The sequence below is a fragment of the Morchella sextelata genome (assembly GCF_020137385.1).
Source record: "Morchella sextelata strain SCLS chromosome Unknown scls_1, whole genome shotgun sequence".
In the NCBI taxonomy this organism is placed as follows: domain Eukaryota; kingdom Fungi; phylum Ascomycota; class Pezizomycetes; order Pezizales; family Morchellaceae; genus Morchella; species Morchella sextelata.
Window position 1 is genome coordinate 1,936,549 of NW_025408616.1, and position 854,201 is coordinate 2,790,749.

The 854,201-nt window shown below is 47.3% G+C and overlaps 235 protein-coding genes across 235 annotated transcripts; 114 read left to right on the plus strand and 121 right to left on the minus strand.

Moving 5' to 3' along the window:
• Window positions 1–3,997: 3,997 nt before the first annotated feature.
• On the plus strand, window positions 3,998–6,254 carry H6S33_000486 (uncharacterized protein; the record flags this gene model as incomplete). Its single annotated transcript, XM_044831868.1, has 4 exons — window positions 3,998–4,454; window positions 4,739–5,251; window positions 5,348–6,011; window positions 6,083–6,254. The coding sequence occupies 4 exons, from the start codon at window positions 3,998–4,000 to the stop codon at window positions 6,252–6,254; spliced, it is 1,806 nt and encodes a 601-aa protein (XP_044700045.1).
• A 3,694-nt stretch (window positions 6,255–9,948) lies between these two features.
• Window positions 9,949–14,235, minus strand: H6S33_000487 (uncharacterized protein; the record flags this gene model as incomplete). The annotated part of the gene is made up of 5 exons (XM_044831869.1): window positions 9,949–11,577; window positions 11,637–11,711; window positions 11,770–12,891; window positions 12,945–13,211; window positions 13,270–14,235. The coding sequence occupies 5 exons, from the start codon at window positions 14,233–14,235 to the stop codon at window positions 9,949–9,951; spliced, it is 4,059 nt and encodes a 1,352-aa protein (XP_044700046.1).
• A 3,373-nt stretch (window positions 14,236–17,608) lies between these two features.
• On the minus strand, window positions 17,609–19,593 carry H6S33_000488 (uncharacterized protein; the record flags this gene model as incomplete). Its single annotated transcript, XM_044831870.1, has 2 exons — window positions 17,609–18,370; window positions 18,559–19,593. The coding sequence occupies 2 exons, from the start codon at window positions 19,591–19,593 to the stop codon at window positions 17,609–17,611; spliced, it is 1,797 nt and encodes a 598-aa protein (XP_044700047.1).
• Window positions 19,594–22,723: 3,130 nt separating this feature from the next.
• H6S33_000489 (uncharacterized protein) lies at window positions 22,724–24,307 on the minus strand (the record flags this gene model as incomplete). Its single annotated transcript, XM_044831871.1, has 3 exons — window positions 22,724–23,180; window positions 23,244–23,916; window positions 23,992–24,307. 3 exons carry the CDS (start codon window positions 24,305–24,307, stop codon window positions 22,724–22,726), a joined length of 1,446 nt encoding a protein of 481 aa, XP_044700048.1.
• Window positions 24,308–25,160: 853 nt separating this feature from the next.
• H6S33_000490 (uncharacterized protein) lies at window positions 25,161–28,508 on the plus strand (the record flags this gene model as incomplete). The annotated part of the gene is made up of 2 exons (XM_044831873.1): window positions 25,161–27,989; window positions 28,050–28,508. 2 exons carry the CDS (start codon window positions 25,161–25,163, stop codon window positions 28,506–28,508), a joined length of 3,288 nt encoding a protein of 1,095 aa, XP_044700049.1.
• Window positions 28,509–31,477: 2,969 nt separating this feature from the next.
• On the minus strand, window positions 31,478–32,338 carry H6S33_000491 (uncharacterized protein; the record flags this gene model as incomplete). Its single annotated transcript, XM_044831874.1, has 2 exons — window positions 31,478–32,002; window positions 32,123–32,338. The coding sequence occupies 2 exons, from the start codon at window positions 32,336–32,338 to the stop codon at window positions 31,478–31,480; spliced, it is 741 nt and encodes a 246-aa protein (XP_044700050.1).
• Window positions 32,339–32,721: 383 nt separating this feature from the next.
• Window positions 32,722–33,924, plus strand: H6S33_000492 (uncharacterized protein; the record flags this gene model as incomplete). The annotated part of the gene is made up of 5 exons (XM_044831875.1): window positions 32,722–32,796; window positions 32,868–32,959; window positions 33,017–33,617; window positions 33,675–33,828; window positions 33,884–33,924. 5 exons carry the CDS (start codon window positions 32,722–32,724, stop codon window positions 33,922–33,924), a joined length of 963 nt encoding a protein of 320 aa, XP_044700051.1.
• An 846-nt stretch (window positions 33,925–34,770) lies between these two features.
• Window positions 34,771–36,025, minus strand: H6S33_000493 (uncharacterized protein; the record flags this gene model as incomplete). Its single annotated transcript, XM_044831876.1, has 7 exons — window positions 34,771–34,904; window positions 34,970–35,151; window positions 35,221–35,335; window positions 35,518–35,551; window positions 35,713–35,740; window positions 35,908–35,915; window positions 35,993–36,025. 7 exons carry the CDS (start codon window positions 36,023–36,025, stop codon window positions 34,771–34,773), a joined length of 534 nt encoding a protein of 177 aa, XP_044700052.1.
• Window positions 36,026–36,368: 343 nt separating this feature from the next.
• H6S33_000494 (uncharacterized protein) lies at window positions 36,369–36,602 on the plus strand (the record flags this gene model as incomplete). The annotated part of the gene is made up of 1 exon (XM_044831877.1): window positions 36,369–36,602. The coding sequence occupies one exon, from the start codon at window positions 36,369–36,371 to the stop codon at window positions 36,600–36,602; it is 234 nt and encodes a 77-aa protein (XP_044700053.1).
• Window positions 36,603–37,521: 919 nt separating this feature from the next.
• Window positions 37,522–38,958, plus strand: H6S33_000495 (uncharacterized protein; the record flags this gene model as incomplete). Its single annotated transcript, XM_044831878.1, has 6 exons — window positions 37,522–37,836; window positions 37,965–37,988; window positions 38,058–38,111; window positions 38,195–38,284; window positions 38,348–38,771; window positions 38,837–38,958. The coding sequence occupies 6 exons, from the start codon at window positions 37,522–37,524 to the stop codon at window positions 38,956–38,958; spliced, it is 1,029 nt and encodes a 342-aa protein (XP_044700054.1).
• Window positions 38,959–40,734: 1,776 nt separating this feature from the next.
• On the minus strand, window positions 40,735–43,115 carry H6S33_000496 (uncharacterized protein; the record flags this gene model as incomplete). The annotated part of the gene is made up of 5 exons (XM_044831879.1): window positions 40,735–40,928; window positions 40,985–41,150; window positions 41,208–42,299; window positions 42,353–42,516; window positions 42,578–43,115. The coding sequence occupies 5 exons, from the start codon at window positions 43,113–43,115 to the stop codon at window positions 40,735–40,737; spliced, it is 2,154 nt and encodes a 717-aa protein (XP_044700055.1).
• A 1,544-nt stretch (window positions 43,116–44,659) lies between these two features.
• H6S33_000497 (uncharacterized protein) lies at window positions 44,660–46,632 on the minus strand (the record flags this gene model as incomplete). Its single annotated transcript, XM_044831880.1, has 7 exons — window positions 44,660–45,179; window positions 45,231–45,685; window positions 45,735–45,890; window positions 45,946–46,150; window positions 46,221–46,332; window positions 46,406–46,528; window positions 46,590–46,632. The coding sequence occupies 7 exons, from the start codon at window positions 46,630–46,632 to the stop codon at window positions 44,660–44,662; spliced, it is 1,614 nt and encodes a 537-aa protein (XP_044700056.1).
• A 15,227-nt stretch (window positions 46,633–61,859) lies between these two features.
• H6S33_000498 (uncharacterized protein) lies at window positions 61,860–63,794 on the plus strand (the record flags this gene model as incomplete). The annotated part of the gene is made up of 4 exons (XM_044831881.1): window positions 61,860–61,909; window positions 62,049–62,325; window positions 62,393–63,498; window positions 63,557–63,794. The coding sequence occupies 4 exons, from the start codon at window positions 61,860–61,862 to the stop codon at window positions 63,792–63,794; spliced, it is 1,671 nt and encodes a 556-aa protein (XP_044700057.1).
• Window positions 63,795–66,143: 2,349 nt separating this feature from the next.
• On the minus strand, window positions 66,144–66,641 carry H6S33_000499 (uncharacterized protein; the record flags this gene model as incomplete). Its single annotated transcript, XM_044831882.1, has 1 exon — window positions 66,144–66,641. The coding sequence occupies one exon, from the start codon at window positions 66,639–66,641 to the stop codon at window positions 66,144–66,146; it is 498 nt and encodes a 165-aa protein (XP_044700058.1).
• Window positions 66,642–67,192: 551 nt separating this feature from the next.
• H6S33_000500 (uncharacterized protein) lies at window positions 67,193–69,780 on the minus strand (the record flags this gene model as incomplete). The annotated part of the gene is made up of 6 exons (XM_044831885.1): window positions 67,193–67,240; window positions 67,296–67,399; window positions 67,452–67,869; window positions 67,936–68,111; window positions 68,165–68,711; window positions 68,851–69,780. 6 exons carry the CDS (start codon window positions 69,778–69,780, stop codon window positions 67,193–67,195), a joined length of 2,223 nt encoding a protein of 740 aa, XP_044700059.1.
• A 957-nt stretch (window positions 69,781–70,737) lies between these two features.
• H6S33_000501 (uncharacterized protein) lies at window positions 70,738–72,423 on the minus strand (the record flags this gene model as incomplete). The annotated part of the gene is made up of 4 exons (XM_044831886.1): window positions 70,738–71,082; window positions 71,142–71,616; window positions 71,699–71,808; window positions 71,866–72,423. The coding sequence occupies 4 exons, from the start codon at window positions 72,421–72,423 to the stop codon at window positions 70,738–70,740; spliced, it is 1,488 nt and encodes a 495-aa protein (XP_044700060.1).
• A 2,002-nt stretch (window positions 72,424–74,425) lies between these two features.
• Window positions 74,426–76,481, plus strand: H6S33_000502 (uncharacterized protein; the record flags this gene model as incomplete). Its single annotated transcript, XM_044831887.1, has 4 exons — window positions 74,426–74,946; window positions 75,034–75,202; window positions 75,262–75,645; window positions 75,705–76,481. 4 exons carry the CDS (start codon window positions 74,426–74,428, stop codon window positions 76,479–76,481), a joined length of 1,851 nt encoding a protein of 616 aa, XP_044700061.1.
• A 1,962-nt stretch (window positions 76,482–78,443) lies between these two features.
• H6S33_000503 (uncharacterized protein) lies at window positions 78,444–83,845 on the minus strand (the record flags this gene model as incomplete). The annotated part of the gene is made up of 9 exons (XM_044831888.1): window positions 78,444–78,540; window positions 78,606–78,696; window positions 78,769–78,823; window positions 78,871–79,178; window positions 79,733–80,734; window positions 80,789–81,753; window positions 81,804–82,789; window positions 82,842–83,087; window positions 83,159–83,845. The coding sequence occupies 9 exons, from the start codon at window positions 83,843–83,845 to the stop codon at window positions 78,444–78,446; spliced, it is 4,437 nt and encodes a 1,478-aa protein (XP_044700062.1).
• A 1,142-nt stretch (window positions 83,846–84,987) lies between these two features.
• On the minus strand, window positions 84,988–87,153 carry H6S33_000504 (uncharacterized protein; the record flags this gene model as incomplete). The annotated part of the gene is made up of 4 exons (XM_044831889.1): window positions 84,988–85,089; window positions 85,143–86,352; window positions 86,419–86,579; window positions 86,647–87,153. The coding sequence occupies 4 exons, from the start codon at window positions 87,151–87,153 to the stop codon at window positions 84,988–84,990; spliced, it is 1,980 nt and encodes a 659-aa protein (XP_044700063.1).
• Window positions 87,154–88,809: 1,656 nt separating this feature from the next.
• H6S33_000505 (uncharacterized protein) lies at window positions 88,810–89,364 on the plus strand (the record flags this gene model as incomplete). The annotated part of the gene is made up of 3 exons (XM_044831890.1): window positions 88,810–88,864; window positions 88,955–89,210; window positions 89,265–89,364. The coding sequence occupies 3 exons, from the start codon at window positions 88,810–88,812 to the stop codon at window positions 89,362–89,364; spliced, it is 411 nt and encodes a 136-aa protein (XP_044700064.1).
• A 381-nt stretch (window positions 89,365–89,745) lies between these two features.
• H6S33_000506 (uncharacterized protein) lies at window positions 89,746–91,593 on the minus strand (the record flags this gene model as incomplete). The annotated part of the gene is made up of 4 exons (XM_044831891.1): window positions 89,746–90,399; window positions 90,454–90,804; window positions 90,859–91,317; window positions 91,390–91,593. 4 exons carry the CDS (start codon window positions 91,591–91,593, stop codon window positions 89,746–89,748), a joined length of 1,668 nt encoding a protein of 555 aa, XP_044700065.1.
• Window positions 91,594–93,742: 2,149 nt separating this feature from the next.
• On the minus strand, window positions 93,743–95,212 carry H6S33_000507 (uncharacterized protein; the record flags this gene model as incomplete). Its single annotated transcript, XM_044831892.1, has 4 exons — window positions 93,743–93,755; window positions 93,814–94,790; window positions 94,866–95,123; window positions 95,198–95,212. The coding sequence occupies 4 exons, from the start codon at window positions 95,210–95,212 to the stop codon at window positions 93,743–93,745; spliced, it is 1,263 nt and encodes a 420-aa protein (XP_044700066.1).
• Window positions 95,213–96,987: 1,775 nt separating this feature from the next.
• On the plus strand, window positions 96,988–98,187 carry H6S33_000508 (uncharacterized protein; the record flags this gene model as incomplete). The annotated part of the gene is made up of 1 exon (XM_044831893.1): window positions 96,988–98,187. The coding sequence occupies one exon, from the start codon at window positions 96,988–96,990 to the stop codon at window positions 98,185–98,187; it is 1,200 nt and encodes a 399-aa protein (XP_044700067.1).
• Window positions 98,188–117,745: 19,558 nt separating this feature from the next.
• On the plus strand, window positions 117,746–119,468 carry H6S33_000509 (uncharacterized protein; the record flags this gene model as incomplete). The annotated part of the gene is made up of 2 exons (XM_044831894.1): window positions 117,746–117,845; window positions 117,922–119,468. The coding sequence occupies 2 exons, from the start codon at window positions 117,746–117,748 to the stop codon at window positions 119,466–119,468; spliced, it is 1,647 nt and encodes a 548-aa protein (XP_044700068.1).
• Window positions 119,469–120,759: 1,291 nt separating this feature from the next.
• On the minus strand, window positions 120,760–121,671 carry H6S33_000510 (uncharacterized protein; the record flags this gene model as incomplete). The annotated part of the gene is made up of 5 exons (XM_044831896.1): window positions 120,760–120,843; window positions 120,971–121,085; window positions 121,224–121,278; window positions 121,352–121,444; window positions 121,509–121,671. 5 exons carry the CDS (start codon window positions 121,669–121,671, stop codon window positions 120,760–120,762), a joined length of 510 nt encoding a protein of 169 aa, XP_044700069.1.
• Window positions 121,672–123,141: 1,470 nt separating this feature from the next.
• On the minus strand, window positions 123,142–124,911 carry H6S33_000511 (uncharacterized protein; the record flags this gene model as incomplete). The annotated part of the gene is made up of 11 exons (XM_044831897.1): window positions 123,142–123,172; window positions 123,232–123,308; window positions 123,373–123,379; window positions 123,442–123,489; window positions 123,730–123,778; window positions 123,832–123,837; window positions 124,013–124,056; window positions 124,127–124,134; window positions 124,680–124,700; window positions 124,761–124,770; window positions 124,832–124,911. 11 exons carry the CDS (start codon window positions 124,909–124,911, stop codon window positions 123,142–123,144), a joined length of 381 nt encoding a protein of 126 aa, XP_044700070.1.
• Window positions 124,912–126,120: 1,209 nt separating this feature from the next.
• H6S33_000512 (uncharacterized protein) lies at window positions 126,121–127,321 on the minus strand (the record flags this gene model as incomplete). The annotated part of the gene is made up of 3 exons (XM_044831898.1): window positions 126,121–126,636; window positions 126,722–127,247; window positions 127,302–127,321. 3 exons carry the CDS (start codon window positions 127,319–127,321, stop codon window positions 126,121–126,123), a joined length of 1,062 nt encoding a protein of 353 aa, XP_044700071.1.
• A 207-nt stretch (window positions 127,322–127,528) lies between these two features.
• H6S33_000513 (uncharacterized protein) lies at window positions 127,529–129,554 on the plus strand (the record flags this gene model as incomplete). The annotated part of the gene is made up of 6 exons (XM_044831899.1): window positions 127,529–127,577; window positions 127,693–128,046; window positions 128,118–128,728; window positions 128,796–129,164; window positions 129,223–129,442; window positions 129,517–129,554. The coding sequence occupies 6 exons, from the start codon at window positions 127,529–127,531 to the stop codon at window positions 129,552–129,554; spliced, it is 1,641 nt and encodes a 546-aa protein (XP_044700072.1).
• Window positions 129,555–130,819: 1,265 nt separating this feature from the next.
• H6S33_000514 (uncharacterized protein) lies at window positions 130,820–132,572 on the plus strand (the record flags this gene model as incomplete). Its single annotated transcript, XM_044831900.1, has 9 exons — window positions 130,820–130,830; window positions 130,905–131,034; window positions 131,128–131,218; window positions 131,277–131,310; window positions 131,369–131,572; window positions 131,634–132,271; window positions 132,329–132,381; window positions 132,440–132,486; window positions 132,551–132,572. The coding sequence occupies 9 exons, from the start codon at window positions 130,820–130,822 to the stop codon at window positions 132,570–132,572; spliced, it is 1,230 nt and encodes a 409-aa protein (XP_044700073.1).
• A 2,107-nt stretch (window positions 132,573–134,679) lies between these two features.
• Window positions 134,680–135,932, plus strand: H6S33_000515 (uncharacterized protein; the record flags this gene model as incomplete). Its single annotated transcript, XM_044831901.1, has 7 exons — window positions 134,680–134,840; window positions 134,903–135,098; window positions 135,164–135,219; window positions 135,284–135,552; window positions 135,618–135,641; window positions 135,696–135,859; window positions 135,912–135,932. 7 exons carry the CDS (start codon window positions 134,680–134,682, stop codon window positions 135,930–135,932), a joined length of 891 nt encoding a protein of 296 aa, XP_044700074.1.
• A 1,453-nt stretch (window positions 135,933–137,385) lies between these two features.
• Window positions 137,386–143,597, plus strand: H6S33_000516 (uncharacterized protein; the record flags this gene model as incomplete). The annotated part of the gene is made up of 9 exons (XM_044831902.1): window positions 137,386–137,555; window positions 137,760–138,089; window positions 138,162–138,226; window positions 138,344–139,065; window positions 139,128–139,752; window positions 139,804–140,688; window positions 140,738–143,116; window positions 143,190–143,339; window positions 143,401–143,597. The coding sequence occupies 9 exons, from the start codon at window positions 137,386–137,388 to the stop codon at window positions 143,595–143,597; spliced, it is 5,523 nt and encodes a 1,840-aa protein (XP_044700075.1).
• A 2,034-nt stretch (window positions 143,598–145,631) lies between these two features.
• Window positions 145,632–146,627, plus strand: H6S33_000517 (uncharacterized protein; the record flags this gene model as incomplete). The annotated part of the gene is made up of 5 exons (XM_044831903.1): window positions 145,632–145,832; window positions 145,922–145,998; window positions 146,072–146,371; window positions 146,455–146,515; window positions 146,574–146,627. 5 exons carry the CDS (start codon window positions 145,632–145,634, stop codon window positions 146,625–146,627), a joined length of 693 nt encoding a protein of 230 aa, XP_044700076.1.
• A 1,633-nt stretch (window positions 146,628–148,260) lies between these two features.
• Window positions 148,261–149,130, minus strand: H6S33_000518 (uncharacterized protein; the record flags this gene model as incomplete). Its single annotated transcript, XM_044831904.1, has 6 exons — window positions 148,261–148,327; window positions 148,483–148,556; window positions 148,622–148,690; window positions 148,765–148,822; window positions 148,899–148,960; window positions 149,077–149,130. 6 exons carry the CDS (start codon window positions 149,128–149,130, stop codon window positions 148,261–148,263), a joined length of 384 nt encoding a protein of 127 aa, XP_044700077.1.
• A 1,169-nt stretch (window positions 149,131–150,299) lies between these two features.
• On the plus strand, window positions 150,300–152,176 carry H6S33_000519 (uncharacterized protein; the record flags this gene model as incomplete). Its single annotated transcript, XM_044831905.1, has 6 exons — window positions 150,300–150,465; window positions 150,540–150,583; window positions 150,657–150,730; window positions 150,785–150,829; window positions 150,892–151,000; window positions 151,052–152,176. 6 exons carry the CDS (start codon window positions 150,300–150,302, stop codon window positions 152,174–152,176), a joined length of 1,563 nt encoding a protein of 520 aa, XP_044700078.1.
• A 426-nt stretch (window positions 152,177–152,602) lies between these two features.
• H6S33_000520 (uncharacterized protein) lies at window positions 152,603–154,172 on the plus strand (the record flags this gene model as incomplete). The annotated part of the gene is made up of 5 exons (XM_044831907.1): window positions 152,603–152,788; window positions 152,848–153,293; window positions 153,350–153,630; window positions 153,681–154,033; window positions 154,089–154,172. 5 exons carry the CDS (start codon window positions 152,603–152,605, stop codon window positions 154,170–154,172), a joined length of 1,350 nt encoding a protein of 449 aa, XP_044700079.1.
• Window positions 154,173–156,959: 2,787 nt separating this feature from the next.
• Window positions 156,960–158,450, plus strand: H6S33_000521 (uncharacterized protein; the record flags this gene model as incomplete). Its single annotated transcript, XM_044831908.1, has 5 exons — window positions 156,960–157,139; window positions 157,197–157,298; window positions 157,356–157,394; window positions 157,518–157,723; window positions 157,787–158,450. The coding sequence occupies 5 exons, from the start codon at window positions 156,960–156,962 to the stop codon at window positions 158,448–158,450; spliced, it is 1,191 nt and encodes a 396-aa protein (XP_044700080.1).
• Window positions 158,451–158,767: 317 nt separating this feature from the next.
• H6S33_000522 (uncharacterized protein) lies at window positions 158,768–159,968 on the minus strand (the record flags this gene model as incomplete). Its single annotated transcript, XM_044831909.1, has 5 exons — window positions 158,768–159,091; window positions 159,155–159,634; window positions 159,757–159,810; window positions 159,874–159,896; window positions 159,959–159,968. The coding sequence occupies 5 exons, from the start codon at window positions 159,966–159,968 to the stop codon at window positions 158,768–158,770; spliced, it is 891 nt and encodes a 296-aa protein (XP_044700081.1).
• A 1,740-nt stretch (window positions 159,969–161,708) lies between these two features.
• H6S33_000523 (uncharacterized protein) lies at window positions 161,709–165,356 on the minus strand (the record flags this gene model as incomplete). The annotated part of the gene is made up of 8 exons (XM_044831910.1): window positions 161,709–161,756; window positions 161,806–162,612; window positions 162,667–163,239; window positions 163,303–164,035; window positions 164,092–164,635; window positions 164,684–164,909; window positions 164,964–165,167; window positions 165,225–165,356. The coding sequence occupies 8 exons, from the start codon at window positions 165,354–165,356 to the stop codon at window positions 161,709–161,711; spliced, it is 3,267 nt and encodes a 1,088-aa protein (XP_044700082.1).
• A 975-nt stretch (window positions 165,357–166,331) lies between these two features.
• Window positions 166,332–168,712, plus strand: H6S33_000524 (uncharacterized protein; the record flags this gene model as incomplete). The annotated part of the gene is made up of 5 exons (XM_044831911.1): window positions 166,332–166,402; window positions 166,494–166,626; window positions 166,700–166,978; window positions 167,031–167,874; window positions 167,937–168,712. The coding sequence occupies 5 exons, from the start codon at window positions 166,332–166,334 to the stop codon at window positions 168,710–168,712; spliced, it is 2,103 nt and encodes a 700-aa protein (XP_044700083.1).
• An 885-nt stretch (window positions 168,713–169,597) lies between these two features.
• H6S33_000525 (uncharacterized protein) lies at window positions 169,598–172,699 on the plus strand (the record flags this gene model as incomplete). Its single annotated transcript, XM_044831912.1, has 11 exons — window positions 169,598–169,640; window positions 169,700–169,744; window positions 169,803–169,823; window positions 169,895–170,023; window positions 170,087–170,134; window positions 170,270–170,980; window positions 171,051–171,242; window positions 171,303–171,468; window positions 171,525–171,979; window positions 172,048–172,315; window positions 172,372–172,699. 11 exons carry the CDS (start codon window positions 169,598–169,600, stop codon window positions 172,697–172,699), a joined length of 2,406 nt encoding a protein of 801 aa, XP_044700084.1.
• Window positions 172,700–174,103: 1,404 nt separating this feature from the next.
• On the plus strand, window positions 174,104–176,300 carry H6S33_000526 (uncharacterized protein; the record flags this gene model as incomplete). The annotated part of the gene is made up of 4 exons (XM_044831913.1): window positions 174,104–174,267; window positions 174,335–174,499; window positions 174,557–176,166; window positions 176,242–176,300. The coding sequence occupies 4 exons, from the start codon at window positions 174,104–174,106 to the stop codon at window positions 176,298–176,300; spliced, it is 1,998 nt and encodes a 665-aa protein (XP_044700085.1).
• Window positions 176,301–176,796: 496 nt separating this feature from the next.
• Window positions 176,797–178,422, plus strand: H6S33_000527 (uncharacterized protein; the record flags this gene model as incomplete). The annotated part of the gene is made up of 5 exons (XM_044831914.1): window positions 176,797–177,009; window positions 177,075–177,202; window positions 177,291–177,651; window positions 177,740–177,815; window positions 177,890–178,422. The coding sequence occupies 5 exons, from the start codon at window positions 176,797–176,799 to the stop codon at window positions 178,420–178,422; spliced, it is 1,311 nt and encodes a 436-aa protein (XP_044700086.1).
• A 1,899-nt stretch (window positions 178,423–180,321) lies between these two features.
• H6S33_000528 (uncharacterized protein) lies at window positions 180,322–182,175 on the plus strand (the record flags this gene model as incomplete). The annotated part of the gene is made up of 1 exon (XM_044831915.1): window positions 180,322–182,175. One exon carries the CDS (start codon window positions 180,322–180,324, stop codon window positions 182,173–182,175), a length of 1,854 nt encoding a protein of 617 aa, XP_044700087.1.
• Window positions 182,176–182,738: 563 nt separating this feature from the next.
• H6S33_000529 (uncharacterized protein) lies at window positions 182,739–184,013 on the plus strand (the record flags this gene model as incomplete). Its single annotated transcript, XM_044831916.1, has 7 exons — window positions 182,739–182,801; window positions 182,870–182,888; window positions 182,947–183,062; window positions 183,153–183,242; window positions 183,312–183,364; window positions 183,463–183,923; window positions 183,982–184,013. The coding sequence occupies 7 exons, from the start codon at window positions 182,739–182,741 to the stop codon at window positions 184,011–184,013; spliced, it is 834 nt and encodes a 277-aa protein (XP_044700088.1).
• A 698-nt stretch (window positions 184,014–184,711) lies between these two features.
• H6S33_000530 (uncharacterized protein) lies at window positions 184,712–185,041 on the plus strand (the record flags this gene model as incomplete). Its single annotated transcript, XM_044831918.1, has 1 exon — window positions 184,712–185,041. One exon carries the CDS (start codon window positions 184,712–184,714, stop codon window positions 185,039–185,041), a length of 330 nt encoding a protein of 109 aa, XP_044700089.1.
• A 6,460-nt stretch (window positions 185,042–191,501) lies between these two features.
• On the plus strand, window positions 191,502–193,880 carry H6S33_000531 (uncharacterized protein; the record flags this gene model as incomplete). The annotated part of the gene is made up of 5 exons (XM_044831919.1): window positions 191,502–191,735; window positions 191,821–193,185; window positions 193,246–193,345; window positions 193,401–193,735; window positions 193,788–193,880. 5 exons carry the CDS (start codon window positions 191,502–191,504, stop codon window positions 193,878–193,880), a joined length of 2,127 nt encoding a protein of 708 aa, XP_044700090.1.
• Window positions 193,881–194,824: 944 nt separating this feature from the next.
• On the plus strand, window positions 194,825–197,298 carry H6S33_000532 (uncharacterized protein; the record flags this gene model as incomplete). Its single annotated transcript, XM_044831920.1, has 8 exons — window positions 194,825–194,864; window positions 194,929–195,016; window positions 195,104–195,179; window positions 195,258–195,356; window positions 195,410–195,530; window positions 195,584–196,134; window positions 196,189–196,261; window positions 196,316–197,298. The coding sequence occupies 8 exons, from the start codon at window positions 194,825–194,827 to the stop codon at window positions 197,296–197,298; spliced, it is 2,031 nt and encodes a 676-aa protein (XP_044700091.1).
• Window positions 197,299–199,483: 2,185 nt separating this feature from the next.
• H6S33_000533 (uncharacterized protein) lies at window positions 199,484–201,819 on the plus strand (the record flags this gene model as incomplete). The annotated part of the gene is made up of 8 exons (XM_044831921.1): window positions 199,484–199,641; window positions 199,706–199,791; window positions 199,844–199,920; window positions 200,023–200,110; window positions 200,163–200,796; window positions 200,853–201,265; window positions 201,325–201,617; window positions 201,676–201,819. 8 exons carry the CDS (start codon window positions 199,484–199,486, stop codon window positions 201,817–201,819), a joined length of 1,893 nt encoding a protein of 630 aa, XP_044700092.1.
• A 1,695-nt stretch (window positions 201,820–203,514) lies between these two features.
• Window positions 203,515–205,453, minus strand: H6S33_000534 (uncharacterized protein; the record flags this gene model as incomplete). Its single annotated transcript, XM_044831922.1, has 7 exons — window positions 203,515–203,787; window positions 203,860–203,907; window positions 203,969–204,094; window positions 204,160–204,410; window positions 204,472–205,044; window positions 205,109–205,145; window positions 205,202–205,453. The coding sequence occupies 7 exons, from the start codon at window positions 205,451–205,453 to the stop codon at window positions 203,515–203,517; spliced, it is 1,560 nt and encodes a 519-aa protein (XP_044700093.1).
• A 646-nt stretch (window positions 205,454–206,099) lies between these two features.
• On the plus strand, window positions 206,100–207,472 carry H6S33_000535 (uncharacterized protein; the record flags this gene model as incomplete). The annotated part of the gene is made up of 10 exons (XM_044831923.1): window positions 206,100–206,137; window positions 206,218–206,225; window positions 206,472–206,531; window positions 206,624–206,713; window positions 206,787–206,864; window positions 206,928–206,949; window positions 207,102–207,109; window positions 207,175–207,191; window positions 207,364–207,375; window positions 207,431–207,472. 10 exons carry the CDS (start codon window positions 206,100–206,102, stop codon window positions 207,470–207,472), a joined length of 375 nt encoding a protein of 124 aa, XP_044700094.1.
• A 2,303-nt stretch (window positions 207,473–209,775) lies between these two features.
• On the minus strand, window positions 209,776–212,017 carry H6S33_000536 (uncharacterized protein; the record flags this gene model as incomplete). Its single annotated transcript, XM_044831924.1, has 6 exons — window positions 209,776–210,751; window positions 210,818–211,239; window positions 211,296–211,399; window positions 211,471–211,637; window positions 211,718–211,861; window positions 211,965–212,017. 6 exons carry the CDS (start codon window positions 212,015–212,017, stop codon window positions 209,776–209,778), a joined length of 1,866 nt encoding a protein of 621 aa, XP_044700095.1.
• Window positions 212,018–213,976: 1,959 nt separating this feature from the next.
• Window positions 213,977–216,554, minus strand: H6S33_000537 (uncharacterized protein; the record flags this gene model as incomplete). Its single annotated transcript, XM_044831925.1, has 8 exons — window positions 213,977–214,059; window positions 214,223–214,298; window positions 214,417–214,626; window positions 214,745–215,030; window positions 215,087–215,463; window positions 215,543–215,710; window positions 215,776–216,320; window positions 216,401–216,554. The coding sequence occupies 8 exons, from the start codon at window positions 216,552–216,554 to the stop codon at window positions 213,977–213,979; spliced, it is 1,899 nt and encodes a 632-aa protein (XP_044700096.1).
• Window positions 216,555–217,841: 1,287 nt separating this feature from the next.
• H6S33_000538 (uncharacterized protein) lies at window positions 217,842–220,576 on the minus strand (the record flags this gene model as incomplete). The annotated part of the gene is made up of 16 exons (XM_044831926.1): window positions 217,842–217,921; window positions 217,966–218,062; window positions 218,113–218,289; window positions 218,339–218,467; window positions 218,521–219,070; window positions 219,136–219,365; window positions 219,424–219,482; window positions 219,539–219,581; window positions 219,642–219,707; window positions 219,777–219,830; window positions 219,883–219,972; window positions 220,026–220,056; window positions 220,115–220,140; window positions 220,195–220,274; window positions 220,349–220,480; window positions 220,537–220,576. 16 exons carry the CDS (start codon window positions 220,574–220,576, stop codon window positions 217,842–217,844), a joined length of 1,884 nt encoding a protein of 627 aa, XP_044700097.1.
• A 2,628-nt stretch (window positions 220,577–223,204) lies between these two features.
• H6S33_000539 (uncharacterized protein) lies at window positions 223,205–226,039 on the minus strand (the record flags this gene model as incomplete). The annotated part of the gene is made up of 2 exons (XM_044831927.1): window positions 223,205–223,465; window positions 223,538–226,039. 2 exons carry the CDS (start codon window positions 226,037–226,039, stop codon window positions 223,205–223,207), a joined length of 2,763 nt encoding a protein of 920 aa, XP_044700098.1.
• Window positions 226,040–228,965: 2,926 nt separating this feature from the next.
• H6S33_000540 (uncharacterized protein) lies at window positions 228,966–231,764 on the minus strand (the record flags this gene model as incomplete). Its single annotated transcript, XM_044831929.1, has 5 exons — window positions 228,966–229,633; window positions 229,690–230,279; window positions 230,353–231,006; window positions 231,068–231,180; window positions 231,237–231,764. 5 exons carry the CDS (start codon window positions 231,762–231,764, stop codon window positions 228,966–228,968), a joined length of 2,553 nt encoding a protein of 850 aa, XP_044700099.1.
• A 549-nt stretch (window positions 231,765–232,313) lies between these two features.
• H6S33_000541 (uncharacterized protein) lies at window positions 232,314–232,595 on the plus strand (the record flags this gene model as incomplete). Its single annotated transcript, XM_044831930.1, has 2 exons — window positions 232,314–232,378; window positions 232,436–232,595. The coding sequence occupies 2 exons, from the start codon at window positions 232,314–232,316 to the stop codon at window positions 232,593–232,595; spliced, it is 225 nt and encodes a 74-aa protein (XP_044700100.1).
• Window positions 232,596–238,055: 5,460 nt separating this feature from the next.
• H6S33_000542 (uncharacterized protein) lies at window positions 238,056–239,171 on the plus strand (the record flags this gene model as incomplete). Its single annotated transcript, XM_044831931.1, has 1 exon — window positions 238,056–239,171. The coding sequence occupies one exon, from the start codon at window positions 238,056–238,058 to the stop codon at window positions 239,169–239,171; it is 1,116 nt and encodes a 371-aa protein (XP_044700101.1).
• Window positions 239,172–242,671: 3,500 nt separating this feature from the next.
• H6S33_000543 (uncharacterized protein) lies at window positions 242,672–243,442 on the minus strand (the record flags this gene model as incomplete). Its single annotated transcript, XM_044831932.1, has 1 exon — window positions 242,672–243,442. The coding sequence occupies one exon, from the start codon at window positions 243,440–243,442 to the stop codon at window positions 242,672–242,674; it is 771 nt and encodes a 256-aa protein (XP_044700102.1).
• Window positions 243,443–244,403: 961 nt separating this feature from the next.
• Window positions 244,404–247,798, plus strand: H6S33_000544 (uncharacterized protein; the record flags this gene model as incomplete). Its single annotated transcript, XM_044831933.1, has 4 exons — window positions 244,404–244,410; window positions 244,540–245,555; window positions 245,612–245,749; window positions 245,801–247,798. 4 exons carry the CDS (start codon window positions 244,404–244,406, stop codon window positions 247,796–247,798), a joined length of 3,159 nt encoding a protein of 1,052 aa, XP_044700103.1.
• A 1,481-nt stretch (window positions 247,799–249,279) lies between these two features.
• On the plus strand, window positions 249,280–250,199 carry H6S33_000545 (uncharacterized protein; the record flags this gene model as incomplete). The annotated part of the gene is made up of 3 exons (XM_044831934.1): window positions 249,280–249,698; window positions 249,772–249,824; window positions 249,877–250,199. The coding sequence occupies 3 exons, from the start codon at window positions 249,280–249,282 to the stop codon at window positions 250,197–250,199; spliced, it is 795 nt and encodes a 264-aa protein (XP_044700104.1).
• A 1,947-nt stretch (window positions 250,200–252,146) lies between these two features.
• Window positions 252,147–253,102, minus strand: H6S33_000546 (uncharacterized protein; the record flags this gene model as incomplete). The annotated part of the gene is made up of 2 exons (XM_044831935.1): window positions 252,147–252,630; window positions 252,690–253,102. The coding sequence occupies 2 exons, from the start codon at window positions 253,100–253,102 to the stop codon at window positions 252,147–252,149; spliced, it is 897 nt and encodes a 298-aa protein (XP_044700105.1).
• Window positions 253,103–258,588: 5,486 nt separating this feature from the next.
• Window positions 258,589–258,918, minus strand: H6S33_000547 (uncharacterized protein; the record flags this gene model as incomplete). Its single annotated transcript, XM_044831936.1, has 1 exon — window positions 258,589–258,918. The coding sequence occupies one exon, from the start codon at window positions 258,916–258,918 to the stop codon at window positions 258,589–258,591; it is 330 nt and encodes a 109-aa protein (XP_044700106.1).
• A 3,818-nt stretch (window positions 258,919–262,736) lies between these two features.
• On the plus strand, window positions 262,737–264,054 carry H6S33_000548 (uncharacterized protein; the record flags this gene model as incomplete). Its single annotated transcript, XM_044831937.1, has 3 exons — window positions 262,737–262,946; window positions 263,428–263,690; window positions 263,739–264,054. The coding sequence occupies 3 exons, from the start codon at window positions 262,737–262,739 to the stop codon at window positions 264,052–264,054; spliced, it is 789 nt and encodes a 262-aa protein (XP_044700107.1).
• A 431-nt stretch (window positions 264,055–264,485) lies between these two features.
• H6S33_000549 (uncharacterized protein) lies at window positions 264,486–265,601 on the minus strand (the record flags this gene model as incomplete). The annotated part of the gene is made up of 5 exons (XM_044831938.1): window positions 264,486–264,607; window positions 264,669–264,920; window positions 265,027–265,193; window positions 265,326–265,510; window positions 265,578–265,601. 5 exons carry the CDS (start codon window positions 265,599–265,601, stop codon window positions 264,486–264,488), a joined length of 750 nt encoding a protein of 249 aa, XP_044700108.1.
• Window positions 265,602–265,850: 249 nt separating this feature from the next.
• On the plus strand, window positions 265,851–271,215 carry H6S33_000550 (uncharacterized protein; the record flags this gene model as incomplete). Its single annotated transcript, XM_044831940.1, has 8 exons — window positions 265,851–265,968; window positions 266,041–266,371; window positions 266,426–266,963; window positions 267,017–267,356; window positions 267,407–267,836; window positions 270,398–270,644; window positions 270,704–270,854; window positions 270,920–271,215. 8 exons carry the CDS (start codon window positions 265,851–265,853, stop codon window positions 271,213–271,215), a joined length of 2,451 nt encoding a protein of 816 aa, XP_044700109.1.
• A 1,914-nt stretch (window positions 271,216–273,129) lies between these two features.
• On the minus strand, window positions 273,130–274,687 carry H6S33_000551 (uncharacterized protein; the record flags this gene model as incomplete). The annotated part of the gene is made up of 7 exons (XM_044831941.1): window positions 273,130–273,137; window positions 273,200–273,260; window positions 273,317–273,397; window positions 273,459–273,608; window positions 273,662–273,954; window positions 274,013–274,576; window positions 274,675–274,687. 7 exons carry the CDS (start codon window positions 274,685–274,687, stop codon window positions 273,130–273,132), a joined length of 1,170 nt encoding a protein of 389 aa, XP_044700110.1.
• Window positions 274,688–274,845: 158 nt separating this feature from the next.
• On the plus strand, window positions 274,846–278,225 carry H6S33_000552 (uncharacterized protein; the record flags this gene model as incomplete). Its single annotated transcript, XM_044831942.1, has 8 exons — window positions 274,846–275,401; window positions 275,457–275,539; window positions 275,721–276,498; window positions 276,570–276,709; window positions 276,761–276,852; window positions 276,908–277,344; window positions 277,404–277,459; window positions 277,527–278,225. The coding sequence occupies 8 exons, from the start codon at window positions 274,846–274,848 to the stop codon at window positions 278,223–278,225; spliced, it is 2,841 nt and encodes a 946-aa protein (XP_044700111.1).
• A 364-nt stretch (window positions 278,226–278,589) lies between these two features.
• On the minus strand, window positions 278,590–279,124 carry H6S33_000553 (uncharacterized protein; the record flags this gene model as incomplete). Its single annotated transcript, XM_044831943.1, has 2 exons — window positions 278,590–278,733; window positions 278,873–279,124. The coding sequence occupies 2 exons, from the start codon at window positions 279,122–279,124 to the stop codon at window positions 278,590–278,592; spliced, it is 396 nt and encodes a 131-aa protein (XP_044700112.1).
• Window positions 279,125–279,715: 591 nt separating this feature from the next.
• Window positions 279,716–281,046, minus strand: H6S33_000554 (uncharacterized protein; the record flags this gene model as incomplete). Its single annotated transcript, XM_044831944.1, has 5 exons — window positions 279,716–279,904; window positions 279,983–280,243; window positions 280,316–280,515; window positions 280,602–280,853; window positions 280,917–281,046. The coding sequence occupies 5 exons, from the start codon at window positions 281,044–281,046 to the stop codon at window positions 279,716–279,718; spliced, it is 1,032 nt and encodes a 343-aa protein (XP_044700113.1).
• Window positions 281,047–281,753: 707 nt separating this feature from the next.
• H6S33_000555 (uncharacterized protein) lies at window positions 281,754–282,803 on the plus strand (the record flags this gene model as incomplete). The annotated part of the gene is made up of 4 exons (XM_044831945.1): window positions 281,754–281,904; window positions 281,989–282,099; window positions 282,188–282,390; window positions 282,549–282,803. The coding sequence occupies 4 exons, from the start codon at window positions 281,754–281,756 to the stop codon at window positions 282,801–282,803; spliced, it is 720 nt and encodes a 239-aa protein (XP_044700114.1).
• A 748-nt stretch (window positions 282,804–283,551) lies between these two features.
• On the minus strand, window positions 283,552–285,234 carry H6S33_000556 (uncharacterized protein; the record flags this gene model as incomplete). Its single annotated transcript, XM_044831946.1, has 2 exons — window positions 283,552–284,532; window positions 284,626–285,234. 2 exons carry the CDS (start codon window positions 285,232–285,234, stop codon window positions 283,552–283,554), a joined length of 1,590 nt encoding a protein of 529 aa, XP_044700115.1.
• A 2,244-nt stretch (window positions 285,235–287,478) lies between these two features.
• On the minus strand, window positions 287,479–290,487 carry H6S33_000557 (uncharacterized protein; the record flags this gene model as incomplete). The annotated part of the gene is made up of 7 exons (XM_044831947.1): window positions 287,479–288,280; window positions 288,334–289,237; window positions 289,311–289,634; window positions 289,706–289,884; window positions 289,954–290,047; window positions 290,141–290,250; window positions 290,342–290,487. 7 exons carry the CDS (start codon window positions 290,485–290,487, stop codon window positions 287,479–287,481), a joined length of 2,559 nt encoding a protein of 852 aa, XP_044700116.1.
• Window positions 290,488–291,436: 949 nt separating this feature from the next.
• On the plus strand, window positions 291,437–293,163 carry H6S33_000558 (uncharacterized protein; the record flags this gene model as incomplete). Its single annotated transcript, XM_044831948.1, has 4 exons — window positions 291,437–291,688; window positions 291,757–291,894; window positions 291,965–292,185; window positions 292,284–293,163. The coding sequence occupies 4 exons, from the start codon at window positions 291,437–291,439 to the stop codon at window positions 293,161–293,163; spliced, it is 1,491 nt and encodes a 496-aa protein (XP_044700117.1).
• Window positions 293,164–293,855: 692 nt separating this feature from the next.
• Window positions 293,856–294,516, minus strand: H6S33_000559 (uncharacterized protein; the record flags this gene model as incomplete). Its single annotated transcript, XM_044831949.1, has 3 exons — window positions 293,856–293,984; window positions 294,062–294,339; window positions 294,492–294,516. 3 exons carry the CDS (start codon window positions 294,514–294,516, stop codon window positions 293,856–293,858), a joined length of 432 nt encoding a protein of 143 aa, XP_044700118.1.
• A 442-nt stretch (window positions 294,517–294,958) lies between these two features.
• H6S33_000560 (uncharacterized protein) lies at window positions 294,959–296,465 on the plus strand (the record flags this gene model as incomplete). Its single annotated transcript, XM_044831951.1, has 4 exons — window positions 294,959–295,168; window positions 295,228–295,302; window positions 295,358–295,481; window positions 295,540–296,465. 4 exons carry the CDS (start codon window positions 294,959–294,961, stop codon window positions 296,463–296,465), a joined length of 1,335 nt encoding a protein of 444 aa, XP_044700119.1.
• Window positions 296,466–299,234: 2,769 nt separating this feature from the next.
• On the plus strand, window positions 299,235–300,105 carry H6S33_000561 (uncharacterized protein; the record flags this gene model as incomplete). Its single annotated transcript, XM_044831952.1, has 5 exons — window positions 299,235–299,338; window positions 299,397–299,435; window positions 299,498–299,810; window positions 299,873–299,985; window positions 300,045–300,105. The coding sequence occupies 5 exons, from the start codon at window positions 299,235–299,237 to the stop codon at window positions 300,103–300,105; spliced, it is 630 nt and encodes a 209-aa protein (XP_044700120.1).
• Window positions 300,106–300,383: 278 nt separating this feature from the next.
• H6S33_000562 (uncharacterized protein) lies at window positions 300,384–301,361 on the minus strand (the record flags this gene model as incomplete). The annotated part of the gene is made up of 4 exons (XM_044831953.1): window positions 300,384–300,516; window positions 300,978–301,116; window positions 301,189–301,242; window positions 301,301–301,361. The coding sequence occupies 4 exons, from the start codon at window positions 301,359–301,361 to the stop codon at window positions 300,384–300,386; spliced, it is 387 nt and encodes a 128-aa protein (XP_044700121.1).
• A 2,049-nt stretch (window positions 301,362–303,410) lies between these two features.
• On the minus strand, window positions 303,411–304,464 carry H6S33_000563 (uncharacterized protein; the record flags this gene model as incomplete). Its single annotated transcript, XM_044831954.1, has 6 exons — window positions 303,411–303,595; window positions 303,652–303,863; window positions 303,977–304,095; window positions 304,160–304,165; window positions 304,238–304,337; window positions 304,437–304,464. Coding segments are annotated over 6 exons (650 nt in total), but the record flags the coding sequence as incomplete, so codon positions are not given.
• A 1,734-nt stretch (window positions 304,465–306,198) lies between these two features.
• On the minus strand, window positions 306,199–309,243 carry H6S33_000564 (uncharacterized protein; the record flags this gene model as incomplete). The annotated part of the gene is made up of 1 exon (XM_044831955.1): window positions 306,199–309,243. A coding segment is annotated over one exon (3,045 nt), but the record flags the coding sequence as incomplete, so codon positions are not given.
• A 469-nt stretch (window positions 309,244–309,712) lies between these two features.
• Window positions 309,713–313,195, minus strand: H6S33_000565 (uncharacterized protein; the record flags this gene model as incomplete). The annotated part of the gene is made up of 1 exon (XM_044831956.1): window positions 309,713–313,195. The coding sequence occupies one exon, from the start codon at window positions 313,193–313,195 to the stop codon at window positions 309,713–309,715; it is 3,483 nt and encodes a 1,160-aa protein (XP_044700124.1).
• Window positions 313,196–313,269: 74 nt separating this feature from the next.
• On the minus strand, window positions 313,270–314,370 carry H6S33_000566 (uncharacterized protein; the record flags this gene model as incomplete). Its single annotated transcript, XM_044831957.1, has 1 exon — window positions 313,270–314,370. The coding sequence occupies one exon, from the start codon at window positions 314,368–314,370 to the stop codon at window positions 313,270–313,272; it is 1,101 nt and encodes a 366-aa protein (XP_044700125.1).
• Window positions 314,371–314,874: 504 nt separating this feature from the next.
• On the plus strand, window positions 314,875–315,475 carry H6S33_000567 (uncharacterized protein; the record flags this gene model as incomplete). Its single annotated transcript, XM_044831958.1, has 1 exon — window positions 314,875–315,475. A coding segment is annotated over one exon (601 nt), but the record flags the coding sequence as incomplete, so codon positions are not given.
• Window positions 315,476–315,534: 59 nt separating this feature from the next.
• Window positions 315,535–319,103, plus strand: H6S33_000568 (uncharacterized protein; the record flags this gene model as incomplete). Its single annotated transcript, XM_044831959.1, has 1 exon — window positions 315,535–319,103. A coding segment is annotated over one exon (3,569 nt), but the record flags the coding sequence as incomplete, so codon positions are not given.
• Window positions 319,104–319,571: 468 nt separating this feature from the next.
• H6S33_000569 (uncharacterized protein) lies at window positions 319,572–319,721 on the minus strand (the record flags this gene model as incomplete). Its single annotated transcript, XM_044831960.1, has 1 exon — window positions 319,572–319,721. The coding sequence occupies one exon, from the start codon at window positions 319,719–319,721 to the stop codon at window positions 319,572–319,574; it is 150 nt and encodes a 49-aa protein (XP_044700128.1).
• Window positions 319,722–320,175: 454 nt separating this feature from the next.
• H6S33_000570 (uncharacterized protein) lies at window positions 320,176–320,673 on the minus strand (the record flags this gene model as incomplete). The annotated part of the gene is made up of 1 exon (XM_044831962.1): window positions 320,176–320,673. One exon carries the CDS (start codon window positions 320,671–320,673, stop codon window positions 320,176–320,178), a length of 498 nt encoding a protein of 165 aa, XP_044700129.1.
• Window positions 320,674–320,972: 299 nt separating this feature from the next.
• H6S33_000571 (uncharacterized protein) lies at window positions 320,973–321,206 on the minus strand (the record flags this gene model as incomplete). The annotated part of the gene is made up of 1 exon (XM_044831963.1): window positions 320,973–321,206. A coding segment is annotated over one exon (234 nt), but the record flags the coding sequence as incomplete, so codon positions are not given.
• Window positions 321,207–321,262: 56 nt separating this feature from the next.
• Window positions 321,263–323,131, minus strand: H6S33_000572 (uncharacterized protein; the record flags this gene model as incomplete). The annotated part of the gene is made up of 1 exon (XM_044831964.1): window positions 321,263–323,131. A coding segment is annotated over one exon (1,869 nt), but the record flags the coding sequence as incomplete, so codon positions are not given.
• A 4,420-nt stretch (window positions 323,132–327,551) lies between these two features.
• On the plus strand, window positions 327,552–329,163 carry H6S33_000573 (uncharacterized protein; the record flags this gene model as incomplete). Its single annotated transcript, XM_044831965.1, has 3 exons — window positions 327,552–327,752; window positions 327,812–328,927; window positions 328,984–329,163. The coding sequence occupies 3 exons, from the start codon at window positions 327,552–327,554 to the stop codon at window positions 329,161–329,163; spliced, it is 1,497 nt and encodes a 498-aa protein (XP_044700132.1).
• A 498-nt stretch (window positions 329,164–329,661) lies between these two features.
• H6S33_000574 (uncharacterized protein) lies at window positions 329,662–331,776 on the minus strand (the record flags this gene model as incomplete). Its single annotated transcript, XM_044831966.1, has 7 exons — window positions 329,662–329,739; window positions 329,800–330,490; window positions 330,556–330,842; window positions 330,899–331,249; window positions 331,319–331,332; window positions 331,391–331,589; window positions 331,639–331,776. 7 exons carry the CDS (start codon window positions 331,774–331,776, stop codon window positions 329,662–329,664), a joined length of 1,758 nt encoding a protein of 585 aa, XP_044700133.1.
• A 1,554-nt stretch (window positions 331,777–333,330) lies between these two features.
• H6S33_000575 (uncharacterized protein) lies at window positions 333,331–334,746 on the minus strand (the record flags this gene model as incomplete). The annotated part of the gene is made up of 4 exons (XM_044831967.1): window positions 333,331–333,427; window positions 333,546–333,789; window positions 333,933–334,345; window positions 334,409–334,746. 4 exons carry the CDS (start codon window positions 334,744–334,746, stop codon window positions 333,331–333,333), a joined length of 1,092 nt encoding a protein of 363 aa, XP_044700134.1.
• Window positions 334,747–339,908: 5,162 nt separating this feature from the next.
• Window positions 339,909–340,720, minus strand: H6S33_000576 (uncharacterized protein; the record flags this gene model as incomplete). Its single annotated transcript, XM_044831968.1, has 6 exons — window positions 339,909–339,913; window positions 340,012–340,089; window positions 340,141–340,157; window positions 340,220–340,299; window positions 340,417–340,437; window positions 340,526–340,720. 6 exons carry the CDS (start codon window positions 340,718–340,720, stop codon window positions 339,909–339,911), a joined length of 396 nt encoding a protein of 131 aa, XP_044700135.1.
• Window positions 340,721–342,122: 1,402 nt separating this feature from the next.
• On the plus strand, window positions 342,123–344,030 carry H6S33_000577 (uncharacterized protein; the record flags this gene model as incomplete). Its single annotated transcript, XM_044831969.1, has 3 exons — window positions 342,123–342,395; window positions 342,563–343,554; window positions 343,616–344,030. 3 exons carry the CDS (start codon window positions 342,123–342,125, stop codon window positions 344,028–344,030), a joined length of 1,680 nt encoding a protein of 559 aa, XP_044700136.1.
• A 673-nt stretch (window positions 344,031–344,703) lies between these two features.
• H6S33_000578 (uncharacterized protein) lies at window positions 344,704–345,773 on the minus strand (the record flags this gene model as incomplete). The annotated part of the gene is made up of 2 exons (XM_044831970.1): window positions 344,704–344,838; window positions 344,895–345,773. 2 exons carry the CDS (start codon window positions 345,771–345,773, stop codon window positions 344,704–344,706), a joined length of 1,014 nt encoding a protein of 337 aa, XP_044700137.1.
• A 1,748-nt stretch (window positions 345,774–347,521) lies between these two features.
• Window positions 347,522–347,872, minus strand: H6S33_000579 (uncharacterized protein; the record flags this gene model as incomplete). Its single annotated transcript, XM_044831971.1, has 1 exon — window positions 347,522–347,872. One exon carries the CDS (start codon window positions 347,870–347,872, stop codon window positions 347,522–347,524), a length of 351 nt encoding a protein of 116 aa, XP_044700138.1.
• Window positions 347,873–348,340: 468 nt separating this feature from the next.
• H6S33_000580 (uncharacterized protein) lies at window positions 348,341–349,534 on the minus strand (the record flags this gene model as incomplete). The annotated part of the gene is made up of 4 exons (XM_044831973.1): window positions 348,341–348,532; window positions 348,592–348,899; window positions 348,959–349,169; window positions 349,241–349,534. 4 exons carry the CDS (start codon window positions 349,532–349,534, stop codon window positions 348,341–348,343), a joined length of 1,005 nt encoding a protein of 334 aa, XP_044700139.1.
• A 449-nt stretch (window positions 349,535–349,983) lies between these two features.
• H6S33_000581 (uncharacterized protein) lies at window positions 349,984–351,504 on the minus strand (the record flags this gene model as incomplete). Its single annotated transcript, XM_044831974.1, has 6 exons — window positions 349,984–350,313; window positions 350,380–350,491; window positions 350,552–351,027; window positions 351,088–351,194; window positions 351,279–351,330; window positions 351,394–351,504. The coding sequence occupies 6 exons, from the start codon at window positions 351,502–351,504 to the stop codon at window positions 349,984–349,986; spliced, it is 1,188 nt and encodes a 395-aa protein (XP_044700140.1).
• A 527-nt stretch (window positions 351,505–352,031) lies between these two features.
• On the minus strand, window positions 352,032–353,889 carry H6S33_000582 (uncharacterized protein; the record flags this gene model as incomplete). Its single annotated transcript, XM_044831975.1, has 8 exons — window positions 352,032–352,075; window positions 352,132–352,222; window positions 352,285–352,624; window positions 352,683–353,228; window positions 353,290–353,389; window positions 353,451–353,523; window positions 353,656–353,742; window positions 353,836–353,889. 8 exons carry the CDS (start codon window positions 353,887–353,889, stop codon window positions 352,032–352,034), a joined length of 1,335 nt encoding a protein of 444 aa, XP_044700141.1.
• A 246-nt stretch (window positions 353,890–354,135) lies between these two features.
• Window positions 354,136–354,935, plus strand: H6S33_000583 (uncharacterized protein; the record flags this gene model as incomplete). The annotated part of the gene is made up of 2 exons (XM_044831976.1): window positions 354,136–354,320; window positions 354,437–354,935. The coding sequence occupies 2 exons, from the start codon at window positions 354,136–354,138 to the stop codon at window positions 354,933–354,935; spliced, it is 684 nt and encodes a 227-aa protein (XP_044700142.1).
• A 533-nt stretch (window positions 354,936–355,468) lies between these two features.
• Window positions 355,469–357,548, minus strand: H6S33_000584 (uncharacterized protein; the record flags this gene model as incomplete). The annotated part of the gene is made up of 6 exons (XM_044831977.1): window positions 355,469–356,295; window positions 356,355–356,421; window positions 356,586–356,932; window positions 356,985–357,052; window positions 357,109–357,207; window positions 357,289–357,548. 6 exons carry the CDS (start codon window positions 357,546–357,548, stop codon window positions 355,469–355,471), a joined length of 1,668 nt encoding a protein of 555 aa, XP_044700143.1.
• Window positions 357,549–361,997: 4,449 nt separating this feature from the next.
• Window positions 361,998–363,153, plus strand: H6S33_000585 (uncharacterized protein; the record flags this gene model as incomplete). The annotated part of the gene is made up of 6 exons (XM_044831978.1): window positions 361,998–362,047; window positions 362,122–362,281; window positions 362,342–362,366; window positions 362,456–362,474; window positions 362,529–362,601; window positions 362,677–363,153. The coding sequence occupies 6 exons, from the start codon at window positions 361,998–362,000 to the stop codon at window positions 363,151–363,153; spliced, it is 804 nt and encodes a 267-aa protein (XP_044700144.1).
• A 776-nt stretch (window positions 363,154–363,929) lies between these two features.
• On the minus strand, window positions 363,930–365,534 carry H6S33_000586 (uncharacterized protein; the record flags this gene model as incomplete). Its single annotated transcript, XM_044831979.1, has 5 exons — window positions 363,930–364,253; window positions 364,313–364,365; window positions 364,439–364,914; window positions 364,974–365,088; window positions 365,339–365,534. The coding sequence occupies 5 exons, from the start codon at window positions 365,532–365,534 to the stop codon at window positions 363,930–363,932; spliced, it is 1,164 nt and encodes a 387-aa protein (XP_044700145.1).
• A 554-nt stretch (window positions 365,535–366,088) lies between these two features.
• H6S33_000587 (uncharacterized protein) lies at window positions 366,089–367,163 on the minus strand (the record flags this gene model as incomplete). The annotated part of the gene is made up of 2 exons (XM_044831980.1): window positions 366,089–366,876; window positions 366,986–367,163. 2 exons carry the CDS (start codon window positions 367,161–367,163, stop codon window positions 366,089–366,091), a joined length of 966 nt encoding a protein of 321 aa, XP_044700146.1.
• Window positions 367,164–368,049: 886 nt separating this feature from the next.
• Window positions 368,050–368,355, plus strand: H6S33_000588 (uncharacterized protein; the record flags this gene model as incomplete). Its single annotated transcript, XM_044831981.1, has 1 exon — window positions 368,050–368,355. One exon carries the CDS (start codon window positions 368,050–368,052, stop codon window positions 368,353–368,355), a length of 306 nt encoding a protein of 101 aa, XP_044700147.1.
• A 2,725-nt stretch (window positions 368,356–371,080) lies between these two features.
• On the plus strand, window positions 371,081–371,846 carry H6S33_000589 (uncharacterized protein; the record flags this gene model as incomplete). Its single annotated transcript, XM_044831982.1, has 3 exons — window positions 371,081–371,158; window positions 371,227–371,333; window positions 371,462–371,846. The coding sequence occupies 3 exons, from the start codon at window positions 371,081–371,083 to the stop codon at window positions 371,844–371,846; spliced, it is 570 nt and encodes a 189-aa protein (XP_044700148.1).
• Window positions 371,847–372,937: 1,091 nt separating this feature from the next.
• Window positions 372,938–373,737, plus strand: H6S33_000590 (uncharacterized protein; the record flags this gene model as incomplete). Its single annotated transcript, XM_044831984.1, has 4 exons — window positions 372,938–373,222; window positions 373,293–373,388; window positions 373,471–373,598; window positions 373,674–373,737. The coding sequence occupies 4 exons, from the start codon at window positions 372,938–372,940 to the stop codon at window positions 373,735–373,737; spliced, it is 573 nt and encodes a 190-aa protein (XP_044700149.1).
• Window positions 373,738–376,267: 2,530 nt separating this feature from the next.
• H6S33_000591 (uncharacterized protein) lies at window positions 376,268–376,670 on the minus strand (the record flags this gene model as incomplete). The annotated part of the gene is made up of 3 exons (XM_044831985.1): window positions 376,268–376,392; window positions 376,455–376,502; window positions 376,565–376,670. The coding sequence occupies 3 exons, from the start codon at window positions 376,668–376,670 to the stop codon at window positions 376,268–376,270; spliced, it is 279 nt and encodes a 92-aa protein (XP_044700150.1).
• Window positions 376,671–378,245: 1,575 nt separating this feature from the next.
• On the minus strand, window positions 378,246–378,869 carry H6S33_000592 (uncharacterized protein; the record flags this gene model as incomplete). The annotated part of the gene is made up of 1 exon (XM_044831986.1): window positions 378,246–378,869. The coding sequence occupies one exon, from the start codon at window positions 378,867–378,869 to the stop codon at window positions 378,246–378,248; it is 624 nt and encodes a 207-aa protein (XP_044700151.1).
• A 5,411-nt stretch (window positions 378,870–384,280) lies between these two features.
• Window positions 384,281–386,411, minus strand: H6S33_000593 (uncharacterized protein; the record flags this gene model as incomplete). The annotated part of the gene is made up of 4 exons (XM_044831987.1): window positions 384,281–384,457; window positions 384,524–385,157; window positions 385,259–386,147; window positions 386,372–386,411. The coding sequence occupies 4 exons, from the start codon at window positions 386,409–386,411 to the stop codon at window positions 384,281–384,283; spliced, it is 1,740 nt and encodes a 579-aa protein (XP_044700152.1).
• A 4,623-nt stretch (window positions 386,412–391,034) lies between these two features.
• H6S33_000594 (uncharacterized protein) lies at window positions 391,035–391,244 on the minus strand (the record flags this gene model as incomplete). The annotated part of the gene is made up of 1 exon (XM_044831988.1): window positions 391,035–391,244. One exon carries the CDS (start codon window positions 391,242–391,244, stop codon window positions 391,035–391,037), a length of 210 nt encoding a protein of 69 aa, XP_044700153.1.
• Window positions 391,245–397,176: 5,932 nt separating this feature from the next.
• On the plus strand, window positions 397,177–399,910 carry H6S33_000595 (uncharacterized protein; the record flags this gene model as incomplete). The annotated part of the gene is made up of 4 exons (XM_044831989.1): window positions 397,177–397,326; window positions 397,381–398,368; window positions 398,416–399,038; window positions 399,095–399,910. The coding sequence occupies 4 exons, from the start codon at window positions 397,177–397,179 to the stop codon at window positions 399,908–399,910; spliced, it is 2,577 nt and encodes an 858-aa protein (XP_044700154.1).
• A 1,503-nt stretch (window positions 399,911–401,413) lies between these two features.
• Window positions 401,414–402,953, minus strand: H6S33_000596 (uncharacterized protein; the record flags this gene model as incomplete). Its single annotated transcript, XM_044831990.1, has 7 exons — window positions 401,414–401,508; window positions 401,563–401,638; window positions 401,693–401,777; window positions 401,840–402,302; window positions 402,749–402,784; window positions 402,840–402,889; window positions 402,943–402,953. 7 exons carry the CDS (start codon window positions 402,951–402,953, stop codon window positions 401,414–401,416), a joined length of 816 nt encoding a protein of 271 aa, XP_044700155.1.
• A 2,851-nt stretch (window positions 402,954–405,804) lies between these two features.
• H6S33_000597 (uncharacterized protein) lies at window positions 405,805–406,005 on the minus strand (the record flags this gene model as incomplete). The annotated part of the gene is made up of 1 exon (XM_044831991.1): window positions 405,805–406,005. One exon carries the CDS (start codon window positions 406,003–406,005, stop codon window positions 405,805–405,807), a length of 201 nt encoding a protein of 66 aa, XP_044700156.1.
• Window positions 406,006–410,837: 4,832 nt separating this feature from the next.
• Window positions 410,838–411,841, minus strand: H6S33_000598 (uncharacterized protein; the record flags this gene model as incomplete). The annotated part of the gene is made up of 6 exons (XM_044831992.1): window positions 410,838–410,959; window positions 411,046–411,384; window positions 411,446–411,495; window positions 411,577–411,625; window positions 411,680–411,707; window positions 411,818–411,841. 6 exons carry the CDS (start codon window positions 411,839–411,841, stop codon window positions 410,838–410,840), a joined length of 612 nt encoding a protein of 203 aa, XP_044700157.1.
• A 2,675-nt stretch (window positions 411,842–414,516) lies between these two features.
• Window positions 414,517–415,315, minus strand: H6S33_000599 (uncharacterized protein; the record flags this gene model as incomplete). The annotated part of the gene is made up of 4 exons (XM_044831993.1): window positions 414,517–414,596; window positions 414,658–414,954; window positions 415,064–415,181; window positions 415,247–415,315. 4 exons carry the CDS (start codon window positions 415,313–415,315, stop codon window positions 414,517–414,519), a joined length of 564 nt encoding a protein of 187 aa, XP_044700158.1.
• A 535-nt stretch (window positions 415,316–415,850) lies between these two features.
• Window positions 415,851–416,828, plus strand: H6S33_000600 (uncharacterized protein; the record flags this gene model as incomplete). Its single annotated transcript, XM_044831996.1, has 3 exons — window positions 415,851–415,992; window positions 416,044–416,721; window positions 416,779–416,828. The coding sequence occupies 3 exons, from the start codon at window positions 415,851–415,853 to the stop codon at window positions 416,826–416,828; spliced, it is 870 nt and encodes a 289-aa protein (XP_044700159.1).
• Window positions 416,829–417,669: 841 nt separating this feature from the next.
• H6S33_000601 (uncharacterized protein) lies at window positions 417,670–419,110 on the plus strand (the record flags this gene model as incomplete). Its single annotated transcript, XM_044831997.1, has 5 exons — window positions 417,670–417,873; window positions 417,974–418,037; window positions 418,171–418,556; window positions 418,616–418,834; window positions 418,889–419,110. 5 exons carry the CDS (start codon window positions 417,670–417,672, stop codon window positions 419,108–419,110), a joined length of 1,095 nt encoding a protein of 364 aa, XP_044700160.1.
• Window positions 419,111–422,580: 3,470 nt separating this feature from the next.
• Window positions 422,581–423,589, minus strand: H6S33_000602 (uncharacterized protein; the record flags this gene model as incomplete). The annotated part of the gene is made up of 2 exons (XM_044831998.1): window positions 422,581–423,054; window positions 423,149–423,589. 2 exons carry the CDS (start codon window positions 423,587–423,589, stop codon window positions 422,581–422,583), a joined length of 915 nt encoding a protein of 304 aa, XP_044700161.1.
• A 7,507-nt stretch (window positions 423,590–431,096) lies between these two features.
• H6S33_000603 (uncharacterized protein) lies at window positions 431,097–432,023 on the minus strand (the record flags this gene model as incomplete). Its single annotated transcript, XM_044831999.1, has 2 exons — window positions 431,097–431,764; window positions 431,831–432,023. 2 exons carry the CDS (start codon window positions 432,021–432,023, stop codon window positions 431,097–431,099), a joined length of 861 nt encoding a protein of 286 aa, XP_044700162.1.
• Window positions 432,024–434,613: 2,590 nt separating this feature from the next.
• On the minus strand, window positions 434,614–435,561 carry H6S33_000604 (uncharacterized protein; the record flags this gene model as incomplete). Its single annotated transcript, XM_044832000.1, has 4 exons — window positions 434,614–434,627; window positions 434,683–434,848; window positions 435,146–435,156; window positions 435,297–435,561. The coding sequence occupies 4 exons, from the start codon at window positions 435,559–435,561 to the stop codon at window positions 434,614–434,616; spliced, it is 456 nt and encodes a 151-aa protein (XP_044700163.1).
• Window positions 435,562–439,004: 3,443 nt separating this feature from the next.
• On the minus strand, window positions 439,005–441,196 carry H6S33_000605 (uncharacterized protein; the record flags this gene model as incomplete). Its single annotated transcript, XM_044832001.1, has 7 exons — window positions 439,005–439,025; window positions 439,107–439,349; window positions 439,430–440,209; window positions 440,265–440,426; window positions 440,486–440,821; window positions 440,928–441,077; window positions 441,182–441,196. 7 exons carry the CDS (start codon window positions 441,194–441,196, stop codon window positions 439,005–439,007), a joined length of 1,707 nt encoding a protein of 568 aa, XP_044700164.1.
• Window positions 441,197–446,676: 5,480 nt separating this feature from the next.
• Window positions 446,677–448,294, plus strand: H6S33_000606 (uncharacterized protein; the record flags this gene model as incomplete). Its single annotated transcript, XM_044832002.1, has 11 exons — window positions 446,677–446,697; window positions 446,841–446,916; window positions 446,981–447,071; window positions 447,157–447,251; window positions 447,297–447,309; window positions 447,386–447,526; window positions 447,853–447,858; window positions 447,920–447,960; window positions 448,055–448,123; window positions 448,196–448,224; window positions 448,283–448,294. 11 exons carry the CDS (start codon window positions 446,677–446,679, stop codon window positions 448,292–448,294), a joined length of 594 nt encoding a protein of 197 aa, XP_044700165.1.
• A 101-nt stretch (window positions 448,295–448,395) lies between these two features.
• On the plus strand, window positions 448,396–449,184 carry H6S33_000607 (uncharacterized protein; the record flags this gene model as incomplete). Its single annotated transcript, XM_044832003.1, has 6 exons — window positions 448,396–448,510; window positions 448,562–448,642; window positions 448,704–448,710; window positions 448,810–448,849; window positions 448,901–449,067; window positions 449,142–449,184. The coding sequence occupies 6 exons, from the start codon at window positions 448,396–448,398 to the stop codon at window positions 449,182–449,184; spliced, it is 453 nt and encodes a 150-aa protein (XP_044700166.1).
• A 257-nt stretch (window positions 449,185–449,441) lies between these two features.
• Window positions 449,442–451,074, minus strand: H6S33_000608 (uncharacterized protein; the record flags this gene model as incomplete). The annotated part of the gene is made up of 2 exons (XM_044832004.1): window positions 449,442–449,472; window positions 449,528–451,074. The coding sequence occupies 2 exons, from the start codon at window positions 451,072–451,074 to the stop codon at window positions 449,442–449,444; spliced, it is 1,578 nt and encodes a 525-aa protein (XP_044700167.1).
• Window positions 451,075–454,021: 2,947 nt separating this feature from the next.
• On the minus strand, window positions 454,022–458,839 carry H6S33_000609 (uncharacterized protein; the record flags this gene model as incomplete). Its single annotated transcript, XM_044832005.1, has 16 exons — window positions 454,022–454,229; window positions 454,284–454,447; window positions 454,513–455,052; window positions 455,114–455,192; window positions 455,243–455,517; window positions 455,572–455,623; window positions 455,694–455,798; window positions 456,143–456,333; window positions 456,388–456,756; window positions 456,809–456,948; window positions 457,013–457,100; window positions 457,163–457,239; window positions 457,298–457,406; window positions 457,463–457,629; window positions 457,681–457,868; window positions 457,926–458,839. 16 exons carry the CDS (start codon window positions 458,837–458,839, stop codon window positions 454,022–454,024), a joined length of 3,666 nt encoding a protein of 1,221 aa, XP_044700168.1.
• A 1,492-nt stretch (window positions 458,840–460,331) lies between these two features.
• Window positions 460,332–461,541, plus strand: H6S33_000610 (uncharacterized protein; the record flags this gene model as incomplete). Its single annotated transcript, XM_044832007.1, has 5 exons — window positions 460,332–460,367; window positions 460,425–460,528; window positions 460,586–460,647; window positions 460,702–461,286; window positions 461,408–461,541. 5 exons carry the CDS (start codon window positions 460,332–460,334, stop codon window positions 461,539–461,541), a joined length of 921 nt encoding a protein of 306 aa, XP_044700169.1.
• Window positions 461,542–461,804: 263 nt separating this feature from the next.
• Window positions 461,805–462,563, minus strand: H6S33_000611 (uncharacterized protein; the record flags this gene model as incomplete). Its single annotated transcript, XM_044832008.1, has 4 exons — window positions 461,805–461,956; window positions 462,042–462,272; window positions 462,338–462,467; window positions 462,543–462,563. 4 exons carry the CDS (start codon window positions 462,561–462,563, stop codon window positions 461,805–461,807), a joined length of 534 nt encoding a protein of 177 aa, XP_044700170.1.
• A 729-nt stretch (window positions 462,564–463,292) lies between these two features.
• On the plus strand, window positions 463,293–464,263 carry H6S33_000612 (uncharacterized protein; the record flags this gene model as incomplete). Its single annotated transcript, XM_044832009.1, has 4 exons — window positions 463,293–463,377; window positions 463,444–463,521; window positions 463,593–464,029; window positions 464,195–464,263. 4 exons carry the CDS (start codon window positions 463,293–463,295, stop codon window positions 464,261–464,263), a joined length of 669 nt encoding a protein of 222 aa, XP_044700171.1.
• Window positions 464,264–465,640: 1,377 nt separating this feature from the next.
• On the plus strand, window positions 465,641–470,776 carry H6S33_000613 (uncharacterized protein; the record flags this gene model as incomplete). The annotated part of the gene is made up of 4 exons (XM_044832010.1): window positions 465,641–465,728; window positions 465,819–465,908; window positions 465,977–468,463; window positions 468,522–470,776. 4 exons carry the CDS (start codon window positions 465,641–465,643, stop codon window positions 470,774–470,776), a joined length of 4,920 nt encoding a protein of 1,639 aa, XP_044700172.1.
• Window positions 470,777–473,585: 2,809 nt separating this feature from the next.
• Window positions 473,586–475,640, plus strand: H6S33_000614 (uncharacterized protein; the record flags this gene model as incomplete). Its single annotated transcript, XM_044832011.1, has 6 exons — window positions 473,586–473,637; window positions 473,725–473,896; window positions 474,031–474,125; window positions 474,185–474,460; window positions 474,881–475,059; window positions 475,296–475,640. 6 exons carry the CDS (start codon window positions 473,586–473,588, stop codon window positions 475,638–475,640), a joined length of 1,119 nt encoding a protein of 372 aa, XP_044700173.1.
• A 638-nt stretch (window positions 475,641–476,278) lies between these two features.
• Window positions 476,279–478,484, minus strand: H6S33_000615 (uncharacterized protein; the record flags this gene model as incomplete). The annotated part of the gene is made up of 9 exons (XM_044832012.1): window positions 476,279–476,476; window positions 476,672–476,803; window positions 476,986–477,299; window positions 477,353–477,480; window positions 477,551–477,702; window positions 477,776–477,924; window positions 477,987–478,103; window positions 478,239–478,294; window positions 478,363–478,484. The coding sequence occupies 9 exons, from the start codon at window positions 478,482–478,484 to the stop codon at window positions 476,279–476,281; spliced, it is 1,368 nt and encodes a 455-aa protein (XP_044700174.1).
• A 1,209-nt stretch (window positions 478,485–479,693) lies between these two features.
• Window positions 479,694–480,697, plus strand: H6S33_000616 (uncharacterized protein; the record flags this gene model as incomplete). The annotated part of the gene is made up of 2 exons (XM_044832013.1): window positions 479,694–479,748; window positions 479,820–480,697. 2 exons carry the CDS (start codon window positions 479,694–479,696, stop codon window positions 480,695–480,697), a joined length of 933 nt encoding a protein of 310 aa, XP_044700175.1.
• Window positions 480,698–482,036: 1,339 nt separating this feature from the next.
• H6S33_000617 (uncharacterized protein) lies at window positions 482,037–484,031 on the minus strand (the record flags this gene model as incomplete). Its single annotated transcript, XM_044832014.1, has 3 exons — window positions 482,037–483,553; window positions 483,627–483,772; window positions 483,835–484,031. The coding sequence occupies 3 exons, from the start codon at window positions 484,029–484,031 to the stop codon at window positions 482,037–482,039; spliced, it is 1,860 nt and encodes a 619-aa protein (XP_044700176.1).
• A 585-nt stretch (window positions 484,032–484,616) lies between these two features.
• On the plus strand, window positions 484,617–486,138 carry H6S33_000618 (uncharacterized protein; the record flags this gene model as incomplete). Its single annotated transcript, XM_044832015.1, has 4 exons — window positions 484,617–484,766; window positions 484,835–484,975; window positions 485,044–485,209; window positions 485,264–486,138. 4 exons carry the CDS (start codon window positions 484,617–484,619, stop codon window positions 486,136–486,138), a joined length of 1,332 nt encoding a protein of 443 aa, XP_044700177.1.
• Window positions 486,139–486,757: 619 nt separating this feature from the next.
• H6S33_000619 (uncharacterized protein) lies at window positions 486,758–488,088 on the minus strand (the record flags this gene model as incomplete). Its single annotated transcript, XM_044832016.1, has 4 exons — window positions 486,758–487,002; window positions 487,059–487,357; window positions 487,421–487,777; window positions 487,850–488,088. 4 exons carry the CDS (start codon window positions 488,086–488,088, stop codon window positions 486,758–486,760), a joined length of 1,140 nt encoding a protein of 379 aa, XP_044700178.1.
• A 1,793-nt stretch (window positions 488,089–489,881) lies between these two features.
• Window positions 489,882–490,619, plus strand: H6S33_000620 (uncharacterized protein; the record flags this gene model as incomplete). The annotated part of the gene is made up of 2 exons (XM_044832018.1): window positions 489,882–490,230; window positions 490,296–490,619. Coding segments are annotated over 2 exons (673 nt in total), but the record flags the coding sequence as incomplete, so codon positions are not given.
• A 536-nt stretch (window positions 490,620–491,155) lies between these two features.
• H6S33_000621 (uncharacterized protein) lies at window positions 491,156–492,385 on the plus strand (the record flags this gene model as incomplete). The annotated part of the gene is made up of 1 exon (XM_044832019.1): window positions 491,156–492,385. One exon carries the CDS (start codon window positions 491,156–491,158, stop codon window positions 492,383–492,385), a length of 1,230 nt encoding a protein of 409 aa, XP_044700180.1.
• Window positions 492,386–492,459: 74 nt separating this feature from the next.
• H6S33_000622 (uncharacterized protein) lies at window positions 492,460–495,942 on the plus strand (the record flags this gene model as incomplete). The annotated part of the gene is made up of 1 exon (XM_044832020.1): window positions 492,460–495,942. One exon carries the CDS (start codon window positions 492,460–492,462, stop codon window positions 495,940–495,942), a length of 3,483 nt encoding a protein of 1,160 aa, XP_044700181.1.
• A 479-nt stretch (window positions 495,943–496,421) lies between these two features.
• H6S33_000623 (uncharacterized protein) lies at window positions 496,422–497,651 on the plus strand (the record flags this gene model as incomplete). The annotated part of the gene is made up of 1 exon (XM_044832021.1): window positions 496,422–497,651. One exon carries the CDS (start codon window positions 496,422–496,424, stop codon window positions 497,649–497,651), a length of 1,230 nt encoding a protein of 409 aa, XP_044700182.1.
• Window positions 497,652–497,725: 74 nt separating this feature from the next.
• Window positions 497,726–499,054, plus strand: H6S33_000624 (uncharacterized protein; the record flags this gene model as incomplete). The annotated part of the gene is made up of 1 exon (XM_044832022.1): window positions 497,726–499,054. One exon carries the CDS (start codon window positions 497,726–497,728, stop codon window positions 499,052–499,054), a length of 1,329 nt encoding a protein of 442 aa, XP_044700183.1.
• Window positions 499,055–503,143: 4,089 nt separating this feature from the next.
• On the minus strand, window positions 503,144–503,813 carry H6S33_000625 (uncharacterized protein; the record flags this gene model as incomplete). The annotated part of the gene is made up of 1 exon (XM_044832023.1): window positions 503,144–503,813. A coding segment is annotated over one exon (670 nt), but the record flags the coding sequence as incomplete, so codon positions are not given.
• A 567-nt stretch (window positions 503,814–504,380) lies between these two features.
• H6S33_000626 (uncharacterized protein) lies at window positions 504,381–506,539 on the plus strand (the record flags this gene model as incomplete). The annotated part of the gene is made up of 1 exon (XM_044832024.1): window positions 504,381–506,539. A coding segment is annotated over one exon (2,159 nt), but the record flags the coding sequence as incomplete, so codon positions are not given.
• Window positions 506,540–508,177: 1,638 nt separating this feature from the next.
• On the plus strand, window positions 508,178–509,667 carry H6S33_000627 (uncharacterized protein; the record flags this gene model as incomplete). Its single annotated transcript, XM_044832025.1, has 5 exons — window positions 508,178–508,188; window positions 508,275–508,299; window positions 508,378–508,555; window positions 508,619–509,062; window positions 509,126–509,667. The coding sequence occupies 5 exons, from the start codon at window positions 508,178–508,180 to the stop codon at window positions 509,665–509,667; spliced, it is 1,200 nt and encodes a 399-aa protein (XP_044700186.1).
• Window positions 509,668–512,697: 3,030 nt separating this feature from the next.
• H6S33_000628 (uncharacterized protein) lies at window positions 512,698–513,315 on the minus strand (the record flags this gene model as incomplete). Its single annotated transcript, XM_044832026.1, has 1 exon — window positions 512,698–513,315. The coding sequence occupies one exon, from the start codon at window positions 513,313–513,315 to the stop codon at window positions 512,698–512,700; it is 618 nt and encodes a 205-aa protein (XP_044700187.1).
• A 1,853-nt stretch (window positions 513,316–515,168) lies between these two features.
• Window positions 515,169–516,530, plus strand: H6S33_000629 (uncharacterized protein; the record flags this gene model as incomplete). Its single annotated transcript, XM_044832027.1, has 3 exons — window positions 515,169–515,231; window positions 515,335–515,469; window positions 515,520–516,530. 3 exons carry the CDS (start codon window positions 515,169–515,171, stop codon window positions 516,528–516,530), a joined length of 1,209 nt encoding a protein of 402 aa, XP_044700188.1.
• A 1,777-nt stretch (window positions 516,531–518,307) lies between these two features.
• H6S33_000630 (uncharacterized protein) lies at window positions 518,308–526,933 on the plus strand (the record flags this gene model as incomplete). Its single annotated transcript, XM_044832029.1, has 21 exons — window positions 518,308–518,678; window positions 518,731–518,768; window positions 518,846–518,932; window positions 519,021–519,682; window positions 519,740–520,342; window positions 520,895–521,362; window positions 521,421–521,654; window positions 521,726–522,670; window positions 522,758–522,985; window positions 523,033–523,555; window positions 523,609–524,089; window positions 524,140–525,350; window positions 525,445–525,642; window positions 525,707–525,831; window positions 525,900–525,982; window positions 526,039–526,161; window positions 526,212–526,299; window positions 526,357–526,441; window positions 526,501–526,616; window positions 526,673–526,836; window positions 526,906–526,933. The coding sequence occupies 21 exons, from the start codon at window positions 518,308–518,310 to the stop codon at window positions 526,931–526,933; spliced, it is 6,861 nt and encodes a 2,286-aa protein (XP_044700189.1).
• A 2,349-nt stretch (window positions 526,934–529,282) lies between these two features.
• H6S33_000631 (uncharacterized protein) lies at window positions 529,283–531,226 on the plus strand (the record flags this gene model as incomplete). The annotated part of the gene is made up of 3 exons (XM_044832030.1): window positions 529,283–529,578; window positions 529,649–530,375; window positions 530,432–531,226. 3 exons carry the CDS (start codon window positions 529,283–529,285, stop codon window positions 531,224–531,226), a joined length of 1,818 nt encoding a protein of 605 aa, XP_044700190.1.
• An 87-nt stretch (window positions 531,227–531,313) lies between these two features.
• On the minus strand, window positions 531,314–532,118 carry H6S33_000632 (uncharacterized protein; the record flags this gene model as incomplete). Its single annotated transcript, XM_044832031.1, has 5 exons — window positions 531,314–531,394; window positions 531,451–531,653; window positions 531,727–531,932; window positions 531,991–532,007; window positions 532,080–532,118. 5 exons carry the CDS (start codon window positions 532,116–532,118, stop codon window positions 531,314–531,316), a joined length of 546 nt encoding a protein of 181 aa, XP_044700191.1.
• A 261-nt stretch (window positions 532,119–532,379) lies between these two features.
• On the plus strand, window positions 532,380–533,393 carry H6S33_000633 (uncharacterized protein; the record flags this gene model as incomplete). The annotated part of the gene is made up of 3 exons (XM_044832032.1): window positions 532,380–532,585; window positions 532,642–532,720; window positions 532,788–533,393. 3 exons carry the CDS (start codon window positions 532,380–532,382, stop codon window positions 533,391–533,393), a joined length of 891 nt encoding a protein of 296 aa, XP_044700192.1.
• Window positions 533,394–534,369: 976 nt separating this feature from the next.
• On the plus strand, window positions 534,370–538,784 carry H6S33_000634 (uncharacterized protein; the record flags this gene model as incomplete). The annotated part of the gene is made up of 12 exons (XM_044832033.1): window positions 534,370–534,578; window positions 534,634–535,192; window positions 535,256–535,390; window positions 535,441–535,586; window positions 535,644–535,875; window positions 535,931–536,932; window positions 536,981–537,355; window positions 537,416–537,524; window positions 537,582–537,931; window positions 537,985–538,164; window positions 538,224–538,718; window positions 538,782–538,784. 12 exons carry the CDS (start codon window positions 534,370–534,372, stop codon window positions 538,782–538,784), a joined length of 3,795 nt encoding a protein of 1,264 aa, XP_044700193.1.
• Window positions 538,785–539,738: 954 nt separating this feature from the next.
• H6S33_000635 (uncharacterized protein) lies at window positions 539,739–543,524 on the plus strand (the record flags this gene model as incomplete). Its single annotated transcript, XM_044832034.1, has 12 exons — window positions 539,739–539,828; window positions 539,894–539,972; window positions 540,063–540,526; window positions 540,585–540,769; window positions 540,837–541,025; window positions 541,077–541,578; window positions 541,629–541,898; window positions 541,949–542,174; window positions 542,225–542,454; window positions 542,506–543,058; window positions 543,115–543,300; window positions 543,358–543,524. The coding sequence occupies 12 exons, from the start codon at window positions 539,739–539,741 to the stop codon at window positions 543,522–543,524; spliced, it is 3,141 nt and encodes a 1,046-aa protein (XP_044700194.1).
• A 4,836-nt stretch (window positions 543,525–548,360) lies between these two features.
• On the plus strand, window positions 548,361–550,629 carry H6S33_000636 (uncharacterized protein; the record flags this gene model as incomplete). Its single annotated transcript, XM_044832035.1, has 6 exons — window positions 548,361–548,597; window positions 548,648–548,729; window positions 548,786–549,630; window positions 549,708–549,863; window positions 549,964–550,280; window positions 550,353–550,629. The coding sequence occupies 6 exons, from the start codon at window positions 548,361–548,363 to the stop codon at window positions 550,627–550,629; spliced, it is 1,914 nt and encodes a 637-aa protein (XP_044700195.1).
• Window positions 550,630–559,760: 9,131 nt separating this feature from the next.
• Window positions 559,761–561,051, plus strand: H6S33_000637 (uncharacterized protein; the record flags this gene model as incomplete). The annotated part of the gene is made up of 3 exons (XM_044832036.1): window positions 559,761–559,870; window positions 559,934–560,562; window positions 560,642–561,051. 3 exons carry the CDS (start codon window positions 559,761–559,763, stop codon window positions 561,049–561,051), a joined length of 1,149 nt encoding a protein of 382 aa, XP_044700196.1.
• Window positions 561,052–562,111: 1,060 nt separating this feature from the next.
• On the minus strand, window positions 562,112–562,663 carry H6S33_000638 (uncharacterized protein; the record flags this gene model as incomplete). The annotated part of the gene is made up of 1 exon (XM_044832037.1): window positions 562,112–562,663. The coding sequence occupies one exon, from the start codon at window positions 562,661–562,663 to the stop codon at window positions 562,112–562,114; it is 552 nt and encodes a 183-aa protein (XP_044700197.1).
• A 105-nt stretch (window positions 562,664–562,768) lies between these two features.
• On the minus strand, window positions 562,769–563,128 carry H6S33_000639 (uncharacterized protein; the record flags this gene model as incomplete). Its single annotated transcript, XM_044832038.1, has 2 exons — window positions 562,769–562,927; window positions 563,090–563,128. 2 exons carry the CDS (start codon window positions 563,126–563,128, stop codon window positions 562,769–562,771), a joined length of 198 nt encoding a protein of 65 aa, XP_044700198.1.
• Window positions 563,129–568,699: 5,571 nt separating this feature from the next.
• On the minus strand, window positions 568,700–570,670 carry H6S33_000640 (uncharacterized protein; the record flags this gene model as incomplete). Its single annotated transcript, XM_044832040.1, has 3 exons — window positions 568,700–568,743; window positions 568,814–568,833; window positions 568,911–570,670. 3 exons carry the CDS (start codon window positions 570,668–570,670, stop codon window positions 568,700–568,702), a joined length of 1,824 nt encoding a protein of 607 aa, XP_044700199.1.
• A 2,300-nt stretch (window positions 570,671–572,970) lies between these two features.
• On the minus strand, window positions 572,971–574,375 carry H6S33_000641 (uncharacterized protein; the record flags this gene model as incomplete). Its single annotated transcript, XM_044832041.1, has 5 exons — window positions 572,971–573,014; window positions 573,068–573,093; window positions 573,153–573,224; window positions 573,666–573,946; window positions 574,022–574,375. The coding sequence occupies 5 exons, from the start codon at window positions 574,373–574,375 to the stop codon at window positions 572,971–572,973; spliced, it is 777 nt and encodes a 258-aa protein (XP_044700200.1).
• A 1,800-nt stretch (window positions 574,376–576,175) lies between these two features.
• Window positions 576,176–577,192, minus strand: H6S33_000642 (uncharacterized protein; the record flags this gene model as incomplete). The annotated part of the gene is made up of 3 exons (XM_044832042.1): window positions 576,176–576,228; window positions 576,284–577,083; window positions 577,179–577,192. 3 exons carry the CDS (start codon window positions 577,190–577,192, stop codon window positions 576,176–576,178), a joined length of 867 nt encoding a protein of 288 aa, XP_044700201.1.
• Window positions 577,193–577,590: 398 nt separating this feature from the next.
• H6S33_000643 (uncharacterized protein) lies at window positions 577,591–578,234 on the plus strand (the record flags this gene model as incomplete). Its single annotated transcript, XM_044832043.1, has 3 exons — window positions 577,591–577,611; window positions 577,657–577,732; window positions 577,807–578,234. 3 exons carry the CDS (start codon window positions 577,591–577,593, stop codon window positions 578,232–578,234), a joined length of 525 nt encoding a protein of 174 aa, XP_044700202.1.
• A 200-nt stretch (window positions 578,235–578,434) lies between these two features.
• On the minus strand, window positions 578,435–579,483 carry H6S33_000644 (uncharacterized protein; the record flags this gene model as incomplete). Its single annotated transcript, XM_044832044.1, has 3 exons — window positions 578,435–578,613; window positions 578,675–579,187; window positions 579,270–579,483. The coding sequence occupies 3 exons, from the start codon at window positions 579,481–579,483 to the stop codon at window positions 578,435–578,437; spliced, it is 906 nt and encodes a 301-aa protein (XP_044700203.1).
• A 363-nt stretch (window positions 579,484–579,846) lies between these two features.
• Window positions 579,847–581,220, plus strand: H6S33_000645 (uncharacterized protein; the record flags this gene model as incomplete). Its single annotated transcript, XM_044832045.1, has 4 exons — window positions 579,847–580,021; window positions 580,108–580,178; window positions 580,242–580,846; window positions 580,905–581,220. The coding sequence occupies 4 exons, from the start codon at window positions 579,847–579,849 to the stop codon at window positions 581,218–581,220; spliced, it is 1,167 nt and encodes a 388-aa protein (XP_044700204.1).
• A 1,546-nt stretch (window positions 581,221–582,766) lies between these two features.
• On the minus strand, window positions 582,767–584,707 carry H6S33_000646 (uncharacterized protein; the record flags this gene model as incomplete). Its single annotated transcript, XM_044832046.1, has 7 exons — window positions 582,767–583,501; window positions 583,557–583,681; window positions 583,741–583,916; window positions 583,986–584,114; window positions 584,212–584,308; window positions 584,390–584,494; window positions 584,569–584,707. 7 exons carry the CDS (start codon window positions 584,705–584,707, stop codon window positions 582,767–582,769), a joined length of 1,506 nt encoding a protein of 501 aa, XP_044700205.1.
• Window positions 584,708–585,538: 831 nt separating this feature from the next.
• H6S33_000647 (uncharacterized protein) lies at window positions 585,539–586,045 on the plus strand (the record flags this gene model as incomplete). Its single annotated transcript, XM_044832047.1, has 4 exons — window positions 585,539–585,614; window positions 585,693–585,758; window positions 585,835–585,913; window positions 585,973–586,045. The coding sequence occupies 4 exons, from the start codon at window positions 585,539–585,541 to the stop codon at window positions 586,043–586,045; spliced, it is 294 nt and encodes a 97-aa protein (XP_044700206.1).
• A 225-nt stretch (window positions 586,046–586,270) lies between these two features.
• H6S33_000648 (uncharacterized protein) lies at window positions 586,271–587,521 on the minus strand (the record flags this gene model as incomplete). Its single annotated transcript, XM_044832048.1, has 4 exons — window positions 586,271–586,609; window positions 586,666–586,754; window positions 586,824–587,263; window positions 587,322–587,521. 4 exons carry the CDS (start codon window positions 587,519–587,521, stop codon window positions 586,271–586,273), a joined length of 1,068 nt encoding a protein of 355 aa, XP_044700207.1.
• Window positions 587,522–588,148: 627 nt separating this feature from the next.
• H6S33_000649 (uncharacterized protein) lies at window positions 588,149–589,343 on the plus strand (the record flags this gene model as incomplete). The annotated part of the gene is made up of 4 exons (XM_044832049.1): window positions 588,149–588,286; window positions 588,365–588,464; window positions 588,573–588,706; window positions 588,762–589,343. 4 exons carry the CDS (start codon window positions 588,149–588,151, stop codon window positions 589,341–589,343), a joined length of 954 nt encoding a protein of 317 aa, XP_044700208.1.
• Window positions 589,344–590,204: 861 nt separating this feature from the next.
• H6S33_000650 (uncharacterized protein) lies at window positions 590,205–594,935 on the minus strand (the record flags this gene model as incomplete). The annotated part of the gene is made up of 12 exons (XM_044832051.1): window positions 590,205–590,560; window positions 590,618–590,910; window positions 590,966–591,345; window positions 591,408–591,830; window positions 591,883–592,398; window positions 592,456–592,740; window positions 592,808–593,171; window positions 593,223–594,045; window positions 594,097–594,350; window positions 594,435–594,492; window positions 594,547–594,647; window positions 594,706–594,935. 12 exons carry the CDS (start codon window positions 594,933–594,935, stop codon window positions 590,205–590,207), a joined length of 4,083 nt encoding a protein of 1,360 aa, XP_044700209.1.
• A 3,799-nt stretch (window positions 594,936–598,734) lies between these two features.
• On the minus strand, window positions 598,735–600,358 carry H6S33_000651 (uncharacterized protein; the record flags this gene model as incomplete). Its single annotated transcript, XM_044832052.1, has 3 exons — window positions 598,735–599,368; window positions 599,461–599,758; window positions 599,839–600,358. 3 exons carry the CDS (start codon window positions 600,356–600,358, stop codon window positions 598,735–598,737), a joined length of 1,452 nt encoding a protein of 483 aa, XP_044700210.1.
• A 5,565-nt stretch (window positions 600,359–605,923) lies between these two features.
• On the plus strand, window positions 605,924–607,542 carry H6S33_000652 (uncharacterized protein; the record flags this gene model as incomplete). Its single annotated transcript, XM_044832053.1, has 5 exons — window positions 605,924–606,193; window positions 606,266–606,467; window positions 606,529–606,880; window positions 606,940–607,260; window positions 607,320–607,542. The coding sequence occupies 5 exons, from the start codon at window positions 605,924–605,926 to the stop codon at window positions 607,540–607,542; spliced, it is 1,368 nt and encodes a 455-aa protein (XP_044700211.1).
• Window positions 607,543–608,844: 1,302 nt separating this feature from the next.
• H6S33_000653 (uncharacterized protein) lies at window positions 608,845–610,160 on the minus strand (the record flags this gene model as incomplete). The annotated part of the gene is made up of 5 exons (XM_044832054.1): window positions 608,845–609,141; window positions 609,205–609,282; window positions 609,362–609,966; window positions 610,039–610,059; window positions 610,139–610,160. 5 exons carry the CDS (start codon window positions 610,158–610,160, stop codon window positions 608,845–608,847), a joined length of 1,023 nt encoding a protein of 340 aa, XP_044700212.1.
• A 995-nt stretch (window positions 610,161–611,155) lies between these two features.
• On the plus strand, window positions 611,156–612,859 carry H6S33_000654 (uncharacterized protein; the record flags this gene model as incomplete). The annotated part of the gene is made up of 3 exons (XM_044832055.1): window positions 611,156–611,468; window positions 611,566–612,383; window positions 612,437–612,859. 3 exons carry the CDS (start codon window positions 611,156–611,158, stop codon window positions 612,857–612,859), a joined length of 1,554 nt encoding a protein of 517 aa, XP_044700213.1.
• Window positions 612,860–614,343: 1,484 nt separating this feature from the next.
• Window positions 614,344–614,937, plus strand: H6S33_000655 (uncharacterized protein; the record flags this gene model as incomplete). The annotated part of the gene is made up of 1 exon (XM_044832056.1): window positions 614,344–614,937. The coding sequence occupies one exon, from the start codon at window positions 614,344–614,346 to the stop codon at window positions 614,935–614,937; it is 594 nt and encodes a 197-aa protein (XP_044700214.1).
• Window positions 614,938–615,793: 856 nt separating this feature from the next.
• H6S33_000656 (uncharacterized protein) lies at window positions 615,794–617,967 on the plus strand (the record flags this gene model as incomplete). The annotated part of the gene is made up of 3 exons (XM_044832057.1): window positions 615,794–617,469; window positions 617,557–617,677; window positions 617,734–617,967. 3 exons carry the CDS (start codon window positions 615,794–615,796, stop codon window positions 617,965–617,967), a joined length of 2,031 nt encoding a protein of 676 aa, XP_044700215.1.
• A 301-nt stretch (window positions 617,968–618,268) lies between these two features.
• H6S33_000657 (uncharacterized protein) lies at window positions 618,269–621,850 on the plus strand (the record flags this gene model as incomplete). Its single annotated transcript, XM_044832058.1, has 1 exon — window positions 618,269–621,850. The coding sequence occupies one exon, from the start codon at window positions 618,269–618,271 to the stop codon at window positions 621,848–621,850; it is 3,582 nt and encodes a 1,193-aa protein (XP_044700216.1).
• Window positions 621,851–624,312: 2,462 nt separating this feature from the next.
• H6S33_000658 (uncharacterized protein) lies at window positions 624,313–624,510 on the minus strand (the record flags this gene model as incomplete). Its single annotated transcript, XM_044832059.1, has 1 exon — window positions 624,313–624,510. One exon carries the CDS (start codon window positions 624,508–624,510, stop codon window positions 624,313–624,315), a length of 198 nt encoding a protein of 65 aa, XP_044700217.1.
• Window positions 624,511–625,059: 549 nt separating this feature from the next.
• H6S33_000659 (uncharacterized protein) lies at window positions 625,060–628,954 on the plus strand (the record flags this gene model as incomplete). Its single annotated transcript, XM_044832060.1, has 7 exons — window positions 625,060–625,128; window positions 625,196–625,225; window positions 625,300–625,410; window positions 625,483–625,600; window positions 625,678–627,589; window positions 627,646–627,893; window positions 627,948–628,954. The coding sequence occupies 7 exons, from the start codon at window positions 625,060–625,062 to the stop codon at window positions 628,952–628,954; spliced, it is 3,495 nt and encodes a 1,164-aa protein (XP_044700218.1).
• Window positions 628,955–631,482: 2,528 nt separating this feature from the next.
• H6S33_000660 (uncharacterized protein) lies at window positions 631,483–632,071 on the plus strand (the record flags this gene model as incomplete). Its single annotated transcript, XM_044832062.1, has 4 exons — window positions 631,483–631,597; window positions 631,663–631,714; window positions 631,798–631,957; window positions 632,024–632,071. 4 exons carry the CDS (start codon window positions 631,483–631,485, stop codon window positions 632,069–632,071), a joined length of 375 nt encoding a protein of 124 aa, XP_044700219.1.
• Window positions 632,072–635,499: 3,428 nt separating this feature from the next.
• On the minus strand, window positions 635,500–635,919 carry H6S33_000661 (uncharacterized protein; the record flags this gene model as incomplete). The annotated part of the gene is made up of 1 exon (XM_044832063.1): window positions 635,500–635,919. One exon carries the CDS (start codon window positions 635,917–635,919, stop codon window positions 635,500–635,502), a length of 420 nt encoding a protein of 139 aa, XP_044700220.1.
• Window positions 635,920–637,841: 1,922 nt separating this feature from the next.
• H6S33_000662 (uncharacterized protein) lies at window positions 637,842–638,582 on the minus strand (the record flags this gene model as incomplete). Its single annotated transcript, XM_044832064.1, has 1 exon — window positions 637,842–638,582. One exon carries the CDS (start codon window positions 638,580–638,582, stop codon window positions 637,842–637,844), a length of 741 nt encoding a protein of 246 aa, XP_044700221.1.
• A 1,979-nt stretch (window positions 638,583–640,561) lies between these two features.
• Window positions 640,562–641,698, plus strand: H6S33_000663 (uncharacterized protein; the record flags this gene model as incomplete). Its single annotated transcript, XM_044832065.1, has 3 exons — window positions 640,562–640,590; window positions 640,685–640,834; window positions 640,894–641,698. 3 exons carry the CDS (start codon window positions 640,562–640,564, stop codon window positions 641,696–641,698), a joined length of 984 nt encoding a protein of 327 aa, XP_044700222.1.
• Window positions 641,699–645,184: 3,486 nt separating this feature from the next.
• H6S33_000664 (uncharacterized protein) lies at window positions 645,185–646,889 on the minus strand (the record flags this gene model as incomplete). The annotated part of the gene is made up of 4 exons (XM_044832066.1): window positions 645,185–645,337; window positions 645,409–645,585; window positions 645,642–646,698; window positions 646,822–646,889. The coding sequence occupies 4 exons, from the start codon at window positions 646,887–646,889 to the stop codon at window positions 645,185–645,187; spliced, it is 1,455 nt and encodes a 484-aa protein (XP_044700223.1).
• Window positions 646,890–649,019: 2,130 nt separating this feature from the next.
• Window positions 649,020–653,497, minus strand: H6S33_000665 (uncharacterized protein; the record flags this gene model as incomplete). The annotated part of the gene is made up of 5 exons (XM_044832067.1): window positions 649,020–649,109; window positions 649,168–649,272; window positions 649,332–651,637; window positions 651,690–652,743; window positions 652,805–653,497. The coding sequence occupies 5 exons, from the start codon at window positions 653,495–653,497 to the stop codon at window positions 649,020–649,022; spliced, it is 4,248 nt and encodes a 1,415-aa protein (XP_044700224.1).
• Window positions 653,498–654,522: 1,025 nt separating this feature from the next.
• H6S33_000666 (uncharacterized protein) lies at window positions 654,523–659,107 on the minus strand (the record flags this gene model as incomplete). Its single annotated transcript, XM_044832068.1, has 5 exons — window positions 654,523–654,653; window positions 654,704–655,665; window positions 655,718–656,169; window positions 656,219–658,615; window positions 658,679–659,107. The coding sequence occupies 5 exons, from the start codon at window positions 659,105–659,107 to the stop codon at window positions 654,523–654,525; spliced, it is 4,371 nt and encodes a 1,456-aa protein (XP_044700225.1).
• Window positions 659,108–660,581: 1,474 nt separating this feature from the next.
• On the minus strand, window positions 660,582–661,621 carry H6S33_000667 (uncharacterized protein; the record flags this gene model as incomplete). The annotated part of the gene is made up of 4 exons (XM_044832069.1): window positions 660,582–660,709; window positions 660,774–660,904; window positions 660,964–661,438; window positions 661,516–661,621. The coding sequence occupies 4 exons, from the start codon at window positions 661,619–661,621 to the stop codon at window positions 660,582–660,584; spliced, it is 840 nt and encodes a 279-aa protein (XP_044700226.1).
• Window positions 661,622–663,151: 1,530 nt separating this feature from the next.
• On the minus strand, window positions 663,152–667,178 carry H6S33_000668 (uncharacterized protein; the record flags this gene model as incomplete). The annotated part of the gene is made up of 10 exons (XM_044832070.1): window positions 663,152–663,806; window positions 663,872–664,065; window positions 664,128–664,311; window positions 664,371–664,839; window positions 664,882–665,155; window positions 665,205–665,350; window positions 665,407–666,552; window positions 666,601–666,851; window positions 666,905–666,978; window positions 667,053–667,178. The coding sequence occupies 10 exons, from the start codon at window positions 667,176–667,178 to the stop codon at window positions 663,152–663,154; spliced, it is 3,519 nt and encodes a 1,172-aa protein (XP_044700227.1).
• Window positions 667,179–668,585: 1,407 nt separating this feature from the next.
• Window positions 668,586–671,829, plus strand: H6S33_000669 (uncharacterized protein; the record flags this gene model as incomplete). Its single annotated transcript, XM_044832071.1, has 9 exons — window positions 668,586–669,222; window positions 669,280–669,494; window positions 669,564–669,757; window positions 669,840–669,999; window positions 670,073–670,332; window positions 670,390–670,509; window positions 670,559–670,917; window positions 670,976–671,412; window positions 671,476–671,829. 9 exons carry the CDS (start codon window positions 668,586–668,588, stop codon window positions 671,827–671,829), a joined length of 2,736 nt encoding a protein of 911 aa, XP_044700228.1.
• A 1,132-nt stretch (window positions 671,830–672,961) lies between these two features.
• On the plus strand, window positions 672,962–675,775 carry H6S33_000670 (uncharacterized protein; the record flags this gene model as incomplete). The annotated part of the gene is made up of 4 exons (XM_044832073.1): window positions 672,962–673,292; window positions 673,392–673,980; window positions 674,043–674,412; window positions 674,489–675,775. 4 exons carry the CDS (start codon window positions 672,962–672,964, stop codon window positions 675,773–675,775), a joined length of 2,577 nt encoding a protein of 858 aa, XP_044700229.1.
• Window positions 675,776–677,417: 1,642 nt separating this feature from the next.
• H6S33_000671 (uncharacterized protein) lies at window positions 677,418–678,432 on the minus strand (the record flags this gene model as incomplete). Its single annotated transcript, XM_044832074.1, has 8 exons — window positions 677,418–677,517; window positions 677,582–677,599; window positions 677,656–677,785; window positions 677,835–677,856; window positions 677,956–677,980; window positions 678,038–678,172; window positions 678,226–678,245; window positions 678,391–678,432. 8 exons carry the CDS (start codon window positions 678,430–678,432, stop codon window positions 677,418–677,420), a joined length of 492 nt encoding a protein of 163 aa, XP_044700230.1.
• Window positions 678,433–680,733: 2,301 nt separating this feature from the next.
• H6S33_000672 (uncharacterized protein) lies at window positions 680,734–681,747 on the plus strand (the record flags this gene model as incomplete). Its single annotated transcript, XM_044832075.1, has 6 exons — window positions 680,734–680,792; window positions 680,860–680,880; window positions 681,142–681,164; window positions 681,241–681,261; window positions 681,512–681,569; window positions 681,624–681,747. The coding sequence occupies 6 exons, from the start codon at window positions 680,734–680,736 to the stop codon at window positions 681,745–681,747; spliced, it is 306 nt and encodes a 101-aa protein (XP_044700231.1).
• A 1,141-nt stretch (window positions 681,748–682,888) lies between these two features.
• On the minus strand, window positions 682,889–684,505 carry H6S33_000673 (uncharacterized protein; the record flags this gene model as incomplete). Its single annotated transcript, XM_044832076.1, has 4 exons — window positions 682,889–683,349; window positions 683,556–684,044; window positions 684,115–684,321; window positions 684,388–684,505. 4 exons carry the CDS (start codon window positions 684,503–684,505, stop codon window positions 682,889–682,891), a joined length of 1,275 nt encoding a protein of 424 aa, XP_044700232.1.
• Window positions 684,506–689,853: 5,348 nt separating this feature from the next.
• Window positions 689,854–692,504, minus strand: H6S33_000674 (uncharacterized protein; the record flags this gene model as incomplete). Its single annotated transcript, XM_044832077.1, has 10 exons — window positions 689,854–689,900; window positions 689,959–690,161; window positions 690,220–690,276; window positions 690,332–690,365; window positions 690,784–690,922; window positions 690,985–691,078; window positions 691,140–691,815; window positions 691,880–692,047; window positions 692,103–692,254; window positions 692,431–692,504. The coding sequence occupies 10 exons, from the start codon at window positions 692,502–692,504 to the stop codon at window positions 689,854–689,856; spliced, it is 1,644 nt and encodes a 547-aa protein (XP_044700233.1).
• A 1,350-nt stretch (window positions 692,505–693,854) lies between these two features.
• On the plus strand, window positions 693,855–695,006 carry H6S33_000675 (uncharacterized protein; the record flags this gene model as incomplete). The annotated part of the gene is made up of 3 exons (XM_044832078.1): window positions 693,855–693,977; window positions 694,031–694,701; window positions 694,766–695,006. The coding sequence occupies 3 exons, from the start codon at window positions 693,855–693,857 to the stop codon at window positions 695,004–695,006; spliced, it is 1,035 nt and encodes a 344-aa protein (XP_044700234.1).
• Window positions 695,007–695,324: 318 nt separating this feature from the next.
• H6S33_000676 (uncharacterized protein) lies at window positions 695,325–698,906 on the minus strand (the record flags this gene model as incomplete). The annotated part of the gene is made up of 9 exons (XM_044832079.1): window positions 695,325–695,455; window positions 695,509–695,588; window positions 695,644–695,813; window positions 695,871–696,272; window positions 696,339–696,920; window positions 696,976–698,325; window positions 698,374–698,688; window positions 698,754–698,837; window positions 698,892–698,906. The coding sequence occupies 9 exons, from the start codon at window positions 698,904–698,906 to the stop codon at window positions 695,325–695,327; spliced, it is 3,129 nt and encodes a 1,042-aa protein (XP_044700235.1).
• A 955-nt stretch (window positions 698,907–699,861) lies between these two features.
• On the minus strand, window positions 699,862–700,578 carry H6S33_000677 (uncharacterized protein; the record flags this gene model as incomplete). Its single annotated transcript, XM_044832080.1, has 1 exon — window positions 699,862–700,578. One exon carries the CDS (start codon window positions 700,576–700,578, stop codon window positions 699,862–699,864), a length of 717 nt encoding a protein of 238 aa, XP_044700236.1.
• A 4,472-nt stretch (window positions 700,579–705,050) lies between these two features.
• Window positions 705,051–705,827, plus strand: H6S33_000678 (uncharacterized protein; the record flags this gene model as incomplete). Its single annotated transcript, XM_044832081.1, has 1 exon — window positions 705,051–705,827. One exon carries the CDS (start codon window positions 705,051–705,053, stop codon window positions 705,825–705,827), a length of 777 nt encoding a protein of 258 aa, XP_044700237.1.
• A 1,179-nt stretch (window positions 705,828–707,006) lies between these two features.
• Window positions 707,007–710,592, plus strand: H6S33_000679 (uncharacterized protein; the record flags this gene model as incomplete). The annotated part of the gene is made up of 6 exons (XM_044832082.1): window positions 707,007–708,089; window positions 708,155–708,499; window positions 708,558–709,056; window positions 709,112–710,093; window positions 710,170–710,432; window positions 710,498–710,592. The coding sequence occupies 6 exons, from the start codon at window positions 707,007–707,009 to the stop codon at window positions 710,590–710,592; spliced, it is 3,267 nt and encodes a 1,088-aa protein (XP_044700238.1).
• A 5,747-nt stretch (window positions 710,593–716,339) lies between these two features.
• On the minus strand, window positions 716,340–719,253 carry H6S33_000680 (uncharacterized protein; the record flags this gene model as incomplete). The annotated part of the gene is made up of 5 exons (XM_044832084.1): window positions 716,340–716,538; window positions 716,601–718,857; window positions 718,908–719,002; window positions 719,061–719,173; window positions 719,236–719,253. 5 exons carry the CDS (start codon window positions 719,251–719,253, stop codon window positions 716,340–716,342), a joined length of 2,682 nt encoding a protein of 893 aa, XP_044700239.1.
• A 1,064-nt stretch (window positions 719,254–720,317) lies between these two features.
• Window positions 720,318–720,739, minus strand: H6S33_000681 (uncharacterized protein; the record flags this gene model as incomplete). The annotated part of the gene is made up of 3 exons (XM_044832085.1): window positions 720,318–720,335; window positions 720,395–720,445; window positions 720,500–720,739. 3 exons carry the CDS (start codon window positions 720,737–720,739, stop codon window positions 720,318–720,320), a joined length of 309 nt encoding a protein of 102 aa, XP_044700240.1.
• Window positions 720,740–720,958: 219 nt separating this feature from the next.
• On the plus strand, window positions 720,959–721,996 carry H6S33_000682 (uncharacterized protein; the record flags this gene model as incomplete). The annotated part of the gene is made up of 5 exons (XM_044832086.1): window positions 720,959–720,990; window positions 721,047–721,346; window positions 721,404–721,483; window positions 721,540–721,857; window positions 721,920–721,996. 5 exons carry the CDS (start codon window positions 720,959–720,961, stop codon window positions 721,994–721,996), a joined length of 807 nt encoding a protein of 268 aa, XP_044700241.1.
• Window positions 721,997–722,432: 436 nt separating this feature from the next.
• Window positions 722,433–723,588, minus strand: H6S33_000683 (uncharacterized protein; the record flags this gene model as incomplete). Its single annotated transcript, XM_044832087.1, has 4 exons — window positions 722,433–722,578; window positions 722,644–722,970; window positions 723,064–723,204; window positions 723,294–723,588. 4 exons carry the CDS (start codon window positions 723,586–723,588, stop codon window positions 722,433–722,435), a joined length of 909 nt encoding a protein of 302 aa, XP_044700242.1.
• A 3,326-nt stretch (window positions 723,589–726,914) lies between these two features.
• On the minus strand, window positions 726,915–727,566 carry H6S33_000684 (uncharacterized protein; the record flags this gene model as incomplete). Its single annotated transcript, XM_044832088.1, has 2 exons — window positions 726,915–727,384; window positions 727,437–727,566. 2 exons carry the CDS (start codon window positions 727,564–727,566, stop codon window positions 726,915–726,917), a joined length of 600 nt encoding a protein of 199 aa, XP_044700243.1.
• A 301-nt stretch (window positions 727,567–727,867) lies between these two features.
• H6S33_000685 (uncharacterized protein) lies at window positions 727,868–729,086 on the plus strand (the record flags this gene model as incomplete). The annotated part of the gene is made up of 2 exons (XM_044832089.1): window positions 727,868–727,994; window positions 728,059–729,086. The coding sequence occupies 2 exons, from the start codon at window positions 727,868–727,870 to the stop codon at window positions 729,084–729,086; spliced, it is 1,155 nt and encodes a 384-aa protein (XP_044700244.1).
• A 522-nt stretch (window positions 729,087–729,608) lies between these two features.
• H6S33_000686 (uncharacterized protein) lies at window positions 729,609–730,223 on the plus strand (the record flags this gene model as incomplete). The annotated part of the gene is made up of 4 exons (XM_044832090.1): window positions 729,609–729,611; window positions 729,676–729,822; window positions 729,902–729,952; window positions 730,014–730,223. The coding sequence occupies 4 exons, from the start codon at window positions 729,609–729,611 to the stop codon at window positions 730,221–730,223; spliced, it is 411 nt and encodes a 136-aa protein (XP_044700245.1).
• A 617-nt stretch (window positions 730,224–730,840) lies between these two features.
• H6S33_000687 (uncharacterized protein) lies at window positions 730,841–733,870 on the minus strand (the record flags this gene model as incomplete). Its single annotated transcript, XM_044832091.1, has 7 exons — window positions 730,841–731,089; window positions 731,181–732,111; window positions 732,174–732,504; window positions 732,566–733,175; window positions 733,278–733,406; window positions 733,500–733,606; window positions 733,726–733,870. The coding sequence occupies 7 exons, from the start codon at window positions 733,868–733,870 to the stop codon at window positions 730,841–730,843; spliced, it is 2,502 nt and encodes an 833-aa protein (XP_044700246.1).
• An 847-nt stretch (window positions 733,871–734,717) lies between these two features.
• H6S33_000688 (uncharacterized protein) lies at window positions 734,718–738,002 on the minus strand (the record flags this gene model as incomplete). The annotated part of the gene is made up of 3 exons (XM_044832092.1): window positions 734,718–736,603; window positions 736,662–737,464; window positions 737,563–738,002. 3 exons carry the CDS (start codon window positions 738,000–738,002, stop codon window positions 734,718–734,720), a joined length of 3,129 nt encoding a protein of 1,042 aa, XP_044700247.1.
• Window positions 738,003–738,474: 472 nt separating this feature from the next.
• H6S33_000689 (uncharacterized protein) lies at window positions 738,475–738,886 on the plus strand (the record flags this gene model as incomplete). Its single annotated transcript, XM_044832093.1, has 4 exons — window positions 738,475–738,510; window positions 738,583–738,641; window positions 738,705–738,791; window positions 738,853–738,886. The coding sequence occupies 4 exons, from the start codon at window positions 738,475–738,477 to the stop codon at window positions 738,884–738,886; spliced, it is 216 nt and encodes a 71-aa protein (XP_044700248.1).
• Window positions 738,887–739,321: 435 nt separating this feature from the next.
• H6S33_000690 (uncharacterized protein) lies at window positions 739,322–740,262 on the minus strand (the record flags this gene model as incomplete). The annotated part of the gene is made up of 3 exons (XM_044832095.1): window positions 739,322–739,480; window positions 739,547–740,161; window positions 740,206–740,262. 3 exons carry the CDS (start codon window positions 740,260–740,262, stop codon window positions 739,322–739,324), a joined length of 831 nt encoding a protein of 276 aa, XP_044700249.1.
• A 271-nt stretch (window positions 740,263–740,533) lies between these two features.
• On the plus strand, window positions 740,534–742,084 carry H6S33_000691 (uncharacterized protein; the record flags this gene model as incomplete). Its single annotated transcript, XM_044832096.1, has 2 exons — window positions 740,534–741,094; window positions 741,197–742,084. The coding sequence occupies 2 exons, from the start codon at window positions 740,534–740,536 to the stop codon at window positions 742,082–742,084; spliced, it is 1,449 nt and encodes a 482-aa protein (XP_044700250.1).
• A 377-nt stretch (window positions 742,085–742,461) lies between these two features.
• Window positions 742,462–743,881, plus strand: H6S33_000692 (uncharacterized protein; the record flags this gene model as incomplete). Its single annotated transcript, XM_044832097.1, has 9 exons — window positions 742,462–742,567; window positions 742,637–742,721; window positions 742,782–742,801; window positions 742,858–742,919; window positions 742,971–743,311; window positions 743,372–743,412; window positions 743,470–743,631; window positions 743,694–743,781; window positions 743,851–743,881. 9 exons carry the CDS (start codon window positions 742,462–742,464, stop codon window positions 743,879–743,881), a joined length of 936 nt encoding a protein of 311 aa, XP_044700251.1.
• Window positions 743,882–744,456: 575 nt separating this feature from the next.
• Window positions 744,457–749,139, plus strand: H6S33_000693 (uncharacterized protein; the record flags this gene model as incomplete). Its single annotated transcript, XM_044832098.1, has 5 exons — window positions 744,457–744,622; window positions 744,700–744,893; window positions 744,974–745,479; window positions 745,554–745,671; window positions 745,729–749,139. 5 exons carry the CDS (start codon window positions 744,457–744,459, stop codon window positions 749,137–749,139), a joined length of 4,395 nt encoding a protein of 1,464 aa, XP_044700252.1.
• A 1,990-nt stretch (window positions 749,140–751,129) lies between these two features.
• On the plus strand, window positions 751,130–752,864 carry H6S33_000694 (uncharacterized protein; the record flags this gene model as incomplete). Its single annotated transcript, XM_044832099.1, has 2 exons — window positions 751,130–752,746; window positions 752,826–752,864. The coding sequence occupies 2 exons, from the start codon at window positions 751,130–751,132 to the stop codon at window positions 752,862–752,864; spliced, it is 1,656 nt and encodes a 551-aa protein (XP_044700253.1).
• Window positions 752,865–754,611: 1,747 nt separating this feature from the next.
• On the plus strand, window positions 754,612–755,119 carry H6S33_000695 (uncharacterized protein; the record flags this gene model as incomplete). Its single annotated transcript, XM_044832100.1, has 2 exons — window positions 754,612–754,942; window positions 755,001–755,119. The coding sequence occupies 2 exons, from the start codon at window positions 754,612–754,614 to the stop codon at window positions 755,117–755,119; spliced, it is 450 nt and encodes a 149-aa protein (XP_044700254.1).
• A 1,678-nt stretch (window positions 755,120–756,797) lies between these two features.
• Window positions 756,798–758,458, minus strand: H6S33_000696 (uncharacterized protein; the record flags this gene model as incomplete). The annotated part of the gene is made up of 4 exons (XM_044832101.1): window positions 756,798–757,820; window positions 757,894–758,026; window positions 758,107–758,380; window positions 758,446–758,458. 4 exons carry the CDS (start codon window positions 758,456–758,458, stop codon window positions 756,798–756,800), a joined length of 1,443 nt encoding a protein of 480 aa, XP_044700255.1.
• A 2,173-nt stretch (window positions 758,459–760,631) lies between these two features.
• H6S33_000697 (uncharacterized protein) lies at window positions 760,632–763,362 on the plus strand (the record flags this gene model as incomplete). Its single annotated transcript, XM_044832102.1, has 4 exons — window positions 760,632–760,677; window positions 760,873–762,938; window positions 763,018–763,185; window positions 763,258–763,362. The coding sequence occupies 4 exons, from the start codon at window positions 760,632–760,634 to the stop codon at window positions 763,360–763,362; spliced, it is 2,385 nt and encodes a 794-aa protein (XP_044700256.1).
• Window positions 763,363–765,368: 2,006 nt separating this feature from the next.
• H6S33_000698 (uncharacterized protein) lies at window positions 765,369–765,527 on the minus strand (the record flags this gene model as incomplete). Its single annotated transcript, XM_044832103.1, has 1 exon — window positions 765,369–765,527. A coding segment is annotated over one exon (159 nt), but the record flags the coding sequence as incomplete, so codon positions are not given.
• A 3,489-nt stretch (window positions 765,528–769,016) lies between these two features.
• H6S33_000699 (uncharacterized protein) lies at window positions 769,017–772,199 on the minus strand (the record flags this gene model as incomplete). The annotated part of the gene is made up of 5 exons (XM_044832104.1): window positions 769,017–769,059; window positions 769,257–769,885; window positions 769,967–770,139; window positions 770,219–770,285; window positions 770,343–772,199. 5 exons carry the CDS (start codon window positions 772,197–772,199, stop codon window positions 769,017–769,019), a joined length of 2,769 nt encoding a protein of 922 aa, XP_044700258.1.
• A 3,077-nt stretch (window positions 772,200–775,276) lies between these two features.
• On the plus strand, window positions 775,277–776,296 carry H6S33_000700 (uncharacterized protein; the record flags this gene model as incomplete). The annotated part of the gene is made up of 1 exon (XM_044832107.1): window positions 775,277–776,296. The coding sequence occupies one exon, from the start codon at window positions 775,277–775,279 to the stop codon at window positions 776,294–776,296; it is 1,020 nt and encodes a 339-aa protein (XP_044700259.1).
• A 3,155-nt stretch (window positions 776,297–779,451) lies between these two features.
• On the minus strand, window positions 779,452–781,306 carry H6S33_000701 (uncharacterized protein; the record flags this gene model as incomplete). The annotated part of the gene is made up of 2 exons (XM_044832108.1): window positions 779,452–780,573; window positions 780,635–781,306. 2 exons carry the CDS (start codon window positions 781,304–781,306, stop codon window positions 779,452–779,454), a joined length of 1,794 nt encoding a protein of 597 aa, XP_044700260.1.
• Window positions 781,307–781,512: 206 nt separating this feature from the next.
• H6S33_000702 (uncharacterized protein) lies at window positions 781,513–782,631 on the plus strand (the record flags this gene model as incomplete). The annotated part of the gene is made up of 1 exon (XM_044832109.1): window positions 781,513–782,631. One exon carries the CDS (start codon window positions 781,513–781,515, stop codon window positions 782,629–782,631), a length of 1,119 nt encoding a protein of 372 aa, XP_044700261.1.
• Window positions 782,632–783,573: 942 nt separating this feature from the next.
• H6S33_000703 (uncharacterized protein) lies at window positions 783,574–785,062 on the minus strand (the record flags this gene model as incomplete). Its single annotated transcript, XM_044832110.1, has 4 exons — window positions 783,574–784,084; window positions 784,460–784,829; window positions 784,890–784,953; window positions 785,009–785,062. 4 exons carry the CDS (start codon window positions 785,060–785,062, stop codon window positions 783,574–783,576), a joined length of 999 nt encoding a protein of 332 aa, XP_044700262.1.
• Window positions 785,063–786,384: 1,322 nt separating this feature from the next.
• H6S33_000704 (uncharacterized protein) lies at window positions 786,385–787,965 on the plus strand (the record flags this gene model as incomplete). The annotated part of the gene is made up of 3 exons (XM_044832111.1): window positions 786,385–786,737; window positions 786,844–787,804; window positions 787,870–787,965. The coding sequence occupies 3 exons, from the start codon at window positions 786,385–786,387 to the stop codon at window positions 787,963–787,965; spliced, it is 1,410 nt and encodes a 469-aa protein (XP_044700263.1).
• A 1,425-nt stretch (window positions 787,966–789,390) lies between these two features.
• Window positions 789,391–791,050, minus strand: H6S33_000705 (uncharacterized protein; the record flags this gene model as incomplete). The annotated part of the gene is made up of 2 exons (XM_044832112.1): window positions 789,391–789,753; window positions 789,812–791,050. The coding sequence occupies 2 exons, from the start codon at window positions 791,048–791,050 to the stop codon at window positions 789,391–789,393; spliced, it is 1,602 nt and encodes a 533-aa protein (XP_044700264.1).
• A 3,226-nt stretch (window positions 791,051–794,276) lies between these two features.
• H6S33_000706 (uncharacterized protein) lies at window positions 794,277–796,495 on the minus strand (the record flags this gene model as incomplete). Its single annotated transcript, XM_044832113.1, has 6 exons — window positions 794,277–795,044; window positions 795,132–795,313; window positions 795,391–795,512; window positions 795,571–795,928; window positions 796,026–796,417; window positions 796,476–796,495. The coding sequence occupies 6 exons, from the start codon at window positions 796,493–796,495 to the stop codon at window positions 794,277–794,279; spliced, it is 1,842 nt and encodes a 613-aa protein (XP_044700265.1).
• A 1,150-nt stretch (window positions 796,496–797,645) lies between these two features.
• Window positions 797,646–798,653, minus strand: H6S33_000707 (uncharacterized protein; the record flags this gene model as incomplete). The annotated part of the gene is made up of 4 exons (XM_044832114.1): window positions 797,646–797,686; window positions 797,744–798,046; window positions 798,110–798,285; window positions 798,373–798,653. The coding sequence occupies 4 exons, from the start codon at window positions 798,651–798,653 to the stop codon at window positions 797,646–797,648; spliced, it is 801 nt and encodes a 266-aa protein (XP_044700266.1).
• Window positions 798,654–799,993: 1,340 nt separating this feature from the next.
• H6S33_000708 (uncharacterized protein) lies at window positions 799,994–800,856 on the plus strand (the record flags this gene model as incomplete). The annotated part of the gene is made up of 4 exons (XM_044832115.1): window positions 799,994–800,143; window positions 800,214–800,357; window positions 800,424–800,540; window positions 800,635–800,856. The coding sequence occupies 4 exons, from the start codon at window positions 799,994–799,996 to the stop codon at window positions 800,854–800,856; spliced, it is 633 nt and encodes a 210-aa protein (XP_044700267.1).
• A 2,696-nt stretch (window positions 800,857–803,552) lies between these two features.
• H6S33_000709 (uncharacterized protein) lies at window positions 803,553–804,352 on the plus strand (the record flags this gene model as incomplete). The annotated part of the gene is made up of 5 exons (XM_044832116.1): window positions 803,553–803,744; window positions 803,805–803,870; window positions 803,929–803,985; window positions 804,044–804,163; window positions 804,218–804,352. The coding sequence occupies 5 exons, from the start codon at window positions 803,553–803,555 to the stop codon at window positions 804,350–804,352; spliced, it is 570 nt and encodes a 189-aa protein (XP_044700268.1).
• A 1,978-nt stretch (window positions 804,353–806,330) lies between these two features.
• H6S33_000710 (uncharacterized protein) lies at window positions 806,331–808,441 on the plus strand (the record flags this gene model as incomplete). The annotated part of the gene is made up of 6 exons (XM_044832118.1): window positions 806,331–806,558; window positions 806,645–807,148; window positions 807,227–807,362; window positions 807,533–807,892; window positions 807,963–808,064; window positions 808,125–808,441. 6 exons carry the CDS (start codon window positions 806,331–806,333, stop codon window positions 808,439–808,441), a joined length of 1,647 nt encoding a protein of 548 aa, XP_044700269.1.
• A 6,866-nt stretch (window positions 808,442–815,307) lies between these two features.
• H6S33_000711 (uncharacterized protein) lies at window positions 815,308–817,666 on the plus strand (the record flags this gene model as incomplete). The annotated part of the gene is made up of 6 exons (XM_044832119.1): window positions 815,308–815,462; window positions 815,537–815,829; window positions 815,888–816,087; window positions 816,160–816,258; window positions 816,319–816,707; window positions 816,769–817,666. 6 exons carry the CDS (start codon window positions 815,308–815,310, stop codon window positions 817,664–817,666), a joined length of 2,034 nt encoding a protein of 677 aa, XP_044700270.1.
• A 1,165-nt stretch (window positions 817,667–818,831) lies between these two features.
• H6S33_000712 (uncharacterized protein) lies at window positions 818,832–820,543 on the minus strand (the record flags this gene model as incomplete). The annotated part of the gene is made up of 8 exons (XM_044832120.1): window positions 818,832–819,120; window positions 819,179–819,312; window positions 819,369–819,434; window positions 819,489–819,618; window positions 819,677–819,864; window positions 819,916–819,971; window positions 820,037–820,264; window positions 820,324–820,543. The coding sequence occupies 8 exons, from the start codon at window positions 820,541–820,543 to the stop codon at window positions 818,832–818,834; spliced, it is 1,311 nt and encodes a 436-aa protein (XP_044700271.1).
• Window positions 820,544–820,777: 234 nt separating this feature from the next.
• Window positions 820,778–821,344, minus strand: H6S33_000713 (uncharacterized protein; the record flags this gene model as incomplete). The annotated part of the gene is made up of 5 exons (XM_044832121.1): window positions 820,778–820,873; window positions 820,943–821,021; window positions 821,083–821,096; window positions 821,247–821,276; window positions 821,333–821,344. The coding sequence occupies 5 exons, from the start codon at window positions 821,342–821,344 to the stop codon at window positions 820,778–820,780; spliced, it is 231 nt and encodes a 76-aa protein (XP_044700272.1).
• Window positions 821,345–829,295: 7,951 nt separating this feature from the next.
• On the plus strand, window positions 829,296–830,328 carry H6S33_000714 (uncharacterized protein; the record flags this gene model as incomplete). Its single annotated transcript, XM_044832122.1, has 2 exons — window positions 829,296–829,446; window positions 829,505–830,328. The coding sequence occupies 2 exons, from the start codon at window positions 829,296–829,298 to the stop codon at window positions 830,326–830,328; spliced, it is 975 nt and encodes a 324-aa protein (XP_044700273.1).
• Window positions 830,329–832,457: 2,129 nt separating this feature from the next.
• Window positions 832,458–834,776, minus strand: H6S33_000715 (uncharacterized protein; the record flags this gene model as incomplete). Its single annotated transcript, XM_044832123.1, has 4 exons — window positions 832,458–834,119; window positions 834,177–834,396; window positions 834,454–834,610; window positions 834,668–834,776. 4 exons carry the CDS (start codon window positions 834,774–834,776, stop codon window positions 832,458–832,460), a joined length of 2,148 nt encoding a protein of 715 aa, XP_044700274.1.
• Window positions 834,777–836,077: 1,301 nt separating this feature from the next.
• On the minus strand, window positions 836,078–837,257 carry H6S33_000716 (uncharacterized protein; the record flags this gene model as incomplete). The annotated part of the gene is made up of 4 exons (XM_044832124.1): window positions 836,078–836,644; window positions 836,703–836,761; window positions 836,826–836,931; window positions 837,018–837,257. 4 exons carry the CDS (start codon window positions 837,255–837,257, stop codon window positions 836,078–836,080), a joined length of 972 nt encoding a protein of 323 aa, XP_044700275.1.
• A 1,844-nt stretch (window positions 837,258–839,101) lies between these two features.
• H6S33_000717 (uncharacterized protein) lies at window positions 839,102–839,741 on the minus strand (the record flags this gene model as incomplete). Its single annotated transcript, XM_044832125.1, has 2 exons — window positions 839,102–839,148; window positions 839,213–839,741. The coding sequence occupies 2 exons, from the start codon at window positions 839,739–839,741 to the stop codon at window positions 839,102–839,104; spliced, it is 576 nt and encodes a 191-aa protein (XP_044700276.1).
• Window positions 839,742–843,847: 4,106 nt separating this feature from the next.
• Window positions 843,848–844,996, plus strand: H6S33_000718 (uncharacterized protein; the record flags this gene model as incomplete). The annotated part of the gene is made up of 1 exon (XM_044832126.1): window positions 843,848–844,996. The coding sequence occupies one exon, from the start codon at window positions 843,848–843,850 to the stop codon at window positions 844,994–844,996; it is 1,149 nt and encodes a 382-aa protein (XP_044700277.1).
• Window positions 844,997–845,824: 828 nt separating this feature from the next.
• H6S33_000719 (uncharacterized protein) lies at window positions 845,825–849,269 on the plus strand (the record flags this gene model as incomplete). The annotated part of the gene is made up of 4 exons (XM_044832127.1): window positions 845,825–847,523; window positions 847,580–847,689; window positions 847,754–848,612; window positions 848,668–849,269. 4 exons carry the CDS (start codon window positions 845,825–845,827, stop codon window positions 849,267–849,269), a joined length of 3,270 nt encoding a protein of 1,089 aa, XP_044700278.1.
• Window positions 849,270–850,333: 1,064 nt separating this feature from the next.
• H6S33_000720 (uncharacterized protein) lies at window positions 850,334–852,604 on the plus strand (the record flags this gene model as incomplete). Its single annotated transcript, XM_044832129.1, has 1 exon — window positions 850,334–852,604. The coding sequence occupies one exon, from the start codon at window positions 850,334–850,336 to the stop codon at window positions 852,602–852,604; it is 2,271 nt and encodes a 756-aa protein (XP_044700279.1).
• Between the last annotated feature and the right edge of the window lie 1,597 nt (window positions 852,605–854,201).

Genomic DNA, 854,201 nt, shown 5'->3' on the forward strand with positions numbered 1-854,201 from the left:
GGGAAACAGTTGCAGTCATCAATGTGCGCACATTTGGCACATCTAAGAGTCACTGTCATCTCTACATGTGGTTAATAAACAGTAAACAGGTTGTCAATAATAACATATCTTATCTATTCAATATCTCCGACGGGGCATACTATTATACCGTCGGGGATATTCCTGAGCCGGGGCCATGTCGTGCTTGAGCTAAGAGGAAATGATACTGAGATTCGGTGAGTCCTTTGCATCCTGTTCCATGGGTCCTACCGTACGCGTGGGTTGAGTACATAACGGTAAATATGGGATTAGTGATCGTTTTGACAAGTTACTTTCAAGATTTTTGTTTGACTAGTAATCTGATACTTTCGAGACCTTCTTGCTAAGAAATCACCCTAAACCGAATCCTTTTGGCTTTTTGCTCCTATACTGTATCAAGTATGACATGGTGGTCATGATATATCACTCGTCATCTTAGCCGCTTGGCAATACCTTTCTTGATATATCGAGCTTGGTACAATCGATATAAAATTGCACTGATCATGCCTTAATGCAGCAAAGGTATATACGCACCAAGCGTATCATAAGACTAGGCATGTTTGTGGTTGAACACAGTAAAAAGGTAACAACCCGATCAATGACCTTAAGCCACTTATGGCTCTTAAAACCAAAAGGATTGGGCCATTCAGTTATCGCCGAAAACATTTTATATAAACGGAATAGGCTTCATATCAACGGTTCTGTAGTGTAATGGTTAGCACCCAAGATTCTGATTCTTGTAATCCCGGTTCGACTCCGGGCAGGACCTATCATAAATTGCCCTCATAGATGGGCCTTGAGAGTTGTGGTTATTCAATCCCTCTGTGTCCATGTTGTAGTTTTTTTCTACCCTAGAGAGGGGGGGGGGGGGGGGCGAGGGATATCTAGGCGGAGGCCATGTACGCATGGCTGTTGGAATTCTGAAGCCAAGAACATATTCCACTAGGAGCGCCACAAGACTTTTCCCTCCCCATAACACTTCATTTGAAACAGTTGATCTTGGAATTGAATTCTACGAGGCTAGTTGCCAGTAGAGCAGGTACGGAAAAATAGTATGGGATATAATTCCCCAATAGGAAATCTTTACTTTACCGGGGGGTTGGATGCGTAAGAACTTATTTTGGGCGAACCGAGGAATTCCCCCGAAACAGATCCGCACATACTACATGTAGTATCTTCGAAAGTAGAGTATGTATGTGCTTTGCGTGTATGCACTGCGTCGAAGAAATCTCCTGGGGCTAACTGACTCGTATTCGTGCTATGCCCCCATGCGAGGGGGTACACTATGAACGCAGTCTCAGGGTTTCGTAGTAAAGTTACTCCACGTATTATAAGACTCTGATTTTGCAGTGACGCAAAGTATAAGGGAAAAATTGGCTTAATTGACCACGAGAATATCGTTTGACGACTTCATCGCTTCGATGTGTGTTTATCTTTTTGCCTTGTATATCAAATATATCCACTTCATGGGTAAACATGAGTGGTTGCACTGTGAATATTGTAGGTATGTACTGCGGGCTCATTTTCTCCTTTCAGGATCGGCCCGGCGGCCTTAGCCTTAATTTGCGCCGCTTCTCGATCACCAAAGACATCTTTTGGGCTTAGTACGATCGAAGGGACGCCGACCTCCCTAGATAGCCGACCTCCCTAGATAGCCGACCACCAAAAACAGGCGATTGGGAATCTGGTGGAAAGAACTGAAGGGATTAAGTTGGTTCTAGGGTACATCCCTATGATCGGGGATTTTGTAGCAATTTCAGGGAACATAGTCCCTAGCAAAATGATGCGGCAGTTGGATTTTGAGCATTCGAAATGGAAGGCCTCAAATAACCTGAAGATTTCCCCGTTACTCGATAAACAGTAGGTCGGCGCGAGGATGGGCTGTCTGCTCAGGACAGATTAAAGTAAACCGTACTTAAAAGCAGATATGCATCTCAAGTATATATAGGTTGCTTGTAGGAGTAGGTATAGCTTCCATGATCCAGTATTTTTGTTCGTTTTCGAGGATTTTTTTTGTTCTCAATTTAATTGTCGTTGAACCGTTGATGGAACTTTATGTGAGACTACTGCAAGAGGAAACTGGGGTTGAAACAATTGAAGGCGCTCCTGATAAATTTTTGGCATAGCTCACGCAGGCTGATGTGCTTCCAGCACGGACACTGGCTAATGCATCTACCTGTATGCAAAGTAAGCAGCATGAAAAACCAGTGGAAAGTTCCGAGATGTCGAAAACAGTACTATCGAAGATGTCAAATAAGATGGAGATAACAAGCTGGAATCTGCAGTGCACATGGGGAGGAGAGTTTGGTTCTTCGCCAAAAGTGCCAAAAAGGAGTTTTCTGGAATATGACTGTTTTATGCATAGATCTGGGAGGCAGAATCGCGGGACCTGTTCCAAACTTCAGTGTGTTATGACGTTTCAAAACTCCGGCTCTGCATAAACCAAGAACTTGCATAAGTACCGGATTTTGGTGGTATGTGCAGACCCAGCCCGGAAACGTCTTGCAATTAAATAGAGGGTTTTCAGGCCTGTGAATAGGGAAGAAGCTCTTAAATCCGTTAGAGTAGATTGCAGTGACCCACCAATGAGACAATATCGACCGTCTCATCCTTGCAGATGTGTACCCCACCACACCCCTGGCATTGCTGGGCATGATGAATTTGTAAGCCCTCGGGGGTATGAGGACAAAGAAGTGGATAGAAAGGTGAAGAGGTAGAGTGTCCAGTCCGTAGATTTTCTGTCCTCCCATAGAAGAGGGAAAGCATTGGTATTTGAACTGCGCCTGATTCTGTGTTGTGATTCTGGAAGTTTGTACTTGAGCCGAGCTTTTGAATTGTAGAGTAGATACCTACTCTACAGATGCATGCACGACAATAGAGTAGAGGTAGGTAGTACTGTATGTACTCTAGTATCTGTGCACTTGCTTGCAGCTTCCTCACTCACACAGGCACAATTGGACGTGAAGGACATGTACCTACTCCCCCGTCAACGCTCTTGCTCTTTGGTGTTCCTATTAGTTTTCCCACAGCAAGCAAAAAGGGCCGTTGTTTCTTCAGTTACAGTACCACTACTGCAGCTTTGTAGTGTGTCCCATTAAGTTAGCAGGAATCGGCAGCCCACATCTGCATAGGATTGGACCCCATCAGGTTCCGTCTACATCCGCCGTCGCCGCTCTCTTCGCCGTCTTCCACCAAGGCGGCCTAGATACAATATTAGTGTTAGAATACGCTCACCTCATACTGTAAGAAGGTCTTCCCCACCACCACCAAACCTTTGTATCCTTCCAGACCTCTTCCAGGCCTTTTCTACTCTTGCATCTCGCAGTGATCACTTCCACCGTAGATCGCCCCATCACCCGTTTTCAGTACAGAAACACACACTTTCCCCTCTCTCCCCAAATCTCCCCAAATCTTCTTTCCTTCCGACTCACTGATTCTTCTGCCCATTCACTTACTAACCGCCACCCCCCCCCCCCCCCCCCCCCCCCCCTTTTACCCATCACATACCCTCCCCCATCTCCATCTCTCCTTCACTTCACATATCTTCCTTCTTGGTCACCAAAGTCTAGGCGCTTTTATTGCTAGCCCCGAGCCCTTGTCTTACGTCTAGACCTTATTGCATACCCATTCACCCGTCCATAACTTCCTAGACTTACCCATTTCTTGCCTCGACCAACTCTTCTTACACAGCCCAATTTCGGTTCATCACCAAGTACTCGAGACAATCCTCGACAACAACGTGAAGCTACTCGAGACCTCGTAGAGGGCACAAAAATTCGATTGTTTCTCTATCTCTAGCGCACTAACTAGTTGTTTTTCGCGCCTATCCTTCGCAGCACTTGCTGTGTTTGTCGGACTACAACCCGCCCGGCCTCTGCCGTACATTTCATTCGTCTCAACATATTGAGTTGATCGTCTTGCAAATATTTAAATATTTCCCATAGCAGAAACCTCATCTCAAACTACTTGACGAGAGGATATGACCACAACATCATCAGACGGCCTCTACCTCGATCCCGATCAACAGGATCTCCTGCTTCGCGCCCTTCAATCAAACTCTGACTCACGCTTGTTCACAAGTCCTTCTGTTAATCAGGTCACCCAGTCCCTAAAGCACAATTCACAAAACGGTACCCCAGATTCAATGGGCTCACAATATGGAAACGGCACTCCGCCACCAACAGCTGCCCTAAACGGTAGCTTTGCGGATGATACCCCACTGATGGGTGGGGACCTAGATTATCCTGATTGGGACGCTGATGGGCCTTGGGACTTCGAAACAGGTCTTGATGGCGTGGATAACAGTATGAACGGAACTTCTTATTCGGATACCCCAGGCTCTATGTCACAGGACAATGACAAAAGGAAAAGCCCACCGTCAAATGATGATGGGAGCCCGAGCTCTGATCCACACGATGCAGAGCCAAAGAGGAGAGGTGGGTTCATCCCTTCTTCCTGCTTACACAAAAACCCATCTTTCTATATTGTACAAATTACATTTCTTAAATATATATATATACCAAATTTACCCAACTGTTTCCTGTTCACAATTGCATCGCTCTTCACAATTTGCTTTCTTTCTCAGTGACGCTTCATTTTCTTTTTCCTACCAGAGGGCTTGCCCGTCAGATCATTTTTCTTCGGCCAAGAGCCACGAGCGTCTAAGTAGTTCATAAGATGGGTGTTGAGCAACTCAACTAACCGTCGAGTTTATTGCCAGAATCAGATGGAACAACTGCCAAAAGGCCTGGACGCAAGCCCCTTACGTCAGAACCTACGTCGAAACGCAAGGCGCAGAATCGAGCCGCTCAAAGGGCTTTCCGGGAACGTAAGGAGAAGCATTTGAAGGATCTCGAACAGAAAGTGACGGATTTGGAGAAGGCGTCAGAGTCTGCAAACCACGAGAATAGCCTTCTTCGAGCCCAAGTGGATAGACTGCAGGTGGAATTAAAGGATTATCGGCGACGATTACATCAAGCACAAAAGACACCAACTTTAAGTGCCCCAGGTTTGTTTGGGAAAAGTGCAAGTACAGGTGGCTTCCAGTTCGAATTTCCTATGTTTGGTGGTGGTATCGGTTCTCCTTTCGGGCGTCAGGGTAGCGGAGATGGCGTGAAGGTGGGACCTGGTACTTTACTCGAAAGGATGAGTGCGGGGACGGGTGCCAGTGCTTCTCCTAAGATCGAAGATAAGAACAAATCAACCAATGCGATAAACGATGACATTTTCGCAAGTGAGTTTCCACTTTTCTTCTCGGAGCCTAGTGCATTTCATATACATATTCTCAGATCTGTTATTGACGGCCCAACTAATAAAGGCGCAATAATAGATTATGGCCTGAGCAACGATAGTAGTGGAGGCTCTGCGAGTGTACAGAATACACCTCGTCTGAACGGTGGTAGTAGGGATTTTACCTCATCACCTTCGGCGTCATCAGTATCACAGCATGGGCCTGGTTCATCTTGTGGAACAAGCCCTGAACCAATGAATTTGAATGGATCCAATGATCAGCAAAATAATTCAACCGAGGACGGTACGATATCAATCGCTCCAAACGGGGATCGCTACATCTGCAAGAGCGGGCCTTTAGACGGCGAAACTGAAATTACCTTCTGCGAGAAACTAGGAATGGCATGCGGGAACCCTCACAACCCTATCCCGAAGGCGGTCCAGCTCAACAACAATTCCAGCGCACCCACACCAACCTCACTGGATTGGCTAACTCAACAGAATGGCGGCAATTTCGATCCGGTACTATTCAACGACTACCGAGACCCCATCAATGAAATCAATGCCGGAATCAACATGAGCTTCTTCGAGGATGCGTTCCCGATGACTACCAGCTTCGAAGGCATCGAGTCACCGTTCGCCCTGAAGAAAGATCTGGTAGCGGAGGCCGACCGTGCCGAAAACGGAGGGGACAATGATGACGATGAGGATGAGGTCGTCCCTGCCGAAGATCCAAAGAAGATGCTAAGTTGTAACAAAATATGGTATGTTCCTCATTTTTCCCTCAAAAAAAACGTCGTTGTTAGCTAAGACTTACTCAAAGGGACGACGGTAGGGACCACATCAGCGCTCACCCGAAATTTGCCAATGGGGAGTTAGATATGGATACCTTATGTTCTGAGCTCAGGAACAAAGCAAAGTGTTCGGAGACTGGAGTCGTAGTAGCAGAAAGCGATGTTCGGGACGTCTTGACGAAAGTCGGGGTCCAATCGATAGACTTTCATTGAGCCTGAATTTGATTCTGGGTAGGTATTTTTTGGTCGTTTGGGAGTGGGTTTTATTTTTCTATTTAACGGTTCTTTTTCTCTTTCTTTTTTTTTCTGCATCACTCCGGAAATATGGACAAATTATTGGGAATGAAGGATTAATAGAGGGATCGGTTTGTCCTTATGAAATAACAACATCCAATCCCTTATTTTTCTTTCGACTGCGCGTTTTCCATTTGTTAGGAGTTTTATTTTGAATGGTTCTTTTCTGTTGGATATTGATATTTTGGAGGGAAAGTTATACATGAGCACATAGTTGTCATGAATCTTTTCCGCGAGGGTGGGAACGTTGCATGTATATCAAGCGCATGGCTTTCAGTTTATGCTTTTCTATACTTCCTTCAACACACTCTCTTTTTTATTTCGTGTGGGGGAATCTTTGGGATCTGATATTTAACGTATTTATGTATTGATTTATGTGCTTTTTGTGTTTTTTTGTATGGGGTGTTTCTTGTATGTGGATTATGCGCATTGGTTTTGTCACTTCTGCTTTTGTGTCCTTTTTTTATGTGCATGAGGGCTCCAATTGGATATGATTCCCTTCATTCCTGGTCTTGAGTATAAACAAGAAAGAAAAGAATGAAACTGAAACGGGTTGCCTTACCTTTTTGCCTTTGTCGACCCCCAATAGGACCTATTTAGGTCACGGATGATCTGAAACCGTTACTTGTGTATATATTATCTCCATATACCCACCCTCCCGAATGTTGCACTCTTCATCCATCCCCTGTTGCTGCCCGGTCCGTTGGTACCTACATACATACCTGTAGGCATCCATAGAGCACTCTACACACTGTGAATGAAACATCTCCAACACCTTCCCCCCACTCTAGAGTATAGGCGTTGGAGCTTGATTGATCCAAACATTTGTAGCGCTGATCCTGAAGCGGTGGTCGACGGTAATTAAGCTGTTAAGTACTCTACCTGATACATGTGCAAAAAAAAAAAAAAAAAAGGTCGGGATATCTACTTTAAGACTCGGGGGACATGGGGGAGGAGGACCCTAGGGAGGGTATCATGTAGGTACGGATCGATCGATCGAGTGATGCAGTATGACCTCCGAGCAAGCAAGCAGGCAGAAAAGCAAATAAGCTGTTTCCCGCGCAGAATATGTAGAGTATGGTCAGGGCGCGGGGCTGCATTCTCCTGGACCAGACTTATGGTGAGTTGGTTGCATGCAGCAGCAGTAGAGTTAGACGGGCATCTTAGGTGGGCCAAGGACGCAGTGTATCTGCCTGATGATGTACTGACGGGGGAGTGGGTGAGTGAGAGATGGGGGTGAGAGAGGGAGAACATGGTAATTTACTTAGGCATATAGAGTAGGTGTCTCCAAAGCAAAAGCCACCTATCTGTCAGTGTGTATGTCTGTCTGACTATCGCTGTCCACCCCATCTCATCCGTCTCCGAGCCATCAAAACGCCCACAGAACACAGCACGAGTGATACAACATGATTGTCTCTCCGTCCTCCTCCTCCTCTTCCTGTTACAGCGAAAGCTTGCTATAACGGTACGCTCGGGACCGGAATTTGGTACCGTTATAGAGAGATTACCCTTATATAAGAGGTGATTGTGCTGAAATCCGGGCAAAAAGGACCAAGAAGTGCTACCGTTATAGAGGGATTACCCTTATAGAAGGTACCGTTATAGCAAGCTTGCGCTGTATTGCGACAACCCCCCCCCCCCCCCCCCGGGCCACGGGATCTGCCGCACACAAGCCTCCGATACCGACACTACCCTACTAAGCTGTCCTCTCTAGCCCGCCCGCTGCAAGTTACGTCACCGCCAGCCAGCTTTCCTTTGGCTGCTCTTCGCTACTTCACCTAGCGCTGCTAATGCACGTATGGCTATTGTAGATAACCTACTACTACTCTTATCTACAGACTCACCTCACTCTTCGTGATAATGATATTGCTATGACGGCAAGCTCTCTGGATTCAATAGCAGCAGCAGCAGTCTGACGTCTAGGTACATACATAGAGTAGGTACATGTACATACATGTACCTACTCCAGTTCCCTCCCCCGGCTCCAGCAGTACCCGTCTTCAACCACAAACGCTCACTCGTACCACTCGTACCACCACTGTACCCCCGGGGAAACGGGAGGGAGCACCATCAAATCGTCGTCGATCGCACAGCACCCGCCAGGAACCGAGAAATCAAACCCTCATTCTTCCCCTCCATCCCCAGTTTCCCCTCGAAACGGAAAAAAAAGAGGGGGTGGTAATATATATGTTTCCTCCCCCAGGTTATGTATGTGCCGCATACTCAAAAATTAAGAGTTTGTTTAAAGTAGTTGGTTGGGGGCGTTCGTCAACGGTTAGAGAGAGAAACTGGAGGGGCCAATCAATGAGCTGGTAGAAACACGGTTATTGCAAGGATGGGTTGGATGGCTGTTTTGGTTTGTGTCAGGGCAAGGCAATTGTTCAGACTTCAGGACCAACATAAGGATGCATGGCCCGAAACCAGATATGAAGAATCCGAGGAAGGCGAGGAATACGAGAAAGTTGAGAAGCACAACTGTCTACCACCGCGGTGGACATCCGGAAATTCGATATGACACGGCGCATTTAACCCGACAATGTTGTACTCTACATACAACAGCAGAACCTAAAAAAGTTGTTACACTTTCTTCAAATCCGCCATATGATGGAAACGAAAAAAGTTTTGATGAGAGCCCGATGCGGGGGTCGAACCCGCGACATTGAGGTATGCTTTTCCGGATTTAACCCCGTAAAAGCCACACGCTCTACCACTGAGCTAACCGGGCTGTGGTATTCAATGCAACCTAGCACATCCAAGTACAACTCATAAAAAGCCGCCAAGCGTGAATTCAACTCCTAAACATTACTGACGTCGTTTCTTCTTCTAACATCCAACTTACAGATTTTTTTTGACTCCACAGCTAATTGAGAGAGAAAAAAACGTAGGGAAAAACTAAGGAAAATCGTAATTACACCAAGAAAATAGATACTAGAAAAAAAGTAGCGGAGGTTTTCCCCCTCCGTGAAAGAAAAAAGTCGTGAAAGGATGAGGGGTGAGGTCGCAAGATTAAGAAAATCGTAAAAAAAAAAGGAAAAAAAAAGGGAAGTAAAAAAAAAAGCTATACTTCGCTCCAGAAATGTGAAGTAAAAAGGGAAAATAGCATCAATCCCAGCACGAACATTACGAAGAAAATAAACCGGAAAACCTTTAATTTTCCAACCTCACGGAGACGAAGAACCCCTGGTTCTCCTCTCAAGCCCCCTTTATGGGCCTGGCTTCAATCTATACTGTCTCGACGATCTCCAATCTTGGGACGGCTGTCGCCGGTCGACGTTCGAGCGGAAGGTTTTCGATCGATTTGAGGACTCTGTAAGAACCACCCCCAACGTTTACCATGAGAACTTGATCAGCACAACATGACGCCGTAAGAAAAACATTCTAAACATACCCCGCTTCGCATCTCTGCATGCATGAGGAGTAGGGGAGGGACGGGGGGGTACACTAATCGCAAAAAATGCACAATAAATGGGGCGCCGAATGATATACACACCTGTTCGTTTCCCTCCTGAGGTCCTCATTCTCGTTTTCGAGTTCGTTCAGTTGCGCGCGGAGCCCGGTTATCTATAAACCTTTAGCCTCAATACTCTCTCGAAGTTCCCGACAAAGACTCACATCAGCGGGGAGGTGGGTGGCTGACAATTCCTGTAACAGAGATATGCTTAACTTCCATATATTCTTCGGCGCTATCCTCGGCGCCCGATTCGTCTTCCATCAGATCGGGTTCATCTTCTGTGCTCACCTCTTCCTTCGACTTCAATGCAAGTTCCTTCTCAGCGAGTTCGGCTTCAAGAACGCTGCGCCGGGCGGTAGCTTCCTTGGTGATGTTGACAATGGCGGCTTCCTTCTCGCTTACAAGAGCTTCGGCAAGGGCCAATTTCTCCTTCAATGACATCTCAAGTTCCTCGGCCTTTTCAAGAGCAGCTGCCTTCTCCTGTGCCTCCTTGAGAGCCTTTGCAAGAGCGGCTTCCTTGTCCTCAGCTGCGAGTGCAAGCTTCTCGTTGAAGGTCTGGAGGTCACCTTTAAGCTCAAGATTCTGCTTAGTAGCGGTTTCAAGGGCGAGATCAAGTTCTGCGTTATGCCTAGCAACACTCTCGAGAGCGGTCTCCTTCTCCTGAACAATAGCCTGGAGGGAAACCATTTCCTTAGCAACATCAGCCAAAGCAGTTTCGAGCTCAGTCTTGGTTGACTCAAGCTTCTTCTCAACGGCCTCAAGAGCGGCAACTGAATCTAGTTTAATAGCCTCCTTTTCAGCATTAGCAGCGTTAACGGCATCCTCCTTCTCGGCCTTAAGGGCTTCCAACTCCTTCTCAATGGCGGCAATAACCGCCTCCTTCCCTTCAAGCTCCTTGACAGCTTGAGCAAATGCCGCTTCCTTCTCTTTCTTGGCATTCTCGAGCTCCTGGAGACTTGAACCGACATCCTTGTTTCCTGCCTCAGCGGCAGCAAGCTTCTCCTTCAAACTACTTACCCTAGACTCAAGGTCGTTGATCTGTGCAGTGTAGATTTGCTCAAGAGTTGTGGCATCATTGTTGGCACGCTCGTGCATCTCTTCGATCTGCTTCTTGAACGATTCGACATCAGCGGTGGACCTCTCGGTAAGCTCCTTGAGTTGAGACTGCAAGTCATCGGCATTAGTTTGGAGAGCCTCCTTGCCAGCCTTAAATGCGTCAATATCCTCCTGGATGCTGGCGAGCTGTTTGGCGAGTTCCTCTTTATCGGCCTTTGACTTCTCGAGGTCCTCTTCCAGGGCCACCTTCGCTGTGATTTGAGCGTCGAGAGATTCCTTAAGCTTCTGGATTTGCTCCACAGACTCTCCCTTCTCCTCGGCAAACTCAGCCTTGAGCTTCTCGAGATCATCCTGAGCCGGCGCGGCCTCAAGAGCAGCCTGGAGCTCTGACTTTGCCTTCTCCAGATCAGCAATCTCCCCCTCGAGGTGGGCGACAACTTCGGCGTGGCTCTCCTCAAGTTGTATAAGCGACTCCTCTTCGGAATTCTTGAGCTCCTCCGTAAGCCTCTCGATCTCGGTTTTGTTCTCCGCAATCATAGTCTCCAGCTCGGTCTGGTGGTCCTCGGTCGCGGCTGCGTGTTCCTTGACTAGTTCATCATACTTGGCATTAAGAGTAGCATATTTCTCCTCACTCCCAGCAGCGTACGACTTCTTAAGAGTGTCGATTTCAGTTGCATGCTCGGCGTTAAGAGATTCAATAGTAGCGACATGCTTCTCTTGGAGCTCGGCGATTTCCTGTAATGATCGTAAACAATCCTGCCCAGAAAACGTAGAGAAACAACCGAGATCCATACCGCGGCCTTTGCAGCCAGGTTCTCGACGTTCTTTTCAAGATCGGTCTTGAACTTTGCGAGCTGTTCTTCCTTGTCCTGTGGGGGCTGTCAGCATCTAATAAATATCATACGTTACTATATTGAGAGAACAAACCGTGAGGTCGCTGTTCAATGTGTCGAGGGTCTTCTTCAAGATATTGGACTCAGATTGGCCCCTCTCGATTTCCGCTTCGAGGCGTTGGTTGGCCTCCTGCTTAACTGTCTCGACGGTTGCCAACAACTCTTCGGTTTCCTTCTGAGACGCCTCAAGCTTGACTGTAAGCGCATTGATTTGCTCTTCATGAACGCTCTTGAGCTGCTCAATCTTGCTCTGCCACTCCTTATCTTTCTCGTCTGCGGACCCGGTAATCTGGTTCTGGAGCTCTACAAGCTTCTCCTCATACTCTTTCTTCAGGTTCTCGCTCTCCTTCTTGACGATTTCGACCTTCTCTGCTGCTTCCGTCTGAGCTGCCTCGATTGCTACAGCAGATTCCTTCTGAGCGATCTCAATCTTCTCGAGAAGCCCCTTTTCATTCCTCTCGGCAGCCTCAATGGCTTCGGCGGATTGCTTTTGAGCAGCCTCGACCTTTTCGAGGAGTTCCTTTTCAGTCTGCTGGGCGGCCTCGATGGCTTCAGCAGACTCCTGCTGAGCGGCTTCAATCTGCTCCAGAAGCTCCTGCTCCCTGGCCTCAGCGGCAGTCTTGGCCTCAGAAAGCTGGGCAGCTAGAGCGCCGGAACCGGCTTCAAGCTGTGCCTGATGCTCCTTAGTCAGAGCCTCGATCTTGGCGTTCGCCTCCTCGGCAATCTTCTCAGCCTTAGCGTGAGCTTCCTTGATGCGGGCTTCATGTTGCTCGTTAAGCTCCTTGATCTTCTCCTGCAGCTCGGTCGCCTTATCACTTGCAAGCTTCTCGATTTCGCCCTGAAGAGCCTTGACGACGCTGTTAAGGCCATCAACCTCGCGTTCGCGGGCTTCGAGTGCCTCGTTGGCCTTCTCCTGAGCCTGCATGAAGGCATCGTCTGATTCCTCGAGGCTCTTCTTCAAAGCCGCGAGCTCCTCATTGTGCTTCCTCATGATGCTCTCGGAGTCTGCCGCGCCCTGTGCGGAAGCGGCCTTCTCAGCTGCAAGAGCAATTGTAAGAGCCTCAAGAGCTTTGGTGTGGGCTTCCTTCTGGGCATCAAGAGCTTGCTGAAGATCACCACTTTCGGAGGCTGCCTTTGATTTCACAGATTCAACGGCCTGTCGCGACCATGTTAGTAGCAATTCATCTACACTCACTTTTGATATCTTACCTCTTCGACCTGCTTGGTGAGTTTGGTAACCTCTTCAGCATGCTCACTCTTCAAGCCTTCAAGGGTCTTTTCAAGACCGCCGATCTTCTGAAGGAGCTCGGTCTCTTTGACCTCAAACTTGTGATGCAGGGATTGAATCTCCTCCTTGTGCTTGACGCCAATGGCTTCGGAGGCGTTCTTGACAGTGTCAGCCTCCAACTGCATCGCCGACGCAAGCTTAGCGCTATTTTCCTGAGCAGTAGTGCTCTCTGCCCTAAGCTGTGCAATCTACAAAATTGTCAGAACCGCGATATATCATTATTATGCCAATCATGTGAAACCATACCGTCTCCTCAAGGTTTACAATCCTCGCTCGCAGCTCATCCACCTCTTCAAGAGCCTTAGTCAGCTTCTCCGTCGCCGCATCCAGCTCCGCAAGGGCAGCCGCAGCTTCGGCCGTCTTCTCGGGTGATACAGCCTCGCTCTCTTCCTTTGCCTTGACAAGCTCCTCAACAATGTTCCTGTTCTGCGCTTCCAGCTCGGCAACCTTTGCCCGGAGCGTCTCGAGTTCCTTCTCCTTTTCAGCCAATGCAGTGGAGCTGAGACCCGAGGAACTTGGTCTCGCCCGCAGGTTAGCGGCGCCGGAAACAAGCTTTCCGGCGATTGTGTTGGCGGTGGCCGACTTCCTTACCGAAGGTGGTCTTGCACCGGCCGAGCTCTCGGGTCTGCCATTCGCGCTGGGTGGCCTAGGGCTGGTCGCGGCCTCGCGGAGACTGCTGACTGAGCTGCGGCCAGTGACGCTGGGGGTACTGAGTGACCCGCGGGACCTGTGTGCGCTCAGCCCTGCAGGGAGGGCAGCCGGCTTCCTAACGACTCCGGAAAGGCTTGAACCCCTCCGCTCAGGGCTTGTAGGCCCGCCGGTGCTGGAAGTGCTTCTCCTCTCGGGTGTTCCGGGGGTCGTGACAGTCCTTCTCACGGTTGGGGTTGTCTTGGTTCCTGTAGTTGTTGCTGGTGCACCACCGGCTGCCGAGGAGACCCTCTTGGAGCCCGGGGGGGTCCCTGCAGTGCTTGACGAGCTGGCTGGCCTCAGAGGCTTCCCAAGGCCGGTTGTGGAGCCGGTTGCGGAGCGGCGTGATCCATTGGTGGCGGGTGCAACGGCGCCACCGACGGTGAAGCTTGCTGCGGCCGTGGTTGCGGAGGAAGGCCGTTTGGCGGCGCCGAGGAGACCGGGCTTTTTGGGGGCGAGAGTCTCTTCGCGGTGGGTTTCTTTCACGGGGTCGTTGGCGGTGCCCGGGGGAGAGGGGTCAGCCATGGTGGGTTAGGTGTGTGGGGTGGGTGATGGGGTGTGATTGAAGATTTTGGTGTTCTGGCCTGGAACTGCGGGAAATGGGTGTTTGAGTTAGTATATCTGACTGACGGACTGACTACAGTACTGACTGTCTGACGCGTTCACGAGGGGCCCCAGATGCTGCCAGGGCGTTTGGGGGGGGGGGGGGGGGGGGGGGAATATGAGGGAGAGGGAGAGAAAGTGGGAGTGGGAAAAGAGAGAGTGCTGGTTTTGTTCTCGGGACTCTTTTTAAATACAGCCAGCAGCAGCAGCAACAACAACAGCGCGGGGGTGAAAAAAGGGAGGGCGAGGAGGAGCAGGAGTTGTGGTGGGGGGGATTTTAAAGTGACCCTGGGCTGGGAGTAGGACAGGGGGGCGCAAGGATGGATGAGCAGGGGAAACCTACAACCTGTGCAGCAACAGCTAGCAGGTAGCTAGCAGGGGGAATGCACGTGTGGAATAGACCGTGGACGTAGAGTAAAATATATATCAGCCGCTGCTGCTGGTATTGTTGATGAGGCTGCTGCTGTTGATGATGATGATGGGGATGGTTGCGAATTCGTAAAGAGTAATCAATCGTGCTGCGGCGAGCTCTTCTTCTTCTCCTCGTAGATGGTGCGTTAAATGGAATGGGGGTATATCTCTTTCTGCGTGGTCGTTTTATCCAAACCAAACGTTTTCGTTGAAATTTATCACAATCCCAATCCAGAAAGGCAAGGCACAACGTCAACCACCACTTACGTCGACAAACGCAATGCAGTGGGTAAAGAGGGAAAGGAAAGGAAAGGAAGGGAAGAAAGAAAAAAAGATTAAAATACGAACCACAACAACTCGACTCGGGAGAGTGTGGAAAAGAGAAAGGGATGATGATTGAAGGGGGAGGAGGAGGAGAGAGAGGGTAGGTCAGTGAAGAAGAATAAGAAGAAGAGAAAGAGAAGAGGACACACAAAAAAAAAAGAAGGAGGGAGAGGAATGGAAAAAAAAAAAAAAAAAAAGGGAGACCCTATTGTAAAGGAGAACGGTGCACCACCCGAACAGGTTGTTGTCTCTCGTCTCTCTTTTCCTGTGAACCTTTCTTAGACCAACAGCGTTCGTCCCGCAGCAGCAGCAGCAGGAGCAGCCTTGTGCCGTGTCTGCAGCCGAGTGTATGGGGAATGGATGATGGGGGGGTGGGAGGCAGGGAGAGAGGTGTCTGAGATCTCTACTATTCGTGCTCTATTCTGGGTATGGTGGGTTATATTCAATTGTTCGTTCTCTTCGTGATCTTCTTGATCTCCTCTACTCTATTATTGTCGTCCTACCAGTGTGCGTACTCTACCAGTGCGTGTGTGGCATGCGCAGACAGATTATATGTAGGTACATGTAGCAGAGCAGTAGCAGTCTACGTAGGGCAGCATCACCCAGCAAATAACTGCAATTCTCCAGACTCCTTTCCAGCCCTCTTCTCAATCCCGAATATCTCTCTCTCCTTCCTCTTTCCGGTGGATCTCTCCAGCCCAGTCAGTTTCTATTCTAGCCATCCTACCAGCGTCTCTGCTAGTAGTAGCTAATAGCTATGGCAGTTTACTAGATAACTCCCCCAACCACAGACAGCTAGACAGCTACTACTACTACTACTCCCCATAGCTAGAGCAGCAGAGCAGCAGAGCAGAGCCCTACCACTCACTCACTCGATCTCTGCTCACACTTCCCCTACTTCACCTGCTGCTTCCTTACCCTCACCTGCATATGCCATGCCATGCCATGCCATGCCATGCCCGTCAGCCCAACCAAGTTAGTGCAAGTGTCCTCCAGTCGCCAGACAGCCAGACTCTACAAAGTCTCATCTGCAAACCAACCCCCATCTGCATCGACCATGCCCACCCCCGAATCACAGAACCACACTCGCCGACGAACCGATTCCCGTATTCTCGATTCGTGAAGAAGCTAAGTATGTAGAGTAGCTCGCTCTCCCCCCAGTCGGCACAACTTCGTTCCCCGGGAAAGAAACAAAAAAATATTTTTAGACAGCTCATCGAGAGCATACCGATGGGAGGTGGGTGCTAAAACCCTACTGGACGAAACATCGAGGGAAAAAAAAAAGCTACCTATCAAAAAAGCTACTCTACATAAATCATACATGTAGCTGTTAGGCAGTAGAGTAAGGTAATACTGAGCGGGTATGCAGCTCCCACCGCAACAAGACTGTCATTCTGTCACCGTCTTCTAATTCTGTTCAGTCATGTCTTTTCCATTTCTCCCTTTTCTGCAATACCTATTTCTCCATTTCTCCATTTCTCCCTATTCTTCCTTCCTTCCCCACGGCCCCACCACCACCACCACCACCACCACCACCACCACCACCACTACCGCTCCCACCACTCCCCTCCCCGGAAGATTGAGAAAATACCCGCCCCGGGCCCGCGGCTTCCACTTCTTTGGCGGGCGCGGGCTTGACAGACTGACTTGCATACGCATGTAGATGTAAATGTATATGTGGGTACATAGCGTCCGTCCAGATGCAAAGAAAGAAAGTAAAAAAAAAAAAAAAAATCCCGCTTAATTCTCGTCTATCGTATCGTGCCTATGTATGTACATGGAGCAACTGGGCTGGTTACGTGCGCTGCTATGCTGTAGTCTACGGTGCCTCCGCGCGCCTTGGTACCTACCCTCTACTTTTCCATGTGTACTCTACATAAATTCATCGCAGCGGGATGCACATGTGCGGGGAGAGTGCGGGTGGGTGGGTAGGTGGGTAGGTGGGTAGGCAAAAGTAGGTACGGAACGAGGATGCCTGCATGATGATGGTTGTGATGGTGATGGTGATGATAAGGGATGGGATGGGCCATGAGCATATCGTGAAACCAAACAAAAAAGTGACAATCAGTGAGGCCCAAAGCAGAAGGGATAAGAAGGAGTGGTATCAAAAGGAGATGTGCTTGCCGGATAAGGGCTCCCCCCCATCCCATCCCCATACCCCAACAATTATTTAATCGCAATCATGATGGCACAATCACGAGATGGCAGGTAAGATGTGATAGACACGGCCACGAGATAACGATAAAACAGCACAAGCACACAGCACACAGCACGGGCAGAAGAAAAAGAAAAACAAAAACAAAGAAGCTGACGATCCATGTTTCGAGTGGTGATAGCATATATTCAGAGCTAGGTATTACTATCTGACAAAACCAAGAAACTAACTACTGCTACTGCTAACTGACCGACTGACAGCTTAAACCAACAACTAAAACAGTAAGTACGCCATGTTAATAATGATGATGATGATGATGATGATCTTCTCGTAACGCCTTAATACACCACATGATACCCTTATTATCACATTTCCAACAACGTGATCTCTCAACTCACTCACTCATTATTCATTCTCACCCTTCACCACACTTCCCTTCCTCCCCAAGCTCAGATCGCCCGTCTCCGCAACCCTGACCCCACCAGTCCCCAAGCTTCCCCTCCTCTTCTCCGCCTCCTCCCCATCCAGGCTCGCCGCCAACCTACTATCCGGCGACGACGTCCGTTTCGGCCCCAAGTTCGCCTCCGTCACCGGCGGCGGCGGTACTGCCTCCGCACCACCTTCACCGCCAAGCTTCCACGGCGCGACGGTGTCCTCCCCGCTCAGCTGCCTCGGCGGCGGGGGGTGGTGCGCGGCGCTCATACCGGCCGATGTGGGGTACAGCGGGACCTGGGGTGCGGCCCAGGGCGCAGTGGTGAGCGGCTGTTCGCCGGATTTGGTGGTCATGACGTTGTCGGGCGCTGGTGGTTTCGCCCAGGGTGCTCTTGTGGATGGGGTGATTGATGCGCTGGAGGATGGTGTTCCGGCTGCCGCCCAGGGAGCTCTGGTTGTCGCGCCGGTGTTTGATAGCGAAGCTGATGATGAGTTGTTCGTCGCAGTGGCCCAGGGAGCTCTTGTTGTTGGGGCTGATGTTGGTGCTCCTGTGTCGGGCATTCCCCGGGAGGTGCTGCTGCTGCTGCTATTATTGATATTGCTCTGGTGTTGAGTTGTCGCCGCGGTGGTGTTGCTGTGACTGGGAGCACCCCAATTGAAGATGCTGCCGAAGGGAAAGTGCTGGACGACCGGAAACTTTCCAAGCACCTCTGCGTTGTACATCTTCAGCATTCCCTGGAGGAAAAGAAAACATTGTGAATTAGTAAAAGAGAAATAAAAAAATAATAGACAAAAAAAAGTAATTATTAGCGTCTCCCGATACGGCGCAGAATAATAGCAGAGTAGCTAGGGGGTACCCAAATACTCCTCTAGCTACTCTAGAACAGTAGAGAAAGTGTGATAGAGAGCTGAACTGCGCATACCTTATTGATCTTTCCCCATCCGCCCTGCACTCCCGAGATGTCGTACAGAATGGGACTATGCTCCCAGAACGGCCCCGTCTTGACATCGTAGATAAAGCCCACCGCGCCGAAATACAAATTGCGCACGCGTTCCCTCTCCACCACCAAGCTCGTCACCACATCCCCGGGCTTCGGTACATCCTCGAGCGCCGACGCGACCGCAGGATCCACCATCTTTGGCGCCTCCGCCGCCGCCGCCGCTGCCTCACCGCTACTACTACTCGGTGGATAGGTGGTCAACTGCGCACTGCCAAAGACATACGGCAAAAAAGCATGGTCATCGAGACCCCAGACGCCGTGCGACCCCGCCGGCTCGAGCGTATAAGTCAGTACTAGCCTCCTAACCAGGTGGAAATAAGCGTCAAAGCACCGCAAGGTCAGTGCGATCTCATCCCGGCCGGGTTCGAACCCGCCCAGCACCCACAAGCAACAGAGAAATGCCGCAAACGAGAGCTCATGGCCGGTGCCGTAGTCGAGGCGCTGCGCCGACCCGAAAGAGCCGAGTAGGTAGGGGAGGAGCTCGGCTTTGGTACCGGGGTGCGAGGCGATGTGGGGCGGGAGGCGCTGGTCGAGCAGCGTGGGCACCGACGAGGCGACGAGGTCGTGCCATTTGCGGAAGGCGACGTTGCCGAAGCGGCGGGGGCCGGGGTCGGGGGGTGCTTGCGTGATGAGGCTGTCGAGGGCGTGGAGGAGTTCGATGATGTTCTGGACGGCGGGGGAGACGTTGATGGTCTCGGAGACGAGCGTGTAGTGGGCGGGGTTGCGGAGGGCATTTGTAGAGTGGTCGAGCGGCGAGACGGAGGCGTTGAGGTGGAGGATGAAGGTGGTGATCAGCTTGTAGGCCGGCGAGGTGGGGAAGTAGTCGACATCCTGCTGGTTGTGGATGCGTTTTGAGGGCGTGCTGAAGCTGTGTGAGCTGATGTCGATAGGATCTAGCTGGGACAGTGATTGCTGAGGGTTACTGCTGCCAGTGGTGGAAGCAGAGGAGGAGGCCATCTTGTATCGTGAGTGTGGGGGGTGTTCGTAGCTAGAGAGAAAGGGGATGGAGTGAAGTTCCAATTGCTTCCACTTCTGCTTCTGCTTCAGATCCTCTTGTTCTTTCTCAGAGCTGTGACGTCGTGTGTGTGAGTGCGAGCGTGCGAACAGCTGCCTTCCCCGCGCACCACGTGACGTGATTATCTGCCAGCCAAGCTTCTGTGGCGGGGCAATCATGGGAAATCACTCTGTCGCCGAGCTTGGGTGGAGAGTGCTCCTGGGCCTCAACTCTCACAAGACTTGTAGATTTTGGGTCTGGGTGATAGAAGATAGTGATCAGTGCTGTAAGGCTTGCCCAGGAAAACATTAGTCTTGGGGGAACCGCTGTACTTGTGTCTCTTCATGGATTATCACTCACTATTCTTACTTGCTCGGTGTTTATTGATTGATTGCTTGATGAATTGTATGCATATGCAGTTGCTCTGTGTTGAAAGGTAGGACGATTGGTTGGTTGATGATAATTCATTAATGAAACAGTGGGACGAGATGTTTAAGTGACGTGATAGATTCTGATCTCGACAAAGAGTCTACAAAGCCATCCAGTCACGGATCGGACAAGTGTCGACATGACAGGTGAGGACCCTGGACAGCTCGCCTGTACGGGTTTGACGTCATTTGAAAAGCCAGATATCCAACACTCTGATCTAGCATTATCTCGCTGTCTACGTACGTGTAAGCAGACGAAACAATCTCCCAATCCTTGAATGAATGGCAGAAATCTTGGGGCGCTTCTCCCTGCGAGTCGTCTTGCCATGCTCTCTTTCACAAAGCGGCACGCCATCGCCAGTGCAGTGAAGCTGTCCGTTTTAGTGATGGGAATGTCGAGGACATGCGCAATTTCAAAAGATCCCTATCCCCCCCCCCCCCCCTCTCATGTAGAACTAGAGTTACAACGACTGCATTTTGCACCGGGAAAGCCATTGATTGCACTTGATGAAACATCAAATCTTTGCTCTTATACAATTCCCGCTCCCCCAACTTGGACTGCCTTATAAACACCAGAATCCCCATCCGCACCGTTCCCACTCCCGCCCACTCCCGCCCACTGCATGCATGCGGCCAGAATCAAGGGACGGCTCTGTCTCGTCACACATCCTTTCATATATCGGTATCGGTTTCTGCACGTGTGTATCCACCCCCCCCTAGAGTGGGCCAAAACCACTTCCACCCGTCTGCAACCCAATCGCGGGTTCCTGAAATTGCATTCTTCAGTTCCACAACGCACGGGAACAGCGGGTGGGCCGCATGTCCCCTTTTCCAAACCCTCTATGCCGGCTTGGCGTGTGGTACAACGGGAGACAAGGGGAAGGGAGGTAGTGTTGCGAGTGATAATCGGTGATTGCACATGGGGGACTGAGGAGGGGTAACTTAAACTCACGCCCTCACTCTCGCTCTTACCCTACCTACATCCCTTTCCTTACATTATATACAAGAGGGCGGCCAGTGTGGGGCATGATGTACGTCGTGGTAGATTGTGATTGCAGGGTTAGGTGTCACTGGCTGCTGCGAGAACGGTGCAGAGGATGCCAGTACTCAGAGAGGAATGTTCGCACCGTCCATTTGAATTTTTGTCTGTGCCAAAAAAGATCTGGCCTAAATACTAATTGCTGGCAGTCAGCAACCTTGATTGCGATGGATGGCAGGAATCAGAAGCTCTGCCTGGCCTGACGTAACCTAAAGGCACCGAGCTTCATTATGTGGGCATGGCCCAAGTGTGAGTTTAGAAGAGTTGCAATGTGAGATGTGGGCTTTATTAATGTGGGTTGAGTGTTTAGATTGGTATTCTGCGCCACTCCAAAGGTGCATGAGCTTCCAAAGCGGGGAGCTCATTTGGGGGGCCGGTTCAGTCATGATCGAAATTAAGTAGAATTACACAACCCCATGGGAAAGAGCCCGGCGCGAGTCATTGTGCGTTTCAACTTACGGACTTACTTTGAAGTTGGGTGGGAGATGCCTACTATCAAGAATAGGACGTCAGTAGTGTTCGCCAGCAAAGAAATGTTTCCACCGTTTCCTTTGGCTTTTAGCTCTCATTATACCTACTATATTTATGAGAGGGGAGGAGGGCAATTTGTCTTCAACCCCCGGGAAGAAAACCAAAAAGCCAAAAAAGAAAATGTTAGCCCCTGGGAGGAATCGAACCTCCGCTACCCTAGTCGGGATTTCTCAGCTGAAGAGCGGGTTTATCTACGGACGGGTGTGTTACCACTACACTACAGGAGCTATGCCACTGATAGAGGATGTGGCTTAAAGAAATCTGGTGGTGGGGGTGGTTAGCCTTCACTTACGCCAAGCTAGCAACTTAGCCAGCAAACCACAATTTAGACTCTCGAAGAGTCAGGCATTAACAGGCCATACGGTACATACATAGGGAATTATCATGCTATATGATGGCTACAAGTAGACGGTGGTGGTGGCCTTTCACCGGGAGATCCAACGGGAGGAGGGACAAACCGAGTGATTATCCATGAAGCACTCAACAACTAACCCCCTTCCTAAGAACAAAATGGCTCTAAGACAATCCTCCCCCGGATCCACAAGCTTGAAGATTTATATGAGGCGGCCAATTAAAAAAAAAAAAAAAAAAACCATGTGAAATGATCAAGATGGTGATATGAAAGAGTCTTGATTTTGACAGTATGCGTTTGAGTCTTCGTGTATACTAGCCATCGATAGCCAACAGGGGGAATGGCTCAGGATAACTCTAATTTGCAGGGGCGAGGAGTGCACACCGGAGTGCATGTCTTCCAATGCGTGGACAGAAAGTCATAGCAGTGCTGGAGAGAAGGTGGAAGACTAGCTTTCATTAGAACTTGATACCGATGCGTTTTTGTTCGTAAGATAGAATATAGAGCTCTTCGGTGACCGTGAAACCGTTGAAAGGATAAAATTATTACATACATAGTGGTGGGGCGAGGGAGGTCGTTGAGGTGGCCACCCAAGTGCAACAGTAGCCCACCACCACCGTTACAATACAACACAGGCAATACAGCTTCACGGCATCTCACTCGACATATTTTCACCGTGCCAATGTCTTTATTTTATTTATCGCCAACCAAGGCCATATACAAAGCACAATACAACTACAGCTCTAAACATTGAGCTCACTAACCTCCCCGCTCAACACGCCCGCCCACGGCTCCAACGCCCTCTTCACCTCCCTCTCCACAAACCTGACCGTCTGCTCCGGCGCCCTGCCCACAAACGTCTTCGGATCCATGAGCACATCAATCTCGCCCCAGATGGGCTTAAAGAACTCGTCCTTCTTGATGCGGTCGATGAGGTCGTTGTCGCGGCCCTGCTGCTTCACAACCGCGCTGGCCTCGTGCGACAGCACGCGGATGCGCTCGTGGGCGTCCTGGCGCGAGGCGCCGAGCGCAACCATGCGCATGATGAAGTTCTCGGTGGCCATGAAGGGCAGCTCCTCGCGGATGCGGCGCGCGATGACGGCGGGGTAGACGACGAGGCCGGAGACGACATTGTCGAGGATGCGCAGGAGGACGTCGGTGGTGAGGAAGGCGTGGGGGATGTCGATGCGGCGGATGGCACTGGGTGTTATTGTTAGCCATTGATGCACCTACCAGTGGTAGTAGAGAGCAGGGGGGACTCACGAGTCATCAAGGGTCCTCTCGAACCACTGCGCAGAGTACGTATCCAACGCATCCTTGCACAAGTTCGCCAGATGCCTCCCCAGCGAGCACATGCGCTCACTCCTCATCGGGTTCCTCTTATACGCCATGGCCGAGCTTCCAATCTGGTCCTTCTCAAACGGCTCCTCCATCTCCTTCGTGGCCGCCAAATGCCTAATATCACCCCCAATCCTCTGGCACGTCGCGCCAAAGCTGCTCATCGCGCTGATGACGTCCGCGTCGACCTTGCGGCTGTACGTCTGGCTCGTGACGGGGTAGGCATACTCGAAGTCGGCCATCTCGGTGATGAGGCGGTCGAGCTCCTCGACCTTGTCGTGGTCGCCGCCAAAGATGGCCAGGAACGAGGCCTGCGTGCCCGTGGTGCCCTTGGCGCCGCGGAAGCCGAGGTCGCCGTGCGCGCGCGTGAGGTTGCGTAGGTCCCAGAGGAGGTCCTGGATCCAGAGGGTGGCGCGCTTGCCGACGGTGGTGAGCTGCGCGGGCTGGTAGTGCGTGTAGCCTAGCGCGGGGAGGTCCTTGTGTGCTACGGCGAAGGTGGAGAGTTTGTGGATGACATTGGCTAGCTTTGGCAGGACAATCTCGAGACCGCGGCGAAGGAAGATCAGGTCCGCATTGTCGGTGCAGTAGCAGCTGGTGGCTGTGTGGGGGAGGGGGGTGTTAGCTGGCAATTGAAGCAATCAAAGGGGTCCAATATCAGAATGTGCAAACATGCCTCCCCAGTGGATGATCCCCGCAGCGGCAGGCGCAACCTGGCCAAAGGCGTGCACATGGGCCATGACATCGTGGCGGCGGCGCTTCTCCTCCTCCTCGGCGACCTTGAAGTCCTCGGGGGTCAGGTCGAGGTGGGCCTCCATCTGCGTGATGGCCTCGTCGGGGATGGGCAGGCCGAGCTGCTTCTCGGCCTTTGCGAGCCACACCCACAGCTGGCGCCAGGTGCGGAAGCGCGTCTTGTTTGAGAAGAGCTGAGCCATCTCGGGGGAGGCATAGCGCGAGGCCAGCGGGGTCTGGTAGATGTCGTTGTTTGACATTGTGCAGATTGGTGATGGTTTGGGGGGGGGGGGGAGAGAGAGGTGAGGTGAGGTCAGGGCAGGGCCAATGGTGGGGTTCGCAGGTTTTAAGAAAAAAAGGCTTTCAACCCCACCGTTATCGCTATCGCTGGTCCTTATCGCTATCTGGAGGGGATCTAATCTGATCGGCGCCCATCTAATCAAGCGCTGCAGCGATCGGCTACAATCAGTTGCTATCTTATCTTATCTCGTGCTGCGATCAGTAGGGATGCAGGGCCCGTCCGTAACGTCAGTTCCAAGGGCGATGGCGTGCTCGACGTCAATAAGACGAATTTGCCTCAACAAACAAAAAAAAAAGCCTTCTCCCACCGCTCTGCCAACCCAATGAGCCCACCACACGCACACAATTGCTGGAATAACTGCAAGCGTAACTGGTCAGTTTTCCAATGTAAATAGTAATGGCAAACCCCATCTCCCGGCGTGGGCTTCCCCGGATGGCCCTCCCAATGCACCCCCATCATCCATGATCACAGCTGGATATTATTAATTCCTTCTGCCCCCCGAAAAACCCTTCGCTGGTAAAAGAAAAGAAAAAAAACGAAGCAGACACCCAAGTTTATCCGCTTCCATACCGTAAATCCACCCCTGGCACTCGGGTCTGTCGCAATTGAGCCGAACGAGTCTTATTAGTCTTAGTCCATTGTGTTCTGGCTAGAGTCTGTTACAAAGCAATCTTTTTTTTCTCTCTTTCTTTTACGTCTTCCCCGTGGGGCCATATAATCTATATACCCAAGCTCTCTCTCTTCTCTCCTTCCCTCCTCCTCCACACCTCTCCCTCCTCCTCCCTCCTTCCACCCTACCTACCATCGCCAAAATGCGTCTCCAAGCCCCCGAGACCAGCGGCTCCCCCTCCGTCTTCAATCTCCAGGAACAGGCCCTCGCCGAAGCCCTCACCCACCCCAATGGCGTGAAAACCCCCCTCGACAAGATCAGCCCCGTCTTCCCCTTCAGCACATCCCAGGACGTCTCCCAGGTCTCCGGCACAACCTACACCACTGCGCAGACCCTCGTCCAGCAAGTTGCTTACACCCTCTCCGACAAGCTCTTCTCCTACTCCCCGGCCACCTTTGACCTCGACGCCGCCGCCAAGTCATGGTCCGCTGCCTCCCAGACCAACGGCCGCGGCGCCGTCACCTCTGTCAACGCAATGGAGACCCGTCTCGGTGCTGCCAACGTCCTGCTCGGATACGTCTTCTCGCCCGACGCAAGCCCGGAGAAGAAGGCCGTTGCAAAGTCGATTCTTGCATCGACCGCCTCTCTCCTTCCCATGCGCTCGGCACTTGACCAGCTGGCCGGCGCATACGACGCTGCAAGCCCATTTGTGGCGCACGTCGCCGCGGTCGACCTTGATGTGACCTCCGGCAAGATTGTGAGCGACTACAATGCCGCCGTGACCGTTGCGCAGGAGACCGGTGTTGGTCTGGTTGCGTCGTTCTCGGCGCACGAGGCACAGCACATGGCGCTGTTTGCGACGCTGGCGGCGACGGTGCTCCCGACTGTGCACATCTACGACGGTGTTGCCGTCTCGCGCGAGAGCACAAAGGTCACGGATGCGCTGGAGCAGAGCAGGCTGCAGAGCGTCTTTGACAGCATCTTGGCCGAGCAGTCGGAGGTTGGCAAGAAGGTTGACCAGGCCGCGAAGGTCAATGGCATCCTGAAGAGCCTGAACGCCGAGCTGGGAACCGCATACTCCATGTTCGAGTACGAGGGCCACGAAGAGCCCGATGCCGTCCTCGTCGTGTTCGGATCTGTCGAGAGCTCATTGGCCACCCAGGTCGCCGCCGGGCTTGCAAAGACCGGCGAGAAGGTCGGTGTTGTCGTCGTCCGCGTCTACCGCCCCTTCGCCGAGTCCTACTTCCTCGAGGCGCTGCCCAAGAGCGTCAAGCGCATCGCCGTCCTCGGCCAGGTCAATGACCAGACCGCCGTCAACGACTCGACCGTGCAGAGCGCGCTCTGGACCGACGTCGTCGCCGCCACCTCCATGAGCGGCATCTGGCAGCTCCCTCCGCCAACGCTCGACGTCAAGTACGCCCGCGAGACCGTCTGGTCGCCAAAGCAGTTTGCCTGGATCTTTGACCAGATTGTGCGCAAGAACAGCGTCTCGATCGAGATCCCAGAGGAGGCACTGACCTCCGAGGCGTCCACAATCGACTCGTTCGAGCTCCTGTCCGAGGGCGCCGACGCAAAGCAGTACATCTTCTGGGACCGCGACGACGCTGCCTCCACTCCCGCTGCGGCGGTGGTCGCAAAGCTCCTCGCCGAGGACGCCGCAAAGACAATTGCCTTCTCAGCGACCTACGACAACGGGCCCCTCGCCGGTGTCCTCCAGTCTGAGATCAAGTCGTCCAAGCAGTCTGTCGAGGCCTCCTTCCACGTCGAGTCTGCGGACGTTGTTGTTGTGAGCGACATTGCCCTTCTGTCCAGCTTCGACATCACCGCGCGCACCAAGATCAACGGCTCCATCCTCCTCAAGTCCAACATCAAGGACGAGGACCTCGAGAAGCTCCCCGCCGCGTTCAAGCGCGGTGTCGCCACAAAGAGCATCACCGTCGTCATCCTCGATGTCGCCGAAGACGCATCCGCCGCCGTCGAGAACGCCCTCGTCCAGCTCTCCTTCCTGAGTGTCGCCGGCCTCGAGGCGCCCCTCGAGAAGCTCTCCGTTTCCAACCAGGACTCCGAGGCCGTCCACGCCGCCGCCGCGTCCCTCGCCACCGCCCTCCGCAAGGTCGAGGTACCCAAGGAGTGGGCTTCCGCCGTCTCCGAGTCCGAAGTGGCTGCTCTGCCAACTCTCCCCTCCGCCACCTCCTTCACCACCAACGACGAGAAGAACCCCACGGAGCCCATCTTCCACCTCAAGTCCACCCAATCCGCCGCGCAGATCCTCTCCTTCAAGGAGGCCTACGGCGTACAGTCCGCGCTCCGGCCCGACCTCGGCATGCGCAACTTCGTCGTCAAGGTCAAAGAGAACAAGCGCCTCACCCCCGCCTACTACGACCGCAACATCTTCCACATCGAATTCGACCTCACCGGCACCGGCATGGAGTACGGCATCGGCGAGGCGCTCGGTATTCACGCGCAGAACAACGCCGCGAGCGTGGCCGAGTTCATTGAGTTTTATGGCCTCAACGCCGAGGACATCGTCGAGGCGCCTTCCCGCGAGGACCCCGAGGTCCTCGAGGTCCGCACGGTGTTCCAGGCACTCGCGCAGAACGTGGATATCTTTGGGAAGCCGCCGAAGCGGTTCTATGAGGCGCTGGCGGAGTATGCGGTTGATGATGGCGAGCGAAAGGCGCTGCTGACGCTGGCGTCGGCCGAAGGCGCGACGGAGTTTAAGAGAAGGGCGGAGGTCGATACGTGCACTTTCGCCGATATCTTGGAGGAGTTCCCAAGTGCTAGGCCCGAGTTCCATGATTTGGTCAAGATTGTGAGCCCGCTGAAGAGGAGGGAGTATTCCATTGCTTCGTCTCAGCAGGTCCACCCCAATGAGGTTCACTTGTTGATTGTCGTTGTCAACTGGACGGACCCCAAGGGCCGTGAGAGGTTCGGACAGGCGTCGAGGTGGCTCAGCCAGTTGTCGATTGGGTCCGAGGTTACTGTCAGTGTTAAGCCCAGTGTCATGAAGCTTCCGCAGCTGTCTACTCAGGTTCGTATTCTCTTCTTCCCTATATATATACTCATTGAACGCCCACTAACAAATCTATAGCCCTTGATCATGGCCGGTCTCGGAACAGGTCTCGCCCCCTTCCGCGCCTTCGTGCAGTACCGCGCCTGGCAAAAGGCCCAAGGCATCCCCATCGGCTCCGTCCTGCTTTACATGGGCTCTCGCCACCAGCGCGAAGAGTACCTGTACGGTGAAGAATGGGAGGCCTACCAAGCGGCCGGCATCGTGACGCTCCTCGGTCGCGCCTTCTCGCGTGACCAGGCCGAGAAGATCTACATCCAGGACCGCATGAGGCAGAGCCTGGACGACATCATCGAGGCGTACATCAAGGAGGAGGGTGCCTTCTACCTCTGTGGGCCGACATGGCCCGTGCCGGATGTGACGGAGGTTCTGCAGGAGGCTATTGTGGAGGGTGGAAGACGGGAGGGGAAGAAGGTGGATGGGGTAAAGAAGATTGATGAGTTGAAGGATGCGGGGAGGTATGTCCTGGAGGTGTACTAGACGGGTGTTGGTTTCTTTTTTTTTCTTTTTTTTTCAGTTTATGGGTGTATATGTAGCTATGAGTGTGTGCTGGGTTCAAAAAAGGGAATCTCTTTTGTTTATTGTATAGAATAAAAAGAAGGCTCTTGGGGGGTGTTTTCCCCCTCCGAATGAATGATCCGGTGTTGATTGATATTGCTGAGATTAAGGAAGTGAGGTTAATATCACGTGCCCAATCTTGGCGAGATGCTGTGCCGAGTGAGATTCTGTGGCTTGTGCATTGACGCTGATCTGATCGCTTCGGAGGGTGTCAGCAAAAAGGACAAAAGGCCAGGAGCTATCTCTCCTCTGCCCTCCCTCGCCCCTGGGCTGAACCCCCGCTCGCCTGAACTCCGGAGCTCCCAATTGAGGACCAGGACCGCTAGCTGTCCAATAGGTGAGCATGAGTCGTGTAGAGAACTGCTAGATCCATGGACCACTCGCCCATGAGCATTCTTGGCTGGAAATGATGTTTGGGCGCCAAGGTTACTGTAGGCTCCAAGGCTAGCTGGTGAGACGTTTTAGAGTGAGCTAGGAATTCAACATAGATTTTGTTCCTACGTGAACCTCAAAGAAGAAAAGCTCAGGCTTGATAATTATCCACTGCACTATAAAAGAATATAATATGGTCTGAAAAAGGTTCGCTCAACCGGCCTAATCCTACATCCGGCCCTGACCATGGGGGAGACTACATGTACATGTAATTGGCCAGATAATGAGCGAGAGGCTAAGATAGCTCAATCACAACATAGAATCTACCACGAACCCACTGGCCACCCTCTTGTAAGTAAGGTAAAGCTTGGATGATTATGCATCGATGATGATAGAAGAGAAAAGAAAGCGGGACGCCAGAAGAAAATAAGCGGAGACAAGTCTAGCTACTGAGGACACCGCAATCCCTATGACCTGTCCTCTGTCATGACCTCCACCGCGTACTTTAGCCACAACCACATGTGTCCTTGTCAACTAGCCTGTGCCACAACGTCTAACTCGATTATTAAATTGCAGAACAATTGTCTATTTATCGATTGATTGATTAAATACATGCAGGTGATTGATTTGTTCGCCGACAGCAGCGAGGGGGCCAAACGTGGGTTGCTCGCGTTCTCTAATCTACTCTATAGTGCGTTTTAATTTGACATCACTTAAAAGAATGCATCCCTTCTAGTCAGCGGTGCCCCTATACGACAATTGCCTCACCAGTCAACCTCCTACATAAATTGAGTGGCAGTTATATCTATAATGAGACGATAGTTATGTTCTCTTAGATACATATGATAGGCCTCTCGATCTCTTCTACTTTCCTGCTTTCTCTAACTAGATCCTCCTTATATCTAGGCTACATTCACTAGGCTACCGTTCCCCCCGCACTCATTACTTCCAGATCAAACTATCAACGGCTCAAACCCACAAAGTATTTAGTTCCTATTATCACCCTACAGGCGAGACTGAGAACTAAGCACCCCGTCGGTGGTGTTGACGCACCTATTCTGAAAGTAACGAATGGGATCATACTTTCAGGCCCCGTAACTTGCTGCCCATGACCTCCAAAAGAGCTAGAGGGTCTAGTTTTGTTTTTGGGCGAGCTAAGAGATGCGTCCGCAGGAAAAGGGACGAATACAAGAGCTGGGGCTGGGACAGGGACAGGAACAGGAACATCATCCTCATTCAATCTCATCTTGTTTCCTCGGCAGCTTTCCCAGGAAAAAGGACGGGAAGAGAACAAGAGGGACGGGAACGGGGCGGGGACGGGGACGGACAGGCACAGAAACCTGAACGGAGCACGGTGGTGGAAGAGCTTCTTTTATAGCTGGATGAGTGGATGATGCCAAGCCCCAGTGTAAATAAACTGGCCAACAGTGCAGTTACCTTGCTGAAGTTAGCATTAATGAAGTAACCAATCAATCAATTGCTAAAGTTAGCTTCATGGCGTATCACTCGCGGTTAGGCGCTCCTCTCTTGCAATTGCTTCGCTGTTCCATGCCGTGGACAATGGTACATGGAAACGACAACGAGGCGGAGTTCATAGAGGAGATGTTGGGTGGAGATGTACGTGTAGATTAAACTTCCAACTCTGTGTGCCTATATATAATGCCGCGGGTGTAGAGAACGTACCAGTCTTCATGAGCAGAGGATCTTCGTCCCGCCAGGTTTTCGGGGAAGCAAAAGTAGAAAAGCAGCCCCTTGTTGAAGTAGACCACCAATTGGCCCACACCAGACAGTTTCCTTCCCAGTACTGGCTTCGAGGACGGCTAGCTAAGCATGAGGGGACTTAACAGAGAGTATTCAGAAAACACGACAGAGTTAGAAACAAACGTGACGCTCAACCACAAAGCATTCAAGGAATTGAGCATCAGCTTGGGACGCGATATATGATGCGCAAGAAATAGTCCAGCCATCTCTCACACATTAGCGTTTGTTTATAGCAAAGCCAATGATAGTCTAGTCAGCTCTTTTCCTCGCATTGTGATGCTTGGCCCTTGTTCACACGTTCCTCAAGAGCCCAAAAGACGCTCGTACCCCAAAAGATAAATCTATAATCCAGGGATCCCATAACCAAATCTAATCCAAGTCCAAGCCCAAAACCAAAACCCAAGAGGCCAATTGACCCCCAAAAGAGTAGATCTCCTGTCTCTTTGGATCCCTCGGCCGTACCAGCCCAAAGACCGATAGAGAGGATTACAATTCTACTAAATTTTTATTAAAGATGCTGTAAGCGTGGATGAGGGTATCAATATCTGCAATTTCGCGATATAATCAGCTGGCCCGCCATTATTGCCGTAAGCTATACTTTACATGTGTTTTCCCAACACAGACTCCCAGAACTCCATTAAAACCCTCCTTTTGAAAAGGAAAAAAGTAAACAGGGAAACAGGACGAGGGAAAAGAAACAAAAAAGGAAAAGAAAGGAAAACCAGACCGAAACCAAGCCAGCAAGCCTCCAACCCACCTCAAGCGCCCCCCAACCCCAGCATCCTCCACGCCTCCCTATCCCTCGCAACAGCCCTCTCCCTCCTCTCCTCCCCACTCTCCTTCCCCTTCCTCCCGCCCACCACCTCCCCCACCAGCGCCTCCGCCCTCTCGCCCACGCCCGCCAGCCCCGCCAACACCTCCTCAATCTGCCCCACGACCCTCCGATTCTCCTCCGTCTCGCGGCGGATCTTCTCCAGCTGCTCCTCCATGCGCAGGCACAGCGTCTCGCGCGCCTGGTGCGGCCGGTACTCGTTGATGAGGTGGTGCATGTTGAAGAGGATCGTCTCGAGCGCCGCCGTCTTCTCGTGGAACTGCTCGGGCGCGATGCCCATCACGCCCACGAGCTCGAGGTAGTTGAGCAGCAGCGACTGCGACAGTCGGCGAAGCTCGAGCGTGCGGTCCAGGGAGAGGGCCTTTTCTTTGCCGTTGGGCGTGGCCGTGGTGGGGTCGGGGTAGAGCTGCTGGATGCCGGATTGGGCGAGGGAGGGGTAGATCTCGGGGAGCTGTGGGGGAGTGTGTGCGTTAGCATTCCATTTGCACTCTTCTGTAGATATATATATAATATATAGATCATCATCAGATTAGGGAAGAAGATATGAAGGGGCATATAGAGATATACACACCGTCCAAGTCTCCCCAAACGCGCGATACCCCCCCTCCGGCAGCGGCGGCGGCACCAGACACTTCAGCTCCTCCGGCAGCAGCTCCGCGGGCGGCAGGGCCCCATCGGCACCCCTCAACTCCTTGAGAGCCGCGAGATTCTCGGGCGTAAAGTGCGTGAAGAACGTTGGCGGCGGGGGGAAAGCTGCCGAGAGCGCACCGGGGGGTTGTTCGGCCATTGCTGTTTCTTTCTTTTTCTTCTTCTCCTCCTTCTTCTTCTTCTAGATCTTCTTCTTTGCGTGTGCGGATGTGGACTGTGGTGGTGGAGGATCTCGGGGGTGCGGGCGATGCTCGTTATTCCGGGCGTTGTTGTGTCGTGCGCGAGAGCTTGTCCGCCGGGCGGAGGAGGAGGAGGAGGAGGAGCGCGCGCAGGGAGTGCAAGTACGGCTGCGGCGTACATGTCAGCACTATCATTGATACCTTGCTGGCCATGCGCAGAGCTTCGAGACAACAGATCTGAAATCACACAGAGCACACACACCGCACGCACGCACACACACAGCATCTCACACGCAGAACACCCCCGATATCTCAAGGAGAAGGCTCGCAAAGGGACCTCGCAATGCCCGGGTCCGCCACGGCAAAGGCCCGCTACCACGACGAGGGCACAATGGGCGCCTTCCGCCGGTTCTGGCAGGTCCGTCAATTGAGTTAAAGCTCTATCTACTTCTACGATATGCAATGCTAATAGCTCTGGGCCCTACATAGAGATCCTACGCGCCAGACTGGCTCGGCGTGCTCATGATCGCGCTCGAGAACCTCGCCATCACCTTCTTCGAGCCCTTCCACCGCATGTTCAGGTATTCCATACAGCCCCTCCCCACCCACCGTAGAAGCACAGACTAACTCTCCAACAGCCTCGACAACCGCGACATCCAATACCCTCACGCCGAGATCGAGCGCGTCCCCGTGCCCATGCTGCTCACCTACAGCATCGGCTTCCCGCTCCTCATCATCACCCTCTACACCCTCCTCACGCCCTCCAAGCACCTCAGCACCCCCTCCCGTCTGCACCTCCTGCATGTCTCCCTCCTCGGCCTCTGCATCTCCCTCATGCTCACCACCTTCATCACAGACCTGATCAAGAACGGCGTCGGGCGGCCGCGGCCCGACCTCATCGCGCGCTGCCTGCCACGCCCCGACACACCCGAGCACGAGCTCGTGACGTGGGAGGTGTGCACGCAGACGGACCACCACACGCTGCACGACGGGTTCCGGTCGTTCCCCAGCGGGCACAGCAGCTTCTCGTGGGGCGGGCTGGGGTACTTGAGCCTGTTTCTGGCGGGGCAGTTGGGCGCGTGGAGGAGGGGCGCGGCGATGGTGAAGGTTGTGGTTGTGGGGCTGCCGGCGGTGGCGGCGGTGCTGGTGACGGTGAGTCGGACGGAGGATTATAGGCATGACGTGTTTGATGTGTGTGTGGGGAGCTTGATTGGCATGGGGATGGGGTATTTTAGCTATGTGAGTGTCTTGCCCTGGCTCAGGTACGGTGGGTGAGTGCTAATGTGTGTGTGATAGCGACGGTATTTCCCGGCCCTGACGAGCAAGCACTGCGATGTGCCTTACAAAAGAGGCGAAGACGACGAGCACGGCGGTAAGGGCGACTCGAGGGGCGATTTTGAGATGCTGCCGCGGCGGGTTGACAGCCCGGACCTGGAGATGGGTGAGCCACGTTAGTAGAAAACCAATTAACAATCTTGCCCTCCTCTTTTGCTTATCGTGGATAGGGCCGAGAACAGACAATGACGAGTGGGGGTTGAGGGGGTAGTTGGGAGGGTAGTTTATTGAAAAGCATAGCATAGCATAGCATAGCATAGCGATGTATGTATTTGGTGTTTTTATACTGTTATAGCGTGGAATTGATTATGCCCATTGCTCTGTGGCCGGGTTGGTCGTTGGTTTATTTATGTCTTGCTCGTTGTGTTTTGTTGTGGGTTGGCCGATCATTGGTCTTTAGCATACAATGAATGTAGTTCTTGTACCGGTTGGTTCATGGCACATCACTCGCAATGGAATGGTGACGCAGTTGGGGCGACATGTCAATCACCAGGAACACAACTATTTTTGCAACCATCAGCCACTCCCGCTCTATCGGGAGAATAATCTCTTATGTTTTCATCCGTCAAGTCTTGAGATGGATTGTTTACTGAAGTTGATAGAAGCTTTCGATAGAAAAAAAAGAGAAAACCATAGACAACAATGACAATTGCAAGATATCTCTTGAACAAAACCGCCATACAGACAATACTCGGCTCTTAAGATAACCTCGAACTACTAACTAGCAACCTAGTTACCGTCCCTTCCCTCTTCCCCCGTCCCCCGTCCCCCTTCCCCGATGAATCTCAAAAAGGTGCTTGATTGATCACAAAACAACAAAACTCCTTAATTCCTTATCCAGGATGCACACACCAGACACACAGATGGGGGGAGACTGTGACTAAAAGAAGAATGAAGATACCTCACAACGATAGGAGACAGAAAAAGGAAAACGGGAAACAAAAAACAATAGAAGTAAACGCCAGTAATGACCACACACAAAACCAACTACCAAAGAGCTCCGAACCACAAAACGTCCTTCGGGAGTGAAAATAAATAGTAATTAGCCAATATAAAGTCAGACCTCCATTGTACCAGCAGGCTCCTCATCTCCGGAATCAAACGATCCCACAGATGACATGTCATCATCGCTTTCGGACTCGTCTGTGGCAGCATCGGCAGCTTCTCTGGTTGCGTATTTGTTGACGTACTCTACCGGTACACCTCCCGTTAGCTCTGGAAGTATTGTCGGGGTCGGAAACCACACTCCGACTTACCCTTAACCTTGATGTCGTACTGCCTCGGCTCCCTCATCAACAAGGCCGCTGCCTCTCCGTTTAAAGGGTCGGTAGGGTTAGGGTAGCGCAAGAGCTGCGGTAGGAAAACCTCAAAGATATTGATCATGTCAAACATGGGAGACCATGTCTGGTTGATGACGTCAAGACACACGCTTCCGCTTCTAACCTCATTACCGCATCAATTCTCTGTTTCCTTTCTGTATTCGGGGAAGGGGAGAGTTTGGACCCACAGCTCGTCAATGTTGGGGTGGAAGATGCGGTTCACGAAACCGATCGAAGGGCTCTTGTAGGGGTACTGGTCGGGGAGCTCGACGTGCACTTTCCAGTTGCCACCGGCGAAGGGAGCTATACAGAAAAGTATGTCAGTTAATTGGACTCGTAATCTGCCCGGCAGATCTCCCCCAGAACGGCCTCTCCGCCCCTCCGCCCCCACCATATCCACCATTCTCGGGGGTGTGCGCGCGGTGCGGCGGTTGCCATTCGCACCACCGGAGAAGCGCGAAATTGCAGGAGAAAGTGGTACATACTCTCTTCAGGACCCTTGAACCGGACATAGAATTCCTGCCTGCGTCACGTGAGAAATTGTGGAAGTGGAAGCGAGAAGTTGTTTAAGGGGTTGGAGTTACACTGCGCAGCGTGTTAGTGACGTTATACGAGGGGAGGAGGCGCAAAGCTCCCCTTGATTGCGGGGGTGTAGTAGGAAGCTTACTGTTATCGTTGACTAGGGTAACTTCGTAGTCACTCATCAAGCTAGAAGTAGTCAATATCAGGGCCTCGCTCGCTTGTTTCGGAAGCTTCAAAGAACTTACAGCCTACATGGAAGGTAGTCAGTCAGCAAAGATTACCAAAACTAGGGGGGAAAGGGAACACAAGTTGCACAACGTCTCGGGAATTGCAATGGACGGAGTGTGTTGTACCTCATGACCTAGAGATGAGCTGTCAGTACGGTGCAGTACAAAGTTGGTGGAGGTGGAGCAGTCCTCGAGGAAGTCTTGGACCTACATCAGTTTCTATTCTTCTTTTTGGGGAGCTCATGGCGGGCAGTTATGGTAGTGTTTGAAGGTCGAGAGTAGAGTAGAGGTCGAGGCGGGGGGTTGTATTTCTAACTGTCAGGTTGGTGATCAGTTGCGGAGCGAGTAAGTAGTAAGTGGCGAGGAGGTGGAAGGGTGGTGGTGGTCAAGGAAGAGCGGGGGGGGCGAGACAAGATGAACCGATAACACGGGTGGCTAAATCGAAGGGCTGGAGGTGCAAAACAGGGTGAGGGTGAGACCTGTCACGATGTGGGAGCGGGGGGGGGGGGATGGTAGGCCGCTAGAAGGGTGAAGCCGGAGCAAGATCACGGCAGACGTAGGGCAGCAGACGTACCACAGCGACAACAATGGGAGAACAGAGAGGCAGCAGGCAGGGTGGTGTAGGTACGAAACAGCAGAAGAAGAAGAAGAAGATGAAGAAGATGAAGAAGAAGAAGAAGAAGAAGAAGAAGAAGACACACGCAGACGAGGGAAGAGGAACGAACAAGGTAGAGAAGAGGTGGATCAGTTGGAGCACTTGGAGCACTTGGAGCACTTGGAGGAGAAGAGGAGGAGGGGTTGTCACTTGTCACAGCGATTGATTGATATGGACGTATGGATTATATGTATGTAGAGTATGTACCTATGTACACATGAGCATGCACTTTCTATACCGAGTTACACTGCAATCTACACGGGCAAGTGGGAAGCGAGCGAGTGGATAGCAGAGTCGAGAGCGCGAGTGGAGAGCGGAGTGGGCAGCGAGGGAGGCCCGCAGTGAAGTGGAGAGGCCGTGATGGGAGGGGAGCCAAATTAACAATGCATCCAAAGTGTCAGGTGCACGCGGTCCACAGGCTTTGGATCTCACTGATGGTATCCAGCCAGGTGTGATAGATAGTTACTCTACAGTAGTCTTCTATCTGGCAGCCCACTCATCCTCGCCCATGCCCACTCCTTACTCACTCCCTGATACTCACTGATGATCCTCACTAATATTATTAACTCTGCACCGTATATCATGTAGTCAGTCCCATGGTGTTGGGGTGCATGGCTCTATTTTGTTACCACTGCGAGTCTGTTGCTCTGTTTTGTTGCTGCGCTGCTCTGTCTCAATGGTGGGGCAACTCGGCGCCACATTCGAACGCCGCATTCAGCAGTCAAGCACATGGTTCCCGGCAAAAAGGTTTTTTTCTCTCGGTCATGACTGATCAGATCCATAGATCCTCAACCAACGGGCCGAGGGATGCCGTTCCCCTGACTAAAGGAGGGAAAGAGAAAGGGAGAGAAAAAAAAAATTTAAATTTCAGAAATACAATCATAGCTTAGTAGTTAGAGGGGTGCCTGTGCCTGACTCGTACGGGATTCTGACTGATTTCAACCCCTACAAATTTAAAGCTGCTTTTCTTTTTATTCCTTTCTCTTTCAACCCCAAACTCTACACCACAGATCTTCAACGCCCAGTTGTAAATACTTTCTTTCACGCCCCCTTATATTGCACGAAGCTATATTATTATATCCACAATGAGTTACAATGCAGCAGTAGCCCTCACCCGTCTCGCGCTCGCCCGCCCAGCAGCAGCGCCTATTAGAGGAGCCTCCTCTCTTCTCCGCAACAGCAGCACCAGATGCTACTCTTCGCACTCGCCCATGGCCCCCGGTGCCCTCCCGCCCCGGAAGAAGGTCACCATAAACTCCCTCCGCACCATGCACGCCAACAAGGTCCCCATAGCAATGATGACGGCTCACGATTTCCCCTCCGGCCTAGCTGCCGACCAGGCACACATGGACATGATTCTTGTGGGCGACTCATTGGCCATGGTAGCATTGGGAATGGAGGTGCGTGTGGTCATGGCCCATCACTCGGGCCCGTTCCGTCCCCTTTTCGTCACTCGGGCCCCACACCCACACAAAACACACACACGTTAATTAAGTAGCTTTGCTGATCATTACCACCCACTATCTAGGATACGAACCAATTGAAGCTGGAGGTACTGAATATCCCCGATTAAACCCCCCTAATCCTGGAAGATTAAAAATGTAGACGAATGTTTTATTAGGATATGCTTCACCATTGCCGCGCTGTCTCGAGGGCTGTTAAATCAGCTTTTACCGTAAATCTCCCATCCTCTCTCTATATATAAATATCATAGTAAAAAGAGAATAAGACCTAATCTGTAATCATAATAACCCACAGATCGGTGACCTCCCAATGGGCTCCTACGAAATCTCCCCCGAGCATGCAGTCCGCTCCGCCATCTCAATGATCCAAGATGGCCGAGTAGAGGTTGAACCCCCACATAAAGCCAAGCTCCCCATCCTCTATACCTCCCACTAACAACATACACAGTCCGTCAAGCTCGAAGGCGGCGCCGAAATGGCCCCCACAATCTCCCGCATCACCTCCATCGGCATCCCCGTCCTGGGGCACATCGGCCTCACCCCGCAGCGCTCCCACGCCCTCGGCGGCTTCCGCGTTCAAGGTAAGACTGCCTCCAGTGCCAACAAGCTTCTCACCGACGCCCTCGCGCTGCAAGCCGCGGGCTGCTACTCGCTCGTTCTCGAGGCCGTACCCGCGCCCGTCGCGGCGCTCATCTCGTCCAAGCTACGGATTCCCACGATTGGGATTGGCGCGGGAGGTGGGTGTGGCGGGCAGGTGCTGGTGCAGATTGATGCGTTGGGGAACTTTCCGGAGGGGAGGTTTATGCCCAAGTTTGTGAGGAAGTATGGGAGTGTATTTGAGGAGAGTAAGAGGGCGATTGAGAGGTATCGAGGTGAATTTTTCTTTCTTTTTTTCGGGCGGTTTTTGGCAGAGAGGAGTGCTGACTGCGTGGTGTAGATGAGGTGAAGAGTGGCCAGTATCCGGCGGTTGAGCATACATACCCGATCAGTAAGGGCGAATTGGAAGAGTTTGAGGCCATCGTAGAGAGGCGTTCCAAGGAGTTTGAGGTAGAGGAATAGATTAGAGTAGAGTAGAGATGGGGTTGTTTAGTCTAATACCTTTCGATTGTTATATTGCGGCTTTCTGTTTTGTTTGTGTGGTTTTGTTTTTGGCTTGTGCGTTGTTGTAAATCTTTATCGTTGGGAGCCACAATGTCTTTTTTTTTCCTTGCGTATTGTTTTAGAAATTTTTTTTCTATTCCCGAAATAGAGAAGGGTGTTGAGGGGAGGCAGCTAGTCGTGGACTTTAGATTAATCCCAATGTATGTACTGTACTGTATACGTACTATACTATGAATCGATATGTACTGATTAGAGGTGTCTCTGGTGTTATCGTATCGTGATGGATGAGGATGATATTCAGTGTATTGTAAGCAAGCTGAGAAAGAAAGGAAGAGAAGAGAAGAGACCGTAGCTAAGCTAACCAAAGAAACAGGACAGCGAGACAGGACAGCAAGACAGGACAACAAACCCTCTTTACATTAGACCGACCCGCATATGAGCAGCCAACGACTATTTCAACATCTGCGAGTGATTTTCTGTGAACCAGCCACTCTCCGTCATTCAGCAGTGCATAGCCCCTTCAAACCAGATGGCAGCACACCTACATGTAGTCATGTTTCTAGGCTGTGCACCGCCTACACAGTGGGTTAGTGGTGTAAATGTATCTCCAGGCCCCCAGACTAGGTACGGTGTTTAGTTAAACCACGGTAAGTGCTTGTTTAAATACTCTCGTCTTGGAAGATTCCTACTTGCTATAAATTCGTAGTTCACCTCCACCCCCCCACCCCCTTTTTTTTTTTCCTCCCCTCGAGTCTCCTGGTCTCCTGATTTCAAATTTTTTGAAACTGGGAAGTACATGGCTCTATCTCCCTCCGGTTTCACCGAATAATATCTCGGCGAAACATACTCATTGTACGAAAGCTCTTATTGCGCCAGACTTTGTTGGTATTGGAATGTTCTGGGCACGAGACCAAGTGTGGATAGAAACACCACCACCACACGTGTTCACTGCTGATGCGAGTGATATTTCATGACTAACTGATCACCCAAACTCAACCCTTCTCTTTCTCTGCACAACACTAGGCATGGCACCCCAGCCCAGCACCATCACATAATTCGACATCATATCTACAACAAAATACCTTGAGTGGGGATAGCAAGACGAAAACATCCACTTACGTCCTTCTACATCTACAGGCTGTGGCGCCCAGCTAGCGCGCGATCACAGCCCTACATTCGCCATACTACTCATCGCATCTCTGTCCTCGATCACCACTCTCATCTCTTCAGACCCACACTATCCTCCCGCTAACTCTCAACCCCCATCATCTTCCTCACCACCTCACCCGGCAGGCCCCACGCCATCTCCATCCACACCCTCACCACCAAACGATACACGGACTTTTTCACACTACATTCGATTCATGAAACACTCTATTCATTGGACCCAAAACTGTAATATCTATATCATCTTAGGCATTTATCATTATTCAAGAGCTCATGTCTACGAGCAAGCTAATCATTACAAAATACACATCTTATCATCGTCTCAATTAGTTACGCCAGCCATTAAATATGCCATCTTTTCATCCACGCCCTTCGTTCAACACCAGCTAATGCCCCATAAGAAAAAAACCGCTCCCACCGTTTTAAAACACCCGAGAAGCAAAACAAGACAAAAAGGAAAAACAAAACAACAAATAGAGAGCAAGAAAACACAAAAGGAAACAAGAACGAGCCAGAATATCAACAGCCCTGTAGCTCAAGACAGCAAATCAAAAACAAGGGGACTAATTAATAGCTCTCTGGTAGCCCTAGGCTCAAGAAGTCCGGAACATCATTGCTCGAACAACTCCAGTCACGGTCATAAGCTTTCGCCGGTAATATTCCAGCAGCCATGCCCTTTTTGTAGGACCATTGAATAGCTTTCTCGGTGTCCCATGTCCAGTACATCCATCCCCAGCCGACTTCAAATGCGTCCATTTGTGCTTTGGTCTCAAGTCAATAACCGTCGCGGAAATACAAGGTTGAATAAACAACATACCTATAGCAAACATCTTCAAAAACTGCTTGTATTCAGCTGTGTATGTCGACGCGTCTGCGTTTGCATTTTCGCAGGAACAGTCCGTTCCACTGGGACAGCTAGGTTTGGATACTGCTGTGCCATCCGTAGTGTTCAAGGTTCCCTCCCAACGCGAGCCAACACCAACCTATACTTCATTAGAAATCACTCGGCCACTCAAGTGAGAGTACAAATTTCAACTCACATTATTCAAATACGGCGTGCAGTCCGTATCAGCCTGTCCCCATTCACCAACGATAGTCGGCCCGAACCCCGTCGATGTATTAAGACTCTCTGCCAGCTGCTGGCTCCATCCTATACAGGCAAAATTTACCTTCGCAGTATGGCTGGCAGAGAGCTGGCCTACGTTAAAGATGACATATTGATGCACATCCAATACCATCTTATCAAGGCCATCGAATGCACCTTTCCATGAGGTTAGACCTCTAAAGCCATCGCCGAAAATGATGTAGCCCTCATACCCAGCTTTCCGGATAACAGCATGGGCCTTTGTACTCCAATCAATGACCTTCTGGGGATCAAGATATATCATCTTTGGCTCATTGACGAGGCCATACATAGTGACTATGTTCTTGTACCTCGGCTGCGCGAAAAACTCTGCCATCCCAGCGTGGAGATCTAGTGTTTTCTGCCCATTGAGCTCTCCGTCGGTTCCATTTAGCCAATTGATTGGCCCAAGTCTGCCACTGTGATTCCATCCGTTTGCTCCTCCGTACACACTGTGCAAGTCAAGTTTGACCCTCAGTCCGTACTTTCGGCAATACTCAATTGCACGGAGCAGGTATCTCCATCCAACATTTGGGAGATATGGATCTCCAGTCTCTGGGAATACAGACCAATACCCAAATGGAATACGAACATGGTCAAGGCCAGCATCTCGAATCCCTTTGAATGTGGCTTCGTTGACAAATGTTGAATAATGTTTTTCGACGGTTTCTTTTGTTTTGCTCTCACCGAGTGTTTTGGTCAAGGTATACTCGTCAACGACACCATATGCCGAGGAATATGCGTCAAAGAACGATGGTGTAATAAACGGTTCAATGATGAGCCAACCTCCCACGTTCACACCGCGGATAGGGTTTGTCCCAGCTTGGGTGCCATAGTTCCATTTTTCGTTCAGTGCCGGGACGTTGGGGTTGGCTTTCGCGGAATCATCAAAATCATCAAACAGCCCCATCACTGAGAGTCCGCCAACTTTTTTATCAGTGAATGTCAGGTTGAAATCTGTAGTATCGAGCCAAGTGAATGGGTCGAGATATGTTCCTTTATACTCGCTCTATTTGTAATCAGCATCATGAATTCGCATTCGATCCAGTGGCAATGACTAACCGGAACACTATTAGGGTCAATATTTGAAATGTCTCCAGAAGAAGCCCCTTTTCCAAGACCAGACTCATCCGCGGAGCTAGTTGCAGCCTTCTTCTTTCCGGCAACTACAACACCGACTGGAATCAAAATGATGAGTAGCAGTATCGTTATGCCAAGCAGAATCCCTAATTATAGTCAGCCCTTGCTTCCATTTATAACAATTTATATTACAAACAGGAACCATACAGAAGCGACGCCCGCATTTCCTTTTCTTTGGCGGCGGCGGTGGTGGTGCACTGCGACTTCGGCTCCTTCTCCCTCTCAGGCGCTCCGCAGCTTCCAAGTCCTCATCATTGGTGCCGTCAATGGCAATCCCATGCCTGGACTTCCGTTTCGTCCTGCTCTTCCTTCTAGGTCTTTCGCCAAGGTCACCGCCTCGATGTCTATATTCGTCCTCTGTGCTCTCAGACCTCACGACCCGAATAGTCTGAGCGTTACCCCGCCGACCCTCACCCCGCCGACCCTCACCATGCCTGCTCTCCCCACGCCGGCTCTCCCGACGTCTACTTTCCCCACGCCTACTCTCTCCGCGCCTACTCTCCCCACGGCCAATATCACCTCGCCGACTTTCCCCTCTACGCGGCCTTCTGCTCTCAGCCCTTCCCAGGTCTCTTTCTCGGCGCCTTTCGCTCCTTATTGCTGCCGCGATCTTTTCCCGTTCAATCTCATCATAGGTCGAGTCGTGAGAGTCATCCCTTTGGTGTGCCAATGCATACCGCGGCATAGTCGTTAATCGTTAGTCGTGATTCGTTATTCGTTAATCTCGAGTCGAAGTGGTAATAGCCAGGGTTGATCCCCCTCTCAGGAATGCTCGAAGTTCTCAATGCGTATATGACAGGTTGATATAGTGAAGCAGAGCTGCAGGCAATTAACTACCACCACTACCACGCAAGGCAAGGCGGATCGAGCTACCTGCAGTATGGACCTGCAGTGTTAACCTCCACTGCAGTGAAGGTCCCTCCTAGCAATGAAAAGCAAAAAAAAGAAAAAGTTGAATATGCCAACTACTAATATATAGGAGGCCCAACCAAACAGCACCCACGTAATTCGTGAAAATACGATAGCAACAGCAGCAGAGCGAGAGAGCAAACGCGAAGCGAAAGACAGAGGCGTGAGGAGTTACGGAGGGAGGGGGAAAGGGCAAGAGACACACGCGTAATGCCAAAATACCAAGCGGCTTGGTGGTTTATTCCTCCTGCCTATGCCTGCCAGCGAACAGGGAAGGGCAGGCAGGTACAAACCTCTAGATGTTGTTTTGGTTGGACGGTTGCCATAGGAACCGATGCAAGCGACCAACCCAGCGGCAAGCAAGGTAGATCTCCCAGCCTAACTCAGTCTGTCGAATCTCGGCTAGCATCCCTGCCACTTGCGAGCCGCGACTTATCGACGTCTCTCGGCCCCTCCCGATTGGCCCACGCTTTAAAGTTGTTCCTGTTAGAGCCACGTGCAAGCGTCATCGCGGTTCACATAATATATTTCACAAACACGCAAAATCTCAAACTCTACCTCACCTCAGCTCAGCTCATATCCTCAGCTCACCCTTTTCTCCCCGCCTTTCACTCCTAATTATGCACGGTTGCCAAATTATCAATATATTGGTTTTTGACTTCGTTTTCATTCATGTCACTAATATATAAAACCAAACAAGTCGTCAGACTTATGTATTTACAATGGATAGGGGGGCTTGGGAGAGTAAAGAGGGAGAAGAAAGCTTCGAACAAACAGAAACTAAGAAAGAGTACTCCGAAATCGCTTTCTCGCCCGCCCGCCAATAATGCTTTTTGGTCCCGGCCATATAAAAAGAAAAAGGAAAATCGGGTAAAATAAAGCTGACAAAAAATTTCGTCTCAGTCAACTTCATATAGAAAAAAACCATAAGGAACTAATAAAAGGCCAAGGTCGAAAGGGGGGGGGGAAAAAAGAAAAAAAAAAGTAGAAACGTGCGCCTTCTAGCTTGATACACCATAATCCGTCCCGACCACCAATCACACCTTCGCCTTTCGAATTTAAAGGGCGGGCTTGAACGTAAGCGGGAAAAAGAAAGAGAAAGAAAAAAAAACGAAAAACCTTGAAAAATCCAAATTAATGCAAAGTCAAACAATCTGCAGCCTCCCACACGCCATGTAGATAAGTGAAAACTTTAGGAGGAAAGAAGGGATATATAAAGCATAATAAAAAATGATGGCAAGTCAATAAATATGAGGGAGAAATGCTGAGAATAGACTAGATAAATCGTTTCCATATCGTTGAGCTACCATGGGCGAATTGTCAGGCAATGACAACCCTACCGCCTTCTCTGCTGGAAAGAACCCCACGTTCTTGCGGCTTCGGGCTGGATGCTCTTCCCCTTTTCTTTGACAAGAACCCCAGCATACCAGAAGGCTTTGATTTTACCGGCGCAGATTTATCAGCCAGATCTGACCACGAACCAGTCCCGTCCAATGTGACCGATACCCCACCACTTGCCGACTGATTCCTGACCCCGTGCCTGGCCTTCGTCCCTGCGGTTGGTGGCCTTACCGGCGTCGGCCGTTCAGGCGCGGTTACTGTCTTCAACAACGTATGTGGCGATGACGTGACCTCTCTATTCCCATTGCACTTGGTCGGTATCGGCGGGGAACCCGAAGTCGGAGATCCCACCGTTGACTTCTGGCTCTTTGAGGTGGCGTTTATTGAGACAGGGCTGCCCGTGCCCCCTGTCACGCACCCAGCGGGGAGGTTCGAAGGTTTTACCCAGTCTGGCGGTGGACCCACAGAGTGGGACTCGTTATCAACAGTACCGGGGTAGCTGCTGAACTATCAGTAAGTACTATCCTCATCAATGACAAAAAAAACATACTTATCATACGCTACTGAGGTATAATCAAAGGGCTCAAAAAGCGTCTCTATCATCTTGTGTAGTTCCTCCTCCCTAATTTCCTGTGCGGTAGCATCAGGCCTTAATACCTCTCTGGGCCTCTGTCTTCGTGCTCGTGCTTCAAGCGGTGCTTCCTCCAATAATAGCTCCTCCAGGTCGTATGTCGCGTCGAAATTCGTCTTATCACTTGAGGGCTTGAATACTGGTTCGATCTCCTTCCTTTCCAATGCTTCGAAATCCAAATCCGCAAAGAAGACATGGTTGGTGAAACTTTCATATGTCAGAGCGCCTATCCTTTTGGAAACATCCGCCTGCAACAGACTCCGTATTGAGTCCATGCAGGTATTTGTTACTGCTGGTTTCGTAACTGCGTATACAGGGTTCGCCCTCATGATTTCTCTCGAAAGTTCTATGTGGGTATCGGAAATAAATGGCCGCTATTTCGTGTCAGAACAAAAAACCCTCCGAAACCAAGGAGAAAATTACCTTTCCGTAGATGCACTCATAGAATACGACTCCCAACGACCACCAGTCCACCTCCGTTCCGTATCCCGTTCCCGCATAAACCTCTGGCGCGAGGTAAGCCAATGTACCTGACTTGCTTGTTAATGGCCGGTCAGGGTGGATATCCGACGCAACATTCTACCATTCTAAAATTAGCTACTGCCTATTCCCCTATAAGTATGGGGAGCCTTACAAAATCCGCCAAATGCACATGACCATCCCCGTCGAGCAATATATTGTCGGGTTTGACATCACGATGCACGATACCTCTCGAATGGATATACTTCAATGCGCAAGACAATTCTGCCATCCAAAACCTAATAGCATCCTCCGTAAAGGTCTTTCGCGAGATGTGGAAACGCAAATCTCCACCATTCATCAAATCAACCACAATGTACCTAAAATTCAACCCAACCGTTAGGATCCACCGAGTTCCTATAAGGTGATAGATGATGTTGAAAAACATACAAGTATTCGATATCCTGGAAAGAATATCTCAGATTGCACAGAAACGGGTGGTTTAAATGCTCCAACATCCGTCGCTCCCTGATGATATTCCGGACACTCTCCGATCGAACCACTGCAATTTCCCACGCATCAGCCCAATTCCACTTTCCACACGTTCTCTCCCTCTCCAAGCAGCTGCCACACACCTTCATCTTTCCTGATGTACTTGAGTGCGAACGTCAAGCCCGTATCCTTCCTCTCGACAATGCGGACCTTCCCGAAAGCACCCTTTCCCACTACTCGTAACAGGCGGAAATGATTTAGGTTGACTGAAAATTCTTATCAGTAGCTGAAGCTTCGTCGGGCAAGGAAAATACGGGTAGAACAAACCCTCATCCGTGAATACAACGGGTTTCCCGCTGGAATTACCCATGGTGTCTTTTTCGAGCTTTCTTGGGTTATTGTATCAACGCCAGACTGGAAATAATTGACCCTTTAATATCTTGTCGCCTTTAGATTCTTATTCTTCCGAGCAGTGTACCCGATTGTCTTGCGAATTGCTTTTGCACAAAAAATTATGAGAAGAGGAAAATGGAATAGAGGATTTTCCTTAGGTGTGCTTGAGTGATCGGCAATGAGGTTTCGAGGAAAGGGAACACAGCAACGGAAAGTAAGAAAAGAGATAGAAACAGGGTTTAAGAGATAGTCGTCGGAATATGAACGGAGAGAGTTAAGACTCAGAGAATCCCGGGGAGGGAGCAAGTGGGTAAGTAAGTAAAGAAGGAAAGGAGACTTCTAGAAGTTCTGCAGAAGAGAGAAGCAAGAGAAGGAAACCACAGAAGAACGAGGTGGGGTGCGGTGAGCAATTGGGTAGGTAGTGCAAATGGTTGGCCAGGAACGGAGAGGGTGCCAAAAGGGCAGAAAATAAGGTAGGGTTGTTGTAGTAATAGTAGTGAGTGGTGTGTGTGTGGGCAAGGCTGGCAGGATTATCAGTGTTGTAAGGACAGGCGGATGAAGCAAAGGGAAATTCGGCTTTGGTAAAGAGAAATGCGAAACACCCGTACCGGTCAGTTTCTCTACTTTCGGGCTTTTCGTTGTAGGCGACAAATAGATTAGAAAAAAATAAGTCAACCCCAAACCGAACAAGTGTTCCAAAAGGCTGGTTATGGGAATGGGTTCACGCGATTTATTGGGGATCGGTCAATCAATCAGGGAAACAGGAACACTCCGCCGAGGGAAAGCGTGAGTCGTCTATATGTAGGTACGGGTTTTTTCCAACTACAGTTGTAACGCCTGACTGAGTGAGGTTGTGAGGGATGGATGGGGGGATTGAGCAAGCAAGTAAGCAGCAGTTTTGCGACTGCTGGGATCAAAAGGAAGCAAGGAGAAAAGCAAGAAGGAGAGGAGAAGTCGACGACGTCGGTCTGCTCCGTATGTAGGCAGAGTATTATTGGATGGTATGGTACTACTCCAGAGCACGACCTATTAGGCTTGCTTGTGGGGACTCACTCTATCTAGGTAGAGAGCTGCTAGGGGAAGAATGAGTGCCTTTACGTAGGAGGTGGTCTAGATACTCTTGAGGCTAGGTAAGATGCTCAGAAAGAGCTCGTGTGGGCGTGGTGGAGGCACTGAGGGTGTGGGTGCCCCAAGACGTAACAACCTACAAGGGCTTCGGATTGTTGACGGTTTCATGGGTGGGGAAAGCAGAACAGACAGGGGAGCCCAGATAGAGGGGTGCGCCCTTTCATGACGGTTCTTTCTGCAGAAGAATTAAAATCTACCCCCTTCCCTTCCCTTCCCAACTTCCCCCACCCGGTCCAGCCCTTTCTTCCTTAAGTTCCTTCCCCCATCGTATCGTCGGCCAACTCTCGAAAGAGTACCCGTCATGTCAGTACTACATACAATGTACATGCACCTACTCTACATACGTCGGCGGTGAGGATTTGATTCCAGGTTGGTTACTTTGGGTCACCATCGATGATCATCATACATACCAAGTACTATCCAGATTGGATTTCTATTTAAATACAACATCAATAGAGTAACAGTAACATACATACATGTAGGCAGTACCCACTTCACTTCACTCCACCCGGCAGTTTTGTCTTCTGGAAACCATATTCCTGGCTACCCACATGCGCCTTTCTACGTACATACATATACACGATCTTTTTGTCATGTACCTATTTTTTTTATTTTATTTTGCTATATCAATCCATTATTACTATTAGCTCTTAAATGTTTATTTTACATACATACACACACACACCTCTTCCCCACGCGATCCCGGGTTTCCAAGATGATCCTGGGATGCCACGAGGTCGCCGTTATTTTTCCTGCAAGACACCGCACGATTTCGCGGCCAAGAAAGAGAGGGCAAGATCAGAGCAACAGAGGCCGAAACCACCGAACGCCATGTTGTTGGCGACTCAGGGTGCCTTGAGATTTGAGACTGCAGCTGGGGAGTACCTACTCAACCGAAACTGGCTGATCAGTTTCTCAGCCTTCCTTTGATTGACGCCCAAATAGCCTTCTTTGTGCAACTTTTCCTCTGGAGTAGGCACAGAGATGGATACATCCCGATTCTACTAGTATCTTCCTGACGTTTTTGAACTGGGCCATTATTGCATACACCCAAAATCATGAGCTTGGCGTATTTTTGTATGGCATGCAATATCAGTCGCGTCCACAAACGTCAGGAAAATACGAGTACATGAGTAAGTATTTATGTATGTAGGTACTATGTAGCCTGTAAGTAGGTGCTCCGGGCAGCGGTCAGTCCGTCCTCACGCAGTTCCCACGCGGCTCGAGCGTGGGAAGGGAGTTAAATGGCGACTGGGTTACCCCTCCCCTCGTAGACAGGGGTTGGAGGGTCACACCTCATCAATCCACGACACGCTAGAAGGGCAGTAGAAGCGCCATGGAACATCTGGAAAGGGAAATTGTAGGAAAGCTAAGCCGAGCACGGATGCACGCACAACACGAAGCGCACTCAAAACAAAAAAAAAAAATAATACTCTACCCACATGTAAGCAGAAGAAAGATGAGAGGGGAGGCAAGGCTGCAATATATTATTATACATACGTGCCTATTATGATAGTATAGCAGATGTCAGCTATGATATTGATATAGAATATAATATATAGGTAAGCCCTTTTACTGTTTCTGCCGTTGCGGCCATTTTGACTTTGCCATAAACCTTCGAATTCCCATGTTTCTCCCCAAACTCATTCACATTTCACAGCGTATTAACATGCCTACATGTCAAGCAACAGGCTAACAAGTAGTGTACCCGCTTAACTGCATGCAAAACATATACATGTATCAAAGGCTGCGGCTCAGAGGTGGAGCTTCCAACTGACTGAAAGGCCCCAGCCATCTCCCCTCAATACAAAGGTAACCTGCTTAGCAAGGTGATCCAGGGCAAACACTTTGTATGCAGTGTGCAGTGCGCTTCTTCACACCGGTTTAGAGTGCCTATGTGCTCTACCGTGCCCCGCATGGAAGGAAGTCAGGACGAAATAGCAGCATCATTGGTAAAATTCCCATCATCCATCGCGTTGGTAACGAACCCGCGATCTAATGCAGCAGAAAACCAGCCAATCTTTGAAGTCCATGCTGTCAGCTTCCTCCCGTCGGTACCAACTCCCGACTGGTTGAACATCACTTGCTGGAAAGGAAAGGTGCATAATACCGGCTTCTTGCCCGGTATATACTAGAGTGAGAACTCTATGTGCTTGCTTGCCACCACCAAACTGAACTCCGGGTCCAACGCCGCACTGGATGTGGCAATCAAAGCTTAATTCTTGCCTGCCGATTCCTGCCAAGTAGAGTAGTATATACTAGCCAGAATACCGTAGGCTTCCCGAGGTGTGAAGGAGACAGCCCTAAATCGTCAGTCAGTCTAGTGTGCTCTGCCATGTTGTACGAATGACCACCTGCAGATTCAATTGATACTACCTGGAGTAAGTAGAATATCAATTGAGGTGCTGTAAGGTAGCCGACCAATTTCCGTCTGTGTAGCTGTCTCCCTGCCGTTCTGATAACAAAATCCAAGAGCACAATCATCATCGGTCAAACACCAAACCGGATCCGACCATACACTGTTTCCAGCGTAACTAAGAAAAGCGTTCGTGGTGGCGCGGATTAAGGACTCCTCCTTACTACATAGCTCTAACTTAGTAACCCTCTCTACATACTCTCAATTGAATTCGCTAAACGCACAGACCGCCGCCGATCTCTTATCTTGGCCAGCACCGGCGGGTACTGCCATGGACAGGATCCCATCAAACACCCCTTCCTGTTCCTAAATATGGAAGGACCTGCTCAAGATAACTCTTTTAGCTTAAAATGCCTATGCATCCATAGAGTTTGAGCTTGTGGTATGAATCCGTATGATGAGGAAATGGAAGGAGATGGGAGAGGAAGAAAAAAAAAGCCATATATGCAAGGGGACTTTGACCTCTAGATGAGGGCTTCTCGGGTAACAACAACGGCATTTCGACTCTGTAAAAATTCGTCATCTTGCGCTGCACTGCACTGCACTGCACTGCGCTCGCAAGGTGAGGTGAGGTGAGGTGAGGTGAGGCACCTGTTTCGTCTCGGATACTTTAATGTCCGCTGGACTGTATATGTACCGACGTTTAACGCATCCGATATCTGTCGTTTCTGATACCTAGATACCGGTCCATAAACTTTCATTCTGGCCTCCTACTCCTTATCCCCCCTCCATTTGTTCGGTTTTTTCGGCCGGTCGAAAGGCAACTTGCTGTATCGGACTCATCTGTTAATCGAATTCAAAAGTGAGACCCCTTTACCCGATCGTTTCCTACCCCAAAGAACTCTAGATTCCGATCTGCTCACGGTGCCACAATAGGCCCAAGCACCACAAGATATCTATCCCCTTTTTATTGTTGGTCTCCGAGTGGTTTCTATTGGCCGAACGGCGCTTTCCTATGACTTTTGTAGGTATACCGGAATTCGGCCCGAGGCACAAAGCGCCACCTTCAGTGGCCATGAACCAGCGCAACACCCAAGAAGAAAGGGAAAAAACACTCCTGCTTGGACCATTTCCCACGATGTCAGATTCTTGTCTGCAAGACCGCATACTCTAATATAGTACCCCACAATTCGGCAAGCGGCGTTGTCATATTATTGGGTAGGGGTTTGTATATTTAGTAACCTTCAATAGTAAGATTGTGATACGTCTCAAGGTTTTAGATCCGGAGATTAATCTCAGCATCCCCACCTTACGTTGAGCTGAGAGAATCACAATATCTCACTCGATACTGATTACTGAAGTGGGTTGCGTCGCGGGTTCTAACGTAAATACTCGTAATTCTAATATTGTGGACGTGCAACGGAGATCTTTGTTCCTAATGCCTTTTCGCATTACCGCGTATTCATTTCATTGATACCTTTACATCCCATCTCTAGGTCCGTTGACAAGGATGATCGTGGCAAGGCAAGGTAGAGAAAAAAAGGGGACTTGTATGATTGGTATGTTCTCTGCACGGAATCAATAACTCTCAGGTAGTAATTCAGGAAGATAGCGAGTTACCTGTGTAACAGAAAACCTTGTCGGCAAGCCGATAAGGTAAGTCACGGACACTATTCGGGAACTATTCTCAGGGTCACGGTTCATCCATATCGGTGGTGAGGGCCATATCAGCTATCATCTCCGCCAGAAGGCACCCGCCCACGACAGCGCTAGTTAAACGCCATGCTCCGAGCACGAGCGCGTCAGCTTACAATTAAGTTTGTCAGACCCCTAATAGCTCAACTTCATATAGGAACTAAGACAAGTATTGTAAATATTACCTACTTTTTGTCTCTAAGCTTTCTATATTAGGTCAGGATCTCCATATTCTTTCAAGCTAGGTAGGTTTAGCTCATAATAGAAGTGTTGCCTCATAATTCCTAGGTAATGAGGACTTGGTCTTTCTATTATGTACTCTACTTGTTGCAACGAATCCAATCCCTTCCACAACTGGACTACATGTAGGAACAGAATAGAACAGAGAAATATTTGTTTCCCTACGGGGGAACAGTTTTGTTTTTGGTTGCTTCTATCCTATCGGATAGCCAATAGAATAGGTTCTGTCGCTTACGGGAAGTCTTTCAATAGGCTCTACAGCTGAGCACCAATACATGCAAGAAACATGCCTTAAAGTAAGTTTTGTTGGCATTATCTGATATATGACAGCTGTGATTTGACGAAGCGCGAAAATTAAACGCTTGATAGACATACCTAATTTACTGTCTCAAATACTGCAGCTTTCACTCAAGATGCATAAGCTAAATTTTCAGGAGAGCCGTTTATGCAGGTAGCATCCAGCCGTCAGTCTGTTGGTTCTTATCCCTCGTATTAGCTAATGCAATCAAATACCTATACTTAAATGTAGTATACATCTTAGTTAGTGGAATATTCTTCCATTCGTTCTCTTAAGTACCCGTGCTGGTACATGCGGATACGGGTAATGCACATAGAAGTAGAGTACCAATTATGTAGATATGCGGGGTGGTTGGGCGCCGGTCAATGGATATTTTCATGGTCCCAGTGTCTTGGGCTCGGACATACATGCGTACTTCCCAGGTCCAACCTCCCCGTATTGGCGGAAAATTAGGCGAAAATTTCATCTTCAAGCTTTCCGCTGAACATGGAAAATCCTGGTTAAAACTCGATTCGGTCGATCAATCAGGTTGAACACCAAACATCTGTTAACTAGTATTGATGACTATATACTTAGTATGCCTTTCCCCAGCCTAATTTTCGGTACGTTAATTCAGCATAAATATCAATATCACATACTGTGTTTATGTGTATCTATAATGCCTCAAAGAGGAACACATTAGTGCAGAGCAACGTTTGCCCCCCCCTCTCCCGTCATATCACCTTAGACAACAAGCCCAATAGAGCAGTACTTGTATATGAGACTAATTTTTCCGGTTACCCCTAGAAACGGAAAGGGTAAATTCAACCATCGGCCAGTCGAAGATTGAAACCACGGTTCACCGCGGCGATCTCATGTCTTCTAGGGGCTCCCTTCATTATAATCTGCAAGTCTAGTACCCTTGTTATTTCTGCGCTTGCCATGTCGGTCGGAATACCGAGATCGAGAAAAGGGAGCGCCGAACCGGTTACACAGGGGTATCTTGATTATCCTGGCCAGGAAAATGATGTAGACTTCTTCAGGTATTTCCTGTGATATGTTAACTAGTTAGATCACCAATCTACATCTTCAATATGGTCTCACGTCTGTATTAGTTGAAACTTAGCCTTGCCATCCGTGGGGGTCGATATAGGGGAGATGCAGGTGGCTTTGTATCATCTGATATTTCTCCAACTCCAACAAGGCCTTGGGGTATTGTACGGGAAATGTATGAACCAGGCGTTAATTATGGGGTCCTTTAGTGGTGGCCGAAAGATATGTAGAAGACGTGGGGGCAGGTTTTACCTAGTGAAACTCCAGATTCAGTGCGTCATTCTCTAGTGATCTTCATACCGAAATTTCTTTGTATAGAAACGTGAAACGTACGCCAGTGTGTTTTGGGAGCCAGTTCAGCATGTTGTCTCGACCAGAGTCAATTCCTAGACATTGGGTAAGACTACGGGTAAAGGAATCCACGCATGGACGGTGAGAAATTATGGCTAACTCACCCAAATTCTGGGGGAAGAAAGTGTTCAGCTGCATGCGGTATGCACGTTAGGTGCCGGCTTTGTTTTAACGAAAGATCGTCAGCGGTTCTAAAGACTGCATAGCATATGCGCCACTATCCAGGTTGATGCCTGTCCTATGGTCGCCGGCCAGAATTTATGTGTGTAAGTGGAGTAGTCATGATTATCGATATTTCAAGTGCATAATGAAGTATATCGGTATTGGTGTGTAGTACAATTCTGAATTGATCGGAGCTGAGCTCAAAGTCAGCCTTGCTCCAGATTTATTGGGGAGTGGAGGAATTTATATCATGATTCTCCACTTCCGTCTTGACAAAATTTAAAATTTGCTTGTTCGGTTTAGGATAAGAGATACCAGGACGCCATATGAAACTTGGACCATCAAAGTGGCTAGTTTGTGGGATAAAATTCGAGAAAACTGGCAAGAGAACATACTTTCTCTAGCTGGGACTTTACTCTGAATAGACGACTTCGTGGTTTCACGGGGAAAGGCTGAAAGGGGTGAAAAAGTCGATATTATTGATGATACATGTACTATCCCTCATGTTTTGGGTTTGTAAAGTAGTCACTGCTACTCCAGGAGTTCGTATCGGTACCAATGTGGCCACGTCCGCTTTTTTAATCTGGTAGCACAGGCCAAAAACCCCCAAAACAATAAAAGTTTATTTTCCTGCGCCGTATCCACACCAACCACCTCACTCCCGCACTGGCCGAGGAGTATCACTCCTGCTACGTATGCAGATATATGCAGCACATACTGAAAAACAAGTAAGCTCATAGGAACCATCGGTCACCTATCGCTCTATCATTCAAGTCACCACTCCCGATTTTGTATCCTGGAACTTCATGAATCCCAGTACCCACAAGCAGATTGTGCCACGGTCAGCATCATATTGTAGAGATTACTTTCGATGGCTATCAGTCTTAGTACCGCATTCGTGAGAAGATTCTCTATGTATTCGCGCGGTTTCATCACCCGTTTAAATAGTATATCTCCCCTAGTAATTTCTTCCCCTAGTAATTTCTTCCTCTATTCCTCAGGAGGGTGACTAACGAGTGATATCTCATGATTTGAATTCCGGTTAATGAGTATTAGAGAACACAATCAGGGAATTATAGTCGTTCTGCAACCTATGATTCTGTTTGAGGGTAGAAGTACTTATTAGAGTATATAGCCGTACATATGATAGGCAAACGGAATCTTGTAGTTTCAAGGTGATTAATTGATCAACTAGTGAGGCACGGCGCAGTACAAATAAATTTATCATCTGTTATAATATGAGACGAGACGGAATCGAAAGTAATAACTAGCCCCATTGCCTCCTAATTACTGCCACTAACTATACAGGGATTATGGGTGCCAATATATGAATATATGAGAGTGATCAGTCACGAGGATAACCCTTTTCATCCGAGGGTATCACTGATTCCTCTAATAGGTGGTATTGCCAGTAGTAAGATCATCATGTTACTTAGTGTGGACGGATCGCCGTAGTATACTTTGTCTAGTAATCTATTGTGGTTATCACGCTCGCTAGTGCTTGACGGGCATTTAGGTCACGAAGCTAGCAGCCGTACTCATAATGCGAGTGATTTCTCATGATGCATCAGTATTTACCACGGTGCTCAAGCGCTGTAATAAAATACTTTAATATACGCTTATTATCAGTTCACCAGAGTTCACTTATATAAAAAAAACTGTGATAAGTTCTTTCATAATCAAGTCTAGTGGTTGTACTACATGTAATTCCTACATTGTGTACCTGGGCCGCGCGCCTTTTATCCCACAATCAAAATAATGTACACTTAAGTTCGCACTAGAACTAGTGGTACAACTGCTTCGCGACTGACAGAAACGGAATGAACAATACCGGCAAGTAAATAATTCTTCCATCAGTTCGATCTGACAGTTAATTGCACGCACCTGTCACAGAACCACACCATCACTGACTTACAACATAAGTAACACCCTTGGTATTGTGGCTGAGAACTGGCACCAATAGTACATGTGCCCAAGCCTAGCTATATATAACTAAATGTCTATCCCTAATTATACAAGTTAGATGCGTCTGAATAGTTTTTTTCCACACCTCTCTTCCTTCCTTGCATCCTTCAAATTTTCCGAGGGTGGGCAAGGTCGCAGGTTCGAATCCTGTAGGGGCGGTGACCCAGGGGATATTAATCGTGGTTTCCTTTCCTAGCTTGGCATGTGGGATGGTTTCTGCTCCTGGGGAGAGTTTTCCATGCACCCGGCGCCCAAATGGGACATGCGGACTGGTGGTGGAGTGTGGCTAGGTATGAGTGCTGGCCTTGAGCCGGTTGGGGTATTCCACATCCTGCTGAACGAAGCGACTAGTAGGCATAAGAGTGAAACCCTGTAATTGTACTGTAGATTGTGGTGCGCCGCCATAGACTACGGTCTGCATGCGAGTATGAATTAAACAAAAAAAAAAATCCTTGCATCCTTCACTAATCTACTGATGAGAGAATCTCGCGTACCTAAAAGCTTCCCCCTCTGACAAAAGTCTGATGTTATGCAAATAATCCATTGGTCGGGCATGTTCGGAGATATCAAGTTTGGCTCTGAGCGAGGAATTGAGGAATTGGACTAGAAGCATAACTAAAATATTTTGGGGTTCATTTTTAGCTTACTTATCGTGAGAGGCATCAGAGAGTAGATGTTTGATTCTTTTGAGTATCGGCATCTACGGGAAGCAATTCTCTCCAACTAGTACTTGTGAGCGGGGATCCGGATATCGGTCTAACTCGCGCCTTTAGAGCCTTAATCTAATGATCGATCGCGACCAACTGGAGACAAAGCTCTCTCTCTGTATATATTAAACTTACAATTAACTCTGATTATGGTTTAAGTCAATATCATAACTCTGTCTATAGTCAATTCAATAAGAGGTAGGTCATGCTCCGACCTCGTTCATAGAAATTACGTCATGATATATCACTCGGGATTTATATATCGCCGAAAGTGAAAGCTTTCAGCACGTTTATGGGAGCACGTACACCATATAAGTATACAATTTAAAAAAGATATGATTGGCCAAGTTTGAGAAGCTTTCCTGTTTTTTTTTTTGTTTTTTTTTGTGATATTGGTTTTTAATGTTTGGAGGAAGATCAAATTGTGTAACTAGACTCCGCCGTTTTCTGCATATATAGAAGAAGAAGAAGAAGAAGAAGAAGAAGAAGAAACAAACCAATTAATTAAAAAAGAAAAAAAACATATAATTACATATCTATACAAAAAAAGAAAAACCTACAAACCAAAAATAAACCCCAACCCACCGTCAACTGCTCTAACCGCAGATCTAGATTCGCAGGCCCCCGTCTTAAAAATTGAAACGGGGAAGACGGTGGATGAGCCATGCTCCCGATTCAAAAAGATTTTGAACTGAGGGGACCAGGGGACCCTGTAGAGAGCTAGTACTACCCCTCAGCAGCACTATGGAGTTTTGAAGAGGTGGGGGGAACTGAGAATTTATAGCAAGAAGGACTTGCCAAGACAGGTTTATTTCGGCTGTTCTTCTATTAGGATAAGCCAGCCAGACACCAAGGTTAGAATTGATAAAGCTTTTGGTAAGTGGTCCATGTAAAGTAGGTACATAGTGTGGTCTTTCTGTTGCATAAGATCATTATGAGCTTTGATATCAGGTATTCCGTACTACACACCGGAGAATCGGTTTATTGCGGGTATCTGCAGATAAAACTGTTAGTCTAACACCCGAGTTATTGAATTGGTATATTTGGCGTACTCAGCAGTTTTTTCTCCAAACGAAATATATGGATTGCAATTGTGTCGTACTAATGATATATCTTCATCGAATACAACCTAGATTATCGATCTACTGATCTTTGAATGATCATGTCGAAAGCACTCTGGCTTTTCATCCCGTGGGCTGAAGAGAGCAGTACGCGTACGGCTACCGGCATACATCCTCAGAGTCCCCTGATCATGAATGTTCCGCAGGAATCGAGACATGGCCGTCTAGAATTAACTTTTGTACTTCCGTCTTTCCGTCTAATCTTAGGGGTTTCTATTTTCGTCGGTGAAACGAGTGCCACAGGAAGTATGTACATGTAGTTATGGTAGAGTAATGATCGTGTTTTTTTTTGTAAAGAGAGTGTGTACGCCTATGCATGCAAGGGACCGTTCAGTTTTACTTCCGAAGAGTAATGTTTAGAAGGACGCACATGCACCAAAAGACCATGATATTCTAGAATGCTACACACACTCAATCAAAAGCAAAATTGGAAATCAATCAGTTGCGGTTGCATCTAGCGCACCTTAGCCATGTCCAAGGCTCCATCTTATATGCCCTTTGATTTCCCTTATTATCACGCGTTTCGTACTAAAATCCTTTCCATCACTTATCGCAACAGTTGCAGGGCTCTCGCACACGTGCACGCAACGGAATTATTATCTTGACATAAATCTAGGTGCTACATTAGGAAGTGGTTTTCAAAGACCTTTAATCCATGTTAATACTACGCATTTCCTAGTCAGCACTTGCGTGCATGTGTATACGTAGCATTTATGGCCGCGGTCTTAGCAGGCAACCGGAAAACTTTCTTGCAAACCAGAACATTTTCTGGCTTAATACCAAAGATAAAGTACTTAAGTTCCGTCCATTATTCTCGAGAGGTGGCTACCAACAACAGGGTAGTTGGACTCTCCGCTTAAAGGTAAAGCGATGGGATGTGGGTGGGGATATATATATATAGGTGTGGCTGCGGCCGAGATAGCTAGAAAGCGTGTGTGAGGGTCCACTGCTCTTAACTACAGTATCCGGTAGAATTATTGCGAAAGTCAGAACTAAAAGGGTGGGTTTCTTGGCCCGTGCTCACTGCAAAAATTCCTTTGAGGGCCAATGGGACTATCGGGTCACGGAAAACCCACTTTCGCATTAATTCTACCAGAATCTGTACAATTAGATGGAAGCCGGACCCGAAACTTCACGAGAGGGAATTTTAGTTCTCTACGGGACATTTCAAATAGGATCTAGCACAGTCAGTTCGTGAAGAAGATCCACTTAACTAGGAGGGACACAACCGTTAAGATGCATATGGTGGGATTCACCTCTGAATCTTACCTACCCTAGTATTAGAGCCTGCTTCAACAGAGGCCTGGCATAGGTGTTAAAACGCGTTTAAATACAGCGTCGCTTATGTAATATAATAATATAGTGCCAACTACTGAGATTAAATCTCTCATTGTACCACGCAGTTCCCAGTCTCGCTTTGTGCACGATTGGCATTCTGGATGTAAAATCTTTTTAGTGGTTAAAATGGAGTGTTCTGGTCCGAAACTACCAGATCGGCGGGTCATGTTTATATCTTGCCGAAGCTGCTAGTAGTGGCCGTTGCCCCGGGAGTTCCTCTAGATGGTTAGCATTACCGCCAAGTCGAGTGATACCCGATGACCAGGTGTTTACTAATCGGCAATGATTGATAATTCGTGACGCTGCACAAAATCCCCGTGCGCAACCAGTGCATTTAGTTTAGCTCAATTCGGTGGAATTCCTGACGCAGTAAAAGCTTATGTCCCATCAGACTCTAGGGTCCTCCTGGGTGACCCTTCCTTGCTTCAACGAGTTACTGTCGGGAGGAAATCACAGTATGTTTATCATTACTACCCTAACAGCCAGGATCGTATGTGTTTACATACCAACAACATATTCATGGGCATGCTTCCTTTGGGAATTGAAGTATATTTCAAAGACCATGAGACCAAAAAATAAAGCCCGCTGTGGTCTGTGCGCTGCGGTGGTCAACTTGACCCAAACTAACTGCGTATATCCTGCACGTTATTTGCGGCGGCGGGCCTCGCCCCGCAAGGCTTGATGTATGGAGGAGTCGCTGCCTTAGATCGGCAGGAGTCCTCGGGCTGCTTCGGAGAAACACTCGCCTTAACTTAGGATCGCCGGGATCAGCTTATTCAGAATTGTTCTGGAGCGCTTGGAGCCTACATGTCAAACACAGCAAAAATAACTCTTTTTCCTCACAACCATTTGGAAACTCCGACGTCAACAGGTCTCCTGCGATGCTTTGACCAACATGCCTGCCTTGATTCGAAACTGCTTCGATCATCCTCGGAGTTTCGGAACCAGGATGTCAGAAGCTGTGTTCTACGTGCTACCAACCATGCAAGTATGGTACCTGGAATTCACAACAGTATCGCTGCGCCCTATACGGAAGTAAACGGGTTGAGAGTTATACTTGGCACAGACAGACTCCCTGTAGCACAACAAAGAAAAAAAAATAACTCTTCGGAACTCAGTTAGAAATTCCCGAGCCTCGGACAAAGGGATGATAAGGTCTAAATTCGGGACTTTCTTTCGAATGCCCGAAGGAGGTGAATGAGCTCTTTGCAAAGAAAAGACGAGGAAATTGAAATTGCAGGAGCTCTATGTTGTTGGTTGTGAGTTACAGAGAGTTTGTATGGCTTAAATTTCCATCAGAGAAATTTCTTTTAGGGGGATGGGGAGCTTGGCGACATGTCGTGGAGAGATGGCCGTTGGCTTATTTTTTTTCTCATGTTTCTTTTCTTTGCGATTGGCGAGCCATCGAATATGCGGGGTGCTCTAGCGTGTGGAGCGGGAGGCAACTTGCGCGGTACCCAATTGTTGACCCTGGCTCAGCCTCCCTGGCTAATGTTTCTTCCGGAGCTGGAGTGCGTAGGTAGGTACATACATTGCTGCACGATCCTGGGGGATTGTAGAGTAGCATTTCAATAGGTACTTGCTGCTCCTACCTCATCTGGGAGCTCCCGTGAAGCAGTGTCGCGTGCGTGCGAGTAATATTGTGAAGGTGGACTTTTTCTTTCTTTCGAGAAACTCAGGGTGTCAGGGTGCAGTCTGCACCTTCTTACTCTACCATACATATTGGATGTAGGTACCTCCTTGCTTTCTTTAGGCAGCTGAGAAGTCGGGAAGAGATCACCAATTTGTGGTTGGAAAGCTTCCATACGTGCGTGTGACCTTTTTGTAACTGCGTAGTCTCAGCTGCGAATTACGTGTATTATTGGAATTGGAAGCCACGGGACCAGCATCGTGAGGTCTAAGCGTGAAAAAAAAACACAGACTTCACGATGTCAATTACCCCTAGGAAATAGGTAAACTCGTTGGAAGTTGGAACCTTGGATCTGTAACAGGGCTGGGCCGAGAGTCTGAGACCTCTTCGGCTTCCTACGGCTGCGGTTATTTTCATCCTTTGAAAATTCGGTTTCCAAGTATTGGATCGCATTGCAGGATCCTAGGAATTGAATTGTTCCGTAACTTTCCTACCCATGCACAAAGCACAAGGAGAAATGCATTTATTTATGCAGTGCATGCAGGAATGGCTACCTCATGTAGCCAGGGGCTGAAAATCATCGCTTAATGAGCATTATTCGGATGAGCTCCGGCCTTTTCTCGTCGCCCAAGTCTTATTTCCCCAGAAAATTGCAGATTTTTCGGTTGTGACGTGGGCCTTGACCCAGGGATGGGTTTCAGAGAGCTGTCTCCCGATTCCTTCCGTATGGCAGCACCGGCTGCGACTCGGTCAACTGGCAAGTGAACGAGTTGGAGGAGTGCCTCCGCAACGCCGGATTGCTCCGAGGTCCAGCTACCAAGTTGAACCAAACAGGACGCGATCAACTGGATCACCCCTCTGAGCTAGTGTGGGACACAACGGTTAGCTCCTGGAGTGGCTAGCCAGTTGACGAGTCCTCCCGAAGAGCCTTGAGGATGCTTCCGAATAAGTGTCGTATATTCTCTTGCACCTCACTTGCTACCCAAGCTGTGCAAAGGAATATAAAGCCCTCGCATTCCCCCAGCTTTATTTTCACTTCACTATCATCATCATCACCATCAGCAGCAGCAGCAGTTCACAGCTCGATATCCATTCCTCTTCGATATACAGCTTGCCACAAATCAATCCATACCTCCTCTCCATCATTCAAACCTTTTCATTCCAATAACTCTCTAATCAAAATGGTTTCTGGATCAGTCAACCGAACTTCCCTCCACCCTGGAGGTGTACAGTGAGTTTCTCCAGCTCTTTCTCTGCAAACCCATTTGGTGGGATGAGTCCATTTATCGATGTGGCGATATTTTCCCACCGAGGACTTATCCCCATGGATTTAATCTTTACAAAGAAGCTCTACTGACGTCACAATTCAGACCTACTCGTGAGCACACCGAAATTGAAGAGGAGCTCCATGACAAGGCCAACATCGACTATGACCGCGTTGCCATTGTCGCCAACCCTTCAGTAGCAGCTCTATATGAAGATGCTTTGGTTTACGAGACCGGCACTGCCATCACATCCTCGGGTGCCTTGACTGCGTACTCTGGAGCCAAGACCGGTCGTTCTCCCCTTGACAAGCGTATCGTCAGAGAGCCCTCGTCTGAGAAGGAGATCTGGTGGGGCCCTGTCAACAAGCCGATGGAACCCGAAGTACGTAATCACCCGGTTTTGTGGGGTAACTAGTGCGCTTGGCCTTGCGCTAACATTATCAAAACAGGTGTGGAGAATTAACCGCGAGCGTGCTGTCGATTACTTGAACACCAGAAACAGGATTTACGTCGTTGATGGTTTCGCCGGATGGGATGAGCGCTACAGGATTAGAGTTCGTGTTGTCTGCGCTCGCGCCTACCACGCCTTGTTCATGAGGAACATGCTCATCAGGCCCAAGCCTGAAGAGCTTGTTCACTTCGAGCCCGACTACGTCATCTACAATGCTGGAACTTTCCCTGCAAACAGATTCACCACTGGTATGACCTCTTCCACCTCAGTTGCGATCAACTTCGCCGAGAAGGAGATGGTCATTCTCGGTACCGAGTACGCTGGTGAGATGAAGAAGGGTGTCTTCACCATTCTCTTCTACGAAATGCCTGTCAAGCACAACGTCCTCACTCTCCACTCTTCTGCCAACGAGGGAAAGAACGGGGATGTCACTGTTTTCTTCGGGCTTTCCGGAACTGGAAAGACCACCCTATCTGCTGACCCCAACCGATCATTGATCGGTGATGATGAGCACTGCTGGTCTGACAAGGGTGTCTTCAACATTGAGGGTGGATGCTACGCCAAGTGCGTTGGTCTCTCAGCTGAGAAGGAGCCTGATATTTTCAACTCCATCCGTTTCGGATCCGTTCTCGAGAACGTTGTCTTCAACCCTGACACCAGAGAGGTTGACTACGATGATGTTACCTTGACTGAGAACACCAGAGCTTGCTACCCCATCGAGTACATCCCGAACGCGAAGATTCCTTGCATCGCCGATGCTCACCCATCAAACATCATTCTTCTCACTTGCGATGCCAGCGCTGTCCTTCCTCCAATCAGTAAGCTGAACAATGCCCAGACCATGTACCACTTCATCTCTGGTTACACCTCAAAGATGGCCGGAACTGAGGATGGTGTCTTGGAGCCAACTGCGACCTTCTCTGCTTGCTTTGGGCAGCCCTTCCTTGCTCTCCACCCCATGAGATATGCCAGCATGTTGTCTGAGAAGATCACTGAGCACAAGGCCAACGTTTGGCTCTTGAACACCGGTTGGGTCGGTGCCTCTGCCAGCAAGGGCGGAAGACGTTGCCCTCTCAAGTACACTCGTGCTATCCTTGATGCTATGTAAGTTAACACCCGAAGTATTACCTTGTATCTACCATTTACTAACAAACATCTACAGTCACTCCGGTGAATTGGCCAATGCCGAGTACGAGACCTACGAGACCTTCAACCTCCAGGTTCCTGTCTCAGTTTCTGGTGTTCCTGATCAATTCTTGAACCCCAGCAAGAGCTGGTCTGGTAGTGCATCTGAGTTCACTGATGAGGTCACCAAGCTCGGAAGGCTCTTTGTCAAGAACTTCTCCAAGTACGAGTCGGAAGCGACCGCTGAGGTCAAGAGCGCTGCCCCTGTTGTTTAAGCGTGCTTGTTTCAGAAGTTCTTAGGTATTCCCTGGTGTCGCTCGGTAGACATCGAGGTTAGAAGCATGGATTTCTAGCTGTACTTTCTTTTCCTTTCCTTTCTTTTTTGTTGTGGGCTACACAAGCAGGCGTTTTGAGTTTTATTTTCTACTTCCTGTATAGGCAATGCTGGCGCGTGTATTTGTGCTTCAAAATTTCTTTTATATGATTATGAGCATTTGAATTTCTAGCTTATTCAAATTGATTCAAATCTATTCTGATATATCAAAATTCAAGACCTCCATAGTGACATGTCACCTACCTACATATGTATTCATGCGTCAATATTTCTTTATGGGGGTCGGGATTTTCAGTTGATGAATTGCCATCTACTCTAAAAATCAAATCAGCTGCCATGCGACTTTGCCTATCACAAACGACTATCACTGGGCGTTCCAAGATGGATGGTCGTAGGAGGGGTGCTGTGATATTACACTCAACTGAAACGTGCGACCAATCTGCGGCAAATGCAGCCGCAATGTAAACTGAGCAGGACCTGCATGCATATCCTACTCTATCCTCTGAGATTTTGCGTTATTTTTTTTCTTTTTTTTTTCTCTTTCGCACATACGAGTAGAGAGAATACGTACTCTCTGTACGCATGCTCTGGCTTCAGGTTTTCGGCGCGTTCGGCGCATTCGCTTTATTGATGCCCTGCTCATCCTTTATCAAGCTTGAGCTCCTTCTACCAGAGCTACCTACCTGGGGTAGGTACATGATAGGTGTAGATGCTGCATACTTTAAAATAGATTGATACCGGGGATGCCGAGATACTTGACATGCGATAACGGTATCAAGGGTTATCGCATACCATCCCACGTTTCCCCCCACGCGGGGTCGAAAGACAAGCATTTTAGAGTGTGTTTCGGCGCCAAGTTTTTCCGGCTGCGTTGTACCAAGGAGATGGGTGGCTTGCCAAGTCTTGTTTGACGGTAAATTTTAAAACAAAATTTTATTTCAAAAGAAATTCGGCCATCATAGCCTGGATGGTCTAGCGGTATGATTCCTGCTTTGGGTTCTCTTGAATGCAGGAGGTCTCCGGTTCAATCCCGGATTCGGGCCGATGATTATTGTTTTTTTTTTTTTTTTTTTTTTGATGTTTTACCTCAGTAGAGATATGATTATTGACAGCTCTTTCTAACACCAGAAATTTTATATTTTAAAAGATGTTCTTTATTTTCGGAGGTCACAGTGATCCTTTCCCATGGCCGATTTAAGACTACAGATATACAGATTCTGGTAAAATTATTGCGAAAGTGGGTTCTGTGACCTGATAGTCCTATTGGCCCTTAAAAGGTTTTTTACTGCGAGCACAGAGCTCTGATTTCGCAATAATTCTACCGGAAACTGTAAAGACCACGTTCGTTCGAAACCGGGTTATCTTTCTTGGTCCTCAGCCATTACCGGAGAAATTCGGAGTAGATACTCAAGTCTAGATGTTGCCGTTGAAAATGAAGTTGCAATGTTTCTTGGCCTTTCTGTATAGTAATTATCCCGGGATAAAGATAGGGCTGTGACTTGGTCCAGGTAAGTCATGACAGCGATTCGGAAGTTTACGGGGCCTGCGCACAGACATGTAGCAAGTGGTCCTTTTTGTTTCAGCATCTTCCCGCCGGTGTTACTGGTTAGAGAGTTCCATCTGATGTAAAGTCAAGTGAGATGGATGATGAAGCTTGATCATTTACCGACGAAACATTTGCCGCATGCAGTACGACAGCTACCATGACCCGTTCTTTGGGCTTCGATATCAGTCGCAGATGAAGGAAATCAATGCAATGCTCGCATAATCATATGTTGAATTCACTCAGCTGAAACAATGATTTTTATTTTTTTTCTTTCTTGCCACAGATTTGTGTAGCTCGTCTCACTCATCGCTTGGTTTTGTTGATCATTGGGGATCACTCACTGGTCGTCGTCAATATATCATAATGAGTTTGTATCCTTGAGGCAAAAAGCAAGTGGTCTTGTGTAATGAGCCACGCGCTTCACAAAGGTCTGCTAATTGGGTGAGCGATTTGTTATTGGGGGCGCTCTGTAGAGCACGATGGTCCATTCGTTAGATAGTGATAGCTCAGAGGTTTCAAAAACAAGCAATTCAAAAATAACAAAACTACCAAATGTTATTAGGATGATAAAAAACAAAAAGACAGAAGAACGCCGCCTGCACACTTCATTCTATGTGCGCACTGTTCATAGGTTAGAAACAAGTCAGTTTCGCCACGAGAATTATCCAAAAGCCGCCGTTCTACAATATGAAACAATCAGCTGATCGTCAACCTTGAAAGACTTCATCCACAAAACATGGTCAATCAGTCAGCCAGTTTTCCATATCCCCACGGACAGAAGCATTTGCTCACGTTGTACAAATTTCCAACGTTTTCGTCTAGGGCCGGCGCAAACGTAGCGTTGATGTACGTGAATATTGACTCGCTGGCAGGGATACCTAGGTTATCTCTAAGAAATTTGACAACATTCTCGAATCGCTGGTTGGTCTTGATCTTGTAGACATCTTTGTTCAGGATGGGGGCGGAGCCAATAGCCTTAAAGCGGATAGAGACTATAAACAGATGAAGGGTTAACGATACATTCTGTATGTAGCCCACCAGGGGGAGTTGATAATGGGACATGGGCAAAACACCTTTCGTGGGCTTAGGGCTTAGCGCCTTATCGAGAGCCATCCTTCCATCTCGTGGGAGCGAGGTCAGGACCAAGGATGCAGAAAGCGCAACCGGGAGGTCGCCAGCATCCTCTTCTGGGATCTTTGGTGGTGCTGATAGGTCTTCCGGGCCAGGGCTGGGGCTCGCCATGATGTATTGAGTTGCAATTAGCTTTGTGTGGTGTGAGGTTGGAAGTTAAACTCCGAGAGTTTGGAGGCTCTGCAAGACGGGAGAGCTAAGGGCTAGGGATGCATCTACATGACACTTCCGATAAATCATCGGAAAAGACTTTAAGCGAAAAGAAGGGAAAAAAAACTGCCAAGGTGCGTGCCTAGAATGAACGACGAAAACAGATATAGTAACTACATGTACTTCTATAAATCTCTTGGGGACTCAATCCTGATTAGTAGCTAGCAGCTGAGAAAATGGACACCAATAGTAATTTTGTTTACCCTAACAATCAAACTGGAAAAAACCACCCTGCAGCCCAACTTTTTTCTTCCCCCCGCCTGGATCATACCCCACATCATCAATTTTGAAAGGAAACCCAGAAAGAAAAGAAAGGAAATTTTGAAACAAGAAGATATAACGAGGGCTTAAATAATGTATGGAGGTGGTCTAACCGACAAAAAAAAGTGATCCGATATCGAGTCTCCATTTACATTAGTACTTCGAAATGGAACTAGTATTTCCCCTCTGGTTTACTCTACGATCAGCTTTGTGACCTTTCCGATAGCAATTGTTTGTCCCTAAAACAAAGGCGATTAGATTCCATTAATGGATTAAAGGGGCCGAATAATCTACCTGCTCACGGAGGGTGAAACGCCCTAGCTGCTGATAATCTTCGTATGTTTCGATAGCAAAGGAATCGCCGCTAGCTGCCTCGAGACGGGCAATGATTGCTTGTCCTGCATGGAATTTTAGCATTCGCGGGATATATATAGGTATCCTAAATCTCACCTTTACTAGCAAAAGCAGGCGGCTTCTTAGACTTTCTTCCGGTTCCTTTCTCTAGCTTATGCAGCAGCTGTGTGAAAACAACTTCCTGAATAGTAGTATGCACATGCATGACACATCCGAATCCAGCGGTCAAGATATTCTTAAGATCAAGAATGTGAATCTGGGCCTCGAAAGCGGTAACACAATGAATGGGTTTTTTCGCAGAGGTCAACACGAAACCGGTAGTCACATCTTCTTCTTCAACACCTTTGACACGTATACGAACTTGGTCTCCACATTGGGCGTGGTTAATCTCCTCTTCGGTTTCGGAATAGATCGTAATAACCTCAATAGGCGTGCGGCCGGGCATCATAAGAAGGCTTCCACCCTTCCTGACGAATCCTGACTCAACTTTGCCTTCGATCACAGTTCCCATATCCTATATAATATTAAAGTTAAAAAGGACTGGGGGTTAAGATAATGGGCTTAGTTCTAATAACCGTACCTTGTATTTGCTAGAAATTGGCATCATGAACGGCGCCTTGAGCTTACGTTCCAAGGTCTTCATATTGTCCAGATATTCAAGGAGCGAAGGCCCATCGTACCACGGGCAAAGATCCTTTGGTACTCTGGTGTTCAGACCAGCGCCAGTTAATGCCGACAAAGGCATAAAAAATAGATCTACACTCTATCAGTTTTTGAACAATTTCCTGTATTTGAATATGCTGCTTTACCTGTCTTAGGATTATAGCCTGTGCCTTTCAAAAACTGTGTCAGTTTTGTTGTACACTCGGCAAAACGCTCCTTGCTCCATTCCACAGTGGGGTCATCCATTTTGTTCACCACGACAATTAATTTGTTAACACCCTGAGTCTTTGCAAGCACAGCGTGCTCTCTAGTCTGGCCTCCTTTCTCGAAACCGGTCTCATATTCTCCCTTTCTCGCCGAGATGACTAAAATTCCAACGTCTGCCTGTGAAGCGCCTCCAATCATGCTAGGTACGAAGGTTTTATGTCCAGGGGCATCAAGAATAGTGTATCGTCGCTTTTCGGTTTCGAAATATGCACGACCAACCTCAACTGTCTTTCCTTTGGAGCGCTCTTCTTTTGTCAAGTCAAGTGCCCATGAAAGATACCATGATTCACGACCTTGCTCTTTAGCATCACGCTTGTATTTATCCATCGTACGCTCATCAACCATTCCTGTGGCATAGAGAATGGCACCACCAAGTGACGACTTTCCTGCATCGACGTGTCCGATAAAAATAAGGTTTACATGTTCCTGAACCCATGTGTTAATAATGTCCTAATATATAGCAGATTCTATCGCTGTAAGAAGCTCGTGCACTCCTCCGGGAAAGGGGGGGGGGGGAGAAATTTTTTTTTAGGGAATATGCACTCCAAGACCACCTATTAAATACCTTTCCGTAAAGCTCCTCAAGGGTCATTTCATCAACCTCTTCCTCTTGCTCCTTCGCGACGGCATCCGCTTCTCTCTTCTGTGCCGCGGCCTCTGCCGCTGCCGCTGCCGCTGCCGCTGTGGCTGTGGCGGTGGCTGTGGCGGTGGTTGAAGACTTTGGGGCTGCAGCGGGGGTAGTAGTTGTTGATTTGCTTGGGGCGGTCTTAGCTTCAGGCTCCTTGCTTGCCGGGGCCTCCTTAGTAGAAGCAACAGGGGCGTCCTTCTTAGCTGCCGGAGGAGTTGCGGCACCCCCGATTGTAAGAACCTTGGCACCCAGAGGCTCGCTTCCTCCAATCTTCAAAACCTTTGGTGCAGTTGGGGCGGTAGTAGCGACCGGAGTCGCAGCGGATTTGGGAGCCGTAGGTACGGGGGTACTAGTTCCAGGGGTGCTGGCTCCAGAGTTGGGGTTTCTAGCGATCTGAGGTACTTGTTGCTGCTGTTGCTGCTGCCTTTGAATATGAGGAGGACGATATGCTTGCTGCTGCTGTTGCTGTGGCTGCTGGTTATAAAACTGGCCTGGCTGCTGTCCATATGCCGCCTGCTGCTGTCCATACCCAGTATTGTATGCGCCGTACTGCGCGTATTGGTCATATCCCTGCTGTGCGCCGTATTGCCCATACTGAGAATACTGTTGGTTTTGCTGGCCGTATCCGTATGGTTGTTGTTGACCACCGTAGGCACCACCTGGTACAAAAGAGGCCGCACCGGGAGTGAATGTAGCCGCACCAGGCGAGAACGACGGGGCGTTGTACGACGGCCTAAATTGTTGTTGTGGCTGTTGTTGGCGTTGCTGCTGCTGTTGCTGAATGTTCAGTTGCTCTTGTGTTTGTCTAGCGAGATCATTATCATCGCCTGCAGCGTCCTCCCAGGAGTTTGGAGTGTTCCCAGACATGATGAGAGGGGTAGTGAGGGGTAGATTTGTCGAGTAACCACCGAAAAGGGAAGGGTACAGGTTGGTGGGTGACGGAGCTTAATAAAACCCTTCTAAGGATATCGAATAACGTCTTCAAAATCGCCTCCAAGGCCGCAAAAGATTGGAGCTCTTTGCGTTGTGGGGCGGGGGGTGGGATGGGTGTTGGTGTTGGTGAAGATGAGAAGAGCTTTTTGTTCTCCGGCGATTAGTGGGGCTGTGGTTACGCTAGCAGGGAAGAGCGAGCTAACGTCCATTGTTTTTGTGACAATAAATACACAAGATACCACCCACGGAAACTCTGCACAATGACATCTTAGACTATCTAAAGTACGTTTGGATGTATTAGGTAGCAGATGGTATGTCTTCCTTTCCGGTGCTGTATCTAGACTTACCTATTGGCGTGTCAATCACGAACATGAGGCAATATTACCATTTACAACAATAGTAAACACATGTTTCGTATTTTATTTGTTTTAATTTGCAACTTATATAATTAGCTGTTATACAAGAGGGCAGTAGGCCGTTCTACGTATGATATGGTTAGATGATCTACACATCGTACCAGAAATGGGTAAAACTGATACCACATCAGTAGGGGATTGCAAGAATATACAAAATATGCGGTAGCTAGTGTTACCGTAATTCTATGACATTGTCAAAGACTACAATAGTAATTTCGCCCATATTTCTATTACTGTATGTACGCACATGTAGGTAAGGAAAATAATCGAGTGATAGCTCGTGATCAAAGTAATGTCCGTGACGTAAAGTACATGCTAGGTATCTAACAGACCCTTCATTTGGTGTACGTGTGCTTAGGTTTTGGAATACATGGTAAAGCCAATCAATATAGGCGTTTATGCTTTAAAATTGAGATGAAATAAAAGAAATACAACAAATAGTTTCCGACAATTCAGGTGTATAGAATCGTTACCACTAGAACGCAAGTGAATCCTCAAACAGTTTTGACAATTCCTCCCTCTGGGGTGTAACGTCCTCATTCAAATTTGGCGCTAACATCAAGACTCTCCTCTGTGGGATCGTGCCTTCTACAAGCCCCGCGATATCACCAGAATTGAAACCAAGGTCCTGAATACCCTTAGGCTGGTCACCAAGCCCGTAAAGAAATTTCTTAAGTGCCTCACTGAGTACCTCGCCGGCATCTTCTGTTCTTACATTGGAAATGTCTACCCCGAATGCTTCGGCTGCAGCTAGATGACGTTCGGGATTGGAGGCTGCAGTGAATTTGAATACTGCGGGTGCGGTAACAGCTACACTAACCTATTTTCGCAGGGATATCAGTTAAGTGAAGATATAAATTTGAGAGTTAAAATACATACGCCATGGGGAATAAGTGAATGCGGGACATCGTATCCCTTGTGTTTATACCCTTTGTTACCCCCAGAAATTGGGTAACTCATTCCATGACACAGGTGTACACCTGCATTTCCAAAACCAACTCCGGCTAGGGTTGCTGCGAGGAGCATCTGGCTCTGTGCCTCAAAATCATCCGGATCTCTGACAGCTCTTGGGAGGTATTTGATTGTCATCTGTAGGGCTTTAAACGAAAATACATCGCTAATGGGGTTGGCACCCTGGTAAGCCGGTCTGAGTATTGGGTTGGTTGGCCTTGGAGTACGTTCGTTATAAGGTATTGCTGTGTATGATTCAAGAGCATGGCATAGCACATCAAGTCCTGAGGATGCATGGACAGCCGATGGCATCGTACGAGTGTTGAGAGGGTCACAGATCCCAAGGGTCGGCTTAAGGACACGGTGAGCAACACCGGTTTTTGCTTTCTTGTCTACGAGATCACTACATGCGATCCTGTAAGTTTAAACCAACGAGGAGGAGGAGGAGGAGGAGGAGGAGGGGCAGAAGTAAAGATGAGAATTACAAGATAGCTGTGCCGGTTGTCTCACTACCGGTTCCTGCGGTAGTTGGGACACAGATCAGTGGCCTCAGAGATTTTGTAATCGGAAGTCCCTTGCCCAAGGGTGCATTAACCTAGTTATAAGTGTTAATGTTGGGTTTTAGTAGTTCTGGGAGGATGAAAAGGCTCACAAAATCTAGGAAATCTGCTTCTGGAAAGCATGTGTATAAATTCATCAACTTTGCGGTATCCATGACACTTCCCCCACCCACGGCAAGGTAAGCATCTCCATTTACCCTCTTGCTAAATTCAATTGCTTTCTTGATTGAATAATCTTTGGGCTCTACGCGTACGTCGCTAAAGATTTCGTACTTGATGCCCTCTTTCTCTAAAGCCTCAATTGCAGTCTTCATAGACTGGAGCTTCGCCACAGTTTGGTCAGTAACCACAACTACCTTCTTTGCCTTCATATTGGCAAAGTCCATGCCAACTTCCTGTGTAGAGCCAGGGCCGAAACGTATGCTAGATGCAGCCATTTCAAAAGCATACTCTTTCATTCCCGCATGGTCTGTCGGCGTTGTAACCCCACGATTTCCATTCTTAAAGAGATTCGTCAAGGAGTGCTTATGATTATGATGGTGTGAAGGTTGACCGTGACAAGGACACGAAGGTGGGTGAGTGTATTGCACTGTTCTGAGAAGTCCTAGGGCCCGTGTGCGGGCAGTAGGAACGACGCGGGCAACAACCATGATTGAGCACTCAAATCGATTTCACTTTGGAGAGGATTGGGTGAACTGAGATGAAGGAAGATAGAGGGGATGATACGGATTATGTACTAGTTTGAGCGCCCAATACAGTCCTGTAATACTTAGATACATGTAGCGATGCACGACAGGCTCGGACTTCAGGAGTGTATTGCGGGGTGACTTGTCGGCCCGAGCTATTGCAAAGGTACATGTAGAGTATGTATGTACCTATAGTAATCCAACGGAACTTTCCGAGAGTGTGGGGTAGATGTAACTACCCACGGGCCATGAGACTCCAGTAGTACCTACAGTAAAGGAGCCCTAAACCTCACGCCTAATACATGTACTCTACATACAAAGAGTGGCCCAACTGAAAACTACCAGGAATACTGTCATTAGAGCGTATTTGCCAACCGTCAATTTCAACTATTGACACTTCAAACTTGACAGTTTCGGGAGGCAAAATTGGCAGTTCCCCACAGTGGCCAAAATCGATCTGGTTAACGGTATGACAGAATAAACCCCGAAAACCAGACAACCCATCACGCTACCTGTGAAGTACGCTGTTGGAACTGAAAATTCATACCCATGATACTAGCTTCGGTAGTAACAAAACTGGGTACTTGTGATCCTCCTGGTATATCTCACAGCACGCCGCCCCACCGAAATTCAAAATTAACAGCCCCGGTTGCCATTTCGGAGCCCCACAATTCGCAAATTCTTGAAATTGACGGTTGGCAAATACGCTCTATTCACGGACACTGGACCGTGTTGACGGACAAGCCAAAAAAGAGACAGCCAAGCCAAGTTTTGCCTGCAATCCGTCAACACCCAGTATCCGCCAATACCCCGTGAACGACGGTACATGTATTTCTGAGTAACAGCTAGCAATGTTCCGCAACAAAAGACTTATATGCCCCGGGTATGGGGCTACTGCTTTGGTGATATGATGGGGGTTGGGCGATTATTATAGTAGGTACTAAAGCCAGATTACACGGCTCTTCCAATCCCACCATTACAATATTTGTTTTGGTATGTAGCTTCGGCCGGGCTTGGTGATGGTTTGGCTTGGTAGGGTACATACATGTACTCGTTTTACACTCGTATAGTAAAAAAAAAAAAAAAAAACCTCTGTAGATTAATAAAAGTATTCGAAATGACAAACAATTTTGTAGATGCTTTAAAGTCCCGAGTGCAAAGATTGAAACCTGGTAGAGATGATTGAACTTGAGACAAGCTGAAAGCCATGGCCCTGATATACCTCGCGTCTCGAGTTCTAAATTTCGTAATTTAACTATGTATATGTACATATAGCGCTACTACGAGGGTTGTAACAAATACATACATGTATGTACTTTGTTTGCGTATAGTTTTTTGTCGAGCAGGATCATTGATATTTGGAGTGGTTTCTGTATACCTTCACAAGATCGATCTTCCAGTGAGATATAACCTCATCTTTACTCGTATACTCAAGTATGTACAATTAATACTGTATATGGTGTTTTTGTAATATTTAGGCCTTGCTGCGTAGGTACATGTACTTAAAGAGCAACTGTTGCGGCTCTCGCATGCAGCTCGGCCCCCCACTTCAGACCCGATCTTAATTGTCACAATTTCTAGGGTAAATTGTTGTCTCGGGAGCGCACAGGATACTAGCTACACTAGACTAGAGTAAGAACATGTAGAGTAGTGGTAAATGTACCTACATGCACATACCACAGTCAGGGCTTAAAATGACATCAACCCCTCGTTGAGCCATGGACTACAGACTAGGGCGACACACAGGCGTATTTATCATTCTGCGCGCGTTGCTCAAAGAACGACCGATCCCCGAAACGATCCCCAATCAAAGTTTCACCTCCCAGGTGACGGGCTGTTTCACTAAGATACACACCGCCCCACCCCACCCCACCCCACCTCCATCCTTCTTTCTAACAACTACATTCTCTCTGAGTCTTTTCAGTATCACAAACGCTCATTCAACTCTGCGTCCTTAGGAGAAGCCATGGCTTCATCTCGAGCTACAGCCTCGCGTCGAAGCTCGAAAGATTTTACTACTCCGTTACGCCGCTCAAACCGTCTTAACCCCCGCCCAGTTACTTATGCAGACCCTCCAGATGTCATCAGTGGAAATGGATCTAACTCTCCTCTCATCCTCACGAAGAGATGGAATAAATCCGATGTAAAGGAATCTAGTCCAAAGCTTCGTCACCAATCTAGACCTTCGAATGACCTCACACAAAAATTCTCACAAAAAAGATGTCGCACCAAGGGTGAAAAGACACCCGATCCCGAGGAATTGGATGAAGAACTACTGAGGCGTACATGCGAAAGCCTAAATATCAACTACTCACTTTTTGACGACTGGACTGAGGATCCTAGAGGGATGAAAATCGAGGATATGAAAATACCGTTTTTGCCGAGCGAGATTATGCTCCAGATATTTAGCGAATGCAGACCTGAGGTCCTTGTTGAATGCAAGAAAACCTGTAGACGATTTCGAGATCTATTGTCTGGGAACTCAAGGTATCTATTCTTGGTTTTTAACAGCTATTTTTTTTTCTTTCTCTTTCTTCTCTGGAACCCGTATTGAAACCTGACGTTTCTATGCAGTATCTGGCGTAAAGCTCGCGATAAGAGCTATCCAGGGCTACCATTGAAACTTCCTCTGGACTTTGATGAAGAAGAATTATTCGATATGACAACTGGCAAGAAATGCGATTATTGTGATACTAAGAAGAAAGTCCGACCATACTACGTTTGGAGTGTCCGATGTTGTCAGGTATAATTTATAAAACCTCCTTTTAGACACCAGCCACAGTGACTAATCAAATTCTCTAGGAATGTATAAAAACTCTGACACTTTCCGCGTCCGAGTTCAAAAGAATGCTCAAAAGGAAAGTAGGAGAATCATCTGATTGGGACGCTCAAAAACGTGAGCTCATATGTCATACTATAAAATGGCACGATCTACCTACAGGAGCAAGACTCTGTTGGAAGGAGGAAGCCTATGCACGGATAAACGAAGCCGAGGAGGTGTTGCTTGAAGAGAGATTCCGAGAATGGTATTTGGAATCATCTGTTAGCAAAGATATGAGGGAAGTCTTCTGGGTTTTGGAGGATTGGGGAGCCGATGTCCCACGGATGATGAAGAAGGATAAGGAAAATGAAAAGAATAAAGTAATAGATACCAGGAAAGAGTTATACAAAGCCTGGTGCTTAAAGGTTAGAAATCCCCCCTGACTTATACTAAATTAGAAATAGGGTTTATTGGTGCTACATAGGTCCTTCCAAATCCCATACCTAGCGAAACCCTGCCTTTGCTCTCGGCATACAACAGTACCGTTAATAAACCTGGGTTTCTCACCAAAAAAGAGTTCGTTTTATCCCTTCCTCGTCTCATACGTGATAGCATCCGTTTCGACGATGAGGCTCGTCGTCACAAAGCCCTCGAGCGTCAAAACCGGCTCAAGCACGATGATCTACTGGAAGAAACAGTTCAGCAGGTTATGCACGCTCTCATTCGTGAAGGCTCGGCAAAAAATTGGGGCAGCATAGTGAGAGAAAAGGTCAAAGAAGCAAGCTCATCCAAGATAGAGCTGAGATTCCCTAAGGATACTCCAGAGGCTGTCTTGCGGGAATGGAGATGGCGTTGTAATGACTTAGGGATTCCACTGCTGTACCGTTTTGCGAACCTATTGGAAGAGGCGTTGGACCGCGAGACTTCTCCATACCGGGATTTACTCCATCCTAGTGTTTTTGAATTTTTCGAGAACGAAGAGGATCGTATCTTTACCTGTCACGGATTGTCGATGCAATTCACCCACATCGGGCCCACATTTCATAGGTGTAAATATAAAGAACGCATGACTTTGTTGGAGCTGGCGCAACATTTTGTTGAGATGGGGATACACCAACAGGACCTGACTCATTTGATCGTGGGTAAATGGGAGTATATGATCAAGTTTGCTCCTTCAGCAAACTTCTATTCATCTTGCCGTCACAGTTTAGGGAGGAGGGAGAGGCAACGAAAAATTACACAGTTCTTGCAAAGATCATAGGTAATCTTTAGTAGGATGCTTCTGGTAATCGAGTTTTGGTTTCTTCGTTGTAATAAATTGCTAACTAGTAGCTCGTTTATTATTCTTTTTACATTTCTTTCTTTCTGGGGTTTATGGTAGTGGATCATTAACGTTAATTGGCATCTTGGGCATTGATTTGAAATGAGTACATGAATGCGGGTCTGGTAAAACTTATGGGCCCAAATCTAATAACCACGAATCACCAACCAACCTACCCAAATGCTTCCCCTGCTGTTATGATTTGTTTGCTCAAGGGTGTATATTATATTTTCAAGAATTCATTTGGCCAGTAGGAGGCTTCGTATCAAGTTAGTTGAAACCTATTATTTATAGTTATTAGATAAAGATTAAGTAAATACTCTTAAATCTTTTGTTCTGACAGCGCCACGAGAATTTTGGCCCTTGATATACATATCCCCACTTGTTTCCCATATCTGGTGGTTGTGCAGAAATGGATTTCCTTTTCGCTGGTGTTACGTCCTAGCTTTCGCCGACCCATTCTAAGTTTTACTAGACCCGCGCTCACATAAATATATGTACAGCCACTCATCAAAAGTGTTCGTGATTTAGTTTTAGTGTCAGTGCGCAGTGTGGCGCACCCGTAACGTTGATGTTATTAATTAATGTTGAGATTTAAAACAACGAAAAATATATAATATAGTTCGTGACTATATATAAAAGAAGATAGGTCATTGATCTTATTCTTCATTGATTGGGCGCCATTGATCACTGGGAAAGTCTTCTCTTGGGGTTTTTTTTGATGGTCCGCCACGGTTACCTATGGAGAAATGTCACACTCCGAAATCGGAATCACGAACACTTTTGCAGAGTGGCTGTATAATTATGCACTATAAGAATACTTTAAGTTCACTGTTAGATGGAACAAAAGCGAATTATAAGGGGGAAATTTGGTGATGGAAGTCAGATTCGTTGGGCCATTTTTAATGAATTCTGATCATTGACCCGCTAACAAAGTGGGTGGTACGGTTCCGGGGTTCATGGACGTATTTAAGGCATGTGCCAAGAATGTTCTATCACATTTTCTACTCCCGACCAGCGCTTAAGTAGTTAAATGAAAATATTGGGTTATTCTATATTTGTTGTCACAGCGACAGCAGATGGCATGAGAAACGAGGTTGAGAGATCAGCTCAGTTATTACCATGTATGGTTAAGTAAGTCGTTACCAAATCTACATGTAAATATACTGCTGTACTGGTACGTACCAGACCCCGAGAATCTCACTGGGCCATGGGATACCCAACGTTACAAGTATGTAACCCTGATCTCATAGTTCTTTGAACATGCTAAAATGTTCTGGATTGTTTTATGTAGTTTTGCTATTTTACAACCTTGCAGGACGCGCCTTACTATATTTGAACTCACTTTTACTAATTAATGATTACCTTTAATGTTTGATTCTTTTCTCTCAACTACAAAGTGGCCGGTCGTTATCTAGGATGGTGAGGATGAGCGGCGGCAGGTGATAGAATTTGTGGAGGGGGAGAGGGTGTCTGGGCTAAGGCCAGGGCCATTTTACACTCCAGGATACCACGCATACTAAACAAGTGGGAATAAGTTATGCCCTCCTAGTCCCCTACCGCCATGACCTCAACAGTATCTGCATTTACAAGCTCGCCCCAATTTATCAGTTACGGACTCAAACCTAGAGATCAATAAATATTTCATCATCCTCTTTCAACCTAAGATCAGATATGTGGTATCCTCAAGTAGTATGATATCTTAATAAACGGATATCTAATACATAAAACAACGAGAAAGGCTAATGTAATGAGTGCCAGTGCTATGATAATGTATCTATCATCCGATGAAATCTTTGACATATAATCTAAAGAAAATGGAAGGCTTAGACCACGGCTCAAGCTCAATGCTCAAGAGATAGTTTCTTTCATTTGTTCGTGCAAGCCTATCATTTGAATTTATCAGCCGTAATTTTCATCCCACTCCTCCTCCTCGTCATCAACTGGTGGAGGGATGGGCTCTTTTTTCTTCAAGAGGTCAATACGGTCGAGGGGACATCTAGGGGAAGGGCCCAACAGTCAGCAATAGTCAAGAGTATTACATGTAGTTACCAGAGCCCTTACGTCGAATGAAGCTTCAACCATGGATGGATACACTCCAGATCGAAGATGTGAGCTGCATGACAAGGAAGTACGACCACCAAAGGATACGGGTCTAAATTGCCGATGTTTATTAGCCGCCATTTAGCGCTAGGGCTAATTCAGAGAACTACATGTAGAGACTCACCATCAAGGAAAGCAGTGTTGCATATACTGCAAGTATCGTCCTGCACAAATCCATCCTACTCTCAGCTCGGCCACACCTGAACTAGTAGAGCAGACGACATACCTTCTTCAGCTTATTCTTCGGCACCCTCTCCAGTCCATCAAAAAAGCTATCCGGCACACCTTGGACCTTTGCACCCGGGTCACCCGCTTCCGATAGCAGCTGTTGTAAAAGACCTTCCATCACCGGTGTATCTGGAAGTTCTCGAAAAGCTGCAGCTAACGACCGGAAAGGCGCTTCATTATCCTCGGCCGCCCCTCCTCCACTACTGTTTGCATTTGCGAGGTCGAGAGTGGCAAAGAAGCCGGATAGGTCTATGCGTTGACGAGGTGGCGGTTGGGAGGTGACAGGCCCACGGATGTTGTGGTCGTCTGGGACTGTGTTAGCATCTCGGGTTCGAGACGAATATTGGTTTCATTACCTATGTAGCTCGCCATGCTCTTTATTGATTTGTTCAGGATTCTTGCACGAGATGAGATGGAAGGGTGAGAGATGGGGCAGCGCGGGGTTCCTTGCATGTATGTATGCACATGCCACTGCCCTGCGCAGACAAGCATTTGAGCCTCATAAGCAACAATAACTACAGGTTAACGATATTCCAGGATGACACTTTCGATTCTCAAAAACCAAGGCAAAACTGAAGAAAAAACTTTTACCACTTCAAATAATGTGGGAAAGAAACACCTAGACACAAATCTCAAGAGAGCCACCGCAAGCTAAGGGCCTAAAATGTCATCAAAAAAAGAAGAAAATCATGGATAACCCATACACAAGAACACCTTTTGATAGAGGAGGTTCCATCTATCTTAACAACCCCACCCTAGATCTTCCCCCCAGAAAATAAATGTCATCTACAACTAAAAGTAAAATAGCTTCTCTTCTAGAACACAAAAAGATTTACAAAAAAATTAAAGTATTTAGTTACGCCTGCGCCTGTCGCCATCCGAATCATCACCCTTTCCACCACCGTTATGAATAAGTTCAAGAATTATCTCCTTAGCCTTCTCAATGTCATCCTTGCTACCGTGAATAACGATTGGCCCTTCGGGAGGAGCCGTAGAGCCCTGTTGTTTGTTTGGAACATTGATTCGGCAACCTGTTTCCCGGCGAATCTTTTCGATCTGCGATCCCCCAGGGCCGACTACAAAGCGGTATTTCCGTGGATCGGGCAAATCAAGGTAACCAATCCAGGTCTGCTTCTTTGCAACCTGAATGGCACTCTCGACGTCGGCCTTGGCTTTGGCAATATTCTCGGGTGTCCCGCTAAGAACCCAAGGGTACTCGCCATCATCTGTGCCATGGATGTTCTCCTGGGCATCCCAGTTGTGTTTGGATGCTGAATCTACCTCATCGGTAATCAAAGGAAGGTTGTCACTGTTTGACTGGGGCTTTTTGTCTTCAGGCCTTGGAGGACGGGGCTCGTTGTTATGGTTGACATTAACTCTGTACCGTTTGTACAGCTCACGGATGATATCCGAGATGGAGTGGTGTAGATAACGGGGAATCATGATTGTTTCACCCTCGGGGTCTTTGATAAGCTCAAGGATGTGTTCTTTGGCCTTCTCAACGTCTGCTTCGGCACCGGTGATCTTGATGTCAGAGCTGACAGTCTGGCCAGGACGATTGCGGTTAGGAATGTCGATGGTGACCTTGAATTGGGCCTCAAGCTCCTTGCGGATGCTTCCTTCACGCCCAATCAATTTTCTGTGCTTCTCGGGGGCAACTTCAACATTGATGGAGATCTGGTTCTCCTTCTCTGTGACAATCTTCTCGATAGCCTTGATGATCTTGTCGACAATGGCTGAATTACCCTGGACCGTAATCTCATCGCCCTCGGAATCTTGATTAGGGAAACGGACCATGCGAGCAAGCGCAGTCCTGTCATCTGGCCCACCAGCGCCAACGACGATCTCTCTGAGGGTTTTTCCTTTGAAACGTCAGCAGTTGAAATCTAAGTGCGAGAAATAATAAAGAATCCTACCTCCTTGGCCGATCAATGATCGATGGTATTTCTTATCGACGTTAATCTTCCGAACAGTTGTTTGCTCGGCATCTTTGGCAATCTTTGAAAGGATCGCCTTTGCTTGTTTCACCTCCTCTATTGTTCCTCGAATCTTAATAACCATCTGCTCTTCTGATCCCTCCTCTGGTCTCTGGGGTATATCAATTCTAGCCGCTGACTCCTCGCGAAGTTGTTTGATCTCCTTTGCCGAATTCCTGAACATGAATTCTACAGCTTTGGCGGCAATAGGAATTTCTGCGGTGTGGCTCTTGGCCTCCTCGTACTTAAGAAGCGCTGTGATTTCTGCACGAGCTTCTTCAACTCCCTTCTTACCCCCCTTAATAATGACTTCGTTAGGTCCTTGTTGTTTGCTGCCGGTGTCATGTTCCTCTGTGTAATCTGACTTCGATGACCTAGGAAAGTTGATGCGAACATCATATCTAGCTTCCAGTCTTCGTACTGATTCTCCCTTCTGACCAATTATGGTAGAGTGGAATTGCTGCGGTACAACGAGCCTAACAGTGGCCTTATCCTCCAATTCCTTGATCTGGGTAGTGAGCTTCTTCCTAGCGGCATCAACGGCCACTCTGACACCCTTGATTTCACCCTTTCCTTCGTTTAGATTGATGTCAACACCAAGATCGTCTCTCAACTTGTTGATGTTTGCTCCCTTCACACCAATCAAGTTTCCGGAGAATTGTGCAGGGTATTCGAAAGGCTCGGTAATGATCGCCTCTGGGTTTTCTGACGAAAGGAAGGCATTGATATTCTTAATAGTGGCCTCAACATTGGATTGAGGTCCACGGACAGTAATAGTATTCTCATCCCCGGCTGGGGCTGGCTTTCCAGGGCGTGCTTTCGGAATACCAAATTGAACCAGAACAGAACTAGGATTCAAAGCATTGAGGGTTGTGTCCCTCTCACCCCGAATCTTGATATGATTTCTAGGTTTATAATTAGCAGATGTAGACAATTCCAGTCGAGGGACTCATACTCTTTGGGAATATCGATAGTCTTAGAGACAATAGAAACCTGCTCTCCTGAAAACGCAAGTATCGCTTGCTTTGCCTCCTCCAGGGCTGTGCGAACCTCTTCCGGGTCTGCGGATTCTCCCTCATATATGAGAACGAGCTCGGACTCTTCCAAGTCTTCCGGGAACAAAATCTTCACAGGACGTCCCCCAAGAAGCTTGTCCTTCTTGATAATGTGACGATGGTGGAGAGGCTCCACATCTAGACGGGCAACCTTGAAAGGCAAAACTTGGGAATAAATTGCCGAGATCTTTGAACGAGCCTTCTCCAAGTTCTCCTTAGACCGGGACATAATTCCAACAATGCAAGGGGCGGCAAGGTTGTAGAGATCCTCGGGGTTGGGGGGAGTAATCTCAACGTCGAACTCCCTCTCCAACTTTTTGAATTCACCCTTCTGTAGAAAATAGCGAGTGACATCGCGGGCTTGCAACTTTGCTCCGCCTGGAGCATTAGGGTATGCCTTGCAGGCATCAGGACCGAAGTACTGATAGGCCTGGGAGATGGCGTTAGTCTTTGTGTAGCAGTTTCCGATTTGGTCTGCTGGCCCATAAACGATTGCCTTGTCGGCATTTTTACCGGAAGGGAAGATGAGTGTGCATCCTGTTTCCTCGAGAATCTCATGGATAAGGCGTCCATTGTTGGCCGTGAAGAATCTGTGCTTGGCAGCAGCAATGGGCACAAAAATGTGTTCATAACCCTGGGCGCTAAGCTCCTTAGCCCTCTTTTCTATGGCAGCGCGGACCTCCTGGACAGCACTTTTCTCTCCGGTAATAACAATAGGGCCTGAAGGAGGACTGAACGGCTGGCTTGAAGCACTGTAAAAATAATCTGGCACCGAGACCCTCTCAACCTTGGTCTCAAATTCTGCCAAGTTTTTGCAATTCGGGCCCTGGATAAATGGGTATAGTTCACCAGGGATATCTGAGATACGAGTAGTGGTAACAATAGTCTAAATTTCAATTAGTCATCTAAACAGGAGGGAAATGGGGTTTCAAACTTACTCGCTCCCCTACAATCTCCCTAATTCTTTCAATTGCTGATGTAACACCGAATTCGTCACCCTCAATGACAACGTCGATCATTATTTCATCGTCGTAATCCCCAACAGGCGCTTGTGCTTCAGAAGAGCTCTGCTGAGGAACTCTAATGTGGGTCAAGGTTTCCTTCTCGAGCTCCTGAACCCTTGAACCACCCTTCCCGATAATATGCGGCCTCACAACGGCCGGAATTTGGATTGTCTTAGAGGCCTATGGATTTAAACAAAAAAGTTTCAGTATACCCGAAACAAACTATTAAGTGCTAGAGCAATTTAACATACCTTGAGTGACAACTCTTTGTAAATCTCTCTTCGGGCTCTCTGCCTACTAGCCTCGTTACCTTTAACAACGAAAACGGAAACATCAGTAGAAGTCTTGGCCAAGTCGATCCTGGTTCCGGTCCTTCCCATAATATCCTTAACAATTTCGATAACTGGCTTCCGGAGCTCAGAGGCGGGCCTCTTCTGCGCCGGAGTCAATTCAATGGTCTGCTGACCAGCATTGCCAGTAAATGACGCAGTGGGAGCCCTGGCGCTAGCCTCGGGGGTGCCATTGCTACCATTGACCGGAGGGGCAGCCATCTTTGCCCCCCAGTTCATTGTAACGGGGGCAACCTTAGTGGGGGCACCAAGAGACGGGAAAGCTTCATCAGAGGAGACATCGAGGACACGAGTGGCTGCAGCCTTCTGCCTTCCGGCTGACTTCTCGGAGACAGTAATAGTTTCGCCGGGAGCTTGAGATTCCTCGGTTTTAGCCTCGGCTTCAGTGGGCTCCTCAGCAGCTAAGTGTTGCTGCTTCAACTTTTCGGCGGCAGAGAGTTCCTTGGGGACTTCGGAGGTCTCATTATCATCACCGGTGGATGCCACGACATCTTCAACAGGCTTTGCCGGAGCGACTGACTCAAGAGCCGGGAAAGCGTTCTCCTCCACCAAAGTGGGAGCGCCACTGGTGCCGTTGGTTTCAGCCATTGTTTATGGGTATACCTTTCGATGTACTGGTGCGTCTAAAGGGCGGATTGAATTCTCCGCAGCTGATTGTGGGGAATCAAAGCTGTTAGCTGATGGAAAAGGGAAACGGAAATATATAGGGGAGAGGAACGAATGAAGCAACACCTCGTGTAGAAAGCTTAAATAGCACAGCAGTCCCCACACTAATAGGGTTGTGTGCAGAGGGTAAGAAGGCAACCAGAGAAGGAAAGCTTACTTGAAATGTGTTTCGAGATTTGGCAATTGAACTTGACGGGAAATAAAATATATCAACGAAGCAACAATGTTGCGGCCTTATGGAAGGTATATATATTCGAAAGGAGACAAGAGTCTTCTAGGGGAGGGATCAATTTACTAGGGACGCAATTGCTGCCGTTCTCCGAACTGTAGGTACTCGTTGGCTACTGCCAAGCATCAATCACCAAAAGAAGAGGCCACGAATTAGTTTACCTCAGCCCGTCCCAAAACTGCACCCTGGTCGACATCAACCTTAGGATTTGGATTCTATTACATATACACTTGCCACCGCACATGATCCTCGATCGACGTATGTACCCAGAAAATTTTACTAAAACGTAATCTTTCGTAACATGTAGAAATTGGGATATCATTGATACTCGCTAGCCTTACATGATACCGCACAAGCATCTTTTCCTTTAGAAAAGAGAGGCAGTGAAAAAAACAAATGAAAAAAAAGATTAACTCCGTATAAAACACCTTCTTACATACATGTATACTACAAGGCTTTCTTTTTACAAATACTTGTAAAGGCACTACCTCCGCCGTCGTCGAAAGACAACAGTACTAACATGATATCTGGTACCTGATGATTTTACAAATGCAAGGCCAAACCCCCACCGTCCCTCTTTCCTTTCCCAATTCCCATACTCCACTTACCCTCCTCAGTCGTAGCTCGTTCCAAAAAACTATAGGGATTTAAAATGATAATCGAGCGCAAAAAAGATAAGGAAAAAAAAAAGAGAAAAAAAGACAGTAATGAGTGTGGGGGTTATATATAAGGGATTGCTATGTAAATGACTAAGCTCAGTAGAATATTAAGCTGAGCTGCATGATAGTCATGTTGATTTTCAGAATCTCAGTGGGCGATTTAGAGGATTGTTAATTCAAACCCTTGGGGGTCTGACGAGCTGAGACAATAGATTATCAAGCTCTGCCCAGTTTTTGTTATCTGCAGCAAACTTTCGATGACGTCTCGAATAGGTATGCTAAGGGGTTCGAGTTAGCCAGCATTGTGAATAAAGAATAAAGTCACGCTTACATCTTCGAAATCCTCAAACTTCTCCCTGCAGTTCTCGCAGTAGCCAGGGCGAGTTTCCTTCTTTACACCCTCTTTACTTTTTGCCTTTACTCTGGTTTCTTCAACCTCCTTATCTTCAAGAACCATCACTGGTTCCTCGACGCCCAACTTCCTCTTACGATCGTTCAAAACTTTCGCCTCACGGTCTTTTCCACCCGCAATCTTAGCCAAGTCCATCATACGCTGTGAATGTGTAATCCCTTTTCCATTAACATTCCCAATCAAGACATTCCCGGCTACTTTGCGCTTAAGCTCGTACAGCTCCTTGCTAGTTCCCGCACGTTGGCCTGGCTGATCAGCGAGAGAGGAAACCATTTGAGAACGAATAGCTGAGGTGATATTGGAAGGTTGCACACCAGATGCAACAGGCTCTGCGCCAAACTTTGTGGGCTCTCGGCCCTTTTCAGGGTTTGTGGCCGTAAAAGCCATCTCATTATTAGGGTGTGAGTTATCCCGTTTTGCAGATGGTACTTGAAATACATCATCTTTCTCCTCGGTCTTAAAGTTTACTTGATTTGATTTACTGTTGTTAAGAAGACTTTCATTTTTGTTGAATTCGCCGAGCACGGGACGCTTAGCCTTAATTTTAGGCTGTTCCTCGGTCTGCTGTTGTGTCTTTGTAGAAGCCTTTGCCTTAGGCGCAGAAACTGCAGTTTCCTTCTCTTTCGCACGCTCAACTTTGCCAAGGTGTCTTTCTCTCTCTTCCTCCCGCTTCTTGTGAACGGCCTCTTCAATAAATGGACAGCGTCCTCCGCTAACGCTTCGGAATTGCGGCCAGGAGCCCTGCTCTCGACTCTTAACCTTCTGATATTCTCTAACCATAATAGGACGATTGATTGCAAGCAAGTCATGGACATAGAGAAAGGGACCTTTGAAAAAGACCAAATCTTTAGGCACGGCATTAGGATCTCGATCCGTCGGGCCATGAATCTTTTCGTTCCGAAGGACATGTGAGAGGTCGACATTCAGGGCAGGAGCTTGCGCTGCACGATCGTTTTCTCGGCCATAAGAAGTAGCCTGACCAGACTGAGTGTCGAACATGGCATGCATCATTCGCTGAAGCTTTTCCAGTGCCCATATCTTCATCCCATATTCTCGAGCCTTCAGTAATATATCACTTGCCCCACGCCCTGGCTTCCGAGATTCCGCATCACGTGATGTCTCATGAGACCTAGAAACCATAGTATAAGTATTAGTGGTGGGATGACCTCCTCTCAATTCAATATGGCTAACATACTGTCTAGGAACGGCAACCCGTCGGGGTTTGATTTCGCGCTCTAACAGTGATGGATTGATAGTGGCTCCGGGAGTAGATTTGGTAGTAGTTGAGGTTTCAGGAGGGATTGGACGGGATGTTACGACATGGGTAACTTCATTTGAAAAGAACTTTTCCAATTTCTGCAGACGCGTAGGTTAGAAATTGTCAGAGAGGAGTCGCCCAGGGCGAAGCGAGGAGATAACATACTGCTCCAAGGGACTGAATTTGTTTCTGAAATTTAGCAGCAACATCATCTGGTAAACTTTCGAAGTAAAAGACGTAAGAAGGAAACATCCGTCGATAGTGTCGCTGCCACGCGCGTACACTTTCTAAGCTGTTTTGTTGATCTGTAAACGTTTTTGCAACGGCTTTCCTCTGAATCTGTTGATTGTTGTTATTTCCTACGCCATTGTATGCTGGTGGAGTTCCAGCGTTGGTTCTGGTGCGAACAGCCTGTCTCCTTGATGGGTTGACTTTGGAGTCGGCATTGGAATTCCTGACAGGAGTACGCAGTACTTCGACGATTTGTTTCTTTTGTGGGGGTTGTTGGCCGTATGTTGTTTCTCGTTGTGCGGTGCTGAGGGAGCGCTGACGTTTTGCTGCGGCTGCTGTGATGCTTGAATATGGATTTGAGTTGACCTCGTTGGGAAGATTTGAAAGAGGAGCTCGTCGAGACATGGCGGCCGGTGAGGGGGGAATCGATACTTGTGCCATAGAAAGGACAGACAAAGATGCTGTAGGTATTTAAGAGCCGAGTCCGGATGATGTGTTGAAACTCGACCCTAGCCTAGTTGGAGAGAGGGGGCTTTTTTTTTCTCCCTCGTCTGCTTTTTGTGGTCGGGTATCGGGTGTATGTAGATGTGTGGTTGTGGTGGTGGGATGCAACTTGAAAATCGAAAAGCAACGCAGTACACACAGGGCACACACTACTACACTACCAGCATAACAGGATCAGGGGCAGCGATCTGTCTCTAGGCTTGATACAGACAGCAAGTCTGCGATGTGCCAACAAGACGACTGGTTAACTGAGTGGATTTGGGGGGGGGGAAAGGAGGGACGCGAGTGGGTAGAAGGGATAAGTTATATGAGGATTGGGTAGAGGGTTGTGAGTTAAGGAGGGGAGAATGTTGACAAGCGGTTCTGTGAGAAAATTGGAAAGGCTTGGTTGGGTAAATGCACGACCTCTCCTCAGAAATGTATGTACACGAAAAACGTACACAAGTCCATGTACCATGGAGGTTCACAACGCGCTGGTTGGCGGGGTGAATGGTTGTGTTTTGGCCTGGCCGTAAATTGATGTTTGTTTAGGCAACACGTTCCTCTGTTTAGGATCGAATATAAAGTCTGTCAAAGATCTCCTTAGAATTACAATGATATAACTTTCGCACGTCGCATAGAACAAAAGTGTCTTTCATTATTTGAGCAGGCGCATATTCTCAGGATGACTCTTAATTATGAAATCAGATATTCTAGAAAAAGGAATCTTAACATTAACGCCTACTCACGTGACCTTCAATGAATGGAAAGGAAGTTCCAAGGATTGCACCGCGCCCCTTGCAAGTTACACCACCACCACCACCACCACCGGCACCATTTTCCGCGTCAACGGCGAATTTTAAGAACCTTAGGGAGTATCTAACGTAGTGGACCGTTTCCTTATCCTAAGTATCAGTTTCAAGTTTCAAGTTCACACTTTTAGATCTGTCTAAGCATCCATCTGATGTTTCGAGAAAGATGCTTCAACCTGAAACCAGGGCTCCGAAGCCACGCGAGCCCGACTTAGTAGCAACTAGTAGAGATTTAAGGTTTGGGATGAACCCAACATCCTCAGGAAATCCACTTATCTCGCCCCCAGAGTTGAGCGCCACCCTTTGGGACTAGATCACATCTCAGTGCGAAATAGGCTACTAATCTTGGAGATCGTCCGGGGAAGCGGTCATGATGTCAATGATCGAAATTAAGCTCCCCAAAATTTGATGACCTCATGCGCCAAGCACTCGGGCCCGTGTCTATCTATCCACCCCCGCCACACCGACTCAAATACTTAGCAGTACTTGCGGATAAGATAAACCTGCGATGACTCTCAACCTCTGCTCTGATTATAAAAACAGTGAGTAGTATTACCGATAATTCCAAATAAGAATCGAAAAAAAGAAAAAACCTCGAATTCCAAATTCTCTATATATGCCCTTCTCGTTTCCAAGCCTCGTCACTGCCTCTTCTCGTATATTGCTTTCCTCAGCTCGTACTACAGCAGCCGTTGTCAGACGACCCTTTGTCGCGCCCACAACTAGAAGAACTATAAAGTTCCTGCCATTGATCTCTCTCCCTTTCATGGGATCGTTCCTCAGCACTTCCACCAGCAACAACATGTCTTACCCAGTCCAAAAATCCAACGAAGAGTGGCAGGCAGTCTTGTCTCCAGGTACAATCCCCACCGCCCCCACATTCATATTACAAAACTTAAATCCCCAGTGGTAGCATGAGTAGAGCTCAACAAACTAACACTCCCTAGAACAATTCAGAATTCTCCGCGAAAAGGGCACTGAACGCCCTGGCACCAGTGAATACGACAAGCACTCCCAACCCGGCGTCTACAACTGCGCTGGTTGCGATGCCCCCCTATACAAATCAACCACCAAATTCAGCTCCGGCTGTGGATGGCCCGCTTTCTACGAGGGGATTCCCGGAGCTATTGAGCGGCACGAGGACCGAGCGTTCGGTATGTCTAGGATTGAGATTGTGTGTAAGAATTGTGGCGGACATTTAGGGTAGGTTTCGTTTGGGGGCGTGTGGACTAGACAGTTAGGCTAATGGAGGAATAGACATGTGTTTAAGGGAGAGGGGTATAAGACTCCTACGGATGAGAGGCATTGCGTTAATAGCGTGAGTTTGAAGTTCAACGAACCAGCAGAGGGCAACTAGAGTATAATCAGGCCCTGGGTACTTTGTTGCTCTTTCTGTCATTACGAACGAGTGATGGGTGGTGGATACATGTAGCTGGTTAGGATACGGTGCATACATGTGGCCAATGATGGTGCTGTAGCATTGGACCAAAATGCACATTCCAACAAGTACATACATACTATTTATGTGATTCGACAACGGAAAACTGCATATGCCCCAGCCCGCGATATGTACTCTAGAGATGAGCAGTTGCAGAATCCCTTGTGCGCGTCTACCCGCAGTAAATACGATATCATTTCCCAGATAAAAGATTCTCGCATGTGATTCCCAAGAAAAGTACTGAATTCCAACGAAGCATTTTATCTACCTATCTATCCTCTACTAAAATCCTTGCTTCTCTTAATTCCTATCCAACGTTTTATGTAATTTGTGCTCCCTCATCCACGCAGCGCACACCATCGCCAATATTCCCATCCCCAGACTCGCATAAAACACGGCATGCAGGGCGTCCATATAAGCCCCCCTGACCCTGCCCACATACTCGCCCGGTATGCTATCAATCGCGTCGAACCTCTCCCTCACCTGTCCAATAACCCTCCTCGCTTCCTCACCGTCGCCCAAGTACGCCACCAGCCTCCTCTTCAACACATTCTGGAAAATTGCGCTGCCGACTGTGGCGCCGATCGTGCTGCCCGTGGAGCGGAACGCATAGCTGGCAGATGTTATCACGGCTTGATCCTTCCGACCAACAGCGGCGATCAGCGCTAGCAGCGTTACAGTGAGGACACCGCCATAACCACACCCGAAGACAAAGAAATTGAAGAATTGCGGGAAGAGAGGGGTATTAAGATTGAATGTGCAGATTGCAGCGACGCCGGAGTTGTACACGAACATGGCGAGGAGCCCGAGCTTGTAGTAATGGCCTGAGCGGTTCATGGCAATGCCCGTACTAAGAGAGCCGACGGAGATTCCGGCGGCGAAAGGTGTCAGGCGAAGACCAGCGTCGGTTGAGGACTGGCCGCGCACCATAAAGTAGATTGGGCAGTAGAAGTACTAACTATGTTAGTAGTGAAGAACGCAAATTAGGAGTCTAGCAAGGATAAATACCAAAGAGAATACACTCATAACCATGAACCAGTTCGTCATGCAGGCCGCCAATACTGTGCGATCACCCAAGAGACCTACGGGGATGATGGGCTCCTGTGCCACGTTCTTCTCGATATAGCCAAATGCGAACAGAAACACCACACTGAGTGGGAGGCAGACCAAGATGAGCGGATGGGTCCATGGAAGCATATTCCCGCCAGTATTAAGCGCAATCAACAGCAGTACCAGTGACATTACAAGTGTGAGTGCACCTGCATAGTCGATTCGCCTGTGGCGTGCGATATTTGACTTCTTTATCGGAATCCTCACAAACATGGCGACCATAATCGTAGACACGATAATAAAGGGCACCTATTCCTTCTATCAGAATCGCACAAGTCCCCGATCGATCATGTGTGTCTTTACCTGAATCAAGAACGCCCATCTCCAGCCAATACGATCATGGATGAAACCACCAAATACACCTCCCAGAGCTGCGCCTGCGCCGTAGGATAAATTGCCTCCTCCCTGGACAATTCCTCTCTTCCTTAATGGTACCAGATCCGTAGCAACAATCGAGGAGATCGTGGTCATGCCTCCTCCGCCAGCACCAGCAATCACTCGTCCCGCGATCATGGTGTACTCATTCTTTGCAAGGCCGCACATCAGCGTACCAGCCGCGAACAGAATATTGCAGATCACGAGCCCATAACGACGACCGTAAATGTCCGTGAGCCTGCCAAATAATGGCTGCAGAGCAGCATTGGAGATGAGGTACGCACTCGCAACCCATGATATCGACGCGAACGATGAAAAGGAGCTTGAGATTGGTGCGAGAAGTGTGGAAATGACGGTGGTATCGATTGCTGCGAGGAATACACCACCCTATGGGATATATTGCTATTAGGTACATTGTATTCTACCAATGAATTATAGATATTTATGCGGTCAACTTACCCACACTGCCAGCATCACAACCGTCAATTTTGCCAACGACAATTCCTTCGGAAGGTCTGCATCATCATCCTTCAAAGGCTCTGCATCCCCACAACCATTATTACCCGCAACGCGCTCTGCAGCATTATCGGCAGCTACTGGAGCACCCCCGAGCAGTGGTGATGTCTCGTCCAGCGGGTCTTTCGATTGTGTATTTCCAGACATCTTGCGAGGCCGAATGTGCAAGATTACAAGAGCTGGAATAATTGTCAACACAGGCACTGGACACTGTGGATAAGTATATCAAGAAGAGCTGAAGTGAGAGTGAGTTGTCATGACTGCAGGACTCAGATTTGTAATTCCGTCCGGTCTGGTTAGCTGGCAATCAGCACTGCTTCCGGCATGACGTTCCGATCCTGAATACACATTAGGCTGGGGCTGCTTGCCGCTGCCGTCCCACACCCACACCTTTCCCTGGGATGAGCGCGGTTGGCACCTGCTGGCCCCTGCATTGATCGATTGCGATTGATAGTCGATTCCTTATCTGCGATAGCGCAGTAGGTACATCATTGAATTATTAAATTTAGCGAAAGTGGCAGGAGTTGGTTTTTACTAGGCAGTCCCACAATTCTCAGGATACAAACAACATCTTCAAAAGTACATCATACAGAGTAGAAGCAATTCAGGTGGTAGGATTTCTATCCCAAAGATGTCACCAACCAAAGCCAATTTCAGATATTTCTGACCAATTGCCCAAGTCTTACATGAGTACGTGTGTCACTAAGACAATATGATCGATCACCACTCCCGGCCCGTACCGTTGGTTATAGGTTCATATTACTTTTTGATTCATACTACTTTTTGATTCATACGATACTGTATATATATTATATATGCTTCGAATGATTCAATTGTAGAGGTACATGTAGATCTCTATGTTTCGGATACATATGCCGTCAGCTTAATAAGAATAATTGTGCAATTTCTCACCCACCCTCAAACCATTCAAGGTATATATAATTAAGGCTTCTGAATAGTAGATACATGTATGATGTATCTATTTTTATCTTCAATCCCCATACCTTGTAATATACAGTTGAGTCCCAAGCAGGTTGCCTTATCGTCCTTGAGTACGATATTGGCCCAAATAACTGGTGAGATCATTGTAATGTCAATACTTCAGCAAATTTTTCTAATAAAAACCAGGCACTGTAGCTAGATAATCACCATTTGTTGTGTGCTATGATCAAGAATTTTCTGATTCTGACCGGAGCCCTATAATGTTAAAGATATTTGTATTATAATAGCGCAACACAGATCACTCGGTAGGAAATTATCGGGAATAGCGGTATACCGCATATAAGTATGTCCATATCTATACCCCCATGAAGAAACAGTAACATTGTACGCATATATATAGTACATCCCAGAAGCTATGTGTTTGGAGTGTGAGTCGAAATAATGCAGCACCGCACTTCTCCCCTACATACCTTCACAGTGCATATACCTACACGATGCGTCATCTTATATAATGTGGTCTTTAAAGTGAGATTCTGATTTGGTAGTGAGATTCTATCTTCCCTCCTTTCATGATTTCATTATATAAACTATTTGAAAGAGTTAGGCGATCTGCTTCCAGATGTTTCAAACGTTCCATGAATCCCTAAAGGCATCCAGCGTCACGGAAACAAGCCAACGTACCCACCGTCATTTTACGAAGCTTTATATATCCCCTGTTATTACATGGAGTATAAAAATCATCTATTAGTATATTTCCGGTTATCATGTTCCAGTGGGCAGCAAACACGGATGCTTACTGCAACAATCACAGTGTAGTTGTACATCTAAATATCGATAAATAAAGTACATGTGATCTCGCATAGTGCTACCAACACTGACAAATTTGCGTTACACATTCTAGGCCTATATTTCTGAAATGAGCACTACGATCATATTGGTATCAACCTCACCTCACTTCTTATGTCACTTTGAGTAAGAACAAGTTACATCTGCTCGCTAATTATTCAGTCAGGAATAGACCAAATTCTTCTAACACTACATAACAATGGCCAGCAATACGATACACATTGTGGTTTTAGACTGTTTCTGCTAAAGTTATAATCACAATTCTCGTTAGGATAAAACAAAGTTAGAGCCGGCTAGCTAAAACGCTCGAATCACCGCCTTTACAAAAGCCCAAGGACGAGGAAGAATGACCCCTCGACCGGCGAGAGCTGATTCGAACATGTAAACCCAATCCTCCCACTCGCACAAAATAAAAACGAATAAAGAAAGAAATTCCAGTTGCTTGGGAAGACAAAACCCGGCATAATGCGGTTGCGTGTTCCCATGAGATGGGGTCTCATTCTCTATCTCAAACCACTCTCCTGTAAAAGCAAATTAGCACAGAACCACCAAAGAGCCAGGATATCTCAGATAACTTACCAAGGCCTTTTATCCTCTGGCTCTTCAATCCTATACTGGTTATCCCCAAAGGGATCATCTGGATCCTCCTCGTCCTGTTCTTCCTCCGGCTCACTCTCATATGCCGGTGACTTCCCCTTTGCCATTCCTGGTCTAGTCGGCATTGATGGCCTATTCTCCTCTCCATCATGCATCCGCATATTACCAAACCCTTGACTAACAGAGTCTACGCTTCTGTCCGGAGGATCGTTCCATCCCTCATCTTCACTGTCCGAGTCCTCCTCAATTGGCTTGTCGAGAACCTCATAAAGTGTCAACGCCTCTACTAATTCTTCATTCGCATGTATCAACCCCCCAAGCCACTGTTCGCTTTCGACATGTTGGATATATCGTAAAATACTTCGTCGCAGTGCCCTACAATCCTCGAAACGCTTCAAAACCTCCGGGTTCCCAGACGGTCGCTCTTTCTCACGGTTGATAAGTTTCAATGCATTTTTCAGATTCGTGGACGCAACAGATGCATTCGCAAGACTCTGTAGCATTGCTGGCTTTTCCTTCTCGAGGTTGAACGGCGGCGTTTTTGACTTGCTCTTTGACGAACTCTTCTTATGGCCCTTTTGCCCCATACCCAAATCCGCGCTCTGTCCGAGTGTGATAGGGGTTGGTTTGGGAGATTTTGGCGAGTTTGGGGTCGCCTTGCGCCCAGTAGAAGAGCTTGGTTCTCTATCGTTGTCTGGGGGTACCTCACTGAGCACCTTGGGTTGTGGTCTGGGCCGTTGGCGCTGTGGGAGCTGTTTATAGAGGCTTGCAATGCTCTGAAGGCCCTGTGTATCCTTGTATGCTACAGCCCATTGTCCGAACACTACCTTCAGTTTTGCTTTAACGTCGGGGTCGGTCATGGAGTCCGTTGCGGCGATGCGGAGACGTTCGAGGAGAGGCTCGTCCGCAAACGAGCGTTGGAAACGAATACCAGCATTACCAATCAGGGCATCGAGGATCTATGGATTATTAGAGAGAGAGAGAGAGAGAGAGAGAGAGAGAGAGAGAGATGGGTGGAGATTGTTTAGTGGGACGGACTGTGAGCGCGCGAAGTTGGCGATGAACGTTTCCATACTTGCTGGAGGGATGTCAGCAAGTCTTCGAATGAATCCACGGATAATGAGTTTCGGCACACACAGCTTCTTTCTAATAGCTCTACTAGCTTCTGTAGGACCCGTGTCTTGGAGTTTTATTGATTCAATAAGCTCCGGGATGCCGCTCATATCGTGCTCATCATATTCTTCCGATGTGAGACGCTCGATGTGAACTGTCACAGCGGAGAACTGTTTTCTCTTCAGGGTTTTACAGATATGTTAGCTTTGATATCCCCAGGGCGGCGGCAAAGAAGTCCAAAGATTTAAATTACAGATGATCCAAACATCGCTGGTAGTAGATGATGGCCGTTTCCTAAAAGAGATCGCTTTCAGGAGCCTTATGCATGATGTTAGCCACTCGCGCATCCTTTACAGCTAGCTATCGGAGGCAGGAACGGGATAGGAAAGGGATCACATACAGGTCACTATGAAGCTGATAAAAGACAAAGGCGTTTTGATCACAAACAGAAGAAGGTGAGGGGGAAAGAGAGCTTTGGCTCGTAGTTTATTACAAGGACCTTTCCAAGGCTATCTCTGCGGGGCTGGTACTATGGCCCCACTGCCGAGTTAAACACCTACATCTAATATCTGTATACGTATTGCCTTGGACTTCCCTCATCCATGGCATCTACCTTGCTGCACATGTCATGCAGTTGGGCATCGAGATGCGACAAAATAAGGACTCCCATGGCTTAGATATTTATCTATCTCTCCGTGGGCAATCGTCACTGTTCATCGAGTCTTGTTCAGAGACCCTGTTATCTAATGACCCCACTTCCGGAAACAGGACTGTGCCTTGTCACGTGGCTATGTTCATCGGCGTTTTGAGGCGGTGCACGGACCAACTGAAGTCGTACCAATGCACTTATGTAACACAGCCAAAGACATTAATTCTTTGTGATACATGACATTAATTGCATAGCAATCTAATGTTTTATGATTTTTTTGAACCCGTAAGTGCTGCAGTCACAATTTAGAAGCTATCTCTGTAGTTGGTTATCTTCAAATTCCTGGCCTGCGTACATATACAGCATGCGCAATGCTAGTGGTATCAGCCAGAGAATCAGAATCCATTACCAGCTCGTATGGTAAGGTGATGACGTCTTCTTCCGGCTTAATCAGTTCACACAATAATTCTAACCTATTATGAGCCTATTGAAAATATCCTTCGAACCCCATTATTTCTTCAATCCATGACTGTGTCTTTTCCGATTTATGCTTCCCATCTATCACTCCAGGTTTCTGTATGAGCAGCTCATCTACGGGACCACATTTAAACGAGAATCAGCCATATCATATAAGCAAGCATCCATCATGATCTGTCTACAGAGTGATCTCCCTTCTCGAACTAGAAAATCACAAAATTCAAATGCCCTTTATTCTTCAAAAGATATTCCTGCAGGCTATGAAGAAATTGGGTATAAATTAAGCCTCTAGTATGGATTTATAGATGAATAGGGATTCCTACTAATGTTTTCTTGGCAGAGATGATGAGGACACCACGCTGAGCCATATGTCTACATCACTTCAGGACCCGGGATGTGTTTATTCTTACAAAAGTCTCAAGGACACTGCCAGGGGCTCCCAATCTGAAAATGCAGAAGTCCCAATGTCAATGCTACCCGCCTCTACCACCCATTTTTTAATGGAACAGAAAGGAAACAGAATAAGCCTACCAAGAGTGATCCTTGCCACGCCTTCCCAGTCTCAAACATACCCGGCCTATGAAAATAGATCTAATGATCCCCTATTGATACAAGATCAAATAGAAGAACTTGGATACAGCACCGTACGGCATGAGACAGTTAACATAAGGGTTGATAATCGGAAATATGTGGGCGAGGCATGCCGGAAAGCACTGGATAAATTCAAATTTAGACCTCAAATAACTAGCTCTGTGAGTGGGTGTGACAACTTGAAAGTTGAAAGTGAGCTTCACAGTCCGAATTTCGTCTCGGAGCTCCTGCCCAAAGCAGAGCCTAAAAATGTTTACACCGGTAATCGAAACTGTACCGAAGAAGATAACAAATTACCTCTCTTTCTGGGTGGGTTAGACTCGGATATGTCTTCAGATTATGGATCTGATAGTGACTTGTTTGAGTTATACCCCATGTTGGGTATGCATCAAGGCTCTCATACATGCCCAAATAATGATGCCCGCATTATGAATAACCATGTGAAGATTGTAGGGGAAGAAGAATTTGGAGATATTGATGACGTCGAAATGTTGGAAGCTATAACTTACTTGGAAAAGCACACCACATCAGAGTTAGTCAAAGACAAGTGGGATAGTGATTCGGATATGGACGGTGCTTCCATTTTCGATGACTATCCCACGACTGAAAATCAAGCTAATAACGAGAAAGAAAATATTCAAAATGGATCTAGGGAGCAATTTCTGCACCTCCATTCACTTCCAGTCACATCTCACAAGCCAGTCACTCAAGAAAAACTATCTACAGATGATAAAATTCAATCTCAAAATCAATCTTTATCTATACCTAATAAAGATTCTCATGTGTCAGAGATCTGCCCATTGGAGGAGCTTCCAACGAGCCCTGAACCAGGGATTGTTATTGAAAATTTCTCTACGCCTTCTGACGTCAAATTTACCCTTAATGATTATTCGCAGGACCAAGAGGTATTTGATCCGGACTTACAAAGATCTACGCCGCCGGAGAATTTTGTGGGAGTAAGTAAATGTTTTCAGAATACTACCAGTGATACCTGTGCCAGCGAGGCCAAAATGAGGGAATCTTGTGAAAATTTAGATATATTAGGTGAAATTAATGATATCGAGGAACTTGTATCCGGGTTGGATACGATCTCTTATGAAGAGAATGAAGAGATACCGGATGGTGCGGTTGGTGTGGTTGGGCCCGAAAACGAGAGTACCAAAGGAAAAGGCGATGAAGATGCGGATGTGGATGTGGTAGGAATAGAGAAAGAGATCGAAATTAAGGGGAATTTAGAAGAAGAAGGTGATGATGAGGATGAGAGTGAGGAAAGTACACTATATATGAGCAAAAAAAGAAAAGCTCAAAGGAAGACCAAGCCGGCAAAAGCTACGCGGGAGCGGAAGCCTCTAAAGAAGAGAAAAGTCCGTGTAGTGGACCCTTCACAGCTGAAACTATCTGACTATATTGGTTTCTCCAAGCCACCTTCTATTAGGCCCAGGTACGATGAAGAAGGGAATCTTAACCCTTTTGTAAGGCCAGCGTTTCTTCCAATGGTCCCTGAAGAACCATGGTACCAGGAATAAGTGCTAGGTTAAGCATAAAGACATGTTTTCGTGTTGGTGAAGCTCTGAAAGTTGGAAGGATGATTGCAAATGGAAACTTCACAGGCGATGTTTTAGTGGAACTCTATGGTACATGATCCCCTATCCTTATGATCATATATGTCTGGAGAAGTTTTATATGCTTAAGAGAAACAATATGTAACAGCTAGGGTCGGCTTCAGTTCATTGATATCTTCCACGAGAAACCGCCCTTCTTGAACGGCTTTTACGAACTAGCAATAGAGCACAGAATCTGGGAGGAAACCACGGCTGTCTTTCTGGGGGGTTCTGGAAAAGGAAAGATGGTAAGGGTAGTAGGGCGTATGCAACAGAAAATTGGAAGTGAAGGCGCTACAACTTTCATCATAAAGATATCGAGCATATCGGAAACGGATTGGGATTCAGTTGACTTGACAAGAGGCATTATTTGTGGGAATGTTACGGGATAAGAGCTCTCTTATCTGTAATTACTTTCAATTGCTTGGATTTACTACTTTACATATTTTCCCTTGCGAATATAGGGTGACGCTCTTTAACATGAAATATCGATCATTTCTCGTGGTTTCCTCCTTTTTACTAAATTCTCACTTGCCTGATAGAAATTAGCAGTAAGACACCAGTACAGTAGCAATATAATCACTGAAGCCCGTATTGCACTTAGAGGATGCCAAGGAGATTTGTTTGCAAAACCTTTACCTAAACCTTTCATCCAGCTCTACTTGCGACTGAAAATATTGTTAAAAATTTAGTAACATCTAGTCTCTTGGCCAAATAAAAAATTTCAACCAACTCAACAACACAACCATATCAACTTGAATTCCCATTGAAGTTTCAAAAAAAGTGATCTGAACAGCAACTTCAACTACATGATAGCTAAAAATTGACAGCATATCATATACGAGTCCGGTGCTTGAGCCAACGACTGGACAAAATGAGAGCTTCGTGCGGGGGTCGAACCCGCGACATTGAGGTGTTCTTCAGGGATAAATTTCTAAATCCCTTAAAAGCCACACGCTCTACCACTGAGCTAACGAAGCGACTTGTTGTTACCGAGTCTAATCAGAACGATCAAAAAAAAGAATTCTCAAACACTCACACCAACTTTCAGGCCAGAGATCCGATTTTAGCTCATTTCAGAACCCCGCACATGCTATATAATGCGTGTGCGTATGTATCTTCCGCGTTATATGTTTGCTAATGTGTACAAAATTGTACTAGTTTTGAAGTAATTAAACAAAAAAAAAAAAAAAAATACTAGTTTTGAAGTTCATATAATCTCACTCGGCTAACGCTATAGCAACGATGAAAGACACTACATGTACATACACAGTTTAGGTTCAATAATGGCACAAGGGCAGATACGTAGTATACAGCTACTACACAGAAATACAGCGGAAATCTCTTCCAATTTTAAATCAATAATTGAGTGTATATCCTACTAAGTACTAATTAGTACGTAGTAATAATAGATTTAAAGGACAATTTCTAAATTAAATGGTGAGAGTACCGACACTTTTATGACACCCATACTTTGAAATTCCTTTAAACTAACACCTACACGGTTAGTGCAATATATTTATGTGTATATTCTATCTTTTGGTCCCTGTATGCTCAATGGGATTCACATCCTTTTCAAGATGATCCGCGTACTAAACTTAGTAGGCCTCGACCTTCCATACCCTGCGCTTTGTCGCTTTTTTCGCTATTATACTTGACTTCTTGGACGACTGCACTTGTTATTTTTAGAAGGGCCTAATACAAAACTTCTTCCTGATTGTGACTGATGCCTTTATCAATATAGTTACGCTCATCGAGAAATTTCTCAACCAAGATATGCAAACATATCAACCCAGAGCTGACTACTTGCGCCGGAGCAGTTGAAAACTCAGCTACAGCTTGAGCTTTGACCATTGATCGAACTCTATTAATACACATAACCCGAGCTGTAGGAGCTTGGGCCTTCTTTATAAATATATACCCCAAACCCAAGATCGAGCTCGATTAATCTGTACCTATTTTACGCAAAATAGCTTTTCCACGTGGAATACTCAAGGAAAGAACCGGAACTTCAACGGCCCAAGGCCGGGGTTGTTTGCAACGAGCGGCTCCATGCAGTCCCCATATGGATTGTTATCCTCTAACTTTCGGATTCTTATTCCTCTAACCGAGAGAATCTAGACCGAATCCTACGGAGATGCTAACTATTATAACTAGCTATATGCACATAGCCACGCTCGCCAGAGAGTAGAATCAACTACCTTGCGAGCTCTGTCCAAATGAGATAAGATTATGCAAGACGATATCAAATTGATCTCGTCTCGTGACGGACTAATATTCCTCAGATCGAGAAGTTCACCAAACCTGCTGAGTACATGATGTGAGAGTCAGAAAAGAGTATTGATAGTCTGACACCGTCAAATCACAGGTATATCCATGGTATGAATCATATCATGCCATCGAATGTTTTCAATAACCCTAAAGAATGTGTGAGGCTGAGGTCTAGTGAGGACCTTCTCAATTCTAGCTCTTATCGAGGACTCTGGTCTATAGATCAGATCTAGAGGTCACGGATAAGCTCTGCAGAAGCTTGAACCTCGATTGTCAATGATATGACAATCAACAATGCATTGGAATGGACCTTGGGACTACTAGAGGAAATGGATTTCTGGTCATAATCTCGATTCCTGAAGTTTACCCATGGCTGCAAGGCGATAGTCGACCCCAATCGGTGGTCTGAGATGACTCTGGCTCTGGAGGCACTACCACTACTTTGTAGTCGGCTTTTGACTAAATCTTCAAGAATTGGTGGTAAGTTACGCGTACGTGGCAAACTTGTTTGATGCCCGATGTCCACAGCCTCGATCAGGTGGATTGGTGTTCTTTGATCACGTACCGCCTCACGCGCTATCATCTAATCGGTGGATAGAATCGATTGATCCAGAGGACCCGTTCGCCTCAAAATAAGCTCAGATGCTGGAATATTCCTGAACTTATTCACCGAGATGTCTTGAATCGCTCAGATCGTGAACTGGCATTACCGGCATTCGTCACTGGAAGGCGCCTGTGGGCGTAACTTTGTCCGTGCTTCATGTAGCTGATGGGACCTTTTTTTCTCGCAATATGGTATGCAGACCCAGTTGTGTTTGAAAACTCCTAGCAGTTACTAGTTAGCAGATATATATGTCCAGGGAAACAAAGGTCCCCGCGGCCCGGATCAAACGGGCCACAAAGGCTTCTGAGCAGAGATCTCGATACTCGAGATACATTGGCCCCTCCCTTTCCCGGGGCCAAGCATTCCGGGAATACTCAACAGCTATATACATGTACATAGATTCCAAAAAGTCTAACTTGTCTCGCGAATTAGCCTTGATCTTCGTACAGCGGGTGTCCGGTTTGATTGGCTAAATACGCACAAACCACCTCACCTCAATTGATCAACCGGTACCGGGTATGGGTCAATTTTTTTCCGGGGACTCCGGAAAATATTTTAGCGAGATCTTAAACTTCGTCCAGTGAAGAAATGCACGGCAATCAGACCAATTGGCAGGCACCCCCATGTTTGAAGAATTTTCAAAGTCGAATACGTCACATATTATCACTCGTCTTACAGATATAACCCCACTTTCTATAGGCTAAACTGGCTTTTTGCTTTTGTGGGGACGTCCTGTGTTCATGACAAATCACTCGCATGTCGGATGGAGGACATGATCTTCAGTGGCCCTACTATCTCATGCTATCAATTACTGCAACATGGATTCTTTCTGTGGCGACAGCCTTTTTCTAGTCAACACAAGCGAAACAGGCTTACTTACCAAATCATGAGGATCCAAAGTGTATGTGCTGATGAGCGTTCCCCATGATCCGGCGGGGACCAGATATCAACCTGTTTATCCACCGACGAGAAAGAAGGGTTCTCATTTCTTTCTCAAAGCGTCCAGAGGCAGCTACGATATATACCTCACGCAAAATCTTGGTTTTTCATTCGTGTCAAAGATTGTTTGGTCGGCTGTACTCCACAATTGTTCCTCTCTTCCAGCTCTACAGCCTACGATGGACGGGACCCATCGATCTGTGCATATGTTCTTAGTTCATTTTTCTGTGCTTTGTTGTTGATGCATAAGCGGATTACCCGGAGTCGTGCGGGAGGGGGCGTTGCTGCTGTGGAGCAAGGGCCTCTTGCCTGAGGCGTGGAGAAGCTATCGCGTACCCCAGGCGTCAGAAAACATCCTTGCATCCGAGTGAGATGTCGTGACTATCAAACGATACGATACCAAACAATTCAACCGATCCGCACTCATATCACGGGGAGCCATTTGGGATGCAAACATCTTTCGCCTCAAAATACAGATACTCCACTCAAGCCGCGGTGCGAAGTCCTCATTGGATGATCTATTACCAAACGGGCTTAATTTCCCCCAGGTTTTCTTCCATGCTCTCTCTTTCTCTAGAGCTCTCTCTCGTGCTCTACCTACTAGGGTAGCTCTGGGTAAATACTATCCATCCGTCCATCGACAGCTCCATCTCGGACAGGTTATGGGGAGTTACACATATCTCACCGCGCGGGAAGGGGGACCTACCTATGCCATTCATCGCCTCACGATGTAATGTAGGTCCATTGGACGTTGTTTCTGATGATCTGCTCTGTAGCTATATGTAGCCAAAATTATACAGCACTACTAGATAGTCCGCAAGGCAACCACGGGTCCACGATGGATGGCATCGCACAGAGAACAGAGCTAGCCGCCTCATCACGTCGAATGTTTGAGTGATCCTTTTTAGCTATAGGCCCACGGAGCAAGCAGACGGGCTGGAAACAAATCTTCCCCATTTCCGTTCCCCGCCCCTTCATCTTACAGGTCTGGGAAGGAGGAGCAGGAGGAGAAGGAGGAGGAGTCACCGTCATTTCGCCAGCCTTACTCACTCAGTCACCGTCGTGTCGTTCGTTGCTATTGTTGTTTTTGTTGTTGGCGATGATGTATGTATGGTATGTATGTATGTATGTATGTATGTATGTAGGATGTAGCTGTAACTATGCCGTGTTTCGTTCCAACCAGAGTAGCTACCGCAGTCGTGATCACTCACCCTGCCTGTTCTCGCCACGGCCAGACAGTCAGCCAGCCAGCTGGACTCGTGACATGCACCCAACACACGAACGAATCCGGCCAGCACGCAGGTCAACTGCTGCAACAACTCATTGCAACTCTCTCGCCTCTCATACGTAAACACCCAAAAAGGGCGCGGGGAAAAGGAAAACCCCCAAATAAACGCCGGCCGGGGGGGTAGTAGAGATGTAGGTAAGAAAGGTAATCATCATAAGGCCCCAGCTCGCCAGCCCAGCCCAGTAAACGAGAAAGAAGAAAGGAAAGAAAAAACGGAAAGTGTAGAGTAAGCAGGCAGGAATGCAAAAAAACGCACCCCACATTTTCTTTGTTTTGCACGTTTTTGGCCTCTTGTTTTTGTTTCGCCAATACTAACCTCTCCTCTCTCCACGAACAACCTCGGATTACAACATCGAGTGCCGCGCGGCCGGGGCGAGGGAAAGTGACTGTCTTGATTGACTGAGTACTGAGTGGTTCTTGCACCTTTGGGTGTAATTCTACATATTTCGCTCCCCCCGCCGCTGCGCCGGTACGAGGTAGGAAACGGAGGTTCTCCATTGTCTTCTTCTTCCTAAACCGGGGGCGAAACATCCTTCTAGCTACGGAAGAAGAAGGAAATTTGAATTCGCTCGGGATCATCCCGTGATGGCCCATGGGGGGGGGACGTTGAATTTTGATGGGTCAAATATCAATATCACCTACTTGGCAGGTGGGTAGTAAAAGGTATGTAGGTACCGCAGGCAGGGCACGGTACGTAGGGCAGCTTCAACATGGGTTACATGGAGGCACAACAGCCTCTTTCTCTCCGGATTGCCGAATATCTCCTAGGCCTTAGGGATAATTACCATGTGGAGAGGAAGTAACCAATCTTCAGCACGATATGACACACTATAAATTTTCGTGATCAGCGCAGAGCTCGAGATGTAACCCGGGGGAGGAGGCAAAGGTGGAGACGAGGGAGGGGGAGGGAGGAGAGGGGGAAGGAAGAGTCCCCCCCCCCCCCCGGTCCTAGTGCTCCTCCCCCCCTCAACCACCCCCTCAAATTGTAGTCTACAGGCCCCGAGAAGGTACGGCAGATTTCAAAAGATACCGCGGCCGCGGCCGTTGACGGGTATTTTCTCCATGGAGACGAGGGACGGCCATCTGCGCCGTCCGTGATTGATATTATAAGGCATTCTGGTACTACAATTGTCATACGGAGGAAAAATACAATATCTATCACATGTGTAGGTACAATGTCTAGCCAGGGCGACGGCCAACACAGCTTCATTAATTATATTATTGATATGATTCTCAGGGGGAAAAAAAACTACCACCACCGCCCCCCACCCAGTATAAGCTGTCACCTGGTCCGGGCGGTTACAGCAATAGAGCAGACTCCGAGCTGGTATACTAATTGAAGCTCCATCCAATCCATCCAACCAACCTGTGTTTCCAATTAGATCTTGTGAACCGGTAGGGGGAAAAGCTTAACCGCTGCAGATGATATGATGCTATATTAAAATATGAAGGGAAATGAGACGAGTGGGCAAGTGATCCTCTGTTTATTTTTTGCGTGTCCGGATTCTGCCTGTTCTGTTAAGTTACCCCCATATATACATTCTCTACATAGCCATCCATAGCCAGCTGCTCTTGACCTTCATGTCCGTCCCGGCCGGGCCCAGTTGGTATAGAGTAGTACCTGTGTATCTTATACTGTGACCTTCATGAATGAGTATTCTACAATCAGCAGCTTCGCCCCCATCCATTCACATATCTTGGACAGCGGGGTTGATTGGGGGGTTCGACCCGTTAATTGACCGGTCACGTCAAAACAAAATATATTTGCTCACTTCTACTCGCTCACAGTATTCCAGGCTGTGGGGTGACAGGACAAGGACAAGGACCGACGGGATCTTTGCTGGCAGGACAGAGGGACGAACGGTAATCCATGTTTCGTTTTTCCAGCCCTCCAGAAATTTCATCGCAAACACAGCCAGCCCTAAATCCAAGGTGTGCACTGCTGTGTATGTGTATAGCAGAATTGAGTAGAGTAACTACTCAACTGTCAACTCAGGTTTGCGGGTCGGAGGTCGGGTCTAGAACTCCATATTTCGAATCTCACCAGCATGAGAGGCAGCTACCCCTCGAAATTCGCATCCTCCCCAAGGAGTACATTAAGCTTCATGTCGAGATGAGCACATGGGTGTGGTGAGCCAGATCTATTTATTAGCGTGATGCCGGCGGAGAAGGGTGAGAAGGTGAGAAGTCAAAAAGAGAGAGATCCGGCTCCCCATTTGAGAAGTCGAGCTTAGAGAGCTTAATCAGGTCCGCTTGTAAGGTGTGACATAGCGTAGCGTAGCTGGCTGTCACCGTTGTTGTTGCATATTGGCGTACCGGTGCCCCCCACGCAGCCAGGCAAAGCAAGTAAGGCACGCACGCACGCGCAACCTCTCCTCCGGCTAAGTTTCACAGGAAATCACTCGGCTCCACAGAGTTTACCTTACCTAGCTGGGCCTAAAGAGGGCGCTCCGTGGCCATGGGCACGCAGGACATATCGCGAGTTTCACGGTATCTTCCCTTTCAAACCCATCTATATAGCAAAGATTTTCTTTCTCTATCTCTCTATCTATCTCTCTCCTCGTATCTATCAAATGTACACTGTGCGGACTTGTGATCCGTATTGGGGCAGAAAAACTTGCAACTGCCCGATTAGACGCAACAACCACAAACGTCGTCGTTTTACCCCACGCACCGCATACGGGCAGACGCCCCATCCTTTCATGTACCCCGGGTTTTCCGCGCACCAGACGGGAAGCTGCAACTGCACGATATCGAATCTTGCAATTAACGTTTTTATCTCCTTGCCCCAATATGAGCGAAACGCCCTACGAGAATAGTTAGCTACTCCATGATCCAGATTCCACAGCATGAGCTCCTGCCAATTGATCAGGACCGAGACCGGGACCAAGATTATGATCAGGTCAAGAAACAAGTGATCGCCAATACCCAAAACCCAAGTAAGATATAGATGCAGAAATGTGAGATATGAAAAAGCCCCGACAACGACGATGAAAACCAGATCGATTTCGCAGGCCCACCGCGTATCGAGGTGTCCAGTCCGAATCGCTCGCAACAGCTAGCTAGTTACCAGGGTTCTCAAAACTCTGGTAACTGACATGTAGCTTAGCTGTCATGTCATGTCAGGGAGGGAGAGAAGAAATTTTTTAAGGTTCGTGGAGGAGCTCTTTGAGTTGACGTTTTCTAATTTGATGTCGTCTGACATCGACATAAACACTAGTATGGAGTTTGGCTAAGCTGCTATACCTACCGGCTCCGGCGGGCAAGTCCGATCTTCGATCTCATCGATGCACAATTAATTACCATACCGGAAACGTGAAAAAGAAAAGAAAAAAGAAACGAAGGAAAACTCTGCACCAGGGTAGCTAAGCTCGACGATACTCTACGTACATACCTATTACTCCAGCTGTCACGTTAGCCGGTGTCTGTCTGTCTGTCTGCCTTAACCTTACCTTACCAGTGGTACTACATGCCTACTCCATACTCTGCGGAGACCGCGGCAGCCAACCAGCCATCCTGGAAAACGTGCGGCATGCATAAAGAAGAAACAACCAGATGGAAACATATACATGTCGCAGATCAGATCATGTCATTTCAAAACCGCAAACACTGGGTACGCTATTGTACATAAGATGAAACAGCATCAACAGCTCCTCCCTTTCTCTCCCCGCGCTCGCGCTCGCTCCCTCATCTCGATCGGATCGAGATTGCTTACGGGGTGAGAATGGGTACTTGCCTTCAATTGCTCACATGAGGGCAGATTAATCATATTTTTATCCATAATACTACTGCTCCGCAAATTTTTTTTGGTTTGGATTCATGTTTGCTTTTTCTTTCTCTCTCCCTTCATATGCGGTGCGCTGCCTGGACGTCCGTCGATGGGCACTGCAAACAACGATAACCGAATATGTACGCTGGGATTGAGGACCTGCACTGTCCGCGGAGGGCGTGGGTTGTGGGGTAGGAGACCCGGTGGTGGAGGAGGAGGAGCATGAGGATTTATTTAGATCAGTTATTGTATGTAAGCAGTGTTTGTAGGTATCTGTCTCGCCCTGGAACCGGCTGGCCCTAGCTCCTCATCCCCAGTCTGTATTGCGAAATTCAGTGTCAAGCAATCATTCCCCACCCAGCAAATGTCGACCCACGATCATTTCCCTTTCCCCACCAACCCCGTATGAGCGTTGCTTGGCGCCGAAATTAAGAACACGTGGGGAAAGCAAAACTTTCAAGCCAGCCAGGAACCTCCCACTTGCAGCCCTTTTGCAAATCCCACTAGCCCGGCTATGTGCGATTCTTGAGACATCGTGAAATAAAAAACAAGAAGAAGCTCCCTTCCTGTCCTGCACCCCTCGCTAATGCACGGTGGGGGGACAAAGTAAGGTATTTAGATTGGGACCTGCAGTTACCTAATTGATTGGGCCCAGTCCGCAGTCGTGGTCGTGAGCTACATGATGGGCAGCTAGCTTCCAAGATGTATTTCGGGAAGCTCAAAGACGACAACCCGTGATCGTGATGGCCGCCATGGGAAGGGAGGGACGGAGACATTGCATTGTTAGAAGCTGGTACACTTGGTACGCAGAGCATGTAGCCTGTAGTGCCAACAACGATGCTGCTGCTAGCTGCTTGATGCTGTACCACCCAGTGACAGGAATGAATGAAGAGAGAGGACGAGGAAAAAGGAATTGTTGTTCCAAAGCACATCATCGCCCGATCTCACCGTGACCAAATGAACGGGTACCTATCCGTACGCATGATATGAGCTCTTCCTTCGCTCTCGAGAAGGAAAAAAAAAAAAAGGAAGAAAGCTCGAGCAAGCACCTGACACCTGATCAACCTGCTGCTTTCAACTCAGGGGACAAGAAGTTGGCTTGTTGTTATTGTTGTGTCGCTTTGCTGCTGCTGTCACGGGTTGTGCCCAATTACCATCTCGCTGGCTGGCCATTATTGTTTTTTCCTTTCTCTTCCCTTCCCTTTTTGCGTCCCCCCCCCCCTTCTCACGATTATGAACGCATCTCGACGTTCTACACATCGAGAAACCGCGTTTCCAGATCGGACGGAGAATGGGCACCCAAGCGGGTCTAGCCCTTTTATTTTCCTTCCCTCTCTCACATTTTTTTTTTTTTTTTTTGCTATTTCCAGGACAGAGGGCAGAAAAATTGCAATCTGCACTGCCTGCCTGCCTGCCCATGCCATGCCAGCGCTCAAGCCGTAATGTCGTCGCCGTGAATCTGTTTAGTTACAGGACAAAGTTTACCGATGAGGAGGTTCCGTGGAATGGGGGGATTCAAGGGAGGGATTCGATTGCGGATGGGACTGATCGCACGTCTGGATGGAGATGTTTGGGAACGTTAAACCTCTTTCTCTGTTTAAAATTTATTTTATTTTTTCCCCTTTCCTACTTTCCCTGGGAATTGGCCTTTAGAATTTCTTTTTTTGTTGCATGGTAGGTCCATCAATGTCGTCGTGGTTGACGAAGATGATGTTTTTTGATAATTTACTCTGAGAGTGGCAGTAGGACGTAGAGTAGAGTAACTACGCTGGGAGTAAGTGTTGTAGAGGGAGAGCTAACTACGGGAGAGCGCCATGCCCGGTAGTTTCAGCAGCATTCCTTCCCAGGGCAGCAGTAGTGCAGCCAGGCAGGGGTCAGTTGCCAGTGACCACTGACGATTGCTTTGATTAAGGGTTAGGTTACTTGCACGCAGTCAGGACTGTAACTATCGTAACTCGAGCACAGCAGAGCACCCCTAGGTACTTTACTCCACAGTTACGCCCCTTACGGATCGTCCATCCCCCGTCCGTCACTGTCAGGTTTTCCGGGCGAACCCTTTTCCCCACAATAACCGGCGGGGGACCGGACGGCGGACGACGTTTCGTTGACGACGACGAACGTCGACGTCGTCTACCAAGCTACCCTCACTGGACTACCACTGACTGTCAGTCAATCAACATCAACCTCGTTTGTATGGATGTCTCCGGGGGTTTGTTTTTGATTTGAAATTTTGTGTGTCTGGGAGGGGGCTGGCTGCCAATTAAAAAATGTTCCCCACCCCAACAGATAAAAAAAACCCAGGCTGTTCTGTTTTTGATTTTATCATCACTATTCTAGATAATGTAATGTCCGAGGCCCCCTCCTCACACACACACACTCACACATTTCAGCTCACACACCCCTTCCCCGAGCCCCAGGTACTGTACCCGCTGACCACTGTTTCGGGTCCGAATCTGCATCTACCGCTTGCCTTTTAGGCAGCGGTAGATTTGCAACAGAATTAAATATATACTTACATCCCCTGCCCTACGTGCCTGCGGGCTGTCTGCCCTAACGACTTGATTATGTACGTAGGGAGGTACACAGACAGAACAGACAGACATCGTAGAGTCAGTCTGTCGGTCATGGTCAGTCTGTCATCATGCTGTGCTGCTGCTGCTGGTGCTATGCAGCAAGCAAGCAAACGGTGCGTGGGTAGGGTACGACATATTGGCATGGCATGGCATGGCATGGCATGGGGCAGCAGCAGCTTAGTACTTACTTACTTACTTACATACTTCTTGCACGTTTGCCCGTTCGCTCTCGATCGTTTGCCAATTCTCGCAATTCTCTATGACCTAGAAGAGGAGGAGGATGCCGGAGAGGCTTTTGCGACAATTCTCGCCCCTCCCCGGGACTCACTCTAGAGGGGAGCATGTGTATGATGTACGTATTGCATGTACGTAGAGCTGCACTTCCCCAGACTTTCGAGAAATAATCAATTTGTGGAGATTGCCTGCCTCACAGAACGCCTGACACAAAAGCCATGTTTCGTTTCATCCACTCCCCTTCCTCCCCTTCATTGGGGCTTGCTTGGCAGAGGAGCGAGTAAGGAGGGCATCTAACACAAAACAAAACAAATCGCAAATCTCCGTCTAACGCAAACAGCAATCGACGGCCGCTGCATATGGTACTGTCGTTCACGGGGTATTGGCGGATACTGGGTATTGGCGAATTGCAGGTAAAAGTTGGCTTGGCTGTCTCTTTTTTGCCCTGTCCGCCATCACCCAGTATCCGCCAATACCCCGTGAACGACGGTACACATGTTCTTACTCTCCCCGGATATGTGATGTGAGACATACACTTAAATAAATACTTGATCCCTGGGATATGATAGCGAAGGGATTGTTCCCCGTTCTCCCGGAAAACGACAAAACAAAAAACGCTTAGGTCGCGATCTCTCCCTCGCCGGCCGTTTTGGGGGCCAAACGAACAACAACGACGACGCGACGTACGGACAGAGGGGAAAATATTTTACCGGAGAGACTCGAGCTAGAGCTTCCAGAACGCTGTCAATATTGTTTGTGCCCCCCCTCGGCCCCCCATCCGGGTTTTAACCTTCACCGACCAGTTCTTTCTCAACGGAGCGCGCCCGGACGTCCCTTCGTTGGGTTTTGTGTTTTGTGACATCTCGGTGCTTCACTGCGCCGAAGGGAAGGAGGGAACGGACGGTACGAGCTGGGCTGGGATGGGAAACGGCGAAAAGACGTCAGTTTGATCGTTTACCCCATAGTCTACGGGTCTCTCATATATCAGAGCTCGCTATAGCTATATATTCAGAGCATACAGTTTCCGGTAGAATTATTGCGAAAGTGGGTTCTCCGTGACCCGATAGTCCTATTGGCCCTTAAAAGATTTTTGCTACGAGCACAGACCAACAAATCCACTCTTTTAACTCTGACTTTCGCAATAATTCTACCGGAAACTGTACCTTAGAATCCAGCCCAACCCCTGCCGCAAATATACCCTACTCTACTATATATATGTAAGGGACGGATCACTGTCCCTCCCTCCTCCAGATCTACCACAGACCGGGTGAGTTACGGAGCATACACACGACTAGAGTAAAGTAAACAGTCAATATAATCTACACACTGTTCCAGCTACTCCTTCTCCCACTCTTCAGAAATGGGGGCAGGATGGGGGAAGGATTAAGCAACCTTACTATCACCCATCATCCATCATCCATGAGACACTGACTCTGCGACTTTGGCTTTTAACCGGTCCACACCGCAAGCGCGAACCACCGGCCATCTATCCCTGGCATGCTACTACTAGAAGTGGGAAACGAAATTAACCGAGGACGAGAAGAATACTCAAGGGAAGAAGGGCAAGCAATTAGCGCGCGCGCGTCCGCCGGAATGCCGGCCGGTTCGTTTCACTTTTCTTCTTTTTTTCGCCTGCGCAACGAATCACCGCATGCGGAGAGCGAGTGAGAGGGGGTGAGAATTTTTTCTCCTCACTGATGAATGATTGGTTTTGGGGGTGGTGGTGCTAAACAAAATTGTGGTGAACTATTTCCTCCAATTAATTCAATTGCGTGGGAATACGGAAGCTACTCCACTAAACATCGTGATAGACACGGGGAATGTTGAGTAAAGTATAGAGTCGAGTACTCTGGAGGTACATACATACATACATACATGTATGCACGAGTCGAGTATGTAGAAAAATAGAGTATGTAGGTGAATTAGACGATTTCTCTGTCCATCACATCCCCGGTTTTCATGTTCAGCGTGCATGAACGATATCTAGAACGGAGTGAGAGAAAAAAAATCTAGACTGGGTCGACGATAGTGTTCGACATGGCATGTAATCATCATCATCATGGCAAGGGAGGGGAGAGGCCGGGCGGAACGGCGGGCGTGCGAAGCGAGCTCGATCGATAAGAGATTTTATCCAATGTGTATGTAGGTCCGCAATCTATATCTACAATTGTAATATCTCCAGGTAGATATTAGATTGATAAAAATGAGAAACGATATAGAGTATGTACGATGTAGAGTACCTGCCATCCCCCCCCTACACATCTACCCATACAGTACATACATGTCGTTTACCTGCAGGCACATGCACAGCCGTTGCGACACTTTCGGGTGTATGATGGAAGAAGGGAACGCAAGGGAACGCAAGGAAGGGGAGGGAAGGGAGGGTGCGGGCCGTCAACGCTTCAGCGGGGAGATTTCACGATACTTTCCCCTCCTTAGCCTGAAATGAAAGGGCCCTCCGCAACCAAACCAAACCCAACGCAATCCAATGAAGGGAAAAAAAGAAAAGGATTCCTTCTGGAAAGGCTTGGTTACACCTTTTTTTTTTTTTTTTTTTTTCACTCGCTCGACTCACCTCATTCAATTCACTACTTTAAAATTACACTCACACACCCTCTCGAGCTCACCCTCTCACAAACTGCAAAACTCTCGGACCGTCAAATCCCAATTCACGAATTAGAGCTCCACCCCCAGCTAGCATGTAGCTAGCTAGCCAGGCAAAAACTTTTTCCATCGGCGAGCAGATACAATTTACTCCACTCCCCACTTTACAGGGCCACTTGCTGCAGGCCGGCCGGGTAGAGAGAGAAGGAGTGACCAGGTCAATGGGTTTCTGGCCACCTAATTGCAATATACACTCGCGTCCGGAGAGAGTGAATTGACGAGGAGGAGTTACTCAATTCTTCCATTCTCCTTCTCCTCTTCTTGAAACCAGCCCAGCCCAGACAGCCCTCTCTAGGCAGTAAAGTCTCCGAGAAGCCCTCTCCACCCTCTCCACCCCCGTTGAAGGAAGGAAGGGATGGTGTTGTGACTGTGATTATGATGAGGCCAGCAAAATAAAAAAAGATAAAAAAAACAAATAATTAAAAGAGACCCTTTTTTTCCCTCTGTGTCCTTTGCGGCAGTGAGACGTTGAGGCGCTGTGGAAGAACGTCACTGTACAGGCTTACATACATGCCTACTTCGGCACTTGTGGAGCGAGATAGGGAGGGAGCGATCGAAACAAACATACAACCTACCCAGAGATCCCTCCCCCCCTCCCATATGACCGAGGAACGGGGTCTCAGAACGTACACACAGTAACCTAGCAGAAAAACTTACTTTACGGCGCCGGCCCTCTGTCCACACAAAGCAAAGGAAACATGCTCACGTGGTGACATTGAAGTGTTCCTCGAGGAGTCGAAAGACGAGAGAGAGTGGTATCATACCATGGTTGCGAAAAAGCAAACCAAGCCACCACCACCACCCTTGGCGACCTTCCTCTCTCTGTCGTCTCAGCAAAACGAGACAAACGATTTAAAACATCCCTCATCCAGGGAGGCCAAGGATGAGGAGGTGCCAGTTGCAGTTGTGGTGGTGGTGGTAGCTTTCTACTCGTAGGGTTTCCCTTTGCTTTCCCCGCGAAAGTGAACCCCGGTTCGCAAAACGTGGGCATTTCCCATGGACGTCCTTCACCTGACCACCAAGCCAAATTGTAACAAGCACTAGTAATCCAGCTGCCAAGGCCAGCAGGGCCAAGCATCAACAACCCATGTTTTGCTTGCTTGCTGACTTGACATGAGATCCCCTTACCCATCCCAGCTGCCAATTTAGCCTAGCGGGCAGTGGGGTAAAGAGGCTGAAAATAAAAAAAGCAACTCAAAAGTGAGCCACCGCTACTGCACCAGTGAACGCCGCGCAGCAGCGATCCCGGGAAATGTCGGAGGGACCTTCGCTCTCGAAGCTCCAAGGGTCTTTTTTTCGAGGGTCGTTGAGCCACCACCACCACAATCACCTCAACCACCACCGGCGGATCAACGGCTCGAACACCGGACAACCCCCGCGGTAATGGTCGGTGTCTGTCACGCGTGGGGCAACTAACGAAGAGTTGGGACATAGCGTACACAGAACGTGATCAGGTTCGAGCGCCAACAAATACCTAGCTTCATCTTCCACCCCTTCTTCAAGTTCAGGGCTGGTTTTTGGTTTTTCTTCGACAAGGAAACCCTTTTTTTTTTTTTTTTGCGCAAGCAGGGCAGGTAACTAACAAGCGAGAACAGCAGATGTGTGATGGGTAACCATCCCACACGTACCCATACTCCCACAGATGACGAGACGAACCCTCTGCAATAATTTGTCCGCGCCCCCTTCCCCTCCATACCTACGTATGTACCATACATCCCATGGATCCATCCTCTTGGGAATTCATCTGTAATATTCTGATATTATTTTGATCCTCATGACAAAGGTGGAACCTGTTCAAGGTGAGGAAAGAAGAAGCAGTATTACGTGCAACGTTGCAGTTGGTATGTGATAATACGCTGGTGACGGCGGCGGCGACGACAAGAACGGTAGTTTATTTTTCCTAGTCCAGCTGGTCACGAACTACCGCATGTTCGGTAAGCAGATTCGGAGTAACGCTGACGGATGACTGTCGAACACAAGAACCTTACCTTACCTTCTCCAGATCAGTTAGCATATTAGCATTACTTACTAGCAAAAGATAGGCCAATATTCAATGGCAGAGTCAGTCATTCAGTCAGTCACGGAGGCAGTGTTGCTTCTGGTGCTGCTGCTGCTGCTGCTGTCCTCGTAGTTGAAACCGCCACCTGCTCTGATAGTAGAAGTAGCTGGGTGGTATGAGCGTTCTCGGCCGTTGATCGCTCCCACACGCTTCTGCTTCCCTCTTTATGGGGAGCAAATAATAGATAAGATAGGTATTTACCTACATTCACAAGATGAAGCTTAAGGGGGTGGTGGTTGAGGAAGCTCTTTTTGATCCTTTAGAGCGTACATACAGCTACAGCTTACAGCTGGGTACGTAGTCTAGGGTATGTAGACTCCGTACTCTAGAGATATGCGCTGGTGTGGTTTATTTTTGGTCGGAAAATTCGCTGCCGGCCGGAGGAGCGTAGTGTGTGAACGAACAACCAGCGAGACCTTCTGTGGCGGAAGCAGCCGATCGCGAAAGGATGGGCAGCTCGTCCTCTTTGGGACTAGATAATACCGTTGCGCCCTGAATAGGCTGCACGTGGTCTAGGGTGGCCAGCTGGCGCTTCTCACCCCAACAGGGACCTTCTTCTTCGCTACTGCGCAGTCATAGGTACAGTTTCTGGGGAGGGGACGAAACAGAAATTGGGTTTTTTTTTTTTTTTTATTTATTTAGAAAAGGGATATTCATCGAAGCGAATGATAGATGTGATTGTGGGGAAATCGAGGATTTAATGCGCGGGCGAATCGATGGTCAGCCAGCTGATCGTGTTTATGTCGAATCTGTGGAGAGCTTCTTTTTATGTCTGACGTTTCCACTTTGTCAGAAGGTGATCTAAAGCCCCATAGTATAGTTATTTCAAACAAAGAAAAAGAAAATAAAGTCAATAAGATGGATGTTTCCCTCGCGATCTTTTGCCTTTGATATGTATATCACGGAATTGAAGAATTTAAGGTGGCTGCTGTTTCTTTGACAGGTGCGCGTGTGTGTGTCCAATATTGCGAAACGTCCACATGAGTACATACATCCACTCAAAACGATAACAATGGGAATTTCGGGAATTCGATACAACACTTGACCGGGCTTTCGTATTCTGTCGCTAGATTAATGAGATATTACTATTATTATTGTTTGTTTTAACGATACAGTCACCCTTTAAATGAACGGCTCTTGGAAGGTCGTGATATTGAATTCCGGGTCCAGGGAGCAATTCCGAAACCCATTGCTATTCAGAGTACAAACATTCAGGAAGCTTGAAGCAGGAGAAAGTGCCGAGATGGGGAATGCCCAATGTGGCAGGACTAAGGGTTGAGAAGAAGTGGATGACTGGGGGGGGGGGGGGCGATGGTGGATTGGATAATGATGATGGGAGAAAAGGCCAATTGGGGGAACAGCATGGCATGGGATGCTATCCCAGCGATCTGTTACGGTCGCAGCGCAAGGGCGGTGGTAGAGAGAGTATGGAGGATGTACTTGCTTGTTGCCTCGTTTGCGTCCGTGTCAGGTGAAAGGCCTACACTGCGTTCCATTAGCCCGGCATCAGGTCCTCTGTCCAGTGCCAGGCTTCGCTGCTCATCATACTCTGGATAAAAGGTAGGGTTTTGATGGGCTCGAGAGCGAGACAAGCAAGTATCATACCCCACATCTTTTATCCGGCCAATTTACAACATGGAAGTAGGTTGAGTTATACGTAAGTATGTATGTGTATGATACTTACTGAGGGTGAGGGAGTAAAGGTGTAAGACCTTGGTGGGTCAGCGGAGGCGGTGTCGTCTGTCGGGGCATTCCAGGCATCATTAGAGACAAGGGGCGAGGAAAAATATAAAGTGTGATAATTTGAAAAACGAATTCATTGGGATTCAAGGTGAACGTGACTTGAGTTTTTTTTGTTTTTTGTTTGGAGAAATTTGTTTCGAGCAGTGAAAAGAGTTTTTAGTGGACAAGAGTCCGGACACAGAGAAACCCCCACAGAGTAGACGAGAACGACTCCTTGCGTTGAGTCTGAAGTCTGAAAACAAGTTAGGAATCCGGCCAACCAACCTCCCCCCATGATATGGTTCCATTTTCATTTGCGCCTTTTCGCCATGATGGGTGAGCAAAAAGAACAGAAGGGGAGGCACGGAGTATGGGGGACGAATATATTCCCATTACAATCTTTTTTCCCTTCCTTTGGCTTCCCCATTCATCCAAATGCTATTTTCATTTAGATAACTGCGTGCATTGGGACACATGTAGGTTTCTGCATGGGACTTTGTTCTATGGAGATTTCAAGTCAGCGATGAGGACTTCATGTATGTTACAGTATGTACATATCTAGAGTGGGCTCACCTCAAAAAGTTCACCATTGCCGCGCATGTCATCCAGACAGGGCAAAGGTCGAAAAAAAAAAAAAAAAAAATCAGGAAAAATAAGGAAGGAAAAAAACTCTTGTCCTTTGTCCAAGTAACCGCACCCCCCCCCCCCCCCTTCCTTCCTCTCTTTGGCTGACCTTAAGCCCAAATGCCCCCAATCTCCCGAGGGGAGCCCGACGGGTAAGCCCCAGTACCAGTGGTGTCTCAGGCCTGACCCACATCTTTCCACGCTTGCTCGCTCACCCTGTGTCTTTCGCTCAGTCCCACACCCCATCCGATCCCTCCCCCAGCACCTACTAACAACCGTAACCCATAGAACTAATGTATCCACACAGAGTCCCACACAGAGTCCCACACACACCCCAGCCCAGGCTGGTGCTGGACCACCCCAACCGACACCTACCTAATAATTAACCCCCCTCGCATCCGTTCCCCCCAAAAACTTAAACGGCCTCTGCTACTTAGCCATTGCTATCCCCCCCTACCTGTGCCCTTCTGCTTCTCGACATTCTGAACATCAAAGTCGTTGGAACAGTACAGTCGTTGGAACACCACTTCAATCTGAACATATATATCCATCATTACCCCCCAACGACAACATAAAGGAAGTCGATCCCGCACTACCAATACACTAGCAACCATCTAGACCCACTAGTCAACAAAACAACAACCATCATCATCTATCGGTCAACTGTCATCGACCACTTCCCCTCAAACATAAATACCAACATCCACCATATAACGACATAGTACAACCCGCGAAGATGCCTTCGCGACTATCCAGCCCTATGTTGTCTTTGGACATTAACCACATCGCCAAGGTCGATCCCAGAAATGTAGATAATCTTTTCAGCATGTGGACAAGTGAGTTTACAGAAAACTGCCACCTTTCCTCGCTTTTCAGTGTCAAAGTGTGCTGACAATGGTTTTTTCTCTCTAGTTTTTTCAAAATGTGCTGAGTCATTGGAGAATGGGAGGAGGCTAGAGAATCTGAGTTGGAGGGTGTGGAATCGGGAGACTTTTTGCTGTGAGGAAACCGCTGTGACAGTTGCACCAATCAAGCCAGCCGCCACTGCTGCTCCCACCGCAACAATTCCACGAAAGCCCAGACGACAGGATTCCGACACATACTCAGATGTTCCAGAGCTTTCATCAAGTGTCGAGTCAGCTGCATCAGATTATGAGCTGCGATCAGATGCTGTCAACATCAAGTCATCAAGATCATGCTTATTGCGAACCGACTCAGCTGAGCGCTACCGAGGCAAGGAAAAGCATATGACACCAGTTTGTTTGGTGAAATTGATGGAAGATCTGGACAAGAGCAAGTCTAGCGCCGATGATTGGATTTCAAAGCGTCCTCTCGTCGCTTCTACGGAAGTGGAAGAGGCCGCACAGGAGACAATGCCCGAGCAATCAATGTGCTCACCTGCTCTTCCCGCAGCCCATTCAACACCTGTGGGATCTGCATGTTCATATTCAACGAGCGTTAGCGCTCACAGCGTTGTTCGTGGATTCACACCTGGTCAGAATATCTCAGTATCAATTCGCTCAAATCGCTCAAATGCATGCTTGCCTTCCGAACCAGCTGCTCCTGCCAAGAAGATGTCACCAGCACCCAAGAAGGCCGCAAAGATGTTCTTCATTGGCTCATCAAACTCATCTGCTTATGATGATGAGAGCGACTCTGAGGACAGCTTCACACAGGGCCCACCAATGCGAAAGAGTAAGCTTTCTGAGGGATTGAAGAGAACATCAGGGAAGAGGACATCTTTTAGACATGAGGTTGCCACAAGAACGTTCAAAGATGACGATGTTTACACCGAGGATGAGGAAGTGATCTCTGAGAGCGCCGTTGATGAAGATTCATCAGACTGGGAATCATCCACAGACGACAGTGCTCACTCGAGCTACAACCCGGATACAATGTTCCAGCGAGTTGAGAGCCGACAGATGTTGACTTCCAGGCGTTCTCTCCTTTCTACCATGCTTCACGAGCCAAAACGGGCAGCAGCTCTTGCCAATGCTGGATCTCGATCTACCCCAGCTTTAAGGTCAAGGACTACTTCACCTTCCGGCCCATCTCTTGCTCCTTCACTCCAGCGAGAATCCCCTCTCACCGCCAAGCCAACCGCCGAGATTACCCGCGCAAAGCCAATCATCATGACAACCAGCAATATGCATCCCCCTGCCCTTTCACCCCGCACTACCCGCAGAAACATGCTTGCCACTGAGTTGACTGAGTCTCTCCGAAGACATCTTCTTTGGGAGAGGCAGCAAAAGAACACCACTGCAGCTGCTGTTCTTAAACGACGACACACCGCACACGACGTCACGAAGTTGAATGACTTCCCTCAGGTCAACGAATACTCTAGCAAGGCAGCTTCCTCCACAAAAGCCAGTGCCTCCAAGGGCAATGCTTCCAAGAATAACTCATGGAATCATTATTTCGATCAGGGGCTGCATGAATACCATGTAGCTGGGTGGTAATGGGATTGGTACGATTAGATTGGTTGCATTTGTATAAATATCATTTGGGTGGATCGGCAGTATATTCAGTATCATATTTCGACATATCATCATTCATCCTCAACATTTTACGGCTTAATGAAGGGTTTTCTTTCGGTATGAAGAGTGGTTGGTGGTGTGGCATTATTTGGTTCATGTTACGGTGAAAGGTGGTCCTCTGTTTTTTTCTCTATGGTTTTTTTTCCTATGTAACTTTTCTTTACCTCACGGGGCGTCTTGTTCTATGGCATATCGGTGTATTCGGTTACTTTCTTCTTCTTGTGTGCCGGTGTGCTTTTTCTTTCCTTTCCCTTTGTCAGAATGCCTTTTAAAGGCCAGGCGTCATTTATCTTGTTTCTTTACTTTCGGAGTCTGGCCGGTTGGATTCGCTTGGTCGAGCGAGGAAAAAAAAACCTTTTTTGTGTGTGGTATTCTATTGTCTATTGTAGTTTTAGGAATTTGCGACCCTAATCGGGCCAGATTCAACTTTTGAGATATATATATTCTTTTTCAGTCTCCGTTATTGAGTGTGCACAGGCATCCGAGATTGTAAGTAGTTACAAAAAGGAAAGAAGCTGATTGGGGCAAATAACCTTGTCTAGAGAAAAAATAACCTTGTCTGGGAATTAAAAAAACGAAAAGAAAAAAAAGAGAGAATTGATTTTTACTTCGGCTGAACACATGACCCTTTCGCATGGGACTCCACAAGTAAAGGTAGTCTCTCCGCCATCGGCTATGCCTCCATAGGACCACAGCACTGAATTGGCCGTGGGCAGTGACTCCGCCTTACGTGCGCATTGTTATTACCTTGCAGCAGACAGCCGGGCAGACCGATGCGGAGGAGGTGTCGGAGTCCTTCACTTGCATTGGTTGTGCTCTTGGCAGATACGGAAAAAAAGCAGCCACGGCCAGTAGGACTTTTTGATAGTAGGGGTGGAGGGAGGCCATGCGGGCTTAAAAACCAGATAAATAGGCTCACGGGGTACAGGTACCCGTCGAGTATCATATCGCAAAAATATGAATCAGGTATCATTCGCAAAACTATTGGCAAAAGAGAAAGGAAATTTTTGTATCGTACTAGTACATACACAAGAGAACCTGACCTGACCAGGCCCCTCCAACCCAACCAACCACACAACCAACCAGAAAAGTACCGGCCTTCCAGCCGGTCCTTCAGCAACCAACCACCCCTTCCTGTTCAGACATACAACGGGACAGAAAATTATATTTGTCATTTTTTTATCATTCTCGAAAAGAGAACAATTGCTTTTCTTCACCATTCTAGACTATCCCTGACGCATTTTCTCGTCTTTTTCTTAAACTCGGCGGGATCATCGCGCCACTGCTTCGCTGCCTCCTGTGGAAAGACGTCAGTGATGATTGTTTACGACCTGGTCAATGCATTGGTCCCTCATTGGGCCAATTCATTTTTGTTTTGTGTTGTTTTGTTTCTTCTTTAAAATTTACAGAAGGGCTTCACCTACCAAGTTGGCGGGACTCTCGTCATTAGGGGAACTTAGCATGGAAATGACTGATATCAATATTGTCTCTGGTGTGTGTACGGGAAGCCAACGTTCTGCGGCCGACTCATATCCATATCTGCAAGGTAGCAATCACGAAGAACGAACGCCATTAGTATACCATGTGGTATCATTTTACGTAGTCACGAACGAGAGAGGATTGAGGGTTTTGAAAGTCAATGGAGGGGTTGAAATGGAAAGCAAGGGTGATGTTTACTGGTCTTCTTCAGGGGGGTGGAGGATAGAGATGCAGACGTTGCCGTCCGGATAAACTAACAATGGTGGTGTCAGAGCCAGTCAATATATATATAAGAGGTGCAGGTTCTAGATTTCTAACAGACGTACTGTTTGGATGCCAAATTGGCGTTTCGAATTTCATATTGGGGGGATTGTGCGGATAGTCCACGGGGAAAGACAGACGTGCCCGGAAGAAACCACCTAACCACAATTCTCGTCAGGTATAAAGTCCCCTGTTGAGGCCGAGATGTTGAGAGAGGCGCACCTCCGTAGAACTTGCAGTCGTCAGATATCATAAGCATAACCTCCCACTCGTAGATATTATCTTCGACAAGCCCGACACTGATATTGGAGAGGTCCTTGTCGGACTGCATCCCCTTGAGCTGCCTACGCAGTAGATTTGCAGAAGCAAGCGGGGAGGCAGCCATGCTAGGGTCGAATAAGCTGAGGTGTATTCGGGATGTTTAGAGGTGGATGAATTAAATTTGGTTGAAGTGGTGTTGAAGGTGTTGATGCTTGTTGTCGCTATCAATAACTACGGAAGATTACCTTATGGATGTTGACAAGTATCTAAGCGGGGAAGGAAGGAGGGGCATATGAAAGCCCCACTATCAAAACCGCAACCACAATAGCTTTGCAGGGGCACAACATATGGAGAGTGCCAAAGAAGGATATCAGAAACAGGATGTTTCCTTTTCGGCGTTGGAAACGTCTTTAGAAATTGAAACTCACTCCATCTTTCCTTTATTTTTTAAAAGGACGTCGGTGCCCTCCGGCAGAAGTCGAGAATGTAGTTTTGATGATTGTGCAACCAGTGACGCCTCCCAAAAAACACATTCCCCGCAACACTAGAAGCGGTTTCAAGGACCTTCAAAGACCCTGAAAGAGGCTTTTAGAGGCGTGCGTAAAAAGATAACTACAGAATTATCTAGACCCCTCTTTCTGGTGTGTAATTATTATATTTCCCCTCTACATACATACATCTTCATGCCTCTACCCCTCTCCTATTCCGTTTCCTCTGGCCCCGTCACATATTCCTCTTGCTCACAAATCTGCCTGAGAGGCTCTAATTTGAATGACGTGTTCGCTGGCACTTGAAAACCACCACCACACCAAGGTGTGCACGTCTTTAGAGTGAGTCCAGAGATTGTATTCATCCAGAGCTCATCCCGCCACACCCTCTTTGTTTCCCACCGCTATTCACAGACATACCTATTCCCCGTTCTCGCTTGGGTTGCCTTGCTGTCCCCGGATATTTCCCCTCGTTTTCCGGTTACCCTAAGAATAAATGCCCTTCCATTTCCAGAATTACTGCCGTCATGAAGTGTCTTACTATCTATGCTTGCGTGACCGGTGGTAGGGGTGGTCTAATGGTGGCAATCAGGGTGCGGTGAAGGAGTCGACTTCGGATGATGATGAATCAAATATAACGGCAAACAATTCATCAGTCAGGTGGTTGTTGTTGAGCTTCTTCGTGCTTCCAGAAGGAGAAGTGCACGAGGCTCTGCCACCCTAGTAGGTAGTGCCTTTTTCGTGGCTCCCCGATTCGCCGGGAAGGGCAAAAGACCCTTGCAGTAAGGATTCCATACTCTATTTTGTTTCAACGTAGATCAGTGCAACTCAGGGAATTTCTGCCCGCAGAACCGCAACCCATGATATAAAAGGTCCCAACACCCAGGAAACACTATTTTGCTTCAAGCAAAATAGAGATTCGCTGTAATGATGACGCGGATGAGGACTATCACAATTCAAATCTCTCTATATAGCATATGGGAAATCTGTGTGGGGAAGATGATCTCTGATAGGGGACCTGCCCGTGAGCTAACCCCACAAAATATAAGATGCTCACTCCGGGGAAAGCTGCAAGGGTGATAGATCAGCGTTGGTTTCTCTCGTGATCAAATTTTAAGTCGAGACTCAAGAAAATCTCTAATATTATCATTGACACCTATTTAGTCATAGAGCTCAATATGCAATGTAGAGTATACCTAATGGTGCTGTGTCTTCCCAGCCCCGAGACCTCTCGAGTCTCTTGAGCAAGGGGTGAATAAGGTAGTTTTAACCACTGCGTCAAACAAAAAAATTGTAACTCAGTAAATTTAAAACCGCGACGCAGTGGCCCAAAAAACAATTATGCTGCTGGTTCCAGAACTGGTTAGATAACAACGCCGTCCATTCAACGTTGGATCTGTATTCACCTAAACAAAAGAACAAGCACCGCCCAGCACCAACGAAATGCCAGCTCCCTGTGTGAGGTGTCCCCGGTTTCTATCACAATCAAAACCTCGACAGGTGTACATGGTAATGATCGCAAAACTATCAGCTTGAATAATGATACCGTATACTTATGTAGCTCTGATGATTTCGTTCCATGTATCTAAATGGGAATTGTGAGCTAGGGATGTCTTCCTTAGAATGGTGACCGCAGGAAGTGGTGGTGGTGGTGAGTGATGTGTTTGAGGTTTTCGAGATTCGGTCACTTTTACCATGACCACCGGAGACGGCGGATATCCGGTATGTATGTAAAGTATGACACTGTATCCACTATTAGAGAATTTATATGAGTTACACACTCGTGAATAGCCTACAGCCAACTAGCCAATCAATTTATGTAAATTGGTAAGGATATGCTGTCGTACATTCATTTCTCGGAAGGCTCAGGAGGTGGATCATGAAAGTTTTTCTGGTTGATCACCGGGGAGGTTCCCGAGAGAACGCGTTGTGCTTCCCCCGAGTGTTTCCGCAACGTCTCCCAGGGGTCTCAGAGACCTCCATTAGCCCGCCTCCGAACTAGCAGCGCATCATTCGGCGACCTGCCACCAGGGTTATTCCGTGGCCTTAGTCACTAGAGCATCGCTATGACTGTGGGGCAAAATAACTCACAGGGTCTTCTAGAATCTGTGCATGTTACTAACCTTTGCCATATCCGTAGATCTCTCCCGAAAAAAATCATTCACCCCTAGTCTTCATTTTGCAGTCTTGGCCACTTCCTGTGTGGTGATGTGATGCAAGCCACGAGAACGGTAGTCACGGGTGGAAATTTTTTTTCGTCCCCAGAAAACCAGGAAGTTAAGTAATGCGACGTATCGTTGAAGGTCTCGCGTACCTGAATTATTGCATCATCGAGCGACGAGGAAGGCCGTTGAGATGTTGCTAATTCGGGTACATAAGCGACGCTGGGACCCACGATGATCATCGGGAAACGTCTCTCTACCCCACAAAAACAACAACAGACAACGCCCATCACGTCTGATACGCTGGGAACTTCCGGTGATCGGTTGGAAATTCATCTGATGGCGCAAGAGGATTGCCCAAGTATGGTCAGGTTACATATGCGATGATGCCTGCTGGCTTGCGTGCTGGCTGGTACCCCAGAGTAAGGGGGCTGCACCTCGATATCTTTTCCTGTGATTTTAGGGAAGCTACTTTTACTTACATACAGCGAGCAGAAATCCTGCTGAAGTCATCATTAGCGTCCTGATTCATTGATTGGCGTGCTTGCTGATGCAACAATTACACCAGTGATGCTTATTTCCCGAGGTCAGCATATGCGAGAAACCGAAGAAGCTGTATCCCACGGGTACATACTTTACATGCTCTGTCCTGGTTAACCCCGAATCTTGCTTAAATGAGTGGTTTATGACCAGAGGGATCTTTAGCACATCCATCCTCGGTTGTTAGGGGTTTATCCATTCGCCCATTGGGATGGCGTATCTATCCAGCTGTTGGTAGGACATTGACGGGTTCTTACTCATTGAAACCTTAGAGTACAACCCTATGAAACCATGGCCAGCATGGATCCACAAGATCTCACTTTCTCAACCCCACATATTTTGGCATTAGTTCGATTCCAATGGCGACTCCGTCCAAGGCTCAAACATAAACATAAATGCGATTTTAAGGGGCTTCCTTCTCGGGAAAAAGGCTTCCATCGAATCAGGTATCACCAGCCGTTGAGTAGTACTATAGAAGGCAAAAGATTCGGACGTTCTTGAGGTTACACAACCCGCGGGGATTTTTGTATGTATGGGTATGATATGAGGATAATATAGGTTATCTCTGCCAGCTTTATTATCTCATACTCAACCAGCTGAGTACTCATACCTCCCCGCGGTCTCGCCCCGTCCGACATTCCATCTCGAAACGAAAAAGATAAAACGGGATTATTTTTTCACATGCCACCCCACCTACTGTACGGATCCGGGAAGAACATCCTATGTATGCTAAGTTGGTCCAAAAAGCAACATTCATGTGTTATCGAGCGAATACTTCACCATGTCCATAGATTATGATATGTGTGTGTGTGTGTGTGTGTGTGTGTGTGTGTGTGTGTGTGTGTGGAGATCAAACGAGACAGCATCCTTGGTAACTACATGTACTTGGTGTTACTATAAACTCACCAATCAGGTCCTAAGCTTATTACATGTTTACTACGCATATTTTTTCTCGGAGTGAAACAACTCAAGATAGAGATTAGGACCAATCCCAATTAACAAAAAAAAATAAACTCCAAATCACCAGTGCATCATCCCATAAACCACTATGACCAGAGTCATTTGTAAAATTAAACCTTGCTCTGATCTTTAGCACTTGCGGGTCTGATCAAGGTCAGGTCCGGACAAGGTCAAGTCTGAGTAGAGAGAGAAACGAACAACAAACATAATCAACCGACAATGCTGTATAGTTGAATGATATTTCCCCCTTCCCAATTAATTGAGGGTGAATTAATTGACTCGGGAGAAAAAAACTCCCTAATATTATGATGCCAAATGCACCATTTGATGAATTAATGTTCTCGATTAAAGTAGGCCTGGCTCGAGGCAAAGAAATGGAACCATAATATAATGCGGTCAATATCTGGTATCTCAATAGCAGTCTTATTCTGACTCGTATCCATCCAAGCCCAGAGATACTCCTGGCCGAACAGACCCTACACTGTTCAAAATCGATGCTTTCTCCGTCGTGGCATCCGGAAATCGTTCGGTTTCGTCCTCTACCATGCTGTTATTGTCTGCCTGCTTTCTTTTCAAAAGTTTGAGATTTAGACTTGGCCTTGTCTTATCAAGGACTGAATGAAGGAAAGGATCCACTCTCGCTCTCGTGTTTTGTCTTAGTTGGGTTTGTAATCTCTCCCGAGTCGTATCCGCTGCTGTTTGAGCCTTTGTCTTTCCTGTCGAACTTTGTCCAAGAATCCTTTTTACCGGTTCAGGAACTGGGAACAAGGGCTTTGAGTGTGCCTGGTCAATTTTTTGGCTATAATCCGGCCCGAATTCAATCAATTTTGCCTTTTGCGCATCTTCCGGTATTTCGTCTAATAGCTCGATTGCCAGACCAGCGCGTTCCCGGATAGCCTCGGTCGCAGCTGATTTTTCTTGAAGTTCCTTTCTTTCTGCCTTGGGAAGCAAAATAATCGACTTTTAGCAAAACATCCCCCAAGAATGCCCGTGTGCTAGAATTCTCGAGAGGAGGAGTGTATACTCTAAATATCTTCCTCATTTTGCGCGAATACTCATAAGGATCCTGCCACTGTCGGTCGCTAAGTCCCTGCAATTCCGCTATTCTCTCTGCTCCCTGCTTTGCCTCCGTCTTATCCACGACTTTCTTCTCTGCCTTCGCAAATGGGTCTTCCAATCTGGATATCTCTTCTGGATCTTTGACCCTGATTACCCCAACCCCAGGATCTGCCTCAGCAGCCTGCTTTTTTGCGCCCTCCACAGCCACGTATGCAGTGTTTTTTGGATCCGTCTGGATTTCTATCCAACCTGAGCACACGCTATGCTTCATGCGGAAACTGAATATTGGCGTGGAATAGTATTTCCCGATCTTTTTTTTCTCTGCATTGAAACGAACTCCTTGGGCGATATGTCCATCGCAATGGAGACAGAAAATATTGAAAGGCATTTCAAAACGAACTGTTTGAGTATTTCCATGGAAGCCCGATGGTTTTTTCTTGTTTAACTTGTTTCCGGATATAACACCTTCGTGTTCTGGTGGGACATACCGCCTAATAACCAGTCAGTGTGGGTTACTATGATAGATTTGGGTAGAAAAGCTATACCCCATGTTGAATCCTTGCATGATGATCGAGGTAGCTTTGCTATGCTTGAAGCAAGACAACTGTTGTGTGTGGTTGAGTAAATATCGATTTCAAGTATAAGGAGAAGTGTGCAAGGACTAACTCGTGGCGAATGATATGTATAAGTACATAACTCATTACCCGGCCTCATCATACGAGTGATTATGCGTGAAGTTACCCAGCCTTGGCAGATGCAACCACCTCCCCTCATGTCCACATTATTGGTGAACTTCGCATGGTTGCAGGCAATCAACCAATGTTCGCTATTCGTTCAACCTACAACAAAATAACGACCACAACAGAACAATAGAAGCACTAGAGCCTGTAGCGGTAATAGGAAAATAGATGCAAAGGGCTAACAATCAACCTTCAGTCTCTAGCTCTTCCATTTTCGCTGGTGCAAGGTCCATCGCCTCTTCGCTTTCATCGCAACTCAAAGCCTCAATATCAGACCTCCCACCTCAGAACACACCTTTAAACAGAGACCCCGAGAATCCTAACAAGAAGTCTGAAAGCTCAATGTCAAATAACAATATGGCTGGACGCGACAATTCCCAAACGGCGCCGACGCCAAACCAGCTGCAGGCGCCATTCACCCCACGTCGAATGGGCTTTCCCGGACCCCTCTCTCTAAAAATGCCTTCACGTGGGCCCCTATCGCCAGTTCTCGACCCTGCACTGGGGTATTCTGTAGCTCGCCGTCCAAGGCTCGACTTTGCGCGTGCTTGTATGGCCCACCACTTTGTTTCATCAACATGCTGCAGGAACTAAAGCTAACCCCAAAGCTTCGGCACCTAGGCACGTCGCTACACCACTCCACACTAGCGGAACAACCATCACCAGATTCTTCGCCATCAACTTCAACAAGCTTCCCTATACCTCGGAATAATAAAGGATCAGATTCCCCAATTGCTAATCATCATCATTACCACCATTCATCATCCCACGCTTCTTCTCTTGGGTCTGCTTCAATGATGGATTATGCACCGTCTGGTGACGATAGTGATTCATCAAGTGACGAGGATTTGGATGTGGATTTAGATTTGGAACTTGGTACCCCCTTTGCACCCGCAATACAAAGCACGGAGTCTGCCGCTTCAATATCGCTTATGAATCACCAGAAGGCTCGATTGGGTGGCCGTGCTGGAAGAAGCTCAAGACATAGCTCTTTGTCATCTGCCAGTGCGTCTAATAGTTCACTTGCGAGCCCGTCGCCAACCACTCCACCCGTGCAAAATAGTAGCTTTGGGGTTGGTTATTTCGGGCGTTCAAAGGAAGGGGCTGCAAGGAGGAAAGATAGTCTCACGACAGCTTTACGCAATTCGTTGGCAGTTGGGGGCAGAGGGAACGATGATGAAAAGAGACCTGATCCTATCAGGAGGCCCGTATCAAGACGAGGGTCACTGTTGGTAAGGCGTTAATACGAGATAAGATTTTCCGTGAGTTGATGGCTAAACGATTTGGTGTTTTTACTAGCCCAAAACTAAAACGTTTCAACGTATCAAAGCCGCGTTACAGGAAGAGGCATCGCCGGTTGACATGGAAGTTAAGCGTGAGGCAGAAATTACTCGTCAGATCCGCGAAGAAGACGAGGAGAGTGTCCCCACAGCCATTCCTACACAGCCAAGTATGGATCAGGAATTATCTGATATTCGTGAAGAGGATGAAAGTATGGGCAGCAGTGGGGAAAATGTGGGTCTGACAGGAAACAAGGGAATTGGGATTAGTTTTTCCAGACAGGCGCAAAAGCATGGTGGATTCTGGTTTGGTGATCAGATGGATGGGCTCGGTGGAAGTCCTCCAACATTCCCTGGGTTGAGAATGACCTCTGACGGCGATATAATGGTAAGAAACTTTTTTTCAAAAGATTGTATAAGCATCGAACTGATAGTGGGAGAACCAGATGAATTCTGAATCGACTGTTTCTTCGCCGGTAGCTAGTGTTCCCGCCGATATGCGTCGTCCCAAGAGAAGACGGACACAGGACGAAAGATTTGAGCCGGAGTTTTTTAAACGCAGGGCTGTATCACCGGGGCTTTCCCATAGCCCTATTCTTGCAGCATCCCCGCCACTCAATGGAGCGAACGGGGGGGGCAAACGGCTCAATTTTCAAGGCATGAATGGTACGCGTTCTTCCTTTGTTTTTTTACGCTTTTATACTATGAGTGGTGTGTTCTTATTAATCTACTGTGCACAGATACCGGTGACGGCATTATGAAGATGAGCCTGCAGTGAATGCTGGATATCCCAAGCTCAAAATCGCTTTGACCAGATTTATACGTAGTACCCACCACTTCACTCTTTCCTTTTATAGTTGTCCTTTTTCTTCGGTGTTGACCTTTGTCTATTTGCCTCTATGAATTTATGGTTTCCGCAGGGCGGAAATCTGGAGTTTGCATTACATGGTTTAAGGTTATTCGGGTAAGGTTTAAGGTCGGAGTTACCCCGTATTTCTTTTTCAAAGTCTTTCCTTGCAATGTGTGTAGTTAATGCTTGTCTGCCTTTTGCTTCGTATGCTTTGAGAGGCTACAAAATACGCCTATCTCACGATTGATATCAAATAGTTCCATCAAATTGTGACCCCGGATGTAATCCTAGAAATAAAGCTCACCCAAAGCAATAATAATACTCCTTATATACAACAGCACACTCAGTTGGGCCACATTATGACGTTGTAAGGTTTCGGCGCGCCTGCGCCGCATTGTCATCACTTTATTCTCCAACCCTGCAGGAAGCTGCAGGCATCAATGCCAAAATCTCCAAGTAGCATACCTACATGTACTCGTAGTTTTTTTGGCGTTTCCGGACGCAACTGCTATTGCATGCCATACAAAAGATAGCCTTGGCGAGTTTTTTTCTGTGTATGCAATAGCAGTTGCGTCCGGAAACGCCAAAAAACTACGAGTAGTGGCCATGCGCAAAATGAGGAAGACGTTGCAATTGAGATCTTCACGATTACCCCTGATGCACGAGGAATGAAACAAAGTCCCGCATGGGTACGTGAAGGGTTTCGGGGGATTTCGTTTTTTCGCGTGGGCACGTGCAGCGGGAGAGTCACACAAGGATAGCCGTCAGGAATATGTAAGTACATATAGGCACAACGCCAATGACGTTTCTACTAGTTCCTAGCGTGTTCTCGGCGGAGATAACCAAGACGCGCCCGACAGAAGGTGGCGGAGCAAGATCGTGGAAGCATGGCTCTTTGGTTCCGGGGCTGACGACGACCCTGCAGAGCCTATTCCAACGTCTCCCGGTTTTTCTCACCTTCTCTCACTCTCTCACTGCGATCAACAGTGCCTTTACTCCAAAGCTTTGTAACTCACTCGTTCGTTTGGCATACCCGTGCGTCTACTTACATACACAATCATTTGCTCCCCGCACTTCACCTAGCTCCAAGCTCTTGAGCCCCAGAACCCCTGATATTATTTACCCCGCTTAATCTTATCTCCCACTACATACTTGTCGACTAGGTCCTGGATTCATAAAATAAATCCAACATCATGCCCATCAAGTTAGTTCCTTCTTTCATGTGGCTTCTTTTGATTACGCGATATACAGTATATTCTAACGGTTGGACCAAAACAGTAACCCTTTACCCGCGAGTCTCAATAGCGAATGCAGAAAAGCTTCAAGAATTCTAGCCTCGTTCGTCGACCCACAGCAAGCGTTTGGCCCAGACAAGATCATTCCACCTTCTGTTCTTTCGAATGCCAAAGTGCGTAATGTTTATCATCGTGATCCCCCACCTTCAACGCGAATCGCGGCGGAGCCGGAAAATAAGAGCATATAATTGAAACTTTGTGTATAGGGGTTGGCAATAATCACAGTGGTGAAGGCTGGTCTTCTTTTATCTGCAAGATATGGTTCAGGATTAGTTATTGCTCGTAAACATGATGGAAGTAAGCTCTCGAGTTAAAATGACATGGTTTTCCTAACGAATCACTAACGAGTGCTTAGCATGGTCTGCGCCATCCGCGATTGCCACGGCAGGGTAGGTTCATCTTTGGTTAATAATTAATCAAGAAAACAACTAACAAATAACCGTGTAGTGCTGGTTTTGGAAGTCAAATTGGTGCTGAGTTAACTGATTTTGTCATGATTTTAAACGACTCAAACGCAGTCAAGACCTTTGCCCAAGCAGGAAGCATCACACTAGGAGGGAACGTTTCTGTCGCCGCAGGTCCTTTAGGAAGAAATGCCGAGGCCAGTGGAATGGCTAGCTTGAGATCGGTTGCAGCTATATTCTCCTATAGGTTTGCCTAGCTGCTATTCCATACCAAACTTCGACGTCATGCATGCTTATTTCCTTGACAGTAAAACGAAAGGTCTTTTTGCAGGCGTTTCCCTGGAAGGTTCAGTAATAATGGAACGCAAGGATGCGAACAAAAAATTTTACGGAGGCAGTGTTACCGGCAGGCAGCTCCTCAGTGGCAGTATAAATCCGCCCCCGGACGCTGATGCTCTTATTCGTATTCTCAATTCTCGAGTATTTTCCGGAAACTTTACCGGTGCAAATTATGACGATATATATAACGATATACCCAAGTATGATAATGACAGAGATCCGAGTATTTGGGAAGGCCAAAATGGGCGCGCATTCGGCGAAAGTGAATATCGTGATCGAAGAGGATCAAGGGCAGGCTCTATTGGTAGCCAACGGGTTTCTAGATCTTCGACGTGGCAAGACGATGTATACGACAGGGAAGGAGATTCGGCCTGGAGGGAAGCGCATCGTCCAGATCCTGGGCAAACCTTTGACACCTACGACGCCCATGGCGGTAATCAATTCCAGCGTCAGCATTTCCAAAGCACCTACTCGGATAAGGGGCCAGCACCTGGCAGACCAACCGCCCCCAAACCTGTCTTTAAGCCGAAGCCTAGAGTATCAACATTGGGAGCAAACCAGGCCGTGGCCTTGTACACTTTTGAGGCTGATCAACCTGGAGATTTAGGTATTTTTGAATATTGCGCCATTGAGAGCATTAGAGTATTCGCTAAAATTTGCGCAGGATTCAAGAAAGGAGACATAATAACAATTACCAAGAAAACCGATTCCAAAAACGTTTGTTCATTGTCTTATGCTTGTCGTATTCGAAGCCATATAAGCTAACATTCCATAGGATTGGTGGACTGGTCAAATTGATGGGAGAACGGGAATATTCCCCAGGTGAGTCTTTATAGCATTCGTATTTATATCTTGGATTGAAGCTTATTACTTAAATCTTATATAGCAACTACGTTGAGAGCATGTAATAAGAATCACCACTCAGACCTAAGCATGTGTTTCAGAACTAGAAACGACATCATGTACGATTGATTGCGTGTTATGACCTTTTAGAGAACAGATTTGGTGTTCGGTTTTTTTTTTTTTTTTTTTTTTTTTTTGCGTGATTGGCGTCAGATTTGCCCCGCCAATTTCGCAAACTTTCCTTTTTTTTTTTTGAAGCTTTCTTTTTTTGTTTACTTTTCCGGCTCTTGTAAGCGAGATCCATCTCTTCTCACTCTACTTCCGCGTTTAGTCATTCCTCGAGATGATGCAACGGGCTTGCACCCCACCAATTTAGTGGAAACGAACAGCCATAACAGCAGTGGTCCAAGGATATCAGAATTGAGCAAGCAGTTCAGACTCGTTATATTTAGTGTCGTCCACGTTACTAGTTATTCTAGACCCTTTTGGATAGACCTGTCTACCCATTTTTGCTGGTCTCCGCGTGCTGGTAGCTGAGTACTGAATTCAATCTAGTTCTCAGGTTTTGTTTTTTATGTTTCGGGATGAGTTTACTCTTGCCGTAAGACGTCGGAATTTTTGTGGGGGAGTATCAGTACGGCTTGGTCAGGTGGACGGCTTCCAGGGTGCCTCTTCTTGGAGCCGCACCTCCCGCGTGGGGGGATCCTTGATTGGATATTTTAGCAGGGGTATGTACATGGTAGCTAACTACATGTACTCTGGAAGATGGAGCTTTATGTTTCTAGCGAAGGTTGGATTTTGTTTGTACCTAAAAATGTCTCAATATAGCAGTTCGATCGTGACTACTCGAAGCATTTTACGGCGATGAGACCACATTCATCAGCTCAATTGGTACCAATTAGATGCCATACTGAACTACATACTTCCCCGAGAGTTGATGCAGTCTCACCTGTGCGTGTAAAGTACGCATCTCGTGCAGTATGCGGCCAGAGCCTCGAGAAGAAGAAAATAAGAGTGTGTACACAGAATGGATATTTTATTTCAAAACGAAAGGCAGGGCGGCCGAGAGTTTATAGCCAATTGTAAAGAAACATATACATACTGTCTGTAAATACAAGATATCTCCATGGAATAGCAGGACAAACATTTCTCTCTAATAATTCAATGGCGGAGGTCGTTTTTTCTCTTTTTCTCTTCTCTTTTTTTTTTTTTTTTTTTTTTTTTTGCATTACTTAGCGCAACCAGTATCGAGAGGTCTGTTCCACGACCGCATTGTTACTCTATTACTCTATGCTTTCAGTGGGCAGGCCGATGTTCATCTCTGCTTCTTGCAACTACATGTATGGTAACTCTCGTTGTGTTGTCCACGTTCAAAAAGCTTTGGGCCCTGCGTCAAAGTCCTAGCGCTAAAAATGCTTGCTGACCCTAATTCCCGTGAAATAGGACGACCCTAAAGCGTGGTGCCAGGCTATGTTCTGGAAGGAAGGAAGCGAAGGTCTGTGCTGCTTAAAGATATTACCTTCCTTCGTAGGTCTACAGCGCTTTGCTTGTGCAAGGTGTCGAACTACATGCTTTTAGATTTTCGCTATTCACCACCAACTAAGTCAAGGTGAAAGAGAAGGTACCATTAGCAAGCAGTGCACTGTCCAGATTATCTAGCCAAAGAAATATTCTATGAGCGGCGTATTGTCCGCTTATTCTTTGCTCCACTTTGTGCTTGCCAGCTTCCCATCACCCGCCCCTCCACTGGAAATAATTTCACAGAAAAAAAAAAACCTCTTCGTTCAGGCCTTGCACTCACACAGAACCGGCACTATTCCTCCTTGTTACTTTCAAGAAAACCTGCTAAGTTGCTCGAATCGGTAGCTCTCCATCACTCTTGTCCGCGAGTCGTAATTCTCTGGTCGATCAACAGACCCTCGAACCCTCTCCCCTCACCCCCCAATTCCCCCTCTCCACCCCACCCTTAAATACTCGACTGTTTCCCACTTCCTCCTACTTATCATCATCTCAGAAAACATCCATCTTATCCTTTTCATCGTTGAGAATCTTGTAAAAAATAATCCCTCATCTAAACAACCCCGCAGTCTTTCCTGCTAATAAAGTGGGATAAGTATCAACCCCACCTCCGGAACTTCACCCCACCTTTTCCCAACCAACTCCAATTAAACAATGGCCGCTCCCGCAACACTCTCTCCAGATATTACCATGGCCGAGATGAACCCTGACGCTGCTATTGCAGCTCCCGCTCAAACTCACGGTGCTGGATATTCCGCACTTCCAGAGAATCTTCAGCGCTTTCTCTTAACTGGAAAGGTCGTTGTTGTTACTGGGTTTGTGTTCACCCTTACCAATAATCATCACGACTTCAATTACTAATATCAATATGATCAAGTGGTGCGCGCGGTCTCGGCTTCTGCATGTCTGAGGCTCTCTGCGAGGTTGGCTGCAAGGCCATTGCCATCATGGACGTTTTGCAAGAGCATGGAGACTCTGCTGCTCTTGAACTGAACAAGAAATACAACATCCCTGCTGCGTTCTACAAAGTCGATGTTCGTGACGCTGAGGCCGTCAAGGAGGTCATGACCAGTGTATGATATGTTTCCGTTCTTTATTTTCTGTGTAAAAATTACCAAACACTAATATTTAAAGCCAGATTGCCGCCGACTTGGGAAGTGTCGACGTTCTTCTCTGCTCTGCCGGTATTGCCGAGTAAGCTATTACCTTAAATCGTCGAACTACCTTTTCCGGACAACACTAATATTATATTTCCTAGCTCCAACATGCCGGCCGAGACCTACGATATCGAGAGATTCCGTCGTCTTATTGACATCAACCTTACTGGTACTTTCTTGTGCACCCAGGCTGCTGGTCAAATCATGATCAAGCAAGGAAATGGAGGCTCGATCATCTTCATTGGATCCATGTCCGGACACATTGTCAATTGGCCCCAGGAACAAAGTTGCTACAATGCTTCAAAGGCTGGTGTTATCCAGCTCGGCAAATCTCTTGCCGCTGAGTGGAGCAAGTACAACATTCGTGTCAGTAAGTTAACTAGAATCACTCCATAAAATATATAACTTGAACCTGTTGCTCACACATCATCCTAGACTCCATTTCTCCCGGTTACATGGGTCAGTACTCAAAACACCCCGTCCTTGGACATATTTGCTGATATCTATCTACAGATACCGCTTTGAACCGTGTTCCTGCCCTTGAGGCACAGAAGAAGTTGTGGTGCTCGCGCACACCAATGAACCGCCTCGGAAATGTCGATGAATTGAACAGCACCGCTGTCTTCCTTGCATCCAATGCTTCCACCTTCATGACTGGATCCGATATCATCATTGATGTAAGCGTCTATGGCTTTCTCGTTTCGCAAAATTTACTGATACTGGGTTTAGGGTGGTTACTGCTGTTGGTAATTGTAGATTCCGGTCCGTGCTTGATCTCTTGACCTCAGAGTAGCACACAGTATAGATGAACTCCCCGGCGATACCCCCAAAATATTTTGCATGTACCTGGCAAAGGCATAGTCTAAACGAGGGGTTTCTCGTGATAGATGGTTTATCTTTTCTTCCTTTTCTTTCTGTTTTTTTGTTTCATAAATATCTGAGCTCATCTAAGCGGGTTTGTCGTTCGGAATTTGGGTGATGGGGGCGTACCGGCAGAAATTATATGGAGCTTTCTTCTCAAAGGTTGTTCTTGTTGGAGCTGTTTTCCTATTTTTCCTTGGAAACATCGGGTATTTTCGCGAAGGTTTTCCTGTGGCTGCATTTGTTTCCCTCTAGACAGTTGATTTCTCTCTCGATATCAGGGTTTATAGTAACTCATGTTAAACGTGTTGGCTATTTCTCCTTTGCAAATTAGATTGTGGATCACGTACTTTAATATCTTTCACAATTTTCGCATTTTTGATAGAACGAGCCTTTCAAATGAAGCTTTTACGTATACCAAGACCAATGTACGAGGTACTCATGCGTGCGGGTTTACAAGGATGCAGTGGTGGTGGGGCTAAGGAGGGGTTGGATGGTTATCGGGGCTATCAAAGATACATGTATCCAAACCTTGTATACATGTACATGTAGTTCACATGCGGCGTCCTTGAGAAGCCTAATGAGACGGTCTCTGATTTTATATTCCTAGCCAATTTATTTTCAACTATAGAAACATCGAAATTATTTATCTCTAACTTTAATGTACCAGGTATTGGTGGCAGGGCTACATGATTGTGTACATCTAGCGTTGAACTGATCTTATCTATCACGATTTCTTCGGAATCTTCTGCGTCGGAGGGTCAGTAGAGGGCAATACGATTTTTATTCCAATGTTACTTGAGACATTGGCTCATAGATTTATATGCACAGTGGTAATAGATACTCTGCTCTTGAAGCGATAGGTATTTTTTTTTCTCTGTAATAAATATTTTGTTGTATCAGATCTAGAGGGCTCTTGAGCCCTAAAGAACGACGCTAGGCAAATGAGGGCTAGGTACTAGTATTTATGTGTGTAACTGAATCATCACCTTGCCCGCTCAATCTTACGCTTGACACTCGGCTCGCCTCAACACCCACATATTCATGACAGCGAACAGCCCGCCCCTCCGAGCTTCGCAACCCGGCCGACAACAACTGATAAATACTACATAGATAGAAGACCTTTGAATATCGAGGGAAAGGAAGGACAATATTGACAGCTTTCCTTGTATACAGGAAAGAATCCCCTCATAATCCAACAGCAGAAACAGACGCCCCACCAGTCGCCGTTCCTGGGTGCTTCTTGATTGCCTCTTCTTTCCTCCCTCTTCGACCTCCTCACCTGCTCTCTGATCTCTGCTTGTCTTTCTCCCACTGATCCCTCCGTGCATGGCGGTATCGTATGGAGCTTAGATCACGCAAGAATCAAGCATCTGGAAGAGCATCTGTTGCTGATCTCAGGCCGACCTCCGCCGTCTTTACAAGCTCTTCAGCCTCATCTGCTTCCTCGCCCGCCGATCATCCACTCTCCCCCACGCTCTCCGACACTAGTAACACGCCTCTCCTACGAAGGTAGTTATTCACCGTCTCTTTTATTTTTTTACTTTCTGAGTCTCTCTTCCACCCGCTCACCCACCTTCATCATTTACCTTTGCGTCATATCTTTTGATCTTCCTCCTCTCCCAATCGCAACAAAATTGTCAAAAGGAAGAGAGAAAGTCACACATACACACAAAAAAAAAAAAAAGAAGGACACTTGTTCATGCCTCCTCGCAGAGTCACTCGTTCATCGACGAGACAATCCTCAGATCAGGCCGTCTCGTCGACCAGCAATATCTCCCCCACCATTGCCTCCCCCACATCGCCATCTATCACAACTTCAACACCATCCTCGTCGAAGTCAAATCGTAAACGAAAACCCTCTGGTCAGATAACGGAAGAACCAGAACCCTCTTCCGGCCCTCGCAACCGAAAGCGTCCCAAGGCGTCCTCTTCTACAAATACACCTCCAAAGCAGCAAGAAAACCAGCCCTCGAGTCGAAGAAAGGGCAAGGGAAAGAAGACGGCAAGCGTAAAAAACGCAGCCATGGACATGCCAGAGGAAAGGTAAGTTACGTTAGAGGGGGGTTGAACTTAAAACAAGCATAGGATGAATTGTCATGGCTAACAAAAGGACAGCAATATGCCCGTAGAGCCTAGCGTGCCGGTAGAGACACCTGATGTTTCATCATCAACACATAAACGTAGGTCAAGTCGGAGTAAAAAATCGACAAGGGGTTTGGATTCCCTCAAAGTTCCATTTTAACCTTCCTCCATAATACATTTTCATCTTGATGGTTGATTGACTAAGCATTGAATAGATACTACCGCTGCCACCAACACTAATACTGCCACCACTTCTTCCACCACTTCCTCTCGCCGAGCGCCACGAAGAATGAACAACGATTTAAGTGACCCAGATGTTCGGATGAGTGAGCCGAACGATGTCGAAGAAGAGGAAGATGATGACGATGAGGAAGATGATGATAACTTCGACATTGATGAGGACCATGATGAAGAAATGGGGGATGCAGGGCCTGGGGAAGATGATGAGCATGATAGAGAAGAGGATGACTATGAGCATGATGAGGATGACGAGGACGTCTTCGAAGGAAGTTATCTCGGTGGTGTCCACAATTCGAGCGGAATTTCCAATACCCTCCGAGCCCTCTCAGGAATGGTTTCTGGGATTTCTTCACGGCTTCGAGATATTCTTGCCAATCTTAGACAGAAAGACGATCCCTCGACCCAGTTGATTGCTTTGCAGGAGTTGGCAGAAATTCTGCTCGTGTCTACCGAAGATAATCTATCAGGCCATTTTTCGCCGGACCAGTTTGTTAAAGAACTTGTCAGTTTAATGGAAGATCAGGGACCATTTGGTGAAAATCCTGATATGATGTTGCTTGCATGCCGATGCATAGCAAACCTAATGGAGGCCTTGCCAGCGGCAACAGCTAATGTAGTATACGGTGGTGCTGTTCCGGTACTTTGCAGAAAATTGATGGAGATTCAGTACATCGATTTGGCCGAACAGGCCTTGAGCGTATGCGACCCCGCTTTTAAAGGGATGATTTGTGAAACTTACTAATGATTATCATCATCCAGACGCTTGAGAAGATATCTGTCGAGTATCCGACATCTATAGTCAGAGAAGGCGGTTTAGTAGCGTGTCTTACATACTTGGACTTTTTTGCCACCAATGTTCAAAGGACAGCGGTTACAACAGCAGCAAATTGTTGCCGGAATATCCCTGACGATTGCTTTCCTACAGTTAGGGATGTTATGCCAACCCTCTTAAACGTCTTGAATAGCAGCGATCAGAAGGTTGTTGAACATGCATGCCTATGCGTCGCTCGCATTGTGGACAGCTTCCGCCATTATCCGGATAAGCTGGAACAACTTATGTCAAGAGATATGATGAAGGCTATCTTACAACTCCTTCTACCTGGCACAACAAATCTTGTTGGACCTCATATCCACACCCAGTTTCTGCGGGTCTTGGGAATAGTCGCAAAGGCTAGCCCAACGCTGTCTATGGATATGTTAAAAATGAATATTGTTGATACGCTTTTCCAGATTTTGACCGGAGTTTCACCTCCCGCCGATCACGATGGAGCAGCAATGAAGAACGATACTGTGATGACTATGCAAGCCCTCATCCATAGGCCAAGGGAGCAAGTTTTCGAGACATTGAACGTTATCTGCGAGTTGTTACCCGGACTACCTCATGGTAAATTTACTAGCCCTCTCACTTTAGATCCCTTTACTGACACCGCTTGAGGCGAGGAACATGGCGGTTTATTCGATATTCCCGATGGGTCAAGGCCCTCGAAGGATCCATCGGATGAAGACGAAGAAGAAGAGGAGGATCCCGATGAAAAAAGACGTCGACTATTAAGCGGTTGCAAAGATGAGCTGAAGCGTTTTGCAACAATTCTTCTTCCAACACTCACGGACGCTTACTCAAGTACTGTCAATTTCGATGTTCGGCGGAAAGTTCTTACAGCCCAGCTAAAGATGATATGTAATTTGGATGCGGAAATTCTCAAAGAAGCTTTATCAAGTGTCCAATTTGCATCGCACTTGGCATCAATACTCTCGCAACAGGATAATGAAACTCTGGTTACTGCCGCTTTCCAAGCTGCCGAGTTACTCCTTCGACGTCTGCCCGAGATTTACACTTATCATTTCTACCGGGAGGGTGTTTTTGCTGAAATATCTAAGCTTGCCTCCAAGAAGACAGAACGCTCGGTCATGGATAAGGAACTTCAAGGAAGTGATGATGATAGGAAATCTGATGATTCGAGGGATAGTGAAGAACGTATGAGCTCATCCCCAGTGAGCTCAAGGTCATCTTCATCTTCAAGACATGTTCCTGCCGGTACCACGATGGACAGGCAACAATGGATTGTAGAGAGGGCTGTGGCGTTCATGGAGGCACACGATAAAGACGAAAGTACAGAAATCAGGGAAAAGGCTTTGAAGATCATGGAAGACTTGAAAGCCCTGGGAGAAGGATTAAAGGCTTCCAATAACCCCGAGAGTCTTTTTGAACGCTTGGCTACTTATTTTGACAATGATAATTCCCTGGATTCGATTTCCAGTTTTGAGCTTCTCAATTCTCATATCGTGGAGGCGCTGTTGGCGGTTCTAAAGGGTGGCCCTGGTAAATACTATTCTTATCTATGACAATCGGAAGGTGCTAATTGTGATAGAAATTGATAAACTTGACATCCGGCGGGCATTTCTTGAAGTTTTTATGCGTACCGGCTTGTCAAAATCGCACACCAGTGAAGGAGATACACCGCTGAGTGTTTTGGTCCACAAACTTCAAGAGTTGCTAAGCCGCTCTGAGCACTTTGAAGTGATCACAGTTCATCAAAATACGTTTGATGGAAATAGGAGTAGTGCTGCGTCTATGTTGGCAAAGCAATTGCGCCTTAAATTGGTAGCAGATGAGGAATCTGAAATTCCGCGGGCTTACCGGAACATCATGGTCTCGATTCATGCAATTGCTACATTCAAGGCGTTGGATGATTATCTCAGGCCCCGAATTAGCCTTTCAGAACGCCCAAGAACACGTAGAGATCCAAACACCGGGGGTGCTATGGCTAATGCTCTTGCAGCCTTTGCAGCGGCAGCAGGTATTCCGCGGGCAGCGGCAGCAGCAGCAGCAGCTTCTGGGCAGGCGCCTGACCCAGCGGCGCCCAGGTCACCAAGAACAGGCCGGCGCAGCACACGACGGAAACCAGCGACCACAGACGGAGCATCCTCTAGTGCTTCGCATGAAAAGGCCCCAAGAAAAGAGAGAGAGAATCAGACATCAGGACAGGAACAGTTAGAGTGCATGGACGAAAGGCAATTGCCGGATGATGAAGAGATGGACGAAATGGACGCCGTGCTTGATGACCTCGATCGAGAAATGGAGGATGAACCTGAACCTGAAGCCGGTCCTGTGAATATGGAGGTAGCCTCAAGTGGCAAGGTTACAGCTCGGAAAGAAGATGGGACTCGAGTAGCCACGCCTTCTGGAGTCGCCCCTAATCATCCCCGGGCACCGGGACCGTCCTCGCAGACTTTAGGAACCCGTGTAGCTGCTATTCAGACACCTCCAGACTGGCATATAGAGTTCAGCATTGGCGATCAAGTCATCTCTAACGACATGACAATTTATCGGGCAGTGCATCTGGGTAGGGACCAACCTGAAGAACAGTCATACCGTAATGTCTGGGCCACGGTACATCCCATAAAGTTTCGTAGGATGCCTGGGCCTGCACCATTGGAAGGCTCTTTATCTCCTGCGCCGGATCATTCTCAATCGACTTCAGCTTTTCCTGCCTCTTTGGATAAAAACAAAATTTCTTCTTCTATACTTCAACTTCTTAGCATACTTCATGCGCTCAATGCAAATCTCGACGATGTATTTGCTGGCGATAATGAGGCCAATAAACCTGCCAACCCTCAACCATTGAGCCAGTTCGTCAACACCAAATTGACTGCTAAACTGAACCGCCAGCTGGAAGAACCCTTGATCGTTGCTAGTGCGTGCTTACCTAGTTGGAGTGAGGATCTTGCAAGGCTTTATCCTTTTCTATTTCCGTTCGAGACTCGGCACCTGTTCCTACAATCAACTTCGTTCGGCTATTCGCGTTCCATGACAAGGTGGCAAAACTCCCAGTCTACAGGCGACTCGCGACAAGACCGCCATCGCGACGATAACCGACCATTCCTTGGTAGGCTTCAGCGCCAGAAGGTTCGAATTTCGCGGGTTCGAATCCTCGAATCTGCAATCAAGGTCATGGAACTTTATGGTGCATCGCCGAGCGTTTTGGAGGTGGAATATTTTGAAGAGGTTGGAACTGGCCTTGGACCTACACTTGAGTTTTATTCAAGTGTATCCAGGGCATTTGCAAAAAAGAAGTTGAAGTTGTGGCGAGAGAATGAATCACAACCCACTAGCGACTATGCATTTGGCAAACAAGGTCTTTTTCCGGCACCAATGAACGAATCAATGGCAGAATCAGAGAATGGTCGCAGAGTATTGCACCTTTTCAAAATGTTGGGCAAATTTGTGGCCCGCTCCATGCTTGATTCGCGTATAATTGACATATCTTTCAACCCAACATTCTTCCGTACCGGTGAGAACGATGAACCAGTCGCGCCGTCATTGGGAGCCGTGGGGACTGTGGATAAAGACCTTGCCAACTCTTTAAAGATGCTACGGAAGTTCGTTTTGGCAAAGAAAGCGATAGATAGCAATATGGTTCTTACTGCTGAAGGGAAGGCAAAGAGAATCGGCGAGATTAGAGTTGATTCGGCAAGCGTTGAGGACCTTGCATTGGATTTTACACTTCCAGGATACCAAGATATCGAACTTATCCCCAACGGTGCCAATACTCCTGTCACAGTTTATAACATTGCCAATTATGTTGATAGGGTCATCGACCTTACTCTTGGAAGTGGTGTGAGACGCCAGGCAGAGGCATTCCGCGCAGGCTTTTCGCAGGTTTTCCCTTACTCTGCATTGAGAGCTTTCACGCCCGACGAACTGGTCATGCTCTTTGGCCGAGTAGATGAAGATTGGTCGCTTGAGAGTACGTTTTTACATGTCCTTTCTAAAAAAATAAAAAAAAATAAAATTGAAAAACTGCTGACAGATACTTGTAGCTTTGATGGATTCGATTAAAGCGGATCATGGGTTCAACATGGACAGTAAGAGTGTACGAAACTTACTGCAGGCTATGAGCGAGTTCAAGTTACAAGAGCGTCGTGACTTCCTACAATTCGTTACAGGAAGTCCAAAGCTCCCCATTGGAGGTATGTTCGATAAGTGAAAGAATAATTTTATATCTGCATATATAGCTAACTTTCCTGGAAGGTTTTAAATCTTTGACACCATTATTTACTGTTGTGTGCAAACCAAGCGAAGCACCTTATACCTCGGATGACTACCTTCCGAGCGTTATGACTTGTGTGAACTATCTCAAGCTGCCAGATTATTCGACACTGGAGATCTTGAAAGAGCGGTTGTCAGTGGCCATCAGAGAAGGTCAAGGTGCTTTCCATCTCTCTTAACCTTTCCTTTGTCACATGAACTAGGCATGAGCTCGCATGACCGATCCGAGATTAAAAAATGTCAAATGGATGATCGCAAACGTTAGTGCAGGCATTTTCTTATTTCAAATTCTTGAATCGCGTTCCGAAACTCTTGTAACCAGCACAGTTTCCTAATGACATATACTATTTCTTTTCTGTCTCTTTTGTTTTCCCTTTGGAAAGGGTTTCAGTTCAAAGGTAGAACGAGGCGAAACAGTTTTTTTCCGGTTTGGTTGCAATTTGTCATTAATTTGGGTCCTACCTTTGTATGTTCTTTTTTTCACCTTTTCATTGTGATTTTTTTTTTTAAAAAAAAGGTGGTGGTTGCCTGGAGGGGGTATTAGGGTTTCTCCCTTGTTTTTCATACAACTATGCATTTTTTTTGTAGGTAGCTATGAAGTTTGAATTGAAGCATGATTACTACAAAACTAATCTGGCTGAGTTTTCATTGATTGTGATTTAAGTCATAAGCAAATTAGATTACTAGTTGAAGACCTATCATGAACTCAATTTGTTTACTATGCGTCCTCTACCTCCACGGACCTGCTCAAAGATGAAGTCATGTCCAGGGTGCTAGACGGTACATACATACAGGTATGTGCGTAAAATATATGTTTTGATCTGGCAGTCGTGATCACATCAGACTCCTAAATTCGGATATGGAGCCTCATCTACCACTCAAGTGCACATGCGTCAGTATATTTGCATCTGGTAAAGAGCCCAGAAAAACATTCATCGATGAAGGATTTTTAATTTATTTCTCTTATCTACATTTTTATTAACCTCATCGCCTTTTACGAGAATTTTTTTGCTATTTTGATTGAATAAGTACTTTGAGCTAAACGAATGGAAATGGGCGCATGTATCCGAAGATGACCAGAAACACGTACATTTTCACTCAATTAGCAAATTTTGGTATGCACTCATGCTGTTGATGAGAGGACGAAATAATGACCACGCCGATAACAGTGCGCAAGGCTTATCAACATTAAACAGTCTTGACGAGTGATATGTTGTGATTTCACAACTTTTATACATACATCCTTGCGCGGTTGGTTCGAGGCTGCTCAAGAAACTATAAGGGCTTGTATTAGAGTGTATTTACTAAGTGTTATTTTTGATAATTAATACTTCGAAATTGACGGTTGTAAAATGTAAAATTGACACTTCCCCTCTATAGGGATATGGGATGCGCAAGCCGCAAAGTGGCACTTGTGGATGCCGCTTTGGAGAGTGGCGAAGCGCCAATTGTCAGAATTGACGGTTAGTAAATACGCTCTATTTAAGCACGGTTTTGCAGTGTAAAGTTCCATTGCCTTTTTTTAGTAGTACATGTACTTAGTAAGTACATGTACATCCCTTCGTGTGTTTTCACGACTAGGAGCTAGTAGGCAACTTTTACTCGGTAGTAAACCTAACCCTCGCTCCGTGAACCTCTTTTGCTGTAAAGTCACTTCTGTAACCCCTCCTATACCTTTTCTGGTGATTCCACAGTCTATAGATACGTTAGATTTCCTGAATATCATCACGCCGTCGTGGGCCTAATGTCTCCGTTTTTGCTGCAACGAACGAAGGGATACATGTACCTACGAATGCATGTATAATTGTTGATGAATGAACTATGAATGTCGTCTCTGCTATATGCATTACAAGTGATTTTTTTACGGCTGTAGTACGGGGAGCAAGGTTTGGCGCCTATTCTTTTTCTTTTTTAGTTTGACATGAGCTTTGTTTTATTTTTCTCTTTGTTTGGGCAAATCATTGTGCGATTCTTTATCCATTGTGTGGCGTTTTGCTGTGGCGCGACGTGTCTCGCCCAGATTGGGAGGGCCAAGGGGGCTTAACAGAGTCGAAAGCACCAACGCCCCAACTTCCATACCGCGTCTTCCTCGCGCGTTCTTCTTTCCACCGACACCAACACCCGCATCTCATCTCCACCGCAACGAACGATCATTCGCAACGATCAACACCACCAACCTCATTTCTAGTCCAGTCAACTCACACTAATTGAGAATGCCTCCCCAAGTACTGTCCGAATCGGAATCAGACGGCGATCTGATCCCTGCCAGAAACTCGAGGAAGGCCGTGCCTGTGGATGATGACGACCTTGAAGATGATGTCGTAGAGGAGCAGGATTATGAGGAAGATGCCGCCGACGAGGATGGGGAAGAATTTATCGTAGAGGCCATCAAAAACCACAAGTTCGAGGGCAAGGTATGTTGAGATTGTCTGGATAGGAATACAGGTACTAGTTTGGCTAGTTATGGAACATCATTGCTGACGGATGAGTGGTCGCTGCATAGAAATTGTACCTTCATGTCAAATGGAAGGGATACGAAAAGAAGAGCGACATGACCTGGGAGCCCGAGGAGAATTGCGAGTAAGTTCATACTTCTCATGTATTTCGTACATCTTTCGAAGGACCAAACATTGATGATCGCATTGTCGGACAGGGGAGCAAAGGAAATCTTGCAGGAGTACTACGAGAAGATTGGTGGCCGTCCGATGTATCGCGCCATCTCAATTCCGAAACGTGGACGACAACCTGCTGGGGGGGCTTCAGCTCCTGTATCAGCGGCGCCCAAGAACACCAAGCGTGCCAGGACATCTTTTGGCGCCTCTTCTTCGAAGTCAAATGGGGATGATGCCTCGCCGGCACCTGTAGAGCTCACGACCAAGAAAAATTGGGATGAGGATGCCACCATCGACACCATCGAAAAGACAAGCAAGGGTCTTGTTTGTTATGTTCACTGGTAGGGCTCCCTTCATCGATACCTAGATATCGCTTTTGAGAATGTGTATCGAAACAAACATCGTACTAATATCGCATATATAGGGCTGATGGAAAGAAAACACAGCACCCCATCCAGGATGTCTACAACAAGTGCCCCCAGAAGGTAATTCATAAAAAAAGATCTCATGACAGATATGATTGCTGACTCATTCTATCTGTAGATGCTCAGCTTCTACGAGCAGCACCTTGTCTTCAAGGAAAGTGGTACTTTATAAGTTGGCCAATCTTTCTCACCTAGTTTTAGAAGCCTGAGGGCGGAAAGAGTATGATTACGAAGTATATTACAATGGGATAAGGGAAAGGCCTCATAATTTTTCTTCGGTTTTTTTACTTTTATTTTTTTGTTTCCCTCCTTTACCAGATTCCCTGTTTGTGCAGTAAGAATATCCGTATGTTTGTATACTGTACTTGTCCGACGATTAAAGAAGAAGAGAAGGAGGAAATGTGGTAAGTAATTGATTGCATTAGCCAAGGGGAAACGGGTGGCGTCCCGCTTTTTTTTTTCTTTTTTTTTCTATATGTTTCTTTCCTAGTTATTCCCCAGCGCCAATTTTATCGTCTTACTTTCACTATTCTTTTTGAAAATTTTGTGCATTTTACATTTTTGTTTAGGTTCTAGACAAGAATAGGTTTGTGCATTGTGAGTCTGGAATTGGAGTGGTTCTAGTTATAATCAAAACCAAGGGCGTTTTTATTTCTAGAAGCTTTGGGATCAGAAGGTGGAAAGGCGCACATAGTCACAGAATTGATACATAGCAGGATTTGCATAACCCTAACCCTATAGCGGGAAAGACCTATGACAATCGCTAAAGTTTATTCTATTATAATATTAGCAATACTAATAGTATTATTTTTCGGAGGAATTATGACTTCTGTCCTGCACGATTTATTACTACATAGTAGACTAATCCAATCTGGATTTGACAGGGCTTGAAGATAACAACCGGATCATTCTGCCGGAATTTGGGGGATCCGGGGCATTCGCCTGATTCACGGAGTTACTTGGACGTGTAGGTACAGTCGCATGCAACAAGTTCCCGCCGTTTTTTGACGGTGAGTCAAACCATAACCACTCCACCACGAACTCTGCAAAATTTTCAAGATATGACAAGTGGCAAGCTGTTGTTATTCTCCATAAAATGGGCTGAAATACTGTACAAATAAATAAAGATACAAACTGTCCAGTCAGGAGGAGGATTGGCCTACTGGATGACCAGATTTCAATGCCATAGAGAATTCATGGGAAATGCTCAAGAGTGCACTAAAAAGGCAATGAAGTTATAGACAGAGAAGACCTCATCGTGATGATGAACCTTTTATCACTGCACAAGAGGAGTGGGGGGCATTGTCTTAATCAAAGCTAGATAAATTACCATTAAGGGTTGAGGCGCCAATGGAGGCCATACTAGATAGTAGTCTCAAAATCGTTTTCTTTATATTCTATTTAACTCTACTATGTATTCTCTATTAAATATCTTCACTTGTAGTTGAGTAACGAGTATTGAGGTTGGGTGTTGCATCGTGAACGGCGAGAACTTGATGCATGCGACTGTACATGTAGGTATTTGAGCGGAACCCCACAAAATTCGAAAAGTTCGAGTGAATCGTAAAGAATAAACTCGGGGAGCAAAATTTTGAAAATCCACAGAAGAAAACTCCAAATCTATTACAATTTTCCATAATAACGTTATATGGTAGCAATTTCTGAACATTACAAAAAGCAAACAGAAACGCCCCGAAGGTTTTAAGTACCGCATTGGAACCATCTAACTTCAGAAACACGCGTTGTACAGAATGTCCCCCTGCCTCAACATTTGTCAAAATCCCCCTCGCCCCCATAAGCCTACCTTAAGCATAGAGCTTGTAGGCAACCAGAGCACCGACGGCGGCAACCGCAAAAAAGGCATAGAGAGCACTATGAGCAGATATTAGTCATTATTCTAGGGGAGAAAGAGAGATAAGGCAATAGCGATGGTGTGGATGAGAGTGGGTTTTAAGATATCGGTAATTGTTAAAGCCGAGTGATTATATGGCAAGGTTGATAGCAGAAGTAGGGGAAAGGGGACATACACTCCGGCGTCTGTCGATGATGATTGCGCTGTCGTAGGTTTTGATGCGGAGGCGACAGGCTTCTTGTCGGACGGCTAAAGATTGAGGTGAGCGACGCCCAAATATCAACGAAATCAGATGTGAGTTGCCAAATACGTACACTTCTCTTCAGGTTTCCAACCAAAAGCCCTGCCAGGATTTCACGTGCTTCATCCGAGTGCCCGACATCCTGCAGTTAGTACCAGGGTGAGTATTCATTCAATACCAAATTAAAAGCTGTCAAATTTGTGATAAATGCCGTACCTCAAAAGCCTCAGTAGCATCTACCCCAGCAACATCCATCAAGACCTCCTCACCACCTCTATCGCACGGGGGGCGGTGTTAGCAGAATATACATATACAAAGTGCCGCCGCGCTTAAGGAGCTGAATTACGTACGGGTGCTCATCGACGAAACTAGAAATGGAGTAAACCTTATCGTGAATGACCATCCACAAATCCTGTTGATCGTAGGGGGAGTGTTAGTTAGGTTGCGAAAGCCACCGAGTGAAAAAAACATGGTATTCCAGAGATGCTTGAAGTAGTGAAATTTCTGGTGGGATGAATTTCGCCGTACCTTCTTGGACTGGTGCTCCTTGACCTGCTCAAGAGTAAAGGTAGTTTCTGACATCGTGGTTTATATTGAAGCTGAAGGAAGCGACTGATTATCTAGTTAGGAATTGTTGAAAGAATGTTGTGGTGGACAATAAGGCAAGTGGGGGTGTCTAGATAAGTGAGACGGATGAAGAGGAAAAGGAGAAAGGGAGAGAGGGGGGAGATAATTAACACGAGATGCAAGAGGACAGCTGTTTGCTGTTAGCCCGTTACCCACGGCAATTTCAACTAACCAAGGGAAAAAAAAAATTATGGATCCCTTTCCGAACGGCGGGAGACAATCATTCTAACGCTTTCTGGTAACCGAGTATTGCCAAGGCGATGTTCCTACCAGTGATATTTCATCGATGGTAGGTACTACGGTCAACCGGTTCTTGGGCGGAAGGGCTGGAACCCGAGTGACCTACTCTAGAAGATCCCCATAGAACAATACGCTTAGAGTATCACCGGTAGATGAATAAATGGTATTCTCCACTCCTGGACACTTTTCAAAAATTCCCGGCTGCGGCCACAAGGGTACCCCAGAAAACCGTTTACTAAAGTCTGTCTTTGACAGCAGGCTGCTTACCACAACTTGAGTACTTGACTATGGACAAAAACCACATATGTATGTGGAGTATTTAACCGGAATGCTTGCTTCAGCCGCATGTGAGAATAATGGATGAGTATTCATGCTCTCATTAAAGCGGTGTAGGTAAGTACATACATGTTTTGTGTAATTAGGACCCAGGTCGGTGAACCTTTAGGCTGTTATTATAATCGCGGTGACTGGCTTTTGAGTGATACCCTCAGTCATTTATTAAATCTGCTACATGCCTGCATCAAAAGCTTCTAGTTTTGAAATGAGTATTAAACAGCTTTGTCTGGATTCACAGTTCAGAGTACAAACGCTGACTAATAGGTTATCTCATCTCATTCGTTTATAGAATGATGCCAAGGTCACATTGGAGTTGCTTACCAAATGATCCTCACAGCGCCGTCGTGGTGTCCCCTCCATGAAACAAGGAAAAAAAGGAGGGTCAACCCCATTTCTGGCAACAGTAACGACGAACCTCCTACGCTCTGAAGGATCATCAAACTTGACGCTTTACTTCCACCTCGTCTCCTTACCAGCACCTTTATACAGCAACTTTGAACCTCTCCCTCACCTAAAATCTCTCTCCCACGTCTCGCCTTAACTTAAGCATGTCTCGGCGCCCCAATCCTGCTGCTGCCAAAGCTGCCGACAAAGCCGCTGCAAATCAGGCCGTCATCAAATCACTACTTAAGCTGCCTGGAAACAAGATATGCGCTGATTGCAAGAGAAATAAGCTTCCTAGATGGGCTAGCTGGAATCTGGGACTTTTCATATGTATTAGGTCGGTTCTAGTGCCCTTATTGTGAAGCTTGTCATTGCGGATAGATGCTAACATTGAAGCTGTATAGGTGCTCTGGCATACATCGAGGAATGGGTACTCATATCAGCAAAGGTATGGAGCTTCTTTGGAGCTCTCATTGAAGCTACTTAAGTGGTTATTAATGTTGATGTACATCATAGTTAAGTCTGTGGATCTTGACACATGGACGGATGAACAGTTGGCTAGCATGCTGAAATGGGGAAACACTAAGGCGAACAAGTATGGATAGCTAGACACCTTCTTATACATGATAGTAGTTAACCATCGAACCAGGTATTGGGAAGCGAATCTTGCGCCAGGACACGTGCCGTCAGAAGCGTACGCACCTTTTTGTCGGGAATTCTCAAAATTAATTGGACGAAAGATCTGACCTAGAGTAGGAAAATTGAAAACTTCGTACGCACAAAATATGATGCCAAAAGATGGGTTATGGAAGGCGGAATGCCTGACCCATCTACCCTTGATGATTCTGGAGAAGAGGACAATCTGGTAGCTTATTCTTTTCGTGCATAATTCCTTCCCACTAACTCGCTTTTCAAGCCTTTGAAAGTTGTCCAGCAGAAGCTGGAGAACAGACAAACATCCTCCCCCCCCACGGCGCAACAAGCACCGAAGCAACAGCAAACCATTAACCTCTTCGATGATCTTTCTCCAATGGAGCTGCCAAGGTCCACTACCGCACCTCCGGGAAATAAGAATCAACCTTCCCCCAAGAGTGCTCCTGCTCCACCAAAGTCTACAAAGCCGGCCGATTCTCTTTTGGGCTTAGATTTTTTTGGATCGTCGGACCCGACTCCAGCTCGCCCAGCTTCCGTAAATTCAAACCCAGTAACAAACACCGCCTCATCTCGGCCTGATCTCAATAGGTCAATTCTCTCTCTATATGCCTCCAAGCCGCAGCCTCGGACCCAACATGCCCAGAACTCTTCATTCTCTGGTATGTCACAGCCTTCGGTTCACCAGCATACGGTATCCTCAGGTCTCGGAGATCTTAATGACGCATTTGGAGGGCTTGGGTTTTCTTCACAAAGCACCGGTCCCTCTATATCCACCATACCCGTTGCCCAATCAACAGCGCCCAAGCCTTCTCCATTTGCAAACCTAACAGCCGGGATGATGAAGTCCTCGGCTGGTTCTCAACTATCGCCTACTTCAAGCAATGGATTCTTTGGGTCTTCGACATCTACAAAGCAATCAATTTATTCAAAGACTAGTGGGTCGTCTGCCATGGACGATTTGTTTGACTTTTCCTCGACACCTGCGCCTGCAGTGGCTGCACCGGCCATGTCCACTATGAGTGCATTTAACTTGACTGCCACTAATGCCACTGCCCCTAAACAGCCAACCACGCCGCAGTTCTCATTTGATGCAAATGCATGGGCTGCACCGGCTGCGACAATCTCTACGGCTTCAAACAATGAGTCTGCCTGGGGGACGTCGATAGGAAGCGCTAGCATTGCCTCCAACGCATGGGGCTCACCGGCAACCACATCCGTTAGTAAGCCACCTACTTCAATGGTAGGAATTTCGTCTATGGCGCCCGCGAAGAGTAGTGAGGATGATGAATGGGGCGCATTTAGTACTGGAGGAGCTGCAACATCAGGAGCACCAGTGCAGACAACCGGTTTTGGTCAGGACGATCTGTTCGGGAACGTATGGAAGTAGATATTTTTATTAAAATGCTTGTAGGGAAAATTAGTTATTGCAATAATTGTTCATTAGCGTGTTTCTCAGCAAATAGACTTTGTGAGGGCAGAAGGAAATGATTTATATGATATTGGTAGTCAAGAAGGGATAAGAGGCGGTCTGAGGCGGTGTTACGTTTTTTTCTTTTTCTTTGTAACCAATTTCGGATGTTTACTCACTATTAGTTAAAATCGTTTGATTATTGCAATATGGTACTATAGGTACACACATGTTTGACTATAGAGCTTTCTCAAGTTGCCCAGACCTGCCCTTGTTGCAATCAGCAATAAGCAATTAAACGCTAACACTAATCGGTAACTACCCCTCGAGCTAGGTTTCCGATAACAATCGGCGCCTCCCCACCTACGAGAACATCGTTGAGAGGAGAAATACTTGGCTTTTGTCATGGAGTTTGCATATGACCACATTCAAGAGGAGACCGTTGCATCAGGCCCGAGCGATGGAAAAGGGAAAGATCCAGAGAGGCCGAAGGAGTCGCTGAATGAGGAGTTCCAGGAGGCCTACAGGGCCATATCGGCTTCTCCATGGGGCGCAAAGTTTGGAAGCTTTATCGGAACTGTAAAGAAGCAGGTCTGTTTTCGCTCCTACGTGCATTTAAATAGTGAGACGGGTATTGATGTAATGAACAGGGAGAATCATATTACGAAGTCGGGAAAAAGGAGGCCGCAACAAGAGCAGAGCAAGCCTCAAAGGGCTTCAGCGTCGTCAGGTCCGAAATAGTTAGTCGAACTCGATCGCTCTCAATCAACCAGAGCGGGGCACCTTCAACGGGGGCTCAGAAAACACAACAGACGGGAGAGACATCAAAGGATGGAGCTGTGGCGGGAGCGAACGAGAAGGCCGTGGCAGAAGAGGGCTTGCTGTCGAAATTAAAAAAGGGCGCTGCGCAGAGAATCTCGGAGATCGAGGCCGCCGAAGCCAGGGCCGATGAGTACCTACTCAGGTTCGGAACAAACATCGGCAACTTCTTGAAAGAGGCTGTTACTATTCGGCCGCCGGAAGGGAGTGATGAGGCGACTGGGGAGAAAGAGGTTGTGTTTGAGCAAAAAGGCGAGGAGGGCAAGAGACAAATCTAGTAAGTTATTCCTCATCTTCTCAAGAGGGTATGTATTCAAATTAAGGGACGTATAGCTCGACTAGGCTTGATGCCCAGCTCCATCTTTTACATGGAAACTTGGAGCTTTTTAAAACAGATTCTACCGAGCCGACATTTGTAGAGTGGTCAAAGGATTTCTCGGCAGATAAAAAAACCGAACAAATCGCCGCTGATCTAGATAAATATCCCGAACTCAGGAGCACAATGGAGAAACTTGTACCGGATTCAGTGCAATACGGAGATTTCTGGAGGAGATATTACTTTTTAAGAAATGAGCTAGACATGGAGGAACAGAAGAGAAAGGAATTGCTCAAAGGTAAAAATGAAATTTATGCTTCATATGAGGGCTAGCAGCTGACTGGACAGGTGCCACTACCCTTGACGAGGAAGAAGTGGCATGGGATGAGGATGACGAGGATGAGGAGGAGGAAAGCTCGGACGATGAAAAGCCCAAGTCTTCAAAGGAAGTACCGAAGCCCACTGCTACTTCTCCTCCTGTACAAGCTGCTACTTCAGCCGCCACTTTAGCCCCGACTGCTAAGACAGACACTGCCCCGGCAGCCTCTACGGAAACCTTGATTCCTAAAGAAGAATTATTGAAACCAAAAAACTCTATTGATGTAACATCACAACCCGATAGCGAGTCAAGCTACGATGTAGTATCGGGGGTACCATCAAAGGCTCCAAGTCAAGCCACAGGCAGTCCCAAAGCAGCAAAGGTATATTTGTACTTGTCTATTTATTCGTAGCTGTCAACTCTGACAAAGTTTCTAGGTATCTAAACCGGATGGAGAGGAGGAGGGCGAGGAGGAGGATGATTCGGAAGATGATGCAAGTAGTGAAGAGGACTGGGAGTAAACCGATATTGATTTAACGTTTTTATTGTTTGTTTCTTCGGAATTGAGGGTAATGGTGGGGATTGCGGGAGGATTACTCGTGCAGGCGTTACTTGTGCATTCTTGTGCTGCTAATGAATGAACAGTATCAGATATTGGAAGATTTCGTACGGAAAGTAGTGAGAGGAGGGTCGCTGTAGTAGCTGGTGGTGTATGTAGTGACCTCAACCCAGCTATGCCACAGGAATATTGAAGGTATATACTGTACTCTCGCAGTCATTAAGTCCTCAGATCCTTTTGTTTCAACCGTATCCGACGGCCTAGTGAACGCGTGAGTAGCTTAAAGAATAAGGTGCAGCCACTCTAAAGAGTGATTGTATTTCGTAATCTGACAGGCAATTGTTACATACCCAGCGCGCCTCAAGTCAAAGCCTATCACGAACTTTTTTAAAGTAACTACCTCATATCATCGTTTGTGATACATAAGCATATGTAGTTATAAAGATTACCTACTTAATAAATGTAACTACATGTAGTAAATATTCGTAAATTCTGTATCCTTTAAACCGTCAGGCAGAATTACAATCAGAGGCACTTAAACCCTTTTCGGAAACATGATAGGATCAACGCCTAGAGACTTGAGGTTGTAGTCTTCATCATGCGTGACAGGTTGCAACAGAATTTCAAGATCAAGCGCTACTTATATCACGACTACCATAAAGGGTTTGTGTCTCGTTGCAATTCGGCCTGACGGTTTAAGGGATAATACATGTATGTAATTACTCCATAAGGCTTGAGTGCTCCTGTTAACAAATGCATCATTGGCTACTCTAAATCCACTGGTGACGGGCTCGCCAAACTAGAAAAAAAAATTGCACATATTATGTATGTACTTGTTTCTGAGCCTATCATACAGCGAGAGTAGAATTAAATATTGTAGAAACAGGAGTCTAAAAACAAGGTTTAAGTGGCTGACTCGGCCAATAGGACTCTTTCCATACTTCTGCAGTAATTTTTACCACACGCTGTAACTACATCATGTACATGTACCGGGGGGTTAACATTAAATACCGAGAATCTGATAAGATAAACACACCTATTTCACAGCAAGATTCTCTTATCAGATTCTTCGTATTTACCGTCAACACCCGGTACGTATACGTGCGGGTCTGATAATGGAAAATTATAGTACCGGGACCTTTTACAGCCAAAGTGCCCATGTTTAGCGACCCAAACCACCACTCAGGATTGGACAAAAAATTCCAACCCTCCAAGGACAATTAGAAATTATCCCAAGATGGAGCTCAGATAATTCTAGAATTTCAAGTCCATTCTTCAGGTCTGTGTGATCTAATTTTAAAGTCGTGATTTGAGTGTTTCTGATTTTGTATGGTGTTCCCATATAAATTTTGTCAACCAAAACTTCTGTACCCCGACTGTACATACATGTAGCTACAATAGCAGGCCTGTAGACCGTGGGTGATGGTGATGGACGTTGTGGCTACTATGAAAACAGTAGGACCGCTTACATGTAGTTTATTTAGATCTCGGGCATCGCTGGCCGTGAAAACGTGTAAACAAATATTAGGTCTTCGCGAGTAGTACTCTCATTAGAGTCTTTTAGCTGCAAGAGTTGGACAGAAAGCCGAGCACTGCGACAAAAAGTCCTGCACATCTTGTTGGTTGAACGACTGCAAGTCTCTTCCGAAAACAGCTAGACTTTCTGTCCAACCTGCTTGACGATTCTTCAGAGGGTCTTGCAGTCTGATTGGTCGACAGCGACAGGGGTTGTTTAGTAAGCACAAACTACAAAAGTGACACTGGCACTGGCATGCCGAACTCAAATAAATCATATAGATAGAATGAGTTATTATTATTATGGGTTATTATTATTATTGTTTAAATAGTGGTTCGTGATGGCGCTCAAGGGAGACTCATTTACAGATTGGCGTTGAAGGTGGTATAGAAAGCCGGTAGCATTAGAGGTGGCCATGGGACTAGAGACTCATCTACAGATTGGCGTTGGAGGTGGCACTGGAGGTGGCTATTCCTGGAGGTGTGAGATAGGTATATATCTTTTAGAACTGGATCACTATTACGGAGTAGGTGGACATTTGCGGGATCTGGCCATAGTCCACAACGGAAGCTGGCCATCGTCAATTATGGGAGCTGGATATGGTTAATGGAGTGGGAGCTGGCTATGGTCAACTGGGTGGGAGTTGGCTATGAGATGGCTAAGGGCAAAATTAATTAACTACTGGAGGTGGTCAACTAATACACGGAGGTGGAAGAGTTTCTTGAGCAGGATCAAGACCTCACAGTCCTAAGGTGGCTACCCTAATAATCTGAGGGATCAGGAGATACTTTGAATTGCAACTCACTCAAATCCATGTTTACTGGGAAGACTCAATTGTGCTAAACGTAACAACTCGCGGTCGCGAGGTGGCACACCCCTAGTGTAGAGTACCAAGTGTTGGGTCACACTACGAAGGACTGGCTACATGCATACATACAAAATCTGGGCGGTGCAATCATTACTACTTTACAGTAGTACTCCACGGCCGGGTAAACAGAACAGGGAGCCCCTCCATTAGCAAAGTGATGTAACACAACAACCCCGCAACCACATTTTAAGGCACCCGACGCGTCGTATCACTTGCAATCAATCGTTCGTCGTTGCAGGACCGTCTATAACTCCAATCGTCATCCTACTCATAGAACACACACACATATATATAAGCAACAAGGAGCTAGCCTACCCTCAATCATCATTCTCATTTCCCATCCGTCTCTGTCCACACAAATAATTATGGACAATGACAGTTTTGCACAGACCCGTGAAGCATATGACCTATCCGCAGCCGAGGTCTCGCCTCCCCAGAATCCACCCCCGAGTGCGCCCACTGAGCCACGGGCTTTTCTATCAAAGGGTGGATCGGGTAACAGGGGCGGGGGGGGTGGAGGTGGTAGTGGTGGGAGAGGTGGTCTTGTATGCAGCGAAATTTGTTCTATAGCTCTTTGCATACGACGCTGACCTCTAGAAAAGCAACCGAGAAGTGTCGATCAAAGAAATCCGCCAAAAGAAGTAAAGGTTGTAGAAGGTGCGCCGGAGGGCCCGGCCGCAGAGCCCAAAGATGCCCTAAAACAGGTGAGTGATCTCCAGTGACTCTATAAAGCTTATCTAACAGACCAATCGATTGGGTAGCAAAAGCAGGATCGAACCCTTTCTGGTGGTTTGAAGAAGGTATTTGAGCCATCTACACAATTACACTTATTATTTATTCTCACTTTACTGCTGGTTTACGAACGATTTCCCATAATATCTTACCCCCCAATCCTACCTTTTCAACAACTAAAATAAGCAAAGGCCAAACTTACAGAAGAGGAGCTTACGGAACGTATGGCACGTGCAAAACTCAACAACGAGCGTCTGATTGAGCGCCGCCGTAAGGCTGAAGAGGATGAAAACTCTTTCCAGGTACAAGAAGAGGCGCGAAAGCAGGCTGATGCTACTAAGCGAATTGTTGAGCGTAAGAAAAAAGTTGAGCAAGAAAGGAGTAGAAAAGAGCTGGAGTACGTTTGACACCGGTCATTCGCGCAATATATCACTCGGAGACCTTGCTAACTCTTCGATAGCGACGAGCGAGCGAAGAATAGGGAAAGGAAACTCAACGCCGTTAATAGTCGGGAATGGGACTCAACAAAAACCGAGGAAGATTATAATCCCAGAAAAGGATCTTCACAATTTCGTAGAGGTGCATACGGGGGTGTCTTTAACTCTACACGTGGTTCACCTGCTAGCCGTGGTCCTCCGGGGGGTGGCTTCCGTGGCGCCCCTAGTGGTCCCCGTGGTTCTCCGGGCGGCTTCCGTGGTGCCCCTAGTGGCCCCCGTGGAGCTTCGGGTTCTAACAGGGAGGCTGCAGCACCTAGAGAAGCGCCTAGGAACCCAAATGCGACACAAGAATGGCCTGCCCTCCCCAAAGCATCTAAGGATAAGGCCTCTGCAGATACATCGACTCAGGCTGAAGCCGCCCCAAAGCTTGCAACACCTACCAATGATCAACCCACAAGCTTGGAAGACCAGCCTTCCACAGATGAGAAGACTCCCGCAGAAGGAGAAATACCTACAGAGGGCAAAGCTCCTACAGAAAACAATGCTTCTTCAGAAGTAAAGGCCCCCGAGAAGTCTCCCGCAATAGGCGGTTTGGATACCAAGTACAACGTCGGGGATAATTTAACTCCACTCTCCCCTGCTGTCGGTGGGGATTCATGGGCGGAACAAGTTGAATCGGCTTCTTGATGTTATACACATTGTTTTTTTCCTTGAACGATTAATTATGTATGGTATATTAAATTGCAGGCCCGGAGTTGGTTTGAGGTTCGAAACATCCAATTTTCATCTGTTCAAGTTTATTACATGTTTCATGAGGGTCATTCATGCTTAAGAAGCCTCTTCATAGTTAGGAAGATATTATACTGGGAAAAATTAGACCGACCCACCCCCCAAGATGCGCCAAATCTTGCTAAAGAAAAGAAAAACAAGGGACAAGAAGGATTGATAGTGTTACATTCCGATGAAAGCAAGAACATAAGAAGGGATATAGGACAATTGGGGATTTACCACCCACTCCCACCGCCGCCGCCCCTTCTTCCATACCCCCCCCCTCCGCCACCGGAGCTACCACGACTACCCCATCCATCACCTCCACCGCCACCTCTGCTCCCTCTATAACCACCGCCTCTCCCGCCTCTGAACCCACCGCCGCCGCCTCCGCGGTAGCCTCCAGGCCCATCTCTGCTGTACCCTCCACCGTCGTGTCTGTCGTCCGAGCGAAATTCCCGCCCCCCTCCGCCATGATGTCCTGGAGGCGGACCACGACTCACAAGTTCATCCTGGAGCTTCTTGAGGGTGTTTCGCATTTGGGCATAGCCTAGATGCATCTGTCCAAGGGATTGTAGTTAGTATCTCATTTAGCGGGTACGGTTTAATCACTAGCTGTTTACCTTTCCGTAAAAATGATCCGCTAGACGGCGATCATTATCTAGCCTAGAAAGATATGCCCCACAAACATCGCACACCTGGAGCTTTTGATGGCCGCTCGGACCTGCGCTATCTGAAAGCTGCTTCAATTCCTTTTCTTTGTTGTCCTTTTCTTGTTTTGCGACTTTAACTTTGTGGTACTCCTCTAGCGCTCTTGCTACTTGACCCTGTTCACCAAGTACTTCTACCTCCTGTAGCCCTGTAGAGATCGAGCTGTCTAGGTCGCTAATGTGCTTTAGCAGCGAGTTCGTTTTGGTTATCTCGTCAGGTGTTTTATCAAGACGGCGTTGCGCGGCATCTATACGTCGATTGCATTCGTCGATGTAGCGTTGAAGGTCGCGCTGGTAGTCGTACTCGTATCCAAAGTCGCGGTTCTTCTTTTCGCGCTCATATTCCTGCTTGTGGGCTTCAAGGTGCGTCTTTTTGCAAGGCCCTAGATCTTGCTATTACGTTTGTTAGAATTGGCCAAGTATGATAGCAGCGACGGCGGCGGGGCGGCCGTAAATACCTTGGTGTTCGTGAAGAGATCGTGTGGGCAGGTTCCTACGAGAAAACTCCGACAAACCGACGGGTCGGTGAAAGGTACCGATGAGTTTGTTTGATTGGGCGTACCCATCAGCTAAGAGCATATGTCAGTACCGCGCTTTATTTTACGCGTAAGTGCTATGAGGTGCGGATTTACCTGCTCGAGGAGCCTGCGTTGCTCTGTTTGCGCACTGGGAATTAGTAAAAAGTGCTGCAGAAGGCCAACAATGAGGGCAACAAACCTGCCGCCATGGTGAATTATCGCTTTCTGGTATATGGTGGATGCAGTGGATGCGTTGCGGAGGTATCGGAATAGATTTGAGCAGGATAATATTTGCAGCAAGCTTACGGAGGTAATTGTTGTCCGGAGGTTTGTAACTTTCAACGCTTTCCCGGAAATTACCCGGCTCAGCTCGCGCACGGGCCATCACCAAGCTTTGAGGCTCTGCCTCTTTCCCATATCGGGGATGATATGTACATGTATATAGCTAAGAATCGGTTCATCTTTTATCGATCAACTACAACCACTACAAGCTTCATACATACAGAGATGTATATTCTAGTTATATTTATGGATTCGTGTTGGTGATACAAGGGTTCTCCTGGTTTCCTAGGAAAGACCATTAAGCCAAGTTTTATAATTTTGGGTTACCGGGCAGCGGGACAGTCTCGTAAATTAAGGGTTCTTAGACCCGTTGGGTCGGGGGTTGAGGATTGATGGTTGATGGTCCGGTTGAAGATTATAGTTAAGTTATGGATGAGTAGGATGTCTTAGAATTAGTGGAGAATCCTTTTAACTCCAGGGCTTGTCGAGACATGACTAGCAGACGTGAGATTGGGATTTACAAAAGAAAAGACCGTTCCGCTTATGATATACATATATATAGTCGCTTTTCGGAACTTATTATGTTACAAGGTACAATGGAGACAACTGCCGGGATAGTGTACCTAAGAATTGAACCAAATTTCATTTGTAGCGCCGAAACTATCAAGTGAACAAATTGGCCAATGCAGTCCATAACATTTCTGTCGTTCAATTTATCAGATCACGGAATGATAATTTAGGATATAGCGCTATCTATGTCTGATACCAGTTAAAAGATTAGGGTCTGTTACTTTTTCCTCCAAAGCCCCACCGACACTAACCGATATATAGAGGGTGACAGCTGGAAGAGTGCTCTGGTTTCAAACTTTTCGCCACATAAACTACGTCCCACTATTTCCAAAACTACCTAGCAGCCCGTTTTTTAGGTGTTGAAACGAGAGCACCTTTCCAGCTGTCACCCGCAATATGATGATAGAGCATAGCGAGGTACTGAAAAATCTGAGCTCAAGAGAAAAAAATGCCGAGACCCAACTTCACTTCCCGATAAAGTGTTTGTAGCTCTAGCACTAGAGTTTATTATTATCTTCCCTTTTAAAAGCGTTGTCCTTGTATAAGTGCCTGGGCTTTTGGTCAAATTGTGTGTGTCTCGCTCATAATATATCACTCGGTCTTGGCGTATACGATCTTCTATTTTCAACTACATGTATACAGAGACACTGTCCTATGTAACTACCAGAATAGTCAGGGCAAGAAAAATGAGACGTCTATCTACATAAGAAAAACTGGCTGTTGAGATTATCCATTTATCTGGTCTCGTCTATCAGGTTTCCAGGTCTGGGCTGTCTTTCATACACCCCTAGCTGCCCGAATATGTTATTGCGAATGAAATCGTCCGGATTCTATCCTCCATTACCTAGTTTTAGAAGAGTACATATTACATACATGTAGTTATGTATTCTGGTATTGTCCCGTAGACAGATAAAGCAATAATGCGCTCATAAACATATCTACAAAGGATCTACGTTCAGACAAACAGGTAGCAGAAGTTATAAGAATGAATAAAAAAAATGAAATTAGACAAAGGATAGAATTTCCCCCAAAGCCTAGTGCAAGGTAAACAGAAGTCCAATTATTCACAGACAGTAACACTAACGCCTCTAGAATAATCACATAACATTTGACCGGACCCAAAAAAGCACGTATGCATTCCGAGACTATATGATTATCAGAAAAGTTGTGGAGTGACTTAAATAGATTGCTTACCACTACTGCAGAATCGTCAACAAAGCTTGCCTTGCTGTCGTCAAAATGATTCCAAGCATTCTGATGATTATTTCTCACAAAGGACGTATAGTGACCTCCATTTAGCGTTCCATAATGGTTGCATACCCCGTAAAGGTCATACATAAAAGGCGGCGTCACTTCGGCACTAGGTTCAGGGGCGTTGGGGCCCAGTGCACCCCTGGGCAATAAAGGTGGTACGTATTTTGTTAGGTTCAAGTCTTTCAAAGGAAATTGAACCATTGTGTTGAGTTTATCCCGCCATAGACCCCGATTTGTAAACCGTTTTAGATGAATAATCAAAATGTGAGGTAGGCGAGTGATAGTGAGTTTCTTCGTAGCTTTCCGAGCCTTTTTGCAATTCGGGCAATGCCAAGCGTCATCTTTTTCGAGTATTTCTTCTTTCACAAACTCCTCCAAGCAGTCCGCGAGGGTAAATCCTCCCCTTTTCGAAGGTATTGGAAGCGAGAGATACATAAATCCGCTATATGTGGTCGAAGTGATACCACACGTTAAACACATGAGCCTACTACTTAGTTGACCCTGAAACCAATTTACGACGACCGAAAAGTTCGAATGGATATAGCGTTGCCACTCCAAATGCGATGCTGTTTGCTGAGGAAGGGTCTCTCGTCGCCTTTCTTCCTCGTCTGTCAAAGGCCTGAGTTTAGTTCGATTTGCGTAAGGGTTAAGATCTTCGTGCAGCCCATCCAATAGGAACTCAAGGTATTCTTGGGCATCTTGCTGATCATCTGATTTAAACATTTCATTCAATCGACCAGACACATCCTATGGCTCGCATCAGTAAAAACCCTTTTAGGAAATATATCTCTTGCGCCTAACCTTTATCGTCACAGGAGAGATGAATTTGTATTCACCGCTCCACAAGTTTTTTACCACACTTGCAAATGCTTCTGCCAAAACTCCTCGAGATCCGAGCGGATTGTCTTTGTTAATGTGACTTCTGTAACTCCCATCTAAAAAGTATCGCGACAGTGGTATTGTACCACTCATGCATTGCAGTATTGCGTTCATGTAGCAGGTATTTCCCAAATTTTTTAATCCAGTTTTACCAATATTGATGCTCCCAATTGTTCGAAATGGCGAGCCTGATTCTCCATCTGGGATAAGTGGGATTTTAGGTGGCCTCGGCGGTATTTCGGGGGCAGGGGGAAGGGGCGGGGGTATAGGCGGGGCAAGACGCTCTGAGACTCCGCTATAGCTCTTTCGTGGAACTGCAGGTGGTGGTCTGATTGGAGTGGGCGGGGGATTGAAGTCTGGATTACGGACATCAGTAAACCCATAAAACGGGTGGTCGATGATCGTGTGTTGTCCGCGTGGAGTTATTGGAGTTCCAGCACTTATCGGTGTTGGTGGGATAGGGGACATCGAGGGTTGTGCAGGATACCGTTGGAACTAAGATGCTTGTTAGGGCTACTTTTCTTCTCAGTGATAGAAATATAACAATAGCAGACTGACAAATTCCTCCATTGTTCTAACATATCCAGTCGAGAAATTGTCATTCCCCGCGACTATAGAAGTTCCTCGCCGCCGCTTTTTTGATTCAACATCGGCATCTGGATGTGGAGATACGGGTGGGACACTGATAGTAAGGGGTTCTCTTTCCCTCTGTAGCCTATCCATCCATTTCTGCTCTTCTTCAATATTTATGGGGTCGACTGGTGTGGGTTCTTGCTTCCTACCATAACTCACCCTTTGCACTGGCAGTGGCATGGAACCTCTTTGGGGATCACGATCCTGCCGCCTCTTGGCCAATGATAACCGGTTCTCAGACACGCTTGGTGACGTATCTCGTATAACTCCAATACCACTGCGAGGTTTTTCGAGCGATATAGATTGCCTTCCTACCCGACTTGAAGGCCTAGATGTTGGCTCTGACTTTGCAAGTTCTGCGGTATCGCTAGTTTTCAAGGAATGTTTCCCAACCAACTCTATCCAAGCATCAAGGCCTCCAAGTAGTAGCATCGGTGCCCTCTGCAATCGTTTCCTAAAAGCAAAGTCGTAAATGGCCATATGCAAGCTTCGAAGAGCTATCTGATGTTCGTCCTGTGTCAGGCCAGAAAGAAAGTTTTTATTGGCCATGGATTGATCGTAATAAACCACAATATCGTATTTGTCTCTTGCACTGAACAATTCTTGTTCTTTTGATGGTGCTAGAACAAAACTTCTATCCAAATCATCTTCGGACATTCTAAAAGACGTCAGGATAATCGAATTATATTTTTCGAGTGCTATTTTCAGTCTTACCCGTCACGAAGAACTATAGGTTCAATACAAACTACTGATCTTGCGTAGATATGCCCCTCATCAAATTCCTCTCGACTACGAACATCTAGTAAGAGGATTGTAACTTGTGACTCCTTGCTTAGATAACTGTATAGAGCATCCACCGATATTATCGTATCATTCGGAAAACTGGGTTTTGGTTGGCGGGACGCACCATTCCCGTCAGTAGAAGGGAGTGATGCATTTCGCGAAGGCAACATACCCCCATGACTAGTGGCTGGGGAATAAGTAGGGGGGGGTAACGTAGGCATCGCATTCACGTTTAACGGAGGCAATTTTGCCGGCATCTCTCGAGGACCGCGAACGACCGTGGGTGGAGTCGTGGGGACTAGCTGTGAGAGCGACGCTGGTGAACTTGATCTGGAAGTTGTTGTAGTCAATCTCTCCAACCGACGCTTCAAATCTAAGGTACTATCTAGAGCATTGGGTGAAGATTTTCCATACGTCGGAACAATCCCTTGACTATTCAGCTGTGGGGATTTGGCCCCAGAGCCTGTTCGAGAATCTGTTTCGTGTCAGTGGGTCTTTTATAACATAAGCTATTTAGACCTACGTTCTTTGCCCATTGACAGGTATTCTGGTTTCGCTCGGACTTCCGGCTTCGTTTTCGGCGGAATGTCTTGAGACACCCCAGTCTCTGGATGGAGGGTAGCTCTAACCCTCTCCGCAACCCTCTCGGCTTCAAGCTGGGCATTTGCACTCTGAACTCCAGAGAGCTCATTATCTTTCTTGATTTCTTCTTTTACTTTGAGATAGAGGGGAGTTTTTGCTTTTAATTCCTTTCGAGTCCAGTTAGCAAAATCGAAGAATATCTGTTCTACCAGGGTATATACCTCATTCAGCTTGCTATATTCCATGAAAGCCATTCCCCGTTTGCCGGATGCAAAGGTAGGATAATCTGCACATTGCGGGATAGTTTTTATTATGATGGTGTTGGCCATGACAAAATCGCAGTACGCCGAGTCCAACCTCCCAAACTCATAATGCCATTTTGCTTGCCGCCAGTGGATTTTGGCTTCGTCAACCCACGACTTGATCTGTACACGGGTCCAGTTAGACATACTTAAAATATCTAGGAGTCTAAATTAAGTTACCGAGCGTTTCATAGGAACGAGGCCATCTGACCGGGCCTGAAGATCGCTGATGTGAGGGTATATTCGTTGTGACTTTGCAGAAGGCATTGCTGGTGGACCACGAAGTGGATGAGGGGGTGTATTGGAGTCCATCCCTATCGAATCGTGAGGTAAAAAAGGTTATTTCGCATCGCAGGGAGAGTCCTCTGATGATGTGGAGGAGGTAAGCTGAACGGAGGAGAGATGGCGGGGAGTGTGGGATTGTGATTGTGGTGGAGCCGCCGGAACAGGATTTCGGAGGTGCCCCAGCTAAGTCGACACTACCAGCTAGTAAGTACAGGTACTCTGCACGTATTCTAAAGTAAATCATACTCTACCTGCGTAACGAAAATTAGCACCCCTAGGTAGAGTAGGTATCATAGAAGTACATATGTAGGAGCACATATTTCGTTTAAACGACGAGCTACCAACAGGGGTCTCTCAAATACCCCAAATCGATGATCTTAAATTTGCACTGGCCCCCAGAATAAGTACATGTAGGCCGAGGTGCATATACCTACTCGTGCTTCCTAGCACTTCACTTCGACATGTAGGCAGATGCCTGCACATAAATATATGTATACAGGCAAATACTCTTACCGGATCACTACACGCAGGTCTCTATATGATGGTTTTGTTTGTGTCGTTCACAGCTTTCATAACCTAGTATGCGCGTCTCCAAGAGATTCGTTTATGCTGGACCCTTAAGCTTTAGCGCAACAGGGTTTACATACTAGTAGTCATCACGTGCTAAGGCATACGTCTCTTCTAGCTTATGTAACGGCGGGGCGACGCAGCATCAGTCAAGCAAGTTGGTGAAGCAGCGATCTGCACCAGCTTCGTCCTCATATCCACCTACATCCTAAGCATTTCTTTATCCCATCCCAAACCGCAGATTTCACCTCCCCCCCTTCCGAGGAAGAGCTGCATCATAGCTGCAATCTCTATATATCATTCATTTGATTCTCAGGCTCATTCGTAGCTCTAAGCTGCTGCGTGCTTCCATCCAGCGTCGCAATCATTTGGCGACTTAGCATCACTCCGCCTTCTCTCTGCATAACAGTAATAGTAACAGCACCCTTCGAAGTAATGGCTTCATGGTTTACAGCTTCGAACTCCTCCCTGGATGACCAGGTCGAGAAAGCTACCGGATCAAGCCTGTATTGTCCCCTCTCTATCACAAACATTTTCGACCGACCTCTTTTACACCATGAGGTCTCAGGCTTCACATCAAAGCTGACGGCTGAGTAGGGAGGATATGGCACTAAATCTCGAGATATCCGATATTATTCGGAGCAAGACTGTACAGCCTAAGGAAGCTATGCGCTCGTTGAGAAAACGCATAGGGCACAAAAATCCCAACATTCAGCTAGCAGCCTTAAACGTGAGCTCTGATATAATGATCCCGATCAATAATGAAGAAAGCCTAGAACGAACTGACCGTCTTGATTCCATAGCTTACTGATACTTGTGTCAAGAATGGTGGCTCCCATTTTCTCACTGAGATTGCATCTCGTGAATTCATGGATAATCTCGTTTCTCTATTGAAGGCTCCTTACCCGATTGACCCAAAAGTCGAATCTAAAATGCTGGAGCTTATCCAAACTTGGGCCTCTGCTTTTGAAGGGCAGCCCCACCTGTCTTACGCAAACCAGATATACCGTCAACTACAAACAGAAAACTTTCGTTTCCCGCCCCCAACCAAGGTTTCATCGACCTTTGTAGACTCATCAGCGGTATATTGTCTAATCTAGTTAGATTTTGGCTGATGCTAATAAAACTTGTCAGCCACCTGATTGGACCGATTCGGATGTTTGCATGCGCTGTCGGACCCCTTTCACTTTCACGAACAGGAAGCACCACTGCCGTAACTGTGGAAATACCTTCTGTGGAACCTGTTCTTCAAAGTCAATACCATTGCCACACATTGGAATAGTTCAGGCTGTGCGTGTTTGTGATGGATGTCATACAAAACTGACAGAACGACGAGCTCCTGTGGCTCCTGTGGGTTCTCCAAAGCATCATGGAGGTCATAGTCAAAGGCATTCGACTTCGAAGCCCAAAGCACAATCTGCCCCAATGCAACCAAGAAATGCTAGGGTTGAAGATGATGACGATGAAGATCTTAAAATGGCTCTAAAAATGTCGCTGGAGGAGGCTACGGGTAAAGCAAGCGCCGGTTATGTTTCGCAGCAGCAGTTGCAGGCCCAAAAGCAGGTTACTCAAGCTACTTCAGTGGCCTCATATACCGAAGCGCAGCCTTCAAAATCCGCTCAACAACACACCCGGGAGGGGAATCCCCCTGAAGAAGACGAGGATGAAGAGCTAAAAGCCGCGATTGCCGCGAGCCTAAGGGACATGGAGGTGCAGAAGGCCAAATCAGCCTGGTCAAATCCCAGTGCTGCTGCAAAATCCACCGCTTTTCAAGCCAATATAGCGCGCAGGCCTGACCATGAGTTGAGTCCGGGAGAGGCGGAGAACATCAACCTGTTCGCAACACTAGTGGACCGATTGCAGACTCAGCCACCAGGAACGATCTTAAGGGAACCGCAGATTCAAGAATTGTATGAAAGTATTGGGACGTTAAGGCCAAAGTTGGCTAGAACATTTGGTGAAACTATGAGCAAATATGGTAATATAACCCCCCCCCCCCCCCCCAAACCGTTAACTTGAATTAATGTCTTAAAACTACAGAGGCGTTGTGCGATCTTCATGCAAAGCTGGGAACAGTTGTCCGCTATTACGATCGGATGTTAGAGGAGCGGCTTAGCTACACCTATGGGCGGCACGGTGTATCATCGCCAGCCCCATACCAACAGCCCCCAGCTAGTAGTAATGCGTACCCAAAGCTGCCATCGGCCGAAAATTATTATGGTAGGAGCGATTCTTCCGCTCCTCAGAATAACTACCCTCCTCCACAAACAAACTATCAAAACTATTATACCCAGCCGCATACGTTCGACAAACAAGGGTCATTTCCTGGACAGCCCGAACCACAGCCAAACCCGCAAACACAGTATCAACAAACATCTACTCCTCAAGCGCCATACCAATATAACGGCTACGACAATCCCAATCCCCCACCACAAAACGATTCCACCGTGACTCCTACCCAACAGCCTTCAGAGCCCCCGTCAGCACCAATTTCGAGACAGCAGCCTCTCCATCAGCAGCACACAGGGCCCTCGGCACAGCATCAACAGCCCATGCAAACTTCACAGCCTGCCCAAGAAAATTCTTACTGGCAGTATCCTAAAGCTGGACAGGAGCCTGGATATCAATATCCATATTCACCTCATTCACAACAACAAGTACCTTGGCAGCAAGGGTCTAATGCACCTCCCGGTGGTGGACAATATACATATCCTCCTCCTCACGGTGTGAGCGAAGCCTCGGCATCTACCCCTGTTCAAAACCCGCCACCACAGTCACAGCCAAAAGCAGTAGAAGAGAGTTTGATCGACTTGTAGATCGCCTACACATATCTTCCTTTTCTTTTTTCCCTAATGATGTATTGGTACGAAGTGGGTTTTTGTGGTCATTTCAGACCTTGGGTAATGATTATTATGTTAGTTGGTTTGAGGATGGGGCCTGCATTGTACGGACCTATTTTAGTTTAAATATTGAATCACTTCGTATTTGCGTAAAGAACAAGCTTTGCAAGGTGAAATAAATGCAGAAAATCACATCTATTAGAGTGGGTGTTACCCGGTCCTAGCCCATCTAGGTTGTATGACGACTCCGTGCATACGCCTATCGATAACGCTAGATAACGTCCGTCAACTTTGATTCAACCTCAAGTCCCCTCGTAAATGATATCGATAGCCATATTGAGGCGAGCTGAGTCAAGACTTTTTTCTGAGGAAAATTATATAAGAATTATCTGGATACAGCGACATGAAACCGAGAGTGGGAAAGATAAGGTTAAAAAATTTGAGGTATTGCCACCAGTGCGGTTCGAACGCACGCATCTTTCGATAGCACAGTTCAGTTTTGAAGAACTTAAATGTGCCGCCTTAAACCACTCGGCCATGGTGGCATGTCTATGTCAGAAGAATATGAAATACTTGAAACAATTAAAAACATTACACAACACCCATAATGCTTACAGCACCAATCATGTATCTGATGGACGTTGGGAGATAAGTAGGATTTCCAACCGAAAATACATCACCTTAGCTTGAAGAATAATAGTGGGATTCTACGTTACCCTGTCGGATCGGATACGTCTGCATTTCATAACTGATCGACAATAACGGCTCTTGGCGAATAGCTCCTCTACTAGTACAGCCTGCAACCAACCCCGCCATCTCCTCCACACATATACGCCCAAAGATCCGCACCCATCATTCGTCATGTCGCGACACAAGAATGTTAGAAATCTGGACCTAGATGAAGGCATGCCCTTGGGAATTTAATTTCTATCAACTGCGGTTCCTAATATAATAGCGCTGCAGAATTATACGACTACGATGGCGAAGATTACGATGATGGCTCCGGTGGTGTGTACCTACCAAGTGCTCTGAATTGTGAAAACCTTCTAATAAACTATTAAAACAGAAATGAGCGAAAGTGATAGACGTATTACAGCTCCTTCTCTCTCACTACTAGGGTGTACATTGCTAAGAGTTTAATGTTAATGTGCATAATAGATCAGTTAAACGTGGGCTTGCGAAAAGTACGAGAGATACTGGGCAATGAGGTAGCAACGGACAAGGAAATCCAAGAGTCTTTGTGGTACTATTTTTTCGATGTTGAAAAGACCGTTAATTATATCCTGAGTAATGCATCTGCCACTTACCACTAGGAAACGCAGAAACACAAGATACTGACTGCTTGAATAGACCAACACGGAAAACCTACCAAAAAGAAAAAGTCCCAAGCCAGCAAAGGTAGTTTAATTTCCCCGTTCACAATTTGCCTACCTTCAGCCCTGTTTCTTCGTTAAGGTGCCCATCTGAAAGCGGTGCATCACTCCTACACTGATTGTACAGGATGCTCAGAGCTCATCTAAGGGATTGGTCAAGGTCAAGGCTATTTCGGAAATCACGAGGCGCCCAAGATGTCTGCGGTGGCTTATGGACTTTTTGCGGATGCACCTTGGGGGATGATTCCGGAAGATCGTAAGGGATATATCTTGGTCCAACCTGTGCACCCTTTTGGCGGACTCCTCGGAGGTTCGGGTGGACCAGCCGGGGGAAAGACCTCGAAACTTGCAGCTTTGGCAAAGGCTAGAAAGGAAAAGGCGGATGCTCAAAAAAAGCTTCTTCTTCAGCAGACATCCCCTGACGGAGAAAAAAGCACCGCAGTATCTATGCTGTCACGTCTCTCAGCAAAACAATCATCTCCACCTGTTCAGGCGCCATCTTCTGTAGTAACAGCAGATATCGATGTCCAATCAACGAACTTTCCCGAAACCCCAAATACCAGAGCTCCGCCGCTGCTCGCACCGAGCCCCATACATAATCAGCCTAGCCAGAGCCTTGACCAATCGGCAAGAAAAGAGCCAGAAGAGCGGTCTTTCCCTGCCCAGGAACAAGAGGGTTCTGTTCCTGCTTTAGATCTAAGAGCTGGGCCATCAAAATTTGCGCTGTCCATGTTTGGAGATAGGCTTGCATCAGTGTATGAAATTGAGGTCACTGACAGACGTATGTTCTCGTTACCAGGAGCTCCTACGAGTGCATTCTCTGGACCAAGTCCGGATGATGTAGTTGTTGCTGCCCAAAGTTCTAGTAAAGGTAGTAAATTCTGTCCTGAAAATTTAGCAAATATAATTCAAGGTTAGTCTAACATAGATATTACTCCTAGGCTTGAATGGAAAGGCTGCTTCTAAGAATGACCCGAAAGCCTTGGCAGATGCCAAAGCGTTGAAGAAAGTTGAAGCAGCCATACAAGCAGTCAATATTGACAATGCACCTGTGAAGCAGCGAAAAAAGATTGATGTTCTTCAAGAATATAAAAATTCAACGGCGAAAGAAAACGCAAACTTTGTAGTGATAGGTCTGTGATTTCCGTCCACGGAACCTGAGAACGAAATGGCTTATGTTTATCGTATCATAGGGCACGTCGATGCTGGGAAGAGTACTCTCATGGGGAGACTCCTTTTAGACACTGGTGTAGTGGATCAACGAACAATTGAAAAGTTTAAACAGGAAGCAGAGAAGATAGGAAAATCGTCCTTTGCACTCGCTTGGGTTCTGGACCAAACAGAAGAGGAACGAAGCAGGTATCGTAGCTCTATGTCCTGAAATATATTGAACGCTAACTTTGGCTTCCTGCCAGGGGGGTTACAATGGATATCGCCGTGAACAAATTTGAGACCGAAAAGGCTCGGTTTACGATCGTAGATGCCCCGGGTCATCGCGACTTTATTCCAAACATGATTGCTGGTGCATCCCAGGCCGACTTTGCAGTGCTTGTTATTGATTCTTCAACTGGGGCCTTTGAAGCTGGGTTCCACTTGAGGGGGCAAACCAAGGAGCATACACTCCTCGTCAGAAGTATGGGTGTTCAACGGATAATCGTAGCCGTAAATAAACTTGACTCGGTAGAATGGTCCCATGAGCGATTCGAAGAGATCGAGCAGCAGATGACCCAATTTCTTACACAAGCTGGGTTTGCTTCAAAAAATATCAGCTTCATACCTTGCAGTGGATTGACAGGTGGAAATATCGTGAAGAAACCGAAATCTGGCCTCATTCCTTGGTACTCCGGGCCAACATTAGTAGAAGAACTTGGTAGAGTATCCACGCTCAATTATGCCTATCTAATCATCACGCTAATTTCATCACTTCGGTACGCGTAGAAAAAACGAAGCCCCTAACGCGCGCAATCGAAAAGCCATTACGACTTACAATCTCGGATGTTTTCAAAGGTGGAATTATGAACCCAGTCTCTATTTCTGGCCGAATAGAGGCCGGGAATCTTCAGGTTGGGGATAACATCGTTGCCATACCTAGTGGCGAAAGTGGAATTATCAAGGCAATCGAAGTTGATGAAGAGCCCACTGATTGGGCGGTTGCTGGTCACAATGTTGTTATTCACCTATCCAATATCGATATGGTACATTTAAGGTATAACCACAATACATTCAAGTGCTTGTATGAACATGTGATGACAAGTTTCATAGGGAGGGTGATATTCTCTGCGATCCAACAAATCGTGTTACTCCCCAAAGTTCATTCACGATAAAAATACTTGCCTTCGAAGGACTCACGCCCATGATGGTTGATGTTCACAGAGGACGGCTTCACGCGCCAGGAAAAGTTGTTTATCTTCTCTCAACACTAGATAAAGCAACTGGTGTTGTTCTGAAGAAAAGGCCAAGGCATATCACCGCTGGGTCACTGGCGACTGTAAAGGTAGAGCTTATGGGTAACCCGATTCCATTGGAGGCGGGTTACAGGGTGGTATTGCGAAGCGGTGGACAAACTGTTGCCGCCGGAATTGTTGAATAGTAGACCAGTTGGATAGCCACATCGCCTAATTAATTTTATCATGCATTTAGGATAATACTGCTGAAGAAAATTCACCAAGTTGTCTTTTCAGTTGGATACCACATACTTTGTACACAGTCATCGATTGTCGATCGCCCATTTCTTGTGACTCAATATCGAGTAACAATAGATGGTAAATAAATAATAAGAGCAAAGGTTCAATCTAAACTTGACTAATAAGGAGTGGGTGTAAAACACCCTTGGGTTTAATATATTTTTCAGATCTGAGGGTTACATGCATGTATGTACATGTAGGTACCCTTTTTGCTGTCCTGCCATACTACATATTATGAGCCTATTGTCCGATCTGTTCGAGCCGTTGTGGGGCCTTCTTTTGAAAAGTTTGACCTAGAAGATACTCAACCCTCAGATCTAAAGGGTACATTAAACCTTTACTCACTCGCCTTAAAACTAGGCGTAATTAATGGGCCTAGTATTAGGCATACATACAAAGACTTTAATACTGAAACACCCTATATCTCCGGAAGTGCATATATGACATACTTCATCATAACACATCTACACGGAGACATCCTGCAGGCCGGCCGGGGCGGCTCAGGTTTTGGTTTCACCCAAGGTATTGATATAGTAAACTCTTATGTACCTACAGACCGTTACCACCGACTTGGTCTTAGTCTTAGATGATGCCTGAAGCATTTTACCCAATCAGTGTAGTTTCTTCATTGTGGCACCGATCTCATTGCAGGCACTAGCCACAAACCTTTTACAATAGTACTACAGATGTACCTAATATTAATAGTAGTACCTGCGTATCTACAAATACATATATATACTACATGTACCTACAATACATATACTGAGAACAAATGTACATAATCTACATGTACCTACATTTAACTCCTAGATTTTTAATGCAAGTCGAGGCGGCTCAATTACACCCCCCCCCCCCCCCCCAATCCTGAAAAAAAAAAAAAAAAACGTAAACGAGGACTAGAAATTTCAGCAGCTCGTGTGTTCAGTTAAGGTGTGTGCAATGCCACTGTGCAGCAGCATGGCTGCACCTCTAGCCCTAAGTTACCACCGTGTTCTTTCCCCTGACTTGGCGCAGATCCTGGGGGTGGCGGCTGCGGCAGGGTGTGTGTGTGACTAAGCTTAGGAAACCGCCGTAGGCACAAAGCTCGAGGAACCTGGAAGTTTGAAAAGTGTCCTCAACTACGAAAGGTGGCTTTTTCTCCCAGGACTGTTATAAAGGAATCCATCTTCTCTTCCACCCCGCACAATTCCTTTCCTCAACCATCACGCTTTCTACACAACACTAGATAAATTTTCCTTCAGATCTATAAACAACCTTGACTGGTTTGTAATTCCACAACCTACGTTCTCTATAAAACGGTCGTCGCCCCCATGATCGACAATAAGGGCAAACCGGTAGCATGGACCGCGGTCCTCTACCTTTTTTTCATTTTCCTCGCACCTCTTCTATTCTTGTCACCAGCATCGGCAGCTTCAGACAGTGAAGCTGAGAACTATGGTACCGTCATTGGTATTGATTTGGGAACTACTTACTCGTAAGTACAGATCTATATGAAATCTTTCGGAGAGGAACTTGGTCTAACTTTACTGTCTGGTAATTAGTTGTGTTGGTGTAATGAAGTCTGGGCGTGTCGAGATTTTGGTAAACGATCAGGGAAACCGTATCACTCCATCATATGTCGCTTTCACCGATGATGAGCGTTTGGTTGGTGACGCCGCTAAGAACCAATATGCGGCCAACCCCACCAACACCGTATTTGATATCAAGTATGTTGCTCTCTAGAACTCAAATAATTTACCATTGAAGCTAATATCGTTTTCTAGGCGTCTTATTGGACGAAGATTCAATGACAAGGATGTTCAGACTGACATCAAGCACTTCCCCTTCAAAGTCATCAACAAGAACGGAAACCCTGTCGTTGAAGTCAAAGTTAATGGAGCCGAGAGAGTCTTCACTCCTGAGGAAATCTCAGCCATGATTCTTGGAAAGATGAAGGAGATTGCTGAGGGATACCTCATGAAGACTGTCACTCATGCCGTCGTCACTGTCCCGGCTTACTTCAACGACGCCCAGCGTCAAGCCACCAAGGATGCAGGCGCTATCGCCGGTCTTAACGTTCTTCGTGTCGTCAACGAGCCTACCGCCGCCGCCATCGCCTATGGACTTGATAAGCAAGGTGGTGAGCGTCAAATCATTGTCTACGATCTTGGTGGTGGTACCTTCGATGTTTCCCTCTTGTCTATCGATCAGGGTGTTTTCGAGGTCTTGGCTACCGCTGGTGATACCCATCTCGGAGGAGAGGATTTCGACCACCGTGTGATCCAGCACTTTGCCAAGATTTACAACAAGAAGCACGGTGTTGACATCGCCAAGGACCTCAAGACTATGGGTAAGCTGAAGCGTGAGGTTGAGAAGGCCAAGCGTACTCTTTCTTCCCAGATGTCTGTCCGCATTGAAATCGAAGCTTTCCATGAAGGCAAGGACTTCTCTGAGACCCTTACCCGGGCTAAGTTCGAAGAGCTCAATCTCGATTTGTTCAAAAAGACTCTCAAGCCTGTTGAGCAGGTCCTCAAGGACGCCAAGGTCAAGAAGGGTGAAGTTGACGACATCGTCCTTGTTGGTGGATCTACCCGTATTCCCAAAGTTCAGGCCCTCTTGGAGGAGTACTTTGGAAAGCAAGCCTCCAAGGGTATCAACCCTGATGAGGCCGTTGCCTATGGTGCCGCTGTTCAGGGAGGTGTCTTGTCTGGAGAGGAGGGAACCGAGGAGCTCGTTCTTATGGATGTTAACCCATTGACTCTTGGTATCGAAACCACCGGTGGTGTCATGACCAAGCTCATCACTCGCAACACTATTATCCCTACTCGCAAGTCTCAGATCTTCTCCACTGCTGCCGATAACCAGCCCGTAGTCTTGATCCAGGTCTTTGAGGGCGAACGTTCTATGACCAAGGATAACAACCTTTTGGGCAAGTTCGAGCTCACTGGCATTCCCCCAGCTCCCCGTGGTGTTCCTCAGATCGAGGTCTCTTTCGAACTCGATGCCAATGGTATCCTGAAGGTTTCAGCTTCTGACAAGGCCACTGGAAAGGCTGAGAGCATCACCATTACCAACGAGCGTGGTCGATTGAGCCAAGAAGAGATTGACCGTATGGTTGCCGAGGCCGAGAAATTCGCCGACGAGGACAAGGCCAACAGAGAGAGAATTGAGGCCAGGAATGGTCTTGAGAACTACGCTTTCTCTTTGAAGAACCAGGTCAACGATGAGGAGGGTCTCGGTGGCAAGCTTGACGAGGACGACAAGGAGACTCTTTTGTCCGCCGTTAAGGAAACCACTGAGTGGCTTGAGGAGAACGCTGCCACTGCCACCACAGAGGACTTTGACGAGCAGAAGGAGAAGCTCAGCCAGGTCGCCTACCCCATCACTAGCAAGAGTAAGTTATATTCTGTCTCCAAAACTATATTTATTTGCGGAATTGGTTAACTAACGTTTTTTTTCTCTCTAACAGTGTATGCTGGTGCTGGTGGTGCTGGTGATGAAGAACCAAGCGGTCACGACGAGTTGTAAACGCATATCATGTTTGGATTTAGAAATGCCAGGCGTTGTTTGTGATCCTCCATGTACAAAAAAGCGTGGTTTATTCATTTTTTCTCTTTCAAGTTTTTTTTTTTTTTTTCTTTTCATGTGCATTCGGTGAATTACATGAGGGTCAACAGAATCTATCGTGTCTAGCGCTTTGTACTGCAGTAATGTCATTGAAAAATTGCTCTTTGCCCACAACAAAATACTCGCATGCATGATGGCAGAACAAGTATACAAGAGTCTTCTGTTTAGGTTGCTATCTAGATTAATTATTCTTATGAATGCCCTACTGAAATTCTTTTGGTTCCTCTGGGACCCCCTGGTACTTTATATTTGTGCAGTACTGCATATCAGTACATGTCGTTACAAGGGTTTGAGCTAAGTTTATCCAGTCGCATATATTATTGTAGTGTTACTTGACTTTTTCATCCACCATACTTGCATACTTCTTTATAAACAATTGTTTAGAGAGAAACCCCCAATGATATTTTATACGACCAACTTCATAACGCTAGGGGTGGCGTGTAGCTTTCTCTTTTTCCACCAGCGCTCGAAAGACGTCAAGGATTCAGACCGAATTGCAGTGGGCACTTCTGACGCTGGAGTAGTGGCCACGTTGAAGGATGCGACATCGAAATTCACACGACTTTATCTCGTGGTCTACGCCCTGACGATGGGCGCGGACTGGCTTCAGGTCTGGATTGCTGAGCTTCCGTCGTTGAAAACACTCAAACTAACGATTCTGGGGATATTGCGAAGGGGGCACACATCTATGCTTTATACCGCGAGCAGATGGGATTCTCGGAGGAGACGGTGGCCAGCTTCTTTACGGCGGGGTTCCTGTCCGGTGCCGTGAGCGCGTATTTCGTCGGCAGCTTGGCGGATAGGTCGGTTTTTATAATCTGGTGCGCGGATTGAGGGGGGGGGGGGGGAGTTGACATTTCAACTCACAAGGAGATAATCATGATGTGCTAGACTAGGGAGACGGCTGATATGCCTCACGTACTGCGTTGCCTACACGCTCTCCTGCCTCTCCACGCTGTACCGGTCCAAGCCGGTGCTGTATGGCGGCAGGCTGCTCGGCGGTGTGTCGACTTCCATCCTGTACAGCTGCTTCGAGTCATGGATGGTGACAGAGTTCCATTCGCGGGGGCTTTCCCGCGGGGGTGCGCTCAGCCATTTGTTTGGCGTGCTGACGGCGGCGAACTCGATTGTGGCTATTGCGGCGGGCGTGTCGAGTGAGTGGCTGGTGGGCGTGACGGGGACGAGGGAGAGCCCGTTTATGGCGTCGTGTGTGTTGCTGGGGATTGCGTTTGTGGCGATATTGGTGACTTGGGTGGGTTTGACAATCTCTCCCCCCCCCCCCCTCCCCGTATACCTCAAGATGGTGGTGGGGGTTTCAGTGGGCTAATGGGGAGTGGTAGAACGAGAATTATGGTTCGAGATCAAGCACCCCCGGGAGTGCCGTATCAAGAAACGCACTCTCCGTGGTTTTCAACGGTATGACTCTTACACAGCTTCCGATTTTATAGGACACAGGGGAAATAGCTCACACGAAAGCTGCCGACGCACAGACAAACGCATCCTCGCCCTCGTGGTTGCGTCCTGCTGTCTCGAGGCCTCCATGTACATCTTCGTCTTCCTCTGGTCGCCCTCTCTGCAAGCCGTCAACTCTAGTGACGACACGCTGCCCTACGGCATTATCTTCGCCAACTTCATGGCGTCCATGATGCTCGGCTCGTACCTGTTCAACCTGGTAGCCGGAAAGGTGATCCGGCACTCGCGGCTGCTCGTGTGGGTGTTTGCCGCCGCCGCGGTGGCGCTGTACACGGCGGTGTATGCACAGAACGAGTATGCGGTCTTCTACGGGTTCTGCGTGTTTGAGGCGTGCGTGGGCATGTATTTCCCGGCGATGGGCGTGCTGAAGGGGCGCATTATTGAGGACGGGCACCGGGCGGCGGTGTATGGCGTGCTGCGGATTCCGCTGAATGTGGTGGTGGTGGCGGCGTTGGGGGTGGTGGGGAGGGTGGAGAGGGAGAGTCTGTTGCTGTTTTGTTGCGCGATGCTGGTGGCGGCGTGTGGGTTTGTGGGGCATTATATTGACTAGACCTTTTTTTTTTGAGCGGGTGGTGGGGGTTGTGTGTTTTTTAGATTTTGATGGTAAGAAGTTGGGTATCTGAGAATGCATGTGTCGTGAGAGTTGACTGTAATGTATGGCTGCATTAATGAGTCAATCAATCAATGCATAAAAACCTCGAATTAAAGGTATCGAGAGATGAGTGATATTCTGTGATTCAAAGAGGCTATGCTTGCTACAACGCGAGATTACCCCCACTCACAAAAAAAAGAAATAAAATAATCGTCATGTGAAATCTTGCATTTCGTCGTTCTCGTGGAAAGACCCCCACATTGCCATGGGTTGTCGTTTAACTTAAGCTTGGTGTCATGGAACCACCCAGAAGATTGCCACAACTGTAAGGTTGCATGCAATTAATGAATTAAACAAAAAAAAAAAAAGAAAAAAGAACCACCCCGAAGCAAGAGGCCGGCTACTAACGTGCACTTACTTCCATGACTCACTCTTTCATTTAAAATTTTACAGTCCTTTTTTTTTACTCAATACCCCCTATAATTAGGGTTGGGGTTATATAATGACATCAGGTACAAATATTCTACTATTCGATATATAATTATTTGGTTGGGGGTCAGGGTCAATGATTGAAAGGGTACTTTTTTGGACTCTTGGCGCCGGTGTTATCGGGGTATACTGCATTTATTATATGATCTTATCTAATAATAATGCCTATTTGCACGCATTTATGGTGTATGTACACGCTTACCAGCAATAGAACCAGAAAATGAAAGTAACGGAAACAGGGATTATTTGTATGAGAGAACGGCGCCACTCCATACAAATTATCCTTGCCCCGAGCAACTGCATTTTCTGGTTCTTATGCTGGTAAGCGTGTACTTGCACTATTTACAAACATTACAGAACATGGGCGAGCGGTCTGCCTACTCTAGTGGGTAATGTACTAAGAATATGATGTAGTTGTTGAGATAAACATCGGAGTGGGAGTAGTGGTTACTTTTTTTTTTTTTTTTATCTATTGCCAAAAAGGCTATCCACTGCTGATGGACTCCACCCACCCAAGCTCATCTCAGGAAATGATCGATCAATCGATCAAAACACACGAACACCCCCCCCCCCCTCTCTCACCGCCAAGCCGTCCCAACCATCTCCAACCAACCCCCAAAGTTCCCAAGGTCCCAAAACAACCTCCGATACTAATCGATCCCCACAAAGATCCATCACAGTTTATCACTCGCCCCAACATACCAACATGCTGTACCACGTCCCGCACACGCCTTGCCTTGGAATCCAGATACCCGGTCATGGCCCACCGATCCAAGCACACACCCTCCTGTAGCCCGATTTCAAACACCCCCCCCCCCCTTGGTTCCACCCGGGGATTGTCATTCGTGGGCCGTGAGTAGCCCGTGCGGGCTCGTTACTCTACCTCCATACATACAGCGGGTCAGGCGGGAGGGACGGAGAGGTGTCTCCACAGAACGCACAGAGACTCAGTGTGATCCCCGGTTTTGATTCAATGTCTATTTCTGTTTCTCCAACATGTATGCAGCGCCTCGCCCACTACTGTCTTCAGGGCCAATTGGTAGAGTAGAGGACTGGTTGGGCGCGGTCTGCGGCTGGTTCAAGGAGGGAATGTGTTTTGCTCTGAAACCCTACATACGGCCGGGGCTGCATGCATGGGCCGGGGCTGTTGGTTGCGGCGGGTGGATTGACTTGACGCGTCTTCCCAGCACCACCGATCTCTGCTGCGGCAGCTAGAGAGCGAGAGAGCGATCGATCAGCCAACAGCCAACAGCCACCGCCTCTCCCCTGTCTCTCTCCCCTCTCTCCCGCACCCGCACCCGCACCCGCACCCGCATCTGCACTCTCACCACCGTTCATGCACCCCCGGCACCCCCTCCCCCGCCAGCCATGACCAAGACGCCCAAACCCGTGCCCGTCCCCGCCAGCGCCCGCCACCACCGCCACCGCCAATCCCTCGCCCAGACCCGCCTCGCCAGCGCCTCCACAGGCCTCAAATCCGTGCGCCGCCACAAGACCCGCACGCCCTCCACCTCCACCACCACCGAGCAGCAGCTCCGCCAGGCCGGCCTCGCCTCGTTCGGCTTCGCAAAAGACACCCCCGCCACCGACACCCCCCAACCGCCGCCGCAGCACCGGGCGAAGCGCCGGAAGCGACTCCCGCGGGAGGAGGTCGAGGTGCCGGAGACGCAGTTCGACCAGAGCACGCAGTCGCCGGAATTTGATCACACCAACAACAACAACGACGATGCATACTCCAGCCCGCTGTCCTCGCCGCCACCCCTCCCCGACGACGACGACGACGAGGACGTGGTAGGGGCGGGTGCGGCAGGGAGCCAGGCATCAGTAAGCTCGCGGGCTGCGATGCCGCCCCCTCCCGTCACGCCGAAGCGGCGGAAGGTGCTGGAGATCCCGGACTCGAAGTCGCCGCCGGTGACGCCGTTTTCGCCATACCAGCCGAGCCAGCACCAGCCGGGGATGCAGGTGCTGTTTTCGCCGACGGGGAGGCTGGGGAGGTCGCCGATGGGGGGGCAGGTGGAGAAGGGGGTGGATACAGGGGCGGCGGAGGAAGGGGGGTGTAGTCAGATGTGGAAGAGGACGGGGAGAAGGTTGTTTGCGACGGGACCGAAGCGGGCGCGGGAGGAGGAGGAGGATACTGCAAGGCCCCCGGAACCCGCGAAGGAGCCACCCCCGGAAGCTATAACTACCAGCACAGGCGCAGAAGCACCGGCACCGGCCAACAGGGACAAATTTGTCAACAGCAGCCAATGGTGGGAGGTCGAAGAGGACGCCCCGCTGTCCACGCAGGCCACACAGACACAGACCCAGAGCCGGGCCGGCACCGACACCGAGACGCAGGACAGCATCGCCACCGTGCTCCTCCCCGAGTCGCAGAAGCCCGCAATCCGGCACGCGCAGGAGCAGGAGCATGAGCCAGAGACCGAGACCTTCCGTGTAGACCTCACCTACAACGAGCCCGAGCCTGAAGACTTCGAGGCCCCCGAATCACAAGACCCTACCCGCGCCGCCGCCGGGCAAGACGAGTCCCAGGGCTCCTTCCACAGCATGACCTATCCCCCGCCGCACCCCTTCCGCGACGACACCCCCGAGGGCAACGCACCCGCCGAACAACCAATACCACTCCCAGACGCAGTCGACGACACCGCCAGCGAGGAGGACCCCGAAGAAGACGAAGACGCACCACACTACAAGCCCTACCACACGCAGCAGCTGCCGTCAAGCTTCTGGCAGACCAATGCCACCTACACCCAGCTCCCACAGCAGAACGAGCTGCTGCTGGGCTCGCAGTGGGCGCCCGAGGCGGTGCGGAGGAAGTATTCTACGGCGGCGTTGGGAGACACGTCGCAGTGGGTGGCGCCGGAGATCGTGCAGCTGCCTAAGAGCCCTATGAAGGAGGATGTTGATGTTGAAGAGGAGGATGATGGCGAGGAAGATGATAAGGAGCCTTCTCAATCCCTCCCAGGGCCTGATGACGGCGAGTCGTCGCAGGTGCTTCCCGGATCGGAGGAGGTGCCGGCTACGCCGACGCAGATCGAGACAAAGAAGGGGGGGAGGAGGGGGGAGTTCAAGTTCCACATACCGGACGACGACGAGGATGTTACGATTGCGACGAGCCAGCTGTTGCCGAGTGAGTTGATGGAGACGTTCCCGATGCCGCCGCCGCTGTCGCAGTTTTCGAGTTATGGATATGGCGATTTGAGTTTTGAGAGTGAGACGCAGTAGGGGGACATAGATGTTGGTGGCAGTGGCATGACGGTCAGCATCGACCTCGTCCCGAGTCTCCGGGCACGGTGCTATATTGGTATTGCGGGCCGAGTTGTGTTGCTGGAGAAGGCGCTGGGGGGTGTTTGGAGCTTGCTTTGGGCCTATCTATATATGATACTAATACGGGGAGGAGTTTTTTTTTTTTTTTGTTCCTTTTCCTTTTTGTTTTTTACTTTTATTCTTTTTGCTTGCTTGCATCCGATTGTAAAACTATTACTATGGGCGCATCTGGGTGTTAGCATGGGGACCTCACATAAACATAAAAATCTGTATTATTATCATTACTTCGCTACCTTACCTCACTCCAGAGCTCTCCCAAACACCCCTGCTGCTGCTGTGTTGTTGCCAAGCAACCATGCATAGTGGGGCTCTCTCCCACTCACAGTTACCTCTCTACTCGCTCACCCCCCTCACAAACCACCACAGCTCCCCCCTATCCTATCCTATCCTATCCTATCCCATCCCCGCCATCATCCCCACCCACTACACTACACCCCCACACAAAAAGCACTCCATCAACAATGCCAGACGCAGAGACAATTGAGACTACCTCGAACTTCATCCTCGATGCTCCCCCCGGCGAGGTGTGTCCCCCCCTCCTCATCCCATCTTGTACAGATAGATAGATAGCTAACCCCATCCCCATCTCTAGCTCCAAGACGTAATCACCGGTACCCCCCCAAAAGCACCCCCCCTCTCTGTGGAGAACGGAAAACTAACCAGCAACAGACATCAAAGCCCTCGTCGGCGACGACAAGGACGTGCTCGACGCCATCCCGCCGGCCGTGGAGCGCTACAATAAGGAGCAGCTGCTGTGCACGAAGCTGCCGGGTGGTAGCCAGCAGGTTAGCACTTCTACCTTGAACAGATTGGATCGGATTGTGTGTGGGTTGTGAATGGAAGCTGATGAGTGAGTGGGGGGTGTTGGGTTGCAGGTTATCGTCAGCGAGTACAATGAGCTGCCGGACGGCCGGTATTTCGATGTTGGCAGCCAGAGCTCGTTTGAGTTTGACCATACGAAGCAGGTATGGATATGCTTTCCCCCCCGGGGGACGAGAGGAGGGATGCTAATGGATGGATGGGCGTGGGTGTAGAAAGCTTCGAATGTGCAGTCTTATGTTCTGGAGTCCCTGAACGCCGATTTGATGTAGAGCCCCCCTTCTCCCCCACCACCCCGACCATCACCAATACTCCCTCGACCACAAGAAACAACCGGGAAGAGGAAAGGCTAACACACCCCCATAGAAAGTCCATCCTCCGCGAGGTCGAGCCTCACGTCAAAGAACACTACCCCTCCCTCCCCGCCTTCGGCGTCTACCCCGGCTCGGAAGACTCCACCGTCACCGTCGTCTTCGTCGGCAACAAGTACAGCCCCTCGAACTACTGGAACGGCCGCTGGCGCTCCACCTACACTTTCAACCCGTCCACCAGCGAGCTCACCGGGCATATACAGGTCGACGTGCACTACTACGAGGACGGCAACGTGCGTCTGCTCACCAACAAGCCCGTGCAGGTCTCGCTGAGCTCCGGGTCCGCCGCCGAGATCGTCAAGGCGATTGCGGGGATTGAGAAGAAGTACCAGGAGGATCTGAACCGCGCGTTTGGCGCGCTGAGTGAGGGCGCGTTTAAGAGTCTGAGGAGGCAGCTGCCCATCACGAGGCAGAAGATTGATTGGGACAAGATTGGCAGCTACAGGTTGGGACAAGGTATGTCTTCTTATATAAGCTCTTTATGTAAGAGGATGGTGCTAATGAATTGGGGTAGATATTGGTGGTGGAAGGGGTGCGCAGAGGTAAGCGGGACTTGGAGGTTGTGTATAATGTGGGGTTCTTCTTTTTCCAATTGGAAATGCGTGTGGAGCGTAGTGTGAAGTTGTGATATCTAGAACAAAAAGCAACTGAGGCATAGTTCGTTTTTTGCTGAAGCGGGTCGATGATAAATATCCAGAAGTGAAACCCATAAATATACGTTTCAAAGGGGGCAAGCTTTAATAAGGTTTTGCTCTGGAAAAAGTAAAGTGGTAAAACTGCCTCAGCCACACTTTAAAAGCCGAGTGACAGATGGTGTGAAATTGAGAGCGAGTGAGAAAGAAACGGAGACAAATACATAAAATATACTTTATTATGACCGAACAGAAAAGAAAAAAAAAAACTAAAAACTGACGGACTCCGAAATTTAAAAACACACCTAATGTGCAGCTACACACATTATCACCCAACCAATTTAGAGGCCGGGAGGATCTGCTCACGAGCCTTTCTCAAGACACCCGAGATTACCCCTGCCACAAGATCCCCAGCTAGCTAGCGGCCGCGCATAGTACCCCTCTCTCCCCCCGGCCGAGCCCCGAAGCCCCCCTTATGGACTCTTTATCTTTATGCCCATCACTACATCATAGTAGCTAGCTATCTATCCCTTCAAGCTTCCCCACTCTATTCACTTCCCCCACCCAACATTGCGCTCCGTTCAGAAGAACCAGCCCCACACCAAATACAACATGACCACCGTCCCCGTGGCGACCGCCGCCATCTTCAGCGTCTGCGACTTTGTCCCGCTGGAGGCCATGCGCGTGATGCGCGCTGTCGACTGCTTCAGGCTGGAGCTGAAGTTGTCGAATAGATCGCTCTATAGCACCCCCATCCGCCCCCCGTTAGTCTTATTCGGTTTACCGGAGGATAGGAAGGAAGGAAGGGCGGCAAGGGAGGGAGGGAGGGAGGGAGGGTGGGAGGGAGGAAGGGCGTACAGAGTCATCGATGATGTGCTGGTCGCGGGCGTTGTCGTAGATGTTTATTGTGACGTCGCGCAGGGAGGTTACTTTGGAGGCTAGCTCGTCCAGGCGGGCGTTGTTTTGCCTTTTTTGTTGGGTTGTTGTGTAGGTTAGCCGACGGCATCTACACTACACAGAATTAGAAACTGGGGGAGCAACCTTTCTCGTTCGTAAGCTTCAGACATGATTGTTGTTGTTTGTGGTTTTTTTTTTTCCGTGGCGGGGGAGGAAGGGAGGGAAGAGCTAGGAGTGAGTGGGGAGATTGAGAATCAAGGAAAAAGCTGACGTTGGGTCGTTGGATCGGAGCAAGAGAGAGAGTGAGATGGATGATGAGCAGTGTGGCTGTTGGGCGCTAGGGCGCCAAGTTTCGCCACACCGAGACCGAGACTCTCCCCCCCCCCCCCTGACGTGTTTGGGCCCTGGGGATTAGAGGTCACGTGGATGCGCACGTGTGAGGAAAGTGGTTTGCGGGGTGGGGGAGGAAGCGGAAGGACAGGAAAAAGGCTTATTTCAAAGTGTCTCATTGTGGGGATCTCCCTTCGGTAAGTGCGTTTTGTGCAGCCAGGTCAGGCCCGATCCCCAAAGATCTGGTCGAGTGATTCGATGTGATGGCCAAGCCCCTGGTCTGGTCAATGAGGGAAGGAAAAGCGAGTGGTGCGCGCAAAGCCTACATTCAACATACAATACTTCCCTGGTGGAGAGAGAGATGTTCTCCATCACATCGGAGACCTTCACGCGAGGTGCGCCATCGACTAGCTCCCCGAAGACGCCGTTGAGTGTTTTTTTTTTCCATCTCCTCATCCCTTCCTCGTTGCACAAACGCCTATTTTTAGTGTTTTCTCGAAGCTCCTGGAAGCTTCATCTGGTATTTGAAGAAAAGTGTTTCAAGGGGAGCGGCTTTTAGGTAATGGATGGGATCCTTGCCTGAGATCATTGAACGCCGCACCCCCCCCCCCCCCCCCCGGGGGCCGGCACCAAGTGCGGTCCAGACACTAGCCATTAATAATAGTCGAGTCGCTCGAAGCCTAGTTTAACGCGGAGGAACAGAATCCCCGTAGCTAGAGTGTGTAGATGTCGGATGATGCTCGCTTGTTTCACACATGCACAGGGACTCCGAGGCAAACTCTCATATGAGGGGAAAACTCTAATCGAAACCGTGAAACATATATAAAAACACATACACTGTGGAGTACATACATACAAATATCCACACACATGCAAGTATCAGATACTTGACTTAGCTTTGCCTAGAAGGGTAGAGCGTCATGTGGAGGAAAAAAAAGGGTTCACCTAACCCTGTATCTATCCGTCATAGAGCTTTACCGTGCCAGGCAAAGCTTCCACTGGCGGTCCGGTCCGTCGCGGATTCTAGCGTGTTTCTCCACTACCACTGAGCGATTCAAAGTGAAAAGGTCGAGCAAACAAAAAATTTGTGTCGAGTTGGGTTTTGAACAAAATCTGGCTACTACAGGTACACCATTGGGTATACGATGCATGATTTGTTGGACGACACTTATGTATGGGGATATCATTGATTGATACACAGGCTAGCATAGCTCGCAGAGGGTTTCTATTAAATACATTCACACATTGTAGTCTTTTAATTATGGGCGTATGATTACACTAAGAGTCTCCGTAATTTTCTTCTCGGTACAGATGAAGTCCATTGATAGACTACACGTCCACGAAAGGACCGTATGGATAGGTGGAGGACTACCTTATTTGAATATATAAAATCCATTTGATAAGGATGCTTGGATTCGTGTTTCAGCTGTTATCTAAAGGGCCAATATCCACCATGATGCGGGGCCGGAAAGCGTAACGTATTATATCAGCGCTGCAATTCATGACATATTGTCGACTTTCTCTCATAGAACGATTCTGATGTGACGACTTTCGTTTCTAGTTAAGACTCGGAATCTTGTCATAGCCTCCAGTTTGAAATAATAAATGAATTATCAAGCCTTGGAATCTTTTGGCCGAGAATGGCTTTAGCCTGTTCGCAAACATTTGTAGACGAGGGTATTATAAGTGTCCCTCTCAATGATTTACAACACGAGGATGGGGTGTAGCAAAGATATCTCTGTTTCCAGACATGATACTAATAGCTGGTTCGCGGCTGGGTGTATTTATCCCCGCTACTAGTGTCGTATTGATTGGCGAATTAGTGTGTGGCCAATAATTCATGAAACAACCAAGCTTCCATATCAATATATTGATGTACGAAAGAAGAAGCTCAGAGAAGACCTGTATAGGGAGAAAACTCCTGGACTCTGTAACTACTAGCCCAATTATTAGCCACCACAATTCAAGACAAAAATATCACCCTAAGACCTACCTGTTGGTTTATAACCCTTACTTTAAACTGTTCAGTGAGGTATAAGGAACTCTCTCCTTGTTTTAAATCGGCAAGAATTTGCCTGTTAAGATACTTGCCCACACACATTCATTATGGTGAAGACATAAAACCAACATAAAAAACAGATAGTGGCCCGCATCCTCCATCGTGGTGACTCGCTACGTTTTTCGTGCCAGTAACAAAACCAAAGCAGTCATTGGACGCTCTGGTGTTTACTACCCACAGTACCCCACACCCAGGGCTTTCTTGTTTCGCCAATGTATGTGTTCAGGCATCCTTTGATGTCTAAGAACCAAAAAGCCCGTATCGAGAAACCCCACCAACCGCAAAATTCAGCCTCCCCCACCTTGCCAAGACCGAGTCTGGCCGTGGCGTAGGAATACACAGGGGTTGTTTGGTGTGCGATCAGTACGAGGATTTTGACGACGAAAAAAACTTGATAAAATGCACAGAGCGTATGTCGGAAATATATTCCGTACTTTTAGCTATATAGTCGAGGTCCGAGGCACTTTACACAGCACCAAGAGCCGATCTAGGTAACCCGATGGCACTTGATGCCTTTAGAAAAGGTTTTTAAGGTTATGAGTTGCCCTTTTCATTAATCTTGGTAATAAATCAGGTATCCACTGTGTTCGTTTATCCCTGCAATGATGATTGTGGCATCTGGAAGAGACTGGCAGTGGGTGTTAGAACCAGCAAAATCTTGACAATCCAACAAACGGACAGGGTTCGTGCACACACTTTAGACACATCGCTTGAACACTCCTTCCCCAGAGGAACCCTATCATAACCCAGAATGAAGTGAATGTTTGTATTGCTTTAGTTGGCGATCTGTTTGTGTTCGAGTGATATTCTGTGATTTGAATTTGGAGCCCCAAGCTTGTAAAACCACGATTCCAAGAGCTGCAACAGGAACCACATTATCGGTCAGTCGGTCAACTTGTACGCTGCGTCTTAGATCTATAGAAGTTGCTAGAGTAAATATATATATATATCTTTCCGTAGCTTAGAGAGAGTAGAAGCGTGACGTGACGTTAATACATGTGCATGTTGCCAAGAGAGAATAAATAGGATTCGGGGATGTCCCCGGGAACACACAATATGGTGTTCCAGCTCCACTTTCGATATAACGGGCCGCTGGACGGAATTTATCGGAGACTTCAGCGATAGTGGGATAGTGGGAGGGCTCAGCTGTCATCGATTCAAATCGGTGAAGGGCAGTTGAATAAGGAAGGATTTTCGAAGGAACGACGCGTGTCCGGCGCGTCCTATTACCATCACTACGGGTATTAGCCACATACACGGACAGTATCGGTACGCGCTGTCACGTAACCGTAACTGCACAACTGAAAACTGCACACTGCACACACAAGGTTCCCTTTCCACCGCGGGACAGACAATTTGCGTGGTCGGTCACCACTGCCTCTCCCCGCCAGTAAAAGAAGCCCAGCATGGTCACAAGCAGGAATAAGCTCATTGCACAAGACCGGCGTCAAGCGAAGGCGGGCGACGTCGATAAAGAGCGAGGCAGCCCCGATAAACGAAATGAAGGGTCAGGTGCGGGGCTCTCCTCCTCTCCCTCCTCCTCCTCCTCATCCATCCTTTTCAGTGTGATGGATGGTTATTATGGTGATGTGAGGGGGGGTGTCTATAATTGTAGCCCTACCACCTCTCGACTGCTCACTGCCTATGAAAACCGATAATCCGGATATGTAGGCACGGATGCTTTAAAATGGGGGTAGAAGGTAGAGCAGAGAATATACACCCATGTAGCGACATGGGTTTTGGCATGCTAGAAGGTTGGAAGTTGGAACGCTTTGCTCCCCATCCCAGACAACCGGGATATTCCAAAGAATGTTCGGTTGTTCTGCTGTTCTAAGTTTGTATCCCTACAAGTACCTACATGTAGGGTTTACCTATGCTGTGATAGACTTGGCGTGTTTGCTGGTCAAAGGATGTCTCTCAAGTTTTAAAGGTGTTCCGTTCGTTCAGCTCTCAATCATGTCGCCCACGTGTGCTTGGGACGACAGCGACAGCGTGCTTCACGTCCCCTATCAGATAATGTTGCGCCACATAGCAAACAAGGCATAAGACTGTAAAAACGAAAGAAGGAGTTGTTGAACAAAATGCCATTGATATTTCGGCACTTTCTCCAGAATGGTAAGTAGCAGCAGTGGTGGCAGGTAGTAAGCAGAACTCTCGGTGCAGTTACTTACTCCAATATAACACGCAACAGGAAGGTCAATTGGTAGTTACTTGGTGGCTTCCAGTTGCTAGAATTCAATCCGCGATGAAGGAGGAAAGAATAGGAAAAAGAAGGATGAGAGAGAGAGGGAGAACTTTGTGGATCTTATGTATGTAACCCGCGAAAAGTGCAAAACGGAGTTTTGCAGGTTTTTGTCGTCCGTCTTCCCGTTTGTTTCAACTCGATAGTAAAGCTCTCTCTACCCCTTCGCGGTGGTCTTCAAGCTCTGGGCCTTCTTTCCGTCTGCAGTCCCCTGCCTTTCCCATTGTCCTGCAGCGACGATTATTTCTGAACAAACACATCACGGCATTTAATAGAATAATCCAGCCCAGGATTGACCGCACACGTTGAATTGACACTGAGAACACATTTTTCATCTGCAATTATGCCATGGCGAGATTACATTACCTATAAAGAGCTTCTGTACATACATGCGCTTGATTTTAGCTAGGTTTCAGAGTATCGAACTCGTCCTACATGCGACACTGACTTGTCAAAGTCTTGTTGTTTGTACTGCAATAGGTCAAGTAAGCTGTGAAGGGTCTGGACAACGACCAGGAAAGGATTGAGAGAGCAGATACTGAGCGAGAAGAGGGGAATGAGGGAAGGAGGGAGGGATTGAGAGAGTGTGTGGTGGAGTAAGGGTCGAGGGAACACATAATAAATAGTAATTAAAAACAACGTTATCCAGATCGAGTGCTCTACATGTATCTACAATTTATTATTAGGAAATGAGAAGTCAGAAATAAGAAGTAGAAATAAGAAAGGAATTAAGGGATTCGGCAGTCGTATTTCATAGATCCTTTATCTCCCAAACAGTCCGCCAAAACAAAAATTTGTCCGACTCTGTCGCGAGAAGAGAGAAGCCGCGATCCTCCAATTTCTCGATCGCATTGATCCCAGTTCAGCCAAAACTCGCACCCAAGAGTTGAAGGAAACTCCTAATCCCAAGTCCAACTTTAAGGGTCTCAGTGAATAATCCGCCCTCCAAGTCAAGAAATCAATCAATTCCCATATTCAATTCTCTTACTTACTGCTTCCCACCCCCACCACTACAACACCATCCAACTACATGCTACTACATATGCTCACCTAGCCATATCCATACATACATTGCCATCTACCTATTACATACATACGGGCTCTCCTCCAGCGCACCCTGTTGCTGTTTGTTGCCCAAGGCTCTCCCCTCCCGGACCCTCGCTCACTCACTTCTCTTTGCTTGCCCACTCGCAATTTATTCCGTTGCAAACCCCCCCCTCCAAATCCCCTCACATAATTCATACAAGCATCTAGCTAGGTCTATCAGTCAAGAAAAACCCCGTAATACCATCCACTGGGGTTGTTCTGAGCTCTCGTTGGCCCTGTAATTCGAACTAGCCATGCACTCGGCAAGCGCCTCATCCCACTCGTCGGGGGACAAACCTCACGGTCGACGTCTCACGAAAAACCCTCCCGTCAAAACTGGAACGTTGCCGCAATCTGTATCACAAGGGAGTTCCTCCGTGAGGTCTTGGTCCTCGGGCTCGATCCAGAGGACCCCGTCCGCACCAATATTCCCTAGATCTACACATGGAAAATCACATCACCGGACACCCACCTCTCCCAACCCTCAAGCCTTCTCCTCTTCCAACTCCTCTCTAGAGCAAACCCAAAACTCCTCCCCTCTACTTCAACAAGAAGGGTTTCGACATCTAAGCGACACGCCGACTCAGTACTTTAGTTCTTTTGGGATAGGCTCGCGCCCAGTATCTGGAAGACTGTCCGAAGAATCAACATCTGGAGGTTCGTCCCTAGAGTCAAACAAACGGAACACCATACAACGAGCGCCTGCACCACCTCCGCTTTTGCATGCCAACACAGAAATGACCACAACTACATCACGGCCTCAGCTACGGCAGTCAACCAGCTTTACCATGGGTGAGAAAGGCGGTCCGCCAAGCCCACCGAAAGCTTACACCAGCTCAGGCACAATGAGCCCCAAGAGGAATTCGGATGAGGTGAAGCCACTACCGAGTGCGAAAACAAAGCTAGGGTTTTCAAAGTTCATGAACAGTATGCTTGGGTCGAAGAGAGTAGAAATCTCACACCCCACAAATCCAGTTCATGTCACCCACGTGGGGTTCAATTTCGTCACGGGAGAGTTTACCGTATGCAAACCATTAGTCTCCCATCTTGCCCTTTACCTCTGTTGGTATATATGGATACCGGACTCACAGCTTCCTATTTGTACAGGGATTACCCAAAGAATGGCAGCGATTATTACAGGAAAGCGGAATAACGAAAAAGGAGCAAGAGCAGAACCCCCAGGCTGTTATGGATATTGTCGCATTCTACAGCGATGTCAGGGGCGGTAAAGGTGATGATGGAGTTTGGAAGAAGATTCCTCAACAGCTGGAAAATGAGATGCTACAGCAGCAGCAGCTGCAGCAGCAACAACTACAGCAGCTACAGCTACAGCAACAGCAGCAGCAGCAGCTTCCTCCGCATGTTGGATCCCCGACCCCTGCGCAAACCCCAACGATGGTCAGCCCACCCTTGATGAGTCCTCCTATAAGTCCTCGATTTCCTTCGAACCATGAGTTCAGCTTTGAAAACCCTCGAGCACCCCCTCCAGTCCCTAGTAAATCTCGGGGCCCGGGGCCTATGTCGCCCGTGCTTCCACGAGAAACAAACTCGATTGTTCCCAATCGTCCAGCGCCTCGACCTCCTGCTTCCCCACCTCGGGAAGTTAGTAAAGTAGGTCACTATAGCTTACAGTCAAGGCCACCAGTAACACCGGCACCGACGCCTCAACAGCTCCAACAAATCACTTATGTGCAATCACCAGTTGAGCAATTGCAACAGGACACATACCAACCTCACGATGAATATGACTTTATATCTGCGCCAAGCTCTAACTCTCCCATAATACATCAAAGTCGGATTCCCAGGGATGAATCACCCCCCAGAAATGTAGATCCATTCAGACATCAATCAAGTAGTGCTTATGCCACAGCAAAAACAACAAAGTCGCCTGTTTTCACACAAGCCCATTTCCAGCAACACCATCCGTCTCAGCCACATGGATCACCCCATGCGGAATACGTTGAATCTCAACATCTCCAACGTGCGCCTTCAACCCAGCAAAAGCTTAGCCATAGTCACTCCCAGAACCAGCACCAAACTCAAGGAGGAAATGTGGGACCAGTTCCGGTACAGCGACGTCACAACAGGAAGCAGCCTAGCAGTAGCATCGATATCGTGACCCGTTTAAACGCTATTTGTACAAACGCCGATCCCACAAAGCTTTATCGCAGCCTGAACAAAATTGGCCAGGGAGCTTCTGGCGGCGTGTATACAGCTTACCAAGTCGGGTCAAATCGCTCTGTGGCTATCAAACAAATGAATCTGGAACAGCAACCTAAAAAGGATCTGATTATCAACGAAATTCTAGTCATGAAGGATAGCAAACATAAGAACATTGTAAACTTCATGGATAGCTTCCTTCATAAAGGAGACTTGTGGGTTGTGATGGAATATATGGAGGGAGGAAGCTTGACAGATGTCGTTACTTTCAACATTATGTCCGAGGGCCAAATTGCAGCTGTCTGCAGAGAGGTTTGTCATACTATTGTAAAAGGACTAAACTCGCATTGAATGCTAATTGCCAATCTATAGACTCTTCAAGGCTTACAACATTTGCATTCCAAGGGTGTCATCCATAGAGACATCAAGTCCGACAATATTCTATTATCACTTGAAGGTCACATCAAACTGAGTAAGTTTTGCAAACTATAAGATATGTCCCAGATAGTAAAACTAACCGTAAACAGCCGATTTCGGGTTTTGCGCGCAAATAAACGAGGCCATGATGAAAAGAACCACCATGGTAGGGACACCATATTGGATGGCACCTGAAGTTGTGACTAGGAAAGAATATGGGCGAAAGGTCGACATTTGGAGTTTAGGAATTATGGCGATAGAGATGATTGAAGGAGAGCCACCTTACCTAACAGAATCGCCGCTTCGTGCTCTATATTTGATCGCGACGAATGGGACACCACATCTGAAGGAACCAGACCAATTGTCTGTACAACTCAAAGACTTCTTAAACAAAGCCTTAGAAGTTAGTCCGGATAAGAGACTGTCAGCGGGTGAATTGCTTCAGGTATGATTGCAAAAGGCTTATTTAATAATACAAACATACTAATTATATATAGCATGTGTTCCTTCAAACCGCGGATCCTCTATCTAGCTTGGCACCTCTGGTAAAAGAGGCACGGAAAGCTAGAGCTCAGGAACGACAAAGGTGATGATAAAGTTGTACAGAAGCTGTCTCAAGTACCCACAATAACCGGAGGTGTAACGCGAAAATAGTGGGATGGGCAAACGAGGGGTCAATACGACGAGTGTCACGATGCATTTAAAGCGGGTTTGATTTTATAGAAACTTGTGGGATGGGATAATGTATTTTTCCGATTTGGTTTAGGCACGGAACTGTTTTTCCTTATTTACTTGGAGAGAAGGAGTGAAAGGTTTTGTCTAGGTGGATTTACTACTTTTGACTGACGGCCACGAGTTTTCTCTGCTGTATTCCCCTCATGATGAGTTTAGTCTTTTTCTTCTTTTTCTTCTTTTTTTTCTGTCTGTGGGGTTTGTTCAGGGTTTTGGAACGGAAATGTTTGTGAAGGTTCAACTTTTAATTGACCAAAAAAAAGGCGATAGCGGGAGGGCTTCCCGAAAATGGTACAGTAATGATTAACTCGTCTGTTCAATTACTTTAAATATTTACATAGAAACGTGGCGGTTTCACCGTTTTAGTTGTGAATGTGTTTGCGTAACCCTGCATTGAAAGCTGTGCAAGCGTCGTTGCTGATGAGCCAGAGCCGCCGCATGCACAAAGAGAAGCTGTGAAAACAAGATCTTCTAACCCCGCTAGTAGGCTGCCTGGATGTTGCGTTGCCTCCACAGCCACACAACCAAGAGCAAGAGGCGCCTGGGCATTACGCATGTCGATAAACCTACCTAGTCGCCGTTTGTATGACATCCCACACACCCCTCTCTTTCCTCCATCTTCTCGGTATTTCAACATAGAAAATACCTCTTTTTAATTTCTTCTCTGCGCACCTGCTAACTAAACATATCATTCTGAAACCGCTGTTGCTTGTTGCGAAACATCAAATACGAACTTTCGACTTTCGTCATCACCGCAAATACGTCTACTTCGGGAGGTGTTTCTGACGCTGCGCTGGACAACATGTTTCGACAGCAGCAGAATGTGTTTGAGGATGTCATCGGTAAGCTCCCCCGGGGCCTCGAATAAACAGGACTAACCGCTGATTCAACACTTGCGCCTTTTAGTGAAAGCGACGGACGAGAACTTGACCTCGGAGAACTGGGAATACATGATGGATGCGTGGGAGAAGATTAATGAATCCCCAGAAAATGGGTGAGCTTTTGTCGCAACGGGCCAGCGCTGGAATTATCCGGCTTGTGTGTGATACAAACAGAAGCTAATTACCCACCTACTGTAAAGACCTAAAAATGCTGTCGCAGCATTGATTAAACGGCTAGCTCATCGGAACGCTAATGTTCAACTTTATACCCTTGAAGTGAGTTTTCAAGCTTGAAACGGTCGAAGTCAATCTTCAACGCGTAGAATAATGAATTAATGCTGTTTTTATTTATAGCTTGCAAATGCTTTTTCACAAAACTGCGGCCCAAAGATGCATCGGGAGCTTGCTTCGAGATCTTTCACAGATGCCATGCTACGACTTGCCGCCGATCGGGTTTGTTACTAGCTTCCTGTTTGATTTTGAATTGGGATAGCTAATTTCCCTAGAACACTCACCCAACTGTGAAAGCTAAGATATTGGAACGGATGGCCGAATGGTCTGAGATGTTCTCGAAGGAGCCAGACCTTGGTATAATGGAAGGCGCCTATAACAAGTTAAAATCCCAAAGTAAGACAGTGAAGAATTTATACAAAAAAGTGCCAATTATTAACCTCTGGTAGATCCAAACATACAGGCACCGTCGAAGCCACACAAAAGAGAAATCACAGATATTGATAGACAGAAGGAGGAGGAAGAGCTTCAAATGGCCTTGGCAATATCCCTCAAAGATAGGCCACAAGCTGGACAATCCTCGAGCTCAAAGGCGCCGCAGCAATCCGCAGGCTCTAATCCAGCAGCCCAACAATCACAGGCCCCAGCAAGCACGGCCGAAGCTACACCACACACAACAGCTGCGACGGTATCTAGGGTTCGCGCACTTTTCGATTTCGTCCCGACTGAAAAAGGAGAGCTTGCGTTTAGGAAGGGTGATATCATTGCAGTGCTCGAGTCAGTGTATAAGGATTGGTGGAGTGGATCCTTGAGAGGCCAGACAGGAATTTTCCCATTGAATTACGTGGAGAAACTGACAGACCCTACTCAAGAGGAGGTTATGAAGGAGGCGCAAATGGAAGCTGAGGTCTTTGCAGAGATTAAAAATGTGGAGAAGCTCTTGGCGCTTTTGAGCACATCCAACGTTGAATCAAACGTGCAGGAAAACGAGGAAATCACTGTATGTTCACAGTAAATTGTTAGGAGACTTTTGCCTATGCTAACCGGAAATTAGACACTCTACCATCAAACACTGGCAATTCGCCCGAAGTTGATTGAGCTAATTGGGAAGTACTCACAGAAGAAAGGTAACCTGCCCTATTGTATTCGAAATACACAATTATTTGCTAACACTCGATTAGATGACTTTGTCGCATTAAATGAAAAATTCATTAAAGCACGACGTGATTACGAAAATTTGCTCGAATCCTCTATGTCCCAAGGTGCCTCACATTATGGCCGACCCGGTCAGCCACCATATAACTATGGAGGCGATCCATACCCACCTGCTGGAGAGCGGTTTTATACTCCAGCCCCACAGATGAACCCCTCCGTTTCTCCCTCAATTCAACATGGCGCTTTTTCTCCACCTCCCCAACAGCAAAAGGCATCAGGGCTTCCTTACCCAGGAGGTCGACGGACAAGCAACCACTTTTATGCCCCACCTGAAGGTCATGAATCAGCACCACCGCCACATAGCAATAACGCACCATTTTATGTAGTTGGTCAAGCACCGCCTGGTGCTCAAATTCCGGGCCGACAACAGGATCCTAATCAACGTCCCCAGGGTCATCAACCACCCGGCCCAAGCGGACATCCAGTGGATGGACAGATACAGCCCCAAGAACTTGCAACGCCAATATATGACTCACCTCTTGATGGTAGACCACCACAGAACAGTAGCTATCCACAGTCTATGGGTGCTCCTGGTGGTCAAGAGAGGGTTCCCTCCCCCTCTCAACCTCCTGGACAACCTCCATATGGTGGATATCAAGCATATCCACCCCCTCAACAGCGCCCTTTGTCAGCTGGACATAACCCACCCAACCCGTCAGTGTATACAGACACTGCGGCAAATAATAGCGGGCCTCATGCATACCCAGTTCTAGGATCGACATCTCCTTCAGGTGCAGGTGGCTCAGCTTATCAAGCATATAACGCACCCAATGGCGGAAGACCCCCACAAAGTTACTACACAGAACAGCAATACCCACCCGCTCCTAATCATCCCGCGCCGGCGCCCCCCCAATCTAGTGGACCAGGCGGTGCTCCAGGCGGTGCTCCTCACGATTATTATAAACAGAATGAACTCTTCTTACCTCCAGGAAGCAGGGCACAAAGTTAAGATAGTTTATCCTCTATTGTTATAATGTTTCGCGGAAGAGTCGACGAATACCCAAGGGTGTTAAATTTGTATTGAAGGACTCTAAAGGGTTTTGGATATCTGAAGGGAACAATCATGTGGAATAATAGCTTTTCCTTCTTTTACACCCATATTTCTTTTTCCACGGTTTAAATAGTAGTTGATTGGAGATTATTGCGGAGGGGGGAAATTGATGTTATTTGCAAAAGCAATTCAGTCGCTCGGGTGTTTTTTATCGCTTATTGGTAGCTATTGCATTGGTAGACTGTCTTTTTTCTTCAATCGTTCCTAAAGTCGCTTATAACCATCCTCAATAGGAAGGCAGACGACAATTTGAATCTCAGCGACGGTAGAGTATTTTACATGATGTAGGCACAAAAGTATCATGTGTCTCGCTAGAACTACATGCATGGTTACTCGTAGTTTTTTGGCGTTTCCGGACTGGACTGGGTCTAGAGTATACCACCAAAATGTGGTTGTCAAGCACGATTTACGCCCATATGCAGACTCAGTCCAGTCCGGAAACGCCAAAAAAACTACGAGTAGAGACAAGTGCCTAATATTTAGTCGTATGGTTGCGGACACCTGTATCCGGAGTAGGTGCGACATTGGTGTTTTTTGGCTATCACTTTCCCAATCAAGTAATAACTTGGCACTTTTATTGCTAATATATGCTCTTTTGTGCCAAGACCTATCAATGATATTACGAGGTAGTCCGAGAATTGCCTAATCGGGTAATTAAAATGCCTAACACTCTAGAACTATTGCCTGAATAGGCAACTCTGGGTGACATTCATTTGGTCTCTTACCAAAAACCCAACTTTTAGAAATTCAATAACTCCACAATCATAAACGATAAAATTAATCGGACTCTGTCATGATGTAGAGCGGAGGTTAAATCATCATTTAACAGAGAAAATAATTTTAGGTGTGGTGGTTGGAAAGTCATCACCCCCCAAATGTTGAGGTCAAATGTCCTCCGGTTACAGGTGTCCGCAACCATAATGCTATAGCGCCTTCCGGCTTAGCTTAGAAGGAATTGGTCTTGTTACTGTAGGTACGTGGTGCTAAGGAGTTGTCAGGTCACGTGCCAGAAATCCATCAAAATGGGCTCAGAAGATCATTGATGACTTGGGCTTTAATATGGGCCCGGGTTAACTCGTCCTGCAAATACAAAATACTCTGCAGTGTAATATAGATAGTTTCCCCCTCTAGTTATAGGTATAGATGTTTCTTTTTTGCTATTTTCATTCTCGTTTCCGTACACAAATCCACAAAACCATAGGGGTTAATATTTGTGCATATTGTGCGCATGTATCTACATATGGCTAGTTGATATGCTGGTAAATTTTTATGGGTGATAGATGGTGATGCTACCTACGGCTAGTACATACCTATGGTCAAAATTATAAGCTTCATGGCGGTCGGAAAGAATATCTGCAATTTTGGAACTGATACTTAATATCAAACTCTAGTAATACATGTAATGTCTTGCCTGGTCCTGTAGGTTAGCATGTGGTCAATCGAGCTCCAAGAAATTGACCCAAGAAGTGAATTTTAACTGGATTGGATTAACCAAATTAGTTCTCGACAGTTTAAGCAATGTATCGATATAGGTACATGCGTCTTAATACTGTTGTACAGCTCCGTTTTTTATTCTCTCATAAATGTACCTAAATAACTCTTTGCCATAAGCGAATAGCTGAAATTCCCCCATTTATGCGAAGCTCCCTTCTTGTTGATCTGGAAAGCTTTGGTTTGTTTGTTCCATCACTTAGTTATAGTATTATGTACAAAATAAAAATACTTCATCACTGCTCATCACTATTCGCTTTTGCACTACAAAGTCTGAGCGCAGTACAAGTCCAGTCGATTGGGATTGGCAATTCAAATATATGTGTTCTCTAAAGTCTTCAAGCCAATCATTACCACTTGATTACACGTGACCCGGAGACTTTTCGGCAGCGCGATTACAAGTTCGTTCCGCTAGGGCTAAGTTTATCTATCGCGAAGATTAGATATCGAAGGCGAAGTTGTAAGGTCCGAGCTTTAGGATATCCGCTTTCTAAATGGTTGAGTTGATAAAAGCCATACTACATAGCATCTGATTGGCGTTGAGAGATGCGCTAGCTGTTGCCCAATCTATTCTTGTATGGTACATACGCAGATGTCTCGGTTACGTGCGGCCCTCGATTTACACTTTCATGAGCATCACAACCTTATAAAGCTCCTTCCCCGCAACCTTTTGATAATTACACCTCAACACTTCGGTTGCCATCATAATTACCTTCTCCAAAACAGTCCAATCTATAATCCATCAATCATGTAAGCATTGATATCTTTCATGGGAGCTATAATGATGCTTATTGATATTGGTGAACTCCTTTAGGTATACCGCCTCGTTTGCCTTTTTCGAAGCTCTCTGGGAAGCTGGGATTTCTCATTGTTTTGTCAACCTGGGCTCTGATCATCCAAGTAAGTAATAACCGTAAGAATAAGAGCCAATTGAAATCTAATTGTGCCCCAGGTATCCTGGAAGCTATGGTCAAAGGCCAAAGAGAAACTCCAGACAGGTTTCCTAAGATTATTACATGTCCGAATGAGGTAAGACGCTTGATTCTAGCTTCAGAAGCTATTTGTGAGCTTCCTAGAGCTTTTTTTTCTTTCTTTTTTTTTTTTACCTAACATTACCTTCTCTTTTGATAGATGGTAGCTCTTTCAGCAGCTCATGGTTTTGCGCAAGTTACTGGCAAGCCACAATGTGTCATTGTCCATGTAGATGTTGGCACACAAGGTCTTCAATCATTTCTGCTTATTACGTGATAGCTAAAGCTTACAAAACCTAGGTCTTGGTGCTGCTGTTCACAATGCTTCATGTGGTCGCGTTCCTGTCTTAATATTTGCTGGCCTATCCCCCTTCACTCAAGAAGGAGAAATGCGTGGCAGCCGAACCGAATTCATCCACTATATTCAGGACGTACCAGATCAACGTGCCATTGTTGCACAGTATTGCCGCTATACGGCTGAGATCAAAACAGGAAAAAACATTAAACAGATGATCAACCGTGCTCTCTCATTTGCCATGTCAGACCCAAAAGGCCCAGTGTACCTTACTGCAGCTCGAGAGGTGCTGGAGGAAGATATTGAGCCGTACCACCTAAATCAAAGCGTTTGGGATCCTGTCTCACCTGCTGCGCTGCCCAAGGACGCTGTAGAAACTATTGCAGAAGCTTTTCTTGCGGCAAAAGAGCCGCTAGTATTGACAGGATATGCCGGGCGTAATCACGAGGCTACAAGAGAGCTTGTGAAGCTCGCAGATGTTTTACCAGGAGTAAGAGTTCTTGATACCCTTGGTAGTGATATGTGTTTCCCTTCAAATCATATCTCTTCTTTGGGTCTTGGGTACGGTGTACACGAGCGCATCAGAACCGCAGACATGATATTAGTTATTGATTGCGACGTGCCTTGGATCCCAACTCAGTATGATCCTTAGCTCTACTCTAGATGTGGGAATTATTGCTGACCTCTGGGCAAAGATGCAAACCCTCGCCTACAGCAAAAATCTATCACATCGATATTGATCCGCTGAAGCAGCAAATGCCCGTTTTCTATATCGATGCGCACGCTCGGTACAGAGCGGATGCTTTCACTGCACTGAGACAGATCAATTCTCGCATCTCAGGATCTCCGAAGCTCCAACATATAGATGCAGCATCCCGTTTAAAAACGTTGGAAGCTGAGCACAAAAAGCGGATGGACGAATTTGTAGAACTTGCAAAGCCCAGAGAGGATGGCATGGTTTCGGCGGCATATATGACAAAGCGCATGAGAGAAATCATGCCTAAGGATGCAGTTGTACTCCTAGAAGCGGTTACTCAAACAGTAGCTGTGGCAAATCAGCTGCAATGCGTAGAGCCGGGTAGCATCATAGGCTCAGGCGCAGGTGGACGTAAGTTATTCATTGCTTTGAACTCGAGTATATGATGAGCAATGCTGACTTATCAACAGTTGGGTGGTTTGGAGGCGCAGCAATTGGAGCAAAGTTGGGACTCGATAACGGTAAAAACAACTCCGGTAAATTCGTTGCCGCCGTCGTTGGTGACGGAACGTTCCTATTTGCTGTACCAGCATCAGTATATTGGATTTCTCGCCGTTACAATATCCCCTTTTTGACCATTGTACTGAACAATGACGGCTGGCACGCCCCCCTGCGGTCTGCAAAGCTCGTACATCCCGATGGCTATGCAGCTCATGCAACCAATGAAGAGCTGAACATTTCTTTCAGGCCTTCACCAGATTATGTATGTTTTTATGAATGCTTCGTTCAGAGTACCATGATACTGACAGCGATATCAATAGGCTGGAATTGCGAAAGCGGCAGCAGGTGGCCAGGTTTGGGCGGGAACTGCCCATAATATTGAAGAAATGGAGAAGTTACTAGTGGAGGCGATCGAGACAGTGAAGGGTGGAATGAGCGCTGTCCTGGATGTGCACATCGTTTAGCGAATTGCCTACAACGGGAGCTGGCGCAGAAATAATTATAAATGCTAGTCAATGATCACACTCCTTCCAGTACCAGGTATTATCTGGTCTGGATATCGTTAGGATAGCTTATGGATTGTATGTAAGTATCGAAGTAGACTCACATAATAGATGATCCTATACCAAGAGAAAATATCATTTCTCCACCTCCTTCGGGACTTTCAGGAATCTACACAGCTAACCTGTGGTGGCATTCTTCCTCTACAATCTGCTAACATCCCTCGACCAGGAGTACGGCGCCCCAACTGAGTAGAGTTAACCGTATACATATATACATACAAGGAATTTGAGTTTGTTCTTTAATATTATTTTCCCGGCCGCTCCCAGGGTAAGAAGTAAGGCATATATGGTGTAGTCATCACTCGGGCTGGTTACAAGTGCTTGTCGATATATGCCGAATTATAGCATCCCAATTGGGCGTTGTATCATGGAAGATCACTCGTGGCTCGCAAACGAACTAACTTCCAAATCTACATGATAGCAACCGTTCTAGGCCATTGTAGAAGATTCAAAGATTATCGTAGGACGGAGAGAAATCCTAGGCCGTAGTGGAACTATTCGGTATACCGGAGTAAATGGCACTATAAGTAATTCCTATATTTCGTAGACATCTGGCAAACAGTGATGTTTGGCTTTCAGGCTTGCTGGTAGGAAAGCGGGTCTATTCCCGATATATCAAAGTGTGTCTTTCGTCCATTCCTATGGACAATCAGCTAGCATTCGAACAGACACGTTGCAACCAACACCACCTCCCCGCGTGCACATGCAAAGGCCCGTATACACGTAGAGTAGTTAGAGGTAACTAAGACTCGGCCTTGATTAATATATGCGTAGCAGGGCCAGCTATTTGGAATAGTACAAAGTCCACGCCGTCATCAGACTCCCTCGTAATATCTTGATCTAGCATATGGTTTCCGGCCACCAGTTACTAGACCGGTTAGTAGATAGCGCTTTCACTAAGGTAAGCGGTAGAGACTATCGAATCGGCATAGGTATAAAAGCAATTGGTGAATTAATATGAATTAGAATGGCAATGACAATGTTAGTGTGGTTCACGGAACAAGTCAACTCGAGCTTTGGCTGCAGCTTATATCTCCAGTCTTCGCAGCTGGATTTGATGGGCCGGGTCAATTCGAGGTCTAAAAGCTGGCCCATTATGGCATTTTGTATTGCCTCGAAATCAGATAATCCGGTATGTTAGGAGTTTCGACCTCGAGCAGGTTCACGCCACGTGATAATCTCAGCTCGAGCCGATTCACAAACCACTAAAAAATCATTGCTGAATGGTATGAAACATTGAATGTGGCAAAACATTAATTACGCTGCGGGTGGTACAGCACTGAAACTCAGTGCAGTTTAGATTGGATAATGTGTGCCCTTTCTGGTTAGAATCCTGAACCTGAGAAGCTACGGTCATAGTTATTATTTAAATGCTCCTTTCCTCCCTAAATATATGTCTATGAAGTATAAGGAAAGACCTGAGATATGAGATTGTATCTATTTAAGTCGTAAGATTATTTAAAATTAGATATTGTATCATAACATTGCTTACATATGTAGTCTGGATTTCCAGGGGCCCCCATCATATACTGCCAAAATGTCCCTAATGTAGACAACGTAGCTAGCCTTTGAATATATTATTTGCCGATGCCTCAATCAAGATTTTGCAGCTACCGGAGCGATTGGTACATCTGCGGCAGCAGATCCAGCTCCAGCGCCAGACCCAGCACCGGCCCCACTCATGACAGGCAAGTCTATAGTTTTTGTGGTACCCGTTTCTTGCGAGCTTGTGCGAGAATAAGTTGGTGGTGGCATACCGGTCATTTCGTCAGTAGTGCCTACAGCGGTGGGTGAGGCAGGGCTCGTAATCGGTGTCTCATTAGTTGTTAGACCGGCGCATTGAGAAATAATTCCATGCCATTTGGCGGCCTAGATAGGCAAGTTAGCGGTTTAATTTTTATTGGATTAACACTCTATTCTCGAAGATAGAGATGGAAATACCTCGGCGTGTGAGGTAGCTTTGAAAGCAAAGTCATGCTTGGTAAACCCCTATTCAACCGGTGATAGTAGTAAGCATCGATGTTACTCAAGCGATAAATATAGATGTTACCTTCAAAGCTCCACCAGTTTCCTTTCCAGAGATGATGAATTTACCATCGGGTTCTTTAGACAAAGCGCCGACGGTGCAGTCAGGTAAGTAAAGACTTGTCTCCGGTTCCGGCTCCTTGTTGAAGTTCTGTTTCACGTTTACAAAATTAGTCTATCTAGAGTGGTTGTGCTACGTTTGAACTGAGCACCTACATCGTTATCCTTGAACTCATGTAGATACTTGCTCGGAGTGACGACATAGTAACCAGTGCTGTAGCTTCTCATGATCTTCCCCTTCCTCTGTAAGGGTCCTTCTATCAACGCCTTGGTGCTCTTGTGGTCCATATTGGCAAATTGAATCTGATCCACTGATCTGGATGGGGCACTAGGATCTATCAGAACATCACTCTCCCTTTTCATAAAACCGTTCCATTCGAAATCTAACGGAAGTTTCTGAACAGCTCCTATCATGATGATTAATTGTGGGCCTCTAACTATAGTAGTAGGGTATTGCGGTCAACGTACCAACTATATCGCCGTATAGCGCCTTTTGCTTATCTGCTTGATTCCCAACATGCTTATAAAATTCTGCCATGGCCTGTTGGACAGTTTGTAGAATATGGGACTCGAACTGCTGCATGGTGTTTTGTATAGAGAGGAGCTCTTGGCGATTAGCATTCTCTTCAAGAACCTGCTTATGAAGCCTGTGCAGGATACCTCTCTTGAGGACATAGGGATCACTGTCAGGTTTTGGTTTACCACTGGAATTATGATTGTGGGTTCCCGGGATATGGATATGCATCCCACCACTGGCAGGTTGCGCGTGAGAGCCAACAGAGTCAAAAGAAGAGGCATGTTGTCCCAGAAGCTCAATGTGGGTTTGAGTGTGATTTCGCGCTTTTGAGACAGCTTTTAAGCCCTTCTCAGCGGCGGTACGTATTGCTTTGGCCCTTTCTTTGATTTCGCGGTGAAGTCCTTCTAATATCGGGAGGACCGCAAGCTTTAGAGCCTTTTCAGTTTCGGTATGAGAGTGAGATATTGCCTGGGTGTTTGTGCGGATGTTTTCGAAAAAGCTAGCAACGCCTCCAACTTCTTGGTCTGTACTCATGCCAGAAATTAGCCACTGGCACCTACCAAATTCTGGAGCCTATGTTTTAAATACCGAAATGTCTTCCCTCCCTCAGTGGCTCAGAAACGGTCTAGAAGTGGTTAGCAAGACTTTTAATTCTGAAATTGGATAAAACGCGAAGCCTACCTTCAACACCTTCTCGTATTCCTTTGAAAGCTCCTTGTGGACCTTTTCTGTAGATTCGACATATGCCTCTAGGTATCCGACAGCATGTTTCCAGGCTTGTAGTCTCTCTACAAACAATGCACCGATATCACCCTTCTCAGCTGGAACTGCATCTGTTGAAGCTACCGAATTGATAGTGTCATGCCGCGGGGGGGCCTGTTCGGCCACCGGTTCAGCAATCGGTGCCTTTTCCTTTTTACCTAGACCTAGCATTGTTTGTTCTTGTTATTATAGGTATTTATGGATGGACTGAGCCTTAGTGAACGAATTGTGATGAAAACTGTATATTCTGTTGTGGTGATTGGATTTATTGTTGAAAGCTCCAAATGTGAGGTCCCGACGCGGGGAATATATCATATGTCGCGCCAAGGCTTTTGCGGACTGGACCAGGGAGCCTGATCTATGCACTCGCCTATCGCCTATCGTCACCTGCATGCAGTCCCACTGGACCCTTCAACCCTGACGTAGCTTCGATCATCAAAACAATGACGCTTGCGGTGACGATGAGGCTTGCCCAATGAACCAGATCATACACCGATTTCCTTGAAGTCTTATTTGTTATTCCACGTTTTTTGAACTCGAAAACAGCAAAAATTTCTGGTCATGATTCTCACCTTGCATGATCACTCGATAGGACTTCAGGAGTAGGGGCTTACTATGGAGAAAATGTATGGGAATGCATGGCAATCAAGCGATCCGAGCCCTGGGCCTTGGATTCAACACTCGGAAACTTCATATTGATTATTATTCAATCAGATCAATCAAATCAAAACGTGTTAGGCCCCTGGATTAGTTAGTGCCGGGGCTCTTAATCAACCCTTTGGATGAGGCGGTGCTTGGACCCTACGTCCCTAGATACATGTATTCAAAACAACACAATTTAAACCCCCAGCACCCGTACGTTTTCAGTCCCCTGCCTATTGATAGTTATCACACTAGTCCAAAGATCAATTACGAAAACCAAAGGTAGCCATTAGAACTGGTTGTACGCGTACAAATATAAAGGTCTTCTTAATCGTCAGATAAACCGGGCGGCTTACCATAACTACGCCTAAAAAGGCTGGTAGTTGACTTGAAACCTCCATATTTCAGCGATTGAATTATTATTTACTAACTATAAACATTCATACACTATAGTACCTTAGTAACGACCTCTAATTGGAGTTCAGAAAGCTATCCTAGGCCTCGGCCCCTTGGCTACCTAAACCGAACACCCTCGCTTGAAGATCAGTGTTGGATATTCTCTGGGATTTGTCTTGGATCTTCTGGACCGTGTGGTGCAGGTGTCAAGGTACGACGACTTTATAGAAGAAAGCTACAAGAGTTTTTCTATAACAGCTACTCACCGGGAAAAAAACTGTTAAAACGAATTTGCAAAACCAGTTTCGAAATATTCACCCAGATACGTATACTACAATATTTCCCCAATATCTTGGGTTTTGAAACCCTCTGGTAAAAAGGTCAATGTGATCTGTGATTAGCCCTTTCTATTTATCAAACTGTCAGTAGCACGGTAAAAAATCGCAGAATATAATATCTCAAGAAGATATAGCTAGCTATATAGCGCTAGCAATGAGGCCATATGGGTTTCAAGGGCCCACTGGGAGGGTTTTATGGTCTAGAGGTAATAGCATTGATTGATTAAGTTTTTCTAATTCATTAAAATATTAGATACGACTAATAGAAGAAGAAGAAGGGAGGAGGAGGCAGTGCCCCGAATGTTGGAGATAGAGGGGTCGCCTGTAGAATTGTATAAAGTTGCCCATATAAGTGTAGTTTAAATACGTAATTATTCAGCGACCAATTAGTATATAGTGCTGGCTGACGATCCTATGAATCATGTGATCCCATATTGGCATAGAGCTTTGAGTATGTATCCAACGCGTATCTAACCTCGATTCTGATTTGGTACTTCACTGACTTGGTACTTTTAGAGCCTAGGCCTGATTTGGTAATAATCATGGAGTATGATTCAGTTAGAAAGTAGAAGTACATGTATTACCCCAATAAGAGTGACATTCGGGGCCTGGCAAACTTACTGGCAACTAGTTAGTTAATATCAATTGGTTCTTACCTTTTGAAAACAGTAATATTAGGCTATAACTAACCCTAACCCTACATAGATTGTCTCAGCAGTAGGTACTAAATCCTGGAGACGGGGCTTTTGGACAAAATAAAAATAAACTGCAGTATAATGAGGAGCTCCAGATAGTGCCACAAAGAAGAAGATAGTGGGTTTTTTTTTGGGGGGGGGGCACTTATGAAGCTCTCAAACTCTCAACTTGATCCAGTGAGGTGACACTTACTGGCCGTTAATGCCAAGTCAACTAGCCTTACTTGTATGTAGAGTTTCATCAGTCCAAGGGATACGGGCCATGGAAGACTACGAAGACCACAAAGTGTGGTTCGTGGCGGGGCGGCAGGGTTGGTACGTGTATGTTACTAGGGTTGGAGCTGCGAACAATATATTTGTATTTACTACTCATGATCAGAATATCGACATCAAAATTTATCACATGCTACTTACCATTCTGTCCCCGGGCCTCAGTGACCTTGTCCACTGATCTACAAGTATAGCGATTCTCGGCGGGTTCTCGATTAGAATCATTTGAAAATAGAAAATTATTATGTAAGTACCAAAAGGTTCAAAGCCTTCATCTCCCCAGGTTCTAGTGTCTCGGGGCCAGTTGTTTTTGTCTAGTTTACTGTCTTATCTTTAGCTATCTCGGGATAAAGTGCTCTTGATATTCTCATGTGTCACTATTGAATGTTCTTAGGATAGTACGTATCGAGTAGACTTTGTAGGTTAAATTAGATGCACCAGCCTCCGAAAAAGTAAGTTGACGTAACTACATGTAGAGTACATACATGTCGTTATGTTGTTTAAATCTTGATAGGGCATCAAGGACAGAGACGTACTCCAGCCACACACCATGATTGGCCATTACCATGCAGCTAGTCCATGGTATTGTACTAAATGTTGCCCGTTTCGTGGATGCCAAGACCGTGGCTATCGGCCACTAAACCAACCTCACCAATGGCTCGTCTGGATCTATTGTGGCGTCATTGGCCCCCACGCAAAAACGATCAACATCACGCCAGCAAGGAATACCCCAATACGTGATCTTTGCTTTCTTCATGCTTCCGTGTTTATGTACCTTTATGTACCAGATAAGTGAAATTTTAGGCACTTCATATGCCCAGTAATCACAACCAACTTGTCGCAGTTTTGAGACTCACTGGTTAGCCGGGCTATTGTGTGCCGAGCTCTCAGGTGCTATAACAAGTACATATATGTGCTCGCCCGTTATCTAAAGTACAGTACTTGTCTCGTGAGGCGTTGTACTATAGTGATATACTGGTGTTGACCGGAATGTCTTCCCCGCATGTGCTGGTCGTTTCCTACAAGATACTCTTTACGGTTTCTGATAACTCGTAGCGAAGGTAACAAAATTCGAACATAAACATCAGTGTTAGTAGCTGCACATTTCGACAGATACGTATTATTCTGTGCCTAAATTTCTAGGTTTCTCCCTCAAGATACTTTGTAGATGATGCCAAGATCAGCCACGTATATATAACCTACCAAGTTCTATTGAGAATGAAGCCTTTTTGACAGCTCGAATCGGATGATGCGAACGTGAAGATCTTGGATCGAAGCGCTCGCGGCCCGAACGGAGATTTCGTTTCTCGCTAAAAAAAAAAAAAACATCGTCTGAGGTTGTCTTGTTGTTGCTAACATGACATGCGCAAGAACCTCAGGCCACTCACTGGTCGTGCCAACGCTTCATGTTGGATCACTCGCGCATATCAGACCACAACGAACCAACCAACTTCTAATCCGGTAGTGGTTAGTACGGTACCCCGCTAATACCAACTTAATCAGCCCATCTCATTCAACTTGACGGCGGTTAAATGTTTACCCGCGCTCAATAGTCGTGGACCCTTTACTTGGGTATCTTTGGGTAGATGCTTAAATTTTTCCCGAGCCAGTAACCAGTAACTTGGTAAGTTCAATTGTTTGCATACTAATCTTGTTTTCAAATTCGCTTGATCTTTTAGGCCCCCAGCAGTTGACAGGGAAAATTTAAAAAACACCCGCAAGTGCTTGCCTACTTAAGTACATGTACTGAGATCGATTTAAGGTGTGTGTACTAATAGGTTTTTGCACCAATATTAACGGGTAGACCTGTCAAATAAAAGCAAGGCATATAAAAATTAAAACTCCGCCCACACCACTAGTCCTGCCAAAGGTACCGGTAAGAGATGGAAAAGTAACTGCCCAGGGCGGAATAATATCAAGATGTTATAAGGATATCATATACATGTTTATGAGACAAAGTGAGAGGAGGTATAGAAGGAAAGAAATAGAAAGAAAGTAATGCTATCTAATCTACAATAACAATGAAAATAACCCCAACGCCAATCCTCTACCCAAAACAGAAAGAAATAAAAAAAAAGATCGTTATTATGTTACTGCTGTTGCAATCGCTCAATCATAAGATATACCCCACAAACTTCGTCTCGTTCTCGTATCATCGTCCCCTCAACTGAAGTAGTCTGATCCTCCTCTCGGCATCAGCGAGACCAGCACTTATTCCGCTCAATCCTCCAGTAAATCCGTGCCCGTGTCCGTGCCCCACATTGGTCTCAACAGTGTTATGTACGTCATTTGTGGTTAAACTTCTTCCCCAAAGTCTCGACCCCCTTCCTTCGTGACCGCCCCTCCCTGGGTTCACAACGGGCATCGTATACGACGTCGGAGGACTGTGTCTGGGAGTGTTTGTTGTGCTCTCAGGATTGCTCCTAGTCCCGTCTTCATATTGAGGAAGATTGGAACGTGTAGAAAGATTCCTTATGCCTTGTCGCACGGCAGTAGTATATGAAGGGACTTTAGATAGTTCATTGAGATCCAATTCTTCCTCTTCACCGCGTGAGTGGTCTTCGGGCGAATGAGATCGGGTGCTAGGCCCACTTGTCGTAGACCTTCCTGTTCTACTTGAAAAGTAGTCACCGCCTTGATGGTGGCCACTTAGCCTAGCAACAAGCTCGGCATCGGAAAACCCACTAGCTGCTGTAGGCGGCGATGAGAAACCGGGAGTGGTTACTCTGGATCTATTGACAGACCACCTCCCTGAACTAGCATCTGGAATCCGTAGTGGGCTGGCAGTTCCTGACATTCTTCCAGAATCCATAATCGAGAGCGCTGCTAGATTTTCATGTGAATTGCTCCGAGATAGTACTGCGGGTGTGTTTGCGCCAGATGGAAGTGGTGTCTCGAAGCGATCATGAGGAATTCCTTCATACAACCGGTCGAGGTAATGGTCGTCATAACGAGGGGGCGCATAAGCTCCATGAATGTCCTCGCTATCCTCCATAGAAGCGATGTCATGAATGACATTATCTTCAGCCATGAGTAAGTTTGGTGAGATAAATAACATGACAGGTAGCGAGGCGCGGAGTTCGGAGGTGTGCCCATCAGGATTATGAAGTTGAATAGTGAACTTGAGCCTAATACAATCGTCAGCAAGAATTATACAACAATGAATTTCGGATTTTCGGATTTTCGGTACTTACTTATGTCGCACTTTAATAGACTCGACCTCACAATCCTGTACACACCTTGCGAGGGTCTTCGGCAGCTCTACGCGCTGATGTAAATTCCATCTCCCAAAATCCTCATCCTCATGCGGTTCCTGCACCATATCTCCGCCTTCAAAGGTTTGCGTGATGATCGATCTCATATCTGACCTGGTGTTTTCCTTGTGTGGTATTGAGAAATTATGCAATTCTTTTAGACTGCATGTCACTTTACCAACGGACAAGCCTTTAAGAAGTGGTATGAGGACAATATCGACAGGAATAGAACTGCCGAAGACAACTGCCTTATTCGGAATGCTAATAGAGTATTCGACTTTGTTCGGCCAAAGATTTTCCACAGACATGGTTTGCGACAGTTCCAAAGCGCCGGCATTTAGGGTTCTGACAACTCTCACGTGCTAATACTTCCCAGTCAATAAAATACACGATATAGTCACCGGGACGGAGTCAATACCTTTTTAGCAACGATGTTCTGTGAAAACCTCGGCCTGTCAATAACGGCCTTTAGCCGATAAAATATGTGCGCATTCTCCAGTCCTTCGATCGACTCGGGCAGATCTGTGTGACACAACAATGCCCAGTTAATGCCGCCGCCCGGATACATGGCCGAAAGGGAAAGGCTTGCTTACCTCCAGGTAACGCTACGTCAAACTCATACTCGTAGTTGTCTGGCCTAAGAGTCACAGCATGTTTATGGTCGAATTCTAAAAACTGCCATTTCTTCTCGTAAACGAGCTCCTCATGCTTGACGGTTTTCATTGTAATTCCAGTTACTGTAGACATCCTTTCTTGCCAACTAGAGTTTGCGCAAAGAGCTTCGTTAGCCTTTTTATGATTTACTTTCCCCTCTTTGGGTTAAAGAGCTTCGCCACATACTGTAAACGCTTCATCCCAACCAAAGTCAACGTTATTCCACGAACAGGTATCTGTTCTGTTAGACAGAAAGCCAATTTTCCTTTAAGTAGAGCGCCGGCAGATTCAGACGGAGGTCCTCGTAAAACGATCACATCTTCGTCAAGCCTATTGAAATTTCATGTTAGGAAGGTACTTTAGAAGCACGTGCAAAGTGCACAATCAATAGTTGCAACAGGGAAAAAAAAGAAAAAAAGGCAGAAAGTCATACCTGATGTCGCAATACGGAATCGTATGGCTATGGTTCCGTTGTAAAAGAGGCATGTTGAGAGTGTGTTTTGAGGGCGCACGAGGATCAGGTTGAGTCAATAGGATAGCTTAGAGTAATAGGTCTCAGAAAAACTCGATAAGTAGTGGGCTCGGCGAGGCTTTTGAAGGAACACAAGGCCCTGTTCGACTTGCAATGTAGCTAGTGATTCTGCAGGAATGTAACTGGGAGGTTCAGCTGAGCAGTCTTTGTTGGGACGAATGCGTGAATAAATTGCCGTACACACGGAGGAGGAGAAGGAGGCTATCTATCATGGGATGGAAGATCTGATCGGGCGAGTGAGGCAGAGTGAGCGAAACTGCGGAAGAAAAATAAACGGACGAGCAGTGCGGGACTCTTCATAAACCCCCGGCCCGTCCATGAGGGTAGGGTCTCCGTCTTCCTCCATTCGCCCCTGCAGTTATTGCACGAGCCCTTTGAGTAAGTACACTGTCTAAGCTAGGTATCGTACTATCGATTGTATGTACCATCGCATCTCGCCGTCCGTTGACCGCGATCTCGCTCGTCTTTCTGTTTTCCAGTATCCACCATCCACCAACAGCAGCTTGCTCGGTAGGTCCGTAATACGCCCCACCAGCCCAGCAGCAGCAACAACAAAGAATAAAAGAACCCGGCATCCAAGTGACGCGCCGCCGCCGCTGCCCGGGATCTAGCTCCGGCAACGCTAATCTTAACGAGTGCAAGTAATAAATAGTCCTTCCGAAGGACATCAGGCAGGTAAGTCCAAGGCTTCCAAGGCACAACCCAGGAATAAAGTTGTCTAGTTGCCGCCTCTACTGCCGCACCGTACATTGCAGAACTCCTGCAAGTTGCTCTACGGTCCAAGGGTGTTTGGTGGAATCATAGGTTGAGATTCGTTCCCCTTCAAACACTCCCTGCCCTCGAATCTCTCAGCACTCTGTTGGCTGTGTGCACAAGGGCTTACTTTACTCCTGATTCCCTGCCCACGCACCTGTAAGGCACACGCCAGGCACCGTCTTTCCTTCTCGGAATATCCACCCCGAGCTCATGCGACATCTGCTACATCTGCACCTACCTATATAGACAACCACATTGTAATAATACACAGCACATGCATTATCATTATTATTCTTGGTATCCTCAGAGCTCCCATCGTGTACCTACTCATACTGTACACATATGTACTTTACCTCTTACTTGTACGCACCATGCAAAGTACCTAGAGTGAGCAGTATGTTCCAATTGCGATATATATCTCACTCACACATCCATTCCACCTTCACAGATTCAGCCTAATATTTCCTAGAACTGTTAACAAAAGGCCCAGGTGGGTCTCCTTTCTCACCCTGCCTTTTCCTGCGGTTGTCTGCCCACGCAAAGGTCTACCGCATCTGGCCTCCATCGAAATCTGTGACCCCCACACTCGACATCTTGACTACATGTAGTTGCTTGTTTGGGCGTTTATCTCAGGAACACAAAGCAGCAAGTGGAAATCGAAGAATGAACCACGAGTTTTGAGTAGCGCTGCAGGCGTAGAGACCTATCAAACTGATTCAGATAGCCCCACTTGGTTCTCGCGGTCTCTCGCTTTGGAACCCTTAGCGCCACAAAGACGTTGGGTCTTGGTTGACCCATGGTCGAGATGCTATCGCCGGATCGCCCTTCTGCAGCGAGAATTGGTCGAAACTCAGCTGATGGGCGATGTCCAAAATCCCCTCCCCCTCGTTGCAAAACTTAGATTTATATCATCTGATTTTATTAATGACCCACCATAGAGCAATTTTTAGCCGATATGCTTTGTGGGACGATCAATCTGCAACAGATTTTCTAGAAAAAGCTATGGGCACATAGATAGATCTTCCATATTATGCCATATTGTGACAACTTTTTTTCGAAATGATGCCAACTACAAAAACGAAAACTGGACGAAATTTGAAAACAAGTGGAGGAAAATAGCAGGGAAAAAATATTCAGAAATCGCAAGGACACCGAAATCAACTCCCGGCGGCGGAAAGAGTCACCTCGCTGCCGTTGCTATCCTGATTGATATGTGGTCTATTCCAAGTCTTCAAGTGGCCTATTCGTTTCCCAAAGAAAAATTTTTATCGCGCAAAAAATTAGCCTTCCAAGGAACTCCTCTTTGCAAACAAGTTCGGTTACTGATGTCAAAGATCCCTGTAGCTCTAATCGAGACAGATTTGGAGCCGAGATACTGGGTTAAGGAAAGACTGGTTGCTTACCGTCTACGCATGTTGTTATGATTGAGTCTTCCCGGAAAATAACTTGGGTGAGATGTTCCGGATCGATCACTTTTGACTGTGTGCGGTGAGCCTACCCATCCTTATGGACGCTATGCACGGAAAACCCGAGTTTCAGCTAGGCGGGTGCCTAGCTTCGGAAAAACTCTGCGATAAGGATAAGGGCTTGGACTTACCATGATCGGCGGCAAAACGGCAGTCCGTGCACGCTCTTGGACATCATGCACTGCGATTCCGTCACCATTTTCATCATGAACGTGAACTGAGGCAGCAATATTCGAATCTGATCTCAATCTACTGCCTGATAAGCTTTCTGCCTGCATCCTACCAGTGGGATACTGATGATTATGCGACGACATGCTTCCTCGGTGTTGCTGAGCGGCTGCCTATATATCAAAGCCACAGACGTCAGGACTTCATGTCAGAATACCGGAAAGCCCTCAAATAAGAGGGGTTAAATCTCTCACGGTTACGATAAAACGATAGTTAAAATAAGGGCCGTACCGCTTTTGGCTTGTGGAGCATTGCAACGCTGAAATCCCACAGTAGCAACCTACAATCGTTGCCAACACTTCCAAACCTATATGTACGGTCATCGCACCGCCAGGGGTCAAATGCGACACTGGAAACCCAGGAGTGGTGTCCTTCACAGCGTGCAACAATGCGGCGCTCGTTGAAGGACCAGATAGAAACTAGGTCGTCCTGACCCCCTGTCACCACATACTTCCCATCCGGAGACCAACAAACGCACATTAAGCCACCATAGTAACTGCTGTACACATCCAATAACCTGCACCATGTAAACATCGTGATCTTACCAATGAAGATTGTGATAGTGGAGCCTACTTTTCTTTTACGAAGTTGATGACTCGTAAACATTGATCTTCTGAAACCACTGCAATATGTTCACAATCTGGCGAAAATGAGAAAGCCGTGACTGCACTCTTGGATACTGACCAGTATGATACAGGATTGGTCCGCTGGTTTTTTGACTTGACGGACTTTTTTACTGCAAAGTACTTCATAAGGTTCGCAGTTCCACTAGTTGGCGCAGCGTCTTCTGCCACTCCGAACGCGTCTGGCGCGTCTTCAGGCACAAATAACGCATCCTCTTTCTCTTTATCGTAAACTATCAAAGAACCATCTTGATGTGCGGCCAAAAATAGATTTTCTGACCCCGGCAGCCATTTGATATCAGTAACGGCATGTGAATTTATCATCCCCTAACCCATGAAAGTTGTATCCAGTTAGCCAAGTGTCTCGGATTCTTTTTTTTTTCCCCAAGAGGTGAAGAAAATCTACATTCTTGTTCAGCCTCGCGTATTTGTTTGACATTGGATCAAACCAAATTATATCCCCAGTAGAGAAACCAATAATCACGTCTAAATGACTGGAACTCCTGGTGAGCTGGTTGACATCATGGCAAATTGGATGTGCCTTGGTGAAAAGGATCTTTGACAAGGGTTCTTGCTATAGAAAACATAAGATATAAGTCTTCGATTTTTGAAATTTATGGTAAGGTAAAACTCTTGAACCTTATTCGTAGAATCCATATCTAACCAGTTGAAAGCCCTATTGATATTTGCGAAAACGAACAGATCTTCATCATTCCTCTCTGCAAGCCTCTTGGCTAGGTTTTCGTGTGGAATGATTCTTGAGACGAAAGATGAGTTGTTTTTTGCGATATTGTTTTTCGGTTTCTTTCTCTTTGCTGCATCTTTCCCAGTAGCCGCCGATAAGGATGAATTTCCTCCTCCAAATTTCTCGGGGTGCATTGGTATCACAGTATCCCCATTCTTAGATGCACTGCTCCCCGAAGCCGCCTTCCCAAGAGAACTTTGATCATCAGTTTCGGCAGATGTTCTTGAATCGCTCTCTTGATTTTCTTTGCCAGGAGAAAATGTTTGGCTGCGGTAGGGATGCGGTGAGCTGCGATATTTAAGAGACACAAGTGAGAGCTTTGTACCAGCTACTGTAGGTTGCGGCGCAGTGCTCAAAGGATTCAGATTGGTGACGGGAGCTTCAGAAGGATGAGGAGGGGGCGTCGCAAGAAATATATCTTCCTTCAATACGTATGTCCCTATAGCCCTTTTATTAGCGACGGTGTCCATGAAGCCTATGTCCGGGCCTATGTCCGGACTTTGGGGCGACGTTGCGAACCTTCACCAACAGAAAATCGGTGCTCTGGGCCTTTTGGATACGAAATGGTATTATTTGTCTCAATCACCGGCATAGATCCAGGAATTCCTGTACCCCATGGACCAGCACCAGCAGTACCTGGGTACCGCGGAGGAGGAGGAGGTAACACGAACATCGAGCTAGACTTAGGATTGTTTAGTAGCTATAGTTATCAAGTATCAAAATTTGGGTTTGTAAGTAGGATTATAAATTGGAGATGAAAAAAACAAGAAGGGGGAATCGTAGGAAGAGATTAAAAGGTCGGGGAAGAGGTCGGGGAAAGAAGATGGTGTGGTCTCACCAAGATACCTGGGCATGCTAGTTCGTGGGGTTGTGGAGTGCATAACCAGGGTGCATTGCGGCTGTAAGCAACCTCCAATTGTGCCTGACAGCTTGCATCAACGACGACTTCAACCGCGAGAAAATATGTCACGGGTCCTCTGAGACATCAAGGCCATCGCCTAGTTAAACATTTGATTTTACGCGACACCACTAGCTAATGAACGCTCACTTGTCGTTTCTGAATTATAAAATTGTGGTAAATCTAATATCGACTATATCTATATATTAGGGCTTGCCCCGTATGTCCCTGTTATTGAGATAGTAAATACCTCTACTTTCTAACCGAATCACACTCCATGATTAGTACCAAATCAGGCTCTAGAAAGTACCAAGTCAGACTCTATGAAGTACCAATTCAGTGAAGTGCTGAATCAGAATTGATGAAGTGGTGTTGAATTAACTATGTACTGGTGATGTCGACCTTCATTTCACCTATCATTCTGAAGGCTACGCGCTGGATACTCAAGGCTCCACGCTAATATGGGATCACATGATTCATAGAATTGCCAGCCAGTACTAATTGGTTGCTGAATATGCAACTTTATAATTCTACAGGCGACCCCTCTGTCTCCGATATTCGGGGCACTACGGTCCTAGGGCTTCTATTGATATCTAATATTCCGAGAATGCTACCTTCGAGCGCCACAACTCCCTTATTTACCCTGCAGCTCACTTGCATATAAAAACCGGATGTAGACCAGCCAATAAATGCTGACCCCCCTATAACAGAGGAATTAGATTTGTATGAGAGATCTATTATTTGATAAGAGAGATAGCTAGATCTGTTAGTAAAGCCACACACCAAGTTTGCTTCTCTTTTTTGGTGGGTCAGCATTTTCGCGACAGCTTAAGGGATAATAACTTCTTATCAAGCTATATATGTACATAATTTAGATATATGTAGACATCCGGCGAGACATTTCCCAGCTGCCCACCAAGGTACAAGGCTAAGAGATTTCACACGAATTATCTCTTCAAAACCAGAAATATTCCTTATGAGCGAATAATTAAATGCTAGTGCACCATGCACATACACATACATTTATTTATATATTGATATTTCGAGCCCATTTTAAAGAAATTAGATCATGTGTTGGATCTCCTCCACATGAACAGGAGTGTTAATATTGTGCAAGCTGTATGTGTTCCTGTTAGAAATTTCTACGACAGGACATCAGCGGGAAGAGGTAAGGAATCAAACATACTTGTGACCCCTGCTGCAATATACATATTGGTTTTATCAACTGGCTCTGGCTCTGTCCGGGGAGAAGCCGTATTTGGAGACAAAGCAGCCTCCGCAATCTGTGAGATAATGTCAGTAGGGATACTTTTGGAGTGATTTCGAGACAAACCGTAACAAAAAGTTCAGAAATCGATGTCCACGCTGCACTAACATGCAGTGGAGCCGGCATCCCAATTTCTCGTGTGTAGATATCCGGCTGTATTTCCGCTCTCTGTGTAGTCTTGTCTAGATCTGCTTTCAAGGCGGCAAACACTGCTGGTAATTCATCAAGCTCTGGGTATCGGTTCTATAGAACCATTAGTGTCTTTAACATTATTCACAACCTATAAACCTACTCGTAAATCCACAATATGCGCAAAGCTATCGGGGTCTGAAGAATCGTATGTGTAGCAGACAACATCACATGCATTCAACTTTGCTTGGTTTTCCAAAATAGCTGGCTCCAACTCCCCGAGCTCCTCAAGCTATGGTATTTGTTAGTGACAGAGTGAGAATGAGATATGAGAAGAACACTCACGATCAAATAGCATTGCTTCCCTCCTTGTAACTCCACACTGTTAACCGCTGTACGCGGTTTTATCGTTGGGTGGTATGTCGAACTGAATGTTCTATTCAAAAAGGCATTCAAAATTGAACTTTTTCCACTACCACTTGCTCCGAGGACGTAGCATAAAACTACATTCCTCTCAACCTTCCCCTGCCTTCTCCTCTTTTTTCTCGGCTTTGTAAGCTTTAATGCTGCAGTTGTTCCTCCTTTTTCACCACTCTCGAACCCAAGATATGCCAAATAAGCCAATGTCGTTTTCGGATCCTGATAGGTTGTCATACTCCATTGGGCTAACCATCCTTGTAGAGTTATGTGACCAGCTTCGGACCGTACAGTAGAGGAAGGGAATGAGGAATCCACCCAGGACGCTGGAAGACCAGGTGTGGGCGCAAATAGAGCAGATAACTCATCGCCGTTCAAACCCCCATCATTATCTTTGTCAAATAGAAGAAACAAATCTACAAAGAAGCGATACCCTAGGGCAGATAGTTCTGCAGAGGAGTTGGGAGGGACTTCAAACCTAAAACCGTTAGATATCTGCCAAGGACTTCGAGAAAAAGACCGTCGTTATAAATAGGTACGTACTTGGGGTGTAAAAAGCTATCCTTCAGACTCAAACTATCTGTGTAATTGAAAGTCCGAAGTATAGCCCATATGGTTTCATGTCTTCCCTTCTCCGCAAAGGTTTTGTTGAGCACGATAAACCCTCTCTCTGATATTCCCTCATCGGTTGCTGAGCTGGGAGAAGCTTTCCCGATCACAGCCTTTACCTCTTCTAGTTCTTCATCGGTTAGAGTTTTATCGAAGCATTTTTTCTGCAGAAGAAAGACGATTAATTAACATCAATTATATATTAAGGTTTATCCTTTTTACCTGAAACTCTTGGATTTCAAAATCATTCAAGAAGCTGTCTTGGTCCTTATCGCATAAGACTACATGTGCAATTTAGTATAAGGAGCTCGAGTATTTGAGAGATGACATTACTTACAGAAGATACGCTGAAGAGCCGCTGTTGCGGCTGGTTTGAGGTTCTAGATGAAATGAAACATTAGGACGCCACTCATAGACATCTATAGTATATGGGAAAGCACTTGTTCTTTGGTGTCATAAAGTGGAGCAATTGGGTGAGTGACAGCCTTCTGGCAAAGGTAGAACAGCTTCATTCCAAAATATTCGACGTCAGTATCAACCCGTCTATTGTTTTCTCAACTCAATTAAAAACCGACCTCATTAATATTTTTCTGCTCCTTTGCACTAGCTCTAATACAAGAGTCGATTTCCTAGAGTAGGATTAGTTAGACACCCAGCACGACAATATTTATTGACACAAACCTTGAACTCAAGCATTATTGGCATCATTTCCTCCTCTGGGTTAACATCTGGAGAGAGGTCACTTTTGTTTGCACAAAGCACTACTGGAAGCTATTTAAATCATCAGCTACAATTTTCACATTGCTTGAGGAGTTGACACCAACATTCACTCCTAGGCCACGAAAGAACGGAAGCCTGTGGAAGGTTGTAACGGTAAGTCACTAACTACCAAACATTCTGGAACAAGACCAACCAGAACAATGAGACCCGCTCATAACTCTAAAGGATATCAGTATGATATTATATACTAGTGGGAGACGTAGGTAGACAGACGTAATGATCTGAGTAAACCAAGCATATGACATTGGATCGTCGTATCTCTTTTGAGAGAGTATTTCGCTCATGGGGAAGAGCTTTATATAATAATAGCTTCAGTCTTTTCTTTCCTCGACAGCTTGGCTGGCTTTCCTATCAAAATCGAACATACCTGTGGTATCAACGATTGTCGTAGTGACGTTTTCAGGGGCCCCGATAGTAATTGCAGGGAGCACCGGCTGTATCTTGCTCGTCACAAAGATATCCTTAACCAAGGAGGTGATCAACGAGGATTTCCCAGTGCCTGCGTAATACCTTTAGCCAGTAATTCTTTCGTTTCACGGGGGGGGAAGCAATTACCCTCATCTCCACACACTACTATTCGAACGGTGTCTGTCATATTTCTAGAGCTCCTTGCAATCCCAGAAGGATGTTGATGGTGCAATAGACGCTGCACGGAGGTTAGAGGACAGCTTCAAAATTCTGGTCGCAGAAGGAAGCTGTTGTCGTTTGTGTAACGACGAAAACAACAGGCGCCGAGCCTCGGGTTTATATTACATAAGCGCCAATGCTTAGCCACAGCTACATGTAGTGCTGGAGCTTAGAAGTACGAACCCATAAACAAGAGAAGCATGTTCTAAGGCTCCTAAGGCTACAACAGATCTTTCTGTTAACCAATGTTCTAGATAAGGCATTGAAAAGGCTTGTGCGCTCGACGTTTGACGTGTCCAGGTTGCATGAAATACTACATGTAATTTGTGAGTACATACATATATACATGTATACATGTATGTACCTTTAGTGATGAAGACCGGGATAGGCGAAGCTCTATTACTATGGATTTATCTACATATCATTAAGAGAGCGTGACCAACTAACAGATACCTAGTGATTTTACATCTAACTTGGTTCCTACAGTTCTCCATCTCAATACGTATTCAATAATCTATATACATTTCAAAAGAAAGCTTGTATTCGCAAGTAACTCCTGGTACGATTGTACAAAGTAACAAGTTATAAGTTATGCATGCAGCACTCAAACACTAGAGTAGAATCAGCTCATGAACATGATACACAACCGAACGCCCTGACTCAGCACTTCACCAGTACACATACCATCTAAATACCCTTTCAAGCTAGCATGTAAGCATATCTAATGTTTTATTTGATTTCGAAGCTTTGGGCCACTCAAATAATTACTTACTAGGGCTTAACGACAGCCTGAAATACACATCACACATACAAACACTCTGTAAAAGTGTTAATGGTGTAGTGTATGGTCTAATGTCCCCGCCAAGCGTCCAGAAGGGAAGAAGGAGCGGACAAAAACTGATTATGCGCACCACGCCCGATTTTCCTCTGACAAGAATTACAAACAGTGTAGGAGGTGATTTCTTGGCGACCGAGTGACAATATATGATGCAAGAAAGCTATGCTACCTACAAGACGCTACACTTTTGTCCAAAAGAGCCATGAGATAGAGAGGGGCCGAAAGGAAACAACCCTAGTAAAAATAATACAACCAGACAGCAACCAGGGGCTATGAAACTAATCAAAGAATGAAACACTTATCATGATCAAACCTCTCTTATCAATCAATCAATCAATCAATCAATCAATCAATCAATCAATCATGATCAAACCTCTCTTAATCTCTCGGATAAAACTCAGGAACCAACAGGGGCCGCGTTTCTTTCATGGGAAGGGAATAGAGAAAGCAAAGATGAAATGAGAAGCGCGGGACAATTAAGTACTTAGATCTATGCGCGTCACAGCTTTGAGAGAGGGTTCCTGCATGCTGCTGATTTTGGGGGGGGGGGGGGGGTCGCAATTGGGGTCCCAGGAGCATCAAGGCATCAAGGATGAGAAGCTTGGTGCTAAGTAAGTGAGGTTCACCAGTAGGCAAGACTAAGTGGGCCAACTCTTTGTAGTTTGGATAGAAGATCATCCACTGATTCCGCCCAGTCCCTCCTGGTATACCATTGGCTTGCCCCCAGTTCTTGGAGTGATACGAGCACCAGATAAGGTTTGCCTCAAAGCACAGCATTCTTCACCATAAACACCACATGACGCATTCCATCCTCGTCTCCCCACCCCATCCTTTCTCGCCATAGCCAATATTCTTTGACAGTCTGCCGTTGTATGTTCTGGCTGTTTTTCCAGATGCAGTGAAGATATCTTCATCGGTAAACTAACGATGTCTTCATTACATATTGGACAGGCTCGATCCCATCCCCTTCTGGTTTGTGCTGCTCCCATATCGAGCTACATATACATACATGTCATAGTCGCATGCCTACCCTCTGCGCGAGCAAGGCCAATGATTAGACTGGAGTGCCATGTTTATTGCTATTTCGACGGCCTCGTATTCATTACTAGCATTAGCATTGTCTCATAACCCCGCAACGTACATACAGTCAAGCCACTTGTACTAAAATCAGCACACCTAAAAAGAAATCGAAGGCCTGCCATATCCAAATTTGAACTTCGTATCCCGGCAGTAGCATAGTGACAGCGTAAAGCCATGCTCAAGCTGGCACACAATTCTTTGAAGTACAATTTACCGTGGAAAACCCGAAAGTTCTATAAATTATCAGACCCAAGAAGAGAACCGCAAACAAAGCAATACATAGTTTACAAGAGACCGAGGGGGTAATGCAATAAAAGTTGTAGTAGAACCAAAGCTGAGACAACGAATGATAAGAAAAGAATATAAGAAAGATAAACAAGAAAGTATCAGCAAAACAAATAAGCTAAAGGGTATTCGCTTCTTGCACCAGGAGCTGATATATTTATTCTTTCAAACACAAATAAGAACCCAGCCCATCAATCAACTCCACTATCAACCAACCAACCTGCCTGCCGGTACAGAGATCCATCGCCGCAATACCATACAGGCGGAACAATACAAATATGCGAACCGGAAAAGATAATGAAAAACCAACCTCCACCATACGCAAAGCCGTTTGCAAAAAAAAAAAGCCACCCTAACATCGTGCCTCATCAACCTGAGCCCGGTACAGCCCAATCACCACATATCATCACTGCCTGCTATTTTGTCCTGACTGCTTGAAGAACCCTCGCCTCCAGCTCGATGGGAATGCTTCCCCCCATTGTTGTGTTCTGATCGATTTGATCCAGAATTATCATAGTGACCGTTGCTTTTTTCTTGCCGGTCACGCCGCGAAGCTCGTGATTGAGGTCTACTATCAGTGCTTTCATTCCCGCTATCCTCGTATTCGTACATCTGTGAGTCATCCACATAGTCGGTTCCGCCCTTTGAAGAGGCCTAAGTTCGATCACCCAAGTTAGGAATACATTTTCCAGATCATTAGAAGTCAGTAAGGGTTTATAAGCTTACATCCTCGTACTGGTAGTACTGATTCCCCTGCGGATCCGTTTGCTGATGACTCTGCTGCTGCTGGTGGTGATTTTGCTGCTGCTGCTGTTGCTGCTGTTGTTGATTCTGCTGTTGTTGATTCTGCTGTTGTTGATTCTGCTGTTCTTGGGCTAGAGCCTGGGCCTGTTTCTCCCGATGGCGCGCTTCTCGACTAGGTGCAGTAGTAGCCTGTTGTACCAGATGCGGTTGTGTCTGCTGTACCTTTGCAAGGTACGAATACATAAAGTTACTTAATAGTACCTGTTGTTGTAAAGGTCTCCGCGGATTTGCAAGCTTCAAATGAGAGAGCCGATAAATAGCCCGCTCAATATGTATCGGAAACCTGGTGTAGTAGAAGTTTTGCTGTGGCTGCTCGCGCGAAGGAGACGGAGACGGATTCCTGGATGAGCCATTCTTTGATTTAGAGGTATCACCTCCAGATTTTTTTCGTGAGCTCCCAAAGAACGAAAGGATGCCCCCTGATTCCTTATCCTTGTCCTTCTTTTCTTCTCCACGGGATTTTCTAGATTCTTTATCGGCCTTTTCATCCGTTTTGGTCCCAACGGGGTCGGCAGTTATTACCTTTCCGGTATTGCCTAGGTCTATAGACTTTTGGAGAAGATCAAGACGAGTGTTATCATGGTCTTTTGTTGATTTCTCTGTTGACTTGTCCGATGATTTAGGTCGTTTTTCTTTCCGCACTCTCTTCTCTTTATCTTTATCTTTCTCTTCCTTCTCCCTTCTCTCTTCTTTCTCCCTGTCGTGTTTATCTTTGGCCTTGTGCTCTGAATCTCCTAGCAACCATCCCCAACTTGATTTTCTCGTTGAAGACTCTCCACTTCCCGAAGAGTCCGGTCTTCTCTTATCCTTACTGTCATCCGCTGTATTGGCACCTGGAACCATCATAAGCTGGCTGGCTTTTGTGAGATTGCCTGGTTGTGGGGTTGCTGGAGCTGAGGCGGGAGCAGGGGCTGGAGCAGGAGCTGGAGTTGACGGCGCTTGGGTAGATTCATTCGACAAATCGGCCGCAGAACCACCAGGTGTCCTTACCATAGCTGGTCGTGTTTGTTTTGGAGGCTTGTTCGTTTGCGAGGGGGGATCTAGCGAAGAATGGCGTTCAGGGTGGACCATCTTTTTAGGTTCTTCAGATGGCGGGGGTGTCTCAACAATACGCGGTACCGGGGGCGCGGGTTCACTTGTCCGGGGCCTAGTTGTCCCTTTTGGTGACGAAGCCCTTCTCCTTTGTTTTTGTGGCGGTGGTGCAGATTTATGCTTACTATCACCAGAAGGTTTTGGCTGTGTTGGTGTGGAAACATTGGATAGATCAATTGAACTGGCGGATGGTTCTGTGGCCGGAACCTTCTTGTTAGCAGAACGAGTTGGCTTTGAAGATTGCCCCTCTGGTTGGCTCTTGGTGGAGAAATGGGACGGTATTGAAGGTATAGGCTCCGTTGATACCCTTTGCAACCCAAACCCTGAGGGCCTCCCAACTATAGGTGAGGATGCAGTATATTCCTCAGTATCTGTTTCTGAAGCCTTTGCTTGTCTTTTCATAAAAGGTTCCCCTTTTCGAAGACTTCCTCTCCTATATGTCGTTCTGGTTGACCGCCGAAGCCCTGCTCCTGCTGGGTGAGCTTGTAATATTGGCATATCGCCTAAGTAACCATTAGAGTCTGGCCCCAGTATCCAAAGATCCATAGCAATCCTACCTTCCCCGTTTCTTCTCTCAACACTCAATTTCCGCATAAGTGTGTTTGGATCGTTCATCAGATCTTCTAGCTGTAACTGAGGCGGCCCCTCCTTTCCAGACCGCCGCCTCCCCAGTGCCTCCGTTCCATCCCGGTATCCTTTTGCACCATCTGAATGATCGATTTGTTTTGATAGCATTGATTTCTTCCTTCTTAGTCCAGGACCACCACTAACCTCCGCCCCATCTGGTGATAAAGACCCATCCCGTTGTGGCCTACGAATCTCATTCTTCTTCGCCTCCAGATACGCACTAAATTCCTTCGGGGCAAGTTCCGGATGTAGGCGTGCTGGAACCCAAAAAACGCTTCCCGGATCACCACCATCTTCCGGAGGTGTAGATGGTATAAACGAGTTGAACGACGGCAAGTCGGGATCGGCCGTGGAAGTGACGTCCATAGACATCCGACGAAGGGCCTGGAGGTTGCTTATCTCCTGAGCCACAGCAGCCGGATCGGATTCGTAGTCGGTGTCGTGAAGAGGAAAGAATTGGTTTGCAGTTTCACTGGGTGACCTTGACGGGGACGGTGAGCGGTGAGCCAGTGCTGGTGAGCCCGGTAACAGTTCGTTTCCCTGAGACCCGCCGCTACTCCGATCTCTCCCTGACCCGCTTGCACCTGTTGCCGAAAACACGGAGCTGTTCCTATTCTTAGCCCCTCGTGAAGAGTTTGGGTATGCGTCCGATGGTAGAATATAGCTTTGTCTTCGTCCTTCTTCATCTATGTACTCGCCATACATATCCCCTATTGCTTCAGTAACATGATGATCAGGGTCAATGGACAATCGTGAGCCATGGCTAGAGGTGAAGCCTCTAGAGTCGCGTGCCCGTGATGCAGTCTAAGCTAAAACATCAGCACGGATCATCTCGCTGACAATCACCAAGACGGGTGCTAAGCCGGAATGAGAGAATGGGCTCTAAGGGAAATACGAAAGAAGGGCTGAGGGTTGAGCGGGTGGAAGCTCATTAGAAAGAAAAAGTTAATAGTGTAGGGCATGTATATAAGAGTTACACTTGGGGTATGTATTGGTAGTTGCTTGTTCTTCTCTTTCTCTCATGCACGCACCTTCATGGACGAGCAGCGTAATTATAGAAGTCGAGATATGGAGGACAAGAAAACGAGTGCCTGACCGCCGCGGGGCGTCCGAACTGACAGTGCCCAACAAGGTCAGGCCCAGGTCATCTGCTGCTGCTTACACCTCTGCCTACGTCAGTTGCTGGCGTGCTCGTGGTCGAGTTCCCGGGGCGAGGATGTGCTTAAAAGGGGGCCCCAAGAAGATAGCGCGGGAGTGGTGGGGTATGGTGGTGAGGGGGGGGGGGGGTAGGAGATGAGGGAGAGATAGATGAATCGAAGGGGGCTCTGAAAGAGGGGAACAGATGAGGTTGCTGTTTACAGTGAGGGAGGAGGGGGAATACTGGGGAACAGCTGGGCGTTGGTATCTAGACAGGTATCGAGGTAGTATGTATTGGTGAAGGAGGCTGCATTTGCCATTTACCCAAAACGTTTCCTCAAAGCGTGTGGAGGGGCAAGACAAACCAAAGGAAAAGGAAGCGATTTAGCGATTCGAGCACTTCGACAGCAGCAGCAGCAGCAGATGGCAGATGGCAGATGGCAGATGGCAGATGCTGTGGCTGTGGCTGTACTGATCTTCCCTTCTTTTTTTTTTTTTTTTTCTTTCCCTCCCCTTCCGCTGCTGGTGGGACAAAATCAATCAATCTGCTGACGAGGGTCGCTAGTGGTGAGTGGATTTCCTTGCTCTATATATATATTGAACCTGCTTCAGGTGACGGTGATGCTCTGAGTTCTTGTTCTTGCCCTTGTTTTTGTTCTTGTTCTTCGGCCTTGACCTTTCACTCATCTCCACACAAGTTAACCGCCCCCCCCCCCCCCCCAAACAGAATGTGGGGAATGGACCCTGATATCCCTTTCAATGTTACATGTATCCTATCTACTTGCACCTCCACGTACGTACTACAATTGTAGTTTTATCCACATGGTATCGAATGCGTTCACAATATTTAAATAGTAGCAATGTCCTACTCAGCTAACAGACAGGGGAGAAGAAAAACCCGTGGAGGAAAGAGCAGGAGCCGTGTTTAGGCAAAGACATTAGGTTCGCGGATGTGGATCGTGTAAACGTCGCCGCTGCGGGGATATTTCACCTCGGCCCGCCTAGCAACCGGTTGTTTTCCCCTAAACACTTTATGGGTACATACATGCTGTACCTTCACGTACGAAATAGGTGCCTAGAGTGCCCTATTGTATGGACAAATCAAGTCGTAGCTACAGGACGTAGGATGTATCCTTACACCTTTGTTCTACCCATAAGAGGAGAGTATGTAATCACAAGAAATCTACCCACACTATCTGTGTTGTATGTGCTCTAGGTAGGGGGCTGTAGCCAAAAAGGGCCGAATACCTATGTCCAGCTCCTAACCGCTCACACGAGTCAAGAAGAAATAGCAAAGCGGTTATCTACAAACCAGACCGCGGGCAACCATTGAATAGCGAGGGAGGGCCCAAGAAGTGGCTGCTAGCCTGCTGCAATCTGAACAACCACGCATCTAGAGTATTCAACAGGACAGGGAAAGGTACCTACACGTACCTACTCATGATCGACTTTAGCCAATCTGGATGGATCTGTTGGATCTGGAACTTGCAGTGGTTCAAAGGGTACTCCACATACTCTACTCTCGCTGGTCAGATGCTGGTTCGCTGTTGAGATGAAATGTGAGACCTTCCATCTCTTAACTGCCCTGTCTCAAACCACACTCTGCAGTTCTGTCAATCCTTGTGTGTAGCGAAAGGAGATCTTTCCCGTTTTGTTGTCAACAAACACTGGATCATGTACCCTCACTCGGATAACCATCTTCAATACTGGCATTGATGCGGATAAGATTTAGGTGATAATATGCAGATTACTGCTATCTAATTCTTACCTGTCGAAATGCATTAACCACTTGAGACAAGTGGCCGTCGGTTCGAAAAACATGTCTATCCCTAATGACTCCTCCTTGAAATGCTCTAAAAACATCCAAAGATTCCAGAAACACATGTACCCATATTATCTCCCTTCTTTAATCTTTACTTAGTACCAAAAAGAAATGATCAACAGGCTCAGTTTTTCGGTCCAAATCCAGCCCACCACTGCGCCGAAATACTCACCTAGTCATAAGTATAACTGAAATCACAAAGGAAAAAATAAAATACAATGACTGCCTTGCCCACTCGTTAGATCCTCCAGGGGGAAAAGTACAAATGGAATCCGAGGGGAAGGGGAGATAAGACATGACATGTCTCGATGAAAAGGTATGAAATGTGAGTATAGATATATCAAGTGATGGTTAGTGGCTAAAAGGTCAAGTGCGGGAAGTCGGTGATATAGATAGAATATGGGAAGTTCCAAAAATATTCCATCCCGAATGCGTGCATCCTGACGTAAGGAGACAAGCTAAAAAAAATAGAAAACCTCCCATGCAGATGAAGAAAGAAGGAGAAAGAGAAAACGAACAAGGACAATATAAGATAGGAGGAGGAATAAAAATATTACTAAAGCAAAAAACCAAGATTTTGTAAAAATGAAAATAAAAATAAACAGAGCCTTTTCCCTTCTCCCGACCGCACGTAACGCCCAAACACATAAACTCGGGTGTACCCGTGAAATATTACAACAGTATCGAACCCAGATATCCATGCTTCTGCAGCCGCTCCGTATCCAACTGCTTATTCAGTGGATTCGTCGGTGTCCCAGTTGGACTTCTCTCGCCGACGGCCAATTCTGCCAAATGTTGTAGACTGCCATGCCGAGGTGGTATATCTGACATACCAGGATTAGAATTACCAAACCGTTCCTGTTTCCGTTTATTGATCAAATCCTTGAGAGTAAAATCCCATCCCAAATTGTCTTCCTTGGTAGTAACACCCTTACGATCCTCCAATGTATCTGCAAGCTGCTGAATACCTTTCCAAGCCTCATCTCTTGTTTCTGGAATCTCGCTCAACTCCATGAGAGTCATGAGAGAAAGCGCAGCAAAATGATGGTTGAGCGGCATGGTAGGTATTTGGGGATTCGCCAGCATGACTGTGATGTGCTGAGCAGGGCCTAAAAGCTGATGTGGTTCTGCCGAATTGAGTCGAAGAGTTAAAAGCTTAACATGATGGTATGCTACATGGAGAAGTTTTAAGGAACCCCATATATCATCCACGCTTTCCCGAAACAGCTCGAGCTCGCTACGAAGGATTTTTGAAATAATAGGCTTGAATGGCGCCGCCGATACCGAGTCGACTGTGATAGTAAATGCTTCTGCGAGATGCCCCAAAATATAGGAGAGACCTGTCGGCCGGTCAACCCAACTGTAGCCAAGTTTTTATGTTCATTTTTAAACTTACGTGCAATATAGTATGGGGCCAACCCAAGCAATTTCTGATCATCAGGCACAAAAGCGAAGCTTGAGTCTGGTATAAATAGTGGGCTTGAAGTGCTTATCGCATGCCAACGGTCCAACACAAATAACACTACCCATGCCCGTCTACCAAGCTTTTCGTCGGAGTCAGGGTCACCACCCAAAGGCTGTTCTCGGCTCTGACTGTTGTGTAACTTGAGGTTGTATGCCAACCCCACAGCTGCGCCAAGCCACGCTGCTTTCGGCGGCCCAAATTGCCCATGTATGGTTGCCGGTCCGTGGTTATCGGCTTCAAGGCCCATAAGTATCATTGTCTGTAGATACAAAAGAGTTGTAGGCATGGTTCTCACAGCGGGGGTTTCGAACTGAGATGCCACAGTCAATTCACACACCCTCTTCGCATTCGCTACTGGTGAGTTTGCCCGAAGAGTTGAAGATGGGTTTGTTCGCACGGTAGAATAAAGTGCTTCCAGGAAAGCTTCCCGGACGGAGAGGGAGCTATTAGCTAGGCGTTGATGCAAACGGTCTTTTGAGTGCGATAGCAACGGAAAGGTGGGATGTATGAGTTCGTAGTACCTATGTAGTGTTAATCTTCAAGCTAAGACAGGATCCCAACCTGATTAAACGTTTCGGCTAAGACATCACTTACTGATCAATAGCTTGGTCATCCCAGTCAAACCCACACAAGTCAACTGGCGTCGAACTCGCCGCCGATCGTTGCATGTCGGGTGCATCGAAGGGGAAACTAACACTCTGGCGCCGGCCGCCAACATCTGATCCCCCCTTCCAATATTGGCTCATACTGGTTGGAGAGATAGTTCGATATCCCGACGGCATCTCAGATGTAGATGATGGAGGCTGGAGAGGCGATTGATGGGGTTGCGGCTGATGCGGGTGAGTGAGAGGAGGTGGAAGAGGGGGCGGGGGCGGGGGCTGCTGCTGGGGGTGGGGCAGCTGTCGCTGTGGCTGGGGTTCGTGCTGCAGATGTTGCGCTCTTTGTTGATGCTGATGCTGGTTTGTAGGATGAAAGGAATCTATAGATGGTAGTCTTTCGTTTGATCTACCTGTGGGTTGCGATAAAGGTTGGAGGTGCATCGAGGTTTGGAAATCGCTTGAAGAAGAGAGCGCTCGCTTTCGACTCTTTGATGCGCTGGGGGGTCCATTCGGTGGTGGAGACGTAGAGTCGGACGGCCCCGGTGAATGGTCTCCTTCACCCGTCATACCCGAGCCGTACGAGTGTAGATCACCTGTAGAAATAGAATTCTCAAGGGTGTTTAATCTGTCGGCCAATTCTTTGATGTAGCTAGGACGTATCTTTGATTAGAGAGGAAATTGTAAGTTCGCGAGACTGTGCTCTCTCTTACCCTTTGCTTGGCCCTCGCTTCATAGGTACCCTACTAAATGAACATTTCGATCCTACTCGCTTGCAACTCGAACATTGTTCTACCCCTGACTCCGAAGTCGCGTCGCATCGTATCTACACATCGCTTAGCAGGGCTGCGCAGTGACGCAGGCGGCTTCCAGAATTCAAACCTTTTTACGACGACACTCATCGCAAGCGCGCGACACCTTAGATCTTTTTCGCGGTGCTGTATCACCAGAAATACCATCCAATCCTTGCGCCGAGTCACTCAACCCCATTGATACTGTTCTTGGTGAAATTGGTTGCCGCGGATCATTTACCGAAGGTCCTGGTTGACTTGCGCTGGTCATTGGCGAAACAATTGGTGGTAGACCTCGGGGTATGTTCCCTCCTGATGTAGAGAGTAGCATCGAGCCCGGCGGGGATAGTCGCTGATGATGCGAAAAGAAAGAGGATGAGCTCCCATCGCCGGGGGAACTCGTAGGGTTGTATTGTGACTGCACGGGTTGCTGACGTTGGTCGTTATTGACCTGTGAGTGTGGATGGTGATGCGTATGTAGGTTCGCACGTGGAGTAGAAGACGACGAGGCGAACAGAAGCGGACTTTTTGACCGAGAAGAGCTGGCTGCAACTGCAGGAACCGTGGCCCCGGCAGCCGAGGTATGTGATGGAGTGGCTGCAACTTCCGCCATTGCCATGACAGAGCAGTGAAAGAGAGGCGGAACTCGATCAGAGCAATAACATAATTCGCCGAAGTGTTTATATATATATTATTTTCTTACTTCACCCCCGAACAGTCCAATAAAAAGCTTTTGTATGTACTGTACGCAATGAAATGGGTATGTATGTACGCTGTGTGTATGTTGCCTTATGTACTGTTTTGACCTTTTTTTTTTGTTTATAGGATTTTGGTGGATAGTGTATTTATATTTGGTTGCCTGTATGGAGAGATGGTCAGAATACGGAGAAAGATAGGCGTACTAAACAGCGTAAGGTGTATCAGATCTGGCTTCTCAAAGGGGAGAGGACAGGATGGGACAGTAGTGGGCAGTAAGAGGTAATATGTGTATGGGAGGGAAAAGCAGGAGAAGGTTGAATGCGGAGATGGAGGTGGAGGAAGGAGAAGGATGAGGTCTGTGATGGGGGAGAGGAGAGATGGAAGGGGAACAGATCTGACAAGCCAAATATGCAAGAGTGTGCGGGGGGGCTTTTTTGGGTTTCGGGAGAGCGAAAAACGTGGGAAAAATATGGGGAGACCGGAAGAGGGGGGGAAACGTCTTTTCGGGGCGAATAGACCCCAGAATCCTACAGGGTTTTTCTCTTGCGCGCTGCTCGTTATGCGCGCGTGCTTTACTTACTTATTTAATAGTACCCAGCACGTATATAGTGTGGCCATGTACCAATGGCGCGAATCGAAAACAAGCACAGCAGAACTCGCAGGGTCTGCGATGGAGGAGAATGGGGGAGAAGGGACTACTGCAGCCAACTTCCAGCAGAAGCAGGAGGGCAGGTTCCAAGTGACCCCGTGAGCCGGGAAGACTGATGATTGCTTGTGTCAAATGGACCAAGTACTGGGAAGAAGGGGGAGGGGTGTGAGAATTGTGTGGGGACGGTAATTTCTGGGGGAATACTGGGGGAGAAGCCGCTGCAGTTCCTTGGGAATCAATACCTACTTGTGGAGGAGGGAAAGGGAGAAAAAGGGATAGAGAATTAAACGGAAGAATCCTAAACAAACAACTAGCGCACAGACGATTGTACTGCAATTGACTGACACCGGAGAAAAAAAAGATGTTTTATGCAGGAGCAATTATGATGAGACCCTGAATGGAAGATGGTGATAGATGATGATGAGCAGCAGCATTAAAAGCAGCAGCAGCCCAGCGACCAGTCTTCATCATCCTCCTTGTACCTACTACTTCCCTCACTCACTCACTCTGGGTCACCGTTTCTCTGTTTCCGACTCTCTGTTTCTCTCTCTTGGGATTTCCAGCCAGTTATTCCATAAATACTCGCCACCAGAAACAGTAGGAGGAAGAGGGACTGGTTGCTGCTGCACAGCCCGTGGCGTTGTCTCAAATAGAACCGGAGTCTTTCCGACAATCGGATGAGAAATAGGTATGTATGTTGGATGTGGACGGAGAAGTGAGGAGGGATGGAGAAATCTCGGTACATACACACGCGGAGGCTGAAAGGAAAATGACGGGCACGGTGACGAGTTAGACGAAGGCTTGGAACGTCGTTGCGTGGGAACACTGGGAAGGTGGGGTTGGGCTAGGGACTTTCTCGGATCCGGGGGTTGGAACTACGGGTTGTCGTTGGTGTGGAGAAAAGGTTGGAGTTGGTCCCAGTTTACATGACCCTTGAAAAGGTGCTAAGGGAGCCACACTTAATAAGGTAACCGTACTACAGCTTGTGAACCTCATGTCATTCATCTCCCCCAGAGTCCCGGTTTCCCCGTATTCCCCAGTACCACTATTTTGACGTCCTCTGTACTTCGGAAGGCAAGTGGTCACAGTGTGAGAAAGAAAAAAGGAAACACCAAGCAGAAGCAGAAGCAGCAGCAGAATAAAGAAAGAACATGCCTTCACTAACCGAGATACTTGACCACTAGGACAATAAACAAACATCAGCAGGTACCCTCGCAAAAATTGCTTCTTCTTCAACAATTACTCCTGCTTCCATGATGGGTTCTGCAATAGGCGGATCGAGTTCCCCTCCCGCCCCAGAAGTCCGGGGTAACTCGCATGCTGCTTAACACCCCTCACAAAAAGCTCTACGGGGAAATGAAATCCAGTCCGCATACATATGCACTCCTCGTTGTTTTGGGTTACACGAGAAAGGACTGACAAGGAAACAAGTTAAAACCGAATAGGTTTTCGCAGTGGTGCGAGACACGGGACTTAACCTCGGTGAAAAATCGGCTGTACCCTTCTTGCTTCCCGCCAGTTGAAACCGTCTCTTTTCGCGACTGATTCCAGCTCCCCGGCCAGAAGATGGCTTCTGCAAATCAAAAGTCAACAGCCAAACCTCAGGGCTGGGAGGCCTTAGCTCACGATACAGTATGTCGATCTTTTACTCAACATGATTACTGTGGTCCGCTTAGCTTCTGTATCCTGGCCGCCGACGGTTGGGAGAAGAGTTCTTCCGGGGAGGCTCAATTCGCGAAAGGAAAGGGAAAAAAAAAAAAAAAAAAGCAGCCTCCGGCATGTAGCGGGGAAAAAAGAGAATCACCGACACACGCTATGTATGACGATCTGTACCAAGCAACCACCTGATCTAACCTCCATGCGAGTAGGTACTGGTTAAGTGTAATTTCACAGGTTCTAACTACTGCGGGCCAACTTTGTCGGTTGGGACCGAATCGCCAAGCCGGGGATGGAGGGGAATCATTGGAGGTTGTATTTCCTACCGGATTTTCTGCCAGTCAGCCGGATGAATCCACTGCCGACTTCCGGAGCCCATAGAAATTCCGGTATTAATTTCAAGGCCGTGAGGAAACGAAAAACTACATATAACTACTCCTGAGTGAAGATTTCGGAGGATCTGTTTTTTGGTTAAGCTCTTTTACCTCTTTAACGAAGGTCAGAAACCGATGGATTTCCCCGTGTCGAAGTAAACGCTATTCCGATATGCATTATCCTAAACAGGGAATATCTGACAGGTCACTCGTGTCTCCATATCCTCGCTTCCTTGTACCCGCGAATAATTTCCATCCTCATGACCCAGCTCCAGCAAAAGAATTTTCCGCTTCACCCAGGCCCTTCGTGGAAAGTGGGGTCTGTCAGCATTAAGAAGCCGTTTCCCCGCTGGAGGCCGACCACGGCCAACTCGAGACGACGAGGGTTCCCAGAAGAGCACCCACATGTTTCCGAGTGAAACGGATCATCTGAACAGAGAATTGCTAAAGCGATTTACATTTTAGCCGGGAGGGGAAATTTGGCCTTAAGATTCCCATTATTACTAACTAGCCCTTTCTGTTTTTGTTCGAGGGGTCTCCTTTTGTAGAAACGAATAGGAAATGCTTAACACCTGTAGGTACTCTGCTGTAAGCATTTGTGGGGAGTGGCTATTTACATCGTCGACTTCAACCCAGGAAGAGCCTGAATGTTGTTAATCATCCAGGGTTTTTGTGACCCAACCCGATGGATAGTTAGCTCGGAATAATCAATTCCGGAATTTCAAGGGGAGAAGCCGGCGACGGGTCCGGAGGCCCCCAACGATCGAGAAAGTTCAAAATGAGGGGCATCATCACGCTCGTCTTTCGGATCAACTTTGGTGGACTTTGGTGGACTGTCATGCCCTCTTAACACCAACAACCGCCATCACACCAGTGCAACGGTGTGTATGTATGTATGTATGTGTGTACGTATGTAAAGCAAATGCTCCACGGGTATTCCGTCATAACGGAGCTTTCGCTTCAAACCAGTATTATGGCAAAGAACAGTCTTTGCCTTCACTTTAAGATAGCAGAGGCAAGGCAGTTTGTACCTACATGCCTGTACTCAACTTAGCTCAGATACACATAGCTGTGCAAAATAAAGTCTAAGTCACCCCATTTCACAGCGGGAATGCCGGTGCAGGAACCAGCTACTCCAATTTTCATAGATAGGGCTAGACATCGGCACTGAACCGTATACGCGTAGTAATGGTACACGAGAGACCATTGAGACAGGTGTATAATGTGCATCAATGATCACCAGAAGTGTCGATGCATGTTTGTTCCTGAGTCCTGACATCAGTAGCGGACACTGGTTGCTATTGTGGTTGTTGTTATTGTTCTTTTTGGGATTAGATTGGGAAGGTTCTTAACAGAACCATAGCCATACCCCGTCTTCGCCAGGCATGGCCCCGCCATTTGTTGACCGGAGATCAAAACAAAGCAAGCTTGTTGTCGTTGTCGTCGTCGTCGTCCCAGTCGCGTAAACATCGAATAGAAGTCTCTGCGTGTGCTCTTTTTTTTTTATTTTTTCTCCTTTGGTTTCTCAGACGTGGGTTGTTATGCGTTTTTGTGGTCGTAACCGGAAAAAAAACAGCAGTTGCTACTCGTTGATTGGCCAACGTGGATCCAGAGGTGTCCATAATAGCCCGTCTCTCACCTTTCGTACATCTTTTCTTTTCCACCCTTCCCCCACGCGTCGTGTTGGCTGTATGTTTCTTGACACCATCCCACGTTTGGTTGGGGTCTGTGATTCCTGCCTTATCTGGAATGAATCACCTTGTCTGGGTTTCTGGGTTCATAAGATCCATAATATTGCTACTTTTGGAACATTTTACTTTCGTTTCAGTTTTTGCCTTGCTCTGCTAGCTGGTGGTCTGTAACAGCGGGCAGTGAAGAACAGGAGTGGAAGTGGTGCTGCTGCCGTGCCGCAGCCTTTCCTGCCGGGGCCTCCATAGGGACATATGAAAGGCCTTGGCTCAGATCTGTCTGTTAGAACTGGACTGGAGGAGGTGGAGGAGTGGAGGAGGTGATGGCAGTGGTGGTAATGAATGGAAATGGTGGTGGTTGTGAGTGGTGGTAACACTGGTAGTGAGTGGTAGTAGCTGTGGATAGAGACGGCCGTTCTGTTCTTTTGCCATCTTGAGGCCCTTCCTGCTTCTGGATCAGGTTGCTTCTTTCTGCACCATCACCGTCCAGTCAGCATAAGGCTTGCCAGCGCGGCCTCTCCGCCAATCTGAGTCCACCATCCCTTCACCGATCCTTGCCCTTTCGCCTTTTGCGATTCCCGTTAAAGCTCCCGTTTCTCCCTGCTCCCGGCCTCCTCTTCTTTTCTCTTTTCCTCTTCTCTTCCCATTCCTACACCTTTTCCGCCCCTTGGATACTGAGAAACTCTACGGATTTTGGTGTTCCACTCGGACGTCCGCGTGAACGCTTTCGAAGCCGGCGCCAATACGGCCCGTGCAAGGCGAGGGGCCATCAACCTACAGAGCAGCTGAATTGGTTTTTTTTGTGTGGCGGCGTTTTGGGGTGTTTTGCTTTCAGTACTGTTCAGCGGGGCGTCAAAGTCAGTCAGTCAGTCGCTATAACCATACTTCTCCGGCGACGAAGATATCCTCGAAAGTACTTTCCAAGTTTTTTGTTCTTCAGACTACATACTTTTCTACCTTGTTTAAAAAAGAATCCTACACCGTATCATATCTCTCTCCGTCTTTCTCTGTCTTGACTGGGCTCGACGAGATAGATTTCAGAAAAGTGGTCCTGCTGTGGCCGTTTCTGGAGAACCAAAAATTTATCGTCACATTTTGAGATTCGATCTCACCCCGCTCGACTATCTCGTCGAGTGGCTTTCCATTTGCATTCACGATGATTATAGATGGGGTCAAAATGGCCTGCGAGGCCTGCATTAGAGGCCACAGAGTGAGCGGGTGCAATCATTCGGGTCAGTTCCCAATCCTCCTACCTCCACCTCCACCTCCACCTCCGATCCATTTTCTTTAGAGGGGTGATGGCTTTGACGGTCATCCTCAACATTTGTCTTTTACAACCATACATCCATCCACGCATCAACCCACCCACCCCACCGACACCCAAACTGCATCCTGGAATGATGAAACTAATTTTCGGGATTTGATAGATCGTAAACTCCTACCGATCGCGAAGAAGGGACGCCCAGTATCTCAATGCAGTCATTGTCGTCACATGCGAAAATCCCGTTCCGCTCACGTCAAGTGTGACTGTGGTGAACGACTGGCGTTTCTTAAAGAACAGGCCAAGAGCGGGAAACCCATCCCATCGGCCGGAGCATGTCATGCTACCAGTGAGGATGGGGATGCAAAGAGTGAGCACTCTATCTATGTGTGGTTTACATTGGAGTTATCACTAAACTTTCTTTTTTTTTCCATAAGATGGAGCGTCTTGCAACTGCTGCCATGGAGGACGTTGTACCTGCTCACTAAAGAAAGAGCCACATCTGGACCCAGTCCCTGAACTTTCTGCATCAGAATCTTGCGCCTCCACTACCCCACCGGAAGTTCGAAAGCCTCGGCTACAGATGACCCAGTCTGAAAGTTCACTCACCACTTTCGCCAATGGCCATCACCGACCAACTCACAAACACCACGGAAGTATACATGGGTCATCGCCATACACCATCCCACCCGTAGGGCACACTGGCCATGCCTTTGGAGAACACGTCAACGGATGCACCAAGGTAACGGCCTCTGCTTCGGCGCCCTCGACTGTAGCATCACAAAAACCTCGACGAATCAAATCCGAACAATCATCACCAGACCTCCGAATATACCCAGCTCTTCAAATGACAACTACCAGCATCACCCCCCTAGAGCTAACCCCTCAGTTGGCACAGCAAGCATTAAAGCCTGCTTCATCCCGCATTCAACCAGGGCTCGTCGTAAATACAAATCATCCACCTTTCACCCTTCAAGATTTCCCAAGCCAAGAGCTTCTACCGTCAGCAGCAGAATCCGACAGCTATCAATTTTCTGCTGGCTTGTACCCCCCACAATCAGCGGGGTGGCCTCCAGCATATGGCCAATTCGATCCTACATTTGAAGATCCACCTTTAGACCCATCTTACGACACATCACAGATAGATATGGGATCGTTTCTTCGTTTTCAGACAGGACTGGCAGCAGGATCAGTTTCTGGAGATGAAATTGATGACTTCATTGGTCCGGTGGGTGGGCCAAGCCCCTTGAATGGGAATGGAACTGTCACTCGATCTTCATCCTCTGACGCTTCAGATCAAGCCGAGTCTGACGGATATCGTGTAAGCGCGGCCTCCTCGTTCATCGGTCTACAACAAGTTGGAATGGTCGCAAACACTAGCTTCGACGATTTGAACGTTGAGAAACTCTTGGCTCTTGGTCCGACATCGCGAGTAAACTCTTTTAGCACGGGATTAGGCTTGGGGGCTGGTGTCGATGGGGTATTAGAACCTGAAGCACAAAACATGGGATTATATGGGGGCTACAGTGATAGCTTTTTGAGCTCGAAGGACATGATGGTTACAAAAACGGCAGAACTTAGTGTTCTTCCGTCAAATATTGCTCCGATAGATGAGAGTGAATTTCTGTGGATGGCACCGTGGCCGGGCAGCGCACAAACTGGACCCCCTCCACCGGTTGACCAATCATGGACTAGCTAATGATTTCCTTTATATTTATCTATTTCGTTTATATGTATGGAGAAGAATTGAGCTATCGATAAAGCTTAACTGTTCGATAGCGGGGCGAGGGGGGTATTTTGTAAAAGGAAACAAAGATTTTGTCTTCTTATTGGCCATTTTGAGTTGTCGAATATTCTTGTTTTTAAGGGTTTTTCTGTTATTTTACATATTCTTCTTTTCTTTTTCTTCCTACCTGGCAGGCTCAATGTTTATTGTGCCTGTATGGGTGCTTTTTTTTCTCTTTTCTTTTTCTCTTTTCGATGTCCGTAGTTATGTTTCCTACAAGGACTTCTACATGGGGAAATTTAAAGACTATAGAGGTGGTTTGGGTTTCGGTTTTTTGTATCTTTTCTACCTTTTTTTTCTTTCGGAGCGGGGTAGCTATATTGGATTTGGTGGTGTTTGAGAGAAAGGCATAGACCTTTTGCGGGGGGGGGTTAATCTCTGATTGGTTTAGAGGAATACAGGGAATTTGGAAGAATCATCGGTACCACTAACGGCAAGAATCACGGAAAATAAGTTCAGGGTGATCTGATCAGGGCTTGAAATTCAAAATGGCAACGGAGGTGTCAAGAAAGGAGAGGGGGCTTTATGGGGTGGCCTGGAGGTCGAATCCATTGGGCAAGAAGAGAGGGGGAATTAAACGTACGGTACACGTGCAAGAATCCATTGTAGAGTAGAGCACCCAGATATCCCCTTCTTTTTACGGATACATATGGGATGTGATTTTCTCATTATCTCTCCATCGTTTCTTTCGTGGCCCGCAGTCTAATCGGTTGTCATCCAGGTTGTCTTGTCCGGGACAGGAAACCAGCCAGTAAGGAACGAATAGGAACAAAATAAAAACCAAAAGTCAAATATCAAACTGCCCTAGTAAGGGTGATTGCCAATGTGGGTGCACAGACTTAGGACCCTAAGTATCAGGGTCTTGAATGCAAAGGGGGCTGTGTCTCTGCCCTACGATCTCTGATGATAGTGTTGAACCTACACCAGACCCTGGCCACAACCACTTCGCTTGTTTTCTCGCCTTCAACGGGTAACTAGAATCCCACCCTGTACCCGTACCGTCAAGCACGCATATTGTTTTGTTTCCTTGTCCTTCGCCTTTTCGGTTCCCACTCGCCTGTGTCCCAATCAAGCATCTTTCCGACTAATCCCGGGAGGGAAGCCCGTACATAACGTACAGTGCCACTGTGAAAATCGATTGCAACACAGTTAGACAGACCGGCAGACTCAAGGCTAAAGAGGGTAAAATAAGTTGTGCTAGGGACAAACGGTCCACAGCGTCTATTTTCTATTTGCTCCTAGACAGTGATTAGAGGGGTCTAATGTTCCGAAACAATGGGCCACAAGACATGCCCAGCTTGATATTGATATCTGGTTGGTAGTGAATGCTCAAACCTTCAAAGCTAAAAAATGCAGCACTTGTACCCAATGGTTGACTTCCTCAAATATGGGGCAGTAAAAAAAAAAAGAAATATGAAGAGCTCAGTCCGTTTTTCTTGTTAGATCTGACTGCATAAGCAGTTTATCCGAATCGATTTCATACAGTAGCGTGGCCCACGGTAAACTCCTGAGTATGTCCTCGGGGTGCTTAAATTTACATATGTATGTGCGCGCTCTTGGATTCTCCCATAGCCATGGGCTTAAGTCGATATCGAGACGCCATTTTCTCGCGAATGGCGGGTCTATAAGATAGGCTCAATGTTCTACATAAGTTAGTTTATACTTGCGAGTGATCGATATGGAAAACTTGGCGGTTGTAGGATCACTCATTTCAGCTCTATCGTCAGTTGTGGAATTGGATCACTTGAGAGTTCTGAAAGTTAAAAGATCCACAGTTATAGTGACAATTTATATCCTGTTTCCCTAGCCCAAACAGTTATACAAAGCTAAAGCCACATAAATCATGAGAGCTCGAGACGTTACACACATCAAAATACCCCCTCCATGCAGCATCGATTGCTGCTATCGGAATATAAAAATACATATATCTCAATATACCACCACCAGGTTGTGTACCATTCACCTGGTTAGAAATCCCCATAAATTCCCATCGTTTATGTAATATTTTTCTTTTTTTGTAAAATGCTGCTGCTGCTGTTTATCAAGCTCCATCGAGATTTTACGCCTGTACCAGCGTCTGAAAGATGTCTTATCTATCTCATCTTGAAGCAGCTACAGTGTCCGCCATCCTCACTTGCTCCCGTGCGGGGTAAACAAATGGCAATCACCAGTTCGAGACTGATATGTTCTACAACTTGATCTTCTGTAGGTTACGTGGTGATCGCTGGGTATAGGTCGTCGTCAGCAAGGGGAGTGAAGGAAGCAAAAAAAAAAAAAAAAAAAGAGGGGGCAATAAACCCGCCGTTCCCGGTGAGCTGCAGGTTGAGAGAGCCAAGATTTATTGATCCGCCATGGGGTTGTAAGGGTTCCTGCAGTTACTCTAGGGAGATCGCCAAGACCGGTGTGCTTCGCGAGGGATCATGGGTGATCACTCGCTTCACATGCAGCGCCTACATCGATCGGTAAATTGGACGGAGCAGTAGTTGGGGTCTCTAGCTTCTTAGCACCTCTCGTATTCAGTGTCTTAACCTTCTATTGGCCTGATCAGGACAACTTGACAGACAGGGAATCATTTCAACCAAACCTGCCAAAGCTTGGGCCAAGAGTGGTGCGCGCACCATACCTGACACGGTGGAGCATGCAATACCTACCAGTTACATGATAACCTGGGAATCCGGGGAGCTTAAGGGATATAATGGATCGAAGTGCCATGTCCGTGGTAAATCAGGAAGAAAATCCGATTTCGGGGTCGGACTTTGTTGTTTAGTCAACATTGGATAAGCCTTTATCTACCTGTTGTTATCATCGCACTGGATTGAACTGTGCCGGCCTGCCTGGGGTGCATCGTGTGTAGATAAGACTTCGAAAGAGGCCCAAACATTGAAGCTTAATATGACCGAGGCAGCCACCTACCTACTACATGTAGTCTATCGACGGGGTGCCTACATCAAGATGTTTATCTTGCGGACACAAGGAAATGAAAATCAATCATCTCGATCTTGTCCGGTATTATCCGCCCAGTACATAAGGGTTACATACGTTTATTGGTGACAACCAACATGATCTGCACGTTTTCTTGACAGTGTCTTGTCTCATCATTGGTTTTGCTTGGCAACCTCTAGCATGGATCGTTGTTAAACTGTAATCATTCGTGTTCTAAAATTTATCCCGAGAGTTGAATTTGATACAAAGTGAACTCTTGATATCGCTCGTATCTCTCAACAATATTAGGTATTGCATATCCGCCGACTAACGAGACTTGCTATATTTTACAATATGCTATTATTACAGGAACAAAGGATATCTTGGTAAACAACGGAACGGGGAGGAGATCCGTTCCATTATCCCACCCCAGGGAGAAGAAAGAAAAGAAAGAAAAAATGAACGGCTTTTCCACAGATTACATATATAACCTATGATCCTCTAACCCGGAAGAAATCATCTTCGTCGTCGCCCTCTTCATCATCATCATCATCATCTTCTTCGGCGCTTGGATCGTCCTGATCTACCGCCAACTCCATCCCTACGGGAGTTTTATTCTTCAGCGCTTCTCGTCTCTCCTTCAGACGCAGTACCCGCTGCTCCAGCCCTTCCATCTCTTCAAACTCATCTAGAAGCTTCTGCTTTGCGTCTTCTTCCTCTCCCCTGGCGTAGTCATCCACAACGTCCTGTTCGTCAGGAGCAGCTGCCGCAGGATTGTTTGTTGTCGGCGCCGCCTCAATGACCATGACTGAGGACGTTACGGGCGCGACAGGTTCCACTACATCAGCTTGAAAGGCGGCCCACTCATCCTCATCCACCTCGACCTGTGCGTTACTCGGTACCGCCGATCCTGCTCCAAAGAAGCCTGACGGCAGTGTTGACGAGTTGACTTTAGTGTCCGACGCCCCTGCCATAGACGCGTCGTCCCTTTCTACAACTGCAGTTTCCTTTTGATTCTGTGGGGATGTGTTGTCACCCCTAGCTGTTTTAACTGCCTCTGTACCATCTGCATCGTAGAAAGTCGTGTTGGAGGGTTTTGTGGTTCTTGGTCGTTTTGTGGCTTCTGCTACAGCTTCATCAAGCTCAGTAAGGGATCGTTTCGTTGAGGCGCGGGAATTGCCTGGCACTGGCCGATCGGGCTTGGATTTGGCTGTTTCCCGGAGTCGGCGTTCCGCTTGGAGGAGTTTGCGTACATCGGCCATTGTGAAGTTTCAAATGCTTTGTGGGTAAGAAGGTACGAGGATTAGACTAGAAGAGAGAGCAAGAACAGTGTATTATGCTGTGGAAATAGCGGTTGGTATGCGTAGGAATGTTTGAAATACTATGAGATGGTTGACGAGTGCTGGAGTTCACCGCAAGGTATGGATGTATCCAACCAGGCTATGGAATTTCGAAGGGGCAGCACATCGCCAAGCATGTCGGGTCACACCACAATCAGCCTCTCGTGACGTGTGCTCTAGTATACGCAGGGAGCGCGTAGAGAGCGAGCTGCCGAGACAGTGCTCTTGTTTCTTTCATCATCGTCCTTCCTTTTCGTTTGATCGCCGCCTCGACGTTCTGTCATCTCCTCCGCTTTTCCCTCCCCCTCCCCCACCTCAACTTCCCCCGTCGCCCAAAACTTCACGGCCTATCATAACAACATCTACAAGTGAAGAAGTTTCCGAAATCATTGCCTGTGAGAGTAAGCCCAGAAAAGTGTCGTCATAGGAACAGACAGACGGAACACGCTGCCAGCATTTCGTGATAAAGATACCAAGAAAAAAGGAGAGGCTGGTCGTCTGTCACGAGACCACGGGGAGAAAGAAGAAGTCAAGATTTCTTGTGAGAGACCACCGTGAGAACGAGGCGAGAAGACGAGGCACAGAACTGCTGGGTATTGCCTGACTACACCGCCCGACTTGAAAGAAAACCCTAGACTCTGCTCCTTTATTCTCCCCTCCCCCTCCTCCGATTCGTATTCCTTGAACTGTGTATGCACTTTCTGCCATCCCACTGCATCCGAGGGTTCCATATCGCGCGCTAGCCTGGTTCGTGTAAAAATTTGGCCGTTGGGCCATCACCAACAACAAACTCCACCGTTAGACAAAATATCTTCAGGGAAGAGAAGAGAAAAGCAAGCCGATTTAGTATTGCCCTCCGGTAAATAAATATAAAAAATCGATCATGGCTGGTAAGCCTCCGTCAAACAACTTCCCTCTCCCCGCCGACTCAGGCTTCCCATCAGATCTATCTATCTCTTTCCCCACACAAATCACGCAATTAAAGACATGTACATGGCTAACTGGCGCGCTTTTGACAGAGCCACGACGTAGCGTTCGTTCTACGAAGGGTGTCAACAACCGCCTCTCTGATATCGGGCTCGAAAGCGCGTCGCCAGCGCCCGCTTCAGGCCAAGCGTCGAAAGCGAAAAAGAAGACCCCCGCGAAAGAACGAGCCTCACCTGACAGGTCGCAGACTGTGGAGGAGGAGAATACCAACGGCTCGCCTGATGATATCATTCGGTGTGTCTGTGGAGCAAAGGAGGAGGATGAGGATGACTCGAGGATGATGATCCAGTGCGAAGGGTGTGAAGCGTGGCAGCATACCCAGTGCATGGGGATTCCCAAGAAGAAAATCCCAAAGCAATACTTTTGCGAGGTCTGCAGACCGGAGAATCACCAAGTCCTTTTGAATCAATTGGAGAAGGGAGAAAAGCCCTGGGAAAAGAAGCCAACTGCAAGGAGAAAGGGAAAGAAAGATTCAACACCGGCCAGAGGCCAGAAACAAGATTCAACGCCAGCTAGGAATTTTAAAAATGAACCAACTCCCACCAAAAGTGAAGTTGCCCCGGCCTCAGAGTTTCCGGAATTGCCTGCGCCAAGTGATACACCTGTGCCAAAGAAACCGGTACAAAGGAGGAAGAAGAAGCAGCAGGTTGTAGCGGAGATGGAGATGCCGAGACGAAGCCCTTCTCCGGTTGTAGAACAGGATGACCCAATGGATATCGACATTTCGCAAAGTGCGCAGGAAGACATCCCAAACAAACCTCCAGAGGATTTAGAGAAAGTAGAGGAAGACCCAGAAGAAGAAGAGCCAGAGGAAGAGCAGCCGGAACAACCAGAGGAGGAACCGGATAAGCCAGAGGAGGAGCCAGAGGAGCCAGATAAACTAGAGACGGTAGAAAAGCCAGTGGCGCAAGAAAAGCCGGAGGAGCAAGAAGAGACAGAAGATCGCGAGAGGACAGTGTCCATGGAATTATCTCCTGCCAAAGACACCATTGAGAGTAATGGGAATGGGGTTGTGAAAGAAGTGATAGAGGATTCGCTGGAGCCTCAGGTAAGATCCCAGTGGGCGTTTTTTTACACAAGAGACTAATATCTTAAATTTTCTAGACTCCACAGACCCCGATTTCCGCTACAAAAGAAGAGCCGAACAGGAGAGATAATCGACGCGACTCTACTCGATCAATAAAGTCACTCAAGCGAAAGCCTACGGGCGATTCCGATGGAGAATACAAGCATGAAGACGAGGTATATATTCATGACCCGACACACGTATTTATTACTAAAAAATCTTTCCAGGAACCGCACAAGAGAATACGCCGCGTATCGGCAATCGCAGTAGATGCCAGCCCCAAGGATGTGAAGCCGTCGCCCAGAAGAGCCTCCATAGCAAAACCGCCAATCAAAAGGCAGAAAACGGAGGATAATACACCTCAGAAAGAGCTTGTGGAGACTATTGACGAACTTCGAAACGAGGGCCGTCGGAAGGTTGCGAACTTCCTGATGACGCCACTCATTGAGCGTGCCAGTCCCCTCGTCTCTGAAAACGAACTGATCTTGGCTGAAGGCCAAACAATCAATAAACTCTGCGAAAGACTTGCATTACAAGTGGAGCACCATGTTTATCTATTGTTCTTCAAAGGGGGCGAATTGCCTCCTGAATACACCAAGAAAGTAAGGAGCGTTGCATACAACCTCCGCGCCAATCCTTCATTGAGCGAAGAACTGTTGAAGGAGAATTTGGAGCCCTCTAGACTGGCGCACATGACAACAGATGAGATGGCGTCGAAGGAGTTAAAGGAGTTAATGCAGAAGATACGTCTAGAATCAGAGAAGCATAACACTTTGATTACGGAAACTGGACCTCGAATCCGGAGGACACATAAAGGCGAGGAATTGGTTGGTGAAGTCGAGGACAACGAACCAACGGATCAAGACGTGGATAGCCTTGTTCCACCCGGCGGCATCATACGTAGGTCAGATTCCACCGATGAACCAACAGTCTCTATGGCCGACAAATCGCCCTCTATTGCCGTTGAAATTACTGAGAGCCCAGTCACCGCACCCGAGAATCATGATGAGGTTTTGAGATCTCCATCCAGACCTCCCGTTGCGGATGCTAAACCCGAAAGGGGACGAAATTTCAGCATCGAGAATGTTTGGGATCACATTGAAGCACCGGACACGAACCGTATTCCTAGGGCTATGAGGCCAGCGGTTCCAGCCACAGCCCGTGATACAGACCCCAAGATTGATAAGGACATTGATATGCTTCTTAAAGATGATGATGGTGATGCCACACCACCCTACTCCCCAGCAAGTGCCATGTCAGATGATGACCATTACTCCCCACGCCACGAAGAGGAGGAGGATGAATGGAAAGGACGCGTAGAAATGAATGGAATTGCAAGTCTATCTGCTACAGCTGCACTAGTCGGAGGTCCAGAGTATGTTGCAAACACTAAATGGTCTGATCTGTTGACCGATGTTCTGCACATTGATGGCCGCATCAAGCATGATCGTGCAACAGAATATCTATGCGGACAGAAGTTTTCGAAAAGTAGCTCTCTTGTTATGGTTTCTCTCACTCCCACAGATAGCATGGCCCAAACAGAGTTCAAAAAGCTTTTCGATTATTTCAAGGAGAGGGATAGGTATGCAGTTGTTGGGAAGCATTTGCAAAAGTGCATTAAGGATCTCTATATTGTTCCCGTCGACGAGAAGGACAGTCTCCCAGATTGGTTCAACGTATTAGACCCGGCCTCAAGTATCCCCCAGAACGGGCGCCAGGGAAAGCTCCTAATCGTCATATTTGTCGTTATTCGAAACCTCGTGGGCCTACCATCAGCGACCCCAACGCATGCCTCTGCATCCATGTCTCCTTATACACAAATGCGCCATCGTGCTTCAGATGCTGCACCCCCATATACGCCGATCGCGCCGACCCCGTCAGGTATGCACCATCAAGGAACGCCGTATACACCTCCTCAACAGGCGCAGCAACATAACTTTGCCTATCAGGGTCCCAATGCTCATCAGCAACAATACGTCACTACGTACAATGGAGGATCGTATCCTCCGAATTCTGGCCACAATGCACATCCTACGCCCTCTCCGGCCCCAGGATCGCTCCCTGTACCATTGGCGGAAATGACCCAGAATCTTGTTCAAATCTTCCCAGACATGGATGCCAATCAGCTTATGATGATCAACAAGATTCTTGTTGAAAACCCTGAGATACAGAACGACCCAGATGCTCTCGCGAAGATAATTGAAAGGCAGATGGGAGGATCTTGAGCTTGAATACACGCTCTTTTTTGTTTTAGCATCTCGCCCTTATAAATTCGAATCATCAGTCAAACTTCTCTTTTTTTTAACACCCTTTCTTTACTTGAAGCTGATACAGTGGATTTGAATTGGATGGGCGTTCTTTTTTCTCTTTTTTCTCCAACTTTTTTCTCCAACTTTTTTCCTTTCCTTTTATTTTTTTTAAAAAGAGGTATCAGGCCTGAAAAATTAAAGATTTATGTTGCTATCTTGTCAGTCCACTCCTGTACCCGATGCTCTTATCCTTTGTTATCCGGCAACTCTGCAACCCTTGGTCTTTTGTTGTATTGAGTCTTTCTAAGAGGGTGTATTTGTATCCAAAAAGATGCGCTTTCCTTTGGGGGTCATCATCTTAATCGTGGTAACCATTTCTTTCTATTCACTCGCGGTCATTATTGAGCTGCCTATTTTAGCTCTTGGAGGGGTGGAGTGGTCCGAACCGGAGGAGGATCTACAATATTTAAGGGCTTTCTTTTACAACCCATCTTTTCTTGACCCTCTATCTTGTGGTAGGAAGAGCGGGGTGATTTTGGTTTGGTTTATGTCTCTTTTCCGTTTTTCTTTCCTTTGCCTGTAATAAAGCAGCATGCGAGGAGGGCTGGGCTGAGGTTAATCCTAAATGAGTGCGGGAGAGAGTGAGGGAGTGGATGAAATGACCATCACGTTCTTTTGTGCTAATACTCATACGTACATAACTTTTATGTCTTGAAATGAAACCACGAAACCAAATAAAAATTTCATCCTGAAACGACGTGGAAAAGGCCAACAAACACCCAAACCCTAACCCAATATCGCACACATTTGGCATAGTCTGCGGATAGACCCTGCAAGCTGCAAAGGGCGGTAGCGAACGCCCCGCCCTGCAAGGCAGCAGACTCGTGAGAAGCTAGGGTTGTCCCAAGATCAAGGCGTGGAAATGATCGATTGGCTGCTTCACCCGACCAATGATCCTCGATGCAGTAACCCTGTCGGGACATGACTCGAATCGAAGGAACCCTAACCTAGTCCCATGCGTGCAGGGGTGAATAGGCGAGCCTAACCCTAATCCAACATCAGTCCATGGCCTACTAGCGCACGTCAAGGCGGTGTTGGAGTCATTGACCATTCAGGATACTTGTCTTGTTCACAGTGAACGGAATTATCGGGCGCCTGGCTCTAGCTAACTAGACATGCGCCTGGAGTAGTTATGAGCTATGAGCCCTTTATCAATGACGAGCTTCCTATTTGCAGCACTCGTACTATTCGTAAATGTGTTTAAATTAGTGATCAACAAAAACATATGAATCAGACTCAGCCTCACCATGCAGCTAGCAGCCCTGCAAGTACCAGGCCCAGCACTGCCGCGATGCCCGAGCCCATCTATAAAGACTCCCCCCCATAGGCCTCAAGATAAGCTTCCCCAATAAACCTTATATCCACACAAAACCACCCTACAAGCTGCTCAGTTAACCATGGATGCCCAAACCCTCAAAACAGACCTCCTCTCCACCCCCACTGCCCCCGCCGGCGCCCGCGCCGAGCGAATTGATTTCTCGACCACACCCCTCGCAAAGTCTTACGGCAAGCAGGCGAGCTATGCACTCGTGATCGATGACCTCTTCACGCCCGCCGAGTGCCAAAAAATGCTACAGTTCGCAGCGCTGACGGGCGGCGGGTGGAAGGAGGCGCTGATCAATTCGGGCTATAGCCAGGTGCTGAGGAAGGATATTCGCGACTGCACTAGAGTCATGATTGACGATTTCGAGCTGGCCGAGCTGATATATGGGCGGGTGAGGCCGTATCTGGATGAGGTGGTGGAGGTGGGGAAGGGGACGGAGTGGGATATTGCGTCGTATGCAGGGAGGTTTAATTATAAGTGGAAGATGACAAGGTATGTATAGACTGTTCTGAGATGTGCTGAGAGTTAGAGGTCAATGAGAAGGTTTGGCTAATTGGGTGAGTAGACTTAATGAGAGACTTCGGTTTTTGAGATATACCAAGGATCAGTACTTTAAGCGTAAGATATCACTAACTATCCCACTAAAGAATTTATACTAACACTCTCACAGCCCACGGCGACGGATCCTATGCCACCCCCGACGATAAGGAACGCTCCTTCCTAACCCTACACCTATACCTCAACTCCTCAGGCGATACCGAGGAAGACGTCAAAGGTGGCTCTACGCGTTTTCTGCCATACAACTACCTATCCCGGAGCCTAGACATAGATTCAGAATGTCTGGATATCGAACCAAAGATGGGTAGAGTCTTGATATTTCAGCACCAGGGGTTGATCCATTCGGGGGAGCCGGTGACGGCGGGGACCAAGTATACGATGAGGACAGATATCATGTATGAGAGGATGCTGCCGACGTTGGAGGATATGCAGTAGAGGAAATTTCTGTAGTTGTAGTTGATTATTTAATAGCTACTAGTACTACCACCTACATAATATATGGGTTGTGTAAATCAATACTAGCGCAATTAAGTAAGATAAAGAACTTAGTCCATGAGCATGACCCACCCCTAGGGTACAAACTTTCTTAGGAATCGGGATAGCATATCCCGAAAATCGGGATAGGTTATCCCGTGGGAGGATAAGTTTGAGACATTTGGGCGTTTTGGGATCCCCAAACATCAAGTAGCTAAAATAGGAGATTTCGCTCTTATTTGGATAAACTATCTCCGCCGAGGGATATATTTTTCAGCTCATCTTGTAGAGGGGATACATATCTTTACCATAGGATACTGTATTCAGGGATAGCTTATCTTTTCCTGTGGATATAATCTTATATCCTCTCAGAAGGATACGAATTTTCAAACAGAATAAAGTGTTCTCCTGCTAGTAGTATTTCGCTTCCCTAGTAGTTTTGGACTTAGATAAATCTGATTTTTTTTTGGCTGTCGAATTTTTAAACCTGAGGCTGATAGCGACAATTTGTACTAGATTTGTATCTGAACCAATAGTATAGTTAGTAGCATCTGCTATACCTAATCGGCAAGGTGTAAGTTCAATTCCCCTAAGCTCCATTTTTTTAAACCTAAGTTCTTGATGTTATCCCCTTCGAAGGGTAGGGTATCCCCTACCAGTCAGAACATGCCCACCCCCAATCCTTAGATAAGGATATCTTATCATATCCCGGTGAAAAAGGATATCTCATCCAGCAAATCGAAGGGTAGTACCCAATAGTTAAGATATCACATCCTACCTGAGAGGATTGGTCATCCCTCTACTGCAGGATATCATATCCCACTTCGCGGAGATGAAAACAGTATCCTGCCTCCGGGGATGAGCTATCCAGTACTTTGTCCTCTAGGGCCACCTGCTACAGTCAAGTCTTGCTATGTAAGTATGTCATCTATTAAGGTAACCTACATTATAAGGAGGTACTAGCCCGGTCCCGACATTTTGGTTGGAATAATTCATAATGATTCCCCCCTACGGCTTGGTACACGGTTATTATATATTCCAATCATTTCCTCCCCTCACCTTGGCAGCTCCCAACCGCCAAAACCTTCTTCCCCAATGTACCTACCCCACCCATCCCAAATACCCCTCATCCCACGCGAAAGAATCAGCTATCCCCTAAGCAGCCCTGCTCCTAACTAGATGTAGTAGACCTTATCAATATTGTCTTAATCTGGGTAACCAACTAATGCTAAATATAATATTCGGTACTCATCTGGCCAATCTGTTCAGATCTACTAACTACTTATGTACATCCAGTTAGGCTTACAGGATTTCAAACAGGACTACCGACCGAATTGAAAAACATTACTTTTCGTCAGTAGAGTAGAGTACCTGCATAAAGGTAATACCTATTGACGTGCAGTCTATCACTTCATACATTACTCGCTCATGTTCTGCGGCGCCAAGGTACAGTCGTCTGAAACGTGGTATGCACCCATGAGTGATGCCCTTCTCGACTCCAGCCTTAAGAAAAAAGTGTCACCATCTTGTTTTACGTCCATACTGGCCTTTCGAATCTCTCTACAAAGATTTATGCGCCATTAGGATGTATTGCTTGACCACCCATTTCACTACACTTGATGGAACAATATCCTGTTTTCTTGATCATTGACATCTGGATCGAGGGATTTTGAGCTTTCAAGCTTTTTTTTTTCTTTCTTACTTCTTGGTACGATACCTGTGGTGTTGATTTTCATATGTCCTGTCCGATCATACCACAGATAAATTCGATGACTTTGTTATTCAGAAGTTGATTGACATTAGAGTATATTACTGAATTGTAGAAACTAAAAAACCTAAGACCCCAAAACTCCATTTTATGACTCTACAAAAGAAAATAGTTGCCTAAAGAATGTAGAAATGCACACTCTACATCAACAACACACCCGCACCCGCAACAGCCAAGAAAAACAAGACCCCCGAAACCTCGGCCTTCATTGCTACCCCCTTCGCCTCGCCTCCAGCCGCTGCAGAGCCCGCTGCAGAGCCCGCTGCAGAGCCCACTGCAGAATTCGCATTGCTAGCACCCTTCATGAGGAACTCCCAGCTGTAATCCCCGCCAAGGATCTTCCCACCAGTATTCTTACCAACGACACCTTCCTGCGAAGAAGGTACGGACCCAAAGGCAGTCTCCATATTGACACTCATGGGGAGCGAGGAGACGTTGAGGCCTGAGCACACGGCTTCGGCATCGACGAGGTCATAGTCATTGTAGTAGAGGTTCATGAGGAACGACTCCTGCATGCGGCAGTCGCTACCGCAGAAGGCATTCACGGCGGAGGCGTCGTTGGCGGCTGCGAGAGTCGGCCACTCGGGAAGGTTGGTGTCTGTCAAGCAGAAGGTTCCAGTGGTGCTATTAACTAGTTAGCTCCCATCATCATCACACATTAATGATCAAACAATCAAACTTACGAGTCCCTGAGACAGAACGGCCAATACAGGTTCTCCTGGATCAGGTAGGTGCCATCCAGAGCAGTGCTGAGATAGACGAGGATCTGCTCCTCAGCAAAGAGCTTATCCTGGTCGGTACACTCCTGGTGCAGCTTTCTGTCCCAGGCATTGAGCGAATCAATGCACGCAGTGGTGCAAACCTTCTCGAGGCCAGCTTTGGTGAAGAGACTAGGCCCCTCGGTGGAGTCACGAAGCTGCAGAAAGCTGGCATCGCAGTCGATGGATGCCGAATAGGCAGTGCTACAGGCCGAGGAGACCCCAGTAGTGGGTAAGCGGCCATCGAAGGTGAACCCTTCAGTGACGGCGGTATTGAAGCTGAAGGCGGCTAGGGTGGAGCCCGCCATCAGGGTGAGGAGGAGGGTTGGATAGTGCATTTTTAGAAATTAATTTGGGGTATTGGAAGTTTCGGGGATGGGGGGGATGTGGATGGGGATGGATGTTGGGGACGAAGGTTATGTAGCGGGTAGTGAGGGAGGAGGTGGTGAAATGATGATTTTTTGAGGTGGGACCTTGCATAAGTTGCGGGCTGCACTTGACGGCGCCCACCAACCCCGGGCTGCTACGAAGCCACCGACTGCAGATTGATGCAGGGGTAGAAGTGTGAGAGCTTAAGGGCTGGAGTTTAACACAGATATGCTTACTGAGCGAGTGCAGCAGGGATTAAGGTAGTCCCATCACTAGACATTCAATACCAGAAGTAGTGTATTTACATGTGTTCTTCGAGTAACTACAGTAATTTCAAGAGATACGGGCCATGAGGGCAATTCCATTCCAATTTCAATTCCGGTTGTCACAGAACAAAAACTCAAAGACACTGAAGTCTCTGCATGCCCAAACAGGCATCTGCAGGGACGCCGAACATCAAACAAACGCCAACAAGATTCGCGCGCCATGTGCTGGCCTGCAGCAACGACTTGTGTAACAACACCCACCCAACGGATTAACAGATCAGCACCCACCCAGCCGGCCCGTAAAGCCACCGACTTGCCGAACCCCAGGCGGTTAGCAAAACATGGCCAATGAGCGTACAGGTCTACACAACATACTCTAGACGTGCCTAGACACCGCCAGCCAAGCAATGGACCGAAGAATGGGCATTTCAAAATCTCTGACATGAGTTGTACGAGTAGTAGTTGCGGCTAAACAGGGCTTGGCGTGAAACAGGTCTAGCCGCATCCCACAAATAGTAACAAATATGCCAGCTAGCAACCAACGACCGCCATGGCTGGCGCGAGATGCACCGTGAAGAGAAGCGGTATCTGTAACTGAGTCTACTAGTCGCGATTGTTTACTCTACCCTCATGTCTTATGGAGATTCTGGGGAAAACGCGCCGAGTAGGAAGAATCAAATGGCCAGACCCCTACTCTAGAGCAAATATTGGTGGGTGAGTGGGCGGTAGCTACGAAGGCCAAAATATCGACCACGATGGATGTCGCCGAGAGTGGTAAAGGAGGAGTGCTGTCAAGATTCTAACCTCAAGAGCCTGATTCCAACAGGCCCACTCAATGGGGGCAGGAAGTTTACTTGGAAGTGGCTAGCGCAGAAGAGAATGTCTTGGCACATAGTGGTCGAGTGACCGGTCATGACACAGAGCCTCTAGTGCCAAGAGAAGTCGAAAAAGTCTCCAATGTCGCACACACCACTAATGTTCGCCCCTCCTTAAATTTTCTTAGCTATAGAATATGTCTATCCTTTTACCCATCCGTCACGCCCAAGTATTCAAGCACATCCAGCAACATACGCCCTCCAAAGGATATTACTTTACGTGTGGGCAGCCGCTACCCTGACATATGTACATGCCACTTCCTTAATCCCCAAAATTCCACAGGGTTCCTGCGTCAAAGGGTACGAAACTCCGGCCCCAAATGAGCCGCTATAGCGAGCTCCCAGTTAATTCATCTGGCGCTAAAAAAGGTACCCGTAGTACCCGTTATATACCCCATTGTTTGGGAAAGGGCGAGAAAATACGGCAGCTATCCGCTCTGGTAATTGTCAATAAGGAATCGATACATTTGGTGGGCCTCGAGTAGCGCCAAGATATGCAATAATATGATTGCTATTGCCCTTTGGAGGGACAAGAGATTGGGTGCAGTAATGTGGTGGTGGTGGTCTGCGCCGGGTGGCTGGTATGAGATGCATACAGCCACTTACTAACGCTGCTATGGTCCGTTGGGAGCGGGGGTTTGCGGGTATGGTGGTAATGGATATGACTCAGGGCTACTGACAAACTGGCCCTAGGGCCTAGAGAATGGTTTGCGTCCATCAACACTAACCATGTCTGTAAACAGCATCTGCAGAGCAGGTACTGATGCACAAGACCTCTTATTGGCTGTGTTGGCATCCCTAACCCTACTACACATTACAGAGCATTCTTCCCAACCACACAGACATGGAAAGTCCAATCAATAACTCTTCCAGCATTGATCCCGGTGGCATCATTGACCCAAATTGGCTGAGTCTAGTGTTGGGATTTAGAGGATCTCACGGCACTGGATGCATCGTTGTGCTAGTCTGGGTATAGCTTCCAAAAGTTCATCCAAGCTCCGAGTTCAGCTCAGCTCACCATACATGCCATTACTTCCGGCTAGGTACGTCTGTCCATGGTTCGGCCATAGCATGATCTTAACAGGAACAGAAAGAGGACTATACTACGGGGAAAAGGAAATAAGAAAAGATCGCCGTGGCTTAACTAGGCAGTTGTTTAACTGTGGTCATAGCTAGGCCTCACGAGTGGCGGAGGTTATGGACACCCTTTTTCTATTTCTATTAAAGCAAGTTGAGGCCCACCATGGAAGCTTTTGCAGAACAACTGTAGCTACCCAAAAGGTCGCAGCTTCCAAGCGCCATGATAGCATATCTCTTATCAATGCTATATACCATTGTGACCTCTCTCGTAGGATATGGAGGGCCTCAGCTCAGTGTGTGTCATGATTTGATTCGATTGAAAGCACCAAACTCAATGACGCACACCACCTGAGCTGCATGAACCGGACAGAAAGCTGATGGCAATATGAATTACGGCAATATCTTTTCACTATGCTAACCAGTCAGACATGCAGAAAGCCTGCTCGTGGTCGGCTTTTCGCTCTAAATTCCGTTGTTGCTATTATGAAAAAGATAACACGTATCCGGGGCGTAAGCTTGAGGAAACCGTCAGCTCGATGGTCGTGTTCATGCCGTGAGGTCATCCTGCAGATGTTTCTTTATAGAGACGCTATTGATCTTCAGCTGAGCAGTGGGGATGATATCTAGCGATAACAAATTACTATGGGGGCTACTGTCCGAAAAGAATTATTCCAATACAAAGAGAGGGCTTCTATTACTCTTTACGGAAATAAAGGTAAAGAGTTTTCGTAGGAATTACTCTCATAAAAATAGTTTATGGCGAAAATCCCACAAAGTGCATATATATATATAAGAAGGGCATATACATCGGTAGCGGCGGCAATCGGATCAACGAATAGCTCTCGGAAACGTTACCCATATTTATGCAATATATTGGAGACTCTCTTCTGGGGAAACGGCGTTTACAACAGGATGGCATAAATACGAGCCAGAAGTGGTGTTGGAACTATTGGAATCATTGGGGGAGACAAGCGCACGTCAATACAAGGGGACGTCTTGAGACTAGTCTACTTTTCTACCCAGTTCGAGCTGGCAGGCGTAGGACCAATAGATTGGCAGTATAGATAAACATATGAAACACGAAACACACTCAGTTAATCAAGGATACAGTTTTTCACCCCGATTTTTGTGACGTATGACCAGCTGGCCAGATTATCAATTAAGCACTGCTGGCAGGAGAGGCTCAGTATTTTTCTAAGAATTCTGGAAAGAATTCCGTGGCATTCCTAAATAATGAAAACTAAGGAATCTCGATTTAGTCTAGGTATTTTGGAGGAGATATCATTTCCAGGGCTCGAAAAATGTCACTCAATTTTAGAGCACCGGTGTAGTTATATTTGACCTCACGATGCGCCAAAATTACTCTTAAACCATGTATCTTATCGTAGATGCTGCTAGAACCCAAATGCGGGGCGGAACAAAAGATTTCTAAAAAGTCGTCAAAAATATCATTGCGAGTTGATTCCAGGGACTTGAACCATGCAAGATGCAGTAGCGATTAACAAAACAGGCTAGATTCAAACGCATGTCTTAGGTTTTAAGTTGATAGCAAGTACTTTTCTGAATCGCTGGAGCCAACAATTTTCCTGTAATTAGAATTTTCATATATAGATTCCTTCGATATGTGTGTGAGGGCATAAATGCCTGGTAGTGTGAATACGCGTGACGATGGCATATGATCACAAAAAGTAGTACCTTGTCGACCAATCCAACCAATCATATCGCTACAATCATCCCTCACAGATCACCCGAAGAAGTCGCGTGCGTTTTGACAGGTATGACCGACCCCAAAATGGACGATAAGGTACATTTCTGTACAGAAAGATCGCCAAGCACTTTCAGAATCCGGCAAAAGAACCCCCACTTGCAGTACTTCGTGCAAGCTGAGGAGATTGTAATTGACGGGCTGTGGAGTTTGCTGCGTTGTTAATGTTGTTCCTGTTTTGGAGGAACGTTTCATGCGTGCGTCTCGAAAAATACCTGCCACGTTCTCTGTGGTTTCTGTATGGATGATTGTTAGCATGAATCGCTCGTGGACGCGTTGGCAGAACGAAGGGGAGGAATACATATAATGGGCACACCCAAAGTCGGATGTTGAAGACTTTTATGTTTTTTCAGATCTTTGGCGCTTTATCTCTATGTCATTCATAATGGGCTACCCCACCCTTTCATCTCCACACCTTGCATCAGCCGGGCCGTCAGCGACCGAAGACGGCCACAATTATGCTCTGTCTCGCACTTTTCGTTATCTTTCCAGTTCGGAGGACACATCCTCATCACATACTAACACATCCTCAACTCATTCACGGCTTGCTCATGGAGGAGGAGAAGAGAGGGGAATAAGGGTTGTGACGAACTTCCTGTGGTATTAACCAGCAGACCCCGCTTTGTCCGAAGGACACCCATCCTTTAACACTCGACGACAACAACGTGAGAAAGCATTCTCTTCTCTTGAAATCATAGGAGATTATCATGACAACACGTGTTGTTTTAATACTTCGGAAGGGTACCAGAGCGTCGAGACCTATTCTTAACGCCCACTCGCTCTATTGGACAGGGCGCTTCAACGTTCGTCAACCGTATGAGAATCAAGGGGATCATTATTTCTCCGACGCAACGGGAAGACAGGCGCATCGCCCGAATAACTATCCTCAGGGCTTCTCGTTGCACTACTTTGGGACTTGTTTTTATGTGGTGTTTTTGTTTAGCTTGTTTACAATGGGCAGAGCCTCAAAACGGGATCGCCGGACAATGGTGTTGTATCAGCAGTCGCTCGTCTCGATTCTATTTATGGATCACCACCCCAGGAACCACCTCAATCCTCAATTGGCTCCCGAAACATAAACAAAAAACGCCAAACATCACAAAGTATCATTAACGACTCAGTAGCAGCGCGGTTGCAGATTTTCCGAAGAGTTTATTGAGATATCACAGACATCTGTGTACAAGATAAACGAAAATTACAGCGAAAGACGGAGAAAATAAGAAATGAAACAGTTTTAGATCCCCGGAATAGTAACCCCTGTCCGATTCTGGACCATCGGCGGATCCCGTTACCACGACGTCACCTCAGTGTTCTCACTTCAACACTCATAATTCCGCTCCACCAAAACACAATGAAAACACCAGAAAATAAAAAAGGAACGATCATCAACACATAAGAAAATAATAAAAATAAACACCGGTACAAGCTTCAAACAAATCCCTCGTTACTAAGCGCCAATCGGCGCTCAATTATATCGTTCGCATTTTGGTTTGCTTCAGAAGCTCCATATCCTTCAACTCCTTTTGCCACGCGGCAATGTTGAGCCTTTCCTTATCGGTCGACACGGGGTTGATTCCTTCGGCTTCCCATCGGGCCACTCGCTCAGTGGCCTGAACAATCTTGCGCCAGGTTACTTCGTACTTCTTGCAGTTCTGGCACTTGCCATTGACGCGAGTAGCTTCGTATATCAACTTCATGCCACAGGTTTCGCCGGTTCGGTACTCCTTGTTGCAGTGGGCACGGAATCGTCCCCATTTGTGGTCGTTGCAGGAGAAGATTTGCTGATCGTAGAAGCACATGTTTTTTGATTTGTTTGGTGTTTCAAAAACGATTGATATCTGGTGGAGGAAGGGGGGGGGGGGGGGGGGGGTTGGGGGTTGGTATAAAGATTTGAGAGAGCTATTTGGTGGGGGTTGCTTTGGATATTGTGGGGAAGCTGCTTGAGGGCGGCAAAGAATGCAGGATATGTTTTGTTTGAGAACGGGTTCAGGCTCTAGTCTGTGCTTCTCGAGAGAAATGATGAGGATGAGGAAGCAATTGAGGGTGATGATGGGGGGGTATTTATGGTTGATAGATATTGATACAACATGTATATCCTAACACCTCCGTCAAGACTTGATACTACCAACAGTTACAGAATCTTCAACTATTTCCGATCACGCTAGTCAGCTCATGGTTCTTTTCAACCGCCTTTCGAACAACACACAATTGCGAAGCATAACGGAGGCACGCAATCACAACGATCGTCGTTCCTTCTGGACATTAACCCCTGCTCCCACACCCTCTTCAACTGTTTCCATTGAGCAGGCGTGTCCCCTTCGCTTCCAACTCCGTCTCCCGGAAACAGTAATTCTTCTTCCCATTCGATCAATTGACCAACTATCTCCTATCTCCCCGTTTAACCCCTCACGGAGGCCTTTGACTATGCACTCCTGGCTCTCACCTCACCCTGTCTCACTCGTCCCGTGCTACTAAATCAGATGCTTTATGGTGTTGTGGTTTTTTCACAACTCTCTCCACTACCCCTTGTTTGCAGAAGCTCATAGATTGGGTTGCAAGCTTGTTCATCACGTGTGTATGTGATGAACGGGACGTGGGTGCATGCACTATGGGGTCAATGCATTGAGAGTCTGCTGAATGGTCGTTATTTACGGGGGTTTCACGGAGTCCCTTTACTTAGTGGCACGAGATATCTGAACTAGGATGAAGGATGAAAGTATCTTGGGATTTGCCTCCCCCAGGACTAGGATTCTTTTGGAGCAATTCAACGCATGAATTTTGTTTCTTTTTACGCCAAAAGTCCGGCTATCAAGATGATCGTGCTTTCCACTGCTCCGAATCAGTACACCAACAAAACAACCAAGAAAAGCAGACATTTCAAACCCTCCATACTCCCCCCCCTCCAACACCGGTTGCTTTCACCTTTTTTTTCTTGCACTATGGCTCCACACCTTTCTCTTAGCTATAGCCTCGTCATTCGGGTTGGCCGGGGTCTTATCTCAGCTTTTTCGAATTCATTTGAACTATACTGCAGGTAAACATGTTTTGTTTCAAGGACATTTGTTGCCTTGAAATCCTTCAACTATCCGCAGACCCGGGTGTTTCCCAAAATGCACCTTCAGTCACAAGACTGTGTCTGCCTCGGTCTCCATTTTTCATGATTGCTCAATTGAGGATTTGGATTGGTTTCCATAAAACACTTACATCTTTTTTTGGGATTATAATCGTTCAGCTGATTATCATTCTCCTGCACCCCTCCTACGAACCTTGCACCACTCCCAGAGTTACGGCCCGGCGGCTTTACCTCTTCTGTGCTCCGTTCTTCCAGAGCATTCAGATAAGGAAAGCAATGCATGAATGACTCGTATAGATTCTTTTCGCCCATCACTTTCTTTCTTGCCTCATTGCACCCCCCCCCCCCCCCCCTTCCATGTAAATGAGGCAGGCGCTACGATCGAGACTTTATCCAAACTGACGTGGCAAACAGGGTATGGCTGTCACCTTGAATGAAGAGGCTCAATTTATGGGCTGTTCTTATGGCTGTGAACTCAATTACGTCTTGGATCTGAGAGGCGGTGGCCATATTATGTTATGGAAAACCGGCTCAGGTAGATTACAGTGAATTTCATCAGATCAGCCGTGCTCTAGAAGAAGAACATCCTTGGAGAACGCTGATTTGGCCCGTTGATGGTCCCTGAAGCTAGCTCTGGTGCCCTAAGTGGCAAAGAAAACTCCTTCAGTAGACATAGTATGTCGTTAAACGGCATACTTTCTTTTGTGAGCGGCGCAGCAATTACCAAAGACATCATATTGACCTGCCCGTCGATATACAGCAATGAAAATGAAGAAGATAGTCACACAACAGCAGAAGAAGGGGGGCAGTGAAAGCAAGGCAGCAGTCAAGCACCATCTCGATATTTGGGAAAACTTTAAGCGCGGCATTTATCAAGATGCACTTGTCAGGAAGTTTGGAAAAGAGAAGGGAGGGATGAGAGGTTGGGTTGGGCTGATTGAGGGAAGCTGGAGACGAAGAAGACTACTCTTATTCATTGTTACGCTAGTTTGCCAGCGTTCAATTTGTTTGTTAATGCTCAATCAGCCCTGTTTCCCGACCCCTCCAATTCTTTTTGCTGATACACAATTTTTCCCTTGATTTATGGCACATAACGCAGAATAAACTACCGTTGATGAGTTTTTGTTCTAGTCACACCCCCCTTGATGATTAGTACTTGTGTCCTCCTGCTCCAAATTAAGCTCTTAGAAGGTTGCTAAGGCCGTTGTGTTTCCCTCGATTTCAGTTTTGGGGTTTGAGAGTTTAACCCACGTTCCATGTGGTTAAAGCGTTATGACCTTCTAGAATGTTTCATGGAACATTATGCTACTGCTGCATGCCAAGGATAGCTGGCATTCTCTGCTCGGGCTCCGATGTCTCATGTGAGGCTTGCCATATGCCTGAGACAATCCGGGGTCCCACTCGGGACTCATTGCTTTAGGCAGCTTGTTATTCGCCTCTGAAGCCGAAGGCAAAATACATGGGGGTAAATTACAAGCACTTACACAGGGTACAGTAGATGGAAAGCGGGGTGGGGGGGGGAAGGTGGGCTATGGCCAGGAAAGAGTGGGCCAGGAAAGAAGAGAGGTTGATGCCATGAGATGCAGACATATAAGGCAGCATTATCGCCCAATCCCTGTACCGTCTGCGAGAAATACATATAGAGTCAAGAGTAGAGTAGATACGGTACATAGTGCCTGTGCAGGGAACGAACATCGAAGGAAATTGATAGCCAAAAGGAACAGTACATTGAAAAAATAAGCACGGATGGATCCCACATGTATGCATGTACACGCCATACGTTCGCCATACGTTCGCCATACTCTACGTTGCATTTGCATTTGAGTTTTTCGTTCGATTTTGTGCGTTTCTCGTTTCTGGGGTTCTCTTGATTCGGATTTGCCCTTCATTGGTTTGATGCTGTGCAGGTGATACTGTCAGCCTGCGGGTCGGGGGTAGCGATGCGAGCCAATGATGAATTCGAGGACAGCTAGAATTTTTCTTTCTCTTCAATCTATCTCTGGGTGATTGTTGGATAAACCTTTTTTTTCGAGTCAGGGCCGCAAAGCGACAAACACATGCCTGGAAAAAAGTTCCTGACCAAAGTTATTACTTGGCTCATATTGAATATAAATGTACAACATACGTGCAGGTAGGTAGGTGCCTTCAACAAAGGGTCGTGCATTTGTAATATATGTAGGTGTACGTGTATGTCTTGGGTCGGCGTGGTTATGATTTGTTTCTCATTTCTTTTTCCTATTAATATCCAGATGTAGAGATTGTTACTAACTACTTTCAATTGCTACTAGATGTTGATGTCTCAAATTATTATTGCGGTTGACGGTTGTTGTGGTACAAGCAAGTGAGTAGCAGTAGCAACGCAACTCTAGCTAGGGGCTGTCGTCATCGGTCAAGGTCCCGGCCGAGCGCCTTGTTTGAACGTCTGCTTTGTGAGCAGCAACTCCTCTTACTCTTCTCGAGATTCTCGAGAAAGATAACTGTCCATCGCCAACGCAGAACTGTGAACTTGGGTTAACTTGCTTGCTTTGCTGCTTCATCGTCATAATGGCGGACTCAACCCCAACTACATGTTTCAATATCCTGCAGCTGGCTGCAGCAGCAACAGAAACAGTACCAGATTCTACTTCATCTTCTTCTGCCCCTGCTGCGATATCATCGCCGTCGGCGCAGGTGGGACTGGCAACGTTTCCAGACGAGCTCATCCTCTATATTTTAAAATTCCTGGATGTTCCCGAGCTCTACGTGTTAGCGAGAGTTAGTACCACTCCCCCGCATTTCGTCTAATTGATGATTCCATATGCCTGTCGCAATCCAAAACATCATGTTGGCGGTTGATCATGTACTAAGGAACGCATGTATGTACATGTGGGCACAACGGACGAGGGAGTGGACCCTCTCAATTGTCAATCGAGCCGTTGTGTTACCTTATTTTTATACATCTTTGCCCTCTGTTTCGCCCGTTGTCTTTATTTTCTGGTTTTTTTTATATATCTTACATCATCATCATCTACGATCTGTCACCATGGGACTCTCCGTGCCTGCCTCATCAGTCAGGAGATTTAAATTACATTGATTCCTGGAGGACAAGTCATTGGGAAAAGGAAAAAAGGAAAAAAAAGGAAAAAAAAGGGAAAGCACGACATCCAAGGGATTTTTTTAATTTTATTTTTGATACTGATTGACAGACTGTCAATGATGAATCAAATTTCTAATTTAATCATACGCCTTCGTGTAGACTTCCCGCCACCTCAGGGCACTCTCCACGGACCCTCTCCTGCATCTCACACGTCTCAAGACAGCAAAGCAGACACTAAACATCTCGCTTTCTCACAGACCCTCTTTGGACGACGTCCAGAGGAGTGGCCGAATCTACTTGACTTGTCGACAGGTGGCTCAAAGATCTCTCGCTCGTTCATTGACCCTTATCCGCTTGAAGCGTAAGTTGTCTAATAGGCCATCAATACCGTCCCTAATCGAGCGCGGTGTTCTTCCCGCACCGTATTATCACAAATCGGCAGATGATACGGCGATATGGCAGCCTGTTAGAATTTCACCGGTGCTTCTGGGTACCGTAAAAGAGTTGGAGAAGGAGAGAGTAAAGGATATGCTGAGGGGTTGGGTTGGTAATAAAAGACCCTCTTTGGCGGATGCTGAGCGAGTAGGTTGGATCGAAAAGGCATATCTAGAACATGAAAGGCCAAAGGTGAGAGAAATGGCCACGAGGTTCACAAAACGATGTATCGGTGGAAGTCAAAGGCAGAATTCACGCTGGGGTAAAGGTGGAGTTCCAAGAAATAACCCGCCCAGGGCGCATGTCTTGGGATTGAGAACCTATTACGAGAGATTGACAAGTGCAGTCTGATTTTTGCTGTTGCGTTTGGGGTATTTTATATGTTTCCTTATCGTGTGATATTGTCACGATGTTTGGCGCTGTCACTATCAAGTTTTGCGTTTATTCTACAAGAAAGACTTCTTGCGTTATTATATTGCATTTCTTACCTTCTCTACTTTATGATGTATCTCTTTGTAGTTTTGCTTATCCGAATGGTGTAGTGGCCATATTCTGGCTCTTTGTGTCTTGATGCTTGAAAACACGAGTAAAATATCCTTGACCCTATAATAATTGGATATAAGATCTGGGAAAGTTTCATGAGCCAATGGATGTTATATTTCCAGAACTGGAAAGGGTATCATCAAGCAACGATACAGTAGTGACAAGGTCTAACGTTCAGATGCGCCGAGAATTTCATTACTCATTGGCAGACTATCGAAACCATGATTTTGTCCAGTCGATTATTCCTCTGTCTCCTGCTTTGCCAAGCCCTGCTCTTTTAGGAGAGATTGGATCTCGTCTGCAGTCCATAAGTGATGATAAACTTTGCCCTCGGCTGTCTTACCAACGGTCGCAAATTCAACTGTAAGAATAGATTATCAGTATTGAACCTGCAGAATAGTGTTCGAGGTTCGCTGTCTTACTCTTCTCGCTACTTAGGGTAGTGCTATCCATGGTCTTACTAAGCACCTTGACAGCAATCCCACAGGCTTCCTTCAAGTCGCAGTCCTCCTTGTAATCCTGCTTCAGTAAGCTCTGTGCTGAGGCGTTATTCGCACCGACCGATGTGGCTTTCCAACCGCCGTAGTTACCAGAAGGATTGGACTGGTAAAGTTGAAATTCGCGCTGCGAGTCGTAGCCCGCATAGATGAATGAAACGCCGAAAGGACGCAGACCTAATTTCAAACAAAAATTGCGAATCAGTTGATAGTGACGATAAAGGGTGTATTTGACTGATGTGGGGTAAGGCGGGGTGCGGGGTTGGTTTGCCGGAATTATTACCTCCGTGCTGTGTGTAGCCCTGCTTAAGATCGCATAATCTCCTAACAAGCTGTTCACATGGAATATCTTCGTTGTATGTTAGGAGATAGTTCTGAGCAGCCTGTCGAGCATAGTTGATGAGAATGTTGGCATCCGCAGTCATTCCGGCAACAGCACAGATCATGTTGCTGCGATGGTGAATCGGTCATCGTCAGCTAGAGTTTCAAAGGTTCTCATCACTTTTTTATCACGAGTATCATAAGCTCTTGGAGCTTAAGATTCTTTGATGATGGAATGTATTGACTGGATGTGTTACTAACTCGTTCAAGATGTACAGCTTCTCAGCGCTGGTATCTTGCTCCAACAGCTTACTCGTCACCTTCCGTTCAGCGGCAAGGACGATTCCATCTTTCGCTAAGATTCCTAGAGCAGTTCCGGCATGTGAAATGGCTTCTAGAGCATATTCGACTTGATAAAGTCGACCTTCGGGGGAGAAGATTGTTGTCTATGGAAGAATATCAATCAGTTTGACCTTATCACAGATGAGTTGGGGGATATGCAGAAGGACGTACTCGGGAATCGTAGCGTCTGGACATTTTGAGGGAACTTTATTGATTCTCGACTTGCTGAAATGGAGAAAAGGGTGATGACTGAGGGGCAGATGAACGTTGTTTGGTGGGACCGTGGGGGGGGGGGGCTTCTGGCGATGCGTTGTGCCAAGACTTGTCTCGACTTTGATAAAGTGTCCGTGCCAGATAAATAACATGAACCCCCGGCAGTCCTAGATCTTGTAAACTACTTCTATACACCACCCGCCATACGAAAACTCTGTGCACGATCTCGTCATGTCATCTTTTAATCTTCCTAACCGCCCTCCAAACCCTGGATCCTTCAATCGGCCTCCACCTCCACCTAGACCTCCGATGCTTGCGCCTGGATGGACCGAACACAAAGCTCCTACAGGCAAGTCTCCTTAGCTATTCTGCGACTTTTGATCGCTGCTTCGAAACCTCTCAGATATCTAAGAGTTGGCAGGTCACTCTTATTACTATAACGCCGCTACGAAGACCTCGACTTATACTCGCCCCGTCGCGCCAACGCCCGCGCCAGCCCCTTTCGCAGCTGGTCCAACTCCGGGTCCGTATCCAGCTCCAGGTCCTTATCCCAACTTTTCTCAACCTCCTGGAGGGTATTATGGTGGTCAATTCAACCAACAGCAGTTCCCGAACCAGCAGTTCCCACCACAACAGCAGTTCGGCCATGATCAAAATCGTGGCCGTGGGTGGATGGGTAGGGGCGGAAGATTCAATAATCAGCGCCAGCACCGCCAAAAGTCGGAAGAGAAACCAGATCGCCCAAAGTCAAAGTAATATTATGTCTCGTTTGAATGATTGTTCAGATACTTACTTGTGCTTTCTAGACGTGCCATCCCAGGTGCGACACCATGGGTCCTTGTAAAAACAAAATTAGGCAGGACTTTTGTGCACAATCCGGAGACAAAAGTATCGTTATGGAAGGTCCCAGAAGATGTGCAGGCTGCTATAGACACCATGCTACCCGAGGATGAAGCAACAAAGGAATTGAAGACTAAGAAGAAACTTGCTTCTGATGCTGATAGTCCTAAACAAGAGGAGTCAGAGCCTCGGGGAATCAAAAGACCGGCGCCGGCTGCTCTAGAAACTGAGGGCAAGGAGGGCACCGAAACCGCAGAGATTAACGAAGAAGAGGAGGAAGAAGAGGAGGAAGAGGAAGAGGAAGAGGAGGAGGGGGGGGAAGAAAGTGAAGACGAGCATGACGCCCACGGGAATAAGAGATTGAAGACCGGAGAAGCAGTTGAGTTTACAGAAGACGATGTAGCGTGGCAATTGGAGGCCATGGCTGAAGAATACGGGTTAGAGGAAGAGGATTTTGAAGAAGGAGAAGATATGACAGAGGAGGATAATATTAATTTATTCAAAGTATATGACTAAAACACAGTATTGGAGAGTTGAGTTGCTAATAAACTGCCTAGGAAATGTTGGACGATTACAAAATCAACCCTTATAGCACATGGGACGCCGAAATGCCAAGGATCGTCGAGGATAATCGCTATGTTCTCGTAACAACTACAAAACGCCGCAAGGATGTTTTTACGGAGTGGTGCAAGGATCGTATAGCAGAGATCAAGGCTGAAAAAGCAAAGCAGAAAAAGGTGGACCCCAAAATCCCATTTTGGGCGTTTTTGAAAGAAAACGCAAGCGCAAAGCTTTATTGGCCAGAATTCAAGAGGAAATTCAAGAAAATGTCAGAAATGAAGGACACAAAACTCGCCGATAAAGAGAAGGAAAAGATGTACAGAGACTATATTTCACGTGAGTAACTTCAATATCGTCTTTGGCACATCGTGACTGACGTTTGTTAGATATGAAAATTTCCGAGTCACTCCGTGAAAATGACCTAAAGAAACTCCTTAAATCCAATTCTGAGTTATCTCGTCTGACATCACTCGAGGACCTTCCGGAGTCAATCCTAATAGATGTGCGCTATGTTACTTCCCCCGAGAAGATACGCGATGCAATAATCAAGGATCATCTTGCTACCCTTCCAGAGGCTCCAATGAATGAAGCGGAAAAGAAGGCTAAAGAGGAGCTGGAACGGAAAGAACGAGCTATAAGAGATAGAGAAGCCGCTGTTAGAAAGGATCAATGGAGGCTTCGAGGAGAAGAACAAAGGGCCAAGGACATGCTGAAGGAAGAGGAAGCTCTGATTGAAAGGGCGAAGATTGTGAGCAAAAGGGGACTCTTGGGGCACATTATCAAAAAGGAAGATGAAGGAGAAGAGAGTGGGAAACCGTCAGGGCCTGATGGTGGAGGATTGCCTTAAGGTTCCCGCAGATTTCTGTTAATCCACGCAATGTGTATCGGTGCTTATTGGACTTTAAGTATGTACTTGTAAGAATTGACATCTCGATATACCTAGAAAAATTGGTTTATGCCATTATGAAAGCTTTTTATTGATATTTCGATTCTATGTTTCCGTATTAAGACAACATGTAGGGTGGATTTAATTAAAGATTGGTGGCGCTGGAGGTGAACAGGATCAGGTTTAAACCACGTTGAATCTAGTCTCGTACCCATCCCCTACTTAGGGAAGTTCAGGGGTGGAAGCATGGAAGTTGAGGAGTTGGGGACGAGCCTACGTTGAATCATGCCCCATGAGATGTCGGAGACAGATGGGTCGCCTGTCCTATAACGATTACTCAGCGACCAAGTACTGATTATGACCGACATCCTATGAATCATGCAATCCCATATTGGCGTGGAGCCTTCTGAATAATACGTCGATATTGCTACTACTAGCGAGAATATCAAATCTGCCCGTTTTGGTACTTCGTATGTAGCATGCGGATTGTGTTGCTACCTACGTACCAAAAGGGACAGACTTGTTTTTCTCGCGAGTACTTCATGGATTCTGATTCGGTACTTCATAGAGTCTGATTTGGCACTAATCATGGAGTATGACTCGGCTAGATGGTAGACGACTTCCCTAGCCACTCGAACGCCCCCTCACTCGAACATTTAACGCAAAAAAGAAAGGATCTTCGTTATAACCGGCTTATATACCGTTATTTCACCAATCATCATCATCCACTGTTCGAGTGAGGGGGGGTTCGAGTGGCTAGGGAAATCGTCTATTGTCCCATTGACTGATTATTCCGAGGAACATTCAGGGGCTAGCCGGCTTACTGGCAACTACATGTACTCACGACAGGCATGAAGTACCCGAATATGCAGCTGCAAGTTTTTGGTGTATTTTTGACTTCTACTCCAATGGAAATTGCAGATTAGGACGTGCATTTTCGGGTACTTGTTACCTGCTGCGAGTATTTACATGTAGTGAAGGATCAAGCAGCATTGTAAATCATAATATTTACCAACTAGGCAATAAGTTATGGCTTGCTGTGGCCAAAATTTTATACCTAACCGTTCAGAAGTTCTTCCGGCCACCGAGAACTTGAGGCGGGAGCTCTTTCCGGTATTTTGTTCTAACGTTGTCTTTGCGCCACATATAGTACACTTGGGACGGTTAAAGTGGTAGTTAAGCTTGCTATAGGTTATACAACCAGTGGCTCAACCCCCGAGCCAAATGGTGGGGAGCAGCGTCACGGGGCCCCTGTCACGCCGGCAATAACCGAACCCCGGATTTTGTTGCTTGTAGTTGTGACCCCAATTCCCTGTAGCTCCACTTCAACACTTAGATACAACGTTTAGCTTTCAGAACATCACAATTTGTCTACAATTATGTTAACAACCCCTTTAAAGAAATGCATTCGTTCAACTTCGATTCGGGCCCTTACACAGCGCCCTAAAGTAGCTTTCGGACGCCCTTTTGTATCCTCAAGCCGAGCTCTGCAGAATGCAGGTGTACGCCAACCGCCCCATTCTGACAGGTTAACTCCCTAAAACCTCAACCTTCATACTAAACGCTAACTGTTTCAATTTCTTATCATAAAAGCGTTCATTTCCCCGGTGCCCTCAATTCAAAGTTCTCGAATACTCTCAAGTTCCAGAAATCGGAAGATACACCAGCGATACCAACGTACAGGCTGATCGATACCAATGGGACCCTGTTAGATACCAGCAGAGAGCCGGATTTGAGTAAAGAAAAAGCTTTGAAGATGTATAGGGATATGGTTGCTAGTAAATCACCCTCCCACGAATGAAATGGGGCATGGCGGGTGACATTGCTGATACAAGAACGTTATGTATAGCTAGTGTTATGGATTTACTTATGTAGGTCTTCCGATATCAGAATTGTATTAATTTTAGCTTCTTACTCTGGTTATTCGTAGGTATGAATCCCAACGGCAAGGAAGAATAAGTTTCTACATGGTACAGAATTTCTTGAGCTTTGGGCGAATCCACCATTTGTTCTTTTTTTAATCAGTTATCTAGGTTTCTGCCGGCGAAGAAGGTATAGCAGTCGGATCCGCTGCTGCATTGGCAGACAATGATATCATTTTCTCCCAGTACAGAGAACAAGGTGTAATGATGTACAGGGGCTTTACACTAGACGAGGTATGGAATTTACTTAAGGAGGCTTTTTATGTGGGCCATTGACAATACTAATGGGAGTTATTGGATGCACTAGTTTATGAATCAGTTATTTGCGAATAGATTTGATTATGGGAAAGGAAGGAACATGCCCGTGCATTACATGAGTGAGAGATTATACTTAGTAAGGATAGATCCATTTTATTCACTTAAACAATGGCCTAACCAATATCATTAAGCACTCGATTTCTTCTCCACTGGCAACTCAAATCCCACATTCAGTAGGCGCAGCGTAAGGATATCACCTTAAAGCCTTTTTATGTCACGAATTATACTTATACTAACTCCTCCCAAAATAGATATGCTTTAAAACTCTCCGGCGAAAATCGTATAGCTGTTTGCTATTTCGGTGAGGGTGCTGCCTCGGAGGGCGACTTCCATGCAGCACTTAACATTGCTGCAACGAGATCCTGTCCAGTTGTTTTCATTTGTAGAAACAACGGGTACGCTATCAGTACACCTACCTTGGAGCAATACAAGGGAGATGGCATTGCAAGTAGAGGTGTAGGCTATGGTATTGATACCATCAGAGTTGACGGGAATGATGTAAGATTCAGTCGATCAAGGATAATAATGCATTCTTTATTGACAGTTGAATGGGATAGATCATGGCAGTAATGGAAGTGACGAAACAAGCGAGAAATATTGCCATGACCAAACAAAAACCAGTCTTGATTGAGGCTATGTCGTACCGCGTTTCGCATCACTCGACAAGTGATGATTCTTTTGCTTATAGAGCGAAAGTGGAGGTCGAGGGTATATCTCTCCTTCTGGGGATGGTGTAAAACTCGTGATTGCTAACCTAATGGTTGCCGATACAGACTGGAAACGACGAGATAATCCAATCACGAGGATGCGAAAATGGCTTGAACTTAGATCCTGGTGGTCAGCTGATGAGGAGACACAGCTTCGGACAAATCTTCGCAAAGAAGTGCTGCAAGCCTTTGCACGTGCCGAAAAAGAAAAGAAGCCAGCTATCAAGAATCTATTTCTTGATATCTTTGAGAAACCGAGTGAGGATTTGAATGAACAGTTACAGCAGCTTAGGAGGATGATTGTGGAGTATCCCGATGAGTATGACGTAGAAAGTTACGAAGGCGGGAAGAACGGTTTGTAAAGATTATTAGAAGATCTTCCTAGATGTGAGGAGTTTTTAAATTTATTAGCTTTCGAAATAATCTGCTAGATAACTTGGAGTTATATAATACAATATTTCTGAGTCCATTGAGAAGGTGTCCAAGCAAGCAGCGTTTGAGCTTATTCGCAGAAACATGTGGCATGTGTCCGTGTCCAGAAAGATCACATTGTATTGTGATCCAAAGTTGCTAGTAAGTGAGGATTCGCTGATTGTCACCCTTAAAGTCACTGTTGGTGTTGTCGGCAATGTTGATTAGTCAATCGAGTGATATTCTGTGTTTGACTCCTAGGCATTCACCCTCCTTGCTTGAGCAAACCAGGTTAAGATGTACATCACAGGGGCGTGGCCACAAGCTGGCATAGAGGCGCCACGACGCATTCTTTTTTCATCGCGTCAAGAGGTCTCGTAGCCCGTACTGCACAATCAGGGGTATTTGCTTTGAAAGGTACTCTAGAAGGTTCGGTGGTCCAGGCAAGCTAAGGTTGTGGGTGGTAAATTTGGACAGATTGAACTGTACCGTGCTGCCAAGACGCCCCCCCCACATAGGCGTGACCTGTCACTCGATATTGTCGTTTAGTCCATCCAGGGAGCCAGCCCACCCGCGAATCAAGGACCAGTTCGCGCCAGAAGATTGCTTATTATAGAGTATCACTTCTATAAACTGGGTAAGTAACAGTCGCCAAAATCTGAATGTAAATATCCTCGTATACGCGTAAGGGTAGGCACTGTCAGGCGAACTTTTAGTTGCTAAGGTCGGCGTTGCGAAGTTTCAAAGAGTACAGAGACACCCAATATATCTCATTGCCCTGCATACATACTGAGCTTCTATTATACCAAATGTGAATGACTATCAATCAATTAGAATCTGATCTAGATTTGATGAAATACAAGAGCTTTTCTTTTCTTTTTTTTTTTTTTTTTACCATACTCTATACCAGAATGGACTCGGGATTGGCTTGAGCGGGCCAAGAACATTGCAATATACATTTCACTTTTTGAGTAAAAGCTTGACTCAAAAACCTCCCCGAGTGAATCGAGCGCTTGTTTGGGCTAAAAAAAGGTTTAACTAACTGGGTCTATAAAAAATGTCATTGGCCGCGAACAAGAGATACTTTATAGACCGTTCACAGACCGCAGTTAAAATTATTTGTATGAGCTCTAGCAACGTCCATGCCCTTTATTTTCTTAAAAATTTGTACATAAAGTACTTCATGCAACCAATATCCAACATTTGAAGCCCACACATCGATCTAATCAAAACCTTTGACCAAGGTCATAGATCGGGACCGAGATAGTGAAAAGAAAAATATTCCACATATCGCCATAACGATTACCATAAAACAGCCAAGCCAAAGCCAATGTGATGATGATACCACACGGCCAGTGTTATCGAGGTTCTCGCCAATAAAGGGCTCGACCGCAGAGGGTAGTTTCCTAAAAACACCATGGCCGAACATCCCCAGGAATCCTCCACCATTGAATTGAACGAACCCAATAAAAATAATTATCGCTATCATAACTATACTCACCTAGTTAGTAAGAAGAACAGATTAACAGGTATTTGACAAACCTAAAGCACCGAGGGAAACCAAGATAACTTTCTCCCATCCCTTTGCGAATAATATCCCAGATATAAACATGATGGAGCTTATCGGTATTCCAGCCCAGTCTGACCCATTAGCCCTCCATGAATGGATTGTTGTACTTGTTTGGTCCAGACTTTGGCTAAGATTATCCATCATTTTCAATAAATTTCCGAACGTAACATTTGCTCTGTGATGAGTCTTTTCCAATGAAGAGAATAATCGTTGCTGTGTTTCTTCCTGTTTAGCAAAAGATTTTGTGAGAGTTACATGATTTTTTGTGAGTTCGGTATAAGAACTTGAGATTGAATCAAAAAGCTGTAAGTTGTAAATTTAATTAGCTAGTTATACCTTCATTTATATTTGCTGATCTCACACACTCACCGATGAATGTGATTCAAACGTATTGGCAAGAGTTTCAAGCTTCACAGATGAGTCGATCTTTTATGAAACCATGTTAGGTTCAGTTGCAATAAATAATTGGAAGATATAAATACTATTCTAGTTGAGAGATTGTCAACTGTACGCAGCATATTATTAATCGACGAGTTGAAGTCAACATAAAATTGAGAACTAATCTGTTGGAGAATAGTTAGATTCAATATCACCACATTTGTCGGGAAGGGATAGCACACATACCCGATGAATTAAATGCAAGCTCTGTTCGATAGCCCCTCTCTTTACGTTAACATCAGTGGATAGATCTACCATCGCTGTCTCAACCACCTCCGTCATTTTTTCTGAACGTTCCCCTAACTCTTCGAATTTATTTATCGCCCCAAGGATAAACTAAACATCTCTATTAGTTAAATTCTTAATTTAAGGCCTTGGGATGTCTGTACCTGATTCAGCTCACTAACTGTCCGTATTTGTTCTTCCCTTCTCACCTCTAGTTCTTGGGTCAAATTTTTAATGATACCGGTAGCATTGGCTCCGGCATCCCTCAGTGCGTCCATAACCTTCCCCTTAGTCTCAGCAAGGTCCTCCAACACGCCATTCAATGTGGTTTTCCAGATCCCCCCGAAGCTTTTCTGTGCTGTTATCGACTCCCAAGCCTCCTCTAAAGACGTAGATAATGCCGAGAATAGAGACTTTTGAGTCTTGGTTATATTCTTATGGAGAATCAGAATCTCATCTGCGTAACCACCAATTAGCAAGACGATGACTGATGATGATGAGAAGCAAGGCTGTACCTTTCTCAACCTCATGCCTAACCGCAGAGCACATAACAACAGCACTTTGTATATTATTACTGAGTGTAGTCCACCACTGCGGACGCTCCTCCAATCTCCTGACGCACTCCATAACTCTTGTCTCCCGCAACGGGCTGCCATCCGTACTCTGGCATTCCCGGGGAAACTTGATTCCGGTAGCCTCGAACTCACAAACGGCAAGCTGAGCTGCGTAGGTGATCTTAAGAATATCGTTTTTACCTTCGATGGTGCTGCAATCGGAAACTAGGGATGCTGCAGCAGTCCTGTGGCAGGATGTTTTCGATTCAAGATCACGGAAAACGGCAAGAGCTGCTACATAGGCTGGGTTATGGCCATGAGAGGGAGGAAATGCTCGGGAGAGAGCTTCAGACAGAACATCGTTTTCATGATCTGTAGTCTGGGTCTCTAAGATAGAAGGACTCTTTCCTTGGGTGCGAGGGAAGGAGAGAGAAAAGGCAAGAGATTTGGATAATAAGGTGATTGTAATTAAAACGAGATATAGAAATCCGCTGATGCTGGAAAAAGTCTTCATCTCAGGAACCACTGATGTTTAATTAGAAAGATGTATTCTCTTTTCTTCCCTTAATTGTTAAAGTTATAGTGGGGGGATTTAAGCTTTTGTGGAACCTCGAATCATTTACCATCACTCGCCATGTTTACATAAGGTGCCGGTTGCACACATGTCGTCATCAGGGCAGGGATTCAGTAGAGTCATAACCGCCGCGTCTTCCCACCCTTCCCTTCTTTTGAGCGTGTCAATACTTCTTTACGTGTATTTCACCTCCGAACCACAACAGCCCAATTAATTCATAATGCCGCCGAAACGACGCGGCGGTGGCGGCGGTGGTACTCGCGAAACGCGAAGCAGCACCAGATCTCAACCCACAACCCAAGCTACTGGGTCTGCTGCTAGTGCAGCTGCGACAGGGGAAAATGTCTCAGCTAATCGCACGAGACCCAATAACAAAAGAACTGCCCGAGGGAGTACCAACACCCCCCGAAGAGCTAGAGGAGCGGGCAGGAATTCAAGGGCACAGGATGAAATGCAAGATATCGATATTTATCGGGAAATGGTAACCGAAGTAGTCGGCCCTCCAAAGAACAGGCGGCAGCAGCAAGAGCTCTCGGATTCGGAGGGAAGGCCTGCTAAGAGACAGAAAGCGGTAGAGAATTTTAAAAGTGAATCGGGTCCATCAAACAGTAAAGATAAAGGGAAAGATGTTCTTCGTGAAGACTCAGAGGAGCGCCCAGAACAACTTTTAGAAAAAGAGGTCAATATAAATAACGAGGAGGATGAAGTTACCACCATGGATGAAGATGAGAGTGAAGAAGAAGAAGAAGATTGGGAAGACGTCGATCTTAGTAAACGTCTGTCTTGCGATCAAAGTCATTCGTTATATGCCTTCGCTAACAGTTTGTACAGCAATCAAACGCTTTGAGGAACCCTCTAAACCTAAGACCCTAGAGCTCATTCTAGATACAAATGAAAAACGAAAGCCCGGCCCGGTAAGACGAGTGATAACAGCTGTTGACCGTCGCATTCGACTCGAGATTCACAAAATGCACATTCTGTGCCTCCTCACACATGTATATCAGAGGAGCCGATGGTGTAACAACTCAGCTGTAAAGGTAATTTAACATCAATGGGGTCCTTGCTAGTACTAACATGCTAAGTATCTATTTATAGGATAATCTAAGGCCTCTAGTAAATAGGGAGATCTTATCATTGCTCAACCCAAACCCCAATGACCAGCAGTTTAGACGCTCATGGAGTTTTAATGAAGGATTACAAAAAGCATCAGACATGTGGAAAAAAAGATTCCGAATCACAAAGAAGGGAGTGTCGAAACCGCGCTGGCGTGATAATGAAGCAGTAGTTGAAATGCTCTCGTACCCACCAAGGGACGGAGATCCCCCTATGAGGCGAGATGACTTCCAGGCCGCTTCAGTAGGTCTTTCAGGCTCGAGAGACCTAGGGGCTCAGCTTTTCTGTGCGTTACTTCGCTCTGTTGGAGTGACCTGCAGGCTGGTATGCTCCCTTCAGCCGTTGTCGTTCACTTTCCAGGACAAGCAGGCTCCGGTGAAGGCAGCACAAATAATTGCAGGTTTTATCTTTAGTGAAGCTGCTGCTAGGGATAACGATAGGGAGATGCAAGTCGACAATAGATTTGGTGGCCCTGGACCGGCGCCAGCAAGGCCGTCACCAGTAGGAGGAAGAGGCTTGCGAAGACCCGGGTTTCGAGAACCACTCGTTACAGCTCCCATACCAGAAAAGCCTCCAGCCCGGCTCCAAATCTGGGAAGACCCGTATCCAGTTTACTGGATTGAGGCTTGGAATACGGCGACACAGAAGTGGGTTGCTGTGGACCCTCTAGTAACATCTACTATTGGAAAGCCGAGCAAACTTGAGCCACCCATGGCGGACGGGGAAAATTCCATGTGTTATGTAGTTGCTTTTGAAGAGGGTTTGTACAGGCCTGTCGTATAATAGATTGATTACAGGCTGGTATGCTAACTCTTTTTGAAATCCAATTAGAGGGTCAGGCTGCGGACGTAACAAGGCGATACGTAAAGAGCTTTAATGGAAAGACTAGAAAGCTGAGAGTCTCGTCCACCAAAGGCGGGTTGGAGTGGTGGAATCGTGTGCTTCAAGTATTCCAACGAGGATGGGAAATGGTACGCATTTCAACCATCGTTTTAAAATATGCAGGACCTAAGTCGTACTAGGACCGAGATCAACTAGAAGCCGCGGAATTACTGGACAGGGAGGTCGTTGAGCCCGTACCTAATAACATCCAGGACCTAAAAGGCCATCCTCTGTAAGACATGCAGATCTTGGTTCGCCGAAAGCAGTTTTACTAATCTCGAAACTAGGTTTGCCCTCAAGAGACACTTAAAACGAGGCGAAATAATACACCCCGAGCGGAAAGTCGGATCCATCACAACAGGCACCGGTAACAAGAAAGTCACCGAAACAATCTACAGAAGACAGGACGTAAAAGCCGTCAAGACCAGCGAGCAATGGTACCGTGTGGGGCGTGAACTCAAAGCAGGGGAGCAGCCACTCAAATACGTCACCGCCCGCCCGCGAGTAAAAGGCAGAAGTGATGACTACCTGGACAGTGAACCCGAAGAAGAAGAAGAAGAAGGTGGAGATGACGGGCCTAGACAGTCGGCGATGTATGCCGAGTTTCAGACGGAGCTCTATGTGCCGCCGAGTGTGGTCCATGGGAGGGTGCCGAAGAATAGCTTTGGTAATTTGGACGTGTTTGTGCCTTCGATGGTGCCGAAGGGAGCTGTTCATTTGCCTTGTGAGTTTCCATTTCTGGTGTTCTTGTGCTTGTGGACAGGAAGCTTACGGGTCTTGTAGATAAGGGTCTTGTGAAGGTTGCTCAACTACTGGGTATCGATTATGCCGAGGCAGTAGTAAGGACACCTTCCTTCTTTCCTTTATTCTCGGGATGGCTTTATACTAATGACATCACCAATTTAGACTGGTTTCGATTTCAAAAACCGCCAGGTCGCACCAATCATGAACGGCATTGTAGTCGCTCAGGAATACCGCGAGGCGGTCATGGCAGTCATGGCAACACTTTTGGACGAGAAGAACCAAGCGGAAGAACACAAGAAGAGCATCGAGGCATTGAAGCGATGGAGACGGTTCTTGATGGGAGTGAGAATCAGGGAGAGGTTGGGCATTTATCAGGACGTGGAGCAGGTAAATAAGGTGGACATGGGGGTCAATGATCGCGCTGGGGATGAGGGCAAAGGTGGTGAGAATGTGGATACGGGTGGTGGCTTTTTTGCTGAACCTGGAGATCAGGCCTCTGGTAGTGGGTTCTTTGCCGAACCTGAAGTCCGGACATCTGGTGGTGGATTTTTCACTGAAGCTGAAGATCATTCTTCTGGTCCTGGCGGTGCGCCAATTGCTAGTACTAAGGACAGCAGCGGGGGGTTCATAGTCGACAACAACGATCATGGCGGCGGTGGGTTCATGGTTGATGACAAAGATCATGGCGGTGGTGGTGGGTTCATCGTCGATGATAACGACGGGGATGAAGGTGGTGGTGGTTTTATCGTCGAAGATAACGGCGAGGACCAAGGCGGCGGATCCGTTCGTGAGGAGGAGGAGGGAAGTGAAGAGGGGGAACTCTTTGAAGATCCTGAAGACGAAGATCTAGGGTGGTTTTAAAGAGTGTGGGATATGGAGGGCTGGGGGTTTTCTATAATAAATGATCGATTAATAGATATCACAGTATAATAGTCGATTACATGTAAATTAAAGGTCGATTAATACTCCAGTAACTTAATAAACACTTCAAACATTGCGAGCTTCACAAAGAGCTCAATTGATAATGGTATCCAGTATATTGCGAGAGACCCTTTAAATCTGCCCTCTAATAATCAATCTGTTCATTATATACCCGGCCCTCTGGTCATGCATAATATATCGTCACTTATAACAAACCCTCTCCCATATGCATTTATACAACAACAATATAAAAAAACAAAAAAACATCCCCCCTTTATACTTTAATTAAAACCGCCCTCTCTCTCTATGTAGCATTCCGACTCCCCCCCGACGTCCTCTTCGCATCCTTCGCGCCCCTCGTGGGGCTCTTGTCCTCCTCGCCCTGATGGCTCACCTGCGGGTTCGCGGGCGAAACCTCCAGCGGGGATCCCGGCTTCGTTGTCTTCTCCTGCCCACGCCCCCGTCAGCCCTTTTCCTTTCTTCCTCCTCCCTCCCTCCCTCCCTCCTAATCCCCTTCCCCCCCCCCCCCCTACCCCACCACCTACAATTCACCCCCCCCTACAAGAGAGAAAAAAAAAAGCACTTACCTCACGATCAGCAACCTGCTTCTCCTCAAACGGATTCGTGGCCCTCCCGTATGCGGCCTCGCTCGCGTGCGCGACCTCGTCGTTGGTGCTGCTGCGCGTGTTCTCTTTGCTGGAGGTGTTGATGTCGTCTTTTGAGGGGACGGGGCGGCCCTGTTGGGCTTGGGCGTGCTGGGGAGCGGTGGTGGTGGTGGTGCTGAGCAGGCGGGTGGGGAGGCGGGGGAGGAGACGGTGGAGAGGGCGGAGGGGGAGCATTGTGAGTTGGGGGGGAATTGAGTAGATGGGGAGTTTTGGTTTTTAATTGCAGGTATCTATAGTTGTAATTGTAATTGTAATTGGAGGTGGAGGATATTTTAGAGCTTATATCTAGAGCTGTATTGTAGAGAGGTAGCGGCGGTGCTGTAGTATAAGTATCACCATGGCCGCTTGACATCACGATGACATCATAGCTGCAGAAGGTTAATTGTTGCGGCTCTTTCCCTACCCTGCTTGCGTGCTTGCGTGCTTGCGTGCTTGCGTGCTTGCTTACTGCTTGACAGGGCGCGGGGAGAGAGGCTGCTTCATCTAATTCACAGACAGATGCAGAGATGTGCGCTACTAATGGGCGTGGTGGTGGCCGGGTGATTACTCATGCAATGCGTTGATTGCTGACTGGGTTGGGGGAGGGCGTCATGGGGCGTCACTCGGTGGGTTTGCCAAGACTGTTCGCGATATCATTTCTGGGTCTGTCGTGGTTTATCACTAGCACAAACACCACCACCCCCCGAATAATTTGTCTACAATGATGCAGAACCCGTCATTTCCATTTCTCTATATCTAGCCCGAGTGACACTCCATGTCCCCTCTCTACAACTGGGCCTTCGCCAGCTCGGCCTTCACCGCGGCAATGACCTCAGTGTGGATATTCTTCGTCGCGGCCACCACGCCCTTATTCTCCCTCAGCGTCCTGCCGACCCCAAAGTTGAGCGCGTTGCCATGCGCGTCGCTCACGATCCCGCCGGCCTCTTCGACAATGAGGGAGCCGGCTGCGTGGTCCTATTTGTCACCCACCAGTCAGCCCTCTCCTCCACATACCACTACCCACCACCCAAGGGGGGGGGGAAAGGAGCATACCCAGATCTTCTCCTGATAAGTCGCGCTCGTCGGCAGCCTCAAATAGATATCCGCCACGCCGCGCGCAACCGTCGCATACTTCGCCTGCGAGTCCATCTTGACGGACTTATTCGTGATTCCGAGCGCCTCTGCAATGGCCGCCTGCTGCCTATGCGAGGAGTGGCCCGCCTCGACGCCCTCGCAGAACGAGGCGGCGGACAGCGCGCTGATGGCGCGCATGCTGATGGGCGTGGGCGTTGCGGAGGGGTTGGAGAGCGGTCGCTGTTAGAGGGGGGGGAAGGGGGTTAGTTGGTGCGAGTGAGGGGGGTTGTGATTGGGGGAGGGGGGGCGTACGATGGTGGCACCCTGCCCGCGCACGGCAGAGAGGAGGATCCCCTTCTCGCCCTCTGGCTGCGCAGGGTCAACGGGCAGGTTCGGGCAGCCGAGGGCGCCGACTTGGACGGAACCGTCGACGATGAGCGCCAGACAGACTGCGTACTGGTCGCCGCGGAGAAAGCCCTTTGTGCCGTCGATTGGGTCGAGCGCCCATATCCCTATCCTCACACTTCCATCAGCCAATGATCGCTATTACTGGTTTTCTATCTATCTAGCTAGGTATGTAGGTGCGGTGACTACTCACGCCCAACAGAGCCCCCCGCGTGGTTCCCCAGATCAATCAACGCCATCATCTCCTCCGCGTCCGTGACGCCGCCAATGTCGCCCGTCAGCGCGGCGCTGTCGTCGACGGCGGACCGGACAAGGGCCCACACGGACTCGCGCTTGTCGGCTTCGGACCGGAGGACCTCGGCGTCTTCTTCGCCGACGATGGAGTCGTGGGGGAAGACGGTGTGCACGGCGCCGATGACGAGGGCTTGGGCGCCGAAGTCGGCGACTGTTGGGTGGGGGGGTGTTAGTATGTGTGTGTGAGAGGAAGGGGGGGGGGGAGGGAAAGTACTAGTAACGGGAGACTTGTCGCCCTTTGTGACGGTGCCCTTGACGCGCGAGTGGTAGACCTTGTCGGTGAGCAGGCAGGCGCGCTGGACGGCGAGCTCGGCGATGCGGCGTTCGGTTGCGTAGGCGGCCATTGCGGGCGTGGTGAGGGGTCTTGCGTGGTAGGCGTGCGGGTGCAGGTGCGGGTGCGGGTGCGGGTGCGGGTGCGGGTAGTTATCGAGAGGGCGGCGGCGGAGGAAGAAGAGGCGGACGGGCAGCAGCTGGCGGGAGACTCGTAGGGCAGACACCGTGGAAAACTTGCAAAGCTAAACTTGAACTACTCTGGTTTGATCCAGCCGGGATGTCAAATTAGATTCTACTAGCAGCAGACAAGAGACATAGAGGGGGCCTTTTAAGTGTTTATCCAGAGCAAGAATAGGTTTTTTCACCGAAAAGGAAAATGCGGTTTGGCGTGCGAGGGGCCCAAAGTGACGTTTTCTGTCAGGTTTCTTTGCTGATGGCGGGGGCAGGCTTGGTGCTTGGCAGGGACCCCGCCAATCGAGCTGTGGCGGGCCCCGCTGTTCGAGATCTCCGGGTGCTGGGCCAATGGCGACGCAGACAGGCACTTTTTTTCTTTCTCTTTCAGGGTCTGTAAATAGCTACATACCGTGCTAGTACTCGAGACAGACAGACCGACAGACAGACAGCCAGAGAGATCCCCCACTCGCCATCTCTGCTTGCCCCTCCCGCCTTAATTTGCCTTGTCTGCAATTGAGCGAGCGAGTGATTGGCCCCAGCCGTGCAGTTGCAGCAGAACCCGTGAGAGAGAGCAGCAACAACAACAAAACACCCCTCCGTCGCCATGCAGTTCTTGGGCCGCGCCCTCTTCTCCTCCTTCTCCTCCCCGGCACCGACGACGAAGCTGCTCCTCCGCACACTTGCAACCGCTACAACCACAACCACAACCACAACCACACGCACGACAAAATACCCCGTAGCAAGAATGGTATCTGGTGAGAATATATCTCTCTCTCTCATATCTGTAATTATAATTGAATAGAGCAGATGGAGAATACTAACACAGCTCTGCTGCACAGTAACCCCAAAGCCCCCAATCGTCATCTCCGGCCCCTCCGGCACCGGCAAATCAACCCTCCTCAAGCGCCTCTTCGCCGCCCACCCGGGCACCTTTGGCTTCTCTGTCTCTCGTACCTCCCCTCCCCCCCCCCCCCCCCTTTTTTCTTTTCCTTTTCCTACACATATACAGACACTAACCAACCAACCCGGACGCAAAAGACACGACCCGCCTCCCCCGCGCCGGCGAGACCGACGGCGTCGAGTACCACTTCACCACGCGCGAGGCCTTCGAGGCCCTCGTGGCCGAGAACGCCTTCATCGAGCATGCCCAGTTCTCCGGAAACTGCTACGGCACGAGCGTTAAGGCCGTCAAGGACGTGGCTGCCAAGGGGCTCGTGTGCATTTTGGATATCGAGATGGAGGTATGGCTCCCTCTGTTTATCTGTCCATCTATCTGTATACCTACTGGGGGCGGGGGTGCTGTATACTGGGGGTAGTGGGGGGTGCTATCTACTGAGAGCAATGTGATATCCACCGTCTTTCACCACCACCACTAACACACACACACCACGAACACCAGGGCGTAAAACAAGTCAAAAAGACCGACCTCAACGCCAAATTCGTCTTCCTCAAGCCCCCCAGCATGGAGGCGCTCAAAGCGCGCCTCGAGGGCCGCGGCACCGAGACGCCCGACTCGCTGCAGAAGCGCCTGACGCAGGCGGAGAAGGAGCTGGAGTATGCGGCCGAGCCCGGCGCGCACGACAAGATCATTGTCAATGACGATCTGGAGGCGGCGTATAGGGAGCTCGACGAGTACATCACTGCGTTGTTGTGAGCTGTGGTGCTCTGGCTTTTGAGTGGTGAGTGGTGGGGTGCTTGCTGGTGGGGTGCTTTTGGTGGCGTGGGTGGGTTTTAGATGTTTTGGTAGGTTGGAGAGTGGGGTGCGTCATTTAATCCCATGATACCTTTCTGTATTGGCTTTTTTCTCTTGCTTTCCCTCCTCTCTCTCTCTCTCTCTCCCCTCACTCACTCCCCTCACCTCTTGATGCAAAATGTAGAAAGATGGTATAAATATAGAATGTCATGGACACCTAGCAAATCGTCTCGTCTCGCCATCCCATCCCTTTTTCCTGCTTCCCTCGTTTTTTTTCCCCGTAGGATCAGGAGGACTCTTGAATGTTAATCTTACACGCCGTAATTTTCAAAACGAATGATATAATAAAACAAAAAAATAAACAGACTCCTCGGGCAAAACGGTAGTCCCCCCCCCCCCCCCCCAAACAACCCCAACCCCAATGCCACCTCAACCCACCGCATACAGCTCGTAATGTGTGTGCAATGCCGCAAATAAAAGAGCAGCAAACACAGAAAGAGAAAGAGAAAAAGGACGTTAAATTACAAAGCAAATAAATGCATTGAAAGAGAAAGAGTAAAAAAAAAGAACCAACAGAGAGAACCCCTCGTGCATGCGCAAAATAAACAAGTAAGCTTCTTCTCTCTCTCAGGAATAATCGTCAAAAACGAGGGAGAATACAGAAGAGTAAGAACATGATGGATGGAAGGAAGGAAGGGGGGGGGGGGAACTATTCATTGGAGGGAATCATCTCTTTTGTGTTCCACAGCTTCACCAATATTGCGTGCAACCCTTCTGCCCTATCCCGTTCTTTCCCGTTCGTTGTCGCCGTCTGCTTCACCCCCGAGTCGTCCTTTGAGCCCATCTTCAGCTCCTTCCGTGCCGACTTGGTTGCCCCCGTCTCCTTCAGCGACTGGCTCAATCCCATTGCCCCCGCTCCCTCCGCGCACTGCCCCTCCTTGCGCTTCGGGATCCGCCGGTCGGCATGCTTATCCCGAATCCTTTCAATGCTCTGTGCGGCGGGATTCTTGAAACGCCGCGTGTTCAGGTACTCTCTGTTTACGCGCTCAAACTCCTTCTGGGCCCGTGGTTGCAGCGCATACCACTCCGACCCAGGTCCCATCCTGTTTTGGTTCTGAACATGTTGAGGGGCCTCGTGCTGCGATGATTGTCGTTGAAGCCATAGCTTCTGCTGCGTGCGCGAGGGTACAGTTGCGGTTGCCGATGCGGGATTGGGCGATGTGATCTTAGGTGTAACCGGCGCCTTGTCAGGCGGGGTTGACACTATTGTGGGCAGGCTTTCCCGATACGCCGGCGACAGCCCGTATGCCTTTGCTGCAGATGAGGGCGATATCGAATTTGAGTTTCCCAGCGAGGAATCGATGAATCGCGATGTCAGGGGTTGCTCATGCGAGTCTGGAAGGGAATGCGCAGGGGTTACATAGGCTCCGTTCTGCTGCGCGGTTGTGCGCCGGATCTTGGTCGACACGGTTGGCTGGGTGCCCTGCACGGACTCAACGCTGACCTTGGGAGGTGCGGCCCCACCAGCCTTTGTATGCTGGAGCAGATGCGTCGGGGCATGCGTTGGGGCATGCGATGGATGCTGAGATTGAAAGTGCTGATTCTGGTGTTGCGGCGGTGGTGGTTGAACCTTTGCCTGCGGTGGGGTAGGGAGCTGAAATTGTGTCTGTGTCTGTGGCTGCGCTTCGGTCTGGCGTTTGTTATTCATCTCGACAAACACTTCTTCGGCAGAGTGGTGACGGCTTGCAGCAGGGGCAGGGGCAGGAGCAGGAGGAGGGGGTACAGTGTCGCGGGATTTGGATTGTGATCTCTCGCGCTTCTCTTCTCGTTTTAGTCTTCGTGCGCCGTCTCTTGGTTTACGGTCAAGAGACTTTGTGCTTGATGACTTGACCAAGCCGTTTGTACCCTTGTTGGTAGCAACAGTGGTGAGCGGCGGCGGCGTCCCGTTGCTCGTGTTCGTTGCGTTTCCGTTTGTGTACCCTCCTTCTTCCTTGTAGCTGCTTGGTCTGCTGTTTCCGTTGCTGTTCTGGCGGTTGTCTCCGCCGAGCTCGAACGTCGCCCGCTTCGCCGAGGACCTGCCCTTCTCCTCCCCACGCGCCTTACCGCTGCCCGGAGATGTCGCAATCGGGGCCAATTTCCCCAGCTTGTTTAAATTGCGCCCGTAGGACGGGACGCGGGTGTGATGGCGAGAGTGTGCGCCGCCGACGACGAATTGGTGCTTCTTGGGGTGGTGCTGCCGAGAGGGCTGGTGGGTGGCCTGGGCCTGCTCGTCGTTTGAGGACGTGTCTCGGTCGGTGGTGGTATTGGAATTGTCATTTCCATTACCCCCGCTGAGGACGGACGAGGTCGAAGAGTTCCTCTTGTCGAATAGCGGCCGCTGTTGCTCCGTCATTGTCCCCTTTTAGTGGGGAAAGATATGTGATGTGTATTTGTTGTTTAATAGCGGACTAGGGGGGGGGACCGGGGGTGGTGGGGAGGAATGGTAGGTAAATGTGAGCTGGTGATGAGACAGGCTGTAAGTATAAAGTAACTACGCCGGCCTAGTCTGAAGTAGCGGCAGCAGCAGCAGATGCAACAGCGGGATAAGTATTGTGGGGTGGGGGGTGAGGGTAGTAGAGACTGGCGAGTAGGAGATGGCAAATGACTAGATGACCGATAGACAGCAGCAGCAGCAAAGTCTCTATCCTAGATCGGGGAGAGGGAGGGGGGAGGGGGGGGGAGATATTGGGGGGTAGTGGTGGTGGGAGGGACGTTGATAAAATGGGATGATGATGATGATGATGATGATGATGTATGACTGAATGGCAGATGAGATAGACACGAAAGATGGGACCTTGGTAGGAAGAGAGGCTGAACAAGAATGGGATTGGACGGAGGTAAGAATGGGAGTGAACGAACGGGACTCGACGTCCTTAGATGACAGTACAGTAGAGAATGTCAGAGAAGTAAGAGATTCGTTCCCTCGTTCGTTCGTTCAGACTTGTCGATACACGCTCACTTAGGCAGTGTTTATACACTCACGCACATCGATCTTCCTCGTTCTCCCTCACGTTTGCAGGAGAGAAAGACACACAAGAGAAAAAAAGCAGTTACCCGTGGATTAAGGCTAACCAAAATAAAACGCCTCTCCCCTTTACACTAAGCTTAGACCAGCAAAGGACCCAAGCTGCACGGCGCCCTGGAGTACATGAAATCCCCACCTCTCCCGCCTTGGGTTTGGTATTTAAGGGTCCAAAGGGCCTGCCGGCCTGCCTGATGTTGCGCTGGCCATCGAGCTTTCGACTCGATGCCCATGGCCGAACACAACATTTATTTACCCGTTATTAAAAAAACTACAGCCGGTGAAACAATTGCCATTAATATTGCTCAGTTAACTACGCACAAGGAAAAAGAAAAGAAAACCCATACTCGCCTTAGTTAATCCTGCGAAATTCAACAGCACTTGCCTGCCTTGTTGGTGATGATGATCTGGCACTCGGACTTTCTAGAAAACCATGTGCAACAACATATCTTCCGCCTTACATACAACGGAAAAAACAAACCCTCCCCACCCCCCCTGCAACACCGAAAAGGCCGTGGCAAAGTGACTGTGCCACACAGGCCCTCGTGCCTCCGGTCCAAGAGCTCAATTCACACCGCAGATGACAACCTAACCCAGGTACGTTTGCAACAACAAAGATTAACCACTGGATACAACAAGGTCACCCCCAACGTTTGATTTAGAATACACTTTCAGTTTACCTTTACCTCTCACTAATAATAACCAGACCATTTACCCCATTGGGAATGATTACGAGTGAGGGCTGCATGGGTATCCGCAAACAAAGCTTCCCCATGTATGTACCAGGTACATACATATATGTAGCTTGGAGTACAGAGGTCGTCGCCCAGTTGACTCGCGATCCAGCATCGCTTTATTACCCCATGATCATTGTGCATGTGATTCCCAGGGAACTGTCGTTGTACCCCACAATTCCCCCAGGCTTACTTGTATCCGGGTAAACGTTGTTGTGATTGTTTAAGCTTCTGCTTTCAGCCATCCCTCCCGAATCCTGAGACAGGGTAAATAAATAATACTCAAGTGCACACACACACAGGTAGCAGTTCAAGCCTGTGGTTATCATCATGAATTATCACTCGACAAATTGTTATCGTTGAATGTTGGAAATATGGGCTGCTTTCTTGGCTTCAGAGACATAGACAGACATAGACTGCTGGCATACTTGATTACAGTACAAATTTGTCATTATATACCCATATAACTCATGATAGACCAGACTATCCAGTTGTTTCCACCGTCTACCATTGACACCATAGTGACTACATGTAATAGCGATTCGCATGTACTGACAACCACATATTTGATTCTCGGCTTGAAAGCCATATTTGAAACGAAACAAACATGGTAAACCGATGTCGAAACAAGCTGATACTTTTTGAATAGAAATAAAAAAAAAAAATAAAAAAAATTAAAGGAAGAAAGAAAAAAAAAAATGCATTATGCACAGTCGATTAATGGTATAGTAGACAGTGATAGATACTTTCACGGCCAACATTTCAAAACCACTTACGGCATCCCAATCCATTCTAAACCGTGGCCCTCATTCCGCATAAATACTTTTCTACAATGTGTAACCTAATCATCAGTAACCATACCGTCCTCCACTAATAGATCGGCAACATAAGCCGCAAGGGGCTTATTGACTGCCATAACTTCAAATAACGCTCCCCTCTCCGCCCCCAAAATTTCCCTAACATCGTTCATACCCCTCCTGGCCATGTTCCTTAATACTAAGGCGGCAGTTAATGGGATTCCTGCCGCCTCCCCGCGATCATCAATGCCAGTTTGGTTTCTCCTGATGATGACCTTCGAATTCGGCTCCTCATCACCCCCGATGCCGCCGTCAACATCCTCCATTCCAGCGATTCGGGCAGCGCGGAGATCGTTCAAGTCAGGAATATGAGTCCGGACATGTCCAATGACTTTCCTGCGGTCCTCTTCTCCAGCTTGATGGTTATACTTTCCGCATCCGCCCCAGTTGCAGTGCAGTTTTCTCCCAGGATCCGTCGGAGCTCCGATATGATCGTTCAATACATGAACCCATAGGTCCTGAGGCGTCGGAAGCTGTGCATGACATCTAGAGCCATTGCCGGTGGTGTCGATCCATTTGCAAGCAACGTAGATCTGGCCTTTGAGTGACATTGGAGTCTCTCTAGCTCTGATACCTTTGATGATAAACTTCTGACCGCCTGTGGGGAGAGTCAAGACCATTGCGGAAGCAACAGAGAACGCGATGCTGACATTCTTGATAAATTCAGCGGCGGGGAGAAGGTTGCGGCCAGCCGGGACGTAATCGTTGAAGCGGGCTTGGTAGGCCTGCCAAAGCGCGATTTGGGTGATATCCGAGTTTGGGTCTTCTTCAAAACAGCATCTCATCCTGGTATGGGGGTTAGAAATTACTGATTTGGGGTTAAATAAAATGGAACTCACCACTTGGTTGCTCTTTCTGGCTCCATATAAGTTAGGAGGTCATTGACGATTTCCTGTGGAAGATTCGGGATCTCTCTAGGCGGAGTTGGGCGAGGTATTCTAGTCTTCAGCCACACAGTCTGTTCGCCGGGAATGGCTTGGTAGAGTAACAATCTCATCAACTGCTTTATCAATTCGATACCATCAGGCGGTTGCATAAGCTTCTCGACGTTTTCCTCGTTAGTAGTGTATTGGTACAAAAAGTCCAAACAAGCAGAAACCAAGTCTTCATCTTCAAGCATTAGAAGATTGCGTATTCGGTTGATGGCATCCATGCCAATTTCTCCCAAGCGGTTACTTTCGTCACGTCCCATGACGAATCTACAGATTGACTTGAGTGACCCCAAAAGCAGACCACGGTCATCTGATAATAAATTGACATGCAGCGCCTCAAACATGTTATCGTGCGTTGAAAGCACGAGGTGGGTAGCCATCGACTCGACCATATCGAGGATATAATGCTTTAACTCCATAAAACAGGTTTGGTTGGGGAGATTCAGGCCCGCGACTATGATAGACCTAGCATTCTTGAGGCGTGAAAAGTATCTGGCGTTGTCCACCTGGAAGGACATGTTGCGTAATATCAAAGCCGCTTCATTGACCTTTTCAAGCTGCTTCGTGAATGCAGGATCCTCCAGGACTTCCTCGCTACCGTTGAGAGAGTGTAGTTTCATCAGACGAGTAACTGACTGTAGTTTATCATACAGCGCCTCAGCTAAACCAGGGAATTGTTCAGCACGGAGGTCATCGCCGGCTTCGTATGAGGTTTTAACCAATTGGCTCAAAGCAAAGTCGACCTCTTCTGGCAAGCCGGATTTCAACCCCATTGCAATGCGTGTCATGTTGCTAGGGCCTGTGTGACCGACTAAATGCTCTATCCATCAGTATATGCACCGTTATCATCACCAGGGAGAAGAAGAATAGGAAGGAATAGTTACCTCCAAACCTAGCCATATTTGTTGTTGCGGCATACTGTTCGGCTTTCCTTTTCTGAGTGATAAACTCATGTGGAGCATTTCTAGGTGTTGGTACAGGCATTCCAATGGGCGCATTGACCGTGTTGGATGAAAAATTGGGGAAATTCATGGCGCTTCCGTTCCACTGGTTACCAGGTGACACTTGATGGCTTTGCTGTTGCTGCTGCTGCGACTGCTGGGAGTTCTGCTGTTGGTGCTGTAAGCTTGTGGCTCTGGGTGGGTTATGGCGCTGAGAAGTCGTATCCGGATTATAAAAAGTTCTTGGTGTCGGTGCTTGACGTAGACCTGTGGGATAATCCCGACATTAAAGATTAGGAAAGATGACAGGAAATAGGGCAATAACCACAATAACATACTTCGCTTCTCCGTGGGTGGTGGGGTTGGAGACCTCTCTGCTTTTGATTCAGACTTTGGCGAAGGCGCCTGAAAATCTTCTGCGGTTCTCGTCATGATTGACCCTCCAGCAGCGGATCGCTCCTCTAACCACTCTTTTGGGGGGGGCTCTTTCCCGAAGAAATTTGAAATTTCGTAGGCGCTGTGGGGCTCTGTATCTTAGCTATCACAGAGTTGGGGCAACAAAGGGATTAGATGGGGAGGAACGTACGCGAGATTCTTGTAGTAGATCGTCTTTAAAAGGTAACCTGCGTTGGTGTTGTTCGCAGCAAGCTTGTACTGTAGCGCAAGATCTCTCCAGGCACCTGTGATTTCGCGAAAAAAACGTCAACCTCAATTGTCCACTCCCCGCTCCTCTGTTTCCATCGCCATAGGGTATTTAACATCCAATATCTTACCCTTCTCTTCAGTCACTTTGTCGTAACCTCCTAGAGCCGTGACCTTCTCGTAAAGTTTTCGCAAGTCAAGGAGCTTCCGTCCGAGTTCAGGCTCGATGGTGAGTGTGGTCCTAGGAGGTTCAGTCGCGAAAGAGTTAGTAAGAGCACCAAACCAAACCAAAACGTTTTCTACGCCAAAGTAGACCCTAAGGAGCAACCAACCCTCGCTTCTCGTGGTATTCGGATAGCTTTTTGATGAACTCGTCGTATTCAGGCGTCTTTTCGATGTCGGTACTGAGAACTCTGTTTGCCCATGGCCCTTTGCGCTCGCGCTCGGGTGTTGGCGCTGCCATTGAGCTTTCTGACATTTAGATTATCCCCTTTCCTCTCTTTCTCTCCCTCTCTCCCTCTCTCGTTCTTCTACTAAATGTTTTCTTTCTTTCCTTTTTTCCCTTTTCTTTTCTTTTTCCCTTTTCTTCGCTTTTCTGAACTTGCGCTTTATATCGATCGACACGCTTGGGCTGGGTAAGAATGGCAGGGGAAACGCGACCCTATGGAACAGCAGTGGGTTTAAAGAGTTCACTGGACAAGGAAAACACGAGCAAGACCGCGACGACTCTGAAAGCGACGAGAAAACGCGTCCTGATTGAGGCTCCTTTTCCGAGTTGAGTTGAATTGAGGTTGCTTTAACGCCGAGCCCTTTCACATTGCATGCCAGCTGCATACCACAAAATAGACATGAACAAGTAAATACATGCATCCAGCCTTATCAGGTCCGGGGACTTTGCCAAGAAACTGGGGGGTTGCAAAGAGCTGCGTGCCTTACACACATTCAGAGTCTAGGTGGAGGTTTAAAGAGGAGGTGAAACAACTCACTCTGTGAGCGTTCACACCACGTGATACACGCAGGAGTTGAAGGGGGTGTTAATACATGGGCATGTACTCAACCACAAACGAATTCAAGAGTGATCAAATACTAGAGCTCGCCCTTACCGATACACATGTATTTTACCCTAAATGCTCTTTGCATTCTCTCATTCTTGCGTCGAGTGATCTATTGTGATTGTCGAGATCCAAGTTACACAATGTACCTACCTGTAAAGTAAAATATGTTCTACGTCCGAATTGCATTCATGCCATTTATCGGTACTTGGTATCAATCCGCTTAATACACACAAACCTTATTATTCTGCATGTAGGGATAGGAAAACTTTAAATACATGCATGTTTTGCAACTCAACTGCATTACTGGCCTAGTCTTGCATAGACCAGGACAAGCAACTTTTGTTACTCTTCCCACAGTCATACATGCTCAGCATGGATTCTCGGAAGCTCCCTCTGTCGGCAGTCAATTCCCCTCTTTCATTGTCTAGTTGGCCGCTCCTAAAGTATTCCTCTTCTGCTTCCTCAGTATCAGACTCGGCCCACCCTCCATGGTCACACTTCCCACACAGGGACAATGTATTTCTGGTGATCGATACTCATCGTGTTCCCGGATACATTCAGAACGATGGAAAATTTGTTGACAAGCATACAAGGCTGAAAGTCGTATGGGGTCTCGAGACAATGGTGAGATTCATCTTTAGTCGAAGTTTGGAGCATAGCCAGAGAAAATTGACTCTGATACTTTAAAGTAGGAGAGTTTAGACTTGACAAGCCTAGCTAAACAGACTATCCCGTCTCATGATTCATCACAGTTCCATAAGCCGGCTTTCATGGCACTTGGGCGCTCGCCATCTCTAGCCATTAAATATTATAAAGCAGAAGACCAAACCGTTAGTAACATATAATTTAGCAAACGAATTTAATTTCCAGAAGGGTCTACTGATATATACCGAACTTTAGATTCGCCGATTTCAAATCAAATTTCAGTCGGATACCGCCTACCAATCGGCCACAGCACTTCTCGAGCAAGCAAACTGCCCAATTGGCACACCTCCAGCAGATAAACACGAGCCATCTTCTCAGTTTCAGTTTGCACAGGCAGGCCCACCAGTCCCTCTCCGTAATAATACTATCCAAGTGTTACGTACTCCACCTGGATCTTCTTCGGGCTACACACTGAGGTCTGTTTTCTCTCCAAAAGCCCAAGAGTTATATTGCTTGAGGGATCGATTCGCCCGGAAAGACGTTTTCTCATCGACCTGTACTTATTATAAGCTAGTGTAATTACAACCAACAGTACGCCCAGTAACTTTCAACAAACAAACGATCCTCACTCAGCACCTTCATATTTTGCTCCACAGAATCTGCATCCTAGCACAGTAAAGCCTTCTGATATGTTTCTGGAAGATGATATTCCACCACCACGCCCGCCATCCAGCTTTCTATCTAGAAAACCCACCGTGCAGAATCCGACAAATCCCATCAACAATGGAGCTCTGGTGGATGCGATTGGCAGTCTCCCGCCACTCCCGAAACCAACGCCAGTGAAAAAAGCGCCCTCATTAGTCTTTACTAGTGATAATATACCTGCATATCATGGATCTGACTTCAAACATTCCTCTAGACCTAGGCCTGGGGTTAGCGCCTTCCAACAGCAGAGTGACAATCAAGGATTAGCCACGAAAACTAGAGTGGGAGGTTATAGGTCCGGGTTGCCCGAGATTGTTGAAGAACATGCTAGGGCGAACGACACAAAAGATCGCGGAGGATTTCCAGTGTTCCCACGTGGCTATAAAAAGCCGGAACTTAGGTCCGAGACCTTTTTGCCGGCCGTCCCACAGGAAAGGCAGAAAGCTGCCGGTGATATTACAGTTACACCTACTGCAGGCGCTCGAAATCCCAACATAGGAGGAGGAGGAGGAGGAGGAGGGAAGCGGAAACAAGACGATGACGACGATAAAGACGAGCAAGAACCGAAAAAACAAAGGGGCGATCATCTCCGTACACATGAAGAAGAAGAATTCAGGCAAGTTGAAGATTTTATCATAAACGCCATCCACGATGACGAGTTTTTGAGGCTTCTTGAGATGATCGGTGGTGTTTGGCAGCGAATGGGTTTCGATGAAGTTAGGCATAATTTATCCGGCGCTGGCACGTAGATTGGGTAGTTTCGTCTAAGGGGCTAGCCACGGAGTGTATATTTTGCTCATATTGGTGAAGATACTCTTGCAGTTTGGTGGCAATTAACCAATGTGATGTGATGTGAGACACAGTTCATCATAGTATATCACTCGTGCACATCTAAAATCCATTGCAGACTAATCAGAAAACCCGAGACACCCGCTTGCTGTTTAACACAAATAAATTGAGGAATTATATTCTTTCCCCTACCAGAGAGTGATATTATGATGAACCTCCATCGTTCTTTGTACAAGGAATTAGGGACACCAAGGCCCTTCCCCAGAAGAAAGTATAAGAAACATCCTAGTACCCTATACTCCGTCCATCTCCCCGGTTTAAAAGAAATAATAATAATAATAAAAGAGTAACCGGCAATCCAGAAAGAACCAAGTCAACCAAAAAACCAAAGACTGCATAACACTACTGCGCCGTTAATTCCGAAAATAAAACGCACAACAAAAAAAACAAAAACCCCCGTTATTAACATGGATATCAGCCCTCCTGCTTCCTTGGTAAGTAATAGAAGAGAGAGTAGAGAGAGCGGTCAGATCGATCCACCGGTAGATCTCTATGAAAATATTCCTTCCGCGTCATACTACCCATCCTAGTCTATCAATCCTTCAATACACCCGTTATTACGTTCGTATCAATGTCGGGTGGGTGGTGGCGTCTACTCCTGGCCAGGGCCTTGCTGGTTGAATTTGGCCCTAGCCGACCCGAACAGCTCCTCCTGCTGCCTCAAGAGCTCTTCCTGCGACAGCCCGGACTGCTCGAGCTTCGTTTGTTTCTTTTCGCGGGACTGTTGCTCGTAATTGTCAGCATCATCTGAGTGCGATCTTATATCATCCACATGCACGCCAGCCGCCGGGGTAATACTTTCTGATGTTCCTTATGCTCCTGCGCCACATTCTGGATCTGGTCGATGTACTCCTCGAAGCCGAGGTCCCTAAGGGCTCGGATGACATGTTCAGCCGCGATAGTCTTTTTCGCTTCGCGCTCGGCAATCTCGTTGGCCTCCGAGGAAATAAGAGTGATGAATTCGACGCAGCAGTCGATTAGGAGGTCGCGCGCATCCTTGGCGAAGGCGAGGTCGTAAGGGAGGATCTCGGAGATGATCTTCTGGACAGTGGCTTTAGGGAGGGATAGGTCATCCGCTAATAGGTGAGAGAGAGACAGCTATTAGTTCATAGTACTGAAGCTATGGGGAGGTAGCTATGTAGCTGTGGGGGGAATAGGAAGGGGGATAAGAAAAGCGGCAAGTCAAACAAAAGCAAAGGGATGGATGGATGGGGGTGCAGTAATATACCTCCTCCGAATTCACGATCTGACATATTTGAAGAAGTAGTAAAACCTAGTGAAGCAGCGGTAGGAGAGAACGCGTTGGTGTTTTAAGGTATTCTCGAGAACTGTTTTATGTAGACTTTTATATTGGGGGTGTGGAGAGGGGGGAAGACGCGGGGTGGTATTTTTATAAAAAAGGGACGTTCGCGGTCTTTTTAAACTTCTCTGGTCATTCTTGAATCAGCAAAGAAAAAGATCCTAGCCAATTTCTATGTAGGGGTGACGGAAGGGGTTTGGCGGGTGCCGTCGGGGTTGCGCACTTGAGCCTCTGCTGCGGTGTCAGGGCCTGTAATCCAGCAGCGCAGGTAAGCAAGTAAAAACATCGCCATTGAACCACGACGAGGCCCACAACGGCGCAGCACAGCAATACCCTCTATTTCATTTTTATCCGCCTACCCTACTATCCCGGCGAGAGTAGACAAGCCATACAATATGCCTCCAAAGCCCACAAAAACGCTCGTAGTGGACAACGGTTCATACACAATCAAAGCTGGATTCGCCACTGAAAATGCGGTTCCAGGGGATTGCTTACAGGTCCCAAACTGTCTTGCCCGCGCAAGAGACAAACGCGTGCTGGTTGGTCAGCAGCTGGAGAGTTGTCGAGACTTTGGATCTATGTCATTCCGAAGGCCTGTCGAGAAGGTACGTTCACCCTCTGCGATGATCCATGATTCGTTTCCAGCTAACTATCTTTGCCAAAGGGCTATCTGGTGAACTGGGAGGCAGAGAAGGAAATATGGGACAGGACCTTTCTAGATTCAGATTCAAAGTTACAAGTACATAAGTCCTCAAGGCTTTCGTCTAAACCATTTAAATCTAACTTCCAAACAGTGCGATCCTAGGGAAACAGTTCTCTTACTCACTGAGGCTCCTAATGCACCGTCAGCTCTACAATCAAATTGCGACCAAATGGTCTTTGAAGAATACGAGTTCAGTGCCTACTATCGTTGCGTAGGTCTATCTCCCACCAGCCATTCCCTCCCCACTTTGACCCGCTAACCGTTCCCATCCAGGTCCAACCTTGATACCCTGGAACAACATCGGTGCTCTGCACACACCTGACTATAACCCCTCCACTAAACCCCCCGCCGAAGCATGCCTCGTTATCGACTCCGGTTTCTCCCATACCCACGTAACCCCGATAATCAACGGCCAGCTCTGGAACTCGGGTGTACGCCGTATCGACGTCGGCGGGAAGTTCCTAACCAACTACCTTAAAGAAATGGTCTCCTTACGGACCTACAACATGATGGAAGAACCCTATTTGGTCAATCAGGTCAAAGAGTCCGTCTGTTATATATCTACAGACTTCTCGGGCGATCTTGAGAAATGCAAGGCACTTAAAAACTCAGCCAATCCCATCGTAGTGGATTATGTTCTTCCTGACTATAACTCTGGCAAGCTTGGGCATCAGCGGGCCCATATTCCAAAGAAGCTTGGACCTGCCAGGGATGACGAGCAGGTTATGGTATTGGGGAACGAACGATTTACTGTGCCAGAATTACTCTTCTCGCCGACTGATGTAGGACTCAAACAATCCGGTATCCCGGAAACTGTCATTCAGTCGCTTGAAAGTGTGCCGGAACGTTACCGGAACCTATTACTGGCAAATGTGGTAGTTGTAGGCGGCAATGCTAATATCCCCGGCTTTTTGGAGCGGCTGCAGAGCGAGCTACAGCCTCTTGCACCCTCGGATGCGATTGTAAGGATTGCGAAGCCGGAGAATCCAATCACATACGCCTGGCAAGGTGGCGTAGCGCTGGCACTGGATAAGGCAGAGATGAAGAGGAGACAGGTCACAAGGGCGGAATACCTGGAGTATGGGGCTGCGTGGTGCGCCAAAAAAATGGCTGGGGAGGCTGTAGGCGGCAGCGAGACCAAAACAACGGATACAAAGGAAGGTAGGAGTCACAAGAAGAGGAGAGTGGATGACTCATAAACACGGATGTTCAAAATGAGTGCCTGGCGTGCCTGAGGGCGCTGGCGTCCTTCATATTTAGTCATGTGCAGCCCTGTCCACATATTTCCAAATATAGGGTTAAGGAGTGGATAATATGTACTTTTATGACTACCACAAATCTTGTGCTAGATTCTGCGATTGTACCATGAGGATTGACGGGTGGAGTCTTAATATTCGCGGAGGATAAGAAAGAGATACCCATTTCATATTATGAAATTAAACTACTAGCTACACAATATTCTTAAAAAAGTGCCAGTCCCACTAGAGATCATGTTTAGTGAACCATGCCTTCATGGATATACGAGTGGATGGGATTGATCGGAACTTGGTATAGGTGCTACAGGCCAGATAACCTTACGCCAGTCATAATAATAGCTAGCAAAAAGGAAAAAGAAAAAGACCTACCCGTGTGTTCTAGCCAATTGCACCACTGGAGTTAGTATGATCATCAGCCGTACTGACCGGTCATAACAGTAATTCTTCCTTAGCTAACAGCCTACTACATCCTAAGGAGAGACTGCAGAGGTGCATATATACATGTATATTTACATGTAGTTTTGTAAGTAGAAGGATTCTAGTATTGTACTAGGAGTTGATTGTTATTGACCCCACGTCTTGCACCTGATCGCGCAAACTCGATCCCGTTAAAGGTCTCCGTGTTCTAAGTGTTTAATCGGTAAGATCAACCCCAAGATGCAGATATTTGGGCGAGTATCTACTATTCTATAAAAGAATATAGATCGGAAAAGTTTCGCTAAACCCTAACCCCCTATATCCGGCCCTGTCCATTAATTGAATGGAGTCTAACGATGAGCTACGTTATGGGAGAAGAGGGTGGAAACAACTACATATAATAAACTTAACGAGAAACTAATAAAAACAAAAAGTCTTGCTGAAGAATGTGCTTTTCAGGGGGGTGAGTGCCATTTATTACACACAACGCCAGTATAGACTCCCACCCCTCGGGGCTGAACCCATGACATGAATCTACCACGACGTACATCATGACCCACAGCTGGCCACCCTCTTTTAGATTGATAGAAGATCATGGTTAGTCCAGGTCAGTGATATGGTCATGGGCTGAGCTGCTAGCCAAGGATTGCAGAGCGAGAAGTGTATTTCTTGGCGCGAGTGATATTGTATGATTATAAAATGCTACCCTCCTAGGATGTTGCATAGCAACCAGGCATTGGCATAGATTCTCGTCTCTCCATCCATCCATCCATCCCTCCCTCTCCATTCATGTTCATCTACAGCCCCCCTCCCCGTGCTGGTGATAGTAAACAGAAGGAAGATCCGGAGGCTCACTGACTACGATTTACCACTAGGCTAAGCCACCTCATTTTTCCCTGCGCTCTTGGGGTATAGAACCACCTCCAACCACATGCCTAGACGACATCACCAATACCAGCCGTCCCTACGAAGCGCATCGTGATTAATTTATCAATCAGCGAAAGCGCTCCTGCATTGAACCTATTTCCACAAACCACCATTTCTTCCTTTGGTCTGTGTTGCGCTTTTGGAGTAAGGTGGTGTGGGTTGTGCCAGTAGAATAGAGGGCAAATTATCTTCAAAATACTTACCACAAATCCCCGGCGATCCGATACTCGCAAGGAATTTTACTCTAAACAGTTTGAAATATGATAACACTGACAGCTGTATAAACCTATATGTACCTTCACACAACATAATCACCCCCATTCTCGTCCCAAAAGCCCTTATATCTCATAACTATGAATATGTATTTACGTACCTCAAGACCTTGAAATGTGTTTGGTATGTATCAATAAGAGTAAAGGTTGTATCCCTATCTTGTATTTCTTGGCGAAGCAGAGACAGAGCGGTCGGCATATTCAATCCTCAACTTACAGACCACGTTAGACCGTTACTATGGCGACAGCGGTGACGGTAATAATGGCCGTCACTTTCTACACAGAGTGCTCAGATCCAAAGCTTTGGTATGGCTGGTTACACGTGCGTAGTATATATGGACAGGCGCAGAGCATAATTATGATTGTGAGCGCTATCATCTTATCCTGTCTCAAGGCATTCTTTCTCCGATGAGATCGAAATCTTATACGTAAGAGGCTTGCAAGCATCGGTATTGGTCATCGTAAATCAGCATACAAATCTGCGCGACTGGGAATAGCTAGTGAAACCCAAACTCAAATAGATTCCAAAACCCCGTATGTCAGTTACCCGCAGCAAACTGGTGTATACAGTCAATAATATCGTAGGCAAAGTTCATGTCATTGAACCAACGAGTGATATACCATGATCCTATCGTCACATGACTCATCGCCATTTTTAAAGAAGCCCTAGCCCAGCCCCACAATCGGCCCAACCGAGGCTGGCGGTAGTGCAGATGAGGAGAACTCCGAAGCTCCGCCCAAGGATTCGGACACGGGGGAGCCCAGCGGGCGGATCTCGCCGACAGCCTCTCATCTTCCTGCCGTTCACCATGCACCCTTGCCCTGGCGGGGTTAAGAGCCAAGCCGATGAGCTAATATGGCTTAGCTTGGAATCATGATCGCGGGGCAATTTTTTGTGTCTTTTTTCTTTTTTTTTTCCCCTTTGAAGAGTGCAGGAGATGGCTCTGTGTAAAACTAGGTACTCCTGCAGCCTTCTGATAATAGACCTCTACATCCCCACGTCTCTCGCCTTGTCTTGCATTCAAACCAACATTTCTTCTTACCCTTTCATCTACAGCTAATTTCTCATCACTTCTCATCTCTACAAACATCAAAAATGGCCGTTGAAAGGAAGTACATCACCTATAACCAGGTCCACAAGCTCTGTCAGGCTTCTGCTGAAAGGATACTCGAGGAGTTCAAGCCAAATCTCATGATTGCGTATGTTTCTCCTTCCAAGGCTAGATGTCAAGGTCGTTTATTTGCTAACTCTCCTCAGTATTGGCGGCGGAGGATATGTACCTGCCCGAATTCTTCGGTTAGTTTCTTCAAATGCCTACCCAGTTGCTACATATTATTTATACTGACTCACTCATTAAGATCATTTTTGAAGACCCCTGGATCTCCCAACATCCCGATTCAAGCTATCGGGCTTTCGTTGTATGAGAAGCTCGTTTCAGAGGATGGCCCCGAGGAGGAGCCCGGTACCAAGGTCACCAGGACTCAGTGGCTTGACTTCTCTTCGTTGAAGAACACAGACTTGATCGGAAAGAACATTCTCATTGTAGATGAGGTCGACGATACCAGGACTACATTGCAGTATGCCGTCCAAGAGCTGAGTAAGGATGTTGAGGCTCAGGCCAAGAAACTGGGCTCCACCGAGAAGACAAACTTCTACATCTTTGTCCTTCATGTGCGTTTCCAAGAGAAAAACCAAACGAGAGTGATATTTGGCTAATATTAGGGACTGCATAGAACAAGGATAAGCCCAAGAGAGGAGCTCTTCCCAAAGACATGATGGATGAGGGCCGCTATCTTGCTGCTGAGACAGTCGGTAATGTTTGGTGTTGCTACCCGTGGGAGGCTACGTACGTTTCCATTGCTCGTTTTCTGTTTTGATTCGTATACAGACTAACATCCAACACAGTGATATTGACGCCCATGACAAATTGGCCGCACAAGCTTCCACAAAGCCAAACGGGCACTAGAGTTTTGGAGGGCGTGTATTTTAAATAGGAAGATCTCTAAGAACTTGCTATCCCCAACTTCCCGGCTTGTGTCAGTGTTGGTGTAACTTAGTAGTCTTTTTTTGTACGGGGTTTGGGTTTTATTTTTCCAGATATTTAAATCGTCATGTAAAACCGATTTTTTCCATTTCTTCGTGATGATTAGATGGCCTGAAAGAGCAATAGCATCTTTAATCTCCAGGGTTCTCCACGTGGGCTCGCGATAACGACCAGCCGGCACGGAAGAAGCCGCTGTGCGATTACATTTGCTTCTCACCTTCCATTTGCACTTCACTACTAGAGTGAATCTGGAATGAGCTTCCACGTGGTTCCTGCATTAGCATAAAAGAGATTTCCTGCAACATGACGACAAGCCTGGCTTTGTCGGAAAGTCTAATGCAAGACAGTTAGCTCAGTATAATTAGTCCCTGGGTTAGCAACAGCCCGCAGAATCAGACATCTCGATCGCCGGCTGCTGACAGATTCGGAAAACGAAAAAAAAATTAAGCTTCCCAATTATGACAGGCCAGACTTTATCTCGTAGTATCTTGCATGGATGTGAAATCCTTGAGACTATTACTATTATTATTACTAAAGACTTTAACTGTGCCTTCCGTTTGTTCTGGCGTCGAGACGGATATTCACCGCATTGTTGAACGGAATAATCGGGGACCTGCTTCATGTGTGTAGCACGAAGGAAGTTGGGTTAACCTTCAATCACCCGCATATGACAACGGCGAAACCCTCTGCACTTTTTTCGCGCTTAACAGCCATCGGCCGGCCAATACTCATGATAGCATATGGGTCACAGATGACCATAAGTAATTGATCTGCACCTCCAATACACGAAGTACAAGCCATTGGCTTTTGATCGTTTTTCAAACGCAGGTTCAATGTCCTGGTGGTTCGGTTGAACAAACAGCTCTTGCAGGACCACAGGTGAAATCAAAGGGTTTTTGTAGTGAAATGCTAACACTACAAGGACAAACCTCACTATGATTAGTAATCAATGGTAATGATAGTATTAGCAATATGTTAACCGCCATCAACAAAAAGTTACTGTACCTGACTCTTGATTGTGGGGAAGAAAGGTCATTAGCGGTATTTTAATATTTTTGACTGGCCGATCTACTATTAGTAAAAACCCTTACTCTTAGACGAAACAGATTAACCAAACCCAAGAGGATAGCTTTTCGCAAATTACAAAGCTTAAGGATAGGCTCTATGAAACCGCTCATAGATTGCTACCAGTAGGAGCGGCCCTACAGCATTTCTTTTGTCCCCGTTGGTGTCCCCGTTGGTGTCCCCGTTGGTGTCCCCGTTGGTGTCTAAGGTCTTCCCGCCTCACACTGTCTGGGGGGTCTTTTATTCCTGTCGATGTCTGGGACTTGATCAATGTTTCAAGAGGTATCGTAAAACCGGTAGTTTTCTTTGGGGCGCTTGAATGTGTATTTTTTGTGATGCGCGCTTATGGATTTATACGTAGGGCCTTCGGTTGTGGTTCAGTGGGTAGTATTGTATCGGCGGGGGGGATGGTCGTTTTGACCGGGAGGACACCTTTCTCTCTCTATCGTGGCTTTACGGCAAGGGTTCCTAAATGTAGAGCCGATTGAGTCTGAAAACAACCCGCCTAGGCGTAGCCAGAGGTCCGTAAATGTATTATGCAACTGCTGATAATGATACTGGTTAATTAGGGATAGCGATGGGTTAATGGTAAATTCTCGCCATAGTGAACATAGAGAGGGAGGTGGGAGCCGGAGGAGAGGGAAAGGTGGAGATAGAAGGCATGAACAAGTGATTCCACTTCACCCGCAACCATGCTACTGCCTCCTCACTGTCCTTCACTGTTATGGGGAATTCGTCCTCTCTGACGCCTAGTAACTCAGTAGACATTGCCCCCATAATTCGGTAAGGTTTGTATTTCAAGCCGACAGAGATTTAGGTTGCTCCAACTGTGTCCAAGCTTCATCAGTAGGTCATGGGTTCAATCCTGGGGGTGGGAGTCTATACTTGGGTGTATGTGTAATAAATGTCACTCACCCCCCTGAAAAGCATTCCCTCAGCAAGACTTTTTGTGTTTAAATTTATTGACATTTTTTTTTCTGAAGCTTGGTGGCACTCCTCCGGCCTCGTGGGTTAGATCTCTGGCTGGCCCTGTGATTGTAGCTTAAACGGTTATCTTGGCTTCTCGCTCATTATTTGGTCCCCCCCTCTCCCCGTGGTCAGGGGCGGATATAGGATTAGGGTTTAGCGAAACCTTTTCAGACCATATTCTCTTATAGTATAGTAGATGCAATAGAGGCTGTGGGGGCTGACAAGACCAGGTCTGGAGATCGATCTCGAGAGTAAGTCTCAAGACCTTTGGCAAAACAAGACGAGACCATTGTCTCGAGTTTTTCAAGACTCACTTTAAAAAGATATGAGACGAGATGGGATTTTCCCAAGTGTCCATCACCAAAATTTATAAGAGATTCTGAATCTCTTATAATTATACCTTCTTTCGAACTGCAGTTCACCAAATCATAATTGGTAAAGAAAAAGAGATGTGGGTCTCTACTGAATAGTGCAGTATGGCTCAAGAAGAAGAAGAAATATACGATGCAGAAAGAATCCAACCTCGCAAAGTCACCCAATTCGGAACATAAATTCTCACTCGGTTCTCATCTCCAAACCGAGCAGCTATTCGATTGAACATACTAGCATTGGTTGGGGTTTTTAAACTCTATTAGTTCCTAAAAGCTTATATATGACTAACTATTTATGATTGGGATCTTAGTTCTCACTTAAAAATGGTGTTGATTGCAGATCGTAGTCTCAGTCACATGTTGTCACTCGACTGGGAACAACTGTGTAACTGAGATCCATGCCCTTGCAATAATCGAGCTTTTTAGGTAATGGGTACCTGCATAAACGTACCACCTCGCCCAGTCGATTTGCGTACCCTCAAGGCAACCCTTGTAGTGGCGTTATTTAGGACCAAATCAGCGGTCTCTTCACGTGCAGGGTCTAGATGTGAAATGAATTTGACTGGCTATCGTAGTATAATGGCATTTGCCGAATAGTTTAATAATATGAAGAACCCGCTGTAAAAGACTAGAACCAATTACACTGATATAGAAAAAAAGAAAGGGTTGAAAAAGAAAAGAAAAACCATAAAACACCGCACAAAAACATGACAAAACGCATAAAAACAATACATCAATAGGTTACCCAGGAGAGAAGGGGAATGGTCGTTATGGTCGTGTATGTCGTGCATGGGGCCTTTTCCATCCAATCTAATAAAACATCTAACAGCACCTTCCGCCCTTCTTCTTCTCGTTCGAGTCTAACGAAGCATCAATTCTCATGCCGTCTCGAGTACCCCCGCTATCCCCATATTCCCCGCCTCCGCCAGCATATCCCCGCACTCGCTCAATTTCGGCGCGTCGCTCAACCAGCTTTCGTGCAATTACTTGGAATACTTCATCGACGCCTACGTATTTTCTTTAGCACGCGTACACTTCCACTGCTAGGAGTCATATTACTAACCTTGGTCATCTCGCGCTGATATCTCATGACATGTATCCATGCCCATCCATGATGCAGCCTCATCATCGCCCAGATGCTCTGCCGCATATGCAACACAGCGCTCAAACGGTACCTCCCGTTTCGACGGATCGGCGTTCACTAAGTCGGCCTTGGTCCCTACGATATGGATGATGATGTTTTCGTTGTTTACGTTCTTCTTGAGTTCGAGAAGCCTTTAGAAGTAGCATCGAAGGAGTGGTTTATTTAGGTTGGCGGAAGAAAAAAAAAAGAGACAATGAAATATAATAAAATAGATGGGAGGGGGATATTATAGAGAGGAACATACCATGAATGCATTGCAAGGAATGACGCTTCAGAAGTTATGTCGTAACAGAGAATTCCGCAGTTGGCGGAGCGGTAGTAGAGTTTCGATATAGAGCGGTAGCGCTCTTGACCGGCGGTGTCCTAAAATTTTGAAATATAAGCCCCGCGAGTCCTGTTACCAAGGTATGTGGTAATGCTTATTTACCCATATCTATTATTTGTAATTAATTAGCTCATTAGAACTACTCTACTATCGATCCCGCCGGGGAAGGAAAGAGCTTACTTGTAGCCGCACAAGGCAATCATCGACCACAACCTTCTTGGCAAGAAATGAAGCGCCTATCGTTGACGCCGACGCGGGATCAAAAGTGTTTTTGACATATCTAATTAATCCCTCACAAGCTGGCTGTTACTAATACTGTTCCGTTGAATGCGCAGATATAGATTTCTCATTATCTAGCTAGGGGTGGCGTATGTTATACCTGACGACGAGCGAAGTCTTGCCCACGCCTATTTATCCCAATCAAGATGGATTGTTAGCTATCATATCCCTTTTGAATAGCTTCCCCTCCTCTTCCACCATCACCGTTAAATTCCACAGCTCTCTCCTCTCCTCTCCCATACATTCTAGCTAGGTACCCCTCCTCCTACAAGCGCTCGGACTAGTCCGCGGACATCCGAACGCAACGATCAACAAGAAAAACTTAAAACCAACCTTGAGTGCCTAGCACCACCAGCTTTGCCTCGAGACTCTCACTCATATCCTGGCGATCGTTCATACGAAGGTAGGTTTTGCGAAAAAGAATAGTGGAGTGGTTATATCGAACGACTGCTCTGGACTGGACTGGCCTGGAATGGTAAAGTGCAGATAATGTAGGGACCCGAATGTATTGGGGGAAAGAGTAGGGAAGGTATGAGGTATCAGGTAGGGGGGGGCTCTGTAGTAGAGGTGAGATGATAAACAGACTCCCGGCGTCGTGGTGGTGGTGGGGGGACGCCTAGCTAAGCCTCGTCTACAATACGGTGCAGGGTAACTATGAGTACGTAGGTAAGAGAGTCGAGAGTTATGTGGAGCAGAAGCTGGAACGGAACGGGCCACGCGGTGAGCCGGCGGTGGTGGTTTGCTGAAGTGAGAACCTACGATACTGTGTAAAGATATGTGGACCAGGACCCAGGGGACAATACCGTCAATTTTCGAGCAATCCACTATATCCGTAGAGGTGAATGGTAAGTCCGGACCAAGCAGAGAAGGGCTCGGCGCATATGCAGGTAGGTGCATAACTATAGAGAGAGTCCGCGGCCATGGTGTCTGTGAATGCAGTGAATCCGTTGGTGTAACGGGGGTCCTTTCTAAGAGAAATAGATTTGTATAGAATAGAGACGGCCGTGCAAGATAGACAATCAGGTTGCAGATTATTCAAAGATACTATCGCTAGAACTCAATAATCTTTAAGGGCTCTGCTACCGATAAGAACTTGGTTTTTCTTCTGATGAAGACTGGAGAGAACATGGACTGAAGGGCGAGAATGAACCTGAGTACTTATACTCCGAAGGCCTCTATTCTCTGCTCCTGACTCCTTTACTAAGTTCCGGTGGGCCTTCCCTCAGTACCGGAAACAATACCTCTGCTACCCCGCTTTTCTCTAAGCGTCAGCAGGTGTTTCCGATACCCAAGGCAACCACCCTTAGTCAAAGCCTTTGTAACACCTGCAGCCTTGGTTGCCGCACAACCGAGGACCTGCATGAATGAGCTGCCGCTCAGGTGTAAGCTTAATCATTGCTGTAGAGCTTTCGCTTATTGTAGACTTCCCTAGCATAGTCCCTGCCCTTCGGCGGACTTACAATGCTCCGAGGATTATAGTGGATCACCGGACAATCAGAGCTTCACTCTGGCCGGACTTCTAGACACTGGCGAGGCATAGACTCGTCAGTCATTGCTCCCATGAATAGATCCCCTTCCTAGCGCCCGGAATGTAGTTACTCTAACAGCTGGTAGCTAACCACACTGCCGGTACTTGCATATCACCGTGCAACTGGCTTCTAACAATAACTCTCAGCATGTAACCGGGCCCTGTGTGTACTCATACACCAGACAGTTGAAATGGCTCCGTTACACCACTCCCCTCTTCCTGGATCTTGGTCTCCGAGATCTATAACCATTCTATTACCATTCATTCTATATGACAAGAAACTCCGTGATGTGCAAGGAAATGAAAACCCAAAAGGAGATATCTACACCCCAACAATCCGCTTGTCCTTGGGTTTCTTAGGATACCTCATATGGAAATCCCGAAGGGCCCTTTCAGCACTCTTCCTGAGATGCTCCCAAGGTTCCCATGTAGCATCCTCGTTTTCATAACCTTCCCACAGCACTAGGTATTCCACTCGTCTCCTTTTCTTATTGACCCGGCTATCAGCTACCTCTCGGACAACCCAGTTCTGTTCTCCTTCAATCTCTTCGGGCTCCGGTACAGGAACTCTTCTCTCAGGATCTATCGGTGCTCGGTAAGGTTCCAGAAGAGAGACATGAAAGACCGGGTGGATTCCCATTTGGGGGGGAAGAGAGAGCTTGTAGGCACGGGTACCAATAGCTTCTAAGACCTTAAAGGGTCCCATCTTCTTCTGATCCAGTTTTCCCAAAGGCCGCTTTGTTTGCACATTGCGCCGGTCCAACATAACTTCATCTCCGGGCTTGATTTCAGGCGGTGCCAGGGCATGAGCATCATACCACCGGGCCATCCTCAATCTAGCTTTACCCAAGCTGGCGTTCATAGCCTGCCAGATAGATTCCCATTGAGATATCATGACCTCACTTGCTGGATTGTTCCATTCTACTCCTTCCTTTGGGGCCGGCCAGTTGGTCCTGGGTTCATATCCATAGTTGGCATAGAAAGCCGATACTTTGGTAGACTCAGAGACCGCCGAGTTATAAGCATACTCTGCCAAAGGCAAGAGTTCTGCCCAGTCATCCTGTTGATATGAACAATAACTCCGCAAGTAATGTTCCAGGGTCTGATTAACTCTTTCTGTTTGACCGTCCGTTTGAGGGTGGAAAGATGTGGACATCTTCAGCTTCACATTGAGGAGGCTCATGAGAGATTGCCAAAAGTGAGAGATGAACCTGCTATCTCTGTCCGAGACTATGTCATCAGGTAAACCATGGAGTCTCCAAACTTCCTTCAAGAACAACTTAGCCAAATCTTCCGTTTTATTGAGGGTAGGAAGAGGGATGTAGTGTACCATCTTCGAAAAACGGTCCACTATTACCCAGATCTTTGTAAACCCGCTAGATTCTGGTAACCCCACAATGAAGTCCATAGAGATGGAAGTCCATGGCCGATAAGGTATCTCCAACGGTTGGAGCATACCAAACTTCTTGTGTCTTGAGGTCTTATTCCTCTGGCAGCTGTCACAGCTCCGGACATATTCCTCAACATCCTTATCCATGTTGGGCCAAAAGAAGTTGTTTTTTGCCCGCTCTAGTGTCTTGAATTGGCCAAAATGACCAGCCACCTTAGAGTCATGGGTATCGGACAGTATTTCCATCTGAAGCTTCTTGTCTTTAGGTATATACCATCTATTCTTGTAGAAGATGAGGCCGTTCTTGACAGACAAGTTCTGGTCCAAATTTGGTTTCCTTTCAACCAGGGAGCGGTGCAATTCCTGCCAGAAACTATCCTCTTTAGCGGCCGTGTATAGGCGCTCTAAGAATGTATTCTGCAATTGATTCACCCTGACAGCCGCTAGCTTTGCAGGATCCAAAACCAATTGACCTGGCCTAAAAAAGATCTGTGGCTCCGGCTGCAGAGTTTCACCTCCCTCTCCAAGGCGGTGATCCCAGCGCCTAGATAGCACATCAGTCTTGCCATTCTTTTCTCCCGGTCTGTAGACAACTTTAAAATTGTAGCCTGCGAGGTCTTCAGACCATCTAGCTTGCCGCCTAGTGAGAACCTTGGTAGAATTAAAATACTCCAAGTTCTTGTGGTCTGTAAAAACCGTGACCTCTTGCTCACAAGATTTGAGCATGTGTTCCCATTCCCGGAAAGAGGCTACAATAGCTCCCATTTCCTTATCATGAATGTCATAGTTGATCTCAGCAGGGGAGAACTTCTTAGAATAGAATGCCACCGGATGTAGCTTCCCATCGTCCCCATACTGAGAGAGCACTGCTCCCTTGGCAAAATCACTGGCATCTGTCTCGACCACCGTTCTCCTACTAGGGTCAAAATGAAGCAGGATTGGAGCGCTTGTGAACAGCCTCTTGAGTTCTTCAAAGGCCTGCTCATGTGCTGCGGTCCAATACCATCTCTTGTCTTTTTGCAAAAGGTCAGTTAATGGCTTGCAAACCTTACTGAAGCCTTCAATGAAGCGGCGATAGAAGTTTGCAAATCCGAGGAATGCCTGTACTGCCTTAATATTTTCAGGGACCGGCCATTCCTTAACTGCCTCCACCTTGTCTTCTGACATAGATACTCCTTGTTCTGAGATATGATAGCCTAGGTACTCTACCTCTCGGACATGGAAGGATGTCTTACTGATCGAGGCACAGAGCTTAGCTTCCCTTAGCTTCTGTAAGACCTTCTTGACCAGTATCTCATGCTCCTTCTCAGTTTCCGAGTAGATGAGGATGTCGTCGATGTAGACAACCACTCCTTCATCCAGTAGTTCCTTTAGCACATCATTGATCATGGCCTGGAAGGCAGAGGGAGCATTGCATAGACCAAACGGCATCACATTATATTGATACAGTCCATAGCGGGTTCTGAAAGCGGTTTTCCACTCATCACCTTCTGCTATCCTGATCAAATTGAAGCCGTTCTTTAGGTCTATCTTTGTGAAGATCTTGGCCTTGAACAACCTGTCTCTGAGCTCACTCATGATAGGCAGCGGGTACTTGTCCTTGACAGTGACCTTGTTCAATCCCCTGTAGTCCACACAAATCCGCAAAGTCCCATCCTTCTTAGGAATGAACAGTATAGGCGCCGCAGCAGGGCTGTTAGATCTAGAGATCTTTCCTGAAGACAATTCTTTGTCCAGGTACTCTCGGAGGGCCTTCAACTCTGGAGCGGAACATGGGTACAGCGGGCCAAATGGGGGAGCGGTGCCAGGCAAGAGTTTGATCTTCAAATCATTATGGGAATGCGGCGGCATTTCCTCAATTTTCTCTTGACTGAATACATCAGCCCAATCCCGGTATAGGTGGTGTATTTTCTCAGCAATATCACCTCCGTCCTCATCATGCCATACTGAACCAACCAATTGATAGACTGTCTCTTCTTCCTCCAACATTTGGTATGGAGAGATCAGTTCGATCTTGGTGGCCGCTTATCACGGGGACTATAGGCGATAGACTGTGGTGCCAAGGAATACAACCTAGGTAGTGACGTAGACGTGGACGTAGACGTAAAGGTATACTTTGACTATGGACTATGGGTGGCTCTACCTGGTATGATAAACCGGTTGGAGCCCTATGACGTAGTGCGAACAAAGAATAGTATTCGTGGAATAAAATACAGAGGTTGCGTAAAGAAGAAAGAGAAGAAGGAAAACAGACAAAAGCACAAGACAACGCCCCCTTATATATCCATCCATAATCCAACGATGACTAATACCTTCGCGTAACAGAAACCCAAAGAACATAACAGAAATCCCCATTACAAATCCTAATTCCACTGCACGATACCTCCTTCCCTCATCTCAGTTCATCACCTAGCCGAAATACGTAGCTGCCGTTACAGACCACGCCCCCCTCTAAGGCCTACCTCCTGGTAGGCTTAGGCTTCCCTGGATAACGCTCATGGAATCGTTTAACGATATCAGGTGAATGCTCAAGGTCCGATAGTGGTTGCCAGGAGGCTTCATCATATCCCATATATCGTACCAAATACTCAAATCTTCCTCTTCGTTTCCTCGAATCCAAGATATCCTCGACCTCCCATTCTTCCTCTCCTTCGATTTCAACCGGAGGTGGTGGCAACTGTTGTTGTCCCGGTAAAGGATCATTCGCATCGGGTGACAATAGCGAAACATGAAATACTGGATGAATTTTCATTGACCGGGGAAGTTCCAACTCGTAGGCATAGGGATTGACAATGCGCTTAACGTTATAAGGTCCAATACGTTTCCAGTCGAATTTCTTGGAAGGTCGTTTTGTTAGAATATGACGGGTCGATAGGAAAACTTTATCTCCTAAATGGTATCGAGGAGCTGGGGTCCGATTCCTATTGGCTGATTCTTCCTGTATTCTTTGTGCCCGAAACATCTCATTCCGTAAGAAGTCGATGATATTCTTCATTTCTCGCGCAATGCTATTAGCTTGATCTTCCGCCTTCGTTCTACCATGTTCCAAAGGCCCAAATGTTATCCTAGGATTTCTTCCCGAATTAGCATAAAAGGGGGAAACTTTTGTTGTTTCGGAAATGTGGTTGTTGGTTGCAAATTCAGCCATCGGTAGCCATCGGACCCAATCGTCTTGTTGATAGGAAACATAGCTTCGGAGGTATTGTTCCATTATGGCATTGATTCTTTCTGTCTGTCCATCTGTTTGGGGGTGGAATGCAGTAGAGAACTTTGGCGAGATTTCCAGTCGATCACAAAGAGACCTCCAGAATTCCGCGACGAACTGTGTTCCTCGATCGGATACCATAGTGTCGGGTAATCCATGTAGCTTCCAGACGTTATCAATATATAGCCTTGCTACTTCCTGTGAGTCCGCCTCCTTTGTCGTTGGTATCAGATGCCGCATTTTGGTTAGTCTATCCACCACGACCAAAATCGCATTATACCCATCGCTCTCAGGAAGATCAGTCACAAAGTCCATCGAGACATCTGTCCAGGGTCCATCGGGAATTGGCATGGGGCGAAGTACTCCATAAGGTGCATTGTGTGATGCCTTGCTACGGGTGCACACATTGCAATTCCTAATATACTGATCGACAAACTTCCGCATCTGTGGCCAGTAATATTCTCGACTTAGGAGCTCCAGAGTCTTCGCTCTACCCGGATGTCCTGCAGATGGTTTGTCATGATATTCTTTTAAAAGCCTTAGTCGAAGGTCATCGTCGTCTGGTACATATAGCATGCCTCGATAAATCAGCCGACCGTTGTTATCTTCCATACATTCAGCAAGTGAGATTTTGTTTGAGTGGCGTGTGCCATTCCGAAGCATATTGAGGACCTTGTTTGGGAAACTATCCACTTGGTAAGCTTTTGAAAATAACTCCTCTACAGTGGACGCTCCTTCAGCGGATTCATTTGACAAAGAACCCGCGAACAAACTTAGCTTGGTATCCAAATTTTTTCGCTTCAGAATCACTTGACTCTGATGCGTTAACCGTTCATCCCCCTCTTTAGGTAGGTCACCTGACCTCCTAGTCAATGCATCTGGTTTTGTTCCTTGTTTTCCTGGCCGAAATTGTATAACGAAATCGAAGCGTGAAAGAAATTCGGACCAACGGGCTTGTCGACGATTTAACAATTTTGTTGTCATAAAATACTCAAGATTCCGATGGTCGCTAAGAACTTCAATTGGAAATTGAGCTCCCTCCAGATGATGTCGCCATTCTTCAAAACATCGTATAATTGCTAAAAGTTCTTTGTCATAGATTTCGTAGTTGCATTCTGCGGGAGAGTGTTTCTTAGAAAAGAAAGCAACTGGATGTAGGATTCCTTCGTTGTCACGTTGAGATAGGATTCCTGCTGAAACATAGTCGGATGCATCAGTTTCTATCACAATTTTTCGATCTGGATTAAAATGAGCTAGTATCGGTGCCGTTGTAAACATCTTTTTCAAAGTCTGAAATGCTTCCTCCCTTTCATCCGTCCATTCAAATTTAACATTTTTCTTTGTCAAGGCTGTAAGAGGGGCAACAATTTTCGAATATCCCAAAATAAACCGTCGGTAGAAATTTGCAAATCCTAGGAATACTTGAACATCACGAAGGTTTGTCGGTGTAGTCCATTCCAAAACATCGATAACTTTCTTTGGATCCATTCTATTCCCATTTGGAGTAAGGATTAAACCAAGATATTTTGTTTCCTGAACCATAAATTCACATTTTTCAGGTTTAAGGTGAACATGATTTTCATCAAGTACCTTTAGAACCTTCTGAATATGTTCTTTATGTTCTGATAGGGTCTCGGAATAGATAAGGATATCGTCTAAGTATGCTGTTACGAATTGATCGAGGTAGGGACGTAGAATATCATTGATCCAATGCTGAAATGTGGCAGGGGCATTAGCTAATCCAAACGGCATTACTGTATATTCGAAATGTCCATATCGAGTCCGGAATGCTGTTTTCCATTCATCTCCTTCCGCTATCCTGATTTGATTATATCCCCATCGTAAATCCAACTTAGTGTAGTATTGTGCTCTTGACAACTTAGCCAGGGTTTCTTTCAACAATGGTAATGGATATCGATTTTTGATTGTAATCGCATTTAGGCCTCGATAGTCAACACAAAGTCGAAGGGTTCCATCGCTTTTCTTCACAAACAGTATGGGTGCTCCCGCTGGTGATTCACTGGCTCGAATAAATCCTTTGGGTAAATTTTCATCAAGATATTCTCGTAGTGCTTTTAACTCAATTTGAGATAATCCATATATAGGTCCATATGGTGGTCGTTTGCCTTCCTCTAATACTATCTCGATGTCATGGGATGGTCGATGTGGTGGGAGAATTGAAGCATCATATTCTTTAAACATGTGAAGACGATGGTGAAATTCTTTCGGTACTAATTGTTCGATATCGATAGTGGATTTCTCGGTTGCTGAAACGATGACTGTATGGTGTTCCGGTAAGGGGATTGAGATACCATGAACAATAACTGCAGTTCCACTGAGTGAACAGTGTTGACAACAGCTTCGAGAGTCAAAAACAAGTAGATTTTCTTTTGGTCGAATCGTAACATCATGTCGTCGCATCCAAGGTATCCCCATCACAATCGGATAGTGTCCTAACTTCGTTACAAAACATGGCGCCGTTTCCCGATGACCATGAATGTCTAGCGAGACATCGACAATATGGGTAATTTTTCCTGACTTAATAGGCCTTCCGTCTATAACGTCTACATGGCGAGGTATTTTAAGGGGGGTCATTGTAAGATTGTTGTGGCGTGCAAAGGATTCATCAATAAAAGCATATCCTGATGCTCCGGTATCAATAAGGGCGTAGGTAGGTATAAACGAATTTTTATTCTGTGAAATCGAACAAGTTACTACAAGTTGATTTCCATCCATTTCCTCCTCTGATACCGAAAAACCAGAAATACACATCTTAAAAAAATCCTTAAACGGTCCCTGGGCTAAGCCACTTAGTGCAGGGACAAATCTTTTGCCGACTCATTATCGCTTCCATCGTTTTCTTCCACTGTCAACGCCGCTCCTCTCATCACAGGCCTCCTTGGTTGATTTCCAGTTGCCCTCGCTTGGGGGCAGTTTCTAACCATATGCCCGACACCTCCGCAATAGAAACATCGGCCCTCAGCTAATCGGGCGTTTCTTTCGGCAGGGGTAGGGCGACGACGTCCTCCAGACAGGTCCATGGGTACATCACCTCCAGGACGGAACGAGGGGTGATTCTCAGTGGCAGGTGGGTTGGCAGCAGGGGCAGCAGGACGGGGAGCAGGAACAGGATTTGTTGGTGGAGGACGCAGAGCCGGGGTCGCAGTAGTAGTCCAAGGTTTTTTACTACCTCGCTTAGCTTCCGCCGCCCGTCGTCGGTTATCCAACCGTTGCAAGAGTGTTGCACAACCATCTACCGTTGCAGGAGTCTCATGGTGTATCATTGATTCGTCCAGTTCCCCATTAATTCCTTCCATCAAAGCCTCAATCCGAGAGACTTCATCCATACCCGACTCAGCAGCATACCGTTGAAACTCAGCAAAATAATCGGCAAAGGTTCGAGTGCGTTGTCTGATGTTCCGAAGATTTCTTCTAGCTGTCCGCATTCGATCGGGGTCTCCAAAAGCTGTATCCAGAATCTCATAAAACCGTGTCATAGAAGGTAGGGCAATACCTTCTTCTCCCATGTACTGTAAAAACTGATTGGCAGCAGCACCTTCCAATCTGCTGAACGCGTACGATAACTTAGACTGTAGTGTAGGATAGCGATCGATATTTCCCAGTAACTTAATTTTCATTTGTTGCTTGAATAAGTGTAGTCTTTCTCGATCACGATCCCCCCTAAACACATCGGGATCTGGGAGTTTCTCCGACCGATAGGTGGTACCTGTAACTGGTGGCGCTGGAGGTACAGGTGGAGCGTTGTTTCCAATAGGTTCTTCGTCAGGGGCCACAACCTCAACAGCAGTTTGTTGAGCTCGGGCAGCAGTAAGATCTCGTTCAAATATCCTTCTTGCCCTCTCAGCCTCCGCTTCTATCTCCTGTAAATCCGTTGCATATTGTAACGGCAGCTAGACGGATTGGCTATGTGAGTTGTCTGGGTACAAGGGAGAAGGATTATGCAGTGTGGTTGGGTTTAGTGAAGTGGGTTTCTATTATGTTCTATTTGTTTCTGTTACGCGAGGGTATGAGTCAGCATTGGGATAGGGTATGGATATATAAGGGGGGCGTTGTCTCGTGATTTCTTGTTTCTCTTTCTTTCTCTTTTCTCTTTATGCAACCTCTGTACTTTACAGTCACGAATACTATTTGGTTCGCGCTACGTCATAGGGTTTACCCGGTATACTAGACCAGGTACAACCATCCATAGTCCATAGTCCACAGTCTCCGTTCTTGCCTTAGGTGTACCCTTCGGCCCCATAGTCCATAGTCCACGAACTTCCTACGTCCACGTCTTCGCCTCGGTTGTATTCCTTGGCTTCATAGTCCCTACGCCCATAGTCCCCGTTAGACTTAGGTTGCATCCTCTACAGCCAACCAATACAACACCGCCTCGCTTAGCTCTGGTCGCGACCATGTCCGACATCACTCAAGATACGTTGTTGCAGCGTCTTTCAGAATTTTTGACCATATATGGTCCTCTCCCAGCGGATATAGACTTCGGTGATGAACTTACCGAGGCCCATAATCTCATTGCTGAATGTTTGGAGGCTTTCACCAAGCCTTCCGAAATCCCCGAACCCGTTATCAACACGGCTCAAGAAGAGGTCATTATCGATCTCACCAAGGAACTCGAAGCAGCTGACGAAAAGGCTGCCGATCTATTGCAAACCTTGTCCGAATGCCAGGAAGACTTTACCGAGACTATCCAGGGCCGCGATGAAGTTATCGTTGCTCTCAAGGGCGAGCTCGAAGAATCAAAGGCCGAAGAAGAAGAACTTCGGTATCGTCTCGCCCTACACCAGGAAAGTCTCGCCATTGCCGACGAGAACCTCGCCGATGCTGAAGACGAAATTCTTCACATCATCTCTGCTGCAAAAGCCTGGGAAGCCCAAGCCAATGCCACTATTGCCGGTCTTCGTTCTCGTATCTCCGTCTCTGCCGCTACAGTTAAACCTCGCCATGTCTCCAAGTCTCGCTATCTGTCCCCTCGCTCTCAGGATCCCCGTACCATTAGTAATTGGCGAGAAAGGCCAATTGAAAATGTGTCCCCAAAGCCGGCGCTAAAAGGTCAGCCCCTTTGGTAAAAAATGGCAAACCAAAGGGGCCAGCCCCGCCATCTGTTTCTGTTCTCCCTGCTGCTGCTGTGTCTGAGGATAAGATGTCCGAAGACTCTCTTGTTGTTACCTGTTCGGTCTCTCAGAATTCCGACTCCTTCATTCCCACCTACGCTCTCATTGATACTGGAGCATCAGGATATGCTTTTATCGATGAATCTTTCGTACGTTACAATAATCTTGCAATGACCCCTCTTAGGAAACCTCGCCAGGTAGATGTTATGGATGGAAGACCTATCCAGTCAGGAGAAATTACCCACATTGTCGATGTTTCACTAGATATTCATGGCCACCGAGAAATTGCTTCATGTTTCGTTACAAAGTTGGGACATTATCCGATCGTGATGGGAATACCGTGGATGCGACGGCACGATGTCACCATTCGGCCAAAGGATAATCTACTTGTTTTTGATTCTCGGGACTGTATTAAATACTGTTCACTCAATGAAACTGCAGTCACTGTCCATGGAATATCGATCCCTCTACCAGAACATCATACTATTGTCGTTTCAGCAGTTGAGAAATCCACCGTCAACGTCAAGCAACTAGTACCAAAGGAGTTCCACCATCGTCTCCACATGTTCCAAGAATATGATGCTTCTGTCCTGCCGCCACATCGACAGTCCCATGATATTGAGATCGTATTGGAGGAAGGTAAACGACCTCCATATGGACCAATATACGGCCTGTCCCAGATTGAATTAAAAGCGCTACGGGAATACCTCGATGAAAATCTACCAAAGGGATTTATCAGAGCTAGTGAATCACCGGCAGGAGCACCTATACTATTCGTAAAGAAAAGTGATGGGACTCTCCGGCTATGTGTGGATTACCGAGGTCTCAATGCGATCACAGTCAAAAATCGGTACCCGTTACCACTGTTAAAGGAAACTTTGGCTAAACTTTCGAAGGCACAGTACTATACCAAGTTGGATCTACGTTGGGGATACAATCAGATCAGGGTAGCGGAGGGAGACGAATGGAAAACGGCATTTAGAACTCGATATGGACATTTCGAGTATACAGTAATGCCGTTTGGATTAGCCAACGCCCCCGCCACCTTTCAACATTGGATTAATGATATTCTACGCCCCTACCTCGACCAATTTGTAACGGCGTATTTGGACGATATCCTGATTTATTCCGAAACTCTACCGGAACACAAGGAACACATTCAAAAGGTTTTGAAGGTACTTGATGAGAATCATGTCCATCTTAAACCTGAGAAGTGTGAGTTTATGGTTCAAGAAACAAAGTATCTTGGTTTGATTCTCACCCCGGATGGGAATCGAATGGATCCGAAGAAAGTTGTCGATGTTTTGGAGTGGTCTACACCAAGGAACCTTCATGATGTTCAAGTATTTTTGGGATTTGCGAATTTCTATCGACGGTTTATTTTAGGATATTCAAGGATTGTTGCTCCGCTTACGGCTTTGACCAAGAAAAATATTAAATTTGAATGGACGGATGAGAGGGAGGAGGCATTCCAGATATTGAAGAAGATGTTCATAACGGCACCCATACTAATGCATTTTGATCCGGATCGGAAAATCGTGGTAGAAACCGATGCATCCGACTATGTTTCTGCTGGAATCCTGTCCCAACGTGACAACGAAGGAATTCTACATCCAGTCGCTTTCTTCTCTAAGAAACATTCCCCTGCGGAATGTAACTATGAGATCTATGACAAAGAACTCCTGGCGATCGTACGATGTTTTGAGGAATGGCGACATCATTTAGAGGGGGCACAATTCCCAATTGAAGTTCTGAGCGACCATCGGAACCTTGAATATTTCATGTCAACAAAGTTATTAAACCGTCGACAAGCCCGTTGGTCGGAATTTCTTTCACGTTTCGATTTCGTCATTCAATTTAGACCAGGAAAACAAGGGGCGAAACCAGATGCATTGACTAGGAGGTCGCGTGACCTGCCTAAAGAAGGGGATGAGCGGTTGACCCATCAGAGTCAAGTGGTGTTGAAGCGAAAAAATTTAGATGCAAAGCTAAGTTTGTTCGCGGGTTCTTTTTCAAATGAATCCGCTGAAGGAATGTCCACTGTAGAAGAGTTGTTTTTAAATGCTTACCAAGTTGACAGTTTCCCGAACAAAGTACTCGCGATGCTTCGGAACGGCGTCCGTCACTCGAATAAGATCTCGCTTGCCGAATGTACGGAAGATAATAACGGTCGGCTACTTTACCGTGGCGCACTCTATGTACCGGATGTCGACGACCTTCGGCTAAGACTCCTAAAGGAACATCATGACAAACCATCGGCAGGCCATCCAGGTAGAGCGAAGACTTTGGAACTCCTGAATCGAGAGTACTACTGGCCACAGATGCGAAAATATGTCGACCAGTACGTTAGGAATTGCAGTGTGTGTGCCCGGAGCAAGGCACCACGCAATGCACCTTATGGGGTACTTCGACCTATGCCAATACCCGATGGACCATGGACAGATGTGTCAATGGATTTTGTTACCGACCTCCCAGAGAGCGATGGATACAATGCAATCTTGGTCGTGGTGGATAGGTTAACTAAGATGCGACACCTAATACCAACAACAAAGGAGGCGGATTCAAGGGAAGTAGCGAGACTGTATATTGACAATGTTTGGAAATTACATGGGTTACCCGACACTATGGTATCCGATCGAGGGACACAATTCGTTGCGGAATTCTGGAGGTCTCTTTGCGACCGTCTGGAAATATCACCAAAGTTTTCTACTGCGTTCCACCCTCAGACGGATGGGCAGACGGAAAGGATTAATGCCGTGATGGAACAGTACCTTCGGAGTTATGTTTCCTATCAACAAGATGACTGGACTCGATGGTTACCAATGGCTGAATTTGCGACCAACAATCACACTTCAGAAACAACAAAGATATCTCCTTTCTTTGCCAATTCAGGACGAAATCCAAGAATGACGTTCGGTCCTTTGGAACATGGTAGGACGACAGCAGAGGATCAGGCTAATGGTATCGCACGAGAGATGAAGGAGGTATTAGATTTTCTACGAGATGAGTTGTTCCGAGCGCAAAGGATTCAAGAAGAGTCGGCCAATACCAGTCGGGCTCCCGCTCCTCACTATCGTGTGGGAGATAAGGTTTTCCTATCCACCCGCCATGTCCTTACCAAACGACCCTCGAAGAAACTCGATTGGAAGCGTATTGGGCCATATGTTATTAAACGAATTGTCAATCCCTATGCCTATGAATTAGAACTTCCTCGTTCTATGAAGGTCCACCCTGTATTTCATGTTTCGTTACTGTCGCCGGAAGCCATTGATCCCCTACCAGGACAACAACAGTTACCACCACCACCGGTCGAAGTTGAAGGACAGGAGGAGTGGGAAGTCGAGAATATTTTGGATTCCAGGGATCGTCGAGGAAGATTTGAATACTTGGTTAAGTATGCCGGTTATGACGAAGCTTCGTGGCAGCCATTGTCGGATGTCGAACACTCGCCTGATATTGTCAAACGATTTCACGAACGATATCCACGGAAGCCTAAGCCTACCAGGAGGTAGGCCGTAGAGGGGGGAGTGGTCTGTAACGGCAGCTAGACGGATTGGCTATGTGAGTTGTCTGGGTACAAGGGAGAAGGATTATGCAGTGTGGTTGGGTTTAGTGAAGTGGGTTTCTATTATGTTCTATTTGTTTCTGTTACGCGAGGGTATGAGTCAGCATTGGGATAGGGTATGGATATATAAGGGGGGCGTTGTCTCGTGATTTCTTGTTTCTCTTTCTTTCTCTTTTCTCTTTATGCAACCTCTGTACTTTACAGTCACGAATACTATTTGGTTCGCGCTACGTCATAGGGTTTACCCGGTATACTAGACCAGGTACAACCATCCATAGTCCATAGTCCACAGTCTCCGTTCTTGCCTTAGGTGTACCCTTCGGCCCCATAGTCCATAGTCCACGAACTTCCTACGTCCACGTCTTCGCCTCGGTTGTATTCCTTGGCTTCATAGTCCCTACGCCCATAGTCCCCGTTAGACATATTGAATAAGACCATTTTGACACTGTTGAAGAAGCGCATAAGCTTCAGCTCCGACAACATGATCGACCTGTGGATGCGCTTCAAAAAATCTTTGGAGGTTATCGTTGAGTTGTTGATAATCGACATGGGCATGTTCCGACATTGTAGGCTATGGTGTTGTATTGGTTGGCGATAGAGGACGCAACCTACGTATCACGGGGACTATAGGCGATAGACTGTGGTGCCAAGGAATACAACCTAGGTAGTGACGTAGACGTGGACGTAGACGTAAAGGTATACTTTGACTATGGACTATGGGTGGCTCTACCTGGTATGATAAACCGGTTGGAGCCCTATGACGTAGTGCGAACAAAGAATAGTATTCGTGGAATAAAATACAGAGGTTGCGTAAAGAAGAAAGAGAAGAAGGAAAACAGACAAAAGCACAAGACAACGCCCCCTTATATATCCATCCATAATCCAACGATGACTAATACCTTCGCGTAACAGAAACCCAAAGAACATAACAGAAATCCCCATTACAAATCCTAATTCCACTGCACGATACCTCCTTCCCTCATCTCAGTTCATCACCTAGCCGAAATACGTAGCTGCCGTTACACCGCTGGGAGACAATTCTGCTTGCAGTAGTCACTCCTCCAGCTCATGGTATTGAGTTCCCAGTTAATGTCCGGGTTATGCTTCCTAGCCCAACTAATTGGCAGGTAACCGGTCATTCCTTCCTCCAAAGTAGCCACTTCCCATCGGAGTGTCTCTTTATGATCTCCCATAGTCATGCGGACCGGGTGAGTGTAATACTCGCCTCCTCCCATCATGACATCTCCTTGAGCATCAAACATTGTCAGAGGTTGATCCCGCCGCACTAAGGGAATTCCATGCTTCCTGACAAAACTCTGGTTGAGGATTGCTCCTGTACAACCGGTGTCAAACAGGAATGACCCTTGGGCGCCTTCATCCTTTCCTTTGACTGTCCATGACAGTCCTGCCTTCAGTATAGGTCTTTTTCCATGTACTGGTAAGGAAGGAAGCCTCTGTTCCAACCTTCTTTGCTTAACAGCGGATTCTGGACTCGTTTCTCTTTGTCTTTTCAGCATAGCTAATAGCTTCGGGCACTACTAAGATCAAGGATCCTTTGGTTCTATTCCCAAGCGGTAATATAGCGGGTATGATATGTGGTAATTTTTGATAGCGGTTTGGAAGTGTCTTGTAGCAAATGTAACTTTGGTAGAGCACTGACAGACCAGCTGTTTCGGGTCTTAAACCCATCCTCAGAGTGCTTGGAGCAATCAAATAGGCGGAAACACAATCATAATTTATTCAAGAGAAACATAGAAACCAAAAAAAAACCCATATAAAAGAAAACTAGTAAACATAGACCCAAACAGACATTTTTCTACCAGAGGATTTCATTGTCCGAGTCTTGCTCAGGCTGCAAAACAAAATCTTCTGTAACCTCCGGGAGTACAACAAGTGGATCCTCTGCTACTACAGCAGCCACTTTAGCCTTCTTCTGAGAGTTGGACTTGCCATTCCCTCTTTTCCGCTTCTGTACTCTCACTGCTGCCACTCGGACAACAGTAGGTTCCTTGGACCAACAATCAGTCCATTTGTGTCTGGACTTGCCGCACTATTGCACAAGTCAGTCTATGCACTCTACCAATAGGGAGTACCGGAAGGTCATACCTTCAAGCATACTTCTGCTTTCCTTCTTTCTTCTAGAATATCCCCCGGGATACCCTTCAGTTCCACCGCTTTGTCCTTAGGTCCAGGAGTCTTCTGAGGTCCGGAGGAGCTCGCAGCTTCTCTTTTCCTCTTAGGCTGCTGGTCCTTCTGAGCGGGAGGATCTTTCTTGGTCCGAGGGTGCGCCTTCTCAGCTGCCATCCCTTGGTACCTCTCATGGGTGTGCCCTAACTCTCTTAGAGCAGCTATCCGCTCCATCAAGGACTTTGGCTTGGGATTAAAAAGAGCCCAACTCATGCCTAGGTCCGGGAGGAGGGAATTATGAATTTTATCATCCACCAACTGACCCTCATAGCCAGTCTTCCACATCAGCTGAATAATAGTATTCAGGAAGAGGTCTATTCCTCCTCGAGCTGTATGGGTGAGGGTATTCCATTGGGCTACAGCATCATCTCTAGAGATGGCTTCACCGAAGGCAGCTCTAAAAGCATCCACAAAGGAATCCCAGCGCTTCCATCTCTGATCCAACTGCACCGGCATCCCAGCAAGGCGGTTGGCGGAGGCTTGATCAATTGAATTATGGTATGCCTCATACCATCGGATCGCTGCCTCACCTTCCATCAAGTTGCCTGCATATCGAATCTTAACCTCCTCAGAGGTAAAGGATAGGCTCTCAATGGAGAAGACATTCTCACATTGCCGGATAAAGGTCTCCACTTGCTCCGCCTTGCCCTGGAACTTGGAAGGTGGTGGTGCCTTTGGTTCTCGAGCCCTGGTGGAAGTAGAAGGGGGAGAGGTGGCCGGAGGTCGGTACTGCTGGGACATCATAGCCAACAGATCCTTCTGCTGCCTTTCCAACTTCTTCTTAAAATATCTCCGCCAAGCTCTTCTATCACCACCTTCTGGTTCCGAGTCTGAACTGTCTGAATCTCCAGGAGCAGGAGCTTGGGCCGCGGGAGGTGGAGGGTTCTGATTCCCACCACTTCCTCCCTGTGCCTGAGCTGGAGGGGGAGCGGCGGCCGCAGCAGGAGGGGCCACAGGTGCTACTGGTGCCGGGTTGCTGGCCAGTGGTGAGGTTGCTGCTGGTTGAGCAGCCCCAGACATGGTAAACCTTCCTGGGTTCCTGGCTAGCGGACTAGGAGGTCCTCGGCCTGCACCTAAGAAGAACTCTCCTTCATAGTCAAAGGATCGGTCGGCTCCTCCAAGGAGTGGATGTGTTCCACCGAAGCGGCTAGGTGGTAAGGGTGAAGCCCCCACCGCTGGCTGCACAATAGGGATAACTCTCCTGGTGGATCGGACCGGAAATGCTGCAAAGGGGCTGGTCTTCCGCTGCATTGTTCTGGTAGCTGCCCTGGACGAGGACCTAGAGCCTTGATTTGGTGCCGGAGTTGCTGGCCTAGCCACCACCAGTCTTCCTTCATCAAGGGCTCTCTGTATCTCGGCCACAAAGTCCGGTGGAGTAGCCGGGTTTGTCCACTCAATCTCCATGGCATCGGCATTCAGCTCATCTTTCTCCACATACTTCCGGAGTTCTTCCTGAACAGAGTTAACCTCCATTCTCATGTATTCAAGAGCTTCCGCCATTAGAGCATTCTGTGCTGCCTGGCGCTCTTGTACAAGGAGTAGGGCCTGACTGCCCCGGGTCAACTGATTCTGCAGGCTGTGCTGGAGGTAGGTCTGGAGCTCTGTGAAGAACTGTTGGACGGAAATCTCGTCGGTATCCTGCCAGGCAGGCTCACAACCAGGAATGTAGGTCTGTAGAGCGGTCCTGGGTTTCTTGACAAGCTGTGTCTGCCCGGCGGCATCAAGCTGGAGGGGCAACGGCTGCCATTCAATCTGAAGGGGTGCATCTGGAGCCGAGAGGGCGGACATTTTGTGTAGAGGAAGAATAATCTGAAGGTGACTTGAGCCTTAAAGATTATCTGTAACGGGGGTCCTTTCTAAGAGAAATAGATTTGTATAGAATAGAGACGGCCGTGCAAGATAGACAATCAGGTTGCAGATTATTCAAAGATACTATCGCTAGAACTCAATAATCTTTAAGGGCTCTGCTACCGATAAGAACTTGGTTTTTCTTCTGATGAAGACTGGAGAGAACATGGACTGAAGGGCGAGAATGAACCTGAGTACTTATACTCCGAAGGCCTCTATTCTCTGCTCCTGACTCCTTTACTAAGTTCCGGTGGGCCTTCCCTCAGTACCGGAAACAATACCTCTGCTACCCCGCTTTTCTCTAAGCGTCAGCAGGTGTTTCCGATACCCAAGGCAACCACCCTTAGTCAAAGCCTTTGTAACACCTGCAGCCTTGGTTGCCGCACAACCGAGGACCTGCATGAATGAGCTGCCGCTCAGGTGTAAGCTTAATCATTGCTGTAGAGCTTTCGCTTATTGTAGACTTCCCTAGCATAGTCCCTGCCCTTCGGCGGACTTACAATGCTCCGAGGATTATAGTGGATCACCGGACAATCAGAGCTTCACTCTGGCCGGACTTCTAGACACTGGCGAGGCATAGACTCGTCAGTCATTGCTCCCATGAATAGATCCCCTTCCTAGCGCCCGGAATGTAGTTACTCTAACAGCTGGTAGCTAACCACACTGCCGGTACTTGCATATCACCGTGCAACTGGCTTCTAACAATAACTCTCAGCATGTAACCGGGCCCTGTGTGTACTCATACACCAGACAGTTGAAATGGCTCCGTTACAGTTGGCATCGTCAACAAACAATGGCGAGACTTACTCAACTTTCAGAGAGTGAACGGAACGCTGTCAAACCTCAAGTCCGGCCGGGCCCAAAGCCAAAGTTAATCAAGGACCGAGTCCTCAAACCTGACGGAATTCGAGCAGTCCGCAGTCAACGTTCTTGGAGCCAGCAACAAAAGATACGGGCTTTGGTATTCCTTTATCATCATCGTATTCCGTTAGCCAGCGGAAAACTGCGAGCACCTACACAGGCAGAAGCATCACTCCTATTTGGTGTTCCCCAACGTACCCTTAGTGATTGGGTCAAGAAGCAAGATAGGATTGAATTGGTAGCGAGATCCAGTCCTTTACGCTCTCTACCCTCAACTGCTAGCAAGATATGCAAGTGGCCTGAGCTCGAAAGGCGTTTGTATTGTCTGTTTTTAGAATGCCGGGAAAATGGTCAAGCAATTCGTCGTGGGTGGTTTCGATTACATTCGGATGAAATTTTCCGAGATTTATTCCCTTCAGCTACCACTCCAATCTCTGTCGGTACTCAGGGCTCCATCAATCCCCCAACATCACTCTTTCGGTTCTCCAATGGGTGGTTTTCTCGATTTCTTGGCCGATACAGAATCAGTCTTCGGTGCATAACCAAAACAGCACAGAAGATTCCTGAAGATTATAATAATCTAATTATTAGCTGGCTACAGTTCAATAGACGGAATTCTCAGTTTGACCCATACGCATTCCATTTACAACGCACAAATATCGGTGATGGTTTTACGAGACGGCAGAACCGGTACGATCTTTCAAACATCTGCAACTTAGATGAGACCCCTATACCATTTGAATACCTCTCCGGAAGGACATACAATTCAATAGGGGACAAAACGGTATGGGTCAAAGAGACAAGAAGCGGTTGGGATAAAAGACAGGCCAGCTTGGTACTCTGTATCTTTGCAGACGGAGTTAATAGAATACCACCGATGATTATCTTCCATGGTCAAGGTAAAAACCTCGGTAAAGAAGCTACCAAATATCACCCTGGTGTTCTAGTTGAATTTAATCCTACTGCGTATATGACCGAGTTACTTTTTATCAAATATATCGAGATGTACTTGATTCCTGCTTTGAATGGAAAACCTTCCCTCTTTGCTATGGATCTTTGCACCTCTCACAAAACACCCACCGTACTGGCACTTCTTCGTTCAAATCAAATTACACCAAGCTTAATTCCAGCTGGCTGTACTAGTTTAGTACAGCCCCTTGATGTGTCAATCAACAAACCGCTTAAAGAATATGTACGATCATTGACAGAAGATGCGATAAGAGACTGTGAAAATGTCAGCAGTTTCGAGAAATGGTCCGTCAGTGATAGGTGAATAATCTTACATCCTTTTTTTTGTTTAATTGATTAATTGAGTGATAGGCGAGTCTTAACTACATGGAGTGTTGGAGACGCCTGGTATCTCTTTGCAGTTGAAAAGGGTGAATTAATTAGAAGTGTTTTTCGAAAAGTAGGTCTTTCTCTTGCTGCAGATAGCAGTCAAGACGATCAGTTGGACATAAAAGGCTTCAAAAGTATTGAGATTGGTGACTGGAAACTACCTGTATTACAATCCGCAACCCCTATTGAAGAATTCGCAGATGTAGATAAAGAGCACGATGAGAACGAGTCTATAGAGTTTGTAGCTTACGGAGAATAACTATAATATATGCACCTACCTGCATATGCGCCGAGCCCTTCTCTGCTTGGTCCGGACTTACCATTCACCTCTACGGATATAGTGGATTGCTCGAAAATTGACGGTACACAAAACCAATACGCAAAGTACCTTACCTAGGGGGTACATATATCAGAGCATACATACCTCCTCCGCAGGCAAAACAGCAATACCTTACCTACTGTAGGTACTATTGAGGATATGCCAATACACCCAGCACCAGAAACCTCGATAGCCCGTCCCTGGGTGAAAGGGAAGAATACAAACCCAGGAAGGAGCCCCAGTCAACAAGGTGTCTCATGTTTACACCCGTGATTGGTTGGGTGCACGGTTGTTTCGTTTTGTGCGACGTCCTGCGCCGCTCAGCATCATCATAGGGACGATCCCAACGACCAGTCACCAGTCATCTGCAGCTGAATGCTATCTAGATATCACAATCACAGCCACAGTTCAAATTAAATCTCTGGATCTTCCGCTTCATTTCTCGAATACTTACCTACTCTGGCACATTATTGCGGTGGTTTCTTATCCAACTCTTTAAGATGAGCACCAGTTGCAGAGTTTTCCCCAACAACCTGAAACAACACTTGAAACAGCCGCCGCCGCCACTACACGGGTATTGTTTTTCCATAACGGATAATTATTATGTAGCCCTATCGTAATGGCGCTAGCAGTATAACCAGAGGCTAGGCGCGTGTCACAACTGGTGGCCAGTCTGGGTCACAGGAATAGAAAGCGTGGGTTAGCTTCTTTCCTGCCTCATATTCGTCTTGGGGTCGAGTCAGATAAGCATACAATATTGTATTGTATATCACGAGAACACCAATACGCCTCACGTTACAGTAATTGTAGGTATTTCTACCACTGTTTACGCGTTACAACCGCAGCTGACTACTGGACGTCAGCAAGAAATCGATTAAGAAGTCTACTAATAGATCCCCTGGGCTCACGAGGGATTTCAGCCTTTCAAATGACTGCATCATTTTCCCCAGACTCCGAAAAATCTCTTTCCTTATTCGTGAGGGCTGTCGTTATAATACCAGAATTGGGATGGCAATCACCAGAAACTATCAGGATCCCATTCTCCAATCGGCATCTTGCTCGGGAACTCTGGGGGGGATTCTGTCAAACCCAGTCAAGTTTATTCCAATAAAAAGCTTTTTATGACATGCTTGGCAACGATTTGCCAAGATTTCACGCATTCGGCTCCACAGAATCAATGACGGCCAACTGCGCCAAAATCTGCGTCGCGGGAATACCGCATTCTGGCAGTGTTTTGTAGGAATCACATTTCATTCTTTGGTACTGCTATTATGTACCTACCCCTTTGAGCTGTGATTGTTCACGAAAAGTGGCCGTACCGACTGTTTCCCCGTGAGCTCCTTGGACCTATGATAAGTTGATTATTAAAGTTTTAACAATCAAGAATTTTGACTAGCCATAAACAATGTATCTACATGTAGTAGTACAAGTAACATTTTATCAGTGTTTTTCCAAGCAGATTCTTTCTGTGAAAAGTAAAGATGTAAGGAAATTTACCTTCAGGATCTAATAAGTTGATCGGTATCAGTATCGGTGAAGAAAGACTGCGGCCGCATCAGTGGATTTATATCAACGGAGCTCCCGGCGATGGTTTTCTGCGTGGGGCTGGGGTAAATAGGCTTTCTTGGCACCCCACATTTCGCAAACCATTCAGCCGAGCCCGAGCAATGCCGACAAATGCTTGTTAGCGTCCCGCGACCTGTTCTTCCCCGTCTTAAACCCGAGCAACTTCTTTCGTTTTTAAATCCACTTAACTTACTCTCGTTTCCCCAGATTTTCCCCAGATTTTCTTTCTTTGCAGGGACTTTCCTCTCTCTGACCTCTAGCTTCTCAATTGCAAAAATGCACGCCAAATTGACCGGCCAGGACGTGGCAAAGCACAACAACAAGGACTCTTGCTGGGTTATCGTACACGGAAAAGCCTACGATGTCACAGAATTCCTACCAGAGCACCCCGGTGGCTCAAAGATCATTCTGAAGTATGCCGGAAAGGATGCGACAGAAGAATTTGACCCTATCCACCCCCCAGACACTCTTGACAAGGTGAGCTCTTCACAACCCCCAAGGTCCTCATGAAATGGGTAAACTAACACCAGGTCCAGTACCTCGACAAATCCAAGCACGTAGGACCAGTCGACATGTCCACCGTCGAAGCTGAAGTCAAAGCCGAAGACCCCGAAGAAGCCGCCCGCCAGGAACGTATCGCGAACATGCCCATCCTTGAGCAATGCTACAACCTCCTCGACTTTGAAGCTGTCGCAAAGCATGTCATGAAGCGCACCGCGTGGGCTTACTACTCTTCCGGTGCCGACGACGAAATCACAATGCGGGAAAACCACTCAGCGTTCCACAAGATATGGTTCCGCCCGAGAATCCTGATTGATGTGGAACATGTGGACACTAGCACAACAATGTTGGGCGATAAGTGTTCAATTCCGTTCTATGTTACTGCAACGGCATTAGGAAAGCTTGGAAACCCTGAGGGTGAGGTGGTATTGACCAGGGCGGCGCATAAGCATGATGTCATTCAAATGATCCCTACACTTGCGTCCTGCTCTTTCGATGAGATTGTGGACGCAAAGAAGGGAGATCAGATCCAATGGCTCCAGCTCTACGTCAACAAGAACCGCGACGTCACTCGCCGCATAGTAGAGCACGCCGAAAAGCGCGGGTGCAAAGGACTTTTCATAACCGTTGACGCACCACAACTTGGACGACGTGAGAAGGATATGCGCTCTAAGTTCGAAGATGTTGGCACCAACGTACAAAAGGTTGAAAACGATAATGTCGACCGCTCTCAGGGTGCCGCACGTGCGATCTCCTCCTTCATTGACCCCTCCCTCTCATGGAAAGACGTCGCCTACTTTCAATCCATCACCAAGATGCCAATTGTCCTCAAGGGTGTGCAGCGCGTCGAAGATGTCATCTTAGCTGTCGAGCATGGCTGTGCTGGTGTAGTCCTCTCTAACCATGGTGGCAGACAGCTCGATACTGCACCATCGGGAATTGAAGTCCTTGCAGAGGTCATGCCCGAGCTCCGGAAGAGGGGCATGGAGAACAAAATTGAGATTTACATCGACGGTGGTATCAGGCGTGCGACTGATATCATCAAGGCGCTTTGCTTGGGTGCCAAGGGTGTGGGTATTGGCAGGCCGTTCTTGTATGCGATGAGTGCGTACGGTGAGGCTGGTGTCAATAGGGCCATGCAGTTGTTGAAGGTAATTCCCCCTTCTGTGTATTTGTCTTTGTTTATGTAGAAGCTAACATTGAATAGGATGAATTTGTGATGAATATGCGTTTGATCGGCGCTAACAAGGTCGAGGACTTGAACCCATCTATGGTTGACACGAGAGGGCTGTTTACGCACACCGTCTCAACTGCCTCAGATACATTATCAAGCTCAGCATACGATGTTCTGTGTGCGCCGTCGTTCAAGGAGAAGGCAAAGTTGTGAGAATCTGTGGCGAGTGATAAATGATGATGCAACGATAGGACTTGGTGAGGATAGGTTGATACCAGTGTTAGAACCCTAGATTCGGTTTTGTTTTTTCTTTAATTTTTCTTTGGATTATTTTCTGGTGCTTGATAAGCGGCATTGTTTGTTTAGGGTGCAAGGGTTATTTGAAACAAAATTTACACTTTTTCGTACTCGTGTTTTGAGGGCAATTATGCGCTTATGCTATAATGTGACGATTATTCATGCATCAAAGGGTACTTTTCTTGTGGCCAATCATTTCTCTACACACATCTTGGGTTTTGTGAGTTTTTTTTGCTAAAACTTATCGGGTTTAGGGTCCTTTTCTTTTTGATGCTTATACAGGTACGTTTACATCATTTTTGTGATCATAATCTAGCTTCCCTTGAGTGGAATAATAAAAAATCCCCTTATATCACGAAACTTAAACAAAAGGAATCCCAAAATAAAGCCTTGGTTAGATCTGCTAGTACCGGCTTAGGCAGACCAATCGCCAACAGCCTCGTCGATACTCTTCCGGTACGCCTGCTGTGCTTTTGCCATCTCGAGGAAGACCTGCGGAAATGATTAGAGGAGAACAATTTACAGGGGCGCATAGATAGCGCAATTACTCACCTTATATTTAGCATCCAAAAGCTTCTTCTCCTTCTCGTTTGTGGTAGGCTCAATGATGGTTCCCGGCTTGCTCATCTTATCCATGATCGTCCACAGGTTCGCAGTGTTTCCTTGAGCGTCCACGCTGGCAGCCTTAGCACCGAGCATGGCAGCACCGAGAACAACTGCCGCATCAATGTATCTTGGGATAGATACAGGGTAACCAGTTGCATCAGCAATAAGGTGCATCAGGAGTTTGTTCTTGCATTGTCCACCACTCATGAAGATACTAGTAATAGAATGACCACTGTTGTTCAGTGCTTCAATGATATGCCTAGTCTGCTGAGCAATGAACTCCATAGCAGTGAAGTACTGCAGCGCTAAATCATCGACGCTGGAATCCATACTCAACCCAACAATGGAACCACGCATCTCAGGATCAGCGATGGGCGAACGGTTACCGTGCTTATCACCGTAAAAGAAGAGATGACGGGCAACATAGGCGATTGTGGGCGCATTTTGGGCTTTGCGCATGTCCTCGAGGTGGGAGTTGAGGTAGTCGAAAATGTTTGTGCCAGCAATTTTAGCCTCTTCGAGGGCTTTGGCATGGGAGGCGTGAGTGGTGAGGACGTTGTGGAGGAGACTGCCGGTGGAGGACTGGCCGCCTTCAGCCATCCAAAAACCGGGGAGAAGAACGTCGCGGTAGGGCCCCCTAGATGGTTTTCTTTTGGTTAATTACCGGGTCTTAAGCGATGTGGCTTTAGGTTTATGGCTTACCATACTCCAGGCACAAATACAGGATCTCTGGACATAACCAAATGACATGTGCTTGTACCAGCTACCGCTGCTAGACGCTTGAAACATTGTTCGATATCACTCTTTGCGTGGTCTTGGTCCAGCAAGTCCTCGCTCATCTTAACCTTTGCTCCAACTGTTCCGATCCATCCTGCGTATGCATCGATGACACCACTACCAATCTTAGTTCCAGCTTTGAGGCCAAGTTCTTTTGCAGCGCTCTCACTCAATTCTCCCACCAGCTCTCCGGCGGATAGCATTGTGCCATTCTGTAAAATAGATCATGTTAGAAATTGTAAGCTTAAGGGTCCGATGCGCTCTGTACCTGTCCATGTACACCACCCATCCTTCTAAAGTTATCTTCGCAAAGCTCTGGCAACCCGATGGCATTCAAAAAATCGTCTTGCCAACCCTTGACACTTCCATCAATACCAACAGGGACAAAGCCTTGCTTACACACGGCACTGCAGAAAGATCTAGTCTCCTTCCCAGTTGCAAGATGTGTCAGAACATCTGCCAGATCGTAGAACTTGCACCTCTCAAAGAGCTCCTTAGGCATATTATTTTTCAGCCAGAGAACCTTCGGGATTTCCATCTCGATTGACATTGAGCCTCCAACATATTGGAGGAGATTGTGTTTCGTGGCATTTATTTTTGCGGTTTCTTTGACGGGACGCTATAATAGATTTCTCAAATATTAGATGTGGTCTACGATAACGATCGATGAGGTCACTGCTCTTCTTACATGGTCCATCCATACTAGACAACAACATTCGTTAGTCATGGTCCAATCTATAAAAGGAATATCGTAACATACAAATAACATTCCTCGCCGTCTCTGTGAAATCCGGGCCAGCCACAGAAATTGGCTCGTTCGTGTCCTCAGACATGACAGCCAACGAGCAGGTGGCATCGAATCCAATCCCCTTCACCAATTCCGGGTCTACGCCTAATTTCTGGAGGACAAGACGACTACAGTAGCAGATTGCGAACCAGATATCTGCTGTCGATTGTTCCTGTGAACTCTTTAGCATTGGAAATTCTTGGGGCAGCTAGCATACTCACATAGTAATTTGCTCTCGGGTTCCATGTCTGAATCTCTTTCGACTCAACGCCCTTGATTTCACCAGTACTATCAATAATACAAACCCGAGCACTGCCGGTTCCGACGTCGACACCGAGGAAGTAGCTTTCTGAAGCCATTGTTGATAGTTATATAAGATAGGTGATGCTTTTTGATATGGAAGAGCTTGGCCAGTAACGTTTATATACTCCTACAGATGTGTCGAGAAGTGGAGATGAGGGGTTTGATAAAAAAAAAATAAGGAATTGATGGCGGATACATAGTATATCACGAGGGCCTACTTGAGTAGCCTGGTAAACGTGTTGAGCATAAAACATGTACACGGAGCTCATGAACTGGGCTGGCTAGAGCGGGGTGAAAATGCACTGCAGCTCTAATGGATAAATTCAGAGGATCATCCGCCATCCCGACCACACGGAGTTTATTTCGCATGTGTACTAATCTGAAGGTACCTTTCTGCTCTGAGTATCAGAAATACAACCGATCCGGGAGTAACAGAGATGCCTTCAGATGAGGAAAAAAATAACTGCGGGGAATCTGCGATTTTCTTATATGTGTCGCATAGATCTTTGCTGTATTGTACGGGTTGCCGGTTCAAGAATGTCTTTGGATCAGAAAATCATATTCGTTGCCTGAATCTTGGCTTTTCACTGGTATCGCCTTGTTTTTTCAACTAGTTCTGGTGATCGAACATATAATTATATCAAGGTACGACTGTACAAGCAATTGATTGCCCATGATGATGGTGATGGAAGAATACCTAGAACAAGTGTGGCCCGTGTGGGGGACATTAACGCGATCCCGGTGAAAGGCCCGGCAGTATGCAAAGAACCTCCATCACCGCCCATCAGCCCCACCAAGGTTGCAGGGATCAATATCAAGTAAGCCCGCGCCCACTCATCTATCACTCGATTCCTTTTCCTTTTACATGTGGGAAAGCCTTAAGCCAGTCCATCCCTTTCCCCTACAGAAACATTCATGCCTACCGACGCCAGCCAACACACCGACGTGAAAGAAATGTTGAAAGAAGAAATATCACGGCATGAATTATCTTCTGAAAATTCTGCAAAAAGGGGGTGTATTTGATAGGGCTGGGGCGACTTAATGTGATATCATAAATTTTGAAACGGCCAACACACTACATACGGCGTATGTATGGAAGGAAATCAGAACTTCCATCTCATCTCATCTGATCCAGTTGATTTCAGGTCACATCTGATGGACAAAGTGTAAATATTTATTTTAAGCCTGAGGCTTTGTCTGGTATTTGTAGGCGGGCCTGTTTTCTAACCCACTCACTAGCTAATATAAACCACAATACGAACAGTCTTGTGTACCAGATTATTCACGCGATATAAACGCTAGAATATAAAAAGAAAGAACAATCGAAGAAAATCACACCCCCAGAACACAAAGCGAAAGTAAAAAATCTGAGCAAGCCCCTTCTAACACCGTAAAGAAAAACCCTCATAAGAAAAATAAGAACAGGCGGAGACTCCCTGAGTTCCCCCTCCTTCCATTTCCTCGCATAATTTTTTTTTTTTGGATGAACCCACATCCACCCACTCCCAAACAAAGAAAAGGCATTAGAAGCACGAGATGCGTTAAAAAAAGGAAAGGAACAAAGGAAAAGATTAAACTAAACCCTATGACCCAAATATTCGCCGACAGAATCAAACAAACCCCCCACAACCTGGACTTCCAGGACGCCTTGAAATGTTCCATGTTGCAGACCGTTTCACGGGTCCGTAATCAATCTCATCACATTGCCTATCCAAATCCAAACTTTCCACTAGTCTCCGAAGTTCACTGGCCGGATTCCCGCCCAACAAACCAGACCCCCCATCATTTCCGCCTGACAACGAACCAAACTTACCAAACAGCTTACTCGACTCCGATTGCAGTCGCTCGTCCGTCGCTACCAATAGGAGCGCGCAGGCCGGGTTGCAGGTCAGAAGTCGTCGCCAAAGCTGCTTGGTCGGTTTGGTCGTAATCAACCAAAGAATCAAGGGAGAAAAGCGTGCTAGTTGAGTATCCGGAATCTTGGTCCCCCGTTTGAGACTCAAGAAAAGTTGTAGAAAAGGCATCTGAATCGAATAGATCGTCGATGTCATTGTTGCCAACAGTAGGTACTGCATCATCCAAATAGTCAAAAGTTCCGGGGAAGGACGCGAAGCTCTCTGCAGACACGGCAGGTCACACAACAAAACAGCAGTTTGTTGTGTCTCGTAGAGAGCTTCAACGTTGATATCCAACGCCGGGGATGATGCATTACTTGCTTCATTAGAGAAAAGGGTATTTGGATCAAGAGTGTTGTCGACAAAGGACATTCTGGAGGGAACGTCATCAGAGCCGACAGGTGATGGGATGTCAGTTGGGACTGGAACACCAGACTGTGAGAAATTGACCTTGTCGGCGATCTGTCTGGCAACGTTCATGGTGTCTTGGAACATTTTGACTTGTTGCTCAAGGTTGGAAAGACGTTGGGCAAGCTCGATGTTCTCTCTTTCGGTGAGAGTCAACTTGCTCTTGAGCTCGTTGTTGTCAACCTCAAGAGCAGCCTTGGCCTTTTCGAGTGCCTCGTACTCTAACCGTTTTCGTTCCCGAGAGGTTTGTGCTGCTTGGCGGTTTCTAATAACACGCTCAATCCTACGCTGCTCCTTTTCAGGTTCAGTCTTGGCACGTTTGCTATATGAGGTTAGCTATATGATTTTTTTTTTAAAAAAATATCTAAAAAGGGATTACACATACCGAGGAGGAAGGTTGGTTGTTGGTGTAGGAAGAACTTGGCCCCATGACTTTCGTTTCTTGACTGGCTTCTTTTCACCATCTTTCGGGGCTTCACCTGGGCCAGGAGTTGGGGAGAGACTGTTTCCAGGGCTTTCCGAATAGCTGGGAGTAGGAGAATCCCCACAAGGGGTTCCGATGTAGAGATCACTCGGAGCTGTCGAGGCTGGAGTGATTGGGCCGGTCATCAACATACCGAGACTACCGAAATCATCGAAGTCGAGGGGTTCGTCCTTTGTAACGGTGGGAGAATCGATAGAAGCCTCCATTGGAGAGAAAGAATCGATAAATTGTGAAGGCATGACGTAATGAAGAAAGGGGGGGGTATTCAACAGACAATGAAGCTGATGATGATGGGGATGGCGATGAGAGAATGATGAGATGCAGTGTGTATGCAAGATCAATCTAGACGTGATTGTGATGGAATTTGTTGGTAATAAGTGTAATGTGTGGAAGTGGTAGTGGATAGCTCCTTCTTTCCCACTGCAGACTGGTGCAGGACGGGAAGATGAAGTGTGTAAACAACGTTGAGGACAGATAAACACAAACGAAATAGTGAGTGTAAAACGTGACTCGAGGAGTCAGAATAGGAAGAGTCAGAGAAGAGTCACAGAAACAGTTCCCTAATGAAGACCGCTGGCTAACGAACAGCGTCACCTTGAATAGGCCACTTCATCGAGAACTCAGCTGGAGCGCAGAGACTGGTGTGTTGGGGAGAGAGAAAGGAAACCAGGGACGCTGAGGACAGCGTGGTCTCTTTATGTGTGAAGTCTTGAGCTGACCTCCCTTCCTCATCCTCACAGGACCACGCTTTGACACAACGGGATAGGATCGTCGCCATACAAAGGGATCCTGCTCTTTGGGCAGTTCCCCTTCCCACATGGGAAGTTCCCCAGCCCCGTTCGAAACTGGACTGGAGGGATTACAACCCTGTGCATCCTGGTTTCGGTGCGGCACAAGTCCCACGCCGTTCGCCGGCTGGACTCTCCGACTAAATAAAGTGTTCGCAACACAACAGGCTCATCCAACTCCCGGGTTTTCTTCAGAGCGAGCCAGGGCCGACATGCCTAGGAATTCACTTTATTCTACACACCTTCTTTCCCGTCATGCCGTTGGACGACAATGGAATTCTCTCCCACCTTCATCGCTCTAGCTACAGTAGGCACTCTAACAAGCATTATGTTGATCCCTGATCTCTCTGCGAGTCTGAGAGAGAATGTAAAGTAGAGTAGAGTACCTCCTCTACCCAGAGTGCCTACATGTACCTAGAGCATGTGCAGATATGTGCATATGAGAAATCTTTTTCCCAATTTTTCGCTGCACAGTGCACACAGTGAACCTTCTCTGATGTGGCACGCATGGCACGCATAACGCACTGTTACTGGATGTTCGTAAGCACTCCCCTGAATCAGTCCGTTCGCGCTGTCTAGCTGGGATTTCTTACGCAAGTTCAAACATTCTATTCGCCTTCAGCCTAATGCGTTCTAGAATACCCCCGAATATATTTAGATTGCAATAATGTTTCGATTCGCTTCCGGTTTTCCTTTTTGTTTCACTGCCATCTTCTAAGCCCTTTAGCATGCTTACTTGCTTGCTCCTCGGCAGCTGTAATTATGCAACCGTCATGGTGTGTTACGTTTACCAAAAGATACATTCTCCATCATTGACTTGTCGATGTTTATTTAGACGACCACCACCACCCGAGCTTCTCTCCCCCGCACAAACCCCACGGGCTTCGTGCACACACATTTTCCCACAGTCAAAGACACTAGAGCACCTTCTCGAGGTTTCTAACACAAGCTAATGTCTGTTCTACATAACCTCACCGCAGAAATGCCCCACAATCCACAATGATACCAATGCTCCCCTCAAGACACTAGTTCTGCACCTCTGAGCTGGGTGTGCATGGTACATTATCTCGTTCCTGAAAAGGCAACAATAACAACGACAATATTTAGAATCTCGAATCTTTTGCTATCCTGGCCAGCCACTATCACCCAACATCACTCGAGTTTCTCACAAGAAACCAAGATCACCAATGAGGACCGCCAATAAGGGCAGTAACAGGCCCGAACCCGAACCCCTCGCATCGGAACTAGTTTCCATGAGGGGTTCAACATCCACTGGCTATCGGGTGTTCATATCAGTTATCTGATTACATCGGCTTCCTTGGAGCATTTGAATATCCATATTGCTCTCTTCCATCTGTTCCGATTTGGCGCCAGGTTCAGTTACCGCAGCGCTCCATCGGTCGGTATTCCGGGAGCTGCAGTAAAATTCTCAGCTTTCCAGCTCCAGTTACAATCACATGTGGATTGTGTTCGTGAAACTGGTGAGAAGCTCTACCCGATTTCTCAGAAGCAGTGTCTATCAGTTTTAGCAGCCGGCAGCGTGATTTCGGGACTATGTGAGTTTTTTTGGCGCAAGTTTCAGAATTCTGGGGTAACAGCTGTCATGGTTTCAACCGGCCCCATCGTTAGAAAGACGAAAATTTTGATGGAAAAGCTTCCAGAGAAGGTGCTTAGTTACCGCATGTACGTGTCACCAATCGGGAGAGATGGTGGCCAACATAACCGCTAGAAAATAGGAATTTTCTTCGGGCCTGTCTGGTCCACAAAGCACCCATACCCGACTACAACAACCACCATCAATAATCGTTTTCTTCAAAACAATCAATGTGCGGGGCAGATCAGTGGCAACGGAAACGGAAATCTCGGTACACAATGATACCATAGATCATGCAGTGGTAGCGGTTAATCAATGCAGCCCCAGTGCGCACTGAAACAATCGACGTCAACACTCCACATACTCTGGGGGATTTAAAGTATGTCGTCTGCAATATGCGAATGTGAGGATGTACCCCCTGCATCAGCCTTTACACTTGACAGCAACGCCAGCGTTTTGAAAATTCTTACTATGCTGCATCGACAAGAAAATTCTGCGCGAACAATAATTTTCGTGATGTCATTTAGCTTTCGACAGATACAACTCTAGATGTCCTCAGAAGAGGACCTACTATCGGAGAAACGTAACTCAGCGTTCGATTTTGGGGTGCTTTGAAAGCTGTACGAAGGTCTCAGCAGAGTGTCTTTACCTACACTACGAGTCTAGAGGCCCCGAGTACGTACTTGCAGGCTGCATGGGAGCTAGAGTACCTACTCCACATAGGCTTTCAGCCTTCCTACTCTACCCAGCTCGCTCAGTTAGAGTAATCCTCCATACTTTAGCTCCAAAAGAAGCTGCAGTTATGTCTAGCAGAAAGATTAAATCCGCGGCTGTTTACTTATTATCCCGCATATCTGGTTGGTCGAATATGCGAGTAACGATCGGGGCCGCTTATGATTATGAGATGGCCCACAGCAGAAAAATATTACCCTATGGAGTCAGATACTCAAGATTAAAGTCTTTTTTCTTTCTAGAACCCAAAACCATCAGGGGTAACTGGAGCATATTCATGAGCATGTTAAAATTGGCGAATTAAAGGAGATTCTCTGCAGCTCTAGAGACTGTGTTAGGTGCTAAATCGAAGTGCTCGAGAATGCTAGTTGAAGGGCTCGGAAGATCATGGAGTGCATATGCACAACTTACTGTTCACGGTCAATTACATCTGCATAGGGTCGTGTCTTAAATTACGGAATACGCCCACGCCTATTCTGGAAAGGTCAACTAACGCGAGATGCTGGATCATAGGAGTGCTCTAGAGTACATAGGTACAGGGCTATCCGACAGGGCGAGATACCGATCGGATTATCAGTGTGATCGTGATAAGGGCGGGGTTGTGGTAACAGAACGCATGGCGGGGTATCCGTAAGGAAGGTGGAAGCCAAAAGAGATTGAAGTGGGGGATCAGCACCAACGAAGATAGAGAATCCTCGCGACGATTAGTTGGGTTTATGGCGGAAGTCTTTTCCAGAGCTTAAGCGGTCGATCGGTAAATGTTCGTTTGGTCTTATTTACTCAATGGAGGTTAAGCGTTAGCGCCTAGGCCTATTCCCAGATCCAAATTATGTCGGTATCTACATGTATATAACTACAGACGCCATTAGGATGATATCATTAATCCCATGATAGCTCCGCCCTTTAAATTCTAGATTTTACGCTGATGACCTATATGTACTTAAATCTCGTATCAATTTGTGCACTTATTTTAGTGTTTTATATCTATGACTTTGGAGAATGTTGCATGCATGACACGCAAGTTTCATTCACGTATTGTCACTCGAATTTTACTCAACTTCGCCTGAAACCCATAGCCAGCTAAAACGTACATATCTTTACCCAGCCAACATTTCCTAACCACATAACACATCAGGAAGATATCGATGTGGACAACGAAAGATGCAAAGTAAAGATGCAATTTAGCTTTATTTAAAGCCCACTGGTTTAATATAACCCACGGGATACGCCCTTAAACGACCCTCGGAAAACTTAAGGTCTAACGTTGATCAACCTGCATTATTCATCATCATCCCTTTCACCCCATGCAATGATGACCGCCCTCCTATCGCTAGGGAGCAAAAGAGAAAGAGAAAGCGGATATGTTATGTAGCAGGCTGCTGGTGCGCAGGAAATACCTACACTCAGTGTAGAGAGCCTAGTCAGAACTATATCTCCCACCTATCCAAAACCTCTAAATCCGATAGTGCCTTCACGAATAAGCGAAATAGATGATCATGGGGTGGTAGGGCCAAGCGGTTTAGAACAATTAGCTCAAAAGAAAGCAATATATTTGACTTGGTGGGTTAGGTTTCGAAATAGGGCTATGGGTCATGTGCATTAGACGCCCAGAAAAAGGGCTAGGTTGGAGCTTCGCTCAAAGATTAAGAATTGAAGCCAGTCTTTCAGCTGGAACATCATCGCGGCTGTTTAATTTCTCGTCTTCAATGCCTGACCTTCTCTTCCAGTCTTTCTAAGCATGTCGTTGCTGATAATTCAGATGTCTCAATATGACAAAATTATCAAACTGTAACCTTGGTTTTTCCAAATTTCACCCACCTCTGGCATGAGCCTCTTTAGGATTTTCTCATTTACCACATAGTTAGCATCTAGCCCTCTCTGTCGTACAGCTGATAAGTAAGATGTGTTCCTCGTCCTCAAATGTCATCTAGCTAACATGCTCTCAATTGTATCCCTCATTTATCTGGGGGCTTGCTTTCCACCCCAATTACAAAAGCCTCGATATTAACCAGACATTACAAACAAGATTAGCTGGAACCAAGTTTATTGACCTACCTGCCAGTATTGTATTATATTGGCCTAGCTCCTACGCTTTGTGGGAACGTTTTTCGGCAAAGATCCGGAATTCCACCGGATTTATTGCATTTTATCCGGAATTCCAGAGCCTCCTCCTGTCACACGTGCCACAGCGACAAACATGAGGTGTATGCAGGTTTCTTCTCTGGCCCGGGTTTCCTGGTACGGTGCTGCTAGTACGTCGAGGGCTCACTAGAGTAGAGGTTTTTGGTTACCCTGTGGATGAGGATGTATCAATCACGACATGTCACCCAGAGATTTTAATTCCAAGTAATGGAGTGACTTCAAGCTTAAGCCAAAGAGCCAGTATTTACCAATCTCATCAGAAACCATCGCCACGGTCATTATGGAGTACCAATAAGAGGCCAGCACAGTCGAAGAGGGATCCGGATCTCTGATAGATTAATTTTCTGGGGTTTCACTGTTCCCCGTACGTGCGCAACCGATGACCCCAAGGTACCTGCAAGAATTTAGATTACCCTTTGAACCATTTTTCCTCATGTTACTGTGGGGAATAAACACCGGAGCATAAAGTCAAAAAGCTGGGGGAGATGACCAGGCGCGGCCGGGTCTTCAATTTTTCCATTTTTCCGGAGAGGACGCTAGGGCCGGTGCCCGGGCAAGATCCCCGGTTAATCCGAAGGTTGTTTTGAAACACACCTTCCACAACTCTATATGCCACGTGCATGTCACTTCACCTCAATAAATACATAACGAACGAAACCTCCGATATGTTGTCTCTGAAAGGTTGCTGTTAATTTCCGATTCTCGAGTAGCATTTCATTTGGCTCCGATTCCGATCAGAGCGAGTGGCAAATTGATTCTTACCACCGAGACATCCTTCACTGATCCTTCTTCCCAGGGTTCTTCCTGGAGTCCGGCTGTGGAGGCACCTTCCCGGGTGCATCTCTGGACCCGATTCCGAAGGACCCCACACGCGTTGTGCCTTTCCTCCCCACAAATCTCATCAACGCTATGCCCCACACCCACACCACCCCGCACAAAAAAATATCCTAGCGACATGCCGAAAATTATTGGTCTGAGAAAGATCACAATTACCATCGGAGCGGAAACAAAGTTCACCGAATGTTGGTTATACAAGTCGGGTGTGTACATATGTACACATAAATTTAGACGATAAATCCGATGACAGTGTCTAGGAGTCTATTTGTACAATTGTTTCCCATTATTAGCACTTTATCTTTATTTGTTAGTCGACCTTGGCAACGCAAGGGACGACGAGAAATATCTCTGGCACAGTAAATGTATCTGTGCATGCAAGTGCGGAACTACTATTCGGATGTATACCTAGTAGCCGATTGCTTGTGGATTTTCCGAGTCACAAAAGACAAAAAGTTGGAGGCTAGAGACATATTTATACTCACCGCACATTGGTGATCAGGAAAATAACCAACTATTATTCCGATCTCTGGGCATATCCTCGGCAATCCCGGCTACCAGAGAAGCTTTGCTTCCCAGAATATTGAATACCCCTCTCTATCATCGTGAGGAAAATGACGAAGAGTTGGACAAGTTCCAATTGCGGAGGTGACAGGCTATTTGTCTCAATTATGGGCATGATGGGATCCCAGAACAGCCAACATCCCAGTATCATGACCCCTGACGGCCTTAAATCCTCCAATCGGTATGCCTGGGCGATCGCGTAGTGAAGCTCGTACCGTATCGCATTCCCCCGAGGTTATGAGACGTACCCCCACATCGAGTTTTTAAGATCCCAGGCTTTGGGGGGGGGGGGGGGGGGGAGGAGGATTCTTGAGGCGTAGATGATTGTGGTGGTAGTACATAGTGGTTTGTGGTGGTGGTGTTGGTAGGAAAGTTTTCTCTTTATGTAGAGTAGCGGAAGGATTTGTACCGGCAATCAGGGCTGAATTTGATTGACCAACGGGGGATAGAGTAGAGAGTACGTACTCTGCTGCTCCACAGACATACAGGACATTAATCTATGGCATCATAATGTTCTTGTTTGGCGATCAAGAGTAGAAACGATTGTTCAAAAACACACACGCAGGGCGAGAGATACGTACCACCAGCCAGAGTTGTTTCCATTCCACACTCCCACTCTCCACACCAAATCAGCCAAACAAAGCGTTATTTGCCTGATATCCAAACAAAACAACACAGCCAAGAGAAAACTGCGGCAGTGAGAGTCAGTAAGTACACGGAGTCTGTAAGTAAGTAGCCTTGAATAATAAATCGTCGTTCACCTCCACAATTTGCCCCCCCTCCCCCCTGTTAGCTTATCCGCAGTCTGCGGTCGAGCCTCAGCTGCCCCCCTCAAAAAAAGTACAAAATACTGTAGCCCCCCTCTCCCCTCTACTGATTCCTTTTAATTTTTTTCCGCTGCTCGGGGCCCCCGCATCATTCGCTGTGTTCATCCTCATTCTGCTGCTGCTGCTGCTGCGAGATGGAGACTCCTGCGAGATCTAGCCGCGCGCATCGTCTCAACCGGGGTCCGCTATATTTTCAGCCATGGTCGTTGCCTGCAGTCGCTATTGTCCTCGTCGTGGTCACGATGTTGTCTGGGAGGGCTGTGGGAGAATTGATACAAACGGGGGACAATGGGGACCTGATAAACCGCAGTGGGCTTGTTATGTCCACCACGGACGGAACACGGACATACTCAGTCCCAATAAACCAACTGCCACTAGATGCCAATCACGATCAAGCTAATACAAGGGTACGTTACAAGCATTATCCGTTCTGCATGGGAGAGTGAGGGAGAGAGTTAAACTGTACTTTATCTGTATATCTTATCTGGTTATTTGTTTCGTCTGGGTGGGGGATGCTGGCTATGAAAACATGAATATGGAGATATGAACATGTTACTAATTTGGCCAATCCCAGAAAGTGAAGAACTTTGTCAACAACCTAGTCCTGTACACTTCCGATACGGACCGGGAATTCTCCACTGGCAACTTGGCATTCATATCCTGCGACTCCTCCAACGGAAATAATGCCTCCGCTGCCTTCCTCAAAGCAATCTCCCAGAAACCCCAACCATACTGCGTGATATTCTACACCGTCGAGCACGACTATTGCGACTACAATCCACAGCAAGACTACAATTACGACCTCGTATTTACAACCCTCGACAGAGAATCTGCAAACGACTTCCAGCTCCTCATGAATACCACCGGCGATAAGCTCGATGTCACGATAAACTATGACAGCAGCGTCGAAGATCAGCCAACCCAACAGGACCGAAACAGCTTGTCTTCCAACCAGAATAACAGCGTTCTGGGACCCTCGCCGTCTACAAGCGTGGCGTTGATAATCCTCTACAGCATCACCGGAGTTATCACTGCGTTGTTCCTGCTTATCATCCTGATCGGTGCAATCCGGGCCCACAGGCATCCGGAACGTTACGGCCCGCGAGCGCCCCGGTTTGGCCGCCCCCGCCAGTCACGAGCCAAAGGCCTTGCAAGAGCAGTCTTGGACACCCTGCCGATCGTCCGTTTCGGAGACCCGCCAGCTCCGGAAGGTGCCAATGATGGGATTGTCAAACCAACTGACCTGGAGATGGCACCTGACTCAATCACATCCAGGACATCCGAAGATGATCGTAGAAGGTCTGTCGTGCCTTCGGTAGCATCACAGTCCACCCCGAGTGTAAGTGGAATTGCGCCGGTTTCTGGTGAGGATGCTGCTGCGAGGGAGGGTGCCGAGCCGGCGGTGATGTCAACGTCAGAGATGGATCCGTCGCAGCTGAGGTGCCCGGTTTGTATGGAAGACTTTGAGTCTGGAGTGGATCTGCGTGTCCTGCCGTGCCATCACAGTTTCCACCCAGATTGTATTGACCCATGGCTACTTAACGTTGCTGGTTCCTGTCCATTATGGTATGTATAAACATCACTATCATGCCTCTCTAAAAGTTTTGTAACTAACATCTCGGAACAGCCGTATCGACCTCCGCCCTGAAGACCAGCGTCAATCCATCGAAGTAACCCCTCCACCAGCCCCAGAACCAGTTCAGAGTGGCAGCCGCATAATGCGCTATCTCGATATCGCACGCGGCAGCTCTTCAAGTGACGAACGCATGGCCGCCTTGAGGCAGCTGCGAGAAGAGAACGGCACCAGACCGCCAAGGAGCCGCGCGCCAGAGTTGGGGATCAGTAGACTGAGAAGGGTCTTTAACCGGCGCATGAGCGGGAGTAGAGCGGGCTCGTCGGTTACGGTTAATGAGCCTGCGCCTCCGGCGGCTGAAGTGGCGGGTGCGGAGACGGCACGGGGGGGTGTGGGGTTGACGACGATTAATAGTGCTGATGTGGAGAGACCTGCTCCTGCAGTCCTTAGCGACAACAGTCAGCGTTAAGACAATAGCGTGATCAGCAATCGATTAAAAAAAGCTCGGGTTTCAGTATTACTATTTTATTCCTATCTTATTCTCACGTAAGCAGCGGGTTTGGACTTCTTTTAGCTTGGGAAATGTATATATAGCTTTTTTTTTTGTTCCTCTGGCATTTTTCTCATTCTTTCTTTGCATTGGTTACACTTATTTATTTTTGGAAGTGAAAAGGACGGATGGGATGGTTCGATGGCTTGATGGCTTGGGTTCTGGGTTTTTTTGTCATTCCTTTGGCGTGTGGATTTTTTTTCCGTCTTTTTTTATTGCTGTTGGAGGTGTCTGGTCTGGCTGGCTGGCGGATTGCATATTTGCATATGAGCATACTTAGCATGTGGCTTGATTGGGTTGGGTCTAGTTGTATAGATGAGGACGTGGAATAGCGGAAATGCATAGAATCAAATTGGGAGGCACATGTATGTAGCTTGTATTTGAGCTTTGGTTCGGGATATCTACACTTGTGCGCATCCCGCGACGCAGTATCGGATCTTCGGCGAAAAGTGTATCCGTGGTGATGGTGAGGCATATTACCCGTAATGTCTCCGCTTGGGGTTGAGTGATATCCCATGACCTTATAACTTTAAGTATTGCTTGTTGATAGTTGGGGTATTTGTCTATATTTTTTTTTTTATTCATCTTCTGATCAGCCGTTCTTTGAAATTGCATCTTTGCAATTCCGGAACCACTTGCTGAACGAGTCATCATTACCATCGTTCGCAAGGGTTGCCAGCTCTGCCAACTCAATGGCTTTCTTCTCGAACTCTTTTTGCGCCTCAGCCTGTCAATAATCCCAATCAGTAACTTCCATAATGGAGAAGAAAGAGGAGTCCGCACAGCCTCATCTGCATCGTCCTCATAGTATCCCATGCCGATATCGTCTCCCGAGTTTGCCACACTCTTTGCCAATTCCGCGATCTTATCCAATCGCTGGGCATCCTGTAGCTTTCCCTCGCCTGCCAATCTTCGCTTTACCACCGCGCCGAGGAGAATAGTGGCCAACTTCATCTTCTTTAACGATGCGTCCACTTTCTCCCTAGCCTCAGTGTCGTCCTTCGAGAGGGCCTTCTTTGGCGCATCCCAGAACGCATCCTCGTCCTCGGCTTCACCCTCCGCCTCATCATCTTCGTCCTCGTCGTTACTCTCAAGCCACTCCTTGAGTTCCGCCATAGCATCTTTCAGCATCGCCATATGCGACTCAACTACATCCTGGACCACCCCGGCAAGCCCCTTCGCCCTCAGCGCGACCAGCCCATCTGCAGCCTGCCACACCACACCCGTGCTCGCTAGCCGATCTCTCGCCCCCGCGCTCTTGCCCACTCGGCAGATCTCGGGGATCTCTTTCGCAAACTCCTCCAGCGCCGCCAGGGTGTTGTCAGCGGCCCTGAGCACAGCAGCATACAGAGTGCTTCCGTGCTGCTTGGGCGACATTAGCTCCACTGTGGCCAGCAGCGGGGGCACAACGAACTGCATGATGTCCTGGACGCAGCGCGCAGCGGCATCGTAGATGATGTTAGGTGGCCGAATCGCGATGGAGAGCTTGGTGGTGTGGGCGCGCGTGAGGGCGCCGATGTCGTGGAGGATGTCGAGTGGGTTGTCGGTGGAGGGCTTGGAGGCTGGGGCTATGCCGCCGCTGGAGAGGAGGCTGCGGCTGTGTGATATTAGTGTTAGAAGCGAGAGCGTGGATGCTTCTAGGGATTTTGTGGGCGTAGTCATTTTGGGCTGTGCGAGGGCGTGGTTGCGGGAGTGGTTGTTGTGGTGGTGGGGGTTAATGGTGGGGTAAATGATTAAAGATTTGACAGTTTGGGGTGTTCCGGGTAACCAGGATTAAAGTGCCCGATTTGTACCATTGGGGTAGTGAGTGCTCCTGGAAGTATCTACTTGGCTATCTGAGTATATCTTGGTCCAATGCTAGATCAATAGCTGCTATAGATGCATGTAGATTCATCCCTTTGGAGGGATCGTTTAGCCTTCTTTAAACGGTATAAACCCAAAATAAAAAAAACCGGTAATGACGATCATTGACACATATTCTGGGGGACAACTCTACAGCCGTCCCATGATAAAGTAAAGTAGAAGTTACCTATTTACTTTGATAGACTTATTTCATGGAGTAGCGATGGATAGCCTCTTTGAGCTATCTGATATTCAGTAAAGTAGTCACCGAGCTTGCCATCCATGGACATAACACCGACGGCTTGGTATAAACCACTCATTAGAGGCACTAGTAGAGTGCTGATAGGAGACGAAGATTTGTCCAACAGTCTGCTAGATGAAAAGCTTGGTATAGTGATCAACCAGGCCTGAACAATCTCAAAATGTCCCGTCCCGGGGGTGTATCTGGCGGAAACATCTGGGATTTGAGGCTTTCGGAGCCCTTTCTTTTGTCCAAAGATAAATGGAGATTATCTAGTAGTAGCATTAAAGGTCGAATAAACTCCAGATGTCTCTCGGACATCCATAGCCATTAGTGAATATATGTAGTCTCACATGCCACATATGCAGGGCCACTAGGTATCTGGAGATGTGAAGATAGAGCTATAGTACGCCCCGCCGGGGGTCTGGTCTGAAACACTCCTCGCTCGTGAAAAGAACTCGAAATCCTGTGATTAGTAGTAAATGTAGGTTGTTCCCGCTAAGATGTAAAACCTGCGGAGGCTTCGGTCTTCGGACTTGTGGCCGGGTAATGAATGGGTTGGGGGGACTGGCTCAATTGCGATGTACCCCGGGTACATGAATTCAACCACAACTGAAGTTCCCTTTCTAGTGCAGCGTCTTACCCCCCTCATCTCCCCGCTTGCATACACGCCCAAAGTCCTGAGTCTTGAGAGCGGCACCGCCGAGATCTTTGAGCCTAAAACAAGACGGGTTTTGCCCAAGTTTCATCTCGTTTCATCTAGATCTACCCGTTATCGGATCAGATGCCGGTAAATATGATCGCAATTAAACTTTAAACAACCCTACATTCGCCAAGGGTGGGGGGTATCACGTCACAGATCCGACTTCCTCCAGGAATCTATATGTCCGACTGCTCTGGGGGGCCACAGTTTATGTTATGATAGCCAGTCAAAGAAAATGGACAGCATAAAGCAGGGGAGCGGATAACAGTAATGTGTAGATAGCTCGTACCCGGCCTAATATCAAGTTACTAGCTATTTAATTCGGCGTACGCATAAGTACGAGGTTGTAAAGAGCGCCGTTTCCCAGAAGACCCCCAGCTATATATATGCGTGGTACTTTTGGCTTTATATTTACTAGTCAACAAGCTCTAGTACGTTGGTTAGGGTAATAATGAGGGGAAACATCAGCTGCAGGCTCCGGGAAATGATAGGATTACAACTTAAAACAAACACGTACAACAAACTCTCAACATATTAATCCACCTTCTACAACTCTCTACGTCAACCCCGCCATCCACAAACAGACGTATTAATCTAACAAGTCGCACCGCTACATATATATGCTCAAACCACCAGAGCAGCATCCACACTATTAACGCCGGCCTCCCTGTCCTCCGGAGCCCAAGCTCTCAAATTCGATAACCCATACGCCCTCCCACCACATCCATAGACATTCATTGGATCACTACAACCAGCAGACTCGTAGCCTATTACTCTGCCAGGGCTGGGCGAGGCGTGGGTTATGTATCTGATTGGTGCGCAATGGGGTTTTATAGGCCTTATGGTAGGATTTTGTGGGACGCTACTGTTCTCGTGTCGTCGTTCGGCGGCGCGTTTGTAAAGGTCTCGGGGAATTGAGTAGAAGCCGACTCCGGGATTTTGGTTACGCTCGGGGGTTTTCTTGACCGGGAACATGTTGAGGGGTGGTATTCGTGTTTATTTTGGGACAAAGTAGGAAGTGGGATATCTACTAAATTATCTAGGACAGTTAAACAGCTGTCTTTATAAAACCGTCCTTCTGAAGCTCTAAAATGTTCATTTTCAAGATGCACATTCTATTTCAGGTGGTGTGGCACGGCACGCGAGTGATAAGTTATGCAGCAAACCGTCAACATGCGCGACCAAGTTTGATCGTAGGAAGCCAATACATGTATGTAGTTCCTTGTTCCTTGTTATAGCTTTAAGACGGATGATATATTGCTGCATCAGTATCTTCGTAAACAAACTAAACTTTGATGTGTGTATTTACAGCCAACAAATGCTACGCGCCGGTATATGTAAATGTCATTCCCAAGGAGCAATGCAAATTAAACAAAAGAAACTCCCTTACACCCCCAACTACACCGATATTTTCTAAACATTTTCTGCCTGTAAGCTAAGTGCTTACTTCTTCCCAGAGGTTGCGCTATTGAATCCTGATGAAAGTGCCCACATAAAAACAACTTGGACAATATAGCTGTACAAGAACAAGAATTGGGTGCGACGGTTCTTCTGGGTTCGATTGACAGCATACATAGTGCCTCGGGGATTGTCCGCTGTGTTATCCGGAAGTAAAACATATTTCAAGCTCCGTAACTGTTTCAAGTTAGAAATTATACCACAGGATGAACCAATAAAAGACAACTGGCACATACTAAGAAGAATGCATTCGCGTTGAAAGTATAAGCAAATACCAAATATTCTAACCATCGGGACCCGATAGTTGTCATAGCCAGCGTGACGATAATCCCCACGAACTTATATCCAGAATACGCCACGAGATCCATCAATTGACTGTCATTATTGATGCTCAAAAGATAACATCCGATCTTAATAATACCGATCTCAAGGATCACAATAGTAAATGCAAAGGATGCAGTGTAACCGAGCTGTTCGGGGTTAAAATTGCCGGCAAGACCGTAAAGGAGAGTTGATAGAAGGATGTAAGTGACAAACGCCATAACTGCATGCCACCAAGCTGGGTAAGCTATGAACAACGCCACTTGGGTAAACGCGATGTACCTGGAATATACATGTCGGGCGAATTGATATCATCTCTCGGTGGAAGGAAATAAGTATCAACCTGGCCATTTGCCCCAGCTCTTTGAGACCCACTGCGAGACCATGGCTTATGTCGCCATGGGAAAAGTACAAGGTATAGTTTCCGGAGCACGTAACTGTTGGAGACGTTGAAATAATGTTTTAATGCACCTACTTGTAAATATTTCCCAAACTAGAGGATAATCCACTTAGAAATCTGCAGGCGTCCTCCCATTGGCTAGAACCCGAGGCGGGGGAACCTACGTTTTGCTCCACATAAGCACCAGCAGCTTCAGTAGCTCTTCCTCCGACCTGAAAAGCCATCGCGGCCCTGGGGTCACTAAAGAAATCGCCATACGCAGGATGCATGCCCTGGCTCGGCTGTTGATTTCCCATTGTGTTCTGCATTGGTTGTTGGGCGTACGGCGAGCTGTACGCCGTAGCGGTATGTGGAGGTGGTGGAGAATGCATCACTGGAATAGGTACATGGTGCTGGGGAACGGGATGGTGAAGAGGAGGTGATGCGCCGGATGCTGGAAGATAACCGGAGCGCTGCATTGCGAAGTCTTATGGACGCTGGGGTGTGGATATTGATGATGACAGATCTACTTTATCGTGGGAGCAGGTTGAACGGGGCGCTGAACCGGCTTTGGACTGGGGTTAATCCGGTTGTTTCTGGGAATCTGGCCTGGATGATGCCACATGCAGGAACAGGTGAAACAGCCGGGTAACTGGGAATGTTTATCCAGACACATTGAGCTGCCTGTTTGGTTTAGTGTATGCAGCTGTTGAAGCTTTTTTTGATGCCTATTTTATAGACAAATTTGAAGGCGAATTGCCAAAGGTGAACGGAAAGTCCCTTAGACAAAGGGACCTGCCTGATATCGAATTTTTTGTATTCAGAACTGGGTGTAACCGGAAACCTCTAGCTATGAAACAACCAACCCTCTAAATTATACCATATATACAGAAAGAAAAAAACAGAGGAAAAGCAGGAAAAGGTCCCCTCACAATATCTCAACTATCTTATCATCGTCTTCATCTTCCTCGTCACCTTCGGCCGTCTGCACGAAACCACCCTCATCATCATTGGCCTCATCTCTCATCAGGACTTGGACAAGTCTGTCACATGCATCCTGAACATCATCGTCGTCAACCGCCATATGGCACTCCTTGATTACTGTATAGACGTTGACCTTTCTCATGTATTCTCGTGCTGGTCTTGTGGTGGTGAGAATCAAAAGTGTTTCAAGGTGTGTAACAATGATTGACATGTCAGTGTCACGCTTCTTGTCCGGAGGAAGCATCTGAAGATCAGCCGGCATTTCCAGCATTTCCTATCATCAAAAGCTCTGATCAGCATCTCTTTCTCAATAATTAGCATTGTTAAAGAGATAACTTACATCTTCAGGGAACTCTTCAGGTCCGCATAGTGGTAGTAAGATATACGGCAAAAGGTTCACCTCGTCCTCACTCAAGAAAGCAGTGTGTGAAGGTATATCGAAGCACGAGTTCCTTAACACATCATGTTAGCATTTATATCATATTAAAAAAAACCAGCGGGCAAATATTTACTTGATAGTAGATGCAACACCCTTCCTCCTAACGGTACTATGGTGTTCCGTGAACACAACCAATTTTGAGATTGGAATGACATCATCATATGCCTGTCTCGCGATAAAGTATTTTCTACCCTGTGGCAGTCTACTCAAGTCCGCAAAGAAGTAAGCTAGATAGTCGAAGTCGGCATTCTTGTTAAGCTTCTTCTCTGCGCCCTTTACGAAGCAGTCCATAAGCTGATCGAGAGCATTAGGGCTGTCGCTAACTCCCTTCCCCGGGACAGCGCGCTTTAGGTCCAAAATTCGTTGAATTGAGTCGCTCTTCGCCATATTGGCTAGGAGCATCGCGATTAGGTCTGCATGTGCGTTTTCCGGGTCTGTGATCTTTGAGAGCAACAGCTCAAGGAAGAGATCATCGCTTGCGATGTCCTTGAGCACAGCTGAGTCATCGGAGATATTTACTAATATCTTTAAGGCATGGACTGCTCGTGCCTAATGGACGATTATTAGTATTAGTTCACTATTGCTCTAAGTTTCTCGTGGAGCTCTTACTGAAACATCGCCGACAAGAAGTTTAAGGTTTTTGATTGGCGCGAGACCCTCTGGCCTAAAAATTTCAGACTGAGGGCCTTTGCTGTATCCGACTAAGTTCTCAAGCGCTTCAAAAGAGCAATCTGGTCAGTCTCTGTTTTGAAAATAGCCTTCGAGGGTGAAACAGCATTCCGCCCAAACTAATTTCATACCTATTTGTCTGATCTCCGGCCGCGGAGATCCCAAAAACCCTACAAGCTCTTCCTAAATTCCGTAGATTCGATTAGCAATCATTTTGAGTCAAAAAAATGGCGGAGATAATCTCACAAGTTCTGTTGGCATTTTGAATGTACTTCTTGTCTGTTCAAGTAAGATATCCTCTTCAGGTGCAGGCGGTTTCCCCTCATCTAATTTTGTGGGTGCATAGGTAGTATACATGACAGCGTGAGGCTCTTGGTGGGGTGAAGTGCAGTGAAACTTTTCCTAAGATGGTATGGATCCCACGGTTGTGACCGTTGGAGGGGCCAAAACGAAAACAGGTTTAAAACGGCAAGGGTCCATCTTAGTGGATTTGTAACAACAGACCAGCCCCAACTGGAGTTGGCTCCTAGTACTCAGGCACCTACATACATATATTTCCCTATGATTTCCTAATCTATTTTTGTTTGGTATTAATAACTAAACTTGTCTCTTGCTATAGACTTGGTCGCATGCCTGCTTAACCATGAAGCAAACTTCAGGGCACTTGGGCGGGCTGATAAAGCGAGGTTCGTTACTTTGTAGCGCGCATCATTTGCTAAAAGGAAAAATTGGGAATAAAAGTACTAAAGACAGACAGATATAGAGAGGAAAAAAACCCAGTAAGCTGTACAAAGAATGCCAACAACCAGAATCAATAACAATCAAAGCTTCTCTAACCACAGCATCAAGTATATAGCACTAACTACATCTATAGCTACCTACACCTAGATCCCTAGAGTGAACTCAACGCCAACATCGATATCACGCGCTAGATTTGGTTAGCATATCATATAGTAGATCCTGGTATGGGATATAGAAGCTTACCCATCTTAACGACTTTCGAGAACTGCACTGCTTTCTCAGCAGCATCCTGCAGGTCCTCAAATGAGAAAATCTTCAATCCAGAGTCATTGATCTAGAGCCCTCCAAGTCAGTCACAAGATCCAATGAAGTTTTCGGAAATGATCAAGACATTACCAATCTCTGGGCCTCCTGCATGTTAGTGCCTTGGAGACGAGCAACAATTGGGATTCTGAGGTTCATGTTTGACACAGTGGCGATCAAACCCTGGGCAATAGCGTCACATCTTACGATACCGCCGAAAATGTTGACAAAGATAGCAGTGACCTTAGGGTCGCTAGTGATGAGCCTGAAAGCCTGTTCAATAGCCTGGGCAGTAGCTCCACCACCACAGTCTAAGAAGTTTGCGGGCTGGCCACCGTTCAACTTGATGATATCCATGGTGGCCATAGCAAGACCGGCACCATTGACCAAGCATCCAATGTCACCATCAAGCTTGATGAAGTTCAAGCCGTGTCTGTTACACAAATTAGTAACGCAAGACAACGGAATTTACATGTAAGGAAGCTACATACTCAGCAGCCTTAACTTCATCAGGGTCCTCCTGGGACTTGTCCCTCCATGAAAAAATCTCCTTTTGTCTGAACTCTGCGTTGTCGTCGAAGTTCAATTTTGCGTCCATGGCCATGACCCTGTGATCATTGGTTTCGCTCAGGGGGTTGATCTCAATCTGGATAGCATCCTTTTCAACGAAAACTTTGTAAAGTTTCTTGATAGTATCGGCTGCCTCCTCAATGCATTGCTCAGAGAATCCAAGATCAGTAGCAATTTTAGTAGCCATGGCATCAGTGACACCAGTGTGGATGTCAACAGGGGTGGTAATGATAGCCTCGGGGTTCTCCTTAGCAACACCCTCAATGTCCATACCTCCCTGGGAGGAAGAGACAATGATTGGTCCCTGAGTAGCACGGTCCATCAAAATGGCAATGTAGAACTCGCGACGAGCGAATTTACGCTCACAGATGTAGACACCTGTGCAGAGCTTTCCAGCTGCGCCAGTCTGCTTAGTGATGAGTTTCTGGCCGATCATCTGCCCAGCGAACATCTTGGCCTCTGTTGGTCTAGAAAATAATCAATACATACCCTTAAAGCTAGAGGATAAAAGCATGTTGGGTGACATACGAATATATCACACGCACACCACCTTTGAGTCCGTTACTAAAAGTTCCCTTTCCACGTCCACCAGCGAGCACCTGTGCTTTGATGACCATATCATCGCCTCCTGTATTTTAACATCAGTAATCCCATGTCTGTTTTCGCACCTGAATAAGATGCTCACGAACCGATCTCCTTTGCAACCGCCTCTGCTTCTTCAGCAGTTTTCGCATATGCACCCTTAGGCACTCCAATACCATACTATTTCTCGCAAAAAAACGAAAAACAAAATTAAACACTGCCCATCAGCACGATGGTAGCCAAATATATATATATTATATTATATAATAATATATAATAATATATATACAGCCATTTGTGGAGCCCACTCACGGATTTCAGAAGATTGGCCGAGAGATATTCATGAATCGACAGGTTTCGCTTCTGGGACTGCAAAACATTGCTTTTGATTGAGGATTCCTACCCAAAATCAGCACGATAAACCCCAGTATCAAACCAAAAAAAATTGAAAATATCCAGCTATAATAGAAGCAAACGAAACATGAAACATACCTTGACAGCATTGAAAGCTGCCAAAACGGGCCTACTTCTGGCGAGCCTGAACATGATGGAGAGGAGCGGAGATTGGGAGAAATGTAATGTAGGTGATTACTACAAGCTGCAGTTGTGGTCTGATGTGAAGATGGGTTTTTATCTATCTCCAGCGCCTCGGGAGTCGGGAGAGTCAGGGAGTAACGTTGGAGGGGGTCGGTCACGCTACCTCGTTACCCGGCCACCCAAGCTTTTGTTGATTTTGGTTCTATTCTTGGTTTCACATACATAGAACATCTCCAGAAGTCAGATAATTCACCGATGTCGGCGTCTACAGCTCCTTCTGTGGACGCAATCCAAGCTACAATAAATGTTTCAGTAGCCCAATCTCGTCGCCTGATCTCGTCATGGCTTCCTCCCCCAACACCACAAGAAATTGCATCGCAGAAAACCGACGAGCAGCTAGCCAATGAAGATGCAGAATTATTTAAGCCCATGCCTCCTAGGTAGATTCCAGCTGTTACCCATATTCCAACACCTTAAAACCCTTTTAATTTAATGTCTCACTCAAAATATGGTCTCCAGGAATATTTTAACTAATCTCATAGTTAATTCCATACAGACTAGGCCTTGGTGCACCAATCCCTAAAGACTTCCTCGATAGCGCAGACCCCAAGGCCCGGCGACAAGCAATATCAGCCAATGAGCACCTCAAACGGAAAATTATGGGGAGGACAAGGCCATCTTCCAGTAACCAGGGGGCTTCTAAACCTCGGCCACGAAGCGGTAATGATCAATCGAGCACCAAAAATGACGGCGACGACGACGACGACGATGATGAAGAGGAGGGGCGGTCGTCATTGGGAAAACCAAAGCGTCAAAAGACCGGGAAAAAGAAGGCAAAGGGAAAGGATGAACCTAAGGTAGCCACAAAAGAGGGAAAGACCGAGGAAATTATGGAAGATGGCGAAAAGGACTCCAAACCTCATAGCTCTGCCGACAAAGAAGAGAGTACAAAATCTTCCCCCAAAGGTCCTATTCGATATGGAACATATCTTGATGTGCACAAAGCTGAAAAGGCAAAGAAGAAAAAGAAGAAAAAGAAGCAGCTTGCCAACTAAGAAATGACAAAAGCAAATTTGGGACTAGATGATATCTTTAGATTCTTTTCAATTGTACTATAGTAAATAATAAAATTTTGTTCCCCAAAAGCATCAAGATGTTGCGCTAGCTACTCGTAGGGTATCTTACGATCATCGTTCCTTTCGATGGTATTAACGTACATAGGTTATGAACATCGTAAACTTGTTCTTCCCCAAACGCCAAATAAAGAAAGAGAAAGTAGAAAAAAGAAACGAAAATAATAAATCAACAGGTATCTTCCAGCCGAATAGAAGAGGGTAAACAATTTCTACCCCCATCTCATGGATATACGTTTAGTTACGAGTACCAAATTTCCTTCCGTTAAACTTACATCTCCTTTCCCGTGCCTCTCACCCAGCAACAGGCGTCGCGGACATTAGGATAATCAAACAATCAAATAATACAAGAAATAAAGCTCTTAAAACGCCATAAACATATGTTTCCAAAAAAATTCTCCGCCAATATCAACCTTGACCCCTATTTATCCACCCCATTCCCGTTTCATTCATTCTTATTGGATTCTTTTCCGCTTATTCCTATCTTCCGGCTCACCGTCAGACATTCCCTCCCTCCGATCTCTATCGTTATCACCGGAGGAGTTGTCTGTGGGGTTCAGCAAAGCATGTACACTGCTGGATGCAAGGCTTGAGCGCCTAGTTGGAGGTGCCGTGTGGGCCGCTTCTCGTGGATTGAACTTTGGCGGACCACTGAAGTTCCACCCACTGTCTTGGACGCCGTTAGTAGATGTGGTCTCGCTGAGTGGCGGCGTGGTTTGTGAAGAGAAGATAGGTGGCCTATGCTGTTGGATTTCATAGTTTGCCAGTATTTCTCTTGTGTTGTCATGTTGGGGGTGGGGATGCCTATTCGGTGAGGGTGGCCATTGATGACCTGGACCACCGCCCTGAGGAAGACCACTGAAAGGCGAATTTGCCTGCCAGCCCTGGAGTCGGATGTCCGCCGAGGTGTGGCGCCGTGACAAATGACTGGGCGGCGATTGAAAATTGGCGAGTGGGTGCTGCTGTGGGGGCTGAGGGGGCTGTTGAGGTCGAAGTGAATTCGGAGAGGACGACCCTGCAAGAGCCCCGGGAGCAAACCGTCTGGGCGGGTTCGGTATGTGTGGTGGTGCCGGGGTCCGGAAGTAACCGCCCGGTCGTAGTGGGCCGGTTATAGAAGACCTTCGGGACTCATCGTCTAGGGGTCTTTGCCTCGGCGACAAAGGCGCGGAATTATCCATACCTAATGATGATGTGAACATAGGCTGTCGGTCACGAAGCATCAGATCTTGCGGTTCCTCCAAGAGCTGAGTATGGCGTTCAATCTCCTTTTGCATGGAGTTAACTTGACATTATGTTAGTTCAATAGCCTGCTGAGGGGGTATGACTTAGTCCAATTCTTACTTTCACGTAAAATTGGCGCATCAGAAGGAAACAAATTCGTCATGAATTGCGATAGGTCAATTGTCCACTATATAGGTATGAGCGGGCCGCGCATCTGAATAGGCTAGAAGGAATGGGGAAAGAATGCAATAAACGGCAAAAAAGGCAAGACAAGTAACATAGGGTAAAGAGGAAAGAAAAGGAATGAGAAAGCTCAAGGTAGGTAGAGAAAGCTTTAGATCTGGGGCTCACCTGATGGCATCTCGTAAGCCCCTCGATCGCAGTTTGGCAGCGATTGGAAAGCATAGCATTGGTTTCTTCGGTCCGGTTAAGCCTGAATGCGATATCATTTATCGTGTGTTCAAACACCGACATTCGGTTTTCTATAGAATCCCCCATTTGTTCATTGGGGGTTCCAGGTACTGATGGGCCAGCGCTTTTCGATCCAGGGAACGAATCCCGATGTATTAGAGCGTGTCTTGAAGCCCGTCGTTTTATGTCTCTTAGGCCAACTAGATCCCCACGTTTAAAACTTCCGTTGCCATGTTTGAATTCCCATAATGTTGAATCCGGAGAACCAGTATGGAATACGTCGTTTACTTTAAAAAGGATCAGTAGTGGCCTCCTGCCAGTAGCGCATGTAAGAGTTACCTTTATGAAAACCATACATGTTGAGTTGGCGGACAAACGATGATATGTTGGTATGCTTAAAATATTGGCTATAGGTTTTTATAGTTAGCTTTATATGCCAAGTTATTGTTATTATAACTCGCACCTTAAAACTTTCGAAAACTCTCCTGTAGGCTGTACTACAAAACTATCATTCGAAGGCGACCAGGAGATCAAGTGCTGAATATTGGCGTCCTCGAGCATACTACATGTATTTTTTTCCAGATGTCAGCCTACAATACTTTGCCTAATTCCAATGAATACCGGGGTGTTGAAAATTCAGTACTTGTAAAGTTTGTGGATGAACGCCGTCTGGACCTTTGGCTGTTGTATCCCTGCAGCACCCCCGAGCGCCATTCCTGGTCCCGAATTAGGAGTATTTCCCATCGGGGTGTCCATTGGGCCCGAAAGCGTCATACCGTCCATCTCTGGACTACTTGTGTTTTCGTTCTTTGAATCGGCGGTATTCAATGGTGGGATCTGCTGTCCTGCCTCGCCGGAGAAGGGAGTTCTCGGGTTCGGCTCACTCGGGAGCTGTTGCTCCATCAGATCCGAGTCTGAGAAGCTAGACCCAGGCCTCTGGGTGCTACTTGGTGATCGAATCTCAAGCACGGTCTGTAACCCAGGGCGCGCTATTGTGGATAGGCCGGACCTTGTTATGGAGGGCCTAGACAGCGCTGTTGCGGTCGACAGGATGACGGGAATGGCCTAGATAGACCAATTGCGATTCCAAAGCCTTCTTGCGGATATGGCCGAGGCTCCAGAAGCGATTCTTCGGTATCCCGTTGTCTGCGCGGGTAACGACAGATGGATCAAAGGGAGAGAAGCGAAGGAGGAGGCGGCGACGTGCGTGTTGCGTAGATCCGTAAACGACAGTAAAGAAAGCCTTTCGTTCCTGTTACAAACCCACTTATTTTTATTTATTTTTCCTTTCTTGCTTTCCTTTCTTCTTCTTTCACTGAAGTGATTTTTTTTTCTCCCCTCTTTTCTTTTTTCTTTCTTGATAATTCTTTTAAGAGAAAAGAACTAAATCCAGCAGGTGTTCTTTGTCTTGTTCTGATCCCTGGAAGCTGGTGTTGTTCGACGGGCGGATGGAGCGATCTCGGATGGGGGGGAACAGAAGAGCTTCTCGAAAACAACAGCTGGAGTTTTTTTTTTCTCTTCTTCTGTCGTTGTCGTCGTTCTTGTCGTTCAAGGAAGAAAGCCTTGGGTATATGTATGCAGGGGCACTAAAAATAATGACGGGATCTGAGATACAAAATATGGGCGAGCTACTCGGGTACGAAAATCAATGACAGCAAGCACTAGTAGCTATGTAGCCGCAGCAAGGCAGGAGTTATGAGAGAGAGTGTCGTCGTCAGCCGGGGCAGGACAATTGAACAGCGGAGGAGACCGATAGACAAAAAGAAAATATATAAAGGACGAGACGGGTAGTAGCCAGCAGCGGCGGTGAAAAGACGTCCGGATTGTATGCTGGACACGGATTACCAGACAGGTTGATGGCAAGATAGCCGTGATATTCCTCGGGGAGATGAAAGTTTGGGGGGGTGGTAAGGGTTGGCAAGGTAGGGGGGCGTTCGACACAAGTGTTTGAGGCGCGCCGGTGGTGGAGAACTGAGCTAGAAAATGCAATGTACTTCCGCGCCGTCAGTATTTAGAGTACGTATGCGGGGGGGGGGGGGGGGGGGAGCCTACGGAAGGATAAAATATCTTCCTAAAGGGAGGGATTATGGAAGAGACGAAGGTGGGACGAAGGATGCCCGTGCCACAAGGAATAATATTATGAAGATAATGCACCAGACAGCGTGAACCTCGCCCTCTCTTTTAAGAAATCTTTAAAGGCAGGCCGACGCTGCTTCTTATACTTCTGCTTCTTCTTCCTCTTCTTGTTGTTCTTCCCCGTCTTCTGTTTCCTCTTCTGCAGTTGCTGACAGCTTCTACAGAATGCAGATGACGAGAGCGTGAGGCAGTGAAATTTAAAGAGAAAGTGAGAGAGATGGCGGCGAGAGGAAGAGAGGAGAAAGAAGAAAGAAGAAAGGAGGAGTAGGAGGAGCACACACTATCAGGAACGGAAGAAGGAAGGATTCATATTTAATAACGTGGATGAGAACATAGACAGGTAAATTCTTCTGGCCTCATATGGTATCTCACTATCATTTGGATTATCATTATTATTTTCTATTGCCCAAAGCATGCTAAGGCGCAAAATTTGAGCAATAGGGTAATGGGTAATGAATGTGTGTAGCTGGCGCCAATATGGAGTCTTATTTACTAGATACTAACCTACAAAATAACGGGTCAAACGGCGGCGGCGCTGGATGAACGGTTGGGATGATCATGATGGGATGGGGGGCAATTGGGAATGGTACATGTAAGTACATACGGTACAAGTAGTAGGTATGGGATGGATTGAATCGATGGATGGATGGATGGGGGGAGGGATGTTGATGGGGCCAAAAAAGTGGTTGGGCTGGCTACTTTACAGTTAAGCACCTACAAATGGGAGCTCTTGACGCAGGTCTGGTGAACTTCTCTTTCGTTCCCTCCTCTCCACTCGACGGAGAAGATTTTCTACAGTCACTCTAATAGCGAGCCCATGCAGCTTCCTGCTTTCTTTTCAATCCTTGTTCGTTCCGCCATTCCTACCACATGAATCCCTAATCACCCGGTATTTTACGACGAGACTCAGAAGCCATATCGCCTACCTACCGCCTGAGGGCACCAAGCTTGCGATCGCCTTCTACTGTCTGATCCAGTCCCGGTCCCAAGTGCCATGTATGCAGCTCAAGATGGTAGGTACTTTCCTGTAGTCGTGTTCAAGAGCGAGGTTTAAAAAGCCAAAGTCCGATGTTCAGCAAATGTGTATCAAAAAAAACTCATCTTGCAGGCACTGGCAGAGTGTCCGTGCGGAATCGCTCTTGCTCCTCTACGGCAGGGGAACAGTGAAAAAAAGAAATGAAAGAAAAAAAATGAAAAAATATCAGCAAGCCATGGCATTGCTTGCTAGGTTCCCTCTGTGGAAAGGAAAAGCAAAGGAAACTGAGATGCATGTCAAAAAAAAATCACCCTTCTCCAATGCTTCCATTCCTGTGGAACCCAAAAATATGTCGCACATTCTCGAAAGGAAAAAAAAAAAACGTTAGGTGGGTGTGTGGAAGGGTCTTGTCGCCCATGGCCAGCCCATGGTACTCAAACTGTCGGTATGTACGGAATATATGGTAGGTATGGATTTCTCGAATCTCAACGTGCCAGACCTCACCCCTATCGATCAATCAGGCGCTGAATCAAGTCCCTACTTACATGTGTTCGTCTAGAAACCAATTGACCGAAGATGTGGCCTCGATCAGATCGGCAACATTCGCCTCGCTGCCACAGATAATTTAGAGTAATTACCGGACCAAAGATGTCGCAAGCGGGGAATGTGCCCGTGCCCGTGTCCGAGTCGACATCCGATTGACTGAGGTCAAGATATGTAAACAGTCTAGGTATCCAAGGGTTCACAAAGGGTTCACAAAGGGCAAACAACGGAAATTTTTCTTCCCTCGCCTATGCGGAATCGCCCACAGCCGAATTCGCGAACCAGATCTCAAAGCAACCGCGCGGTTGTCACTCACACTAGTACTCTACTCTGCCTCTAATATCAGACGTAGCATGGCTGCCTACATGATGCTTTGCTCTGTTATTATCTTAACCGAACGTTTTACTTCTAATTTCACTTCTTTCCTTTTCTTGCCTCAACTCTTCAAGCGCTCTAAGACCTAGCCAGGGCGCGTGCCGTTGAGAGCTTGTCACGCACTGTGCACTGTGCACTCGCTGCACAGGAATATTCGTGGGATTTTCAGCCTCTGAAGTTCTTGGCGTAATTACCCTATCAGGGTCAACTATTAGTAAAGTTGAGAAACATCTGCCTGATAGTTCTCGAAAAACCCTCGAATCTTCTATGCCTCGGCTTATTTCTAACGGTATAGGGAGATCTGATTGCATGCACACACTCTACCAATCGATATATCCATGTAGCCTACGATGCCTAATCGATATTTGGGATATTGAATTTGCGATAAATTGTTCTACCAATGGAAGGAAATTATTTCGGGGGGGATACAGAGTCTTCCAACGCCTTCCCTAGACCATGATAGAGTACCTAGGCGAGCGTTTAGCTGACGGGCAAGACCGTTGGAGTCTAGGTGAAGAACAGGGGATCACATACATGTAGCTAGAAAATCCATCCTCAAGTCGATGTCAACACTAAGGCGGAGTTGTTATCCGTGAAATTCGATATGCATCTTTGATCTCCGTAGAGCTAGAAATAGAAGTTGCCATAGCCTTTACGGCCAAGTTTCGTTGTTTTCTTGAGCAGGGACAAGAGGAACTATATGTAATCTATACATGTAGTTTAGGGTATCGCTTTCTAGAAGCTAGAATCCTCTGCGCATATGTATCAAATGATCGGTTGTTGGCTACTTTGAACTGTGACCATGCCGTCTAATGTCGCGGTTATCATTTGTAGTTGTCTAGCTAGGAATGACATTCTTCACTCTCCCCTCCTTTCTTCTAGCTCCATCTAGAGTAGCTCCCTTCGATCTTAAGATCTTGAGCTTCTAGGCCCTAGTCAAATGAGGTACTAAGCACTCTAGCTCTACTCTATACTTGAGATAATTCTTCATGTCCCAGGGAGTTCATGTAATATATTTCCATTAGTTACGGGAATAGGCTGATTCTTATAATTAATTGTCCTGGGTTGTACGATGTTGATTTCGCCCCCAAATTAATTAACGGCCCTCCCGTATGCCCCGCAAGATGCTCCTGGAAAAGGGTTCAAGTACAGGACTTGGCGCAAGCCTTGTGTACTCTCTATCACGTGATAGGAACCGCGGCAGCTGAGTAATCCGCACGCGATCTGACCACCCTTAATGACACCTTGAACTTCAAGATCATGAAGGCTATGTGAACTACCTCTACCATCAATTCCCAGAAGAAGAAACTTAGAAAGAGATCATGTCGGATAACATATCAGCCTTTATTCAACAAGCTCCACCGGTCAGCAGGTAAGTTTGCAATCTTGTCATTTTCCCTGCGTCGCGTCGACGCAAGTGGATCAAAGCTCACGTTGTGATCCTAGAACCCTCGCCGGGGCAGCTTTCCTCCTCTCGTTTGCCTCCCAGGCACTGGGTCTGATACACCCTAGATTTCTTGTGTACCATGCGCCGTTGGTGTGGAAACTATCGAGGCCTGAACTATGGCGGCCGTTGACTTCGTTCTTCCTGACGAGCCCAAAACTGGTATGTAGGTCCTACATTCAAGAGTTTAGCCACGGACATATGTGCTGACTCAAGCTTCAGGGAATCATTATGGATACATTTTTTCGTGAGTAGATACTATTAAGTTTGAATACGAAAGTTCAGAGAATTGGAGCGCTTCGTAATCTGACTTTAAGAATTTGTGGGGGTTTACAGTTTATAGATATGCTAGCGAGTGAGTAATCCTGCTGGACCATTCTTCGAGAATATATACTGAAGGTTTTTACAGCTGTGAAAGAACCAAATTTACACGACCAGGTGACTTTCTAGTGTTTCTGATGTTTTGCGGGTCGGTGATAGTGGTAAGTAGACACCTACATTGTACCAACGGTCTCTAGGAGAGTCTTGATTCCTAATATCTGAGATGTGAGGAAAAGGCTCTCAACTCCGCCTTCATTGGCGGTATGGTATTCTGCCAAGCCCTCATCCTAGCCCTCGCATACTACTGGACCGCTCTCGAGGACAGTAGCAAAAAAGTCAGCTTCTTCATCGCCACCTTCCCTGTCAAGTTCCTACCCCTTGTCATGCTCGCCATGACTTTCGTTCAGGCCGGCACTGGTGCAGCACTTGTCGAAGCAACTGGTCTTGTTGCAGCACATCTTTACCTCTTCCTTACGGATATCTACCCCAGACTCGGGGGCGGGCGAAACTTCATCGTCACTCCAAACTGGATACATGCGCTTTTTGACACTCCGGGCGATAATACTTCAGGACCAAGGCCGAGGGCCCCAACAGGCCCCTCTATCAGGCCGGTGCCAACTGCACCGGGGACAGCTGCCTCAGGTAGGGGGATCTTTGCACCGGCCAATAGTCAGTGGACACATCGTGGGCAGGGACACAGGCTTGGAAGTTAGGCTTGGGTTTTCTGCAGTTACACGAGGGGTCAAAGTATGGGTTCGAGAAAATATAACATATCTGGACCTGATATTTTTGTCTGAAGAATCCTGAGTTGGTGATTTGAAGATGTTTTTTTGTATTTTTAGTTAGAAATGGCAAAGCAGGAGTTACTAAGGTTTAACTACTTACCATTTTTCCAACTGTACCTACACATAGGGAATATGTAACCCAGGTTTTTGATATTGCTCGAGCTATAACTTTGAAAGATGTGAACCATAAGAGCATCTGAATGATAATCTCTCTTACTAGTGATTCGCGTCATGAACTATCACTCGGACATTCTGGCTAGCTCGACCAAATTCCTCATCAACCCCCTCAATCCCTGTAGATCATCAGATTTAATATTTAAATTAGATCCACATGTATATAGGCACGAGGATTTATGTGTATCGTAGACAACCAAAACCGACATCTTTCTCCTCAATAGTGTCACCAGAAATCACTCGTATCATACCATTAGTTACAGGTGCAACGTACTTAACTTATACTATAGTCCACGAGATATTAAAGCTCGGAGCCTCACTTCAAAGTGTAGGTCTATGAGGTAAACCCTCACTATTTACAACATACCTATATTCATCTATTGAGAACAGCCAAAGTGACAAGTCAACATATCCGTTTATTAGAGCAATAAAGTAGTAGGCTTCCTATCTCGGATACCTGCAATCTGCTAGCTAGCTAAAAAAAACCATAGATACTTCACCTCCAACCCCCCCATGGCCCAGCCAAATAATTAACCCTCCCAAGTAATCCTGCCGCGCTGCAATGCCTGCCATGCCTCCTTCAACTCATGGTACCCCATCACATCCTCCGGGTCCATCAGGCCCTTTGGGCGCTTGTTCTTGTAGGCATTCAAGTGGCCCAGCCCGCCCTTTGTCAAGCGCGTCAGCCTTGCTGAGTTTGGGTTGTCCTCGTACCGGGTGTTGATCTGGACATCCCAGAGGGCGACGATTGTGCCTGGTTCGGGTTGGAACTCGGTGCAGAGCTCGCCCCAGACGCTGATTATGGTCTTGCGGTCGTTGGAGGACTGGTCCCAGAGGTACCAGTCTTGCTTGGGCTGTTTGGCGTTAGTTTGAATAGTGTGCTAGGGTGGAGAGGACTTTGGGGGTTATATACGATTGATTTACTGTCGGGGCGTTTCCGCCTCTCTAGTACGATAACGAGAAAATCTGGACGACGGTGTGAGTGAGTATCCTTGTGTCAAACTTTCGACGCTGTATGAGGGGAAGGGAGGGGACGTACTAGCGTTTCGCATATTCTTGCTTGCCAGGTTGTTTAGCATTGTTCTTTTTATGTTGATCATGTCCTCTGTTAGTTTGGCGCTGGATATGAGCCAGATATTTGGTACGGTGATCGGGGGCCATTGGAGAGCTGGGACGGCGATGCTGATAACATTATTTGGGCCACTGGCGGCGGTACTTGAGTTTTTGACGGCAATACTATCGTCATTGACTACTGTACTTAAGCCATTGGCGATAGTACTTGGGTCCTTGACAGTCGTTGGGCCATTGACAACAGTTGGGCCGCCATTAACGATAGCTCTTGGGCCATTGACGGCAGTATTTGGCCCATTGATAGCAATATTCGAGCTATTGACACCATTCGAGCCATTGGCAACAGTCGAACCATTGACAGCAGCACTCGGGCCATTAGAAACAGTCGACCGGGCATTAACAACCGCACACGGGATTGGATATATCCACACCAACCCCACAAAGCTACACACCACATTGTCAACCTCAAAACACCTACACAACTACTACAGCAGCATACATACCTCGTACCGCCACTCGGATGCACACCCAACACGTATCGCCGCACTTCAATGACTTGCCCGACCTTGATGGTCCCGTTGTGCACAAACTCGTCGAATTTGGTGCTGACGAAATAGGCTGTCCGCACGTACCTTGGTTAGTATCTTTTCTGGCTAGCTGTAGCTGATATTGATAGTGATCGAGGGGCGGTTGGGCTTCATGTGAATCATTGCCAATTGGGGAAATAAAACTTTCTTCTTCTTTCTCTTTTTTGGCAATTGCATTCTCCAGCAACACAGACATATCTCTACCCTCCACCCAGAACCCAACACCCCAGCTCTCCGCCCCCAAAAAACATTCCTCCAGAAAGTACAAAAGAAGTACTAACCGTGCACAAACTCCACCCCGTCAGAAAGCCTCATCCTGAAATTGACGCCCACGCCCACAATCGGCCGCAGCCGCACGAGCTTCAGATAGACATACGGCAGCGGGTTGATCTTCTTCGGCGGCGTGTGGCCCAGGTCCGCGCTGGGGGCGAGCACCCGCTCAATGGGCGTCAGTGGCGGGGGGTAGGGTAGTGCCATTTTAGTTAGATATTGGGGTGATATCTGAACGGCTTTTTAGGGTTTATGACTAAAGTAAAGCCTGTTCGTTGAGAAGCTTCTATAGATAATTGGCCAACTTGGGTTGGGTTTGGAGGTTAATTTCTTGGCCGCAGAGAATGGGGGCTCTCTGGACGGCCGGGCCTGGGGTGCGGTGCGTGGTGCGGGCAATTGTTAGTGGATTAATAGTAGGTGAGACGCTCTCGAGTGTTTGAGTGTTGTGCAGGGGGGCGAGTACTAGTGAGTAGGTTGGATCCACTGCGCGGCTTAGTAACGGACGCTCTCGGCGTAAAAAAGTAATTATTATAGTAGTCGACTCTAATACTGCAATGTAGGTATGTACATGTGGTGATGACCATTGTGATCAGTAGGACTCTCGAGATGCCGTTTTGCTGGTCAATCCGTGCTTCTTGAAGTGATAGTTGATTATATTGGCGACTAATAAGGCAATGGCTGTTCTAATAAAAAAAAGGGACTTTTGATCATTGAAACATTTACAGCTATTTACATTATCAAGACAAGAGGCATAACAGATTCTACATATCCGTCTGCCAATCATGCTCCAATTGCGCCCTATTCTTCCTCGCATTCTGCGCCTGGAACCACTTCTTCTCAAAGCCATTCCCTCTATCGACCCCATCCCACCGATGCCCCGGCAGGATATGATATCTATTCGGCGGTGCGGCGCCCTTATACAGCGGCCGCCCCGTCTTACTCAGTCCCTTCTTCTTATTCGTCAAGAACGCCGCCGCCGGATCGTTCCACAGCTCCTTCTCCTTCATCTCCTCATTGAGCTCCTTATCATCCGCATACCGCGCCAGCGTCATATACTTTGCCTCCTCCAGCTCCTTCTTGCGCTCCTCGCGCTGCACCGCCTGCAGCTCGCCCTTGTTCTGCTCCACAACCTGCCGCTTCTTGGCCTCCTCCTCCTCGAGCTTCTTGCGCGCCTCCTGCCGCGCCATGGCAATGTTGATGATGCGCCCCGACGCATCACGGTAGATTGTCTCCTGGCCCTTACCGGTCTCGCTCGGGTCCTGCGAGTTGAAGCGCGCGAGCTCGGCTTTCCGCTGCCGCTCGAGCTGCGCCGTCACCTGCGCAGCCGTCTGGAGGCCCGCGTGCGCGCCGCTAGACATCTTCTGCATGGACTTGTCGTCGGCGCCGACGATCGCGGGCTGGTCGTCCAGGTCGTCGGCTTGCGGCAGCGCCTGCGCGATGATGGCGTCGGCGGCGGCGGTCTCGGCGGCGTCAGCGGCTGCGGCGTCGGCGTCGACGGAGGTCCAGTTGGACTTTGTGGTGCGGCGGAAGGCTTTGGTTGTTTCGCCGACTGTGTTCGTGAGGTCAGTATTGCTTCAATTCTTTGCCATTCAGGTTTTTTTTTTTGGGGGGGGGGGGTTATTTTGGGAGTTTGGGGGTTTTGTGGCGGGGAGGCGTACTGGTCACAGGGCCGTCGTCATCGTCGTCGTCTTTGCCTTGGTCCCAGCCCAGGGCATCGTCGTCGGCGATTATCACGCCGCCCTCCTGCTGGGCCTTTCTTTTTCGCTTCTTTGACTTTTTCTTGTCTGGCTCGTCCTTTGTGAGGTATTTCTGGGCGAGGTATGTGGAGAGGGACATTACTATTGGGTGCTTGTTGGAGAGAGAGGGAGGTTGTGCTGGGTGAAGAAGAAGAAGCTATTCTATTCCTCACACCTCGCGATGATATCGAATCGAGCCGAAGAAAGGGACAGCCAGACTGTGGACAGCCCGCATCCCTGCAATGGCCAGCCGCTGATCGATGCCCGCATTCGGCGCATGCGAGCGCTGCAGTGCTGCCACGTGATTGCGCTGATTGGCTGCTGCCAAGACGCTCGTGCTACCAGAGCTCCCGCCGCCGCGTTGCTAAGAACAGCGGCAGAGGGGCAGAGAGACACTCAGACAGAGACAGACAGACACAACTCCACTCACCTCCCTCGCTCGCTCGTCTCCAAGTAGAAGTAGATGCTCCCAGATCTGCCCACACCCACATACATACTCTAGAGTAGCCCAGAATGGCACGGACAGACGAGGCAGAGGCCTTCGTTGTGGGCGTTTATATGGCTGTCCAGGTATGTACCTACCTCGTACCCACCTCGTACCTACCTAGAGTAGGTGATAGATGGATATGGATTCTCCCCCCCCCCAAATTCCCATTCAGAAATCAGAATAGCTCAAACTCAGTGGTGAAAATACCTCCCCCCCAAAGCCAGCTGAGCTGAGATGATGCGGTGAGCCGAATAGGAAATCCCTCACGGTAAAGTCACTTCGTATGGTCACATTGCATACTTGATAGGGAAGCGTAAGACAGCCCTTTCTGTGTTGTGTTTTGGTTTTTGGTTTGTTTCCGTCGTACGTACGGGTTACAGGTATCTACATGTATCTTTGTTTCGATACAAGAGAAGGCCTCACTCGGGTTTCATGCGTAGAGGTGAAGAAAGAAGAGTGCAGTGTAGCTGATGTAGCTCCCACACGGGCACCCAGCCCAATGTCCAAGGTAAACAACGTCCCTCATTCTGGAAACCCGGAAAGAAGGAAAAAAGAGCCTAGCAGCACTCGAAGGAAGGATCTCGAAAGCTTCCATTTCAACCTCCCACTTCTTCCTTCGATCCTTCCACCCACCGGGTATGGATGGTCCATGGCTCTAACCGGTCACAGACAGGTCGGTCAAGCTCTCAAGCACCTCCCAAGCAGCAACAACAACGACGCTCAGGGTAATACCGTCGTCTTCCACAACGGCAATGTTCCGTGGCAGAGGGTCATATCGTCGAATGGGGTAATTCCCATCAGGTAAAGCCTTCTCTCTTTCCCTTTCTCTCTCTCTCTTTCTCTTTATTTCTCGATCTCTCTTTTGCAAAACAGCCTCATTTACATACTTGCACTTTACAACAACAAAAAAATGCTTTTTCCGGCTTCCGTTTGTTTTGGATTTTATCCGTTATTTGCATTTGCATTTGCTTGCTGTTTCTGTTCCGCTGTGTTGTTTTTCTTTGTTTGGAACCAAAAGTGAGAGAGAGTAGTAGTACTGAGTGAGTGATTGACCGAAAAAAAAAAAAAAAAAGGGATGACCCTACCGCCGCAGCACGTCATGCACAGGCTCTGCGCAGCGAGGGAGTAACTGTGACGACACGGGCAGGGGGAGCGCTTCACGTGGACCTGGATGGCTTTGGATGGTTTCCTGGCAGCCTGCCCTCCGATGGCTCAGAGTATGGTGACGGCGATGACTGAAACAACAAAGCCGGAGTCATGGTTTTTTTACATATTGGATATTGGAGATACTTGGTGATTGATATGGGGTAGCTGCTAGGGTAGGGTAGAATGGTAGGGGTACTCTATGGGATACAGAGTAAAGTATGGGGGAGTCACTGAAGCTGGTGAATGGGTAATTTGTAAACAAGGCTCAGGCTGGCTTCCATGACTGAGACTCTCAGATGGATGGCATGGATAGATGGATGGATGGATGCGTGTGTACCCGGCAGCTGCTAGGTATTGCTACATGTATTGCTATTATGAGGATGAGCCACAGTGAGGCTCGGTTAATTTCGTTCCTTTCGTTCCTACGTCACCTGGGCAGCCAAAGAACCAAAGAAGTAGCAGCAGGTAGGCAGGCAAGAAGGTGGATGTAGATTAGGGGTACATACATACATGCAACAAATATGTAGGCACGGATTTTGTTTCTATCTGCTCATACTCTATCTCTACAGTGTCTATCTGTCTACCCGTCTATCCCATTAGCTGCTTATCGCAAGAGTGGGATCGAGGGTTGAAAAAACGTTTCACGACCCCCCCCGGATTCATGAAAAGCAAATTTCCAGGTTTTTGTTTTGGAAACAGAATAGATATGAAAGGGAAAGTTCCAAGTTTCGTAGCTCCTCGTATCTAGCCTACTATCTAGTATCTACTACTACTACCAAAACTGTATTGTAGGTAGCGTAGGTTAGAGTAGGTATGATACATGTAGTTATCTACGCGCCGCCCGTTATGTGCCCCCCATATAGAACAATCACATCTGGATTCGGACTATCTATTCCACTCTGCCAGCCCGGACGGGTGTTTATCTCTCTCAGCCCTCCCCATTCACTCACTGAGGCACGGGCGATACCGCGACGGGATAAGGCTCTGTATGTATGAGAGGTAGCACTGTGATAACGAAACTCAAGGATAGGGGACGGATGGATAGCTAGAGAATGAGGGAGAATTGATAACCACGGTTTCTCGATCCAAACCCCCCCCCTAAACTAACCTATTTTTCCCGCTGCTGCTTGTTGTAGTGGCTGGAACTTGGGGGGGGAAGGGGGGGGGGGGGGGGTGTGGTGGGAGATTGGAATGGTTTGGGGGTTTCGTTCATTCATTCATACATTCACATTCATTCTCCCTAGATAGCTCTCTAGCTCGGCTCCTCCTCGGTTTGGAGATGGAGGGGGGGGGGCGTGCACCCTACCGGTACTACTACTGCTCTACACTTAGCTACAACTTACATGTATGTAGTGTAGGTGCATGAGCTCTACTCCAGAAGGTTTTTGTATGGTGGGGAGTTAGTGATGTTAGCACTTGGTTGCATTACTGGCGGAGAGGATGAGGTAGCTGGCTGGCAAGCTGGGTAGCCACGGTATTGAGCGCTGGCCAGCCAGGTGCTCTGTAGGCGTCATTTGCTGGTTTGCTGAGGCTGGATGGGATGTGTGCTGAAACGAGACAAACGAGACAAGGGAGCGCAAGGGAGCAGCAACAAAAAAGCTACATAGAAGGTTGAAGTAACATTAACCCCCAACAGAATAATAGAGTGTAGCAATAATAATAACGAAGCTGGGGAAACACAACCCTAGGTAGGCCTCCGACCTCCCCCCCCGTCCCCTTGTGCCCCCCGATTTACATTACAACAATAGCAATAGAATGTAGAGTCATGGTCACAAAAGATGGCTGTGAAGAGTGAGTGGGGGGATGGTCAAATGCGATTGCATAGACGGATGGCATGGGAAAGTATGATTGTAGTATGGATGGATGGGTGGATGAATGATGATGATGTATGTAAGCATGAATGTATGATACAGCTTGGTGATAACATTTCAAGTAAGGCCTGCCTCCTGCTGCTCCTGACTGACTCTCGCTCTCTCCGGAAACGCTAGCTCAAGTCAAGTCAAGTAGCTGCCAGCTGCTCCACCGAAACCTACTTACCTATCTGCCTGAGCTATAAAGAGCTATCGTGTTAGGTACCACCCTTTCCGCACCTGCTCCCTATATATCTGGCCCTTCCCGAAACTCATCTTCCTTCTTCTTCTCCCTCTTCCCTCGCCTACTGCCTGCTGCCTACAGCTGCTCTCACTGCTTATACTTGTAACTGTAACTCCTCCTCCTCACACTCATCACTATCACCAAGCTTCCTCTTCTCCCTCACAGCCTAATTCATTCGTTGTCGTCGTCTTCGTTGTCGCCAGTCCTTCACCAACCCAAGCCCGTTCATCACCAAATCAGCCGCAATACCCTCTCCCTCAATTCCAATCCCATCCTCTAAATCCAACACCATGGCTCTCACCAACTCCATCGTTCAGTCCACCGGCGACCTTAGAAGCGCAGCCGTTGAACAGCGCCGCAGCAAAGAGGTGAGTCATACAAGTCATTCCACTCCCCGGTCAAGTGAACCATAATGCTGATAAACATCCTCCTCCAGCGTCGTGTCAAGTACCGAAACGTCAATGTAGCCCTCCTCGGTCAGCCGCAGCACCCGTCATTCACAAACAAGAAATTAGGTGCTCCCTGCTGGAATGATAAGAACAAGTAAGTATTCCTGACTTTGTTTATTTCACCCGTAACAACCCGTTACAACCCTTAAATACCCGCCCCCCGAAACTATGTCCGTTCTTTGTGTTGCTCCAGAGTTGAAATTCTGACTCATTTTCCTTTAGATTCAAGATGACCCGTGACCCTAGTCTCGTGAAGGTCTGCCACTGCTACAGCTGCCGAGGCTGGAACACCAAGGAACTTGCCAAAAAGAGAGCCGCCCGCAAGTTGTACTTTGATGATGAGATTTGCACAGCACGAACCAACCCTCTGACCCCTTCGGCGGCGTTGGAAGACCGTTGGGAAGATTCATCGTCGGATAACGACTCTATTGCCGGTATCGCGTACTCCTATGACCAGTCCGGACCACGTGCCGGAACCGACACCCTTAGTTATGCCGTAACAGAGGCTGTTAAGAAGTTTGAGCACAAGGAGTTGACGACTCTGATCAAGAACGAGTATGAAGTCGTTGATTATGAGGACTCTGACGAGGAGTTTGAGCTGGTTTAAAGCTCAAACTCGTTGGTATAGCTCGGAACAGCTGCGTATTATCTAGTGACGTAGTTTGTTCGTGGGGGTTGTGTTCGGCTTAATAGCATGTCGAACGCCCTGCCGAGTTTCCGCCAGCGATGTTTTTTTATCCCCTTCTTTTCGCTTGAGATGATTATTCTTCTTCTGCGGTTGGGCTGTTTAATTAGTTTTGTTATGTTTGTGTTATTAGTACTTTTATCGGTCGATCTGCAAGTGGAGTTTTTTGTTGTGTTTTTTTCCCTCTTTTTTTTTTCCTTTTCCTTTTCGCTTTTGGCGGGGTATCGGGGATATACTGCTTAGTGCAAAGGATCTGAGTATTTTACACCTTTTTCTCGATGGTTTCTTTCGGTTTGGCATGGCGGGCGAGCCAGGGACGGTGTTTGTTGCGTTTCTTTGCATGATGATGGCAGGTGTCTTTTTTTGCGGGACTTGTTACTCTACTACTTTTAGTTTTGGCACTGGATTGGATTTGTGCGCGGGCGGTGCGGTGGACAAGAAGCAGTCATGTTACACAAGCCTGCTTCTTTCAGGAGGTGCATGAGCGGGAGGGAGGGAGACTGAGAAGACTAAGATACCTTTTATAGAGACGAAACAGAATGAAATAACAGATGGCAGCATGCGTGCTGCCATTATAGAAGGGAATTATTTGGAGTCTTTGTTTGCTGTGAATTTGTGAATTTGTGAGGTTTCCTGCGACTTTTAGCAACCTTGTGGGAGCTCATGTTTTGGCCCTCTGTTTTGCCAGTTTTGCCTAACTACGAGAAACGGGGTTTGAAGCTCTGGAGCTTTGCCATGCGGAATAATGCTATGGAAGTGTTTTATAGATACCACTTGAGCTTTTAGTAGAGCCCTTTCCAGCAGATATTGGCCCTTTCAGTACTGTAGCTTGAATCTTTTCGAGAAGAAAAAAAAAAAAGGTCAAACAGCCACGTATCTTCCCCACAGCCGCGATAAGCGCCTCTCACTACCCAAGACCCTCACCACATACAATCCCAACCGAGCCGCATCATATCATCTCTCTCAATTATCACGATCCCCAAAATCCCATCCCCTACAAAAAAAAATCAAAAATGCGCGCATTCTCGCTCCTGCTGCCAGTGCTGTCCCTCCTCTCGGCCACTGCAAACGCGATAACCACGCACATGTACACGCACACCCTAACGCTGCACCAATGGCCGCTCGGCGCGCCCCATCCGACGATCCTGGGGAAGGTCTCGTATAACCCGGCGACGGGCGAGGGCGGGTTCGACGTTGCGGAGCATAAGGGGGCGTGGGCGGAGAGTGGGGAGGAGGAGGAGGTTCGGGTGGGCGTGTGGAATGGGGAGACGTGGTTCTTTGGGTGTGTGGTTGTTGGTGTGAGTATTGCTCTGTGGGTGTGTGGGGAGTGGATGGAGTGGATGCTAATGTGCTGGGTGGCTACTGTAGAAAATGTTGAAGCATCCGGAGAATGCGGAGATTACCGTTAGAGTTGATGATATGGGGAAGGCGTGGCATGTGCAGTACAAGGCCGGCGATGAAGCTGTATGTTGGCCATTGTGTCCTGCTGGGTGGGCTGTATGGATTTGGATTGGATTGTTGGCTAACCTGGGCATTGATTGTATAGTCTTCCTCGCCCACTGTGCGCATCTTGACGCAGGCGCCGGGCCCGCAGCCTGCGCTGAATAAGCCGATTGTTTTGACGCCTGATGGCAAGATTCCGGTGCCGGAGGTGGAGAAGACATTCTTGCAGAAGTGAGTTTTCCGCCGCTGTGTTCTGTGGCTGCGGTTGTGTGGGTGTGGGTGCTAATGCGTGCTTGCGATGTATAGGTACTGGTGGGTGTTGCTCGGAGCGACACTGCTTATCATGACTAGTGGTGGTGGCGCGGAGTAGATGGGGAGTAGATGGTTCTGTGTGTTTGTGTGTTTGTGTGGCTATGGGCTAGAAACGGATAGTAATGCTAGTAATAGATATCATTAGGCACGAATTGGCCGTGGTTCTAGATTGTGTGTTTTGTGATGATATTTCTAAAAGCCAAGGATCGACTAAAAAGCTATATAGCCTCGGGGGCCATGATCATTGACCGCCTTTAGCTGTGATCTGGAATCGAGTCATATTTCACAATGTCCCCATGAGTACAGCCGGGGCCTCCCACATTGATTTACTTTTGCCTTCACCGCTGTGGGTGCTCATTCAGCAGTACAGCCAGAAATAACAGCTGTCTGAAGATAGGAAAATCAACATGTCCCGTTGAATATTGGATCATCAATTATCACTCGCTCATATTTGCTCACGATGCTTGGCCCAATTTAGGGTCCCCAGGACCAACCATCCATCACAGGAGCTTCCTTTCCGGTAAAGCTTGTAAGTCTCCTTGATTTCAAGCTTGTTTTCTAAATCCTAGTCTGGTAAATGGAACTAGAGGCTGGCCAGACGGCACGGCGGCTAGTCGATCCCCATGGTAGTCCCGTCTTAATATAAGACTCAAACACATGAGACTGAACCTAGTATGAGTTGGGCCTGCTCAATTTTGCTTTTTATCAGGCTCAAGCCTACTAAGAATTAATAATATCAGTAATGCCAAGTGATATACATACTACAGGTATGTAGTTAAAGGCCAAGGTCAAAGGTCGTTCAGAATTCTCCTTCCTAAGGTTTCCTCCAATTTCAATAAGGTTCAAGCCCTAATAAACTGAAATGTCGTAACAATGGTGTTATATGCAAAAGGTTTCCTAAGAACCGCTTCGTTGGAGGACACCTGAGATCACCAGCTTACTGCCCTCGGCAGTCTCAATTGATAGCATACTTGCAAAGCTCGAGCTTAGGCTCGTGAAATGAGATTATGAAACGAGCTCAGACCTCATATGAGACAAGACGAGACGATACAAGCCGAGTCCCTGCCTTGGGCTCGTTTCGAATAGGCTAACGGGGGTACTAGATCCGCGCGGTCCGGCTCCAGAGTAGGGCGAAGATTACTGGAGGGCTGCTTTGCATGTTGTACTAATACGATTATGTCGACAGCGTGTACACACGGCCGGCAACATGCGGGAGAACGACAGCCGGAAGTGGAACCCTTAGGTGTGTGAAGCCTAGGTGTGAAGTACAAGATGTGCCTTATTATGACGGTGTCTCGGAGATAGGCGTTTTTTCAACGCGGCAGTTGGTGGATCTCCTTTGGGGGCTTTAGGTTTTGTTTTGCCTTGGTTTTCTGCATGGTGTAGCTCTTGATCTGTGAGCGGGGAATGGAAGCGAGCTTATTGTTATACCTACTCTGTGCGATGTTGAAGATTCGGGGTCGGGATTGGGCTCGGAGCTAGTTAGTCGGACTTGACGGTTGCAAGCCGCTCAACCCGCCAGTTGTAAACGTTCCTGAATGGTGCACTTCATCATCACCGAAACATTCACCTCTAGCCCATCCGAAAGGTCGACGAACTAGGCAACGCCTAGGATGAATTGTTTTGCGAACGGTCCACGTCTACGAATTGCCGACAAGCTGCCCACAAACCGCAGAAAAGCTGCTCACAGTCTGTCGAGAAGCTGTCCATAGGCTGTCGAAAAGGTACCCAGCAGCCAAACCGCACCACACCTAGCGACCTACCAACTCCATGTAGTCTGGGGAACGACAAATACAAGAGGAAGCATCATTGTAATATGGCCGCGATGATGACTGCTCTGTTGATATTGGATACGCCTACACACTGCTTGCAGGTGTGCCTGACTAACGAAAGTTCTAATAAAGGATTGTGTGTATAGCTATGACGCACCCCCCAGGCACCCCACTAACCATGAGGGGTGCTCGTCGCTAGGGTAGAGTGCGAAGTGGTAAGAAGAGCTCGTGATGTCGCGGACAATGGTATGCAATTGGCTCCCGACTATCCATTGACCGGTCCATGAGGAACAAAGAGACAATCGGGAAGTAGTTTTGAAAACGGGGGCATTGTTCAACGTTGTCTTGCGCGAAATTCTGGCCCTTTTCGTAGACTCGGGTAGTTGAATCGGTACTTCCATCCCGCCAGATTCTGGAGGCAGAAAGAAGCAAATAACTTTATATCCATTGGGATCTATGGGATCAGCTTTGCATAATATATATCAGCTCTTAGGCTCGTCCCCAACCCGTCTATCGTCCCTGGAAGTGTTGCTAAGTAGGGGATGGGTACGAGACTAATCAGCTCTATCTGTCATCAACCTGATAGATAGCTGATGATGGACACGAGACGAAAAGCCCCCCGACTAGTCAGCTGGTTTAGATGTTATAGGCTTGACTCTGGCCTGATACTTGGGAGTTATATTTGGTAGGACAGTTTCTGTTTTCTTTTTTTTTTCTTTTTTTTTTTTTAGCTTATCTTGTACCCAAGTTAAGCATAACCCCCCCCCCCAGGAAACTTCCTCATTGATATACGGTACAATATCTACCATCCAAGCTTCATTTGTCACTCATGTATCGCCTTAGGGCTTTCCTCGCGGCCTTTACCACAATACGTACGTGCAAGGCATAGATCAATCCATGGATAATGACCGATATCCCGCTATCAACTCTTCGAATATTCTCTAGGCACCGATTAATCGGTCAATGTGGTTCTTGGGCCGATTCTGTTCCTAAACACACAGACCTTTCTGGGCTGCATCGAGGAGCACCTTTCCAAACTCCGCTAGATAAACTTGGTGGGATTTTTATCAGTACGTATTATAACTAGCCTTTACCAAAACGAGATGTTCCTACCTATCTTGCTGGAGGCCCAGACTGCGGCTCTTGATGGTCGGTCCGGGACTATCGATTGGCTGTGTCTGCCGCGGGATAGTATATTGGCATGTAGTCTCGTGCCCATCCTTTAAGCAGCTCTGGCATAGCACAAACCAGGAGGAGATGATCACGGATCTAGTTGACATGTTGTGTGGCGCTATCCGTGTCAGTCATTGGGACGTTGTTAGGATACGATTGCACTGTTGTTAGTCGCCCTGCAGTTATAATTTGGACGTGGCCCCAAACAGTCTATACATGTTGTACTTTGTTTGTCCGAACACCTGTTCTTTCGTTGGCCTACAAGAGGAGCCTGCTCCTTCTGTCCTCCTTCTTCGCTCCAACTAGTCAACATATCCACCCGCCTACCCAAGGAGCGAATGAAAACGATAACCTGCCGATCTCACAGGACGGAAACGTATAACCAATATCTATTCCAATATCAAAGAGAAAACTAAAGACCCAAATAAACTTCTAACCTCCATATCCGCGCTAGGCCCCATCCACCGCCACAGAATCACTGAAAATCACTCGATTACCGTTTCCATCCTTTTTTCGCCCATAAGCCCTGATTGACAGAGGGTTGCGGTCTGATACCCCGCGCATGCAATTCACAGGGCGAACACACATCTTGTTAGCCGCCAGATCTACAGATAAACCACGAACGACGCTAGAGAGGTATCCAGCTGTCGAGATCCCTCGGCCCCATGCGCTGGCTACACACAACAAGCCAACTAATCAGCTCCCACACTATTTGACCAGTCCTCTCCGGATCCCTCCCGTATTCCGGTTCACACCAACCCACACAATCCCGACAAGCCCCCACATCCACAGCCAGATCGGCCCCCCTTCCAACTTACAACCCTAACCCACGACCACGTGGGCCAAACATGACATGTCCTGTTTTTTTTATCCATGGCAGTGGGGACTACAGTTACAGCACGCCAGGGTGCTCGCGTAGGCGGTAAATACTGGATCTCACGGTTTATGCATAGTCTACACGGCTCTCGAGTGGCCGCGGGGAATAGAGGGGGTGAGTGATGTGGTGTGAAGCTGGCACCGGTTTCTGGCGGCGGATGGTTTGTGGTTGATGGTATCATTGCCGCTCTTGCGGTACTTGTGAGAGGATGACGGTTAAAGGAGGATGAGGAGTTCGCGTCACATTTTTTGAGAACTCCGGGTGCGCACACCTGCTGCTGTAGATTTTTTTTTGTAAAATGCTATGTAGATGTAGCTCAGTGCTAGATACAATAGCCATAAATCCCATAAAAGAAATATCTGCAAGTCCCCAAATAAAACTCCGTAAAAGAAAACGAAAACGACGTTAAAAAGATAAAGGATTCGCAAGCAGTCTCAGGCTCCTAAAACCTCACTTTCCCGTCTACCGCAAAAAAAGAAAAAAAAGAATAAAAATCATTTCCCCCTGGCCTCCTGCTAATATTTAGACGTTAGAAATGGGTGTGAAGAAAAAAGTTATTACAGAATATGGACAAGTCTTCTCCCCTCCATCGCGACGAGGAAACAAGCGCAGTCATTCCTCTTGCTGCACAATTATAGAGCTCTTTTCACAAATAAAAAGAAAAGAAAAGAAAAACGTTAAACAAAAAAACTCCCACTAATTAGAGATGCAGCTCTCTAAATTGCTGCCGATGTAGTCGCGCTTTTATGTCGTCGTCGACACGTAAGGACTGAACCTCGCCCGGTGCTTTCTCGCCGGGACTCCACCCGACCCCTTGTGCCTCTCTCTCCTTACCCCCGTGGGCGAACGGACCCGAGGAGCATCGGCCGCTGCCGCCGCCTCTCTCCTTGCCTTCCTTTTCCTTTCCTTTTCCCTCTCCCCCACGGTATCCTCGCCATAAAATGACTCTGGTGTAAGCGGCTCAGCGGCCATACCCGGCGACAGCCCTCTCCCGCCCTCTCTTCTCGGCGATAATGACACGCCGCGCACAAACAGCGCTTCCTCCTCTTCTTGCTGCGCTTCGCAAATGGGCGAGATGCTGCCGCTGCCAACGGCGGCGCCGAGGAGTATGTTCGCAAGGCGGGCTACAGCGGCGCGTATGCGCTTAAGGTCTGCCTCGACCTCAGCGGGAGAGGCGCCCTGTGGGAGCGCTGAGAAGGGCCCGCTTTGGAACCAGTGGTCGATGTCGGATGAGGCGGGCGGGGTGGGGGGTTTGGCGGGTTTTGTGGTGGAGCGGCGGCGGCGGCGACGTTTATGAGGTTGTTGTGGGTTGGGGGTTGCGTTGGTTGTTGGGGTGGTGGTGCTGGTGGTGGTGGTGGGTTTTGTCATAGCTTTTTTTTTATTTTTGGTGGTTGTGGTTGTGGTTGTAGTTGTGAGGTGGAATAGGAAAAGGAAATTGTTGACTGGTTGTGGATGGGGTTTAGCCTTTGGGTGTTACGAGTGTGATGATTGACCTGCTTTATGAATAAGCGACGGCGGTGAGTGGGGGGGGGGGGGGGGGGGAAGAGAAGGGAGGGAGGGAGGGGGAGGGGGGAGGGGGGGGTTGGAACATACCAATGGGGAGGATCTATGATTGTTGTTTGCCTCGCGAGTGGGATTGTGGATTGAAGAGGGAGGAAGGGAGGGAAGGGAAGGGAAGGGAAGGGGTAGATAGGAAAGTAACTAGGTTATGTAGGTAATAAACGTAGACTCAGGCTCAGGCTCGGTTTAAGCTTGAGGCGAAGTAAAAGTCGATTCAAGAGTACTCGAAACCAAGAAAGAGAGCTATGTATGTACTGAAAAGAACAAGAAGAAGAAGAGGAGGAGGAAGAAGAAGAAGAAGAAGAAGAAGAAGAAGAAGAAGGTCCGTGATGCACGGAACTAGGACCCCCCCCTGTGTTGGAACAAAAATTAACGGGTGCAACAAACAAAAAAGTTTTTAGCAGCAGTAGTAGTAATAGTAGTAATAGTAGTCAACCCCAGCTGCCTTGTCCTGCCTGCCTGTCTGTCTGTGGCTTGGTTAAGTTGGTTGGTTGAGAGTTGAAAGTATTTTCAAGAAAAAGATTCACTGAAACAACCGGCCAGTCGAACGTTTTTTATTATTATTTGCGCTCTTTCTCCCTTTTAAAACAACGGGGGAGGGGGCCCAAAGAGTGACTGGCGGGGTTTGCCGTTTTTCCCTCTCTCTTTAAGCTACCCACAGCCCACCACCCACTGGTGCAAGGCCAAAGTTACCGCACTAGCTAGCAAGAAAAAACAATCTTGGAGAGATCTGGGGAGATGATCGGGTTATTGTTGTTCGTTGCGTTGCGTTGTGCTGTGTACACGTAATCGAGTGATTACCGATGACTCGGAGTGGGTGTGCGGCCGGTTGATTGCTGGTGAAGAAGCCTCAAAAAGATGGCAAAGGTTTTTTTTCCCCACAACTAGCTGCAGTTTAGATAGGTGTGTTTTTTAGAACTCTGATTTTTTTTTCCCTAAAGAAGATGGAGCTTTTAAAACAAAAAGATTAGAGGGGGGAGAGGGAGGGGTGGGCAGCCTTTATAACAACTGCGACTAATGTAATTTCTTATCTGCTGCCATTTTTTCCGGAGCGACCGATCCGAGCCGCCTCTGCTTACAGGTTTGAATTCGCTCTCCATTCGTGGTTGATACTGTACGTGCTGACTTGACCCTCACATCTTCACCTCACATCTTCACCTCAACGCTTCACCGTCACCATCACTTCTCCATCACGTGTGTGTGAGGTGAAAAGAAAAGAGGGCTTTCCAATACAGATCATACAAAGTCTCCTGATCTTTCCGCACCAATCATATTGTGATGTTGCTGGCTGGCTGGCCATGTGCAGTGCAGGCTGGGATTCTATGTAGTTGAACAACAAGCGACAATTATTTGAGGATCCTCCGCCATGGAAATCAGCGGCTTTTTTTTTCACAACTACTTTCGATCTCAACTCAACTCAAATGATTTTCTCGTTGTAATAGAGATGGGAGTCAGCCTCAATCGCACAGAGCCAGAGAGCCGCTTGATGCCACATCTTCACATCTTATAATTTCTGTATGCACATGGGGGGGGGGGGGGGGGCACAAGTATGATCCCTACTTACTTACCCAGATTCGATCCCCAAAGTGTCTCATGGCTCAAATTCATCGCAACCCCGTCCGCCCGTTCGATCCTTCTCTACCATGCCTTCTGGTGAACTTCAACCCTCCAAAAAAGGAAAGACCAGAAACATCGCTAAGATTCCACAACCAAGGGTTAGGGCTAGCAGCTCTGCTAATCTCGCCACCGGGCTCGAACCTTTCCTCAAAACCGCCGTATCGCTCTCAAATCTGACTCGTAAGTACAGATAGATGGTACCTCGCAGACATGGGAAATAGGCACTTTTGTCTAGCTCGGGGCGTTTGTACTGAAACCAGATCATAGACTATCACTCGCTTCGCCGATCACATGCTTGAAATGCCCCTTTGGGTGGGGAAGGGTTTTTTGGGTGCGTTTTTCTTTTTGGTTCTTTGTAGTCTAGATGGAGTTGTTATGAGTGAGCGGATGAGCCGAGGAACGATCAGATCCTGGATGAAACCTTAGGTAGTGTCCCAGGTACACACACTGTTGACTTATGTACTGGCTGGTTGGGCATTTTACCCAGAGCGCTTGTCAATCTGTAAAAAATACTCGGGAGTGTCGTCTAGAGTTGTTGGTTTCGGATTTGTATGCTTTGTTTCAGGGCGGGGGTAGGATAGACTCGAGAAAGTGCAGCCAGTACTCAAACGCGGGGTTTATATGTGTTTGAGGTGAGTATGAGTGTCCGTTTGAGACCGAACCTTTGTATTTCGGGCGGGCTCAAAGATGCGAATCGGTACCAGTGCCAGTACAGTATAGAAGCCGAGATGGGGCCTACGTGCCATCCTACGGCCCTACAGCAGCATCGGTAGCTGATACATCCTATGCTAGGCCTAGGGCGTCCGTTGTATATACATGTAGGTATAGCTACATGTATTTCCCTGGCGACGATGGTATACCTATCTTTTATTTGAAATGATATTTGAGCAGAAGAGAATTTATGAAGAGCCCGGTGTGTATAAGAACTAAAAGGAAGAAGGAAAGCAGGTCCCTCTTATAGTTAAAGTCAAAGAACAGCCGTGTTCTTCTAAAAGATAAAAGTACAGGCCACGTCCAAACCACAAAACGAAACGTTGGCAACAAAATCGCAATAACTTGCCACGAATCGCAATATCCAGCAGCAGCAGTATAATAGTGATGTGGTGGGCGGATCACACCCAATCTTTACGAGTAAACAATACTTCTCGAACAATAATATGGTGGGCCCAATGAATGAATGAAGAAACGGCCTGAACTATGTACATGTAGCCATACATACACTATGTAGAGATATACATGTATCTTTTTAGAGACAGGTGGACACTACATGTACTTGTACTACATGTACTTCCTTCCCAGTTGAACTGCGCTGATGCCCAAGGGGTCTTTTTAGTAGAGGGCATGTACATGTAAGTATGCGATAGTGAATATACATGTATCAGAATAGATTGACATAGATACGTATACGACTAACAAAACAACTAACAAAACAGCTAACTACATGTAGATACCTGACACTGCTTTGTCGGGTGAAGATTTCCTATTCACTACGAGAGCGACTGGTCCAGTTAGCTTGCGTGAAGAGAACAATTGGTAAAAATACATTGTGGTGATTCTCTCTGTGTTTGGGTATCCCGTACGTATATGCATGTATCGTATATAGATATTATATGTATATATGTAGTTGTGACTGAGTACAGGGCTAAAGCTAACTGTTACAATAGAATACATGTATTGAAGCAACATTTCTAGTGCTAAGCTAGGCGGGTTATATTTCATTATACAAACTTCGTAGACAGCTGTAGGCCAACACCTTCGAGAACAGAACGGCAACTACATCCTCTGAGTAATCAAACCTCCCAACAAAGCGACCTGAATGGGTCGTTGCCCCCCAACTTATGAAATAGACCACTTCACCAGGCTAATCACCCGCCCGCCCGGATGTCATCGCCAATGCTCCGCTCCAGTCCTTAAATATCACTCAGCACCGAGACAAGACATCGAGCCGTCTACTCCCTAGATCTATAGACTCATCGATCTGATTTTGGCATATATATAGACCTCGCGCTCCCCAGTAGAATTTACTGGACCCCAGTCCCCTAGTACCACATGTAGGCTACACCATAAACTACTATCCCGCAGAGCCAAACTATCCCGCAGAGCCAAACACACTCGATCAGCCATCAAAAGCGATATTCTGCATGTAAGCCTCTAGTACTTGGTGGAGGTTGTTTAGTGTAGAAGTGGCTGCTTCCTAGGTTAATGTTAATGTTATTAGTCTGATCACATATATCGGAGGAAACATCGATCATGGAGATTAGCAACAGGTCAACCCACCAGGGGCGAGTTATTACCATAATCGAAGGCCACCGTTGTATATAGTTAAGAGATGGAGATGTGGCGTGGCTAGAGATGAACCTAAAGAACGTCACGGGCCACGGCGTCCCCATAACCCCATAACCCCATGATGGCAGGCATATGCACTGTATGTTCGTCAGAGAATACTGGTAGTACTACATACAGCTAGCAGACCACCGGCCTTCGAAACATCCCCAGTCAGCGAGTCCCGGGCTAGCTGACCGCCCGGCAGAATGATACAGTGAGTGTCAACAAGTACTACACATACGCAGATAGATACCCTCCAGGACTCGCTGATCATGGGGAGGGTGGTTGCATATATACACTCATAGACCGGTCTACTCCGTGTGCATACATGTACGTATGTACATGTAGGTTTGCGGAGAATGCCTCGCCCCGTCTATGTCGATATCGATGTCGTGATAAGTCGATTCGGGGACCTGCACTGCAGCCACGGTCAAATACGTACATGACATAAAACAAGCAAGATATTAAGCACGAAAACCTTAAACAAGCACCTACTCGGGCCTGGTCAATACTGCACTGCACTAGCCCGCCTCCATCTTTCAGCCAAATATGGTGGAGGGGCCAGAGGAACATAGCTATATGTATAAATTGATACTACACTACACTACACTACACTACATGTATGTATATCCCACTCGCTACCCCTATACAGGTATTATAGCACAGCATGTAACCAATAAATACAGTGTGATCGACGCTGTGCTGCTTGATATGATATGGTCCACACGCCCATGGCACATCCTGTCGTGCATGGTAACAGCGTTTCGAGTTTCGTGTGGATGCGGGGTCAATTGTGATTGTTGCACCCTAAATGTTGTTTTGGGGGGTGACCCTTAATTTGCAAAATGTAGATGTCATGCAGCCCCCCGAATTTCGGGTTCGTGCAGTATTGATATCTCTTTTTGCCCGAGCCCGAGGGAGAATTGTTTGAGGGGCGGTGCCTCAACCCAAACAACGAGTCAACTCCCGCGCTAGTTTGGACCTCCCTTGCCGATTGACTGAGTGGTAGCTAGGTGAGTTGAGATGTCGGAATAGTTTTGGGAGGAAGTCTCATTCTATATTATGGAGGCTGGCGCATGAATGTAGCTTTGCCGCTCCAGTCTTGAGTTCAAGAGAAATTAAGAACCCTAGAAACACAATCATAACGCGCACAGGTGAACAAAAGATAGTAAATGAGAGGGTAAAGATAATTTGTTTTGTTTTTTTGCGTGCCATTTTAGGCTAGGCATGATATCATAAAGGTTATTATATCTCCGTCTCCCTCTCTCTCTCAAAACTTACACTTCCATATTCAGCTTGATATTACTATTATAGTCCTCCTGTTTTGCCCGAATCCTCCTATATTCGTCAAGCATCCCCTGGTAGTCCTTGTTGCAGTACGGCTGCACCATCTCCCTCCACCCACCCTTCCTCAGGTGGTTTACGCCGAGGTCTCGGAGCAGCATGCTTACATACTAAAAAAAACATCGAATCATTAGATATCACTCGCAGTCAATTTTCGACAGGGTGGGGGTCCAAACCGCAAGTTCATCATGCATAAAAGTCGGTTTCCTCTCACCGACCGAGAGATATCTCCTCCGTCTCCACACATTCGTCAGTGCGATATCATTCTCAATCTCATGCACATCAGGCAGCTGCAGATCCCCCATCAGATACGCAGCAGCCCAGATACTCTGCGTCTCCGCGATCTGGAACGACTGCGCTGCGCCCACCTGTCCCAGGAAGACGATCGAGTTATCACCCGACGCCACCTCGTGCGGTGACACCATCCCGCGGTATAAATAGAATTGTGTCGTGCTTGGCGGTTGCCGGTAGTAATCTGGTGGCGATCGCAGGCGCGGGAACATCGAGATGATCTTCTCATCGGCAGCAGCTTCGAGATGCTCCCATTTCTTGGCGTCGACCATGGACTGGAAGGATATAGGCACTGGAAGACCCAGGGCGGCGGAATCCTCAGGGGTGAAGAAGGGGAAGGTTATGTCCCATCCTGTAGACATTACAAGGAGGTCACAAGGGAGAGATCCACCATTTTGGAGGAGGATAGATGAATCGACTAGTTTTGATATTGACGTTCGGTGCACTTTGGCGCATGAAATTGTGTCCCAGAAGCCGGGTGTATTAGAGACGCCGACATTATCGGAACTCCAAAATATCCTGTGATATTAATTATTTAGTATGACCTCCATGGTACTATACTTGGGGAAAAATCGGTGCATCTAAACATATCTCGCCTCCAGATAAAAAGGGAAACCTACGGAAGCTGAGGTCTCAGTCTATTCATGTTATCACTTCGCTCATACTTGGCCGCTCTTATCCACCTCGACTGCATGCTACTCCACACCCTGTCTGTAATCCATCTTCCCACTTTCGTCTGATGAAAGAACTTCATCCATGAGTCCCTCGGCTCAAAAACACATGGACTCAGTTTCGACATCAACCTAGTTGCCAATATCTGATGCGCATTATCATAATACACCGGCGCACTATCGGGCGCACTCATACCCGCTGGCCCAGAACCCTTATCTCTGATGATCCACTGCAAGTTCTTCCCCGCTGATAGAAACATGTGAACCGCATCGAATGCAGACTTTGATCCTCCTAGCACTACCACATTCCGAACACCCTCCGACTCCACGAACGAAGGCGCTAGTCGTGCCAAATCTTTGGTATGCAGCATTGGCGGCGTGAATCCCTCATTGTCAAATACTGGGATGTTTGGTTTTGAGGTGATACCGGTTGCGAGCATAAGCTTGTCACCTGTGATGACATCGCCTTTGTCGGTACACACAACCCAAGAGTTCCTCACAGAGTTTGTATTCCGTACCTTCCTGATGCTGGTGACACGGCTGTCGAAGCGTATTCGGCTCTTGATGTCACGGCCGTTGTAGACGTGCGTTTTTGTGTACTCTTCCAGGTACTCATAGACATGTTGTGCTGGGACATATCCATGAAACTGGTCCTTCGTTGGTTTCATGGGCGCATCACTGAACTCGATCATCCCTAGGGGAGACTGTGAGTACATCCCTGAGTAGATTCGGGTCTTGCTCCATGCTCCTCCCAAAGAGGTGTCGGTTTCGAGGATCGTCAGTAGAGCCGTGGGGTTGAGTTCGAGATATGTTTTTGCAGCAATGATTCCAAAGGGACCTATTTTGTGCCCGGGATTGGGCCACGGGAGCCCGCATCTTTGTTCAGCACGGTTCTTTCTTGCGTATGCAATGGAGAAAATAAAAAAGAGAATAATATTTCCATTCTTCTCCTTCCCCCGGATTATAGGAGGGCAAGTTGCAAAAAGAATATGAGGCCGAGGCCAAGGGGAAAGTGCAAAACAAATATCAGAAAGAACAGTAAAAGAGAAAAATATCACACACCGGCCCCTACAATTACAACATCAACAGATGTAGCAGACATCGCAGCTGATATTATGATTACGGTAAGTAACGTGCGTGGGGTATCGAATAATATCAATTAGATGGCTGTAGCTCTTGCAGGCCAGCTTTAGGCGGGGGGATGAAAGCGGCGCAGATCCAAGATCAAAGGATCAAGCTGGCTGGAACGAAACGAAAAGGCAGCAGCAACAATCACAGACGGATAAGCCAGGAGGAAAAAAGTGGTGCCATATGGTCTTATATATATAAAAGCACAACAACAAAAAAAATCCCAACCCGGGTACGGATCATGGCAGGTCCAGAAAGCCGGTGCGATATATACATACTCAAGATGAAGAAGCCAATGCCCATAGGGGAGATTGGCCAATCGGTAGCGACCAGGGGTGTTCGTCTTTTTTTTTTTTTTTTTTTCCTTTTCCCTTCCTTTCCTTAGAGTCCAGGCACTTGTTCAGAAACACAGCAGAACGGATATAATCCCCGCGGACTCAAACTGGAAGCAATTCCGAAAACTTTAGTAGAGTAACGGCAGCTGTTACCACATTCAACTGAAGGGCAGCCACACTCAACCTGCGGGGGAGAGCGAAAGCACAAACAAAGTGGTCAGAGCTAGGGTTCCCGAACGTGACATCGCATAATTCTTTGAGCACTCTAGAAAAGAGGGTGAAAAAATCACTCCCACCGCTTATTGCCTTCCAGACACCCCCCGTATGGCATGTAGGTACTGTATGTACTCCCACCCTCGACTCCCCATACACCACACGCGTGTTACTCCGAGTTCCCCAACCCGGGAAGCAGTGGCAATGTCCTCGGAGCGCCCAAACATGCAAGCCCCAGGGGCTTTTGGGTGAGGGATGGATACTTTGTTGTTGCAGAGTAGGAAGGTGGTCTGATGCCCTACATCTCCCACCCGCTCGCACTAGCTTCCTAGGTAGAAGAAATACTAGCAACCTCTTCCAAAAAAGAAAAATGCGGCTCAAACCACGTTTTCCACGCTCGCGGAATATTCGCCGATCCGCCGGCCCTGAATCTAGCCATTCATCGTTTGGCTGCTTCACAAGTGTGGCGGCATTGGTGCTGTAGGTGGTTGATGATTGTAGAGTGTGATAATATATTGTTGTTGTGATATACCATACACCTATATGCGAATTCAATATGCCGATTGCTCAGTGCACTGCCGTTATGACTTCCTAACTCCCAACTGCAAGAATTTGTTTCTGTATTCGCACCATGTATATACACCCAACAATTCCCAAGAGGTACCAATGATCATTAGCTACTGGCCGCCAACTTGACCGACCAATATTTCTCATCTTGACCAATGGTGCTACTAATCACACTAGCATCTCTGGATGCAATCTTAACCTTGATACTGCATATGTAGAGTACCCCAAGATAGACGTAAGGGTCCACCACGTACAGGTACCGATACTTATCCCTATCCCGGGTTTACTAGATGCTCCATCTTGTTGGTTGCCTTGCGTTCATCCGATGAGCCGGCTGCTTGCATATAAACGATCACACTTCTCCTCCCGCCGTCAATTTCGCGTGGTCGGTAACCGTTTTTTCTTTCATAAAATGTCACTCGACCCGACCAATTGGCCAAACAAATCGACGTTTTATCCGATACCAACTCCTACCATGGTTAGCTCAATACATTCCAGTTAACTTTTCCTTCTTTCCTTCTTTTACCTCGCCTTAAACACTCCATCCGCGTAACAAGGGTTCCCCAGCTTGTTCGTGATTCAGAGGGATGCAGCGGTACAAAGGAAAAGAAAAGAAGAAGGTTCGCCATATGAGACTTGGTCGGTTCTCGCCTTCTACCTGGACACGGCGTCCCCGGCAGGGATACACGGCTACCACTGCATTAGCCCCTATGATATATCCCTCGTAATTATAGCGGAGATCCTTTTATACAACTAGAAATAGGGGGAGCTAACCATTCTCAAACTCACCCTTTTTCTTTCCCCAGCAGGGTTCTTTCTGGAATAAGGATTATATCTAGTTAAGGGTCCATACTTTTCTTCTGCCGGCCCTGCATTGACGTCACAGACGATGTAATGTGAGGTGGCATTGATTTACCTTTCTACAAAGGCCTAGAGTTCTAATCCTCAGAAAATCACTGGAATAAACATCCGGTCCCATTGGGCACGTCTCGACCTTGCTGACCTTGAAACCTTTGTGTGAATCCAAAGGTCAAAGACGTACACGGACCGACTTGGTGACTGAGATTGAGTGTTTCCAATACCAGCAGCATATTTACAAAGGACCATCTCACTAAATGGGGTTAGGGGTACACCGACGAAGAAGAGTTTAACCACGAGAGAACAACTTTAGGAAGCCGGAGGAGGTAGATCGGAATTCAAGCTAGACGTTGATGATGGAGCCAACAGAAATGATTCTCAATCCAAAGTCACTCTTCAAACTCTATCTCCCCCCAACTACGTACACATATGCCTACTAAACGGTTTTATTCATGTGTTTGCATTAACACAAACGGTGCAGTTGACATGCGGACCAGTTACCAACATTCTAATCGTTGAAATGCACTCAGAGTAAGCATGATACATATACATCTTCAAATGCCGAGCCCGGAACCCCGAAATCTCTGCCATGTCAGATCTACCGAAACCGGTCCAGTACCCACCCATCCTAGTGATTCCAGACCGCTGGGTAGAAATTAACCAAAGGCACATATGCACTCTAAGCTCAGGGTTCGGTTTAGTTTGGGGAAATTTAACCGAATAAATGATTCTCCCGCTGGTTCTCGTGCTCTACTCTCCTCTGGGTTGAGACCTAAACCAAGCACGATTGATCGTGATTGCAACCGGATTACCTATCACTCGGGCAGGCGAGAGGGAAGGTCACCCCCGAAAACTCTTTTAATATAACTACGGGTCGAGATGGGATGATACCTGTAGGCTTAGCCAGATGGAATCCGTATAATAAATGAAAAATATATAAAACTCCGATCATCGATCCTTCTAGTTAACTTCTAGACTTCTCTCCTGATTCCTAGTACTCTCTATAGAGGGGGGTGTAACATAGATTGTAAGATCCCTGACCAAAAATATTTGATACTAACCTGTGGTTTTTGACCGCCTTATCAGCCAGCGCTTTCGACGCCCCGCGCCTCCTTACGTGGTTATTATGATTTCCTCAGAAATAAATATTTATCAATCACTTCTATCCAAGCCATTGATTATTATTTATTCTTGTGCTCAATCATACTGAAATTGAGGTACGTTTCCGTATTCCTTAAACAATAACTACCAGCTATTTACGTGCATATGCCGCCGTGTAGATCCTCGATTTAATCGACCCTAGCTGCTTGCGTGCGTACATTCCCTTAAGTCCGATCAATCCCCCCATGGGCGTTGACCCGAGTATCGAGCGTGTTGCAGGTTCACCATTCATCGAGATGCTGCTATGTAGACGGTTGGTTGAGCGCAGCCAACGTACATACGTACTTTTTTGATCAACACAGGTACATAATCTGGATACCTACTCTCTATACTATTATTTCTCCGCAATCAGGATATCTACTCGGGGCAGGTAACAAGAACCTGAACATAAAAACGCGCTAGCAGGGGTCAAAGTGGTTCTTCATGCCTATCGCGAGTACATGTACAGCGCGAACAGGATTCGAGCAAGCAGGTAAGCAAGCGGACCAAGGAAACCGGGAGAAATCCTATTATCACACCTACAATTCCGAACCTGCGGGTTCAATTACCCAGCCAGCAACAAGCGCTTGCTTCTTGATCGATTTCCTACCTTTATATTTGCCACTCACAGCTAAACGGTCAAAGATCTACACCGCAGTGCAGCACATGGCGGAGTGCAGTACTCCTACGCGATTTGACTATGGCATGGTATTTAAATATGCCATATTCTGGATGCCCATATGTTGATTACTGTACCATTTCTCTACAGCCAGGATAACGAGATATATCTCGCCCTGCTATGATTATTAGACCTTCGGCTTTATGCTAAGGGTATACGTATACCACAAAGGATTCTACTAAGAGAAAGACGGGAAACATACTCTTATCTACTGATCTATCACTAAATACATCGATATCTACATGTATGTACACGTACAATTATTAGCCGGTTCTACCAACCAAAGTCTTGATCGATTACCTTACCCACCAATTGGAGACAAGAGCTGAGAAGATGGCACATGACTAGATATGACCCGAACAATATTATTCTACGATCACATCGAAGATAGCATAATAGCACACCCGTAATATTATTACATCGTATTGTACAGCATGCAGGATTCCGCCAAAAAAGAGAGAAAAGAACACCTATAACGCTCTTATCTATCTATCCATCTACAATTATAACCCCAAACCGGCAACCCAGGATTCTAGCCGGCCAGCCAGCCAGACTCACGGGCAGTCACTCGGATTTTAGACTCAGCTCAGAGCAAAACCAAATCCGTTCTGTATCATCAAGAATCTCATCTTGAGCGCTAAGCAGAGAAGCCCCAGCCAAAAAGGCGGTGTTCCTCACTCGTATATGTGTCGTCTTGTTTACCAGCAAAATACCATATTTACAATCCAAGGCGCTGTCTTCTTCCCTTATTAGCCACAGCGTCTATATCATATCAAATATATCCCTACAAACCTACTAACATTCCTCATAATCCAGTAGTAAGACCCCTAAAGCAAGTGCTCGGGGAAAAATACGACGGGTACGACACCAGAAAGGCCAAAATGCTGGAGAGGAGGATCCACCCATTGACTATCCTGGCTAGTATCGAGTCGGCACAGTAGGTAGAAATGTAGGAGAGGACGAGGATGTTCAGAAGCATCAGTTGGAGGGATGCGGAGGAAGCAGAGGAAGACATATCTGTTCTGTGGGCTTTAGAAAATATATTTGAGGGGCGTTTTTATATGAAGCGTTCTTTCTTCGTCTTTGACCCCAACTCCACAGCTAGTAATGAATGGCTTTAGAATCAACAACGGGATCCCTCCTATTTTATTCTACGCTTAGTTTTATAGTCTGCGAAGCCAACGCTGGTTAGAGCTATCAGTTATCGCATCTCAGGTGCGCATCAAGGCGTCCCTTTGCTGTACAGAGGACGCGCCGATGCCGATAAGAAAGATCGAAACTGAGTGAAGTGCTGTTTGCAAATCTTTTGCCGTTGTCGTTTGCTGTTGTTTGAAAAAGAACGGTGGCCGTTTAATCCTCTGGATACACGTTTCGTTTGGGGGCTTTTTTGTTTTTGTTTCTTAGGCAGTGCAACGACAGGTGCTGGTCGACTGGCTCATGGTTGTTACCATGGTAGGCTGGTAGGACAATCTATACGTCTGTCTCTAGCTGTAGTTGCTGTAGCTATGCAAACAATCTCCACGTGTATATAGTGGTACTTGGGTAGCCTCGATGCAAACTATACACTTACATGTATGTACTTACTTATTTGGCTGCCCTTATTTGCCTTTAATATGTAGTAGACACATGGAATTGTGTGCGCGCATTCACATATTGCCTTTTTCTCGTTGTTCTGGCCCTTTGATAATTGCAATTTCATCAAACATGGGCGGTGGGGCGCGCACTGCACTGGTTTTCGCCATGACTGTGATCAAGCATTGTCGGAGGGGGGGTGTTTCCAGCTTTTAATAATCGCAATGTAAATTCAAAAAAACGATAGGTGGAGAGAGAAGCTAGTTTTCGGCAGGATAAAGCATTAATTGAGCGGAGGCGTAGGTAGGGCGGTTCTTTAATTTCTTTTGCGTCGCTGTATTATTATTAGTTGCTGTCGTCGTCATGTAATGCCAGTTGTCCAGACCACCAATATCAGACACCGGTTGGTACCCGTAACCCCCCGCACGCGGGACATAGCTGTCCACTTCTATCCGGCACGGTCCGCAGGGCAAGAGCGAGAGAAGGAACCCGCAACTAAGCAGTACCCAACAGCCGATTTGAACGGCCAGGAAAAAATAATACCATCATGCAGAAAATCGAAATAAAATCCCCTCCGGATGAACTTTCCGACGGGCTTGCAGATAAATATCATTTGGGCCCGCTAGCTGCTGCCCTCAGAAACAAAAAAACAAAAAACAAAAAAACCTTCTTTTTCTTTTCTTCCCGCACCGCAGTCAGCTACATAGAGAGTAGTTTCATATCGCGTCACCGCGCGGGAGTCGCGGTCGGCGCTTGGTATGTTCAGCCCTTCCTTCCGGCCTCTCCTTCCTTCCCAAGCCCTTCCCTTCCTTTGCAAGCCCCTTCCTTCCTTCCCAGGTCCTTCCCTTTACCCAAGCTTCACTTCCCCGCATATGTATTAGAATCCTCGTGCCGCATTTCACCTGGCTAGCGAGCCCGTTCAGACCCTGATCTTCGAACTGTCACGCGCAAGACTTTTGCGCTCAAGACCAGGATACCTTCCCCTCCATTTTATCATGGACATGCCCTGTAATATCTCGGTGCCTGCATATATTTGTGTACCAAAGACGTAGGTATGTACGTAGAGTACCTAGAATGTGGTTCTGAGATACGGACAGAAGCATCCTCTGAACGCGGCCTCAAAGAATCTTGCAATGGTCATTGTGTTGCAAAACCATTAGCCTTGTAGGTTGTATACGACCAACTGACCCAAGCGTCAAACGGTTGTGGAGAGATTCCACGTTTTCAAGTCCGTGTGTTGTTTGCAAACGCTCCAGCCATTGTGAAGGAGGGTTGCGTGCCTCTTATGACTGCCAGACCTTTGATACCTTGATAAATGATGAGAATCCGATGATACCCTTGATGCCCTGTATCGCCTAGAACTGCAGGAAGCATACCTACACCCGTTACTCGTGACGTTCCCGAACACAGCTGGGTCTGCATTCAGGCCAAATCTTGCATGAGACAACTTATTTTGGTGATATGCAAACCAAGTTGTGTTATATTGGTAAGTGAGCACCATTCTACTCTGGGTGCTAATGATCGGACATAATATTCTTTTTATAGAAAGAACAAGCTTTCCTCTTCTTACACTTACTGCGCGGGAGGAGGACTGAACCAGTGGAAATACCGAAAATAATCCCCATCATCATGCGCTGCACGTTGGAATAGCGAGCGGGGTATCCGCTAGCGATAACGCCGCAAAACGAAGAGTAGAACCCTAGAGCTTTCATAGTCTCCAGTTTCAAGGTGCATGTGATACCGGAAGTCTCTGGTGTTTAAATATTAAATTCCAAAAGATCTTTCGACACCACTTGATTTATGCAGACTGTACCAAATAATCTTTCATCATCTCGACTGTACCGAGTGACAATTCATGATTCCATGATTCCGTGTATCCTTTTAATTGGCCGAGATTCAGTGTATGTAACTATAGTGGTACCATTCCCATGGAAGTACCCACTGGTAGACTTTAAATTACCTATCCAAGCCCTAGTAGGGGGAGAGGTTTTGATAGGTAATTATAAGTGTTGGCCAGGGAGTTAAACATGCTACTGCATTCACTTTTTTTCTTTCGTTTTTGAGATTTTGTTTTTAGGCCCTTGATGAAGGGACTTTCTATCCAGACAAGTAATCCGATTCCCTATTCAGCTAAAGCCATCTATAGATCGCAGTCCAAATTGATATTTGATTTTATGTGTCTTATTGATCATTGACAAAACCCCCATTTCTTGGTTTAAGTAGTGTATTTTTTACTTTCCATGACTCATATGAAGAAAAGGAAAAAAAGGGGGGGGGGCGGGGGCGGTAGTATACAAACGTAACGGAATATGATTCTCTTTTTCCAGCTTTCAAGGCTTTGATTGTTTGACTCTGGCAACCGGAAGCCAGGTACGGGCAAGGCGGGGAGATCTGTGGAGCTAGGTTCCAGTCATGATTGTTTGACGTCGCGGCAGCCAGTTTCAGATTCCATCATTGTGGTTGTATATGGTGTTGGGATTCGCCTGGAAATATATGTATGTGTATTGTACTCGAGTTACAGGTACTCTACATATTCCAGTACATAGTAGACTAAGATTTGTTTTTGCTCCTTGTACATCTCGCTTCCTGTAATCAAGCAGTTTTGTAATTACGAATCATCAGAATTTTGTATTTATCAATATCGGGATCAAGGTGCCCTTTGGCTTACTATGCAACTGTATTTGGTATGGTGCTGTTCTTGTGAATGACGATAGCAGAATTAAGAAACTTGTTTGCTTTTTTTAATCCCTTGAATGATATGTCAGCATGCAAGGTTTCCAGGAACGATGATCATAAGGGACGTGCCTATCTATTGACGCAGTGCTGGTTTTGCACTATGCTCTTCGTCGAGAAGCTGACAATGCCATGATGCCCATTGCTTAGTCTGGGAGATCAACAAAATTATGATCATTACCTCTGGTAGTTGAACTGGCATGTTATGTGTCTTGGCGGATGTTAATTCAACCATTGGAACCCTTTCTGCTTGCTTGCTGGCTTGGATCTTCGGTTAGGCCAAGCCAAGCAGAGCTTTTTTTTTTTTTTTTTTTTTTTTTTTGCTTTTTGCCGTAAATGCGTGGTCGCGGTGACGATCCCGTTGGCCTGGACTTTGGGAGGGTTTCTCGGAAACCTTGCAAAAAATGGCCCAGGCCTAAAAAGGGGAAAGACTTGTTCTCTCTTTTTGGTCGCCTTATTTCGAGACACGTCTGCCAGAGTCATGTTTCTATTTCGATACCGAAAGGGGGAGTTAATGATAATTTCGAATTGCGCAGGCTGCTTCTACAGACTACACTTAGGCAGGTGTTCTGGCCGTTTCCTGATTCTAGGCATTGTACCTATTTGCGTTTAAGATTGACTTGTAACACGATGACGATGAACCTGGGGTTTAGGGGGTTTATAGGTCTTACTTTTACGATAACTTTGATCCGACTGAGCGACTGAGACCCGAATAGCGTCATCGGTGGACTGTTTTAGCTCTCACCGACCAGCAACAGCCACGCGACATGGGCACAGCGGACATTTTTTTCAGGCATGGCTTGCGGGCGCGTTTGCCAAGAACGACAGGAGAGCCGTATGGGTGGACGGATGTATGTACTCTAGAGATATCATAGGTAGGATCAGATATAGGGCTATAGAGAGCTCGAGGTAGACTGTAAAGTAAGTACCTACTCTAGAGCGCTCTGAAGCAGTGGGAGTTGTAGAGAAGAGGTGTTGCTTTGGAGACTAGAAGTATCGAGTACTGCTCTTGGGCAGATATGTGCAACATATTAATGCTTGCAGGTAGAGCATAGAGCACAACATACAGCATATAAGCAATTACAACTTGAGCACAGGCGTCACCTCCTAAATAGTACGAGTATGCACGTTCCTGGAGTAAGGTAATGTCTGCTCTCTACTCTACCTGCTTATGCTCTAGCGTACCATGTGTATCCTGAGCTTTTTACATGCTTGCAAGGAGGAATAGGAAGGGGGGAATATCAACGGACAGAGGACGGGGAAAGTACAGATGTGCAATGTCTCGACGTGCAAGTGTGAATACTTTGTAGAGTAAGTAGTTGTCCCCTTCCTATTCCTACACAGTCAGTTTAAGGAAGTGGCAATTTACTGGGAACGAGGTGGTTGAGAAGCACCACTCCCATGCTGCCCTGCTTGGCTACTCTACCATGATGTACTTGCTTGGCTCCCTGCATCCATCCACTCCTCCTCCGCCTCCTCCACGGCGGTAATCCCCCGCTCCACACCACCACAAGAATAAATATTGGTAAAAAAAAAAAAAGAAAACTCCACCAAGATACTCGTACAGGACAGGGCCAGGGATAAAGGAACAAAAGGGAAACGATCTAGGCCCTGCTTGACTTGCCCTGTACTTGATCCCCTCTTCACTGAGGGTGCCAGTGATTGATCAACCTAGCTTAGAGCCCTCAAAATCCCCTTTCTGCCCGCCTGTTGTTGAAATAGTTGAAATAGGACCCTTTTCTCGGCCGCCTCACTTCACCCCTCCCTTCCCCTCCCCCTCCTTATTCACCCCTCATATCCACTACGTGGGCCTTATCCGTCGCCTGTACCTATATCTAGGTATCTCATAAGAAGGCCTCTGTTTACCTATCCTTGACTTCCCGCCATTGCCATTGTTCCTCTGCTGTCGTTCACAATCCAACCGGTGCATACCTTCTAGAGTACTGAGAAAGAATAAAGAGAAGGAAATAATAAGGAGAACGGGAAGGGATTGGGCGACGACGACGTCACGCAATTGATTAATATATTGGTGACGTTTGGGGGGATTATCAAGGCAAACCAAATCCATCAATATCACGATTATCTGGCAATCCATCGACGTGAAAGGACAAAGAGGAAGCTCGAAGGGGTATCATACGAACGAGATCGAAAAGGACGGGAAAAGGAAATTTGGAAGTAAGGGAAACAATTGTTCCTGAGATTGTTGCGCCGCATAATCAATTTTCTGGAAGCCGGTCAGAAAAACCGGATCCCAAACGCCACTTTCCCGCGATCTTCCCAACCTCGAAGGAATTTTTTTCCCTTCCTCTTCCCATTCCAAATTCCCTGTGATATCCCGTGATCATGAGCATTAGGCACAACTTAAGGGTTCTCTGACACTACCTAACGCACGTCCTGCCTTCCGCCGTCATCCTACCCTGCCCTGCCCGCCTTCGCCGCCATCTGTCGTCATATCTCCCTCTCCCCCGGCATCCTCCCTAAAAGGAAGGCAACTCCCCCCCCCCCCCCCCCTCTCTTGCAAATATCTTTTGCAAGTATCTCACCGCAATTATATTCAATCCTTCCCATAATTTAAAAGTAAATTCGTCCAACTGGATCACAAAAAGATTGAAACGGATATTGGGCAACCAAACATTCCGCAAATGTCTGTCACCACTTCTCGGCCGTCACCACGTTCGTCACTCGAGTTTTCCATCAATAATACCAATAGCGCCCAATCTCACATTCGTCCACAGCACCCTGCTCCTGTACAACCAACATCGCATCCCGCGACAGTACCAGTTCCAGCATCAGTACACCCCCCCGCACCCCCTTCAGGTACCGGACCAAAACTTACCAAGGCACAGAACCACAACACTCCAAGTTCAGGTGGAGGTGGTGGATATTTCGGACTGGTGATAGATTCCGCCGACAACCAACCCAATGCAACGAATAATTGGTCGTCCTCTGGCTCATCAGTTAGGTCGACAGCAGCGCGATCACCTCGTCCAGTCCATCTTGACAATGTCTCCACGTTATTCCAAAAGCAGTCAGAGGCGATAGCTATGAGCCTCCAACTCAATCGAACAAACAGTGTCAACGATGCCGACTATGCCTCCAGTGAACATTTCGACGATAGGAGTAGTTTTTCACCTCTAGCACCTGGGTCTTATGTCAACCCTCTTAATGTCCCCCCTACCCCCGATGTCAACAGTGTCAACAAAGACCCATTAAGCTCTTTAGGTGCAATGGGTCATAATGCCAACTCATCAACAAGACCAAGCATCTTTAATGGAACCTATATGGCATCTCCAGTTTCATTTGAGAGAGGTTTGAGTGCCTTTACACGGCCAAGTGATAGTAATCTTTCCCGTTTATCGGCGCCTTCAAGCCCCCAACCTCCCAACCTGACATTGACACTCCCCAACATTGCCTTGCAGCGGAAGAAGAGTCACGGACGGTCAGCAACATTACCAAACCCTTCCAAAGAGGGACAGCCTGTATTTGTGTCAGCCTCAACACTTTCAGATCTACTAGAGGGGAAAACTTCAAGCTTGTTATTGTTGGACGTTCGAACATATAAGGTTTTTGCGCAATCACGAATCACAAAGGCCGTGAATCTCTGCATTCCTACGACATTGTTGAAACGACCATCTTTCAACGTCACTAAGTTGTCAGAGACCTTTGCAAAAGAAGAGGATAAAGAAAGATTTGCAAGATGGAAAGATATGAAATACATTGTTGTATACGACAGTGAATCTCAGAATGATAAGGATGCTGCGGCATCTGCACCTTTACATACGCTAAGTAAATTTGTAAGGGAGGGTTGGAAGGGCCAGGCTTATATTCTGAAAGGTTTGTGGACAGTCGAAACAGGAAGTACAAACATCTAACTTCTTTAGGTGGATTCAACGAATTCTCTATGAAGCATCCCGAAAAAATCGACAAATCACAACTTGTAGGCGCAACTTCACCAAAAAGTCTATCGTTGACCGGCAAGTTTCCTGGCGCCCAGAAGGGTGTTGGTCCATTATATTGTCCTATGCCGACATCTCAAAAAACTGTCGCGAACCCGTTTTTCTCAAACATCCGGCAAAATATGGACCTGATTGGCGGTGTTGGCGAAATCCCAATAACACTGCCGCAGAATATGGGGAAAGATACGATCAACGCCCTGCCATCGTGGTTGAGGAACATTGCCTTGGATAAAAATGCTTCAAAGATCATAGCGGATAAATTCTTGAGCTTGGAAAAAGCAGAGCAACGACGAATGCAGGATGCCCTCAACGTTTCAGTAGTATACGATTCCCCTCTATCAACGACTGTAAAGCCACATGTTCTTGCTGGTGTGGAGAAGGGAAACAAGAATCGGTATAACAACATCTGGCCGTACGATCATGCCCGAGTAAAGTTGCAGGATTACCCCGATCAGGAATGTGATTATGTCAACGCTAGTCATGTTTCAACAAAAAACAGCTCGAAGCGTTATATTGCATCTCAAGCTCCCTTACCTGCTACTTTCAGGGTAAGTCCAAAGACTCTAATTAATTTGCTTTTTGGCGCCATTCTAATAGAATATAGGATTTCTGGAGCATGGTCTGGGAGCAGGATGTTCGAGTTATTGTCATGTTGACTGCTGAAGAGGAAGGGGGACAAGTTAAGAGTCATAGATATTGGGAATCCAAAAAATATGGGCCTTTGAAACTGGCATCGTTATCGGAAGTCCGTGTTTCGCTTGACCCTTCATATTTGAAGGCTAGTCCGAAAAGACGCTCGACTGAGAGCCATGCAAATGGGCCCCCGCCTCTTGATTCGAATATTCCTTTCGTCATCGTAAGAAAGTTCACGCTCGAGCACATGTCACATCCATTCTCGCCGATGCGTGAGATAACTCAACTCCAGTATTCTTCTTGGCCGGATTTCGGAGCCCCAGCACACCCGGCTCACATCCTAGGGCTAATTGAACATACCGATGCTGTAGTCAGATCCAGCGGAACCACCGATTCATCTTCTTCGCCGTCACGGAGACCTGTCCTTGTGCATTGCAGTGCCGGTTGTGGGCGGACAGGTGCCTTCTGCGCAATAGATTCAGTTATAAGCATGTTACAGAGCCAACGCCTAAAACAAAAGCGACTATTACGTGATGGGGGGGATTCTTGTTCTGATGGGGAAGGTCACGGAAGGATGGGAAGATTGGGTCTCAGCGATTCTGAGGAGAAGAATGGAGATTGGTTATTGAAGGACAACGAGGACTTGATCTCTAAGGCTGTTGCGGATCTTAGAGATCAAAGATTGTCGATGGTACAAAGTTTGAGACAGTTTGTACTCTGTTACGAGACAGTTCTAGAGTGGTCAGTGAGACAGAACCCGATTGATTCGGGGAAAAGGAAGGCATAGTTCAGTGTTTGCTTCTTATTTTCGGCTTATTGTATATGGCGGCGGTGTAGGGGAGGGGTCTTGCACAAAGGATTTTGGCATGTGTTCATGAAAAAAACGGGACTTACGAACAAAAGAAGGGTTTTTGTTATGCCTAGGGTTGTCTTTTTCCTTTTTCCTTCCTTTTTTTTTATTTATATACATTCTTGGCACTTGCCCGCTCTCTTATTTTCGTGGCGACAAATATGGCGGTATGTTTTTTTTTTCTTTCACTTTTTGGGGGGGCTCTAAAGTCTTTTCAATTTTATTGTACTAGGAATGTTTTTATTGGCTTGTTTTTATCCCTTCTTTCTCTGTTTCTGTTTCTGTTTCTATTTGGGAGGGGCATTCACATATACATATACAAGGTATTCATTCAATGGGCTACAATTTTACATATTTCCTATCTTCCTAAGCACGTTTAGAAGGTAAGGTATCAAATTTATTTTCATTCTGGGCACATACACTATAGTGCTACATGTAGGGCTTAATCTGTAATGTGTGTGGACAATAAACTTGGGTGTTTTTTAGGATCGCACCGACATAATACCACTCCACAGGTACATGTAGATAGCTCTGGAGCATTGTGGATCGATTGCTTGCCTGAATACAATACGCTTTCCTGTCCTCTGCCAAGCAAGGACTCATGTACCAGAAGCTTGAAATACCAATAATTAACTTAGTAGATTCGAACAGCTATAACTATAGTCAATTCTTAATCGCCGCAAAATACCCTTATGGCGAGAGGTGCGCTGATCACTACATTATCGAGTAAATCATAGTACAAAACCAGCTTATTCATTATAGAGTGATAAGTGGTGAATCAATTCCAGTTTACCAAAAGAGGTCAATTCGATTTTCATATCATACGCGATGTTCGAGCAGGTTATTTCAAATATCTACTTATTGAGCGGTTGATATCGGTATAATATAACCCGATCGCGAGGCCTTCGGTTTAGAAAGCAGAAGATTCTCGGAAATCTATTGGTAGTTATTGCCAACTACGGCGGTGCTTGGGTACTCCTGGAGGTTAGTCCTTACCGGCCCTATGCGGTGTCACTTCCACTCTTAGATAGCTTTCTCCGTGGTTTGCCCTTAGTTTTCTGGTCGTTCCATGAACTTACAACCTTCGGTATTTTGGGTTTGGAAGTGAGGTTTGGGATCTAAAGCTACGTCATTAGTCTGTAATTATCCATATTCTTGAGGGCTATTGAATTCTTCCGCTATAATATGGTTATTATATCTTACGGTATTAAGCGGGTTATCCCCCTAGGATTGGATATAATGTTATTCATTTTCGCTTCAATCGAAGCCCTAAGCATCGGTCATATCCATGGTGGGAGATATTACGATTATCCTAGCTATGGGGACTATCATGTCCCCAACCGGATGCCTTTCCATAGATCCAGTCTTTGTTCGTTTCCTACAACATAAAAATATCTTACAGCCCAAAAGTCCAAATATTCAATACTCTTTTCTCTTTCCTTATATTGGCTTGGCCACTTTTCTCTCTTCCACCGCGCCTGTCCGTGATGAAGCCATCTGGCGCCAATTCAGAGGATGTAATGGGTCGCCAGAGTCTATAACGCAGTTAGTAAACAACAAAAAATTGCTAAGACACCCAGGGACTCGACCAGAGTGAGCGACTACGACCCCTAGACTGTTGCTGGCTGTCGAGAGGTAGTAGTTTGACTGGTCACCAAGAGATATCTAGGAGATACAATCAGTGTATGTTTTTGGGAAATTTTATTAGGGAATACGTACAACTTGGGCCCTCACGATATCTCCAGGCCTAAAGCTCGAAAATATCTTAACCTTGTCCTTCTCCGTCGCCCTAACATCCTGCTGTCTGCCCACCCCAAAAGCAATTAGTTACAGGCCCAACCTCTTCTTATTCTAGGTTTTCCAAACCTGATGATTCCCTGGAACTCATCGTTGCAAACCGTATCTCCCACCACAAAGATAGCCACTGTCGCCTGTCTTGGGTTGATTCTGGTAACTCTTGCCAGTACATTGTTCCCCACCTGTGGCAGCAGGTTCGTCAAAGCTACATCCTCTTGCTTCCCGCTACTCCCAGACTGGCTCGGCCGTAGGACCGAAAGTATCTGTTTTGACTCACTCTTTGTTGTGGGAGCAGAGAGCGAAGGTTGTCCAACAACTGACGCGCAAATCTGGTCATTGAATATGTGGACGCCGGTGCCTAGAGTGTAGGATGCTACCGGTGCTAGCGGTTGCCCTGGGGTAGCAATTTCGGGGAATTCGGGCGTGGACATCGTGGAGGTGGGGGGTCTCCTGTCGAGGGTTGTTCTAACGGTGGTGGGGCGTTTTTCTTCAAGATGCGAAATTGGGCTCGGATGCGCGCTGACGATGAACGCTGAGCCGCAACCGTTGCATCGCTCACAAAAAATCACTCGACGTTTTCTGCGAGTCATAATACATAATTACGCCTTGGGATTTTTTTGAGGATTTCTCTGCTGATCATAAACACAAATTGTGATTCATTCGTTTTATATATCTACGCCGAAGAAACACGCTTATGCATAATTAAGATGGCGCAGGTGTGACACTCAACAATACATGTATGACGCTGTGAATCCCCCCCTGTAACTTCAGTACCTATAGCACACTTAGGTGTGACAATCTAGATACATGTAATATGGGCCCACGCTTTACCACCTCTGATAAGATTTCATGGCGGGGGTTATTTCTTGTGCTGCATTGTGAGTTAAACCTAGGCCGCCTGGTGTTGACCATGCAATATTTGCAGGGTCCTTTCTCTCAAAGATCATGAGTCAATCTCTCATGAATACATATGTTTACGCAGATTTGAAATGCACAGTAGTGTTTTCCTAATACCTAGTCGATATTAACCAAATTATGGCTTAAAAAATCTAGTGCTGCATGTACCTACAGTATTGTACATACAGAACAGTTGTTTCTAGCTGCGTGCGAATTCTAAATCTGTCAAATTAGCTGTTGTCCAATTAATGAGGTCAAAGGTCATGATCACACACCGTACCAGCATCCGGTCGAAGGAAGACTTATAACTTAGGGATTGTGATTCGATTGAATAGTACGCTTAGGCCTTTCTTCCATTACTCCAAGAAATGTAGTGTAATGACAGGATTCAGTTCGTAAGACTACATCTTCACGATCCAATAGTTAAGAAGTTTATTTAGGTATTGATATGTTAGTGAGAAACCAAGTCCGGGATACGGGTCATGGCTGGCCACAGTAAATAATTTAGAAGTTAAAACACCATCACTACATCCCCCCGGCCCCCATGGCCCAGTAATTGGCGATATCGATATCCAACTTGAATTTCTCCGGATCCAGCAAACAAAGCTGTCAGTCCGAGATTGTTTTCGATTACAACTTCAATTGATCAATTGATCAATACTGCCTTTAATATTCCATCACATGTAACAACCGATTCATAAACTGATACTCTAGATCTCAGTCCTTCGCTCTCCAGCTATATGCGCCGATATATGACATATCTCCAGGAGCGGCTAAAAGTTCATAGAGGTGTAGTACATACATGCACTCATGAAGGCTAATTCGTGATCTCTTTGCTAATACCCGCGTTATCGCTTCCAGGCGGTTGTTCATTGCTAGGCGGATATAAACGCCCGGACTAAATGTTAAACGCGCCCAGCTAGTTAGTAGGCAACCCTTTTCTAGCAAGGATCTCCTCGAGTGAGATATCATGATTTTCACTGAAAGCGAAATAATATGAGAGTATACATATAGATATGCAGATAAAAGTAGGAACCGGCTTATAATTAGACGATTGTGATGTTTTTATCAAATTACATGTAGTTCTACTGCAGTTGTTTGATTGACTTGCCATTGGATCTCGAATGCCTATCATAACGCCACAAATTGCAAATCCAACAAAATGCTTTTAATGCAGTATTTAGAGAAATTAAAATTCAAAGGAGCGTGGAAGCTTAGGCGCGGACCGGGTGTACATTTGGCGGCAAAGTAAATATCAATTGCGCAAATGCCAGCTAAAATGAACGCGGGCTTTCAGCAGGTCACTATATGTAAACAAATGGTGGCAAATGACACTTACAGACCTCTCCTTCCCTTTCGTATGTATATAACAGTACATCTCTGGTATCCTCAGTTGTTTCCCCCCATATCGATGCCGGAGCTAATGTGGAGTGTTTTGGGTTGGTTGCGCTTATCGACTGAGGCTCAACAACCCGCCGGGACATCCCGTGCGGCCACAAACATTCCTCTCGCGGCAGCTTAACATCCAGCCAGGGTCCTTAAGCAAGTTTCGTTTTGTGCCTTGTGGAAAATCAGCGACGAAATGCCTTGGGCAATTTTATTAGAACGACTCCTAGCCACGATAGACCTTTACTCAGGTCACCACAATATGTCGGTTATGATATTGTTTATGGGACTACCTCCGAAAACCCCAGCTACCTACAGGCTACAGGGTCATTCACCGGCTTGAGGCTCCAAGTCTCGCGGCTGGTCAGAAATTCGCAGGAAAAAAAATAATAATTCAGTTATTGACTCCACAGCTCAGCCACTGCTGTAAAGTCCTAGTTGTTCGGTTAATCTACGTTTTTCCTTCACTAGGCGAGTACGCTCCCCACAGCCAAGTTTCGCTCCTGTCCTTGGATCTCACTTTGTATCTGGTCAAGACTCTAGGTAGATACATGTAGGTATGTACACTCACCCCCCCCCCCGGTTACCTGCGGCTGAAATCTCACCCCCCTGGCTACCTAGAGTCCTGGACCCGCTTCTTCCTCTTCTCTTGAGGATTGGCTATCTGTTTGTTTCAATTAAACTGACACTAGTAGAGTGCCTAGAAGTGAGAGAAGCTCAAGAGGCTGGTGAGATAGCTGCGTTACATCTCACTGTAACTTGGACAGCTCCTTCTTCTGAAACTGTGCCTGCAGGCCTAACTACATGCACTGACTGATCGCGAATTCGCACAGTGGACCTTATTCTTAGGATTTCTACCTACACGCTTTCACGCGAGGCAAAGCACTACCTAATAGGGTTCGTAGGTCCTGTCGAACAGAGACATCATGAGTCCGCGAAACAAAAAAAAAAAAGAAGATCCCTGGCTCACATCTAACTACATCTAATTACCGGAAACTAGAAGCGTGACATTTTCTTAAACCAAACTACAATATCATACTGCATCCATAGCCATCTGCTAGCAGCATCAACCACCCTATGCTGTGCATGTACATCATAGCGATCAATATATCACTTCGCACAAAGATAGGGCTGTTAACTCTAGGCCTGCAACAAACTTTTGTGTGATTCCTAACGCTGTAGTGCCTTTCAGTGGCTACTAGCTAAAATTTACGAACTACAAGCACACATGTTTTTGGAAACCATTCTCGGCAATGACGGGAAAAAAAGTTTGCTCACTTATCGTGGTTTTTTCTTTTGCAGTGCCTCCATGGGTCTGTCAGTCATTCTCTTGCAAAACTTCAAGGGGCCATGTTCGCTGCCTAGCTATCACTCAAGATTTGCCCTACGAACCATACTCGTAAGAGCCGGGTCGGAGATTTGATGAATGAATGATAGGCTAGAAATGGTGTTTGGAGCATGATATTTGGTATCGTAACATACAGGGCAGTGTATAGACTTGCTTTAGGGAAACCAAGTCCCCAGCCATACCTTAATCACACCATGTGTGTTTTTTTTTATATAGAGGCATCTCCTCCCGGTTTCAATCACTCCTCATCCAGCACAATATCACAGTGTCTTCATTCAATTACTTATAGCAAGCAGTCTCTCGAGATCAAGTTCTTATACCGGCTCTTCCCACTTCACAACTCTAAGTCTCTATAGAGTTTTATATCGATTTCTCCGATCTTCATCCGCAACAGTCTATTTTTCTACACCTTTACAACTTTTCGACTATCATCATGCCCAATTGGTACTGTGGAACTTGTGGTTTCGGCCCACACAACCCTGAGCTTCACGTTGCTTGCATCGAGTGCGGTAGAGCCCACAATAGCCGTCATTCTGGCAAGCAAAGTCACCAAACCCATCAAGACAAGAATGCTCTCGTGGTACTCCCCGAAGCCGTCGAACATTGCGGGAAGACTTGATTCCTATACCTATGGGGCACTTTGTGCGGGATGCCTTTGTTACCACCGATGGCATCTTATGACCACTCCCTCAATAATAGACAAGTCAAACCATCCGCTCGCCTCATCGAATCAGACAACCCTTGCGATATCAGTACGCATAAATATAGCGATACCTACATGCAGTACTTTCCCTCCACCATCATCACCACTTCATCCTATGCCTTGCGATAGACACTTTTGGTTGAGACCACTTTGCACACTAGGAGAAATTGGGGAGGTTGATATGATACGCATCTATTTTCTTCTCTGTAGAAGACATAAGGTCATGATTATGCATTTGAGAGTTTAGAGTGGTTATTTTTCTGGCTTGTAACAGATTGTTTTGGGAAGGTTATGCTAGGAGTGATTGTAGGGTGGATTGTGACAGTAGCATTTGAGGTCATATGTTACTAGTATTACTGGGCTGTCGCCTATTTTCCTTTGTTATTACTGGACTGTCGTCATATGTTTTCTTTTGTTACAGATAAAAATTAAAAGCATCTTTAACCCATTCTTTACAATTGGCCATGGGCACAACCATCTACTTTACTATGATGCTCAGTTCGATACCTGCTATCAAGTGATCGATCCATAAAGACTGGATTCAATCCACAGAGAAGGAAGGACCCCTCACATTTTGTGTCTATAATGTATGGTGTATAAGAACCGTCAAAGTCGTTGGTGATACTCCCACCCAGAATAATAGAGGCAAAGATAGGCCACTACACCCACTGCAGCATTCAACTCATGGCAAATGCTGGGTTGAAACATTTTCTAGACAAAGTTTAATAGCAATCCCGCACTTAAACAGTATCAATATGTGGTAATATGGCAGTAACCCATCAAATCCATCCCATATATTTGAGCTGGATTCGGAACTATTATTTTCACTTCACCAATACGCTGCAGCTGTTTGCGTAACCAACCCACCGATAATGATACGCTGCTTTCTCTCTCTACGATACCGGTCAAGCATCGAACAGCAAATCATTACAAGGTACGGAAGATACACTCATAATTAATGCTTATTCATATCGAACGTAAACATACGCGTATGCGTGTAACGCAACAGGTAAATGATACATGTGCAGTGAGTGGACAGTAGAATTGTTACAGCAGGTGTTGTGCTGCAGCGTTATATTAAACTTCCTGATGTTCTCGTGGCCATCATGTATCATGTCATGTTAGCGGTACTGTAACGTCTGGCCTACCCTTGATCTGAGTTCCTGTAACAATGTACCCGGCCTTCCATATCCCCGCAGCATTGGTATCGTCCAACATATGATGTAAATAAGCCTCTGCAAATTAAAATGGGACGTTTGATGTACTTCGCACATCACAGAAAGGGTCCGGAGTCGAGACCATAACTGATTGACGACTTGGTGCGTTATTTGATATAATGAGTCCTCGAATAACTGTAAGCAATTTTTCCTTAAACCAGAGATACATGTAGGTACTCTACAGATCTAACCTGGAACTACATAGACTGAATGTGAAGCCAGGGGGGCTGGGCTTCGGAAGTAGCCGATGGACGGATGCACGACGTTGGACTAGATTCACATCGTCCCAGCCCCAGGAACCTGGTCAAACATGCAAGGCAGCAGTTACACCAGAGAAATCTCCGGTGAAGGAACTTCTCCAAGGCTTTCTGGAAAATCGCTGAATGCAGCAGGTGCACAAGAAGGATTATTATACATATATACATAGTAATCGTTCATTGATTGACTCATCAAGCGACATCAACTCACTAGTCTTTCGAAACAGGAAGACACTCAGTCCGTGAAGGCGCACTTTGGGCCTTGTTGAATATTACTTTGTTTGGCATGATTGTGTTAATTGCACGCCTTCCAGGCAACAGACTGTAACACTCAACAAAATGTGGAGGTGAGAAAGGGGGAGAAGTGAATAGAACTGCCAACCCGTTCAAGCTTAATCACGGAGAATCTATGGCTAACCAGTAAGTAGGTACACCGTTGCCAGACATATACTACTAACTAAACATATCTCCCAGGCAACTTATCAAATCTCCCGTTAATTCAACACTACAAGCCGGTATTGAAGCTTTACGATTTGCTGGAATTTCGATATGGAATTCTCCTGGGAATTACAAGAGTGATTTCCTCAAGCTATCTCTATCTTGAGGGAGCTAATTGGAACCCCACCCACAGTATGTCTGTGGACGCAACAAGCTAGGCAACTGTACTTACCAGGGCCTACAATACAGAGATTTATGCATCTGTTAAAGGGGTACTGGCCGGCTGGCGCGGGTCTAAGTGGCGGCGCGTAAGCTGTATCCAGGAGATTATCATCCTCCAGGCGAGCAGAAGATGGAACACATGTTTACCGCCTGCGCACTTTCTTCTACAATACTATTGAAATTAGGAGATGGGCAGGTCCGTCGATCATCAATTCACTGTCACACATATATAGTTCATGTTCGTTATTAGAATACAGTTATGCCTAGGCAGGCAGATCTAGCAGAGCTGCGCCCATGGAAGGAAAGAAGGAATGAAGGAAGGACTCTTTGTGCGCAGTAGCTAGATTAGGTAGCAGGATAATGAGCTCATTCATTCGTACTCGTCCAGCGATCTACACTTCACGTTCTTCATGATGGCTTTGCACTGACCAGAATATGGTCCCTACTTTGCCTTATAATCTCGTGAAATTGACATTCAGCCCCTGTAAGCGTTAGGTGCCTTTACACATAAGTTAAACACCACCCTGGCAAGTAACGCTCCTGTTCGCATGGCTATACTGTGAACAATGCTGCGCGCACGTATGTCATAGACATAAGATCAGTTCTACAAAAGTTTATTTAGGAGTCAGTAACTGTTCAGCCCTATGTCTCAGAGGTCCCTTCCCTCCGCAGAGCTTTTATGTGGGGCGCAGACAGGTACCTGCATATGTATATATTGCACTTCGCACCGAAATTTATTTCTTCTACGTAGTTACAATCTAAATACATACAACTACATAAATACATGCGAATATTTTCTCTCATTTTTTTTTTTTCGCGAGGTTTATATAGGCATCAAGGCCCTAGGCATCCAAGCATCACAACGAGGAACACGTCATGGTTTATCACTCGGTATCTTGGCTGCCTACCCCTGAGTCCAAGCTTGTCTTACGGCACGGAGAAACATTTTATGTAGTTCCTAGTGTTTAGAAAAGGACGTACCTAGGCAGCTCGGGATCGATTGGATGTCCACCTAATTATCAACCCCCAACAGAACGAGCATCATTTGCCCTGGTGATCACTGACACACCCACTGCGTTGATAAGCCGTTGTTACTCTGTTGTCGAATAGGCTTGTTCAGCCATCTTCATTATTGATTTGAAGATCCCAATGTTATGTATGTATGTATGTTCTTTCAAACCTATCGCTACTTTAAATTATGGCATGTCTCCGAGACACCCCCGTGCATACTACCCCTATGTATGTGACTGCCACGTGAGCCCCTCATGTATGGCACGCTTCTTAATGCAGGTTCATCCGATACCTACTATACTCACCTTAATTAGGTACTAAACGTCTCGCTCGTATGCTATCGTTTTCATCATCAAGCAGTAGCACAAAAAAAAAAATCAATTATCAAGATAGCATTCGTAAGGTCGATAGTCTAAGTGAGATACACCCTGTATGTAGCTACTCTCAGAATTCAAATCGAAAGACCTTAATAACCCCTTAGAAAGCCTGTGGCTCCTCCTCCCCCTCCTTCCTCCTCCTACTCCTCCTCTATGCCCGTAATCCCCTAATCCCTTAGCGCTTCAAAATCAATCATTAGTCCGAAGTATCTGAGGATTCTCCGGATCATCAAGCAGACGAGAAAGAATGCTAAGAACCATTAAACTTTGGATGAGTGATGAAAGATAGCTGGTACATAATACTTACTTGCGATCAGGCAGAGAAGGTTACATAGCATGCCTATCAACGCAAATGCTGGGATGAAGTATTCAACACTAGGTAGAAAATACATTCTCTAAATAGGCAAGATGTCAGTGAGCAATCCGTCCCAAGGTTTGAAGAAAAAAAGAAAAGAAAAAGAGACCAGTGAGTGATATAACTGGAGCTGAAATGGTTGACAGATCGTGGTTTGAATCTTTGTGGGGACGTGAATGAGTGTAGATGGTTGTGGTACTAGCGTTATGATGAGAAGGATGGAAGAGACAGGCGGAATAAATTTCAATACGTACAACAATGAGGTCACTAAAATAGAACCCCTACGGTACAGTACTGAATTTCTCAGAACTGGATGCTACTAGTCTGATATTTCAAGATATTGTGTATAACCGCAATATTTTGGCCAATTCATACTTTTGCGTACTGTATTGTACTGTAGATACAAAACATCGACAATAGTGCTACCCATTATTCGGAAACACAGAAAACTAGCACGAATAAACTGAATGTTGGGCTTCCTTCCCTCCCCGAACAAAACAATAGCACTGACAAAAGAGAAAATAAAATAAACTAATACTAATACTGTACATAGTATCATCGAACGCTCCGAAAAGAACAGAACACCAAGATTTCACCAAACCAAAAACAAGTCGGAAAAATAGCAGCGCAAGCAAACAAATAAGCGCTAGCAAAGTTAATAATGAACAAAACCGACCAAAAAGTAGACCAAAACTGTAACGATAAAACCACCCTTAGATGAAGCTGCCATAGCCCTCATCGCTCGTCCTGAACTCCATCGATCCGCTATTTCCAATTCCGGCCTCGAAAGAAAATTGTGCCCAATTCCTTTCGATTTACTAGGGTGATTTTCGTGTCGATACTAAATGTTGATTATTTACTGTATAACACATCCCGATGCCCGTGAATCTTTGCTGCCCTTTGCGTTTGCGCTCAATGCAACTCTGGCGGCCTCCGTGAACGCTTCATTGACCCCACGATTCATTTTGGCGGAGCATTCTAATCACCGAAACGAGTTAGCCTGGCGCTCTGAACAAACACTGCCCTTGAAAAACAATAATTTCCTGCCCCACGGAAATCCCTACCAAGGTAACGCAATGCCTTTATCCTCTCAGCAACAGCAAGTCCCTCCGGGTATTGAATGAATCCTCCGGGAACATTCTTCTCCGGGCCATCGCCATCCCCAGCCTCTCTCAAATCACACTTTAACGCAACCAGTACCAGCTTGACACCCTGGCATTGGTCCGCAATTTCGCCGACCCATTTCGATTCGACGTTCTCGAGTGAGTCGCGGGAGTCTACGCTGAAGCAGAGCATAATGGTGTGGGTGTCGCTATATGAGAGTGATCGCAGTCTGTCGAATTCCTCCTGACCGGCCGTGTCCCAGAGTGAAAGCTCGATATGTGTATTGTCAACATAGATATCTACACGTGAGAATATTAGCGAAGCTGGTCCCTTGAACCTTGGGCGTGTATATATAATTACCGTGAACATAGTTCTCGAAAACTGTGGGTTCGTAGACTTGCGGGAAGTATCTAATGTTCGTCCATATCATTAACACTTAGTTCCCGATTCCACGAGTCGCCCCATATCCCTTTGCATAGAGAATAACGCACCCTCTTGTAAATACGTTCAGTAATGAGGTCTTTCCACAGGCACCATCTCCTATATCGTTGTCAGTGTCTAATCCTTAAGACAAGAAAGGGTTTTTCCGCATACCTAATAGTACAATCTTCCGCTGGGTCGTCTATATACGCGAAAAGGGTCTACTGTTAGCAAATTATGACCTGAACCCGCCTGTTACGTAGAACAGAACGGGCGAATGAAAGTGAGAAGCGAAGGAATAGAACTCGCAACCTTGTTTGAGCCGCAGAGTGGCATTTTAAATGTTGTTTAATCGGGAGCTGGATCTAAGGAAAGAGGAGCCGGTAGAAGGTCGAGGGTAAATAACCTGAATGAGGTTATAGGAGATTGCAGAGCAGATAACTGATGTTGGTTGGAGAAGAGAAGGGGAGAGAGGAGAGGAAAGGAAAGGAAGAGAGAAAGAATAAGAGAAGAGTAAAAGCAAAAGGATGCAAGCAAGTAAGATGAGGAACGATGTTATCATGGAGGTGTCAAGCGGACCAGGGTGCCGGGGTCAATGTATGTAGTGGTGGTTATTTCAGGAGAGGAGCGATCGAGGGCCTTTTTAACGCCGCAGTCGACGCAACTTCAACTGTAGAGTGATAAGTGATCGATTGTCAAGCCACAACTCGTAAGGGAATGGAAGTGGTGATCTATTTGTTTTCTTCACTTCCAGTCTCGGGATACTGCTGCTGATTGCTGATTGCTGATTGCTGATTGCCTGCCGGGCGGAGAAGGAATATGGGGGATTGGAAGCTTCTGATCCCACTTTGGAATCGGCTGTGCATACAAGACAAGCTCACGAGGGCTACATGTAGGTAAGCACAACGGTCGCTCATTGAGTTTCTTTCTTTATTCTTGCATTCCTGTCTATGCTTATCATAGATACACGTCTCCCCTCTGTTTGATAAAAAAAATAGCTATGCACGTATCATAAGCACATGTGTTGTACCTACATGTACCCTACTCTCCATAACTTTCCTAGAGGATGTAGGTACATAAAGTCCTTCAAATACATTGGACTAGGAGTCTCTTGCAAGCAAGGATTGCTGATTCGTGACGTTGATGGCGATAATCATGATGTTTCGCTGTGTTGTTCATCCGTCCAAGGTATCGACATTAATAGGCAGTTTACAGCCAAGGGGCAGAGCAAAAGACCATGGGGTCCTATCCCGGCGATCCCTAATCAGCTTTACAAGTTACGGGTACTATTGTTGACATGTCGAGCCTTCATATTGTGCAATCTTCTGGAAAGGGAAAAAGAAGAAAAGAAAGCTCAAATGGGTTTTGCGCAAATGAATGGTAATTTGGGAATCTCATTGACCTTTAATCTGCCTGCACGAGTGCCGGGAAACTCGACCCCGCCATAAAATGCCAGAAGTGCCAGATCGCCGCATGTCATATATGTACTATAGGTCCACTCTCTACTATAGATCTAGTCCTATTTTTACCAGCTTTCTTCGTCCTGATATGTAGAGTAGTTGAAATGCTACTATTAACGGACACACCCTGCTTGACTGAATAAGCCAATACGATCATATACGTACGACATGTATTGTACCTCCAAAGTCTGATTTTACTGACAGGTTACAAGGAAGCTCCAGCATCCAATCGGAGTAATCTTTGTGGGGGGTAATAAGGCTAGTGAGGGGAAACGGGTACCTGCCGATACTTGGTGACTTCCCAGATCTTAAAGGAACCATCCGTCGGAAATAAATGTCTGCACAATTCGAATCTCGGGGTACAAAAATGTCCATACACACACACACGCGCGCACACGATCATTGAAGCTTATCCGAAGTGGGAGGCATTCGGCCCGTTGTGCTTTCTAACGGCATCTACATATTATAACTATGAATCGCAGTCAGCAAAGGGCTTTATATTATCGTCATGCTTGCGTGGTATTTCTTTAAAGATGGAGGCCGATATCAAATGATCCCCGACGCGACGCCGGTTAACTACCGAAGCCATCTTACATGCTTACCCGTAGACTGCGAAACAGACTCATACCATACTGGCAATCACTGGCTCTAACGACTTGCCCTACTTACTGGTAAGTAAATGCCATGCAGCCAATGCAGGTTCGAAAAACCGAACTTGAAGCCCGAACTTACTGCACCTCGATCTTTAGCAGCCGGGGGAGGAAACCTGCATCTTCGTCCGACAGGAACTCCGTTTGGCTAAAAATAAATTCATGACCGAGATCTAAGGGAACAGTGTGGGCATCTCATTGGATTGGGTTACCATAGCCTACTAATTCATACCGGCATGGATCTAATGGAAAACGTTGTAGATCTTATTACTGTAGTGTTTGACTAAGACATTTACCAGATCGATCGACAATTAAGTATGGGGGCGATCTTTCTCGCTGTGATGTGTAGAGTACCTACTCTATGATGGAAGCCGTTAAGGTCTAATCCGGTTTATTGCACATATGATACTACGTATTTGCTGAGTTTCGCTCATCCACGATATTTTGTCACCAGATACAGCCCCGCAAGATCCGAGAGTCATGTTTCCATCCTATCCCATACCCATCCCCATTTCAATTACATTCCCACCAAGAAAAGCCAATTCCAAACGGAACGGCAATGAAGATAAATAAGATAAGGCCCTCTATCATGTTCATAGCTAATATCAATAAGTTCAGACAGTTTGTTTCTCAAGACATGCATGAATATAGAAATAAAACAATAGACTGGGACAGATAAGCTCCCACGATCCCAGTAAACATTATAAGCATATTTAGATATACGCCACTTCCCATTATTGTCCCTCAAGGATACTAATAGGTTGATAATGGCTTTCGAACAAAGTGTGGCCTAGTAGCCAAACGCCTTTTCCAAACACCTTTTCCCGCCATTCCCTACCATTCCTAAAACATACAAATTACAACCCTAAATGCCGTTTCGTCGTGTGAATACGTGCGTCTCTTAAGATCTAGAGTACCGAGTCTTTCCAAGACTGAAAGGAATGTAGCGGTACTTGATCATGTGCTGGATTTGCCTCCTCACTACAAGGTATCAGCCACTACCCTCAATAAACAACCGTGATTCCCAGGTATCAGAACTTACTTGTGAGCGCAAACAGAACAAACCAGTAGATGACCAATACAGGCCAAAACACTGGGATGTCAAACACGCTAAACCAGGTGCAAAAGAATCCGATCGCAATAGCTCTAGTCGCCGAATGCCAAAATTTGAACTCTGGGAGACGGCGAATGAAGGGCCTGAACTCCTCGTCTTGTTTAGTCGGGAGAGCGCTTGGCCCACCAGACTCGAGCTCTTCATCTTGTTCGAGTGAAGGGTCGAATTTAGGGGTTAGGAAAGCGAGAAAGAGATTCAGGAGGTAGATCCCGAGTGAGTAGCAAACTATTTAGCATATTAGCAAAATTCCTAGCGAGTTATTGCAGCGGTGGGAGTTTATAGAATTGAATATGAGATGCGACAAATGGAGAAGGCGAGGGAAAGGTTGGATTACCAATATACCACCCCTGAGCCACCAAAATTCTCGCCATAAAGACCAGTAGTAAAAAGATCGTTCCAGCCCATCTGTAGGTTACAAACGGAGTTGCTTTGTCTAGATATGTTTGGTACGCCTACGTCGCGATGTCGCCACGTTAGCATCATTGACCGAAAAGGATGAGCTTCAGGGGATACAGACCCTCGTGATACGTGATGTATGGGCACTGAAGGCAGCCGGGAACGCACTGTCAGGGGGTTGCGAGTCCATAATGATATGAATTCTGTATTGTTTTCCGTTTGATGTTCTTTGTGAAGGAAGGAAAAGAGCGACGAGGCTGTAGGTAAAGAATGTCGGGAAAGCAATTTTAGGTGGAACAGGTCTTGTCCTGTGTCTTGTGGGAGGCAACGTCTTCAGAGACATAAAAGCTGCAAAGCCCTGTTCCAGGAAAACAAGGGTATTGTGTTCATTGTCATAATGTATCATTCCCGTCCCGCAATAGCTTTGTGACGCAATCAATATTGCCCAGCAACCAAACACCAGGGTCTTGCTCTAGAGAAGGCACTGCGGTACATGTAGTTAATAAGCTCTATCCTTTCCTCCCTCGGCTTTCTACGGTTCCCCGCAGCGTCCGCCGAGTCACGGGAGTTCACTTGCAGTAACGTCACTAGTATTTGTACCGACGCCGATGCCATGAAAATGTATATGCACCACTCCCACCTCCTCACATTTACGAGTGGTACCCCGAAATTGATACCTTTCCTTTTCTACTATCAATCCCCACTTTTTATACCTTAGCACCATCATGTTCGCTCGCTCCCTCAGGCCTGTTTCTACTCTTCGATTTACCATTCCTCGTATTGTGACCGTTCGTCAAATGTCTAGTCCAGCAGAAGCTAGTTATGAACATATCCTAGTCTCTACTCCCAGGCCAGGAGTTGGCCAGAGTAAATAATCCCATCCTAATAATCAATGAGCTGTTACTAAGCAATTCCCAGTCACACTCAACCGCCCAAAGGCCTTGAATGCCCTCTCTACTCCTCTCATGACCGAGCTCAATGCTGCTCTCAGAGCCTTCGAGGCTTCAAAAGAAGCCGGCGCCGTTGTTATCACTGGTAGTGAAAAGGCCTTTGCTGCTGGTGCTGATATTAAAGAGATGAAAGATCTCAATTTTGCCAGTGCTTTCGGAAACGACTTCATCAAGAATTGGTCCGAGCTCACCCAGATCAGCATTCCCATTATTGCTGCTGTCAATGGATACGCTCTCGGTGGAGGCTGTGAGCTCGCCATGATGGCAGATATCCTTTATTGTGGTCCCAAGGCCACATTTGGACAGCCGGAGATCAAGCTCGGCGTCATCCCCGGTGCCGGTGGTTCTCAGAGGCTTACATGGGCAATTGGGAAGGCGAAAGCTATGGAAATTATTCTTACAGGAAAGAACTTCTCTGCAGAGGAGGCTGAACGTTGGGGCCTTGCCGCGAGGGTGTTTGAAACCCCAGAGGCGTGTGTGGAGGGTGCCTTGGACACCGCGGAGACTATTGCAAGCTACGGGAGACTAGCAGTAAAGGCAGCAAAGGAAGTAGTTAACCAGAGCATGGAAAACGGATTAAGTGAGGGAGTCAAGTTTGAGAGGAGGGTGTTCCAGTCTCTGTTTGCCACAAGAGACCAGAAGATTGGTAAGATGACTTCGTATGATTTCCCCAGGATCAACTACTAACAGTATCAATGATCAGGCATGACCGCTTTTGCTGAGAAGAAGAAGCCTCAATGGACTGGGGAATGATTACACGAATATTTTGATCTTCGGATAATTATCAATGCTTTTACATAAATACCACGACCGTAAACGCAATTGCTACCATTTCATAGTGGTTGTCGTTCTGAGCACTGGAAAGGGTTAGGGTTTTATTATATACCAACAACCGTGAAAGTTAAACGAAAAGTTACAATGCACAGGCCTAATTGATATTCGATAAGATATTGTAGCAGAGACCCCTAAATATATCGTCAATACGATCCCCAATCGCATTCACCCCTTTCTATAAAGCATGTATGGTGCGCCCACTCTTAAAGGTAACCCAAAGTGACGGAAAGTCAATCGCTTATAACTTCACCACCAAAAACGATATCAAAAAAGTGGAAAAATAGAAGTATAGTAATAGTGATGAACTTTCGTTCTATTTTTCCAGAATTTTAATATCTGTCTGGGTTGTAAAGCCTTAGGAAGTTGAAATTGCGTATTTTTGTATGTAAAATGCGCCAAGACTGAACAAAGTGGAACAGTATTATACCCATTTATACCCCCAGAAAAGCAAACCTGACTGATCCGTGGCAGTAATGCAGCAGAATGACTAGAAATGGGCCCTCTTATTGGCCCATGAGGCCCTATTGCAGCCACAATTGTTCCACTTCCGTATGCCGCCATATCACCTTTAAGAATGTGCGCACCATAGTTGCAAGACACGTCAATCGGTATCTTCGGGTGACTGCCAAGGATCCAGGAACAACATCCCACCAACCCTCCCTCCCGCCGCTAACTCAGAGCTCTGCCACCAGTTCAAGGAATTTCTACCTGATCTGCATTCATATCCGCGTCGCCCCCAACACAAAACAACAGTAATATAATGTCGAAGCCACCTGTAAACATCGCAGTTCCTACCCTAGTCCAGCAACAACAAGCTCAGCAGCAACAACAGCAGCTCCAACAGAAGAAGAACCCCCAGAAAAACCAGCATCCGAACCAAAACCAACAGAGTCAAGAATCTGGGGAATGGACAGACGAGAAATTAGTAGACGCGCTGAAGCGTCTTGATGATCTCCATTCCAAGGTTCGTATCCAATCTCGTCCCCTCTCCCGCGTTCTCCGTAAAAAAATAGGAACAAAAAAAATTTCGTACCCTGCGGAGCTAACACTTCATGGGCATGTAGTTGATTAGCCTTCGCACCGTGATCCCGCGGTTGACGTTGCCGTTGTCGACGAGCCATCCTTCCCGTGAGCCGACCCCCCTCTTCCCGTCTCCGACTCGATTAACTACCCCACAATCTTTAATCCTAGAAATATGATCAGATCAATAGTGCATATTACCTTGCGACAAAGTAACAGTCACTGACCTCGGTGCTCACAGCCGCAGAACTATATGAAGATCTTTCGACCCGCGCCCGAGGCGCGTCCGAAGAAGTTCTCGCATTCAATAAACTATTCGTCGATTCAGCAGGCGTCTTCGAACATGCCAACCAGTCGCGAGTAAAAAACCCTCAGGGGATTCAAGCTGTGTCGGTCTACGACATGTTCTATCCAGACGATGGAGAAGAAGAAGAAGCCATCGAAGAGGCGAAAAAGAAAGACGAGGACACGGAGATGAAGGAAGGCGACGAAGAAGAGGTTGAGGAAGAAGAGGTCGTGGAAGATACAAAAGAGGAGGACGTCGACGGGTTACTCGAGGCATTTAAGGGAAACGACGCCGGGCTGAAGATTGATATCGAGGTGAAGGACTCAGGAAGGACGGTCAAGGTAATTTAACCTCAAATTATGCATACTTATTTGATTTCTAAGCCCCGAGCACTTTATAGATTACACTACCATCGCCGGCAGACCTACTATTCACTATCGACATCCCGTCATCTTCGCCGACACATGATATTACGGACCCATCTTCGGCCGCAAGACGATTTATCGTGTCTTCTGTGACCAATGCGAAAAAGCCCGAGCAAGCAACGCCCCATTTATACACCTCCATTCTCCGTAGCATCACTACGAGGCCAAATGCTGGGAATCTCCAGCTCCTTCTGGTATGTCTTGCCCCATGTCCTATGAACTGAGTGCATTATCTAATCATACTATAGGAAATGCTCACGACCTACATAACTATATATTCCGCCCCCTGCAAAAAGTGCGGGAAAATGACAGCGGGTAGCAAGGTAGAACTACCTGTTGTCCGGAATAGAGATACCATACTTGTTGAGATAGATGAACCTATTGGTGGGGTAAGCGCAGGTGCAGGTGGGAAGAAGAAAGGGAAGAAGAAGGAGAAAATTTGGGCCCCATATCATGAGGTTTGCATGTAGACTGGTATCTATTAAAGCCACGCCCAAACTTCTTTGGTTTATTGCTTTTTCAAAGCCTAGCATTTATTCTCTTTTTCTATATTGACTATTTTAAGTTCTAGTAATAACTTGTTTCAATGCGGCCTCATGCGGAGTAGATTTTTGGTTTCTTTTATTTATTTTTCGTTGGATATTTGTTTTCCCGGCTTTGGTTCCTTCTGGGTAGTCTGTCACATGGTGTTTTTAGTGGCGTATACGGCGATAAATTCAAATTGCGCCAAATATATACACATGCAGAAGCGCCCTTCATGTTCAATAATTTTAAAGCGAGGCTAGCCTGATTGTTTTCGCTGGCTTGTGCAAAATAACATGGTCAGAATGATAGGTTCATACGATATCACTCGGTGATACACCGATTTCGTCAATACTATATGTAATTCGGAGCTGTTGCACGCAAATTATATAAAGAGGAGACTCTATATAATCTGAGTCTAGCTTGACAGTGGCTTCTTCGTTCTTAAATTTTTAGATTACGCTTGCCGAGTGATAACTCATGAATAAAGCAACCGTCTGCATTACTAACCCTAATCCTAAATATATAAAGCTCACGCTTAGCCTAAAGTTCGAAGTTCTATACCTAAAAAATATATTTCAATTAAATTCCGGACTAAGTGTTAGGTTCTCAATAGCATGCGCCCCAGCACTGTCCAATAACCTTAAGGTAAAACCTGGAACGAGAGGAGTCATATCCCTATATAGTAACATGAACTACATGTAGTGGAGCGATGATGACCGTATATTATGCCCGGCGAGCTTGATATATCTCTATGTCTACTGCGTGGGGGCGTTTCTTTCCTAACTCGTTCCCGCACCCTGAACACTTGTGCCTGAACGTTTGCATAGATAAAAACTATATATATTCTAGGGAATAAGGGCCCCCTGGTGAAGCTATCATAGGCTACTAATATTATCAGCTTGTGCTGGTTTTCACATCTGCACTCAGGGAGTCTATGCTCGCTCTCGCCCGGTTTACAAATGCAATTATTCCGCACTTTCTAGGCCCTAATATACTAGCTAGCACTCATTCCCAGAGTAACTCAATTGTCCAAAATTCAGCCTAGTTTCTATTTTCCAACTGTTTTTAAAACGTGGCCTCCCGTCCAATGCCCCTCTCTAACCTGCCCATTCTTTCCACTCTGCCACACCCTCCATACACAATTAGCATGAACATTGTTCCAGCGAGATCCACTTATTACACGCAGTGTTACCTGCCCATAAACATTTATAATACAAGGAATCCTCCATCGGGAAATTTAACTATTAAAGGTACAATTGTTCAAGTACCGAACGATCGCCTGACTAGAAAGAGGGACGGGCATTCCCAATACCAAGGGTTCACCGCTCTAATCAATATACATCACCGGAGTGCGTCGGCCCATCTGCCTCCGATTCCAAATACTGCATGTATCTATGAGTGCATTGTGGGATATATTGTTTCTAAAGCTAAGCAGCCCACGTTGAATAGAACCTGGTCAAAAACACGCTTCCAGAATCAACGCTAACATTACCTGTGCAGAGATGTGGACAAATAATCTCCGAGTTAACGAAAATTTTCATACATTGGTTCTGTTTCTTCCTTTCAACTCAATAGGTCAACGACGCAAGGGACGTTAAGGTCCATTAATCAGATCGAGGTCAAGCTATTTACGAAAACAAGTCAACTGCCCTGCTATGAAGCGCCGTGCCCTTTAGAAGGAAGTCAAAGGTCATTCATCAGGACCCACCTTGTTGGTGCCACTACTTAGACGAGAAACTTGTCTTTGCCGTATTGTAGGATGTAGTTATTTGCATGATCTAAATCCGGCGTTTACCAAGATCTACAATATTTGGTGTAGAAGCTTTGTGGGACATGAGGTGCCGCCCTCAAGTACCCCTTTGAAGCTTCGCATGATCTAATCCGGCGTCTAACGTGAGCCACATATATCCTTAGGCTATATAAACGGTGTGGCACACGAGGAAGCGCCATTGCGTCTTTCGTTTGTGCCAATTTTTTATGGCTTGAATGTGTAAATGGAAGTGTGGCACATATACTCGGCGCCAAAATAATAACAAAGACCTGATGGACCGTCGGTGTGGCACAGTTTCATATTACCGCCGGCCAGTTCCAGACCTTGGTTATACCGAGTGATGTTCTATGATCGATACAACATCCAAATAATGGCACGGACCAAGCACCCCGGAGAGGATCTTCATAATTTAAAAGACCTATTGATATTAAGTCTCCCTTCTTCATGGCAGGAATTATAGTGTGTAACCGCGGGCCTCGATGCAATATACAAGGTCCCCAGATTGCAATTATGCGCATATGTCCCATATTGCATTAATTCGAATATCATTCGCAGATCCTGCTTCAGGGTCCAATTCACAACAACACTCAATGTGTGACATACCTAATCACGCCTCAATTCACAAAAACGTTTTTCCAATAGCTCTAGCCAGGTAGGCCCGCCGCACAACTTGCACGGGACCCAGATCAATACTCATTCTGTACCCCAACATAACCTGCATGATCCACACGAGTAGGGCCTCGTACTGATTTAGACAACGTATCTCTCCGGTCTCGTTCGCTTATCATACCGTCAAGTGCATCGCATTGAGCTTGTTTGCATTTATCGTCCGTCCGTCCGCTATCCGTTATCGTCTGGTCTTGCGGTTTCGTTTCGTTGTCCCATCATCATTGAGCCTCTTGGGGGAAAACAGCCGGATATGGGAGAGGGAGAAGGTATGGAGGGGATAAGCATTTTCCCTGGACGGGGAAAAGCGGCTGAATTGTGGGGTTTCCGGGCTAACACTGCGGGATATCCGGGGTTAGTTTCCGACGGTTTTCGATTTAAACTGGGGTGTGACCCAGGCTTTGGCTGAGGGGATGAAGAAAGTAAAAGGATGATAGGCTTCAAGGTCACATGACACGGCCAATGGTTGCTGTGCGGGTGAAAACAGAGTAAGGCTTCCGTCCTTACGCCGGGCCAAAGTTGCATATGCACTTTCGTCTCCAAATTACAGTTCACTCTGCACCTATCTATGCTCCAGATATTCTGGTTTTGAGACATCCCGGTCCGATTAGATCCGACTAGTTAGTACAGGATTCAAAAACCAGATCATAGAAAGCAACGCCTAGCTCTAATGAAACTGCCAAAACTCCATTTATGATATTTTACAGCAAATTCTTGGGGGAATCAATGCATAATGCAACAACCAGTGTCCTCATAATTACAATTGAAAGTGTGAAAGCTATAATAAAAAAGCAACTAAAACAAAACAGTACAGTGGTCGAGAAAGAGGAAGTCTTTAGTCATGTAATATCACTTATCCCGTGTCCTCCTGATTTAGAGGGAAAGAAAAAGAATAGTAAAACAAAAACAAAAAAACTAAAAAAAAAACTCCATGAATGCCACCCTAAAAACCCTTATCGTATGATATCTTAACGCCAATCACTTGCTTCCCTCCTGCTTCTCCTCCGTCGGTGTGCTAATAGGTGTCGCCTCAAGATTCGGCGTGAGCGATTGCGGAGAAGGCGAGTCTGAGGTAGCAAATGTCGAGGTTTTGGGGGACACTTCTGGGTCAATTTGAGTCCCCGGGCTGATTTCCCCAAGTGAGCTAATCGACGTGTTCGACATGCCCTCTGTGATTCCTGAAATCGCAGAGACACCACCATGACTGTGGTTGTTGTGTGTCATGAATTCACCCGAGCTTTGCAATATCTCTTGGTAGACCTTTCTACCGGGATCGGCCTTTCGTTTTTCCTTCTTCTTCTCCCGTTTTGATGATGGTCGCACGACGATGACCGGAACCGGTGAATGCTGGAGACAGTATTTTGAGACGGAACCTGGGAGGAGGCCTTGCAGGCCACCCAGTGAACGACCACGAGTGCCCACAATCAAAATCACAGGCTCATAAATATGAATCTACAAGAAAGAAAGTAAAAAAAGGGTGTTTAGTATTTTAGCATTTCAAGTCACGCAACGCAACGTTGCGTGGTGGGGCAAGAGGGGGTCGTACCATTTTCTGGATCGTCTCGTGTACTTTCCCGACGGCGAACTCTAAGATGATGGAAATTGTCTTGTCCTCATCATTCTTCTCTATGATTTGGTTCAACAACTTCTTGGCTTCTTGTCGGTACTGCTTTTCCTGCAGTGCAGAATCACTGCTCATTTTACTGTCCTTATCGACAACACGCAGGCAGACGATTTCGTCGCCATCATCGACGAGCTCGTCGATGAGCCACTCGAGCGCGAATTCCGAATAATCATTCTGATCTGTACCGCAGAGAAAGGTGCGCGATCGTCGGGTGTAGGCATAGTCCTTGTGCTTTGATTTCAGCGTGAGCGAAAAATCAGAGGCATCCTTGTTATCGAAGGTGTCGAAAGAGACTCGTTTCAAAAAGGTACTATTGTCCACGAGCAGGTTGATATGTGTTAGTCCGACGTCACTCGCAGACATAGCTTCGCGATTATTGGGTATATGACTGAGGGGAAATGAAGGGAATGCTAAGTGGGGGTGGAGAATGCGGGGGGTAAGGTGAGGTAAAAAAAAATGACCAGTGAGGGGGAGGGTTAGACGAACGGAGGCGGAGGCGGAGACGATAGCGATCTCTGGCGAGTAGCCCTAGAACTCCCGGATGCGCTCGGTAATACACCACCCAAGCTTCCCACACTTCCCACGCTTCCGCTGCCTGTACTTGAGGCTAAGGACGATTGACGACGTCGACGACCCTCAGAGGAAGGTATTTCAGGGACGTTTGCCCAGGATATGGAAGCTGGGCGAGCTCCGTCCTTCTCGACAAGTTCTCCTGCTGCTGCTTGCTTAGGAGGGGAAGTCATCCAAAAGAGAAAAAGGAAACCTGGGTTGGTAATGAAATCTCGTTGCAGCTAATGATTATTCTTGTCACTTGTTGCTTTTCCTTTTTTGCTTTCTCTTTCTCCCCCGTTTGTTTAATAGAAATTATAGAATTGATTCTTTTTTACTTTTCCCTGAATAGAGAGCTGCTGGATGACTGATGACTTTCCAAGAAGGGGTGCACGATCTGAGAAAGATAGCCGAGAAGCTTAGTCTCAACGGCTATCAAGAACAACCAGCCAAAAAACGAAGAGCCAGGGGCGCTTTCCTTCTTCGGATTTTCAAACGGGGGGAGTGGAGGGGGGGAGTGATGTTTTGACCGCCCAGAAGGATATAAGGGTTGATGTACCTGATGGCTGAATGGAGTGAAGGAAGCTGGATGGTTGATGTAGGTGGACGGGGGATAATGCCTCAATACGTAGTGATTAGGTGGGGTTTGGAAGTGTCCAAGAAGCAGCAGCAGCAGATGAAGAAGGCGGAGACGGGGATTGGGGCCGAAAGCAAAGGCGGAGACGGGAACGATTTAGACGCGTGGTGTAAGTAGAGACGGAGGTGGGGCCGCGAAACACGCAATAAAGGGTCTCTGTATGTATGAGTATGTAGGGTGTATGACGGAGGTTACAGCTTTCGACGACGACGACGAGATATCGTTTGTGATTACGGGAAAAGGGCGGTGAGTAGCAAAGAGGAAATGGGGGGGGGGGGGGGGGGGGTGGAGGAGGCTTGCTTTCCTGCAATGTGCCTTTCTATTATTCCCCGAGTGTCAAGTAATGGTTTTGTACCTCTGGCTCAGAACCTCAGTGCTAGGTTCCGAGGACGCCCAAGACTTTGAATTGATTGGGGAGGCGGTGCAATGAGAGAGAGAGCATCGTGGATGACATAATGGTGGGGTCACGCTGGTAGTCTACGAGTTCTCGGCGATGCCCAGGAAAGCTGTAAGCAGCGGGCTGGTACTCGCAGCAGGTAACAAGTACCCGAAAATGCAAGCCCTAATCTGCAATTACCATTGGAGTAGAAGTCAAAAATACACCAAAACCTTGCAGCTACATTTTCGGGTACTTCAGGCCTGTTGCGAGTACTACAATTACTACAATTACTACACGCTTACGGTACTTGACATGTAGGGTACCGCCTGGTAGAGCAGTGCGCATGCACTAGTTGTACGCGTAACTTCTCCTGATGGGTAGAGTAACTTGCCGTGGGAAGAAGAGGATTGAGATGTACCGTGAATATATCTTGGCCAGCCTAGCGCCGAATAATCTCACGAGTCTCCGTGGGGATTCCATTCGGCTTTAGCTGTGGGGTGGGGGATAGGTAGGATAGGTAGGATCATCATCATGCAGTGATGGGGATGGATGGGGGTGAAAGGAAGGAACGACAATGGGGAACGACAATCCATTGGGTCAGGTGGGATGCCAAAACGCTTGATCACGACGTTCGGATAGGTGTGTAGTGCATCAAGGGAATTAAAAAAAGGAATAAGGAGAAGAAGAAGAAGCATTATCGGCTATCAGCTCTTCTTGGTCGGGCTCCGATACCCCCATATCGGTTCACGAAATATCCCGTCCCACAGACGAGCCCCCCAATCGGATTCTGGTCAGCCCAGCACCCATCTGTCAATCCGTACATAGAAGTCGATTCAGCAGCTCTTTCATCCCCCCCCCCAGCCAGTCTACGCGGCCGCCCGGATCGTACGGTGCTGGTGCTTTGAGATATCCGTTATATTTTCGGGGAGGGCTGTGCGGACGCCGAGTAGAGAGAGGCAAGGAAGGCACGGATACTGATGTTTATTACTAGACAAAACTTTCGGGGAACACGGGAGATGTTTTCCATTACTTTCCGAGGTGATTGATATGATTTCTCCACCATCCCACCCTTCTCACCCCCAAGGGACGCGTGGAGGGTCCCAGTACCAAGAAATACCAAGAAATACCAAGAGGACCCAAGACATTCCCTCATGGAATTCGCCGAGCCTTGTCCTCCCCCCCCTAAAATATTTCCATGAGCGCTCATCCTCTACTCGTAGAGTCTCTACATATGAGAACTCAGCATACATACACAAAGAGTTTTAAACTGCACAGTGGCTGCTGTTACAAATCTGGCGTGTAAAATGAAATGTGGAGAAAAAAAATTTGAAACCGCTGTGGACGTACTTCCCCTTTGCTGATTGCCGAAAGAAGGCCTTGTTATCTAGATCTGCGGCATTGAGGCGTTATGTACTGGGTTATGGGGTTGTCAAGTGCGTAAAAGACAACTCACTTCACGACACCACGAAAAGGCGAAAAGGGAGTCTTCAACCCGAGCGCTCAGAGATCGACTGTCGCGGCAGTTGGAGAGCTTGGGGGGAAATGCCTACATGTATGCGTGGATGTGGGATCCGGCCCAGGGAACACAGCAAAGAACAGAGCCGAGGAGATAGGACCTAAACGCGCTGGACTCGAATTATCATTATCATTGTGTATGCAGCTGTCTATGGCTTTTATTATTGAGGAATCGTTAGGACCTATTGTGAATCCTTCCCCCATCTAGGACCTGTGTGGTTGGAACTTGGGGGTGCACTCTCTCTGTTGGACTCGCTCCCACCAAGCAGCCCCCACGTGATACAGTCTGCGGTGCTGCTGTGGATTGTGGAGAAACAAGCTTTTTGAGAGCCTCATAAGCGAAGATCTTGGCGCTAGTCCAAACGAAATCAAGATAAGGACCCTGAGCTGCGGACCGGCTACGACTATCAAATGGATAGCAAGCGCACTTCCCCTTCCGGGCATCAGAAACAACGGGCCCTTGTCTTAGAGCAGAAACGTGTTTTTGCAAGGGACGAGAGAAAGCGTCCTTCCTACCCGAGACTTGTTTGGGCCTCTACTCGACAGCCTGCATGCTCTAGAGTAAAGCTGGGGTTGGCAGAGGGTACATGTAGTCCTGCTCCTAAGGGCTAGAATGCACGTAGGACAGGTCTAAGGCCGGAGATGGAAGGCCGCTTCCTACACTATTTCCTACATACACTGCTCCCCGTGGCTTCCGATTGGCTGCTAGCCGTTGTTTAAATCTCCTAGAGTCTAAAAGATTCACTTTCGTCACGGTCCACCGCTCCAAGTGAGCTAGAGAGCGGTCTAGTGCACTTCTCGGAGGAAGCTAGCGAATTCCGTTGATAGGAAAGTTTTCTTTTCGGAAAATAGAGACGGAAACGTCTTGCATCCAAGGAGAGCACAGAAGAACGAAACGGAATCTTCCAAATTGCAAAGTGGAAGGGAAGAGGGAAAAAAATGGTCTGAGGGGACAAGGACGCACGTACGGGTTCGGGATTGATCATCGGCAGCAACAACCCAGAGATCTAGAGTAACCAGATGATGGGTCCTACCGACCCGCAAGCCCGAGGGTAACTTCGGGACATCAAAGAAATCTCAAGGTCACAAGAAACACCTAGGTCTCACGACAAAACAGACATACAGACTGACAGACAGACAGACAGACAGCCAGACAGACAGACAGACAGACAGACAGACCCCGTGCTCCAACGAGCTCTTGTATGCGATCCAGCAAATGCAGAATTACTAGCATTCAAGAGAGCACAACCTCCGAAACAGATATCTGTATCATATAGTGTGCATAAACCCCCTACGTTAGTTAGTTGCCGCAAATGGGTTTCATTATCATATCGACAGACAGTAGAGTACAGATAGACTGACGCCTGGTGATATAACCACCCTTTGAGATCTACGATACAGGTATAAGCGTCATGTCTTCACAGCACAGAGTGTGCAACTTGGCCAGCACCCAGTACCCAGAACCCATCAGATAGAAAAAGTGGAAAAATAAAATATGATTCTTGCCACGAGAGACCGGAACACACCCAATCGGCTGGTCTGGCAGGGTGATCAAGACAGGTGGGGGTTGAGGTTTAGATACTCAAAGTATGTGAGACCCGGCCCGACAGTAAGTATTGAATCTGACGTCTGTCCGATTCCCCCTGTCTCCGATCACATCAGGAGAGGGGAACTGGGAGAGGAGGACGCAAAGCCAGAAACCTTGGCAGTCTTGTATGTGAGTATCAAATGTAAAAAAATTCAAATCAGGCAACATCTTGAGGAGCAACAGTAACAGCAGCACAGTGCAGTGTCTGTCAACCACGTATGCCTTCCGTGGAAAAACTCTGATACACTCATTACATGTCCATTACTCCAGCAGGCGCTACATACCGACAGGCAAGGAAGAGGGGGAAAAAATGCAGATATATCTGATTTCGTTACTTTTTCTTCCAGATGCTGGTTCTGATGGTATGCACCCAACTAACTAGCTACAGAACTTAACACTGGCCCACTAAGGATATCATCGTATGAGCACTCAGCCATGAGCTGTAGTCCCAGTTCTCCGGAAATGATGTGCGCCCAGGTAGGTATGTGGAGTAGGACAGCCACCTACCTCTCCACTACCATGTGGTGTCAACCCAGAGCAGCCAGATCATAGGTCACCTTAAATCTGAGTTCTCTGCTACTACATACCCCAGCAGCTTATCTCATTGCCAAGCAACGATGTCGATAACGTTTCACACCCTGCATGCCACGGGAAAATATCACGAATGATCGTGGACATGTCAGAGCCTCCAGCGCTGGGGATAGGCTCACACGCAAGCTTAAGGTGGGGAAGGGCCCTCTTTGATGGCGTCCTACATGAGGAAACACACACCCTATATCTACGGGGACATTGGAAACTACTCTTTTGCGCTATATCGTGGAGGATGTGCTGCTCCTGCTGAATTTCAAACTCTTCCATGCAGGATGGACATGAGGGGAACGATAGCTTGGTTGGTGGTGATATGTACTTTAGAGCCATTAGAGTAGAACCAACGACGCATCTTGGTTTCCTCATGCAACACCGACTAACCCCGCGACCAACCAGGCCAACTTCCACTGTAAACAAAGTTCCGGTAGCGAACTGACGTGACATGACAGACGGAGGGGGTAGTGGGGAGAGCTATCCAGGGGAAGGTGGGGAGAAGAGGGGGTAGAGGAAAAAACGAGACTCCGGCAAATGATTTCGCTGCTGTCCCTTCTTTTTCTTTTGAGGGCAGAAAAAAACAAAAGGAAAAGAAACGAGGGAAAAAAGAACAAACATTTCGCTTGTTTGATTTGTAACACACGATGTGGAGAAAGGGCAAGGTAAGGGAAGGGCCCTGAGCCAAAGAGTCCGGACCTGAAATCAAGGGAACGAAGCGAACGAACGTAAACGAAACTACTACAAACAACCGGCTTTAGGAAGGACTTACACAACCGCAACCAAACCTGCCGAAAAAAAAAAAAAAAAAAAAAACAAGCCTCCACAAGTCTCCTTCTTCCCCCATGCCATGCCATGCTATGCTATGCTATCGTGGGAAAATTTTCTTTTCGCCGTTTATGTTTTTTTTCCCATTTCAATAGAGCGATTTGGCCAATCCCTGTTTTTCAAATTTTGAGCTCAAATTTTGAGGTCTTGGCGGGATTTACACACCAAAAACTGTCGCCAAGAACTAAATATTTAGGTTCAGAAGTCGTTGGCCAAATCGCTCTAATATGAGGCCCCATATTCAGACCTCATTTCAAAAGCAATCCAACAGTGACCGATGATGCACTAGGTCATTCAGTGATGATATTGTTTCCCCTCCTCCCCGCTCCTCCCCCCGTGCCTGCTTGTGCGGGGCTACTCCATAGAGTAGGTAGAGTAGAATATTCACAATTGTTGAGCGTTGGGCGCGGAAAATTTTATTCGCACACTTTGAACATGCTGCACCGAATGTGAACAATGATGCAATTTGGTACCTACCCCTCTCTCTAATTTCCACATGCTTTCGAATTCCCTCCTTCTAGGCCTCCATCCTCCTCCTCTTCTTGAGAACAGATACAGATGTTGTAAAGCACGCAAGTACATACGGGTCATGTAGACTATCCAATTTACAAACAAGCGCTGCTGCGGAAAATCGTTGACTCAATGTTACGCGGCTCCGTATTTCCAGACATCCTCCTGTGTAACGGGGGGAGTTTCGTACCTAGGTTAGTTGTTGTTGCTTGCTGCGCACAACACAAGGTAGTACATTTTTAGAGTATGAAGCGAGGTTCGGAACAGAGTCGTCGAAATCATTTCCACTTGGGACCTCGAAATATTTGTCACACGACAACGAGCTTCTTCCGGTGGCCGTGCCGGAGGAGCAGAGTTTATTTACATGAGTAGATGGGATGTACTTATTTTTATTCCCTACCCGTATTAACACGGAACATCCATCCGCATTGACGCTTCATCTCATGGGCAAAAAATGACAGGTTTCTTTTTGATCTTCATCTCTGTATTTTTCTGTGTATTCTATCTCTGTGTTTACACCAAGTGACTACTTTACATACAACGTCCATATCTGTCACAGTCATCATCCCGCCTACCCCACAATCACCAGACCGCCCTCCACCCCCGTGGACAACAACGCACGCACGCACATTATACGCAGGGTCCAGTTACCAGCTAGAGTAGATCAGATAATAGAGGCGTCTATTAGAGCAGTAATTCGAATAAGTATGGCAATGATAATAGTGGACGGAAAATATTAAAGTTATAGATGTATGTAGTAAGATTGTTATTTTCCTTGTACTCCCGCCACCCCCCCTATAATAGGGAAGGGAGAACCGGATATCCATTGCTATATCTATGACGTAGCCCCATACAATCTTCAACAACATGCTCTGCAGAGACACCTCCCTTCTGTCTTGAGGACAACCCATATGACCTCGTAATAAGAAAATAAAACCCATAAAAATAAAAGATAAAAAATAAATAAAAAATGCCAGCCACGCAATGAAAATGATGACAAGAGAAAGTCCCAAAAATGTGTACCCCACAGATATGCAGAAGATATTACAAAAAAAAGAGGTGAGTTGTGAAGATATACAACTGAGGCAACCGCCTGGATTACCCAATAAAAAGATTACTATGTCAAAAAAAAAAAAGCAACGCCCAAAACCCGCCCGCTCATGAATGAGTAAAAAGAAAAAGCCCGCGCCTAACCAAAAAATAAAGAAAAGCTAGTGAAAAAATATACAAGTCCAATCAATATACAAGAATCGTGACCATCGAAAAGACAACAACGGGCAACGCGCTAGAACGTGCTTATCATTGTCGGTGATGATCGATCGGGTACGAAATAATCGTGTTCGAATAATGATCCCCGTTCTTCGCTTAGACCTGGTGTATCGTTGTGCTCAAAGTAAGCGCGGGCTTGTTCTTGTTCCTTGTGCGACATGGGCGGATGCGACATTGTAGGCTGAGGAGGCGAAGGCGGATTCGAGTCCTCCTCCTCGTCATCCGAAAGGTCTGAGCACAGCGAAGGCGGGCGATGCGATGTTGTTCGCGTGAGCGAAAACATGCCGTCCTCATCGCAATCGTCCTCATCATCCTCGTATTCCTCATCATCCTCGCCAATTTCTGATACGCCAATGACGGTGCCGTGTGTCTGGTAGTACTTGCTGTATGCTGATGAATGTGATGGCTCGCGGGTAAGAGTAAGGTTGTAGCTCATGTCGAGATCCATCATCTGCTCGTCTTCATCCTCCTCCTCTTCCTCCTCTTCGCTCGACTCTGAGTCTGACTCGTAGTCGGCGGCCAATGATCCGTACTCCTCTGTCTCCTCGGGGATTGTCTCGGGCCATTGCTGTACTGATTCCCTTGACTCCTCGTTTCCGCGAACCATGTTGTTGTACCAGATCTCCTGATCGCGCTCGGCTTCTGACAGGTGGATCATCAATGTGTCCAAAAGGTTTGCGTGTCCTGTAGTATAAAAGTTAGCAATGGGTAAGAAACAATTGTCATGGGAGAGAGGGTATTTTTACTAACCGACTAGAAGGCGGAGGTTGTGGTCTGATCGGGAAGCCTCAGATGAGAGCTTGCCTCTGGCCTTGTGTGCCAGGTAGAATGTTTGTGTGATGCTCATCTTCTGTGGATTCTGTCTGAGTTGTAGTGAAGGATGTGATGATGATGATTGATATTGTAACGATGAGGTGGTAGGGTAGATGGATTGTGTCGACATATTTAAGCGTGGAGGAGGTTGTGCGAGGGTATTTATTTTTCTCTGCTATCTACTAGCTATGTAAGGTTCTGAGTCTAACTATTATGCGTGAGTCAGTTGTTGGCCGTGCACGAATGGTATTTTTTTTTGTGTGTGGAGGGTGAAGTGCGGAATTGCAGGAGAGTTTTTTGGGGGGGAGGGAGGAGCAGCAGGTAGGCAGCGAGCCGCATAATTATTTACATACCTTGCTTTGGCTTTAGCGGGTTCAGAGATCCGGTTGGCTGGGTAGGCGGACGCTATGACTCGTGTACAATATCTGTAATGTATGTTGCAACTGTGCTGTGTTGGAAGTGCCAGGAGCAAGTGTCTGTCTGTATGAGATCGAGAAAGGGGTGGTGGTAATGGTAATGGGTGGTGGGAGGTCTTCGATGTGGAGATAGATAGGTAAAATGGCGGAGAGATAGGTCGATAGATAAGTAGGATATTGATGATGCTTATGCTTATTGATCTTGAGGGGGGGGGTTGAGGGAGAAGGAACACTGAGTGGGGAGGCAGACGCCGGTCTTTAATATGGAACGGGGGGGAGTGGGCAAGTCCCACTCCTCCTCCCCAGTCTGGCTGCTATCCCACACATAACATAACCGACTGACCTACTCTCACTCACAGAAATGCAAATCCCACACACCCTGCCCACACACACGCCTCACGCTTCACGCTTTGATGAACGGGCGCGGGATCCATGGACTTGTTCGCAGTTAATGTTAACTACGAGTGCATCATCACAAGGCGAATCCACGCAGTCGGGATGACTGTAATGTCCATTTTCGGATTACGGGAGTACGGAAGTACCGAGCTCCCTTATTTCCATCACTGCGAGGATCTCTTGTTCCCTCACCTCGCTCACCCTATAGACCAGTCCTGCCCTGCGATTCACAACACCCACGCCCAAAAAAGAACCAAAACCCAAACCCCTGCGATTCACAACACCCACGCCCAAAAAAGAACCAAAACCCAAACCCCTGCCCCCACGAGTCCGAGGGCTCAGGAGTTCCGAGTGGGAGTTTGAAATATGCGTGTGTGTGATCTGAGTGAATCTCTGTGATCAACTGGGAATAGGTAAGGAAAAGTGCACGGATACTGGTTCTCTTCCCAACTCACAAGAAATTCTCCACGGACCAGCTGAGAGCCTGAGACCCAGATGGTGGACCTGTTATTGTGACTTGACAGGGTCCCCACACACAACAAAACACACTGACAAACCGGAGCCCGACCCCTCTCAGCGGGTCCTGTTTCTCTCCTTGGAAGACAGGCAGATCCTCTCGTCTACTCTAGTCCGTCGCATCCGACAGGGGGGTGTAGAGCGACGAGGGATAGGGCTTTCAGTTTGTCCGCTGGCACCGACAGGGACCGAACCCGAGCGAGGTTAACTCTCGTCTAGATACTCTATTCGTCTACACATGTACGAACTGACCTGTTGTTCCCACGGAAGTTGAAGCTGCCCCATGTGCCGCGATGTAGAGATAGAAATGAAATATCCTGCCTGTGATAGAGAGGCATACAGAGGCAGAGGCAGAGGCAGAGGAAAGAGAAGACCACGTCGGAATGCAAACCCACCCTCATTTCGGTCCTTGCTTGCCTGCTTGTACCTCTGCTCGTTCTCTTTGCGAAACAGACATTATTATCCGACCAAGCTGCCGCTGCTGCTACTTGCTGTGCCAATTCACACCGCACATCACATCTTCGTGAGGCTGACGGCATTCCGGGGAAATAATCGCACGACGGTTGTAGTAAAAATAAACAAGGAAATAATTTCCCCTGTAGAGCATGTCTAGCAGAACACAAACGACCGGTGGTTCCGTCCCAAAGGTTCGTTCTCAGGACCAAACCCCGCTTCAATTTTATTATGCACGGCGATACCACAGGGCTACGATAAAGTAGAGCAGGTACGATGCCTTATCCTTTTTTACTCATTTCTTTTTTTACCCTACCCCCAATTATTTGATTTCTACCTGGACGGCCGTTTTGGGGGCAATTAGCGATTAGGGATTCAGACGATCATTGATCATGGCCGTGATCGCGCCTTTCTTTATTTGTACATACACATATAATAGAGATGAAGTGTAGATACTTGCTCAACTATCATTGATGCGTCCCACCCCCAATTATTAAGCCGCCTCGCTACTTCTGGCGCCACCTCGCTACTTTGGCAACTTCGTTTCGGCGATCAATTAGAAATCTGGAGTAAAGCTGCTACTAATCTACTCTAATTCGATGCCAAATATTTAAAGTAATGACGCCTACATAGTAGTAGCCTTAATAGCATGGCTTGTTGCAAGGTAGAGGTGTAAGCCCAAGCAGGATTTGTCACCACCCCCTAAAACATACCAATGATAGAGATTTCAAATCAACGAACGACGACGGAACAACGACGACAACCGTTTTCCCTCTCGCCGTCGCCGTCCGTCGCCTTTGCTGCCTGTTTTCGGATAAACCGGATAAGCCGGGGCGGACCATTGGCCCATCTAACGCGAAACTTGGCGTATGTAGCTATAGCCTACAGCACGCGCGTAGTATTATATTAGAGAGCTGTTATGGCTGGTGACGCCCGAGTTTATTCATACTTTGCTTACAGCAGTTAGACTTGATTTCTCGACCCCCGTCTCTCGCACGAGTCACCTACCGGCCGGCCCTTCCTTTCCACTTCCCACCCCCCCCCATTCACGGGCTCCGATTGTTGTGCCGAGCACCGACCGGTTTCTTTCGTTCGCTTCGAGGGAGAAGGGAGAGGGACCTGGTTGGTTGGGGTTAAGGTTTTTTTTGGTTGTTTTGCTTTGAGCGTAGATCCGCTGATCCTCGCCCTCGGTAAGTGAAAGTGTAACAACAAGTCACAGGCGGCTGTTGTTGGCCTGTGCCTGGACTTCTACTAGCTACGAGTGAGCTACCCTTTGGTCCAGTAAGGTCTCTCTAATATCACAGTCTCTCGATAGACGGTCTGTCTCTGTTTGTCTGTAAACAAAGGTTTCGATCAATCAACATAAACAAACGGAAGACGGCGACAAAGTGATCTCCGTCCAGCCATCCGTCCAGTTGTAGAGAGAATCGAAGGTGAACAAGAGACCCGCAGATCTGGATCATTGACAGACAGACAGACAGACTGTCAGACTGTCAGACTTCAGACTTCGACAAACAAACAATTACTGCACTCATACACATAATCGAGGCAGACAAGACACAAGCAAAGCAAGCAACACACACATGCAGCAACAGCAGCAGCAGCAGCGGAAGGAGCCTCACCGCCATAAGCGAGAAGCCTAAAGTGAAGCACCCCCATTGATGGATGGAAGAAAACCCCATCGAGCTTCATGTCGATCTCCATCACAAGTCCCATCCATCGTCTTTTTTTGCTTGCACGGAAAAGAAAAGCAAAACTTCTTGCTGCACCGGCTACGAGTGCCCTCTTTGGGGAATTGGAGCTCTCGCGGTGGGGGGGAGTTAAGAAGAGGTTTCCCTCTTCTCGCTTGGGAATCTCGATTTGGTAGCGTTGTGATGTGCGCGCCATATGTAGACTTGAGCACAGCTATCACAGCACAGCAAAGCACAGCAGCAGAAAGCAGAAGTGACGAACGAGCTCAACTCACAGCCACATAACCTATCACTTACTCTGAAACTTCCGTGGTGGAGGAGGAGAGGTAGCGTACCGTAGTCTACAAGGTATCGAGGGTAATAATAGCAGTGCTAACTGCCTAGCGCATAACTGCTTCCCTACAACTCCTAACTCACCTTCCTTCCTTTGTAGCAGTAACCGAAGTATGTCTGCTACTCTGCTGTGCTGTACACTACTGAACTTGCTCGATTCGTACCAACCGTTCCGGAGGAGGCTGCGGTCTCAACCTCTAACACACCAGCCAGAATAGCCAGGCCAGCCAACCCGGCCAGCCCCAGCCAGACAGACAGACCAGCGCAAAGAAGCATAAATCTCTGCTGCTGCACGGCATCAAGATAGCATATGATACACGGTCCGACGATTTCGATACGCCCGCTTCTTCCCATCCCCAGAATCGGTGAACAGCCCTGCACGACGTCTACGCCTTCTGTAACGGGTAACCCAAGTGGAAGTGGTGTTGGTGGGGAAACACCCTCAACCACATGCACAATTAACCACCACAATCAGTTTTATCTATGCGGCGAGGTGAGGCGGCGGCGGGGAAGAAAGCGAGCGACGGGATGCCTGTGCTGATGCTGCTACTGAATTCGGCCCTATGTTACCGGGCATGGTAGGTGCTCTGCTACCATGCCCTCTACTAGCTGTAAATCCGTGAATCCGTGAATCTGTGAATCTGCGTCTTTTTTTCTTCCCACCTCACACTCTGTGACCCGACTGTAGTTACCTGTCGTGTCAGGATTTACCCATCCGACAGGGCTTACATATCCCATAGACGACTTCCCTAGCCACCCGAACACCCCCCTCACCCGAACACTCAACATCAAAAAGAAAGGATCTTCGTTGCAACCGGTTTCTATACCAATCATTTTCAACTGTTCGGGTGAGGGGGGTGTTCGGGTGGCTAGGGAAGTCGTCTATTCCCATAATCCCTTATCCCATCCGACGATTGATTGATTGATTGATAATGCGGAGAGAAGAGGCGGAGGAAGATCATTAACTGTCATAGCTCGGCAGTAACAGTCCGCTTATGTTACCCTTTCTGCACATTTCCCATGCTTCTAGAAAGGCGCTGTGGAAGAAGCTTCTTCTTTCCGCTGCTTATCTCCGCCCCCCCCCCCCCCCCCCCGGTAGTAATCACCATCACCATCATCATCGTCATCAGCATCAGCAACGTTACATCTCGCTCCCCAAACTAGAGTAACTACCCCGCTGTTCCACATCGGAACGAAGCGAGAGACCAGTGATGATGATAATCGTGGTAGTGGTGGTAAGGGCTTTTGCATGTGGTTTGTTTTCTCGGGGCTGTTTGGCATGACTACACATGTTTGGCCTGTCCGCCGGAGCTGGGGGCAGTACAGTATCTACAACTACGTGTGTTTGTAAGCCACTGATTACTAGATAGAGGCTGTATGTCCATGTCTCTGTACATACTCGCGTTTCCGGACGCAACTGCTATTGCATACACAGAAAAAACCCGCCAAGGCTATCTTTTGTATGGCATGCAATAGTGGTCGCGTCCGGAAACGTCAAAAAAACTACGAGTAGAGTAGGATCTAGTAATTAATTGGAGCCCGGTGGACGGACCACCCTGAGGCCCCCTCCCCTGATTGAGTTTGAGTCTGCCCTATAAAACAAAGTTTACGTTTAACATTCCCCCAACTGGCAATCCATAAGCTTCTCGTTATAATTAGCGAGACGATGATAACCCGATAGACCGTTTTTTTGTGCACATTCCATTCCTCAGCCATGGGGCCAGCAACCACCCCCGGTGTATGTGTGTGGGTGTTTCGTTTAATTAGGATTAGGATAGGCAGGTAGTATCAGATATTCTACATGGAGTATCCTCTATGGTGCTGACACACAGCACAGCACAGCACGAAAGTATGAGTCCCAGCCCTGTAGCAGCTGTGAGGGACCGGGTCCGTTCCGTGGATTAAGATTGGCGAGGGCCGTAGCCGTAACTGAGCTTGTGTTTGACAGCTCCCCCTCCCCCTCACTCGACTGTCTGAGGTAAACGTAACGGGGGTAGGAAACGCACGCACTGCGGAATGCGAGCATGGGTATGAAGGAAAGGTATTACTCACCCTCTCGCTACCTAGGTCAAATAAACGAACAAGAGACGGAAGTAAGACTCACCGACGGAGGGATTGGTTTTTTTTTGTTTGTTTGGTGTGACTTGATGACTCGGAAGGGGAAGGGAAGGGAACGGAAGAGAGTGAGAGAATATTTGTCAGGCTCGGAATTTGTTCGCAGCCAACACGGAGCTCCGGTTCCGCCGTTGCTTGGTGATTGGCTCGGGGATAAACAGCCACCAGAAGATCAATTGAAGAGGAAGAAGCTTCTTCTCGATGACAATATACCTAGTGATGATGATGGCGAGCTCGTATTTTGCAGTGCTTCATACTGGTGCTTCGTATAGACGGGACTCGGAAGCTTGTTGGTTATCGATCATTGTTAATTGCGACATGACTCATGCTGGATATAAGGATTTGGATTCAATCACCATTACCAGTGCAAGTGACAGTGACAAGCATCCATCTATCACTCGCCATCTCTCCATCCATCACTCTATCTCTCTATCTCTCTATCAACCACATTCCATCACAGCACATCACATGGTCACCGGGGCTTTTTTAACTTAGAGCGTTATCGGAATATCTGTGCCTTTTTCGACGGTATATCATGTCCATACCAAGCTTTAAGCCGGCCAGCCACTAAAATCATACTCTATAAATACTTGAAAGGAGCGTTTTTTATCATGGTAACATCAAAGTATGCTGCTTGACAATAAAAAAAAAATATAAAAAAATAAAGTAAAGAGAAACAAAATATCATCCACTGCGCTGCACTACAACCCTCTCGCCAGCTTTCTTTCCCCGGACCCCTCTCTCGAGCTTGCTCACATAGCTCGTAGGTAACATTACAAAACAAACACCAACTACCAAAGTATATAACCAAAGACCAACTACCAAACCAATGCAAAAAATAAACAACGACTCGAATAAGATGAGAAATGAATAAAAAAACAAGAGGGAGAATGGGTTCCCAAAGAAAACCATTCACAAAGGGTATGATGCATATCGATGAGGAAGAGCTGTTTCCAGCCCGGGCTTTGCAGAAAGATGTCGTGGTCCAGTAAGGAGAAAGAAAAGCATAACCAGTATATCGATCGAATAAAAGTTGGACCAAATGAAAATAACAATAATCCATAGGGCTGAGGTTTGTTTGGTTGGGTTTCGCCCAGGGGAAGGATTAGTGATAAGGGGAACAAGGAAGGTTGACGCAAAACAGGGACATGAGGGCTGCCGAAGTTTCCGGTGATCCAGGTCTCGGATCATTTACACTTCGTGGACCCAAATCTATGATCGCGGGAGAAGTCAGCAATGGATCCGCATATGACGTAATTCGAAAATAGACCGTTATAAAAAATCGGAACAAACCTCAAGTTTTCCGAACTCGGAGCGCTCGCGCCTTGCATTCTTTTTGGCCGATGAGATCGCCATGTCAAGATCCTCCTGATCAGAGACGCTGATAAAACCGTCACCGTCCTCGTCCCTGATTTTGCATCTGGTCTTGCGACGGTATCCAAATTTGTCTTGGAGACGGGTGACGAATTCATCGAAATCGATATTGACATTTATCATGATCATCCGCGTATCTTCGCCGTGTGCCTTGACTTTGATCTAGTTGATGAAAACGGTCAACACTTGTTTATCTCAAAGAACTTTAAAACCCGGTTTCTCGGGTTTAAGTGGAAACATACCTTTTTTACCTCCGGAGCACGACGGGAAGCTCCACTACGAATACTACGGTTATCAAGCATCTCAAAATCATCCTCATCGAACGAAGATCCCTCATAAGCGTCACTAGCATATTCGTCTTCATCCACAAAGCGTTCCTGTCTACTATTTGTTCCCCGGCGGGTGAGGCCGCGCCTAATGGAGCTACTACTACCGCCGCCGCGCCTAGATGCATCACGCTCATGACTATACGCGGTATAGATATCCTCCGAGTACTGTGTTTGACCCTCTTCATCCTGGTGCCGGTCTCCGCGCTCGCGGACGGTTCGCGATCGCTGGGCGGTCGCTGGCTGCGCTGGAGCCGGAGCACGAGTGGAGTACGCACGGCGAGGTTCCACTGACTGACCGCGGAGGTGTCCCGGTGGAGGTCTTCGCTGCTGCTGCAAATATCTTTCATCGTCATCCATCCCACCTCGGTCGTCTCGACCTCCGTCACGGCTTCTCGCTCGAGGAGGCGCTCCCCGGATTGAAAGTGATCTGCTGCTGCTACCACTCGATGGAACTCCGGCGACGGTATTACTTCGTATTGGCTTCGATGATGAGAACTCGTTTTCTGGTGGAGGTGTTGGGGGAAATACTTGACGATCTGCGCCCCGTATGCTGGCGGCGGACCCCTCCTTTGGGGGTGCGGTATCTGACTTGCGGCGAGATGTAACTAGGTCGGGATTTACAAGGTTTGTTGCAGCAAAGGAAATCTCGGTCGGCGCGCGGTCATCGGTCGCCAAGTTCTCGGAATTCATTTGCTGTACCTCCGGTTAGTTTCCAATTTGTGTAGTAAGGTGCTCTCCCGGGCCTCACCTTCTTGACCTCCGTACCGGCGAACCCGGTGAAGGCATTCTGGGCATCCGAGGCTGCAACCAACCGAGCCTTTCCCAGGTAATCCTTTGCCTTGACGTTCCTGACCTTGGCTTCGTTGGGGCGGTAGAGAACGCCGACTCCTACAGAAAACACAGTGTACCTCTAAAGAGATGATCAATATCCAAGCCCTCAACCACAGCAACAGGGGTATATGATAGTACCTCCGCCTGCTCCCTGATAGCATCATCAATGACACTATGATCCTCCACCTGCTTCTCTTTGGCCGCATACTCCAGATCCTTCATCCCAAGCTCAATCTGCTGATCATATATGTAGCACAAACCCCTGTTGAACAAAACCTCGCAGGAAAACAGCTTAAACCTGAGCCCTAGCTGTTCGTAGTCGATCAAGGTGTTCCCCCGCAGATATAGAAGTGCCTCGTTGAAATTGGCCATAGCTTCCGTGAACTCCCCTAGCAGGAAATTTGAGACCCCTTGCTGGAAGTAGGCAACGGCGAGGAACTGATCGAGCTTTGTTGCTCTTTGATAAGCCTCGACCTGCAGCACCATGCATCACTCTTTGTTAGAAAAGCACAAAATTATAAGACCACCAGTATTAAGGAGGCATATATATGTGTATATAAGAAGAGGATAAACAACTTACAGCTTTTTCGTGCTCGCCGAGTGTTGCATGGATCATTCCAATGTTGAAGTATATCTTTGAGGTGTCGGCATTCTGTTCGAATATCCTCAAAGCATCCTCGTATTCTTGTGCATCATAATAGTTTAATGCTTCCACCCAGCTTTCGATTTCCTACAAGCCCCCCAAAGTATCTTTTAGCAGGAAGCCCCCTTGAGCCTCTGCGGCTCCATATTCCACCACCACCGCAGTCCAGTAGTAGTCCGGGCCCGACTTACCTGTTTTAGAGACATGACTTCTAACAAGTAAACTACAAAGATATCAAGTTTTCCTTACAGCTTTTTTTTCCCGGTGGTTGATAGGTTGTTCCGTAAGGTTCGACGTGGATAGTGGGAAAATTATCGATGGACGTCAAAGATGGACGTGTAAAGGGGGGGTTGCAACGGTCGACGCCAGGGGCCAAGAGGGGTGGTTGGGGGGGGGGGGGAATTTAACAAAATAAGTCGAACGAACGCTGCTGGCCAGCCAGCCGGTGTCAAGGGTAGATTTTGATTAGAATGTTCGCAAAAGGGTATCGGAATCAGATGATTTAATTAATAAAGTGCCACCAGGGTCCGTATATTTTTATTCCGAGAGTATTCGATGTGGAATTCTATTTTTCGTATGTGGGGTAGGTATGCTGAGTTATTGATGAGTAGTGGTACGGTAAAAGTACCAAGAATACTGTATTAGAGTGGCGTAGATTAAAGCAAAATCCAGAAGAAACGAAAGGCAGAGTCAAGTCCAAAGCACTCGAGTAAAGGGTCTAAGAAACTTGTGTTGGGAGAGACTGGATTAATGAATAAGAATTAATGGCAAGCTGAGGGAAATGAAGGTGAGGCGAAAACAAAAAGTAAGTTGTCGAAAGACGAGTACGTTGGGGGCCAGTATATCGCTGGATGTCCCAGATCAGAGAGAGAACGGCAACGGAATTGGTCCGGGGAACGCAGAGAGAAAGGCCCAACAACTCAGCCGGCGGGAACAGGGTCCAATTTGAATGCGAGATGGAGCACAATGGTCAGTTACCACGCGATAACAGGCGCTTACAGGGCTGTCTACGGTGCAACAGCCTCCTGGGACAATACGGGTGAGATCGAGGAAGGTGGGGTGGGAGACTACGACAAGGAGCCTCCAGAAAAGCAGTAGTAACAGCAGCAGCAAGCTCGAGAGAGAGCCCTGTTAGTTAGGGAGGCAGTCTGTTTCTGATTGTAACGCAAAGATACTGAAGCTGGAGTCAAGGACAAAGCAAAGAGGCGACGATGGGAAAGGAAGAGGAGAGTCTGAGGAAGAGAGGGGGAATAGGAGTGTGTTGTTGGGCGAGTTCAGTACATGTAGTCTGTGCCAATGATATGATTGATGGCTTGCTGGCTTCCTAGCCAGTAGTTGGTTGACTGGTGTAGTTAGATACTTACGCACGACGCTCGGAAAACGAAATTATTATTCGGGTCTTTGAAGCCGTGATACCTTGATATTGCTCGTCTCCTCGACTAGCTATCCCAATACACTCTTCGGGTAGAGGGAAATGATGCTAAAACCCACATAATACCATGCATTTCCCACGCGTCCCCACGGTTACTTCGGCAGCTATGTATGTACATGTACTTAGTAGCTATCGTTGTCCTCTTCGAACTCATTTCATAACTCAGTGTACCGTGCTGGTTAGGAGGGCAAGCAAATTTGCAAGTTAGGTAACTTTTACATGTAATTAACTGTACCGCGCTTACTGGGTGGAACATGGCGTTAAGTTGTATTTATGCTATATACAACAATATGCATGCTTTTGTTCTGTTTGATAGATCTAGAGTAAACATAAATGGCGATACATGTAGTGGTGGTTGTAATGGTAGAAATCTCCTATCGCCCCAGATATTATTTAGCGTTTGATGCTTAGCAGTTCAAGCTTCAAATCGGCTGTGTCGCGCATAAAGTAGTGACCAAAACTCGAAACAGGGTGGCACGAGGTTTTGGTGGACAAACCTGGTATCATGAAACTGATATCCAGCGCCAACTGTCACAAGAAGAGCGCCTCTGATATCTATTGATCGGCGGTTGGGATGAATCTGTCCCACTCTAAAACGCCTCTTCAGCACTTTACCCCCCTCTCGACCTTCGACTTCACCTACATGCACAAACCCCTCCCCAATAAACTCATCCGGTAAGAACCACACTGGTCTTCTGCAGAGAAAATCATCCTGTTCATGCGTTCCGTGAACCAGGTAAACCAGTTAATCGATCCACAGCCCTGCGCCCAAAACACAAATCATTCAAGCCAGGATGGCCTGAATGATTTGTGTTTTGGTGCCTTGATCTTCAGAGCTTTGCAACGAAATACGTGCATACATACCCAAACCTCAACACAGTCATTTGGCTGTTCTTCTGCACCTCACCACTTCTGCTTGAAAACAGGCGATTTCAAGAGTTCAGCCGCTTCCTTATTGACGTTATGTTTTATGTGTATGTGCTTACTTGCATCAGTGAGTGGGGTAGAAGGAAGGAAAATTTGGTCTAACTGGCCGTCTTTAAACTCAACCTATTGCCGATGTTTAATTAACGCCCTGAACCACGATGTTGTCAGGCATATCGTTACCGAACCGTGGTTCTACGTGCGTTTAAAGTATAATATCAATCACGGAGAATGGTATAACGAATCTAATAGGATCTGAGAAATACAAATAACCAGCTATGCTGTACATTTCCCGTGCATCGATAAAGGGAGCATGAGAGCAAAGAGTTTAGATGTTTTGAGGACTTCCGTATATGATCAACGCTTAAGACATGATTCATAGTAGCTGGGAAAATACTTCAAATAAAAAACCTCGAAGTTGCGGGGTTGCTGGGTTGCTGGGGTTGCTGGGGAGCAATTCGTTTAGAGTTCCTTCAATCATTGACTAAAAGACGACAGCCCGCATATGTCTGTATACATAGGGAAAAGGGTACTTATAAGATAAACGCTTAAAAACGTATAGTGATAGATCGGTAAAACCGACGTGAGGTGAATTACCGCTTGCCATCAGTGTTTTTGCCGTGCACAACCACTTAAACGAGTGACAAACCATGAAGGGCTATCAGAAGACATCATCATCGCAACCCATGTAAGCTACACGCATTGTGGTACTAGGTAGCAGTCAAGCGCTGCTTGGGGAACATGACATAGATGTGTCAGCTTGAGCCGTGAAGAGCTATATATAATAATCACACGTAAGTTAAGCATCCTGGTATGTGGCGCTTGTGAGTACGTACCCTTTCTGACATAAGACATCTGACTTGAGGTGCTGAAAACACCAGATACCACAAGTAACAATCATTATAGTGATCTAATCTCTTACCGAACACCGTGAATATGGGACGATTAATGTCAGCGATTGTCTCGTTCACAGGTCATCACTCGGTAGATATCTACCCCCAGAATCGGACGCCAAGAAGATGCAAGCTGGTTCGAAGAGACGTTCCCACACTAGTGAACAACAAGTATGATGTAACCCAAAGTTAATGCATCCGTGCAAACCTTAAATTCCTTAGCTTAAACCCCGCGGGCCCTACAGCCAAACATCCCTTGACATAGAGAACACCCCAACTATTCGTTTTTGACTAATATGATTCCAACTCCCTCACATCCAGACAGTTATATAGAAGGTCACTTTTGTGTCTGGCTCTGGCGAAGGACCTATCCCGAAAATCTTAGGCATCTACTATTTTGTGCGTTGAAGGTGTTCCTCCGGATCCCATATTCCGACCGCCCAAATGTTAATTGTAATAGTGTACAATCTATACAGGTCATTGATGGTCTGCTAACTCGGGCTAGCCAAATTTCTAATTACACGATTCGAATAATGCTTTTCTATTCGATGAGCCACAATACTGGACTGGTATGCACCCAAGACCATCCAGGCATCTGGCCATTAAAAGTTTAGCTGGCCGCTGTACTATCGATAGTCCATACAGACTTACAACCACACCTAAGGTTCTAGGATGGTATCGGGATCGTAGGGTCGAGTCAAACCGAGATCATTGTTATCTGTATGAGTAGATCTGTGGGCCGTTGGGATATGATGCGGCCTCGCAAACAGCATATGCACATTGCATTCCATGTGGCGATTTTTACGATATAGGCGGTATTCTCTGAGGCTTTTGTTATGCCACATATACGTATAGTATGGTTTGGTAAAATATTTCCAGTGCGAAATCTACCCGTACCAGTGAAATGTTCCCGAATGCTAACCCTTTAGTATGATCTGTGATACCGCAAGGGATGAAATAACAAATGGACAGAAATCTATAAGTTCTAGACGGTTTCAATCTCATAAACCGGTAGAGTAGAAACCTTGGGATTTAAGATTCTGTTGAAACTACGAAAATTTATTTACAAGTGCCTCCATTCAAAGATTTTATTCACATTAGTCTATTCGAGAAAAAGGCGTACTTTGTAGACAAGGATACATCACTGGCGGAAGTTTCCCGCGGCCGGTTACACAAATGTCGATCAGGCGCGTCGAATGTATTTGACTCTAGATCGCCGCTTTAATCAGAGTCTACGGTATGTTGGGAACATCTAAGTATGAATTCTGGGGAGTATAGCGCTCGAATTTGCGACACCTAGCTATTCGTATATTTTTAGGGGCTTTAGCTAAGTGGTTACTTATAGGCCACAATACCGCAGCCGCTGTAGCCGCGGGCTAGGGAGCACTCGAGTGGCTCCCTATCTATATATTTGGGATATTCTACAGTAACCTCTAGCCGTGAAAAGCCCCAAGGTATTGCGGTAATATGCGTATCGATAGTGATATCGATTATACCGAGTGAGAGGCTATGACTGCACAGCGCAAAGCTTTGCCCGCTTTGCTGCGATATAAAATCACGATTATTTTTAATTGATGCGCTGTGTAGTTTTGCTAGATCAAGTGACGTAATAAGGATCACTCAGACATACTATATTAATCACTCGAACTACTTGCAATGCGGTAGTTAGTGAATCCAAGTCAACGCCTGGCCCTGTGTAGTAGTGAAGAGCTGCAAGTAATCATCATTTGCCTCGATTGATTAAATATAAGGGAAATTAAAATAATATGTACAAGAATTGCGATAAAGCAGGATGAATGCTGTAGCTATCCATCCTGTTGACTTGCTGAACTTGAGACATGAACTAGGTCTTCTAATAATATCAGATAAGAGGATTTGAGATGACTATATTGGGCCAACTTATGTAACCGAGTTGACCACGATCCATTCCTCGAATATGTGCTTTATATTACATGACTATCACTATCGTGTTATTTATGATATCGTATCTGAAACATGACTATGGCCTACCATCTGGTAGATTTCTAACGGGGTTTCCGGTGTAACCGCTTATTAGAGAGCCAGTTCGGCCCATGGCAAAGTTTATACAGTTGAGGCAGAACATGTAGATGAGAGTTTCAGTTGGTATATTTGCGCTATGTCCTCCATGACATATTAGTATAACGCTGGATCCATCTATGTATCATCCCTTTGTCCATATCGGGCCTGGCAGGATTCAAGTCTCACTGGCAAGTAGTGGCATAGTGAGATGCCGTTTGCCGGTTTAAAAACACAAATCGCGAGCACTCAAGGAATCCGTTTGATATTCTTCGGGTGTTAACCATCGTTAGCAAATGTGATTTGTGATTGGCCCATGTGACGCTCTTACTCTGTTGGTCTTAACTACATGCACAGTACCTACTTGTAGCCAACGACAAATATAATTACACAGAAAACAATGCGGAGACAGACACGTTTCGTGAGCGAATGACACGTTAAGATAAACGAGGGAGAGAATAAACCTCAAACCTTACCACTGATATCAAGAACATCCTAGCCTATCAAATCATGCCATATTCTCACCTATTGGCAGCTATCTAGCTCGAGTAGAATGTGCTCTAGACATTCTCAGAGTTTTCACGGCAACCAACCATATATTTAGAACAATATAAACTCGTATCCCGCAATACTACCAACAGTATGTACAGTAACGTGAATTCTAATATCTCGAGACTAACCAGCAATCTATCGGATAAATGTAGTTATCATTAATACAAATTCAATGAAGTTGCTAATTCCATTCTACACCGTTTCCGACTTTGAGAGGGGCAGCTTAGAAAGTCAAAAATGGTCGTAAGTTTTTAAATAACAATGCCCTGAGTCGGTTCTATCAACCACAGGATCGAACAGCTTCCAACTTACTTTGATGTGATGCTAGGGCCAAAGACGGAACTGTCATGGCGTGTTATTCGGAAAAAAACGCACCCCCGGGTTGTTTCACTTTATTAAACCTTTGCTATCAATCTGCCCATGGTTTGTAACCTTGTGGTCTAAGTTTCACCTGTGGACGACACCTAGCAATTATATACAAGTGAGTACTTTTATGCCCCCAGAGATGGCTCTATATGCTTTTGATCTGCAGTTGACATATCTAACTACTCGTCAAGTATTTTCTTTTTACAAGCAAATTTCGCACCGGCAAAGGAGCGTTGCGACATGGTTGGATTTCAAGCCCAGTGCTTTAGTGGTCTAGAGGATATTACCACAGGGGCCGGTTATGGAGTCGCAAATTTAAAACTGGACGAAGCGTAAACAATTGTTGCAAACCGAACTACATCCCGCGCAACCGCACCCGAGCAAGGTAGGCAAAGTCATCATCTATCACTCGCTAATCCGAAATGTCTCCTCTGTAGGTGTGCCTCGAAGTAGATAAGGTCATCGTCTTGAACCTGGAATGATTACGAAATCATGGCCAGAATTTGACAGTTATCAGTGATCACAACAAACAGCCACATTATTCCGGCAGCTCGGTCGTGACATGTAAGCCACGGGGAATGCCTTACCCACTCCACTTCGGCACGGAACAAACAATGAAAAAATAAAAAAAAAGCCAACAAAGCTACATAGAGTAGAGGAGGAGGTAAGTGGTCAATGAATTTGCTATCCGCGATCTGAACTCTGAATCACAACCTCTGGATCAGGGCCAGGGTAGCTAAACAGCTCGGCAGTACTCGTACTCGAGGTACCTGCTTCATGAACAAGTTCACCAGTTTAAAACCCGAACCCTTGTTGTTATGGGTTTAGATTTCTTGGCTTGGCTTACAGGTTGAGATTAGCCTGGGGGAAGGCTTGCACGCATCACGCATGCATGGAGCATATTTTCTTTTTAAGGGAAAAAAAAATCCGTTATCGATAAGAAACAACAACAGGAGAATAAGGGAGGGAGCTTACTGGTCATGAGGCACAATATGACACAGGAGGTGCTGAAGTTATATTAAAGATTGGAGTATATACGTATTATTAACTCTGTTGTGGGCCAATAGCTAATTGTTAGATTGCCTCAGGTCAATACTTGAAGATGGACTAGATACGTGTAGACAGAGGTGTACCAAGGTACCGAAGGCTACATGCGGTACTTGACATCCAAGCATAGCTAGGAATTGAAACGGAAAATTTTATGGAAAATAACCCGGAATCCATGGTCGAAGCTGTTTCGCCGTGGTATCCCACATGTGTACAATTCCGCGATTCAAGGGCATCAAGCTCTAGAGAAGAGATCAGAACTCACAAGGGTAAATCGACTTAGTCTCCCAATTGAGCTACGTACTTACGTATTCATGCAGGGCCGTTATCAGCTCTCGATATATATCCCCAATGCATCACATGCCTACGTCTACTCTGCCCCCAAAAGAGCACAGCTGCATGTATGATTCCCCCCCCCACCGATAGGAAGCAGCATGTGAGAAGAAAAATAATCGTCATTAGATATAGAGTAAGGAGACATCACCGCGCGGTATCCTCAAAGAGGCGCGCATGTACTCGTACATTGTGCGGATTATCGTTTTTAAGTTCTGAAATTTTTCAAAACAAGGTTTCATGCACTGTTTGTCCGTGCGTGCGAATATAATACTGTAATATACACCACTAGCACTTGAGGTAGTAAGATATTAACATCCTGGAAGGGCAAAGTCGGAGGGCCATCTACAGCTAACGGTCTAGTCGTCCAAGGAGTGCCCCTGAAAAACTATTTCAGTGAACCGATCACAGAATATCATTCGTTCATCTGCTTACTCTTGATCATGCATGATTCTCGATATCATTCTAAAACCCCAAACGAAGAAAAGTACAGGTAAGCAACCACGACAGTAATCAGAAACTAGAAGCACAAATTGAAATAAATAGGAATAGTTTTAACTATTATAGGTCAGAAGTTTTTATCTTTAAATTTTGTTACAGATATTTTTGAAAACCCCCCTACAAAATAAAAAAAAACAGAATAAAGATCATATACCGTGAAAAGTGAACCCAAGTAATAAAACCCGAACCATGCCCCAAATAAAAAAAGAAATTTAACGTAGTATGCTCCAGAGTGCGCCTAAAGAATAAAACAAACAAGCAAGCAGATATCCGACCATGAAGATGAAGAAACGTAGGACAACATATGATGAAACTATCAGAACAGCCGCTGGTCTATATATCCGGACGAAATGTAATGTCCAGATTTTAAACAATCGCACAGGTAGATGGAGAGAACCTGTAATTGAAAGTTAGCATCAGTTAAATTTTCATGTAAATTGGGTACAACTAACCATCGATGGCTCTCAATCTTTTTTATCCATCCAACCACTATCTTAAGCCTCTCCCTCACGCTAGTGCACACCAAAAGACGGTACTTTTCATCCTCCGCAACTGGCAGAACACTCGCAAGCCAATACGGGAACATTGCTGCATCGTCGGGTCGGTTCCCGAAAGCAAGAATGTTATTCTCGTGAAGCCATGGGGCGGAGATTGCTTGCATTTGATCGACAAAATTGTGCCCAATCTGTAGAAGGGATTGGGTCGGAAGTCGTGTCCACGGAGGTGAGAGATCCGGGGATAAGTTTATGCGCAGCGAAGTATCAGACACCTCCAGAGCCTCCTCGTCAATATGCGGAATGTCATCCACCCGCTCAACATCCGAGACCATATAATCATCACGAATCCCCCATCTTTTGACCCTAAACCTAGAGATTCCTACAGTCCAGATGTCGCTGCGGCCATCCGGGTACATATTAGCACCTTCAATTTGGAGCATTGTTCCATATTGCATGAATGGTACAACGCCAAGTTCCCCTTGCGGTTGTCCAGATCGATTTGGTAGTAGCATGCCAAATCTCCTAGTACCGTTCTCGCATACTCGTCGTATCATCAATCGGTAGCGGGGTTCAAAAACATGTAGAGGTGTCGGCATACCAGGGTAAGAGGCTGTGCATACGAAGATTGGTGTATTCAAGTCGTCGTCTTCAGAAGCAGAGAGTTCCTCCATTACAGCTGTTGCTCTATGTGCCAAAGCCTCTGAACATAGACCCACTAATATATCTGTTAGACGCTTGTTGCTTGATTGTGCCGGGAGAACATTTGGAAGATGTAGCTGCCGTCGACAGGCAGGGCAATGCTGTGAGTGGTCAAGTACGCGCTCCAGACATTTCCGGCAAAATGTATGTCCACAATATGTAGTGATTGGATCTAGAAGAAGTCCATAGCAAACTTGGCATTCCATTTCCGACATGATTTTTGTCCTTAAAGTTTGCACAAGCTCCCGGTCAAAGGCAGCAGAGTCGCAACCATCCGGGAGAAGTGACGTGCAGGTGACATCTGTGTCGTATGGAAGTTCGGCTTTCCTCACAAGCGTGTAAATAGCCATCAAACGCCCACCGCTCACCACCCATTTCCGTTCCACATTTTCACCTCCATCTGATTCGACGTCCGATATTTCAAAATCCAAAATTTCCTTAACCTCCACAGGAAATGCCTCCGAACGATGACAACCTAGATCCTTCTCAAAGATATCCGTCACCTTCGATAATGTTACATCTAGCGCAATGTCTGCAACCGAATGTTCTTTCCCACATTCCATAAACGGACACTCAAATCCTTCCTGTCGTCCTGGTAATGGTGGATAAGATATGTTTTGTCGCAAGTAGAATTGGGGAAGACACCGAAGACATATCGAGTTCCCACAGGGAAGTGTCCGGGGTTGCTGAAGAGGAAGCGAACAGACAGAACATTGCGCAAGCCGTACAATGGCCCGAGCATCATGAAACCCGTCACAAGCAGGCTCCTCAGAATAACCCCCCAAAACCATAACTTTCTCCATTGCAAAAAATCGTATATATTACCGTCAGGCTAGTCAAGTGCCCTTTGCCCTACGTTAGGTCCAGTGCATTTAACGAAGATAGCTACCCCAGGCCTATTTATTAAGGAAGCGGTCCCTGCTGACCAGCATGCAAGAGGGGCGGGTGCGTGGGAGAAAGGCAGCGGCAAGTAAGAAGGGGAGTCGAGGATATAGAAAGTGGGAGAAAAGAAAGGGGGGGGGGGGGGGGTGAGGGGCAATGGGAGGAAGAGCGTGTCTTTAAAGGAGTTGGGAGGTAATTGTAGTAGTGTTGCTGCTTATGGTGGTGGTAGCAATGGCGGCAGTAGTAACGGTGCTGGTAGCAATGGCGGCAGTAGTAACGGTGCTGGCTTGTGGTAGAAAAAATGACGGAAAGAATGATCCTCGGGGGCACTGATGATATGAAGAAAAGCAAAACAGAGAAAGCAATGAGGTAGTGGCTCGTGATAAACCGCACAAAAAGATCTTTGCCACAGATATTGGGGGGGGGGGGGGGGCGTATTTTTGAAGGATGGAAGGAGGGAGAAGTGAGTTCCTTTTAGCAGTTTCGAGACGTGACAGACTGTTCTTGGAGAAAATGCCGTCTATCGCTGCGAGGCGTATCCAGTCACTTTAGGAACTGGAAATGTATTTTATTTTACATGTATCTAAACCAGTGTTTTGGTCTGAAGTACATGTATCTTAGTGGGACGAGTAAGGTGAGGGGAGAGAGCAGCATAAGCAGAAAGAGAAGGGCGAGGGGGGTGGATTTACTGGGGGGGAGCCGATTGAAGTCTTCGATCTCGATTGGGGATCGACCACTGGTACTGGGTCCTCCGATGAGAAGAGGCTGTTGTTGGACCAGCAATGATGAAAAGAAGAGAGAGGCAAGGAATAACAATTGGCAAGGGGATAGCTAGATCTAGCAGGACGGATATATTTTATTTTTTTATTTAACATATATGATAGGTAGAAAGGAACTGAGTATCGATGTTACATGGCTTGTTCGTACTGTATTTTGCAATTCTTGGAGGTACTTATTCATAACCTCCCCGTGTTTCCAGGCCATAGATCTCGCATCATTAATTATCACCTCACTCCCCCTCTCTTCACTCCCATTCCACTCTCTTCCTTTACTTGTACCCATTCCCGTTCTGGCATATCTTCCTTGTGGCCTCAGGAGCATAAGAGGTACAAGAGGGATCCCTGTTTCCCCAGTTCCTTTGTCCTCTTGAACCTCATGAGCCCTGTAAACTACGTACTGTACCTGTTTAATATTCTCCATACAGAGAACTAAAGCCGGCTGCACCTTCTAGGCAGGGACATTTGTCCTGGAGAGTGGCAGCTGGTTGGGCCATTCACAAAGCAGACGAGTGTAGGGAAGGAAGGAAGTAAGTGAGCGATGCCTAGCAAGCGTGATCTCGGATTAAGAGTTCGATGTGTTTTCACGGATCAGGACTCTGTGCTGCGATCGAGACTTTCTGCCCTCGTCGCCAGACCTAACTCGTTAGGAACCCTTCGAGCCAGCAACAGCAACACACACACAAGACTCATCAATATCCTCCCAAAACAGGCTCAGGTACCACACCTGGTGTGCATACGCTACTACGTTTATGGTAGTCTACATAAACACTCAACACACACCACAGTTCATCACTCTCACACGCATACTCCATCTGGTACTTTGAGAAAAAATAAAAATACATATACATACTTTGAATGGCACAGCAGACATACACTTTCAGCCCGACTGCCCTATCATTTATTTTTCACGTTTTTATTTACTCTTGTCACTGGATGTTGCTTTACTCCTTTCCCTACGGATCACCCGGTTGTTCCTACAGATAACGTATTGACATGCGTTACCACGCACTTGTAACGCACAAAATATAACAGGGTATCCAGATGTATCAGGCTACACAACCTCATACTCATGACACGTTCGGGGGAATCAAACACGCGGAAATTTATTCAAAAGGACCACCCCTTCTCCTCTTCCGTCTGGAATCTAGATTAAAGTAGATTACCGCATCATATTTAGATGGGCCCCGTGAATACTCTAAAACAGAGTGTGGTACTCCACACAACCCACAAAAATCCACAAAACCTACAACCCTCACTTAGATAGGAGATCATCGCAAGAAAAGAAATAAAAGGAAAGGAGTCCGTAGGTGTACTCTAGAGTTGGTACATGTATGTACTCTATCGGTATCTGGAAGACCTGCGTATTAAATACACATGTGCAATGTACATGTATGTATGTACGTCCTGCATGAAACAGGGTATGTAATGTGAGAATGTGTGAACGCGGTCTGCGCGTCATACATTCAGCCACCAGCCCTGGGGATTGGGCGACAGCTCGCTTAATACAGTATGCGTCGATCTTTCTTGTCCTTCATCTTTGTTCAACCGCTCAGCAGAGCATCTATCCTTGATCCAGAAGACGCATCATTCCTCGGTTCTCTGCTCTTCACCCAGCAAGAAAGGCAAACGTCCTTTAATGTAAGTGTCCCGAAATCGTCCATCATCCATCGTCCTCCATCGCATTGTTTGTTTTTCTGATGCAGTGATCCCTGGGTAAGAATCTAACGACTTGCAATTCATAAGGTTTGTGGCTTGGTGGTTCCTTTGTAGCTTAATAAGTAACCACTCTACATAATAGGTAAGTATAGACTTGCATATCCGCACTCAATGCTTCTGTCAGAATAGTAACCATTGACTTGGCATTAAGCTTAGAGTCCATGGGATAAGAAACGTGACAGGATGGAATTGAGCTATGTACTTTACGCCAAAAAAAAAAAAAAAAAACCCCTCCATTTGCCGAACCCGTTCACCCCCATAACCCAACCAGCCACATAAAACGCGGTCTTTAAAAGTACAAGCATCTCGTATTTTACAAGCTCAAAAATAGATAAAAATGTCCGGGAAGAGACCATTCGAAAGACTCAAAGGACTACCGCACGTCTTCGGGTGTCTGCGGCGATTCTATAGAATCCTGCTCTGCTCTTCCATCCCTTACTATCTGTTCCACGACAGACTTGTCAAAAAGGTCAATGATATACCGTCGGACATGCTGTCGATACCGATACGATTCTAGTAACGTCATGACTCGGCGATACAGATCAGAGCTCTGAAAGTGGGACACATGATTCGCTTTCAGCCTGTAATCTTTACTGTTAGCTCAGTCTATAGGTAAGGTGACATAAATTCCTGACCTGTTCAACTCCTTCGTAGATGTGCCCTCCATAATGTGGTTGTTCAGGTTCGCGATGGCCGTGAGTATCTTTGCGTCGAGTGGATCGTCACCAATCACAGATGACAGTGGTGACGGCCGGTTGACTGCGTTGGTCTCGTCACCCGTATGTACCCAGGGTCGGAGCTGTATATAGATTAGCTTGCCAGTCTGTAGATGTGGGGCTTGCCGTGCACTGGGATAAGACTTACAGAGAACAAGCGCCCAAGCTGCAACGGTACGCAAAACCCCAGAGAATCCCCCATAGTAGAAGTGGTACCATCCCACCCGTGTTCGAGAAGGATTTCTAAGCCTTGCATGGTTTTTGAGATTAAGCCCAAGACAAAAAATGCAGTACCTTTGAGAGTTAGCACCTGAGATTGCTCTGCTATCTTGACAATCGCTTCAACGATGTTTGCTTCATCCAAAAACGGAGCTCCGAAGGGCATTGATCCAATATTTCCCACGGCCCATAGGCAACCCTTGACCTTAGTGACGATCTCCAAGTCATCATCCTCCAAGCCGTGCTTTTGAATAAACCACGCAAATTGGTCAAAATGGCCCTTTTCTCTCAGCAGGACACATCCTTCGCTTGTTCTGGCTAGTTCTCGGTAGAAATGCGGGGGTACTATGCCCATCATGTCTCGGTCTATCGCATTGATATCACCTGGGCGCTTCTTTACAGGCTCTTCATCGGCAAAAGCTCTCGCAAGTGACGCCTCAACAGTCAGAACGTACGAATCATTACGCCCCTGGCTAAATGTCAGTCCATCACGGCCAGAGAAAGAAAATGGTTCACCAGGAATAACTTACATGAAACCAATCATCCATTTCCCTGTTGATGTAATCAAGCTCATTTAGGTAATGGTAGCCCACGGATGTCGATAAAAATCTAACAAAATCGTCAACTAACATCATCCAGATCGAGGGTGAGCCACAAACCTCAATAGTAGCGGTGCACCGATTTCACCCAGATGATCGAGCTGTGGCCGGCGTTTAACCACATATTCTAGGTTATGTGTCGCATTGCAAGCCTCTTCAAGAATTTTTACCGCAGTTTCACAAACCTCGACATCAGGGTCGTAAAGCTGAGTCATGAGAAGTCCTATTGCCCATTCTGCTGTCTCATTGCTTTGCTGGGTTTGTGAAGGTGTTTTCCCGGCAGATGTGGTTGAAATAAGACTTCGGAGATGGTTAGTGGCAAATAGCCGCGCGGTCTAAAAACAGTCAGGCAAGCCTCTTTCTGCCAGTCATAAGATGGAGAAAATCACCTTTGGACCCGCAGTTAAAACCTTCCCAAGAATGATTCGGGGATGACCCTCCCTAATGTATGGAATTAGTATGTTTCGACTAAGGATATAAAGATATATAGATCAGATCACTGGTTCCATACAGAGTAAAATCCATATTTAAAACAAATAGTTCCATCAGGTCTGGTCTATCAGGTAAATCGCTGATATGGTAGAACATATTGAACATGCGCCAGCGTTCCATCATTCTGCGAGAAAATTAGCTACAACTATAGATATTGACAGGAGTAACCCACTGAAGACCCTTCGGATCACTACTCAATGTTCCCAGCATAGCGAAATAGCCACTGCTTAGGGTGTCTGCCAATCTCGAGGTGGAAAAAAGCGGTTCAGGGGAGGTGATTCCGCTCATCTAGTATCTATTAATCTCTGCCAATGCAAGTGGGTGTTATTTGGATCTTGTAAACTCACTCGATCCAATTGTGCCAAGCATTCAGCGATCTGCCTTAATATCTTATTTTCACTCAAATATTTGACGCCTTCGGCAGTCTTTAAAAGAGTTTGGAATAGAGCACACCCTATCCTAACATACCGCTGGTTGGGTTTTGTGTTTTTGACATCCGAGAACTTGTACTTGAACGGTCGGTAGAAAGACATTAACCTCTTCATGAATTTAGTTCCCTTAATCGCCTCTTCAAGTCTCTTTGGATTGAGCAATGGGCCTTGAATCATCTCATTTAGGGAATCCCAATTCCACTTAATGTAGCTTTTCGTGTTCAAAACCTGTAGGATTTAGTTAGTCATAAGTCTTAAACCAGTCTGTCAAAGATTTTGTACCCCGCTTTCGACGATTAGTTGTGAAAAGTGCTTTTCATCGATTGTCATATTTATCTTCAATTTTAGTTCTACCTGTCTCTGACCTCTTTTCTCTTCATCGAGAGAGGTGCGTTGGGCGGTCTGGGTTGCCAAAGAGCGATGCAATGTCCTGTTAAGACTATCGATTTGGTAGACAGCGGAAGAAGCAGCAAACCGGCCATCGATGCCGAATTTTGCCGCAGACTGAAAGAGATCGGGAAGAAGCTGTTGATGTGCACTGTAAGTGCTTGGAAGTAGGCGGCTGGCTAACTTTAAAACTTCCCCAAGGAGAAGAGTGGTTTTTCGAACTATTGCTGGATCACTGTTATCCTCTACTAAGGCCATCAAAGCCTAAATTTCTACATTAGTGGCAGGATTTGCTGTGATAGACTCAGGTACTAACTTTTAGCAGACCTGCTTCAAAGAATACTGCAAGTAGCAGAGCTGTGAAGTGATCAACCAGATTTCCATGATTGCTATCTCCTTCTGATCTTGCGGGCTTTGTGGACGCTTCCGATTTGAGATTGGCCACCCTCCCATAGGCTGGTAAGTGAGTTAGGAAACATAATCTTACTATCAGTTCTCTGCAGGGTATCTAGGCACTTACTAGTAAGCCGACGACCAGCGAGGAAACTAGAGGACCACGAAGGAGGTTTAATCTTAAAGATGTCAAAAAACAACTCGAGTATTGTGTCCTTAAAACTGTTAGCAGGTCTCGGGCGGGTCCATAGTTAGTGAAGGGGAGATATACTCTAACGCTAGGAGATGGTATGAATAGCGCATCAACTAGAGATCTTGGAGCACGTAGATTGTACATTGTTAATGCCAGGAGGCCTACGGTTGCGATTAGAACAAAGATATATCTCTCCGACCGGACCTCGGTGTTGCATACCTGGCCATGACTTGAGCATGCAACTGATTACTTTTGCGCTAGACTTCAATTTCTCTTCTGGAACTGGAACTTTTACTGAATGACAATCCGTGAACACCGAAAAAACAACCTTGATACCATGAATATCAGAGCCAAATAACCTTCAGAACATGGTATATGACTAACCTCTATATCGTTCCCTGGTCGTATATATTTTCTCGAAGAAGGCATGTCCAATAAATACAAAAACGCCAATGATATCGTATCCGAAAGTTCGTAAGGCCCATCCGAAAGAACTTGGGTAAGTATTCTAACACCCCCAGCAGCAACAACAAGTGATGGGTCCAAGATCACTGCGTGAAAGATTAACAAAGATTTGTGGGGAATTGAGGGAACGAGCTTACAAATTTCTGCCAAGGTTTCCATAGAAATTGCTCGTAGTCTATCATCAGTTTGTTCTGCACATGCAACAATGCCTCGAACAATCCCTCTAGAGATTTCTTTGACCCCCCCAGGGACTTCTATGAATGCACGTACAAACTTTAACGCTTGTTCACGTTCCACATTGGCCCTCGAATCTTTGATTAATGAGCTAGACAAAAGAGTTCAGTATATGGTACTACAAAAGCTGATTGTAAAAATTCCGTACCCAATAGTAATATAGTCTGTTCGCAAGCTCCTGATACTTCTGAGCGAGTGAAGATCAGTAATAGCGTATCTCGTTATACGGTAACCAGCCGCAACTACTTCTTTGGCCTCGTGAAGAAGCATGAACTGAACCCTAAGCCCGAAAGTGGACCACGACAATTCATATTTGAGATTTTGATGCCGTTTGAACAGCATGACCAAGCTATTAGCCTTGTCCACATAATACTCCGGCTTTTTGTCTTTCTCCTCCAAATCCCCCAATAGCTCCGCGAGCGTTATTGTCGGCGATTCACTCCCGGGATCCCACTCCGATGTACCTAACACAGAAATCCCATTTGCCTCGTCCGGCCTTATAGGCGTCCCCTGGAACTTGTTTCCTTCTCGTGGCCTCCGTGGAATATCTTTTGGCTTTGTTATCGCCTCAATCTGGGTTTTGAGTTGTGTAATCTCTTGATTTCTGGCATTGTACTCCTTCTCTGCCTGGTTTCGTGCCTGTTTTGCTTCTTTGATCTTTTTTGAATCCAGAACTTGCAGCAGATTTTCAGCTCCTTCCTTGTATTTGATAGCTCTGTTAAGTTGATCGGTAAGCTCCTCGACCAATCTCTCCGAAGTTAATGGACTCGTTGAGCTCGGAGTATCGACTATTCCTGAAAGACCACTTGGTGTCGGTACAGTGGTAGTCGCACTCCTTAGACTTGCACTGAAGCTTCCCGGTCCATTCACAGTCGTGCCTCCAACACTCATACCGGCGACGCCGCCGTAACTAGCACTAGGTCTGATGCCATTGGTACGAGGTTGAAGTAAGACTTCTCTATCACCTCCGCTGGCACCTCGAAGCCGGGGTATGGGGGATGCAGTTCCAGATACCGACTTTGGGGATGAAGTGAAGACGTTGGACATGGTTTGCACTCCCATGAAGCACCTGTTCGAATCAGGGTCGGGTCAAGCTTCCGATTGAAGCTTGAACATGGATATACGAGATAACGTGGGAGATGGCGGGAGAATGTATGATGCCCCGGTCTTCCGTGACGGTGGAGAACAAGTCGCGTTGTGGCAGCCCGAGCTTCCAGAGACGGGGGGAGGTTACTGGGCAGTCACGGAACGACGATGTTCACGGGACAGATGAAACGACGTTCCAAAGCTTGGATACGTCGAAGCTTTTGGTGACGCGGGGTCGATTGTTGGGCAGATTGGAGGGGGGTATGGCGGGGGGGGAGGCTAAAGTTGAGTTGAGGCTGGGAACAGACAACACTGAAGGTTGCCCAAAACATGAAAACAACGGTCCCGACAGCGTATCTAACGCAGAAACCTTCAAAACGGAACTGCTCATACCGCTACACAGGCATCCTCAACTTACAAGATAAAGTATCACGAAGGGTTATAGGTGATTCTTACAATTCTAAACACTGCAGTATTGTAAAGGGATTTCAGATTTAAGTCTTTGCATCTGTGGCTGATCCCCGATCCCCAATGTGGCAGAGTGTTTAAGTTGACTGTCCGACCCACCTCTTCCCTCGGGGCTTTCCACACCTGTGGGCTCGTAACCGGCCGGTATGGTAGGAGGCAGATTTTCTACAGCTAGCTACATACAGTACCGTATTTACCATCGGGTATGCTAAAGAACAAAGTTGATTCACTGACATCAATAATACCAGCTATCGCATATGGCCAGGACTTGTTCTCTTCTCTGTAAATTTCCGGGGAGATACAAAGCAGCCCTACACAAATAAAAGTATGTAGACATGTGTGTGTGTGATCATGTATGCAGATAAGAAGTATGGAGCCAAGATATCAAGCGTTTTTCCTATGGGCGGAGGATAGCCGACCATACCCTTCGAGATGATACTCTTCTACCAGCGGAGACGGAGGTTTGACATTGCGGGGATCGCCGTGCGGCTACCTCCGCTAGATTGGCAGAAATATCGAACGGTTGCCGTACGATGCCCTCTCTAAGGTACAGAAATTCCGAGCCGAGCGTACCGGTCCGCCTCTTGAGAAATATTAGAAGGGGACGAAAAGAGACGCAGCAAAATTTGGAAACCAATCAGCGTGCAGCAGAAGGCACCCAACGCCTAGAAACGGAAGTAACTACACAGCATAGCTTAACAACTATTACTTTTCAATGGTCCGCGTAGGGAATCACCGCTGATCGTTGTCCCTGAAAAGCCCAAGATAATGGTATGCTAGTCTAATAACATGTTGGGGGCTGGAACAGGGCTACGGTACTGTATGGATACATGTATTTCCTTTAGTACAATGAAGAGCTCTGATAAGCTATATAACACCCCAGATTCCCGCAACCCTGGGCCGTCTTCTTGGGGAGGCAGCACTTAGAAGCTATCGAATACACATCCTAAAGCTCTCTACAAACTTCTACACTCCATATAATCCTCCAATAACTTCAGCAATGGCATCACAAGTCTCCGCAGCTCGCTATGGAAAGGTACCGTAACCAATGCCATTTCGAACGCGTGAGTGCACTTGCTGACTTTGAGCTTAGGACAACATTCGTCTATACAAAGTGCACCGGGATGAGGCTACAAATACTCATACTGTCACAGAGATGACAGTTTGTGTCTTGCTTGAGGGTGATATCCAGACATCGTATGTTCCCTCGGGTTCACTTCAAAACGAGTAACGTCAGCTAAATGAGTATTGCAGGTACACGAAGGCAGATAACAGTGTTGTGGTCGCAACCGACACAATGAAGAACACTGTTTATAGTGAGTAGAGAGCTCTTTCTGGTGATGTTCCAGCTCGCTAATTCAGGGGTACAGTTCTTGCAAAACAAAATCCGGTCACGCCACCAGAACTCTTTGGTTCCATCGTGGCCTCACACTTCCCAGAAAAATATCCCCATATCCATGCCGCCCATGTCAAGATTGTTACCCATCGATGGACACGTATGAACATTGATGGGAAACCGCATCCTCATTCCTTCCTCCGTGATGGCACGGAAACTAGGGACGTAGATGTGACATGCAGAAGAGAAACTGGTATTACCATCAGATCTGGACTCCAGGGGCTTTTTGTGTTGAAGAGCACTGGTTCCGCATTTCACGGCTTCATACGAGATGAATATACAACTTTGGGCGAAACCCGGGATCGGATATTGAGCACTGAGGTTGATTCAACCTGGGAATGGAACTTGTTCAAGACCCTCGATGACGTCAGGAAGCTCATCCCTAACTTCGATGTCGCGTGGAAGAAAGCCCGAGACATCACTTTGAAGACCTTTGCGGAAGACAACAGTGCTAGCGTTCAAGCTACCATGTACAAAATGGCAGATCAGATCCTTGCTGCAGTTCCGCAAGTAAATCATGTGGACTATTCGCTCCCAAACAAACATTATTTTGAGATCAGTAAGTCCACCAATAAGGTCACTTCAAGTATGGCAGCAAGCATATCAAAAACTAGGTGTTACAAAGCCTTGTTTTTGGTTGTTGCCTAATTTTGGTTGCGCAAGGCTGACGAATAACACAGATCTCGAATGGTTCAACGGACTAAAGAATACAGGAAAAGACGCGGAAGTTTATGCCCCACAATCCAACCCTAATGGGCTGATTAAATGCACCGTTTCAAGACCTGGGGCCTCGAAGGTCCTCTCCAAACTTTAGATCTATCTCTCATAAGTCTATTTCTCTTGAGATATTGTGGTAAATATTGTATTTTATTCTATATTTATGCTTCATCCTGATACCGAAAAAATTTCGAGTGTACGAAGTATTTGTATTCAGGGAGCATAATGTCATAAATTTATGTACTGTTTTTTTTTTTTTTTTTTTTTTTTTACATATATATCTGTTAGAATGTTGCATTATTTCATGAATTAGCGGAAGTCTTTAATATAAATATATACAACCTCTATTTAACAAGAACTTTATGGAGTCGCTGATGTTGCTGCCTCTGGCTGTGTCAAGTCTTTAATAGCATCCGTAACTGGTGTCTTGGACTTAGAGGCATGCCCAGCATGTGAAGGGTCAAGAAACTTCACCAAATTCTTCTTGTACGGGTGACCAAATCCGTCAAAAGCTGTCCAAAGGTTTATATTAGTGAGTAGAACATCAGTGCCCGCGTATAGCAGGAAATCAGAAAATAGAGGAGACTAGCAACCTACCCTTTAGCCTCTCTAACCGTACGCTCCTCAACCGATTCTTTGGCAACATTCCCGAAACGGCCCTTCGCAGCACCTCAGCACCACCATACTTTGCGATCATTCTGTCCATACTGATCTCCTTCAAGGAACCAGGTCTGGTCGAATGAGAATAGTATTTCTTCAAGTTACGTTTGTCACCGGTGGTCTTGAGGTATGCACACCCCGTCGCTACAACGTAGTCCCCGCAATCGGCTGCAAATCCCCCGCATATGCGTCAGAAAGTTTCACTCCTGTCCGAGGAATTGAGGGAAACTGACTACTCGGATCATAAATAGGCTTATGTTTGCCCATCAAGGTAATTGCAATCTGTGTTGCGATACGTCCAAAGGCCCGCTGGTCGTGGCCCATATCAACGTGGTGCCATGTGCGGCTGTAAGCCAGGGAAGTCTGGCTCAGTCAATTTTTATATAAGTATAGGGAAAGAGCGAAGAGGAAGAGGAGGAGGAGGAGGAGGATACATACCCTACCAATATTGGCTGACATTGTGGATGAGGTTCGTCGTGCTGTCGAGGAGGTCTTGGAGGTACGTTGATCGTTGATTTGGCAAATTGCCTAGAACAATTTGCGATTCTAAACCGGACCGGGAAGTTCCAGTGTACAGTATTTTATGGGTCAACGGCGAACAACTAAACTAGCCAAGATCATGCTATCTCATCCGAACACAAGTAGAATGACTCGGCTTTTTCTACTTTCCTAAGGGCACATAATCCCACAATTAGAAGCACACTCTTTTTGACATTCGCAAATATCTATACTTGTAAATAGGCCAGTTTTTAACTGTTCAATAAGTACATATGCATTCGCTATTGAACTAGGTTCGCCATTGACCCAGAAAGGACTGTCATAGTCTATGTATTACCAAGCAATTGCGCGAACATTCTCCAAAATAATACTCAACACCCCACTTGACTGCCCCTCACCGAAATATTATTTGTCGTCTTACCGATATATAGACTCTGTGTTGACTTCTTCCTCGTACCTATACTTTATGTTTACTCGGTGACTGTTCTAAAACCTCGGCCATGATTCACCCGTTCAAGGTCCAAATTCCCTTTCTACTTATATTGACAAGCTCGATAAGCTGATAAAAGGTGTGAATTTACAGACCCTTTTCGCAGTTCCATTAGAATGCGATTCATGCGTTAATGATGTTACGAAATCACTCCAGCAGCTTCCTGGTAATTTCTTGACCCTGATTCCTTTCTCTCGGCCATGCAGCGACTTACTCGGTCTACAAAAGGCATCTTAAATGTGGATGCGGATCTTGTGAAGCAATTAGTTTCGGTCGAAGGGACGGGTATGAAACGCCGGTCTCCGTTGCTTCTATCTACCAGCGCGGAAGAAAATTCTAACCTCCCTTAAGCGGCACCCTCAGCAATAGTATCAGCAATTCAGAGCACCGGAAGAGATGCAATCCTGCGCGGGAGCGGGAATCCTAATAGTATGCCATTCACTCTTCACCAGATATACTCCCCATTATGTACGAACAGACTGTAATTGACTTGAACCCAGGCGCCGCCGTAGCTATCCTAGAAACACATACCCCAGGCATCGCAGATCCTGTCCGCGGTCTTGTACGTATGGTTCAAGTTTCAGCAAAGCTTACAATCTTCGATCTCACTATTCGTGGGCTATCACCGGGGACCTACCATGCTACAGTCAGGGCTACCGGAGATATCTCACAAGGGGCAGTCTCAACAGGCGGTATCTGGGAAGATGAAAAGGTCAAAGATAACGAACCGTCGCGGGGCCGGCTCGGAACTGTGGAAGTGGGTTTAACTGGTGTCGGTACTGTGCTACTGGATAAGCCGGTAGAAGTGTGGGAGATTATAGGAAGGAGTATTGTGGTCTCCAGGCACAAGGAAGAAGGGAAGTTCACCAAGAACGATCCAGACACCATCGTTGGCGTAATCGCAAGGAGTGCCGGTATGTGGGAGAACGAGAAGACGGTACGTATTAAGTTTTTTATGCTCCGCGCATAACGATTTCCTCATTCTAGTTGCCAAGTTCCGCCCATGTGTGAATACCAGGAACTGGATGACCATGTTTTGGATGGATTGGAGGTGTTTAAGAATGGTTCAGGTTGTGGATCCATTGCTAATGAGGCTATCTAGGTTTGCTCTTGTTCAGGGAAAAATATTTGGGATGAAAGAAAAGAAAATGTTGGCCGTGGAATGGTCTGATATGGGCCCAGTTCAATAGATTACGGTCCAGTTCAGGTGACAGTCCAAACTCTTGAAGTTTGTCACTGTATCTTAAGAGGAGGTTCGATTCCGCCTATACAGAGACAGGTATACCGGTTATGTAGATATGACTACATGTATCAATGGATTTTCGGCTCCTTTATCAGAATAGTACCGCCCAACACAGTCCTAATGATTCATACTTTGGCATGTCCATTGTCTTCCAGCACTATACTGCTAAGGCTCATTTCTGTATCTATCTGTAAACCCCACTGTAGACTTGAAGTTAAATCTTCCGGAAGAGACGAACCGCCAATGACAATACATACATGTATGCAAAAGTGGACGAGATAAGCCTTTCGTTGTTGTATCGACCCAGCTTCCAGTGCTCTTTGCAAGAAGTATGATTGCAAGCCCAATCGTCATTTACCTCAATATATAGTGCGCTAGGTACATGTATGTACTGCTAGTCTATTTGATATATTTCTTTCCATCCTGGCCTGGGTGACGTTGGTAGACAGAAGCTGATACCTTAAGTGCCTTCTTATTGATGGGTACTTTGCTTGGCAAGCCTTCTGTGGAGAGCGACAATTCGCAATCATGGTGTCTTAGGCGCAGGCTGCATGGGATGCAATTAAGCGATATATGGGGGCGGCGGGAGCCATGCGCGCAATGCGTAATAGTCTACATACATAGAAAGGTGAACGGTTTCTGTGTGGCCCGTGCAAGATTCAGGCAACCGACACACCAATTCCCCCACAACTACATGAAATTGTACTGATTGACGATACCTGCCTACATGCGCTTTTCCTGGTACCAGAGTATTCGTCCGCCCTGTACCCCGCTCGTCTGATAGACTGAAGGCGCTCTCATTATAGTGGGACTCTGTATCTGCGCACTACCTAACTAGTACGCACCTCTGTCATCACCACAGCTTCACTCACTATCACTATCGGTTGTGCAATTGTCTCTTCCCAAGAGCCCGACGGGTGCTGCCCTGCTTCCTATATTTCCCATCGGAATCCGCCCCCTCATAATTCTCTAGTTTCATCTTCCTCAATCTGGCGCTTTCCATTAGCGCCTCCTTTACAATCCATATCAGTCATAATCATCGTAATCATCTTCCTCTTCATCTCAACACCCCACCCCTCTCGCATTATATACATCAATTTAATCCCAAGCGCGCTCCTCTACACTTCTATACTTACTCAATTTCACGTCTGTTTGGCTCTCTTCGTCAAGCCGCTTCCTCCCATTCGAAAACGACTTCTGTTTTTTGTCTTTTTGTTCCACTGACCAACAACCCGACACTCTTACGATCACTTGGCTAATCCGTCAAATTAAGTACAACAACAAAGGGACCCAAATCTCGTCACTATGTCTGGGATGGGGGAGCTCGAGTATGAGCAAGAGAAGTTTGAGCGGAGCAATGGTTCTATCCTGTGTCGCAAGCAGTTGATTTTTGGTAAGGATACCTTGCCCAACTTCTTCCGCGCCCCATCTTCATCATCGTACTGCCTCAGCGCCATGCCACATATAAACTAATAACCTACAGCAAAATGTTCCACACAAGGTTGCCCCTGGAAGCACAATATTGAGCCCGGCGACGTTAAGCCGTTGTGCAGAGATCATTTCTTGAGGAAAAGTATTGAGCGCAAATGATGCCCTTGGAATGTAACCTGAATACACAAGGATGACTAAAACGAATCTTAGACTACTGCTCTCGAGAGGAAAATTGCCCATTGATCCACATATCATCCGGCGTTCAATTACCGTCCGGCGTTTTGAGAGAGGCCCAAGTGGCTGAATCAAGACCTACTTTAAGCCAGATGCCGAGAGCTGCTTCAGGCGCCGATAACGATAGTATTAGCCGGCAGCATGTCTCGAAACAGCAACGAGATGCTGCCATGGCCGCACTTCCAAAGGTGGGAGTCGACAACCGAAGTACTGGCAAGGCCAATATTGTAATAGAGGCACAGAATTCTGTGATGAATGGCGGTGTATCATTGACTAACCAGGCGGATCTATCACAAGCCGAGAGGTCAATGGACTACGATGCCCCCCTTAGATATGTTATTGATTCAATCACAGTTGGGAGACCAGACAACGGCCCTACTGCAAGTTCTTCTATCTTTAAATCTCCTTCAGGCGGGAATTTCTACAATGGACAAGCGAACTATGATAATGAGCCACGGGGAGGATCTACGCCGGCTATGAACCATATCCAACCGCCTAGGGACAGTTCAATTATCCATAGACCAGAATCTAGTCGTTCACCATACAATCCCAGCCTTAACAGGCACGCATCATATCAAGGGATGGCAAGAGAGGTATCCCGTCCGTCCGTATATCAAAATGACGTCATGCACGAACAACGAGTGATGAATTATGATCAACCACCGCCGCCGCCGCCGCCACCACCACCACCACCGCCGCCGCCAATGCGGGCACCAAATTTTTACCCCCATAGACAAACCCACCACAGAAGCAATCAAAATAGTTCATTTCATGGTAATGACAATGGTTTTCAGGAATATTCGAATGAGGGGATATATCAAGATCAATTTCTCCCGAGCCATGCTCCTCTACCCCACGCGAATAACACTGGAGGTGGTCAGCAAAGCTTTAGGCCAATCGGTCAAAGTAACACCAAATCAGGACCGAATGGCGGTGTTTTTTCTGTTAGTGCCTCTCAAACGGACTCTACCCCCCCGAATAGAAATAAACCAAAACAAGCCATTAATATCCAGAATGAGCTACTTCAGCTTATGAGGAATACAGGTGGAAATATCCCAGCTCCGCGCGATGTGATATTACAAAAAAGGATGCATGGAGGAAGAGGACGCACCCCGGGCGGACCTAGCTTTCCCAATGGTCAATGGCCCAATCAAGCAGCAGCAGGTAACCTCGGTACTTTGCAGAGTCAAGGTTCTCTGGCAAGGGAGATAGCAATTCCTCAAACATTTGGTGGCGATCAATCTCGGAAACCCACGGGTCCCAGGACTGGTTTTCGGCAAGAAAACAGCGGCTATCATTACTCCAAGGGTTCAGTTGATCGGTTCGAAAATGGACCCTCAAACACTGGAGGATACAACAACGGTAACAGTGGGGGATACAACAACGGTAACACTAGAGGGTACACCAATGGTAACAATGGAGGGTACACCAACGGTAACAACGGAGGGTACACCAACGGTAGCAACGGAGGGTACACCAACGGTAGCAACGGAGGGTACACCAACGATAGCAACGGAGGGTACACCAACGGTAACAACGGAGGGTACATCAACGGTAACAACGGAGGGTACATCAACGGTAACAATGGAGGATATACCAGCGGTAGAGGGACTACAGCTCGCCAGCAGTTTGCGACTCCCTCAGCTAAATTTCCCGGATCCTTTAGGACTGACTCAAGCGCACATGGCTCTGTGGGTTCGCCCGTTGACCGTGATTATCAACCAGGATACTCAATATCCGGAAATAAAACCATGAATAGTCGCAGTCCAGGAAGTGGTGTATCCAACTCCAGGCAAGGAAGACCCTTTCAGACTGGATCCGAGTCCTTGGGATATTCATTAGTCGGTGGCGACAACCACCCGCCAGATAACACAGCGAGAATAAGCCCCCAAGACCACAACTGGACCTCTGATCTGAATAAAAGAGGTGAGATGAATTATCAAATTGACAGCAGAAATAAGCTACAGGATAGAGAAACCTTTCATCCAACTGCCAATGGTACGATGGCCCTAGTGAATTACACTCCCCCAAACCGCAGAATTGAAAACAATCATGCCCCGACAAATAATAGATATCAGCCACAACATGCAGAAAAGCGGACTCTTATAGAACCCTCGCATCTACCAGCTATTAAATGCGGAGATGTAAAGAATTCTCATGGTGGCAAGTATAATAGCAGGCTTGGGTCAGGGCTACACACAAATCAGAACCTGATTTCCAAGATACGTCAACCAAAAGACGACCCGAATGACCATCAACCGGGCTTATTACATTATACAGCTGAAAATTCAGACTCGGGCTCTGAAAGTTCGGGCAGGTACACACCCGAGCTGTTCCAACAAGCGGACCTCTCTATTAGGCATTCGCCCAAGCCCGAGCCCTATGTCGACCGGAATGCAGTGAGATTGTTTTGGGATAATGAAAGGGAAACTCAAAAGGAAACAAATCCGGATCCCTGGATTGGTAATGATCCATACGATATATATATATACTGAACATTGAACATTGATATGATTTGCAGATATTTTGTCACCGGGGAAAAATGAATCGTCAGAAAAAAAGGCCCCTGCAGAAAAAAAGGCCCCCACAAGGAATCACCCCGCGAGCACTGATACAGTGTTTGATGACGTGAAGGTTTTCTTACCAGAGAGTATAACGAATAAGGAGGGCACGCGGAGCGAAGATCCTATTCTGGCCGCCAATTTACAAAAACCCGGCCAGTTTACCAAGGGTAATATCTCTGTTGCTGAAGAAAAATCGGGCGAGAAAGGTTTCAACCCAATACCACTGCCACTGCTAACACCAGTATCGCCACTGACGCCGACGCCATCTTTACCAACACCAGCACCCCCTACGCCATCTGTACCAGCGCCAGAACCACCGACGCCCTCACCAACAACACCGGCACCACCGACACCATCTCTGCCAGCGCCGGCACCACCGACACCGTCTCTGCCAGCGCCGGCACCACTGGCACCACCGACGCCGTCTATAGTAATACCGATACCACCAACACCACCCCCAATAACGCCGACACCACCGACGCCGTCTACAATAAGACCGACACCACCGACGCCGTCTACAATAAGACCGACACCACCGACGCAGTCTCGGTCAGCACCGGTATCACCTCCACCTGCATCTCTTTTATCATCTTCACGGCCTGTCACGGGTGCTCCTAAATCAAACCCCAAGTACAAAAATCGAAACGTAAAGGCGAAGTCTTCCGCCCCTGCCACCGTTCCTGAAAGTGCCTCTGACCCTATTCGTGCCCCCGTTCCTGCTCGCGTTTCTACTTCGGCCCGTATTCTGGACAATGTTCCTATTCCCTCCCTCAAATGGGTAGAACAAAACGCAAAGGTGACTCCGTCCCCCTATCCTCGAGTAGCAAAAGAAAACCCTAAGGACGAGCCTTCTACAACTCCTCGGGCGGGGGCTTGCTGGTTTTGTGAGGGTAATCATGGGGGTCCTTGTCAAGAAAAGGGTCTTGCAAGTTCAAAAACCAGGAGAAATCGGGTCAATGATGACGACGTCGATACATGGGATTTTCAAGGGATCAACAAACAATGGTCCGATGATGAGGCTATTGAGAAACGGGAAGCTAGAAAGACCGGGAAGAAAAATAAGTATCGGATCAGAAAAGCCCATGCGGCCAGAGATTTGCCAGATCAGGATGATAATGGAGGCGTACCTCTTGGTAAATTCATGGGAGCCGAAGCTGTCCAGTCTACAAAGTTGGTTCCAAAAAAGAGGGAAAAAAAGAAAACCCCCAAGGAAGGAGTTGCTTTGAATGGAAACGTTGAAAGAGCAGAGTCGGTACCAGACGAGCCCCTCGAAGCGCCGAAATTCGATGGACCAAAATCAGTAATGGTTAGAGCTGACAGGAGCCATATTGGACGTTACTCTGATGGAGCAGTCACCGGCATTAGAAAATTGTCCGAAGACACTTTGACGACGATTTTCAGCTATCTCGCCGACGGCCTCATGCCGGAGGACCAAATGGAAACGAAAAATGTCCACATTGGAAATAGCTTCAAATTTGATACCAGCTTTACCACAACAAGGTATCGACGTCTGAGGGCAGTTCTCCGTTCCTGCCACTATTGGCGTCATCTAGGCCAACAGATTGTCTGTAAGTATGTCAATCTGAACAAACTTCCTAGTTTTGAGCGGTTTGTCCGGACAATCAGCGAAGACGAGGAATTGGGTAATATGGTCCGCGCCATCAAAGTAAACATACATGGTGGGGCATCATATATGGCCCATGACAGAAGTCCTTCAAAGCAGTTAGCGGAGATGCCAAAAGTCAGTGATTTGGCACAACTATTTACCAGGATGATGCAGAGCTGCCCCCAACTTCAAGTACTATCGGTGAACATGCATGGTGCTATCATGGGATTTAACCTGGTTTTCGAGAAATTTCCAATGATGAGAGAAATTCAAATCAAGGATGACAAGAGCAAGGGCATTGTGGCCCATAATATTTGGATCAATTTGTCGAGAAACTATCCAAACCTGGAGAATTTCAGGATTTTTCATTGTCAGGAGAACGCTGCAACAAACTTCAATAACCTCAAAAATTCAAAGATCTTCCAGTTAAAAGGTGGCAACGAAATCATTTTGAAGGCGCTTACGATGGAGCGATGTCCGGAAATTTCTGATAGGAGTCTGGCAGCTCTTTGCCCGAAGCTTAAAAACTTGACGACCCTTGTGATTGTGGATTGCAAATTAGTTACTTCTGGAGGTAGTCTTTCGGGTTTCAAAACATATTCATGATTGTACATCATTAACAGTTTGACAGGGCTTGCGCGTGCAATCGAAAAGTTGCCTGACCCAGGTCGGATCACTCGTCTTATCTACTTTGTTTGGGTTGATCCTTTTGGAAATTCCACGGCAGATGAAATGTCGCATACGAGATCGCATCTCTGTAGCACAATCCGCAAATGTTGTACTAACGTTTCGTATCTCTGCTGGAAACCTTATCGTATCTGTGGGGACTTCTGGAAAGACTCCAATTTCCATTCATTAGAGCGTTGCCGTATCGAACCTATGTCGTTCCGGGATTGCGATGAGGATGTAAATGATCATTCTAAGTTCACGGAGGCATACCAACAGGCACGAGATCAGGAGAGACTCCCGAAACTGAAAGAAGATCGAGTCTTCTTTGACTTTTGTATATTCCTATCAATCTCCTCTAAGAAAAAGACCCGAGACTGACTATGATTAGATTTTTAAGTCACCTCTCTGTATCAATGCCTGTAACGACTGTACAGAAATTGCGAGGGTGGGCCATAAAAAGGTAAAATGATTCTTTAGTGTGTAGTCGCTACTAGAAATGAAGGACATGAGTATGGAAAATTTCTTTAGTATCTTTCACTATCCGAGTATACAGGGTTGGGGGTTGGCGAGGCTTTCAATAGAGGGGTCTACATGCGAAATTTTTCTTCTTTTTCTTCTTTTTCTTTGTCCTTTTCATTCTTTTTCTTGAGATTCCTCTCCTCTGATGAATTTCCTGTATGGACAAAAGCTGCGGGCAGTGCGTTGTAGTTACATGGGGACATTTTTCGGTCTGTAGAATTTGATAGAAGAACGGATGATTAGCCGTTGATGACGAGTCCTGTTTCCAGAAAGGCTTATATCTGACGGCGACCCATCGTTGGACAGGCCGTCCCAGTCTATCTATCAATCATCACCATGTGCACACCATTGGTGATGATATCTAGACATGAGATGTTGCGGGAGCCTAGTGGCCGTTATTCGTGCCTGGGGGGTTTTACATAGTGGCCAGGTAAACAGATAGGTGCCGGCTAGCCCAGCTTATCAGCTCGATTGACCGCGGAGTCGACGTCGTCGTCGTCGCACCTGGGCCAACGTGTTATGAAACTACTCATGCAGGCACTGATTCTCGGTTTTCGGTAGCCAGTAAAACGCTCCTTTTTCCTATTTGCTCGTTTAGTGAAGTCTGAGGTCCCAAGGGCATTCCGTGGTGCAGAACCCAATGGCGGTGGCTGCCAGCCAAGTGCAGCGCAGCAAACCAGGGATTGCATGGAGCGATGTGGTAATGGTGGTGGAGGTGGTGGCATTGAAACGGATTAGAGACAACCCCGTTCAGCACTTATGCTCTCTTTCCCAACATCAGCAGTTGTTTGTGGACGAATGTCGGTACATGTATTGCTGCAGTTGGAATTCTGAAGGGAATGCTAGCGTACGAGTCGTGAGGTTGAGGTATTGAATATTACATGTACCCAGAAACAAGCTTGCATACCACGGCCTTGTTTTAAATCTATTATTTAGCGATTGGCCCTAGGGCTACATGTAGACACAAAAGCTAGATGCAGACCCTGGGTAAAAAAAGAGACATCAGCAGGGCCCGCTAGCTTAGCTCGAACAAGCATTTCGCCTGAGAACAGTGCTACCCCGGAAGAGGCAAGGACTGTTTCGGCTGGTCCACACACCCTCTCAGGGCCCCAGGTCACCCAAAAGCCAAAATGGACCGCAACCGACAAAACAACGAAGGACTCAGCCCCCCCTACTTTTTTTTTTTTTTGTGAACTTGGAAGCGCCCCTACATGTTACTCTAACGTGCTACACTCCTCAGCTGGGGAATATCAGCTGGGAATAGAATGTAGCTACATGTAGGTATCTGGAGTATCTATGGGTATGGGACGTAATATTCCGAATATCAATTGCCTATCTTCCGGCCTAGGCTTTGTCAGAAGTACTCCCCCCCGGTGTCTACGTAGCTTGTAGGCATATGCCATGTGATTTGTGATTAGGGATATGACATTCTTCAGGGCAACAATACATACATACCGAATTCATCATCATCATCATCATCATCATCATCATCACGGCCAATACTACATACATATATACATATCTATAACTACCTCGAAATATGTACTCTATTGCTACAGCACATCTCGCAGGGCAGCCAGCGCGACATCCCGTTCGCTTCTCCCGTCAAAAAAAGGAAACCGACCTAGCTTAAACGGAGAAGCTATTCAAGTCCAAAATTTCTTTTTTTGGCAAATCAGTCGTGGGGGCTGGGATAGGCTTTACCAGTGCTGCGGCGCTGCCCCGTGCTGACTATGTTTTAGGGACGCTGCCAGAGCTAGTGTAGGGGAGCGTAGAGTAAAATGTAGAACAATGTCTCAGCCAGTGGGGGAATTTAGAGAGATGGTGGCCGCTTATTGGAGGATATTATGAATCCAGCCGAATCTTAGTAGAGTAGAGTACAGTATGCATACTTTACCTACACCTTGGGCGAACTTTTTTGCCTTATCCCTCCACCCCCCTACCGGTACAAGTTCAAGTGAATCCGCACTTTTTTTTTGTTTCTGGCATTTTCTGCTCCCCTTCTTCTCTTGTTCGTACATCCAGCTAGCTGCCCAGTCCCTCTCTTCGCCGTGAGAGTGCAGGTGGTGTTCAACAACAGAAGCAACCAAGCATATTTCGACATTCTTTAATATTCACTACCTACTGCCACTACCACTACTTCCCTAGGTTTTAAATACCCCCGGTAAGCGCGAGTCGACAAACACCGGCAGGAATTAAAAAAAAAAATCGAAATCTATACATAAAAATGGTTTCGTTCAGATCCACGATAAAGGCTCTTTCATCAGTATTGGCACTTGGTGTGTACCACCCACCAACTTTTGATCTCCCTCAAACAATCAAAGAACAAGACAACTTATATATACATTTCTTTCAAATAAATATAGCCACTGTGAGCAATGCCCAAATATCAACATTTATAAACCGATCAGCCGCCGGCTACTCGGCGAGTTTCAACATCCCCGCGTCCGGCAATGACACATTCATCCAACTCAACGGACCCGCATCCGCTGGCTGGGTTGGGACGGGAATTGGCACGGGGATGAAGGGCGCATTGATGTTTGTCATCTACTCGGACGGGAAGCGGAGGAGTTACGGCTTCGGCGCGACTTGGACTGTACGGATTGAATTCCCTATTTTTTGATGGGGGAGGGAAGAGGAACGACGTCGATCTGATATGGTGAAATTTATAGTGGTGAATTCGAGCCCGAGTTTGAGGAATCGATCCAGTACGAGCTGCTGGACGGGAGCGGTGTCGCAAACGGTATCATGACCGCCAATATCAGATGTAAATCTCAACCCGACCCAGCTTTGCCCTCTGAGCAGCTTCTAACTACAGCATTGTAGGTGCCAACTGTCGGGAATGGAATGGTGGATCACTTGATGTCAACAGCACCGCTCAGAACTTACTGTGGTCCGTGGGCAACAACGAACAAGTCGCAACTACAGATAAATCTGCGACAATCCACCAGCACAGGCTATATGGTTTCTACACTCTCAACATGGTCGCGGCGACTGGTGGGAACGATACGAACCCGTTTACGAGCAACGACTCGATAGTGTCGACTGGGAGCTCGATCGCGGCGCCGAGGACAAAGGCGGATAGGGTATTGATTGCACATGGTATGGTATTGAGCCTTGCGGCGTTTACTTTTTGTCATTTTATGTAGTGTGAAAAATCACAACCCCAGGCGACAGCAAAAAGAGCAAGAAGCAGCGATTCGATTATATATATTACACTCTTTTGGCAACCCTTGCGAGTTCCGATTCATATATATACCCCCTGATACTCACACACACATACACAAATACCCCGGCGGAAACACTGCAGGGCAGCCATCAACAGCTACGCCGCATTGGAAATACTTGTTTCTTGTCACGTCTGTTTTATTGCCGCTGCATGCCTGGGGCATGATGGGTGGGCCCTGTATAACTTTATTTTTCTCTTCTTTTATTCGTTCTTAGCTATATTCTTTTGCGTTGTGCATGCATGCAGAGAGAGAGACAGACAGATTCTTATATTGTGCTGGTGCTGCTTCTTAGGTGTCATAATGGGTGTCACATTCGTGTTACTCTTCCCGTTCGGTGCGGCGCTCATCCGGCTGCTGAACAATCGGGTCCCGAACGCCCTGGCGCTGCATCGCGGCGTGCAGATCTTTAATCTGATATTGGCGTTCATCGGCATGACCATGGGTGTGTGGAGGAGCAGTATGACTGGAACGGTAGGTCTCCCTGTGAGCCTAATATATATCATTATCATTACCCCTAGATGGTTCCCGAACCTCCAATTATCCTTGGTCCAATTGATATCAAAAAATTATATACCCTCTTTTCTAATCTCAATTTCCCCTACCCACCTTCCTATTCCGCATATATCATTTAACCTTCTACCCATACATTTACCCAACCAGCCACAATTGGAAAAGTGTATTTTCGCAAGTAACTAATCGCAAAACAGCAATGGCGCTCCTACCACCAAGTGATGGGCATCATCATCGTGTGCCTGCTGCCGCTGCAGGGCGTGCTCGGCCAGATGCACCACCGCCAGTTCCTCATCACGGGCACGCGCTCCGCCTGGTCGTATGCGCACATCTGGTTCGGCCGCATCGTCATCATCCTCGGCATCGTCAACGGCGGCATCGGGCTGGGCCCCGAGCTAGCGAACGCGAGTAGGGGATGGGTTATCACATATCTGGTGGTTGTGGCGATCATGGCAGCGCTGTATGCGCTGTTTTATCTGCTCAAGGAGCGGTCGAGAGAGGTAAGGAGACAGAAGTCTATTCCGTTGAAAGAAGTCATGTGAATGAAATGAACGAATGTTTTGGGGAATGTATGACTGTCCGTCCGCTTTTGTGGTCTGGGGGAAAGCATGTTAAGAGGGAGAGGGGCGGTTTAATGAGTGCTTTATTGATTACCATTCACTTCTTTTTATTATTTTCGTTTTACGCCACTTCCCTTTGGTTTATATATATTGTTATAGAAAGGGTTACACATGGCTTACATGACGGCGGAGGGGCGTGGTCGGGCCCATTTGTAGAATAGCAAAAACGAGTATTCTCCAGCGTACGCGGTCAGCAATAGCCATAACCAAAATCATCCCCAAAAGGAGTGGAACTAATCTAATCTAGACGGAGGACCAATTGGGGGGGACTGTTTATGTCGACTGTTTTGGTGTTTACGTGGGGGTTTTGGAGGAGTTTTCATTCTTTTTTATGCCCTTTTGTTTTGCTTTTTTTTCCCATCTTCTCATTCGAGGCATGTACTTTCACGGCGGTTTTCTCTTTTTTATTCTGTCACGTTAGCATAATTACGACTCTGGTCCCTGCACTCAGAAATCATCATTCACTGTGACGCCAAAAAGACAGAAAAAGGTATTCGATTCCACATCTAAAAAAAACATGCAAGAACGATCATTTCCCTCTTTCCCCTCCCCACCCTCTACTATGAAGCACTCGCAGCAGTAGTAGTGGTAGAAGCACCGGCTTCCTCGACAGACTTCATCTTCTGTAGGATGGTCTTGATCATCTCGTTCCCCAGCTTTGTGGCCTCGGGGAAGCGGGGGGCAAAGTATTCCTGCGGCTTCTCGAAGCGGAGGCGGTAGGAATTGAAGTCGCCGAAGGAGACGGCGTCGCTCCAGCCCTGTGGTTTGTTAGTGAGGGGATGGGTGGGGGCAGGGGTAAGGCAGCGGGGGGAGTATATGAATGCTTAGCAGGTGCGGTAGGTAATGGTGGATAATGAGATCTTGTGGGGGAGTGATAATATGATACATGCGGGGGCCGGGGTGGGCAAGGCAGGAAAGACAAAGAACAAAAGACCCGGGTAACAACAACATACCCGCGCGGCAAACGTAAACTCCAGATCGTCGGAGCGGAAGGAATCGTCGTCGAGCGCAAAGCGGATGCAGTCGTCCAGCAGATCGGGCTGGCGGAAGAGGTACTCGGTTGCGCCCAGCCACAGTCGGAACAGCTACGCCGCACATCAGCCATCCCGTCCCGCTAATCATTACCCCGCCGATTACGCGGTTCCCACAATGTACGACATAACACAGAAAACAAGCAAGAAAGCAAGTACGGTTATCACGGCTCTCTCTCCCTCACAAACACAGTAAGACGCAGTAAAAAGAAAAGAAAAGAAAAGGGCGCACATACAGGTGTGGAGCATATCATGTGATCATAGGGCACAATATTGCACTTCCACCAACAATCGACCATTCCCAGCAGTGACAGATGGCTATTCGGCTTCCTCTCGGCTTTCGGCACCCCGCTGAGCGAGAACTGGTCAAGGATGTCGTCGCGCAGCAGCAGCTCGTCCCGCTGCTTCCCAAAGACGAACTCGCCGGCCGTGCGAATGCGCGTCTCGAACTCTTGCCGCTTGCCCTCTAGGATGAGCTTGAACAGCTCGGTGACGGAGCTGGCATATTGGCGGATCTGCTGTTGGGCCGACGGGTTGAGGATTGCGAGGCCTGCGGTTCTATTAGTAGTGGCGAGAGGACGGGGATGAGGGGAGGTGACGGACCGGCGTAGACGTGCCATTTGTTGCTGTAGATGCGCAGTGTGATGTTAATCTTGATGTTCTCGATGCCGCTACGCCATTTCGTGACTTCCCAGGGGAACTGATTGTTTGCGTGCCAGGCCGTGCCCATGCTATCATTGACACACCGATCCATCCATTAGTATATAATATTGCGAGTATTCGGAATTCAGAATTTGCAACCTCAAAAATGCCGCATGTGTCACGGCTTGCGTGTCGGCGGTGATGCGATCGTGCTCCTCCGCGGTCAAATAGACAAACTTTGACCGGAAGCACGACAGGATCTGCTCAACCAGCGCAAAGCTCGCATCAGACGACCGGTGCCGGATCAATACCTATTTCGCAGCTCCCGGATTCCCAACATCAGCCTTCTCTCCGCCGGCGAGGGTGGGCGGGCCAGCTACTCACCAGTGGCTGCCCGGCAGGGTTCACGCTCGGCCCGTGCAGCGAGTGGCACGACACAATCTCCACATCCGACGGCAGATGCTTCTCAAACGCCTTAATCTCCGGCGCCTTACAAGACGTCTGTCCGCCGACTATCGCCCCGAGTTTCGTCGCTGCCTTGCTATCAGCTCCCCATTCTCTTCATCATAGCTCCCCCAGGTGCGACTTGACTCACAAGGCCCGTATGCGGCGACGACAGCGTCAATGAGCTCGGCCTCGACGCAGTAGATGATGTAGTCGCTCTGGCGCGCGACAAAGTGCCCGTTGACGTAGATGTGGATGTTTTCAATCTCTCTAGAGCGTCAACAAGGAATGTGCCATCAATAAACACTGCTGAGCGAGCGTTCTCCTCCTCCTACAAACAGGAAGAGAGGGGGGGGGGGGGGGGGAGAGAGAAAAAGGAGGTAGAGGGAGAAGAGAGATATACCTGCAAACTCCTCCTTCAGCGCTTCATACTTTTCGGCGCGGTCGCAGGCATTGACTCTACGCTATCTCAGTATAATCGCCCGGAGGTGCTGCAGCAGCGGTAGCAGATGGACAGACAGACGTACCTCCACCCGGCGCCGGCGATGCAGCGCGCATACATCTTGCCCATGTCGCCCATGCCGATCAGGCCAACGGACCTGCTTGTGTCTCCCCATACCTCGACATTGCGTGTAGTAGAAGCTGCCATTGCGACTGTTGAAAGAGATGTGAATGTTGATTGGAGAAAGGAAAGAAAGAAAAGAAAAACAGTGTCTGTGGATATATTGCGACCCACGCGACCAGCTGCTACTACGGTAATATATCTTTGTATATATCGTATTCGTATGGCGCTATATTGCAATTTGATCGGGCTCAATCAGTCTCGGTCTCAGTCTGGGTGGCCGTTATCGCACTACTTCTCGGTTGCTGCACGGGGAAGCTTGGAATGGCGGGGTTTGGGGGCCGGGCTGTTGAGGCTGAGAAATGCTTGGTCTGCAAAACGGGGCCTGAGACACTTGGCGGCCCGATCATTTCTCAACGAGCGATCATTTCTCTGGGTGTTTGGACAGCTATTGTTTCCGGTGCAGCGCTCCTGTGCCGCTAGAGTATGCGAGACGAGGAGTACGGCTTTCCGTGCCTGTCCTCCGCTTTCGTAGGAAGAACTTGTCTACCCTGCAGCTGTTAATCTATTTCGCGGCTGTCAGACAGACAGACACCCGCTACCCCACAGCGAGTGCTGATCCATGTCCCACTCATGTAACGATTGTTCAGTTGAGGTTTCTGGACTAAACAGCAGACTTGAAAGCTTGAAATGAGATCGGGAAGCTGTTGTATGCGATGCGTATTCTAAACTCGTCCATTGAGATGCCAAGGGGATGTGCGTACCAGATATCTAGAGTAGCGACACCTCCGGCACTTGGGGGGTCGTTTTCACGGCCAATCACTGGACTCTCGAATATGATTTATCCTCACCCATAAACATAACCTACATGCATCAAAAAATATGGAGGCCAGTTGGAGGAGTATGAGTTTTGCGAATCTGCGCCCTTTTGAGGCCTCCTCCATCGTGGGGTAGTCACTTCACTGCTATCAGAAACCCGAACCCCGACCCAGAGTAACCATTCCAACTGCGTACCAAATCTTCTCCTCCAGAATTTAAATCCTGATCTGGAAATTTAGAATAGTTTTTTTTTTTTTTTTTTTGCTTTGCTTTGCTTTGCCTTATCAAAAAATTCAATCGAGGAGGACTTCTTACATGAGGTCTCAGACCGGTACCAATGCTTTACCCGCGGCTACCTGCTTATCACTTCACATGCCCACTCCGATCCGGTAATCACATATTGGATGCTGCCGTACCCAGTGCTACCGCTACCACGTTAATTTATCTCTAACCACCAATTCCCCGGCACTGGAAATGATGGAATCTGCAACAAACAAGAAGTCTCTCAAAATCTTCATCTTTGGCGGTGGCTGTAAGCATCCGACCCCAATTCCTGTCAATTGAGTTCAACCAAGCTCAAGCTAATCCATACCATTACTGCAGCCCTCGGCGGACTCTACTCCCACCTTCTCTCCGCCTCCAAATTCGCCGACGTTCAAATCACAATAGCCTGCCGAGGAAACTACGACATTGTCTCTCAGTCTGGCTTCAAGATCACCACCAGCAACTGGGGCAACCACATTTGCCGCCCCCACCGCGTCATCCGCGACTCCCACGAGATCCATGGCGAGGCCTACGACTACGTGATCGTGACCACCAAAGTCCTCCCACAGGCCTCCCTCCCACTCGCCCGCTTCCCCCTGCAACCCGACGTCCCCATCGTGCTCATCCAGAACGGCGTCGGCATCGAGAAGCCCTACCGCGAGGCTTTTCCAACCAACCCAATCGCCTCAGGCGTCGCCTACATCACCGCCAGTCAGCCCTCCCTGGGCCACATCCTCCAAGATGGCGCCGTCGCAACAATGACCATCGGTCTCTACGACCGCGCGGACAACCCAACCGACAAGTCAAAGATCCAGTACCTCGCCGCGCTGTTTGACGCATCGGGCTTCCCGTGTGCCGCCACCGACGAGATCCACGTTGAACGCTGGGGCAAGCTGGGTTGGAACGGGTCATGGAACGTGGTGTGCGCGGCCACCAACTTGGATACGCAGTCTTTCCTCGCGAGCTCGCCGCAGGCGGTGGAGCTGGTGGAGAAGATCATCCGTGAGGTGGCCAAGACGGCGAATGCGGCAGGCGTAAAGATTGATGCGGATACGTTGGTTGAGGATCGCATGGGGTGGACGTTGAAGGCGCCACCTATCGTGCCGAGTATGCTGCAGGACGCGAGGAAGGGGTTGCAGATGGAACTTGAGGCGTATTGCGGGAATGTGTGGAGGATTGCAGAGAGTGTGGGGGTGGAGGTGCCGTGTATAAAGTAGGGAAACCCCTCCTCTTCCCCCTCCTCTTCCCTTCCTGCCTTCCTTCCTGCATCCCTACCCGCCTCCCTACTCCCTATCTCCCTCAACGGTAACTGTGAGATTGTGCTGATTTGATACGAATGTGTAGGTCCATGTACACCATCTTGGCCACCATGAATTGGCGGTTCAAGAACGCCCCCAAGACAGCTACGGCAAACATGTAGATCTAGGCTGTATATGTGTGCATAGGAGGGTGTGCATCATGTAGTCATTTTTTGAATACCCAAAATAGAAGAATGCCATTTTCTTTAGACAATATGACCATTGCTAACTGTGGATCTGGTGCGTCATGGATTATGACTCGGTCCAACTGCGAGTAGCTGCACGTGTGGGATCCGGATGGATGGATAATTCATTGATTGTTTGCAGTGTTAGAAGCGTGCTGAAAGTAGGACGAGTCTGAGAGCTTCAGTTGTTGCCGATATCAGGAGCTAAGATAAAGCTATCTTCTAAGAGCCCAGGCAGGACACCATTCCTCTTGACAGCGGACCCTTCCTCATGTTCGACACCGTGACCTTAATACTGCCTTGAACAACACATATCCAACAAGGTCATGGCCAGTGCTGTAGTTTTTGCAACGCATCCCACTGGGGCGGCTCTTTGTATCATTCAGGGTCTGCCGGCTGGGTGGCCGAAATCAGATCTTAGATATAGCCCTGGCCGGAGTTGGTGATTTTGAACGATTAGCAAAAGCTCTCGGACCAGCTTGATGATCCAGTGGTTTAAAGGATGCCCCGGTATGCGGGTGCTGCCAGCTAGGTAGGACACCTACGAGCACTCGGATACTAGGTACATGTATTGACTGACTACATGTATGACCTCGCAAGGGCATCATGGGCCACGGTTGTGAGCGGGTAACTACATGTATCATAGGGCCGCTACCTACATGACTACATGTAACTTACAATCTCTCCTCCCACATACATGTAAGTACATGTATATATATATGGAGTTCGAAAGGTTCGATGCCACCAAGTATGGTAGGGTGTACGAAAGTCAAATGAGCGCCTGAAAGTGCCATTTTCTTTCTTCCTTTTTGGCGGGGCTACAGAACACAACTTGAACTCTGCATACTTCTGATATGTATAACATTGCTAAACTATCGCTGGTATGCATGTAAAACGACAAAGACCATCAACACTCAGTCACCTCCCTCTCCCGCCTACATTATAACACAATTCCTATAAATTGCTGATCCAAATAAAAAGGCATGCAGAAAACAAGTCGACATATACTCTGTACAAAGCATTACTGGTACACAAAACATTGCCCATAACACATTTAAAACACCACGCCCCTCTTAAACACAATCATGTCTCCACTCCTTCTCCACATAATCCAGCAGCAACTTTGTCATGGTATCCTCCTCGCCCATATAAGGCTGGAAATCAACAGCCCTGTACGAATCGTTTCCTGAAATTTCGTTCAGCCCCGCCGCAACATTCCACCCAATGAAATCCATGAAAACTACGTCCACGGTCTCGGGAGGGCTGGTCTCCCAGCCATCAGGGAAAGAAGCATTGCCCTGGATAACCTTGGGAGCAAAGTGCCAGATAATCCGAGAGTGGACTGTGTCGTCACCATCGTCGCCAAAATCATCGCGGGTGGTATACCCTGGGACTATTGTGGGTGGGGCACCATTGACGAGGACGTTCTGCTGTCTCTGGTTCACTCGGAAAGAGTTTGACTTGAGGGCTTGTGGCCGCGGGCCTTCACGCTCGGGGCCCCCGAGGGTGTGGAAGTATGGGTTTGAGTCGTCCTCGAAATATTCACGGAGCTGCGAGGCATATTCCCATGGCACATTCGGGGCAAACCTGAATTTGCTGGTGAATGGAGAAACAAGGAAGCTAGTGTCATATGTAAATGGGCCCTTGAAGACGTCGAATCGCTGAGAACCAGTATTGATAAAAATTATACGTGGGACATCATGGCGGTCTTTGTTGGTGACAACCTTGGGAAGAACAGTTTCCTCGAGGAATGTGTACCAGTTATTAGGACTGCCGTACATGTCCTTGTTAAGGGACCAGTCCTGCGGCGCACAGCCGATTAGACGGTCGAGTCCCAATTCTGCACGATATTTTGTGAGTTCTGCGGACATTTCCAGGCCTTCGGGGGTATCGAAGGTGTCCTCATTTGCTCCGGTATGATGTTGATACCCGACTCTATTTGCGTCAATGTATCTCCTGAAGAAATTTAGCTTTGACGCGGCTTTCTTTGCCTTTGTCGCAAGACCATCGATACTCAAGAACCCAACAGTCTCGAAATAACGCCCAGACTCCAGCGCGGTTGACTTGTCATCATACTGGACAAATTTCCTGAGATGGCTGTGGCCCCCAAAGATCTGAACCGGGGTATCTGGGTTGATTTCACGAATTGCCGCCAGAACCATACCGAGCTCATGGTCCTCGACATCGATGTGCCCGATAACCATGAACAGGTCAACATCCTTGTCAGAAATGGCTTCGTGGAACCAGTCTTCCTTGATCACTTCGCTGGGAGCCTTAACCCGAGTGTTGTTGTAATTCCCAGTAAAGTTGAAAAGGAAACCAAAGGATGTGATCTTCAGTCCCAAATTCTTCGTCACTAGCTTATGAGACCTGTTCGCAAAGGGTTCCCATTTCCCTTCTACGTCGATATCAACATTCGACGCGACGTATTTACCGTTATAGTATGGAATCATCTCGTCAAACTCATTCTGGGCTGTAGTTTTGTTGTATAGCTCGTGATTACCATTGGTGATAACATCTATGTCGAGTTTGTGGTAGAAGTTCCTCGTGTAGTTCCCCTTCGGGTCCGACGCATCCCATAGGCCGTTGCCTAAAAACAAAAACACAGACGATAAGCCGCAGTACTATCTCTCACCAGAGCTACTAGATGATAGCTTCCTTACCTTCAGCGCGGTCGCCTGTATCGACCACAACAAGATCTGCCTCCTTCTCGTCGGCGAGTCGCCGCATGTGCTTAACAAACGAGATATAGTCCCCGAAATCCGCCGAGTACTGCGGTTCCTGAAGATGCCCTGCATGCCAACCGTGACTTTTCTCCACGTTAGTTCCTTGAATATTAACAATGCCTTGGAGAAAAACGCAAAAACTGACTTATCGGTGGTGTGCAAGAAGTTGAGTTGCCCCCATTTCAGATCGCGGAACTGCTGGTTGGGCAACGGATCGCGCGCGGAGGGCTGTATAGCTGTCGCGAGATTTATCAAGACGGGGAGTAACAAATGAAGCTTCTTCATAGCGTTTGTTGTGGGATGGTGGTTGTTGGTAGGGAGGTTTCGTCCCTTTATCTCCATGGCGCTATCCTTCAGGTACAATCACCTGGATGGGTATCACACGGGACTCGCCGCCCTGCAGGGTGCAGATGCCGTACTTGGGAAGTGATAGCGCCAATGATAGAACACCAGATAAGGAAAGTGTCTAGCTGTTTTGCATTAAAACAGAAATGCACAGATGAGTCAGTCATTCTGTTCTGCGTGGGTGACACCATGATCTCCACAAGTAAAGTCGCAAAAAAAACAAAAGATAAGTGAAAGGAGCAGGGTTCGAACGAGCGTCGCTTTCGCTGATGGTTTCCAAAGATTACTTAGGGACCGCTAGTGCTCGTACGCATGGTTATCTCTGGTAAAAGGCAAGAGATAAATACTGATACGCCGAAGCCGGTCCACCGAAATCATACTCTTTTTAACGTCTCTTGATCAATTGAGTTGTACACTACTAGCCACACACGTGATAGCGCCCACCACAGCGCCCACCACACTAACGAAGGTTTTTATTTTCCGCCCACGTACAACCCGCAACCCCTCGTCCGAGAAGTTCAACATTTTTGTACACCCTAACATATACTTCACGTTTGAAACAACCAACCATCAATAGTAACGATGGCCTCGGTCAAATCACTCAAGCCTCTCCCCTCTCTTCCTGAGGGATGGTCAGCCGAATCAAATTTCGTCGTCCATGCCCCGCTCTCCTCTTCAGTCAACCGGAAACTTGAGCCTGTCGGACCTCACTTCCTCGCTCATGCCCGAAGAGTAAGCTCTAAATTTGTTTCTCTGATAATTACTTTTTCATAAGCTAATTCGTCTCAAACCCCCAATAGAAGCGTCACTCGCGCACCTTCTCTGAGGATGATCGCATCCAAGCCTCGCAGAATGTAAAGAACATCGAAGACGACGACGGCGCTGAGGCAGATGAGCCTGAAGATGCAATGCTTCTTCAGAGAGATCCAAAGGACTGGAAGGTATGTACAAATTGTTATTTTAGTCTTTAGTAACTGATAATTTAACGCTAATCAATCTACGGATACAGAACCAAGATCACTATGCCGTCCTCGGTATCTCAAAATACCGTTACAAGGCGACGGATGAGCAGATCAAGAAGGCCCACCGCAGAAAAGTCCTCAAGCATCACCCCGACAAGAAGGCTGCCAGCGGTGCTACCGAAGACGACTCATTCTTCAAGTGTATCCAGAAAGGTACGCCATAATATAATATTCCCATAGCCGCTTTGATACTGACAATAAGTATAGCCATGGAGGTTCTTTCTGACCCCGTGAGACGTCGTCAGTTCGATTCCGTTGATGAGGGTGCCAACCGCGAACCACCATCAAAGAAGGCGAAAGGAAACTTTTACAAGCTCTGGTCTGCCGTTTTTGAGTCTGAGGCCCGTTTTTCAAAGAAGCAGCCAGTCCCTAAATTCGGCGACGAATCCTCAACCAAGGAGAATGTTGAAGAATTTTATAACTTCTGGTACAACTTCGACTCATGGCGTACATTCGAATACCTCGACGAGGACGTCCCAGATGACAACGAGAACCGTGATCAAAAGCGGTTTGTCGAGCGAAAGAACAAGGCTTCTCGTGCAAAAAGAAAGACAGAGGACACTGCCCGTCTTCGTAAGCTCGTTGACGACGTTCTTGCCTTTGATACTAGAATCAAGAAGTTCAAAGACGAGGAGAAGAAGCAGCGCAATGCCAAGCGCGACGCTCGTGAGGCCGAAGAAAAGCGTGCAGCGGAGGAAAAGCGCATCAAAGAGGAGGAGGAGAAGAAGCGCAAGGAGGAGGAGGAGGCCGCAGCGAAGCTCAAGCAAGCCGACTCTAAGAAAGCCAAGGAGGCCGCTAAGACCGCCGTCAAGAAAAACAGGCGTATACTCAAGGGTGCCGTCAAGGACACAAACTATTTTGTGACTGGCGATGCTTCTCCCAAGGTCATTGATGACCTTCTTTCTGATGTTGACTTGATCATTTCAAAGATCGATCCCGAGGATCTCGGCGAATTTGCTGTACGATTACAGAAGGATAAGTCGGTGGATGCGGTCAAGGCTGCTTACACTGAGCAAGCTGCGGCGATGATTAAGAAGGGGCTGTTTAAGGTTGACGAGTTGAAGGCTTTGACGCCTGCTTAAGATGCTGTGCTAGGTTAGACGGATTGGGCAATACTACATAGATCGGCTTGTACTGCTAGTTAGGGCTAAGGTGATCTAAAAAGCGAGAATTGTTTTTGACATGCAAATAATACAGTTTGGTATATGATGTAAGGGATAAATAACGGAGGCGTCTATTTTCTGTGCAAAAGAATCCGCATAATTCTGGCAAGTATAGAGCAATAATCAGAAATGATGTGGCGTAGACTGGAAAGCTTTGACGATACTTCATTCTCTCCGGTATTCAGTTGACCTCATCAGAGTCTTAGAAAAATCAGTGTGTTCTTTACATCACTCTGGTATCCAAAAATGGTTTCAATATTGGCGTAACGAGCTTGAGCTGCGAGAGTAAGATACTTCATACGGCGTACAGCGCGCCAAAGAACGGCTAATGATCTTGAGACAAAACCAAGCGTTTAGTTCACTTAACATTCAATCCAACATCACCGTAAAATACAATATATAATAGATACACGAGAAACTCCGCCAAATCGAATTATTACTAGATTACATAGCTAAGCGCATAATTTTCCCCGAAACCCCTGTCCCTATGCCATCCAAAGAACTAATTTCACCAGAATTTCAAACCCATAAACCACACTTAAGAGTTCAAGGGCTTCCTGGCAATCATCAAGTACATAGGAGTGAACAGATTCTCCTTGGCACCAGCCACCAACGAGTCCGCAGCCAATGCAAGGGCATCGGCGGTCTTCTGTGTACCGGCAGGAGCGATACCAACGGTTTCGAGACCACCGATAAACTTGTGCATAAGGCCACGACCAATCTTAGTCATGCGGAGAACAGTAAGGAAGTCACTCGCAGAGCGAACGTGTTTCAGATCACCAGCTATAACAATTGTTAATTACGCCAATTTGCAGCGGAAGGGGAGCGGGATTTCTTACCAATTGGGTAATACCATGGGATGACGTCGGGCCTCTGCGCAAGATCCTCGTGGAACTCCAACTCAAATCCACAAGCCTTAATGGCGCGGATGGCCTCAGAGATCTTAACCATTTGGGAGATACCATCACCGACTTCAATTCCATGGCAAATCTCACGGTGACGGGGATTTGTTACGTCGTAGTCTTCGGTCATCAACCATTCATACACACCGAAAACACCACCTGGCTTGAGAACCTTGTAGATCTGGCCATAGACACCTTCGAGGGAAGGAGCATGGACAGTTGCCTCAATTGCATAGCTATTGGTTGCGGATCTTATTAGCTTATTATTCCAGGCATGGGACGATAACGGAAATGCTTACACAGCATCGAATGTGTTGGGCTCGAACGACATCTGCATGAAGTCACCCTTGACAAACTTGTGTTTATCGGCCAAACCGCCGATTTTAGCGTAGTTAGTCGCGCGGTCGATCTGGTAATCGTTGTTGTTCAATCCAACAATGTTGACTCCTGAGAACCTTGTTATTTCTCTAGCAGGTCCACCAACACCACAACCAACATCAAGAACGGTCATTCCCTCGCGAAGACCCATCCTGTGTGCAAGGTAGTGCTCATGACGGGCAATGGCTTGGTAGAAGTTTTCACCCTCATAAAAACGGCAGAAATGGAAACTTTGGCCCCAGCCGTTCTCATAGAGATCTGTGGCAAGATTGTAGTAGCTAAAATCATATGTAAGAATTTCTCCCAACAATTTATTCGTTACGAATTGTTTCGGGGTTGGTAAAACATACTGTCTTGTCAACGTGGCATAGCTTTCAACACGTTCCTTCATGTCTTCCTCCGTCTCTTTCCCAGCGCCCTTTCCATCCCAGAACTTGAAGTACTCATCAACCGCCGCGTTCTGGGCTTCCTTATCCTTTCCAAGCATGGCAGAGAAACCACCCTTAAGCTCTGAAGACTTTCCGTGCATTGCCTTATTGAAGGCAGCATCACGGCTGTGGTCCTCGTTCTCTAGTCTACTAGAAGTCATTTTGAATGTTGGTAGAAAAGGCTGTGTAATTAAAGGAAGTATTGAACCGGATAAAAAACGAAGCAAGAAATCGAGGGATGCAGTCGTGAGTGAGTGAAGTTGAGGAATGAAGATAAGAGAGTAAGTGGATGTTGAACAAATTTAAAAGGGTTCAGTGATAAAAGGGGTGAGGCTCGAATGCAACTAAAGATCGTCTGTTACGGTTAAGCTCAATTATCCGGAGCCAAGCCTGTGCCAGTTTGACAATTGGCCCCTAACCTCTGCAAAGGGGCAGAATGCGAATCCGAAAACGGTCATTTGCGAATTCGAACACGAAAGGTTACTGGGATATCAATCTGTAAATTAGAGAATGCAAAGCTGTTAATGATTGGATAAATTGACAGCAGTCCATGTATGGTGAGTACATGTAAGCCAATTGCAATTGTATACTGGAGTTACGCTTTGCTTATCAGTGCCCTAGTCTTGAAAAGTGTGTATGTAGCATTCAATTGAATTGCTTATACTTGATGTAGGCGCATGTAACGATGTAAGCGCATGGAAATATAGACAAGGAGCAGATGTATGTACTGATATTCCAAACTCACCCGGCCATAGACAGCTAGAGTACATAATTGAGCATTTGCGAACAGACTCCAGCTCAATTTTCCGGTAACCTGATTGGTGCAGATTCTCCAATCGGCCAATCAGATAATTAGGATTTTGAGTTGGAAGGCTCAAATACCCCCATATGCCTCGCAGCAATATAGTACGGAGCAATCGCGCGATTTCTTCTATTACTGTCGCCGTAGTTATTTCTCTGCTGGACTACCTACATTTACTTTTCGAAATCATCATTCACCCTATGGTAGGTCTTTGAGGGGAGGATACAATAACCGGGTAAAGACTTCAAACTCTTAGCTTAAGCTGTCTTTTAATTTGGGATATACAACTAAACTACAGTTTCTGATACTTGGTATATGTACTTACGCGTAAGTAGCCATTCTTTGACATCTTGTGGATTCGGTTCAGTAGTAGGAAGCTCATCAAGATTAATTACAAGAATCCGATCGCTCCCAACGTTTGACCAGAGCGTGATGGTGACTCAAACATGACTAAGAGTTCGCGGTGAGATGTATCATGTGTGTATGGTTGGGGACACCTTGAGCTAGAGTGTCAAAGTTGCCGAAGTTTGAAACTTAATGGCCAACCACTACAACACATTAAAATTAAAATAGCTCTGTAGGGTGATAGAGGAAGATGTAAATAACACTGTAACAGAGCCCAATTAATTTTATCTGTTGTGGTTGTTGAGCTATTGAATTTCTAAAAGTTGGGTTTTTGGTGAGAGGCTGACCAAATGTCGCACATTAATTACCTTCCAGGCCAATAACTATCTGATTAGGAAGTATCAGTGTTATGAGGCAAATGGGGGTCATATTGCATATCTTTCTAATTATGCTATATTTTTAACTTCATGTCTATTCGATCTGTGGTTGTTGAGGTATTCGCATTTTTATACTGGGTCGTGAGTGCTCAGTACTTTGATGTGTCGTGCTTACTAAATACCCCTGTCGCTGTCGACCAATCAGACTGCAAGCCCCTTCGAAAAATCGTTAATCCAGTACATACTCTTTATTTCACGACGTTTCCGGACCGGACTGGGTCTGCATGAGCCCACAGGAAGGCGCATGAACCCACAGGGAGGTGCATGAGCCAATGGGAGGCAGTGAGGTCGCGTGTGCTGTCAGTTGAGGTGTGATGATATACTCTACGAGTATACTGATCACGATACTCCGAGTCCCAGTAACATCAACATGATTCCGTTCATCCAAAAAAAAGGGACAACAACATCAGCTAGTAAGCGGGGCCAAGTCCTTGGATATGCGGCACTTACAGGTGATAGGAAAATGAAATTGAAGGAGATTGTTGCCCTAACAGGAGTACCCAAATCTACCTGTTCGGACCTCATCAATAAAGCCAAGCAGAGATCATTGGAGACTGGAGACCCCGACCTTTGCTCACAGCAAAATCTTGCCCCCGATCCCACTTCAAAGAAAGGCCGCAATAAAGTCCTAACAGCGGAAGAAGAGAGGAGATTAATAGCAATCACACTCTCTGATGCTACTCATTGCCGGATGCCACTACGCGAATTGGCTGCTGAAGGTATCGTACCTACTAGTATAAAGCCTGATAATGATATATTGGTCACGGTATTAATTCTAGAATAGCTGGACTGAATGTATGCATCAACACAATCAAGAAAACACTAGCTGCCGATGGTATACACCGCTGCAAGCCTACAAAAAAGCCATTGATGAACGAGATACATAAGGCAAATAGGCTTGCATTCTGCCTACGGTATCGACATCAGGACTGGAGGGACATTATATTCACGGATGAGAGCTACTTTGAAACAAGCAATCTACGGGAACGTAGAGTAAGAGGAGTATTGAGACGCGTAGGGGAGAAATTTGTACCACGGAATATGAACCGAAAGTTTCTTGGGGGTTCTACTGTCATGTTTTGGGGTGCTATCCTCTACGGATATGCAGGTATGGCTCGGAATTAAGCCAGTGTCTGTGTCTGTATTAACAGTTCTTGTAGGATCAGAGCTACCTTACCATATCTACTGTAACGGCAGCTATGTATTTCGGCTAGGTGATGAACTGGGATAAAGGAAGGAGGTATCGTGCAGTGGAATTAGGATTTGTAATGGAGACTTCTGTTATGTTCTTTGGGTTTCTGTTATGTGAAGGTATTAGTCATCGTTGGATTATGGGTGGATATATAAGGGGGCGTTGTTTCGTGCTTTTGTCTGTTTTCCTTCTTCTCTTTCTTCTTTACGCAACCTCTGTATTTATTCTACGAATACTATTCTTTGTCCGCACTACGTCATAGGGCTCCAATCGGTTTATCATACCAGGTAGAGCCACCCATAGTCTATAGTCAAAGCATACCTTTACGTCTACGTCCACGTCTACGTCACTACCTAGGTTGTATTCTTTGGCACCACAGTCTATCGTCTACGGTCCCCGTGATACGTAGGTTGCGTCCTCTATCGCCAACCAATATAACACCATAGTTTACAATGTCGGAACATGCATCTATTGATTATCAACAACTCAGCGATAGTCTCCAAGCCCTTTTTCAAGCGCATCCACAGGTCGATGATATTGTTGGAACTGAAGCCTATGCACTTCTCCAACAGTGCCAACATGGTCTTGCTCAATACGCAACGGATTTACAAGAGGTAGAAGCGGAGGCCGAGAGGGCGAGGAGAAGGTTTGAGCAAGATCTTGCTGCTGCCCGAGCTCAACAGGCTCCTGTTGAAGCTGTCGCCCCTGTGCAAGCACCCAACGAAGACAATGTTCCACCTGCACCCCCAGTACCACCCGTTACAGATACTACCTATCGGTCGGAGAAGCTTCCAGACCCTGAGGTATTCAAGGGGGATCGTGATCGAGAGAGGTTACACCTGTTTAAGCAACAAATGAAGATTAAGCTATTGGGAAATGCCGATCGCTATCCTACACTACAGTCTAAACTATCCTATGCATTCAGCAGATTGGAAGGCGTTGCCGCCAATCAGTTTTTACAATATGTTGGCGAAGAAGGTATTGCTTTACCCTCTATGCTACGATTTTATGAGGTTTTGGATACTGCTTTCGGGGATCCCGATCGGATGCGTACGGCGAGGAGGAATCTTAGGAATATCCGTCAACGAAACCGAACGTTCGCCGATTATTTTGCTGAGTTCCAACGATATGCTGCTGAGTCGGGTATGGATGAAGTCTCTCGGATTGAGGCTTTGATGGAAGGTATTAATGCGGAACTCGATGAATCAATGATACACCATGATACTCCTGCAACGGTAAATGCTTGTGCGACACTTCTGCAACGGTTGGATAACCGTCGCAGAGCGGCAGAAGCTAAGCGAGGAGGTAAAAAACCTTGGACTACTACTACTACTCAGGCCCCTCGTCCTTCACCAGCAAGTCCTGTTTCTGCTCCCCGCGCTGCCGCCCCAGTCGCCAATGCACCTATTACTGAAAGTCACCCCTCATCCCGCCCGGGAGGTGATGTACCAATGGATCTATCTGGAGGGCGTCGTCGCCCCTCCCCTACCGAAAGAAATGCCCGCTTAGTTGAGGGCCGATGTTTTTATTGCGGAGGTGTTGGACATATGGTTAGGGATTGCCCCCAAGCGAGGGCAACTGGAAATCAACCAAGGAGGCCTGTGATGAGAGGAGCAGCGTTAACAGTGGAAGAAAATGATGGAAGCGATAACGAGTCGGCAAAAGATTTGTCCCTGCACTAAGTGGCTTAGCCCAGGGACCGTTTAAGGATTTTTCTAGGATGTGTATTTCTGGTTTTTCGGTATCAGAGGAGGAAATGGATGGAAATCAACTTGTAGTAACTTGTTCGATTTCACAGAATAAAAATTCGTTTATACCTACCTACGCCCTTATTGATACCGGAGCATCAGGATATGCTTTTATTGATGAATCTTTTGCACGCCACAACAATCTTACAATGACCCCCCTTAAAATACCCCGCCATGTAGACGTTATAGATGGAAGGCCTATTAAGTCAGGAAAAATTACCCATATTATCGATGTCTCGCTAGACATTCATGGTCATCGAGAAGTTGCGCCATGTTTTGTAACGAAGTTAGGACATTATCCGATTGTGATGGGGATACCTTGGATGCGACGACATGATGTTACGATTCGACCAAAAGAAAATCTACTTGTTTTTGACTCTCGGAGCTGTTGTCAATACTGTTCACTCAGTGGAACTGCTGTTATTGTTCATGGCATCTCGATTCCCTTACCAGAACACCATACGGTCATCGTTTCAGCAACTGAAAAATCCACTGTCGATATTGAACAACTAGTACCGAAGGAATTTCACCATCGTCTTCATATGTTCAAAGAATATGATGCTTCAATTCTCCCACCACATCGACCATCCCATGACATCGAGATAGTATTGGAAGAAGGCAAACGACCACCCTATGGACCCATATATGGCCTATCTCAAATTGAGTTAAAAGCACTACGAGAATATCTTGACGAAAATTTACCCAAAGGATTTATTCGAGCCAGTGAATCACCAGCAGGAGCACCCATACTATTCGTAAAGAAAAGCGATGGAACCCTTCGACTCTGTGTTGACTATCGAGGCCTAAATGCGATTACAATCAAAAATCGATATCCATTACCATTGTTGAAAGAAACCCTGGCTAAGTTGTCAAGAGCACAATACTATACTAAATTGGATTTACGATGGGGATATAATCAAATCAGGATAGCGGAGGGAGATGAATGGAAAACAGCATTCCGAACTCGATATGGACATTTCGAATATACCGTAATGCCATTTGGATTAGCTAATGCCCCTGCCACGTTTCAGCATTGGATCAATGATATTCTACGTCCCTACCTCGATCAATTCGTAACGGCATACTTAGACGATATCCTTATCTATTCCGAGACCCTATCAGAACATAAAGAACATATTCAAAGGGTTCTAAAGGTACTTGATGAGAATCATGTTCACCTTAAACCTGAAAAATGTGAATTTATGGTTCAAGAAACAAAATACCTGGGTCTAATACTTACTCCGAATGGAAATAGAATGGACCCAAAGAAAGTCGTCGATGTTTTGGAATGGACTACACCGACAAACCTTCGTGATGTTCAAGTATTTCTAGGATTTGCAAATTTCTATCGACGATTTATTCTAGGATATTCAAAAATCGTTGCTCCGCTTACAGCTTTAACAAAGAAAAACGTTAAATTCGAATGGACGGATGAAAGGGAGGAGGCATTTCAAACTTTGAAAAAGATGTTTATAACGGCACCAATCCTAGCTCATTTTAATCCGGATCGAAAAATTATAATAGAAACCGATGCATCCGACTATGTTTCAGCAGGGATTCTATCTCAACGTGACAACGAAGGAATCCTACATCCAGTTGCTTTCTTTTCTAAGAAACATTCTCCCGCAGAATGCAACTACGAAATCTATGACAAAGAACTTTTAGCAATTATACGATGTTTTGAAGAATGGCGACATCATCTGGAGGGAGCTCAGTTTCCAATTGAAGTTCTTAGCGACCATCGGAATCTTGAGTATTTTATGACAACAAAATTATTAAATCGTCGACAAGCCCGTTGGTCCGAATTTCTTTCACGTTTTGATTTCGTTATACAATTTCGGCCAGGAAAACAAGGAACAAAACCAGATGCATTGACTAGGAGGTCAGGTGACCTACCTAAAGAGGGGGATGAACGGTTGACGCATCAGAGTCAAGTGATTCTGAAGCGAAAAAATTTGGATACTAAGCTAAGTTTGTTCGCGGGTTCTTTGTCAAATGAATCCGCTGAAGGAGCGTCCACTGTAGAGGAGTTATTTTCAAAAGCTTACCGAGTGGATAGTTTCCCAAACAAGGTCCTCAATATGCTTCGGAATGGCATACGCCACTCAAACAAAATCTCACTTGCCGAATGTATGGAAGATAACAACGGTCGGCTGCTTTATCGAGGCATGCTATATGTACCAGACGACGATGACCTTCGACTAAGGCTTTTAAAAGAATACCACGACAAACCATCTGCAGGACATCCGGGTAGAGCGAAGACTCTGGAACTCCTAAGTCGAGAATATTACTGGCCACAGATGCGGAAGTTTGTCGATCAGTATATTAGGAATTGCAATGTGTGCACCCGTAGCAAGGCATCACACAATGCACCTTATGGAGTACTTCACCCCATGCCGATTCCCAATGGACCCTGGACAGATGTCTCGATGGATTTTGTGACTGATCTCCCTGAGAGTGATGGATACAATGCAATCTTGGTTGTGGTGGATAGATTAACCAAGATGCGACATTTAATACCGACGACTAAAGAGGCAAATTCAAGGGAAGTAGCGAGGCTATATATCGATAATGTTTGGAAGTTACACGGATTACCAGATACTATTGTATCCGATCGAGGAACACAGTTCGTTGCAGAATTCTGGAGGTCGCTTTGTGATCGATTGGAAATATCATCAAAATTCTCTACCGCATTCCACCCTCAAACAGATGGACAAACGGAAAGAATTAATGCCGTAATGGAACAGTACCTCCGAAGCTATGTTTCCTATCAACAGGATGATTGGGCTCGAATGTTACCAATGGCTGAATTTGCAACAAACAATCATGCCTCCGAAACAACAAAGGTCTCCCCATTCTATGCCAATTCAGGAAGAAATCCAAGAATGACTTTTGGCCCTTTGGAACATGGTCGAACGACGGCGGAGGATCAAGCGAATCATATTGCAAGGGAAATGAAGGATATAGTAGATTTCCTAAAAGAAGAGATGTTTCGAGCGCAAAGGATACAAGAAGAATCAGCCAATAGGAATCGAACTCCAGCTCCTCGATATCATTTAGGAGATAAGGTTTTCCTATCGACTCGTCATATTCTAACCAAACGACCTTCCAAGAAATTCGACTGGAAACGTATTGGACCGTATAACGTTAAACGAATGGTCAATCCCTATACCTATGAATTAGAACTTCCTCGTTCGATGAAAATACATCCAGTATTCCACGTTTCGTTATTGTCGCCCGCAGCCAATGATCCCTTGCCCGGTCAAGAACAACTACCTCCACCTCCAGTTGAAATTGAAGGACAGGAAGAGTGGGAGGTTGAAGATATCTTGGATTCGAGGAAACGAAGAGGAAGATTTGAGTATTTGGTACGGTATATGGGATATGATGAAGCCTCCTGGCAACCACTATCGGACCTTGAGCATTCACCTAATATTGTCAAACGATTCCACGAACGTTATCCAGGAAAGCCTAAGCCTACCAGGAGGTAGGCCTTAGAGGGGGGCGTGGTCTGTAACGGCAGCTATGTATTTCGGCTAGGTGATGAACTGGGATAAAGGAAGGAGGTATCGTGCAGTGGAATTAGGATTTGTAATGGAGACTTCTGTTATGTTCTTTGGGTTTCTGTTATGTGAAGGTATTAGTCATCGTTGGATTATGGGTGGATATATAAGGGGGCGTTGTTTCGTGCTTTTGTCTGTTTTCCTTCTTCTCTTTCTTCTTTACGCAACCTCTGTATTTATTCTACGAATACTATTCTTTGTCCGCACTACGTCATAGGGCTCCAATCGGTTTATCATACCAGGTAGAGCCACCCATAGTCTATAGTCAAAGCATACCTTTACGTCTACGTCCACGTCTACGTCACTACCTAGGTTGTATTCTTTGGCACCACAGTCTATCGTCTACGGTCCCCGTGATACGTAGGTTGCGTCCTCTATCGCCAACCAATATAACACCATAGTTTACAATGTCGGAACATGCATCTATTGATTATCAACAACTCAGCGATAGTCTCCAAGCCCTTTTTCAAGCGCATCCACAGGTCGATGATATTGTTGGAACTGAAGCCTATGCACTTCTCCAACAGTGCCAACATGGTCTTGCTCAATACGCAACGGATTTACAAGAGGTAGAAGCGGAGGCCGAGAGGGCGAGGAGAAGGTTTGAGCAAGATCTTGCTGCTGCCCGAGCTCAACAGGCTCCTGTTGAAGCTGTCGCCCCTGTGCAAGCACCCAACGAAGACAATGTTCCACCTGCACCCCCAGTACCACCCGTTACAGATACTACCTATCGGTCGGAGAAGCTTCCAGACCCTGAGGTATTCAAGGGGGATCGTGATCGAGAGAGGTTACACCTGTTTAAGCAACAAATGAAGATTAAGCTATTGGGAAATGCCGATCGCTATCCTACACTACAGTCTAAACTATCCTATGCATTCAGCAGATTGGAAGGCGTTGCCGCCAATCAGTTTTTACAATATGTTGGCGAAGAAGGTATTGCTTTACCCTCTATGCTACGATTTTATGAGGTTTTGGATACTGCTTTCGGGGATCCCGATCGGATGCGTACGGCGAGGAGGAATCTTAGGAATATCCGTCAACGAAACCGAACGTTCGCCGATTATTTTGCTGAGTTCCAACGATATGCTGCTGAGTCGGGTATGGATGAAGTCTCTCGGATTGAGGCTTTGATGGAAGGTATTAATGCGGAACTCGATGAATCAATGATACACCATGATACTCCTGCAACGGTAAATGCTTGTGCGACACTTCTGCAACGGTTGGATAACCGTCGCAGAGCGGCAGAAGCTAAGCGAGGAGGTAAAAAACCTTGGACTACTACTACTACTCAGGCCCCTCGTCCTTCACCAGCAAGTCCTGTTTCTGCTCCCCGCGCTGCCGCCCCAGTCGCCAATGCACCTATTACTGAAAGTCACCCCTCATCCCGCCCGGGAGGTGATGTACCAATGGATCTATCTGGAGGGCGTCGTCGCCCCTCCCCTACCGAAAGAAATGCCCGCTTAGTTGAGGGCCGATGTTTTTATTGCGGAGGTGTTGGACATATGGTTAGGGATTGCCCCCAAGCGAGGGCAACTGGAAATCAACCAAGGAGGCCTGTGATGAGAGGAGCAGCGTTAACAGTGGAAGAAAATGATGGAAGCGATAACGAGTCGGCAAAAGATTTGTCCCTGCACTAAGTGGCTTAGCCCAGGGACCGTTTAAGGATTTTTCTAGGATGTGTATTTCTGGTTTTTCGGTATCAGAGGAGGAAATGGATGGAAATCAACTTGTAGTAACTTGTTCGATTTCACAGAATAAAAATTCGTTTATACCTACCTACGCCCTTATTGATACCGGAGCATCAGGATATGCTTTTATTGATGAATCTTTTGCACGCCACAACAATCTTACAATGACCCCCCTTAAAATACCCCGCCATGTAGACGTTATAGATGGAAGGCCTATTAAGTCAGGAAAAATTACCCATATTATCGATGTCTCGCTAGACATTCATGGTCATCGAGAAGTTGCGCCATGTTTTGTAACGAAGTTAGGACATTATCCGATTGTGATGGGGATACCTTGGATGCGACGACATGATGTTACGATTCGACCAAAAGAAAATCTACTTGTTTTTGACTCTCGGAGCTGTTGTCAATACTGTTCACTCAGTGGAACTGCTGTTATTGTTCATGGCATCTCGATTCCCTTACCAGAACACCATACGGTCATCGTTTCAGCAACTGAAAAATCCACTGTCGATATTGAACAACTAGTACCGAAGGAATTTCACCATCGTCTTCATATGTTCAAAGAATATGATGCTTCAATTCTCCCACCACATCGACCATCCCATGACATCGAGATAGTATTGGAAGAAGGCAAACGACCACCCTATGGACCCATATATGGCCTATCTCAAATTGAGTTAAAAGCACTACGAGAATATCTTGACGAAAATTTACCCAAAGGATTTATTCGAGCCAGTGAATCACCAGCAGGAGCACCCATACTATTCGTAAAGAAAAGCGATGGAACCCTTCGACTCTGTGTTGACTATCGAGGCCTAAATGCGATTACAATCAAAAATCGATATCCATTACCATTGTTGAAAGAAACCCTGGCTAAGTTGTCAAGAGCACAATACTATACTAAATTGGATTTACGATGGGGATATAATCAAATCAGGATAGCGGAGGGAGATGAATGGAAAACAGCATTCCGAACTCGATATGGACATTTCGAATATACCGTAATGCCATTTGGATTAGCTAATGCCCCTGCCACGTTTCAGCATTGGATCAATGATATTCTACGTCCCTACCTCGATCAATTCGTAACGGCATACTTAGACGATATCCTTATCTATTCCGAGACCCTATCAGAACATAAAGAACATATTCAAAGGGTTCTAAAGGTACTTGATGAGAATCATGTTCACCTTAAACCTGAAAAATGTGAATTTATGGTTCAAGAAACAAAATACCTGGGTCTAATACTTACTCCGAATGGAAATAGAATGGACCCAAAGAAAGTCGTCGATGTTTTGGAATGGACTACACCGACAAACCTTCGTGATGTTCAAGTATTTCTAGTGTAACGGGGACTATGGGCGTAGGAACTATGAAGCCAAGGAATACAACCGAGGCGAAGACGTAGAGGTAAGGAGGTTCGTGGACTATGGACTATGGGGCCGAGGTATGCTACCAAGTCGGGAACGTGGACTATGGACTATGGGGCCGAAGGGTACACCTAAGGCAAGAACGGGGACTGTGGACTATGGACTATGGATGGTTGTACCTGGTCTAGTATACCGGGTAAACCCTATGACGTAGCGCGAACCAAATAGTATTCGTAACTGTAAAGAACAGAGGTTGCATAAAGAAAAAAGAGAAAGAAAGAGAAACAAAGAATCACGAGACAACGCCCCCCTTATATATCCATACCCTATCCCAATGCTGACTCATACCTTCACATAACAGAAACAAAAAGAACATAATAGAAACCCGCTTCGCTAAACCCAACCACACTGCATAACCCTTCCTCTTCGTACCGCAACACCTCGCATAACCAAACCACATGGCTGCCGTTACAGACCACTCCCCCCTCTAAGGCCTATCTCCTGGTAGGCTTAGGCTTCCGTGGATATCGTTCGTGAAATCGTTTGACAATATCGGGCGAATGTTCGACATCCGACAATGGCTGCCACGAAGCTTCGTCATAACCGGCATACTTAACCAAGTATTCAAATCTTCCCCGACGATCCCTGGAATCCAAAATATCCTCGACTTCCCACTCCTCCTGTCCTTCAACTTCGACCGGCGGTGGTGGTAACTGTTGTTGTCCTGGTAAAGGATCGTTTGCTGCAGACGACAATAAAGAGACATGAAATACGGGATGAACTTTCATAGAACGAGGAAGTTCCAACTCATAGGCATAAGGACTAACGATCCGTTTCACGACATACGGTCCAATGCGTTTCCAATCGAGTTTCTTCGATGGTCGTTTGGTGAGGACATGGCTCGTTGATAAGAAAACTTTATCCCCCACACGATAGTGAGGTGCTGGAGTCCGACGTATATTGGCGGACTCTTCTTGAATCCTTTGCGCTCGAAATAATTCATCCTTTAAAAAATCCAATATATCCTTCATCTCTCTTGCAATACTATTGGCCTGATCCTCCGCTGTCGTTCTACCATGTTCCAAAGGACCAAAAGTCATTCTTGGATTCCTCCCTGAGTTGGCGTAAAATGGAGAGATTCTCGTCGTTTCAGAAGCATGGTTATTTGTTGCAAACTCGGCCATTGGCAACCATCGAACCCAGTCGTCCTGTTGATAAGAAACATAACTTCGAAGGTATTGTTCCATCACAGCATTGATTCTTTCCGTTTGTCCATCTGTCTGGGGGTGAAACGCTGTAGAGAACTTTGGCGATATTTCCAAACGATCGCAAAGGGACCTCCAAAATTCCGCAACAAATTGTGTTCCTCGATCAGATACCATAGTTTCAGGGAGTCCATGTAATTTCCAAACATTATCGATATATAGCCTCGCTACTTCCCTCGAGTCTGCCTCCTTAGTCGTTGGTATTAGATGTCGCATTTTGGTTAGTCTATCTACCACAACTAGAATCGCATTATACCCATTGCTTTCGGGGAGATCGGTGACAAAATCCATTGACACATCCGTCCACGGTCCCTCAGGTATTGGCATGGGACGGAGTACTCCATAAGGCGCATTACGTGGTGCCTTACTACGGGCACACACATTGCAATTCCTAACATACTGGTCGACATACTTTCGCATTTGTGGCCAGTAGTATTCTCGATTCAAAAGCTCTAGGGTCTTTGCTCTACCAGGATGTCCTGCTGATGGTTTATCATGGTGTTCTTTGAGAAGTTTTAGCCGAAGGTCGTTGACATCTGGTACATAGAGTGCACCACGGTAAAGTAGCCGACCGTTGTTATCTTCCGTACATTCGGCAAGCGAGATCTTATTCGAGTGACGGACGCCATTCCGAAGCATCGCGAGTACTTTGTTCGGAAAACTGTCAACTTGGTAAGCATTTAAAAACAACTCTTCTACAGTGGACATTCCTTCAGCGGATTCATTTGAAAAAGAACCCGCGAACAAACTTAGCTTTAAATCCAAATTTTTTCGCTTCAAAACCACCTGGCTTTGATGCGTCAACCGTTCATCCCCCTCCTTAGGTAGGTCACCCGACCTCCTAGTCAATGCATCCGGCTTTGCCCCTTGTTTCCCTGGTCTAAATTGAATAACGAAATCGAAACGTGAAAGAAATTCCGACCAACGGGCTTGTCGACGGTTTAATAACTTTGTTGACATGAAATATTCAAGGTTCCGATGATCGCTCAAAACTTCAATTGGGAATTGTGCCCCCTCTAAATGATGTCGCCATTCCTCAAAACATCGTACGATCGCCAGGAGTTCTTTGTCATAGATCTCATAGTTACATTCCGCAGGGGAATGTTTCTTAGAGAAGAAAGCGACTGGATGTAGAATTCCTTCGTCGTCACGTTGGGACAGGATTCCAGCAGAAACATAGTCGGATGCATCGGTTTCTACCACGATTTTCCGATCCGGATCAAAATGCATTAGTATGGGTGCCGTTATAAACATCTTCTTCAATATCTGGAATGCCTCCTCCCTCTCATCCGTCCATTCAAATTTAATATTTTTCTTGGTCAAAGCCGTAAGCGGAGCAACAATTCTTGAATATCCTAAAATAAACCGTCGATAGAAATTCGCAAATCCCAAAAATACTTGAACATCATGAAGGTTCCTTGGTGTAGACCACTCCAAAACATCGACAACTTTCTTCGGATCCATTCGATTCCCATCCGGGGTGAGAATCAAACCAAGATACTTTGTTTCTTGAACCATAAACTCACACTTCTCAGGTTTAAGATGGACATGATTCTCATCAAGTACCTTCAAAACCTTTTGAATGTGTTCCTTGTGTTCCGATAAAGTTTCGGAATAAATCAGGATATCGTCCAAATACGCCGTTACAAATTGGTCGAGGTAGGGGCGTAGAATATCATTAATCCAATGTTGAAAGGTGGCGGGGGCGTTGGCTAATCCGAACGGCATTACTGTATACTCGAAATGTCCATATCGAGTTCTAAATGCTGTTTTCCATTCGTCTCCCTCCGCTACCCTGATCTGATTGTATCCCCAACGTAGATCCAACTTGGTATAGTACTGTGCCTTCGAAAGTTTAGCCAAAGTTTCCTTTAACAGTGGTAACGGATACCGATTTTTGACCGTGATCGCATTGAGACCTCGGTAATCCACACATAGCCGGAGAGTCCCATCACTTTTCTTTACGAATAGTATAGGTGCTCCTGCCGGTGATTCACTAGCTCTGATAAATCCCTTTGGTAGATTTTCATCGAGGTATTCCCGTAGCGCTTTTAATTCAATCTGGGACAGGCCGTATATTGGTCCATATGGAGGTCGTTTACCTTCCTCCAATACGATCTCAATATCATGGGACGGTCGATGTGGCGGCAGGACAGAAGCATCATATTCTTGGAACATATGGAGACGATGGTGGAACTCCTTTGGTACTAGTTGCTTGACGTTGACGGTGGATTTCTCAACTGCTGAAACGACAATAGTATGATGTTCTGGTAGAGGGATCGATATTCCATGGACAGTGACTGCAGTTCCATTGAGTGAACAGTGTTTAACACAGTCCCGAGAATCAAAAACAAGTAGATTATCCTTTGGCCGAATGGTGACATCGTGCCGTCGCATCCACGGTATTCCCATCACGATCGGATAATGTCCCAACTTTGTAACGAAACATGAAGCAATTTCTCGGTGGCCATGAATATCTAGTGAAACATCGACAATGTGGGTGATTTCTCCTGACTGGATAGGTCTTCCATCCATAACATCTACCTGGCGAGATTTCCTAAGGGGGGTCATTGCAAGATTGTTGTGACGTACGAAAGATTCATCGATAAAAGCATATCCTGATGCTCCAGTATCAATGAGAGCGTAGGTGGGAATAAAAGAGTCGGGATTCTGAGAGACCGAACAGGTAACAACAAAAGAGTCTTCGGACATCTTATCCTCAGACACAGCAGCAGCAGGGAGAACAGAAACAGGTGGCGGGGCTGGCCCCTTTGGTTTGCCATTTTTTACCAAAGGGGCTGACCTTTTAACGCCGGCTTTGGGGACCCATTTTCAAGTGGCCTCTCTCGCCAATTGCTAATGGAACGGGGATCTTGGGCGCGAGGACCCAGGTAACGAGGCTTGGAGACATGGCGAGATTGGGTTTTAACTCTAGCGGCAGAGACGGAGACACGGGAGCGAAGATCAGCAATGGTGGTATTGGCTTGAACTTCCCAAGCTTTTGCAACAGAAGTGATGTGAAGAATCTCATCTTCAGCATCAGCGAGGTTCTCGTCGGCAATGGCGAGACTTTCCTGGTGTAGTGCCAGACGGAATCGAAGCTCTTCTTCTTCAGCCTTCGATTCCTCCAGCTCAATCTTCAAAGCAACGATAACCTCGTCGCGACCTCGGATGATCTCGGTAGAATCTTCCTGGTTATCGCACAAGGTTTGCCAAAAATCGGCAGCCTTTTCGTTGGCTGCTTCTAGTTCTGTGGTGAGGCCGGCAATGACCTCTTCCTGAGCCGTATCAATAACGGGTTCTAGTGGCGCGGGGGTTTCAAGAGGCTTGGTGAGAGCCTCCAAACACTCAGCAATAAGACCATGAGCCTCCGTAAGTTCTTCGCCGAAGTCTATATCGGCTGGGAGGGGACCATAGGTAATCAGAAATTCTAAAAGACGCTGCAACAGCGTATCCTGAGTGGTGTCGGACATAGTCACGACCAGAGCTAAGCAAGGTGGTGTTGTATCGGTTGGCTGTAGAGGATGCAACCTAAGTGTAACGGGGACTATGGGCGTAGGAACTATGAAGCCAAGGAATACAACCGAGGCGAAGACGTAGAGGTAAGGAGGTTCGTGGACTATGGACTATGGGGCCGAGGTATGCTACCAAGTCGGGAACGTGGACTATGGACTATGGGGCCGAAGGGTACACCTAAGGCAAGAACGGGGACTGTGGACTATGGACTATGGATGGTTGTACCTGGTCTAGTATACCGGGTAAACCCTATGACGTAGCGCGAACCAAATAGTATTCGTAACTGTAAAGAACAGAGGTTGCATAAAGAAAAAAGAGAAAGAAAGAGAAACAAAGAATCACGAGACAACGCCCCCCTTATATATCCATACCCTATCCCAATGCTGACTCATACCTTCACATAACAGAAACAAAAAGAACATAATAGAAACCCGCTTCGCTAAACCCAACCACACTGCATAACCCTTCCTCTTCGTACCGCAACACCTCGCATAACCAAACCACATGGCTGCCGTTACATCTAGGATTTGCAAATTTCTATCGACGATTTATTCTAGGATATTCAAAAATCGTTGCTCCGCTTACAGCTTTAACAAAGAAAAACGTTAAATTCGAATGGACGGATGAAAGGGAGGAGGCATTTCAAACTTTGAAAAAGATGTTTATAACGGCACCAATCCTAGCTCATTTTAATCCGGATCGAAAAATTATAATAGAAACCGATGCATCCGACTATGTTTCAGCAGGGATTCTATCTCAACGTGACAACGAAGGAATCCTACATCCAGTTGCTTTCTTTTCTAAGAAACATTCTCCCGCAGAATGCAACTACGAAATCTATGACAAAGAACTTTTAGCAATTATACGATGTTTTGAAGAATGGCGACATCATCTGGAGGGAGCTCAGTTTCCAATTGAAGTTCTTAGCGACCATCGGAATCTTGAGTATTTTATGACAACAAAATTATTAAATCGTCGACAAGCCCGTTGGTCCGAATTTCTTTCACGTTTTGATTTCGTTATACAATTTCGGCCAGGAAAACAAGGAACAAAACCAGATGCATTGACTAGGAGGTCAGGTGACCTACCTAAAGAGGGGGATGAACGGTTGACGCATCAGAGTCAAGTGATTCTGAAGCGAAAAAATTTGGATACTAAGCTAAGTTTGTTCGCGGGTTCTTTGTCAAATGAATCCGCTGAAGGAGCGTCCACTGTAGAGGAGTTATTTTCAAAAGCTTACCGAGTGGATAGTTTCCCAAACAAGGTCCTCAATATGCTTCGGAATGGCATACGCCACTCAAACAAAATCTCACTTGCCGAATGTATGGAAGATAACAACGGTCGGCTGCTTTATCGAGGCATGCTATATGTACCAGACGACGATGACCTTCGACTAAGGCTTTTAAAAGAATACCACGACAAACCATCTGCAGGACATCCGGGTAGAGCGAAGACTCTGGAACTCCTAAGTCGAGAATATTACTGGCCACAGATGCGGAAGTTTGTCGATCAGTATATTAGGAATTGCAATGTGTGCACCCGTAGCAAGGCATCACACAATGCACCTTATGGAGTACTTCACCCCATGCCGATTCCCAATGGACCCTGGACAGATGTCTCGATGGATTTTGTGACTGATCTCCCTGAGAGTGATGGATACAATGCAATCTTGGTTGTGGTGGATAGATTAACCAAGATGCGACATTTAATACCGACGACTAAAGAGGCAAATTCAAGGGAAGTAGCGAGGCTATATATCGATAATGTTTGGAAGTTACACGGATTACCAGATACTATTGTATCCGATCGAGGAACACAGTTCGTTGCAGAATTCTGGAGGTCGCTTTGTGATCGATTGGAAATATCATCAAAATTCTCTACCGCATTCCACCCTCAAACAGATGGACAAACGGAAAGAATTAATGCCGTAATGGAACAGTACCTCCGAAGCTATGTTTCCTATCAACAGGATGATTGGGCTCGAATGTTACCAATGGCTGAATTTGCAACAAACAATCATGCCTCCGAAACAACAAAGGTCTCCCCATTCTATGCCAATTCAGGAAGAAATCCAAGAATGACTTTTGGCCCTTTGGAACATGGTCGAACGACGGCGGAGGATCAAGCGAATCATATTGCAAGGGAAATGAAGGATATAGTAGATTTCCTAAAAGAAGAGATGTTTCGAGCGCAAAGGATACAAGAAGAATCAGCCAATAGGAATCGAACTCCAGCTCCTCGATATCATTTAGGAGATAAGGTTTTCCTATCGACTCGTCATATTCTAACCAAACGACCTTCCAAGAAATTCGACTGGAAACGTATTGGACCGTATAACGTTAAACGAATGGTCAATCCCTATACCTATGAATTAGAACTTCCTCGTTCGATGAAAATACATCCAGTATTCCACGTTTCGTTATTGTCGCCCGCAGCCAATGATCCCTTGCCCGGTCAAGAACAACTACCTCCACCTCCAGTTGAAATTGAAGGACAGGAAGAGTGGGAGGTTGAAGATATCTTGGATTCGAGGAAACGAAGAGGAAGATTTGAGTATTTGGTACGGTATATGGGATATGATGAAGCCTCCTGGCAACCACTATCGGACCTTGAGCATTCACCTAATATTGTCAAACGATTCCACGAACGTTATCCAGGAAAGCCTAAGCCTACCAGGAGGTAGGCCTTAGAGGGGGGCGTGGTCTGTAACGGCAGCTATGTATTTCGGCTAGGTGATGAACTGGGATAAAGGAAGGAGGTATCGTGCAGTGGAATTAGGATTTGTAATGGAGACTTCTGTTATGTTCTTTGGGTTTCTGTTATGTGAAGGTATTAGTCATCGTTGGATTATGGGTGGATATATAAGGGGGCGTTGTTTCGTGCTTTTGTCTGTTTTCCTTCTTCTCTTTCTTCTTTACGCAACCTCTGTATTTATTCTACGAATACTATTCTTTGTCCGCACTACGTCATAGGGCTCCAATCGGTTTATCATACCAGGTAGAGCCACCCATAGTCTATAGTCAAAGCATACCTTTACGTCTACGTCCACGTCTACGTCACTACCTAGGTTGTATTCTTTGGCACCACAGTCTATCGTCTACGGTCCCCGTGATATCTACAAAACGCCATATGAGACTCCCCGTGAGCAAGCCTTAGCCCTTACATTGTTACAAGCGGAATATGAGCGTGAAGTTATCAACCCTATTGAGCCCGGGATTCTGCCCCAATTATTAGAAAGGAAAAAAAATAGGAAGGGTGGTATCGATTGGTATATTTATAGGGAGCGAATTATGTACCCCCTTCTCTTTCCTCTTGCCCTACTCGCCAAAGAAACAACTAACCCAAATGTTATTATAATGGAGGACAATGCACCTGCACATAAACACCAATATCAGACAATCTTTAGGCGTCGTGCAGGGCTGAATAGGCTAGAATGGCCGGCCAATTCCCCTGATTTGAATCCTATTGAGGCAATCTGGAATGAGATGAAGGACAGTATTAAAGTAAAGTTAGGTTGGAATTTTACTGCAGCAGGGATCCGGGCTGTCATTGAAGATGAGTGGAAAGAATACACAGTTGAAAGAATCAATAGACATATCATGTCGATGCCCCGTAGAATAGAAGCTTGTATTGCAGACGGAGGCGGAAATAATTACAATTTCTAGTCTAGAGTATAGCACTGGCATGTCGTGCATATGCGGGCTCATGCGCCTCCATGTGGGCTCATGCAGACCCAGTCCGGTCCGGAAACGTCGTGAAATAAAGAGTAGTAGATGTACCTTTCTGGTGGGACCCAGTCGCCGCGTGATCATGCAACGCTTCTCTCCGCCCAACGGTGATCCGCGAATCAAGTTGTCGGGCGGGCCCAGTCGGTTTCCCGGGCAGCTCTCCAACAACTCGGGCCTGTGCCGTGCTGCTGCGCACCAAACCTGTATCGTAAATGCCCATCTGTCATTTGCTCGCACCTGCGCACTGCATTCACAATCACCATGATAACACTAGATCATACGCACCACCGACCAGGGTTCTGCATATTCTCAGCCAAACTACTGAGCAGCTGGACACGGTGCGCGGTGGAGCTGAGTAAAGTTGGGCAAGCTGTCTGTCTGCCGCCGCCAGTCAGTCAATGAGCTGCCAGTACAGTAAGGCTATCCATCTACGTAGCTACAGTATTTAACATAGACCTACTCCCCCCCAGAATTCAACTCAAGCCTCCTAAAGCTATCATCTTTATCGCATTCCTAGCTCCTGCACCCATCAAGGAGATCATCCCTTATCCATTATCCATTATCCAGAAGCACCCAAATAGCTAGCGTCGAGAATGACAACTAGGTAAGCAGCGAGAACCCTGCATATTGCCGTACTCGCTACTTCGTAATCGGTTCTTTCGTATTCTAATTCTACTCCTTCACTTCTAGATACCGTGTTGAATACGCTCTCAAGGTACATAATTTCTGGATGCAGCAGAATCAGCTCATTGAACCTCAATTCAGAGCTCTAATATATAATCTCAACGTCTAGGCTCACCGTCGAGATGCACTTATCGAATTCATCAAGGGACTCCTTGCTGTCCCCTTTGTTCTTCACTCCCAGCCCACCGCCGTAGCCGGAGATGCGTCCCTCCCCAACATGGCCATTGAGGCCCGTCGTCGATACAGGGAAATTATGAAGGATGTTGAAGAGCTCATCAATGATCACAGTAATACACCGTTGTTTCTGATTTATTACAATTCCATCATTTGCTGATCCCATGCTACTTCAGTCAATAATGAACGTGCCGGCACCCCCGAGCGCTCCAAACTTCGCTTCCTCGTCCCTTCTGTCGGAACCTTTTTCACTCCACTCTTTCTTGAAGCTGCCTTCGTGGCCCAGGACTCTCGACGGGCAATTTCATGCCGTAGATTTGTAGCACCGTCATTCAATGATATCCGACTGATTCTCAACACGGCACAAATAATGTCGCTTACCACCCAAAATGGTCCCCTCAGACTTGTCACTTTCGACGGAGATGTGACCCTCTATGATGACGGACATTGCCTCTCTCCCCAGAACCCAGTGATCCCGCGGATAATCCACCTCATGTCCAAAGGTCTCTGTATTGGAATTGTAACGGCAGCAGGCTACACTGACAGTGCTCGGTATAAGGAGCGTCTCTACGGCCTTCTTGAGGCTATCAATACATCTCCACTCCTTACAGACGAACAACGTAAAAACCTTATCATCCTCGGTGGTGAATCATCTTACTTATTCAAATTCGACGCAACCTCAGATACTCTTCTCTCAGGTGTTTCTCGTGATGTATGGGCACTCGATGAAATGCGCCTTTGGACAGAAGAAGATATCCAAAAGCTCCTTGACATCGCCGAGACCGCTCTCTTAGAGTCGGTATCGACTATGTCACTGAAAGCCACTGTCCTGCGTAAAGCACGCGCTGTAGGGATTGTTCCAATTGTTGCTGGTGCCAAGTTTGAGCGGGAACAACTCGAGGAAGCTGTTCTTGCCGTTCAAAAGACATTGGAGCTTAGTGAAGTTGGGCGGAGACTACCGTTTTGTGCGTTCAATGGTGGTAACGATGTCTTCGTCGATATAGGCGACAAGAGATTGGGTGTACTTTGTTGCCAGAGATTCTTTGGTGAAATCAAGGGGAGCGAAACCTTACACATCGGAGACCAATTTTTAAGCGCAGGGCACAACGACTTTAAGGCACGCATGGCCGGAACTACTGTATGGGTTGCAAATCCAGCTGAAACTGTCAGCAGTTTGGATGAGTTGCACGATTTATTAGAGAATGGAATGCCAGCTGATTCCTAAATCATTGGCATCCCCCAGATGGTGCGCACACGAGCTGATGGATCTGAAAAGCCTGATTTCCTTCTGCCTTTCCTGTGTGGGGCATCTCTTAGCATTAAGGACTGGGCCTGAATTTCTTTATTTCTTTATTTCTTTCTTTTTTAGCATTTGGGAGCGATCGGAGTGGGGAATAACAGGCAGGCTTGCATCTATGTTTTCCGGATACCAGGAGTTGTATTTACTTTCTAGCTCTATTTGAGCCTTGCTATGTAGTAGTTTCTTCCGAGAGGGGATAACTGATTATTTCAAGTATATATTGCGTACTTTTTTGATTTTTGATGCGAGTTGATTCGGTGTTCAAACAATGTGTTTACGATAAGTATCATTTACCTGATGCAAAAGCTTCAAATATAATACAAATCGATAGCTCACAAACAAAATAAAACCCTCCAACTCTGGGAACGCTCCATCCCTCTAGGCGTAAATTCCATCCCGTTCCCACTCTCACGAGTCACTCCGTTACTAATCCCATCACTCCGTCGTCGCGAGACCATATACTAAAAGTGACGCTCGTTCCTCGCTCCATACCTGGAAGGGGCTAGCGCCCCCCTAGACCCTCAAAGAATACAACACAGAAGTAAATAAGACAGAGCAAACTTCGATTCTAAATCTAGAAACATTGAACCTCTTTCCTTCCTTCCACCCTCCAGCCCGTTGCTATTCCTCTTTTGTTCACTATGTCTTCCATCAGTCAAATTATCTTCCCAAACCAAGAGAGTACGTACATGTACCTTTCCATTATCATGCCAGGTGCGAGTTGAGTGAGCTCGCCGTCCAATTCCTCAGTATCATCCGAGACATCAGAGTCCATATCCGATGCGCTATCCAAGCCATTAAAAAAACTAAAGCAATCCGCCGTCTTGTATGCAACCAGCAAAAAACAGCACGAGAAAGACCATCCCCTTGGCGTTGCGTCCCAGGATGCTCGATTAGGCAACTTGGGAAACCCAGTCCCCAAAGCTTGTTTCCCGAGCAGCAAGGGGACGAAACGGAATTTTGGTTGCGCTTATCGATGCGACTTGCGCTAACACAAAAAGGGTCTAGACTGACGATTCCTTAAGATGGCGTTTTTTTCGTGGGGGCCAAGACACAGATCATAACAGAAATTCTTATGGGAGAATTGATGTTTCGAAACAATATTAGATCTCACTTACGGGTAATTCTCTCTCAGTTTTTCAAGCCATTTGAATGATTTCCTGGCATGATTAGTGCAAATAATGATCTATTATAGTTAATTCTGCATCGAGACTAGCAAGGAAGGATGACCGAGTGGTTAAGGTGTGTGACTCAAGTAATTACTACTTTCTTGCTTCTAAAAAAGCGAGGTTTCTCATGGGCCTAGCCCGCGGGGGTTCGAATCCCCCTCCTTTCAAATCTTCTCTTTTGCGCTAGAATAGTAATAGACATGGATGCGCACAATCCAGTTCTGCAGTTCAAGTAGCGCCGCTTCGTTTTTATCCCGCGCTGCGCGACATACAGATACCAAATTTTCATGTGGGTCTTGGGATTGTTGGGCTAGGTGGTTCATAACCGTCTCTTTTTTTATTTTTATTTAATTCATTAATTGCATTTCATAACCGTCTCTCCATATGGAGTAAATACATGTAGCCTGATGGGAAATCGTACCCTGGAAATCTTCGTGAGCACGTACATATGTAGTTGATTAACATTAATGAAATCACCACAGATCACTCGGATGTACTACCACATCAAAAACGGCAGGAAACTAACTGTAACCATCTAAACCTATGTGACCGCCAGAAGAATACCTCACCCAAGTTCAACCGCACTTCTCTGAAGTACCCATAAACCTCGCTTGTATTCGATCTATAAATGTGTTCGATCTAGAAATGACAATGTCACATCCATGCAACTTTCTGGAAAATAGCCCCCCACACGAGGCGGGAACAATAATACCCGATTCGTCAGCTCTCATGACAGCGGCATCGGTGGCAACATCCTTGCCGCACCTGCATGCACCTAGGTTATCAATGGAAATGATCATTCTAGCATCTTTCATTGAATATATATACCCTGCTTCTCCGCAAATATCTCGAGGCGTCATATCTGAATTACACTACACCCCAACCCATAAAATACCCCGCCCACTATAATCCAACTTGGCTCACGGACATAAAAACATCATCACGATGCCGTTTAAGCTCAAAGACGATAGTGGAAAAAAGAATAGCCCTTGTATCATCTTGTGCTCCGATTGGTTAAATAGAGGTAAATGAGGGTGCGGACCATAGAAGATAAAGCGATGCAAACAGATAGGCCATTGCAAACCTAATTTGAGTCAAATGATTAATGAAGGGTGGGGAACATTTGTATGGTATAAAACTGAAAGTAGATACGCAGCTTAGGAAAGGAGCACAACAAATAACTGTAAAAAGGAAACACAATGCTTCATCATAAAACAAAGAACAGAAGCTAATTCAGGGAAATCAGCTCCGTGATACAAGGCAGCAAAAGATAATTAGGTGCTTACAAAAGTAAAAGAAAAAGAAAAATACTACCCTTCCATACCATACCCGATAAGAATATATAAAAAGAAGAAAAAGAAAGAAAAAAACACAGCTAAGCCTAATCCCCAAGAGAACGCCGTACCCGACGATTTTCCCACAATATCCCCTAGAAGCAAACTTCTTTCCTAAATGCTAATAGATCTTTTCAAAAGAAGTGCAATAATGAAGTTGTTTTAAAAAAAAGATATAGGAAAGAGAGAAAGCAACATAACCGAAAACATCCCTTATCCCATATCTTGGATATGAATTATTCGAGCAACCTTGAAATCACTTCAATAAGGGCATATGATAGTACTGATTGTGCTCCCTTTTCCATTATGAAGAAATAGGGGGGAGAGGGAGGGGGTCCGAAAAAGACACAATGTAAAAAAAGAAAAAAAAGAGAAAAAGCAAGGAAATAAAGCCCTCAATCCTCCTCGTGGTTCAACATTCCATGTACCCGCCTATCATCGCCGCTGGTGTTCTATTTGAAATTCTTGAACATATCGCTATCCAAGCTCGAGAATCCACTATCAAAGAGATCGTCCGGCAACCTCGGGGGTGGAGCAATGGATTGCACCGTCTTCGTACGAGTTAAGTTTGTAGGAGAGCTACTTGGGGAGCTTTCGGTATGAGCTGGGGCAGCAACCTGAGCAGCAATCATAGTCGCGGCAGCAGCAGCGACAGGTGGAAGTCTTGGAAGATTCTGAGTTTTATCTTCTTTCTTGGATTTTTTCCACCAAGACCCTTTCTTGCCCCCAGAAACCTTTCTTTTGCTGTCGCGTGACATGACTGATGCCGTTGGAGATAGGGGCCCTGAGAGAATGGAAGATTTGTCGTCGTCTTCGTGAGTGTATGAAGAGTTTAGGGAGACGCGGGAGAGAAAACGACGCATAGATGTAGGGCGTCCTGGGGACTGTGGTGGCGTCGTGGGGGAGGCATCGAGAGACGTAGGCGTTGGTGGAGGCCTTGGGTCTCTTGTGGTATTCTCAGTAGGAATCAGCTCTCCAGCGGGGACGTGGGGTAGGTTAGTGCCAGAGGTGAGGGGCTCTAGAGGAGCCAGTGTGGGCAGCTGAAGGTGAGGAATTCCATTGGGTGCCATTGTGAATGGGATTATTATTCGGAACCGGTGGGGTGGGGGAGGGGAATGATGTTAAGGGGAATGATAGGGGTGGTGGTGGTTGTATGTAGGGTAAGCGGGTACTGTGTGATGGATGGGCTACTCGGTAGTAGGCAGAGAGAGTCTTGGATCGTCCTGATTGTCTTAGATGGAGCTCTTATGTAGGATATGCAGAATGTGGAGCGTATGCCTGTGTATCATGCAGACGAACGGAGCAAAGGTATCAACAGCAACAGACAGTAGAAACTAAGAGAAAAAAATGTTTGAAACAAAACCAGAAAACAAGGGGTAAATTTCTCTCTGAACTCAATACTACGAGAAACAAGCGTTGGCGGGAAATCGCGTTTTTATTCTTCTCTCTTGACCTGACTTACTGACTGGCTGGGCTCACCCAGCATTTGCACTTACTCTCTCAAAAAATAGAATGGTGACACAAGCATGCACGCGTCTTCTCATCATCGACGATAGGCCCTGAAACCCCCTGCCTGCCGAAGTAAGCAAGTAAGCGACTGGATGTGCAAGCAAGCAAGCAAACACACAGAACACGTAACGTCGTCGATCCTCACCTAACGGCTTCTAGCCTTGCAGTGCAGCAAGCAAAGTGGCTTATGCTTAGTATTGATATTATGGAGTTGGGTTTTCGGAAAAACCTCATGTGCTACATGTACTCTATTGTATGCTCAGAATATCGCTGCTCCTGTATTTGATTGGTTGGTCGGCGGTGCCTGCATCGATGTACGCACGTAAACCTCTAGATATCCTCCTGCCTCGATCCTAATGTTCCTCGTCCCGTTTAAAAGAACTTCCTGTGATCATGGTCAACCACATCATTAGTCGACTGTTATAGCACTTACGGAGTATATTACTCGTACGAGACACCAGCAGTATGTAAGATCTATTCATGGCCGTGTCCCCGGATGATTGCTGCAAGGGACATGATTGGGATTAGTTTTTGACTAGCCTTACAGGGTCGAGTTCCGACGCTAGGTTCGGACTGAAGCTTTAGGGAGTAATTGCAAATTGTCGTCAATGAAGGCCATGCCACTGTATGATATATCGATACTGAGTTTTATTTATTCACGCAGTTATTTGTGAAACTACATGTACATGTAGTACGAGCTCTGCAGGCACTGGTGCTTGTTCTACCATGGCCGGACACGCGGTTTGAGGGAGTTACACGGCGTCGGGATCATATTTGGTAGCCAAGGCCCTCGCAAGGGGTAACATCGAATTGCCGACAGTGGATGACGGACATCCGTGTATCTACAGGCTTCCCCGACCAACCAAACACTTGTCGCCCACCGTACATAATGGTTTGAAAATCTTCCGAATTCAAGAAGAGATATGTAAAGGGACCGAGAGATAGCTCAGGTCGCCCAAAAACCTTTGTTGGTTTCTCACCTGGGCCCGAGATGTGAGGACCTCCAAACACCGGTAACTGCCGTATGCTGTGTGCCGTTAACAAACTTTGGGAATCTTCGGCCCTCCGGAGATCGTTCCAGATAATAAGAACCCGGAAACAGACACCAAAAACCGTCCCTTGCAACGAGTGATGACATAGGTGCCTATAAAAGGTCATCAAATGGAGCTGGATATGAACCCTGAAAAGCCTAGGAAGTGAAATTAAAGATTTTAAGCCTCAGTTCTTGGCACCCGACCGGGTAATTGGAAGGGGGCAATAATCGTGAGCACGTGGGAAAAAAACCCCACCTAGAAAAATACGTACCCCACCGTTAATAAACCCCTTTTTCCCTTTGAACGTCTCGTAAACAAGCAAACGCCACTGCCCTAGCCACTTAACTACAGGAAAGAGATTAAACCGAAGATATATCGATATGAGTGACAAGATATTCATTCTCAAGTCCAAAGATGGCAAGCCACTTAAGCTTGACACCGCAGTCAGTTACCTTCCTTTATTGAAGCAAGATTTCGAAGAGAACCTGGGCGGAAATTTGAAATACATGGATTGATGAACTAATAGTTCTCTTAAACCGCCTTTAGATCGACGTCGAACCCTACATTTTGTCTCTTAAAGGAAACACTACTGTGGAAGAGATAAGACTCGGCGGAAACACCCTTGGAATCGAAGCCTGCAGAGCTCTTGGTGAAATTCTCAAGTCAAACAGAAATCTCAAGGTCTATCTCATATGCTCTCTTATTATCATTAACCACTCTAACTTCCCCAGGTATTCAAAGCAGATGATATCTTTACTGGTCGCCTTATTTCCGAGATCCCAGATGCTCTCACCGCCCTCCTCACCCCTCTCCTAGACCTGCCGCATCTCCACACTGTAGATCTATCCGACAACGCCTTCGGCGGCCGTCTGGCTGAACCACTGCGCGATTTCTACTCTAAAGCAGGGCCCCTGCGCCATCTTTTGTTGAATAACAACGGGCTCGGTCCTGCTGGCGGTACCATAGTCGCTAATGCCATCAGGGACCTTGCCTCTCTCAAAGCTACAAACTCTTCATTCCCCCCACTCGAAACAATTGTTTGTGGTCGTAACAGACTTGAAAACGGGTCCATGGATGCATGGGCTGCTGCGTTTGCTGCGCATAAGACACTTAGAACAGTAAAGATGGTACAAAACGGTATCAGGCAAGAGGGAATCGACAAGCTATTGAGAGATGGACTCTCAAAATGTGCCGGGCTTGAGACAGTCGACTTACAGGATAACACATTCACATCCTATGGTGCTACTGCCTTGGCCACAGTTGTAACTGGTTGGTCAGATATGGTGGAGTTGGCTGTCGGTGATTGTTTGTTGGGCGCGCGGGGGGGAGCTATACTGGCTGAAGCTTTGGGCCAGGGAAAGAACAAGGCGATCAAAACATTAAGGCTGCAGTTCAACGAAATTGACGCCAAGGGTGTTGAAGCGCTCGAACGTGCTGTTAAGCAGTCACTTCCCGCGCTGAGACTCATGGAGCTTAATGGCAATAAGTTCTCAGAGGATGATGCCGCTATTAGTGCGCTGAGGGAAATCTTCGAGAATAGAGGATTTGGAGAGCTAGATGAGCTCGACGAGCTAGAAGAAGAATCAGACGAGGATGAGGATGAAGGTGAAGATGAGGAGGAAGACGATGAGAAAGAGGATATTGTTAAGGATGCGGAAGATGAAGAGCAGAAGAAAGTGCCCCAGAGAAAGGATGCTGTCGTTGATGAACTTGCGGATATCCTCGGTGGCACCAAGATTTAGAGAGTGCGTACTTTTTCTTCTTCTTTAGAAATGTGCATGCAAGAGTAATGCATGATTACACCTGGTGTCTCACGGTTCTTTGTTCTAATATACCAATTCCTTAACGAAATTAATGCCTTTGTTACCCAAACTTGAGGTCAATAATATTTAATGTGTACTTAGCATGTACACGCATGCTCTTCAATCCCACTGCATTCAACCCCACTTCATTCAATCCTACATTACTCCCCAAATGGGTGAAATAATTAAGTTAGAAGAATACATGTACTGTATGCATTAGACTATACTACGAGCCTAACAAATCTCCTGCCAAGATTTGAATGGAGCTCATCTCTTTTGTTTCCCTTTTTTCTTTTTTAAGGGTCTTAGGTAGCTACGAGTAGAAGGTCGGTCCTCTAAATGGAGGGCCGAGACATTTACATGGAAGAAAGCTAATATATGGATACAAGGGTGTTAATAATTCCGATACCTACATGGCTACACCTTAATCAGCTACATGTAGCTACATATAGGATAGGTTCATTTAAAGTAAACTCTGGCTGAGGCTGCTTGGGACAGGCCATGAATCCGAAATATTCTGCTTGACTGGCCAATGTTCGGAAACGTATTTTTGAAAGTTCATGCTTGATTGGCAACATACAACGGCCCCTAGTTGACTATGGTATATCATGCCCTTGTATACATGTATCTTACTGTTAACAGCAAGCTTTCCATAGGGGAAGGGTACGAGACTACATATACATGTACCTGCATACAACTACATGTCTAAATATAAATATATATATAAAAAATAGAATAGTCAGGTATCTCTGTCATCACGAAAGGTTTCTATTGGATGTTTAGCTTCCTCCGATTTCTGTAGTCTGGCGAGTTACGGCTGTCAATAGACAAAGAATTGGGTTCATTAAGGGAGACGACATGCATGTTTTTCAAACATTCATTTTAAATGGCAAACATACCTCAAGCACTACTGTCATGATATATAATAGCCTTCTGACCAAGATTATTGACCTTCATGCCTCCCATCACTATTTCTGCTCTTCCAAAACTACAACCTTACGTGAGCAAGGAGGGGCTTAGTATGCCGCGTAGCGGTAGGTGGCCCCGACTGCGTGCGAGGGATCGGTGTTTATTTCACATCATTACACCGAACTGTATGTTTATCCGAGCCATTGAACAGGACTGTGAGTTTCCTGGATCTTTATATATTCTCTTTCAGTTTTCGACGGTTCCTCGCGCTGATGGTTGATTTTATATGCGGCCGGAGGCCGCTCCTCACTAGTATGGTATATATTTACATACTTCTGGGTGCTTTAAAATCATTATGTATGGATTAAATTCACTCCCCAAACTATGTACAGCGGTAGGTAATAATGATGGAACGGGCTGAGACACAGTGATACCTGTTTTGGGTAAAACGCCACCAATATACGGTGTTTGCAGGTATAACTGTATCTCAGGGCGTTCCATCACTTATTACTTATCGCTGTACACTAAGTACATGTAGTATACAATGATGTGATAAAAGTCAGACTAAAAATTGTAGAACGAGTTATTTTTATTTAGCTAGAGGGATTCTTATCACAATTGGTCACTCGATATTGGAAGAGTCACGTGGAGAGTGGATAACCTCTGATAAGGCTGATAAGAAGAGAAACCCTAACCCTTCTCGTCATCCTAGTTGCACGCGTCTTCCCAGTATCACCACGTTTTCGCCGTCTCTCTCTCCTCATCATCATCCATCAAGTCCTGCGTTGAGGAAAATCTGTGTCTGTCAATGTCTGTTAGGAGAAAAACATTGGCTGCGGTGACTGGCTCTATGCCGCCACCACCTCTGCAATTCTCAGGCTCTCAATATGGAGATCAGCCTCCACCCTCTTCTGTCGCAGTTATTGTCCAAAATTTATCAAAAAATGGAAGTGGTTCCTCTCGAATGGTTGATCGCGACACATTTCAGCAGTTGCTGGCGGAAGTAATGGGAACAGATGGGGACCCTTCAGACGCAAGCCTCGAAGACAATGTGAGGATAAACTACAAAGTTGTGGAAGTGGTCATGGAAGCTGGAATCAGCGTCCTATTAAATGGAGACCCCTTCGCTTCTACCAGCGATTTACTGCTTCAAGCAACGAACAGCCTACTTGTGGTGAGGTTAACAATTCAAAGATCACCACAGGTGCTATTTTGCCAACCATCTGTTGAGCATGCCGCCGAACCGAATCGACCAATACTTTTCTTATGGTTATTACCTAGATTGTTTCCGCTTCTTGGGCACAAAGTTGCGGAAAACATAAAGCTAGAACTAATACAGACAATAGAAGCTATCCTTATAGCTGCAGCGAAGGAGTCTGAGGCGTGGAAATATCTGACAACGGTGATGGGGTACTGTCGGAGCTGTGTTACGTGTACGCTTTTTTTTTTGACACTTTTTCCTGGTAGTGATTATATTTCTTAAGCGATCGCTGATAGAGATGTTGGATTTTAATTATAAAGGTATCATCGATTCGTTCCATAGCACCGCGAAAATCACCGCTGCTATGTCCAATTCCTTTAGGCTGGAGCTCCCAGACGAAGACTTTTCGATCAATCTATCACAACTACCCACAAATTCTCCCCCAGTGACGCATCAATCCCTCAGATTTGTTATTAAGGATCCAGAAAACGCAGCTTGTGTAGCCATTCATCTTTTTGCCGTACTTTCCAGGATTTCTGCTTCTAGCGATGATATTCCTACACTAAGAACTGCCGCAGACAATTTCTTGTGGTTCTTGCAAAACATCTCAAAGCTATGGAAAAGCATGAGAATTTGGGAGTCCATTCCGATGTTGCAGACAAAAGTTTCTAGAATCCGCATCAATATCTTGGAGGCATTAGGGAGTTCCCTGGGTCAAATACCAAGATCGCAATATGGGAGCATAAAATGCGATAATTTATGCCTGCTTATAGTACGGTGTGCTAGTGAGACTTTGAGCCAACTGGTGGAGCAAGCAAACCAACCCACAGAACTTGTTCTGGCAAGTGTATTTCTTGGAGTCTTATTAGTCGCAGGCGATGCGCTCTCGGTTGATGAACTTTTGAGGGAGCAGGCTCTTCCTGTGGCATTTAAAGCTATGAATAATGATATAACATGGGAAATTCTGGATCGCGATCTTCAAGTATATTGCTAAGTGGTTTACCCCTGATAGAGAAAATCTTGGCTGATTATCTCATAGATGGTAGTAATACGTCTTGTCCTCGATGTTTCTAAAGATCCCGAGATTACAAGAAAAGCGATATCTCTCTTGCAGTCAGGTACAGAAGGGGGGTGGATTTTTAGAAACGAAAAATTACAGGAGGAGGCCGATCGGCTCAGGACCATTGAGATATCAGAATCTTTGGAGCAGAAAGACAATAACAGCGGCCGTAGAAAACGTCCTAGGCTCATGATAAAAGACGAGGTGCCCAGTGTGGAAACCCACCCTTTGGTATTAGAGACATTCCGTCTTCTGGGATACCGAGGGGTAGCTGGTCTACAGGGGTTGAGCGCGGTGGTGTTAGGAGACGCTTTCAATAAAATCGATGAGAATGAGCAATGCACTGTTGTTCAATCTCTTGGGCTCATCTCTTGTATCTTGGCCGGCAATCTGACTGAGGGCCTAGAGCTTGATCAAAGGAACTTGCAATGTACCCACTATTATTGCTCCTATTGTGACGCTGAAACCACAGGAGTATCTTTAGCAGCCAGATCATATGCCGATGAACGGAATGATGTGCTATTCACAGTTTTGGAGATTCTTCAGAAGTTGGACAACTTCCGGGGTTCTTCAAGAGTGAGGGTATGGGGCTTGATGAGTATAAGACGGATTTTGAATCATACAAGAAATTTAAAGCATCTAAGCTTATTTGGAGCATTTGGGAAATGTTGCTTTGAATCATTGAAGAGTTCAAGAAGGGAAATTAGAATTGCCGCTGGGTATACTTTACCAATATATATTCTTGTGATAAGTGTGAGCTAATAGTGTTTTCTGTAGACGAACGTTGCCATCCTTTGTCGGGTTTAGTCATGATGAAGGACTTCTGAAAGAGAATAGGATAGAGGTCCTTCGTTATTTACGAGCAAAGTCGATGAGTGATGAGCTGCAGTATCAAGAAACCTTTGTTTTGGCTTGGAGCCAAATAGGGAGGTAAGGTTCGTGCATAATCCAACAGAGTTTTGGGCTGATAATTTTCTCCAAGAGTATCGGCAGGCTCGGAGCTAAATTTTTCACTGATACGGCTGGTAGAGTATCTTGGGCATGCGAATTCGTTCATAATCGGGGTCGCTTACAACGAAGTAGAGTAACCATTTCTGATCGATTATCTTATATCTTCAATACTTACTGTGCTAGATCCAATTCCTCGCAGAAATACATGATGTAACGCCTAAGCAGTTACTCACACCATATTGGCGCAGCATCAGCGCAAGTGTTGTTAAACAGCTACAGTCCAAACCGCAGATTGCTGGATACCTTTCAGATATATTGGGGATCAGTGTAGACGACTTCCTGGGGACCACTCAAACATATACACTACCTTACATGATATTGTGGAAACGGGTAGAAATAGTTGAAAGGGTTGCACAGGCATGTGGTAAGAGTGCTTGGTTTGTATGCCATGAAAATATGACCTTTATTCTTGCTCTTCTTCTTGCCCAAGACGTGGGAGATATCGAACAAACGACAATGGCTCTACTTATAAATGCCTCAGAGAATTTTAAGTCATGTTCATTGAGGGAGCTGGTAAGACCTGAGAAAATCACTCTTGCAACTGAACTGTTGAAAGCTGCTGGCGATGCAGACCAAGAGAATAAGGAACCGGTTTGTGCTTTTGAACGTAAATTCTGGCTTAAGAAATTAGATAACTAAGTCCAAATAGATACATAGAGCACTAGCATTGGTAGCTGAGCTTAGTCGAACAACGAAATCAGCCGAGAGCAAGGAAGCACCTTTAGACGAATTTTTCAAATTAAATGTTCTCGGAATATTCACCGAATTCATGACATTGTTAAAAGAAGCTCCTACCCCGATGGTAGAAAAAATTCGTATTATAAAAGCGATTGAGGAGATGGTTATATTGGCCGGGGGGTATATAAGTGGCGCACTACCGCAGGTAATCCAGTCCCTTGCTTATAGCATTCGCTTTTTTCGTCTTAAAAGTCTATTCTAACTCTATTTGTCAAGATATGCGCCTGTTTACAATCAGCACTGGAAACCGAACAATTGCGAACAAGCGCTTTATATGCTTGGAGTGCAATCATAACGACCTTACCCGCAGAAGTAATCAGTCCATTGCTAGTTCAAACTTTCTCAGTGATATTGCAATACTGGAATGATTTTCAGGACGATGCAAGGAAGAGAGCTCAAGAAATCATTACACACTTTTTCAATAAATATTCCCGGACTATCGAAAAAGATGTTGGCATGATTCCTTCTTTGGCATTGATACCATCGTCTTCGCATTTTGAAACACAACTTAAAGAATGGAGATGTTCCATTGGTGTAAAACAACGTTTCGACCTTCTTTCACGGCGATGTCGCCATGAAAATGTGGCTGTTGTAGAACAGGCATTGATTGAGTTAACAGGGTTCATTAGGGAAAACCAAGCATTCATACATACAGCGGCCATAAATGAACAGCCTGACGAGGTGGTTCCTCAGTTAATAAGGACACTTTTGGATGTTGTTGTTGCATTCAAAAACACGGATTTAAACTCTAATCCTAAGGTTCAGCTGAATATCCAACGCCTTTGTGCCGAATCACTCGGTTTGATAGGAGCCGTGGACCCCAATCGTGTGGAAACAACTCGAGAGATACGCGATATGATGGTCTTACATAATTTCGAGAAGGCAGACGAGAGTGTTGAATTTGTTGTTTTTTTCCTAGAGGAGAAGGTTGTAAAGGCATTTCTTTCAGCTACTGATACGAAAGTCCAGGCTTTCCTCGCATTTGGAATGCAAGAGCTACTAAGATTTATCGAAGTAGGAGTTGATGTTAGTCGCAGTCGTGGCGCACGAGTTCCTCAGTCTATAGTCGCAGCTGAAAGATGGGCATCCTTTAGCACAACAGCCCGGAGTGCTCTGACGCCGTTTCTGGGATCTAAATATATTCTGCAGCAGAAAGCCCAGGTTTCATCTTGTTCGTACCCAGTTTTCTCTCTGAACAAGACACATCGCAGCTGGCTTCATTTATTACTTATGGATTTGTTATCGAAGGCTAGAGGTGTGAATGCTGAAGGTATATTTTCGACATGCGGTCGGATGTTAAAGGGCCAAGATATCTCTATATCTCTGTTTCTGTTACCATTTGTCACATTGAATGTCATCATTGCGGGAGAAGACAGTGATCGGAAAAACATTGCCAGCGAAATATTGGCCGTGCTACGACCTACGGAGGGTTCAGAAAGCATTATGGCTTCAGAAAATCTTAAGCAGTGCACCGAGGTTTGTTTTGAGTCATCATAATTTGGAAGGGAAACTAATGTCAATAGACGGTTTTTCTTCTCATAGACCATTTAACAAGGTGGCTACGCGATAAGAAAAAATTAAACTCATCGCTTCAGGTTCAACGAGCAAGGCAACAAAATCGTCACGTTGCTTTAGAAGATGAGACTGGGAAAGATGTTGCTGTCGAACGGGTCGAATCAGTCCTTTCTGTAATACCTCCAGACATGATGGGTATACGTTCATTTGAATGCCAATCATATGCAAGAGCTCTTTTTTATTGGGAACAACACATTCGCCAGAAAAGAGATACTACACGTGAAGATGAGATGACGCCTTTATATGAGAGGCTACAGCATATATATACTCAGATTGACGAACCAGACGGAATCGAGGGCATTTCGACGAAATTGCCTGTTCTCAATCACGACCAACAAATCCTCGAACATCGGAAGGCTGGAAGATGGACAGCTGCACAGAGTTGGTATGAACTTCTCTTATGCGAGAAACCAGATGATTTGGAAATTCAGACAAATCTTCTAACCTGCTTGAAAGAGTCCGGGCAACATGGTAGGCTTTATTATTATCCGCACGTTTTATCAGTTTCCTAACGCTACATTTAGAAATGCTTTTAAACCAGGCTGACGGCATGATGGCCAACTCTCCAAATCCCCACCCAAGGATACTAGAATTTGCCATAGAAGCCTCCTGGATTTCTGGCAAATGGGACGTGTTAGATAAATATCTCATGAGGTCTGAGGGCTCGATAGAATCGTCTTATGAAATCAAAATAGGTAGCGCTTTATCTGCACTGCGCAAGCAAGACACGGATACATTTGCAAAGGAGATAGCCAGAGCGCGGGAAAATGTCGTAAGCAGGTTGTCCGAATCTCTTACGGGGTCTTTACGTCAATGCCATGATTCAATGGTCAAACTTCATTCATTATCAGAGATTGAGGAAATCAGCTTGACATTACAGCAAGGAACCTTTGATAAAGCAAGTTTCTCGGCAAATCTAGAGAGGCGTCTTGATGTGATGGGGACTTACTCGAATCATAAGCAATACATTCTGGCTCTTCGTCGGGCTGTATTCCAGCTTTCCGGGTATAAAACACTATCCTTAAAATGCATTTGGACAAAACTGATTGCCGTAGTGCCGAATTAGCTAAGGACAATATTGCATCGACTTGGCTCGCTAGTGCTCGCTTTGCAAGGAAGGCAGGTCAAATACATCAATCATTCAATTCGGTTCTCCATGCCTCAAGACTCGGTGCACCACTCGCGACTGTAGAACATGCAAAACTATTGTGGCACGAAGGCCAGCATCGGAAAGCTATACAAAATCTTGAGGGGGCAATTTCTTCAAACATGATACAAACTAACGACTCTATCACTGAGACTATACAATCTGGAAAGAACCACCCTCAAAATATTGTCTCAGCGAAAGCTATTCTTTTGTTAGCAAGGTGGCTGGATGGGGCAGGCCAAACTCATTCAAAAGAGATCATCTCGAAATACACCAAGGCATCATCATACTTTGTTAGATGGGAGCAAGGCCATTACTTTCTCGGACGGCATTATAATAAGCTTCATGAGGCCGAGAAGGGGATTGCGCCACTCAGTCAAAGCCAGCCCTTCTTAAATGGAGAAACAGCACGATTAGTCTGCCAGTCTTACCTTCGTGCTCTTGCATTCGGAACAAAATATATATTCCAGACAATGCCTCGAGTATTAACCCTTTGGCTAGATCTAGGTGAGAACCAGGAATTGGAAGAAGTTCACGGAAGTGCGGATTTCAGAAGTCATATTTTAAGAGAGAGACTCAAGAATTTGACCAATCTACACCTCTCGGTACAAAAGTATAGCGAGAGGCTACCCGCGTGGATGTTTTATACCGCATTTCCCCAAATAATATCTCGAATTGTCCATCCTAGCCAAGAGGTCTACACGCATCTCCAGAACATCATTGTAAAGGTTGTTTCAACGCATCCCAGACAGGCCCTCTGGTCACTTACAGCGGTGTGCAAGTCAACATCAAGAGAAAGGTCCAGTCGTGGTGCGAGGATAATTAACAGGATAAAAGAAAATTATGTTGCTAAGGGCCGGAGAGAAGCAGACAATGAGTTGAAGAATTTAATATTGCAGTCGCAAAAGCTCACAGATCAGTTACTGCGTCTCTGTGACGCTGATCTGCCTTCGAAAGCAGTCACTGTCAGTTTGACGAAAGACCTTGGATTTAATCATTCCGTAGCACCTTGCATGCTTGTGGTACCTTTACAAACAGTTCTCACAGTGACACTTCCCCCAACCCCCGAATCTATAAAAAACCATGTTCCATTTAATCTATCTGCGCCTACTATTGCAGGTACGTACACTTCATCCCGTTATTTACCAGTAAGGCTGTGTCTTTGAGGCTCTCGCGAGTTGTTTTTGGCACGAATCACTGAAAATTCTCTCAGGGTTCGCCGACGATGCGGATATCATGTCGTCTTTACAAAAGCCTCGAAAAATTAAGATGCGTGGCTCTGATGGTAAAATGTATCCATTTTTGTGTAAGCCAAAAGACGATCTACGTAAAGACGCTCGTTTGATGGAATTTAACAACATGATAAACCGTTTCTTGAAGAAAGACACCGATTCTAGTCGCAGGCGTTTATGTAAGAAATAATATTCGCGGCCTTAGATTTTTTAAGAGCTGTCAATTTGCTAATGAATCGCAAGATATTCGAACATATATGGTCACCCCTTTGAACGAAGAATGCGGTCTTATTGAGTGGGTTAATAACGTACGACCGCTTCGGGACATCCTTTTGAAATCATATAAAACAAAGGGAATTATTGTGCAGGTTAGCAATTGAATAATCCATTTCTCTCTCTTTAAATATTAAGAATATTGATTTGACATACACATTAGTACTCCGAAATTCGTGTTCTTCTCGATAAAGCCTGCTCAGATCCCTCGAAGTCTCATATATTTACGGATTCCGTGCTTCCAAGGTAAACTGATAGATTATCATTGGGTTTGAATTATGAAATATATTAATTCACCTTAGATATCCTCCCGTATTCCATGAATGGTTTGTTGAAATGTTTTCAGGGCCAGCTGCTTGGTTTGCCAGCAGGGTCGGTTACTCGAGGACCTCAGCGGTTATGTCGATGGTTGGGCACATATTGGGGTATGGGACGGCACTTGATTGGTTGATGAACAATTTTCTGACTGAGATAGACTCGGTGATCGTCACGGAGAGAATATTCTCTTCGATGAAACTAATGGCGATACTCTCCACGTTGATTTCAACTGTCTATTTGACAAGGTAAGTGTTGACATCATCCAAGTAGTTGGTCTTTCTAAGAGAATACTGTAACTACAGGGTCTGGGATTTGAGAAACCAGAAAGAGTGCCGTTCCGTCTCACACACAACATGGTTGATGCACTGGGAGTGACAGGATATGAAGGTAAAATGCACTTTTAAGAGACCCTTTAGATACATGCATTTACAATGTTTCCTTTATAGGCACCTTCCGGAGAACTTGTGAAACGACCGTTAGGGTATTGAGGAATAACGAAGACACTCTTATGACAGTTCTAGAAACCTTCCTACATGATCCAGCCGTTGATATGGTTAAGAAGGTAAGCATGGTATTTAAAAGAATTTGATTCTGATTGAGGGTCTAACTCAATTATAGAAAAAAGCAAATATAAAAATTCCCGAGACGCCTAAGGATGTCCTGAAGAACATTCAGAACAAACTCCGAGGTCTCTTCCAAGGCGAAACTGTTCCGCTGTCAGTAGAGGGACAGGTTCAGGAATTATTGCGATCAGCCGTCGACCCGGGCAATCTTTGTGCAATGTAAATTATACCCTTCTGTTTTTTATTTAATTATAAGCTTTGAACGATGCTAACATAAAATACATGTAGGTATATTGGGTGGTGTGCATTCATGTGAAATTTCTTCGTGATGCAGCGGGCCGTATCTATACCTGTTAATTCTCTTGTTGCTCGGGCTAGGCTCTATATTTATTAAACGAAGGGGAAGCTTGTAATGCATTTAATCATAATTAAATCGATATTGACGCAATGACGTAAATTCCTAGTTACTGTATGACAGACGCCTGGACCAGGCCGGGCCGACAGGTGTATTGATGCGGAGTAGTACAAGGCCGGGAACGACGCCTGGTAGCGCTATTGTCGATATATTATGTAGCTCAGTTAATTCTGTATACGTATACAATGAGTAGGTGTTGGTAGGAGGACTGGGTACGAGCCTACATGTAGGTAGGTGTGTGAACTAAACTCTCATCGGTATAATAAAAATCGAAAACTAGGCCTTAAGGAGAGACGGTTTAGCAAATTATTCATGTACTTGAGGCTCTGCAGCTCTGCCACTCAAAGTTTATATATATATATTGCTACAGCGAAAGCTTGCTATAACGGTACGCTCGGGACCGGAATTTGGTACCGTTATAGAGAGATCTAGATTACCCTTATATAAGAGGTGATTGTGCTGAAATCCGGGCAAAAAGGACCGAGAAGTGCTACCGTTATAGAGAGATTACCCTTATAGAAGGTACCGTTATAGCAAGCTTTCGCTGTATTCAAGTTTCAAATATGCCAACTATAACGAAAGCGTGGTATAAGGGTATGCTTGGGACCGGAGACGTTCAGTACCCTTATAGGAGAATACCATTGTAGGAGGTATAAAAGCTTCCGCCGTATCTAGAATTGAGCCATATTCTTTATAATTTATATATATCGAACGCCATGATGGGGCCCGTTTGTCCGTACAAATATATAAGATATTGACTAACAATACATGTATAGACGTTACTATCGAGTATCTGCTGCATTAAGTCCCGGCTATGTAGATTACAAGACAAGAATCGTTGCGTTATGCCTCGAACTCTTCGAATGTCGAAGAAAGAGAGGTCTCCTGCACTAAAATAGTACAAAGTTACCTATATATGTAAGTTTAAGCTGCTCCCAGTGATTACAAGTACAGTGCGAAAAAGAGGGATGTTCTTGGTACCGTAGTGATAAATTATTATAGGACTTACCATAGTAGAACCGCCTTAAGAGAAATGCTACCCCCCCAAAATGACTATATTTCTTCTAATATATATTTATTATAATGTAATAGCAGTGCTAGATGATTCTCTATATTATCTTTTGATAAATATGTCTGTTTCTTGAATATAATTATTATTATTTTAATGTCGCAGCACTGTAGCATTCTTGACAATAGAGCGTATTTGCCAACCGTCAATTTCAAGAATTTACAAATTGTGGGGCTCCGAAATGGCAACCGGGGCTGTTAATTTTGAATTTCGGTGGGGCGGCGTGCTGTGAGATATACCAGGAGGATCACAAGTACCTAGTTTTGTTACTACCGAAGCTAGTATCATGGGTATGAATTTTCAGTTCTAACAGCGTACTTCACAGGTAGCATGATGGGTTGTCTGGTTTTCGGGGTTTATTCTGTCATACCGTTAACCAGATCGATTTTGGCCACTGCGGGGAACTGTCAATTTTGCCTCCCGAAACTGTCAAGTTTGAAGTGTCAATAGTTGAAATTGACGGTTGGCAAATACGCTCTAATCCCTTCGTCTGTTCCCGGTAATCACAACATATTAGGCCCATGACGGCGCCGTGATAGACACAATTTTAATGAAAAACAGTCTACTCACCTACCTTTTAGAGCAATTTTGCGTGACAAGTGGGTCAATCTTGCACCGCCAGCCGACGATTTGTATGGTGAGCCACCAATCGCCACATGTCGTGAAAACGCACGAAGGGATATGTAACTTGCAGCTTGAGTCTCTGCATGTGTAGTGAAATGACCCTAAACTATTACTGTTTCTCTATGATAGGGACCTAATACATACTATGTAGAGTATGTAGAGTACATGTACTTACACGAAGTAAGCACATACTCTAGTTACCTGACAGTACGATATTTCCCAGGGTTAGGGTTATTATGTAGAAGGTGGTTGTGGTCGTTGTGCAAGCAACCCTAACCCTAGCGGGTTTCTTTACTGTCTAGGTCCAACTATGTACTCTGGAGTTATTTTTCATTTGAATAGAGGAATTGACTCTCACTCGGGGCCTGGCTAGCTCGATGGCAACAGGATGGTGAGATTCACGGAGCGAGCCGTCATTTCCATTTTAGGATTAGGTGCGGCTCCGCATAAAGCTCAGGTCTTCAACGTTTCCCACTTCAGTTTGCGACCCAAAGCACACCCAAAGCACACCCAAAGAACGCCAAAGTACCCGCCAACCGAGTAAGAAATACGCAGTGATGAATGCAGATCAACTTTTACTCTCATTGAAATCATGGCCGGAAGAGAATCTTGAAGAAACCTCAGTCTCGTCTCTCATCAATAGAATACAAGCTCAGCGTGGCCATTTCCGCGATGTCAACGAAAGCTTACTTGAGGAGGAGATAGCTGCCGGGAAAGACGAGCCGCAGGACGATGAGCTTCATGGCGACCCCGAAAATAAAGCTAATGGAGGTACTGCGGATAAGACAGCCGGTGATCAAGAGAGCGCGACGGAACTGAGGAATGCGAAGGTGAAGATGGCAGCTTTGGTAGGGTATGTGCGTGCTTAGTGCTTTTCGAGTGCGATCTTCAAAGTCACTAATATCGAGTAAATTTGAAAATAGGCATGCTTTAAATGAAGCTTTATTGGGCCTTGATTACATATCTTTTCTCGTATCTTTGCATAATCCAGAGACCGGCAATTTGACCATGTCTCCGGCTCTTAAAGAGGCCGTGCCCACTGGTAGTTTAGGTTTCGATAAGATTCAGCGCAAACCCGATCCGAAAGCAATCAAAGATGACGAGATTGTTTCAAGAGCTTGGAAGATGGAAGGTTTAAACTCGGCGGCAGACGCCCTATTGAGTGCGTCTGAGAAGCTTGGACGAGAGGTCGAGAAGGAGAGCAGATACTGGGAACAAGTTCTGGCTATTCGCGACGAGGGTTGGGTTATAACACGCATACCTCGAGAACGACAAACCTTGGGTGTGAGATATGGATTTGCGGAATCGGCAGCAGAGTACAAGAGCAAGGGCATAGGGGCGTTAAGAAGGGGTGAAGATGGAAGCGTTGTAATGGACGACGTAGCTACCACCGGGTCCCTTGGGAAGGCGATGCTTAGAGTTCGTGTTATAGAGAACGGAGAGGTTAAGGGAGTCAGCGTACAGAGCGGAAACAAGAAATCTACATCCGTTAAGGATGTGATTGAGCGCGCACGAAACTTTGTTTATGAGGACGAACTTTTCTTTGAAATTATGAGAGAGGCGAGGATCATGGCGAATCAGGGAATAAGAACCAGCGAGGACGGCGTGACACTTCAACTTGGGGAACACCGAAGCATCATAATAGATATGGTGAGTTTGTTATCACTGATTCTCGTCACCTGTAGAAAAACCTAATGAATATACAGGCTCCTCTTGATGATGATGATACGACGCTCGATGTTCACAGTCCGGAGAGTGGGTTGGCACAAGGAGTAGCAATGGCCTTTCGGATATTGTTATCATATAATCACAGAATGAGTCTCAAGAAGCGAAGCAAGCCACCACCTGCACTGAGCCCGAGAAAACAACCTGTGCCTCCGCTTCTCTTGGTAAGACCCATTGCAACACATCTCATTCACCATCAACACCTGAGTCATTTGCAAGGCCTACTTAAATCCTTAATTGGCATCGCAAAGTCTGCGGGTCTACACGGCGAATACACGTTGAAGCCTTTACAGAACTGCCGACAACCCGAAATTAAGGACGTGGAATCTGCCGTAGATACGTTTATGGGAAGATTAGAGAGCGAAGCAACACTTGTGTTGCCGGGTGGCTGGAAGGTTGAAATCCAAATGTCGACAATGTTAGGACACCCGTTGTATGGGACTGGATTCACCATCAACACATCGCATGACGGAGTCTCTGCACGATTAATGGGTGAGAATAAGTTTAGCTCAGTAGAAGAGATGGAACTGTATCTTTGCTGGTGTTTGGAGCGAAGTGTTGTAAACGAAATCCGATGCATGGGCGATAAGTGGCAGCAAATAGCCCAAGGAAATGAGATGAGGAATGTTGAAAAACAGACAAGAAAAATCCGCGTCGAGGCAACCAGGGTAGGATTGTCCATTGTTACAGGAGCAACTGGTGGAACAGATACTAGGTTTGTGTGGGATGGTAGTGAGGCTGGTAAAAGCTTACAGGATTTACTGAAAGAGTTCTAAATAATAAGAAAGGGTACCGTTCTTTACAAGATTGTGAGTATGTACATTTCTGTACTGGTTGGGAAATGATCTTTGTTGCTTGAATATCTATTTTCCTTCTCGGAGGACACGCTCTTTCTCCAGATCCTCTTCAGCAGCAAGAAAGTACTTGGTCGTGTCTACACCGTGCTATCAATGTTGTTAGGCGGAATTGCTTTATCAAGAGGGATACTCGAAGGCCTCACCTGGTTGTGGTTGACAAAGTTGAACCATGGCAACACATGGAAAAAAACCTGGGAGTATCGAGAGTTGCGAGCGGCAACTCCCTGCATGTACGGAGTCAAGATAGACTCTCCATAAAGTGGCTCTTTCCTCTTTACTTTTTCCACCATTTCCTTCATATCCATGTCCACTTCCCGTTGGTTCTCGGTCCAGCCCCAGAAGCGCACTGCCGATTTAAGGTATATCAGTTTTTTTTGGACTGGTCTGGAGGAGACTGTAGATATCTGGAATAGGCATACAGGATGATCCAAGGTAGAATCTTAAGAAACCAGCGGTGACTCCAAGGGCTCCGGCAAGGCGCATGCTCTGTGCGAATGCACCCTTAGGGAGCATGGCGGGGGACTTTTTCTCCCATAACCAGAAGAGGGCAGGTCCAACAGCCGCAGTACCAGCTCCTACGGCGTAGTCGGATGGTCGGGCATAGCGGATAACACGCCAAAAGTGCCTGTAAATTACATGTCAGTCATGTTGTTTGAGATTTGGGTTGCGATTGAGTAGCTTACGGATCTGTGTCAATGACCTGAGTATGTTATTAGCCAAACCAGACCACGAACCATTGAAGGAATACAAGAATACAGGGGGAAAGACATACTGGATAGTCAGTGTTAAGTTGCTTTGGAGGAATGGCCATTATGAGGGAGAATGTTGAGATGTTTTATCGCATATACTAGAGCTGAGTTCACCCGTAATTATTAGTTGACGTTAAAACCCCCGCAACCCCATCTGGGATAGCGTGCCCTGGGCTACACCTATCACGTGTTATATTCAGTCCAATTAAGGATGCTGCTCTGGAGACGCGTTCTTGCTTTTCCACGCGTCTTTTGTCACATTGAGTCCCATAATTTGAGAACTTTCGACCCAGTTTTCAACCAAACGGTCGACTATCAACAATATGCCTGTAGTAGACTCAAATACAACAACAGCTCTTGGGGATGATTACATGGAAGATGATCTCTTCGACTATAATGCTGAGATTTCCGATATCGATATATCAACTCGGGCGCCTACCGCTCCTGCCGAAAATAAAGACACATTGGGCATTGATGAAGAGGTAAAAATTAGAAGAAAGAGAGTTACAGTAAAGTTAGACGAGGAAAGGTATATTCTAAACATTACTTGCTGTCTTTTTGGTGAATTTTGTTAACACCGTGAAGGCTCATGTCAAGCCTGGGAATACCAAAATTGAGACAGGACGCTCCGAGAAAACTCAAATTCAAGGGTAAAGGTCACGAGGTAATGCACGACGCCAACCCATATATCACCTCGTTGAAAAACTACTTTTTCTAACTCCGAGCTCTAGTACCGCGACACCGCTAGACTTCTCTCATATTACCAGTTTTGGGCGGATGATCTTTATAAAAAAGCAAAGTTCCGTGACACTCTCAAAATTATCGAGAAATTGGGACACTCAAGAAGTATGAGAGACCAACGACTGAATTGGATCGAAGAAAGTAAACGAAAGGAAAGACTTCTTCGGGTAGGGGCAGAAGACGGAGACGAAATTCCTAGCGAAGAACCACGCAAGGATCGACCAGATAATCAAGACGACAGCGACCTCTATAGCTTCCCTCAACAGCCAGTCACAGGGACAGAGACCCAGGGTGTTTCTATTGGGCAAGCTCATGCAAACTCATCGGGCGCGTTGTTCCTGTCAGGCAGTGTAGAAGACGGTAGCGATGATGAGGATTTTGGTGTCGGCCCAGATGATGAAGAGTTGGATGCATTAATGAATATGGGGGGGGGCACGGCTTCTGGGGATGCTTCACGAGTACTTTCAAAGGAAGCAGGAAAGGATAAAACCAACGAATCGGTAAATACTGCACTTGCGGCAAGTACATCACTTGGTGATGATTTCGAGGATGAAATGGAAGTCATGGCAGATTTCGGGCCACCACCAGACTGGTAGGTAGACAAACATGTCTATACAATTACGTCTATCATTAGAATTTATATAGAGAATATCTTTAATCCAGTAAATTCATCGTTAATCTTGAGAGGTTTGGTTCCGGCATCAAGCCGATCCTTATGACGCCATAAAATAAGATCTTTAGATGCATGGGTTGTCGAGCCCAATCACTCAGCGCCAAGGATTATTTGGTAGCTATATACATGTACATACATGGGCCAATGATTGGTTGGATACATGTACATGCAGTACCGTCAAAGTTTGTTGAAAGTGAAGCTCCATACTGATATCGCCAGTAATAGGTTTGATACATGCATGAGATGATCGTACTCAAGGTGTATATTGGTACATTCAAGCGATGTATACAATCTACACACATGTGCATCTCAGTGTAATGAAACTCTAGAGCAGCTACATGTACCTACATGTGCCCTGAAGTTTACTTCAGGGTTAAGTGGGCATAGTCGCTCAGCATTTGCTTAGTTATCCTTGAGTCATCATCGTGCTGAGCAGCTCAAGCTTGAATGTAGAGACTTGACTGTCAAGCAGTTATCCGTTCCCAATTCGGGAAGTTTCTAGACAACTTCACATGAAGAATATGACCTAACAAAGCATATATATCCCTGTATCAAATAAAGAATTCTGCTGTCTTGACTTTTAATTTCGTCGATTGCCTTTCGAAATTAAGGAAAGGAAGGCGTTAATTTACTTTGCAGGAGTTACGGCGAAGCTGAAGTTATACTAGGCTACAAGTGCGAGAAAGGAGCTTGTAGAGTAGGAGTACCTATGAGCCGTGAGCTTCAGGGCGTTGCTAAGCGCAGCGCAGCTCCAGTATATACATGTTTGTATTGTAAATATAACCTCATTGTGGTTACGTAAGCATTTAGTGCATTGGTGACGGCCTGAAGAGCTCAAGTTGTAACCTCAGACATCAACGTTTCTATCAGACAGTTTTGGAACTCAATGCTTTGAAGTGATGTCATCTACAACTACTTTGATCGATGCCATGCAAACTTTGTCCTGTATAAACTTACAAGATGATGGTTGGATTGACAGCATTCTTGATGAATGCCAACCCCGCAAGAGGGTCAAGCCTGACGATTGCGAGCTACACAAGCAAACTCAGACGGATTTCCTTGCGCCTTCTCATGTATTCTCTACGAAATGGTTAAATCAGCTTCAGCAGTAAATTATCCTTTCAACTCAACGCAATCCTCACGAATGTACTAATTAATAATAGGCGTTGGGATGACCCTCCCGACTATGTCTCTTTTATGGGACTTGCTCCTACAATGTCTCGAAACATCATACGGTTCACTCGCGAAGGTCTCGAGGGACGTGTGACAGGATATAGAGAGGTCACTGTTCCCGCCCACTCAATCACAGCCAAAAACTCTACATCTCTTCTGCGCAAACCTGCCTCTAAAGCCGATTTTGTGAGAGGCAAGGCTGGTTTCTTTCCGTTCAGCCCTGGGGGCATTGATATTGGAACTGCAAATGAGAGGCCAGAGGAACTAGAATTACAAGAGTCCTTGGTAGAAGAAAGAATTGGCAAAGATGGATTACTAAAAGTTGCACCAGGAATGTTCAGGGGTCTCAAGCTAAGAAAGGATAACGACGAAGAGAATGAAGAAGCGGAGGATGTCGAAGAAAAAGTAGACGTGGAAGAAGAGGGCTTCAAATTCGGTGATGTTGCTCCAAAAAGAAGACATAAAGAAGAGACCGGGGATGTTATCATAAAGAAAGCCGAGAAACCTTTGGCAGAATTGGACAGTATCGATGATTTATTACCAATTGAGGTATAGCCTCCACCCAGAGTATGGGGAATCTATCCTTCCTTCGATAGCTAACCTTTGTGATAGTTTCCCATGCTTGCACCAAAAGGAAACTTGCCTTTGGCAGTGACAAGGCCAAAGGCCAAAGAATGGGCACATATGGTCGATGTGAACAAAGAAATTACCAATTTTCACGAGCTTGTACCAAATATGGCAAAAGAAGTATGTAGAGAGCTCTTAATAAAATTGACTCGCAAGCTAAGTTTGCACAGTGGCCATTTGAGTTGGATACTTTTCAAAAGGAAGCTGTTTATCATTTAGAAAATGGTGATTCGGTCTTTGTTGCTGCACATACATCTGCAGGGAAGACAGTTGTTGCCGAGTATGCTATTGCTCTTGCTACAAAACATATGACGAAGTAAGCATTTTCGTCTATTTTCTTCCTAGCCGAGGCTAATATCATCTACGTCAATAGGGCTATATACACCTCACCCATTAAAGCTTTGAGCAATCAGAAATTTCGCGACTTTAGAAAAGTATTTGATGATGTTGGAATCTTAACTGGCGATGTTCAAATCAATCCAGAAGCAAGTTGTTTGATTATGACCACCGAGATCTTAAGAAGCATGCTGTACAGGGGTGCAGATATCATCCGGGATGTGGAATTTGTCATATTTGATGAGGTCCACTATGTCAACGATCTTGAGGTACGTAGGACTAAATATCGTTTTGCACATTTCTCAACACTAATTATGATGGCAGAGGGGCGTGGTTTGGGAGGAGGTAATAATAATGCTTCCAGACCATGTAAATCTGATTTTGCTATCGGCAACTGTTCCAAATACCAAAGAATTCGCAAGTTGGGTTGGAAGAACGAAGAAAAAGGATATTTACGTTATTTCAACTCCAAAAAGGCCGGTACCTCTAGAACATTACCTTTGGGCCAATAAAGCAATGTATAAAATCGTCAGCGCCGACAAAAAGTTCCTGTTGCAAGGTTGGAAAGATGCGAATAATGCGTTATCGAGGAAGAAAGATCCACCGCCAGCTCAAGCACCCACGGGTAATCAACGTGGGGGTGGCAATCAGCGTGGAGGCCCAAATCAGCGTGGAGGCCCAAATCAGCGAGGAGGCCCAAATCAACGGGGAGGTCGTGGAGGGACACAGCAACGCGGCCAAAGCAGCGGAACCGTAGCCAGGGGTGGGAGGGGAGGTCGCAATACCGCTGCTCAAGACAAGAACATTTGGGTTCACCTCGTACAACACTTGAAAAAAGAAGAACTCTTACCAGCTTGCATTTTTGTTTTCTCGAAAAGGAGATGCGAGGAGAATGCTGATGCCTTGAGCAATATAGATTACTGCAACCAAACTGAGAAGAGTGCCATCCACATGATCATTGAGAAGAGTATTGCAAGACTGAAGCCTGAGGATCGACAACTACCACAAATCAGGAGGATGAGGGAGCTTTTGGCTCGGGGATTAGCTGTACATCATGGAGGATTATTGCCAATCGTTAAGGAAATTGTTGAAATTCTATTCGCAAAAACACTAGTCAAAGTATTGTTCGCGACTGAAACATTTGCCATGGGACTCAACCTTCCTACACGTACTGTGGTATTTTCGGGATACCGGAAACACGATGGGAAGCAATTCCGTGATCTTCTTCCTGGGGAATATATTCAAATGGCTGGTCGAGCTGGTCGTCGAGGATTGGACCCCCAGGGAACTGTTATCATAGTTTCTCCGATGGATGAAGCGCCGGCTGTTAGTCTACAGGGCCCTTTTATGAGATGACTTACTGACCTTTCATAGTACCCTACGCTAAATCACATGATCCTCGGTGACCCAACGAAATTGCAAAGTCAATTCCGCTTGACATACAACATGATCCTCAACCTTCTTCGTGTTGAAGCTTTAAAGATAGAAGAAATGATTAAGCGGAGCTTCAGTGAGAACACGACGCAAACGATGATGCCCGAACATGAAAGGCAGGTTGCTTTGTCTGAAGAGGGGTTGAAAAAATTGAAAAAAGAAGACTGTGAGATTTGTAGCGTTGATCTTGAGGCTTGTCATAGTGCTTGCATCAGACTAAAGGTTTTGTCGGGAGATGTATTACTGAGGTCGTTGGCGACTACCCATGGCAGGCGATTGTTCACTCCTGGACGGCTAATTGCCATACAAGAAGAAGTTGGTTTCCCCAGCCCCCAACTACATCTAGGTGATGTAATATTTACCAAGTTTCTTTAGAATGGACCTAGGACTGTTGGCGTACTCCTGAACGATGGAATACTTCAGGGCACCCGCCCTCTGCTCCAGGTATTGTGGCTTAAACCTGACACCAACAAAAAATCCTCCAGTAGGTCACGGGATTAGATTCATAGTAAACTGTCATAGATTACTTACATATAAATAGGTGATTTGATTCCGTTTCCGGCCTGCTCCTCTCTGGATTTACCCAATACTCCCCCAAAAGAGTGGAAACTTAGAGAGTTCATCATTCCAGTATTCAGTATTGAGTGGGTTTCAAAAACTATAATAAAATTTGATTCCCAGGCAGTTCGTCGTGGAGACAAGTTAGCAATCGCAGGATTACAGGCACAGCTCCTAGATTTGCTTGGGGATTGGAAAAAACCAGAATGGATCGAAGGCGATTGGAGTAAGATTAATGATATGACTTTCATTGAGCTTCGTCAATCGAAGAAACAGGAGACTGCAACTATATTGAACTCTACATGTCTTTCGTGTCCTAACTTTGTTACCCACGTTAGTATTCCGCCGGCCTCCTGATGTGAATTTCGGCTAACATTTTTCTGTAGTTTGCTATGCGACACGAAGAATTTTTACTTCAGGATAATATTTCCAAGCTGAAACAATTGATCTCTGATCAGAACTTACAACTTTTACCCGATTATGGGCAACGAGTTTCGGTATTGAAGGAATTGGGATTTATTGATGACAACCAAAATGTTCTACTAAAAGGACGGGTAGCCTGCGAGGTAAGTCATCTCCCCTTATCTTCTACCAGGCTAAAATATTTAGAGCTAATATTGCAAAGGTCAATTCAACAAGTGAGCTCGTCTTGACAGAATTAGTACTGGAAAATGTTCTCGCGGAATACGAACCCGAGGAAATCGTCGCCCTTCTCTCTGCCTTCGTATTTAGCGAAAAGACAGACGTTATACCAACAATCACACCTAAGCTTGAAAAAGGCAAGGCTAGGATAATCGAAATCGCGAAAAAGGTCAACTCGATTCAAATACAACACCAAGTATTGATAAACGCGGAGAGTGATGACTTTGAAGCGAGACCGCGCTTCGCTCTTATGGAAGTAGTTTATGAATGGGCAAAGGGAATGTCCTTCAACCAAATAACTGAGCTCACAGATGTCCTTGAAGGAACTATTGTTAGAGTGATCACCAGATTAGATGAGACGTGTAGAGAGGTTAAAAACTCGGCGAGGATAATAGGTGATCCATCACTTTTTGCAAAGATGCAGGAGTGTCAGGAGTTGATTAAGAGGGATGTTTGCCATTGCGCTTCGCTATACTTGGTCAGTACTCATCTGTCTACTCACATATTTACTAATCTACAGACAATGCTAACTATAGCCTAGTAAACATCTTTTGACATCATTAACGCAGCATTTGTTAGTATGGAACCTTATGCGGGAAATCAAAGCATGTACAGTTCGTTATAAATTAGGATCTGAGCATAGTTTCGTAGTGACTTAGGAGGGAATTATCTCCCAGTATTAAGGATGCTATTCTGTTGATGTGCAGCATCTTGCCAAGGCTTAGATCGTGTTGGTGTAGGTTCCCGATGCGGGAGGCTCTTATTTTTACCCCGCGAAGCCGCTAGAGTAAATACAAAGAAAGAAAAGAAAAGAAAGGGTTGCCGGCATAGCATGGCATGTCATGGAAATGCTGGCATCTACCTATCATAGACTTTCTGTAGCATGCCTAATTCAGAGATGGCGACGATTGGAGGGCCGCTGGAAAGACAGCTGTAAAGCTACGTTATTGTAGAGGAGTGTTTGGAGCACTTAAAAATAATCAGAGGATGTCTACTTGACGTTTCAACCCTACTCCACTCCCCCCTCCCATTTTCACTTCGTTAGTTTCGCTAGCTAGGTAGTCGTCGCACACTACATACATCCTATCTACATATAGTATCGAGCCCTACTTATCGCTAGGGCTGTGATTACTAGCACTTGTATTTTTTTTTTCTTTTTCGCCCAATTTTTTTTTTTTTACCATTTTTCCGCAACGCTCTTTTTTTTCTCAAGTGGTCCCTTTGATCTGAATGTGCCCCTCGCCCCTCCACTGCCCCTCTCTTCACATCCCCGCCGCTTCTCTGCACGCCATCAAAGCCTACGCTTTCGAGTGAGTGCCCATCTCCTCTGTGGATCGACTACACACACCACACTACTTGGGCTTCACCTCCCACCCCCCCACCCGCCCTGGCTTCGTTCGAAAATCCTTTTTCTCTCAATAAGCCAATATTGTCTCTCATCTCCTTGAACTACCCACCACTCTGCTCTACATAAAATATCAGTATAAAAAAAAGAGCCATGGATCTCGCAGCTCTCCGTGGGTGTACACTCTCAGCGTTAGATACAAATGCAGACATTCGACGACAAGCCGAGCTGCAGCTGAAGCAGGTTCTTGATCACCTTTACATTTCTACAAGGGAGAGTTTTCATATTTACTAACGCGAAACCTACAGGCGGAAGCAACACCTGGCTTTATCGGTGCACTTCTGGATATCATAGCAGCAGATCCTGAACCACAGGTTCGCCTTTCTGGTATCGCACCGAAACTCAAACCTCTCCCTTCTCCGAATATTTACCCATTCCTAGTAGTTTAACTGACGACCACTTTCTTACCCTCGACAGCTGTCTTGTACCTGAAAAACAAAGTTATCAGATCCTGGGAATTCAACGAGGAGTTCCCGAAAAACGTGCCCATCTCTGAAGATGAGAAGGCAGCATTCCGCGAACGGCTCGTGCCAACCCTTGCTTCGGCAGCCTCGCCGATACGACAGCAGCTTATGCCGTTGATTGGGAAAGTCCTTCATTATGACTTCCCCGAAAAATGGCCTGGTTACATGGACATTACCCTGCAGCTCCTTGGTTCGAATGATATCCAGTCGGTATTTGCGGGTGTGCAATGCTTGCTCTCGCTTTGTCGCGTTTACAGATTTAAGCAAGCCAACGACAAGAGAGAAGAATTGGACCGTGTCACCCAAGCGACCTTCCCCACACTCTTGGCCATCGGCAACAGATTGGTGGACGAGACTAGCACTGATGCAGGTGACATGTTAAAGATGATTATTAAAACATACAAGCATGCTGTATATGTGAGTTTTGAACCCTTGTCAAACTAATTGGCATAAAGCTAATGGCCGAGGCGAATAGTTCGAGTTGGCGGCTCATCTTCGGGAGGAATCTTCAATTGTCCCCTGGGCAACCTTGTTTATCAAGGTTGTAGGGAAACAAGCACCGCCAGAATCCATGCCTGAGGATATTGAAGACCGGGAGGCTCACCCGTGGTGGAAAGCCAAGAAGTGGGCCTACTCAAATCTGAACAGGCTTTTTGTGAGGTATGTTTTTTTCATTCCCTATTTTTCTTCGCCAAAATGCTTTTCTGACCTGCATGGCCCTTAAAAGATATGGCAACCCTACCAGCATCACCACAAATAACTCAGAAAATTATGAGAAATTCTCTAAGCATTTTATACAACATTTTGCGCCAGAGATTCTAAAGGCATATCTTCAGCAGATTGAGCTGTGGGTTTCGAAGCAAGCGTGGTTGAGCAAGATCTGCCTTTCATGCACTATTACTTTTATGGATGAGTGGTTTGTTCCCTTTAATAGAACTTCAAGAAAGGAGCTAAATAGTCTTTAAAGTATCAAACCATCAGCAACATGGAAGCACTTGAGCCCCCACGTCGAGAACTTGATCTCTCATGTTCTCTTCCCCCTACTTTGCCAAACAGATGAGGACCTCGAGACTTTTGAGTCAGATCCGGGTGAATACTTGAACCGCAAGATTAACTTATACGAGGAAATATCAGCTCCAGATGTTGCTGCCACAAATTTCTTGAACACACTTAGCAAGGCCCGCCGAAAGCAGACATTTACGGTTCTTAACTTTATTAATGAAGTGGTCAACCGGTATGAGGCAGCTCCGGATGACCAGAAGAATTACAGAGAAAAGGAAGGTGCTTTAAGAATGATTGGAACCTTATCTGCTATTATCCTTGGGAAGGGCAGTCCTATTGCCGATCAGGTGGAATATTTCTTTGTTCGCCATGTTTTCCCCGAGTTTAGGAGCCGCCATGGATTTCTCCGAGCTCGTGCGTGCGACGTGCTTGAGAAATTCTCCGATCTTGACTTTAGGGATGAGAATGTAAGTTCAATCTATATAATTGATGTATGTGGATCTAATTATCTTTTTAGAATGTCGTTGTTATCTACCAGAATATCTTGCAATGTCTCAACGATGCTGAATTACCTGTACGGGTTGAAGCAGCGTTGGCCCTACAACCTTTAATCAGGCACGACTTCATTCGGACATCCATGCAACAGAGCATCGCGGATATTATGCAGAAACTGTTGCAGCTTGCTAATGAGGTTGACGTGGACGCGCTTTCCAATGTCATGGAGGAGTTCGTTGAGGTTTTTGCTTCAGAGTTGACACCGTTTGCAGTACAGCTCACAGAGCAGCTGGTGGGTATCACCTCTCGTATTTCGTGTTACAAAATCTGACAAGATTTTAGAGAGACACTTATCTCAGGATCATCCAAGATGTCATTGACAAGGGTGCTAACTCTATTGATGACGATGTTGATAACTACCTGGATGACAAGAGCATCACAGCTCTTGGGGTTTTGCAGACCATTGGAACCCTGATATTGACTTTAGAAAGCTCTCCCGGAGTTTTGTTGCAATTAGAGCAAGTTCTTGTTCCAGTCATTACAGTCACTTTGGAACATAAGTTGTTTGGTAGGTGCAAGAATACTTAATCTGAGACTCCTTTACTAAGAACGAGATAGACTTGTATAACGAGGTCTTTGAAATTATTGATAGTTGCACTTTCTCTGCCAAAGCAATCTCGGGTACCATGTGGGCGGTATTTGAACTTATCCACAAGTCTTTCAAGGACCGTGCGGAGATATACATCGAGGAAATGCTTCCCGCATTAGACAACTACATCTCATACGGTTCCGACATGTTGATTCAAAACCCAACATACTTGGCAGCAATGTTCGATATCATTTCAACTGTAATCAATCCAATCGAGTTATCAATTTGGGGATTCTAACAAATTCTCTAGATCTTTACGAACGAGCGTCTAGGCGCCATGGACCGCATTTGCGGGTGCAAGCTCGCTGAGGCTGTGATGCTCAATCTTCGGGGACACGCTGACCAATACTTGCCTCAATTTGTTGAGATTGCCATGCAATGCCTTACAGCACCTAACGAGATCAAGTCTTACCGCATCCATTTGATGGAAATGGTCATCAACTGCATTTACTACAACCCAGCCGCTACCTTACAGATCCTCGAGAGGAATGGTTGGACAAACAAATTTTTCAGTCTTTGGTTTTCAAATATTGAGAATTTCAACAGGGTGCACGACAAGAAGCTTTCGATTGTGGCGATTGTGGCATTGATCCAGCTTACGCCAGAGCAGATTCCTCAAAGCATCCAGCCGGGTTGGCCGAAGTTGATGCAGGGAATCGTACCACTCTTTCAATCTTTGCCCTTGGCTATGAAGAATCGTGAGGAAATTCAAAAAGAAGGCCTAACACTTGACGATTCATACGGATCTGACAGTGACAACGAGTGGGAAGGCGAGGCAGCATGGAACAAGGAGGGTGAGGATGGTATGGTTCTTTAATGTTCAATTCTCTCGAGCAATCTGCTGATGAAAATTTTCTAGCCGATGAGCTTGATATACCAGATGAAAGTAGTGCATATATGGAGTTCCTGAATAATGAGGCATCTGCTCGGGGTGTTTTGTCCGCCAATTGGGATGATGAGGATGATGATCTTGAGGAGGAAACTCTCTTGGAGACTCCATTGGACAATATTGAACCTTACCAATTGTTCAGAAACGCATTGTTGGGTATGTATATTCTATCTTCAAAATTGAGCGATCTTTTCTTTGCTAATCGTTTTATAGAATTGCAACAGCAGCAACCCCAGATCTATGAAGGGCTCACAAAAGGTCTGAGTCCAGATGAACAAAATGTGATCAAGGGTGTGGTTCACGAAGCTGAGGCTAAAAAATTGGCTGCTGACGCTATGGCTGCGGCTGTCGGTGGCATGCCTGTCAATGGGCATCAATAAAATAAAGGTTTGGTTTGTGGAGGAACATTAATACGGCTTTTTTTTCTTTCCAAGGAAAGCATTCATCCGAGGGGTCTAGCGTTAAACCTAGCTTCCTTTCTATTATATCTCTTTTCCCCTATTGTCTCTCTATCCCTTGGTTCGTTATTTGTTTTGTTTAGATAGTTGTCTCATTTGCGATCCGATCATGAGTTAGTATGATGACAAAGTACATGTAAATGTATTTCTTTAAAAAGAAAAATCGGATTATGGTAGGAGTTTTCAAAAAAAAAAAAAAAAGTGGCGATCTTCAAATGTAAGTGGGCTACATGTGTTTTTCATTGCATATAATATTCTCTACAAGTGGAATGCAGCCTCCGGCCGCAAATTCGCTAAAGCTTAAGCCTAAGAGAGAGAAATATACTGTCTAATCTATGTATAACCTCTGAGTGGATATTGTAATGTCCATTCTATCTACGAAGCCAGTCATCCATGATATCTATAGATCTATATTAATAGTCAGTACAAACTACCTACCTATGAAAGTGGATGTCGCATCCCTTCCGAACTCGGGAGTGGCTCTTTGTCCACTATCTACACTGCATAGCAGTCCTGGTAGAAGAAAATCAACCAATCATAATGCTTCCTGACCACAAGGAGGAAGATTATACTATTTAGATGGGTCATGACATATCACTCGCTTGAATAGATGGCATTTGATTGATTGATTACTTCATTAATTGTATCTGAATGGATGGCATGGTTTTACGCAAATAGCATGGTCGAAATTTTACGCTTACACTATCCCTTAAGCCGCCAGGCCTGACCTCAATTATTACTTAAACTGGTATATAAACCTACTACATAAAAAGGTACTGGTTGCCAGCAGGCTGGCTAGGCCCCGAATGTTTCTGCTCTTCTTTGAAGTCTACCTTGCGAATAATTATGGATTATATGTTGATATATATTAACTTTTTCCTCAATAATCGTGGGGTACTCGATATTGGGGTGCCTTCGGCACCTCCTCCCCCTTCCCCCCCTTTCCGGAATCCCCTTCGCTCTCCCCCCCCCCCCCAAGTTGACCTAGTAAAAGGGACTGAGTTCGAGATTTATGTGCCAAGGAATGACTGCCAGAGACTATCTACGCCGGAAGATGCTCCAGGCTTGTGATGGATTTGGCTGAATAATCATTGATTTCATAGTGAACTAGGCTTAGATAGGCAACTTTGTACCATTCTACCCGCGACCCCCTCTGTCTCCGACATTCGGGGCACTTTAGCGCAGTCTATCCCTTAGGCGGTCCAAATCAAAATCGTGACCGAACCAGATATGGCTGAATGTGCTCAGTTGAACCCAATTACTGTTCATTCTCTCCCTGTCTCTAGTGGAACAGGTGGAGCTTTCTAGCGTGTGAGAAAAAACTCGAGGACAGGATAAACAGGAACTGCGTTTATCAGAGCATAGCTACCATATCTGGTTTGATCACGATTTTGACTTGGGCTGACCGCCTAAGGGATAGGAAATGTTCCTAATATTATTAGTTTATATTAAAACAACTCAAGTACTTAAGTTAGTATCCTCTAATCCGTTCCGAATCTAGATGGGTTTTCGGAAACTAGGGGTCCCCAAAGTAATATTCCACAGCGCGGACGTAGTATTTACATGTAGTATGAGACTTTAGGCTTGCCTCACTGTTTGAGGGTAGAGTGGTTGGTAAAAGTACAATTTTCCGTGGGGCCTTGAGGCCGCCAGTACGTTGGATGTAGGTACAGGTATTTAGCACAAGCCAAGACTACATCATCTCTCCTTGTTGTCTCGAACTAAACCTAATTAGGCTTTCCCAACGCTAAGTTTAATATTAAACCCATCTAACCTAGTCTCGTGCCCAGCCTGTGTTTGCTTGATGTAGCTGCATGCAGACAAAACAGTCTGGGAACGAGACTACAGTATCAGAAATGGGGGTAAAACTGATATCGCATCAGTGCGGCATTGCGAGAATATGCCACTTTATCTCCGTATTTTGACGAAGTAAACGGTAGTGTTACCGCAGTGGTACGGCATTGCCAAAGACTGTGGTAGTCATTTTATCCATGTTTCTGTCACTGTACATCTAACCCAACATCTAGCCCGAGACAACTCTTTTTGAAATACATGTATCTCTCAACGCGGGGCTCTCACAGTACCAACCAGACGGACCAAATTCATCTTACACCAATTTTTTTCCCGTTCACGCCGTGAGATGTACGTTACTCTGAGTATCTGGACCTGAAGTGCTTGTAATATCTGATGTAATATACTCCACTAACATGTAGTACAGTGGTAGCTGTGGCCATTACATCATCAAGCCACTCTGTTCGCCTATACTCTACTCATGACAGTTTATACTATACAGGCCCTACAGGACCCTTACATTTAGGCCTACCGGTGGTTGTGGAACATGTCGCTTGGGCAGCTCCTGTTTTATGACTACATGTATGTAACCCGTATGAGCGGAGACAGCGGAGGAGCATACATGTAGTTATAGTTAGTGCGGGCAGGAACACGTGGCTAGAGCGGATAACTCTCTAGTATAGATTTGTCTTCGTCCTGTCACCATAGATCATCATCACTTCAATTGCATCACGTCGTTCTAGCAGCTCGAGGAATTCACGTTTGCATCAGTTCTTCGAGAAGGATCAAGACATGAATACAAAAAGCGGCTAACATCCTCCAATCCAGGAAAAGATGATTTTAAGAAGAGGTTACTCACTCGTTAACCAAAAGGTCGGAAGTCGTTGCAACTAAATCCCCATACAAAATTCCGACCGTTTAATTAACGCGCGAGTAGTGTGTCATAAGGACTTGCGGCTAAACCAGGAGTGATGGTATCAATACCCAAAGTGTGCCAAACCACCCTTTTGTGAAAGTAGCACATCAATGGGGGGAGGTTTTATATGGTTGACAAAAATCGAAGGTTTCAGACGTTGGTATTGCCAAGGCTCGAGTGATAGTGTGTGATCAGCAAAATATTCATGTACATCAACGCTTTTTCGAGCAATGGATGGTATAATCCACCTGGGTACCCTAGATGTGATATCACAATAAGTTTTGGAATGGGGGAATTGAATATGTGCATGAAAAGACAGCTTTAGAGTGAGGATAGATGTCGAGTGTGTGGCGCGCGGGGAATTGTACCATGACAAGAGGGCATTAAGAAATTCGTTCAGGAAAATAAATTCGGGCATTAATACATTATACAAGAAATGAATAAATCTTAGAGACTACATGTAACTCACAATTATGTATGGCGCCCGGGGTCTGAAACCCACACCTCGTTCTGGTAGAAACTGGGGATCCAATACCTAAGCTTCTCGCCACGACTTAAATAACCCTAACAAAGACTATTTTCGCATGAAGCCGGTCTGTCCCTAGCCCCAAGGTAATAGCTATAGTTTCGTTTCTCTAGAAATATATGTCGATATTGAGTAGGCTAGCGTATTGACTGAATTCCAGAATTCGCGGCTGTGGATATACTTAGACTAGTCCGGAAGCCGCCACAGTCACAGATATCACTCTATCTCTCTCACTAAAGGTGTATGTAAGACTGTATGTAGGTTAATTTGATTCTCGAGATAGTGAATATAGATTAAATTAATATAAATTAAGACTCCAGGTTGGAGATCCGGAAAGATCGTTTATTTCTTTTAGCAGTTTTATAAAAGCCAATATTATATACCTATATATACGTACATACATGTACATTTACATACCCTAACCTAGCTTAGAGTGCGGATAGTATTAGATAAGCGAGTGATAACCTGTGATCTCGTTACTTCTCCCTGACTGATCACGTGTAGGAGGTAAGAATTTCGAACCTTGGTGCTTCTTCATAATACAAACTCGGTTACTATTACTCCGTAATGAGGTCAGGTTGCAAGGGACAGACAGCTTTGCCGCGTCAAAACATAAAGATGACGACTTCCTGAATGGCCCCCAATAGCCGCTGTCAATAAGCCAAAACCCCCACCATCTCCAGAAATCGAGACCGAAGATGGTGGTGCAAAAGATAATAATATGACTATCTAACTCATGGATAAGAATTAATTTTACATAAGGCTACACGTTTTTCCAGAAAGCTTAGCCATCCTGGTGATGATGCTCCCTCCGGTTGGAAGGCACCCCTCCTCCAATATCGGTAGAATTTATTAAGCGTTCCTGGCCAGTTTTAATTGGTGATCTCTGATAAATACCGTTATCCCTTGGACGGATGAAACCTGCAAATTCGCGACCTGGACCGTGCACGCACTTAGTAAGGCAATTGTCTTTCTTTTTACAGGTGATAACAATAATTGAGCCAACCAAAAATCAGCTCTAATTACCACATAAGGCTAGTGATAGCTGAAAGAGGGAAGTCGCGAATTTGCAGGTTTCATCCGTCCAAGGGATAAACATCTGGGATGGATAGATGGAAGACGGTTCGTGAAGCCGCCCTGGCGAATAATGGGTTCCGAAGAAGCCGAGAGGAGGGGAGAAGGATGAGGACGAGGAAGACCGGGGTTTGTTTATCAGATTAATTTAATCACACAGTGCGCATCTTTTCCGCAGTGCTTGTGCCCAGACCTATTTCCTGTAGCACAAACAAATTGCACTTGATAATCAGGGGGCCAAAAGAGCAGGGGAGAGGTTCATCATGAGAACCTGAGCAGGGTAACACATAATGTAAAAAGCCCTTGGCGTTTCGGTCTACTAACCGAAGCGACGGGTAACCTAACGCGTGAATGAACCACACGCAAACCCTGTCTAAACATCCGCTCAAGTCTTCTCCCTTTTGTTTCTGCTTTCAAATACCTCCGCTGTTTTTTACCGTACAGTCACACCATGTCGCCAGCTCTTCTGGCTAGTGGCACTTCTACCTTAGGAGGTATTGATTCTTTTGTATCATGCCTGAAGCAAATTCTTTCGACGATCGAAAAGAGCTCTCTTGAACCCCCACTGGGCGAGCCGGATTTCGATGCCGAGCTCTTGGGTCAAATCAAACCTGCAACACAACCCGTCGATGAGCTCTACAAATCATCGCTTGAGATAGCGTGTAAAACCATATTATATGAGCTTGCTGTATGTGTGCTCTGCGGAGCTATCAAATCAAAATCGCTAACGAAGTTTAGACAAAAGACACCTCTGTTAGTAACGAAACCTTGGTCGCGTTCGGAAATCTACTAGATTTAGCCTTGGTGTTTGCGGAGCTTGGTATACCATCTCTTATTCGATTCCTATATACACTTTATCTTACACAAACCACACAGAAATCTCCGAACCCGGTTTGCCTCTTGCCTTAATTGAGGAACTCTTCGACTCTCAAACAATCCCGTCATGCGAGCTACTATTCCAATATCTTGAGTCCCGGATCGAACGGGTGACGGCAGGTATCGAAGGGAGCAAAGGTAAAGGTCTTATCTTGTTGCGTTTACTCAACGAATTACTCCGGAGGTTATCGAAAACAGAAGACACTATTTTCTGTGGGCGAATATTGATCTTCCTAAGCAAGAGCTTTCCTATCGGTGAAAAATCGGGGGTCAACCTGAGGGGAGAATTCAACACTCAAAATGTGACTGTGTATGATGACACTCCTCCCCAGGAGCCCGTCCTAGATGTGGAAATGGAAGTTGATACGAAGGAGGAGGAGGTAAAAACTGAAGAATCAATATCGGCTGCTATTCCTGAGGGGGACGTAAAAAGCGAAGATGGCACAAAGGGTGCTAAAACGGTCTCCTTTACTGCTGGGCAGGAGCCCAAAACCCCCTCCGAGGTCCTAAGTACCAGTGCACTATATCCCATTTTCTGGTCCCTGCAACGCGATTTTGCAGATCCGCAACGGCTATTACAGGCCCCAGAATCTTTAGAGACTTTTAAAAAAGGCCTTGCCGCAACAATGGCGAGATTTCAAATAGCAGACGAGGAAGCCGTCAAAAGTAGTGGCATAGGAGAAAAAAAAGACAATCAAACAAGCAACAGTAAGCGGTCAGATGACAAGAAAGCTAGTCTAGTAGTTACTGGAGAGAAAAGAAAAAGAGATGACGAAGAGGACGATTCACATGGAGAAGGGTTTAACCCTAAATATCTGACTAGTCGGGAATTATTTGAACTTGAGGTAAATACATCCCTTCACACATCTTGATTTTGTTTAGTATTGTGCATAGTTGAGGCTAAGATGCATATAAATCATAGATCAGCGACTTAACGTTCAGAAGGCATGTGCTCGTACAGGCAATGGTTCTGATTGACTTCTTACTAAGCCTTACACCTGGGGCAAAAGACAAGTGGAAGGATATCAAGACACCCAACAGAGCAGTTCAATATTCCTATACACTGAGTCCTGAAGATGTGAGATTCTCCACAACCTGCCAACATCATCTTTAGCCGGCGGATCAACGTACCGCCGATGTGATATGTTCCTTATGAAGCTAATCTCAACATCACATAGGAGCAATGGGCTATCAGCACCCGCACCCAAATATCTAATAGCCTGCAGCCCAACCAGTCTGGTAGACTCTTTATGCGTCTTATCAATACCGTTCTCACTAGAGAACAAAACTGGGTGCGGTGGAAAGCGGAAAGTTGCCAGCCATTTGATATGCTCCCTCTAGCCGAGGAAGAATTTGAAGATGCAAAACTCAAGGCTGAAAAACAGTGCATCTCGGAGGCTCCTTTTCGTTATGTCATGGGAACACCAACTCTGAGTAGACTCTGGCAGGGGACTGGGGACGCATCGGGGATGGAGGGATTAACTGACGAGGAGAGGTACACTACTACCTGATCCCATACTTACTTTTACATCAGACACGTTATTTTTTTTACTAATTCGCACGCCAGACATCGTATCCCTACACCCGAGTCTTTCCGAGCAGGTGTCCAACAGGCTCAGGAAGATATCAAAGACTCATTTTTTCCACAGGATATCGAAGAAGCCCAAAACGCAAAATTCACGAAAACGTGGAAGGCCTTGCGTATTGCATCGCGAGATCGCTTTCATTTATTCAACAAATTTGATGATAAATTTGACGAGGAAAGAAATGATCTGGAAATGCTTTTTGATGTGGATGAAAAGACGAAAGAAGAAGCAAAACCGAAGGTGAATCAGCAAGCATAGTCTAATAGGAACTAGAGAGCAATACTGGTGGCTGACACGGTAAAATTTGGTTGAGCTTTAAAAGCCCACAACATCAACTTGAAAAGAAGGCGAACCAGTTCAACCTGGAGGAGGTCGTGAGGTCGAGATCAGGTGTGAATGTGAAAGCTCTGCATCTCGACAAAAAGGCAGCACAACGGCTTGGGGTCCTTAATTACACTACGCGGATCAGAATGGGGTGGTAATTTTATCAAATAGAAGGTTATCTGTCGATTGAGGCCCGGGAGGACACGAATTCCCTCGACCAGGACCTTTCTTCAAGGCTGCAGCAAAAGGTTTTAAGTGATAGGCCATGCGTGGCGTTTAACCTGGGCCGGCTTCTCATTCCGAAATGAAATCTATAGGTGTAGATACGCATCTGGAAGATCTTTACCGCCTTGACCCTTCTTATTGTCTCGTTCATCTTGTGTTTACCCCCCCCCCCAAAAAAAAAAGAATCAAAATCAGGTTGAGCATCTTTTTGCCCCGAACCCGAATCCCTGCTCGCAATCAAGCGTCTACGCACACGCGGGAGCAATATGACCCTAGTCATACAATATGTACCCCGTTCCCTCATTCTAAGTTCAATATATGCAACTTCCGATAAACTACGCTGAAATTGCAACGATTAATAGCTGCAGAAAACCCCAATTCCCATGTGCACTGAAAAATTCGTTGTACTGATCTTCCCAATCTTGAGGGACTACCAATACCCCACCCCAAATGCTCATAAGCCTGCTGATACCTCAATTTCTTTTTCTTGCCCGTTATGAGGCCGGCACGATGGGCAGGGATCATAACTTTAGATTAGGAATGATCGTTCCCAGTCTGGGCCCCTCGTGATCGAAGCCAGCATCCACTTTAGCCACCCCATACATATCTCCGCGCAACAGCATACTCTCTCTCTTTCTCTACTCTCCGCATTTATATTCATCCTTTTACCGGGTCCTTCCGAGTGTGAGGGGTGTATGTAGGGGTGTGGATACCCCCCCCTCTCTGATGTTTTTCCGAGTCAAACTCCGGAATTTCCTGAAATCTTCCCTTTTTACTATCTCGAGAAAGCCATGCTTGCATGTTGATACAAGGTGGAATGCAAGCGCCGATATATCATTAATCTGCACTAATTCCAAGCTCGGGAAGGGGAAAACGTGAAAGATATTACTTTGCCACCCAGCCGCCGCCCAGTGCTCTTTACAATACCGGAAAAATATATACAGGTACGAGAGGCCGGGCTTAGGCTTGTGCTGCCGAATGAATGCATCTGTTTCGATGCCTGCTGCAGCAGGTCGAAGAAAGCTGGGAGAAGGATCTCTCTTTCGTTCTTCAGGGTAGAAGAAACGTGGGTGCTTACACTGACATGACAGGACATACAGGCATATTGTGCTTGTCTTATTTCTCTCTCCGGTTGCTAGCGGCAGCACTACTCGAGGATAAATACGATTTCAGATGCCAGAGAGCTAGAGGCGTGAGATGCCCTGTGCACAACAGCACAGGTGCGGGTTACATCCAGCCTTTCTTCTTTTCCTTTAACCAGAGGAACATTCACGCCACGACGGAGCATCTGGCCTATTTGAGAAACTTGTGCTTCTGATCCGCATCCCTATGTTCGATGAAGGGAAAACTGGCCTCTATTGTTTTTAACCTGAGAACTTGCATCATGGTATGACGTGACGATAGTAATGACTCGTCACTTGTCATAGCTCTCATTCATTCATTTTCTTATCCGACTTTAGTTGCTAGGTTTATGGATGCCTCATTGACTGACCGACTCCTGCCTGCCCCCCCTTCACCTTCACCCGAATGCCGGCGCAAGTAAGGGCGTCTAACTTGTGTATACGTCGCCATGTATGCCTGTCTGCCGCTCATGTCTCTGATTCGAGTCGCTCGCATGTGTTGGATCAAGTCTCAGCCAGTGAATGCGGGGGTGCAGGACACAAGCTGTATATGATATCTTTCTTTTTAATTCTGACAAAGGCTGCAGGTGCGATGCGTATTTTTGCAATCACCACTTGCTCATTTGCTCGCTTGTTATCGCTAAGGCATCCAACTGAGAAAGGTCATTTTATATACAACCTACTCTAACAGAGTTGACGTACATATGCTTTGCATAAGAAGGGGAAGAGATAGATAAATATGGCACCGATGGATGGGTGGCTATATCGTTTGTGTACGATCGGATATGTTTCGATGAAGTTAAGTGGTGGGGGCGCGCGCTGTTCCTGCCTACTGACTGCCTGAGAGATTCTGGGCTGAAAAGGCGAGGGTCCCCTTGATAGTACCTATATACGGTTATCAAAACGTGCGTGCGCAGAGTACTATAGGTTCCTCTTTTTTTTTTTTGCCTTTTTTATATTGTTTTTAATTTTTTTTGTTTTAGTTTTACCAGGGAAATGGTTTTCTTACCAGATTTCTAGCTTACTGCCATCTGTACCCCGGGTTTTCAATGGACGTCATGCGTTGGGCAATCAATCAGGTCAATCAATCAACCCCAAGAACGACAAGGCAAAAAACATAAACCCGATACCAGGTTTCCAATGTTGAAATCGTTTATACGACGTCTATCGAGATTGGAATACGCTATTTTTGTGTCTACTAGTAAACCGGGAAATGATTGATTGGTTATCTGAAGAGTATAGCCCTTTCTTACCGGTACCATTAATCATTAGGGACAGCATTCATTGGCTAGAATAGTGGGCTGCAACCTATGCAATAAACTTGATGGGCTGAATACATTACCAGCAATGATTCTTATTTCTGGCATAGAATGGGCCTGAGACCGTTGGTTCATGGACGACTATAACTGGTGACGAATGCCTGAGTGAAACAAAATCGATTCCCATCAAGTACGAACTTTATTTATCAGTGGCTATATCGCCTGTTTCACTTACGATCATGTGGTCGGTTGATTACGCCAACAAGCATGGAGGGTATGTTTTACTCAGATGGTAGTGAGTCTACATAGTTTACTTGAGAACTACATGTACGAAACCAATTTATCTCAAGAAAGGTCTCTGGCCTATCATGTTATGTTGTCTACAATACTCGACTAATGTTCTGAGCCCCGGATATTATTATAGTGATGGAAATCACATTACAGTCTCAGACCGAAACAATAATAAAGATCTCGATAAATATTAAGATCTCGATAAATATTAAGATCTCGTATTACTGTACCTGAGGGATAGTGAGGTAGATATTACCATCACTAAGCAAACAGAAAAAAATTACTGTTTCGTATATCCAATTATATGTTATGCTTGATACCCCCCAAAACGCTAGTCTCAGACCCTTCGAGAAGGTAATGGAAGAAGACACCCAAAGCTTAGCGAAATCTTCTAGAAGCAGTTTTGAGATATTTCTTTTTTGCGGTCAAAAAGATCTCCTTCAATTCTCCGTGCTGCACAGACGTTGCAGGAGGGCGTGCCCTGTATCGGATTGGACCGAGACTATCTATATCAATCATGCTGTTTCTATAGCTTCAACTTCATCCTCGCCTATAGATGAAGAAAGAAAATCATTGCAGTAGTGAATGGCCTGTCACGCTTTGACGCCAGAACCGAAACCTCATGCATGCAGCTCGATCGGTTGGGTTTGGCTCCCGAGTTCCGCGATAAGGCTGTTAGATACATAGCTTCATCTCAGTGTAGGGAATATACGAATCAAAACTTACCGGCTTCCACATATACCCTTTTACGGATGAGATGTCATGTGTGTGAAGATGGATATAGGTGGGCCTTGGTGGTTGTTGCGGCAAATCACGTCAAGACGCACGGTTCAGAGTTCAGGGTTGTTCCGCAGAATGACTTCTCCGGATTGGTAGTTCAGACTTGTAGTGTTTTGTCAAGCCTTGTTAGTGGGGAAGGCTTCTAGAAGACAGTCTCAGGCAGGTGTCGAATGTCGTAATTAGGATGTGAAAAGTCTTGGGGTCCATGCACGATAGGATTGTATCGGTTCTTTCGCGATGGAGTGAAACTACTCTAAGGCTGAGCATGAGGGGGAAAAAAGAAAAGAAACCGATTTATTACGCATAAGGAAGAAAAAGGAATATGTATGCAGACTTTACATCGAAGTGGTCTCCAAGAAGGCTAACTTACATACATCATTTAGAGAGAGGGAAAACGATCTCGTTTCGACAGGGTTCCTTGCAATTGCAAGAAACAAAGTGTGGCAAACAGCCTGGCCTTTCTGCTAGATGACGCGCAGCTCGCCCGTTTGCTGCAGTGGGTGCAGTGGTGTGCATCTCTTACTCTACATCTTATCAAAAGACTGCAGGTTGACCGTTGCACTCCTTCTCTTGGAGAAAACGTCGGTGCTAGGCACACCGGAAACCTGCAAGGGCAACTTTGTTGGACGTCGTTCAAAAACGTCCGAAAATTACACCCCCAGCCCCTAGTGATCCTATTTTGTCATTCGTGCATATCGTGTGTATGTACATTCATTCCTTTTTTCCGATGTGGTTTGGTTTTTTTTTCTCTCAATTTTGTTACTCTAAAAACCAAGTGCTCAAGAGTACGCAACATGTAGATATGATACTTGCAGCATGTTGTCTCTCTTTCCTTTTTCTTGGCTCCTCCTTCACAACTGTAGTTAGCCAAGATCCGACTGGTCCGTGCCTGATGCACGCACATGCTGGCTTGCTCCTGCTGCTGCTCACACACGCAAGTTGCTTGGGAAAGGAGGGAAACGGTACCGTCGGGGAATTATAGCGAATCCATCACGAGACATGCAGCTGTCATACATAATAATTCCTTTCTCTATAGCTTTTTTTCGTTCATCTTCTCTCATTGTTTGTTCTTCGCCCCGGGATTGTTCATCACTAGATCCCGTCGATCTCAATTTCACCGAACAATTCTCCGCACATGGATGGGTGTGTACCTTTGTTCGTGATTTAACGAGACGCAGGTTTCCACAGGCGAGATGTTTATCTTTTCATCTTTTTATTCCTCCACCCCTCCCTCTTTTTTTTTTTTTTTTTTTTTTTTTGTGCTTCATCGGTATTCTAGAGACGCGTCGGCCAACTCTAACGAACTAGGTCCAGCCCCGTCCCTCGGAGTTTGCTCATGAGGAATTCCTTCAACTTCTCATCCCCCCCGCCTTCTATCCTCGGACCCCACGGAAGACGTTGAAAACAGGCTCAACAGTTTTCCCGCCGAGCAACGGTTTTTCCACCCCACCAAGGCTGGGATATCGCAATCCGTCAAATTTCCTGTCAAACCGATGCCACGCGGTGCCATCGCCGAGTCATCGGCCAAAGCTGCAACCAGCGTGAGAGTTCTGACAGGGCCGCCTGCTAACCAAATAAAGGATTTGGTTGGCACTTTAGAGTACATACTACATATCTATCAAATCGATTACTTCGGGACGAGCCGTACGTGCTGTGTTTGACACCCCAGGTTTCACTACCTAGCTGTTTAAAAGAGAAAAATAAACCAAATACAAAAAGCTCAGAGAAAAAGGCTGGGCATGGCGAAGCTATCCGCCGGGAAAGAAAAAGGAAAACAAAAAGGAAAAATAAATAAATAAATAACAGAGAGAAAAAAATAACGGGAGGAGGATCAGATACCTACTCTACTCTACATACCCTTCGGTAGAAATATATCTGGGCTAGCCTGCTAGTTAGGGACAGGAACATTTCGCTTGCGTGCAGTTGGGAGCTGGATTCGTCGATGGCGGGATCAGATATGGGGGAGACCCAGGGACGGGCTAAAGGAAAATGTGCCACAACGACACCGCTACCGCAGCGACTAGGCGGATAAGGTGTGTGAACCGAAAAAGCAAAACAGACTAGTTCAAGGATGCAGCGCGCAGCTTCTAACAGCAGCGTGGCTGCATGCCCTGCCATGATGGGTGATGATGGATGGATCACATACGCCCATCCATGCCCAAATCCACCCATGATCCGCATCGGCCGTTGCAATTGCTGCTCTGACGAGCCTGGAGCCCTGCTCAGGCCCTACTGTTACTGTCTCTAAGCTCTGCAATCAGGTCCAGAGGAGATTTCGGGAACCTCGTTGCAAATGCTCCGGTACATATTTACAGGAATGCTCGAGCGCTCGCAACACTCAACTTGAAACAACTCCCGGTACACTTTTCCACTTCCAATCCTATTCCCAAACCCACACCCCGCCCTTACGGTATTTTTTGTTTGATTATACTTGTTGCTACTATTTACTGCTGTTGTAATATGCATTGCTGTTGTTGCTGTCTGCACTTTACCCGTACACATGGCTGTCCTGGGAATAGTAGTAGCTGCTTAGCTTCTTAGTGTTTGGCCGTTTTACCTGTACTTGTTACTATTGTTCTAATTCTTGCTTAATGCTCCTGCTGCTTTTCTCCCCTATGCGAGTATGGTAGTCCTCCTCCTCTAGCCGGTCAGTCAGCTGCTGTTACTACTTTTGCTGCTAGTAACTACTGCTGCTGCTGCTTCATGTGCACCAGCCTTGACAGGTTCTCGTCCTTGATCTGCAAGAAGACGTTTTTCTTCTGTTCTTTTCCATTTCAATGCCGAAAATAATTCTGCATGATCCTGCGCTTCAGGAAGACAGAAGCCAGAGGGGTGGGGTTTGGGGGGGGGGGTACTCCGATAGAAGGGAGAAAAGAAAAATGAGCTCGAGAGAGATTTCAGGCAAGAAAGAGTGCAGACAGATAGACCAGACCAGACCAGTTCCCCGCAGCCTCACGAACAGTCAGTTGTCGCTTCCGCGACTTCACCTGCATATACTCCACCACCATCGCCAGTCCCATTTTGCAATATCTATCACTTCTGCCGTAGTAGTGGTAGCTAATCCGGACCCAAAACTCGTCTCATAACACAAGGACTGCTTTGGGCTACCCACCCCCCCCCCCTCCGACACTTCTACTCCTGGAACTTGAATCGGTCCCCACTTGGTTGTGGCTCCTCTATCCGCCCAGTAGAGTATCAACTCATCTGCCCTGTCACTTATTGCCTGCTGTCTGTTAGCTACTGCTTCATCTTGATCTTCTGCTGGTTATTTTGCTATTGCTGCTACTATTGAATCCCACTGTTGGCTGAGCAGTCCACATTTTTTCTGAATCTCCTGCTTCCTACTCCTGGTCTTGATCCTTATCTTCTTACTACTGTCACTAAGTATTTCTGCTACTACTTCCACTACTACTTCTACTACCACTATCACTCCTCCTCCTTCACCCTTTCACCCTCCTCCTCCTGCTCATACGTGGGCCCCGCCTTATTCTCAAACCCGGACCATCTATATTCATGCAAAGGCTACACAACCAGGCCCCGTGCCCACGCTCCACCCTCGTTCTACTCCTCGTCAACTGCAGATTCAGAAATTCGTCGACAGCCCGTGCGCCTATTCCGCATCTCTGGTTGTGCTAGTCCACCTTCGTTCATTCTTCCATTCTGTCCTCCTTCGCTTGATAGATTCCCTGACAACCGTTTGTGGGTCGTATCTCTGTCTCCGCTTTGACTTTCAAGTAATCCCAATTCCTCTACTACTATTACCTACATATAATATACCTTGACAACCACCACCCCCCAGCTTCTCTGTTTGAGAATTATCATCTCTACTCTTCGTTCTCTTCTCTTCTCTCTTTCATTCTTTCTTATTGGCTCGTCCTCTGCAACAATCCTCATACTGTTGCCCTACCACTCTTTTTTTTTTTTTTACTTAAACTTCTCTGTGCTGGGTCACGGCTGCTGGATCAGTACCTGTGAAGCTATTGTTGGCCTCCCGCTGGTCGTTCCCTCATTCAAACATTTCTCCATATAGACTTACCGTTGTCACTCATTTTTGCCGGTGGACGGTCTACTTGCCCGAATTACCCCAGCAGTCTGGCCCCAAAAAAGATCACCAACACTGATCCCCCTTGTTGCTACACCGATCTCAGTCCTTCGTCACTCTTTCTTGCGTCTCTAGGTACTACCTACATACTCCGTTGCACGCCCTACAAGCAGCTTGTCCGACTGTAGTACTGCTACATAGTTAGTCGTCCAGTCCAGCTTAACGGTCACTATACATACCGTGCCTTGCCCGCGCCACACACACACAAGTCTTCCTCCTCGCTCACCTGTCCTCCCAGGGCCCATTGTTGATCTACCTTGCCCATTCTTTTCTTTCAAATATTTTTGCACCTTTCACAATTATTCGGAGATCTCAACTCAATTACGTCAATAAAATTCTTTGCACCAGGCTCGACGCCATTCTTGAACACGCACGCACTTACACACGCCGGATTCCCGGAATTAACGAAACGAAGCACGAAAATACGGCCTGATCACAGAGACTTGGCGAGACGCAGGAACAGCTATAATACGAATTGCTTTTTGCCTGCAAATTTGGGGCTATATCGACTTTATTTTATTTGCATCTTTTTCCCGAGTACTATTCAGTGATCTACTACTACTATCACTACTATTGCTACGGCAGTAGTACACAATCTTCGCTCTTATAGCAACATCTACCAAAAAGCACTCAGCAACCACATTTTGTTGGTTGTATAGACACATTATTTTTGATTCGTCAAAGTGCCTTCACTACTAAACACCCCTCCATACCGGGAAGATCGAGGATTAGAAGTTTGGGGCAATCCTTCGACCTCTAAAAACCACAGCTTTAATCAAATGTCAGAGTTCGGCGCAGATCAGTCCTCTGGACACATGCCTTGGAGAGAGCAACGCTTGGAGAGAGATACTTCATCCGTACTACACCAAGAGCAAGACGGACACCACCACCACCATCAATCACACAACCAACTACCACCTGTATATGAGCATTACAGTCCGGGACCAGTATCCGAAGCCGAAGAGTACAGGGAATGGCCTACCTCGGCGTCCCATGAAGAGCATATAGGCTCTCCCCATTCCTCAGCTGGTTCTATGATTGACAGTCCACATTCACATCCTTCTTCACACTCAGAACATAGACATTCTGTTGATATAACTGGTCAGTCTTCCGGATCGCAAGGGGAACATCATATGTCTCTAAGCGAACGTCGACAAGAAAAAAGAAAGATGAAACGGTTTCGGTAAGAATTGATCTTGACTGCTTTGAGTCGCCCTAAGTGCGCAATTCCGGCTGACGCAAAACCTGGGGAAATTAAGTCTTACACATAACCAAACTCGCTTCCTCATGAGTGAGTTCGCCAGACAAGCGCATCCTGACGCAGCTCATCGGGAACGATTGGCTAGGGAGATCCCTGGATTAAGCCCTCGTCAAGTACAAGTCTGGTTTCAAAACAGGTAGGATTGTTCCTTGGTCTAAAGCTTGTACAACCGAGATTTGGTGACTAATGCATGTCTCAGGAGAGCCAAACTGAAACGAATGAGTAGCGATGACCGAGAGCGCATGATGAAGTCGCGCGCTTTACCAGAGGAGTTCCCAATTCTCCAAACATTGCACACATATGGTTCAGGTCGGATGATGGGGACGCCGATTGCCTCGCCTACAGAGTATTCTCCAACTACAAACATGGGCTATGGCCGGACCGATCCCCTCCGACGACGACACCTTGGCGAAGAGGATGTTGTCGTATCGCCGACTACGCCGGGTTTTGCCGGGCTGTCTTTTACGCCCACAACTTCGTCTGGTGAACTACTGTCCCCTGTCTCTTCTACTGGGGAGCGTCCGTCGTATCTCGGGTACATGACAGCTCCACTTGGCCCCCAGCAACGTGGAAACCCATTTTCCCGGCCTACCGATCCCTTTCGCACCAGTGTGCCCCGCTTACAGCTTCAAGACATCCCACGTTCGATGTCAGAATCTGCTAGCTCTCCATTGAGATCTAGTACGCCCTATTCGGCAAATACTATCGATCACGGAGAATACCAGTTGAGCCCTAGCGCATACTCAATACAGGGATTACCCTTCAACGAACCTCCAAGAAGTGTTCCTCCAGAAACGCCTCACAGTCCATATGTGCACACGCCACAAGGTATGTATAAGCGTTATGTCTCGACCGCTGCTGCGATGCGATCGATCTTAGATCTGACCAAACTAACCTTCCTGTCTAGGACCTTACACTCACCCTTATCCGTCACCAGCACCACCATCTGGGCATCAGGCACGACCACCGCCAAGCTTCCCACCACCGTTGACCCTATCCGACTTTAAATACCCACAACCTCCCTTGACACCCCACTCTGGAACCATGTCTGGCTTCGCGACGGCACCTCTTGCCCCACCGCAAGAATTCCAGATTCCTCAAATGAGTGCACCTGCGGATGCGACCACATTTAGTTCGTCATACCTTAACAGAGGGACAGGATCAATAGGGTCGGCGGGCGCTCCCGGTGCTCCTCAGCATGAGCAAGATTCAGACCGACCAGACAAGATGATATCCATGTTTGGCCGGGAGTTCGGACACCAGCGCAAGCGTTCATCATCACATCCCCCTAACTTTCCTCAAAACCGCGAGCCTTAGAAAGATGCAAGCAAGCCTGGAGTAATTTTTAGTTGTTCGATACAATACCCATGGATGAACAGGCAAAAGAGAGCCGGAAATTAAGGGAGGCATCAGATGTTTGCCTTTACTCTCACCTTCTATTTAGTTTTCATTTATCTTTTTATTCTTTTCATCTTGGTCGGGACAACGGATAAACTTTTTATTTTTTTTATTTTCTCATCTCGTTTTTGTTTTGACAACCCCTGCCAAGTGATTTTTCATGTCTTCTTTCCTGTCTATACTCATTTATATCCTGTCGGGAGCATTGGACTCTGACGTTTCCTTTCTTGAGAGAAAGAGAAGACGTTTGAATCTATACCTTATGCGGCGGCTGGGCAGGTCGGGTATTGCTCATACTTTTCTCTCTCTTTTTTTCTTTTCTTTCTCTTTTTTTTGGATGCTGCTATATAAGCGAGGCAAGCCACTGAAATATTGTATTTCTTAGTAGCTATACATGACTCCAACGGTTGGTCAAGACATATGGGAACTATGGGAATATGGGGGAATGGGAAACGGGATCGGGAATATGGGGTATGGGACTGTATTTCAATAGTAGATAGATCAGGCATTTTCAATTGCTACCCTTTTTTTTTTTTTTACAAAAAATAACTGTATTGAATAAGTATATAGTTTTTTTCATGCTGGGAATGAAATGGCGCTCTAGACTGGGGAGGCCTTGTCCTACATGTACTTATCGCAACCGCTTGTCTGTACCATGTGATTCATATATTATTCACTAGTGTTTTATCGTAATGCCTGAAATTCTTTTTTAAGCTTCGCTCAGGATTGCTAAATTTAATACTCCCAATACCACGCACCTCACACCTCGCACCTCGCCTCGTATGTCATAGACTACATAAAAAGCAAAAAAGCAAAAACAAAAAAAACAAAAAAACAAGAATCATTGCATCCGAAACCACTGGTGGGGAAATAAGGAAGGGTAAAAGGAAGACAAAGAAATAAAGATCCTGAACATCTGGATCGTGTCCAAAGCTAGCTCTATCAAGGAGCAAGACGCGTAACCAACCATTGTAGCGGGTCACTCTCTATTGTCTATCCCCTCAGAGCCCTTAGACGTTCGCCAAGTCTGTAACACCTTCCCGTCAGTTCCACCCACAGAGAATATTACAAGACAGGAGTAACCATACCCATCCTCTTCCTGCTCGGTCGGTCCAATCTTTTGTTGCGAAGGCGTTGCCTCCGCAAATTCCTGATTAAGCTCCAGACCAGCTTCATCCGCAACCTGTCCCATGAGGCGATCCACATCCTCTTGCGGCGTAGCCACCGCCGTAGCGGAGGAGGTTGCGTTCTCATAATATCCGGTAGCGACCTCCAAATCCTCAAACTGGTTTTCAAATTTATCCATAATCAGGGATATCTTCTCGAGATTCATGGTCTTCATTGCGCTGTCCATGCCCTTTACGACGTTTGCCATGCTGCCCGTGACCTGGCGCATCGTGACGGCGGTCTGAACTCTGCTGGCGACGGCATCGATACGGGAGGCGAGTCGGAGCAGGTTTAGACGTTCGTTCTGCTTGCGGACGGCGTTCTGTGCGTAGACCTTTGCGATGTCATTGTTGCCTTGTTGCATTGCCTGTTTAAAAACCCAGAAAGTTTTTGCGCGAGCGGCGGGTTGTCCGTCAGTTTCATTTTTCTTATTTTCTTTATTTCTTTATTTTTTCTTCTTTCTTTTTCTTCAGATGATTGCCCTTTCGGTATAATTCAGAGGCGCGAGGGCCGAGGTTATCCGGGAGCCGGCGGCGAGCGGGTTGCGCACCTTCTTTATTTTTGCCTTCTCGGAGTTCTCATCTTTGCCGGCTTTGATTGCTTGTCGGTTCAGCTGTTTTGCTGTGAACTGTACGGAAAGAAGAACGGTCAGTGCTCAGCGGGGGGGCGGGGGGGGGGGGGGGGGGGGGGTGGTGGGAGTCTGTATTGGAGGGGAGATGAGAGGTGGGGGATGGGTTATAGGCAATAGGTGATGGGGTGCGTGTTTTGGAGGGGGGTGGGGGGTCCGTACCTTCAAGTTGAAGAGAGCCTTTTCGAGACCGCCAGACATAGCTGCAGCAGGTATAACTGTTACTTAGGCGGGTAGGTGATATGAGATAATATCAAGGGGGTTTGTGGGAAGCTGTTGAACTGTGAGGACTGTGGAGTTTGACAAGGGCGAATAGGTAGGATGTCGTTGGGGGGAGCTGTGGCTGTTGATCAGCTTGGTCGTCGTCGTTGACAAGGTCACCCACCACAACCACGCCCAAGATCTGATAAGCGACAGAAGCGCTTGGCATGCGTGAGTCGAAACCCAACCCTAGCCCCATTGATCTGACCGACAGACGACGACGTCGTCAGCGAAACAAATACATGTCTCACAATCCATTTCCCCACGTCGAGTACGAGGTACAGGTTTCTGCCCTCCCCGCCCCTTCCCCAACCGAGATCATAAAACACAAGCCAAGATCCCGATATGTCGTGTAGGTACAGAACTAGATACCGGCCGATACTTACATGCATGCCCGTTCAGGTACAACAAACAATCAATAGCTGTGTTAGGCATAACATTCCAGGTCCAAACTCAGACACCAGTGCCAGAGTTCAGCCTAGAATAGAGCACCCAAGCAGGCACTGCGCTGGGGGTGGGGGGAATTGGGGGGGGAGACAAGACAAGATCAAGAAGAGGAAGAAGCCACCTAACAAATCAACCACTCACAAGCTCTTTGGACCGCGGTTAATATCTCACCGAAAACCCACAGGTGTTTTTTTTTTTTTTTTCTTTCTAGAAAATCCATGTCCCATGCAGGTAGACCCTTGTCTAGCGGTTGCGCCTACCCTACCCCAGAGAATGAACATGTACCGGTATGGTACGACATACGGACGGATTTTTCTTGGAAATGCTATTGACTGAGCGTATTTTTGTCGACTCTCCGAGTTTACGATTTTCAAGTCAACCACCCACCCCCCCTTTTTTTTCCCTTCCTCTAGAAGATGTTTTGGAAATCAAATATTATCGTAATTTTATTTTGGGGAAACTTTTCCCCCAATGCTGTACTCTTTTATCCCCCCACACAGGAGGAAGAAGCGTGTGGTCACGGAATATCACTCGCAGGCTATCAATTGGTCCAGTGGAGCCCCACAACCCAAGTAAGTGCTCGCTTAATATTCGCAAGACGGCCCCTTAGGACACCATACCACGTGCAGCTGAATCAAAAAATTAAGCTCATCGAAAGGAGCGGGTGTGTGATGTCAGATCAGATCAAACGGAAAGTCATACGACTGTCAATCAGTCGTCAGTCAGTCAGTACCTACGAGTGGTGAGAGTAGAGTAGAGTACACCCACCCCCCAGGTACATGTTACAGCTCTGGTTGTACATGACCTTTTCCTCAATAAAACTCCTCATTGAGTAATCATAACCGCTCACCGTTGCTAGGAGACAACCCTACCTTGGCGCGGCAGGTCTAAATTTACCCACGAAGCAATGGGGACTTTTCGGAACTTGGATAGCCCGATTTCAGTAATACCATCCCATATCTTAGTTACTTGCAAGTGAACTGAACCCAGTGTGATCTGTCTTGGTTCGGTCTCTTATTTTTTGAGTAATCCATAATATTAATAGTACTGCTGCTGCTGCTGCTGCCTAGTGTTACACCTATCCAAAAGTATTAGTAAAAGTAAAGTGGTATAGTAAGTGAATATGCTCAAGTGTCAGACTACCTTTCCCGGGGCCCGTCAGTCAGACGGGTGGACCAACTGGTTAGTTGTGGTTCGGGAGTTTAATAAAAGGGGCATTTGAGTGGTGCTTGGAAACCCTCGCTCGGCCGGGATAGGATGACCACATATCCGTCAGTACTACTAGGAGACCTGCCTGCACAGGGCGCCGACACGTTACAAATGAACCAGCGTGGGAGCCGGCTGGTGAACGCGACCGAGAGCGGGGAGCCGGGAACGACCAAGTTCCCGGGAAATGAGAGATTCCCAGTACTACATACATGTAGTGGTATGTAGTAGTACTGTACTCTTTTCTTCTTAGTAGCATGTTCCCTGCCTTGTCACTTCGCACCATGATCCCTCTAACGAGTGATCAAAGATGACCTCCATCAGCAGAGTGTGATGTATATATCTACAGCCGTAGAGTAACTATTAGCTAAAGTCACCCAAAGAGACCAATCAATGATCAGGACATGCGCGGGATGTCGGGAGTCGGCAAAGGACCCGTTACCGTTAGCTACTAAAGCTAGCAGCAGAAACTGGCATTAAGCAAAAGGAATCCCAGTACCTGGAGAATCCAAAGCGTTTCAATCAATCCTTCACCACCACCCCTCCCCTCACTGTCAACGGCGATCGCCGCATGTTCAAAATCTAAATGCCATACCTTAAATCTGAGACACATCGGTGCTTCGAATTCTAGAACTGCTGGGCTGGCTGACTGGCGTGATGATGAATGCTTCAAGGTTCATTGGCCCAATCAATCTCTTTGGATGGGGTGACGCAAGCCGCAAAGTGACATGGGTGAATATTTCGCATCCAGATCACCCACTATTGACTGTTGATCCTACCTGGGGTTCTCTTTATGGTTTGTTGACCGAGGTGCTGCTGCAATCACCGAGCCGGAGGAGGGAGGGAGGGAAGGAGGAAGAAGGGGGGGGGGGGGTGAGGGAACCAGGAGATGCATCTAAGATACAGCGCGCATAAGCGTAGATTTAGAGTAAGTGAGTGGGGAGAGAGGTTTCCTGTGTCTGGCGGAGGCAGCTGCAGGTTGATGGGACGGTGGTGGTGTGGATACTGAGGGATTCCCATGGTCCACTCACGCACTTGCCTTGCTTGCCGCTCTCGCTTAATTAATTACACAGTAAGACACCCGCTATTCGTTTCTTATTGTTATCATTCTTTCTCCAGTTGGGGGTGGCGCGCTCCGTGGCGCTGATAATGGGGTCCCCCTATAACGGTCCGCAGTATATAGGTAATATATCTCTTCATATAACTTGTAGACAAACCCCTACAAACTCCCAACTAGGGACATCATGTTAGTAGGTGCATTGGATCTTGCTTAATCTAAGTAAAATAAAATGATAGATACCAGCCCAGAGACACGTAGGCTATAAGGGGCCTAGATATAATAGCAGCCAGCTCTTATATACTTGTACCTACCGTACCTAATAAATTGCCTTAGTTAGTCCTCACGTCCGCTCTTACCTTAGTACTGACACAGGGCATAATAGCCATTTCAATAATAATAGCCATGAATAATAGCCTCTAGTTACTATAGTACTAATAACATTCAGCTTTCTGCGCCCGAGCGTATCATTCTGAGTTACTTCCTACTAATTTCATATTTTTCCGGTCGGGAGGAAGGGATTAAGGCAAGGGAAGCTTATCAATTCTCCGCAGGCACTAAGCTCATTCCAGCACACATCGTTCGACTTGGTGCGGGTTCGGAAATTTCAGATCAACCAGCCAGGAAGCCAGGAACATGTGAAGATGTCTGTGCCAACCAATCAGCTACGACTGGAACGGCCTAGCAGCCATCGGAAAATGGTTAATCCACGGGTTCGGCCCGAGTGATTCGCGGTGACGATTTGCAATATCGACACAAAATTATCAACCTTTTTACGGACGAATGCATCAGCGCTTATTAAACTACGTGTTCTTTGTCCTTCGAATTGGGTTGGTCGTGGTTTGCAAAACGCTCCGACACCCTTTGCAAACAACCTCACTAGTGATTACCACCAACTGCCCCACAATTGAACGGCCGGCTCGGTATCTGCATGCTCCAGTCCCCTGTTAGAAACAGAACTGTGAGGCGCTCTTTCGTCGAGGGGGGGAAGGGGGGGGGGTGGGGGTGGACGGACAGTCGCGCGCTTGACCAGCGGAGGAGATCAAGAAAACTCCAGGATGAAACTCTGAACTGTCGGGTTAGGACCTGGAGATACCGAAACAAAATATGAGCTAGCCAAGGACTGCTATTCTCGCTGGACGGCCTAACAATACACCGACGAGAACTGTTAGAGATACGCAGGGGTAGACTGCCGTTGTTGCAGTGATAAAGGTTTATGCTGTTGAAAATAGTGGCACGAGTCCTGCCAAGTATCAGGAGTGTCGACTCGAACAACAATTACAAGAGCTCAATTGGCCAAAGAAAGAACCACCCATGATATCTATGGCTCGAGTTGGTGATGGAAGTATGTGATGGCGGCTTAAGGCCGGCTAGGTCGATGATGACGTTATTGAAGTTGAATAGTAGTACTTGCAACGGTGTTGTCAAATGTAAACCACAAATTGTCAATTATAAACCAACTTTTATCAATTGTGAACCATGTTTTAGTCTACTGAACTTGTTGTTTTTCACAATCTACGTGGGTCATGTATATGTATCCTAGGCTACAGTATGTAGGGAAGACTCTCCATTAAACAATGGCTGACATGAATTACTGTATCCGCCCAGTAATAACCACCCAGTAACAACTAGTACTATTATTGGAAACCTATACTCATGGTCAGCAGGCGTTTACAAGGACGAATTCGAAGGGGCGGCCGGAAATCGATTCAAGCGCACCAGCACCGGGAATATATATATATTTTGAACAATAACAGTTATTTCTCCATGACCAGGGCCTATATATACACATACTCTAATTTTGGTATATATGAATCAAGAGAAGCATATACTGTAACTAAAATCAACTGGGTGGTACCGCAAAAAATTGAGTACACGTGGAAAGCTTACTGCATCTAGCGGAGGGGTTTAATTTTTATGTGTCCACCCGGGTGAGCTGTTCACTGCGCTTGCATTGGTATGCCACAAACCCCGCTAATGACCCTAGCTACGCCCACTAGGGAATAATAGAGTACATACATAGGCCCTGATCGATCGCGACTTGCAAGTCGAGTGATGGGTGATGATGTGACCGCTTATTGAGAAAAGACTAATTATAGTCTTCTATGTACTTATGTACAGTATCAGAAATAGGGGTAAAACTGATACCGCATCAGTACGGAATTGTGAGAATATGCCGCTTTATCTCCGTATTTTGACGAAGTATACGGTAGTGTTACCGCAGTGGCCATGGTACGACATTGCCAAAGACTGCGGTAGTTATTTTACCCATGTTTCTGTCACTGTAGGTTTTTGATCATATAGTGGGTATATGTATACGTAGTAGTCAAAATACATAGTAATTAAAGTAAATACTATATTGTCGATACTTGCACCAATTCTAACAGTTGTATTTCGGTCTTGAAATATCACTCGAATAGCGATATAGGGGGGGTGCCGATTTTCCCTATATAGCCTACAAAGAACATTGAAAGCACTCATGATCACGCAAGCTACTAATGGCAAAGATTCACTATTCTAGCTTTCTTATTGCTAAAATGCATGAGAGATAGGCTGATTGTAGCGCCTCTCGATTCCGTCTTATATGATTGCTGCCAGACCGGACGCGATATGACTAAGCACAAATTGAAAATACAAAGTCCATTCTATTCGATCCTTAATTTCTAAAGCACATTCCATTCATGAGTTTATAAAACTAGACCGAACCAAACTTGATTATGATGCTAATCAATCCCTATGACGAATTATCATTGGCCCCAATAATATTAAATCCTTCCCATAGACATGTACTGAGGCCCTATTTATAATTTGTGGCCCCGGTACGTACCACGGGTTAAAGGTGATTCTACTCAATAACCATGCTTTAGCTTTCTCGTTCGTATTTCTACCGTCGGCTAGGGCATCAGAATACGCACCCTTGATATCCTTCAACTTTCTACGTTCTGCGTTTTAAATGCTGCGGTATTCTTTATGGAGGAGTAATCGCCCATGAGAATATCTATCAAAACAGACTCTTGATACGGCTTTCGTGAAAATACGTCTGGATCCCTATGAAAGAAATGAATCTTCCCGTCATCTTCTTTAAAAAATTCAAGAGAATCCGGTAATCTTCTCTTTTCTTTTGCAATTCTCACAACCTCTTTCGTAAATGAGCTATCCAAAGCCTCAAGAATCTTCATGGCATTGAATTTACGGTAGGCTGTAAGGTTGAAGATAATTGAGTCAAAGTCATAAGAGTCCTCAGGCCGAAAGTAACTTGCAAAAAACTTTTGTATGGAGTGTGGCTTAGGATGCGCCTCCACATCTTCTTGAGGAACCTTTGCATTTGCTTGAATACGGCTGTCAACAAAGTCGGTTATTTTTTGTTTGATCATAAATGTACCACAGGTGACTCTGGGAGCGATCATGTATAGAAAATCAGAAGATCTCAGCTCCTCCCAACCAGCTATATCTCTATTAGAATTTCGAACGTCACCAAGATCTTTATCACACAGATATAACTCTGCTTTCAGACCAGATGAGGCCAGGTGACGGGCAGCCTGAAGCCCTTTTCGTTTTTTGTCAATCCTTTCAAAGATGAAAAGATCTTTTTTCACCCATGGAATATGGCAGACTGATTTGTATCGATCGCGAATCGAATGAGCCCACTTCGACACAGGCTCAGCAATGCCTAATTGAACCCCTGCCTTGTTTTTCCACCCCTTTTTTTCATATTCCTCAATTTTCGTATCCGAATTTAGTAATTCGACAACCAATGAAGAATCTGTAAAAACTCTGACAGAAGAAAAGGTAGGGTTCCCGAAGATAAACCCTCCATCTATCAAGAGATCTGATACAGCTATTACGCCTTCTATCAACGCTGTGTCATTGACTGGAGTGCCTCTTATTGTTGAAATTAAAGACATATTCCAAGGAGAATTTGGCCCAAAAAAGACGCCATATGCTCCCCTCTCTTCCAGGAATACCCCAGGATCCTCTACAGCGCGTGCATGCGGGTTAGAGGTTTCTTTCTCTGAGCGGCCACAAACGTACACCAACAGTTCGCCTAGTTCGTTGACGGTAAATGAGCTTTTATAGGGATTAATTTCCTGGCCACGATGATCCCACGGAACAAATTCAAGTGAGCCTCCAGATAGCACTGGCTGTAAGGCAAGCCCGGGGCAGGCATCCAAAAAGTCTTTACCCAAGACAATGTCGATATTAATATCTTGATGACCGGGGAAAAGCTCCTTGACAACCTTTACAGTTTGTATGTATGGGCGTCCATGTATATGAAGTTTGATAATCTGGACACCAACAAAAAGCTTTTTTTCATCTAATAGAAATTCCCCAAGAGTTAAAACCCCGATCTCTATAGATTCCATTGTCCCGGGATTGTTCCCAACGGCTGATTCCAGAGCAATAGATACGTCTGTAGACCAATCAAGAAGACAGCGAACGTTTCTCAATTCGCCATCTACGTTTTTCTCCCTTGACTCCTTGAGATGCTTGAAACGGAGATAATTGAAGACTTCATTGTCTTGGTCGTGACTTTGAACTGCCGGACCAGAAAATTCAACACCGGGGAGAGGAACGAAAGGGGTTTCAAGTACGGCCTGAAACCCATGTTCACTAGTTAATTCACTGTAGGGGGGTTTGGCAAATATCATGCCTAGCTCAGTTCGCTCGAATAGTTGCTCCTCTGTTATTAGATCTAGTGATTTTCCCTTAACCGGTAGGTAAGTAATATCTCCGGGGACTCTCGGAAGCGTAGATGTAGATCGAGAGGACATTTTGTCGTGTTCTGGTGTTTAATGATGCTATGTTCAAGAATGACATCAAGAGCTGAAGACATTGTTGCCAAGCCAGGTGTCATTTACTCGAGGTGATGAATGTGAATCACACCCAATCACTCGTGCACTTGCCACGTGTGACTACAACCTAGAGTACATACCTTCTAGCAGCCACACTTATTATAGGTACAAGCATGGCTACATGAACGTCTCTAGAGTATATAAAGGCAATATGCACATAGCGATTTACAATGATCTAGCGAATATTCTGATTATGTTTAGTTACAAGCACATCATATTACGTTCTCACGTATACCATATATATATATACATTACTACATCATACTTGCACTCGCGTCACTGTACCTTAACGCCCGCTTGAATTACATGTACCGCTTGCAGCTACATGTACTTAGAGTAAAAAAGATGCACTACAAGATTATCATAGCTATGTAGTTGGAATAGCGGAGATTTCTAAACATAACGTTTTTATAATGTTCCGATGGTGTTCTACTAATTTCACCCCGTTTTTTTGCATGTCTGTCTAATTAGAAGAAAGAATGGGAAATAGCGCATATGTCAAACTAAACCAGCACACAGAATATCTTACAGTTTCATTTTCAGGTATAAACTGTACGTGTACACACAGTGTACCACCTATGGGAACCGGGATTTTCTCTAAATTCATGGAGATCGGTTTCCAATCCACCGCATATATAGAAATATGCAGTTATGGATCAAGTTGGCGAGGTAAAGACCGAAGAGTAAAAATATCTGTGATTACTTGCACGCCGTACCGTTCTGCATAGGTCCCGTTCACGTTCGATTCTCTGTGATTCAAATAACACATCGACATGCCTGGAAAAGAAACGTATGACCGCTTAGGAACTCGAACATATCTATATTTGTGACCATCCATAAAAGGTATTTTGCCAACAACACCGGCAGTCTCATGTTGCATCTGATCTGCCACCTATTCGATCAACTCCATCATTTGCAACCCACCTTCCGGTCCGTCAAGAGCGTAAGCAACCCCATGTTTAACACTGCATCTCTGGTCCATGTCTGGCAATTCCACCCCGTTGGTCGCTTCGCACCCGTCGGGATGAGGGTACTTGCAAATGCTTGATCAAGTTCCTCCAATTGATCCTGTGTAAACATCGTTTGAAGTGATATCGTATGATAAGCAGGGTTTTCTGTACATCGGAACTCTTTGATATTGTTAAAGAACTCTCGTATTCCATATATTTTTTTAGTTATAGAATCTTCCGTTACGTTGTATAAGTGATACAAGAATCGGGTCCAATATGGTGGTGACTAGGGTTGACGAGGAGGAGCGCAACATGGTGCTAGTCAATGTAGGATGCAAACATATCGTTTGGCCCCTTTGTGTAAATTGTGCTGAAAGATCAGGCATATGAGCGGTATTATAGGTCTATGAAAGGCTGCCCTTCTTCACGAATAGATCATGGGAAGTAAGGCGATTATTGAGCCCGAAAGTTGGAAACCTGTCGCTGATCACGAGGTCTAATACCGGGCTTACCCGGTTGTCAACTAGAACCAGGAATTGAATGAACGGTCTATCGGGTCCCCGCATCTGTTCCATGGCATAATGATTCATGCTGCACTCCTTAGGAAAACCACCATACTCGGAGAGTTCGTGGGGGTGAGCCATGATCCGCTGATACCTGCTTGGGGTTTGTAGCTAGATAGGACTCGAAACCCTCCTTTCTTGCCGACTCTTCTTTAGTATGGCGTTCCGGTGACCACCTCCATTATGCCGGGTCTTTCAAACCTTCAACCCATCCCTTTGCACTGTTATAAACCCATCGGGATAGAGACTAAGGCGCGACTTTGGGCCAACAAGACTTGTGGAGGCACACTCTAGGGACTCTGCAGTTAATATATTGCTCGAAATTGTCACACCAAAGTACGTACGTTTTTCGCTGTACAGTTGTATCTACATAAGTACTTGGTACATGTGTACATACATGCAGGGTGCGGCCCGGGCCGCCAGCAAAAGTGCATATTGTTAATTTTTTGAACCCGGGACTTAAGATGTCTTTACTTCAGCCATTAAGACGATTGATAAAACTAAAGAAATTCAAATTGAAACGGATCATAGGTAGTATCGAGACATAAGCCATGGCCAGGGGGAGAGGGACGGGTGTATGGACTTTAATGAGAGTCATCCAACAATCCATAGATAACGGGAAGAGTTGTGCTTTGTGTGAGTCGAAATAGCGAACGATTCCTGAAGAACTGATGCGTGATGGCCGTAGAGTTACCTCACAGTTCCATCAGGGGTGATCTTCCGGCGAGGGGTGGTTAGGTTTCAATTTTGCTGCAACATTCTCAGAAACAGAAATGTGTAAGTGCGTTACTCATGGATGTTACCGCCAGGAATACCAAGGGCTATTACCCTAGTGAGTGATCTTTGGTGATTGATCCTGACAGTGCACAAACTACCGGTGATACATACATGTACTTGAGCTTTGTCCCGCCCCGTACCACAATGTGGAGCAACGTCCAACGATCGAGAGAGGGAACGTGCCTAGACGATTCTTTATCCAGCTTTCTTACGATTGAGCCGGAAAATGTGTGTATATCGTTCTTTTAGTTTTCCAAAGCCTGAATGTCTACAATAAATGCACATGTAGTACAACGGCATATCTGCGCATGCATGTACATGTACATGATGCCCCAGCTCATCAGATGAACTGACGTTTGTAGAGGCAGAAATACCTGGTCGGATAGTTATATTTAGAATGGAAAGATATGTAGTAATATATTATAGACATGAAAAAGGAAAGGAAAGAAAAGAAAGAATAGGACAACAGATTGTACCACTCCAAACACCCGTGCCAAAATTTACAATAAACAAATCAACAAAAGAACACGTATCAAAACACAGTAATAACTCTTACATCACTTCAGCAGCATCACAGGTAGATCGTCGATACATCCAACCTCCTCAAAAGAACTGCCGAGTTACAACATCTTCCCTCTACACCATTTGCAGACGAAATCGGTTTTCGACCCAACAACGAACTTGCAATCGCAATCGCAGCATGTACCCGCAGATTCTTGAAAGGTGGAAAAGTAGTTCTCTTTCCAACACATTTGACACAGCCATGGCTCGGCGCCTGCGCACGAGCAATTTGGGAGTTCTGGTTTGTTCATATATCTGCTATGGGAAGCCAAGCGTTTCTCAACGCAGCTAGGGCATATCTGACGGCGAGGGTTCCCAAGATGTCCTACTGGCCCCACACAGTGCTGTATATTAACAAATATTAGCTATCAATTAAATACCTATCGAAGCCTAAAGAAGTGAGTAGCTAGGATACTTACATTGCAGACACCGTACCTGCATTTGTGGCACGCCTTAATGTCCTTTACAGGAGGAAGATATTCGTGTGTGGAGTTAAATTCACAAATCTCATTGCAATTTGACTTCAGGTTGTTCCAATGACGCAAGTCATCACCCCAATCCCCACCACGTAGGAAAGCGAAACAACTCTTGTCGGTCAATGTCAGAGAAATCAGCTCTTTCAAATTAAGACTTTTGGCGATGGACACAACAATCGGATAGACTACCAGGAGATCCCGAAGCTGTACGACTTTCCGAGGCCTGGTAGTCAAGGAGCGAGTTGATGGACCGACGTCATGATTAGTAACGAATTGTGTCGCGCGAAGAACTGACATGGCCACGGTTTCCCCGATATTATGCGATATTTAGTTATTTAGGTATACAAAGTTAAGGATATAGTCGTGATGGTGTATTAGGGCGTTGAAATCCAAATAAACAGGAATGACTGGATCGTCAGGTATCTGAAGCGCAAGCCGTCAGTCGAGTGCCATGATTTGCCAAGTGACTAAATCTCAAACCGAAAAGTCACTGGCTCAAATATTGCAATCATTTTGTCTCCTTCGAATATTTTGTTAACCTGCGATAAGTTTTTTGCTTACCTTTATCATCTTCAGCGTCACCAAAACTCACTCGCTCCCTTTCCAATCGAGCTTCACACAACGATATCACAAAACAAACCAACAAACAAGAACCAACCATCTTAAGTAGTTTTTCCTCAACGCAACTTCTGGTGTAACTTGAATCGGCCGATTTTGATAAACGATCTTGGGCAAGGATTGTGAGATCTATTCCGGCCCCGGCGGACCGGGGAATCGGGCGGGATCGGACCGATTGAACAGATCCATGTAGCAAAGCCGTCGGTTAAGACATAAAGATGACCTTCCGATATCTTCACGGGACCCTTGGCGAATATATCTTCTGCGTATGGACTTTCTGGGAGCCATTTTGTGGAGGAGTGCGCGGTTAAAGCGAGATTTCCGGCTAAAATGAGGATCGATCGCTAGTTCATTACCTTATCATGATCTAATGTAAACATATCGTGTTCGGGAAACATTAAATTCGCTCATTGTTCAAAGGGGATGTGGTTTAGTGGTATAATGCTTCTTTAGCATAGAAGCGGTCCGGGGTTCGATTCCCCGCGTCTCCATTCTTTTTCAATTTCCAGCCTTCTGAATATATGGAAAAGAACTTTTTAAAATATTCGTCACAAGAAGGACAGATACCTACCTTGGTGGGTTCGGAACGACAAGTTCAATATTCAGCCAAGGACAGGTTCGAGACATAGACACTCGGACTTCCTTCAATTTTAAGTGTTTAATCATGTCTCTTTGGATGGGGTGGGTATGGAATTGTAGAATTTGTAGCTATTAGTGGTTAAACTGTAACCGGCTCGACTCACTCGTACAATTTGGTTAGACCATGGAGAATTGGAGATCAAAGATTTAACTTGTAATCACCAAGACTCACTCGTCCCTGGACTTGGACAAAACACAGGGATTGCTCGGCCCAAAATACTGTCATTTCCACTGTCATTGGGACACGCTCGACTATTGACAGTGCGAAGTAGATGGGACAAGTAGATTTCCGGCTGATAAAGAATTTTTAGGTTATAGGACAGCTAGGCATTGGAAAATCTTTCTTTATTCACCGGATTTCTAAGTTTCTGACTGAAAAACAAGGGACAGCCCTTAGCTGACCTGACTCCATACCTTGATTATGATATAAAATCCGCCTTGCTTACTGCTGACTCCCCAACCTCAGTGGAATTGACATTATTATGGAACAGTTCTTCACGGTTTCAAGAAACCAACTCATGAGAGAATAGAAGAGACGAAAATAAAAATATCATGCTTTACCAATCCCGCGACTAGACACTGAGAGCCACGTTCCAGGATTGGTCCTCGTCACCGAGCAATCGCATATTCAATCTCAGCACATCTTCGGCGCAACCAACAGCAATTAAAGTGCAGGGGTTGTAATTTGACATCCGTGCTTGTTTTTGCAAGAGATAAGGAAGAGAAAAAAGGAGCAACTAGGAGAAAACTTTTGAGTATTTTGGATATTTTTTTGGACCTAAAATTATCCGTAAAAGGGGGGTGCGAAAAAAAGAAACGCAGAAAAAAGTTTTGTTAGATTTAAGCCGACTTCTTGGCGAATTCGACCCTCAAGATCAAGTGCCCGTAACCAACTAGATTCTCTATCAGTATCTGATAGAAAAGTGGTAAGATGCAAAAGATACTCACATCCATCCATCTTCTCGCACGCCCTCGCCGCATCACTCCTGTCCGCAAAAGAGATGAATGCGAAGCCCTTTGCCCTTCCGGTTTCTCTGTCCTTGGCCAAGAATACCCTCGTGACCCTTCCGAAACGCTCAAACATACCCCTCAGGTCGTTCTCCTCCGCAAATTCAGACACGTTTGTAACCCTAAGGGTTGCAAGGTCGTCTCTGTCCTTGAAGTTTCCACCACCCATAGTCTCTCCAGCACCCTTCTTTCCACGCAGATGAGGAGCGACATAGCTTCCCTTTGTCATTCCCAAGCCACCAACATCCTCAGCCGCATTGCCGCTATCACCCGCACCAGCACTAGACGCAGCAACGTCGTCGAGAGGCGGAAGAGTGTCCTTGAACGGACAGCGGGCCGTGAAATGGTCGCCCTTACAGATACGACAGGCAACCTTCTTATCCTTCAGCTGATCCCTCAGGCTGTCCTCCTCCTTGTTCTCCTCCTTATTCGAGCTCTTCCAGTTTGATGAGGGGCGGAAAACGATGTTCTCACCCACAGAGGTTGTGGAGAGATCTGGGCCGCGGGGGTGGCCCTTCTCGGCGCCGAATTTGGGCCATTCCTTGCGTTCTGCGACTCGTGGGTTGACGTGTTCCTTGACGACTGTGGTGCGGATCTTGCGTGTGGTTTTGATCTTCTTGCCGGCGTCGTTGAAGCGGAAGGTAATTATTGTCTTTGTGCCGTCAGGGTTTGACAGGACTTGTTGAGGGGGGAGGACTGTTGGGTCATCGAACTCTTCATCGTCGGCCCAGTTGGCTCTTCTGTTTCGGGGGTTAGAGGCTGATGCTGGAGAGGAATTTTTTTTTCTTCCTTTTTTTTTTTCCCTAATTTTTTTAATCGGAGAGTGAAAGCTTACGAGGTGTCAGGCATGATTAATTATGTGAAATAGAGGTTCCTAGAATTTTTTTTTCTTTCCTGTGTCTGGGGGGATGCGATGGAGGTAGATGGAGGTTGGTTGTAGTGGGGCTGGTGGTGGACGTTGGTGGCAATCATCCCGTCGTAGTCAGAAAAAAGCGGAGTCACTCGCCTTCTTTGTGTGCGTCTGCCAAGATTACGCCCAATAGAAAGGACGGGGGGTCTTTCGACGTGCAGATGCTGTGCAGTGCAGTGCGGCTCTCCTCTTCTCAGCCTGGGGATCCCCCCCCCCCCCCCCTCTCTTTGCGATACACACAATTGCTTGATCTGATCCCCTACAGAGCTTCTATCACCTCCGGAATCCTAGGTATCTCTCGGCATACACGCAGATACATTAATACCCTCAAGCAATAATGTCACGACTAACTGGCGAGGTACTTCACCTCCCATCGTCCCAACTGCCATGCTAACAGCCTCAGGGCGGTGGCCGTACCAGCGGTGGAATACCACCCCCGAAAACAGAGAGCGCAGTCCAGGCCCGGAAATCATTCTACTGTACCCTCCTCCCTCTATACCCAATTGGCAAAACAAAAATTAGTACAATATATCTAAAAGTCCGCGTCCTCTAGGCGAACTATGCTCAAAGGGTTACTCCCGCATGAACGAGTTCGAAGCTCACGAGAACTCCTACGACCATCAGCACAAGAAGCGGTTCCAGGAGATGAAAGCTATGCAGCGCGACCCTTCCACGGCCGAGAAGCGCCGGGAGCGTGAGCGCCGGCAGGACGAGAAAGCTGGAGTCATCACAATCAAGCCTCTCAAGCTCGCCGCGGATGAAAAGAAAGCTGGCGGGTTCAAGAAGGGCGGGTTCAAGAGCGCGTTTGGGAACGAAGAGGAAAAGAAGGTTGTGCCGGCCGCATCAATCGGTGGGTTCAAGAAGGCATTTGCGGCCCCAGAGGAGCAAAAGGTGGCAGGAGCAGCAGCGGCGGCGGCGGAGGAGAGTGATACGGAGGATGAAGGGTACGAAAGATACGATCCAGCGAAGCCTACGGACTGAGAGAAGCTGGAGAAAAGCCTGTATTTAACAGCTTTGGTATCATTACTCGATTCCGCCGCTGTAATCGTACCAATAACTTTCGCTAGCGTGTAATATGTACTATCTAGACTATTTATCAAATAATTTGCGCCTCGCAAAACGCTGCACTTTTCATCCCATTTCCATGCTTTCAATTCATATTACATGCCCCCGTAAAACTTTTATACTGCTCTCATGAAAAAGACATTGTAAAGATGGTCGTAATGCTTTCCTAGGTATCCTCTCACCGGCCCCGACTTGGCAATAACAAAAAGCCCTGAAAGCCATGTGCCAGCTACTGCTACAGCTGTAGCACCTGTTATGCGCCGCCGCTTGTCGATTTTTAGGTATTTTGCCCAACCTGCCCCTCAGTTAGTTAACTTTGCACAAATGATTTACTTTCCATTCCAAAGGCTGCTCACCGAAAACGACATGGTAGGACACCAGCCCAACCATCACCGTGTAGAACCCGGTGCCAATCCATTTCCCCCACCTTCCAATACTGAACCCATGTCCCAGGTACTCCAACGTGATATCGCTACTCCCACCATCAACCCACAAAGGCACAACCCTCAGCAGTCCTGTGTGCGCCGCTACAAACGGTAGCATGGCCCATCCCGCCAGACTGATACCCGAGAAGTTCCTCAGACGCCATTGCGACACTGCCGGTGGGGGACTCCCGCCGTAACGTTGCCTCTGCTGGTAGTGTCTGTATGCCCGCAGCCCCAGCCCGGACCCAACGTGCAGGAGCAGCGACCCGGGAATGAGTATTGATTCGACAATTGGGTGCGACTGGTAGAAGTAGGTGCGCGCAAGGAGAAGAGAGGAATTTCCAGCGTCGAGGCCGAGGAAGAGGGGTGTCAAGGAGACTGTTGTCGCATGGAGACCGAGGAAGGCGCTGAATGCGTAGGACGAGTATTTTTGTGATCGTGCCACTGCCAGTAGAGCAGACAGTTAGTAGAGTGTAATCCGGCGCTAATGAAAACGAGATTTTTTCTTTCTGCCTCAAGAACTTACACCAGAAGGTCAGATTGGACGAAGTTTGTGAGTAATTGGAGTAATTGGAAGAGGAAAGGTCGGTAGCCTTCCTCTCTACAGGATTCACAGATAGCTGCTCTGCATTGTAGTAGTAGTCTGCCTCGTCGTCTTCAATAGGTGAAGGGGCGAGCTCCTGCATGGAGATGAGGGAGATTTCATCGTCCTCTGGAACACGAGAAGATCGTCGGTACATGATGAGATATATAACGAGAGGGTGAGCAGTTGCAAGTAAAGACGGGAAAGGAGCAGCGCTGAGGGTGAAAGACAAAGCGAGAGAGAAAAGAGAGAGATTGACAGCGAATGCGCTAGAAGAGGGGAATTATATTGCCAGGGATTGCATGTTTAGTTTACAGAACTCTGGGGAATTCGCCAATCATCCATGACGTCGCTGGTTAGGACCCGAGGTCCAGTCCAGTTCCTTCCTTCCGATAAGATAAATATATATCAGTTATCTACCACCAACTCTGGAGATATCTGCCCTCCATTCGCAAACATTCTCCCATTCATTTCATCCCAGAAACACCCAATATTCTATTCACTCGAGTGAGCTGAAACGATGAACTGCACAATGAAGCGCACCCTGCTCGCATCTCTGCGCCGCAGCCCTACTCCATGCTTTCTGTCCAAACGCTACGTCTCAGCATTTGGCTACACGCAGGCAAAAGCCCTCGTATACTCAAAATACGGCCGGCCTCAAGACGTCCTAAGGTATCCCGCCGCCACCACCCGCCGTTCGAAAACACCAGTCAATTCATGAAACATGTTGCTGACGCCGGATGACCGTCGTCGTTATGAAGCCTACACTCATACTCCATAGCTCCAGCCTACAACGATGAAATCACCGTCAAGTTCCTGGCCTCTCCAATCAACCCAGCAGATATCAACCAAGTTTGGAAATCCCTAGCAATATATTTCTTATGATTGACCCTCCCACACTAACACCCCCGCCAGATTGAAGGCGTCTACCCCTCCAAACCCCCACTAACCACCGCCCTCGGCACCCCCGAACCCTCCGCCGTCGGCGGCAACGAAGGCGTCGTCGAAGTCGTCGCCGTCGGCGCCAAAGTGGACGACTTCAAGCCCGGCGACCGCGCAATCATGCGCAGCGTAGGCTTCGGAACCTGGCGCACCCACGCCTCCGCCAAATCCTCCAACCTGCTGAAGATCCCGGACGACAAAGCAATCACATCCATCCAGGCTGCGACCGTCTCAGTGAACCCGTGCACGGCCTACCGCATGCTGAAGGACTTTACACCGCTGGAGAAGGGCGACTGGTTCATCCAGAACGGCGCAAACTCTGGTGTGGGAAGGAGCGCAATCCAGTTTGGGAGATTGTGGGGGTTGAAGAGCGTCAATGTTATCAGAGATAGGGACAATGCCGACGAGCTCAAGAAGGAGCTTGAAGAGCTAGGCGCAGACGTGGTGGTGACAGAATCAGAGCTTGCGGACCGGAATAAGATGCAAGAAGTCAAGGCACTCGCTGGAAAGAAGGGTATAAAACTTGGATTGAACTGCGTTGGCGGAAAAGCAACAACAGATCTCCTCCGGCAACTAGGGTAGGATTTATTCCCCTTCTTCAGTGCCCCAATTTTACTGATATCACCACCCCCACAGGCACGGAGGCCATCTCGTAACCTACGGCGGCATGTCCCGCCAGCCTATCACCGTCCCCACGTCTCTCTTCATATTCAAAGACCTCCACCTGCACGGCTTCTGGGTCTCAGCCTGGTCCGACAAGCACCCAGAGGAGAAACAGGCCATGGTGGAAGAGATATTCGGATATATCACGTCGGGCGAATTCAAGGACACGCCCGTGCAGGAGACTATCTGGACGCCCACCACAAAGGTGGAAGTATTAAAAGAGGCCGTTGCACGTAGTGGACAGGCATTTGGCGGGAAAAAGCAGGTGTTCGTCTTTAAAGAAGAGTAGTAGGGCTTCGATCAGAAGGTGCGGGAGCATGTAAATTATACCACGAATGACAAACGACAAACTCCGTGTGAAATCACAGTTCAAAATATGGACCGGAATCGATATATCTGTTCAATGTCAAGGTAGGTCTGTTGATCGATAAATAGGATCATGGGTCATCACTCGTTTATATTTTATAGTGCTCTTGTTGATGGCTCGTCTATGGCTAGATACAGGTAACTTCCAATTGCATTTGGAATATGAGTGTGAGTATAAGACTCGCTGGTGGGGTATGCCGAGGATGGGGAACGCCGAACAAGGCGAGAGTATGTATAGAGGGTGACCCACCCGCCATACAAGTACACCTGTGTCTAGAAAAATTCCCGGATTCCGCCAAAAGACTATTGGCGCAATCAAGATAGAGTATTGAAGGCTTGAAAACTTGCACATGCGGTATTTGTTAGTCAAATGCTCTCAAAAAGGTTTGCTTGTAAATGATTGTTGGTGATATTATCATTTCCACTTGCCGCTGAAAAGACTCTTTACAGCTCCCATGCTCAGTAATATGCAATGAAAGTATACTGGGTGCCGGAACTGAGAAATATGTACGCCTACTGTACTTTGTAGGCCAAGCCCCTGCATTTTTCATTGATACTAGGAGACGACGCTTAAGTTGGATCTCAAATGATCATAAGTGCTCAGCAGTAAGGCAGTGCGTGTTCCAATGGCTACGGCAAGACCAAACTATGGGGACGATGTCGATATCAGCAGGACTACTAGAATTTCTGCATACATAAGTGAGGACAGATCTATCCCTCGCCATAAGCTTACTACAGTCGTGATAAATGTGAAACGTTTTGTATTTATAAACATGGGGGCGTGGTTTAGTGGTATAATGCTTCTTTAGCATAGAAGCGGTCCGGGGTTCGATTCCCCGCGCCTCCAACCTTTTTTTCTTCTTTTTCTCTTGTCCTCGAAATGGGGGATCACTACGCCGTGTAGACTCGCTGATGGGGGGGTGTCGAATCGACGTACAGTACACCCGTGTCTAGACCACGACCCAGTATAAAAATGCGAATACCTCAACAACCACAGATCGAATAGACATGAAATTAAAAATATAGCATAAGTAGATAGTAAAGCTATGAAATATAAAACAACTATCATGTTGTGTGACCCCTATTTGCTTTATAAAACTGATCCACCCTTTTTGACATACTATCAACCCAGCTAGGCATCAAAGGTCTCTTGGGGAATATCTTCCCACTCCTCAACGGCAGCTCTCCATAACTCATCTACACTATGAGACCTTCTTCTTTCCCTCTTGTGCCATCTTTTCCTCAACCTAGACTCAAGTCAACCCCATATGATTCGTGGTGGGGGTTGGCAAGGACGTATGGAAATATATATATGAGTACATATTGGCACAAATAGTATAAAATATACCACGAATAATAATGGCTAGTAGTGGGCCTTCAAAACAACAAGATCTTGTTTCTAATCCTCTACTTGCATTTCCGTCTAATTAGAACCTACGCCTACCAAGTACTTGCCTACCTACATGTACCTAGGCCTTGATAGTCCCCAACCCCTCCAAGATCTTCGCTGCCTCCCACAACACCTTCTCATCCCCAAACTGCGCCATAATCTGCATCCCAATCGGCCGCCTCTGCTGATTCTGCCCACTCTCCACAAACACCGGCACACTCACCGCCGGCACCCCCGCAAGGCTCGCCGGCACCGTCAACACATCATTCACATACGCATCCAGCGGCGACGCCTGCCCCCTCACATCGCTCAACAACGGCGCCGTCGACAGCGCGCACGGCGCAAGAATCACGTCTACGCGACCGCCACCCCCGGGTGGCCCCCGCTTGTCCTTGCCGCACTTGAGCCAATTCGGCTGCACAAAGGCCTGGTCAAAGTCCCTCTGCACGAGCGCGCGCACCTTCTGCGCCTGGATGAAGTAGTTTTCCTTGGCCTCGGAGCTGAGCGCGTATGCGCCCATGAGGATGCGGCGGCGCACCTCGGCGCCGAAGCCGGTGTGGCGGGTGGGTGCGAAGAGGATGTTGTCGGGGGGGGTGCTGCGGTCGGCGTCGGAGCGGTGGCCGTAGCGCACGCCGTCGTATTTGGCGAGGTTGGAGGAGGCCTCGGCGGGCGCGAGGACGTAGTAGGAGGAGAGGGAGTGCTTGGTGTGCGGGAGGGAGATGTTGGTGATTTGGTGGCCGAGCGAGAGGAGCTTTTGGGCGACCGTTTCCCAGGCTTCGCGCACGGCGGGGGTGAGTTCGTGGACGTTGTATTCCTGGTATGAGAATCAGTAAGGAGCGGTATATCTATCGAGCAATTGTGCTACAAACCGCTGGGATTCCTATGCGTAAAGACTCTTTGCTGTAGCTTGATTCCGACAGATTCTCGCGCAGGCGTTTGCGGGTCTCGGCGGAAAGGCTGGTGGGGTCGCGGGGATCGTGCTCGTTGATCTCATCTGCAGCGCTTTGAGTTAAAAACACAGCTCCAGAGCCTTGATATCGGGCCTTCACATACCGAAAACATTCTTCACGCTCTCCACGTCCTTCCCCAGGATCCCCACGGTGTCCAGCGAGTTTGCATAGGCCACAACCCCCAGCCGGGAGAGCATGCCGTACGATGGCTTGAAGCCCACCACCCCGCAGTACGACGCAGGCAGCCGCACTGATCCACCGGTATCTGTTCCTAACGCACTGTTCGCCGCATCTCAACTTACAATTCCCTCTAGAAGGAAGCAGAGGGGGGGGGGGGGGGCTGCATACGCATCACACATGCCCATAGCCACAGCGACCGCACTCCCGCCCGAGCTTCCGCCCGCCGATCTCGGATGCTGGCTCTCCGGCGGCGAGGGACCAACCACGGCGCCGAAGGCGGAGTAGATGGAGTGGGATCTGTAGGGGAGCTTCTTTGTTATCTACTTATCCCTGCATCAGATCCGGAAGCTATATTATCAAGGCGGGGGATTGAGGTTGGTGCACGAGAACTTACCCCATGCCGAACTCGTCCATGTTGGTCTTGCCCATGATGATTGCGCCGGCGCGCTTCAGGTTCTGGACGACCGTGGCTTCGTAGGGTGAGACGTAGCCTGCGTTCCGTGTGGGCCTGGTCTTCAGTCTCGGTCTTTCTTCTTTCTCTCTTGCGCAGGGCCAATTGCAGTTGGACTAACCTCGTAGCATCTCTGAAGCGCAGGTCGTGGGGAGGTCGGTGGTGCAGATATTGTCCTTGACGGCAATGATGCGGCCATCGATGCTGCTATGTTCTGACTTTTGCACTAAGAACATTCAATTATATTACTTTACTATCACAAACATGCATCTTGTAGAGCTCTGCTGGGAAACAACTCACAAGTCCCCAACCGGGAGTCCACAGACGCAGCTTCCGCAAGAAGCGTCTCCTCGGGCTTGAGCGAGATGAAGGCGTTCAGATGTTTGTTGCTCCTCGCGGCCTGCAGAAACCGCTTGGCCGCACCGACACGGGACAGCATTGCGGCGGGTTGATAGATGCTGAGATCGGTTTAATTGAGCAATTGAGGCTTAAAAAAAAGAATGCGATTCCGTCATTGACAGGCCGGGAGCTAGGGCAGGGTAACGAGGGCAGGGTAACTGGTTTATTCACACCTAGGCAAACCATTCCCCGTGCAGGTAGGGTAACTGCTTTTCTCCGAGCAAGTCGTTTATTCATGCGGTTAGTGCCTGGTGTATGTCAACCTCGGTTACCCGGGGATGCGAGGTTTCGCCGGGAGAGCTCCCGTTTCCTAAATTTGAGTATATACTTTCACGTTCAACTCCACTTAAGCTTTGAGTTTTGCGACAAAAAAGATCAATGGCTGCAACACCGGCGCTAAAGTTTGTCCGCTCTGTTAGTTTTCTTCTTGATTTATCGTCTTTTTTGAGGATTTTGGGAGGGGGCACAATTGCTTATCGTTATCGCGCCGGTAATGATTGATATATAGGTCTGGATGTCGTTTCTTGAATCGAGTGGATTAGAGCCACGGTAACTACACCCCCCTCTCAAACTCCTCTATCCAAACTCAAAGCCAAAGCCATTGAGTACTCTTACTAACAACCCACCTAGACTTCTCCAAAACGTACCCCTCCCACCCCTCCCTCTACAATACCAGCACAACGATCATTGACCCTCACACAAACAGCTAAAACTCACCCACGCCGAACCCGGAAAAGTCTCCTTCGAGCTCAACGTTGAAAAACAGCACACCGTACCACCCCCCCCCCCCCTTCCTTTTGTAGGGTAAATGCGACTCTCACACCCAGTGAAGAACAGACTTGGAATCCTGCACGGTGGGACTATCGCATCGATGGTTGACCTGGGCGGCTCGCTCGCCGTGGCATCAAAGGGGTTGTATTCGACGGGGGTGAGTACGGATATTAATGGTATACCCCCCTGGTTCCCCCTGTGGGTTGGGTTGGACGGGTTATGTTGGGTTGGATGGAGAGCTAAGGTTGTGGTAGTCACGTATTTGGCGTCTGGTGGGCCGGTGGGGAATAGGGTGAGGGCGGAAGTGACGTGTGATAAATGTAAGTCTCCTCTTTCTCCACTAGCTGGTTGGTTTTGGTTTTGGTTTGAAGCTGAAGAGGAGATGGGGTGGGATAGTTGGCAAGACGTTGGCGTTCACGAATATCAAGTTCTGGAATGAGAAGGAAGAAGTGTTTGCGAGGGGGAGTCATACAAAGTAAGTCTTACCCAGCCCTAGATGTGTATAATAGTGAGGAAATGCTAACGAGTGCGAAGGTATGTGAAACTTGCGTGGGAGGATAAGAACAATATTGTGGACCAGCTGTCGCCGGAGTTTATAAAGAAGTAGAGGTGATTCTCTTGCTGTTTGAGACATGGATAGGTTAGACATTGGCATTGGTATTTGAATGATACCCGCACCGCATACTTTACTTTGTAGACGAAGATAGAATCAATAGAACATTATCCCGCACTGCTGAAACGCCTTCAAGAAAGTGATTCAATAAACTCTATAAACTTTTGTTACCCACCCCAATCTAGTATTTGATCCCCTCCCACCACAACCCCCAGGCGGTCATCGATCCCCCAGTATCCACGGCCTCTTCTCCCAAAACACATCCTGGATGATATCCACATGCTCCACCACCACCTGCGCCTTCTTCGTGCGCTTCTTCTCCTTCTCGATCTGCGTCTTTGACTTTTCCCTTGGCACCGCCGTGGTCGCTGTCTCATGTGCCTCGGCAGTGGTGGTGGTGGTAGCGGCGGGGGAAGAGGAAGCGGGAGGAGGAGAGGGCAGAACGTCGGTATAGTCCCTAAAAATGACGCTACCTTTCTTGAAGAATTCGGGCTCGTTGTTGTAGTTGATCTTGAAGCGCGAGAACAGGATCTCGTTCTTGTCTTTCGCGAAGGTGCCCTGTGGGTTTGTTAGTAGAGAAGATGTGTGTATTGTATGGTATGGGGGAGTGATGCCTTGAGTTCTTCCTCAGCCTCCTGCGTCGTCATTCCGCCCTGCTGCACGAGCGCCCAGAACGTAGTGTTGTAGAGGTTGTTAATATGACCTACACCTCTACAATCAGCCCTCTCTCCTTCCTCCCTCCTACCTCACCCCAAAGCAAAATAAAACCTACAATCCGCCTGTCTCCAGCTCAAATAATCCCTCACATTCCCGAGCGTAGGATAACACACCGCGCGGCCATCAAACGACGGCAACGGTGGCACCAACGGCGTCTCTGGAAAGAACTGCGGCCACAAAAACATATACCAGCTCGTAAAACTACTACACACCGTAGTGACCAGCTTTGCCTCTCTGCGCTCAAACAGCTGTGTTTCGCGACGAAGGACGAACGAGAACTCGTCTGACACGCCGTAGGCTATCGCGATGTCGGGGAGGTCGCGGACGACGGCGGCGGCGGCCTCGTTCATGAGGTGGAGGGCGCGGATGTCGTTGGGTTTTGTGAAGGCATGGCGGGCGCTGAAGGAGTGGAAGGAGCGGCCGTCGAGGCGGATGACGATGAAGGTGTTGGGGAGGAGGGGGTCGGGGCGCTCGAAGGCGCGGACGTACTCAAACCTACGTGGGGAGTGTTAGTGAGTAAGGAGGAGAGGGGGGGGGGGGGGAGGAGTGGCACTTTGAGTTTGCCATGCGGAGGAGAGCGGGCGCGGTGTGGAGTGCTGAGTTTGCGGTGCTGTGAATGGCGGCAGCGGTGGTGGGGTTGCGGGGGATCGGCGCAGGGATAGTTATGGAGGGGAATGACTGTTTTCGATGCGCAATGGCGCCGGGCGTCAGTGCGGTGGGCAAACGACTCAGCGTTTTGTGGCAGCGGATCATTGACCTTGCAGCACTCCAAGCCTAGGAAGCATTTCTCCGGTCGGGCGTGAAGTGATGCAAGACTAGCTCCGTCCAGGGTTTGCACAACGGAAGTGAATATCTCAGCTATGAGAAGGGAACACAATAAATATCAGAAGGGGATAGAGTAGATATCTCGACTATCTGGAATCTATATATAGCATTAATCAGTCTCTTAAGTCTTCAAGCGCTTTACACAAGACTGGAAATTAATTCCTCGCAGACCCGCCGCACCCGCATCACAACCGCTCACTCAGCCCCGCCGAGCCGGTCACCGCGCATCACTCACCGCTCCCACGCATCACGAGGAATCACTCACCACTGAACCTCTCTCTCTTTCTCTCGCCTGCACCCGCAATCATTGACCAGGTCCCAGATATACACTCCACAGTTCACCTCATCACTGGCCATTCCACAATCTGCAGCATGACCACATGTGCGTCTGGCATTGTCTGGCATGTGACAGCCGCGCCCAGCCGGTGCGTTCGGCAACCTCCACAGAGCACCTCCGTAGCTAGCACTCCAGCCATAACTATCACGACCTCCACGACGAACCAAAACTCCCCGGAATACTAATTGTCCTTATTATATATACCCCCATTTGCAGCAATGTTTAGAAAACTGGTACCGCGTACTGCTAGCTCTGTGCTCGTCAGGCCTACAGCACGGCTGTTTTCCGTGTCGACTGCTGCTGCTGAGGCGGCGCACGGTGTGAAGAGGCTTGGAGTTATTGGTGCTGGCCAGATGGTATTGACTCTATAACCTCCGTTTGAAATTTGGATATTTGGGGGGAAGATTGAAGCTGACAGTTGCTGTACTATTCAGGGTCTCGGAATTGCACTCGTAGCTGCAAAGGTGGCCGAGGTGCCCGTCACCATTATCGACAGCAATCCAGCGTCGATCCAGAAGTCGCTCGACTTTATGAGTTAGTAGCCAGACCTTGTCTATTGGCATTGGAATTATGTTCCATATACCCGGACTTTATATTCAGAGTTGGGGAGAAGAGAAGAAGAGAGGAGCTAACACGCACCAGACACCCTCCTCGAAAAAGACATCAAAAAGTCCCGCATCACTGCCTCCGTCGCCTCCGAGGTCAAATCCCGTATCACAACATCCACAGACCTCTCCGCGCTACACGACTCCGACTTCATTATCGAAGCCGTCCCTGTACCTCCCTCCCTCCTCCGCTCCTCCCCGGCACCCCACTAACAACCCTTTCCAGGAAATCCTCTCCCTAAAACTCGACATCTTCTCCCGCCTCCCCGCTCTCACGCCTCCCGACGCCATCCTCGCCACCAACACCTCTAGCCTCTCAATCACCAAGCTCGCCGCCGCCGCCGGCCCCGCCGCTGCCCACCGCGTCCTCAGCACCCACTTCATGAACCCCGTACCCATCCAACCCGGCGTCGAAATCATCACCGCGCTGCAAACCTCCCCCGAAACCCTCTCCCGCGCCCTCGCCTTCGTCACCGCAATGGGCAAGACGCCCTCCACGTCCCGCGACACCCCCGGCTTCATCGCGAATCGCATCCTCATGCCGTACATCAACGAGGCGGTCATGTGTCTCGAGACCGGCGTAGCCACGCGTGATGATATTGACGGTATTATGAAGAACGGTACGGGAGTGCCGATGGGCCCGCTGAGGTTGGCGGATTTTATTGGCCTGGATACGTGTTTAGCGATCATGAAGGTGCTGGCAGATGAGACAGGAGACTCGAAGTATAGGCCGGCGGTGATGCTGGGGAGGATGGTGGATGCCGGTTGGCTGGGGAAGAAGTCTGGGAAGGGATTTTATGACTATTAGCTGTTTTGAAGGCGGGTAATGGTATGGTGGGGTGTAGATAGCGGAGAGGGGGTTATAAAGAGCCGTTCTGGAAACAACATGGTAATAACGATACCGAGGTATAGATAGGCCGTCTAATATGCGAATCGTAGTCGTGTGAGATCTTGTGATGCAACGCTTTATATTTAGAAAAAAGGGTCAATGATAGAGAAAACAGATAAAAACTCCCCAGAGCATGTCCGAAGCCTTGAATCCCCGTATTAAAGAGCCAATATCCGCTGCACTACAGCGAGTAAAGCTGTATCAATGTAGGTTAAATTACCAAAGATGTCTTATGGCTATAAATGCCCGTAAGCTCTAGGCTAGGGTTAGTGATGGTGTCACACATCTCAGTAATCGCTTTGTAGGGAGAGAATCTTAGCTGTTTAATCTCATTATTTTGATTCCGATAGTGTAGGTAATGGATTTCCATTGATAGAAAATTTTCAGGCTCTTAGAGAGCAAGAATAACAGCAAGATTCTTGCTCTCTGATAGGAGGATGGAAGGATGATGGTCGAATGCAGCTTAACTTATAATAGGTCATAAAGCTAACACCTATACCTTAGTGTATTCAACGTGTTTCAACACCTAAACCGATAATATGTCCGATAATATGTCCCACAACGTCGCCGAATCAGCAGCACATGAAACCTACATAACCTCAGCCAACTATTATGCTAGGCCGTCATTATCCCCAGACCAGTGCAGACTCAAGAATTTCAGCATCATCAATAATCATCAGACCTTCATTTTTCTAAGTTATATTATACACTGGTATCGAAAACTCATCACATTTTGTATCGTTACATCCTGCATATACGTATACCCCCAATATACACACTCTACAACTTTCTATTTATAATGCCCCCTCTTGCGGCCTTCATGCTCTCCACCTTTGTCGTCGTCATCTCATACACATACTGCCCGATATGCTCCACATTCGACATCTCTACCGCTTCGACATCGTCTTCAGGCTTTCGGGTAGCTGGCCACATTTCGCCCGTGACGAGCTGAAGCTTGTCACTTTTGTTCTCGAGGAGCCTGTTGAAGGCCTCGGAGAGTTCGTAGCAGGATTCGAAAACTTGGCGTCTTCCGAGGATGTAGAGCCCTAAACGTGCACGGGAAAGAGCGACGGTCATGCGACGGATGTCACGGAGATATCCGACACGCTTTGTGCGTACCAACGAGAGGATAACGTCTGCGTATCTGTTAGTAAACTGTGGGGGGGAAGCATCCTGCGCGCTAGAGAACTTACAGTCATTCTGCTCGCCCTGGTATTTATCGACGGTAGTGAGTGCGGCTGGAAGGCCAAACAGAGGACTACGTGCGCAGCGGCGATTCAAAACATCCCTGATGAGTGCTCTCTGCCCCACATATGTTGTGAGAATAGTGATCTTCTCAGCAGGGTAGCCCAAAAGACGCATGTACTGGTACACAGCGACCGCGTATTCTGCTTCCCCGAGATTCTGAATGAAATGGGGTACAGGTTCCTGTTCCCCTTGGCCTTTATAGTCCTCGACATTGATGAATTGAAATTCGTGTTGAAACCTGGAAGGTATGAGTAACTTTGCACAAAACAAATCGAAAGGGGCAATAAACATACCCAGCATTTGCAGTCTGATATTCCGGCTCTTGATCCAGCAATGGAAGGTTTCCAAGGTTACGATAACGCCAATTGTACAACTGTGCAATACTTGGGCGCGCACGACCCTGTTGGTCAAGGTTCACTGTGGGTACACCCAGTCTAACCAGTCTGGCAAAAAGACTCTGTTCCAGGTTTGCGTACTGACGGAACGCAATATTCTGAACAATGGGGGAATTTTGATAATGATCACCACATAGCACAACTCTCTGCAAAGGTAGCTCCCCATCTCTAGGAGCTTGAAGGGCTAGGGGGATGAACGTCTCCACTTCAGTGATCTGTGCGGCTTCCTCCATCACTACGTTATCATAGTGGAAGCCTAGCTTGACAATGTCACCACGCTGCAAAGGAACTGTTAGAACATGGATACAGATGTCTGGCGGCCCGGGGCAATAAAACCCACCTTCATAGCCGCATGGGTCGAAGTCATAGCAACAATCCTCGCCTCCTTAGTAAGCAGATAATTCTGCCTATCCCTGGCAGTCCTCAATAGCTCAAAAGGTCTGATCTCCTCTAACTCTGAGAACAACCTTGAGATATGTCTATACCCGCCCTCCGCAATCTCGATCATTTCCTCGGCGGTTGCATTGTCTGGGAACATCTTTTCGGGGGCATTGGAGAAGTAGCTGTGGAAAGGGAAGGCATCGTAGATCTTTTCAGAGGTTATGTCATCACCGGAAATGTCTTCTTGAAATTTCTCCCAGGCTGGTAGAATGTAAACGAGGTTGAAGTAGCCTGCAGTCTCACATGAATCACCGTGGGCACCCGGGGCACCCATACAAAGCGCCAATCGGTCTACTTCAGCGAGTAATCGAACACGATTATCCTGAGAAAATGTTAGAAGCCGAAAGATAATATAGAACATATGCTAAGCTCACCATAAACGATTCCACTCTGCCTTGCTTACTATAATTAGTATCCGTTTTCAAATCCTCCTCACCATGACCCAGTCTCAACAGATGCCTCTCATCAATGTTTAAAGCAGTAATCTTCTCAAACAACTGGTTCAGCGCTTGGTTACTGTGTGCAATCAACAGTGTCCTCTGCGTCGGGAAGTTGTGGTAAAGATTACTAATAATTTGAGTAGCAACATCAGTTTTACCAGTGCCAGGAGGCCCGACGATGACGGTAAGACCGGGATTGGTTCCAGATCTAATTGCTTCAACCTGTGCCGGGGTAAACTTGATGTGGTTGGTGCGCGGCTTGTCAACAGGGTAAGGCCCCATGTTCGGGAGTTTATATGTTGAAACTTCAAGGGCATCATTTTCAACAGTCTCCATAATTTCTCTTCTACGTTTCTTAGCTACGGGCCTAGACTGTTCCTGGGATGGCTTATCCGAGAGGACATATGGAGGACTACATCCTTCCTCGGTGCCTTCTTTTGGTTGAAGGTTCTGTAATATCATTAGCATCAATAATATCGACAATATATGAGAGATAGGGGAACACACCATTCCCGAGAAGCTTTCCAATAGGTGTTGCCAATCAACGAATGTGTCACGGAAATCAAGGGTCTTGGGACGGTTTGGAAGCTTAGTGTAGTTCGCACCAGCTGGGTCTCCATATCCCAAGAAGACCTCCTGCAGCCAAAGTGGCATGGGAATGTCCGCTTGCGTAAGCTCCTGGATCGACTCCAGTACCGGCTTGAAGTTATTCTCCCTGCCCTTTCTCTTGATTAATACATTAATGGAGTCATAGACGTCCGGTTTGCCAGCCTTGATATGATCCGCATCAATCTGGGGTAAAGTGCATTAGTAATTTCCCCTGAAACACCATTACGCGTCAATATAGTAGTGCACATACCCTATACATCTCCGTGTCTAGTTTGACGTGCAACCTACATCTTCCACCTGATCTCCTGACTTGCCCCTCACCACTCCTCAACTGTCTTCCGTCCTGGTCGAGCACTTGCATAACTTCTGCGGCTCTCAAACACTTAATTCCGAACTTCTCTGCAGTGCTCAGTTTTTCTGACCCGCCATTAGTGATCATCTTATCACCCTCATCAATACCCTTCACCGCGAGGAGAAAAACAACATCATCTTGTCGCAGGGTTTCCCAGTCACGGCGAACTTCATCAGAAAGTCGGCTGAGATCAATACTAATCTCCGCGCGAACATAAGCCGGCTTTTCTTCACCGACACGGGGGGGTGCAGTCTCGAGGATTCTGGGACCATTAGTGTCTCGGAATCAGCCAAAACGAGGGGCGCATACGTACGAAGGCCTGCTGATCAAAAGCGCCATCTTGGAGAATCCATGAAACTGGGTTTGCATGCTTGGGTATTGGAGTTTAGGCTGTAACCGGTGTAATGAGTCCTCGATATCCCTTCGGATTGCAAAGAATGCCTCGCATCGGTAAAGGATAAAAGATCTCCACAAGAAGTCGCCCACGGTCAAGTATTGGAGATTGAGTTTCGGGATTGCTAGAGGTCGAGACCCGTCGTAGTACTCGTTTCGGAGAAGAGACGACTCAAAAAGAGTGTTCTGGTTCGGCAGCACAGGAAGCTCTTTAGCCTGTTCTTGGAAGGTCTTTCTCCTCTCATGAACAGCGAGCAGTGCTTCTGTCAAGAATACACGATCTACAGGTACAGCTACATTTTTGGGGTAGTCTGTTCGTAATCCAAGCAATTGACACAATCTCGCAACTTCTTCGTCGTCTAGTTCTGTAAGATGGGTCGCAAGCTCATCCCTTTGTCCTATACTTCCGTAATTGGCAAGAGCAAGAATGGTTAGCTTGTCTTTGAAATGCTTGAAAGCTGTTCTCTGAAGTTTCGCGAGGTCTGAATTATGATTTTGTCGTGATTCTTGTTGGGAAAGTTGGAGACCAGAATGGTCGTCAATTGAAAAATTGACATAATGAGCAAGGAGAGCATAGAGATCTCGGAAAAGGCCGTTTTCCGAACCAGCATAAAAAGGTGACAATTTAATGGCGGTAAGGATGTGAAGATCTTTAACCAAAAAGTTGACATAGCGCCTTGTGGGGAGCTGAGATTCGAGGTCGGTAAGAAGCTCGATAAAGCGTTCGCAATAAGTCAAAGTCTCTAAATCTCAGTTAGCTCGATAAATATTACGCTTTGAATGGGCGTAAAAACGTTTTAGATCATCTCCCTCTACAGGCTTCCACATGAGGTTCAGAAAATCTAACATCATCTGGAAAAGCCACATCCTCTCGAACCTTAATCTTGCCTGAGTACTATCATCCGATGCTTCATAACGTTTCTTAGCTGCTCTCCAGGCTTTCTTTGTTTGGGGATATTTGTCGAATCGTGCCTCCCGGATTTCCTCGGTAGATAGATTGTGCCATATTCCTATCGAGACCAACGGTGCACATTCCTTCCGTACGAGACTGCTGTCCAATGATTGGAATGATGTGACAATGAATGTCAGTAGATGGGTTCGGATAGAGAGTGAAAGGCTGTAATCAATGCACATGGACAGAATACGGCGAAACAGGGTTGAGAAGTTCTCGGGCGATCCGGAGATGTGATCTAGTCCACTCAATCAGCATTTTAACAATCCATCACGTACTTCTCGATTCTTACCCCAGATCCCCAGATTCTCTCTCCGCTTCACGTTTACCATCAACGCGATCAAGATGATATGAAAATTCGAGGAATCTTCCGAGAAATTGGGCCACAGGAACCTATTCGTAGCACAGACGTCAACAACTATTTCCTCAGACAGCAGAGAGCACGACGGACTTTTCCAAGAACTGTAGATTCTCCAAGATCAATAAAGACCTAAATCGAAACCCATCCTTCTCCAATACATCATAGAATTCCGTCTTCAAGGCATCTGGCCTAAATTTTGACGGCTTCTCCTTTAACCAGTGCTGTTTGGCAGCTTGCGCGAATGGATTGTCACCATAGAGATCTGCGACCGTCGGGCGTCCTTCATCGAAACCTGCAGCTTGCTTGTCGACCTTGACCATTATCTTATTACTGAGGACGCGAAGATCAGGGTTTTCTTTTCGTGAATTTGTGGGTTTGCAGGGTGTCGGAAAATCGGTGAAATCACGCAGGAGTGAGAGCTTGCGGCTGTTGTTTTCATAAAGTTGCAATACATGTCTTCGAGGTGCTTGGCAGTCACGTGATATGAACACATACTTCCAAGGCCCGAGTGATAGAACATGATATACACGACGCCAAGATCCAAACAGACTGGTACAGAACACAAATAATTTACTATTATATACATGCTAATCCCCACTCATGAATTACTTCCGAAGGACTAATAATAATCGTTATAAACAGCCTGATCTACATTTCAATTTCGACATCAACTGGCCGGGCGGTTCGGAGGCCTTTTCGCTGGCCAACTCTAGCTGCAGACAGTAAACGTACTTGTAGGTAAATAATCCCAGATAAGGTGGGGAAGAGAGGGCTCAAAGCGAATATGCGTTCACAGCACCTCTCCGGCCATCAATATCATCTTCAATACACAATATTCGTTACCAATCAATCAATAAAACACGCATCCCACGCGACGAAATGCTTCATCCGACGCGCAGGAAACAATCGAATATATATACTAAAATCCAAATATGAAAGTGATTATATCAAAAACGGCAGGGAGTAAATGAAATTCTCAAAGCTATTCTAAGACCTTGATAACTACCACTCCGCCCTGTCCATACTGATTCAATGATATAGACTCAAATCTTCGAATCCCGAAACAATACATATTAATAAACTCCACACTACTTTATACCTTAGTGTATTCCGATACCTGCCCCAACGAAAGAACGTTCAATGGGCAGGGCCCCTCCTTTAGGACTAAGAGGGCCGTGGGGTTGTTATTACTATTACATTCTGTGAAATAAATATCTTAAGACTTGGTAGTTGGACCTGTTACTGACATATATCGATATAAGATATAGCTACGAGTACATAGCCATGTGCATGCCTACATACCCCCAAAAGCTTGAACTCAATAGCTGGAACTGGTATCCGAACGATGTAGCCTAGTTTCTATTTTCGTATAGAATTACATGTACTGGCTTTTGCATCCTCTGATTGAAGCTCTTGCGTTGAGATTCCTTTTATGTTTCTCTAATTAGCTGACAGAAAATAAAAGGTGTCTGCCCCAAGAAAGAGATATCGCCATTAAGTGAACGTGCCCATCCAGTGAATGTACCAGCTCTGCATCACAAAGATCCTCCCTTGCGGCATCATGCATACCACTGTATTGACGGTTGGGTTAGAGAATATTCATTACTAGAGCTTATTATATAGCTGGCAAGCGATCTTTTTTGGTGGGTACATAATAGAGACGATATATAAGAGGGAACTAGGAAGGGTGTCGGTTAGCAGCGACCTACTCGTAGGGGATGGGTACGAGACTAGGGTGTGGTCTAAAACCCTTACTTGGTATGTTTTTATTTTATCTCAATTATGTTTCTTATTCGCTGCTTCTTCTCAGCCGAGCGGGACATTTTCTATTTTAAAAAACTATAGTTAATCCGCCCGACAAAAGACTTACGCTCGCCAGGCTGCTTTCTTCTCATCCAAGGGTCCCAATCCAAGGTTGAGGGGGTCGGGAATCGAACTGCTAACCTCCCATCATCGGTACTAGTCGCCGAGTTACCATACTCTTTCCCAGTCCGGTCGGTTAGACTCAAAGTGTGAGATACGAAAGTATCTTAACCACTAGGCTGCTCTTACCACAAAATTACAGGCCGTGTTTTGGGCTTTTGAATCTATGGTCTTTGCTTCGGGTTCCGCGCTAGCTTAGCACCGCAATGCCTGATGCTTACATGTAGTACTAGACGTACTAGTAGTATGTGAGCTCTCTGGACGGGCTGTATGACTGACTTTCTCCTACAGTCTGCTTCTATCTACACACGCCCAACGTATCTGCAACTCCGCTTGCATCACTTACCCCACTACAGCACATTCCCAATACCTTAATACGGCACAATGGTAAGCATCCCCGGCCTCACGACGTACCCCACTCAGTAGGTAGGAGAAAATATCGCTCATAAAGATGAGCGCATACTTGTGTAGTCATCATCCACGATAAATGGTTTTCGAAACCAGGAAATTGAAGAAGCAGCGGACTACATGATACCTTCGTTCTCTGGTCGGATGAAACCAAAGCATAATCAAGGGGCGAGGCCAGAATTTTATGATCAGCTACGTAGTATGAACGTGGATCACTCCCATCTTACTCATGTACATTCGGCTTACTTCCCCGGGTCAAAACATCACATCCATCTAGACACACACCACACCGAGGTACTGCCAACATACTGCGCGGCATGAGTGACCGATTATCGTACATAATTTGCACGATTTGTACTCGTCCACCCATTGCTTTGTCCGGCTTAGAGGGTTGGGAAATAGTGATGGGCACGAGACAAGTTGTCTCAAGACGAATTCTCGAGACTTTTAGCAAGACGAGACGAGACCTAGGGACTGACAAGACGAGACGAGACCTAGGGACTGACAAGACGAGACGAGACATGACCAGATCCGGAAGTCCCGAGATAATTCCCGAGACCTTTTTGACTTTTATTCCTCACCTAAATAAATGTTCAAGTCCCAGCCCAAAAACGAGAACGAAAAAAGAGAAAACGAAAATGAAGAAGAATTGACCTTTATTTGCATTGAATAGCATAATTTCTACGTTTCCCCAGCCCCATGGTCACATGACGAAAAGTCTTGAGACTTTGACGAGACTAGACCATTGTCTCGAGACTTTCAAGACTCCGTCGAAAGAATACAAGACGAGGAGAGACTTGGCGAAGTCTGGTCTCGTCTTGTCTCGTGCCCATCACTATTGGGAAATTGGCCTAGAAGAAAAGCCAGCTCATAGTCTAAAGGAAGAGATATAGTATGGTCGAGCCACCCCGCGAGCCATAGACCCCGAGGAACTTGCAGTATCGCTTTACTACGTCTGGCGCCATGCTCTCCTGGACTCGGACAAGCAAATCCAGCCACCGCCTACTTCTCCACGCTATTAACGGAGGATATAAATGATTGGTTGGTGGGAATCACTTTAACAAGAGGATGTTCCAAATTGATTTGCATGTTTTCCGAGTGATCTCCCATGACCGGTTTACCAGTCCTGAGATTCCGGGCGGGGTGAAAAGCTCAAAATCACATGCATATATTCATGTGTTACGTGCTGAATCCATAAAAGTGGTATACTAAAGTACTCAAAAAGCAGGAATCCAGCACCTGACCTGGAAGATCAATGCCACATGGTTAATTGCGGTATTGCTACGGTATAGTAGTTTGTATTCTGACTTGTTCGGAGATTTGCAGAGTTCCGTATTATTACAGCACATACTACATACATCCTCTTCTTTGGTATTGTAGTCACTTTTAAATGGAAAAATGGGTCCTCATAGCAGGTACGTACCAGCGGTTTATCATTTATATGTTGTTTGAATACATGTAGGTGTCGAGTGATAGATTATGACTAGGATCTACTGTGACAAACAAATCCTGCTTGGGTTTGTTCCGTACACTACACACCTATGATAGGTCTTAAGTACTAAATCTTAGTTTCGAAGTAGACCATCTTATTTTATAGGAATTCTCGAACGTCGTCACACATGAGAAGACGCATTGGGAATGGTATGTCTGACATTACATCGACGAAAGGTTATCATAAGAAACGTCATTATCTAAGCTCATCTATATTAATACTAACCATTCAAAACTCCTACAACCATGACGACTATTAACGCCCTATATACAAATGTGATATATAATCTAGTCCTTTCAATCCTGTGGTGAGTTGCCATCCTTATATCTCCACAACCTACTCAAGTCCCTCACCGTCTTCCCTCTTTGTCTCTCCACGCTCCTTCTAGCATCCATCGTGCCCCTCGTCTGTCCAGTCCCCAAGGTCCCCATAGACCTTGAGGCATCTATTTTAACCCCCGCAGCTTCCGCTGTGCCGTGTGCCATACTCTCTCCATGCGTCGCTCTCGCCTCCACCTCAGTCCTATTCAAAGCACCTTCCAGATCGGCCTCCTCCTCACGCTGTATAGCAGTATTCTCGTCGATCTCCACCACCTGATCCAAGAACCCGCTCGCCTCGTCTACAAACATGCGGTCGAGGTAGTGCTGGTTCATGAGATGGCCGCCATGCCCTTTGTTCTCAAACACCTTCCCCACAAACCTGTTTGACAGCTTGTCGCGCGTGAAGTGGAGCACGCCAAAGAGGGCAACAAAGTCGTGTTCATTGGCGTAGTGCTCAATGTGGCGGATTAATCTCTCCTCTCTGGGGGGGCCAGGGGAGGTAGTTTGCGAGTCTGTGGCGAAGGAACTGACGCTAGTGGAGTATTCAGAGGAAGTAGCGCTAGAGTCGAGAACGTAGCGGACGGGATTGTTGAAGTGATTAGCGGCACAGCTGGTATGTGGCATGCACGGATCAGCATTGCGTACATGTACATCACAGCACAGCATGCACACGTGCACAACGGGGGAAGGTGAGACACATACCCAAAAGTATAGATCTCCAACTTGTCAAATGCGTCGCTCGGAACATCGGCAAACAAGCTGTCCAGTGCCGTGGAGAGAATGATGCCCCCCTGCGAGTGCGCTACCACTACGACTTTGGTGATCTCACGGTTCATCAGCACGCCTTTGAGATGCCGGTAGATAATACGGGTGTCTTCGGTGGAGTATGAAAAACACCGCTGGACGAGACATTCCATAAGGTCGAACACTGTGCCGTACGTCTGGTTATGCACGCCAACCACGGGCCGTTTGAATATTGAGCTGAGCATGTCGATGTTTTCTGATGAGGATATATTCATATTAGATCAACCCTTCCCAAATTATTTCAACCACCCCCTACAACTCCGAGAAAAAACCAACCTTGCAACCAGTGTTCGCCTGCAGCCACACCATTTATAAAGACCCAGTTCTCTTCGGGCTTGACTGCATAGCCGTCCAAATTAAACTTGCTATGGACGACCCGTGGTCCTCTCAACGTTATGCACAATATCCACACTATGCCATAATATAACCCCACAAAGAGCAAAAATGCACCCCCGGGCGCCGCAATAGCCAACGGTACCGCAACAATCAAGAATATGATTCCCAACACACCCAAAACACAATGAATAAATAGATCGCGCATATTCCCGCGACTCATGTACAGCTCCGAGTACTTGTTTGTCGAGCGTATGGGCATAAATATATGCGGCACCCATAGCAGTAAACTCGCGACAAGCTTGATATCCGCCCAGAGCAGCTTGAACGGCGAGTCGCGGAAGTTCAAGGGCGTGGAAGACGCGCCGCCGTCGATCTGTGAGGGGAGATAGGAGACCGGCATCGAGAAGAGCTCGCGGGGTTTGTAGAGAGGGAGGACGGGGGGGCACGCCATCCTGGCCATCGTGATCGGCTTCTTATATGCACAGCTAATATAATACAGTTAGAGAAGATGACTGTTATAAATTGTGGTGGGGCTGGAATTCGTCACGTATTTCTGAGAAGCGGAGTCAGAATAGTGAGGAGGATGAGGCTTGGAGGAGTGTGTGGTAATATTGCACATGCAATTCTATTGTTGCCTGTCAGCTGGAGGAGAGCCTGTAAGGTGAAGGCTGAACAAGTAGCGGCACTGAGTACTGGATCTGTTTGAGCACAACACGAGTCTGGGAGTTTGCCATATCAGATATTTCAAGTTCGGCTACCACCTGACGTCCCGCAGCTCCTGGACCCAGGAGGATCGCCATGACGGGTCAGGGGTTAATTTGGCTGGGCAGGCGGGTGCGTTTATTAGAGGACCTTGTTTCCGTCCAATTATTCAACTACATGTACTATTCTTTGAAGTGATCTAGGTAAATATTTGTCGCATAGTGAGGCTTGAAGGAGTTCTGCAGGCCGGCTGTGTCTGCGGTTGAGTGTTTATTTTCTGACTTGGCGTTGCGTTATTTGGCCTTGATAAGAATAGAAGAAGAAAGCCCTGTAAAGGAAATACAAAGAAAGAGAAGGTATGAAACCTCTCGATCTTGGACGTTGAAGTGATCAATCATGTAGAATACCTACGGGAGTTGACATATCCGCCCGGCGCCCTGCAGGGTTGCCGAGTTACCGCTCACTGGCATAAGGCTTGTATTTAAGCTTCTTTCTCGTTCGTAGGTATCATCTTTACGTCATCATGCGTATTACCTGGACTAGTGTGGAGTCGTATTTCCATCCGAGAGTGCGTAGCTACAGCCTACATGTACTGTACCTACACTACCTAGCAGGCAGAACCTTTCCAGCATTCCGAAGGAAAATGTTGATGGCTTTGACAAAGCTGATACAAACTCTGTGTCTTGGCACAAATCCCAACCAACTTCTCTTCCGCGCATGCGCAACGCCCAACTCAACCTACATAACACACCCCTCCCCCACGATCACATAATTCAGCTGCTGTATTATTATAAGCACATACATTTAGCGAATAGAAATGGCCAAGATCAGTCTTGCGTTTTTTGCGCGTGTCTGGCCTCTGTTGATCAACTAGCCAGTTGGTAGTAATTGATGGGAGACAGCGAAGCTCTCACTTGTATGTAAATACATGTACCTCCTGGGTACATGCCTGTATTCCGCTAGATAAACGAGGTTTCCTAGTTCACGAATAGAGCTCCTCACCTAGGTTGCTTCGCTGGCGTTTAGAAAGAGAACAGACCCCTGTGTAGGTATTGTCGAAGAGGGCGAGATTTGGGTGGATGAAAGAGTCATTAAGTACGGGCATTATTTTAAACCCCTCGAATATGAGAACGAAAGTGCATTCAATACTATTTGATACAGTACAAAAACGGATATACTGTAGCAAGTAAACCCACCGAATCAAATCGGAATCCTAACCTGCATTACCTATCCGAGACATTTTAATTTTGCGAAATCTCTCTTATGCATAAATATCATGTGATCTCGAGTTTAGGTGGGAAAACGTCAGGGTAAGCAGTGTGCCGCATTTACAAGTCTTTGGAGTACGCTGATGTACCATAAACTTCTCGCGATGCTGCTCTGTATATATAGTGTCAATCACTTCCTGGATAGACCACGCGAATGCATGAGAGAGATGTCGCAAAATGTCTCGAACATCCAGGGGATACCGTGGCAATACCGCAATCTTGAAGATTATATAGGTATTCTGGGGGGTATTAATTCGTCTCCACGGCCTGTCACACAAGACGTTGAAATTCACCTATTTGGTTGTTTGTCGTGAATATGTCCCTAATATTAATCTCTACGCATATATGCTGTCTGGAAGAGGCAACTAGTTAACTTCAACGCCAGTCCCCGAGGAAGGTGGCATTGTATTCTAGCATGCCCCGTACTTTGGGCGGGTGTAAAGGTCAGTCTGTCTTGAGAGCTTTACGTTAAAAAATTTAAGTTTCCCCACGTGCGCACTTTCTCAATGATTACCCAGCTGTTAACTACATGTATTACCTACATGTGCATTCCTTGAAGGCACCACCATCTCGCATCTCTTGATGAATTTAACGAAACGCCTGGGGATGTTGAAATTGAAGGAGTCATATCAGCGTGGTTCACAGCTTGATCACGAACCTGGACCATGTGGAGAACTGGAAATGAAATCGCCCAGATCATGAGATGTCACTCACTATCCGGTTCGCCAGACACGCCAACCCGGAACCTGCACGAGTCGTTGATTTGATACTAATGGAAATCATGAGTGAGTTGTAAACTTGCTCCGTCAAAGCCTCTGTGGGCGAGACAACCTAAACAGAGCTGATTATAGGCGGGCCAGCCCGCCTATAGTTGTATACCTAGATATCTTCATCGCTCATAATCACTTAGACATCCCACTCACCCAGAGAGTTAACACACAACGAGGATACCTACGTTGTAACCGGCTTCTATACCTCTTCTCGACCAATCTTCATCAATTGTCCGGCTAAAGAGGGGGTCCGAGTGAGTGGGGAAGACGTTATGCATATGTCCATGGCTATGTAGGTGCTGAGATAGAGCACGTATTCTATGGGACCTCTGGGTGGAGCAGCCAACTGGGAAGGATAGTACCCGAGACCACTTCGATCCTGGGGAGAGCATACATGTATGTATGTATCCATAGAGAGAACTAGCGGCGCTGATACATGGTCTCTGCGCAGCATACCTATGGTAGCCAGCCAAGACCCCAACATGGCCAGTGTTGTCATGACGGGATGCTTCCTGTAAGTGGAAAACCTATTATAATGGGGTCTGATCAGGATGTAAAATAACCTGCCCATTATACCCACAACGTTATCATATTCCACCTGTTGTTCGACCGGCCATAATCAGTCCTACCTACTGTCTCTAATTCTCAGCATTCTCCTTCAACATTATATCAGACTGTCTACGACAAGTTTCCTTTGTCAATTTTGGATCTCCGCTTTTGCAGGCCTTACAAAGGCTCTCAGCGTTTACCCTTGGCGGACTGGGTCCCTGTCATCGATCATTCTCGACCTATTGAAAGCTTAGCCTACCCTGCACCGGGAGTTTCCGCGCAAATAATTCAAAAAATAACCGACCAATTCTAATGACTAAAATAGCTAGGACAAGTATTTGGACTCACGGAACGGAAGGAGTTGTGAGTCGGAGTCTGATTTAATACAGCCAACGGACCAGTTTTGGACTGCATATGGACGGACTGCCAAGCAGAGGACCGTCTAGTCCGTCAGTCGCAGTCGACAGACAGGACGGAATTGTTCTCATCCCCTGTCAATGACAGATTCTGAATATAATACCTACATGTACTTACTAAGCCAAAATAGCGCAATAAAATACTTCTTAGACAGCCTTAGGCATTCTGGTAACTTCGACCTTATAAACACAATATCAACTCCTCCATCATTGAAGAGGGCAACTTAATTGTAGTTACTTTCTTATTTTTACCTTACCTCCAAATCAGAACATCAAAACATCAGAACTTCCCTTAGCAATTTATCGAGTTAAGCCTGTTTTGGGCTTTATGCAGTCCGTACATACATGTAGTCTACCCGTCGACGGGATCGTTGGCTCAGCCCTGCCCCTGATCTTAAAGGTAACTAAATTTCAATCGCTTATAACTTCACCACCACAATAGATATCAAAAATCTGTCAAGAGAAAGGCTAGAAATACTGGTGAAGAAGAGATTATCTTGACAGATTTTTGATATCTATAATCATGGTTATGAAGTAAGAGATTGAAATTGGCTGTTTTTGTATGTAAAAAGCGCCAAGAGTGAACGGAGTGGAACAGTATTATACCCATTTATACCCAAAAAAGCAAACCTGCCTGGGCCGTGGTAGTGAGGCACCAAGCTGATTGGCCTTTGGAGTCAGCTTGCAGCCACGATTATTCCACTTCCATATGCGGCGTGTCATCTTTAAGAGTGGGCGCACCATACATGTAGGCAGCGTGTAGGGCCAAGGACGCTAACGGCTATTTTAGTTTTCCACGATATCAGGCACTGCCACAGTCACTACGGTCAGTACTTCTCCTTCCAGTCCAACTGGCCTTGTCGAAAGCTCATTGGAAGTCTTTCTGGGCTCATGTATATCCAAAAGAGTTCCTGGAACGGAAAGTCATTCTGTCATAGCTACGCATAGGTGCACAGTTTTGGGTAGGGATATGAGGCTGATCTGGCGGCGCGACATGGGGTGGGACTCAAGCACTATTGTCAAAAACTCGAAGCCCAGTGCCGGGGTTACATGTCGGGGAAACAGGAACTAGGAATTTGACTTGTTTCCCATGGCATTGGTCAGGCGATGCCTGGAAACTGCATGATACGTGGACTCTTTAGTATGGAAAGTCTTAATTCATGGATATCTATGTGGGGATAGGCCCGGGCCACCATGTCTCTAAAAATAATCAAGTGAGTGATAGCCGGTGATCTTCGGCTAAAATTTAGTGTGTGGCATGGTGTGGCACAGCGACGATAAAACTGTCCCGTAAGTGAGGAAATTAATCTTCTTACGTATCGATCTTCAAGAACGATTGTGCCTTTGCGGCATCCCTTTCTGTACTACCCTGTAGGTAGCTGATACCAAGGTGTGAGTGAGGGTGGAGAGGAGAGACCAAATCCCGCTGGCAAGTGCATCGAGAGAACTGCCCTACAGATTGGTAGATCCAGCATAATACTACTGTAAATCTATAGCCATAGATATACTTTACTACTAGGTTCTCTACTACAACCTACTACCTATCGAGTACAACTGCCTGATACCTAATCGATAGCATCGAGTATCCTAGTTCAGGATACAACTAAGATTATCATTACCACCGCCACCAACATAGCAGTATTACAAAGACAAATTTCCGACTTCTGGGCATAACTAAGCACTGAGTTTGAATAATTTTACCAGGTACCTTCTCATTTTTTTGTGCCTTTGTGATGTCCCTTTGCCGCCCACCTGTCTTTGCCGCTCCACTACATGATATGTGCTAGCCCCTAAAATACAATAGGCAACTCCCCGGCCGTTGTTCCACAGCGGTCATCAACAGTCCATCGTTTGGCGCGTCAACAACGCAGGGGGGTTACAAAAGCCTAATTTTTCATTGCATGAACATTGAAAAGCTTGGATGTCTTGACTCAACAAGGCCATTGGCATGTAGATATTAGGATGCCCCCCCGAGGCGTTCTTCATGGATTAAGCTCACCGGACACTAGTGAGCCGTAGCATAGAACCCTTTGCGCCTATCAAAAGTGAATCTACTAATGGATCCTCGGTTCAAGGATCAAGTGGGCTTTTTACCCCTGGCATGCATACATGTGTGCATGTCTTACTTACTTTTCTCAATGTCAGTACATACCTACCGAAATAGTACATAAAGGCTGGGAGGAATGGAGAATAAAAAGCGCTCTCCACCCGGCCTTTTTATCCAGACACATCTTCGCCATTGTCCCTTGTGCAAAGTGTTGTTCGTTCATACACCATAATGTTTTTCTCTAAATCTTCATTCGCAGCTTTGCTGCTTGCAATGCCTATATCCCAGGTTTTTGCGACATTTGGCGGAGTTCCCACTACACCCATCAACAAAAGGGATCTTGTGTCAACTAAGCTCAGATTTGACCGTTCAATGGGAGGGTATCCTACCGAGGTTAAAAAAGATCTTGGTTCGGAGCGTATTGTGGGTAGAGATGCGAGCTCTGTGATTGCTGAGGGCGTAAGGTTATCGAATGACTTTTGGAATTATTTCTGGGACAGCGATAAACAACACTATGTATCCAAAAAAGCGACCTCGGAGACTGTATGTATATACAAAAAGCCCTATATATACGTCTACACCCTATGAATCCTCAACTGACAATATCAATTAAAGATAGGAGACTACAACGGAACCCTTCTATGGGGATATGTTATTGGCACCCAAGGCCTTCTGGAAGCCCACGCTCATTCTGGCGAGTTTGCATCTGAGATTACTGCCGCCCTAGGCACAAATGGCATTGGGAAATTCTTTCAAAGCTCACTCAATGCATACACCGCATGGGTCTACCCGGGGACAGACAAAGATGCCTACTATGGTTAGTCTAGATATCTTGCCCGCTTCAGTGCGCGGACTATTGGCTAAAATTTATAACGCAGATGACAATGCTCAAGTCGCGATCGCATTTCTGCGTGCATACGAGCTCGGACTGTCCGACAAGGCTATGTACCTTACTCAAGCACAGAAGGTCATTGACTTCCTCTCTGGTGGCTGGGACGAAACCAATGGTGGTGTCATCTGGCATTATGGTGATACGGGCAGAAACGCTGTCACAACGTCCTTGACTGCCGTGGCCATGTTGAGACTCGTTAAGCTTGGACAGGTGACCCCAGGCATGTCTAAGTCTCAGTTGACCGCGTTCGCGACCAAGTGTATCGAGTGGGTTCTTACTGAGCTGCAGGTGGATTCGGGGCTGATCAAGGATGGTCCTAACGATGCACAACTTTACACGTACGTGGGCCAGATTTTAGTTTTCCCAATAACTCTGCTAACGGAAATCCGGATAATAGTTACAATACTGGTCTTGTCATCAATGCTATCTCATTGATGAATGAACTTAACCCCAGTTACAACGGCGGATCCAAGGCGAGGACACTCGTAAACGCAGCACTCGACAGGAGCAAGGCCTTGTTCGACACCTCTGTTCCCACCGTTGAGCATAGATACTGGTGGGACAATGTCTTCTTCTGCCAGCTTCTTGTCGAGGGATTGGCAGAGTACGTCAGAGTCTTTGGTAACGATAACGCTGGTCTTGCTTCACAGATCAAGACTGAATTCAAGAGACATACCGATTACATTATGACCTACTTGAAGGATGATAGTGATGGGCTGTATGTTCCCAAGCCCCCTTTGCAAATTTCTCCAAAGCTATGACTAACATCAATTTCAGATACTGGCGAGGTCTTGAACTCTACACTATCAATGACGACACACTCGCAGCATACAAGACTCTTACCGGAGACACCACAAGGCAACCCAAGTATGCCCAGGAGGAGAGATACTACGATGCAGCGAGCATGGCTCTTCCAATTGCCCAGCGTGGAATGGCAAAGACCGTGATCGCACAGGGCGGTGTAGCAAGAATCCTCTTGATTGCTGCGAGGCATCTTTGATGATTTACTATGTTTTTATGTTATCTTCTATGTATCAAGGGATGAAGAGGAGGTGGGGAGGCGTTTTTGAAGATTATTGTGTTATTAGGCAGCCACTGACATGGTTTGGACTTTTCTGTACTTACAACTCGTATATTGCGAGTGCGATATATAGGCTACATGTAGCTTTTAAAAATTTCATGGCGTTTTAAAATGATCTCGAGATCGAGAGTGTATGTTCGTTTGATGATGTTCCAACTTTAATTCGGCCCGACCTGTCCAATCTAGTGCGAGGAGTAAGGCATTGTAGCTTAAGGTACATTGCCCTCACTAAGGATCGCATCAGGCTCATACATCCTAGCGATGTACAGCGGTAGGTAATAAGTGATGGAACAGGCTGAGACACAGTGATACCTGTTTTGGGTAAAACGCCACCAATATACGGTGTTTGCAGGTATAACTGTATCTCAGGGCGTTCCATCACTTATTACCTGTCGCTGTACATACGTGAAAGCACAACTTTAGCTTACCATCAACGCTGCCACCATTGCAGTGACTTCGATCTTGAGCCGGCTACGGATGTCTCCATTCGATCTGATCTTCATACGCAAATCCCAGGCCCCTTAGATGGACGGGAGCGCCCGTGCTTACCGTCTGCACATGTGTATACGGGGCCAAGGGATACGTGGGCCGCGCGTGGTCAAAAGCGGCGTCTTGGTGTCCGAGTAATATTTCATGATGCAACAAAGATGTAGAAGTGGCTGACATTGCAGTTGAAGAGAGTGTTTGTGCTGGATATCACCGCGATCGATGATATGATGGTGCCAGCGAACTGGCACGATGCAAGCAGGATTGGTTTGTGTATATAGGGATGATATGACGGAAAGGGCTGTACCGCGTGCGGAGCACGTGCGGTATTGTGCACATCGGATTCTTGGTTCCGTTTCAAGCGTTCTTTTTGGTTGTCAGCAAGAAAGTTCACGGAGATGGCTAGTGCGAATGCTGCGTTGGGACAATCATGTGAAATCACTCGTCTCTGGATCTTAGTCCAAACTCATTAGATTTTTACTTTTTATTATTTCTTTTCTTCTTCTGATAGCGTTTTTGTCTAGACTATATGCAGTGAGGTCTCGAATACATGCTGTCCAGAATATCACCGTTTTCTCCCGCGATTCCCTTTTTTATCTGCCAAACCATTTTCGCTAGCACCTGTGTACTAAGAATGAACTTAACGTGTAGTGTATATATATAGTTTATTCTAATGTAAGCTATATACCCAGATAAAACAAAGCCATTTTAGTCCCAGTACTCAACAACCACCACTTACAGCCCCATCTCCTTCAACGCGCCAATAAGGTCCTTAATACTCTCCTCCAACGGCCTATAACTCAATCCCAGGATCTCCCTACTCCTGCTGTTATCAGCCTTGTAGCACCCGCCCTCCGGCAGCCCATCGTTAGGCTCCCTCTCCTCCGGAAGCTGGTCGGCATATTCGGGGAAGTCCTTCTTGATGATGTCCGCGATCATTTGGTTGGAAAAGTACTTGTCCGACACGACCAGGAAACGCTTGTTGGCTGCATCAGGCTTCTCGAAGGCGAGGATGTGGGCCTCTGCTACTTCCTATTGCGGGGGTTAGTGTGTGAATGGGGTTGGGGATGTGTATTGTGGGGCCTGGGGACTTACTCTAACGTCGGTCCAGAGGAAGACACCGCTGTGTGGGAGACCCTGCTTGCATTTACCGCGAATAAAGTTCAGTGTGCGCTACATCTGTCCGTTAGCCCCTTGCTTCATCGCCGCATTCTCTCTCTCCCTCTCTCAAAACGAAAGAAAAAACCCATACCTCATTGCTAGTATTCAGGTTCTCCAAGCTCGAAATATACGGCTTCGGCGGCCCAAACACCATCGGCGGGTTAATCGTCGCAATCTCGAAACCCGGCTTCTCCCTCTCCACAAACTCCCACGCCGCCTTCTCCGCCAGCTTCTTACTCGCGCGGTACCCATTCAGCGCATTCTCGAGGCCAAGCTCCCACGTGATTGGGTTCCAGTCGGCCTCCGTGTACGTCTTGCCCGGGCTGTTGCCCTGCGTGGCGTCAAGCACCGAGGCGAACGACGAGGTGATGACGATGCGCTTTACGCTGGGGGCGTACTTCTTCGCGGCCTGCAGGATGCCCACGGTGCCCTGGATTGCGGGCTCCATGAGCTGCTTCCGCGGGTTGGTGACGTTGAAGTGGAAGGGGGAGGCGGTGTGCAGGATCCCGTCGAAGGGCGGGTCGGACTGCACGGCTTTGTCGAAGGCGCCGGGGACGACGATGTCAGGGACGAGGACGTAGTCGAGTTTGTCGGCGTGCGATGGGTAGGCGGCGAGAAGCTTTTGGGCCTTGTCTTCGCTGCGGACGGTGAAGCGGACGGAGTAGCCGCGGGCGAGGAGCTTCTCGAGAATGTGGGCTGGGGCGGGTGTTAGTTATTCGGCGACTACCTTAGATGTAGATTGGCCCCAGGTGGTGGAGAGGAACTTACAGGCAATGAAGCCAGAGGCACCTGGTGGGCAAGAACCGTCAGTATGAGTTTCCCTAGAGCATTGGAGAGGTAGCTTGAGAACTGAGCTGGCAGAACTTACCGGTAAGCAGAATGCGAGTCATTTTCGATGAAATTAATGGATTTAGGGTACCGACTATAGTTTCAAGATTGAGGAATTGGGTTTGAGGAACTCAGAGGGGGATTGTGGCTGAATTTATACCCAAGAGCAGCTCTCGGCGTATCTTCCCCCATACTTTGTATTTACGTCATGAGGGATGTGTGATCGCATCCGGATACAAGGGTTTTCCTCTCTCTCCCCTGGCCATGGCCTGGCACGGGCGATATCATAATGTTCTGTAATTCGGATATACGGCGGGAATAGGACAAATTCCATCTCGGTGGAAAGGCGTGGTTGACTCGAGATGTTCCTCCTTATCGCGGGAGTAGAGAACGGATAAGGTACGTATACATGGACATCAATAAGTGCAAGATTAACGTGCTGCATCGTGAACTCTAGGCATCGCCTTGTAAAATTGTCCAAATCTGCCGTCTAGACTCTCGAGTTCTCTGCCTGAGATGCGCCCAGTGCTGTTGATCATGATAGATGATGCAGGCTGTGTCGTGCCAGCGGCTACGGCGGGGGAGCGTTCAGCCACCTCCAAGCACCACGGCTACATGCATCTGGGGGCAACGATAACACCAAACTGAAGGTAGAACACCGGCAGCGCAGGTCGGCCTTGAGTGAACCACAAAGATGGCACATGGATTTTTCTTTCGCTCTCGTCAATGCCTCATGTGATATCGACGTCCCTCCGACAAATCGGGGGATCTTCTCTAGAATTCGAACCGCCTCGGCCGCCGGCCCCGATTCGCGGGCGGTGAGATATACCGAGCCTGCTTACCAAGAACCGCCGACAGCCACCCACACGCCTGCCAAGCCACATGAGGGGCGGCAGCGAATATCAACGCAGCTTGGCCCCCCGCCCACATCCCATCCCATCCCATCGCAACTCTCGCCCCTCCCCCAGGAAAAACATCAGCCCACTCAGATATATTACCCTCAATCTGATAAGACCTGCATATCTCCAGCATCTACTATCTACGCACATCTACAGTCATGTCGGTGCCCACAAGGGTGCTCCCTTCGCTGTGTCGCGCCACAAACCTCGCCGCTGCTGCACGCTCGGCGTCTTTGAGGTCGTCGCCGCCGCTGGCCCGTACGCTCCTCCCTAGGCTCCAGAGCCAGGCGAGATGCTACGTCTCGTCGTCGGGAAAGAAGAATGCCGCTGTCAATGCCGCTGTCAATGTCGATGTGCAGAACAGGGCGATTGATACCCAGGACTTTGTCAACAAGACTGGCGGGATGCAGCCGTCGGAAATGTCAATTGGGAACGGATTGACTGCCGATGCCATGATGTCGCCTTCTGCAGGTAACTATTCCGTCTCTATTTTCAATTTTTTCCCCTCCTCTTACCCACTCATCCGGTATTGGGTTGTAGTTGGCTAACCTGATGTGATATCCACCAGGGATCCTCAAGCAGGCCACAATAATGGATGAGGGCACCCGCCCCATCTACCTTGACATGCAGGCTACCACCCCCACCGACCCCCGTGTTCTCGACGCCATGCTCCCCTTCTTCACAGGCCTCTACGGCAACCCGCACTCCCGCACCCACGCCTACGGCTGGGAGACCGAGAGGGCCACCGAGGAGGCCCGCGCCAACATTGCGCGCCTCATCGGCGCAGACCCAAAGGAGATCATCTTCACCTCTGGCGCCACCGAGTCAAACAACATGAGCATCAAGGGTGTCGCCCGCTTCTACAAGAGCAAGAAGAAGCACATCATCACCAGCCAGACGGAGCACAAGTGCGTGCTCGACTCGTGCCGTCACTTGGAGGGCGAAGGCTTCGAGGTCACGTATCTCCCGGTGCAGGAGAATGGGTTGATTGATTTGAAGGAGCTGGAGGCGGCTATTCGCCCGGATACGGCGTTGGTGTCCATCATGGCGGTCAACAACGAGATTGGGGTTATCCAGCCGATGGAGGAGATTGGGAAGCTGTGTAGGTCGAAGAAGGTCTTTTTCCACACGGATGGAGCGCAGGCTGTGGGAAAGATCCCGATGGACGTCAACAAGATGCAGATCGACCTGATGTCCATCTCCGGACACAAGGTGTACGGACCGAAGGGAATTGGTGCCTGTTATGTCAGGAGACGACCGAGGGTTAGAATCGAGCCTTTGATCTCGGGAGGTGGACAGGAACGTGGTCTCCGAAGTGGAACTCTTGCGCCGCCCCTCGTCATCGGGTTCGGTGAGGCCTGCCGTATTGCTTATGAGGAACTTGAGGTAACATCCCTCTCCGCGATTATTACAATGAAAACATATTGACTTTTTTCTAGTACGACCACAAGCGTATCTCAGCCCTCTCCAAGCGTCTCTCGGACGGCCTCCTCGCAATGGAGCACACAACCCTCAACGGCGACCCCAGCGCGCGCTATCCCGGCTGCGTCAACATCTCCTTCGCCTACGTCGAAGGCGAGTCGCTCCTCATGGCACTCAAGGACATTGCGCTCTCCTCCGGCTCCGCCTGCACCTCTGCGTCTCTCGAGCCCTCGTACGTCCTCCGCGCTCTCGGCTCCAGCGACGAAAGCGCGCACAGCAGTATCCGTTTCGGAATCGGCAGGTTCACGACAGAGCAGGAGATCGACTACGTGCTGAAGGCCGTCAAGGAGCGGGTCACGTTCCTTAGGGAGCTGAGTCCGTTGTGGGAGCTGGTGCAGGAGGGCGTGGACTTGAACACGATTGAGTGGAGCCAGCATTAAGTTGTAGAAAACCTTCTCTTTTTTGCTTTCTCTCTCTGGTTTTTTTTTATAGTCGCGATTGTATGAAATGATTGTGTGATGGTACGATTTTTTGAGGAAGAAAAAAAATGGATTGGGTGGTTTGGTGTTCTAATTTTTGTTTTTTGATTTTTTTTTGCTTCGATTTTTCTTTCTTTAATTTATTATCGTTGGTTGAGCTGCTGTTATCTTGGTTGGGGCGGTGTGCGTGGTGTGGATGTGTGGAGTGTGGAGGTAGGTGGGGAGGCGTGGATGTGTGTGTGCATTGGGATATCAATAGCTGGCAGACCCGAGTCAGTCAGACATGTTAGTTACTATGTAAATACGAATTCCGCTCTTTATTGCTGGCGTCTGCGGCTCGTTTGTGTGAATCTATATATCTGCTATGTAGTGTTAAGTCAATTCCGAGGGCTCTGTTTTCAATGTGCGAGTGATTGCCCATGGCCGAGTCAACACATTGCTATGGCGTTCGAATTCTGGAAGAAGCTGATGAAGGGGAAATATGGTTGGCCCTAGTCTCGTTCCCAGACTGTTTTGTTGTCGCACTGCGTGCAGACACAACTAGGTTGGCCCCCTTTACCCCATCACGTAGCTCATTGCTAGGCTCCATTCAATTAATGGACAGGGCCGGATGTAAGGGGTTAGCGATCTATATTCTTTTGTAAAATAGTAGATTTCCCGACACCGCAAAAGACGGACGATCGAGTGGAAATAGTGTCGCGGTGCATCCACTCTTTTATTTCACGTGGGATGGGGGTGCTGAATGCAGGGGTATTCTCTGACTCTGGTCACTTTACAGTTAGTTGCCTGCGATACTGTTCTTGAACAGGAGTTCGTTACATCCCCCGGGCTGCAGCTGTCTGGATTTGTGTGTCTTCCTCATCTTCATGGGATCTCACTCGTTCGTGTGGACTTTCCCCTGCTGCGTATTTGGCTTTTCGAATGAGGTCAACCTCGGACAGGCGAGCTGTCCGAAGCTGTCGTGTCGACACCTGTCACTGCCGTGTCGACACTTGTCCGATCCGCAGCTTATATATAGCGAGTGAGACTCTTTGTCGAGGACGTAAGAATCAAGTCGCTCAACTACATGTTTTCTCGTCCTACTTTTTCAACAGCCCCGTCCGAGACATTATGCGTACGCCCGGTGAATAGGCAGAATTCCATCCACAAGGTCGTCCATCTACACATATGCCCTGGTGATATGAAGTATGTACATTTCTCTTTCACCTGCATATATCGAGGCCCCACGACCAAGACCCTACATGCACGGGGTGGGCTATAGCAGCAGGGTCTCACTTGGGGAGGGAGCGCGCCCAAGACCTTTTAGGTCCAAAAATGATTGTAGGCACGGACTCTTAGATTAGCCAAGGTGGTGCGTGCTCAATCATAAAAATCACTCGGATTTTGAAAATATTCGCGCGCTCTACCTAGTTTACCTACAAGAACCGTACAAGATCATATCCAAAATGTCTGAAAAATTAATCCCGCTTCCAAACAACCACGAGCACTGGATTCACAAGCTTTTTTCCATTTCCCCCAGCTCAGATGGCCCTTTAGTCTTGACAGAGCAACAGTACGCTGTTTATTGGCCGTTAGTAGATGGATTTTGGATGCATACAAATACTCAAAGACACAAGCATGGGAAATCAATTTCTCATTACTATTCTTGTCGGCTGGGTAAAGGACGAATATCCTCAAAGGCAGAGAGATTTCCTGCAGAGAATCTGAGTGGGAAATCACGCGTAACCTCATTCCGATCACCTGTGGAATGCTGTAAGATGCGAATCAAAATTACCGAATCCATTCCAGTTCCTGGAAAATTCAAAACATACACCGTCGAACAGGTCATTCCACGCGACGCGACAAATTGTTTTCAACACAATCATACAATAGAGGAATCCTGGAAACGGAAACGTTCATCTTTTTTGACAAACATTATACGTGATGAATTAGCAAAAGGGTATACACCTGCGCAGGTAAAGGACCGTTTAAAAGGCACTGGTCGTGCAGGTGGATATGAACGTCTTGAGAGTGTAGGTGGTGCGTTTATTGATAGGTAAACAATTATTTGACGCGCTTTGTGTAACGGAGCCAATTCAACTGTCTGGTGTATGAGTACGCACAGGGCCCGGTTACATGCTGAGAGTTATTGTTAGAAGCCAGTGGCACGGTGATATGCAAGTACCGGCAGTGTGGTTAGCTACCAGCTGCCAGAGTAACTACATTCCGGGCGCTAGGAAGTGGATCTATTCATGGGAGCAATGACTGACGAGTCTATGCCTCGCCAGTGTCTAGAAGACCGGCCAGAGTGAAGCTCTGATTGTCCGGTGATCCACTGTATCCTCGGAGCCTTGTAAGTCCGCCGAAGGGGCAGGGACTATGCTAGGGAAGTCTACAATAAGCGAAAGCTCTACAGCAATGATTAAGCTTACACCTGAGCGGTAGCTCATTCATGCAGGTCCTCGGTTGTGTGGCAACCAAGACTGCAGGTGTTACAAAGGCTTTGACTAAGGGTGGTTGCCTTGGGTATCGGAAACACCTGCTGACGCTTAGAGAAAAGCGGGGTAGCGGTGGTATTGTTTCCGGTACTGAGGGAAGGCCCACCGGAACTTAGTAAAAGGAGTTAGGAGCAGAGAACAGAGGCCTTCGGAGTATAAGTACTCAGGTTCATTCTCGCCCTTCAGTCCTATTCTCTCCAGTCTTCATCAGAAAGAAAAAACCAAGTTCTTATCGGTAGCAGAGCCCTTAAAGATTATTGAGTTCTAGCGATAGTATCTTTGAATAATCTGCAACCTGATTGTCTATCTTGCACGGCCGTATCTATTCTATACAAATCTATTTCTCTTAGAAAGGACCCCCGTTACAGATAATCTTTAAGGCTCAAGTCACCTTCAGATTATTCTTCCTCTATACAAAATGTCCGCCCTCTCGGCTCCAGACGCACCCCTTCAGATTGAATGGCAGCCGGTGCCCCTCCAGCTTGATGCCACCGGGCAGACACAGCTTGTTAAGAAACCCAGGACCGCTCTACAGGCCTATATTCCCGGCTGTGAGCCTGCCTGGCAAGATACCGATGAGGTTTCCTTACAACAGTTCTTCACAGAGCTTCAGACCTACCTCCAGCACAGCCTGCAGAGTCAGTTGAACCGAGGCAGTCAGGCACTGCTCATTGTACAAGAGCGCCAGGCAGCACAGAATGCTCTGATGGCAGAAGCTCTAGAGTACATGAGGTCGGAAGTCAACTCTGTTCAGGAAGAGCTCCGGAAGTATGCAGAAAGGGATGAACTGAATGCCGATGTTGATGCCATGGAGATTGAGTGGACAAATCCGGCTACTCCACCAGACTTTGTTGCCGAGATACAGAGAGCTCTTGATGAAGGAAGGTTGGTGGTGGGTAGACCAGCAACTCCGGCACCACTTTCAGTCTCCAGGTCCTCTTCCAGAGCAGCTACCAGGACAATGCAGCGGAAGACCAGCCCCTTTGCAGCATTTCCGGTCCGATCCACTAGGAGAGTTATCCCTATTGTGCAGCCAGCGGTGGGGGCTTCACCCTTACCACCTAGCCGCTTCGGTGGAACACATCCACTCCTTGGAGGAGCCGACCGATCCTTTGACTATGAAGGAGAGTTCTTCTCAGGTGCAGGCCGAGGACCCCCTAGTCCGCTAGCCAGGAACTCAGGAAGGTTTACCATGTCTGGGGCTGCTCAACCAGCAGCAACCTCACCATTGGCCAGCAACCCGGCACCAGTAGCACCTGTGGCCCCTCCTGCTGCGGCCGCCGCTCCCCCTCCAGCTCAGGCACAGGGAGGAAGTGGCGGAAATCAGAACCCTCCACCACCAGCAGCCCGTGCTCCCGCTCCAGGAGATTCGGATAATTCTGACAGCTCAGACTCGGAACCAGAAGGTGGTAACAGAAGAGATTGGCGGAGATACCTTAAGAAGAAGTTGGAGAAGCAACAGAAGAATCTGTTGGCAATGATGTCCCAGCAGTATCAACCTCCGTCCGCCTCCCACCCTTCTACTTCCACCAGAGCTCGAGAACCAAAGGCACCACCACCCTCTAAGTTTCAGGGCAAGGCGGAGCAAGTGGAGACCTTTATCCGGCAATGTGAGAATGTCTTCTCCATTGAGAGCCTATCCTTTACCTCTGAGGAGGTTAAGATCCGATATGCAGGCAACTTGATGGAAGGTGAGGCAGCGATCCGATGGTATGAGGCATACCACAATTCAATTGATCAAGCCTCCGCCAACCGCCTTGCTGGGATGCCGGTGCAGTTGGATCAGAGATGGAAGCGCTGGGATTCCTTTGTGGATGCTTTTAGAGCTGCCTTCGGTGAAGCCATCTCTCGAGATGATGCTGTAGCCCAATGGAATACCCTTACCCACACAGCCCGAGGAGGAATTGATCTCTTCCTGAATACTGTTATTCAGCTGATGTGGAAGACTGGCTATGAGGGTCAGTTGGTGGATGATAAGATCCATAACTCCCTCCTCCCGGACCTAGGCATGAGTTGGGCTCTTTTTAACCCCAAGCCAAAGTCCTTGATGGAGCGGATAGCTGCTCTAAGAGAGTTAGGGCATACCCATGAGAGGTACCAAGGGATGGCAGCTGAGAAAGCGCACCCTCGGACCAAGAAAGATCCTCCCGCTCAGAAGGACCAGTAGCCTAAGAGGAAAAGAGAAGCTGCGAGCTCCTCCGGACCTCAGAAGACTCCTGGACCTAAGGACAAAGCGGTGGAACTGAAGGGTATCCCGGGGGATATTCTAGAAGAAAGAAGGAAAGCAGAAGTATGCTTGAAGGTATGACCTTCCGGCACTCCCTATTGGTAGAGTGCATAGACTGACTTGTGCAATAGTGCGGCAAGTCCAGACACAAATGGACCGATTGTTGGTCCAAGGAACCTACTGTTGTTCGAGTAGCAGCAGTGAGAGTACAAAAGCGGAAAAGAGGGAATGGCAAGTCCAACTCTCAGAAGAAGGCTAAAGTGGCTGCTGTAGTAGCAGAAGATCCACTTGTTGTACTCCCGGAGGTTACAGAAGATTTTGTTTTTCAGCCTGAGCAAGACTCGGACAATGAAATCATCTGGTAGAAAAGTGTCTGTTTGAGTCTATGTTTACTAGTTTTCTTTTATATGGGGTTTTCGGTTTCTATGTTTCTCTTGAATAAATTATGATTGTGTTTTTCGCCTATTTGATTGCTCCAAGCACTCTGAGGATGGGTTTAAGACCCGAAACAGCTGGTCTGTCAGTGCTCTACCAAAGTTACATTTGCTACCAAGACACTTCCAAACCGCTGCTAAAAAGGACTACTACACAATACATCTGCTATATTATCGCTTGGGAATAGAACCAAAGGATCTCTGATCTTAGTAGTGCCCGAAGCTATTAGCTATGTTGAAAAGACAAAGAGAACCAAGTCCGGAAACCGCTGTTAAGCAGAGAAGGTTGGAACAGAGGCTTCCCTCCTTACCAGTACATGGAAAAAGACCTATACTGAAGGCAAGACTGTCATGGACGGTCAAAGGAAAGGATGAAGGCGCCCAAGGGTCTTTCCTGTTTGACACCGGTTGTACAGGAGCTATCCTCAACCAGAGTTTTGTCAGGAAACATGGAATACCCTTAGTGCGGCGGGATCAACCTCTGACAATGTTTGATGCTCAAGGAGATGTCATGATGGGAGGAGGCGAGTATTACACTCACCCGGTCCGTATGACTATGGGAGATCATAAAGAGACACTCCGATGGGAGGTGGCCACACTGGAAGAAGGAATGACCGGTTACCTGCCAATTAGTTGGGCTAGGAAGCATAACCCGGACATTAATTGGGAACTCAACACCATGAGCTGGAGGAGTGACTACTGCAAGCAGAATTGTCTCCCAGCGGCCACCAAGATTGAACTGATCTCTCCATACCAGATGTTGGAAGAAGAAGAGACAGTCTATCAATTGGTTGGTTCAGTATGGCATGATGAGGACGGAGGTGATATTGCTGAGAAAATACACCACCTATACCGGGATTGGGCTGATGTGTTCAGTCAAGAGAGGATTGAGGAAATGCCGCCGCATTCCCATAATGATTTGAAGATCAAACTCTTGCCTGGCACCGCTCCCCCATTTGGCCCGCTGTACCCATGTTCCGCTCCAGAGTTGAAGGCCCTCCGAGAGTACCTGGACAAAGAATTGTCTTCAGGAAAGATCTCTAGATCTAACAGCCCTGCTGCGGCGCCCATACTGTTCATTCCTAAGAAGGATGGGACATTGCGGATTTGTGTGGACTACAGAGGATTGAACAAGGTCACTGTCAAGGACAAGTACCCACTGCCTATCATGAGTGAGCTCAGGGACAGGTTGTTCAAGGCCAAGATCTTCACAAAGATAGACCTGAAGAACGGCTTCAATTTGATCAGGATAGCAGAAGGTGATGAGTGGAAAACCGCTTTCAGAACCCGCTATGGACTGTATCAGTATAATGTGATGCCGTTTGGTCTATGCAATGCTCCCTCCGCCTTCCAGGCAATGATCAATGATGTGCTAAAGGAACTACTGGATGATGGAGTGGTTGTCTATATTGATGACATCCTCATCTACTCGGAGACTGAGAAAGAGCATGAGCTACTGGTCAAGAAGGTACTACAGAAGCTCAGGGAAGCTAAGCTCTGTGCCTCGATCGGTAAGACATCCTTCCATGTCCGAGAAGTAGAGTACCTAGGCTATCATATCTCGGAAGAAGGAGTATCTATGTCCGAAGACAAGGTGGAGGCAGTTAGGGAATGGCCAGTCCCTGAGAATATCAAGGCAGTACAGGCATTCCTCGGATTTGCAAACTTCTATCGCCGCTTCATTGAAGGCTTCAGTAAAGTTTGCAAACCACTAACTGACCTCTTGCAAAAAGACAAGAAATGGTATTGGACAGCAGCACATGAGCAGGCCTTTGAAGAATTCAAGAGGCTGTTCACAAGCGCTCCCATCCTCCTTCATTTTGACCCTAGTAGGAGAACGGTGGTTGAGACAGATGCCAGTGATTTTGCCAAGGGAGCGGTGCTCTCTCAGTATGGGGACGATGGAAAGCTACATCCGGTGGCATTCTATTCTAAGAAGTTCTCCCCTGCTGAGATCAACTATGACATTCATGATAAGGAAATGGGAGCTATTGTAGCCTCTTTCCGGGAATGGGAACACATGCTCAAATCTTGTGAGCAAGAGATTACGGTTTTTACAGACCACAAGAACTTGGAGTATTTTAATTCTACCAAGGTTCTCACTATGCGGCAAGCTAGATGGTCTGAGGACCTCGCAGGCTACAATTTTAAAGTTGTCTACAGACCGGGAGAAAAGAATGGCAAGACTGATGTGCTATCTAGGCGCTGGGATCACCGCCTTGGAGAGGGAGGTGAAACTCTGCAGCCAGAGCCACAGAGCTTTTTTAGGCCAGGTCAATTGGTTTTGGATCCTGCAAAGCTAGTGGCTGTCAGGGTGAATCAATTGCAGAATACATTCTTAGAGCGCCTATATACGGCTGCTAAAGAGGATAGTTTCTGGCAGGAATTACACCGCTCCCTGGTTGAAAGGAAACCAAATTTGGACCAGAACTTGTCGGTCAAGAACGGTCTCATCTTCTACAAGAATAGATGGTATATACCCAAAGACAAGAAGCTTCAGATGGAAATACTGTCCGATACCCATGACTCTAAGGTGGCTGGTCATTTTGGCCAATTTAAGACACTAGAGCGGGTGAAAAACAACTTCTTTTGGCCCAACATGGATAAGGATGTTGAGGAATATGTCCGGAGCTGTGATAGCTGCCAGAGGAATAAGACCTCAAGACACAAGAAGTTTGGTATGCTCCAACCGTTGGAGATACCCTATCGGCCATGGACTTCCATCTCTATGGACTTCATTGTGGGGTTACCGGAATCTAGTGGGTTTACAAAGATCTGGGTAATAGTGGACCGTTTTTCGAAGATGGCACACTATATCCCTCTTCCTACCCTCAATAAAACGGAAGATTTGGCTAAGCTGTTCTTGAAGGAAGTTTGGAGACTCCATGGGTTACCTGATGACATAGTCTCGGACAGAGATAGCAGGTTCATCTCTCACTTTTGGCAATCTCTCATGAGTCTCCTCAATGTGAAGCTGAAGATGTCCACTTCTTTCCACCCCCAAACGGACGGTCAAACAGAAAGAGTTAACCAGACCCTGGAGCATTACTTGCGGAGTTATTGTTCATATCAACAGGATGACTGGGCAGAACTCTTGCCTTTGGCAGAGTATGCATATAACTCGGCGGTCTCTGAGTCTACCAAAGTATCGGCATTCTATGCCAACTATGGATATGAACCCAGGACCAACTGGCCGGCCCCAAAGGAAGGAGTAGAATGGAACAATCCAGCGAGCGAGGTCATGATATCTCAATGGGAATCTATCTGGCAGGCTATGAACGCCAGCTTAGGTAAAGCTAGATTAAGGATGGCCCGGTGGTATGATGCTCATGCCCTGGCACCGCCTGAAATCAAGCCCGGAGATGAAGTTATGTTGGACCGGCGCAATGTGCAAACAAAGCGGCCTCTGGGAAAACTGGATCAGAAGAAGATAGGACCCTTTAAGGTCTTAGAAGCTATTGGTACTCGTGCCTACAAGCTCTCTCTTCCTCCCCAAATGGGAATCCACCCGGTCTTTCATGTCTCTCTTCTGGAACCTTACCGAGCACCAGTAGGTCCTGAGAGAAGAGTTCCTGTACCGGAGCCCGAAGAGATTGAAGGAGAACAGAACTGGGTTGTCCGAGAGGTAGCTGATAGCCGGGTCAATAAGAAAAGGAGACGAGTGGAATACCTAGTGCTGTGGGAAGGTTATGAGAACGAGGATGCTACATGGGAACCTTGGGAGCATCTCAAGAAGAGTGCTGAAAAAGCCCTTCGGGATTTCCATATGAGGTATCCTAAGAAACCCATGGACAAGCGGATTGTTGGGGTGTAGTTTTTCCTTTCGGTTTTTGTTCCTTGCATATCACGGAGTTTCTTGTCATATAGAATGGATGGTAATAGAATGGTTATAGATCTCGGAGACCAAGATCCTGGAAGAGGGGAGTGGTGTAACGGAGCCAATTCAACTGTCTGGTGTATGAGTACGCACAGGGCCCGGTTACATGCTGAGAGTTATTGTTAGAAGCCAGTGGCACGGTGATATGCAAGTACCGGCAGTGTGGTTAGCTACCAGCTGCCAGAGTAACTACATTCCGGGCGCTAGGAAGTGGATCTATTCATGGGAGCAATGACTGACGAGTCTATGCCTCGCCAGTGTCTAGAAGACCGGCCAGAGTGAAGCTCTGATTGTCCGGTGATCCACTGTATCCTCGGAGCCTTGTAAGTCCGCCGAAGGGGCAGGGACTATGCTAGGGAAGTCTACAATAAGCGAAAGCTCTACAGCAATGATTAAGCTTACACCTGAGCGGTAGCTCATTCATGCAGGTCCTCGGTTGTGTGGCAACCAAGACTGCAGGTGTTACAAAGGCTTTGACTAAGGGTGGTTGCCTTGGGTATCGGAAACACCTGCTGACGCTTAGAGAAAAGCGGGGTAGCGGTGGTATTGTTTCCGGTACTGAGGGAAGGCCCACCGGAACTTAGTAAAAGGAGTTAGGAGCAGAGAACAGAGGCCTTCGGAGTATAAGTACTCAGGTTCATTCTCGCCCTTCAGTCCTATTCTCTCCAGTCTTCATCAGAAAGAAAAAACCAAGTTCTTATCGGTAGCAGAGCCCTTAAAGATTATTGAGTTCTAGCGATAGTATCTTTGAATAATCTGCAACCTGATTGTCTATCTTGCACGGCCGTCTCTATTCTATACAAATCTATTTCTCTTAGAAAGGACCCCCGTTACACTTTGTTTGTTATGATTAGTTATTGACAACAAGATTAGAAAAGACTGCGCCAACATCGGTAACAGCTTTAAAACTGAGATTTCCGATGTACGCAAATTTGCTCCTGGCACATCTCTCTCAGAAGATTGGGAGCAAGCTACAGTATTTCTATTGCAAAAGGGATATTTTTGCAACACAATTACAGCACCCGGAAGAAACGATACCACAACTCACGGTTTAGTATTTGCACACCCAGAAAGACTTACTGTCCTCGCCAAACGTGGTTTTTTAACTATCTTTGACTCAACACACAAATTCAATGTACACGGGTATAATCTATTTACATTTATGTGCCGTAACGAGTCGGCAATTTGGATTCCCGGTGCACATTGTTTAGTGGAAGTAGAGAATTCAGATATTCTTTCTACTGCATTGCAGTACATCTATCGCTGGACTAATTCCACCTGGAAAATGCACTACCCTCTGACAGATAATAGTGCAATCGAGAAGGCGGCAGTCAAGAAAGCATTTAGTGCTGAAGGACATGTCAAAACACATTTGTTATGTACGGTTCATTCTGAAAGGACACTCTCTCGCAGGTTCCGCTCCTTGGAAACAAAAGATGCCTACAATCACATGAGGCATGCGATGCGGGTAATCACTGAAGAGAAGTGTGTCGCACTCTGTCAAGAGGCAATAAATTCATTACCATTTGCAAACGATGCCGACAGAAGATATATTGAGAGGGAATGGTTAAACACACGTCAAGAATGGGCTATGTATGCACGCCAACATAGTCCTATTTTACTTCAAGCAACATCTTCCAACGCATGCGAAGCATGGCATGCGCGCTTGAAATTAGGATCGGGATTGAGAACTGGAGAAACAGCTACCCATGGAATCTTTGGTTGCGTTAGAACTGTACATGACTGTGCACACGATGTTGATAATAAAGCACTCTCCGCGAGTCTTGAAGCCAAATCGCGACATGTCACACTCTCGCGCATATATCCAATGCTATCACTCTTTCCGTACCCGGTCCAAAAGCTGGTCGCAACAGAGGAAAGCAAGGTGAATATCCGGGTCGAGCAGGACATGCCTATACCTGTACGTGATATTGGCGAGAATAGACTCTATATCTGTCATTGCCTTTTTAGCAGACGCTATCACCTTCCTTGCCAACATATTTTTCACATGGACCGAGCTGCACAAGTCCTAACCTCTGATATGTGGACGCGATATCACAATTTATTTGGAGACGGTGGTATGGAAATCTATGAAGTGGGAGGAACACGGGTATTGGACAGAGAAATAGTGCGACCAGACGATAACAGAACACTTCGGGTACTAAAACTCACTGAGTTGAATGAGAAGATACGATCAGCTTTCTATAATTTGGATGAAATTGATTCTCAACGCTCATCAGATTTCATCGAAGGGATTGAGAACCTAGTAGCTACCATTCTTTCTCTTCCCAACAGCGAGCGGCAGGAGGTTCTGATACCAACTGCTCCATGGAACCCGCTCCAATCCCTCAATCCTCCAGCTCCTATACCTCCCGTAAGTATATCTGCATCAATTAGTTCTAATTCTCTGCCGGGAGAATCAGAGAGCGGAACGCCGAGAGAATCAGGAAGCGGAACGCCGAGAACAGCAATACCCGCTCCATCAAGTTCTCCATTAATGCCATGGGATAGTTCTCTACCCAGCAGCCCTGTCCATAGTCCAATGCCGAGAGATTCCGGAAGCGAAACGTCGAGATCAAGAGCTTCCGCTGTCTCATGGTTGCTGGATGAAAGTTCACAGCCCGCTGCCTTAGGAGAAAGTTCACAGCTCGGCATACAACCCAGTATTGAATGTTAGTAGATTCTATTGAAAATTTCATCAAGAACTGAAGACTTACTAATAGTACTTGCAGCAGCGAGCAGCAGCAATAGGCCTTGGGAAGTGTAGGGTGTCGGTTGTTCTGGTGGGCCCGCTGTTGTTGGATGGGGTAGATGGAATAGGGGTAGCGAGGATTGATTGATTAGATAGAAGAATAGAGAATAGATCGGTTGCGTCCATGTCGTCAAGTGAGACCCTGCTGCTATAGCCTCCTCCACATGCACAGGCCACATTGCCAAGGTCAATTTACGCGACGCGCTTGAACGCGTTACCACAACGGAAAACCTCAAAAACCTCAACCGCCATAGACACCGGAACGGAGAATCGTCGATTAACACCTCCCCCGAAAGGCCTCTCGTATCAAGACTTTACAACTTTATACCCCTCTAATTCTTAATATTAACTCACCCGCCAAACTCTCCGGCGGTGCGATCAACGGCTTGCGACAATGGAGTCCGGCAGCGAGAGCGATGTTCAGGCCTTTGCCGCAGCCCCAGAGACTGTGGATCCTCTTATCGTGCGTCTTCCTGTATTCTGATGGTACTGGGGCAGCTAGCTAATATATTGTTGTTTCTATCGTACAGAGAGCGCACATCCTTTCTCTCGTTTCGGCGGTAAAACCAACCCACCCCATCATTACTCCCCCGGCAATTCTCAAGAACTGACCGGGAAATGCTGAGATATATAGCTCGGAGGAATCACGCCTACAGGATACGATTTGGGAGACGACGCATTGGCCTGTCTGAAGGATCTACGGAGATGGCTACGGCTCTACGACGAGAAGCTTAATCGCTATGATGTATGAGGCACCCCCGGAAGTGAGAGAAGAGGTTAGGAGGGGATGAGTAAAGGTGCTGATGGGGATATACAGGTCGCGCGATGTATGGCGGAGGCGAACTTGGTGAATGGGGATCTAGTCGAGATTCTCGCCGACTGGAAAGAAGAAGACACCGAGAATAAGACCAAACACAGATTAGCACTCGCCTGCAGTAAGCCTCCCCATAGCTCCCTTTAGCACTTCCGTACTGGAGCATTGGTTTGTATAAAACATACTAACGATTCGCAGTCGAGATCCTCGTCCCGCTCACATGGCCACTCGACAAGCCCCTCTCGGAGATGACGCAGAATCACCACCGTCACCAGCCCGTCCTCATCCACGCGCAAGCCTCCTATAAATCCACAATCCTGCGGCACCCGTCGCGCAAGATCCTCTCTTCAGTTGCCCGTGTCGCCCTTCCGTCCGTCGCCATCCCCGCCACAGAACGCACCGAGCGAGATGAAGGCATTATCCGGCTAGTCCTCTACTTTTTCCGAAACATTGCCATGATCGAGCACCCCAACCCCAACGAGTCAGACACCGGCGAGGATATCAATCGCTGCGCTACTATTGAGGCGTTCAACGACCAGAATGTCATGCACCTGCTGCTCGCGATTGCGAGTAACATGGGCGGCGAGTTTGTCACGCAGGATGTGGTCGTTATGGAGGCTGTGTATCACCTGCTCAAGAGCGTGGATATCGAGCAGCTGTTCAGAACGGAAGAGGAGGAACGAAACAAGAAAGCGGGGAGTCTGACGGACTTGCTCAAGAGAGAGGATGAGATGAAGAGGGCCGCGGCGAGGAGTAGGAGCACAAGGCATAACCGCTTTGGCACAACGGTTTGGATGGAGAAAGATGACGGGCGGCGCGCATTCGTCTCTGGGCAGGGTGCACTACTGGGGAAAGACACAGCGCAGAAGAAAATGGATTCCAGCAAGAAGTGGAAGAAGCCCAAGGGCAGCGACGTCAAGGGCGTCGGCCGCAAGACAGAGTTTGACCTGGTCGTAACTCTCGAGGGCGCCTCAAAGCCGCAGATGAGAACCTTTGTAGAGGACTTTCTCGACGCTGGTTTCAACCCGTTGTTTAGCCATGTCCGCCGCGCTATTGACCGCGATGCGGAAAGACTTCTGAATACTAACCAGCGCCAGTTCTTCTACTTGGTCGCTTGGTTCCTCAAAGCGGAGCGGGCACGCCGAAAGGCGGCCGCGAAGCTACAGCAGCAGCAGCCTACCGCGGATGCGGCGGCGGTGGATGCGGCGGCGGTGGATGATTCGTTCTCTCTTGTAGCCTCGGTGCTGAACCAGGAGATGCTGATCACGCTGAACCGGCGGATGACAGAGTGGTATGAGTCCAAATCGTGGCTCGAGCTTCAGTCGGGGATGCGATGCTTCACGCAGATCCTGCTCACCGTGCAAGACATGACAGCATCACCGCTAGAGGAAGACCAAGAGATTGCGGAGAACATCCAGAACCGGCTGTTCTACGAGGAGACCACGCTCGATCTTATCATTGGCATCCTGCGCTCCTACACGAAGCAGCCGTTCAGCTGGCTGGACGACTGCACAGAGATGGTGCACGTGCATCTCAAGATGCTTGAGCGCTACTCGAAGCAGCACGAGCACCTCTTCGTCCGCTCCAAGCGGCAGCAGAAGGCGAAAAAGAAGCGGCAACAGGACGGAATCGACATGCCCGCCGACGACAACGAGGAGGACGATGAGGAGCTCGCCATGCAGTCGCGCAACACGATGCGGGAGCGCGCATTCGACTTTGCAAAGTTCGAGGGCAAGCTGCTGCAGCAGAGCTGCATCAGCACGTTCCTGGCCTTCCTGGACAACTACAAGGAGCTGTCGTACGGGCAGGTGAAGCGGGCCATCACGTTCTTCCACAGGATCTTTGTGAAGCGGCAGGAGGAGGTGCTGCTGTTTAGGATTGATATCGTGGAGCAGTTTTATCGCATCATGCAGGATCCTGATGGGCTGCCGCAGGGACATCCGGCGAGGAAGGAGATGGACCAGTTTGTAAAGTACTACTTGAGGAAGCTGATCAAGAAGCTGGAGAGCAGACCGGAGATGTATGTGGAGTTGCTGTTCACAAAGGTGAATAGCACGATGCATTACTTGACGCATGGCTATGATAAGGAGATTAGGGTCAGGGTACCTAGGTTTGTATCCCCCGGGATTCTACTAATTGCTGGGCCTTGACACTGACGTGCGGTAGGCCGGCGGCGGAGTTGCATATTCCAGGGCTGCCGAGGAATGAGCAGATCGGTGTCGCCGTTGGCGCGCTGGTTAACGATAATAAGGGCGATGCGGTGGACTGGCTTAAGGATATCCTCAACAAGGCCATCAGCGAGCGCAAGTCCTGGGAGGCAGAAGACGCGGCCCGCAGGATTCTTGAAGCAGAGGCAGCCGCAGATGCTGGCGCAGAGGTGATTGAGAGCGAAGCACCCAAGCCGCCATACATCAGTAAGTAACGTCAAGTCACCAAATCTACATACTCTAAAAGCTAATCATTTCCAGCTATCAACCCCGATACCGAAGAGCGCAAGACCGCACTATTCAAAGATGCAAAACTCCGTCTTCTCATGACCATCCTTGAGCTCGAACGACTGGGCGTTGACGACGAGAGCCCAGAAACACCATGGATCATACCCTCCTCCCTCACCTCCGAAAACCTCAAGGAGTCCTTCGACCTCCTCAAGAAGTACACCAACGACCCCATTGTCCTCGACGACGGAATCGCCGCCGAGGACCTCATCAAGCGCAAAGCCCGCCCTCGCCTCCCCGCCCCCGACTCCGAGCCCGACGAAAACGAAAACGAAGAGGAAAACGAATTCGTCCCCGGCGGCCCCACGGAGATGAACCCACTAGAGCCACGAAAGAAGCCCTCCAAGCCGCGACGCAGACGCCGCGACCCCGTTGAGGACGAGTCAATAATGGACCTTGACGCGCTCGCGGCCGCGGAAGAGCGGCTTGCGGCGCGGCTGCAGAGGGAGAAGGAGAAGCGGGTGGCCATCAAGAGCACGCTGTACGTGCACGATTCGGACGACGAGCTGGATCCCGAGCAGGAGATGGCGTTTTTGATGCGTGAGAAGGCGCAGCGGGAGGGCGGGCCGGCGGGGATGGAGACGGGTGGTGGGGCGTCGGCGGCCTTGTTCTCGAGGCTTGTAGCGCCGACGGGGACAAGGAAGAGGAAGAAGGGGTCGGGCGGGAGCCCGGAGAAGAGGAAGAAGAAGAGGGTTGTTGAGGAGAGTGATGCCACCGAAGAGCCCGATGATGAGGATGACGAGGACCAGGGTGTTATCTCAAGAGATGCGACGCCTGTGGTGCCCGGGGATGAGACAGGGTCGGAGGAGGAGGAGGAGAACGGCGATTCGGATGATGGGACGGCTTCGCCGAAGGGACGTGGTGATGTGGACATGGCTGATGCTGGTGATGAAGACGATGACGATGAAGAGGAAGCACCGCGGCCCAGTGCTAGCAGGGCTAGAAGGGGTCCGGTGATCGTTGATAGCGACTCGGAGTAGTTTTAAGGCGAACGATACCATTTGCATGTACATTAATTAGAGCATCTTTCTTCTTATAATAATCACTCGGCTTTAGAAGTGTTTGTTTAATGTGGTTTTAATTTGATGTTAATGACCTCATGCAAGATGCCGGTGGTGGTTGGAAGTGAGTATCGTATCATGATCGACACAGGCGGGGAGTGGAGTGCCCTGATGCAGTATGTGCATCATTTTTTGACCCCACGCGTATATTATATGTTGATGTTTGAAGCAGGAAAAAAAGCCTTTATTGCGGGTTGATAATTGTGAATTAATTATATACCTAGCTAGCTGGCGCCGGAAAGTGTTAATACCGCGCGTGATGGGCGAGACTAAACCCCTTCTTGATCTCCGACTACTGTCTGTAATAACGCTGCTTCGAGTGTTCGATATTGTCCCGCAATCAATTAAACCAGTAGTAGCAGTGGTGGTGGGTTTCTACACAGCGCTCTACACCCGCTGAGTTTCAATTATCACCTCCATTACCATCACCACGCATCACTCGCCCACCCTCTCTCTCACCATTAGGGCCAGGGTTATGTCCGCATATGCACACAAGCGCCAGGAACCAGGCACCCGCCAAGCCCCACCACAATTACAAAAACACAAAACACAAAATGACGGGGTAGGCAGAGGGAAAACGTGGAATAGACAGACACTGTCACTGTCAGAAACGCCTTACCCCACGGTGGCGGTCCAGAGAGCTAGACAGAGGAGAGGGTCGCCAGAGATAAAGCTAGCTGGTAGGGCTGGGCTGGTCTGGTCTGAGTCTGGCATATATTGAGCGTTGCTTGGCAACGGATATATAACGGGCTGCTATGTGCTGATGCTATTTCGGGTCGCAGCAAGTGAGTGAGTGATCTGCAGCAGTACTCTAGAGTGCTAATCCTTGGTATCTACAACGTGTTTCCATAGAGTGCTCTCCATATGCCTGCGAATACCCGGGGGGGGGAGGAGGGGACTGTATGTACAGAGATTCCAAATTGGAGGATGGATGATGGAATCTCTGAGATAAGTTCAGTCAGCGCTCCCCTACCTAGCTCCGCACGCAGGCAGAGCGCTGAGTCGGTTGTTTGTGTTTTGTGGGGGGGGGGGTTTCGGGTCGGACTCAGCTACTCTACTGATTCTAGCGAGCGGGCGAGTGAGAGTGCGGAAGTGGGAGTGCAAGGTGCAAGTGCAAGTGTGAGAGTATTTGTGTATATGCCCTACCTACCTATGGACGCGTGTATGTGTGTTTTTTTTTGTGTAAGAGATATCCGGGCTGAACACGATACGACGTGCGTTCCGTTACACCGGTTGAGTTGCGTTTTTAAGACGCACTGGCGATATCGCATTCCGTCATGCGCCCGCCCGTTTGTTTACACTGTCTAAGACTAAGACTAAGGACATCGAAAACAAAATGACGGAATATCGGTTCCAGTACCGGGACGTGGGTGGGCTGTGTTACTCGAGCCCACTTCACCCTTCCTCACTCTCATTCTGTGTAATACAATACAACACAATACAAACCTTCCATATACAATGTAATTATAACGCTAACTTCATCTTTCCCAAAACCGCAGAGACAATTGCAAGTGCACTAATATTTGAAATACCCACCAACCCCCCCCCCCCCCCCCCCCAATTATCGCCGTCTCAGTAGTGAAACGACCCGAAACAAACCTCAGCATACAAAGCAGCTAGACCTCCCGCCCGAGAACGAGACTAACCTCCCACCAATCGTCGCCCGGCCCCTATTCCCAGGTTTCCAGTGATGATGGCCGACACATCGGGTTTAGAACGTGTGGCACGGCGGAGGGCAAAACTGGCTAGCGCCCCAAATTTCATGCAAGGCTGCTAGCTAGCAATGTAGCTGCTCATCCTGGGCCTGGTCTACTAGAGTACTCGTATTGTACTACGAGCACTCTGCTCTCTACCTATCTCTTCGGGGGTACCTAATATCTCCGTGGTGGGCACAGTACTAAACCCGCCGGTGCTTATTTTCCTCCGATCATTCCCCATCCGGCAAGGTGTGGTCCCTCCACCCTAGCTTTCGAGACTTTCTGGAAAGGAAGGGTGGAGGGATGATGGCTGTATGTTTCGGTTTCCACTACCTAGATGCCTAGGCTCTTACTGATGATATGAGAAAGGGTTGCCATGATACCTGTACCCAGACCTTGAGGGAGTGTAGGGTGGAGCTGGACGGAGGGGGACCATAAATTAGCATTTTCGGGGTGTCTGAAGGAGGAGGCTGTACAGTACCAAATGTACGTATGGATGGGATGGGATGGGATGTGTACTGCATGCGCAGCGTTTGGTTCGTGGTGGATAGGATATATATATATATATATATGAGAGTACGGAGTATATATAAATGTGTGTGTGTGTTTGTTCGACTTTTTTTTTTTTTCTCCATTGATATTCGCCTGATATAAGAAGTGTCTACACCATAAAAACACAACCACATAACGACGAATATCATATTTTTCTTCAACAATCCACACACACCCCACGCGTTCATCTCATCAACCATGGAGAGCAGCAAAGAAATAAACTACCGAACGGCGCTCCGAAAACCCGACTGTGCCGACAACTGGCTCACCGAGATTGAGATCGAGTTTGAAAAAGTGTCTGAAGAGCTCGAGAGTCAGTACTTTTTCTTCTTCCATTTTTCTCATTCGAATTCGCCAGCAGTACTAACAAACCACCAGTGGACATCACATTAATCTTCCCCGTAACCGAGCGGTCCTCCCGACCACGACGGTTTGATCTCCACGTCGACATGAATTCCGGTACGGCCCCTAGTCCCTTGCATACTACTCATTCATTACTAACAACCCGTCCAGAATCCCCCAGCACCACCAAACACTGGCGGCGTCTCCCCCCCTCCCCCGGCCCGCCTCCAAACCGCCCGCTGCCGCCCCTCCCGGCTTCAGCATCGTCGACGTCTTTGCCGTCGTCTCTACCGTCGAGCAGCACAATCCGAAGATCAAAGACCGAAGCAACGTGAGCAACCCCCGCCCGTTTCATGTTTGAGAAGACAGGTTACTAATTCTGGATTTTCAATTGCAGGAGCGCGGGTGGACAGAAGGCGTCGTCGAGATTAAGGGACCGGTTTAGACTCGGGAGACGGTCTGTGATCGTGCGGGTATAGGTGTGGAGCATTGATTGCTCTGCGGTGGACGGGTGATCGACGAAGTGGAGTGGATGTTACTGCTGCTGCTGGGCAAATATGGCTGTTTTGGAATCGGCCGATATGGCTGCTGTGGGTTGCTGTGGGTTGCTGTGGACGGCGCCGGCTTGAGAAACGATTTTCTGCGCTCATTTCCTGAGTCTGCAGATATGCGGGATGCGGATGAGGATGTGGTTAATGATTGGGATGTGGGGTATGGGGATATGGGGGTATGGGGGTATGGGAACAATTGCTTATGATGATGATATGAATTAATTGAATCTGTATATATACGTAACATGACGAATAAAGAACTAGATCTGCTTTGTTTATGCCGAAGAGAGAGAGAGCCAAGGATATTGATCGAAGGGATTGAAGGGGGACGTATATCGCACTAGCTCGGAAGAGAGATGATGTATGTCAATCTCCCGAGAATCCTAGGTCCTGTAATATATAGATAATATAGCTTCGGTGAGGAATCGGCAGATTTTGATGGGTGTATAATCTTATCAGATCCGAGAGATGCAAAACCCTCGGATCAAGAGATGTGGCTCGACCCTTTGGCCGGTTGGGGGTCTAAATTATATTCGTTTTTTTTGTGTGTCTCTAATTCCGAAGCTAGCGGGTAGATCTTATTTGCGCCATCTCCATGGGTGGTCATAGCTTTGTCTCGTCTTTCCTTTTGATACCCACTGCCAGGGGCATATAGGACATAACTATATGGGTATATGAGAACAGTACCTACTATAAAAGCCATATATAGCATTCCCGTCTCCGGAGTTTCCACCCGGGAGCATCCATATAGCTGATCCTATAAGGTACATATATCAAAACATCGCTTCGATCTAGCTAAACGGGTTGACGGGACATATCAATATAATATAACATATAGTTATAGCCCGGGCCCTTGCACGGCCGGAGCAAGGGCAAGGAGGTCTCGTTAATATGCTCCCGACCGGCCTAAGCCTCCCAAATTTCCTTTACCCGTCAACGGGCAAATTATAGTTGCCGATCATATATCTCGGGGTAAGTGTGGTGTGGTTTTTTCGCTTCCGGGGGTGAATGGAGTTCTTAGAGAGAAATCATGCGGCTTGGCGCATCTTCTCCGGCGGTTGGAGGGGGTCGAGAGCTGTAGGTGGATGGTCCGACCGGGTCGGTATAACAAACGCTAGATACTGCAGACCTTGCATTTCCCATACACTTCAGATCGCAGTCCTCCAGTTCTCCTACAACAATATATGTGTCAACTCATGCCTGTAAACCAAACACCCCACGTCCACTCCACCCCCCAACTCAACTACCACCGCCTCATATATCCACAGCCATACGGAAGGGAAGAAGCAGGGGACGCGCAGCAAGGCCTCTTTCCCCACCTCTCTATGTTGGCGCGCAGAACCGTGCGGTCTAACACTCATCGCCTCCTGAGCGGGAGTGGGGTGGTGGGGGACGCCAGCGAGTGATAGCATATGATCGTGACATGGCCACCAGGTAGGTACGCCGAGTATTCTTTTGGGAAAAAACGAGCCGCCGACGCCAACCTCACCAACCTCGCTCGCGCCAACCACAACCACAGGGAAGAATCTAATAGTAACATGTTAACAGCGATAGTTATTCAGATGCATGAGAACAAAGCTGGCAGAACCCGGAAACAGTGGCTTTTAGAAGAACCGAGTGATATTGCGTGATGCACACATACATGGTATTGTGAAGAGTTGCGCGTGTGTCAGTCCAACAACATGTTGGCTGCATGAATTTCGTGACATGTACTGCGTTCTTTGGGACTGGTTCTGTGTTGATTTGGGATAAACCTACTGTTCTGTGTGTGTAGATGCAGCCTTGGTCAGTAAGGCTGGGAGAGCTGTCTGGGAGAGTTGTCTGTGGTGGCTCGAGTCGCATGTGGTTTATGTGGTAGTGGCCACGTGGGGAAGATACGATCCATGGGTCAGACAGGGAGAGACAACAAAAAGGGGCGGGTGACTGTTTATGCAATGTAAGCAATACATGTACATGTAGTTTAAGCTCTTGGTGCATATATGGAGCTAGCATAGCACACCTCGATATACAGTGAATTTGAGGATGTCCATTTATAATTATTGCATTGGAAATCCAAAAGCTGTCCCTGATCATTGGGTACCTTCTTCACCCTCATCCCCAGTCTGCCATTACATGGGGGAAATACTGATACCGTTGAGTATGGGCTTCATTTCTCGAGAGGATCATATCAAGGAGACCATAGACCACAGGTATGCAAGTGAAAGACAAACAGCCGCTCTGTGGTGTTTACATGTTTGTACACTGTTTCTCCAGTCTGGTTGAGGTCTACTGTAGATCAAGAATGTGATATATAGAATGGCTATGCATATATATCAGAAATACACTGTAAAAGTCGATATTTGTGCTCCTTGTGGTTAGGTCAAGGCTTTGCATAACATCGCGATCACTACTAATTAATACGGTTTGGAGGATGATTTATTGATAATTCATTAATTGTGTGCAGTCTGGAGGATATGACAATGTTTTTGGGGATGGTCTAAGTAGCTGGAAATGCTGAGTGAAATGTTTTGAAGGAGAATAAAGGGAGCAACGTGTGCGTAAAGAAAGGGAAAAGGAGAGAAACAAAGAAAAATAGGAGCTCGATAGAAACAAAGAGATCGAACAATGTAAAGAAACTAAGGAAGAAAGGTGAATATTAAGATATTCGAGTATCAAACTCGGGGTAAGAGAATTTTAGAAGGAAAGTACACCAGTCTGTTAAACTGCGAAATGTATATCCTCTTGGAATATCAAAGGCTACACCATAAACACAGAAAGATCAATTTGTCACCTGATCGTAGAAATATAGATCGGTAGACTTGATATTTCTCCTGGAGTTTCGAGCCATCTTCCGTGAAACACCCAGTGTAAGCCTATGTGATTCTCAGTGCTTAAGATGGGGGGTTACTAACAAATTACTGCTGGTATTAAATTACTCAAAGCCTTTAAAAGCACCGAGTATTCAAGAGGCTTTTTATCAGGACAGTGGTGTGTATCAGTAAGATCTAGAGTGCTGATCTTCACTTGATCTTTCACCCTGGATTCGCCACTTTTGTAATTGGAACATGTATTTACGCGTGTATCTATGACTAAACCAAAACATCAGCTAATGCGTGAAATGCTACTTGAAGTGAGCGCTTTTACCCGCTCTGGGAGTGCATTCATATGTTTCCGGAGTGGAACATATATCTCCAACTACATCGTTCAATTCTGTCGGTGTTGACCGAACATGTGTATGGTTCGCCGGGTCAGGTTGAGATTGATTCGATGGAACCGCGTGAGCAGTGCTGTTCAGGAAAATTGACTTAGTACATATGCTTGACACAAGGAGGTGAAAATTAACTTACCCCATTTGGTTCACCACCAAGAAAAGTATGAGAGTGCTCTTACGCCTCTCTATTGTGCTGATAAACTCTTGAGTCTTTTTCTCCTTTTGCTGTCTTTGTAGGCAGCTCAAGAATGCTTTAAACCCCTTTTCCTCTGACCTCATGCTCATCTTCTTCTGAAATTTCTTTATATCTTTAATGCAGGCTTCAGTGTAATTCCTAACAATATCCAGTGTTTTTGATGATAGGTAGGTGCCTATGCCCCGGTCGACATTCATCAGCAGCTCGTCAAGCACTTTCTCGAGTGTGCGTAATTCATTTCCGAGTTTTGCTTCTTTTGGGCTGCTCAATATTGTCCCACTGAGAAATTTAGAACACTCTGCAACAACCTCCATAAGCGCTTTGATACTCGCCAGAGTACCCAAGACCTCCGACATGTCGATGTGGTGAGTTAGAGATTGAAGATAGATATATGAATGCCGATTGCGAGTACGAGTATTTGGGTAGATATATGAGAAGAACAACAACATTAATTGCTACATGGGAACATCTAGTTATTTACTGCGAGAGAACGAGCGTTCTTATACACGGACAAATATGCGAACGCGCCAATATTCTAGCAAGATAGGTCGCCTGCACCGTCCGGAACTTAATAGCTCAGCACAACGATATTTTCTTCTCTTAACTCATTCCTGACTGAACTGAGTCGAGTTAACTTGGTGTAACGTCTTTGGCGTCCCTGTTCTGATATTGCTGGCAAGCGCCGCCAATCGAATTCGCGAAACCTTGGAGCGCCTGCAGGAAGGCTTCTCGGTTCTCGATCCTGTACAGCGCGTGGTAGAAATATGGGATAAGACTTTACTGGCTCAGCCAGTAACAAAAACCCCACTCACAGAATAATAAGATACAGTAGTTAACTTGCGATGTGTGTTCTTATGATAGTCATGTGATGTGGTACTGGAGTTTTGTGAGGTTGCAACTGATTCCGGGTTTGTGGTGGGGTAATGCCGAGCTGAGTTACAATGCACCTGAGCGATGTGGTTGTATGTAAATATCGACGGCAGGATCAGTCTGAAGAACTCAAATCTTTCGAAATATTTCTGGGTGCGTATCTTGAAACTTATCCCTGTGATTATGGGACGATCTTCGCCGTCGCTTTCAACTTCGTGAGCAAGGAAAGGCAATCAAACAACTGTCCGTCTTAGAAGCACTACGCCTTTATACCCGCCTTCGGTAGTCTGGTGGAATCATGAGGATCTGCTGCTCCAGCTATGTTTGTTATCTCCGGATGGGACGAATGGCCTAAACCTATTGATTCTGTGCGTACCTCGCGACCGGCTGGTGATTCGATAAGTCTTATGTACCCGACTTTCTAGCGTTGTAAGAGCAGACAGATCTCCTCCAGCCGTTGAGTATGAAGATATATATACTTGGCTAGATCTACTCTAGGAGAGGCTCTGGGCAATGCTTCCCTTTATGAATGAATCCACTGAAAGCCATATTTCTAATGAGTGGTAGAGTCAGAGAAGGCGCAGTATAAATACATGTATGTATATGTTCATTTGTTCGCTTGATCCATGATGTTTTACGCCATTGTTTCCCTGAAAAGAATATGTTCGTGCTCGCTTCGATCTCCGGAAGAATATTTCACGTCCACGAGAGTAAAGTATGCGGAAGTACATGTAGCCACTTGCCATAGTTCGAAGGGTCTGCGCAGGTGTAGGTACATCAACTATCCGTCAACAGCATCAGTACGCATACGTGCGTACTCCCCGCAATGGGCGTCCCCTGGACTGTTTAGTTCACATTGAATCCCGGCATACCTGATGAATACACGTTGTGAACCCCCGGGTTCGGTTGCTAACCCAAATCCAGCCTTATTATTAGAGTACATGTAGGCACAACTACTACATGTAGTACTAGTAGTACATACATTCAGCTAAACTTGCACCAGGTCAGTTAGCTTCACTTACAGACTAACCATAAATTATTTGAAGCTACTAATGAAATTTTCAATACTCTTGTCTGAGTGTTGAGAATTGATATCAGAGAGCTTTATAAATAAAATGATTCCAAATGATTTATCCGGAGCTCAGCGGTCATCTCATCCTCATTGCTCGCTGCAGCATGTGCCATCATACGTTCTAAATCCTCATTGTGGCCACACCTGCCTGTTTATGGCTGAAACGGCTGAGTACCCCAGATCTGAGAAATTTTTATGTAGAGTAGAGTAATATGTATCGTAAAACTAAGAAGAAAAAAATGTGCACAATGCAATAGCGACAGCGTCCAGAAATTATGCAGCACACAACCTTCCGGCAAAAGAGGCCTTGTACGGAAAAACAGGTTATCAAACCTACTACTCATTCCAACCCTCAATCATAAACTCAGTTACAACATCTCTCTCCTCTTTCTTTAGCGGTCTGACTTGATCGTCAAACAATGTCCTCTCTACGTACTTCACCCTCCCGTCCCGACCCACAAGTATGATTGTCTGAGTCTGAGTTCCATATTTTCGGTCGCGCCACCATTGAGTTTGAACATTAGCCTTTGCTGGGTCTCCGTCTGTGATTGGAGTCATATCCGCCGGATGTGCATCCACGTTCTCATGGGATGCAGAAAAAGCCGGAATATAAATACTATGCTTTAAAGACTCCATCTGGGTGTGGTAAGACGCATTATCCCTGCTCAGTTTCGGCAAAGTATCAAAACTCAGCACGCCAAATAGACTCTCCAACAACTCGTCTTCGTTTTTTCCTTCTTTGACTGCGGTATCTACAACCTCAGCTAAGATACCTTCCCCTCTCTTCACCTTAGGCCACGGTTCCCCGAATAACGAATTACTAAGCCCCCATGTTTCTCCTTTCTCGCCGGCTATCCAAGTTGCACCGTTTTCAACCCCGTCGTCTCCGGCCGGCGTACGGTTAGAAATTACAGCAAGTGGTTGGAGACTTCCGAGTGTAATATCCTTAGGATGGAGGATCCCGCAAAGAAGAGAGAATCCACCGACGCCGTGTAGGTCCCCCGTGGCATGCAGGGAGTGCAGCCATTCGGAAGTGGAGGAATCAGTTGCGGTAGAAGTAAGGAAGGAAGTAACCATAGCACCCCGGGACTTCTCAGCCAGTGCTGCAAGAGAGGTGGGTTCGCGGTAGTTTGTAAGCACTGCGAGACGGCCAGTGCGGGTTATGCCAAGCCATGTACCTGTGGGGGGTGGGGTTAGCTGATGAATGATTGGAGGGGCATGCCGGTTGAAAAGAAGGGTGAACAGGCGGGGGACGAAGGAGATGCAGAAACGTAGACAGACCTCGTTCAGGACGGGCCAAATCTCGACCCGACAAGATGTGTGAGTTGGGTTCCTCCCAAAAAGCTGCACGCGCGGTAGGACGGTGGAGGAATTCCTATCAGAGAGAGGGGATTGAAATTAGTAGCTGCGACATGCGCGATTAACTTCGAATCTTGGATAGGTGATATTGGACGCATGCTGATCTTTCTAATCTTGGATGGGAGGGTGGGAGAAAAAAAAGGGAAAAATACATACATCTCTGTTAGAGAGAAGTATCAAAGAGTATTCTGGATGCGCGGTGGTGACAAGCAGGATACACATTTTATGATTTTTTATATGATGGATCAGTTAGGATTGTTGCATATACCTCGCAGATGAAGAGTTTCTCGTGTTCTGTAGGTACTCTACTACGAAGTGTCCTTAGGTAGGAGTTTCGTTTATATGTAGGTCAAATCAAAGACACAATAGTACCGAGGAGGCGTTTTTTAATGGCGGGGTAAAGTGGGTATGTAGGCAAGTTTACGTGGAATGGATAAGTAGATGCGCCTGGGGGATTGGAGGTTTATTTAGCTAGAAGGAGTTGAGAAACCTCATGCCAGCGCAACACGCAACAACCCAAGCAGGAGCATCCTGTCGCATTTCTCTAGCATGAGCATACAAATAATCGGTTCTAACTCCTGTGTTTGTCTGCGGGATGGTATGAGAGGCAAAGCTCATGATGCGGCGTGATATTTGCTGGCAACTGGCCAGGATGAGCTGTGGTTGGGTTTAAGGATTTTATTGTTCGGTTTTTTGGGGAGAAATACTTGTACTGTACACACTGGTCTGCAGGTACAGTTCATATCGCTGAAACCATCAACCGTCGCAGCACTTCTACATACATATGCGAAGCAGTTGAGCCTCGGGGAAAGACTGTGCTTTTTGGGGCAGTTGGAGAGACTCAAGATGAAGTTAACGGGTCTCGGCGGCCCTCGGGATATTCGGTGTAAGGGTAGATACATGTACATATGTATTCTACCGGATTCTTTCACGATTCCTCTCGGGGGTTGAATTGGATATCACACCCCAGCTGTCGAGTGAGTAGGAGTTTGCTCTGTCTCAGGGCGTCCAGGTTGTAGAGTACGGGTGGTAACGGGCCGGGTGGTGGTGGTGGTTAGGGCTGCTCCAGTAGGTGAGTGACAGCATCTGACAGAGCAGAAGTTCCTATCCCGCTTTCGTGACCCTACACTGGCCGCCTCCGCAGAACTCGGCCTAGGCGGTAAAACATACAGATTCGACTAATCTCCTTCCGGTAACTGCTCTTGACCCCGGCTGATGCGATCACGGGGTTGACATTGGACTGGACCATATTCCGAGTAGGAGGTCATGCACAAGAGCTCTTGGAGGTGTGGAGGGGTTTCCCAGACCTTTTTTCTGCTGCTGCTACTGCTGCGGCTGCTGCTGCTGGGTACCCCTCCGCATCCTCCGCGTCTGTACCACATTATTACATTACTATGCTGCTGATGCTGCACATTGTATCCACAACGACAACTCTGATACAACAACTCACCTAGCTCTTTTTTTTTTTTGTGTCCCCTCTTTTACTAGAAGGTCAACTTCCCCTCTTCCTTCATATATATCCTTTCCGCCCCCCCCCCTCCCATTGATTCTTCCTCTTCCTCCACATCTTCTACCTCGTCAAAGAATCAGTCCTTGTCTACCTTTCTTGACGGAAGTAGCTACAAACACTATTCCAACAGCCCAAAAGTAACCATTTACAAAAAAAATTTCATTGTTCACATACCTAGTCTAAAATCATGTTTGGCCTTCTATCAAAACTGCTTTCGTGAGTATCATCCCTCTATACTAAAACACTGACATCACGCGACCATGTAGAGTCCCTACTTCTACTGTGCAATCACTGACAGTTCTGTAAATAGCTCTATCGCAACCTTCCTCTTCCCCGTATTCGCGTCGTACAAGGCCCTCAAAGCAAACGATCCATCACAGCTTACGCCATGGCTGATGTACTGGGTTGTTATTGGATGCATCACCGTGGTTGAGTCATGGACAGGCTGGATCCTGTGCTGGTTAGTTTCTATATACACTATATTTGCCTCCTGGGAGCCTAACCAAACCCGCGTTCTAGGCTTCCATTCTACCAAGAGATCCGTGCTGGTTTTATGATGTGGCTAGTCCTTCCACAGTTCCAGGGCGCCACGAGACTTTACGTAGAACATGTACACCCTACGCTCGAGGCTCACGAGAAGGAGATTGAAGACCTTATCACCCGAACTCACGACCAGGCCAAGGCTGCGGGAATTGACTACATCCGAAAACTTATCCACATGGCCAGGGAACAGTTATTTGGACCTCTGCCAGAAGGCTCAGAAGCAAAGATGCAGCCACTCTCTCAAGACGCGGCTTCATTTGTCACAAATTTGTTCTCAAAGTGGAATGTTGCACCAATCGCCTCGGGCGCCCCTCAAAGGGCTACAGAGTTCTACCAATTCCTTTCTTCGGCACTTCAGCAGCAGACACCAGAGGGAGGGCCAGCTGGAACTCCGAACCCCGCAAACACTGCGACTCTGATTCCTGCATCTATCGAAGGAAAGGAAGAAAAGGCACGTTTCATTGAGATGCAGAAGGAGAAATTGAAGACACTCATGGCTGCGCTGGAACAAGAGGCGGAAACAAACCGAGTTTCTGGGGATGCAAGCCACACTAGTGTTGCAGCAGTCCTTGACAATGCGTCTGATGCCAACAAAGCAAATGTTTCGAGGTCACCAAGCTCTGGAAATATGGCTGGTGACTTCGACCATGTAACAATGAGCGATGCCGAGAAAGAGGGCCTTACGTTCATTGGCACTCCAAGGACTGGTGGGTGGTTTAGTTGGGGCGGTAAACCAGTAGCAGGCCCCGCCGGCGGCGAGAGGAAAGAACACAACGAGTAGTCTCTCCGGCCTTCGTTTGAAGTGTATGATTATTTGCTTGTACTTGATGTGCTGTTCTTACCGCCCCAATGATTGGGATTATCCCACTCATCAGGGGAGACGTACATACATGGTTAGACCTTTTCTTTTGTAGTGGGCGGCCTTATGGGATCGATTCTTTGTCTCTCTTGCCTGCGAACCAATCGTTTACTGTATTTTTCTTTTGTATTGTGATGTTTTGTGATTGAAGTGGATATGGTGTTTGGTTGGAAGGACAGGACTTTAAAATGAAAGGAGGGACACATGTGTGGGTTTACACTTCATTCGTGCCTTTACCGTGATTTTTGTTGCTGTAGCTGTGAGAGCATGTGATTTTCTATTTGCCTCGAGGTTAGGAAGTTCACCGATCAAAGTCAACGCCAGTCAAACGGGCTGTGTGAGGTTGTGAACGCATCGGTACCGGCTTTTTTGTGTGTCACATCTCCGTGGAATACTAACTTGACAAATTTTAACGGCTATCGTGGCCTTTGTTACGTTACTCGGAGTTGTGTGCCTTACGTATTGCACTTGTGTGACTTGGGCGACCACTGAATACGTCATCGTGCTTTAAGTTGCGGCTCAACGGGGGATCTGGGCAGGGTTGTAATGGGGATTGCCGTATTTGACGTGCAGGGGCCACGTCTCGGGATTCGTTCGGCATCCCGAGTGTGATATTCTCTCGGAGATAAACTCATATATACATGTACGTGTCGGCGAGACTACATATCTCTTCCTACATTTCCTTGGGAGAAGTAGGCGCCCAACGAACCCAGAATCTATACACCCTCACCAAGCTACAGAATATATCACAGATTGAGCAAGTATGTGGGATTGGTGGCTTTTCCCGTACTGCTTAAAGATTCTCAGGCTGTTTAGTACGGATTGACGACACACCTTATAGAGAAGGTATATTGGTTGCTTAGATTTTCACAGAAACGTATACTACATTCATTGCCGTTTTAGTAGCCATCAACTTCATAAAGCATTAAAACCACAACCTCAGCGATCAGCGGAAGAAGGCAGTATAATTTTTATAACTACATGTACTTACATGTAGTACTCTATTATCTAGCGCGACGAACTCTCTTCCGCGAATATTCGTAGATAGGGCATTCCTAAACGGGACGTTGTGGGGTACCTTTGTGAGTGTAAACGTACCTAACAGTCTGTACCGGTATATATTGACCACATTATCCACCTCGCTGGTTAAATGGTAGAGACACTGTCCTACCAGATACTGTAATCATATACTACTGCGCTGCGTGCTTTGTAGTAATGACGCTCGATAGACCTTTGTACCTGAATAGAGTGCCCTGTCCACGAACTTTCCTGGGTAGGAAGCACGTTCGTCGCTGCTCAGATCACTCTACATATATTTTATTTCGGCTATCGTCCTAATAATATATACATGTATAGACCAAAAATAATAGGAAATTTATGCATCGAAATCGGTAAAACATATAGAAGGTTTACTAGCCGAAACCAATCATGTGGCTGGTACGCCTATTGCTAAAGTACCATGTCACAAAGTCGTACCAGCTCAAAAAGAAGGATCATCTTCCTCATATACTACGGTATCCCCCATCTTCTGAAATGCGCACCACATATATCCTACTTTCCTCGTTCCACTCCACCTCGTTGTCTTTCCTCGCAAGTTTCTAGGTAAATAGCACCGGATAGTTGTCCCTAGAGGCATATCTTTCTGATACTGATGGTGCTACTCTAGTCATATACATAGCTTCTTCCTTCAGATGGTTTCCAAATTGAGAATATAATTTTCTTCGTCAATCACGAACAGCGAATTATTATGAAAGGTTGTTTGGGATAATTGAACTTCAGTCCCCGAGCTCCCTGGATCCGGAAAGTTGCTGCTCTTTTCACCACTACAAATTTTAGTGTACCTATGAGTTTGGCCCCTAGGCATATTGATTTTATTGATTTTATTGATTTTATTGATTTTATTGCGGTGGTGGGCGATTGCTGATATTACTGTCGAAATTATATAGAAAATTCTAATATTCGACCCCACAAAGATTAGCTTGTGTCTCCCTCAGAGATCTCCCCTCATCGTTAAAGCACTCACAGCACAAACACCTCATCTAGCAACCTTGCTCTTGGAACCAAGCAACCCAATTTTCTGTAATAACTCAACCCTTCTCCGGTCCCCAGACAATACCCATATATCAGTTCCCCCTTTACCCCTATGTGGGGGGTGACGTTTCCTCTCTTTAAATCTGTGACGCTAATACCTATACCAATAATCCAAGTGGCTACCATAATAATTGACATATACAGCGTATATACTGGTGGTAAACTGGCATTATGGTACAGCATAAGGTCCATGGTCGTGTGCACTGCCGTTATAATAGATATCAGGAGAAGCACCACACTACAATTGGCATGAATCAATGATTGTTTTGGGGACACGATAGTACATATATATCAAAGGATAACATACGGCAGTACAGCAAGCCCCAGCGTTAGCTCGGCCCCCGTAAGGCAAATAGTAAGTATTGATAGAAAAAGTAGTACAACAGTAGTAGGTACAGGGTCAATACCGTGCCAGCGGCTATCTCGTTGAATCGGTTCGCCTCACACGGGCTCCAAACTAGTGCTTTTTTGATAAAGCATGGAGTTTTGGTGTTTTGCTCAAGGCCCTCGAATGGCGTGGGTTCTGGTCTCATTTCCAACTTCTGTTATTGTACTAAAGCTGTCAATCCAACAAACGAGGGGAATCCCACGCTATTTATTGTCCTGCTATATCATCTGTATAGATATGCTCGAGGATTTATAGGCTAAATCATTTGAGCCAGACAATACCCCTCGGGTAAGTATTGTTTTCATGTACAATAAAACTTGAAGTAGTTTTTGAATAACCCCCCAGGTTCTACATTAACTCACGAAGTATTATCAAAACTCTTGACCAAAATGTCAATACGGATTTTAGATTAAGAAGAGAAATATCATCGTTAAAATATCACCGTCCCGTTCGTATCCAGTGCAACATTAATCAGATGCCTTACCAATCCCGCGGCTATACATTGGGGGCTGTGTACCAGAATAGATTTCACCACCAAATAGGTAATCACATAATTTAACATATGAGCACATCCTTAGTGCTACTAGTAGTAACTAAATGTAGGGCTGTAATTTAACATATGCGCTTACATCTTATCTTCTCTAGCATAGTAGAAAAGAAAAGGGGCTAGAAAAGCGATTAAAATTATCGTAAGCCTTAACGTGCATGCCTAGCTATCATAACCAGGCTCCTTCCCTCCCTCCGTACCTTCCTTTTTGTCCACCCAGTTTTCCACATCAAAGAACAATCGTTATCATTTCCCCAAAGATTTTTTGCCATGCATGCGAAGTCCAATCAAAATGATACAACCCAAACCATATTTGAAAAAAAAGAAGTTAAAATAATGTAAATCCGAAAGAAAAAATCAAAAAACAAAACTCGTTCAAAATTTACAGCTCGACATGCTCTGGCGCTATTGAAGTAACGGCCGAGGTTACGGCTGACGTGACGGCTGAGCTAACCGCATTCGGCTTAAAATTGCCATTCTTGAGCTCCTGGAAGGCGATGTCGAATCGCGCACCAAGCATCCAGGCGATACCGACCTATACTAAGTTAATACAAGGTACATGTAAGAGGTGCGGGGGGAAAGAGAAGGGGGGGGGGGGGGACGAACCATGATAGCAGATATAACAAATAGAGTTGCAACAATAGCTGCAATTAACAGGAAGATCTCCTTCTTCGCTTCTGCGGCCTGCTCTGGTGTCTCACCAGTTGCTTCCTGCTGCCTGTGGTTTGCAATCTCGTCATCCCCCTTAGGAGTAGGGTAGATTGATTCGATGAATTGCTCAACCTAGAGTTCAATCGTCAGCAAAATATAAAACTGGTCCGGAATAGGAACCAACAGACCTTTCCGCAAGCTGCGCTAATCTTGAGGAAGTTAGGGTCTTTGGGTGTGTTTTTCTTGTGGATGACTTTCAGGTACTTTCGGAAGACCTCGCACACAGTCCTTAAGTTCCCAACTTCCAGCATCAACTCACATGCCTCCCCCTTTGCAATTTTAACATTTTTGTGATATACGTCCTTGTTCCTGAAAACTAAAGAAAGCGTCGCAATAGCCATGACCTGCGGGATAGCCGCAAAGTTGAATACACTCTGTTCTCGAATACCGGCCAAGTAGAAGAGACACTCATCGGCGTGGCTGAGCGCATTCAGACACATTTCAGAAATGCAGTTGAGCGCCGCTTCTTCATTCTCGGGCTTAGGAAACTCGCTGTAAGTTTTGATATATTTACTCCAGATCTCTTTCGGCCAGAACCTGCGTCCATCTGCAAGGTCTTCTGCGTAATCACGGATGATGTTCGTCTTTTGGAGGAACAGTCCCATCGCATTTGAAAGATGGGGGCGGTCAAGAAGTGCCTTGTTGGCCTTCTCGGAGGCGACGAAAAGACGGGTCAAACCCTCCCCGACAAGCCCGGCAACGTAGTGGCAGTATAGATCATAATCGGCGACGGTGTTGACACCGTTGACGTTGTGTTCAGCGTTGTTGGCATAATCGGCCATACCGTTCCCCATCTTTTTTGTAATGTCCTTGATAATCACCCGGTGAGGCTCGGGTATGAGGGCAAATTCCTTGATCACGACATCAAATTCGACACAGAGCTGCCTGTCCTTTTCATTAGGGCCATTGCCTTTGTAATTCCAACCCTGCTTATCGAGAACCTCGTCGAATGATCGTAAAAGAGGCTCCTTCTCTGATAGCGCAATTGTCATGTCATCTTCAATGGTGTCGAGACCGCGTAGGATAAGGTAGAAGAGAGCGACCGAAACGCAGAGTTCCGGGCAGAGCTCTTGGATCACGGCGCTGAAGGAACGGGAGGTGAGATCCAGGAATTCGAAGCATCGCTTGAGAGATGGAGATTCCTTTTCTTCATCTCGCTCATGGAGAGGAGTGTGCCAAACTTTCCTAGATAGATAAAATTTGGTTAGAGATAGGGACTTTGTTTGGGAAATGCAGGCGGAATGAGATGATAGAAGAAATATAAATGATAAGTCAAGTCAGAAAGAAAGGGGCGATAAGGATTCTCACCATTGAATGATTGCCCTTAACTGATTGGGGTGGCAAGTATAGTGCAGGAGAGTCGACGTCTTCACCATTGTTGAATTTGATGTTTCTATGGGTGAGAAGGAATTTGGTGGAGGCGGTGAAGTAGCAAAGGGAGAGAAGTCGGCGGACGGGAGAGTTTTCATAATATTATTTCCCGGAGAAGGGAAAGGGAAAGGGGAGAGGTTTACAAAAGAGGAATAGCTGGGGGACCTGCTTGGTGGAGCCTTTTGGTTGGACGGGGAGGTAGGAGCTGCAGGGGTTCCGAGACAGGGTGATGTACGGATAGTGGCAGGTTATATAAGTGTTTCGTAAGGATATAGAAGACTCTATTCGAGCAGATACACCAGCAATCAAATAGACACAATGATGATGACGATATTGATGTTGTTTTGTTATTGAACAAAAGTGTGGTGTCGAGGAGAGTCAAGTCTCGACCTTCACGACTCACCAGTTAGTTATAGGCAGATGGATGAACAGTTAGTAAGTTCTGTGTAAACAAAACAGGCTCATCACAAGTATACAATGTTAAAAGATACGGCGTAGCAACATGTATGTAACATCAGGATAACCGTCGTCAGCCTCTTCTTTCATCAGCAAGAAGGGTGTTTCTTCTATCAGAATAGCCGACCTGCCCCGGAACTCATCCCACATGACCTAACGCCAACCGGGTAAACAAAACCTTCTCCGCACTCAGTCAGGATACATATGCCAGATCATGGCTATCACTCGTTTGATTTCTACTCGCGTGCAAATCTGCTCAATTTTACATTTATCCGTACACGCGAACTTAGTTAGTCAATATCTATTTGCATACGTATAATTGGTTAGAATATGTAAGTAATTGCAGCCTTGCCTAGCTACAGCCCGTCTTTTTTCTTTTTCTGCATGTTTTCCTGAGATACTTACCTGTATCTCTTTCTTCAAGTACATATGTGCATGTAATTTCAATGTGTAGGTAATTACATGTATATTGAAATGTTTTTGTACTTATACGTACTCAAAACAGGAAGTTGCTAGTACATGGACACAATGACCATCATGGCACATCACTCGCACAACGAATATATCTCTCTGTCGGAAATTGATTTGTTTTCCGGCTCCATATAATTCTTAATATACCGGACTATTCAGTTGTTTCCACTATCTACTACAGCGGTATTGTATTGACACCAGAGTGACTAATAGTGATTAATAGTGACAACCATATGTTCTCTCCTAGGCTCGGAAGCCATATTTCAACACTCAGAAAAAGAACCTTAAGTTTTTCTCTCCGTATTTTTTTTTTTTTTTTTTTTTTTTTTTTTGCTTAATTCATTAATTGCACGCACCCTTTCAGCTATTTCTCCCAGTATTACGAACTATGTACAGTTTTGAGAAACACAGGAAAAGCACTGAACTTTCTATTGCTAGTTGGTACTGGAGTGCGGAACACTCAATGTTGGGAATAGTTATTCTCAGAGCTTAACGCTTTTGCTGATATTTCCTCTCATGAGAACGTATATCCTAGTAGGCAATCAATTTAGGGTTTTAAGATTCGTTGTGCATAAATGTGAAAGTTAATCCAACCTGGTGTTGTGGGAGCAGCTGTATCATAAAAGATCAATGATTATTCATATCCTTGTTGGTTAAATAATGCATGGGCTTGGATACACCGTCAGTTTAAGGTAGCTCGATCGACTTAGTAGCTCCCTCTCAATTAAGAAATTGTCCCCAAGATACCGTACTCTACATGTAGTTAACCCTGATTCCTAGGTACCCCACCTAAATTTGAAGCTAAGAAATTGGTAACCACGCACTTTGAACAAGAATTAATTCGAAGTGAAGCTACCCGAAAATCCCCCAAATGGATAATCAAGTGGAGATGTCTTTTAAAATGGTACAAGAAAAACTCTCACTAATCGCCAATCTCCCAGCCCGTAAACCCTCCTATAACTCTTTATATGCCCCCTAGCCCCCCGTCTTGATTTCTAATGCAGCATGTGCATCATACCGGAACATTTTCTAAATCCATAATCGTAAAGTATACTACAGAACAGACGAAGAACCTCTATTGAGATGCACAAAAACCAACAATGATCGTGATAACACAAATACAACACAAAAATTTAACGCCGGGAGCATACAAACACCAGAAAGAAACCTCCCGCCCATACCCGCCGCTTAAACCCTTCCCTTATTTTTTAGAACCTGCGTGTATAACCCCTATCTGTTTGACCACCAGATCCCCACTGGCGGTTGGGTTGCCTCTTCGGAACATCACACTCAAGAACCTATTTGTCACGATGTTAGATTAGTCCGTAAAACCAGTATTAAGATGCACAAGCATACCTCTACTAGTCCTTTTGCGAAAGTCTCACGAGCCGGATCATCGGCTAAAAATCCACTCCTATCGTTACCTCTCTTAGAAAGACTACGGAATGCATGTGCAAGCAGCTACGAGTATGTAAAATTAGCTTCGATTTTCATGTTATGTGACTCGAAAAAGTGCTTACCCTATCCAATAGTCTTCTAAAATCATGCGTAGTCTTCGCAGTTTGTGTAGGAGCCAAGAATGGAAGCCAAGAATCGATCTCCAAGTTGTTTCCATAATTCGTCAATTTCCCGCCAAATAGCATTGCCGCCAGAGGTGAACTTTCTGTGACAGTACGAAGGAGCAAAGTTGATCCATCATTGCTCCTAGCTTTGGCCGAATAGGTAACAAGGGTTCCAAACGGTAATTGATCATCAGCTCTGTTACCGTAGTGTACAGATGTTGGATGAATCATAGTGAAATTCTCATTCGCAGTCCGGAACCCTCTTCCGCCAGTATTGATACCCAAGTTAGGGTACATGCCAGCCAAAGTGAGGGCCTTGATGAGTGGTACACAGTTGGAGTTATCGTTCAAGCGTGCATGCCCAATTTCTGATTGGTAACGCTGGCCTTTCCTAGTGAATGGAATGATACTTGCCTGAACCAAGATCTCCTCGATTTGTTCAGCAGTCTGCTCAAGAGTCCTCAGAGCACCTTTATGGAGGAAATTGTCATCTGCGAATCTACTCGCCGCGTATTGACCTTTCTGATCACGAATCCACCTCCATTCACGGAAAGCGTTGACCATAGCCATGTGATCACTGCCTGTACCGCGAACAAAAGCATGCTTTGCACGGTTGGCATCTTGTCGTTTTTCTGGAGGGCTGACGAATAGATCTCTGGCGGCTGTAGAAGCACCCAAGATTATGATTGGGTCAAGACAACGGAAAATGACAGCGAGCAAGATCATCTTTCCAAGTGCGGGCTCAACAGGCATGGTGGCCAATACACGCCCCAGAGGCGTCAGGCGTTCGTTATCAGTCAAGGCACCAAGTGTCATCAATTGATTGAGTGAAGCATCAATGACGTTTGGAGTAGGTGCTTCTATAGCCTCAGACAAAAACTGCTTAACTGGGTCGGTAAAGCCTTGTGCCTTGATGTCTAAACAAATTTCTTGAAGATCTGATCTCAGCATTTCCGGCAATCCTGTGGCACGCATCGACTCGAATCTGTTCCTAGAGAACAAGGCCCAGTAGTTTCCGTTCTGAACCCGACCAGCTCTCCCAGCTCTTTGCTTTGAGTTCGATTTACTGATCCAAGTGCATACAAGTTGAGTGATTCTTCGTGCCTGCTCGTATTGCTTCTCCCTCATCTTTCCGCTATCGATAACATATCTGACATCTGGAATGGTGACGGAAGTTTCCGCAATGTTGGTGGAAAGGATAACCTTGCGACAGCCCTCTGGAACATCATCAAACACTTCATTTTGATTAGGGATAGAAGAATGGAGTAAGCAGAGCTTGAACTTGTTCACATCACTGAAATCAACACCAAGTGGTTTTCGAGTTCGAAGGGCTTCATCAAGTCCCGTAATTTCCTCCAGACCAGGCAAAAATACCAACATGGCGCCTTCGGTAGTTGTCTTTGCGATATGGGCTACAGTGGTTGCAATGAGGCCGATTGGAACAATGGCATCCTGCTTCTCGTTTGAAACAACCGCTTGACCATCGACACCAAGCTTAACTTCTTGTTTCCAATTAATAGTAGTGGAATTGTCCACCGCGTCGTCGTCCTCAGGAGCCTCTTCTCGTGTGGAAGCAGCTCTAGATGGAGCCCTGGAGGGAACTCTCGAAGCAAGCCTAGACGCAGGGGCGGAGGCTGAAAGGTTGCCTTCAATTCCGAGATACTCCCTCGAATCGGGCTCATTGAGCATAAACAACTCGGCGGGTGAATGTGATTCTTTGAGAATTCCCCTGATGTCTTCAAGGTACAGTTCCTTGACAGGGAAAGTACGTCCAGGAACACTAAGATCAGGGCAGGGTACAAGCTGATTATGCTCGTTCTTTTCCGCGAAGTAATTGGAAAAAAGGTCTGTGTCCATTGTGGCACTCATAAGCACAACCTTGACATCAGGCTTCCCAAGAATTTTTCTCTCTTTTAACACCCGCTTCAAAATAATTAGCAAAAAGTCGATGAGTATATCGCGCTCGTGGACTTCATCAATAACGAGATGGGTAACACCCTCTAACGCTTCGTCGGCAGAGTTTCTAAGCTGTTGAAGGAGGATACCGGTCGTGCAGTAAGTGATGCTTCCGCCGGCAGAAGGTAGCTTTGAGTCGAATCGGACGTGGTAACCAACAGACTTTTGAAGAGATTCGTTTCGCTCTACTGCAACACGTTGTGCCACAGAGGTGGCAGCAATCCGTCTAGGTTGGGTACAGATGATGTTGCATTCAGCACCCCTCCCTTCCTTAATCGCCTTCTCGAGCAGAATCTGAGGTACCTGGGCTATAACGTGTTAATAAATTTTTAAGATGAAAGGCGATTGATTGAGACTTACTCGTCTTTCCAGATCCAGTGGCACCAACAATAATGCTAACGGGGTGGTTTTCAACAATATCCAGAACCTTGGCCTGGTATTGGTTCATCGGTAGCTCTTCGCGCTTTTGCCTCAGAGTAGTCAATGCAGGATCATTGAGATACTTCTCGTAATCCTCCTGCAGCTTGATATTTTTAACTGCCGCGAATGCCTTATCTAAACGCCTCCACGGGTTCATCCTCCTGCCCTTCTCCTCCTTGGCCTCCATCATGTCCTCTTCTTCTTCAGACGGGGGAAGTCCGACCCGCCTAACACTCATCAGAGTATCAGTCATGGCCATCACCGAGTCATTTTCCGTATGTATCCATGCGGGAGTAATTGGCTTCAGAAGTTCTCCGTTTCCAAGCCTAAGAGCCTCCAAAAATTTCGGAAATATCCCTGGCTCTCTTTTCTTCAATTCCACAGCACCAGTTAGATAAGCCGCAGTATCTGCTGCCTTTTTACTATGCATTTCCACTGGCTCTCCCAGCGGTTCGTTATTGAGCATCATCTGCCCAAGGAAGTAGCCGGCTTTCAGCCGTTTAGTTCCTCCCGAAACCTGTTTTATAGTACAATCGTATGTGACGCCTCGGTTATGCATCTTGTAAAATTCGAAAAACTTTCTCGCGTTACGAGTGCTAAGAGCTAATAGATCTTTAACAACAATTGTCGATTCGCCGTGCTTAGCGTGATATTCCTCGGCCTGCTTCTTGAACTCCACACATGCCAAAATCTCCGCGATCTTTTTATCAGCAGCGCGGGCCGAGGCCTGAATATTCTGTTCCGGCATCTCTACAGTACACTCAACTAGTGGCCTTCGGTTTCCCGGTCGTTGAGTTTCACGAAAGATGAACATTGGAACGGCATCGAAACGTGCACAGTAATCGTAGATATCCATTTTCGCGTCGGATTCATCGTTTAACAAAGCCTGGTCAAAAGCGGCCTCATGGGAACCTTGGTAGATAATGTCTTTGAGCAAGCCGTTGGAATGAAGTTTAAGAACACAATGCTGGCAAGCGATTTTTTCCGAATTTTTCTGAAGTGAAGAGAAAAATCAGCATCCAATTAACAATGGCCAGAGAGAGTCCTGAACAAACCTTATGAGAGTGATCTCCAACGGCCTCAATTTTTTGACCATTTGGAAGTGTGACGATAACTGTACACCTATAAAACCCGCCCTTCTGGGTTAAGAATGCAGATTTTGCCGATAATGTCTTGAAATCCCATAAAAATGCCTTTGGGTTATTAAACAGTGCCTTCGGTGCCTTCTTATAATCATCCTCTTTTAGGGCCTCGAAATTCTTTTCTAAATAAGCTTCATCGACGAGCTCCCTTGGCCTCACATCTCGAGACTTCATATGACCAGAGGACTTCGATTGGGGCCATTCATTGTGCATTCTATCACCCCCTCTCCCGGCTCCTCTTGGGGGTGATCGCTCTCGTCCCTGTGTTTTGAAACTCCCCCTATTATTTCGCTGAACTGGTCCTCTGGAGTTGTGCCCACCAGATTTCGACCCCTGCGGCTGGAATAGAGAATTGTGGGTAGATCTGTTGTCCCTGCTGTTATTTCCTCCTCTTCCGGCTGGATTCCTCCAGCTCCTATCAAGATCTCTACCGTTTCCCACGGGGCCAAGCCCATCGTACTGCGTCCACGCCTCCTCGCCAGATGGAGCGTAAAAGTTGCTTGCGGGTCGGACTGGAGCAGGAAGGACACCAGGCCTTGAGCTTGCGCGCCAGGAACTAACGGGAGACTGGGTGGCGAACCTGGAAGCATTTTGTTGTTGTTGCATGATGTACCGCAAATGGAAGCTCTGTAAAAATGTTGCGTGAAAAAAATGTCAGAAATCAAACGCCACTTGAAGAGTTTTTGGTAGTAGTTGATGACTGTAGGGCAAAGAACAGGGTATATTAAATGCTGTATGGTTTTCTAAAGGTCGTAGAAGTACAAAGGGAGATGTAGGACAGTGAAGAGAGGGAATAGGAGAAAAATATGAGGTGGTTGAAGTGTACGTGGAAGGGATTCCAGGAACAGGAAATCCGGGGCAAAGGGGGCAGTGACCTACCGACAGACGCCTCATGTCGCGATAGAATGATATCCCACTTGGGCCGCCTCTGGTGAGAGCAAGGTTTCACAATGCACACAAGCAAATGATGGTTACCTTAATCGAACGACCCTAACAACAAGACCGCAATAAAGAGAAGAGTGTTGAAAGGTTGGCTTTGGAGGGGGCAATCCACAGCGTTTATCATGGTGTTTCGAGCCAGAGCCTTCCAAATTTTTTTTTCTCTGGGACGGCTCTCGGGAGTTCCCCGCCCTAGTCCATTTGGGGGAATAGAAAATGGGTCTTGGCAGCAGCCGATTTTGTTTTCACCAGGGCACAGGGCCCAGAAAGTTGGCAACGGTTTCGTCTACGAAGTAGGCACATATACATATAGTGATGCCCCATCCCTACGTATCTGTGTCTACAGTGGAGTCCCGATGGTGATAATAGCATATCTTTGGCTAATCCCAAGCAGGTCGGTATGGCAAAATTATGCTCGATACAAGCATAGTTATTCACGATAGTAGTACATACACTGTGTGAGGTTCCGGATCATATGTATAATACCTGCATGTCACTACCGCCTTATTACTTTATCCTCCCTACGAGCATACATGCATACAAGTACTCTACCACTCCCCATTGCTACACCATATCCAGATATCTAATCAGTTCATGCATCATACCCCATAACTATCCCAGACAATCAAATAATTATACAACTTTGAACAGAGAGAATAGTGTCCAATTGAATCCTACTACCATCGCAGCGCCTATGCTGCGAAACTGAAAATACTTTCCATAGAAACCCACTGTCTCCCACACTTCTCTAAATATTTCTGAACTGCTTCTGACATAATCTTAAACCTCATTCTGTTTTTTTCCGCCAACACATGAAGGGTTTCTGTTATATCATTAGTCTTGATCTTCATCTGGCGGAGAAAGGTAGCAAACCGTTCTTATCAACTTCGACCTTTGCCTTTGCCTTATCCACATCAAACACACTCGAAAAGTACAGCAGTTGATTATACAGCATCTTATCCGTATACTCGTAACTCATAACTCCTCTGCATCCGCTTGCATGGCCTTTGGGCCCCAAACACATTTTACCATACACACTCATTTGACGCGTGCGATTGCCGCATTGTGTGTCGTTGCATACCAACCATGCATCGTAGTATTTGGTTGTCAATGATCGTATTTGATACTCAAGCTGCGCAACCACACTCGTAACAGTGACAAGTTTCCCACAAGAAGTATTCGCGCATGTAATTCCGTCTGTTGAAACCAGGTTCTGGGAGTTAAGGAGTCCCTCAAATTCAAATGACACCTTACATGAACGGCACCGGAGACTCAATTTTGCCGCGTTCTTAAATCGTTCTTCATCTGGAATCGTAGACTCCAACGGATGGATTTCACGCTCCTCCTGCCGAGCAGAATTGACGATTTGGTATTTCTTCGTATCAAGCCCTAGGCACTCGGCTAATCTCATGGCGTCTGTGCCATCAATTGGCCCACATAGACGTTCAATGGGTGGGAAAATCTGCTTAAGAAGGTACCATTCTGGATCAGGCTTCAGACCAGAGTCAGGCTTCTGGACATCCTGAATCGAGTACGCCCTTTCCGCGGGATTCTTGTCATGCCCTTCTCCATCACCCGTGATAACGTATGATATAACATCTCCGCTCTTGACAGGCTCCCCTCGCTCTTTCTTTCTTAGGGCTACCTGAACCTGTGGCATCGCCTTTCCGAAAGGATAATCTTCAGGGTTCTTTCCAAGCTTGGTGTAGATGATGTACTTCATGATTGGGAATTTAGCCCCCCTGATTTTTGCTGCAAGATCACGGAGGTAATCGTGAATTTTCTCCACAACAATCTCCGTTTCATCCCCCGAAAATATTTCGTTTAAAATATGTCTATCTCCTCATTAGTATCAGGTCACTCCATTTTTAAGCCAGATGAACTTACGAGGAAACCTCTTTTGACAATTGACAGAATTCTCGTCTTCGCATATCCAATCCCTTTACCTCCAGTTTCGTATCTAGCTTCCCGTTGATTTCCACGTAATTAATAGCTGCATACTTCTTCTTCGCATGTAGTAGCAGTCTTTGGAAGATGTTGTCAATATCGATCTCTAGCAGCCTGTACCGTTCATTGACCTTCTTTTTAAACTTATTTCCAATTTCTATGGCATCACTATAATTGTCTACGTTGGTATTGATCATGACGGAGTCAGTATCACCATAAATAACTCGCAGCGACATTGACTCTGCCAGTTCCTTTGTTGCACGTAAAATCTCACGACCTTTGAATGTGGTGAGCATGGCTAAAGGACGTGCATAAAACCGTGAGCGGGTATAACCCAGACAACCATACATAGAGTTGGCCGTCAACTTCAGTGCTTGTTGTTTGATATCCCACTATTCCCTAATCAGCTATATCCTCTGCGGCTAACGCCAGAAAACAAACCTGTGACTTCTGCACCGCTGTGGCGCCTTTATCCTTCATTAAATTTTTGACTTGCCGTCTCCTTTGTACTAATGTACTAATCAACTTCGGCAAAATTCCTAATGCTTGTTCCTCTGGGACTTCGGGAACCTTATCCTCATCATCATCATTCCTCTCGACAGTAGTGAAACAGATGTTGTATTCCTGGATGATGCTAGGATATAGTGAGTTGAAGTCCATGACTAAGATAAATTTGTCGTACAGCCCTTTCTCAGGCTCGAAAACCAGACCGCCCTTGTATTTATCCTTCTTTTTTTCGGGGGCAGCTTCTCCATCTACACCTCCTTCCTCCTCATCGGCTTTGATGGCTTTGTTACCCTTGCTAGAGTCTTTATCGGGACAGACGAATTTGTTGCGGTAGAATTCATGGAGAAGAATGTACTCGTTTCGTTCTGCACGGGTTCCACTAAGTGTACGGGCCCATGAGTTACCAGCGAGGTTAGTGAGTTGTTTAGTAAGTGGTAACATTTGGATCTTGAGTGCAACAGCCGCAATGAAGTATGTATCCGCCTCACAGTGTAGCACGTAATCAAGCAATCCTTCCCCGTTCGATGCCCAAGTCCTAAGTGCCTCCTCGTTATCCAGTTCCTGCCGTTTCTCTGAAAGAACAAGTTTGCAGATCTCGGTAAGACTCCAAGACTGGCATTTAATAAGAAGTGATTTTCCAAGGTCATTCGCAAGATCACACATTAATCGTCCTGAGACAAGTTGCCGTTCTGCGAAAAAGCTCCCTGCCATTTTCCCTCCGTATTGCGGCCAGGACATTCTCTTCATCCTTCCAATTCTGTGCCAATTTGGAGTTTTTCGCTCTTTCATGCGATGTAGGAGAATGCTATAATCCACACTCTCAAGCTGATGTCCCATCAACACGTCCGGGTCGGCCTGCTGCAGTTTTGCCAAGAATAAAGAGAGCAACATATTCTCCGTCTTTTCTTGTCTAATCGTTCCCCGGTGTCGCTCTGCAGCTTCCTCGAATCCATGGGGGAAAACCCCGTTAATAGGCCTGACTATCGAGAAAGTCTGACATGGTAGTGTCTCCGGCGATGCAGCATCAGTAAGACTGACGTTTTCGTAAATTCTACAAGAGATAGCAATGATCTCTTGCTTGTTCTCCTTTACATTCATATGTGTCCTTAAAGCGATACTCATGAGTGTGAGTGGGGGTGACTCTGAAGAATCATCGCCCAACACCGTGATTTGCGTGGGTTTCTCGACTTGGACTTCTAGTTTGCACCACGACGCATTCTGAACAGCGCTGAAGTCCCCACCTTCAACTCTGAGCCAACAGGGCCCCATTACGTTTCTGCAGAGGACAAACTGTTCAAATAGTGAGGTATTGGTACCGAAAACGTGTGAGAAGGTGTTGCCCCTAAGCTTCTGTGGCAGCGCCGGTTGATTATATGAATACTGTACTTTGAGGTAATCACCTTCCCTTGGGATTCCAGCAAGTTCGAATGCATATTTTCGGGAAGTGGATTTAGACCTATATTCTGTGATGCGATTTTTGTCCAATATGGAAGTGACTTCGTCGTAAACATCAGTCATTTCGATCTCTTCGTTGTCTTTTGGTAAAAAGAATAGACTCCTCTGAATCCCATCAATCTTCAAGAACGCGCTGATATATTTATTGGTCCCTTTATCCATGACTTTTCCAAAAAGACATAGGGACCCCGAAACCTCTGTGTAATCCAGCCAAAATATCTTCAAACTTCCATCCTCCTCTAAAACATCTTCAGCCGCTAGCTTCCCGTATTTGGTATTCTCCACTTGTGGTGAGCTCATAACATTCAAGCTCCCTGTCACATTCTTCCACGCAGACGAATCAATAGCAATTGGCTTCCGTGGAGTGCTAGCCGCGTGTTTCGGCTCTGGAGCCCTCATGAGCGAAGGTCTCGAAGCAGATATATTTATCGCTTCTGATCTAGCCCCTTTGTTCCCCTTTATTTCTGCAATCGCGAGGTAATCATCATCGGAGTCTTCTTCTTCTTCTTCTTCCTGTTTAAAAGTAACTTTTTTTTGCTGTTTTGTGCCTGCCAGAGGAGAAGAAGGCGGGATCTGGGCGTCGGACATGAGTATATCGTCATCGGCGATGGGGGCGCCATATTCATCGTCCTCGTCGTCAAATACACGCATTGCAGGGGGGGAACTCGGGATAGAAGGTCTCGTGTCATTATTGGCAGATTTGTTGAGGCCAGAAGGTTTCTTCCTGTCTCCTAAAGCGGGGGAGAGGCGGCGGGTTTTACGAATCGAGGGCTCCTCTCGGGTGCGTTTAGAGGATGATATATTGTTAGGAAGTTCACTATTAAATTCTTCGAGCAGAGAGTTCATGAAATCTTTATCCTCTTCCGTAGCTATTGGCTGTACCATAGAGTGCTGATTAGCAAATAGACAGGTGGGTACAAGAGTTCCGCCGCTACATACCTTCTTTGGCCTGACAGATGGCACAACATTTGCAGAACTGAAGTATTTAGTGATATCCTTATCTCTCTCCATCTTTCTCTTTGCTTCATCCTCACGCTTCTTCTTTGCGCTCTTGCCTTTTCCCTTCTTCCCAGCCTCCTCATCACTCTCCTCATCATAGCTCCCTTCCCTTCTCCCCTCATCTCCCCAATCGTCCATACCATTATCCATGTATCCCTCGCCATTGTCGTCGACGACAAAGTCATCCTGTGCCAGCCTGTCGCGGACAACTTTCTTATACTCATCCTCGTCAACCTCCACATATAGATCCTCTTCCTCCTCAACCTCATATGTAGAGGCGCGCGTTTTACCCGATTTCTTGAGCTCACGAAATTCAGCAAATTTCTCGTGTGGGGTGCGTTTTGTGCCAGTGCGGCGGGAGCGCTCCATCTTTGCGTGTTGGACGGAACACGGTCGTAAGGTCGTAGAGCGGATATCCGGGTCTAACTCTGTTCCACTTCAATAGAGATCACGGAGGTTATTTTGAAATATCCTGCGTGTCTAATTAAGTGAGTTTGTGACTGAGTGATTTGGAATCATTCACGCTGTTGCCAGGAGTGGTGTCCGGGTTGAATCAACAAAATTCGCGTTCCCTTAACTCACGCGTAGGAAGAACACGTCCCCTGCCAAGAGCTTAGCTATTTACTTTAGATAAGATTGGGACCCGATAACGTCGAGAACGTTAACAACGTCAACCATAATCATGCGATTATTCTAAATGATCAGCTCCAAAATGCCCCGCTAAGCAGGACCGCCGGGAAATAAATCATTGGCAAAAATGATTACATGTAGTATTACAGCCCCATCTAATATGTACTGCCCTTAATTCTGCGAACCTACTAGCCCTCTGATTGGCCAAGAGCGGAACCTAACCCTGACCTCTGCGTGGCAACGGGCTCAAATGCCACGGAATGTCAAATTCAACTGCGGCTTTATACTGGGGGGTATTGCGCACTATTATCAAATTAAAAAAATACCCCAAGCGGTACATTTTGGGTGGTTATAGTATCTCTTCTTTCATACACAAAAAAAGAACAAAAAGTACTGTGCGGTTCCGGGACGAACTGGCACTACTCCCACCCCTGGGTCGAACCCTGGCCTTCTGTGATCGAAAGCAGGGCTAAACCTCGCGGTGTTCTTTGGCGAGGGCTAAACCGTTAGACCACTCGCCCATGTGTGTTGGTGGCTAGAAATGATATTTGTGCGCCAAGGATGGTTGGCTAGTTTACTAGTACTAGAGAGCAGCTGTGGCCAAAGCAAAACGTTGATAAATAATCTGTAGTGATTTCGTGGGGTCAATGATACGTGGTTCACTTTTGAAGTGATCATGGATAAAACAGAGAAAAATCTATTTACTGGCATCATACACCCTTTAACTCAAAAAAAAAAAAAAAAAAGTCGGACATATACAACCCGGAATAAAGTTATGGCAAAATAAAAGTACCCCATCACCCTGGTAGAAAAAATCCAATATTATAGCAATACTAGAACAAAAGAGTAACGTATTGAGCAAATCGTCCTCCAATCTTACGCAGATTTTAAAATAGCACTCCTCCTCTTCCCATCCAACAAGTTCGTAGCCCGCAATCATTCACTCCACGTCGTGAATAACCTAGCGTTAATAATAATGATAATAAAAAGAAGAAGTCCCAATTACATTTGGAGTCGAAAAAAAGGTATAGAAAAAAAGTATTTCATTAGTACCAAATCCCGATGCGAGAGAGTAAGGAAAGAAACTCCAGAGTAAAAAAAAAAATAGAACCCTAGGACTCATGATACCCCCGCAGTAAAATAGCGATTCGAGGGTTGAGCTTCCGGGTATAATTCTTCGAGCTAAAGCAATAATCCATTCACATACTGTGTTTTACAACACACCTGCCACAAACCACGTGAAACTCAAAGCAGTGACCAATCCCATACCGACAAGAAAGCCAAGCGCCCTCATGTCCATGGTACTTGCAGAATTGGGATCACAGGTGGCACATTCAAAGCCTGGGAGAATTCTGTCAGCGTGATGTATAAAAGGTGAGATGGGCAAATGAAAAGAATTACATACTGGCAAGAGGAACAGCAGGCTTAGGAGTGTACATCCCGAAGGTAAGTCCTGAATATGGCCCTAAATGTCCTGGAGAGGCGACTGCAGTAGGAGCATATGCATTGTCATAAATGAAGAGAGTGTATGTCGCGCTACGATTACCAAATATTAGTCCACTAATATATCAACCTCATATAGATAGGGCACTTACACAGGGAGCTTCGACAAAGCTGAACTCTGATATGCTTCAGTGTCCCAAATGGCTTCCGTTGTATCCGCACTCGCGTTCATCATAATAGGAAAGTACTGTGCACCGTCGGTACAGTATGCCTGAACATTTATTGCAGTCGGGGCAACCTGAAGACTGGTATAATTCCAGACGAATGTAACCGGGTCACCAATCTTGTAGATCTGGTATCCATCATACACACCCGGAGTTTTCATAGCCACACCACCTGCTTGCGCATCTGCTGAGATCTTCTTTGTTTTGGTAGAGGATGATTTCCCTGACGCCTTGGCTGTGGTCGAAGGGGCGACAGTGATAGTCGAGCCATTTTTATCGGTTGTTGTCACAGGATTTGCTTCTTCTGTTGCGGAAGCGCTGCTCTGCTCAGTGGTGTCTACGGGGGTTGCATCGACATCGCCTTGCACCACATCTCCTGAGCCGGCAGTAGGGGCTCCAGTGGCTGCGGTTGTAGTAAACAGATTAGGATAAAGTGTTGGTAAACAAAGATACAAGTCAACGATGGGCTCAAAAACACACCTTGTCGAGGCATCAACGCATTTGGAACAGATGCATCTGGGTGAGCTGACGCCGACAGGGCTACGAACGAGAGTGCGAGGCCGAAAATTAATTGGAAATTTCGCATGTTGAACGATGGCACGGAATAGGATTCAAGTTGATTTTGTTCGTATGGAAACTCCCTTACCCAGAATGAGTATCAAGGGGGTAATTAACGTGACGAGAAGACAAAAGCGAGTGAGTATGAGAACGAGACTAAGGGTGGGAGAGGAGAAAAGCGACTGTCAGGTAAGTGAAGAATGTAACCGTCTGTCAAATCCCCTGCGTTTCCAAGACTGGAGAAGCCGGGACGGGATTCAGGTGGCAGAGTAGGCAAAAAGAAGGGGAAAAAAACCGATTTGACTTCTATCCACAGTAATTGTTCACGGGTATCAAAACAACGAAACGAGTGAAAATAAACAGAACAACAAAAGATTGATCGATCAAACAAGCGAGCTGAAGGACTGGAGGAGAGATCACAAGCAGAGGAAAGTGACAGACAGAGAAAGGAGGGGATCAATGCAACCAACGAATAAGAAAGCAAGAGAAGTGCCTGTCCTGGAAAGAGCTTCCCTGAGACCCTGGAAGGACGGGAGGACGCTGCACAGGCACTGATCGCTTTAAGCCAGTTTTTCGCTGCCAGGGGTTGCTTGGGCTATTTTTAGGCTTCCGTGATCCGTACTCTACTGTGTACTCATAAATTCATGACGTTTCCGAACACGACTGCTATTGCATACCATATTAAAAAGCGCTAAATCCACCTTCTTGTATGTCATGCAATATTGGTCGTGTTCGGAAACGCTATGAACTTACGAGTACAAGAAAAGCAAAACACGAAGCTGACAACGACAAGACACACAACACCATCTTTAATATCATGATAAACTTATGACATTTGAAGTCCTATCAGTAGTGTGAGCTGGAACCTTGGTGTTATCCAGTTACTTTTCTCCCCAAAGCTACATGTACCGCAAAATCTCAGGAATAACGAATCGGACTGGACTGGGAATATTGGGCTTCGGATTGGTCAAATGCTTGTTGAGCCTCAATCCGACAAACCCAAAGCGTAACTTTTGGTCGTCTTGACCAATGGGTAAGTGGTATTCCAGCCCAGTTCGATTCGTTATTCCTGAGATTCTGCGGTATGCGAACTAGATGAGATCGCTTTAGTTCGTAAATTTAGCATATCAAACCATAACATTAATGTCACAAGGTCAAGAGGAAGAACTTATTATCGAATTTTCCTTGAGAATATATGAAAAAAACGAACCGATTATTTCTACACATATGGTTCACCCAGTCTTAAAGGTAAAATGAGAAAAACGCCAAGTCTCGAATAACTTTTCAACCACGATTGATATTAAAAATCTGGAAAGACAAACTCTTCTTCATCATGGTATCCAGCTTTTCTCTTTCCATATTTTTAATATCAATCGTGGTTGAAAAATTATTCGAGACTTGGCGTTTTTCTCATGTTACCTTTAAGACTGGGGGCACCATAGTATCCCTTGCGGGATGTGTTTAAAAAAAAAAAAAAAACTAAAAAAAAAAAACCAAGATAAAATAGATGCAATACTATAAAAACATGAGGACATTTCGTAACATCCTTCGCTCCTCATCACATAAACTCTTTTTTTAGGCTCCAAGTTCTGTCTTGTTTCTTTAGTATTGCTATTTCCTTCAACATGTGCCTGAATTCGTCCATCCTCTGCTTGTCTCCAGCTTCAATCACCCCTTTTGCAAATCCAGAGATTTCTACAGAGGTTGCATTCCCACCATTATCTCTCATATATTCTCGCAACCTCGTAATCAATCCGTCCTCCTTTTGGTGATACTGCCGTGGCGATGAAATAATGGGTTTTACACTGGGGTTTCTACTTCCAGACCTTGAATTTGAGTTAGAGCTAGTGCCACCTCCGCTAGTAGCGTTATTTCTTCTCCGCATAGTAGCCAACAGACCCGCTGCTGTAGGGATGACGGGCAATTCTTTATTTTCCTCCTTTCCAGCACTGCCAAATTTCCCAGTCCACGTTACAGTTCCAATAGATGCGGCTTGGGTTGTCCTGATAGATTCACGCAGTGCCTTTGCGGCGGCTTCAGCGACCTTTGTGGCCTGTTTTTCTGCAAAATTAACTTGTGTATTGGAGGCATTCATCACAGTGTCGTGCTCTAGAGCACTAAGGACGCCAGAGCCCCCGAAGATGCTTTCCATGAACCGCATTTCGTCGGTTTTATCTTGATTGGCAATATTTTCCTCGCTAGCGTCGTTGGAACTGAATTTCACGGTTAGAGATAAGAAACTACATGTAGGTACATATAGTTGTCAGAAGATACATACAAATTTTCCAGTGCAGCCACTCCTGCAATCTTCCGCAGTTCCATTGGGTCATCGTCGTTTTCTTCTGGTGCCGCCGCTGTGGTATCTGAAGAGATACCCTCGCCATATATCTTCTCGGCACCCCGGAACATATTCCCCGTCTCAGTCCCAACAGTCGAGTCACCGAGTTTGAACAAGTCATGCAAGTCATCCGCCTGTATTAGAAATTAGCATACACAATTCACGAAGAAATCATGTACTATGTATATGTACGGACTTTAAAAAACCGCTTCTGATTTGGATCAGTAAGAACTTTCAATGCCAGATGCTGTTTGTAAATCTGCCGATGGTATATTTTTTCTTCAATTGTTCCTGCGGTTAATAGCCTGTAGATGGTGACTGACTTTTTCTGCCCAAGTCTCCAAGCCCTCTCTCGGGCTTGCATGTCCGTCGAGGGATTCCTTCAATTACATCCCTGATTAGTCAAATAAAAACATTCGTTTTATTCATCAGGACATACCAATCTGGATCAAAAATGACAACTCTATCTGCACCAGTAAGGTTAACCCCCAAACCACCAACTTTTGTGGTTAGTAAGAAGACGTCGATACTAGTGTCTCTATTAAACTCATCGACAAGTTCCTGTCGATGTTGAATTGCAGTATTGCCGTCCATACGCCGATAATTGAAGTCTTGAAAGCTCTTGACGAAGTGTTCTAGAATATCAAGCATTTGACGTGTTTGTGCAAACAGGAGTGTACGATGGCCTTGCTGTTTCCAAAGTTGCAGGAGTGATTTTGTAATCTGCATTTTTCCAGAATATGCGCCTTTCCCATACTCATAGTCTTTTGCGTGCATAAGTGTAGCCCGATCCACCAGATCTGGGTGGTTACATATCTTTCTCAGTATATCGATTCCGAACAAACTGTTTAGTTTCCCGTCCAAAATTTGCGCACATTGCTTGCTTTCCAGAAACTTTTCGTACTCATCTTTTTGTATTTTTGTCAGTTTACAAAATAGAACAAGCTCACTTTTGCTTGGTAGATCTGCAGCAACATCAACTTTGAGTCGGCGCAGCAGGTAGGGACTGATAAGTTCACGTAGAACAACTGCACATTTATAGGCAGTTTGAACCTGGACATTTGAGGCATTGGCGTAACCGCCCATCTTAATTGGTGTCGCGAACTCGTTCTGGAAAATAGGTAAAGTCCCAAGACGACCTGGGAAAACGAAATCAAAGAGACTCCAAAGCTCGGATAGGTTATTTTGTAGAGGGGTTCCGGAAAGGATTATCCGGTGACGAGTCTTTGAATTTTTTAGTAGATGGTGGGTTTAAGGAATATTTGGTATTCACCTTGAGTTTTTTGCATGAGAGCGATATCTCAGCGTTGGGGTTACGAATCTTGTGTCCTTCGTCGAGAATTGCATATTCCCATTCCTCATTTAGTAGCAAATCTCCATAACTCTTGAGTCCAGCATAAGTCGTAATAAGAACATGTCCTAGAGATAAGTCAGTGGCATCATTTATGGGTGATAAATGGCAAGAAAAAAAAGACCTTTATCAAAAACTTTGCTGACAATCTTTCTTGCTCCTACTTGAGACTTTCTCCCCGAAAATGATTTTTCTTCCTCGAGAAGTTCATCAGAATCTTCTTGTTTAACATTCAGCATTCCACTTCCACTACTGTGAAGAATGGACACCCTGAGCGGTGGCCACCAAAGATGAAACTCATTCGCCCATTGTTTTAGGACGGTAGCCGGGGCAACTATGAGTACTGGTTTTCGTAACATATTGCTATGATGTAGACCCGCAATAAAGGAGATTATCTGAATGGTTTTTCCAAGTCCCATTTCATCACCGATAATTCCACCGGCATCTTGAGCGTGGAGCTCCCAAAGCCATTGTACGCCAATTTTTTGATAATCGAAGAGGGAAGGGAATATGTCTCCTGGTATCTTGAACCCCCCACTAAATACTGCATCTGCCTTGTTTGGATGGGGCATATACCATTCCTCAAGCTGGGGATTAGGGTTTAAGCCTTTGGCGGTACCACCGTTCGATTTATTTTCTCGATTCCTAGCCGTGCGCCGTGAAACTGACCACTTCTTCAGTCTTTTCTGATAGTACTTCTCGTCTCCATCATCTAATTTTTGCAAGTCATCTACCTCTACTGACTTTGCTTTTCTCTTTCTGAGCTTCATCGTTGCGGCTTCCTCCTCAACAATATAATCACCATCACCATCATCGTCATCGTCATCATCATCATCATCATCTGTACGATCCTCACTCACGCCCCCAGTTACAGTAAAATTATCTTCATCCTTATCGAGTCTCTTCCGATGATGTTTCTTTACCTTTTTGGGGTGCCCAGGTGAGTAGTAATCGTCTTCGCTGTGTGAGGATGCTTCACGTATCTTGAGTTTTCTGGAAGTATTTTGTGAGATGGATTCAAAATCCTCGGATTCTGTGGCATTGACTCTAGCGATTTCTAAACGGCGGCGCTTTTTTGGTATTTCATCTTCCTCTTCTGAACTCTCCTCATAGTCAAGAGATATATCTTCTTGAAAACCCGGTCTTCTCAGATTCTGATGTGACATCTTAGCCATCGAATTGGAGAGAGAGCCATCAACGTCCCTCTTGATGTCTAAATTGGACCTCTCCGCGCCGGGTACTTGCGCAAATGGCGTAATTTTACCAGTTCCTAAAACGTTCGTTAGTAGTCATTAATATTTCATAGCTTAAAACTCACTGATAAGGAATTCTCTTTCGGTTTCAGTAGGCAATCTTTCAGCAGCTGCTAAAATTGGAGCAGTTAAAAGTCCAGCCACTTTGCTATGGCGGGCACTAATACGAGCTTTTATGTCTGCTATATCATGATCGAGTGCATCTGTCTTCTCTTGGAGCTCCATGATCTGTACACGAAGTTCTGGCTTTTCACTGTGCTTCGTTCTCGTATGATTGAGCTTTTCGTGAACCCTTCCAAGGGAATACACAAGTTTCCTGCATTTGTTTTAGTTTAAATATTGAAAGTATTCTAAACGATCAGTATATACTCTTTTTCATTGTTGGCCTTTTCTAATCGTTTCTCATCAAGCTCATTCTCTCTGCCAGCAATCGCCTGGTCTGCCTATATACATACATGAAAACTTATCAGTTGGTGACCTTTACAAGCTCATATAGATAAGTGTACGTCAAGATTACCTTTAAAGTAATTTCCTTCTCTAGAACTTCCTGGTCCACGGCCTGAGCAATAAGTCCCGAGCTTTCTAAATTCGCAACATCTCCTAGGACCTGTGATATTTTGCTGTGAATACCGGCCTGAGACATGTCTACTATTTGATGATCTGTTTCTATTTCAGATATAGGAGATGAGCCTGAGCTTGATGGACTCAGGCGAGAAACCTGAATAGGAGGTCTAGTAGAGGATGTGAGGAAGTCCTTTGGCCTTCGGGTCCTGCGGAACTCCCGGTGAGATATCAATGGTTAAATTTCTATAGAGATCAACTTATTTGTGGGAAATACTTGTTAGATATCCGTTGTGAGATGTTGATCTAGAAGACGTGTTGAGCCAAAGAAGACGCGGGCGTAAGTAGGCGGATCACGTGAAAGGAATGATGCCAGTGTTGACTCAAGGTGATCTTGGCAACAAACGATACCGACATGTACGTACTTGTAGATGTAGAATAATTTGCGATTCTACTTTTGGTCATCTACTCCAGGTAGAATATCTATTCTACAACATAGATGGATTAGAAGAGGGCTTTATACCACATGCAGTAATATAAATCTACCTATCTAGGTCATTCTGTTTTGATATTATGTAGTATGTATTATATAAACGTAGCTGAGATCGATCAGGAAAAGTTAGTCTAAGAAAACGATAGGTACACCAAGAACAGTTTGATCTCAATTAACCCCATTACACATACATGTACCTACAAGTACATTTATGGTATTGTACATAGGTGCCTACCCTGATTATTAAACGGCCTAGAGTATTGTAGTATGAAGTCCTACTTGTGGGCAATCATTGTAGTATCATACCCATGCCTTGATTTAAGCCACTACCAGTCTCAATTATTTCAAAGTTTCTGTTGCCGGTACAGCTCTCTCTTGGGCTCCAGCATAATTTTTCCAACATGTTGCGGCGTCCCTCATATTCCAGTGCCTGCCAATAAACCCATATTTGCTTGTTGGATTGGTCATTTATGGTTTTTTTCCCCCCCCCTTATTCCCCCCCCTCGCATTTCCACCCCACTCCCCCTTCATTCTGACGTCCATACATGTTTTTTTTTCTTTCTCCTCCTTGAAGCTCCCTCCCCTCCTTTTGGCGAAGACTCCCCTGTACGTTGCGACCGCCGCGTTTGCACTTGCTTCCCCGCCAACAACGACCAGCCAACGTACCTCAGCCCAACAGTCCACCGACCGACCTCAAGCAACATCACCCCTCCAACGCACCACTCGTTGCAAGAAAAACCCGTCCTCGAAACCCGTTTCTGATATTGACGCCGTAGTGGGCCAATTTGGAGGCCCAGACTTCGTCTCCGTCAACTCGTTTGCCTACGTTCTTACTGAGTGAAGTGTAGCTAGTTTCGAGGTTTGGTCGGTTCCGTCGCCGTTTCTATATCAACAACAGCGCAGTCGACCCATTCAGCGCCGAAGAGACCTCCGGGCAGTCCCGCTGTACTGTCTCCTTCTTTACCGCGAAGCGAATCTACTGATCATTTTAACATCATGGATTCCTGGACAGCTTTCTCTGGAGACTCTTCTGCAAACCGTCAACAAAGATACCCATCAAATGTGCTACAACAGGGTAGCTCTTCTGGACAACACCCCCGAGATCTCAACCCAGGCCAGCAACCGCCACAATTAACTACAATGGCAGCATCTGGAGGGGCTGCGGCGGCAACTCAACAACCATATCAAGCTTATCATGGAACATCAGGTAACTTGTCAGCAGTGACCTCGCCAACCACTCGACTTGAAAATAATCCGGACTATAATATGGATGTGCAAATGCAGGATGCCGATCCATACAGCAGGACAAAATACCAGCAGGCTGCACAGGGTTCCCGGCAACCTTATCTGGGTTCTGAGGAATCCTCAGCTTCCCAAAGATATTCTCCTATGAACGCTAGTTCGAGTTCACAGGCTGCGTATACTGCTGCCCCTCCCACTGGGCATACAGTACAGCAAGCAAGCTACACCCAGATGCCAGCTTATCAGTCCCGACAATCCCCTTCGAGGCCAAATTATTCCAATAATTCGGGATCTTATTATACTCCAAATGCCTCTGCATCTCCTCGAACGAGCGCTCCACCATCAATGCAAAGTTATCAACACCCATTACAGCAACAACAATCTGCTTCAGGTTTCTGCGCCCGTTAATAATCCTTATTAAGTTTCCCATGCTAATCTCGGATTAAAGATCCAGACCCAAATGGTGGGCGCGGTGGTTATTATCCGCAGCATACCGCGACGGGACCCCAAGGTTCCATGTTTGACCAGCTATCTCGTCACCAATCGCCTCCTAGAGACCCACCGCCAAGGTTTTCACGAGTAACCAATCTTAATGATTTGAACCCACAAACAAACTCCCAACCTGCTTTCAGACGAGCAAACCCCGAAGGCGGATTCATCAGCGTAAGTTAAATATATTTGATCCCCATGATATGAAATTCTTCCAGCTATTCTAACATGTTAGATAAATAGCCGTTGCAAGCTTTGACAAGCTATCTTCCTGCGACATACCGGATATGTAATCCTAACTTCAAATACGAGTCATCACGGAATCCTCGGCGAGTTTTGACTAAGCCAAGTAAGGGCGTGAAGAACGATGGCTATGATAATGAAGACAGCGACTATATTCTCTACGTGAATGATATTTTAGGATCTGAGGAAACGAAGTATGTCCGCTGGTTGAGGATTACTCTATTCCTAATTCAACTATTTTAGTTAGGCAACTACTTACTATAATCTGTGTAATAGAAATCGATACCTGATCTTGGATGTTCTAGGGCAGGGTACTTTTGGGCAGGTAGTCAAATGCCAAAATTTGAAGACTCAGGAAGTTGTGGCGGTCAAAGTAGTGAAGAACAGGACCGCCTACTTTAACCAAAGTATGATGGAGGTTTCTGTTTTGGACTTGGTGAGAGTTACTGGCGTGCCACCAAAAAACGCTCCAAACAGCTGGTTTGCTAATGATATGTTATGAATCTTAGCTCAACAGTAAGCTGGATAAAAATGATGATCATCATATTTTACGACTGAAGGACACTTTTATTCATCGACAGCATCTCTGCCTTGTTTTCGAGCTTCTCAGTGTTAATCTTTATGAACTTATCAAACAAAATCAGTTCCGAGGATTGAGTACCACACTCGTACGAGTCTTTGCGCAACAGCTATTACATGCCCTATGCCTTCTTAATAAGGCTAGACTTATTCACTGTGACTTGAAGCCGGAAAACATTTTGCTGAAGAAGTAAGTGGTACATATTCCCCTCTGAAGTAGTGGAATCTAATTATAGTGGGCGTGTAGTTTGGAGAGCCCCATCATCAAAGTTATCGACTTTGGTTCTGCATGTGATGAGCGGCAAACAGTGTATACCTATATTCAATCCCGATTTTATCGATCCCCTGAGGTCCTTTTGGGTTTACCGTGAGTCGTCATCTTATACTTAACTCGAAAACCGCTCATGAAGTTTCAGATACTCATCATCTATCGACATGTGGTCTCTCGGGTGTATTGTGGTAGAGCTTTTCTTGGGACTCCCACTGTTCCCAGGCAGCTCCGAATACAATCAAGTCTCTAGAATTGTCGAGATGCTTGGTATGCCTCCAGTGTGGATGATCGAAATGGGAAAGCAAGCGGGCGAATTTTTTGAGAAAGCCCATGACGAATTTGGGAGAAAGACATATCAGCTTAAGAGTATGGAGAAATATTCGAGGGAGCATGGAACAAAAGAGCAGCCAAGTAAAAAATACTTCCAGGCTACTACTTTACCTGAGATCATCCGACAGTATTCGATGCCCAGGAAAAGCATGAAACCAATTGAGCAAGAAAGAGGTTGGTCGCCAATAATACACTTTACCACTGATTTAAATTTACTGATGCGTTCGTGTAGAAATGAACAATCGTATAGCTTTCATTGATTTTGTCCGCGGCCTTCTCAATATCAACCCTATGGAGCGGTGGTCTCCGCAACAAGCAAAAATGCACCCATTTATCACCCAGCAGAAATATACGGGTCCCTTTATTCCTCCGATGAATCTCAAAACACCACAGCCACAGAAATCACCCATGTCTTCAATGGAAGCACAACAAAGAGCGGAACAGGCCGCGCGCCAGAAACAGCAGCAAGCTCAACAGCAGGCCCAACAGGCAGCACATGCCGCGCAAACACAAACGGGCTATTCTACGGGTGTTCCATTAACATCCTACCAAGCATCTAGTCATGCGCAGCCTGCCGCGCCTGCCACGGCAGCTGCAGCAATGTATAATAATATGTATACTTCGCAGCCTCAGCAACAACCTCAGCAGCAGCCTCAGCAACAACAGCAGGTAGCTCCTCCAGCCTATACTCCCAGCGGAAATCAATACGGAAATCAACTGAATATAATGCAGCAGCATGCACAACAACCTGCACAGATCCCATCATCAAACCAGTATAATCCTGCACAGCAGCTGTACGCGCAAAACAGCCAAAGATCTGCCAGACAACGTTCGGCCACTATGGTAGATGGTGTTCCCCCGCAAATTCAGAGAGCTGCATCAATGATGGACCCCACTCAACCAATTCGCCTCCAACCCAGCCCGGCTTATTTCCCTCCACCACCGGGTGGTATCCCAGATGATCAACCCGGTCAGGGGCGGGGCCGACGACAAAGTCGGGGTGGAACTCAATATCGTAACCAGAATGTCGTAAGAACGTTAGAGGACCGGACATTGGAAGATGGTCTTTTCAACCAGCACTGGTGATAGGTTAGGAAACACGTCTCGGGGGCTGGATGTTTAATTTTCTTATAGTGGGTGGGACGGATTCTTTTCGAATGTCTGCGTGAAAACGAGCATGTTTTTTCCTTTCCTTCACACCCTTTCCCTTGGTTATTATGTGTATGATCTTATGAGTGAGGGTGTGGTGATCTCTTATGTCTGTCTTAGCAGTACCAGTGCGCCGAGATGAAATTGTCCAACTGATCTGAGGTGGGTTGAGGGTACACGGAACTGCATAGGGAAAATACCGTCACCCCGTTTTTTTTTTTTTTCTCGTTTTTTTTTTCTCCACCCCTCAAGGGGCTGTGTGGTTAAGCATGTTCGGAGAGCAACGAGACGAGGACACATCGGGATGTTGGAAATGATTCTTATATGTGAGCGGCAGTCGGGCCATTTTCTTTGTCAGTAATTCATTATCGCAACCTCCTTTTCCCTCAAGCGTGTCTTATCATTGTATAAGGAAGAGGAAGATTTAGATCTCTTCTTTCACGAGTTTATAACACCCATTTCTCATACGTTTCTATGCTTGGGCCTACGAGTGACATGCTATGATGTTACACAGACCTACATTTTACGGAGCGGAAAATCAGAGTTGATCGATTAAATATACTAGGTAATAGATCTCTGTACGAAAATACTAAGTATATACAGGTGTATATGATTTAGGTACAGTACTTTATGCCATCGATGCAGGCGATAAATTGATACAGCGCAAGGTATTGTATGCGTCTACATTTAAGTACATATACATGTATGTTTGTACCCTTGCTCAAAAGCCATCGCATGTAGGAATTTTCAATCTATATTCTAGATACCTGCATAAGATCCGTGATAACTGTTGTTAATTGTGTGAATTAAGTTACTTGTATCCATGACCTGAAATGATTACGCTGAATGGTCTTGTGATCCGGATGTGACCCGATGCTCTTAGGGTTAGGAGTGGGGATAGCCCTGGCCACACACATGGTTTTTTTTTACCATGCATTCTGAATTACAACCATCGCACCCCACTTTATCGAATTTATCGAACGACTGACGAGCGCCGGCATCGAGCCCATCAAATTAAATAGCTGCTTCAAATAGACCCTAGCAGTCTCTACATCTCGATTAGCCCATCATGTCCCGATTTTTCCATGGAGGCCTTAGCGACAGCGACACCAGCAGTTCCGACGAAGAACTTTACTCTGAAGAGGAGGAGTCCGAGGTAGAAGACCACTCCTCCGAGTCAGGTTCTGAGGATGGGACCGATGAAGAGGAAGCGTCTGGTGACGAAGCCGGTGGTAATCGGTTCTTGGTTGGAGGCGGTGGGAGCGATGATGAGAGTGATGAAGATGATGGACGGAGGGTCGTCAAAAGTCAGAAGGACAAGCGGATGGAAGAGATTGAGGCCTCTGCTAAGCTTATTGAGAACGGAGAAAAGATCAATGATTGGGTTCTCATTTCTGCAGGTTCGTATTTAAGTTCTTCAAATCATCGAATGCGGGGCGGGGTAGCTTAGTGGGGCAACTCTGGTAATGAAAGACGCCAGCTAATACTGAAACTTACAGAATTCGACAAGCTTAATAAGATTGTCTCAAAGCCTACGGAAACTTCTGCTCCTAAGGTGTATATCAAGATCATTGCAGACTTGGAGGATTTCATGAATGAGGCCCTCAAGGACAAGGCCGCGGCTAAGAAGATGAACGCAGCAAATGCTCGTGCCCTTAATACTATCAAGCAGCGCCTTAAGCGTAACAATCGTGGTTATGAGAAAGAGATCGAGGAGTACAAAAAGGATCCAGAGGCTTTTATGAAGGAGGACAAGAAGCCGGCAGCACCCAAAGCCATTAGTAAGGTATCGAAAGTAGTCGAGCCTGGGCAGGACAGCGAAGACGATAGGGGTTTTTCAACTATTGGAAGAAGTGGAAAGGCTTTAACTTACACCCCGGAGAGCATTTTCAAGCACCTCCGAGGCATTATTGAGGCCAGGGGAAAGAAGAATACGGATAAAGGCGAACAAATCAAGGTTATGGAGAGGTTATATGAGGTTGCTCAGACGCCATACCAAAAGATCAAGGTCCTTTTGGCTCTCATTTCCACCCGTTTTGACCTTACCTATGGCGCTCTATCTTACATGTCAGCTGAACAATGGAAAGCGTGAGTTCCCCAGCGCGCTTCCACTGCCGTTGTTGAACCCGAAGCTGATCGCCTCTTTACAGTGCTGAGAAAGAATTCAATACATTGCTTGAAGTTCTCGAGGCAAACCCGGATTATGTTGTGATTGAGAATGCAGAGGAGTGGGATGACGATGAAAAACAGCCTGTCCCAGCTGCCGGCGAGGTCCTCAAGATCCCCGGAAGTGTTGTTTCATTTGTCGATAGACTTGACGACGAACTTACTCGATCTTTGCAACATATTGATCCCCACACAACAGAGTATATTGACAGGCTCAGCGACGAAGGTGCCCTTTACACAACCATCCTCCGAAACCAGCTATACCTGGAAAGACTACAGAGAAATCAGAATATCCCTACTGACGAAGCTATCAATCGTGTTATCATGCGTAGATTGGAGCACTTGTACTTCAAGGTAACGACCATAAATGAGCCCCCCCCCCCCCCCCCCCCCTTTCAACCTTTTGCGTACCAAAACTAACAATATGTAGCCTGAACAAGTCATTTCAACTGTCGAAGAGAATGCGTGGAAGTCAATCCCTGCAGGTCTTGACTCCGCAATTTCGGCCAAGAAGGCATCCACTTCTGCTAGTGACCTTCTGTACACCCTTTGCACCTACCTCTACAAACATGACGCCACTGTTCTTCGCACACGGGCCATGCTCTGCCATATCTACCATTACGCTCTTCATAATCAATTTTACAAGGCCCGTGATTTGATGCTTATGTCGCATCTGCAAGAGAACATCCATGTCGCCGATGTTAGCACACAAATCCTCTATAACAGAACTCTTGTGCAAGTTGGACTATGCGCTTTCCGTGCTGGTTTGATCTACGAGGCCCAGACTTGTCTACAAGAGATATGTGGTACTGGACGATTGAAGGAAATGTTAGCCCAGGGCGTTCAGATTCAGAGGTATTCACAGGTCAGCCCCGAACAGGAGCGTCTTGAGCGACAGAGACAGCTACCGTTCCATCAACACATCAACCTAGAGCTTTTAGAGTGTGCCTATCTCACTTGCTCGATGTTGCTCGAAATCCCGGCTCTGGCAGCTACTGGATCATCCCCTGATCTGAAAAAGAGAGTAATTAGCAAGACTTTCCGTCGTATGCTTGAGTACCATGAACGACAAATATTTACCGGTCCTGCTGAGAACACACGTGATCATGTTATGCAATCCGCCAAGGCACTCGCTGCTGGAGAGTGGAAGAGGTCGAGTGAGCTCATCCATGCCATTAAGATCTGGGATCTTCTGCCGGAACCGCAGAAGATCAAAGATATGCTCTCCGAGAAGATCCAAGAGGAGGGCCTGCGAACATATCTCTTTACCTATGCTCCATTCTACGACACACTATCAATTTCCAGATTGGTGGAGATGTTCGACCTTTCGGAGAGGAAGGTTTCAGCCTTGGTCAGCAAGATGATCGCCCATGAGGAGATCGCCGCCGCGTTAGACCAAGTTAACAATGCCATTATCTTCAGGAAGGGAGTTGAACTCTCACGCCTTCAGACTTTAGCCCTAACCTTGAGCGATAAGGCTAGTGGCTTGATGGAGATGAACGAGCGTGTCTTGGAGCAGAAGACCCAGGGTCAAGGCGGCTTCCCGGAGGGCGGCCAGGGTGGAAGGGGAGGCGGCAGGGGTGGTAGAGGCGGCAGACGCGGAGACCATGAAGGTGGTAGAGGCGGCAGAGGGGGAGGACAGGGAAGAGGTCGTGGTAACAAAAACGTTCAATTTAACCAACAGTCGGGCTTCCACGGGGGAGCGATGAGAACGTAGTTATAGGTATTTTCTTTTTAGCAAATTTTTTTTAGTATACAGTTACGAGTTCCATTCTTTTTTCCGTTTGTAAACCTTTAGGGGGGGAATATCTTTGGGAATCAAAAAGTTCAAAATCATGTACTTAGGCACGCACTCCTTAGGGCATGCTTACAAGGAAAAATGGAAACGGGTTTTTTTTTTTTCACGGGATATATGGGCTCCGTCGTTCCGTCTGTGCCGCCTTATTGACTGACTGATGATGTGATGTGGAAAACTCATTTTTCACCTTTCGATTTTCAAGGCAGAAGCATGCCGAGTTACCGCGTCGATATCCCCCGAAGAAAGCATGCTCAATCATGATTCTCATTTCCTACAATCATTCTCAACAATAATTGTCTAGATCTTTCTTTTAACTTCTTTTTACGTATTGAATGCTCACGGGCGGGTCCCCATAGGATACACGGGATATTATCCACTTCAGCGGTAGCAGAACCCAACCCCGTGACCGTCGTTTGTGCGCGGTGAAAATCAATTTATTGGCAACCGGGGATGTATGTGCATTGATGCAGAATGGATGTGCGCTCTGCAGAGAAGTTTTGATAGATGGGTTTTGGGAGCCTCAACTCAATTCAAGAGCGCCCACCTACACAGATACCTAAAGTTTTACGCCTTTGAGACACCTTGTTCTCTAACCACCCCCGCATACCTACCATGTATCATGGACACATGCTCTACTCTATACAGTACCTATCTAGATCACTCCAGGTACTCGTAACTTCCTGACCCTTTTGAACGCGACTGATATTGCATACCATACAAAAATACGCCAAGATCCTGATTTTGGGTGTATGCAATAGTGGCCCAGTCCAAAAACGCCAGGAAACTACGAGTATGTGGGTATGTATGTAAGCACTTTGGGGTATCTACTCTACTCTACTCGAATCTGGAACTTACAGCATCGCTCACGCTTCCGGCCCTGGTCCTGGACTGGGTTTATAGTCGTTGACTGTCACCGTACGTTGACGAAGACGGGAGTTTGTCCCAAACGGCCGTGGAGTAAGTATGTATATATGTATAAGCCCAATCTTGCATGAAGTACGTACCAGATTTTGGTAATCTGAGGGCCCAATTCAGTCCATAAACGCTGAGCACTCTAGATTTGGCTTTCTTACTCTTACAATGATATAGTTTCCACTCTTGATATTCGGCGTCCCCATTGAGAATTCAAAGACATGGGCTTTTCCCCATCCCGCATATGGCGGCATCCAAAGGTTTTATTGGGCGGTGAATGAGTTATATGAGTTATAAAAAAGATTTTGATGCAGGCCAGGTCGTACATGGCACAGAGAGGGGGAGTGGCATGCCTCAAGTTACATGACGGAAATACCCTCGCCCGCGTATGGAATTAAAAATAATACTTATCCTCGGCCCCATCTCGGTCGCCCGGGGGTGCGGACGGGATGGCATTTCTTGACCTTTTCATTACACCTTCCAAACACATATTGAGGAGGGAGAGTGTATCATGAATCATCACTCACCACTCACCCATCCTCCCTCCCCGTCTCCCCCCGCCGCGTGCTATCACCCCTTTCTATGTCTTGGGTTTTGCATTTGCATTTCTTGGGTATTGACCAGCACCACCTGGACGAACACATGGCAGTTAATGATCGTCAACCAGGAACAGGCCTTGAGGCAGGCCACATAAGTCGATATCGGGTGAAGGGGCGGCAAGGATTTCCCTACCTCCACCTTTGAGAAGACTGAAATTTGAACTCTACACCTGGGAATTCCCAGGGCACCCCCCACACCTGGGTGGCTACATACCACCACACCATACACCATCTATCTTTATGTCAGTCGGTAGAGAAAGGGCAGAGAGGGGTTCTTCCTGTACGTGCCCCTGCCCAGGTGTCTCGTCTCGGTAGCCTTTTCGTACAGATCCTTCATCGACCGTCCATTTCGAGAAAAACCAAAGAATCCTTTCCTTCCCGGCTCCACCTTCCCCCCTTCTGTTCTGCATTTCTGCTGCTGATGTTTCCGAACCGTATCGCATAGATTGTGGAATTACGTTACGTACGATATGCACGCGTCTCGCGAGCCTGGAGTAGAAGAAATCATCCAATCAATTCACCACTGCAATAGCAACTACATTGAGAACATAGAATATGGGTGACGTCGTAGTCGTTTCCCCGTCTTACTCCTGAGATCTTACATGCTTCCTCACTAGGAAATCTATCCGTTATATGATGTCTTTTATATAGGGGCAAAGCAAATACCTACTGCGGTAGTACTCTAGAGTAAGCCCCGCGTTGAGCTAGAAGGCGCAGGAAGGGTGGGGAAATGGCGCAAACGCGGAAAATAATTATTCGCTGCTGCTGTTGCTGTGCCGTTACAGTAAGGCTGCCTGTTGAGGCTCTTAAAGAGTATGAGTAACTACATGTAGGTACTCTGACTGCAATGGCACGTACTTAGGTACAATACGTACGCACTACACATGCTTCGATAAAGTACAGCATCGATTCCCGGGGGGCCTGTCTGTCTTGCGAATGCCAAAAGAATAGGGCTCTCTGAATCTATCTCTGAAGTGCCTACGAGTCTACTCTACCTATGTTGGCGCTTAAATACGCGTGGACAACGATTTGGTGTTGTTTTGGAAAGATCTCCGGGTATGCCATGAGGAATATGTATGCACTTGCACAATGTTCAGATGAACATGTTATGCAACCTGTCTAGCTAGGGATCTCACACCCCCCCCCCCCCCAAAAAAAAAAAAGAAATAAAAATCCGCAAGGAAGTGTGTAGCAGTCCCTGAATACACGCGCGATCGGATTTTTGATCCGATCCTAGGGGCAGCACGGCAACAATCTAGAAGGAATTGGGGTGAGAGTCCCTTGGGTGCAGATACAGACTCACATATCACCAAATCAACGACTACATAAGTCCGTGTCATACATGTGTGGTTGTGGTGGAAGTGCCAACCTGTAGGCTGTAGTTGTGTGTTGGTGATCCAGAGTATGTGCTCTAGAGCTGGGTTAGGGTGCACCACACAGCAACATGATCATGAGGACTTCTTCAAATGATTACGCTCTCACCCGAGTTGCCCTAATTATATACTTTTCTGTCCACTTTATGGATTTATGACATCAGGTATTTATTGTCACTGCAGAGCGACCACAATCCTTGAACCTTGAGTTGAGCTCACAGGCGCTGCCAATGTCAGAGGTTGGGACGTCCTGATGTTGAGGATGACGATGCTAACCTAGAGTTCACACGGCAGTTCGTACGTTAACACCTCTACCTAATTACCTTTAGAGGTATTGTAGTGCCTACATATAGAGTAGTGATTCTTTAGGACTAATTACCACGTGTCTTAGCCACAAGTTGATCCGCAGGCGAGTTAATTCAGGTTAGCACAATTGTTATTGATAATCTGGGGATATCGATCATTTACCTATGATATTAAGGTATCTGATTTTGGTGAGGCGCGGTGTGCACCAATGTGGAAACATCTTGCAACTACGAATAGTGAAACAGATCACTAGATGTCTTCATCTAGCTTGACCATTCGCAATTTACACAGATCGAGTGCCGTGCCTACAGATCGAATAGAGATAATTGCGGTTCCTGGGTGGGTCAATACCTACGGGGCACATTATCCAACTACCAAATCGTTCATGTTTCAGCCTCCAGATGACGATCCACAGAACGCCTCATACGACTACGACTAACTCAGCTGAATTCGTCAGTCATTCAGGAGATTTTTTCTGTAAAGGGGAAACCGAGAGCATAAACATTGTTAGTGGAGGTAGCACAAGGTATCTAATTGGATTTAGAACATCCAAGACACTCACCACCTCAACTGAACCTCGGTACCTTTGTACAGAGCACATATCTACCTACTGTCGTTTTGACTGGTGATCCAATATTTGTTTCTAGCTGGCCATAAGTGCGTTTGTATAACAATGACCAGGATCACCCCAGAAACAGATACCAAATACCTGGTTTGTTTGATTTTGCACTTCTGAGCACTACGCACTAGACGGACCAGACTTCCCTGTGCCAGTGTGCCTCTCAAGCCCTGTTCCTTTTCTAGACAGCATGTAGCTATGGCTACACATGGTTAGGATAGGAGCAAAAATCCTGGGACGGCCCGCCGCCGCTGCAGCTGGGTTGGGTGTCCCAAATCTTAACAAGAATGTTACAAGAGAGACGATTTGGTAGAGGCTACATACATGATCGAGGCTAAGGAAGTCTAAAAGTTTCCCTGGGACTGCTTAGCAGCTGATATGAGCACGAGATAATTTCAGCCACACACATACACACGTTCAGTAGCGGTGGGATAACAAATCAATAATTCTTGTGCACTCGATACTGTAGCCTGTACAGCTGTGGCTTAGCCATTTCCATACCTGGGGTGAGGTTTATCATAGAGTTTAGCAAAAGTTCGGACGGACACAGCTTGCGGCTCCTACATTTACCGAACATATGACGGCTTCCAACTATTCCAGCTTGTCCGGTTCGAGTCCCGCTCTTTAATATTGACTGTCTGTGCAAAGAGTATCACTTTGTGTCAGGCAAGGACCGGGGGGGAAGGTTTTCTTGAGTCCAGAACACCGTGCCACCTAATTTTCGCTCCTTACCGAGCTTGCCCTAATTACCTTTCTTAATATATATATATCTTTTATTTATTTTTTGTGCCCTTTGACTCCCTTCGGCTATGGATGGTATGCTGGTATGCGCAGTGTGCCCTGCATGTGGAGCTGCAGGGAGAACTCAGGCTGGAATATGCAACAGCACGGGAGGTGGAGGGGCACGTTTTTTGTGGGTGTACAAAAAATGCAATCAACCGGTGCTGGTGCAGTGCGCTGCTGCACAATGACCGCAAAAACCTTTTCTGACCCCTTCCCCCGCCCCCGCCGGCGGCGACGCCGGAGAATGGGGGTGATGTGCTGGTACTTACTGCTGGCATAATAAGCATGCTGCTATATGTTATGATGTTATCATTCTATATTATAGTAGGTGTCGTTGTACGTACGTATGTGGAGAAGACACGAGCGGTGATGATCATAGTGGCAGGTCTGTATTGATTGATTGATTGATAGGTACTTTGGGAGCTATTTCTAGTCATAGCGAGATAAGCTCTGGAATAATATGATCACCGTTCTATCCTGGCCTGGCGAGACATATTGGAACCCTCTCCCAATTAGGCTCTGGTCCCAGTGACTGTGCCATCAAGCTGAGTGGAGGCAAAGTCACTAAGCCACAGTTTATTCGGGGAGGAACCCAGTCTGCATGTCTCACCAGCCCAAGGGATAAAAAACCCCATACCTGGGTATCGTGGTGTGTTTAAATTAATCTGGGGATCATAATAACAGTCACGTCAGTCAGCCTCATGAATTTATATTGGGTACGTATCCTTCATCACATCGCACCTCGCGCGCACAGCATCACCGGCTGATTATTTATCCTTGATGAGCTGGTAGCACTGAGCTGCTGCTGCCATTGTATGTACCACTCCCCATCGGATTTTGGATGAGGACAGGCCTACATATTTGGAAACCGGTAATATTGCACGCTCGCCCTGCTGGTAAGGTATGAGTACCTACGGACATATTGTAGAGTTACCCAAGGCCCATAACGTAGGCAATGATTAATAAACTACTTACATATGTAGTCACTCTAGTTAGGCATACGGAAAAAGAAAGAACCCTATCATCATCAAACGAGTTAGCTTTATTCTTCCTAAGCAACAAGTAAGTGCACCGCCGCCGCACAGCGACCGTAGCAGCAAAAAAAAAAGAATAGAGAGCATGTATGTAGGCCCCCACCCCTTCCCAGATGGAAGCCTGACATAGAAGCGCACTAGAAACACCAGTGCACCGCACCACAACCACCACTACTACTGGCACCATCAAAACCCCCCCTCCCCAACTGCAAGTAGTAGGAAAAAACAAAGATTGGGATGGGTGGGGAGGGGAAGCCATAGGTAAGGGCCCGCCAAAAAAAGCATGTGCTAAACTTTTTTTTCGCGAACGAGATTCTAGCGCGAGGCGTTAGATAGACGATTACCGTAAACCAGGTTTTCGGACAGACAAGGCAAAACGGATGGCGTAAAAAGAAGCTTCTTTTCTCGCGTCAATCTTGAAGCGGAGACATAAGTGTGACTGTGCGTGCGGAGGCGTTTACTAAACGATAGGAAGAAGCAAAAAAGGAAAAAAAATCAATTACTGTTTAGTGACTCTCACAGCCGATACCTGAAGAAAAAAAAAATCATCCAAATGTACATAACGACAGCTCACACAATGCAAGCAATGAGGTCGATTGTGCTTTATTTACCGGTACACGCTCATTATTTTACAAATCTCACAGGAAGTAATTATCATCAAACAGCCCCGAAGAAACAAAAAAACCGGGGACTTTCCAGAATGTGAAAAGTTAAAAACAATAAGTAGTTAGCCACCCTGTAAAAAAAAACATGTGCAGAGAAGGATTAAAAATGAAACAATATCAAGACCGGGTGTTTGGCATAATCCCTCCCTTTCTCGTTGTTTCTCTCCTGATTCTCTTCCCAGTCAGTCATCACCCGAGGTATGGCCGACTGGGTGCAAAACAAAAAAAACGATGAAAGGAAAGAAATGCGACCAGACCCCCCCCCCAATCTAAGAGAAAAGAAACCCTGCCCCCTAAGGAAAAAGAAGAGAAACAGCAAAAAGGTAGAGATCTAATACTCTCCAAAACCCCCATGAAAATATTTTCTTTTCTGGTTAAGAAACAGTACACGAACTTTAAAAAGAAAAGGAAAAAAGATAAACATCGAAAACGAGCTAATAGTAATAGACAATTTGTGGTGTGTCGATTTCTCTTGCGGAGCAAGAAAAAAGGGGCGGACGGAGAGAGGGAAAAAGCAAGTGGCCTGTGATGTGGTTGACAAATAAGTGTGGGGGGCTTGATTCGTTTTCCATCCTGCAACCCATCATGCCAGAGGGAGAAAAAAAATGAAAGAATAAACCGTGACCCTTAGGAGACAGTCGTCGCACATCATGTCGTAAAATTTTATTTATCGAAAAGCATAGTATTTATAAATACGGGAATTGCTGCTTGACAATAACAACCCCGATTGATGGATGATATTTATTGGTTGTAGGACGATTGAGCTGAAGCGACATCAGGGTCCGCATCAGCATCCGCATCCGGTTCCTCATTTGTAGGTGGAATGGGTGCTTGGCGGGCCTGGCCTGGGAAGATCTGTTGTGGGCCTTGTCCAGGATATGGCGCCTGTTGATATGTGTTATAGATCGTGGACTGCTGGTATTGCTGCATTTGATCCATAGTCGCTGTTGGCGCTGCGGGGTAGTGAACGTTCGGTACAGGAGGCTGTTGGTAGGCAATGGGTGGGAGTTGACGAGGAGCCATACCACCAGCGGTATATTGCGCACTTGAAGCTGGGGCGGCAGCACCAGGAGTTACCTGAGCAACCTCGGTCGCTGATCCACCTTCGGTGCTTCGCTGGCGCTCTGCCTCCTCCTGGGCCTTCCGTTGAGCCTCTTCCTCCTTCTTACGCGCCTTCCATTCCTTGCGGATTTCCTTGAATTCTATTCACGTGATCACGTTAATAACTGCTAAGGATTTAAAACAGAACGCGTCAAAAGGCGCATCCGAGTGCAGTAACACAAAAGCACCACCAAGACGAACCAATCAAACACCCCATATTATCAGGCAATAGGCCGAGGAGGCGCGCGATGAATGGTGCGAGGGTAATAATAAAATAAAATAAGAGGTAACAGGGAAAATAAAATACCTTCTGGGGTGCGTTTAACACCATGGCTCTGCATTGTCACATGCGCATTGAGATGATTCAATGTTCCATATGCCTTTTCACACCCATTATACCCACACTTGTACATGCGCTCAATTTCTTCATACCGCCTACGAGGCCGCTTATGCTGCTGTGCACCAGGGATAGGCACAAAGGAGTATACCTGGGAAAGAGGGTGTTGCGCAGTCTGGTCTGAGATGCGCTTACGGCCAGCTTGTTTTACATTGCGATTGACCGGCGTGCCGCCAGGAGAGAGCGATGACACACTTGCAGTAGGTGAACCATGGGGATTGTATTGGGCGCCATTCATATAGTGTTGTCCTGTGGGTGGGCCCCATTCAGGACGCCAATTGCCATGACCGCCGTTAGAGTATGTTTCCGACATTGGATGGGGGTTTTGAGGCGGGTAATGCGCGTATTGTTGGTTTGTCGGGGGTGCGTAGTGTGGGCTCGGGGCAGGGACGCTAGGGTCTTGAAGTAAACAAGGGTCAGTATAGTTTTTAGGCGGATCACTAGTATCGGAAGAAAGAATGACAACTACCTCCGGCAGTAGAACTTGACGGGTGGTAACGAGGCGCCTCGGAATACCGATGACCACCTAAATTGTAGTCGGGTGGGAAAGTAGGTGTCCTTGAAGAAGAACTGACAGTGCCTCCGTACTCTGAAGAGGGAGTGGCAGATGACGAGTATGTGGATGAAGCCGACCTTACTTCCTGAGAAGGGGTCTGGTAGTTTGATGCAGGCTGGTCTGCCGATTGAGACTCCGTTTGCTGTTGATTGCTGTATGAAGGATAGGACGCTGAGGATGGCAAACCTGATTGTTGATAATCGGATGGCCCTCTATCCATAGAATGATTATATCCGTAGTGCTGGGAGTGAGCGTGAGAGCCGTTGTGATGGTTGACCGGGGCAGTAGAGAAGGCAAGGGACATGCTATTCTGGGTGAAGTGTCCTTGGGTGGAAGGATGGATGCGGGAGGATCTCCAAAGCCTAAAATCAAAATTTTACAATTGATCTAGTCGACTGACGTCTAGGTAAGGTTGGTGCAACAATGGTCGGTGCAACGGTGGGAGTACTACTATTGAGTTTGAGTGTGAGTGCGATTGCAAATGACTAGGTAAGTAGCAAGTATATGTAAGTAGTGGTTGGGTGACGGTTTGTTGGGGCGGAAGAGAGAGTAACGGACTGGTGGGTTTTCGTGGGGGGAGGGGGGGGAACACAAGTGTACAAGTGACAAGTGAGGGTAAAGGGCAAAACAGCGGACAAGAAGTGTGGAGGGGAAGGGATAATGGAAGATTGAGGGGGGGGGGGGGTTAGGTTAGAGGGGGAGGGGTGCAGAGATGGGATGGATGGATGAGATGTAGGTAGGCTCACACACTTGGACGAACGAAGCGGATTTTTAGGGGTGCAAGAAGACCCGGTAAGGCGAGATTGAGGATGGTATGGTATGGGTGACGGTTTCTAAGTGGGATGGGATGGGAATGGGAAGGCTTTGGGTTTAGAAGGGAAGGTGACCGTTGGAAGAGCGATTGGGATTTTGTTTCGCGTCTTCGAAGGTTAAAAATTGCTGATTAAAAAAAGAGGCAACGCTACCAGTGCAGGGCTAATATTTTGACCGCCCTCTAACTTTCTTTCCGACACACACGCACACTACGACACGCACAGTCTTGGGCTCTAGCGACTCAGTGGTCTAGCGGTAGTGGTGACGGAATTTGACTAAGTGGAGTCACTTGTGGGGATGGGCCCGGTGGTAAACGGCCGGCGGAAGTGACGGAGGGGGAAAGGGAAAGAAAGGGAGAGGGAGAAAGGGAGAGGAGGGGGAGGGAGGGAGGGAGGAGGAGGAGAGGGAGAGCGAGAGAGAAAGAAAGAGAAAGGGTTCGGGGAGGAGAGGTGAAGAGAGTTGAAGAGAGAGGAGAGAGAGAGGCCCCTCGTCGTCTCTACAAGATCTCCAGCAAGAGGCTGCCAGTAGTAGGAAGTACAATTCGAAGAAGCTCAGATCAACTGCGTGAAGAGCAGTCAGTGTGGGTTTTGGGATATTTCTGCCCAGGCAAGAGATAGTAAGTGTGGCATACTGTACACATAACTAGGATATTAAACGGGGATGGTTGGATAATGGATTCATGCAGCTGGAGTTGCGTTCAGTTCAAATCCTGGACTGGGGGGGTCACGCATTATGGGGCGGCGAGTTCCATTCTATGATGTGCCACTAGAGTAGAAGCAACGGCCTGCATCAGATTCTTTTGTCTACTGTGGAACAAAGAGCAAGAAAAAGCAAAAACTAGAAAGCTAAAAAAAAAAAAAAAAAAAAAATGCATTCAAAGGAAGAGGCAGAAAAAGTGCAAGGCTTTTTTCTTGAAGGTGGGCTACATGTATTTTTCACAAAAAACAATTACATAAGGCGTACTAGGTTCAATTACTTTGAATTCTCAAGCAACATATAAAAATGCTCATCTTTGCCCAATGCCCATTACTTTTCTGAGTCTTCTGAGGGAACAGATGCGACGACACTCCTCAGTCAACTGGACGAGATCAATTCAACACGCAAGGGTTGCAACAACGCTTTGATGTGATGTGAGTGTGTCGTGTGTGCGTGCCGTTATCCCTCGAGGGAAAAAAAAAAAAAAAAACCTGTGAGATGACGACAATAAGTCTGTCGCCGGAGGGGCGCTTTAAAAGCATGGTAAGGTCGCGAATAAAAATTGATTTTAGAGACGATAAACCAGGACAATCCATTATGAAATGCGAACAATAAATAACGGTTACAGCATAACATGCGACGATGCACACGTTTTTTGGGTGGGGAGATTGAAAAGTGATATTTGAGGTTATAATAACCTGTGACGATGCACACTTCCATGTTAGGCAGGGTTAACACTGGGATTTTTTTGCTGCCTGCTTCTGGCGTCTCTGGAAAAATGTAACAGAAGATTTCAGAGGTCGAGGGGGTCTGGTGCCGTGGAACCGAGAACCAGCGCGCTGGTTACGCTTTCCTGCCTCATCACCGCCGCCTCTGTCGCTTGTTGTTCTAATTTTCACAACTGGAAGGTGGCTAGGCTGCCCACCACACGCAGGGGGATACGCTGCAAGGACAAGTATTAAGATCTCAAGGGGATCAGAGTACCAAAACGAGAACTTCGGAGATTTATTCAGTAGTCCCCGGAACAACAGCTCTTCCATTCCTTCTCCGGTTCTTTCCCTACCTATCACATGAGGTATTCCGTCTGAACAACTCGATTGGCGACAACAATTTTTCTCGGGAAAAATTCAGCGGTCAACGGCCGTGGGCAAAAAGATCACGCGGAATTAATAATGTCCGGATTCCAAATTGTGCGAAGCTGCTGGATAACTTTTTCTTGCCGTGGAAAACTCGAGAAAGTGGGTAAGCAGTGGCGGGCGAATGGATGCTGCTCACGTGAACGAGTGTGGCGCATGCAAGCAAACCCCACTCACTGTAAGTAAACTTTAAGTGAAGGAACGGCGAGCAGGATAAACGTGTAGGTACATACATAAAAATGGCAAAAAATAAAAGTAATATGACTTCCTGAAAGACATGACAGCTCCATGCAGGAAACACAAATGCGCGGTACCCTTAGTAGCAACGATACCCGGTGTGGACGAAAGGAGGGTGTGGCCGTATATCTATGAAAACGCGAAAAAACGACCCAGAGCCGTGGCTTCGGACGATGGCACTTTGAGTCGAAACATTCCATTGAACATTCCACAAGGCGTTACCTGCGTGCTTGCATCTAGGTATCCATTTCCTGGGCGACCATGAATTTACGATTGGAAGGGAAGGGGGGGGTGGTGAGGGTTCGCAGTAGGTAGGTTGCTGTCCCTAGGAAGATGGCATTGTTCGTTTCAACGCAAAAGCGGGGGGGGGGGGGGGGGGCAGCCAGCAGCCCTGAGGGGTGGAGGTTGCGGTGGTGGTGCACTGGTGGTGGTGATGGATGATGGGTGGCTGGGAAGGAATGCTGGGTTTTGATTGCGTTACGCGGCGATAGCCCGATTCGTAGAATTCAAAAATCGATCCATTGGCTGTTCTCTGCTAAGTTCTAACCAAACCTGATGGGCGGCTAGAGGTATCGTCCCATGGGAAAAGTGGGGATAAAAAGAAAATAAAAAAATGGATAGGAAAGAAGAGAAAAAGGAAGAACAGAAGCAGCAGTCAAGCCACACTTCTGTCCGTGTGCTGAGCGAGCGAGCGCAAATCAACGCCATCCACCCAGACAGGCAGACAGACAGACAGCCATCCACGCGGGTCGGAAGGGTGTGGCCCTATTCAGGGAACACCCAAAGAAAGAAGAGTCCGGCCAGGCCGGTCTGATTGCCGATTATCTGGGCCGAGTATGACACCGTGGAGTCATGGGGGGGTGATAGAGAGAGAAATGGAGAGAGAGAGGAGGGGGTAGAGAGAAGATACAGTACATACAAGCATCCGCACGGGGCGCAATTCCTGTATGATGAGTGAGGTGTGCAGGATATCCTGTCGTCCTGCCTACCTCTGTCTGTGTGTTCGCGCACGTGTATGGTGATTTAGACCAGACATACAGCATCCTAATCTACATGTATTCTAGACTTTCTCGCGTCAATTGAGGATCGTTGAATTAAGGTCTCAACCAGCATCCTTAGAAACCTCGTGGCTCTCAACCATACATGTAGCTTTGAGCCCCAGTTGAGCCCGGTTTATGTACATACATAGAAGTAAAGGCAAAGTAAAGTTCAGGGTCTGGCCGAATGTCAATCAACGCCGGCGGAGGTTTTTTTCTGGACCCTTTGTTGGCGGCTTGCCGCTTAGAGCTACTCCGTATCAGGCACTTTGCCGGCATAGCGGCAAAATAAAGTTTCAATGATTTTTTGACCGGAATACAGGCCCCCAGGATACATCCGTCTACCCCACCAACACGATTAACCATTAATTGGATGAATGCAACTTGAATAAATATGCCCGATCGATTGCTTCATGCCTCTTGGCGATAGTCAGAAGCAGTGCTACTTCTGCTGCTGTTGCTGTGGTTGTAATTAATTATTGCAAGTTCTCATCCCTTTCATGCTGATCATGAGTCTCCATCATATTGTCTGCGAGTTCATGGAGCAAGAAATGTCCGGCATGTGGTTCTTGCAATTCTTGCGTGAGGAGTAGGTACGCCTCATCCAGACAAATTCAAAATATTAGGTAAGTATAGCCACCGATATCATCCCCGAAGAAATTGTACCAATTGATCGTCTCAATCCTGGCATGCTTCGATACATCAAGCTAGTTGTTACATCATACCCGTTCTTCCATCCCTTCCCCCTGACTATCAATTGATAGGATATGAAAAGTAAAATAAATATTCAATAAAATAGAAATGGGAGGGAAAGGATGCACTGTGCCATCGTGTGTTGTATGGTTCCTCCTTACCTGAGGGGGTGTTCGTCTCGTCCTTCGAATTGTGAGGTGTGCGATGTGTGCGATGTCGGCGTTCTATGCGTCCTGCACCTTCGGAAACCACATGTATCATATTCGACGTGGTTACGCACGAAAGTGACCTCATTGCCCACTTCAGCCTTTGCCTCGGGATTCCCATAAGCAAACCGCATTCCCGAATAAAAACTATTCCCCTCACCTGGATGTGGCGAGACCCACCCTGCTGCTCAAGACTCAGGCTCAAGTTTTTCCGCTCCGTCCTCTGAAACAAAATCTTGGAACGGGGGTGTCGAGGAGAAGCTTCAGGCAAATGGGCCGTAAAGGGTATCCTAGTTCGGCGGATGCTGCCAGGACAAAGAGAACAGTCCAATTTCGGCCTTCGAGCACCGAGACAATGATCGTATCAGGACTACAACTACATGTATTTATATGTACGGATCAAATTATTACAGAGAGCAATCCAAACTGGCTGGGGTCTGGATGGTAATGAATACCTATGAAGCTTTACAAATTATAATGTACTGTGGCTATTATTGGACGCAAGGTACAAGTAACGCACATAGGCCATATTTTTTTGGCAGGTCTGAATTTATTACTACTGAGTGCAATAAGAAAAGTAACTATAGTTTTCATCGCCCCCCCCAAATCACATTTTGTCATCAATTGAATCTTGCATCGTTCTCTGAATGGTCATAATGCCAAACAGTTTTCAAAACATGTCGATAGTGAACGTTATTGAATATCAAGTGAACGATTGAAACGAAACCCCTTTTATGTGAGCAAACCAATCTATGGAAAAAAAAAAAAAGAATAAGAACCCCCAAGCGAAGAAATCTAGGCCTGCCGAAAAATTATTATGCTGGAAACTATGGATTAGAAACGGCTGCGACCCAAGGGCGCACTGTTAGACGATGAGGACCCTGCATAAGAGTTAGTAACCGGGCTAGTAGCGTACGGCTATTTAGTGGCAAAGCTTACCATCATTTCTACCGCCGCCGCCGCGGGGGCCGCCACGGCCCCTGGAGGCACCATAGCGCCCGCCGCCGCCGAAACCACCTGAGCGAGCCATATCAGCGAGCTCTGGAGGGATCTGCTGCTTAGCTTCCCTCAAGACAGTGAGAAGATCCTTAGCCTGCTTGGCATCATTTGTAGTGAAGAAAGTAATAGCAGTTCCCTTGGCACTGTTTAAAAATTAGTGCTGTTCTATTGATAGACGAGATTTCTGAATTCTTGACTTACCCTCCACGACCAGTTCTACCAATACGATGAACATAATCTTCTGAGTTATTGGGGTAACTATTACAATTGTTAGTGATTATAGTCTTCAAACACGTAGTGAGAAAAAACTTACTCAAAGTTAATAACGTGCGTGATGTTACGAACATCTTTGAACAAAAGTTAGCATCCAACACATATCTTAACACTTTACCAGAACCCTTTTGGTTTGCGTGACGCGCCATTCTGCGTCTCACTCAATATCACGGCCCTCGGTATCTTGTTCATCATTGCAACTATGCAAGCTCCTGCGGCGTACTGTCTAAACCTCGGGAAAAGCGCAGCAACTAATAGCCCAGACAACATTACCTTCACCCAATTTCAATGAGCGGTGTAATGAAGACTTTCATGAGATTCCAAAATTGCTGCACCCCGAGATCAAAGTTCTCATAGGTGAAAACCAACAGACGCCAGAATATAGGCAAGATATACGAGTAGGTCCGGCGAAGCGTTGAGAAAAGAGCATCTGTTCGCAAGCACGCAAGAGGGGAGGCAGAAAGAAGGGGAGGATGTTTGTTATAATCATACCAATGCCACGACTAGCCACGTCAGTAGCAACCATAATAGGGCTTTTTCCAGTCTTGAACTCGTTCAAAACCCAATCACGCTCATTCTGCTGTTTATCACCATGAATAGCCAAGCAGGGCCATCCATCTTGTCGAAGGAACTATGACGCCGTTAATATCGATTTTCATAAGTTTTGTCTCATATTTAAGAAGTATAACAAACCCTGGTGATCTCGTCTGCTGTGCGCTTAGTACCAGTGAAGATAAGACATTTACTGTTCTTATCGTCCATGACTTTCTCGAGGTGTTTAATGAGTCTAACGATTTCACAATATATTAGCAATCTTCCTATTGTCCTTGGATAAAGAGGCTTCTCACCTATCACGCTTGTCGTAATCCATCATAATTTCTACAATCTGCTGGATGTTGTGATTGGCCGAAAGCTCAAGAGAACCAATGTTGACTTGAATGAAATCGTTCTGGAAGTCGGATGCGAGTTGGCGGACTTCCTTGGGCCAAGTTGCAGACCACATGCAAGTTTGACGATCCGGACGAATTTGGCTAAGGATCTTACGGATTTGGGGCTCGAAACCCATGTCAAGCATGCGATCGGCCTCGTCAAGTACCAAGTAGGTAACGCGACGGAGGTTAGTTTTGCCACTCTCCAACATATCAATCAAACGTCCAGGTGTGGCGATCAAGACTTCGACTCCACGGGCGAGATCTCGGACCTGGGGCCCTTTGGGAACACCTCCATAAACACAAGTGTTTCGAATACGGGAAGATTTTCCGAACTTGGCGACTTCTTGCTGAATCTGAACAGCCAACTCGCGAGTTGGGGCCAGAACAAGAACGATGGGACCATCACCAGGAGCAAGGAGCGGCTGAGCGTTGATGTGAACGATAGCAGGGAGACAGTAAGTCAAAGTTTTACCGGAACCGGTTTCGGCAATACCGACAACATCGCGCCCTGAAAGTGCCATTGGCCAACCCTGCGATTGGATAGCGGTAGGTGCTGAAAATCCTTGAGCTTTGACCTCGTTCATGACATAGCCTAAAATAACACTTGTCAGTACTTTTTCTTTTATACTTATTCAGCCTGCTAGAGTAATACGTACTGGGGAATCCAGCCTCATCAAAAGTTATAACGGGTTTAGGGACATCACGCCCTTGAACGCGCATCTGCTTTTCAGCTCTGAAGGCTTCGATTTCTGCGCCAGTGCGTGCAGTAACCGCAGGATCTTCCTTGTAGAAAGATTTTTCGAATTTGGGCAAAGTTGATGGATCTATCAGGACGCTGTTAGTTATTTCTCCGTCAAGAAATCTGAAAATAGTACTCACCCCATGATTGGGTCTTGAGCCCTGCTCCAAGGTTGCTCATTCGGTCTCCACCGGCTCCACCGCCGTATCCACCGCCTCCACCACCAGAATACCCGCCTCCGCCACCTCCATATCCACCACCTCCTCCACGAGAGCCACCGTAACCACCACCTCTATATTTACGTTAGCATGGTGTTCAATGATATACTAATAACTAGGGTTCATTTCTTGAAGCCAATAGCAAAAGGCCTCCAGAAACTCGAAAATAAACTTCGTGACAGAGGCCTGTGTTAAGGGCACAACTCACCCGTTGGAGTAAGAAGGGTAAGAGGAGTAAGAATTGTTATACCCATTTGATCCACCATGTCCACCTCCGTAACCGCCTCCGCCTCCAGCGCTGCCTCTGTAAGCATCGTACGACATGATTTGCTGTGTCGAAGTGTCTGAGGTTTGTTCAAAGGTTGAGAATATCCTAACCGATCACAGGAATGCGGCGAGTAGTAGGCTTTTATGTATTATGATCTTTCGTGTGAAGAGAAAGATATGACACTCGTAGAGTGATGGTGTATATTGCTAATCCGACGCGTGAACGTTCGATAAGAGCAAAGGAGTGAGGTTGGGAGGTTGATGAAAGAGGGAGAAAGGGGATGTTGTGAACGAAGAATAAAAAGGAAGCGCGGTGGACCTTGTATGAAAAATCTCTGCGCCAAGTAGGTTGCTGAGTAACCCTGCCTCTTTTCTCTTTTCGCGCGCTGGCGTTCGATTTCTCTGCCAAGACATCTAGACCTGAATTGAATCGTGAAAAACAGTGCAGGGAAGAAATCTAACGGCAACCACTAGTTCTAGTGTCATCACGTTGACTCGATGGTTTTGCCACCATACTTCCAAGCTTGCGAGGCTGTGTGAAAACTCAATTTGATGAGAAGTGAAAGAAGACATGAATATTCTAGAATAAAGATCCAGCTTTAAGACGCGTTAACGCAGATACACTTCTACGTAGATTATATAAATTATCTACTTGGTACATGTACGTATTTGAGTACGAACACTGGGATAAAGGCAGTTTCGACAGCTCTGTATATACATGTAGTATGTGTACCTTACTCTTTATGAGTACATATACTTCAAAAAATGCGATTTCGGATTTAAAATTGCTAAATTGTCAGATTAAAATTTAGAATCATGGAAAATACATGTATGGAACTGTATCAATTTTCTCATGTCGTTCTGTCAGATGTAGTATAGTACATACATGTACTCATTTTGGTACTGCACTGCAAAAGTTGACAGCCGGGAAACGTAAGATCTACTACATGTACTTTCAGTTTGCGGAGGTTATGTACAAGTAGGTTTATCTTATTGCTTTCTCATGAGATAGATTAGGATCACCTTTGTGAGTTTGACACTCCTTTCTACTTATAGAGTACATGTACATGTAGGTACATAAGTACATGTACATAGAGTATGTACTTACTAGAGCATGTACTCTACATACATGTACCTACATGTAGGTAACATAAACAACTAAAAAGAAAAGTAAGTGACTGTGATAGAACCAACACTGTACCTTACCATATTAAGAAATAATTATTTAAAGTCTGATGTGAATGCTCAAGGTTCTTTAGTTGCGCTAATACCAGCCAAGCTTTTATTGCATGTAATTATGTAGGTAGTAGAGCCTCATAGGCCGATTGCTAGTTGACGCAAGTTTATGTTTATTGCAACGTAGCCAACTTGACATTTCTCCGTTTCCCTCATATACAATCATTAATCATGACTGATATAACTCCCATCTTCAATGAGTGTCTCTCAAAGCATCCGGCAGTAGCTCTTATCTCAACATCTCGGAAGCCTACCCCCCCAACCGATGAATTCCTTAAGGAAGCTTTTCGAATCGTAACTTACCTATAGCCCTAGCTCTATCATCTCGCTGACCGATTGGAAACCAGGAATCACATATATCCTCGCTGAGGACCTACCTCCTCTCTATACGGCAGTCATATCTTTCTACCGCCACAGCAGCTGCTCGTCCAAATCTTCCACGCACCATCTCCACATCATCCATATCCAGTAATAGTGCCAATACACTTACGGATGCCCAGCGCGATTCAATCGATGCGGAAACAAAACGTGTGGTTCAGGAGCTCTTGACTCTTATCGACCGACTGGAATCGACTGAAACACTCCGCGCTCAAACTGCGGATGCGCTGTTACGGCGCCGTTTCACAACTGGTCTTCGAGGACTGTTCCGTGATGAGAGTGTTGAGCAAAAGCATGAAGAAGGGAAACTGGAGGCACTCAAGCAACATAGAGAAGGGGTACTATGGTTTTTGAAGACGAAGCTGGCGAAAGCGAGTGAGATTCAGCGGGGACAGCAGGAGATTAGGTTACAGCGGCAGGTTGAGAAGGGCAAGAGTATGCTTAATAAGGCACCTCCACAACAGCTCGCATCAAATTTCGGGTCAACTTCGAATTTAGGTGGAGGAAGAAATGCTGCGATAATGGAAGAAGAGGAGAAAAAAAGCATTGAGGCGCAACTCACACCAGAGCAACTGCAGCTTTTTGAGAAAGAGAATGACGAATTAATCAAACACTACGAGGATGCATTGGACCAAGTTAGGTATGTACAAAATCTACGTAAGAAAAAATCATAATCCTAGCAACTATTGCTTATATGTCTATAGAACTGCCGAAAAATCTCTCATTGAGATTTCTTCACTCCAGACACAGCTAGCTACGAACCTGGCGACCCAGAACGCCTATATCGATAATCTAGTTCAAGATGCGATGCAAACAACCGAGAACGTCGAGCGCGGTAATAAAGAGCTCAAAAAGGCTGGTGAGAAAATCACAATTGCCAGAACAGCTTTCTGGGGAGCCGTAGTCTTCTCTGGTGTTGTCTTTGTGTGGGACTGGTTTATCTGAATCGCTATTCCTAATCTCTTTCTTAAATTGGGACATTGAGCTATGGCGTTTGTTTTTAGCTATCCGGGGTAGAGAGTGGAAGATGCACATTTTGAATTCCAAAGATTGAGCTCTGAGCCTAGGTAATCGATAATAGTTATTAGATGAGCCAGCAGGACTGGTACACCAAGTCGTCCGAGAATCATGGAGACTACGTTACAATGAGAAAAAAATATATAATTCGTAAAATAAGCTGGAAAGTAATAAATCAACGCACTGACATAACAATCATTCAGGTCATTACCAACATTGACACCAAGACACCATCCTGAATTAGTGTTAGTTTGGGATAACAGGGGGCACAGCCATAACGCCTCTGCCGAAAAAGTCACTGATGGTGCCAAATTTATCCCGAGACTCTTGCAGTGACATCTTGAAATAGTCGTGTCTGTCCGACGTTTCGTCTTGGGCTGCATTCGAAATCAGTATTGGCCAGGAAAGGGATCACTAAGATTGATTTTACCTTTGCGAAGTGTCCGAATGGTCTGATTTGAAGAAGCACATGTCAAGCATTCCACATTGTCATCAACTTGATTGAGGCATCTGTATTGTTTTTAGTAAATGATATCTCAACTTTGAGAGTAAGGACCGAGCAAACCTTTGATGGAAGGAATGCTTGCACAAAAAGTGTACAGTAGGAAGATCCAACTGTAAATTGCAGGCTTGGCACCGCTGTGCTTGAAATACGCTAGGTTTTGTGCCCAAGTCTTCAATTTCTGCTTTCTTTTTTTCTGTTTCCACCTTGTAAGTTTCGATCATTTTCCGGTTCTAGTAAAATAAATCAGTAATAGCTCAATAAGGGATTCTAGTGAGAGGACTTCTCACGCTTTGGATCTCCCTCCTCTCCCGCTCAATAGTATCTCCTAGATACCGTTTCACCATACCAACTGTAGCAACCGCATTTGTACTCAATGTTTGCACAACTTCCAGAGGTTTCATCAAGCCCTGCTCATCAATGACTTTCAACACTCTCTGTAGTTCAGCTTCGCCGACTTCTCCGAGAACTTTAGGGCTGCTGGTAAAATACGATAATGCGGCAAGATACAGTTGAGGCTCTTCGGCACCATATTTCTTGAGCGCGCGAACAGCACCAGCCGTGTCTCCGGCCGAGCAACAGGATCTGAATATATCAAATCGCAGGCCTTGTTTTTCACGGACTAGCACAGTTCCATCGCGAAAGTCCGATAAATGGGAGATTAGAAGGACGTTGGAGGTATCAATCAATGTCTTGCGATGACCGTTAGTGAACAATGACCTGCACCAAACCCTATAAGGTGGTAATTAAAGACTGACCTCTTTACTTTCAATAATCTTCTTTGCCTTGGCCTCCCATTTTTCTTTCTCTTCTTTCTTCTCTTCCTCGTTTGCCCTCTGCAAATATATTTCAAAAAGTGTAGTATATATATCTGTTCGGTCACCTTCGTTCATTATTCCATAACCTCCTGTTTCTACATTCTCAAGAACCCTCTCCAAAAACAGAACAAACTCCTTTGGATGTTCCACAAACGAAGAAAATGCCGTCCGGGGTTTCGGTATGTTATAGGCTTTTGGTAATAAAAGTGGTACTGTTGTCCCTTCGCTACTCGTAGATTCTGGAACGTTCTTAGGAGATGGCCCCGGGTTGGCTACATTTGTGGGCGTATTAGTTGCCGTACTTCCCACACCTCCACCCATATAGGGCAATTGTTGTAATAAAGTAGCATTGAGGTAGCCTTGTATCCCCGATTCGTGTTTACCATTCTGCGTTTGAATTTCTGACGTGATTTTGTTTCCTGGAAAGTACCTTCCGGTATAGTATTCCACAAAGAAATCTGTTGTACGTTCTGGTGTCTCTTTTAGAAAAGTTCGTGCGTACTTCATTAGGCTCGCATATGCCTGGGAATCAATCAGCACCGTACAAGTTTGATTAGTAAGGGAGAATTGGGTGTACCATCTCGGGGTCCAATCCTTGGATGTATGACAGTGCTTCTGAGACCCTATTCAAGTTCTCTACCATAACTCCAACGACAACTTCGTGATCACCCTGCTTTTCCGCTAGGTACACGGCTTGTTCGTAATAACCCGCTTGTCTGCACATTGCAATTGCTGTATCAACATCAAACATTAACCCCTCGCCTGAAGTTTGCTTGATAAATCTCTCTAGCTTGTCTATATCCTTTAGTTTGGCATAGCAGTTCAATAAGAGTGTTGTATGGTCAGATGTCGCGATCTTGTGCATATGGAGCTCTTCGAGATATTCGATCAAATTGTGTATCCTTTGCGTATCGAGGAATTTGCGGATGACTGTGCTTATTCCCTCTTCGTTTGAGGGGCCAAGGGCCTTGATGTACCATTGCATTGACCCATCCCAGTCTCCCTTCCCGTACAGGTAATCTGCATACTTTCTATAGATTGCCCGTAACTTCGGCTCCCCAACTCCGGCTTTTTGTGCAAGGTTGATAGCGAGGATATATAAGTTTCTAGCATAAAGGATATCCAGCTTGTCTTGCAAGCTAACCTCGTGGTATCGATACAGTTTCCCATCAAAAGTCAAAACGAATAAGTCGCCCCACGAATTAAAAACGTTCCGAACACTAGAAACTAATCGTTCAGAATGTGCCACAAATTTCAACTCCGTATCCAAGAGTGTAAACTTTGTGACGTCAAAAGGGTCGTCCGCCGCTACTGGAACGCCTCTTCCCACGAGTCTTTTCAAAGTATTAGAAACGCCCCCCGTTCGAGCTGCCGTTGACGGCTGTGAGGCTGGTGGTGAAACAAGCGAGATGTAGTTCTTGAATACATTCACCATTTCCTTTGGACCTTCATAAGCATAGCAAGCTCCGCGACCATTAGGGCCATAGAAGTAAATAGCATCATCTCTAGCAATAACTATGTCGTTACCTTCTCCAGAAAGCCCTCTATCGCCGGAGGAGAAGTCAATCGCAGGGGTCATGCATCCAGGACCACATCCCTGAGATTCCAGTACCCTAGCAGGCTGACCTGTACCTTTTCCAGCCGTAATCAACGTCAAAACCCGGCCTATTGTGGAAACATAGAGTGTGTCGCCGCCGTCAGCCGCCGGATGATATCTATACGGGTTATATCCAGGGTGAGGTGCCGCAGTTGGTGAAGTAACAGGAGGTGAAAAGCATAAGTTGGTAATTGGTTCCTCGGACTCGAAGATCATTCTTTGCTTTGTCCCACGATCATGAATTAGGTCTCCGCGGATCAGAGTGATCGATCCATTAGCAAACCCAACGGCGACAAGCGATAGTGAAGAGGTTGTAGCAAAAGCAGAGATCTGCTCGGGTTAGCATACTTTTATCATAAAAATGGTTTGAAAACTAACAGGAAATTGCCTCCTCCCGTTGTTGATGGTCACGGTTGTCTGACATCTTGGAAACCCTGTCTTCTTTTCGGGTTTGTCCAACGCCCACACCTTTAAAACAGGCTCATTGCTTAGATCTTCGCTCACTGTAACCAAAAGAGCCGTCCCTTCCACTTGTTTGATATGTCTGATACTCCCCGAGTGGTCATAATCGTTTTCATGTGTATGAAAAGAGCGAACAATCTTGAAGGTGGAGTTACAGACGTGGACATGGCCTGTGGAAGTGCCGATAAATATACTATCGGAACCAGAAGCTATAGCAGTTATGTCTGTACCCTACTAAATGTTAGATTCAGAGAGGCTTGTGATAGCTGGATAAAGCTTGTTGGGAGAGATCGGACCTCAAAGAGTGGTCGTGAAGGTGTTTTGTCGACTTCGTCAGGTGCCTTAACGGGGGTGACGGTAAAGAAGTTGAAGGATTTCCACTACGTGTACGGGTTAGCAACAGTTGGAGCTTTTACAAGCAAGAAATAGTATACCGAAGTCAATGCCATGGCAGGAGCCTGTGATGGTCGCGGTATCGATTGTTGAGCTTGAGATCTGGAGCCGTGACGTTGAGGAGCTACCGAGCCTCAGATCTTGGCGCTGCATGTTGGCAGGACCCTGGTCAGAATTAGTAGGTTACGGTCTGTAAAGGTCAATGTTTTGTAAGGGCTTCCAACAATTACAGGCAGTGATACAAGATACTGTAATATTATGAGAGAAGGTAAATCATCTTAGATAGCAAACCTGTATTATAATACTACTATGACATAGCGGTATGCATCTTTACGGTATTATGCTCTGTTATTCACATGTACTTTGTAAGAATTTCCTTGTAGGCACGCGCACTCTGTACTCAAATAGGATATATGTCATGTAATAGCCATCTTTTGCAATTGGTCTTTGCTGGTACATGCAGCGCAGGCGTAGGTACAAGCACGGAGTGTTTATTGCACATAGTCTGACATCACGTGATGTCGACATGGAAACGCCAAGGAATAAGATGTTCGAGTGATAAATCATGAATCATAGGTCTGCACACATGTACCACGTCAACCGAACTCAGAAATTTAGGTTTGCCCCATCTACAGAATGTGTATGTTCTACCCATATTTTCTCGTTATAATAGAGGATAGATGTATTTCCAGCGCTGCTATAAGTGAGATGTCTAATACAATAATGAGATAAACTCCGGATCCGTGATTGCGGTATATGAAGAATGAAATAAACGTGGCATGACTTCATATCTCTAATAACTAGCTAGCACTAATATACATGTAGTTATAGTCCTTCCGAATCCTTTTTCCAGAAATAATTTTTCCATCTCCAGCTTATCGGAGGTGAAATCGTAGGTCCCACGCCTATCAAAGAACGCTCAGAGGGAGGTAACGAATCTACATAACTATATGATCATACCACCGAGGACATTAGCATATTATCAATGTTTCTTTTTACTAATAGGAAACCCTACCGAATCCAAGTATTTGTCAAAACCATTTGCTTAACTGCGATCTCCGCTCTATCAAAGACACGGATATCAAAACTCATTGGTGGCTCGGGCGGTACGATTAGGACTGAATTTTTCCGTGGGGGTGTTGGCGGTCTCTCATCATTGTATTCGAGCTTCTCGGGCTCTCGTGAGCCTTGGATTTCCCGAAATCCCCTGTTTTCAGGCGTTTTTCTTGCGTTTGTGAGAATCTCGTCTGCAAACGGGGCTATTGCCTTTGAAACTGAAGGGAACTTGTGTATGGAGAGACATCTCTGAGATCTATAGTCAGATTCACCGAAAACTCTACTCAAGGGAAGGTAGACATCTTCTTCAATGTTCAACGGAAAAGCAGAGGATTCTCTGTGAATAAGAGCGTTGAATATATGCTCAGCAGTATCGTAGAGTGAGCGAAGAACCGGTGGTGTCAACTCCCCGCTACCGGCTTCGATATCCGACAACCTCCACCTCTCTTTCCAGCTCTCAACGCGCTTGAGAAAAATGATGTTTTCCCCAGTGAAGTCCTTGGTCGCAGCAAATTCCTCCAGGCGGTCAATGTCATGATGTAATGCCCGCTCTAATGCTGCTATGCTGTACTTGCTGAATTTTGTGTGGCCGGGCTCTTCACGTGCTTTCCGCTGACGCTTCTCAAACTCCCATATCTCAACGATTGGAAAAAACAATATCACAAATTCCATCGCCCCGAGTCCGGGCACGAACCTGACCCTTGTAAGCAGAGATATCAGGCTGACAGAAATGGAGGAAAGAAACCTACCATAGATTAGGAGGCCAGTGGGAATTCATAATATAGAAATCCGGCATAAACCAAGTCGAAAGCCACAATGGCAAAGCAGGCAGACTATGAACGAACCAACAGAGATTATCAAAAATGGCTCACTACTACCACAGTTACAAGAATCAATAAAAAGAAGAAACTATCTGATCCGATAAATCATCCCTTCTTGATCTTGAACTAGAACATTTAGAAATAACTAACCTGAAAAGTATGGCCAAAGTTGTCTGTAACCGCCATCTATGCGTATCTTGGATTTTTCTAATCTTGAAGAGGATAAAGGGGCCGTAGCCATATGTCCACACCGCCTGCCAGATACCTGAGTGAAACCTACATGTATATACCCGTTAACAATGGCTTCTCAACAGTGTCATCCCCGATTAACTGCGCCTATGTCTGGCGCTTCAGGAAGTATTGAAAGTAGACGTGGAGTATATGTAATACATACCATTCCCACCCAGCTCTACATTGAAAGCGAGAAACTGGTTTCCCCACAAGTCCAAATCCTGAATGGAAGCGTCTTGAGATAAGAAAAATAGTCAAAGCCACAATGAACTTTTCAGTGTTGCATGCAGTTAGCACAATGTATTAATGGAGGATATCCTGCTAATTTTGGGTCTATATATACCTGTAGAGCAGTACCAATAGCAATAACTATGTAAGTTTTTCTTAAGATGCAGACATCCCGCCACCTATACCAGTATCGGAGGAGGATATTGTTCGGAGGGCACGTTTCCTCATGTTTCGAAATGTTTGCGGACCCGAGATCTTTAGAGCGCAGCCAAACGAGGTGCTTTTGTCCCCAAAACAGACTGAAGAGCTGCATGTTCTGTGCCTGAAAAAGTGCGATTCCAAGCCTAACACATATACATTGTTAATATTTAGTTTTGAGAATCGAGGGTCAATTTCAACTTACGGAAGACATATGTTCATTACCCAAAACTCAAGACCGCAGGGCAAGAAACCGTTCGAGGGATACATAAGAATGTCGAAACTCAATTGTACATGCAGCATAACCAATGCTGCGCACACTAAGGGAACATTCTTCAAACGAATGAACGGAAGGTGACGATGGGTAAGAAAGATTACCAGACCAACACCAAACAACAAAGTCCAGAGCGCGAACACTGCAATGTATATCTTTCCAGCATTATCCAGTCGCAAGTGACCATAATTAGGAGGCTCTAGTATTATGTCCGTAGCCATGGTGGAAGTAATGTCGAGTGTGTTCAAATCACCCTCAAGGATCCCGTCCAAGAGTGAAATGAAACAAGAAGATATAAAAGAACAGAGTCAAATAAACAAAATAAGGAGTGAAGGAAGAACCGACTGGCGGTATAGTGAAGGTAAACGGCCTGGCCGCGGAAAAATAAGTTTAGTACCACTTCAACGTCTTCATCAGCTACTTGACGAGTCTTGAGCTGTGAGAATAATTCTGGGCGAAGAGTAAAAGCCGCGAGGAAATGCATCTGACTACCTATATCATACGGCGCACTTCCCGGTACGCATCTACCCATTTCCCTGGGACAAAACACGTCAGGGAACAGAGATCAGAAGCAACGAGCGCTTATGAGAGGAAAGAGGAACTTGATACACGTCAAAAAGCGGAGATCTTTCAAAAGGGTTTAGAAAGGTTCGCGAGCCAGGGGAAGAAATAAAACGTTGAAACCCAGCATCACCCGTAAGTGCTCCCGTTCATTTATCTGGCGAGGATTCTTGATACAGGATTCAACTTTGGTTCGTATTGATTATCTTCCGGCCCCACAACTTCGCTTCGATAGATCATTCCGAGACAGACCGCTCATCCATCCTGCGTTTCAGATACATTAATATGGCCACCGCGTGATCTGCGTTAAGATGGGTACAGTACCGCACCGTACTTGCGTAGAGTAGAATCAACCAGAGCCGAATATTTAATCAGTCTGCAATAAACTTACGCATACATGGAAATGTATGTAGTTAAAATCGAGTGACACAATATTTTGGCCAGCAGTATGTATGTACGTTGTAATGCAAGTGGGTTAGGGTTGTAAGTAAGGTTCATAACGACGTTGCCCCTTCAACCTTCAGCCATACACCCTTTCTCCTTCTACTTCGATCATATATATCAAAGGAAATATCTAATTCTTATAAAGCTTACAGTACTAACCTTACTTGTAGTTCAAAATATCACAATCCTTGCACCCACAATTCCATCCGAACCACCCTGATAACTCTCTAGATTCTTAATGGTAAGTGAAGGAAAGATATCATTTGCAAGAATTTGTGTGGGTAAAATATCAGCTAATTCATCAGGGAAATGTGACGCTTTTTCCTGATACTTCTCCATAATGCTCTGGCTTGATATTCCCCTGTGCCTATATTGTGTTTTTCTCGGCCTATGTGCCTACAGTTTCCAGTAGAATTATTGCGAAAGCCAGAGCTAAAAGAGTGGATTTGTTGGCCTGTGCTCGCAGCAAAAAACTTTTTAAGGATCAATAAGACTATCGGGTCATGGAGAACCCACTTTCGCAATAATTTTACCAGAAACTGTGCATCCTGACGAGAATAAGTTCGGGATACTTCATAGTACACGTACATGTACTATAATAGGACATCGCGCTATGTTACCAGAATCACCAAGTCGGTATCGCTTGCATTATATACCAGAGGGCGCATTTTTGAAAGAAAAAAAGAAAAAAAACGAATTACATTCCCCAAGTGTTACAAGCCCGTTGGTGTACGAAATATTTTAATGACACTATCCACAGATTCATTTGAGGGCTCGTTAATCTTGAGACCTGAAGGTCTTAGGATAAAGCTTTGATGAAAAAGATAATTCTTCTTTCGGCGGAGAAGAGAAACGTAAGACCTCATGACCATGGATATGAGGAAAAGTATATATTAAGTAAGGATATCAAGGAAAAGTATCTGTATGGACAGGAAAGGCATTAGGGAAAAGCATCCAACGATTCATTTCCCGCCCTGCTAGAGACTGTTGCTAACAGTTACCAGCTCTTAATGTCATGAGCATAGTCGGCTCTCGATATAAGGATACGGTCGGGACCGAAAATATGTATCCTTATAAGGTGAGTATTACTATGAGAAGGAGGAGGGATGGGTAGAATAGCAATATTCGGTACCGCCGATTACTATCCTTATAACGAGAGTCGACTGTATATTTATGTTGATTTATTCGGTTTCTTCTGAATTTCAGGCATAAGGGTTTCACAAACTGCTAGTATACTTTAGTGATGGCAAGAAATGGTCCATATGTGGCCGGCCAGAGACCTTAATTGCAGTTGTGTATTTACTACCGGTAACGTATATTATAATTAAACCAATTGCAAGAACGTTAAACGGCAATCATCTATATACTCAATCCTGGCTCTGTCTAATCGATTGAAGTGGAATTAAGCGGTGGAGAATTCGAAGGCCTCAATGAATATTTCGCTATCGCGGTAGGTACTACACAAGCGGCCCCATGCCACACTTGAGGTTGAGTTCTCTCCCCTTGGCGGAGCGGTAACGATGGCAGCGATAGCTGCAACTAGCCGAGATTGACGCCGCATCCGTCTGTTTGCGTTGCCGCTGTAGTTACTCTAGAGTACTCTGCCTACCAGCCACCCAACTGCTGGTTTCATCACGCAACATCACTCGGGGCTAGCACAAGAAAGGATTTCTCGGCGGCAGGTACGTAGGTACACGTCGTCGCAAGAAAGCCTTGGGGGAGAAAAACTCTCCACCCAATAGAGGGTCTTTTTTGGAACTTCTTCTTTTTTCGGATGATGTAACTATGCTCCCGCCGCAGCACGGAGGTGGCTGCGTGCGATGATGTAGTGTGCTTCTAGGGTGCGGAGAGTCCGTCTATTCTTGCAGCCACAGAGTGCAATAATACTGGCAATGGGGATCCAGATGGATTATGCTCACAGGTCAAGTGGCCTACTGTCAAACATTAGCAACCCCAGTCGCTTATAGATGAGGATTACAAACCCATATTTACCTCTCTGTCTAGTCCTCATGTAGGAAATCTATCTTCAGTGGTTAGTTTTCGGTATGACTCTTTCCGTGAGTAGCGCCGCAGTCTTGCATTCCTGTGCGGTTAAATAAGGGAATAGTAGGACTGTTGGAGCGTGCTAGTGGGGTGCAGCGCAGAGCAGAGCCTCAGCTTGGTACCTTTTTAAAATTAGTTTGGAGAGACCTGCATATGATATAAAACGCGATACGTTCCCCCCCTCCCCTTTACAAAGGCTGTCTTCCCTATTTGTACTTTACCTACTGCCGGGCTCGAGTATATCCATCCATCGAACTCGAATATTACCTACCTAGTTAATACCTATAAGTCGACTCGATTAATCAAAAAAACCCAAAACGATATAAACGTATACGTACTACCACATGCAATCCCCCGTGATACTCCGAGCCCTCGCCGGCCGCCGCTGCCTCTCCAAACCCCTCCTCCAGTTCCCCCGAAGAACCCCACTACTACCCACACATGTAGACCCGCGACTGCAAACACAAACGCAAGCACAAAAAAGAACCTACTTCTCCCTGACCCCGAGCACCTCCCACATGCCCACCATAACGCCCACCGTGCGCTCAACACTCATGCACGCTGGTGCGTCGCAGCTCGTCGGCGCGACAGTCATACTGGCGCTCCTGTACACGTCTGCATACGCCCTCGACTTGGCCCCCTGGCCGTTTGCCGGCCCCGGCCCCGCCCCGCCCCCGATGTCGACGCCCATGCTCGATGAGCGGTTGGGGGAGCTGGCGCTCCCGCCGGAGATGGATCTGGAGAATGATGCGCTGTTTGCGCTGATGGCGAGGTGTCGGCCAGTGAGGTATGTTGCGCACATACGGGAGGCGCGGGAGGGGGCGGAGAGGGCAAGGGCGGGGGTGATGGAGTTGGAGAAGGTGCTAGAGGGGACGGAGTGTGCGTGTAGGAGTGTGGAGGGGGGCGAGTTGAGGAAGAGGGTGAGGGGTGAGCTGAGGGAGGCGAGGAGGGCGGAGAGAGAGGTGAGGGAGAGGTGGGTGAGGTTGTGGTTGCTGGATTTGAGTGAGGGGGCGGCGAGGAGGAGGGGTCGGAAGAGGTGGGCGGGGGTGAGGAGGTGGATGGGGTGGGATTTGGAGGGGGAGTTGGAGGTGTTGGTGAAGGTGGGGTTGGTGAAGGTTTAGTGTGACTGTGGTTTTTATTTCTTTTTTTTTGTTATAATTCCCATTGTTTTCTGTGCTGTTTGGGTGCATTTGCATTTGCATTTGCATGTCGGTATTGGAGTTTGTTTATATGTTGTTTATGTTGCATGTCGTTGATTGGCTGCGGATGAAGCCTGAGCTTTTGAGTATTTGCTACATCCTAGTAGCGGTAGTAGTAGTAGTAAGTAGTACTAGCTAGATTAGTAGTAGACTTCTTATCAATAGGAAATACTATTGATCCTGACTGATTAGATCTTATTTTTTTGCATAGAATTTAGCCATACGGTCATGTCTGTTCTAGTTTTGGGAGAGGGTTCTGAAGCACTCATAGTATTGAAGGATTAGGTGTAGGTTCATGCATCCGGGGGAGACAACTCGATTGTGCTAAAGAGGCCATGTAAAGAAGCTGAGAGAAGGAAAGAAAGACGAATCGGAATCATTCCTACATCAATTCTCCATAGTCGGTTTTCCACCCACCGTGTCGTCATTGAGAGCTATGTTAATGCTTGCAGGTGTTTGGCGTGCAATGGTGCGGCTAAGCAAGACAATATCGGTGTTGACCGGTGCACGCGACATCACTCGGCGTGGACCTCATTGTTCTGCAGCGGAGCAGCAGGGGAACAGGTCTGGCTGGTATGGCACCTACTGTGCGTCCATGTCTTTGCATACCTGCACATGTAGATAGATAGTATGGAGAGTGCACGATAGCAGGCACAGTCCTCCACCAGCATTCTATCCGTTCTCTCCGTTCCATTCCATCATCCCATTCAATCCATCCATCCATCCAACGATACAGCCCATCTCGTGCTTAAGTTCATCCTCTCTCTCCCTCCCATCCCCATACAGATACTCACTCACTGCAATGCAATCATAACTCAAGTCACAGCAGAAGTGGAAGAAGAAGAGGAAGAAGCGGCGAAAGAAGTAGAAGCAGAAGCAGAAGAAGCAGAAGAAGAAGCACATACCTCATCATCTCACTTACCTCACCCACGCTCACTCGTCACTGCAAGTTGTGGCAACCTCCTTGTTGTGGCACCCCCCAGCACACCCGCACCCGCACCCAGTACAGCACCCATCAACTCACGCCCACCACTTCCACCTCCCACACCCACCACAACCACCACACCCATCACCACCCCCCACACGCGCGCGCCCACAACCATGGCCACGCCCAAATCCCCCTCCCCGCACGCCGACGACGACGACGCGCTCATCAACGGGATCCTCAACGGCGACGCGCTCGCCGGTGACGTCCCCGGCGACTTCAGTTTCGGCGACACCGTCGGCAAGGTAGCCGACGCCGTCGACTACGAGGACATCAGCGATGACGACCTCCTCCCCGAGGAAGAAGAGCCCGCCAACAACTCTGCCCACACCACGGCCGCCAATGACACCCAGCTGACCGAGGAGGATGCAGAGGGTGATGAGCTCTTTGACCTGATGAATGAGGGCGAAGCTCCGCCGGCAGCTCTCGGCGATGAGCTTGATGATCTGTTTGGTGATATGGACGCACTTGAGGACTCTGGCGGGGGCGGCGGGGGGGAGCTCGACATGGACATGAGCCTAGACTTCGGCAGTGTCGATGTTGCGGACGGTGGCAGCGGCAGCGGCGGCGGTGGTGCTGGCACCTCCGGGCAGCTATACGATGACGAGGCAGCGAAAGCGGGGGCTGCGCTCTTCAAGGATATCGACTTTGGGATGAGCCCCGGGGAGATGATGGAGTCAACACGAACCGAACAGGAGCTCGTGAAGCAGTACTTCCCCGACTTTGAGCCCCACAAGATCCTCAGCTTCAACTCCCTCTTCAAGAGCAAGCCCGCAACCCTCAGCACCGTCCTCCCAAAGGCGCCCAAGGTCTGCGTCCCCACAAAGATCAACCTCGAGATGGCGCCCGACGACTCCGTGATGTTCTCCAAGGGCGCGGCGGGCATCAAGGGGTATGTCGAGCGAGATGACGACGAGCGACGGGCAAGGATCGTTGTCATACCACCGCAGATCGAGGAGATGGAGACAGATGATGAAGAGGAGGAGGAGGAGGAGAAGCCGGACCCAGAAGAGGCAAAGAAGGATGCGTCGTTTGAGCGCGACCTGGTCCTGGCCTGCGACGATTGGGACAGCAAGATTGAGGCGATTCTGGCAACGCCGCCGCCATCGCCGCCGGCGATGCCGAAGCGGGATTTGGACGACGAGGATGCGGAAATTGATGTGGTCGAGATCCGGAATGAGAAGAACCGGCCGGAGAAGGTTTGTGGTGTTCTGTTGGCTCCCGGTTGGGGGGGTTTTGTTTCGTGTACTGAATTTCTGTGTAGCGGGTTAAGATTGACCAGTTCCTGGACCAATTACCGGACTCGTGGCTGGACGAGGATGCAATTTTTAATGGGAACCTCACGTCCATCTCGGCAAAGGTTACATTGGACCTGAATGATCCATATCTTCTGGTGGACATCCGTCAGCCCAATGAAATTCGGCGAACACGGAAGATTGGTGGTGAGTTCAAGAGAAGGGTCAACAAGGACCTTACTCAGAGATACAATATCAGCAACGACGAGGCCTACGATCTACTGAAAGAGAACCACCAGAACAAGGTCAGAAGCACTATCGGGCAGCTCAATATCGAGCACAGCATGCCCGCATTGAGATTACAATCACCATATGTAAGTCAAATCCCTGCTCAAACCCACATTTTGATCATTACTAATATTAGCTCTATAGTACAAAACCAAGCTCTCCATCAAAGAAGCTCGCTCCTTCCACCGTCCAAGCCTCCATTTCCATGTCAATCAGGAAATGCGCTTCTCCAAGATCAAGAGCCGCAAAAAAAAAACCTGGCGCGGCAAAGACATTCAAACGGTTCTTGCCACAACCAAAGACATCTCGCTCATGGACAATTGCAACTTCATTCTCCTCGAGTACTCGGAGGAATACCCCACCGTCATGTCAAACTTTGGAATGGGCAGCCGTCTCATCAACTACTACCGCCGGAAGGGTCCCGACGACGAGTCACGACCAAAATATGATATTGGTGAGACCCAGGTACTAATGAGCCAAGACAGGTCTCCGTTCTGGAATTTTGGAACCGTAGACCCGGGAGAGACGGTTCCGACGCTGTACAACCGCATGAGTCGTGCCCCGATCTTTAAGCAGACACCAAAGAGCACTGACTTCCTTGTCATTCGGAACACGCACGATAATCAGAGCCACTACTTCCTCCGCACAATCCCACATATATGTAGTGGGGCAGCTCCTTCCCGTCACTGATGTTCCAGGTCCACACTCCCGTAAAGTCACAACAGCTGCCAAGAACAGGCTAAAGATGGTTTGCTACCGTGTTGTGAAGCGGAAAGAAGGTAAAGCCATTGCAGTCAAGGATATATCTGCACATTTCCCGGAAAACAATGATCTACAAAACAGACAGAAGATCAAGGAATTCATGGGATACCAAAAGAGCAGCGGTCTCTGGGAAATGAAACCTGGCGAAATCGTCCCTGACGAGCCCGCTATCCGCTCCATGGTCAAGCCTGAGGACCTCTGTCTCCTCGAGGCTATGCAAGTCGGCGTCCGTAACCTCGCTGACGCTGGTTATGCAAAAACTGTCGAGGATGAAGAAGATGATGATAAAGACGGTATGAGTCTCGAGACCCAGCTCACCCCCTGGGTCTCTACAAAGAACTTCATCAACGCTACACAAGGTAAAGCAATGTTGCAGCTCCACGGTGAAGGCGACCCCAGTGGCCGTGGTGAGGCATTCTCATTTGTCAGGACCAGCATGAAGGGAGGTTTCAAGGCTGTCGGCGAGAGTGTCGAGGAGAAGATGGACAAAGCCCGCCTCAAGGAGCTCGGCGGGCACTCCTACAATGTTGCCCGTCAGCAGCGTCAGTATGAGGAAGCAATTGACCAGATCTGGCGCTCACAGCACAGGAGTTTATCGTCTACTGAGCCTCCAGACCTTGAAATCGAGGATGCCCAGCGTGACGAGCACGTCGACGACCTCTTCGAAGAAGGAATGACGCCCCGCAGCCAGGTTGTCACCCCCGGCGGCCCAAGCCCATGGCTAAACCCCGACGACGAGACAATGAGTCAGTTCTCCCGCTTCAGTGCCACCAACCAGCGCAATAAGGTGCTCAAGATTGTCCGCCGCGTCCGTAACGACAAAGGCGAGCTTGAGAACAAAGTCGAGCTAGTCACCGATCCCAAAGTGATCCGACAGTATCTCCAGCGGCGGCGGGATCTTGAGGCTGAGAAGACCCAGTATGTACCCAAACGGAAGCAGACGAGGAAAAAAACGACCCAAAGGAAGAAGAAAGTTACTGACCCCGCATTGTAGAGTCGAGAATATCGTCCCTACCGGCAATGACGAGGAGGACCAGAGGAATAAAAAGAGGCTGCTGATCGAGCTTCAGAGATTGCAAAGGAATAAGGAAAGGAGAGAGGCGAGGGAAAGGCAGGGCAAGAAGGGGAGCTTTAGTACTGGTGATGTCATGTCGCCGGAGGCCACAACACCTGGCTCCCCGATGACTATGATGCCGGTTCCGGGAAAGACTGCTACCACGAGGAAGTGTGCGAATTGTGGGCAGGCGGGGCATATTCGTAAGAGATTATCTGTCACCTTTGTTATAGTTATCAACGAACCCAAATGCTAATGGATGATGCAGGTACAAACAAAAAACTATGCCCCAAGCTGAATGGGACCTGGGCGGAGCTGGGGATGAGCCCGCCTGCACCCGCAGGCACGCCTACAGGATCTTAATTCGATGGTTTGAGGAAAGCCGTTTTACTAATTTAGGGGTAGACAGCTATTCACAGCTGCTATGGGGTTTGGGGTATTTGTTTCTTCTTTTTTTTTATTTATTTTTTCGCTGGGGTATTATTGTAGTCACTTTTTCTCTGCTTCAGATTGTTACTCTTATTTCTTTCAATGGGTCGTACGGCGTCGATTGGGGGGGGGCAGAATGTTCTCGCGTTATTTTTCCTTTTTTTTCTCTTTTGCTTTCAGGTGTACCTTTACCTCCGGCCTGTGTTTGGGGGTTTTCTTTACGGTCACTTTTTACTTACTCGACTTATTCCCTTGCATTGTTAGCAATATGCTAGCGATTTACTTATGGTTTTTATCTTTTTTTTTTAGAGTTTTTTGTACATTAACATGGATAAAATAAATAGGAATAATGGCCAGTTCATCATAGTGCTGGACATTGGTTATAAGATTGGTGTATCCACACTAGAAATAAGACTTCTCATTCGACAAATTTTAGGGAAGCGCACATGATAGAGATGTTATCCCTGGGCCTGTTTTCGGCTTTATGGAGCTGGATGCCATCAATCTGGTAGGTGGGAGCGGAACAGGGTAAAGAAGCTTCATGCAACAGTTTACCTATTTAAGGTTACCCCATCATTAATGTGGGACTGGGGGTTGGAAGGTATGAGGCCCGAGACCTCTTTGGGGGCTGCACCCCGCGGCTTTTGAGCCTTGCTTTGTGAAATAAAAGGGTCTCCAGGATCAGTTATAGGGCAATAACGGACCAATGTGTGCCATAGTTGTGTCCGATTCGATTGTAGAGTCGAATTGAATCAAGGCACTGTTTATTTAGAGCACAAGTTATACTCATTGGACCCCGCTGGTCGTGACCAATCTATCAAATTGATTATGATATCAGTCAATAATGACTCAATATAGGTGGATTTCTATAATCGGTCCCGTGAGCTACCATGATTGAGGTCGATTGAAAACTGGCTAGTTAGTCGAAGGGGATCGGTTCTAATCGACCTTTTATGAAAAGATACATGTATTTTGAGCATTTGAGTGATGGCTGGTGACCAATAAGGACCTCCGTGAAGCGCGCCCCCACTAACCGGGCATTAGCGTAGTGACATTCAGTAAATCTAACCGCCTACGCGCTGTGGACTTGCTAGAATAAGGTTTAGCGAGCGGTTCACGCAGGCCCGACGTCTTGGCACCAGCTGTTTGAGATATTAGCGCAGTTGTTACCACATATGGTTAAGTTGTTGCCGCTTTTGTGTTGCTATACTGTAATGGATTCCGGAGATCATTTTCACTATGGATTATATGTTGGTGTCCATATCATGATCATGCCGGAAACTTAGAGCGTTTTAGCAACACCCACATTTTCAATTTTTGAGCTCTTGGCGGGCTATCCACATGCACACCAAAAATCGGTCGCCAAGAACTAAATATTTAAACTCAGCAACCAACTTCTAAAACGCTCTACTGAACCTGATAGTCAATGTTTCTGAACCAGCGTCCAGTGGTTTCCAGCTCGCAGCTAGTGCCTGTATGACTGGCACTATGCTGAATTTATCTTCACTCGCAAAAACCGAGTTTGTAGTGTCATGTTTCGATCTTGTTAATATTGATATGTGATTTTGGGTTAGGTTTTTAGTTGCTATTAGAATTAACTAGCACCATAGAACAGCCAATAATAGGGAGAAATGCCTTTTTGACCCCATGCCTGTCACTTTCGTTTGGGGCAACGTTTCTTCTCGGCGGGTATGCAAACTTCCTGCAAGAGATCACTGGATTAGTCTGCCCAGTAGGATGAAGAGGATTGGGGTCGGCCTGGTAGTGTTATTTTTTTTCTGTGTAGGTTTCTGTTCAAATCATGCGCATGATCATGATGTCGCAGCCTCATCCGAAAAAGTGGTTATGCATACATGTATATGGTGTAGAGCCCGTAATTTGGAAAAGAGCAAAGATCTAGAACAATACATGTTTAAGGTGCCGTTTTATAATCAAGGGCCGTATTACAAGGATCCGTACTTACATGTACATACATACTTGTCTACAGTGGCCCATTTTACAAACCTGGCCTCGAAAATTGGGTTCTTTACATCACTCCTGCCGGCTACCTCCTTACTAAGTGAGCTATATATTCATGAATTCGCCTTTGATTCTTGAAATAGGGATTCTCATCTATCAAGAGTTCAATATACCACTCTAAATTCGACTATTGCTGCCAACTTCCCCACCAGGTTCAAAATTTACACCGCTAATATGGAAATCACCATGATAATGTTATGGGTAGGAACGCAAAACCCAAGTGTCCTTTCTTAGTTTGAAAACCCCCTAAAAGATGGTTAATTTTTCTAAAATAGGCGATTTAAAGCAGTGTATTATCAAGTACAGCTCTTTGCTTTGATTGGAAAATCTACCAAAATGGCGACTATATCAATCCCCAATGACCAGCCCATTGAACTAAAATAAAAAATAAAAAGTGAATCCATAAGGTAAGAAAGTCCTTATACTATTAGTTGCCGTGGCCCAGTAGAGTTGGAACCCGAGAGAGTTCGTGTTAATGCACATTGCCGTTAGTCATGGGTTGGGCTTTCCCAGGAAGGTCCCGTAAGTGATAGACTTTCTTGTTGTTGCTCCCACCCTCTTTTTTACCACGGCACAATCCGCCCTGCAGCCTCTGGCGAAATCATTTCATGGTTGGTATTGGGGATGTACATCGCCTTTATCAATTGAGGCACTCTATCGGTAGAGCTTGGCCATAATTGTCGAATCAAATCATCTACATGCATATGATGAGTACATATCTCACATATGTACAGCGTAATAAAGGCGGATGAAATCATTAATATACCGAATAGAATGTCTTTGGACCGTGGTATTGTATTTGGCCTGGGCTGGTCTTTGGACATCTCTATACTTGTAGGCACTGCCGTAGTAGCTTATTGTTGTAGTTTAGTGATCAGCTAACACTGTATAATTCGTGCCCAGACATTTGTATTACACTGGGGTCCTGGGATGTGCAGCTGCGCAGGCGCTGCGCGGGTCAGGTAAGCAGTACCAGAGTTATAGCCTGCACGTGAAGGCTGGGCATAACAAAGAGCGCGTTGGTACCAGGGTACCATATGTGTCATATTATCTCCGCCGAATTATAGTAGATTTGTTATATTCGGGGCAGGTAAAAAGTCCGGGACAATGCACGAACCCTTTTGGTAGAGATAACGTACGCGTATCGATTGGTGGAAAAGGAAACCTGCATTGTCCGGTACTCTACTATTTGCCTGCCCCGAGTAAGATCTAGTCTAGAGGATTACATAGATCCAATCTAGATCTCAGCGGCTCGCACCACCAATACGGGACTCGTCCTAACGCACGAACCACCACCACCACCAGGCCCAAGCAGTTCCAACTGCTCAAGCCTGGTGGCGGTGGTGGTTCGTGCGGTTTTGACATAATTACATATAAATCTACTTTGATACAGCCCAACCACCCTTGCAACTTTTTTTCTGTCACCAACACCCTTTATAATAATACTCCTAGCCAATTACAATCCACGTAAACACCGCTTCTTCCTTCTTATGCACCTCTCTCGCAAGCATTAAACATTCTAGGACTTGATATTTTGAATGTTGGGTGTATGCGCTTCTATCCCTTCCGCCCAGGGCGGCGGGGCGCCCTATGCGATGGCGTTGACGGGATCGGATAAGGCAAGGTCTGCCTAACAGGGTGAAAAATCTCAATGGTATATATATATAGGAAGTCGAATGGTCTTTGTGTAAAATTGTCCACTCTTCAGAGAATCGTCGTGGGACCTCCCTCTGGCCCGGGAAAACGAGGGTTTGGCTTTAGGTGCGCGAAATGAATTGGGTTTTCTTGCATTTCTTCCGGACCCCGGGTGTATTTTGGGGAGAAGTTTTCAAGATCTTTCTTTCATGTTTTTATATCGAAAGGCCGTGAAGAAGGGGCGTTAAGTTCGCTGAGTCTGGGATATTTCGAGGAGACATCGACGAAGTGTATTATAAAGGGTGCCGGTAACAGAGAAAAAGGTGTAAGGATGGCTTGATATGTGTATCTTAAGGAGATTTCATCTAATTATGGAGAATATCAAGAATATACTTTTGAGGGGGCCGTTGGAACCTTTAATACTCATCAAGCCTTGGAACCAATAGATCTTAATCCCTCTCCAAGCACTTTCGGCAGGGAGAAAGATTGATGGTAACAGATAGTTCCTCGGGCGAAGCATCGAACAAGATGGTACAAATCCAATACTATGAAAGCAGATAGCCCCTTGCCTGATGAAAGATGACTCTAGCTGAGCTGGCAGATCAGAGAAGCGGGGCAGACCCAATCAATGTAGTGCGGATGTCATCACCAAGTGCAAATCGTACGTTTAATATTCAAGTGTTTCCACCAAATCTAAGGGTGTTCGCTAGGATGTAAGAGTGGGCTTGTGTACCCCGTAGCGCAACGTTCTTCACAGTTAGCCACACGAAACCTCGAATAGCATTCTGATATCTGAGTGTATTATCTATCATCAGGAATGCTGACTAAATGTACCAAGTCCTGTATGTTCCGTTTCTTCAGGCGCCAGTATAATATCTGAATACGAGGTGGATGCGAGACACCACGTTAATTGGCGAGGACCAGAATGGGGCCAAAAGGGTTTAAAGTAAGCTTTGATGTCCAACAAAGCAGACAAAAGCGGGGGGGTATTTTTTTCGGGTTTCTTGGTGTGTCGAGTAGCGAAGACAATTGCTCCAGCTACACTTTGTTTGAACGTCTTGGTTCAATTTTGGTCCTCGCTAGCTATGCAATAGGATCCTGCTGCGCTACCCGAGACAATCCTAACGAATAATAAGTAATCATCTTGTGTTGAAGCGTTCCAGCGGTGACCATCATAACCATGGCTTCATAGTCCATCACTCGGCCCCCCCCATACCTTGTTCCGTGTGGGTACCGAATGAAAAACTTGATCTTGGGGAACAAGTGTGAGTAGAGGAAATGTTGTGACACGTCACCCATGTCGGATGGGGAGCCTAACCGCAGTGCATTAGGTCCACTAGAGCAAACACTGTGGGGGTGAGCAGACACTTTCTGTCACTGCACAGTTGAAAAAAGAAAGAAAGGGATAGGCTGTGAAGGTGTTTTCCCTGTTCCTCGGCGCATTTGAATTGTCATTTACGTTGAAAGAAACGTTCAAAATTCCGCTCTGGGTTTAACTGTGCTATTGCCATGGACCGCCTATTATTATTTTTTCGACAGTCCGCTTTTCTTTTTCTTTTCGAGTGATTGTGGTAGGATCGAATTGTTTAGTGTGTGTGCTGCTTGAGAAACATTAGCGTTCATTCCTCTTCCTAGAGGACCATACTCTCGACGACCTCTGACGTCGTTTCAGGATTTCCCTTTAATTGGTGCTTAAGGGAATACATGTACCTATCATGCTCTCCGTTTTTCTTAGAGCAACAACACCAATTGCACTAGTGTTTGGAATCGAAGCCAGGGGCCTAGGCGACGTCTTGAATCGGGGCCAGGGGGCTTCAAACTAACAGGTGGCCCGAAACCTCCAGAATCAGTGTGACCGCCCTTTCCCTTTGAGTAAAATTGCTAGGTGTCACGACCGATGCTTGTTGTCCCCATTGAAGAATTGTACATACCATAGGAACCGATTACTTGTGAGAAATACAAACTAAATTTACACGAAACACAAAACACGCTTTTTGACCGTTATCTACCCCATAAGATCTGGTCGTTCAATCACTATCACCACCAAGTCCGATCCATTCACCTTCGTTGCTCCCATTTTCCATCTCCACGTCGACCTCCTCTTCCTTCTCGTCATCGGATTCTCCCCTTTCTGTTATCGTCTTTTTATCCGGAGACCCTAATGAGCCTTGCCTGGGTACGGGCGCTGACAAGAGGAACTCAAGCGTGTAAACATTTTCATCGGCACTAGAAGGGAAAGGTCAGTCGATGAGCCAGGCAAGAGGATAGGATGAAATCAATAGACTCACAGCCTTGCCAGTTCACTCTGGATTCTCTGCACACTTTTTGCCACACTCCTCATTTCCGTCTCGAACTCTCCTCTCCGTTCTTTAATCACCCTGCCGTGCTTACTCAAAACTGCCTCTACCCATAGCAGTGCAAATTCAACATGCGGCGTTTCCTCCGCCATCTCAGCGACGAATCTCAGCAGTCTAGCCAGGTAAACTACTGGGAGCTCTCGAACTACCAGCTTAATATCCTCAGGAGGGATAGCCTCGTATACACGGTGGATAAGGTATCTCTCGTTGAGTCTGAAAGACATCACCAACGCCTTTACATAGTCCTTTTCAGCAAGTGTAGCTGCGGGGGTTACATCGACGTCGAGGTCAAAGGGATCGAAAATGGCTACATTGTCAAGAGAGTATACTAATAGGCCCTCTGTTGAGGCTGCAGCGAAGGATCTGCCTGTGGGAGAAAACGCGACATCTGCAATACGTATCTCGGGCCGCACCTTGCGTTGTGACAAGTCACCACGAGAAGCACCGGGGAGAGTACGGTCGATACGGTCTTCGAGATCAGAAGCTTCACCTTGATCATCGATGAGATCTAAGGGGCCAGCTTCTGTCAAGTTCTTTGAGTTGAGGAATTCCTGGGTGCCGTCGATGGACAAGTTGACCGAGACAGTGAATTTCCGAACCAAGCTACCAGAAGCGATGTCGTATAGACAAATGTACTTGCTGTTTCCAGCGGCGAGAACACATGTTCCATCAGCAGAGTAGCAAAGTGTGTTGAAATGCTTTGTACCAGCAGCATTGGCAGCGGTGGTACGGTCTGTTACTTTTCGTCCTCCAGAAATATCCTTCCGCCCATCGATATGACCAACTTGCTCGGCGTTCTCAACGTCCCAAAATGTGAGCTGTCCGTCAAGAGTACTAACTGCAACCTGCTGGGCGTCAGGTCGGAAAGAAACCTTGAGTACATCAGTCTGCTGCTGTAACGGCTCACTTGTCTGGGTTCGAGAAAAAATATTCCAGATTCGTACGGTCCTATCCCAGGAACCGGAAACAAGATTTTGTCCGTTTGGTGCGAATGAAAGTGTTGAGACTGGGCCTTCGTGCCCAGAGAGCTGTTCGAGGAGTTGCCCAGTTTGTACACTCCATAGATGGATATCAAAACTATCCAAACTGCCAGCGCAGACAACCTCGCCGGAAGGATCGACTGCAAGACTTGAGAACTGGAGTCTGCTCGGGGCAGTGAATGTTCGGAAGTTTCTGTATCGAATTAGGTCCCATGCTCGAACACTGCCATCGAGAGAGGCAGTAAAAAGAACGTTTCCACGCTTGGCAAATTCGCAGGCTGTAACGCCAGATGTGTGCTCTGTGAATGTGACAATGCAGAACCCTGATTGTGCGTCCCAGACCTTGATCTTTCCATCATCGGCGGTGGTGATGATCCGCCGCCCATCCGGCGAGTACACTAATGAGTTCATTGCGTCGAAGTGGCCTTGCTGTTTGAGAATATATGATTCTGATTGCCATTCCCATACAAGTAGTTGACCTAACTTTGAAGCTCCAAAGGCGAGCCATTCACCGGTTTTGTTGACAGTTACAAAGTCAATCCCTTGTTGGGAGATGCTCAAGGTGTGAATCATATTGAAGTCTGGCATTTCATATAATCCAAAAATACCCGAATCAAATCCGACTACCAGTAAATTTGAATCCTGATGAAATGTAGCGCACTTGACCTTTGCGTGATTTTGCTGGAAATAGTGTTTCTGCGTGATCATCCACCTCTCTGGCCTCTCTTTTACCTCCTCCATGTCTTCGTCCTCATCCTCCCTTGTTGGTGGCTGTTTCCACTTCCATTCAAACAATGCGCCATCCTTGCCTACTGTATAGATCGTTTCCTGATCCTTAGAGAAGTAAGAGCCAATGACCGCATCTTTATGCCCCGCCAAACTAGTCGGCACGAATCCCTCAATGGGATTTAAAGAGAACACCTTTGCCGTCAGATCTTTTGACGCAGTTAGAAGAAACCTCGAATCACTAGACCAGGTAATGCTGTTCACAACATCGTAATGCCCTACGTATTCTCTGTGTTTAACGAACGGCGCGAACTCCCGTTCTTCATCGGCATTGGGTGTACGCCAGACTTGGATTTTGCGCCCCACGGCGACAGCAAAATGTTTACCATCTGGTGAGAATTTCAGGTCGGTAACTTTTGATTTGAAATTGAAGTAGTGCAGGGTGGTACGACGGATGAAATTTGTGAGGATCGCCCTGCCATCTACAATTGCGTCAGAAACTGTATTGAAATTAGGATAATTTGTGAGAGACCTTCATCAACCGTAAGTAATAATGTTCCTTGAGGCGAAAGAGCTAATCTTGCGATGTTGTGCCGGTGTTCGAAACTAAAGGTGAAGGACTTATTGCTGCGAACCCGGAAATCAGTAACATTTCTTCCAACGCATACGGAATTGATAGGCGCACTTGACGAGGTCGAAACACGAAACCCTATTTCCTACTGGTGAAAGTAGAGAGTTTCCATCTGGTGTGAAGACGAGATTTCCGCGACAGTAAACTGTGCCGAGTAAATTTGCGAACTGGGGGGATTCTTTTTAGCAATCAATTGAAAAGAAAAAAAGTCCAACTGGGAGAAACTTACGTTGAAGCCGACCTTCATTTTTGGTAGCAATGAGTAAAATGATGGTTGATTGGGTGTTTCTGGCGCTGAGAGCTTAGGAACTTTTTTTTGAGGCTCTGTCGAAGTTTTCGATAAGTAGGGTAACCATCGGTAGTCAGTTAGTTACACAGAGGGTGCGTGAATTAACCCTAACCCACTTTCGAGGATGCCTGATCAGCTGTTTGTAATTTGGAGATTGGATTCTTGGGCTTTGATTATTATCTCTGGCAGTTGTCGCAAGTCACTCAAAGAAAATAGGAAATTGGCAGTATCTGACCGACTCATTGCGATGACCTCTGGCGTGCATCATGAGATGTCACTAAGCTAATAATCGGAGACATTGCTATTGCTGTACTACATTGTTTAGCTGATATGGCTCTTCTGAGCCTAGCTAGGGAATTATATGTGGCCACGATACATGTACATACATACATAGTTATAGTGTCACTGCTATTATGAGTGAATATTTCACTATATATGGAGCGAAAGTAGGACTATTGGAAAAAAAGGGATTACTGGCTAGGCTAATAAAACTCCTTCCGTATTTCTGCAATAAATTATGAAGTAATTCATTCTTCAAGTAAAACATATATTGATCTGGTATTGTAGTCAATTAAGCAACCCGGTCTCTTTATAACTTGGTATTCCCGCATCTATCAATAACTACATGTACCAGGCATTACATGTAATAATTCGCCAAGGATGTATATTCCGGTCATAAACTTCCAATATCAAATATATCTACGGTAATTTGAATTGTCAAAAGCACTATGAGAACTGGAGATATCATAAGTAAAATCATTACTTGTGCTTCAGAATTAATCGACTTATAAAGGAGCGCCTAGATGACCTTGAAAGAGCCTAAAATTAATATGCGGTGTGCTCATCAAGAGCCCACTCTGATTACAAAATAGGTATCTCGTAAAGCCTCCTTAGGAAAGGAAAAAAGAAATGCCTTTATGTGTACCCAAAATATTACCATGAAACCACTTGTTTATAACGCCGTCCAATCCATAAGTGAGCATGCTGCTAGCTTCAAGCCGTAGGTGTATCATGGAAAACGATTAAGATAAAGCGTGGATCTAAAAGACTAGTTAGCTCAGGCACAGTAATTAAGGACGCATTAATAACTACCTGGTACGATAACTAACTCGTGCCTCTTCGTTCTGACTCTCAAAAGTTTCAAGTCGTCCTAGGAGCGAATCGGTAAGTGTTTCTTTCACATCCGCTATGTTTATAGATATACCTCATCATCCATACCACCGACCATTTCCTCGGCGCTCTTAACAAACTTCCAAACCATCCCCGCATACTCTCCGACGAGAGATTCCGAATTCCTGTTGGCGGCAATCGAACCGGAAGAGCGGATGATGGAGCCTGAAGACCGATCAAGAATAATGAGTGACTGCACAGACTGCTTTTGAGATATGCGAGCCAGGAGAGACGTCAGTTCGTCCTCAGTAAGCGAGGGACCCAGAGAAGACATATAAGATCCGAGCTGTTGTTGGAGCTCGTGGAGATTTAGTTATTGAGCGTTCGCGATGGATGTGTAGCTTTCCATAATTTAGGGAGCCAAAAAGCTCCAATGTCGTTGCTGCAACCTGCCAAGCACCCTGCACGTGTCCCTACACCCCACCTATCTGTAGCTCCCCGCCCCGTAATCAACAACTCCTATTCAACTCTTTATTTTTCAAAAACAAGCTCAATGTCTTCCCCGGACCCATTTGATTCAGCCCTGTAGGTTATTACTAAAGTTCTGTAATTGAACCATAACTTGCTGACGACTACTATAGCGATCTCCTCCGCCGTCTTAACCCTAAACACACGGCCAACAATGTCAACGCATTGATAAATCTGGTTCCCGACCTTACCGAAGAGCTTCTTTCTTCCGTCGATCAACCGCTTCAAGTTCAACGTTGTAAAAAGACTGGACGGGACTATCTCCTCTGTGATTACAACCGTGATGGAGATTCATACAGGTCCCCATGGAGCAACGAGTTTGATCCGCCTTTGACCGATGGAACTCTCCCCAGTGAGAAGGTCCGAAAGATGGAAATCGCTGCTAACGATGCCTTCGATATCTATCGTGAGCTGTAAGCTATATTCGAACGAAATTCTTGGTCCAGGTGAAGCTGACAGGGGCGGCATAGATACTACGAGGGTGGGGTCTCAAGCGTTTACTTCTGGAACTTGGATGATGGCTTTGCCGGCGTTGTTCTTTTGAAAAAATGTAATTTGCCATCTTGGACTACATTTCAAACGTTGCTCAAGCTAATCCGGGCACAGCTGTTTCACCATCAAACAAGTCCACCGGTTCCTGGGATTCTATTCACGTTTTTGAGGCAACCGATAGAGCTCGGACAGCCCAATATAAGCTCACCTCTACCGTCATTCTAAATATGATCAACGGCGATGAATCCTTGGGCGAGATGGATCTTTCCGGTAACATGACTCGACAGATCGAACAGAACTTGCCGGTCGATGACGATTCCTCGCACATCGCTAATATCGGCAAGTTGGTAGAGGATATGGAGCTCAAGATGAGAAACTTGCTCCAGGAAGTTTACTTTGGGAAGGCGAAAGATGTTGTTGGTGACCTTAGGAGTATGCATATCTTCTTTCCAATGTTGCTGGTTATGGGAATAGCTAACATGGACCTACTGTAGGTATCAACTCCTTGACAGAGGCACAGAGGGATAGATCCGTACACCAAGAGATGATTACCTCTATGGGAAAGCGGTAAGGAGTAATGGCGTTATAGAAGGCGATACACACCGGCATAGTGCAAATATACATTTTATTGAATCAGGCGAAACAGAATTGACTATTAGCTGTTCGGCCACCAGTGATCTAAGACTAATAATCATCCTTTCCTTAAAATCCAGAATTCTCCAACCCCATTTCTATACATTTATCCTTTTTGTTGCTTTGTTCCATCCGGAATAACGGGTTTATTCGGTCGGTCAGCATCAATACCGTGTTTTGTACCTTTCTATTCGATCATACAGAATCACTCGAAATCCCAGAAGCTTGAGAGAAATACATAGTTGGCTCGTTGGGTCTGGACTGAATTTTTCACGGGCTAGTCTATCCCCCCCTATAATACAATATCCGTGCCCCGAAACACAGTACCTAAAAATGCAAAGAAATATGAACATTCTTACCACCTTGTACGTCGTTTATTTCTTCTTTGACTTCCCTTTAGTGGTGAAAGGTACTCCCATCGACATGAGAAGTAGCTTTGCATCCCGATCGGTCTTTGCAGAGGTGTGGACAGTCACATGCAAACCTGGAACCATTCTTGGGGGGTACATATCATAATTTACTGCGTCAAGTCAGCAGTTTGATCATCATTCGATGGCCCAAACACTGTGGAAATGGAATTCCCACCTTCAATCTCGGGGAAAAGAGAAACAGCCTCAGGTGTAAATCCAAAACTGATGTTTCCCGTTGAGTCTCCAGACTTCATCGACACACCATCGTAATCCTTTATCCTTGGCAACACAACATCGATCAAGGAGCTCATAAATCTATACGCCAGCGGCCCCTTGACGGTGCTCGTAACCGCACACGCCTTCTGCGCACGCAACTCAAAGGCGGCAATGTTGACCTTGGAGTAATGCACGCTTGCCCTCGCACCAGTGATGCTCTGCACCACCATACCAGCCGCATGAAGGAACGCCGAATCTTTCAGCGCATCACGTACCATCGTATGCACTGTGATACCAGTCAGCTTTGGCAGATTTCGGTGCGTACGAGGCCGGGGCGCCGGATAGAGCGCCGTCCTCCCAGGCGGTGGGCGGGTCCCACGTCCGGCATGGTACGGGGATGAATCGTCCCACTCTCGGTGACGGAACGAGTAGTCGCGGGGCTGGTATCCCTTTGGCAAGTGAACATATGTCATTGTCAAAAGGTCCGGAGCTATAGTTGTGTAGTAATGATCCTGGAGACCTGTGATACCCCCACGCCAGACGATTTTAATTATCCCAATCCCAATTCCAATTGTGCGCTTTCAGGACTGTGAACGGAGTAGGACCTACGCTCAGAAGTAAATGGCCCAGGCACGAACAACCTCGAGTTAGGCGCCGACGGCTTGGGAGGCTGTACGGGTGAGAACGGACCCCTGTAGAATCGCGGCGGGCGGAATTGATACCGCGCCCTCTTCCTTCCGGCGACCTTGGACGGCGACGACGCAGACACCTTGAGTGCCGCTGGGAGCGGAAGCGCGGTATTGGCGGTCGAGGTGAACTGCCGACTGCAAGTAGGAAGAAGTACCCGCCGGCTGAGGGGGCTTCCCCACGAGAGCAATGAGGTTCCGGGAACTCGGAGGGCCATTATTGGTTATGTGGAGATTGGTGGGGTTGGATAGCTGTGGTGTTGCAGAGAGAAAAATCGCGAATAGCGGATTGTGGGGTGTGATTAAGTAATCCTCACGAGATGTCACTCGACCGATTGGCGACGTCGTTTTATAATTTATGCGGTATCGACACATGGCCATGATCCATGGCCTCTGCAAGGGGTGCTCGCAACGTTTTCAAGATGTCACAATGCCGTTTACGATATCACATCTCCGCCGAACCAGAGATGCCTTCGGGACTTGCATCAAGCACAGCAAATAACAGATACGATAGGATTTGTGAGCGCACGTTACCGCTTTGGCCCCATCGGAAATGATATAGTTTATGCAAACTAAAAGATTGGCTTCCTCGCCATATCCAGGAAGTGTTTAAACAATTGGTCAATTTTGTCGGGAACGAATCGGAAGGGTACCAAAAAAAATATTCGATAGACAAGGGGTATTGATTAACCAAAAGAGAAGTGATATGTATTTTCTTGGTTGATTGATTGACAAACACATGCTCGCTGTTACGCTTATTTCGCCATTGACTCAAATTGCTTGTAGAATACATACGTATGTAGTACATGTTTGAAGAAAATCAGAGGAGAGGGAGATAATTTGTTACTACGGTTTACTCATCAATTCAAGAGGTCCCTGGGTTGTACGTACTTTTCTGTCTGCCGTATGCTGACACGATTTATCGGCACTTGACATGCTGCCAATACGTAGCGACCTATGATAGCTGACTCCCATACTTTAACTTCTGACAGCTGGTAATGACCAAGTGGATGCAGCACGACGCTTCGTGCCGGTATATCTTCTACTCTACGTAGCCAGATGGAGATACTCTATTAGAAACCCCTAGTTTTGTCTATGGTACTGGAGACAAGGTCGGCGTAACTCGTGGCCTAATGATCATGGACGAGACAAGACGAGATCGTTTTATCTTGTCTTGTCCTGTCTCGTCCCGTCCTACCCCCAATAACACATTCACTGACTGGGAGAAGCCTAGCGTCAAAAACCAAAAACCCAATCCGGCAGCAAAAGTATATGCCATGCGTCTAATCGTACTTCGGAGTGTATCACAGCGTTGGAAATGAATCGACAACAGCGTATGAGCTTCCGGCCACGCCGGGAGTCGACCCCGAGCGGTCTTTTGAAATGCTGCAACAAGAGTTGTGTTACTCCCGTTCCGCCATCCTCTCGCATGGTCGTGTGACGCGGGAGTACATGTTCGAAAGAACGTGTTTGACCCTTCCCGCCCCCGTCCAGGTGGAAGAGAGCCGTGGTCAACGACCATCACCAAAACACCGAATGCGTTTGGGGAGATTATTACTTGAAAGTCTCGAGACCTGAGGTAAGTCTCGAGACAAATCTCGAGAATGATATAAGCTAGGCTCAATCTATATTTGAGGTATATAAATCTAGCTTTTCATCGTTGGTTAATGTCGTCTTAAAGTAAACGGGGGACCAGAAATGCTTGGAAACAATGTAGATTGAATTCAAGGCCAAAGCGCACACCCGGTTTTTAGTCAATCAAAAGAAGTACAGTGGGGATGAGGGAAACTTACTTTGAATCATTTGGAATCACTCGGGACATATTTGAGTCTCGTGTCCATCATTAAACTCGTCAGTATCGGAGCTGCAAAACCGGGAAGCCATCAAGCCATTGCCAACTGCGCCGCAGTGTAGTCAAAACGAAGCACGTACCCCCAAAACTAAAACTAAGAGATAGAACACCTCTGGGGGTTGACTTGGGGCGCAGAAAGACCATACATACCAGTTCTGGTAGCGGATTGGGTTTGAGGGCTTTGGCTCTTCATCCTGATGGGGGTTCGGTATGGGATACATCTATTCGGTAGCAAATGTTACAATAACACGTCTGGATTATCGAATAAACACCAATTTGAAGAATCACCCGGCCCCCAGAGCTGTTTTTCCAAAATTCGTTCCAACGTTAACCACTAGCACTGTCAACCACTAAAAAACCTAAAAAAAACCTTTGGCAGCCGAACAGGAGAATAATCCAGAGAAACCACAACTGGAATAGTCTAGAACTTGAATTTAGGGAAACGGAGATTAACCACTATGTAACTAGAAAACCACGGTTGTTGCATGTAGCCAAACGGGCCCTTGTGGATTGATAGGGTGCGTGGTAGCGCAATGGTGGGGAGTCTCTTAGCGTGGCCGGATTTTGTGGGGTCCCGAGCTGCACCCTACATCCAAAACGCCGATATACATGCCTTTAATTTGTCTATTGTAGATATACTAATTGGGGCACATATGCACAGCGTGATGGTACTAAGTGCCGAGACACAATAAGAGTTTTACTAAACAATTTCAAACTACCTATAGTATCTTCTCTCGACCTCTCTGATTTACATTCAGAAGTCCCAAACCTATGAGTGGACGACCCAATGGCGAGAAATGTTTTGTTCACACGATATCACTCGTTCTTGGCGTCTTGTCTCACCAGGGTACGCTGTGTGTATTGTCAGTGGTGTAGTCTTGTCTGTATGCATCGTGTGCACATGCGATTGACGCTTCAGAACACCCTTGAGTTAGAACTCGATGTCACGACGCGTGTAGCTACATGTAGCAGAGGCGGAGTGGCTGTTTTGGTCCCAGTGGGGTAGGTTTATGATATGAGGTCCTAGGTCGTATTGGATGCTCCACCTTTGGATCTTGATGTAACTCTGTGTCGCTGGGTGGTAAGGTTCGATCATGGGCACATGTATGTTGTTCTCCCTTACCCAGATGTGGGGAAGTAAACTGGCCAGTGTATGCAAGGTGGTCTCAGTAACGGTGTCCACAGTCGAGCCTAACTAGACTTATCATCTTTCTATGTTTAAGTAGATAGGCTTTCATCCTCCTTCGTAATAGAACCGTCCATCCTATTGTCTATTGAGTCTTCCTACAGCGTATATGCAATTGGACTGGTAAACTTGTTTTGTGGTTCTGGGCCTAGTGGTCGAAGATGGTGTCGGTGACATGAGAATCATAAACTCTCACTCGTCTATCTGGCAGCTCGGAAACTTGCTAGAGGCTTCGTACTACACACTCGAAATCTTCGCCAATTGATCAATCACTATAAAGTGACCTTCGAGTCATATTTCGGTTTCCAGTCGCCTCCAGATCCCGATATATAGCAGAAAGTATTGGATCCAGATTCTGCCAAAAGCACAGCCAACCACAAGAATACCGTATAAAAATCCGCCTCAAAGCAGCCCACATATCACACACAGCCAGCCAAAGTTTCAAATCCGGGATTTTTTCCCCTTCAAGTTACAGTTATATATACACACCCACACCAACCAACCCCTTACTTCCTCTGCCTCTGTGTCGGCCTAACACGTCTCGTGTACTCCCTAACCACATTCGCCACAGACCCAAAGTCATGTTTGGGCTGCCTCATGTAGTACAACTTCGCCCTTCTCGCCCTCTTCGCCTTCCTCTGTACCAGATCAATGTCCTCGATTGCGGGGCTGTACAGCTTGAACCACATCTCCACACCCACCCTCGTCAAGTGGTCCCTGAGCAGAAATGCGCTGTCGACGCCGCGCCGGCGGATGTTGAGAAGCACGCCAGAGAAGGGGTCGCCGTTGCGGCGCCGTACTTGAACGATGTCGCCAGGGCGAATGCTGTCCTTGTTGTGGCGCGAGAAGATCTTTTGGCGTGTGCCGTTGGGGTCGAGCGTCTGCAGGGCCTGGGTGGTCAGGGCCTGCAGCGGGTTCTTGGGGGGGCCTTTGATGGGCGGGTGGATCTTTATGCGTCGCTTTTCGCGCTTGGGGGCTGTGGAGGTGTTAGTAGTGGTGGTGAGTGTGGGGGGAGGGGAGAGACGTGCCGACGATGAAGTTCCGGGTGAAGGTTGTGGTGAGGAGCGTGGGCTTGAGGAGGGTGGGGACCTTGAGGGACTGGGTGAGTGACGTCCAGCACGAGGCCATTGAGCGCAGGGATGATGGGCCAGACATCATAGCTGCGGATTTTCTTCTGGGGGGAAGCTCTGCTATGCTATGCTGTGGACGGGCAGACAGGCAGAAGTGGTGATGTCTTTGGGCGTTCGTCGTTTGGTGTTGTAGTTTGGGGCGTGCAGGGGAAAACATTTGGCGGGGTGCCAAGACAACGAACATCAACTAAAAATTCAATTGCACTCGGCCTCACCCCGCCAGAGACTGAGCGGGCAACGAGAATAGACGGCGAGAAACCTCAGATTGACATTGGCCGACTCGAGTATAAGACTCCTGCAGGAATATATACACTGAATAAGAGGACGCAATGGCCGCCATGCAGACTCTCCTCCGCCGGACCCTCGGCTTCAGAAACAGCCCGCAATTGCTATCAACCCAGTTGAGCAGCCCTCTCCGGACTTTCACCACCACCCGATCTGCCCAGCGAGACACTCGTAGGCCCCCCCCAATTCCTCCTTTAATTTATATATTGTGCTAGAAATAACTAACCTCTGCCAGGACCTGTGCCCAAATTCCCCCCAACGTCCAACGAAAAGCTCGACGAACTTCTCCGAGACCTCCGCGAGAACTACTTCATCCCTCCCCACCTCCCCCAGGAATACTACCGCCTCGTCACCCGCCCCCAAAACCATGCCCGCCTCCTCTCGGACCCGGTCAACATCGTCCTCGACGGCGAGCCCTACACTCTAACCCCCAAGCCCAACAACCTCGGCGCCCCTGTCAGCAAGTTCAAGCAGGCCCTCGGCCTCATGTCCGAGAAGTCTGACTATGCTATCATCCCCGAGCTCATCCGCGGCTACTATCAGGCCAATGGCGCCCTCAGCAGCACCTTCCTCCACCGCATGGTCCGCCACCTCATCCGCGTCGGCCGCGTCGACATCCTCATGGACATTGCGCGCTCCGCGGACGAGATCGACTTCCGCTTCCAGCGCAGGCTGGCTCGCGACTTCATGATGGCGCTCAGGGAGCGCCACATGAAGTCGGAGATTGCGGGTATCATGAAGGGCCTCAGGGATGGCGCGGTGCTCCTGGATATTGTGGGTAAGAGGGAGCTGACGCTGGAGCCGGAGTCGGCGACGAGGTATTGCGACGACCCGATTGTCCTGGGAGGCCTCCTGTGGATGCGCTCGGATGCGGCGCTGCAGTTTAAGAATGAGGAGTGGTTGAAGGACGTTACGAGTGAGGTTGCGCTGAAGTTGAAGGCCGCGTGGGGGCAGGTGGATTTTGAGCCCAGGATGGTGGAGTATGAGGATAGGCAGTCGATGACGCAGGTGAAGAATTCATATTATAACACCTTGCAGCTGATTAAGGGCTACAATGTGGTGCTGGAGGCGCTGCTGCAGGCGAAGAGTGTGCTGGCTGGGTCGGAGCTGTCGCCGTGGTTGGAGGCGGAGAGTGAGAGGCTGGCGGTGCTGGTCACGAACATGGGCGCGTATCTGAAGAGGCATAAGCCAATGGTGTTCCCAAAGCCGGAGGGGAAGAAGGAGGGTGCGGAGAAAGAGAAGGAAGGCGAAGAGGCTTTGTAGTGTTTGTATTTAAGCTGACTTGGGACCTTTGTAAAATATTCGTGTTAGATCTCAATAAAAGAAGGCAGGATAATGTACATATAGCGCGCAATTGAGTGCACTGGTTTTCTCTGTTGGGGTATAACGTATGCTCTACATTGGTTCTTCTAGGCATTGTATTGTGGTAGTACTGCTAGTGGTAGTGAGTGGTAATGATCGGTCGAGCATGCAAGGGTCAAGCATCGAAAGTCCCTTTTTTATTCTGCACTACCCAATGTCGAGTAGTAAATAGCCAAACCCAATTCTGATACCACAGTTCACTGGAACTCCCTCCCATTCCCTTCACCGCACTTGTCCATGAAATACAATAAAAAAAAACCCGTCTTCAATCCCCCAATCCTCCAATCCCCCCAATCCAGGCCACCAGCAACACCCCTACCTCACGCCAAGCCCCACCACCCAACCTCACACCCCACCACACCCCACTCACAACCAACCCAGCACACCGCACCCACCACCACTACATCATACACACCCACAACCATGGTATGTCCCCCCCCCCCCGGGGGCCCTACTCCAATCCAATATAGGCAGACAAACTAACGCACAGGCGCAGCTCCCACTATCACTCCTCAACACGGCGCAGGGCCACCCGATGCTCGTCGAGCTCAAGAACGGCGAGACGCTGAACGGCCATCTCGTCAACTGCGACACGTGGATGAATCTGACGCTGAAGGAGGTGGTGCAGACGAGTCCTGTATGTTGCTTCTCTGCTCTTTCTATCTGGTGGGTGGTAGCGGTGGTGGGTGGTATGGATGGGTGCTAACGGTGTACAGGAAGGCGATAAGTTCTTCCGTCTCGCAGAGTGCTATGTTCGCGGGAATAACGTATATCTCCCCCCTTCCCCTACCCTCGAATACTCCCATGGATGATCTAACGTGGCAGCAGATTAAATACCTCCGCGTCCCCGACGAGATAATCGACCTCGTCAAAGAAACGCAAGCGCAGAACACGCGCGACAACCATGGGCCGCGCGGCGGCGGCGGCGGACAGACTGGTGGCCGCGGCGGGTATCAGGGTAGGGGGGGGAACCATCGTGGTGGAAGGGGGGGACGCGGTGGCGGTGGACGGGGTGGACGGGGTGGGGGGCAGCAGTAGGGGACGGTGGGAGGGGGGAGGATGGGGGAGGGTAGGGGGTAGGGTAGCTTTTTTTTTTTTAATGAGATTAATGGGTTTTTTTGTGCTTTGGTTTTTGTGTTGTGTGCTCTGGTATGGTTTGGGAGAGAGAAGGGGGGGGGGGGGGGGGGTTGTAGGAGTGAGAAGATGTCTGGTGTTCTACTGCGGGAAGTCCATTGTTATACTGGTGTGCGCTCTGTATTCTACTGTTGCCAATACCTCGTTATGTTGACTTTACTTCTTTTTGCTCTTACGCTCACCTCACACGCTACTTGGGAATGTGGTGGAAGGTGGAAATGATAAAATTGCTAAATAACTACACATGAGTGATAAAACATGATTCCGTCCCGGCACGCCAACCAACAGCCCAACAGTCCAACCAACAGCTCCAGCTCCATTACCTCCCCCCTCCCCCCCTCCCTCCTCCCAACCACCACCGCATTACAAGAAAAACCGCCCGCCCACTGCAATCACACAAGCAAGCAAAAAAAAAAAAAAAAAAAAAAAGTTATCAACTCTACATACACATCAAATTCATATCCTCATTTAAAAAAAAAAAGGTCCACACTCAACCACCACCACCACCACTACTACCACCACTACTTGCCAGGCCTCAGCTGCTTCAGCAGCCGCTCAATCTCCAGCGCATGCACGCCCGTGGCCTTTGTGCGCAGCACCTCGAGGGCATTGACGTCCTTGGCGCGGAAGGCCTCCTCGCCGGCCTTGACGACGAGCCCGCAGCGCACCCACATGTCCATGCGGTCGGCGGGCGCGAGGTTGGTGCATTTGGGGATGAAGTTTGCGGCGGCCTTGGTGTTGCCTGCGGAGAGGCACTCGTTGAAGAAGGGCTGTCACTCACATCCACCTGCCGTTAGTATGTGCTTCTGTAGTGGTGCTTCTTTATGATAGTAGTAGAAGGAAGGGGGAGAGAAAACAAACCTCCCACCCAATCGGACTCTTCTTCGTCCGCCCCCACTCCTCAATCTCGCCCCAGTCCCGCTTGGCCACCAGCGCCCGCAGCTTCAGCCACCAGAAGCGCTTCTCGGGGACCTTGAACTCGCTCTTGACCTTGTTCGCCCGGCTGTTGTACCCCATGCGGATCAGCCGAAACACCGTCTCATTGACACTCTCCCCCGCGAACCGCTCGCCCGCAAGATCCTTCTCAAACACCTCCTGCATCTGCAGCAGCCGCGCGGACTCGTCGAGGCTCCGCGACTCGAGCGCATGCTCCTTGGAGTCGGCCAGCAGCTTGGCCGCGAGCTTGGTCTTCTCGATCTTGGTGGAGAGCTCTTTCTGCGCGAGGGCGTCGCGCAGGACGACGTACGCGCCGTCGCTCCGACGGTCGTCGGCGTAGTAGAAGTCTTTGAGCAGCTCGGGGTCCGTCTCGCGCGCGGAGGCCTCGATGAGCGAGGCGGCGACGGGCCGGTCGTTGATGAGGCGGAAGAAGGCGGCGAGCGCGAGCTTCTTCTTGAGGATGAGCAGCACGTAGAAGACGAGGTCGGTGTCGCCGCTCTCGATGGCCTTGTCGAGTGCGATCTCGTCCTCGGCCATGCTCAGGAGGAGGGGCACCTGGCGGCCGGCGCGCGGCTCGTGGTTGAGGAGTTGGGTGGCGAGGCGGCCGCGGCCTTCGTCGTAGGCGGTGCGCGCGATCTCTTCGAAGGAGATGCCGCGTAGGCCGGTGAGTTTGGCGACGACGGTGCGGCAGATGAGGTCTTCGTCGTCTTGGGAGTGACGGACTTTTTGGCAGGCCCAGTGGATGTGGATCTTGTCGGTGGGGAGGCGGAGGTATTCGGAGATGCGCAGGGCGAGGAGGTGCTGCTGCCGTGAGGTCAGGCGGGTGATGAGTTTGTCGGGCGTGAGGCGCTGGTATCTGCGATTGTCAGTATATAGCTTGGAGATATTATATTGTGATGGTGGAGAGAGGGAGCATACTGTTCATATGTTATGGGCATCCCGACATCGTAGAAGCGGACGGCATTGAGCACCCGCAGTGTCTCGCACATCTCGACAAACTCGTCAGAGCTGTACAGCTCCAGCACGCTCTTCCCAAAGCTGGCGGCCTTCAGCAATTGCTTCTGCCAGTGCTGCGAGAACTCGTGCCCGGCAGCCTTCACACAGGCGTCCACAGCCTCCGGCAGCTGCGAGCGGATCAGCTGGATGTTGTCGTCCGCCTTGGGCGACTTCCGCTCAATCTGGTCGACCGCATCCAGCAGTATCGACGCCGGCGACGTCGCCCCGATCTTGAAGATCTCCTCCGTGACGTCTACCACCGTCAGTTAGTTAGCACAGTCCCACAGCTAGATATCTAGTGAGGGCGGCCTTACCGGGCACCTTCTGCAAAAACTCGCACTTCTCCGTCGAGATCAGCCGGATACCGTCAATCTCCGGTATCAGGTGCACCCATCCATCGTAGTAGTGCCGCAGCGCGGCCCCCTGCGGCCCAATCATGTGCACCTCGTCGGCCCACGCCAGCACCACCGAGTCGTTCCCGCACCACTCCAGCGCGCGCGGCAGCTGGCCCGCACCCATCTCCGTGTCGTACTCGCTCAGCTTGTCCTGGAAGTCGGCCTTGATGACCCAGACCTTGCCCTCGCCCGTGCACAGCGCCACATACTTTCCGTTCGGCGAGACGGCGATGTGCACGAAGGGCCCGTTCTGCAGCAGCTGGTCCTGCACCTCGGTCGCGTCGACGATGAGGATGGTGGCGCCCGTGGAGATGAACACCTCGACGTGCCGCGAGAGCGTGTAGGACGGCGGCACGAGCTCCCACGAGTGGATGCGCGAGTTGGCGGGGATGTGCGGCGTGGGGTCGGCGAGGAGGCGCGGGCGCGGCTCGTCGTAGCGTGAGACGGAGATGAGGCGGTTGTTGGTGAGGAGGGCGACGAAGCCGGTGGACCAGAAGCGGCACTCGACGACGCCGATGGTCTCGGCGTCCTGTGGGGGGGAGGGGGGGGGTCAGTCTGTGTATAGAGAGAGTATCGTGATGGTAGATAGCTAGATAGAGACAGAGATAGAGAAAGAGAGAGCTCCACAAACATTCCCGAGCGTAAACTGCGTAAAGTCGCCCTGCAGATCGTAGTAGCACCGTACCGTCCCGTCCTCCGTGATGACAAGCAGCTTCTCGTCCTCCGACCAGCCCAGCCCGCGGATCGAGCCTTTGTCCCACTGTGAAGTCCGTCAGCTCGATATCCACACTCATCACCGAGGGGGGAGAAGAAAGGAGGGGGATTGGGTGGAAGAGAGGAGGAGGGGCCATACTGGTATCCGCCGGATCAGCGTCCCCGCAGAACTGTAGATATCAATCCCGCTCTTTGCCTGCGCCGGCCCACGGTACGTCTGCAGCTTGTTCTCGTCGCGGTACAGCGCTGTTTTGAGAAGCTCTATTAGCATCTACCTCTCTCTCCCCCACCTCTCTACCTCTCTCCCCCTCCACTTTTCTACCCCCCCTCTCTCTACATCTTCTTCGGAATGCGGTGCAACTCACCGAGAGCTCCCCCATACGGCGCACCGGCAACAATGTAGTCCGAGAGATCAAAGTCCGCGTCCCACAGCGACGAGTACTGCAGGATCTTGCGGTAGTATTTGTCTTCCACCTGCTCCCAGCCGGCGGTTGCAGAGTTTGTGGTCATTGGGTGGTCTGTTGTGCTGGTGGTGGGTGTCGGCAGGCAGGCAGGTGGGCAGGTGGGCAGGTGGGTTGTTGGTTGTTTATTAGATTGGGGGGTGGGGGTGGAGAGAGTGCTGTGATGGAGCTATCGAGATATCGCTGGTGTAGCACTCACTGGGACTGGGTGCTGCTGCGGTGCGCTGTGTGTGCTGGGATGCGTTGGGTGGCTTGAGCTTGCATTCGTTGGAGGAGAGGAGATCAGGCACAATTGGATTGTTGGCGAGCGAAAGAAAGAGACGAGACATGCGCAATGGGAGTTGGATGTATCTATCTAATTGACTGATTGAGATTGGAATTAATTGACTCCAGAAAGAGAGAATTGGATCTGGAACTAGCACTCTCTTCACCACGGCCTACGGTTCGTCTCTGGCACAGCCCATCACTCGCGAAATAAACCTGTTGAAACGATGCTTTCCTATTCACCCCCCCAATCCATCCCCAACAACACCACACAGCTAGCTCTCCCGCCAAAAATAAAGATATTCCGAAATAACAATACAAAGCTAGCCATGCATGCCATGCCATGCCATGCCACAGTCCTCTCAGAACAGAGAGAAAAAAATAAGTAGGTATTCCAACAAACCAAACACACACACACACTAACACACTAATACACCACCACCACCACCACCACCACCGTCTTCCCCACCGTTTGAGTAAAATAGCATATCTTACAAAATAAAGATGTGTGGGGAAAAAGAGAAAAAAAGGACCAAAAAGAGAAGAAAGACAAAGACAAAGACCAAATCAGCACGGACGTAGTATAGATACATGTACAGATATAACTTTTTTTAATAATAAACCCCCGCCCTCTACACCGCAACCATCTGCACATCCACATCCACGTCCTCTTCCTCCTCTTCCTCCTCCTCGTCCTCCTCATTATCATCGTCGGCCCCTAACGGTTTCTTCACAAACAGCGCCAGCACCTTCTCAAACGCCTCCTCCACCGACCCCGCCGCATACGCCGGCACCGCATCAAACACGCTCTCCAGCGCCTCCCGCGGCACCACCCGGTCCACAACCCCATCCTCCTCCTCCTCGTCGCCATCAGCATCCACCGCCTCCATCTCCTCGTCGTTGTCGGAAGGCGACGCATCATCGCCATTCGTCATATACACGCCCGACAGCCCCGTCGCCACCTCGACATCGGCGTCCTCCAGACTGAACTCCGCCGACGACGCCTGCTGCGCAACAGACACGTGCGGCGCCAGGACGGGCGAAATATACTGTATCCGCGCCTCCGCGTCGAGCGCCATGTAGCCCTTCCCGCCCTCGGACGACTTCAGCGCCGTGACGGCGGCGAGGCCGACGTCCTGCACGTGCACGGGGGCGACGGAGTCCGTCTTGAAGACGAGCACGCGGTGCCTATCGCCGTTCTTGCGCGGCGCCACGGCGATGGCGAAGGTGCCGCTGTGGTGGTCGATGGCGAGGTGCCCGCCGGCGGAAGAGGAGGCGTTGAGTGTCTCGAGGGGGAACTCGTAGTGGATGCTGCTGTTGACGAGGTTGTAGACGAGGAGCTTGGAGGTGCCGAGGACGATGAGGTGGCGCTCGTGGATGCCGAGGCCGGTGACGAGGCCGAGTTGGAGGCCGCTGATGGTGTGGCGGACGGCGCCGGCGCTGGCGTCGGCGAGGTGGAGGGTGGTGTCTTCTTTGGAAGAGGAGAGGCCGGCGACGGGCGTGGCGATGGCAATCACGGAGCCGTCTTCGGAGAAGGCGAGTTGGCTCCAGTAGGGGGGTGTTGCTGCGGCGGCGGCCTTCTTGGATGGCTTGGTGGGGGCTTCGACGTCGAGGAGGGTGGAGGTGGAGAGCTCGAGCTCCCGCTGCCCCTTGGAGAACATGACGACCCTTCTGCAGCCCCAGGATGTGAGTGCGCCCTCAGCGGTCCTGACTTCTATGCCGCCGGCCCGGGTTCGCACTTTGGCTTTCCAAATGCGGACACTCCCGTCTGCGCCCACTGTCGCAAACCCGTGGCCCTTGGGCGCTGCTATCAGGTCGTAGACTTCCTCCGCTCCTAAGCCGCTGGCCGACGGGTGCGGCGAGTCCACGCGGGTGACGAGCTCCCAGACCTTCTTCTGCTCGGTCCACTTCCAGAAGCGTAGGTATATCTCACGCCCGTGACCCTCATCCTCGACGATTGGTGACTCGCTGCTGCCGTCGTCGGACTTGCGCCGCGGGGGCTTCCATTCGTCGATGGTTGCGAGCCAGGTCCCGTCTGAAGTGATGGCCATGAGGGTGACATTGGGCTCAAGGATAAAGTCTTGTTCGGGGCCTGTGTTGAAGTTAGTAGCGTTGGTGCGGGTGAGGGCTTGTCGTGCGACGTGGCGGTCAGAGTAGGTATCGAATGTTTGTAGGTAGGGTGAAGAAGTGCTGCCTTCGATCTGAGAGGCAGGAGTGGCGAGGAGCAGGCGGTTCGCGGTGGTAGGGTGGAAGACGCAAGGAACTCTGGACTGGCGGGCTTCTGTGGGCAAGAACAAGCGGGATTGGATGCCGGCGATGTTGGTTTTGGCTTTCAGCTCGGCGGTCGAGATCACCATGATGGAGTTGTCGGAGAGGAGGATTGCATATGAGTTTGCTTTGGGCGAGACCACAAGGCGCTCGATTATGGAGCCCAAATGAGGCAGGAACTGCTTGTGTCCGGTTTCAACCTGCCACATAACTAATACGGTCTCCGAACCTCCGGAAATGATATAATTACCTGAAAATCGTCTTGTCAATATTTTGGGGGTTTCAGGGGGTTGCGGGGGGATATGTACCATTCGAAGCCCATTTAACGGATCGGACTTTCTTTCGATGCCAATGGAGGGTTCTGACAACTTGGTCCTGTTCGGACTTGTTCTCTTCCCGGAGTCGCAGGACATTGTGGAATAGGTGCATGGAACCGCTCTCGTCTCCGACAACCACATCTCCAAGCACACCTGCCGCAGTAGTCTTTGGCTTTTTGTTCTTTTTTGATTTACCCTTGTTACTCTCGTCGGCTGGGATATACGAGTCCATGCAGGACACTACAAAGGTCATTGGGAATTTCCGGAAAACCCCCCATTCAGCATTCTCATCCACAACACCTTCTGCGGTGTGCTTATTTCCAATAATTAAAGTCCTTTCCGAGGCAATCGTAACTATTGTGCCCCCGAGGAGAACCTGGGCGGCTGAAATTGCGCCATTGGGTGTTTTGTAGATTATCGATTTCTTAATCTCAGTTTTTGAGTTTTTGGGCAGCTCAAGTCTGTACAGAAATCCATTCTTTCCGCTGGCATCAGTCGCATAGATAACACCCACAGCCTCAGCATCTGGCTTCTCATCTGCGCAGACAGTAATGAGCCCAATTGAGGAGAGCCCCAGGTTCCACTTCTGGAACAGTTTCCCGTCCACCCAGTTCCACAGGAACAATTGAGAGCTTGATGTTGCAATGTAGACCCTGCTGTCGTTTACGGAGTCCAGGAGATATGCTATGATTCTTTCCGTCGGCTTTATTAATGGGATCTGGATGTTGCGGACGAGGAGGGAGGTCTTTGTCGAGTATATTTTCAACGACTTTGCATGTGCGAGGAGGATATATCTTTACCGGCGGACAGTCAAGAAGAATCAGCACGCATATAACATAACTGAAAAAAAGTACACAACAGGCGGTAAGCAAGGTTGGGATGAAAGGCGTACTTTTCATCTCTAGCAAACACCGGATCCAGCATCAAGAACCTTCCTCCCAGCGAAGGCGACAACTTCCAATTCTCAGACACACCCTCGGTGCGCTGCACTAGCTCTCTTCCAGTTCCTTCGGGCTCCTCTCGTCCGTCTTCTCGCGGCTTTTTGCTCTTCTTCTTCTTTTTCAATTCCTTGGGCTGCTCTGTAGTGGGGGTGGGTTCGACACCATTGGCAGCTTGCAACTTTCCCTTCCGCTTGTTTTTTCGCACCTGCTTTCGGCCTTTCTTTGTAGGGGTTGCCTCTGACACGGTCTCGGGCGCATTATTACTTGCCGACTTTGTGGGCGTGGTTGTGGTATTAATTGGTGTAGTTGTAGTAGTAGCAGTTGAGGTGGACGCCAAACTCTTTGACCCACCACCACCTGCGGCTACGTTCTTCCTTTTGTCGGAAGTCATAACTTGCGAAATTCGAGCAGGTCGGGCGCAGAAACCTAACCGTAATGGCGGGGTTAAAGAGCGGGGGACTGGGGTTGTGAGATTTTGTGATTGTAGAGGGAAAGTCCTGTGCGAGGAAAAAAAGATTGGTTTGAACGACTGAAGGGAATTTTTTTAGAGCGTGGGTGTGAAATCTTGGCGCTCTCTCTCAACTCAACTTGCATGCGGCGGTTTTCTGGATGACAGACGGTCTGAGATGGGTTAGCGTGTTTCTGTTGCGGTGTGGGTCACGGACGTGTCACAGCACACATGCAGATTGGTTACAAGGTCACAACGCAGTATATTAGTCACAACTTGTATCCCAGTCCGTTTAATCAATCTCAGTCACAGCACCATCTCTTCTTTTTCCCTTACCACCGTCTGTCTCTCTCTCGGCGATCTCCCTCTCGCTTTCTATCTTTCCGTCACGCAAATTGTAACAACACTAGCAAATATGATTATCCCAATTCGTTGCTTCTCGTGCGGAAAGGTACGTCCGCTCTTCTGCTGTCTACAGCCTTTGTCTTTTGCTCGTGGGGAAATAGCTAACACTCTGGCATAGGTTGTCGCAGATCTTTGGGAACGCTACCTCCAGCTTCTGGAGGAGAATGTCACTGAAGGGTACGCCTACATCCTCCCTCACTATCGCCCTAGTGACAAGACCTAATTGTGCTGTATAAACAGTGATGCTATGGACCAGCTCGGCTGCAAGCGCTACTGCTGCCGTAGAATGATCATGACACACGTCGACTTGATTGAGAAGCTCCTACGGTATGTTTACATAGGGTCTTGGGAGAGGTGAACAGGACTGACTAGATGGGTGTCTCTGCAGCTACAATCCCCAGGAACGTAACCGCGCCCGGTAGAGGATGCGTCAGTGGAGTTCTCGGTGGTGGCGGCGACGGTCGGTGTCCCAGGTCGAGCGAGGAGGGCCTGGGAGGTATTTGGTTTTTCTTTCTTAGTGGAGCCCAGCCTACGATGCGAGCCGGGGGTCATTTTGGCGTTATTTTGTGTACCACTCATTAACTAGAAGGCAATTTTTTGAAAGCTAAATTCAATGGGTTAATTCAACTGACTGCTTCCTATGATCGTTCAGAGTTTTCTTGATTGTTTATGGGGTGTAAGGCACGCAGCTATCAATCGTATCCTATATTCCCGATGCTCAATAATAATATCTATTTACAAAGAATACTACTAGGCGGCCTCTTATTATTACGTGTGTATGTCGTAAGAATTGACCACCGTAATCACGCCTTACTCACGCACCTTATTCTATTCCCACCTGCAATGGTATCAATGATCTAGAATCTTTCCAAGGCAACCTTTGCAGAGTCAAAGGCCCCCAGAAAGATAGCCCCTCCAATGGAGATCCAGAGAACTCTTGGGCCGATCCCCTTGAACAGTGCTGAGACTCCCTCTTCCCTGACGATTCCCTTGAACGTCGAGACCGCAGATTGTTTCTACTCACCATCACGATCAGCACCCACGCCCTCTGCAGACTGCCCGCCCACTCTCTCCACACATACCTCTTTTGCCAACATCAATCTTGTCTTCAGCACATCCAGCGGTGTTGTCAGCGCTGCCGCAACCGCACCACTGGCACTCCCAAAGACCGCACTCTCTCCCGGATTGCACCTCCTGCCCTTCTGTCTCCCTCTCCACTCCTTCATGGCCTCCCACAGCGGGAACTGTATCACCGTGAACGGGATCTCCCTCATGACCGTGACGCCCCACCCTCTGTACAGTTCCGCCCAGATCCTCACAGGGCTCTGATTGGCGGTAAACGTGTGTCTCAGCGCCGCCCACGAGCTTGGGAACTGAGACGCCTGCGCGCGCTGCTTTACGACCTCCGTCGGCACCCTCACCGAGCACGCCGCAACCTCGCCGAGCGATGCCGCGATCATGTGGTGCGTCGAGGTGCCCGGCTTGCCGTCGGGCGACAGGTGCGCTTTCACGCCCTCGTAGGTGACGAAGAAGAGGGCTGCGCCGGGCGCCGACCCGGCGATGACGCTGCCGACTCCCTTGTAGACGCCGTGCCAGCCGCCGTTTGCGAAGAAGCCGCCGGCGGATTGGAGGCGGGTTTTGAGCGTGTCGAGCGGGAAGAGGGAGAGGTCTACTGCGGTGCCGGCGAGACCTCCGGCCTGGGTTGTGAGTGGGGGGGCGCGGAAGTGGGGTGGGGACTTACGAGGAGGGAGCGGACGAAGGGGGAGGTTGTGGGCGTGGGCTGGGAGGAGGAGTCCATTTTGGCTTGAGGGGGCGGAATTGAGGCAGGTGAGGGGGAGGGGGGAAGTGGGGGAGAGGGGAGGAGATATCACGGATTATGTAGATACGAGATATATGTATAGATAGGCGCTGCTCGACACAGAAATTAACGTGCATACAGCGGCGAGGCTCTGAGACCTTGGCGGCAGTTGCTCATCCCATCATTGGCCTTCGATCCAAGAAATTTATTTCACAACTCTCAAATCCCCTCCCCTCCCCTCCCCTCCCCTCCCCTCCCCTCCCCTCCAATCATGCCCCCCCGCGCTCTCCCGATATCGCTTCCCGAGTACAAATCCCTCTTGCAGAACCTCTGGCCCGATGTGCCCAAACGCCTAGGCCTCGCCGTCAGCGGCGGGGTCGACTCAATGGCACTATCACATCTCACTCGACAGCTCCTCGAAGAAAAGCAAATCCACGAGGTGCACGCCTTTATCATTGACCACGGCGCACGGCCCGAAAGCGCGCAGGAAGCCTCTTCCGTTGCTGACATCCTCAAGTCATACGGATTCCACCCGCAGGTGATACCGCTGGCCTGGAGCGCGGATAACATTGCAAAGGTGGGGTTTGAGACAAGGGCGCGGACTGCCAGATTCAGAGCGCTGGCCAAGGCGTGTGTCACGAGCGAGGTGGATAAGATATTGCTCGCGCACCATGGTGACGATCAGGCTGAGACGGTCATGATGAGGTTGATCTCTGGGAGTAGGATGGATGGGCTGGGGGGCATGAGGCATCTTTCGAGGATTCCAGAGTGCTGGAATATATATGATGCGAATAAAGTGATTGTGGGGAGGCCGTTCCTGACTATGGGAAAGGTAGGTAGGTCTATATGGCCTGTTCACCGATGGTTTTTCTAGTCCGACTTTGCAGAAAGTCTACACGGCTTATAATAATACCGATAACTTCCATACGTATAGGACCGTCTGCAAGCAACCTGCGAGACAAATGATGTCAAGTGGTTCGAAGACAAAACAAACCATGACCCCACCTACACCCGCCGCAATACTATGCGCCATCTCCTCACTACAACGCCCTCACGCCTCCCCCGTGCCCTCCAGCGCGAGTCCCTAGTCTCTCTCGCAACCCGCGCCGAAGACCGTAATCGCTCTATAAAAGAAGAAGCAGAGGACCTCATCGCCAAGCACTGTCAAATTACCCTTAATGCGCGCACTGGCTCGCTCGACTTCAAGTTCCCAAAGAATCGAGAGGAGCTGTTTAAAGACGTTAACCCTGCAGTGCTTCAGAGAATTGTGATCATCATTACAGAGAAGGCAACGCCAGGGCGCAGAGTGGAGACAAGGCACATGACAAATGCGTTTGAGAAAGTGCTGGGCACAGAGAACAATAAGCGTATACCTATTTTCACTTCTGCGGGCTTGACATGGACTTATAATGGGGAACAAAGCTGGACGCTGAACCGCGAGCCATTGTCACCAGTGAAGAAGGAAGAGGAGGAGTATGTGCTAGGGCCGGGGGTGAGTGAGTGGATATTGTGGGATGGCCGGTGGTGGATGAAGGTAGAAACACCGCCGAAACACCGCAGTATCGTCCGCATCCTCAAGGACTCAGACATGAAGGCGGTGAGAAGCAAGGCGGGAAGAATCTCTCCAAGGATGAGGGCCAGAGTTGACGACGCCCTCAAGAAAGAGTTGAAAGGTCATCTGAGGTTTACAATACCGGCCATATTCTGGAAAGTGGATGTGCATGAGGATATTTATGGCGAGGGCGACGAGGTTCTTGCTGCCCTGCCATCTCTGGGATTGACTTTCCAGAATGCGAAGTATGAAATCCATTTTAGGGATTAATATTAGATACCTGAATTTCTTTTATACTACTTAACAGCTGCTTGTATATTATTTAAATAGCTCTCTGCACAACATGTATCCACTAGTATTCCTGATACCAACCCACAGCTACCAGCGACTCAGTCTCAGTAAGTAGGCATTCCGCATATATGGGCATGGAAATGACAGCCCTAACCACAACTCCCATCGAGTGATCCCAGGTGAGCCAAAACCCCGCAAGTGTAACCAGAAAAACCTTGGCTCCCGTCATCCCAGCCCCGAAAGGTTTATCCGATCCGAAACTATTACCTACTGGAGTACTATTAATAAATACCTATTTCCCCTCAAACGAACAAACCTGCTCCATCTTCATCTTCGGAAAACAAAAAATAACAAAAATGACTTCTACTGAGAAAACCGTCGTTATCACCGGAGCCACTGGCCAGCTCGGTCGTCAATGCGTCAAGGCTTTTGAGGCCGACGGTTGGAACGTTGTTGGAACCGGTATGACTACTCGTTCTACAGCATGAAAACCAAAAGTGGAAAGCTATGTGCTAACTGTTCGAAATAAAGGCTTTTCGCGCGCAAAGCCACCAACTATCAGAAAGGTCGATTTGGGAAATGCCGAGGAGGTTGTGGAATTGCTGAATGATGTCAAGTTAGTAGTTGTGACTCCCGTTTGGGTAAGAATGTGCTAACAATATCCCTTTGTCTTCAGGCCTAAGGTTGTCGTCCACTGTATGTCCATCTCTACAAGTCCTCGGCTCCGGATAAATTAACTAAATAACCCCCAGGTGCTGCCGAACGCTTTCCTGATAAGTGCTTGGCTGACCCCGAGGGCGTGAAACGTCTCAATGTACCCCCCCCCCCTCCATCTCATGTCACCCTTCTTCCTAACATCCTCTAGGTTCAGGCTTCTAGCAGTCTTGCACAAGAATGCCACAGCCGTAACACCCTCTTGATCTACATCTCCACCGATTACGTCTTCGACGGCAAACAGGGCGCTGCTCCCTACGAGGCCGATGCCCCCGTTAACCCGCCGAACTTCTACGGTGAGACCAAGCACGCAGGTGAGCAGGCGGTGTTGGCAAACGGAAAGGATCTGGCGGTTGTCATGAGAGTACCGGTCCTCTACGGAGAAGTTGAGAAGAATGCCGAGAGTGCGGTGAACGTGCTCTTGGATGCAGTGTGGAATAAGGAGGGAAAGGAGAAGATTGAGATGGACCACTGGAGTATTAGATACCCAACGTGAGTCAGTTTCGGTCTACGATGTGGAGAGTGTTGATGGTTAATGTTGGTGGTTGGTAGGAACACGTCGGATGTTGCGAGAGTTCTGAAGGACGTTGCAAGTGAGTAGCAATCATTTCCACTTTACGGGCGGTCACTGATTTCCGCGTGCCACACAGACAAATACACCACTGAAGACCCTGCTTCTCTACCCAGGATCCTCCAATTCAGCTCCGAGGACCGTATGACCAAGTATGAGATCTGTCAGCTGCTGGCTGAGATCAATGGCCTTCCCTTGGAGCACATGGTCGGAAATGACTCGAACGACCCCAATGCATCGGGTAAGCCATCGCACTACCTTTAGGTCCGATCCTTTGATTTAGGTATTGACGGTGTATTTTAGTTGTGAGACCGTATGATTGCCACCTCTCAACAAAGGCATTGAAGGATATTGGAATTCCGGTGCACACGGTCTCTTTCGCGGATTGGTGGTATGTATCGAGTGTTCTTTTGATTTCTTGTGTGGGATTGTTTGGCTGATGGTGCGTGTGAATTTATAGGAAAAGGGAGCTCCGCGCTTTTAGGAAGTAGGCGCAGGAAAAAACATAATTAATTGGGCGGGTTAACTATCGTTAAGTAAGGCGAGTGATCGCCTATGATCGGTTTAAATTAAGAATACTCCCCCACCTTCCCTACTTCATCATCCGTCCGTAGTTTGAGTTGTTGAAATAAACTCCCACCCTGGGCCTTGCAATATCAAAAACCCCTGTAAACATACAGATAATTCATTATCCAAACTCTATTTATTTATTCCTCCCCATAAAGTAGGGTAACGATTCCACAGATTGCGGCTGCCAACTCTCATGTAAAGTACAACACAGAGTGAGTTATACGCACCTCCGTGGCAATCAATTCGCGATCCTAGCGACTCTGTCCATCTCTCTTATTCACTGGTGATATGCGCTCGCAAATGATCTGAAAATCCCGTCATCCAAAGCCACCAGAATCACCGCATGGTGCCAAACCGTATGTGAATACCTAACTACATACCTTACCTACCCTACCTCTACCTAGCTCAACCCCCCCCCCCCCCCCCTTATCCAGCAATCAATCACAACGAAATAACGACGAAACGAAGCACCAAACATCCCCAAAGTCCCTCCATCATGGGTCTGGATTCACTCTCCTACACAGCACCGTCCCGGATAAAGGCCCTACTGTGTCCGCTCGGGAGGATCAAGCGGTCTAGATTCCTCCACTTTGTAGAGCGCCTCCAGAGCTCAAATGTGGTGAGGCTCGGGGATGTCACTCCAGACACAAAGCCAAACCGGAGTATGTGATTATTTCACTTTCGTTGGGAGATGGATGGATGGATGAGGACTCAGGAAACTAAATACTGTAATGTGTAGCATTGTTCAGTCCCCAAGGCTTTCCGAGCGGTCAGATTGTCTACGACCTCACAACATCGTTTGATCGCGAACATGAATATCTGGAGGGTTTCGAGCTTTACCGCCGTACGTTCCTGGTCATTGCGATAGCGGATCATATGGAAGAGAATGATTCAGAAGCTCTCTCTACGCAGCTCGAGGAATTGAAGTTCTTGGTATTTAAACTCCATGTCTTGGATCACAGACCTCACCGGCACAAAACCTTCCAGACTAACTCACTCCCATTCGGAACCAGTATCCTCGCGCTCTCTACCATGTTTGTCTCATCTTCGACTCCCCGCCTCTCGTCTCAATAACTCCACCAGAAACCACCCCGCACTCAAAGGATGCACACGATGAGCGACCGGTATTCATCCCCGTACCTACACAGAAGGAGGCCCGTAACAATTCTATGCGAACAATAATGTGCGATATCACTACTGTGCTACTATCCGAGCTTGGTGGCTTCGCACGTTCGGTCCAAGGACTCCCGACTATTGAGTCGCCGCTGTCGACCGATGGGCAGCCTGGCGGCCCACTTGGGCCCAGGGACCAAAGGATGAGCATGCCAGCGGGACTTCTAGGTTCAAATCTGGGTGTGGGAGGGACGAGTGCGGCTGCAGCAAGCAAGAGGATGACAATGACGGGATTCGGGAGTGCCAGTGCCAGTGAGAGGACAAGGAACAAAGGAAAGGGGAGAATTGTGATTGCAGTCGCGGGATTGTACCTAATGACGGGGAGGTTACCGGATGCGCTGAAGGAGTGAGTCTCTTCTGGAATACCTGGGGTCTGGGTTAGGGTCGGATACTAATGCCTGATTTCCGGGAAATCTACAGGTTCATAGAGGGGGCCGAGGCTGCAAGGACAAGTAGTGATCATTTGTGGTATGGGAAGGCATTAGAGGGTATTGGGATTTGTATGGTTTTACTTCTTCACCTGAAAGTTGACTTCCAGGTTAGCACCCAGTCCTTCACCCCACCATACGGTGTGGTAACAGACGCCCACGTACAGATTCCCAGCATTCCGTTACCCACCGTCGAGACCCTCAAGGGTGCAAGGTCCTCCCCCGCCGGATCCAAGCCCGGAACCCCCATCCCCGGCCAAAGCGGTGATCTTGGGGAAAACTACTCCGTATCGCCGGATAAGGTTTTCATGCTCTTGAATGAACATCTTGACATCATCCTGAACCAGTATTCGCGCTCTTCCATTATCCCTGCCGAAAGTATTCCTCAAATTTGTTTTTCGGAGACTGTGATCAGGTTCTGTAAGTTCAGGGCGTCATGCTATCTGGCAAGCGGACTGAACGATGAATCACTCGCCCACATCGTGCTCAATACCCCAATTCCTACCACGAAAATGTGGAAAGCCGTCCCCATTCGCTCAGAGATTGCAACGACAGTGATGCGCGCATACCCGTTCCCTGTAGAGAACATGACGGCTCTTGACGCCACGCGGGTGCTCAGTGGAATCGCAAGTGTTCTCGGTGCAATTGGCGCAAGGCGCCGGAAAGCACTTGTAACGAGAGAGCTAGTGAAGATATTGATCCCGGGACTGATCCAAGCCCGAGTCGTGGGTGCTGCGGAAGTAGGTGTGCACCCTGCTGCGGGCCTAAGTGCGATCAGTGGAGGAGCCCTGGGTGGCTCCCCACTAGACCTAGGAGAAGGCGACGCAGAGAGCGGTATCATGGAGTTACTAGAAGATCTCTGTAGAGCCTATGGGGTGCTTCATACTGGGACAAGAGAAGACCCCCCTGTAGCAACTGATGAGGACGGTGCCGACGCTTTGAGAGCGGCTATGGCAACTGCGGATGTGATTGCAGAACAAGAAATAAGATCGTTTGGGTGGCCGGCGTTGAAGATTCATGTTCTACGGAATTGTACGGCGCTTTGCGAAGCCCTGCCAGATTTCCATGGAGTTTTGCGCTTCACGGCACAGCTGCTGCGGACTGCAGACAATGATCTTACGAAAGAGGAGCAAATGCGGCTTTCCACAACTATCTCACGAACAGTTGGTGCTGCGCGGAAGCTCGGGCTTCCAAATGTTGAAGCCGGATACTGGGATCAGTTCTTGCTGCGAGATGTGGAGGTTGTGGAGAATAGCATGTGGAGGCCTCCAATAGCGCATTCAAAAAACGAGCTGATGGATGCCGATGCCGATGCGCCGCCTTCAGCACCTATAGAGGTGGACAAGAACCCGTTTATCTACAACCCTTTCCTGAAGAAGGCCGAGGCTGCAACGGTGGATCAGGTACTTGTTACCGGGGAAGCGGCAGAGTTCAGAGTAACACTTCAGAACCCCTTCGAATTCGACATCGAGGTTGAAAATGTCGCTTTGGACACCACAGGCGTCGAGGTCGATGTACAGCCTGTGGGTGTTATCATAAACCCATTCAGGACGTATCAAATCGCTGTATATGCGACTCCCAAAGTCGGTGGAAGCATCAAGATCCTTGGATGTAAGATCAAGGTATTTGGGTGTGTCGAAAGGTCATTCCCGATCTTTACAGAAGGCCTAGATAATCGGGAACGCGATATCAAGACCAAGAGATATGGTTTGAAGGCCGCCGAACCGAAAAACACAAGACCCATCTCGGCGATCTCAGCTACCCAACGATCTTCAAGAGTTCCTGCTCCGCTACATCCCATTCCAAAAACACTCTCTTTAACGGTCGTTGACCCACAGCCGCTGCTGGTGGTCAAGTCTACAAGTCTTTCCCAAAGTGCGCTGATGGTTCTGGAGGGAGAAAGGAGGGTTTTTGATATCACATTCAACAATTTAAGTGCGACAGATGTGGACTTGTTGGTCTTTAGTTTTAGAGACTCAACTACAGGGAGGATCCAGCAGGCATTGAACGAGAAGGGGAACAGTCCGGCGGAGATGTACGAGTTGGAGCTGATGCTGGCCAAGAAGAGGGCATTTACTTGGCATAAGCGCGACAAGACACCGAGGAAGGTGCTGGAAATGGAAAGTTCCAGCGGGGAAATAATTGAGGTTGAGGATGGTGCAAGTAGTGATGGGGCTGCAGATGCAGAAGTCAAGGCCGAGGATGCAGACGTAGAAGCCAAAGCTGGGGATGCGGATGCCAAGCCTGAGGTCAATGGAAAAGTGGTAAAACAAAACCAAGAAAAGACAATATTTGTCCCTGGGTTTGGAAGGGCAACATTCGAGATCATGGTACTTGGAAAACCTGGCTTAACGCACGGAAGCGTTCAAGCAGATTATGGACATTTGGGGATGCACAGGAACGAGGTTACGGACAAGTTCTACACAAGACAGGTTGTTTTCCCTGTCACTGTCACTGTAAATGCAAGTATCGAACTCGCAAGAGTAGATTTCGTCCCATTCAGTACAGATCTCCAGTTCGAATCCATTCCTGGGGGCACTAAAGATGGTGATGAGCGAGAAAGGGCAGAAGGTGTGGGACAAGAAGGACAATTCAAAGAGCTCTTCAGGCGGATGGGGGTTAAAGATGACCCTGGCGAGTACTGTCTTATGTTGCTTGACCTAAGGAACGCCTGGCCGCAGGCATTGAAGATAAAGCTTTACGCCCGGGACTCACCTGCAACTGATGAAGACAGCGAAGAAAGCTGGAAGGGCGCTTTCTACGCCGAAGACGTGCTACAGGCAGGTCATACATCGCGCGTAATACTTCCGATCAAACGGATATTCTTGGCTGAGCCAACCGCAGCGATCCCATCCCTCTCGGCTAGCCAGCGACAATTTGTGGTCAGCACTGCCAAAGTTACCGCTGAACAGGAGAGGCAAACAAGAGAGGCATTTTGGTATAGGGAAGAAGTCTTGAAGTATATCCGGGGTACATGGGAGGAAGTGGGGACAACTAGAGTGGGTGATATTGAATTGAGGGGCATCAGGCTCAGCCAACGGATGGTGGAAACAATCAGAGTGGAGGATATTGGCATCAATATTGGTGTTAAGGAGTCAAATTCCGAGGATATGGTGGATGGAGTTGATCCAGTTATGCGCAGAATTGGACCATCGAAATACCTTGTCGCCACAGACGAATTCTTAACTCTTACAACAAAGTTAACGAACCGAACTAATCGAACCGTAAAGCCCCTTCTACGTCTACTTCCAGCGCTTCGAAACCAAGCCACAACGATTGCATTGGATCTCACTAGACGACTCGCGTTCAATGGGCTCTTGCAGCAGAGTCTGCCGGCCTTGAAACCACAGGAGGAATTCACTGTAGAAATGGGGTTTGTCGCGTTATGTAGAGGGGAGTTTGAGATCAGTGGGAGTGTAGAGGAGATCAGGACTGCAGAATCAAGCCCTGACGATCTCAAAGATGATGGGGAGCTAGGTCCGGATGGCATTCCAGTCGACCTTATTTCAAAGATGATAGGAAGGAAGACGTGGGTATCGAGAGAGATGTGTGTAATTGTCGCAAGAGATTTGGATTAGTTAGATCGCGCCTGTTGTTATTGTTGTTGTTAGTACATAGGACTTGTATTTATTTTTTTGATAGTGCCCGCTTGCAGTTGTAGATTGTGAGCTATGAAGAAGGGCTTTAGCGCTTGTGTTAGAGGTCGCCGATACCCTAAAGGTTTATTGCGGGGGGAGGATTGCAAAAGAAAAATAAGACCAGTCAATTATATTCAATACCATCACGGTCGTTTAACAAATCGTAGTCACCGGTTGGTGCAAAGAGCTGTACCTACATGATAAATTCGTCATTGGGCGTTTAAGAGTTCAGGGTACGGCTACCGCGCTAAATTATGCCGCTGCTGATGTGCTGGGCACTGTCTTGTGGAATTGCCCAAAAATAGACCCAAACCTCCAGCAATTTTAAATACCCCCAAGGCATGCAACAAGCCCAAGATACCGGGTATCAAGTCTCTTGAGCTGAAATCGACCCGATCCTCATAGCCGCTGCACCGTGCATTACATGGCGATATGGATACATATCGAGTGATTTGCTGTGATACTGCCCTCTCCAACCCTTCCAACGTACATGTAGCTAGCTTGATAGAGCATGGTGGATTATATGTACCATGAATTGCCAGAACTCTCTTACCACCTTGGCATGATAAGTAGAGTATGCAGTTCCAGCTGTTCGTTCCTCTTCTCATGATGGCCGGACTGGCTTTCCTTCCAACCACAGCTACATGTACGTACAAGTACCTACATGTAGTTATTATGTAGAGCCCCGCCACTCAACCCGGATCCACCTCGGTTCACATCAATCCGCAAGTTTACTGAGCCAACTACACTCGCTTCTGGGGTTCCCCGCGCCTCCAGGCTTAATTTCAATCTCAATTTTGAACCTGACCCAAATTCATGGGGGTTATCGAAAGTTTCAATCGTCTTGAGGCCTTGGTTTCCTTCCCATCGTCTCCTCGGTTCAATTGCGGCACAGTAACAAGAATTTTGGCCAATAAACGCTGCTTCGTTCATCAAATTGGACTAGGCCCCGTGAGTGTAAACGTTTTCCAAAAGCAGCTTCCTTTTTTTGATGCATGGAGAAATACTTTCCTTATAAGGGCTAGCAGATTCCGGGGATATCAGTATCAAGATTACAGCCGTAAAGAGAGATATGGAGCTCCACATGTCTGCTCAAATTAGAACTGTGATCAATTGTAAATGAGTTCTCCTGTAGCCATATATGCCTCAGGCTTTCGGACACTTTTCTACTCTGGTCTGTTCGCAGTGCGCATAGAGATGTGATGTACATATATGCCCTACTGCACCTCACCTTCGGCCCGTACCCGGTAGCATAAGATGATAAGTCTAGGCAAGTTTTCCGGGTTTCTCCCAAGGGCTGTCCATTCAATTCAAAGACGGGGGAATTGTCGTGAACTCTTGAGAAATGGCATCCCTCGGAGTTTCAGGATGGTGGCCGCCTATCTTGCCGCTTCCAAGAATGAAGGCAGTCAGGCCAGTTTTAACAAATTTTCGAAGCATGTCTAAGGCATGAAATAATAATATGATGGAAAGTGTTGAGGGCTAAGAAGCGGCGGGCTGCATCTTTTATTTGAAGATCGATATCGATATGTGATTGGTAATAGTATCTGCATTATAGCCTATCAGTTTTCCTACAGATATCGTCCAAAATCACTTGAGGCCATTCGGTAACCAATGGGATCGTGGCAGTACCAATAAAGAATGGTGATCGAGTGAATCTGGTTCAAACTGCATGCCAAAGGCGTCATTTAAGTTAAGTTTTTTGGACACATATCCGCCATGTGGCGTCGTTGAGCCATGCACCTGCATGTTCCCCGCTGATTCCCCGCTCTAAGTGATATGACCAGAGAAAATCATTGACAGTATATGCGTGACACCACATTTGTCGTTAAGTATAAGTTTCCAGGTGTGGTAGCATTCGATATTCATATCAGAGACTTTGGACATCTCCACCACGACCGGCGACGAATCGAGAACCATCGACCGAAAGATGGCATTGACGCATATAGTCCCCCTAATGGACACTCAATCTTTCTCAGAGGCTGAGCTGATTAAACATTTTACATATTCCTACATACCTCTTCGTCAGGTCCGGAGGGCTGCGAGTCGGCGACCCAATGGCCGCATTGCTACCGAGAGCATATGGCTAAGAATAATCGGACACCTCGATGACAGCGTGTGCCTCTACCAAAAGCAGAAGACCCTCCATTCCCTTTCTCTAACCTGTCGATTCTTCAACGAATTCGCTACAAGAGCTCTCTATCAAACCCTTGATCTGCAGTACCACGGAGAGCGGGATTCGGGGATATCTGAATGCACCTGCTCAACCCATAAAAAGCTGGCGATTGACTCGAATCGACCACGTAAACGGCACCCCCTCAGAAACAAACTCAATAGGCTCATTCGGAGTCTCCGTTCTCGACCCAATTTGCCCGGAAACGTTTTGCACTTGAAACTCCCGCATGAGTATCCCATTCCCAAGCTCATTGAGCAGCCATCCGATGGAGATGAACCAAATCCCATTACTGCGAAGTGGTTTGAGATATTCAGAATATGTTCTCCTGGACTGAACACTGTTGTGGGACTGGATGCTTTGTTGGAGGAATTTCTGGATCGTAGTAGCCTGAGGCTAGATATTGGTTACAAGTTGTGGGAAGCTCTGGAGAGGAATAAGAAGTGGCAAGAGTGGGATTTCACCAACTGGTCCCTAGCATATCTCCCTGGCCTCAATATTTTGGGGTTCCCGCCAGCAGAACCTCCAGAAGATTCTGGCTGGAGTATTGGAAGACTTCAGCAAACATTTGCGAGCTGGAAGAACCTTAAGCACGTTACTTTGAGAGAAACGGCTTGGTTGCAAGGTGCCCTTCACTCACTCCCGAGACTACAGTCGGTGACTATCAATGCGGACGCATTCACAAATTTCGATAATATCTTCCAGCATATTCCTGCAAAGAACCTACAGTCGTTATCATACAGCTGTGAGGAGCTGCACGCTGAGGATTTCCGCTCAAAGGGGCCTGATTACTTGAGTTCGGAGCCTTTCGAACCATTAATTAAGTTTCTGGAAGACACAAACTCATCGCCTTCGATCCTACCGGTTCTCAAGAAAATCAGCATTAATTTTCAATGGTGGAACGATGAACACAAGCCATACAACTCTGGGATGAATTTCCGCCAACTCGTATCTTCAATTTTTAGCTCGGTCCCAATGCTGGAAGAGTTGAACTTAACCATTGCAACATATCACGAACGAATCATTGGGGCCGAAGAGACGAATGATCTTGTGCAAGAGCTCGAACAGCAGTCAATCGCCAACACAGTTCTTGCCCCTAACCTTCGAAGCATGTCTCTGTCAGTTCCAGCACAAACGAATACTGAATGGTTGGCAAGAAAGATCGCTTCTGGAGCCTTTCCAAATCTTAGAAGCTTCAACTTCGAGTCTTCTTTGAGTAAAGGCGAATTTAACGAATGTATAATATGTACAGAGTTTGAGGATGCGAAGTCGGTACGGGATCTGGCAAAAGGTCAGGATCAACTATTGATTAGTGCGTGCCAAGAATTCGGGGTAGATAAGTGGGCTATGAGTGTCCGGAACAAACCTAATAATGTTTGTGTACCCACGTTGTATACCCCCGTCTCATACTTTATTCAAGGAGCTGACCTCGATGTGGTGATGCCTAATCTAGACTTGCCCCATTTTTGCTATGGACGAGAACTACATGTAGGATGTTGTTCAAAGAGATACTATACTGAAATCTCGTTAGGTTTGTGTTATATTATTCTATGTATCTGAACAGTACTCATGCTGAATCCCTCCAGGGTACGCGGGTTAGGTGCCACTCCTTTTATAATTCGATGGCGAGCTTCGGGTTTAGCTTGCTGTGTACGAAATGAATGGCTCTGTTCGAATCACCTTGGTCGGGGTTTGTTGATCAGGATTAATATTTCCTTGCGATTGTTATCAGTATTAAGAATAAAATAATGTCTTCCGAACTTCTCTTTTGTGAACTGTAATAACATGCATGTTTACATGTAGCTGAGATTACGTGTGGCCCGCCCAGTGTTTACAACGAACGACAAGGGCTGCACCGCGTAGAAATCACAATAAGGATACCTGATTTGCAGAAAATTAATGGTCTCGGACTTGAATAAACAGCTGTGGTTGTAGTGTGCTCGGGTTAGGGTTTATCAGTTTCGAGTGATTGTTCATGATTGATATTCGGTTGATTTGGTGCGCTAGCGTCTCTATGCCAAGGACACGAGAGTCAATAAGGAACGTCAGTGTGACAACAGTAATTCTCGCCGATTGTATTTTGAGTGAAGAAAATCAAACTCGGATCAAATTGTACCATCTGGCCCTAAAATTACACCTTCACAACACCGCACAGTGACTACATCTCTACTCCCGCCAGCTAGCATCTACACGACAAGTTACCATTAACACCATATTACCAGCACCTACAGCGGATTAATATATATAACGCACAATTGCATCATGTAGATACATCTCTATTACAAGCAGATGACTACAAGCAGATGACTACAAGTAGGTTTTTCTCTATTTTGTAACAAGGGTGCATTCCGCAAATATGCTGTAATGTTGTATGATGACATGCGCGCAAGATACAGCCAAGTATACTCAATTATAATCTAGTAATTTCCAGAATATCGTGCCATATTCGATAAACCAAGAGATTAGGGTGATGTGACAGTTTTTGCGTTGGGTACAACGGTTACGACATAGTATCATTATCACAGTTGAAACTTTTGGGTCTAACTTAAATTTTGTAGATTGTGATATTGAGGCTTTTAGCGGTTCTCAAATACTTGATATATATAACATTAAAAGCGGTTACGGAATAGTTTATAGTATAGGCAGAGGATTAATGGGAATCAAACAGTCACAATAACTTATGAAAACGAAGATCCGCCTTATGGTTTGAGTGGCTTTCAGACGGGCCTAGCTATGAAGTACGTGTAGTGACCATCAAAGTCAAATTGTTTATTTATTTTTTTTATTTTCGGCAAACTACTACATGTAGCTATATGTGCTTAGTACCCGCAGCGATTCTACATCCGGCGGTTTCTCACTCTTTCACAACGTTAGGAAACATGAGTTTACGTAATTACCTCTTAACGCGTTGCTGTGTTCGGTACTAGTAGTGACATCTCATGACGCAGACTCAATAATTAAAAGCTGAATCACCACGTTGTCACCTCGCCGATTTCACCTTCTTTAGTAATGTTTACGTAGTTTCAAAAGTCGCCGTCCCTAATGATAGAATGTCATAAACCAAAACCTTCGATCTCCCCTATAAATATACAGCTACCGCTCTCTATTTTTTTCACATCATCTCAACACAGCTGCTGCCTTTTATTCACTATATAAAAGCCACACGCAACTGTTAACCCCCTCGTCCCGTGTCAAAATCTAAAACAATTTAACAAACGCAGTCGCCCACAAGTCTACAAATGGCTCCAATTCCGTCTTTCGGTCGAAAAATACTCGACTTCTTTTCTTTCTCCTCGCCAAAGGCGCAAGGAAAGTCCTTGTCCTCTGGTTCCTCTCTGTCTCGTCCATCTGAGGAGTCATTTGAGATGATGACGTTCAAACCACATGGTTCTGAACTTCCGCCGGCTACATCATTTCGTGCCCCGGCCCCGGCTCCCTTTCTGCCCCTGCGATCATCGCTCGTGGCAGATTCACCGCCTCAGTTGCCAGACTTCGATTTTGGCCCGGCTTTTGAAGTCCCTGACAAGTGGACTTCAGCAAAGAGAGACTTGGTGTTCCCGGAGACAAAGTGTAAGTTCACGCGTTTCTAATACGCCTTGCTACAATGCTAACCAGCGGATCACCATAGCTCTCTCGTTGAAACAAGCCCTCTTGAAGGTTTGTCTTGAGGCTCTTGTCTTGAGCAGCCCGACACCAAGCACCTTTGGCCTTGAGGCCGGCTTGCAATGCCAGAACATACTATCATAGTATTATGGCCCTGAGAGCTGGTAGGGAGGGAGATATTTGGTGGGATACGCCAGTATAATACTGGCTTCCAATGGGAGTTAGATGCCAGATAGTGGTATCCCAGTTACAGACTTCGATTTCGGCCTGGCTTTTGGATTTCCTCACTGGTGGACTTCGGCCGGTCCCAAGAGAGACTTGGCGTGTCCTGACACAGGGCGTAAGTTCATGCCTTTCCAATGCACTTAATATAATGCTAACCAGTGGACCACCCTTAGCGCATTGACAAAACCTCACGCCAATCGTATGAGAACCAGCTAGGAGGGATGGATATAGGTTCAACAGAGACTCAGAGTTAGACTTTAGATGAGAGGCAAAGGGGCAAAAATGACGAAGACGTGGGTGTCGATGTTATGTAGTTAGTCCTAATTGTAATCGAGTTCTATAGTAGTAAGATTTTCTTTTCTATCATGGCCGTTCCGTTATACAGTCGACTCTCGTTATAGTGATACTGCATATAGTGATATTCTCCTTATAGTGATACTGCATATAGTGATATTCTCGTTACTTCTTATAATGATAATCGCCTTATAAGGATACAGATTTCTGGTCCCGACCGTATCCTTATATGGAGAGTCGACTATACAGAGAAACCTATCATAATTCCACCCTCTCGAAATTCCACCCCTACAAAACCTCCAGCGTTCGGAAGGAACGGAACCTGTATTTTGCTAACAAATACCACTCTCTCTAAATTCCATCCCTACGATACTTCCAGAAAAGTTTGGCTACCGCAGGGGTGTAGTTATGGTAGATTTGTTGTATTATGGCCTGGCAAAATTTGAAAGAAAGGAATTAAGGGATATGGGACGACAACCGCAACAGGGGGGGACAAGTCTAGGAAGGAAGAAGGAAAAATCATAGAGGAAAACTAGAACCTATAAAGCTCCGATATAGTGGCCAAGGATCAAAGGGCCGGCCGTGGAACGATGATCACGAGTACGAGTGATATCCTGTGACCACAACTCACGCTGCCGCTAGGCGGCACATGTAGGCAGCTTTCTAGCCAGCTGCCCGTAGTGGATGGCCGCCATGTATGTAGGTGTTTGAAATAGTCGATAAACCGACTCTCGCCGAGTTATGCTGCGAGTTTAGGGCCTCGAAGATGAGAGTTGGCCATACATGCCATATAATCGGGAAACAGCTCCTCATTGTAGGAGGTTACCTACCGGCTGGGGAAAATCGCCGAAGAAACTGCCCCCGTGCTATCGGTACGTGTAACTACATGTAGCTCGCAAGAGTGTTTAATACGTGAAATTCCGGTGCAGTAGGAAGTGAAGACGGGTGGGTGGATCATGGGCCGTCACTCGCGGATCACACTCAGTACCACAGCTGCGAGAAACCGCGCAAGCAGTGTTGTGAACCTTTCTTTTTAAATTGACGAGCAGGATATGTATCAATGATTTGGGGGGGGGGGGGGGTTATTCAAGTGGGTCAAGTCACAATGGCGAATGCTGCAAGAACGGCAGGACAGGACAGAGAACCATTACTTCGAATTCCGCTACACTTTTAAACTATTTATGATTTGTCCGCCGGACGGAGCAGATGGGAGAAAAAGGAAGAGTGTAAAAAAGGAAAACACACAACGACAACAAAAAAAAAAGGGGGGGGGGGGGGAAGAGATGCCACAGACACCGACCCCCTACTCATCGTCCTCATCATCATCATCCACAACCCTCCTCCTCTTCCCCGCCCTCCCGCCCCCCCTCCCCCTCTCCGCCCTCTCCTCATCCGTAAACTCCGCCTCATCCTCCTCCTCCTCCTCCTCCTCCACCACCTCCTCCCTCCTCTTCTTCGCCCCCGCCGCCGCCGCCGCCGCCACGGGCCTCCTCCGCCTCCCGCCATCATCACTCTCATCCTCCTCCGAGCTCTCCACAACCTCCTCGTCATCACTCCCCTGCACAAAGTCGTCCTCGAGATCATACTCGTCCTGGTTCGACTTGCGCGCGCCCACGTTAATCGGGGGCGAGTCGCGCTTACTGCGCGTGCCCGTTGAGCGCGGGGGAAACTTTGCCCCCGCGCCCCGCGCCTCGCCGGCCCCGCCCGCGCCGCCGCGCGCGCGCCGCTGCTGGTTCTCGAGCTTCTTGGCGGCGCGCTCCTTGTCGCGCGAGATGCGCTCGGCCTCCTTTCGCTCGGCTTCCGGGTCGCGCATGTCTGTGATCTCGATGGCGGGCTGGCCGGCGCGGCGGCCGCCGCGCGCGGCCTGGGCGGCGGAGAGCTGCTCGTGGAGGCGGTTGACGGCCTCGGCGTTGGCTTGGGAGGCGCCGGTGGGGAGCACGTTGAGGGAGTGGGTTGCGTGGCCGAGGAAGCGGAGCATGCCGGCGGACTCGTGCGGCGTGAGAAGGTAGGTGTGGGAGTCCTGGGCGGGGTCGTATTTTTCGGGGGTCTTGTGGGAGGGGGCGAGCGGCTTGGAGGTTAGGTCGTAGAGGTTGGGGGAGGAGGCGATCTGGAGGGAGAGGGAGCCGTCGGACCATTTTATTATGCGTGCGTTGGACTGGAGGGTGTTGGGGTCGACGGGCGACTTGCGGACGCGGATGGTGGTGGTGGCGGCGGTGTAGGGGGATGTCATGGTGTCGGTGGTGGCGAGGTTCTTGAGCGTGAAGTTCTCGGGGTAGAAGATCTGCGGCTGGATGGCGATGAGCGAGGGCACGCGGAGGAGGTAGAGCTGCGGCTTCAGTTAGCAGTGGGTCCAGAATTGAGGCACAGAGGGCCCACGGGCAGCAGGGACATCATCATACATCGTCGTTCCCCGGGTTTGGCACGGGGTGCCGGGGCAGAGACACATCAATGCTCCTGTACTCTCTCTCGGGCTCGTTCTCCTGCTCGTCCAGCTCAGGCGTGCCCTCCAGCTCGTTATCACTGAGCTCCTTTCTGTCCAGCCAAACCCCCACAAAGTCAACAGACGTTCCCACGCGTTTTTGCCAGAAAGTGCACAGCAGCAAACAACTCACGGCTTGGGGGCCTCCTCGTCACTGTCGTCGCCAAAGAGGTCCTTGTCATCGTTCTCCTCCTCGCCCTCGGCGTCCTCGTCCGCGGCGCCGTCGCCATTGGTCCCGACCCGGCGGGAGCGCTTGCGGACGCCGGCGTCCTCGTCGTCCTCGTCGTCGTTGGGCGCGTGCGTGGACTCGTCGTCGGACCCGAACATCTGGTCGTACTTGTTGCCCGTGGGCCTCTCGGGGGAGGCGGGGGAGCCTTCCGCGTCGGGGGAGGGCGCGGTGATGGACTCTGTGGAGGGGGAGGTGGTTAGCTTCAGGGACTGAGATGTGCGGAGGGTGTGGATTCCTGGGCACCTGGTGAAGACATTGGGGGGTGGTGGATGGACTGTCGCAACGGTGGATGTGTGTATATGTAGGCACAGAGGCAGAATCTCCGAGCTGCGTTGTTGGAGAGAGACGGTTGATGGTTGAGGTTGGAGTCGACGACTTGATGGGACTTGGGACCGAATCCTTCCTTTCCTGTAGACGCGGCTGCTGGGTATCGATCGAATCACGCGGCCTTATCGCATCTGATTAGATCCTGGCTGCTGCTGATTAGATCCTGGCTGCGGCTGATTAGATCCTGGCTGCTCATTGATGTGGCCGGCCTGCCTTCTTGGCAGCCGACGCGGGAGCCAATGGGGCAGCGGGGAAACACAAGAGGGGCGCCAGTCCCCTCTGGGCGGGCCCTTGCGCAACTTCCCGCACCCTCTTTCTCTTTAACCGCATGGGGGGCAGAGACGAGTGAACTCTACTCTAGCACAGCAGTCTAACTAGCACGCGTATGTAGCTCTCTTGAAGTTCCCTTGCTGCCTGCCTGCCTGCCTGCCTGCCTGCCTGCCTGCACTGCAACTGGTTCAAGATGGACGGTTTGGTCATCATCTGAGGCCTCCGCGATCTTGCGGGGGGAAAGAGCAATGTGTTGGACCAACCAGCGTCTGGGATCTCCTGGGGGTTTCGATTTCCCCATTCCCCCCACACCCCGGGGAAGAAGAAAAAGAGGAGAGGAAGATCGAGGACGTGAGGAAGGAGGGGGAGAGGGAGGGAGGGAGGGAGGGGAGGGGAAGGGAAGGGAAGGGAAGGGAGAGAGACATGGGGAGAGGAAGAATTCGAATCGGAGGAAGAAACACACGCAGGTAGGTAGTCGGTTACGGTTACAGTTGGACGGATTTGCAACCGGGTCAAGTCAGGGCAGCTTTTCTTTCTCGGTGTATTGTAATTCCTGTGACACGCCAGGCAACGTTTATTACTGCCAGCCCAGGCCAGAAGTGCAGAGTGTAACTCTACCCGCCAGGCTGAGAGAGTGAGCGCCGCCTTCTTTTGCTCTTTCGGTGTGATCCTCTCTCTACCTCCTGTTACATATTTTCCTGCCTTCTCAATTATTTCTCGCCCCCCGTCTGCTCTGCCCTCACACTCCCCCCGGGGGCCCCCGGTTGACAGTTTACATACAGATAGATACATGATACATACATCCAGCCATCTCTTCTCTGCAGACTCTTCTCTTCTGCCACTGTGTGTGTTCGCGTGTTTGTCCTTGTTCTGATTCTTCTTGCTGCTGTTGTTGATCCAACTTGTCGGTTACTGCCGGGGGGAACGTTTGATTCATTTCATCCCATCCATTGCGCTCACTCGTTCTGTCATTGCATTCCCATTGCGCCCTTTATTGCCTGCCTGCCTGCCAGCCTATCTGCCTGGTGGTTAATCCGAATACAGCAGCACGGGCTTTTCTACTCTAAATCCTTCCTTCCTGACTTTTCCCTTTTTCTTCTTCCCTCCTCCCTTCCCGATCCCGCCGGTCCTGTCTATCAAGTTAGAGTAAGAGTAGTAGTCTTTCCCCGTTGCCCAGTAGTGAGTGGATGAGCTGCGCTGCCTAGTGCCCGGTTGCCAGTCCTTCTTCTTCCACTAGGTACCGTTGTCTGTCTGTCTGTCTGTCCCACCGCCCACTCACGTTCGCCCACCACCCACACACTCGAACCTCTCTCGCCCACCATTAACTGCTATCTACCACCGCTCACCCCCCAAATACATTACATCCAATTCCATCCATCATCCCGCCCAGACAGATCGATCTGCCAGCTACCTACATAGGTGCCCACATACAGACAGACCAGGCCCTAGGAACGAGGAACCAGAGAGAGCCAGCAAGCAGGCCAGCCCATATAATCACACCCCCAGGGTTTCTTCACTCGACATCATCCTCACAACCACAACCACCACTATCACCACCAACATCACTGCTATCACCACCAACATCACTGCTATCACCAATTCACTCAGCCATCTCTGTCATTACACCCCATTCATCACCCCTTCACTCGACTATCTACCTTCACTCTTCTCACCCCCCGTGTTCCATTCACAAGCCCTAGCGTAGAGTGTTGTTTGTTGTTATCTCTGGACCCCCCCCGTTCAGGCACTCACTGCTCTGCCCATTTCCTGCCGAGTAGAAACAAGAGGACCCAAGAGGAAAGAGACAGAAACAGGAACGGAAAGACATCATCATGTCGGACCAGGCTCGGGTTTCGTACATGACCAAGGAGCAGCTAGGTACTTTTACCCAGCATCTATATATCTACATATCTACATATACCTTCCACCCACCTACATATGTTTCTGCCCCCCTCATCATTTCTAATCCCCCATATTTCTTTTTCCCGCCTCTTGTTTGTCTCGCACTGGCCCCGTTACTCATGACGTTCACCTACCCTACCCGCCCGAGCACGCACCACTAACACCCACCAGAAACCTACCTCTCCGACCTCCGCTCCAACCGCCCTCAACGCCCCATCGGCGCGCGCCCCCTCTCCACCACCAAAGCCCGCTGGACGCCCCAGAGCTCCGTCAGCCTCCTCGACGCCGCCCCCTCGCTCAACGAACCGCGCCTGCACCCCTCCCCGCCGCGTCCCGCACTCCAGAAAGCCGCGTCCTCCCCCGACGGCGCCGCCGCAAAGACAACAGACGACGCCGTGGGCAAACGCGACAGCTGGCTCCTGAGACGCAATTCACACAAGCGCAGCCAGACGTTCTCGGCACCCTCGATTGCGTCATCGATACTACCAAGGTCGTCGACGCCGACGCGCATCACACGGACACGCTCCCGCGCCGCGACGGCGTCCGTCCCGCCGGCGGCTACGCCGCCGTTCGCACCCCCGGAGACTACAGAGGCGGAGCGCGAGGCCGGATGGGACGGGAAGGACCTGCAGGAGGGCCGCATGGGCGATACGCCGCCGAAGAAGCTGTTCTCCACGGACTCAGCAACAGCAGCGGACTCGGCGTCGACAACGACGACGACGACAAAGCGCGGCAACTCGCTGAAGAAGCAGGGCTCCTTCAGCTTCCGCGAGTTCTCCAAGTTCGGCACCCGCCACGAGCGGACGGGGTCGTCGGGGTCTGCGTCAACGTCGTCGTCGTCTTCGTCTTCGGGTGGTGGTATCGCGAAGAAGACGGTGTCGTGGGCGCTGCCGTCGCTGTCGCGGCCGAGCTCGCCGAGCCCCGTGGTCATGCCCCCGACGCATCCGCCGCCAAAGTCCGCGTCGACGAGGATTGAGGAGGAGTTGACGTCCCATTTTAGGTCGTTGCCGCCGGCGCCGATGCCGTATGTGGCGCCGCTGAGGATCAACAAGTCGCCGAGTCAGCGGTCGACGCCGTTGGGGAGGTCGGAGTCCGCGGCGAAGTTGCCAATTGTGCCGGAGGCGGCGGCGGCGACGCCGCCGACGAGGAAGGAGTCGTCGGTGAGGACTGCACCGATCTTTTCGGCGCCGGGGAGGCGCGCGTATATTGATCCGCATAAGAAGGAGCCGACGCAGCATAATAAGGTCAAGTACACGACGAACCCGGTGCCGTTGCCGTCGCCGCCAATGTCGGGGTCGGAGGAAGAGGATGCGGAGGCAGAGGCGCTGAAGGAGCTTGGGAGAAGGCCATTGCCGAAAGCTGGGAATGGCAGCAGTGAGAACGTGGCTGCCATTACGGGTGGTATTGAACGGATTGGGGGTCTGGGTAGTAGGAGCGGTGGTGGTGTTGGGTTTGGGAGGAACGATACAGACGCACGGAAAAACAGGTCGCGGTACGGAGCACAGGTGCAGCCGCAGTCTGCCGCCCCGATTATTGGGCTTGTCACGATGCCGACGCCGCCGCCGACAGCGTCCAGCTCAACGTCGAACAAAATGCCCCCCGTGCCGTCCATCTGCGTGCCGGACAAAGACGACAGCCCACGAGTCCCGGTGCCAATCCCCAGCTTTAACTTCCCCGACGAGGACCCCACCCCCGTCGCAAAACCAAAGCAGCCATCACAACCACCCCCATCAATCCCCATGATCTCGCTCCCGGACGAAGCGCCCAGCGGCGCCCCCGCCCGCGACCCCACCGGCCCCAGCGCCTCGCGCCGCCCCCTCCCCATCCCCCGCGGCTCCGCAAAGGGCCCCGCATCAGCCTACAGCGGCAGCAACAGCAGCGGCTACGTCAACTCGCGCGGCCCCACGGCGTCGTGCGCATACTGCCGCACGCCCATCGAGGGCCGCGTGGTGTCGGCGTCGTCGATACGGTTCCATCCCGAGTGCTTCAGATGCGACCATTGCCATACGACGCTGGAGCATGTGGGCTTCTTTCCGGAGCCGGAGGAGAGCAGGAAGAGGAGGGTGGAGGTGGAGGGGGAGAAGGGGGGCAAGGTGAGGTTTTATTGCCATTTGGACTTTCATGAGCTGTTTTCGCCGAGGTGTAGGAGCTGTAAGACGCCGATTGAGGGGGAGGTGGTCGTGGCGTGTGGCGGGACGTGGCATGCGGGGCATTTTTTCTGCGCGGAGTGTGGGGATGTGAGTATTTGCTTCTTTCCTGGGGTGGCTGGGGGGAGCGTTTGGGGAGCGAGTGCTAATGTGCGTGTGCGGGGGGTAGCCGTTTAATTCCGAGTCGCGATTCGTCGAGAAGGACGGGTATGCGTGGTGCGTGGGGTGCTACCAGAATAGGTATAGTGGCAAGTGCAAGAAGTGCAAGAAGCCCGTCACGGAGACGGTGGTGAAGGCGCTGGGCGGCGAGTGGCATGAGGAGTGTTTTTGCTGCACGGTAAGTTTGGTTCTCCGATGGGGGTTTTGGTTGGGTGGTGTTTGAGACGGTGCTGATTGCGGTGGGTGATAGGAGTGTGGAAATGGCTTCGATGATGGGCGCTTCTTTATCAGGGGCAAGGGAGGTAATGAGATACCGGTGTGTGTGGGGTGTGAGGAGAGGAGGTTGAAGAGATGATGATGATTGATGATGGTGATGATAATGGGCGTGATGAAGTATCTGACTACTAGCTTACACACAAGCTATGATACGAAAGTCACGATAAAAAAAGGGAAAAAAAATGGGGGGGGAGGGGGGGGGATGGGTATGACCGAGAACGACGAGGAAAAAAAAAAAAAAGATTTTGGGGTGAGTATTTTAACGAAAAGCTACGAGTTCTCTTTGTGTTTTTGGTGGAGTACTTGTTGTGTCTTTTTTTTTTATAACGGAAACGGGCTTTTTTTTTTTTTTTTTTTTTTCCACAAGGCGGGAGTATGATAGGGATATTGGTAGCATAGATAAAGGCGATATTCTTTTATTTTTTTTACTATTCTTTTTTTTTTTTAACTTTTATTTGCAGCTTTTTACCCCCCTTGAGTGAGTGATTGTGTTTTTGCGTGCATTGTTTGGCTTTTTGGCTTTTTGGCTTTTTGCGTTTTGTGTTCTGTTCTGTTCTGTTTCGTCTTGCTTGTTGCAGTTTTTCACCTACGCACTACAGCTACCACTGGCAGTAAGCTAGGTGTGGTGACAGACAGATTACTACTTACTGGCCTTTTTCGTTTCGTTTTTTGCGTTATCATATTGTACTTCTTCTTTTCCACGAAAAAAACAAGAGGGTCCGGCCGGGTTCCTGACTGTACTACTTACGGGCTGGGACTGGATGCTAGCGAGCGATGGAGCGTTGGGCGAGATTATATACCACATTGCTTTGAGTATGTTTTTGAGCGTTTTGTGTTGCGTGTTTTGTATGTTTTGTTTGCTGTGTTTGAGATGAGAGATGGGAGATGGGAGATGGGAGATGGGGGTAGAGGAGGGGGAAGGGGAAAAGGACGTGGGGATGGGGATGGGGATGTGGGGATGTTTATATATTGCTTGATGCGATCCAATTGTGTTATGTTGATTTTGATTTTGGGCTTTTTGAGTTTTGGGTTTTTTTCGTGATTTTCGGTGACTTTGTGGTGACTTTGCGGTTGTGGTGCGCGCGGTGTGGGGGGCGTTTTTTTTTTTTTTTTTTATGGTGGTGGTGGTGGATGGGTGGGAATAGGAAGGGCGCACGGGAATGGGTTCTTGAAGGGGTTATTATGGGTTGTGGGTGGTTTTGGTGGTGGTGAAGGTAATGTGGTGGAGAAAGTGCGTCATGGATTGTCACTCGGTAGATCGTGTATGTAGCACTAGGAGACAAAACACGTTATAGTCTTCTTCCTGGGGTTGTGTCATGCCACTCGTTTCGAGTTGTGGAGACACAGATGGATACATTCGTGGAGAACCCCAACCTTTGAAACTGGGGACACCAGGTCAGACGGCTTTTGGGGGGGGTTGGCGGGTTGTGTCGTGTCGTGTCGTTCACAGACTATCACTCGACGTGGGAGGGCCCGCGCGTGTAACCTTAACCGTCAACTTTGTTGATCTGTCTATTCGTGCGTACAGGCTTTCGGGTGTGGGGCTTCGTCTCCAGCCCTCACGAAGAACGCAGGGCGACGAACTAAGGGAAATGCACACAAATTATACTATCTTCTCCTCGTAATCACTGAATGAAACCCCGCGTGACGTACTCCTTGCTCCGACACTGGCTCTGAGTGCTGAGATGAATGCCGTGGTGCTTGAGCTCTGGAATGTTGCTTTGCGTGTATTCGAGACCGTCTTGTTTTCCTTCTGCTTTTACTAGGCGTTCCAATGTCGTTTTGTGTGTTCGGCTGTTTCTCATCTGTGGTTATAAGTGTTGCTGCCAGGTTTTCGCTGTAGTGGTGCTGTCTTTCTTTTCCTTTTTCAAGTCTCCTGGTTCTCACGTAGTCGGGTTGTAAATTTTTTGAAAATTATTTATTCATTGGTGTGTTTTTGGGATGCACTCTTTCCTTTCTGGCTTGAGGAATGGCACGTCTTGGTGATGAAGAACTTGGACCTCCGGCTCCTTGGTGTTTGCCATCAGATTAGCGGTTATACACATACAGCTGTAGACGCACAGAGGTGGTCATTTCTCTTCATACTTTTGTCTCTGCCCCATCCTCCACCAACATTATGTAATTATTTACCACGACCTTCATCACGTCCACGATCACGTCCACGACAGTCACGGCCAGAACGACCACACGAATATACATGTAACGACCGCCCAACCTCTTCTTACGTTTTGATCTTTCCATCATTATCACTATTTTATCCCGACTTCCTTCTAGTGCTGCACTTATATCTTATATCTCCAGCCTTATACCTCTATCTAGCATGACCAGTACCACTTCATACAAGTACGAACAAGGTCATCTGTAATTACATATCACCCCTTCCCAATCCCACGTAGAAAAAGCATCTCTTCTGTCGTGTAAAGGGGGAGAGACTCGGCCCTGGTGCCGCCGGTAGGCGGAGGGGGGGGGGGAGGATAGGTGTCTTTCTTTATCAGAGAAATATTTTGCTCGTCAATCACATAAAAAGAGTTCGCAATACTGCTTCGATTGCTAGGTCGCGTTCTACGTCCGGTTCAGAGGAGGGGTTAAACGTTCGCGGCTGTGGTATAGAGTGTGACCTCTACACCGCGGGACCATCCAACCTACGTTAACAATGATTTCGTTAGTGTTATTGGCTGCATGTTGGCTCTCACTCATCTACGCTAGCTTGGCACGGAGCCGGAACGGCTCCTACACTAACATTGGGTGTGTGTAGTACTAACCGCTCAGTAGGTTTTCTTTAGCACCTGGCTATATGGAAATTGGGTGTGCTCTATGGTTCCTTTATGGTTCCTTGTAGCAATTCGTGCAAGGAAAGGACAAGAAGTCAAGAGACTCAGCAGAGGAGGTTGATGGGCTTATACTAGGGATCCAATGGACCTTTTTTTTTAACTGGAGGTTACCTTACTAACCAAAGGAATTCGACTTCCTGGGGGATAGCGGCTTGATCTGATCTTAAACGACAGAAAGCTAGTTTACTGCAAGAAGCCCTGTCTTTAAAGAGTGAGGAAATGGCGGTAAGAACTTTAAACATGTTTCAGTACATCGTTTTCCATCGGCGTGTATGTCCATGCCTTTGTCTAAGGGTCAGAAGGTCAGATTCCAAAGATGGCTGGCATGTTGATGCGTGGACAATGTCCCAAATTATGGAGCCGGATACCTCTATCCCACGGCCACAGGGCAACCTACCACTTGCTAGAGTACTCTACACGAGCCTACGTAGGCTAGGGTTTTGGATGTGCTGTACCATGTGCGAGCCCATCAGTACATATGTAGGCACGACTGTCATGTTAAAATAATTCTGCAGCAAAAACTGCAACAAATTATGGGGTAAGTGCCCCATAATTGCCCGACCTGGGATTCGAACCCAGGCCGTTGCAGCTGTGACGGCAGCTAATGGAGATGGAATGAAGTTTTATCCCTTAAGCTAAGCCAAACAACGCATGCCAGTATTGTCCGGATTTCTGTTTTAAAGCCCATCCCATCGAGGGGGGCTCAATCTAATCTAATCGTTATCGTTACACACACCAGATTGGTCAATAGTAACCTACATGTAGATTTTACACATAACACTCGCCCCTTCCCTCCCCCAGTACTACGACTCCCCACGCCCAGGTACATGTAGCCATGCTCGAAAATCGATTCAGCGAGAGAGAACATGGCCCCACTAGAGGGACTTTAAAAATTTACCCCGCCTATGTGCGCTGCTCACCACAACCACAACCACAATCACAACTAGACCACCACAAACTCAACTTCCTTCATAACTTCACCTATCCAACGAGTAACCCCTTGAACTTGTTGGTTGTCTTCTAACAGGGAGAGTATGACACCTGTAATAACCTAGGTTTTACCTCGCACGGATATATGGTAGGGACATGCTTTTGACTGCAGACGAGAGTTGCAGAGTGCCTTCTCTGTGCTGTTCAGCAGAAATCATACTTAGTCTTCTAGGCAGCTAAGCCGGAAAGCGTATAATAGCCGTGGGGATGATAAAGAGATTGTTCAGCGCATTTAACTCTCATGTCCTCAATCTTAGGCTCGTACAGGGGGTCCTACTATGATCAGTTCTGCTACTCACTCTCCAAGTCCCATCATGAGGTGGATGGATCTTTATTGATGTCAAAGCCTCTAAAGGGCAGCACCTAGTCAGAAACGATCTTTACACCCGCCCTGGACAATGATAACGGCTGAACAGTCACCTGGGACAGAGCTGAAGACAGCACGTCTGGGATACTGCTATAGACAGAACATAAGAACCAGGCCCTAGTACTGGCCTAACCCAGGGGCGACATGGAATACTCGACGCGATTAAGACCGTTGGATAATATCCACCAATATCAATATACAAAGGCGTTTCAAGAGCTTGTAACGGCAAGCCGGTAGCTTTTTGAAAGCGCAAAAGGATCATCCACGACAAGAAAATGAACCAACATCAACATATAGCTCTAAAGTGCACTTAAGATCAACATACATACTGGGAGCATCTTAGTTGGCTACAGTATTGATCAACATCAAACTCGAAGATATCATTCATACTATATCACTCATCTCCGGTAGTACATTCTATCACTCACTGCTACTGACCAACAGCAGCGTTGATTATGATCACGATTACTGAACATCTCTAAAGCCAGGATTCCGCAGGGAATCATGCGCGCTTTCAAATCATGGGATTGGGTCATTCACATCCATACATGAACGCCCTCGACGAAGAACGGGCCTGAACACATCATGACACTAGTGCCATGACCGCCAAGAACGAGTGATACACTATGTCGCTCCACACCCACCCCAACAACCCAAGAATCACCGAATGACATGTGCGACTTTTCGCCTTAATTTTTTTTCCAAGCCCTTCCAGTCGAAATCAGAATTCCTCCCAGCCTCTTCAAAAACGAATTACCCCGCACGGAAACGGAACGCGGGAAAAAAAAAAACGAAAAAAGAAAAAGAAAAAATATTTATATAAATAAATAAATAAATGAAACATAATGCATTATGGTTGGGTTTTGTGCTACCATTGTACTGCCATGGTACGTCAATCATTTCACCAGGACCAGGAGTGAGATACAGCCAGCCTTTTCTGGTTCCGTCCTATCATCGTATCGATTCATTCATACATGCGTTCTTTAATCCGTTCCACACCAGCAGCAACCACGAAGAGAGGAGAAGAGAAACAGATACGTAGGTAGGTAGCCCAATCCGGGCGAATGGTAAAATATTCAACACCCCCAACAAGCCAGCCAGAGGTGCGATACAAAGAAGAAAAAAGTAATAAGAAACAAGCAGACACAAACAGGGATTCCGAATGAAAAGGGAAGCAGAGCAGAGTAAGTAGATGGGAGGGAGAAGAAAATGGGTAAAGGAAGGAGGAGGTTAAGAAAAAAATGGGGATAAAAGAAAAGAATAATTAATGCTACCCAACTCTAGATGCACCCGAAAATAAAATACTACATACCCCAAACAACAATAGTGGATGGATCAAGCTTCCAAGTAACGAGCTTATCGCAACCCTATCCCATACTGTCTTTCCTGCATGCCCTATCCCTTCCCTCCCTTCCCCTACCCTACCCTACCAACCCTGGAGATCCCTGGCAACTCCGCAAAATAAAAATAGAAATTCCAGACCAACCAGCTACCACTTTAAAAGAAGAACTCCATAATGATTTTTTGTTTCCATGCATCTTTTTTCTAACCGCTCAGCGCCAAACAAGCATCAACAGCCTCACCAACCCTATTCAAACGGCCCCACCCAAAATCTTTCTCAGCCTTCTTCCTTTTCTAAAAGAGAGATACCTCCTCGACACAAAGCGGAACGGAACAAACAAGCTCAAAGCAAGGGCGTAGGATGAGGGGGAAGTGGGTGCTAGGGAAGTGGGGGGAGATGAGGACGCGGAGGACGAGGGGGGGAGGATGGGGGAAGAAACCGACCTCCCTTCCTTCATGCTGACAACATCGCCGATAATCTCTTTATCTAGAGCCGGGAACATCGCCTTTAGAATATCCACCACGTTCTCGTGCTCACTTCTTTGGATCCGGCGGGCCTCTTCCGTCTCTGCGCTCGCCTGACGAGCAGCCGCTTCCTCTGCCGTCACAGGAGGTCTTCGACGCCCGCTATGGCCGCGGCCGCCGACGGCGGTGAGAAGGCTGTCTTCAGCACTAGGAGAGCGGCCACGAGGGGTCAAGGCTGGCCCGCTATTCGAGGATACAGATAATGTAGCGTTTGATGGCTCCCCATCCGAGAATATACGCCCAATAGTTGTTAGGGGCCGCTGTATAGTTCTTAATAGCCCAGCTACGGCTGCCTTTTCATCGGATTCACCGCTCGAGGAATCATTAGAGCTCGTGGAACTTCTCCCCTCTGTAGATCTCCTGCCCTTCTCAGAGACAGTCTCGGTATTATACGATGACTGCCTCCTTGGTGGGAGCTGCGGGGGTGACGGAGGAGGAGGCCGTTCCGCAATTGCTGCTACAGCGGCCTCAACATTCTTTTCGAACTCTTCGTCTGTAATGGTGAGGCTGGAGCGGTCAAGATTCTCTATAAACTGAATTGCACCCATCTGAAAAAGCACACCCAAGTATTAAAAGGGTCTAAGTCTTTCACAGATAGAAATAGTAATAAGAAATGTGGCCGAACGTACCAAACTGCTTAAATAATATCCCGCCTCGCCATTAAGCTTATCCGGGTTCCTAAACCTAAGGATGTACTGTACATTACTGACCAAATGTTCCGGATTCGCCCGGAGAACAACATAGATCAGCAATGGAATGAATTTATCCGCGCTCTCGTCGCTATTAGAATGCCGTAACAGCCCTGTGTTCCCCAATAACCCAAGATCAGCAATTGGCAGTCTCCGTACCCACCCAGAACCGCCATCCCGCTGAAGGCTTACCGAAAATAACCTTGCAGCAATTAAGCACGCAAATAACCTTATCTCTCGGAGCCCTATAATTTTTTATCTTCACCATCTCGTTCACCGCCAAGTCCAAAAACTTCCTCCCCCCATCCCCTCTCACCGTGTCTCCAATATCCAGATGCTCCTCCCTGATCCACCCATAGATCCGCACCTTCTGCGCCAGCACCTCATCCCGCTCCACATCCTCCTGATGCTGCCCCCGCCTCCCGGGAAACATATCATCACTCGGCGTCCTCCTTGACCCCCCCGCGCTCGGCGGCGACGCCTGCAAGATCTCCGGCGAGAACGTCTGCGTGTAGAGCCGATTCATCACGAGCTTCTCCATGCCCTCGCGCGCATTATCCATCTCCACCTCGCCGACGTCGCGCCACACATCGCAGCTCTCCATCTTGCCGTAGATGAAGTTGAGAAAGTCGTGCACGATCTTGACCTGCTCGTGCACCATCCACTGCTTCTTGGCAAACTCGCGCAGGAAGCTCGACAGGAACTTGGCGACGGGGTCGGCAGAGCCCTTGCGCAGCTGCCGCAGGAATCGGTGGAAGTCAAAGGGGAGGTCCTCGTCGGGCGGCGGCGGCGGCGGCTGCTGCTGGGAAACTATGGGCGACTGGACGGCCTCCTCGCGGGCTTTGCCAGCGACGTTGGGCGTGGGTGTCAGCGCAAGTTGGGGGATCTGTTGGGATGCCTGGCCAGGTGATGTTGTGTCCCCGGGTTTCCCGCTCTCGTTGGATAGCGATGAGGAGCGTATGGGGTGCATTATGGGCGGTTGTGAACCTGAGGAGGCGAGCGATGTTGAGCTCTTCTCGTTGCTCTGCTCGAATATATTGTGGATCTCCGAACGAGTATTGTCACCGGGCTCGTCGTCCTCTGAGGATGAGCCCGACCTAGGGTTTCTCGGCAACTCCCGATCAGAGCTATCCCGCGTTGGGGAGACGGACCTGCTGCGGCCAGGTGTCAAGGGGGCTGGATCGAGGTAGACTCGGTCCTTTGGGGGTACATCCTTTGGGGGTGGAGCTGGCGGAGGTTGGGGCAGCGGGAGAGTCTGGAGCAAGGCTGGGGATATGGGCGACCTGCTGCTGCTACTGGTAATTGTATTATTATTATCGTCCTTCCTGGGCGTCGGAGGTGAAATCTCGTTGAGCTCGGGCTTGTCGGGGACGGGGGCTAGCGAGTTTGAGATGTCCGAGGGAGCCGAATCTGGGTTTGCCGGGCTCATGGAGAGGCCTGCGACCTGCGTGGAGAGCATGTTGAGCGTGCGGTCTGTAGCCGACCCGAGCACGGGCGTGGAGACCTGGTTGATATCAGTGTCCGACGAGAGCAGGTCATTGTTGTCGAGTTTGTAATCGGTGGTTGAAGAATTCGACTCCATGGGGATCTCTAGCAGGTGTTGTTCGGGGGAGGTCTTTTCTATTGTCGTCGTCGTCGTCGTCGTCGTCGAGGTCTTGGTCGTTGGGAGCAGGACGGGTGTTGAGTTGTTGGTCGAGCCACTAAGGTTTGCTGCAACATCATTCACCGAGCAGCTGCTCTCCAAGGCATCCACTACTTCTTCATGCTCTTCTGCTTCTGCAGCTGCTGCAGCTTCTACTTGGCCGCCACAATCACCACTTCCTGTGTCGGAATACCGCAGCTCGTCCCGATCGGCAGCAGGCGTGTTGCCAACTGTCCCATTAGACCATACCCATTCATCGTCGTCCGTGCCCGATGCGGTGGTGCTGGACACTTGCACTTTGTCGGTAGTGGTTTCTGCATCGAGGGATTTAGGAGTGTTGTTCGCATGCGGCTCTGCCGAAGAAGCGGCAGTAGCAGGAGTATTAGAAGATGATGGTGCAGTAGTAGTAGTAGCAGTAGCAGTAGTGTTTTCTGTCTCTGCAGGGAGACTCCGAGTACTACTAGCAGTACTACTAGCAGTGTTACTCATCTCTGCTGCTGCTCCTGTTTGATGATTCCCACCAGGCTCCATGTGACTCGAATTTTTTGACCCTGGAGGGAACGACGATAGCTCAGAGTATGTTGTACCTACGCGGGAGAGATTGTAGGCAAGTACAAGACTTTATCTTTCCCCGCTGATCGGCAGAGTCTTAGAGGTCTGTGCTATCGCCTCACCAAGCTTAGCTGCTGACAAAATACTATAATACGAGCAGAGCAGTGGCAGTAGAGTAAGTAATACTAATAAATCCGGGGTAAGGTATGGGGCGAGAAAGTCAGAAGGTTGGCTGGTGTGGTAGTCCCTGAGAAGAAAGGGGAAGATCTCGAGCGAAAGCAAGTCAGTGAGTCTTGAAAGTAACAACCTCTTCCTCTTCTTTTCCTGGTGGGGCTGTGGAGAGGGGGGAGGGGTGAGTGGTAATATGAGAGGATGGAAGGGCAAGCAGGGTTTTGTTTCCCGCCCTGCCTGCTTGATCCTGTCACTCAGTCTGGATGTTTCAAAGCTCAAGCGCCTCGAATGCTTGATTCAAAGAGAAAATGCCCTTGCCCATTCGGCACAGCGACTGCCTGTTGTGGTGTCACCGTGGCGCGGAGAGAGACCCTTGTAGACTTTTTGCATCCCTACCAAGTTTTCACTTTGACTTGGAGCTGGTTATCTTGGCGGAAAGTCGTCAGTTTAGTTGGGTTGGGATATATCGGTATCGCTATCATGTCAGGCGTTTCTTATCGCCCGGCGCATTTAGAGTATGTAGATAGAAGTATGTAGGGTTAATTCGGGAAGTACAATAGGTAGGTACATCTAAAGTACTTCACTCTACATAGAAGCCGATCCCGAAGCTTCTTCTGCTGCTGGCTGCAATCTGCACCCCACAGTCCCGAGCAATGCATTCAATTGACACCGGATATATTAACCTCCGTTTTCCCTCTCCAAATCACCCGGAGACCACCAGCACCACCACCGCTACCTCCTCCCTCTACATATTGCGTACTTGCCGGTTTGCTTGCTTGTTCAGAGCCCGATTCTAAACTCAGTGACGTCTCAGAAACATCACGGCAGCCCCGGCGAATCAAACGTTGTGTCCTCCCGGATCTCAAAACGCCAAGTGTGTATCTTTAAAACCAGGGCAACGACAACGAAAAAAAAAAAAAAAAAAAAAAAAAATACACTTCGATGACACGCATGCGCATACATCCTTACCTGGGCCCTGCGCTGGGAATCGTACCAATGTTTGTTCGTCGCTCGATTGGGGATCAGGACTCGGAGCGGCTGAAATGGGGCGAGTGATTTTCTGTGAATGGAGAAGATGGATTCGGATATCATAATGGGAAAGAAACTTTCGCTAATGAAACAACTGAGGTTTAGAGTGCTTAGTATAACGCTCGGGTCTGGTAACTGGAGCTGGGGTAGTTTACACCGGAAGTGCGAACTCTAAGCAAGACAACCCTGGCTTAAATATCACCACTACTACCACGAAACCTATTACTGTTAAGCAGCAGCGATAATAATTAAGGGAGATAACGCAATACGACTGCCCGGTAAACAAAAACCCCGTGTTTCGACCGTAACACACATGCAACTTTCAAACCTTCCCAACCTTCCCAACCAGGGATGTCTCTAACATACACCGGAAAATCCCAGCAGAGATACCTATATCTCTGCGATATATTACGATGATCATCTACCTTACTAACAATGAGGTCTCAGATGGCGCTACTAAAACGTTGTCTTGACGACAACAATGGCCCGAACCTTATCGACTTCCGCATCCGGAAGTGACAACAGTTTTGAGAAAACGAACCCGGAAACGAACCGACGTTTCGCTGCGCGCGGGTGGACAAGCTGGTCTTGGGTATGGGAATGGAGCTTTTTTATGGTCCTCATGAAGCTTTATCGCTTGCCTTGGCGTTTTCCCCCTCGCTATAATATGGATGTCTAGGTCCCGGCCCATTTGAACGCAAACCACCAATCTAGGGTTGACGTTCTCAAAACTGGAGACTGCAAGGGGGTTAGTAATCTACTAAATGTGGTTTTCGGCGGAGCTGCAAGCATAATCCACGAACCCGGTACAAAAGTACAGAACCAAGGCCTATCCAGAAAGGCTGGATAGCGGTTCTGGTTTAAACCACTTTGGGATTTGAGATAATCTCCACATTATATCAAATCAGGGAACATCAACCGGACCTGGATATCAAGAGAAACAGAACTTAGCAGAAGAAGGCCGCACCGCTAAATGCGATATTGCAATTCCCAATTCCGGATCCGGCATGACGACTCTGGACAAAATGCAAAGCCAGGTCACTACTGTGCGGGTATCTACAGCTGTTGTGTAGAGCGCTCACGGTAAACTACCACATGACATGTCGGCCAGGCATATATATATATGATAGGTACTCAGCACTATGTGGAGTTGCAATCGGATACTGGGTAGCAAACTACGAATACTGGAATGAAGCCGTGTTTGAAAAGTCGGTATGCATGCAGTACTACATGCAGTAGTGAAATACTCATATTGCATTATCAACCCTACAAGTATTTTGCCCTTTCGAGACGTAAAATATGTGGCCAGACTAATCGAATGAGGCACTCATTATTGAAACTCTCAATGCCTGCAATACTGTAGAAACCAGGCATCATAGCCGCCAGCCTGAAAGCTTATAGCTAACCTGACCACCCGTCAGCAGCTGTATTTCCCCAGACAAGTTTCCGCACGCACGCACACCCACCCACCCACTACTGACAAGCTTTCCGCAATGAGCTGACCATGATCACCCTCGGCCCTGGAGATCAGGGTTCCGGGGAAGCTAATCCCTGAAGGGCACAGCGGAAAAGGGGCTGTTTGTGACACTTGGTGTGCTGCTAAGAACGTGGCGTCGCTGTAGCTGATTGGCCGCTAGTCGGGTTTGGCCGAGGTGTGTCTGGATCGGCCTTAGCTGGCCTGCGCTCACACTCTCATATAGGAATATTTATATATAGAGGATTAACCCTCTGATCTTTCCTTTGTTCATCGATCTCCCCCCCGTCCCCCTCCCCCTCCTTCTCCCCCTTCCCTCCTTCCTTCTTTGGGTCGGAGACTTCCACTCGTTTGAATTAATCCCAGCCCTAGAGACCCCACCATGCTGTACCGAAACACAGCAGTCCTCATCTTCCCCCTCGTGGTCCTCACCTGGTACCTCATCTCCCGCTCCTGGCCAACCCTCTCACAGAGCACCCTCCACCCCGCCCCCCTCCACGCCGACACCGTCCCCGTCGCCATCAGCTACGGCACCGGCTCCCTCCTCGCCCCGCCACCGACCCCCCCACCCTCCCCCTACGACCCCAGCAAGCACGCCTACGTCTTCTACGCCACGAACAGCGCCTACGCCTGCTCCGCCATCGTCAACTTCCACCGCCTCAAGCACAACCTCAACACAACCGTCCCGGGCATCCTCCTCGCCTCCTCCGGCGTCTCAAACTCCACCCTCTCCGCCGCCCGCACGGCGGGACTGGAGGTCATCCGCGACGAGCCCCCGCCGCTCGCTCCCGGCGGCGTCGTATACTACTCCCAGGTCCTGCTGAAGCTGCGCGCGCTCAATCTCAGGGCCGTGAAGCCGCAGCTGCGCAGGATTATTGTGATGGATGCGGACCAGCTCATACTGAAGAATCTGGACCATCTGTTTGCGCTGCCCGAGGCGGAGATTGCGGCGCCGCTGGCGTACTGGCAGGAGGGGAGTAGTGTGACGACGACGCTGATGGTTGCGGAGCTGTCGGACCAGTTGTGGGGCATTGTAGATGAGGCGATAAAGGGTATTAGGACGGATGAGTATGATATGGATCTGGTGAATAGGGTGTTTGGGAAGCGGCTCATGGTGCTCCCCGGGAGGTACTGTACGTTGAATAGTCATTGGGAGTCGCTGGATCTGCCGGGGTGGTTTGAGGGCGGGACGGCGACGAGGCCGGCGCAGAATGGGGAGCAGCTGGACAGGCTGTATGAGATGGCCGAGGTGGTGCACTTTACGGCGATGGGGAAGCCATGGGATGTGGTGGGCGGGAATGTGGGCGTGACGAGGCCGACGGCGCATCCGCTGTTGGGCGGCATGTTTGTGGAGTGGAGGACGACGGCGGATGAGGTGTGTGGGCGGGTGCCGCATGATTGATTAATAGGGATTGGATGGGGGCGGGTTCTTTATGGGGTGGTGTATATTCTGGTACATAGTTGGTTACTGGCGTGCCCAGGTGCTGTGGCATTCATGTGTTTATTTATTAATCCGGCAGAGAATATATCTAATATTACCAATTCACAATTTCTGGGGTGAGAAAGTCGTGCGAGTGATTAGCAGTGAGGCTTGGCATATGCATAGAGGTCAATCCATGCATGGCGACTAGCTAGCCAGCCTCTGAAATGTGTTTTCGGGATTATAGGGTACGCAGCTTGCAGCGTTAATTGAAATTGTAGTTTCTTGGGTTCGGCCTATCAGATAAACCAATTTCGCAATGGCTTCATTGCGTAGTGAAGCTTCTGTCTTTCCCAACTTCGTTTCTCTTCTCCATCAGTAAGGTCGTTCGCCATGTAATACACACAGCTAGCCCACCGCCGTTTAACGCAGCAGTGATCTCTATCAATGGTAGGCCGGCTAGTGTATGGTAGTTTCACTCCACTCTATGGCTTTTTGTAGAGACAAGTAGTGCTTTTACTAGACTTCGAGTTTGGGGAGATGGTGGCAAGTGGAATAGAACAATTGATCAAACCCATCGATCACTAGCAAGGAGATTAAACTCGGAGGCGCGTTTTTAAATAATGCTATCCGCGCCGAGTCCGTGCCATCCTAATGTAACAATTGTTCCCAGAATGCAGATCTTTTTTTGTCTTTGTCAGCAGGCTACCGGGATCCCGGCCGAGTGATGTCTGGTGAACCATATCCTTCCACTTGTGAGATCTCGATAGTGAAACCTAGACATCATATACAGTGTCTCGTAAGGGCTAGAGACTGCGGGTGGAGCTCAGACAGATAAAGTCCATGTCTAGTAAAATTGTATATAATTTAGTTGACAATCGGCATACAAGCTGCCTAACTCCGGATCCAATGATATCGCATCTTGTCCTAGTGGACTCAAGATGCAGGACCACCAACTCATCACAGAAGCTGGTATTATCTCCAGCTGTACTGCGGTGAGCTAAGCAAGCCATGACTATGGAAACCATCGTCATCGCAGTGGGAAGCCCTGTTTATTCTGCCGACTTTCAGTCGCCGAGAAGCGGTGCTATCGCCGGGCAAATTGGGCTTCTCGGGACCAGCTGCTGTTGGTAATAGTCAAACAACACCACAGCGCTAAGAGCTGCAACTCGCAGTGGGCTTCCCGCGGTCGGCGAGTACTTATGTATATCCCGGATGCATCGCAGTCAATTGATCACCCCACCATCCAATCGTCTCTGCACTACTAGGTGTGGCTATAGAGATGGCTATCTCCGTCGGGCTATATAGAATACTCACCCGGGCCTCTGCGTGGTTGGCTCATGAGGTGGTGTTTGGTATCATTCTTCCTGGTCTAGCGGGTGAAGGAAACGGTGCTTGTCAAGAGATGGAACTGACAGACCCTAACTCTATCTCTGCACGTGTCCTGGGCTCATCCTTTCGTGTCTTAGGGAAAGTTCGAGTCCTGGGGGTAGCATTTCTTGTAGGTGGAGCGTTTTTGTTTTGTATTCTAGTGTTTTTTTGAAGGGAAGAGGATATTATCGACGTACTCTGCGGGCCCGGGGCGCCTGGACCCCTATCGTTGCCAACGTTACCCGTCCAACCGCCACGGGATTCTACGCCAACGGCGACCAACAACCACCATTGATAATAGGATACATTCAGGAGAGACACAGCCCAAAACATCAGAAAAAAAGAGAAAAATCACTCCTGGAAGCCAAACCTAGCGTTGGAGCTCTAATTGGGAGATATATAGTACCGAGTGATACCTTGTGATTTAGCTGGCAACATCACGTCAACCACTACATGATATCGCAGATGGCAGAGCTGATTAATTCTTCGTTATGGGCCTCTCTGTCGAGAAGGTCGTCTGGGAATATTCTGCATGCGCCACGCGGTGTGGCGCAGGCAGGTCGATTGACTCGGGAGTTGGTGATACGAGGACTGATGGCCAGTGGGTCAAAGGCCAGCTCACATTAGAGACTACTGTGCACTTAGTAGCTAGTGCGTCTTTCTCTCATTTCCCTTTACTCTCTTATAATGCATTCAGTTGAGCTCCTATACTTTGTGAGCCTAGCTTGAACCTGTATCTATCATTCCCGCAGAACCAAAACCTATACTGAACTCCTGTTTCGCTCCAAAATGGACAAGATATACATACCCCCTGGCTAGGCGATAGTGATATATGTCACTAGTGTTGGCTAGAGGGTTGATACGTCCTACATGCCAGGCGGACAGCCAGTACAAGCCTAACCATGCCCCAGGAAACTGACAAAAGATGCTAGATGTTAGGTATTAGCGTCCTATGTGCATAATGCACCGTCTGGACCGGAAGGCTACCTATGGTCGAATATATATCATAGTAAAGACGACTTTATAAAGACTGTGAGATGGGTAACTGTGTATGCATGTAGCCAGCCGATTGGTTCTACATCTCTACTTTTCTGAACACTATAGATGCAGAAATCTGGTGGGAGGAGCGTTATATCACAGACACATTAAGAGCGCGGAGAGTAGGGCAATCATCATTAGTCCCTCCTCCCCTTCTATCCATATCTACACCGATCTATGTCTCTATGATAGTCGTGAGTCCCTACCTCTATTTCCCAGACGGGGCAGAATACTCCCGAAACTAAGGACCTGAACAAACAGTCGTTTCTAACGTTCCCAATAGTGGTATCTAGATGTGTCCTCATAGTCAGTCAGTAAACCATTCACTCATGAACCAATTCACCAATACCAATTAACCACTCCACCTCACCGCACAATATACTCAGACTTGCCTTTAACCCATCACCGCTCCCCCCATCTCCTTTCTCCTCTACTTGCACCCCGCCGCCGCCGCCGCCAGTACTAGTTCTGGAGAGGTTACCGGATGAAACCATACCCACGCAGCTAGTGCTGCAATAGTGAACGTAGTAGCAGCGCAGCAGCAGACGGACAGACAGGCTGAAAGACAGCCGGAGAAGAAGAAAATGGAGGTCGGGCCTTTAACCCAAGGCCCGAAGCAGAGCTCAAAAGTATCTGGTCTCATCATATATAGTTTTGCCCCCCCCCCCGGGGGCCCTTCCTAAAAACAAACAAAAAAAAAAAACAAGTTCAGAAGAGGGAAAACAAACCTAACAATCCCCCAAGACCCCCGTCCCCTTCACCCGCCCCTTCTCCATCTTCGCACTCCGACACCCAAACTGCACCGCCCTCTTCTTCTCCCCCGCCACCCCGCCCATCCCCATGCTGCCCGCCAACCCCCGCAAAAGCGCCTTATCCCGCTTGCCCCCCACCCGGGCGGCAACACACCACCCCACCACGCGCTCGTCGAGAAACGGATACCGCGCCTCACGCCCCCAGTGCGAGAGCACGCGGTCGTCGCGGCCGAGATTGCGCTGGCCCAGCCGCGACAGGTCGAGCTGGAGCTCGGCGATGAGGCCGGCGGTCCCGGACCGGCGGTGCGCGGTGAGGTGCCGCGTGTACCCGCCGAGGAGCTCGTCGGCGCCGAGCCCGGAGAGGAGGATTCGCGATGGTGTCGTGTAAGAGGGAGAGGAGGTGTCTGGGGTGTGTGAGATGCTGCGGGAGGCGAAATAGAAGGCCAGCGCGATGGAGAGGTCCATTTCGGTGTTGTGCGGGTGCATGAGGGAGATTACGGTGGCGCGGTGGGCGTGCAGTGTGGGCTGCGGGATGTTGATGGCGTGGAAGCGCCATGGACGCGGGCAGACGGAGAGTAGTTCGGCGTGCGATTTGCGGCCGGTGAGGCGGTCGGGGCAGAGCTCGTAGGTGTCTGGCTGCGCTTCGGGGGTCTCTGTCTCTGGGAGAGGTTCTTCTGGGGCCTCCGTCTCTGCTTTTATCTCTGCTTCGGGTTCTGGCTCTGGACCATCCGTATGCTGCCCCTTATACTGCCCTTTCTTGGGCTTCTTCTTCTTTGCCTTCTTAGGCTCCTGTGCACTGACTTTCCGCGCATCAATAACCCTCGGATTCTCAAATGCAACATTCAGCAGATCCACGGGCTCCCCCGGGGGCAAGCACTCATGCACGATCCTGGCCAGTACCGTACAGTCCAACCCTCCCGAGAACAGGATCGCCAGCCTCACGCCCCCCTCCCCGCGAAAAGGGATGTCCCGGACACGGGTGTTGACGCTCTCCTTTAAGATTTGTCCGAACTCTTCGATCTCTGAGGAGGTTGGGGGTGAGTCTGCCTCGGCGGAGGTGGAGGCGGCGGAGGTGTCGAGCTTGCCGAAAGGCATTTTCTGGTGGGTGTTAGTAGGCTGGTATAGGGGGCGGTGAGGGGGAAAAGAGAGGGGGGAATACCATATACCTGCTCCCCGCCGTCACATCTTCCTCCCACGCCCACGGCACCACGCCGGTCTCTCCACCGCCGACGAGAACCCACCGAAGCCCATCTGCATCCACCTCACTCCACCCATGCCCGTCACCAACACTGGCGACTACGAGCCCGCGCTCTCCATCGTTCTTCCACAGCAGACTCCGCCGCCCGAGTGCGTCTCGCCCATACCAGAGGCGCCCCGCAACAGCATCCCAATACACCATCGCCCAGGGGCCCTCAACGCGCTCCATCACGGCAGGAACGTCTTCCCCGCCGGCCAGCAGAAGCTGGAAGATGGCAGCGCCGTCGTTGACGCCAGGCTCCAGGGGGGAGCCATTGACGCGCCAGGCTTCGCCGTTCCAGCAGAGGACGGAGCCGGTGCTGGGGTCGACGAGGGGTTGGGGTGTTGTGGTGTCGGTGGGCCCGCGCAGGGAGAGCACGGAGGAGGTGAACGTGAGCGTGTGGGTGTGGGTGGCATGGTGCGTGTGGTGCGTGTGTGTGAGGTCGGGCCCGCGCTGGGAGATGCGGGTTGTGAGTGTTTCTGAGGGGGAGGGGGAGGGGGAGGAAGGGGAGGGGGAGAGGGAGGAAGGGGAGGGGGAGAGGGAGGAAGAGGAGGGGGAGGGGGAGGGTCGAAGGGTGAAGAGGATCCCGCACATTGCGGGTGTGGAGGCGGTGTTTATATAGGGAGAGGGGTGCGGTGCCGAGTGTTGGGGTGGGCAACAACGGCATTGTGCGATAAGCAGGCCCCAGGTCGTCCGTAGCGAGCGCGATAACAAACACCCCGCCACCCCGCCACACCGCTCCCGACAGCATAGAAACAAGCCCGCACCCGCACCCGCAGACAGCAGACAGCAGCCCCAACATGCGTCTCAACCTGCACACCTCGCTCCCCCCGCACCCGGACTGCGCCTGGTCCGTCGCCGTGCACCCCACGCTCCCGCTCCTCGCCAGCGCCTCCTCCGACCGCACCTCCCGCGTCTCGTCCCTGCTCACATACACGCCGCTCTCCACGCTCGACGGCGGCCACAAGCGCTCCATCCGCGCCCTCGCCTGGCAGCCCAACGCCTCCCCCTCCGCACAGTCCTCCACCCTCGCCACGGGCTCCTTCGATGCCACCGCGGGCATCTGGCACCGCGCCTCCTCAACCTCCGAGTCCGCGGACTGGGACTTTGCCGTTGTCCTCGACGGCCACGAGAACGAGATCAAGAGCGTCGCCTGGAGCGCCGGCGGGAACTACCTGGCGACGTGTAGCCGCGATAAGACGGTGTGGGTGTGGGAGGAGCTCGGCGACGACAACTTCGAGACCGTCGCGGTGCTGCAGGAGCACACGCAGGATGTCAAGTGCGTCGCATGGCATCCCAGCGAGCTGTTACTGGCGAGTGGCAGCTACGACGACACCATCAGGCTGTGGCGCGAGGACGTGGACGACTGGGTGTGCTGCTGCGTGCTCGAGGGGCACGAGAGCACTGTCTGGTGCGTGCAGTTCGAGAAGACGCAGAAGGAGGGGGGCGGCGCCAGGTTGGTGAGCTGCTCGGACGACGGCAGTGTCAGGGTGTGGAGGAGGACGGGGAGGACGGGGGAGCAGGCCAGGGCTATTCCGAGTATTTTGAGGGGGAGGCAGATCGAGGAGACGTGGGTGCTCGAGTCGATATTGCCCAAGGTCCACACGAGGGCTGTGTATTCTGTCTCGTGGAGTGGCATCAGTGGGCGCATTGTGAGCTGTGGTGGGGATGGGAGGATCGTGGTGTATGAGGAGGTGCCGCGGACGGAGAAGGAGGGGGAGGAGCAGAAGGCTGAGGGGGAGGAATCAAAGACGGAGTGGAAGGTCGTGGCCGAGTTTGAGGGCGCGCATGGCGTGTATGAGGTCAATTGCGTGGCGTGGAGTAAGCGCTGGGATAAGGACCGGAGGAGCGACGATGAGGAGATCATCGTGAGCTGTGGGGACGATGGGGCGGTGAATGTCTGGGAGCTGGTGGAGTAGAGTAATGGGTTGGTAGATAGACCGGTAGACTCCTAGGTAGGTAGATTGATAGATAAAGCCGGTCTGGAAAAAGTCTTTTGTGTTTTGTTTGAGCTTCAGTAGTATCTGCCGGTGAGCTGTAGTGGTGATTCGTAGTATCTGGTGAGCTTCAGTAATAATTCATAGCTAGCTGAGAAGGGGATTGAGAGCCTGTTTATAATCACAGAGATTCGGGCTTCGTGATCATTTCACCGAGTTGCCTCTGAGCAAAGCTTCCAAGGTATGTCAATGATCGATCTAGACACTGATGTCTATTGAGCTGTAATTGAATGCGTACATGTAGTTTACACCAATAAACCACTGTCCGGACTCGCCAAGCTAGCGCGGAATCCAAATACTTCTCAGCCAGGCCATGCAAGAGCACTAAGGCAATTGAAGCGTGTGGTTGAATGGCCTAGAAGAATACATAAGCTAGAAACGTATACTCGGCCAGCTTTGGTGGATGCTACTGAACAATAGCCTCTTAGGTGGTGTTCCTGATGGGTGGTTCTGGCCTGTTTTCTTGTCTAATGGGTGGGCTGCGGACATATCTACGATATATGTATATGTCACTCATCATAATACTATTTACTAATTCTTGAATGCGCTCTATCAGTAATTTGCTAGTAGACAATGAATGGAGCTGATCCCCGGCCCTACAATCTACGTAACTATAGACCGCCCACAAGACCACTACTAATCACTTCTACCAGACCAAGACCATCACATTCACAGCTACTATCAAAGCACAATCATGGGTATTCTAATTCTTTTTTTTTCCATACCACGAATCCTCACTACAGAAATGACCACAGAAATGACTGTATAGAATCAGCGATACGGAACGAGGAAACAGTAGTAGATCACATTAACTTTTCCACCCCACCCCTAACCCTACCGAATCCTACCCCACAATCATTGACCCTAATCCTCCATCTCATCATCCCCCTCCCCCTCCTGCTCCACACCCCTCCTCACACCGCCCACAAACAGCTCCACCTGGTCCGTGCCCGACGCTTCCTCGCCGGGCCCCAGCGGCACCTGCAGACTGTCGGCGACGCCGCGCAGTGCGCCGTCTCGTAGCGCCACTGTCAGGCTCACGCAGCTCTGCGCGAACTGCGGGCTCTGCAGGACGCGCCGGATGATGTCGCGTTTTTGGGAGTCGGTGGCGTTGCGCGGGATGAGGGCTGGGGGAAGGTTGGCGCAGAGTTGGTCGAGGGAGGCGGCGGGGAGGGTGGAGAGGAGGGAGACGGTGGTGGTGGTGCTGAGGAGGTCGTGCAGGCTGAGGGTGGGGGTTTGTTGGCCGTAGCGGGAGGGGCCGGCGCCGCTGGAGTTGGGGGGCGCGTTGCCGACGTTGATGGAGGAGATGAGGGATTTGAGGAAGTCGTTGGGGTTGGAGGATGGTGAGGTTGTGCTGAAGGGGTTGGGGGAGTCTCTGGTGGTGGGCCGGTCAGTGGGGGTTTTCACGTTACAGGGCACACGGGTGGATGGAGAGGTGGGGAGACATAAGGCTCCTCAGATGTACAGTTGAGGCGCTATAGCGGCCGTATATTCGCCATTAAATCACACGTCCGTAACCCACAGGAAACTGATGTCCTTTTTGATCTCGAGAATTCTGAACAACCAATTTTTGTCGGGCCAGCCCCGCGTGGGAAAGGAAGAAAACAGTGGAAAGGAGAAAAGATGATACAGTGCACCAATTCCCATAAAAAAAATGAAATGTAAAAAAACAAGAAACAGAAACAGCTTGCGGGGCAAAAATCGAAGAAATGCAGATTCATGGGGCAGCACTCAGGGAGGGGAGACCTACGCCCTGCCACCATCAGCACCGCCCCTTCTGCTAGCGTTTCCCTCCTCCTCAATATCGTCACTTCCTAGCTCGGCGTCTGGGTCACCCATCTCGTCATCCTCGTCCTCGACACCCTGGAGGATGTTGTTGATTGTTTCACCCCATCGGCGGTCACGGTTGGACCAATGGCCAGGGTTGCCGTCGGATTCAGACTTTGACTGGAGCCAGAAGAAGTGACGCTGAGATGAGGATGTGAACTTGAGGACAAAGACACGGCCAGTGGTGCAGGCGGTGTACGGGGTGAAGGTGACGTCTTGTGGGAAGATGATCAGGTCGTCCTCAGCTTGGGGCTGGGTGGCAGAACGACGTCTCCAGCAGAAGTGGAGAAGATCTAGCAGAGATGTCAGCAATAACCCCAGAAGCTTAAGCAGGAGAAATATGATGATAATACCATCCTCAACGCTGTTGTAGATGTAAAGAAGACCAGGCTCTGGTGAGGGAATGATCCGGGTACCCTAGGAATTGTCAGCATCGAGAGAGAGCTACGGGTAGATAAAAGTGGCAACTCACAACTTGGGAACATTTTCCGGCTTTGATCGAAATGAGAGGCCTTACTGCAGACATGATGGTTGTGTATGGTGGGGTTGTAGTTGATGGAGATGAAGATGAGGTTTGGGGGGGGGGGGGGGGAAGCATACAGTAAAGTAGAGCTCTGGTTTGGGTGTTCGTTACCCTCCCCGCGCCAAGAGATTAGATGTAAGGCCACGGATAGCGTCACGTATGAGGAAATCAAGAATCAAGATCCGGCCAGATCAAGGGTAGATTGATCTTATCGCTCAACGATCCAATGCTAGAGGTGTATGTAATATTGAGCTAGATTGCACCTAAGGAAATAGGTACATGTATCCTATCTCAGCATCCACGCACTACAGAAGGTCATGTCGTGAGTGTGATGGCCTGGACGGGTATGTATCAGACGTATCGCAGATTTGGCCTTGACGGATCCACAAGATCTAGCTGCCCTCAACGCTCACTATGACAGCTTGGCACTAGTTACTGAGTATAAAAAGCTTTGGTAAGAGCGACAGACGCATTCCCATGGATACACGCACGACCCAAGAGCTAGAGCAGGTAAGGTATCGTAGGGAGGCAGCGGTGCACACTGCTGGATATATATAGATTGACCAACCATGTATCCACCAGTCACAAAAGATCCTCTTGTGCTTTTCCGTGCTCTGTGCGTGTGTGGTGGGTGTGTTCCTTACAGACAGACGAACGTTCCCCTGGGTACAGCACTGTAGGGCTACGGCTTGAGTGAGGTACAGACCCGAATATTAATCGTCGCAAGCCCAAATATTAAATCTCTCTCTCTCCCATCCCTAATCCCACACCCACGCGCGACGAGGGCAAAAAAGAAGAGCAGGCACGGAGAAGGGCAAACGCCAGGTCACATGCCCACACGCGATCCGTGAAGAGCGACAGCCACAGCAACCTCGTTGTATCTGCCCCGACTGCCCTTGTTCTCAGGTCCCGTCGCGGCTCCCTCCACGACCTTTTCATTTTCCATATCGATACCCCCCCTCGACTCCTCCACTCCCGCCCCCCCCCCATCTCCGCCCCCCCCCCATCCTTCCTCTCTGCGCAACAATTCTCCTCTGCCACAACCGATCCACTGGCAGACAGAGGAATACCCCTTCCTTCCTTCCCTAGCCCGCGTCCCCAAGTAACGCGCGCTCATTGAATATTCTGGTCCCCCCCCTGCACTCCTCTCCAACCCTAACCTCAGCCACCCGCTTCCATCCTTTCATTCCATCCAAACTCTACCACCCATTCACTCACTCTCTCTCACATCCACCACCCCCACCTCAACAATCAATAATAAACAACCTTTTTCCCACCCCCCCACCCCCTCTCTCACCATCCCATAATCCTCCTGTACGGTCAACATGAAGCCTCCACAAGCTTGCATGACCACATACCCTGCGCGCTTGCAGACATTTTCAACCGCGCTCATAACGCCCGCTGGTCCCACGCCCACAGGCCCCGCTGGAACCCCCTCGGCAGCAGAGCGGTCGTCTGGCAGAACGAAGCGCGGGAACCAGGTGGTCAGTTATGCCGAGGTGGACGGTGACGATGACTTTGAAAACGATGCGGAATCACGGGCTGCGATAATGGCCGGTCAAGCCGCCGGAGGTCCCCCAGGGGCAATTGGGAGTTTTCCTGGAGTGGAAACAATCAAGAGACCGGTACAACTGCATCCAAAGCTAGTACAGCAAAGATATATATCTGATGTACACAGGTACTACTACCACTACAACTGCCCTTCTCTCCTCCCCCCCCCCCCCCCTCTCCCCCTCTGCTCCCCTCCCAGAAAACGAGTCCTAACCACACAAACAAACACCCAGAACGGAGCATCAGTTGCTCTCTGCATCGGCATTACCTACGGTGCTGATTCCTATACGACTTGACATCGACCTCGAACCTCCATCGCGAGGCCGCCTCCACGACAGCTTTCTGTGGAACTTGCACGAGGTCCTGATCACCCCCGACACTTTCGCACTCACCACCTGCCTCGACCTCGATCTCCCAATACAGCCCTACGCTAGCATCATCTCCACCTCGATCCGGGACCAAATCTCCGAGTATGCCCCTGTCGCCACAATCTCCCTTCCCGAGGGCTCGGGCGAGATGCGCGTCGTCTGCAACCTGAACGTCAACCTCGGCGAGCGCGTCTACGCGGACAAGTTCGAATGGGACCTCGCCGGCTCGCTGACACCCGAGTACTTTGCGCGCGGCGTTGCGCGCGACTTGGGCCTCTCGGGCGAGTTCATCCCGGCGATCGCGCACGCGATCCACGAGTTCTGCCTGCAGAAGAAGAAGGACCTCTGCGAGACTGGGGTGACGCCGGATCTGGAGAACGATGCTCATCGCACGGATGTGGAGGCGGGGTGGCGCCTCGATCTGGAGTCGCTCGGCGCGGACTGGGAGAGTCGGGTGGAGACTCTGACCCGTGAGGAGATTGAGAAGCGGGAAGGCGACCGCGAGAGGGAGATCCGGAGGCTTAGGCGAGACACTGCGCGTCTGGGCGGGGGCGGGTCGTTAATGCCGTTGGTGTGGGGCGCGACTGTGCAGGGCGATGTTGAGGAGCAGATGGGCCGTGGTAGCAGGGTCAAGAGGAAACGGCAGAGGAGTTTGTCGCCTGGGCCGACTGGAAGGGGGACGCCGAGTAGGAGCGCTGCGCCACAGAGTAATGGGGTTTCTAATGGCGGGCTGAACGAATGGGAAAAACAAAATTGGAGATGTGCTTGGTGTGGCGTATCTGGCACTGGTACATGGGGCGTCCGCGAAGGTCCAGAAGGACAGAAGGTACGCACATCCTTAATATCTTAATATGCTCTTGATAAGGATACATAAACTAATAACTTTAATAGACATTATGTTTTAATTGTGGAACAGCATACGCCGAAACTGCACAACTACCTGAATGGTCAAAAGGACTACACGCTTACGCGCAGCAGCGGCAATAGGGCTATCATTAACTAACTACAGGGGGGGGAAAAAACCAAAATGTCACGGAAAAACTTACAACCGGGAGGAAGGGGCATGGTAGGACGGGTGGGGAATGGTGTTATTCTTTTTTTTCTTCCTTTTTCCCTTTTTTCTCTTTCTTCCCTTGCTTCTTCAGTGCGACTGGTAGACATATCTTTACTAAAAAAGTACTACTTAATTAACTTATCGTTGGCTATCTATCCTCTCTTCCACCCCTCCCCCTTTTACCACTTCTTCTTCTTCTTTCTTCTTCTACTTCTTCTGATTCTTCTTGGGTCTTCCTTCTGTTGTATTGGAGACTTGGCTTACGATATTCTCTTCTGTTCTGTCCTGATGTTTGAAACACTTTTGGCCACTTTCTTCTCTCTTCTGCTTTATCTGGGGGTCTCGATTTTCATTTCCATCTTTTCTTTTCTCTACTTTTTCTCTTCTTCTTCCACCCTACACGGGGGCCGGTTCAGGATGTGTCTGTGTGTGTGTGTGTGTGCGTCTGGTTCTTCGTTATTACCTTCTAAAGAGGCTTTTACATCTTCTGCGCGAAATTACGCTCTTCGTTCTCGTTGTCTTTTTCTTCCCGTTCCTGCCGTTCTGGGTCCTCTTCTCCTTCTGTACGGGCGAGGGGTTAGGTGGCGCGCGGGGGGACGAGGGGGTGCCCGGTGCGGTACTGCGTGGTTTTGGTGCGGTGCGGTCACGATTAGATGGCTAGCTAGCTAGAGAGGGAATGAAGGAGGGGGAATGGGCAAGTTGTACGATAGTCGGGTTGGGGGGGGGGGGGTAGGTTAGTCTGCGGAAAAAATAAAGAAGAGAAAAATTTATGGGCTTTTGGTGTTGTGGTCATTGTGATGGTTGAGTGAGTGCGCGGAAGTCGGAGAGAGGGTCAATATGCGCCGAGGACTGCCGTCATGGTTTGTCGTTTTCTTGACGGGAGGATGGTGATTCGTCTGGTATGAGCTTGATGTGGTGATCATGGATTATCACTCGGTGATGTAGTGTGTAGTCCGGTGGTAAAACTAGGGTTTGGAACGGCAGTAGAAACAATTTTTTTGGTTCTGCGGAGGGTTCCGGAGTTGGGGTTTTGTTAGTGCCCGTTGAGTAGTACCGAGGTTGATAGCTTAGGGATTAAAGGTTGGCCCACAGCTGGAAAAACTGTAATTGTAAGCGTGGAGGTAAGCCTACTCGACTAGCTGGCTCTTGCTCGGTATGTGCTAGTGGACACGACAGCCGAAGAAGTGGTTGGCGCGCGCGGCTGGTCACAGCAAATCACTCGCTCGCAACATTAAATCTTGACAATTATTTAATTACCAAATTTAGCTATTCTAAACTTTAAAATACATTCTAAGAAAGGAAATGTGTCAAGTTATCTACCCATATGCACCCGCCCTTCATTCCCGTTCGCCCATGAATCAATCGGTATCCCACTTGATATCGTACACATACGTCGGCTCTGTTTTACTGTTCAGCGCCTCCAAGCTCTGCGCATATCCGTCCACTCCCGGCATCTTGGTGTGGCTCCAGAAGATGCTGGAGATGTTCGCCGTCGGGCTGAGACCCTCTAGCGAAATTCCGGTCTTGCCCTTGCTCCAGACGGTGGTATCTCTGACCCGAATCTTCGACACGGGCCCGGCACCGTCCGACGCGGCCGGTGTGCCGTCGGGCTTGTCGGTGATGATGAATCCGAGCCAAGTGCTGCGGCCCTCGAGCTCCATGGTGATGCGCTCGACTTGCATGAGCTTGAATGTCACGTCTTTGATGTAGGATGTTCCCCACTGTTTTTCATTAGTACTACTCTATATCCGGGATGCTAAATGAAGGGGAGGTGCTTACAGCGTGATGGATTCCAAGTCCGACGGCGGCATCATAGACAACGCCGTTCTGGAAGGTTATGTTCAAGTGGGGCATCTGCACTCCCTGGCCAATCTTGAACGCGAAGCATCTCGTCCACGAAAGATTGTCGTCGAAAAGCACGTTCTGCACCGCCCTCGCTGCAGGAAGGACGTCGTTGTATTTCGGGAAGATCTTGGTGTACGCCTTGGTCGAGTACGGGTCGTCGAGCGAGATTGCGATCGTGTGCCTCACAACAACGTCCACGCTCTCAAGAACATCAATTCCGTCGTTCTCACTCATCCACAGGGAGTTGAACCACTTGATGTTCTGGAACAAGAGGTTCTGCGACCTCATGGGAATGGTCGACCAGGATGAGGATTCCTTGATGACGATTCCGTCGACCATGAAGTGGCTTGTGGCGATGGGGACGAGGATGTTGTTGTTGATCTTTCCAACGTTGGTGCCGTATTTGCCGTTTCCGTCGAGAGTTCCACGACCATAGACCTTGATGTTGGTGCTGTTAAAGTCGGTGCGGATCCACCATGTTACGTCGCGGCCCTGGGAGCTCTTGTACCAGTGCAGGGTGTAGTCCGACTTCACACCCGTGAAGCGTAGAAACGACCCGGCTTCGAGGTACAGCTCCGTGTTGGACTTGAGGACAATGTTACCGATGAGATAGAGACCTTTGGGGACGTATACGGTTACTCTGGCCGGCAAGCCGCTGACGCCATTACTTTTGGCCGCCGCCCAATCTGCCGCCGCTGTGTCAATTGCACTTTGTAGAGCAGTTGTCGAGAGCTCTGATCCTGTTGGGTCTGCATTGAAGGGTTTCGAGAGGATGTTGTAGACGTACGAGGCGGACTTCACGGGCTTGTTGGTCTCGAGCTTGTCGGCGGCAATGACCAGTTCTTTGAGGTTTCCGATCTGGACAATGAGGTATTCGTCGCTGGGGATGGTGAAGGAGACGCAGCCGGTCGATTTTGTGGGCGTGATGCCGAGCTTCTTAGGCGAGATGCGGACGTTGGTGAGGTCGGTGTCGTCGGGGATGGTGATTGCGATCCAGGTGGGCTTGCTGTCCATGGAGAAGTGGGCATAGTCGTATTCATAAAATTGCATCACGGGGATATCGGTAGACCCTACATTGAGGTTGAACAAGGTTGAGCTGTTGTAGATGGAGGGGAAAGTGTAGGCTGCGATACTGCCCGCTATCGGGGCGACGCTGGGAACGGGGCAACCCATTGTGCTGGTGGGATTGATCAATGAGGTTAATGATCAATAGAGCTAATTGTGGTAGCTGTGAAGCCCTTTAATCCGGGGGGGGGGGGATCAGGGCGTATTTAAACGCCGTGGATCATGATATATCCGGAACCAAATAGTAGAAATATATTACCGCATGTATTAACACATTGGTAGCTAGGGACTACATGGTTGTTACTAGTAGGCTGTGCTACACATGCACATCAAACATTCCAAAAACACGGACGAATGGTCTGTTTTGTAGCGCGCATTCTACAAGGAGTTAGTTGGCCTTGCAGTACGTCTACCAATAGTAGAAGAAAGCAATATCAAAGAACCTGGGTGATCCCTCATTTTTCTGCGGAGGCTCCGGTGAGTCCGGGTCCTAGAACCCCCTAGGGCTATTGAAAGTACCAAGACTTATTAGCATCATGCCCGGTGTGACAGCAGAAATTATAAGAGGTTAGATCTGGTTACTGGGGTAGCAGAGAGGTTGGCACTCACATTCCTCAGGCCGGATCGGTAATAATATGTGGAGTGGAACGTTTAACAATTTCCAACAGAGGGTAAGCTTCAAGATGTTCCACAAAAGTAGAATGACTGTGCAGGAAATTAAAGGATTCCAAGTCAATCCTGGTTTTAGTGTAGTAGAGTAGCTGCGCCACTGTCAGTCATATTCAACTAAGAGGAAATCCTTTCTTGGCATAAGGCGATATACATGCATGTCAACTACTGAGCCGTTTAACTGCAGATAGTTGGTAGTTGAAGTATCTAATGGAGTTCAAACTGGGCATCCGTGTCTAGGGTTTTGTATGAGCCGCTTGGAGGGGGAAGGAGTGATTGGGGGGCCTTGAGTGTAGATAGGTTAAATCAGCACATACTTCATCTTATCGGATGCCACGAACTAGACTTCAGTACCGCCGCGGTATTCTAGGGTTCGGATTTGTAATTCGGCACTTTATAATCGACAAATCTCGTAATGGTATAATATCTGCTACATCCCCTTTTGGCACTATAGTGTAGGAAGCTTTGTCGAGCGGTAATTGATGGTATCGAAGGTAAGACACAAACCCCCAAATTTCGCTCCATTTTGACCAAGAGAAGCTCACAATATAGATACATATATCGCATGTGATCATGAGCCATTGTTTACCGTTAGCAAGTATGCTATCTCAGGTCGACTGTGGTATCGTTCAGTGGGCCCGGCGCTGCCTGGCTCGAGCTTTCTGAATCTGGTCGAATCAGTAGGAACCAGCAGGAATTTTGAACAAGATAGCCGCGCCATTCCTAGTACTAAAATTACTAATAAGAACGGAAAGAATAGAGAATAGTTATATAGTATTCGGAGACCTCGTGCGGAATGGATTAGTTAGTCAGGTGTCCGCGGCGGGTTGATGGTGCATAATTTATATATAGCAAGCATCCAGATTGGTGCTTCCCGCTGCCATCCCTCTCATCCTCTGACAACGCCTCGTCAACACCGCCAAGACTTGACGAGAGCGGGGTATCCTCTCTAATAAAGACTTTTCTTTGGCTTCACCACCAAAGATTAGTCGCACCGATCCTTTTCCTCCCATGACTCGGGTCACATAAAAAGGAGTGACATTTCGCACGATCGCCTGGAGAGCCTTCGTCAACCTCATCCTAGTTCTTGTCTTCATTGACAAGAACCCCACCACTCTGGGGACCTTTCATACAGGTCCCTTTCGGTCGCAAACACTACTCTCACTTCGAGGCAACACGCCCTCACCAGCACAACCAAAGTCCCACTGAGGGCACCTCGGCATGATGCCACTGTCAGACTTTTGTTTTGCTTTTTTCATTTGTGTTATTTGGAATTTTTTTTCATTTTTTCTTAGGCGGGGGTTTCCTTAGTCATCAACCTTGTAAGAGGAGTGCGGTTGGTAGCATACCATAGTTACTATATCTGGGGGAATCGGCATTGGGGATAGGTCTTTACGCCATAGTTTATACTTTATGCGGAGCTTGTACCTAGAAACAATAGCACTTGATATAAAAAAAAAAAAAAAAAATGGTGCTTCCCGCTGCATTTCATACACAGCACATACACGACACGTCCCCTGGCTTGGCTCCCTAGAAACATCAAGATAGCAGCTTATTTTTCGTTACCAGAAGTATTGGCTGCAGCTGGCCCCATACGCATAAGAGACATTTTTTTTTTTTTTTTGGGATATCGATACGTAGTATTCTCCGCAAAAATGGTTGGGTTGACGAGATCTAGTACGTGTAAGCTTTCCACTTGTACTTGATTATTATTTGAGTAAGGGCGTGTAATACTCTAGGTCTACCATAATTGATTGCAGAGCATTTAGATTTTTCTCTTAGCCTTCATACTAGTAGTAATGGCAGAAAGGCTGCAGGAACGAGAGAGCAGATGATACTGTCGGATGTTTCCTCCCTCTAGATCATGGTATACTTTTGTCCCTAAAGAACGGCCTGAGCTCTTTGCGCTTGATATACCATCCAGTTAATTTAGCTGTACTCTAGGTATATAGATGCATGCCTTTAGGTGGTCGTTGGGTCGTACTACGTACTATTCAAGGGGTTGTTGCATTAATAATGTCATCCAGACCGCCGGTTCAAAGTTGTTGGTTGAGTGCAGAATACGTACAAGTAGGACGTACTTAGTAGCAATGCCCTGCAGAGGGTTTATGCCATCCCCGGGTTATTGCCAGCCAAATGTTGCCAGGCTAGCTCAGCAGGCATCCCCTTAGGTTTAAAACACCAAAAGGCGGCCTGTAGCTTTGTGGTAAGAGCAGCCTAGTGGTTAAGATACTTTCGTATCTCACACTTTGAGTCTAACCGACCGGACTGGGAAAGAGTATGGTAACTCAGCGACTAGTACCGATGATGGGAGGTTAGCAGTTCGATTCCCGACTCCCTCAACCTTGGATTGGGACCCTTGGATGAGAAGAAAGCAGCCTGGCGAGCGTAAGTCTTTTGTTATAATTTTTAAAAAATAAAAGAGTGGTTTTGGACTACTTTCCCTCCTGTCCATTATGGGCATCGGACCCCCCGGCCCCTTCATCGCTGAACTATTGGCAAATAAAGATTGAGCTTGATCTATGACACTGTGGTATAAGGTACCTACTACATCACTAATTTTCTTTTTGTAGTGTCTGTTCATATAGGTCTGTACGTATTCTCTTCACGAAATATCACTCGATATAGATACAAACCATCCGTCCACCGAAATAGTACTAGAAAACTATTTAAAGTCCCCAAGATCACTCTTATTTTCTATCTCTGACCCTCTTGCAACCCACAATCGCTTCGTATCCACCTCTTTACTCTCGGGACCGAAATAGCAAACCTCCAATCTACCCCTATCTGTGCCTATAAGCAGTACCAAAATTCCTATCTCGCCTTTCATAGCCTCTAAATCCTTCAAATATACAACGTTTCTTCTTGGTGAATCCAAAACTGGTGAGCGGTACGATATCTTCATGTCTGTTATCCTCCCCCCTGTGGCGGGTGGGATGCGAGCGAGCTTTTTGAAAGCCGTGGGTGGACAGGTACATTTTAGTTTGATCCTGCGGAATCCAGAGTCGGAAGATCTACAGGCAAGCTTGCTGGAGTTGCAGAGGGGAGGGAAGGAAATGTAAATTTGGCCCTCCGCTGTTGCAGTGGCGATAATGGGGTGGGTTGAGTGCCAGGGGATGCGTACGGAAGTCGTATGCGCGGGTATGGCGTGTGGATGGGGATAACGGCGCTTCGGCATGAGCGTACAGGGCTTATAGAGTTCTTCTTCGGAGTGGTAGAGCTTGAGGTAAGTAAGTGAATAATCAGAGCAATCAAGACCAAAGTAGAGAGATGTGCTGCTGTAGTCTTCACAAGCGGTCAAGTCTGTGTACGGGAGTGTAGATAATGAACTTAAAAGTTCGATAGGTTTGATGTCGAGTGCGTCAATTTGATCGGGTTCAAAGTGGCATATAAAAGAATCCTCGGGGTACCCCCCATTCTTTGATCTGCTCGGCTGTTCTTCCGTCTTAGAAAATGGAGTACTGCCACAAATGATATAGAAGGTGTCCAGGTTCAACTCGGTTTGCCTGGAATTTCTTACAAATATCCTTTCGATTGGTGACCCCCCTGATAAATGATATGCCTTCTCCACAATGGTCTGCTTATCCCAGTAAGTCCACTTTGAATCCCCTTCTAACACTTTCTTTAGCTTGTGCTCTGAAATCCCCTCATAAACCATTAAATGCCCCTCTGTCGCAAAGATAATCTTTCTACTAGTTTCTTCTAGTTTCGCGAGTATCGGCTTTTCGTTAGGAAACATAGATCCAATGCCCGAAAATCCCAAGCTGTCATAGATATACCATCTAAGTACTTGTTTGAAAGTCCTCCGTTTGAATAATTTCTTTGTACGTGACGGCGAATCCTCGACCAATTGTTGGCCTCTTGGCATTGAACGTATTTTGAAGAGCTCTGCCAAACCACCCTCAAACAATACAAGTACGTCTACACCTTTGGTGTATGAATTTGTAGCCTGGTCATACCTCACACCGCCAAATAAAGCAGGTGAAAAGGACGCGGAGACAACTTTTCCATAACATGGCCTTCGCAACGCCACCATATAAGTTGGTGTCGAGTCCCATTCATGAAACCCCAAGGCACCACTTCCGGGTTCCCATGGGGCATGTTCAGACACACCTTTGAACCTAGGAGTAGGATTTTTAATCTGCGATCTAAGCTGAGGGGCTTCGAAGTCGTTGGCTAGGACTGGTCGGTAGGTACCGTAGATATGGACATGGTAGGGAGGGGCTCTTTCGGCGGATAAAAAGTAGTGGCCAGTCTCCGAAAGATGGATTTCAGGGGGGATTTTAGAATTAGGCTGCTCCAGTTGGATTGTAGAGACTAGATATTCGGGGAGTATCCCCTTCCCTAGATTTTTATAGAGGTGCGAAACGAGTGTCTCTAAGTTATAGTTGGGAACATCTGAGGTTCCTTCAACGATTCCGTCCAGAAGTAGGGTGGATATGTGTTTTTTTTATAAGCGGAGGATAAACCCCAGCATAGCGCCAGGAAGCGCAGACTTTCGTAGCGGTGTAGAAGTCTTTGGGAGTGAGATAAGTGAAGATTTCATGAAGGAGCTCATTAGGAAGATTTGCGGCTGGAATCGTAGATTGGAGGATGCGCGCCTGGACAAGTAATTGTTGACGGCGAGTTGGGAGGAAGGTAGAAGCTTTTTCTCTGAGAGTTATACAGGTATTGCTGAGACGAGTGAACTCATCCGTTGATAAGTAGCTGAATATGTGTTCAAGGATGGGAGGGGGGAGGGCAGTCAGACGGGATTTCTTGATTTGTGGGAGAGTGGATTTGGAAGGCTTGAATAACAGGGAAGTACTGTAATTATAAGTTACTATAGATGCCTAGCTTATCGATTAGCAACTTGGGTACTCACATTGAACGTATATAGGCCATGTCTGCTTTTACGGTAGGTCATCACAGTACCTTAATCTGAATCCATCTGTTGTCCTATTAAGGCACCTTTATACCTCGAGCCCCTCCACAACCCCACACGGTGCAGCCACACGGTGCAGCCGCACTCGTGTGGGTTAACACAAGCTCGGAATCAGCCGCGAGAGCCGTGAATACATGTATTTTTCTAATCGATTGTATATGGTCCACTTTCTTCTACATTGTATCGACCCCTCCTATAGCTACAATGTATTTTACACATACTAAGTAGCTAATGGTCCCGTTACTGGTTCTCGTCTTTAATTTCAAGTTACTTGCGTCCGAAACACGATATAATACAGCAAATAGAAATCTTTCTTAATTGTTAAACAGAGTGGGCCGAGTGGGATATTGACCAAGTTGATGTTAATTGCGTTCTCAGGAATATTCTCGAGACAATGTAACGAGGATGAATTGTATTTCGTGGACAGTAGCGTAGGCCGGCTGGAAAGGCAGGCGTTAAGTGTTGTGCCGCCATGAGGATTGGGGTGGTATACACATATACTTTATTAAAAGTTATAAAAGTATGAGCTGATATAAACTAAACAGCACTGCGTTCCCTCCGTGGTACCAATATGCTACTAATAATCCTCTTTATTTTCTCTTGGGTAGACAGAACAAGGAGTACGGGTGCTGTGATGTATGTACTGTAACGTGCAAGGAGGGAAGGATGAATGATGATCTTAACAAGCAATAACTGGGCCCATCGGGCTAACTGCTTTCAACTGTAGTTAAGTGATACATGTAGTGACCATGGTATCGGGCCGGTGATATGATGTGGATGCGTGAACTTGGCCTTTGTCTTGTCATTCGAATTCAGCTAACCCAAAACTACAAATTACTACTACAATCTCCTTTTTCTTTTTTGTAATATGGGTATGATATAAAATTAAGACACGACATACAAGTTTATCCATTTAGATAGTTAGACTTTAATAATAAAAATAAACTTCTGCGGTTGTTTACCCCAAAGCTCCAACCCAACTCCATGATAGCCCTATCACGGTGGTACATGTATATACCCAAACAAGTCCTCAGCTTTCATTCCTACCGATTTCTTCCTCCCTTACCCATGTACTCCCCACGTTCCCACACGGAATATACCTAGGGAAAATTATTTCTTTTCGCCTGTCAATTTTTCGATAGTAGCTTTCACTGTTTCTCACCCCGTCAGCACCCAATGCTCAACATCCTCAGAGATAGGCTACAAACCGCCGCCGAAGGCCTGCTTAACCAAGGTTGATCCACTTTCCGCCTCCTGCTTATTTGCGAGTCGTTTCGCAAATTCACTCTGTTCAGCCGGTCGCTCGTTACTATTGCTGGATCCGGACTCTTGGTTGGTGGAAGCAGATTTCTCGTAGGCCTTAGCGAAGTGCAAGATGCCGGCTTCCGCTACGGTTCCCCAGTTTATTGGGTTTGCTTGTCCAGTTTGGCTTTGATTGTTGTTATTTTGAGGGTAGTTGGATTGGCTTTGGCTTGAGTAACTTTCGTTGCTGTTGTTATTGTTGCCATAGCCTGAGCTGTTGGATTGCTGATTGCCGTACTCCTCACGGTTGTGCTGGGTGTTTCCGTACTCACCCCCGCGATTGTTGTTTCCATATGAATCGTCACGCTTGAAGTTGTTCTCAGAATCATCTCTACGGCGGTTATTATTCCCGTATGATGAATCGTTATTACCCCCGTATTCCTCACGGTTGTGTTGCCGATCCTCGTTACGATCTCCGAATTCTTCCCTGCGGTTGTTGTTTCCATAGCTGCCATATTCCCCTCCACGATTAGTATTACCGTAAAACTCATTACGGTTCCCGAATTCCTCTTCGCGATTGGAATTGTTTCCGTACCCATCATCGCCGCCGCCGTATGGTCTTCCGCCGCCGCCCCCACTCTCACGTTCACGGTATGTTCCGCCTATACCACTATCACCTCCTCGTCGAGACTCATGGCCCTCGTTGTTGTTTCTACCGTAGCCCTCGTTCCCCCTATCTCTGTCACCGAAAGAGTCTTCGCCGCCATAGCTGTCTCGCCCTTCTTCGTCATGCTCGCCAGAGCGTCGTTCTCGATGCCGGGAGGAGTGGGCTCTGTCTCGATCACGTTGGATATCACTGAACCCGCCGAATGACATTGTTAATAGTAAAGCTTTCGGTGGTGGTAGGATCTACGTGTTGGGTATGGGCTTGATTGATTGAACCGATGTGAGGTGATGGGATGGGATAGGTGTTATATTGATCAAATTAGTGGAGAAGAAGGAAAGAAGGAAAGAAAGGGGTAGGATTGATGATGATGCAGCAACTACTAAAGCAACAACTTGACTTGATGCAGACAAGGAAAGGTAGGAGGATAGCAATGAGACTCTCAGGACAGCTGGGGGGACATCACGTGATAAACGCTTTCAGGGATCGGGAACTGGATTGGAGGGGTTCGGGAAGCTTCGACGTCATGAATCTGATAAGATCAAGCTATTCTTAGATGCGGATCATATTTAGGATGCACGACAGTTCATGAGAATCTTGCGTGCCCCTTTTCAATTATATCTATGTAAGTGAAAGATATTTCCAATCGTTTAGTAGGGGTGCTTTACTCAATAACGGGAGTGCGGGGAGGCATCACGCCAAGCTTTAGTTACATGTATGTACATGTAGTTCTAGAGTAAGTAGTAGAGATATGAGTGAAAATTACATACTCTACGACTACATACGTATTTACAATCTTTGAAAATTCCGCAGAACTGATATTAGGTACGTACTGATGCGGTATAAATTTTACCCCCATTTCTGGCACTGTATCTACAACGCTGTACCGCACATGATCTAGAGCTACATACATGTAGTTCCGACACTTTTCAAGTACATAAGATGTACATGTAATCAAGGAAACAAGGTTTCTAATCATCGTACTACAAAACTTAAATGATAATACTGTGCCCCTTGGCTAGACTTAGCGGAAAGCTTTTGAGTGATCGAGGTATATTTAAGTTGGAAATCCATGAAAATTACCAGTGACCCAAGAAACTTATTTGGCAATTGGGTGGGGAACATATACATACATGATACGTACTCAAATACTTTGTACATGTAGCTTATATCTTTTTTGAGTACGTAACCGTTTGCGGGTGTAAAGTTGGGAGAAACATACGTGTATTAGTGCTTCGAAGTGCTCTATAGAGAGAAACGGCATTCTGTCCTCTCATCTATAGCTGTCCTCCCATGATCTATCCGCCCTCTCATCCATCTGTCCTCTCGTCCATCTGTCCATCTGGCTTCTTAGATCGAAGCTATAAAAGCCATCCATTCCCTCCCTTTCCTCTCTACATCTTCATCCGTTCATTCTTCACTCTCTCAATCTCCTACATTTCGAATCAGTTCTACGTTCTTTCATAATTTCCAATCACTTGATAATCTTATCACAATGAAGTCAATCACTATCATCTTTACTCTTCTTTTTTCTACTGCCCTCGGCGTTATCATGCCTACTTCCACCAACTCTGCTACTCCCTCTGGAGGAGTTGAAGCGGAGAAAGCTCGTACTTATGTCAAACCGAAGCCTTCTACTAAGGCATCTTATGGTGGGCCTAAGAATGGACATGGGTGCTCAGAAGATACCACCACTACCACTGTGAGTATTTTTATCTTCATATTCTATAAATTGGGTCATCTACTGAGAGTCACTGCTTCAACTACTCTAGCTCTTCCGTTTTACTAGCACCTACTCCGTCGTTGCTACTGCCGATCAGGTTGTCAACGCTACCGACATGCCTGCCATGGGGGAGAAGAATGCAACTGGATATTTCAACTATGGAATCAATAGCCACGAAGATGTTATCTGCTATGTAAGTCTACCAATTATTTCTATTTTGCTAGGGTTCGATGAAAGTGACTAATGCTGTGCTTCATAGAACATCACCCTTCTAGGAGTTACTGGAGACTACCAGTCTCCGGCTTTCACTGCTACCCATATTCATCAAGCCATGAGTGGAAAGGCTGGGCCTCCTCGTATTGCTTTTCCAAACCCCGTAAGTGTTTGCCTCTTTAGCGATTCCTATCCCCTCATAATCTCCTTTCTTATTTAAACTGGCTTTGTCTAAATTAAGTAATTTTCAAACGTAGATCGGGAATGATACACGTCGCAATTCTGTAGGTTGCCTCAAGGGACCTTTCAGAACTGGAATCATCGCCAATGGCTTCGATACTGGCGAGGGTTTCTTCGTGCGTCAAATTGAAGCTAATCCAATGGGTTTTTTCACCGATGTTCATACGAGGAACTTTCCTGCCGGAGCTTTGAGAGCTCAGCTTGAGAGGAATCTGGATGGAAGTAAATATAGTTGGTGAAAAATCACTCTCTGTGATCTATAGCACGAAGAAAAGATATTGCTTTGTAAATACCATAATTAGCTAAATTGGGATGCCAGGAGGCTACAGGAGGATTGCATGCATGTTAACAGACTTCAAAAAAAACCTGTTAGCCTATATAACACATTGCATCATTATATCGAGGCTTTCTTCTGTGCTTAGACGAGACCCTAGACTAATCAATAGAGAACGTACCTTTTTATATACTAAGTCCAGCTAGATACACATGAGCGCAATATGAATTAAACAAAAAAACGAAAAACACATGAGCGCAATCACAAATTATCACTCGCCCTCTCAGAGAGGCGAAAAGCATGGCAGTGACTGGCTTGTTGTTGCTTTTAATTCATTTATTGCATTAGCAATGACTGACTGATTGATTGGTAATTCATTCGTGTAAAAGATGCATAGCAAGCTTAACGAGAGAGGAGGGTGGGGTCAGACATAAGGAAACAGAAAGATAACAGAAATGGGAGGAGAGGCAGTCAGAATGCATGTATTTTCGTACTCAAGAAAAAAAACCACATTTACCCTTATTACCCAACATCACTGACTGAGGATGGGTAAACTGATAATGTGCAAAGGCTTGAAATATAATGATGGAGTTTTATTACGGAGACGTTTCATGATGGGCTAGAAGGAACAGAAGGTGCTTGAGTAACCGGAGGTTGTCCTTATGTTCTCATTTGTCACTAAGCGATACATCTACTTGACTGTGCCTGATCAGATAGCCCGACCTACTCTTGAACAAGGTGCCGTGTACCTACTATATGTCCATACATGGATGTCGGTACTCTACCTCCGGACAAAAATCCGAATTCTAGATTGGTTGGCTACATCTAGTTAATCTTTCGAGCCCAGAGTTTGCTAGTTGCAAGAACTCTGCGTAAATATACACTAGGTGGACAATTCGTTCATAGACGCTGACTCGACTGTATTTGTCCTTTAGGTACGTAACAAAAAAGATTAGAGCCCCCGGAATCCAAACACACCGCCGCCATAACCTCTCGTGAAAAACTAATGCCTTCTAAGATGTATTAGAGGGATAAAAGTAAGCCGCATGAAGCTATAGAAGTGCTCCAATTGTCCCCCTCCCTTGCACCCAGCCTTGTCTTCCGTTGATGGTGTTTCGATGAGTTACATAGCTTGTACATGTCCGGTTCGGAGGCGATAGAGGTCGGCCCGGCGGGGAGGGGTTAGAGGGGGGAGCTTTGGAGATGATGGAGTGGGATAAAACGAGTTAATTAAGCGGGGAGACGTATGGCGAAGAGAGAGACACACTGTATGGAGCAGGGATTAGGTTAAGGGTTGGGAGTTTCGATTAGCTACCCTGGTCCGATGACCCCCCCCCCCTCCAAACCGAAAGGTACATCTCTGAAAGATTACCAATGATGTATGTAACGACGGTCTACATTCATTGATCGTTCATTAGCACTATGTGTAGTGCTGTGCATGTGTTGGCGATCCGATGGGAGTATTCCAAAGAATAGGGGAAAGATAGAGAAGAAACCTCTGTAATTTTTATCTTAATTATAACCCGCCACGACAAAAGACTTACGCTCGCCAGGCTGCTTTCTTCTCATCCAAGGGTCCCAATCCAAGGTTGAGGGAGTCGGGAATCGAACTGCTAACCTCCCATCATCGGTACTAGTCGCTGAGTTACCATACTCTTTCCCAGTCCGGTCGGTTAGACTCAAAGTGTGAGATACGAAAGTATCTTAACCACTAGGCTGCTCTTACCACAAAACTACAGGCCATTTTTTGGGCTTCTGAACCTAAGATCTTCGCTTCGGTACTTCGAGCTAGCTTGGCGCCGTATCCTATGACATTTGATGCAGACCCTCTTGGCGTATACCAACAACACCTGCCTACTTAGATGGATCGATGGATATCACCAAAGCGAGAGTGACTGTATCTGCTCGCCCTATATAATTCTCTTGATGGGTCTTTCCCAGCCCTGAAAGGCAATATCACCTGATATAACCGATACAACAGCAGCGCAGATCCACCGAGTGATCACCCATGATCGTGTGATGCACACCGCTTACCAATTCTCCAACAACCAACCAACCAACCCGGGTCTCGTCATGTACCTTTCCGCAACTATTATCATTATAGGACGAACGTACATGGCGGAGGGGCGCTGGATGTTTCTACCCGCAAATGTTATAGAGACGTGAAATCTCTGCTGGCCCCGGCCCGGGAAGAGATCGATCTCATACCCGCAAGGTTATATATCTGGGGGAGGGTATATCGCGATATCGACTTTTAAAACTTGGCTACATTATTGCGGAATCTCCGGCATATGGGAGGAGATTAGACTTCTGGTCTGATATTCTTCGTCATGGATCGTTACGTAGCTACTACTATGGTCCGAATGTGTGCAGGATATATGCCTCTTGGTTGGATTCAACAGACGGACACTTGCAGCTAGATACACACAGATATGGATAACGGGAGCATCTGATCGACGATGGACAATTCTAGAGGACTCGACCCCTCCGTCCGCTTCCGGGAGGGTTGGGGGTGAGGGATCGGGGTATCTTCTCGACTGTTCGCTACAGCTAGCTGGTTTATAGCTAGGTGTATAAAAAGACGAGCATTGAGAGCTTTCTCCTGGCTCACTCCTTCAAACAGCTCCCACCAATTTTACCAATCCTTTCTATTTATCCAAAATGAAGATCTTCTCGAACCTAGTTTTCCTCACCGTCGCCGTGCTCTCCAGTGCCCTCATCATCAACGCTTCGCCCACAACCCGCACGGCACGAATCGTCACTAACAAGCTGGAGCTTGCAATAGAGCAGACAAATGATGTTGACGAGCTAGTTAGCAATACTAACCTCTATAATATGTTTGTCAATGCACCTGTATGTTGTTCCTGTCTATGACATGACTATGGTAGCTGATTGTATAACCTATATATGAAGCTTGTCGGGATCCAGCTTGCGGAGGTTATTTGTACTCTGATCAGCCTTTCATTAACCCTCACCAATGTGGGCCCCTGAACTTCCTCATCCCAATACTAATACTAACATGTGCGCCTCCCTTCAGACTGACAACAGCTTCTCGTCAATTGATAGCGAAGAAATCTTTAAGCGCATGCTCATTGTAGCACACCCCCTCTCGCTCCCCCCACTCACCTGAAACTAACATATCGTATATATAGCTCACCAGTAGCCAGAACGCGCTCATGGACCGGCTCTCTGGGCGCTTCGGTCTACTCTCGAGCTTCAGTTACTCAGAGCCCGTACGGTTCTCGATCGTAGTTCTCGCCACCACTGTCCAGGTACATAACATTCCCCACCCTCTCTTCTATTCGCTGACGTGGAGGGCCATGTAGCAACTCGCGGAGAATACCATCCGCCTGATCCCGGCGCGGAAACAGGAGCTCGAGGACACGTTTATGGGCGTGAGGAAGGACTACCAGAAGGTAATGAAGAACTACTCGGGGTATAAGCGGGCTGGCGATTTGTAGTTTCTAGGTGTTGCTTTGTGTGGAGGGTGAGGGTCGAATTTGGATATAGCTTATATGGAGGGGTGTGGTTTGGTTTATGAATAGTGTATCAGTACGTAGTGGTGAGAATTTATCTTTGAGTGTAGTCGGTTCCTACTGTGTACTTGTAAGAGTTGAAGGGGCGGTTCGCTTAGGTTTGGCCAGGTCATGTCATATCACTCGGGAGCCAACCACGGCCCCTAGCCCTAGCTTTGACATAAACGACCCGCTGAGATATACGTAATCCTTAAGGGGATTATAGATAACTTGCAATTGTGCTACGAGGCTTCACTTCTTTTTCGACAATATGATATATTTTTTAAGCTATCTCACACTCTACAAGACCTCTATACTAAGGATGCACAGTAGGCCTATAGCTATTACAGTCCCACAGGCAATCCTCGCCAAACAAGAATTCCACCACTAAAAACTCCCGGACCTAGGCCTAGGAACTATCGCAACTATCTATATCTCCGCCATCGCCACGCTTTGGTTCATCTTATATCAAAGATGTACGTGATCTTTTGTGATATATCTAGGTGAGATTTCGGCATGTGGTTAATAGACATTAGGTTCCCGCGGCGTCACGGATCTAGTACGTATCTAATAGTAGTATAGAGAAACATCTAAAGGTGGAAACCACTCAGCGATACGATACTCGAACAGGTCCAGGCGAGACCCACAATTCGGATAGGTTCGCACGTCTACTCTATGCCAGCATCTACGAATGAACCATCCGGGACGAGATAGAGAGCACAATGTGCACATAGTATCCTAGCATCTGGCCTGCACTCAAACAACTTGCCCGTGCGCAGCTTGGCGCACAGGCACTCACTCGTTTTCTTGGGGCTGCGCCAAGATGGCTGAGATTAGTGATTCTCTCATTCGCGAGATATGCTAAAGCGGAAACTGCACTCCAACGCGTCTCCCTCGGACGCGTGCACGCGTGTGCAATCATGAGTCCTCTCAAGCTGCATGCATATATATAAACCTTGATCCAAGGCCATTGCTGTCGGCGCTTTCCTATCACCCGTACGGCCCAACCTCTTTATCGGCCCCCGTGTTCCCCCAAACTCCACTCGAGCTTTTTAACCCCAAGATGAGTCGTTTCCAGAATATGGCATAAAACCAAAAAGAAGTCTTAAATGGAGCCAACGTAAAGTACCGCTTTATCTCGTTTATAGATCCAATTGCTGATAATCAATATCGAACAACTCCTGGTCGATCACCATACCCAAAGACGGGGGTGCAGCCATGCAATTGGTGCAGATAAATCTGTCATTCATACTCTTGTTTATGCGGGCCGGGGTCCCGTGCTTCATTAAATATGTGCGTCCATTCGCGCCGAGGATGGGGAATGTGTCACTTTACAAAATAGAGGGATCTGCAAGCTGCATGGTGCTTAATCATGTGAGGAAATCAATCTTTCAACAAGCTTGACCTTTGAAAACTAATGCCTCAGAAACAAAGAATCTCAATCGAGAGAGAGTAGGGAGTTCATGCTTATTGTCATCAGTCTTTGGGCATAGACATCAACTGATGAATACCATTTAAGATTTAGAGTATGGAAGTCCAGACAAGCAACAGCCAAGATTGCTTCAACGGGTCCTACGCTTCTAGAAGTTCTTCCCCGGAAGTGAAAGTGGGATAAAGAGATCACTAACCGAAAAAAATCCCACCGCCAAGCTCCCCAGCCGAACTACCCGGCAGCCTGTAACCAGAAATGGGAATCGTACTTGTCCCGCTACAAGGTTATCGCCAGTGGTCAAAGTGGGTATCTCCCCTAATACCGCACACAAACTCCGAGATTTTTTTCTTCTATAAGAATGAGCTTTCTCGTTGCCGTTTTCGTTGTTTGTGCTGTTGTCGAGGAAGTATCAAGCTGCATACAATCAAGGCCGAGCAAAGACCTGATTGTAGCTCGATACCAAAGAAGTTGTCAGTCAGTACTTAATCAATCATGGCCGCTACTATTGCTGCTGCTACCGCTGCTACCGCTGCTGGTGAGGGGGGAAATGTTTTTCGGGATACTCAAGACCAGACAAACTTACTCTCCAAAAAACGTATCATTGTCATATTCTTAGCGTTGGCCATGACACTGTTCATCTCGACCGTAGACCAGACATCAGTATCAACCTCTCTGCCTGTGATTGGGAAGGACCTAGATGCAGTGTCAACGATATCATGGGTTAGTTATACCTGTGCTTCCTCTACTAATTACTACTCATCCAACATATTTCTTGGCAAGTTTACTGAATACGATCATGAGTACAGGTAGGAACCTCATTCCTCATCGCCAGCACAGCATTCCTCCTCATAAACAGCCGCATGTCCGATATCTTTGGCCGCAAAACCTGCCTCTTAATGTGTCTCGGCTTCCTTGCCGTCGGTGACCTTCTTTGCGGCTTTGCACAAACCAGCATCCAGCTCTTCGTCTTCCGTGCCCTCTCTGGGATCGGCGCCGGCGGCATAAACTCCCTCGTTATGGTTATCGTCAGTGATATCACCACGTTGAAGGAGCGCGGGAAGTATCAGGGATACCTGGAGACGTTCATAGCGCTCGGAAACGGCGTGGGGCCATTGATTGGCGGAGCGTTCTCAGAGAGTGTCAGTTGGCGATGGACATTCTGGTTGCCAGTGATACTGATTGCGGCTGCGACGGGTGTTGTGGTGATGATGGTGCCAAGGTCTACGGTAGAGGGCAGCTGGAGGGTCAAAGTGGGGCATATCGACTTTTGGGGGATTCTCCTGAGCTTGACAGCGGTACTATTTGTATTGGTATGTGTTGACCTTAATTGATGGAGTGAGTGAATCTTTAATTGTCTGAGAGCTGATGGTTGTTGGTCGATGGTGTAGATTCCTATCAGTGGTGGTGGGAGCACTTATAATTGGGATTCGCCATTAGTTATATCTTTCCTCGTAATCGGCGGAGTTGCTTCAATCCTGTTTGTAGCAGTAGAATGGAAAGTTGCAAAGGTTCCTGTTATGCCTAGTAAGTACAATTTACTCCACTAGTATTTCTGGAACAAATTGAGCCTGGATATTAGCAAGATATATGTACGCTTTATGGTTCAATATCTTACTCAATTGCATATACTCAATCTGTTCCAAGATCTTCATCTATTCCTACCCATATCACAATCCACTAATTACTCTTGTTAGTCCGTATATTCGAGATCCGCGCAGCCAAAATAATCCTCACGCATTTCATTCTTACTGGTATTGTCTACTGGGGAAATCTCTACTTCCTCCCACTATACTTCCAAAACGTTCGCGGTTACTCCCCCGTCATGTCCGGCGTCATGATCCTCCCATTGGTTCTAGCCTTCTCTATCGGATCCTCTTCATCCGGCGTCATCATCTCAAGAGTCGGCAAGTATAACGGTGTCCTTAGGACTGGATACGTCCTCTGGACTGCGGGCGCCGGAGGAAGGATCGCTCTGCACAGGAGCAGCCATGTGGCTGTTGTGGTGATCACGCTGATCATCGAGGGCATAGGGGTCGGGTGCTGCTTCCAGCCAGGTCAGTATACGCACAATATCCCGCAGACCAAACAGGGACTGGTACTGATGGGGGAAACTACATAACACAGGTATGATCGTGCTGTTAGCCAATTCCCGCAAGGAGGACCGCGCTGTTGCTACCGGGCTGAGAAATTTTATCCGCACTGTCGGCGGAGCTGTCGGACTTGCTGGTTAGTTATCTTCCCCCCCTTCTTTCCTCGCCGAATTGCAGGCTAACTCAATACCCCCAGCCTTCTCTGCAATCCTCAACAACGTCCTCCTTTCCAACATCCCCGACACCGTCTCTGCTGCAAGCGCACTACAGTTCACCACAGCCACAGGCCTAACGGACGCAGAGAAGAGCGCCGTGATAGACGCATACATGAAGGGCATTCACGTCATCATGTGTATCGGATGCCCATTAATCGGGTTCTGTCTACTAACGAGTTTCCTCATCAAAGATGTTGCGTTAGAGGGTAGGAAGGAGTCGGAGCCTGAAGCAGTGCTTGAGGATGATGATGGTGTACTGCCGCCGGGAGCGAGGGAGAAGGCAGACGAGAAGGTTTAGATAGATTGAATGAGATAGGAAGATGGTGCGTAATTTTTATGTGGTTGATGGGTGTAATTATAGATGGATGCTTAGTGCATGTATTATGTATTTAATTGCTAGCTGGGATCTACATGTATTTACGCGTAGCTTGAGTTTAATGTTGGCCAATCAAGTTTTCTAGTACTAGAATCGTTGTGTTACATAATATGCAGGCGGTCCTTTATATAATTATAAAAAGGAAAGTAGGAGGGCGGTATAGACAAAGTTGAAGTACTAAAGTTCTCGTTTTGGTGTCGTACTTCGTGCAGAGGAGTGGTCCAGAGCCACTGGTTATGTTTTTATTTTTAAAGTTATAACCCACCACGACAAAAGACTTACGCTCGCCAGGCTGCTTTCTTCTCATCCAAGGGTCCCAATCCAAGGTTGAGGGAGTCGGGGATCGAACTGCTAACCTCCCATCATCGGTACTAGTCGCTGAGTTACCATACTCTTTCCCAGTCCGGTCGGTTAGACTCAAAGTGTGAGATACGAAAGTATCTTAACCACTAGGCTGCTCTTACCACAAAGCTACAGGCCGTGATTTGGGCCTTTGAGCCTATGGTCTTTGCTTCAGGTTCGCCGCTAGCTTAGCACCACCGTATGCCCGCTAGGACGACGCGGTAGAGTGCATACAGGGTGACGTACGCATGTAGTCTCGTGCCCATCCTATATAGACAGCTCATTTCTCTCCACAAAACGTTGCTCCACACAGCGCATCTTTAATTCGGTTCGCAGGCGGGGACGGAGGAGGTGAGGAGCGAGTGATAGGTCATGATTCAGGTCTCCGTCGAAGGAGCCCATATAGACTTGACCGAGAGAAACGGGGGGCATGGTAACGTGTACAGTGGACTACGCTGACGCAGATAATCTGATCCTTGCACCCTTCTTAGACCACGAGGACGACTAAAGGAAGACAGGAGGATGGATAACTACATACCCCACGCAGAGCTCTTCTATCTACATACAGCACCATCATGATATTGCAACCACCATCACCACCACCACCACCACTATAACTGCGCTTTGGGAGCTCTCTCGTGTAAGAGAAAACTCTCTGGGCTCAATTGCAGGAAGTGGGTACATTGTTGCTGCTGGTGAGATGAATCGATCACGGCTGGCGGGTCTAGGAGAGATACACGCCTGTACAGTACCATTACTGTGTATATAAAGAACACCGAGTACCGCTCACCCTACGCTGACTCCTGCAGAAAACAACTCTACCATTACCCGAGAGACGCCCGAGCCATCTCGCCTCATGCCTGCCCATTACTACACGTACTCCCATCTTCAACATCTTCGGCACTATCACCGAGGCCAGCTATATATACTAGATCATACCATTATGCAGAGGAATTACAGATACAAGTCCAACTACCACTCTCATCAAAAGCAAGAATTGCGGGCACAGGACGGCACACGCACACCTTATCCAAGAATGGGGTAGGGTGGGGTAAAAGTATGGATAAACTCTAGAGCCTATAGGATCTACCTTTAGTGTATTTGAATCGTGTTCGTATTCTTCTCTAGTGTACTTATGTAAAAAGAACAAAAAGTGCTGTAGGATCTATCACGGGGAATAGTTCCGGATTAATTTTCTACTACTCCCACCCCAGGTTCAGCCATCTTCGGGGTGTGTTCGATAGCTTAACTCCATGCCACTTAGGGAGCGCACGCCTGTTCCAAAACTTTTATGATAGCTAAATTTTAGCCCGCTGGCGGGGTTTGGGGGGTGGGAGGGCGGGCACAACTCACGCCACATACACACCCACTCCATTCCTATGGCCTTACCAAGCGCATAGAAGGGTTTTCCATGTTCGTAAAAAGTCCGACCAGTGGCCCACTCTATTTCTGGAAGAATCTAACCGCCGCCCCCCAGGGAGGGTGATATAATAATATTTCACTAAGATAACCATTTCTCAACTCAACGGCCGAAAGTAAAAGCGTAAGGGTAGAACCAAACTCCGGAGAAGTGCAGTTCCCGTACTCCTCCTGCTGGTCCGGCTTTGAGACCCATTGTCCCACGCCTTCAATTCTAAACCAAAGTCCGCACTTGTCTTTGAATGAGAGAATTAATCGATTTCCAGATCACATATCGACGCTGCCTTCACCCTGGATAAGGCCTCCCAACGCCCAATCTCTATTTTTAAAGTCCAGAGCTGCATGCACGCAACAGCAACCGGGAACCAAACAGAACGTGCATCCCATGAAGCACTGAAGACTGGTCGGTGCTTCCCACGAGACTAGGCAGCTTTCCTCCTTTGCAACTTTGCCTTGTCTAGCGACAGTATTTTGGGTTTGTATCACTGTTCCGCCACAGTGAATGACAGTGGTGCGGAGCAGCGAGGTCAGCATCATGCCTGATTCGCCAGGCAAAGCTGAAGTTATGTCGGTGTGATGGCTTAACGCAGCTAATCGGCACCTGATCGGTTTAAGGCTACATGTACCCAATAAACAATCAATCAACCAAAACGACACCTAACTGGGCCGTAACTGCCACCGCTGGAGGGAATCAGTGGCTATCGACCATGGGTCTTTTTTTTTCATACAATCTCAAGCACTTACACAAATATTTCAGCAAGCTGCAATGCATTGTCATTGTTCTAAAAAAAAGAGATTTGTGTTTGATCATGAGGTATCACTCGGTTTGACGTTACCTTCCTATTGCTATAGAGTTCATCGAATCTTGAATCTTGACTGTTTCTTGGTCTTTGTATGAGTCTTTACCTTTCGAATTAATTCATTGAATATGATATCTTTCCCAGACACGCTCCAGTCAGAATCGAGTGAGCGGTTATGAACCAGCAGCGAACTGCTAGGCAATTACAGGCCAGACAGCGAACCTTTATTGAAAAAGCAAAGATATAAATACTGTAGATAGAGAGCTACATCTGATTAAACTACAAATTTCTAGTGATATAACGCTTGATGAGACTCAAGCCTGCTTTCGAGATCTGATCACTTTAATCTTCAGCTGCCAGGGGCATCTCTTTCTACGCAAAATATCAAGTATATGCTCGTGGAATCACCTAGAAGCAAAGATAGAAACAAGTAATACGGTTTCATGCCTTTCTTTTGGTATGGATCGTTCAACAAACATAACGCCTTGCTAGCAAATCGATGAGTATAAAGCCGGAAAATCAAATACCGAGAAAATGGGACGATCACCCCTGTTGCCGCCAGCTATCACGTCCCTGGGATAATGCTCCCGCAGCTAATGGGTCTCACGTGTAGTTGTCATACAAGGCGATCGAGTGAAGCTGGTCTCCATTCTCCACTACGTACGATTTCATTGAGACACAACTACCCCCCTTCCCCGAACAAAGACCATACGTATAGCTGGTGACGTTACTTTTCTACCTTGCGGTCTCTTAGGGTGTCCCCGGCCCAAGAATTCCAGTCAGTCTCGTCTCGAGTTTCATGGTTTGCGTTTTGTAGCCTAATCCCAATGATGAGATATATAAGACTAATCTTACCACAACAAGTCATGAGGCTCAAGGAGTTTTCGGCGTCGCCAGGAGTGCAAATCTATGCGGTAATGAAACGGTTTAGTGAAAATCTCAACCTGTATAGGGTTATATTCTCTATGCCTTTGATTACTGACGGAACCTGCACACACTCTTATATATAGCAGTGACAACTTGTTGAAACAGAGTGATAACCTGTGACTGGGCGGTGATAGAAAATATTCCGATTGGACCCAGTTAAAAATTTCCAAGAGCTTACAGCAACTTAAAAATACCGAAGGGCAGTTTAGTTCGAAGCAGGTATTTTTCCGCCTTAGGCTCCTTGCCCAGCCATGTCTCACCGGGAAGTCCTCTGCTTACCCTACATGATAGAGTACCAAGTAGGTATGCGTATACCTACACTTGGCGTGGAATGTTAGTCATTTTTATCGCGCCCAATGGAGTTTACCACGTCTCCGATGGTCTTGTTGAAGGGATATGTAGAGTAATCAGTGTACGTCAGTTCATCCATAGTAATAACCCACCATCTCATCAGATAAAGCACTTTTCGAGGCAGGTTTTTCGAAGTGAAGTAATTGAGCCCCACTAGATGCATTGGCGTCACGTACGCATAATAATCCAGTCTGGTGGAAGAAACAATGTATTTCTAAGCGTGTCTTCGGTACGTTAGGAACTTTATTCTGGGCGTTCTGACTCTGATCCAAATGTCTAGCCGGCTCATGCATTATGCCGTATCTCCTAGGAACTCTATCTAGAGTTCTAGGAGTACAGTTGCTGTACGACAATTCACAGACACCCTCTGTATTACGGTAACAACAGGACTGCGGTCTTTTGGGGTATTGAGAGGGACCCAGATCTTGAGTTTCCTTGTTATCATCGCTTTTTGAGCAGAGATCAAGGTTTAGGAGAGTGGATTTCTTGCCAAAGCCAAGCCTAGATTCACACTTAAAGACCCTTCCACTAGATAGACGGTACCTGCTAGTATACGTGCGAGCCGAAGTGATTTAATGCTTTAATAGAGCCGAGTTTTCCTGTTGGCCTAGCACCTGAGTCCTGGTGGTTTGATCAGTGGACTGCACGCACACATGCATGTTAATAGTTGATGGTAGCCGTCAGACAGTCAGACAGAGTGGATACATATAGCCTGAGCAGTCAGTACCGGCCGTAACAACTCTTTTTTCGGGAACACTTGTCTCCTAGGGGAGAGCGGGAGGATGCTTGTTTGGGATTTCTCGTTTCAGTGCACTGGCCAAGGGGAAGGTATTCGATCGCCATTTATGGAAAGATCTGCCAAGCGGAATCCTGATTGCTCCGATCTGGTCTGGTCACAACCTTCGGGTTGGTATCGCTGGTTACCAATAGGACCCCAGAGGTCGATATTTGTAGGATCAATCACATCCCACTTCACAAGGACACAGGGGATGAGAGCAGCTCAACCTCAGCCCTACCTCTCTTGCGTGTCTGAAGTGATACCTTTGCCTTGCCTACATGTGGTTCGACCAGTTGGCTAGTGCATATTTACTAAGCTGCATCAGCCTTAGTAATTTAATGAGCTAGGACAATTACAACCGGCCATAAACGGCCTTGTGACACATACTCGTATCTCTGGGAAATGCAGGGAAAGGGAGGAGGCAAAGATACATATAAATTTTGCGGATTGGCAACACTGCCTGGGCGTGTTGTAGGTTTACGGTACTCTACATGTAACTACATGTACGCCATATACATGTCTGTACTCTACGCAGACCATTTATCCCTTGACTTCTGTGAATTAGGCCGTCCTGTGCATATATCAGATTTATCTTAAAGGAGCTGTTTTCCCGAATTGCACTGCTAGTCTGGGGCGTAGCACCCACGTGTAATTAGGATTAAGCTTTTGGCATTTCAAGCTGTGCGGATAAGACAGGAGCTTTATTTTTATTTATTTTTTCCTACAAGGTTGACATGCATCGCGGAGGGATGCGGATTCTGAGTGACTCCCATATCTCCAGAAAAAACACCACCAGTAAAGACTGGATCCGAGGACCTGGAGCAGGCGAGATTATGTAAAGTTTGTGTCACTAAATGATTTTAGTACTGCAAGTACATGTAGTCAAAGTCTAAATAGTATGATATCTCCAACCGAGGGAGAGGTTAGGAAAGCTAGCCTAATATCGCGACCACGGGTACTGCGATCGTAAAAGCACATCTGTAAACATGGATCATTTGACAGCGGTGTTTTTTTCCCGCAACTTCTGATGAGCCCTTTAAGGAGTGACTTTTCGGGATTGAGCCGACTGTACAGCCCTTTAAGATTGGAGCAGGACTGCGACCTGGGCAGGGCAGGAGTACAGTCGCAACTGCAGTAGGAAAAACAAGATTTTTAGAGGATCTCGTACGGGACCGCAAGGGATTCGGTGCATTGAGTTCCGGCATATCGAGTTGCGACTGTAGCAGTAATCGGGTGGGTTTTTCGGTAGTATTTGATAACGGTTAAACGGAAGGTCGATCACACACTGTCTAGAGTTATGGAAGACGTTGCTGATTTGCCTCTCTGAGATGTTATTCTTAACAGGGTCGTCGACGTGTATAGGGCTTAGCTCCCGCTGGTTTAGAGCAGAGCTAGCTATTTCCTAGACTAGTAGAACAATAATTTCGAGCTTCAATTAATATCCAGCAGAGCCTCCGATTGAATCGAGTTAGGGAATTAAGGGCCTAGCTTGGTTTTACGAGCTGCCATAAATACAACCCTGTCTGGGGCTGAACATGCATGCGGTACACTCTACATTCTCTCTGCTCTACATTACCCATTTGACCTGGTCGTGCGGCGTAAACAGATTATCGAACACCTGCCAAGACAATTAAATTTTGCAACAGTCTCAGCTCTATCACGCTTACCAGATCTGAGCAGAGCCAAGGCGGCGGTGCACTTACTCCTCTTCTTCTTACCTTACCCCCACCACATGACAACAATCACAGCCTCTCTCCCGTTTCTTTAAATTAAGAAGAATAGTAATGGTTCTCTCTGTTAAACTTTTACTTTAATTGTAAACGAAAACCAAGTGATCGAGATGTGTATCGATTGCTGTTCCGTTGAAACCAAACCATGTAGGTACATCACTGAGATTCCCCGTCAAATAAGTCCACCTCTAGAGTAAAGGCACAAGTAATATGCTTCGTTGCTAAGGTTGATTATCATCGCCGGCATGCAAGTCAAGTGCTTATTACCAAGCCCTACCCATGTACCCATGCTAGGTTGCGCCGTACAGCTACACACGTATTTATACCAATCGCTCCCGCCGTCATAAACGTAGATCCCTCAAACAGGCCATGAAAATACTTTCATAAATTGTCTACATCCCCCGCCCTTCCCAAAATCTTTTTTCGCTTTCGATTTTCGGCATGCAGCGTGATAAGTATAATCCAGTTATGCAGAACGAGATTGCACACGTCAGCGATAGTGATGCTCACAAAGCAGCCGGAGTTCAGACGGCTTCAGAGTTGGACCCGGAAGGTTTTGGGGGTAAGAATTCGCATGATGAGCTCGTGGGTCCTCGGTAAGAATCTTTCCTCAGTTTACCTATGTAACTTTTCTGGATGATGAGAACTAATAGTCGGGGTTCGAATATAGGAAAGTCAGAACGATAAACAGACCTGCGATCACACCGTTCGTAATTTATGGCTTCATCTTGCTGTCGATATTCTTTGGAAGTTTGGGTTTCTGGATTCAGGGACGGAAGAAGCCAATTTTCTTCTCGCTCAAGGATACAAAATGGATGTTTGCGAACCCAAAAACAAACACCATTTTGTGGACTGCCATTGCGTCGATAATTGCATGGCTCACGGTATGGGTATACGCATGTACCATCAGTTTGATGGCCCGGAAACTCATCATCAAGGGAGCCAAGATCTCCACTATTGAAAGTGAGAATACCCCCTCTGCACTTCGTAATGGTTGGACTGACATGTTGGGATGTAAAAGGTTGGGTGAAGCTATCAAATCAGGGTACAATGTTCGACAAGCGCCGCCCTTGGTTGTCGCTGTATACCGTACTTTCGGCACTGGTGACGGCTGCCCTCACAGTGGGTTTTGCGGGTCTGTTGACCCCGATATCGCTGATCAAGATGAACCCGCTATCTGGGACAGAACTTGATATGACGAAGTCAACCTTTTGGGACTGGGTGAGTCGAGGACCCGTAGTGTATCCGTAATGAGGGTCTTCTCGCTAACAGAAGTTTGATATGTGTGTTTAGTATTTCGATTCTACCAACAGGACTGTTATAGGCTGTACCTGGTGGCCGTATACAAATAATCAGACGGGTGCGAGCTATATGTTCTCGACATGTCCTTATGTGAGTATTGCATGCATATGATGAGTAGGTACTAGTGACTCACTTACTGATTGAACTTAGAGGGACGATACTTCTATGGCTCTTCAAGCCGGGCGTGCAGCTGTGGAGCAGGGCCTTGGCCTAAAATCCATTACAAAGATCGGAGATGTAAATTTCAACGGAACAACGGGTGGAACGCTCCCTGTCGGAAGAAACGGGTTCAGGGCTTTTGATGACATCGATTACTTCCTGGATGAAAAGCCATTCCCACCTACTTACAACTACTCCATGCTACTCCAAGGATCCACTGTGGATGTTACCTGCGAGCAGAACAATACGTCGCCGATATCTCAAGTCATAATAAATACCATACCAACAAAGATTACCTCGGGCCCAGATATCAACCCGGGTAGTATTCGTAATTATACACACACCAGATATGATTTCAACCATACTTATAGTTATGGCAGGTAGGTTTTAGATATCCCTTTTTCTATTTGTACATGGAATCATTCTAACAAGGGGTATAAGGTGTCAATACGACTATAACTTCGAACTCATGGTCCCAGCTGCCGGAAACGTTATGACTATTATGTGTCCCAGTTTATCCGCAAATGGGCCTGGCTACTACATATTTTTTCGCCCCTTTGGGGTCTACGAAACCGATGATTATAAGAAGTTCCAGAATATCACTTGCCGAGTTGAACCCCGCGTTACAATCAATAACGTAACGTACTCTAGTGTCACTAATGACTTCACGTCTCGCATTGTCGAAACATTGGATACACCCAACATGTCGCCTACCGACTCTGAAGCCCTCGATGCCATCTTCCAAGTATTCTGGTACGGCATTTCTATCGGCGGAAACATGATTGCAGACAGCATTCTCTCGCTCCGTCACCAAACGGGTGATGACAAGAGGCAGACTATGGGGGAAAGTCTCGAGAGCCTCATTAAAGGTTTCTACGAGATAGAGATGACTTCTCTGCGGTTGTACTACTCGGCGAGTCATGCACCAGGAGAGAGAAATATCACCGGGGATCTATCGCATTACCGTATGGGCTACAATGGCGCAATCGTAGCACTGTATGCACTCGTGCCCTTGATCTGTGTGGTTATCATGGCTTTCACGTACCTGTGGTACGGGTTGCGTGTGGGCGGCGAGTTATACGAATTCAACCCAACCAGCACTACCAGTCTGCTGGTTGCTAGTAGTCAGGGTGGTCTTGACCTGGGTGGCCGAACGACTCCCCAGGCTGACAAGTATCCGGATGAGGTAAGTGTGCAGAACGTCAAGATCAAGTTTGCAGAGCTGCCGCATGGGGCTCTTGGTTTGACTCTTGACGATAAGTACGCTCCTCCGCCTATGAAATCTCCGTCGCCTGGGGGACCGCGGGCGAGGATACGGGCTATGACAAGTATGGTGTAGTTTTAGTTGTTTGAGTAGAGGTTCTTGGCATACATGCGTTAGCCACATCTATTTTTCTTTTGTTTTCAGTTTTATTAATAATGTATATATTGTATGGTGTAAAGGAGGGAATGGAGTACTTGGCTGATATTATTACATACATTATGAGATTGTTTTCGGAATCAGGCTTTGTGGTTTGTGGTTCTTACCTGCATATATTCAGTCACTTAGAGTCTTAGCTGCTACAGATTCTTAACCTGTCACTCGATTCTGCTTTCCCCTGAGCTTTCATAGCTGAGTGCCCTGACCAGATGCTTCCATACAAAGTAATAAATCTTCGAACCAAGTTATCCAAAACAATTTATACCAGCGATGAAGGTTCAATAATACAGGGAATGGCTTTCCCGGTGCCAATTGAGGACCCGATATGTGTGTGCCGGTGGGGGTGGGTGGAGCAGAGGGACGGTGGATTGAGTAGTGTCTTGATCTCGAGGCATGAGATACTATAGAGGAGATTCTCCCCCAGTACTGCTAAAGGCCTTCTGAAGAAGCGTCTTGCTTTTGCTCCTTCCCCTATTGCGCCCAATGACCGTCTCGGAGGCCTAGATAAGTGGTCTATTGGGCTCTATTTTCTCTCTTTCTCTTTCTATACTCTTCGTTAGAATATATCCTGATTCTCCGTCGGGCCCGTCGATTGACATCTGAATAATTTCTAATTACCCTAGTTACCCAAATTACAAAGTTGATACCCTTTATAAAGACCTCGGTGGAAAAAGGTCTAACAATGAAATAATTCAGCGAAAAAAAAAGACAGATGTGGCATGTAGTGCGCAGGTGATGTGCGTATAGATGGTGCTAACAGAAATCTAAAGTCAGGAGCTCCTGAAGTAAAGGACATTGCCCACCTCAGGCTCGGATGTCTGTATAGCGTACCTAAAACATCAGCCACGTCCGCAACTCTACACCTAAACCACCTAGACTGGAATTGAAATCACTACCGTTCTCCAGGAGTCAACTTTCTTGAGGACATGGAATAAACACTAGGGTATTCCTCCGAATAATAAAGAAGATAATTTACGGGAAGGATAGGGTCGAAATTTCATAATACAGGTCGGAGCCTGAGAACCAGAGGCCACATTTCATTTATACATCATAATCAACATCGTCTCTACAACATTAGACATATCTAAAACCATCCATCAAACAAACTCCTCTTCCCCTTCTTCACCTCTGTAAACAATAATCCCGCCAAGTCGTGGCTCTCAATCTTGATAGAAAACTTCTTGGAGTATGTTCCTGGAAGGTCCTTGTGGGTCCACATATCATGCACCTTGTACTTCTTCTTTGGATCTAATCCCGGGACCTCGCTGAAGTCGAAAGACTTCAACTGTGTGGTGTCGAGAACATTAAGAATGAATACGTGGATGCCACGGACTGAAGGGCCGGCGTAGTATTCTGCTGGCATGGTCTCGTTCCTAGCACCAAGGAGTGAGTATGACAAGAAAAATAAGACGAATGAAATAGAGAGCTTACCACTTCCAGCCGCGGTCTTGACCGTTACCCCATTTGAAGAGCTTCACGGACTCTCCAAATACCGGGTCTTGATTGAACTGAATGAATTCCCAGTTCTTAAGAACTGCAAGATCTATCTCACCAATCAAGTCGAGCTATACCGAACCTTATTAGAATCCAACTAAGTCATAGACATGAGAGATCGCCTTACCGGAGTTCCAATCAACAAGGGGGATTTCATAGCAGCCCATAGCCCGAAATGAGCTCTTGTCTCGGCCTACGTGAAGAAATGTCAGAAATAATGGATGCAAACCAGAGGGGTAAAAATCACCTCAGTTAAGTTTCCGTTTCCAACTTCCAACATATCCATATCATTATGGCCAAAGAAGTTGCCATATTCAAGCTTATAGCTCGTAAAGCTCACAATTGGCATAAGCATATTCCAGTACAGCCCAATATCACTATACACGATTGTCAGTATTTATTCTCCTCAACCCTTTTTGCAAAAGAAGGTCTTACCCAGTCAGTCTCCAGCTCTGGCCAGTTGCATTACCCCATGTCTCAACAAGAGCTTGACCCCAGTCGCAGAGACCGTAGTTGATAACACGGTCTACCTTGGCTAGAGCGTCCCTCATGCGGTAGTAACGCTCGGCGGTGTTGGTAGCGCTCCAATCCCAATCTGCTGGGGCATCTGAGTAGGGTGCTTCCTAAAAGATGTAAGTGCTATGAACATGAATTCCGGTATAAGTATCAATTACCCAATAGTAAGTATCGGTCCAGTTATCGGGAACATAGCAATTGTCGTATTTCAAATCTATAATAGGATTTATTCGGTTAGACCCTTCATGAGACTATCAAGGCTTTTGTAGTGGAACTTACAGTCAATGCCCCAGTCAGAGAATGTTGCTGCATCGATCTCCTCATGATAAAGAGAACCCGGATATCCGGCGCAGGTCTTCTCTCCAGCATCCGAGTAGATACCTATCTTCAACCCTATCTCGTGGACCTTGGCTGCAGTGCCATTGATGCCATCTGGAAACTTCTTGTAGTCAGGAACAATCCTGCCGGTGGAGTTATCTCTCCAGAGATCTAGATCGGCCCAACAGTCTGTAGATAGCAGGGTCAGAGAGCTGTCTCGTAGTCAAGAAAAATGGATGGTATCATACCATCAATGTTGACATACTCGTAGCCCGCATCTTTGAGCCCTAGCCTGACGATCTCCTCTGCCGCAGTGAGGAAGACCTCTTCAGAGATATCGCACTTGAAGGCGTTCCACGAGTTGAAGCCCATGGCAGGTAGTCTTCCAGTCTTTCCATCTTTTGTTACGAGTGCCTGGGCGACCCCAATGGCAAGTGCTGAAGTTGATAGTACTCTCAAGATTCCCATTTTTGCAACTACTACGACGGTGCTAGGTAGGTGGGTACAGAATCTCTTTGGACGCAGGAAATACAGCTGATTTTATACTGTGAATCCTGCTTCCAAGAATTCCATAGCCATTTATCTTTCCTGCCGGAATTGCGGGATCTTTTGGTCTGTTTTCCCCTCGTAAAGTGCTTCCTCTAGCTGCAAAGTATGTAGCTCGGACAAAAGGCAGTTAGTTCAAACCATGTAGCTAACTTATTAGGCCCAAGAGATATAAACAACGTAATATATTGTCCTGCGCGCATATCGTAGCTGGCACTCGTGCCTAAAGCTGACGTTGAACCGGGGATTTTTCTAAGAACAATCGATGTTCTCTCAGCAGGGGCGTGCGGAGATTTTGGATTTGTTGTCGTGTATACGTACCGATTTGGATACGTCTCCACTAGGGTATATAAGAGCCTGAACTCTGGATTTATCAGTTAGCTGGATTATGGATTTACATCTGTGAATTGCCCCAAGCTTTAGCGCGTTAACTACGTGCCACAGAGAGGGGACGAGATTACCTGAGGTATTGAACCTGGTAAGTGCAGACATAATATCTTTTCCAATCCCATTGTGGACTATCAAACACTGTTTTTCGTATGGAGTCGCACGATTGTTGAGTGAATGAAGTCAATGATCGGCTGTTTTAGCGCGTAGCTAGCTGGAATATCCCGCATATCCGTACCAAGCATCTTATAGCTAGTAAGTAAAACACCTAGGTACATGTATTTAGCATCAATATCGATGCAAATGAAGCTATGGTATGTTCACATTGATGCCCATAGTTGTCTAAGTCGAATGTGAATTCAACTGATCAATTGAACTGAATTAAAGCTCAGAGTGAAGTCTCCTACTGCTCAATCGAATGCCTATCAGAAATACACGTCGACGTCCCTAATCTCATATTCTCCAGTTTATTCTAATCGTTCCCCTATTTCTCGATAGCATGCATGAGATTTGAAGGTTAATATTTCCCCACTTGGTCTTGCGCGCTTGCGCCTAAAGTCAGGCCCCACTCCCCACCCTGGCCCTCAGGGGTACATAAAATACCTTATCCATAGTCAAATTGAATCTCCCCATCTGTGGGTACTTTATACCCATGCCCCACACAGAATATCGACATACCGTTCCATCTGGCCTCGCTTGCTAGAATGGGATAATTCCATGATAAGAGTGTCTATTGGTTAAAGCCGCACTGTAGCTGTGCCGCGAGCTTCTAGATGCAATATATATGTATATATTGCTTTTCGGGAAGGGTTTTCTCTGCAATTTGTCCGTTGTTGATACCCTGGTAACAGTGCTCGAGGTTCTGACCTCTTAAATAGATAAATATACGCAAGACGCCGGGCCATAGATCACCGTTGGTGTCTTTCTCCACAGTATTAGGCTTTTTGCCCTTTACCGTCTCGAGAATGGATTTGTGCCCTATGTTCGTTGTGATGTTCACGACTTCGTGGAGTTTCCTGGTGGTCCAACACTGATACCGAGTCATTCACTAACTCCATCGATCAGAAAACCTTATTTAATGCCACGTGCACCACTACCATAAGGCGTAAACCGACCTTAAATAGATGATGGAAACACCGTAGATATATGTAAGCCTCAAAGCATACTAGGTGAAACGAAAGCAACCATCATCGTGCATTGGAAAATCTCCGGTCCAGGTGAATTCGGTCCGGCTCTCCGGACTATATATAAGCAGGTAGTGCATCTCGAAACGGGCCGAGTGAGTGACTATGCGCCAAGCTAAGCTTCAGCCAGATATATATTGGGGGACCCGAGTGTAGTTGCGCGTTGATGTCTGTACAACGGATTGACACATGGACGGCGAGAATTTTCCTGGTTGAACACCCGAGACTACATGTAGCCACCTTTTATTAGTATTTACTTGTGTACAAACACGATCTAGATCTATATCTAAATCGATCTACAGCTCACTGATATATCGCACCCCCAAAAAGAAACCTCAATTATATAACCACGTCGTTGGCCCACTCCACCTGATAATCCAAAGCCAGCGTATATATATAATTTACGTAGCAAATACTTTGTCCTGCTACATGCTAGCGCTTGTTCCCAGAGTCCAATTACAGCCAAATAACCACGATATCCGGTCTAGCCCCTTTCTTGACCTTGATCAGAAGGGTATAAGCTATAAGACTGAGGACATGATCCAAATATATAAACTCGGTGAGCGTAAACTGCTTCTTTTTATTACCTTTTGAACATCTCCCTCTGTAATTATAAGGGTGCTACCCGCCTCAGGTCTCCCGCTCTCACAATATTACTCATATCAATTCATTGCCCTGAAAGAAGTGAATGCCCTGAACGAAGTGAACGTCCTGAACGAAGTGAACGCCCTGAATAAAGTGAAGGGTATTGGAGGTAGCTTATATCGCTCTCTGATTGGCTACTCCATGTGGACCAACAACCCTAACCCAAAATAACATATCAATATTCCAAATATTATAATCAGATCAGTAATATGAGGTTGCGTAGCTACGTAGCTGCCCCTCCTTACGAGCGAGGAGACACCTACTAGAAACCAATTCGAAACCTTCGTTCAAGGCATACGACTGCCACCAGGCCCCATAAGATAGGGTCAGAATCTGGGGGGCTTCGTGCCGAGTAATATAATGTTATAAGGGGAGTCACTTTAAACTACATGTATGCTACTCTATTGTCTAGATAATGGCAAATATTCTACGGACAGCGCGATCTAGGATGATGCATACAATTAATGAGTTAATCAAAAGATCTAAGATTATAGATTATCACTCGTTATTCTCTAGTATGAGTTCGATTCGACCTCTTGATCTTCTATGTAGACTGTGCAGTCATAAATCCAAAGTTAAAACAAACCACTAGAGAAAATTTGCAACAGTTATCAGCATTTATCCCTCTCGCCTCTCATGAATCCCTCTCGCCTCTCATGACAAATTTTAACAAAGACAAAACTCAATATCTTCCTGCCTAGTAACCAAGAATAAACTAGCTACTCTGACTCGTAGGAGCATTTCATTATCCAGCTGCTGGTACTTCATAAAGACTCAGAAACCACGAGTGACCTTAGGCGTATTTATTTGATGGTAGTGCAGATCTTAGGTACATGATGGTACATGATTGTATGTATAGTTGATACGGAGCATAATTTAAGGCACGCCGGCGAACACACCTCTATAGTAGATCACGACGACTAGCCCATTCGGAAATTCTACTAAAGATAGCCAGAGGCAAATAAGCGCCTTCTAAAACCATATTTCCCCAAATCCCACCACGAAAACACATGCCACGCTCAAACTCCCCAAATTTGCTCTGGTCTAATTTAAATCGATACAAATCACCCCATCAATATTATCCAACGCAACCCAATGACCAGCGGGAACGTCAGCAAGAAGCGGGCTTCAAAAACACATTCAACTGCTCCACCCCGATAGAGTAGACAGCTCATTGGTTGGATGATTGCTGTTATTGGCCATGCATGATTCACCCAAGACTAGAAAGAAATACGGATATGGGCTCCTTAAATCACGCCTCGCCAATAATATAGCTAGAAACTAAACAATCGAGTAGCCAATCTCACCCATACTGGGCCGTAATACCTACACATATAGCCGGACCAGTAGAGTGGTGTTATCAAGTTAGGGTTAGGGCACCAGCACCTGCATGAAGCTGGGTATTGCACTTTTGCGGGTGCCTTGCGCCCCCATGATTAAAAAGCTTTGCCACTTCAGGTCTGTTCCTCTTGCTTGAGGCAAATGGTCTGTATATACGATCTTACCGGCGATGACAAGAAGAGAGCCAAACCACCCAGAGACTCGCCACCGCAAAGATTTCGGGTGCCAGCCTTCTAGTAACTCACCGGGTCCCGAAACTTCACCAGCCCGCAACGCTTCAGAGAACACCAGATAATCTGGGCTGTGGATGTTTGATCTCATCCTATACTAAGCAGAAGCAGCCCGCTGTCCCACGAAGACGAACGGTCTACCGGGGGCCCCGACAGCTATCTGGGGGATATCAGGCATGTTTTCAGATCGGCGCGAGGGAGCTCAACCCACGGCCCGCTTATATTCATATCTCAATTTTGACTGGTCGGGCCTATAGGTGAGTGATATCCTGTGAAGAACATATACGTGTAAGGTTCGTCCGGGGGGATCAACCCCACGCTTTAATTTTCCCTCTCTCCAGTGTAATTGCCGTACCTACATGTACATGTGCTTCGTAAGTACGCGCACAACGAAAGTCTTAGTATGCCAGTTCGATATCACGTAAAATGACAGAGGCTACCTTCATCGTCTATTCGGAAAACAAAAAAGGAAGCTCAGTTCCGTGAGGGGGCAAATGAAGAGAAAAGGGAGCTTCTAAAACCTAAATCGCCCACAAAGTACGGAAGAAGGAAATTAAAGGGCTAGTAACCAATTGCCAACATCACACAATACAATTCGGGGCTTGGTTTAAGATGGAAGGGTGGTGTTGAGGTGATGATCCAAGGAGAGAGTTCTAGATTTTAAGAATGTTATAGCTGATTAGAGTTTGAGATATGAACTAAAGAGATAGAGTAGGATACCCTCCCGAATTCTGGGAGAGTAGACCCGAGGTGGGGAAGGCAAGACCTAGCTAGCTAGCCTCAATCTTGAGGTTCATGATTAGTCCTGCTTCAACTTCGAAAGTACTTTACTACTCACTTAAGGCTAAGAGATCTAGAGTAGAGGGGAAAGTTTTTCAGAGCCCAGAGCTGGTGGGGTGTGCGCAGGATAGTTGTTGGATAGCCTCTCATTCGTGGTGGATCTTCGCCGCAACTAACAGCCAGCAAAGCGCTGATAAATGTCTAAGACATATTAATTTCTTTTCCTTGTACAAAAGTCCTTGGCTACGTAGAATAATGTTAGAGATCGTGCTAGAAGCCGCAACAGATCTGTAGCGGGACCGAATAGGTACCCGCATCTTTCTCCAAATACCCACTCACTGGATACTTCACCAAAACTTCAACCCGCAGATGGGACGGAGAAAAACAATTCAAGATGATGTCCGATGCCCCAATTGCATTCCAACAGGGACGGACAGGTCGGCGGGAAGTCTGCTCTTCCACGCGGCTCTCTTCATCGATTCATCGATTCAAGTACACCTCAACCCCCCGTTCTTACTCGCCCGCTTCCTCGTCTCCAGACCAGCTCATACTGTGCACTTTCTTCCCGCAACCACTCCGGAGTGCCCCTCGACCCGGCACAGCGCCTTCCCCGCCCGGGGAAAGTGCAAGAAGGGGTACTCTACATAGTCGATGGGCTGCATCTCCCTTGTCTTGCGGGGCAAGGAGGACGTGTGGACTTCTCATACACCAACGTGAAATGTTGTTCCCGCAGAAGATAGATGTGTCTGTAGAGTACCTACATAGAACATTATTCTTCGGCTATCTGTTGGCCACGACGGGGGAGCGGTGTCTTGTTTTTGACGGCTAGATGTGCAATAACTATTTTTTGATGTGATATGATGTGATGTTTTCTCTTGTTACTCACTGGTTGGGAGGATTGTGCACCCTTTCTTGGTGGTTATTATTATAACGCAGTGCATGGGTCGCGTGCTCAGTTGGAACATTCTGCTGCAGGCGGAGAGAAACTCTGGTAACGAGAGAGTATGTGGAGCCATTTGTAGCCAAGAGAGAGAGGGCCCGACTGATGATGACATTGTGTAGATACATACGTGTACTTATCCAGCCAAGAAGTGTGTGTGAGGGCTGTCTGTACTCTTTGGGGGCATTCCGGCGTTAAAGAACTTGGGTTTTTCTATTATTTGTTTATCAATTTATTAGTTTCTAAGTCAAAAGAGTATCTCCGGCCTCGTTATAATCTAAAATTGATAATTGAGGACACTAACATTGCCCAACGCCAAGAGGCACCCCACCCTTAACCCTCTACAAGTGCCGCGGGTTTCATAAATATTAATTCCGATACCCCGCCAGTAGCATCACTTCTAGAAAGAAGCTGGGGCTGAGGGGTTATGGGGAGATTTACCAACTTCTCAATTTAGTGCTCAGTTGCATGCTGGTGTGCAGTGTTATTATGCTTAATTAAATCACCCCCTTCGTGATGTGTTCATCAATCCAAATCCAAATTAATGGGTTCTTCCCGTCCGAGGCCCCAGATGCATGCAGGGACACCCATCAATTGCATGGCAAGAACAAGTGTAGAGTAGGCAGGAACAAATGTAGGTATACCCAGGAAACGCAGGTCTTCGATAAATCACAATCGGCGTTATCTATATATCTCTACACCCCTTTCACGTGGGGGAATCGACGGGGTGGTAGAGTTCAAATGACCGGGATCGATGCAGCGTATCATCATCGCTCACTGGGCGACCCTAGAAACAACCTAATAATTGCCTCCCAAAGCGGCAAGAAACGTTAAATCTGCAACATTACGCTCGTGCTAGCGGGCCAATCGCAACAACGACAGCCGTTGGATGTGGACAGACTAGGAAAGAAAATAATACGTGGCTGGACCAGATCAAGATCTTTACTTCTTCCAATCTCGTCCCCCATCCTGGGGGAACAAAGCACCACGTCACACAGAGGTTGGAAATCGCACTTCCTGCACTTTAAGCCTCTCCTCAAGCACTCACAGAGCGGACTACACAGCCAGTCCACTCAATGTCACCAAGTTATGTTTCAGCGGTAATCGATATTCATCACCACCGCGGAAACTTGAATCATAATATATCCCGGATTCCTCCACTGGTAGCGAAAATGAACCGTGGAAATAAGGTCCTTAGCGGCAAATCTCTTCCCCACTGCGCACTGAGTTCCAATCCTCCTAACCAATCAACCAAGCAGTTAAAAATAATCTAATTTACACTATCTTGTGCGCGCGTATACGTAGTTAAACAGAGATCGAGTGACGCTCTGTGATTCACTGGCTGGAGGAAAGCATTGCCGAGTTGATAGGCCCATTGCCGTAAGCCGAAACTACCGAAAGTCAACCCCGATCACTAAGAACTCAGTACCAACGTCTCCAAACTTAAGTCTATTCTGACTACGTGTGGTGCCAGGAACTTCCTACTACTCTACTGTGTTGATTAGTGGACATCGCCTGCCAGGCCTGGCAGTTTCCACCCCATTGCACACCATGGGGGTATTATGCAGTCAGTGATCATGGCACGGCAGAAACTCCAGAGAGTAAGTGCTTATTTCATGTGGCACAATGGTTTTTGCCCATTTCTTCACAAAACAGGAAAAATGCATGTTTTACTCATCGAAAAAATTAGAGCGAGATCTTTTTTTTATCCATCGTTGCGCCGCGCAGAAGCCTAAAAACCCAGCATTACTGTGCAGCAACTCTTCGCGGGTATCAACTTTAGATCTGGAGTACGCTGCTTATCATATCGTCACAATAGGTTCTTACCTGCAGCAAATAGCGGAACTGCCTTCCCTCTTCAAGGTCGGATACAGCCGAGGCGAGTAGATAGGGCTGGATTGGAACGTGGCGCTCGTATCGAGTGACCAGGACATGGGAGGGGTTTTTGAAACACCTGGATTAAAGGCCTTTGGTTTCGGTAGCTCGGAGTCAAAAGGATTTAGAGTAGGTAGGTGCCAGTGTGACGGGTCGGGAAGAAAGATACGTACCGAATCATGGAACGGTACCTGAATTCTCTATGGATTACGAGATGTATGCACTCTCTTCATGCAAGGCATGAGAAGTTTACTTTTTCCTTCCTGTGATCCTCTTTTGGTAAGAGGATTCACAGAAAAGGCCAAGAGCGCAATCCGTTTCAAGAAGCGAGAACCTCCTTTGAGTGCATATGTCAAGAGGTTCTGTTCCTGCATCATCATTGGCCCGCTAGCAAATAACAGTCACTGATTTGCCAGGATGAAGGCAGCCGTCCAAGTGCAGAATAGTTCAGGTACCGTTCTCATCACATATCCAGGATACATCCCGTCCCGTATGCAGATGATATCCTATCATTTAAGCTTGAATTTCACTCGGAATACTTTCTAATCAACCATAAGGAAGTCAGCTTTCCTTGGATACGCACCCACCAAACGCCGAAGACTACCAATACCAGTAATCCCATCCCCCCAGGAATCATTTCCAGATTCGTACCTTAACTCTGAGTAAAATCTCAACTCCCGGAGATCATTCTTGGACTCGAAGAATGCAAATCCAAGAAGAAAAAAGCCAAGGTTTGAAGTCGCACCATTGACTGCGTCGGCAGGGGATGTCCGGCTTCGGGGGGATTTTTTTTTTTCACTTGTGGCACTGCACTCAGCTGCTAGGAAGCTGACAGCTTCCGGGTTTGGCTGGTTAGTTGGTTTGTCATAACATCCGAGCATCGTCCATGCCGGTAATGACCCCTACAATTGGGGCGCTGGGGATCAGATGTTCGACGTAACCTACCCAATGTCGAGTAACCGCTGAAATATGCAGGGGGCAAAGCTTTGTGTTTCTTAACATCTAGGTTTCGGGGGCGCTAGCTGCACGCACAGTTCTAAGTCAAAATCTTGGCCTATCAGCGTGTGAACCTCGTTCTACTGCTAATTCTTTTTTTTACTATGATATAAGAGGCCTCTTTCTTCTATTCCTCCGACTCAACCACCACCAGCAACATCAACATCGAACTGCAAGTCAGTCATTCCTTCTTTGATTTATTCATTCTTTCCAAACAAAAAAGCCTCGCCGGACGTTTTTTCATTCCAATCTTTAAGCAACTTTTTGAGACCACCATACTACAATAAACATACAAAATGTTCAGCAAAGCACTTATTCTTGCCTTGATCCCGACTGCGTTCGGTCATATGGGACTTTTCCACCCTTCTGCCTACGATTTTGATGGTGATGGTTACAGTCTCGTTACACCCTTGAGCGGTCAATCGTTCAATGACTGGTGGTTCCATGGTACGCATACCCTGCATCATTAATATAAGATTACAGAAACCTAACTCACCATATTCAGGTAACCTTGGAAAGGCCGGTAGTGGAGCGCCCATGGAACTCCCAGCTGGTGGCTCGGTTTCACTAGAACTCTCCTGCAACAAACAGTTCACTTCCTACGGAAACGCTGGTGACGGCGTCACTGCCTGCCCCGACGATATCCCTTCTTACCATGCCGGCACCCCTATCAAAAACTCAGAGATCCTTGGGTGTGGTCTTGCAATCGCATATAAGGACTCTGCTGCGTCTGTCATTCCATCGGACTTTACGGTCTTCTCAGTCAACACTGATTGCGTTGACAACCTTCACACTTCTTTCGATGTGCCGGCAGATATGCCGGAATGCCCGAACGGAAAGTGTGTCTGTGCATGGTTCTGGCAGGGACAAGCCAGTGCCGACGAGATGTACATGACCGGTTTTGACTGCACTATCACTGGGTCAACCTCCACCAAGTCGGTAGGTGCAGGTCAGGCGCCAAAATATTGCCCCAATGGTGGGTGTGTCTCGGGTCCCAAGCAGCCTATGTACTGGGCCAACGCCGACCCAAATGTCGATTTTGATGGTGTCTACACACACAAGCCCTCATACAACTCAGCATGGGGTTTCTCCAACGGCGCCCAGAACGACATCTTCGTTGGTAATTCACCGTACCCTACTAGCGTAGCATCTTCTCCTACTTCTCGTGCTGGATCCCCGGCTCCCACAACTCTTGTCACATCCACCAGGAAATCTCAACCAACAGGAGGTGCCACTTGCTCATGGCCCGGCCATTGTGCAGGCGCTAGCTGCTCGACCGAGAACGATTGCTCGGACGACTTGACCTGCCAGAGCGGGAAATGCGCTTAATTTCCTTTGTTTTGCTATAATTTTGTATATACTTTGCTGCGCAAAGCTAGATTAGGTGTTTTTTTCTAGGGGGGAGGTAGCAGCGGTGTAGTCTTTTGTCGGAGTAATCAGCGGTTTTTTTTAAGCCTGTAACTTACACGGTCCTTAAACCCTTTTTTTATATGTAGCCCTAGATACAAAATATATCTACTTCATCATAATACCTACTGCTGAGCCCCGGGGAGATGGGGAGTGTCGAGTGCTTGTTACCACGTACGTACCTTTAGAAGAGCTAGTAGTCTACTGACTGAGCAACCGGCCAGACCAGGCCTCAAAAACAGCCAAGATGCCAAACCCGCCGATCCAACAGCGCCGGAAATTGACGCCGCCTCACAGTGCACACAGAAGCCGGACCGGTCCCCGACGAGAGACTACGGCCAAGCCAGACCTTGGCCAAGCAGACCAGACCGTGCCACCATCACTGACCCTTCGGGGAGGCATAGAACACTGTTTTTCCGAGCGTAAAACAGGCCCGGTCCTATCATGAGACAGGCCCGGTCGCCCGAGATCTCAGATATCAGTGCAGGTGGGATCCCGAACCCGCAATCTTGGCGATGGTGGGGCGGTGGTGGGGCACGGAGGAGGAGGAGGGGGTGGGGAGACTTGGCGCACGGGTTGTCACTCGCGGTGTCTTGGAGTGGGTGCGGGTCTGAGCGCTGGTCGCTATATTGAATGTCGATCGCTATATAATAGCTCTGGGCTGTGGTTTGTAGATTAGTATTTTATGGGTTAGGTTTTCGCTGTGGTGGGGATGGTGTATGTTGTTGGCAGGGAGTGAGGGGTGGGGTGGTTGATGAGGATGGGTGGACGTTGTGGTTGCTGTGTCGGTTGTTGGGTGTGGGTGGTAGAGAGGTGGGGTGGTGGGTGGTGGGTGGTGGGTGGTGGGTGGCGGATCATGGGGTATCACTCGACGAAATATGGGGTAGGGAGGGGTCGCATTGATTGATTGACAGAAAGGAGTCGGAGGTCGCGAGACGGTGGGTGCGTATTAGAATAAGCGAGGCTCACCTAGCAGACGTGTGTCTGGCATAGAGGCGTAGAGACGTAGAATGCAGAAGCCGACCGGACTGGGAAAGAGTATGGTAACTCAGCGACTAGTACCGATGATGGGAGGTTAGCAGTTCGATTCCCGACTCCCTCAACCTTGGATTGGGACCCTTGGATGAGAAGAAAGCAGCCTGGCGAGCGTAAGTCTTTTGTCGTGGCGGGTTATGATCTTTTTTAAAATATAATACATGTAATAAATAATTCGCAATAAATACTCCGTTAAGACATACACCATAAGGCAAAATCCATCACCGCTATGGGCTTTTAACACGGATCCACCCCACATTTTCCTTACAACCGGCGGTCAATCTATACAACCCGCCCTCTACCATCTCCCATCTTCTGTTTTCGGCTTCCCTCTCACCCAAAGTTAAACACCACATCACTTATCTAGAACAATCTCCACCACCTTCCTTTTGAACAACTTTACTTCCCTCCACCAGGCCTCAGACGTAAGTACACACAAATAATCTAGGACGAACTTCTCTACAACTTCTACGGTCTATATAGCCATGTATCGTCGTTTATCATGTTAGGTGTTTAATTTTATATTGCATCTGAGGGTTCAACTGGGTCCAGTGTTATCACGCTTGTCATGGGAGTGAGGTCTATTTCACTGAGCCCTACGGTTGCGAAGAAGCTACATTACTGGTTCTACTACGTGCAGAATGCAGTCTTTTCAGGCAGGATATCCCAGGAACTAGCACGGCCTCATCCTCCAGCCAACCCCAACTAACTGACTAGGCGGACTCATTTATTCAGCACTTTACTAGTCAAGTATTTGTGACTATAAATTAACCCAAGAATACATCAGGAGGTTTTATCTTTTTCACAACGCTTGCATAAAGAAGAAAAAAAGATTAATCATTCTCCTGACACCCACCACTACCCTTCCTCCCCCGATCCCAACCACACTACTCGCAAGAGGACAAAAGAAACAAAAAGAGAGAGAGAGCGTGCCGCCACCCTAGGTATTCAAAAAAAACGTTCTCCCCAACCCCCAGCCCCTAGCGTAATAAAATTACATCCACATTTCACCACCACTACTGGTCCTTCTTCTCCAGCGCACCCCTAATAATCTCCTTACCCGCATCCACACACTTCTTCGGCCCCTGCTGCCTATCCCAGAACATCTCCTCCTCGGTTGATGTTCCCTCAGCTCTCTTCCCGAATGCAACCTTCTCGTTGACCTCGGACTCTTCGTCGACGCCCAAGCTCTCCTGTAGGAACCTGCGCCTGACCAGGAATCGTTCGCGGCGCTCCTGCTGGAGGCCGGGAGACTCGAGCTTGCTCATTGCTAATCTAACGGCATAGGCGGTGGCGAAGTATATATGCTCACTAAAGATGATGGACGCGAGGACACCATACAGGGTGAGTGAGTGTGGGGTTCCGTCGGTGGAGTCAGAGAAGAGGTAGATAAGGGCAGCAGAGGAGATGGAGCCCATCCACGCCAAAAACCCGAGGTTGTTGAGCCATGGCCCGATGGTGTCCGCGCGGTGAGGAACAGGGCGCTTCATCTCGACACAGATCTTGGCGGCGTCGGAACGGAGTTCGATCCAGTTGTTGATGAGGAAAGAGACGCTTGCAAGTGGCCAGACAGGGGAGAAGAGGGTAAGGTAACCGAATTGCATGACCATCTCGCGGAGATCGGTGTGTACGTCGTAATGCTCGAGCTCGGACTCGCGGCGGATGCGCTTGAGAAATGCGGCCTCGGCGGGAGTGTCATGGCTTACTTTTTTGGCAACACCGTTGCGGGCGTTCTGGTACTTCTTGACCTTGCGGAAGATCTTGCGTTTGGCAAAGGGGACAATAGTCTCGAGTGCAAGGTTGACAATCTGCGCTGTTACTGTGAAGTAAATGACTTGTTTCTTGAGACGATCTGGGTTGATTTGGAAGGCATTGATGGGCTTGTCGTCCAGGAAACCTTCGGTGGTGATTTCGGGGGTTGTGAGGTTGAACACATCGAGATGAGGTACAATAAGATTCCCGAATGGTACATAAACGAACGCGGTCAGAAACAGTGGAACATACGAGCAGATGAAGTTAAATACGAAGGTCTTCTGCGTCATAGCTGCTTCGTATCCGCTCTGGTTCTCGTAGTTCTCAAATTCGGTGAGCTTTGTTGCAATGCCAGTGAGGACCGACGTAAGAACCGGTACAAAAACAGAGAGAAGGACCGTGGGTAGAAAAACGAGAACGGTTTTGAAAGGACCGTTATACACCTCTGTGAGGAAGATTTCAATCGCGAAGACACACGCATAAAGCGCAGATAGCAGACAGCTTGCTCCAAGAGCGAATGGGATCTGGAGGGCCTGACGGGCGAGTCTATGCCAGGCGGGGAAGAACTTCACAACTTCCCCGGTGATAGGATCCTCGATTTCCTTGTGGTGCTTGAACTGGGCACGGCGGTTCTGGAGAGAGGAGACATTACGGACGCCCCAGCGGACCGCGAGATCTACTTCTTGGCGTTTCCAGTACTCAACAAAGATCACACTCCAGAGGCAGTTTGTGATTGCAAATATGAGAGAGTATGCAGGCAAGAGGAAAAATGCACCTGCGCCAATAGCCGCAGCGATAATAAGAAATGAAAGGTAGGATTGAAGAAAGGCAAAGTAGAATGCCACCTTCTCACCAAACCGATCACGAAGCTTTCCCAGCTCCTCCGGGCCGATGGTCCAAGTTGTCGACCAACGTTTCATCCATGCCTACCATCGAACATCAGCTTCAAAATCGCCGCAAAGGTAACAGCTGTGGCATCTCACCTTGTTGAATTCATGGTCATGAAGCGGGAACACGCTCTCCACCAAATCCCACTGACCCTGCTTCGGAGTGATCCCTGCACCTCCCTCGCTCTCTGGCAGGGTGATAAGTTGCCAGACAATCCTCAACCTCTCCGCCTCCGTCAACGGCTCCTTATCCAAAGATCTCTGGGTCTCCTTGTCCGGCGCGGCCGATCTAACACCGTGAAGCCAATCCTTCACCCTACACCACACGTCGTTAGCACTCGTCCAACTACAACTGGACTCCCACCACACATACCTAGATCGGTAGACCTCGCCAACAAGCTTCTGCTCCGACCGGACCCTCACGAATACCAAAACATTACCATTAGCACCGTCCCGAACTTCGGTACGAAGTCCTACGCCGTCAAGAGCTGCAATGAGCTTCTCGAACTGGGCCTCGACTTTCTGCTTCTCTGCTTCAACTATTAGCATTACTCGCCCATGAAGCTGAAGAGCGAGCTATCGAGTACCTGCCCCGTCGAAACGGAAAGAGATGACGTATTCCACGCCCAAATTGTCAGAAACGTTAGCGATTGCATCAGAGACCTGCACGTCCGAGTCCGAGCCCGAGTCCGACATGATCAATTAATTGTTGTCTCTATCTTTTTTTTGAATTTCGGTGTATAGTAATTTTTTCCTGCTTGCGACTGAATGATGAAGATAAAGAAAGGAAGGGAAAGGAAAAAAAAAAAACGGGGAAGAAAAGGCAATCTGGCCGTCTCCTAGAAGAAAGCTGAGAGTTTCCCGGATTTTCCCTGTATGGCGGGATTGGTGAAACAGCATGTGCTTGGTGGTGATACGACGACGACCACAGCACACACGCTATGATGTAACCAAGACAGGCCCGTGCATGAAATTACCCGGACTACCAGGGGTGGCGGAGAGGGAGCGGAGACATGAGTGGTCACTCGGGGATAACGTGGTGGAGGCCGTTAGGCCGTGAAACCCTCGATTTAGAAGGCTCCTGGGCAGATCTGGAGACGTTACGTTGCTTTTGATGTGTGATGTGTAGAGCGGTTTCTGCTACGGATTGTGGTCGACGCCAGATAGATCATTGACTCTTTGCCAAGGCTGCTAGCGCGGCCTGAACCCGCATTCCTAAGACAGCGGTGGTAATGAAAGGATTGGGTCAAGAGAAAGGGACCATGGTTGAGGAAACTCCTCGAGTTATCACTTGATATGATGCATGTTCTACCCAGGACTGACTGTTCGCCTGGCCTGAGGATATTGGCCTTAGTAATCCATCGCAGTCCTAGCTGGGCCTTAGTATATAACTCCTACTAGGATATATACTGTGCAACATTATGTGGTGCAGAAGTCGTGTGATTACTTAACTGCGATACAGAGTGCTGGGTGATCCACATAATGCTGCTAGTATTACTCCCCAGGGTTTACTAAACCTGTTATCAACGGCAATACCATCCATCCCTAACCCTAGAATCGAGTCGGATTCCGTGAGTAGTCCCTACATACAGTTAGACCTATGAGGCAGCCTGGTTTGGCAGTTATGTACTCCATATTGTAGAGGAAGCGCCTATCACCGTGAAGATCGGGCCGCTCTACCCATTTCGAGCGGTACTGAGCTCGCACACCCCTTAGAAAGCGCACATTTACTCGTATTTAATTGAGTTATAGTTTAGTGTACAGCGGGCAAAGGAGGCAGAAAATAGGAATAATATCAGGCTTAAGTATAGGAAATACCGAATAAAACGACAACACACACACCCCGCGCGCTCACCACGAAAAAAAAAGCCAAAGCCCGGAAAAAAACAAAAACGCAAAGCAAGAAAGAAGGGGGGGTAAAAAACATTTTATTTTTCCATAGTCATTATTTTCCTCCAGTTTTCCATTTGTAAAAAAATTCCTGGCAGGGCAGTCTCTCACAAATTGGCCCCCCTTCTAGCGTCTCCTTCCGCCTCCACCCCTAACCCTAGGGCTCCGGCTCCGGCTGCGTCGTCTTCTCGGGCTTCTGCTGCGGGAGTCACTTCTGGTGCTGTACGAGCTGTAGCTTGGACTTCTTCTCCTTCTTGCTGCCCCTCCTCCGCCGCCGCCGCCACCAGTATATCTCCCACCCGACCTAGGTGGTGGACTATAATCCCTACCACCACCACCACCACCACCACCACCTCTTCCGCGACTCCTTGCTCTCCCGCTGTCGCCGCCGCGTCTCCTATAGGGGCTTCTAGAGCGGCTTCTCGAGGGGCTCCGGCTCCTGCTCCTGCTGGAGTACGTTGGCGATCTAGATCTAGATCGAGGTCGGTAGGAGTCTCCAGCTGCGGCGCCCCGGTAGGAGTCACCACCGCGCGGGAATGCGCGAGGAGGAGCGGAAGCGATGGGGGCACCCCCGCTGCGGCGTGGGGGAGGAGGAGAACGGAAGCGATTGCTACCGGCACCGCGACGGGGCGGCGGGCCAGTAGGCGGAGAGATTGCGGCGCGGCGCGGAAGTACTATGGAGACGTTGATGGTGGCTCCGTCGAGTTGCCCTTCGTGCATGTGTGCTATTGCGGCCTGGGCGGAGGAGGGAGAGTTATAGACGAGGTAGCAGAGACCACGGTTTGTGAAGACTAGCAAGAAGTTGAGATTAGTATTAGGGCTTTTAGAGGTGGGAGGTAGAATAGAAGAACTTACATTGACGGTTGACAGGCATGTCTACTGTTTTGATGTCCCCGTATGCCGAAAAGATCTCTGAGATGTGGGCTTCGGTAACATTCTTTGTCAATTTCTCGATGACAATCTGCGTAATCCATCAATTTAGCAAACCCTCTCACCATCCGTCAAAGCCGACCAAGGCCTTCCTCCATCGATCAAACACAAACTCACCTTAGAGCTCTGGAATCCCGGACTGGGGCTCTTTGTGTAGCTCCTTCTGCTGCCGACACTCCTGCTCCTACTCCTAGTCGGAGACCGAGACCTCAGACTGGGCGAGTGGGTCCTACTGCGGGATCGGGAAATTGAGCGTGTGCGAGATCGGGGAGAGAAGGAGCGGCCGCCGCGTGGTGGTGAAACCGAACGTGTGCGAGAGCGGCCACGGGAGGGGGAGCGCGAGCGGGAGCGGTCCATTGTAGGGAGAGTGTGAGGCTGTCAGGACCTGGCCGATGGATGGATGGATGGCGAGATGGATGGTGAGCAGTGGTGGTTACTGGATAATAAGGGACGAGTGTGTACCTTGAGAAGAAGGCTGGGGCTCTTGATGGTGTTGTGGGATGGGAACGCGAGGCGCGAAAAAGCCACAGGTATGATATGCATGCTTAGTCAACTATTCTAGCTAGGGGGATATTCCGTCACGGTGTAACATTTATTTGGGGGTTGAAGTATTTACTTAGATATATGTATTTACATGTAGCTACTCTCTCTTTTGTAGATACTTGCCTAATTGAAACTTATTTAATGACGAAAACAATAGCCAGGCACGATCAACTGCAAGAGCAGGTAAGGTGCGACTCACATTTTGTCACTCGGGCTTGGCACGTCGCCGCTTACATATGCCAGTAACGTATGGTAACGAGCCGCGGCCAATCCGAGCTTCAAAACAACAGCAGTAGATCTTCATTTATATCAATCGAACCTATGGCTATTGTTCCTCGCTTCTAGATATTCTCAAATGGCCGCATACCAGATACATACATACACCAAAGGGAACGTTACTACAGACAAGTCCTAGATCTATGACGTGACCTACCGTTGATTCTCGAGAAATCCACTATATCCGCTTCGTTAAATCTTAATTCCGGGTGAGAAAAGTGTGGATCTGCACGAATCCGTGAAGTTTGATACGCCAATTCGCCTTAGTTCGGACTTACCACATACTTATACATACAAACACGGGGATAGTGGATTATTCGAGAGTTGACGGTATATATCTATAGATCATGTAAATATGTACATGTATAAAGGTACTCAAAAGCCCTAGTAGTACGATTCTATCTATTGATCAACGAAATTTAGCTTGAGTATTGTCTTTTGTGCTGTTACGCTGGCTGAAGGGAAAGGGAGACTCAAAGGAAGTAATTAATCAACTCTACACTCTATTTATCCAACATATTAGACAAACTCACAATTCTACACGTATGAGGTGCTCTAGAGCTCTTTAGATATTTAGGCATAGTCTCAGAGATAATCTAGAGTTCTGTAGCTCATTGGATTCTAGAATTCCCACATATTTTGGACATCTATAAGAGAGACTTACTGCCTTAATTACTACTTATATATACCGCAGTAATTCGTCTCAATGGGCGCTTACATTGACGTTGAAATTCCTTGATCTGGTCATTTGTCTTGAAAACGCCCCCCTAATCTTCCCTCATACGCGCAACCTCGACGTCTGTGTAACCATCCGCTGAGACGAATTACTGCAGTAGTAGAGGAAAATTAGGCTTGAGCCTAAAGTTTTTCAGGCCTAGATACATAAACCCAGCGCAATAAAAGAAGCTTACTTATACTCGAAGTCTATGAAGGTAAAGTAGAAGTAAATGAGATGTCTGGAAAGCTCAATAAAGTGCGCACAAGATTTGATAAAAGGGAGCTTGAGAGTATAAAGTGCTGTGGTAAATAATTTCTTTGAGCTTAAGTAACATAATATGTTTTACAACATATGGACTGGCCTTTTAAATCCGTCTCTCTCCCCCATCCTACCAAAACCGATTCCGACAAAAACATTTACTCTAGTCCAAATCCAGGTCCAAATCCAAGCCCCATATATCCTCTAATCCTCCGACCAGATATAACCTTCAATCTCAGTCCTCCCATGAAATTAAGAGAAGAATATCAATGTTCAAACGACTCTTAGTACCACGGGGCTAATCACTATTCATGCATTGAGTGGTTACTGGCGGTACTTCTTCGAATTGGGGTGATCGTAGGTTCCGTTTGAGGCATAGCGCCGGTACAGCTTTCGATCTCAATAGTCACTTCTCCTCCTCCTCCTCTTCCTCCGTTTCCGGGAGTCGGTATACTATAGGTAGCAGTAGCGCTCGTATTTTTTCCTGCTGGTTGTGGCCTAGATATAGGCTGCGTACTGGACTCCATTTTTGCAATAACTGAACTAAGATCCTCCATCAATTCTCTCGGATCAACGTACGTGTACTTAATACCGGAACGTGTTATCGAAAGCCCATATTCCCCTGGTCCATAATCATCAACCCACAATCTCTCGTATTTGCTAGCGGCCCAAGATTGAGAAACTTCGATAATAGGAGCGTCGTTACCACACGTCACAATGCGTGCATTGATTTTTTTCGAACGTCGTCCCAATCCAACATCGTCTACGACCTTGTATTCGTACGGTAAAAGCATAATCTGCCCGTCTGTGATTTTCCAAGAACAATCACCTCCGATATTTACAATCAAACAACCGTAATCAGATTTGGGATTTTTAACTCTTTCCCAATCCGCACTCAGGATTCCAAGCCATACGGAAAAATGCTTCGGTGGGATTTGCCATGCTTTTATCCGTTTTATACCCGGTCCAATCCGGCGAACAAGATCCGGCACCCCTTTGCCACTCATAAGATCATGCGCTTGTTTCAGCAAGGAAAGAGCAGACATTCCTTCAAGCTGACTTATAAGTGAGACGGGAAAATCCAATACACTACATTCTGTGAGAGCCGAAACGTGTATCATGACAAGGTCTTGCACTTCAATACTCTCGAGCACTGGGTGTTCAATAGACGCGCGGCCTAGATCTGAACTATAAATGGGTAAATCTTGATAGTCATCGAATTCTGGGTCCCATATCCAGACCGCCACCCTAAAGCAAGCTAGGATCGTTTGAGCTCCGAGCCACCAGGCAGCTTGAAATTCTGTGGACTTTCTTATCTCTATATATTGACAGATATATCTGGATGCAAATTGTAAGCACTAAACTGTAACTAGCAATGGACTGTATATATGTACCCGAGAGATATCATCGCTGACATCAGGAATGATACAACTCTACAGACCAGTTGTAACGTTCCATCGGTGGCATGAAGATCGCATATTGTCAATACACGCGGTTCTGATCCTGGGTGTTGTATAATGGCAAAATGATTCAATCGTCGTGGTAGGGTATCCCGATCGTTGCTGGCCGCGGCGGAAGGAATTTGCTCTCTCATATAAACATAAGACCATAATACTGAAGAAGTTGCTAGGGAAACAAATAACCCATAAGATCCCATTATACCGCTCCATGCCCAGCCCGTGTGTTTGGAAAGTGAAATCAAGAGGAAACTTGTTGCAGCTGCTGTAAGTAGTAGACACCCCCAAGTCTTAAGATAGATTAAAACGAAGTTTCGTCGGCGCAAGCAGCTATTAATATAGGTAAGGGGCCAATCCATATCATATACCCGTGTTCCAAACTCATCCGTATATTCCTTACCGGAACACCAGCTACTTTTCAAAATCTTAATCGGTAAAAACGAATCCTCTGTATGGTTTAATTTTTGGTCACCGTGAAAGATACAGCTTCCTCCCCATTCTGCATTTTCGTATGTCGTCTCGAGATATAGGTGACGGTATAAAGTTCGTCTTTCGGAAGTCTATCTGATTCGGCAACACCCAGTATAGAACGTACAGGTGCTATCTAGGTTTTAGAGTTTGTACAATTGTGTTATCTGCGATAAATTGAAGATGCTTTACCTGTGGGAAATGCGGAATCCTGGCATGATCTCGAGCCCATTACTAGCTTAACAAGAGCTCGAACGTAACCCAGAATCCCAAGCAGAGAGCATGTTGCCACGGCCACGGAAAGGTAGCCTCTTGAATAATCCACGGCATACCGCTCTACGCTGTCGGTAGCAAAGAGCCCTACAAGGGCTGCAAGATCTTGGGTGCCATCTGCGAGGATTTCAAACGTGTTGCTTCTATCATCCTTGCTATTACCTACCGAACCCGCTGCTAGGACCTTTGGAAGTCTTCTGAACACCCAGCTGGCACATAATAGCCCTGTCATCAGAGCTAATGCCGGGTTGTTGAAAAAGGATAATATCTCGGAGAATATCTTCGAAAGGATTTGAGTCGGATCATCGTATGCGTCTCGTTTTCTCCTGGGCATTTTCAAGTGTAATGGACTGTGATGAGACGATAAAGATGAGATAATAAAGATAAGGGCGGATTTCTGGATGACCAGGGCGGATTTCTGGGAGGCTGAATTTCTGGAGAGGAGTTCTCTGCTCAGCCTCAGGCCTGTAGCCTACACACTTCTGATTATGATATCATGATAAATCACAGTCAATATTATAGGGGGGGCCAACTATAACCCACCTGATCCTTCCCCAGCGCTGTTATGGATGTACCCACAGAGGACAACTACCCTTCCCGTACATTATTTGTTGAATGTTTTCGTTTGTTGATTGTTTAGAGATTTTTTTTCATTTATTTACCCCATATATATATATCGAAGATCTTGTCATAACGCGCGACTTGAGTTGTCTATATCGCATCAATGGAGCTTGGCGCGAGTGAGACCCCATGATTCATAAATGCAGGATTTCAACAAGCCAATTTTTGTGTCCACCAGGCTCTGTCTGTATGTACATACTATGTAGTACCTATATGCTAGAATATCGGGAAGAATAGGCCGAATAAAGGGATACGGGCTCAACATTCAGAGGAGCTCGAGGTCTCTAAAACTTGGTGGTTTAGACCGTTTAATTTATATACCACATTTGAAATCATTGCATACATGTGCGTACAGTAGCAAAAAACGGGATGATATCACTACGGTAGCACTACGGCCTTTGGGTGGATGCCGTAGTGCTGCCGTATTTGAGGGCAGGAATTGATTGTATTTGCTTTAGAAATGACTAGTGTGAATGCATGAATACATGCAATATTTGACTGTACACTCGGGTTTTGGTTATCTCCATTGAAGCATCTCAATTTTACATTAAATCATCACCAAGATTCCGAACACAATAACTCAATTCATCAACAGATCTATGAATTCATCTACCTCATCAATGGGTTACAAAGATCTAGGGAATACTTTTGAAAAATAATTTTTTAATTCTATGTGCCCTTATTTTATACTGGTCTGATAATGCAGTGAGCGACGAAGATGTAATCGACTGTGATACCGACGGCGATGATGATACATATGATTATGAAGACTGTGAAGCTTGATGATTACATACAAGTATATATCGTGATGGTGTGGTTAGTAGGGCTGGGGTATCAGACTAGGGGTACAGACTACCAAACCGCAAGTTATTCTACCATGCAGTTAACGTGCAGTTAGGCATTTAAAGAACAGGTTAGCATCTAAAGCTGCACAGGTTAGCAGTCTTGCAAATGCCGCTTTACAACCGCATTCTTAACAATGCCGCAGTGCTGCCATAGTAATTTCACCCCGATTTTTGCTACTGTAGACAATGTATATGTGCATATATCGGACTTTGCCAGACTAATTTCTCAATACGACCAGATTTTTACGACGCTATACTGCTAGAATCATCGCGGACATAGTAGACGAGAATATTTAATGAAATACATATCTCATAGGATTATGCTCGACAATTGATAATCGACTGAGCTGAGAGTGGAGCCTCTTGTGGTGGAGTTCCATCTTCACAACGTCTGTTGATGGCCCGCGCTGTGAATGGCTCTGAGGCACGAGACCACCTTCCTGATACCACAACCCCTACATGGTGCACGTCATCGAAAAAGCTTAGTCACTCTCTCTCGAAGTCTTTCCATGCAGCCAAGTAATGCGGTTTTTTTTAGGGTCGCACAGAAACATGTGCACTTCGTTTTTTCCGGCCAGCAACACAATTTATATTGAGATTGCTTTTGATTGACCAGATGCTTTAACGCTTTATTTTGAAGGGAAAAGTGCCTATGCGTTGTTTCCTTTGAATTTCACGCTCCAAATCCGTAAATTGGAGATCTAGTGAATCAAAGTTTGTTTTTTGTCAGGGTCTTTACGCAAACTGTAACAGTAACTCAGGGTCTGCAGATCGATGGCAGGGGGGCACGTGTGGCTAAACACAGCTTCTTCACGCTAAACCGCAACCGAGGGGAGTTGGCGCCAGCCAGCGCAACAAACAACGACCTACCAAATTTCCAGTGGAGCTCCTCTCAGCTCAAGATTGAGAGCAAAAACAACTTTATCACTGAGACTGCTCTGCTACATACTTATTGTGCTGCTTTACTCTGAACATCTTTTCATCAGGACGTCGGCAGGGAATTCCGTTTATTTGACTTCGTTGCCGCTTCCACGAAACAGGGAAAAAAAAGGTTAGGAAAAAAAAGCATACCGTTCAGAGGAGTAACGTCGTCCAAGACCTGCACCCAAGACTTTTTGCGAGAGGAGAGCTTCGAGGAAACGAAAGACGTAAGTTCCTGCAGACAGAAGAGCCTTCTTCTCACGCAGCCTGTATTTTTCTTTATTTTCCTTTATTTTTGGAGGGAATTACCTCAGATGTTACCATACCCGAAATGTGTGTGCCATGTATTTTACGGTTTCTTGTAACTGACGGTCCTGCGATCGATGAGGGGGTAGCATTTTGAGCAACTCGTTGCTCACCGACTCCGACAACGAAGTCAACCTAAGAGGAGAGAAGGGGGGAACATAACGATAGAAAAGACAAAAAAGATAAAAAGAAAGATAGAGGGCAAGAGTTAATGAATAGAGATTCGACCCTAGAACAATGAATTCCCAGAATATACCCACAATGGCAATGCCAACTCCACCAATCCCCACCCCGAGTACCTCTCGAAAAAGCCATAGAGGAGAAGACGGCCTGCTGTCTTCTTCAACATCAGCTTTCCTAAATTCTTCATACTTTCCTCTGTCGTCATCGACGAGCACCTTTTCGAGCAGTTTTTTGCGGCCGTCTCCAGCTTCCCGTTCCATCCCCCTGGGCTCCTCTGTGCCAACTACTGACCTTTCCACTGCCTCTGCAACCATTTCTACTCAGGCAGCTGGAGCAGCAGTGCAGAAATCTATGGCTTCCTCGTCCTCAATGTCTAACTTCAGCCCCGGATCGTTTGCAAGTATTAGCGGGAACAAGAGGTCGTCATTCAGTCCGTCGGAACACGCTGGCGGTGGTATGTTTAGCATTGGCCCCGGGAGTGACACGAGCAATATCTCAAGGCCGTCATCTGTCCTGAACCTTCCGTCACTTAGCTCCCCCAGCACCTTATGCTTGACGAACTCTAATGTATCCGAAGCTCTGCAAAACGGCGAGGTAGTGTTCAGTCGGAGAAGGGACTCTATTGCTAGTCTGTCCATTGCCACCACCGCCACCTCTCCCGTCCACGTGAGCTCTCACCCGTATACAAACCATACATCCACTAGTGACGGCATGGGACTGCAGATCCAATCTCAACTTGCTTCTGCTAATGCGAAGGACGCTGCTCAACTACAACAACAACAGCAACAACAACATCCTCACCATCAAATACCACAGCAACAGCAGCAACATCATCGATCAAGATCAAGGTCCACCATGTCTCGTCCTGAAGGAGTCGTACCTGTCCAGGCTTCCCCATCCCCCCCAGCACAACAGCAGCAACAGCAGACATCGCCGCCGGGTGCTGGAATGAGTACGAAGAGGTCGTCAATGAGTAGCAGTACTACTAATGTTAATGAGGTCCTACCGGAGAAGAAGAAGGTCATAGGCCGAATTGGTGTTTGTGCATTAGATGCGAAGGCCAGGAGCAAGCCGTGCAGAACCATCTTGAACAGGCTTATTGAAAACGGAGAATTCGAGACTGTGATCTTTGGGGATAAGGTTATTCTTGATGAAGGTCAGTCCTGTTTTGTTATCCTTCCCCCAAAGTACCCCACTTCCCCAATTGCGCACGGTTCTTCCCTGTAGAAGAAACCTTTCCATTTCCTGTCGTACCATGAATCTCTCCTCGATGGAGGGCACGTGAGAATCACGTCCAAGTCCCCCACAATCGCTGTGATAGTTTGTCTTTTTTTCCGTTCCGGAAGCACCCTATTGCGATGAGATTCATTCCGGGGTTGTGTATCGGGAAGAGCATCAGATGCTAACATTAGATTATCACTCAAGCCGTTGAAAACTGGCCTACTTGGTATGTGGGCACTTTCCTTATATATCTCGTCCCTATTTCTTCCTACTATTCCTTATCATCTCGGCTATTTTCTCGCCTGCTATTTTTCCCCACACACTTGGCGGGGGTACCTACATGTAATTTCTTATATGCGCCAGCTATCATTTCATGTGAAGCGAAAGCCACAAAAAGAAAGGACAAAAGAATGCAGCCATTAAAATCGAGTGAACGACAGTTGTTTCGTGGTCCCCTGATCTCTTGCGGTTGTATCATGTTTCTTTCCCCGGTGATCTTCATCTCATGTTTCCTTTCCTGGCGAACCTTACAATATTTATAATTTTTTTTTTTCTTTTTCGTTGGCTTATATGTTTCTTGTCTGTCATGTTCACATCTTAATTGGGTTGTTGGATTATTTGGATCCCAGGTTCGAGGTTCTCGGGTTACACCCGTGTTGAACCAGGGAGCAACGTTTAACTAACTATTTGTTTTTTCCTCCCATCGCGTGGGGGTAGGTTTGTTTCTCGTCCAATAGTGATTTCTTAATCTCATTCTTCTCATCGGGCTTCCCGCTCGACAAAGCCATCTCGTACGTAACTCTTCGGCGGCCGTACTGCGTCAATGACCTGCGTATGCAGAAGATCCTTTGGGATCGCCGCCTGGTACTTAGGATTCTCGACTCCATAAAGGTTCCCACCCCAAAACGTCTTGAGGTTTCCAGAGACGGCGGTCCATATCTCACGAGCGACCTGGCATACCATATGGAGCTAAAGACGAGCATCAAAGTTCCCCCGCAAGGCGAATGGAAAATGCCCCAAAAGGTGGAGCTATCCGAAGACGGAGAGACCCTCACAGTGGACGGAAAGACATTAAAGAAGCCTTATGTGGAGAAACCGGTGAATGGTGAGGACCACAACATTCATATCTACTTTGCCGACGGCAAGGGAGGGCGCAGGCTCTTCCGAAAAGTCGGTAACAAGAGCAGCGAGTACGACCCGAACATGAGCGAGCCAAGGATGATGGGTAGCTTCATCTATGAACAGTTCATGGACGTCGACAATAGCGAGGATGTAAAGGCCTATACGGTTGGTTCAGAGTATTGCCATGCGGAAACGCGGAAGAGTCCAGTTGTGGATGGCTTGGTGAGGAGAAACACATATGGGAAGGAGATCCGTTTCGTCACCAAGCTCTCCAAGGAAGAGGCGGGAATGGCCACAAGGATTTGCGAGACATTCGGACAAGCCGTCTGCGGATTCGACTTGTTAAGAGTACATGGCAAGAGCTATGTCATCGATGTCAACGGATGGAGTTTTGTTAAGGACAATAACGACTACTACCACAACTGCGCTACTATCCTCCGTCAGATGTTCATCAAGGCTATCCAAGATAAAGCACTCAAAGAAAGTTTGAAGGAGTCTGGAGCTATGGCGACAGCGGTTGCGACAGCAGAGAAAAGTCCTAACCGTCGTGGAAGCGGCGGGAAAAAGAGCGATATGAATCGTAGATCCACTCTCCAAAACCTTCTGTCTCGCTCACCCTCTGCCTCGAGGTTATCGAACCACCACCAACAGCAACCCCTTACCTCTGCATCGACAACCAATCCTACCCCGGGCCAGGTCCCCACTCCAGAAGTTGCAGCTGCCGCATCTACTCCGGCTGTTGCAGCCCTCGAGAATATGACCGAGGAGGCCCGCGAAAAAGCTCTGCCTGTCGCTCCACAGCATAGTTGGAAGTTGAAGGGGATGGTAGCTGTTTTGAGACATGCAGATAGGACGCCCAAGCAGAAGTTCAAATTCACCTTCCACTCCAAGCCGTTTGTAGATCTTCTCAAGGGCCATACTGAGGAGGTTATGCTCATCGAAGGAGGACTTCAAGATGTTATTGAGGCCACTAGAATCGCCATCGAGGGTAAGACAGAGGACATGGAGAAGCTTGCAGTTCTTAAGAATGCGCTAGATAGAAAAGTTGGGTTTGCTGGAACAAAGGTGCAGATCAAGCCGTTATTCTTGAAAGAAGGTAAAAAGAAGGATAAGGGCAAAGGAAAGGCTGGTGAAGATAAGGCAGGGAGCAATGGAGCTTCGTTGGACAGCAGCGAATCCGATAACCTTACGAGGGTTTCGAGCTCAAGCTCTAACGATCCCGAAGGGCCAAAGCCAACGGTGGAGAAACTGCAGCTAATAATCAAGTGGGGAGGCGAACCTACGCACAGTGCGAGATATCAGAGCCAAGACCTTGGAGAGAGTTACAGAAAAGATCTTCTGTTGATGAACAAAGAAGCACTAGGTGATGTTAGTGTTTTTACCAGTTCAGAGAGACGGGTTTCTACTAGTGGTATGTTGCCTAAAACAAGAGTGAGAATAAACGAGTGAGTGCTGATGTTAATGCAGCACAAATTTGGACGGCGAGCTTCCTGGATCAGAAGGTCCCAGATGATTTTGTCCGTGTTAGGAAAGATTTGCTCGATGACTCGAATGCAGCAAAGGACGATATGGATAGGGTATGCTGTTCTTTTCAAAAATATTAGGTTTCCCTCCAATCTCTAATGGGTTATTGGGTCGCAGGTCAAGAAAGAGTTGAAGTCGCTCCTCCGTCAAGGATCCAAACCGCCTCCGCAATTTACCTGGCCCAAGGAGAATATGCCCGAGCCAGCGGTCGTCCTTCAGCAGGTAGTTTCACTCATGAAATTCCACCGTCGTGTCATGCTCCAGAACTATTCACGCCTCTTTGGATCCCCCGACCCAGAAACCGCTGGGAGAGATACTCTCGCGGCGTCGGCAAACATCCAATCCCGTTGGTGTTGTGGCGAGGACCCTGAGCTATTCAAAGAACGTTGGGAGAAATTGTTTGCAGAGTTTTGTGATCCTGAGAAGGTTGACCCCAGTAAGATCTCGGAGCTTTATGATACCATGAAGTATGACGCACTTCACAACCGCCAGTTCCTGGAGGCCATCTTTATGCCGAGTGATGCTATGCTCGAGGCTGAGAGCTCTGAGGTTGCTGTTATTGATGAGGATGACGGCCGTAAGAGCTCACTCACCCTGAGTACCGATGAGCAGAGGTCTATGCCCCCAGCGACCTCTAGCAAGAGAGAAAGACTTGGTGCTCTGAGACGCAGGAGCTTGCTCAGCACGGGTTTGAGGCCAGTAATTGTACCAGAGGAAGAGGCGGGGAGGAACTATGCAAGCACTAGGGAGGAAGGAAAGGCAAAGAGCGACACAAGGCTCTCAAAGTTGAGAGAGCTCTATAGGCTCGCCAAGGCACTTTTTGACTTTGTGTCCCCCCAGGAGTATGGTATCGGAGATGAGGAAAAGTTGGAGATTGGGCTCTTGACCAGTCTGCCGCTGTTGAAGCAGATTGTGAAGGATCTGGAAAACGTCCAGGCGGCAGAGAACGCAAAGTCTTTCATCTACTTCACCAAAGGTAAAGTTCCTCATTCAAGCCGTTAGCATTGGATAGGTTGATAACAAAATTTCAGAATCTCACATTTATACCCTGCTCAATTGCATCATCGAAGGTGGCCTCCCCACAAAGATGGCAAGGAATACCATCCCCGAGTTGGATTACTTGACCCAGATTTGCTTTGAGCTCTACGAGTCCGAGACTAAGACCGAGCCCGGCGAGAACCCTGACGACCCGAACGTATCCAGCTACAGCATCCGTGTTTCTATCTCCCCCGGGTGCCACAGCAACGACCCGCTCTACATGAGCCTCGACTCCAAGCACTGCATCGGCTGCGCACCGAGGAAGAGCCTCACGAGCCATCTGGACTGGAAGTATGTCGTTGAGACCTTGAGGGAGAAGTTCCACCGTGTCAAGCTTCCCAGCAAGTTCATCCCCATCAACCTCGGCGAGGCGAGCATGAAGCGTAACGGCAGCATGAAGAGCGGCATCACCGGAAACGATGAAAGGGACGATGCTCTGAGAGGGGCGGTGGCAAACTCGACTATCGATGAGGCGGTCGAGATGGAGTATGAAGACGAGGTAGAGGCGGAGGCGGGGATGGATGCCGAGGCTGCGGGTGCAGCTGAGGTTGAGAGGGAGAATGAGGACGCACCTGTAGAGAGTGCAACCGCTTAGAGAGCTCCTGCCTGGTACGCGAGATTAGCCGTCAACATTTTTTTTGTTTTGTTTTTCGCTTTCCCACCGTCATCTAATGATGTAGAGATATTTTTTCTCCTTCTGTTTTTGATCACACTTTTTTTTTTTGTGTGTTTCATACCACTGCGTATCTGGGCTGGCTGGCTGCTGCAGGCCGCTCGTTACTCATGAGAGTAATCTTCTATGTTGAGATTCCCGAGAGCATTATTACTTACCTTTTTTCTTCTTTTTTTTTCTTTCTGTTTTATCACGAAGTTACCGGCGGTGCCATTTCTTCTTCTCCTTCTCGAGTAAGGAGAGAAAAGAATGGTGGAGGTGGGGGTAGAAGTAGAGGTGGATGAATTAGTGGTGTTACTTTTCTGTACGATACCCACATTGCTTTGCGAGTCAAAAGAGATTCTAATATCATCTGTTGCTGAAAATGGTGTGTCCGAGTGATATTGTGTGAACCCGGGGTGCGAGTGAGTGAGATGGAGAGAATGTTGTTTTGCTGTCAATGAGAAAGTGCACACGTTTTGATTCGGGCGTATCCTAGGGTACGCTAGTGCTAGCTTTAATTTCCAACGCTGCCCGGGAGGGAATGGTCGATTATACATATTTACTTGCCAAAGGATGGTTATTCCTATTTATTTACATTTTCAACATGGCTAAAGACTGCTCCTGGAAATGAGAATGGAACTGAGTGACACCGAAGTCTACATCTATCTACCGGAGAGGAAGAAGAAGAAGATGCGCCCAGCACTACAAAACACCCCCGACCGCAGTTGTTGCATGCTGCGGATATCGAGTGCCCACCCATGACATAATCCAAGCCCGCCCCTCCAAACGGCGGGCGGGTAACCTGCCCCACCGCATTACCCTCTCCATAGTGGCGCAAAAAAAAAATTGGGCAAACAAGATGAGATTCGCTATCAACACCTGGACAAAGAACAAGTCAATTGCACTATCGCCACTGCTCAATTCACTATATAGCACTTAATACCACCCCAGTCCTCAATACAACCATCGATACCCTCCTCCTGACCAGGGGCCCTTTATATGTGATGCTCTCCACCGTCTCTCGAGCCCGGACATCCTACATCTGCACCCAGTGCCGCACACGCCTTCTCGCCCGCCCCACCACCGCCGCCCTCCTCCTCCCAAACCTAAGCCGCAGAGCCTTCCCCGTAGTCTCACGACGACTATACGCCACAGAATCCGCCTCCGCGCCAGACCCACAGACCTCCCCCGATGTGCCGAAATACGAAGAGGAGCTCGACCTCAGCCACGCGCAGTTCGGGCCCCAGACGAGGCCGTGGGAGAGGATTGGGCTGCGGCCCGTGGTGGCCGATACGCTGCTGCGTGCCTTTCCCAACGTTATACGGCCAACGTCCGTGCAGAAGAAGCTGCTGACAGCGCTGTCGTACGGGTATTCGGTCGCTGTGCGCGGGCTGCCGGGCACGGGAAAGTCGTTTGCGATTGCGGCATGGCTGCTGGGGCTGGAGAGGTCCATCATGAGTGAGACGAAGGAGCCGACGACGAGCGCGCTGGTGATCGTGCCGAACGTGGACCTGGCCATGCAGTACCATAGCACTATTCTGGCCATGCTGGAGAACAGCGACAGTGAAGCGGTCAAGAGCTCGCCGGATGCGTTTGTGCAGGTGCTGTATCGCCGGGGAACAGAGACGGAGCTGGAGCAGCTCCAGAAGCTGAAGGAATTTCGGCGCCCGCACATCATCATTGCGCCGCCGACCATCATCCTGGATATCCTGGCGGACACGGACCCGGCTGTGCGCAAGCTGATTGACATAAACCATCTCAAGGTGATTGTGCTGGAGGAGATTGATGCGACAATCACGCAGATGGTCTTCTACTCGCGCATCAAGAAGGGCCAGAGCAACACAGCCAAGGTAGCCCGCACCACCCCGCGCCAGATGCCGCTGCAGATCCTGCTCGACTACATTGTCAAGTGCCGCATCGCCGACGCCCACCGGAAGGGCATCGCGCCGCAGCAGCCGCAGCTCGTGTTTCCCAGCGCGACGCTGTCGGCCACGCAGGTGAAGCGCTTCCTCGTGCACCACCACCGCCAGTGGCTACAGCCCCCGCAGCTCAACATGGACACCGCGCCCGCAACGTTCAGCGGGGCCCAGCCGGGCGAGGAGTGGCGCCGCAAGGCGAGAAGCAACTCGCTCCTCTCGATCGAGGACCCGCCGCTCGAGCACAATGAAGTCACACAGTACGTGCCGGACCACCTGCACCACCACGTCCTGGCCTACGACGTACGCACCCGCAAACTGCGCGACGCCCCGCTGCCGGCACTGCGCCACTTGAGCAAGGAAGACATCGTCGCCGAGCTCAACAAGACCGAGAAGATGGTCCAGGACGCAATCCAGGACGAGGACACGGTGCCGGAGGGCATGCGCGTCGCAGGATACCCCCAGACCGCCGTCACGGACATCGTCATGAAGCTCCTCGAGAAGGACAACTACCCTACAAACGTCCTTGTCGGCCTCAGCCTCGAGACCGACTTTCCCGCCGTCAAGCAAGCTTTCCGCGACCTCGGCATGCACTGCCGCATGCTTCTGGCCGTGAAATGGAACACCGGCGACGAGCTCGGGAAGCTCCCCATCGGCCGCACAGACATGCTGCTCTCTCCGTCCGTCCGACACCGCATTGAAGCCGAGGCAAAGGGAGGCGACAAGAGCGCCACTACCATCTGGCTCACGTCGACATTCTACTGCCGTGGCATACACCCCCCCGGTGCCAACCACCTCTACATTCTGCACCGCATCACCCGCCCGCGTGAGTACATAACGTACGCGGGGCGCGTGGCGTCATGGCCGTTTGCACGGCGCGCTGACGAGCTGGCGGATCCGCTGTCGGCGGGGATGGACCGGCGCCCGCAGGGTAAGATTGTGAGCGTAATTTTAGAGGATAATGTGCTGGAGCATGCGGATAAGGAGCCGCGTGTGAAGTTCAAGAAGGCCGATGGAAAAACGGTGAAGTCGATGGTGGTGAGGAGGGATGGCGGGACCGAGGAGGAGGTGACGTGGTCGACTGAGGCGGTGAGGTTGGCAAAGTTGGGATGTAAGGTGGAGCCGTACTTTGCGGATGTGCAGCCTGCTGAGGGTGCGGTGGAGGGTGGAGAGGCAGCGGCGGCGGCGGTGGCGGGGCAGGAGGTAAAGGAGGAGGGAGTTACGCCAGTGCAGGAGGAGAAAAAAGACTTCTTGATGGAGGCGATGGGGCTGTTGGACGATTTTGAAGCTGCGGAGGAGGAGAAGAGGCAGGAAGAGGAGGAGGAGGAGGAGAAGAAAAAGGAGGAAGAGGAGAAGTAGACCATTCCCCCCTTCTTTCCCCCCTTATTTTCTGTCCATCGCTCTTTTTTGCTTGTTAGTTAGCCATAGCTGCCTCACTGCCTGCATAAATAAGTAAGTTGAAACTCAATACCTGATAAATATTCCTGGCGTATATGTTTTTAGAGTTTGGTATGTATCATATATTTGTATATATAGTACTTTTTCCACTGTTCTCTTTTCTTTCTCTAGATGTGGATGGGACATGTAAGATAGATGACTTCTCGAGAGACGCCAATATACCTACCTGCGTTTGCGTTGGGGGGTGCATGTGGGTAACATTGGGTTGGTATTTCTCCACTCACTTGTTAGGGGGCATGAACGAAAAGCATTGCATGAGAAAGATAAAAGGGAACACATCGCTTCACTTTCGGGTTAAGGCGGAGGTGAATGGTCGATCAGGCAGACACCCCCGGCTGGTTGGATTTCGTCGTGAGAAGTGGTGATGGGGGGCTTGAGTGCTTTGTGGGCGTGGTTGGAGAGTTGGACGTCAACTCGCTGTTTTCATGTACGGACACGGTGTATGTATAACTGCGCCTTTGACTGTGCGACATGTCCGGGTCACCTAAAAGCCAACTATACAACCATCCGTTTGCGATCATTTCCCCGAGTGATAATTTGTGATTGCACCAACCTTTTTTTTTTTTTTTTAATTCATTAATTTGATGGCACCGACCGCCTAGCCGTACAGATACTCTAGATCACAGCCCTTTATATACCCGAAGTTTAGAGTATCTCCCCATGCCCTATAAAACCTGTCACCTATATGAAAGGTGGCCTGGATAAGAGGGAAGGAGGCTGTTTAAATTTAAGTACAGCGGTAGGTAATAAGTGATGGAACGGACTGAAACAGAGTGACACCTGTTTTGGGTGAAACGCCACCAACATATGGTGTTTTCAGGCATAACTGCACCTCTGACCGTTCCATCACTTATTACCTATCGCTGTACATGTATGTACCACCTCGCAGAATTCCACAGGTTATTCCCATCCCCGGTGCAGTGCTCAAGACCATGAAAGCTAACCAGTAAATATCACTATATGTCTCATTCCGATAGTGGCCAAAAGTATTCTCGTCGTGGCAGTGTGAAAGTCAGGCTTAATGTAATGTAAGCGACTTAGTTGATGATAGAGGAAGAATCGTCTAACCGTGAAGATATGCGTACCAGCTGGTCTGGTATATCTGTTCCATTTGTGAAGTGCCGAGTGTTCTCTCTGGCTGTGAATACAGTGTTTCTAATTAACTATCGACTAACCCTTGTCGGTACTCTATCCTTACACCGTGTCCTACTTGCTATGGGAATTGCAATTCTCCCTCCACCTCATTTTAAACTCCATCGCGCTGCTTCCGGGACTAACCCCTCAGCTACACGCCCTTCCCACCCTCCTCGAGTCCCCTAGGCTCCGAGCTCAAATCCCCTTTTGAACTGGGAGTTATGGCTCTTTTCCCGGTTTCCCTATTCCCATTTCTGGGCACAGGGGCCCATCAAAGACAAGCCCAGACTCGAGGCCCAAGTAACTCCTGCCTTATCGACTCATTCATTAAGCATAATCCCTTTTCCCCTCGGCTCTTAGCTAG